The 1,153,433-nt window shown below is 45.2% G+C and overlaps 1 protein-coding gene across 1 annotated transcript; it reads right to left on the bottom strand.

The window, feature by feature from the left end:
- Nucleotides 1-180,274: 180,274 nt before the first annotated feature.
- Nucleotides 180,275-1,123,046, bottom strand: MYRFL (myelin regulatory factor like). The gene is made up of 29 exons (XM_069629965.1): nucleotides 1,122,947-1,123,046; nucleotides 1,097,480-1,097,570; nucleotides 1,037,396-1,037,454; nucleotides 980,658-980,890; nucleotides 929,757-929,779; nucleotides 894,922-894,985; nucleotides 864,012-864,031; nucleotides 863,924-863,940; nucleotides 805,784-805,922; nucleotides 793,021-793,216; nucleotides 719,856-719,932; nucleotides 704,241-704,351; nucleotides 667,149-667,239; nucleotides 647,969-648,169; nucleotides 637,927-638,035; nucleotides 589,843-589,952; nucleotides 558,455-558,615; nucleotides 529,691-529,754; nucleotides 477,280-477,359; nucleotides 296,148-296,219; nucleotides 296,004-296,062; nucleotides 295,803-295,906; nucleotides 292,642-292,657; nucleotides 244,081-244,143; nucleotides 223,770-223,857; nucleotides 217,756-217,830; nucleotides 210,084-210,192; nucleotides 195,782-195,856; nucleotides 180,275-180,753 (listed from the first exon to the last, which is right to left on the bottom strand). Exons 1-29 carry the CDS (start codon nucleotides 1,123,044-1,123,046, stop codon nucleotides 180,667-180,669), a joined length of 2,694 nt encoding a protein of 897 aa, XP_069486066.1. The 3' UTR covers nucleotides 180,275-180,666.
- Nucleotides 1,123,047-1,153,433: the final 30,387 nt, after the last annotated feature.

Here is a 1,153,433-nt window from a genome sequence, read left to right as displayed (position 1 = left end):
GTTATTTTCAGAAGAAAATGGGGGATACCATGTCTCACCCAATGAAGCCATGATATCTTCCTGGAGGTTGTCTCCCCCATGTGATTCGCCATCATATAGCCACCCCTAGGGTGAGGATCAGGTAGCGACTGCTATCCATTGGTCACATGGGAGGAGGTCACTGCCAGGAAATCACTGATGACTTCATCGGATTCATAACACTGGTCTCCCAGCTTGGCTTTTCTACAACCACACACTGAAAATGTAGTTCTTTAGCTGTAGTTATTGGGATCGTAACTATGAAGAAATGGAAGGAAAACAGATTGTAACACCCGCATGACAGGGCCATGATGGCATCACAGAAGTACCATTCCAACCCAGAGCTGCATATCAATTAAGATAATGGGGGAGAGGATACTGCATCATAAACCGTACATAAGCCATATAAGCCAAAATCCATAAGGGCTTCCAAAGTACTATACATGTAAAGCAGGGATGTGAACAGCAACAAACTACACAGATACCAGCACTGTCAAAAGGATAACAGATAGCATATACCATTGTGGGTATCGAAGAAGTTGGTAGCTGGATGAGAGTAGTGAAGAAGCAGGACATGGATGTTGAGCATAGGTATAATAAATGGGCGGCAAAGGTGTTGCAAGCTCCTCAGCTACTTTGTTGCTCCGAGGACCCCTTGTCGACATGCCTGCACACCCATATGAAAGGATGTGATGGAATGGAAGCAGGTGAATCACTGGTCCTTAAATATGGCTACAAAATATGTTTGGAAAGTGTGGAAATTATAATGATAAATGTTTATATGTGTTTCTGCATGAATTTGATTACGCAGATAAAATGTAATGTTTTCAACAGATGGAAATGTATAGGTAAACAAATTCTGCATTTGAAATCTTGTATGATAATGCTTTTCAAGATGGCAGCCAGATATACTTTTGAAAAGTGATCTTTATAACTGGGCAGTGAAATAATAAAAGGACTGAATATCTATTTTCTACAATAAAGCCATATGATTTTAACAAAATTAAGGTTTTGCTATTACAACATTTTTTCACATTCTACCCCTGAGACCAGCTACATACTTTTAGCTTTGCATTAGGGTTCATATACATTCCCCCACATCTAGTGTTCTGCACTGTTTATAGCCTCGGTCTAAAAGTTTGGAGCAGTTGGGAAGTACTGTTTATTTCATTACACTACCTTGCCAATACCTGTACTATTATGTGAGTAACTGGGCATACAGTATGATAGAGAGACCTGACATGTGGTAAGAGTACAAGGTCATGTGCTAGTACTACAAGGCATCTGCGAACTTGGAGTGTTTGAAACATCTAGCATGTGAATAGGGGGTTACATAGACATTTGGTACAACACTGATGCACCCCTGTCTACAGTAACCCATCCGGTAGTACATTCAATCCTACAACCCCGCATACACAAATCACACACCCAAAACCCTACGTACACTCACACACACAATAGATCACAAGCCATGCATCCATCCACTCACAAATAGACACCAATATATAGATTACACAAAACAAAAACCTAAGCTGCCAGCCCTGTTGGATTTTCCAATATTTGTTTTAAAATGCATCAATATGATTTCAAAGCATTGTAAGCTATGATTTGGATATCATTGATTATGACATTACCCCATCAAGCAGCGTGTATTGCTGCACTTGTCTTGCGTTCTCCGCATACCATAGTCCTTCTTTTATCACCAGTTCTTCATCTGCCCTGAAAAGCAATTTGATATATTGAGAATCATATCAACATAGTATCATAAGTAAGCAATCCTTGTGCTAACTGTGCAAACATAGATGCATCATCGTTTATGGGGCTTTGTACACTTTTTTTCCCTTGTGGTCTTACATTTCAGCTAAGTTGCCCCTTTTCTAATGAATATTTTACTTATTTTTAATGTTGCTCTTCATGACCTAGGCCTGGAAAATCACTGTTCCTGCATAGGCGAGCCTTGGTTAGGCATAGTTTCTCCAGAAAACCATTTATAAAATACTCTCAGTAAGTGGGCTTTGTACACCAAACATTATTGGAGAGGAACCTTGACTCACAGACATGGCATTAATCTCCTCCTTATGTGACAGTAAAGTTAAGTTACAAAATTACAAAATAAATTACAATGCAGGACTTAAGATAACACTCATGGTGTGGTGTTCTGTGTTGCCCAGGACATGGACAGTCATGTATAGGCTGCACCCACTATAACTGAACTCCCCGCCTTTAAGCAGGAGAACTTTGCTCCAGACCTTCCATGAATAGAACTGGGGACCCACGCATGGCTCATGAAGCATGGCTCTCATAAATAATTGTATATTTTTCTGGGAAAAGAATCATAAAGAACATCCCACTCAATGAAGAGTACAACACCCGCCCAAGTGTGCCTCATACTTTCTTTCTGCTCTGAGGAAAGCTCGGTCTTGTGAATTACATCTGGTTGGTTTAAGCCGAAACTCGAGTTGGCACTTTGTTTTGTGGAAATCTATTTTTTCAACCTGTGGGTGACAATGGATGGTTTCTTTGAAACACCTGTGTAGGTGCTGGGTTAACACACATAATAATAAGGCAGTCCTAGTGGCGCCTTGTCAAATAAAAGGGCCTATAATACAAGTAAAACGATTGACAATCCTTACAACTAAATACAAAAAGAGTGTGGGATAGGGTTCACAAGAAAGAAAGTAGTGTTCACAAATGATGAGTCAGGATGTGTTAGCCAGGGATCACCCTTGCCCACGTTTTGAACACGGCACAAGGCGGGACTCGAGAGCACAGCATACTTTCGAGCTTTCTCAACACGAGACAACAGTTTCATTCTCAGGTATCAGGACCTCTAATGGTTAAGTCTCTTCTCTACAAAAAGTCTCTTGCCTCAAGGACCCGATGTGTTCAAAAAAACAAACAAAAGTTCCTTTCCGTATGCACGTTGGATGATTACTTTTGATCACTGGATCCCCCTCTTCTCGGGCCAGATCCACAAACAGTTCTTAGCGATATCAGGACTTTCGGTGGTTAACACTCTTGCTTCTGAGGGCCTGATAGGTTCAAAATAATAAACAAAAGGTTTGTTTCGGATTGGACTGGGGGTGATGATTGTTCACTCCTGGGTCCCCCTCTTCTGGGCTTAGACCCCTCTCGAATATAAGCATCCGTCCGTCGAGTTCACTATACCCTGTATTCAAATATTTTTCTCCATTATATTCACGTGTCGGTGGGTGATGGCGTTTCACCTCTGGATCCCACTCTTCTGGGCTCAGACCCTTCTCGAATAGCAGCCTCCCTCTGTCGGGTTCACTACAGCTCTCTTTGACACACTTTCTCCTTTTGCATTCACACATTTTTGGGTGACAGCTTTTCACTCTTGGATCCCCCTCTTCCAGGCTCAGAGCCTTCTTGAATGTTAGCTTCCCTCTGTTGGTTTCACTATGGCTTGGTGTCCAAAACAATCTCACCTTTCCCATTCACTAGGCTTAATGTCTTTTTAAATAGTTCACTGTGGACACCTCTCATTCGGGTTCACTCTTTGTCAATACAATGTTCATTGGGCATCATGCTTCGCCCCGTTCTGCAGGCATCCCTCCATCAGGTTCAATCTTGCCAATCTTATTATAGTTCCTTTTGTTTTCTCACTGTTTGGGATTCACTTCCCTTAGTTTTCCAATGGTTTGTCAGTGAAAGACTTTCGACTGTACAGAGGATTTTGCTAGACCCCTGTATGACCACGTTGACATTTCTCTTGCGGCTCTCTAACGGTCGTCTGGTTTCGGTAGTTTCAACAGTAGGGGGAATTACCCAGAGTCTCCTGAGTGAGCACCCACGTGGTGCCGGACCCCTTTGCAGCTGGTTTACCCTTGAAGAGTTAACAGTTCTTTAATTTCCCTTTTATTTTGCCATTTGTATATTTTGCTCAACACAGTTCGGTTTCTTATCGGTTCTCCGCTCGACTCATCGGCTGTGATGAACCGCTTGGCTTTTCTTTCTTCTGAAGTCAAGGACGTTAGCACGGTAGGAAGCGTCTGTCCCTCTTCCGATTATCAGTGTAGGAGGGCTCTGTGTACCGTTGACATCTGCTGCAACACACGCTGGCTATTGTTTGCGGTCCTATGATTCCTTTCAGTGAGGCTTCACGGGCTAAGATCGGAAAAGTGCAAGGTTGTTTCTCTCCTTGTCAATCCTTTGGTTCTCGCTGCCTTTCTCCTCTTGAACTGCCGTACTTGGATAACTGCCTCGTTGTGCGGTTTACCTTGCTCATAGTGTTCTCTCGTGCGCCACCTTTTATCCCTGTGGGGAAGAGAAAGGGCCGTCAGGTGTGTGTGATTCTTGTCAAGTGCCTGACTCTGCCTGCCCCATGTGTCGAGGTATGTCGTGAAAATGGCTCTAGGGTTCGTTTTTTGACTTTGTCGTAGGGGGGTTGGTAAATTCAGAAGGGTGAGATCGGTAAGGTTTGTGAAACAAACAGAAATGACAGGGATTATTGTCATGAAATGAACGGGTAGATTGTGGGAACGGTAGTGTTTTGTCTGAGCAGATTGGGAGTGCAGGAAATAATAAGTAGAGGGATATGAAGGAGAATGACTGGGAGCATTTGGGTAGGACACAGGGAAAATGGGATTCTGTGAGCTGTAGTTGCTGAATACAACAGGGTTTGGGATCATAGGATTTGTTACATATGGAGGAGTTGTTGGATTTGGGCAAGAGAGATGAGAGGAAGGCAGGCAGATGTGGTACAGCCTACTCCGTCCTCCTCACCTTCTTCTTCGGTATAATACTGTATCTCACCTGGGGTATTTCCCCGAGCGCAACCCCGGGCTGCCCTACCCAGGTGATCCTCCCTCGCTCATCCACCCCCAGGGTTGGGATTTTAGAGAGACAGCCCTTCCCATGCCACCTGAATAAGGGATTCTCAAGGTCTACTCAGGAGAATACCCTCAGGTTTCTCACAGCGTATTTTGCGCCATGTGTGGTGCAAGTTCTATTACAAATGTACATGCATAATGTGTTTATGTTTTATTCTTAATATGCCTTTTCTTAAAAAAACATTTGGTATTATAGTCAATTAAGTTTTCAAAAAAAAAAATCTTGTCTGTGAAACAGTAACTCACTACAGACCTGATCTTTTTGTGTTCTGTTTTTGATGCCACTTTGGTCAGGCAGATGTTAGAATAATGTATGGCCCAGCCTCTCCTTGTTGTGGGTCACGATCCCTACTCTGTTGAGGATTTCCCTGCCTAACCAAAGCTAAGAGGAAACACTCTAACACAGGATAACGGGCCCTCACACTAGGCAACAAAAACACAACGTAAATATATGGCAATACAACATAACATGAACAACATTCACAGTCTTTGAATAACCTTATATTGTCCTGGGTGATTTCCCTTCCCCAGGATTCAAGGTCAATTCTATTAGTGTTCAACCAAAGAAAGAATTGTCTCAAATCAATTCTTGATGTTTCAAAGACAATGTAAAAGTTTGTTAACCAAAGTTCAAATGATAGCAAATCTCTTCTCCTTGGTGAAATATCCACTTTTCACTTCCACCAAATAGTACCAATGGTAATCCCAGCCACAATGCTTTGTTACTTCTTCAAGAATACTTGACACAGTTCCAAAAGAAATGCAACATCAGGTTAACAAATAACATTTTATTGCGTAGTTTTAGAATTCACAATGGTATATTTGTCAGGATGACCTCTCTGTACTGCTTCTTCCACTTCAGCAACTTCACTTGTACCTGAATCACTAAGGGAACCATCACCTTTGTCTCACAGTACTCCACTGGGCTTAGACTACTACACTGTTGCATCTACTGACAACCAGATATGCCACCATAGCTTCAGCGTTTTGGACTACTACCACAGATTCAGTGATTTGTACTTCTAGACAGGCTTCGACAAGATACAATTCAAAGTACTTCAACAACTTCAAGTATGCAAGGCACTCTTCCTCTGAATAACTCTCTTCAAAAAGGGCAGCCTCTTTGCATCTCTTATCTGTCTGCCACAATAACAACCTGACGTTGCTTTTAAGACTCATTTCTCTCTGCCTTCCACAGTCTCTGGCAATATAAATTGTGTCAACTCCAAAATAGTCTTTACAAGCAGCCAGCCTCCCTTCCCCAACTATACGTACCCCTTTCTTCCAGTTGTCAGCCCAAGTAATTACCAGATGCCTTGGTGCGACTCTCTTAGCTTCAGGTAAAGCGTGCACATTTGTATCACAGGACAATTACACTGTTATTAACTTTTCAGTGCAGTTAGGTTGCTTTTGAACTCTGAGAAAGGCTGGTTTCAGTGTTAATATGGGTAGACTTGTGGCTTGGGAAATGCTTGTTCTCTTCTTCAAATAGAAAATACCCTTTAACTTCTTATAAACAAAAGGTATGCCATGTTAATTTAAAGAACAGAGTTCAGTATTCCGTTAGGAATCACAATTAGATACACACGACCACTCTTTGATGTAGTTTTTAAAGTTTAAGGATTTGTTTGAAATTGTATTCCCGCAAAAGTGAAGGATAGAGTTCAGTCCTCCTTTGGGAATCACATTTAGGCACAAGCAACCATTTCTTGATGTAGTTTTCACAAAGGTGTTTGGTAATGGTCTTTGTAACGTTCACGCCTTGCTGCCACTCCCTTAGCTTCAGGTAATGCTTGCACACTTATACCGTAAGACAATTACACTGTTATCAACTTCATAGTACATTTAAGTTGCTTTTGAACTCTGAGAGAGACTGGTTTTGGTGTTAATATGTGGTGACTCTTGGCTTGGGCAATGCACTGTCTCTTCTTCAAATAGAAAATACCCTTTAACTTCTTATAGATGAAAGCTATGCCATGTTAAAGTAAAGAATAGAGTTCAGACTTTCTTTAGGAATCACAATTAGGATAGGAACTGGATACTGTTGCCAGCAATGCTCGTGCAAGGTGTTCGACCACTGTGCTTCACTCACTGGCTTCTTTGACACTTGCTGTGCGGGCTGCACTGCTTCCATGCCTTCTGCTACAACTTCTACTGCTTCTGGCTTCTTAGGGACCCACAACCTTCCCCTGCGAAGGTGTCTCCAGTCCGGCCATATGGTTTTGGAGCCCCTCTCACTCCTGAGACCCACGGTTTATAACTGCTACTTGCCTCGGTCTCCAGCACGTTCTCTGCGCATCAACCACAGCAATCTGGCTCACATGGGGTAAGACAGCTCTCCTGCATGCTGTCCACTATGCATCCTCTGCATTTCAGAGCTTGAGGGAACAGTACCCTCTTATAACAAGCAGTTGAAATCTGCTGTCTCCACGTTCCAGACCCCCTCTTGTTCTCCCACTTCTGCTTGGTTTGCCAGCCTCGTGCCTTCTTCCTTTGGCTACTACTGCTACAACCTGCATTCCAGTAGCAGTTCCAGCTGCTTCCAATCCTTCCAATTACTTGCACCTGATGGGGCCTTTTATTCCTTCCAGGTTCCTTCAGGTGTGGGCTTTTAGGTTTCATGGCTCGCTGCTGCAACATCATACCTCTTCGGCTCTCTTCCTTGTCCCAGTACCACTGGGATTATGGGACATGTAGTCCTCTTCAACAAGGTAAGTTCTTTTAAGAATTGAGTTAATTTTAAGGGTAGGTTTATTTCCCTTCAACTCATTGAAAGGTAGACTGTTTGAATTGGTTGTTACAGAGGAAGATATTGAATGCAAGGCATTTTCTCTAGATCCTTTTTCATTATACCTTTGGGAGTAAGGAAGGTGTTAATCCTGAAATATCCTGAAAGATCTTTTGTTGCTTAAGCTTGCTCAGCTTTAACAGAACTTGTATCCCAGGTTGCAGATCTTAAATGCACAGGTTATATAGATTGTATATGCACTCTGCACTCATCCCAGTCTCCACTGACAGGATGCACTTGGACCTCCCCCTCCCTGTATCCGACTGTGCACTTGCATAATCTGAATACACCATGCCTGAAGATCGTCTGTCTGTTCTCCCATGTCTTCATCCTTTAATTGCACTTGGCAAAACTGCAGAATCGTTGTCAGGCCTATTTGCTGTGTCACAACTGTTAATTGTATAAGTTGCACTTACTCTGCCTTGCAGACCATTATCGTCTCAGAATGTCAAGGGCTCTGAATGACTGCTGTTTTTCCCCTTGTTCCCGCCCTCCTTGAGCGCTTTGAAACACATGCTGTGTGTATAGGCACTTTATAAATAAACATTACTACTACTACTACTATATGGGTGTTAGTGTCATTATAATGACAATGGGGGTCATTACGACCCTGGCGGTAAGGGTTTAACGGCGCCGTAAAAGGTGTCGGCGCCGTTAAACCCTTAACGCCTGATTACGAGGTCCCTTTGCGGGACCCGATCTTAACGGCTGGTTTTACCAGCCGTTAAAGTAGGGTGCCGCAAAGGGACCTCGGTGCTAATTACGGTACCGCAATTTGCTGTACCGTACTTAGCACCTTCCCCAGTCCCATTGAGCCCCATGGGGCGAAAATGGGAATGGGGAAAGGCCATGGTAAAATGGGGAAATACCGCCCCGCCAACCTTGGAATGGGGCGGTATTTCCCCATTCCACCATGGCGGACTCGTTACAACACCGGCACCAACCATGGTGCTAATAGCGCCATGGTTTAGCGCCGGGGTTGTAATGAGGGCCAATATGCCACTACCTCTGTTGGCAACCAAGCAAGGCACTTCCTTTCAGAGGACAAATCCTGTGTCCCACCCCGTGGGATCTCCTCGCCACCTTGGCCCTGTCTTCTCCCAGGCACTCCTCCTGGAGTACATCACCCCCAAGGTCAGGAAGCGTCTGCCTTCCCCAGGCCACCTGGAAGGGCACTTTAGGCAGGGTTTCAGTGAGGGATCCGTTGGATTCTTTACATACCCTTCCCCTAAAGACCTGACCTCCCGGTCCAGGTTCCTGTTCCTCTCCTTCACCTGCCACCCCCACATTCTTAGCAGGTCCACCAGTTTCCCAATCCCAGACTGGATCATTGGGAAAGAACTTATCATGAGACCATCAATCATGAGGACAATATGAGGAATACATAGGTTGGTTTACATTCTGATGTAATTTCCCAAAATGTGGGAAGTCAGTACCAATAATAATTTTCTCTGGTAGCCCTGGTATAACAGCTACATTCTTTCTAGTAAGGGTCCCCTGAATTTTAATAGAAAAGGCCGTTCTATAGTACATTTCTTTATCTACATGTACACAAGTAACTCGAATGGGCTGATTTTTCTTAAGGGTTTTCTAAGAAATTAAATTAGGTCTTATAGATGTCTGTCGACTACCAGACTCAATCAAGGCCTGTACAAGAATGCCATTCACCAAGGCATTATCATGGGGTTTGAAACTTTCTCCTCCCAAAAATAGGTTGTTTATAGTTTATATTGCTTTATATTCCTCTTCCTCCTCAATTTCACCTTACTCATCTTCTCTCATCATGTAACCAATTTCGATGGGTTCTTCTTTCTTATTAGAGCGACAGTGTCTTGCCGAATGTCCTGCATATCCACATGAAAAACATAAGAGGGTAGAAGATCTATGGCCTCTGATAAGATATGATATGGCATTTATATTGCACCTGTACACACGTGTTTCTAGGTGTCACAAGACAAGGTAGGGAAGAGAGAGCAAAGACAAGACAAACAATCCTACTAGGCCTTGTGTCATTCAGATCATGCACGCACGACAACGAGAAGTGCATGGGGAAGGGAGAGAGGTAAGTGTTAGGCAGAGGGGAACGCGAAGTGCGAACAGGGCAGCTTGACTCAGAGTAGGTGCAGCCATGGCAGCGCGGCTCTAGGTAAGTGCTAGGAAGCAGGGGGCATTAGGGATTACAGCTTACAGCCCCTAAGTGCACGGTAGGCCAGGAGGCAGTGCAAGGATGACTGAGATTCTGAGGGTACCAGGCAACCAGTCAGTGCAGCATAAAGGTAAGTTAGCAGGGAAGCGAGAGAGAGAAGGTAGATGTCAGTTTGCATGTCCTTTTTTCTCTGTGGTCCCGTTACAGACGGATACTGCCCTTCTCAAAATGGCAGCCACTCTGTGTCTCAAGCACCTGCCAAAGATGGTGGCCAAGCACGTCTGGTTCCAGGTGTTGCGCTCGAACTCTGCCACGCGATATGTCGCCTACAATACAAGAAGCCATGTATCCGGTAAGGCAGAGCGTCACAACTTGCTCCCCTCCATTGCCGGACGCTCGTTTCTTCCCCTCTCTCTCTCCTAGGACTGATCGATCTTTCTGTGGTTCTACTCCTCCATCCTACCTTTGTTCCTCTGTTTTCTCTGGCTCCTGCATCTTACCTGTTATTGGCTCCCGCTCTTCATCATCTGTTGGCTCTTGCTACCTGTTTGCTGGTGGCCCTCGCCTTTTCCTATCGCTGGGCCCTGCTCATTACTGGCTCCCCGACTTCTGCTCCTTTTCACCAGAAGTACTGCCGTGATGCCGTGATACCGATCCCGATATCTGTGGCCAGTCGACCTGCCATTCCTGTAATTGCCCCTACTCTGGATAACTGCAGCTCTCATACAATCATGCAGTGGGATTTTTTCCCACAAGGGTTTTTTCCCCAAATTCAGGGTTCATCCAGAGGTGAGACCACCCTTGCCTTCCTTCGCAACCAGGGGTCAGGGTAGCTTTCCGACAGGATAGGGCCTATCTCTTCCCTGAACAAAAACACCAAAAGTCTCAGGTAAGGCATGAAGCTCAGAGTTTGCGATGCCCTGAAAAAGAAAAAAATGGCTCAGTTACAAGAACTGATAGCCGCTGTACAAAACCTGTCAGTGGAAGTACAATCATTGAAAGATGAAAATGCCTTCCTCAGACAGGCTCTTACTAATCGAGATGCTCTACCCAGGTGTTCCTTGATAGGGATCTCCTCTATGGAAAAATGTAACAGAGATCCCAAAAATCTTTCAGAATATTTAGACACCTATACTGTGGGTTTTTCCTTTCATCAAACCTTGTTTCAGTCACACAAATCTAAAATTGGGTTCATGATCACCCACATGACATTTAGCGCCCTAGCCTGGGCTACTCCATTGGTCATGCAGGATAATCCACTTTGAACAGCTATGATGGGGCCATTGCTTCGTTCAAAACCTATTTCGATAGGCCTGACTTACTTACTCCAAACAATAACAGTTGTTGGTCTTTCAACAAGGCAGTATGGACATTTTGACTTATACAACCTGATTTAAAATGCTTGCTATTGTAATTGTAATTGTTTATTTGTAAAGCGCTTATACACAAGTGAAGCGCTTCAAAGCGCTTCAAGGCAGGAAGGGAGCAAGGGAATACAGCAGTCATTCTTAGGCTGTAAAGTTTCCGAATGATATAACAAAAAAGTAACTAGCGTACTAGCTCTGACTGCATTTCTCCTAGTGCAAGCGCATGAAGTGTAACAGGAGCAACCAGATTAGGGAGGGGAGACAAAGGAGGGACAAGACAATTTACTAGGCCTAGTAAATTCAGGTCATGCAAGTGTACAGACGGAAGTGCAAGGGAAGGGGAGAGGGAATAAGTGCGCTGAGTCCAGCAGGGCCCTGGGTTAAGTGCAGAGTGGTTCCCTCTCTCATGGAACGTAGGCGGAATGTGCAGTAGTGCTGAGCATAGTGCAGAGGCCCGGAGGCAAGTGCAAAGACTGGCGGAGGAGCCTGGGACCTGTGAGGCTCTGGAGGCGAGCCAGCTGACCAGTCAGCAAAGCTGAAAAGAGTTAGGGGAGAGATGGAGGTGTGAAGCTGGAGAGAAAGAGAGAGGAGGTTAGCAAGAGAGATGGAGAGAGAAGGAGGAAGAGAAGAGGAAGTTCTTGAGGAGTTTCTGCAACTTAAGGAGCTCCGGCTCAAGGCGGAGAGAGGCAGGTAGGCTGTTCCAGAGCAAGGCACCTACAGACGATAAGAGATGTACCCCCAAATCTCTGCTTGGTAAAACGGCTCACGTGCAGAGATTTGGAGGAGGCCAAGCGGAGGGCTCTAGAAGAAGATTATTTAGAAAGAGAGCGTTGTAGATAGTGCAGGCCCTGGCCCCAGAAAGCCTTGTGGACTATGCAGAGGGTCTTGAACTTGATCCTAGCAGCCACAGGGAGTCAGTGGAGGGAATTTAGCGTAAGAGACATGTGGTCTATGTGCTTGAGGCCAAGGATAAGTCTTGCGGTTCTGTTCTAGATGAGTTTTAGAGGGCGGAGAGTAGAAGTAGGAAGATTGAAAAAGAGGCTGTTGCAGTAGGCCAGCCTAGAGAGAACCAGGGCTGTGGAAACAGTGACCCTTTAGGGGAAGGTAAGAAAAGGTAGGATACCTCTGAGGAGGTGCAGCTAGTAGTGGGACTTTTTAGAGATGTCTGAGATGTGAGAAGAGAAGGAGAGAGTGGAGTCAAAAATGACCCCCAAATGTTTTGCCTCACTAGCAGTTGAGGGAGCATGGCTAAGGAAGACCGCCCAGTGGGAAATTGGGAAAGCTGGGGCAGGGGTCGCAATGAGGACAATCTCTGTCTTGCTGGCATTGAGGCAGAGATCGTTGGCAGCACACCAAGACTGAATTGCGGACAGAAAGTCAGGAATGAGCGAGGAGGAAGAGGCTGAGGGGTACCCTGAAGGAGAGCTGCGTGTCATCTGCATTACACTGAAAGTTAGAGGTGAAGGTAGAGGTCCTATGGGCCAGAGGGGCCATTTAGACATTGAAGAACCACAGGGATAGGTTAGATTCCTGGGGGACGCCACAAGTATAGAGAGTGATAGAGGAGAGAAAGGACCCAAGTTCCACCTGGGAAGGACGGTCAGAGGGAAAGGAGGCAAGCCACGCCAGGGCCAGATCTGTGATGCCCTATCACGAAGAGGGGAGATCAGGATGTTGTGGTTAATCACGCCGAAGGCAGAATAGAGATCGAGAAGAATGAGGACAGAAGGAGAGTTAGAATCAAGATTTGAGAGCAGGTTTTCACTGGTGTTCAGAAGAGCAGTTTCAATGCCTATGGATGCTCTAAATCCAAACTCATGGTCATGGAGAGAACCAACAGATTCGGTATGGAGGGTAAGCTGAGAGAAAGCTAATTTCTCCAGGAGTTTGCCCAGGAAAGGAGTGAAAGAGGTCGGGTGATAGTTTGCCGGGCTAGCGGGGTCAGCTGAGGGTTTTTTCAGCAGAGGGTACACAAGAGAGTGCTTGAGAGAAGTGGGGAAAACTCCAGTGGCAAAAGAGAGGTTGCAGAGGTCGGCCAAGGCTGGAGCAAGAAAATCAATGTTGTCCTTGATGGTTTTAGGAGGACAAGGGTCAACCTGTTTGGAGGGTTTCATGGACCAGACTTATCAAGAGATCCCCTCAGGTGTGACAGGGGAGAGGGAGGAGAAAGGAAGGGGGAGAGGTGGCTGAGGGGGGGGCCCAAGAGATGTGGGTGCAGGCGAAGGTGCGGGTGAGAGAGAGGACAGGATATCCTGTGTTTTGGCAGAGAAATGTGTAGCCAGGGCCAAGCAGAGGGCCTAGGTGGGTGGAGTAGAGGATGAGGCTGCAGTAGGATTGGCCAGTTCCTTGCAAACGTTGAAGAGTTCAGCCTTGTTGTTAGATGCTGCTGAGATGCAGCCTTAAATATAGACTCTTTTCTTGCACCGGATGCAGAGTCTATATTGCCTTTGAAGAAGGCAGCAGGCAGTTTGTCAGATGGTGAACCTGAAGATCCTCATTTCCATTTCCATCCCGCTGTTCTGCACTTTAGTTTAAAAGCAGCCAGCTTGGAGTTGCACCAAGAGTTGCACTTTTTGGAAGTCTTCAGACAGACCCTCATGACAGAGGCAAGAATGTCAAGAGTGTTGGAGATGGAGAGGTGAAAGTTTGAGAGGGCTGTGTCAGGGTGAGAGTCAGCTGCAAGAGTAGAAGGGGGAAAGTAGGTGGAGGCAAAGGCAGCCACTGTCACTCTTTTCATGGGTTGGATGACTTTGAAGGCAGGAGGTAGTGAAGGGTGTGCCGATGCTAAAGGGGAAGAGAGCTTCATGTCGGAAGAGAGAAGAGAATGATCAGTTCAGGAGAGTGAGGGATTGAGAGAGGGAGGTCTGTGGAGAATATAACAAAAGTGTGCATTGAGTCAGAAGGTAGAATGGAGAGAAAAAAAAGTTGCATAGGTTGCGCAAAGGACCAGAGGAGTCAGAAGAATCAAGATGGATGTTAAGATCCCCCAGAATTGGGAGGAGGAGGAAAGGAGATAAGAGGCCAGGTCAGCCCATTCATAGAGGAAGAGGGTGGGCTGGCCCAGCGGCCAATAGAAGGTGGCCAGAGTAAGAGAGGAGACATGGGAGAAAGAGAGCCTGCAGGCCAGACATTCAAAAGAAGAGTAGACCTGAGTGGGAATGATGGAAACAGGGTTCCACTAAGGAAAGAGCAGGGTTACTCCCCCTCCTGGCGTGTTAGGCCTGGGCACTAGTGGATCTTGTAGCCTTCAGGTAGAAATGTGTCAAAACTCATGACAGAGTTGGCCTTGAACCATGTCCCAGTAAGGGATAGGGCATCAAGATCAGGAATTTAAGGAGGTGGCAGATATCAGAGGAGTGCTTAACAGCAGAGCGAGAGTTAAGCGTGGTGACGCAGAGCAGATTGCTGTTTTTGAAAGACTTACGAGGGGGGTACAGGGGATAGTGGTCCCCCAGTGAGCAGCAAGAGTGCCTGAGAGATAGAGGTAGGAAGGGGCAGAGGAGCCAAGGCTGACAATAATGTTGGGGAGGGGAGTGTAGGTGAGGGAGCCAGGACAGTAGTGGATGGAAAGGGAGCCAGTGTATGAGGGGCCATAGGGGGCATGAGAACCTGTACAGTTGCAAGCGACAAGGGAGCAGTTGTGCGAGATGCGGTGAGGTTAGTAGGATGCAAGGTAGCCAAGGCGGGCATAGCTGGAAAGGGAGCCAGGGAGTCTGTAGAAACAGGTGGCAAGGGAGCCTGTCAGGAGGAACGTGGAAAGTTGATACACCGAGGAAAAAGTCTATCAAAGAGGATGTCGGTGAGAGTCTCTCTGGCTGAAACACTAAAGTAGATGTCAGCAATGGGCAGGCCTGCGTTGGAGCCTAGTGTGTTCCTCTTGAGTTTCTTCCTACCAGACTTAGTGAGAACAAAACTATTGGAAATAGAGAAGCAATTATAGAAGATAGGAGGGATAGAAAGCGCCGTGGCATTGAGGGTCACAGATTGTGGTATACTTAAAACAGGCAGAGCAGCTGAGGTACGTGGGAGAAGGTAAGCAAGGAGGGTTCAGGCACACAAGGAGACACAGCAGGACTGGGAAGAAATAGTGGGAACTGAAAAGGATGGGGGAACAGAGAACTAACCAGAACAGTGGACAAAGGTGGGGGGACAGAAATCAAACCAGAAACAGAGGACAAAGTAAGTAACCAGTAAGCGCAGTACCAGGAAAATGCAGGATGAGCATAAACCTAAATCCAATTATTAAAAAAATGGAGGTACAACACAGTGAAATGCAGGAAATTCACAGACGTACTAAAACAAACCTAAATCCGATTTTTAAAAATGGAGGAACAGCACAGTGAAATGCAGGAGGCAGTGTAGTGAAAGAAGATTCACAGCTAACAGATACTTAGAATTGAGGCACACAAGAATGCAATGAGGCAGTAGAATGGTCTGAAGAGAAAGGCAAGAGAATGCAACAGTTAGACAAGCTGAAGGGAAGAAGTAGACAATGGAAGTCCAGCCATCACTCACGTGAGGGGTAAATGGCGGGTGATGTTTAGTAGATCCTGTTCATGGCAGCTAGCATTATGACTTGATGAGGGGCAGGGACACTCCAGGGCCCTGCCATGCACAGAGAGGCACAGACAGGGCCTTAGAGGAGGGCCTTCGGTGTAGTGGTCGGCTCCCGCCTTTCGGTGCTTGTGGTTGGCTGAGATAGGCTGGAGGCAGCCTATTAGGAGGAAGCAGTTTATGGATACAGGATGGCTCTGATGCCCATAACAGGGGCAGCATCTTAGGCTCAGTTAGAGAATCTGCATGACTCATGCTTCAATCTGTATCGACATGGACTGAGTGAAGAATTGAAAGATGAGGTGGCTTGGACCCCTAGACCTACCTCCTTTGAGCAGTTAGTGGCCTTTGTTCTACATATAGACTTTTGTCTTAAAGAAAGAAGACAGAACAAAGGAAAACAAGGCCCCTTTCAACTCATTTTTCACCTATTACCAGCCCAGAAACGTCAGCGCCATCTTCTACAGATCGCACTGAACTTATGAAAATAGGAGTAGCTAGAAGACCCTTGTCTTCAGAAGAAAGATTACGCAGATGCTCCAAAGGTCTGTGTATTCACTACAGATCCTCCACGCATCTACTAGGCTCCTGCCCTCTAGTACCTCCTAGAAAACAAGGAAATGCCAGCTCCCGCACCTAATAGGGACTGCTGTTCAGCAGGCAGAAAAAGGTCCCTTGTTGAGAGCATCCACTGAATTCCCTACACTACCTCATAACAGTGCTTCTATGTCGGTGATACAGATAACCCTTTGGCATTCCGAAGACCAGGCCTGGGAAGTACCTGCTATGATTGATTTCATCAAGCTGCAGGTCTGTTTATGGACCGGTCCAGGTCTTCCAATATAGGAATTCCATTTGCTGTTAAACAACTGCATTGCCTGTGGAAGGTGTAAATGGCCGGCTTTTGGAGAGTGGTCCAATAACACTCAGGAATTGAAGATGCAGATCGCCCAACATCGAGAGACCATTTCCTGTAATCTCATTAAAGCAATACACATTATCCTGTTATTCTTGGTATAGCGTGGTTAACCTTGCACAATCCGTACATAAACTGGACTGCTCAAACTTTGTTCTTAGGCTCGCTCAGAACATTGTGTAACATCTTGTATTACAACAGCAAAGTGTCCTTTAAATATAACCAAAAAAACATTCCAGGAACCTGTAAGTAAGGTGATACAACTGTGCGCTATTCCAGCTAAATATTCATCATATTTAAAAGTGTTTAAAAAAGAAACAGGGAAGACGTTACCGCCTCACTGTCCCAGGGACTGTCTTCTTCCAAATACCACACCTCCTTTCAGTAGAATGTTCATTTTCTCTCCGTCTGAAAAATATGCCCTCAAAGCTTATCTCGAGGAAAACCTACCCAATGGATTGATCAGAGAATCCACCTACCCCCAGGGATGGGGGGCTCCTTGTTCTTTGTGGCAAAAAAAGATACTACCGAACTCCGCCCCTGCATCGATTACTGTGAACAACATCACACTGAAACATAAGTACCCTCTACCACTGTTACCAGACATTTTGGAAGCTGTCTGTGGTGCCCCCATCTTTACTAAACTGGAACTTAGAGGGCCTTATCATTTTATCTGTGTGAAAAGTGGGGACCAATGGAAAACCGCTTTTAGGCGACCATTTGGCCACTTTGAGTATTCTGCCATGCCGTTCGGCCTCTCCAATGACACAGCGGTAGTCCAGCAGTTTATGGACCATTTATTCTCTGACTTGTTACAACAATCAGTAATTGCATACCTCGATGATATCTTGATATTTTGCAAAAACCCTGAAGAACATCAAAAACACGTAGAAGAAGTCTTACATTGTCTGCAAACAAACCATTTAAGTGTCGAACCTGAAAAGTGTTTGTTTGATGTGTCCTTGGTCCCATATTTGGGATATATCTTATCCACTACTGGCATTGCTTTGGATCCACGGAAAACAAGCACCATTCTAAATTGAAAGACTCCCACATCAGTTAAAGGACTACAACAGTTTCTTGGCTTGGCCAATTTTCATTGAAGGTTTATACTTGCATTCTCTAAGAAAGTGTTGCCCTTATCTTAATTTTTTTTAAAGAATCATCATTTCATATGGAGTACTGTTACCGAGGAAGCATTCTAATCCCTAAAATGAGCCTTCACAGAACTACCAGTTCTTGTTCAGCCTGACACCCAGAAGCAGTTTCTATTAGAAACTGATGCCTCTGATAAAACAGTTGGTGGTGTCCTCAAGCAATGTCATGATGATCAAGAACAACATCCGGTTTGTTATTTTTCCAAGACATTATCAGACTCTGAAAGAAACAATTTCCTGTTAGCAAAAGAACTGCTTGCGATCAAATTAGCTTGTACCGAGTGGCAACATCTTCTACTTGGAGCCCCAGAAATGATTGAAATACAAACTGATCACATTAATCTACAGATGCTGCAAAATGTCGATTGTAGAAACAGCAGGCAGGCACTTTGGGTTGACTTTTTCTGGTGGCAGATATGTTATCTCGCTGGGGGCAGGTACATAGGATCGCCTTACAAAGAGAAACGATTTTACCAACCTCCACCTTTATACCAAGCATCTAGACAGCATTCCAACAGATAAATCAGGATCTTGCAAGAAACCCTCCTACACATGCCTTTAGTGACGATTGAGGTTTAGTCCATAAGTACAGATATCTGTTCAAAGACGATTTCCTCTTCATTCACTTACAGGATTTCCGCTTAGCATTAATTTCTCTTCATCACAATACCCCTGTTGCAGGTCACAGAGGGATCAACACCACTTTTGATAATGTTACTCGTCAATTCTGGTGTCTGGAATACGAAAAGATGTTCAACATTTCATCACAACCTGTCCTGTATACGCTCAGACAAAAACTCCCAGACAAATACCTGTTGGATCTTTACTGCAAGCTGAGGCCCCTACAAGACCTCGGCAAATCAATTCAACCAATTTCATTGTTGATCTTGGTAACTATAGACATGACACATTCACAAAGATGGCTCATTTCACTTCATTGGCAAACATCTTTGTAAAACAGATCTTTTTGACTGCATATCTTACCGATTGGATAATTTCAGATAGCTGACCACAAACCACCTCCAAATTATGGGTCTCCCTCTGTGAACAACTGGGCATACAAAGAAATCCCACTTCAGGATACCATCCTGAATGAATGGACAGGCTGAACGTGTTAATCAAACCCTCGAACAGTATCTACTATGTTTTGTCACTGCTACACAAGATGATGATGCAGAATTTTCTTCTAATAATACATACCATACCTCAATAGGCATGAGTCCTTTTCAGTGTGCCTATGGATTTCACCTGAGATGGATACCTGGCACTCCACCAGCAAACATTGTCTCCTTCTTTAGCTGATTTTCTACAACATCTTCAGAAAACACAACAATCGACAGCAGAGCATCTAGTCAAAGCCAGACGGGATATCAAAAAATATGCGGATCGGAAACGGTCAGCTACCATTATCTACAAACCTGGGGATCAAGTCTGGCTATCAGCTAGCACTTTGCCTTCTCACCTTACATCTGGCAAGTTTGCTCCACGACAGTTTGGACCTTTTATCATCCAGAAGGTCATTGATCCCGTTGCCTTTTGTCTTTTGTTGCCCCCTTCCTGGAAACACATACATACAGCATTTCATTGTTCTCAACTCAAGCATTACCAATGTGATAAATCCATGCATCCAATACCCAGGGTACCTCCTCCTGTGATAAACGACCAACAGGAAGAATACAAGATTCAACAGATTTGCAATTCCAGAATACATTGCGGGAGGTTACTATACCTCATTGATTGTAAAGGCTATGCTCCCTGTGAATATACTTCGGAAAAGGCTTCTGATGTTCATGCACCACTTCTAGTACACAGTTTTCATCTCTGTAATCCCGGTTCATTTGGGGGTGGACAGGGGCATAATGTCAGGTTGCATCCCCATTTTTCTCTATGGTCCCATTACAGACAGACTTTGCCCTTCTTAAAATGGTGGCCACTCTGAGTCTCAACGACCTTTCCAAGATGGTGGCCAAACACTTCTGGTTCTGGTTGTTGCGCTCATAATCTGCAGTACGATAGGGCACCTACACTACAAGAAGATATGTATCCAGTAAGGCAGTGTGTCACAACTTGCCCCCCTCTGTTGCCGGACGGTTGTTTCTTCTCCTCTCTCTCTCCCAGGAATGATCCTTCCTTACATGGTTCTAATCCTCCATCCTACCTTTGGTCCTCTGCTTTCTCTAGCTCCTGCATTTTACCTGTTATTGGCTCCCGTTCTTCATCATCTGTTGGCTCTTGCTACCTGTTTGCTGCTTCGCCTTTCTCCTGTCACTGGGTCCTGCTCTTTACTTGCACCCGACTTCTGCTCCTTGTCACCAGAAGCACTGCCTTGATACCGATTATGATATCCATGGCCAATCAACCTGCCATTCCTGTATCTGTATTTACTCTGGATAACTGCAGCTCTCCTAAAATCACACAGTGTTTTTTTTTTGGAAGATTCAGGGTTCATCCTTGGGTGATACTCCCATTGCCTTCCTGTGCAACCAGGGCGAAGGGTGGCTTCCCCAAAGGATAGGCCATACCTCTTACTTGAATGAAAACACCAAAAGTCTCAGGTAAGGCGTGGACCTCAGAACAGAGGTAAAAAGGAAGGTCTTGATCTGCTTTTGGAATTTCCGGTGATCTGGCGCAAGTCTGAGAGGGGCACGGAGGCTGTTCCAGAGGGAGGCACCTGTAGAGGAGAGAGATCTACCACCCACTCTCTGTCTAGAGAAGCTTCTGACCCTCAGAGAGTTGGAGGTAGCAGAGCGAATGGCTTTAGAAGGAAGGTATTTTGTCAGAGAGAGTTGGATATAGCATGGGCCCCGGGCCCAGAAAGCCTTATGGACAATGCAGAGGGTCTTGAACTTGCTCCTTGATCTTTGCAGCCACCAGGAGCCAGTGGAGAGATTTCAGGGCTGGAGAGATATGGTCCCTGGGCTTGAGGCAGAGGGCGGAGAGTAGAGGCAGGTAGATTCAGAAAGAGGCTGTTGCAGTAATCCAGCCTGGAGAGAACCCGGGCTCTAGAGACAGAGAACTTCTCAGGGAAAGTGAGAAAAGGTAGAATACATCGGAGGCGGTGCAGCTGTGAGTGGGCCTTTTTGGCAAGGTCCGTAATGTGAGAAGATAAGGAGAAAGTGGAGTCGAAGATGACACCAAGGTTTTTTTGCCTCACAGGAAGGCGAGGGTAGAGGGCCCAAGGAGGGCGGCCAGAGGGAGAGCAGGAAAGCAGGAGTCCCAATGAGAAGGATCTCTATCTTACTGGCATTAAGGCAGAGATTGTTGGAGGCACCCCAGTCCCGGATCACAGATAGACAGTCAGGAATGAGCAAGGGAGATGAGGCGGTCCGAGGGAAGCCTGAAAGAGAGCTGAGTGTCATCTGCATAAGAATGAAAGTTAGAAGAGAAGGTGGAGATTAAGTGGGCCAAAGGGGCCAGATAGACATTGAAGAGCCAGGGTGAGAGGATAGAGTCCTGGGGAACCCACATTTGGAGAGAGAGGTGGTGGAGAGAAAGGATGCAAGTTGGACTTGGGAGGGTTGGTCCAGGAGGAAGGAGGTCAGCCACTCCAGGGCCGGATCTGTGATGCCCAGGTTCTCACAGAGTCGATTGATCAGGGTGGCATGATTGACCATGTCGAAAGCAGAGGAAAGGTCAAGGAGGATGAGGACAGAGAGTGAGCAGGAATCAAGGTTTGAGAGCAGACTTTCACAGGTGTTCAGGAGAGCAGTTTCCATGCCTCTGGGTGCTCTGAAGACAGACCGATGGTCATGGAGACAGTCAACAGATTCAGTGTGGAGAGTATGCTGGGAGATGGCTAGCTTTTCCAGGAATTTGCCCAGGAAAGGAGTGATAAAATCCGGGTGATAGTTTGCCGGACAGGTAGGCTCGGCAGAAGGCTTTTTAAGGTGGGGTGCCCAAGGGAGTGCTTGAGGAGAGAGGGGAAAGATCAAGTGGCATAAAAGTGTTTGCAGAAATTGCCCAAGGCTGGAGCAAGGGTAGAAATGTGGTCCTTGATAGTTCTGGAAGTGCAGCAAAGCACCAGTTTTGACGACACTTTCATAGATCGCACATGTCTAGAAACATGGACAGGTGTTGCCAGAGAGAAGGAGGAAAAATGGAAGAGGAGAGGGAGAGGTGGCCAGAAAGGGCATGAGAGAGGTAGAGGAAGAAGAAGAGGAAAGTGAGGAGAGGATGACCTGAGTATTTGTGATGAAATGAGAAGCCAGCGCCATGCAGAGGCCCTGGGAGGGAACAGGAGAGGTGGAGACTGCAATAGGAGTGGCAAGCTCCTTGTAGATTTTAAAGACTTTGGCTGTGTTGTTAGATGCCGCAGATAGGCAGGCTTGGATATGGACCCTCTTCTTGGAGAGAGGACAGAGAGTCTGTATAGCCTTTGGAGAAGGCGGCAGGGCAGTTTGTCAAATGATGCACACAAAGCCCTCCACTTCCTCTCAGCCACCTTGAACTTTCAGGGTGGCGAGGTCGAAGTCGTAAAAAGGGTTTCCCTTGGAGGTAGGCTTCAGGTGGATTCTCATGACAGGGGCAAGGATGTCCAGAGTGTTGGAGATAGAAAGATGCAGGTTAGAGAGGGCTGTTTCAGAGTCTGAGTCAACCGCAGGAGTAAACGGGGCAAAGAAAGTAGAGGGAAAGACTTCCACTGACACCTGCTTCATGGGCTGAATGACCGAGAAGGAAGGTGGCAGTGCTGGGGTAGGCTTTGTCTGCGGGACAGGAAGTTTCAGTTGGGAAGCGAGCAGAAAGTGGTCAGTCCAAGAGAGAGGAGTGGTGAGAGGCTTAGAGAGAGGGATGTCTAAGGAGATGAGTACATCCAAGGTGTGTTCGGCAGAGTGTGTCGGACCAGAGGGTAGAATGGAAAAAGAGAGAGAGTCGCAAAGCTTGGGGAAGAGCTCAGAGGAGGGATTAGAGACATCTAGGTGAATATTGAGGTCTCAGTGGAGAAGAAGCTGAGAGGGAGAGGCAAGGAGAGAAGAGGAGAGGTCAGCCCATTCTGAGAGGAAGGGTTTGACCTGGACAGGTGGCCTGTAGATGGTGGCCACAGTCAAACAGAGGCTAGTAGACCAGGATTCTTCTGATCTAGTTTCATCTTTGCCTTTGATCCTGGGTGTTCTTTTAATTCCACCCACAGTGTCTCTAGAAGTTGGTTTAGAGAATCTCCCTTGAATTGTAGACTTTTCTATTTTATGAGGAGAATGATGTATAACTTTAAGTTCTTTTCTTAAGTCTTTGCTTTTATGTAAACCTCATACATGTTTACCAGCTTCTAAGAAATGTTGGGCCGTTTCAACAACTAGAGATAAATTAGGTTTGTTAATCTGTAGAATGGCTTTCTGTAGGAAGGCAGACACAGAATTAATGATCTGTTCTATAGCTAAGGTTTCTAAGGCCTCTTCTAAGTTCTTCTTTTCCAGCCATAAGGATAAGGTATTTTGTATCCTGGCAGAGTCTCATCGGAGTTTAATTTGATACTCCAGTAATTTTGTTTATACAAATTGTCTGTCTGACCGACCTCCTTTAATAAGAGTATAACTCTGAATAGAGTGTACATCATCATCCAGGCATGGATGGCCACACATGGACTATGCCTGAATGATGATAAAACTGAACTCATCATCCTGGGTACTACCGCCAGCCTAAAGAAACTAGGCCCTACCTATTCATCTTTCACGATCAATGGCAGTAGCATCAAGGTAGGACAAGAGGTTAAAACGCTAGGCTTTCTTTTGGATTCCAACTTCTCTTTCAACAGACAGGTGAACTCCCTAGCCTCCTCCACGGCTTATAAGTGTAAACTGATCCATGCAGCTAAACCCTTTCTGTCCGACATTAGCTGCTTGACCCTTGCTAGAGCCCTCATATTGTCCCGCCAGGACTATTGCAACGCTCTCTATCTTAGGTCCTCCAAAGCCACCACTAGCAAACTACAAACTCTTCAGAACAACGCTCTTAGAGCGGCACTGGGCATCTCCAGAAGAGATCATATCACAGTACACAGCCAACAGAATAATTGGCTCTCTATCAAAGACAAATTTCTCCTAAAAACTGCGTCACTTATTCACAAGCCCCTCAATAACGCTGCTCCAACCTACTTGATTGATTGATTTCATAGACCCCTGAGACCCACAAGAACAGCCTATAAAGACTGCCTTTCTGTCCCCAACTTCAACGCTCCACTATAGGGGGCAATAGCTTCCCAGTGAAAGCGGCTAAATTGTGGAACTCCCTACCGCCAACTCTCAGAATGGACTTACCTTATCAAAACTTCCGATCAAAGATTGTTGCATGTCTGAAAATGTAAGCCTTCAAACATATCTAGTCGTTAAGTCTTTCACACTCCGGCCAACTGTATATATTGTACCCACATGTGTTTACCTGTATATATGTATATAATCCTGTTACTACTATTATTCTGTGTACGTACATGTATATACCGCTGTTGTTGTACCTAAGCTTCGCAAATTCATGTAACTGCTGCGCCCTGTTACCTTAGGGTATTCTGGCGCATTACAAATAATAAAACAAACAAACAAACAAACAATAATCCCTCTTTTATTTCAGAAAAGGGTGTTGTACCTTCTGGGTTAAGAAGATGGTAGGAGTAGTGAATTTCCCCTTTTAAAAGGGTAGCCAGATAACAGGTTTTTAGTTCTGTGCTCCAATTCAACTGATAAGCTAGTGTTGCAAAGTTGAGAAAATAATGTCCCAGTTCTCCCTCTCCCTATATGGTTGTAATATTCCTTGTGGGATCACAGGTCTCAGTGAAGAGGCTATCATTGTGTCCAAGCCTTCCTGAAACCTCTTCTGCCGGAATTTGATGTTCAGTCAATTTTATCAGAAGATCATTTAGTGTAGCCATTATAATAGTTTTCTGACATTGAGGAACTTTTTTGAGATATCATAGGCCTGTACCTTCACGACCAAATCAGGGTTACTTGGTGATTGTTAGCCTTTTTAGGGTTTTTGTCTTTTGTGGTTGGTTCTTTGTCGCATGAGTGTCGGTCACTACGGAGACACTGAGTTCCTCTACTCCGTTTGTAAACTGTAGGAAAAGTTGCAACTGTGCCTGTACTTATTTGCACCAAGATAAATCACTGGTGTATTTCCTTTTGCTATGAATGACAAATCCAAAAGTTCTGTTGTATTTGATAAAGTTTTTTATTTTGAATTTTCAGCCCCTCTTGGATGACACGTGTTTCGGCGTACAACCTGCGCCTTTTTCAAATCCGGGCTGATAGCGCGAGCATCAGAATTTTCAGCCCGGATTTGAAAAAGGCGCAGGTTGTACGCCGAAACACGTGTCATCCAAGAGGGGCTGAAAATTCTAAATAAAAAACTTTATCAAATACAACAGAATTTTTGGATTTGTCATTCATAGCAAAAGGAAATACACCAGTAATTTATCTTGGCGCAATTAAGTGCAGGCACAGTTGCAACTTTTCCTATAGCCATTATAATACCCTCAGATAGTGTTCCTTCGTTTTCTTCAGAGGGGAGAGTTAAATACTCCTCACTAGCCTCGGATTCTGATATTATATCTACCTCAATAGGTATTTTGCCTTCTACTTCCCCAGTTGTCTCGGGACACTCAGCACCACTGATGTTAATATTAGGCAAGGTAGGTGAAAAAGAAAGGGAATGTTTTGACTTGGGTGTTAGGATCAAAGCTAGTTGGCTATAAGTCTTTAAATGATAGTCTGATACTCACTTGATGTTGAACAAAGGTTTCTGGCAAAGGAATAGTTTTTGTTGATATGATATGATATGGCATTTATAACACGCCTACACACAAGTGTTTCAAGGCGCGACGAGGTAAGGTGGGGGAACACGGGGAAGACAGAGAACGATCCTACTAGGCCAGGTGTCATTCAGATCGTGCAAGTGCATGGGAAAGGGAAGGGGGAGAGTGCGTGGGAAGGGGGGAGGGGACAGTGCAGTACATGGGATAAAAGAATAAATAACAATGGTAGAAGTGCGGACAGCAGGTGGCAAGGGTAACTGCAGACAACATGTATCAAGTGCTGGAAGGGGGACTGAAGGGATACAGAAACAGTCCCCAAATTGCCAGGAAGGCAGTGCAGGTGTTTGACTGGCTGGGAGGGGACCTGAGCCCGAAATCAGAGGGTGACCAGGTAACCAGTTCAGGTTAAATTTCAACCAGGAATTCAGCAGTGGATAGGAGGAGAAAAAGTCGAAGCAAAGTGAAAGGTTTTGAGGTGCTTCTGGAAAAGGAGATGGTTCTCCTCAAGTTTCAGGGAGGCAGGGAGGTCGTTCCAGAGGGAGGCCCCAGACGAAGGAAGAGATCGACCACCAACTCGTTGCTTGGAGAAGTGACTGACCCTGAGGGAGTTGGAAGCGGATGAGCGAAGAGCTCGACTAGGAAGATATTTAGGAAGAGAGAGTTGAAGGTATTGCAGCCCCAGGCCCCAGAAGGCCTTGTGGACAATGCAGAGGGTTTTAAACTGAATCCCTGCAGCCACAGGGAGCCAGTGCAGAGATTTCAGTCCTGGAGAAATACGATCCCTGGGCTTGAGGCCAAGGACAAGTCTTGCAGTCCTGTTCTGGATGAGTTGCAGAGGGCGGAGAGTAGAAGCAGACAGATTTAGAAAGAAGCTGTTGCAATAGTCCAGCCTAGAGAGACCCAGAGCTCTGGAGACAGTGAGCTTCTGGGGGAAGGAGAGGAAGGGAAGGATACCTCTGAGGAGGTTCAGCTGATAGTGTGACTTCTTAGAGACGTCAGAGATGTGAGGAGAGAAGGAGAGTGTGGAGATGACCACAAGGTTTTTAGCCTCACAGGTGGGAGCAGGAAGAGGGCCAAGAGAGGCCGGCCAGAGAGTGACAGGAAAGGAGGGAGCGGGAGTGCCGATGAGGCCAATCTGAGACTTACTGCCATTAAGGCAGAGATTATTGGCAGCACACCACTCCTGGATGGCGGAAAGGCAGTCAGAGATGAGAGAGAGAGAGAGAAGAGGTGGCTGAGGGTAGCCGGAAAATGAGCTGAGTGTCATCTGCATAGCACTGGAAGAGGGCAGAGCGCGGCAATGCAGTGGCCAAAAAGTGGTATGTATTGGTTGAAAAGCCAGGGAGAGAGGTTAAACCCCTGGGGAACACCATGGATAGAGATAGAGAAAGAGGAGAGGAAGGACCCAAGTTGAACCTGTGAGGGTCGATCAGAAAGGAAAGAAGTCAGCCATGCCAGGGCCTGACCGGTGATACCCAGGTTATCACAGAGACGGTTGAGCAGGATGGCATGGTTGACCATGTCGTAGGCAGAGGAGAGATCAAGTAAGATTTGGACACAAGGGGTGTTGGAATCAAGGTTGGAGAGCAGGTCTTCACGGATGTTCAGGGTGGGAGGCAGTGTTGGTCACTATTTGTTGTTTAAGATAGTATCCTTGGGTTTCGCATATATCACAAAGTCCTCTCCCTCTGTAGAACATATTATTAATTTCATGCAGGAGTCCTAATCCCACACTTTCTTGTGGTACCCTAGTTTGTATTAGCTAGTTGAATCCAACTCATGCCATATATTTGAGGAGTCAGTAATGTGAGTCAGACAACTGTTTGATGATTTATCAACATATACCATTGTATTCTTAAAAGAAATATACTAAAATGCCTCACTATCCCTGCTCTGCTGAGGATTTTCCTGCCTAACCAAAGCTAAGAGGAAACACCCTAACACAGGATAACTGGCCCTCACACTAAGCAACAAATACAACAATTATATATATGGCAATACAACATAACATGAACAACATTCACAGTCTCTGAATGACCTTATATTGTCCTGGGTGATTTCCCTTCCCCAGGATTCAAGGTCAATTCTATTTGAAACCAAAGAAAGTAAAGAAATAATTGTTTAAAATCAGTTCTTGGTGTTTCAAAGTCAATGTAAAAGTTTGTTAACCATATTTCCAATGTTAGCAAATCTCTTCTCCTTTGTGAAATATCCACTTTCCACTTCCACCAAATAGAACCAATATTAATCCCAGCCACAATGCTTTGTCACCTCTTCAGGGACGTCATTTGGGGGTCGCCAGAGGTCGCAACTGCGACCTCTGGTGATTCCCTTGCGACCTCTGTGATCTTTTTGAGACCTCTGATTAAGGCCTTGCAGCATAATTATTTTTAAAATAATCAACGGTCGCGAAAAGATTGCAGAGGTCATGGAGCTTGCCTTGCGGGTTACCATGCTCGTGAGTCAACCTGCCAGTGCCTTCAACCTCCGATTATTTAAAAAAGAATTAGGAGTCAAGTCACTGGTGGGCTGAATCGCGTGCGCAGTGACTTGCAGGGCAGGCTCCATGATGCCTGCCTGGGGCGGGCGCGGCTCCACTAGGTCTGGAGGCTGGCACTCGAGGTCATGGTTGCCTGGCAACCATGAACTTTGTCCGACCTCGCCTACAAAAAAGCGCTGTGTATGTTAAAACTGTGTGCCCTGTCTGCGAGAAAAATATTTTTCCTTAAAAATGCGCATACACAACGCAACATGTGTTATTTATTTATTTCCGGGTTCCGGTCCCTACATGTCACTAAACATATTTCTAGAAGAGCCGGATTTTGTCCAGAACCGAATTCTTGTGTTGAAAATCGGCAGCGGGAGTTCAGCTCATTAAAGCCGTGGGAGACCTCTTCTCCATGGAGATAACCTTTGTTTCACTTTCAAAGCGAGGGCAGCGTGTCAGCTTTCACAGCGAGAAGAGTTGCACTCTGGCACAAGAGGAGTTTATAGCCCTAGTAAAATATCAGCTGAGCTGCAACAAAGGGAACAACGGTGCAAATGGCACAAACGGATGAACATGCCCTGATCAAGCTATACGAGAGCCGGGAGAGCTGGCGCACAGTCCAGGCGCACAGTAAGCAGTTCTGGCTCAGGGCCCAGAGGAGGCATTTCCCGCAGAAGACTCCCACTGTCCTCGCTCAGCCTTCACCCTATGCCACGGAAAGCCGGCTTTCCTGGGCTACAATGCACCCGCCCGCAAGGGAGAAGAGGCATTTTGCAAACCAGGGTAAGACTATTTATATTTGCAATTTCAGCTTGTATTTCGAGTCATAAAAGCATATAGGCGTACAAGAGGGAGTTTGATAAAACATCTGTTAATGTCCATTTATCACATATTCATTCCTATAAGTAATACATGTGTAAATAATTCTACTTTTTAACATAATTGCATTGGAATAAGTTGAATACTTCAATATATGTTGACACATCATTATCATTTGGTCATGGACGTCTGCTTGCATTCACAGTAATTTGGTAATATGGGCCTATACACACTGATCTTAACGATCCATATGGCGATCCATTCTTCTATGAAATGTACATCACATTATAGTGATATCGTAACCATATTTTTCGTAGTGTACAATGCTATGTGATGCCACTTCCTGTTTTGTCAATGGGTGAAAGGTCGTATTCCATCGTTATCCGTGACATCACTTTGGGGGTGGGGTCAAATGACAATACTTCCTGTGATGTCATCAGGTGTCAAGGGTCGTGTGATGTCACTTCCGCTACCCCTGGCATTTTGGTGAAATGACGTCCCTGCACCTCTTCAAGAAGACTTGACAAAGTTCCAAAAGAAATGCAACATCCACAACAGCCAGGGATATACAGTTCTTGGTTAACCAATAATATTTTCTTAGGTACAGTTTTAGAATTCACAATGGTATATTAGTCAGGATGACTTCTCAGTGCTGCTGCTTCCACTTCAACAACTTCACTTCTACTTGTTTCAGTATGAGAACCATCACCTTTTTCTCACAGTACTCCGCTGGGTTCAGACTACTACAACGTTGCATCTAGTGACAACCAGATATACCACCACAGCTTCAGTGTTTTAGACTATTGCCACAGATTCAATCATTTGTACTTCTAGACAGGCTTGACAAGATATACTTCAACAACTTCAAGTAGGCAAGACACACTTACTCTGAATAACTCTATTCAAAAGGGGAAGCCTCTCTCTTGACTGTCTGCCACAATAACAACCTGATGTTGCCTTTAAGACTCCCTTCTCTCTGTCTTTCATAGACAGGCAATATAGGTTGTGTCGGTCATTGCTGCAGCAGCTTCGGTTTTTGCGGTGCTTGTTGACGATCGGTCGAAAACATCCTGCAAGCTGAGGCGTGCGGTGCACCTCGACGACGAGTGTCCGTTTCCGCAAAGAGTTACTGAAGAATTTTGGCCCAACAAGGGCGTCGAGTAGTCTGGCGTCTCTGTGGTCTTCGGGTGGCGGGAAACCCACCAGCGGATCCTTCGAGAGTAAGCATCAACGCCAGCTTCTGAATGATTTCGAGCAGTGAGAGGCCCCAGATATATTGTTGATCTCCCATTCACTCTGCTGGGTCACACTCAGGCAACCAATCACTCAGAAAGGCATTCAGGCAGTGAATCGGCTCACAGTGCATTCAGGCCATTTCTCTCCATCCAGACACTCACAACACAGAATGTGGATTCAGACAAACACTCTGCCATTCAGCACTACACACTGCATTCATAACAGTTTCGGCCAGAGTTGTCTCAGTCATTGTGTGAAACACCAGATACTAGGCACCCATAACACAGAATGCATATTCGTCCTGGACTTCCCCACAACACCATATATGGAACTTCCACCCAACAGCCAGTCAGGGGGAATGGACAGGGTCAGAGCTTCCTGGGACTTCGGGAAAAGTAAGGTAACAGACGATAGAAAGCAAGAGGCCACAGGGGCCATCTTGTCTCCATCAGGAATCCACTGATTCCAATGACAGGGCCTGGGCATCTCAAAATGGAGGATGCGCAAAGCACCTGTCAATTCAGCATGGAGCTGCCACCAGGCCATACCCAGCTCTGTGGGCCACACACAGGTGCCCAGAAACATACACTAGGAGTACAGGATCATACTCCCACACATGGGTGCCATAAGGGTATCCCAAGGGTCTTTTCAACAAACCAAATACAGGAAAAGCTGCACCGCCAGAAGTCCCACATGAACTCCTGCACAGAAAACAAGACAGAACTTACATGATAAGGCAATAAAGGACAAGGATACAGAGGCCCTGTTCCTCCAATGCATTTGCAGCATCACAGTGGCCCCCCCGCCCCCTAGACTGAGGTTAGGGCATCTAATCTCACACGAAATTGAGGATCTCATCCAGATGGTCAACATACCTTCTGGAAAGGCCATCTGCATTATCATGATTCTTCCCTGGTCTATGCTCTATGGTGAAGTCTATCCCTTGCAGGCTAATGGACCAGCTGAGCAGTTTCGAGTTTTCACCCTTCATCTGCATAAGCCACTTCATGGACTTATGGTCTGTTTGGACCTTGAAGGTAGACCCTGTAAGGTAGAGCCTAAAACGCTTAAGGCTCCAAACTATACTGAAACATTCCTTTTCAACAGTAGCCCACCTAAGTTCTCTACCCTTGAATTGTCTACTGATGAATATGATCGGATGTTCTCTCCCTTTTTCATCTAACTGGGACAAGACAGCTCCAATTCTGGTGTCGCAGGCAGCCGGCTGGACGATAAAGTGCTTGCTGTAATCAGGCGCACACAACACAGGTGACCTACATAGACTTTCTTTCAAGCCAACAAAGGCCCTGTGACGGTCTTCTGTCCAAATAACCTTCCTCGGTTGTTTGGGCAAGTTCAGAGCTGTCAGAGGTGCAGCTATGGTTCCATAGTCTGCCATGAAGTTGTGATAATACCCAGTGAGGCCCAAAAAGGCTCTCACCTGGGTTTGAGTAGTGGGAGTCTCCCACTCATGTACATCCTGTACTTTACTGGGGAGAGGTTGGATTTGAGCCCCGCCTACCTCGTGACCAAGATATGTGACTTTCCCCTGAGTTTTCTGGCACTTGGTGGCCTTGATAGTGATTTTAGCCCTTTTCAAGGCCTGCAACACTTTATCCAAGTGAGTCAAATGCTCCTCCTAAGTGGAACTGTAGACAACAATGTTGTCTAAGGAGGCCACACAAAAGGCCTCCAGCCCACTGAGTGCATGATTGACTAAACGTTGGAAAGTGGCAGGTGCAATTTTCAACCCAAAAGGCATGACTCTAAACTGGTAGAGTCCCTCAGGTGTTGACAATGCAGTCTTTTCCTTGACATGGTCCGTCAGAGCTATTTGCCAATAGCCTAAGGTAAGGTTGAAGGTGCTCACAAATTTGGCAGCACCTATAGTGCCCACGAGCTCATCAGCCCTGGGCAATGTGTGCGTGTCAGCTTTGGTGACGGTATTGACTCCTCTGTAGTCCACTCAGAACCTCCAATCCTTGGTACCGGCCTGGGAACTTGCCTTGGGAACAAGGGCCACTGGACTGGACATGGGATTGGTTGAGGGTTCAATAACACCCAGATCCAACATCTTGGCAACCTCAGCCTGGATGTGGTTCTTAACTGCATCTCACATACTGTAGCCCCAGCTTTTGACAGGCACACTGTCACCAGTGTCAATGTCGTGCCTACACCACAGTGTAAGGCCTGGTGTCAGTGAGAACAGAGAGGCATACTGCCGGAGCAAAGCCCTGAAGGCCCTCTGCTGCTCTGTTGTCAGATCTAGAGAGAGATGCACTCCCTCCACTGAGCCACCCTGAGGGTTGCTATGCAGCAAATCAGAAAGGGGCTCTCTCTCATCCTCTTCTTGCTCTGAAGCCAGCAAGAGATATGATACTTTGGCTTGTCTATGGAAAGGCTTGAGCCTGTTAACATGGAATACCTGAGGGGCTACCCCAGGTACTCCCATGTCAACCAGAAAGTTGACTTTGCCCATCTTGGAGATTATTCTGAAGAGTCCAGTCCACTTATCTGCCAAAGCCCTAGGCTTGGCAGGCTCCATCACAAGGATCTCCTGTCCTGGAGTCAATCCACTTGCGAGGCTTTAAGGTCATGCCAATACCCGTTCAATTCCTGGCTGGCCTTGAGATTCACTTTAGCCTGACCCATCATCTGTGTCATCCTCCATCTGAGGCCTTACACATAGTGCCCAAATTGCTTGGCAGGACCTGGAGGAGTGGCTTCCAAACCTTCTCTGATCAAGGCAAGGGGCCCCCTCACTGGATGGCCAAAGAGTATCTCAAAGGAGGTGAAACCAACAACCTCTTGAGGTACCTCTCCGTAAGCAAACAGCAGGCATGGTAGGAGGAGATCCCATTTCCTCCTTAGGGCCTCTTCTAAAGCGCCTAGCATGCCCTTGAGAGTTTTATTAAATCTCTTGACCAGACCATTGGTCTGGGGATGATAAGAGGTAGAGAACTTGTAGGTTACCCAACACTCTTTACACATGGTTTTCATGTAACTCGACATGAAATTGGATCCCCCGTCAGAGACAACCTCCTTAGGGAATCCAGCATGGGTAAAAATAACCAGGAGAGCCCTGGCAACCACCTTGGCAGTAACAGTCCGAAGGGGTATAGCCTCAGGGTACGATCAGCCAAGACCAGGATGAACCGATGTCCACCTGAAGTGGGAGGGTCAATGGGACCGACAATGTTGATGCCCACCCTCTCAATCGGTGTGCCAACCACTGGCAATGGCTGCAGTGGGGCAATGACACTGCCTCCAGTCTTGCCAGACAACTGACAAGTTGGGCAGGTCCTGCAGTGGGACTCCACTTCTACTCCCATCCGGGGCCAGTAGAAATGGGCAGAGAGCCTTTGCTTTGTCTTCTTGGTCCCAAGATGACCAGCCAAAGGCACCTCATGCGCCAACTGCAGTAGGAAGGGCCTGTAAACCTGGGGTACCACCAACCTCTTGAGGGCACCAGGTTCAGGCTTAGTGGGCTCACTGACAAGGAGCTCACCCTTCCAATAGATCTGGAATGTCCTATGCACTTCTCCCTGTGCCTGGGACAGGGCTTGTTTCCTCAGAGCCTCAAGAGAGTGGCACTCTCTCTGACCTTTACAGAAGTCCGCCTGGGAGGGTCCCCCTTCAGCCAACAGGCATTGAAGGTGGGGTGGTCCTCCATGTTGAGCACCTCTCAAGCAGGGGGGTCTTCTGCCTCAACTCCCTCAGGAGTTGAGTGGCGGTTTACCACTGGATCCAGCCCGCCTGGAGCATGAATCCCAGTGGGTGCTGCAGGAGCAGCAGGAAGAGAAGGGGTCCCTTTCGCAGAGGCAGCCTTCTTGATCTTCCTTCTTCGTGTCTTGGGTTTCCCCGTCGGCGAGGGAACCGGACTCGAAGCCGGACCCAGTGTGACCTTTGATCGGCTGACCGCCGCAGCAGCCATGGGTAGACCATCCAAGATCATCCCCGTTTCTACCAAATAATTTCCTAACAAAATGTTAGCAGGCACGTTGTCCTGTGCAGGACAGGAAGCTTTGCTGTCTTGTCTCCAATCGTAATGCTGACTAAGGCTACAGGCGATAATTTGGGAGGCCCACCAGCCAACCTGGTAGTTCTCAGATGAGCAGCCAACATAGTCCTCTGGCTTGAGCAGGGTCCTATCCACTACTGTCATGATTGCCCAAGTGTCTCTCAAACCAGTAGAAGGCTGGTCATTCAAGAGGACACTTCTCAAAACCCTAGAGGTGTTCTGTGGGATTGTCGCCAGTACTTCTGCATACTGGTCCCAGCCCCCAAGGGACACTAGGGAAATATCTACAGGAGCACCGAAGGTGATTCCTGTAGAGGAGGGGAGGACAGTGGCCTCCACCTCAGGCATGGGGTAAGGGTACGTCAGGCTGACAGTCTGGACTCCAAGCGCCTGTAACGCTCACCTGATTCCCGCAGAGGCGCCGGTCTTGACAGGGTGAATGCCGTATCTTCAAAGGTGATGTGTAACACACGGTTGGCTCTTTGGGCTGGACCTCTGTGCACTGTATGTCTGACTCGAAGAGTAAGATGTCTGCAGATAGAAAATATGGGATTAATGAACTGGGTTTATTGGGTGCCTCTCTCCTCTTCCCTTTCTCTTCTCCTGTAGAACCCCAAAGGTTAACGCCCTCACCTTAGGTAAGTGAACGCCGAGCTCTCCATCTGCCTTGGGGCAGGGTGCTGTAACCAGTTTCTTCACTGGATAAGGGTGCAGGCCTCTTGACCTCAGAGGACTGCTGTCCGTCGTCAACTGCACGAACGGTAAGTTCTGGGCACTTCAAATGTCTTAAAAGTCTTTTGTAATGATATCTCTTGTTTTGCAGGGTTCCGGCGATGGCGGATGGCGGGCTGATGAGAGTTGAGGATCGAACCCGCGTGAGGAATAGAAGCGCCTGGAAGCACGTAAGTAAGCGCTTGTAGCCTGCTTCACGATGCGCACTAACTGTCCCTTTTATCTTGCAGGTACAAGTTCGGAGCTTTAGAGAAGCTGAAGGGTGCTGGAATACCCACTGGATTCGGCGTGGGAAGGAGTAATGGCACGTGAGTAATAAAGTTGCCCAATGTCTTTAAACGCACCTTCTTTTGTCTTTCAGATGCGGGATGCAGCGCCGAAGGCCTCCGGAGCGTGCGAAGAGCTGGTAAGCTTTTGTCTTTCAGATGCCGGAATGCAGTGCGAAGACCTCCGGAGCATGCGAAGAGTAGGTAAGCCTTTGTCTTTCAGATGCCGGAATGCAGCGCGAGGCGTTGGTGACAGCCGATGGACCAGGTAAGAGATGTGCTGCCACTGAAGACAGTAGTGCTAACCTGTTCTTTCTTTGTCCTTACAGGTGCTGCTGAAGACTGGATTCCAGGATGGTAAGCCTTTGTTCCCTTAGGCCCAGGATCAGAAGCAGAAGACACGATGAGCGTTCTGCTGCAGAGAATGCAGAATAACGCAAAGCAAGATTCATCCATCGGGTGTGGTTTAAATAGCCTCCTGTAGTGCTTAGGTGTCTCCTTCCACAGCCACGCCTAGGTAAGAAAAGAGTTCCTGCTTTCCAGAAGAGTTCCAGTGTTCTGAACCTAGGGAGTGGCTCCTGCCCCACCCAACAGGAAAAGTAGTCCCAAACAGAAGAGGATCAGGGGTTCAACTGGCAGGTAAGTAAGCAGCATGGTCTGCTGCAGGTAAGTCCACCCAAGAATTATGAGCCCGGCGCTTCCAGCGCTGGGACTGGGCATCTTTATGAGCCTGGTGCCACTGGCGCCAGGACAGGGTCCAAAAGGTCCCAATTGGGACTGGCTGGCACTCGGAACCGGGGTTATGGGTCTGCTTCCAAGGGAGTCGGGCAAGTCCTGATCTTTTGGAAGCAGAGATCATGACAGCGCCTTAACTTTACAGGTGGGGTCACTCTTCTTGTGATCCAGAGCCCCACATTCCCAATAGGTGCCAGGAATGCGGGTATGGTACTGGAACCACTGGGATCCTGCTTTGCAGCAGGAGGACCACTACTCTTAGTCCCTTCCACATAGGATTTATCCCCACAAGATTTTGGGTCTTAGGAGAGGAAGGTTTTGGCTTATTCGACTGTGATTGCTTTTGGGACTCCTCAGCTTTCTGAGCGGTCCCCTTTTCTTTGTCCTTGTCCTTCCCACTGGAGTGCAGAGGGGACACCCGGTGGGAGATGCACTTGTCAGCTAGCCGGGCCAGCTTAAAGGGATCTAAAATGTTCTGGTCAGCAACATACTGACGCAGCTCCGGTGAACAGGTTACCGAAGAATGCTCAAAAAAACAAAAGGTGTGACAATTCAACAAATGTTTTCGCTTTGTAACCATCAATCCACCCCATCATGTTCATGTGCACATCACTCACCCAGTCAACCATAGACACATTATCTTGTTTCTTAAATTCCCTGAACCTTTTAAGGTATTGGGTGGGTGTCTTGCCAAACTTGGCAATCACAGCAGACTTCATGCACTGATACTGACCCCTTTCTTCCACACTCAGTTTCAGAATAGAGTCTTATCCAGTCTCAGGCCCCCTACTTAACAACCACTTAGCCCAATCTATTTTATCAACATCATGGATTCCACAAGCCATCTCAAATGATTCAACTCATTGGAGGATATCAGAACCCTCTGCATACACACCAACCATATCTTTCATAAACTTGGTGGCTGGGGACCTGACACTCTCAACTGGTTTCGCTGAAGTCTCACTCTGGCTTTCTCTAGCTGGCTTCGCTGACATTCAGTGTCCTTGTTCTTAAGTTCAAGATCCCTATCCTTTAGTTCCAGATCCCTGGCTTTAAGGATCACTTGCTGTGCCAGCTGCTCTTTCTTAAGCTGAGCTTCTAATTCCATCTTTTTATATTCAAAGGCCAATTTCATCCTCAATAATTCAAGTTCCAAGGCATTCCCTGAAACATTGCTGGAGGTCGGAACAGAGGCAGCAGGAGTGATGGAGTTCCCAGAATCGGATTCAACAACATCCCCAGGGGTAGGGCCCTCATTGGTTACATCTCCCCCTTCAAGAGCTTCACAATCACTCTGGTAGTCCACCAGGGCAGCTATCAGCTCAGCCCTAGACTTATCCACAAAGTCTAACTCCCTGGCTTCACAAGCACTCTGGAGAGCCTCTAAGATCATCCAAGTCAATTTACCATTTGCAATAGATTCCATTGCTTGTAATGTAGTTATCTTGTATACAACTAAACCTCAATTTAACAAAGTGTAGATATTTTGTAAGTTGCAAGGTTAGACATTGATTCCTAAAATAAGCATCCCACCGCTGCCACCAGTGTAAAGACTGGAGGGGGTGTCTGTACTCCTGCTCTCTATATGGCAGAGGAGAGGCACAGAGGACCCCAGCCAAGATTCTCTATTGTTGGTAGCAATGGATGAGCAATCCAGGCCTAGCTTCTCAGGAGGTGATGCAGGCTTGTTCTTAAGTACAGTGTAGTCCCAAAGCACCCAAAAAGGAATGTTAGTTAAAATACAGTCTTTTTTATAATTAAGGTTCAAGGTTTATTTATTTATGTATTACATTTATATAGCGCGCAGGCAGCCCAGGGGCATTGTGGCGCTGTTACTTGTAGAGGCACTTAGTTACAATGGGTACAGGTTGTGCCTTGGGTTACAGTGAGGCAGGATCCTGTGTTCAGCGATAGGAGGTATCATACAGCATAATACATCATACATGTTAGTGATGAGAGCTTGAAGAGAGGTTATATACACAATCACAACAACTCACTTTGTGCTCAGTAAATCTACAATGGCAAATATATACACAATTCTACGTGGTACCACAATTACTTTTTAAAGATAGTTATCCTCTACCACTCATTTCCGACATATTGGAAGCTGTTCGAGGCGCTGTAATCTTTACCAAGCTCGACCTTCGGGGTGCCTATTACAGGACACCCTTTGGTCATTTTGAATATCTGGTTATGCCCTTTGACCTCGCCAATGCCCTGTGGTTTTTCAGCACTTCATGGACAGAGTCTTCTCAGATATGCTGTTTCTTTTTGTCATAGTGTACCTGGACGACATACTGATCTATTACAACAACCCCCAAGTTCATCAGGAACATGTAAATTCAGTTCTACAGCGACTACGAGAAAACAAACTCCTGGCCAAACCAGAAAAATGCATCTTTCATGTCCAAACCGTTCATTACCTAGGATTTGTACTAAGTTCCAAGGGAATCGGATTGGATCCTGCTAAGGTCGACTCTATTCTTTCTTGGCCAGCCCCCACTACAGTAAAACAAATCCAATCCTTCATGGGACTTGCACATTTTTACAGGAAATTCATTCCTACATTTTCTGACATCGTACATCCCATAGTCGCCTTGCTAAAGAAAGACACACCATTCACTTGGTGTCACGCTCACATGAGTCTCCGCAAAAGGCAATTGAGGTCCTCCTGTCCCTGCCCGTGACCTCTATCTGTCCCCAGGGGATTGGAGTGATTGCCTGAAAGGGAATGACAGGCCTGTTAAAACTAGAGGAACAACCCCAAGGGCACCTTCGCCCCCACCCGTTCTGGGTTCCCCTTCAATCGTGTTCTGTGGTGGTGCAAGGGCTAGTGGCTCACCTTTTGATGTGGTGTAGCGAGCTCTCCTTCCTGCATATGCAGGGGCGCTAGGGTCTTGATGTCATCTCTGTGCTGGTTTGGATGGCTGCACTGCTGCTCTTTGGCAATTCTTGCACTGGGCCCTTGGGTGCGGGATCTATGAACACTGTAAGAGTTCTTATCTGTCTGAACCTCCCCAGTTCCTTCACTGGGTATTAAATATAAATGCTGGTGAGTTTGTTAGATCAGGTAAGTCCCTTCCCAGTTGCCTCACTGGGTATGGAATACTGTTCCAGGTAAGTTAGTTAGATCAGGTAAGTCTCCTCCGAGTTACTTCACTGGTTATGGAATACGGGTTCAGGTAAATTCGTTAGTTCAAAAGTTAGTTTGTTCTAACCTGTTTGCTTTCTTTCCTTCTTGCTTGCAGGTTCTGTGGTGTTGCAGTGTATCAGGAGAGCTCCGGCGATCAAAAGAAGGCGGAACAACACAATCTGAAAAGTTTGTGTCAACGATGAAGGGACCAGGATCCTGCTGAGCGGGTTCGCAGTGCGCGAACGCTGAAAAGGTAAGCAACCGATGATAAGTTCGGAGATACACTAATGCTTTCTTCTTGTCTTTCAGGTGCACGGAGTCCTTAGCTCGAGGAAACGCCGAGGCGTGGCACGCGATCAGGAAAGGAGGACCGGGAATCAGGTAAGCGTGTGTCTCAGGTTGAAGATTGCACGCAAAGCACGATTCGTCCTCTGGGCATGGCTTAAATAGGCCTCCACACCCAGAGGCTGAAACAGAATGGACCTGGCATCAGGGAAACCATGTTGGAGGAAACAGGAAGTGCCTTATGAATGCTGAGTGTCTATGGAATGTATGCAGGATGGTTTATTCCTAGCCTGCCAAGCTTTCACCAAAGATGCTCCTACCAGCCCTCCTTTCTACCACCAGTGAGGGGTACCAGCCTCGTACTCATGACAGTCCTCCCCATCAAGACCCCTCCCAAAGGTGTGTTCCCCGGGCCAGGTTTGGTAGGGTTGTCCCAATGGAACTTGCGTAGCAATCGGGGGGCATGGATATTCCCACTTGGTTCCCAAGACCTATCCTGGGGTCCATAACCCTTCCAATCTACTAGGTAGTATAACGTTCCTTTAACTATCTTAGAATCTAGAATCTGCTTTACTTCGTACTCGGGTTTGTTATCCTCAGCAATTATGGGGGCCAGAGGTGTTGGTACTCTGGTTCCTGGGTGTACCGGTTTCAAAAGAGAAACATGAAATACCGGATGTATGTGCATTTGAGAAGGCAAGGTCAGTTTCATGGCCACTGGAGAGATCACGGTTTCTATTGTGAAAGGTCCCAAGTAACTAGGTTCGAATTTTCTCGTTCCTTTTAGTGTGATGTACTTGGATGATAACCACACAGAGTCTCCTGCTTGATAATCAGGGGCCTTTTTTCTATGCTGATCGGCGTATTTTTTCTGCGCTGTCTTGGCCGCCTTTAGATGAGTCAACGCTTCTTGGGTTGCCTGAAAAATCTGTTCATGTAGAGTTTTGATGGCTGGCATCTCGATGCTCTCTGGTGGATCATAAGCTGATGTTCGTGGATTTCGCCCATGTAGAATATAGAACGGAGACATATGTGTGGAGGTATGTGCTGAGTTATTATACGCATATTCAGCCATCCACAGGACTTCTACACAGGGGTGTTAGGTTTGGTGCAAAAGGCAACAGGGATATTGCTCCAAGGTCTGATCGTGCACTCTGTCTGCCCGTCGGTTTGTGGGTTGTGGCTCATGGACAATCAGATTTCAACTCCAGCCAAGGTACAGCACCTTTTCCAAAACCGCGACACAAACTGACTTCGTCTGTCGGAGATTATTACTAATGGAAACCGTGCAATTTTACAATAGTATCAAGGAAGGTCTGAGCCAAGGCCTTGGCAGACGGAATACCCTTTAACGGTATGAAATGGGCCATTTTGGTGAACAGGTCTACCACTACCAGAATGGTGTTGTATCCAAAACTGGAAGGCAGGTCTGTAATCAAATCCATTGAAATGGTGTGCCAAGGAGTAGGGGGTATCGCCAGTGGTTGCAACAGGCCAGCTGGTCTTTGTTTGGAGGCCTTGTTCTGTGCACAGATTCCACACGAGTTGACAAAGTTGATAATGTCCTGTCGCCATGTTGGCCACCAGTACGATCTTTCTATCTTCTCTGCAGTCTTGGCTATTCCAGGGTGCCTTTCGATAGGTGAATCTTGATAGTTAATGAGTATTTCCTCTTGCAAGATGTGTGTGGGGAGATAAAGGCGATCCTGATAATATGGCAAACTGTCTCTAATGGAATAGTGGGTTCCTTTCTCCTTCCAGGACTGTAATTCTTCTACGGGCAGGTTGTTCTTGACTCTTTGCTTGAGTGATTCCCACGTGGACAGGTCTTCTCCACAGATACCCAGGATCTTATTTCCCGGAATGATATCCCCCGGGTCAGATATGCTTTAAGCTTGTTCTCCCTTACCAATACACGATAACGCATCCACCTTGCCGTTCTTGACTCCTGGTCGGTAAGTGATCAAGAAATTGTATTCTGACAGGAACAGTTCCCAGCAGAGTTGTCAGGAAGACTGAGCCTTTGCTGAGTGTAGATATTGAAGGTTGCAATGATCAGTTATTATCGTGATTGTAGGTCTAGCCCCAAGCAAGTAGTGCCTCCACTCCTTGAGGGCTTCTTTGATTGCTAGTAGCTCCTTGTCTGTGACAGCATCATTCAACTTGGCAGGAGAACATTTTTTCGACCAAAATGCTACAGGGTGTAAGTGACCAGAGTCAGGGTTCCTTTGGGACAGAACCACCCTCATGGCCACACTTGAGGCATCGATCTCAACGATGTATGGTAAATCTGGTTGTGGGTGTTGTAAGGCAGGAGCTGAGGTGAATCTGCTCTTTAGGGCACCAAAAGCCTCTTCTGCTGTCGGAGTCCACTCAAATTTTTGGTTTTTACGTAAGAGGTTGGTGATAGGGTGTAACAGATGTGAAAAGCCAGGTATGAATCATTGGTAAAAGTTCACGAAGCCAAGAAAACTCTACACCCCTTTCAAGGACGTTGGTGACGGCCATGTAAGAATGGCATCCACCTTTCTATTGTCCATCTTGATGCCTTGCGATGATAACACGAATCCCAGAAACTCCACTTCGGTGACATGGAAGGAGCTTTTCTCAAGTTTGGCATACAAGTCGTTCTCATGTAACTTCTTGAGCACTACCCGTACATGCAATACATGTTCCTGTAGGATGGTTCAATAAATCAGGATGTCATCTATGTATACAACAGCGCATACGTCTAGTAGTTCTCGCAGAACATCATTCATAAAATGTTGGAATGGCGCCAGAGCGTTGCATAGCCCGAACGACATTACCTGGTATTCTTAGAGACCATACCAGGTGCGAAATGCAGTCTTCCACTCATCCCCTTTTTGGACGCGCACCAGATGGTAAGCACCTCGGAGGTCTAATTTTGTGAAAACCTGTGCCTGTCTCACTTGATCTAACAATACCGGGATTAAGGGTAACGGGTACCTGTTCTTAATCGTAATCTGGTTTAACGTCTGGTAGTCGATGCATGTTCTAAGGTCCCCCTCCTTCTTTGGAACAAAGAAGAGAGGGGAGGTCACCTAGGTTTGGAGGGTCGAAGGTCCCCCTCCTTCTTTGGAACAAAGAAGAGAGGGGAGGTCACCGGAGATTTGGAGGGTCGAATGAAGCCATTGGCAAGATATTGATCCAAATAGTTCTTCAGATGAGAATTCTCCCCCTCTGTTAGGGCATATATTCGACTACAAGGAACTTTTGATCCTGGTATCAAGTCGATTTGGCAATCGTAGGGACGATGCGGCGGCAGTGTATTAGCTTGTTCCTTGACAAATACATCCTGGAAGTCTTGGTATTCGGTTGGCAGAACTCATAGTAACCCCAAGACGGATGCTGTCTTGGGGGCTACGCACAGTGGGTCTCGTGACTCTTGCTTAGTCTCCTAACAACGGCTGCACTCCTTCAGGAACGTTAGCGTCCTCTTACGCCAATCTATTGACGGATTATGTCTTTCGAGCAAGGGTATACCTAGAATCAATTGGAACTGCGGGGCTGAGATGAGGTCAAAGGAGACATCTTCCCTATGACCGTTTTGACAAAGCAGAGTAACGTTTGAAGTGCAGTGAGTTACCGGGCCAGAGCGCAATTGAGTGCCATCTACGACGGTTACATTTTCCACTGTGTCCTTGGAGCAAATAGGTAATCCAATCCTGTCCGCCGTTTCCAAAAGTAATTCCCAATGACCCCACTGTCAACGACAGCTTCCAGAGCGTGTAGCTTAGTCGGAGACCTTTGGTCTATGATAAGTGCTGGAATGATAAAGTGTGAGGTCTTGTGGTCCTGTACTGAGCTCGACAGAGCGACCCCTATGTCTGTCGGGCGTTGAAGTTTTCCGACTGAGCAATTTTCTCGCTTCCATCCATGGCTCCTACTGTCTTTCGAGGAGGAGTAGCTGGACGATTATGAAGGAAATGGCCAGACTGGCCACAATACAGGCATAACTGTTCTTGCTGCCTCCGGTCCTGCTCTGCCTTTGTGAGCGGGCCTCGAACACTGCCCAGGTGCATTGGTTCAGGATGTGTCTCTATGGGCTGAGGGACTGATGCCTCCCTGGGCCGCTAGTAGAATGTTCGACTTTCTGAACGTGCGCGATCAGCTCTGCGAGTTTGTAGGCGATGATCATGTTGGATTGCTAAATCTATGTACTCTGCGCAGCCATCCGGGGGGTTTACTACCTGTGCCAGAACGTCCTTTAGCTCCCCTCTTAGTCCTCTATAAAACAAGATGGTTCACTTCTCCTCGGGCCAATTTGTTTCCGCTACCAGGCGGTTAAACGTTGCTACATAGGCCAAAAGGTCCTGGTTGCCCTGTCAGAGGGATAACAATTCGTCATCCAAGGTTTGTCCTTAGGTGTGTCTAGCGAAATGTTTTTCCATTTCTTGTTGGAACCCCGCATAATCCCGGAGTAGAGGGTCATCTCTATTTACAAACGGCACAGACCAATCTGCAGCATGTCCCCCTAAATACGACAATACGAAGGCCACCTTTGATTGATCGGATGGGAATAAACCAGGTTTGCATAGAAAATGCAAATGGCATTCGTTGATGAAGGTACCAAACCTCCTGGGAACTCCCAAAAACCTTTCCGGGGATGCTAATGGTATATTCCCCGGGATGACGACCTGTACTGGTGCTGGTGCTATGGGCTGAGGTACCGCTGTTGGTGCTGACTTAGCCCCGCCCGATAATGGAGCCAGTCCAGTCTGGGTCTGTAATAATTGCTGGGCGATCTCATCAGTCTTGTCCCTCTTCACTATCAACTCACGCCTCAGTGCATTTGTCTCTGCACGGGCTGCATGTACCTCTGCCGTAATAGTTGGGATAACTGGTCTACTTCGAAGGTCTCCATCACTCAGGCGGAGATGTTTAAGGTGGCTTTGCATTCTGTCACGCTCACCTGAGTCTCCACAGAAGCGATGAGGTCCTCCTGTCCCTGCCCGTGACTCCTATCCATCCCCGGGGGATTGGAATGATTGACTGAAAGGGAATAATAGGCCTGTTAAAACTAGAGGAACAACCCCAAGGGCCCCTTCGCCCCCACCCCTTCTGGGTTCCCCTTCAATCGTGTTCTGTGGTGGTGCAAGGGCTAGTGACTCACCTTTTGATGTGGTGTAGCAAGCTCTCCTTCCTGCATATGCAGGGGCGCTATGGTCTTGATGTCCTCTCTGTGCTTGATTGCATGGCCGCACCGCTGCTCTTTGGCAAATCTTGCACTGGTTCCTTGGGTGCGGGGGCTATGAACACTGTTAGAGTTCTTATCTTTTTGAACCTCCCCAGTTCCTTCACTGGGTATGAAATATAAATGCTGGTGAGTTTGTTAGATCAGGTAAGTGGTTGTAGGTCAAATGATCGAATCTAAATGGTCGACAGGTCAAATGATCGACACCAAAAGGTTGACAGGTCAAATGATAGAATTTAAAAAAAAAAAAATTCACATTTTTTTTTTTTGGGGGGTTCCCCCCAAACCTCCTTTTATTTGTTAAAAACAACTTTTTTTCCCTAAACGAAAACCTAAAAAAATATATAGAACTAAAAAAAAATTCCATCATTTGACCTGTCGAACAAATTGTGTCGACCTTTTGACTGTCGATCCTTTGTCTGTCGACCATTTCACTAGACAGCCAGGTAAGTCCCCTCCCAGTTGCCTCACTGGGTATGGAATACTGTTCCAGGTAAATTCGTTACATCAGGTAAGTCTCCTCGCAGTTACTTCTCTGGTTATGGAATACGGGTTCAGGTAAATTCGTTAGTTCGGAAGTTAGTTTGTTCTAACCTGTTTGCTTTCTTTCCTTCTTGCTTGCAGGTTCGGTGGTGTTGCAGTGGATCAGGAGAGCTCCGGCAATCGAAAGAAGGTGGAGAGACACAATCCAAAGGTTTGTGTCAACGATGAAGGGACCAGGATCCTGCTGAGCGGGTTCTCAGTGCGCGAACGCTGAAAAGGTAAGCAACCGATAATAAGTTTGGAGATACACTAATGCTTTCTTCTTGTCGTGCTCAGAGTCCGTAGCTCGAGGAAACGCCCAGGCGGGGCACGCGATCAGGAAAGTATGACCGGGAATCAGGTAAGCGTGTGCCTCAGGCTGCAGATTGCACACGAAGCACGATTCGTCCTCTGGGCGTGGCTTAAATAGGCCTCACGCCCAGAGGCTGCAATGAGCAGTACAGAATGGAACTGGCACCAGGGAAACCATTTTGGAGGAAACAGGAAGTGCCTTATGAATGCTGAGTGTCTATGGAATGTATGCAGGATGAGTGTCTATGGAATGTATGCAGGATGACTTATTCCTGCCTGGCCTGCCAAGCTTTCACCCAAGATGCTCCTTCCAGCCCCTCCTTTCTACCACCAGGGGGTGTACCAGCCTCGTACTCATGACAATTGGTCTGTTGCTCAAGAGACAGCCTTTCAGGAGCTAAAACAAAGATTCACTCAAGGTCCCATCGTGGCTCAGCGTGACATAAATAAACCCTTTCTGGTGGAAACTAATGACTCAGATTATGCAATCGGGCCAGTCTTAAAACAAGGATTCGAAGACAAGGTGAACATCCCATTGCTTACCTATCCCGAACATTGACTCCCAGCGAGACTCACTACTCAGTCCTGGAGAAAGAACTGCTAGCCATTCGGCAGGCCGTTACAGAGTGGCGTCATTTACTCCTAGGTGCCAAATATCCTGTACAAGTGTGAACCGATCACAGAAACTTGCAGGTCCTGCAATCCTTGGAATGCAGAAATAGTCGTCAAGCTGGTTGGGCCTTTTTCTTTGCCCAGTATCAGTTCCGCATACATCACTTCCCTGGAACTAACAACATAATAGCAGATGCCTTATCCAGATGTCCCGATTATGAGCCTGTAGAAGCATGTGCCTTTCCGAAGATGTTTCCTGACACTGTTTTCGTGGCCCAGGCCAATTCCTTATTGGAAGAATAATGCCGAAACACCACCTTCTGATCTCTGGAAGGACTTCACCAAGGCCAACCAATGGACCTTAGTCACAAAAGATGGTTACCTCTTTAAAGACAAGAGATTGGTGATACCCACGCAAAGACTGAGAATTAAGATTATAAACCTCTGCCATGATACCTTCCATTCCGGGAAACGAGGCATTGCAGCAACTCTCCGCCTCATTCAGAGACAATTATGGTGGCCAAAGATGATCGACGGAGTAAGGGCTTCCATCCAAGCCTGCACTGTCCGCAGTCAGAATAAGTGTGATAACAGAAAACCTGCTGGTCTTCTCCACCAACCTACATTGCCAGAACTTCCTTGGGAAATAATAGCCAGAGACTTCATCGTGGAATTACCTCCGTCCAGGGGGTATACTACCATTATGGTTACCATTGATCTATTCACCCATATGGCTCACTTCACCCCCTTGTACAAGTTACCTTCAGCACCAGAATTGGAAGGAATATTTTTAAATCATGTCTTCAGGCTACATGGACTCCCTTCCAAGATCATCTCCGATCGTGGGCCTCAGTATATATCCCAATTCTGGAAACATCTGTGCCAAATGTTGGGTATCCATCGTGCATTGTCTTTGGGATACCACCCTCAGACCAATGGGATAACCGAACGAGTAAACCAAACCCTACAACAGTATTTAACACGTTTTGCAGCCAAGGTCCAGGATGATTGGTCACTTTTAATCCCGGTAGCTGAATTTGCTTACAACAATTCGGACCATTCAGTTATCAAGACTAGCCCCTTCTTTTGCATTCAGGGGTTCCATGCATCGGTCCTACCAACTATCCTACCACATTCTATCCCGGTTCCCTCGGTCGATTCCTGGATTGAATGTCTGGTCAATGTACATAGAGATGTTAAAGATCACTTGGAAAAGGCCAGGATGGATGTTAAAAAACATGCTGATGCTAAACGAAGACACAGTCCCCTGCATGGGATCAGTGATACGGTCTGCCTATCTTCAAAACTCTTTCCTCGACACCTGTGACCAAATAAACTGGCTCCCAAATTTTACAGGCCTTTTCCTATTAAGGAGGTCAACTACCCAGTGGCCTTCCGACTTCAGCTGCCTGAATCCTGGAAGAAGATACATCCCGTTTTCCACACTTCATTACTGAAACCTTATGTGCAATCCACCAGAGCAACTCATCGACCTAACCTAGTGCTCGTCAATGATCAGATAGAATTTGAGGTCTCCAGGATATGCGATTCTAGATACAGAAGGGGTCGACTACACTACTTAGTGGAATGGAAAGGATACCCCCCCAGCGAACGAACCTAGGAACCAGTCTCCACAATGAATGCCCCCCATTTAATACAGGGATTCCATCTAACCCATCCAGGCAAACCCGGTGGATCAGGGTTTAAGAGGGGGCATGCTGTCATGATTCGCCGTTTCCGGCCCTTTTGGACTTCATGGTCCATAACGCACTGAAGAACTTTGGGCCAGCACGGGTGTCAAGTTGTTCAGCGTCTCTGCGGTCTTCGGGTGGCGGGAAACCCACCAGTGGATTCTCCTCAGTCGTCAATGGCCTTGACTTTCTCTGGCAGGACGTAACGGTTGACGATGATGAACAAAGGCATCCTTTGATCAAATGTTCTTAGGCAAAGGGAGCACGGTGGCTCTGGTCATCGACGGTGGACGGCTGTCCAGTGCTTAACTTCATTCACCTCGGCAGTCCCCTTCTCCGGTCAGCAGCCTTTCATAGGTCTGTCTACCAGGGAGCTTTGGCTAAGATCAGCTGGTGCACAATGGTTCCCTCGTAGCTCGGGGAGAGGTACCCTAGCCAGGTTCTCTCTTGGATCAGTTCTTGAAGGCACAACAGCTTTCAGATTGCAAGGAAGGGAACAGCGGTTCACCTTCTTCTTCCGGCTCAGCTTTGAGAGTAAGCATCAAGTATCAACTTCAGGTTCTGAACAATTTCTAGCAGTGAGAGGCCCCCAGATATACTGTTGATCTCCCATTCACTCTGCTGTGTCACACTCAGACAACCAATCACTGAAAAGGGCATTCAGGCAGTCAGGCAGCCTATCGGCTCACAGTGCATTCAGGCCATGCTTCTCCATCCAGACACTCACAACACAGAATATGGATTTGGGCAAGCACTCTGCCATTCAGCACTACACCCTGTATTCATACCAGTTTCGGGAAAGGCTGTCTCAGTCAATGTGTCAAACACCAGATACTAGACCCATAACACAGAATGCGTATTTGTCACGCACTCCATTCACCCAGGTCCCACCCCACGGGCGTACCCACAACATACAGTCATTGGGAAGGATCCAGCCAGCCTGGCCTGGACTTCCCCACAACACCATATATGGAACTTCTACCCAACAGCCAGTCAGGGAGAAGCGACAGAGTCAGGGCTTCCCGGGACTTCAGGTGAAAGTAAGCTAAAAGGTGATAGAAAGCAAGAGGCCACAGGGGCCATCTTGTCTCCATCAGGAATCCACTGATTCCAATGACAGGGCCTGGGCATCCCAAAATGGAGGATGCCCAGGGCACCTGAAATTCAGCACAGAGCTGCCACCAGCCCATACACTGCTCGGTGGGACACACACAGGTGCTCAAAAACATACACTAGGAGTACAGGGTCGTACTCCCTCCCGTGGGTGCCATTAGGGTATCCCAAGGGTCTGTTCACTAAACCAAATACAGGAAGAGCTGCATTGCCAGGAGTACCACATGAACTCCTGTGCGGAAAACAAGACAGAACATACATGATAAGGCAGTAAAGGACAAGGATACATAGGCCCTGTCCCTCCAATGCATTTCCAGCCAGCATCACAATCAACTCCAGAATAGTCTTTACAAGCAGTCAGTCTCCATTCCCCAAATTTACCTGCACCTTTCTCCCAGTTGTCATCCCAAGTAATTACCCAGATACCTTGGTAGTACTCTGTTAGCTGCAGGTAATTTTTGTACATGTGTATCGTAGGCCAATTACACTGTTATTAACTTTACAGTAGAGTTAGGTTGTTTTTGAACTGTGAAAAAGGCTGGTCTCAGTGTTAATATGGGTAGAATATTTTCTTAGGCAATGCTTGTTCTCGTCTTCAAATAGCAAATACCCTTTAATTTCTTGTAACTGACAGGTATGCCACGTTAAATTAAAGAATAGAGTTCAGTATTTCTTTAGGAATCCCAATTAGGCACACACAACCACTCTTTGATGTAGTTTTTAAAGTTTAAAGATTTGTTTGAAATTGTATTCCCGTAAAAGTGAAGGATAGAACTCAGTCCTCCCTTGGGAATCACATTTAGGCACATGCGACCACTTCTTAATGTAGTTTTCACAAGTTAAAGGTTTCAACAATGATCTTATCAAACGCGGCTGTTCGGTAATGGTATTTGTAACGTTGACTCCTCTTATTCAGTGACACGCGACCACTCCTTCGGGGAGTAACATTCTTTTATAGTGTGACCGATGGGTTGAAGCAGCGTTAGCTTCTAACGCGAATACAATGACTTTTACGTTATAAGGTAGTGCTACATTTCCATTGTTTGGGTATTTCAGCTTCAATGAACAATTTCTACTCGCTTTCAATCTTATGCAAGTGAACAAGGAACTGGATACTGTTGCCGGCAATGCTCGCGCAAGATGTTAGAATGCTGTGCTTCACTCACCGGCTCCTTTGACACTTGCTCTATTGGTTGCACTGCTCCCATGCCTTCTGCCACAACTTCTACTGCTCTGCTTCTGGCTTCTTAGGGACCCCCACCCTTCTCTGTGAAGGTGTCTCTGGTCTAGCCACACGGGTTTGGATCCCCTCTAGCTCCTGAGACCCATGTCTTGACAACTGTCCCTTGTCTCGGTCTCCAGCATGTTCTCTGTGTGGCAACCACGGCTGTCAGGCTCACATGGGGAAAGACAGCTCCTCTGCATGCCTTCTGCTGTGCAGTCTCTGCACTTCAGAGCTTGGGGAAACAGGACCCTCTTAGAACAAACAGTTGAAATCTGCTCTCTCCACGTTCCAGCGTCCCTCTTGCTATCCCAATTCTCCTTGGTTTGCCAGCCTCATGCCTTCTTCCTTCAGCTACTACTGCTACAACTTGCAGTCCAGTCACAGATCCAGCTCCTTCCAATGGCCTGCACCTGAGGGGGCATTTTTTCCCTCCCATGTTCCTTCAGGTGTGGGCTGTTAGGCTTAGTTGCCTGTCTACTGCAACAGCATACCTCTTCAACCCTCTTCCTTGTCCCAGCACCTCTGGGATTATGGGACTTGTAGTCATCTTCAACCAAGTGTTAAAGAGGTTATTTGTTAGCCATAGCTCCTTGCAATCAGCCATCCTTGGAAATACACACAAAGTCCAAGAAACAGAAGCCTTTATTCTTTACTGCCAGCTGGAAGCATTTCCCATGCCACAGATGTTCAGTTAGCACGGAAAGACTCAGAGTTCATCCATCTTGAACACACTTTTATAGAATTGAGATATTACACAACATTTCTGTTGTAATATTAACCTTATAATATGATAGGCCAGATGTCTATAAGCAAAGCGTATTGACTGTTTTTATTGGACATAAACACTTCCTAAACACATGCTTACTTATTTCTTGCAATGATGTCATCTTAATTCAAAGAGCTGGTTGTTTTCGACATTCACTGAACCACAAGGCATATTTCGCAACTTTAAAACTGGAAAAAAGCATTTCTGTGATGACGCACACTTGAGTAAGACTCTAGCACACTCTGCCAATAATATGAGATTAACTGCACGTTTTTATTAGTCACCTCACTCTTATCTCCTTTTATCCTACTGCCATTTTTTAGTCTGAAACCCCCTTTTTGCCCTGGTACCGCTATCATTTTATTTTCCTACCATTTAATAATGCCAAGTCCTTGCACCTGGCTTTCTGAACAAGCCCTACCTTGTTCTTAAAAAACATTGGCTTGAACTGTTATTTGTCTGAGCTTCCAGAAAGCCCTATACTTCTGCTTGTTCAGCACATTTAAGTTTCCCTAAGGCTTACAGCCTGTAGCCATTTGTAATGCATACTGTGGTGTCCATTTTAAAAAGAATGGACATGTCTTGCTGTAATATTTCTTATGTCAGGGAGCTATATTCTGGGTGTATTTGAGCGCTACTTTTTCTGATGTTTATTGTCTATTGAGTGTGGGTAATATCCTTCATATCTAAACACAATTTGGTCTAATGTCTGTGGTACTTCGTAATAAATACATATTTCCCTTGTCTCTTATCCAGCTACATGTGTCAAAGGTGAGATGACATCACTTACTTCCGTCATCCATGATCCACACTGTGCTTATCCTCACTGTTTCTGTTTAGGGCATGGATAATATATCCTCACTGTTTCTGTTTAGGGTATGGATAATACAGTTGAGTGCATAACTCTTCTCATATTTTCAATATTGGACCAGGGAGCAGGACACAGGCCCTGAATGGCGTGTTCACCTGTTTATTCTGAAATGTCCTGCAAAATACTTCTGTTAATAAATCTTGCTCAGCTTTAACAAAACTTGTACCCCGGGTTACAAATCTTATATGGGGGTTAGTGACATTATAATGACAATATGCTATTACCCATGTTGGCAAACCAGAAAGGCGCTTTCTTTCCCAGGACAAATACTGCGGCCCACCCACAGGATCTCCTCACCACCCTGGGCCCTGTCTCCTCCCAGGTGATCCTCCCGCAGTACACCAACCCCAAGGACAGGATCAGGAAGTGTCTGCCTTCCTCTGGCCACTAGGTAGGAGACTTTAGGCAGGGTTTCAGTGAGTGATCTGTAGGATTCTTCACAGTAAGCAAATTAGCCAACATGCAAATCTTTTTCTCCAGGACATTGTCCGTGTCTTACAGGGCAGTGCTATTTTATACATAGCTGTACCAACCCAAGACAGATTTTTTATCAAGGCTGAAGACAACTACATACTGGTTCCACCCTTGCTAGGAATCATCACTGGAGTACATTTTTGACAGCCTTGTGGTTGGAGCATTGGTGCATGCTTACCAAACACCAACAAAGCTATGGTGGGTTTAAAAAAGGCTTACAAAAGTGTTACAACTGAAATGTGAAAAAAGATAAAGCCATTTGAGCCATCACACATGACACAGCACCATCCAGTAAACATACATCGATGGGAGTTCACCTCCAGTTTAGCGCCACATCAGCAAGGATTTGTGGGTATGCAAATTAGCCCAATTGCAAGCTTTCTGCTCCATGAAATTGTCTTTGTCTTATAGGGCAGGGCTATTTCATACATAGCTATATCAACCCAAGACAGACAGTTCTCAATGCTGAAGACAACTACAAACTAGTTGCACCCTTATTAGGGATCATCAGTACGGAACAGTCTTGACAGCCTTGGAGCTGCATCACTGGGGCATGTGTAGCAAACACCAACAAAGTTATGATGGGTTTAAAAAGGTATTAAAAAAGCCCTTTCGCCTCAAATGTATAAGAACTTTAACTTGCTCACTTTTTTTAAAAACAGCTCAACCTTATCTGGCAGGCTTTTTCAATAAAATTAAACAATGCATTTTGTACCATTTTCTTGTCTGAATTCTGGATTAAAATTCTGAATGAGCAGGCTAACCCTACGATGGTATGCTTTGCATCTCAAAACCTTTCGGTGTACATGACCTCGATCTATGCTTTAAATAGAACTAGAAAAATGCCTGTCTTTCAACAATGCATAAATTAGTTTTTACAAAAATTGATTAGCACATTTTGCTAATTAAAAATTGTGAATAGCAAATGAACTTATTTGTTTAGCAATTTTTTACTAATATTAATGTCACCAGAATTAGTTGTACCCCAAGTTATGGAATTAGCAAGAATGCAGACATGATTTCTATGTACCTCTGAAGTATAACATCAGTGCAATGTCTGTAAAATGTAAATGTTTGCTGCATGAATGGCCAAACAAAAGAAGCTCTAAAAACATTTTTCAGTTCAAGGATGTGTGGCTGGGTCATGCAGTCAGTGTTGCAGCACAGTGCTGTGTCCTTCATATTGTTAACAAGACATCAATTAAAGACTCAATAGTGTGTGCATGTGCACTTTTTATTTTCTTATATCAAGTTACATATAGCAAGTGTTTGGCATAAATGGTCACAAGCAACTTTACTTGTTTGAAAATTGGGAAAAACATTTTAAAATGAATGTGTAGGACTAAGAATCTGTGTCTTGAGACATGCTTGGTGTGCATGATCTGTTCTTTTTGGGAGAGGTAGGTCTTAAGTCATCATCGGCAACACCAGGACGTCTTGGTTTCATGCTAAAAAATAATTCTACAGCCTTTTTGGATTTGAACTCTGCAGGAGAAGGGCCCTGCTTCTTAATATGAATGAGTGTTTCAACGGTCTCTTCTGATAGGGATGTCCTCCAGTCAGTTTTACTTTGTTCATGCAGGAAAAGCAGCGTTCTACAACTGCATTGGACACAGGGAAAATCCTCAAGATATATATGAGCTTCACAAGCTGGGGATATGAGGTGCCATAGAGGGTTGCCAGTTTCACCCAGATCTCTTTTGGTGGCAGTTTACCAAGGTTGTTCTGGGCGAATATTTTAAACTCTTGCCACTCAGAAAGAATTGTTCCAGAACTTGCTAATGGAAAACTGCAGTCAACAATTAAATCAGAAAAGTGTTCTGCCACTCTAACAATTTCATTATTTTCATATTTTCCAACTCTTTTAACTTTGATGACCATAATCTTGTCTCTAACACTTTAGCACAGGTGTACATTTTGTGTTCAGTAAAAGACAATCTATCTTCACAAGATTTGTCAATGTTTGTGAGTTATGTTGTACACTGTTGCTTGAAACTGTTCACAACTTGAGCACTTACATGTGTTAGTTGAACCCAGGATAGGAAATGGACTCAGAGGTAGTCTCTCCCCTTAAGGTTTGCAGAGTCATTTTTATAGTAGAAATAGAGCTAATGAGTTCTGGCATTTCAATCACTTCCTTCTGAAGTGCAAGAGAAAATCTAGCAAGGGTTTGCAGCATCTGCTCAAAGAAAAGCATATGGCATACCATCTGAAACCGTGTTAAAATGTGCAATACTCCCTTGGCTTTTGCCTGGTCATGGCTTGGATAGGCTGCCATACTTTCTAAATGTGCACAAACAACAGGGAAAGATTCACTCAGGGCCTGAGTAGCAAGTAATTTATGTTGCACCCAACAGGTCCCATGAGCTTTCCTTGGTTTCTGAACAGACTGTTCCATAGCTAATGCCTGCGCACGCAATTTACACAACCTTTTGGGGCTTTTTTGATACAAATAAAACAATTGAATTAACATATTGGACACATCACCGAAGTAAGTCTTATCCAATGCATCCTTCACAGCCAATTCAAAATGGTGAGAAAAACAATGGACAGGCACCAGCCATTTAATGTCTTGTCTGAGCAGTGCAGCAAGACCTCGTTTCACACCCAAGATAACAGCTGCCACGTCACCCCCAAAACCCACCATTTTCTTTAAGGAGAGTCCCGTTTCATTAAGGATTTCCAATAGAAGTTTTTTCAATCCCTCAGTGCGACCAGCACTAACTAATTTCATTTTGAGAAAAAAAAACTCCACTTCACCACTTTGTGAGTTTATGTATATAACGTACACCAACTCCTTCTCTATTACACTATCTGTGCTGCCATCCATTAAAACAGAAAAAGCATCGGCAGTCTTGAGAACATTAAATAGTTCTTCCTCAAGGAAGTGTCCAATACAAATTGTAAGCTCTCCTCCTGTTACAGCAGTAGTGTACTTGGAGCCCGGGTCAACACCATGATGCTTCTCCTGCTGAGCCAATGCAGAAAATATTTTAATAAGAATGTCCTCCTTTACTATTGTATAAAGGATATCCATTAGCTTGCCCACAGTGAGTCTATGCTGATTCTCTGCTGTAGCCAAAGCTCTCACTGTTTTAACAAATTAAAAATCATAAAATCAATGACTGTCAAAAGCAGCTTGCAATTGCTCAAACAAAGCACAGCCCTAGGAAATATATTCACTAATTTACCAATTGGAGTGTGGCGATAAAGGTCGATAGCACTGTGCTGCATTCCAAATTTCTTGAATTCTTCAGCTTTCCGGTGTTGCTCTGTTTCCAGGTGCTTGCAGAGTGTCTACTTTCAGCTGGGAGCCACTGAGCCCAGAAATCAATGAGGTTCTGAAATTCCTCACAGAACGCAAATCTGTTTGAAACTCTGAACAAAGTGTACATCTTGCACACACACAGTGTCTTCCTCTTCATAAATGTCTAGCCAGGTTTTGCCTGGGTCGTATTTTTTTTGCCTCCCCAAAGCCCTGGCCAATTTCACAGTATGTGGTTTTGAGGTGGCCATGACTAAACTGAAAACAATTAAATATTAAAGGTCCATCAGTTGGCTGCATCACAGTGTCAACTGCTCAAGATGAAGACAGCCGCTACAAGGAGTTTGTGACAAACTGGGGGCAACAACTTGGGGACTGACATAATTAGTCTCTGCAGCACCAAAACCATAGTAGATGTCCAGATTTCAGTCTCTTGGTATGCACGTGTTGGTGGGGCCCTAATGCTGCACCAGCCAGTTAGTGCCAGAAATTCTTAACAGGCCCAGCAAGTGTAATCATCCATGGTCTGGCTTATTGGAAATTAACAAGAGGGGTCCTGGGAGTCCCTCTGCCAGACATTAGTCCTGATTCCGAGAGACTTACCCACAGTCTTTAGCTCACTATCTTTCACAGAGGAGAAATATCCTAAAAATATCAGTCTTTGTCCTGCCTTGGGGCAGTCCAGCACCGAAATGCTAGGCAATTCTCCTATGAACAAGATACCAACAGCAACCCCAGACACGTGTTTTGGTCTGGCTGTGCCTCTCTAAGAATAGTGAGCAAGGCGTCAGAAAAATCTCAGATGATCTAAAAGATCAAAATAAATCATCTAAATAATTATCTAAATAGGGCATGCAGCCGTCCCAGATACTGCTTAATTCCAATTAAAAAAAATTAACCAGGTGCCCAAGAGATCAGAAAAATGTTCTCTGAACCAGGCACAGGTGCATTGTGTGACTCCACAGCATTGTGGGAAGTACTAGGCCACCCAGTGCTCCAGATATTTGAACGTGGGAGTATTTTACTCCCTATTTTTTAAAGTCTGGAGTAAAATGACTTTTAGGGGTAAAAATGTAATTCGAATTACAGTATTTTATAAGTGGGAAAACATTTTTATTTACTGCAAAATGAAATTGTCTTAGTAATAAAAATGTTTTGCACCTAGTTATTCATGCACAATCAAAGCTACGGCTTTCCTTCTGATCAGGCAGATATAACCCTAGTTTCTTCCTGTGGTACTACTGGTCCAAACATAATATACATGGAGCTGTGTGGGTGAAAGCAGGGGCACACATTTTTTGTTGGGTGTATTTGCCTTTTTTAAGGGAGTAAAAGGGGCTGATACACCCCTTATCTGTAGGGCTGAGGCCACTGACATTGCCTATGGATACAATGCACATTTCTGTTCTTGCCAGCACTTGGTGGGTCAAATGATTTGCCAAGGATCAAATGCTTTGTTTAAGCAGTGAAGCCAGAATTTCCAGCAATGTAATTTACCTGCCACAAACTTCCAAGCTCTAATTAGTACACATTTGTTTTGGGTTAAACAGGAGCCACAATTGTCTTGTTTATTTGCAAAGAACACCCAGAGAAACCTCCTTGGATTATATGCACAACTCTGAACTGAAGACTACACATCCCAGTATGAAAACCATGTTTGATCTCATGGATGAACTTAGATTTAAAAAGAAATAGCTTTGAGTCACTTTCTGTGCAAATGTGGGGTTTAAGGTATCTAACTTATTTACAGTGTGGGACTCTTGACAGTTAGCTTTAATGCTAAATGGTGTCCCGTTTCCTCTTGCTTCCAAGCACTATTCTGATTCAAGTGCTAACATGATGCATGATTATCACAAATCTATTATTGCAATGGTATTTGCTGCTGACAGGAAAGAACACATGATTTAGCCTTCAGCAGGCTTTATCAGTTTAGAGCCACAACCTCTAACACCCAGCACCCGCTGTAATAACGCAGCCTGCTGCTCGTAGAAGGCCTCTTCCTCAAGCAGCAGGCAGCTGGCAGCCACTCTCTAACACCCAGCACCCACGGAAATCCACTCTCTAACACTCAGCACCCGCCGTAATAACATAGCCTGCTGCTCGTAGAAGGGCTTTTTAAAATGTCTTCTGTCTTACGCTCACCTGGTTCCCACAGGGGCGTCTATCAGACCCGGACAGCTGCGGTCTCCACCAACGAGATGGCTGTCTGGACTGGCCCACCTAATTTCGTCTGCTTGATCTGTAGAAGTATTCTCCTGCAAGTGGAGAAAGGGATTTAGCCACCGGTGGATATGAGTGATAGCTCCCTCCCACTGTTCTCGTTCTCCCTTCTTGTCACCTCTGATAACCCCTTTTAGGAACCTCACCTTATGTATTTAAATAATGAACTCTCCATCCTGCGTGGATTGCAGGGGCGCGTTGATGCCAGTTACTTCACTGGTTTGAAGGCGTGGGAGAGTTCCGGAGAGTATTGACTCTGAGGTTCCTGGCAAGGTTTGGTAAGTACCAAGTTCATAGAGTTCAATATGTCGGATGTTTCACTCTTGTCCCCCCTTCCTTCCTTGTCTTGCAACTAAGATCGTGAGAAGATACGCCTCGTGGCAGTTGGTGGCACTCAGGTAAGAGTTTGTATTAACCGACGCCGTCCGGTAAATGTTGCCGGTGTTTAACGTGTTGTTTTCTCTCCCTTTGCAGGTGCGGCACATGAAGATGTGGAGAGTTATAGAATAATGCCTCCGGTGGTAATCAGGTAAGTCTATGGTGATAAGTGTTTTATTTGTTGGTTTTCTCGGCTCACCTTGTTGTTTTCTTTTGTCCCTCAAGTGCCGGAGTTCGGCGAAGAAATGATGGAGGCAGCGCTGAATCGAAAGATGCTGCGAGGACTGGTGAGTATGGCGCGGCGCTGCAGCAATGCGACGTGTACAGAAAGGATGTTCATTCCAGGTCCGGAGGCAAGATGGATCCGAAATCAAGTGAGGAATTCAAAATAGTTTGTTTTCTAATGTTGTCCTTTTCTTTCCTCTTGGTTTTAGGAGCTCCAGATTCGAGGCGGGCGTGGCAGAAGACTGGATGCAGACTGCAGGCACGGTGAGCGTTACGCTGCTGGATGCAGAATAACGCGAAGCGTGTGCTGTTGTTCGGGCGTGGTTTAAATAGCCTCCAAAGTAGTTCCAGGTAAGAAGTTCCCTAGAACCACGCCTGAGTAAAAAATAGTCCCTGTAGAAAAATAGTCCCATCCAGGCCTCACGTTGGCTTGGACTCACTAGCAGCATGGTCTGCATCAGGTAAGTAAAGTCTATGAGCCTGGCGCCTAAGGCGCCAGGACTGAACCCAAACAGCCCCCAGCCGGGGCTGTTGAGGTTTTAATGAGTATCTGGATGCCTGCTCCTGGAGCTGATGGGCTTGGTCCTGATGCCCGGGGGTAGGCATCATGACAGCACTCCTCCCCAAGGCCCCTCCTAAAGTTGTTCTTCCCCTTGGCCCTGGTTTGTCTGGGAAGTCCCGATGGAATTTCTTCACTAACCGAGGTGCATGAACATGGTCACTAGGCTCCCATGACCTTTCTTGTGGTCCATAGCCCTTCCAATCGATTAAATAAAAAAGTTTTGATTTCACCATCTTGGAGTCCAGGATATTTTTTACCTCAAATTCAGGTTCTCCATCTATTAAGATGGGGTCGGGTGGTTTGGTTAATCTTGTTCCTGGTTGAACTGTTTTTAAAAGTGAAACATGAAAGACAGGGTGAATTTGCATATTAGAGGGTAATTCCAATTTGACGGCCACCGGGTTGATAATGGCCTGAATGGTGTAAGGTCCCAAATATCTAGGGTTAAAAGTCTGAGTTCCCTTTAGAGGTATGTGTTTTGTAGCCAGCCAAACTTGATCCCCAATCTGGTTTTGTGGAGTTTTACTTCTATGTTGATCAGCATTTTTCTTATATTTCTCTTTTGCTTGTTTCAAATGTTCTGTTGCCTCTTTAAAGGCTTGTGTAATAGTTGAGTGCAAATGACTAACTGCAGGCATTTCTAAATGCTGAGTGGAATCTAGTTCTGAGGTTCGAGGGTGATGTCCATATATGGTATAAAAGGGGCTTTGTCCGGTTCCTGAATGTACAGAGTTATTGTATGCATACTCAGAAATCCATAAAATATCTTTCCAATTACTTTCGGTCTGGTGTAGCATGCAACGTAGGTACTGTTCAAGGGTCTGGTTGGTCCTCTCCATCTGACCATCGGTATGGGGATGGTGACTGGTTGATAACCTCACGTCCATTTGCGCCAATTGACAACATTTCTTCCAAAAAAGTGAAATGAATTGACTACCTCGGTCAGAGACCAATATGGAAGGAAATCCGTGTATTCGAACAATGTTTTCGAGGAACTCCTTGGCCAGAATTGAAGCAGAAGGTAATCCCTTTAAAGGAATAAAGTGGGCCATTTTGGAAAAAAGATCCACAATAACTAGAATGGTGTTAAATCAATTACATGGAGGTAGATCTGTAATAAAGTCTAAAGATAAGGTGTGCCATGGTGTAGGTGGAATATCCAAAGGTTGTAAAAGGCCAGATGGTTTTTTCTTCTGACTTTTGCTTTGGGCGCAAATGCCACAAGACATCACAAATGCTTTACGTCTTTACGCCAGGTAGGCCACCAGAATTGTCTCTTAATTTTAGCTTCAGTTTTTGCGATACCTGGGTGCCCTTCCATCAGGGTGTCATGATAATTGGAGATGACTAGTTCTTGTAGTTCCTTGTGTGGTAGAAATAGTCACCCTTGATAATAAGGTGGGTCATTGATGACTGAGTAGTCCGGGCCTTTCTTTACCCAGTCCTGCAGGGCTGTTGGATCGAAGAGTTGTTGGATCTTTACCTGAATATCCTCTAGTGTCTGTAGAGTAGTTATGCCAAGAATTCTTTGTTCTGAAATTATAGGCACCGGTTCCGGGTTCGCATATGCTTCTCCCATCCCTATTCGGGATAAGGCATCTGCCTTGCCATTTTTACAACCTGGTCGATAAGTGATCACGAAATTGAACTCGGCAAAGAACAATGCCCATCAAAGTTGGCGCGACGATAGGGCCTTGGCTGTTTTTAAATACTGCAGGTTTTGGTGATCGTGATTACAGTAATGGTATGCCTGGCACCGAGAAGATAATGCCGCCAAGCCTTGAAGACGGATTTGATGGCTAATAACTCTTTATCGGTAACCGCATAGTTTAATTCGGGTGCCGAGAACTTTCTGGACCAAAATGCTACTGGGTAAAGTGACCGGTTTCAGGATCCTTTTGGGACAGGACAGCTCCCATGGCTGAACTGGATGCATCAGTTTCAACTATGTATGGAAGTTCAGGGCGTGGATGCTTTAAGACAGGTGCAGACGTGAATTTCGCTTTCAGCTCTTGGAAGGCCTTTTCAGCTTCTTCGGTCCACAAGAAGCATTTGTTTTTTCGCAAAAGTGCTGTGATAGGGTGTACAACATGTCAGAAATCCGGAATGAATCTGCGGTAGAAATGAGCAAATCCAAGCATCCTTTGTACCCCTTTAACTGAATTGGGTGATGGCCACTTGAGAATTGCGTCCACTTTTCGAGAGTCCATTCGAATTCCTTTTGGAGTCAGGATAAATCCAAGGAATTCAACTTCCGTAGCATGAAAAACACATTTTTCCGATTTTGCATATAACTTGTGCTGGCGTAGTTTCTCAAGGACTGCACATACGTGCTTCACATGGTCTGATTCTGAGGAGGAGTACACTAGAATATCGTCTATGTATACGACAACACAGACGTCAATGAGTTCACGAAGGACATCGTTCATAAAATACTGGAAGGCTGCTGGTGCATTGCACAACCCGAAGGGCATCACCTGGTATTCCAATAACCCGTACTTAGTGCGAAAGGCAGTCTTCCATTCGTCGCCTTTCTTTACACGTACCAGATGATATGCCCCTCGGAGATCTAATTTAGTGTAGATGCAAGCGTCCTTTACTTGGTCTAGTAATGTAACGCTCACCTGATTCCCGTAGAGGCGCCGGTCTTGACTGGGCGTATACCGTATCTTCAAAGGTGATGTGTAACACACGGCTGGCTCTTTGGGCTGGACCTCTGTGCACTGTATGCCTGGCTCGAAGGGTAAGATGTCTGCAGATAGAAAATATGGGATTAAGGAACTGGGTTATTGAATGTCTTTCTCTTCTTCCCTTTCTCTTCTCCTGTAGAACCCCAAAGGTTAACGCTCTCACCTTAGGTAAGTGAACGCCGTGCTCTCCATCTGCCTCGGGGCAGGGTGCTGTAACCAGTTTCTTCACTGGATAAGGGGAGCAGGCCTCTTGACTTCAGAGGACTGCTGTCCGTCGTTTACTGCACGAACGGTAAGTTTCGAGTAATTCTAATGTCTTTAAAGTCTTTAGTAATGATGTTTCTTGTTTTGCAGGGTTCCGGCGATGGCGGATGACGGGCTGAAGTGAGTTGAAGATGGAGCCCGTGTGATGAATAGAAGCGCCTGGAAGCACGTAAGTAAGCGCTTGTTGCCTGCTTCACGATGCACTCTAACTGTCTTTTTATTTTGCAGGTACAAGTTCGGAGCGGCTGCAGGGTGCCGGAATACCCACTGGGTTAGATGTGGAAAGGAGTAATGGCACGTGAGTATTAAAGTTCCCCAATGTCTTTAAACGCACCTTGTTTTGTCTTTCAGATGCGGGATGCAGCGCCGAAGGCCTCCGGAGCGTGCGAAGAGTTGGTAAGCTTTTGTCTTTCAGATGCCGGAATGCAGTGTGAAGACCTCCGGAGCGCACAAAGAGTAGGTAAGCCTTTGTCTTTCAGATGCCGGAATGCAGCGCGAGGCGTTGGTGACAGCCGATGGACCAGGTAAGTGAAGAGCTGTCACTGAAGACCGTAATGCTAACCTGTTCTTTCTTGTCTTTATAGGTGTTGCTGAAGACTGGATTCAGGATGGTAAGCCTTTTTCCTTAGGCCCAGGATCAGATGCAGAAGACACGATGAGCGTTCTGCTGCAGAGGATGCAGAATAACGCAAAGCAAGATTCATCCATCGGGTGTGGTTTAAATAGCCTCCTGTAGTGCTTAGGTGTCTACTTCCACAGCTACGCCTAGGTAAGAAAAGAGTTCCTGCTTTCCAGAAGAGTTCCAGTGTTCTGAATCTAGGGAGTGGCTCCTGCCCCACCCAACAGGAAAAGTAGTTCCAAACAGAAGAGGATCAGAGGCTCAACTGGCAGGCAAGTAAGCAGCATGGTCTGCTGCAGGTAAGTCCACCCAAGCATTATGAGCCTGGCGCTTCCAGCGCTGGGACTGGGCATATTTATGAGCCTGGTGCCACTGGCGCCAGGACTGGGTCCAAAAGGTCCCAATTGGGACTGGTTGGCACTCGGAACCTGGGTTATGGATCTGCTTCCAAGGGAGTTGGGAAAACCCTGACCTTTTGGAAGCAGAGATCATGACAGTACCCCCCTCAAGGCCCCTCCCAAACCGGGCTTCTCCGGGGGTTTTGGCTTGTCAGGAAATGTTCGGTGAAATCTTTTGATTAGGCGAGGAGCGTGGACATATTCAGCAGTTTCCCAGGATCTCTCTTGGGGGCCGTAGCCTTTCCAGTCAATTAGGTAAAATAGTTTAGATTTGGAGATCTTGGAGTCCAGAATGCTTTTGACTTCAAACTCGAGTTCTCCATCAACTAGGATAGGTTTTGGAGATTTAGTTAGTCGGGTTTGAGGTTGCACAGGTTTTAATAGAGAGACGTGGAAGACCGGATGTATCTTCATGTGCGGGGGCAAGTCCAACTTGACCGCTACTGGGTTTACTATGGTAGTGATGGAATAGGGACCAAGGTATCTTGGGTTGAATGTGCGTGGCCCTTTTAGAGGTAGATATTTGGTGGATAACCAGACTTGATCCCCTACTTGATATTGAGGGGCTTCCTTCCGATGTTGATCTGCTCCTTTCTTGTATTGTTCTTTAGCCCTTTGAAGGTGAGAAACAGCTTCCTTAAAGGCTTGGGTGATTGTAGAATGCAGGTAGTCTACTGCTGGTGTTTCAAGATCTTGGAGGGGATCCAACTCCGAGGTTCGAGGGTGACTGCCGTACAAAAGAAAAAACGGGGTTTTCCCAGTTCCCGAATGGACAGAGTTATTGTAGGCATATTCGGCTATCCAAAGGATGTCTTTCCAAGTTTTTTCAGTTTGTTGCAGCATGCAGCGTAAATACTGTTCCAGAGTTTGATTGGTTCTCTCGGTTTGTCCGTCGGTCTGAGGGTGGTGACTGGTCGATAGTCTCACATCAATTTGAGCCGACCGACAGCAACTTCGCCAAAAATGAGAAATAAATTGACTACCTCGATCCGAAATTAGAACCGAAGGAAAACCGTGCAGTCGGACGATGTTTTCGAGAAATTCTCGGGCCAGAGTTGCTGCTGTTGGCAAGCCTTTGAGCGGAATGAAATGCGCCACCTTGGAGAATAAGTCCACGATTACTAGAATCGTATTGTATCCGGAGCATGGAGGTAGATCGGTGATGAAGTCCATAGAAAGCGTATGCCAAGGGCGAGGTGGGATGTCAATAGGGCGTAAGAGGCCTGCTGGTCTTTCCTTTTGACTCTTGTTTTGGGCGCATACTCCACAGGACATTATAAAGTCTCTGATATCTTTTTTCCAAGACGGCCACCAGAAGTAGCGCTTGATCTTTTCTGAGGTCTTGGCCATACCGGGATGTCCTTCCATTAAAGAATCGTGATAACAAGAGATTACTTTTTCCTGTAAATCTGTGCTGGGTAGGTATAATCGTTCTTGGAAATACAATAAGTTGTCCTTTACTGCAAAGTCCTTTCCCTGCAGATGCCAATTCTGTATGTCTGCTGGAGTTACAAGTTGCCTGGCTTTATCCTTAACTTCCTCTATGGATTCTGTGGCGATTACACCCAGAATTCTTTGTTCGGGAATGATTGGTACAGGTTTAGGGTTGATCAAGTGTTCTTCCACTCCCATCCGAGAAAGGGCATCAGCTTTACCGTTCTTTGTACCAGGTCGATAGGTAATTATGAAGTCAAACTCGGCAAAGAATAATGCCCAACGGAGTTGTCTAGAGGATTGGGCTTTTGCGGTTTTCAAATATTGCAGGTTTCGGTGATCCGTAATCACAGTAACGGTGTGTCGGGCCCCCAGCAGATAATGCCGCCAAGCCTTAAAGGCAGACTTGATAGCCAGAAGTTCCTTGTCAGTAATCGTGTAATTGATTTCAGGAGGCGAGAATTTGCGGGACCAAAATGCCACGGGATGCAACTGATTGGTTACCGGGTCCTTTTGTGATAGAACTGCCCCCATGGCAAGGCTTGAAGCATCAGTTTCCACGATGTAGGGAAGTTCGGGGCGAGGGTGTTTTAAGATTGGTGCAGAGATAAATTTAGTCTTCAAATCCTGGAAAGCTTGTTCCGCCTCGGTAGACCATTCAAAACGTTTGTTTTTCTTTAACAAGGCAGTGATGGGCTGGACTATTCGAGAGAATTCGGGGATAAACCTGCGGTAAAAGTTAGCGAAGCCTAACATGCTTTGCACACCTTTTACGGAGGATGGTGATGGCCATTTGAGAACTGCATCGACCTTCTTTGAATCCATACGCACTCCGCCAGGTGATAATATGAATCCCAAGAATTCAACTTCAGTCACGTTGAAAACACATTTTTCCAACTTAGCGAAAAGTTTGTGTTGACGCAATCTTTCGAGGACCATTTTCACGTGTTTCCGATGTTCAGATTCCGATGAAGAATAAACGAGGATGTCGTCAATGTAAACAACAACACACACATCTATGAGCTCTCTGAGGACATCGTTCATAAAATATTGAAAGGCGACCGGGGCATTGCAAAGTCCGAAGGGCATGACCTGATATTCAAATAGCCCATACTTGGTGCGGAAGGCCGTCTTCCATTCATCGCCCTCTTTTACTCGTACCAAGTGGTAAGCTCCTCTAAGATCCAGCTTTGTATATATGCATGCTTTTCTGACTTGGTGCAGGAGTTCAGGGATCAAAGGTAACGGATATCTATTCTTAACGGTGATCTGGTTCAGGGAGCGATAATCTATACAAGTTCTAAGGTCTCCTTCCTTTTTTGGAACGAAGAACAAAGCTGAAGAAGCAGGGGACTTGGAAGGACGAATAAACCCATTTGCCAGGTATTGATCCAGGTATTGTCGAAGGTGAAGGTTCTCAGGCTCGGTGAGGGCATAAATTCTACTACAAGGAGGAGTAGATCCAGGTATCAGGTCTATCTGGCAGTCATAAGACCTATGAGGAGGTAGAGAGTTAGCCTGATCCTTCCGGAAAACACCTTGGTATTCTAGGTATTCGGGAGGTAACTGGGGAGTCTCTGAAGAAATTGCTGCCAGTGCAACACCAGGTGGAGGGTGACAAGTAGAGACACATTCTGGAAACTGGACCGTTCTTGCTCGCCAATCGATCAGAGGATTGTGTTTCTCTAACCAAGGTATTCCTAGAATAATCTGAAACTGAGGGGCCTTGATCACATCGAACACGATCTTCTCATGGTGTCCATCTTGACTTACTAGCGTCACCTCTTGAGTGGTATGCGTTACTGGCCCGGAGGCTATCTCCGTACCATCCACCATAGTAATGTCGTCCTTTACAGCCTTGGGACAAAGAGTTAGATTCATCCTCAAAACCATTTCATGATCCACATAATTGCCGATGGCACCGCTGTCGACGTAAGCTTCAATTGCATGTAATCGATCCGGATTATCAGGGCTAATGAGGACCATAGGTATCACGAAATGCGAGGTCACGGAACTGGTGTTCACGCTTGGCAAGAGGACCTCTATTCTTGTCGGGCGAGGTTGTTTCCCTGCTCAGAGTTTGTAACTTTGGTAACTGCAGCTCCTACTGCCTTCTTGGCAGGTTTCACCGGACAGTCTCGAAGAAAGTGCCCTGAGTTTCCGCAATAGAGGCATAATTGCAACTGTTTTCTCCTTTCCCGCTCCTTTTGTGTTAGAGGACCTTTCAGACCCCCTATTTGCATGGGTTCCCCGGAGTCTACTCCTTTGGAAGGAGTTGGCGGTTTGGAAAATACTCGAGCATCAAACTTGGAACGATCGGCCTTCCTGTTCTGCAGTCTGTGATCTATTTGAACGACTAAGTCTATATAGTCCGAACAATCTTGTGGGGGATTCACTACTTGGGCTAACACATCTTTGAGGTCTCCACGTAGACCTCTATAAAACAGCGTAATCCTTTTGTCCTCAGGCCATTGAGTTTCCACTATCAGTCTGTTGAAAAACGCAATATAAGCCAAAAGGTCTTGATTACCTTGTCGCAACGAAAGAAGCTCATTGTCCAAGGCCTGCCCCTGTGAATGTCTTGCGAACAGTTTTTCCATACTGAGGTGAAAAGCTTGAAAATCATGGAGGACCGGATCATCTTGATTTACTAGAGGGATCGACCAGTCTGCCGCATTGCCACTAAGGTACGAAAGCTACTTTAGCTTGATCAGTTGGAAAGGCTGCTGGCCGGCATAAGAAATGCAACCGGCACTGATTGATAAATACTGCAAACCTCTTTGGGTCACCAGAAAATCGTTCGGGCGGAGCCAGAGGTACATTCCCAGGTAGGTTGATCTGCACTGGATTCATAGAGGATGTAGAAGGAAGATTTCCCCCAGATGCGGGTAAAGGGGTCTGTCCGGCTTGTGACTGTAGCAATTGTCTAGCGAGATCATCTGTTCGCTCCTTGGAAATAATCAGTTCCCTTCTTAGAGCGTTCGTTTCCTGACGGGCTGCATGCACTTCTGCCCTTAGTTCCCCAAGTAACTGGGCTAGCTGGTCGGTATCCGAGGTTTCCATAGCGCCTGGACGGGAGTTTTGTGGTAGGCTTTGCGTTCTGTAACGCTCACCTGATTCCCGTAGAGGCGCCGGTCTTGACTGGGCGTATACCGTACCTTCAAAGGTGATGTGTGACACACGGCTGGCTCTTTGGGCTGGACCTCTGTGCACTGTATGCCTGGCTCGAAGGGTAAGATGTCTGCAGATAGAAAATATGGGATTAAGGAACTGGGTTATTGAATGTCTCTCTCTTCTTCCCTTTCTCTTCTCCTGTAGAACCCCAAAGGTTAACGCTCTCACCTTAGGTAAGTGAACGCCGTGCTCTCCATCTGCCTCGGGGCAGGGTGCTGTAACCAGTTTCTTCACTGGATAAGGGGAGCAGGCCTCTTGACTTCAGAGGACTGCTGTCCGTCGTTTACTGCACGAACGGTAAGTTTCGAGTAATTCTAATGTCTTTAAAGTCTTTAGTAATGATGTTTCTTGTTTTGCAGGGTTCCGGCGATGGCGGATGACGGGCTGAAGTGAGTTGAAGATGGAGCCCGTGTGATGAATAGAAGCGCCTGGAGGCACGTAAGTAAGCGCTTGTTGCCTGCTTCACGATGCACTCTAACTGTCTTTTTATTTTGCAGGTACAAGTTCGGAGCGGCTGCAGGGTGCCGGAATACCCACTGGGTTAGATGTGGAAAGGAGTAATGGCACGTGAGTATTAAAGTTCCCCAATGTCTTTAAACGCACCTTGTTTTGTCTTTCAGATGCGGGATGCAGCGCCGAAGGCCTCCGGAGCGTGCGAAGAGTTGGTAAGCTTTTGTCTTTCAGATGCCGGAATGCAGTGTGAAGACCTCCGGAGCGCACGAAGAGTAGGTAAGCCTTTGTCTTTCAGATGCCGGAATGCAGCGCGAGGCGTTGGTGACAGCCTATGGACCAGGTAAGTGAAGAGCTGTCACTGAAGACCGTAATGCTAACCTGTTCTCTCTTGTCTTTATAGGTGTTGCTGAAGACTGGATTCAGGATGGTAAGCCTTTTTCCTTAGGCCCAGGATCAGATGCAGAAGACACGATGAGCGTTCTGCTGCAGAGGATGCAGAATAACGCAAAGCAAGATTCATCCATCGGGTGTGTTTTAAATAGCCTCCTGTAGTGCTTAGGTGTCTACTTCCACAGCTACGCCGAGGTAAGAAAAGAGTTCCTGCTTTCTGGAAGAGTTCCAGTGTTCTGAATCTAGGGAGTGGCTCCTGCCCCACCCAACAGGAAAAGTAGTTCCAAACAGAAGAGGATCAGAGGCTCAACTGGCAGGCAAGTAAGCAGCATGGTCTGCTGCAGGTAAATCCACCCAAGCATTATGAGCCCGGCGCTTCCAGGGCTGGGACTGGGCATATTTATGAGCCTGGTGCCACTGGCGCCAGGACTGGGTCCAAAAGGTCCCAATTGGGACTGGTTGGCACTCGGAACCTGGGTTATGGATCTGCTTCCAAGGGAGTTGGGAAAACCCTGACCTTTTGGAAGCAGAGATCATGACAAGTAATTCGGGGATCAGAGGCAATGGGTATCGGTTCTTAACCGTGATCTGATTTAATGCGCGGTAGTCTATACACGTTCTGAGGTCACCTTCCTTTTTAGGTACGAAGAACAAAGCTGAAGATGCAGGGAACTTGGATGGACGAATGAAGCCATTAGCAAGGTATTGGTCCAAGTATTGTCGCAGGTGAAGGTTTTCGGGTTCCGTAAGGGCGTAGATCCTACTACATGGAGGTTGTGCACCGGATATGAGATCGATTTGACAATCGTATGATCTGTTTGGTGGCAAGGTGTTGTCCTGTTCTTTTTGGAAAACATCCTGGAATTCTTGATATTCCTGAGGTAACTGCACGACTGGAGTAACAACTGTGGCCAGGCCTTGGTTCAAGGGTTTTTCTGGGTAACAAGTATGTGCACAATCCGGGAAGGTTATTCTCTTCACTCGCCAATCAATACAAAGATTATGTGTTTCCAACCAAGGTATCACCAGTATTATTTGGAACTGCGGGGCTTTGATTAAATCAAACAAAATAGTCTCTTGATGCCCATCTTGACCCAATAATGTCATCTCTGCGGTGGAATGAGTTACAGGCCCAGAGGCAATTTCAATTCCATCGACTGTGTTGATGACATCCGAAGTGGTCTTTTTGCTGAGAGGTAGATTCATCCTAGTAGCCAATTCGTGGTCCACATAGTTTCCTATGGCCCCGCTATCAATGTATGCCCTTACGAGGTGCATGCGTGATGGCTGCCTTGGATCCACAAGGACCATTGGTATGATGAAGTGAGAGGTCTGAGTATCCTTCTTCAAGCTCGGCCAGCGGACCTCTACGCTTGACGGGCGTGGTCGTTTCCCAAATCAGGCTCTGTTTGATTTTTATCAGCAACTTCGACTACTTTTTTGGATGGTTTTATAGGGCAATCCCGTAGAAAATGTCCTGAGGCCACACAGTACACACATAATTGCATCTGCCGTCTCCTTTCTCTTTATTTTTGAGTTAAGGGTCCCTTGACCCCCCTGATCTGCATCGGTTCTGGTGTATCTGTTCCTTTGAGGGTAACATTGGGTTTAACCAATACCCGATTCTCGAACTTAGCTCGATCAGCCTTTCTATCCTGAAGTCGGTGGTCTAACTGGACCACTAAGTCTATATATTCTGCGCAATCCTGAGGTGGGTTCGCAACTTGGGCCAAAAGATCTTTGAGTTCACCCCGAAGTCCACAATGAAATAATGTAATTCGTTTTACCTCTGGCCATCCGGTTTCCACCACCAACCTATTGAAGGTTGCGATATAGGTTAGTAGATCCTGGTTACCTTGTCGTAAGGATAAGAGTTCGTTATCCAGGGCCTGTCCCTGTGAAAGTCTGGCAAATAGTCTCTCCATGCTCAATTGAAACCCTTGGAAATCCCGAAGAAGAGGGTCATCCTGGTTGACTAGTGGAATTGACCAATCTGCTGCGCTGCACTAAGGTATGATAGGACAAAGGCTACTTTGGCTTGGTCGTTCAGAAAAGCTCCAGGTCTGCATAAAAAGTGCAATTGGCATTGGTTCATAAACACTGCAAACTTTTTCGGGTCCCCAGCAAAATGTTCAGGTGGAGCTAAAGGAATGCTCCCTGGTAGAACCACTTGCACAGGATTGCTCGATGGAACAGGAGTTGGATTCCCCCCGAGTCCAGGTAAATGTATTTGCCCAGCTTGGTTTTGCAGCAATTGTCTAGCAAGATCATCAGTGCGCTCCTTTGACACCTCCTGAGGACATTAGTTTCTTGGCGCGCAGAGTGCACTTCTGCCCTAAATTCTCCTAACAATGGGGCTAGTTGGTCGGTTTCTGAGGTTTCCATGACGCCCAGGTGGGGATTTGTAGATAGGCTTTGCGTTCTGTTACGCTCACCTGGTTCCCACAGGGGCGTCGATCGAACCCGGACAGCTGCGGTCTCCACCAACGTGATGCGTAGTGCCGAGATGACTGTCTGGACTGGCCCACCTAATCTCGTCTGCTTGATCCGTAGAAGTATTCTCCTGCAAGTGGAGAAAGGGATTTAGCCACCCATGGATATGATTGATAGCTCCCTCCCACTTTTCTCGTTCGCCCTTCTTGTCACCTGCGATATCCCCTTTTAGGAACCTCACCTTATGTATTTAAATTATGAGCTCTCCATCCTGCGTGGATTGCAGGGGCGTTTTGATGCAGTTACTTCACTGGTTTGAAGGCGTGGGAGAGTTCCGGAGAGTATTGACTCTGAGGTTCCTGGCAAGGTTCGGTAAGTATCAAGTTCATAGAGTTCAATATGTCCAATGATTCACTCTTGTCCCCCCTTCCTTCCTTGTCTTGCAACTAAGATCGTGCGAAGATACCCCTCGTGGCAGTTAAGAGTGTGTATTACCTGATGCCGTCCGGTAAATGTTGCCGGTGTTTAACGTGTTGTTTTCTCTCCCTTTGCAGGTGCGGCACATGAAGATGTGGAGAGTTATAGAATAATGCCTCCGGTGGTAATCGGGTAAGTCTATGATGATAAGTGTTTTATTTGTTGGTTTTCTCGACTCACCTTGTTGTTTTCTTTTGTCCCTCAAGTGCCGGAGTTCGGCAAAGAAATGATGGAGGCAGCGCTGAATCGAAAGATGCCGCGAAGACTGGTGAGTATGGCGCGGCGGATGGCGCGGCAGCAATGCAACGCGTACAGAAAGGATGTTCTTTCCAGGTCCGGAGGCGAGATGGATCCGAAATCAGGTGAGGAATTCGAAATAGTTTGTTTTCTAATATTGTCCTTTTCTTTCCTCTTGGTTTTAGGAGCTCCAGATTCGAGGCGGGCGTGGCAGAAGACTGGATGCAGACTGCAGGCATGGTGAGCGTTACGCTGCTGGATGCATAATAACGCAAAGCGTGTGCTGTTGTTTGGGCGTGGTTTAAATAGCCTCCAAAGTAGTTCCAGGTAAGAAGTTCCCTAGAACCACGCCCGAGTAAAAAATAGTCCTTGTACGAGCAGCAGACTGCATTATTAAAGCGGGTGCTGGGTGTTAGAGAGTGGCTGGCAATAATATTTCTCCCGCCCTTTCAGTCGGGAGAAATATTATTCTCAGCCACTCCATACTTGCCAACATTCTGTGACCAAAAATATTTAGGATTTTTGAAGTTTCAAAAATAATAATTCCCATAACAATGACATCACAGGAAAATACAAAACATACATTGTTGGCAACACTGAAGCATTCTAAAATGCACAACCCGTCAAACAGCACAATATGGAAAAAATGTTCAAATGTATCATTCTGAATGGTAACTTAGCACCGAATTCATGGACCATCTATTATCTATACCCACCTATAAACACCACAGTTGCATTGGCAAAAATGCGAAGACACTAACCAGGAAACTGTGGGCTTTTAAAAGAAAATCTGCCCTCCATGGAAATTGAATAAAGCTACAAAGTGTTTCACTTAGAGGACAGTCTTTTATGACACAAAATAAAGACATTTGACCAAATTCTGGCTCCTCTGGAATCTTATTGTGTTCTGTACTGGTATTTTTCCAATTCTGATGAGATAAAGATTTTACCTTTGCTCAAAACAGATGTCAAATTATTGTCTTGAAATCATTCTGGTACATCAGACTAACTATTGAATACGAATGGGTTTAATGACCTTTGATTGCCTAACTATATTCTCAAAAACTTGATCATTAATAAATGAAACTGTTTACTGTACTAGTCTATGTGTGGGCCTTCTTGCCTTGGGTGACCCATATTTGAGACCACTTGATTCTATTGGGACTATGTGTCCCCCAAGGAATACATTATAGGGCTACCTTTTGGCAACAATCGGTTTTGTTTTGTATAATTAATGGTAACCACTCACACCTAACTTGCATTAAGCTTCCTCACACAGATAAAAGGCGGAGCACGAGAGCACACTCTGAGAGAGGCAAAGTACACAAAGGAACATTGTTTTCTAGATGGCAGCTGAACAAGGGGAGAAAGACGGCAAACTAAGAAGAGTGCACTAGAAGGGGGATACCCTTCACCTTTCTGGTGGAAAACCGTTACTTTCCAAAGTCCTTTGGATCGAAATGTGTAAGGCCAGGAATCAATACTGAAGTATCCTGCATTTTGTGTTGGAGATACGCGGGGCCCTCCTGCATGGCTGATTGAGTCAGGGAGGACCAGCAGCTGCCATGGTACCGTCCTTGGCTCCAAGATTAATGAAGCACCAGTAAGATTAACACAGCCATTGAATTGGGGAGACCGATGCAAGACCGATCTGTGTTGAAGTCATGGTTGCAAGCGACAACATTGTATAAAGAGCGCAAGAAGGAAGATTTGTAACGCGTGTAATGAAACACGCAAGGAAAGCTGAATTGTTGATGGATGTTTGAACTAAGAGAAAACAGATACAACACCTGTGACAGAGTGGTCCGGCATCGCAGTTGTGCTCAATCGAAGGTCTCTATAAGGTGTCCAGCTACAAGTGATAAAAAGTAAAAGTAAAAGATGAGAATGAGAAATTAAGTGAATCGAAGTGGTCCTGCGACGGTTTAAGCAAAAACCATTGCACAATTTAAAATCTTCAATTTTTGACAAGTTCTGGGCCCGAACGAGAGAGACCAATTGAGAACATTGGGTTAAGGGGTCTGAGCCCGAATGAGGGTTATCCGTGGTCCGAGTCCAATTGAGGGAGACCAATTGTGAATATTGTGCTAAAGGGGTCCGAACCTGAAGGAGAGAGACCCATGGTGAATAGTGAACCCGAGAACTTGTGAATGTGAAAAACCTGAGAAGAAAGGAACTTTAGTGCTTGTTTGTTACGTCAGGCCCTCTGCAATAAAGAGACTTTGAATGGTAAAGAGACTTTATACCTATGCTTTGAACTGTATCCTCGTGGCAGAGAAGCCACAGTGTGTGCGAAGCTCGACCGTGTCACCTTATCCCGTGCTGAAAACGTGGGGAAGGGAAGCCAACTGCTCAACTATCCTGACAAATTCTTCCTTGAACACTTTTCTTTTGCATACATTGTTATCCCACACCATGCCGGTCAGATAGTACAGCGAGTAGAGCGCTCACTTTGACATCCGTGCAGAGCCTGCTGAAGCAGGTTCGAATCCCAGCAGGGCCAAAGTCAGCCTTTCATCCTTCCCAGGGTGATAAATGAGCACAATACACCGTGGGTAATAATAAGCAGCGCTCAGATGCCTGAGGGTTTGTAGTGCTATATAAATGCAAATTATTATTATTATTTGCATTTAGAAGTAAGGATTGGCATAGGTTCATTAGTATAGGCCCTTTTATTTTGACAGAAACTCCACTAGGACTGCGTTCATTATGTGATGGCTGTAGCTTGCTCCAATCCTTAGATTTAGGGTTAGATAGGCATTCAACCAACCAATTGAAGTTCAATAAACACCCTTGGACTGTGATTACTTCTGTCCGTCTTCACTGTTTGATACCAGGCCTTCCTTACAGAGCACAGGGGACTCGAGTGGTGGCCAGGAGATGAGCTGAGGACGAGCGTAACAAGTGAGGAGGGAGATGAACAGATAGCTAGAGTGGGGCAAGTCCATGGATAGTTTTGAAGATGATGAGAAGAAATGTATACTTAGCCCTTTGTTTCACAGATAGCAAGCCAATACCTCTCAATGGGCAGTGGAGGTAGAGGTAAAGCGAGAAAGGTTGAAAAGTGTCCGATCTGCGGAGACTGGCACAGTTGTCAGATCGAGAAAGGTCTAAGGAGGAGATTAGCCGTTTAGCAGCATTGAAAGGAAGAATATTGCAGATTGTTCTGATTTTGAGTTGGTTGAGTCTGGCTGCAGTGGCAGATTTGGAAATGAAGAGCCAGAAGTTGTGTGATGAGTCGAAGATGACACCAAGGTTTACCAGCGGAAGGAGAGTAAGGAAGGTAGTCAGGGAGAAGAGGTGATATTTGCAACCATTAGCTATATTTAGAATGTATAAGGATGTTGACTAATGCAGCGATTCATTATTCAGATTGCCAAGAAGTGATGTATGGACAATCCGCAGAGACATAATTTAATGCTGTTCGGTATTATGAGAAGTATTTTTAGTTTTATCAAAGGATTTACAATGGCAATAACTATACTGTTGCAATTGCATACACACATCAAGTTTGTGTTATGGATAATTGGCTTGAGTTGAGATGGTTTTTAAGAAAAATCAAATTACCTAAATGACAGTTAGTGAGGCACGAGTATCAAAAGTGTTTTTTTGTTTCCAGAGCAAAGAAAGTGAAATATAATGGTATATGGTGTCTTATATAGGAATATATAAATACATTTTCCTGTTTTCCTCTATGACAGAGTCAATGATAGTCTGTACTTAAGTAAATCACATTGAAGTCGCACTTTTCTGTTGTTTTTATTATTGGCAATAATGTATGTTTTCAGAGCACAAACCTAGCTCAGGAGCAATGGAGTGCTGCAGAGGTCAAAGAGCAAAACATTGGTTACGAGAATTTAACAAGTCAGCAAGGAAACATTAGTAATAATTCTAACAGTGCAATATTATACGGATGTGGTGTACAGAAGATAGCTGGAATGTAGGTTAATCAAGGTGTTGTTGAAGGGCAAAGTCTTCAGGTCTTTCCTAAACTTAAGGAGATTTGGAACAGTCTGGATTGCCACTGGGATGGAGTTCCAGAGCACCGGAGAGTAGCACGAGAAGGACCGTTACTAGTTTTCCTCTTTTGAGCCAATCCAGTTTCCAGTCTGGTGACAGTCTTACAAGATGACTGGGTGTGGCCTGATTTTTTTAGTTCAGCCCTCAGTTAGGCCGGTGTACTGGCGATGGTTCATTTGCAGCTGAGGCCCACAATTTTAAACCAGATCGCAGCTGGGATGGGGAGCCAGTGTATCTCAAACAAGTTCAGCGTGATATGATCATATCTGGACATCTGGGAGTGAGCCAGTGGTTCCATATTGAGGTTAAATGTGACCGGGGAGAAAATTGAATCCAGAGGGACTCACAGAGATGATGGGGTGGTGTTCGCACCTAATGGAGCCCATATGGATAGCCTATTGTCTGCGAGGTAGGTAGGATGTGAACCATCAAATACTTATACATTTGGTATAGACTTTCCCATAAGCACACACATCCATCTGAATTTAATTGAAAAGTTGGATGCTGTCCCGTCTGGGAAGGCAAAATAATGCAGGATTCCCAATACTTGCATTTCCCATGCAAATTCTCATTGTGAGACATTTGCTCCCAATTAGTGCAAAAGTAGCTGGACAGGTGTACATGAAACCTATGCGATAAATCGATACAGGGGGCCTGACTTAGAGGTCCGTGTAAAAACATGTTGCTCCAAGCCGGAACACCACATTTCTTAACTGCACCATATTCTGACAGGCAAAGAATGTGGTGCAGGGACATGAAAGTCTCGGCCTCTGCATGAGCCTGATGTGCGGCTTGACAACAGCCCTAGCAACCATCAGGAATGCAGGGCAGCCACATGGAGGGGATTCTCCTCCCAGTAGCATTGGTGTAGCACGCCAATAAAAGGAGTTCAAATACGACACCTCTGCGGTGCCGTTAAACTCCACTGCACACTTTTCCCTTTCTAAACATAGCATTTCTTTGACTGCAGCACTTGCAGAAACTTTCTTAAATTAGAAAAATTGAAGTCTTTAAAGAAATGCTTGCAATGCCTCCAGAGCACATGTTTCCCCCACAACGTGTAATTGCAGCAGCTTTTGCTGCTCGAAAGCGCCACATCTCCCCTCCAATATTACCACCCACCTCAGAATTCTGGTGCTGGAAACTGGAGGGGAGAATGGCGTATTTCCACACACTTTTCATCACAAGCTCAGAATAGGGCCCATAGTCCCATTGGCGAGTTTTGTTTGGTTTAGTGAAAGTTTGTCTGGTATTTCATGCTTTAGCTGAGTTGGTGTGTGTGTGTTGAGATGGAACTTTGTATTTTTTGTTTTATTGGTTCACACAGTTCCCTAATGCCTTTCCTTTCACCCACTGCAATGCTGGTTCAGGGAGACATTGCAGAAGGTAGAAAGGGACAATAGGGGGTTGGGGGGGTGGGTACACAACATAAAATAAGAGATGGGTATCTTTTAATTCCAGCGTGTATTCCATCTCGTAGCTCCAAGTGACATCATAGACATCAGTACCCGGCGAGACTTAATGAGCATGTAAAGCGCAAGCTCATTGGCCCTCGCCAGGGCCTTACCTGCCCTAGAAGGCTCCAAGCTCAGCACGGTGTCCAGAGTTCTTCCCTCGACTGGCCGCCATGGAAAAGGAGAAGGGAAAACAGGTCCCTTCTCCCCTTCCATGGTGCCCATTTTCTTGTGTACTATTGCTGCCAAAGAAAGAGAAAATGGACTACGTTTTCCTGTCTGTGGCGGCCATTTTTTTACTTCAGTACTCCGATGGGCCGGGGGACTAATGGCAATAAACCTCTCGACTGCTGGCCATTACCGCATGCGGTAATGTCACTGGGGCCTTCGTTAAGTCCCTCGCTATGCTCGGGCCTGTAACTATGGGCCCCGGTGGCATTACCTTATGCGTTAATGGCCCACAGTCTCGGGGTTTATTGCCTAAATACTAGCTGTGCTCTCGTGATTCACTAGTCACTTTGAATATATCCCCTTGCATTTATTTATTTAATATATTTTTTACAACATCGTAACAAGCAATAAGTAGTCTATGAATTACAGCTCAGGTTCCAAGAAATTGACAGAACCATTTACTCTTCAGTCATTTCTTTTGTTCCATGCAACAAATTAATTGAGTTTGGTGTGCAAAACAGGGTTCATTTCAAGGGTACACGCGGGTGGGCGGAGTCCATCCACCTCTCAATCTCCCTCAGCTAAAATGAAAAACATTGAATGTCCTCTTTGAATTTATGAATTACAGCAGCCCTTGGGGATAGAACCGCAGTGGTTTGCAGGCCGGACACTTCACCACTGCACTTATAACCTGATGAAAAATAACAAAACAACTCAAGGTGAAATGTCCCATTTCGGTCCTGGAAGTTCCAAGGAAAACATTTGTATTGGCTCTTGGAGTTTAAAACATGCACACCTTTTAATGTTTTGAAAAACACTATTAAAAGAAAATAACCTCCTTTGGGTTTGTGTGTGTGTGTGTGTGTGTGTTGATTTTATGAAAGGCAAATGCCATTCGTCCTGTGCAATGTGGGTGGTTATGCAAAGCCAATTTAATGCAATTGGCATATTTCACCTGGATATCCTACTTTCTGGCAACGTCACATCCCACCGCTTTTGTTGATGAGTCCTCGCACTTGACACCTGGTGCAAAAGAACATATGAGGGAACAAGCGTGTTATCAGACTCTGTGGCTGCATGCTAATGGCTTTACTTCTCGGGAGGATAGCTCAGTAGGCAACGTGCTCGCCTTGGAAGCAAGACGATACGGAGCACCACAGAAACCTCTGGGTATTAAGCGCGTTATAAATAACCTATCATATCATATCTGGGAAGAAAACACTAATGGGGCTCGATTTCCCCTTAAATCTTGGATTGTGGGCAATTTAAAACTGTTAAAGCCTAACCCAGGGCACTAATGCACAACCATATCCCTCACAATTTGAAATCGGATTCCATGACTAATTTTTCAGAAGTTGTTGAAAGTCTTAAAGAATGTAAATCTCAAGATGCTGGAAAGCCTCGTGATAGACTAATACCCACCGTGTGGTAATACCTACCTGATATTTCTTTGCTCGTTCTCCTTCTTCCTGGGTTCATCGCTGGTCCAGTTTGGATCCTTTCCTGATATATCTTCTTTATTTTCCAAAGGAGATCCCTCAGCCAGTGCCTGTAATACATTCCAGGACACACTACTTAGTGGTCAAAGATTTAGCTCTGATGAAAACACACCAAGATAATAAGCAAAGGAATGCTGCCTTCCCGCCGCTAACGATCTGAACATGGCCAAACTATTGATCAAAGCAATGCTTATTTGAAAAAGGCTTTCGTTTAACTTGTTCTATACAGTGGAAAACACAATGCCTCGCAGCCGCTCCAGAACATCTAGATGATGACTAGGAATCAGATTGCATCTTTGGATAGGCATGGAACGTGGCACTCAGATGACAACCCGCATCCTGATATAATTAGTCATACCTTACACTGGATTGCCAACATGTGAAATGCAGTTCAACAGAAAAATAATTTAGAGTGGAGGAGTTATTGTGTTCCTAAGAATGCATGCAGAGTCGACCAACATCTCTTTGTGCTTCCAATTTTTTGTAGACTGTGGATGGGATTGAGCGCGTCAGTCATAAACAATATTGCTTGACCTTAAGCAAAACTGTGTGCCAAAATCTCATGTGCCTTATAATTTATGACTGTTCAAACACATGCCAGGCACTGGATTGGCATTGTGAGTGAGGCTGTGATATAAGACCAGTGTCTCTCTTATGGGAAAATATATAGTGAAGATATTGTGCCTCATTATAGGTTTACCGGTATCCTGGTGGAAAATCCACCAGGATACCGGCAAGCATACCTACCTTTTCCGCCGCCTGATATCCCGGTTTTACGAGGATATTACAGGTGGTGGAAAGGGTGGTAAATCTCCATTACATGGAGTCCCATAGGAGTCCATGGGGGGATTTGCTGGTATTTTTGGCACGACAATACCGGTTCCGAATATACCAGCTGTTTTATGCAGGTGGTGGCCTGAGTTACCTCCCAATCTTGGCTGGAGGTATGTCTGGTTATCCCCAATGGCTTACTTATGCTCTGCCGGACCAGTAGGGTTATAATGATGCATGTTTGATTATTATGGATTCTGTTGTTTTGTTGAGGTATTTGTTGATACAGTTGTTAAGGTTCTATGAACTAAAATACAACTATACCAACAAATATATAAATAATGAGGCCCATTGTGCGATTGTAGCCTGGATCAAAGCTCCAAACTCTACTCAGAGTTTGACCTGTGTGTTGTTTCGCTACTTTTAGAATTATGGTGACATTGCTATGTTGACAGACTACACCACTATTTTCTCGGATCGTTGGAAGGAACTCATTTTGTTCTGCTGGCTGCAATATTAGAGGAAACTGGATTCGCTTCAGATTAGTGCCAGATATTCCCATAAACTCTCCTACGCATTTCTATAGCATGATGTGGTTAAGTCTGTCAGATGCTGCGAAGGTGTTGGAGGAGATCATGGCTCAAGGGACGACCTGGTCCAACTAGATCTGAATCTCCTCAATGATGATCACCTCCTTAGTCAAAGATCTGCTCACAAATCTGAACTCTGCCCCGGCTGCTGTGGATTTTTTTGGCTCTTGATCTGGTTCAGTTCTTTGGTAATTTGACATAGGTTATCACTTTCTCATGCTTTGATCACGTGTCTGGAACCTTGCTGTTCTGTTGGTAACGTGAAAAGGCGTTCCTTAGAATCAATTTTCTTAACTGCTGTAATTTGTGACTCAAACACCTATATTCACATTTATTTAGATATTAGTGAAAACTAATATATTTTTTAAAAGGGTCACTGTTTCTACCTCTAAAAAGGTGAAGTCTAAAAATTGTGCAAATTCCAAGGTAAAGGTTAGCCCAAAACCTAGTTAGGTGTAACTATGATACCCCTGTACATACTTAAACTGAACTCCTAGCTGAGGGATTGAGGCCCACATGAAAATTAATGCACCTTTCGGCAGCAACAGCATACTATAATACATCAAAATGTAATTACCCAACAAAAATCCAACCTTTAGGGACCCTACTCGCCTACTTGCTGAACATCAGCTCTTCTTATTATTCACATAAATATGACTTTGAAGAATGACGCACTGTTAGTCTCAGTATGGTCTACGGGGAACGACCCAAGCTTTCAATTCATTCAAGTGGACTACTTGAGCATTGAGCACGAACTTACCTATGAGCCTTCAAAATATTGCATATTTGACGAAATCAACTTGGGCACTGAAACCAGGCCTGAGGGAAAGCTAAAGCCCATCCGCAAATATTCTAACTGAGGTGAACTCACAGATAAAAAACAATAACAGAATCAATCCCTTGCTGCCCACCAGACTTCCAATGAACTACTTGTAAGCTTGTCGCACGTCCTACGAAGGAACAGAGGGACTTCAAGAATCCAGGCAAACATGGACACTCAGCATTCATTCTTGGCGGGGAGTGTGAACTCATTGCATGCTGATCAATGCCAACCCAGTTTGACCACGACACTGGATGACATTAGGGTGATTTGCAATTAGGCATTGGTGAGCAATAGTGGAGAGTTCAACCCTCCCCTGTCCTTCTTACCCCTGATGCTAAAGAGTCTGGGTGTGTGGGTTTTATAGTGTGTTTCTGAGTAGGTGTCACACTTCTGTGATCTGTCAAGCCCAGTGGTCAATTCCACCTAGTTAATGGCATGAAAGTTGTCCCAGCCTGGTATTGTGGAAAACTCAGACATATCTAGCATACACAAGGCCTTGCCTTATTGTGCGCAGTGTATTTCATATACAATACAAGTCTTGGATTAAGAAATAGTGTACAAAACAATCCTAAAATAATCTTGTGTTTTGATATAGTTATAAACAATTTCCAAATTGTACTATTTGTATCTTGATGTAACCCTATATTATCCAAAGCAATGTTAAAGTCTTATTTACTCAAATGCATCTCCTAGGGGTGTCTTAGGGTGATATATCACCCTTCTCATGTGCCATTGACTTTGTGTTTGATTACAGATTAAGGGGAACACATGCAATCCTTTTGCAAAGAGATACTTCGATTTAAGGGAGTGCTACATAAGTCCAGAATCCAGGCTAAGATTAGAAAGGAGAACGCTGAATGCAAAAAAACGTGTGTTTCAGCACAAAGCACATGGTTTCCATACTTTATTGTTTTAAAAAAATGTGTATCCATTCAAATTATAGCCGTATCATGATCCTAATTTGGGCCTAGCTATCTAATAGGCCTGCAGTCAGGAGCCGGGAATCAGGCCAGACAATAGGACCAAAGCAGCGTTCACAGTAATGTGGTACTACACATGAGAGCGACCTTTGCACATAGCACTCCTTTTTCTTGGTGTAAATATTTGTCTCAAATTCTATGAGATCATACCCTTTGAATAATAATAATAATCATAATTTGATATGTATATAGCGCTTTGATCAAAAGTGCTTTACATAGCACAAGTTTACATACATTATTACCTTCGCCGGGCTTATAACTATGAGTATAGAGTGTCCTTCATAAAGATGCCCCCTCCCAAATTTCATGCGTGTAGTAATCAGAAAGCCAAACAATATCTCCCCTCACTTCTGAACCACAAATCTGCATTCTCCCCATGCAACCTATCCTATCCCTGTTCCCCTGGCCTATGCTCCCCTGGCGCATACAGTTCTGCGTTGCTCCCCACGCATCAACTCTCTACGTTGCTCCCCACGCAACCTGTCCCCAACTCCCCCAGCCTAGTGCATCCCACTCTACATTGTTCCCTTTGCATTAACTCTCTGCATTGCTCCCCACGCTACTCATTCACTTCCCTTCCTCTCCTTCCTCTCCAGGCTCCCTGAGCCACTTCCAGTGCATTGCTCACTGCCTGTGCCTCGCATCCTACGTCATGCTTCCTGTGACCATTGCACTGTTCAGTACACTATCTGCATGCATCGCCTACATTCCTCTTACTTAGAGGCTCCTTGTACTACCAGTGTTTTACTTTGTGGGGTTACTATTGTATTGTATACACAATGTATTGCTTGCGTTTCTCCTCCTCTCCTATAGGGCTCCTTTGACCAGCAGCTGTGTAGGCTGTTCTGTACTTTCATTCACGCCTTGAGTTCCATTGCATTGTATTTTGGTGCGTTCACTGTTCTCTCCATTCACAATAGGACCTTGCAAGGTCCTAGTGTTCTTGTTCTGTGTTGTACTTCTTGCTGCCCCACTTTGTGTTGACCCCCCCTGTGTGCCTCCCTCCTGTTTGCCCCTAGTGTGTAACTCCCACCCCTCCTGCTTGGACTTTCCACCAACTCTCCCCCCTACACCCTCTATGGTGCTCTCTGTCTCCCCTATCTTCTCTAACTGCTTTCTATCAACTATCCTTCCCCTCTCACTAAGTCTGGTAGGAAGAAGCTCAAAAGCGACATCCTGGTCTCCAACCCAGGCCTCCCTATCACTGATACCTACACCAGTGCTTCCTCCAGACAGACCCTCACTGATATCCTCTTTGTTGTTCCCTTTCCAGGCCTGTGGACCCCACATATAGTCTTCTGTTCTCTCCTTTTTCCTCCTCTGCCATTAATGGCGGTACCCGGTGGGAGGCCCTCTTGGCCCCATTCCACTCTTCAAAGACTATCATTAATGGTTACTTAAATGGTACAGTCGTGGTCCAGGGCGCTCAGGCCAATCTACTCCTTTTCGACAGATGCTTCTCACGTTTTATCAACTTTTTTTCTTCTCCTGCTACTCCTCTCTGGCTCCTCTGCTGCCCCCTTCCTCCGCCACCTCTCTGGCACCCTCTGCTGCTTCTCTGACCGCTCTGCATTCTCCTCCTTCTGCCACATCTCTGACACACTATTTGTATTTTATTTTTGCATTTGTATTTTATTTGTAGTTTATAAAGCGCCTTAACCCAAAGCGCTGAACATTATAAAAGAAAGTACAGTACAATAAAAATCATTAGACAATTAAGTAGTCCAATCCAGACCACATACAATCAGGGATGTTGAAGAAGACACGTTTTCAGGGAAGCACGAAATAGAGTGTAGGAGGTAATAGAGCGAAGTGAGAGAGGGAGGGCATTCCAGTTAAGGGTAGCAAGAAAATGAAAAGATCAAAAAAGGGACTGGGAACATGGAGGACGAAGGACCACAAGTCTGAAAAGGGAAGAAGACCAAAGAGAGCGAGTAGGGATATAGAAAGATACAAGGACAGTGAGGTAGTTAGGTGCAGGTCTGTATAGAGATTTAAAGGCGAGGCAGAGAAAGTGAAATTTGATTTGTGACTAAGAAGGGAGCCAGCCAAGTGTAGCAAGAGAGGAAGAAATAGAGTCATGATGGGGAAGGAGACATGGTAAACAAATAGAGGAATTAAAGACTGATTTAGGAGGGGCAAGATAAGAACTTGGGAGCCCAAAGAGAGTAGTGGAACAATAAAAGAGCTGAGAGAAGATCAGTGAAGATATTAGGAGTTTAGATGCCTGGAAAGTGAGGAAAGGGCGAGCTTTCCGTATGTTAAGAAGGTGGAAGCAACAAGAATGGGAAGTGAGGGAAATATGCAGGGGTGGACTGGTAACCAAAAGAGGCCCTGGAAATAATGTTCAAAGTGGCCCCATATCACACATTTTGAACAAGCTCAACCCTTTTCCCATATGAACATTTGAAAGAAAATAAGTAACCACACAAAAGAGGCCATGGTGCGGAGGCCAATAGGACCATCTCCAGAGTTCACTGTAGGCCAGCCAATCCCTGCCCACAGACCAGGTACTGCAGTGGCAGCAGCTGTGCAAGCTTCCTTCACACACAAACCAGGTAACGCAGGGGCAGCAGCAGTGTAAGAATCCTTCATACACAGAATAGCTATTGCACTGCAGGTGCCATATTTCGATTTTGCTATGGGGCAGAAATCCCATCCTGAAATGTAAGCAAGCAACCAAACCAAAAGAGGGAACCGGACTCCTCTTTGACGGTGGTTCTCCCACTCAACATATTTTTGAATTAATGGTTCAAAATGGAGCACCTTGTTGCACATTTTCCATAAGAAATTGCATCAAAACCTTTAAGGATTTACATGCAGCTGTGAACTCTTAGAATATTCCAATTGCATCAGATACTAAGCGGGGCAGTGAAGTTACTGAGAAGAGTACAGAAAAAGAAAGGTCACTCAGGTTTGGTCTACCATTACAGATGTATTTAGAAAACGATTGTGGGGACACTAACGCAAGAGAAGACTCGGGCCGTGTTTTGCTTTTGGTGGATTTCCCCACCAGAAATATTGCATGCTGTAAATCTGCCGGATTATGAGACTACTACTACTTAGTAGTAATGGATGTGGTCTTCCTGTAATACTGCATGCAGCATTTATGGAAATATGCATGCATTATTATTGCATTACTTAAAATCCATTTCCCCCGCATGTTGAGCTTGTAAGCAGTAGCAGTTCACAGTTCACAAAGCCCAGTACAACTCCCAAATCCTAAACTGCAAAAACCCAAGCAAGAACCCAAGAACTCCACAAAATCATCTCCAAATTCACCAATCTGGCTTGCAACACGACCGTCCCGACTCCCTCACAATCACTGTGCGACTCACTCTCCCTCCACTTTTACACCACGGCTCTTGAAAGAAAAAATACGCTAGCCACCAAACTGGCTCTCTTACATCCACCAAGCAATTCTCCCCCCATACCGGTCGGACCACCAGCTGCGACCACTACGCAACCAACGTTTGATTCCTTTAGTCCAATATCACCAGAGCAATTTCTCAAACTTCTGTCTGCCCGCAAACCATCTGGCTCGCCGCTGGACCCTTGTCCAGCCACAACCCTCAAAGAAAGTTTTGCTTCAACCTGCGCAGGAGAACACGCAACATCCATCATAAATGCCTCCCTTTCTTCCGGTATCTTACCCGACGCATTCAAAATGGTTCATGTCAAACCTCTAATTAAAAAATCTTTGCTCGACCCTCTGGAGCCCAAAAACTACCTCCCCATCTCAAACACCAGATTCCTTGCCAAACTCATTGACCAAACCGCCTACTGTCAACGAAATGCCTTTGTCGAAGCCAACAATCTCCTAGACCCCGCTCAATCAGGTTTCAGAGCCTGTCACGGAACTGAAACCACCCTAACCTCAATTTGGGATGACCTTAAAATGACGGCAGACTCCGCGGGATGCGCAGCACTAATCCTCCTTGACATATCCGCCGCCTTTGACACAATCAATCACTCAATCCTCCTAAACCGCCTCCACTCCCTAGGAATTCGTGGATCCACTCTTAAATGGAGAGCTTAATTCCACAAAGATCGGTACCAAATAACGATACTCTCCACCTATACCTCCCAAGCCCGACCAGTCGACACAGGAGTCCCACAAGGAGCATTCCTATATGCCCTCCTGTTCAATCTCTACTTGATCACCCTCCCACCAATAATTTGTTCGCACAACATCCTGTGCTACAACTACGCCGACGACACTCAACTAATTCTAAGACTCCTGAACTCAAAACCCAACTCCCGACCAGACCTGGCCTCCTGCCTCCTTGACATAGAACTCTGGATGACCCAAAGCCACCTCTTGTTAAACCCCTCTAAAACGGAAATCATGGTATGTGGCAACTCCGAACTTCTCCCGCACCCACTACCCTGGCCATCCGCCATGGGCAATTCACGGCCCCCTCCAAATCAGTGAAAAATCTTGGATGCACCCTTAATTCAGACCTAACACTCTCACGCCAAGTCAACAACGTCTCAAAGTCCTGCCACTACCACCTTAAAACCCTTAGGCGCATCTTTCCACATCTCTCCTTTCCCAACAGACTCTCCGCGGTCCAATCAATCGTTATATCAAGACTGGACTACGCAAACCCCCTATACCTCGGAGTCCACACGTACCAACTGAATAAACTCCAAAGGGCACAAAACGCTGCAGCCAAATTGCTACTTGTGCTCGGCCCAAGAGGTGAACTTTCAAAACATTGTGCATCTCCCATCGAGCACTGCACAAAACCGGACCTCAATATCTTCAAGACAAGCTAAAACCCTAGCACCCCCCACGCACCCTAAGATCAAGCTCAGCCGGCCTCCTAGTCATACCGAAGACAATCTCAACCAGGTTAGGCAGATCATCATTCTCAGCCTTGGCCTCCACGCTATAGAACTTACTCCCACCCCACATCCGCCTAACTGAGGATTTAACGTCTTTCTGCAAACTACTGAAAACCTGGCTCTTCCCCTAAAACCAACCTGTACCAAACTAACCCAAACAGACCAACAGCAACTCAATGACACCAATCCATCAAACCGCCTGATGTGAGAAACTGACAGCTAATAACCCCTAACAAAAACTAGAAGGACAAACAGAATTAAACGAATAAAGTAGATCATAGCAGTGAAATGGCTAATAAGAGTAAATCATACGTAAACAGTAAAGGGATTTAAACTCCTGAAATGGATAGAATGCATGCGGAGTGAACAAAGTGAATGGCATGGATGAACTAGTTATAATGGATGAAACAGGTGGAACAAATGAATGCGCTGAGTGGAAGAATGCATGAGTGGAAGAACAGATACCTATATAGTTCAATTGAGTGTGGAAATCGAATCAATATGTAGATGGGATGAGTGTATGGAATGGAAGAACATGGTGAGTGGATGAGTGTGCAGAGCGGCTGGATGTGTAGAACTGACGAGCGTGTAGCGCTGATGAGTGCACAAAAACAGAAAATCGAGTAGAACGCAAGCGTACGTAAAAGAGATGAATGTCCAGAATGGATGAGCGTAAACCGGATAAATGTGTAGAACAGATGAGTATATGGAGTGGATGAGTATGTAGAGCACATGAGTGTGGATGACGGATGAATATGGAAGTGCGGAATGTGTGTAGATCGCTGGAGCAGATGAACGTACAGAGCGAATGAGTGTATAGAACGGATGACTGTATAGAATGGATGAATGGATAGAGCGGATGAGTGGGTGTGTGGATGAGTGGATAGAGCGGATGAGTGGATAGAGCGGATGAGTGTATAGAGCAGATAGAATGGATGAATGGATAGAGCGGATGAGTGGGTAGAGCGGATGAGTAGATAGAGCGGATGAGTAGATAGAGCGGATGAGTAGATGAGTGGATAGAACGGTTGAGATAGGTAGATAGAGCGGATGAGTAGATAGAGCGGATGAGTGGATAGAGTGAATAAAATGGATGAGTGGATAGAACGGATGAGCGAATAGAGCGGATGAGTAGATAGAGCGGATGAGTGGATAGAGCGGATGAGTGGATGAGTGGATAGAACGGTTGAGATAGGTAGATAGAGCGGATGAGTAGATAGAGCGGATGAGTGGATAGAGTGAATAAAATGGATGAGTGGATAGAACGGATGAGCGAATAGAGCGGATGAGTAGATAGAGCGGATGAGTGGATAGAGTGGATGAGTGGATAGAGCGGATGAGTGGATAGAGCGATGAGTAGATGAGTGGATAGAACGGTTGAGATACGTAGATAGAGCGGATGAGTAGATAGAGCGGATGATTAGATAGAGCGGATGAGTAGATAGAGCAGATGAGTGGATAAAGTGGATAGAACGGATGAGTAGATAGAGTGGATTGAGTGGATGAGCGGATGAGTGGATGAGCGGATGAGTGGTTACGTGGATGAGCGGATGAGCGGATGAACGGACAGAGCAGCCGAGTGGATGAGTGCATAGAGCGGAGGAGTGGATAAGTGTATAGAACAGATGAGGGTATAAAACAGATGAGTGAAGAGATGAATATATAGAACAGGATATTGCTGCTGAATGCGTGAAAAGCGCCAGTGCTTAAAGATGAGTGCGTAGAGGGGATGAGTGCGTAGAGGGGATGAGTGCATAGAGGGGATGAGTGCATAGAGGGTGTGAGTGCGTAGAGGGGGTGAGTGCGTAGAGGGGGTGAGTGTGTAGAGGGGGGTCAGTGTGCATAGAGGGGGTGAGTGTGTGTAGAGGAGGTGAGTGAGCATAGAGGGGATGAGTGTGTAGAGGGATGAGTAGAATGGATGAATATGTAGAGCATGGGGCAGACAGGAGTGCATGCAGGGAGCAAGCAGGAGTGCATGCGTGGGGGAGACAGGTGTCCATGCGTGAGACAGACAGGAGTGCATGCGTGAGGCAGACAAGAGTGCTTGCGTGGGGCAGACAAGAGTGCATGGGTAGGGCTGACTGGAGTAAGAATGGCGGACTGGAGCGTGCAGGGCGGACTCGAACGCGCGCACGAGCTGGAATGCATGAATGCATGGAGCGGACCGGAGTGTATGGAGCTAACTGGGATGCATGGAGTGGATAGGAGTGCATGGAACGGACTGGAGCGCATAGAATTTCGTGACGTATATAGTAGGGTTTGGAATGCAGAAAATGTCTGAAAGTGCACATAACCCATCAGATCTCACCACCACGCTCACTCTTTCCTTTACATCACCACTCAACTAGAACACAGAGATACTATGACACCATTCGGTATAACTGTTCTCATATCAACATCCACCGCTCACTCCACATCATTCTAAGTCAACACTGCTGGTTACTCACTCCCCAGCCAGGCGTTCTCCTCAGGCCTAACGCAGCCACATCCGGTCTGGATCATTCCTGCCAGAACGAACACATACTCCTGATCTCTCAACCCCCACACCTACCGCTAAGAAGCAGCTATTACACGAATACCGCACCAGCTGCACACATAGCCGGTGCTCATACGCACCTTTTGACTCTCTCTACTCTCTCTACTGATCTGAACTTTGGTTCCCAAGGGCGTTCAACCTACCAGCGCCTTCAGACCATACCAATGGTATATAAGGTGCTATATAAATGCACAATAACAATAACAACAACAATAACAGTGCATGTGTATGAATCCATTTTGTGCATCTCATGACAATGGTGGTGAGAGGGGCCATGAGAGGCACCCACTTTCTTACCACACCTGGATATCCCAAAGTGGTTTTTGTATTCGGGGGAGGTCAAAATTGGAGGGGTTTTCAGCATTAAAAATGCAAAATCGGGTGACATTTACCGCATGCTGTATGCCTTACATCTCCTAATCTGGTAGAGTGGTAAAACAGGTGGTATACCATTAAAGCCTGACTCTAAACGAGCCCCTTCCCTTTATTTGTAAGTATAAAAACATTTGGAATACATGTGCCATAAACCGGTGTGATATACAATTTATTTCACGCTCTGTGAAGGAAAAATGACTCACAAGTTTTGTTGTCAAAGCTGAGGGGCAAAGAGACAATTTTGCTAATATTGTGCACAATTGAATGCTAATATCATCATTGTACATATGCAGAAACACGGCAGGCTATCGAAGCATGTATTGACACGACTCATTATGCAGGCCATCCAGTGAATGCAGATGTTGTGCTCAAACAAAAAAATGCATAATTTTACATTTTCTAACGAGCTGAAAAATGTGTGAAGTGATACTAAATCGCATGACCTATTGTTATTTCTCTAACCCGCCGCGCTATTTGAGTTTTCTGACGGTCAAATCATTGTCAGTTTCTGCTATTTGGAGCCAAGGGCGCCATTATTGCCGAGACCCACACATCAAGGAAGGCACCTAAACCGTGAGAGTGCGCTCCCATGCAGGCTGCACAGTTAGGACACCAGTAAGAGGACTATGTTTCTTTATCAGGTGCATATAGCAAGTTTCATTTATCATGACGGCTGCTAAATGTACAGAAATGCGCCGCAATAGATCTGCATTCTTGCCACCGAATGTTGAAATTAAGGACAGCGACTACATCCTGAAGGGCAGTTCCCGAACTCTGGGGAGTAGATGGGTGCGGCCTTCTTAACTATGGCTGTGCTCGCAAGGCTAACCCTCCAACTCTGCTGTGTTGGTGTGCGAGGCAGTGCAGAGCTGCCAGTTTCGTTTCTGGCAGATCTGCGAGTTTGGACCCTGGCTCACATGGATGACAAGCACCTCATTCCTGTAGTTGCTGTCAGTGTGCTCAGTACTTTACAGCTACTACAGAGCTCTGTGGAAGCCAGTGTGCTCAGCACAGAGCAACCATCAGATGCGCTGGTATTCATCATTTGATGTATTGGGTATGGTTCCTCCAAGAAAAGAGGCCCTATGTGCCGCAGGCCTACCGGGGAAACTCCAGGCCTGGAAATATGATGAGAAAGGGAAAGTTTAGAATCAAAGTGAAGACCAAAATTACGAGCAGTGGTGGAAATTGGAAGATTAGAAGGAGGGAAGGATATGAACGGGGTGAGGGATGAGGAGGAAGAGTGTTAGCCGGGAAGAACAAGACCTCAGTCTTCCCTGCATTAAGAGTGAGAAAGTGAGAGGACATCCATGATTTAATAGCAGTGTGACAGGCAGTAATAGTGTAGTGAATTTCAGGATTAAACGAAGAGAAAGACAGAAAAAGCTGAGTACCATCAGCATAAAAGTAATGACAGAGACCAAAGGAAGAGATAATAGCCGTGAGTTGTGAAGTATATAGTGAGAAGAGGAAAGGGCCTACGACTGATCCATGAGGGACACCATGGTCAAGAGGGAAAGATGAGGAGGTCTTGCCCGCCCATGAGACAGAGACCGTCTGATTAGAAAGATATGACCTAAACCAGAATAGAACAGGACCCTTAAGACCAAAAGAACAAAGTGAAGTCAAGAGGAGAGAGTGATCTATGGTATCAAATGCCGCAGATAAGTCAAGAAGATTAAGAAAAGAAGATTGTTTAGCGTGCCGAGCTGAAAGCAGAGAGTTCAGAACAGAAGTCAGGGCAGTTTCAGTTAAATGAAGGGGACGAAAGGCAGATTCAAATTGAGGAAGGAAAGAGAGATGGGTGACAAAAGATGAGATCTGGGAGTACACAAGACGTTCAAGCAGCTTGGAAAGATATGGTAAGAGAGAAATAGGCTGGAAATTAGAAACAATCAAGGGATTAGCTGTGGGTTTTTTTAAGATCGGAATATAGTTGCGTGTTTGAATGAAGCAGGGAAAACAGATATCGCAAGGCCAGCATTAAAGAAGGAGACAAGATCAGGTATTAAGAGAGGGTAGACTTTAGGTATGAGAGCAATGGGAATTGGGTCAGTGGGACCGGCAGTAGGGTGTGCTTTGTTGAGAAGAAAGAGAACATCAGCATTAGAAATAGGAGTGAACTGAGAAATAAAGACAGAGGGGGTAGGAAAAGAGGCAAGTGAGGAGCCTCGAGGTAGCAAGGCTTCAATGTCTTGACTAAGGGAAAGAACATCTCCGCCAAGGACTGTCTCAACATTGCCAGAGCCACCATAGGTGCTAAACTGGATCACTGTAATGTCCTCTTGCTAGGTACGTCTGCCAAGAACATTAACAGGCTACAAATTGAGCAAAACAATGCTCTAAGAGCTGCTCTCAGTATCCCCAGGAGAGAGCATATCACCCAGGCCAGACAAGATGCCCACTAGCTCCCTATCAAGGAACGCATACTGTTCAAAACGCTCACAATCACACACAGATGTCTCTCCCAATCTGCGCCCCGATACCTAGCTGATGGAATTCACCCTGTACAATCACTTAGACCCAAGCGAGAACATTACTCTGACCAACTCTCGATCCCTGCCTTTAACAGAGCCAAAGCCGGCGGTGTGAGTTTCGAAGTGCTAGCACCTAAATCTTGGAACTTACTACCACCTAAACTCAGAAAGGAAACATCACTCTTAGCCTTTAGAAAGGCTTTGAAAACCATACTATTCAAATAACTGCTGTTCCACTGTAACCAAGGAACCTGTTTACTGCCTAATCTGTATAATCTTGATCCCTGAAATTGTACACTGTTTTTTGCCTGCACCCAAGTGAATATGCTGTAACAGCGCCACGATGCCCTAGGGCAGTTGTGCGCTTTATATATGGAAATAAATAAATAAAATAAATAAACCTTTGATGAAAAGAATTGGGCAAAGTCAAGAGGAGACACAGTAGAGTTAAGGGAGTGATCGCGAGTAGGAAGAGAGAGAAGGCAAGCAAGAGTTTGGAACAGACGCCTAGGATGGACAGATTGAGTATGAAGAAAACCAGAAAAGTAGGAGCGCTTAGCAGAAAGTAAACAATCATCATACAGAGTATGATAGAAGTAAGAAAAGTGGTCAGATTCAGATTTAGATTTGAGCCACAGGCTTTCGAGTCAGCGGAGAAAGCGTTGCATAGAGCGAAGGTGGGGAGAGAGCCATGGCTGAGAAGGTTTCCGGGTGGGATGAAATGCAGATAAGGGATAGAGTTGATCTAGAGAGGAAGGAAGAGATGAAAAAGGGCAGAAGCCACCTCGTCTGCATTGAGTGCGGGGAAGGATGAGTGGGAGGAAAGTCTTTCAGCACAGGTGTCATAAAAGAGTGTGGGATTAAAGCAGTGCAGGTCGCGCCTAAAGAATGTTTTAGGAGAAGGAGGGGAGAACACTGGGGGATGGAAGATAAAAGTGACGTTGAGAGTAAGTAGTGGTCTAATAAGTAGACAGATAAACAGATACAGGAGAGGCCGTAAAATGTGAGAGGAAGATTAGATCAAGAGAGGAGCCAGATATGTGAGTAGGAGTGGTGACAAGAAGTGAAAGAAAATGGGAATTGAGAATTGAAAGAAAAGAAGAAGTGGAGTATACAGTGGAAAGTTGGAGATTGAATTCACCACGTAGAACAAGAGGAGTAGGACTAGGCAAGATATGGGGTAGAAGATGATCAATATCATAACAGAAAGATCCAAGTGGTCCAGGAGGACGACAGACAATAATAAAAGAAATAACGTGGGGTGTAGTACAGATTTTGTACGCGAATTCGAAGGAAGAATAAAAAGGAATATCAACAGGGGGTGAGAGAGAAGAGAAAGAAGGGTGATAAAGTATACCAGTGCCTCCTCTGCGACTGGTGGCTCGGGGGACATGGGAAAAAGAGGACATAGTTGTCGTAAGCGAAGCAGCAACAGTAGGATTGTGGGGTAGAATCCAGGTTTCAGTAACACATAGAAAATGAAGTTGTAATCTTAAGGATAAGTCCAGAACTGAGGAGGATTTATTACATAGTGACCTGGCATTCCAGAGGGCCAGGTAAATAGTAGTGGTAGTAGTGGTAGTGTTGCAAACGACAGGATTGATAAGGTTAGAGTTAATACAGGTGCTTGAGGGCCTGACATCTGAATGAGGGCTTTCAGGAGATGCAGGGTAGATATTGACAGGGTCATGAGTAATGAGACCAGTACATTGATGTAGAAGCTGGTACCAGGGTATGATTTACCTGGGTGTTGTGGGTAAGTAATGAGAATACCAGATGTCTGACATGGCTGCGGCCGCGTGTTCCCGCTGTGGACAGCAGTAGACAGCTCAGCTTTCCCCCAACTTCACCCTGGCTTCGCATCCAGGCAGATGTTAAAGCCGAGGGTGGGTTGTGAGTGAGGCACGGGGCGTGGCCAAGAGCGTTGCCTGGTGTTGCCAGGCAATGCAACGCAGATGTAAATCATCTTGCTCCGGAAGAGCAGGCTGACAATGAGATGATAGCTGATCACAGAAGTGGTGTAGTTGTCCGTGCCCTCACAATCCGGGCTTGATGGTAGCAGATGCAGAAAGAAGTAACTGTCGATACAGCCGCTGCAGACAGCTCAGCTGGCCCCCAACTTCGACCCGGCTTTGCCTCCAGGTGGATGTTAAAGTTGAGGGCGGGTTGGGAGTGAGGCGGGGGGGTGTCCCAAGAGCATTGCCTCTATTTGTCCTCTCTGTCTAACCTTCCACCTCCTCCTTCCTCCTCTGCCCATTCTCGGGCATCTCTAACACTTCTGCAGAGTGTACCTCATGCCTGTACCCCCCCACAAAAGGTGGCAATTTGTTCCATGTCACTACTCTTAACCCTTGCTCTGCTGTCAAATACTCCTCAGACATTTGCCGCCTCCTGGAAGAGTTCGATTTGGATGTACTCGGTCTGACCGAGACCTGGTTCACAGCCAGCTCTGTCGTGAGTTTTGACACTCTCCTCCTTGATGGCTATAAGATCCTCCCCAAACTCAGAACCAACAGCCCGGGAGGGGGAGTAGCCTGATATTCTTGGAATAGATCCCTGCTTCTGTCATTCTTATGCAGTACTATTCCTCCTTTGAATGCCTGGTCTGCAGGCTCGCTATCTCTCTCTTCCTCTCCAAGTGGGCTGACCTCTCCTCCTCCCTCCTTGTCTCTACCTCTCAACTTCTCCTCCTCTGACACCTTAACATCCATTTGGATGCTAGCTCCTCCTCCTCTGGGCTCTTCGCGACCTCTGCGTCTCTCTCTCTCTCGCTCTCTCGCTCTCTCTCTCTCTCTCTCTCTCTCTCTCTCTCTCTCTCTCTCTCCTCTCTCTCTCTCTCTCTCTCTCTCTACCCTCTGGCCGACTCACTATGCAGGGCACACCCTAGATGTTCTGATCTCCACAGACCTCACCCCCTCCAACCCCCACACTACTCCTCAGTCTTGGACTGATCACTTTCTTCTCTCCTCTCACCTATCGCTCTCTGCCCCTCAAGCTAATCCATCCCCAGCACTGCAGCCCACCTTCTCGGTCATCCGGCCCATGAAGCGTGTGTAAGGGTGGTCAGTCAAAAGGCTGAAAAAATAATACCGAATGACGAAAATCTCGAAATAAAAATCTCGGAAAAAAAAATATCGAATTATTTATTTATTTATTTATTTATATGTGTTTTTGGGGTCAGGTAAGTAAAAAAAAGGGTTAAAATAAAAAAAAAATAGAAAAAAGGGGGGTTAGGGGGAACCCCCCCATTTCGAAAAAAAACGTCATAAAAAAAAAATCGATATTTTTTTTTTCAGCCTTTTTTTTCGAGATTTTACAATTCGGTATTATCACTATAAACCGTGTGTCAGTGGAGGATATTGCCACTACTTTCTCTCCTCCTCCTACACCTTTGACTGACTCACACTCTGACACAGCTCTTTCCATCCTTCATCTCTCTATCTCTAACACTCTGGATGTCTTTGCCCCTGTCATGAGGATCCACTTAAAGCCTGCATCCAAGTGCAACACTTGGTACGATTCTGACCTTGCCACCCTTAAGTGCAAGTGTAGGGTAGCAGAGAGGAAGTGGAGGTCATCAAGCACACCCTCTGACAAACTGGCCTGCCACCTGCTCCAAAGGCAGACCAGACTCTCTGTCCTCTCTGAGAAGAGAGCACACATCCAAGCCTGCGTCTCAGCAGCCTCTAACAACTCAGTTGAACTTTTTAAAATCTGCAAGGAGCTGGCCAATCCTGCTGCAGTCTCTACCTCTCCTGTTCTCTCCCAGGCCCTCTGCATGGCCTTGGAATCTCATCTCACCACTAAAACTCAGGACGTCCTCTCCACTCTCTCTTACTCAACATCCTCTTCCTCACCCTCTACCTTTCCAGGCCCCTCTCTGGCCGGTTCTCCTCTTCCTTCCCCCTGTGCCCTCCCGACAATGTTTCTAGACACGTCGATCTGTGAAAGTCTCGTCAAAACAGGTTCTCCCCTGCTCCTCCAGAACCATCAAGGACCACATCGACACCCTTGCTCCAGCTTTGGCCGATTTCTGCAATCACTCTTTTGCACTGGCACCTTCCCCTCCTTCCTTAAGCACTCCCTTGTGCACTCTTAAGAAGCCTTCTGCCGATCCTTCCTCTCCAGCAAACTATCGCCCGATTTCCATCAGTACCTTCTTGGGTAAACTCGTGGAAAAGATGACCATCTCCCAGCTTAATCTACCCACTGAATCTGTTGGTTGTCTCCATGACCACCAGTCTGGCTTCAGAGCAGCCAGAAGCACGGAAACTGCTCTCCTGAACACCTGTGAAGACTTGCTCTCCAATCTTGACTCTAACCTTCCTTCTGTCCTCTTTCTCCTTGATCTATCCTCTGCTTTCAACACAGTCAACCACGCCATCCTGCTCAATCATCTCCAAAACAACTCGGGTATCTCTGGTCAGGCCCTTGCCCGGTTGACCTCCTTTCTCACTGATCGGCTCTGGAAGGTGCAACTTGGGTCTTTCCTCTCTTCTATCTCTCTCTCTACTTATGGTGTTCCCCAGGGGTCTAACCTCTTTCCCAGGCTAATTAACCACTACCTGGCACCTCTGGCCCACAGCATTTCTAACTTCTGCTCTAACTTTCAGTGCTTTGCGGATGACAACCAGCTCTCCTTCAGGCTCCCCTCAGCCTCTACTGCTCCTTCTTTCATACCAGACTGTCTGATCTACTATTCAGGAATGGTATGCCTCCAACAATCTCTGCCTTAATGCCAGTAAGAACGAGATCCTTCTCATTGGGACTCCTGCTCCTGCCTTCCTCTCGCTCTGACCACCCACCCTAGACCCTTTACCTGCTCCTTGTAGTGAGGCTAAGAACCTTGGGGTCATCTTCAACTATACCCTCTCCTTCTCTCATCTCTGACGTCTCTAAGAAGTCACACTATCAGCTGCACCTCCTCAGAGGTATTCTTCCTTTTCTCACTCTCACTTTCCCCTCAGATGCTCACTGTCTCCATAGCCCTGGTTCTCTCAAGGCTGGACTACTGCAACATCCTCTTTCTAAATCTTCCTGCCTCTACTCTTCGCCCTCTACAACTTATACAGAACAGGACTGCGAAACTTGGCCTCATCCTCACGCCCAGGGATCTATCTCTCCAGCCCTGAAATCCCTCTAATGGCTCCCTGTGGCTGCAAGACTCAAGTTCAAGACCCTCTGCATCATCCACAAGGCTTTCCGGTGCTGGGCCCCACACTAAATCCAACGTTCTCATCCTAAGCATATTCCTTCTTGAGCCCTCTGCTCATCCACCTCCAACTCTCTCAGGGTCAGACGCTTCTCCAGGTAGAGAGTGGGGGGTAGATCACTATTCTCGGCTGGGGCTTCCCTCTGGAACAGCCTCCCTGCCTCTCTCAAACTTGAGCATGGCCACCCAAGCATACTGGTCTCCTGGCCACCCACTGAACTTAAGGGACAAGGCTCCTGCATGACCGGTTGCCCCTGCACTGCCTCTGGGCCTCCCAACTACTTAATGGACTGTCCATGCAACCCTACAGTCCCCAGACTCTCTGCACCTAAGAGCCACCTCCCGGCTGCATTTACTAGTTACTTGCACTCTCCCTTTGCCCCCCCCCCCTTGCCCTTCTTTCACTTTTCCTCTCCTCCTGGCACTTCTCCCACTGCCCCACCCCCCGCACTTGCATGATCTGAATGACACAAGGCCTAGTAAGATTGTTGTTTTGTCCTCCTCCTGTTCTCCCATCCTTGTTTTGTCGCTCCTAGAAACACTTTTTGTACAGGCGTGTTATAAATGACTGTGATCATTCACAATTGAAAAGAAACAGTTTGCAACTGAAAACAGAATGCAGTTACTTATTGATAAACAGTATATATACTATTGCGCTTACTAAAAATGTTTACAAAATGCAGACATTTACAAAATCAGGGGATCCTTTTTGAAAAGAAAGATTTTCCAACACCTCTTATGAACAACTTAAAAAGAGTTAAAACTGTACACAAAGTCATGGAATTAATTAATGGCGATAGTGAATAGTTTGGCATAGGTTGTACAAAGCATTGGGTGGATTTACCATTTCAGCCACCATTTCAGCCACGGTCGGACATTGGTCAGCAAGTTATATTCATTTTAGGCATTTGTCCACTGTCCGTGCAGCACCAACTAGTGTGGAATACCAGGTCCATGACCAGTGGGCCAGTGCGACAAAATGACTTCTGCTCTGCAGGTGTAAAAGGGTGACTAGTGGCTAAATCGCCTACGCTGCCCACATAATTCTACAAACCAAAAGTGATCACAATCATAAAGGTAAAACTGGAACAGCGAAGAGATAGACCTTCTCATTTTGTGGCAAAGTGGGCTGGTGGGTGGGAATGTGAGCCAGTAGCAACCCAAATAGCAACTATAAAACAGTTTCAAAATAAAACAATGTCCAACCAAGGTTCTATTAAAATATATACTTTAATCACAAAAATTAATTGTACACGTAACTATTAAAAACAAAATATAAAATCCACCCATTTAAAGGAAGACAGAGAAATGCAAAATGTAATGATGGAAGCACTCTGGTTACGGAGGTAGGAGGAAAAATAGACAAAAAATGCAACAGGGTCAAAAGGATGTCTTGTAGAAAAAGGTGCAAAAAGGGCCTTAACTAGTTTCTAGTGCCCCAAAGTGTGGACCAGGGGGATAGGGTCACTTCGTAGTACTGGATTCCAAGACTAGGTGGTTAAACGATTTTGAGGGTTCAAGATGCATGTCAAAAGAGGTTCGGGTGCAGCGAGTCACATTGGTCCAAGTGGCGAGCATGCGTCAGGTTGGTTTGAATCAGTAGCTCAGAGTAGTTTGTTGGTTGCATTCAAGTGATGCAGTTCAGAGGACTCACCAGGGTCAGTTCAAGGTTGAGCCGGCTTGAAGCGTTTCTCAACAGCTGGTTAGGATTGATGAGTGACTCTCCAGCGGTTTGAGTCGAGGTCCAGTGATGATTCGAAAATGTGATCCAGATGGTCCAACGTGCGATTGGACGAAGCAGCAGTTGAAGGCTGAGCCGGTTTCAGACATTGGTAACCACTGGTTTGGGTCGATGCATGACATGATGCTTCCAACAGTTCAAATCGTGGTCCGGTAATGAGCTTGTGATTTGAGCTGAACAGGTGATGGCTATGCTTGACACAATGAGATGCGGAGCAAGACGATTTGAAGATGCAGCAGCAGGGGTTCAAAGGTCTAGTGACAAATACAATACCAGCGGGTCCCGTTGGTTCGAAGGGTGTTAAACGGTGTTCGCAAAATATCTCAGAGTGGTTTGATGGTAAAAACAGGAATCCTAGATGTTCTGTCTCTCAGGAAACAGACTCCGAATCCAGGGGCTCAGTGACAAGTTGAGTGCTTGTTCTCAACCCCCCACATGGCTGAGGCTGTCAAACACCTGCAAGGGTCCTTCAAGGGTCCTTCACCCCAAGGAAGGACCTGGGTACCAGTGTAGCTGACAGAGAGGTAGGTCTTGCTCCATCTGACTCACACAATTCTGCCTCACACAATTTGACCACTATTACACAACTGTTCCGTTTGGAACAAAAATGGATATTCTGGTTCAAATCTCACCAGCATGGTTTGAATGAAGATCTGCAATGGTTGGCTCTACTGTGGGCCTTTCACAATGTCTGATGAGGCCACCCTTGGTATTTAGCGCATTTTACTCCAGGATTACCACAACTGCAGCAGTGTTATTTGTACATTCATCCCTACATCTGTTGACCAATATGAGTCAAAGGTGCCTGCATACCAGCAATTGGGTATGCATTGTGACGTCCTTTGCATTATACCTGTATGGTTTATGAATTCTTAAACAGCTGGGGGGCTACCTGCAGTAACAATCATGAATATAACATCCGATGTGTTAACTGGGAACTTTCTTCCCTTAGTTACCAGTCTTGACTCACAACCTCTTATCTCTAATATATCCCCAGACAGTCTGTCCACGCTGTCTCACCTTCGCACATACTGCTTACTTTACAATTTGAACTTACACATTGCACCCAACGGCATCAGGTCAGTACAAAGCTCCTTTTGTTATTCAGACACAGCCAAAGCTGGGCAACTTACACTGTGCTACAAACATGCTTCCCGATAAAATATACACTTGCATTGGTAAATGCTCCTTGCTTTTTCTACATTTGGAACTAAAGCTGCCGACGTTACTCAGTTAGTTGGTGCCTACTGTTGTAATGTTTTTAAATTTTGATTTTTGATTCTTGGCTTATACATCAACACTTTTGGTCTTGTTGCAGGCTCCGTTCTGGCAACCGAGGGATCGACCGTTCAGAGGCTTTTTCCTATGTAAGATGGGGCTATGTACACCCAATCATAAAAGCATTTTCAGCAAAACAATGTAAGATAAAAGTTGATTAGTTAGTACAATTCACCTTCTTTAGTCAAAACTAGGACTTCAGAAACATGTTGTAACAGTTTATAAAAAACGTATGTTTTGTAACTGTGTCATTATTATTTTTAGTGCTATCTGTGAATGCATCATGAAGTAGGCACAGGCAGCAGGTTCCAGTTTTAGTTCAGAAAGTTTTATTAACTTAAAAATCAGGATGGATTAAGGCCTAACCTGCCCTATGCGAGGTAGGATTTCCCTACATAAAGAAAACTAAGGTTAGTCGGTGTCAGGAAGTTCAGCTCAAAAGTCGGTCTGTGTCCAAAACATATACCTGCCCTCATCTAACTGTATACAATGTGTAGGGATGTCAGCATCACAATGAATAGTGTTCAACATAAAGTTCTGAGCTTCTTCCAGTTCTTGGCTTATAATCAGCTTCCCCTTCCCCAAGTTCAAACAGTTCACAAGATAATCGGGGTTCCCTTACCTAAGAGTTCAAATCTTACAGCTTTTAAAAACAACACAATTTCTTGGCACACTTGACATGTTATTTTATTTGTATCGTATTCATACACAAGTGTTTCAGAGTGCAACAAGAAAAGGGAGGGCAACAAGGGAGAACAAAAATAACCATCTTACTAGGCCCAGTGACATTGAGAAAGTGCAAGTGCATGGGAGAGGGAAGGGGGAAAAGTGTATGCAGGGGGGAATTGGAAAGTGCAGAGCAAAGGAAAACAGATAAATAATAAAACAGATAGATAATAGAAGGCAACAAACAATGGTAGTGCAGCCAGTAAGTGGTAAGTGCTCGGTTTAAGGCACCAGACAGGGTATGTCTAATAAGTGCAGGAAAAAGGGCAGGCTGTATGGTTACAGATACAGACCCCAGTGCAATGGATTGCCCGGAGGCAGTGCGGGTGCATGGCAGAGTGAGCAGGTACCTGGGCCCGGAAGACAGAGGGTAGGCCAGGTGCACAGTGCTGAGAGAGAGAAGATTAGCAGAGGAGAAGAGGGGCAAAGGTATAAACAAAGAGGAAGGTTTTGAGGAGCTTCCGGAACCAGAGATGGTTCTCCTCAAGTTTCAGAGTGGCAGGGAGGCTGTTCCAGAGGGAGGCCCCAGCTGAAGACAGAGATCTACCCCTGCTCGTTTCTTTGAAAAACGACATACCCTGAGGGATTTAGAAGTAGAGGAGCGAAGAGCTCAAGAGGGAAGGTATTTACGGAGGGATAGCTGAAGGTATTTTGGACCCAGGCCCCAGAAAGCCTTGTGGATAATGCAGAGGGTTTTGAATGTAATACTTGTGTCCAATGGGAGCCAGTGGAGAGATTTCAGGGCTGGAGAGATACGATCCCAGGGCTTGAAGCCAAGGACAAGTCTCGCAGTCCTGCTCTGAATGAGTTGCAAAGGGCAGAGAGTAAAGGCAGGTAGATTTAGAAAGAGTCTGTTACAATAGTCCAACCTAGAGAGAACCAGGGCTCGGGAGACAGTGAGCTTCTGGGGAAGGAGAGGAAAGGCAGAGTACCTCTGAGGAGGTGCAATAGGAAGTTTGACTTTTAGAGACATCAGTGATGTGGGCAGAGAAGGAAAGCGTGGAATCAAAGATGACCCAGAGGTTCTTAGCCTGGCTGGTGGGGGTAGAAGGAGGGCCAGGGGAGGCCGGCCAGAGAGTGAGGGGAAAGGCGGGTGAAGGTGTGCCGATGAAGAGGAGCTCCGTCTTGCTGGCATTCAGACAGAGATCGTTAGCAGCACACCAACCCTTCCCCGCTCTTTTGTCATCAGTACTTTTCAGTGGTACACATAGGTAATTCTGTTTCTTGACTTCAAAATCACATAAGCGGCTGCTGCAAAACACACGCTTCTTTATGTATACATTCATTGGCTTTTTCCATACAGGGAGGCACTCTGTCTAGGCGCAGTTGTCAGACCACACAGACCAACCTTTACAGGTCAGGCAACCGATACCCCTTCTTATCTGCTATTCATCAACAACTGTCCACTGCTTTCCTTTGACAGTGAAGCTTGTTTCTCTCATCAGTGTTACACTCTTCTAACACTTAACCAAGGCTTGGCTGGCCACCATGCACTTTGTTACACCTTCTGTATCCTTCTGGCTCTTGCCAATACAGGTTTCCTATTAACTTGCAGATTATTGACCTCTTTTGCCAATACTTGTTTCTCCTCTCATTCCCTTCTTTGTATTCCCTTGGCTTTGTCAACACTTGTGTCACAAATAATCAATTCCATGGTATCTGCTACTTGCACCACCTTGCTTTCATTCCATTCAAAAGTGCTCATAACTTGCTTTTGCTCTGTGCGGCATTCAAAAGTGCTTATAACGTCTTTCAATTTGTTCGGTATTCAAAGATATTTGTTTCGGCAATCAAAAGTGCTTATAACAACTTTCAGTTGGTTCGTTATGCAAAAGCACTTGTTTCGGCATTCAAAAGTGCTTATAACAACTTTCAGCTCGTTCAGTATTTAAAAAGTGCTTGCAGCGCCCCGGAATGAGTGTTCCTTGTTTCCACTCACCAGCTACACATGGCAGCTCCAGTCAGCTTCTTTCCACCCCTCGCACTGCTTTCCGGCTTTCAGTATTTCTGCTCTTCCAACGCGGAGGCCAGAGAACACCACTCGCTCTACTAGTGGATCATGGTGACTGGAGTGCTTCAGCACCCCACAGCTTTACTTTACTTTACTTTATTCACTTGTATAGCGCACCAGAAAACCAGCAGGCATGAGAGTGCAACAAACAAAAAAAGATCTTGCGCAGAACAGAAACAACTAGCAGTATGCAATCTTAATTAAAAAGCAATGTCTTGATCTTTTTCCTAAATATTACTATTGAGTCAATGGGCCTCATTATAAGGCTGGCGCTCCCGGAATGAAGGGGGCTGGTACAGCACTGGCTCCCTTCATTCCGGGAGCGCCGATTACAAGCTTCCCATCGCGCGACCCGGATCGCATGCCTGGTAAAACCAGGCGTGCTTTCTGGGTCCTGCGAGGGGAAGAGGGAGGCAATAAAGAGTCAGATGTAATCTGCCCATTATTACCTCCCTCCCCATTCCCATTGAGCACTATGGGGGCTCAAATGGGAATGGGGATGGGTTCCTGCAAGGAGGAATTACCGGGTCCTCCTATGTCGGAGTAACCCGGTAAATCCCCATTGCAGGAACCCGGTAATGGAGCCCGGAACGGTGGCAGCCATGGAGCTAATAGCTCCATGGCTACCTCCATTCTCATAATGAGGCCCAATATCTCTAAGGCCGGGTCCGATATTGTTCCACAATTTAGGAGCTGCCATAAAGAACGCACATTTAATGACTTGGGTAAGATTGCATTTGGAAATTTGTAGCTGGTTTAAGTTATTTGACCTCAATGTTCTAGCATTGGATTTTTTCATCAATGCTTCTGTTAAAGAATGCGGGCCCAATCCCTTTATAAGCATGTATGAATAATAGTCAGCAGCCGGAACTGAATCCTAGCAGCAACGGGCAGCCAATGCAATGCAGCTCCTGCTGCGTGCACCTGACGAGGAGGGCTTGCAGGACTTTCAGACCTTCTTGTGGCTGGCTCGGTGTCCCTTTCTTCTGCTCGACACAGCTCCCAGCTCCCGTGTCGACTGCTCCTCTCTCTCCAGGCCACTTATTTTTCCACCTCTGTGCTGTGCCGCCAGATTTTTATATTCATTGGTATTGTTAAATGACCACATGTGTTGTTCATTAAGTTCAATTGTCTGACCAAGGTGAAACCTATTAGCTGGACACGTCTGGCTGTTTCATGGGTACCTCATAGCCCTCTTCTTCGTCTCAGTACCAGAGTGGTGTTTGGGGAGGTTCAAAATAAAGGAAGTGTGCATGTTTCTCCTCATATTGCTACTTGACTGGTGTATGTCTGCATTAACAATATAAGGCTGACAGGTGTTTATCCCATCCAAATGAGGATGCGTCCTACTAGTTGATCTCTTCCTCGTCTGGGGGACATTTTGGGGGGACGAAAAGGAAAAGGGCTGACAGTATCCTACAAAGGCTAGAGGTATAGAGGGTTAATTCTGAATCAGGAATGGGGGATACCATGTCTCACATAAGGACGTCCTCTCCCCAGTCTCCAAGTTCCCTTCACCCAGGTGATCCACCCTCTCATTCCTATCCCCAGGGTCGGGATCCAAAAACGATGGCCATTCCCATGCCACGTGAGAGGAGGATCTAGGGGGAAAAGACGTGAGGACGCCCTCAGGTTCCTTACATATACCATTTGAGCTCTCTGCCTACCAACATCTGTCCTGGAATATTAAGAATTCATACATCTGTGGCCCTGAAGAAGGCTGGGCCCCAATGACTGACTCGGGCCATAAAAGCTGAAACTTGAGTTGGCATCCACTTTATTTGCCTTTGTTTTCCAAAGACATTTCCCAAAGGCTTCATTGGTAATTTCTATTGCTTAAATCCTAAGGGGATCAAGGCCACAGCTCACCCTCAGACCCCTGTAGATTCTAATTCAAACTTTATATCTGTGGAGATGTATGTTCCTGAAGGGCCAACACATGTGTGTGACCCTATGTGTTAATTATAATTGAATTATATGAGGTTTATGTAATGTGTTTCTCTTGAGATTTGTCTTTTCCGTTCACAATCTTTTTTCTTGGTTCTTTGCACAAACGGTGACGGCACAATGCCAAGTGAAGCCTTTTGCCCTGCGAAGACAGAGTGGTTCTGTTTTCTTCTCCTGCGCATATTACCACTCTGTGATTTTGTATTTAAACATTCTATACAAGATTACTTTTATGTGTGCTTTTGCATTTTCATTTTCCCCAAAAAACTTGTGCTAGGATTCAGTGTCGGTTAAATACCACTGTTCATTTTTTTCTTCAAATAAATCTATTTTGACTAACTCTCTGGAATTATCCATTTAAAGCTGTTATTAGCTTTGGACATTATCACACATAATTGACTTTGACATAGAAATAGAGGACCTGGAATCTTCTGTTTTGTATATGTTTTGTGGGTCCACAATTGCAGGCCCTTGAATTAGATAATGTTATGGATTGCCTCTGTTTGTTGTTGCTTAGGTATTTCTCCATCAGCAGGTCACCGACAATGTTCCCTGGAAGTGGGTAAGAAACAGAGCTTGCCCCTGCCTTGGAACACTCAATCTTTACCTCACTGGCAGAGGGCTCTGGAAAGATCAACTTTCCCAAATGAGGTCCAAATGAATTCTTCCTTAAGGGCCTGGATAGTCCAGAAGTGAATCAAAGAAGGTGTGGGAGACCAACTCGTTTATAGGTAAAAGGCCCCAAGGGATTTGATGAAAGCAAGCCTTCTTTAAGGGGTCCATTCGCTCTCCTTGTAACAAGTGGTTTTTGCTTTGTTGCACCATACGCCAAGCACTTTGTGTTGAAGGACGTGTAGGAGATAGGAAGGAAGAACAAATACACAGAAAAGCAAAATAATGGAATCCTTCCCCAACCGTGCGGAGCTCCCTCTTACTATACCACCTCGCTCCCCCTTCTCAGACCCATAGCATCAAAGGCTCTTGTGTATGCAACACATGGTGTGATGCTAGTCCTTTTGTTTAGGCTGTGCACTTTGATTCCTGCTTCCCAGCACAGCTCCTGCTGAGGGCTGTCCTGCTGGAGAGAGGTGTTAATCAACCCCAAAAAGGATTTAAAAGAAAGGCAGCTCCCACTAGCTAATGTCCTGTAGGAGGCAGCCAGTCTAGGGAGAATACACACAGCCTGTCTAGGGAGAATACACACAGCCTATCCATATCTTTCCTGGGCTCACTGTGTAGACATATGTATGATACAGATCACATGTGGCTTTAATAAGTGAATTGCCAGCTACCTGCAAGTACCTTGTCTCTTGGACGCAAAGCTATTGCAGTCTTGTTTGCAATGTTTCCTCAACGTACATCCAGGTTCTGCCTGATGACAAAGTAGTAGAAGGAACCAACCCCTTCCCACCCTGAAGCATTGAAACTCAGGAAAGGTCAGGGACCAGCTTCCCACACCATAGGCTCGCCTCCCAGAATTTGCATGGCATCCGAACAGTGCAGACACTGGAATGGGAGGTGTAATGATGGTATGCAACAGAGTACCTAAAAGGAGTCAGGTAATGGGTACAAGTAGGAGAAGGTGGAGGTGTTTGGAGCAAAGGAAGAATCGGGGGTAGAGGGCATGTGAGGGAGGCAACCCGAAGGAGAGCACAAGTCCAGAGCAAGGAAGGAGAACGAACAGGCAGGAGAAGGGGAGAGCACTGCAGAGGTGGCCAGGAACTGCCCGGCAGTGAGAGCATTAAGAGGCACCATGAGAAGATAGTGTCTCCCTTTTATGAGATGCCACGACTACAACGAATCATTGAGCCGGGGCACATTGCTATGGTAACAATATGGTGCTGTACACGTTGTACAGGGCGTGTAGAAAACCTACGGGCATCATGGTCATGACCCTCAGCGTTATGCCATATGAGAGCTGGTCGCCACCGCCGTCACTGCTCCACCGCCGCAGGAAGAGATGGCCCATGCTGCCCTCGCAGAAAACCGCACCATTGCAGATACAAGAACCAGCCTGTTGCAGGTAAGGGGAAGTGGGACCGTTGGAGATGCGTAACACCACCCAACCCCTAACTCAGGTATGGCTTATGTTTAAATATGAAACTACCACCATCATAACTATGTCGTTTTGGAATGGAACCTCTGTGCTGAAAGGACTTTGCTGTCACCCCAGCTTCAAGAGGACACCTGATACCTTCGAACCTGCTCTGTGCTACTGAAGAGCAGGGGCTGCGGATAAGGGAGCTAATGAAGCAGGGCATATGTGTCACTATGCATTTACTATGGAGCTTAACAAAAAGGAAGGTCTAGTTAGCAAAAAGCATATGATATAATGTACAATATCTGAACTTAATTATGCAAGTGGAGAATCAAAGCATGTACAGTAAAACATATAGGACAATTGCATCATGCTATTTAATCTTACATACACATAGTTCAAGTGAACCTACATCAAAATGTATCTTTTTAAATCTGTTTATTTTAGTGTTGTTTTATAAACCATTTTTTTCCAGGAAACCTTGCTTCAAAGCACGGGGGGCGGCGGGGCGGACGGCGGGCGGTAGGGTTGGGGGGCGACGACTGAGGGAACAAAGAACAGGGAAGTGCAGTATGCACTCATAGTACATGGATGATAATACTTTCTATGGGGGGTTATATGTCTTTATAACGAAGCATTTTATAATGAATACATATTTAACGAAAATATATAAAGACAAAGCAAAACAAATAATGTTTCCTTTTTTGGGGGAAGGGTTTCCCCAAACCCCAATTTCCCACCCCGACAAAACCACCCCAACCGTTTCCCCAAATGTTGTAACCCTTTACTCCGCCCCACATACATTTTCGTTATGTTTTTCGTTATCTATTTTTCACAATATATTCATTCGATATACAATTTTCGTTATAAAGCCTATATACCGCTATGGGGACATTTTGCAAGGCGGGAACAACTGAAGCGCTGACCATGATTAGAAGCCTGCAGAGCTACCGGTGTCTTCATGTGTGGGACTAAGGGGACACTCACAGCAGTCATTGGAGAAAGCTGAAGTAAGCGTGAACAATGTGCCAATTGAATCACATTATGGATTAACACAACGAGGAGACAAGGTATGGAAGACCTGGGAGAAGTTACCCCTGCACCAGTGCACTTTGTCACAGGATATTGAAGGCCCACAACTGAAATGAAGACATTGATCAGAACACCTCTATAGAAACAAGACAGACCTGAGCAAATGGTTAGGAGAACGCTTCTTGTTTTGCGTTCAGTAGGCGACCAACATGGCTTGATACAGGTATTCATAGATATTTCAAATTAAAGTAGGAGACATTGCAATAACTTATAGGATTGTAGCCAAAGAGCAGCTGCTTTATTTGCTAATGTGGCAAATTTACAAAATACATAGAGGCACACACTAAAGATGCATGGAGGATTAATCAATGTATCGACTACCTAGTCTCCATTTTGCTCTGCCAGTTTAAACCTGTACATTCCAAAACATATGTAAGAAACCGAGTGTTTTTTGATCTATGAAAGACAGACACGGGTTGATGTTGAAGTTCATGCTTTTTGTAATGAGAAAGTTCAGGGAACACCCGAGGATTTGGAGTGATTTGGCTAATGGAAAGTTGCCCCCACCAGGAACAGATCATGTATGGAGCATTTGAAAACAATTCACAAGCACACACCAAATGACTAAAGGCATTCTGTGGAGTCTGTACCACCTGGTAACGGCCCACAGTCTTGGGGAAACGGCCTGAGCAAAGTGGTGGCTTTACAGGGCGGATGGGCCGTTACAATGCAGTCAAACATGGCTGACAGGGGATTATCACGACTAGGGGCCATCAGGGAGGCTGAGAGGGAGGCATATTGCTGAAAAGAAGAATGCATACAGGGAGCATGAGCTCGACATTCTACACCGTGCTTAGCACATCAGGGGCGTGGCACGGGGGGGCGGGGCAGGGGGAGCAGGCCAGGCTCAGGCAGGGTGGTGGGGGGTGAGGGGTGAAGGAGGCGTTTTATGATTAGGGAGCAGGACAGGGCACGCAGGAGAAACGGGAGCAACCAGAAAATGGGGGCCAGCGATGAAGAGAGTGTGTGGCGAGAATAAGGGAACCGGCCAGGGGTGGACTGGGAACTAAAATAGGCCCTGCAAATAATGTTGAAAGTGTCCCCCATACTACACATTTTCAGCAACTCCAACCATTTTCCTATGGGAACATTTGGAAATTCCACACAAAATAGGCTCAGGGTGCAGAGGCCTACTGGGAAATCTCCAGAGTTCCCCATAGACCAGTCCACCCTTGGACACCCCACCCCTTTCCCTGGATTTCAGCAAAAGTGTTTGGGTCTGTGACTTTGCATATGTTTTCTATATTTCACAAAAGGAAGCAGGCGCTCCTCTCCAGAGAGAACATGGCATGATAACCTTCTCTGAGATGAGAGTTTGCAGCACACGCTTTTTGCTCACTGTACCTTTCACAGATGGTTAATATCCATTTGCATTTCAGTCCTTGTCCAGTCCAGCACCGAAATGCTATGGCAATTCCTCTCTGAACAAGAGTACCAACAGCAACCCCATACACGTGTTTCATCTTTGTTGGGCCTCATCAGTGAGGTGAAGCTGTGCCTCTCTGAGCGCAAGGAGTCCACGTCTGGTTGCCCCAGGTAACTCAGGGTGACCAACCCCAAGTTCCTTGCAAATATTTCAAAAAAGGTAGCAGGCGCTCCTCTCCAGAGAGAACATGGCATGATAACCTGTTCTGAGATGAGAGTTTGCAGCACCCGCTTTTTGCTCACTGTACCTTTCACAGATGGGAAATATTCATTTGCATATCAGTCTTTGTCCCGCCCACATGGGCAGTCCAGCACCGAAATGCTATGGCAATTCCTCTCTGAACAAGAGTACCAACAGCAACCCCATGCAAATGTTTCAGCCTTGTTGGGCCTCATCAGTGAGGTGGAGCTGTGCCTCTCTGTGCACAGTGAGCAGGGAGTCCACGTCTGGTTGCCCCCAGGCAACTCAGGGTGACTAACCCCAAGTTCCTTGCAAATATTTCAAAAAAGGTAGCAGGCGCTCCTCTCCAGAAAGAACATGGCAAGATAACCTGTTCTGAGATGAGAATTTGCAGCACACGCTTTTTGCTCACTGTACCTTTCACAGATCGCAAATATCCATGTTTCCTAAACAATTCCACACCGTTTCACCAATCTACACCACATTTTGCACAGTCACCTGTTAGGACCCTCCAGACATTACTGTCTACATGACATTAGGACACCCCACCCCTTTCCCTGGATTTCAGCAAAAGTTAAAAAGTATGGGTGGGTTTGTGGCTTAGCGTATGTTCTCTATAGATTTCCCCACCATTTCACCAATCTGCACCAAATGTTGCACAGTCACCTGTTAGGACCCTCTTGACATTACTGGCTACGCCTTTCCCTGGATTTCAGCAAAAGAGAACACAGGTTTGTGAGTTTGTGGCTTGGCAAAGCGTTGCTCCTTGTACAATTCCACACCGTTTCACCAATCTAGACCACATTTTGCACAGTCACCAGAACCAAAGAGGGAATGAATCCCCGGGCAACACCGGGTATATCAGCTAGTGATGAAATCAAAATCAAAATGTTCATATTTTTCTATGACCCCTGACCCCTACATGAAGCTCTAATATTTGCCTTAACGTAAATGTATCTCATATTTGCATGGCTAACAGGACTCTGCTGTGATTCGGAGAGAAAGATCAGGTGTCACAGTGCATCCACTGTGTTGGATAGTGCAAATTAAGAGTGTTGTGTTAAATTGAATGTCGGTATTATTTTATCCTGGTGGTGCTAAATTGCATAGGCCATATAGCAATGGTGCAAATTGAGGTGGTAAATCAGACCGTCTGACATGGGCAGCTTGTCCTGTGCATTATCTTCCTGTTTAAATGTGCAGTAGAAGTGAGTGCACGTTGAGTGTGCATTTAAACATATGTGCATAAAATAAACTCCGAAAACAAGCTGAACATTTACCCCACCACCATTGGAACTATGTCTATGTGCAATTTAGCACCACTGGAGAAAAATAACATAGAAATAAAATGTAACAAACTACTCTTATTTTGTGCCACCCAAGATATTTGGTTCCCTTAGGCTCAGACACTCTGTACTGGTGGCAAAAAGGTACCGCATAGCCAATGCAGCATTGCCAGTCCTCACCTGCTCTCGACACACATCGCCCTGGGCCTCCTGCATTCCTCTTGGCTGCTCACTGCTCCAGCTCTCCTGGTTTTGGACATTTTTTAATGTATTTACTCATTAAGCCCCACAGCCCTACTATACACAATATACACTGTTCATTTAAAAAAAAACACGTCCATTTTGCTCCATTTTTAATATTTGTGTGAAAAGGAATTGGAGAAAACAGATTTTGTCCAGTCTATATTACATTTCCAATATAGGGGTTGTATCTAAAAAGACACAAACTACGAAAGCGTTAGTTCTAATGGTTATTTATTAAGGATCTTTGACACGAGGAGGCAAACCTGTAACACAATCAGTGGCGGAGAAGAGCAATCTGTGTGGTTGCTGAACGTTCTCAGGTTCAAAGTAAATGTCTCTCAGAGGTTTTCTTGAGGTCTCTACGCGGCATCATTCAGACCCTCTTGTATAACCGCAGAGTGCTCTCTCCATTGGTGTGCCGGTGAGTTGTACCTTGGCCCACTTAGTCCCAGTCACTTAGTTGCTGATTGCGCGGTTCCCAGCTCTCAATCCCACTCGGCCAAGGGTGCCACAGGTCTCAACACGTTCAACGCAGGCAAGACTGGGGCTAAGATTCCGCAGGCTAGTTTCTTTGCTGCTGACCAACTCCATTCACACTGGGCCTGCTCCTGTAGCCCACCAACCCAATATCACTCTCCTCCTCGCTGCCCGGGCACAGTTCATTGCTCAGGTACACCCCCCTAATTACTCTTATCCTCCTTTACTACTGTCTGCCTCCTGGTGTACCGCCTTTATGTTTGGCCAAATGTTTGTTTCCTCAACCCACCTCCCTTGCGCACCCTAATGGTTGGTGTACATGTCTATCTCTCCTTCCTTTCTGCTCTCTCCCACTGGTCTTGCTCAGTCCCATCTTCCTTTCCAACTAATAATCTCAGTCTTACCTCCTGACTCCTCCTTTCGTATTTACTCCTCTTTCCAACTGCTCCTCCTTTCACCACCCCCTCCACAACTCCTTTGCCCACCAACTCCTCCTCAGCCTCTCCTTTCACGACCTACTCCTCCTTTCACTATCCCCACTGCTTCACCTGGTACTGACTCCTCCTTCTCTCATCCTTTTACCACACCCTTTGCTCCTCCTTTTCCCCCGTCTCTTCCCATGGTTTTACTGCTATCAAATCCTCCTATGTTACCTCCAACATCCTCTCTGCCTTAAGCCTCTCCTTTTTCCTGCGACCTCCACATTTGCACTGTTTCCTGCTCCCACAAACACACACACCAGGGGAGCAGAATAGGCAGGTGTTCTGGAGCTCCTCCAGGAAAGGCCAATTGCATGAAAGTTCCCATATGTTACAATGGTACTTTTTTTTGTTGCCGCCCGCCCCTTCCCTAAGTGCCTGCCGGGAAAAGCTAAATTCTACGCCCTGACACACACTATCTTAAGCAAAAACAAAGGGCTGATTTCTGGAAGGTTTGCAATTAATCCTAACCTTTACCATTGCTCTGAGCAACCCTCCAGACCATCGTTCTTCGCCTGCCAAGCCATTACTGAAGGGAAAGACCATATGCATATCAGGCTTGGTCCCACCCCTACAAGGGGGAGTCCAGCCCGAACTGCTTAGTCACATCCCTTCTGCACGAGACCAGAAGCACCCAGGGACATCATTTCACCAAAATGTCTGGGGTAGCGGAAGTGACATTACATGACCCTTGACCTCTGATGACATCGCAGGAAGTGATGTTATTTGCCCCGCCCCAAAGTGACATCATGGGAAGCGATGGACCACAACCTTTCACCCCCTGACAAAACAGGAAGTGGCATCACATAGCATTGTACCAAAGTACACTACGAAAAATAGTTCTATCACTATAATGTGAAATACATTTCAAACAAGAATGGAACACCATATGTATCGTTAATAGCAGTGTGTATAGGCCCATTTCACCAAATTACTGTGAATGCAAGCAGACATCCAATGCCAAATGATAAGGAAGTGTTATTATATAGCACTTATGCTTAAGCGTTTTATATAGAAGATATATACATACAATATCACCCAACCTGTGTTGGTACTGATTTATCGACCTCAGATGGGTGAAAGGCTGAGTTGGCATTGCTGGGATTCGAACCTGTAACATGTAGATCACACAGACATCGCACCAGCAAGCACTCAACCCACTGAGCTATCTTACCAGCTATAGCTATCTTACTGGCTATAATAACATGAGCAATTACATGTCTGAATGTTCTCAAAGTCAGAAAATTACACTCTGTAGTGGATACCATTAAGCTTGCACTGAGATTTGACGGCAGGAAGTTAATCTGCAGGTCTGGTGCAAAGTTGGCCACATGTCAAAACTGCATGGATCTACTTTTCAGGCTTCAGAGGTTGGTAAAATCCCTACCATTGGGAGGATTCATAACTGTGTATTAAAGAATTCAGAGTAGGCCAGGGAAAGCAGCACACTCACACGGCATCCCATATTCTGGGCACTCGCTACCTCATACATGCAAATAAACATCCTGACCAGCATGCCAGGGAGATAGGAAAGATAGACACATTACAACAAAGCATTCATTGTGGCACAATGAAATCAAGCGCCACTTCATGTGCTATGGTCAAACATTTCTACACGGTACACAAGCTTTTAGGCACAAGGATTTTGTCCAGTGACCGAGGACACCGAGATGGAATGTCTTGTGATGATCATAACAGAGACAACGGCAGAAAAAAAACACGCTATAACTGCAACTTGCGAAAAGCTAAATACATAGTCCGAAATGGATGCTTATTCTGCTCTAAATGCTTTTTGGACTTTTTTGTCTGTGTTGTGAATTTGAGGTGTTTAAGAACAGACTAAATCAATGGCCAGCTAATACCAATACAGAAGTGCCTTACCCATGCCTACACGAATGCCCAAACTGTTAGTATTGCCAGTGCTCTTTTTGCTTTACCCTTGATGCACAGGACTATGCATTAAGGTTAAAGCAAACATACTACTCGGCTAAATTGGCACACATTGAATGTAGGCCAATATAGCCAGTAATAACACTTATGGTACACAGTCAGCCTGGATATAATTTCTGCTGCATGGCATTTTTACTGGCTGAGAGTCTGTACATGGTAATAATGGCATATATTGATGCAGCCTGCATGGACATAATTAGAACAACCAGCATGAATATATGTTTATACTAGCATATCTTGCGTGGAAAGGCGGCATTAAATGTATTGGAAAATGTTCCTATGCACTGTTTGTGATTTGCAACTATTGGGATTTTCCATGTGGTTCCATACAAAACCAATGTATGGATTTCTACCCAATTTTGCTAAGAAAGTGCTGTAAAATGCATAATTTTAACCCAATGTTTCAAACATTTTCTTGGGCGTGAGAACCCCACTCAAGCAACCCTTCTTTGGTTTGGGCTCCCTCACTGTGCTCTGTTCATCCTGGCTAATTGGCACAAACATTTAAGCCTCTTAAGTTCAGAAATGTACCAGCCTTCACTGTATATCATTTGCCACTGTGTATGATGTGTGTTTTAATGTGCACACAGGTGCAGGGTGCTCCTTAATGATACGATATGGCATTTATAACGTGCCTGTACCCAAGTGTTTCAAGGCGCAACAAGGCAAGGAGGGGGAAACAAAAGAGTAGTACAAAAAACAGATCTTACTAGGCCTTGTGTAATTCCGATTGCGCAAGAGCAGAGAAGGGGGCGAGGGGGAGTGCCGAGTGTGGGGTAGGATGCAGAAGAGCAGGAACAAAGGAGAAACAAGAGTGCAGCCAACGGGTGGCAAGTGTGGGTACTCATAACTGCAGCCAACGGATGGAGAATAAGTGCAAGAGAGGGGACTGTGGGGTTACAGATACAGACTACAAGTGCAGGGGAGTCAAGAGGCAGTGCGTGATTGCAACAGGACAGGCAGGTACCTGGGCCTGAATTCAGAGCTTGACCAGGTGACCAGTGCATGGATCAGGCAGGTGATCAGCAAGGGAGAGGAAGAGAGAAGGCAGAAGCAAAGGGACAGGTCTTGAGTTGTTTCCGGAACCGGAGATGGTTCGGCTCAAATTTCAGAACGGCAGGGAGGCTGTTTCCAGAGGGAGGGTCCAGCCGAAGAAAGAGATCTGCCCTCAACCCTTTGCTTGGAAAAGTGACTGACCCTCAGAGAGTTGGAGGTGGCGCACTGGAGAGCTTATGCCATCATATATGTATTTTTGCATATGATACAAAAGTTAATCTGGCGTAAAACCTTTCTTCAGTAGAGAAATCTAACTTTGCTGTAGTTGATTTGGAGTTGTAGTAATAAACCATATTTGGGATCCTGCACACAAACTCAAGGGGAGATTTCTCCAGTCTCCTGTTTGCAGAGGTGCTGCTGCTGGCCGAGTGCAAAAAATTGTAAGGGGGCCTCACCAAATGTTTTACCCCAGGCCTCACCACATCTTTTGACAGCCCTGATTCCACCAGACCGAGGGGCAATTCCTGCCAAACTTGTGATGAGACGAATAGTATTTAAATTCTCCCTACATGTCTCTCAAGCTTGGATGGTTGAGAGAACCTTTGAAAAAGCTGGTGAGGCATGGCACACCCAGAACGTCATGCATTTCTATTCAGCACAAATGGCTTAAGAAAACAGGCCTGATTCATGGAATTTTCTGCGCGGTAAATTGGGACTTTGCAGATCAAACTGCGCAAAACCCCCTCCGTCAATTCATGGAATCGACTGCACAGGACTTATTCGTACTTACTGGGGCCTTCATGCGGACTCGGCACGTCTCTGCGAGTGGCCGAGTGCCTTGCGCGAGATTCCAAGCCGAGCGTGGCCGTGGCCTGTGCAGGGACTAGAGTAGGGGGCGGAACACGCAAAATGAGGAAGAAAAAGGGAAAATGTGGGTATTACGAGGGACGCCCGCAGGCCGTCCATCGCACGCCCACAAATATGCACAACCAAGCGCATTCATTGATCTGACCACGCAACCCCTCATCTGGGAAATGCCCACGCAAAGCTCTCGCTCCATCCGCTACCCAAAGGCAGGTGTACAGACACTTGCGCATAGGAATCACAGCACCGAGGTTACAAAAAATGGTACGCATGTTGTTGGGGTGCCGGTAACAGTTACGGGGGATCCCAAGCAGTGCTGCCGAGGCGCTGGTCTGGTTGCATGAGACCCCACGCAGTAGGTGCATGAGTTTGCGCCCGAGGAGCCTGCAGAGGAAGGTGTTTATGGCTGAATTTACTTTGCGCGGGGGCGTGTCTTGGCGTTCCGTCCACGACTTGCATATAGACTTACTTTGCAGGAAAAATGTCCATGCATACGCAGGGCGCGCAGAAATACGTATGTGCCAGGCTTGCACGCAGTCATTCTCGGCATGCAGGCTTTGCAGGATCTATGCGCACTTGTCTTTTCCATTAATTGGGCACAATGTTTCAAAATTCAGGCAGCCATCTTCCAGTCCCCCTCCGTGATAAACGCATTGTTTGCACTACAAACTGTAAGCAATGAACGGATGAACAGACGGGCTTGAGTTTCCGTGCATCACTTGCACTTCGTAGTGTAAACAATCGTAAATGCTTCAACCATGCGCCTAAATGGCGGAAGGCATTCACCCGGATTCCTATGGAATTCAAAGCATTTCTGCCAACAGCAAAATCAGATGCTGGTAGAAATGCATTTGGATTTGATGGCGGAGAGGATTGGGGGGTCGAAGGGGGTATGCAGATTGGTCATTTGGAATCTGTAGCTCGCTTGCCCCATACAAATCATTAAAAAGGCGTGTATGCTTAAACTTGTGCGCATGCTTTTTACGCATGCATTTTATGAAGCACCCCAATGAAAATTAGACCCCCTAGAATCGTTTTCCATCTCAATGGAGATTTGATTGTGTGTGAACATATGGAGCGAATTAGGAATGGGCCAGGAATACCAGAAATAAGTACCCATGAAAATACGTCACTCCCTCACACAATAACGGTAAGATACAACCTATTTTGAAAATGAACAAACACACTGGAAAAGGACCAGCGAATAACAAGTTGCTATGTCTCTTTTTCTAGACACAGACCAGCCCATTTGAGGAAAGAGCACAACTTTTTGTACACAAAAGGTACACAGGTGTTTTCAAAGCATGTACGGTCCCACCCCGATTTGGTAAAATAGTCCAATGACCATACGTGGAATTTGTGATGTTAAACTTATGAGCTGGAAAAGTGTTACCTTTCTTCCTTTTTCCCCATAGACCGCCAACGTATGACACTCCACACCCAGGTAACTCCAAACCTACCTATTGGCCGATCAGATGACCTTTTGGAAATTACCACAACATGGCCGGTCACTAAGACACAAGAAGTAAAATGACCCTGATATGACCCAGAGGTCTCTAAGCGCGGACCCGGGGATCGAACCTGTGTTGCTCCTTGTCTTGCTTCCAAGGCGAGCACGTTGTCGCTGGGCTATCCTCCCGAGAGGATGCCTTCCTTTGAGTTTAGAACTAACCCCCATTGTTCTGGCTCGCCAATGTTCCCTCACAATGGGCCGGGGACAACAAGACCCATCTTGACATCCAGCTCTACACACCTCATACTTTTTAGATCAATAGCAACTGCACCCGATTGACTGCTAAGACCTTCCGCTCTGGCCCATATCCTCACATGGATTGGAATCGCAGGTGATCCAATCAAACCGGACCAGGGCCAACTCCATTACTTCACTTCTGCCGAGTCACTGGCCCCAAATGACAAAGTACTGTGCAGTCTGGCAAGTCGCCTCAAGCCCGGATCTTCTCACCACCACACACAGAGTGCACTGACCTGTCACAATGCACCAGGTGACAACATTTTTTACGTGGCCTGGGATAAACCTTCCGCCTTCCTGACCCAAATGATACCTTTGACTATGAACATAGGCTACGAGCACACCACAATGCAATGTAATGCCTGCGAGTACTCCCCACACTCAGCACTCCTTTCCACACCAACGTAATCCAGTTTCTACACTTCTATTGCCAGCACCAACACATCCCCCATTTTCCATCCTCGCTCTCGGGCCAGTCCTACTTGGCAGTGACCCATGAAGAATACCTGCACCCGGGGCTGCCATCAGGACACAAACCCCAGGAGCCATCCCCAAAAACTCCTGGAACCATACTGGCAGACAGAAAACAGGGGTTCCTGCCACTAAGTTCCTCTTAACCTTCTTTTAAAGAACCTTAAACCTTCAACCTTCAACCAAAGCTGTGCCGCAAAAAACACAAGAGGTGTGCTATATAAGAACACATTGCATTAGAGATAATGGGTCTGAAACTGTGTGGCCTGTGGTCACTTCATAATCTAATATATGTGTAAATACTTCAACTGGAGGCCGCAATAGACTTCTAATATAACACAAAGCGCTAGGTTTGGGTCAATTGAAATTACATTGTAAAATGTGTAATGCGATTGTTCACACTTGTTATCTGAACTATTTAGTGGTCTGTTGATTTGTTTTTCCCATCAAATTATTACTGAATAATCTAGATATTTACAATTAAATAACATGACTAATTGCACGTTATTAATCATATGCTTGTGGACCCAGAACGGTGTATCACACAGCCTATCAAATTCCTTTCTCACAGTTGTTTAAGGTCAGGCCATATTAAATAAAGTTTTTTACATTAGGGCAAATATGGAGCACATTGGCCCTCCACAATATGTATGTTTGTATGACAGTGAATACAGCAACCTAGTTTGCAACTAATTCAGCACGATCTTTATTGTACACAAGGTTGCACTGGACCAAATGAAGCAAAATGTGTGCATTTGTTTGCGGTTTACACAAAAAGGAATGTGGAAAATGCACACTCCACTTTTTAAATGTGAAAGGTACGGCCAAATATGTCCCAGATTTAGTTTGCTGTCTTGATGATTAGCACCCGTGGCAGCAGAGGCGGAGGTAGGGGGGCAGCCAATCAGGTTACTTGGATCACGGGCTGAAGGTGTCCTGGACCAATCACATTCCTCCAAACACTAAACTGCACATTATAGTTCACACTCTTGCATGTTGCAGTCGTCTTCCTCGTCTCAGTACATGTTGCTTCAAAAGGTGTCAAATGAGTTTTGTCAGCAGCTTTTGTAGGGTGTTGAAGGGGTTTATCACAATATGCCATAAAGGCAGGAAATGGGGGTTACCATGTCTCATCTGATGATGCCTGTCCTCCCCCTGAGGACCGCTTACCCTCATGTGATCCTCCCTCGCATAACCACCCCCAGGATCAGGTAGCGGCAACCGCCCCCCCGGCCCCGTGAGGACAGGCTACCTCTGGGAAAGGAGTGATGACATCATCAGATTCATGACAGTACCCTAAGGCCCCACCCTCACCAAACGGACAGTGCCCTCTACTCTATCATTGTGTGCTTAGCAAACTGTAGCACAAGTAAAACAGTCCAACATTGAAGTGCAGCAGTCAAACGAGCCCATACCCGACCTGCGCCCTGTGCTGATTATTGGGAGCTGTAATTTGAAAATAGGGCCCAGTATTTATTATGGAATGGGCCACAATCTGTTCTCATTCCCTGTATTGCAAGCAGCAATCATAAATGGCAGATCCCATTGCATGCACCATTGCAAGTTTATGTCCTGTACAAAAGCAAGAGTTGACCTTTTTTTGTAAGAAAACTACTATATTTCCAAGTTCTGGGCATCCAACAGCAGTTTAGCCAAGAGACGAGATGTAAACCGAACACTGAGAACCAGCTGTCACTGGAGACTAATAGGTTAGTCTCACCTCACTGATGATATCAGTGTAAATAACCTGAAGTCAATGGAGAGAATCTGGGGCTTAGGTTGCAGCACCGGCGCATACAAAATGAAGGCAGATTGCATTACACTGGACAATAGGGACAGAAGGCAACTGTGGCACTCTTAGTTCCTTCACTTTATGGTACCAAGAGTTGTGTTCATTTTATGAATGAGGCATTTCAGTGCTCGCTGGGAATTGGTCCGAATCTTGCACAACAGTGATTCAAGGCAGATCTCGCTTGTGAAACAAAAGGCTAAGATTTCACAGTTGGAAGACCAGAAGTAAAATTTTAGGTTAGGTTTGCACTAAGGCAAACATGAAGTCTGGGACGTCATTTCACCAAAATAGCGAAAGTGACATCACACAACCTTGACACCCTGATGACATCACAGGAAGTTATGTCATTTGACCCCACCCCCAAGTGGAATCACTTTCTGTGAACATTTGGGTAAAAGGCTAACAATCGGTTTTGTAGGGTGCAGGATAAATCATGAAAAAGGTACTATAGATGGAAGTCACCAAAAGTGCACAGGGCATTTCCCAATGCATTATCACGCCGGTCCATGCAATATATGCCAGTACAAAAAACATTTTCATGCTGGCTGCTGGCTCCACCAAAATATGCTAGTATTCTCATATCAGGCCATACTCATGTTCACTTTAAGATTTTTTTATAGTGTCATTACTGGCACTGGGATCATAACTGGCTCGGCCAATATATACCAGTACTCCTATGTAAGAGCATACTGCCGTTGGTTTGGCCATTAAAAGTGAAATGTCGCAATATGAAAACCTGTCCAAACTGGTTCCATTGTAAGCCAGGCTAGAGCCATAAGAACACTTATCATGCTTGATTCATCATAGATGCTCAGTTAATAAAAAATAAAAAAATTATGCTATTGGAAAAAATATACTGGCCACTACAGCAAAACATCAGTCTAGTGAGGTAACACTACTTATCATGCTTGCTTTTTTAGAGATGCCGAGTGATAAATGTTATGCCACAGTAAGCAATGGCTAGACTGACTGCACCAAAACACAAGTCTTGCCAGGTAATGACACACATGAACTTGGCTCTGCCCGAAAATACCAGTAAAACATGCAAAGTCAATAAAGGATGTGTTAAAAATGCCCCAGTGATCCCCAGTTTCCCAGGGCCTTACCCACACATGCATCACCTTTCACCCACCGGTCACTCGCACATACATACCTTCTCAGATTAATTCCCGTTGCATTCACCACACAGGCACACACCTAACCCCCACCCAGACCATTCAAACACACACTACCACATTCATACGCATTGACTCACCAGTCACTCACACCTTCTTTTACATCCACTCATTGCATTCTCAACACAGGCACACACCCACCCAAACCATTACATTCAAAAACACACCCTCACATTCATACTCATTCACCCACCAGCCACTCACACCTTCTCTTACATCCACTCATTGCAATCTCTAAACATGCACACACCCACAATATTGAAAAACACACAATTGCATGCATATCTATTCATCCACCAGTCACTCACCCACACCTTATCTTACATCCACACATTGCATTCTGTACACAGGCACACACCCAGCCACCCAGAACATTAAAAACAAACAACAGCTCACATTACTTCTCATTCACTTACCATTCACATACATACACACACTTCACACATGCAAAATACAAATCATATTTATTTTTAAAGCCTTCTTACCTTTTTCTTGCAGCTTCAGTCCGTCCTTCCAGGTCTCCCTCTGCGTGCTGCTCACAAACAGGAACCAGGAAGCTGCGAGAGCTTCCTGGTTCCTGGGTGTGAGCTGCTAGGAAGCTGAGGGACTAGGAGTTGCAGCTGAATGTCCCATGTGACATGTACCCCATGTCACGGGCAGCTCCAATGCCAACTGGGCACCTACCCGGCCCACCTTCACCCTTATCTGGTGTGGCATGAGCCCCACTACACCAAGAGCTTCTGTTTCTTTCCTTCAAAATTTGGGATCGCAAGCTGCAGCTGCGACCCCCGGTGACCCCCAAATGACATCCCTCCCTGAAGCATATCAGAATTGTATCCAATGTTGCTGCTTTCTTTATAGGCACTAGAGAATAAAGCCTTTTCCACAGCTTTATTATGCAAATATTTAAAACTTGTTGAAAAAAATGTTTTGCGGTATGCTTGAGTCTTATGCAATAAGGAAGGTTTTACCTTAAAGATAGTCTTTTATTTCACATATCAAAAAGTAGAGCAATACCACTTTGTGCCATTCATTAATAGGCACAGTGCAGAAAAAATGTGAATAGTATTCCACCTTTTCTAACTGGTGCACTACATTGTAGTGATCACCCCTGTTTAGGGGGGCGTAGAGGGCTGGTAATGGCCTGCCATCCCAAGCGTAGGTAGGCCTGAGCAAATCGAGGGCTGCGGCGAGGGCTCAGGACCGTTACCGGATCTGCACGCCCCCCTAAGCGGGCGGGGGGGGGGGTGATTGCTATTCGCACCCTGGGGTTCGTCCAGGGTGTGAATCGTTTTTTAACAGAAGATGTGCTCCGCCATTACTGCGCAAGGCCAATATTCTTTAAAAAAAACAAGATGATCACCACGATAGTAAATAGAAAAAGGACTTAGTCCCTTTTCTATTTTTACTGAGGCGGCAGCCGTGGGTAGGGCGAAGTGCTGGGACCAGAGCACAAAGATCTGATCCAGCAGGTACGTAGGGAGGTAGGACGGAGTGGGGCAAGTGTTCGGCATGTCTTGGAGGGGTTGCCTGGGGAGGCAACAGGGAGCGTCTCCCTGATGCCTAGCCACAATCAAGATGGCGGTACCTGGGGACGGGCCTCGGGTGGCTTGAAAACATGGGCATACACTGTGTGTTCTCACCTGCGTTTCCAGCCATTTGATTGCCTGAGCGCCCTTCCCCGGGTGCGTATAAGCAATGCGGCACAGACTATCTTATCCACTCCTTTCATTGTGCCGAATGGATTATGCCGGATGCTGCAACACTTTGCGTAATATGGGTGCATTTTACTTCTTGAATGCAAGATACTGCACAAGGCATTCCATCTTAAACCCTTCAATAGCAGCATAGGCATAAGGAGGGCGACAACCATGGGAGTAAAAGGGATTGAGGTTCATTCATCATGTGATCACTCACAGGAAATGGCTATGAGGATGAAAAGGAGAGCTGGAGAAAGAAGGGAGAGAAAGAAGATGGCGCAGGCGACATAAACATGGCGAGGCATCGATAGCGAGGGGAGCAGAGGGAAAGGAAAGGACTGGAAAAGGAAGGTAAAGGCTTTGTTATGCCTGATCACGTGCAAACATGGAGTCCCTTGATGGCATAAGGGATGAAATGGAGACCCTATGTAGGGGGTGTGTAGGGTAATAAGGCCAGGCCAACTAGGAACCCTTTCCTGCTAGCTTGGCCTATCCAGTTCCCTTCCTCTATTCCTAGGGGGCAATACCGTGTGTGGACTCTAGTTTGTGAACCTCTGTGATGTCTACAAGTGGATCCACTACCCTGGCTGTCTGCTGCCTGTTTAGAAAAACGCTAGGTTTCCTTGGCAGGGGAGTGAGAAAGGCAATTCCTGGGTGAAGACCACGAGGGCAATGGACCCCCGAGTAATGTCGGTGGACGCACCCATCTACCGCCAGCAATAGCTCTCTTATGCAGACCAGAAAATGACTGGCAACATTGAGACCCCAAGGCACAGTCAGTCCAGTGCTCTGGATAATCTTGACTTCTTTCAGTGAGATTACTTTCTATTACTTGCCTTATTGTGTATTTCTTTTTACATGTATTGGAGACGTGGTGTTTTGAGAAGAAAACAAGTACATATTTACATAAGCTGCTCAGTCATTTCTGTGAGTGGGTTGTCTTGCCATACGATATGTGCACTGAACCATGTGATGTTAAGGGTGAATTAGGGACAATATGGGCAACATGGCCCGAGGCCTGCAGCGCGATAAAAACATTTAAATACATAAATAAATAATATGTACAAATGGTGCCCAGGAGGGAAGATGTTAATATATGTTGAAAATATTGATGATAGTGGAGAAGGATCCATGGGGGGGAGTGTAAGAAGAGTGTGTGACCCCTTTAAGGAGGAGGAGGAGCTTAAGGGTCGGCTTGAATTTGTGGGCAGGACTAAGCCATTTTGCCGGCATGTTGTTTTTTTCAAATGTATGAAACCCAATTACACTTTAAGGTGCATATCACTGAATATTTCAACCCCAAGGCAATTACAAATGTATTTAAATAACATATCGGAACTTGTTGGGGGGGGTAGGACGCTGCGGGGGATGGGCAGAGCTAGCGGCACTGTGAATGTCTGGAACATGAGGGGTCATGCGGCTTGAAGGTCCATCCTCGGAATGGTGGTGAGCCAGTAGCCCGAGCTGTGGGTCGCTCGCCTTGGGAAGCCACCTGCTCCCTCCGGGGGAGGGGGCAATTGCATGAAGAATCCAGCCGGCCTCCACCAGGTTACCTGCTGATGCCCACCTGATTGCGCGGTGGGATTGGCCCACTGTACCCACATGTTACGAATGCTCCTCCACACCGGGGAATTCACGCCTCATCACCTTTTACACCAGAGTCATGGTTACTGGCTCCTGGCACAGAAGGAATATGGAGGGTAAGACAATAGTAAATGACACCGGGCCGGCAGAGTGTTCACAAGTAGTACACAAGGGCTTTTGATGCCAGGGAAGTTACAGAGTCGCATTTGGTTATTGCCGTAAACTCTTGGCCATAACAAATGCTTCCAGATAAAACAGATTCCTAGATAGAACATCCTTTTTGTGGTATGGGATTTTTCTCCAACTCCTCCACCTTCAGGATTTTGGGGGGTCTGGATGTGCGCTTCCTTTATACTTTTCCTGTATTTGGGTTAGGTAGCTCTTTTGTCATTGTTGCCTGTGCATGTGTTTAACCTTTTAAGGTTCTATGTTCTTACATCGCACGTTTTTATTTCGATTAGCCCCCCCGACAGTTTTTTGCTGAAAAAAACTAATTGAAAATGTTTATTTTTTATTTTTGGTGGTTTACCCAATCAACCCCCCCCCGCCAACCCCTCACCTATAATTCACTACCTATTCCCCACCCCCTGCCCCTTATATTCCCTTACCCTATTCCCCACCTCCTGCCCCTTATATTCCCTTACCCTATTCCCCACCTCCTGCCCCTTATATTCCCTTACCCTATTCCCCACCTCCTGTCCTTTTATTCCCTTAACCTATTCCCCACCTCCTGCCCCTTATATTCCCTTACCCTATTCCCCACCTCCTGCCCCTTGTATTCCCTTACCCTATTTCCCACCCCCTGCCCCTTATATTCCCTTACCCTATTCCCCACCTCCTGCCCCTTATATTCCCTTACCCTATTCCCCACCTCCTGCCCCTTATATTCCCTTACCCTATTCCCCACCTCCTGCCCCTTATATTCCCTTACCCTATTCCCCACCTCCTGCCCCTTATATTCCCTTACCCTATTCCCCACCTCCTGCCCCTTGTATTCCCTTACCCTATTCCCCACTCCCTGCCCCTTATATTCCCTTACCCTATTCCCCACCTCCTGCCCCTTATATTCCCTTACCCCCCATATTTTCCAAAGAGATTTTACAGCAAAAATCAGTCAGGAAAAAAACTCTTAGAAAAAAACAGGCGATGTAACAACGTTGTACCATATATTGACCTTAACGTTTTCAAATTATTAAGCAGGATGGACATCGAAGAGTGAATGATATCCCGGACCGGTCTTTCTGTATTGGTCTGGTTTCCTCAATGGTGAAAGGGAGCTCGTAGCATGCGTGTTGTATCTCAGACGGGCTTTCCATGTATGCGTCATTGCCCATGGCTATGCATTCGGATCGCCGATATCTTGGATGTACATTCCCCAATTTCCTCCTGCCCATCTAAAGAGGATGGACAAGCAGAGCCGGAGTGTCGCCCCAACCGGGGTCACCCTTTATTTGTGAGGTTGATGAGCTGGATCGACGACTAAGCTGGTAAGATGACCAAAACAAAGTGTCCCACAGGCCAAATGGCAATTTTTTACTTTTCATGTCTAACTATTTGAGTTCCTCCTAAAGAGGACTTTTGGCAACGTTTGTTGCAAATGTTCCATTTTGAAGTACATCTGGTCAGTAAGATTGTTCAAAACTGCTAGTTTCACAGATCAGTAACTCATCAAATTGTCCCACTCTGAAGCAAGAAAATGGTCCACGCTATTCTGTTGGGTTGGCCATTCGGGCATTGCCCTATTTCCCTCTAGGCTGGTGTGACTCTGACTTAGATAGCTCAGTAGCCTGGGCACAGGTTTGGTGCCCAGTAGGGCCGATTCAGCCTTTCGTCATTCTGATGGTGATAAAAACGAGTAGAATTGAGGAGGGCATTAATAACTTATAAACGATTCTGTGTAGATTATTGGTTATATAGTAAAGGAGACACCTCTGATTCATGAAATTAGTATGCCGAAAAACGTTGATTTGTGCGCCATTCTGCCCGCAAATCCCCATTTGTTAAACAGGGATCTGCGGGCAGAATGGCGCACAAATCCCTGTTTTTCGGCGCACAAATTCCATGAATCAGCCCCCAAATGTTTAGTGTACAGCTGATAGCCCATATGGTGCAATGGATGACATTATGAGTGACCTATTCATAGCACACATTTTATAATAGCAGGATTGATGGTTTCTCCCACTGAAATCTTCACAAGAAAGCGAATGTTTAGGGAGAATGACCATAGAATCGGCCATTTGCCGACTGAAGGCTAACAAAAGAGTGCACGAATAACGGAATAGAATAATTCGGCTTTACTGCAATTCTCTACACTTGACCTATCTTTATAATTCATGATTTTCTTTCAAAACATTAGGGTTGATTTGCTCTTTCGAGAGCATGGCTCCTACGCATGACTCACAGTAAATCGGGTGTGAAAGGCGTGCAGAGGCTGTACCCCTTTCAGATTGCTGGTCCCCAGAAATGGCCAGGTCTCAGTATTCAGTGATTCCCCCGCATCCTCCCACTTGTGGTGTGCTAGATACCTCCCTGAGTGTGCAAGTGTGTGAGTGCAAGATATGAAGACACGGATGTGTAGAAAATTAAACACAGTGAAACTTTAAAATAGAGTTGCCGCTCCATTCGAGAGTTCTAATCCTAGTAGTTTTGGCATTGGAGCTGCTTCAGAATAGACCTAGATCCGAATTAAAAATAAGAATCAATGAATAGGGGAATTGAAATTAGATCACGGCTCTTTCCAACTAGGAGTAGTTTCCTATTAGGGTAGAAATCCCCACTTACCATCATAGGCTGGGAACCTATTTTCCCCACACTTGGGTTTTCCCGACCCGAGCCTGTGGAGGGGTGAGAAAATGGCAATGGAGGAGTAGGAGGCGGATAGCCCGAGGGGTTGAGGGCTCAGAAAGGCAGGGAATGGGGCAGGAGTTAGTGCTTGTTTGAGCATAAAGGCATCTGACTAAACCTTTCTGATTGAAGTCATAGTGCAGAGGTAGGAGGCAGGGGTGAAGCTGGATCTAGTGTCCTCTACTATTGGCAATCCCAAGTATTACCACTAAGCAGTAACTTTGGGAGGAGAGTGGGTGCATGAGGAACTGGAGAGGTGCTCAAACAATCCTGCGTAGTGTGGCGCTAGGGACTGGGGCTAGTGTGACCCTGGGGTCTGGAGACTGACACGGGTTCCCGAACGCCGCCTCGAGAGCGGTCATACCATAGCATATCTGGATCCTCGGTTCTGCCTTCCATAATGCTACTAAGAATCACTCCTGGCAAGACAAAGTTGTGTCACCATGAGGGCAATACAATAGAAAGAGCAAAGTGTTCATGGCACTGTGACGGAGGCATCTGGGGGACAGCGCACCGTATTTATGCGGAGAATTGGTTCTTTAGGGGAAGCAAGTCTGCTGCTGCCACTCATTCAGGCATTGGCAGGGCCACAAACCAGTAACTTCTTGGACCTTCACATGTACCAGAAACCTGAAAAATTCCATCGATAGCATACGACAGAGAAGTGGCCACCAGCAAAGTACGAAACCCATTGGAAACAGAACGGCGGATTAAGCAGGCATAGCTTCATCACCACACAGCCTGCAACGCGCTGAAGTTGTTATTCAGGGGCCCCTCTTCTAATCAGAAGCTCATATCCATAACAACCACACTGGAGACACTTTAACCACATCTATGCCTTATGTGCTGCCTGGTAGAACACAAAAAAGGAATGGGACGCGGGAGATAGAGTGAGAGAGAGGCGTACGGTGGGAGAGGTGGGGAGTAGTGCATGGCAATGCGTCGAGAAGGACAGAAGGAGAGAAATGCATGAGGAGGGAGAAGTGAAAGCAAGGGTCAAGGTGGAAAAGTCAAGAGGAGGGAAAAGGAAGCGAGGGAAAAGAGGAGGGAGAAATGGAGAAGCCCATATCATGGCAGGGCAGAGTGATGATAAGTAGAAGATCTAAAGAGGGGGGGAAGGAGCAGAGCGAGGATGTTTAAGGGACAGATAGGAGGAGCCCTAGACTGAGGGCAACATGAGAGGGAAAGGACAAAAATGAAGGGCCTTGGAAGACTCCTAGGCTGGTAAAAGGGCGAGTCCGGAGAAGCCCCTTCCAGTCGCAAGTATGGGACTTTGCCTGAGAATCACCTTGCTATTCCATGGCCTCGGTGAAGCTAATCCCTACCTTTTGATGCTACCAATAAGCCACTTGCACTCGACTCCTAATCCTGCAGATTGCTTAACCATGACAGTATGCAAGGCTTTTTCTTTTCTAGCAAGTCTTCGGAAAAGGATGAATTTGGCAAGGACACAACATACTTAGCAAAGTAGAACTAAAGTGGATGTGGCCCTTTTTAAGCAATCTATTAAGAAACTCATATAGTGTCTTTACACTCTTTATCCACAAACCTCAAAAGTACTTGTGACACAACGTGCAGGTCGCACTTGTGTGACTTGCTATATTTATAAATGAGGAGCATATGCGCAGTTTCACAGAACCACTAAACTTCAGGTCTTGTCTATATAACTCATACATGTAACCCCACCATTCATAAGCGAGAGGGAGAGAGGGAGAGAGGGAGAGAGGGAGAGAGGGAGAGGGAGAGAGAGAGAGAGGGAGAGAGGGAGAGAGAGAGAGAGATCTCAGTTTCCCGATTTTTCGGACGTCATCTCCCGCACAGGTGGGTTGAAATGTTGGCATGTATGAGAGAGTGTGTGTGTGTGATCTATTATACCCCCTACGGAAACTGGGAATATATTATAACTTCTCCCCTGACCCAATCAATGTGTTGTGCTGCTTTGCTTTTTTACGTGGACTTGTTTCAAAAGTAATGGTATGTGTTGAGCCAGTAACGAAATAAGGCGCAACGTACGTGCTAACATTTTACTGAAAGCGGCATTTGACAAACCATTTCGTGCCTCCGATTGTGCAGCGAATCCTTGACAGGCATGTTTCTAATGGCAGAGAAGTGTACCTGGTCCATTGCTGTATCCTCCCCTCTTCGCCGCTGGACTCTTCTTGCTGGGAGTGATTTGGTTCCGCGCACTGCTCTGCCGGTGCCTCCCTGCAGCTCCTCCCGTAGTCTTGTTTCTGTCTCTCCGCTACTTCTGCGTCTTGCAGGCCTGTCCTCTTTCTAAATAATGCATTGGCGAGGAATCTCCAGTTTCTCCCTCAGCCTCCATGGTCCGGCTTTTCGGGTGACCCACTTAACGCCCCGTTGCTGTGCCGCTGCCCTAATGAATAGCCAATACGCTACGGAATCCTCAGACAATTGGCAGGATCTGTTTTAAATTAGTCATGATCGGAAGTGCTCATCTAGGGTTCCATTTTGGATGAGGCCCGGCGTTGCTGACACATTGCGCAAACGCCCCTTCCTGTTCACGGCCTCATAACTTCTGTTTAGTCAAACAGGGGTCAGGTCATGGAACATTCACACCCCTGATAACAGTGAACAAATGCTCGGATATCGTGAAAAAATGGAGCAAATAGGTTTTGTCACAATCAACAAATCGACTGCCTTTTGCACTATGGTTCCTGCATAACATAAACAGGAAAGTGTTTGCTTTATGTTCTGCGCCAAGCACAACTGTTTCCCTTTTTGCCTTCGACATTTTTTTTTAATATAGATTATCGATTGGGCGCTAAGCCTATTTGCTCCATTCTGTATAATCGAAGCAGCAAAATTGTCACTAAATTCATGTGCTTCTTTATTTTTTGCAAAAAGGATAACATTTTGATAATCTGGCCGGTCTTTGCTTACTGTTTTTTTAATTTGGACAAGATAACATACAATTGCCAAGCACAATTTGCCGCCTGCAATATGTGTGCCATGGCATCAGAAGGCCGGATCACAGAAGGTTGCGTGCAAAAGTGTGCTCTGCTGTTCCCCGGGCTTCCCGTGGCACAGAGAGTGCCGTGTAGGGGCTGGAGGTTCAGGGGAGTAGTGGCTGGAGGTTCTGGGCAGGGAGACCCCCTGCAGGGCAACCCCCCCCCCCAACATGAACTGGGAGACAACCCCAACATGGACCGGGAGAGGGTCATACACAAAAGGTTGCACCAACCGAATTGTGACCTTTTGTGCTACAATCGCGTGTGCAACCTTTTGTTCGTGACCCATAGACATAGAACTGAATCTGCGGGTGTGATTGGCCAGAGCAACATTTGATATGATATGTTATGGTATGATAAGTCATTTATTACGCGCCCTGTACACAAGTGTTTTAGGCGCGACAAGACAAGGAAGGGGAATAAAACAAGCAATCTTGCTAGGCCTTGTGTCATTCAGATCGTGCAAGGGAGAGGAGAAGTGCCAGGGGGAGGGAAAGGGAGAGTGCAATAGCAAAGCTCAAGTAAGTGCCGCCGGGGTGGCCGGTTCTAAGGAAGTACCAGGAGACAGGGGACTGTTGGGTCGCAGATACAGTCCCTAGTCCGCAGTAGGCCGGAGGCAGTGCATGGAGATACTGGTCGTGAATGAGCCTGGTCTCCATAATGTTTAGAGGGTGTCCAGGTAACCAGTTAGCGCAGCAGGGGAGAGAGAGAAGGCAGATGCGAAAAGGAAGGTCTTCAGTTGCATCCGGAACCTGAGTTGGTCCTGCTCAAGTTTTAGAGAGGCAGGGAGGCTGATCCAGAGGGAGACACCAGCCGAGGAGAGAGATCTACCCCCACTCTCATCCTGGAGAAGCATCTGACCCTCAGATAGTTGGAGATGGATGAGCAGAGGGCTCAAGAAGGAAAGTACTTAGGAAGAGAGTTGGATGTCATGTGGTCTCAGGCCCCGGAAAGCCTTGTGGATGATGCAGAGGGTCTTGAAGTTGACCCTTGCAGCCACTGGGAGCCAGTGGAGAGATTTCAGGGCTGGAGAGATACGATCACTGGGCTTGATGCCAAGGACAAGTCTCGCAGTCCTGTTCTGGATGAGTTGCAGAGGGCGCAGAGTAGAGGAAGGCCGATTTCGAAAGAGGCTGTTGCAGTAGTGCAGCCTAGAGAGAACCAGGGCTCTGGAGACAGTGAGATTCTGGGGAAAGTGAGAAAAGGAAGAATACCTCTGAGCAGGTGCATCTGTTAGTGGGACTTCTTAGAGACATCTGTGATGTGAAGAGAGGAGGAGAGGGTGGAGTTGAAGGTGACACCAAGGATTTTTGCCTCACAGGAAGGTCGCAGGTAGAGGGCCCAAGGAGGGCAGCCAGAGTAAAGAGGGAAAGCAGGAGCAGGGATTCCAAACTCAGCTCATCCTCAGCAAACGTTGTTTGTCAAATTGAATCACAAAATAAGACATCTGATTTCTATATCTATCTCTGAACAAGGTCGAAGAGAGAAGGTATAATAAGCTCAAAGGGCAGACTCATAGAAATGTTCAGTACCTGAACACAGGGTTTCCATACTCGGATTGCTATGTTTGATTTTCAAGGCCATAGAAACCTGTGCTCATTAGGGAGGCTGGAGTTGAGGGGGGCACTGACTGAACTTTGACGGTCACAGTCTAACTAACTACAGATCTGTTTCTGAGTAAAGGGGCAGAACCACTGTCGCAGGTGCCACATTCCATAATCATTTGCATTTGTATGTATCGAACATGGTGTCATTTCGAGCAGAGGCAATCCTAGGGTCAGGTGTCTTGACCTAAGAGCATGTTAGATTGAATGAGGGGCACCGGGTGGGGTAGGGGTTGGAACACACAGCAGGGACAGGGACATGAACTGGACATCATATTTTTAACAGTGAAAGCCGGAGGCCAGTATTTACATATTTGCAAATGACCAGATTCTCAAACATATTTGTGGCGCAAGTGATGAGATGCACGTGCGCATCATAGATGCGCACCTGCAGATGCCCTTTCGCACCCTCTTTGTGCATTTGCACAAATGAGTGGGCGGTTCTTTGCATATCAAAGTGCATCCCAAATTCCTGCGCAATGAGCATTGAAATGCGCAGAAAATAAACACAGTCCTCTTCACCTGACCCTGATATGCATTTTGTTTAAAGTGTGAAAGCAGCAGGTTCACTTCTTGTTTACTTCTTCTTAACAAGTATCTTAAAGTGCATTTACAATACAATTCACTTCAAAGGATAGTTCATTGACTTTGATAAAAGAACACAATTTTCTCATTCAATGACAGTGTGTCAATTAACACAATAGTAGATTCTTGGCTGCTTCCTCTCCAAAAAGAAAACGGACCAATCCTGGTCCTAGCCAGTGTTTAAATATTCAAGTCTTGGCGTTTCGGCTGTAGACCCTTCATCAGGGCCTGTTCAACACTGACGTCTAATTGCTAACATGATTCCATTTCCTCTATGCTTTCCTCATACGGTATAGGAAACACCTATAAGAAGGGTGTGATGTCATTATTTTTCAATTGAACCCAACTTTACAGTTTCCTATCAAGTTGTCATGCACTCACCCTCATGTTCCCACGTGAGATATTATTGCTATTAATATTAGCATTTACGTTACTTATAAATCCCCTTCCACTCAACACGTTTATAAGCACAAAGTATTGTGATCCCAAAGTTTAACAGAAACTTTGTGTAATATCATCACAGAATTATTCAGATGTTCAATCCATGTGCCGTTACTTAAAAGAAATGCAACCCGTCTTATATTATCTCACAGATGTCTACATTCACAATACACACAAACATCAATTTGTATAAAAACTAATCTGAATAACAATTTTAGACAAAAGAATAAAATCCTCTACAATATAACAAATACAAATTATTATTGGCTGTTGAATAAAAAATGTATAAAACATTCTTAGAGTAAATATATCAAAAAAATGCAGTTCAATTAGTTCTTTCTGAAACTATCAACACGTGTTTGATGTCAGAAAACAATGCGTTTAACATAGAAACGATTCACTTTAAAATGTTTGAAACTATTGGTTTGTAGTTCCTGTCACAGATGGCCTGAAAAATTCTTTCAAATGCGCCAGCTGGAGAAGGTTCTTTCAGGGGTCTCTCTCTCTCTCTCTCTCTCTCTCTCTCTGTCTCTCTGTCTCCCTGTCTCTCTTTCTCTCTCTCTCTCAGGTCTAAACATATATTTTTCTGTGGATGGAGTGCGCTTTTGACTCCTCTGAGGTGCTGATCACTGTTGGGATGTGGGGAAGGCTTATGGTTTGTCTTGGTTGCCATGTTTCTATGTCCTTCTTTGTTTGATTACATTCTGGGTCTTCTTGGCTGCTCCCAGGTGGATTGTGGGAGATGAAGTTGTGAAATTGAAAAAAAAGAAAACCATGGCCAGAGACTGTATTCGGAGGCATTGAGAGATCAAGAGTGGTACCATTGATAATGTCTAAAGCATATACCACTAACTGGTTTCCCCTTAGTGCCAGGACTGTCTTGAAGGTGTATTCTGGTAATTCAGCCCCTCCTCAAAAGGCCAGGTTACTGGTCTTGTCACACCTGCACATAGATACAAGAATGGTTGACTTGGATATATATGGCCTACAGGCTTGGGCTCACAGTAGCCATCACAAACCATGGTTCAACAATTCCCTCCTGTCTATCAAGCAGGAAGCCAGTTGCATAGAAAGAGCCTGGGAAAAGAACACATGCATCTCAACTGGGACACCCCTCGGACACTGCTGCAACAAATTTAAAACAAGCGTACGCAATTCCAAAGCCACCCATTACCGCCAAGAACTCCAATCCGCCACCATCGTACCCAGAAACTATTCAATATCGTCAAGTCCCTCTCTAAACCACCCTCCCCACCCCCATCCACTGCAGCATGCAACACCCTCATGAACTACTTCATCTCCAAAATGCACAATCTCAGGATAGTCCTCCCCTGTGCTCTCCCACCCCACTCCCAAACATTCCACCAACACAGGGGACACCTTCCACCCCATCGACACCGTCACCCTCACCAACCACACCCTTATCAACCTCACTGGCAAGGCAACACCTGCACATTTCTTGGATGATGCATGCCCACCTCAAGCTGAATCAAACTGGACCAGAACCGTTGCTCGCCACTGGCTCAACATCATCAACTCCTGTCTCTCACATTGTGCTATGCCCACTGCACTCAAAACAAGACAAATCGTACCCCTCCTCAAAAAACCATCTCTTGACTCCATGCTCCCTGAAAACTACCACCACATTACTATCCTACCATACCTCACCAGAATCATGGAAGGCTTTATAACTACCCAACTGCAAGAACACATCACCAAAAACAACCTACTCTATCCCTTGCAATCTGGCTTTCGACCTAGTCACATCATAGAGACTGCTACTATTTAGATCGTTGATGACCTCCACAGCATCATGTTCTTCGGCCTCTCTGCAGCCTTCAACACCAGTGACCAAACATTCTACTAGACATCGTAGCCACAGGATACATTTCTCTGGCACCGTACTCGACTCGTTAACCTCCTTTCTCACTGACAAGACACATTTTGTCTCCATGCCCCCTTATCGATCAGACCCCACCCCTACCAAGTATGGGGTCCTGCAAGGCTCCTCCCTATCAACACTTCTCTTCAACCTATATGTTGAATCCCTTGGACAGACCCTTAGTAAGCACTACATACATTCCCACCAATACACAGATGAAATACAAATATACTTCCAAATTCCATCCCCTTCACAACTCCACACCCTCAAAAGCTGCCTCTCCACCATCACAGCTAGATGGCACCAACTTCCTCAAACTCAACCCTTCTAAAACAGAATACCTCTTCATCTTCCCCACAAGGCACAAACCTGACCTCACCCCTGGATCCAAGAACTGGCCACAGGTAACCCACACTTATCATTCCCCACATCTGTCAAATGTCTTGGCTTCACCATCGACCGCCACCTTTCCTTCACACACCACATAGCCGCTGTCACCAAAACATGCATCTACAACTACATCTCTTATGCAAAGTCAGACATATAGTGTCACAACTGTGCCACAGGAGCACCAATTGGCACCCATGCTGGACTATTTGGGACTCATTCATTGCCATAGCACCCCTCACACCCCCCTGAAAAATGCCTATTAATATTTGTGTCTTTCTTTTCCATTTCCAAGACTTTGGTACTTCCTTATTTAATTTCACAAACAAACTACATATCCCATAATGCACTGTCTGGCAATTCTCAATCTCTGGCTATTCCTATGCAGCAGTCTTAGAACTACAATCCTCAGAAGCCTTAGAGATCAGTGCTGCTTTCATTTTCCCAGGACCAGAGAGGGAGGAGGGGCAGATTACCTTCCGGTGTGCTGCTCCTGGTGCTGCTAATGGACCTGCTTCAGCACAGGGCAGGTCAGTAGTTAAGCAGCATCCTGCAGGAGCACAAGGCTCTTGTGTTGAGTTCACTCCCAGGGCCTTGTGCTGTGATCCTTGTTCTGTGCCCATAGTCTGTGCTGCCTGGCTTTAGCTTCCTAGATTCCAGTCTTGAGTTTCCTTGTTATCTTTCTGCAATCCTGCCCTTGTTATTTCAGTCTATAGTTACTGTTCCTTGTTACCAGTCTGTAATTCAGTTCTTTCTATCCTAGACCAGAGTTTTGGTCCTGCGTTTTCTTGTTCCTGGTCTATAGTTCAGTCCGCTGTTTCTTGATTCCGGTCCTTAGATTATAGTCTGCAGTTCTAGTCAACTGTACCCTTGCACTTAGATTATTGTCTCTTGCTTTTCCTCTTTCTTCCTGTTCTGTCCTGAACCTTTCTCACTTTGACTTCCTATTCTTTCCCTGGATATTTATGTTAATGCCCTTGTCCTCATTTGTGCTTGTGTAATTCCTTTGTTCAGAGTTTGGCTGCTGGGTTTCCCAGCAGGCAATCTCTGCCCCTTTCTTTTGTCATGTTTCAGTATCGTTCCATGTGCCATATTGTTAACACTGTGTTTCTTCCTGTTTCAGGAGGCAGCCATTGTTCAGTTCCTGCTGGACCCATAAAGGCTTCACTCTTGTGAGAACTGTTTCCTTGTTCGTGCCTTAGGGTCCAAACACAGACAATCACTGCTGTTGATCCTTTCCATGAGCATGCAGAGTGGGGCCCTGTAATAGTAACCAGCTCAGGAGGTTAGAGTTTCCCCGGACCCTGTGGGAAACTCTTCCCCCATTCTGTGTACACTCCAAGTGGAAACGTAACGTGTTTGTCTTACTTGCACTTCCTGCTCCTTTCTGTTCACTGCCTCTGTTACCTGTCTGTAATTATTGTCTGTCCTTTCTTGTCTGCAGGAACCCTTACATTCAGGTCTCTTGTGCACTTTTCTCCCCTCAGATTTGTGGGCATGTATCTGCCCTCAAGCCCCTGACATATAGTTCCTCCTGATGACTTCCACATCTCAGTCCAATCACTGGTTCTCTCTAGGCTGGACTATGGAAATGCTCTCTTCACTAGACTCCTCAACAACAACTTTGGCCCGCTTCAAGCCGTACAAAACACAGCAGCCAGACTCATCCTCCAACTACCCAAACATTCACACATAACCCCTGCTCTTACCTAGTGCCAGTGGCTTGCCATAGCCCAGAGAATTGCATTGAAAGGTCTATGCATTGTATTCAAAGAAATCCACCTCAAAACTCCATTTTACCTGCACGGACTCACCCCATCACCCACACCCACACAAACACCAGACAAGCAAGCCAACACCTTCTACACATTCCACCCTGAAAACTCACAGCACACAAAAACAAGCATTTACCCATTGAGAACTCACGGCATAAAAATCCCTACATCTTCAGATGCACACTGCATCCTCCATCATCACTTTCAGAAAGACTCTCAAGATATCCTTGTATCCCCACACATATTCCTGCTGTCCTCCACTGCTATCACTTGTCTATCCCAATCCTCCTATTCTTTCCTGAAAACATTTTGTAACTTCTTTTTTCAACTCCCACCTTTTCAAACTTTTAACCATGTAAGACACTTTGAGACCCACTGGGTAGGGCCAAAATATAATGATGTATTAAGGAGAACACAATTATGATATTATACAATTGCTATAGAAAGGAATTCAGCAAGTTATCTTTAATTGGGATAAGGAGTCTATTTAAGGCAGAATCCTTCTTTTTCAGTGGAATGCCATTAGGAAACATGATGATTACTTACATTGACATTATTTACTTGGGAATGTGGAAAGAAACTAACCTCCTTCCTATTCCACTTTGGTGAGTTGAAATCTCAATTCAGAATTTCTTTTTGAAGTAAACTATAGTTTTTACAGATTAAGAAGTCTACTAATCCCTGAAAATCTACGAATCATGTTGTACATAATGCTCACAAACCCAGATATATTTAGCTCCTGTGAAAACCTATGGAACTGATGAATAATTGATTATTGTCAAAGAAAAAGGTGCCCTGCAAAATTTTGGATTTTATGACAATCTATTTTAAACATAAAATGTTTCATTTATCTACCCAGTCCCCATTTAGTGGCCTAGCCTGTAAACCGGTTTCCCCTCAAATACCTTCAGTTGCTATCTGTGATTTAATACATTTTTGGGACATTTATCTAAATGCACTTGATACTGTACTCACTTCTGGTTTGCCTTTTAAATGCTCGTGACAGGTAGGGACATCAACAGCTCAAAGCAACTCCAACAGTCAAGCTCTTCCTTTCAGTCTGTACCCCTGCTCCCTCTGTATCCCTCTGAGGCAAATTGGTTCTGTCTTGTGAATGTCTTCTGCATTCATTTCCCTCTGGAAAGGGCCTACGTGTGGAGAAATGGATACTTGCAAGTGTAACCCCAATCGGTTCTTCAGCTGACGGACAGGCTCTGTTCTTTTGCTGCTTTCACAAAAACGCCATGACTTCCTAAGTGTTTAATTTTAAATACCCAACAATAACCCATGGGGTGGGAACATCAACTGTCACTGGCACCCTGAGGTAGAACAGTACTATAGAACAATGGTGGTGCCAGGAGAAATAGGAAGAGAAACTGGTGAGGTCGAGACTAGAGCTGTAAGTATTAAATCATTGTTTTTATTTCATTCTGATTTAGATATAAAAATAAACATTTTTTAATTATTTTTTCAATAAAAAACATTATAAAGTAATTCATTCATATGTACCATTTAATCTTAGCACAATTCATAATTTTAAGAACTTAGACATGTATCTCTAACAGTTGTTCACTCAAAAAACATTATCGACTATATGTGCCCCAGCTCATAGATCTTCTATTAATACAGGGCTTCCAGGTTTACAATAGTTTTGACTCGACAATGTCTGGTAAAGATCTTCCAGACAATTTGTCTGTGTCTTCTTCAGGACATGTGAATATTTGTGAGTTCTAAAAGCAAACAAATAATATACTATTAAAATACAAGCTTGTGTCTCTACTTTCCAAGTTTTTCAACCAATTGAACAATTTTAATCAAAAAAGGGGAGCGACCTGCACTGTCTAGCTCTTACCCTAATGTTCAAAAGTCTATAAGGACCACCTTTACATTTGGTCCATATCAATACAAAATACATCTGTTTACAATAGCTGAGCTATCTTATTAACAATGGTATATAAATCCCTATCTTGGTCTTAGTTCAGCAAAAAATGTATACTAGCCAAACCGCCCCTTAGTCACTTAGTCGGTATGCAGACAATTGGCAAAAATGTCTCCAAAGAGAATTTTTTGGGAGAAACTCTTTCTTTAAAAAGTTTTTCAAGTGCCACCCTTTTTAGCCCCTGCTCCGACCAGAGCGTGATTCAGCCATTCCTTTTGGAAAACTAACAAAACACCAAACAGCGTAGAGTGCATAGCATCATAGCTGTACAGACAAATGTTCAAGGAGTTCAATTCAAAGGAATTTTTATTGTCACTTGAATTCGGAAATTCTTTAATCGTTGTCGCTCCCCTTTTTTGATTAAAATTGTTCAATTGGTTGAAAAACCTGAAGAGTAGAGACACGAGCTTGTATTTTAATAGTATGTTATTTGTTTGCTTTTAGAACTCACAAATGTTCACATATCCTGAAGAAGACACACACAACTTGTCTGGAAGATCTTTACCAGACATTGTCGAGTCGAAACTATTGTTAACCTGGAAGCCCTGTATTAATAGAAGATCTATGAGCTGGGGCACCTATAGTCGATAATGTTTTTTGAGTGAACAACTGTTAGAGATACAGTTCTTAAAATTATGAATTGTGCTCGGATTGAACGGTACTAATGAATGTATGAATGAATGACTTTATAATGTTATTTATTGAAAAAATAATTAAAACATGTTTATCTATTTTTATATCTAAATCAGAATGAAATAAAAACAATGATTTAATACTTACAGCTCTAGTCTCGACCTCACCAGTTTCTCTTCCTATATCTCCTGGCACCACCATTGTTCTATAATTTTAAATACCCAACAAACTCCATCAATGCACCATCATTTGATGCAGGAATTTTGGTTTGAGAAAGATTGTGCGATATGTTCCCTTTCACCTATTCGCACCGACTAGCATCCTCCTCTTTGCGTCAATTAGCAGAATGCATTTACCATACTATAAGGTGATTATTTAACTGTGGATTAGCCCTTCCCTCAGCAATTATGATCAAACTTGACTGAGCTATTTCTTTCTCTTATAGCTTCTGGTATGACCTTTGACATTAATGAGTCCTATATATACAGAAACTCACAAACATTCGGAATTCAAATATATGTTTCTGCTGCTGCAGGCATAACTGCATTATAAAATGTGTGAATGTATTAAAAAATCATACATTTCAATATATTCTTTTATATGCATGTGATCAGCCACTGTGCAGAATTCAAACCTAGTCTTGTTATATTTCATTATTTTGTCACTTTAAATGCATTTCTTTGGTGCACATTACATATTTTATACGGGCTTGCCTACAACAGAATACATCTGTTGAAACAGATATTCTGGGAAAAAAGGGATCGATTAACAGGGTGCTGTTCATGAGCAGACATCAAATTGATTATCCTTATTTCTCTGCCAGCTGAAGGTTCAGGATTTGTGTAGACATATGTTCCTCTGATGTTGCCATTGCGTGCTTACCAGATTTCTGAACATTTTGACCTTGCTTTCCTCTTAAACATAGAAGACCAGGATATTGAACTGAATCCTATGTTTAGCACACCTTTAGTTATATTTTCCGGTCAACAAGGTCTTTTTTTCTGAATTCACATAGGTGTGTCTATTTATCTCTGTTAATGGATAAGTCACAGATTAATGATAGTATTGTTTACAGAAAGCTGACACTTACATTCCTTGTCTGAATAAAGCTAGGCCCTGGATAAACACACATCTTACGTATGACCAGAGTTCAACTATGCTAACCATTTTGAGGTTACATGTAAAAAGGAGAATGTTCTTTGTGCAATTTTTACAGGTAATGAGAATTTAGTAAGTGTAGGCTCTATCAACAAATTTAACAATCTGTATAACGTATAAAACACATTCTGCATATCATCTCCTTGTAGAATATGAAAATATAATTTGTATAAGTCTGCATGTTTTTCATGCAACATGGCTGCATAAAACACTGATACTAGTTTGCATGAATTACTTTAATTTTTTAAAGGCAATATATTCCTGTTAGATGTGACATTCAGTTACATAATATTTAAATACAAAATTGTTTAAGAGGCACCTTGTTTAATGAAACACATTACATTTTTGTCAAATTGGGAAATGTGCGCTCAGTATAATGTGGAAGCTGGGAAATTGTAGTACAGTAGTGTCATGCACTATGCATCCAAGGAGTATCGCCAGCACATCTATAACTGCACCTTTGAATGTAGGGTAACATGACTAGTGCAAATAAACAAAACACATCCAATGCACTTTATTTTAATTGTGCTAGTTTTTCAGAATTTACCTTATAGAGTATAATGTAGGAAAAGTGAGGTCAGCAGGTAGTTTGGATTAGAGGGCAAGGGGGATTGTGGGATCCTTCCATCGCTAGGTGGAGTCTGAGCATCGTTTTGATGAGTTCAACTGAAGAGCTGCTTTGAATGCTGGAGAGAGAGCATTTCAATCGAGATGGGCAAATAGGGAAAACAAGCAAAAGTCGGTTGTGGCAGAGGAAGGCAGAGGAACTGAAAGGTTGCTAAGTAACAAGGAGCTGAGTGTTTGAGAGGGAGAGTATAGTGGGACGCAGTCAGCACGTTTCTTTTGAAGGGTGGTGGGGGTCAAGACCATAGGTGGATTTATAGACAAATTGCAGGAATGTAAATATCGTGTGATTTTGCACAGGGAACCATTCAGCCTAGAAACGGTAGGTAGAGATGGGAGGGTCTGGGTAGGTTGAAAATGTCTGTGTCAAAAAGTTGAAGTATTTGTTGAGGGGAGCAAAAGATTACATATGCATACAATGAAGTAGCAGTTCACAGTAGTGCAGTGTGGTGTGATGAATTCAGTGGAGTCATCACTGTTTCCCCGGCAGTGACCTCCCTTTTCTCCTAAAGAAGACCACCCGACACCCAAGACTTTAATTGCTTATTGACAGTTAACGGTTCCCCCCATAGAGAAAGTCAAGAATCCTCTTCTCTAAACTACTTTGGTCAGAACACCACATTTCACCTAAATACCCACACATAGCACGTTTTGTTTCCAATATGCAATTATGTAGAATCCCTGAGAAAAAACATGTAGGAGTTAAAAGTCCAATAATTACTATGGACTCCAACTCCCATAGCCACTCAGGTACTGAGACAAGGAGGAGGATGAAGCAGTTTATGTAAAGTGACAGGAGCCGGAACTACAATACGCTGACTAGTTGTTGGTCCAAACTTCCAGTGTGTGGAACATTTAAAAATGGTTACTGCACTGTGAGAAGAGGTAGTGTAGAAGGCAATGCAAGAGGCAATGCAGGAGAGGGCGCTACATTCCCGGCTGGAGCCAGTGAAAGATTAGCACACAGGCAGGCTTGCTGGCACAGTGAAGGCTGCCGGAACAGAGGAGGAGACATGGGCAAGCTAAGAGGGTCACAAAGACGCGGGGAGCAGTGAAGGTTGGCCGCGCTCTTCAGTCTGGAACGAGAGTGTAAGTCGGTGTGATACCGCAGAGCCACACAGGGCACTTGTGAAGTGTCTGCACTTGCAACAGTGGAATGCAGGTGAAGAAGCAGTCTGAGGAGCTGCAATCATGATCAGAAACGCTGGTAAAGCCTGGCGAGTCTACTCAAAGCAGCTAGGGACCCTGGGGTGTTCCAGCAGGTGCGGCAAGACCGGTTGTTTAAAAATGAAAAGATTACCTGCTATAGAAAATGCCTTAAGGCTGTTCATACCCAATAAGAAGAATGTTTGAATGCAGACAAGACAAAGTGTAAAAGCCACACCCAGTTCAATACAGATTCATAAGGTGCCAATGTGGGGAGCAGTTTGAACAATTTTTGAACAAAAATAGATATACCAAGTGTTCATGGTATATCTTATTCTGATACAATCAAAGAACTGAGAATCACATAAGAGGCCCTGGCAGACGAGTTTACCACAAAGCTGAAGTAGAATAAAGATTCCTAGCAGGGGAGTATATCAGGTAATCTGAAAACCCATAAAAGAAGTCCTGGCAGTCGAGTACACCAGGCAATTGAGATTGAATACAGATTCCTGGCAGGGTAGTATAAGAGGCAATATTCAAGGTTACAAGCAGTATACAGAAAGACGTCTGCAGAACTTTATTGCTTAAACCAGAATTTTGTGGGCTCAGAGAAGGTCCAAACGAACTGTAATGTAAAGAGACACTTTTTGGTATCCTGTTTAAAGAATCCAGGGAGAGGCAACCACCCTTTGGATCCAAGGATCTTTTCCTTGGTGGACATTTTCGTTGGAGTTATTGTGATACTTTTGATTTTTGAACACTTTTGCTAACCTTAAGACAATGACAGTTCCTTACACCTTTTCTTGTTTTATTTGTGAGTGTGACGGCCAGGATAGGACTATTGGACACAAGGACGACTTATTATTTATGGACATACTGACAGAGACAGATCCTTAGTTTAGCTTTCTAGGTAAGGAGATTCCTTTTTACAATAGGTCTAGTAAAGCATTCTCCCAACCCTTTTTCTGTAATGAAAGTATTTGGTTAACATCATGAATACCTTGTGCCCACCTCTCATTCTTGACCCCTCACAGTGGGGATAACTAGAGATATGTTTTTTAGTCAATTGTTGCATGAGGTGTGGGTGGGTTTTTCTAATGTTTAGGAGGTTGAGTCTGGTTGCAGGGAAGTGTCCAGGATAAACTGGAAGAGTTTCAGATCACTGACAAAGAGAACCCCAAAGGTGTGAGACATTGGTGAGAGAGGGGGAAGAAGAGGTGGAACAATGATGCGAATAGTGGCGTTCAGCACTGCAGGCAATGCAAAAGAAGAGTTCCATCTTGAGAGATGAGCATGAGACAGTGGAGACTCATCCAGTTGTGGATGGTGGATAGGAAAATGGTTATAACTTCAGAGATGCAGGGGAGAAGAAGGAGAAGGACAAGACGATTTGAGTATTGTCAGTGAAGAGGTTATATTTAAATCCCAAGGATGAAATGAGTTTGAGAAGGTAGGTGGTGTATAGGGTGTAGGGGAGTGGGCGTGAGAGTGATTCTTGAGATATGTGCAGGGGGTTGAGATAGGTGGTCACCCAGTCAATTATAGTGTCCTTGAAGCCAAGGGGGGATAGGGTGTTGAAGGAGGGAGGTATGACTCACGTTGTCAAAGGCAGCAGAAAGGTCTAGAAGGAGAATGGTGAAGAGGTAAAAATGGAGACAGTGATGATAGAACTGCCAAAGCGGGGGAGAGAAGGGCAGTAAGTGCGTGTGCATTCAGATATTTAACTGTGGCTAAAGACAACCCTCTCATGAATTTGAGAGTAGTAGGGGAGGAGATAGACTGGTCTGTGGAATGAGGGATTGTTGTGGTTAGCAGTTGATTTCTGTAGCAGAGGTACAACAGCTATTGGTTTCTAAGAGGTTGGGAAGATTATCCATAGAGAGAGATGTAGGTTGAATAAGGCAAGGAGGTGAGTGAAAGTGATAGTTGCAAGCTCCTTAACAATTTGTGATGCAAAGTGGCCATTTGCAGTATATGCTGGGTTGGCGGAGCGAAGGATGTTTAGAAAGCCGCCAGTGGGAACTATGGGTGGAAAAGGGGAATAGAGAGCATGGTGAAACAGTGAAAATCTCGAAATCCCACGATACAAAAGAGAAAAAGCAGGCGGGATCAGCTTCAAAGTTCTCGCTCCTAGGCACTGGAACGCCCTTCCCACCAACATCAAGAATGAAACCTCCTTTCCACTATTTAAAAAATCACTCAAAACATGGTCATTTAATTAGTCTAATGTACATAGAGCCCGACCAGTGCAGACCTAACTCCCTTGACCTTGTATATATTTGTTTTAGAAATGTATAACTGTAATCTTCTCTTTATTAATGTACTCTACCTTAAGATTGTGTTTGCCATTGTCTGTTACTACGCAGTGATTCCTCAGGGTCTGGGCTTATAACAAATGTAATAAATAAATAAAATAAAAATGGTATGGCAAAGATGGTAGCAGAAGAGAATGAGAGTAGGGTGTGAGAGATAGAAGGGTGGACAGAGTGTCCCATAGTTTGATAATTTTAGTGGGGAAGTAAGAGGCACAGTGATCCTGGGGAGAGGTGGAAACAGAGCGATTCTTCGAAGAAGAAAGCATGGACAGGAGGGTCCTTGATAACTTGCAAGGGTGTGAGATGAGACACAATTAGTGTTTGAGGAGTATTTGGCTATTTTGAGATCTGTAGTTAGGGACCGTAGAGAGTCCTAGTAGGCAGTGTAAGTCACACATACGGGACAAACAAGAAGACATGTTTCAAAGGGTTTAAGCTTTATATAAAGTAAAGAAAATGTCTTATCTATCTCTATTTCTATGACGAAGCTTACCTAATCACTCAATTTCTCCTCTTGGTATTTCAGGCCTTGGCCTGCTCGGGCAGTTCAAACAAGTCCCTTTATTTTCTATGCAGAAAAGTGGGCATCTGATCCCTCACCAAAATCTCACTTAAGTTAGAAAGTTTATTCTTCAAATGCGACACTTGGATCTGTATATCCTTCAGTTTTGTAAGCTGTGTCTCTTGTTCACCCCCCTGTGTATTTCAGTTCATTTGAAGTGGACTTTGTTGGTCCAGCATGGAACTTCTGACTCTACTGCCAGTTGTGATTTAACATGGTTTCCCACTCTCTGTGAGTGGCTTGGATTCTTGGCCAGGACTGTGCTCTCTGGTCCTTCAGACCTTTCGATCCTCTGGTGGCCCTTAGCCCCTTGCGGGGTCTTGATTATATGTTCACCCCTCCAGGGTATTTCTATTTCTTACAGGTCTCTCGTACCCCATCTGGGGGTCTTGGTTTCAGGTACGACCCTCCCGGGTGTTTCAAATCCTCTGAAGTCTCTTGTAGCCCCACCTGGGCCCTCTGGCTCTTTAGTTTGCCCCGTATTGTCTTCACCCCCTCTTGGAGTGCCTCTGAGCTCTCACACGCCGCTTCCTCTCGTTTGCATTAACTGCATACCTTTCCATGGTGTTCTTCATCTGGAGAGATGGCTGCTCCAGTAGCTGAGGAAACGTGCTTCTTAGATTGTCAGTTCACTTACAGCAATTCTTCGTCCAGGTTTTGTGGTTCATTCACGTTGGTATGCCGCATATATGGTGGTTTGGTCTCTCTCTGTCAGAGCCCTGGATGCCTGGAGCTCTCCACCCTCCTGGACTCGGCAGCGCTCTGCAGGCTTTTGCAATCCCTCTCCTCACCATGTATTTGATGTGGTCCTGCCTCCAGGATTGATTGGCTCTGCGCTACAGCATAGGTATCCGCTGTGTGTGCCCTTGTGTAGGCTGGCTCTCTCACAGTGGCTTGCTTCTCTCTGAGGTAGGTGGGAATGTTCTTTTACATTACTCGCTGCAACGGGAGATGTAACACCATTGGTTTTGTGTTTCTGGCATCAAGGTGGGGTCAGCAGCCAAACCAAACACAGTTAATGGTCCCTGTACATTATTAATGTTTTCAGCCACCATGCATCCAACACACAATTGGGACCCTGGTATGAAAGAAGATGCTGCAAACCTTTCACCTGGGGATTCCTTCTCCCTTCGTGAGATCCTGCTTGCCCTGTCCCCTAGTGAGTGTTTTGTGTAGTGGGCTCTCCTCCCTAGTCCCAAATGAGGTGGCTCAAAGAGGAAAAGTGACACATTCCCTGGATTCACCAAAAAGGGATAGAGGGGTATCAGTCATTATGATGGCAGGCACATCTGCTAGCAGAATCCTGAGTTAGTAGTAAAGATCATAGAAGAAGAGGTTGAGGGTGCCCAGTGAGCAGTAGGTGAAGAGAATAGGAAGAAGGGTGGGAGCAAGGAGGTGGGCCGTGATATCCTCAAAGGAGGAGGGACTGACATCTGATAATGGAAGGAGTGCTGATGATGTGTCTTTGCTAAGCATTAGACAACACAACCACCTTTTTTGGAGATATGAAGGAAGATGCAAAACTGGTGTGAAGAGCTTGGGGAAACTCTGGCATTGGGGGATGTACAGGTGTCAGTGATAGTCATCACCAAGAGTTTGGGGTGATAGGAACCAAAACAATTCATGAAAAAGCAGCTTTTGTTTGCTGAGGGATTGGGCATTCCAGAGGGCCAATGAGCGGACATCATGAGGGGTAGAGGAGGTAGATACTAGAATAGATGAAGGAAGGCAGCTGAAGTAGAAGAGGTTGGAGTGTGTTGGAAGTGAGAGAGAGCAGTGCCATGAGTGGCATTTTGGAGGTTAATGAAGGGTAGGGCTGGAGAGAAGGAGAGGGGCACAGGAAGGAATTGGGGCACAGAGGCTGTGGGCAGGGTCGGACTGGGACAAAAAATTGGCCCAGACACCCAAAAAAAGTGGGCCATCCCTCGCCTCAAAAAAGTGGCCCACCCCTCGCCTCAAAGAAAGTGGCCCCTCAAACCATCATCCGTGAATCACGTCAATTCACAACTTTACAGAAAATGCTACTTATGGAGGGTTCATGTGTCTGTTTCATTACAACACAACTCATAAAATAACATAACTTTGCATACAAGAATGGATCACCATATATATCATTAATATCTGTGTGTATAGATCCATACTGTCAAATTACTGTGAATGCAAGCAGATGCCCAAGGCCAAATGACAATATGTTATTGTATAGCCCTTATGCTTAAGCTCTTTTTGATAGAACAAATATTCAAACACTGTCACCCCACCTGTGTTGGTACTCATTTATCGACCTCAGAAGGATGAAAGGCTGAGATGGCCTTGCTGGGATTCCAACCTGCAAACTGCAGATCACACACACATTGCAGCAGTGAGCGCTCAACCCACTGAGCGAACATATCGGCTATAACAAAATGAGCAATTATTCTGTAGTGTATACCATTAAACTGGTAACTGAGATTTAACAGCAGACCAGTTAAGTTCATGTGCAGGTCTGGTGCAAATTTGGCCACATGTCAAGCTTGCGTGCATCTACAGAGGTTGGCAAAATAGGGATAGCAGCGCACTTACAGGACATCCCATACTCTGAGCACTTGTTATCTCATTCATGCAAACATCCTAAACAGCATGCCAGGGAGATGGGAAAGATAGACACATTACAACAAAGCATTCATATTGGTACAATGAAGTCGATGGTCAATTGATGTGCTATGGAAGAGGCACACTGCTGTTGACGAGTAACCTCTCTAAAAAATTGCAGAACACTCACGTGCACCTGTATGTGCAGCAGCCAACCCTCTCATTGTGTAATCATGCACACGAGAACAATGTAATTACATTTCTGTTCCTCAAAGCTATAGAAATTAATGCGAAAAAGCAGGTATTCATCCACATGCATATGCACCTTGCCTGTCCAGTAGAATGTGCGTTTCAAATTCCAAATGGAAATTATCGACTAAAAACGAGAGAAGCCGAGCGGAAGATGAGTGCAACAGAAGATATGTTAAGCTAGAGATCCTTCTGGCGGCTGCCATGTTGGCTCTGATGGGGATTCGTGAGAACAATGCATCAACAGATCAGTTCCGTCAGTCCCCTGTCTAGGTTCTCTTTATGAAGAATTACCTTTTGTGGCATAGTTATTTTGTGATTTGGGAGGGGAAATGTATGTGCACCCCTTTTATCATATGACTATCACGGCTTAGAACCTATGTAAACACTGGCACATGTGATTTTTAATGTGTGTTCTTTTTTCACACAAAATCGTTTCAGTAAGCTAATGTTGATACTTAAACACCCTTTTTTTAATTCACCCGCAGAATAAACTATTAAGTTATTGAATGGCTGAGATGGGTAATGCAACTATTGTGTTGCTTATTGGCTTTTTGGTGGTTCCTTTCTGTTATTTGCTGAAGACTGCCCAGATTGTGGTTCTTGCATTCGCATCGTTTTCAAAAAGCCCCCTGCAATCTGTTTAGCGTGTGGAATAGTAAACATGCATTATGATATATGCCCTAAAATTGCTTTCGTAAACACTTTAGTGTTCACGAACCAGATGTGCAATACAGGTTTTAATTCATTATCATGCAATGCAGTCGTTGTGCATATGAGGGAGGCATAGGTCAAACACACACATCACATCACTCTGATACAGTGTTGTTTCATCTTCCCCATCCACACATCTATTCTCTTTCTATTTTTTTGTTGTGTAGTGTCTATGTAACAGTACTTCAAAAGACCTGTTCGCATTCATGAATAACCTCTTATTGTATGCAATCGACCTATAATGGGGTTGACCTGTGTATTTGGTGTGGCGCACTGGGTATCTGAGTTCACACCCCAGCTGACACAAACATGGGTCAAACTATGCATATTAAACATCTAGGGGCCAAATGTGCAGACCCTGCGCTTCCAGTGTTAAGCATACTTCACATCTCCACCTCTATGGGCTTAATTAGTTGGCAGGTGCCCCCAATAACACGTCTGAGTTTTTATTTAATGAATATATGCCTGGGTCAAGATACCAGCAATTACTATAAAATGTGCACCAATAAAATACATGGATCAATGTCAGGTAATGTATCACCATAATTCATGACACAATGGTATTTATGTGTGGTAACAGCTGGAGTGAAAATAGATGATGCCAGACTCACTCATTAAGGCTGTAATTGAAAGCTTGGCTCGGCATCAGGGAAAACAAAAAGGGAACTTGTATTGGGATGTCCCATGAAGACGAACTCTTATTTTATTATGCTAAAATGGGCACTGAAAATCGCTGCTTGCACCTTCCTCCTGCCTTTCCCTCGTCTGCTCCTCCACGCATCCCAGCTCCCCTGCTCCCCAACGCCTTTTCTTGTAACCGCAAGGGTGTGCCCTCTAGATAAAGCGTTCAGTTGCTTCCCATACATATATATTCCAACAGATTTGGCCCATCTGAGCAACAGGGAGAATCTGTTTCGTCCTAATATGAAGCACCGCATGACTAACCGCAGCGCTGTAATTTACTCCACCACTAAATATTGGGAGGTGCTTCTGAAAGCGCTGTCGACGTATGCTACTAAACAATTTGTTTAACCATCACACAGCTGAACACCTACGGGGCTTTATTACCTGACTCACCACCAGTGCAGAGTATTTGGAGGGGGCTGCTGCAGGAAGGTCAATAGTATACAGGGCAGGCTTTTGTCTCACTTACCCATCGCTATGTGCCACCTTGCGGCATCACTATTCCAGGTCTGACGGATACTACCTAGCCTCGTCCTTGGCGATGCTTAATGTGTCCGTGTCTCCAGAGCCAGATAATCGGGCTGGTACGGTCGGAACCCTTTGAGGGCCTGCTGTGACTGTCATCATCATATACAATACCAACCGAGGGGCGCTGCCAGGCTTCTGCTGGTACCATGTATCAGTGCACAATCACGAGCAGAGGAGCCCAGGACATGATGCAGGGTCCACAATGAATTGCAACAAAAGGAGGGCCTCCAGCCAAGAGCCGCTCCATTTGTTGCGATCATTGCATTTGCAACAACTGGTGCCACGCTGGCCCTACGCCGTCGCCGGATGGGCTCAGGGCCCAGGGCCCAGGGCACCGGCAGGTCAGCACGCCCACATGATGCGTTCATCAAATAAAGGTAACACTTTCGTTTACCTTTCTTTAATGAATGTATCCGCTGTGCGTTGTGAGGCGTGAGCTGGCTGCTGAGCGGGCTGCAGCCTGCAGCCCACAGGCAATCCAGCCAGCCCTGAGCACACCGGCCCACTTATAGCAGACAGTGGTACCGGCCAAAGGAGGCCTTGGATCGGACCGGCTATGGGCCGATTGGCCGACGGGCCAGTACGACCCTGGCTGCGGGAGAGAGAAAGGAAAAGAATAGTAAGGAAGACCATGATTGGGGAGAGAATGATAGGTAGGGGGCAATTGGGGAGGTTGCAGGTGTTAACACAGGGCACATGGTACCCAAACACTGTAAGTTAAATACACAGGGTCATAGGCAACCAACAAATGCAGTTGAAAAAAATCCCAGGGTCGTAGGCAACCGAAAATGCTATCTGAAAAAAACACATAGTCCTAGATGACCACAAATGTAATCACACAGGGATGTTACAATAAGCATGCTATGGTCAGCTAATTTCAGTTTGTGTTTCAGCTATCAGGGCGCTGCTGGATGGCATCTGAAATGTGGTAAAGTATTTGTAAATATATACATAGATGTTGTTCTAATTGCTAATGAAGTTGGGCAAGTTCTATCTGCTGAACCTTTCCATATTGCCCTTAAGACACCTGTTGTTTTCCCTTGCGTTGCCCAATATGACATTTCTAAGAAAGCTGAGGAAGTCATCATACTGGTGATTGATTCCTTGTTGCAGTAGGACATTATTGTTCATATGAGAAGCTCTTGTAATACTCCTAGTGCCCAAGCCTTGAAAGGATACATATCACTTTGTCAAGCCCTATGAGCAGTGATTGGTGCTGTGATCCATATCATTCCTGTTGTTCCAAATCCAGCACTTATTCTTTATTGAATTCCTCCATCTGCTACTCATTTCACTGTTGCTGATATCTTTTCCAATTTCTTTAGCATTCTACTCACCTGACACCTAATTTTGTTTCACTTTCATGTATGCTGGCTTTCAATACACGTGGCAATGACTTTCAATGGGGTATACCGAAAGGGCCACCCTTTTCTCCCAAATTCTTAAGAAAGAAGATTTGGGTTCTTTCACATTTTTGCTGGCTCTACTCTAATATAATAAGTGAATTACCTCCTGCTTGCTGCACCTTCTCCCAAAGCTTGCAAACCTGACTCTCTTACTCTGCTCACAACACTTTTCTTCCACTGCCACAAGGCCACTATGGTGAAACTCCAACTCTGCTTCACCATTGTCCAATATCAGGGCATGGTATATAAGACCGAATGTGAGACCTTTCCCACTCTTGCATTTAATCTGTTCTTCAGATGCCCTGATTGTGCACAAACAACCAAATGTGTGCTTTCCTTGGGATGGTGGGCTACTACCACGAATGGATGCTAGGCTACTCTGCAATTGTTTGGCCTTTGCAGAACGGTACCTTGCAATATGTCCCTACCATGTTAATCTTGACTCCCAAGGCTACCTCCACCTTTATGGCTGTTTAGGAAGCCTTTTCCTCTCCCACCTGGTATTGGTGTACCTGATTATGACAAGCATTTCACACTCTTTTGTGATGAGCATGATTTCCTTGTGTTAGGAGTCCTCATTCAGCCACATGGTGATCCCCACAAGCAGTTATTTCAGTGTTTCACTTGTTCCTGTCCTTCCTGGGTTTCCTCCTTGCCTCCACACATTTGTTTCTGCTACTATTCTTATTAAAACAAGCTGACACCTTAGTTTTGGCCTAGACCCTCACTGCGGCTCAACCACGTTCAGTTTCTCCTCTCCGTCTCAAAGGCAAGACTCAAAACATGTCCAATGCCAACATTATCAAATATGAGAAACATCTTCTGTCTGCACCTCACATCTCCATTTTTCCTTGTCCAGTGTTAAACCCAATTTCCCCCTTCCGATTCCAGGTGATGAGGCTTCCATGATCATCTCGCTGTAATTGCCTTTAATGTTACTTGCTCGTTGATTTGAAATATGTTCCATTCCAGAATGCGGAGCATGTTTCTTTTGTGGATGCTCTTGCCCCAGATTAACAATGGTCCTTCTTGTGGGCTAGACTGTCTGTATGCTGCACTCTGCTCGTGGGGCTCATTGTCTGTCACATGTTCACTCTGCTCAAGTTACAGATCATGTGGCACTCACCTGTGCCTGCACTCTATGCAAGGGTTCTTCGTCCACCATGTACACTGACTCTAGCTGTGTTTTGTTTGGGATGGTCTATGACTTTGGCCAACTCCGGAAGCAGTGGGCTACCTTACCTCTCAAGGTGCCCCTATCTCCAATAGACATTATTTTGAATTCTATACAATTTTGTATTGTTGCACTCTGCTGTGGCTGTTGTGAAATGGCATGCCCAGATGTTCTTCTCTCGTAAAGTGACTACCAGAAACTGGTTGTTTGATTATTCTGCCAAACAGGATGACCTTTCTGGGACGTCGACTCCTACTGAGGTTAATATTTTCATATTATAGTCTGATTATCCCTTTAGTTCACTTTCCCACCTGGCAGACATCCAAGAAGAAGCACCCCAGAGAAGAAACAAAACTGGATACTGGGTTGTGTTCACTGTTCCATTTGTTGTACAGTGTCAAATATGGATGACTTGTCATGCCTCAATCAATCCCACCTTAACTTGCTCGAGAGATCCATTTGTTGGCTCATACCAGCAAAGGGGGAACGGTGTCCTAAGTGAATTGATTCTGGTTTGATCCCGATTGCTCTTCTGTTACCCAATAATATGGCACCATCCATCTCACCTGACTATCACATAACATTGGGCAACTTATCAAAAAAAAAAGGTTGCCCATCCACTACTATGTGGCCGCTTTAGCAACACTGAATTGGATTTAAATGTTTTTGAGTATGTGCACGCCATTATAGACATGTCTAATGGCTATGGAGAGGCTGATTCTATCACTGTAGCAAAGCAACTTTTGAGAGGTTTAATTCTTCATTTACTCCTTAACATTCACAGTGATAGAGGGACCCATTTTGCTGCAGAGATCATTGCTGATTTGTTTGCGGCACACAACATTGTACAAAACCTCCATTATGCTTATCACTCAAAATCAAGTGGGACAGTTGAGAGAAATAATTTGGGTTGAAAGGTTACACTTGTGCTGTAGGGTACTTCACAAGTAGTTTATGTGTCATCAGGTAATCAAGTTTCATCAGGTTATTTCAAAGAGCTAGAAAGATAATTGGAGAGCATACTAGCTCCCACCACCCAGGCTACATCTTCATCAACTGCCTGGGTCAGAACACTACCCACACAACTTTCTTCTCAGACACACAGGGCTCCACAGTGACTTTCCATACTGACATCACCACTACCTTGACCATGTATACAGGGGCCGGGACCAGACATAACATACCTACCTCTGTTTACAATATGAAGTACAGAAAAATTAAGCACCATTCAACCAACTCTCACACCACCTCTAAAACCACAATAGTTCCTCACCCGGAGACAGAGGCACCCACATCTACACACTCCAAACCAGCTAGAAATAGCACGACTCCTCCCATCCATTCCTGCCACAAATGAAAATCTAGGCGGCCACCCTAGAGAATTAACCTGCCCCTCCATGGGCCACCAAACTGTGTTCCTACGCCACCAATAACAAACAAAGCACCTTCCATCCATCTCTGCCACTGATGGACCTCCAGACTGCCACTCCAGAGCACTACAATGTCATGTTCACATTTACTCCACTCAGTTATTTGATTTGTGGAAGTAATTAAATACCTTCTCCTTCCAGCTAAAGTGCTGCAGATCATAAACTGCAGCGACCACATTGTGACTTATGTATATTGCTTATGCGGTATGATGATCACCTCGATGTGTGGTGTCTGTGGTGTGGGAGTTTGTGTACTGTTTTACTGCTGAGCGTCCATGCATGTCCATGCATATTGGTGTGTGTTTGTAGTGTTTTTGTTTAGAGTTAACCGTTTGAGGAATTACAGGAAGAATCTGCTTCTGGGATTTATATTGCCATGATATTATTGCATAATCTATGTATTGGCAACAGGGTGCTAGTGATCCTATAACTAAAATGCTGGGCAAGTGTTTAGAGAATTGCTATTTAGAGCATTAATACTAATTGCTTTAACATGTTCGTTTTGAGTTGTTGCAGCCTATAGCATACAATTATATGAAGACATTTGTATCTGATTTGTAACTCAAATATGTCATTAGCACACTGAGGCCAAAAGATGACCCAGAGCTTTTGTGTGAGTCCTTTTGCCAAACTTGTTAAGTCAAGAGTGTCATCTTGGTGTGGGAAGGACGCTGTTGATAGTATACATATATGTAGCATAAAAGAGGGACAGTTATATCATGAATAGTAAAGGGGTTTATTGTTACATTTAAGTTTATATAAGTATATGAAAGGGGATATGAAAGGAGTCTCTGAAGAAGGATGCTTCAGTCTCTCCAACGCCAGCTTCAGTGTCCACCATTCCACATTCTCCTTCCAGAATCCCTGTAGATTCCACACCAAGTGCAGCAGCAGATGTTACCATGCTACACATCCCTCTTCTTTCTAGACACATCTTCACTCTCCATAGTCCATTAAGTACTTCGGTTTTTGATACTTTCTCCCAAACCTTGATACTGAAGTTTGTATCCCAGTTGGTGCATATATTGAATTTACAGGTAAGGAAAAAACTCGACTCAACCTCTTTTCATCAACATTAATCTTGTCCACACTCTCACCATTGGCTTTAGCATTCATTCCCATAATTCTCCCATTGTTCCATACTCTTCCATCACTTGTTCTTACAGCATGTTTAAACACCTCAATAACTTGGATAGGATTTGACCACTTAATGCCTTTCACTCTCAAAGTTTCTGGTAGATTAACTCTCACAAAACATCCTACTTCCAATTTCTTGTTAAACCTAAATCTTCTCTTGTCATGCCATGCTTTATTACTATTTTGTCTCTGTCTAATCACATCTACCACATTACCGGTTACTACTCCCATATTTAGTACGTCAGTCATCCATCCAGGGCATCATTTAGTGGTTGCTTTTCTACCTCTGCTCAATTCAAATGGTGATACACCAGTAATACTGTGTGGAGTAAACCTGTGTGCTTTAACCACCTTTCTGACTGCTTCTTTCCAACACATTCCATTGGCCCATGCCCGTCTAATAGCATCTTTGAGAATTCTGTTGTATCTTTCTACTACACCATTGGTTTGTGGGTGATAAATTGCACTAGTTAAATGCTTAATTGATTTTTTCTTTCAAATACTCTTCCATCTCTCTGGAAATAAATTGGGGCCCGTTGTCTGATAATATAACCTCTGGATAACCTTCACGACCACATATCTCTTCCATGAAATTAATAATTTTCTTGTTCGTGACACTTCTGCCCACCTTATTAATATATCAATCATTACCACACAAAATGTTTGACTTCCTTCACTCCACACTGGACCCATTATATCAATACCTACTTTCATCCAAGGTCTACTTGGTATATCAGTCATGACCATCGGGTACTCATTACTCATACAATTCTTATCTGACTTATAACAAAGGGTACAGTCTCTTACGCTCCTTTCGATTTGTGCATCACATCCTGGCCACCAATACGTATTCCTTATTCTACATTTCGTCTTGGAAATGCCTTGGTGCCCTTCATGTCCCAGTTCAATTATTTTCTTCCTGATGTCTTCTGGTGGAATTAGTCTGTCTCCTCTAAGTAAATATCCATCTTCTACACTTAGCTCATCTCTGACACTCCATAATCCTTGTACTTCTGCCTCTTTAATTTTATTGATGGGAATATGTTTACTGTTGATATTTTCTATCATAAACTTCATTTTTATGTCTTTATTCATCCCTTCCAACCATTCATCTTTGGCAATAGCTGCATCTTGCAATATACATATTGTTTCTTGTTGAGTTTCTTCACTTTCACTTTCACCTTCCTCTTGAACATTTGTAAGCCTAGATAGGCAGTCTGCAGCATAATTCATTACGCCCGGAATGTATTTAACCACTACATTGAATTCTTGCATTCTATGAACCCATCTCCTTATTCTTGCCGATATCTTATCTAATCCTTTATTCATGAATAGTTCTACAAGTGGTTTGTGATCCATGTGTATCTCAAATTGTGTTCCCCACACACAACTCCTGAATTTGTTCACTGCCCATACAATAGCTAAGGCCTCTTTTTCAATCATTGCATATGTCTTTTCTGCTCCCTTTAACAACTGTGAAGCAAACGCAATTATTTTCTCTTCTCCATCATGCACTTGTAATCATTGTACGTTGTCCTCTTACATAGTTTTTCAGTGCTGGCACAGTTGTCAAGGCATTATTTATGTAATTGAATTCTTTCTCACAATTTTCATTCCACTCATATTTCACATTCATCTTGTTGAGATCTCTTATTACGGCTGTGTGATCAGCAAATTTCCTTACATATTTAGAATAGTATTCAGCCATTCCTAAAAATATTCTCTATTGTTCTTTATTGCTGGGGGTTGCCATAGTATTGATTGCAGACATCAAATCTGGTTTTGGCGCAATCCCCTCTTCTGATATAACATGACCTAGATATTCAATTTGTTTCCTATGTATTTTTGACTTTTCTTTGCTTAATGTCATGCCCATTTTGTGCAATTTCCTCAATGCTTTTTCCAGTCTACTATCATGCTCAGATTGATCATTGGCATATATAAGAATGTCATCCTGAAAGAAGACTATGCCTTCATCACCATCAAAAATGTGATGCATGGTCTTCTGAAACATAGAAGCTGCTGATATAAGACCAAATGGCATTCTCCGAAATTGGTATAAACCCTCCGGGGTTATGAACGCAGTCAGATGCCTTGAGTCCTTATGCAACAACATTTGATGATATGCAGAATTGAGATCTAGGGTCGAAAACACTCTTGCTGACCCCATAGTTGATAGTAACTCTTGAATATTGGGTAGTGGGTGTCTTTGAGGAATGATGCATTTGTTCAGTTCTCTAAGATCAATACACACTCTAACTTTTCCTGAGCTCTTCCTCACTAGAACCAATGGTGATACCCATTCTGCAGCATCAATTCTTTCAATTATGCTTTGTTCCTCCAGTTTCTTCAATTCTTTTTTTTTTAACTTCCTCTCTCATGGCTAGAGGCACATTCCTCAGCTTCTGTGCAACTGGTTTGCAATTTTCTTTGAGTTGTACTCTATGTGAAATGTAACGTGATGAAACCCGGTTACCTGATGACAAACTACTTGTGAACTACCCTACAGCGCAAGCTTAACCTTTAAACCTGCTGTACAATGATGCCCTATAAACCCACCAAGGTCCCATAGTCTAAGGACCTTGGGCCTCCACGGATGAAGGTTCATTACGCTAAGGACCTCGTATCTTTCTCACTAGCAATGTCATCCGGCTCACTAGGGAATGCGGAAAATGAAGGGGTTCTATATTCACCAACCCCTACACTGCCATTCTGATGTCACTATTGTGGCCAAGGACAAGGCGGGGAAGACACCTCCAGGCTCCAACCGCTGCAACGGTTAACACAGCAACCTTGGGCCAAATCCAGTCATGTCACACACTCTGCTCCAGGGACCTGCAGACTCACTGAAACACAGAGCCTTTGGACCTCGCAAGGCAGGAGCGCAAAAAGTTCACATCGCAGGACAAAAAGCTTCTTTACAAACACAATTCAATCCCTGGGGCAGTCCTGCGCCTCCAACCTGCTCGTTACTGCCAGTTGCAGTGGCACGTGGTAACATTACAGCCATGCGCCACTTCCCAAAATGTTGCAGCTTGCACTGGGATTCTCTCCCTGTCCTCTTTCTCAGCTTCAGTTCTTGCCCTGGGTGGTGGGTGGGGTTCATCTTTTGGGGAGCAGGGGGTCTCCCTCTTCCACTCCACAGTCATCAAGCTCCATTACTGCACCCCACCCCCCGCAGCAATCACTTCCATTTCTCGCTCACTGATGCATTTACAGGTACCTGTTTTTCTTCATGTTTCATTTATTGGGTCCGTATCTGAGACCAACTCGTCGCCAGTATTGTATAGTGGGTCAAAAGGTTACACTTGCGCTGTAGGGTACTTCAAAAGTAGTTTATTTGTCATCAGGTAATCAGGTTTCATCAGGTTACATCAAAGAGCTAGGAAGATCATTGGAGAGCGCACTGACTTCCACCACCCAGGCTATATCTTCATCAACTGCCTGGATCAGAACTTCACACACACAACATTCTTCTCAGACACAGAGGGTTCCACGCTGACATTCCACACTAACATCACCACCAACCCTAGGCATGCATACAGGGACCAGGACCAGACATAACACCTTCACCATCCCTTTCTTTAATTGGGTCAAACTAATACCCTGGCACCTGATACTGTAGCTCAGAGCTGTCACAGGCCAACGTTTGCCCAGTGGCCCACTGGTGATTTGCAGCGCCCAGTGGACTGTTCATCATCTGTGTTTATATGTGCTCTCGGCGGCCCAATGTCTAAAGTGTGAAAGGGACTTTGGCCTCAGATCTTGGAGGATAGTGGCCTACACCCCCTGAGGAGTATCTCTGTCCCATTGATTGCTGCAATATCAGAAGTAGATGCTAACAGAGTTGCCTTCCACCCCATACTTAATGTTCCAACAAAGGCCATGATCGTTTTACATACGTACTTTAATCTACCGCCCATTAAGACATCAAGAACAGAATTATTCGCAGCACATATTGACTTTGGCTTTTCTATGATTGTACAATGTCCTGAGGAATGGTGCAATTTTGTTTTGTTTGTTTGTTTGTTTTTTTCATTTGTAATGCGCGCCAGACCCAAGGGTATCAGGGCGCAGAAGCAACAAGGATATTTTTAACTTAGTTACATTGCTGTACAATCATTTACAAGTATATACATGGGTAGTATAGGTACAAGTACGAGGCAGAAACAATAAAGGCAATTTACACAATGTTCATAGTGAAGGCGTGAGAGGGTAAGGTTAGCGGTTGTTTTCCTTTATCCAATGAATGTAATTGCGCCTGAAGTGAGTGCAGGTTTGGGCTGTCCTCAAGATAGCTGTCAGGGAGTTCCAATGTTGGGCCGCTTTCACCTGGAAGCTATTACCTCCAGTTTTGGAATGTTTAGATCTGGGCACTGTGAGAGGTTGGAGTTTGCTGTTCTAGTGGATCGGTTAGGGGTGTATCTCTTGAATCTGTCTATGCGGTAGCGAGGGGCTGCATTATTGAGGCATTTGCGAGTTAGTGAAGCTACCTTCAGCAGGATTTTGTCGGTTGTGGTGAGCCAGTTATTAGCTCTTCTAATGTTGGAGATATGTTCTTTTTTGGAGATGCTCAGTGCTGCTCTAAGAGCATTATTTTGCAAAATCTGGATTGTGTTAGTGACATATTTGTTGGCTCCTACAAATAGGGCATTACAATAATCCAGTTTTGACAAGATTAGGGCTCTGGCTAGGGTAGTGCAACTATGGGTCGAGAGGAAGGGTTTAGCTGCTCTCATCAATTTACAGGTGTAGGCTGTGGAGGAGGCCATGGAGCTGACCTGTTTACGGAAGGAAAGGGTGGCATCAAGGTAGATCCTAGCGTTTTAACTTCTTTGGCTACATTAATAGAGTTTTTTTTAAAAACTCTATTTTAAACTGGCATTATAAAAAAAAAACAGTATCACCTTCAGCATTGGGTATTCGTAACATGAATAAGTCAAATCAGGTTTGCATAGACTTCATTGCAGTATTTAAGTATTATAGGAGAGAAGGCGGGGGGAGAAAGGGATAGGCGCTTCAGATTCATTTCTAGCCAGTTCATTCATCGGTTGCATCTTCTGTGCTTCGTAGGTATTCCCTGAGGGGGGCCCAAATGTCTTTCGGTCTGGACGTGGATTGAATGCCTCGGATATATGATTCTTTGCTGTCTTGAACATTTATGAGGTCTCTGAGACAGTTTCCGTGCATGGGAGGGGTCTTGGATTTCCACTTCCTGAGGATATTTCGTTTGGTCACTACTCCTATTGCGAATAGTCTGCGGGTCTTTGTGGACGCCTTCCCAATGTCTCTGAATAAGTATTTCAGTGGCGTTGCTGGGATATGCATGTTCAATATTTCACTCATAGTTTCTGCTATCTCCTCCCAGAATCGTCTGATTGGAGGTCACACCCGGTGCATGTGGATCGCATTAGCAGCAACTGCGCCACAATTGGGGCATATGGCTTGTTAAGCGGGGTCGAATTTGGCAACCTTGTGTGGAGTGATATGTTGGTGGTTTAGGATTTTTAGTTTTATCAGCCTAGAGTTAGCACAGAGTGAGATGGATTTGGTGTATCTGCAGTAGTTTACCCACTGCTGTTCGCTGATTGTCATGTTAAGGTCTCTTCCCCACTTGCTTTTCATCCCATTTTTGGATGGAGTATTGTGTTGTATTACTCTGTACAATGTGGAGACGTTGCTGGTGAACCCTTCTTGTGTTAGGATGTCTGATAGGAATTTATGTATTGGGAGTGCGTTCGGGAAGGATGGCCATTTTTTCATACAGGCTGCTTTGATACGTTGATACTGTAGGATTGTGAATAGGCCGGGGCCCATTCTGTTTTGGATTGCAGCAGCAGTAAGGAATCGTCCCTCAGGAAAAAGATCTCCTATTTTGGCCTCTTTACTCGGGTCCCACCTTCTTTGTATGGTACTGTCCATAGTGGGTTCAATTGCAGGGTAGTGCCATAGTGGTAGGTGTGTCCAATATGGAGTGTCACATCCTACTCTCTTAAGTATCCATGACCATGCTCGCACTGTTGAAGATAGTGGATCTGCCAGCACTTTCTCCTCTGCGATCCTGGTGAATATCATGCTCCGCAGGTTGAGGGGAGATGCCGCAAACTCTTCTGCGTGTACATGTGCAAACTGTTCTGCGGTGTCATTCCAGTATTTGGCAAAGTATGCCTGTGCGGAGTAATAATATAAGAGAAAGTCAGGGGCCGCCAGCCCTCCAGCGTCGTAGCTCTCTGATAGCTTTGGCCAACTTAGTCAGGGGTACCTCCATCCCAGACGAAACTGGACACCTTCTTTTGTAGTGTATCAAAAAATGTAGCTCCTGGCCGTATTGGGATTCCACTGAACAAGTATAGTAGCTTCGGTACAATCACCATTTTGAGCAAGGAGATACGACCGTACAGGGACAGTGGCAGCTTTACCCATGCGTTGAGCTTGTATTCCAGCTGTGTCAGGAATGGCGCATAGTTGTTAGTGTACAGGGTATGCTTATCTGTTGCCATTATAATGCCCCAATATTGTGCGCTGTGGGAGACCTCCGGAAGCCCTCCATGGGTGCGGATCTGTTTGTTGAGCTGGACAAAGGTATTATTTCCGATTTGGCCTGGTTTATCTTGTATCCTGAGTATTTAGTGAAGACTTGGCTGGTGGAAGATTAGTGTCAGGATTTCTGAGGTACAGCATGGTGTCGTTGGCATAGAGGGTAATAAACTGGGGTGTCCCCATAATCTGAATCCCTCTCCAGGAGTTTCTGTGACATAGGTATGCCGCCATTCCTTCAATTGTTAATGCAAAAATTAGAGGGGAGAGGGGACATCCTTGTCTGGTGCCCCCTTATAGCTGGAAGCTAGATGACATCGTCTTATTGGTCCTTACTCTGGCAGTGGGCTTGCAATACAGCAACTTTATAGAGCTGAGAAATTCTAAGCCGAACCCCATTTTTTGTTATATGGCGTGCATGAACTTCCACGTAATAGAGTCAAACGCTTTCTCCGCGTCTAGCGTAACCGCCACTGTCTTTGCTCGAGGGTCCATCTGGGAGGCTATGGCGAAGAATCTCCGCAGGTTTAGAGCTGTGGATCGGCCAAGTATTGGTCCAGGTGTGCTAATTTGGACATATATGGGTTCAGTTTATTAGCTATGGCTTTGGCATAGAATTTGGTGTCCACATTAATTAGGGATAATGGTCTATATGAGGAGGGATACTGCGGGGGTTTATGAGATTTCAATAGGACCGTGATGATGGCTTCTCTCATTGACGCCAGCAGGGTACCCCTATCCATGGATTCCTCCCACACCCCCCAACAGTATTGGGGAGAGTTCCTCTGTGAGGGCCTTGTAGAGGTCTGCAGGCATGCCGTCCAACCTGGGTGCTCTACCTGCCCTAAAATCATTGATTGCTTGTTTTACTTCTTCCAGACTCAGGGGGAGGTCAATGTTGGCTCGTTCGTCTGGGTCTAGGGTAGGAAGAGGGAAGGAGTCGAGGTATTTTTGCACCTCTTCCGTCGAGACTTGGTCCGAGTTTGTGTATAGTTCCATGTAGAACCTTTGGAATTCCCTGTTCACCCTCAGATGGTCCACATGTGTGACACCCTCCTTGTCCGTTATGCTGGTGATCTGTCGGTGTCCGTATTCAGTTTTTGTTAAGTTGGCTAGCATCCTTCCAGACTTATTTCCTTCACCATATCTTCTGGCCTTGGGAGGTTGTATCATATACCAGACCTCTCGTTCTGCAAGGGTGGCAAATTCAGCCAGGGTGTCGTGTAACGGGGCTAAGGTTCTTGGGCCTGGCGATTCTATGTATGCTGTCTCGGTTTCCTTAATGCATTTCTTGGTGCGGGACAGCTGTTGTCGAATTTCTTTCAGTGTGCCGTGGACTTTGGAGATCAGGTGTCCCCTCAGCCATACTTTGAAGGCCTCCCAGACCGTGGAGGGTGAACTGACTGATTCACGATTGCGTTCAAAGAAGTCTGTCATGTCGACCCGTAGTTGTTTTATTAACATGTCATCTGGCAGGAGATCTGGGGGCATTCTGCAAGTGCAGTGGGACTGTGTGGGTGTTCCTATATGTATCTCCAGGACGATCGAGGAGTGGTCTGACAATGTCCGGGGGAGTATTGTGCATTCACTTTGTCCAGGATGCAGTCCGTGGAACAGAGCCAATAATCGATAGGGGAGCTCGACCCGTGTACATGTGAATGGAATGTGTAGTCCCTAGTTAGGGGATGCAATTCTCTCCATACGTCTGAGGGTAGCAGCATGGTCATGTCCTGTTTGATGGTTAGTGCTGCCTTTGAGTCCGCACACTGGGCTGTGAAGGTCCTGTCTTGTGCAGGGTTGAGAATGGTGTTGAGATTGCCTCCCCATATCACCCTCGCTTCATCTGTTGGCATTATCAATGTAAATATTTGCTGGTAAAATTCCAGAGTGTCTATATTGGGCCCATAAGTGTTAATGATAATTACATCTTGACCTTGCAACGTTCCCCATATTATTATGCATCGACCATCAGGGTCTGCTTTCAACTTAGAGACCAGGAATCCAAGTCTATGATGGATCATTGTCATCACCCCCCTTGACTGCGATGAGTAGTCCGTGGCAATAATTTGCGAGCCCCAAGCGCGGCCAAACGAATCAGTTATCCGCTTAGTGGCACGCGTTTCCTGTATCACTAGGATATCAATTCTATGCATATTGGCATAGGCCAGCACCTTTCTGGCTTTCATTGAATTGACAAAATCCCTTACATTGCAAGAGAGGAGTCTGGTGCTTTTAGTTATTTTTTGTGATGCCATAAAGTGTGTTCATTATGAGGAGACCTGTGCCTTTGATGGTGTATTGTTTTCTTTCCCAATGCGGTAATGCCAGATTTATCGCAGTATAACCACAATTAACTTTAAAAAAACAAAAACCCTCCCAACTTGCCTCATCGATATCAGACTTGAGGACAAACACACGGATCCAGGTGGATCCAGTTTAATGAAGGCAGATCATCTTTATCCCTTCCCACCCTCCACCCTCACCATCCCCCAATCGGGTGGTGTATGCCAATAAACTAGCTGCAACTTTTCAAAATGGGGCGGGATGGCCATCACCCTCTCCGAAGTAGTAGCTTCATTAGACAATTGAGAATGGTGTTCTGTTATTGCGTATCCAACTTGATGTGTGAGTAATTGTGCTTTCACTGGGATTGATTGTATGGGCCACAGAGCTCAGGTCTCGTTAGGTACCGCCGGGATATGTTGTTCTATGTAAGTCAAAGCCTCCTCAGGAGTTTCGAAGAATTGCGTTCTACCCGCATGTTGAATGCGCATTCTGGAGGGGAACAACATTGCATATACTATCTTTTTTCCCCGCAGTTTCTTCTTCACATGATCAAAAGACCGGCGTGCGGCCTGGACCCCCGTTGAGAAATCAGGGTATATATGAATATGGTTAGAGTCATAGGACAGAGGCCCCTGCTCACGCACCAGACGAAGGATATGATTACGACCTCGATAGTTGAGCAGCCTTGCAATGATTGTTCGAGGTGGGGCCCCATACTTAGGCGGGGGGGGGAAGTGCCCTGTGTGCTCTCTCGACCAGAAATTGCTTCGAGAACTGTGCTTCTGGGAACAGAGATCAAAGTAGTTCTTCAAGGAATTGTTCCATGGGAGCGTCGGTTACGCCCTTATATTGTTCCATCTCGAACGGGATTCAAGGTCCTCACATTTATTCTGGAGTAATTTAACATCCTTCTGGATCTTTTCTATGCCTGCGTTCTTTGAAACAGCTGTGTCCTCCAGGGTGGACACACTATTATCAGCCTCTGAGACCCTGGAATTAACCTTCCTAATAATCGCCCGAACGGAAGTTATATTGTCCCCAATATCATCCAGCTTCGTGTTGATTGCCGCAAACCCTCTCTCCATGGCCGCTTTGTAGGGGGTCATACACTGTTCGTAGGGCTCTGTTGTAGGGGCCCTGGAAGGCAAAGTTGCATCAGCATTGTGGTCTAGCGTAGCGGCATTAGCGAATGCGTCCATAGGCCCCTTTTTCTTGTCTTTGTTTTTTTACACCTCCCACCATGGTAGCGTACTGAAAAGGAACTGTGCCGTGTTGCTGCGGGGCTGTAGAATGTGACAGGGGACTCTGTCCGACAGCAGGCTTTGTCTCCAGAATGGATGCGAGATAGAGGATATTGATGAGGGCTCAGTCCGCCCTACCCTGTGGCCGCAGTATCCAGCAGAAGTACCCACTGTGGGCTAAATGTTAATGCAGTGTTCCAGGCGGCCCACAGTATCTCTCCCTCACGACTCAAGGAGTGTGCCGGGTGTGTAGACCGTAGTAACTTAGGGAATTGAGTACTGCCCACAGGGGGAAAGTTATTGCGTGTCACCAGCCAGGGGATTCCTTATTAATGTACTGTAGGCTGCTGCCCTGCACCCCGAGCCAAGCACCTCCGGCGCCTTGGATGCCACCACCGCCTGCGTGGCCACGGGAGGTTATCTTATCATTGCTGGATGTTTAGATGAGCATGGGAGGCCGGAGACTGTTGGTACTGAACTGTGGAAGGAGCGGATAAGAAAGGGGGGGTGGCGAGGCTGAAACCCCTGGTGGACGGCTAGTATCCCCTCCTCCCTACGTACCTCATAGAAGTCGGGGGGCTGGGCAACTGGGCCCATTGGATTGCTACCGGGGAGCGGGGTAGCCCAGGTGCATCCGCTGCGCTCTTCTTGCCCACCCTTCCACCCAGATCGGTCCTCCGCCACTCCGTCACCAGGAGCCTGCACCCTTCTGGAGTTGAGGTGTCGGGCCGCTCGTCCCTCCTGGGCAGCCCAAATCTAGGAGAGCTGGTGCGCGCAAGCAGCGGGGGGGGGGCAGCTACCACGATCTCGCCCCCCGCCACGAACAGCATGAGCAGGGAGCCGGGTCCCGGTGAGTACAGCCGCTTGGCTCCCGTCCGCCGTAGGATCGATTGTGCACTCCCGACCGCCCAGCACAGAGACGCTGCCTTCGGGCTGATTTGGGCATGAAGAAGCCGGCCGTTTGTCAGGGCTTCGACGAGTCGGACGCTGTTCCCCTGGAGCGGTGCTCTGTTTTTGCCTGAGGACCACCTATGTGTATCCCTGGAAGATTCAGCCGTGCATCCTTGTTCGTATTTGAAGTGTCAGTTACACCATTTCGCAGGATTTACGTGTACAGGATATTTCAGCTACGGAGCTCTCGGGTCAGGTGGCCATCTTCTCCGGCGCACAACAGCGCCGACGGCTACATTAATAGAGTTACAGTCTATAATGAGCTTGCGTTTTTGAGGTCAAGTTTGTTTAGGTTGAGGGTGGTGCCAAGGATGATGAGCTCTGTCTTGTCATCATTCAGGCATAGACTATGAGAAGCCACCCATGCTTCGATGATGAGGTACACTTTGTTCACCAAGGCCAAATCCTTGTCATAATCTCCCGTCAGCGAGATGAGGATCTGGGTATCATCGGCATAGTTAGTGTAGGTGATACCAAGACCATCGAGATCATCGAACAGAGGCTTTGTGAACACATTGTACAGAGTGGGGGAGACGCATGAGCCCTGGGGGATCCCACAGGTGATGGTATGGGGTCAGCGGAAGCTGAAGTTGAGAAGACACGCATAGACCCGTTGTTGAGGAAGGATTGAATCCAGCCGATTGCCTCTTGTGAAAAGTGGGCTGCCGAGTCTAGGTGGTTACAGTGTAATTTGTTGTCTACTGAGTCGAAAGTCACTGACAGGTCAAGTAGAAGTAGTAGAGCCGCTTCCCCATTGTCTCTGAGAGTGTCAATTTGTGCCTTGAGGTCAATGAGATCTTTCTCAGTCCCATGTTGTAGTCTAAAGCCCGACTGACGGATTCCCAGGATGTGGTTTTTATCTAAATATTGTTGTATTTGAAGATAGGCTGTCTTATCTAGTATTTTAAGCTGGAAGGGGACAGTGGCGATGGGTCTGTAGTTCGTGGGAATTGAGGGGTCTAAGGAAGGTTTTTTGAGTAGAGGGAGAACCCATGACTCTTTGAGGTTACTGGGGATAGTGCCTGAGGAGAAGGAGGAGTTGATGAGCTTAGTAATGAAGGGTGAGAGGTCTCTGGCAGCATCTATGATGATTTGTGAGGGGCAGGGGTCACCCTGGCAGTTCGAAGGTTTAAGGGTGAGAATGATTTTTTCAACCTCTAATGTAGATACTTTGGAGAAGCTGAAGCGGAGGGGTGGTTTCGGAGTAGGTCTTTGGGAGGGAGGTGTGGTGTTGGCTACACGGTTGGTGCAGAGGAGAGATTCTTTCTTGTTATTGATTTTGACTTGTAGGCCTGCAACTTTATTGGAGAGGGCATTTTGGATGCTGGTCCACCATTGTTTGTCTTTCACACATGTGTCTGGGACTGGGATGGGTGTTTCCAGCTCTTTGAGGATAGTAAACAATTTTTTTATGCTGGAGTTTGCTTGCAATATTCTCAAATTGTAGGACTCTTGCTTGGCCATTATGATTTATTTTTTGTAGAGGGCGGTTATTTTGTTAAGGTTCGTCTTATTGTTATCTGAGGGTGATTGTCTCCATGCCTGTTCACTTTTGCATTTTTCGAGTCTGAGAGATTTCAGGTAGGGGGAGAACCAAGTGTTCAGATGTCTTTTAGGTTTGCTTTTTCTAAGTTTCAGCAGAGAAATTGAATCTAGGGCTGACCTCATGATTTTGTTATTTTCATCTACGAGGGTGTGGGGATTGGATGATTCTGTGAGTGAGTTCAAAGTCGGGAGAATAAGGGGGATGAGTTTTTCAGCTGTAATGTTTTTCTTATTTCTCGTGGGGATGGCCGGGCCTAGTGAGTTGTTGGGGGTGGTTGGGGTTGAGGCCTCAAGGGAGAAGGTAAGGAGATGATGGTCGGACCAAGGCTGGGGGGAGATGGCAGTGATGGCGGCCAAACAGTTATAGTCCGCCACCCAGTGAAGGTTCATCCCCTTATTGTGGGTGGGGAGGGTCACTCTTTGGACAAATCCTAACTCAGATAAGGTGTTGGGAATGAGTGTGGCCTGAGGGTCTTTGGGGTTTTTAAAGCATAGGTTGAAATCGCCTATGAGGAGGCTTTGGGCTGTGTTTTTTAAGTTGTCAGTGAGGATAGTTGTTAGCTCCTCCTCAAAAGAACCTAGAGGGCCAGGGGGTCAGTAGAGTAGGTGGATGGTGAGGGTTTGGGAGTTGGCAGTGGCAGTTTAGCTTTTAGCGATTTGCAGGAGTTGGAGTTGTGCGAAGGGGCAAGTCTCATGTTAAGGTGGGTTTTGGAAATTATGGCGAGGCCTCCGCCTCTAGATTTAGTTCTGTCAGTCTGAGGATGGTGTAATCTTCTGGGATGGCTAACATGAGGGCTGGTCCTGTGGCTGCATGGAGCCAGGACTTAGTGACGGCTAAAAGTCCAGTTTTTCTAGTAGTATAAGGTCTGCTATGTCAGTAGCATGGGCTACTATGGAGCGTGCGTTTATTAGGGAGCCTCTAATGGGTGGGGGGCGATGGTCTTAGTGGGAGTTAGCGAAGAGGCTAGATTGTCGGGATTGTGCTTGCCGTGGGTGTTAACTGGGTTGTGTGTCTGACTGTTGGGAAGATAGTGGGTATGCTTATGTGCTCAGGTATAGTCCAGTTGCTGGGTTTAGTGTAGGGGGAGTTCCTGGCTCGGGATTTGAATATTTTGGGTAACCTGGCAGGTAGTCTGAGGATTCTGGCAGTGTGACTACAAGGGAGGGACATGGTGGATAATGTTGTTGAGTGGGTAAGTGTGGGTTGATGGGTGTAGCACATAGTGTTGGACGGTGGGATATCTGCAGAGGCAGAGGTGAGGGTTGGGCTGGAGTGGCTGGTTGAGTAGAATAGGTGGAGAATTACTCTCAGTAGCGCTGAACAAATACCTGGTTTATACATTATGCATATAGTTGCTAATTCCTGGTGGTCGGTAGGAGGAAATATTTCATATTGTAGGTAATTTTCCTTCCATGTGGCAACCCCCAAACTTTTTGCTGTTGTTTTACACCCTGATCTAGACTTGGCCAGAGAAGCGCATCCTTCCGCCGCACTGCTCTGGGCTTTCGCTCCATTCTTACAGGGAAACTGACATGCCCTTAAGACAGTAAGTACCAGGAAACGTTGTTTTCCGTAGTTCTTTACTCATGTTGCAGCTTTCGCGCAACATGGCACAAGAGTGCACCGTAACTTACATTACCGCGCTCTTGGGTCTCTAGTCATTCTACAGGCCCTAGTAACTGTCGATGGATTTATAACGAACTGTGCAAGTATGTCACGGACGGGACTGGTGGCAGCGATCATTTCTTTGTGTTTTGAACTCCCTTTTGCCCTGTTAACCGCGCTTCTCGCATTTGGCCAAAATGGGCTTCCAAACTGGCCATGCCACGAGGTTCTTTGTCCTGTCCGCTGACCGTCTTGCCCCTTCACCTTCCCCCAGGTCGAGTCGACCCCGGGGCCATCCTTATTTGGGCATGTACTTTCCCGCGAAACACAAATGCTTTCGCGGGCTTCTACAGGCCTGTTGTGAGCCTCCAGGATGTGGGCTGGGATGTCTGGTCCCAATACACATCCTGGGTGCCAGACAGTCTAGTGTGTCTTGAATGCTTGGGTCCACCGTGGTCCGTGATAGGTCCACGTATGGTGTGAGTGTTTTGTGAGCAGATCTCCCATTGGGTCCTCTCCGTTTTGGCGAGAAGGGAACTCTGGATAAGAGGAGGCTGGAAACACCACTACCATGTCGATCTTCTGAGTTCTCACGAACGACGGATACAGGAGCCAAGTATCCTGCAACTAAGAGGCTGAACCGAGGAATCGCTGTTGTCCCACTGAAGGACTGCTTCTCTGCACTGCTATCGCCCTGTGAGACCATTCTGCCTCTGATCGAACGAGAAGGCCTGTACTGGTACTTCGACCCTTTGGAATAGTGGGAACAACTATTCTCGGCATCTTCATCATCTCCTGCACGTAAACCTTCGGAAGCGTCTCTGGGCCATCCAGTGGACTGACCAGCCTACCCAGGAGCCTTGCTCTGTCACCACCGTCAGGTTGCTGCTGTATTCCTTGAAACTCTCACACGATTCGTACACTTTGCATTCCCAGGTCTGAAGTGAGAAGTGTACATTGGGCTGAAATACACACAGCCACTTCGTTGCCCTGCTGTGGTAACAATCTGTGTGGGTTCACTGCGTTTGGGACATCCTCAACTCTAACTTCTGCTGCCGCAGAATCTACACGACGCTGAGACGTCCCCTGCTCGTATCTGAACCTGCCAGCACTGAAACTGACGCGGAGAAGTCTGGGTCTGCCTGCATCGGGGACCGGTGAGTAGCAACGCTAGGAACCGGTCGACCTCCTGCAGTAGCCTGTAGCTTTTCCTTGCTATGTTAAACAGCATGCCTTTTTTGCACTCGCGCTCTGCTTCTGCCCGCAAGTGGAGGCCGCGCTTGAGTAGCGGAGATCTGTTCGCCCTACTTTGTTCACTGATCTGAACTGCCTTATTTCCTTGAAGAGACTCCCCTTGGCCCATTGGCACCAGCGTGTGCAGGTACTTTTGAGCACAAGGCTCCACTCTTCGTAGGGCTCGGACTTCCTTCTAGTTAGGTGGCCTCTGAAGGTGAACTGGGTCTAACGATTACTTGCACTGCCTGTTTTCCTCCCCATCTAGGTGGTCTGCATATTTCGTGCTTCTAACTCTTTAGACCCTTCGGTAATTGTATATATATTGTATCTGATTGTGATGTGTTGGTTTACTTGAGTTTTACCGTGATTCTTTACTATGGTCAATGTTATAAAGGCCTTGTAATAAATGTGTCTATATTTTAAATATAACACCTGCTTGGAGTAATTTGTAAGCGTCCTTGCTTTGAGTGCTCATTGCGGGCTTTCAGTCACCCTCACCCCTCTTGAGACCTAGTCTTGACTGCAGCCATCGATACCCTGATTGGTCTGGCTTGTCCAGAGGTTACCCTGTTCCAAGAAACTAGGCTGGCCTTCTGAACCTCTGCCCCTCCAGGACAGGGTTCAGAAATCCATCTTAACAGTTGGTAGGAGGGAGGGCCGTGTAGAATCAGTGTCCTATTGTTCCACAAAGTTACATAGGCAAGAACAGGTAATTCGGGCTTCACTATCTAATGCAGACAGGCAAATATAGCTCTGCAGTAAGTTTAAGCAACAAGGTAGTTCAGTTATAGCATTTCAAAAGCAACAGCAATCAGGCAATTAAATTCTAGCGCATAGAAATATCAGCAAACAAAGGCATTTCAATACTAGGGCATTGGAGCATTGTCAAATAACGTATTTATAATGCTTAAATGCAACAGTAGTCAAGGAAATTAAATTCTAGTGCTTCAGAGCATCAGCAAGCGTAGGCAATTCAATACTAGCGCAATTATCAAGTAGCCAAGTCAAATTATAGCGCTTCAGTTCATCATCCAACAAACAGTTCAGTTCAGCGCAGGGGCCAATCAGTGTAGTTGAGTACACATAGATGCGGTACACATAGATTTTCATTGCAGGCATTATTTGCTATGCCAATAATGGCTCTGTGATACAGTGTTTGTAATGTAGCACTCTCTCTATTGACAAAATCTCTCTACAACGTGACTCAGGATTTCCCTCATCTTTCCCGTTCACAAAGACAGGATTTATTGCTTATCACAGAACATATTAATTTGTGGATTAATCACATTCAATTGAATGTCAATGGCAACTGTCTGTCATTGAATGCCTATCAACTGGTCAGACTCATGTTATTTGGAATTCATCATTCCTACTATTTTCATGTCGCACCTCTCCATCAATTATAATTGGTCCATCTCTGTTCCGGATAGGTTATATCCACTTTTCAGGGGCCTTACAATCCCTTGGGTTGGCACTGAAGGACACTGTTATCTCTCCTGTTTGAGAAAGTGTCTAATAACATGACAGATGCCTTAGCTGCTCTTACAGCTTATTGTTTTTTTGTAAAGCTCTAACCACGATAGATGTGTAATTTCATAGTGTTCCAAGCCCAGAACAGAAAAAAAAGGGAGTGGAAATTTGTTTTAGCTAATGTGGGCAGGGGTTTGTGCCCTTATACTTTCTGAATGCTGCACATACATATCTGACAACTTTAGTCACATTATCGACCTATCTCACACATTATGACTTCTTCTTCTTCTGCTTCATGAATTAAGGTCAAGGAATGATTGGTACTTGTGGAAATGGGTGTAAACCAGTGTAGGGTCTCTGGGTACTTCAATATTACATGGAACATGGATATGTAGGATCATTATTATGTCTACGATTGATTTCATTGCACTGCTGTCATGTTGCTTGTCCACCTACTTCAAATATAAGGTCATATTTTTTCTCCTAAACAAGATATAATGGCCAGGAATGTCTATGATACTATTGATGTCATTGCTGATGATTATTTGATGAAATATGGAGACTCATGACCTCCAAGGAGTAGGCATTAGCACCGCCTTTGCGCTATTCATTGAAGGGTGGATTGCTGTGCCCCATTTACTGAGACACGATGCAGCTTTGATTTGTTTACTACATTTGAAACTGAGAAGGGGACTGCATCTGGTATCGATTATTTTTTATCTTTTGATCTGATACAGTGTACAACAACTTGTGTAGGGTCCCAAGTCAACAGTCACTCTTATCAGTTTCTGTCTGTAGATTGCTTGCAATATATCTGTGGCATTAACTGTTTGTGAACATTATGTTTCAAATTATTGTGGAGACTCCCTGCCTTCTGGAATGCACAGAATCAATGCTCCAACACATTATATATTTGTGTGCTCCCTGGAAGTGATTGTGTTTCTTGGCAATTTCATGTCACATTGTGTTTTCTGCAAAGCTGTCTTGTGTGTTTCAATAAATCCTCCTCCTGTCCTACTCCAAATTTGAAGTCATTGTTTTTTTCACAACACAACTGTAGAATATTGTGGCTTCTGGTGAAGTGTTTGTGTTTCAACCACATGGATCGCACATTTATAGTCATTGATTTGCATATAATATATGCTGTCATAAAGCAGATGCAGGGCTGGATGGATGATTAACCATTACATTTCCTTGAATGTGGGAGCGAAGTTGACAAATTGCTTCAAGTTTTCATGGTTGATATTTTTCAGGGGATCCAGGATCCAGGGTGGGTGTATGATGGGGTGATGAGGAGGGAGTTCCCCTGTCCATGTAGGAGAGGATTGGGGCTTGGATACCGGTTCTGAAGTCGGAGGTGTTTAAGAAGCGCTTGATTATACAGAGAAGGGAAAGCTGAAGTACACTATTTGTTTTTTTTCTGGCAATATCTTCCTTAAGGAGAGATGGCAGTCAATGGTAAAAAAAAAGAAGAGATTGCGTATGTGGAATATGAATGAAGAGTCTTCTATGGTCAGCTTGTGATGCACTTGAGCATGCTTGGTGGAGCTCCCGATGAAGATGAACTCTGTCTTGGTGGTGTTCTTGTTCATGTAGGGGCTTCACATCCATGATTTGTCAGGGAGCGATAGTGCTACATTCAATGGCTTTTGCTGAAGCAATTGACTCTAGGCAGAGTTGTTTGGGGGGAGCTATAGTATCCAGAGCCCTTTCATATGTGCAGGTACTTTTCTATGCTATCTGTACCATCTTTCATCTTCTTAATGTGTGTTGTCAGCAAGCATTATTATGTAGCTTTGTAATGCCTCATCTAGATCCCATTTAAATCAGCTACTTAATAGAGGTCTATTAGCACCTGGGGTATTCCGTGAGTAACTTTCTACAACAGGTTGATACTGCTCTAATAACCTGTTTGTACATATATTGTCACAAAATACACTGAGTGAGGGACATGCCCCAAGCCAGTGTCAGGTTATCTCAAGTAATTAATTCATTTTACAGGGGATAACTTGTTTCAGGCAAGGCAAGTATAGGAGATTATGCCTAGTGAGATGGTGTCAATAAATATACAAAAACAGCAGCTTGCTTCAGCAGGATCTCCTTTCTACATCTTCCGTGTTCAAGCCTCACTTCCTTGATTATGGAGGAGAGAATTCCAGAGGGGGCATCAAAAAGGAAACCTATCCTGCTTCTCCTGTTATAATTTGTCTGTGCAAGTCAAAACAAAGAAGAGAGTCAATTAAAATGTTCCAGAAGCTGGGCATGCGCTCGTGTCTTTGGATTGCAGTTTTCATGGAGTTCCTAGACCTTTGCCAGTAGAGTGTGCTAATCATACCCTCAGTGCCCAACATGACCCAGGCTGGAACAAGCTTGACAAACTTGTCAGGAGGTTGAGGAAGAGGTGGTATCTCTTTGGCTCTGGTTCGGTTTTCACATGTCTCAGCTCAGAGAGTTCATTATCCACTGACCAGCTCTTTGTTCTATGGCCCTGCTCCCCACGTTACTGGTTTGTTCCCTGAACACTGGTGAGATTGCACCATCTTGTAAAACCTCCCAACAGCTCTACATTCTGTCCTTGGAAAAACCCAGTCTACTGCTAATGTTCTCTCTCAGGGGGTACTTGTCTTCATACTTCCTCTTCCTCTCCTATTATAGCTTTATTTCTCCATTTATCTCTCCTCTCAACCACTTATGGTAAGACATCTTTCCCCATTCTACCTTTTGTCCATTGGCCTCCTGATAATTCCCTCCTCCAACTTCCCCAAACTCTTGGACTCTAGATGGTATCAACTCTCCTCCAACCTCCCCATAACCTTTCTCCTTCTGGTGGCAATTCCCCTCTCCTTGATGTAAACTTGCATTTCTCAACTCCTTTATTTACTTCCTCCAACCTCCAATTCTCTCCCACAGATGGCACCCCCCTTCATCCATCCTCCTCATTACCTATTTCTCTGCTAATACGTCTCTTCCATTCTCAAACAACACTTATCACCCTAATGACAACTCCCTCCTCAAACCTCTTCCAGAATTACCCTCCAACTGTTTCTTCCTAATCTCCTCTCAGTAGTCCTCTCTCACCAATCTCCACCAAACCCTGTCTTCCAACTCCTACTCAAACTCTCCACACTGCCATATGATCTGGTTATATTATGTATTAGGGTCTCTCCTCCCCTTGGGTGTTACTTAAAGGTATTAGGGCATGCAGCACTGTAATTGGGCCATGCGGTGGGGGTCATGTGGCTTGGAAAGGGACTGGGCCAAGTATACAACAAGGCCTGCCACCATCCGGGGTTCCAGAAAGGCTGTGGTCCAGTGCTGAGTCTCCCTTCATCTCCTTGGGACTCCTGCTGTCATTGCCTGCTTTAGTCTTGGCTCCTCTACTGTCCCAGCAGTACCCAGTTACATTTAAATGTGCTTCATTTAGCAGAATTTGCATCCTTGTGATGATGGGGGAATGGGGTTGGTTTGATTTTTTTGTGCGTTCTGCACAAATCACTTCATTGTTCAAGTGCAACTTTGTAACCGTGGGGCAGCGGCGGGCTGCTCGAGCATAAATGACATTGTGAAATAGCTACTTGGGTATCAGAGCCAAAGAAATGCATGTATTTCTTTTCTCATATAGGACTTTAAAAAGTCATTGGGCCTCATTACAACTCAGGCGTTAAGGGTTAACGCCGTCGTTAACCCTTAACGCCTGATTCCGATTTTAACGGCTGCTTTTAGCAGCCGTTAAAATCCAGGGCGCTAAACCGCCTTGGTGCTAATTACGCCACCGTAATTCACGGTGGCGTAATTAGCGCCTTCCCCACTCCCATTATGCCCTATGGGGCAAAAATGGGAATGGGGAAGGGTAAAATGGGAAATGGGGATTTACCGCCCCACTCACCTTGGAATGGGGCGGTAAATCCGCCATCCACCATGGTGTAAACGTAGTTTATAGTCCTATATGAGTAAACGTAGTTTACACCATGGTGGTAAAGTTGGCGTACTTACCGCCTGGGTCGTAATGACCCCATTGTAATTTCCTGAACAGAAGAGGCCTAATTTCCTACGTTAGACGTTTGGGTCTTGCTAGAGAATTTAAACAGCTTTCTAAGTGTATTCGCCCCATGGGAAGGAGTCTGTCTCTCTAGGCGTTTTGGGTACCTATTCTACCTGTGGTTGTCACAGGTAAGGACAGGAGTGGTGGGGCTGTGAATACTTCCTTGTGGCCCTAGATATTACAATAGGTGAAGTGCTAACACCCTCATGACTACTATCTTGCTGGTCATGCATATCAGTAGGAGTGGTATGGAGTGTTGTGGGAATTGCTTAGTGACTACCACTTCGGGGATCCTGTATATCAGCATAAGTGGTGGGGTAGTGAATGCCCTTATGAATAACCCCTTGAAGTTCATGCAAATTAGCATGAGTGCTGGGGGTGTACAATATGTTATTGCTATCTGTAGGTAATGCAGGTATCTGTGGGGATCGCGAGGTTGGAAAAGCTGCTGCGACCAGCCTGTGAGTGATCATAAATGTCTGCTGGTGTGGGTCTGTGTTGGTTTTGGTATTCCCTAAACACTTCTTCTGGGTCCAGGATCCACTACTATCTCACTAGTTAGCCTGTAGGATCTTTGACCGGTCCCTAAGGTTAGGCAGGGAACTTTGTTGTAATATATATAACATCTGCTATAATACTGCATACAAATTTGAAACAGAATTGTATACGCCTGATGTTGACCTTTTGGTTATCAATATTTACACAATGCATTTTACTATTTTGAAAGGTTTGGAGTAAGCAATACAATTTGTAGTGAATGTGGAAAAATGTGCAGTAATTACATTAATGCATCATTCACTGAATCTATAATAGTAGTATTGAGTCCCATAGTGTAAATGTTTTACATAGTTCTTCCAATCATAGTAAATGCAGATATTAGGCAGATTCTCTTGGAAACTAGGTTTAGAAATTGATAAACCCATAGTTTGGCATGTGTTACAAGGTGTGATTTCTTTGCAAACAGACTATAACAAATAGTTTGCAATAATACATTCTGTGCAAACAACTTATAAAGTTCGGGCTTACAAATACAATTATACATTTAAAACATGAAACCACCATATCTAGCTCAGGGAGCAGCAATGCTCCTTACAGAGAACATTTTCAATGATATCATTTTGTTTATTTAATCAATTTTAACATTTTATAAAACACAACACGAAGGATGCCAGGACGCTGCACAAACACACACTACTTGAATGATACATTAAAATCAGACAGAACAATAATTTAACAAAGGGAAAATTCATAATAAAAAGTACAATAAAAGAACAACAAAAAATTAAAATACAGAAGCAAAAAAAGAGCAATGTGAGAACATCAGCCAAAGGCAGCCTGGAAAAAAGTATGCTCTTGAGGCTTTAGGGAATTAAATAAAATTGGGCCAAGTCTGACCTTTGGGCTGGATTGCCTTAAGCATTTCTTTGGATAAAAACACACTGAGGTGCCGTAGTATGGTGTAGCAACAGGGTGCCTCAAGAAAAGTATTGAACAGGGAAGATTAGTTTTAATACCTTTCCCAAATATTTCTGAGGTCCTGACACAGGAAGGCAACAGATTCAGGCTAGTGGACCCATGGAGAATACATATCACTGGGAGGAATAATGTTTCTGGTCAAATACATTGGCTTTGGTCTGTCCCTGTTAATCATTCAAATGTAAATGTTATAATCAAAGGGTCAACATACCTTTGTTTTATGTTTATAATATGCAAAACACTAGAAAGCTATCAAACAATGTCTTTGGTATATTTACAAACATGCACAATGCAGTAAATAGAAGTTCGGGCATATGGATTGCATCTTAGTAAACATGCTTCAAACATAATGTACACCAACAAACTTACAAAATGTTGTGGAAAGTCCAAGTTAATATTAGGTTTGCAAAAACATTGTTGATATCCTGACATTACGGTTTCCACATTCTGGAAACATTGAAAACAATAGCTTTCATTCTGTGCATTTTGGTCTTTAATTACAATATCCACAACAGCTGTTATTATCACTCACGTTCATTGAACCTATTTTATTGAGTGCAGATGGATGGGAGTGACCAGCAGGTTACACATAGATCTGAGCAGCAACTACTTAACCCACTGAACCACCTTTTCGGCTCTGGTCATAAGTGCCTTCTGCCTGTGACCACATAACAACTCACCCATGTTTGCCACTATCCCTATATGTTAGTCTATATGTTAGTCAATTACTATGAATGCAAGTAACTGTTTTTAAGTGATGGCAAATGCTTTACATGCCATTAGATACATCACAATACTGCTGCCCCAGCCCACCAGATTCATTCTTTATCCAAAGAATTCATTCACAGCCCCATGTGGGCTGTTCTTAAAAGGTACCTTCTAGGTGTGCACCAGTCCAGCATCTCACACATTTTAATGTGACATACTAGGTCACTTTGACAGTGAATAAATGTGGCCGGCAAAAACTGTTGCGATGGAATGAGTAACTGAATGGTGGCGGAGTTGAGGAGTTCAGCGGTACAGGGCGTTACCTCTCTTAACAAAAAAAGGCAATGCTGCTGTCACCGGTGTTAATTGCCCATGGCATTCACCAGGTGGCATTACTACTTATTACTGACTATGAAGCATAGTGGTAGTTAATTTTCAGTTTGACATATTAACCTGTTTTAATGGCGGATACGTCCGCTGCCATTTTTGGGGCTTGATCCGTTTGAATCGCGGCAGTTTCTTAGAAGTGCCTTGACGGTGTTTCAAGATCACATTATCTTGTTGCCTGAAGAGTTGAGAGGACAGGATACCACTGGCTGATTTAGCCCTTTCTAAATGGTTACTCATGACCCTGTTCCTAGAGGATATTCCCTAAAATACTGGCATCACAATATGTAAGTGCACCAGTGGATTAGGCTGTTAGTACTACATCAGAAGGGAGAGCCAGAGAGCATGTGTCTGTTCCACAAGCACCTTTAAATATGCTTTTACTGCCTTCATAGAACAGGCTTAACATCTTACCGACTAGAACCCTACAAAAATACGGGAAAAGCATAAAGCGAAAATGAACTTTTAGGTATTTATGTCTACTATGGTGCATATTGTATTTCAAATCAACTACTTGTGTCTGGAAAATATATCTGCATATCAGATATCTGGACAAATTACTAAGTAGTTCTGATTCCTCTCATATTTATTTTACAGATTATTTATTTAGGATTTTGTAAAGTTGTCATTGATGCTTTGCAGCCTCATCGGTGCACTTTAAATCTTTAAGTCACTGACCGTTGTTAAGAATATACTTTGAAATCCAGCCCAGCGTTTGTATTTTACCACCCTTCTATTCAGGCCTCTGTACCTAATATTCAATGCCTGCTACTGAAAACAAAGATGATGTGATGTACTAACTCTGTATTTGGTTCCATGTGTTGATGCCCATTGACTAGTCACTGAAGTATCTTCAATTCTGAATTCTGAACTCTGTCTTGGCTGTCATTAGTCACTCTGGCCTATGTTGCCTGTACTAACCAAACACTGAATTGGATATGGTTGTGTTTTTGGATAAAATGCTAAACACGGTGAGCACATACATCTACCCTAATAACTAAATTTCTTTATTTATATCACAAAAATGGGTACTGTACAATTCAAGGAAAAATTAATGCAGAGCTCAACATTATCTGAAAACACACAGGCCTATCAAATGGATATAAAAACGGCTCAGTGGAACATGAAAGGCAAGACATCTGTTGGGTAAGTGTCATCAAACTCCAAAGCAAATTACAAACTAAACTTCTCAAGAGGACTCCTGGAGAGTGCAGAGTAATGTTCTCAGTCATTAATAACACTGGTCATTCCAGAAACTCCTTACATGCAAAATTTACAAGATGATGTATTAGATGGTTATTTCTGGCATTTCTTAAAATTTCTGTTATGAGGTTCTTGCTCAGTCCAGAGGCACGTAATTATTTCTTGATGCACAGGCGTGACATGGTAAATTGCAATCTGTGCTTGAAAGCATGGTTGAAAACACCACCAATACTTTGTGCTCCGACACATTTCACCCAGTCATGTTTGAAAAAGGATTCCTGATAAGTGAATATCATAAGGCTATATTTTCAATTTGAAAATACCTGGTGCATTGCCATGTAAACATTATTTATGTATTGTTCATTTAAATATTTGATTTCTGACTGCCTCAGTAATGACTATCCAATTATTCCCTCTTGGTGGGGAACCCAACATATAGTGTATTATGGTATAATTTCCTTTAATAGACACTCTGCCCATATTTTGTTGCAGTTATCTTGTGAATTGCTGTACTATCTCTTTTAGTGTATGATCATACCAGCATGATATGCAGACAAGTAGCTAAATAAAAAAATCGGAATTGCGGCCATGTTGATGCTGGGCCAACACAAGCAGAGTCTGGGTGCCTCCAATTTGCATTCTGACTTTTGATATCTCACTGACATGTTGCCCCAATGCACATTCCTGACAGGTGTAATCTAAAATGCGTATATGATAGTGCCACCTTTTATAAATTCATTGAAATAGGTGACAGTGTTTTCATTGGTTTTATTTCAGAGAAGAGTATAATTTTATATATTGAAAAGCAATTTAAAAAATAAACATTAGGCATGTTTATGTTTTCAGCATTTACAGCTCTAGTTACAAGGGAATGTAAAAAGAGAAGAAACACTTTGGACATCTGGTAACCCTAAAAGAAAGACAACTGGCTCCTGAGCTTTTCCAAAATACCTCTTTGGATGAAAGAGGTCCTTGGACAGAAGTTCTTCAACTGCATTGTCGATAAAAGTGGAAATAGTAATCAGTGAAAAATAATCCAGCAAAAAAAGGATCTGTCGAACAATTTGCAAGGTCCTGTGGGCACAGAAAGAAACACATATGTTAACGATGAGCAGTTATTTGGATAACACAGGAAGGTGATCTTTGAGCATCAAATAGGTAAGTCAGCCCAGCAGATTTAGTAAAGATAGATATGTCTCTGTTCAATTAATAAAATTGATTAAGAGTATAATGAAAATGTAGGCAAAGAAATTAGTGGAAAGAGGCTAAACTGTACTATAATGCAAAAAGCTAATGTAACAAACTCAATATTTTATATTTGCAAGAGATTGTAAAAGAACTGGAACACATTTTCTTACATGCTTACCTTTTTTAGCTGTCATTAGTTTCTTGAAATGTTTCCATTTATCCTTAGTTTTATGTTAATTATGATTGTAGAATATTTATCTCAAGTTATTGTGAAATCTATTTCCCCAAACAATTCTATATGGGATAAAGACTCCATAGTGTGGGTTATAAGCATATTGCAAGGCAGGAGGAATTCCAAGACCAAATAGGGGAATGAGGATAAAGGCTGTGTTCATGTACAAGATTACAGAACTCTGAAAAGGTGATTTGTGATATCCTTTTTTAATATGTTAGGGTATATTTTATTAATTGTAATACACGCCCATACACAGCCATTCCCTTTCATACCTGGCCTCTGGCTTAGAAATCTTCCAGTTGCTTGCACATAATTAATTTAGAATTTGTTTGGATTAAACAAAAACTCATGTGCAGATTCTTGTGGCTTGCAGAAAAATAGTTAGTTTAATAAAATACATTTAAAAACGTTTTCTTTTTGCATTTTAAAATAAGTAACATGCATGGGCTTGCTCTCAGATGTTAAACTCCAGCAACGCACAAAAGACATGTCCTTAAACAGATTATTATCAGGTAATGGCTGTGATGTGCCACAGAAGCTGTTTTACATTAAATGAATTTGAAAATCTTGCCACAGCTTTCATTAGGTCATGCAGTGGCAGCTAGAATTCTGCTCTGTGCTGGCTCAAGCAGCAGGTATTGTGACATCAGAACTGAAGTTTATACCTGATTACAGTGCAGTAGTGATGTCATTTGCTTATTACAGGTCATTAACGATGTCACAAGTAGGCTGCAATAAGAACATTATTTACAGGCTGTTACACAGATATCGCAAGCACCCATATATTTATACAGAATGGGATGGGGTTGCATTATCCCATATTGGCACCCTACCGGTTGCGTTGTCCAATCAGGATGCTTGAAATTCAGACTGTTGTCAATAATTCAAGCCCAATTTCCGAGCAGCTTGTCAACTACAAGACTCCTGACCCTTGCTGGCAATGCTCCTCTTTGCCTCTGTGCAGCTGCCCACACCCTCTTATCACCCATGAGCTGTGTACGTGGTTACTAAAGATGTGTTATTAGTTGCATTACATACCTAGCATTTTAACAGCTCTAAACCTCAAGCCAGGCCACATAGGCCTGGAGTTACAAATGAAGAATTCCTGTTATCTTTGACAGATACATTTCACAATGTGAGCTCCAACTAATGCCTTTCACATCCTTCTCCTTTCAAGCACAATTGTAAATATACAGAACATTGCTGATCTTTTCAGAATGTATTACGGGGTTAATGTGTTCACTGGAACTCAAAAAAGCTTGGTACGTTTTAAAAATGTGCTTAGTTATTTCTCACAAGAAAGCACAAGATAAGATATGGCCTAGGCGTGTTGCTTATATTCTAACATTGTCCTGCTTGCAAATTGTCTTCCAAAACAAATTATCTCTCAGATGTATTATTATTAGAATGTAGCATGTGCTTGCATATTATGAAAACATAGCAGCAGACAGCAAAACTATTCCAAACAAGCACAGATATTTTGTTAAAAAGGAGAATTATGTTGAAAAGATGTAATTGCAAAATGCAAAACATACACAACATCTGTTGCAAACATAGCTGATGATTATGTAACCAAAAAATAAAATAAGTCCAGTATAATATAGAGAGAGGGTACCCAAGAAAATCAATAAAAATGGCTAAAAAGAGAGCAGCAAACACAGACTGCACCATCTGTCTTACCCCAAGGATAAGAATCCTATCGACAGGACAGGCTGTGTCACCACCTTTAATCCCCTCAGTAATCTCATCAAAGCCTCCATCAATAAACATTGGTATCTCATCAAACATGAGGGACCCTAGCAAAAAAAACTCTTTTTGCATTCAAAAAGAACAAAAACCTACGAGACACACTGGTACGCACCTTCTTGGAACCAGAAAAAGAAATGCAAACATTATGGGATTTACCACCTGTGGTTAGACACTTCAGCTGCGGTCGATGTGTGGCCTGCAGATACACAAAATCCAGTAAAACATTCACCTATAAAGATTTCCACTGGACTCTAAAAAATCACACCAACTACGAAAGCAAATTCGTCATCTATGTCATCAGATGTCCGTGTGACCTAATCTACATCGGCAAAGCCATTAGGCCCATCAAACAACGGATCAATGAACACAGGTCATGCATCAAAAATGCGGTGGCCGATAAACCACTTGTGGAACACTTCACAAAGAAAGGACACACCAATGAAGAATTTACATGGACGATGGTACAGCAACTGACCCCACAAAAACGAGGTGGTGATATCAATCTATCACTTACAAAATTGGAACAAAAATGGGTACATAGACTAGACACTGTGAAAAACGGACTGAATATCACAGTTGAATGGAAGCATTTTTATTAACCCACGACACCTAGCACATGAGATTTTTTGCAAGGTATCATACCAAACGGGCATTTCTCATCTTCAGCAACGCCCTACCATCTTGTTATATTAACAAGTATACAGCAGCATAGACCTTTGTAGCTTAAGTCACAGGTCATGACCTTGCCCAACCACATCTCGCCCACTTTGCCCATAGTCTAATCTATTGAAAACCTGGAACACATAATTCTTCGGTTTACAAAAATCAGTACCATGCCATGTTTATATCTGTATAAAATTATGCGAATGTACTGTTTTTTGTTAGTAAAAATGCATCTGGTGCTCGAGATCCCCGACATAGATCAAGAAATTACGACTCGTGGAACAAATGTTGCTTTGATTATATTACACATGGATTTGATCATTTATAGCACACAATCAATTGAGTTGAGTGCAGTTACACCTCTTTGATGAAACTTGTATTTAATTCCTAATCGAATTGTCAAAACCAGCCATCCATTGCACCTGCATGAAATTATGTAACTGTACCATATTGTATTCCAGAAGCAATAGCATCTGACACTATGTCTGCAAAAGATCTCTCTGTAAAATGTATCTGGTGCTTTACACATCCAAACTAGACTACGCCCTTACCTTTCATGGATTAAATGTTGCTTGGGTCTTACACCGTTTGGATGCCATGTACATAGATATGATCGTTGTTATCAAACTTTCAACTCACTTGTGCAACATAATAGATATTTCTTTCCCGCAGGTGCTTCCTTACATCATCAAACTGCCCTAACCAGTCATTTGTTGTATCTGGCAAATCATGCCACTTTTTTCAGTATTGACAGTTATACACATAACCTCACATAGAAACATGGCTCACGTATGGGCGTTTTCATTTGCTGCCTCCCAGCAGCACTAATAACAGACCTCCTGCACACATCCTGACATGGACGCTCGCTTGTGCAAAGACCACAATTCCCATCATGCTCCAGGCAGAAGGTGCCTTTTTGCCGCACAGCTTGTTCGTATCCATGCGACCACGCTTGTTCCAACATTATTGAGTTGGAACTATCCCCATCACTAGTCCATTCTTCATTGGCCAAGCTGCATACATCTTTAGCCAATCACACTTGCTTTCACTTTATCTTGAACTATGCGCCACGTCACACGCACACCCCTGTCCCCATTGGCCCATTTAGCGTACCACCATTGGCCGCATTGGCCCAGGGGCAGAGCATACTATAGAGCATTGTAACTTATCTCCAGGACAACTCTCAGCAGACACTGTCGTATACGCAGTGAGAGTCAGACGCTCGCAGATCCTACAAGTAAGTTTTATAACAGAGGGCCCTTGACGCTCTTATTACCCAACGGGTACAGACAAGGATTTACGCACGATCCATCTGCTGCATGCATGCATGCCAGGCACGTTCACTCTCATAGATATCACTTAGCGAATTTCAGATGCTTGAAAAGTCATTGGTAACGTCCACGTCCCCATTACATCACGGCACAAACATGCACGCATACACTGCCCATATACGCCACGCAGAAATATCCCGGTACCGTGCTCCAATCCCACCGCCTGATGGGTCACCATGTTCTACCTGATTACCACACGCCCAGTTTACTACTTGCGACATGCCTCACAGCACGTTACGTGATAACTACATGCAAAGTTTATCACTTGCGGCATGCCTCCCGGCACCTTGTATTTCACTAAGATTAGGCATGCTCCTACCCCCAGCATCGCCCTTGTTTTGACATCTTCTGTTTATTTTAAATTGACGGAATACATGTTATTTTTCCGTCTTTTCTCTTTTAGACCTGGGGATTTTGCTTGCCACTCACAGGCACTGCATCCTGGCCAACTTATTGTGCTCAGGATCTCCAGAGTGATTCTTACACTCTTGTTTCTCCAAGTAGTGTATTCAGTACACCGCCATACCAGTCTCCACTATGAAACACTGAGGGGCCATTTGTAGAAGTCCTACCGCCGCACCTTTGCTTGACGGTAAGCTCTACATGAATACACGCTCTAGTGTATTTTTTTCGGCATCAACCAGCCACTAATAAGTATTAAAAATAATAAATAACACATCACAAAGATCATAACAGCCTTTTCACATCTTTATTATACTCTGACAGATACCACACGGACAGTCACCCTTCACCCCTATCCTGAAGAAGGCCACCACAACAGCTAGCTCCAATCAACCGCTATAGTTGGCCGAAACACTACAGTGTCGATTTGTGACACAACGCCTGGTCCCATTTTTCTGTTTGTACATATTGTTGTGTGTTATGTTTTTCAAAACCCTTGGACCATTAGGAGTCCTGGGCAGCACTTACTCGTGTTTATATTGAAATGTGCATTTGTTCACTAGAGAATGTGCACTAATATGGGGAAAATAACCTCCATATTGAAGAGATTGGTACTCAGAAGTACCCCCTATTGATAACGTGCAAAACCTGTCCGTTCACTGTCTTGTATTACTTAAAAAAAGTAAATACTTATCAGTATGCTATTCTTTTGAGATTTAATACATTAAACCAAAATCATGCAGTTTTGATCTCCCATCCTGATTTTTTAAATTTTTACAGCATAATATAGATAAAGCACTAGCCAAGGTTGAATGCTTAATTAGGACATACTGATATCAGGCTGTGCCATGGATAAACGCTGATGTCTTATCGTTTGTCAAATGCCCATCTTGTTCAAACATGCCATTTTATATGCAAGCAATAGATAGTGACAAGATTAGCTTCATTTAAAATATAAACAAACAAGACAAATGTTGAGTTTTGCTGTTTGTACCAATTACTTGAATGGCATAATTATCTGAAAGAAATTGAATGGCTAACTTGGAAACAGAGGTGGAACTTAGCCTGAATTTAGACTTTATAAGCCAGCTGTTTTAGACAGTTGAGATGAGTTCATGAAGTATATTAATTTTCCTTATTTCAATATAATAACAACTCTTGGATGATTTCTATTTGTTAGTCAATAAAATAAGCAACTCATTTCCTTCAGGTCACTGGCTCCAGTACCAGGGCACCTCCCAGCTTCCCTTTTCTCAAAATTATGCATTACAGATATTTGTAATTTTCTTTTTTTAAAGTTTATATTCCTCAACCCGATCTTTGTATTTTGTATGACTCTAACAGCCAGAACATTTTTGGGTTGGTGATACCCAAAGCAAAACACTCACTGTAAAAGTGGTCTCACTATTATGCTATATGTTAAGCTATATGTATTCTTTCCATCTGTTCTTTGTACACCACACCTAGGACACATGCTGCATTTGCTTTCTTTGTTACTACTGAACATCATAATGCATGCTCCTGTCTTGTTTGTTACTCACCGACATCATAAGATTCAAAGTTACTTCTATCAGAAAATACTCTTTTTGCACATCTGTGTTGGATAACTGCACACAAGAACCACATCATGTAAAGTGGGCAATGTGTTCTGAGCAGTGACTACATGTGGGACACCAATACAGCAAGGTGTCTCCTTAACTAGGAGACCTGTATCCGAAAGGGACAGGGCTGGTAATTACATCTACCGCAGGCTACACAAGAATTCTCTTCATTTCTCATTTGATTGAGTCCAGCCTTGACAAAGACTGTTAATAGGTCGAAACACGTGTTGGCACTTGCAATTTCTCAAACCACACCTGGTTTTTGGAATATGGAAGAAATGGTTGAAACCAATTTTAAGAGTGACTTATCCTCATTGATGAGAGAGGAAATCTAACTATCAAGACTGTTGACTCACATCTTTACCCAATTAAAATGTGTAGCTAATGCGCTATTATTGTTCAGGGACATGCGCATGGATTAAGGTGTAGCATTTTCTTTTGTTCTTGTTTTTTCTCTGCTTTGTGTGAGCCAAGCGCACTTATATTTCTCAGACGCTCCCTATGATTTCCTCTGCAATATCGAATGCGCTAGTGTAGTCTCCGCCAGTGCATTGACAGACAACAGTCCCCGAATTTTCATGGGAGCTTTCTCCACGTAAAGGGGAGAATCTATCGGTAAAAAATGCATGTCCCTTTATGTAAATGGGGACGAAATGTGTCCTTCCGAGGGATTTTTCTCACTTAGTGGGCAGAGATGGATAAACAAGTTAACATCTGCATTAGCATAGTGCTCTATGAAAATGACGTAAGACCTCCTGCCAAGATTCAGATGTAACATTCAAGCTACTTCATTGCATACTATAACAAGCATTAGCAATGCCAATAGTTTGGTTTTATAAGGCACTTGCCAGGCACTGCCTTAGTTGTATTAACTGGTTATGCAGTACAAAATAGTGAAAGTACCTGGGCATCTAATAGCAGTTCCTACCAAATTCCTAACACCCGTACACAGGCCAAAAGAAGCCAATTTGTGTTTTTAACAGGACTTCATTGAAGGACACGCATAGTGCTTATAAATCGAGTGGTTGAAAGCAGGCCTGGTTAAGATATTTTTATTACACCTGTAGCGGGTATACAGCTCCAATTAAGTCCTTAACTGTCAGAATATTGCTTTGAAAAAACACTGACAGGCCCTTCGAGTTCCAGGTTTGATGGCACGGCTTGATTAAAGCGAGCTCAAAGAGTTCCCATGAGGAGATGTTTTGGGTGGGGAGTGGCAGAAACTGAGTGGGAATGGCCATATGAATTAGCATGGAAATGGTCAGTCAATGGGTGGGCAAATAACCAAACACTTACAAGATGCCTGTCCCTCTTCGTATGCCATTACTCCCTATCTGTACTCTAATGCAATAGACTCGGCTTATAGGCCAAACTGAAAAGGGGCACTCTAGAAGCTGTTGACATTTCTATTCTATGAACAGTATGCATAGGGAATCCAAAAAGGAGTGTAAAATAGGGTCCATAGATTTTGATCCCCAGAAGATATATATATATATATATATATACTAGAGTATAGGACATTGGTGGCGGCGGCTCTATGGCTAAGATGAAACCTATGAACATTGCCTTTTTGAAACATTTTCTGCTAATACATTTTAACTCATTTTGGCTGTGTGAAATTTGGAAGACCGAAAGACTGGCCTGTGCAAACCCACTCCAAAAATTGAAATGATATGTGAATTTGTCCAGTGGCACAAAAGTTATTAAGAGGTTGAAAGAAGCTGTGTTCCGACTGATATGGTGCAAGCATGCCCCAGAAGGCTGATATATGCCCTTTTTATTGCCTCCTTACCACCTTATTTTACCCCACCATGTTTGGGGTTTCCACATTAGACTTATGAATCCAATAAGGCTGATGTTCTAACAGTTTTAGGGGACCATCAGACAACCAAATTAACCAATGTTGTGCATGCAGAGGGGAGCCCCTTTCCATGAGGCTAGGGAGGCGAGGCTACTAACCGATAATCCCTCTAGGGGTGGTAACATGCAGGAGGATTTCATGGGGAAGAACTCCCCTCTTGAGGGCAAGGAGGTGAATCTAGGAAGCAGCCCCTTCATCTTCAAACCCCACAAGGTAATATGAACACCCAACTCTTCCTTATGTATTCTAAAGTCTGAGACTATGTGTTACTGTAATGTGTCAGACAGTCTCACTATGATAGGTAATGGGACGAAGGGGAACCAAAGAACACTACAGTCAAGCATGAAGAGTATTCAACCAGCTGTTGTCAATCAAACTGACTTTATGCAGGGACAGCTACTTAACCTAAACAGTAACTAAGGACAAGGAGAGTAACATCTAGAAGGAGAAGTCGGCCAAAAAGCCAGGAAGTTGGAAAAAGGGGGATCAAAGGCTGTATCGAAGCAGCAGTGTGGCGTGCCTAGAAGGAAAGCATCTCGCAAGTTGGCTGAGAGCCGACAACCGTGCAGCTGAAAGTCAGTGTGGTGGAGCGACCTGTGCTGGGTGGACTGTGCAGTCCAAGAACTACGCAGAGACCGCCAACCCTACCCTACTGCGGAGCCATGTAGGCGATTGCATGGGAAATACGAGGAACTGTGGTGGTTGTGCAACCTGTAACAGGTGGACTGTTGGTCTGAAACTTGCACACAGACCGCTAACGAGAACAGACAGTGAAATCTGGCAGGCCAAAGAAGAGCAGAAGAAGAAAGAACAAACCTGTGACCCCTGGCGAAACCATTTAAGAGTTCCCCTGAGAGAAGTTAACAGTAATAAATCTGGGAGGGGGCAGGAGAAACTTGAAAAAGTGAAACAAGAAGACAAGAAATAAATAGATCATTTTGTGAGGCAACCACCTAGCCAGTTCCATAAGACTGTAGTACTGAAGAGTCAAGAAGGACTCAGGGAGGCTCTTCCTCTAATCCCGGTGGGGACAAGTTGAAGGACATTGTTCAACTGGAGATAATACAAAGTCAGTGGAGAGAACTTAAAGCATTGATGAAGAATCTTAAGTTAAAATAACTGAAGGAAATCCTGTTGACAAATTGGGTGGAAACTAGGAGAAGGGAGCCATTCTCCTTGTCACGTGATATTTCTGGAACTTTGCGAATCCTGAACTAAGAAACTTTTACCCAGGAGAAGGGGTCCCGGGAGGATAGCTCAGCGGCAACGTGCTCGCCTTGGTAACAAGACGACACAAAGCAACACAGGTTCAATCCGCAGGTCAGCGCTTAGAAACCGCTCTGTATTAAGTGTGTTATAAATACGCAACTAAGACATATTCCTGTAACAGCGCCTCAATGCTCACGGCTGTGTGAGTGCTTTAAAATGCAAAATAAATAAACAAATAAATAAGGGAGTCATTCTCTTGGGTTGGGATAAGAATTCTTTCGTTAGCATAGTGATTTATGTTTAAGTAACAGGGAGAGAATAGGAGTTTTGACTTGCATGGTACCTTTTCTTTTGACACAAATGGACTTCCTGACCAGCTCAGTGTTTAGTTTTGGTGAGGTAGGGAAACCACCTCAAGTTATAGGGATAGACAGGATAGCATTTTCTGTTAAATAAAACTGTGTAGCAACAAACATGCCTACACTTGGTCAGACTCCTCATTCCAGGTCACCACAATATCCACAGATCCGCACACAGCCAATAAAATGTTTATATTTTTATTTTAACAATCGAATTGGAGCTTTTCAATTTATATACAGATCTGCAGATATAACAGCCTATTTAAACTAGACAAGGGATGGATTTTTTACCAAACCAAGCAAACATTGAGGTTGGCCCAGACATGCACTCCTCCCAAAGGTTTGGTGCAAATCCAAACAGGATTTTCTTCCTGTAGATGGGAGTCAAAATTCCCTATGGGAAGTTTAATGTGAAATGCAACATTGTGTACTTCCCCTATAACTTTGCTCTCCCTTGACAAAACTTCACAAACTTTCCAAAACATTTCAGAGTGTCGCCTATATTTCTTTTTCCATTAAATGGCACTAAAGGTACAAGCATCACAAAATGTCAAGATGTCTCTTCCTAAGGAAACACCAACTTAACCCTTACTACAGAGTCAGTGATCGGTATATGTATATATGCTATAAAAGTCTCCAAACAAAAAGTGGTATTGTCTATCCAGTACACGCATTACATTATTAGCACCACGAGAGAGGTAACAGCAAATCAGATAACCTGGAACACAGACTGTATTTGCCAGTATAAGGCTACGTCCTATCCTATCCACCGTGGCTTTTTTAAGGGTCCACCATTGCCCTAAGCCGTGTATTTCACCCCACCCCCGCTCCTTGCATGAGTCGCTGGCCTGTCTCTCACATCCACCCACTTACCAGCCAACGCTATCCTCCACAGTTCCGTCCTCCAGTTATGCTGTGGTCATGCTGGCAGTGAAAATAGGAAAGGGACATGTTCCCTTTACTATTTCCTTCAACAGCCAACTTTGTTTGAATTTTCTTTTAAAGGAAATAGGCCATGCACAAAATACACTTTCGCATGTCCTAAAAAATAACACTAAAGGGCCCATAGAGCTAAAGACCCATGGTGCTAATAGCGTTACTGAACCTCGGCTGGCGTAGGCTTGGCTGGTAATGGCCTCATGTGCTCACTGAGGCCGTCAGTTAGTTCAAGCTTTCCTAGTCTGGGCAGGCAGGCCGCCTGTTCACTGCAAGCGTCCGACCAATGTTGAATTAAACAACGTTTGATGACGCCCCTACTCTATTAAAGAGTAGATGAATGCTGGCGCGGTAGGATCTAAGCCACACCAGGGGTGTTGCTAGGTCTGGAAAAGACCTGGGGCTACGCTAATGTCGGAACTGTCGGGACTGGGGGCTAGCTAGCCTTTTGGTTGTAGCTCCAGAGATTCTATCCAGGGCTACAACCAAAAGACCAGGGGCTGTAGCCCCCTTAGCACCCCCCAGCAACGCCCCTGCCAGTGTCAATGTACTCGCTATCAGAGTGGAGGATTCAGCACACTTCATTATTTAGAAAACATATATGTCTGTTCTCAAGTACACTTGCAACGGAATGGGGCCCTCTTTTTTGTAGCTGACAGAAAGTAGTAATTTATGAATTAGTTATTTTCACTTAAATATGATTTACTTGTACTTATTGTGCTTAATTTATATTTATTATGTTTTAATTTGGTCTTTGTGTTTTCTTTTGCATGTAAGGCTGTAACGTTTCACCGTTCACACTGTACATTTTCTTGAACGTGTTTATGCATCGTCCTAGTGTCCTGTTCTTTGCAGCTAAGGCCTTTCATAATTTAAAGCAGTACTCAGGCTTTGCCATTCATAAACGCCATATACTCAGGTCAGAGCGGGCACAATGGGTTCCTTTAACATACAGGACAACTAGAGACTCAGGCTAAATACATCTGGGTCTGACGTCACGGATTACCAGGCAATATCTGCTGTTTGGTCAAACAGTGCAGCATATAAAATATCTATCTGTCAGTGGGTAAGTTATGATCTGTGGCTCGCGATTCAGACCCTTTCTGCAGGCCCGAGTCCTACGCTAGGGGCATAGAGAGGGCAATAACTAGCGTTACTGACTGGTTTCTCGATCAACAGTGGCACTGTCATTCCTCACGCTCCCTCTCTCTTGCTCCAGTCAGCTGTTACTGCTCTGCTGATTTCTGAGCTTTTAATGAGGCGTTTTTTTAATAGATTATAAAAGAGGCCTAGGCATCCAGTCACCCCTTGGTTTTCCCATTTGCATGAGTACAATGGACATGTCAATTCATTGGAAAACACCAGGTGGACTGGCAGCACGGTCTTGTTACAGCCCTCCAGCCTGCGAAACAATGCCCAAGCAAATGGAGGGTATACATTGACATTACCAGCTGGTACTGCCTGCCAACTTGATGTTTTTTGGCATAAGAGCCCTGGCCAAACAGCCAGAGGGCTGATGGCGAAGGTGTCCTTCATTAGCTTAGAACTCTTTGCATTTCAGCTACTCGAAGAAATAGCTCCTCGTCCTATTTCTTTTGCTGCCCAGTATCTGGAGAAAGAGTCACAGCGAAGGAGTAAGGGGTAAGAACAGCTTAAGGGGTGCCAATGCCATTTAACAGCATTAGGTGCAGGGAAAAGGCCATCCATCCGACTTCTCAAATGTTGGTTAGTGCCGCCAGAAACAGCCTGCATGCCATAAAGCTGATTGGCCAAATAACACCTGGCTTAGGTGTCTGGCCATGTGGCTTACAGTAAGAAACAGTGCCCAATTTTAAAAAGTCCTTTGGAAGAACTTGCTTGCAACAGAGTTAATACTCAATTACTTGAGTTTTACTGCAGCCACCAGCCCAGTCATTGCCTTCACAGCAATTGGGGACGATACTCAACTATTGTGATACCCTGGTTCTCTGATTCAAGTAGGTCATTGTTGATTGAAATATTTACTAACCACTTTATTTGCTTGTTGAAAGATTAACATGGTAAAACATTTCTATCAAGGAGACATTCATTTAAATTCCTATCACAGAACAATACAAAATACACCCTCTAAAATTATTTTCTAAAACAGAACAATTCTCATCCGCCTATGATATTCATTATAGTTTTTATAATTTCATGTTCATGCCTTACAACCAATACTAGCTTGTGCACTGCTTGGTTGCCTGACATTCCATTTTATGCATTCTGCCAAAAGCCTTAATTATCTTTTTAGTTTTGGCTGATTGGCAATGCCACTGCCAACTGCTAATTGCCGTTATGCACACGATAGGGGGCAGAGGCAATCAGCTGAACTATGTAGCGCTATACACACATCCATGTTCTCTATATCATTCTATCTACAAAATAGTTCATTAAAAAAAAAATATTCCCACAGCCGGAATGCTGTGGGGTGCATGAACCCCGAGGAGAATGAGTGTGGAATGTGCTCGAATAGTATACAGTGTCCAGGTGCTCCACAGCCATGAAGGCCATTTTCACATGCCACTTAAGCATTACTATTCCTGGCTGATGATGCGAGCACCGTATGGAATGGCAATAGACTGCAAAGGGTGAAAGCCTGGAACATGTCTACACAATCCTTACACAGACAACTGTGTAACTACTGGCTTGCCAATGCTTGTTCAAGCTTAGGTCTGACCTCCTGTCCGTTGAATTCTCTTCTTCGTCACTGTGTCAACTATACATTAAATTCTCAGATTTCCTAACTAAACCTACTATAAAGGGATTTACTGCAGATCTGAATTTTATATAGGGAAGAGGAGGGGACTGAAGAAGTGACAGACCACACTCTTTGTGATCATGTGCATATGCTAATGACTTCTTAGCCTAGGTCCTGGACCATGACACAACCTAGTTCAGCCTGGGGACCCCAGCTCAATGTCCCGGGGTGCTAATAGAAATGTATTTGTTTCAATCAATGTGTTTCATGCTCGCACCAAGCCGCTGATTCAAGCAAATGCTCATCCAAGATGGCCACCGTGGAAATAGCAGGTGGAGCTCTTTGAGGTGTGGTGGCCCGGGATCAAGGAGCACCCGCCGCAATGAAAAACAGGTGAGTGGAAGCAGGCGAGGCAGAGCCAGACAACGGAGGGGCGGGGAGGATGTCAGGACCGCTGCAAGCAGCTTTCATCTTGTTCAGAAAGCAGGATTGGAACATGGGAATCAGCTCGCAATCAAAGAAATCCGATTGCCCGGTCCCCAGGGTTGTACTGAGTGGTAACGGCCCGAGGCCCAAGTTAATAGTCCCTATCAAATACAGAGTTAATAATAAAAGTAAATATTATGTGCATATCATCACAAAGAGTGTGGTTTGTACTTCTTCTGGCCTCTCCTGTTCTCTATATAAAATCAGATCTGCAAAGAATTACCCAATAGTAGATGTAGTTAGGAATTTCCACAAATCGGGCAATTTAATGTCGAGTTGGCCCAGTGATGAAGTGCATCCCGAAGACCACGTTATATTGCTATTAACACTCCAGGTTAATGTGCTGGGTGCCAGTAGCGATGGATTTGGTTACATCAACAGGCTGTGCGCTTGCCACTTCCCGTTGATTCAAGAAAATAATCGACCAATATGGGTGCCATGCAGATCCCCTCTTCCATTTGCATGGTGGCCCAGGATCGAGAAGTGGCTTAGCAGTGGTGTCCGTCACAATGAAATACTGGTCAGTGGGTGAGGGGCGGGTGGGCAGGAGGCAGCGACAGACAGCGGAAGGGGGAGTGAGGGGAAGTTTGGCAGGGCGGGTGTTAACCTGCTCAGAATGTGGGCTTGGATCATGGGATTCAGTCCACGGTAGGAGGAACCTGATTGGCAGCCACACCCATGCCAGGTGCGAATATAAGATATTGATCACATTTACATTGACTCATAGTTATAAATTGCCAGGAGGAGTTAATAAATGTCCTAGTTTACTGCTGTTTTAACAACTATATTTGTTGAGTTTTAAATAATTACTAGGCAAAATGATGCACAATTTCAAAAGGAGTATGCAAACTTCTTCAATCTTGCACAGCGATCAACCACCAAAATGTAATTATTAATTTGAAAAGCAAGTGAGGCGTTCCCTCCTGTATCGGAATGAATCGCTAAAATGTGGGATATTCCGGCACAGTTCAGAGGTAAAACTAAACCCTTCTGAAACTTCCCTGGGTATCACACTGGAAACAGGAGCAGTATCCTTTGCCAAATCTGTAAGATTGCTATATATGTGAAGGGAAACTTGACTATGTTTGCAACAATAACACACAAAATATAATTGTTCTAATTAACAACACATGATTTGCATTTTAGTGAGTGAATATTGGTTCTGCCCTCAGATCTCGAATTGTATATGCCGTTATCTGCTTGGCCAACACTTTTCCTTTCTCTAGCTATGGACATTGTGCCCACGCCCTTCCCTTTTCCCCATTTAACAAGTGTGAGAAGTGTTTTAATGATCGAATGTTTGGTTGTAAATTGGCTTCTGCCATATACTCTAGTGCCAGGAATCTGGGTGCAATATGCTTACCGGTGCAGCCACCCGGAAATGGTATGTGCTCTCGGACAGCCAAGCGACTGGGAGAATCCAGTGATGCTGAAGCCCCTGGGGAAAGACAAAAAAATAATGCCATTGTGAGATATACTTCATGGCCTCATTTTGCAATGAATAGAATCTGAAGTGATGCTGACACAGCGCTCTACTACAGTGAGCTGGAGAAATAATTGCTCATTTGCAAGGCTTGATTTTTCGCAAGTTTGATAAACCATCAGATTGCTGTAGGAAGCCGGACATTTGTGTGAAAGAGGTCACTGTGTTGATCTCTCGGAATCAGGAATTGCAATTTGTCTGTATAGACCCGGAAGAAATACCTCTCTGCCAAATGTTCTAAAATTGCCCAAGTTGGCAAAAATGTGCATCCCCTGGATCCTCTGGGAAGCAAGACGTTTTTGCATTTTTCCCTAAACTATACTTTTTGCCTCCTTTGGTGCTGCCTCCTCTCCCCCACCCCACACACTTTGGTTACACTGAGTTGCCTCTATATCAAATCTCCCTGTGTTCCCCAAGAATGATCAAAGCATGTATTGCAAACCCCAGGATGCATTTGGAGGCAACAAGAAATGCCGATTAGGTGGCTCGCTTAAGTGAAGGTGATATAAAAGGTCACACTACCAGGCCTTCCTCTAGCCCGGTAAACACAATACACAAAGTCTACTTGTCCAGTGTGTAATGGGAAGGGCTGGACGGCTGGGCAGTAACTACAGTTACCATCTGGCTGTACAACAACAGGGATTGGGAATTGTGATTACTGCCCCAGCTGGCACAGATGAATATAAACGCCTCAAGAAAGGTATAGTGAGCATGGGACTTTACACGAATTGGCAGTGAGAGAGAGAGAGCGTACGGACTGAGAAAGGAGCACCAGAGAAGCCAGATGCTTGAAGGAGAGAGCCATAAGTCCAAGAGTTCTGACTGGCTTAAGCGCAGAGAGTGGCCCAAGACTGAAAACGGGCTCAAGAACCAGGATTCACCCAAATAAGCTGAGAACCGAGTGGCCTTAGAGATTTGCAAGTCCCAAGAGAAATAGGCGAAGACAGTAGAGATTCTCATAAGTTTGAAGCAGCAGGAGAGAAGAGTGGACTGCAAGACCAGTTGGACTTGGGGGAATTGATGTGGGTGGACAATCGGAGCATTTTTCAGAGAGAGACCCAAGCAGAGGGTAGGAATATCTGTCAATGACTGTGAGGGCGAGAGCAAGAAGGGCACGCTCTATGCCTTAAGTATAGTGAACTGGGCTCACTAGGACATATCATAATCCTGAGATAGCGCTTGGAGCGTCATGAAGCGTGCTGGGTGCTAGTGTACTGGGGCTAGGATAACAAGAAGCAAGCTGGGCCTCTGGGACTTCGTTTGGGCCAGAGGAACAGAGGGAGACTAGGATTCCTACTTGACAGGAAAACGCTGGTGATCTATAGTTTACCTCTTCTCACCATCCTTTTGTTAAGTTATTCTGAGAATAGGACACCCGTTTCCTTTTGTAGAGAAACCCATTGGACCCACAGGTATTGATCACATTATCCACCCTAAGAAGAGTAAAGTATTTCTGAAACATATGTAATTTGTTGTGTGTTTTCCTTCAGTCACAATATCCCAGCAACATTTGACACCAACCGCCCAAAATCCTTCATAGATTAGAGTTCTTAGGAAATTGTGGGAATCCGGTTATGCTGTCTGTCTTCTTCATTATTTCATTTTTTCGTATAAACTACAGTAGCTACACTCCATCTCAGACTGGAAAGATAGAACAAATCATGTCAGATTTCCCAACCCTCCATTAGTTCCCAGTCAAGTGCAGTATTAACTATAAAACCCTTTATTACCCACTGCACCTTCCAAGTCTGTAGGCCAAAAACCATAGTAAGAAAGATCACCCCATGAACTCCTGTCAGCACACTTCAATCCTGTAACAGAGTTTAAGTGACAGCCCCACATTTCACACAGAAACACATAAGAGGGAACTCTTTCTCAGTCCTAGCAATCAACCCCAGGAATTCCATACCCAGGTGACTACACATTTTGGATGACAACATGCCTTGCAAGAAATCCCTAAAAATGAGTCTGTTTGTCAGGCCAAAATAAAGAAAATGACACTGATAAGCTTACTCTGGAAAACAGGCCCCACAGGATCAGTTTCACCTGTGAAACTTGGTTTCTCTTTGTCAGTTTGCATAGACAAGCACCCACGTCCAAGTATTGTGTTTCCCAGCCTTGCATGGCCCATTGGGGCAGGAACCAGGAAGCTCTCCATCCTATGGTTATGTGTTCTTCCTTGGGCAAGTCATTTTTTACTGCCCATCAAGGTTAAAACAAATATGATACGTTTTATTATGCAGCTAAACTGGCCTACATTGCTACAGCTAGTCTTATTACATGTTCTTACTGTGGCATGACATTTTCTACTGGACATCAAGGTTAAAGCAAAAATAAGTAGTATGTGGCTAGACTGGCCTACATTGCTGCAGCAAGTCTGGTTTCTTACTGTGGCACTGGCATGACATTTTTTACTGGGCATCAAAATCAATGCAAATGTTATAACGGTTCTTCTGTGGCTAGACTGGCCTACTGTCATGATGCCCGCTCCCGGGGAGCCGGTTCAAGCCCGGCGTCCCCGAAAGCGGACATCCAGTCCCCAAGGAAGGACCCAGCAATCCCATATAGGGGCCCTTTGGACAGTGTACTGGCACCTATGGCGCCAGGCTCATAAAAGACATCAGTCCTGGCGCCATAGGCGCCAGGCTCATTATGGGAATGCTTGGGTGCACTTACCTGATGCAGACCATGCTGCAGGATCCCGGCCTCCTTGAGGCCTGAAAGGAACTACTTTACCTGTGGGACTAATTTACCATCCGGGCGTGGTCGGGGAAGGATACATACCTGATTGGAGGAAGGAGGAAGGATACATACCTGGAACTTCTTCCAAGGCTATTTAAACCCCACCCGAACAGCCACACGTGCTTCGCGTTGTTCTGCATCTAGCAGCTGGACGCTCACCGTGTCTGCTCCTGCATCCTGACTTCTGCCACGTCTGCCAGCATCCTGGATCACCTGCAAAGGAAGAGAAGAAGAGAACAGAAGAAGGAAAAGTCCTTACCTGCTAAATCTGCATCCCTGAGACATCTCGCCGACAATCCTGAAAAGGAAGACTTTAATTTAAAAGCTCATCGCGTCGATCGCTGCAGCGCCGCATTCCACTCACCTTTACAGGGCGCCTCCATGTTCAGCAGCGATCATCCGGATTCGCAGTCACGCCCCAGCGCCTAGGGAGAAAAACACCAGAACAAAAGGTGAGAGAGAGAAGGGAATAAGGAAAGCTAAATCTCCATGTTAAGACTTACCTGTTGATTCATTCCCTCTTCATTTCGGGTCCGCGCCGCATCCTGGCATTTCTTGATCCCGGCCCCTAAGGGGAAACAGAGACATCAGCGTTAATGAGCGAATGAAAAGACATTACCAAAAAACGCTCATTAAAGACTTACCTGATTTCTACAAGGATTTCACCTCTCATCTCGGGTCGGTGCCTGTTCCCCGGCATTCCGTACCCCGGCCCCTATGGGGAAAAAAACACTAGCATTAGTACATTAATGCATGGACACAAGGGGAACCTCTTATCAAAAAAAACTTGCCTGGAAGCCAAGCAAGTTTGGTTCTCACCAATCCGAAAATCCAGTGAAGTAACTGGATACCAATGCGCCCCTGCATCAGAAGCAGGATGGAGAGCTCGTCCTTCCAGACCCTAAGGTGAGACGCTACGAGAAATCACAGAAGGGTTTCAAGGAGGGTGAGAGGGGAAAGTGGGAGGCCGATTGCATTACCCCGCAGACAGTTAATCCCCTATTTTCGCCTACAGAAGGATACTTCTGCGAGCCAGACAAGCCAGATTTGGGGGCCCGGTCCAGTCCGTCTTCCGAACCCTGCTCATCACCTTAGAAGAGGTCACAGCAGCGCGAACCAGGCCAGCGCCTCCGTGGGAGTCAGGTGAGCGTAACAGAACGCGAAGACTTCCTACAAATTCCCACCCAGGCGCTATGGAAAGTTCTGAGACTGATCAGTTGGCCCAATTACTGGGGGAATTACGAGCCGAAGTACATGCCGCTCGTCAAGAGACTAATGCCCTCAGGAGGGAATTAATAATATCAAAGGAAAGAACTGATGACCTGGCCAGACAGCTTTTGCAAGGTCAAGCTGGGCAAACTCCTCTACCCGGTTCCGGAGGGAACCCCGCGCCTGTGGTTTCCAGTAACCCTGTGCAGATTAATCTACCTGGAAACATGCCGCTGGCCCCACCCGAACGCTTTGCTGGGGACCCCAAACGATTTGCCGTATTCATGAATCAGTGTCGTTTGCACTTCCTATGCAGACCTGGGGCCTTCCCTAATGATCAGACCAAGGTAGCCTTTGTATTGTCATATCTCAGCGGCTGCGCTGCCGATTGGTCAGTTCCACTGGTTACTCAAGATGACCCGATTCTCCGTGATTTTCAAAGGTTTCAAGCAAGCATGGAAAGGTTATTTGCTCGACACTCTCAGAGGCAGGCTCTGGATGACGAACTTCTATCCCTGCGACAGGGCAATCAGGACCTCCAATCCTATATTGCAACCTTTAATAGACTAATTGTGGAAACGGGATGGCCAGAGGATAAAAGAGTCACGTTGTTTTATCGAGGCCTTCGCGGAGAACTTAAAGATGTCTTGGCTCAAGTTGTAAATCCGCCCTAAGAATGCACAGAGTATATAGACTTAGTGGTCCAATTGGGTCACAGACTTCAAAACAGAAAAGCAGATCGGTCCAGGTTTGAGACCCAGGTGTTGGTCAAGACCCATGCTAATCCCAAGGGAGCTGTTGTCTCTGAGCCTATGCAAATTGGAGGGGTTAAAGGACCCTTAACTCAAAAGCAACGTGAAAGGAGGCGGCAGTTAAAATTATGTCTTTATTGTGGGAATTCTGGACACTTTCTACGAGATTGCCTGGCAAAACCGCCCCGAAAGGCGGTAATAGCCGCTGATAAAAACCATGAACACTCTGTTTCGGGAAACGACTCCGCCCGACAAGTGTAGGGGTCCGCTTGCCGAGCTTGCAAACTAACTCTCAGACCTCGCATTTCATTGTGCCAATGGTTCTCGTAGATCCAGAACAGCCTAAGCGGTTGCATGCAATAAAGGCATACATCGATAGTGGGGCTATTGCAAACTATCTGGATCGTGAATTGGTCTCTAGGATTAACCTCCCTCTCCGTCCTAAAACCAGCAAAGATGTCATCACCACAGTCGATGGAACTGAAATTGCCTCTGGACCGGTAACACATTCCACTACTGAGGTGACTCTTATTGGTCCCGACGGCCATCGGGAGGGTGTTGTGTTTGATGTAATCAAGGCTCCACAGTTTCAGGTTATTCTTGGAATCCCTTGGTTAGAGACACATAATCCTCGAATTGATTGGCGAGCTAAGAGAATAACCTTCCCGGATTGTACACAAACCTGTTACCCAGAAAACCTGAAGATTAATCTAGCATCTGTAACCTCTGCCTCCATGCAACTACCTCCGGAATACCAAGACTTTCAGGACGTCTTCCAAAAGGAACAGGCCAACACGTTACCTCCTCACAGATCGTACGATTGCCAAATCGATCTGGTGCCCGGTGCACAACCCCCTTGTAGCAGGATTTATGCCCTTACCGAACCTGAGAATCTGCATTTGAGACAATATTTGGATCAATACCTAGCTAATGGTTTTATTCGCCCGTCAAAGTCCCCGGCATCCTTGGCTTTGTACTTCGTGCCCAAAAAAGAAGGCGACCTTAGAACTTGTATCGATTACCGCGCATTGAACCAGATAACGGTTAAAAACCGTTATCCTCTGCCTCTGATCCCTGAACTCCTTAACCAGGTGAAGGACGCTTGCATATACACCAAGTTAGATCTCCGGGGGGCTTATCATCTGGTACGAGTTAAAGCATGGAAAACTGCCTTCCATACTAAATACGGATAATTCGAGTACCAGGTGATGCCTTTCGGATTGTGTAAAGCGCCAGCTGCCTTCCAATACTTCATGAATGATGTCCTTCGGGAACTCATTGATGTTTGTGTTGTCGTATATATCGATGACATTCTGGTGTACTCCTCTTCGGAATCTGATCACAGAAAACACGTCAGGGCAGTACTTGAAAAACTGCGCCAACACAAACTATTTGCCAAATTGGAGAAATGTGTTTTCCATACCACAGAAGTCGAGTTTCTAGGTTTCATCCTGACACCCAAAGGAGTCCGAATGGACTCAAGAAACGTGGATGCCATCCTCAAATGGCCATCGCCTAGCTCTGTAAAAGGGGTTCAAAGCATGCTCGGCTTTGCCAATTTCTATCGCAGGTTTATCCCGGAATTTTCACGCGTGGTACAACCCATTACTGCACTCTTGAGGAAAAATAAACGTTTTGAATGGTCTGAAGAAGCCGAGCAGGCCTTTCAGGATTTAAAAGCTAAGTTTACCTCTGAACCTATATTGAAACACCCGCGTCCAGATCTCCCTTATGTCGTCGAGACTGACGCATCCAGCCTAGCCATGGGAGCTGTCCTGTCCCAAAGAGATCCCGAAACCAACCAATTGCATCCCGTAGCATTTTGGTCCAGAAAATTCTCGGCACCCGATATTAATTATGTAATCATGGACAAAGAACTGTTAGCCATTAAGTCCGCTTTTAAAGCCTGGCGGCATTATCTGCTTGGCGCTCGACATACCATCACAGTGATCACTGATCACCGGAATTTACAGTATTTGAAAACCGCCAAGGCTCAGTCATCACGGCAGCTCCGATGGGCTTTGTTTTTCGCTGAATTTGATTTCGTGATTACCTATCGACCTGGCTGCAAGAATGGCAAAGCAGACGCCTTATCCTGAATTGGAATGGGAGAATCTGATACAAACTCAGAACCAGTACCAATAATTCCCGAACAGAGGATTCTAGGCATGACTTTGTTACAGACGCTTGAAGACATTCAAGCCAGAGTGAAACAACTCCTGGACCCTACAACCTTACAGGAATGGATACAAAAGGGATCAGACTTTACCATAGATAATGGTTTACCTTATTTCCAAGAACGCTTATTCCTGCCACATAAGGAATTACACAAACTAGTTATTTCCGGTTATCATGATACATTAATAGAGGGACACCCCGGTATTGCCAAGACAGAGGAAAAGGTGAAACGACAATTTTGGTGGCCCTCTTGGCGAAAAGATGTTAAATCTTTTGTGATGTCCTGTGGTGTTTGCGCCCAAAATAAAAGTCAAAAGAAAAGACCAGCCGGTCCCCTTCAACCTCTAGACATACCACCAGCACCCTGGCACACCCTATCAATGGATTTTATTACAGACCTGCCTCCTTGTTCGGGGTACAATACTATTCTGGTAATTGTGGATTTGTTTTCCAAAATGGCCCACTTTATTCCTTTGAAAGGTTTACCTTCAGCTTCTGTCCTAGCCAAAGAATTCCTCGAAAATATTGTTCGGCTACATGGATTCCCATCTATACTAATCTCTGACCGGGGAAGCCAATTCATTTCCCACTTCTGGCGCAAATGTTGTCAAATAGCGCAAATCGACGTAAGATTATCGACCAGTCACCACCCTCAGACCGATGGTCAGACCGAGAGGACAAATCAGACCCTTGAACAGTACTTACGGTGTATGTTACAGCAATCTGAAAGCAACTGGAAAGACATTCTTTGGATAGCCGAATACGCATATAATAATTCGGTACACTCTGGAACTGGCCACAGTCCTTTTTATACTTTGTTTGGGCATCACCCTCGAACCTCAAACCTTGACTCACCTCAGAACCTCGGAATGCCTGCAGTAGAACATCTGCATTCTACAATTACCCAAGCCTTCAAAGAGGCAACTACGCATTTACAACAAGCCAAGAGAAAATACAAGGAGAATGCTGATCTACATCGGAGTGAAGCACCTCCGTATCAGATTGGGGATCAAGTGTGGTTAGCTACCAGACATTTACCACACAAAGGGCCTCGAACTTTCAACCCAAAATATCTGGGACCTTATTCTATTACGGCAATAATTAACCCAGTGGCTGTTAAACTTGATTTACCAGCTAGTATGCGAATTCACCCTGTTTTTCATGTGTCACTTCTGAAACCAGTGGTACCCGGAACCCGACTACTCAAACCTCCAGAACCTATTCTAATAGATGGGGAGCCCGAATTCAAAATGAAGAACATTTTAGACTCAAAAATGTTTAGGTCAAAACTGTTCTACCTAATTGATTGGAAGGGGTACGGACCTCAGGAGAGGTCGTGGGAACCCAGCAACCATGTGCATGCACCTCGATTAGTCAGGAAATTCCACCGACTCTTCCCAGACAAACCAAAACCCCCGGAGGGAACAACCTTGGGAGGGGCCTTGGGGGGGAGTGCTGTCCTGATGCCCGCTCCCGGGGACATCCAGTCCCCAAGGAAGGACCCAGCAACCCCATATAGGGGCCCTTTGGACAGTGTCCTGGCGCCTATGGCGCCAGGCTCATAAAAGACATCAGTCCTGGCGCCATAGGCGCCAGGCTCATTATGGGAATGCTTGGGTGCACTTACCTGATGCAGACCATGCTGCAGGATCCCGGCCTCCTTGAGGCCTGAAAGGAACTACTTTACCTGTGGGACTAATTTACCATCCGGGCGTGGTCGGTGAAGGATACATACCTGATTGGAGGAAGGATACATACCTGGAAATTCTTCCAAGGCTATTTAAACCCCACCCGAACAGCCACACGTGCTTCGCGTTGTTCTGCATCTAGCAGCTGGACGCTCACCGTGTCTGCTCCTGCATCCTGACTTCTGCCACGTCTGCCAGCATCCTGGATCACCTGCAAAGGAAGAGAAGAAGTGTCCTCATCTTACTTGATCTCTCTTCGGCCTTTAACACGGTCAACCATGCCATCCTGCTTAACCTTCTCCGTGATAACCTGGGTATCACCGATCAGGCCCTGGCTTGGCTGACTTCTTTCCTCTCCGATCAACCCTCCGAGGTCTAACTTGGGTCCTTCCTCTCCTCTATCTCTATCTCTACCTGTGGTGTTCCCCAGGGGTCTAACCTTTCTCCCCGGCTGTTCAACCAATACCTGGCACTTCTTGCCCACTGCATTGCCGCTCTCTACCCCAACTTTCAGAGCTATGCAGATGAAACACAACTCATTTTCAGGCTGCCTTCTGCCACCTCTCATCCTTCTCTCATCTTTGACTGTCTGTCTGCTATCCAGGAGTGGTGTGCTGCCAATAATCTCTGCCTTAATGCCAGAAAGACCGAGATTCTCCTCATCGGCATATCTGCTCCCTCCTTTCCTGTCACTCTATGGCCGGCCTCTCTTGGCCCTCTTCCTGCTCCCACCTGTGAGGCTAAAAACCTCGGGGTCATCTTCGACTCCACACTCTCCTTCTCTCCGCACATCTGTGATGTCTCTAAGAAGTCACACTACCAGCTGCACCTCCTCAGAGGTATTCTTCCTTTCCTCTCTTTCCCCCTGAAGCTAACTGTCTCCAGAGCTCAGGACTGCGAGACTTGTCCTTGGCCTCAAGCCTAAGGATCGTATCTCTCCAGGACTGAAATCTTTGCACTGGCTCCCAGTGGCTGTGAGGATTCAGTTCAAAACCCTCTGCATTGTCCACAAGGCCTCCTCAATACCTTCAACTCTCTCTTCCTAAATATCTTACTCCTCGAGCTCTTCGCTCATCCACCTCCAACTCCCTCAGGGTCAGTCACTACTCCAAGCAGCAAGTTGGGGTTAGATCGCTTTCTTCTGCTGAGGCCTCCCTTTGGAACAGCCTCCCTGCCTCTCTGAAACATGAAGAGAGCCATCACCGATTCCGGAAGCACCTCAAGACCTTCTGCTTTGCTTCTGCTTTCTCTCCTCCTCTCCCCTGCTGATCTCCTGGCTGAAACTGAAACTGCACTGGTTACCTGGCTACCCTCTGCTCTCGGGCCAAGGTCCCTCCCTGCCAGTTGCACACCTCCACTCCCCCCCCCCCCCCCCGGCAACCTTTGCACTCGGGGACTCTTTATGTATCCCTACAGCCCTCTACCTGCACTTGACACCTGATGTCTCCACTAACCCTTGTTCTTGCCACCAGCTGCCCGCACTTTTTAGTTATTGTATTTATTTTACTGATTATCCACTGCACTGCCCCCTCCCCCTGCATTTCCCCCCTTCCCCCTCCCCTGCAATTGCACGATCTCAATGTCACCTGGCTTAGTAAGATTGTTGACTCTGTCTTCCCCTGGTTCCCCCTCCCTTGCCTCATCGCGCCTTGAAACACTTGTGTAGAGGTGCGTTATAAATGCCATATCATATCATACATATATTTCCAACACTTTGTATCAACTTTGCTGTTGCCTGTGAGTTCACGGCAAAACAACACAAGTTAGTCCTAAATATGAAGAGCACTCAGTCCGGTGTCTCGTGCTAAAGCATTTACTTTATTGTGAGATTTGAACAATACATACAAATATCACCATTTAAAAGCCAGCATGGACTTACAAACTTAAAGAGTTGTTCAATGGACCCTCCAACAAATGCCACGCATTCATACCTTGGCTCAGGGACTTCCTCAGGTGAAATTTGCAAACATTAAACATGGGCGTTAGTTATCTCTACACTATTGCAAGAGTTCGCATGTGACCAGTCATGTGATTGTTGTTTCAATCTTACTGCACACAGCCTGCTCAATGCAGGCTGCCATTTTAGAATGGCAATTCATGTACAGTTGCAAATGTATTTGTTATTTCTACACAGACATACTGAACAAAATAGATCTATTGAGTTTCCTCATGTTATAGTTTAGTGATCAAAAGCGCCAGCACTTTTTATGCAAAGGGCTACGCTAATAGTGTTGCAGCTCCGGGTTGCGAGTGTTTGACGTGACGTCACACGCCCTGTGCTTCTACAACTCCTGCTTACGGGAATTGTAGTTTTCCTGGCTGCCCGTTGCCCAAGAAAAATGTCAAGCACCTGAATCAAAACTGAAGTGAGGGACGACCAGGAGCCAGGTAAGTTATCTAAAAAACAGTATTTATTTTCATAAAATTATGAAGTCCTCCTGTTGCAGATGAGTCTGAACACCTGGAGAGTTAGATTCTTGTATATACAGCATATTGGAACCGGGCAAAGATTCCATATCTCCTGGAAGACTACATTTTTTTTTACATACATGGCAACAATAGCAAGATGCACTTTTGAATCTGGCCTGGCAGCACAACATGTTTATACATACAGTTGATGTCAGAACCAAAACATGTTTATTTACTAGAATCTTTATGCCCATTTATGGAAAAGGCATCATAACATGTGTACTATGTCAGTTACAAGTCCTAGAATACATTTTATTAAACAGTCCTTAATTACAATATAATGTAAAGATATTTTGGCTTAATATAATGTGAGCCACTAACACAATAATATCAAGAGTATATATGCAGCCAGGCACGCTGGAGAGGAGAAAGCTGACCAGGTGAGATCCTGACAATAAGCTAATACTGGCATGAATTGGCGCAGCCTGCATGGACATATATGGGCACAGCCAGCATGAACATGTTTTTAAACTGGCATATATTGTGGGTAAAGTCATCATGAAAATTAGTTGGAAAAAGCTCCTGTGCACTGTTGGCGATTTGGATATACTGGATTTCTTTCAAGTTTAAGCCTACAAAACCAATGTAAACTGTTTGGCTTTTGACCCTTTGTTAGGCATAGTATGCCCTTTAAATGCACCATTTAAATCCAATATTTCTAAAACTTTTATGGTGGGAGAACACTGGAAGAACTTTTTTGCAAGCTTAATTGCTCCATAGCCAAGGTCTGTAGGAAAGGCCTCGGCCCAAAACATTTGTATGCTTTCCAACAGCTCTTCCTTGTACTTGGGTAGGTAGATTCACATCAAATAAACCTTGAACTGCACCCAGACTGAGCCAATCAAATTTCAGTCAGGGTACTATGACAGAGTTTGCACCCAAGTGAGTCTCTGGCTCTCCGTAAAGGTGGCAGCTGAGGAATAGCTTGGATCATTGCCAATCACTTTTTTCAGGTTTCAAGACGTCCAGCTGGATGCTGTTGTGGCTCCTGAGATAAGAATATGGTACAATGAAGGGCCTTGTCCCCGTCCAATTTGTGGGACCACAGTGACTTTACAGTCCCCTTTTCCACTTTGTTCTTTAAGACGCATGCTTTCTGCCGGTCAGATAGCACAACGAGCAGAGTGCCCGTTTCTGGCATCTGTGTGCAGCCTGCTGATGCAGGTTCGAATCCTGGCATACCCAACTCCACCTTTCATCCTTCCGAGGTGGGATGATAATATCAACTGTTCACTCAGTGCTCAGATGCCTATGGGCTTGCAGCGCTATATAAAACTAGATATTATTATTATGATTATGAAGAGTGACATTGTTTCAATGTCTTGCCTGAACACCCCTGCTCATTTACCCAGAGTGCCGTCCGTCTGCAATTTCTTTGCCTCTTTATAGGGGTGGGGTTTTGCTAGTGTTTTTAGTTACTTGATTGCATTTTTATTGTTTAATTCAGGTATACATTTTTACAGAATGTGATTGAGCATTCTTTTATTTGAGAGCCTTTGTATTAATGCTGTTTGGGTTGCTACGCTTACCACCTTACACCCTTACTGAGAGCATAACCTGTCCTCGGCCCACTTTACCACAAAAGGCAAATGAGGTGTACCCGTCAAGCTGTGTCCTTTTTACCTTTTAGTAGCGTGAGGCTAAATTGGCTGTTTAGCCGCGACTCATCCTTGCACTCCTCCAAAGCAGTAGTTATTTCCTCACAGTCTGGCCTCCCGCTCAAGAGTCAGGAAGGCAACCAGCACAGACACGGTGCAGTAGGTTCACCAACCACTCGATTAGTGTTGAGTGCGTACTACTCTGTGCAGTTGCTCAGTGTCCAAATAGGACAGCACTGGCGAACAGTCATTTGTTTTCTGGGGGGGGTGTAAGACTCGGTATGCACCTGACGCTAGCAGTGCTGTTGTGCTTGTGGCACATACGCGATGAGGCTATGCAACCTGTATGTTATGCTGCTTCTTAGTATTATACCTTAAACTACTCCTTGTGTGGCGGCCATTTTCCTATGCAGGGCACATTGAAAATACGCGTTTTCACTTCAATTCTGCGGTCTGTGTTTTTAACCTTAAGCAACACTGCCCGGGATATCAACAACCTTATAGCTCACATTCATTTGTTTGTGCCATAATGTAGATGTCCCATTTTAAATTAGAAATTAAATGGTTCGATTTGAATTTGCACTGACTATTTACATCCAACTCAAAACAGTTATTTTTTTGCTGAAGGTGCACTTTTTCATTAAAAGACGTTCACATTTTGGCAGCTCTGCCAACGCTCATCCATGTCCTCGTTTTACAGTATGCGAGGGAATTAAGAATGCAATGATGTCGGTTTAAGCTGCTTCCTTGGATTCTGCATAGTATAGTACAGGCTCTGATTAGCCCCATCTTGGCACATTGCTGTCGCTCTGAGAAATATGGGCACTGTGCTTCTTTCACCAACCTTGTAAATGGCAATTCTTTTATGGGCATTCCACTGTAAGTCCCTTTTCTATGACTTTTTTAGGAACTCAATTTCCTCGTTATCCTACTAGTTTAACAACATTATAATAGAAGGTACATAAACACCCCATAGGCCAGATTTTTAATGAGCGGAAGGGTTGGGCCATTTCTCACCAGAATTTTGCACTGGAGCTTTGAAAGACCAATGACATGTAAACTGATTGACCAGTGCAAAAGGGAGATTTGCACTGGCAGATCAGTGAACATTTAAAATCTATTTTTGACCAGGCGATTAGTGCAGATGTAAGTGACAAACTGCACGGCACTGTGCCAAATCACCCAACACGGGTACAATGTATGCAACCTGACTCCATGTGTATATTGTGAGAGTACACCAAGCGATAAATAGCTGTAACCTCAGTTTATGTAGCTAGAAGAATAAACATTGCATCACAGCGCCTCACTCTTAAAGAGACACCGCAGAGAAGAAGGTTATGGATGTTGGTGAGACATTTATGTGATGATTCATGGATTATTTGCGCCGAAAAAAACGAGATTTGTGCGCCATTCTGCCCGCAAATCCCTGTTTAACAAATGGCCGTTTGCCAATATCTGCCCCCCCCCCCTTGCACCAGAGCTGTGCCTATTGTCAAGCAAACGAACAGGAACAATCCTAGCGTAGCCACACATTAGCAAACTTTACCTGTGTTGTTTCCTGGGTGGCCTCCCGCTTCCGCCGGCTGTGTGTGCTGTGGTTGCAGACGTTTCCAAAGGTGATTTCACATTGGTAAATAATTAATGGCTCGATTGTGCTTCATAGAATTAAAAAGAAGAGAGGCAGGTGTTAGCAGGGGCAGGAAGATTCTATTGCAGCAGATTTGGTCGAATGCAAAACCATTGCATTTTTTGGACCGAATTTGGCCGAAAATATATGTGGGGGCTGGTAACAATGAAGGTAGAACGGTGAAATGGCGTCTCTCCCTGCATTTATTGAAGGCCAAATGGATTAAAAGAAACAATTCAAATCCGATGGTTTTACATTCGACAAAATCTCCATGATTAAATCAGATATAACCGTTAACAGATGTGTTCATTACAGAGGGTGGCACGACAGAGAAGAGACAAACACTATCAACAGTGAAGAAAATACACAGGAAGACAGCATGGCTGGAAGCTCCGTTTTTACACCAGAGGATAAGCAACAGTGGAGCTGGCCAGGTGCAGTTGGACAACAATACCTAAAAAGCACAGTGGGAGGTGCAGTCTCATTTGGCAATTTCTGCACCATTAATTCCAATAATGTTAATAAATAGAATTGAAATGTTTAATGTATAACGAGGAGTATTTTTAATGATTTGTTTGTATGAATAACTTGCTGAAATCTGACAGCCAATTTAGTTCATTTATTTATTTATTTGTTTTGGTTTCTTTTCTTAAAAGAGCGCTCTTAGTCCCATAGTGAACTAGTCCTTTTTTGGGAGAGCTCGTTGACCCAAAGTCAGTGTAGCATTTAGAATCGCCATTAAATATGAAAATAAATCTTCACTAAAATTCACTGATTTCAAATGTTTGCATGAATGTTAATTGTGGGCACCTTCAAAACCAACATCGATTTTAATAATGGTGAGTTCACAGGTTTAGCTCCAGCTCTCGAAGCTGTGGATTTTAAACTTGCCATCAACAGTAGCTTCCCGCTAGTAGATCCTTACGCATTCTACAACCAAATTACACTGGCAGCCTTATTTAGGCCCCAAGGAGAACATACTACATCATACAGGCCATGAAAAGACACCAACCGTTGACTACAAAATCCTATGTATGGTACACAAAACTCTACATAGCCAGGTAGTCCTAAACCCGTCAAAAGTATTCATGCTCTAACTAGGGCTCAAGTCGCGGGACCACGCGTGTTGATGGCGTCGCTCCACCGTATTGAGCGGGTGGACACCAGCCCCCCTTTTTGTTTAAGACATTTTAAAAGAAAGAATAACACGTTCCAGTGCTGGGATTCGAACCCTAGATGGGAATCGAACGCTGGCCTCACGCCTCTGAAACAAGATACTTAACCACAGCAAAAAGTTGGAAATAAAGCTGCAAAATGGCTCATTTGACACCTTTCTATACAGACATGTTTTGCTACAGGTTCTCAGATTTAAAAGGTGGGTACTGTGAAAAACCAGAGGGTGTTTCACTGCCTTAACCACAGGGATCCCTTGCTCAGGAAGCCCAGGCATGGCCATCACCTTTGGATCAAGACCCTGGTGGTGCACAAGTGCAGGAGGATCACCTGGGTGAGAGTTCCTCAGGGAGTGGGGGAGGAACACTCTATGACGAGACATGGTATCCCCCCCTTTTCAAATACCCCTGCCCCATCGTATTTTATAGGCTATTCCAACTTCCCAGATCCCCCCTTTCCTATGCAAACACTGAGCGGAGGAAGAGGAGGTCTGAGACTGAAAGGATTACCACCCATGCAATACAGGGTCAGGCTCTTGATCTTAATTACATACACCTGGTACCTGTTATCTCTCCCCACATGGTTAAAAGGTGGAACACTGAGACACACTCAGAGCAAGGAGCAAGAGGCAAAGCGAGCAGGAAGGAGCAGTTCTTCCAGGGCAATGCCGAAGCAGGCGAAGCAGGCGGAGCAGAGAGACAGGCCGAGGGACGGAGCCGAGGTGCAGAGAAACCTTGGACATCCCAGTGAGAGATTGTTGCCTCCGAAGGGTCTTGAAGGTTGCGCAAGGAAGCCCCGCCAGAGAGAAGAGACAAACCCCTTTTGTGTTTCAAGGATACCAGCCACCCTCATGGGTGAACGGCAGAGTTGGGGAGGTGTAGCAGCAGTTGTGGTATCAGCCTTGACTTCAGCATCAAAGCCGCGAAAGACAAAAATTAATGAACACAGCCGGTGAGTTGATGAAAGCAATGGAAGTCCGGTCTGCGTTAAATAAAACTTGACGGCAACAGTATCTGACGAATGAAGGTTGCGCGCGTGCCAATAAGACGTGAGAGAAAGCAAAGCATTGTAAAGAACTGTAAATTAAAGATACAAAGTAACAGAGTGGTCAGGTGAAAGAAGATTGCCCAATTGAAAGTCTCTGTGAAATGTCTGATGCTGTAGAAGTGGCGGGATGAAAAAGAAAACTGAGATGCAAGATTTGAATTGTTAGGTTTGATCCCGGCAGAGGGAAACCTGGATGTGAGAGAGGTCTTTTAGCTATTAGCTTTGATCCCGGCAGAGGGAAAGCTGGATGGGAGAGATATCTTTGAAATAAGTTCTGTTCTCGAAACTACATTTACCAAGAGGCATTGGTGTAGGAGAGAAAAAGTGACATTTGAGGTTGAAGTGGTCATGCCGAGGCAAAAGTAAAAGCCTTGCAGTTTCAGAAGTCTTCGACAGTAGAAGGAAAGTGAAAGGAGCCTGGAGCCGAACAGAGGGAAGCCTATGAAGGTGTGATTGAAGCTTGGGCGAAGGGAACTCCACACATTGTGATTGAAAGGTTTGAGCTTGGCAGAGAGAAACCTATACTGAATTGTGGTAACCAGAAGGAAACAAACTTATGTTGAACCGTTTTACATGTCAAAAGGTGATCTAGGCTAGAGTGAAAGAAAGACAAGAGGTCCAGCGGATAAACTATTGACTCCCTGTGGAAGGCCAAGTAGGCCCTGGTCCACAAAACAAACTGCATCCTTGTGTCCGAAGCCAGAGTGTGTAGCAAGGTCTAAGTGTGCCACCTTATCCCGTGCTACAAAACATGGGGAAGGGAGTTTACTCAGCCATACTGACATTTCTTTTGAACACTGATTTTCCTTTTTGCATTACACATTCCCTTTACAAATGTATTCTATTAGAGAGAGGGCAGGCTTTAGGTTTATTAGTATAGGCCATTGTATTTTGACTAAAGGCTGACTAGGACTGTATTTACTTTTTGTTTTATGGTCAAGAATACTCCCATCTTATTTATAGAGCAAAATAGGAGGTTTGAATCCTCTTTTAAACCATCAATAAAGGTTTTGAAACTTGCAGCTCTTGTGTCAGTGTCTACCTATGATACCATACCTCCCTCACAGTACACTTCATTCTTACAAAGCAAGGTAATATGAACATATGTTCTCTTGGCAAATGCTTTTTGTCATGTGTGTTTTTTTTCAATAGTGAAAGACAAGCCTGGATGAAATGTATGTATTTCATATTGACGACCCGTGACATCACTTCCCTATGCTCGGCATGCTTTTTCTTTCTTAAGGACTTGAGCCCTGTTTCTTACCGAAAAGCAAAACCCTGTTCAGCCTCCAAAAAAACTTGTTGCCACAAGGCAAACAGACTCCTTTTTGAGGATTGATCGGTTCAATATCATGTCGCCTCTTCTTAGGAACTGCTAACCGCTGCATATTCACATAGACCGTGATTGTGTGAATGATACTCAATTTTCAATCTAAGTAGGATAAAGGGCTGAGTCAGTACTGCCATTTTCTTACTGTGGCATTGGCATGGCATTTTTTACTGGGCATCAGGATTAAAGCATATATGATAAGTGTTGTTCTGTGGCTAGACTAACCTTCATTTCTGCAGCCAGTCTGGTTATGTTTTCTTCCAGCAATATAGCATTTTTTACTCTGCATCAAGGTAAACTAAACATGACGAGTGTTATTACGTTGCTAGACTGGCCTACATTGGTGCAGCTAATCTGTCTATATTTTCTAACTGTGGCATGACATTTTTTACTTGCAAAGTCAACATGAGCATGTTCGAATGTGGTAATACTGGCATGTATTGGTGCAGCCTGCATGGACATGTTTTTCATACTGGCCTATATTGTGGGCAAAGCCATCATAAAATGAGTTGTACAATGCTCCTGTGCACTGTGGGTGAATTGGAGCCATTGAATATTTTTTAAGTTTTTACCCAACAAACCCAATGTAAACTGTGTGGCTTAAGACCACATTTTAATAAAGTATGCTGTAAAATGCAGCATTTTAACCCATTATTTTTAGAATTTTACCCGGGAGTTCTCTGAATAAACACTGGTGAGTCTACAGGTTTAGGCCCAGCTCTCGATGCTGTGGATGTTAAACTTGCCATCAACCGTAGCTTCCCACTAGAAACTACACTGCTGGCCTTCTCTAGGTCCTGAAGAGAACAGACCACATCATGCAGGCTATGAAAAGACAGCAACTGTTGAATTTAAAATCTGAAACGAATCGCAGGATTTTGTCGCTTATCCCCAGAAAGCGAGCCCTTCCTTGTGAGGCTGGAGAGGTGAGCTCACAATGCAACATTCCCCCAATGGGTGGCGGTAAATGGGACCTCAAAGGGAGAGACTTCCCTCTTGGGGATAAGGATTCCCGTTCCATTAAGGAACTCCAAAAGAGCGACTCTTGTACACCACCAATACCACCCACACTTCAGAGCAACACGTTGAATCAAGCTAATGTTTGTTATTTTAATGTTAGCCCGAACATCCAGTTTGAAGAGAAGAGTATCACACATACTGGGACAAAGAAGAGAGGTGAGTGAGAAATATTGATGAATGGGTGAGAAGGAGAGATTGCCCATACAACAGAGAGAACAGACTTTAAGGTTCTGCTGGGGAGGGCCCATGGCTTCAATATAAAAATGGAAGAAGGACTGAGCTAAATGTGTGTTCAAACCTGGGGAAGGCTTGAAGCTGCAGAGGAGCTCATGAGTAGCTATGAACCAGAGGCATGAAAGAAACCTACGACCATTCCATGCAGGGCACTGAAAGCCAAAGGAAACGAGGAGCGAAGTGATGGTGGGGTAACCTCGAAAAGGTGGATTGATCAGTCCAAATCCAATATTGATACCGTTACCGCAATGGCCCTGCAGGTCAATGCAGAAGAAGCCAGAAGAATCAGTAAGAACGGTGAAGCCATTCCGACTCAGGAGATTTGACACAACCCTGGAGGAGCACCGAGTGATGCTAACTCATGGATACAGAGTTAACAGGAGAGGCAGGAGACCCGGGAAGAGAGATTTACTAATCATACTCGTCCCAGTGAAGCTAAAAATACTTACAAGTCTGATAATAACTATGGGACTCGGTCTACTTATCCCAGTGGAAAGAGCAGGATTCACAAGAGTGACAAGAAACAAGGCATGCATCCTGCTTGTCCCAGTGAATGTACAAGAGACATTAATGTAGAGGATATCCGTGGGGGAAAGGGTGGCCCTGAAGCCTAACAAAGGTTGTATATTGCAAGCCAGAACCAGCAGGTAAAAATAGTTGCGAATATCACACCAATGTAACAGAGGAAGTACAAACCAAGACAAAGCTGAGAAAAACTATTTTGCTTATAACGGAATAAGTAATCAAAGGAACATACAGAAGCAAAGACAAGAAGAGGAACCACTGAGTCCCAACAAACCTTAAAAAGACAGTGGAAGGAACTATAGCCCAATGGGGCAACAACCCAAATATTTGGATGAGATGAAGTTCACTGTTAAAAAATAAGTGACGCCGAAAGACTGAAGAAGTCCATGTGAAGGACTAAGGGAACTGGTTGTAGAAATAGCCAGGAACTATTTGAAAATCGTTAATTACGGCTGAATAGCCTATCCAGGAGATAGGAGTCATTCTCCTGGATTTTCATTTGTTGTTTTCTCATAGTTGTAGGGCCAAAACAGTTTAGCTTTCAGATGGAGGACAGACAACATTCGTTTTGGACTTCACTGCCGATGATGAGCAGACTAGTTACTTTATTAGGTAGGAAAACCCATAGTGTAGGAATGGGTAGGCCCTTATTGTTTAATACGTCATCTGTTGAAAATGACCAATACTAGTCTGCATCCTTCTTCTGGCCTACTGCAAATCCTATGACTGAAACACAAACCTCTACAGGCCCAAGCACGCCAATACCTTTCTGAAGTATTCACGCTCTAACCAAAAACGAAAACCCTAGTCAGCCTCCATAAAACTGGTAGCGACCAGGCAGACTAAGTACATCAGTCCTGAGGACTGAGCGCTTCAATATCACGTTGCCTCTTCTTAGGAACTGCTTACCACTGCAGAATCACCTACACCTGAGTGTGTGAATGAGATACTCAAGTTTCACCTTAAGTTTGATAAAGGGTTGAGTCAGTCCTGGCAGGATCGGAACCTGCAAACTGCAGGCAGATACAATGTCTGAGGCGAGCATTTAACTCATTGATCTATCATCCCGGCAAGTATGGTGATTGATTGTTCTGAAAAGCCAACTGAATTGTACATTTCTGTGGATCAATAACCATAGCCTTTCTTCAACTGAGCATGTGAATTGCTCTTATTTGGATTTAAATCTGCCAAAATCAGAAATAAAAGATCATGTAAATGACTGCCCCAAAGGGAGCTTCAGTCATACACTGCACCTTTAAAATATCAGTTGATGAATACCCATATAAATGCTGGTACTACTTTGAAATTAGGTGCACCAATGATACATTATTGAACGTAAACAAAATATATATATAAAAAAAGTGTAATCAACGTGCCATTATGAAAATATATGCTATAAATGTTGTGAAAAGTAAAGAAATATATACGAAATATGCTACAACATTACGTTACTTATGTACTCGTCTTAGACTTTAATGGCTGTCTACATTTCACAATGCTTACAAAATTCCTTGTTATTATCACAATATCATCTATTGTGACATAATAGTGGTACATTCGTAAATGCAGTAGTTCTGCATCTTATTATGAAGTGTTGAGCACATGTCTTTAGATTAATACTGCAGAACACGGAACAATACCTCATGCTAACAGATTCACCGGCAACAGTCTCGTTCTGAAGGAGGTGGAGCTTGGAGAAGCTCGCTGAATAATTACTTCCGCAGGTTTTCCCGTATCAGCCACATTCCTGAAAGGATTTCCTTCCATAGAGCAGGAGCTGTGGGGAGGAATCTGCATGCAGGGTTTTTCCCTCATTGTGCAGGGAATCTGAAGCCTCTCCGCACAGATCAGGATTCTAACCCCCCACGTAGGTTTGATCCGGATGAATTCTTAACACATCTAAAGAGAGGTTGTGGTCTGCGTGAACCAATCGTAATTATTGTACGCATGCATATACACAACACAGACATTCATTTGGATTTTCTGCTTGGAGTGGAAGCAGGCAGGGGAACCCGGTATCTGCTCGGGTTCCCCCGACTGTTGCTTCTCCCAGAAGAAACATCAGGACAATCCCTTGGAAAGGATCCGTACTGCAGAGGCAGTAGAGGAAGTGCTTTTTCTCACAGATTCTCCGCACTTGTATATTGAGGCTGCTAGTACAACACCCACCCAGGCGGTAGGGTTGTTGGTGTGCAAGGCACTTCAACAGGTAGTACAGGAGCTAAATATAAAAGAAACCAAAAGGAGTACGCTTTCACATACTTGATTTCCAGTGTCATCCTCACGTTGGTTGGCGTATATTTGTTAAATGGAATGGTGTAGCTGTAATTTCCAGACCTGCATGTTTAAAATAAAATATTAAAACAATTAGTGTGATTTTCCAAAAAATGTGAAAGACAGAAATGCAGTGTTTTTTGTGATCTAATGTCATGTAAAGACTTCTTATATAGCTCCGTACTGCCATTAGTATGGCCTTGTTGCATGTTGCCCTGTAAAATAATGAGGGGGTTAGTGAGGTTGGTGGGTGCAGAAGTGCCCGAATACTGGGTGCTGTGTTTATCTGTAGGGAGGAGTGGTTTGAGGGGTCAGATATGTGACAAATAGGTAGAGTTTTCTCACGAGTCGCCATTTTATTAAATAAGGGGTGAGATAAACGCATATCTTTCCCTAGCCTAACACGGATTTCCCTACCTTGCAAACTAAGGCTAAAGGAAAATGACATAATTTCCAAAACTATCTGTCTCTCACACTAATACACACAACACATCATACAGGAATAATTTGGTAATTTAAACTTCATAAAACAACATATACATTCAAACATAAAAGTTATAAACAGGAATCCCTGTGACCAGGGTTTGATCGCCTTACCCTGGGTCAATTCAGGATGTTTCAAACCAAAGTTCCATTTTAGGAAAGTTCTTTTCACCAGCCAAGTTCTACTCCAAGTAGAATACACAGTTCCAATATTTCCTTCACTAGAAAAGTGACTAATTGAGTTCCATAAGGATTTCTCACTCTTAAAACAATTGTTAAAGCTTTCACAACTTTCTGCTCTGCAAACCAAAATGATTCCCTCTTTGTACATCAAGTCATAAGGTCCATGTAAATGTTCCTTTTCTCTGAAGACCAATCATGTTTCATCATGCATTTCTTCTTCATAAGCAAAACTTTAGTCAGGATGGTTAATTCAGAAAGTCATACTTTAGTCAAAATGATTAGGCAACAGTTCATCAAAACACATTAGTTTCCACCACAACCTTCTACCACATTCAAAATACTTCTCCCTGGTCAACTCGCCTGCCAGGACAAACCACTACTTGTCCCTTTCCTGGTGTACTCACCTGCAGGATAAAACTTCTACTCCTACAACTTCTACTCTCTGGGGAGGCTTGATTCAAACTTTCCACACTTAAATCCTCAATGGGGAAAGTTTAACCAAAATTGGCTTTTTGGGTAAGTCTTTTTACTTGCAACCTCAAGTGGCATACAACTTCTTCCACAAATATACTGCATACAAGGACAGTGATTCTCACATCGATCTGTTTGCTATAGGCAATGCAGGTTACAGTTCTCTTCCCCCTTGATCCTTTCTAGAAGGAGTGATTTTATCCTGCAGTCTCTGTTTTCTTTCCACATAACCTATTTCCTGCTGGCAAGGTAGTTAATAACAACTTTCTCCCACAGGGTATCTTGTTCTTGGACTGCTACATTAAAATTGCCTTGATGTCACTCTCAGCTTTTTTTGGCTTTGGCAATTTAGGTTACAATGTCCCATTGCTGGATATTCCTCTTTAGAAAAGTTATACACCGTTTGCTTTATTATTGCCTCCTTTTGGTGTTGGTAATTTAGGTTATAATATTCCCTTATTGGATATTTCCCTTTTGGTAAGTTGTATCCACTTTGGTTGATGATTGCCCCCTCTTGGCTTTGGCAATGTGTGTTAGAATCCTCTCCTATTCGACCTCTCGTAATAGGAGAGTTGCGCCCAGTTTGCTTTAATGAAAAGGTTTGGTATTCAAAAGGTACATTCTTACACAGTGGTCTATTTCAGAGCGCCCCGGGGTCACATGTATTAGGCCAGTTCACTGGTATATCCTGGTGACTCCTTCTGACTCACTGCTTCTGCTTCTTCACAGGTTGGGACTTCCTGGGCGTTTGATAGCGCCAGCCAGCCTTCCACTGCTCGTGCTGTCTATCATGGAGCTTCAGTGCTCCTTACTCACTCCGGTAAAAACCTCAGAATGGGGTGAGATGCGCAACCTGAAGAGCTTCTTTCTCTCCCGTGGGACAGCTGGCCTCAATACAGCTTCCCGCTGCATGTCCTCTGCATCTTCCAGGAACCTCGGCCTCTGCCACGTTCTCTGCACAGCTTCCCACTGTCAGTAAAGCGGCGGCTCCAACCTCTGCTTCCTCCTTCTGCTTTTTACTGACCCGCACCTGACAGGCCTTTAAATGTTTACAGGTTACACTCAGATGTGGGTCATTAGAACAACTAGACCGCTCACTAGGCTTTAGCAAATCTGGATCCCTCTTCCTTGTCTCAGTACTAAGAGCATTATGGGACTTGAAGTCCATAATGTTCTTATCTGTTTTAACATCATTTAATCTATTCTGTTTATAGGATGTACTTTTAAGGGAGGATTGTAAAGGAAGTAATGGTTTTCTCTTATGTTTATAATTCAAACGCAATGTAGAATCATAGCTACTAAAAATAGTTGTATTAACTCCCTATGAGTTATATACATCATTTACATATTTACAAAAAGGGTCCTCCTGCTTGATACCTTGGGTAAGTCAGGAAGGGGAGGCCCTGCTGTGACAACATGCCTTTACAGATTCAGGCATTAGGGGAAACCTCATCCTCAGTAAAGGTTGAATACAGCGTCTCTCCTGATGGAGTCACCTGATTCCTTTAAAAGCCTTCTCCTCCCATGTGATCCTACCTCCTAATAACACCCTCAGGGTTAGGATCAGGTAGTGGCTGCCTTTCCCTGGCCACTAGACAGGAGACTCTAGGCTTGGATTCTGTGAAGACTCTGCAGGATTCATCACAGGGGTCTAAGATCTGATATAACTTACAGCACTCTGGGTCTGGGATACGTAAACCCCTGAAGTAGGTGGGGTGTCACAGAACTAGGGAGGTGAGCCTCATCATAGACTGGTTAGTGCAGAGGTAGTAGCTGATCCACTGTGCAACAGGGGGCGAGTAGTTAAGGTAGCTTTGCCAGAACTGTCTGTAAGATTTTCAAGGGATTTGTTGCATTACATTTCCACATTAACGCGTCTTTAACTAAGGTTTCTTCACCGAATTTGAAAGGTTGTGTTGCAATGTATTCTTCATCTTATTCTTTTCAAACTAAAAGATTTTTCAGTGAATTTCAAAGGTTTTGCTGCTATATCTTTTTCACATTAAATCTGATCACTGAATATATATATATATATATATATATATATCAATATATGAGAAAATTGGTGACTTAAATGTAACATTAACATAGGGAGGCAAGTGCTTCAAACTAAAGAGAAGAACTATTTAAATATACACAATAACAATATTAAGCATTATAGTATCAAGCAATCTTTACCACTTTGTTCTCTTCCTTGACCCTCCCATTTTGAGGATAATGTCTTGTGTAAAAGATGCAAGTTTCCCCCCTTAAAATAATTTCTCCTGGGGACTTATGTATCCGACCTCTCACCTAAAAATCCTGTTCCCCAGAATTCGGGGTACCGTGAGGTAGAAGTGGAGACAGCAGATCCTGCGTCTAGCTTAGCTCTGAGCTCTCAAGCTTTCCTATGCCACGCATAGTTAACTCACCCATCCTATATTGTCTCACGTTTTCTAGGACTTGTACAGTTGTTCTCACTTTTTAAAATGGGAAAAACAAGCAACATGTCATATAATGCTATAAATGAAACAGGAAGGCATCAGCTATTTACATCATACATGTGACACTTTCAGAGTTCTGAATGTTCATATTCTTGTTTATTATATGCAACACACTTGTGGTCTCCTGCTATTTGTGTTGCTTTTTTTGTTTTCTTTTTAAGTGACAGTGGGCATTGCTTAGTGTGAACTAGGGTCCAAACATATCATGTAAGATGCCCATGAGAAGCCAGGCTCTTTGGAAGCTGTGCTGGTCCTGCTGGGGACACATGGATTTGTTTCCACAGATTCTGCTTTTGCCTTCTGTTAAAGGCAGCATGGGTGAATGCTAGGTCTGGGTTCCCGGCCACCTTACACCCACTTCCCATTATTCTCTTTCAAAATCCATCCTCTTCTCCAGCTATTCCTGCACCAAGGACTTTGTTCCACCCTTGTTCCCTCTTTCTGCTTCTCTTCTACTACTCATTAAGCTCCCAGATATTGATTCTATGTAGTGATCCATCTATCTACCTGTCTCCCTACATATTCATCTTTTGGCCTATCTATGTTGGGGTCTATTTCTCTCTTTATTTCTTTCTATCTAATTTATGCTCTTACCATCTCCCTCTCCCTCTCCCCTCCCTCCTCTCTCTCTCTCTCCCTCCCCCCTCTCTCTCTCTCTCTCTCTCTCTTTTTCTCTCTCCCTCTCCCCCTCCCTCTCTCTCTCTCTCTCTCTCTCTCTCTCTCTCTCCCTCTCTTCAGGTCTTCCCCATCCCCCCTCACCCTCTTTTTCATCCAATCTCCACTCCTACTCATCTCCTTTTCTCCCAATGTGCTCTTTCTCTCTCCCTCTACTTTGTCCTCCTCACCACTCCCAATCACACTGCTATCCATCTCTAACTCCACCCACAAACATCTTCCCTCTGCAGGGAATGCTTAATGTCTTGAAAGCAATGAAGGTGCACACTCACAGCCAGCAGACCATACCGACTGTGCAGCTCGGTAAGCTGGGTGTGGGCACTGGTACCCAAAATTATAATGCTCTTCTGCAGCTGCTCCTGACCAATCTATGTGGCCATGCACGGAGCGTCAGATGAAAGACCCATAAGGCCCACCCGGTTTGTCACATCTCCAATGCTCCTCCTGCTACCCTCATCCACGCAGTTGCTGGCAATCTGCTAATAAATGTCTGAGCATTCCATCTCCAAGCTCGCAGGCAGCCAAGCAAGCATTTGGCAAATCAAACAATTGTTAGAATGTTTGGTTGTCTTGAGAGCTGCAAATCCCTATATTCTATCACTCTCACGTGGGCCCAGCTGTCACTGTCACCTGGTCTTTGGTGATGGCAGATATTTTACAGGCAGTTTCTTGAACCAAGGCAATAAAGTAAGGTTGTTGGTTGAAAGGTACACTTTCATCTGGTGATAGCTAATGACCAATGCAGAGTGTGTTATCATGCAGGACCTTTAAGAACAAGTCAGCCACATGTCTGGTTTAGGTACCTGGGCTTTGCAGGGTGGAAAACAAGACAGAGTTGAGGAGATTTGCTGAACACCATAGTTTAGAGATGGACAAGGGATTCTCGGAAGTCCCACTTTTACCACCCCCGGGCCCACTTCACTTAGTCCCATTGCCTAGCCTCAAACATGGGACTGTGTCGCAATGTGCACTTATGACCCAATTGCCCTATTTTACATTGTACTGCTTTATTCATTTTTGTAAAGCCCTTTGGCAAAACACCATACACATAATTAAAATAAACAATATTTAAGTTAAAATAGGTTTTAGAGATCCTTCAAAATCTATTAAGGTAGCCAGAAGCATGCTTCTGGTGTAGCAGTAAATAGTTTGAGCTATGCAAGTTATCGATGGAGCTCACCACCAGCAAGTGCAGCTAAGTGCTGGGGTACACTTTATTAATTTTTGTAAAGCACTTTGGCAAAAACACCATACATAATTAAAATAAACAATAAGTAAGTTAAAATAGGTTTTAGAGATCCTTCAAAATCTACTAAGGTAGCCAGAAGCATGCTTCTGATGCAGCAGTTAATAGTTTGAGCTATGCAAGTTATTGGTGTAGATCACAACCTGCAAGTGCAGCCAAGTGCTGGGGTACATAAGAAAACTTATCTGCTCACTGTAAACTACACATTTCATTTAAGGAGGTACACCTGCAGAAATAGACAGATACAGGCAAAAAATCTAGATGAAACTAAAAGGGTAAGTCCACAAATACAAATTCCTTAAGGAAATGTTTTAATCAAATTAATATTTGCATTTGATGCTAAAAGGAGAAACTGGCCAGCATTGATTAGGATATATTTTATAAGAACGCCAAATGAAGTCAATTGAAGGACTATTGTTAATAATTTTAGCAGAAGAATTCTTCACAAATATTGAACTTACCCACACTGCATACTCCTGCTGCAATAGCGCCGGTCAATTATTTGTTGGTTTTCCAGTATATGAATAGATCCAATCGAAGTATCGATCCCTGAAAGTTTAGAGGTGGTTAAACAAAGAAGTTTCCAAAGTGTCCCTTCTTAATATGGTGCACTGTATCCATCAAATAGAGCAACACTTCTAGTTTTCACTCAAAACACAATTCTGAATTTGGATTCAGTGATTGCAAAGATGATGCCCTTTGACCAGTTACAGTTAGTCATGAATGAGAAATGCCCAGTGCACATACAAACGATGCCATGTTGTACATAGCCAAAGACAACTGCACATCATTTTCCCTGTACTTGACTTCATTTCCATTCACAACAAATCACAAATTCTTTTGTTTAGTCTTTGACTCATGTGCAGTCAGGGTCCAGGGAACAGCAGACTTGGAACATGCATTCCTAAAAGGTTAATTTTACCACATCAGTGTGCCAAGGGGTTAGGCTTAATGTGGGCGATTTTCACAGCCGCGCTGTCAGGATTTGCTCATGCACACTAGTGCCTGACTTTGGAAGGAAGCCCCAGACCTTTTCTGACCCACCCCTTTCGGGAGATGTCCAGAGAGACCGTGTCACCTTAAGAGCCCCTGTGCCTTCTTCCAAAGTTCTCCCCAGTGGTCAACACTAAAGGTTTTCACTAACCCATTGGACTTTGTGTGTCATCAATGTCCCATAAAGGCTATCATGGAGGTATGCAAAAGGGACTGACTTCTTTTTTAAAGCCAACATCATAAATGCAAATAAAGGAATGCCATCTTGTTCCGCCATCTGATGCTGGGAAGGAGACAGAGCTTGACACCACGGCCTCAATGTACGAGTTAACTTGTATTTATCATACTCGCATCCACCATCAGGATGACACTCCTATCGAAGAAGACAAAACCAATGCACTTTTTAACGTTAATGAAGTTACAGCAAAAGCGCAAGTAGCTACTGCGTCTGGTTTTGTGATGTCAAAATTCCATGGTCAGTGCAAACATGGGCGCTAACTCCAATTGGGTATATGTTAGTCACTGTTCTGTTACTGGTTCACATTGTTCGAAACAACTTTAGCAAAGCTATAAAGAAAGTGAGAAGTTCACATAAACACAAAAGAAGCTAACTACAGATGTAAGAAAAGTATGATTTAGAAAGAAGATTAGGCCATGTTGGAAGCATGGGACAATTTGAGGGAGGGGGCTACCTCAAACGGCAAACTCTAATAATGTCCGAAGTATTAACTGACTCTCGCTCTTCTCCAGGATCCACTTCATAATTCTAAACCTGTGATATAAAAGTCTCAACAGCTAGGCACTGATGTACCTACAGGGCCTAATGCGCCATTAGTCTCCTGCAGAGTCTCTTATATTTAGAGTAACCAACTGGCTCAATGTCCCTTCATCATGACCGGCACTTCTCAGTGTTTGGACCCGGACTAAAAACAGGCTTCCATAAGATTTGAGAAACTCACAGACACATGTAGTTTTAAGCAGCCATAAAGATGGAAATGTTCTGGTCAATGTTCCCTCACCCACCCAACTCTTTTATACCTCTTCCTTTCTAGATGTTTAGCTCATCTATTAAACCTTCCATGGTCTAGTTTAAATGTTGGCAACATAACGTTTTCTGACCTCATTTACTTGTAATTCATATTGCAATTGCATTGATGTTTTGCTGAGTTTTTTCTTGCTCATTACCTGTGAACTCACCCTGCATCAGGCTTTTTGTGTGTGGGATATTGTGGTTACTAGCAATAATATCAGAGTGTGTGTTGTACGAACTATAAACATGATGATGCTTTCTCAGCTGCAGAGGATATAGATCCTATTTTTGGGAGATTCGTGTTTTCACTCTACTGACTAAAAGAAAGACTGATTGAGAACAATATGGTGGCAAGGAAACTGAGTGTTTCTAACTTGCCTGATGTTTGGTATACATTGATTTCAGTACTTAATCTCACAGGAATGCCTGTGATAATGATGTTGGCATGGCATCTGTATTGTAGGGCTCTATTGGTTGGTTGAGGTGTAACTTCAATGTCACATGACCAGACTGTTAATACAAACTCTGATTAGCTTTTCCTCCTTCTGTCTGGTACCAACTAGGTCCATTGGACTGGCTGCCAAGCATGCCTTCTCTCTTGTATCTAGCAGTTTAATTAAATAATCTCTCATATGTTGCTGGTGACTGGCGTCAGCATGGCAGGCATTTTACCAGTTCCCATTGATTGGCAGAAGTGAAATGTCAGAGTTACATAAACAGCCCATCAATTATGGTGAGTACACTGCCTGCTTCCTCCGCATCTGCTCCCCGGTGCATAGTGGTTGTAGGCCATATGTATACCCCAGCCACCTGGCCTGTGAAAGAGCCGGAGATCAACAATATCTTTCCAGATTCAAATGGTGGCTGGAGGCTAAGGTGCCCCTGGCGACTAGTTGTTTCCAACTTTCCTTGTCCCTAGTAGGCAAAGGTTTGAAGACAAAATCTCTCCCTTCTTGCATGCGACAGTAGCTCTTCCGCAGCAACCATTTTGCCAACGCTTATTGGTTGTCAGAGCCATGTCTTCCAAATCAATCAGCATACACCAGGTCCTCTTAATCAGCTGTGTCCATGAGTTTAAGCTAAGCATGTCGGGCAAAGGAAAGCTTGTGCCGGAAGCATCGGTTGTTATGTTATGTGTTTACGTGCTTGTGTTGTTTTATGCTAGGGTTATTCAAACATGTGTAGTTAGAATTAAAATGAATCCTGATTTTGTGGTTTGAGCCCATAGGGATTAGCTCTTGCAAGATTCCTTGCCCATCATTGCGTATTAATGGGTTTAGTAGCACAGGCCATCCTTTAACCTGTGCTCTGTGCAATTCCTCATTCTCCTGAAACAGCTGAACTTAATATTTCCTGCAATCTGAATGCATTGTCATTCTTTAGGACCACTCTCATCATATATTAGAAATACATCTTTGCAAACTTTTCGACCTCCTGCCGGCTGATTATAACAGTGAAATGAGTGGTGGCTAACACGTAATCTTTAATGTTGGCTCCCAATGGGTATCTCCTGTCCCTTAGACCTCTTTTAGTTGCCTTGCTGCTTAATAAGGAGCTATACTGTAAAAAAAGAAAATGGCATTCCATAGATTTGAGGTATGTCCATCCAGAAATGTCCAGCACCTTTCTTCAAGCACAGGAGGTATTTTGCCTCAGTGATTTCATTCAACTCTGAGGAAAACCCATTTACAAAATTACAGAGTTAAAAGATATGTTTTTTTTAACCTTCATTTTATTTAGCAATCTACCCTCACAACTCACTTCAAGTCATGTCAAGGTTAGTTTCCTCAGCACTAGGCACTCGTGCTCCCTGCAAATAAGGAAACCCCACAAGAGCAGCACACATTGCCGAGTTGTCCTTATAAAAACGGGATATGAAGCTCTTACATGAATGTAATGGCTGATTATTGCAATGATCAGTTACTGAGACTAGTAGACGCTTTTGCTTCAAAATCCATTGAACACCCGTCTGCGAGCCCTACCGCTTCCGGGTACACAGCAGCTCTTCACACACCTTTAGTTCAGTAGGAGGAGAACCATCTCTGGTTCCGGAAGCACCTCAAAGCCTTCCTCTTTGCCTCCGCGTTCTCTCCCTCTCTCCCCTGCTAAAAACACTGAACCTGCACTGAATCCGCTACTGGGCCACTCGCCAATCTCTGTCCTTGGCCCAGCCACTCTTCCCTGCACTGCCTCACTGCACTACCGGACTGCCTCTGTATCCTACAGCCCCTCCTCCCGGCACTTACCTTGCACTTGCCACCAGCTGGCCCTATTATTTATCTTGTATTCTACTACCATGTCCTGCACTTTTCCTTGCACTTGCCACCAGCTGGCCCTATTATTTATCTTGTATTCTACTACCATGTCCTGCACTTTTCCTTGCACTTGCCACCAGCTGGCCCTATTATTTATCTTGTATTCTACTACCATGCCCTGCACTTTTCCTTGCACTTGCCACCAGCTGGCCCTATTATTTATCTTGTATTCTACTACCATGCCCTGCACTTTTCCTTGCACTTGCCACGAGCTGGCCCTATTATTTATCTTGTATTCTACTACCATGTCCTGCACTTTTCCTTGCACTTGCCACCAGCTGGCCCTATTATTTATCTTGTATTCTACTACCATGCCCTGCACTTTTCCTTGCACTTGCCACCAGCTGGCCATATTATTTATCTTGTATTCTACTACCATGCCCTGCACTTTTCCTTGCACTTGCCACCAGCTGGCCCTATTATTTATCTTGTATTCTACTACCATGCCCTGCACTTTTCCTTGCACTTGCCACCAGCTGGCCCTATTATTTATGTTGTATTCTACTAACCATGTACAGCACTTTCCCCCTCTCCCTTCCCCTTGCACTTTTTCCCAGTGCCCTCTACCCTTGCACTTGCGTAATCTGAATGACACCTGGCCTAGTAGGATCGTTGTCTGTCTCCCCTTGTTCCCCCCGCCCCCTGTCTCGTCGCGCCTTGAAACACTTGTGTATAGGCGCGTTACAAATGCCATATCATATCATACCATATCACAGGGTATGGAAGGGAGGGCTTGATCGCTGCAGAGTAAGGGAGGTTGATAGTGAACAGTTTTCTGGCTGCTACCCCTGCCTAAATTCCGCTTGTCCCTAATCTTCATGTCAAAAGCCATAACAGCACAGCATGTTATAGCCAAGATGAGCTTGGCTGCATAGCAAGGATTTGCTTTTGCCACTGTGCAGGGCAGGTACGGTCACGTCCTACAGTTGCTCTGAGAGAAAAGCTTGCATGAAGATGTGTACTAGATTTTACACCATTGTATATATTTTTTTTAAATTTATGAGTGGATTGACTGCATTATTTTTGTTCAAATGCTTTATTAAATGTCATGATGATGGCCACACTTGACTCAGGGGCAGGTCCCTCTGAATGCTCCCTGGTCTCCGTCTCAAACAGCGCATCGTTTGCCAGACCTGTCCTTCAAGAGGAATGGGACAGAGGCTGATCTCTGGCACCTGAGGCTGCCAACTTGTGGAATGAATCTTCACTTCTTTGCGGAGTGAGGAAAAACACATGAGGTTAAGCAGTGTCTGACGGCATGGCTCTTGGGAAAGGCTTTCATAATCTACGAGTACATGCTGCTCTCCTCCGCCAGACTCATCAGGTACCCCAACGATCCTGTATGCCACCGAGAGGCTTACCCACTTGCCCTCACTGGAATATGACCAACTTGGACCGCAGCAGCAGTAGCCATGCACATGGTCTGTGTGGTTAGCACCAGAAGATTCTGCAGCACAGGCCCTCGCCAGACGCGTGGCTGCCGGGCTGCTCTCTGTTACCCTCACCGCTTTGCACCTGCTCTCATGCAGAGGGCCCCTGTCCACCTGCAGCACCAGGCCTTCCTGCCTCACCGTCAAGGTGACTGTTTGCCTCATGTGACGATGCCATCTACCTCTCTCAGCCTTTTCAGACTTCTTGACGTTCAGCTTGGCCTGAAGGAGAGGGCATTCCCACCTCCTCTGGGCCTTCCTGTTCTTCTGGGAGCTCCAGGTCTTCACAAGTCCTGCCTCGCCGTAGGGCTTGTTTCCCTTTCCCTTCTCTTGCCCTTACCAGATAGGAATGCCCAAGGACTGTGAGCGATCTGCTCACCTGTGCCCCTGTTTCCTGGGGTGCCACAAAGCGAGCCTGTCCAGAGTGGGTGCATTATGGATTACCAATAAATAAATAAGGCAGCAGAGGCAGGTCAAATTGAGTGCCACTGGTAGAAAGATGATTCCGATGACAATCTTGGACGCCTCGATTTTTCTCCCAGGCAATCTATACTGTTGGAGCATCCCAGAGAACTGCTTCGGGAGCGGTGGCTTCATGCTGGCGTGGGTGTCGTCCTACTTTCTGACTTACTGTTCTCAGTTGGTCATGAAGGTGGGAATGCTGTATGGGAGGGCCTCTTCCTCATTCTGTGTGCCTCACAGGTTTATCTTGCCTCCACTGTCTCCAGTCTCGGGAGGACAGCTCAGCGGCAAGGTGCTCACCTTGGAAGCAAGACGACACGGCGCAACACAGGTTCGATCCCCGGGTCCCCGCTTAGAAACCTCTGGGTATAAAGCGCGTTATACATAACCTATCATATCATATCATTGTTATTTAACATATATATAGAGCCACTGTAAGAGCTAGTTAGAGGCTATTCCATCCGTCTGGAGCTGTACACAAAGGACACCAAGCAATACCTGTGGTTATTGAGGGTCGACAAGCATCGAGTGCTCAAATGCTGTCTTTTAAGAATGAGTGGTTAGATGGTGGATAACTTCCTCAAAGTAAACGCATCGAAGATTAAGGGCCTGATTCTCGGAACGTTTTCCTATGAGATTGCACCATTAAAAAACACTTCCATGAATCAGGCTCTCAGCGCCTGTGTCTCTCTGACATATATCCCATTTTTATGTTACAAAATTGATCTGGGTTGTGGCCAATGATGGTAATAACGGCCTCTAAACACTGCTATTAAGTCTTATGGGTTTGAGTGCCACTTGGTCATGCCTACTCACATTCAGAAGCTTCTCAGATCTGCTCGGTTCTATCAGTGTTCTAGTGGTTGCCTGAGGAATCCATTCCATGACCTTCACCCCATAGCATAATTCAGACCCCTGCCATCTCATGAATGTGTTCTGGAAACTCAGTCTTTATCTGCCTAAATCCACCCTTCCCTCGCTCACGGCAGTGCCACAGGCCACCGACAGACTCGCGGTTGGGTTATGACGGCATTTAGAGTGCCTGCTCCTTTTCCTCATAGATCCAATGTAAAATGGCTTCACGCCTAGATGCATCAACGGCAAGTCCAAGATCGGGGTCAAGAAGGACGTAGGGTAAATATTGAGATCCAAAAGTCAACATTTGCATTGCATTGTTTTCAAAGACTGGAGTTATCTTGGATACACTTCATCCTTGTAAACGGATAAAAACCTGATTACGTCACATTGTTAGCTCTCGGCGTAATGTTTCTAGCACTTGGTCCCCTTCCTTTGCTGTATTCCTGTAGCTGACCTTCATCTTCATAATGTCAGGCCTATGGGCAGGTTGCCGTCCCTGGTTACTATTGTGATGTGCTTAACTTTCATAAGCTCGTGGAAAGCTCCACCAGCTTCATTTCTTCTTGTTGTTAATGAACCACATGCTTCAGTCTCAGACTTAACCGTAGACATATTTCAGAGATTTTGAAACTGGTAATGAAGTGGGATGTTTTCAGAAGATTTATCGATGGGAAAATGAGCTCGCAACCTGAACAACGATCTATTTGAAAGCATTGCTATAGGTCTGAAACCTTGCTCAAGATTAATTCCAAATAACAAAAAATGACAGAAATGTCTCAAGTGATCACCAAAGATTTTAGAAATTTTTAAAAGAAGATCATAATGGGAGCTAAGGGAAAAAAAGTTAAACAAAGAGAAGTCTGTAGAGGAATTTGTGGCTTGTAAAAGTGCATAATAACGAGCTTGCTGTTAAAGATGGGGACAAAGAGGGTTCACTAGAAAGAAAGGATCATATTGCAGAAGCAAGGAGAGCATTCCAAACGTGGATAGTTAGGACATTTTAAAATGAGGGCCAGCTTTTCCATTGGCCGGTTACTCTGTGATGGAGATGTATTTGCTGGCATGTTTGCATTAGTGCTAACCTTCTGTCCCTATTAAATGTGTCAGATAATGGACTTTTGTGGTGATGCAGTGCAACATTAAGGCCATTGTGTGTTGCGCCACCTTGCTTCCTGTCCGTGCACTGCAGTCACTTGACGACCGGGGTAGAAATACTCAGATGGAATTTGGCACTATGCTGGGATTAGCTTCGCAAACATCAATGCAAAAGTCCTGGCAAAACGCAGCTTTCCCACAGCGCCACGTAAGGCGCCATGCATGGCAGCGTCATAAGTCCGTGCTGGGCTTTTGTGTGTGGAGGAGATAGAGGGGTGCATGGTGCACATAGAGGCGGGTTGGTCTGCAGGGGGTCAGAGGAGTCGAACGTCGTGAATGGGCTTGTGTGCAGTGCAGAGAGGAGTTGAACACAGCTCCTTAGAGCGGAGAGCACGGGGGAGGGTGTACTAGGTACACAGAGTTGGCATGCTTGCCGAAGCGGAGAAGGGTTACTGAGTGAATGGGGAACGCTACTAGTCCAGAGGCAGTGCAAACCCTCATACCATCAAATGAGGGTTCTGAGTGCAGCCATTGAATAATGGTGCAGACGAGCAAGAGCCGCAGTTTCAGGTGCTTCCGTGGTGTCAGTTTTGTAGCGCATGAAGCAGGGGCGCAGAATCCAATTTCCAAAGCCCCTATAGTGCTAGGCAAAACTGGCACCACACTGCAATACAACCTTGCGCCGCAGGGACTGAGGAAAATCAAGCCCTCAGACACCATGTCACCACTCACTATGGAGCATCAACAGGACATTCTGTGAATAATTTTCAAAGGATTTACTGGATGTGGTTGAGAACATAGGCCTGATAAGAATGCAGATTTATAATCAGTCAGATTAGATGTTTCAATGAATATGCATTGGAATTCACTGGCAGAATTATATTCATTTTATACTCATTAGTAACGCTTTTAAAGTTCTTAATTTCGTTTTTTATGTTCCTTTAAACGCATTTCTCTGCGAGTTCCAGTTAATACAGGCGGCTCGGCTAACTGGACGCCCTTTTATCACGTTGTTGCAATTATATTCCAATGCTTAGTGTTATTATTTTGACTTATTTTAATGTGTTTCAGTTCCTTGTAAGCCGTTTGTCGGCATTGAGGTTGCATGGCCTCAGGCGGGTTCTCTGTGGTCTCGTGCCCAAGATCTCCCGGTTTCATTTAATTTCTCACATGCGCTCGATCAACTCCCCTGTTCGAGTAGTGAGTCTGTCTTCGCTGGCTAGTGGACCCTGCGCCCCGGCGGCTCTCTGGCGATACTATGTGTAGATATATTGCAAGCCGTAAACAGGAACGCAGTGACCGAGCGCATGCCAGAGTCGTGCCAAAGTTTAGCCTGTATGCACTCATCCGCGACAAGTCAAAGCCCTGGGCTCTCTACCATGTAGATCATTCTCTTAGTCGTGCAGGTATTCTTTCTTGCTCCGCCTGATACTATTTTCCCCACAGGTTGCAATCATTATGTTGAGTCACCGATTATACAGCCGCGATGAGCCCCCGGCTCGCATCCAGTTCATTCTCCTTTGATAAATACTTGCTCTCTGGTAGCCGACAAACTGGATATATTTACGATTATACAGGATAAGGACCCTGTTGTGCTCTGCATCACAGAGACGTGGTCATCTCTGACCTCATCTCATGGTCTGGTTCAGGCTTAACCTGCTGATTTTTCTATTGTACATGTTGACAGTAACTCATCCTCCCCTGAGGGGTGTGAGGGCGCCATTATTTATAAGGAAACGTTGGTCTGCTTGCTCTTGCCACTTACCTTTGATGTTACCATGGAAGCCTTGCTGGCACGTGTCACTATTTCACCATCTTATAATTTTCCTTTGTTAATTGTTTATCGTCTGCCATTCAAAAGACTTGTCATTTGTTAAGTCCTCTTCATCTTGTATTGCTGATCTGGCTCTAACCTATAACAACCACTGTGTGGTAGGCGATTTCAATGTCTGGCCTGACTCTCCGGATGGTCGGATTGCAGCCTCTCTCCTTTCATGTATTCAGGACATTTCTTTGTGCCATTTTGTGTCGGGTCCAACACATATTAAAGGACACACTCTGAATCTTATATTTGCTCCCTTATCTTGTATTCGTATGTGCCCGACTTTGCCGGTAATGTGGTTAGACCACTTTTTGATTCCTTTTGAACTGGATCTCCCAGCCCTTTAAGATGAGATAGCAATACCCTTGAGATAGGTGGGGATGCAGAATTGTATTGAAAGATCAATAATCAAAACAACTCAGGTAGTTGGCAAAAGGATAACTGTTTTTTAATATCAATTATCTAAAACAGGGAGTAAAACAGACATCAGCAGACGTTTCTCATTACGATCTCAAATCATTTCATTAAAAAATCAAATTTTTATAGTAAATATTTGTCATTGATGACGTTAACCCTCGTATCACTAAAGTCATTCGACGTAGCAAAACTTAAAACCTACGGGTGAATGTGATAGGGTCTAAACAGATCATTTAGGTATACGATCCATACTCGTTTGGGCATTGAAATAAAGTGATAGGCTTCTTAACATCAGGTGGGGAAACTAAGCCGTTACCTAAAATATGTCATTATGAACGTCACTAAATATACGATGTCTATTGGCTATACAACTATAGGACCCTTGATCATGCAGTCCTCTACCATTGGTTACTTTCTAACCTCTGTCAGTACCCTCCCAACCTGGAGAACTAATCTTAACCATGCTTCCCCCCAATTAGCATGACCACCCATCATCACCTCAGTGGTCTGCTGTCAATTACGGCTTTGAACTCATCCTTGGAAATGATCCTTGCTACTGAGGAATTCAGGGGAGTGAAGGCACAATCTGCCTTGCTACTGAGGAATTCAGGCGAGTGAAGGCACACTCTGCCCTCGTGCGTAGGTGTGACCATCATGTTCGTCCAACTTCTTCTCCCCACGTGACTAAAGACCACGAAATTGAGCTTTCAGTGTATTAAAATACTTTTTCTAATAGAACTCTGACGTCTTCTTGTTTCCGTCCATGCATTCTGAACAGAATCTTCCTTCTTTCACACGATTTGTATCCAATGTCAGCTCACCCCAGTTGATATGGCCTTGGCTCATCCAACCTTGCTTTTCAGAGTTTCGTGCCTGTAATTCACCCTGTTTTCTGACTGCGACAAAAATGGAAAAAGTGGCCTTCCTTCTTTTGCTCAGCACTGCTATCGTACGTAGTGGGAACATCCATCTTTTACTGACTCAAATATATATATATATATATATATATATATGTACATGTTGGCGCATGCCGCACTCTATTTACTATAAAGCTAGCCTTAAGAATACTTCATCTGCTTGCATTTCATTGCATATTTACACATGTGAACTAGCTTGATATCTTCATTATTTCTGTAGCATAAGTCTCTTCATCTTGATCCCAAGATGTCATTGATCTCAATACGTTCTTGATGCCTTTATAGAATTGCCAGCATTCTCTGATCTCTGCATCTCTTCTCCATACGTCAGCTTTGTATTGTGTGATGTCATTATTTCTCTTTGTATAATCAATTTGTCCTGTTTTCTTCTGGACTATCACTCGGACAGCCATCATACTGTCTCATATGCGGGTATGGTTGCCTCAATGGGAACCTTGCTTCCAGAATTCCCCTTGGTATCTGTAATTCAAATGGCTTTGTAGGTGTGTCATATTCTGGTTTCCAGCAGATAGGCAATATGGGCAAAGTGATTGAGGTGGGGGTACTCAGCTCCTTCTCTACACTTTTGAATTTTGTATCACTGTCCCTAGTACTTGACCTTGACATATCTAATCTCTGCAAAGGTGTTGGACGTTCATTGACCCTTTGGCATTAGCTGGACTTATCAACGCTAAGTTCTCCAATCTCTCTACTAGTCCTTCGTCCTCTCCCATGTTCAGCTTTATCACTGTTTCTGCTGCAGCTGACACTATGGCTTTGCTTGAACTGGTACGTAAACCTACTCGCCACTCTGCCCCTTGGTTTACTCCAATTATTTCAACACTTCATCTACAGAGCAGAAGTGGCCAAAAAGTTATAGCTGTGATCTGAAAGTCAAATTCAAAGAGGTGCAGCTTATTTACCATAAATCCAGAAATTCAGCTCAATGCTCTTTCTATGAGGATTTCATCTCTTCTGCTTCTAATTCTTCTAAAACTCTATTTCAGACCATTAAAGACCTGACTTCTCCCCAGGCAGCTCCTGCAAGTACTATGCAATAATGTATCTAGGTATTTTGTACACAAAATTAAGTCCATTAGAGACCACATTGAAACACGTGTTGGTGATTCCACTTTAAAAAAAAAACTACGCTAACACTGCACTTCCCCAAAATGCCCCCTCTTCCCTTTCTCTGGAAGCTGCTGGAGGCTTGGCTTACCCCCAAGCTCAGGTCATTCATTAAAGCTGCAAACATTCCTGATCCGTTTCAGATGGGTTTTCACCCATTAATGGGTACCGAATCAGTCCTTGTATCAGTGATTGATGACCTCACCACCGTTTGGGACCAGGGCAGGGTTTCTGGTCTTACTTTGCTGGATCTGTCCCCCGTAATCAACACCATCGACCATGCCACCCTCCTGGTCTGGATGTGGGAAGCTGGTATCACTGGCACGGTACTGGACTGGTTCCATGCGTGTTTAGCTTCACGCATCCAGCTGTTTTACCTCTGGCCTTTCAAATCTGCTCCAACCCTCATTAGATGCGGGGTGCCCCAGGGCTCAGCACTCCCACAGCTGCCTTTCAATATTTATGTTCAGCCTTTAGCCAGTTTCATTCATTCACATGTCTTCTGCTTTTACTCTTATGCAGATGATACCCAACTGCTTCACAGGCTCGATCTGGACCGTGAGGGCTCAACAAATCACCCGACAGCCTGTCTCGAGGCAGTTTGTAATTGGATGAATTCATACTGGCTTAAACTAAATGCACATAAGAACCAAGGTGCTAATTGTGGGCCCCTCGCCATCATTTTTAGGCTCATTGCCTACACCGGTCCAATCGGTCAAGAACCTGTATGTGAAGATAATGGCATCCCTTGCACCCGATGTTCAGATCGGTGCACTTTATAGTTCTGTTTTTTTAAAACTCAAACTACTGAAAAAGGTGATCAACCTTATCCCTCCTTGGTTTCATGCCTGTCAATGCCGCACCCGCAAGCAGAACTCGTAATGTGGTGGTATGGTAGCAACGGTGCCGGTAGCACTAGCGGCGCCGTTGTTGCCTTACCGCCACATTCATAATGAGGTCCAATGTGTTGGGTTGGGATGGAACAATGCCTATAAAATCTCTAAGAAATTCTTATACAAATAGGGACATTTCAAGGGGAATATAAATCAGGATAGGAGTAAAGAATCAATGCTCAAGGGTGCTAATTAAAGGTATTCACTGCCCTCCCTCCAGGGAATCACCTATATATTTTTAGAAACATGAAAATATCTTTTACTCTAGCTTACTGCCAGGCCAGTTTTTTTCTGAGTTACTACCCAGGCAAGTCTTTACCATGGGCCACTGTCAGGCCAGGCTCCTTTCCTGGGTCCATGGCCAGGCCATGCTTATTTCCTTCCATGGCTAGTGCCTAGGCCAAGCATGTTCCTTGGATAATGACCAGACATATTTCCTGGGCTTCTTATTACTTCTTCTCTGGGTTAGGGGTTAGGGGTGTCCCTTTGTACTCTCAGCAATCATCCCTCACACCTTGCCTTGTTACTATTGTAGGAAATATGTCTGTCCCGTTCATTGAGAGGGTACTGATAAGCTAATCTTCTCATCCTCAGTATGGGTTACCCTCCTGGGCTGTCAGCTTCTCCTGACATGGTAAATAGTCCTGTCACCCGAATGTTCAGCAAAGCATCGAAGTGTCTGCAATTGGCATTTAGAAAGCACTCTAGACGATTCAGCCATCTGCACTCCTCCTTTGGCTCGTGTTCCTCTGCCAAGACTGTGACCAGTTGGTTAAAAAAAAAAAAGAGGCCTCTTTTTATTCTTGGGCTGATTGATGGTGGGATTCAGCTGTGCATTTTTGGCTTTACCTTGATGTTTCTTGCAGGGAATATTCTCTGTCATTCCTATGTGACTCTTCTGAGGACTAGGTATTCTGTCTGAATATTCTTAAAAGTCAGGTGGCTTTGTAGTTACAAAGTTAGGGAGGAAGGGCCTCATTACACGGATGGCGGTAAGGATTTACCGGTACCGGTATTTTACCGGTACCAGTAAATCCTTACCGCCTTATTACGAGGTCCCTTTGCGGGTTGGGGAATTTAACGCCTGCTTTTTGCAGGCGTTAAAAACCAACCCGCAAAGGGACCCAGGGAGCTAATTACGGTACCGCAATTTGCGGTACCGTAATTAGCGCCTTCCCCATTCCCATTATGCCCTATGGGGCAAAAATGGGAATGGGGAAGGGCAATGGTGGAAGGGGGAATTACCGCCCCGGCAACCTTGGAATGGGGCGGTAATTCCCGTTTCCGCCAAGGCGGTGCCGGTGTTTTACCGGCATGAACCATGGCGCTAATAGCGCCATGGTTCTCCGCCATCTGTGTAATGAGGCCCTACATCACTACATTTGTGCTTCTCCACTGCCCACTCCATGACTCTTCTGCTCCTACTAGATATACTTTCATAATTTCCCAGGTTCTCAGAAGCTGACACCCACGCAGACAGGAGGTTTGACATAGTGGTTTTTCCTGTGTGTGCATGAGGAAGAGGGTTTGCCCATTGCTTCCAATAGTGGTCTGAGAACCAGTAGGTTTACTGCTAATGGGGGCTGCTGTTGAATGTTTCTCCAAGCTCCATGGTTTCAATTGAGAAGGCGGTTTTCTTTGGATTATTGGTCTTTCTTGATGGGCATTCTTATTCTGAACCCACTCTGGGGTTTGGGTCTCTGGAGCTGGTACATTATGATAGTCATAGTCGGTTTGCAGTTATTTGACCTGCATGGTGTTGTCTCCTTCCCTTTCAGATTCTCCAGCCTGCTGGGAGGAGGGCTGGTGTTGGTTTGCCCTACGTGACGTCTCTTGTGGGTAATACATCTGTGTGGGTTTATTCCTTCTTTACACTTCACAATCACTCCCAAACATCTCCTAGAGTTTGGTATTTGGCAATACTTTGGAGAAGGACTTGTTGTAGGCCGTTTTCTCTGCAAATCCATTCTAAGATTTTGTTCTGAAAGAAAAGGGTACTATGGGAGTTGTAGTTTGGAACTCTCCGGTTTGTTCAGCTTTACCTGTGCTTTGCCTGTGCTAAAGATTGGGAAATAGTGTAAATATTTGCTTTGGAGACTGGAGGAGCTGATGAGTACGATATCTACCCTGAGTGGTGACAGGCTGTCCAGAAAAAGGGCAATCAAAGGTGTCAATTGATCTATCTATCGATCTATCTATCTATCTGCATTTTTCTATAGCACCACTAAACGGTAGGCCTCAGGGCACTTACAAAGAGTAACATAGAAGACAATAAAAGAAATGGTAGAACCAGGCACAAAAAGGGGGCAAGCCAAAAAACGAAGTCAATTGTATTGATATTTTTACTAGTCATTTAACAAGTTCTTGATCAAAGAGGACGATTTTCAGATGTTTGACTCTGGGGAAATATGTTCACGTATCATTGATTGCAAATCATTCACACTTGCACATTCTCTTGAGGCATTTGTGTCACTATTACAGAAAATATGCGGGCAGTGCAACTGGCACCAATGCTGGTTTCATCACTCCCCACACAATTTTAGCATTATGGAAAGAGTAGTTGCTTTTGTGCAGACCGCTCTGTAATATTTAAAACATATGCAGGAGCTCATTTTGTGTCCAGGGATGCTCTTCATGAAAAAGAGGGAACTCACCTTTGCACATTTGCATGCCCTCATTGCAGAAGTGTTGATCTTTGAGTGAACTTTGGTTGAAGGAACTGAGTGGCCTTTGGCGCTCCCATGAGAACAGGTGTGGCCTAGCACTGTACCATCCCTATGGGCACTTCAGGCACATTCACAAAGGTTGGGTACCTTACTGCACACCCTTGTTGATCAGTGGGTGAAGTTGCTGCTCACCAGGTGTATGTTTTGTTCTCTGCTTTGTAGCTGGCAAGTGCTGCACCTGGAGGGTTGAGTACGGTTGTGCTTTACCTTTAGTGATATTCACGAAAACACTGGTTTGCACAAGGTACTTACCACCAGTTGCACAGTTGCAAACCAGCATTTCTTAAAGGTGCGATTGATGAGATAACACATCAACTACATATAAAAAGCATTGGTAAAGCCAATAGTTTTGGTGTTTACTGCTGTTCTTTCCATTTTGCATTCATGGGCACCAGGGTGCAAGGAGAAGGGTGCCGAAGTTCAAGGAGAATGAACAAAGGGATGCAGGTATGCAAGAGAATGAGCAGGGCAAACAAGCAAGGGAGGAAGCCATTGAGAGAGGGTGCCAGTGTTGGTGAGCTCGAAGAGATATGAGCAAGAAAGAATGAGTGGGAAGGGGAAAAAGGCGAGTTATGACAGTAAGGGTAAGAGAAAAAGTAAGGGCTCTCATTAAATGTGAGAGTTGAAGATGATGAAATGAGGGTGCAGAAGTCGATATTTTCAAGGGTGCCAGGGCAAGAGGGGAGTGTAAGGCAGTGAGGAGCAAGGGTGTATAGAAAGAGTGAGTGACAGCATAAGTTGGGGGAGAGAGAGAGACAGTATACAGAGAAAGATGAAAATGCAAGGTGAGGGGGTGAAAAACAAAGAGTGAAAACACAAGGAGAAAGGGTGAAAGCCCAAGGAGAAAAAGTGACAGCACAAGGAGAAAGAGTGACAGAACAAGAGACATCACATGGAGAGAGTGAGACAGAGTATGACGAGGGAGTGACAGCGAACGGAGGGAGAGTGACAGTGCACAGAGGGAAAGTGGCAGTGTACAGAGGGAGAGTGTGACAGAGCACGGAGCGAGAGTGTGACAGCGCACAGAGAGTGTGACAGCACACAGAGAGAGTGCAAGAGTGGACACAGAGAGTGACAGCACATAAAGAGATTGCGACAGTGCACAGAGAGAGTGTGACAGCGCAGAGAGAGACAGTGCAACAGCACACAGAGGGAGTGCGACAGCACACAGAGAGAGTGCAAGAGTGCACAGAGAGTGTGACAGCACATAAAGAGATTGCGACAGTGTTACAGCGCAAAGTTAGAGCAACATCTCACAGAGAGAGAGAGAGCAACAGCTCACAGAGAGAGGGACAGCTTGCACACAGAGAGCGACAGCACACAGTGAGTGAAAGTGCAGAGATTGATACTGACAGCACAGGAAGAGCGTGTGTGACAGTGCATTGGAATAGTGTTATAGAGCACAGAGACAGTGTGACAGTGTACAGAGAGAATGTGACAGCACAGAGAGAGTGTGAAAGTACACCCAGAGGGAGTTTGACAGTGAGTGTGAGAGTGCACAGAGAGTGTGTGTGACAGTGAATGTGAGTGTGACTGTGCACAGACATGGAGTGTGACAATGCATAACAAGCAAGTGTGACAGCACAGAGAGAGAGAGAGAGTTTGACAGCAGATGGAGAGGATGCGGGAGAGTGTAACAGTACACAGTGTTGGAGAGTGTGGCAGAGAAAGCATATGATATCATAAGGAGAACGTGTGGGATGATGTGACAGCACAAGTAGAGTGTGTGGGAGAATGTGACAGCACAAGGTGAGAGTGTGGTAGTGTGACAGTACAAGAAGAGAGCAAGAGACAGTCCTACGAGAGTATGGGAGACAAATGCAGGAGAGAGACAGTGCAAGAAGAGAGAGGCAGACAGTACAATGAGGGAGAGGCAGAGAGACAGTGCAAGGAGAGAGCGAAAGTGCAAGCAGGGTGAGAGAAAGTGCAAGTAGAGAGAGTCAGACATTGTAAGGCATGAGATATTGAGAATGCAAGGCGAAAGAGAAAGTGAGAAAGTAGAGAGAGAGTGCGAGGAGAGAGAGTGCAAGGACTTAGTGACAGTGCAGCGAGAGAGGCAGTGTTAATAGAGGAAGACAGTGACCGTACAAGGAGAGAGAGAGAGTGATAGTACAAGAAGAGAGAGAGAGAGAGAGAGAGAGAGAGAGAGAGAGAGATTGACAGTACAAGGAGAGGGAGCGGATGACAGTACAGGAAGAGGGAGGGATTGATAGTACAATAAGAGTCTGACAGTACAAGAGAGAAAGTGACGGTACAAGAAGAGAGAGAGAAAGAGAGAGTGCAAGGAGAGCGAAAGAGACAGTGCAAGGAGAGTGAGAGAGAGAGAGAGAGAGAGAAAGAGAGAGAGAGACAGCACACAAAAAGCCAGACTCACTCATAACTACAGACAGACAGACACGTATACAAACACACAGAGCTTGAAATATATTCTAACATGTATGCATACAGTGTAAGGAGAGAGTGTGACAGTGCAGAGTGTGTGTGAGTGCAGGGAGAGAGTGTGACAGTGCAAGGATACAGTGATATGGGGAGACAGTTCAAGAAGAGAGAGTGAATGCAAGGAGAGAGGGATAGAGACAACACACACACAAAGCCAGAATCACTCATACATACACACAGACACGTATACAAATACACACAGCTTGAAATACATTCTAACATGCATGCTGCACACACAGTCCCCCACACAGAAAATCACTCACATCTACACACCCACAACACAGCCAGCCTCACACACATTCTCACTCACACATACAAACACAGCTTGAAATACATTCCAACGTGCATGCATACACTTACACACACTTTTTAAAATGTTTAAACACAGCATGCATACATAACAACACTTTAATTACAATTACTTTCACATGCTGTCCTTCCCGATCTTCTCACACTCCTAATGCCTATAATCGGCACGACCATCTCCCCATTGAAGAGAATTCGGGATTACTTCAATTTTTAGGGACACAAGCCCAAACCCCCTTAGGAAAAAGTCCCGAGAAATGAAGTTGATATTCGTGGAGCTGCTAGCAGAAGCAGGGGCCCCTGCAGTCCCTCCTGTGACTGGCTAGCACCAAGGGTCCCCCCCCACTTGCCCTGGGTCTCCCCCACACTGTGGAGGCTGCAGGAGTGCCTGTTAACGCCAGTGGGTGAGCAGGGAAAGGCAGGATTAAAACACTAGCACAAGATGAAGGCATGTGCTTTCAAACAAGATTCCTGATTGGGAGAATCATTGTAAAAGACCCATCCATTGGTTTAAAGGGCCTGAAGGACACAGGAAATAAAATGTTCTGATGCATCAAATTCATGCCTTAGCATTTCCAGTTACAATCTCAACCAGATCCGGCTTGTGAACACCCATGCTTCTTTCTTATGTTTCTAATGCTTTGCCAGATTGGTGGTGCTTGCGCCACCATATGCACCAAAACCAAAAAGGTAGCGTGCATAATGACACTTAGCATGGTATACCTCCACCATATACAATATCCCCCTTGCTGTGAGGAAAAAGGCCACTTTTTGGTCTTTATGGCAAAGATGGAAAAGGATACATCTTCTTGACTTCACAACACCTTCAAGATGGTGCCTGATATTTACTATGCTGTTGAACTGCAATCCAGACTCTAGTGGTTTCCAAGATGGCGCCCACCGTGCCGAACGCTGCTGTATCAGCACGGACTTCACTGATTTAACCGGAACCAGCTCTTGTATCCTTGCCGCATGTTTCTTCCTTCTTTGCTCCTACTACTACTCAATCCCTGCCCCGCTCCTGCTTCCTAGCTACCGTGCCCTATGCCTTTGCTGCCTACTTCATTCACTACTCATCATCTTGTGGTGATGGAATCTGATGCTCAGCTATCTACGTGCCTGATTCGCTGTTCGCCATTCTCCAGCAGCTGACGCCTGGCAGTCCGGCTAAACGGATCGTGTGCAAGGGTTTTCTTCCCCAGGAGTGTTTCCCGGAGTATACAAGAACCCCGGTTTCATCGATAATGATAAGGAATTGGAAAACTGCTACTACCTTACACAAAGATGTTTGGTTTCATGAAATGGATAGTCTGGCTGATGTGGAAAAGTTTTTATACAAAAGACAAGACAAGAAAATGCTATTTAATAAGATATGGGGGAGATTTCTTTCAATATACTGAAAATGACAATTGCATATGTTCGGTTGTGAATTCTACAATTGGGGGGTGGGGTGGAATTTGTGTTCAGTGATTTGTAATCTTGTATATAGTTTATTTTTGTATTACCTTGATGTTTTTAATGTATTGTTGTATTGTTGAAATTGAAAATAAAATTAAAAAAAAAAAAAGAACCCCTGTTTCATTTTCAGGGTTTGGGATACCTTTTGGGCTGTAATCCCATAGAACTGCAATTATCAGTCACCATTCAGGGTAGTGCTCGCTTGTGCTTGACACTTGCAATTTAACACCAATTAAGCTGTTTTGTCGCCTAACTGTACAACTATCTAACACAGAGTGCCCCATTAAAGGTTTTGCAAGAATTCCAATTTTTTGACCATACTATAATTAATTGACTGGATTCTTTTTTGTCACATGATCAACTCCAATTAAGATATAATGTTTATGCAGCATCACACCAAATAATCAGAATTTACATGTATTCAATGTAAAATTAGCAGGAGCTCTATTTAACAATTAACTATTAAAGTTAACATCAACTCACAGTCAGTTCCAAAGTCAGGTCTGTCCACCCAGCTTCTTTTTGAGAGGGCTTTGTTTGTTTTTTCTGCAAGTAAAATATGGGTATAATGAATGTCTGTCTTCTTAAAATATGGTAAACATAATATCAATATAAACATAATAATGCAATAATAAAAAAAAAGTATTTTCGATTTACAATCTTTATAATCCTCTAGTTGAGACTTTACAGCTGGCGTATTACATCATACACTCACATTGTGATATCAGAGAGCCATTACTGACAGGAAGCTGTGGCAAAGTCTCATGTTTGGGGCTTGAGGGTGGGACTGGGGTAATCATGGCAGTCTGAGACTATCAACCGTGTTGAGATATAGGGCTGAGGCAGTTTATAGTGTATTCCGAAGGCTCCCCACTCCATCCCTAGCCTCATCGGAGTAGTCCACCATGCTAATCCAAACCACACTAGGCAATGTAAGCACAGACTACAATACAAGACATTTAGCAGAATGGCAATCAAGGATTATGCAGTTTGCAGAGCCTCCAGCCTGGGCGTCTGCAGGGTGTGTAAAAGTGAAATATGGCTTATTATTATTTTTTTTAAAGGTGTTTTTATTGGCATTTTTTTTAATCTAATTCTCCCTCACTTCACCATCCCTCACAACTTCAAACCAGTTCCAACACCCGAAATCTTCGTGGACAGAGGAATTCCCTTGAGTCGCTGTGAAAAAAGGATTAAACAACATCCCAATCTCCCATGAATTTTTGCAGGTCGCCATGTACAGAATATGTCACTCGCTCGTGGGCGACAAAGTTACACACGTTTGACAAACATTCTTGCTCATCGGGCATTGCCCTGTTCTTCCAATTTTGGGCCACCAATAATAGTGCTGCTATGCTGAGGATCAGATAGGCACTCCTCTGAGCTTTTGTGGGTAAAGTCTCAAAAATGTCCCCCATCCCAAGCATGCCCTCCTTAATGTCCTTGTGGGCCTGTATATCAAATATCCCCGACATCGCCTTCCATACATAGTGCCAGAAGGGCAGAAACCTCCCACACAACCACCATATGTGGTCCCAAGTTCCCGGTGTGTCACACCCTTTCCAAAATCTATCGGAAACCACTGGATAGCATTTATGAAGTCTTACAGGAGTGAAGTGCCACTGCACCATGGCCTTGATCCACATTTACCCGATGTGTACCGCCCTGGTCAGCCTTGGAATATCCCCCCAAAGACGATCGCATCTCCCTCTATTTCATGTCCCACGTTATCCTCACAGTGTTTCATGTAGGACCACCTCACTGCCTCCCTAGAGGTAGAAAATATCCTATAATAGTCAGCCATCATATGAACCTCACCAGTGCTACTTGTTACATATTTCTCAAAGATGGTGAAATCTCTTGTCGCCGCCCTCAAGAACTTGGGATTTTTTATGCAATGCCGAATTTGAGAGTATCTATACCTCTCTCTCTCGTAGCACCCGGCACCCCACCCTCTCCTACTTTCCAAATACTCCCGCCTCCTGGCCTGGGGGAAAATGTGGGTTCCTAAATATTGATGTCAACAGGGATGGTAAGGTTGTCAGGCCCACCTGTCTAACCAGGGAATCCCACACCTCCCCCACCAAAGCTGTAATCTTGCTCATATACATATTCTTAGGTCTTTCCACCTTGGGGAACCATATTTCTTCATCTAGGGGCCTCCACACAATCGCCCTGTCCATAGTCCTCCATATCTTGTACCGATCGCCAATGAACCATTTGCGTTCCACCCTAATTTGGGATGCCAAGTAGTAAAGATAAAGGTTCGGAACCCCCAGACCTCCATCGTGAGTAGGTGTTGTTAGTAACCTCATGGACACCTGTGGTTTTTTGTTGTTCCAAATGAACCTACTCATGTGTCTCTGGAGCTCCATAAAGAAATGCTTTGGGACCTTCACAGGGAGAGCCTGAAAGTAGTAGAGGATTTTAGGGAGGATCATCATCTTGAGGGTGTTTATTCTCCCCAGCCATGATATCGATAGGGGGCCCCATTCCCTCAGGAGTTGCTTGATCCTCTCCAGTAGAGGCGGGTAATTGTCCCTGTACAGATCCCCCATGGACACTGCGAGTTGTACACCCAAGTAACGAACACTACCAACAGCCCACACATAGGGGCATTTCCCCTTCAGACCCCTCACCATTTACCCAGGCACAGTCAGATTGAGCATCTCAGATTTTTGCCCATTAATCTTTAAGCCTGCTACACTGCTAAATTCCTCCAACTTCCTCTCAATCCCCGGCAATATTGTCTCTGTAGTCGTGATTGCCATTAACATGTCATCTGCAAAAGCAATCACCTCATGATTCTCCCCCCCAAAACTAATCCCCTTGTCACCCGGTGCTACCCTAATGCGAGAGAGTAAGTGTTCCAGGTGAATTGCATACAGAAGTGGAGAAAGCGAGCACCTCTGTTTCGTACCCCAGGAGACTCGCTCCTGGGACAGCCGGCTATTGATAGCAAGGCAAAGGGTCGGGTCCCGATAATTAGCCCTCACCATATGCATGAACCTTTTCCCCATGGCCTCCATGGTGAGAAAAAGAAAAGACCATGCCACACGGTTAAAGGCCTTTTCCGCGTCCAAGGCCAGAATCGCTACTGGGTTGTTGGCCAAAGTGGCTTTCTCTATGAAGTGGCATACCCCGAGTGTGTTATCGGAAGTCTGCCTGTTTGATAAACCTGGATTGATCTGGTCCGATCAGTTTGGAGAGCAACCTGTCCATGCAGGATGCCAGGATCTTAGTGTATAGCTTCACGTCTGTGTGAATTAGGCCTATGGGCTGATACCACCCGCATAGCATAGGATCTTTATTGGGCTTCGGGAGCAGAACCACTTTGACTTCCTCCTTGGATTGGGTGATTCATCCAGTCCTCCCAAAAGAGTTGAAATGGGGCACCAATATTGGGATCAGAACGTCCCTGAATGTTTTATAAAAGCTGCCTAAGTAGACATTCGGCCCCAGAGCCTTACCAGACGGCAACAACAAGATCATGGGCCTCACTTCTTCAGGGGTCATATAACCATCCAGTTCTTCCCTTTCCCCTGGTGTAGTTCTCTGCAGGGGGTATCTCGCTAGATGTTCTTTCTGGGTCCTCTCCTCTGGTGAATCGGTTTTATAGAGACTGGAATAGAATTCTGTAAAGGCATTCATGATTCCCTTATTAGAGGAGCTTTCCCCTCCATGCCCTGATCTAATCCTTAGTATGATATGATATGATATGATATATGATAGTTTATTTATATAGCACGTATACACAATGTGTTTCAAAGCGCTTCAAGGCAAGGGAGGGAACAAGGGAAAATACAATGACATTCTTACAGGCCATGAACAGTAAGGATGTGAAATTAACTATCGTACTCGGCCTGACGACATTTCAGATAGCGCAAGAGCTAAGACATAGATAAGGAAGGGATGGGGAGAGTGGGAAGGAAATGGAAACAGACAGGCGACTACTGTACTAGGCTTGACGACATTTCTGGTAGAGCCGGAGAAAAACAAAAGGTGAGGGAGAGGGGTGCAGAAAGGGAAGGGAGGAACAAAACAAGCGACTAACGTACTAGGCCGGACAGTGCAATTCTGATAGAGCCTTCCTGGTGCCAGAGGGGGGGGGGGGCTCTGAAGGGTGCTGCACCCTTGCAAGGATGGATGGGCTTCAGGGCCCCCGGTCCACTCCTCCCATGTATCCAATTGCCCAGTGGGGCTGAGGTATCCCTCTGCTCCATGCCTCCAGCGCCCGCCTCTGTCAGTGCCCCCGTCCTTTGCTTCACACCTAGCGCAGGGTTTCTCAGCCTCCCTGTGTCTTCTTCTACTGGGGTTCGACAGCCCTCACCTCCACCTGGTCAACTCTCTGGGGGATCAGACTGGGGGTCTCCACTCCTTTCCCCCGCTCCTCACCTTGTCCCAAGGCTTCAAAGAGCTCCTAGTGCTCCTAGAGCTCTCACTCAGTTCCGGGGGCAGGGCCCCCCTTCTTGATTTTAGGTGCTTCCGGGAAGGCCTGCACCAGTGATTTGCTGCTCCAAGTACTGTTTGCCCAGTGAGGCCTGCACCAACACCCCCAGCAGACCTGCTGCACCATGGATCCCTGCTTTAATAGGTGTCGGAGCCACTTCATCCTCCACCCGGGCTCCGTTATGCACAGGCTCACTCCCGGCTATGGGCCAACAGCACCCCAAGCCCTCGCTGCTTAACGGGCTGTTCTCAGACCGACCCCTTGCCTGCTCACAGCGGGGCTCCGCTGCTCTCCAGCAATGCTCCTATATCTGCCACTCCGGGCAGGCGTGTTGTGGAGCCCGACCCGCACTGGCATCCGAATCTGCGTTGCAGCCGCCTCACTGATCCACACTCGTTACAGAGCCGAGTCGGCAGGCACAGCACAATTCCTGCAGTCCTGCCTTCTCCCCCTGACCTCCGCTGCTCCTGAAAACGTATCCCGGACTGGGGATAGCACTTTTACAATTCTTTATTGTTCAAGGTCTTGGAGGGTGAAGGTGCTCTCAAACCGCAGATCTACCCTCGGCGGCCATCTTGAAACATGGTTTCTTAAACACCTCATGATCACGCCTTGCCTGGCAGTCCATAGACAGCGCGGTTATCTTGCACATGCTGCCCTTTATCATAGCTAGGGAGATAATGAGCAAGAGATCCTGCACCTCAAATACAGGATGAACAGTCCTCACACAGAAAGTAAAACAAAGATCGCTACTGGGCATTTTGATGCGTCGACAGATTGAGCTGCAGAGTAAGTCACTGACCAGAAAATTCCAGGTTCCAATCCTGCAGTTCAGATGAGTACTCACCAAACACAAAAGACTGTTGGATGCAAGTCCAACGTCGGTGAGAGAAAGTACAAGCTAAGAAAGTCTCTTTAGCATGGACTGCACAGAAGGCCAGTTATCCAGCCATCTCACACGACATATAAGCCTCATGTGAAGCTGACAAAGGGAGAGATAAGTTTCTGAGAACAGTTCAGGAAGAAATGCGGACACATACAGTACAAAACGCACATCAAGAGTATAGCCCATGTGAGATAATGCCAGAAGCAAATACTATGCTGTAGAGCACTAGGCTGAACACACATGTGTAAGCAGAGCAAGGTACAATATGTACCCCTGACAGCAAGGGAGCTCCTATTAACAACACTGCAGGTAGTAAGTACAAAACATAGTATTAACACACTGAACATGTATTAATTGTACAACACATAAAGTAGGTCTAGGTGCCAAAGCAGCCTCCTGGGCTATTTAGAACTAATAGGCCACAGGAATACATGTATTCCTCAATACAGAAAAAGACATTTAATTTAGAGCCTTCTTAGAAAGAACCACGTACAAGGTTAGAGGCTACGGAAGACAAGGTGAAAAGCAGCTCTGCGATTGGTCAGGAGAGAGAGGAGCAGCTCATTCCCAAGCTTCGGACAAGTAGCAAGGCACAATCAAACTTTGCAACTCTGAGCAGACCCCATGAGGAAGATGTAAAAGCTTCACAGGGGTAGGCTAGAGCAGAAGATGCAGCGGGTTCGTTCCCAAGCCTCAAACAAGTGAAACACTTAATGAATAATGTACATACCCATTACTTTAGAAGCTAAAAAGCAAAAGGTCATAGATCGGTGGGAACGAGCCAATGTGCAGAAAGATGCAAAGAACAAAATCAGTCAGGCAGAAGACACACTGCCCCCTGTCGGAAAACATCCACCAAGGCGTGGAATCACAAGTACTAAAAATATAAAGAAATATATATTCATGGCCATCGAAGCAAGAAGCTGATTGACCAATGTAGGAAATATAACAGGGATTAAAAGCTCTGATACTTCTTAAACTAAATATGTTCATTAAAGTTAAAGCCAGTCACACACACCTTCAAATAAATCCACAGTTTAGATTTGCACAGGGTGCCGTAGCAAAGGGCTAGGAAGCACACCCTATGAAGTCATGTAGCCCCATCATGAGAAAGGAAGGAGATGTGCTAAAAGGGGCAACATGTGTCCATTGAATAATCACAATGTTAACTTTCCATTGAACTGTGCCCCAAGGCTGAGAACTATCATATGTGCCAACCTTTTGCGTCCCATGGGAATCAGGTGAGGTATTTTTTGTGTGCCACACTGTTCACACCTCATGGAGTGATTGGTTAATTAAGGTGGAAGTAACCCACCCAGGAACATTTGACGACAAACAGCCAATGAGCAACTGAGTTGTACGTTACAGAATACTAGCATGTCTACTATCCAATATAAAATGGAGAAATTGGATAACCCTATCATTAGATCAATGTCAAGAGGAAGACATTAGCATGGTCACAAGGGATAGGATAGTCTAATAGGGCAAAGCATTGTATTGCATCTCTTATAGAATAACAACCACTGTTCAATCAGTGAATATTGTAAAATGTAACCTCACTATATAAGCCACCATTTAATATAGAATGACTCATGTATAGTTCCTGGCCGAGGCTGCATGTAATACATCCTTGGTTTTTCTCAGTTCTTGTGCACTTTATTGGCTCATTGGATTTTTTTTTTATACAACTCGGGTTCTGAGCCTACCTTACAAGACCCTCAAAACCCAAACACAGATGATGACATGTACACACTTGTCAAAGATAAATCCCATGTCCTGTGGGTATAAAAAACTGGCCATACAGGCGATAACTAAGTTAGGAGTACAGGAAGCGGAGTGGTGTTTGGGGTGTGGCAGTGTGGCAAGGAACAAAAGAGAGAGAAAGAGAGAGAGAGAGAGAGAGATAGAGAGAGAGAGAAAGACAGAGAGAGAGAGGGAGAGAGAGAGAGAGAGACACGTGGAGAAGCAAGAGAGGAGAGTGGACGAAGTAAGAAGGAGCGTTGGCAGAGAGGAGAGCAGAGTGGAGAGATGACGGAAGGAGGAATAGAAAAGGAGCAAGGTTAAAGGGAAGAACAGAGGTGGGAAGAAGAGGACATTGGGAGGAGAAAGAGGATCAAAGGTAAAGGGGCGTAAATATTGTTTTACAAATGTGTGTGAGAGACCAACTGTAGCAAGGTAGAGTTAGCCAACTAAGAGTTTCACAGCGGTTCTCCTCTCAAGAATCTTTTTTAAATAACAGGTTAAAATTGTGCATTTTAGAGCACACCCTTTCTCAAAAAATAGGTAAAGACTCAAACCGAACTAAATCGATTGTAAATTGTGACCCATGAAAAAATCCAATACATGCCAGGTCACTTAAAGTGCACAGGATCATTTTAATGTTGCCTTTGCCCAATATATGACATTCTTTTGCCAAGGTAAGCAGACATGGGTAAGCAGACATGTTCAAGCTGGCTGTGCCCATACTATATGCCAGTATTACAATTCATTTCCATGCTGACTGTGCCTAATAATGCCACTGCCAAAAGACACATTCACACAACATTTTTCAATATATGTTGTATTCCCATGCACAAAAACAGATGTTGGCCGTGCCCATTAGCCACTGTAAGAAGGTCTGTGCTGGCTATGCCACAGTTATCAGTATTCCTATGCAAAGACACTCATGTTGGCTTTGACCATAATGTCAATAATGGCACACTAAATAAACCTGTCCATGTTTCTTGTGCCAATATTTAACAGCAGTCCCGTGTATTGCAATATTGCTATATAAGAACCCTCCTGTTGGCGTTGCCCATAATTCCAGAAATAAAGCCTGCCTCTGAAAGAAAACATGCAATAGAAAGTCCAGTTGTGCGCTCCTAAATTTCATAGATTTACTCACGGATCTTCCTGTCTGTTATCCTAACTTAGGGTGCACGGGAGAGTAAGTCTACCCTGGCACAAGGTAGAGAAATAATGGGAAAGAAGAGAAGCATTCTAGTAACTAAGGACCCTTGCGTCCCCTGCACATCTTCAATATTGAAATTGTCAACATTTATATATGTAAAGAGAATTACAAAGTTCAAGTATTCAGTCCAACGTTAAATTTATAGACAATTAAAAAATAAGCAAAATGTATGACAGCAAGGTTTTTAATAAAAACAATATTGTTTCACAGCTCAACAGTTTCGGGTTTTCCCTTCATCAGGAGCAAAAAAACATTTTTTATCACTGTTTCTTGAACAGTTCAATCTTCCTTCTCTACAAAACAATTAGAGTTTTTTTTTAGTAAACAAATCGTATTAATGATAGTCAACCAAGTAGAATAAGTACCATTGAGTTGATCTGCAATGTGGTACAAGTATACTACCTAGGCAGCAAAATCGAATAAAAAAACGATTTCTGATATTTTCTTTTTTTAAATGTCAGGGTTAGGCAAGTACAGGGGGTGAAGGGCACAGCCTGCCGTGCGCCAGCCTGCTAGTGCATCAAGGCACCTTCTCCAACTAAATACCAAAATGCAAGCAATTCACAATTTGTTACAATTAAATATACAGTTTTCTACATTTAGATAATGCCTGGTACCTTGTTATAGTTAGCACTAAAATAATAATATGTCTAAAGCAAAGAAAGGTTCTGTAACCCGTGCCCCTCTGGATACTTTGAACTATGACTTCCAGGAATCCTCACCATTGACTAGGCCGGCTTGGTCTGAAGAGAGTTGTAGTACAAACCTTCAGGAGAGCCAAAGGTTGCAGACTCCTGGTCTAAATTGTTTTTTTTTATAACACATATACTATTCATGACATGGACTTTTAGAAAAAAAAATACTTAAGAATTCTGTCATTAAACAATACTTACTCCTTCATGGGGTAATCCATGCTCTATTAATTTCACTGATTTTGGGGGAAAATAACAACAACACAAAAGCATTCTGTTTTATAAAAGTGCTGCATATGGGTATCTTGGACATTAAAAAGCTTATGGGCACAGTCCAAGTTTGGCAGTAATTTGGTGCCATATTAGGTTACTGTTACTGCCACTTGGTCCTGTGGGTTTATCATGGGATGACGAGTGGTGGAGGGTGGACTCCATGGCAATTATTGGCGGATTTACAGCTGGCGGAATTACTGTGTGGTAAATCCACCGATTTTGTTTGAGGTAAAGCAGAGTATTTACCTTCAGCAACAAGCTGGAGGTGAACTGGCCAAAAATATAATTTCGTGGCATGGAAAAATGGCAGAATTTCCGTTACCCCCCAAAAAAGTGACGGCAACAAATGATCACCACTTTTTTTACCCACACCACCAAACTTGGAATGAGGCCCTATTTGGGTTAGACTTGTGATACATGCTTTATTATTATACACACATATTTTGAGAAAAAAATAATAAAAATGTATAATATTGATTCCATGGATATAGGGGACATATCTTGGTTAAAAAAATACCCATGCTGGTAGCACTAACATAGGTCAGTGTTCTCACGTAAGAGCACGCATGTTGCCTTTGCCCATAATGCCATTTCAGCATATGAAATCATGCCCATGTTGGCTGTGCCATGACAGGATGACGTCCTCACGTAAGGTAAGCATAAAGCAGGCGAACTCCATAGGAATCCATTGTAAAAGCTGCCTGCCATTCACGCATGGCAGGCACCATTTAATTGTAATTGTAAACGCTGCTTGCCATGAGAGGATGATAGGCAGTGTTTACTCATTTGCAAGGCAGAGGGCAAATGTGCAGGGCAAAAGGCAGCACACACATGTTTATTCCGCCTTTTACCTTGTACATTTGCACTCTGCCGTGCAAATGAGCAAAAGTTGGTGGCAGTGGGACACTTACCTGTATACTTGCATGCAACATCTCCCTGATGCTAAATTATGTGTACATTTAAAATGAGCTCCCGAGAGATTCAAGGATCTGACAAGGATCAAAACACATTAGTTAAGTGATGAAGCCACGATTTGGGATCAGTCTCCAGTTGCAAATATCTTAAACGTTTAGACCCTAAACCTAATCATACAGCAGTGCTGGAGAAGGGTCTGGTGAGGTGCAAGGTTAAGAACCGAAAGTAGTTGAGGTAGGTACACACAACTGATGTTGAGGAAGAAGCAAGTTAAATCCTGTGTCCAAACACCAGCTAAAGAGTCTGGCCCCCTGCCCCCTGAAGAAGGCGCAAAGCACTAGGCGTCGTGGTGCCAGGTGCTCCAAGCGTCCATGTAGACCAACGTGACAGCCTCACAAGACCACCTAAAACGGGAAAGATGATACAAGGTTCCCAGAAAGAAGTTCCGGGCACTCAAAACCCTAGAGACTGTGAGTGACTGTTTTTCCACCAGGGACACAAACTTGCTCAGGGGAGAAAGGGAAGGATTGGGGTAGCCAACCAAAAGATAGGGTACTTAATTTGCATGCACACCTGAACCTTGCACCACAGACTCAGTCACAGTCTGTTGTGGCCAATCAAGAGCCTGTACCAGGACCTTGGCTTCGAGTTGCCTGTTGATTCATTGGCCGTAATGAAGCACTATTCATGTGATACTGCTGCAACCTCTGGAGGCCCTCCTCCCACTCTGAGGCACAGCACCTATCGTTGCTACTATACAGAACTATACACACCCATAAAGTATATTTTAAGATTTAATGGTCACCTTGGAACTCCATTCATGTATAAATTACAAAAGTCAAGATGACTTTGAAAATAAATGTACTTAATGGTTAGAGATAAGGTACTCTGTGTATAATGTTAGAGTGCGGGGAATGTTATTCATGACCATAGGCATGTCAACAGACATACATGGCAAAACATACCGCATGGGCATAAGAACTTAGCCAGGAGACTGTACACTAGAATAAATAAAATCATTTGTCCACATGGGGACTAGAATAAATGGGGGCAATGAGTTCAAAGGAACGCTACATATTCATGATCTGTCAAGAGAGCGCAGAATGTGCTTCCTCCCCTATTGGGCACCTGCAACGAATTGGTCGAATGCATTTATTCAGCACTTTCCTTACCTTTAAGTAGCTATTTTAGAACAATGTTTCACCTTCTCTGGAGGGAATGTTTCGTCACACTACTGTCCTCTTCTGAACCATTAATTGGTTGGCTGATGGATGGAATCTGGTGGTATAGATTGCATACCTCGCTTGAGGCTCATAGCTCAAAGTATCTATTGCAAGACGCAAATGAACAAGATGTAACTAGCCCATCTCCCCGGGCCTTAAATAGAGGTCATTAATCTTACAAGCATTAACTGCCAAACGTATTAAAAAATGCATTAAGTTTATCTGTGTCCTTTTCCCACATCTGAATATTCTGTAATACAGTACCCACTGTTTATAGGTCCTGGCGTAAGACAACAATGTTTCTGTGACATGTAGTGACCTACACCAGATACTAATGAGGCCCTTTAGGGGCTGGACTGGAACTATTTATTTGTTTTGTAATTTTATTTATCTAATTATATATACAGGAGGAACAATGCTCTTTTGATCACAAAAGAACGTACAATAGATAAGAAATCCAATTTGACGGCAAGCAGTACATTTCTTACAATGGGGTGAGTTTGAGGGACATTCTAACAAGGTTGTAGAGGGGAGTAAATGGAACAGTCACCAGGGGACAATACATAAGTGGACATACATAGATTAAGGACAACCAACATTGTACAGTTTTAAGTGCAGGTAGGCGATACAGCCAGCTGTGCTCAGGATGTGACCATGATGGGTGAAGTGCTAGAGTGGAGGCAGAGGAAGTGAAGCACAGAGGCAGGTTAGAGGCGAGGGAAGAATGTAAGCTAGCAGGCAGATGGGAGGTAGGTTAAGAAGGTAACTCAGAAGCGAGGAGGTAGGCTTTTCGTTTGGTTATGAAGAAATCCGTGTGGACTGTTTCTCGAATGATCGGCGGAAGATAATTCCATGCAAGTAGAGCAAGAAGAGAGAAGGAGCGAAAGTGAGAGGAAGCAAAGGGAGGGTAAAGAGCCACAAGTGTAGTCGAGGAGGCAGAGTAGAAATTATGAGGATTCTGATAGAGGAGGATAGATACAGTAGTGTCTTACTGTGAATAGATTTGTGAACCAGGAGAAGAAGTTGAAATTTGGCCCTGTTTTGCATCATCAGCCATCCATCCTGGTGACGGTACGAGGAAGTAGGTGTGAAGTGAGGGAGTTCAAAGAGAGTCCTAGTAGCAAAGTTAAGGATCTTGTTGAGAAAACAGAAAGCATATTGTAGAGACCAAAGAGGATGCTGAAACTGTAGTCCAATTTAGAGAAGACAAGAGTAGTGAAGAGATGCTTGGTGGTGTTAAAAGGAAGGCAGTGCCTGAATTTCCTAATATTTAGGAGGTTGAAGTGAGCTGCTGTTCCAGTTTTGGAGATGAAAGTAGAGAAGGTGTAAGAAGGGTCATAGATGATGCTGAGGTTTCTACCTGAAGAAGAGTAGGGGAGAGTGTATGGTGGTCAGAAGAAGAGATGAGAGAGAGCTTTTGGCAGGGAAGAAAAGTACCTCTGTTTCGGTAGAGGTTAACATCAGAGAGTGCAAAGCCATCCAATATTTACTGGCAGAGAGACAGTTGGAAAGTTTGATAGAGAGATCAGAAGAGAGTTCAGGAAAAGACAAGAAGATTTGGGTGTGGTCCACAAAGAGTTGGCACGAGAACCCAAAGGAGGAGATAAGTGCTGCAAGAGCAGAGGTGTAGAGTGTAAAGAGGAGCTGATCCAAGACAGAGCCTTGTGGAACACCAACAGTTAGAGTCATGAGTTGAGAGGTGTTGAGAAGACAGAGAATTGGTGAAGTTCAAGGTAGGATTCAATCCAGGCAAATGTTTGATCACAAATCCCTAGAAGAAAGAGTATTAAGAAGATCAGAGTCATCAACAGTGTGAAGGCAGCACACAGGTCAAGGAGAATTAGAATAGAGGATAGGTTGGCGTGTTTAGAAGAGGCGATTAAGTTGAAGACATTCACAAAAGCAGTTTCCACAACCCTTTCGAGCACTTTAGAGCAGTGCATAAAGAGAGAGAGACAGGGTGAAAGTTAGCCAGTAGGTTTGGATCAAACTCTTTCTTTATTAGGAAAGGGATGACCATGGCTGTTTTGAAAACAGAGGGAAAGCAAGCAGAGTCGAATGGGACAGGTTGAAGAGTTCAGCATGGTGAGAGGCCACTAAAAGGGGCAATAGGCTTGACTAGTTGAGGAGCCAGAGGGGCTGACTGGGCACAAGAGGGGGTTTGCCTTCATCAGTAGAGATAGGATTTGGTCAGTATTAGTGTGTTGAAAGTGGGAGATAGAGGTAGGGGATGATGGTAGAGTAGACAGAGTTTAAACTGTAGGAGGAGGGAGTGTGAGGAAGGTCAGGAGGGAGTCTCTAATTTTGGAAATGTCTGCAGTGAAGTATTCAGCTAGGTCATTAGCTGTGAGAGTGGAGTTGACAGTCATAGACTTAGGAGAGGTGAGGAGTGAGTTAAGGCTGCCTTGTACCCGACGAGGATGGTTGGATAGATAGTCAACGGTGGTTAGGCAGAATTCCCTTTTTGCTTTATCAAGAGTAGACTTGAGAAAGTTCAGGGCAGAGAGGCAGAGTTGCAGGTCCCCATGCGAGTGAGTACGCCTCAAATTGCGCAGCAGCCGACGCATGTCTGTGCGGAGAGAGCATATGAATGGCTGGACCCATGGCTGAGGATGTTGAAACTTAGGGGTGAAAGTAAGGAGTGATAAGTGAGAGGAGCATGAGTAATACAGAATTTATTGGAAGCTGGAGAAGGCAGTGCTGGTGGAAGAGGCATGGGGTGTGAAGGAGCAGAGAGAGAACTGTAGGTCAGAGAGAAAGGGGCAATGGCGGAAGGTTTACATTTGCTTTTAGTAATAGGTGAAGCAAGTGGTGAGGAAAGGTCAGAAAGGAGATGGTGGTGGAAACTATTAAGTGATCAGATATGGATGGAGCGACAGTGGTATTAGTGGCTGATAGGGAGGTGGAGAGGAATAAGAGATCCAAAGAATGACCCCGTGTGGATAGGCAGGTTATGGGCAGAGTGGAGAGCATGGTCACTAAGAAAAGACTGAAGTTCCCATTTATAAGAGGTGGTTGGAGAGGAAAGGTTAAAATCACCTAAGAGAATGATGTGATGTTAAGTGGAAAGAGAATCAAAGAGTTGCCTAAGATCATCAAACCATGGTGGAGTGGGAACAGGAGGGTGATAGATGGGGATGATGTGAACCGAGTGAAGCAGAGCAATAGAAGAGATGGTAAATAAAAACGAAGAGCCTGTTTGTCCTCCTTCTTAGACATTTAGTGCTCCTATTGAATGATGCACCGTTCATTAAAGGTATACACTGAAACTTCTCCTGGGAGCCCGAAGAAGCAATGAAAGGTGAGCAGCACTTGGAAATAGACTGGCTTCTACTAGCCAATGGCACCAAATAATTGTGAAATATTAAAATAAAGTATTCATAGCAGTACAGTGTGCCTTAGCTATTAATACTTTTCTGCAACCATGATAATTTAGTTTGAACGACAACTACTAATCACATGCCAAGCAGACTGGGAGGTGGTAACAATTCAATCAAGTGCTTCTGAAGCAGAGGTAAGATCATGTAATGACCTCTGTATTCCAATTAGGATTAGAAATTATGGAACTCTTAGCACAATAAGCAGAATTGCTCCATTAACTGTTACAGCCAATCAAATCAAGAGAGAAACCTACATATTCAATCCTATGCCATACCTTGATCTAACTGAGTGGCACAGGGTAAGTGAAATACTTTAATTAAGAATTGAGCTAACCATGGAGTGGTGAATAAACGAGACAAATGAGTTAAACTGCCACTTCCATTGGTTTCCATGGAATGTGATTCATGCTCATGGTGAGTTATCTTAGATTATACCCATTAATGGTGGTATGCTATCATTGGGACATTAGTATGGCACCCATCCATTCATATAGTTGAGAATGGGCATGTCAGTTTCATGTAGGTCAGAATGAACCTCACAGTCACTGGCAGTAATTGACATTAGAAAGTATTAACTCACCAGCTTTTGGTGATTGCACAGCGTATACATGTATCAGTATTGGTGGGCAATTTGCCCTATTGCAATTACATTTTAGGCAATGGCCAACTGAACTATATGACAATGTGACTCAAGTACAATCTGTTTTCTTGCTTGCAGACCTGTGTTTGCCCATCCACCTATCATGACCTTGGTATGTACTATCATGATTTATTATCTTGTTATAAATTATCAAAAAATAATTGTGTACAAATAATGTTCTGTATATTTGATTTTATGATTCTTTTTTAATTTTGTAACTCGTCCTCATGTGAAACACAACATTGGGATTATTTCAGCCTTGAGAAAGACGACCTGTCGAAACACGTATAGGCTGAAGATATTGGAATAAGAATCACAATAAAACTATTTGATGAATCTATTACTAAAAATCAATCATTGATTTGAGTTGATGAAGCTCATGTGATCGGTAGCTGTTCATATTGTTATTTGAGGTAGGCGTATAACCCCAGGATATTGGTCCTGCAGCACATCTTTACAACCAAATGGAGGGTTTAGCGCACTGCTACATCGGTCTACAACCACGTATTTCTCATGATCATTTATTTACCGGTATTGAAGGTAAACTCCTACAATAACTCAGCTTGGAGGAGACATGTGTTTCAAATGGTGGCTTCAAAGTTTATGTCGGATCATAATATCCAACTTAATTACAAGAATCTTGCTTTGACAGTTGTTTGATAAATGGGTTGGGCACCAGAGAAAGGGTACCAGCCAACAGTGGTGGCTAGTGAATTGTTTAATTGGTGGGGTGCAAATATTTCCCCCAAATAGGCCCTATCAAACCAAGCGTAGCGAGAGAGCCCAAACCAATCAAAATAGTACATTTTAGAGGACCCTTTTTGAAGAATTGGTTAAAAGGTTAACTCATGAAAAAATCCAATAGATGCAAGTCACCAACAGGGCACAGGAGCATTTCTTGAACACATTTTCATGATGCCTTTGACTGCAATATATGGAAGTATAAAAAATAAATAATGCTGGATGTGCCCATACATTTCCACACTGGCTGTACAAATGGATGCCAGTATTCCCATATAAGAACATACTCATGATTGCTTTGTGCATAATGCAAGTAATGATACCATTGTCCATGCTTGCTCTACCAATATATGGCAGTATCCCCACAGTAAACATACTTCAGTTGGCTTTACCATTAAAAATGCCATGCCACAGTATGAAAAATGTCCAGACTGGCTGCAACAAAATGCCAGTCTAGTTACATAAAAATACTTATCATGCTTGCTTTCTCAAAGATGCCCAATACAAAATGTCATGCCACAGTAAGAAATTACTATACTGGGTTCAACAAAATACCAGTCTAGCCACGTAATAATAGTCATCATGTTTGCTTTCTCAAAGATGCCCAGTAAAGTATGCCATGCCTGCCCCCTATCCCGCAAGCACCTGGCAGGCACACTCAATCACATTCATTATGAATGTGATTATGTGTGCGTGCAATGCACTGGGGGCAGATCATATGTGCCAGGGGCGCACGTGTGTGTATGTATGTGTGTGTGTGTGTGTGTGAGAGAGAGAGAGAGAGAGAGAGAGAGAGAGAGCGAGAGAGAGAGAGACAGTTCTTCAACAATATTCCTGTCTCCTTCGTTAATGCTGGCTAGAGATAAATACAATTTCCAAAGAGTTCAATGGAATCTACTTCCTGATGAAGGGACGCTTGACAACACAAAGCGTAAACCACTAAACATTTGGATAAAAAAAACCTTTTATTTTGATTATTTGTTCATTTATTTTCCTGTTATTCAATCATTTTTCTTGCTTTTCATATCCAAATCGTTCATTTATTGTGCCACAGTGAATGCCACACCACTGACATGTTTTTCTTGCAACGCCCACAACAATCAATGAAGCAAAAACCTCCCATTGACATTATGTTTCAATCATCTATCATAGGTGCTCATTAAAAAATGTAATGCCTTCCCCTGGGTGCTTCAGCACCTCACATGTACAAACAATCAATTATGTGTACATGTGAGGCACTGGGAGGCCAATGGGACTGGCATGGCATTTTGTACTGGGTATGCCCTGTCCAAAATGCAAGGCCTGTCCCCTGTGCCCCCCAGTGCCTCACACCCACACAATCAATGTGATAAGGTGTGTATGCGAAGCACTGGGAAACCATAGATGCCCAGTAGAAAAATACCATGCTGTCCCCTGGCCCCCCAGTGCCTCGGAGAAGGAGCTGATTTTGGCCTGTGGGAAAATTCTGTTATTGCACAACCCGCTACCGGTACCCACAACCCACCAAAATCAGGACCCCACCCCAGCCCTACACAAACACACATGCACAGACATTCACACGCAGCATACACTCGCTCATTCACACGTGCACCCATCATCATACACTCACTCATTACACACAACACACATTGTGTCTCATTGTTCACACACAGGAACCTTTTAGCAATCGCTTCCTGGCTCCTACACATGCACACAGGAGCACCATTGATGAAGCACCCAGCACCGTTTCTATGTGCAGGAGGGGCCCCTTCGCACATAAGAACATGGAGTTCTCCATCCCTCATCTCCAATGGGCCATGCCAGGGGGGGGATTCAAAAGGTGCCTGGCCTTGCATGAACCTTAGGAAACTGGGTTTCCCTTTGACAGTTCAAGCTGGCCCTGGAGTGTACCCTCAGCTGTAAAAAGCAGCTCAGGGGGCGCTGAGTGTTTACACTGGGCTAGCTCCTCCATAATGGGCGAGGGTGCTGGTAGGTCGGCGCCCTCTCGCCCATTATGGACACGCAGTCACTGCCATCCATTATCGCTCACAGTTCGTAAACTTATATAAAGAGTTCAATAATAATATTATATTCTTATATAGCACTACATGACAGGCTCCTCCAGCTTCTTAGTGCTATAATATCAGGTGTTGTTACTACAACATTTAGTCAATAAGGCTAAGTAATGACACTTTCAACCCCCGGTAGCTGTAGCTCAAACGTTAACTTTTGATTCAGTATTTTGTCTGGGAAGAGGTTGGGCTAAACACCTTTAAGAACTAGAGAAACAACTAAAATTAAAAAAGGTGTCCCTACAGCAAACAGTGTCAGGGATGGAATAACACAAAAGTGGTGTTTTTCCCCAGGTGATTAACTTCTTCAAGGATGCTTCTCTAACTCATACAATGTGTAACCTATTTTTAAGAGTCCATGTCCCACCAGGATCACCCTAGAATATAACTTTACTTTAATAATTTATACCGCGCTATCCATGGACCCGAAGGCTTAACAAACTCCTCAAGCCAGATAAAAGACTAGAAAAACTAAATAATTAATTAAAAGGCTATGTTTTAAGTATTTTTTTAAACTTCAGTAGATTTCATTCCCCTGAGCTGCGGGGAGGGTGGTGGGAGGGGGCACTTGGTGGTAATCCATTCCAAATTCTGGGAGCCGCATGCAAGAAGGCCGTTTTACTGGCCTTCACCGTGTTGTATTTCAGAACATTCAGCAGATCAGTATTGACCTAAGGCACCTGAGATGGCCCTTTTCATTAATCAGGGCTTGAAGGTACGCCAGCATCTTACCCTGCCGACATTTGTGTACGATAAGAGCGAGACGATATAGAAGTCTAGATTCCACCGGTAACAAGTGAAGGTTACGGCGAGCCTCTGAAACGTGATCTCTACGAGCGGTGCCTGTAACCACTCTCACTGCACTGTTCTGCACAACCTGCACACTCTTGCACTCTCCTTTATTGGTACCCGTCAGCAAACTGCAACAGTAATCTATTTTTGTGCCCACTTTTGCTCTAGCAATAGTCTCTGCATACTGTTGAGTGATAAAAGGGAGCAAATGAGTCAGGAGTTTTACATAATATGGAGACCATGACAAGATCGAACTGACATGATCTTTCACATTAAGGTGTTGGTCCAGTACTACACCCAGTGTTTTGCCCTTTTTTTGTGTAGTGATTTTAACCTCCTCCAGGCTAAAGCTCTCATAAACTGAACCCAGTTTTTTTAAACAGATTTTGAGAGCCCACAACCATGAGCTCTGTGTTATCCTTATTTAAAGCAAGGTTATTCTGGATCATCCAATTTTCTACAATAGAACAGACCTTATTAAGGTAGCATTCATCCTTCTCATGATTACCGTACAATGGTATAAGACACTGCGTATCATCCACGTAATTGGCGAATTCTATGCCATTAAAATCAAGATGTTTAAAAAACGGAACAGTACAAATATTCTACAAACAGGGCAAGAGGCAAGCTACTTGGGTCACCACAAATTTTAAAATAGTCGGTGGAGATTCCGCCTCTCCACAGAAGACCCCACTTTCCCTGTCATTTAAGACAAAAGAGAGCCACATTGATGCCCTATTGGAGAGGTTTGCCACCTCCTTCAACCTGGGGATCAATATAGAATGATCCACCAGGTCGAAGGCGGCTGATAGGTCTAAAAGCATAAGAAGGGATGGCAAGCCTCTATCAAGACGGTCTACTAATCTAGACTTCAGTTCCAAAAGGGCTGACTCGTTTCCATACCCCTGCCTGAGGCCTGATTGGTGCGGATGAAGAATAGGATAAGAGTTCAGGTGGGCAGTTAGTTGAGCATAAGCCACTTGATCAAGAATCTTCAATAAAAAAGGAGCATTGGTGATAGGTCTAAAATTCAATGGATTCCTCAGGCAGACTGGGCTTTTCAATAATAGGCGTGATCCATGCCTTTTTTATATCAGTTGGCACCAGATTTTCAGCAAAGGATACATTAATATACTTGCAAATAGCGTCCAGTAGGATGGCCGAGATTTAACAATTAATGTAGAGCAAGGGTCACCTTTGCACGAAGTGGTCTTGAGTTGCTTGATAATTATTGAAAGTTCATCAACCGTTATAGGAATAAAATTAAACTCCGGGGTCTGGGAGATAAAGACCAGGCACACTTGGTTAGTGGCTCTGGGAGTGCCAGAATACATAACCCTTTTACTGACGATATCTGATTTAATTTTATTTAGCTTACCCTGCAATGCTTCCTGAATTGAAGTGCACCAAGCCGCGTCCTTAGTAATAGTGGAAATCTCCTGCCTAGGAGGTGTTGCTTGTTCTTTAAACATTTTAACAAGTTCCTTGGTTTCACATTGTGCGTTAGTAATTCTATTGTTAAGACTATTTTCTTTGCATTAGTGATAGCATATTTATAGTCTGATATTCCCTCCTGCCCCCATTGGGTCAGGATTCCACCTGACTTTGGGGTCCAATCTAAATCTTATTGAATAGAAAACACTTGGATTAACGCTTGAGACACATCTCTGTAGATTTTACAAGGATGAATTGTCCATAGTATTTATTGGGTACAGTAACATAATTTAATTGAAATCACAATCCCATTGTCTTATAATCACATAGCAGAAATGTATTTCAAACTGCGCTCTCTTCTCCAGGGCTACAGTTTTAGTGAATATTGATGACCTGAACTGAGATAATGAAAGTATTCATTGACATTCTGTGAGATTATTTTTAAAGGAGAAACAAATGCAATGGAAAATATATTTATTTACACTCTAATGAATGCAGAAAGAGAGCATACAACAATGCAACGTCTAAACAGGTATGATAGGAGACTACCTGCAAAGAGGAAGAAAACAAACCCACATCTCAAGCACTCTTGATGTGAATTATGCAATAATGATCACCTATCAATATGATGTTTCACAGATTGTGAAACATGCATGCACACAGTACTAAGACACATGCATGGGCGGCCCTGAGACACAAGCACACGTCACTGAGACATATATGCACAGGACCGAAACACACCCGTGCTCAGCACTGAGACATATGAGGGTGTGCTGCACTTAGTAACATGCATGTGCAGAGTACTGAGAAACACACACATGCAGCAATGAGGCAAGTGTGAGCCACTGCTAGATGCACATGCAACACAGACACACACACGTATGGGCAGTAATGACACACACACTCAGCAGTGAGACGTGCTTGTGTGCAACACTAAGAAACATGTTCATGTACTCACAGCATTGGGAGATATGCGTACAGCAGTGAGATACACACACACATCACTCAGACATTGACAGAGCACAAAGACACATCAGTGTGTACTAAGACACACATGTGCATGCAGCACTGAGAAACACATTCGAGCAGTACTGAGAAACGCATATGCATGCAGTACTAAGAAACGCACACACATGCAGTAGTAAGAAACACGCACACATGCAGAATGGAGACACATGACCACAGAACTGAGGGAAGTGTGTAGCACTTAGAAACACTGCAGTACTGAGGCAAAGGCATGTAGCACTGAGTCATGTGTGCAGCAACTGAGACACAGGTATAGGGAGCACTGCAACAATGTGAGCTTGCAACACTTACACCCATGTGTGCAGCATTGAGACACACGGCTTGCAGTACAAAGATGCACACGAGCATAGGACAAATATGCGTGCATCACTGAGTCACCCATTACACGCACACAGCGCTGAGACTCACACTTTTATTATTGAGACACATATGTGCATGAAGCACTAAGACAAGTGTGGGAGCAGTACTGAAAGCATACACACATGCTCATGGCCGATACAGACACATGCATGCAGAACTGAGACATGTTTTGCGTTATGTTATGTTATGTTATTGGGCATTTCTATAGCGCCTTTTAGCATTAGTATGATTCCAAAGCACTGTGGGTTGAACGCCGTTCGGAGACCATAGTCCAGGCCAGTGGAGATAGTAGTGTAGTAAACGTGCATGGGTGACCGTGGTATGTGTGCAGGCAGGGCGGGTTAAGTGGAGTGTAGCTGCATTCTAGTGCTAGGCGTGATGCAGTGGGTGTGTGAGAATTGTAGAATGTGTGCAGCAAGGCCAATTGGACTTGGCTAGCTGCATTCTGGCAGCAGTGGAGTTTGTGAAAGGGACTATGTGTTCTGCTAGGCCAATTTCTGTGGGTTATAGCTGTGTTATAAAGACTATTGAGGTGATCATGGAGGTGTATAAGTGTGTGTACAACTAGGCCAAATTAATCGAGGGGTGTAGCTGCATTCTATTGTTTGTTGGTGCAGAGGAAAGAGTTAGCATATTGTTTAGTTTAAGTGTCTGTGTGGCTTCGAGGGGCATTCTGTTCCAGATGAGCTTCCAGTGCCTGTCGAGGAGCTGGTATCTTCCTTTTGGGTTCAGGGCTTTTAGGATAAGGTCCTCCCTGTGTCTTGTTGGGTCTGCAATACTGGCGTTGTCTGTTCGATGACAGCCAGATCTGGCCCAAATCATACTGCTTCAATATGGTGCTGGAGCGAGGCCCGTGGTTAGTGGTTCTGCTAAATGCATTTCCAGATTGGTAGGATTAGCAGAGCTATAGGTGCTAGTAGGCTCTTGGTATGTAGTTCTCCTCAAAGATTTCCAGATAAGTAGGATTAGAAAAGATGGGCAACTCCTGGACTGACAGCAAAGAGCATATCTGGAGGGGGCAATGATATAGCTCAGTCATGGTGTTGGTACTTCAGTGCTATTAGTGCTGGTTTACGATCAGCAATAAGACATGCATGCAGCACTGATACACACACACACACACACACACACACACACACACACACACACACACACACACACACACACACAGCACTGAGATACACACGTGCAGCATTGAGAAAAGTGTGCAATGCTGACACACACACAGTCAAGGAGCACTGAGAAACGTACAGTGCTGGGACACATGAACATAGGTGACATAAATGTGTACATGCACTGAGACACACACTCCTATGCAGCACTGACCCACATGCATATATAGCACTGAGACCCATGCAAACAGTACTAGGAAATGCATGCACTTTACTGAGATACACATGTATGCACAATGCATTGAGAGACACGTGCATGGAGCACTGAGAAACACCTTCACACAGAATTGAGACAGATGCATGTGCAGCACTGATAGACACACATGTACACTGATACACATGCAGCACTGAGAGATCCATCCAGCACTCGGACACACAAGTGCATGCTGAGAGACTTTCAGAAGCTGCCCTGAGACAAACCCCATGCTCAACACTGAGAATCACACATGTGCATCATTGAGACACACATGTGCACAGTACGGAGACATATCCACTGCAGCGCAGAAGCGCACATGCTCGCAACACTTATTTATTTTATTGTTTTTTTTATAACGTGCCTAAAATCATATCTGAGTTCGGTTTCTAAGCGCAGATCCAGGATTCGAACCTCTGTTGCTCTGTGTGGTCTTGCTCCCAAAACCATCGTGTTGCCCCTGTGCTATTCTCCATTCACAAAGACACATGCACAAGCAGCACTGAGACGCATGTGGGGATTACTGAGACACAAAGTTGTTCAGATGCAGTACTGAAACATGTTCACACATCACTGAGACACATGCAGGCAGCACTGAGACACACATTGATGCAGCACTGAGATGAACACATGCACAGGCATAGCACTGACAAAACACACAAGGTGAGTACTGAAACACAAGTGCATGTACAGCCCCGAGACACACCCATGCAGCACACACAAGGGATACCTGTGTGCGGCACTAATACACACACATGCAACACTAATACACACACATGCAGCTTTGAGGCACATGCATATAGCACTGAGAAACATATACAAGCAGCACTGAGGCGCAAACACAGCCACAGTCTTGCAGATGTAACACACACATGTGTGGGTAGCACTGAGACATACAGGTGCATACAGCACTGTGACACACTTCTCGAAGCACTGACCACACTAGGAAAGGTGTGTGCATTAATGAGACACACATGCATGCACACACCATTCAGGCACACATGTACATGTAGCACTGAGACACATGCACACACGGCACTGAGACACATGTGTGTGCAGCACTGAACACATACATAGGTACAGTGCTGAGGCACATGGATACAGCACTGAGATATGCAAACACATAAACGGCACATATACATACGGGACCCTGATACTTATACATGCAGTAGTTAGACACATGAGAAGTGCGCTGAGACACACATAAGTGGGCAGCACTTAAACACACGCAGCACTGACACATACAAATATGCAGTACTGACACACACACACACATGTACGCCACTGTGACACATGGATACAACAATGAGATACATATGTGTCTGCAGTATTGAGGGATTTTCAGCACTGACACACACATGCACAGCGACACACATGGAACCCTGAGACATGCACATGCAGAATTTAGATACATGGACAGAGCATTGAGACATATATGTGTGTGCAGCACTGAGACACATGCACGAGCAGCACTGACACATACATCACTAACACACAAATGTACAGCACTGAGATGAGTGATGTCAAAACTGTGTCAGGTGTGTGCATGCTGCACTGAGACATATGAGTGCACCACTGAGATACCAGAGGCACACACATGAAGCACTGAAAACGCATTTACTGGTGCATCCCTGAGAAAGACACATGCAGCACTGGGACCTGTTATGCACTGGAACATATGTGCATGCAGCAGGATTCCATGGGAGGCATGTTTTCTAGATATGGAGAGACACACCATTGGAAACAAAAGGAAAATGGGTATGGTCTCTTTATCTACACTGTATCCATCTCAGGGGGATCTCACACCAATGGAACACTGCATAATTGCATGAATTATTCTCTTAAACTCCATTTAACCATCAGAGTTACTTACAGAGAATGGAGTCCTGAAGAGTGAAAGTCCCGAAACACGTGCTGGCTTCCATAGCATACCTTATCCAGAGCTTCTTCAAGCCATAACTATCACACTGGAATATGCAAGACTATCGAATATTTTGAGGATAACCTTTTGAACTATATCATTTGTCGAATTAAGGTAAGGATACTTCTTACATGGATATTGTTCAACGCTTATTGAAGAGTTTCTCCGCAAGGGAAATAACTGAACTCTCAAGCAAACAAACTGTGGTTTCCAGGTAACTAAAATAGTTACCTGACATTAACAGAACAAAGCATGCAATACATGTTCATTTCCTGATTATCTACGTAGGCCAGACAGCAGCATGCTGCACAAGTTAAGCCTTAGGGGGGCTACATAACTACAGCCCATATCCTCCCGCTGGCAATGATTTTTTTTTAAACTATTTATTGGTTAATCTTAGCAATGATGGTCCTATAAATCACTACAGCCCATTCCCTCCCGCTTACAATGTTTTAAAAAAAATATTTATTGGCTAATGCAAATCTTAGCAATTATGGTCCTATAAAATCATTCAAACGGAGATCGAAATGTAATAGCGGCGATGGCAAAGCTTTGGGGGTAACAGTGGATGAAGCATCGCAAACCCTGTATTTGCTCTCAGAACCATACTAGAGTAGCGCTGCTTATTGGTGCTTCTGGTTATGCACACTTCGTTGGGACATTCTTACAGGAAATTGGGTGGCCAGTTTGTGTTGCTTTGCTTGCTCTCCTCTCCACCCTAAAGGTGAACGCTCTACAAGCTGGCATTTCCCACTGGACAGCTATGCACCTTTTTTTCTGGTCGCTTTTTACACAGATGGAGTCGGGGCATGTGTGTACAACTATACTCCAACTTCAAAGGTACAATGATGAAGTGAGAAGAGATTATTATTTTGATGAGTTTGTTAGTTTAATTACAGCAATAAGTCCAATGAGGTAAAGTCCTAGTGGGCTTCATTCAAATGAACACAGTAGGGAGAAGGGTGTATGGTTTTAAGTGAAATACAAGTTCCTTAGATATGTGGATTACTGAATAAAGGATGGAAATCTGACTAAGTGAATGTATGTTTATTGTTTGTTCATTTGTGACGTGTGAAGATTATATATATATATTAGAAGTGTTAACCAGATTCTAATTGTTCGTACTCACTTGATGGAGGACAGCAGCTAACATATGCCTCCTCTTACCTTTGCGCACCTCGTTATGTTTTTTGCTTTTACCTTTTGGGCGTTTTTAAAAAAATCTTTATCTCCTACTTGCTCCACCTATTCGCAGTGACCACAACCTTCCCAATCCCCACCCAGCAGCCATGCCCCTACTGTCACCAGGTCAAGCGCCCCACCTCTCTCTACAACACAAGGTTCCTCTGGGCTGCCTTGCATGGGAAATCGTCACATGGAAAAAGGGCGATGCCTCCTCTCCTGTTTGCCATGCCGCCCAGGGCTTGCCCTGTGATTCACAACCAGGCCAGGGTTCAGCCTGCTTTACGACCAGGCCATCTCCACTGTAATTTCTGCCTTAGTTACTGTGATTTAATCCCCAGAGGTCCCACTGTAAATCTGCTCTGTGCCCCACTGTGGTTGCTGTTTGACTGTGATTTTGCTCGAGGTGTTCCGCTCTGGTTATTACGACTAGGCCTCTACTGTGAATACTGCCTTGTTGTGAATTTCCTCCTACGTGTCTCACTGTGATTTTACAATCAGCTGTCCCACTGCAGTGCTGCTCCTATGGGTCTCAATGTTGCTGCTCCTTACTTTTTTGGTACAACTATAAATGCTGCCTTCCTGTGATTCTGCTCCTGGGTGTCCCACTACGTGCCCCTCCTCTGTGACTGTGTTACTGTGTCTCTGATCCTAGGCGGGCCACTGTGACGTTGCCTGCATGTGTCCATCTGTGATTTAATTCCCAGGTTCCCACTGTGATTCTGCTGCTAGGTGTGCCACTGTTGTTGCTTCCATACTCTGTTGTTGCTCCCAAGTGCCCCACTGTGTTACTTACTCCTTGGTGCTGCATGGCGCTTCATGCCAAAGCGTTCTACTGTGCTTTTACTCCTATGTATCCCATTGTAATGACTGTATTTCTGTGACTTTACTCCAAGGTGTCCCACTGTAATGCGTGCCATCCTCTGATCTTACTTCTAAGGGTCCCATTGTGATTGCTCTGATTGGGCCCCTCGATGCACCACTGGGACTTCACCCTTGGGTGTTCACTAGTTAATTACCCCTTTGCCGTTGCATTGTGATTTCTCTCCAATGTGTGCTACTAAAACTTTATTCCTGGGTGTCGCACTGTAGTTGCTGATTTCCTGTGATTTCACCCACAGGCGTCCCCAATGATTTGAGTGCTAAATGGCAAACTGTAGTTGCTGCCTATGATTTTATTTGCAGGCGACCCACTGTGTTATTATTCCTAAGTGTGCAGCTGTGATTTCCCCCAGGCATCCCACTCTAATGTTATCCCTAGCTGCCACACTGTGAGTTTGCTCTAAGATGCGCCACTGTGTTTTCCTAATAGGTTTCCCAGGTACCATTGTGTTCTTTCTCAAACGTGTCCCACTGTAGTTAATTCCTTAATGTGATTCTGAGCAGATGTGCTCCCCCTGTTGTGACTCCTTGGTCTCCCACTATGGTTTCAACCCTAGCCGTTTCGGTAGGATTTTATTCCAAGGTGTTTCACTGTGATTACTGCCTTCTGGAATTTTCCTTCCAGCGCTCCAATGTGTTTTTACTCTTACTTGTCCCACTACAGCTGCTGCCTTACTGTGTTTCTGCTGCCAAGTGTCTCACTGTAGTTGATGCTTTAGTCTGATTTTGCTCCCAAGCGTCCAGCTGTGTTATTTCCCGTCAGTGTCACACTGTGATTTCCCCTCCATTGGACTTGATGGGGATTTATTTTTTTAAAACTGCATAAAACAGTGAACACATGTGCTAATGTTTTTGAGCGGCAGTAATTACTGCCGGTCAAAAGTAGGTGTAAAAGGTGACTTTCATGCTTGAAACTGGTAGTTTGGTGGAGTGGTAAAACATCCCGCATTGAAAAATACCAGACATTTTACCACTGCTGCCAAACTTGGAAACAGGCCCTAAGTGTACGACTGTCATTTCACCCCGAGGCGTCCCACTATCATGTTCTTCTTAGGTGTCCCAACGTAGGGGCTGCCTTGTTATGATTTTGCACCCAGGTGCCCACTGTGTCACGGCTACCAGCTGTCCTGCTGTGATTTTCTTCCTAGGTGAGGTGTTGCACTGTGATTGCTGCCTTGCTGTGATTTTGCTCCTAGGTGTCCCGCTGGGCTTTTACGCACAGTTGTCTCACTGTGATTTTGGCTCCTACGTATTGCACCGTGATTGCTGAATTGCTGTGATCATACTCCTAGAAGTCTGACTGTGATTTTACTCCGAGTTGCCCCACTGTGTTTCTGCTCCTTCAAATTCCACTTTGATTGCTGAATCGATGTGATTTTGCTCACAGATGTCCTGCTGTGCTTTTACGCACAGTTCTCCCACTGTGTTTTGTCTCCTGCGTATTCCACTGTAATTGCTGAATTGCTGTGATTCTCCTCCTAGAGGTCTGACTGTGATTTTACTCCCAGGTGTCCCACTGTGATTTTGCACCTAGGTGTCCCACTGTAGTTGCCACCTTACTGTGAGATTGTTCCTATGCATATCACTGTAATGCTCTCTTTCTGTGATTTTACCCATAGCCTCCCCCAAACCTCCTTGCGATTTCAATCCTGTGTGTCTGACTGAATTGCTTTGTTACTGCTATTTCATTCCAAGATGTCTCACTGTGATTGCTACAATTACACACCCAGGTATCTCACTGATGATATAGTTCTAATGTGATTTTTCTCCCAGTTGTCACTAGGATTTGACTAGGTGTCCCATTGTGATTTTGCTTCTAAGTGACGCACTGCGATCTTACTCCAAGGTGTTCCACAGTGATTTACCCCAGATGTTCACTGCCTTATTGTGATTTTGCATTTAGGCATCCAGATGTGATGGCTGCTTTACCGCGATGTTCCCAAGATGTTCCCAAGTGTTGCACTGTTATTTTTGCCTTGTTCATCAACAGTGTTTGCCCCCGCTTGTCCCTTACAGTTTTACCCAGGTGCCATACTGTGATTTTGCACCAAGGTATGCCAAGTGTGATTATGCCAGAGTATTCCAAACTGGAATTCCAGATCTATAATCTGCTCAGAGATGTACTCACTGGAGTCTCCAGTCTTGCCCCCAGACTCCTCACTGCCTACACTCCCAGACACCCACCTCTGCACCTCCAGAAGTTCTGCCACTAGGTTTGTGATTAATGCCACAATCAGCACTGGAAAATTGTTGACAGTCAACCAATCTAATAATATGAAAGTCTATGAAAAGGGCCGGGGGTAGAAATTGATAAACCCTAAAGTAGCTGTTTCTGCACTCTACGAGTGCACCGCTAGCCAGCAACCACAGACCACACATGACAAGGAACAGACATTTGCAACATACTTACTAAAGGGGGCACCATCCTACTTTTTGTCACACAAACATGTATGTCAGATGACTACAAAGTGAAGGCACGCAAAGCCATCCCAATTAAGTTCAAACTCATCCATGCAAAGAGGGAAGGAAAGAGAAGGGGAGGAGTCAACACTGTGCGCAAGAACCACTTCAGGCTACAAAACACCCCCTCCAGCAGATATATCAGTCTGCAAATAGATCCTTGCACGCAACAGCCTCAACCGCAAAGTGAACCTATCATTCTTGGAAATACATCTCTACCATCTTGCTACCACCCCATGTTTGCATAGGGATTTGCAGACACAGTCATGTAGTGGAACACAAGCACTGTATTGTGTTAGGAGATTTTAACATCTGGTTTAAAGAAAGAAATTAAGAAGCTACCTGGCTTACCTTCACTTGAATCAAATGGTAAAAAGAGCAACACGCTCAGCCAGACACCCAATGGACACAATCATCTGTAAGGAGGGCCTTACGATTACAACCCCACCATTCCACATGCTGCAGCGCTACAACCTCAGGGCACTGTACCTTCCATGATCGATACAAAAATTGCACACTTCCTACACATAAGAGACACACATCCATCACCAGCACAGCCTGGAAAACCTGTGACTTAGAGGACATCAGCAAATTAGTGGATGGTTGTGACGAAATGACTACTGCTCTGCAAGAGTACAGGGATGAGTAGTGAATAAAGCACCTACTCAGCCCCTCACTGCTACTAAACCAGCAGTGATCCCAATCATAACGGTTAAACAAGCACAGCCTGAGGGATATGTCTCCATTGGTAATGTGGACCGAGGGTAGGTTGGGTGTAAGCTAGTACAGAAGCAATCCAAACAGTACTGTGGTACCAAAATAAAAAGAAAGTAATGTTCAACTAAGGGTCTATAAAATAAGCACAAATTTAATAGAAACACTGCTGGCCCACCCTTGTAAGTAAAAACACACAGGAAGCAGATATGAAAATAACAGGGAACTCTGGGCTGGTAAACAGGGGTGCTCTGGCAAATATGTCAGCAGTCAAATGCCAAAATTCAGTGAATATGTCTTTCAAAAGGTAGATAAAGGGGGCGTAAAAGTTACTAGGGACACTTAAGGCTCACCAAATGAAAGGGTCACTTCCAATACCTGTAGTACTTGGTTTTGGGGCTCATCTGGTTACAGATAGGTTTTCAGTGTCAAACTGGGTGTCTGGGCCTTTTTAGTGAGGATCGGGTCAGGGGGATGGGTTGCAATGATAGGGTGAGCCTTGGCATGTCGGTGAAAGATTCTGTGATGGCAGGCAGAACCGGGTTAGTGGCGCTGGCAAACTCAGCAGCCTCGAAAGCAGAGAAGCGTTAACACTCAACGCAGCATTGTGGTACTGCAGCAGTGATGGCTTGGAACTCGAAGAAGTTAGTAACAAGGCAAGTGGTGTCAAGTAGTTGGGTAGATTAGGAGACTCAGAAGGTCTCAGATGTGGAGATGGAGGAGCTTTGGCATCAAGGTAGGAGATGCCTCCAGTGGTTCCCGAACAGCAGCTTGAACAGTGTGGAAGGTGTCCAAACAGGCGTCAATATGGTATGGAGGCAAAAGGAGAGCTGGGGACACTTCTTTTGTCCTTTGCTTGTTGGGAGACCCAATCCAGGGTCTCACAGGCAAGGTGAGTCATTTCTTATGCCCTTCCCAACCAGGAACGTTTGTAGAGAGCACTTGCAGGGTTTTATCATTTTCAGTGGGCAGGGTCCTGGGAACCAGTGTCTCAGTTTAAGTAGTCCTTGCCTAGCTACGTGGCCCTTGGGATGGTTAGGGAAAAGAGATTTCCTCTTCTTTGGAGCTCCTGACAGTAGACTTTGGAGTAGATTGTATTCCCAATCAGGTTCCAGTAAATCCTTCTTCAAAAGTGTTCCAAAGATAAATCAATTACGTGGAGGGTCATGGCCCCTCATGCAGGGAAAATGCTACAGCGTTTGGTTCACAGCAAGCCTGTGCAGCGTCAAATCATAGATGTTGTAACAAGAGTCCTTTGCCTGCTGATGTCATACCCAGAGTATCTTGCCTGCAGGCAATAGGGACGGAAACAGGACGGATGGGTGCTCCAGAAAAATACAAGGTGGTAAGACTCCTCTGTGGACTCAATATCTTCCCCGGGCTACTCTAACTCAGTCCCCTTCCTCTGTCTTCCCAGATGGGGAAAAGACAGTGAGGTGTGAGGTCCTGTGATGAAAGTATGTTGTGAGACTTTTGTTTGATCTTGCTGGTTGACCTGACCAGAGTTCATTATTTGAGCCCATCTGGCAGTTAACTTGCTTTTTGGTAGGTTTCGTCTGTATGTCATGGTATTGCATTTGGTTTGTTGCCCCTGCCTCTGTTGATTTTGACGGCTAGGGCTAGATTGGTTACATTTTTACAGTTTGCTTAGCAGCCAGGCATTTAGTGGATTCCAGAAGATATGGTGATCATGTATTGTGCACCAATCTCTTGGAATAGAGTTCCAGAGTTTTGCTGTTGTGTTGGAGATGATTGTTTCTCTTCCTGATGTATCACGAGGTAGGTAGGAGAAGAAGAATGTTGCTGGACATTAAAGGGTAATATGGAGTTGAATTCACTCAGATTAATTCAGCATCATGGGCTTGAAGAGCATGTTAGGGGAGAGCACTTTAAATAGTGGTGTGCCCGCACCATCCACCCATGCCATTAACTGCTTTTAATTTCAATTCTTCTAACATGTCTGAATTTAGCACCCCCAGACCAGCTAATCTGAGCACACCAGAGGGAGTTGGCCTTTGCGTGATGCCAGATGTGCGCAACGCCAAGTGCAGCTGCACATGGCCAGCGCCAGCTCTGTTCTCCAATGCTTTTGTGAACTATTTGTGAAGGCTCTGTTATTCTTCCTGCAGGATTGTCTACTGCAGGGCTTAGTTTGGTGTCTTTGTGACAGAATCCAATCTGGTGAGGGAAGGGTAGCTTGATGTTTTCTATCCCAGTTGGGTCCAGTCAAGGAAGCTACTCTTTGATCCCTCTGAGGAGGGAAATGCTTCAAAGGCAGTCATGTCATAACAATGGCCATCTCGCACCAGGCCGCTGAATACTGGAGACCTTTTTATGTAGGAAGGGACCAACATCCACTGGCTATTGCTGGAATCAGCGGTCTGCTCTCAGCCCAGTGCCTATTCACGACAGGGGTGGAAGGAATCGGAAGCGGCTGAGTGCGTGAGGATGTGAGGATGTGCGGCTTGATTCCTGCTTCCTGTTCCTGTGTCTGAGTCAGTGCACGTGAACATACACTTCTCAAGGTCCTTTTCTCTAATCTTGTCCATGGCGGTCGGTGGACGGTTGCTGGAGTGCCTCTGCGTCCTGCAGTGGACACAACGCAGTGGACACAATGCCAGCTGAATATTGGCTAAACACATGCCACAACCCCGCAAGTCGCAAGCCGCTGCGCAGCTGACCTGTGGCTGTGGCTTGCCTCTGTGAGCGGCGGTGGTCTGACCTGTGGCTTGCCTCTGTGAGCAGCGGTGGTGGTGCAGACGTGCCTGGTGTCTGGCTGACATCCCGGATATCTCTCAGCCCTCGGGTGGTGAGTTGAGTTGAGCGAGTATAAACGGGCACATTTACATATTAGATCATCTAATATCATATATTAGATACGTGCCTTGGCTGTTTGAAAATTTAGTCTTTTTTATGACTAAACACCTTTAAACAGCAAATAGTAAACACGCTCAAAATAGTAAAGGCTATTGGTGCTAAGAAAAAGTAGCCTGCGGTTCCTGCCGGTGTTTGTTGGTGTTTGTCAGTGACTGCGGATGGCGCTGTAGGCACAGCTGTGACAGTGCCTGTGATTGTTCCTGCGCATAGTGCATAGTGCAATATAAGCGCAAGTGTATAGCACTCACAAGCATTTTGTCTTTGAGCCAACTTATACTCATAGGGTGTATTGCTCGCCAAGAGTGCACAGAAAGTTATTTATCACCAGTACATTTGCAGAGCAGAGCAAATACTTTGAACACAGGTAGACGGAACAATAACTCACAACCAGACACGCAGTAAGCGAAATAATGAGCACTTATACAGCTATTTATTCATAGTTAAGCATAAATAAGGAACAAGTGATAACACATAAATAAATCACAGAAAAGATAGTGAATTAAAGGCAATACATCACCATGGGCGTAACTGAATCCCTCATCTCGCCAGAAGTGGCAGGAGGACCCCGGTAACAGCCAGCCGAGAGCACAACAGCCCACAGGAAGTTTGGAACAAGGCGTCCCCCCTCCGACTGAGTTCTTTTTGTTTTTTCCACCTGCCCTTTCCAGAGCTCTGCATATATGCTCTCCTCAAAAAGGGGTGGCAATTTCTCAAACCTTCTGGCATTAGCGCTTGCGCATTGATGAGTGACCGTTGGTTGCCGGACGGGCCAACCGACAGTAACCCCAAGGAGCAAAGCTTCCCTCTTCTAAAGCACCACGGAAAACAATTCCATAACTCTTCTTCAACCTTGGCATGGAAATTACATTCTTATCAGGTACCAGCAAGCACCTGTGAATCCCAGCTGCTTTCCCAGCACAGTGTCCTTGACTGAGGCCTGCATACCAGGCTCAGCAACGAATAACATTGAAAGCAGGTTTTTTAGCAAAGCAAGTGCAGTTTTCACTGAGGCATGGAGTAAATATCCATTCTGGCTCTGAGTACCCCCAGAATGCACTGCGCATCAGCGCCATGTTTTAGCTCAAGCATCACATAGGGGGAAGTAACCAAAACGAATTTAGAGCAAGATCATTTACCATCTATTCCAGCATATTGGTAATTCCAGGCCGCAAGTCAAGAAAAACGTACGGTGCTAGTAATTACAGCATGAGTAGCTTGTATGCCTGAAGTTAACTCCATGCCGCCCTACAGTGTTTGTGGAAGAGCACAGTGAAGTGAAGTTTGTTTCTCTTGTCAGCCTGCTGGCTTGGAAGTTTGTTTGGACTTGTACAGCGGATCTCTTGGTACGCTTTTTGGTACGCTTCCTTATGGACTTTTATGGACCTTACACAGACCTCTGAAATGGACTTCTATTTAATGAACGAGCAATCGGCTGCATTTTAGTCTGTATTTTAGCTTATATTTAAGTCTGTTTTTTAGTTTGATTTTAGTCTGTTTCTTGTTTGTTTTAATTTGCTCTTAATCTTTTTATAATAATTTGTGTCCTACGTTGGCGTGAAATACTGTGTGTAGTATGGAGGAGTATGCGAGTGAAATCGCACTTCATAAAAATCTACGTAATAGAAGGATATGTATTCCGAAAATCATTTGCAATCCAAAGATGGCGCTCCCAAAATGCAAACAAATAACTTAATAACTGAATATTACAGTAAAATGCCACTAGTACCGATGAATACACCATCTTTAGAGTCGGTAAAGGAATCTCTCGTCACTGAATTAACCACAGAGCTGAGTTGTGTTAGCTCTAAGCTATTAAGCGATGTGTTGAGTGGCTCAGTTTTCTCCATGCCTATAATGAACAATGTAGTTTGTATGGGGAACACTGAAATTGTTCAATTGCCAAGTGAGGTGATCCAGATAAAGTGAGAAGTAATCTTGACCCAGCAGCCTGTATTTTTTGTCTAATTGCTGTGTGAATACTTATATTATACTTGACCATAAAACTGATCATGCAGCCTTAGTTCATGTTCCACCAGAAATGGGGGTGAACCTTCCATTGACCTACTTATTTCATTATTGGATGACCAGGACCTGGAATACATGGGGTTAGATCCTGACCAATCTCTTATGGAGGCTGTATCGACCCCCATGTATTTCACTCCTCCTTGTAAACCTCATGTGTACCAAAGTGATGCAAATCTTTTGGACCCCTGTGGTCCAATAATTACTCCAGTAAAGGCTTAAAGTTCCTTGCCTGAAGCCATATTCTTTCGTTTAAATTCTATAGACACTAAGTCAAACTGTGCATTTCATTTCCCTACTACTAAGGCCATTCCTGACCCAAGTGAAACCCAGTCAAAAAGTTCTCATGATATAAGTATGAACTCTGACGATATGTTTTATGCTCTTGAAAACCTGTTGACCCAACTTATCTCAAAATGTGACATGTGGAAAAGAAGATCAATATCCATTTTTTGATCATAAACAAGAATATGCGTGGGTGTTGTCATGTTGCATGTAGTGGTGAGTCAGGTCAATCATCATGTAAAACAAGTGCGTTGTTATACCCGGAGCCAAACAAACACACAAAGAAACCCAAAACACCACGCCTTGCTCCTGTTTACCATGCATTTATGTATGGTAATAGGAGATTAACTAGGCAACAAAAAAACTAGTCAAATTTTGAAAGCACATGCAGATCAAAGCCATGTGAATCAAGGTATCCCTGCTGTTGTTACACCACACCCAAACGTTGTGGTGAATATTCCACCTCTGGTTCCGATAACTGTGGCTGATGATAATGACATAATTTTGGACGATGTGTCTGGAAAAATAGCTAGCACAATCAAATCCACCAAAACGCTACAGCGAAAAGCCTCTAAACGCAAATCAACCAAACAAGTGGCCTGTGTAAATAAGATCTCCAACACACGACCCACTCTACCGGTAGTTTGGGCTAATCCTTCGAACATTCATGCAGTGGACAATAGCCTACAAACAGGAATTAAACCTAAATCGCTCAGAAAGATGGTTCCTGCACTTCAGTTAGTGCAATTGTACCAAGAACCTTCGCCCACTCCTTTGAATAGATCAGCCGTGTTGTGTATCTACAAGTCTATTGTACCTTTAAGAGTCATAACATCTGACGATATACACAGATGACCAGGCTGAAATTCATAACAAATATATCTTTTGTTGTAGAAGCCTCTTTAAATTATGTATTAAGCTTTGAAGCTGACTTTCTGCGATTGGGTTACAATATTCACTGTGTGGAAATTCCGTTACATACATTTGAAATCGTAGCATTACCAAATAATGTCAATGTTAATAGTGACAAGCAAAGAACCCACATATCTGACCTACCATTTACTTCAGTAATGTCTAACCCTACCACACATAAGGGTGCTGTAAGTCCTAGGTCCGCATTATCAGAACCCATGAGGCTAGTGGCCACCTCTCCTTCTAATAATATTCCTGATGGTTATTGGCAGTGGTTACCAGTGGCTTTCAAGCCCCATTTCTCTGCTAAGCCACAGTGATGTAACATGGTGGATATGCTCTACTCTTGGAACACCAGAGGGCATACCCACTTGTTTGAGAATGATAGTTTGGTGAGCATGATGAACTTATTCTGTGTGGTCGCATTGCAGGACACATGGTTGCTGGCAGAAGTTCAATTAGATAGTAGGAGTACAGTTCACCAGCCTGCTATCAAAGGTGCACTGGGTCGACCAAAGGGTGGTCTCCTCGTAACTGTTTTACCACCATGGTGGATAGCAAAATTAAAACTGTGGTCTCAATGCATCTTAGTCACTATGATACCCGTGTTTTCTCTACGAGCCGCCAAATATGGTTATGTCATCTGAGAATATTAAGATTGTCGACACTGTGCTACAGACATATAATCAGACCTTGCCGGTATGGCTAGTTGGGGACTTCAATGGGCTAATTGGTCACCTTCCCTTAGTGGAGAATCACACACTGAATCTTATATCCTCAGCACTGCATTCGAAGAAGGTCAACAAGCAGAGTGCTAAGTGGCACTCCATGTTAGCCGGCCATAGGATCGTGAAACTGAATGGCTGAACTCCAGGAGACCCCAACACAGCCTTCACTAGAATTGAAGGTCGATCGGCATCAACAATCGATTACGCTCTCTCAAACATAAATGGGCTAGCCTATATAAGGGATTTGAGCACGGTCGTTAGATATGAAAGCGATCATGTTCCGTTGTGTTGGTTTCTCAAGATGCCTACGCTAATGAATACCCCAGCTGTTTATGATGGTAATGGCCAATTATCACTAAATGAGAGAGGGAACTGCATTCGATGGCATGAGCGTAACATTGACCAAGCTAACATTGTGGTGTCTGCACTGTTACCTTTTATAGAGACGGGTTCTTGTGGGGAGAATGAAGATGAGGACATGTTGTCTAAATTTTCAGATATTATGTTGACAATTAGAGAAAAGGTAGTTGAAAGACGGTCATATGCTAGAAATGCTGAACGATCTAATATGCCGCTCAAACGCCGTGATGGCTTTGATCGAATATAGCGTAGCCAAAAAAAAAGATGTGTCTCGAAATACAAACAATCTTAACAGAGAATGCATTTCCAACCTCTTCACTGGTTGTCCCTTCTTTAATTAAAACAGCTAGAAGGAATTATAAAAAATGGTTAGCACAATACAAGTTGGAATGTGGAGCTAGATTTTGGCAACGCATTGCTGAGAAGGCGCGTACCAGTGACTCTGTTGGCATCTGGCAATTGCTCCAACACTCGCACTCATGTCCTTTGTCCATTAATTGCATAACTGAAGGTCAATGGTGCCGTCATATAAGCAGCACCCTGGGATGTGCCGCTGCTAATGAGGACATATTTCAATTCCCATCTGAGCATTGGGTCTGTCGTGCCACCGTACCAGACATATTGGCGATAATCATGAACTTAAAAAAGTCAAGAGCCGCAGGGCCTGATGGTGTGTGCAATTTGCTAATAAAAAAGCAGCCAGGGCTCTGGGTGGCTGCCTTCCACCTACTGTTTGTTCAGATAGGTGTCACTGGAATGATTCCCAGTTGTTGGAAGTCTAACCACATACTAACTGTTCATATAAAAGGTGTTTGGGATTGCCTGAGCAATTTTCATATGTTGGCAATGTTGGACACTTTATCCAAGATATTTGCTATGTCTTATTGCAGGAACTGAATGTGTGGATTCAAGAAAAAAATATACTCCCACCAAACCAAATCGGTTTCCGGGAAGGATCGGGAACTGTGCATGGTTTGTTGTTGTTATCCACTGCTGTTGAACATTCCTGGTTAAAACGTGGTCTTGATGTATACTGCGCATTTATCGATTTCTCTGCAGCGTTTGACACGGTGCAGAGAAACCGACTATGGAAGAAGCTGCATAGTTGGGGAATCCCAATGGGTCTTCTTAAGATGTTGATGATACTGCCCACTGATACAGTACGGATACGTTTAAATGCTGAGGGTAAATTATCTGCTTCCATGATCACATCTAGTGGTGTAAAACAGGGGTATATGGTTGCTGCAGTACTATTCAATTTATACTTGGCAGATATGCAAATGGCAATCCGCCTCATTACCGCGAATCCTGTGAAAATCAATGATGTGATCATTGGATGGCTTGCATATGCTGATGATCTCATTTTGTTAGAATGTACACGTGCAGGTCTTCAGCAAACGCTTGATGCCCTTGGCAACTATTGCGCTGATAACGGTCTACAGGTTAATATTGATAAGAGTAAAGTGATGGTTTTCACAAAAAAATGTAGATCAAAAAAAATATGTGTGGAAACTAAATGGCAAAACAGTGGAACAAGTCAACTCCTATAAATACTTAGGAATTATTGTTGATGACCGATTAACATGGAATGCCCATTGGGTCTCCTTGCAGGCCCGATGCATGATTTCGACTAATGCCTTGAACATATTCATTGGCAGAAACAGTGGATACTCAGTATCAGCAGTACCGACCATATATACAGCAAAAATAAGAGCCATATTGCTGCATGCTATTATCATCTGGGGCCACAGCCTCATTAAGTTGGTGGAGTGTTTTGAAGCGTGTCTGTTACGGAAACTGCTCTGCCTACCTTTTAATGTAAGCGTCGAGTATCTTTACCTCGAATTTGATCTTCTGGCGATGCCATATGTATTCATTAATCATTGTGTGATAAATTTCGAGAAGTTAAATAGATTGGAAATGGATACAATTATTGTACGATATGTAGCCGCGTTCATGAGACTTGAGGGTAAAGCCTTGTTTGGTATTATGGGTAAACTAAAAATGTTACACATTAGGTGGGCAGATACATTTTTAACCCATGGCAAAACTAGCATACTCACTATGAAATCAACCCTAAAAAGAGTACTGAAAGAAGTTTGCCATGAACAACAGCTCACTAACCTTGATACTAAATCCCACAGTAGCATTCACTGCCAAGAACGCATAAATAGAGGTTCCCCGCCAGCCTATATCAAGGCTTATCCAAGTCTGCACACTGTCCGGTCATATCTATTATTGAAATTTAATATATCTGAAGCACTTGATACAAAAGGTGCTCAATTAGGATTACCGTGAACTGAGCAAATGTGTCATCTGTGTGGTAATGATACCACTGAGATGCTGTCCCATCGACCGATTGTGTGTGATAGTTTTCATGCACTGCGCTATAAACATATGAAGTCCTAAAACAATCAATTCGAGCCTGTCGAAATGGAAGCACTATGGTCACATTTCATGAGCGGCAACGACATAAATTTGATATATTTTATGGTTGCTTTTTATAGAAGGATTGTACTAATCTTACATTGTATTGACTGACTTTATCATGCAATATACTGTATTGTATGGAATATAATTAGATGAGAGTTGTGATTGGTTTTAATCTGTTTTTAATTTGTTCTGTAATTGTATTAATTGTGTTATACAAAACATTTGTTTTGCTATATGTATATAAATAAACTTGAAACTTGAAACAACCGCTGGCTAGGGGTGGCACTAAGCCCCCTGAGTCCTCAGATTGCCAGTACCCAGAACCAAGCAGGGGGCCTCATCACACAACATAGCCACCGACACATAGCAATTCAACCCCCCTGCCTAACACACTTCAAAAATTCAAACATCAGAACATTACACCTATCCAAATAATGTACACCAATGGAACGGCCAATGCATCCTCACACTATGGGCACACAACCCTCCCCTAAGGCCTAAAACAATGTAAGTGTGCTTGAAACTACACACCTAGACAAAGACCAACACATAGTACTTGCATGACCCTTTAGTGGAAGTTTGATTAATGCCAATCCTAAAATCAATATATTTTCCTGTTTCAAATAGTAGAAGAAACTGTTTTACTTAGTAAATATTAGTCATGTATCTAGTTTCTAGGCCTCATAATGAGTATGGTAAAAAGTGGCAGTAATTTACTGAAACCTTTTTGACAGCAATTGAAATTACTGTTACTTTTACTGTACAACCAAATTCAGAGTTTGACCTTGAAGTGGAGGATTTACCTCCAGCCTGACGCTGGAGGTAATTCCTCCACTTCAGGGCTGAAAATTGGTAATTTACTGTGCCGTATTACCACTGACTGTAAAACCACTGAAATTCCCCATGGAGTCCTACCAGCACTCATAATCCTGTAGAAAAAACATTGAACTGGGATTTGGCAACAAGATTGGTGGTCAATCATCAGATTTACTGCTGATTTACAACCAAACTTGTAACAAGGCCATCAGCGTTTAGAAGATCTGTAATTAATACATAGTTACACCCATTATGATTTGCTTATTTTGTAAAATCTCTTATCAAAGAAAAGGAGGACATCACAAATCGCAATTTAAAGAGAGTTCAAATGTTCTTCTAAATTAGCATGTGTTTTGTTAAATGATAGCTAAGTGGCTAGCTATTCTATAAAGATATAAGGAATTCCCATTTAGCCCACAATACACGGGAAGCAGATATATTGATGAGAACTACTAGGAACAATGACATACTCTGCTTAGTGTAAGGCTGTCGAGAAAGAAAGCTGACACAAAGGTGGCATGATTTTGGAAATAGACTTGTATTAGTGTATAGAAAAGGTCCTCACTATCCCTATCTTCTAAGAGGGGTTTCCCTGCCTCAAAATTAATACAAAAGGGTCTGTCAGAATGTCCGTTCAAATTAATCTCCGCCGCCCTGTGTCACAACCTACTTCTATCCCTCACACTACAACTAAAAAATAAACTAACAGAAAGTTCCTTCTTCAAGAGAATGGCCCCCTTCTCCTGCACCTTGAACAGTGTCCAAAAGAACATTCTCTTACAACAGAAATGTGAGGGGGAATGACTCCCTTCCCCAAGCTTGTGGGTTTCACCCAGTCTTTATGCAATTTCACCTACACGAGAATAGATCCCTTCTCCTGGTGTAGATCTATACAGTTTCCAATAAAACCAGGGAGAATGACTCCCTTGCCCTGGTGTCTCCAACACAACTCTCAGCCCAGGACCAAAGAATGCCTCCCTTCTCCTGGTATTACTTTGTAAAGTTCACAACAAGACCAGGGGGAATGACTACCTTCCCCTGGTGTCTTTAACATAACTCCTAGTTCAGTACCAGGAGAATGATTCCCTTCTCCTGCTATTGCTTGCCACAGTTCTTTCTGACTGCTTTCAGCTTGCAATAGCCTTTGCCACTCAGGTATTTTCTCAGTAAAGTCCCAAATCTTGCTGGGGTCCCAGCCCTTTCTCTGGTGGTCAGTGGTTTTTTTCTTTCCCACTGTGACGAGAAAGATTTACTCTTATGCGTTTGACATCTGCTTTGAAGTCTAGACTCTGCTTGTATTCATTGTAGGACCTTCCCCAGAGATCTTCTATCTGCTGCCGATGCTTCTTGGGCTCCGATTAGGGTCCCCGACTGGGCTCTTATTCGTAGTAAGGTCCCCGACCCTTCTCGGCTAGGAGAAGCTTACTTGAGCCATTAGCGCAGTATCTAGACGAGGCTATACAGCCTTTGATTCAAGCAAGCTCGATATACAACAAGGACACGGGCCACTTTTTGAAAAAGCTACAGGGACTGACATTCGTACCAGGGCGAGACCTCCTTTTCACAATGGATGTCTCTAGTCTGTATATGAATATAGTACATGAAGCAGGCTTGGAGGGTATACGATGGCTGTTATCTAGTGACATGTGCAAAGCGGAGAACGTTTTTGTTTTGACATTACTGAAAATGGTATTGAGCAACAATTTCTTTTGTTTTGGAGAACGCTTGTTTCTGCAAGTGCCAGGGACACCCATGGGTGCTGTCACAGCATCAAGCTACGCTAATGTGTTCATGTTCCATTTGAAAACCGAGCATGTGCTTAACTCTACGAGATGATTTCAACATCTTGCTTTGTATATGAGGCACATTGACGAAATTGTTGGGGTATGGGCAGTTTCAGAACAAGAATTGACGGATTTATTTTAGCACATGAATCATGTGCAATCCCGCATTAAATTTAAGTCAATATTCAGTTATACAGAAACATCAAAGGAAATGCTTTGAAATCGACCATCTATAATAAACCAACTGATTGCAACAGTTTAATGCTAGCCACAAGCTTTCATCCAAAAAGCACCCTGGATAGTGTGCCCCTTAGCCAATTCCTTCGATATCATCGAAGCATCTTGAATCAGGATGAATACAAGACTTGGGCAGAAAATGTGAAACAAAAATTCTTGACTCGTAAATATGACCCTGATCTGATGAATACAGTGGCACAACAAGTTTAGCAAACTCCAAGGGAATTGTTGTTGATTGAAAACACGATTAAGACATCCACCATTGGTGTATGTGACTACTTTCTCACTGCAGAGTTCTTACATAAAACAAATAGTGAAACGGAACTGGCAGGTCCTGGGGGTAGATCCCACATTGAACAGGTTATTCCCCAATGTACCTTTTTTTGCATACAGAAACATTAAGTCCATCAGAAATGTTCTGGTACAAGCAAAGTTTGACATAAGTGACCGTGTGGTACCTAACTTTAAGGGTACACCACCATGCCACAACTGCTAGCATTGTGGGAATGTACTGAAAGGAAAGGTGGCTACACATCCGTATTCAGGTAAAACGATCCTTCTGAAAAATTCTTGTACTCGCAATGCCAAAATTGTTGTCTATGGTTTGAAGAGTCCGTGTGACTTCTTCCACATGGGGATAACCACACCTAAGGTGAAAGTCCATTGGTCGGAGCATAAATCTAACATCAGATTGAAAATCCTTAAATCTCCAGTAGCGGTACATTTCATTGAGGCTGGACACAATATAGTGCAGGTACAATGCATAATCCTTGAACAAGTAGCTGTGTCCAATGGGGCAGAGACTGCCAGAGAAGATTACAACAGAGAGAGATATTTTGGAGTGATACCCTTGACTCAGTGTTGCCCAGAGGAATGAATAATGAATGGGACTTATCAAGTTTCATTTAAGCAGCATCTCTACCAAGCTGACTGATAGGTGATCTTTCGTTCTTTCTTCTTTGGTACGGATTAAGCACATCATATTGTTTACCAGACTGACAGTGACCGTTCTTGAGATTGTGAATAGTTTGGGAATAATGGATAATATTTTGATATACACATGATAAACTGAGTTTTCTATGCGCAATATGAGATTAACGATTGGTCAACGACTTGTTTGTGAAGAAGTACCTGAGGACTTTTGTAAGCAGCAACACACAGATTCATGAACAAACTAATGGGATGATTCAGATGCAATGGTATATTTTACCTGTTAATCTACATTTACCTAATTTCTATGTTGGACCACAAGCAAGTACAGTAAATATTATTTTGAATTATTATTTGGTAACTAACATTCACACTCTTAGGTGGAATGGATATCCACGTTGGCTGTGGAAATTAGTGATGATGGCTATTGATTTATTGCTAAAACAAAGAGGTGATGGCTGGAAGGTTTAGAATTAATCTTAACCACTGGCATTGCTCTGGGCAACCCTCCAGACCATCGTTCTTCGCCTGCCAAGCCATTACAGAAGGGGAAAGACCATATGCAAATCAGACTTGCCCCTACCCCAAAAGGGGCAGTCGAGCCCGAACTGCTAGGTCACACCCCTTCTGCACGAGACCACAAGCATCCCTAAACATGTTTCGGCCTTGTTGGGCCTCATCAGTGAGGAGTAGCTTGGGTCTCTAAGCCCAGCAGGCACAGGACCCACGTCTGGGCATACCAGTCCCACTCGAGGTGAGATAGCAAAAACAAAGAGGTGATGCTGGAAGGTTTAGAATTAATCTTAACCACTGGCATTGCTCTGGGCAACCCTCCAGACCATCGTTCTTCGCCTGCCAAGCAATTACAGAAGGGGAAAGACCATATGCAAATCAGACTTGGCCCCACCCCAAAAGGGGCAGTCCAGCCCGAACTGCTAGGTCACATCCCTTCTGCACGAGACCAAAAGCATCCCCAAACATGTTTCGGCCTTGTTGGGCCTCATCAGTGAGGAGTAGCTTGGGTCTCAAGGCCCAGCAGGCATGGGACCCACGTCTGGGCATACCCGTCCCACTCGGGGTGACATAGCAAAAACAAAGAGGTGATGGCTGGAAGGTTTTAAAATTAATCTTAACCACTGGCATTGCTCTGGGCTATTGATTTATTACCTGTTGATGTTTCTTTAATCAAAGGGACTTGGATTTTACAACTAGTGTTTGAATCTATGCTGTCTTAACTTGTCTACAAAATATCTAACGTGTAAGATTATGGGAACTAGATCAGTATGTTTTGGTACTAATGAAGGATGAGGTACAATTTTGTGGCATATACAGTGATAATAATAATGTGTCATTGTTGAATTGCTTCGGTTGTGAGTGGTAGAGTCCAGCACGAGATATCGTTCATTTGTGATTCACATGCACAAATGTTTTGAAGGCTCCCTTTAAAAATGTGCGCCCTATCGGCGGAGCATTTTTGCTCCGGTATTGTGCTTGTGGGCGACGGCAGTAGACGATTCGGGAACGGAGCCTAGAGCCAGTTAAAACTGGCTCTCTGCTTTGCTGCCAGGCATGGACATTTTAGGGTACACTCTGCTAATTGTGATTATTAACTCAAGAATACTGTTATTAAGGTCACCTTCGATGTGCGCTCAGAATTATTGACTTTGGAAGCATGTTCATAAGGAACCCTTGAGATCAATGAATTGGGTTAAGTTAAGGAGTTCTTGGAGACTGAGCGGACGATTTAGCCATGAGGTATACTTGGAGAGATACACCTTAAGATGGCCACCACATTCTTGCACGATGACTGAGTGGCCGCTCTGGTCATGTGATCGCTGATGTTGTCTTTAAATGGTGGGCACAGAGCATTAAGCTGGTTGATACAAGCTCTGTGCTCGGTGGCCTGCCATTGAGGATTTCGAGTAAGTACTGAGTGGTGTGATTAGCAGAACCTTAGTGTTGACAGTGTTAGTTAGGAGGACTGAACCTCTTTTTTGGTTTTCGATCCGGGTAAATGTCCACTGAGTATTACGACTGATAGAGGACTGGGGAGTTGGATAAGTTACAAATTATTTGACCATACATAGATGCTTTCCAATGAATTAGGAGATTTGTGACATTGTATTTTTAGTTTTTTAGGTTTTCATGTTTGTGAACATTTGGAATTTGGCAAGGTTAGTCTTACAGGGTGTCAATAATGTGAAGATAGGAATCATGAATAACCATGGATTCATTTATGAGTAACTAAAATGGAGATATCTATTGCAGGTTAAATTGAATGACAGTGTTGTATCCCCTGAAGGTGGTGCGGTCCATCTATCAGAAACACGTTGGGAATGTTAAGTAACTACTCGTTGGGTTTCATTACAAGATGTCAATTATGTTCTTGGAAATTATTCTTTATTATGTTGCATCTCGTTGTGGGTTGAATTAATTCACAGTGGACATTTATAGTCTGAGGACCACCAGGCTATTTTTGTAAATTGCATAAGAGTGCTCATGTGAAAATTGTTCTCTTTTTTCTTCTTTGAATTTTGGCAATTACAGTCAATTTCAACAACACATGTCTGTGTTTTTTATTTTAATTGTTTATTTTAATTGTTAGTACAGCTTATAAATTTACATTGGAAGCACGTCTCGCCAGACTTGGAGTGCATGTGTGCTACCTGTGCACATTCATGGGTCATGTTTTATGCAAAGACACTTCCCTGCTGGTCGGTAGGTTTCTGTCTGCCACTGACATGAGGAAGATGATGTTGGAGGTGCGACTGACACTGGCTAGGTCCAATATTTGGTTCACTACCACTGGGGCGAGGGAAAGCTGTTTGAGCATCTCTTCTGCCCCTTCCGCCATACCCTCTGGTTCTCCCATACCTCCTCTTATCTTCTTTGGGACTTCAGTACATCACCAGGGCTTCCTGGGACTGGGATTGGTGCTGTTGGCTCCTCGGGCTTCTCTCCTTTTCAGGACCTGCAGTGTGGCGTCACTCCGCACAGCTCAGCTCACTTCTCTCTCTTGCTTCTGTACTCGGGTCTGCACCCTCAGACCCAATGGAGAACTCCCACAGCTGCTCACCAGCGTTCTCCACATCGCCTTCTTACTGGTCCGCCAGCAGGTTCTGAATCTCCTGCATTATAGATATGTTACACCTGTTTCCTCTCACGTCTGTGCTTGACTGCACGGCCGGGTTTGACACATCTGATAGTCCTTTGTGCCTTTTTAGACATTGTATCCAGTTCCTCCCATGCAGATTGCACAAGTCCTTTGTTTCTTGCCTCCTTGGGGCCACCTCGTACCAGTGTTAGTACAGTCAATGATCTTTATGTCTCCTGTACTCTTCCTCATCCTGGAACGTTTGGTTTATCTCCTATGTTACAACAATACATTGGTTTGCTTTCAATGCAGTGGTTATGGACGTTAGGGAGGGCTATGGAATGTCTGTGAGTATAAACATTCAATGTGCTGTACCCCAGGTGATTGTCCTTATCCTTAGAGGCGGAGGCCATCCCCATGAGGTCCTCCCGCATTAAAACACCACTAGAGGGACTGTTGGTTAGCGGATGCACCTCCCTAGCCTCATGGAAAAGGCTCCCCCCTAGGGGAGAAGTGTCAACACCTTGTGAATCGTCCCATTGGCCATTCAGTTAGTGTTGTCTGAAGAATAAGGTTAATGGGGTTCTAACATATTTTAAAGGGAACTGGACTCACAGGCTCAATGAAAATGATCTTGCATCTTGGCTAGAAAGCAACAACCATCCAGGTCTTCCCTAGGTCACATGATATGATATGATATGACATTTATAACGCGCCTATACACAAGTGTTTCATGTCTGACACAGGCCTGATAGATTTCGGCCACACTGGGATCCGATGACTCTTACTTGGCAGTGGTCATACAATTCAGAATCAGAAGATGGTTCCAGCCCCCGCTAGTCTCCGGCTCCTGACTTTATCTCTGTTTCCTGTCCTGCGCAGTCTTAATGCATCCAAGCAATATGACCACAGTCACTGGATCAATTGCTAGCCGGACGAGGATTGTTCTGTGAAATGATTTCAGCATATCTAAGCATACTCTGAAATCAAGGGACCCTCCTTTTCTACTTTTGGTCATGCCCATTTGTGGATAACTCGTAGGATTGACAGGTGCATCCCCTCATTATTATATTATAATTGTTTATTTTTAACGTCCTTAATAACCAGAGGTTTCTAAGCGCGGACCCAGGAATCGAACATGTGTTGCTCCATGTTGTACTGCTTCCAAGGAGAGCACGTTGCACAAGGCGAGCGCTTTGCCTCACTGCCAGCATGGTCTGAGGTCTATGTTAAACATCTTATTCAATTCAAGTTTGGGTTAGTCTTATTGCTGGTCAAAGGAACCACAAACATGAGTGTATGAGTCATGCAGTTTACCATTAATTCCCAGATTTCGAAAAGGCAATCAGGAGGATAGAAGTGTGGAAGGAAATTTTGTTTGACTCTGCTCGGGTTCTCCTACATCGAAGCTACTGGTCACCTGTGGGAATTAAGGGTGGGAGGAGAAAGTGGTCTAATGGCAGATCAAAAAGAATCAGGTAATTGGCCATCAATAAAGCAGGAAGGTAGTTCAAAACCCTTACACAGTGATCAGTTTTTTGTGTTGGTTGTTGAACTAATTGAGAGAAGCCCAGGCATGGCATATCCTTGAGGCTAGCACTTGCATAGGCATTTGTAGGATCTTCTACCAAAAAAATGAAGTCTTGCATGATGCAGACATAATTGGATAATGTCGAGACAGAGTATTTGTGTTTTGAAAAACATTTCTGCTTCAAATTTCTCAAGATGCTCTGAATTGCCCAGAATGTATTTTTGAGTTTATTTTCCCGCCTTTTCTTCAATGAAAGCTTTATTGTATAAAGCTTCCTGTTTGGGTTTCTAAAATGGAAACATTACTTTGAAAGTTCCCTAACTTGGTTATTGTTCTCTTTTCTCTAAGAAAGTGTTTTTTTCATGAAATAGCCGACTTCAGTCAGTTGGGCGGTACTACTTTGGACAAACTCTTGAATAAATGATCCTGTTGCCACCACCATGATATGCATTGTACTGAGTCCTCTGTTACAAGAAGAACACAATGCTATGAGTTTTTGATTATTACTGTCCAAGTCCTTTTTCCCCAATGCCCTGTCAGTGGCTGCAGACACTCCCATGTGGTCTTTTTGAATGTATTCCATTACACAATGGCTGTTATAAACTGGGTTCTTCCTCCCCGATCTGTCCTTTTTCTGCTTTTCCAGGGACACCCCAGAAAAGGGGCGGATTGGCCTGTAGGGAACTCTGGAAATTTGCCGGTAGGCCTCTGCACCTTGGGCCTATTTTGTGTGGTCTTTCCACACTTTACCATAGGAAAAGGGTTGGGCTTACTGAACATGTGTAATATGGGGACACTTTGAAAATTATTTCCAGGGCCTCTTGTGATTCCCAGTTCACCCCTGCTCCAGAAACCTTGGTGATTTGTCTTAGCCCAAACCTCCTTACGCCCAACCCACCAACTCCTCGCTCACCTAATCCAGAGGACACCTCTGAAGCCCCTGCAATGCCCCAGGTCTGCTGAAACCATTCCCCATTCAATGGACTTGCATGCATCTCATCTTCTCCTATGGTGGCCTTGCCTGTACTGTCCCTCTTTGCTTTCCATGCATTGCAGAAAGGACATTTCATACTAGATAACGTGCAACATCCTTATTCCTCCGTGCGTGCAGGCCGCCATGCAGACAATGTCATCCTACTCCATACAGAAAGCTGATTGCCCATGACGCGATCTATATGGCAGAGCGAGATCTTGCAGAGAAAAATGTACAATTGGTACTAATGCACCTGAGAAAACCTACCACCAAGTGCTGCAGGACAATGCTGCAAGAAAAGCAACAACAAAAAAACCTTTAGTGTGTGTTTAAAAATGTCCGTATTTGAAATCAGACTTCATGGTTTTCCCATTTAGAAAATCAAGCATGGAAGATTTCGCAAGTGAACAGCAGTGATATGATGATAAAAGGGCAAAATTACCTCTCCGGAATATGGTACAGGTTTAGAAAGCTAAAGCACTATCACTGGCTATTCTTCAGGTTTTTTGATTAGTCACCATGCCAGTGGCCTACATGGCAAATAACATGATTTTCATAGGTCATTTTTTTGCTTACCCTAGATGGCACCAATATATCCATTACATATATACGAAGACCAGGATTTCCTACAAGTTAAAAACAATGTGGCTCCTCTTTTGATGTGGGCTACAATTTGGATGAATTAACAGAGAGATTGTTGAAGATATACAGAAGAGTTACTGTTTTCATTGCTTTTTGAAAAACACAAGCTAACAAAAATGGGGCTAATCTCTTTGTTTTATAATTGTATTTCTATTTGTGGTTCAACCAAAAGATTGTTACACCTCAGCAAAATATGAGACAGTGCAAGATCCCAGTTAATTGACACCTCCCTTCGAAATCTATTCAATGGATTCAGGTTATTGTAAACTGCATAGGAATCACATGGAAGAGAACTCTCATTTAGAAGATTATAACTCTTTTGCCGCTCAAGACAAGATACCTCAACATAGGCCAAGCATAATTGTTTGTATAGGCGCTGCTCCTGTGATGGCCTTGTTCTTGAAACAGGTTTGCAATTTGTTATTTCCCCTCATTATGATGCTCTCAGCTGGAACAATTTACTTCCTGTGACATTCTCCTTTGGATAGGGAAAGAAAGGCATTTATCTCACCCCCCTTTTAAAAAAAAATAAAATGGCAAACATTGAGAAAACTATACCTTTTGTGTCTGCCTCACATTTCTGACCCTTATACTCCTTGTGTAAGGCAAGCATAAGGAGCTGTTGTCCAGCCACATGTTATCTTTTATCTGCTATTACTGCAACTTTGTCAAAAGCACTAACTTACACTTTATCTATAAAAATACCCAACTACATAACACATAATTATTGCTCTATAATATTTAGATAGTGATTTGTTTGGTAATCTTGTGCAGTTTGTATACTGTTATTTGTTATGTAGTGTCTTGCTGATATATTGTGGATTTGTGTGTTGTATATTTAGTGCTATATTCTTTTATGAAAATTGTGTTTATTTCTGAATAAAGATAACTTAATTCATTTGATTTACCACATTATTGTTGTGGATTGTATCTCATGCAATTTTTGTTTCAGACATTGAACCATCCATGTTTTCTTCTGGCTGAGAAATGTTTTCTAAAAGCAAAACAACTATTTTAAATTAAGTGCTTTACTGTGTACCTATTGTATATGCAGCAAGAATGTATATATCCTGGTGTTATTCTGCTTATAGATTCGTTTCTGTAAATTAATTTACAAGAGTTACTGCATAGCACTCCTAAGTGTCACCTGTATGCATTTCCACACGTGCAACTAACATCTGCACACTTATTTAATTAATAAATCTGTGTCTTCACTGGTACTCGTCAAAACAGATTTAAAATATGTGCCTCAAATTTTAAATCCTTTTATGAAAACCTTTATCAGCAATTTAAAAATGCAATTATGCAATCTTATCTCAGCACATTTCCAAATTACTAGATATTTCAAAGCTCTAAGGCTATCAGTTGGAAAAACTTGAACCATAGAGTAATAAGCCTAAAACAAACCTAAGGAGGTGAAGACATCTTTTCGAATATAATGTCACTCATAAGACCTCAAGAAGAATCCCCAAGTCAGAAAACACCCCACACCTGTTAGCAGTACTCATTGGCACCCTCTCCAATGTTGCTAGTTTTAACATTGTCAATAGCCTAGAGCCTCCCATGTTTTCCAGTTTCTCTGAAATACTTTCTTTCCAGTGGTATTGCTGTTTTCATCTAAAGGTATTTCCAGGATGGCTATTGTCTTGTGTTATGTGATAATACTGAAATAAAATATAGTTTCATCCTTTTATATTTCATATGCAATTTTGTTTTAATTTTACCTATAAATTGGACATTGTAGACCAAAAAAAAATCAACAAATACACTCTGTGATTCTACAATAATTATTTAAATAGGTATGTCCAGCTTAAGTACTTCACATAATGTAGCACCATGATTGTCTAGGGTTTCCTTGTGCGACCTTCTGTTTTGAATAATATTTTGAATTTATGTGAAAAAACCTTCCTGAAAACATCTATACCTGTAACGTCTTAAATTGAAGGTCATTCTTTTCGCCCTTTGTCATTTGTAGAAGGCTACTCCCTTAGCCCTGCACCTCCAGCCTACCACCTCTTACCTTCTGGCCTGCCTTAATGTTTTGGTTAACCCTTTAATACTTCCCCCTTTTTCCTATGTTTCTTGGATCCAGATTATTGAGAAAGGAGTTTTTCAAACGGCCTTTCTTACAGAATACTATTATTTCAGGAATGGGGCAGCTCAGATAGATCTTATAATTCGCACATATTACTTACGTTCTTGCTTGTTATTTGCACCATTTATTGATCGTCTTTTTGACGGAACTGTGCAACAATAAATTTGCGTACATGGCAGGATGTCGCAGAAATGTATTTCCATAGCCTGAATGGAGGACCTTGTAGTAGTGAGAGAGGTGCTTTTGCCGAGTGCTGTGAAGAAAGACAAAGTTTGAGGTTAGAGTTAGTTGCCTAGAAGAAGATCTCTGTTTCATTGGCAAATAAGTCAGCTAATGCAGCTCACGCCTACCTGCTGACGTTGTGTGCAAGAGGTGTGTAGTGTAGCTGTTGGTACCTGTAGCATTGCTGCTATTAAAGAATACACAGATCATTAAGTCAGAAAAAGGCATACGCTTTATTAGAGGAAAGTCAATACTGCAAGCGAATAACTTACACAAAGGAGTGCTCCAGCTCAGAGATTTCCTCTTGCACATATAGAAGGTAAAGGGTTGAAATTGTGACGGCACTGTAACAAAATAATGGAAATTGGTGAAGAGAAATAGGGATGTGTAGACAAACTATATATCTTGTATTAATATGTTTTTTAAAAATTAAAATGATGTGTAAGAATAATAATAAATAATAATATTAATAGCTTTATTCGGCACTGGGCCCTGAAAGCATGCACATTCGTAAAAACATCTCGGAACAAAATTGCAACCAAACAAACTATTTAGACTTCATGTGTAAAAGTTAAAATCATTTTGAACATTATATGACAATTTAGATATTAAAGTGCAATTTGTTGCAATATTGCAGAAGGCTTGCTTCCATCAGTCAGTCGGAATTTATATCAGCTAAGGTGCTAAACAACTAAACTTCGTACACAGATATTCAAACCATATGAACATCAGAAGGGTGCATAGTTATTAAGTGCCATTCAGTGTGATGCCCCCATTGCCCCTGCCTCCATCCAGAATTTGTATCAATTAAAATGCTAATACAGTTAAACGTCCTACATGAGTATTGAAAACCATTTTAAACATCAAATAACAGCATAGTTACTAAGGTACGGTTTTGTCAAGTGTTTTCATTGACCCCCGCCTCCATCAGTCGATCAGTCAAGAACAGTGGTGCAGGGCCCAAGAGGAGGGACTCACTATGACACATATGTGACATTATCACAATAGCCTGGACTACCTTGTTATGCATAGCAATGGATAAAACAAATAACTACAAATAAAATATAAAATCCTGCTCAGGAGTCAAAATCAAACTGCTCTTTCAAGTTATCAAGCTGTTTTCGCCAAGGACAGGCACAATTTATATTGAGATAGAGCAAACGTCCTTCTGGACAAAGCTTGCTTTAAAACTGAAGCAGTGAACAGCTCACTAATTGGCTTTCTACCCACAATAAATACATCAATGCTGGGCGACTGCAGAAATTGCCCATCTCTTAAAATAGGCACCGGTGTTCTTGCTCCTATATCTCTGCATGCTGGGCAAAATAGCACAAAGTGCAAAATATCCCCACCTATGTCACGGCAAAATATGTTTTTATTATTAACATTGGCAAAACAGTGCAAGCAAGATCAAAGACCACACAAATGATCACATGTTAACACTAATTGAGCTGTTGAATATATTCTATTCCCTCTTTGTCCCCCCCAGCTCCACCCTTTAGCATTTCTCTCCCAAATACACTTTTACCTACCTCCTCAGGTGGAGACGAACCTGTAAACAAATCTCCACTAGTGCCTCTGGCGTCAGTCATCAAGTTAATCTTTGAAAGCTTCTTGTTGACATTGCCAGCTACCTGAGTGTCCCACATCACAAGCACTTTTTGTGATGCTGTAGATTTTGGGTCTTTGTAAGGAACCAGGGCACAGAGGACTCGTGTTTGTGGGTACACACCTTTATTACAATAATAAAGGGGGTAGGGAAATGCCTCACTGTCCCTACTCTAGGAGGTATTTCTGTACCTCAACCAGAAACTAAGGGTCTGTCCTGTGTCAAAATGTCCAAAGCAAAAATGTCCTGTGTCCAAAATCCTATCCTAGCCCTCTCATTATAAAAGTAACTATAAGGTGCTAAGGGTAATGTCTTTGGCTTGGCAAGTGCACAAATGTTCAAGTTCAACAAAAAGGTATATATCCAACAAAGTTTTAAAGGGGTAGTGTTCACAGTTCTAGGGAATGGCTACCTTCCCGAGGTTTCTCTCCACCAAAACAAAAGTTCAAACGAATAACCACGTTTTGTGTAGCCCAAGAGGATATCCCCCACCTCTTGGTGTTGCTATCCACTCCATGGGAAATTACTCCCTTCCCGAGGTATTTTACCCATTCAATGTAATTAAAAATCATAAGGGCATGAATCTTCCTTGGATTCTCTTTTCAAAGTTCCACAACTTGGGTGTGCGTCCCAGACTCACAGAACACCTGGTATACTCTGCTTTCAGATTCCTCTTTTAAAGTTCCTTTACACAATTTGGGTGCAGGTGACAGACTCACAAATGCCTGGTATACTCTCCTGCCAGGACTATATATTGTAAATCTCTCTCTCTCAGTCAGTACAAAGGGTTATGGGTCTTCCATAAGTTCTTCTTATCAATGGTGTATTGTATCTCCCAAAATGCGTGGGCTATATAAATCAGTTTGTGATGTAAGCCATAGGGAATTTGCCTTCTTTTTCAGTTGGGGAGCACCTTCTCCATTTCCGCCCCAACCTTCAAATATAGGCTCCCCAGTTTTAGAACAGCTCCCTTGGCTTCTCCAACCCTGCTCGGGTCCTTCTCTGCTTTAGCTCTCTCTCTCTCTCTCTCTCTCTGCTTCGGGCAGCGCATCTCTGTGGCAGGCGGTGGTCTGCGTGTCATTCCAGCTTCCCTTGCCAGTGTAAAGCTCTTTGTTTGCCTCACGTCCTGCTTCGGCATCTCTCCAGCCGGGGGGAATGCTACTCCTGTCCAGACACCACCACATTCTACGGGGTGCTTCTCTGTCTCGCTCGCTGCCTTCTGAATACCCAGCCCATGCTGGGAATTCTCCTCCACGGTTCTCCCAAGTCTCCATATTTGCTTGTCCACCTGACAGATTGACTTCCCCGGCAGTGGCTAGTCGGTCGGATCTCACTGCGTTGCTCAGCTTCCAACTGTGAACTCCCACTCTGAGGAAGGGCCAATCGGATTTTTCCAACTGTTAGACTCCTTGTTTTGCTTCAGTGGAGCAATGTTCCTTCTGGATGCCCTCTTCCACGTGTCAGCTTTTGTCATTAGGTTGGTTACAGAATATTGAAGTATACTGTCAGCAGGCTTTGTGGGTTTTTGAAGGGGATAAGGGGATGATCACAATATGCCATCAAGACATGAGGAATGGAGACCAGGCTACCTCTGGGAAAGGAGTGATGACATCTTCAAATTAGTCACATCATGCACCCAAGATCAAGATTACTGTGCTACTAGGAGCTATTTTAAAAGGTTTACTTTGGCCTTAACACAGGGTAACACAGGGAATTACATCAATCAAGCTTCTCCTCTAGTACAATCCCTAACTTGGCCCCATCTTACATGGTTCATAAAATCACAAAGCATCTGTCGGCCAGGCCCACCAGAAACCTTTGCACCCACAGGTTGGTCCAACCGAAATTCAAACGTGCAAAAGCAGGTGGATCTAGCTTCCCAGTCATAGTCGCCAAGTATTGGACCTCTCGCCCACTCGCCTTAAGGGCAGACGAATCCTACTGGGCCTTCCTGAAAGCCCTCAAAGCATGGTTATTCACTTAACCATCCCTATCCACTGCGCAATGTTACGCCTTGTAACCCCATCTTATGTACTATTGCAACCTACCTATGTACTTATGCTTCCGCCGTGGCCTAAGGGCCAGAGGTAACTGGTTTCAGCGTACTGATGCCCGAGGGTTTGTGTGCGCTCTACAAATGCAAAAATAAATACATAAATAAAATAAAATACAAGCCATCTTGACTTCACAGACTGACATCAGTTTAGAAACTCTACCTATCCCTGCCGACAATATGTGTATTGGAGATGAGAGGATATCTACTGTGGACTCACACTCTTGGAATGAACAGCCACTGGGAAATGACATTTCAAAAAAACCTGACCAAATTCAAGAAAGCTGTGAAAATTAACAGTTTGAAAGAATTATATTTCTTAGCATTTTCCTTATTGAACAAATGTAATAGTGAATTTATTGTCTTTCTTTGTATGGTATGGCACGGTATTAGAACTGATAGTGTGCTGACTATCACACTGAAAAGATATCTGGGCGCTAAACAAGATCTCAAAAATACCTCGCCAAATCACAAGGCTATGATACCAGATTAAGGCAGGAGCATTGATTAATTTGATGGTATTGAACCAAATACTGCCCGCCACATAGACCATGAAAAGTGAACGTTCGGTCAAGTTGTGAACGGGCCTAAAGAGGCAACCAGTTTATCGTCCCTGCACTCTCCATTTCTACCCACTCGCTGCACCATGAAGCTACCTGTTTACCTTGCAAGTCCCAAATAAATAAAGCAATCCTTATCACAGGACATGGCTATCGTCACTCTTCTGGCCATAGTTGGCTACTACGGGGTAACTGTCAAATCACTTAAAAGCTCTTCTTTCGATAGTCAAGCTTCAAGGGCTAGAGATCTACTCAAGTGGGAGATGGGCTGCTGCAGCAAATACAAGATTGGTGTTACAAAATATTTTTTTAAGTGCGGCTTATGGTGGGGTGATTCGGCATGAATGCTAATGCATAACTAACAGGATGTTCTAAAAAAGAGCCGCACCATTTTACAAGATAATGAAAAAATGAAGTCCTAACTCATATTTTTGTGGGCATTATTATTGCCCAATGTGGTGCACTGAATTTGACTCGGGGATCTAAAATGGATCATTCGTCTCTTGTGATTATCTGGTCAGACATTTTAATCTTCCCCAGCCTCAGTTTTCCAGGTTCAATTCTATTTGGATCGCCAATTAGATAACTGAAAGAGCCAATAGAAATCTTGTTCTCAGAGGTAATGCTGGGAAACGGTAGCATTCCCATGTTATATGCCAACTCTAGTGCAGATTCTCTGGAAGGTGATCTGGTTTTGAGCAAATGGCAGCAGGCGACCTACCCACACATTCTTCTGGCAGGCAGCCTTACACCAACGCTTAGTATTGCTTCTCCAATGACTCCACAAATACACCAACACCAAACCTATTCTGGTTGTACTGCACTCCAGCTAAGCTTAAGATAAGGAGAGCAAGTCGTAGATATTGCAGTCCTACATCTGGCATGAGCAGTGCAGAGATGATGCAAACGTTTAGAGGCAGCGCATAAACCAGGGATATCGCGGGCAGTTTTTTCTATGCAGTCTACTTTTATTGGCCAGGGGATTGGGCTCACCTGAATAGGAGTCCCTTATCCTTTCTGACTAGGATAATTGGGGGTGGAGGTAGATGAACTGGTATTCCAAGGGCAGCAGTGTTGTTTTGAGGCATCCAGCTAGCTCTTCAGGTCATTGATAGATGCTGGACAGATAGTGTCAGTATTGACAGGTCAGTGGCATGTAGAATTAAGTTGTATTGCAAAAGTTAATAAAACTCCTAGCAAAAGGTCAGATGAAGCTGCCTTTAAGAATTGTGCGGGGTGGATTGGATCAGTATATTCAAATCTGGGCAAACCATAGATAATCAAGGTTACTACAGATGTATATGTTTGACAAAACAAGTGCCACTGGTACTGAACTATAGCTTATTCTGCTTGCACAAAGCCCCCTTAGCCTGTAGTTCCATCTTCCTCTTCTTTCACGATGAACGATTTCTTGCACTGCTAATTGAAACATGCTTTTTGTCACTAGGATAATTGTTGCTATTATATTATCATGTGTTGGCATCCAAGTGTGGAAAAGGCAAATTTCATGTGTACATAGTTACTTACATAGATACCGCTCTGCACACACCAGGAATTAAAATGGTGCAATGATGAATGATGAATGCACTATTGTTGTAGCATGCATTTTCTTTTTCTCTCTTTTTCACCACAACAGGTAAAAAGAAGAAAACAATAATTATGCAATAAATGAACACAATAGGAAGCCATTACCAAATACATGCAGCTCTGCATGTTGGAATCTTCCACTTTGACACGGTGCTAGTGGAACAAGGCAGTTGCATTCCACCAGTGTGAAACGCCAGCATTCCCTTGCCTCCTAATTATAGGTCTACAGGCTGCAATCCACCTAATAGTTGTTATTGCCAACGCTGAGGATTGCCATCTGGCTGAAATGAAAAGGGTTCCACGAAGCAACTGCACCCTTGCAGTCAATCTTCAACAGGGACAGACCGGTTTTGTTTCAAACTTTCCCTATAGATGTTATTGATATTTTGAAATACATTCAAAATGTTCGTTCGAATTGTGTCTTCGAGTGCAACAGAAAATTGCTTATTGATAAATTACATTTCAGGATGTTCCCTTCATCAAGAAGAGCCACACAACAAACAACCAAGACTATTATCAAATCATTGTTACACCCAACATGCATTTTCTATGACTGGGTTTTCCCCCTCTTTTTGTCCTCTATGTTTCTTTCTTTGTGAGCGCCCTATAGAAAAGAGCAGATGGATGGATGGATAGATGGATAGATGGATAGATGGATAGATGGATAGATGGATGGATGGATAGATGGATGGATAGATGGATGGATAGATGGATGGATAGATGGATAGATGGATGGATAGATGGATAGATACAGATGGATAGATAGATAGTTAAGAAGACAGGGAACATTTCTAAATTCAGCACATTATGATGCTGAAATGCAGCTCACCATCTGTTCAACCGGAATAGGAAGTTCATTGTGTCATCTCAAAAAAACACTAATATACGATATGATATGGCATTTATAACGCGCCTGTACACAAGTGTTCTAGGTGGCTCAAACATAAAAGAAACAACACGTTTAAAGGAACCCGCAGAATCAACATCATTAAAATCCTCATAAATAAATATAATGAAAATATATAGGTAAATACATAAAAATACTTCTCGTGAAAATGCCTCATTGAAACCTCCTGCTATTTGAGTTTTAAAAAATAAAATAAAAAACATTTCTTTCTTTTTCAGACTTGCTTCTCAATCGATTTTTCGGGAATGAGGTCAAACATTCTGAAGGGCAACTGCACAATGCTTTAGCCTGCCATGAAGCCCACTGGGATCCGCAACACACATGGGGAGCTGCCGTCAGAGTGAGGCTTGTTAGGGAGTATTGGCTGAAGGAATCAGGCTATACAATCTGAGGAAAAGGAGAAAACAACAGGATGGATTCTCCTGGAGCTCAACTTAATAATGACAAACCACAACAGAGTAACTTCTTCGGGAACACAGGCATATAAGGTACAACAACACCCACAGAATAAATTCTCCACGGACTCAGCCTAAAGATGATTCACCAAAACCCACAGGATACCTTGACATAGGTCTAGCTACATCCACAGGATACCCTCTCCCTGAGATCAACAGTTCCTGGTTCTGCAAACCTCAATCTGGGGTCCCTTCTCTGAGAGGGTGTTTGGTTCATGGTATGTCACTCACAGTGTTGATGTGTTTAGTTGTCCCCAATAGACAATACTACTGCTTCTGCAGGGTGAGTCATATGCTCCTTTTCCTCAATGCAACAGAGGAAAGCTTTCCAGGCCTACTTGGGCCTGCATACTGGGCATTCAAAGAGCTGAAACTGGAGTTATAGCCACGATAAGAAATGTCCAGTTTGTCCACCTTTTCATTATTCTCTGTTTGCCCCCTTCCTACCACACCGTCTATCTTTATTACCCAAAACCATGGCCGCATTGTCCTTCTCTATGATTCACAACTGTCTCATTACTCAGGAGTCCTGTCTTTCTCCTCCCCTCTCCACTCGTCTATCTCTTCTCCTGTACTTACTTGATCCCTGCTCTGATGTCCCATGTAATAATCCTCCCAACTACCTGGTCAATATTCTTATTTTCTCCCTTATGGTTTCCTCCAACCTCCTCTGTTGCATTCCTTTCCACCGACCTCCAGATAGTTCACCCAACGTCCTCCCCGATAGTCCTCTCCACCCTCACTTCTCATAACCCCTACTAAGCTTCCTACACACAACTCCTTCTAACCTCTTCTCCTATGGTCTCTTTTACACTATCCTCGCAGATTCTTGCAACTTCCTCCTCGCAGCCTTATCTTCAGTATTCTCCTCAAAACCATCCTCACAACTATTCTTAACTGTCATCGTCACAACAACTGCCAACCACTGTCTCACAACTCTTGCCAACTTCCTCCTCCCAACTCCTGCCAATCTATTCTCAGCTCCTGCCAATCTCCTCCTCACAATTCGTTCCAACCTCCCCTTTAATTTCCCATCCGACCTACCTACTTATACACCTTCCCTCCTCTTGCAAGCAGCCTTCATCCTTTAATTAAACCACCTCCTTTTGCCTCCCTGACACAACCTTCACTCCCTCACACTCCCCATGCCTCTCTCACAAACTCCTAATGCCCACACTGAAGACAAGGAGTTGTTGACATCTATTAAGCCCCCTTCCTGCAATCTAGACTGCACTTTCCATGGGTGAGTGCACCTGTGGGCAATAATGAACTGAGGGTATAGATTGGTGCTGTCTTTGCCTAAACATGCCCGATTGCAATGTGACTAGACAAGGCCTCCATGGGACACAGAGGGAGCATTCATTAAGCTTGTCCACCATTCCGCTGCCAAGATGCAGTGGCATCCATATTGCACTGTATGCTGATGAACTGGAGACCAGTAATTCATCAGCAACAATGGGCCTCATTACGAGTTTGGAGGTAAGTAATGGTCCTTACCGGCATAGCGTAAATAGCGTGTCCGGTCAGTCATCAGTCCGCTAATAGAGGACTATTACGACTTCGCGGGCACGAGCTTTACGCCATGCTGGTAAGGTCATTACCGCCCTGCCATTAAAGGGTGACAAATCGCCCTTACCGGCATTGCTCAAAGTGCATATAGCTCCACCGCCATCCATGCCACTGGCATTAGCGGTCACTGCTAATAGTGGTCACCGCTAATAAGCGGAACCGGAAGTAGCGTCATTGCACAGGAACGGGAAAGAGCACGGTGGCCATCTTTAAAAACACAATCCATTGCCATCCTCTGTAACCAGGACCCATATCACCACCACACCTGTTCCAACATATCACAATGCCCAAGGCACTAAAAAAAAGTGCTGAGCGCTTGCGCAAGGAGCGCTTCTCACAAGAGGAGCTGAACATGCTGGCAGAGACGCTGGCAGAAAATGGGGATGTTGTCTTCATCAATGACATGCACCGACCTGCAGTGCAGCAGAAAAAAGAGATATGTACGGAGGTGATGCGGAAATTGAGTTCTGTTGGCACCACCCCGCGCACAGTGAAAGATGTCCGGAAGCGCTGGGACGACCTGCGCTTACGCGTCCGCAACATCATCTCTGCTAACCTGGGGATGGCAACAGGTGGTGGTGCGGCCTCCCCCATAAAGATGCAACCCTGGGAGGAGGTCTGTGCAAGCACCATCGGGATGGAGGCAATCGAGGTAGTGGGGGATATGGAGCGTTTGAGCACCGTCATCGGCTGATGCAGGTAGGTGTCGCAAATGAAACACTGTAAAGAACAACACAATGATGTCCCCCTGAACTGACAGTGCAATGATGGAAAGCAGGGTCCACCAGACACATTTTTGCAAGACTGCCTACAGGCAGTTCACAGCACCATCTTGTCCACATGCATGATGCACCCCATATATGTTTCTGTAGTGTTCCTAATCTACATTACACAGCACGTGTGTTATCGGGCACGTGAGAGAAGCACGAGGAGCAGGAGCAAGGTTGTGATGAGGGGATTCCAGCTTGGAATACGGAGAGAAGTCAGTTGGAGAGGCGAAGGAGAAAAGAGACGTTACATCTCATGCCCCTAATTATCAATTTAACTTGTTAACAGTTTTAATACTAATTTAATTGTATGTGAAATAAACCCATTGTGGCCGTTGAGAGGGATCTACGGCCGCGAAGAAGGTAGGGGGTGCTGTTTTACACGATCACTGTCATCGGACGCTACACCAATTCCTTTCCTAAGGTTTCTAAGCATCTCCGTTTATTCACATACAACAGTCTTTTCGATTATTTGAAGGATTCCTTTCCGTGTTTGTTTTCATTGACTACTCTTCATTGGCTGTTCAGCGCCCAATCACATGACGTGTCCATTGCTCAATCAAATCAGCGTGACGGAAGGGAGGCGGACTAATACAACACATCCAGCCTTTCCTGTATCTCGTTTCATTTAACTGCACGCCTCACTTATATGCACAGTGAACTTTACCGTTAAGCGGCGCACATCACGCCGTGCTCCTAAGCCGCATCTGCAAGCACTACCAACGTCAAGCTGCCAAGCATCGGGCTGCGCACTTACTACTGGCGTACGCTCGGAAAGGGGGCGTAGCCACATCGACCCGACGAAGGCTCGAATTAATCCATGTGAAAGCACCGTAACTGATATACTCACGACACAGTTCAGCATTCATATTTACAGTCCTGCTCTTTGCTTTACTGTCCAGCCATTTATGAACATAGGTTTTCAATTAACTCATCTGATAACGTTTTTGGGAACTTGGATCAGTTTTCATTGGAAATAAAGTTTACTTCCAATTTGTGATTTCCAATTGGTAATCCTCATCACTCCTACCGCTCATCCTCTTCACAGTTGTCTGTTTGTGAAAATCATTTTTCTCTACCGAACTGTCTTTGATTAAAGAGCATGGCAATGCAAGAAGCCCAGTCTCCTCACATGTTTCTACCGGAAATAGGGGAGCCTGTTCTTCCATGGAAACATTGGCTTAAGGCATTTGAACACTATGCCCATGTAGTGTGTGGGGCAACTTATAGTACTGAAAGGAAGAAGTCTTTATTATTACACTGTTTAGGTCCGGCTGGACAGCAGAAGTATGAAGATCTTCCATGTTTTAACAGATGATGAGATAGGGGACATGAACGAGTACTAAGTTGCTATCACTAAGCTCAACAAACATTATGATAAGAAAATGAGTACTATCCTTGAAAGATATAAATTCGGCAAGCGTGTCCAGGAGAAGGATGAGTCTGTAGAACAGTATGTTACTGCTTTGAGAAAATTGGCCCGAAACTGTAAATTTAATCAGCAACTTGATGAGCGAATCAGGGACCAATTTATGCTTCAGTGTAGGAGCAGTAAAGTCAGAGAGAGACTGTGGTCCGAAGACGATCCTATGCTCGATACTGTCCTGAGACTAGCTAAAGAAGTTGAGCACACGGAAACGTGTGTATCAACTTTGGAAAATAGAGTGAAAGACATATCAGTCAAACCATCGATCAGTTCCGTACAGTCTGATCAAGATGAAGACATAGAAGTGATAAGGGGTGGTAGAAAGAAGAAGCCAGCACAATATCACAGTGGAATAATATCGAGTGCTCAATGCGCAGGAGTTCTGGCAATCCTGAATTATATAGGAACCAAATGATGGTGAAGAGATCTGATAGACTAGAGACCAGAAAGAGTGATAAGTTTGAGACGGCCAGGATACCCATGTTGGGAGGAGAATGTCAGAAAAAAGGACAGATCCCTCGGAGTGGAAGAGGGAGAACCAGACAAAGAGGATGTTACAGATGTGGCAGTCCTAACCACTGGGTGAAAAACAAAGAATATCCAGCTCTTAAGATCATTTGCAGGAGATGTGGAGGTAAAGGAAACATGGTCAAATGCTGCAGGAGCAGCCAAAATGAAGATTGCACGGTGAATTGGATTGGAGATGATGATGATGAAGAAGAATGTGTGTTCATGGTCTCTGATGAAGGTACACTTATTGAAAGTCCCAGAACAAAGATTACTGTGAATGGTTTTCCCCTAATTATGATGGTGGACTTGGGAGCCAAATATACACTTATACCAGAAGAAATGTGGAGGACATGTGGTCCGGAATATCTACATGAAGTGGATGTAAATCCCAAAGCTTATGGTGGGGCTAAGATTGAGCTAATTGGATGGTTTATAGGTGAATTAGAATTCAAAGGCAGACAGGCATGCGGTCGCATTTATGTCTCTAAGACAGGGGAGACGGCTTTGCTTAATTGGACCCATCAAAAACTGCTGAGTGTACGCCTAGACCCGAATGCCGATGACACAGTCTATCAAGTTGATGGGACTAACATTGAGAACATTCAGAAAATTAAGGAGGACATTTTCAAGGATGATGTCATTGGATGTCTAAAAGGTTTTTCACATCGCATATTACTTAAGTCAGGATCGAGACCAATAGCTCAGAAACTCAGGAATGTACCATTGGCTCTCAAGACTGAGGTCAAAGAAGAATTACTTAAATTGGAAAAGCAGGGCATTATTGAGAGGGTCGATGCTGCAGAGTGGGTTTCTCCGATGGTCATAGTAAGAAAAACTACAGGAAAAGTAAGATTGTGTGTTGATTTGAGGGAACTGAATAAGTGCATGATTCCGGATAGGCACCCCTTGCCTAACATACAGGAACTGATATCTACACTAGGACCTGCAAGAGTTTTTTCTACTCTAGATCTCACAGCAGCATATCACCAAGTCAAACTACATGATGATTCAAAATGTCTATTAGCCTTCATAGCACTGGAGGGGCTTTATCAATTTCGCAGGATGCCTTTTGGCCTAATCTCTGCGGCCTCAGCTTTTCAAAGAGTTATGCGGAAGGTACTTGGCGATATGGAAGGAGTGGTATTCTTTCAAGACAATGTTTTGGTTTATGCAAATGATCAAAATGAGCATAATGTGAGATTGAATAGAGTACTATGGAAGCTACACCAGGCAGGAATGGTGTTGCGTAGAGCCAAATCTAAGATAGACAGAAAGGAAATTGAATACCTAGGACACGTGATTTCTGGAGAAGATATCAGGCCAAGGAAGGATCTAGCAGACTCCATCAAATCCATGGTTGTACCGAATAGCAAAGAACAACTCAGAACATTTCTTGGTATGGCAGAATATTATGCAAAATTCATAGAAAATTATTCTGATCATACTGTAGAATTGAGAAATGTACTCAGAATGAACAAGAAGTTTGTGTGTAACAAGAGAAGTGAGAAAGAGTTTTGTTTTATTAAAGATGCCTTAGCCAGAGCCCCTGCACTTCAAAGCTTTGTTAGAGGGAGGAAAACTGTAATAACGACCGATGCAAGTGAAGTAGGGCTCGGTGCCTCCTTATCACAATATCATAATGGTCAAGAATTGGTGATCGCTTTTGCTTCCAGACGGAAGGGAGCGGAAAAGAATTATGCCACGATCGAGAAGGAGGCTCTGGCAATTAAATGGGCCACGGAAAAGTAGAGAAGCTTTGTCTGGGGAGTACAATTCAGTATTCACACGGATCACAAACCGCTTGTGGACATTTTCAGTACCAAAGGTATTGATAAAGTGTCTAGTAGAATCAGGAGATGGGTCTCTAGACTACAAGAGTACAGCTTCAAAGTTATACATGTTCCTGGATCAAAGAATGTTACAGCGGATTGTCTGTCATATGATATGATATGATATGATATGATATGGCATTTGTAACGCGCCTATACACAAGTGTTTCAAGGCGCGACAAGGCGGGGGGAAACAAGGGGAGACAGACAACAATCCTACTAGGCCAGGTGTCATTCAGATCGCGCAAGTGCAAGGGTAGAGGGGAAGGGAAAGTGCAAAAGGGAGGTGGAGAGGGGAGAGTGCAATACAGGGTTAAGAGCATACAGGATAAATAACAAGGGCCAGCTAGTGGCAAGTGCGAGATAAGTGCAGAAAAGTCCCTGGGAAGGGGGGCTGTAGGGATACAGACACAGTCCCGCGGTGCAGGGGGTTGCCAGGGAAGCAGTGCAGGGGAGAGTGGCTGGGCCAAGGACCGAGAGCGGGGAGTAGCCCAGTTGCAGATTCAGGGCAGTTTCAGTAAATTTAGCAGGGGAGAGAAGGCGGAGGCAAAGAGGAAGGTTTTGAGGTGCTTCCGAACCCGCTTAACTGGTTTGGACGAGGCTGAGGATGATCCGGAAGAACAGGAAGCTGTTTGCATGGTGTCCGACCAGGCTATATCCGAACAGGAGTGGAATGATGAGATGGTGAAAAATGAGGCTTTAATGGATATAGTAAAAAATGTCAGGGAAGGAAGGTGGAGGAAGAACGAAATGATGAGTACGGACGTCAAAGCATTCTGGGAAGATTTATATTTACAGAGTGGATATCTCATGAAAGGTGACAAGATGGTACCCCATACCAATCTCAGGGAGAAGATAATGCAGATGGGCCACGAAGGTCACAAAGGCATTGTAAAAACAAAGAGGAGGATTAGAAATACCTATTGGTGGCCCGGTTGTGATCGCCAGATTGAGGACCGAGTCAGAAAATGTGTCCTTTGCTCCAAAAGTGATAAAGTATGTATGGGTGCTAATTATTCAATGGTGATGAGAGAGGTTCCTAATTCTCCGTGGAGTAAAATTGCTATGGATGTGATTGGCCCAGTGTGGAGTGGTGGTTGTTCAACATTCTGTTTAGTAGTCATTGACATGTTAACCAGATGGGTTGAAATCACTTTCTTGCCACAGGTTACCACACGTAAAGTTATAGAATTCATGGAAGAATTGTGTGAAAGAGAAGGGTATCCCAAAGAGGTACTCTCAGACAATGGTGCTCAGTTTCAATCCAAAGAAATGGAAAAATACTTGAGTGAAAGGTCCATTGACCATAAATTCTGTGCTATTTACCATCCACAAACCAATGGTATTGTGGAGCGTTTTAATAGAGTGATTAAGGATGCAATCAAGTTGGCGTGGACTAATGGGAGAGAGTGAAAAGGAGTTGTCAAAGAAACTCTGTTAGCTCACAGATTTACACCTCACAGCTCTACAGGTGTTTCACCTTTTGAGCTGAGTAGGGCCAGAAAAGCCAATACAAAGTTGTTTCCAGGGTGGATGAGTACAGTAGTGGGAAATGGAGTAAATCTGGAAGGAGTGAAAGAGAGTGTTGAGCAGAGACAACTGGATAATAAAAGACTGCATGATAGTAAATGTTTCAGGAAGAGACCAGATCTTATAGTGGGAAGTTTTGTGAGGATAAAACTTCCAGTAAACCTGAGACAAGATGGATGCCATTGGTCTAAACCAATTAGAGTAATAGAGGTATATTCTCATGCTGTAAAAACCCAGGATGGCAGAGTGTGGAACAACGAAAATGTTGATGAAATTAAGAGATGAGTGTTTGGAGAATAATTCGGACGAAGTGATTGAAGTGGACAGAGAGAGGGAGAGAGAGAGAAGGTTGATAAATAGCGATTGTGAAAGTGTATGGGGAGAGAATAGAAGTAGTAGATCATCTTGGAATGTGTCTTCCTTGGCAAACTGTTAAGATAATATTCCAGAAGAAGAAGCCAGGAAGGGGTCAAGGACAGGAAGAAAATACAGACAACCGAGATATCTTTCAGACTATGTGAACTAAACTTTTTTAACGTGTGTTCTATAAGGAAGGGGGATGTGTAGTGTTCCTAATCTACATTACACAGTACGTGTGTTATCTGGCACGTGAGGGAAGCACGAGGAGCAGGAGCAAGGTTGTGATAAGAGGATTCCATCTTGGAATACGGAGGGAAGTCAGTTGGAGAGGCGAAGGATAAAAGAGACGTTACATCTCATGTCCCCTAATTATCTATTTAACCTGTTAACAGTTTTAATACTAATTTAATTGTATGTGAAATAAACATACATAAAACTTCATACTCACGGCCCCGTTTCTTCAGTTTCATCCCAGACGCATCCCTGCATAACCCACCCAAAAGGCAAGCAACCCGTATGTCACTACCCCAATGCCAATCACCTGCCATTCCATAGAAATGCAGCTACCCCAATGCATGCCTGATGCATGTAGACCCATCACTAATGGACTCCCTCTCTTGGTCCCCCACAGGCACACATTCTTAGAGTGAAGATCAAGACCCCAGGGAGGATGCTGCGACACCAGCCAAGAGGTCCAGGGGCATGGCGCCTTGAAACACTTGTGTATAGGCGCGTTACAAATGCCATACATTTTCATAAACCGTCCCTCAACATCCAGGGGAAGAGGGTAACCAGGCCTACTGCGCAAGCCCAACACAACGCAGGATCCGACAGCACAAATTTGCATCACTGACACCACCACAGCATCCCCACCAGCCACATCCACACAGGAGCCAGTGGATGAAGGCACAGTATCCACTGCAAGCAGTACCGTTGGGGAGACAGCTGCCACGGCAAATGTGTCCGATGATGAACAAAACACTCCGACACCCGGAACACCTACTGCTACAGGCCCCCAGCAGTCACCCCAACACTCCCCACCCAGCAATCAGTATGCCAGCAGCCATGAGCTGTCTGCGGTGGAGTCCTGGCAGGGAGCTTCAGCCCATAGGGAGCATGCTTGAGGCCCCAACCATTCCGCATGCACCTACAACATCCGCCAGTGTCCGGGACAGGCAGGAGGGCATCAGGGCAATACAACAGCGCCAGGAGGAGCTGAAAGGGCTGCTGACCCAGCACATCACTGAATGTGGCCAGGCAAGGGAGGAAATCGGGGAATGCACAGCATCCCTCAAATCTGCCAGTGAGTCCACTGGCAAAGACATTTGTAGTGAAATGGCGGCTGTGAGGCAGGTCCTCACCCAAATGGTGTTAGCATTGGTGGCCCTGCATCCCACACAGGTGGTTCAACAACCAGAGACCTCCTCAAATGGCAGCTCCAGACAGACCAGCCCCCTGCGTAGGTCTGGGCGGAATGTGCGCAAGTCAGACAGGAGTCCACCTGATGCTGCCAGTGGAAAAGGGGTGTAGGTGCAGCCTGGCAATCCAAACTCCTGAAGACTACTGTTGCATGCAAGTGCACACCATGTGTGGGGAAGTTGAGGGGGCAGGGGGAGTGGGGAGAGGGTGTGTGGGGAAGTTGAGGGGGAGGGGGTAGAGGGGGAGGGGGGAGAGGGTGTGTGGGGAAGTTGAGGGGGAGGGGGGAGAGGGTGAGGGGGGAAGAGGGTGTGTGGGGAAGTTGAGGGGGGAGGGGGGAGAGGGTGTGTGGGGTGGAGGACTTGTGCACTTAATGTTACATTTCTTCAAACACCTGTTGTGAAATCAGAATTCACATGAGCGGACATTGTTTATTGTGTGCTTTATTGGTGAACAGTCTACAGTGTCCATGTCCCTGACACAGCCCGTGCCGAGTCCCACATCCATGTCACACTCCCCATCCATGTGTGCTAGAAACATTGGTTTATCAAACTCTGACGCATGGCACGTCCCTCCTGTGCATCGCTGCGTCCCTGTAGTGCAGCCCCATCTCCACCCTCCTCATCCTCATCCTCATCGTCAGGTGGTTGCAGGTCAGCGTCAGGGGGCAGAGGCACATTACGTCAGATGCACATATTGTGTAGCATGACACATGCCATGACGATCTTGCCCACCTTCTCATGCCCGTACAGGAGTGTCCCACCAGACCTGCTGAGGCAGCGAAACCGTGCCTTCAAAAGGCCAAATGTCTGCTCAATCACCACACGGGTACGTGTATGCGCACAATTATTGTCCTCTTCGTGCCTGTTCTGCGGGTTCCGGACTGGGGTAAGGAGCCACCTCTTCAAGGGATAGCCTGCATCACCTGCATGTGTGCAACAATGGTCATGTGTAAGTGATGACATCATATCGGACCTGTATCAATGACTCCATAGCATGCATTACTGTTTGAACCCACATACCCATGCATGAATGGAGCCTCATGATGTAACTGCAATGTGTGTATTGATCTGGTCAACAGCTGTGCGTGGCATCATGTAGTGGGCGCAGGGGTGTCCCATTCCTTGTGTGTGCCCATGCACTGTGGTAGTCCACGCCGGTTCTTCCCATGATCAGGGTGCTGTGTAGTCAATTGTATGCTTTCATCCTGTTACCGTTGATGGCAGACTCATGATGATCTTACTCAGCACAACAGATGTTGACATGCTGTTTTGGTGGACCTCTGTGTTGGTGTAGGGGTGTGTTCATGTATTTTGGCCTCATGTGACTCCTTTGTACGCTGTAATGGAGAACTGTCCTTTTTGATGATGGTATTAGGTGCTGTGCATTGGCCATACCAATTGCTTGTCGCTGCATTGTGTTGCGGGGGCTACGGTCTCATTATGTACAGTGTACATGTTGATGGCTATGGAATGGTTGTAGCACTGCATCATTTTCATGGTAGGGAAGCTTATGTTGTGCATTTTGGGGTCAGGTGTCAGGTCAAGTCTGGCCTGCTTTGGGGTATGAGCATGGTGCATCCTCTCAGGTACTCTCAGCCAGGTGAAGTATGCATCTTCCCCCACCCCATCTCAGCCAGATGAAGTATGCATCTCCCCGCCCCCATCTCAGCCAGGTGAAGTATGCATCTCTCCCCCCATCTCAGCCAGGTGAAGTATGCACCCCCCCCCCATCTCAGCCAGGTGAAGTATGCATCTCACCCCCCAATCACCTACCCACATCGCGATCCCATGAGCCTGAGATGCAACTCACTGAGAAGCCAGGATCTGTGCCCTGCGTGTCACTTCATGTAGCGTAGTATTGTGGAGTTCCGCAGGATCATTGAATCATGGGTTGATCCGGGAAATCGGGCACAACAATGTGTGATGATCTTGTTTGAGTCACATACCATTTGCACGTTTATGGAATGGTATAATTTACGGTTACGGTACACTACCTCCATGGCATGTGGGACCACCAATTCTACATGGGTGCAGTCGATGGTGCCAATGCAACCAGAGATGCCGGCCAGTGAATGGAAACCAACTTTGGTGTTGGAGATCTCCTGGGCTGTCTATGGTAGGAAAATGTGGTCGCCTGTGTGCTTCAGGAAGGCATCGAGAACTTGGTTCAGCGTACGTGAGAATAATGGTTGTGATATGCCATGCATGTGCCCCACTGTGTGCTGATAGGTGCCTGTGGCCAGGAAGTGGAGCACAGACACTACCTTCAGTAGAGGTGGGATGGCGGTGCATATTTCAATCAGGCTGACAATGTCGTCATGTATCATGTCCACAATGGTGGTGATGGTGTCCCGGTCCAGACGGTACAGGGTGTGGATCTGCTCAGGGGTTAGGTTGAATGGACTGGCTCTGATGCGAGGGATTGGGGGCTGCCTGCGTGGTACCACTGGCTGCACCGGTGGGACATGCTGGGCCTGCCTCAGCCTCCTTCTCCTCCTGCGTCTCCACTGTGCTGCCTGTTGTTGTTGTTGTTGATGGAGTTCCACTGCAATCATGTTCTCCAGCCCCAGCATTGCAAGTAATATTGGGATCATTTTGTGGTGTGACTGGGTTTGGGAAGGGGTGGGGTGTGCTCCTTTTTTGCTGGCCCAGTCTATATTGCCTCCACCTGTGATGATTGTGTGCACCTGTGGCAGTTGGGAACATTGCACATGGCCGTTTACGGGTGGTCCGCAATGCCGGTATTTGCTGCATGCCGGTAAGGTACTTTTCTGTCTTCTGTAGGCCGTTATTAGCATGTCCGCATTACTCGTGTTCAGCTCCTGTTTACGCCATGCCGCTATTGCCAGCATGTGAGGTCGCGTGCCCGCGCCCATGGCGCTAGTAGAGGCACCGTTATTTACGGTACCGCTAATAGCGGGTTGTTGGGTCATAATGTACCAGAGCGGTAAAGGATGCCAGTAATCCTTTACCTGCATCGTTTTTCCCTTACCTCCAGAGTCGTAATGAGGCCCAATGAGTCTTATTCTGCTCCTTTATCCTGTGGACGGACGGCTCAGACGATATAATGTTAGCATTGTGCACATGAGCACAGCAGCACGCTGTACCCGGGGGACATATTTTAAAGGCACTGAGCAAGTGTGAGGATTTTCCATCTGGCAAGGGTGCCAGGTTTGATTTTTTATTAAATGATCAAATGATGACGGTAATTCCATCTCTGAAAGGGAAATCGGCTGATCAGATTACCCTTTCATAAACCCTAGGCCAAAAGGATAGTATTTATCTGTGTCCTGCTGCATCAGTATCCTAATCCGATGTGCCTGCTCTACCTGTGGCACAGAGTAGGGTCAGAGGCTGCAGATGCTCAACTGACAGTGGAAGGAACAGAAAACTCTCTGCTGTGCATGGGCTACACTTCCAACATGCGCTCATGTACCAAAACTACAATGATCCTAAGTAACCCATGATGGTGGCAGGACAATCTCTAAAATAAAGCTATTCCTGAGTTTAGGTATCGTGCATGGTGCTACTTGATCACAATCGCTGCAACCCAATCGATGTTGCACATGTGTCAGCTCCTGTGAGCCAGCTATGCTGTTGAAGGTGATGTGTATTCTGGTCAGAATCTAGAGGGACGGGCCTCATCTTTGATCTCTTTGTGAGGGATGGTAAAACCCTCTGCCCCAGACAGCCGCACAGCAGGCAGCTGACCAGGGCCTGGGCTTCAAAGGAGCACACCCATTCTAAAGGAGTAGCTTCACACTAAGGTGCTGCATCTCTAAAGGCATTTGTTCTCAGTGAGAAGGCAAGGGATGTGATTATTACAGGCAGAAGGACTCAGTCAATGAAAGGAGACTTTCACCATTTTGGCTCTTGCTGTCTCTCTCTTTCCTGTTCTCTGAGCAAAGCACTTTGGGAGTGACATCAGAAGGGCAAATTCCACTGTTAAAGGGAAGGGATTGGGACACTAAAGCAGGCTAGCTTCAGTGCAATTAACCGGGGACTGTTGCCTTTAAAAGAAGGGGTCTGTCATCCCTTCTTCAAATTCTCTCAGATCCTTTAAGGCCGCAGATTCGCTCTGAAGATCTCACTGGACTTCCTTTGGGAAAGTTGCACTTTCCAAAGCCCTCAGCCTGAGGTGAAGAAGGAATCATCCAAGACAGAAGGAAGATCTGTTCCCTACTCAATCCCAGGGAACATCAGAAGTGACCTCTGCTGTGGATCAGTCCCTAACACTCTGCACTGGAATATCCGGAGCTGGGAGAGCAGACCCCGAATTGAATCATCCTATCCTTGATTCCCCTTGAGTGGGCCTCACAGCAACTGGAGGGCTAGACCAACCAAAGCTCTGTGTTCCACCACACTAAACCAGTTGCTCTGCATTCACCGCACCTGGAACAAGAGGAAAGTCACTGGCTGCTGTGCTCCTCCACCACTTCGAACTTTCATGCACTTTGAACCAGCTTAACACCACATCATGCCCTAGCTAAAGTTTGTCAACTGCTAGGCCTGGAGCGACTGCTCAATGCTGGGACCCAAACCGAATCACTGGAGACTCACACCCAGATCTAACCAGGGGTTACCACCATGGCTCGACCCAGCTAGATCTTTAACTGCCTTTTCATTGATCACACAATGATGCATCTAAGGTCACCAGTTCGATGAATGCCACTGGAGTTCATCTATCCTTATCGGAAGCTAAATCCCAACTCGGCCTGGTCAACTGCAAAGCATTCCTGGGGCCGTCCCGACCTGCATCACCCCCTCCCCCCTACATGATCCAATGTGCCCGAACTGAGCTTGATCCGCTTGCATCAATGTTTGACAGCGGATCTGACTTCACCAGTCCCCCAAGTACTGCATCCAGGCACTGTGGACTCTGAATTTCCCCCTCGTTCTCCTTGGATCCTAGAGACTAATTAGGTCACGATTACTCCTGTTTCATCCAAAATATATCATTTTTGTAGCTAGTGGTTTACCTACCACCACTGGAACTATGCTAAGAGTGCTTTTTTCTCGTGTCTGTTGCATCTTCTGTGTTCTTTCTTTTGGGTGGGTTTTTGTACAGTTTTCTCTATGCAATCTATGTGGAGATGGTGTGTTTGATTAAAGTATATATATAGTTTTACAGAACCTTTATAGGACATTCCCTTTATTTTGGAATGTGATGCTGTGTTGTTTGGGTCACTAATGAATCACCATCACTCCCTTCTTAAGAGCATAGCCTTCCCGGGGCCCCATTTCACCACAGAAGAAGGAGATATATCTCTTATCTGTCCCTGTTTTACCTTTATAATTGCGTTGTGATTTGGCTTGTAGAAGTGTGATGGCTAAGTTTGCCATTTTATCCCTACTCATCCTTGTACTCCTGAGGAGCAGAATCCAATTTGTCATACTAAGCATGGACAAACTCCCAGTGAAAGTCCTATGCCACAGAGCTGGCACCATTGGGCACAGTTTCACAATGCAGGCAGTTGCACCAACCCCATGTGACCCATCAAACACTCCTAGAGAGAGGGCATATATTGAGAAACAATTTTCCAAGGGCGATTTCAAGTGCTTCATTCGAATATCTGATTTATGCTCAATAATATGGGTCTTCACTGGCTATGTTATCTAGCACACACACCATTGCCCACACAACCTAGGGAAGATTAGGTGCCTTTCTGTGGGTATACTGAAATTATTATATCCCCTTCAAAGTATAAACATCAGTTTTTACTAATAAATCCGGTAAATTTGATATTCATTTGCAAAACGTTGTGTTCCCATTGGGGTCATTGACAAATGCTCTCTGTTTTTGCAAAATTGGGCAACATTTTAAAATGATTTGTTTGAATTTGCCAATTAAGGGCACAATAGTGTGTACACATTTGTAACGCTAATCTTCCTTTATGCATCTATCTGATTTATAATTTTTTCTGAAGAGCCATTTCACGAGTTAGAGAAGAAGCTCTTGCCAGTGCATTCTGAGTTGGCATGTTCTGTGAATTGGTTAGTAGTTTATACTACTTGGGACTATAAATTAAAGAAGACTTATTTGCTGGTGGATTTGCAAAGGTTTTTGATTCATGATGGAAATAAACATGCCCAAACACATGTTAGCAAAGGACATGTTCATGGTGAGTTTAATATAATAATGTATTTAAGTATTCCAATCATATAAAAGAAACAGCTCTTTTCAGATTTTTTAGTCTGCACTGCCACAAAAGATTCTAAAAGTATTTATATGTATTTGAAAAACAGGAATGTCAATTTCGATTAGAAATGACATACAATTACACATTTATTGATTGCAGAGGCATTCCATAGAAGAGTGTCTGTACAATAGCTCAAAGATGTGAACATGTAATGAGCCATGTTATGAGGTTGTGCACAAAGTGGCACGTAGACCAGGGACAAAACAAAACAAAATTAAAAAAAAGAAGAACATGTGACTTACAAAGTAAACAGTAACCTGGGGGGGAGGGGGGGTAAGTGCTACAAAGTACAGAGGAGTACTGTACAAATATACAAAATTATAATATTACATTATTATGCAGCACTGAAGGGAGGGCTCAGGTCAAGCAGGAAGCTTGGGGTAGATAGGATGGGGGAGATTGCCGGGGGAGCTCCCTCTTTGGCTAGTAAGTGAAGTTTAAGCCGAGCTATGAAGAGAGCCACAGTCGGGATGGCTTTGATTGTTATGGGTAGCGGGTTACAATGGAGCGGGGTGAAGAAATGATAGGAAGCGAGAAGAGGTACATGGAATGAAACAGTGAGGTTGAGTGCAGAGGAGGAGGAAAGAGAACAAGGTGGTGCGTAGAAAGAGATTCAGACAGACAGGTACTGAAGAGTACGACCATTGATAGCTTTGTAGATTAGGTGACGGGACTTAAAAAGGGAGCAGTTGTGCATAGAAAGCCAACTAGAATGGTGTTGGTAGGTAGAAGTTGTGGGTATCTGAGTAGGTTGTAGGGTACGACGTCCTTTCATCGCGGGATGTTTTTTCACAGGGTTTTTTACAGCAAATGTTTTGCCGAAAAAACTCATACATTTTTTGGGGGGATTTAGACTAATGTATAAATTGGGAGTGAGTGTTCGGGAATATATAAAAATTAAAGCGGATGACGGTTTGGGGGGTAAACCCCCAAAAATAAAAAAATACAAAATATGATGAGTTTCTTCATAAAAAAATCAGCGGTAAAAAAACCAGCAAAAAAACATCCCACGATGAAATGACATGGAACCGGTTGTTGAGACTGTGAAGGAGTAGAGAGGAATGCCAATGAGTAGGCACGAGCATTTGTTGAGTTTGCTGGGCACGAGTGGAGATTAGAGATTTTGCAGAGTGGTGAGCAAGAAATTGCCATATTTTCTGCATATTGAGAAGGTTAATACGAGCAGCCAAGGCAGTGGTAGTGACACATTGTGCAAGTCGTAGGTTGCTTGTATGAAGCACTCCAAATTTGTGAGCTATGGTTGAGGGAGCAAACAGTTAAGGTGGAGACGTGGGCATAGGAGTGGTGAGGGATTGGGTTGGAAGAAGGGAGAAAGATTACTTCCATTTTGGAAGGGTTCAGCGTGAGGCAGATGAGAGCCATCCAGTGAGGTATTGCAGTCAGAAAGTTATTTGTCTATTCTAGATGTGACAAGAACATTTTTACTATTTTTGTTTCAAAATCAACACCCATGGAAACTCCTTGAATCTGTTATAAAAATTACCAATTGTAGCAGAATTCTTGTTTATGGAATAACAGGTCCAATAGAGACAGCAATACTATATGGTCACTGTGTGGCAAAGCCAAAATTTTCAGATTCTCATTTACAGCATGTAACCTAAGGAATCTTGGTGTACAGGATGGTAATATCAAACATAACTAGTTATGAATTTGTAAGGTATTTTTGTTAATTTTTATAAAAAAATAGATGTTGGGGTGGGCAAGGGGATAGGTTAAGGTAGTAGGTCATTTTTTTAATCATTTCACGATAATCCGTTAAAGTGCTGGGTGAGCCAGAGAGATCAAATTGAGGGGACGCAAGCTTACAACGGAGTGCCTCGACTGATACACACCTAGGGACAACCAGAATCGAGCGCAGCAGCTTATCCTCGAATTTATCCACCCAGGTCATCATAGTTTCTGATAAGACAGCTAATCCATAGAGGATCCCGGGTATAACACTTTTGCGATAGATCGAGACAAGGCCCTCTATGTTGTGGCTGCCTTTTTTGCAAATAAAACGCTTAAGCAGCAGCCATTTCTTAAATACTTTAGTATGAATAAAATCACCGTAAAAATCTTGTGAAGGAGAATAGCAAATGGGGACTCCCAAATAGATATATTGATACACAATTTCTAATGCAGACCCCTTAAAAAAACATCGAGACCTAGTTTTCATAGATTTACCACCAATGGTCAACATTTTTGTTTTTTGAATATTGACCGTAAGGAAAAAATAATCAGCATAAGAGGCTTAAGCATCAAGCGAATGTTGCAGACCAATCGAGGTTTGGACTAATAGAATGGTGTCATTCGCATACCTAATCCAAGGCACTGGAATAGTTTCAATGCGAGTGGGAGAGTTGCGAGCGGACTCAATGGCAGCACCCATGTCTGCAACATATAGATTATAGAGCAGATGAGCTAAAACGCAACTCTGTTTCACGCCGACATTTATAGGTATTTTTAATCTCTCCTGCCTGGTTGGTGCGGCAAGGTTTTATAGGTGCTAGAAATACTGAACCGCAAACTAAGATCAGGCAGCCTATCATCAATGAACCTCTGGACAGTTTAGGAACAAACTTAACACTTATATCGTAAACTAGTAGAAATCAGCAGAACGTGTATTGTGAGGATTTTGTAGGTGATTTAGTGGTGTGAAGGCATCATGAACTAGACACAGACAACTGAATAGCGTTTAGTTTTATTAATTTAAGAAAGGTATTCAGAAAAGACCTATTTGTCCCTATGCAGAGGTCAGATTTCCCTACCTAAAGAAAAATAATGATAGTCCATATCAGGAAGTCCCTGCAAAATATCTGTCTGTGTCCAAAACCTATACTTGCCCGCATATCTAAATCTATACAATGTGTAGGGATGTCAGCGTCACATGAAAAGTGTTCAACATAAAAGTTCAGAGCTTCTTCTAGCTCTAGGGTGGAAAGGGGGTTTCCCTTTCCCAAGATTCAAATAGTTCATGTTATCAATGAGGGGTTCCCATCCCGAAGCTTTCAAGTCTCTAAAAGTTCCAAAATAATTCAACTCCGTGGGACACTTCCCAACTTCTTCGGGTTCGGTTTGCATTCAATAAAGTTCAGCTCCTATATTTCAATTCACATACGTTTCCTTGATTCAATCAAGTAGTGGCTCTTCTTTAGGTGGGTGTACTCGGTCTAGGTGCAGTTGTCGGACCGCACGGTCCATCCATTACAGGTCACACAACCGGCACACCTTATTTGTCTTTGCTTAATGCCACAGTTTCAGCACCAGCCATCCTAAGCTTACTAGTACACTCTGCTGCTAGAAAACCTAGTCACTATTATAATTCTAATTCACTTGGCCAAAGCATCTGTTGCCCTTTCCCAAGGTTTCTCTGTATTTTACTCTTGCAAACAGGTTTCCGTTTCTCAACAGTTCCTCTCTTTCATTTTCATTCAATGTGGCAATAAGCCCTGAGACAGTGGGCCAATACCGCCCCAGGTAATGGCCCCGGGGCCCGTAGTTACAGGCCCGTTAGACCGGGGTACTAATAGCATTTTTTTCTGCTCCGACACGCTGCCAAGTTTCAAAACAGAAAAAAAGAAATCAAATAAAATGGCCACCGGGAAAGGGAAAACGTAGTCCATTTTCCCTTTCCATGGCGGCCATCAGGAGCGGACGCGCTGGGAACAAAACTGTTCCAAGCGCTTTCACTCCCGAGAAAAGAAGAAAAAAGAAGGTAAATGGGGTCGGGAGGGCAGGGAGGGGATAGTTTGTATGGGACCAGGGTCGAGGAAAAAAATAATTTACCTGATTGCTCCGTTTCGAGCCTCCTCATTTGCTAAGGCCATGCCCCCGCCGGGAACAAAAGGCACATAGTGCGTGCAAGGTATTCCCGGCCTGGTAATTCCTCGGCGAGGGCCAATCAGAATGCTTGTTGCATTCTGTTGACCCTTGCTGGGTACTAATATCTGGTAATGCTTGCTTATCTCTTGGCAATGTTCATTTGCCTTCCAATAATGTTCATCACAAACTTTAATCTTGGCAATGCTTGTTGGCCCCTTAACAATGTTCATCAGAAACCTGGCTTGTGGCAATGATCGTTTGCTTTCTAATAATGTTCAACTTTCTCTGTACACTTGACACGCCCCGGGGTCCCCTTGGTTTCGGGCAGACTCACCGGTTTCCATTTGCGTGTCTGTTGGCTTCGGTGTTGCGTTGGAAAACCTCCTTTGGTTCTCCCTGTTCTGTGCCACCTTTTCACGGCCTCTGGTTCACCTTTCCCTGGCTCTGCTTCACCCTGCTCCATTCCCTGCAGCACCAGCAAGCACTGTCCTTGTGGTCCTGCAGCTGTGAACGCCCAGGGAGCTTCTCCTGCTCCCGGTGTCTCTGCAGCATTCCACAACGCTGGCTCTGCTTCTCACAGCTCACCCACGCGTCTCGACCTGGCTTCTCTCCGGTTCCTGCTCCTCTGCTGCTGCAGCCTCTCTGGGTCTTCGCTTCTCATCCTGTGTCCCACTGTGTTTCTGAAAGGAAAGTGACATTCTCTCTCTCCTGCACCCATTTCCTCCATTTAAGGTTCCCGGCACCAACTGACGCTTCAGAAAGGCTAGACTGCTCCTTGTCAAACCAATAGTCTTTCTTCTGTGTTTGATGCCTCTCCCTCGTCCCAGTAGCATAGTGTTGTTTGTGTGGGTTAGAGTCAATAAGGATAGAAGGAATGACTCTGCTAGGTATCTTCCTCATCCCAGTAATTAACTGGTGAATTCTGAGAGATGATTTATTTGAGAGGTAGGGAACGGACTGATAGTGACCTACAAACGTCCGGGGGATATTGTGGGAATACTGGGAAATGGAAATGGGGAATACTGTGTCTCACCCAAGGGTGCCTCATCCCCACTCCCCAAGTCTTCTCTACCCAGTTGATCCTCCCTCGCATATCCACCCCAGGGTCAGTATCCAAAAGTGATGGCCTTTCCCTGGCTCCTGAGAGGAGGCTATATTGGTAAAATAAGTGAGAACGGCCTTACATTCCTCAGTGGTTATAGAAGACTATGCTATACTCATAATCCCTCTGTAGCTCAGACACTGAAATTCAAATTAAACTGGGCTTCTCGGCTGGAAATAAGAAAAATAAAAGAAAAGAAAACTCCCACAGTTTAAAAAAAGGTCTCACGAAAGTTTCAAAGAAAATTAAGACACTTTCTGCAAAATGATGCAGCACCCACACCATCAACCATAAATCATTTCAAAACTCCAGAGGAATGTGCTAATTGTGATACCCATGAAATATCTGGCAACAAGTAAAAAAGGGGAAGTCCTCTAAGCTGACTGTGAAGCCTGTAGCTGAAAAAGGTTCAAACATACTTTTGTTTTAAGTCTGTTTCCAAATCTTTTCTGCCGGAAGAACCTGAGGCTAATTTTGGAAAGGTATTAGGCTTCCTCCCTCTAAAAACTTCAAAAGGTTTTACCTCAGTAACACCATGGGGTGTCACTGTGTACTGAAATACTCTCCGCAACAATTCCAATCCCCACCATTAGCCACCGTCATTCTCACACCTTCCATGATCGTCCTGTTGAACCTCTCTACACACACGTTGGTCTGAGGATGATATAGATAGGTTTTCTTGTGCTTAATCCCTAAGGATTTTAGCCAATCCTCAAATTCAACTGACACAAATTGAGGACCATTGTCACTCAGAACATAAGCAGCAAATCCTTCCATTAGAAACACACCTTCCAAGCATTCAATTGCATGTCTTGATGTTATCCCCTTCAATACTCTAACCTCCGGCCCCTTAGACATGCCATCTACCGCTACAAATACATAGCACCCTCTAGCGCCTGAAAAATTGAGTGGTCCTAACAAGTCAACAGCCACAGTGTCCGGGGGACTGTACCCACCTCTAGTATCATCATCGGAGCCACCACTGTCTTCAAAACCATGTCACTTTCTTTGCACTTAGTACATTCATCCACTGATTGTTCAATGTTTTTGTCCATCCGAGGCCACCAGAAAACCACCCTAATAACGGACTTGGTCCTCAATATTCCCATATGGGATTTGTGACCCAGACATATCACAATCTCTCTCATCCCTTTGGGAACTAACAACCTCTCTCTTCTATAAACCAATCCATCAAAAACACGCAATTCATTCTCAACTCTCTTGAAACCACAAACACCAGGACACTTCCCTTCCCATTACTCAAAGTCCACATTACGCCATCTCTCTTCTGGGAACTTCTTCACAACTGATCCAACTCATTAAGGCTGCATTCCCCTGACCAACACATCTGATCCAAAAATTCCTCTAAAGCGACAATATCCAAAACATCTTTGTCAAATTCAGCCCATCCGATACTACATTCTTTTTCCCTTCAATGTGTTCCACCATGAAATCCAGTCCTTGAACATTAGTTACCCACTTGACAATCTGTCTAGATACTTCATCTAAGCCGCCTCTGTTAAAAATGTTGACTAAAGGTTTATGATCAGTCCCGACAACAAATGACCTCCGGAACAAGTACACTTTGAATTTCATTATGGCCCATACCACGGCCAAAGCTTCTTGCTCAATGACAGAATAACGCCTTTCAGCATCCTTTAAAGTCCTGACGAGAACGCTAAAGTCCTGTCCCTCCCATCATCATCTACCTGCACCAAAGCCCACATCACTGGCATCAGGGTAAACAACAGTCCTCAAATCACTCCTAAAACCACTCAGCACTGGGGCACTCACCCCTTTTCTCGTGAGCTTTCTGAGAGCACGAGTACAATTCGCCAACTCCTTCATGAACTTTGCATAATACTCTACCAACCCCAGAAAATATGCTACTTCCTGGCTTCAGGCATCTCCACAATAGCCTTGGTGGTACTGACTTTTGGTTTAACTCCCTCACCCGACAAATTATGCCCTAGATACTCAACTTTTTTTGTCTGAAACAACACTTTTCAAGTGTCAATGTTAGCCCTGAGTCAGCTAACCTTTCTAGTACTACTTGAAGTCTCTTATCATGTTCTTCTGTGTTCCCTCCCCACACTAAAATATGATCTTGGTAGCATTTGACACCTTGGAGATCTCCTAGGATGATGTAAATACTCTTTGAAAAAGGCTAGCTGCATATACAAGACCAAAGGGCATTCTTATACATCTGAACATCCCTACGCGCATAATAAATGCTTTCAAATCTCTGTACAGAATATATAAACAGGAGAAAACATATGAAAGACATAACAAATAGCTAATGAAGCCCCAATAAACTTTAGTAAGATCACAACAGGTAGCTCATGGGCAGCTTTTAAATCATTGACTGCTGAACCTAACCAACTTGAAGGGGGGGAAGTGCTATCGAGAGGGAACTAGCAGGAAAGGCGATTTATGGATACACGATCCAATTCTTTTTGTGCTTGTCTAGAATGATAATTTACATCAGATAACCAGGTGGTGCTCAATAGACAAAATGTCGTATCACTGTTCCAAGAAATTCCTAGACTGAGATTGCCTCAAATTATTTGTTACAAGTCAATTTTTTTTACAAGTACTCGCATTGATCTGGTTGTGTTGCATTTTATATCTAATTTATTACTCAAAGAAGCATTATCATTCTTATCACTGGGCTATATCTACAAACATAGCGATCTGAATTTGCCAGATGTAAAGAATGGGACCGTGATGAAGCTAATATGAAAAACTCAGCTTGTAATCCCAAGGAAGATCTGAACATTTTAGTCAAGCAAGGCTCTTTAATGAAATGACAGGTTACCTCGCAAACAAATTATAACCACAGTGTGGATGCTATATCTGATTGGTCAGTTTTGACACAATATTTACACTATAATGATCTAAAAAAAGAATTATTTGTGGAATCAGGAACTGGAGAGGTTTGTCTGAATATCCTGTCATGGAATGTGTGAAGGCATATTCATTTGCTTAATAGATCCTTTGACTCTTTTCATTTTTGTGATTCTGCCATTATTTGTTTACAAGACACTTGGTTACTAGAAGAGCCCATTTTGGATGGTTTTCTAAACTATCATACATGCGGCCAAAAGGGGCCTTATGGAGGCTTAATCACTGCCATTTGCTCTAACCTTGGAATTATGACTGAAAAGTGGCATATAGATTCTTGGGATATAATGGCTATGAGACTGAATTGGGTGGATTCTATTTCCCTAGCCCAGATTCATTGCTTGCTATTGAACTTATATTGGAATCTGAAAAATCTTGCTGGGGCTTCTTTTAATTAACTTGTTCTGAGATGTTTTAGATACATGGTACTCGAAAGCGTCCTGGCACATGATAATAGTTGGTGATTTTAATTGTGTCTTCTTTGATTGGAAGACCTACAGGAACATATCCTATTCCATCTCAGCACCAGACTCACTACATCATGGTAGATTAATAAGGCATGTTATGAATTAATGGGTCTTTTTTTTGTTAATATACCAAATGACATTCCTTTCCACTGTACCCGGTGCAGTAACGATTGTACTTCAATTTTAGATTATATATTTGTTTCAAAGTCACTATTGGATAGATGCGTAATTCTAAAAATAATTGAAAATAAAATGAACGATCACTGCATATTACAATTAACCATGAAACTAGCGATCTGTAACGTATGCGGTTTTGCATATGGGTTAATCAACACAAATCTAAGTTTCAGTGGAAACCACAAATGTCTTCTTCTTAGGTGCCTATGTAACAGAAATTGTGGCTTGTTCTTATGAGGGGTTTTGATCATTAATGCCCCACTTGTATTTTGAAGAACATTGCCAAAATATTATGGAGTGTCTGTACTGCCAGGCTATTATGCAAGTCTATGCAAAAAGGATGAACATACTCATCCTTGGCACTTAAGGGTTTAATGAAAACTGTTTTCCCACTCCTATATTAATCTCAATAGAACTGTTTTGATTCAGAGGTCTAGACAAAGAAAAATTAACTTAGTTGTAGCATTCACCTATTTTGTTGTGAAAACACAAAAACATAATTAATACTGGTGAAAAAACTAAAACAAGCTTATCAAAACTGGCTGAAGGCACATGAATTCCTAATGCTAGAATGAGATTCAGAACAGATGTTAAAAGCTTTGACCGCTAACAAAGTGTTAGATGGAATGATCATTTTCAAAATGTCTATGGTAAACAGATTTGTCAGTCACTCAGATACCAACTTTCGAACCTATGATTTGTTGCATTTGATTTCTCCGGAGATGACATTCTTTTTATTATCCAGAAGATAATTTGCTCTAGAGTCCCAGGCCTAGACAGTCTTTTGATTTGCTACGTCTAGGGGCAATGCCAGGTTATGGGCATCAATCCTAGATGTTTTGTTTAAAAGCATCTTATCTATGCATTGCACCCTCCCGCTTTTAAGGTCTACAACATCATTCCAATTTATAAAAAGGGAGATAGGCTTACCCCAGCCCATTTCCCTTTTGGATGCCTCTGGTAAAAAATGTTGTGCTCTGAACTTGAAAGAGCAGGACAAAGGGGCCTTTGCTATGGGCGCACTTGATTACAATCAATTAGGCTTTATAAAATGAGTGTGTACCTTTGCTAAACAGTTTTATATTGTACTTGATCCACCAATAGGCCCATTTTTTGCAACACCCTATTGATGTAGCCTTGGTTGATCTTAAGATGGCGCTTGACTGGGTCAATCAGGCTAAACTATGGACCAAGCTGTTTAAAATGGGGTTGCCCATTTTTTCTGTAAAATGCACTGATACAAATCTATATACGGACAGCGGAATCAAGGTTTGACTTGATAGAGAGGGTAATTGCTCAGAATGTATTCATACTCTCTGAGGTCTGCGACAAGGTTGTGTATTGGCACCTTTTTGTTCAATGCCTACATTACAGATCTCAGTCAGGTATTATCATGTGCAAATGCTTTTCCTCCATGCCTGGGTAATGCCTCTCTACAGTAGGTTGCATATGATGATGATCTTGTTCTTCTGGACTGGACCACTACAGGATTACAGCTTTCTATTCTAGCATTATCTAAATACTTAAAGGGTCTAGACTTGGAGATTAAACTGGGTAAAACTAAAATATTGGTCTTCAATCACAAAAATATAAAACTTAAGTGATTTCAGTGGCACCTGGACGGTGTAATCGTGGACTGATCAGATAGTTTTAAATACTTAGGTTCAATTGTATTTTCAAAGCCGGCCATGATGACTGTACAAATTTATATCCAGATATCTTGTTTGCCACCCAGATGGAAAAAGTTGACCTTAAGTTTGGTAGGTTTCCCATGGTGCCACTTCAAATTTCTTTAAAACAAAAATAGTGCCAGGTATTTTATTTGGTGCTGAATCAAAATCTCTGAAAATGAATTGGACTAATTTGTGATCTTTTTATGGCGGCACTGTCTGTAGTTACCATCTGGAGTCTCAGTTCTATGATTCGCCATGAACTTGGGCTAATTTCGCTACTGGCCTTCGTTGACTGGAAGGCATTATAACTCTTTCAGTAGATTCTGAATTCTCCACCTTGATCACTTTTTTGTAAATTTCCTAAGTTAATAGTTAATGATTAATGACATGTGTCCTCCTTTGAATTCATGAGTGTCCTATTGCTCATCCTTACTATCCTACCTTGAAGTTGACCAATTGGACTTGATATCTAATCCAACTAGGGTGAAAAAGAAACTCTAGTCTCTTGATTGGATAAACACTATCAACCTCATGATGTACCAACTCTTCTCACAATCCCTAAAGGAGATAAAATCATTTAACACTGTCCCCTGATTGTTTTCTCCCTTCTATGATGAAAAGGACTCCATTTCACATAATTTAAATGTAACCTATTTTTAACTAATGAAGTTAAGGGAGCGTGTCTAAATATTCCAAGAGGCCGGCGACATTGCAGATTCTGCATATCAGTGTGGAGACATTCAAAAAATCTGTATATTGAATGTCCAGCATTATATCTTTAAAAAGAGAGGAATATTTTAAGTGCTTTGTAAACTGCACATTTTATGTATCAACTGAGCAATTCTGGCAACAAATTTTAAAAGGGACTCAAACTTCTTTCATTGCGGTTTTAAATTCTGACCCTGTGATAAAAGTGGTGTGGAAATACGACATTCTCCCCTCCAGTTTACAGCACCACCTTTCTGAAGTGGGTGGAAGGATTCAAGGGGAGATGTTGTACTTTCCAGCAGCAAAAGCTGCTAAAATCTCCAGTTGTGGTGGAAAAATGTGCTCCAGTGGCATTGCGAGCATTTCATTAAAGAAAGACACTTTTCTAATTTAACAAAGTTTTCTTAAACTTTCATTAAACTAGAAAAGTGGTGCTGCAGTTTAAGAAATGCTGTCTTTATAAAGGGGAAAAGTGTCCAGTGGAGTTTAACAGCACCTCAGAGGTGTCATATTTGAACTCCTTTTAAGGACGTGCTACAACAGTGCTGCTGGTAGCAGAATCCCCTTCATGTGGCTGCCCTGCATTCCTCATGGTTGCTACGGCTGTTGTCAAGCCATAAATCAGGCTCATGCAAAAGCTGAGGTTTTCATGTCACTACACCAAATGTGTTGCCTGTAAAAATATGGTGCAGTTAAGAAATGTGTTGTTCCGGCTTAGAACAACACATTTCTATTTTTAAACGGACCTCTGAATCAGGCCCACAGTATCTAATTTTAAATGTGACTTAATGAAATGACAGTGTTCTTGTAGATAATGATGGTTTTAACCTTGTTTAAACTAACAGCTATACATGTATAGTTCTATTTCTTTTTGCTTGATTTTAGTTTGTGAAAGGTATTATGTTTAAACAAATTCACACTAAACAAAATGCTCTTCCAAATCTTCTTCCAAGCCAAAAAGGACCAGTTACCATCATTAGAGGAGGAGTAATTATATATTTGCAAAAGATTAGAAGCCCCCCCTCCCCGAAGGTTTTATCACAAATGTTCAGGAGGTCTTAGAAACACGATGCCAACAATGTATTACATTGCAAATATGTCTTTTTTACAGTAAACAGATGCAGAACAGAGATATCATTTTTTGCAACGAAGGACAAAAAAGGGTTGACAGCTCAACCTCAGTGAGATATTTAACTCTAATACTATCAAATAGCCAAAAAAAGCATCATGAGAGAAAATATCACCCACAGTGAATATATTATCTGCAATGCATGTTTGATACTATACAGACCTGTCATTAACTTTAATATTGGGAATACCCCATAAAGAGGCATAACCGGGACAAGCAATATTTCACAAAATCAGTTTATCAAAACCAAGAGAGGCCCATTTGGTGGCTTGTAAAACAGAAAATATCTTCAATTTAGGAATGAAATTTTGTCTATCTGGAAATATAAACTGTTTTCAATATGCAGAAAAACTGGCGACAAAGGAGAATCAAAATCTTGGCACCATAATGCACCATGCCTGATGAGAAAAGCTGAATCGTATCATTTGAAATCCAGAAGTTGTAATCCTCCATTAAATCTGTTGGCTTTCAATTGATCACTTGATTTAAAGCCATTAAAAGGGTTGTCTCTTTATAAAAGCAAATGTTATTTGATCTATTTGTTCAAAAGAAGAAACAGGAATAACCAAAGGTAAAAAGACAGAGGATATAAAGAGGTTGATGGCCTCGTTTTAGTGGTTTAAATTCTATACCCCCAACTGAAGTACAAAGGTATCCATTTTTGAATATTATTCTTACTTTTATTAAAGATATATTCAATGTTTAGGAAAATTGTTTGGGAATAGAGTTGGTTAAAATAAAATCTTAAATACCTAATATTACATGTTTCTCAGTTAAGGAAGACATTTCCAAACATATACAGCATACAGGTAACTTTAAGTTAAAAGATATACAGAGAATTGATCTAAAGTAGAAGGTATGGACTGAACAGTTTTTGAAGGATTAGAGATAGATAGAAAATTATTGCCATATGCTTAAAATTGAATTTCCTTGACACCAATTCTGATACCCTGTATATTCTTGTTTAATCTGGTAGAATCTGATAGAAATTAAAAGGTTCTAAACATGATTAAAAATGAAAAGGTGGCAAAGGGTAACCTTGTCTCTTGTCTCTAGTTGGGTTAATGAGGAGATGCTCCAATTCACAAAAAATGGTGCTCTAGTTGTGAAATGAAAGTCTTGAATAAGATTACAAAATTGACAACCAAAATTAAATCTTTAAGGCTTTACAAATAAAATCTGATGTTACACGGTAAAATGCATTTTTATCTTCTAAACACATGAGACCATGTGGAATGGGACAGGAAAATCGAGCAATGATATAACACATTAATTTTAGATTATCTGAGAATAAGCAAGCAATAGCTGTCACTGTGGATTTGGATGACTTGGCACTACGATAACCAGCCAACATTCTCCCACCTCAATTAGGTCCAATTCACTTTTTAGTTTTTGTATTGCTAATGTGTGCACAGAGCATCCAGCTTAGAATGGACTTGCACTCATGTTGTAGGATCAACAATAGGCAGACATGGAGAGATATCGTTAAAGTATTTTTTTTATGGATAGTTACAGGACTGGGCAGAATACACAATGATAAGCAATTAAAAACAAGGTTCAACAACAACAGGATGGCTTCTCCGTTGGATCCACTCAAATGATTTAAACACCAATACAACTGGATGACTAACTTTAAGCTGAACCTAATCAAAGTTCAAAAACAAAGGCAGGAGGTATTTTCTTGGGGATAAAAATGTTTCACTTTTGAAAATCTCAATTCAGGCTCCCTTCCAAAAAATGGTAGTCAAATTACAGTCACTCCTGCTCCCATGGTATTTAGATGACCCTGGCTAAAGTGATCTGCTTCTCATCCTCAAACAGTGGGAGGTCCCACCGAGGGATCTCTAGTCCCACATAAGTGTAAAAGTCAGATATTGCAAAAGGCTGAAGATGGGCTCAGCAGCCGAGCACCCCCTCCCAACCAAACATTCTGCTGACGAACTGAGAAATTGTCCTTCTACGCTTATCTCACGCACCAGTTCTCTTGTCCCCAGCGTCTGGGCTCTATCACTTAAGATCCCTACTTTGTTTTCCTACTCAATAACTCACAGCTGTCCCTTTCAAAGAGGGACCTCTCTTTTTTCTCCCCTTTCTTCCTCTACACTCTCCTCCCTCACCTCCTGTTTTCCTTTCGTTACACCCCTGATCTATCTTGTGAGGATCTACCAAACCGCTTCCGTAATCTAATGTGATGAAGAATGGGATTCCGTTACTTCTCTCAAGAGGGAAGCCTTTTCCTAGGAGGCTATGGAGGTGAGCCCGGTACTCAATATCCTCCCTAGGTGTAGGGGCATCGGGACCTCACTAGGAGAGACTCCCCCTGTGGGGACAAAGACTCCCATTCTCGGAAGGAGCTCCCTAAGCCCGATGGGTTAAACAGTCCTTCAATTACCCCTTTTCAAGAAAAGGATGAAGAATCAATCAAAGTCTGCTATTGTCAATCAAATGCAATGATAACACCTACAATAGCAATCCCATGTGTTACTGGCATGAGGAAACGCAATGGAGGAATACAGAATAGGAGCTCAACAGAGAGAAAAGGACTTTGGCAGTCCGCCAGTGACGTTCCCTGACAACGTCATAAAAATAGAAGGCAAAGATATCAGAGTGAGAAGCTCGAACAAGCTATTCGAGCTGCACGGGGTAGAGCTAGAACCCGTGGCGTCCAAACCTTGTGAGGCATATATAGCTGTGAAGCCTAATGCCTACTGTGAAGCAACCCAGGAGATGCAGGAGACTGAAGAGGACCAGGGCATCCAGAGACTGGACCGGGTGGTGGCGTGAGTGTTCACAGACAGCAATGGACCAGGAGGTCCAGTCACAGTGCTGATACCCCCTATGGTGAAACCATGAAGAAGGATGCCCCACAAGAATGAAGGGAGGAACCATTCATAGCAGCGCTTAAGATGAGAAAAGCCAACCTGACAAGAGAAGGCCCCCAACACTTGTGAGCCCTGGTGATGTTATCCCTGCAAGCTCCAGGTAACACAGGAAGTGGGAGACCCTGGAGGGAGCCCTATAATCATTATTGGAATACTTATACTCATCCTAGTGAAGAGAAAATATGAAAAGTACTAGAAGGAAGTCTGAATCGTTACTGGAACTTTCATACCCAACCCAGAGAAAATAGAGTATTAAGAATATGGGATGATATTGAGAATTGTTACGGGAACGCTCATACTCATCCCAGTGAAGAGAAAATACTGAGTATCTGAAGAAAGCAAGAATCACTAGTGGAACGCTCAAACTCGTTCGAGTGAAAATAAAGATATAGAGAATCATTATTGGAATGCTCATACTCGTCCCAATGAAGAGAAAATACTCAGAGTATCTGAAGAAAGTAAGAAGCGTTATTAGAATGCTCACACTCATCTCAGTCGGACTAAAGACATTGAGAATCATTACTGAAACACACTCAACTCGTCCCAGTGGAAATAAACATACAGAGAATCATTGCTGGAACACTCATACTTGTCCTAGTCAAGAGAAAATATTGAATTATTCTTGGACCATTCATCCTTGTCCCAGTGGAACTGGAATAGGACGAATAACAAAAGACTGAGAATCAATACTCGAGCTCTCAAGTTAGTCAAGATAAAAGATGTATAATCAGTAAAGAGGAAATTAAAAGGACCAATAAAATAAAGGACAAGGTTGAGACCTTGCTGAATCCCATACAAAGAACCAGTGGTCGAAGAGTACAAAAAGAACTAGTGGAACTATGTTCCCTGCTGGCCTGTCCCTGCCCTCCATCACACGCACAAAATAAACTCCCAAACAAACGTGCTTGCTATTTAATGGAACGTTCAGTGCAGTGCACTGAAGTGCAACGTTTAACTTCTTCCTACATTTTTATTTTAAAAGAAAATAATTCCGGAATGGTTTGTTTTTAAAATAAAAGTATGGGAACGGTAAAAGTTAATTTTAAAAAGTAGAGGAGCACCGCTCCTGCCCACTTCCACCACTGACAAGAACTATGTCCTTTGATCAAAAGAATCTCCAAAGACTGTTTTTGAAAAACACCTTTTTGAACTGGAGTTGGTGGAAGATCCACAAATAGAAGGGAGCCATTTTCCTAAATTTTACTTATCCACATTAGTGCTAGGGCCAGAGTAGTTCTGATTTGGGACAGTGGACTACGTTTTGGTGTTGGACATCTGACGAGCACCATTGTTAGTTCTTTTTGGGTAGGGAATGCCTTGTAGCTTAGCAAAAGTCAGGAGTTTTCAGTATATAATTTAATAAAACACCAGGCAGTGGTAAAACCAGAGTCTTTGTCCTTCTTTTGACCCACCACACTACTCTCTGTCTATCTTCCTATGGCTTCCTCCAAACTCCTCCTGATTACTCCTTCCCACCCTCCCCTGAATGTTCTCTCTGTCTCCCTCCTCACAAATCCTTCCAAACTCCTCTCCGATGTTCTCTCCAACATTACTCGCAATACTGTCTCCTTTGTTTTTCTTTTTCCAACCGGCCTCCTTTCTCCACAATCCTTCCACTTCCTTGTCTCTACTCTCTGTTACAACCTCATCCCTCCCACAGTCCATGTAGCTCTCTCTCTCTCACCAATTTCCAATGTCCACGTCAAAACTAAGGAGTTTGTGGATTTTATTGACCCTCAGCTCCTCCCTCTCACTTTCAAGGTCAAATCGCACTTACAAGCAATAAGGGATTCAGGGTTTGGACTGTGCATGTGGAACTGGTGGCACTAAGGGTATGCAAGCCTTCTGAGTGGTGCAGATGAAGCTCTCATAATGGCCCTTAGCTATCTTGGATTGGACATGCGTAGTTTGGCCATTCCTGGACAGATGAACTTTGGGCACCCTTGCACCACTAGGCTAAAGTGGTGTCTGAGCTGTATTGTATACTGACGCATTCAAAAATAGTAATTTCCTTTGTGGAGATAACTCGTATGCTGTTTCTCCACCTAGCTGGCTGATTAAAAGATGTAGTATTAGCGAGCTAGGCATGAAAGCAGCAATATGAGTTCTACAGAGGCATCCCCTAAAGGGGCAGGTACAGCATGGGCACATTTCCAGTGGCAGTGCTCTCCTACAGAGCTATGGCATGGTGGGGTGGTTGAAGAGGATCCTTATAGCCTCTGGGCATGACACCATACTGCGAGTGATGGCAATCGGCCAATCTGACCAATCCAGGACCCCAAGAGATCGGTGGGGGACTTTGTCAAATTTCCTAATACAAGCTGTAAAAGTATTCCAGTTATTATTCGGACCTGTATCCGTCAGAGCATTAGTGTGAAAAAAGTCAATAATATCATTCGAACTCTTGCTAAATAATCAGGACAAACATTTCAGAGTTCATTCTCCAGCTGTGATTTATATCTTTAACTCCTAAAGTGTCCAGTTGTAATGCAATGTCAACATTGTCCTAGGCACATAAAGGATCAATAAACTAATCTTCAACAATATAGAAAATATTACGAGATCACAATCAATTTCAATCACGCTCAATTCTCTTTCAGAGACGTCACTGAACTGGAGGTCCCCAATCTCATCAAAAACCTCAAACCATCTCTCTGCAAAGCAGACATCTGCCCGCCAAAACTCATCAAGGAATGCGCTAATGACCTAGCATCCCTGATTACTGCCTACATCAACGCATCCTTCCAAACAGGAACCGTCCCAGACAATCTCAAGGAAGCCTGGGTACGGCCACTCCTAAAAAAGTCCACGCTTGACCCAACAAATCCCAACAACTACAGACCGATAACAACAGTCCCGTTCCTCTTAAAAATCCTAGACAAAGCAGCTCACAACCAGATACAATCATACATAGAAGCAAACTCCATACTAGGCAAAAGACAATCCGTATTCCGTGTTGGGCACGGGACAAAATCCGCCTTTTTGGACCTAAAAAATCTAATCAGATCATGGACAAAGGCAAACCTGCACTGCTCCTCCTACTCGATCTATCAGCTGCATTTGACTTGGTAGACCACCAAACATTTACCACTCACCTCACCCATGCAGCTCATTTCTCCAAACAAGCAGCATCCTGGATCACATCCTTCCTTGAAGGTAGAGCCATGAAGGTCTACTCGGACACAGCAAACGCAGACCCTACCACCATCAACTGCAGTGTCCCCCAAGGATCTTGCAAAGCCCCCACAATCTATAACCTCTTCACAAAACCCCTCTTTGACCTACTGGACTCTAAGCTGATCACAGCATGTCGTCCTTTTCTTTCCACGCACAACTGTACTACCCTTGCTAGGACCCTGGTCATGTCCAAACTGGACTACTGCAATGCACTGTACCAGGGCACTAATCAGGGTAACCTAGACAAGCTCCAGATCATACAAAATAACGCCATCAGGGCAGCCCTCAACATTCCCAGATCTGCACACATCTCGGATACCAGGAAGAACCTTCATTGGTGGTCAGTCACCCAAAGGATCTCACTAAAATCGCTTGCCCTAACCTACAAATGCATGAATAACCTGGCCCCCACTTATCTCTCCACACGTTTCACGCTTTACACCCCAGCGCGCTCACTTAGATCTACCCTGAACCAGAGCCTACTGATACCTAGATACAAGCTCCAAACAGCTGGTGGATCTAGCTTCCCAGTCCTGGCAGCCAAATTATGGAACGCTGTCCCCTTGACTATCAGAAACCTCCCCTCCTTCAACCTATTCCAACACAGAGCCAAATGTTGGCTAGTCACTACCAATGCCCAAGCTACATTCTAAAACGTGATGCAATAACCTATGTATGGATGTACTATCGACAAACCATGTATCGCTGCACTACTTACCTATGCCTACTTCTATGTTATATTTATTGACTGTCATATAATCACTGTATGCAATTTATGTAACCATTGCTTTCAAGATATGCGCCCGGTAGCCTCCGGGCCTGGTTTGCGCTATACAAATAAATAAATACAAATATGGGTATAGCATATACCAACTATGCAGACGATACCCAAGTACTTATTCCCCTATCTAGACTCTATCACCAAGACACCACGACCCCTCACAACATCTATGCCACCATCCAAGCCTGGATGGCAATCAATGGCCTCTGTCTTAACGGGGAGAAGACTGAAATCCTCATCCTTGGCCTAACAAACACAATAACGAAACTAAGCCCCCAATACGACAACTTCAATATAGACAGCACTTCCATCCCTGTATCATCCACCGTCAAGACTCTAGGTGTTCACATTGATGCAAATCTATCGATGAACAAACAAGTCAGCTCCATAGCCTCTGCATCTGCATTCAGCACCAAACTCATCAATGCCATTAAACCATACCTATCCACCCCCAACTGCCTGGCCATAGCTAGAGCAACTATAGGCGCCAAACTCGACTACTGCAACGCCCTCCTAGCTGGCACCTCCGCCAAGAACATTCAAAGACTGCAAACCACACAAAACAATGCACTCAGAGCCGCCCTGAGCATCCATAAAAGAGACCATATATCCCACGCCAGACGTGAAGCACGTTGGCTCCAGGTCAAAGACCGTATCACTCTGAAAATCCTCACCATCACACACAGATGTATCTACAAAAATGCCCCAATTTACCTATCTGAAACATTATCCAGGACCACATCCACTCGCCCCACCAGAGCCCAGTACAACAAACCAGCTACAACCACCACACATAAAGAGAGCTACAGCAGGAGGTTTAGGCTTCTCCTACATTGCACCAAAACTTTGGAACTCTCTCCCGGCCACCCTTAGAGCTGAAACCTCCATCCATGTCTTCCGCAACAACCTCAAGGCCACGTTCCTCAACTAGCCTTGCCCTGGCATTCTTATTGTAATATAATACAAATGTATATCTTTATTGTAACCTGTACATATATTACCAATGATTATATAACTATTTTGTACCCTGTACCACCTGGACCTTGGCTTCTCTCAGGTTTCCACAATATATTCCTCCTGGACCTTGGCTTCACAACAGTCCCTGTTAGACCTTGGCTTTCTCAGATTGTATAAATGCTTCCTCCTGGACCTTGGGTTCACAACCGCCTCAATGGGTCTCCCTCAACACTCACGGTCCTTGTCAGACACAGTCAATATTTTGTAAAAACAAATTGGGAGAACCCAAATGGCCACTCCCAGAACAGGGTGGACTCCTACCTTGGTTTTGGGAAAATAGGAATTAATTATACAAGGAAGGTAGCAAAAAGGAATGTCAAAAGTTACTCCCTTACAATAAAAGTAATCAATCAGTCAAAAAATATACTTTATTAAAGGTTCCAAGGTAAAACATCTCTTTACATGAGAAAAAATCCATATTCAATCATGGAAAAATAACATCAAAAAACTCTAAGAGTATATACAAATATAACAATGAGATAACACACATTTCTAAAAAATAGAAAAAACACCAATGTTAAAATAAATCAATTTGTAGTAAAACCTCAGGAATCTATCCTTTTAGATAGGGTTTCTGATCACTCAAGATCTCCAAATAGTTTTATCCAATCTGGTATAACTCCTAGATTACAGATTTCAGTCCCCTCAATGGTAGTGGGACTTTAATCAGGAGTGGTCATTAACAGTTTTAGAGTTTATACAAAACTGATGTAGAATCTTCTTTTACTGAAGGTTCACTCAATGTGCTTAGGGGGTAACTGTTGACAAAAACCAGAAGTACAGAATCAGCGCTTAAGCACGTATTCTTGGGACACAAAGGTGTCTGGGTAAGCTCACGGTTAACTAGATTGTAACGCTCACCTGACTCCCACGGAGGCGCTGGCCTGGTTCGCGCTGCTGTGACCTCTTCTAAGGTGATGCGCAGGGTTCGGAAGACGGACTGGACCGGGCCCCAAATCTGGCTTGTCTGGCTCGCAGAAGTATCCTTCTGTAGGCAAAAATAGGGGATTAACTGTCTGCGGGGTAATGCAATCGGCCTCCCACTTTTCCCTCTCACCCTCCTCGAAACCCTTCTGTGATTCCCCGTAGCGTCTCACCTTATGGTCTGGAAGGACGAGCTCTCCATCCTGCTTCTGATGCAGGGGCGTGTTGGTATCCAGTTACTTCACTGTATTTTCGGATTGGTGAGAACCAAACTTGCTTGGCTTCCAGGTAAGTTTTTTGATAAGAGGTTCCCCTTGTGTCCATGCATTAATGTACTAATGCTAGTGTCTTTTTCCCCATAGGCGCCGGGGTACGAAATGCCGGGGAACAGGCACCGACCCGAGATGAGAGGTGAAATCCTTGTAGAAATCAGTTAAGTCTTTAATGAGCGTTTCTTGGTAATGTCTTTTCATTCGCTCATTAACGCTGATGTCTCTTTTTCCCCTTAGGGGCTGGGGTCCGGGAATGCCAAGATGCAGCGCGGACCCGAAATGAAGAGGGAATGAATCAACAGGTAAGTCTTAACATGGAGATTTAGCTTTTCTTATTCCCTTCTCTCTCTCACCTTTTGTTCTTGTCTTTTTCTCCCTAGGCGCTGGGGCGTGACAGCGAATCCGGATGATCGCTGCTGAACATGGAGGCGCCCTGTAAAGGTGAGTGGAATGCGGCGCTGCAGCAATCGACGCGATTAGCTTTTAAATAAAAGTCTTCCTTTTCAGGATTGTCGGCGAGATGTCTCCGGGATGCGGATTTAGCAGGTAAGGGCTTTTCCTTCTTCTGTTCTCTTCTTCTCTTCCTTTGCAGGTGATCCAGGATGCTGGCAGGCGTGGCAGAAGTCAGGATGCAGGAGCAGACACAGTGAGCGTCCACCTGCTAGATGCAGAACAACGCGAAGCACGTGTGGCTGTTCGGGTGGGGTTTAAATAGCCTTGGAAGAAGTTCCAGGTATGTATCCTTCCTCCAATCAGGTTTGTATTCTTCCCCGACCACGCCCGGATGGTAAATTAGTCCCACAGGTAAAGTAGTTCCTTTCAGGCCTCAAGGAGGCCGGGATCCTGCAGCATGGTCTGCATCAGGTAAGTGCACCCAAGCACTCCCATAATGAGCCTGGCGCCAGGACTGATGTCTTTTATGAGCCTGGCGCCATAGGCGCCAGGACACTGTCCAAAGGGCCCCTATATGGGGTTGCTGGGTCCTTCCTTGGGGACTGGATGTCCGCTTTCGGGGACGCAGGGCTTGAACCGGCTCCCCGGGAGCGGGCATCATGACAGCACTCCCCCCCAAGGCCCCTCCCAAGGTTGTTCCCTCCGGGGGTTTTGGTTTGTCTGGGAAGAGTCGGTGGAATTTCCTGACTAATCGAGGTGCATGCACATGGTCGCTGGGTTCCCACGACCTCTCCTGGGGTCCGTACCCCTTCCAATCAATTAGGTAGAACAGTTTTGACCTAAACATTTTTGTAACGCTCACCTGATTCCCGTAGAGGCGCCGGTCTTGACTGGGCGTATACCGTATCTTCAAAGGTGATGTGTAACACACGGCTGGCTCTTTGGGCTGGACCTTTGTGCACTGTATGTCTGGCTCGAAGGGTAAGATGTCTTAGGTAAGTGAACGCCGTGCTCTCCATCTGCCTCGAGGCAGGGTGCTGTAACCAGTTTCTTCACTGGATAAGGGGAGCAGGCCTCTTGACTTCAGAGGACTGCTGTCCGTCGTTTACTGCACGAACGGTAAGTTTCGAGTAATTCTAATGTCTTTAAAGTCTTTAGTAATGATGTCTCTTGTTTTGCAGGGTTCCGGCGATGGCGGATGGCGGGCTGAAGTGAGTTGAAGATGGAGCCCGTGTGATGAATAGAAGCGCCTGGAAGCACGTAAGTAAGCGCTTGTTGCCTGCTTCACGATGCGCTCTAACTGTCTTTTTATTTTGCAGGTACAAGTTCGGGGCGGCTGCAGGGTGCCGGAATACCCACTGGGTTAGATGTGGAAAGGAGTAATGGCACGTGAGTATTAAAGTTCCCCAATGTCTTTAAACGCACCTTGTTTTGTCTTTCAGATGCGGGATGCAGCGCCGAAGGCCTCCGGAGCGTGCGAAGAGTTGGTAAGCTTTTGTCTTTTAGATGCCGGAATGCAGTGTGAAGACCTCCGGAGCGCACGAAGAGTAGGTAAGCCTTTGTCTTTCAGATGCCGGAATGCAGCGCGAGGCGTTGGTGACAGCCGATGGACCCGGTAAGTGAAGAGCTGTCACTGAAGACCGTAATGCTAACCTGTTCTTTCTTGTCTTTATAGGTGTTGCTGAAGACTGGATTCAGAATGGTAAGCCTTTTCCCTTAGGCCCAGGATCAGATGCAGAAGACACGATGAGCGTTCTGCTGCTGAGGATGCAGAATAACGCAAAGCAAGATTCATCCATCGGGTGTGGTTTAAATAGCCTCCTGTAGTGCTTAGGTGTCTCCTTCCACAGCCACGCCTAGGTAAGAAAAGAGTTCCTGCTTTCCAGAAGAGTTCCAGTGTTCTGAATCTAGGGAGTGGCTCCTGCCCCACCCAACAGGAAAAGTAGTTCCAAACAGAAGAGGATCAGAGACTCAACTGGCAGGCAAGTAAGTAGCATGGTCTGCTGCAGGTAAGTCCACCCAAGCATTATGAGCCCGGCGCTTCCAGCGCTGGGACTGGGCATATTTATGAGCCTGGTGCCACTGGCGCCAGGACTGGGTCCAAAAGGTCCCAATTGGGACTGGTTGGCACTCGGAACCTGGGTTATGGATCTGCTTCCAAGGGAGTTGGGAAAACCCTGACCTTTTGGAAGCAGAGATCATGACAGTACCCCCCCTCAAGGCCCCTCCCAAACCGGGCTTCTCCGGGGGTTTTGGCTTGTCAGGAAATGTTCAGTGAAATCTTTTGATTAGGCGAGGAGCGTGGACATATTCAGCAGGTTCCCAGGATCTCTCTTGGGGGCCGTAGCCTTTCCAGTCAATTAGGTAGAATAGTTTAGATTTGGAGATCTTGGAGTCCAGAATGCTTTTGACTTCAAACTCGAGTTCTCCATCAACTAGGATAGGTTTTGGAGATTTGGTTAGTCGGGTTTGAGGTTGCACGGGTTTTAATAGAGAGACGTGGAAGACCGGATGTATCTTCATGTGCGGGGGCAAGTCCAACTTGACCGCTACTGGGTTTACTATGGTAGTGATGGAATAGGGACCAAGGTATCTTGGGTTGAATGTGCGTGGCCCTTTTAGAGGTAGATATTTGGTGGATAACCAGACTTGATCCCCTACTTGATATTGAGGGGCTTCCTTCCGATGTTGATCTGCTCCTTTCTTGTATTGTTCTTTAGCCCTTTGAAGGTGAGAAACAGCTTCCTTAAAGGCTTGGGTGATTGTAGAATGCAGGTAGTCTACTGCTGGTGTTTCAAGATCTTGGAGGGGATCCAACTCCGAGGTTCGAGGGTGACTGCCGTACAAAAGAAAAAACGGGGTTTTCCCAGTTCCCGAATGGACAGAGTTATTGTAGGCATATTCGGCTATCCAAAGGATGTCTTTCCAAGTTTTTTCAGTTTGTTGCAGCATGCAGCGTAAATACTGTTCCAGAGTTTGATTGGTCCTCTCGGTTTGTCCGTCGGTCTGAGGGTGGTGACTGGTCAATAGTCTCACATCAATTTGAGGCGACCGACAGCAACTTCGCCAAAAATGAGAAATAAATTGACTACCTCGATCCGAAATTAGAACCGAAGGAAAACCGTGCAGTCGGACGATGTTTTCGAGAAATTCTCGGGCCAGAGTTGCTGCTGTTGGCAAGCCTTTGAGCGGAATGAAATGCGCCATTTTGGAGAATAAGTCCACGATTACTAGAATCGTATTGTATCCGGAGCATGGAGGTAGATCGGTGATGAAGTCCATAGAAAGCGTATGCCAAGGGCGAGGTGGGATGTCAATAGGGCGTAAGAGGCCTGCTGGTCTTTCCTTTTGACTCTTGTTTTGGGCGCATACTCCACAGGACATTATAAAGTCTCTGATATCTTTTTTCCAAGACGGCCACCAGAAGTAGCGCTTGATCTTTTCTGAGGTCTTGGCCATACCGGGATGTCCTTCCATTAAAGAATCGTGATAACAAGAGATTACTTTTTTCTGTAAATCTGTGCTGGGTAGGTATAATCGTTCTTGGAAATACAATAAGTTGTCCTTTACTGCAAAGTCCTTTCCCTGCAGATGCCAATTCTGTATGTCTGCTGGAGTTACAAGTTGCCTGGCTTTATCCTTAACTTCCTCTATGGATTCTGTGGCGATTACACCCAGAATTCTTTGTTCGGGAATGATTGGTACAGGTTTAGGGTTGATCAAGTGTTCTTCCACTCCCATCCGAGAAAGGGCATCAGCTTTACCGTTTTTTGTACCAGGTCGATAGGTAATTATGAAGTCAAACTCGGCAAAGAATAATGCCCAACGGAGTTGTCTAGAGGATTGGGCTTTTGCGGTTTTCAAATATTGCAGGTTTCGGTGATCCGTAATCACAGTAACGGTGTGTCGGGCCCCCAGCAGATAATGCCGCCAAGCCTTAAAGGCAGACTTGATAGCCAGAAGTTCCTTGTCAGTAATCGTGTAATTGATTTCAGGAGGCGAGAATTTGCGGGACCAAAATGCCACGGGATGCAACTGATTGGTTACCGGGTCCTTTTGTGATAGAACTGCCCCCATGGCAAGGCTTGAAGCATCAGTTTCCACGATGTTGGGGAGTTCGGGCGAGGGTGTTTTAAGATCGGTGCAGAGATAAATTTAGTCTTCAAATCCTGGAAAGCTTGTTCCGCCTCGGTAGACCATTCAAAACGTTTGTTTTTCTTTAACAAGGCAGTGATGGGCTGGACTATTCGAGAGAATTCGGGGATAAACCTGCGGTAAAAGTTAGCGAAGCCTAACATGCTTTGCGCACCTTTTACGGAGGATGGTGATGGCCATTTGAGAACTGCATCGACCTTCTTTGAATCCATACGCACTCCGCCAGGTGATAATATGAATCCCAAGAATTCAACTTCAGTCACGTTGAAAACACATTTTTCCAACTTAGCGAAAAGTTTGTGTTGACGCAATCTTTCGAGGACCATTTTCACGTGTTTCCGATGTTCAGATTCCGATGAAGAATAAACGAGGATGTCGTCAATGTAAACAACAACACACACATCTATGAGCTCTCTGAGGACATCGTTCATAAAATATTGAAAGGCGGCCGGGGCATTACAAAGTCCAAAGGACATGACCTGATATTCAAATAGCCCATACTTGGTGCGGAAGGCCGTCTTCCATTCATCGCCCTCTTTTACTCGTACCAAGTGGTAAGCTCCTCTAAGATCCAGCTTTGTATATATGCATGCTTTTCTGACTTGGTCCAGGAGTTCAGGGATCAAAGGTAACGGATATCTATTCTTAACGGTGATCTGGTTCAGGGAGCGATAATCTATACAAGTTCTAAGGTCTCCTTCCTTTTTTGGAACGAAGAACAAAGCTGAAGAAGCAGGGGACTTGGAAGGACGAATAAACCCATTTGCCAGGTATTGATCCAGGTATTGTCGAAGGTGAAGGTTCTCAGGCTCGGTGAGGGCATAAATTCTACTACAAGGAGGAGTAGATCCAGGTATCAGGTCGATCTGGCAGCCATAAGACCTATGAGGAGGTAGAGAGTTAGCCTGATCCTTCCGGAAAACATCTTGGTATTCTAGGTATTCGGGAGGTAACTGGGGAGTCTCTGAAGAAATTGCTGCCAGTGCAACACCAGGTGGAGGGTGACAAGTAGAGACACATTCTGGAAACTGGACCGTTCTTGCTCGCCAATCGATCAGAGGATTGTGTTTCTCTAACCAAGGTATTCCTAGAATAATCTGAAACTGAGGGGCCTTGATCACATCGAACACGATCTTCTCATGGTGTCCATCTTGACTTACTAGCGTCACTTCTTGAGTGGTATGCGTTACTGGCCCGGAGGCTATCTCCGTACCATCCACCGTAGTAATGACGTCCTTTACAGCCTTGGGACAAAGAGTTAGATTCATCCTCAAAACCATTTCATGATCCACATAATTGCCGATGGCACCGCTGTCGACGTAAGCTTCAATTGCATGTAATCGATCCGGATTATCAGGGCTAATGAGGACCATAGGTATCACGAAATGCGAGGTCACGGAACTGGTTTTCACGCTCGGCAAGAGGACCTCTATTCTTGTCGGGCAAGGTTGTTTCCCTGCTCAGAGTTTGTAACTTTGGTAACTGCAGCTCCTACTGCCTTCTTGGCAGGTTTCACCGGACAGTCTCGAAGAAAGTGCCCTGAGTTTCCGCAATAGAGGCATAATTGAAACTGTTTTCTCCTTTCCCGCTCCTTTTGTGTTAGAGGACCTTTCAGACCCCCTATTTGCATGGGTTCCCCGGAGTCTACTCCTTTGGAAGGAGTTGGCGGTTTGGAAAATACTCGAGCATCAAACTTGGAACGATCGGCCTTCCTGTTCTGCAGTCTGTGATCTATTTGAACGACTAAGTCTATATAGTCCGAACAATCTTGTGGGGGATTCACTACTTGGGCTAACACATCTTTGAGCTCTCCGCGTAGACCTCTATAAAACAGCGTAATCCTTTTGTCCTCAGGCCAGTGAGTTTCCACTATCAGTCTGTTGAAAGACGCAATATAAGCCAAAAGGTCTTGATTACCTTGTCGCAACGAAAGAAGCTCATTGTCCAAGGCCTTCCCCTGTGAATGTCTTGCGAACAGTTTTTCCATACTGAGCTGAAAAGCTTGAAAATCATGGAGGACCGGATCATCTTGATTTACTAGAGGGATCGACCAGTCTGCCGCATTGCCACTAAGGTACGAAAGCACGAAAGCTACTTTAGCTTGATCAGTTGGAAAGGCTGCTGGCCGGCATAAGAAATGCAACCGGCACTGATTGATAAATACTGCAAACCTCTTTGGGTCACCAGAAAATCGTTCGGGCGGAGCCAGAGGTAAATTCCCAGGTAGGTTGATCTGCACTGGATTCATAGAGGATGTAGAAGGAAGATTTCCCCCAGATGCGGGTAACGGGGTCTGTCCGGCTTGTGACTGTAGCAATTGTCTAGCGAGATCATCTGTTCGCTCCTTGGAAATAATCAGTTCCCTTCTTAGAGCGTTCGTTTCCTGACGGGCTGCATGCACTTCTGCCCTTAGTTCCCCAAGTAACTGGGCTAGCTGGTCGGTATCCGAGGTTTCCATAGCGCCTGGACGGGAGTTTTGTGGTAGGCTTTGCGTTCTGTAACGCTCACCTGATTCCCGTAGAGGCGTCGGTCTTGACTGGGCGTATACCGTATCTTCAAAGGTGATGTGTAACACACGGCTGGCTCTTTGGGCTGGACCTCTGTGCACTGTATGTCTGGCTCGAAGGGTAAGATGTCTTAGGTAAGTGAACGCCGTGCTCTCCATCTGCCTCGAGGCAGGGTGCTGTAACCAGTTTCTTCACTGGATAAGGGGAGCAGGCCTCTTGACTTCAGAGGACTGCTGTCCGTCGTTTACTGCACGAACGGTAAGTTTCGAGTAATTCTAATGTCTTTAAAGTCTTTAGTAATGATGTCTCTTGTTTTGCAGGGTTCCGGCGATGGCGGATGGCGGGCTGAAGTGAGTTGAAGATGGAGCCCGTGTGATGAATAGAAGCGCCTGGAAGCACGTAAGTAAGCGCTTGTTGCCTGCTTCACGATGCGCTCTAACTGTCTTTTTATTTTGCAGGTACAAGTTCGGGGCGGCTGCAGGGTGCCGGAATACCCACTGGGTTAGATGTGGAAAGGAGTAATGGCACGTGAGTATTGAAGTTCCCCAATGTCTTTAAACGCACCTTGTTTTGTCTTTCAGATGCGGGATGCAGCGCCGAAGGCCTCCGGAGCGTGAGAAGAGTTGGTAAGTTTTTGTCTTTCAAATGCCGGAATGCAGTGTGAAGACCTCCGGAGCGCACGAAGAGTAGGTAAGCCTTTGTCTTTCAGATGCCGGAATGCAGCGCAAGGCGTTGGTGACAGCCGATGGACCCGGTAAGTGAAGAGCTGTCACTGAAGACCGTAATGCTAACCTGTTCTTTCTTGTCTTTATAGGTGTTGCTGAAGACTGGATTCAGAATGGTAAGCCTTTTCCCTTAGGCCCAGGATCAGATGCAGAAGACACGATGAGCGTTCTGCTGCTGAGGATGCAGAATAACGCAAAGCAAGATTCATCCATCGGGTGTGGTTTAAATAGCCTCCTGTAGTGCTTAGGTGTCTCCTTCCACAGCCACGCCTAGGTAAGAAAAGAGTTCCTGCTTTCCAGAAGAGTTCCAGTGTTCTGAATCTAGGGAGTGGCTCCTGCCCCACCCAACAGGAAAAGTAGTTCCAAACAGAAGAGGATCAGAGACTCAACTGGCAGGCAAGTAAGCAGCATGGTCTGCTGCAGGTAAGTCCACCCAAGCATTATGAGCCCGGCGCTTCCAGCGCTGGGACTGGGCATATTTATGAGCCTGGTGCCACTGGCACCAGGACTGGGTCCAAAAGGTCCCAATTGGGACTGGTTGGCACTCGGAACCTGGGTTATGGATCTGCTTCCAAGGGAGTTGGGAAAACCCTGACCTTTTGGAAGCAGAGATCATGACAATTTTTGAGTCTAAAATGTTCTTCACTTCGAATTCGGGCTCCCCACCTATTAGAATAGGTTCTGGAGGTTTGAGTAGTCGGGTTCCGGGTACCACTGGTTTCAGAAGTGACACATGAAAAACAGGGTGAATTTGCATACTAGCTGGTAAATCAATCTTAACAGCCACTGGGTTAATTATTGCCGTAATAGAATAAGGTCCCAGATATTTTGGGTTAAAAGTTCGAGGCCCTTTGAGTGGTAAATGTCTGGTAGCTAACCACACTTGATCCCCAATCTGATACGGAGGTGCTTCACTCCGATGTAGATCAGCATTCTCCTTGTATTTTCTCTTGGCTTGTTGTAAATGCGTAGTTGCCTCTTTGAAGGCTTGGATAATTGTAGAATGCAGATGTTCTACTGCAGGCATTCTGAGGTTCTGAGGTGAGTCAAGGTTTGAGGTTCGAGGGTGATGCCCAAACAAAGTATAAAAAGGACTGTGGCCAGTTCCAGAGTGCACCGAATTATTATATGCGTATTCGGCTATCCAAAGAATGTCTTTCCAGTTGCTTTCAGATTGCTGTAACATACACCGTAAGTACTGTTCAAGGGTCTGATTTGTCCTCTCGGTCTGACCATCGGTCTGAGGGTGGTGACTGGTCGATAATCTTACGTCGATCTGCGCCATTTGACAACATTTGCGCCAGAAGTGGGAAATTAATTGGCTTCCCCGGTCAGAGATTAGTATAGATGGGAATCCATGTAGCCGAACAATATTTTCGAGGAATTCTTTGGCTAGGACAGAAGCTGAAGGTAAACCTTTCAAAGGAATAAAGTGGGCCATTTTGGAAAACAAATCCACAATTACCAGAATAGTATTGTACCCCGAACAAGGAGGCAGGTCCGTAATAAAATCCATTGATAGGGTGTGCCAGGGTGCTGGCGGTATGTCTAGAGGTTGAAGGAGACCGGCTGGTCTTTTCTTTTGACTTTTATTTCTGGCGCAAACACCACAGGACATCACAAAAGATTTAACATCTTTTCGCCAAGAGGGCCACCAAAATTGTCGTTTCACCTTTTCCTGTCTTGGCAATACCGGGGGTGTCCCTCTATTAATGTATCATGATAGCCGGAAATAACTAGTTTGTGTAATTCCTTATGTGGCAGGAATAAGCGTCCTTGGAAATAAGGTAAACCATTATCTATGGTAAAGTCTGATCCCTTTTATATCCAATCCTGTAAGGTTGTAGGGTCCAGGAGTTGTTTCACACTGGCTTGAATGTCTTCAAGCGTCTGTAACAAAGTCATGCCTAGAATCCTCTGTTCGGGAATTATTGGTACTGGTTCTGAGTTTGTATCAGATTCTCCCATTCCAATTCGGGATAAGGCGTCTGCTTTGCCATTCTTGCAGCCAGGTCGATAGGTAATCACGAAATCAAATTTAGCGAAAAACAAAGCCCATCGGAGCTGCCGTGATGACTGAGCCTTGGCGGTTTTCAAATACTGTAAATTCCGGTGATCACTGTGATGGTATTTCGAGTGCCAAGCAGATAATGCCGCCAGGCTTTAAAAGCGGACTTAATGGCTAACAGTTCTTTGTCAGTGATTGCATAATTAACCTTGGGTGCCGAGAATTTTCGGGACCAAAATGCTACGGGATGCAGTTGGTTGGTTTCGGGATCTCTTTGGGACAGGATAGCTCCCATGGCTAGGCTGGATGCGTCAGTCTCGACGACATAAGGGAGATCTGGACGCAGGTGTTTCAATATAGGTGCGGAGGTAAACTTAGCTTTTAAATCCTGAAAGGCATGCTCGGCTTCTTCAGACCATTCAAAACGTTTATTTTTCCTCAAGAGTGCAGTAATGGGTTGTACCACGCGTGAAAATTCCGGGATACACCTGCGATAGAAATTGGCAAAGCCGAGCATACTTTGAACCCCTTTTACAGAGCTAGGTGATGGCCATTTGAGGATGGCATCCACTTTTCTTGAGTCCATTCGGACTCCTTTGGGTGTCAGGATGAAACTTAGAAACTCGACTTCTGTGGTATGGAAAACACATTTCTCCAATTTAGCAAATAGTTTGTGTTGGCGCAGTTTTTCAAGTACTGCCCTGACATGTTTTCTGTGATCAGATTCCGAAGAGGAGTACACCAGAATGTCATCGATATATACGACAACACAAACATCGATGAGTTCCCGAAGGACATCATTCATGAAGTATTGGAAGGCAGCCGGCGCGTTACACAATCCGAAAGGCATCACCTGGTACTCGAATAATCCGTATTTAGTACGGAAGGCAGTTTTCCATTTGTCGCCTTCTTTAACTCGTACCAGATGATAAGCCCCCCGGAGATCTAACTTGGTGTATATGCAAGCGTCCTTATCCTGGTCAAGGAGTTCAGGGATCAGAGGCAGAGGATAACGGTTTTTAACTGTTATCTGGTTCAATGCGCGGTAATCGATACAAGTTCTAAGGTCGCCTTCTTTTTTGGGCACGAAGAACAAAGCCATGGATGCCGGGGACTTTGACGTGCGAATAAAACCATTAGCTAGGTATTGATCCAAATATTGTCTCAAATGCAGGTTCTCAGGTTCGGTAAGGGCATAAATCCTGCTACAAGGGGGTTGTGCACCGGGCACCAGATCGATTTGGCAATCGTACGATCTGTGAGGAGGTAACGTGTTGGCCTGTTCCTTTTGGAAGACGTCCTGAAAGTCTTGGTATTCCGGAGGTAGTTGCATGGAGGCAGAGGCTACAGATGCTAGATTAATCTTCAGGTTTTCTGGGTAGCAGGTTTGTGTACAAACTGGGAAGGTTATTCTCTTAGCTCGCCAATCAATTCGAGGATTATGTGTCTCTAACCAAGGGATTCCAAGGATAACCTGAAACTGTGGAGCCTTGATAACATCAAACACAACACCCTCCCGATGGCCGTCGGGACCAATAAGAGACACCTCAGTAGTGGAATGTGTTACCGGTGCAGAGGCAATTTCAGTTCCATCGACTGTGGTGATGACATCTTTGCTGGTTTTAGGACGGAGAGGGAGGTTAATCCTAGAGATCAATTCACGATCCACATAGTTTCCAATATTCCCACTATCGATGTATGCCTTTATTGCATGCAACCGCTTAGGCTGTTCTGGATCTACGGGAACCATTGGCACAATGAAATGCGTGGTCTGAGAGTTAGTTTTCAAGCTCGGCAAGCGGACCCCTACGCTTGTCGGGCGGAGTCGTTTCCCGAAACAGAGTCTTCATGGTTTTTATCAGCGGCTCCTACCGCCTTTCGGGGCGGTTTTGCCAGGCAATCTCGTAGAAAGTGTCCAGAATTCCCACAATAAAGACATAATTTTAACTGCCGCCTCCTTTCTCGTTCCTTTTGAGTTAAGGGTCCTTTAACCCCTCCAATTTGCATAGGCTCAGAGACATCAACTCCCTTGGGATTAGCATGGGTCTTGACCAACACCCGGGTCTCAAACCTGGACCGATCTGCTTTTCTGTTTTGAAGTCTGTGATCCAATTGGACCACTAAGCCTATTTACTCTGTGCATTCTTGTGGCGGATTTACAACTTGGGCCAAGACATCTTTAAGTTCTCCGCGTAGGCCTCGATAAAACAATGTGACTCTTTTATCCTCTGGCCATCCCGTTTCCACAATTAGTCTAATAAAGGTTGCAATATAGGATAGGAGGTCCTGATTGCCCTGTCGCAGGGATAGAAGTTCGTCATCCAGAGCCTGCCCCTGAGAGTGTCGAGCAAATAACCTTTCCATGCTTGCTTGAAACCCTTGAAAATCACGGAGAATCGGGTCATCTTGAGTAACCAGTGGAACTGACCAATCGGCAGCGCAGCCGCTGAGATATGACAATACAAAGGCTACCTTAGTCTGATCATTAGGGAAGTCCCCAGTTCTGCATAGGAAGTGCAAACGACACTGATTCATGAATACGGCGAATCGTTTGGGGTCCCCAGCAAAGCGTTCGGGTGGGGCCAGCGGCATGTTTCCAGGTAGATTAATCTGCACAGCGTTACTGGAAACCACAGGAACGTGGTTCCCTCCGGAACCGGGTAGAGGAGTTTGCCCAGCTTGACCTTGCAAAAGCTGTCTGGCCAGGTCATCAGTTCTTTCCTTTGATATTATTAATTCCCTCCTGAGGGCATTAGTCTCTTGACAAGCGGCATGTACTTCGGCCCGTAATTCCCCCAGTAATTGGGCCAACTGATCAGTCTCAGAACTTTCCATAGCACCTGGGTGGGAGTTTGTAGGAAGGCTTCGCGTTCTGTAATGCTCACCTGACTCCCACGGAGGCGCTGGCCTGGTTCGCGCTGCTGTGACCTCTTCTAAGGTGATGCGCAGGGTTCGGAAGACGGACTGGACTGGGCCCCCAAATCTGGCTTGTCTGGCTCGCAGAAGTATCCTTCTGTAGGCGAAAATAGGGGATTAACTGTCTGCGGGGTAATGCAATCGGCCTCCCACTTTCCCCTCTCACCCTCCTCGAAACCCTTCTGTGATTCCCCGTAGCGTCTCACCTTAGAGTCTGGAAGGACGAGCTCTCCATCCTGCTTCTGATGCAGGGGCGCGTTGGTATCCAGTTACTTCACTGGATTTTCGGATTGGTGAGAACCAAACTTGCTTGGCTTCCAGGTAAGTTTTTTGATAAGAGGTTCCCCTTGTGTCCATGCATTAATGTACTAATGCTAGTGTCTTTTTCCCCATAGGGGCCGGGTTACGGAATGCCGGGGAACAGGCACCGACCCGAGATGAGAGGTGAAATCCTTGTAGAAATCAGGTAAGTCTTTAATGAGCATTTTTTGGTAATGTCTTTTCATTCGCTCATTAACGCTGATGTCTCTTTTTCCCCTTAGGGGCTGGGGTCCGGGAATGCCAAGATGCAGCGCGGACCCGAAATGAAGAGGGAATGAATCAACAGGTAAGTCTTAACATGGAGATTTAGCTTTTCTTATTCCCTTCTCTCTCTCACCTTTTGTTCTTGTCTTTTTCTCCCTAGGTGCTGGGGCGTGACAGCGAATCCGGATGATCGCTGCTGAACATGGAGGCGCCCTGTAAAGGTGAGTGGAATGCGGCGCTGCAGCAATCGACGCAATGAGCTTTTAAATAAAAGTCTTGCTTTTCAGGATTGTCGGCGAGATGTCTCCGGGATGCGGATTTAGCAGGTAAGGGCTTTTCCTTCTTCTGTTCTCTTCTTCTCTTCCTTTGCAGGTGATCCAGGATGCTGGCAGGCGTGGCAGAAGTCAGGATGCAGGAGCAGACACGGTGAGCGTCCAGCTGCTAGATGCAGAACAACGCGAAGCACGTGTGGCTGTTCGGGTGGGGTTTAAATAGCCTTGGAAGAAGTTCCAGGTATGTATCCTTCCTCCAATCAGGTATGTATCCTTCCCCGACCACGCCCGGATGGTAAATTAGTCCCACAGGTAAAGTAGTTCCTTTCAGGCCTCAAGGAGGCCGGGATCCTGCAGCATGGTCTGCATCAGGTAAGTGCACCCAAGCACTCCCATAATGAGCCTGGCGCCTATGGCGCCAGGACTGATGTCTTTTATGAGCCTGGCGCCATAGGCGCCAGGACACTGTCCAAAGGGCCCCTATATGGGGTTGCTGGATCCTTCCTTGGGGACTGGATGTCCGCTTTCGGGGACGCAGGGCTTGAACCGGCTCCCCGGGAGCGGGCATCATGACATAGATTACCTGAACTCCCTTGTGTTAGTAGGATAAAATGTTTAATCTGCAGCTGATAGGGTGTTCGTCCGACTGGGTATTACTCATCCACTTTGTGGATTGTGGTCCGGACACAGTCTAGAGACAATAGCCACAAGAAACAAAACAGGGAGGGCTGTTTAGCAAAATGTGACCCGTGCACATTGATCTTGTAACATGTCTACCTAGTACTCCCGCCTTCTATATTATATGTTAGGGTGCTTCATCTGTGCACCCAGATTAGAAGGTATAGGTACTGGTCATGATTAGCATAACACTTGTCACTAGATATTACGTATTAGCTCAATTGTTACTACATCTGCCCCCATTCAGTGTTCTGATACAACGGTAAACAAATTACAGCCCTCCTAGAAACTATTCTCTGTTTACAGGGCATAACTCGCATCTGCAAAGGACCAGGCATCTACAGACCCACACTTACCTTAGTCAGTGTCGCAATCGCGTAATGCATGGTCAGGATCTTCTCTCCTCGACGTTAGTGTAATCCGCTGGCTGTCTGCGTGTGACTGTTTCCTGTTCTCGCACTACATGAGGAAAAACACCGGAAGGTGCCGAAAAAACGCTGCAGTGTTCCAACATCTTGTTAGCTCCTTAATGGACTATCGGTGCAATGCAATGCAGTTCTTAGTCCTCTTTTAGTGTTTATAGTTCTCGGGATGTGAACATCCATTAGTTCTAGGATAAAAGCCTCTCAACAGGGTGTAAAGTGTATATTATCCCTGGTCAGGCACCCAAAGGACAATAACACACTATGTGCACCTGAGCCTGCCCTAAACAAACAAATCTATTTCTTGGATCAGATTCGATATTTAGAGAGAAAATAAATGCAACTCCGGTAACATCAAATGCCGAGCTATCAGGGTCTTAAAGATATCCATGTACAACATTAAATGGCATCAGTAAACAAAGAGAGAAACTTTCTCGTGGTAGATTGAGCAGATTGAAGGCACGGCCATTGGGGCATCAATGGCCCCGAGTTTGGCGAACCTTTTTCTTGAATTCTTTGAGAAAAAGTTCATCTATACGTCCAATCGATTTGAACAACATGTCCATTTTTGGGCTAGGTACATCGATGATGTCCTCATGATTTGGACAGGGACAGCAGAGAGAGCCCAGGAGTTTCTCCTAAGGCTCAATAATTGGAATCACCATTAACAATTTACCATGAAACATTCTCCATAGATTTTCTAGACTTGACCATTTTCCATGAAGAAGGTTGGCTAATGGTTAAACCATTCCACAAACCAACTGAGAAAAACTCTTTACTACATTATGAAAGCCATCATGTTAAACACTTGAGAGACAATTTGCCATACAGCCAATTTCTACGCCTCAAGAGGAACAGTAGTCATCGAACAGCGTTCGAGGAAGAAGCAAAGAATTTAGCTTCGAAATTAAAACAAAGAGGCTATCCTAAAAAATTGATTAAGAGATCTGTGAAGAGAGCGTCTAATAATAATCGGGATGCCCTCCTAGAAGACAAGACAAAACAACCCCTCGGGGACCATCTGATTTGTGTGAACACGTTTTCCAATCTGAGTTTAAAGATTAGCCAAATTGTCAGAAAACATTGGAGGGTGTTTACAGATACGAATTGAGAAGTACCCTTACCCATGTTTGCATATAAAAAAATACACTACCATTGGTAATCGGGTAAGTAGTAGCAAACTCAAAGAAAAATCACCCATAAAGACCAGCCTGACACAATCATGGGGGCTTATGCCCATTACTGGGTATTTCCCATGTGGGAATTGACTATATGCAAACTCACGTGGAAAACCAAAGAAGTCAATATTGGTTTACCTAAGTTATGGCAACAGAAACAACTGACCAACTGTAACTTAGAGTATGTGATCTACATGATTACGTGCCCGTGTAACAAGCACTACATAGGTAAGACTAATAGGAAAGTCAAGGTAAGGATCCTAGAGCACAACAGCTGTTTTAAGAATAAAGTCCTTACAGCCCCTCTAGTGAAACATTTCACTGAGGCACAACATGGTTTTGAAGATTTCCAGTGGACAGTGTTACTAATGATACGGGGTTGTAAACACAACATCAAAAGCAAGGTCCTGTTAAAAAAAGAACAAAGGCTCATTTTTTTTTACTCAAAGTGACAGTAACGGCCTTAATGAATCCATTGAGTGGCTCAATATTTGAACACCAATGGTTTTGAACCTACAACAAGAAAGTTTTTCTCTTTGTTTACTGATGCCATTTAATGTTGTACATGGATATCTTTGAGACCCTGATAGCTTGGCATTTGATGTTACCAGAGTTGCATTTTTTTTCTCTCTAAATATCGAATCTGATCCAAGAAATAGATTTGTTTGTTTAGGGCAGGCTCAGGTGCACAAGTGTGTTATTGCCCTTTGGGTCCCTGACCAGGGATAATATACACTTTACACCGTGTTGAGAGGCTTTTCTCCAAGAACTAATGGATGTTCACATCCCGAGAACTATAAACACTAAAAGAGGACTAAGACCTGCATTGCATTGCACCGATAGTCCATTATGGAGCTAACAAGATGGCGGAACACCGAAGCGTTTTTTCGGCACCTTCCAGTGTTTTTCCTTATGTAGTGCGAGAACAGGAAACAGTTGCACGCTGTCATGCCCTGGGGGAGATGGCGTGTTTGGAACTGCTGGAAAGAGGTCCGCCATTAACTGTTCCATTACGTCTCCCCCTATGGCGCTTACAGGTCTAGTTCTTTTTTTTTTTGCCTCGCGTCCATCACCGGTAGTATATCAGCATCTACTTCCGGCATACGGACGCGTTGCAACGTTTCTAGGTTTTCCTCCTGTGTTGCCATCGCTTTACAGTGTTCTTCTTGCGGTTTCGCCCGCTTTTTCCTGTACTCCTCTTCTTCTGTGTTTTCTGATCCTCTCCGGCTCCTTCCCGTTTCGCTCCTGTTCCGCCTTCTCGCTCTCCCGTGCCTCCCGCTACCCTTTCTCTCCCTGTCTTGTCTGTCCTTGCTCTTGCTTCCCCGTTTCTGCTTTCCTTAGTAGCTCTGTCCTCATTTATTCTTTTCGTGTAACGGATCCCTTTCCTGCCTACGGACTGCCTTTGCCTTTCGATTTTGGACCTTATTTTCCTGCCCGTATACTAGAACCCCTTGCCTTCCTACGGACTCCCTTTGCCTAACGTTATTGTGCCTCTCAGCCTGCCCGTGTACCGGATCCTGCCTGCCTGCCTGCCTACTACTTCTCTAGTGCCTACTCCGTGGGTATTGATTTATTTTCATTGACTCCCGGAATCCTCATCATCTTTAATGCCAGTGACTGCCCGTCTTCAGACCTCGAAAGCCTCGTTGGGGTTTTTTGTGCCACTGGCTTTTTCCCCAATTTTGGCGGCCACGAAGGATCGTCCACAGCCCACCTATATGGTTGCGCTGTGGCGTCCTTCCGTGGATGCCCTTATCTACATTAAAAAAAAGGAGAAACCCGGGAGTAAAGGGAGGAAGAAGCCGGATCCTAAGTGGAAGAATAAAGGTGAGGAGGAAGGGGAGGGAGGAGAGACGGAGTCCTCTTTTGAGGAAGAGGATATTTCAGACCCTTGTGACAGTTTGCAACGCCACAAATCCAACATGGCAACGCCACAGCAAATACAAGAACTAGTGGCAGCAGTCCAGAACCTAAACCTGGAAGTTCAGAACCTTAGGAGTGCCAACGCTACTCTACAGCAACGGATGACCGAGAGAGAACGACCTTCAACGGATTTGCCCCCGCTTCCTTTGGTTTCGGGCAAATTCGATGGCTCGCCCAAAAGGGTAAAAGAATTTCTGGATGCTTGTAACCTACATTTTTCATTTCGTGCTGAGACTTTTTCTTCTGATCATGCCAAAGTGGGGTTCATGATCACCCACATGACGGGCAATGCCCTGGCATGGGCCAACCCACTAGTGAACCAAACCGACCCAGTACTCCAGGATTACAGTGCCTTTAAGACTCTTATTCAACAGACTTTCTGGCGAACCGAAGGCACTTTTCTGGCTTCTGAAGACCTTTTGGACATCAGACAAGGTAACTCAGACCTATTGTCTTACATTACATCCTTTAAACAAGTAGCGGCTGAGGCAGGATGGCAGGAGCAAGCTCAATATGCCATCTTTCGGAGAGGTCTAAGAGAAGATCTAAAAGATGAGCTGGCCCGTATAGCCCGATCTCCTACCTTTGCAGAACTTGTTACCGCCACCCTCCGCATCGACTTCCGTTTGACGGAATGTGGCGCTGAAAGAAAGAAAACCAAGAACTATGGGTCTCCTCCCCTTGAAACCCTTCCTCCTGTTTCTTCATCTACCTCAGGACAACCCAGAAAAGAGCCTATGCAAATAGGTACCACTCGTGCCCCTCTTACACCTGAGGAGCGTAAGAGGCGTAGAGACAGGAGCCTATGTATGTACTGTGGAGCCTCTACCCATTTGCTAAGAGATTGTCCAGATGTCCCTCCCAGACGCTCGGGAAACGATCGCCCTCGGTAAGTGTTAGGACTACCTGCCAAGGGGCTCTTGCAAGTCCTTATGCTACCCTCTCAGTAACATCCTCTGAGAGGACAGAAGACTCTCGGCTCATGGTCATCTTAGTGACTCTACAACTTGGAGGTTCCGAGATACAGTCCCAAGCCCTGCTCGATTGCAGAGCAGCCGGAAATTTCATTGATACCCAGTGGGCAGAACAGAAGGGTTTAACCCGTATCACCAAAAAAGAAGACCAGAAGGTAGAGGGTGTGGACGGTGAACCCTTAAGTTCCGGCCTGATTACCCATACCACAGAGGAACTCACCATGTCGATACAACAACACTCTGAAAGAATCATTTTCGACATCATTCGTGCTGCACACTTTCCCCTCCTTGGTATAGGCTGGTTGATGAAGCACAATCCCACAATTAATTGGACCAAGAACCTCCTAAGCTTCCATTCATCTTTCAGTAAGGCTGAATGTCTACCAGAACCGAAGTTTGAGACTGTAAAGACAGTGAGCAGTTCTGAGTCCAGAGCCGTTCATTGCTTACCTAACCATCTAAGGAACTACACAGAGATGGTCAAAGAGAAGATTGCTTTAGAGTTACCACCTCACAGGCCAGAAGACTACAGTATCGAACTCACACCTGGAGCCCTGGTACCCTTTTGTTGTATGTTTCCTCTGTCATTGGAAGAGAAGCGATATCTCAGAGAGTACTTGGATAACCATCTTGCCAACAAATTGATTCGACCCTCGAAATCTCCAGCTGGAGCCTCGCTATTCTTAATCCCCAAAAAAGGGTCCCCGGAATTACGACCCTGTTTAGATTACAGGGGCTTGAACAAAGTGACCATCAAAGATCGATACCCCATGCCACTCATAACAGAAATATTACAAGCCGTCCAGGGTTCTACTATATTTACAAAACTAGACTTGCAGAATGCTTACCATCTTCTCCGAGTCCAGACTGGTGATGAGTGTAAGACAGCTTTTCGTACTCCTTTTGGGCTTTACGAATATCAAGTGATGCATTTTGGGTTAGTCAACACCCCCTCTATTTTCCAACGTTTTATGGATCGCCTCTTCTCTGACTTGCTGTGCCACACTACTATTGTCTACCTTGATGACATCTTGGTATTTTCCTGCACTCAAGAAGAACATGAAAGGCACGTTAAGGAAGTTTTCCAGAGGTTACAAGATAACCATCTATCCGTAAAACTTAACAAATGTGTCTTTTCCTCCCCATCCATTACGTACTTGGGATTTATACTTTCCAATAAAGGCATCTCAATGGCTCCTCAGAAAGTCGGCTCTATCCTGGATTGGCCCTCACAGAAGACAGTTAAAGAGGTCCAAAAATGTCTTGCACTTGCGAACTTCTATCGGAAGTTCATCCCTAATTTCTCTCAGAAAGTCTTATCCATCACTACACTCCTCAAAAAATCCTCTGCTCCGTTCTGTTGGTCCCAGAACGCCGAAGAAAGTTTTTGCCATCTCAAACAATCCTTTTGTTCAGCACCCATTCTAAGACAGCCAGACCAAAGTCTCCCTTTCATCCTGGAAACAGACGCATCTTCTGCGGCCCTAGGGGCAGTCTTGTTGCAGATGCATCATGACAAGGAGCATCTTATATCCTATTTTTCCAAGACCCTCAACGCCAGTCAAAAGAACTATTCGGTCATTGAACGGGAACTGTTGGCTATGAAGTTGGCCTGTCTGGAATGGCGTCATCTCCTTCAGGGAGGAGAACACCCTTTCACTATCCGGACCAATCTTAAAAATCTACAGGTCTTGAGACAGTTCGAGTGTTATAACACCCGCCAGGCGAGATGGGCCAATTTCTTTGCTCAGTTCGATTTTAACATAACCTATATACCCGGTGACCATAACTTGGTGGCTGATGCCCTCTCCCAACGCAGTGATTACACATCTGACACAGAACTCACAAATGAACTGATGTTCCCCCAGATCAAGAGGATCGAGTACTCTCCACCTTCCTACGGCAGGTTAGAGAAGCGTCCAGAGGACACTTTGAGGTAGAAAAACATCACAAGGATACCAGATACGACATCAAAGATGGACTCTACCTCATAGAGGGAAAACTGTATTTACCTACACAATCTCTAAAGAAGACTGCATTATCTTGGTGTCATGATTCCAGGGTTACAGGACATAGAGGCAGTAAGGGTACATTGGACTATCTCCAAAGACACTTTTATTGGCCAGGCATGAAAGAGGATACTAACCAATGCGTACAGTCATGTACCATTTGTCTCCGCAACAAAGTACCCACTCAAAGACCTTTGGGGTTATTAGAACCTAGTGCTGTACCTATGGGTCCCTGGAGTACGATCTCTACTGATTTCATTGTTGAATTACCTAGATCCCAAGGATGTGCTTGCATAATGGTCGTTGTAGATTCTTTTTCGAAATTGGCTCACTTTTCCCCCTTGCCAGGGGTTCCCTCCGCAATCGAGATGGCAGAAGTCTTCTACCAAAATTATCTCAGACCGTGGTTGCCAATACACATCACGATTTTGGAAGGCTTTCTGCGAAAGGTTGGGGATTGAGAGGGCGTTGACGTCGGGCTTTCACCCCCAATCCAATGGGCGGACCGAACGACTTAATGGCACACTTGAGCAGTATCTTCGGTGCTTCGTGAATATACAACAGGATAACTGGGTTACACTCTTACCCACGGCCGGATTTTCATATAACAACTCCATCCACTCAGCCCTAGGGATGTGTCCGTTCTACTGCACTTTTGGGTACCACCCACGTTCTGTTCTACCCCTTTCTGGCATATCATCTAGTATTCCCTCCATTGACTCTTCCTTAATGCCCATTCATGAGGCCCACGATAAAGCGAAAACGAGTCTCCAGGAGGCTCGGGATCGCAATAAGATCCAGGCCAACAAACACCGCAGGCCTGTCCCGGTTTGGGAAGTAGGATCTCGAGTAATGCTTTCCACTAAATATCTACCCCGATGGGTACGTCCCTCTAAGCTGTCCCCTAAATACATAGGGCCATACAAGATCACTCATAAGATAAACCCTGTGGCTTTCGACTTCAGCTTCCAGTGGGTCTACGACGTGTCCATCCAGTGTTTCATACTTCCCAGCTAAAACCCTTCCAGGTTGATGAATGATCATGTATCCCAAAGAAGGTCTCCTTACCCTCAGACTCTACACTACTATGAAGAATACAAAGTTGCTCAGATATTTGACTCTAGATATCGTCGGGGAAGGTTGGAATACCTCATACACTGGAAAGGTTATCCCTGGTCAGAGAACGCCTGGGAACCAAAATCCCATATTAGTGCCCCTCTTTTGTTGCGCAAGTTCCATCGATGTCATCCGGGCAAGTCTGGGGGGGTATGTCTCAGGAGGGGGCATACTGTCATGCCCTGGGGGAGATGGCGTGTTTGGAACTGCTGGAAAGAGGTCCGCCATTAACTGTTCCATTACGTCTCCCCCTATGGCGCTTGCAGGTCTAGTTCTTTTTTTTTTGCCTCGTGTCCGTCACCGGTAGTATATCAGCATCTACTTCCGGCATACGGACGCATTGCAACATTTCTATGTTTTCCTCCTGTGTTGCCATCGCTTTACAGTGTTCTTCTTGCAGTTTCGGCCGCTTTTTTCCTGTACTCCTCTTCTTCTGAGTTTTCTGATCCTCTCCGGCTCCTTCCCGTTTCGCTCCTGTTCCGCCTTCTCGCTCTCCCATTCCTCCCGCTACCCTTTGTCTCCCTGTCTTGTCTGTCCTTGCTCTTGCTTCCCCGTTTCTGCTTTCCTTAGTAGCTCTGACCTCATTTATTCTTTTCGTGTAACAGATCCCTTGCCTGCCTACGGACTGCCTTTGCCTTTTCTATTTTGGGCCTTATTTTCCTGCCCGTGTACCAGAACCCCTTGCCTGCCTACGGACTGCCTTTGCCTAACGTTATTGTGCCTCTCAGCCTGCCCGTGTACCGGATCCTGCCTGCCTGCCTACTACTTCTCTAGTGCCTACTCCGTGGGTATTGATTTATTTTCGTTGACTCCCGGAATCCTCATCATCTTTAATACCGGTGATTGCCCGTCTTCAGACCTCGAAAGCCTCGTTGGGGTTTTTTGTGCCACTGGCTTTTTCCCCAATTTTGGCGGCCACGGAAGACGTCCACAGCCCACCTATACGGTTGCGCTGTGGCGTCCTTCCGTGGACGCCCTTATCTACATAAAAAAAAAGAGAAACCCGGGAGTAAAGGGAGGAAGAAGCCAGATCCTAAGTGGAAGAATAAAGGTGAGGAGGAAGGGGAGGGAGGAGAGACAGAGTCCTCTTTTGAGGAAGAGGATATTTCAGACCCTTGTGACACACGCAAACAGCCGGGGGATTACACTAACGCGATCGCGACACTGACTAAGGTAAGTGTGGGTCTGTAGATGCCCGGTTCTTTGCAGATGCGAGTTATGCCCTGTAAACAGAGAATACTTTCTGGAGGGTTGTGATTTGTTTACCGTTGTATCAGAACACTGAATGGGGGCAGATGTAGTAACAATTGAACTAACAAGTAATATCTAGTGACAAGCGTTATGCTAATCAGGACCAGTACCTATACCTTCTAATCTGGATGCACAGTTGAAGCACCCTACAATATAATATAGAAGGCGGGAGTACTAGGCAGACATGTTACAAGATCAATGTGCACGGGTCGCATTTTACTAAACAGCCCTCCCTGTTGTGCGTCTTGTGTCTATTGTCTCTAGACGGTGTCCAGACCACAATCCACAACGTGGATGAGTAATACCCAGTCGGACGAACACCCTATCATCTGCAGATTAACCAGTTTATCCTACTAACTCTCTGGAGACCTACTAAGGAGCTCCAACCTTTTTCTGTAGAGGTAAGAAGCCTTTCTCCAGGGCTCTAATGATCCATATATTCATGAGTAATACCCGGCATCTAAATAACGTGGATGCGTTTTTCAGCAGAACAGCCTTTTAAATTTATAATGTTTTAACATCTCTATCTGACGATGGAGTGTGCACCATGTGAGGCATGGGTGCACCGATGTCCGTAGATTGATGGCCATTCTTACGGTTCCCTCTTGTTATGAATTTGTTTGTAGGAGCCCGTGGAAGAAATGTAACCTTCCCGTGTAAAATTGTTGTGAGGGATCGATTACACAAGGGAGTTTGGGTAATCTAGTTAACCGTGAGCTTACCCAGACACCTTTATTGTGTCCCAAGAATACATGCTTAAGTGCTGATTCTGTACTTCTGGTTTTTGTCAACAGTTACCCCCTAAGGACATTGAGTGAACCTTCAGTAAAAGAAGATTCTACATCAGTTTTGTATAAACTCTGAAACTATTAATGACCAGTCCTGATTAAAGTCCCACTACCATTGAGAGGACTGAAATCTGTAATCCAGGAGTTATACCAGATTGGATAAAACTATTTGGAGATCTTGAGTGATCAGAAACCCTATCTAAAAGGATAGATTCCTGAGGTTTTACTACGAATTGATGTATTTTAACATTGGTGTTTTTTTTATTTTTTAGAAATGTGTGTTATGTCATTGTTATATTTGTATATACTCTTAGAGTTTTTTGATGTTATTTTTCCATGATTGAATATGGATTTTTTCTCATGTAATGAGATTGTTTTTACCCTGGAACCTAATAAAGTATATTTTTTGACTGATTGATTACTTCTATTGCAAGGGAGTAACTGTTGACATTCCTTTTTCCTACCTTCTTTGTATAATTAAGTCAATATTATGTCACCTGCTGCTAAAAGTCAAAGTGCACGCTATTCTCAGATGTTTCTGATGGTAAGCATTAGGAAGTGGCTTGCCAATTCCTCTATGGTCTGGGCGTTGCCTGCGTATACCTTCAAGCAAGGCCCCTCCTTGGGAATTCAAGGACTCAGACACTCCAAAGAGACATCCCAGAACTTCAGGGTCTGAGCCAGCTTGCTCCAGGCAGTAGTGGTTTTAAGGACTCTCTGCACACTTCAGCCTTTTCACAGGCTATCAGCTTCTCTTCCAATCTTCCAACAGCATTCTCCCTTTATTTTAAAGAAGCAGTGCTCTGCATCTCTGCGTGTTCCATGATTCTCTCCTCAAGTGTTCTTTCCCCAGCCCTTCTATACAAGCAGGGTTGTGGAGGCTTTGTTGAGTCTTCAGAGGATTGGTTATTTCTGATGCTTTTTGGAACCCTTATTTTGGAATGCTTATTCTCTTGGGGATTTTTTAGTTGCACTCAGGCTATTGTGAGTGCAAGTCAAGCATGTGTTAATTACTGAATGGGCTAATGGTCAGTTACATTGGGACTGCAAGGCTTAATCCTGCCTGCATTTAAATTACTTCCTCTGGGTGAAAAGAGTGCTACCTACAATCTGGAAGAATATTTAGTGTCAAGAGAAGATGTTATAACACTCCTTGCATCCAGAGGGATTACTTTAAATGCAGGCAGGATTAAGAAAATCACAACAAAGGAATTCAGTCTGAAATTCAAAAAAATGTTGGTTGAAAGAGTATTTGTTAAGTAGTCAGTTATCCACGTTTGTTAGATTGTAACAATCTGGTTAAACATAACTTTCAATTGCAGTATTGAGGGATATGAGCAGTGGACAAACCAAACAACCTTTCCCCATCTACAGAATATGCAATAGTTGAGTAAATAAATGGTAAACATGAGGAACTGCTCAATGGTAGTGATACGTTTCAAACAAAGACAGAGGAAGAAAGCCCCACACACTGAAACACGCTTCTCACTTGTAGAAATACATTCCAATAACAGGAATTAGAAAAGCATTGAGTGTTAGCATGCCAGACCTTGTAACCTCTGCCTAAAAATGCTTATAACCGTTTCAAGTGAAGAATCGGAAGCAATCGAAGCTCCTGAGATTTATAAAGATCAATTGTAAACAAATAGTGTCAAAGCTGTCAAAACCTTAAATAAATACTACTAAACCTGTGCGCAAACTACAAATGAAATTACCACTTTCCTAGCAAAACTTCGGAAAGCTTTTATATGAGCAATGGTGTTGGGCTGAAAGGGAGAAAATGGTGGGCAGAATTTTTTAAAGAGCTACAGCACACCAATCCTCTTTTCTCCAGAGTCATTTCATTCATCAGCCTATCAGATGTAACCAGTGCAGGCTCTCTCAAGCATAAAAGACTACTTAGTTTTGGCTGTTAGGTGGCGCTTCTGCACTGCCTATAAGCCAAACCTATTGCAATGGAGTACAGCTACGAGGGAGATGGCATGTGAGGAGGGACACACAGGTTGTAGGTATTGTTTTTTTGGTCCACTCAATGATTGCCCATGGCCTTAATTATTCCAATGGCCATTTCCGCCCAGCACCTCCCATTCCCAAAACACATCCTCATGGGATATTTTCGAGCGATCTTTATCAAGGAGTAACATCAAACGTTGGCCTGCCAGGTATTGTTTCTAAGCTGTCTGCTGAGAGTTAATGGCTTAATTGCATCTGTAAAATGTGCTAGTGGTGTAATAAAATGACTTTCTTAGACTACTCCTGACAGGTGGCAGAATTAAAGCTATAAATCAATATGAATTAATTTGACTATTAAATAAAGCAGACTCCCCACCTTAAAATGATCCAGACTTATTTTCTGGGTACAAGAAAATGTTCTCATTTGTGATTGCTCATAAGCAGCTTTAAAACGGTGGTGCCCATTGCACACCATCGTGGAGTGAATGTGTTCTTTACATCTAACCATTTTTTAAGTGGTCCTCACTGTTTCTCAATACACAAACTGTATCCAATGAAATATCAAAATGTCTTATTCACGGATGACTTTCGTTACATGAATATCTTTGGAAATTAATGGTCCAAACAGGCGGTGGGTAGGAAAAGCAACTATATTGATTTTCAAAAGAGAACTATTCATTTGTAATCAGGGCTGTTACTGTGCTAACTGGGACATTTGCACATTGCCAGCTTTCAAAAGGTAAATACATTCACTGCAAATGGTTATTTCTGCATGTTGCGCGTTCCATTCCTAGTTTGTCGCACACCTTTCTCTGTGACTTCTGTTTGAGTGGCTACATGCCATTTCCTTGCATTTCCCATAAGCTTTCCAGTGTTATTTACCACGACACTTTTTATTTTCAGTTTCCCCTCTTTTAGACACTGAAGTGAGTGGCTGGGGGGGAAATTATAATACGCCCCCTAAACAATGTTTTCTAGACGGAGACAAATCAAAATGCTTTCTTGAAGTATGTTTCAGATCAATGATAACATTGCAGTCCAAGCTCAAATGTTTAACTCTCCAGGCTGAGAGGCAGGAATCACATAGCTCTCATGTTTCATATGGCCTTGTGTGAGAAGGCCAACCAGCACTGTTTTTGCTTGGAATTTTGGGACTTGTAGTTTTCATAAATTTCATATGGGAAAGAAAAACATTTAAGTCCCAGGAGAAAAAGGAAGAAAAAAAAACAGGACTGTATGTCCTACTCCCGTGTGGCCACTTGAAATTTGAGAGTTCTGCAGTCACAAGTTTAAAAAATAAAACACAATAGTCAGACAAAGGACTTTGGGTACACTTCTCAAAAAGTGTTTAAGTTTTGGCAATTAGGTGGCGCTTTAAGCACTGCTGATACGCTGCAACTATGCGAAGTGAAGTCAAGAGAGAGCTGGGATGCGAGGGGGAGCACACATGTTATAGGTACTGTTTGAATTTGTATCCACCAATTGACCACTAATGGCTATGCTAGCCTCTGTGATCAATCTGAACTATAACTTGTTGCTCCCCGTCTAAAACCCACCCTTCCTCAAGAATCTATCTGAGCTAGCTCCATGATCTTAAGGGGGAGCCTATGTTATTTGATAATGGCTGATTTGCAACTATAAAACAGTTCCTGGTGTAATAAACATTTCTTAACAAAAATGTGCTTTCATGCACTTGATTTATAATCAATTTGTGTGCCCTTGCATCTGTTCCTTGCTCTAAATTCTTGGTAATAACAAGCATTTACAAAGCCAATAGGTTTCACCAGTGGATTTATTTTATTTATTGATTATTTATAAGCCGCACTACACAGCAAAAAGTGAAAATTAAACAGTCCTACTAGGCCTTGTGACATTCAGATCATGCAAGTGCAGATACAGGAAGTGCAGGGGGGTAGAGGAGTGGTCTAGGAGTGGGGGCCAGGGGCTAGGCAAGTGCTCGGGGTTTGGGGGGCAAGTGCACAGGGATGAAGGGGGAAGAACTAACTGTTAAATGGGAGGGAGGGAGGTTAACCAGACTCAAGAGGGGTGCCCGTCCCACCGGGTTAGTCATGAAAGGGCCCAGACGGGCAGCAGTGGTTGGGGGAGGAGGGGTTGCTGGTGAAGACTGGTTAGGGAGGGCCTGGTGCTCTGTGTGACTCATAGGTGCACCACGCCACCAGTCGCAGCGGCAGGTGGGGGTAATTAGCAAGGAAGGGGGAAGGAGGTAGAGAAGAGAAAGGTCTTGAGAAGCTTCCGGAACTTAAGGAGGTCCCACTCAAGTCTGAGAGGGGTTGGGAGGCCATTCCAGAGGAAGGCTCCTGCCAAAGACAGAGATCTATCCCCCCACTCTTTGCTTGGAAAAATGCCTGATCTGCAGAGTTGGAGTTAGAGGACTGAAGGGCTCTAGCTGGGAGGTATTTATGGAGAAAGAGTTGGGTGTAGTGTGTTCCCAGGCCCCAGAAGCCCTTGTGGATGAGGGTCTTGAATTTGATCCTAGCAGCCAATGGAAAGATTTAAGGGCTGGAGAGATGCAGTCCCTGGGCTTGAGGCCAAGGATAAGTCTTGCAGCCCTGTACTGGATTAGCTGTAGGGGGCGAAGAGAGGAAAGAGGCAGATCGAGGAAGAGGATGTTGTCTGCAGACATTGAGTTTCTGGGGGAAGGTAAGGAAGTAGCGAATGCCTCTGATGAGGTGAAGCTTAAAGTGGACCTTCTTAGCAAGGTCCATGATGTGAGCGGAGAAGGAGAGACGAGTCATAAATGACACCAAGGTTTTTTGTCTCACGAGATGGTGAGGGGAGGAGGCCCAAGGAGGGCAGCCAGAGAGTGGGAAGAAAAGCAGCGAGCCGGGGGACCAATGAGAAAGATCTCGGTCTTACTGGCATTAATACAGAGATCATAGCCATGCACCATGCCTGAATAGCAGTAAGACAGTCCAGAATGAGAGAGGAGGTAGAGGAGGGAAGCTCGAAGGAGACCTGGGTGTCGTCAGCATAACACTGGAAATGAGGAGAGAAGGAGGAAGTCAGGTGGGCCAGAAGGGCAAGGTAAAAGTTAAAGAGCCACGGTGATAGGATAGAGCCCTGAGCGACGCCACAGATAGAAAGTGAGATGGGGCAGAGGAAAGGGCCCAGTTGTACCTTGGAAGGATGATTAGAAAGGAAGGAGGTTAGCCAGTCCAGTGCAAGGTCTGTGATCCCAAAGGTGCCATGGTGCCGGTTTATGAGCGTGGTCAATCATGCCAAAGGCAAATGAGAGATAAAGAAGGATGAGAACAGAAGTAGAGTTGGAGTCAAGGTTTGAAAGCAGGTCTTCACAGGTGTTCAGGAGAGCATGTTCCGTGCCTATGGGTGCTCTGAAGCCAGACTAGTTGTCATGGAGACAGCCAACAGATTCAGTTTGACGGATTAGTTGGGAGATGACCAACTTCTCCAAGAGTTTGCCCAAGAACGGGTAGTGTGGAGAGGGTGATAGTTGGCCGGAAATGAAGGGTCAGCAGATAGCTTTTTTAGGAGATGGTGCATAAAGAAGTGCTTAAGGGTTGGAGACCAGAAGTACTTTCTTAAACATTTTCCTTGCAGGCTTCGAGAAAGAGGTAGGAAAGATAATAGAGTAGCAGTAAGAGTAGAGTAAGAGTAGATAGGAGAGATGGAGAGCACCATGGTTGCAATGGTTGCAGGAGGGGAGAACAGATAGAGGAACTGCACAATGTATGATGAACTCAAAAGGTGGCCTAACAGCAAATCAGGCGAATACAAATCAAATGAACAGTAAGTCAAGGGTAAAGGGGGATAGGCCTAGGTTACGACATGCAGCAAATGTCACAACACCAGGAAACAAGATAAGGAGGCAGAGGGAAAAGCCAAGACGCAACCAGCAATTGCTGGCCGAAACAAATATGACTTTTCAAGAGGGGGAGAGAGCAAATAAAGGCGCAACGCCAATACGGTGAGCACCCAGAAAAGACATTCAGAACGAAGGTAAAAAGGCCTTACAATTAAACACAGCCGTATTTTACAATAGTACTCTGATTGGACTCACAGAAATAGGTACAAAGCCTAACATTTAAGCACAGCCAGTGGCTTTAGAGCTTCAAGGTTAGACTATCAAAGGTTACAGGTAAAATGTCAATTGGGAAAAAACGAACCTTTCAATCACGCATTTCCCGACCTTTGGGAGCTGTTGGACGCTGCGCCTGTGCCTGGAGTAAGCGCTGGGAGTTGTCATCACTCGCGCACCCACAGGCAGCCACAGACAAGTACTCGCTTCCTGGAGGAGGCGGAGCTTTGTGGCTCACGTGACCGCTCACGTGACATCCTCTGCCACAAAAGCAGAGACAGCGCTGCCGAGCGGCGCATTTCTCAATTGGGAAAAAACGAACCTTTCAATCACGCATTTCCCGACCTTTGGGAGCTGTTGGACGCTGCGCCTGTGCCTGGAGTAAGCGCTGGGAGTTGTCATCACTCGCGCACCCACAGGCAGCCACAGACAAGTACTCGCTTCCTGGAGGAGGCGGAGCTTTGTGGCTCACGTGACCGCTCACGTGACATCCTCTGCCACAAAAGCAGAGACAGCGCTGCCGAGCGGCGCATTTCTCAATTGGGAAAAAACGAACCTTTCAATCACGCATTTCCCGACCTTTGGGAGCTGTTGGATGCTGCGCCTGTGCCTGGAGTAAGCGCTGGGAGTTGTCATCACTCGCGCACCCACAGGCAGCCACAGACAAGTACTCGCTTCCTGGAGGAGGCGGAGCTTTGTGGCTCACGTGACCGCTCACGTGACATCCTCTGCCACAAAAGCAGAGACAGCGCTGCCGAGCGGCGCATTTCTCAATTGGGAAAAAACAAACCTTTCAATCACGCATTTCCCGACCTTTGGGAGCTGTTGGACGCTGCGCCTGTGCCTGGAGTAAGCGCTGGGAGTTGTCATCACTCGCGCACCCACAGGCAGCCACAGACAAGTACTCGCTTCCTGGAGGAGGCGGAGCTTTGTGGCTCACGTGACCGCTCACGTGACATCCTCTGCCACAAAAGCAGAGACAGCGCACCCTCGCGGCGTTGAGCCCGGTAGGAGTAGAGGGCGCCGGCTGTTGTGTGGCTGTTTGGTGGCGTGGTACCTGCGCATACCCCTACACCTGACCCCCACTCAAAATAGTTGCTGGGATGAAATCATTCCTTGCAGCTCCAAATAAGCCGGAGACGGGGTTGAGAACAAGACTGCAGGTAAGGCAAAGACTGGCGTCACTCCCAGGGGTGACTGAGAGTAATGATTATCCCCAAAAATCGCAAATGATGAAACAGACTCGTTTACCTTTCTGTAAAAAGCGAAAAAGCGGTTCTGTGGGGGATATTACAGACATGGGGAGCATTAGCCCCCCTATGAGATCAAAATTAGACACTCTCTTATTTGTACCAAATACGCCGACTCAACCAATGGCCTGTACGGTTCCTTCACTTGGTGAGCCAACACCCCAGACAATCGGAGGTCAAGCTCAACCAACAACAATCAAAAGATCATTAGATCAGGTAAAGGTATGTTCGCACCTTTGTGGGAAGCCAGATGGAAACCACCATTGTGAGAGGGGCACTCCTCCTAATGATTATCCTATGAACCCAACTGAGCCCCATCTCCCACTGGAAGATCGAGCAGGGGAGATTTGGGATAACCTAGACAATATGGGACTTGAGGAAATAATCGAAGGACAGGTTCCTGAAAGTAACCTAGAGGTGAGAGAGGCGTTACCGGGACCTCCTAGTGAAGAGACCCCCTCTTCGGGTGAACTAGGTGATGACCCGATACAAAGATCTAATCAAACAGGCATTGAACCTGAGGTAAGTATGGAAGGCTCACAAGAGGTTGGGGAAAAGCCATGTATAAGTACTTCCCCTAAATTACCAAGAGAAACAGCAAATAATCTGGAGGTGGAGAGGGAAACACCCAATTACATGAGCAAGGATCCTCAAGTGTTAGAGGACTTTGGAGGTCACTGGGAAGACCATGAAATGGCCCAATGGGAAAAAGCCATCGTTGATCCTACAACTGTCAAGGAGGGGAAAATATCACTATTGAACCCAAGGGGGTCAAATTTAGAAACTTTTGACATTTTTCAACCTTATAGTGAAGATAACTGTGCTCCCTTAACTAAGGTCAAAAGTATTCAGAAAACACAAGATGGAAACCAGGTAGCCCACCAAGACTCAAAACGAAAAGAAGTCACCGAGAGGGGTTGTACATACGGGCCCTTTGAAAAGTCATCAATTGAAGTGCCCGTTTGTAATGAGAACTACCCTCCACAGAATTGCCTAGATAAGCAAGGTCCAATGGAAACGGAAGGGATGACCCCCCCAGGTACTCCAGAGACTAGCAGAAACTTGATGCAATCACCTATAAAATTGACTAACTTAAGCCTGGCAAATAAAATCAAGCAGGATATCATGATATTGACGGGGAAAATCGAAAGGGAAAAAACGAGAAGTTTTTCCCTAATAAATGAGAGGATGGCCGCTCTGGACAGGGATCAAACCAAAGGGGGACCCTGTATGATGGATGACGTGAAGACTACTTTGAACTCCCAGTCACCCATCAATCAACTGCAAGAGACCAACTTCGAGAAAACCAAATCCATTTCAGATAAGAGACATCAAGACCCTAAGGGACAACCAATGGCCAACGATCACAATAGGGCATCGGAAATGACACAGACCTCGAAAATGGATGAGATAATGACACCGCCAGCTTTCCTTCAAAAAGATCAAATAATACAACTTATCAGTGAGGCCTGTGCAATCGAGAGAGCTAAAGACAGTGAACATATTCAAAAAGTGGTGATGACCTCACTGAATATTTCGCTGGCTCCTTTTCTGAAACTATATGAAGTCATTAAAGATTCAGTCCAAGAGGTAACCACGACGATTCTGCAAATTAAGGAAGCAAATCGGCAAACGGGTCTCTCTCTACAGAATTTAAACTCAAGAGTGGATAAAGAAGCAGAACAAACTCAGACTTGGCAAAATCGTCTGGGTGACTTGGCCAGAAGAGACGCTAGTGATAAATCACTCCTTATGGAAGCAGTATTAGAAGACTGTAAATGGATGAGATCCCAGCACAAACAAAGTAAATTGGACCTGCAAGTCGTAGAACAGCCTAACCGAGGTAATGGGCCAATGAAATTGAAACAAGGAAAAGTCACTAAGCCCATCGAACCAGAACAGCGATGTGGAGATGTAATTCTTATCTCCCCGAGCAGTAAGGAGGGCCAAAAACAAGACAATTCCCCCATAAAAGAGCAATTGAGCTTTGCTATCTTTGCAGGTACGGGTAATAAATCCAAGGAACATCAACCTGAAACCGTGCCTGCAAATAATTTTAAAGAAAAGGGGAAAAAAACCAAAAACGAAATACTTAAACGAAAGGTGAATGGATCAAGAGCATTCCTGAGGAATCTAAGAACACCACCGAGAAGGGAAAACCCACAGTGTACCAAGAAGCCAAGAAGAGAACTCGTGATGGGTGTTTTGGATTGCATAGAAGCCGAGGGGGAAATTGCGTCTAAAACATCTGTGGGCTCAGTAGATGAGAAAATGGAGGACTTGGAACAATCAGCCGGTTTGAGTGATTTAATCGAACTTCTCTCAAATAACAGCGATGAAGAGGGGTGGGGAAACATCACGCCGTCGGAATGGAAAACAATTGACAACTGGGATAGGGACGAGCGGAATTGCCACTTGAAGGACAAGCAGACTGAGAAAAAGGATCGATCTAGTAAACCTAGGGAAGAAACAGAAAAAAGTATGATTTCGCCTTGGAATGATTATGACATGGAAATAGAAGATTCGAGGTTTAAAACACTAGAAGAAAAAAGGAGAGAGTTGGCTCATAAGGGAAAAACCGTCCACTTTGAACCAAGGAAGCATAGTCTAAAACAAAGTAGTCACAGTAGAGAAAAAGATCGTATGGGCAGTAAGACCAGTAGAAAGTTATTAACTGATAAGCAAACACCCTCCACCAAAGACCACCTTGTGAAACTGGGAACTACATCGAAGGGGCCGAGGAAGGTCCTTTTGAATAGATGCTACGTGATGTCTCTATGCAAACAAACTCCAGCGCTCAGAGCGATCTCAGCTGACGATATAAGAATTGTGGAATTCCCAAAAGAAGGAAGGATGGATCAAGTAATATTACATCTCGTCTCAAAGGAAGTAAAACAAAAATTCCTAAAGGCTGAAGATTGCCTTAAACTAAAGGGCTATCGACTGGAGGACGTAGATTGCAGTAGTCAACTGAAGAACCCAAAAGAAACAACAAGGGGCAAAGGGAGACCCAGGGAAGTGGAGAGGGAGGACGGCAATAATAAAAAATATATGGTGAAGGACTATAATAATAAAGGACGAGATATGGAGGAATTGGGGAAAAGGCCCAGAAAACTAAGTGACAAAGTAAAGGAGGTGGAAATAAAAAGTGATACTAAATCTCAGAAAGCAAATGCCACCTTGATGAAGTTCTCAGATGAGAATTTGAAAAATCTGAGATTTACGGTGGACAATTCGGATAACCCAAAGAAGGTTAATTCTACATTGAACAAAAAAGGCCGGAAAGCGAATGAGCGGCCTGATCCGAAGACCACGAGCACCACTAAGAAGAAGCAATAGAGTGAGGAGGCGCAGCAAAGATCGGTCTCCTGTGCCTCATGGAATACCCGAGGCTTCCAACACTTATTCTCTAAGGAAAGTGATTTCCTGGCTGCCTACGACCTAATTTCGATTCAGGAGTCGTGGCTGCGTGAAGCACCTATGTGTGAAGGCTATGAAGTCTACTTTAATCCGGCTAAGAAAGGCCCTAGAGGTAGACCTTATGCAGGCCTCATGGTATTAAAGAAATTGGACTCGCCACTACAAGTTTTGGAACATGTGATCCCAAATCCCTATGTGCAGATATTAACAATCAACCTTAAAGAGGACACTAAGGAGAAATTTGAGAACATGACAAATAATCAACAAAAAAAAAAAATGACTACGATGACTCTAATCAATACCTATTGGAGTGAAAATATGCCGAACCAGAAAAATTATCTAAAAACCATCATGAATGCAATAGATAAATCTATGATTGAAGACAAAGAACGGCTAATTTTACTAAACGGGGATTTGAATATCAAACTCCTTGACAAGAATGGTAAAATAAGAGATATAGAAAATCTAAGAGGTAAAGAAAGTCTCTGGACAAAGGAAATGTGTACTCGTGATATGAGGATGTTAAATAGTCAGACGCAAGGTGATCTAATGGGTGCGAATACATGGCATAGCGGTAAAACAGGGGCCTGTTTAGATTACTGCTTTGTCGGAAACAACACGCTACCCTGGATCAAAACATTTACAATAATCAAACAAGCAAATAGCGATCACAGCCTCTTGAGAACGGAACTAGCATGGAATACTACATTACCACCATCGATGAAAAAATGGAAGGAAACAGAAGTATCCTGGGGAAGAAACCGACTGAGACTTAAAAATCAAGTTATACCGAAGCTGGTAAAAGACTTTAAAGAAGCGGGTAACAAAGGCGATGAGACAGTAGAATATAAATGGCTCCTGGAAGCTTTTGTAGTTAAGTATGATCCAGCAAAAGTGAATAAAATTGAAAGAAAGCATGCGTACGATGATTCTGTGGTCACTAAAAGGAAGCAATATAGAGCAGAACTTAAACGCATTAAAAAAGAAAATTCCCCGGTGAAAGAGTTTCTCCTGCGGAAATGCCGGCAAACCTATAAAAACTGGCTGCGCTCGACCCGCTTCTTAAGAACTCAAAGAGATGCGGAAAAAATGCTGGCGGCACTATCTACCAACAACTCAAGAAGTACCTGGGACTTAATTAATAATAGAGATCTAAATCAGTCGGCAATTGGTGTAAATCAAGTCTCAGAGGAGGACTGGTATCGGCACTATAATGAATTGTTTAAGGGGAAAACCATGGGTACACCTCCAGAAAAAAGAAAAACGAGTTCAGCATGGGATTTTGAGTTCGACAAAGATGATATACGGATGCTTATTAAAAAGCTCAGCAGTTCCAGGGCAACTGGTCCGGATGGCATTTCCAACAAAAAGCTAAAAGAGAACTGCGGAGATTGGACTGATTTGATCTAAACCCTTTTCAAAAAAATAGCAAAAAAAAGGCAAATTCCAACAACATGGACGGAGGCGTATATAGTTCCGATCTTCAAAAAGGGGGATCGGTCTAACCCCAAAAATTATAGGCCAATAGCCTTGCTAGACTCTATTGGGAAACTCTTTGCGGCCATCCTACTAATGAACTTAAAAAAATGGGCCATAAGAATCAACATCCTAGATGAAAGACAAACCGCCTTTATAAGCGGGGTGGGGACATCTCTAAACCTGTTCTTGTTAAACCTTTTGAAAGCTAAGGCTTTGAAAGACAATGTGACAACTTATCTGGCTTTCATTGATCTTCAACAGGCATTTGACAGTATCAACAGAGAGCGACTGTGGTCGAAATTGAGAAACTGGGGATGCCCGAACGCCCTGTTGGCAGCAATCCAAGCGCTGTATACCAATACCTCAATCCAGGTCCAAATTACTACTAATGGAGGATTATCTAGAAAAATCTATACCACTCGGGGAATCAAACAAGGATGTGCTCTGGCTCCCTTTCTATTTGTTCTCTATATGGCGGATATGAAGACATCCCAAGAAAGGATCCGTGCGTTCCCTCCAAAAGTGAACGGTATGGAAGTCCCGTGGATGTTATACGCAGATGATGCGGTATTTGCAGATCAGACCCCTATTGGTCTGCAACGGAGAATTGAAGCTTTCAACAAATACCTGAAAGAAAATGACATGCAAATCAATGTAAAGAAATCAATGATACTGTGCATGAAATCGAGTCGTGGAAAAAAACCTGCAGGGAAACGACAGATATGGATGTTGGACCAAGAGAAACTTGAAGAAGTGGATACTTCCATCTACCTGGGTATTAGGATAAATAAAAATTGCAATGAACAAGCACAATACACCCTTATTCGAGAGAAACTCGCAGCGCTAACTAATCAAGGAATCCTACTGCACTATAGATATGGAAAATTTTCGCTGCAGCCAATTATCACATTTTATAAGCAAAAGGTGGTTGCAGTGTTAACATATGGAGCAGAGGCACTTTTGTCTTTGGGATGGGAAAGCTGGAATCTGTGCGAGGCCTACTTTTGGCGAAGGATTTTACATCTTCCGAATTCACTGCCCTTAGTTCTGATAAGATCGGAACTTAGACTTCAATCTATGGTTTCAATCACGGTGTGGAAATCTCTTTCATTATTTCGGAAGTGTATTTTGGACAAACCGGCACAGCCATTTAATGTTTTAGCAGGACCTGGTATGCCCAATGAAGATATAATTTTTCAAGAATGGAAGAAGAGATGTGAGGATACCTTAGAACATCTAGGTATCTCACTGGAAATTCTAAAGTGCAATCCTGACAAGGCCAAAAGAATCCTGCGGGAAAAAGACTGGGAGGAAACCCAGGCCACTAAATTGGCAGGAAACTGGGCTCACAACATCGTCTGGGAACGCAAAGCAGTAAATATTCTCCCACCATATCTTCAGAAATTTCCATCTAAACATTATAGAGATCTGCTATTACGATGTAGATTAAACATCTGGCATTCCCGAGAGGTTAAGCTGAGAAGAAGGCTCATTGGAAAAGCATCAGCAATCTGCAGGTTCTGCAAAATGAAGGACCAACTGGAATCAGTGCGACACGTGATGCTAACATGCCCGGTTCTGATACCAAAGCGATTAGCGTTTTTGGGCAACTATATAAACAACATCACGATGGAAACAGAAGAAGAATACTGGGAACGCCTTCTAACAGCGGATAAGGTGGGTCGTACTATTGACGCACTAAAGTTTGTCGAATCCCTAAATCTGGACCAGGAAGAAACGGAAATGGAGGAGAGATAGGAGCCCTAAAGACTACTGGGTGCATCTGTTACGGTAAAAGGCTTCCATTGGAAGGATAACTAAACCGATTGGAACTCAAATAATACTTTAGTAGAGGAACTTTGGACTCTTGTTTCTCGGACTCTTATTTGAGGTTATTTGAGTTTTGTTAAAGGTTTACCTATGATTAACCAATAAAAACAAAAAAAAAAAAAACAAAAAAAAAAAATGTCAACATTTGAGCAAAGCCAGCAGATTAAAGACATCCAGATTTGAATTTCAGAATTCCAGGTAAAATGCCAACATTTGAGCAAAGCCAGCAGATTAAAAACATCCAGATTTGAATTTCAGAATTCCAGGTAAAATGCCAACATTTGAGCAAAGCCAGCAGATTGAAAACATTCAGATTTGATTTTCAGAATTCCAGGTAAAATGCCAACATTTGAGCAAAGCCAACAGATTGAAAACATTCAGATTTGATTTTCAGAATTGCAGGTAAAATGCCAACATGTGTAAAAAGTCAGCAGATTCAGAACAAACCAATTTGACTATCTAGAATATAAATGAAGAACATTAGAGTTACATATGGCAAGCAATTGTCAGGCAGCATGCAAGTTGGATTTTGTTGGTCTCACTAACAAGAAAACATACTGAGACTATGCAGGAAGGAGGCAATTGGAGAGTTTGTCGTCGCCGCTATAGGTATGTATGAGATGAGAAAGTCAGGTAGCATTGTGTCTGGTAGAAGAGGACAGGTAAAACCAGATAAGCACTTGGTGTACAATGTTGGTGGATCACGTGTAGTTAGCGGAAGTTACAATGTGCACGCATTGTAGTAGTGCAGGGAGAGATTTGGAGCAAGGCTACTGTGCAATAGAGCGACAGGCAAGTCGGGGACAGGAAACTGCGGGGAGGGAAGCGCTCTGCATTGAAACTAGAATGATGGGGGCTCAAAGGCAGGCGGGGAAAGCCAGGTAATAAGGCCTTGGTTGTGGAATAACAGCTGAGCAGTAGGCACGGGAAGAACGTAAAGTGCCAGGCCACAGCACTTAGCTTTGGGCCAAGTGCAGGAGTGGCAAACAACCATGATGGAAGAATCTCAAGGAGCTACACGAGGTAAAACAGATCAGATGGGGGTGCAGATTTGGGGGCGGCACTGCAACCACGGCCGGACAGGCCAGGCATGGGTGAACACAGGCCTTATGAGTGGACCTTGAGTAGGGGGGCAGCTTTGCCTGCCGGCTCCCTCGATTGGCCTAAGGACCGAAATGCAGCCAATCAATGGGATGAAGGGCGGTCTCCGGGGCAGAGAAACAAGGCACCGGAGTGATTCCTCAGGCCATCTGGACTTACCTGGCGCGGGTGTTGACAGCATCCAACGACAATAAGAATAAGCTAGGAATGGTACTTGATTGCAGCCGCAGCTCCCGGCCGGCACAGAGAAGAGAAGAGAAGGCCCGACAAGGGTAACACAGGCCTTATGAGTGGGCCTTGAGGAGGGGGTCGGCTTCAACTACCAGCTCCCTCGATTGGATTAAGGAACGAAATGCAGGCAATCAATGGGATGAAGGGCGGGCTTCGGGGCAGAGAAACGAGGCATGGCACAGCCATTTCTCTGTGGTGAACAAAGCACCGGAGTGATTCCTCAGCCCAACTCGGCTTACCTGGAGTGGGTTGTCGCTAGCATCCCTCGATATTCAGAATAAGCCAGGAATAGGAGGTGATTGCAGTAACAGCCCCCGGCCTTCATGGAAAAGAGGCTTTAGATTCAGAGAGGCATTTGCCAGGCACTACCATGATATACCAAAGAGCTAACAGCATTTGCCAGCTCTTGCCAGTACCATTATGGAAGTGCCTTACAAATGAACGCATTTCCCTGGCCTGCATAAAAGCTACCACTGCTGGCTTTGCCAATGCTTGGTTTCGTTTTGCAGGTCAGATGAGGCACCATTATACAAGCCCCACAGAGGTGCTGAACATGGGGGGGGGAGGTGGCAAATGGCGGGCGAGGCTTGACCCGAAGCTGCACAACAGCAACGAAGTCAAACCGTTTAATGTTTACCATCAACACTGTGCTCAAGTCAGCCGCGAGTTGTGCATATGTCACACACTTCAGGCAGGCAATTGGAGCACGGAAAAAGAAAATACCGCGGAGCGCTGTAGCAGAGCTCAGGAAGGAATGCCTCTGCGTACTCCAGTGACCTTGCGCACTTTGAGATTGTACTTCTTCAAAGGTTATTCCGATATATGGTAAACTGGCGATCTTCTCCGCTAGTTGCCAAAAAGTATGCAATTGTTTGAAGTTGTAGGCAACACTTTGCTTTTTTGGTAGAAACAATGTCCCACTTATCTCGCTCAAGTGTCCGCTTCTTTGCGGGAAACCGTTGGAACTCATCGGGGTTTGCAATTCATTGTTTTGTGATTAATGGCGTGACGGATATTGTTGTTTGCAGGACTGATGTGTCGCCGTTAGACAAGACCATATGGAATAGTTTGATTGCTGTGCAATGGCTCGCGTGGCTCGTACGTACCATTGTTTTGGTGGACTTTCTTCCTTCTCCCGTCGGCTTTATTGTGGGCGGGTGCTAAATGACTCATTAAAGGTTCCGAGGGCTGAAAGGTTTGCACTCATGTGGGCATGGGCACTTGTGCATGGCTTGAGGACTTTGCACACATTATTACAGACATCTCGTTGATTTCGTTGGAATCCGGGTCAGCAGCTAGTAAAGAGGACGAGTCTGTATTTTCCCTGCCTCCGTTGCGTCTTCGCAGACCGGAGGAAAGCAGAGGAGGCCATGTTGCCTACCGCTGAACCCCTGCTGCGATTGCCAGCAAGCCATTGGCAGTGGCGAGGCCTCTGCCCAGTGGTCTGGCGCCTGTCAGTGCAACAAGCCTGCGAATCCCGCACTCTCCGAGAGCAGCCCCACACGCCGAAGCTGCCCCGTCGCTGCCAGAGGCCTGCTGTTGAGTAGGGCCTTGCCTCCTCACAGCACTGCAGGAACACGCCCATCACAATGACAGGACAACAGCTCCAGCGCCGACATGAACCAAAGCTGTGATAGTTGCTCTAGGCAGAGGGGGAAAGCTCATGGAGGCGGGGGTGGGGGAGTGATTAGTATGGTATCCAATTTCTCCCCACCCTACCTGAGGCTGTGTGGCCTGCTCGCAGCGGTCTCTCCCCTGGTTGCTTGTAGATCCTTTGCTGCCAACTGCCCATGCACCCTCGCCCTCCCCTGTTAGCTCCCAGCTCCCTTTTTCTCTGCTTCCCTCACTGAGTTCTTCTCCCTATGATTGTAAATCGCTCTGTTGCGTCCAGCAGCTAGGACCGCGCTCAATAAATATCCCAATAATAATAATAATAATAATAATGTCTTTCCTTTGCGGAGGGACTGGGGTAGTTGCCTCACGTGCGAGTAGGGGGAAGGTGCAGAAAAACAGGTTTTTTCAATGCACTTTGCTGCTTTGTTCCGGTGGAGGGGGAGATGGGCAAGTAAATGAACTAGGGAGTAGGGGGGATGGCAGGAAGCGATTTTTGCTTTGGTGTTTGGAGTGTGTTAATGAATGTATTAATCGTGTATAACAAGCTCAATATGGGTAGAAATCGGGGGAAAAAACGGATTTAGAAAGACCGCTCTGTGACCGCACAGAGTGGTCTTTCTAAATCGAACTGTCAGCCCCTGCAACACACACAAGTGCGTGTGTTTGTATGTGTTGGGTGTACGTGTATGTGTGTGTGTGTACCTTTTTGGGGGCTTGGGAGGGGAGAGAGGGGGTGGGTGCTGAGGGAGGTGGTTTTGGACTAAAAATGGAAAGAGAGGGTGGGGGCGTTGGGGATTAGGGGGGTGTAAGAAAGGTCAGTATTTCCATTTTTGTAGGCCGCCTAAAATAAATAAAAAAACGCTCTTTTGATTAGGCAACCTACAAAAGCGAAATAATGATATAGAACACAATACCGGAGACCAGTCTAAGCGCAGGACCAGGATTCAAACCTGTGTTGCTCTGTGTTGTCTTGCTTCCAAGACAAGGGGCCTCATTACGAGGTGGGCGGAATGGGTTTAATGGTGCCGGTTCCGGTAAACCCATTCCGCCCCATTACGAAGTTACCTTGCGGGACCCGCTCTGAATGTCTGCTCAGACCAGACGTCCTTTGCGGGTCCCGCAAGGGGACCAGGGAGCTTATTAGCTCCCTCTCCATTCGCATTGATGGGGATGGGTTTTTTGAAAGAGGAATTACCGGGTCCTCCAAGGTTGGACTGGCCCGGTAATTCCTCATTCAAGGAACTCGGACCCGAGTTTGGAGGCAGCTATCCAAACTCCTAATGAGGCCCAAACACTTTGCTGCTGAGCTATCAACCCGGCCCAGTTTATATGAAGAAAAGGAAGCCGGGAGAGTGACAGTCCACCAGGTACATTTTTGCCCATGTTGTCTCTTTAGCCCATCCCTGGTGGTCAAAGGTCGCAACACATGGTATAGGAAAAGGATATAGGGAGAGCGGGTATACCCCACATTAAATTGTGTATTTGCACCTAACAACAACAGAGTGTATTCTTCTTCAGGGTTCTGAGCGACATTCCAGATGTTCAAGCAGTTGTTTGTCCAACTTGCGAATGATGTCACGCTGAACCTCTTGGTGGAATATCCCCCTTGTTGATAGTTACCCATGCATAAGTCTATATGTTCTGCATGCCTTCAAGTAAAAGCCATCAGACACATCAGCTAAACATAAAACATGCTCCTATCTGAGACCTATCAGCAGGACACAACCGAGAAGATTATACACATCTCCAAGGTCACCAATGCCTGTTTCCACAGTTGCTGGAGATGGAAGGAACGCTCTGTGCAGTGCGTCGTCAAAGCGGATCACTTTCAGTGCTGTCACCACTGCAGGTGTCCCGGGGGGACCTCACCAACGGCAGCTCAACTAATTTAAAGAAGAGCTGCCGCTGGTCCAGTAACATTAGGGGCCCCTTCTACCTTTGAAAGTCAAATGATTTGTACAGTCTCTAAAAGAAAGGACACCACCTCATTCAACATGAAACTGTAGATGTAGCGTATCACCAAAGGGAATGTTTTCCACCTTGGCGTTCCAAGCGCCATCACAGACAACTCTTGCTTTGCTCTCAATGATGTCACTAGGGGCTCCTTGTGGGGAAAACATGCCCCAGTTAATACCTATTCATCTACAATTCCAATAATTGTAGCATTCTCAAGAAATTGTATTTCACGTGGTATTGTATGTCATTGTGTTAACATACAACTTTACCAATAATATACCGGCCTCTCAGGATTTCGAAATGTAGTATCCGTCTGTTTAAAGATGGCTGAATATTTGATGCCCAGACATTTGCACCTTATGGTTTGTAAGTGGTCTGCATGAGCTAGTTTCTGGCTCAACATGGGGAGTCTTAGCCAATCTTTGTGAAGGTGTATCATGCAATTGAAGCCCGGTGAAATACATGGAAAATGCTGGAAGCTAGGAATGGCACGACGAATCCCACTCGAAAAGCCTTTGCAAATGTCCTCTCTATATTGAAATGGTATGGCAGGCAAAGAAGGCATTAATGTACAATAACATGCACTCTTGTTATCTTTAAATTCAGACTTGTGTAATGCATTAGTGGCCACCCAGAGTGACAAAATAAATTAAGAATACTTTTTGAGGGGATACTTCTGCACCAGAAAGAACGTATTTTCTATTCACTGAAAAATGGGGGGGGGGGGGGTGATTAAAACAATATTGGTTGATATAAATGAAGGTGAAGTGGGAGAATGGAAGAACAGGCTCCCGTCCTTCACCTCTCGCGCTTGGCCTAGAGGGTCACGGCCCAGACACCCGCCGCGAGAAGAGTTTGTCCATTTACCAGACGACCAGGTACCCTGGTACAGGAACATACGGATGTGTCCACCTGCCTGCCCAGCAGCCCGCACTGGCCATGCCGACACCTGCGGCTCGGATCAGCTAGACTAAAAACCACACGTCGTTAGAGATGCCATGACGACCTAGACAACGGGAAGCACATCTGTACAAGTATACACACTTAACATTTCCACACCAATCTACACGAAGAACATACTCAGTGCTCTGACGTAGGCGACAGGCATATTCACGGACGTGCATCTTTATTATTTTTACATAGGCTTTCAGAATGCAGAAACGCAAGATGCATCATGAACTCATCTATAACGCTTGCTCACGCTTCCCTTGAAACCCGTTACCACCATGAGAGGTATAATGGAAACACGATACTGGTCATGGAAATGTATGCTACTATAATCTAAAGCACCTATGCACCAAACAGACTACTTAAGCACCAGGCCCGAGTAGGCCTCAAACAAGAGCTCCCGTGGACATTAACAAAGCAAGAGTCAGGTTGCTGATCCTGCAGAAAGAACCCGATGGAGCAACCAGCCAAGGTCGCAATGTTGCAAGCCCACATCCAAGAACAAATCATCAAAGGCACGATGTTGCAACCTCGCACTCCGCGTACCAACGTTAAAGTCATATCTACAAATTAAACCAGACACACAGTTCTGCCTCAAACACGGTCCCGCCTCACGTGACCAAGCCGAATCTGACGAGATGCCAAAACCCAGGAGAGAAAAGGCGTCTGGGTCCCTCACTACGAGACACAGGCCGAGATACTTGAAAGGCTCAATGGACACCTGCTACAGTGGGAGCGGTCAGCCTTCCACCTATGAATAAATCCTCACATTGTCTGCACGTACCCATATTGAAACATTGTTGCAAACACAGGTACACCGAGAGCTGGGAACAACGGTGGTCCCAGGCTGGGGAGCTCACGGATGCACCAATCAGAACATGGGGCTCTTATCTCAGACGTCAGTAACATTAGCCAATCCTCAGGAGCCTTCATGTAACAATTCTTATGTATCCAATTATAGGGACAACCCAGATATACCACCTGACTACACCTTGTCCACTAATATCATTCTCTATATGTGTACTATACTAACCCTACCACTCGAGCAACCAATTAAGAGTGGCGATAGGTTTTTTGTTAACTTTCTGAAGTGACGCAAGTAGCGCGTCATAATGCAGTAAAAAGGGCCTGCGAGCCCCACGATTATGTGTGTGTCAGGACGGACGCGTACGCTCCTTGACCCATCCCTGCCGTTTTGTATAAATAAACAGCAGAGTCGCCTTGCTCCTTGTGTGTGTCTCATACTCTATCTCATCTGGGATATACGGGAGGAGTTGGGGCCTCCCTGCCCGGAGGTCTGCGGACGGCCCGGCCGACCCCAGCAGAATTTCCCCCCGACAAGTTGGAGGCACTGCTGAGATCTGTTTAAGATCAACTTTTATTTTTAGTTTTTCCAGGCACTCCCGTTGCGAGGAGGCCCGGCGGCGCGGCCCCCTCTGCCGTTGCCCCCTTCTGAGGACTACAGGACCATCGCGGAGCCGCGAGAAGACCGGACAGCGCAATCCGGATATTGGCCCTCGGGAGCCGGTTGAGAAGTATCCAGCCCGCGGTCGGCGAGTGTCCAGACGTGGTCCAGACGAGGGGAGGTGGCGAGCCGCTTGGAGGGTGAACGCAGTCGAGCGGCCCTGCATCGAGAGAACTTGGTGAGCATGACACGCACAACAAGCAATGCGAAATTGTGAGGGAGGGGGAGGAAGTAAATAAGGGAGGGGGGAGGTATTGTAGAGATGTGCGGCGAAGGTTTAAGTGAGTGTTGCTAATGGAATGAATGGTAGCAAAACGAGTGCGAGAACAGTCGGCTAACGTTACGCGAAAGAGGGGGGCGGGGCACGAAAACATCACGTGCAGCCGCTCGTAAGACACTGATGGTTTAAATTGCGACTAAGTGTGAGGGTGGGTGTGTGTGGTTTCCTACGACTTGACATTATTGATCAATGAGTAGATGAGGTTCCCTATTGTTCGAGCAAGAAACTCGATAGGTAGATGACGTTTCCCTGTGGGCGGTAGCTAGTTACATAGTTGCCCAAAACGGAAGATAATTGGCTGGTTAAGCCCTCCTGTTAAGGGGCGTATCACACGCGAGGCGACGCAGCGTGCGCAGTCCGGTTATATTATTGATGAGATTACCTTGTTCCAGGAGAGACAGGAAGACAGCTGTAGGGTTAGCGGGGTAGATTGCAAGTGTATTTTGAACTTAAAAAACATAACAAGAATATACCAGTAGCTCGAAGAAATCGGTGACGTCACCAGTAGGGATTTAATAGGATATCGCGAGCAAAAGGAATTTTGGGTTTGAGAGTGGTGGGGAAGAGAAGCATGATAAAGGAGCTGGTACGGAGATAAACTATAAACCAGTGGATCGAAAAAAAGGGGAAAGGGGCGTGGCTGCGCACGGAGAACGCCGGCCACGGCAAGTGTAAACGGGGGAGGAGAACGGAGAAACAGGACGACTGTATAAGATCATAGTAAGGGGTACGCAGCCGCAGGGGGCTGCGTGCGCTTCGGCCGCAGGGGGCCGTAGGGGAAGGAATATAATATAACATCATATTCATTATTATTGCATAATTTGTCAAAAGGATTGTCGAAAGTCCCCACACTTGCGGGGCGAGGTAAGCAATACAAGGTTGTATATCGTAAACTGCTAGTAAGGGGAAGGGTAACAAGGGGAGTGAATTTATGTCATACGGGAGAGGGTCGGGAGGGTGGGGGAACACCCTCACTACCCCACTACAGCACATATGCACCACACTGCCACCACATAGGGAGAAGTTAATTAAGTACAGCATAGAGTGGACCCAGGGGACAGATAACAAAATGTTAACACCATGGCCGCCTAATGGTAGTTTCGATCCATATGCCCAACATTCACTACTGAACCATCTGCACAATACATACAAGGGGAAGAAGTTGGCAAACCATGTGGAGGTGTTTAACTTATGGAGGATGTTCCAGGGGTCTCGACCAGGACCAAATGGAATGTTCACTATGGGGGAAACACCGGAAGAAAAGGAGATTAAGAAAGAAGGAACGGGTGGGGAAAAGGAGTGCGAAAGCACAAAGAATACGGGGAACGAAAGACAGGGAGGAGAAAAGATTGATAAATCAGACGACATAAAAAAGGAACCGAGCAATGGGATACCCATAACACCGGGAGTGAAAACAGAGGGAGGAGGGTTGTACCCTTTAAGAAAATTAGGAGAAATAGCAGGACAGTTAAGGGCGGCTGAAGGATACTCAAACCCGGCATACAGCCCTCCACCATATGTGGCTCATGGGAAGATACCAATGGGGGACAGGAGGATTAGAGAAGAGCAGACTGTAGAGATAGGAAACGATGAGTGGGTAGCTGCACAGATATTGTTGAAATTACGAGGCTCACTAACTGGAGAAGAAAGGGAAGCGGTAAGGAGAACAAACGGGGATAGTGCCAGAGAGAGTGAAATGAGGGGAGAGGAGCTACTACGGCAGAAGGAAGAGATTTCGGAGGAAAGATTAGCAGAACTAAGGGATGAGCAGAATGAACTGATCAAACAACTTGAGCGGGAGGAAAGAGAGAGAGTGAGGAAAAGGAAAGAAGGTAAGGACGAATTGGAAAAATTAAGGGAACGAAGTGAGGAACAAAAGAGAGAAGCTGAAAGGGTAAAAGGAGCAGCAGATAGGGTATCAAGAGTATTGCTGAGAGAGAAGAAGAAGGAAGAAGAAGAAAAGGAAAAAGAAATGGAAATATGGAGGAGGAGGATAATATCAGAGGCAACTAAGAAATATGAAGAGGGGAAGGTAATAGAGAGTATAGTAGAAAGAGAAAGGGTGAAATGGGAAAGGAAGAAAGAGGATGAAAGGATATTGGAACAGATGAGCAACGAAGTAATGGAGGAGCTGAAAAGGAAAAGGGAGGAAAATAGTAGGGAAATGGAGGAGAGGAGTGAAGGAGGAAGAGAAGAGAGGGGTTGGGAGAGTGAAAGATGGGGAGATGTATATAAAAGTAGAGAGGTAGCAACAACATCAGCACAAAGGGGGACAGTTGGTAACAACGGAAAGGGAGAAAGAGACCTAATAGACTTAAAAACAGTAACAATAAAAGGAAAAAAGGCAGAGTGGGGGGTGCCATTTATGAATGATTTTTGCAGTGAGGAGGAAGGAGGAGTGGAGAAGGATGGAAGGAAGAGTGAAAGGGAAAGCTTAGATAAACTATACCTTACTAGAACAAACATAGATTCGCCCTGGATGAGTAGAAGATGGGAGGAGCTGGAGAGAAGTAAGGAGGAAGTGAAAAGAATAGGGGAAACACAAACCAATGAAACCACGCCACCCACATCACCATCGCACCCTCCCACGTCACGCCCTACATGTTCAACTACCGCGCGCTCTCTGCACAGAATAAAGCTCGCGCCCTTCATGAATGAACTTACACCTTATGCATGTCGGCTTAGGGACCTCCCTAGTCGCAGGCAAGACAGACAAATAAACATACCCATATTGAACACAGGAAATGATGAAAAAAGGGGAAAGGAAGAAGAGGGAGGTAGGAGCAGAGGTAGTAAGGAAGAATTTGAAGTAGTAAAAGAAATGGGGGAAGAGGAGGGGTGTGAAGACTCAACATTATGGAGCGTAAAGGGTGACACAAGACAGAATTTAATGCCACTGCTGGAGAGAGGAGGGGTTAGACCACAGTATGTACCTTGGAAACATACGGATAAGGAAAATATAAAATGTAGGCTCCCATCACTAAGTGGAGGTGCAGGTAAGTGGATATATGAAATGGAAAAACACACCGCAGGACAGAAACTAGCAGTAGGAGATGTGAAGGGCCTGTTAATATCAATATTAGGGGATAGAGCGGATGACATTTGGAAAAGAGCGGGATTCCATGGGGTAACAATAACGGACACATCGCATGATGGGGCACCATTTGCAAACTGCAGACATGCGCTATGGCAGGCACTGAGAGTGCAGTACCCAGACACATCAGACATAGGAGCCATTACTTCCCGTAAGATGGGTGAAAATGAGGATCCTGTTGATTATATCCAGGATGTTCAAGAGAAGTGGCGCATGGAAACTAGAGAACAATGGGACAAAACACCAGCCATATTTTATCATATACTAGTACAAGGGCTCCCAGAAGGAGTTCAAAAACAACTAAAGAAAGTAGTGGGGATGGAAGCAAAACCATGGCCAGAAATACAACTGACTATAGTACATCACTGCAGAACATGGCAAGGAAAAATGAAACAAAAGGAAGAGGATAGGAAAACAGAAGAGGCCAAATTAGTACAGAAAAAACTTACTAAATACACAATGGAAGGGGCACTAATAACTACGCCCACACCAATGGCCCAAAGCCCAACGCAAGTAGTGGCTGCACAAGATCCCGCACAAATAACGCCTCCACAAGGTGTAATACAGCAAGTGCCGCCTCTGCAATTACACGCACCAAACATGGGAGGAGGGTACCCAATGCAAGGAACTGGGTATTATAGTTATAACAGAGGGAGAGGAGGGTTTATGAGGGGGAGAGGATATGGATATAATACCCAACAACAGGCTGGGGGACTAAGAAATAACTACCCCACAGGGCAACCCGTATACCAGGACAACACAGGGAGCTTCCCATGGCAAAACAGGGAACCACCCGTGTGTTGGAGCTGCGGACTATTAGGACATATGTCACGTACATGTAGGGTCAGGCCAGGAACCCCAGCATGGAATGAACAAGCACAACCCAGGACATTACAAGAACAGCAGGGCATACAACAACAGCAGACGTCACAAAAAGGGAGTGACCCACAACAACAAACAACACAACAGCCACAAACCTATTCACTGCCACAACAACAAGTAGCGTTAATACAACCACCACCCCAAAATGAACGAACACAATTGGGTGGGGTGACGGTGTTGGGACACAACCCTTACACAGGGAATGGCCAATCATTGTACCCCCAATAGGCCAGCCCACAGACGGCCTTGGTGTGTCCCATCCTGTCAGTAACACCTAATAGTGCGGAGGAACCACGCATAGAGGTAACGATAGGTGACAAAAAATTATCATTTCTTGTTGACACCGGGGCAACCCGGTCTTGCATAAGGGAAGGTAAATTTAAGATGTCAGGCGAAGCCATGAACACCCAAGGATTTTCTGGGGCTAAAGGGTTGGTTCCATTTACTGATAATGTTCCCTTATCTATTGGAGATTATGATCTGTCAGTTCCACTCTTGTATTATAGTGCCTCACCAGTAAATATACTGGGGAGGGACATAATGAACAGGTTGAACATGACGATCTCCTTTACAGAGGATGGCATAATTTGCTCTACTCCAGGGATTAACTGCTCGCAGCACGACAGATTTTGCAAGCATACTGTGGACAGACAGCGATTAGGGCGGAGCCAGTAGATGGCGAGATATTCCAATATGGCACTGACATGGCATTTGCATGGATGCCAGGGATAGAAGGGAAAATATGGAGGAGACCAGCAGCCTATCTATTCCGACCAGAAACACCAGTTAATGAACTAGAAGGGAAGGTGTTTGTAGTGGACATTGAGAGCATTATTGCAACAGCTGATTATGTTGCTGTGCACGCCCAAGATAAAGAAGGGAGAGCATGGAGGGCGGTGATAGCACTAGCAGAAGGATGTAGGCTGACCCAGGTGTCAGATGAAGAGCTGTTCTCAGAAGAAAAGGAAGAAAATGAAATGGTGTTCATGATGAGTGTAGAAATATGGCTAAGAGTGGCTCACAAACAAGTAGCACAGAAGATTGCAATGGCACTTGAGGCACCCGCAGGCACCCCAGTCCCATTTTTTAAGGAGGATATGTCAAAGGTGCCCAAATCATTATGGACTATTAGCCCTTATGACGTGGGATGCATAAAAAGCATAGGGGGTGTAAGGATAAAATTGAAAAAAGGTGCCATACTACCAAGAGTTAAACAGTACCCATTGTCAAAAGAGGCAGATGAGGGCATATATAAAACCATAACGGCCCTTATAAACAATGGCATATTGGTCCCCTCAGAATCACCATGTAACACAGCTGTGTACCCGGTGCGCAAGGCTAAAGGGGGGTCTTGGCGCTTCATACAGGACCTCAGACCCTTGAACAACATAGTAGAAGCAGAGTATCCAGTAACAGCAAACCCGGCCACAATATTGTGTGGCATTCCAGCAGAAGCATCACGATTTACAGTGATTGACCTTAAAAATGCTTTTTTCTCAATACCATTACACCCAGACTCACAAGATTTGACAAGCTTCACTTACCGAAATACAAAGTGGAAACATACCAGATTACCACAGGGGTATTGTGAATCACCCTCAATTTTCAATAGAGTAATACAGATGGATTTGGGTAACGTTGAGGTGGAAAGCACAGTGTTACAGTATGTGGATGACATAATAATTTGCAGTACAAACGAAAGTAAATGTAGAGAGGACTCCTTAAAAATGTTGACGATACTGGCAGAAAAGGGGTGCAAGGTAGACATGGAAAAGATACAATACTGTCAGGAACAGGTACTTTACATTGGTCAACTGATATCCCAACATGGAAGAAGGATTGCACCACAAAGAGCACAGGCCATCTCAAGCACTCCCGTGCCACAGACTGTGAGAGAACTGCAGCAATTTCTGGGGCTGTGCAACTACTGTAGAGCATGGGTATTTGATTACAGCTCATACATAGGACCCCTGCTTGAGGGTTTGAAGGAAGCAAATAAAGGGGAGAAAAAGTTGGGATGGACTATGGAAATGAGGGAGGCATTTGACGAATTAAAAGACGCGATATCAACTGCTCCAGTACTTGCATCCCCAGACTATGAGCGGCGCTTCTTTATGTTTTCACATTGCGACTCAGCAGTGATGAAAGCAGTATTGGCCCAAAAAACTAGCATGGGCTATAAACCAGTAGCATTTTACAGCGGTCACTTAGACCCTATAATGTTAGGCCACTTCTCTTGTGAACAAGGTCTTGCTGCAGCTGCTTTTGCAGTAGAAAAAGCATCAGCAATAACTATGGGGTGTCCAACTACACTATTTGTGGAACATGCACTATTTGCGATATTGAATAAACCTAAGTCCACATTAACGACACAAAGGGCATCAGGTTATGAGATTATTTTGTCTAAAGCTGAACTGGCAATTGTTAGATGTAGCACGGTTAACCCTGCAAGGTTCCTAGCAGAAGTAATTGAAGAGGGAGATTACGCCCACGACTGCACCCAAGTAACTGAAATATACTCATGTACTAGGAAAGTTGAAGAAAACGCACTAGAGGGAGGTGAGCTTTTGTTTATTGATGGGTCATCAACTATTGATCAAGGAGATGGGATACGAAGGACTGGGGCAGCAGTAGTAAAAATGATGGAGGCGCCGGTGTGTGTGGCTATGAAGTGTGTACAATTACCACAGCACTACTCTGCTCAAGCGGCGGAACTCGTTGCACTAATATTGGCATTAAAGGAAAGTTTTAATAAAAGAGTAACTATATATTCCGACAGTGCATATGTTACATCCACTGTCCACTCAGGGCTATCAAAATGGAGAAGGAGAGGGTTTAGGAGAGCTGATGGCACTCCAGTACAACATGCCCTCTTGTTGGCTGAACTAATTGAAGTAATAAACGACCCCCAAGAACTAGCCCTAGTAAAATGCACCGCACACACCAATGGAGAAGACTACGTTTCAAAAGGAAATGCAGCAGCAGACGCACATGCGAAATATGCTGCATATTTTGGTGAGATATGGAACCCCACAGACTCACAGAGAGGGAGAGGGAGGGGAATAGCGAGGGAGATGTTAATAAGAGAAGGGTACACCCATCTCCCAGCCACACAGATTATGGAGCTACAAGCGGCTGCACCAATGGCCGAAAAAGAAGTATGGGTGAAAAGAGGATGCACAATGTCACCAACCGACGCACTATGGCGCCAGGGTGGCACTGGGAAAGTTGTAATACCGTTGGCACTGTTAAATACCGCCTTGAGCCAATTACATCACCCTGCCCATACAGGCAAGGAAATAATTGCAGCACGAATTAGAGAAGATTGGTTTTGTCCCGAGTTAACCTCCCATGTGTCAAATTTTATCAGCAATTGCCTCACATGTCAACAGTTTACGGCCGGTCATACTCTAAAAGTGATACGAGGTACAATACCCCGGCCAGAAGGACCTTTTCGGCACCTTCACATTGACTATGTTGATATGATCAACATCTGTCAAGGCAATAGGTATATGATTGTAGTAGTATGTCCATTTTCTAGGTGGATTGAAGCAGGGCCCTGTTCACACCCTGATGCGTTTAGAGCAGCCAAATTCATAGTAAGGGAGGTCTTCCCCAGGTGGGGAGTGTGCGAGGTGTTAAGATCAGACAACGGCCCACATTTCGCAAATGAAATGTTCCAGCATATTACATCCCTGCTGAACATTAAACACAAATTTGCATGTGCATACCACCCACAGGCTAATGGTGTATGTGAACGCCTGAATGGCCTATTGAAGGAGGCAATTGCTAAAATACAACAAACAACAAAGAAAAGTTGGTTGTATTGCCTTCCGTTAGCATTGTTTGAACTTAGAAACAGGCCAGGGTCCGACCACCACCTCACCCCTCACGAAGTGGTTACTGGACGTCAAATGCGCCTTCCCCTAACACCAACGTCAAGGGCATTCACCGATAACGAAAGTTCAGCGAATGTGTTAGGAGATGAAATGTATCAATATGTGTCTTCTTTGATTACTAGTGTCGTGTTTGTGTCTCAACAGCTCGAGCGCACACGGGGCGGGTCTACCAGCAATCAAGAAAAAGACGAAAGTACGGAATTGGGAAAGGAGAACTCGTGCAAACTTGCCAAAGGTGACCACGTACTACTTCGCAATTTCAATAGAAGGTGGCACGAGAAGAGGTTCACTGGCCCCCATCTGGTAGAGGACGTATCAACAAGAGCAGTAAAACTAAAGGATAAGCGTGCCTGGAACCACCTACATGACGTAAAGATCTACAAACTGCAGACCCGCCCCAGCGCCAACGACAGGTCCATTGGAAGAACAGCAACAACATCGCCGACAGCGGAAGAAAGTTCCACCACAGACAACGACCCAATTGTTCCCTCGGAGACAATAACTGACGAAGAAGGGGGTGACCCCCATACTGCCCACCCCATGATCACTCGCTCAAAGAGTAAAAATACTTCTGCCATCTGAGCGCAAACCCCCCCATTGACTGCTAAGTACAGTTGTAACTAAAATTGAAGGACATTGCTTGCACCAATACACATGTAAACACGTGAATGTTCTCTTTTTCTCTCGCACATACAGGAACTGCGTAATATTGTATTGTTAAGAAAAGCTAATTAACAAGTTCAGTGTGCAGGTGTAGATGGTGCTGCCAGACGATAACTACCCAGAAGAATTGTCACACCAATTTGTATACGAAATAAAGAGGCCAACATACTTAAAAAGGAGAAGGGTACGTGTATACTACACAGCCTTCCTCCTGGCCATAGAATATTACATGCCCCACCTCCGCCCATACTTGCCGGTCCTAAGAGACCCATCACTTAGAGTAGCGTGGGAGCAGCTCTTCGCCTGGGCACTGAATGACTACTTGATAGGGAGAGCTTAAAGGAAACAAAACTAACATTTAATAACGAGCACTTTTGAGAATTTTTAGGCGGGCAACTGTAACGTCGCAAGAATAAGCTGCCAGGACCGCAGCAAGGTAAGAGCAAAATGCCGGTGAAATTAGCATATGTAATAAAAATAATAGGGATTTTTATGATCACCGGGTTCTTGGCTGCCTCTGTCTGGCAGTACAGCTATGCTATTGATTTTATTGCTGCACCCAAACTTAATATACCCCCGTCCCCTGCTGCAACAGGTGTTACGTCAGGTGGTAATCGTAATTTTGCACCCAAGCAAAATAGAGTTAAACGCAGCACGTACTCAGACAATAAAGGTATTGATAATTATGTACAAGATTCAGCACACGTCACAAACAACATATGGTACCAACACATGACCCGCATTGGTAAGCAGACAACTGAGGATAGCTGTTACGTTTGCTCATTAATACCATACGCCATGAGCGCTTCACGAACATTTGTTGCCACAGAAATAGATGAAAAAACAGCACAGTGCATAATATATTTGGCCCTGTTCCAAACGAAAGGAAGATTTCAAGGAACAGTAGTGCACATGACATGGAAAACACGAGACTCATACCCATATGAAAACAACTTCCTCAAGACCTATCTGAGTTATCACAAGACCAGTTTACATGCTGAAGCATTCAGGTACATAACAAGTGGCCCTGCAAAAGGAGAAACAAAGAAGGTAACACTGCAGTATCTACCATGTGATTGGTACGCAACTGAAGTTCCGGGTAAACAAGGATGCTGGGTGAGGCCGCTACTGACGATAACAGGAAAGGTGTTCCTGGGCAACAGCTGGGAGATAGGAGTGATTGGCAGCAACATGGTAACAAAAGAAACTATCTCAACTATCGAGACACACAATCATCGATGTTGGACGACGTGGATCAAGTATGTACCAATGCTCACGTGGGTAGAAGAAGATGAAGACCCGATAACTATACTACCATTGACTGCGCCTAAAGTATGCTACCAGCATAAAGGAGAGGTGGACGTAGGATATAACACCAATTGTGCAAGCGTGATGGAGTTGCCTGAGGGGGGAGCGGGAACAGCAGTAATAATGGACCATTATTGGGCCTGTGGGGAAAAGGCATATCATACACTGCCTCCCCTGTGGAATGGTGTGTGCACAATGGTACACGTCAATGTACCATCACTAGTGGTACCTAAGAAGCATGTCGATGTGGCGAAATTTCCTAAAATGGATGAAGGGGATAAGAGAAGAAAGAGATCTACACCACTTCAGAAGGAGCAAGGAAACAGGACCAACAGCAATGATACTGTCCTAAACAGGAGAAAAAGACAAGGAGAGCCATTGACAGGAAATTACCTGTGGGGAAGGTCGGAAACGGAACTAACATCAATACCGCCAGAACACAGACTATTCAGCAGAGCAGCAATGTTCTTCTCCTCAATAATACATCCGGGACTGCAGGCATACGCAAACGCAAAATGGCTCCAAATAACAAGGTGGGAACTAATGATGACCATCAATTCAACAGTAAATGGGTTCAACGCAATTAAAGAGGAGCTGCGAGCTGTAAGGATGGTAGCACTCCAGAACAGATATGTATTGGACCTTCTCACAGCAATGGAAGGAGGAGTTTGTGCAAAAATAGGACAATCTTGCTGCACGTTCATACCTGCCAACGATGCTGACAATGGTACACTGACAGAAGCAGTTTCACAATTGGCCCAGATGCACTCCAAAATGATGGACGAAAGTAACGGTGTAAACAAGGATAAGAGCTGGTTTTCACTATTATGGTCATGGATGCCATCTTGGCTGTCAGATGGACTGAAAATAATAGTGGGATGTGCTATTTTGGCTGGAGCTACCCTGATCATAATTAGATTTTGGAAGGCCCGGAAAGCACGCACGACTGACGAGTTGCTGGAAATGGTGGGAATGCACCCCTTAATGCCAGCAGATGACGGCCAGCATACAGGTGTGATAATACAAGAAAGGGAGAAGTTGCGCACCCAAATCATCACCAATCATCTAGACCCACCATCAGTGAAGATTGAGAACCCAAGGAACCCCAGGAGCTACATAGGAAGATGGGTATACTGTACTCCTGGAGGAACATGTGAATACATGTATTGGTCATTTGAAGATCATGTAAACCATTATGGACATCTCGGAGGGATAACTAAGATATGGAGAGTAAGAGGAGATAACGAGAAGGATATGTTTGTGGTCGACAGGTCGACCAGAGAGGGGACTGAAGTGGGAGAATGGAAGAACAGGCTCCCGTCCTTCACCTCTCGCGCTTGGCCTAGAGGGTCACGGCCCAGACACCCGCCGCGAGAAGAGTTTGTCCATTTACCAGACGACCAGGTACCCTGGTACAGGAACATACGGATGTGTCCACCTGCCTGCCCAGCAGCCCGCACTGGCCATGCCGACACCTGCGGCTCGGATCAGCTAGACTAAAAACCACACGTCGTTAGAGATGCCATGACGACCTAGACAACGGGAAGCACATCTGTACAAGTATACACACTTAACATTTCCACACCAATCTACACGAAGAACATACTCAGTGCTCTGACGTAGGCGACAGGCATATTCACGGACGTGCATCTTTATTATTTTTACATAGGCTTTCAGAATGCAGAAACGCAAGATGCATCATGAACTCATCTATAACGCTTGCTCACGCTTCCCTTGAAACCCGTTACCACCATGAGAGGTATAATGGAAACACGATACTGGTCATGGAAATGTATGCTACTATAATCTAAAGCACCTATGCACCAAACAGACTACTTAAGCACCAGGCCCGAGTAGGCCTCAAACAAGAGCTCCCGTGGACATTAACAAAGCAAGAGTCAGGTTGCTGATCCTGCAGAAAGAACCCGATGGAGCAACCAGCCAAGGTCGCAATGTTGCAAGCCCACATCCAAGAACAAATCATCAAAGGCACGATGTTGCAACCTCGCACTCCGCGTACCAACGTTAAAGTCATATCTACAAATTAAACCAGACACACAGTGGAAAAGCAATATTAATTGTGCAGAATTCTGCCTCAAACACGGTCCCGCCTCACGTGACCAAGCCGAATCTGACGAGATGCCAAAACCCAGGAGAGAAAAGGCGTCTGGGTCCCTCACTACGAGACACAGGCCGAGATACTTGAAAGGCTCAATGGACACCTGCTACAGTGGGAGCGGTCAGCCTTCCACCTATGAATAAATCCTCACATTGTCTGCACGTACCCATATTGAAACATTGTTGCAAACACAGGTACACCGAGAGCTGGGAACAACGGTGGTCCCAGGCTGGGGAGCTCACGGATGCACCAATCAGAACATGGGGCTCTTATCTCAGACGTCAGTAACATTAGCCAATCCTCAGGAGCCTTCATGTAACAATTCTTATGTATCCAATTATAGGGACAACCCAGATATACCACCTGACTACACCTTGTCCACTAATATCATTCTCTATATGTGTACTATACTAACCCTACCACTCGAGCAACCAATTAAGAGTGGCGATAGGTTTTTTGTTAACTTTCTGAAGTGACGCAAGTAGCGCGTCATAATGCAGTAAAAAGGGCCTGCGAGCCCCACGATTATGTGTGTGTCAGGACGGACGCGTACGCTCCTTGACCCATCCCTGCCGTTTTGTATAAATAAACAGCAGAGTCGCCTTGCTCCTTGTGTGTGTCTCATACTCTATCTCATCTGGGATATACGGGAGGAGTTGGGGCCTCCCTGCCCGGAGGTCTGCGGACGGCCCGGCCGACCCCGGCAGAATTTCCCCCCGACAAAGGAATACCCCTAGCCTATCTTTACACTTGCTTTGAACAATAGATGTGTCTGATTGAAAAAAGGGATCAGAATGTGAGTACATGCCCTTAGTAAGTACATCTGCACAAGTGTGCCAAGCTGGGGACGGGACGCTTTCCCCAGGGGGCATCCATGATTCCCAAATGCCATGCCATACACTTTCCTAAAGCGAAACATTGTACTCATGTCCTTGGGCTAGTTTGCATAAGGTACAGTGAGAGTCACTATGCATAGTACAGATTGTTTTGTTTACTTTACGCAATGGCAGGCCCTTTATGGGCCTTATCACAGAAATTATTTCACGGCACCTGCATGGGTGCTGGGATCCTACGATACAGCAGGTCCCCAGTAGCTTCCCGTTCCTGTGCATACTTTTTTCAAGGCCTGGTACGGCAAGACAACGTTTCCTCATTCCCACTTCCCTGCCAAAGCCTTTTCTGAGCCTGCCCGGTCGGCTCCCCTCTTCACTTGCATTACGAAACGTCTTACAAATGTACTAGGCTTTCTATTTACAGATAGCTGCCCCCTGTACTTCATAATGATGAAATATTACTCTTTATTTTAGATTGGTGAAAAATTACGATGTTGTATGTAATGCTTTGAACAAAGGTAGCGGGCGCCCCTCTCTCGGAAGAACAAGGCATGATAACATGTTCAGTGGTTGTTAACCACATTGAGAGTTCGCAGCCATCTGCTTTTTGCTCACTGTACTTTTCACAGATGGGAAATATCCATTTGCATATCAGTCTTTGACCCGCCCACATGGGCAGTCCAGCACCGAAATGCTATGGCAATTCCTCTCTGAACAAGAGTACCAACAGCAAGACGTGGACTCCCTGCTCACTGTGCTCAGAGAGGCACAGCTTCACCTCACTGATGAGGCCCAACAAGGCTGAAACACATGTATGGGGTTGCTGTCGGTACTCTTGTTCAGAGAGGAATTGCCATAGCATTTCGGTGCTGGACTGCCCATGTGGGCGGGACAAAGACTGATATGCAAATGGTTATTTCCCATCTGGGACAGGTTCAGTGAGCAAAAAGTGTGTGCTGCAAACTCTCATCTCAGAACAGGTTATCATGCCATGTTCTTTCTGGAGAGGAGCGCCTGCTACCTTTTTTGAAGTATGTAATGCTTTGGAATTTTTGTACAAACCCCAATACTTTTGTGTCAGGGTTGGACTTTAGAAAAGGTTAAAATACATTTTTAAAAATGCCAGGTTCAGAGGAATGATGAACATGTATTAAAGAAGATCAGCAAATGCATCATTTGTTTTGGAGTTTCTCCTAAGAAAAACGTGCAGGTCACCTTAGTGAGTGGAGTGACTTGCGCACTTCTCAGTCTCGTGCAGAGCTTTTTGACATGCATGATTTTTTGTGAATTGGGACCACATTATTTATTATCTATTGACCTAACATTTTAAACAAACCAAATTCAATAATACTGGACATTATTCGAAAATATTTCGAACAAAATCTTTTTTTATTTTTGTATTGTGCTTAGTTCAAAAATTGCACTTTTCACAAAACAGCAAAAACGTACAAAATGTAACATTACATTTCCAAACATAAATCAAATAATACATGCAAAACCGTACTACTCGATACAATAATATTTGAGATCTCCTTCAATCTAAAGTAGATATTATACCCGACTCTCTTTAAATTGATTTCTCCCTATCCAAAACATTAATTAAGCATCTCATCAAATCAAGTTTAATAGAGAGTTGTGCGCCATTCAGCAGCAGCTGCCATAATATATCTACACATCTAATCTGAAACTCTCCAATAAACTTACCCAAGTACCTATCTCTCAAAGTTTTAAAATGAGTACATTCAATAGCTACATGTTGCAATGTTTCAACTAGTACAGATTTACAAAACCAACATTATCTATTCCTCATGGTTTTCTCTCTCAAACCTATGATTGTATCGGTTTGTAAAACATTAAACCTAATTTTCCTAAAATATTTTCTCCATCGCAAATCAGGAAATGTACACAAGTAAAAAGGCAACTCAGGTTGAATAAACCATGCAGGTAAGAATACAATTTAGAAATTTCAATTGTAGATGACTAAGCAAGCGACCATAACTATAATGTTTTCACTTCTAGCAGATTAAATGTCAAGCGATCTAGTGACCGGTCGCATTTTTCCAATCTCATCAAATCAGTCTGCTCCCACATTGTTAGTGCTGCTACCTTCCATCTTTTAACGCTTGCTGAAGGAGAACATGTAAAGATTGTTTCTTAGCAATTATAATTTTCCTTAAGTAAGGCAAAGTCCAGATACAAGACCAAGCTCATAAATAATCAAATGGACTGGATTAGCATTTGGAGGCCCAGAATTTGCCTTCAATAACAACCCTCCAGAAAGCCCCAATATAGCTTTTCCCAATTCAAAAGTATGTCAGAGCCATACGTTACTATTGGCATGACTTTTGCCCCATAGAACTTTAGTACTGGATACATTGAAATCCTCCCAAATCAACCATCAATTGATCTGGCCTGAGCAGTCAGTATCTTTACTTTCTCTTTTAGTGTGGCCATTTGTAGCGTAACACAGCTAGATTCAGTCACTGACAATCTCAGGTATGTAAACTGTGGGGAATTCTCCGGATCTCCCACCAAATCCCTGCCTAAATTCTCCTCCCATGTGGCCAGGAGAGGGCAGATGCTTCCTGATCCCAATCCTGGGGGTGGTGAACTGCGGGAGGATCGCCTGGGTGGAGACAAGGCTCAGTGTAGTGAGGAGATTCTGCGCAATGAGGCACAGTGTTTTACCTCTGAGAGGAATACTCTTACCACCATGTCAGAGGAGGTCCTTGCTTATTGTCACTTTAATATATCTTAATCACCCACTAAGACTGAAATGGTAAATACCAAGGTTGTAACCCTGCAACATATTATATCCAAATAACAGGTCTTTTGTATCCCTAAAAATAAACATCTTCCTCAAAGCCAAAGGTATACCATAAGGAATGGCCGAAATGTATGCTTTTCAATACCACCTGTCTCTAAAAAGATTTAAACCCACAATACCACTTCTAAAAATATTAAGGGAATTAAAACTACCCTTGCAGGTATAAAAGAAGTGGGAAAACATAACTCCACTAAATTAAACTACATGTCCCAGAATACCACAAGGCCTGAGAGGAAGAAGAGGGCTCAGGAGGCATGTAGAAGTGAAGGACAGGCAAGTAGGCCTAAAAGCCTTTACAAGGATCAGGCAATTAACATTAAGGGCCTGCACCAGAACTTAATTGCCCCACATCAGAGGCATAAACGGCTGCATCAGGAAGAAGTTGAAGGAAGGAGCTGGATCAGAATCTGGAAGGCTGGCATTAGTAGCAGAAGGAGAAGAGGATGAGGCTGGCAGTTCATGAGGAAGTGTGATCACTTAAGGGACGTCGGGACAAGAGAAGAGCAGATTTCACCTGCAGGTTCTGAGTTGGTCCTGTGTTCACAAACCCTGCCTTGCTGTGGCTGCACTGAGAGAGACATAGCGAGATTGAAGGTCTTTCCATGCGTGCCTAGTAGCTGTGATTGCAGAGCCGAGATTGTGCGGCAACCCGAGGCCCGTGAGCAGAAGCAAGCCGAGGGATTGCAAAGTGAAGGAGACTCCCTGTAGTGGAGGCCGGACTGGAGACACCTATTCTGCAGAGGAGTGTGGGTCCCAAGAGTGCCTGAAGCAGTAGTAGCAGGAAGAAAAGTCGGGAAGTGGAAGCAGCCTGCAACCTCATTGTTTCTGGAGCCGGTGAGCAAAGTTTTGTATTCAGATTCACTAAAAAACCCTTGACGGCAACAGTTACCAGTTCAAGTGTAACTCGCATAAGAAGTAGAACGAGTGGAAGTTGTTTGTTGATGTGATAACAAAGGGAGTGTATCACGCACACATCTAATGCAAGTCGGAGTGCTTGCGTAAACAAAAAGCTTTCCATTTCCTATTGTTGAACTGAATGACTTTACCAGAGTGGTTGCGTGTCTCCAATTAAGAAGGGGAACGCTTTGTTAAATCCTCCGAAAAAAGTAAAGCTGACTTTCACAAACTCTTACAAGGAATATTATATGAAAAAGAGGTTGCGCGTGGACAATTGTTATTCCTGATCACAGCTGAAGTACCTTGCTAATAAGAGGGAAGAACGCAAGTCCTTAGAGGTCTTTAAAGTAAAAAATCTCCATCAAAGAGTGGTCATGTGTACCTAAATCTGTTTCTCTTATGAAACTTTAACCTTGTAACATCTCAAACTAGTATTATATAAATGTAGAAGTCACTGATTGAAAGAGAACAAGCATTGGCCAATCCAGTAGGTGAATTCTTTCTATAGTGATGCCAGCCCTATTGAGATCTAACCACCTGCCTTTTGAAGTTGCTAAAGTGTTAAAGGTCAAGTGTGACATAGTTATCCAAAGCTGGGAGAGTGGAAATACAGCTTTGGAGTAACTACTGGAATCAAGAATATGTGCATAAAGCTGGGGAAGGGAGCTCAGTTCTTGTAAGAAGATTAAGTCAACAATCTGTAATGCTGAGACTGTTGAAGCTGAGAAAGAATCTGTCTGGAAGCAGAAGCAGATTATACTGGCGGCAGTAAGACAGATAGAAGAGGCAAAGAGGCTGTCCTTTTCTTATAACATAGGAAAGAAGATTGTCATGCCTACCAAATACTGTCCGAGAATGATGTACTGAAAGTGGTTCAAGCAGTAGCATACTGTGGAGCAAAAGAGCCTGCCTCCACAGTAATAGTAGTAGAAGGGGGTTGTCGAGGGAAAGGCAACTCCCTAAGAAGAAGCATCCTGACAAAACATATCAATGACGCTGCACAGGTTCTAAACATATGGACAGTTGTTGAAGTAGAAGTAGTTCTTATGTCTTTGAACGATTACAATACTATGCTTAAAGGAAGATATCCAGGATTATCATTGATGCTGTTTTCTTTGCTGGAATTGGAAAGTGGATTTCTTTTTGAGTGAACTTTTCTTTCTTTTGGAACTCTCAAGAACTGATCCAAGACTTTTCTTTTCTTTGTGAACACTTGGCGAGACTGACTTTCGTTAATCCCGGGAAAGGGAGCTAACCAGGACAGGGGAAGATTATCCAAGTCATTGGTTGTTTGGTAATCACCTATTTATATTGTTTATGATTTACTTTGAATATTTAGTTGTTTAGTTTGAGGGCCAGTTTTGTCTATGCTAGGATACCGTCCTGTAGAACTTAGACTAGTGTATGGGAGGATAGGTCTCTAGGATCCCCCTCCCCCACATTACCCACCTAGGTGAGGCTCATGACTCGTCGGCAACCCCCCATGCACCTGGGCCCAGGAGGCAGAGTGGCTGCGGATCGACATGTGAGGCTGCACGGCTCGCCTCGTGTTCTGGTGCCTAACGTATGGCCACTCGAGAATCCACCTTGTACCGACCAATGTTTGCTGCTATTGTAAAAAGGGTAACGAAAAAGCAATATATAAAATGCTTGCACATGATGTGAAAAAAAATGTTGTGCTGCATGTGAGCCACCTAGGGCACTGAGCCAGTTTTTACCGTAATCCTGAGTTGTAAGCATCAGACTGACTGACGTTATGTAATGTATGTGCCAATGAAAAACTTGCATTTTATGAACCTCGTAATGTGAGCACATGGAAACGGCAGAAATGTGCACTTTATCTAATGCCCCCCAGCCCTAGCAATCCGTCCTCTCTAATAGTATTTGTGCAGCCCAGTGAATAGAGACTCGCACGAAGCTACAAGGCTGTCTCCCCTTCCTCCCGCCAAGGCCCGCCGTGGCTTGCTGGTGTTCGAACAACACAGCATCACCTCCCCGCATTCCTGCTGGACCCGCATCTAGAATTTACCTCCCCCATGTCGAGCCACCCGGTCCCTAATCCCGCCGCCTTTGAGGTGCCAGCTATGTGCTCCCACTGACCTAATGGTATTTTAGTTCACCCCAAATTCAACGGACCACGAAGACAGTTATCCGTCATTTACTACATCTAACAGGAGAAAATGATGAAGGTAGTTTGATCCATGCCCCCTGATAAGACACCAGGACCCATGAGACTGGACCCTTTGTTAACGACAACTTTACGATGATGTATGAAGGAAGCCTTGTATTGGATACTGTTTTCCTGTGTCCCTACCTGCCCTGGAGCTCCACCCCAACGAGCCCAGCTGATCCAAGCACTTCGTGATGCCACCACGTGGATCCCCGCCAATCATGGAACACCGAGCATATAGTTAACATAGTAGCTAGACGTCGACATCCAATCCCCAGGATTATGTGCACCCTATAGTTTAGCTCATGCATGACGTGTATTTGTAATATAAATGACTGTCTTTGCTATTGTCAGACAGAGCGCTCTCAGAGTTTGCAGAGTCCTTAGCATGCCCTATATCGATTTAGATAAAAAACAATTTAATTTCAACCGCACTTGGTCGTGGTCTCATTCCCTCCTGGGGTGTGTCCTTTATTGCCTCTAATTGAAGGGGGTTAACTGCCTTATTGGGGGATGCTTACTTTCAGTGGTGACCCCTTAGACGTGATTCCTCTTTTTTTCCCCCTTTTGGCACTAGATGTCCCTGGTCACAGTGGAGACGCACGGCGCGCCCCCTCAAGAGAGCTGCCCGCCTACGGCAACTGGTACGCTTAGACGTGCGCACGCAGTAAGGTGAAAGGGTACGAGTCCCGCTCCAAAAAACCCTTAGTACTGCTCGCCAGAGCCAGGGGCGGCCATTCAGTGTGAGGCAGCGCTGCCTGGACGGACCGGGTCCGGAGAGTCTCGGATCAAGACGGGCGCATGAGTATTAAGTGCGAGTGACAATAAAAGGAGGGGGATAGAGACCAGAGTATATGAGGTCAAGCAAGATAGAAAGGGGTTTTCTTGGGGGTAAATCGACCGGTACTTTAATACTTTTCTCTTTCTCTGCGTATGGCCATTAGGATAACAAGGTGAAAAAATGAAGACGGGAACCTAGCTCTGCAAGGGGGTAGAAGGCGGCACCGCATAGTGCTATATTGACTAGTGCTGGGAATAAGTGAAATAACGGAGAATAGAAATAAAGGTGTCTGAGAAGAAAGAGACACAGTGTATAGATTAGAAAACGCTTTTCTCTTTTTCCTTATTCTAGATGAAATTGCATTAGGGAATACTCTATAAACTTTAAGGGTTGCAGGGAAGAACTGGGTAAGGGACAGAGGGTAATTTTCAAAGAAAATTACAGGGCAAGGAAAGGGAGGGTTTTTGTTATGTGTTGTAAGTTAAATGTGTGTTGGATGTCTATCATGTTTTGAATATGCTATTTTTTGCAATGCACGGTTAAAATGCTAAATTAATGCTAACAAGGGTTTTTGAGCAATGGTCATTGTAAGTGTGACCTGGTGAGATTCAGGGCTGAGATATTTTGCAGAAATATGGTGGAGTAGGTGCTGAGTAGGTGCAGTCCTGCAGTCTACTCTGGAGCGGACTGTTTGCAGTGTCTACTGTGGGTGGAGCAAAGCAGAGCAAACTCAACAGTTAAAAACCCCATTCTCCAGCAGAGCGGAGTAGGTGCTGAGTAGGTGCAGTCCTGCAGTCTACTCTGGAGCAGTCTGTTTGCAGTGTCTACTGTGGGTGGAGCAAAGCAGAGCAAACCCAACAGTTAAAAACCCCATTCTCCAGCGGAGCGGAGTAGGTGCTGAGTAGGTGCAGTCCTGCGGTCATGCAGGCAGGAAGGCATGAAGGAATGATCCCTATACCTTCTGTGTGTGAAGCTGAAGACGACACCAGGAGACTACACAGTTCTCGACTACGCCTAGGCTCGGACGTTGTGATTGCCAAGCCAGTCTCTGGCAAAAGAGGTGAGTGATCACAACTGTCTCATAAAACTGTTATCACACTACCTAATGAAAGCACAAACCATTCAAAACTAACATTGTCGCCCATACAAAGCACGATACAGACAAAGGTCCCAGTGTACCCCCCCGCCTAATCAGCATAATCCTGCGCTGCCCTCCCCCAGCGTGGCTGGTGACTCAGAGCCCACCAGTTTGGTGGCTCTTAACTTGGCGACGGTGGTGGTGGTAACTGGGACTGGCGTACGGAGAGAAGAGGAGGGGCACGGAGTGGAGCCGGAAGCAGCGGAGGACGAGGGGGAGAGGGGGGGCTTCCCCCGCCTCGACTCCGCGACTCCAGGCAAATGCATCTCGGAAGCCACTCGAGGCACAGGGAAGAGATAGAATCCCCATCAAGGAGTTCACGCCATCGAGGGCCTTGGAGGCTAACGAGGGGGGCTGCCCCCTAGAACCCCGCCTCCAAACACAAACTTGGAGGAAGGAAAGGAGCTCTTCCCGAGGGCCCCTCCTACAAATCCAAAGCAAATCCAGGAGTTTGCAGGACGAACAGTCTTGGTTGAAGCCATGATCCACCTTCCCCAGGTACCCTGTGAGTTCAGGGCCGCCCAGGAGAACCCAACGAAGAGTGAGCAGGAGCCAGGAGCCCCGGACTCCCTGGCGGTTGAAAGAAACAAATGCCTAAAAAGAAAAAGGCAACAGGTTGACACAGTAAATAGGGGAAAACCTAGGGAAAGACAGAATAATAGGAACTCTTTGAGTAAAAACAAAGCAGCACCTAAAAGAAATTTAAAATGAAAAGCACCAAATCCAGCGATATCCCGCGGGGGGCCCCAAAACAATAGCATGCTCAAAGAGCAAAATGGGGATCGAAATGAAAGAAATAACTTAAAAAACTATTTCCAACCTTCCCACAAAATACACAGGCCATTGATAGAGGAACTTTCAGACGCAGAAATCCTCCAGGCGGTTAAGGATTGCTGGCCTTTTTCGAAACATCGTAGAACGAATGAGCCAGAGCCTCAAACAAACTTAACTCCTCGGGGAGACACCCCAGACATTACAAGAGGAGAAGAAAACATGGGACCCGAGGAACTAATGGAAAGGCCTTCGACACCAAGCAAGAAATTGGGATCAAAGTTGAGCTCTGCTCCAACCAGCCAAATCGACGATGCAACACCGTCAAGGGGCGATGCGACAGCCCAAACAAAAGCAGGCCCACAGACAACAGAGGAAGATCCTACCACACTCGTAGCCCCTAAAGACTCATCCTCCATAACGTCCCGCACGGAAAAACGCATCTGCGAGGAAAACAGATCTACAGGAGCAACCACGGCACCCTTCCAAAGCCCAGGTCCTGAACACTTGAATTCAACTCCAGTAAGTCAAAAAGATCCTGCGATCATGGCACAAAACGACAAGCCCCTTACTGAAGATCGAATTTGTGTGAAAAACATGAACACAGGAACAAATACAACACCTGTGAAAAAGTCAGTGACGAACAAGGGGACATTGACCCCAATAAATCTAAAAGACCCTGCAAGTTTGGAGAACCTTCAACAAGGACCTCAAAAAAGTAGTAAAGAAAATGTAAACTTACCTTTAATAGGTTCTTTAACCATAAACGAAAATGTACGACTACAGGATCCTCGAAGACACTCTTTTGGGGCAGTGGGGAGCCAGGGCATCTACCAACCTATGAGACAGCCCAGGATACAGGAACTCCAAGAGAAAACAAGAAGCAACAGCCCACAAAACCTGTCACCTCTAGACACACCAACGAAGAAAGGTGACATGCTTTCGATAATGTCAGCAATTACAATAGCTTTAAATACATTCTTAAAGGTATATGAAACAATCAGTGACAGTTTAAAAGACCACACCAACATTCAAACTACAATGAACAATAAACTAATCTGCCTAGAGGCTCATATCCTGGCACGAGAGCAACTGGAGGCTGCGCTGCTCTCAGGTAGGCTAGTATCACGCTCCTCTGACAAATCCACACAAGGCGATTTGATACACCTGGAAACTAAAATATCTAGCAGCACTCAAACAGAAACAAAAATTGATCTGACTGAGGAGACTAACAACGTGTGGACAAAAAATACAAGTATCTGGGGCCCCTGCAGTAGCAATATGAAGGAGTGTATAACAGAAGAGTCGACAAACAACAACCTAAGTGCAATAAAATCTAGAAAAGTAACATTGGGACAGCGTGATCAAACCACCGGTGAGAAAACAACAAAAGCAACCACGAAAGAACATACAAGTACGATCGTGCTGGCGGGCAATGAAACTCCATTAGCCCCAATGTTTAAAAAAGTGCTAATCACGAAGGCTACTACATCCTCTACACCCACAGCTTGTACTACCAACAAAGGTGATCCTAAACTGACCATGGATGAGAAGAAAGAAACTGAACCACAAACTGAAAATCCCAAGGTCATTCTTAGACCTGCAGGCTCCCCAAGGTTGGTAGAAGATTTCCTGACAGACAAGGAAATGATGAATTTAAGGCAACATATAATGGATGAAAATAGAGGGGAGGCTATTTCATCTCCCACACTTGCGACCTCCTTACAGATAAAGGAGCCTAGAGAAAAAACTAAAGCTGACGGTTTCTTAACATTGGAAGAGCGATGTAAGAAGACAGCAAAGAAAGATGGATGGATGGACTCAAGGTACATCGGAATACTGCAATCGCATGCAAGAGGCGAGACCACAAGAATCTATCCCGAGGGAAATCAGGAGGAAGTCCCGGGAATTACATCAAAGCGAGAACCCTCGAGAACGAAAAAGGTCTAACAGAGCAATATCTCACCTATACCTCTCTTCCAAAAGGGTGCGCGACCTGTTAAAAGAAGAGACCAAATCGCTCTTACGAATGGGCTATGACATTGCTGACTCGTCAAGGTCGATAGCCTTGATGCCAAAAATCAGGCGCGACGAGGAGCTTAAATTAAGAACAAGAAACTCCAAGTCAGTTCAGCGAGGGACTCGACATGAAAAAAGGTCACCCACCAAATCTGGAAACCAAGAGGAAGAGATCCCGGCCCAAAAAGACAGAAACGAAACAGTACTTCGTGGACCTATCCAGGATGGTCACTTTGTACAATTTTCAGAAGAAGATGACAAGAGCGTGGACAACAATAAGCATGAGATGCAAGATAAAAGAAGTGCCAGAAGAGGGAGTGATAAAAGCAAAGTCAGTACGATAACGGGAACCATAAAGAAAGTAGCAGCCAAAGACAACAACAGACCCAATCCAGAGTCAAAATTGTCTCACAGCATTTGGTCCTGGCTTCCTAAAGCCCTCCAAAGGGAATCTAAGAGATAGCAACCCAACGATCAAAATCTAAAGAGCGGCGTCAACGACAAAGAAGCAACACACAGGCAAATTTTCCGTATAGGCTTATGGAACACCAGAGGCCATACTCATTTGACAGCACAAGGACCTATAAAATTAGCAGACTACGATCTACTGTGCCTCCAAGAAACGTGGTTAACACAAGCACCAACATTTGATGGCTACGAAATAGCGTTCTCACCAGCAAAAATAGGACCAAGGGGACGACCATCTTCGGGGCTTCTGATAGCCTGCAGACAGGGAAGTGGCTGCACTTTGGAAAAAACTTTGATCAGTAACCCTTCTTTGCTATTGGTCAAGGCCATATGGTTAGAGGGTATCAAGAAAGGAGACAAAGGTGAGCCACCAGTAATTATAATTGCAAACACCTATTGGAACCCGGCGACCCTCACTGATTTAGAGTACCTGGAAATGCTGGAAAGATTGACGAAGCCATAGGTGCCCATCTGGACCCTACCTTTTGATTTGTGGTGATCTCAACGCCACGTGCATACAAGCTTCAAACAAGCTAGCACCCCACGATTCCACGAGCGCAACAGTTAAAAGAGGTACGGCTTGGCTCAAATTGATGAAATCTAGAGAAATGCACAATATAGACAGTGTGTTCCCAGATCCCTCTCGCTTGCCAACCTGGAAAAGAGAGTCTACAAGGGCCACAATAGATTACATTTCCATATCCACAACCTTGCTATCAGTTGTGACGGCATTTGAAGTAATCGAAACAGCAGCTAGTGACCACAATCTCCTCTGTGCAACGTGGCCCAGAAAAAGGACGGTAAAATCAATGGGGGAATTATCATTATGTATCAACAATCAGCGCACAAGACTGAAGCTATCAGCAGCAGCGATCTGTGACCTTAGGTCAAAGTACAACACCCAGTCAGATCTTACCTCTGAAAAACAGATTGACTATTTTCCATTGCTACTCGTATACAGCCACAAAACTGGAAATAAGGATCCCAAAAGATCACATGTTCATAAGTATGACCTAAAAGTGGCGACTAAAAAGAGGGAAATGCAAAAATTGAAACGACAAGCCAGTAAACTAGGTACACAACTCGCAATTAAGGCAGCGAACGAAGGTCAACGAGAATATAAAACCTGGGTTCATAACCATCGTTTGACCTTATACCAACAAGACGCTGAGAACATCATAACTGCAATAACAGCTAACAATACCCGAGAGTTTTGGTCTCTCTTAAAAACGGCCTCGTCTCCATCTGAGCCAGCGTTTATTTCAAACATCGGAGAAGGGACATGGGTGAACTTCTTCCAAACACTTTTTGAGAAGACGCAAACATGGCCAAGACCAGCTAAAGAGACCATTCCAATAGTGTGGAGACCTCTGAATGACAAAAAAGAAATAACAAGACAAATAAAGAAATTGGAAAATTCTAGAGCTCTGGGTCCAGACGGCGTAACCAACATAGTCCTTAAAGCCTTTCCTGCGGAGTGGGCAAGTCTCTTGAGTGAAATTTTTAAGAGATGTGCAACACTACATTCTATCCCACCCTCATGGAAATCCTCAATTGTGGTACCTGTCTACAAAAAAGGGAACAAAGCCGACCCAGCAAATTACAGGCCAATAGCTTTATTGGACTGTATTGGAAAAGTCTTTGGCTCCTTGCTCTTGGAGGAATTTAACTTATGGGCAAAATCAGCTCCGTGCAGCGATTACCTTCAAACGGGCTTTAAAAAAAACCTGGGGACTTCGGCTAACATTCTGTTACTGAGTGCCCTAAAGAGCAAAGTCTTAGAAGGGGGCCCAAGGCTGTTTGTCATTTTCATTGATCTTACACAGGCTTTTGATCGTATTGACCAAATTCTTCTGTGGGAAAAACTGGAACCCTGGGCATGTCCACAAGATATTCTGGACCCAATTAAGGCGCTATACACAGATACCACCATGAAAGTGAAGCTAACTCCACAAGGTCTCCTTTCTAAAGCTATTCCAACCGCCAGAGGAGTTAAGCAGGGGTGTCCCCTGGCGCCTGCGCTCTTCCTGGCCTTCTTGGGTGATTTACAAGAAGTAAACTTGTCGACTCGATGCTTTCCGCCCAAAATAGGAAGCGCCCATATAAATAGACTGCTATACGCTGATGATCTAATCTTAATGGATCACACTCCAATTGGATTGCAGCGGCAGCTGAACAGCCTGGAGGAATACATGAGGACAAACAATTTGGAGATAAACGAAAAGAAAACTAAATTCATGATTATCTCGATTAGCTCCAAAAAATCGGAAAAGATATCACTGCACCCGACGAAAGAACCAATTGAAAAGGTGCTGGAATTTAGATATCTGGGAGTGATCTTGGACAGCTCGAAAAAAGAAAATGCAATGCAGATGCCCTTAAAACTGATGGTAAAGAAACTGATTGGGCAAGGCAAAGCCATTAACAGGAAATTTGGCCGCTTTTCGTTGCTGCCTGTGCTGGAATTTTACAAAAAAAAGGTTGTTCCATCATTAACTTACAAAGCAGATGCAATGCCAACTCTTCCAACTACATTTTGGCTGAAACTTGAAGCACAATTCTGGAGATCAATACTAGCCCTGCCGGACTCCACCTCTATGGCAGTGATAAAACAGGAACTAAGTTTACTATCTCTGGAAGGCACAGTAAAAATCAATTACTTGATGCTATTTCGCAAATGCAGAATGGCAGAAGATCAGTCAATTTACAACTTGATACTAAGAGAAATTAAAAGTGTAACCAACAAAATGTTAAAGGTCTGGTGTACACGGAATTGCGAATATCTAGCATCAGTGGAATGCGACGAAGAAACTCTGTTCGTAAATCCAACAAAAATCCAGAAGAAATTGAAAGAACTGGACTGGATTAAAACCAAAGAAATAGTATCGCAAAATAAACTAATCCAGCACTTGCCACTAAATACAAGGAGGTTAAACGAAGTGCAGCCTTACATTAAGAAATTTCCATCAAAACCAGCGAGAGACCTGATTATGAGAGCGGGATTGAACCTCTTACAAACTAATGAAATCCTATTCATTAGAGGCTTATCATCGAAAAAAAGAATGTCGCTTTTGTACTGATCAATCAGCAACGGAATCAATTTGTCACCTGATCCTTGAATGTCCCGGTACCAGAGGTTTAAGGTCACCATAGCTTCCGGACATCCTAAGCGAGTTTGCTTTAAGCGACCAAGAAAATTGCTGGGCTAACTTAATAGGGGGGGACAGAACACGATGGCAACTAGCAACCTTTAACATCGTAAAATATGTAAACTCTGCTCTACTGCCACAAAACCCCCCTTGTCAGACACCTAGGAACTAAAAGAACTTATGTTTAAAGAATCCGTGAGAAAGAGAATCTGTTTCTCAACATGATCACTTTGTAAAAAATCTTAATGATTAAACACATAAAAAAAAATAAAAAAAAATACGTTAGTGTTTAAGAATTGCTATTACTAAACACACACACGTAAGGCACCCTAATAGACGCATGTAACACAGGAGAGTGAACAACGAGAGGGTAACATGGGGGCTGAGACACCCCAGGCCCATATTTGTAAAAATGTACCGGGCTATGCAGAAGGCATAACCAAATACCACAACCAGTGGGTCACAGAATTGAAGGGAGAAGGGCTACCCCAGGTATGGCCCCAAGGTGGGTCATTTGATAAAAGTGTTCTGGACATGATAGCCACATGCTTATTCATAAAGTACAAGGGAAAACAATTCCATAATAGAAAGGAAATACTGGATTTATGGAGGCTATTCGAAGAGGTGCCACCAATCAAAAGGAAAGAAACAGCGCAGGAACAAACCACCAATACCACCACTCCCCTGGCAGCAGAAGAAAGTGAAGGCGAGGGTAGGGGGAAAGAGGAGTCAATAGAGGTAACGCGGTTGTACCCCCTCTTGAATAAACCAGTACCGGCTGAGGGGTATAGTGATCCCGTGTATGTGTCCACGCCTACTCCCGCAGTTGTCCCACGACCAACTGCACCGCCACCATAGGATTGCCCCAGAACTAGTGGGCAGTTAAGTACTCCTACAATAGATATTGAAAAATTAACAGAAGACCTAGCCTCCTGACTCTCAATGGCCCGGAGTGAGCTATCTAGAATACGAAATATATGTGAACAAGGTGGGACAAGCATGTCAAGAACAGAGCAAACGCCAAGGGCACAAATACTTGACAGATCCTCTGAGGAAGGGTGGAAAAAGGGGGAAATACTATTCCGAATACAGGAAGCGCCAACTAGAATAATAGAATTGGAAACACATACACTCGGAGAAAACACAGGGGAGGGAGAAATGGCCACTGGAGGAATGGAGGAGCTGTGGTGTGACATAGAGGACGATGAGCTGGAAGCAGGGAGACTCGGGGCAGCAGCAGGGGGAATGTCGGAAAGGTTGGATGAGACACCTCTGGGGAGGGCCATGGAAGAAGAGTGGACTGGGAGATTAAGGAATAGAATGGGAAGACTGGCCACATTGGGGAGAAAAGGGTCAAAGGTGAGTATTGGGAAAGGAATTAAGAATAAACTACAGCTTCCACTGATACATAGAGGGGTTGGGAGGCCAAATGACATACCCTGGGCTCAGATGGATAAGGCCAATTTATTGAAATTATTGCCCCCGCAATAGGAGGAGCAAGTAAGTGGATATATACATTCGAGAAGCACACACCGGGTGTGCCATTAGCAGAGGGTGATGACAAAGGTTTGTTGGTATCGGCAGTGGGTGACCAAGCAGACAGGGTCTGGGCAAAGGCTGGTTTCCCAGGAATAACATTAGATTGTGACCGCCATGATGGAGCTTCCTTCAATACAGTGCGCGCAAGGATATGTGATGTTTTGAGAGACACATTCCCAGACACACCTGATTTACAGTCAGTAATGCAGTGTACCATGAATGATGGGGAAGATGCTATGGATTTCATTTTACGGGTGCAGGAGATCTGGAGAGCGGAGAAGGGTATGGCCTGGGATCAATCAACATCCCTATTTTACTCTATAATAAAGAGAAGTTCAGAAAGCACTCGACAAAATAGCAGGGATTGAAGCGAAGGGCTGGCCCGAAATTCAAAGTATAATAGTACACCATTGCAAAAGAATCAAAGAAAGGGAGAAGGAGATAGCACAGAGAAGGTTGGCAGACGAGGCAAAGTTAATACAAACGAAACTGGTGAAGGTTGTCGCAGCTGTAGCATCACTCCCCACAGATAGGGACGCGGAGGAGGAGGAGGGATCGGTAACAATACAAGGATGGATGGCAGCAAATTGGGCTGGCAATGGGCAGTCACAGTGGAATAGGCAAGAGCAGTACGGAGGACCGCAGTGGCAAGTGTGGAGCGCCCGGGGAGGAAGAGGTGGGTACAGATGGCGCAGAGGGGGTGGTCCAGGGTATGGAGGAAATGGCGGGTATGGGGGGCAGGGACTTAAAGGAGGACAAGGAAATGGTTGGAACTGTGGGAGGTGGGGACACTTCTCACGAGAATGTAGAAGTAGGCCAAACAATAATTACCAAGATGACCAGCATTATGGTCACCCCACCCGGGGAGCCCATACAGGTTACCATTGGGAGGGGGGCAAGGACACCAGGATCAAAGGTACCCAGAGCAACACAGGGAGCAACCACATAATGTCCAACAGCACCCACAATGCCGCGAACACATGCCATACACAAAGGGTAACCCCTTCAACACAACAGCAAATGGTGCACCTGCACCATATGGAGGAGTGGCGGTGGTATCAGGAAATGTTTTCAGCCAAGGGGGGACCATGAGGCACCAAGCATAGGACAGCCCACAGAGAGCACTTGCATGTCCAGTACTATCGACTACCCTCGATGCAGCAGAGGAACCATTGATAGGGGCGGTGATAGGGAACAAACAATTCATTTTTATGGTGGATTCGGGAGCTGAAAAATCATGCCTATGTGAAGGCAGGTTTCTGCTATTGGAGACGCAGGGGTTCTCTGGGGCGGTGGTTGAAGTTCCTTACACAGAAGAATTGGATGTAACAGTGGGGGGTAAAACAGTAAGAGCACCCCTATTGTTCTATGAACAATCCCTGCTTAACTTACTGGGAAGGGATCTCCTCAGCAAGCTTAACATGACTATTTCCTTCACAAAGAGAGGAATAGTTTGCTCAACACCCGGGATTTGCCCTATGCGAGTGATGTTGGTAGTGCACACACGAGCAACAGCGCCAGAAATGCGCGCCATACCTGTGGACCCCGATATGTTCATCCAGGGGTTAAAAACATTGGCACGGGTGGTCCCAGAATTGAAGCGCCAGGAGTGGAGGGTACCTGCAGAATTTGTTTTCCCCCCCATAGCACGCCCAGAAATAGTGCCAGGAACAGTGATGTCACTAGATTTACATGCAGTACAGGTTTCGACACAAAGAATAGCGGTAATTACAATGGACATACATGGCTGCGAGTGGCGCACAGTGTTGTGCATCAATGCCGACATTGCACTGCAAGACTTATCAGACGAAGACCTCTTCACAGACTAAGATAGTGATGGGGAAATAATAATGGAAATAGCAATCCCATGTGACATTATGGTACAGACAAGACAGGTACCAGTGCAGCTGATGGCAGTGGTAGGTGCGCCACCTTCATATTTTGAAAGTGACATGAAAGCAGTGCCAGTTGACCTGTGGACAACAGGCCCACATGACGTGGGACTGTTACATGAAGTGACACCAGTTAAGATAAAACTCAAACAGGGAGCATTATTGCCCACAGTAAAACAGTACCCCCAGAAGCAGAGGAAGGAATAAAAGAAACGATCACCGCACTGTTAGCACAGGGAATAATAGTACCATCAAATTCACCATGCAATACCTGTATCTACCCAATCAAGAAAGCAAAAAGAGGAGCTTGGAGGATGATCCAAGACCTACGCCCACTCAATGACATCATACAAAAAGAATTCCCATTGGTCCCCAATCCTGCATCAATACTATGCAGCATCCTGAAGGATGCATCTTGTTTTACAGTGGTCGATTTGAAGAACGCATTCTTCTTAGTACCACTGGCGGAAGAGTCCCGATATCTGACAGCATTTACACTGGGAGGAAAAAGGTATGAGCATTGCAGACTACCCCAGGGGTACTGTGAAAGCCCAAGCATATTTAACAGGATTCTACACGAAGATCTAGGAGATGTAGTCACAGACAGCACAATTATTCAGTACGTGGATGATTTGCTGATTTGTGGGAAAAATGAAGAGGAGCGCAGGAGAGATTCTATTGCGTTTTTGACATTGTTGTCCCACAAAGGTTACAAGGTGTACAAAGGAAAATTACAATATTGCCAACGAGAAGTGTTGTACCTGGGACAACTAATATCAAAAGATGTAAAAGAATAATACCAGACAGAGTGGCTGTCATTAGGGCAGTAAGCAGGCCAAAAACAGTGAAGGAAATGCAGAAGTTTCTCGGCATGTGTAACTACTGCCGAGCATGGATATTAGATTACGCAGCATATACAAGGCCATTACTGCAGGGACTCAAAGAAGCTCAAAGAGAAAACACAGAAATACAATGGTCAGCAGAACTTGATGATGCCTTCACATCACTCAAAGAACTAATTTCAAGCGCACCAGTACTCGCAAACCCAGACTATGAGCGCAAGTTTTATCTGTTCTCACATTGCAAGGGGTCAATCATGACAGCAGTACTGACACAAAAGACATCTTTGGGACACAAGCCCCTGGCCTATTACAGTGGAACACTGGATGCAGTAATGCAAGGACACTTCACTTGCGAGCAATCTCTCGCAGCCGCAGCATTCGCCATTGAGAAGAGTGCAACAATAGTGATGGGATGTTCCGTGACACTCTTCGTGGAGCACTCCCTATTCGCTATATTGGAAAGATCAAAAAGCACACTCACAACTCAAAGAGCCACAGCGTATGAAATAATTCTGTCCAGCGCAAACATACACATAGTGAGATGCAAGATAGTGAACCCTGCAAGATTCACCACTGAAACATGCACAGTGGAGGACATGCACGTGCACGATTGGGCCACGTACAGAGGTGAGGAGGGAAAAACACCCATGGTGAGTGAAAACGCACTGACTGAAGGAGAAGTATTCTTCATAGACGGGTCAGCTACAATAAAATTGTTAAATCTGCATATTTAAGTAACTTTGGGTCTCACCCTAAGTTACTAGGGGAATCCAGACGTGGACCCCTTGCTCACTATTCTTAGAGAGGCACAGATCCACCCTACTGATGAGGTCCAACCAGACCGAAACACGTGTCTGGGGTTTCTGTTGGTACTCTTGTTCAGAGGAGAATTGCCTCGCATTTCGGTGCTGGACTGCCCCAGGGCAGGACAAAGACTGATATGTTTGGGATATTTCTTCTCTGTGAAAGATAGTGAGCTAAAGACTCTGGGTAAGTCTCTCGTAACCAGGACTAATGTCTGGCAGAGGGACTCCCAGGACCCCCCTTGTTAAATCTGCATATTTAAGTAACTTTGGGTCTCACCCTAAGTTACTAGGGGAATCCAGACGTGGACCCCTTGCTCACTATTCTTAGAGAGGCACAGATCCACCCTACTGATGAGGTCCAACCAGACCGAAACACGTGTCTGGGGTTTCTGTTGGTACTCTTGTTCAGAGGAGAATTGCCTCGCATTTCGGTGCTGGACTGCCCCAGGGCAGGACAAAGACTGATATGTTTGGGATATTTCTTCTCTGTGAAAGATAGTGAGCTAAAGAATCTGGGTAAGTCTCTCGTAACCAGGACTAATGTCTGGCAGAGGGACTCCCAGGACCCCCCTTGTTAAATCCACAATAAATTCAGAGACAGGAGAAAAACATGTGGGAATAGCTGCTGTAAGGTTAGAAGAAGAGGAATACGAAGTGCTAGTACAACAGCGCCTACCCGCCCATTACTCAGCGCAAGCTGCAGAACTAGTAGCACTCATTGAAGCATTACATGCCACAAAGGGGTGTGCAGTTACCATTTACACAGACTCAGCTTACATGACTACTACAGTACACGGAGGATTGGCCAGATGGGGATGCAGAGGGTTCCACAGGGCAGATGGGTCACCTGTACAACACGCAGAGCTTCTTAAGGAACTGATAGAGGCATTAAAAGAGCCTACCGTGGTAGCTATAGTGAAGTGCCAGGCCCATACAAACAATACTGATGTTATCTCTTTGGGAAACGCGGCAGGGGACACTGCTGCCAAGGAAGCGTCTTACTTAATAAAAGAGAGAACAGGTGAGTACCTTATACAAAAACATGTAGAAGAGGACCTCCCAGATGGCTATAATGCCATGCCCGTATCGCAAATATTGGAGCTACAAGACGGGACAACGGAAGAGGAAAAAGAATTGTGGGAAAAAAGGGGGTGTAGCGAGTCATCAACAGATCTCCTATGGCGTCAAACCAGCACAGGTAAAGTAGTGATGCCAATCAAACTATTAGAAATAGTCTTCCAACAACTACATTTTCCAGCATACAATGCGAAGCAACATATCACTGCAGAAATACACGAGAATTGGTTTGTCCCAGGTTTGCAGGAACAACTTTAAAAAATGGCAGTGGAATGAACAACATGCGAAATATATAATTCAGGAATGACACTGAGGACATTGCGAGGAACAATACCAAAACGAACAGGCCCCTTCAGAGAGCTGCACATTGATTATGCAGACATGGGAGAGAGGTGCAATGGGTCACGGTACATGATAGTAGTGGTTGTCCGTTTTCACGATGCGGTGAGGCAGGGCCATGTGCACATCCAGATGCCAAGTGTGCTGCAAGATTCTTAGTACGGGAGGTATTCCTGCGCTGGGGAATTTGCGACATAATTCGCTCCGATAATGGCATACATTTTGTCAATGATCTCTTCAAAGAAGTAACAGCTTTATTAGGTATAAAGCACAAACTATGCTCAATTTATCACCCGCAAAGTAACGGCGTAGTTGCAAAGATTAACAGCCTCCTCAAAGGGAGGTTGTCGAAATTGTGTTTCTCACTCAAGAAAAACTGGGTACAATGTTTGCACTTGGCCTTGCTTGAGCTGAGAAATCAACCTAGCAAGGACCACCATCTGTCACCACACAAAATTGTAACAGGAAGGTGCATGCACAAAGCAAACTCCCCACTCCACAGACATTCAGACGCCCACAGAAGTGCCAGTGTACTGGGCGAAGAGTTTAATGAGTACTTGACAAAACTCACAAAAGCGGCTTGTATTATAGCAAAACAGCTCACGCCCCTGTTCACCAATGAGGAAGGAAACAAGGGCATAACACCCACAGAAGGGAACCCAAAAGGTCAGCTAATGCCAGGGGAGATGGTGTATGTAAGGAGTTTTGTGCGTGGGTGGAATGCCCCAAGATTTCATGGCCCATACGAAGTAGTGTGTTGCACATCAACGGCAGTTAAGGTGAAGGGCCTGAGATATTGGATACATTTAACAGATGTGCAAAAAGCCTATGATAATGTCACACAAGGCCAGGATGATGGAATAGAAGAGAAAGAACAAGTGTCACAATAAGTGAAGAAACAGATGTAGCTGCCTCCTATCATTAGATAGTTGTGTAACTTAAAACTAAATAACTGAGTAGAATAACTATGTAACATTTAAAATGTATATAATTTTGATAATGCAACACAAAGCACTCTCTCTCTCTCTCGCTCTCTGATTAAAAATGTTGAAGTGAAAGTAACATATAATTTTTTGGGGATGCTTAATGCACTTTTATATTTCAACATATAGGAGAAACCATGGCAACGGATGTGCCACCCGCACTGAGTAGTTTTAGGGCAGACAGGAATGGCAATGTAAATTTTGATTTGCGTAGATATTCGTATGAATGTGGTCTGTTTGTATGAGCTGTTATATTTTTTACACTGATGTTTGGACTGGTTTTCTACTGGGATATCACATTCATATCTATCGATATGAATGAGGGGGGAGGGAATGGAACCAACATGGGGAATGGAACAAAGATGGTCAAAGAAGGGGCCTATCTAATATGGGATGGCTTTCAGCTCATATGGGGATATGACACTCACCCTGATCATGCACAACACCCAAATGACACCAGCAATAGGCTGACCCCACGTCCCACTTCCCCGTACAATTCCTCTGAATATAGTATCTATGGTTTAAATGATCGTAATCCTTTTGTTTTATCATGGTTATATGATACTACGGCCACCCCGGTCGCGCCAACAGTCCATCCATCCACAGAATATGAATCCCCCAAAAGTATACAGGAAGAAAATACAGAAATGTCTGAAAGATTCTTGGCCCTATATGATGAGTGGGAAAAGGGGGGGGCGGGTGAACAGGGCACAACACTACAAGCAGCAAGGAATGCGAGAGGGTACCTCAAGAGCAACAGAAGGAGGATGGAGGTAGGGAAGAGGAAATATGACGAATATTCTGGCATGGGGCTAGACACAATAGAAGACCCTTGACACCCACATCAATCAAATAAATGGTATGCAGATATGAGCTCCACCGCAGAGCAAACAACTAACGAGAGCTGTTACGTATGCTCCTTGATTCCACACGCCTCAGGCACACCTAAGGTACTACTGCCTGAAGAATTGCCTCTTGCAGACGCCCAGTGTCTCCTTCATCTCACCCTATGTAGAATTAAGAACACCTTCCAGGCACACACAGTATCTTTTGAAATGCTGCAAAACGAGAAGACCTGCTATTCGAGACCCAAAGGAGTGATATGTTTAAAAGAACCATTCTTAGTGATTAAAGGAACATTGTTTTCAGAAAACAAATTGAAAGAGGAAGTAATAACATGCAAAGCAGAAGCGCTACGAGTATTGCCAGAAGAGAAATTGCAATGGATCGAGAAAACCTGCGCGCCAGTTTGGACCGAGCATATCACAAAGCTAACCAGGGTGACAGCCATAGAAAAACCCTTCAAATTGCAAAAAGAAATCGGATATGAACTATGCTTCCTTGGCGAGGGGAAAAACAACATGGGCACAAATAAGAACTGCAATAAAACGCTAATTATCCCAGACATGAAGAAAGGGACATCTGCCCTTATGGACACTTAGTGGGTCTGCGGTAAACAGTCATACTTACACCTCCCACAATCTTGGAGGAGCACATGTTCTTAGGCGACGCTGCACTCTGCCCTGATGGTGGTCCCGGAGAGTCACATCGAAGGAGGAGAAGGGCTGCAAGGCGCCCGTCATCCAGAACATTTACAACCAACAGAAGAACCGCCAATGTATGTCCTGTCCGCGGACAACGCAAAAGGTGTGATATCAAGAAAGCGGAGATAATCCAACTACATATCCAAGGCCTCCACAGAACTGTTGGCACAAATTCCGACTATTCAACTCTGCTGAAATATTCTTTGCCTCCCTCGTCCCTAGCATCCAGGCACGAGCCAATGCAAAGTGGCTGTAAATCACGCGCTGGGAGCTGATCCAATTGGCTAATGACACTGAAGAAGGGTTCAACGTGATAAAGGTGGAGCTAAGGGCCCTACGGCTAATGGCAATGTAGAACAAGTATGTCCTAGACCTGTTAACGGTGATGGATGGAGGTGTTTGCCGAAAAATCGGGAGCCCGTGCTGCACATTCGTGGCTTCTACTGATGTGGACAATGGAACACTATCACACGTTATCGCGGCAGTGCACAATTTGGGGGAATGGATGAAGAAAGAAGGTGGAGCTCTTGGTTCAACAACATTTTTCCATGGGTACCATCCTGGCTAGGATTGACTGTCAAAATGCTGATACCCATCATCGTATTTTTTCTTCTGATTTTTTGTGTGTGCCAGCTAGGTCTTCGGTGCTGCGCAAACGCAGTTCCTAACGGCGCAATGATGATGGTGACAATGGGCAACACTAGAGAAGCAGCACAAATTATGCAGGAGGCACAAGTGCAAACAGGTGAGGATCTTGAACCCAAATATAGAATGGTGGCATTATACTATGACGGGGATATAGTGGATAGGTTATATCACACAACAATAAAAGAACCTCTGGAAAGAGAATGGTATAAGGAGGTATGGGTAGACCTGGAGGGGGATGGGGGATGTATATACATGACCTGCACACCGGATGAGTATGCTAGGGCGGGAGAGCGTCTCCGAGGGGTGTGTAGAGCCTGCATGCCAATCAAGGGGACACCAGCATGGGATGAAGCAGTAGATAATGAAAAAGAACACCAAAGGTTGTGTGAGTTACAATATTCGTTACTTAAGTAACAAAAGGGGGAAATGTATGGGAGGACAGGTCTCTAGGACCCCCCTCCCCCACATTGCCCACTTACGTGAGGCTCATGACTCATCAGCAACCCCCCATGCACCTGGGCTCGGGAGGCAGGGTGGCTGCGGACCGACACGTGAGGCTGCACGGCTCGCCTTGTAGCATAACATAGACACCATTTTGTAACACACTGAAACTCCATTTTGAGTATACTGAATCCAGGCTTCAGTAGAACAGCCTGCGTACAAATGCTGCAGCTCAGCCCCCACTCGACTGCGCACAGAGAGTCCTGCACTTCCCCCCAGCCTCCACCCCATGGGAGATCCGCTGAAGGCCCGTTCTCACTAGCAACCAGACATGAACAAGTAATAGAACAAACACTGTATCATTTACCTTCCACAGTACATCATTGCTCTAGAGGTGACCGGACTTGTAGTTGGGGTCTGGGTAAGAACAAAAGCTGTTCCTATCAAGTATACCCCGACCCTGCGCCTAACCCCTGTGCTTGCGATATATGGTGCTCATGACCCCCAGCCCAGTTCCCCAGATGAAGTGTTGACTATGAATGTTAAACTTTTGAGTTTCCCAGTCTTATCCATGCTGCTAAAATGTGTGTTAAAAATGTTAAAACGTATAATGCCTGTTACTCGTATTAAAGTAAGGTGACCCCACCCACCCCAGGACACCTTTGTGTTCTGGTGCCTAACGTATGGCCACTCGTGAATCTGCCTTGTACCGACCAATGTTTGCTGCTATTGTAAAAAGGGTAACGAAAAAGAAATATATAAAATGCTTGCGCATGATGTGTTAAAAAATGTGCTGTGTGTCAGCCACCTAGGGCACTGAGCCAGTTTTAACGTAATCAAAATGTTAGATTAACATGTTGTTTCCTTGCTCCTGAGTATATAACCCAACCTGGTACTACCTCACGCTTTTTGTATGTTCACCTTCCTCATGAGTTGTAAGCATCAGACTGACTAACGTTATGTATGCCAATGAAAAACTTCCATTTTATGAACCTAGTAATGTGAGCACATGGAAACAGCAGAAATGTGCACTTTACCTAACATCCCCCAGAGCCATCATTTACTACATCTTGTTGAGCCAATAACCACACCAGCAGGGCTCATTGGTTGATTTATTGGTATTAATCAAGACACATATTTAAGACCCCCAACCTCTACAGCAGCTCCAACCAACTGATAAACTTTGAGCAACAACAACATCAATGTTCTAATATAGGAATCCTCTGACCTCATAGACTCAGGAGCCTAGAGCATAACATTCCACAATGAATAGCAGGTAACACTGTACATGCATTAGGCATTCACATAACACACACCCCTCCCTTAATAAAAAAAAACTATACACTACATAACCTTTAAACATTTACAAAATCATTTCTAGTGAATATGCGAATATGCAACATAACAACACAGTACATATATATACTTTTTACTTCTTCAGTTTTGCTACTCTGGACATGTTCCACACCTGCCCACTCTCCAATCTCAAAGCATTTTCAAAGACCTGAGTGACCCTTACAGGATCTGAGTATAACAGATCCCCCTTTTTGGGTATCACAGCTCTCCTTATCCTAACAAGATCTCCCACTTCAACCATTGTTCTTTTTCTTGGGAATTTTTCGTTCACTCTTCTCACCCACTTATCCTTCCGGTCATTCATCCTCTTTCTTACATCATCCACAACAATATCAGATTCTCTCGCCCTCCCTAACCAGGCAGGTGACAACAATGTATTGCCCTTGCGACCTCTCATAAGTTCAAAGGGGCTAACTCCAGTTTCGATACATGGCGCCATTCGCAAAGCGTATAATCGTTCCTTCACAGCAACTTTCTTATCAAGGCCACAAGCATTTGCCCCTCTGATAGCCTCCATTATGGATCGGTTTACCCTTTCAATCATACCGTTTCCCTGTGGATAATATAGAGCAGACCTTTTGTGCTTTATACCACACTTTGCCAAATAGTCTTCAAACAATTTCCCGGCAAATTGTGGGCCATTATCCGTGAGTACACTCCTGGGCAATCCTTCTCTCTCAAATTTCCCAGGCAAAAACTCCACAACATGCTGACATGTAACATCTCTCAGTGTTATGAATTCTGTCCATCTAGAGAATGTATCTACTAAAGCCAGAATAAATCTTCCTCGCCCCATTCCCATATCAACTGGTCCCAGAATATCAATCGCAACATCTTGCCATACTCCCCTGGGTGCTTGAACCTTTCTCATCGGCTGTGATACAGCCATCAGATTCTTCCCCGACTTGATACAATCAGCGCAGCCTCCCACCATTTTCTCAATATCGCGCTCCAAACCAGGCCACCAGTAATCAGCTTTGAATATTTATTTAGTCTTGTACACACCTATATGTCCTTGATGTGCATTTTTTACTAATCTTTCCCTCAGACAATGTGGAACAATTAATTTATCCCACCGATAGACCAGACCCTCTTTCACCGACAACTCATACCTTACTTCCCATAAGGCTCTTTCCTCACCAAACAACAGTCTTTTTTCCGGCCACTCCACCGTGACAAAACTCACAATCCTTTTCCACATCTCGTCCGACTCCAGTATCCGTGTCCATTCATCCTTTTGTATGATTCCCTCTGCAGTCGCAAAAACCATATTATCCATCTCAACACATTTTACTCTCTCCTCTTCATTACTCTCTTCAGTTCTCACTCTGGACACATGATCAGCCTGTACATTGTTTTTACCTGAAACAACTTCTATCACAAATTTGTGACATTTCAGCCTAGTCACCCAACAGGCAGCCCTCCTTGACACCTTATCTAGGCCCTCTGTTTCAAATATGGTTTTCAATGGTTTATGATCAGTCCTTAGGCTAAATTCTTGTCCCCACACAAAGTTTTAAAGTTTTTCTATGCCCCAATGACATGCCAGGGCTTCTTTCTCCAAGACAGAGTAATTACGTTCTGCACCTTTCAACATGCGGGAGGCATGTAATACAATTTCTTCACCTCCATCTGCTACCACTTGTGACATTACCACTCCTATGCCAGTATCACTGGCATCTATAGCTAAAACTGCTCTCCTTCTAGTGTCATACATGCCCAAAGGCTTTGCCATGTCGATCTTTTGTTTAATAACATTGAATTCGCGCTCACATTCCTCGCTCCACAAAAACCCTGCTCCCTTCTTCAAAATAGCCCTCAAGGCAGTTACACAATATGCATGATTTTCCACAAACCTATGGTAAAATTCAATTGTTCCCAGGAACGATCTCAATTCCGCTTTATTCTTGGGTGATTGCATTTTCACAATATCATCCACAAGATCTCTTTTCGGCCTCAGACCTTTGTCTGAAATCTCATGGCCTAGGTACTCTACCACACGGGTAGAGAAAACACATTTTTCTCCTCTTAATGTTACACCTCTCGTTCTAAAGACCTCCAAAACACTTTCTACTCTCTTTTTCAATTCCTCCTCGCCCTGTCTACAAATCAGGACATCATCCTGAAAACACCACACTCCATTTACATCTTTTAACAACTTATCCATTATCTTTTGGAACACTGAGGATGCAGAGATTAACCCAAAGGGCATGCGGCGAAATTGGTACACTCCCTCATAAGTAATAAAAGCAGTGAGCTTTCTAGACTCCACATCCAAATTTATCTGGTGGTACGCACTCGACATATCTAATTTGGCAAAGAATTTTGCATTCCCTATGCGACTCAAGCGCTCTCCCATATTGGAAAGCGGATGTCGGTCAACGACCACACAACGATTAAGTTCTCTTAAATCCACACAAACTCTCAAATCTCCATTGGCTTTTTTCACTACCACCACTGGAGATATCCATTCAACAGCTTTGCCAGGTTCTACTATTCCCTCTTTTTCTAATTTCTTCAGTTCTTCACGCACAGCAGCACGCATAGATAATGGCAAAGGCCTAAGCTTAGCAGCTACTGGTACGCTACCCTCTTTCACCACTATCTTATGTATCATGCCTTTGAGACAACCCATTCCCTTACCAAAGACTTCAGGGTATTTGGCAATAATATCTTGCCCCATGTTGGCAATTTTGTCAATGTTGGACACATTAAGAACTTGTTCCTTGCTGTTGGGATCGAGTTTGATACTCAACTCCCTCTGCTCCCTCCACCCGAGCAGAGTCTCACCCATTTCAGTAACATAAATCTTTCCATAGGTCATGCTACCCTTGAATTTAAATTGTGCTTTGCAGCAACCTAGGATTTCAATTCTACTTCCATTATATCCCCCAGGACTTTTATCTGAGGGACTCAAATCCCCCATAGATCCTCCAACTATATTTTCATAAACCATCCTGTACATCAGGGTGATTTTAGAGCAGGAATCAGCCAACATCGTCACCTGATGACCATTTACCTCAACCCATGCTGATGGATGTTCACAATCATCATGATCTGAACAATGAACCATATTCACTGTAACAATCTCATTCTCTGAGGTATCACCTTCTTCCGACGAATTTGCATCATTCTCATCAATCAACATTATGCCTTTCCCACCACCTATGCGATAGTTTTTGCAGCAGTTTTCAAAATGCCCCCACCTCTTGCAAATACTACAATTGTTTCTTCTCCCAGGGCATATGGGGGAAGTGGACAAATGACACGCACTCCCGCACCGGTAACACAGTCTGTCATCTTTCTTAATTCCTCCTTGCATGTCTCCTTGCATACTATCTTTCTGAGACCGTTTATTTCCCAGATCACTCACACCCCCTTTGTTTTGCCCATACTGCTTAGATGATCTGACTTTATTTTTCTTTTTCTCCCTCATGCCATCTTTTTTCTTATCACTCACTCTCAGAACTTCTGCACCTTGAGCAACCTTAGGTACATTTACAGATAAGTTAGCTACACACTGCAAAGTATGTTCAATTCTTTTGGCCATCCTAATTACTTCCGCTAAACTGGGATCATCTTTCAGCCACACTTCTTCACGAATTTTGTCATTTGAACAATGTAGCATAAATTGGTCTCTTATGTGTTCGTCCAACGATGCACCAAATTTACAGTTTAAAGACAAGTGTCTCAGGGCGGTGACATAATCTTCCACTGACTCTCCTTCGTGTTGGTATCTCATACCAACGTGATATCTTTCAAGAACAGTGCTTATTTTGGCTTCAAAGTGCTTATCTAATTTAGCCAATGCCACATCAAACTCAGTCGCTCCGTCTTCCAATTCCAACTCTGAAGCATCCTTTGCCCTTCACATCCAAGAAAGTGCATCAGCATGGCAACCCTGCGTTCCACCGACATACCATTCCCACACGTAGCCTTAACATAATGTAAAAATCCCTTTTTCCAGGGAGCCCACTTGATCCTAGGTGCTCCCGGTGTGGGCATGAACACTTGTGGGCCAGGTACACCTGACAAAGCCATCCTAGCTTTCCGGTGTTTGCTAGTTTATGCTTATTCCCTGAGTGCCTGGGTGCAATATCCAGAGATGCAAACAATATCAGACCACCAAACTTCTTCCTTCACACCAAATGAGATAGGCACTTCTCTCAACTGTGGTTCTCTCACCTGTGGTTTATCCAACGTTTCACACAGAAGAACAAGTTACTTCTTACCTTGTAACGTTCTTTCGATGGGATGTTCCTCCGACGTATTCCTTATCTATGATATTTGTATCTCCAGCTTGCTGGCCTCAGAAATGTTTTTTCTCAGTAGAGGGCGCTGTGCGTCGGCATCCGTCGAGTAGGTGCTCCTCGACAGCCACCGTATCGACGCCGACGTCATCATGCCTATAAATGGCCACGCGCAGCGTCCGTTGCTCAGTTCTGTTTTGTAGAGTAAAGTAGTTATTGTATGAATGGTTACTACCCTTGAAGGAGCGTAAGCTGCAACCACAAGGGAAATGTTACTGCGGGGATGGATGGGAGGGGCGATAAGGAATACGTCGGAGGAACATCCCATCGAAAGAACGTTACAAGGTAAGAAGTAACTTGTTCTTTGAAGGGATTGTGTCCTCCGACGTATTCCTTATCTATGATAGACTCCCATAGCAGTGGTATGTGATTGCAGGCGGGAGTAAGAGATGCCATATTACCCTTTAAGAATGAACAGCGTGTAACACAGCTTTGCCAAATCTAGTCTCTTGACTAGAGGAGGAATCCAGGCTATAAAATTTGGTAAAGGTATGTGCGGGCGACCATGTGGCAGCCGCACATATGTCTCTAATTGGTACCCCTCTTTGAAGAGCTGAGGATGTTGCGATACCTCTGGTGGAATGAGCCCTTAGATTTTGAGGGGGCTCTTTCCCTGCCAATTTGTAGCATTCCAGAATGGGTAAAATAATCCATCTGGAGATGGTTTGTTTGGTTATTGGTAATCCCAACTTATGTCCTGCGTAACCTACAAAGAGTTGGTCTGCTTGTCTAATTTTAGCAAGTCTACTGATGTAAAAACTCAAGGCTCGCTTAGGGTCCAGCCTGTGTAGTCTCTCTTCCTCTTTCCCCGGATGGGGAGGAGGATAGAATGAAGGTAGAGTAATCTTCTGAATAATGTGAAATTCCGAAACTACCTTTGGGAGGAAGTTAGGCTTCACCTGTAGCACTACTTTGTCCTTGTGAAAAGTTGCATGAGGAGGTTTACAAGACAGGGCTTGTATCTCGCTAACCCTTCTAGCAGATGTTAATGCTACCAATAAAACAGTTTTGAGGGTGAGAAACTTCAATGAACAAGAGTGGAGTGGTTCAAAAGGAGCACCTTTTAGGAAGTTTAAAACTAGATTTAAGTCCCATAAGGGAACTTGGAATGGTCTTGGAGGGTAAACATTAGTTAGACCTTTCAGGTATTGTATTACCAATGGAATTTTGAAATACAATGGCTCCTCTGCAGTAAGCTTAAAGATTGATAGTGCTGCGAGATAGCCCTTAATAGTGCCAATTTGAAGGCCCGAATTTGCCAAATAAAGTAAGAAGGATAACACCGCAGGTGTACCACATGAAAAGGGTTCGATATTCTTCTCTCTGCACCAGCTGCAAAATGTATTCCAACGGCAGCGGTATAGAGTCTTAGTTGCTGGTCTTCTGGCCGAAAGCAACACCTCCATGACGTCATCTGGAAGGTCCCAATCCTTGTACCTCAACCTTTCAGATACCAAGCGTGAAGGTTGAGGGTCTTGATGGCTGGATGGAGAACCTGACCTCCCTTCTGCGAGAGAAGATCCTCTCTGTACGGTAGACGAATTGGAGGACAGATGGACATGTCCAGAAGGTCCGGGTACCACGTTTTCCTGGCCCAATCGGGGGCAATTAGGATCATGGTCTTCCGAAACCTTCTCAACCTCCTGATCATTTGAGGAATGACAGGGACCGGAGGAAACGCGTACAGAAGTGGGAACTCCCAGTCCACTACGAACGTGTCTCCTAGAGCTCCTCTCGAGGGAAGTTCCCTTGAGCAAAATCTGTCGCACTTCCTGTTGATACTGGTGGCGAACAGATCCACTTGAGGGGTTCCCCAAAGGGCGAAGATCTCTTGAAGGACTTCCTGAGCTATCTCCCATTCGTGGGAGACTGTGTTCTGCCTGCTCAGAGCGTCCGCTGTCAAGTTCTTCTCTCCGGCTAGGTGAATTGCCGATAGAGAGATTCCTTCCTGAATTGCCCAAAACCAGAGCTGCATCGACTCTCTGCACAGTGGCAGTGACCCTACGCCTCCTCTTTTGTTGAGGTAGTGCATGGCCACTGTATTGTCCGTCCTTTTCAGGACGTATCTCCCCCGTACAGACGGCAGAAAAGCCTTCAGTGCCAGTCTGATGGCTCTCAGGTCCAACAGGTTGATGTGTAGTCTGGACTCCGATGGAGAGCAACGACCGCTGATGGCCAAGTCGTTGGCATGGGCTCCCCACCCCGTGAGTGAGGCGTCTGTGCCTATTGTTATCTCCAGCCATGGTTGCCAAAACAGTTCTCCTTTCAAGATGTTCTCTGGAGAGGCCCACCATATAAGGTTGTGGGCTACCTTGTCCGGAATCCGGAGGAGATCTGTCATCCTCCCTGAGAATTGTGACCACTGAGTCCTCAGTGCCCACTGAAGGGATCTCATTCTCAGGCGGGCCTCTGGCACAAGGAATATGCAGGATGCCATGAGGCCTAGCAACCTCAAAAAGTCGTAGGCTGGGAGACGTTGGGCATTTTGAAACCTGCTGACCATCTGCAGAATATCTTGAGCCCTCACCTCTGGTGGCGAGGCTTTTCCCAGGGACGTGTCCAGGACTGCTCCAATGAATTGGAGCCTCTGTGATGGTATCATCTGTGACTTCTTTAAATTGAGGGAGAAGCCCAGCCTGTGAAGGGAGTGGCAGACATAATCTAGTTGGATCCGAGCTTGTTCCGAAGAAACTGCTCTGATCAACCAATCGTCCAGGTAGGGGTAGACGTGAATCCCTTCCCTCCTTAGACTTGCAGCCACAACCGACATTAGCTTGGTGAAGACCCTCGGGGCGGAGGTCAGCCCAAATGGCAGAACTCGAAATTGATAATGAGAGTTGCCAATTGTGAACCTCAGGTACTTCCTGTGCTTGGGATGGATAGGCACATGGAAATAAGCATCCTGAAGGTCCAGAGATACCAACCAGTCCTGAAGCCGGAGGGCCTGAAGGATCTGAGAGAGGGTTACCAGCTTAAACTTGTCCTTCTTGAGGAACTTGTTCAATTCTCGTAAGTCCAGGATGCGTCTCAGTCCTCCGTCTTTCTTTGGTATGAGAAAGTAGGGGGAGTACCAGCCCTTGTTCCTGTCTGCTACAGGTACCGGTTCTAAGGCACCTTTCTCTAGCAGGTCTACAACTTCCTGCAAGAGGAGCGGATCCGGCACTTTCAGAGGGCTGTTCCCCGGTGGATGTCTCTGAGGGATGCGTAGAAAAGGCAGGCAGTAACCTTGGGCAACTGTCTCCAATGCCCAAGCATCTGACGTAATAGCCTGCCATTCCGTCAGATGGTGAGTTAACTTGCCCCCTACAGGTGTCTTGTGATGGGAGACCTCAGAGTGGTTTGGGAGCGGCTGATGCAGTTGCCGAAGGTAAAGCGGCTCCTGCTCCTGCTGATGCGGCTTTCTTTACTTTACCCCTTCCACCACGGGTAAATTTTCCTTGGCCTCTTTGAGTCGGTCGTCCTCTGCCTCTTCCATATGAGGAATAATAGCGAAAGGACCTTCCTCTCCAAGAGGATCCTGAGGGACGAAAACTAGTTTGTCGGATAGCAGCTACTAGTGACTTAGCTGCTGCTTTAGATGTTTGTAGTTTTTCCAAACTGTCATCTGCCTTTTTACCAAATAGGGAAGAACCGTCAAAGGGCATATTTAAAAGTCTGGCCTGTACGTCAGAAGCAAAGCCGGACTTTCTCAACCACGCATGCCTGCGGATTGTGGTGCTTGCCGCCATGGCCCTGCTGATACTGTCAGCAGAATCAATGCCAGTTTGAAGGGACTCACACATTGCATCTTTACCATCTCTGATGATATTTAAAAATGCGTCCCTTTCTTCTCCTTCCGGAATGCAGTCAGCCGCCGATGAAGCACACTCCCAAAGGGTGTGGCTGAACCTAGCGAGCGTACAAGTTGCATTAATAGATTTTAAAGCCATGCTACAGGCTGAGAAGACTTTCTTAGCCATGGCATCATATTTTTTATCATCCCTATCCTGAGGAGCAGTAGGGTAAGCAGAAGTACTACCTGATGAAGTTGCAGCCTGGACCACAAGACTCTCTGGAGTAGGGTGCTTAGATAGGTATTCAGGGTCAGCAGCAGATACCCTATATTTCGCTGACAACTTCTTGTTAACCGCAGGGACAACTTCAGGAGTTTCCCAGTTAGTCAAAATCTTTCTTTGTAAAGCAGAATGAAAGGGAACCACAGGATCCTCCGGTGGACCTTTAACCAGAATATCTGTGAGGTCATCCTGTTGAAAAACAGGTGAAGGCGCAGACCAACCCATGAACTCCATAATTCTAGACATTAGGGTTCTATAAGGGGTATCAGCATGTTCCCCTGGGTCTGGTTTGACAAATTCCACTTCTGGGGAAGTGTCTAGGCCACTTGCTTCCTGTAATGCATCCTGAAGGTCTTTCAACCTTCTTTCTTCAGAGGCAAAAGTCTCTGGTTCAGTTAATGTGGTCCTCTGCAGCCCAAAAGGCCTTTCTTGATCAGAATCATCCCTTTCTTCAATAATTGAAGTTAAGGGGGGATGCTCTGATCTGTGAAATGGTATAAAACCCATCTCTAAGGCAGAGGGAGCCATCATCAGTGGCCTTGAAAAGGTCGATGTCGTTGATGCCGATGTAAAAATCCTCGAAGTCGTCGAGAAAACTGGAAGAAGCCTCGAAGAACTCGAGAGGATTGGAATCCTGCTCGAGGATGTCGACGACGTTCTCGACGTCATGTCGGAGGCTCTCGAAGTAACCGTTGGCTGTGGAGTAGCCGTGGGTCTTTCTTTTATCGGCGTCGATGTCGGCGTCAACGCTGGCGTCGACTCGATCGACGGATGCGTCGAAGAACCCTTCGATAACGGCGTCGATGGCGCCGATCTACGCTTCGAAGGGGCTTTCGACGATGGCGTCGAAGATGCTTTACTTTCCGATGGCTCATGGCGCTTTCGGGTCGACTCTTTCGCCGGGTGCTTCGACTCGCGGCGTTTAGGTTTTTTGGGCTTTTCACCCGGGGTATCACCCTCAGCTGACTTCGAGGGGGACGAGGCCGCTTTCTCGAAGACGCTTAGCATCTTTTTTCTGAATTCCTCCCACTCAGCCTGAGAGCTGTGCTTAGTGGGGCAATTTACTCTTTCAGGGGAACTAGAAGACAACGATAAAGGGGATCTTCTTCGTCTTTTTTTCGAGTGTCTAGACCTCGACGAGTGGTGGGAGCCACTTCGAGACCTAGACCGAGAATGCTTTCGACGGTGAGGAGACGAATGTCTCGACTCTACCGTGGAAACTTTCGAGGAAGTTAAAATTGACTTACCTCTCTCGAGCCTCCCCTTACGCTCCTTCAAGGCTTTCGCCGTCATAGATAGGCATTCCTCACACTCCGAACACTGGTGTTCGATTCCCAGACACCACAAACAGATCCTGTGAGGATCAGTCAACGACATTTTCTTCCCACAGTCTCTGCATTTTTTGAAACCGGACCGAGGAGTCGTCGGGTCGGAGGAGGAAGCCATCGAGTACGAGTCGGTTTTCTCGAGGAAATATGAATATATATCGACTGATGAACTGAGCAACGGTATTCCGAGGCACACGAAGCGCGGAAAAACGGAACTGAGCAACGGACGCTGCGCGTGGCCATTTATAGGCATGATGACGTCGGCGTCGATACAGTGGCCGTCGAGGAGCACCTACTCGACGGACGTCGACGCACAGCGCCCTCTACTGGGAAAAAATGTTTCCGAGGCCAGCAAGCTGGAGATACAAATATCATAGATAAGGAATACATCGGAGGACACAATCCCTTTGAACGTTAATTATATAAATTAAGTTGTGGTTCAGGCTGCCTTCCCGTTAGGGCCCTGGGCAGCTGTGAGACTCTGTTGCCTCACGGGGCTTGGAATCAGCAAACTGCAATCCTGCAGCGTCGCGTATTATCTGCAGGGGCGCTGCTCTCAGCGCAGCAGCAATCACGTGACACTGCAATTCCGCAGCATCGCATATTGTCTGCAGGAGCGCTGCTCTCAGCGCAGCAGCGATCACGTGACCCTTCACGTGACGTTCAAGGGGGCCGGGGAGAGGTGAGGCTCTTCACCTGATCCGGACTCTCCCCCCCTTCTCTGCGCGTACGATACTCCGCCTATGCAAGAGTGGAATGCACTCACCAGCGGGAACGGGCGAGCGAAGAAACACACCAATCCGCTTCCTTTCTTGTGCGCACAGCGGCCTCAGTCCGTGTCCTCTCCTGGACACTCGGCGGCCTCCGCTCCGCTGCTCGTCGCAACTACCGGCGAAGATAGGGAACTCCGCCCCACCTCTCTCTGGTTCCTGAGGAGTCCAGGAATCTCCCCGGTCTCCCGGCGCCAGCTCCACAAGGTATCCTCCGTCTATAAGGGGCGCCGCCTTTCTGCCAAAAAGGGCTCTCCACCTGCCAGCGCCGTTTCCCAGCCTTCGAAAGCGTCTGGGAATCGCGAGTAGGTCCACGGGACACCTGGCAGCCCACGGCAGCTTCTTCGGGTGGACAGCAGCTTCGCTCCTCACTCCAGCGACGTGTCAACAGGGGAGGAATCTGCTGGGTGATCTGCTGGGAAGGTAGCCGCCACCCTGCTGTAATTTGCTGGTCGGGGGTCTAGGGATGGGACCGGCACTAGAGGGACAGTGCTGACATCCCACATCCCATCCTCGTCGCCAATGTTGAACCAATAACCACACCAGCAGGGCTCATTGGTTGATTTATTGGTATTAATCAAGACACATATTTAAGACCCCAACCTCTACAGCAGCTCCAGCCAACTGATAAACTTTGAGCAACAACATCAATGTTCTAATATAGGAATGCTCTGACCTCATAGACTCAGCAGCCTAGAGCATAACATTCCACAATGAATAGCAGGTAACACTGTACATGCATTAGGCATTCACATAACACATCTAACAGGAGATAATTATGAAGGTAGTTTGACCCATGCCCCCTGATAAAACACGAGGACCCATGAGACTGGACCCTTTGTTAACGACAACTTTACGATGATGTATGAAGGAAGCCTTGTATTGCATACTGTTTTCCTGTGTCCCTACCCTGGTATTAGATTGATGTGTTAAAGGTTTTACATAACAACTGGGTATAGATGAGTGTGATGAATGTGTATGAATGGCCACAAGGGCATGTTTCTAGGGCCAAAGTGGTGAATCTCCGCTAACAGCCAGTGCCCTGGAGCTCCACCCCGATGAGCCCAGTTGATCCAAGCACTTTGTGATGCCATCACGTGGATCCCCGCCAATCATGGAACACCAAGCATATTTGTATTTATCTAGATTTATATAGTGCTTTAAGCCAAAGCGCTTTACATGAGGAACAAGCAATTACAACAAGCAATACATAACATTGAATCAAACAAGAAAACAGTACAGAGAACAATTTACATTATTGGTGAGGTTAAGTGCATATGGAGGGGGACTGAAGTGAGAGAGGAGGATTAGAAGGTGAAGGAGGAGGCCGATTCAATGGAGAAGGAGGAAGCAGAAAGAAGCTAGGGGGTGAATGGAAGAGGTAGGATTTTAGAGAGGTGCGAAATGAGGAGTAGGTGGTAGTAGAGCGGATTGGGAGGGGAAGGTGGTTCCAATGGAAAGGAGCAAGAAGTTGGAAGGAGCGGAAGCGGGAAGGGGCACAGGGTGGAGGGGTAGGAGAAAGAAGGAAGAGATCTGCAGAACAGAGAGAACGAGGAGGGGTATAGAAAGTGAGGAGGGAGGATAGATAGGGAGGGGTAAGACAATAGAGGGCTTTGAAGACTAGACAGAGGAAGTTAAATTTAAGCTGGGATTGAAAAGGGAGCCATCCTTTTGAGTCAAGGGAAGAGGAGATAGAGTTGTGAGGTAAGAGAAGGCAGAGGGAGCGATTAGCAGAGTGGTAGATGGATTTGAGGGGCGAGAGGTGGGAGGAGGGGAGTCCAAAGAAGAGAGTGGAGCAGTAGACGAGTCTGGAGAAGATGAGGGAGGAGATTAGGAGTTTAGTAGCATGGAAGGTTATGAGAGGACGAATTTTGCGGATATTGTAGTGGTGGAAGCGGCAAGATCTGGCAGTGAAAGAAATGTGGTGAGAAAGAGAGAGGTGGGGGTCGATGTCGAGGCCAAGGTTGCGGGCATGAGGGGCGAAGGGGAGTTAAGAGGGAGGGAAGGAAATGAAGGGAGGAGGAGAGGGAGGAGGAAGAGTATATAGTTAATAGTATATAGAGTATATAGTTAACATAGTAGCTAGACGTCGCCATCCAATCCCCAAGACTATGTGGCCCCTATAGTTTAGCTCATGCATGACGTGTATTTGTAATAGAAATGACTGTCTTTGCTATTGTCAGACAGAGCGCTCTCAGAGTTTGCAGAGTCCTTTGCATGCCCTATATCGATTTAGATTAAAAAAAACGTTTAATTTCAACCGCTCTAAGTCGTGGTCTCATTCCCTCCTGGGGTGTGTCCTTTATTACCTCTAATTGAAGGGGGTTAACTGCCTTATTGGGGGGCGCTTACTTTCACTAGATAGGGAACTCCCTAGTAGAGTAGGTTTGGTAAGGTTTTCTTTGCACCTTTTGTTATTAATAAAATGTCTAACACTGAGAAAACTACAAGCAGTTGTCCACCTCATATCACTGAACTCAGTGATAACTTCCAAAGGTTCATTATTAAGAACCCATCTAAAGGCAGGGATGTGTTTGCCCTTGCAAGCTTTCATCACCATGACTTTGTTTTTCTAAATATTGACAGACAGATCATTGCATAATCCTTAAGTGCTAAAATGTGGCGTTGCAAACCTATAGGTGTACGGTGTGAGGAATCAGAGGGCATCCTCACTTCTTTCCCCCAACATATCCTCCTCCCAGGTGGCTAGGGAAAGGTCATTGCTATCGTATCCTGACGCTGAACCTGGGGGTGGATAGGCGAGGGAGGATCACATGGATGGAGGAGACTTGAGGAGTGGGGATGAGGCACCCTTTGGTGAGACACAGTATCACTCATTTCCCTTTTTTTTTAAACCTTTATTTTCAGCTTGACAGTACCAAAAAGAAGAAGGCAACATCAGTGAACAGTACAATCATATACAGTGGCTACAGTGCAGGCGCTGCACATGCTCACGATCCACACTCATAGAACCATAACATATTGTTGTGCGGAGTTGGCCAAGGGGCCGCAGCTCACAAGGTGGTCTCAGGGGAAGGGGTGGGATGGGGGATTCAGAATCTGAATCGGCGTATGTGGAAGACATGTAGGAGCAGAACCTTAGCCAAATGTCTCTGGGCCTCGAGTGTGTTGGTTGCTGGCTTGCCCAGGAGTCTTCAGTGTCCGCAGCCCACGTGACTGCCTTGAGCCATTGTGCATGTGTAGGTGCTGCGGGGCGGAGCCAATGCATTAGGATACAGCGGACCGCAAGAAGCATGCAGAGGCCAGCCAGTTTTCTAGAGTCACGACCCAGTTCGGGGAATTCATGAAAGAGACATCGCTCTGGAGAAGGGTCGATGGTACATTCCAGCATGGCAGACACAGTAAAACATACATCAGCCCAGAATTGCGACAAGCGGGGGCAGGCCCAAATCATGTGAACATAAGTAGCACTGTCGCAGCCACACCTGGGGCATCTTGGGGAGAGGTCCTTGAACATATGGTGCAATCTGCTTGGGGTGTGGTGATATCTGCACAATACTTTAAACTGCATTAACTTGAAACGGGAATTAAAGATACCTTATGGGTACGTGCACACATACGGGCCCAACGCTCCTCAGTCATCTCCAACACCAGGTCCTACTCCCATTTGTGTTTCAGCCTAGTAAACGAGGTGAGTGCTCTGGCTTGCAATAGTGCGTATAATCTAGTCACCTTCACTTTCGAAGAGGCAAACGCACACAGCTCAGCTATAACGGGGTCATCGGGAGGTATCGTAAGGAAATTGGGGTATTTAGCTTTAAGAGTTTTCTGAAGGGACGAGTATTGGAGCCACGCAGAAGGTTTCCGCCTCAAGTAGGGCGGGTGATCCGACCATTCAAGGAAGTTTCCTTAAGAAAATATGTCCCAGAGCGATATGTACCCTGCCTCATTCCTCCGGGAAACAATAGGCTGTGGCACTCGTGCAATCTCTGGGAGGAAGTTCGGCAAGTCACCATGAAAGGGATGAGGTACATCTAGTAATTTCCAAATTTTTGAAAAGGCCAGAGATGTACTAGCCACTGGGTCAGCTGATTCTGGGATGGTTGGGACGGGTTTTAGGATAAGAGAGCAGATATCACGATCGCTGACAGCCAGTCTCTCCAGTCGAACATGAGGAAGGGAGTTCGGGGCACTGAACCAGTGTGATGTGAATTGTGACTGCGCCACCAACCAGTACCTTAGGAAGTCAGGGGCGCCAAATCCACCGCACTCCATGGGAGTGGTCAGTGTCCCCAGCTTGAGACGTACTGCGCCGGAGTGCCATAAAAAGGTGTTGATAGTGCGGGTTAATGAATTTAAAAAGTTATCCCCCGGACACAAGGGAAGGTTAGTGAATCTATGTAGGAGTTGAGGTAATACAAACATCTTCAGTATCCCCACCCGGCCCTCCAAAGAGATTGGGAGTTTCGCCCATCCCAGGGTCTAAGCATCTAGGTGTGTGAGATAGGTTAGGTAATTCTCCTCTAGTAGCCCCTGAAAGTTACGTGCAACTTCCGCCCCAAGGTAGGTAAATTTGATTTGGGACCACGTGAACCCCATGAGGTCTGGCAGGGGGCGCGTGCAGTCCATGAGAGGGAACAGGCTAGATTTAGAGCAGGTCACCTGCAATCCCGAAATACTCCCAAAGCGGACTATGTCTTCCAGTATCGGGGCCAGTTGGTTGCGGGGGAGCGAATATACAACAGGGCGTCATCGGCATATAGAGAGATTATGTCTGATTGACCCGCTGTTCGCAACCCCCTGTGTGAGTGGGACTGCCGCATCATGTCGGCAAAAGGCTCCATGGCTATGGCAAAGATTAATGGTGAAAAAGGACAGCCCTGTCTGGTCCCTCTGGATATTTGGAAAAGGGGTGAGAATCTATCTTCCGTGCGGACCCTAGCCCCTGGACAGGAGTAGAGGAGCTTAACCCAGGAGCGAAAATTTTGTCCAAACTTTTTCCAGGACTCGCCACAGGTACTCCCATGATACTGAATCGAAGGCTTTTTGCATATCCAGAGTAGCGGCCACCGCCTGCACGTCTGGGCTAATCCTACTGATTACATTGAAAAGGCGTCTAAGGTTCAGGGAGGTGGATTGACCGGGGATGAATCCGGGCTGATCTGGATGGATGATGTACGGCATAAAGGAGGTTAGGCGTCGAGATAGTAATTTAGCATATATTTTGACATCCCAGTTTATTAATGAAAGGGGTTGGTACGAGCCGCATTGAGTAGGGCGCTTGCCAGGTTTAAGGAGGACCGTTATCGTGGCCTTGCGGAGTGAGGGTGGGAGTCTAACGACTTCACCTGCCTCCTCCAATAGTGCCAACAAGTGTGGGGTCCTCATTTCCCTTTTCTAATGAGTCTAAAATCCCCCAGGCCTTTGTAAGTTATTAGTAGACCTGTTCCTATCCTCTCCCACTAAACACCAGTCAGGTACTGGGACAAGGAAGAGGCACACCAGAGCCATATATTCACTCTTTATTGATTCTGATACACATAAACCCCAATTTGGTACTGGGATGAGGAAGATGCAACAAAGACTGACAACAGACTACAGAAATAACCCTGTGCAGTCTAGTTTCTGAGTACCCAATCAAGCTGGCGGGATATTTAAAAGTCCAGTACTAGATGAAGGAGAAAGACGTGAACGAGGGAGCAGCCGTGTGGAAGGAAACCTACAGAAGTTCAGAGAAACCGAAGAGGGATGAAGAGCAAGTGCAGCAAGAAGCACGGTAGAAAGCAAGCCAGCGCGAGAAAGCTCTGTAGGGGAAAACTGGTGCTTCCCTCTGAACCGGAGAGGCATCTGGAGAGGTCGGATTAGAACCAAAGGAGCACCACTGAATGAACCGCAGCAGAGAAGCGACAAGAGTGTAGCTGTCCACCAAGCCGTAGGAGAATCGGCAGGACAGAGAACGCTTATCGGAGACACAACCAGTGCTGCAGCCCTGCACCATACGTCAGTCATGCCAAGCGACACAGGTGAGTCTACCCCAGAGCGCTGGGAGCCTTATGGTGTACCGACATGGGTTTCAGTGGGAAATTCACCATATTTAACAAGCTGATAAAAGAAAGAGACTGTATTTCCGTGAACTCCCTTACTTAAGTCCATTTGGGGAAAAGTCAGAATAAATACATCAGCGAATTAGTGTACTGTGATAAAACCAGAAAAAACATTGATACAAGTGAAGTGAATTGGTTATGAACTGACACGAAAAGCAATGCTAATAAACAACGCCAAAAAAGCATAAGTGAATGCAAGTAGCACTGAGATTCAAGTGAGCACTGCCACGAGTCAAGTAAGCATTTCCCAGCAGCAAACAGAAATCATTAGGCATCATTAAAAGAAGTGGATGGTTGAGAAGAGAAAACCTGTATGCAAGAGAAACCTGGAAAAGGGTGCCAGATGTTTTGGGCAAGAGACCTAAAACAGTAATTGCGTTTCCTAGCAGGAGTGTGTACTGGGAAGCCTATGTGGGTCTTTGCAAGTGAAAGCTACTAAACAAGTGAATCGTGACAAAACAAATGATAATAAAGCTTCAAAGGCACAAGGAGGATGATAAGTCAAACCTCACTGTAAAGCTGAAACTGTGGCAAGATAAATTTGAGGCAGATGCAAGTAAGGTGTGTCGGTTGCGTGACCTGTGATGGGTGGACAATGTGGTCTGACAACTGCGCCGAGACCAAATACACCCACCTAGGGAAAAGCCACTTTGTGATTGAATAAAGGAAAATCTATGTGAACTGAAATTTAGGAATTGAACTTTATAAATTGGTGAAAGGTAACCAAACCCGAAGAGCTGGGAAGTATCCCAAGGAATTGGGTTATTTTTTTAACATTGATAGACTTGAAAGCTTCGGGAAGGGAACCTCTCTTTTGTAACGTGAACTGCTTGAACCCTGGGGCAGGAAAGCCCTTTTTCCACCCAAGAGCTGGAAGAAGCTCTGAACTTTTATTTGAACACTTCTCGTTTGATGCTGACATCCCTACACATTGAATACAATTAAATGTGAGGGCAAGTATAGGCTTTGGACACAGAGAGACATTTGTTTTGGACTTCCTGAAACAGACTATCATTAGTTTTATTTAGGTAGGGAAATCCCACCTTAGCATAGGGCAAGTTAGGCCTTTTTTCAACCCTCCTTTTTTAGTTAATAAAAGTTTATAGACCAAAATTATATTCAGTTGCCTGTGTCTCCTTCGTGGTGCCTTCCAAAGGATCAAACAGATCATCAGCATATAGCAGATGACTTATGAAATGATTACCCAACTTCGGTAAAAAGGACCAAACGACTTCCAGGGATTTAAAAATGTCACTGATATAGATATCAAATAGAAGCGGTGCCAGCACGCATATACACATTGAATGTGGGGTCCCTTTGATTAGGGTCTCTTTGAGCTATGTTAGCTATGGTGTTTATTATATATACTCCTTGGAGTGGAAGTGGTGCCTAAGTGGGTTTGTGAGGCACAGACCGCAAAGGTCCTTGTTTCCCTTGTACACCTGGGATACTGTATTTCTAAATATCGGGTGGGATGCTGGGAAAAACAGTTTAAAAAGCAAAGATTTATAATCTCCGAAAACAACCATGTAAGAATGGGAAAGCACGTAACAAACGTGTTAGCCTGGAGAGAGATCAAGGCCTGGTGTGCAGTCGGCCCAGTGTGGCGACTGGTGTAAAAGAACTTCCTAAGAAAGTTCCCTCTCTGGCTGAGCAAGGGTTTGGTAAAATAAATGCCTAATTTCAACCCAATGTAACATGGGCTATTGTGCATGCCTCTCCCCTCGCCGTAGTAATTGAGGTGAATGAGCCCCAGGACAAAACTCATGTATCTACTCCGGGTCCTGAGGATGATTCTCTGTTGGGGTTATGCTATGTATTGCAGAACATCATGCAGGCTGCGTTCACTGGCAGTTTAACGTGGGGCCGCCTGCAGCTGCGGAGGTCGATGGCGACTTACTACACTATGTTTTACAACTCTTTGCCACAAGACTTTCAGCTACCCCCGTTCTATTTCCTGACTCTGTACATGAGGGTAATGAGGATGGCATCACCGCCCATTTGTCAACTCTTGCTGGTGATGGTGACAATTTGCAGTCTCCTGTTTCCAGGGCTGGGGATCAGGCAGTTTGCTATAAAAATCTTGATTAAGCTGTGTGGGAAAATTCATGAATACCTGAAGACACATGGCTCTTTGCTCCAACACGTATAGGCCACAATCGATTCAAGTCCTTCAGGGGTTTTTCAGGGGTGTTTCCCGTATTGAAATGGAGGTTACAACCCAAGTACTCGAGGACGATGAAAAGGGAGGACAGGATGTGGACAGGATGTGGTTGAGGTAGTCGGGGAGGCTGACGGGAGTCCTATAGATAATTCCACTGACTTCTTTTAACCTACTCGAAGACAGAGGCGTTTGGTGAAACTCTGAGTACGAAAATTCATGAATACCTGAAGACACATGGCTCTTTGCTCCAACACGTATAGGCCACAATCGATTCAAGTCCTTCAGGGGTTTTTCAGGGGTGTTTCCCGTATTGAAATGGAGGTTACAACCCAAGTACTCGAGGACGATGAAAAGGGAGGACAGGATGTGGACAGGATGTGGTTGAGGTAGTCGGGGAGGCTGACGGGAGTCCTATAGATAATTCCACTGACTTCTTTTAACCTACTCGAAGACAGAGGCGTTTGGTGAAACTCTGAGTACGAAAAAAGGAAATAAAGTGATCTAGGCTTCTCCAGCGGCACCGACTGACCCATTAAACTCCACACTTCAATTTGGTTCATTTATCAAAAACAAGTTGGTACTTTGACTAGTTGGGTGCTCAAGGATAATATAGACCCGGCGACGGTGGAAGTAGCAGAGGTCACTGTGGAAAGTGAAGGATGTGAAGAGGAGTTGGTGCTGCCTCTGCGGGCCCATGTGGTTGCTCAAGGGCTAATTGAAGGCTGCTTGAGACCAGGACAGGATCAATTGAACGTGCCCTGTACTAACTTAACCTCTGCGGCTGCTACTGTTCTCGATCCTAAAGTTTTCATTATAGGGGTGGAGCCCCTCGACTCTACTAATAAGAGGTTCAATCATTAAGTGATGTTTGATGTTCTGCAGACAATACCCTTTTTACGTGTCCTGAATTCCACAGACTTTGATTCTGTCAAGCCTATGAAATTGGAAGGGCACAGTAGTGCCTGCATTCATTGTTATTTACTTGAGACTAAAACCATGGTTCAAACCTATACTGATTCACTGCGTAATATGGGATATGTTCTTGATGTATCTCCCACTAGTGTTTTGGCATCTAGCTGCTGTCCTACCTGCAGCAATGGGCACCAGTGTGTGGCGCAGCACCCACAAAATCTGAAGGATACCAACTATGATAAAAACACAGGTAGGGAATGGCTTAGAGGCATGCTCCCAGCATCGCTCACTAATTCTAAATTAACTACATTGGTTGCCTATTGGAATACACAGGGGTCCTCCCATTTTACTTCTGCAGGTGGCTCGATGGAATTGTTAACGAACTATGATATTTTTATGTTGCAGGAGAACTTCTTGACCTATCCCATTGTTGTAACCCGCTATCATGTTCATCAAGAACACGCTGTGAGTGGCCCAAAGGGGTGCCGTTCTGGGGGCCTCTGTTGGATATAAAGCAGGGTTTTAATTCCAGAAGGCTTGGGGTGAAAAGTGCTAAGGGTAATGTGATGGCTATTGAGGTTCTCCCTCGTATTGCCTCAGGCAGTAAATTGTTGCTGGCCTTAAATATATACAAATCCCCAGGCAACAAAATTATCGGAAGCCCATTTTGAATCAATTGATCAGATCCTTATTGATTGGTTAGCTAGCCCTGAGCATGAGCTAGTTATTATTGGTGGGGATCTGAACTCCTGCTGAGTTGATAGGATGCTAGCCACTCAATATAAACATGTGAGGCCGGGGAGATAGATGTTGGGTCCAAAGACTAGTAGGAAAGGTAACAAATGGCTGTCCTTCCTTAGGGACTGCGATTTAACTGTATTGAATGGTCATACGCTGGGGGAGTGTCCTGGCAAAACCACATGGAGGAACGAATGTGCAGAGGGTACACTTGATTACATTGGAGGGAATAATGCCTTCATGGACAGGGTGATTGGTTTTGCAGTTCTCTCGAATACCTATATTGACCAGGTGCTACTGTCAGTATCATTGACCCTAGACTGGAAGTAACCCAGTGTTCAAGTGAATACTGGGGATGTAAGGGTTGATCATGCTGGGGTACGTATATGTTGTACTGCCAAGAATGCTGAAAGGATCTCTCTGGCCACGGGGAAATCCTTTCCACTTGGCTCTTCCTATTTTAAGCAATGTTCTGCTGAAGAGATTGTGAAATGGCTTTCCGGTTTCATACTTAAGTTTGCGTCAGTACCGGCACAGAAACTCCTTTGGATGTGGCAGAAGAATATCAGCGCCTTTTGATATTAAGATACGGGATGCCAAAAGGCATGTGCATCACGAGATTAGAGCACTAAGAAAATCTCGGGGTCCTTCGAATGAACTGAAGGTCTTAACTGCAAGGACCAAACAGACATATATAAGCTGGTTATGTAGGTGGAAAAGCTTGGAGATCACTGCCAAATGGCAACACATGGTGCAGGTTCTGGCTGGTAATAACATACGTACTATATGACAACTACTATCCAAAGTGAATGGGAATTCAACATTAACATTGATTAATCATTGCATTTAGAAGTGTACCCAATAGCTTCTCTATGGAAAGTTGAATTTAGAAGTGTGCCCAATAGCCTCTCTGTGAAAAGTAGAATATAGAAGTGTGCCCAATAGCCTCTCTGTGAAAAGTGGAATTCAGAAGTGTGCCCAATAGCCTCTCTGTGAAAAGTGGAATTTAGAAGTACATTTAGAAAGTTGCATTTAGAAATGTACCCAATAGCTTCTCTATGGAAAGTTGAATTTAGAAATGTGCCCAATAGCCTCTCTGTGAAAAGTAGAATATAGAAGTTTGCCCAATAGCCTCTCTGTGAAAAGTAGAATTTAGAAGTACATTTAGAAAGTTGATTTCAAAAGTGCACCCAATAGCTGTGAAATGTTGCATTTAGAATTGTGCTCAATAGCCTCTCTGTGAAAAGTTGAATTTAGAAGTGTGCCCAATAGCCTCTCTGTGGAAAGTAGAATATAGAAGTGTACCCAATAGCCTCTCCGGGAAAAGTTGAATTCAGAAGTGTGCCCAATAGCCTCTCTGTGAAAAGTGGAATTCAGAAGTGTACCCAATAGCCTCTCCGTGAAAAGTAGAATTTAGAAGAGTGCCCAATAGCCTCTCTGTGAAAAGTAGAATATAGAAGTGTGCCCAATAGCCTCTCTGTGAAAAGTAGAATATAGAAGTGTGCCCAATAGCCTCTCTGTGAAAAGTAGAATTTAGAAGTACATTTAGAAAGTTGAATTCAGAAGTGCACCCAATAGCTGTGAAATGTTGCACTTAGAATTGTGCTCAATAGCCTCTCTGTGAAAAGTTGAATTTAGAAGTGTGCCCAATAGCCTCTCGGTGGAATGTAGAATATAGAAGTGTACCCAATAGCCTCTCCGGGAAAAGTTGAATTCAGAAGTGTGCCCAATAGCCTCTCTGTGAAAAGCAGAATTTAGAAGTACATTTAGAATGTTGCATTTAGAAGTGTAGCCAATAGCTTCTCTGTGAAAAGTTGAATTTAGAAGTACATTTAGAAAGTTGAATTCAGAGGTGCACCTAATAGCTGTGAAATGTTCCATTCAGAAAGTTGAATTCAGAAGTGCACCCAATAGCTGTGAAATGTTGCATTCAGAATTGTGCTCAATAGCCTCTCTGTGAAAAGTCGAATTTAGAAATGTGCCCAATAGCCTCTCCGTAAAAGTTGATTTTAGAAGTGTCCTCAATAGCCTCCCTGTGAATTAGAAGTCTCTGAAAGTGCATGAAACCCATCATATCTCACCAACACGCTTACTCTCTCCTTACATCACCACTCAACTAGAACACAGAGATACTATGACACCATTCGGTATAACTGTTCTCATATCAACATTCGCTGCTCACTCCACATCATTCTAAATAATCACACCCCCCAGCAAGGCGTTCTCCTCAGGCCTAACGCAGCCACATCCGATCTGGATTAATCCTGCCAGAACGAACACATACTCCTGACCTCTCAACCACCACACCTACCGCTAGAAAGCAGCTATTACACTGATACTGCACGAGCTGTACACATACCTGGTGCTCACACGCACCTTTTGACTCTCTCTACTCTCTCTACTGATATGAACTTCGGTTCCCAAGGGCGTTCAACCTACCAGCGCCTTCAGACCATACCAATGGTATATAAGGCGCTATATAAATGCAAAATAACAATAACAATAACAATCGAATTCCGGAAGTAAATTGGCTTAGACATGTTAGCTCTAGCCAACACTCCATTGAGTTGGAAGCGATTGTAATTGAAACTGAAGGCGAGTAGTGGCCACTTGCCTGTAGTATACTGGATAGTGGGACGGCTATCAGACCTCTTAAATCCTCAAGAGCCACTGGTCAAAAGGGCCTTTGCAGTACTGTACTCAGGTGTGATCCGGATGGCTGGTCTCCGATCTTAAATTTACTGTTTGACAGAATATGTCAGGAACGTAGGCTTCCGCTTTCCTGGTGCTGTTAAACTTTGATCCCCATTTTAGAAAGGTGCCTGAGACTTAACTGGCAATTACAGACTCCTCTTTTTACTTGATTCCATGGGCAAACATTTTGCTACCTTGGATTTGAAGGCCTTATGGAATTGGGTTGAGACAAAGAACTTGTTGTACCTGTACCAGGTTGGCTTCCAGCCAGGCTCATCCAACACACATAACATCAGATTGGTGGATGTGTTGGTGCAAAGGGTCAGAGCCAGGAAGGAGGCTAGCTTATATCTTGGATTTATAGATTTTACATCCGCATTTGACTGTGTTAATCTGGCCAAGTTATGGGTTAAGCTGAAAGAATTGGGATTTCGTAATAGGATAGTGGAAATTCCAATCCTATTCCATACCAATACTACTGCCAATGTACGTTTGAAACATGAAGATGCTATGGCCCTCATTACAACCTTGGCGGTAAGTTTTCAACTTTACCGCCAAGGCGTAATTTACGTTAACGTCATGGTGGATGGCGGAATTACCGCCCCATTACAAGGTGAGTGGGGCGGTAATTCCCCATTCACCAATGGCCCCTTCCCCATTCCCATTTTTGCCCCACAGGGCATAATGGGAATGGGGAAAGGCGCTAATTACGGCACCGTAAATTACGGTGCCGTAATTAGCACCAAGGCGGTTTAGCGCCTTGCATTTTAACGCCTGCAAAAAGCAGGCGTTAAAATGTGAATCGGGCGTTAAGGGTTAACGGCACCGACTGCGCCGTTAAGCCCTTAACGCCTGACTTGTAATGAGGGCCTATGTCATCTTCAATCCAACTTAGCATTGGAGTCAAGCAAGGTTGTGTGCTAGCTCACCTGCTATTTAATTTATATCTGGTGGCTCTCCCGGTTCCAGTACACGCACTATCCAACTCTTCGTCCAGAGTGGGGTATACCAAGATTTCATCGCATCTGTACACTGATGAATTGGTTACTTTTGACAGAACATTTTCAGGTATGAGAAACATGATAAATTAATTGCAGGCCTGCAGCCTGGAAAACGATCTGACCATCAACTTAAATAAAACCAAAGTGATGCTGGTATCCCGCCGCAAGATAAATAGAGTAAAGAAGATCACTACCCACAGCAAGATTGAATATACCAACAGTTAAGTTTATCTGGGTCTGGAGTTTTCTTCAACTGGGGATTATTCTTTAATAATTGAAGTCAAAACCAGGAAGGCTAAACACTTGGCTAGCCTAATATATAGATTTGCTACTTAGACTGCGGGTTTCACTATGAAAGGGGTTTTAACGCTTTACAATCAATGCTTTTTCTTGTGATTAAACTGACTTGAAGCTTATTTCTGGCAGAAGATGTTGCAACTACCCCAATCCGTATCCATGGAATATTTGTGCCTGGAATTGGGAATCATCTCTCATACAGGGGATGGTCTTAAGGAAACACAGGCTGTTGTACATTAAAACCAAAGTCTCGCCCAAATGCCCTATACTTTGTTTTGTTGGGGGAAGGCTTCAGTGGTATGAGCAGGCAGAGTGAGTACGAGGACAATGCAGGAGCTATTTCAAATCATTGATTGGGCTCCTCAGTTAAACTTGGAAACCTCAACCAAGGTCTTATTGCTGATTTAAGTAAATAACTGAAACTGTGGGACTGGAATGTCAATTTAGAGCACCTGTATACATTGAAACATTATGCTTTGGTAGCAGTAGCAGCCTATACATATTTGAGACCTCAGTTGTACATGTTGCTTTGTCCTTATCCTGCTGTTCATCACTTTCTCTTATTGCTACCCACAATAAGTTACCACTTTGTTCTATTGTGGATCTCAGCATGCTGAGAGATCTGTTCTGATCTGCTGTAGGAAGGACATCCCTGAAGGCCTTTGGCATGTCCACACCAAATGTGCTGTGTGGGTCCTGTCTATATGAAGGTGCTCGGGTCCCTAGTCCATAACTGTGCCTCGATAAAATCTAAGTCATGGTGGGCATATTGTTTGAACACTGACTCTACCTCTGCACACTTGGCCTTATATCGAGTATGGCTAAAATCAAAGGAGATACTTATGTTAATTGAGGGAGCCTATGAATGTGATAGTTTGTGTCTGTCTGTTATTTATTGAGGTACTGTGAATATTTTAAATGTATTTTTTATGTATGTATTTTTGGATTTGTTTTTACTTGTGAAAAGATCTTATGAGCTGAACACAATAAGGATATTATTATACTAATAGTATTATCATGATTATAAAGAATCCAAGATACCTGCATCACCAGCTCAAACTATTGGCACAATTATAGAAGATCTCCAAGATTGGGGAATACATTTCCTCTTATACGACACAGTTAAAATACATGCCCATAGACCTGAGTTGCCTTTTTAAGAATAATGTAAGACAACCCATCAGGCCGGGTGCTATATAGTTCTTACTCTTATTTATTATCATGTGTGTGGGGGCTGGCGCTGCTCTGTGGAGGTGGTACTGTAAGGCAGGAGATACTTCAAGCAAGCGGCTCTGAGAGGAGCGCATCAATCAGAAGTCCTGCACAAAAGTAAATATGGTTCTGTGGTTAGCTTTACCTCAAGCTGCACCTCAGTACAGTTGGTAGGTCTGCGATCCCTATAGAGGAAACTGGCGAGTACACAAAACTGGGTCAACCAACCGTTGAGAACCAAGTCAACGTTCCAACCATGGACCCCAAAAGTAGTGACACAGATATGTGAAGGGCAGAGGCAGTGGGGCCACACCTTTTTACAGATAATTAAGATGACTGGTAAGTTTGCATTAATGAGATAGGGAGTGCAGACGCCATGCACGACAAGCAGAAGTTAGGCCACTTCCCACCAGAAGCAGAAGGGTCTCCGATACTGGTGCAGCACTTGCCCTCTGATGAAAACAGTGCAATACTACCTTGTAGGGAGCTCTTTGTAGAGAAAGGGTAGTGAACGGTTGGGAGGCCTCACATTGGGAAGAAGAGCTGCACCTACATATCTTGTTACAGCCGACACTATCAAAACATTGAGGTATTCCACCAAAGCTCATGAGGGTCCCATGACCAGTGGAAACACTGCAAGACATCAAAATAGTCTAAACTGCAGACTGAGGCTTCAATCCCAGCAGAGGGTCAAGGAATGCCTTCTGGCGACAGAGAAAAATATATCCCTCACTACAGAAGACTTTGAAGTTCCACTAGCAAAATTCAAGATGGAAATCACAGCCACAGTAAAGTAGAGACGGCCAACATTCAATAAGATCTTTTCGTAGCTACTTCCGTAAATAAATAAGAGATTGAACTGCTAGGTGCAAGTCTTAATGATGCAGAGGATGAGGTGGGCAGCATCAAGCATTGAATACCAGAGCTCCGTCAAGATTTGCAAAAACGTAAAGAGCTGGTCCAATATATGCTAGTCAAATATGAGGATATAGAAAACAGATCCAAAAGGAGTAACAAAGATTAAAGCTTTCAGTGAAGGAACTGAGTTATCAGGTATGATATTATAACTTGCATCCTGCACACATTTTCCCAGAGTCTCAGGATGCATTATGGTAAAAAAGGTTCAAATTGAAGGAGCATGTAGAGCAGGAGATGCAGAATAAAACCTGAAGTCCACCCATGGGAGGTATTAGTGAATGTACATAACAATAAAGATAAGGTGGACACCCTTTCGGCAGCAAGGAACATGGGAGAGATACACTTTCTTGGAACAGTAAAGCACTACTATAACGTGACATTGCACAAATTACACTGGCAAAGTGATAAATATGGAAATTGATCAGACACAAGCCCCTGAAGTAGAAAATGGGATATTAATGATATCTGAGAAACCAGAGGGTGTCTCATCTGCTAGCCCCCGGGGATCTCTCTCTCTGGTGGACAGGGCACGGCCAACGCCTTCGGATCCAGACCCTGGGGGTGGACTAGTGCGGGAGGATCACATGGGGAGGGGTCTTCAGGAAGTGGGGGTGAGGCAGCCGATGGTGAGACACGGTATTCCCCCCTTTTCTGTTCATCTACCCCATCCTATTTTGTAGGATTTTCCAAAGTCCCAACTCCCTCACCCCCTTTTACACAAACACTGGGCAGGGGAAGAGGGTGACTGAGAGTAACCAGACTAACTCTCTCTCATCGTACTGGACATTTATTTATTTATTGCATTTGTTGAACGCCCAAACCCAGGGGTATCACAGCGTTAGTTACATAAGTTCACTTGTTACTAAATTTGATTGTGAGAGCAACAGTTACACATTACAGATACAGAGACTTGTAACCGGGAGAGGTAGCATCATCATGTCCCGTTAATTAGGTCAGGCAAAGTCAGGCACTTTACACTGAGTGCATACACCGGATACCAGTTAGCTCTACTTGCATGAATAAAAGTCAACATCTAAAGACACACTCTGAGCAAGGCGGAACACGAGTGGGAGCAGATCTTCCAGGACAAAGGCACACCTACTGGAGCAGAGTAACAGACCAAGGGACGAGAGCAGAAGGCCGAAAACCCCAAGGGTTCCCTGCTGTAGGTCGTTGCCTCCAACAGACTGTGAAATAAACATGGAGAACACCAAATCCCATAAGTGAAGATTGCACTGTGTTTCAAGGATGCCAGGGACCCTCCCGGGTGAACAGCAGAGTTGGGGAGACAAGGCCAAGCCTGTGGTACTAACCTTGACTTGTGAATTGGAAATAGCAAAACAAGAAAGAGACGCACACAGCCAGTGAGTTGGCAAGCGACCTGAGAGACCGGTGTGTGTTAAAGTGAATGAAGTAGCAACATTATATTGCAAGTGAAGGCTGCATGTGTGTGGATGAGATACAACACAACGAAAGGCAGGCCTGTGAATGAACTTTGGAGTAAAAGACAGCTGTGGGATCAGCAATACCAAATTACGGAGTGGTACGGTGAAAGGAAGTAGCCCACTCGAAAGTCTCAATGAAAGGTAGATTGTTTGAAGCAATAAATCGAATGAATGGCAAAAGTAAAGTATGCAAGAATAAACGTGAACTTTGAGTCGAAATGGTCCTGCGGTGGTCTGTAAAGAGAGCCACATACACTCGAAAGTCTTCGACATCCGAAAGTGGTCTGAGCCCGATTGAGGGAGACACAAAGTATACTAAGCTTGGGGAAGGGAGCCCCCTTGCAAGTTTGTGTTGAACTTTGATGTGAGAGGTCTGAGACAAACATACAGGGAACTACGTGAACTGTGTGGTGAAAGGTCTGAGCCCGAAAGAGGGGGAACTTTGTGAACTTTGTGTTGAAATACAATTTTGAAAGGAAAGAAAAAAGACTTTAACGTTGAGGCTAAGGCGGGCCTCAAACCACGGTTTGGAACTGTTCGTAGTGATGGAAACCAAGCCAGAGTGTGTCATCCTCCCTACAGGGACAGCCTTACTCTGTGAGGTCTAATGTGAGGAAAAGAGCTGGTTCAACCACACTTATTCTTTTGAATACTGATTTTTCCTTTGCATACATTTATCCTTTTTACACTTTTGGTACAAGAGATAGGGCAGGCATTAGGTTTTGTTAGCATACACCCTTTTGATTTGACGGACTCCACTAGGACTGTTTTGTTTATCATTTGATAGTCGAAACTGCTCCCATTTTATTTATAGGGCAAGTTTATCCAGCTCCAACATTTTCAATAATGGTTGGACAAATGGTATGTATTGTGTCATTATCATCCTTGTGATACCATGCCTCCCCTACATAGCCCAAGAAAAATGCAAGTCAAGATTAATAACATGGAAAAGACTTCAGCTGCGGTGGACAATGGCATCAGCCTTCTTTTGCCTGACCCACAGGAGGCTGATCTCAATATTACAATGAAGAGGCATGCCTCACACAGAGCTGAAGCGGACCATGACAGTGCAACCATCTGTGGATTCCTGAAAGAGGAGAAACAAGGGCGCCTGCGGAGAGAGCAATTCCGCCTTGTGTGAGAGAAGACCCTGGGGTATCAGTTTCTATTGCATTAGATTGTTGTTAATGTATCCTGGGAAATGCAAATGTTACGAGTCATTTTATGGTTAGGCAAGGGGTGGGGGAGATAGGGGAGGAGCCAGAGATTTCTTGTGAATAGGGGTAGCTGAGGAGCTGGAAATACTGTCCAGATAAGTTACTAAGTAATTGGGGAATAGGTTTACCAGTGCCAAAACACAACACAGTTGACACATCAAGGAACATTATTTTGTAAAGGATAAAGGGGCTGGTATTTATGGGGCATCATATTTGGGGATTGTAATTTAGCACGCTATGGTGCACTTATGGCCTTGGAATGTTAAGGGGCTAGGTTCCCCGGGGCAAAAGAGCTAAGATTTTACAAGTAGTACACATGGATGTCCTGGACCTGGTATGCTTAAAAGAGGCACACCTCACTAAAAAGGTGCAAACAGATTGCACAGGTGATAATATCGCACACACATGGCGTTTAAGAGGGTGGGGAGGGCCACACTTCTTCACAGGGTGTACACTTCAAGGTAACTCATATTAAAAAGGACTCTCACAGCAGTGAACTGAAAATGCAAAAATATGCTGTGGGGTCTATTTATGCCCCAAATAGGGACAGGACCGTTATTCCTTTTTTAAGGAAATACTGCACATAATAGACCAATTTGGGGAAGAAGAGGTGTTTATGGTGGGAGATTTTAACTCAGTTCCAAGCCCCAGTACGGACAGATCCAACCAGATACTGGTAACCAAACAAAGAGCCATGTCTTAATCTCTGAAAAAAACAAATAGGGGCTCATTTCATGTACATGTTGTTATGCATGCACCCAACAGAGAGAAATAACTCTTTATTTGCATACTCACTGGAGCATGCTACAGCACCCCTACATAATAAAAGCCACCAATAAGACTTTGATATGGATAGTAGCAGTGTCACATCATGCCCCAGTCCAGCTGACATGGGTAGGTGTGTGGGTCTGAAGAGGTGGAGACTGGAAGACTATATTTTTAGACACCAGTGACAAAAGCAGGGGATGGGGCAGAACCCAGAATTCTTTTGAACAATTAAGAGATAGTGTCAACGGTATAGTAGGGATACATGAAAGGACTATACATGGCAGATATTAATGGAATGTCCAAACTCCTAGGACACCTACGTAGGCGCACAGAAAGTGAGGTGATACTGGAGCTTGCCAAGCTATAAATTCAACACAGGCAGGACATAAAATTCAAAGGTTTATGGTAATAAAATGTAAATTTAAACCATTATTAATAGAACAGCAGAAAGTAAGCTAATTAGTGTTAAACAACATATCTACAAACAAAAATAACAAACCAGGAACACTTTTGGCCAGGCGCTAAAATGGTAGGGAACAGAGGAGGGCCCTTGAGAGCCCAGCCAAGATGGCCACCTCGGAGTGAGCTCCCGCTCTGCCCTCATCAATCCCGTCTCCCTCCTGTGGTTTGGATGTAGTTTAACTGTCACAGCATTGCCTACTGATGGAGGAACATGCTGGGCAACATCTGAGCCCATTGGACTGAGGGGTTCGAGGGGGTGATCAGCGATCAGATGTTTTTTGTTATTTTATTAACACTTATTAAGTGCTCGGTCGCCGAAAGGCAGCATGGTGCTGTAGCAGAGAGAGGAGGAAGGAGGAGCCAATATAGGGGGTTTACTGAAATAAATAACTTTTCAGTAATTTCCTAAATGCCAGATGGTTTTGCGAACTCTTCAGGAATAACTGAAGGCTGTTCCAAAGCTGAGAGGAGGCTACTAAAAATCTCTGCCTGCAATACGTGACCGGCGGAATGGGGGAACAACCAGTAAGCCTGCAGTGGCTGATTGGAACGGCCCAACAGGAAAATAGAGGGTGAACTTGCTTTGCAGATATTTGGCTCCTTGATCGTGCAGGGCGCGATGCGCCAGGCACAGGGATTTGAACATAATGCACTGGGTGACCGGCAGGCAATGTAAGGACCGCAGCACCAGCAAAATGTGGGCCCCAAAAGTGGAGCCAGTAGCCACCCGAGCAGCCATATTCTGTAGATGCTGAAGTCGCTAAACTAATGCTCGAGGCTGAGCCAAGCATAGTGAATTGCAGTAATCTAGGCGACTGAGTACCAGAGCTGCAACCACAGGAGGGCGAGGGTGAGGACATATCAATGAAGGCAAAGGTGAGGTCAGATCAATGGAAGCACCTTCTTAAGGATTTTTAGGTGAAAGTGGCTAGCCTTACTAACTGCAGCCACTCGCCGCTCCATAGATAAGGAGGCAGTGACCATCACACCCAAATTCTTCACCCCAACTGATGGGGCTCGGAGAGAACCAAGGGAAGAGGGCCAGTAGGAAGACACCCTGAGTGATGGATCAGGGGGAGAGCCCACCACCAGCACCTCCGTCTTGTCTCCATTCAACTTCAGCCAATTGTGGTTCATCCATACCCCCACGGCAGTCAGGCAGCGATGCACGCACAACGACACCACAGCCTCATCATGATCCAACCAAATCAGGATCTGGGTGTCGTCGGCGTAAGAATAGCACCTGATGCTGAAGGAGCGTATGAGACAACCAAGAGGCCAGATATAGATATTGAAGAGAACGTAAGACAAGGCGGCAGAGCGCTGCGGGACACCACAAAAGAAAGAAAACAGTCCAGAAAGGAACGGAGGAAGTGAGAGGGTCTAGGTTCTGTCGGTCAGGAATGAGGAGAGACAGGCAAGAACCTGACCCAATATTTCCACTTGGGCCAGACGGGCTTGCAGGATGAGGCGGTCCACAGTATCAAAAGCTGCTGAGAGATCTAATAAGATCAAGGCACCTACCCCTCTTGCATCCACCAGCCTGGCCATGTCGTCAGGATGCAGTGAGTAATGCGGCTCATCTGAGGCTGAGACATCACCGGAGCCCAGCTGGGGCCTCTACGATCACACTGCACCTAGGTAGGCGAAGAGAGATTGGCTATGCGACTCATCTTTGCTGGGAGCATGGACGGCTAGTGGAGCACAGTGCAGGGAGCACTGCACAATACTGGTGAATTCTGTTGTTACCCGCACTTCGAATATAAAGAGGCGATACCCATGGCTCTTATCTCTAAGATTTGATTTGACACTGTGGCCTGCCAAAGCAGACACGCTGTAACGTCTTGTGTGCCTTTGGATCCACAGTGACTATGCTCTCTTGTGCTACGGTGGTTGCTGGGGCTCCATCTATGCTTTGCATTACTGGCTATCATTCTTTGCCCTGGCTTCTTCCTGCAGACTATTTGCCTTGGGCATCTTGAATTGCATTCGCATAATGAGACTAGCGTAAATACTTGGGGGCTGATTTGTGTTGCTTTACAGTGCCCCAAAGCACACACCATCCCTGGTGTTGGGAGAGGTTCCCCCTACATTGTTTCTACGGCTCTCAGACCATTACTTTTCATTCATCTCAGTGGTCTGCACCTGGACCCTGGCATTGACTTGGTTGGCTGGAGGTGAGAGAGGTGGCAGATTTCATTAATCTTTTGCGCCCCTTTGCAATGGGAGCAGTGTCAGACCAAGCTTCAGTTTGCAGCCTCAGCCCATAGTAAGAGGGTGAGGACGTCAGAGTCAAAGGTAACAAAGTCCAGAACCATTTGCTGAGAGCTCACCTGAAGTCATGCAAGACATCAAGGAAAATGTTTGCACAGCTACAAACTCGAATTCAGGCTCTAGACATTAAGTTGCACACTCTGACCTGCAAAGCTGATCATATGCAGGTCAGGCTCAACAAATATGGCAACAGGCTGGATGAAGCCGAAAACCACTTGTCCTCTGTAGAAGATGAATCCTCAGCATCCTTGAGAGAAATAGCCAAGCTACAGAAAGTGCTGGGGCACATATCCGAGAAGCAAGAAGACCTCGAATTGCGATCCCACAGGAATAATATTAGGATCATTGGAATTCTAGAACCTGATGCCTCCAGACCCATGGAATTCCTTGTGGAAACTATACTTTGTGAAACTTTGGAGCAGAATGGCTTTTCATCACCATTATTCGTTTTGAGAGGGCTCATCGTATCCCTAGTGGAAGAAAGCCTGTTCCTGGAGCTCCGGCCCGACCCATCATCGCTCGGCTGCCTAATTACGAGGACAGGGACTTTGCCCTGCATCACTCTAGGGAACTTGGAGACATTACATATAAGGGTGACCCTGTGTGCCTATTCCCAGACTTTTCTAACAAGGTTAAAGCTTCCAGGAAAACTTTTAGGGCTGTCAAGAGGCGGCTACGGTGGAAGGGTCTCAAATATGCCACGCTTCTTCCCACCAAATTCCGCCGGGTAGGATACAAAATGTGGGCAATGTTTTTTTCATTCTCTGGAAGCGGCTGTGGATTTTTGGGATTTGTCATTTTTGGGTTCAAAATTTGTCAAGGGTGGTGCTGGTCCGGGGGAATCTGGTGCAGGGGGCAGTGGCTGACGATGGAAAGTATAACTTCTGCTTCAGGGCTGCTGATAATGTGACCTACTCTGTTGGTTGAATATTTGTGGGTAGGGTGGGTCTGTCTGGTCCTCCTTGTGGTCCTCATGTGGTGACAAACTGGGAGTGTTGTATTTAGTTGTTTTTTTTAACTGGTGGGCTGGGGTTGCAGGTGTGGGTTTGGTGAAGGCTTGGGGAGGACAAAATTCATTGAATTTAGTAACCTCCTTGTTATTCCGAACATCTCTGGTTCTGATATTCTACAGTAGGGGGTTGGCGGGTCTTTTCTAATATGCGTGGACCCCCTTTGATGACACAAGTTGAGGTTTGGTTAATGGGATGGAGTTTCAACAAGCATTTTGGAGGTGTTGGTGAAGGGTCTGAGGTTGGGTATCTTGGATGTGGATTTTTGTGGTTTGATTGCACATACAGCAGGGTGTACCGGCTCAGTGTGCATTATAGTGATCTGCCTACTAACACCTTCGGCACAGCGAGTGCCAGTAGAGAGGACTATGCTAAACTCCTTATGATTCCACATGGCTTATGGCACAGTTGAGCACTGCTAGCAGATTTGCCATAATGATGGCTAGTAGCAGCATTAAATGCATGACTTGGAATGTCCCTGGTCTTAATTTCCCCTCCAAAACTAGGAACGTTTTATTATACATGCAAAGACATCATGTAGACGTGGCCTTTTTGCAAGAAACAAACCTCTCTGTCTCAGATGAAGCTAATTATGCCAAATCCTGATGTTGCCATATATTTTTCTTCCATCTTACACTATTCTAGGGGTGTCTGTATGAGGAACATTAGGGTTTCACCTCTGACCTGGTGAAGGACACTGAAAGGAGGGAGCTGATCCTTTCCAGGGTGGTACAAGGTCATGGTGTCACATTTGTCAATGATTATAGACCCAATACCGATTCACTTAACACATTGGAGTTTATTGAAACTAATCTCTGGAAATATCCAGTCAATATTGTTATTTGTGCGGGAGATTTCAATGCAGCCTTGGGTCCTGATCTGGATAGATGGGGGCGGGGGGATGCCAAATCAGTCTAAGGCCATTCATTAGATTTAGCAGATTTGTATCACTAGTGAACTTGTGGGTGTATGGAGAGACCACCTTCGAGCTGATAGAGGTTACACGTTTAGGTCTACTATGCACCACTCAGCGTACACATTATATCATATATTGGTTTCACAGAGGGGTGCTGGTTGGGTAACTGAATGCAACATTTTGGTGCATATTTTATCAGATCATGCACCCGTCATTGTGTTTTTTAAGAAGGCAAGCCTTACTGACGTGGTGTTCCGTGAGTCCATTCAGGAAAATATAGTAAACTTTTTTCAGGACAGTGTGATGACAGTGGCCTCTTATTCCGTGCTCTGGGAAGCCTTCAAATGTGTAATCTGCAGTGTATGCATGGCCAAGGAATCGAGAATTCTTAATACCATAGGGGCTGAGCTGGAAGATAGCAAGTCTCTCAGAGTTCCTTACAGAACGTGTATTGCAAGTGAAATTTAATAAAGAACCTGGGAGGTTCAGGGAGACAATGTAGAGGTATGTGAAGTTTCTACACAGGCAGACATCAGTCCGCCAATATGGTGAGGGCCAGGATTCAGGAAGGTTGCTGGGTCAAGCAGTGCGAGTTGAGACTCCTAGTTTCCTCTCCATCCTTCCCCCTTACTCCCTGGCCTGCCTCCCTTGGCCCTCCTCCTGCCCATACCTGCGAAGCAAAGAACCTCGGGTTCATCTTTGATTCCACACTATCCTTCTCCTCACACATCTCTGAAGTCTCAAAAAAATCTAACTTCTTACTACAGCTGCTCAGAGATACCTTTCCCTTCCTCTCCTTCCCAGAGAAGATCACTGTCTCCCAAGCTCTGATTCTCTCTAGGCTGGACTACTGTAACAGCCTCTTTCTAAAGCTACCTGCCTCCACCCTCCGCCCTCTACAGCTAATCCAGAACAGAACTGCGAGATTTGTCCTTGGCCTCGAGCCCTGGGATCGTATCTCTCCAGCAATGAAATCTCTACATTGGCTCCCAGTGGAGGCAAGGATTGAATTTAAAACCCTTTGCATTGTCCACAAGGCTTTCTGGGGCATGGGTCCAAAATACCTTCAACTATCCCTCCATAAATACCTCCCTTCTCGAGCCCTTCGCTCCTCTACTTCAAACTCCCTCAGGGTCAGCCGCTTTTCTAAGAAACGTACAGGGAGCAGCAGATCTCTGTCCTCAGCCGGAGCCCCCCTTTGGAACGGCCTCCCTGCCACCCTGAAACTGGAGGAAAACCATCTATGATTCCGGAAGCTCCTTAAAACCTTCCTCTTCGCATCTGCCTTTGCCACTCTCCTCCCCTGTTGATCTGCCTTCTCTTCTCAGCACTGCCTCACCTGCCAACGGGGCCCTTTGGCTCAGTCACCAGCCCTCCCGGACATCCTCTGGCACTGCCTGCCGGCCACCCCTGCACCGGGGCCTGTTATCTGTACCCTTACAGGTCCCCCCACTCCTCTCCTGCACTTATCAGATGTTACCCTATCTGACTTGCCCTGCACTGCACCCTTCACTGGCTGCACTAATCACTGCTCTTATCACCTTATTTATTCACTTATTTATCCGCTAACCTATTATTTATCCTATGCCTTGCACTTCTTTGCCACCCTCCCTTTCTCCTTTGCACTTTCCCTTTCCCATGCACTCGTGCGTTCTCAATGTCACTGGGTCTAGTAAGATCGTTTGTTTTTGTTTTCTCCCCTGCTCCCCCTCCCTTTGCCTGGACGTGCTCTTAAACACCAGTGTATGGGCGCGATATAAATAAAATATCATATCATATCATAGTTCCCATGTGGCTGCTATTAGGAACAAGGCTGGGACGCTACTCCATATCGATGATGACATCTCTACGGCCCTGATGGTTTCCTGGTGGATTTTTGCAAAGCCCTCTATTTTTCTAAGACTACAGCTCATCAATCAGCCGTGGATGATTATCTAAATCAGGTTGTGTTGTATTGGCTTACTGAGGGGGAAAGGGACTGGCTGGGCAGCTGGCTCTTAGCGGAAGAGGACCATAATGCTATCAAGGCTCTTCCTTTGGCGAAGGCACCAGGCCCGGATGGGTACTCCAGTGACTTTTATAAGACTGTTGAGATGATTCCAGTGCCCCACCTGCTAAATGTATATCAGCATGCACTTGCGAATGATAGTCTCCCTGAATCCATGTGTGAAGTTGTTCTTACTTTATTTTTGAACCTATGAAGGAAGCTGAGGAATGTTCGTTTTATAGGCAGATTTTTCATATAAACTTACATAACAAAATATTGACAAGGATTCTTGCAGCTAGTCTAGCCCCGTTAATGTCTAAGTGTGCTAAGGCGGATCAAGCAGGCCTTCTCCCAGGAAGTTCCACATTGTATGGCTTAAGTAGAGTGTTTAGCCTGTTGTCGGCACTAGATCAGCAGTCTCCTGTGGTTGCAGCCCTTCCTGATGCTAAGAAGGCATTTGACTCAGTGGAGTGGCCCTTCTTGTTTTCGGTGCTTAGAAGCATGGGGGTTGGTGAGACGTGTATTTTGTTGGTAACTTTGCTGTATACATCTCCTGTAGCATGGCTTCAAGTGAACAGTTGAATATCTGCTCCCATTAAGATGAGTCATGGAACTTGACAGGGGTGTCCCTTTCCCCCCTTCTGTTTGCCCTTGTCATAGAACCTTTGGCTGAATTAATACGCTCCAGACAAATTCATAGGGGTGTAGGCCTGTTCACACATTGTATGCAGATACAATGTATCTCATTGTATGCAGATTACATGATTTTGTTTGTCACTGATGCCAAGGTTAAATTAGCACTTATTTTGGAAGATGTCCTAGACTTTGGGCACTATTCTAGACTTAACATTAACCCTACTAAGTCAGTGCTATTTTCCTTGACGAATAGCTTAGTGAGGTATTTAGGATTCGAGATTGTGCAATCTCCCAAGATTCTCAACAAAAGAAATTACATGGCTAACCTGGCTCAACGTGGGGTCAACGTTGGAAAGATGGAAACGTCTTCCATTGTCATGGTCATATATCTCTGACAAAAATGATCATCCCCCTGGATGTTTGTAGACATTCCTGAATGTACTTATTGAGGTTCATTCAGGAGGTTGAGTATTTTTTTGAAGGCGGTGAAATCTTTGGTTTCGGGTTTGATTTGGCATGGTAAGCAGACTCGTATATGCTGGAATAAGCCGATTGCTCCACTGGAGAGGGGTGGCTAGCGCTCTCAGACTTCAGAAATCTTATATTATATTGCTCCCCAAGCATCGTTCCTATCCTACTGGTATGACCCAGTACCTGGTGGATCACATGTTCAGATTGTAAGGGCACTCACTCCTGAGGGCAGTGATATATACCTCTCCGCGATGTAGAAGTAGAGCTAGTAACCTGGTTGAGATCTTGTATAAGGCCCTGTGGTCAATTGAACAAAAGTTACATCAGGATGTGCTATATTCTCCCCTTTTTCCCGTTTTACTTTTTCTTGGGATCCCACTATCTAGTGAAAAGGTTTGCACTCAATGTGGAAATGATCAACCTACACCAAGGATAATAAACTTGTGATTAACACAGAGGAATATTGTATCTTAATATATAACAAAAGGATAAATTTGAAAGCATGTACCATGAGTACAAATGGTAATTTATTTGACAAGGTCCAGGAATTGGTCTATTTAAGTTTTACCTTTGCTTCACGAAAACATTTAGTGACGTTAAAGGAAAAGTCAGGAGCGAGGATTGAGGCTTTCAGTATACAAATGAAGATTAAGCACACTCGTTTGCCTTTTAGAGAATTTTATAAGACGAGAGTAATGCCAACGATAATGTATGGTTTGGAATGGCTACACACTTCAATAATAAAGAAATGGCTACGGTCCCTTGAAGGCAAATTATGGTGGTCAGCCCTGGGTATTCCTACATCTGTGCCCATCGGAGTCATTCGATTAGAGTTAGAGCTAAGTTCCTGGTGACATACTTATCAGTGCAACAGGTTGAGGTTATTTTTTTAAATTAAGGACTAAGCACAGGTATACCCTTTTTAATAAATTGGGTAAGATATTCTGAGAAGACTTGGACCCATTTCTAAAGAACTTTAGGAAAACGTGTGACCAAATTTCAACGTAGCAGTCAATAGATCCCGATATAAAGAAATTGTTACTAAACAAAAGTTGAAGCGATAGGATACAATAGAGAACTGGGTAAGTATACAACATCTTATACTCTATAGAGAATTTCACTGTACCTAGGGCGGTTTTCAGGTGCTGTTATCTTATGTTTTAAAGTCCCCTTCATGATCATTCCAGATGTGGCTTTTAAAATGTAGGTTGAATTGCGTTCATGCTTTAGAAGTGTTGGGTCCACATATTGGCTCACCAATTGAAAAGAGGACATGCCGACTTTGCAAAACAGAGCAATTGGAAGTAAACACTTGGCATTTAACGCTTGTTTGCTCAACTTTGCTAGAGCGCCATATTTTTTTGTTTTGGGAAATGTGTACATTCTTCTAGCGATGTTATTAAGAAACATTTATGGAACCGCATGATGATGGCGCGAAAACTATCAATGCCTATCGCATTAGTTGATTTTTGAAAGGAAATGTTTGCACAGCTGGGTGAAATGCAGACTCCTACTGCAATTTTAGAGTTAACAAGTATGCATTAGCAATACACATTTGTAGGTAATCTTAATATATGACTATGAGAATACGTTCCAAGGGATGTTAGGGATCAATGCTTTTCATTGTTTAATGTATTTATAAATGAATACTTATGATGAAATTTGTGGTGTGAAATCTTTTAATGTTAAACCAAAGCTCATTGAATAAAATAATCTGCTGGGATTGCTGTTTGACAATATGTGAATAAATTATTATTTGTACTACTATTTACATCAAAGTGAATAACAAGATATTGAAAATCCACATATTAAAACTGCCTTGAAACCTAACTGAATAATTTAAATTACATCAAAACCACCATGAATGATCGTTTTGCCCATCAAAATGTTTTATGTGGTTTTCAAAGGAAAAGGGGACTGCATTTCCTATGCCTAATGTCTTTTTACAGCAGATGTTGTGAAATATGTCCAATAACAAGGCACAAAACAATCATACCCTTCTCCCAATGTTCTACATTGGAATAGATGTATAATACAGAATACTGGGTTCCTCTGTGCATTTATCTGCTGGAAGGAACAGTGAGCAAGAGTCTGGCACGGAAGCTGCAGTATGGGTTGGATTTACCCCAACATTAATAATAATGGGGGAACACTATGCCAGAATGGAACACTATTATTATCCATACACTATTGACCAGTGCATGTTATGCATGTCAAAGTGATTAGAAGCCAGTTTCTCCACTTGAATCGTAAGATCTCTGGTTTGCTGAGATATAATGCAGATTTGCAAGAAAAGATCACACGGACAGTGGAGCATCACCAAGGGCAGCTCAGTTAAAATAAGCCGCTGTGCTCATCCTTGCTCCTGTTCATAGTTCCTCAGATTTCTTACTGCACTCTTTTGTAGGCATTGGAGGGCCTATCACATCAGTTTGTCAATGTGTTCGACACTTCCCCACAGTCACCGGATTGTGTTGACGAGTGGTTGAAAATTGATGGCTAGCAGCTGGTAGCCCTCACCCAGTGGATGCTCCTCCTCCGATATCTAAGAGATTAGGAATAAGAAGTAGCACTGTGTGAGCTACTAAATCCCTCAGGTTTCAGTGACACAGCCAGGGCTGGGGGCCCTTTTCTCCATTGTTCTGCAACACATTGAAGAGAAATGGGACACACAGCTAGTCTACGGAGATAAGACACTGCAGGGATAATACCTGCGTCAGACCTCCAACCTCACTAAAAGTCACTTGTAGAATCAGAAAAACCAACTGTTGAATGGCTTTACTGAAGCTCTATCACATGTTCCATCCTTCTTGGTATTGCAGGACATCAGGGAGGAGTGGGCACTAAAAGAGCATTTGCATCGGCTAACCCTCATGGTATGTGAGGGTTAGCATTTTTAGCTTTGTTATGACCACAATGAGTAATTTCACTGACACACAATGGACTCTTACCTATACCTAGTAGCGTCTGCCAGTGGAGAAGTGGGGAGCCTTCCACAAGCCTCTCTGGTCCCTGAGAGATGGATACAGAGCCTGATGGGAAACCCTCCAGGGGAATAAAACCAAATAGATGACCCAGGTGCAGCTCCCTGGTAATATTGTTTCTGCAGTTCAAGGATATTTGCAGCAATAATCTCCAGGAATGCAGGTAGAGAAGAGTAGAATGATGTAACCAGGAAGTCTGGAATAAGAGTTTCTGCAACACTGCCTTCTTAGTAGTTAGGGCAGTTTGCCTCATCACGAGTCAGGCTGTAGCCCTTAAATCCACCGGCGGTAATAGTGTGAATTTTCCCCATTGAGCCCAATGGGGAATGAGGAATTCCCAAATGGGCCCAATGGGGAACCGGCACTAACCGTTCCGCCAAACCCGTGATCCGGCGCTAATAGAGCCGGGGGTTTGGCGGTAGGGCTAATGGCGCCAACGGTAATACCGCCGGAGTTACCGCCCAACTCGTGATGAGGCCCAGTGTACAAACCAATACAGGCGAAAATAGGAGTTAGTGAAACCTGAGAATGAACGAGATGTTGTTCAAAATGGGCTATGTAGGAGAAGGAGAGATGTCTCCATGGAGAGCACTCCATTTATCAGGGCACAGGCAGGCAGAAACTCTGACTCGCACAAGCGGACGTGGATAAAGTGTTTGTTTGCTCCAACAGGTAGTGAGCAAGAGCCGTGTATAGCAGAAACGGAAAGCAGAAAGCTGCGCTGCAGCTCTGAGATTGAAGCGAGTGCAGAGCTTTCAAAGAACAATTTACAGTAATTGGAACGGAAAACAGACTTGCGCACTCATATCAATGTGGGGAACGTGTTATGCAAAGAAGATACATATGGGTTGCAGTGTTGCGCTCGGGAACAGCAATAATTATGAAATGTCCAGACGTCCCGTGTTGGTGTAATTGGAATACACATAAAAAGAGGGGAAAGGGGAGAAAGGGGAGAAAGCAGGGAGTGAGAAGGGTAGGGCAAAGAGGATATAGCATAGAAAAAACAGGATAGTCAGAGTAGAAGAATACTTACAGTAGCATCGGGTCAAAGAAGAAGCAATGCACCAAGCCATCAGAGAAGTCCTTACTGATACTGCCTGCAGAGTGTTTTGGTTTGAGTAGCATTTTGCTGGTGGCCATTTTGAGATAAGCTAGACTTCTGCTGACAGATGAAGGTAGAGGAAGAATCTGGTGCCTGCTTGGATGGGGGGGAGGGGGGTTGATCTGTCTTATTCCCATTCTCCTCCACCTCTGCCAAGAAGGGTAACGGTTTATGACAGTATATCTCCCTCATGCACAGAGGGTCTCATGTTTCCAAGATAGGCTCTATGAAAACCTTTCAGGCATAGAAGGGCGTGAACAAAGGAAGCAGGAATGCATGTGCGGTCGGAAGGGGGATATACCTTCCAGTCTACAAGATACTGTAGTCTTCCCTGATAGTAACAGGAGTCCCATATTCCAGCTACTTCATATTCTGGACCTGACTTGGTGTGGACCAGAGGTAGGATTTCTTTGGAAACGATCATGTTCATGCAGTTTTCGTTGTTATATATGAATACAGGATGGATTCTGGACCACATCTTTGGTAACAGGATATGAAAGGCCACAGGACCTACTACTGCCTGGACGGTAAAGGGACTGAAGTATTCAGGAGATCATTTAGACAGGTCTAACTGTCTAGGAAGGAATTGTGAAGCCAGCCATACTTTTTAACACAGTTTCCTTAGGCCTTTTGCGTTCTGCGTGTTTCTTTTGATGTCCTCTTGAAGCAAGGAGAGCGGAAACTGCTTTTTTGGTGGCCTTCTTTTACTTGGTCTACCAATTCTTCAATTGCCGGACATTTAGCAGTGGATGATAAATAGGAGGGTAAACTAGAAAGGTGATGGTCATCTTTATAAAAAAAGGAACTGTGATTGATATAACTGTGGTGGGTGTTGTTATAGGCAAATTGCGCCAGAGGGAGACAACCTCTCTAATTACATTGCAAAGCAGGTACAAAACAAAGTAAGAAATGTTCAAGTGTTTGATTAATTCTCTCTGTTTGCTCATTGGTCTGTGGGTGGAAACCTGAACTTAGAGCGTGTTGTATGCCTAAGGTTTTACAAACTAGTGTACAGTATTTGGAGGTATACTGTGGCCATCGCTCAACTATAATTATATCTGGGTTACCATGTAAAGTGAAGATGGATTGTACAAAGTGTTTGGCCATCTAAGAAGCTGAGGGAACACGGGGTATTGATACAAATTGCACTAAGCGAGTGAACAAATCTACTGTTAATATAATAGCAGCATGACCATTTGAAGTGGGAAGATCCACTATAAAATCCATAGATATTTGTTGCCACAGCCTGTTTGGCAATTTTGTCTGCAGCAGCAAACCGAAGGGGCGATGCCGAGGATTCTTAGTTTGCAGGCAAGTGATGGAGGCCCCTACATAAGCTTTGACCTCTTGTACTAGATTGGGCCACCAGACAGTCCCGCTTGCCTGCAGATTGCTGATTCCGAATTGTCTGCTTTCCTGTGTACCGAACCCGGTCTGCTTTCCAACACTCCCGCTTGCCCGCTGATTTGAAATTGTCTGCTTACCCGTGTACCAAACTCAGTCTGCATCCCTGACTTCCAGCTGCCTGCCGAGTACATTCAATTTGATATTCTATTAACTACCCCAGAACGTTGTCTAGTCTGCTCCCCAGTAAACAGGTTTGGTTTTGTTTGCCATCAGTAACCAGACCGATTGCCTTGATCAGGAACACTCAGCGACTTCACCTACCTCGATTACCAACTTTTCATCACTCCTATCTTGGAAGACACCAACAACACCAGAGTGTATTACAAGAAAGCTCTGGAACTTGAGACTGCCCCCACCTGCGCTGAAGTCGTAAGGCGTCCTCATGCTGACGGGATAGAACAGGGACTAGAGACTGCCTCAAATCGTTTAGGCGCCCTCGTGCCGTCGGTTTAGGAATAGAATACACTGGGTGTCACGTTGGTGTAAGAATATCATCAGAAAGATTATTGGTAAGTCTCTGTAACTGCTGTTCCTTATTCCTTGATCCTCAATTCTATCCTTGTCTCATGTTACTCCTTTTGTCTCATTAGATTGAATACTAAAATTCAGTCTTGTGCTCCGAATTGACCCAGAGCAGTCAGGAAGAGTTGTTATTCACTCTGGTCAGTGCTTTGGTGTTTTTCTTACGTTGTTCGTTGCATAACTTGAGATTGACTCTCCAAGTAATTTGACCTTGTCCCTTTGCAGTGCCTGGTCGTTCGTGTGGTGTTCCTTATCTTTCGACTAATAGATCCCTCTGTATTTCACCTTGTGTATCCAGAGGATTACATTGGTAGGAAGAACTCGACGGCTACACTACAGCTCCAACCTTGTGTTCTCCTACCTCTGATTCTGACATAATCAGAAGCCTTATACAAAATGGACGCCAACGAAACCTTGACTGCATTAATGCAACTTGTGGCTGAGCTGCGTGTTGACATGCAAACAGCTCATGCTACCACGCAGGCTCGCATTGACGAACTTCAGGCAAGAGTTCCGGCAGCTGATCAGATCCCTGATCAAGCCATGGCTGCTGGTTCTGGGGAGCCTGCGCCTCAACCTGCGGCCGCAGCTCCAGTATATATGGCACCGCAACATCCTCTACCACCACCTGAGCAATTCCATGGGGACCGTAGGGTCTTTCGTACGTTTTTGAATCAGTGTCGATTGCACTTTCTGCATTTCCCGATTCTGCTACCAAGGCTGCATTTGTTCTTTCTCGTTTGGCTGGTAACCGGGGCTGCCTGGGTTAATCCTTTGTTGAAGGCTGGCACTCCTCTCTTGTTTGTTTGATTGTGATGCCTTGTTGGAGGCTATGAGTCGGGTATTTGACCCACGATACAAAACCTAGGCTACTGAATTGGAACTTTTGGGCTTGCAACAGGGAGACACTCCTCTCCTTGCCTATGTTGCCAAGTTTAGTCAGCTCGTCGCGGAAACAGCATGGCCCGAGGATAAGAAGGCCTCACTGTTCTATAAAGGTCTGTCAGATACTCTCAAAGACACCCTTGCGACTGTTCCGGTGGTTCCGACTGCCTTAAATGAGCTTTTGGATCTTGTTCTACAGATCGATGCTCGTAGAGCAGAAAGAAAGGGAGAGAAGAGGCCTCAAATACCAGTCTTAGTTCCATCAGTGCCTGTTTCTACTAATCATCCTCATACGAATGCAGATAGGTGCCTTGAGGGGTCCTTTGACCCCTAGTGAAAGAGAAAGGAGACAGGCAGACAATCTATGCTTCTATTGCGGCTCAGCTGAGCATTTTGTAAAGTTATGCCCAAAAAAACCAAGAAGTCAGGAAACACGAACACTCGGTAGTGGTTGGGGTCCAGCTACCGAGTTTTATGCATACGGACTGCATCATGGTATCTCTGATTACGATTCATGCATCGTTTAAACCCCCGATGGGTTCCAGCTGGTATGGTGAACCTGTATTGGATTCAGGGGCCACGAGAAACTACATTGACCTTTCTTTTGCCTAGGAAAACAATGTACCTCTTGTCCCTAAAGACCGCCCAGAATTGATAAATGCAGTGGATGGTAGCACCTTACTTTCGGGGTTGGTTACCAAGCAAACTGTGCTCTTGATCATGACCACCGATTCGGGACATATGGAAACCGTCTCTTTTGACGTTATAACTGCACCTCAGTTCAGAATGATTCTGGGCTTACCATGGCTGAAGTTACATAACCCAGCCATTAATTGGGTGACTGGGGAACTCCGTTTTTTGTCTACCTATTGCAAGGATCATTGCCTTATAACACAAACCAAGCTCATGAATCCCTGCCGATCCTTTTTGGTGATTGCACTTATCATGGGGGCGGTTTCCACAGTTTCTTTAGCTCAGGTGTACAAGACTTACAACTGATGCATACCAACATAGCTAATTCAGCACGAAATCTAGTCCCCCAGCGAGACACGACATATAGTCTAAAAAACATGGCAACACAAATGGAGCAGAACGATCAACGCTCCCATGAGCCAGACAAGGGCCCTTCCTCTGATATAAACAACAGAGGAAGCATTGTAGACTGCTTAATCGACTTAACTATTGATCCGAAAGCTACAATAAGAGAGCCAGCTAACTGTCCAGAAGTACTCTCTGAGTGCCCCGTAAAAACGAAGGACTCTTACAGTATCTTCGATCCAATGCGGCCACACATCAACGCCAATTCCAGCCACCCGAAAACAAAGAAACAATATAAACAGCATCAAAAAGGCTCACAAGCTTTCTTACGCAATCTCAATTTCCCAGCAAATCACGCTACTAAACCACCAAAATCCACACACAACAGATCTTGACCCGATCTATTACAGAACCGGATCCTACAATTAGGCCTCTGCAGCAACCGCCGATAATACCATCAAGTATCACTAGTGAAGCAGACTTACCTGAAATAGAGCAGGCTGAGACAGAACTTCTATTAAATTTATCTACATATTCAAGTGATCATAACGAAGCCAGCGATCAGGAAGAGATCCAATTAGATGAATCTGCCCAATTTACCATCGATCACTATGAACAGACACAGTCAGATCTACAATCCATGATAAATCATGTTGATGAGACACACGGAGATGCTTCTTTTCAAATTCCCACTATCGATCTAGATGGCTCTGCCATCTCGCAAACCTCATTAGATTTCTCAATTCTTAACCAACCGGTGCCTGCCACCTTGACACTTCCTCTTTTCATCAATCCACAAGAGAAATCTTCAAAAAACAGACTCCAACTTGCAAGAATTGACATCCAACATGACAATTTAATCCTTAATAGGACAAATACTTTACGTCTCTTTCACGCCATTCCAGCGCTGAGCACAGTTACTACTAAAGACATACAGCTAATCGAATTCATGGATCATAAAATACTTGACAAAATTGCGATCAAATGTGCTACATTGAAGACTCTACGCTTGATTGAAGCCCACACCGAAAATCTCTGTACGTTGGGCTTTCATCTCAGCGTCACGGATACGACAATTTACTCTGAATTTGAACAAGAGAGAGATGAAACGATTAATACAACAATTTACTCTTCATTTAGCTCCAGTGATAGCATTACTCAGAAAACCGGATCGCCTCCCATGAGCGATCAATAAACCTTGTGACAGAGTCCGCCCTTTATCATAGACATCAGTCAACAAAGGAACGACACCCAACATGGAGAGACATGAGTTACACATCTACATCTACCAACATGAGCGTCCAAGAAGCTACTTAGCAACGATCAGATCAACATCTGTGCTCTTTGACAATTTGCTTATGGAACACCCGTGGTCACCTTCATCTGTACCAATCGACACGACCCGAACTAACAAATTCTGACATAATCTGTCTCCAGGAAACATGGCTTAATCAAAAACCAGTAAGTGATGGATACACTGCGGTTGCCAGACATTTGGTCGAAAAAATGTGGTCGACAGGACAAATGGTCGAACCAATTTGATCGAAAGCCAAATGGTCGAATTTTTTTTATTTTTTATTTTCACCCCTTTTTTTGGGGGGGGTCCCCCCAACCCCCTTTTTTTTCTAAAAAACCCTTTTTTTCCCTAAACGAAAACCAAAAAAATACATATATAAATAAAAAAAAAAATTCGACCATTTGGTTTTCGACCAAATTACGTCGACCACTTGTCTGGACAGCATACACTACCTATATGAACCCAGCGATTTGCCGGCAAAAAGGACGCCCCTCCGCTGGTCTTCTAACTTTCATAAAAATGGGCTCTCATCTTAATGTAGCAGAAGTGCAAGACATCACTCCATGGATCCAGAGACTCATTATACAACAAGAAGGGACTCCTGAGAAGAACTCTATACAAGATCTTTTGATACCCGGCCACAAGAAATACATGGGTATTTTCAATCTATACTGGAGTCTCAACAAAATATCCGACAACCTTTTCTTAGATTCTTTCTTTACAACAATGGACGAAGATACCTTGAAATATCCCGGAATGACATTTATCATATGCAGTGATTTGAACATCCACCTTTTTTCCTCCAATGGCGAAGAGCTCGCTGACCAACGGCTAGAACCTTGTGCTCGGCGATGGTCTAAAGAAATGACAGATCGAAACATGATGCGGCTTGATGCCCTAAATGCATCCTCTAACTCATTTACTCCAACGTGGTCACGTGGAACCAGTTCTGGGATCATCGACTATATCTATCGTTCACGGAGCATCAAAGAGCCCATACACCGGATGGAAACTATTGCCACAAAGGACAGCGACCATTACATCTTGATCAGATCATGGTCCAACAGCAGAGAACCACCACTGCGACTTCAATTACCTGAGTTGGAAGTTAATTCTAGGGCAACAAGATTGAAATGATCACAACCTGAAATAAAGTCTCTCCCAGATAAATTCATCAGTACAACAATGATAGACGAATCCAAATTAAATTATGAATGGATACTACAAAATTTTCACCAATGTCCAACTGCTGGACACCAACCGAAAAAACAACATCATCATGCCTACAGCCGCATGATAGCTCTAAGCAAAAAAGCCCTAAGATCTCAGATCAGGCAACTGAAGAAACAACTAAACCCAACTAAGTATATTCAGATTAAACACCTAAAACAAATTCACAAGAACTGGTTGAAAAATGCTAAGATGACACTCGAACTAAACAACGCAGAGACCATGTTAAGAGCTATGGGAACGCGAAATACACGAGATCTCTGGAAACTGTTGAATGAAACAAAACATACAGCCGACCATATGATCTCCGAGGTCCCTGAAACAAGCTGGATCACCCACTACAACCACTTATATCAAAAACGGCCCTTGGTCGACTGCAAGGAATTAACAACCCTACAACCAAACTGGACGTTTCGAGTGGGATCTTTCGGATATAAATGATGCAATTCGCCATCTAAATGTATCTCGGGCCCCCGGTCCGTATAGCTTATCAAATGCCATTATAAAAAAGAATCCTGACACATGGGCAGCTTTCTGCAGCCATTTATTTGCGCTGATAAATCGCACAAAAAAAATCCCTGCGTCATGGCAAAGAGCGACAATAATCCCTATCTACAAACAAGGACCAACTGAGAATCCATCAAACTACATGCCCATTGCGCTTTTGGACCCATTGGGTAAAGTTTTCGCTAACATCCTTCTTTTGAAACTGAACCAATGGGCCAACACAGCAAACAGACATGCCATCCGGCAAGCTGGTTTCGTAAAAAATGTTGGGACCATAATCAATTTACTCATCTTAAACCTGCTCAAACATGAAACCATCAGATCCAGTACCCCGACCTATGCGGCCTTTATCGACCTCCATCTCGCTTTTGATCAATTTAATAGAAACATTTTATGGGAAAAATTGTCAAAATGGGGCTGCCCAAACAACATACTGGAACCAATAAAGATGCTATATTCAACTACACAAGTGTAGATCCGTTTGAGCAAGAGTGGTCTTGTCACGCAACCAATTAAAATTTAGCATGGACACAAACAAGGCTGCCCACTGGCTGCAGCCCTGTACAATTTGTATACCTCAGATTTTGAAGAGACTATAACTACTCCACAAATGAATCTGCCAAAATTAAACTCAACATCAATTCCAACGATCCTCTATGCCGATGATATTGCAATCTTTGCCAAAAACACTGAGAGGCCTGCAGACTGCCCTGAATAATATTAAAAAATACATGGATACAAATCAGTTGAAAATAAATATCAGAAAAACTAAGATCATGTCATTAACCACTCAAAAGGGCCCTTCCCAGAAAACACCATCATTCTTTCTACAGAAGGAAAAAATTGAGCAAGTTCAAACAATCAAATATCTAGGGGTCTGCCTCAAATAATCCTCTGTCGAACAACCATGGATTGACCACCTGAAAAGTAAAGCACATTATCTAGCGCGTCAGGGCTTAGTACTACATAAAAAATGTGGGAAATATTCTACGAAACCAGTCATAATGTTCTTCAAACAAAAAGTTGTACCCATCTTGACATACGGCGGAGAGTCAATGATAAACCTACCAACAATTGTATGGGACCAATTGGAGCAAATCTTTTGGACAAAGGTCTTAGCCATCCCGAAATGCATTCCAACATCTAGAATTCGATTCGAACTTGGCCTCCAATCCCTGCAATCAATCATACGGTGGAAACAACTGGATCTTCTCAGGAAAATAAACAATAACGAGAAGATTCCCGTCTTGAACATTCTTCGTCCAATCGCTGGAAATCTCAACGCAATGGCTCTGAATAAATGGAAGGAATTCCTTAATCAAGAAAGGATAAGATACGACATAGCACTTGAAACCCTAATCTGCAGACCCCAAAGAGCCAAAATCGAAATTGAAAGATTCGATGGGATATCAACAATAAAAGAAAAAAACGGATACAAACTCACGTTAAATTGTACCACCGAAGTGAGAGCCTTAAACGTGATCCCTCGTTATCTGAAGCTGTTTCCTGACCGTCTAATTAGAGACACCTTCATGAGGCTGCATCTTAATGTACTTGCAACACAGCAAATCCTTGGGATACGAGCACAGAAAACCCTTCGAAATCAAACATGCAGGTACTGCAAGGAAGATGATAGTATTGAAAGTCTACATTATTTATTAATGCAATGCCCAGCCCTAGCAGATGAACGCCTTGCAGTCGCTACGCTCTATATGAAATCCAACAAATCTATGGACCCTAAAGAACGATGTGCACACATCTTACCTGGCAACAACATTTATATGACGACTGCGGTTATCCGCTTCTGGCAAACAATCCAGACACAATTAAGGCCTGGTCATGGACAATTGCCTTGCCTCGGATAAATGCAGACTAATTTGTTAAACTTTTTCGTATGAATTAATTTAACGAGATTTTTGATTAATGTAAGGTTTAAAGCTATAAACCATATGCATTTGAATAAAAAATAAAAAAAAAACAAGACTTACAAGGATATCTTTGATCCCAAAGGCGCAGAAGTACTTCCACCCCATAGACCCTACGATTGCCCCATTGACATTCAAGGGGAAAAAATACCAAACGGTAGGGTTTACTCTCTAACCCAGAAAGAGGATGGCATCCTGAAACAATACATTGAAATGTCATTAAGCACAGGTTTTATCCGCCCATCACGTTCCCCAGTGGCTTCACCTATGTTTTTTGTTTCAAAGAAAGAGGGGGATCTGTGTCCTTGTATAGATTACCGTCAACTCAGTGCAATTACCATCCGTAACCAATACCCAATCCCTCTGATTTCAGTTTTACTCGATCAATTGGGTACATCCAAAATCTTTACTAAATTAGATCTAAGAGGAGCTAACAATTTGGTACGGATGCGTTCCATCGATGAGTGGAAGACAGCGTTTAAAAAACAAATATGGCTTGTTTGAATATTGTGTCATGCCATTCGTGCTCTGCAACGCCCCCGCCACTTTCCAACATTTCATCAACGATGTATTCAAGGACATGTTGGATATGTATGTCGTAGTATATCTAGACGACATTCTCATCTATTCTCCTGATTACGAGTCACATGTCTTACACGTATCCTCTGTTTTGCAACGACTCAGGGAGAATCAGTTGTATGCCAAACTGGAGAAATATATCTTCCATGCCACCTCGGTGGAGTTTTTGGGCTGTGATATAAGTAACTTGCCCTTGTTCCTTTGCAGTGCCTGGTTGTTCGTGTGGTGTTCCTTATCTTTTGACTAATAGATCCCTCTGTATTTTACCTTGTGTATCCAGAGGATTAAATTGGTAGGAAGAACTCGACAGATAGACTATGGGTCCAACCTCGTGTTCTCCTACCTCGGATTCTGACAGGATCCCAGGAAAAGGGAGGCCGCCATTCAGTTGACAAAAGTATTGTGGAGAAGCAACCATGGATGACCCAGAATGTTGGGATAGATAGCTGCATATAGCAGAAACTGAGAGCGGGAAGCTGAGCTACCGCTCTGAGAAGCGAATCGGGCACAGAGCTCTCAGAGAGCAATTTACAGTAAATAGAATAGAACACTGAGATGCACACTCCTATCGATGTGGGGAATGTTTTGCGCAAAGAAGACACATCTGGGCTACAGTGGTGAGCAAGATGCGCTCAGGAACAGCAAACATAACTAAATGTCCAGACGTCCCGCGATGGTGTAATTGGAAGAGAGAGAAAATGAGGCAAAATGGGAGAAAGCAGGGAGTGAGAAGGGTAGGTCAAAGGGGATATAACAGAGAAAACCAGAATAGTCAGAGTAGAGGAATACTTACAGTAATGTCGGGTCAAGGAAGAAGCAACGCGCTTTGCCCTCAGAGGAGTCCTTACTTATAGTGATAGCAGTGTGCTTTGGTTTGAGTAGCATTTTGCTTTGAGGCATTTTGAGATAAGCTAGACTGCTGCTGGCAGATCACTATAGAGGAAAATTCTGGTATCATCTTGGATGGGGGGTCGGTCTGTATTATTCCCATTCTCCTCCACCTGTGCCAAAGAGACCAAGGAGGAGACCAACAGTTTATGACATCCTCATCTGGCACCCGGTACTAGTTCTTACCTCACAACAGAAGGGAAGATATGTGGAGCACTGTGTATTTTATATGCTTGTGATACCATTCTTATGGATGGCTAGAAGCAGATTGTATCCCACAAGGGGCACTGAGGTGACTACCAGATCTCCTGCTCCCCCCTGATGTCTCATACAAAGTGAGTCACTGATCAGCCCTGTTCTGTTCCTGCCTATGCACCTCTGAGAACATGCGACTAGAGCTGTGTCCACCGATACAGCTTTCCAGATTACTCCGTGAAATCCTCTTCACTGAATAGGTGTCTTGGCATCCTGTATTTTACAGGATAGAAAAAGACCTGGACTATTTTTGTAAATGAGGGTGGATTGTTTTTGCAGAGAGCTGTCTCAGGGCACAATGCCCACTCTGCTCATCACATTCTGCTTGTCACCATTTTCATGAATTTGCTCCTTGGAAATGGTTGCAAGCCTGCTCAGAACATATGTGAAACAGGAAGAAGCAAGGAATTGGTTTTAAATGTTACACAAGTACCCTAATACAGAATCACAAAACATATGAAAATATGTTTCAATGCCATATGAGAAACCTGAGGGCGTTCTTACAAGTAATCCCTGGGGATCCGCTGCTCAGGTGTCCAGGGGAGGGCCATCGCTCTTGGATCCCAACCTGGGGGCAAGGGGGGACAAGCAAGGGAGAATCACCTGGGCAGCGGGTCCTTGGTAACTAATGGGAGAGTGTCCAAAGGTGAGACTTGGTATCCCAACTGGACGATAATTGGGGAAGAAGTCCTGGAAGCTTTTATGGGATATGTTGGTTCCATCCTCCATGATCCAGGCCTCATTAGCCCCAATACAAGAGAGGATAAGAAAAGATTTTTATTGTGGGGAAACTAGGTGACAAACAAGATTTAATAAGAAAAAGACATGGTCTTAAGGGAAGTATCCATTCACCTTCCACTACTCTAGACCACAGGGAATACTATCAAGTCCCTCGCTCATATCAGTAGGTCAGGGGTACAGAGTGAACTATATTGAACTATATTGCGCTGGCAGAACTACACCTATTGGTAAGACTACTTGAAACCAGCTGTGGTTGACATTTCCCTTTTCTTGAACCACTATTTTTCTTCAAAAGGACTTCCTATCACATTTTGTCAAATAGTGAGGGCAAGCATAGCTTAAGACTCAGATGGATTTTGATTTTGGTCTTTTAGACATTGACGTCCCTTAGAACCACCAGCTGAGGGAACAACCCCTTTAGAGTTAGGGCCAGTTAGGTATTTCACCAACCCCAGAACTTTATTCAATAAAGGTTTTTGAAACGGTTATCTTTGAGTCTGTGTCTCTCTTGATACCATGCCTGTCTCACATATTTCATATCATTTCTATTTTTTAACAAAAATACATGCATTAGCAATTTTATGCAAAACATCAAACTCTGTATATAATACAAATTAGTCTGTTGATACTGAAAATCATTATACATGTGTAACTTTAATTGTCTTACCAGAGTATCATAACAGTGATCAAAGCAATGACACTGGCCTGGAAAATCCTGTTGGAGCATGACTGCTGGTTCTTTGGAATCTAGAAAAATGTGCAGAGAAATACAATAGATATTACAGCACAAACAATGCCTGATTGAAAACACCCCACAACGTAAGTAGGTGGATCACAGGCTCTTTTATACTGACTAAGGCCTTATGCTTAGCAGATAAAATGCATAACAATTAGGCCTGGCTTTTCAGCAACTCAGACACTATTTAAAATGTTAATTTTCCTTTCCCTTTCAGAGAAAAAAACTTCAGCACAAACCTTGGCCTTTGCTAAGTATAATCTTTGTCATCAAGCTGGGTGTTTAAGCTCCCCTCTAATAGGCCACTCTTCAAAATCAATAATAGATTTCAAATTCAGCAGAATAAAGCAGCTTGCCTAGTCTAGCCAGTCCGGTAAAACATCACTTTGTGCTCATCCTTACTGGCAGCTGATTGTGCAAGGAAGCAACTTCAAGATTCACAACTTCACCATGAATCCAGTCAATGGATTCCCTCTTGTAGCAAAAATAAAATACTCACCTAGGTTCCCATGTTAAACCTTTGGACCCAACCAACCTCTATTCTATTTCTTGTAGTCACTCCTATATTCAGGGTGCTCTCCAACTGGCGGCAGGTCTGTTTGTGTAATCGGTGGAACACCATGCTATTGGATTTCAGTATACTACCAATATACTTCTAACAGTCTACACAATGATTCCAAAGCCATTAATGGCCTGTTCAAAAGTAAACCATAATCATTCTGGTTCTGCAGGAACAAGGGAGAAACAGGAGTAGGCCATCCTAGGGCTAGAATTGTTGAAGGTGGTCCATAGCTTCTTGCCACTACAGGGTATTCTTCACATTAGCTTCAACGCAGCTGTGAAAATGAGTTGAGAGTGTATCTGTCAGGAAACAAATGGACTTCCATGTAGTGTAACAGAAAATGATGGGTGCACACTGCCACATCTAGTGAGGGGAACTTGAGATTAATGCCACCCTGATGAACACAAAGGTGTTGTTTTGAGCAAGGGGGGCCTAAATAGCACACACTATTAACAGAGGGAATCATGTTAAGCCCTTGGATTTGACCTGCATTTCTGAAAAATTCCTCTGAGAAGTAGATACATTTAATGTGTACATATTAACTGACTGTATTTGTACGCTGGTACAGAGAACTCTGATTTAAGCAGTGGGAACACATTACAGGTCTAACCTAGAAAGCGAATATAATACCTGGGTAATACCAGAGTAGGTCATGAAAATCCACATTTACACAACTCAGATATTGTACATATTAGCAATTGAATAAATGGTGGGCCACGACCTGTCACCAAGATCGTGTGAAGTGAGACGTTGCACAGCAGAGAAATTGCAATTACTGCCTTTCAATCTGCCTGCAAACATACACCCTTGAATTAATCAACAACCAGTCCAGCCGTGCAGAGTCTGCGTATTGGCAAACTGAATTAAGTGCATGTAGGATTAATACAACACAGTTGTCTATGTATGCAATGCATAGATCATCTCATATTTTGATTGAAATTATATACTTTCTACATATAGTTCTTTAAACACTACAATGTGTAAATATCTTTCCATTTCATCATCATTACGTTTGTATTGTACTGTTGAGGTAATTTTGCATATTTGTGTAAACAAAACATTGAATAACTGTAATGAAATTGCAGGAAATTGTTAACAAAAAAAGGTTTTAAAACTTGACACATTTATGTTAAATATAATCTATCAGGCTTTTGTTTATTGATATTCTTTATTTCACATGAAATTTGGCAAAGTTCTGGATGTGATTAACCTGGATGATAACTACTAACTTGTTATGTGTGCATCTCCCGCTCCAGTAGCGTGCAATGACATAATAGTGCCTGACGCTGTGACGTAAATGCATGTTGACGGCCTTGCACTGCCGCAAATCAAGCATTTATTAACTACACACTACACTAAAGTATTTTTCTTTGTCGCCACATTGTATCCTCAACCAATTGCTGCCTTGCATTCCCTTTTGACCCGCACCAGAAGTGTTCCTCGTTATTGTGTAAAGTATTCTGGTGCAAACTCTCTGCTGTGTGCTTTGCACAAAGCCTTGTCCTTTTTTTAAAAAACAGGCATTTTGTATCAGGGATGTTTGAGACATAATTTAATATTCGTAAATGTGTATACTGTACATTGAAATGTATTCATTACATACTGAGATGTAAATACATATTGAGTTGCATATTTTAGATACTGAAATATATATACTGTAAACTCAAATATATACATTCTATACTGAGAGGTATACTGTATATTGCGATACATGCATTATATATTGAAATAGATACACTGCATGCTGAGATACATTTATTGTATACTGAGTCATATATACTGTATAGTGAAATTAATATATGATATATTAATGTATGTATATGCAATATACACTGAGGTGCATACATTGTACATTGGGATGCATATACAGTATTCTGAGAAGAATACATTATATATTGAAATATATGCACTGTATATTGAAACGCAAACGTTATATACTAGGATATACATACAGTATGCTGAGATGGATACATTGTATATTGAAACACACTGCACAAAGATGTATTCATTGTACTTCGAGATGCATATACTGTATATTGAGCTACATATATTACATATTGGAATGCATACACTCTATGCCGAGATATCTACAATATATACTGAGATGTATACGTAGTATATTGAGATGCATCCACGTTATATTGAAATGCATACTGTGCAGATTGAAATGCATACATTGCATTGCAACCTATGAATATTATACAGTCAGATGTGCATGCTACCTTCTAATAACTCATACACAATATGCTGAAATGAAATGCATACATGATATAATACATTGTTTATATTATATGCTAAGAGAAATACATGCCATATTGTAAAGTATCCACAACATAATAAAAAAGATATTGTAAAATGAAACTTCTCGTACACTCCATTAAAAAAAACATATATCGATTATTAAAATGTGTATGCTACACATGAAATGTATATACTAAAGGTTGAAACAAATACATGATATATTGAGAATCTTTACACACTGTAGTGAGAAGCTTGCATATAGCATGGTGAAACTGCTTATGCATGAACTCTTTTTCACACACTACTGAACATGTCACATGGTTTACAGTCCTGCCCACTGGAGGGGGTGTCTTGTACTTCTTTTGCTAGTTTCACTTTCCACAAGTTGTCCATGGGAGTAGCTGGGCCTTCAGAGACTGGAGGCTCTTGGAAAGATATTCCCTGCCTGTCGGTATCTTGAAAGTCTGACTGTTAGTCAGCTAGCCTGGGCTGCTTTGTGGGGAGTGCCTGTGTATGCTTTCTGTCGGTTTTGGGGACAAGAGAAATGGTTGCCAGCACAGCCGTATGGTACTGTAAATATTCAGCAATGGGCACAGGGTTTGAGGTCTGTTGGCCTGGGGGCACAAAGTGGTTGTTTATTTGTCATTATTACTGTTGTTCCTCAGCAGTTTATAAAACAAAAATTTATTTAGATAAAAATGGTCCTGGCTGACACTAAATGAAAGGATAATAAGGAATTTATTTACCATTAATGATGTATTTTGGATGCAAAGATTTCTTTTTCTCATACTATATGCTAGGTCACAAGAAGGAGGACATAATAGTGGCATTTTTACAAGATTCCTACAAGATTTTATTTGAATAATGAAGAAAGAAGATCTATCTATCCCTAACAAAAGTGTTTGCCCTCCCCAACACAAAACTAACAAGGGTGCTCATCATCAGCAATGCAGTCCAAAGCAACAGTTCATCCTCCATCCACAAACTGTCCTATTCTGACCCTACCACTATTCCAAGATATCGAAGAAAAGCAGTCTAGGAGAATGACTCCCTTCTCCTGGATAGGCTTTGAGTCTCAGTATTCTATCCTGAAATAGTTCTTGGTGATTCCATGAAGCAATTCCTGTAGTTCCTCCAGGGGACTGTTCACCCTCTTGGGTCTCCCCTGTTTTTCCTTAGATACCGTTCTTAGGCTTTTAAGATAGGGTCTTGAGTACTATTATTTTGGGATTCTTCTTGCAGTGCCTCTTTATTACTATCCACACTGGGTTTGATTATCAACCTCGTCTTGGGCTGACTGACTTCGGCTTCAAAATGTCATTCCTTATCTTTAGGGTATTCACAATCACTGGGACGAGTATGATGAGTCCCTTGGTATTCTTCACTTTCTTTATAGTATTCACAACCACTGGGATGAATATGAGGAGTCAGTTGGTATTCTTAACTTTTTTTAAGGTATTCACAACCACTGGGACGAGTAGGATGAGTCCTGTGGTACTTCTCCTGCACTGCACCCCTCTCGGGTCTCCCAATGCTCCTGTTGCTTTCGTACTGTTGGGCTGGCGGCACCGGGCCTTCCAGTGGAGTCAGGCTTCCTCGGTTATCCTGAAACCTTCTTGCATTTCATTCTTTTTCCTGTCTCACTCGCAGAGCCCTTTCGTTAACGGTCACCAGCGTTGTTTGAGGTGATTGGGGTTAAAATCCAGTGACAGAAATGTTCGAGGGAGAAAAGACTGAAGATCCCATACCAGGAACAGCCCTAGATGAGAACAGTGATGCAGACCCATGGGCTGAACATTGCAGTTTGAAAGTTATTTCACCCTACCCTCTGCTTCTCTGCTCTTTTCACTGTTTTTATTCTGTTCTCTTTTCCTCTCCCTTCCCCTTCTCTCTCTCTCCTCCCACTCCCCTACGTTTCTCTGTGCACTTACTCTATCAGAATTGTCCCTGGACCTAGTATGATTGTAACAAATGTTTGTCTCTCTCCCTCACGTGTTATCTACCCCTCCCCATCCAGCGCTATCTGAAATGTCATCAGTTCTAGTACGATAATTGCTTGTTTTGTTCCTCTCCCGCCTCTCTCCTCCCCTCTCCCTCACCTTGTGTAATTCTCTGGCTCTACCAGAAATGTCATCAGGCCTAGTACGGTAGTCACCTGTCTGTTCCCATTTCCTTCCTATCTGTGTTTTAGCACTTGCCTTGAAGCGCTTTGAAACACATTGTGTATAGCCATGATATAAATAAACTATCATAATTTTTCTGAAATAACCTTTGGTTCTTTCTCCCCTGAACATTTCTGATTTGGATCCCCGCCCCCACCCACACCCTACTTACCTTGCGGCAGCACACTTTGTGGTGTCACTGCAAAACCTGTTTCCTTTCACTTCTGTGATCGAGAAATGGCGCGGCAGGGTCCTTTCCTTTTTTGAATTTTTTTTGTTTACTTTTTGGGGTCGGCTGCGGGGTCACCCCTGCAGCACCTGCTCACAATATAGTGAACAAGGGTGCGGGGGACACTGCTGCATCCCGCAGCCCTTAGCACCGAATGGGGGATTTGGGCAAACGTTTCGGCCGTTTGCAATATGTGAACGGCAGAAATTCGGCCAAATCTCCCATTCAGGCTTTTTATTTTGCTGGGTTTTTGGGCGTTTCCGTTTGTGGACCAGAGAGGTCCACCTCTGCTGGGTCACGCCACCCCCTGGACTTTTCTTGAGCTTGGTCCCTGACTTGGGTCCCTGCCCACTCCATGCCCCCTTCCCTTCTCGGTTGCCAGCGTGCTCTTTACTGAGGACCTCCTGGAATCTCCTGGTTTACTTGTCTCAAAAGCTTTGAAACTCCCTGGCTCCACCAACATTATACGTTGGTCCATCTTTCCTTTTTATGTAGAAGTACTTGGTCCTGCCCTTCGAAGAGCTGAAGTCCTTTGTCTCCCTTCCTTGAGCGCTCCTTATTACTCACTTGATCTTCTTTGTCCCAGTATGGTTGTCTTCTACCCACTGAGTAATCTTCATGTTTTGCACATTCTTCTTCTCAGTATGTTTGTCTTTCTGGGACTTCATTATCAAAAGCTTTGCACTGGTGCGAAAAAGTGGAGCAAATGAATGTAGCACCGGAATGGGGCAAACAGATTTAGCCTCAATTTGTAATATCTAATAATGTTTTCACACGGGTAAAAAGGAAACAGACTTTTATTTGTTTTTTGATGAGAAACATGAAAATAAATGTAGCAAACATAATACAAAAAAAGTATGATTTAGTTTTGTCAGAGTGCAAATGTTTTTAGATAATACGGATTGTGACGAAACCCGTTTACTCCATTCTACTTTATCCAAGTATTTGCTCACTTTTTAGAACATGTTCAAATGTTTGATAATCCAGCCCTAGTTGTAGATTTTCTGTGACATTACAATAACAGGCAGTGGCTTGGGTGCAATGGTTCTCAGGAAGTCCTGTTGATATTATAGAGTTTTTATAAAGAGTTTTAGGGAGTTCATTGATGTAACGGGAGTTCAAGAGCCCAAGAGGGGAGTCTCTCCCTGTGAGGTCCCACTTGCTGCCACCGCTAGACAGAATGTTGTGTAGCGGGCTCACCTCCAAAGCCTCACAGGGAAGGCCTTCCCTCTGGGGAGAAGTGCTGAGATCCTGCAAATTGTCACAACATGCATAGCTTTATTCCAAAAGAAAGTTCAAGTTACATTTTAATTAAAAAATGAAATATTACCAAGTATGAATAATTTGTGTGCATTTAAAACCAGACACAGCTGGTTGGATCCTGCAGTATTGAAGTTCAGCATATCCTGGACTCATGTGGTGTTTTGAAACCATTATCTTGCAAATCCTTTATACATTAAAATATGTTGCTATACATTACAGTATATATGTCAGCCATTTGTATAATATACTTATCACTATTTCTGTCTCGAAAATCCCTGAAACACCTAGATCATATTAAAAAATGTGCACATATGGTTAAAAAATAGACCGCATACTTTTTGGGGGAGAATACTGCACATAGATGAATTACCATCAGAAAATGTACCTATGCTCTTGAGAACCTGAGATTGGACGCAAATCTGTGAGGCTTACCGCCCACCCTCAAAAGCTGCCATGAAGGCCCTGGTAGTTCAAAGCCAGGCTTTTGGGGGTCTGGCTTGTTGGAATTAATACTAAGCAAAAAATAATGTTGAACCACCATCTGCAGCGATTATGCCGCTATGTTTACTTTTATTTCCTATAACATTAATCAAACCGCTGCACCATATGACACTAATGCAAAAAATTAAATTCACAACTTATAATCATTTGACTCCATATGAAACAAACGTCAAACCACAATACATTTCTCAAATGTCCCTCTTTTGGATGACATGTGTTTCAATGCATAGCGAGTGCTTTCAGCTTTCAGGTTCTAGGTTATGTAATGTCAAATATCTTCATGCATTCCCAATTCCCAGTGGTGAATTCACAGTTATTTTTGGAAGCCCTCTCGCGTCTTCTTCAGGGAACCATTCATTGGGGACACGCGCTATATGAATAATAGGCAAAGGAAGTGTAATTAGTTCTCCTATCTTAAATGGAATCATGTGCATAATACTGAACATTATACCAGAAAAATCCAGTGCCTGTCAGTAAATCACTGAAAGAACAAGAATGTAGCAATTTTATATTTTTGTATTGTTTATTTAAAATGTGCCGTAGCCCGACAGGCATCAGGGCTCAACAAAGGCACGTAAGACAGAACATACAGCATGAGACAGCTAAAGAAGAAGTAACACGTAAAGACACTTATGCAAATAGAATTAAATTTAGTTGCTTTCCAAAGGGCAGCAGACTCTTCTCCTGTCGCAGAATCGACGACAATGATTTCCAAGAAAAGGGAAAGACTTGCCTTTCCCATGAGCTCATCTTGGTCTGAGACAGGATAGTAGATGATTGTTGCTTGATCGTAACATTCTTTTAAGCTGATCGCTAACCAGCTTATCTTTTCTATAAACTCGAGCCTTCCCATAAACGCACTTGTGTATCAGAGTGAGGATTTTAAATTGCACCCTAGCAGTTACAGGCAACGAGTGGAGATTTTTCTTTGATTCTGAAATAAGGATACCGCATGGAACACCTTTGACTATGCAGACAGCATCATTTTGGATTACTTGAATTTTTTGGACATTACGCTTGGTAGCGCTCTCCAGGAGAGGGTTGCAGTAGTCGATTCTAGGTAAGATCATTGCTCCGGCCAAAGTCTCACAATTTATTTTAGATACAAAGGGCTTGATTTGTCTAAGTAATTTCAGGTGGCATTGCCTACGTTTGGCAACAAGGTTAATTTGAGCATTAGAGCCCAGGGTTGATTCCAGGTAAATACCTAAGGTCTTTACTTTATTTTGAACTGTAATATTAAAACTTGAAAACTGTGAATCCAATTTAGATGTGGTTTGTGGTAACGCAAAAAGCATAAACTCGGTTTTTGAATTATTGAGGCACATCCAGTGTGTGTAGTCATCCAGTGTTTTATGCCTTTAAATACAGAATTAAGTTTTTTGGCATCCAAATCATAGTCACAATCAAGCACAAACAGAAGTTGCTTATCTTCCGCATAGTTCATGAATTGGACACCCATTTGGGCTAAGAGATCACAAAGAGGCTTGATGTAGATGTTAAAGAGGACAGGGGAGAAACATATTTAAAATCGTGTGATGAACCTTACTCCTATCATATGTTAAACACAGTGTTACCGAGGCTCATTAGCATAATATTAGGTGCATCCCTGTTAGTATTTGTCATGTGCCATATAACACAGGCATTGCCTCTATTGTAAAAAGATGCAAGTCAAGCTGCGGGCTGATGCATACTGTGAGAAAGCAGACAGTGACTCACCCGCTAGTCATCAGGGATCTCTTTCGCAGGTGGCCAGGGCACAGCCATCGCCTTTGGATCCAGACCCTGCGGGTGGACCAGTGCAGCAGGATCACCTGGTTCAGGGCTCTTCAGGGGTTGGGGGTGAGGTAACCAATGGTAAGACGCGGTACTCCCCCCTCTTTTGTTTATCTGACCCATCCTATTTTTTAGGATTTTCCAAAGTCCCGCCCCCACCACCCCCCTTTTTACACAAACACTGGGCCAAGGAAGAGGGTGACTGAGAGTAACCAGTCTAACTCTCCAACACTGTAATGGACATGTCCCGTTAATCGGGTCAGGCAAAGTCAGGCAGTTTACTCTAATTGCATATGCCTAATACCAATTAGCTCTCCTAAAGACATACTCTGAGCAAGGCGGAACATGAGTACGAGCATAACTTCCCGGATGAAGGCACACCTACTGGAGCAGAGCGACAGACTAAGGGACGAGCGCAGCGGGTTGAAAATCTCAAGAGTTCCCTACTGGAAGTCGTTGCTTCCAACATGCCTAAAAGACATGTGGAGAAGGCCAAATCCCATAAGTGAAGATTGCATTGTGTTTCAAGGATGCCAGCGACCCTCCCGGGTGAACGGCAGAGTTGGGGAGGCGAGGCCAAGACTGTGCTCCTAACTGTGACTCACGAATTGCAAATAGCAAATCCAAGAAAGAGACGCACACAGCCGGTGAATTGGCAAGTGACCTGAGAGACCGGTGTGTGTTAAAGCGAATGAAGTAGCAACATTATATCGCAAGTGAAGGCTGCACGCGTGTGGATGAGAAGCGAAGAAAGGCAAACCTGTGAATGAACTTTGAAGTAAGGACAGCAGTGAGATCAGCAATACTAAGAAACAGAGTGGTCCGGCGAAAGGAAGTAGCCCACTCGAAAGTCTCCATGAAAGGTACATTGTTTGAAGCAATAAAGCAAATGAACAGCAAAAGTGAAGTAAGCAAGAGTAAATGTGAACTTTGAGCCTAAGTGGTCATGTGGTGGCCTGTAAAGAAAGTCACGCACATTTGAAAGTCTTTGACATTCGAAAGTGGTCCGAGCCAGACTGAGGGGGACCTGAAGTATAGTAAACTTGGTGAAGTGAGCCCCCTTGCAAGTGTGTGTTGAGCTTTGTCGTGAGAGGTATGAGCCTGAAAGAGGGGGACCTACATTAACTGTGTGGTGAAAAGTCTTAGCCCGACAGAGGGGGATCTTTGTGAACTTTTTGTTGAAGCATTATTTCGGAAGTCAAAAAAGAGAGGCCAGACGGGACTCAATCCACGTTTTGGAACTGTTTATTGTGTTGAAAACCAAGCCAGAGTGTGTCATCTCGCCCTGGCTTTTCAACAAATACCTGGCAACTCTCGCCCACTGCATTGCCATTTTCTGCTCAAATTTCCAGTGCTACGCTGATGACACTCAACTCATTTTCAGGCTGCCCTCTGACACCTCCTCTCCCTCACTCATCTCTGATTGCCTAACTGCCATTCAAGATTGGTGTGCCGCCAATGATCTTTGTCTGAATGCCAGCAAGACAGAGATCCTCCTCATCGGCACACCTTTACCATCCTTTCCCCTCACTCTCTGGCTGGCTTCCCTTCGCCCTCCTCCGACCCCCACCTGCGAGGCTAAGAACCTCGGGGTCATCTTTGACTCCGCGCTTTCCTTCTCCGCCCACATCTCTGAGGTCTCTAAAAAGTCAAATTTCCTACTGCACCTCCTCAGAGGTACTCTGCCTTTCCTCTCCTTCCCCCAGAAGCTCATGGTATCCCAAGTTCTGGTTCTCTCTAGGTTGGACTATTGTAACAGCCTCTTTCTAAATCTACCTGCCTCTACTCTCTGCTCTCTGCAACTAATCCAGAACAGGACTGCAAGACTTGTCCTTGGCCTCAAGCCCTGGGATCATATCTCTCCAGCTCTGAAATCTCTACATTGGCTCCCAGTGGATACAAGGATTAAATTCAAAACCCTGTGCATTGTCCACAAGGCTTTCTGGGGCCTGCTGGGGCCTCCCTCTGGAACAGCCTCTGTGCCACTCTAAAACTTGAGGACAACCATCTCTGGTTCCGGAAGCACCTCAAGACCTTCCTCTTTTCTTCTGCCTTCGCTCCCCCTCTCCCCTGCTGATCTGTTCTCTCTTGGCACCGTGCACCTGGCCACCCTCTGTCCTCCGGGCCCAGGTACCTGCTCACCCTACCACCCTCCCGCACTGTCTACAGGCCACCCGTTGCACTTCGGTCTGTATCTGTACCCATACAGCCACCCCCCTTTTTCTTCCTGCACTTATCAGACCTACCCTGTCTGCTGCCTTAAACCTAGCACTTGCAAATTGCTGGCTGCACTACCACTGTTTGTTGCCTTTATTATTTATTTATTGTTATTTATCTGTTTCTCCTCTGCTTCGCACTTTCCACTTCCCCCCCTTCCATGCACTTTTCCCCTCCCCCTCTCCCATGCACTTGCACGTTCTCAATGTCACTGGGCCTAGTAAGATCGCTGTTTTGTTCTCCCCTGTTTCCCTCCTTTGCCTTGTCGCGCTCTGAAACACTTGTGTACGAGCGTGATAGAAATAAAATATTGATATCAATATCAATATCCTGCCTGCAGGGACAGCCTTACTCTGTGAGGTCTAACAAGCGGAGGAGAGCTGGTTCAACCACATTTATTCTTTTGAACACTGATTTTTCCTTTGTATACACTTATCCTTTTTACACTGTCTGTACAAGAGAAAGGGCAGGTATTAGGCTTTGTTAGCATAGGTCATTTTGACTTGACAGAATCCACTAGGACTGTTGTGTTTATCGTTTGATGGTCGAGACTACTCCCATCTTAGTTATAGGGTAAAGTAGGAGTTTTTCCAAACCCCACGAATCTAATGAAAGTTTTAAAAATTGTATCCATTGTGTCAGTGTCATATTTGTGATACCATGCCTCCCCTACAATACATACCCTTGTGTTTGAGCTTTAATATGTGCTGAAGACTGTCCCATAGTTTAGCAAGATGGTGCCATGGAAATGTTTCTAGGCCGAGTGTAGATTTTCTAAAAGCAAGAAGGAAATATAGTAATGTATATACTATTTGTCTCCGTCCCAGGGATGGGCTTAATGAGCCGGTCAACCCATAAGTGCTTACCAGTCTCCTTACTGTGTTATCACTGATACTTCAGATCTGCACCAGAGCTGGGAAACATCAGAAACTAGCTAGCGTCTTTTCATATTGAAACTGAAGAGGCTAAAAGAATTAGAGCCCTGCATCATTACAAAGACACTTTAAAAGGGGGGACCTTTCTTTTACTGCTGGATGTAAACCAACATAAATAAAATAAGTACTGACCATTTAGGTATTTATGGGTGTCTCGCAGCTCGTCATCCTCCACAGCAGGTCGGAAAGGAAACCCGCTGATGCTCAAGCAGTCATACATGAAGAATAATCACACTACCAATCGTCACTACTGCTGGCCTACAAAGAGAGCGAGCTCCATCTTGAAATTGTGCACCAATAAAACAATAACGAATACATACATGTTTGATAGAGATGAGAGTGGCTATTATATTATTATAAAAGAAAATGTGTTTTAGACATTTGCAGCATGCATTAAGCATAGAATTAAATTGTTCATCCATTTTATGGGTGAAAATAATTAGTGGAAAAACTTCCAGAAACCTCTCAATATATTCCGCTAAAACAATATGATATTACAGAAAATGTTTAAGATCAGCTAAGGCATAGATAATGTAACATTTGGTCAGAGGCTTAAGGTGCATTAGAAGGATCCAATGTACAATATACATAGACACTTTCACAGATTCTGCTTACATGGCTGTTATGCCTGCCAAAATGCAATGGCGATGTACTGAACAATATGACGAAGTCAAACCAAAGGTGCAATGCTCACCCTAAAACATCAATACAAATGTCAACCATAGAATGCTGTACATAATGCTCAACATTGTGACTATTCATTGAAGAAATTAATATCAACAAAGTGCTGTATCACACGAGGATTGGCCCTGATAAACAAGGAAATTAAACTACATAAACTAAAAACATAGACACTCAAATAAAAGTTATGGAGATATAGGATTGCAAAACACTCTTCTCAGTCATTCAGTCCTACTCTCACTGAATCCTTAAGAGTAATCCAGTATGCCTCCATCTTCTTCAGGAAGGTGGTCATGTTGCAATTCGTGCACAATATTTTTGCTCTTTCGATGACCCTACACCTTAGTTCTTCTGCTGTGTGTTGGTTATCGTTAAAGAGTTCAGTAATATTGCTCGATGCGGTACACGTTCTAATGCTAGAATGATTGTTGAAATTAATAGGCACGAAAGTGTCTATTTCAGTGTTTGCAATCCAACCACTGAAGAGCACAAATGAACCCCTTATTTTCCACAAACAAATGAAGCTTACAGTAAAGCAGAGTGGGTGTAGCATCCTGGATGCCATTTTCAGAGCACCCATTTAATTGGGTTCAGAAGGATGAAGTGCATACTTGTCTCTGACTGGATTTGAACAATGTTAGCTACCATATATGTATATTTGCATTTGTTTGATTCACCAAGCAGGCATTATTAGTGAGTGCTTTGATCAGGAATGCAATTCATGGGGACAGAAAGATGGCATCTTAATTTAGTTTTGGAAAGGATGAAGACGTCTCTTTTTGGGCCTTGCATCAGTGTGACCTGACAATACTTGCATCTGAAACAACCTCTTTGGTTTCCAATGCCTATGCAAGACGAGAGGCTGGGCCTCAGACATATTGCATGGATGAAGCACTGCTCTTTTGTGTTCAAAATTTACACTTCTGTCTATTTCTTTACTGGTTTTGACACTTGCATTTAGAATAAAGAGATGGGTGGCTGTAACTCCAATGTAAACAACATATGATACTTGCACTAATGGTGTCAGGTGTAGGTGACTCAATGTGATTCAATGATCACAGTATGTTAATTCCAGAATGCTCAAAGATTCCCTAACTAGTATTTAGCAGGCTTCTTAGCTTAACAGTCATCTTTGAGACATAGCACCCAGTTCATGTCTTGATTTTGCCCGCAGCACTTACCATCCCTCCCTTGCCTTTGGGTATGTATCAAGTTGAGATATTATCACCCTTTCTTCCTAGGTTGCCATCCTGCATTTATGAAAATATTGTTCACACAGAGACACCTATAAGGAAGTATTTCCTCCTCCTTGCTTGGGGTTTTCATCAGACTGTGCTATTGCAAACTAACAGCCACTGGCACACATTTTGGGGCCCATATAGGAGCCATACAGAGGGACCCCTCCTAAGCTCACCAACAAAGCAGGGGCCATGCAACACTCCAGACCAGCCTACGCCACCACACATGCACGCGCCCATGATGATCCTGTTGCGGCAGGGGTACGCCGCACTCTACACTAGGTGAAGAATTTAAGTATGTTTTAATCAAAGCTTAAATCTTTCACCAAGCGTAGAAACAAGGGGAGGGGGAGTGCTGTCCCCTGGCTGTACCAGCCACCATTGGCAGCTGGTGAATATTTTACTTCGCTTGGTGGAAGCACACATAATGAATGTGCTTATGAGTGCATGTGAGGTGCTGGGCGGCCTAGGGGGCAGGCATGCTATATTCTACACATAGTCACATCCATAATGAATGTGATTATGTGTGCGTGCGAGGCACTGGGGGGGGGGGGCAGAGGACAAGCATGACATGTACTACTGGGCATCTACCACAGCCCAGTAAAGAATGCCATGTCTGCCTCCCCTCTGGATCCCGCAGCATCTTGCATGCACATATAAGCACATTCTTTATGTCTGCTCAGTCGCTCTTGCATATTTGTGGCAAATATTTACAAGCATCCAATAAAGAAATGCACCATGCTCATGATGAATGTGATCATGTGTGCGTGCGAGATGCACTGTAGGTTCCTAGTCATTCCATCGACATCCGTAGCATCGACAGACCAAGCCATCAAAAAAAAGTGCATCGAAAAAGAGTGCATCGAATGCATTTTATTTTATGAATTTATTTTAATGGGGGGTTCCCCCCAACTTCCCTTTTTTACCCTTTAAAACCCATTAAAATATAAATAAACCCTTTACCTTCCAAAAACATGCATTAGATGCTATTTATTTTTGATGCTATTTTTTAGATGCATTGGTCTGTTCATGCTATGGATTTGGTGCAATGACCAGATACGGCATTGTAAGGCTCAGGGGGCAGGCAGAAATGTCATGTTTTACTGGGCTTTGATAGATGACCAGTAGAACATGTCATGCTTGCCCCATGTGCCTCCAGCGCCTCACATACACACATAATCACGTTTATTATCAATATGGTGCATTTTTTTATTGGAAGGGTGTAAATATTTGCCACAAATATGCAGGAGCGACTGAGCACACATAAGGAACGTGCTTATGAGTGCGTGCAAGATGCTTCGTCATCCCGGGGGCAGGTACAGCATTTTCTACGGGGCACCTATCATAGCCCAGTAAAAAATGCCATGCCTGTCTGCCCTCTGGACCCCCCAGCGTCCGCAGCCAACATAATCGCATCTATATAAATAAAAGTCAAAATGTGTTTGTGGGTTTGTGGCACAGCGTTGTTCCTTATACAATTCCGCACTGTTTCACCAATTTGCAACATACTTTGCATAGTTACCTGTTAGGACCCTCCGGACATTACTGGCTACATGACATTTGGAGACTCCACCCCGTCCCCCAGATTTCAGCACAAGTCAATATTTGTTTGTGGGTTTGTGGCTTGGCGAAGCATTGTTCCTTATACAATTGCACACCCTTTCACCAATCTGCACCACATTTTGCATAGTTACCTGTTAGGACCCTCCTGACATTACTGGCTACATGACATTTGGACATCCTACCCCGTTCCCTGGATTTCAGCACCTTCACACATGAGACGGTTGCCTGAAATCGACAAAACATCCATGTGGTCGTAGAAGGACCGATCAAGACACAAGGAACAAAAATCGAGGTCCAGGCCCTGGGATGCACAGTTTCCAAGACATATGCACTGCAATGAACTACACCACACCATTGTGAGGGGACAGGTCGGGAGAGAACACAGAAGTCCCAGTATGCAGCAGTACACCAACTCTTGACTCCCCCCAACGCCTGCTCCTGGGTATGTCAATCAGCCACACTTGGCCTTGCTCAGTGCAGTTTACTTCAGCGTGCTAAGCACATCAAGCGATAAGCGAATCGGAACAGCGACCTACAGGATCAGTGTTATCATATCTTGTCTACAGAATTCGTTGGAGAACGGGTACTTCTGCTAGTTAATAATAAATGTGATTAGGTGTGTGTGCAAGGCAATAGGGGCTGGCATGACATTTCTAATGGGCATCTATCATAGCTCAGCAGAAGATGCCATGTCTGCCTGCCCACTAGGCCCCCCCCGCGCCTTGCACGCACACAAATTCACATTCATTTTGATTGTGATTATGTGTGCGTGTGTGCGAGGCGCTGGGCGGTTCAGGGGGCTGGCAGGCATGGCATAGATTGATGTTATATGCTCAGTAGAATATGTCACGCATACCCATGTGCCACCCAGCACACTGCATGCACACAAAAGCACATTCATTGTGCGTGCTCAGCTGTCTGGTATATTTGTGGTAAATATGTACACCTACCCAATTTAAGAATTCACCAGGGTGGCTCGTACCTGTGGGCACCAGTGGACAGGCACCGCCCCCTTGTTTCTATGCTTGAAGTTTGATTCAAAACATACTTCCATCTTTCTTCTAGTGCACTGCACTGCGAGCCCCTGCAGCAACATCATCAGCATCATGGGAATGCATATGCATGGTGGTGCAGGCGTGTATGGAGTGTGGTGCGGCTACAGCTTTGTTTAGGAGTGTGAGGGTCCCCCCTCAGCAATGCTTCCTTATAGGTTTGTGTGTGTGAACAATATTGTCATCAATGCAGGACAGCAACTTGGGAAAAGAGGGTATTGATATCTGAACCTGATACACACCCAAAGGCAAGAGGAGAAAGGAAGTGCTGCAGGCCAAACCAAGACATGAACTGGGTGCTGGATGGCTGAGATTAATGTGAAGCTAAGAAGCTTGATAAATACTTGTTGCAGAATCTTTGGGAATATTGGGATTAACATAGGGTGATCATTGAATCACCTACACCTGACACCGATAGTGCAAGTATACTATGTTGTTTATATTGAAGTTAGCGCCACCCACCCCATTTTTCTAAATGCAAGTGTAAAAACCGACAAAGAAAAATAACTTTTTTTGAACAAGAAAAGAGCAATGGTTCATCCATGCAATAAACCTGAAGCTCAGGCTCTCTTCTTGCATAGGCATTGGAAACCAACGATTTTGTTTCAGATTAAAGAATTGTCAGGTGACACTGATTCAAGGCCCGCAAAGAGACTTCTTCAGCCTTTCCAAAACTAAATTAAGATTCCATCTTTCTGTCCCCATGAATAGCATTTCTGATCAAAGCTCTCACTAATGCCTTCTTGTTCAATAAAGACAAATATAATCATGCATATATGGTAGCTAACCTTGATCAAATCCAGTCAAAGACAACTAAGCCTTTCATCCTTTTAAACCAAATGAAATGGGTGTTCTGAAAATAGCATTCGGGTTGCTATACCAACTGTGTTTTACTGTAAGCTTCATTTGGCATGTGGAAAATAAGGATACTTGAAGTCTTAGCGGGTTGTTTTGCAAGCACTGAAATAGACACTCTCATGCCTATCAATTTCAACAAGCCAGGGCCCCCAGACAGCATAGCTCAACACTAGTAGGGCCTGGAAGCTCAGCCTCAGAGTGTCCAATCACAGGTTCTCAGGACCATCGGAAAACCTTCTGATGGTCGTTCATTTATGTGGAATATTCTCCAGCACAAGTCTCAAATGATGTTTTTGGAACATGTGTGCAGATTTAGAAATATGATCTAGAGTGTTTCAGAGATTTCAATACATAAATAGGGAGAAATCAATTATACAAATGACTCACATATATACTCTAATATAATGTATAGCAACATGTTTTACCATACAAAAGATTTGCAAGATGATGGTTTCAAAACACCACATGAGTGCAGGATATGCTGAATTTACATCCTGCAGGATCCAACCAGATGATTCTGGTGTTAAACGCAAACAAATTATTCATATTTGCTCATATTGTAGTTTTTATTTCAAATGTCGCACAAGCTTTCTTTTGGAATAAAACTATGCATGTATGAAAAAAAGAAACATTTGCATGCAAATGTCCGCATTGTCTCCTTTCATTTACTGTCACCCAGGACCATTTGTATTATATGTATGTATATATATATATATATATATATATATATATATATATATATATATATATATATATATTGAGGCATGGGCATATCACAGTGTAGACCACCAGTTCAGATTTGCAAGTGATCCTGCTTTTTATGTGGACCAGATGTTTAAGGATAGGATGCATATAGCTTTTACATTTTGTTGCATATTTGCACATTTTACACCTGGTACACTTCGAGAAGCCATCTCCTGCTGTGGAAAGCCAGTTGGTACCTACATCAATCTTTTATGCGGTCATGTAGCTATTCACCAATAGATCTTTAATAGAGGTGCTCTTTTAAAAAGTGATGTCGGGATAATCATTTAATAAGCTGCCTATGTCTTTGTCAGCTTTCAAAACTTTCCAATATTTTTTTATTATTCTTTTGATGACTTGGGAATGGCTTCCGAATGTCAGAATCAATCTGATGGTATTATCTTCTTCTGTATTTCGCAAATCCGTTTTTGATGTTAATAACATTTCTTGTCTGTGCATTCCTCTGACATTTAAGTATGCCCTTTCGATAATCTTTTTAGGGTATTGTTGTTGTAGGAAGTTTTGGGCTGTAACTTGGCATGCTAGATCAAAATCTATAATGTTGCTGCAATTCCGTCTAATCCGAATGAATTCACCATGTGGGATACTTCATAGCAGGGTTTTGGGATGAGAACTATTTTCATGCAGCGGGATGTTGGCACCACTGATTTTTCTGTATAATTCGGACTACATTTTTTGTGCCACTATCTTTACTTGCACATCCAAAAATACAATGCACTGTCGGCTATGGTGTTCTGTGAACCTTAGATTGAGGTCATGGGTAGTTAACAATTTAACAAATTCACACCATAGTTGAGCTGTCCCATCCCAAATGATGAATAAATCATCAATGTAGGGAAGCCACAATATGATGTTCTCAGTATATTTGTCATTGGATTCTGCCCAAACCATTGTTCTTTCCCAGTGACCCATCGTCAAATTCGCATATGCTGGTGCGAAAGTCATGCCCATGCCAGTTCCACGGGTATGGGATACATTACTCACCGTAATTGTATTTCTGATGCTTGCATCTGCTTAGATTCACATGCTGTGCATAGGCCGACATCTAGTGGAAGCTGCAGAGTATTACAGTTTGTTTTTCAAAACTCGGAAATGGGCATTGACACATGGCGTGCAAGTAATACTATCACTAGTGTGACGTCCACTGTACCCATGATCCCTCATGCGTGTAGGACCCTCAGATTGTATTTTTTCTGACATGAGGGAGGTAGCATGAGGAGTAGCGTGAGTACAGATTATCCAAGCAGATAAAGGAAGATACGACTACAAGCATCCATGCGCCTTCTCTCAGAGGGGAGGAAGGGTGGGTCGCATGTGAATCTAAGCAGATATAAGCATCAGAAATATGATTACGGTGAGTATGTATCCCTTCTGAGGCTTGTGGAATCTGCTTAGATCACATGCTGTGCATAGATTAGCGAGCAGTATTAGAAGAAGGAGGTGGGATGTGAGAAGGGTCCTGTGCAAACAGATGTCTTAGAACTGCTTGTCCCACTTGGGTATCTGTCTTGGAATGAGTGTCAATGAATAGTGCTGAGTAAAAGTGTGAATAGAGCTCCAAGTAGCTGCTTTGCAAATGGTGTCAAGGGGTACATTTGCAATGAAAGCCAGAGTGGCCCCAATGCCTCTTGTAGAGCGGGCTCTTGGCGTGAAAGGCAGAGTTCTTTTTGTAAGGGAGTAACACAGCTGGATACAATTAACAATCCACTTAGAGATGGCACCTTTAGAGATGCGATCTCCCTCTTTGCCTGTAGCTACGGAGACAAACAGTTGGTCTGTTTTTCTTAGCGGCCTGGTCTTGTCTACATAGTAGAGGGCGCTCTTCGCACATCTAGAGTGTGTAGTTTCACCTCAGCTGAGCTCTTGGGTTCTTGGAAGAAAGCTGGAAGCTCAATGAACTGGTTAACGTGGAATTTAGAAATAAACTTAGGTGAGAACCTAGGGTGTGTACGTAGAATCAGTTTATCTTTATGAACAGTAAAGAAAGGATCCTGCACTGACAGAGCCTGAATTTCACTGACCCTTCTTATGGATGTAATGGCTACTAAGAAGGCAGTTTTATACGTCAGGTGTTTAAGACTGGCTGTATGCATGGGTCCAAATGGTGGCCCTATGAGCTTAGCAAGCACCACATTAAGGTCCCAACCCGGTGGTGGGTTAGAAATTGGAGGGTGGAGTCTTTTTACCCCTTCCATAAAAGCTTTAACTACTGGTACTTTCCACCACAAAATCTTGTTATGGGAGGTGGTGTAGGCTGACAGAGCCGCCAGGTGTACCTCAACGGGGTAGTTCATAGAATTCAGCGCACAAGTGGCGCATGTGGCTGGCGCACAGTGTGCACGTGCGGCAGTCTGCGCCAGCCCCGTGCGCCAAAATCCATTTCCGCGCACAGCGTATTCATGGATTTAAACATGCATAACCAGCCGTGGTGCAGAGTGGCGCAGTGACCCTGCAACAGCGCCAGTTACGCCCCCAACCCCTCCCTGTGCGCTATGAACAGCGCACACATTCCGTACATGGCGCGCAGGCCAGTGGACCAGCATACAGCCCCCCAACCACAAATACGCCTGTAAAACTCCCTGCGCACCCCTCTGCACCCCTCCAAATACATGTACCCCACTGTGCGGGGAGAATCACATGCGATTGGCCCTGTGCGAGCGGGGTACGTGTATTACGGGGGTGCGCGGGGAGAATCACATGCGATTGGCCCTGTGCGAGCGGGGTATGTGTATGTCGGGGGTGCGCGGGAAGTTTTACCCGCGATTGGCCCTGTGCAAGTGGGGTACGTGTATTTCGGGGGTGCGCGGGAAGTTTTACCCCTGATTGGCCTTGTGCGAGTGGGGTACGTGTATTACGGGCGTGCGTGGGGAGAATCACACACGATTGGCCCTGTGCGAGCGGGGTATGTGTATTTAGGGGTGGGTGGGAAGTTTTACCAGCGATTGGCCCTGTGCGAGCGGGGTACGTGTATTTTGGGGGTTCGCGGGAAGTTTTACCCGCAATTGGCCTTGTGCGAGCGGGGTATGTGTATTTCGGGGGTGCGCGTGGAGAATCACACGCGATTGGCCCTGTGCGAGCAGGGTACGTGTATTTCGGCGGTGCCCCAACAAATTGTTAGTGTGTGTCCTCCCAGGTGTGCCCTCTCCCTCCTCCCCAGGGCCTGCAGGCAGACCACAACACAGGGGAACACACTGCACCCCTGGCCATGCCCCACAGGCAGCCCATCCACCCTGGCGAAGCCCTCCAGCCAGCCCACGTGTCACCACGCACAAGTGACCACCGACACATGTCCCCCAGTACCCCCATCCACCCAGCATTGAGGGTCAGGCCCAGACTCATGTCCCCAGGCACCCCCATCCACCCAGCATTGAGGGTCAGGCCCGACTCATGTCCCCCAGCACCCCCATCCATCCAGCATTGACGGGCACCTGTCAGCAGGCCCCGACTCATGTTCCCCAGCACCCCCATCCACCCAGCACTGACAGGCACCTTCCAGCAGGCCCTGACTCATGTTCCCCAGCACCCCCATCCACCCAGCATTGAGGGTCAGGCCCTGACTCATGTTCCCCAACACCCACATCCACCCAGCATTGACGGGCACCTGCCAGCAGGCCCCGACTCATGTCCACCAGCACCCCCATCCACCCAGCATTGACGGGCACCTGCCAGCAGGCCCCGACTCATGTTCCCCAACACCCCCATCCACCCAGCATTGAGGGTCAGGCCCTGACTCATGTCCCCCAGCACCCACATCCACCCAGCATTGACGGGCACCTGCCAGCCGGCCCCCAACTCATGTTCCCCAGCACCCCCATCCACCCAGCATTGACGGGCACCTGCCAGCAGGCCCCGACTCATGTCCCCCATCACCCCCATCCACCCAGCATTGACGGGCACCTGCCAGCAGGCCCCGACTCATGTCCCCCAGCACCCCCACCCCCACAGCATTGACAGACACCTGCCAGCAGGCCCCGACTCATGACCCCCTGCAACACAACATGAAGCTGCACAATCATGGGCCTCATGTGCACCAAAATACCACAGCACGCCACCCCAGTCTTGACATGCAATGATTTTACCAATCCACCACACACTGACATGCCTATGTCATGACACAAATCAAAAGTCAACCATGTACATCAACACATGTCCGTCACACACACACACACTGATTGCCATAGATCGTTTAAACCCACATTTTGACATGCATGAACCCAATGAGCGAATCCCACACATGGAAGTAAAATATCAAAATGTATTATGAACAAAATCAATGTGATAAAATGAAAGCATACAAAAATTACAAACATGAAATGAAATGCATGTCCAAAAATATGAAAAAGGAAATGTAGAACCAATCCAAAGAAATCCTAAAGAAAAATGGTCCAAACTCTCCGTCCACCAAAACAAATCCAAAGGAAACGTAAAATTTAAAATCCATTGGTCCACGGTGAAATCCAAAGAAAATGTACACATAAATCCAATGTCCAACTATGTACAAGTAATTTTCAAAGGGTCCATGAGCCCAACAAGATAAATGAAACCTATCAAAGAAACTACCTAAGAAATAACTATATACAAAAGTGTGGGGCATAGTCCAATCACCACAAAATAACGGAAAACGAAAATGAAACCTAACACTAAAAACTATTTACAAAGGCGGCGGGCTAGTCGATGGCTCACTTTCCGATGGCCCAGGCCAGGGCTCATCGAACTCCTGCTCAATGTCATGGAGGCGGTCCTCTTCCATGGCCCCGAGGGTTCGCAGGGACAATGCCATGTTGGACTCCAACTCCCTGCGAATAGCCTTGAGGCACTCAGCCCGCCTCAGTGCCCTCCACATGGAGTTCTCCACCCTGACCATTGTGAGCCGTTCCTCTTCCGCCTGCCGCTGCTCCGCACCTATGGCCTGGCCCAACCGCTGCCACACGGAAGACACTCCCAATCCTGGGTCCTCCTGCCCTCTGGCCAATGCCTGCCCCTCGGATGTTGATGGCCCCGAGCCATCGTCGCTCCTGCCTTGATGCTGCTGCCGCTGTGCCTGTGCCCTTCCTTCTACTGCCTGCACATCCTCCTCCAGCTAGGGTGTAGTTCTTGTGGTGGCCACCACTGCTGGACATCCGACTCCCGACTGTGGCAGGGATGTGTCCTCCACCAGCCTGGCGCTGGGTCTGAGGCAGCTCCACAGGGTACCCAGGTGATACATGGGTGGGAAGATGGCATGGAGGACGACTGGTGCGTAGGGGGTTTAGGTGAGGAGGGGGTCGGAAGAAGGTCCAGCACACGGAGGAATCCAGCACTGGGGACCTGTCCCAGCAGGTAAACACGGTCAAAGAGGTATCCGAGATAATGTGCAGTGTCTTCACGAAAACACTGCAGGTCAGCTCGCATGCCCCGTTGACGCAACGCTATCCCAGCCAGGACAGGCTCAACCCGGTCCCGGATTGCCACGTCTGTAGGGAGAGCAAGGCCAGTTGTTGTGTGTTCATCCCCTCCCTGAAAACGGGTCTGGACATAGGCATCCTTGCTGGTGCGGGATGATGCAGCGACAGGATCGGGGAAAGGATTACACACAGCCACCTCTGCGGCGGCCTGTGCTGCCTCCTGTCCCTGCCCCTGCACTGTACCACTAGCTCCAGTGGAATCCCCACCTCCAGACCCTGTGTGTGTCCCTTCCACGGCCTCCTCCTCCACCAACCCCCCCACCAACCTGGATGACTCCATGCCATCTTCCTCCGTTGGACCCTGTGGGGTCTCAGCTGCCTCTTCTGCTGCCGAGGAGTCCACCTCTGACCTCTGTCTCTTGGACCTACCCTCGGCAGCTGTGGCCTGGGACGCGGCACCAGACTCCTCACTCCCCGACGAGATGACAACCTGGGACGGTAGCCGGGCCTTGCGTCTCAGGCTGGTGGTGCGATCCCTGCCGCTTTGCTCCTCAGCACCCTCTCCGCCCTCTTCATCAGTTGACGCTGCAGACAGGGAGAGATAGAACACAGGCATCAGGGCACTGTACAATAGCCTGATACACACATGACAGTTGTACATGAGTGGCAGTGTGAAACTTCAGACACGGCATCGCACTCCCCAACACACGTCATTTTAAGTCACACACATGAGCAAATCAACAGGAATGTTGCACCAGGCAGCACCATCCATACACAAAACAACAGCACGAGCAGCCGAAGGTGAGCCTGACGTCACATGCAACACGGGGAGTGCATAACACATGCACACACACTACCGGACTAACATGCATCTGTACATCTGCACCACTGCAGTGATAATGTCACCATCCATGTCACAACTGTCAATCAGCCACCTACATGTCAGTGTCACACGCATCCATGTTGCATCACAGTTGAACACTTGTCAAATACACACACATGCACATGTACATAGTGCAGATACATGCAGCAGCATCCAGCATCCATGTGTGATGCCACAATCATGCCACAGTACATGCACATAATATTCACATGTGTGCACCCACACATGCATTTGCCCAGCATGCTTGCCAACACATACACCATCGATGTGTCTCACACATGAGAGGAATCACATGTGGCAGGTTCACTTCCCTGTACATACGCATCCATACATGGCCCTACATAGACACATGTTCAACCTGCACACTCCTGGCACACCACAACACGCACAGCGTCCAATCAGTAGGCATGTACACTTAACGCTCGACTCCAGACAGGTCTGCCTCTCAAGGACCTGGATGTGGAGCGCTGCGCGTATACGTTCCAGGACCCTCATTTGGATGGTGGATAGGCGGACCCGGCACCCCTTGGCATCTGCTGCCTTCAAAAGGTGCCGGGCCTTGTTGAGGGTCCTGGACCTGAAGTCCTCCTAGCGCTTCCGGACGTGTGGAATGTCGCGGACTGCCACCCCCTCCTTGTTGATGGCAGTCACGATGTCCATCCAGACCCTCTTCCGTCCTTCATTGTCGGCGCGTGATCTTCCAAAGAGGGCATCATACTGCCCCAGGACGTGCTCCACCAGGACGCCAACTTCACTGGCACTGAAGCTGGTGGCCCTCTGCCTCTCTGCCTGGGGGTTGCCAGCGGTGCCAGATGGTGTAGTGTCCAACATGGCAACCCCAGAGGCAGGTGTGGGTAGGCAACTGTGTCCTGGGGCTGGGCTGTGGAGCGATGGTATCCCAGTCGGGAGTCTTCAGTTCCAGCAGGGGTGGTCACAGCAACTCCACCCCTGGCTGACGTGCAGGCACCAAATAGCAGGGCACGTGGGCAGCAGGCAGGCAGGCAGCAGCAGATGACAGGTGGGAGCGTGCTCAGGGCTCTGGGGGGCAGTAATATGGCCTTCTGGGCAGAAGCGTGGTCTTCCATGTGTTGCTGCGTGGCCAGCTTGATACAGAGTGATTTGGCACGTGAAAAAAGTGCATGTCAGTGTGAAATTCGAGCAAAGGCCCTTAGAGCATAAGCGAGTCTGTGACGTTACGCGCGCGGGCATTCCCCACACACGGGTGCATAGTGAATCAGCATGTGAGAAAACTGCATGTCACCGTGCTATTGGAGGAAAGGGCCTTAGCGCTTAAGCGCGTAAGTGACGTTTGCACGTGTGGGCTGGCTTAAAAGGTACGAGTATGACGCTATTTTCTTGTATGTGCTTTTTGTGGAGAGCAAGCGGGTGAATCTTGTACTTCTTGGTGGTTCACACGCGATTACTTCACAACGTTTCCAGTTTGTTGTCCCTGTTTCCTCAGACTACGTTCTTTTCTTCTTTTGGCGGTGGTGTTGCCAACACGCACACGCCCGTCTTTTTCATGTTCTTTTTCAAGGCAGACAGTAAGGGCCTCATTACACAGAAGGCGGTGAGCCATGGCGCTATTAGCGCCAAGGCTCATGCCGGTAAAATACCGGCACCGCCTTGGCGGAAAGGGGATTTACCGCCCCATTCCAAGGTTGGTGGGGCGGTAAATCCCCCTTCCGCCATTGCCCTTCCCCATTCCCATTTCTGCCCCATGGGGCTCTATGGGAATGGGGAAGGCGCTAATTACGGCACCGCAATTTTGCGGTGCCGTAATTAACTCCGAGGTCCCTTAGCGGGTTGGTTTTTAACGCCTGCAAAAAGCAGGCGTTGAAGCACCAACCCGCTAAGGGGCCTGGTAGTAAGGCGGTAGGGATTTACCGGTACCGGTATTTTACCGGTACCGGTAAATCCCTACCGCCATCCGTGTAATGAGGCCCTAAGTCGCGCATGTATTTTCCAACTGTGGTTGCCCCCGTGTGTCGCGTACCCCTTCAGAAGTCATTGTAGGCTGCGTGTAACACGTGTACGCTTATTTTTGTGTTTCTGGGTGCCACAGCGTAGTGCGGGTTCATTTTTCCACGCACGTGGTCTACCAGGGGTTGCGTGCATGTGTACTTTTGTTTTTGGGGTGCCTGTGCGTTGCGTGACCAGTCATCTTACCCCGGGGGTCACAGACAGCCTTGCTAGAGCACTAGGGTACGAATTCCATCTAGTACCCTACCCCTTTCACCACAATTGCCCAGGACAATTGTTTACTGCAACTCCCATACGCACAACAACATCAGTGCCATGGTTGGGAGGCGACCAAGCAGTAAGGGAGGCAAAGGTGGCCGAGCTCAAAGAGGTGGGCGTGGTGGGCGCGGTAGGGGATGTGGCCAGGATTTGCAGGGTGCCCCTAGAGCCCAGTGTGTGGAGGACCAATCGGGGCCACCTATGCCCCCCCCAATGGTTGTGGGACTTCCAGGTCACCAAGTCTAAGCCATGTGTGGCGGTGAAATTTGCTGTCACCAGGCCACGTGGATCTGAGGAAGCAATGTCATCTGCTGCCCCAAGTAGCCAGGGTGAGGAGGCTGCACGGGCAGCTGCAGCTCAATCCACCCCAGCTCCGAGTCTCACAGCCGGGACAGTGTCGGTCCAGGTCCATCACACTGACGTTGGCCCTGCCAACATCACCCTGCAGCCAATTCCTGCACCAAGACCTTTGGTCATTGTGCCTTTACAGATTTCAAGTACCCAGTCCACCTGCGCTTCTGCCCCTACTGACCAGAGCGGCGTAAGCCACTCAGGATCCGCACCACCTTCCAAGAAGAAGAAGGGTGCTCTTGCACTACAGGCTGGAACCCCAGACACGGCTACACACTCCGGCACGTCAAGGAAGCCTGCTTCAATGATGCCGAACTTGATGCACTTGTGGCCTATGTGTTGTGACGTAGCCGCGAAATGGTGGTGACTGCAGGCTGCAAGACTATGCCTGCTCAACATAGGGCCCACTGGCAGACCATCGTGGACCACATTAGTGCCCTTGGATTTGTGAGGCACACAACTGATGATTGCTACAAGCGGTGGAATGACCTGAAACGCAGAGCAAAGAGCAAGCTGGCTTCCAATCATGCCTCTACTCTGTTGACTGGCGGTGGGTCTCCACCAGAGGACGACCAACTCGCTGAACATGAGTCTGTTGCTGGAACCTTCATCACAGAGGAACAGATCCAAGGCGTGGGAGACCTACCAGATTATGAAGCATTGTCCGGTGAGTGCCCATGCATGTGTGTCTAATCCATGTGTATGTTGCTTGGGTGATGTGTTCTGATTGAGTGCCAGGTGAGGGTGTGTACTCATGAGTGGCATGGGTCACCCATGTGCTTCCTCCAATCATTCATCGGCCTTGGATTTGGGTATGACAGTATCCCTTCTAACCACAGTAGCCAATTAGCAACACATTACTGCAGTTGCCCTTGAACTGTCATCTTGCAACAACATTGTTTAAAATTGTCAGTGTTCATTCAGCCTGATTGTTTCAATCCTCCCATTTTTACAATGCATTTTTCTGTCCTAATGCCACATATGTGACATGCTTCTGTCATAGATTACACCCCACAATGGCCCACATTTATTACCCTGTTATGGGAATGATTTCACCATTCAGGCTGATTGAGTAATGGCCTGCTCACATTAATTTTTGGGCCCTGTATGAATGTGGGACATGACTGTTGTCTCCTGTCATGTTGAAGTGACCAACCATTGATGTATCCATCTGCCTGCCATCACTGGATAATTGAACACTGGATGTGTTGCAGTGTGTGGCACATGCATATTTTGTCACACTATTTTGCATTTTTCATCTCATCATGTCCATCTCACATGGATGGGTGACAGTACTCATTCACTAACATATGGCTGTAATTGTCAAATGTACCATGGCTATGCTACGTGCCATCTGTATGCTGGCATGTGTCATGTATGTGTATTGGACATGCCACTCACAGGCTAATGGGTGAAGCCAGTGCTATCCAGCATGCAGCAAATGTGTTGCTTTTCCATCTTGGAGTCCTCAGTGTCATCATTTTGCCTCCCCTTCCAACTCATTGACAGTGCATGCATGCCAGGGTTATAGTCATGTGGGACATGTGTAATTAATGTACTGGATCTCTGGCTTGTCAGGCCTATGTGTGTGCTATGGTGCTCATGCCTGTTTCCATTTGTTGTCTTTCATGTTTTTGCAGGTGATGAGGCACTTGATGCTGTTGAGGTGGAGGAGATGGTGCAGACCCAGGGTGAATCTCAGCCACAACCGGCCACAAGTGGAGGACGTGGCGTGGTGGTGGGTGAAAACCCAATCCTCCTGCAGACCACACTGTCCATGGGTGTCTCTGGGTACACCTCCGCAGAACTCTATGATTCAGGTGCTGAATCGGACAGTGAGACATATGTGCCGTCGCAGGTGAGTGTTTCTGGCAGGGATGATGTTCTGTCCAACCCACCTGCACCGGGGGTAGACCCCTCTATGGGGATGTCAGTGTTGGTAACTCCGCCTTTGGCGGTTACGGATGCAGGGTCACACTCCACAACATCTGCTCCTGTTTGTGGGCCAGCAGATCAAAGGGGGAATGCAGTCCTGCAGCCTCAGGCAGTGCCAGCACAGCAAGGTGCAGATCGCCTTGCCCCAAACAGGTGTTGTGCCCGCCGATGCGGTGGCCGTGCGCCACCAGGCAATAACGTATGGGAAAACTCCATGTACGGTATAGCAGCACAACAGGGAGCATTGTGTGAAATAATGGCTCAGGGACTGGATAGGGTGGCCACTTCCATTCTCCCCCCTGAAAGGCAGGTGGAGCTCCAGCAGCAGGCAACAGACTCCATTTGCCACTCACACAGGGAGGACATGTTGGCATCCAACAGGGACTGACGGGCGGCACTGGAGACTCTGCGCAAAGCCATATCTGTAGAGTCACAGGCCCACAGAGAAGCCCTGAGGTGAGAACACGTTCCTCAGGGATACTCTGGGTGAACTTGAGGCTTCCCAGAATTTTAGGTCAGAACACCAGCTGGAGCAGCTCACACGTTCACTCTCAGCAGAGCTCCAGGCAACCCGTACGGAGATCTGGGCATCACACGAGGCCATGCAGGTAGAAATGCGGGCTACCCGTGAGGTGCTGCATGGGGATCTCCGTACCATCATCCTGCAGAACGAAACCTTCAACACCCGCATGCTTGCTGCCATGGAGGACCATACCAGGGCTTTGCATGAGCTGCCTCCCATATCACGGCCACCTCCTTCCTGATGTAGCAGCAGAGGGTGAAGAGAGCGACAGCAGTTCTCCCACTCTAGCGTAGCCGTGCAGGCCATGAGCCCATGGAGGTATTTTTTTTTGTTCTCAACATCCATGCATGTGGGTGTTGGGGTGCACCCTGTCCTCAAACCTCCTGGGTGCCCCCCTGAACCCCCTGGTCCACACATGGCCATTTCTTTTTTAAACATTTTTTTTAAATTATTTTTTTATTTTCTTTACAGTGTGTTGCCTTGTGTGGCTCCTGTGGGCATCCACTGTGTATTCCAGCTGGGCACATGCAGGCTTGTCCTGTCTTTGGGTTAGATGCTTGGGTTAATGAAACACACACCCCCCCTCCTGCTTCCGCTTTCCAATGGGCTTGCAAAGGGTGTGACCAAGTGACAGTAACTTATACAGTGACATTGGGCTCCCATGAGCTGTGTGGGCAGTCTGTAGTCAAAACTGTGTGTACATCCCTAGTGGGGATTGTTGTTGGATTGAACACTGCATGGTGTATTGATATGTGCTTGTGCATCCATGTCTTTCTACTTATTCACATGTACCTTCTTCATGTCTTCACAAGGCTGTCTCCTTTGCAGATGCAGTTCATGTTGTATGCAGTACACTGACACATTTGACTGACAGCAACACTCTGCAGTTGGAAGGGGTGGATGTGCTGGCTTAGTCAGGTTGTGAGACTTGCACTACTTTGATTTTGGACTGTCATATATTGCCACTGTTTTATCCTGTGTTGCTGTTTTGTGTTGCTGGTAAGTATTTGTTCATGTGTCCTGTTTCTCATTGATTACTGGGAGCATATTGTCTGTGGCCCATTTACATTTGGGACAGTGCACTTTCTGACACTTGTGTCATGTGTTGTGCATTCATTTTGCTGCTTTCACATTGCATGACATGCCATGGTGTGTTGGGTAGCGGAGATGGGGAGGGGTTGGGTGACATGGCACTATTTTCATGTTGTATTTTGCAAGGAGGTAGTCATTCATGCTGCATGAATGTGTGTGTTTTTGTAACACAGCATTGGTTGTCTTTAAGTAGGTAAGGATGCACACAATGTAACACTTCCAGGTGACCTATCTCAGGCTGGTATGGTTGTGACAGTTGATTGTCCCTTATGTCATCATCATTGATTGTCAGCTGGTATGTGCCAGGGCTGTGTACACTCCACAGGGGTAGGATTTTAGGTGAAGTAATTAGCCACCAGCTGGTTACGGGCTGCCTCACCATGTGCCCTTTCACCTCCCATGCGCAGCGGCCGTCCATGTGGTTGGGGATGTGGGGGCATCACCATGTCCACCCGCAGGCCCCGGCGGGTTGCAACGTTGTGCAAGACACATGCTGCCACTATGATCCGGCACACTACTGGGGGCGCATATAGCAGCTGCCCACCAGAACAGTCAAGGGAGTGAAAGCGTGACTTGAGCACTCCGAATGTGCACTCCACTATGCCCCGGGTTGCAATATGGGCTGTGTTGTATCTTACCTCAGGTGGTGTGGTGGGGTTCCGAATTGGCATCATCATGTGGGTGCTCAGAGGGTAGGCACTGTCCTCTGGGGAGGTGATGATGGGTATCATTAGTGGGGTTGTCACATTACTCAGTATCTGACATGCATGCATGTGCAGAGGCATTTATACTCACCAATCAGCCATGTATCGCCATGCCGCCCAGCTTCTATGTCCCGGTTTAGGGGTGACATTCTGAAAATCAAACTATCATGGGTGTACCCTGGATAGTTGGCATATACTGAGGTGATGATTCCCTTGGAATCACATACTACCTGCACGTTGATGGAATGCCAGTGCTTGCGGTTTCTATAGATGTGCTCAGTTGCCCTGGGAGGACGTAGAGCCACATGGGTGCAATCAATGGCACCTAGCACTTTGGGGAAGTGTGCCACCCCGTAAAAGTCCTGGACAGCAGCCTGCCTTTCTGCAGGTGTTCTGGGCATGTATATGTGCCTGCGGACTGAGGGGCCTGCAGTCATGATGGACAACACCTGGTGTAGGCAGCGTGACTGCGCGGCCTGTGACACCCCCCCCACTATGGCACTTGTCCGCTGAAATGAACCAGTAGCCAAGAAGTGCAGTACATTGAGCACCTTTTCCAAGGGGCTCAGTGCTTGGGAGCACAGGGTGGGTGATGTGAGGTCATCCTCCCACTCACTCACCAGGTCGAGTATTATGTGTGGTGGAAACCTGTACCTCCCATACACCTGGTCATCAGGCATCCCAAAAAGGCTGGTCCTGGGTGAAAAAATGCGGGGCCTGGCTATCCTCCTCCTCCTCCTGCCATGTCCCACGACCACTGCTGCGAGGAACGGTATATTCATTGTAGCGTCTTAGCTTGTTTGTTGCTTGCGTGCACTTTTATGCTGCGTGCTGGCGTACGTGTTTCCGGATTAGCGCGTCTTTTTTGGCGCACGCCTTTGCCCTGTTCGATTCCATGAATACGTGTTGTAGGCGTGCGTGTGGGCGTTGCTTGCATTTACCTCCTGTTCTTCCCCCGTAACGCCCACATTTTCACGCGTTGTTCCCCATTCCGCGTGTTACGCCCCATGTTCCGCCCACTTTTGTTGTGTGCGCTGCGCAATGTGCGCTTTCGCTGTGCGCGTAGCGCATGCCGTTTGATGATGTGTGCGCCTGCGTGCACCACCCACGATTTTAGCGCATATCCCAGGATTTACACGCGCACTGACTTCCATGAATCGATGTGCGCGGCTTGGCACGCTTGCGCTGTGATTTTCACGCTTGCGCTGCCATTTTCGGTGCACATTAATTCCATGAATCGGCCTGTAAGTGAATTAAATACCAACCCTGCGTCCAGAAGGTGGACGATGTAGGTGGCAATACTGGAAGGAGTGCAATCAACCGGGTTGATTTGTCTATTCTGGCACCAGATAACAAATCTTTTCCATTTTTCAAAATAACAGTGCCTAGTGTTTGGCTTTCTAGATTCCTTTAGAATGTCCATGCACTTCTGTGGTAAGTTGAGGTGTCCAAACTCTATGACTTCAGGAGCCATGCTGCCAAGTTCATTGAGCTGGGTTGAGGATGCACTGTTTGACCTTGGTGCTGGGATAGTAGGTTGTACCAGCACGGGAGTCTGATGGGTTGGCACGCTGCTAGTCTGCGCAGGTGTGGGAACCACGGTTGTCTCGCCCATATGGGAGCAACTAGGATGAACGTCTTTGATTCCTTGTGCATCTTGTTGACCACCTTCCTCATTAGAGGAGTTGGTGGAAAAGCGTAAGCAAACATCTCTGACCAGTTTGCCCACAGGGCGTTCCGTTGGAGCCTGGTTGGGGAAACCTGGATGCGAAGTCTGGGCATTGTCTGTTTTCGCTTGTGGCGAATAGGTCTATAGTGGGGAAACCCCACTGTGAGAAGATGTCTTCTACGACTTCTCTGTGTAGACACCATTCGTGTTCTCTTGTGAGGGGATCTCTGTTCAAAGCATCCGCTAGTGAATTGAGATCCCCTAGAACATGTTGAGATGCCAGGTAGATGTTCCGTCTGAGTGCCCATATCCAAATTTAAGCTTGGACAGATTTGGCAAACAAGTCCCTCCCTGCTTGTTTAGGTAAAACATTGCTGTTGTGCTGTCTGTCAAGATCTGCAGCGACAGGTTCAACAGGTGGGGCTCGAACGCTTGAAGCGCTCTGAATACTGCCAGAAGCTCTAGCAGACTAATATGATTCTTGGCCACTGTGTGAGACCAGAGACCCTGAGCTGTGTGGTGAAGAAGGTGTGCTCCCCACCCTGACAGGGATGCATCTGTTGTGACTACAGCCTGTACCTCAGGATCATAATAGGGGTTCTCCTTTGACAGGTTTTCTCTTGTCCACCAGTGAAGACTTTGTACAAATGTTGGCGAAACGACCATTAGATCGTCCCACTGACCACTTGCCAACCATTCTTGCATGGGACGCATGCACAGGCGTGCGTGGGGGTCCAGGTAAATACATGACGCCATCATGCCTAGCAAACGCATCGCTTTGTGCACCGTTATCTGGCGACCGGCCCGATATAGAGGAATTTGCAGCAGTAGATTCCCAATTCTTTCCTCTGATGGAAAGGCCAACCCCTCTTGCGTGTTTAGAAAAGCTTCTAGGAACTGTTTGGAGGTGCTTGGCACCAGGCTTGATTTTTTCTCGTTTATAGAGAAACCCAATTCGAAGAGGAGGTTGATCGTTCTTTGAATGTTTGCACTGCAAATTACTGGGGTTTCCCCCGTGATGAGCCAGTCGTGGTGGTCGGTCAAAAGGCTGAAAAAAAATCTCGAATAACAAAAATCTCGAAAAAAAGGCAGAAAAAAAAATATTGATTTTTTTTTTTTTACATATGTATTATTTGGGTCAGGTAAGTAAAAAAAGGGTTAAAATAAAATAAAAATAGAAAAAAAGGGGGGTTGGAGGGGAACCCCCCCATTTCGAAAAAAAACCGTCATAAAAAAAAATGGATATTTTTTTTTCGGCCTTTTTTTCGATATTTTTTTTTTCGAGATTTAGAACTTCGGTATTATGACTATAAACCGCCAGTCGTCCAGGTAAGGGTACACTGGGATTGCCTCCCTGCGTAGGTTTGCCGCCACCACCGCCAGAACCTTGGTGAATACCCTTGGAGCTGAGGCTATACCGAAGGGCAGCACCTTGAACTGGTAGTGCTGACTGTCCACCTTGAAGCGCAAGAATTTTCTGTGCGCTGGGAACATGGAAATATGAAAATAGGCATCTTTCATGTCCAATGTTGCCATGTAATCCCCCTTTTTTAGGAGGGGGATTACCTCTTGGAGAGTAGTCATGCGAAATTTTTGGGGCTTGACATACTTTTTTGCAGGGCGTAAGTCTAAAACTGGGCGCATTGTCAAATCTTTTTTTGGCACAAGGAAGTAAGTTGAATAAATACCCTTGTTTACCTGTTTGCCCGGGACGAGTTTGATCGCATCCTTTTCTAGAAGATTGGCGATCTCCTCGAGGAGGATCTTCTGGTGGTCTAAGGAATGTACCTTTTGTCACAGAGGGTGGTTTCGGGGACGCTCGAGCAGCTCTATGCAGTATCCTGCGGACACTGTGGACAGCACCCATCTGTCTGATGTGATCCCTTCCCAAGCTTGGGTGAAGTTGGTAATGCGTCCCCCTACTGGAGATGCGTGGGAAGGGACCCTGATCTCAGCGTCACTGTTTTGCGGGAGGCGTGCCGCCTCTGCTGGGGCTGCCTCTACCCTTACCATGACCCCTCTTGTTTCCCCTGTTGTAATTTTGGGTAGACTGCTGGTTGTTACCCCATGGAGTATCCTACCCCTGAGAATAGTTGGAGCTTCTTTGTGAATTTTGGCTGCTTCGGCGGCAAAAATTGCCATTCCCTCTTTGATTAGGGGGCTTGTTGGTCAACTGTCCCAGGGATTTCAGAGTCTCGTACTCATCCTTGGCATTGTTTAATGCGTCCTCTACCACCTTGCCAAAAAGTAGCTCAGGCTCCACCGGCTTGTCTATTAATGATGCTTGTGTCTCGGGTTTAAACCCTGATTGTCTTAACCAAGCATGCCTCTTAATAACAGTGCTCTCTGCAATCAGCCTGCCGGCGTTATCGGTGGCATCAAAGGTTGCCTTAAGGATGCAACCAGAAACGGCTCTCCCCTCTGACGCAACCTGTGCCAACTGGCTTTTTAAAGGTTCCGGTGCGGAGTCGATGAGTGGCGCAACTTGTTCCCACTGGTGGCAGTTGTAACTAGACAGCAGAGTGGTGGAGTTGGCAATCCTTGCCTGGTAGGTGGAAGTGGAGGCTACCTTCCTTCCCAAACCGTAGATCTTTTTGCTCTCTCACTACCAGGCAGTCTGGTTTCAGTTGCCCCCTTATGTACAGTGGGTCTGACTGGGCTGCCCTGAACAACTTTTCGATCCTGGGCTTTACTGCCCTGGTGAGGTTCGGATTGAGAAGGGAAGGATCAATTCTCCTCTGTACAGACTTGAGAATGGGTATGGCCTGGGCGATGGGTCTTTTCTCTCCCACTAGCTCCTCGGCAAAGTCCCTCTCCTCCTGTGGTCCCTGAGTATCTATGCAGATGTGTTCTGCCGCTCTAGACAAAACCTCATTTAGGAGAGGTTGGTTATCGACTGGAGAGTCGGTATCCAGAGGTTCCTTGCCTACTGGGGAGACTACTCTGTAGACTTCTGGGTCATCTTCGTCCTCCTCTTGGTCCTCGTCATCCGCATAGTAGTCCACTGCAGTTTGGTCATCCAACGTTGCCAAATCTGGATCCTCATCTAGTAGTGGATGCTCATTATACTGAGAGTATGGCTGTACGTAGAAGGGGTCAGAAGACCGACTTTGTGCTGGTGCCTCAACTCAAGGTTTCTTACCAGGGGGTTGCGGGTCCCTAGACCCTGAGAGAGTAGCCCCGTCAGGGGTATAGGAAAGGAAGTGATCTGGATTCTTGGCATAGAAGTCTGCTAGGGATGAAATTCTAGACACAACTCTGTCTATATCCTCACTGGACCATTCTTTAGAGCTGGGGATTACCCTTTCTGGGAGGGTTTCCCTGCAATATCTTGACTGGACTTATGGGCTTGTGCAGGGGTCGTGGTTAGTTTAACAGAAGACTGTGAACTGTCCTTATGTTTCTGTGGTGCAGAAGGCGGCTGAGAATGTTTCTTCTGCTGTTTTCCTCCCTCCTCGTGAGTGGAAGAGTGCTTCCCTGGTGTTTTCACCTTCTCAGGGATTTTCGACGTCTGGCGTCGAGATTTGGGCCGGGACCCGGGAGCAGCCGTTGCGCGGTCTGCTGACGCTGACTCCTGGAGTGCGGCCTGGGGATGGTGGTCGGCTTTGTCTTCCGACGATCGTACCTCCATTACTTTGGTGAGTGAGGCACTCTTGGCAACAGTGGATGTTTGCCTGGTGTCATGCGGCAATATTGACCGAGAGCGCCCAGAGGACACCGATTCGGTGGACCGTTCTCTTTGTGCCTCTTTCCGAGAACTCGACACGCGTGTCGAATCTCGGTTGGACTTCGAGTGTTTAGTGGAAGTGGTGTGGGTAGCGCTCATGTCGCCGGGTGTCTTCCCCATAGCTGCCCTGCCGGACACCCTTCCGAGGTCGGGGACTTGCGCTTGGCTGTCTTTCGACGCCACGTTGCCCTCGGCGTCTGATAGTACGGCGTCGCTGCCATCACTGAAGGGCCCTCTGCTTCCATGGCCTCTCATTGCCTGGCGTGGTGGGCCCAACGTTTGGTCGAACGGTCCTTTAGAGTCTTAGCCTTGAACAGGCTACATGCTCTGCAGTTCGCCTCGGGGTGGTCCCTCGGCAAGCAGAGGTTACAGGTGGCGTGTCTGTCAACCCAAGGGTACTTGCGGTTGCACTTGGGGCAAAATTGGAAAGGGGAACCCTCCATACGCACCCTGTGGCAGCGGGCTAGTGTGTAGGAATACATATATATGAATATAAGTGAGTGAAGAGTATGTACCACCCCCCACTCTCCCTACTTGTACAGGGCCGAGGCAAGAGGCCTTCCAAGGCCCAGGCCGAGGCCAGAAGCCTTCCGAGGGCCAAAGTCCGTCATGCAGCTCTCAACAGTAGTTTTCTTCTCCGGGCCGGCGTCGAGCTTCGATGACTCGACGTGGGTATGGAAGAAACAGGGAAATATTATAACTTTTAGCAAAATTATGGCTAAAGCCAGGGAACTCTGCGGAATGCTTCCGACCAGTATGCCGGAAAAAAACAATCTGAGGGTCCTACACGCGTGAGGGATCATGGGTACGGTGGACGTCACACTAGGGATAGTATTACTGGCACGCCCTGTGTCGACGCCCATTTTCGAGTTTCGAAAAACAAACTGTAATACTCAGCATGTGATCTAAGCAGATTCCACAAGCCTCAGAAATATATATATATATATATATATATATATATATATATATATATATACAAAACACGTGCAATACCAAACCTTCAAGTTGCCTAATTTATTTGTATATATATATATATATATATATATATATATATATATATCCATTTTCTTTTGGATATAGCAAGAGGTACTGGCCAATCCATTTGAAATAAATAACTCATGACACTCCACTGATCTTGGAAAGAATTATGATTTAATTAATTCTTGACATAATGAATCAGAAAGCCATGACAGGATTACATAAGAACTCCTAAAACAAAGCAATCATGTGTTCCACACCTTCCAGGGCTTTGTCAGCCTAAAATCAATTAAGAATTCGCAAGTATTTCTTTATGAACATTGTGTTGTCTAGGCACACAATGACAGTTTATCAAATATAGAAAAAGGCATGTTTTTCCATACTGGTTCAGACCTCAAACACAAATGTAAATAATGAGTGCCATTTTAAACTAGTGTTACTAACAAATAGGTTCAGCAAAATGAATTAACCAGTAATGCATACAACAGGATATCCGGTCCATTGTGAGGCCACTAGATCTGTACTTCCTATAGAAATCAAATCACGGTTCAATGTACAATTTGTTGTGAAATTATTTTTAAAAATCAAAGTTGAGTCTCGTAGAATATGGGACAAGTCAACTTCTACATTCCAGTTAATTTGTATAAACAGAAACCAGGCAAAAAAGCAGCAACTAATTAAATGGGCATCTGAGTATGTCAGTCATGTTGGGCAATTGTACTCAGTTTCATAATCCGCCCTTCAGCATATGCAAAGCCCACAATGACGATTCCGTGCTTGCTATCATGGCTGCATTATAACAGCACATGTCTGCAAAGAGCAATGATGGTAGCAAGTCCATATCATGATGTAATATTACAGCACAGGTGTACAAAGAGCAGTAATAGCAGCAAGTCCATATCCACAATAGTATAAATACAAAGCTGTCATTAAAAAGTCCCAATGTGCAAAATAGCAATCTTAGCAGCTCATTTTTCAAATCATTCAATATTTTAAAACACAAGTGTGCAAATAGCAAAAATAGCAGCTGTTCTTTAGATGAGAAGTATATATGTCAATGTGCCAATTAGGCAAAAATGTGCCAAATAGCAATAACAGCAGCAAATCTTCATTGTCTATATTAAATAACAAGGAACTGCAAATAAGCAATTTTGCAGCTATTTCTAAGGATAGAATTCCAAATACACGTAGACAGATATACTTCTCAACACAAAGTCCAGATTGGAACATTATCTTGCACTGTTACAAACAGCATAAAGCACAAAAAGTGTAATTGGGCCATATTTATAGAGCTGGACACACCGACTTTTCTTAAAGTGCCAGTGCTCTTGAATCATAAAGCAGCTATCCTAATGAGCACAATTGTGCAACAAGAAGGTGATGATGATCCAACAAAGAAAAGAAAAATACAAAAGTAACGACCATTGGGCTGCAACGTATCGAAAAGAATAATGAGTTTAGATTCAAGTTGACGTAACTTTAACTCTCTCTTACCTTTTCTAATGTGCTCTGATACATGGGCCAAACCTAAGAATGTAATCCTTTTGGGATCACCATTATGTTTCTCAAAAAAAATTTGGGCTAGAGGATAAGCCTCATCTTGGTTCTTTATAGCCCGATAGTGTTGCAATATACTAATTGTCTAACTACATATCGTAGATCAATGTACGCTTGTTTACAAGGACAAAGTATAAGATATACAACAAATTTGTTCAGTCATGTGATTTCATGCTTCATTTTCCACTTGACTCTCATTATATTCAAATTCAGAGGCAGATGGTCAATTTACATAGTTTACATTTACCACACCAATAGAACCATGGGGTCTGTGTTGTCATGCAAGCCAGTTAGGTTCATTCAAAGAAAAACTATTGATCATAATAGGAGCCACCATATTTTTAATATGCATTGCTTTGGAAAAAGTGACCAATGGATGAGAGCCCACCACCACATTTTTTTTAATCAGCTTTTAAAATATTTTACTTAGATTTTCAAGAACAAGTAATAAAAACAGAATAAATGTAATGCAATACTCTCCAATAATACAGAATTCATATTAGGTGAAAGGCACCTTCTTAATGTCTTGGTCAGACTGTAATATCGCCCAACGTTTCTCAAGTATCTTTTTAACATTGGCTGCTTGTGTAGTATATTTAGTAATGAACCTAATGTGTCAATCATTCTCTTTTATGAATGACTTGTTCATATTATTCTTGCGCAAGTCAACACAACTACGTTTTTGTGTAAACTTGTTTGGAATAGCCCATGCTGGTTTAGCGGGTGCTAATCTTTCTAGCTTCCTGCAAAAAAATCAGTTTTGCCTTGCTGAAAGGTATACTTTTTATGAGAGATTTTGAATAAAGCTGTTCCCATGGAGTGTGCTATTCACATTCGTGGGTTTCCTGTATAATCGACTTTCTAATCTTCCATCTATAATTTCAAAACAAACATCGATAAATTCTAGCTTGTTAGAATTCATAGTAACAGTCAATTCTAAGTTCAGGTCATTACAATTCAGTATAGGAACATATTGCAACATTTTAGCGGGGGCTCCTCCCAAGATTAGAAACAGGTCATCAATGTACCCGATCCACACAACAACATCATCCATCGATTTGTCGAGGTCCAAGGACCACAATGTACACTCCTCCCACCAACCCAAATATAGATTTGCGCAGGTCGGGCCACACATGAGCACATGGTGTTAATTGTTTTTTGTCTGTACAGCTCGTCTTCAAAAAAGAAACATATTGTTATTCAAACAAAACGTTAAAAGCTCAATAATTACTTCATTTTGTTGTTTGAAACTTATGGACCTCTGTTTCAGATAGAATTCACAAGCTTGAATCCCTGCTATATATAGTGAATGGACTGCAAGATTATTATTTTTCATGGTTCAAGTGTGTGCACTGTAAGGCCCATTGCCTGCTGAGAAACAACAGTGATAATGATAAATGAACAACTGTTTTGGCAGGCAGGCCAACAGACCTCAAACCCTGTACCCAACACCTTATATATTTAGAGTTCCATACTGCTGTGCTGGCAACCATTTATACTGTCCCCAAAACCAACAGAAATTATACCCAGGCACCCACCACAAAGCAGATCAGGCTAGCTGGCCGATAGTCACACTTTCAAGAAAGTGGCAGGAAGGGAATATCTCTCCAAGAGCCTCCAGTCTAGCAAGAGAATAACAAGTCACCCCATACAGTGGGCAGGACTGTAAACCATGTGACATTTTCACTATTGTGTGTATAAGAAAAATAGTTCAGGTGTAAACAGTTTCACCATGCCTATATGCAAGCTTCTCACTACATTGTATAAAGATTCTCATTATATCATATATGTTTCAACACGTAGTATACACATTTCAGTCAATAGCATACACACTTTAATAATCAATTTATATGTTTTGACATGGAGTGACAAGAGGTTTCAGTTTGCAGTACGTTTTATGTTGTAGATGCATTACAATATAACATGTACCCCTCTGAGTATAAGCAATTTCACATGTATGCATTTCAACATGTTGTTTATATGAGTGATTAGAATGTAGCATGCACAACTCACTATATAATATAGATAGGTTGCTATCAATGTATGCATTACAGTATGCACTATATGCATTTCAATATGAAATGGATGCATCTCAGTATGCTAGGTATACATCTTAGGATACAGTGTATACATTCTAATATGTAATACATGTAGCTCAATATAGAGTATATGCATCTCAGAGTACAATGTATATATCTCAGTGTATATGTTTCAATATATGCATCTCAGTATGTTGTTTCTATATATATGTATATATCTTATTATATAATGTATGCATCTCAGTATAGTGCATATATTTCAATATATAATATATTCATCTCAAAATACTGTACATACATTTCAGTATAGAATGTAGGTAACTCAGTGTGCAGTGCACAGGCTTACTTCGATATATCATATATGAATTTCAATATAGAGTATATGCCTCTCAGTATAGAATTAATGTATCTCAGCATGCAGTGTATCTATTTCACTATAGAATGCATGGATTATATTTACATCTCAGTATCTAATGTATAAATTGCAGTCTAACTGCTATATATATTTATGTCCCAAATGCCCCCAATTATTATTATTATTATAATTGTTCTTTTATAACGTGCTTAATACCAACGAGTGGTTTCTAAGTGTTTGATCTAGATTTGAACCTGTGTTGTGCAGCGTTGTCTTGCTTCCAAGACAAACACATTGCCCCTGAGAAGATTACTTGCCTCACTAAATTTGTAGTGTATGCAATTATGTGTTCATGTGGACAGATGTACTTTGGGTCGACAATCTGCCAACTGAAGATGTGTATTTTACAACACTAGTGGCGATTCCTAACATAGATGTCAATTATCCCCTAACTGTACACTTTGCAGACAAACATGGGAGTGATGCTTCACTCATTCGGTTCTTTGCATTGGCACATATAGCAGTACACAAAAGAAGAGGCAATAGAGAAAGAAAACTATGCAAGTTAGAATCCCGACTGATAGTGACATTCAATACTAAAAATCACAGAGGTCACAATTCCGGAGAAGAGCTAGCCATACATTTATTGGAGGATTGAATACAGTATAGAAATATGAATGCCATCAGCGGCTGTGTAGCAGATATGTCACTATTGGACATCAAGATCGCAAGACAATTCTACTCTTTATGAAATGTTATATTAATATAACACCTTTTAGCACTGAGACACTTTATGTATTTTATTTATTTCGGCACAGCCTTTTAGCCCAATGGGGAAGGATTATAGAATTGGCTGTGACCAACTAAAGAATTGAGATTTGTGAAAAACCTGAGGGTATTCTCAGTGGAGTAACTTTGCTGAAAATGTTGGGGGGGACAGGGGTGGAGTGGAGGGAGGGCGGGTGGTGGCTCTTAGTTATCGTTTCGGCCAAATTGTTTGATAACATTTGGTGGAATGGTAGATTTGATTGAATTTGGTCAATACCATTAGTTCGAAGCCGAAGATACTGAACATGGAGAGCTGGGGTTGGAGTGTCCCCCGCTTCCTCAGCATTGGTGGCAGGGGACCCAACAAAAAAATCTGAAAAAGGGACCCTGCAGCGTCAGATCCGACCTGCGTAAGATGGATGGATCTGACGCTTCAAGGTACAGGAGAGGCGGCAGATGGAGAAAAGGTAAGCAGGGGGGGTTTATGGGTGTACTGGCGGTTTGGGGGGACATGGGTTTGGTTTTTTGTACCGAGGTAAAAACGTATTTGCAGTGAAAATGACTATGGTCAATTTCGCTGTGATTTTGTACCGAGGTCAAACAACCTAAATCCCTGAGGGATAACACTAGACTACTACACCACAAGAGTCCATTGCTGACGCTCTGTTATAAGAATAAGACTGGTGGCCTATCTTTAAAATTCAATTGGGCCCCCACACATCTCTAGCCGGCCTGCCATGCACCCAGTGACACAACATAACATTCTGAAACTTAATTCCAATAGAACACACAAACAATGCATTATTTATCATTCATTCAGACACAAACGTCAACACACATATGCTTGCATACACTCTCACTCACACACAAATGCACCCAGCACCTCCATTGACATACACTGTGTGCACACAACATTTATATGTACAGATACAATAACAAATTAAAACAGTGGCGCAACGTCCATTGAGCAGACCAGACTTTATCTCCCCCTGATCCCTGAAATTTTGGGCTAAATTGACTTGACCTAGCTGAACTGTAAAGCCATGGCCCAAAGGAACAGATTCACTGGTATGTCAGCAATTCCCTTGATTTTTCCTTTCATTCAAAGGCAGAAGCCGTCGGTTAATGCAGTGCAGTGGGTGACCAAGTATACTTGGTATCCATTTTTAAATGCCATATATCTCCAAACCTGGGTGGAGCACAGCAACTTATATGTGTACGTGCTGATAGATATGTTCTATAAGATTCTGACTGATTAAAATTAAGGTATGTTTTCCTGTGTTCAAATGGCTCCAAGCAGTGGAGTACCAAGAAGGAGAGGCACGGGGGTTGGGGGCCAAGCTGCCCCCCGTGGCTCTTTTAAGAGCCAGACTGGGACATTTGTCATTGGGACACCTCTCCCGTTCGGCACATCACAGAGGGTGCCCAACAGCAAAGGTGCCCCGCTGGCAGGACAATGTGTGCTGAGCAATTCCTGATCAGCATGCTCATTGTCCTGGCAGCAGGACACCCTACCCGTTCCGAATGGTAGAGGTGTCCCGCTGCCAGGACAATGTCACAAGGAGCTCTGGGCAGCAGAGGGTCCTCACGTTGCTCTGTATCAACAGAACATTACAATGTGAGTGATTAGGCACTGATGGGAGGGAAGGGGGTACTATTAGCAGGAGCTTTTGTCCCATTAGAAATGTGAATGGGAGGGAGTGAGCAGAAGTGAGAAGGGTGAATAATGTTGCATGCTTTATGAAATAATGACTATGGCTTACATGATGCTATTGTGACTTTGCATGCAGAATGGGGAGAATAAAACTAAAGCCATACTCCCATTGCTCAACATATTTCTATGACAATGTATATAGTGTATGGTTAGTTTACTATGAAAGGCTAGTTTATTATGTAATGTGGTTTGCTTCTAAGGCATTGCTATAAATAATTATTTAAGCACATGAAATGTAAAGAAAAGCCTTAATAAATATCTATATCAACTAAACCTGGAAAAATGTGCGCGTTCCCTTAAATTGTCCACATCCCAGTTTCACCATTTAACCAAGGGCGTGATCCTGGGCAAATCATTTAATGACATTGTGCTTTATCTGCAACTCTGCAAGTGACTCTGATTCACTTCAAAACTTATGTTAATGTATCATGGTATGATAATGGAAAAGCCTAATGACTATAGAGTTGCTCCACATATAACAAAAGTACCATTTAGGCATTTTGCACCACAAGGTTATTTGTCACTTGGCTTATTTATGGCAACTTATTCTAAAGTCACTTCCATGGTGCCTCCAAGTATCAAGGACTGATGATGCACCTTGCAATGTCCTTTTCTGTGAAGTCACTTCTGTTGGTGCAATCCATAAAATAATTAGGAAGTTTGCATATATTTTGCCTCAGAGGGCTTGGACAGAGCTCTAATAGATGAGTTTCCTGCATCTGGAATGATCCTGCAGTTTTATTGCTGTTGTTGTGTGTTAAAATGCCACCTTCCACTAATGTTACCAAAAAAGTAGATTGGGGCAGGGGTCCTAAAAGTGTGCTTTTAACACAAAATCCCATACGGTTCCTTCTGTGCACCTAGAAGAAAAACTGCTTAACAAAAGTTCACCATGTTTGGAAGGCGTATAGCACTCAAATTCATTTAACAGAATATGCAGAGTACGACAGTTTTGGGTCACAAGTTTTCTCAGCTTCACACTTTCCACTCTACTGGGGGAGGTCGCACCTTCTGCCAACTTCATTTTGAAATTAGGATGGTGGTGCTTTAGTAGCATCTGAAAAGTGGCAAGACTAATTTTAGAGGCATGGCAGAGCTGTGGCTTGCCACAGAGAAAGCATCATTTGTTATTGTTAGTGTGTCTTCGTACCTGGGACCTTAATGTGTACTGTGAGCTCTGCTCACATTTTCCAAATGTGACACACGCCCTTACTAGGGTCAGCCTGCATCCCAGCCCCCCAACAAACATACACAAACACAATTAAAAATTATATTTAAAAAAAAGTACCTCTGCTCTGCTTTCAAATGCCGGTCTCATGTTACACCGACCTAACATCTTTTCACTCATGCACCTCCAGACAGAAACCAGCAAGCTGAATGAGCTTCTTAGTTCCTGTCTGTGTGTCGCCTGAACACAAAGCCGGAAAGCGATTCTCTGCGCCGCAGCCCCTAGAAGTGTTGCTGCTAGCGTGGAAGCACAGGTGCCAGGCCCTGCAACACCCAGTTCAGCACCCTGGCTGCTGACTTTGAGTCAGGCCAGCCAGGGTGAGGGACTGAGCCATGCCGGGAATCCCGGCCCTGAATGTGTTGCAGCGCGGCTGCCAGGCATCTCAGCATTATGTAATGAGACAGTACAAGCCTTGCTGGGCACCCCAGCCGGGCTTGCACTGTCCAATTACATAATTGATGATTGTGGCCCCCCTGCCCTCCCTCCAAATGTTGGGGGGGACAAAAGGCATGCCACAGAAGTTGGGGGGGACAAAACCCTCTGTCCCCCCTATAATTACGCCCAAGGGTATTCTGCCCGCAAGACCTTGAGAATCCCTTATTCAGGTGGCTAGGATACAGCCATCACTGTTGGATCCAGTTTCTGGGGGTGAACCAGTGGGAAAAGATCACCTGGGTAGGGGAACCCAGAGTTATGCTGGGGGGGAATACCCCAGGTGAGACGCAGTATTGTGCCAGAGAAGGAGAGAAAGACAAGATATCTGAATCTTTCATGGGCTGTATTGCATCTGCCTCCCTCCCAACTGCTTTTTCTGATACTCCAACTCCTTCCCTTTCTGACATGAACACTGGTTTACAGTCTTGTAATAGAACTATGTACCTTACATGTCCCGGCAGAAGGGTCAGGCAGAGTCAGGCAATTGACTCAAATCACACACACCTGACAGCCCTTCCTTTTCCCCACAGTGATAAAAGGGTGTGCAAGCACAGGACGAGCAAGGCGAGTACAGCAGACAGCATGACCAGACCACTACCACACGGCAGTTCAAAAGAAGGAGAAAGGCGGCAGTAATGGAGAGGGTGGCAAGGAGAGAAGTGGCCTTGCCCTTTTTGTCCCAGGCCCACAGAACCTTTGTAGAGGAAAGTCTAAGACTGCAAACAATAGCACAAGTGTCCTGCAGCAGATGTCAACGGTACACAGGGCAAATTTATGAGGATAAGCAGGAGCGAGGGAAGCTCCTGCACCCATGGTACCTGCCTTGACTCCAGAGAACCCAAAGGCCAGGCGGTTGATCACAGCTGGTTAATCGAGTGGAGAACCGATAAGAAGCGGGCTGTGTTGAGTGACAATCGCAGGAGAAGCAAGCTTTGAAGCAAAGCGAATGAACTTTTAATAAACTGTTAAAAGTGTGAAGAGGAGAGAAGCAATAGAGGGAAAGCAGCACCACGTGGGTGCTAATTCGAGAGACTATGGTCGAGCCCTATTTTAGAGAATCTACAAGTACCAGATGGCCATAGGAAGGCCAGCAAAATAGGTCAAAATGGTCATACAGAGTGTCAAGCAAAATCCCAGTACAATCGAAAGACATTGATGTACAGGCACTGTGAAAGAAAGGGAAATTAATCCCACCGTGAAAGTTAATATTGAGAAACCAAGGAAATTGAATCCCGGTAAAGTCAAGAGGGGTCCGAGCCCGACCGAGGGAGATCCAGGGGTGAAGCCATGACCCAAAGTTGTTTGATAAATAACCTTTGATAAGCAGAAGTTAAAGAAATGGCAGGGGTGAACCCGAAGGAGGGACACCGGAGATGAAGCTATCGCCCAAGTGCTAACAGTCAAGAGGGGTCCGTGCCTGGCAGAGGGAGATCCAGGGGTGAAGCCATCACCCGAGTACTGACAGTTAAGTGAGGCCTGAGCCCGGCAGAGGGAGATACAGGGGTGAAGCTATCCCCCAAGCTTCAAGAATAAACTGATATATAAATGTGTGGATTACAATTAAAAGGGGTCAGCCTGGAAGAGGGGAACCAAGGGTTAAACCCTCACCCTATCTGAATTTCGGAATACAATTGAGAAGGGTCAGCACACAGAAGAGGGGGACCGGGGCCAAGGGGTGAATTGTCACCCAGTGAACATTGGAAAAGAACTTTCATCTGTTAAAGGAACTTTTGTTTTGTTGTTTGAACACGTCAGGTCCTCGAAGTCAAGAGACTTTCAAGTGAAACAAGACTTGGCTATCGAAGGCCCTGATTACGAAAAGCTTGAGGGTTAACGCTGAACTATCATCTTGTGCTAGGAAAGCCAGAGAGTGTGTCCAAAGAGCTGCCATTTGAACTGTCGTCTCATGCTGGAGAAGCCCAAGACTGTACTGTGTTTCAAGCTCCCATCTTACTCCATGCCCAAAACGTGGGGAGGGGGGGGTTTATGCAGGTCAGATAGCACAGCGAGTAGAGCGGTCGCTTTGACATCGGTGCAGAGCCTGCTGATGCAGGTTTGAATCCAGGCAGGGCCAAACTCAGCCTTTCATCCTTCCGAGGTTGATAAATGAGCACCACACACCGTGGGAAATAAGCAGCGCTCAGATGCCTGAGGGTTCGTAGCGCTATATAAATAACAAAAAACAAACAAACAAAAACAAACTAAGGCTACTGCATCCTGACATATTATTTGAGAACACTTCTTTCTTTTCTTGAGAACTATCCCACACCCCTTTGTGTATTAGTTGTGAGGTTTGGTAATAGGTTTTTTAGTATAGGCCCTTTTGTTTTGACACAACACTACTAGGACTGCCTTATTTTCATTTGATGGTTGTTGTATGCTCCCATCTTAGATTTAGGTTTAGATTAGGTGTTTTTCCAACCTGCATACAGCATTTCATTGTTCAATAAATACCCTTGAACTGTGATCACTTGTGTCAGTCTTACTTGTTGTCACCATGAGTTCCTCACATATTGTAACCCTCTTCAGTGTGAATACTCCATTGCAACAAAATGCCACTGCTTTTGTTTGGCTTGACATCAATGAGACGTCCAAGACGTTGCCGCGCAGGATCTTACTGTTGTGGTTATTGTTACAAAATAAACTTCCCATGTAGCCATGGGGCAGATTGTAAGAGTTATCAAGAAAAGATCATAAGTACAAGTGCCCAGTAGCAGTACACTCCTTATACATGATATATAATGTTCATTATGTTCTTATATGTGAAATGAAATGCATTGGCAACTTTATATCAATGGCCATTCTAAGATGGCCACCTGAATACAGCAGGTGATTCGGAGTAAGCTCGAACAGTAGTCACGTGATTTGACTCTCAGAGTGTGGAATATTTGCAGATTTTGCCTGAAGAAGTCCCTGAGTTAGGGGTGGAACGGGGTGGAACGTGTGGTGTGAGTTGAAAATCCTTTGGACTACTCATTTAGTTTGTAAGTTCATGCTGGCAATCGTAACTCTTAATGGAGCCTCTCTAGAAAACATTTTGAAATATGTGGATCAAACTCTTTTACCGCTCGTATTTACCCTACTATCGTATCTGCGAGATACTCAAGATTTCCTCAGCAAAATCGAAGGAATAGCCTGGGAAGAAAATTACATGTTTGCCACGTTAGATGTTGTTTCACTCTATACTTCTATAATGCATGAAGATGGCAAGAAAGCCTGTAAATATTTTCTTAATACTAGATCACTAAATTATCTTTCACATGGATAAATGATAATTGAAATGATAGAGATTTGCCTCACTAACAACGTCTTTTTGTTCGATAATGAATTCTATAATCAAGTCAGAGGAACTGCCATCGGCACGAGTTTTGCTCCATCCTACGCAAACTTGACAATGGGGTGGTGGGAGAAATTCATAGTATGGACAGAACATAATACCCAGCACACCAACCGAGTAATCCTATGGCTTAGGTTTATTAATGATCTTTTTATTCTCTGGAATGGCGAAGAAAATGATTGGCTCGACTTTGTCAAAACCTTAAATGTGAACAATCTCAACCTGAAATTCACAGAGACCCATAGTCGAAAACAGCTTGTCTTCTTGGATGTAGTGGTCAAGACAAACCAAAGAGAAATCATCACTGAATTGCATCGCAAACCCACCAGTTCCAATATGCCACTTTTCGGCACTAGTAACCATCCCACGTCGCTAAATGGAGTATTCCTTATGGTGAATTCGTCAGAATACGACGAAATTGCAGTACAATGGAAAATTTGGACCAAGAATGCAGATTTACTGCTGCTAACTTTGCCAAACAGAAATACCCCAAAGCTATTCTGGAGAGAGCCTATCTGAAAGCCCGAAACCTCAATCAAACCACTCTGCTCTTGTCGAATAGAATACCAGAGAAAGACAAACAAAATGACGAAACAAGGCTTATTCTTACATACGGAACCCATGCCAACGTCATCCGAAAAATACTGCATCGACACTGGCATATTTTGCAATCAGATGAAGTGTTATCAACTGCCCTCAAAGAACGTATCAACATCACCTTTAGAAAGTCTCTTTCGTTCAAAGACTCATTGGTCAGCAGCTTCTTGCCCCCCCCCCCCCCCTATGCAAAATCTCGAACAGTTCTTGGCTCAACACTAACCCTAGTGGTTTTTTTAAATGTACTAAATGCAAAGCAGGTAAGTTTGCCCTGAATAGAACTAATTACACACATCCAGTCACAGAACAATTGGTTGAACTGCAGAGTCACATCACATGCAAAACAGAGTTTGTGGTTTATGGACTCCTATGCCCTTGCAACCTCTGGTACATCGGAAGTACCATTGGCAAACTTAAACTGAGAATTTTACAACACATGCGAGCCATAAAAAACTCTGACCCTTCCTATCCGATGGTAGTTCACTTCAAGGATGTACATCAGGGCAAATTGGACTGTTTGAGATTTTTAGGCTTATACCATATCACAGCCAACCCACGGGGGGGAAACAGAGAACTAGATCTGCGCCAAAAAGAAACTAAATATATTCTGGATTTTGAATCTAAAAAACCTAAAGGACACAATCTTGATGAGGAGTTGTATACGTATCTAGGAACTTAAGTTAGGGGACAAATGATTATATATTGTTCTCTTTTGGTCTCTGCTCAGCTGCTATTTTGAATACTGCTCTTCATATAATTTTTACCTATCGGCAGAAATTCCATTAATTTAGATGCTTATATAGACAAGGTTCTACATAGCTAGCTGAACAGTTATATACTTTGTGCAATAGTGCATGTGATGTTATCACATGAAGTCTCCCTGCTAAATTTTAAAAATTGTAATTTATTATTTGTGCTTATATATTAGTTATATTTTAATTCACTTGGGTGAGATTTATTGGCCAGTCTCAAGTTTATGGTTGTCCGCCACAAACGAACGGTTGTGGAGTTGCTTTCATGATGTAGAGGGTTCCTTTCTTTCTCTCTTTTTCCTTAACCCAGAGGAACATTGGCAGTCACTACATGTGATAGATTCTATGTCCTATTTTATAAAGAGGATGTGCAGATATAACGTTGCATTATACAACAAAAAGTAATGTTTTAGAACTATGCATATTTTAGATTTGTCAACATAAGATGCATTTTATTGTAACCATGTATTTTAAAGCACTATGCACTTTAATCTCATTGCTTTATATAGCTAAAGATGCACTTTAGCACTTAGCACTTTAGAGCACTATGCACTTTAACTACTCTGCTTACATTCCCTAAGTTATAAACATGCATTCTAGAATATGGCTGATTAGTCAATTTTCTAGTAATGAGCTGTTTATTACTGAGGTTCGCCTCCCATTCAATTGGTACAGAATACCTAATAGCATTCTTTACTTAGGCTAACTCAGGGTTTGCATTGGCTATTCAACACAATATTTTTGCAATTTACATCCAAAGCATGGTTCTTGCAGATGGGAGTGTGCAATCCTCGCTTCATTGTATTCTGTGGTTTATAGAATCCTTATCCGGGTTCACTCAGATACAATTGATAATTAATTATTATATAATTGGGAACTAGCAACATGCCTAGAATCTTAATCACTTGTTAAATCACCTGTCTTTTACTCTGGACGGTATAAATTTTACAGTGTCAAAAGCCAATGCCAACATTGCAATAAGGAAACCTAGGCTATCTTCAAAATGGCTGCCGTGTTGTACCTAAAGCTTACCAAAGCAATCTATAAGGTAAAACTAGAAAGCGAAAAAGGACAATTCGTACCACGGACCATAGAGACTGGCTGAATGTTTGCATACATACACGGATGTTTAAGCATTCACTTGTACGCGAACAGGCTGCGAGCTAGCAGTGAAACGCATTGTACCGTGTTCTTTTAATTGTTGGCAGATGCCTAATAAAACTGGAAATCAAACAGACTCGAGGCTGCATTAATCTTTGGGTTTTACGAAGGAAGTGTTCTTTTACCGGCGTTTTCTGCACTGCTGTGAGTGCTATCCCCTTGGGAGAAATTGAATCTTTTTCTCCTTCTGCAAATATATATATATATATATATATATATATATATATATATATATATATATTCTTATGCATTGTTTAAACCTCACAATAAAGAATATGTTGTTGCACGAGATACCGGACTGAGTGCTCTCTATATCTAGTACTGACTTGTGATGTTTGCCGTGGACTCTTAGGCAACAACAAAGTCAGAACAAAGTGTTGGAAAGTTTTAAAAGGTTGTCCCACAACCGATAGTAAGAGCACCCGATGGCTGCAGGCATGAGCACCACTTTGTGGGAACACGTTTTTGGTAATATTTAAATATATATAAAATATATATATAAAACAAGAAACTCTTGTGTACAGGAGCGTTATAAATGCCATATCATATCATATTATACAGAAAACAGTACAAAAAATGAATGATTTTTGCCCAAGTGCAAATGTTTTTCGATAATACGGTTTGTGACAAAAGCTGTTTGCTTCATTCTACATTAGCAAAGTATTTGCTCACTTTTTGGAGCTTGTGTAAATGTTTGATAATCTCGCCCCTGCAGAGCAACAGGTAAACTCTGTAAATGAAGGCAGTCAGCCGCACGGAGGAGCACACATTAATTCGGTCAGACATCTTACAGTAGCTGCTGGGGGTGGGGGGCAGTTGGCACATAACAATACAGACCCTTGGTCGCGGGGCTCCGCCATGCCACAAACCTTGCTCTGTTTCACTGGAATTCTGTATCTTTGCGGTTGGACTCTGACAACTGAATTACATTTTCTGTCAAAACAAAGAGAACAATTGTATCATCAGCAATAGTGCTTTCATCTCGTAACCTACACAACTTCAGATGGGAATAATAAGTGCAGGTACAGTACTAAAAACGGATGGAGGTGCAAATTGTAAACATATTTGAGAAATGTATTGTTTTATTTTGCTTTTAATATTAAATACGTCTATTTCCGATGCATATAAAAAATTTCTTTACCCATTTTTAGAAAGTAAAAAATTAAATACAAATTATCACAATGTCAAATTGAGATTTAAGGTTAAAATAGGAGGATTTCAGCTCATGCAGGATTTCCGTTAGCAAGTTAAACTTACCCAAGCTTTATCAAAAATAGATTTTCACATGTATATGTAAGCAGAAACATAAACAGTAACAAGCCAAATGTCATTTGCTCAATGTATATCAGCCAGCTACTCTTCAATTTCTAATCATGGACCACTAAAATTGTGATTGTGGGTTACTGCAAGGTGGATAACTAGATTCCAGCTAGCTATACCATATCTGCATCAACAAGAATCACCAAGAATAAGGAATCAAGAATATCCCTTTACTAGAGCTCTGCATGCTTTTTGAGACCCACTGTCTCTCTGTCAATAGTTATTCTTCCCTGGGGGCAAACAATGTGAATAACAAACAAGAGCAAGTACTGACCCTGCACAGGGAATATTTTCATTTTAACAAGACCATAAATGTTCTAACCCACACATCAGAATTCACAGTCATGTTGATATTCCTCTATAATCTTGCTACTCGCAGACAAAATATTACTCACATACAGCTCCTCATTCTTGGCAAGTCAACTTAATGACCAGTTTTTAATACCCTCATATATTTACAACCAATAGCACCACCATTCTGACATTCTATGAAATCTTCCATCAGAAAGTTTTTAAGGTGACCTAATAACAACCAACAATGTGTTCATATAGTACTTGCCAGTGGCATTAAAATGATGCCAATGTATCGCTAGAACTTTTGATTCCTAAATCCAGCCAAAGCTAAGGTAGCTGTTTATCGACAAGATTGGATTAACACTCAAAATCTATGTGAAAAGTATGCTGATTACTCGATTTTACTATTTGGTCATAAAAGCTTAGGATCAATGGAAAGGTGTCTTCAAAGGTGTCCATCAAGTTATGTCAGAACACAGATGTTAAGAATACGACTAAATCTGTATCCCACAAATGAAATTCTTGCTAGGCGTGGAATTGTGCCAAGAAATCAAAACTGGTGTCGGTTTTGTAAAAACAACATGCAGACAGAATCTTTATCTCATTTAGTAATAAGTTGTCCTGTGTTAACCTTTTTACGACAAAAATATTTAAAGAATTTATTACATCTCCTCTGCTATCGATCAGAAGAGGAGATCTGGAGTTGTCTAGTAACCAGTTGTAGAACATCAATGCACATTGCATTGGTTCAATTTATGTCTGCTGTTCTTCCAAAATGAAATTAATATTGTATGAAAACTGAATGTAATTTTTTAATTTTTCTTTGTAATTGTAACTATAATTTAATTGCTGAATTTTTCTTATTCTTGTATGTAAATTTGAAAGGTTGATATAATCAGCCGAACAAATAAAACAAATAAAAAACCTCTTTCTCACAGCAATGGCTTTAGCATCTATAGGTAGTGCCAATTTTTCCATATCAAATGACCCTGCTAGATGCCTACTAACCTTGTGTGATATACTGTGTATTGCTTGATTAGGACCTGTCTCCTTCCCACTCCTTCCCATTCAGAGAAAGCAGTGGCCTCATCTCAATTTTACTGTTTTATAGTCGGTGCACCTTTTAGGCTATGTATCTTATGGGCTGGGACAATGGATGATAGGACCATCAACTACTTTCTACAAAGAATTCTAGACTGGACTATGTACTATAAATCCCACAAATACATAACATAAATAGAGGATAACCTCTAGTTGAATGCTGAGAAAATGGAGGCCATCTGCTTTAGATTACTTGAACTAAGTTCCCTACCTTTCAAATATCCTTTGTGTTCGGCATCTCCACCCAGCAATGCCTTGAAAGCTAAAATCTTGTGCATTGTATTTTGTGCACCTCATAAATCACCCTGGTCTCTCAGAAATGTAATACCAAATGCGTATGACAAGAAAATCTTCCAATACCTAGTAATGCCACAGAATATTGCGGGAATTGTGGGCACTTGAGCCCTCATACCCTCAAGAATGCATTACTGAAACTCTAGCCACATGGGCATAGGTAATTATGTGACTCAATACTTGCAATTAGGCCTACATAAAGCACCAAGGATTATCCTTGCCTTAAACCCTGTGATGCGATGACACCGGCATTGAAGGCAGTGCAGTGGTTACCCATCAAACAAAAGAGCACACCCAGAACATTAAACATTGTCCACAACATCATAATGTAAATGGGGCATAACTACCTGAAGCCACGCTTCACAAAAATGGACCTAGAATAAAACAGAGATCTTCCATTCTCAACCAATTGGCTACTCAGATCTTTAAGAAAAATGGTCTTCGAGGCACAACCCTTGTAGTGGGGAGTTACAAAAGCTTGAATTCATTTCCTTTGGAAATTAAGGTGTTACAACCTATAAGAAATGTAAGTGACTCACTAACGCAAGCCAGGGTACTAGTCTGGACCTTGCACCATCTCGTCTTCTGTTTATTAGGAGTGTGCTTGTTATTTTGCATTGGGAATGATTTCGTGGTGTCTCCCCTGCCCCTGTTCCCACCATTCTGGCCTTTGAAGCGGTTGTGCAATCTGGCATGTTGCAAAACTTCAAAATAAAAATACCAAAACAATCCATTTCATGCACTCCTTCATATGCGTTTCTCCTTTTGGTGTCTTACATGTGGTTCCCACTATTGTGCTCTATCCACGTTTGTATTTTAAATATTTGAATGCCACCTATTTTTGTTAAAGCATCCCCATGAAGTCATTTTGTTAAACCATCAACAAAGTGATCTCTAGGACCTGCAAATTATACACTTGTCGCAGTGGGAGCTCATTTAATCTGAAGTGCCAGTTTGGACACTCTTCCAATTTTTAAACATTCAGCACTGTATTTCCAGAAGCTGTTGTGAAGACTCCTGCAGAACCCTCACTGTAACCCTGCCTAAAGTCTACTCCCAGGTGACCAGGGGAAGGGAGATGCTTCCTGATCCTGGCCCTGTGGGTGGTGTAGCAGGAGGATCACCTGGGTGGGGACAGGGCTCATGGTAGTGAGGAGATTACATAGGGCGAGACAGTATTTTCCTCTAACACAGAGACCTTTAGCACAGTACTGGAAGAGGTTATGGCTTACTGTCATTTTAATGTGTCCAAACCTCCTATTAAATCTAAAGTCATAAACAAAACAATATACCAAAAGAAGGACTTTTTGGTTCCTAAATGTCCTCCTCAATACCAAAGGTACACTACAAGGAAGAGCAGCAATGTTGTCTTTTCTAAATCATTTTCCCCTCAGCAGTTAAATCGTACAGCCCATCTGTTACAATTACTAAGGCAATTAAATCTACCATTAAAGATATTTCAGAAGTAGAAAAACCTCACTTTGATAAAGTGAACTACATGTCCCAGAATCCTATGAAGACTGAGACAAAGCAGAGGGGTGAAGAAGCAGGTAGATGTAGTAGCCAGGCAATTAAGCATAACAGCCTTTGCACATGTCAGATAATTGAAGTCAATGGCTTACAGCTGAAGCCAATTGCCAAACCTGTGGGGGAATAAAAGGCTGCATCAAGAGAGGAGAGGGAGAAGGAGCTGGAACAGGAGTTGGAAGACTGGCAGCAGAAGTGATAGTAGCAGAGCACGAGGCTGGCAATTCACAGGGAAGTGTGATCACAGAAAGGACGCTGGAGCGTGGAGACAGGAGATTTCACCTGCTGATACTGAGAGGGTCATGTGGTCTTAAACCCTGCATTGCTGTGGGTGCACTGAGGAAGATGTGCTGAGAGTGGAGCTTTCCCCATGTGCGCCTAGTAGCTGTGATTGTAGAGCTGTGACCATGCTGCAGCTTGAGGACCATGGCAGAAGGCAAGCCAAGGGACTAAGGAGAGAAGGAAACCCCCAATTAACGTGACCAGACCCCAGACACCTGTGTGGCAGAAGGGTGTGGGCCCCAAGAGTGCCAGAGCTTAGTAGCAGTTCAAGAAGCCGGGAACATGAAGCAGCCCACAACTGCAGTGTTCCTGGAGCTGGTGAGTGAAGCTCGGCGTTCAGGTTCACTTTACAAGCCTTGCCGGTAACTGTTACCAGCTCAGAAGTAACTTGTGTGAGGTCTAAAGCGAGTATAAACTGTTAATCGCTGTGGAAGTTCTTCTTAATAAATGGAAATGTATCATGCACACTATTAGTGAGAACAATAGGGTTTGCGTAAGAAGGAAAGCCTGATAATTCCATTGTTGAACAATATACTGTTGCCAGAGTGGTCGTGTGTCTCTCATAAAAAGGGGAACGCTTGTTATAGCCACTCCAAACCTTACTTCAACTTCCACGAGTGTTACAAGAATATTCAGCATCAAAGGAAGTTTGTGTGTGACCCATTGTGTTTCCTTACAGGAATCAGAAGCCGTCTCTGTGATAGTGAATAAGAAAAACAAAGCTAAAGATCTACGTAAAAGAGTGATTGTGTGAACCTAAATCTTGTTTTATATCGAAGACTGAACCTTGCAATAGTTGAAACATTTATCTTTTTGAAGTCCTGAAGTTGTTGCATTGACTAAAAAGAACAGGCAGTACCCAAGCCAAGAGGCAAACCATTTCCATATTAAAACCAGCCCTGTTAAGAACTTGCCATCTGGTTTAAGAGGCTGTTAAAGGTACAGTGTTCTCCGATACAAGTGTGGCATTATTACCTGAAGCTGGAAAAGTGGCAATACAGCTTAAGGGTAGTTAATGGAACCAAGAAGGTGTGAACAAAGCTTGGGAAGGGAGCTGGGTGCTTTTAAAGATTCGAGCAAAAGCATCTGAGTGGCAAGAAGGCAGATAGAAGAGGGAAAGAGGCTACTTTTTCTTGGAGTATAGGGAAGAAGAGTGCCTTACCTACCTGTAGAGGTCGAAGAGTCTTGTCTTTATATGCCTAAACAGCATTGTAGAAGCAGAAGTGCCTGAACTACGGTGGTGTAGAAACTCTCAGTGGATGTTACATTGAAGTTGGTTGAAGTAGTATTATATTGTGGAACAAAGGAGACTGTTCCCACAATAACAGTAGTAGAAGGTTGGTTGTCAATAGGGAGGCAACAACCCAAGAAAAAACATCCTGACAATTATATCAAATGTACTGCAGGGGACTTAATCTATTGTAAAGTTGTTGAATAAGAAGTTGTTAACCTAATCTTTGAACTGTGGCTATTAATCTTGGAAAGAGAACATCCAGGGTTATCATTGGTGCTATTCCCTTGGCTGAACTTGGAAGGGGATCTTTACAACTGAAAGCTGAAGAATTGTTACCATTGGATTTTTGTTTGATGAACTTTTGTATTGACTTGGAACTCATAAGAACTGGTTCAAGACTTTTCTTTGAACTTTGGAGAACTGACTGAAAAGCCCCTGGGAAGGGATTCACCCAAAACAGTTGAATGTCACCCAAAGACTGGTTAAATACTTTTTATCCTTTTTATGTTGTTTATGATTACCTTTTAATGTTTTGTTATTTAGTGTGAGGGCCAGCTTGTTTATGTTAAGAGATATTCCCTTAGCCTTTAGACAAGGTAGGGAATTCGCTGATAGAGTAGGATTAGCAAGGATTTTTTTGTAAATCGGTTTCTTAATAAAATGTCTATTCTTGAGAAAAACACAAGCAGTTGTCTGCCTCGCATTACTGACCCCTCACACTGTGCTTTACGGGAATGAGGTATCTTTTTATCTTAGGGTGACTGTTCACACCCTGCACTAGATGTGTCAAGGAACTGCATATCATGCAATTGGCCTCATTACAAGTACAGTGGTGTGATAAAAAATGGTGGTTATGGGGCAGAAATGTTGTTTCTGCCGTATTACCACACTACCGTACTACAGGTTTGGCAATTAGGGGTGGAGGATTTTCCTTCAGCAAAACGCTGGAGGGAAATTCACCATTTTACTGCCCAAAAATCGGCAGAATCCCCATGGGGTCAGAAAATGGGGACTAACACTGCCTACCACCACTTGTAATCCAGTGGTAAATCTGCTGGACCAAGTGGCAGTAGAGGTAAATCCGTTTGGCGGTATTCTGGAGGATTTGAAATGTAACATGGTCATGCATAGCTACAGTTTTGCCATTTTGCTAGCCGTATTGCGTGGGGGTCAAAAAAGGTAGGGTGCTTGTTATTGAGCTGGAGGGATCGACATATAAGACAATTATGATGATGATGGGTACTTGTCATAAAAAACATCTAATTCCTGAGTGCCCCTCTGGTACTAAATGTTGCTGGTGACACTTGTGAATATGTTTATCCACAAGGAAGAGTCCAAGATCTGATAAATTACAGCACTCATTGCCTTGTTTGGGAACTGTTATAAGGGATTGTGGTAGAGCGAATGAGCCAAGTTCTGTCATAGATTAATTAATGGTGATGTTGAAAATGAAAGGCCTGATATAGACAGGTGAAGCGTGTATAGTTTAAGATGATAGGAGACTTTAGAGAAGAGTAGGTTAGTCAGAGGATGGATGTAAACAAACTAGGCGTACATTTTGTAATACAGCAGTTGAGTGTGACAGTAATTCATGTAGCTATGTGGCAATAGTACTGGTCATGGAACAATTAATCTAGAAGTTAAACAATTAATCTGCAATAATCAAGGTGTAAAGTAAATTAGCACTGTGATTATTCTAGCAGCAGAGCAACACATCTAACTGTGCAACAGTTAAACTGCATACATTATAATTCATCTACCTATGCAACAACTGAGCTAAGTATGCAGAATTAATTTACTTATGCAATAATGAATATACATATGTAGCAATTTAGTAGAGCTATGCAACAATTAATCTAGAGGTGAAGCAATTCACATGGGCCACCAGGGTGTAATGGTAAAATGAACAACATGTAATCTAGGTTTAAAGCAGCATATTAAGCTATTCCATAATTAATGTAGGATCACAAAAAACAATCTGCCACACACACACACACATTGACGTACAGTAGGAACAGCAATTAATCTAGATAGTTACTATAGCTATGCAACAGATTAGTATAGCTATGCAGCAACCAAAGGAGAGGTGCCAATGAAACTGTGAAACCAAAGAGCAAAGTGCAGTTGGATAACAAAATATCCAGCCATTCAACAATGAATGTAGCAATACATAATTCAATCTGGCATTGGAACAATTTGTTTGGCACTGCACTAATTTATCTGGGGCAATCAGGTACATGAATACAATTGGCCTGTAACTAGTCCATGAGTGCAACATTAGACTTATACTGATGAGACAGTTAATCTAATCAAGCAGCAACTATATGAAGGTGTAATAACTAATCTAGCGGTTGAATAATTAATCCCATGGCGCAGCCCTTAATATAGACAACCAAAAAGCAAAACAGTATTGGGTTGGAGGACAATTAAGACAACATTGCAACTGCAACAATTAGTCTCATAATTAAGCAAGCAGTCTAGATGTGCAATTATTAACCTGAGTCATCCAAAATGTGTAGTATAGTTGGACAACAAATAATCTACAAGTGCAACAATGCAATGCGATGCAAGCAAGCTATGCACTAGTTAAATGATTTATGCAATACTTAATCTAGCTATGCAATAGAACTACCCTGGCAATTACAAATCTAACTGTGCAACAATTAATGCTGTATCCAATAATTCATCTGCTCATGCAATATTTAAACAAGCTATGCAGCAAATAATTGCAGATATGCAAGAAAATCATGTAGAGGTGAAATCATTCTAGGAAATGTGTGCAAAGAGTGCAGTTGGACGACACATGATCTGACAATGCATTAATGTATCTATCTGTGCAAAAAGGAATCTAGCTATGATGTACTTAATCTAGAGGGGAAACAGTTAATCTATGTTTAATAAGAGCAAAGAGTGTGGGTTGTTGTCCTTCACCTAAATTTCCTAAAATGCAAAGAAAACAAAGACTGGAGAAGAATCTCCAATGTGACATGAGACATGTATAGGAGGTGGTAATTGGAGAAATGGAATATGTGAAGGCTTGGAGGAAGGGTGGAGTTGGACAGGGTGGAGAGAATTAATAGTGGGAAGGGATAGACAATGAAAGTACTGGAGATGTTCTGCATCAATATTTCCCTCAAGAATTCCCCTTAAACCGGTCTGACATCCCCTCTTTCTCTTTTGAATACACCCCATTCATCTCCTCCCTCTTACTCCTCTCACTGTTGTGTCTCTGTATTAACCCTTTAGTCCCCTTAACTCCCTTTCGCCTGATCCGTCTGAGTCACCTCCAAATCACATCTCCACTGGCATGCTGAGGGACTTTAACATTCCCAATCCCTCTTCATCCTCCTGCCTTGAGCTTAACTCCCTAGAATCTGGCTACTCACTGCACAACCAGCCTACCCACTCTGGCGGCAACTCTCTTGCCCTGGTCTTTCTCTTGAATTGCCTCTCCCTCTGATCACTCCATTGCTCACTTTAACATCTTGGTCCCTCTGCTCCCTCCTTCTCCTCTGTCCTTCGATGACAGAGTAAATTCAGGCAGCACTCTCATGCCCCTTACCTTGATGAAATGAGGACCTCTCATATCTCTCTCTTATTCATGCATCTTCCACTGACCATGTCTTTTCTTGCTTCTATCGTGCACTTATGACTCCCTTTGACCAAAACTATCCTCCTTGCATCTTCACACCTTCCCGCCCCCAATCCCCAGCCCTGGATCACCTCCATGATTCAGACATTCAAAACAAACATGCACCATGGTAACCTATGACACTGGCTGAAGTTACAGGCCCCTACCCTACTCCTAGTTTATAAAAAATACTCTTGCTGAAGTGACCTCTGCACTGAACTCTGCCAGATCCTTCTACTTTACAAACGTAAACTCCTCCCTTCGCTATCTGAGCAAAGTTTCATGTACCCTCCAAGCTTTTTTCACACCCCCTAAGCCAATATCCATTGGTCCTCCCTTTCTGCTAATGACTTTGTTTGCTACTTTTCCTCTAAAATCTACAAATCTCACAGCTCTCTTCTCTCTCCCTCCTCACCCCTCACCCTGTCCACCACCTCTGCCCTTCTACTCGTGACTACTTCTCCCTATCTCTCCTACCAAATTAGCATATGTCCATCGCAGCACCAACCCACTTGCGCTCACATCAACTCTTTTGCTCCCCAAATTGTCAAAGATTCAGACTGATTACCTGTACTTATTTCTGTGTTCTCTAACCCCTCTCTTCACTGGACACTTCTAGGCCTCCTTCAAATCTGCAACTGTTCTACCCTTATTGAAGAAGCCCTCTGCAGATGCATATGTCCCAGCAAACTCTCACCCACTATCCCTCATTTCCCATTATTAAAAGGGCATTGAGAGGGTGGTCTTCAACTGGATCACTAAGTACCTTGAGGATTATGGCCCTGGAGATGCACTTCAATTTGGCTTCTGTAGTCAACACCCCACCAAGTCTGTCCTCAAGCATGTTTCCAACTCTCAATCTCTCTGCAGCTAACCATTGAACACTCTCTTCTATACTCATCCTTTGGGAACTCTCTGGCACTTTCAACACTGTCGCACACTCCTCACTCTTTCGCAAATGTGCTCTCGTCTGGATTGCCTCCTACCTGGAAGGTCGAGCCTTCAAAACATCCTGCAACTCAAACATCTTACCCATCCCTCTTTATGTCAGCACCCTCCCTCGCCCAAATAGGTTCAATCCTTGAACATCTGCTATGCACCCTCTATATCTCTTCTCTAGGAAGACGTATCTCCTTCTTTGACTTTCACATCACCTCTTTGCAGATGGTACACATTTTTTTCTCCTTTCCCACCTTCAACCCAGCCATCTCAGAAAGGATTACAAACTATCTTACTGCAATTTGACACCTGATGGCTATTTGATACCACTTTCTGAACTCTTCAAAAATTGAGGTCATATTTTGCCCAGCTTCCAATGCCATCCCTACCTCTCCTTGCCCATCTCCTTCCTGCTTGATCTTCTTGCTGCCTCAACCAGGGCTCACAACCTTGGGGTTCTATTTAATAGCAACATCTGACTGCAATTCAACACTACTACTGCATCTGTTGCTCATATTAACCTCCTCAACATTCAGAACATTATTCAATCTCTTACTAACAAGTCTATGAAATAATTCTAATCTCTACCCTTGTGGTCAGCAAACTTGATTACTGCTCAAGCCTATTCCTTGGTCTTCGTCTCTACTCCTTCCTCCCTCTAGACTAAGTCATCAACTTTGCAACCCATATTCTCTACAACCTACCAAGATCCTCCCCCATTTCCATCTACCAGGAACATGCTGGTTGTTTCTTAATGCACAACCATACCCTTTTAAAGTTCCTTGTTCTGGTCTACAAAGACATCAAGGGTCTTGCTCCTCAGTACCTGTCTATTGTATCATTACCTCATTCCTCCTCTAATCCTCTGCACTATATCTTACTGCCCTATGCCCCATGTGTCTCATCTTGCTTCCAATTGTTCTCCCTAATCGCCACGCTCAACTGGAACCTGCTGCCAATTGCAATCAAATCCAGTGCAACTGTCTATCACTTCAAAGTTTGGCTTAATCTTCATGTACTTGCTAGAGAGGAAGCGTCACCTGCCGTCACTCAAATACCCCCACAACCACACCTTCTCTACATTTACACTTAATAATGTAATTGTGTATATCTATATAGCACTCCTCGTTAATTTGAAGCACTTTTCCACCCTTACTTTTGTAAATCTCCTGTTTCGGATACATATTTTTTCTGTTTGTTTTGTCTTGTCCCTGGCATTTGTCCACTTCTTTTTTTTTTGCACTGCCATAAACTGGCTCACCACTCGTTCTCCTCTTTCTGGTATTGTACAGGCACCATTCAAGGAAATGCCTCAATCATCTATAGATGAGTTTTTGGGAGTCCTATCTGATCAAAATTGACACCTCTGTCCTTCAAATAAATGAAATACGGTTGATATGATCTAGGGATAAAGAATGTAGGTTCTTAGATCACCCTTCATGCCGGAATACAGCCTATATGCACAGGACTGGGATTCAAACTCATGCTGCTCGACGCTGTCTTGCTTCCAGGACAAGTGTTTTGCTCCCAAGTTATCTTCCCAGCACAGTGGAAAGTGATAAAGGGACGAGTAAACAAGAAGGCATGGAATTACAAAACATTGGTGGTCAATGTTGTAGGCGCTTGCCTTTGCAAGCAGAATTCCTTCCCATGAGTCTCAACCAATATGTATTCACTTTTTTATCATTCAACATATGGAATATAAACAGAAATATAAAAAGTGCTCTGATTGCAGTTTGCCGCCTGGCAGTATTCTGTGAATAGTGCCTCACACTTGGTGTAGTACTCAAGATGAACTGTACACAGCATTCAATCACACATTGTGACAGAGGACATTTGAGACACTACCTGTGGCACTTTAGTGGAATCTGGAGATCGTGGAGGGCCATAAGCACAAGGAAGACCTACATGGAAAAGGTAAAGAGGGGATATCCCAGGGCCCCTCCCCCATTACGCAGATGGTGAAAGGAACAAGAACCACATACAAGGCACAAAAACACTTTCAAAGGTGCTTCCCTAGTGGGCGATAGATCCCTTCTTAATTCAGACCCTGACTCACTGGAGCAGAGCAAGTGTGATTGGCGACTTTACAAACGATTGGACAAGCACAGCTACTTTAGCAGAGTAGCACTCAAACATTCCCAAACTTTGGAGCGGCTCCAGGGTCTACAGACATCCCTTCCACAAAATACAATCTGGGAGTGCTACTGAAGGCAGTCCGGGACACTAGTACTGGAGTGCAGTATCACATAAGGACAAATCCACGTCAGTGGTAGAATAAGGTGAATAAAATTAGGCCGAAAGTGTCTCTCTTGAATTCCCTACTTTGACTTCGTCCACAGGTTTTTTTTTTTCAAGAATCAGGCGTTGGCTGATTTCTTCTTTTTGTTTGGGGGTAAGCTGGTCATGTGATGTCACAAGTACCGGTCATGTGTTGTCCTTGAAAAGTTCCTTGAAGAACCAACCTGCAGTCTCTAAACCCTCTCTGGTCTTATTATGCAGAGTAAAACACATCTAGGAAATGAAAATGGATAGTCACAAAGACAGTCCAACAGAGAGGTGTGTATCTGCTTAAATTGAGGTGACAGATTATTGATAAAATGAGGTTGAAAATGTCATCTGTAATGTGGCTTAGTTCAATTTCCATTTGTTTTCAATTCTAGATTGCCTATGACAGTCCCGATGTTTAGGTCCAGTAGAATGAGAAACCTATTAAAGGGCTACACATCATGTAGGGATAGGTCTAATAGCTCTGATGGAAGAAATGAATGGCATTTCATAGGTAATAATACATTAGATAACAAAAAGCAGAGCTGGTGCATGTAATAGTGTAATCAAAGAATGTCAATTTACGTATATGATTTTACAGGTGAGATTGTCATTGGCGATGGGGACACTCCACGTTCATTGCTGTTGTCCCTATTTATCATTTAAGGATTTGTTTTTAGGCGGTTAGGAAGAAACTGGAAGTCTCATTGAACCAGGTCTGTGTGAATTTAAGGAGAGACAATGATCTTCCACTGATCAGATTGCAAATGGCTGAGTTTGCTCTTGGGAGTGAATCTGGCAGATCCAGCCTGACCAATGAAGGAAAGGTCTTGGTAGTGGCTACATGTGTACGTGGAAAGATATGCACCTTACATGTTCCTTAAACCATTTGGCACATATCTCTACCCTTCACAGCCCAACATCTTAACCCATGTTCCACATATATGCACAACCGACGAGCAGGAAACCTAACAATCTGCACATTGCTTTGAAAAAGCATGGACCTACTACTGTAGAAGGGGAGAGCTGCAAAGCAAATATCCATTATGTTGTCGATTTAGGTGGAGAGCCTTCTAAGTGAAGTAGATCAACCGCACCAGTGACAGACAATTGTGCGTTGACTCATTTATTTAACATGGACTGCTTGCCTTTTAAAATAGGAACTTGCACTGAGTTCCATGCCTGGTTTTTCATGATATATGTGTCACTCTGTGCTTCAGAGCATTTTCATTTTATTGTGGTGTAACAATATGTTCAAATGATGCTAATAAAGACAACAGTACAACATGGCTATCCTTAATTAAAGAGAAAGAGAACATGGGAAATGAGGTCACAAACTCTACTGAATTAGGTAGTTCAGTTATGCAACAACAAATGCTGTCATGCACTACATAATTTACATACATTCAAATCTAAACATTGCATTCCAAATAAATTAAACAATCCTTCTTGGTGGTGTGATGAATCTGATGATGTCATCACTCCTTTCCCTGGGATAGTCTCTCCCCATGTGATCAGGGGACGGCAGCTGGTATGTGATCCTGACCCTGGGGGTGGCTATATGAGGGAGGTCACCCTCAAAGGGATGAGATGACATAATTGGAGGAAGTCACATACCCCCATTCTCTTTAAGGGATGCTCCTTCCATTCCTTGTGCCCTGATGGCATATTGTAAAACCCTCCATCATCCACAAACTAGATCTACTCCAAGTATTCCCCAACATCACACTAGGAACAGCATGCTAACAACTGAGACGAAAAAGAAGGAAGGATCAATGAAGATGACTGAGACCGGGAAACAAACACAGCGGTCTAGTCTTTCGAAGTTGTTCAATCATGCCAGGAAACTTAATTCAGCCACAGCTGGCAGACAGCGGTGTGACCTGCAGAGGCTGAGTTGGGCTGCAACAGTCAGAACACCAACAGGAAGCACGCTGTGGGAAGCGGTGTGGAGGCAAATCCAGGCAGCGGAAAGAGAAGCCGCAATACAGAAAGCCTGCTTCCCGAGGACGTGAGACAGTGGGAAAAGGGCCTGTGAAGGCATCATAAAGCAAGACACAAACAACAGATTCAAAATCTTTAAAAAAGTGTTTATTAGCTAATATGTCAGGATGGTTGAAGGCCTAACTTGCCCTATGCTCAGATAGGATTTCCCTACCTAATGAAACTAAGGAATGTCTGAGTCAGTTAGTTCAACTAAAAGTCTGTCTGTGTCCAAAACCTATTCTTGCCCTCACAACTAAAGCTAAACTATGTGTAGGAATGTCAGCAATAATACAAATAGTGCACCAAACAAAGTTCTGAGCTTCTCCCAGCTTCTGGCTTACTTTCCTCTGCCCTTCTCCAAGTTCAAGACAGTTCCCTAAAGTCTCGGGGGTTTCCTTCCCCAAGTAGACAACACAGTTCCAAAAGAGATCTCAGGGTTATTTTCCCCAAGAAGATAACAGTCCCAAACAGGGTCCTCAAGGTTCCCTTCCTAAAGACAGTACCAAAGTTCATAAAGTCTAAGGTTCTCTTCCCCAAGACTCCAGCTTCTCAACTTGTACTTAGTCTCAATTTCTCAATTTTCAAAATCAGATCCAGATCAACTTTACACACCTTCTGCTTTTTTAACAGTTCATACAGATTGCTTTCTTTTGCTTCACTTCAGCAATCTCTTTTATCCACTTGCCTTTGTTATCGGGTACAGTTCTTTGGTTTGCACAAGTAGGGTATCCCTGATCTAGGTGCAGTTGTCGGATCACACTTTCCACCCATTACAGGTCACACAACAAGGAACCCTAAGCCTTGTAGCCCACACAGGTTCTTCTGTATCTGCACCTGTGTGCTGGTTCTCACTCACTTGGCTTTTCCTTGTCAGCCTCTTGGCTTTGTCACAATGTGTTTTCCCACACAGTTCATTTTGTGGTACTCTCGTTCCTTCACCACATTTGCTTACATACTTTTCTGCAATTATCCATACTTGCTTTTCACTTTGTTTAATACAATTCGTTCTTGGGTTTTAATATACTGTATGTGTATTTCACACAGACTTATCATCTGTTCATAGCTGTGTCAAAAGCTTTCTTTTTTGTTCAGTATTCAATTCATTGGATCTTTCATTCTGTGGTTCATAATTATTCTTCCTAACCCATTGCTTTGGGTTCCCGGTATCGCACACATACTCTTTCATTCATTTGGCATTTACTTTGGTGTTCTAACAGTCGCCAGGAGTGCCCCAGTTTGAGTGCTCTCTCTTTTTTACTCAACGGACACTGGCACCTCCTCCAGGTGGCTGTTTTCTCTGTTTCTGCTCTGCTGACATAGTTTCTTCGGATGGCAAGCACCGATCGCACTTTGCCTTCTCTCTGTGGGTTGCCAGCAGCTCTGCTTGCTTTCTGCGCACACTGCCGCAGCTTGCAAATCTATTCCGTGCCCACAGCTGACACCCGACCAATGAGGCTCCCACCTCTGTGGCCCTCTCGCAGCCTGCCCTAGCGTCGGATCCACAGCTTCTTGGGGGTACTTGCCAGCTTCCTGGCTCTCCTGCAGGTCCCACCTCGGCTGCCTCCTTTTACACAGGATTCTTCCCTCTGGCCCACGACGCTCGGCCCTGCTTCTCTCCTGCTGGTCTCTCCCACAAACCATCGGCTACACCTTTTATGAACCTGCAACCATTTGGCAGGTTGAAAGTGTGAGGCCATGGTCCCAATTGCCTGACCACAATTAGTGGAGCCATCTGGGCATGCTTGACCCTGACAACAGTCTGTAGGCCTCTTCCTCGTTTCAGTACTGGAGTGGTGAAATGACACGTTAGTGTGCACTACTCTTAGTCGCCTCTTCCTTGTCCCAGCACTATAGTGGTCTGAATGAGGGGAAATGAGAAAAAATGGTGTGCAACGGGGTTGTTGGCGTCTAAAAGTATCTTTATTGTTATGTTTCTATCAACTTTCTCTGCTACCATACTTGTTTTGATGCTGGAGAAAATCAAGGGTTTTAACCATACTTGCATTCTGTGAAATGGTTCGCTAAGCAGAAAAGTTTGTATGCCTGTTACATTACCATAATATTCAGAGGAAGACTGCATGATTGAAAGTGGATACCTTTTTGGACTTTTAATAGTGAGATTCTTGTAAGCAGGTCAATTGGTTTTTTAGTTTAAGTTTTTTTTTTGTCTACTGTAATGAACCCTATGGACTCCTCACTAAACCCTGCCTAAAGTTTCCTCCTGGGTGACCAGGGAAAGGCATACATGTTCCGATCCTGACCTTGTGGATGGTGTTCTGCAGGATCACCCCTGGGAGAAGAAAGGGCCCAGGGTAATGAGAGGACCCCGTGGGGTGAGACGCAGTATTTGTCTTCCTCTACGAGGATATCTCCTCAATGCCAAAGTATGTAATGGCTTGTTGTAATAAGCATCTTTTTGTTCCACAAAGTAAACATCTAAATATAGGTGAAAACAATTAGAAAATTCGAAGCATTGGGAGAAAAAAAACCTAAAATCCTGAAGACTTATAAAGCTAAAGACCTCCTTAACTCTATGAAGAATGTGATGGGATTCTCCCCAGAAACTTGGCCTGGGCCCCCTTTCATGTGGCCAGGGAAAGGCATACACTCTCTGACCCCATCCATGGGGGTGGTATACTGCGGGGGGATCACATGGGGGAGCAGACCAGGAATACTGGGAGTACCCCCTTTTAACTTTCCCCAAAACCCCTCCCTTTTGAGGGCCTTTTGCCAACCCAAACAAGTGGAAAAATATAACTTCACTAAAGTGAACTACATGTCCCATAATGCCACAGGGACTGAGATGAAGAAGAGGGCTCAGGAGGCATGTAGGAGTGGCGAATAGGTAGGCAGGCATAACAGCCTTTCCTAGGGTCAGGCAATTAACACTAAGGGCCTGCATCTGAACTTAATTACCCAACCTGTAAGTAATAAAAGGCTGCAGCAGGAAGGTGCTGGAGGAAGGAGCTGGAGCAGAAACTAGAAGGCTGGCAGTAGTAGCAGAAGGAGAAGAGCACAAGGCTGGCATTTCATGAGAAAGTGTGATCACTTAAGGGACGCCGGGACGAGAGAGGAGCAGATTTCACCTGCAGGTTCTGAGTTGGTCCTCTGGTCACAAGCACTGCCTTGCCGTGGCTGCACTTAGAGAGATGTGGTGAGATTGAAAGTCTTCCTGCACCTAGTAGCTGTGATTGCAGAGCTGAGATTGTGCTGCACCCAGAGGCCCATGTACAGAAGCAAGCCGAGGGATTGTGGAGCGAAGCAGACTCCCCGTGGACGAGGCCGGACCGTAGACACCCATGCTGCAGAGGGGTATGAGTCCCAAGTGTGCCTAAAGTAGTAGCATAAGGAAGAAACGTTGGGCAGTAAAGCTCTGTATTCGGATTCACTGAAAAACCCTTGCTGGTTATTGTTACCAGAGCAAATATAACTTGTATAAGAAGGAGAGTGAGTAGAAGTGGTTTGTTGATGTGAAAAATCTGAATAGCAAAGGAAATGTTTCACATGCATATCTAATGCAAGTTGAAGTGCTAGCGTAAACGAAAAAGCTTTAAAATTCCGTTGTTAAATTGAATGACTTTACCGGATCAGGCGTCTGTCTCCAATCAAGAAGGGGAACGCTTTATTAAATCATTCGAAACGGTAAAGCGGACTTTCACAATTGTTACAAAGGATACTATATGAAAGCGTAGTCGTGTGTGGACAATTGCGATGCCCGACCAGAGCCAAGTAATAAAAGGGAACGCAAGTCCTTACAGTTCTTTGAAGTTAAAAATCTCCATCAAAGAGTGGTTGTGCATACCTAAATCTGTTTCTCTTGTGAAACCTGAACTTTGTAACATCCTGAACAAGTATTATATAAATGAAGAAGTTGCTGATTTAAAGAGAAGAAAAGTATTGCCCAAGCCAGTAGGCGAGTCCTTTCTATAGTCAAACTAGCCCTATTAAGATCTAATCACCTGTCTTTTGAAGTCGTTCAAGTTGTTAAAGGTCCAGTGTACTCTGATACAAGTGTGACAAGGTTATTTTGTTTTCTTTATTGTTATTTGGTTAACACAATAACCTTTAAACACGCGCAAATTATTCAATCACATTAAAATTCATTTGAAACATTAGAATAAATACATAAGAATCAGAACATATAAAAATGCATCCATACATAAGAGTAAAGAACACTACTATTAAAATAAGGTTGATTGGTTCAATGGCTTAATTGATTGATTGATTTGATATTTATTATGCGCCTATACACAAGTGTTTCAAGGCGCAACAAGGCAAGGGAGGGGGCACAAAGGGAGGACAAGACAAACGATCTTAATAGGCCTAGTGTCATTTAGATTGTGCAAGTGTGCAACAAGAAGAGCAGGGGAGAGGGTACACAGAGAAGTGCACCCAGGGCAGCAGGACCCTGAATTAAGTGCAAGGAAGTCTGGGATTACAGGGGGCAGTCACAGCCTGGTAATGCAAGTGAAGACAGGCAGCAAGTGCAGGGGGAATGGTTGGGGGGCCTGGTGACCTGTAAGACTCAGAGGACACCGAACAGCCACTCAGCAGACGGAGCATGAGCAAGGGTAGGTTAGCAAGGGAGAGGGAGCGAGAAAGAAGAAGAGAAAAGGAAGGTCTTGAAGAGTTTCCAGAACTTAAGAAGATCTGGCTCAAGGCAGAGAGAGGCCATTCCAGAGGGAGGCACCGGCAGAGGAGAGAGATTTACCCCCATTCTCTGCTTGGAGAAGCGGCTCACCTGCAGAGAATTAGAAGTATACGAGTAGAGGGCTCTAGGAGGAAGGTACTTAGGAAGAGAGATTTGAAGGTAGCGAGGACCATCACCCCAGAAAGCCTTGTGGATGATGGAGCGGGTCTTAAACTTGATCCTTGCAGCCACCGGAAGCCAGTGGAGGGATTTCAGGGCCTGACAGATGTGGTCCCTGGGCTTGAGGCCAAGGGTAAATCTCGCTGTCCTTCTCTGGATGAATTGAAGAGGGTTAAGAGTAGAGTTAGACAGATTGAGAAAGAGGCTGTTGCAGTAGTCCAGCCTAGAGGGATCCAAGGCTCTGGAGACAGTGAGCTGCTGGGGGAAGGTGAAAAAAGGGAGAATACCTCTGAGGAGGTGCAGCTGGAAATTGCCCTTTTTGGCAATGTCAGTGATGCGTGGAGAGAAGGAGAGACTGGAGTCGAAGGTGACCCCAAGGTTTTTTCCTGCACAAGAGGGTGAGGGCAGAAGGCCCAAGAAGGGTAGCTAGAGTGAGAGCAGAAAAGCGGGAGGAGGGGTCCCAATGAGAAGGATCTCAGTCTTACTAGCATTAAGGCTGAGATTGTTAGAGGTGTACCATGCCTGAATAGCAGATTGACAGTCAGGGATAAGTGAGGAGGAGGCCAAGGGTAGCTGAAACAGAGCTGCATGGCATCCGCATAACACTGAAAGTTAGAAGAAAAGGTTGCAATCAGGAGGGACAAAGTGACCAGATAGACATTCAAGAGCCAGGTGGAGAGGATAGAACCCTGGGCAACACCACATGTGGAGAGAGAGGTGGTGGAGCGAAAGGACCCGGGAAGATCGGTCCAGGAGGAAGGAGGACAGTCACGCCAGAGGCATGAACCGTGATGCCTAGAGTCTTGCTAAGGCGAGTAATCAGGATGTTGTGGTTGACTGTGTCAAATGCAGAGGAAAGGTTGAAGAGAATGAGGACAGAGGGAGAGCTAGAGTCAAGATTAGAGAGCAGATCCTCACCAGTGTTCAGGAGTGCAGTTTATGTGGCTCTGGCTGCTCTGAAACCAGATTGATGATCATGGAGACAACCAACAGATTCAGTGTGGAGGGTTAGCTGGGAGATAGCCAACCTCTCCAGGAGTTTGCCCAGGAAAGGAGTGATATAGATCGGCAATAGCTTGGTGGAATGGAGGGGTCGGCAGAAGGCTTTTTTAGTAAGGGGTGCACAAGTGAGTGCTTGAGAAGAGAGGGGAAAGATCCAGTGGCAAAAGAGTGATTACAGAAATCAGCCAAGGCTGCAGCGAGAGAACCAATGTTGTCCTTAATGGTTCTGGAGGGCAAGGGGGATCACCTGTCTGGATAAGACTTTCATAGACTAGACTTGTCCGGCAACATCATCAGGTGTTACAGGAGAGAGGGAGGAGAGAAGAAGAGGTGGGGGGCGACAAAGGAGGGCCTGCGAGAGGTAGAGGAAGAGGGAGGAGTAGACAGGAGTTCAGGGTGTTAGTGGTGAAATGAGAAGCCAGAACTTTGCAGAGGGCTTGGTAGGTGTAGAAGGGGTAGCTACTGCAGTAGGATTGGCCAGCTCCTTGCAGATTTTTAAAGGTTTAGCCCTGTTGTTAGAGGCTGCCGAGATGCGGGCTTGAATAAGGACCCCCTACTTAGAGAAGATTGAGAGTCTGTATTGTCTTTGGAGCAGGCAGTAGGCCAGTTTGTCAGAGGGTGCCCCCGAAACTCCCCACTTCCGTTCAGCTACTCTGCACTTGCATTTCAGGGCGGCCAGATCAGAGTCATGCCAAGAATTGCACTTGGTGGCAGCCATCAGGCGGATCCTCATGACAGGGGCAAGGATATCCTGAGTGTTAGAGATGGAAAGGTGAAGGTTGGAAAGGGATGTGTGAGAATGGGAGTTAGCCACAGGAGTAGGTCGGGGAGATAAACCCAAAAAATCCAATCCAAAAGAAATCCAATCCAAAAAAAATCCAAGTTCCTTCCAACCACTGACATGATAGAAAAACATTCTTTAAAAAAACAAAAAAAACAATTCATATCTAACAAGATTCTAAATTCATTGATACATAAACGTATACAAGATCACGATTAATATCAAAGATAAAACAATATATCTTCTAGATTAAAGTGCATTATTAAGGAGCGTCCAGTTAGAGAGAGTCCAAAATACCATTCACGGCTAATACTGCTGAGGTGGTCCTATCGGACAAACAACATTGCCAAACAGTTTCATTACCACGCAGGGCAAACAGATTTAAATATTTCTTGAAATAGATCAATCTTTTTCCTTGCACCGCAGCACAGGATAGATCAAGATTTCCTTGTGCTGCTCATTATTACAGAAACGACACATTCCTTGCTCTGGCACCAGTAACCCAAACCATACTAGAACTTCCTTGGTTAATATAGGATTCCAGCGAAAGGTTATCTAAGGCTACAAGACCGGCAATACAGCTTTGGGATAGCTACTGGAACCAAGAAGCTGGCAATAAAGCTGGGGAAGAGAGCTTGGCGCTTGTAAGAAGATTAAGTCAACCATCTGTCTGTACTGCTAAGACTGTTGAAGCTGAGAGTGAAGCAGACTGGGAGCAGAGACAGATGATTGTGGTGGCAGTAAAACAGGCAGAAGAGACAAAGAAGCTGCCCTTTTCTAATGACATAGGAAATAAGAGTGCCTTGCCTACCTGTGAAGGTCGGAGAGTCTTGTCTTTACGTTGCCTGAAGTACCAAGTTGAAGCAGAAATATCAGAACTGTGGTTGTCTATAATACTGTCAGTGAATGTTGTGTTAAAGGTGGTTGAAGCAGTGGCATACTGTGGAGCAAAGGGGCCTGCCTCCACAGCAACAGTAGTAGAAGGGGTTTATAAAGAGGAAAACAACACCTGACCTGACCTGACAAGCATCCTGACAAATGATACCAAAGACTCTACAGAGGTTATAAACACATGGACAGTTGTTGAAGTCAAAGTAGTCCTTTTGGTTTTGAACTGTTACAATAGTATCCTGGAAGGAGGATATCCAGGATTACCATTGGTCCTATTTTCTTTGTTGGAATTGGAAGGGGGAACTTTTCAACAGGAAGACAAAGGGCCGCATTACGACTGTGCCGGTCCGGGAACACTGGTGCCGGTAAGCCTACCAGCAACCAGTGTTTCTGGACCAGTACAGTACGACTCTGAGGGTGGGTGCCGTCCCGCCCGCCAGCGTCAGACCTGACAGGCGGAACGTCACCCGCCCGCAGAGTTTCCGTGTTCCCCATTCATATTGAGTCTTATAGGTGGCACCGGGAAGTCAGGCACTGGTAATTCATTATGGGTCTGGCAGCAACCTGCCGGTTTTACAGGCACGGTTACCGCCAGACCCGTAATGAGGCCCAGAGAACTGCTACCTGTCAATTTTGTTTTGGTGAACTTTTTGTTTCTTTGGTAACTCTAAACTGATCCAAGACTTTTCTTTATGAACACTTGAAGAGACTGACTTTGGATAATATTGTCAAAGGGAGCTACCCAGGACAGGTGGAGATTATCCAAGTCATTGGTTGTTTGGTAATCACTTATTTATTTTGTTTATTATTTACTTTGTACGTTTTGTTGTTTAGTGTGAGGGCCAGTTGTGTGTATGCTAGGAGAATTTCCCTTAGAACTTAAAATCGAATTGAATTGAATTGATATTTTATTTCTATCGCGCTCATACACAAGTGTTTCAGAGCTCAACAAGGCAAGGGAGGGGAACCGGGGAGAACAAAACAGCGATCTTACTAGGCCCAGTGACATTGAGAACGCGCAAGTGCATGGGAGAGGGGGAAAGTGCATGGAAGGGGGCGAAGTGGAAAGTGCGGAGCAAAAGAGAAACAAATAAATAATAAAGGCAACAAACAGTGGTGGTGCAGCCAGCAAGTGGCAAGTGCAGGGTTTAAGGCAGCAGACAGGGTATGTCTGATAAGTGTTCACTGGTAAATATAAATCCTGAAATAAAATCCAATAATACAATAAAGGGCGAGACCTAGAATTCAATAAACTACAACTCTGCAGGGACAGCAGAGGTAGATACCTCGTGGTCAAAGGGACAATAAAGGGCTGCGTGTACACAACCCTGCCCATCTATGCCCCCAACGAAAGGCAGGATGTATTCCTCTTGGAACTGCTAAACCAACTGGGCAGCTGGTGCGAGGGCCAATTGATAATAGGCGGGGACTTTAACTGTGTCATGGACCCAACGCTAGTTAAAACTCTCCCCCCCCACAGCAGCGGACCAAAACAATCGGCAGGCACTAGGGCGCCTCTTTAGAGAGCTGGGGGTTATAGAGACTTGGCGATTTTTCCATGAAGGAATCAGAGAGTATACCCATTACTCGGCAGTTCACCTGGGCTATTCCAGAATAGATATGATCCTGGTATCGGCAACACTAATCCCCCAGATAACGAAGGTAGAAATAGGGGTGGAATACTGTTTGGACCATGCCCCAGTTATGGTGGGGGTGGACTGGGGCGCAGGAGCGCGGAAGCAGAATCCTCCCTTGAAACTAAATTAACTCCTCCTGAAAGATATAGCGTTAAGAGCCCATATGGAAAGCTCCATTAATAACTATTTTAAACAAAATGACAATGGGGAAGTGAGCTGGGGGGGGAATATAGGACGCAGGGAAAGCGGTGATTAGAGGGGAATTCATATTGCAAGCAGCAACATATTACAGGAACAGAAACCTTGCAACACAACAACTAGAAAAAGAAGTGAAACAAGCCAAAGCCCAGCATAAGGCCCATCAAACAAGGAAGTCCCTACGCGAACTCAGGAAGATTCGAGGTCAACTTGAGAACCACATGGCAGAGCGAGTGGCCCAGACACTATTAAACGCAAAGCAGTCCTATTACAAACACACGGGGGCAAGGCAAATAGATTCCTCGCTGCTAAACTAAGAAAACGGAAGGCCTAAAACTACATCACACAACTACAAGACAAGCACGGCAACCCACACACAGTGGAACAAATGAAATTGGAAATAATGTTGGAATTCCACGAGGCCCTCCTATGCAGAGAGAACCTGGATCGGGAGCAACAACTCTCATATATCCGCTCAACTCCCCTGCCACAGATCGTGGAACAAGAAAGGCTGAACGTAGGAAGCCCGATCACAGCACAGGAGATCAGTGATGCAATCTCAGCATTACCGACGAGGAAAGCTCCTGGCCCAGGCGGATTCAGCAATGGATACTATAAAACCTTCTGTATGCAACTTTTAGGCCCACTGACGAGGCTCTTCAATACAATCAGAGAAGAGGGGCGAGTGACACCGGACATGGGACGGTCCACGACCATACTTCCTCTAAAACCAGGGAAAGCCCCCGACGAGTGCTGCAGCTATCGGCCTATCACATTATTAAACACTGACGCAACGTTAGATATAAAAATCCTGGCAACAAGACTGATGAAGGTGCTTCCGAACATAATCCATGACGACCAAGCATGGTTTATCACAGGCCGACACACTCAGGACAATGTAAGAAGAGCAATAGATGTAACAGATGTGGGGAGACTGACACAACAAGCGTTAGCGGTGGCCGCCCTGGATGCAAGACGAGCATTCGACAGTATGGACTGGCATTATCTGGAAATGGTGTTGGAGGGCTTCGGCTGTGGACCAGAGTTCACAAAAATGGTACTAGCAAACTACCAAATCCCGTAGACCAGCTTCACGATCAATGGCCAAAGCACGGAGTATGTTAAAGTCTGCAGAGGTACACGACAAGGATGCCCACTCTCCCACTGATATTTGCGATGGCAATGGAGCCATGCGCCATGCGCTTTAGACAAGATACAGAAATCTGGGGACCCAAATTTGGTCAGACGACCCACAAAATCGCACTTTATGCTGATGACATCATGCTCTTCATGAAAGACTCGGAAATAACGATGTCCCGAGCAATGTTACAACTACAAGAATTCCGAGACTTCTCTGGATTTGCTATTAACTTCACAAAATCCAAAGGATTGAATATCACGGAGAAAAGGGAAGTGATCAAGAAGCTGGAGAAGAACTGCCCTGTGCCATGGGTAAAGGACTCACTGGAATTTCTGGGGATCCGCCTAATGCTCGATCCAAACAAATTACACAAAATGAATATAGACACCCTATGGAAACAATTAGAGGAAGATATGCACAGATGGAAAAATCAGGAGTTGTTGTGGTTCGCCCGAATCACGGCAGTAATAATTACTATCCTCCTCCGACCCCTCTACGTGGTGGGAGCCATTCCGTTGTCTATTACCCCGGCCAAGATCAAAAAACTACAAAACGTTATACTCAAGTTAATTTGGCAAGGGAAGAAAGCAAGGATCCAGAAACGCATTATGCTGCGCCCACCACTTCTTGGAGGCCTAGGAGTACCGGAAGTAAACGGATACATACTTGCAGCTCAGCTAGCCCCCATGTTAAGGTGGGCAAACCCTGAATATCACAAAGGCTGGTGTTAAATCGAGCAAGCGGCCACGTCAACCCCCCTACAAGCTCCAATAAACCTGAAAAGTGGGGACCGAGAGAAAGGGGGACCACTACTGGAAGCGACCAAATGGTCCCTCCTCAACTGGGACAAAGCCCGGAAAAAGTAGGGAATCTCACAAGGGCTAGGCCCCAACACTTCACTAATGGATAATCCAGAGTTCTCACCGGGCCTACAAAAGAAGTTCTGGGAAGGATGAACGATACAGATACACACAGATTAGGCATTGGATAACTCACCCAGCAGTGAAGCAGGTGGGCACAAGGACACCATCAGGCCTGGAACTGACCCTACAGGAGGGCCAAACATCAAAGGGAGTGACCAGACTTTACAGACTACTCTCCAATGCACAATCAGAAGATGTGCTCCCATATAAAGAAAGCTGGAACAAAGACCTAGACGAACACATAACCGAGCAAGAATGGAACCAAATCTGGACAAGAGCACATGGTACCTCCAGATGCACCACAATTAAAGAATCAGCATATAAATTATGCTTCAGGTGGTACTTGACCCCCTACCGGATACACAAAATCAACAAGTCCTACTCACCCAATTGTTGGAAGAAATGCGGAGAGAGAGGAGATCTAATCCAAATGTGGTGGACATGCCCTAAAGCGAACACTTTTTGGAAAGAAATATTAGGCCATATCAGAGACATTACAGGGGTGGAACTGCCAATGTCCCCAAAAACTATACTGCTGGGAGTGCCCATAGAAGGGATATACGCAATGTCAGGGCCCAGAGCCTCCTTAATCACTCACCTGCTATCGGCGGCGAGAATGTCCCTAGAACATAACTGGAAGAACGAGACAGGACCACAAACTGCCTGTTGGTGGGTCAAGATCTGGAATGTAATGGCCATGGAGAAGATATGCGTCGCCAACTCCGGAAAATACCTAAGATTCCTAACTATATGGTCGCTCTTCCATGACCTAGTAAAGGACAGAGAAGCCCATTATTTCAAGCGACGACTCCTCAGGAATATGCATGTTATATGAACCACTACTCTGCAACAACCAAGACTCAAATGCCTACGAAAACTTTACTCAGAGCTCTACATCCCAAGTTTGTGTTTGAACGTTGAAGAAATAGAGGGGTTAGCGGGGGGAAGAGGGAGGGAAGCGGGGGTAAACCAGAAAACACTCGAAGATTTATGGACAAATTTCACCCTGAAGAGCAAGAAGGCAGGTGATGCGAAATTCCTTACCAGTCAACAAGGCTCTATCAGGGAATAATGTAACACTGCATTGTTTTTGTATGCCTTCAATTAATAAATAATGTTGTAAAAAAAATTTAAAAAAATAGAATAGACAGAACAAAATTAGAATATATCAAAATACTCACTTAAGGGTAAAACAAATCCGACTTCAGTACAATGTTTTGAAAGCACTAACACCCTTGGCATCACGGGCCTAGCACTGGTTTAGTTCACCTCCTTTCTCTCTGACCTACCTTGCCCCTTTGTCCCACTTGATCTCCTCCTTCTCTCTTCACTTCAGTGTTATGCAAACAGCACAGAGCTCTCCTTCAAGCTTCCTTCTCAGGCCTCCTCTCTTATCCCTGACTATCTGACCGCTATTCAGTCATGGTGTGTGCCAATGATCTATGCCTTAATGCCAGTAAGAACGAGATCCCTCGCATCGGGACCTCAGCTCCCACCTTCCGTCCCACCCTCTGGGCGCCCTCTATCAGACCCCTTTCCCCTCACCCTCTTGTGAGGCAAAAAAAACCTTTAATTCATCTCACTCCTTTGCTCCTCACATTGCAGACCTTGCCAAGAAGGCCCACTATCAACTTCCTCACCTTCCCCCAGAAAGTCAATGGGCCTCATTACGAGGATGACGGTAGCCGTGCCTGTAGTACAGGCATGGCTGCCGCCGGTATTGAATTTTATCCGGCGTCCAGAAAAGGGCAAATTACCGGGTCATTATGACCTTGGCGGGCGCCGTAAAAAATGAATCCCCATTCCCATTGAGCTCAATGGAATGGCGAGGGTGGTAGCAACGGTACTGCTATTAACGGTACCGTTGCTACCTTCAAGTTCGGCTTGCGGGTGCCGGTACGGCCACCCGGTAAAACCTGTGGCTGCAAGGGCACCCGCGAGCAGAACTCATAGTATGGTGGTACGGTAGCAACGGTGCTGGTAGCGATACCAGCGCCGTTGTTGCCTTACCGCCATACCCGTAATGAGGCCCAATGTCTCCAGAGCTCTGGTCCTCTCTAGGCTTGACTATTGCAACAGTCTCTTCCTCAAACTTCCTTTATCCCCTTAGCCCCTCAACTAATACAGACCAGGACTGCGAGACTTATCCTTGGCCTCAAACCCAGGGACCGCATCTCTCCAACCCTGATGTCTCTCCACTGGCTCCCGGTTGCTGCTAAAATCAAATTCAAGACCCTCTCCACAAGGCTTTCTGGTGCCTGGGACCCCGCTCCATCCAACGTTCTCTCCCTAAATACCCTCCTTCTAGAGCCTTTTGGTCTGCTAGATCCAACTCTCTCCAGATGAGACGCTTCTCTAAGCAGGGAGTGGGAGGTAGATCTCTCTCCTCCGCAGGAGCCTCCCTTTGGAATGGTCTCTCTGCCCCCTCTCAGGCTTGAGCCAGACCTCCTTAAGTTGCGGAAGCTCCTCAAGACTTTCCTCTTCTCCTCTTCCATCCCTCTCCCCTGCTTATCCCTCCCTCTGCCACAGTGACTGGCTTCCTGGTCCCCTATGAGATCTACATGCTCCAAGCCCCCACCCCCGCGCGCAGTCCACCCCTTCCTTGCACTTAGCTTGTGGACCCGCACCCAGGATTGGACTGGGCCCAAAAAAAGTGGGCCACAGTTCCAAATGACTATTCATTCCTTTTGTGACACTGTTTGAATAGTACCCAAGGGGGAGTTTTGGGGTAAATGTGATGCAAATTGTAAATTTAAAGAATATTTATTCACCAACACTGGTCAAAACGATTAGCACATAGTGAATAACTCATCCAACTGACCACATTGTCCAAATAAGTGGGCCACTTTGACCAAAGAAACTGGCTCACACCAGCATTTAGCATTTTTAGTTCGCCATGGGCCTTTTGCCCTATAGGCCAGTCCAAGCCTGCCCGCAACACTGCATTCCCTGCGCCTTGCACTTGCCTTCCTGGCCTCCTTAGCACTTGCACGTGCTCCCCTTTACCTTGCTTTTCCCTGCCCACAGTAGCACTTAGCTTTTCTGCGCACAACAGCATTTCCTCCCCTCCCCTCCCTTCCCCCCCACTCTCACACTTCTTGTTGTGCACTTGCACAATGTGAATGTCACAAGGCCTAGCAGGACCGTTATTGTATCTTCTCCTGTGTTCCCCCTCCCTTGTTTGTCTTGTGGCGCCTTGAAACGCCACTTGTTGTATAGGCGCCTTGCCAATATCTAATTAAAAGAAAATAAACAGAAAGAAACCAGACACATGCCTGGGAATGTTGCGCTGAGTTGCTGATGTTGAAATTTTGCATTCCGGACTGCAGTGTTATGCTATGCCCACACCAAAGAGAAATACATAGGCTACATGCCTGGGTGAACTGCTCGATGCTGCAGATTTCAAGGTGCTTTTCCGTTTCAAAATGTCCAGTTTTTTGTTCCACACTTCAAGCTCTTCTATTCTTGTTTCAAGGTTGTTGGTCAGTTTACAGAGCTGCTTCACCGCCCCCACATTCTCCATAAAAATCTGGTCCTAAAGAGAAACAAAAAGGCTATTATGGTAATATTTTATATCCGCAGAACCAACAAAGGGTGACACGACAGTAACAGAACGCGGCAATAAAAGAAGAAACCTTGACTATGTGCAGCAAATAATGGCCTGGTTACCATGTCTCTATGCAGAGCTCTCAGACAGATGATGACACGCTGATCATTTGCAGGCCTGGCCTTCCGTTGGGAATTCTTTTCCCTGAACACAGGCTTCAGGACGAGCTTGCCTGTCGTTGGCATTCTGTAGAGCATGAACCCGGAAGGAGAGGCGCACACACACGTGCGAAGTCCTTTGCGTCTGGCCTCCAGGTTCAGGGCCTAGAGACGGCAAGCAGAGGCAAACGGAGACCACACTAGATAAGTGATGGGGGCGGAGGGGGTCACGCAGTGGAGAGAGGGGCCCCACGAAAGAGACCAGGAGAGGGCCGTCAAAAAAAACATCCACCCTACTACTGGTACTAAGTGAAAAACCTATATTCTATGCAATGACTCAATGGTGATGGAGGAAAACTGACCTCAAGCCTAGCTGACTAATGGTTGTTTGTTGTTAAGAAATCTGATTGCACACATGCTAACAAATGCGCCGTAAATGTATTTTGTCATGCTCCTAACTTTGAGACAACAGCTACTTCAATAATTCTGTTTTTCCCTAGTCATTGTAGGCAGACTCAGACCCCCCTGACCTCCCCGCCCCCTTAAGCTAGCCCAACAGTGATACTGGTGGTTCTTGATTTGTAAATCTCATTTCTACAGAGATATCTGGTGAAGAGGACTAGAGGGATCACATGTCCTATCCAGAGGTACCCATGCACTGATGAGGGGAAGAAATATAGGACGGTCCCCTGCTTCAAAGGCATCACTGAGGTCAAGCCAAAGGAGGCCTCGACTAGATCTATGATCAGGTCTGCTGTGACATCCAACAGGGCTTTCTCTATGCAATTTAACCAACGGAAAGCTGGTGTGCTGCTGAGGTGACTTGCTTCCTGGTAGTTTGGCGGCTCTTTGGTAAGAAAGAGAAGGGTAGACTTAAGACAGCTGCTTTTCATGTGCAAGCCTCAGAATTGGGCTCTATCTAGAAAACTGCTAACTGTGGTTGTTGGAATCACTGCAAACATTTGACCCAGTGTATACCAGTTCCTGGCCAGATTCATATCACATCCTGGGTTGGTGTTCTGCACTGAGAGGAAGATTTAGGGGTGTGTGTGTGTGTCGGATCTCTCTCTCATGTGGCCAGGGCACAGCCATCGCCTTTGGATCCAGACCCTTGGAGTGGACGAGTGTGGGAGGATCAGCTGGGTGAGGGGTGTCGGGGAGTGGGGGGAGACACGGTATCCCCTCCTATTTTGTTTATCCAACCCATCCTTTATTTTAGGATGCTCCGAGGTCCCCCCTCCTTTTTACAGAAACACTGGGCCGAGGAAGAGGGTGACTGAGAGTAACGACATTAACTTTCACACATCGTACTGGCATTGACCCGCTAATTGGGTCAGCCAAAGGCAGGCACTTAATTCAAAGTGCATACACCTGATACCAATTAGCTCTCCTCACACGAATAAAAGGCAGAACCCAAATACACACTCTGAGCAAGGCGGAACACGAGAACGACCATGGCTTCCGGGATGAAGGCAAACCTATTGGAGCACAGCAACGGACCAAGGGGCGAGACCAGCGGATCGGAAAACCCCAGAGTTCCCTAGTGGAGGTCATTGTCTCCGACAGGCTGAGAGAGACACGTGGAGAAGGCCAGATCTTGCCAGTGAAAGCTGCATTGTGTTTCAAGGATGCCAGCAACCCTCCCGGGTGAAAGGCAGATTTGGCGATGCGAGGCCAAACCTGTGGTAACCTTGACCTGTGAATTGGAAATCGTAAAGCAAAGAAGAAACCCACACAGCCGGTGAGTTGGCAGAGCGACCGGAAAGACTGGTGTGTGTTAAAGTTTGAAATAGCAACATTTTATCACAAGTAACGGCTGCACGCTTATGAACGTAACGCGAGGAAAGGCAGACTTGTGAATGAACTTTGAAGGAAAAGGCAGCTGCGAGTTCAGCAATACCAAGTAACAGAGTGGTCCAGCGAAAGGAAGTAGCCCACTCGAACGTCCCTGTGAAAGGTAAATGGTTCAAAGCGAGAAAGCGAATATACAGCAAAAGTGGAACTATCCATTTTGATTCTAAGTGGTCCTGCAGTGGTCTGAAAAGTAAGCCAAGCACATTCGAAAGCCTTTGACATCCGTAAGTATTCTGAGCCTGACAAAGGGAGATCTGAAATGAAGTAAACTTCGGGAAGGGAGCCGCCCGTGCAAGTTTGTGTTGAACTTTATCGTGAAAGGACTGGGCCGAGCAGAACGGGACCTACGAGAACCGTGTGGTGAAAGGTCTGAGCCTGACAGAGGGGGACCTTTGTGAACTTTTTGGTTGAAACATTATTTTTGGAAGTTGAGAAAAGAGACTTAAATTACAGGGACAGCCTTACTCCATGAGGTCTAACGTGGGGAGGAGAGCTGGTTCAACCACATTTATTCACCTGAACACTGATCGTTCCTTTTGCATACATTTCTCCTTTATTCAATTTTTTTGTACAAGAGATAGGGCAGGCATTAAGTTTTGTTAAAGTAGGCCATTTTTGATTCGACAGACTCCACTAGGACTGCGTTATTTATTATTTGATGGTCGAGACTACTCCCATCTTAAATATAGGGCAGACTAGGAGTTCCCCCAACCATTTCAATAAAGGTTTTACAAATTGTACCCATTATGTCAGTGGCATACCTGTGATACCATACATCCCCTACACTGCATACTTTTTCTCTTGGTTCATGTCTAGTGTGGAATAGGGCTCTCTTGTAAGGCTCCGTAGCTCTCAGGGACTTGTCTTTGCTGCTGGTTGATTCGCTGCTATCTGCATCCTTCTCAGAGCAGCTCTGCTCCACGTTGCAGCTCTCCAGTTTGGGGCACACTTGTGGTTTGCCTCAGGTAATTGCTTGCAGCGTCCCTTCTTCCGAACTTCCTGCGCCGTACCTCCATCTTCTGTGGATGGCGTATCCCCCCTTTTTACCAGGCTTGCAAATGTGGTTCTCGTGGCTGCTCGTCAGCTGCCAGCAGCTCTGGACTTTCCTCCTCGGAGGGGAGCTCTATCTCTCTGTTTCAGCTGACAGGGATTTGAACTCCTGCACTTCCCGGTTAGGTTGTTCTTGACCAATGACATTTTTCAGAAGACTAGACCATTAACTCCAGTTCTCTGGAGTGATCGGTATACTCCTGTGCACCTTCTAATTCTTATATGGAAAACCAATTGCGTCCCCTGGTATTCTAGTCAGATCTGTGATATTAGGTTGACTGACTGTACAACAAAGAATGTTTGTCCTATCTAGAGGAAGGAAGAAGGGTTTGACTTTGGTAAGGATGGGGTTTGATGTAGAGCAGGGTTCTACCGCGTTCTCTGGGAAAGGTCGTCCCTAATCCCGTAATGGGCTTCCTCTTTTATGTGATCCTCCCCCACGGGGACTATTCTACTGTTGATGCACCGCCCTGGCCCCATGGGAAAGGTCTCCCCCTTAGGGCAGAAGGGACGTCATCCTCAGATTTCTCACACTACCATAGGAACTGTTACTCTGAGTTATTTCTATGTATAGTACTTATTTAACGAAGAGAGATGTATGCATGTCATCTAATAAAGGTATATTTTTATTATGCAATGTATTGAGTGTGGACATAGCTTCTGGAAGAAATATAGTGCTTTACAATCAGAAGCAGAGAAAAAGGGAGTGGGGAGCTAACAAGGGAGGGCAGGCATCTGCCAGCAACGAGTCTACAAGCAACTAGGGGAGGATACAGTGAGGAGCAGATCACTGACTCTCAGGTAGGGTGGGGAGTGGAGGTTATGTGAACCTAGGTGTTAGGGAGGAGCCATACCTTGAAGAGGAAGGTCTTGAGCACTTTCCTGAACTGTAGAAGCGATGGGGCGAGTCTGATGTTGACAGGGAGTAGGTTGCAGAGTCTGGGGCATAGACAGAGAAGGCCTGTCTTTTGTTTGCTTTCTGCACCGGAGTTCAGGCCTGCACATGTACTTACTTCTGGTGGATCACAGGCCTTCGGAGATGCTTAGTTTCTCATTGAGGTAGCTTGGGGATTTCAGGGTGACATCCTTATAGATGACACAACAGGATTTGAAGATGCTACTTAATTGCAGCGGGAGCCAGTGCATTTTCGATGAGGGTCAGGGTGATGTGGTACATAGGTACCAATGGCATGGAATGGTGCTTACCCTACTGAATTACATCATACTGCACTGCGCCCACACATTATTTTGCTGACTTTCACATCCCAGTTTCATTCCCCTTTCAAGCAGCGGACCCATTGTCCCACTGCCTTTCCTCCTGAATATTTCTATTGAGCCTGCGGCTGGCTTCATTCACTTCTAAGCTTCTGATTTTTCTCCTATGTTGATGATCAGATCCTGTTTCTTTAAAATTGGGATCTGTGTAATAACACTTGCCAGTTTAGGGAATGCATGGAGGCAATTGCATGATGGATGGTAAGTCACTGCTCAAAGCTAAACACAGATATCTCTGAGGTGCTGCGGAGAGGAGTAAGCTGGAATTCTGGATCCGGTTCTGTTAGCATGCCAGGATACCATCCACATAGGTTGCCTTAGTACATAAATGTTGACCTTTGCTAGACACAGATTTTACAATTTGTGTGCAGATTGTGTACTTGCAAAATGATGTTAAATACATTCTGTGCCAAAATCCCCATTTTGGATAATACTGTATGCTCACAATTGGACCTCAGGAATACTCTTTATCTGGATCTTCCAGATGAATCATCCAGTGTCTACTGCTCATTAAGACCATCAAAATCTAATCCTTTGCACCCTTTTTGGCTTTGGAATAAAATAGTATATTACCTTTAAGCTTGTATGCATGGCACATTGCCCATTTTATGGCACATATGTTTCTTTTGGCCTTACCCTTTCCTCTTTTTTTCTTAATCTGTTATGCACACCTAGCTTTTTTTTGTGTTGGCTCCTACACTCTGGAATGACTCCCTAGTGAAGCTATGTTCGTTAAGGACATACCTTTTGTTCGTCAAAGCTTTAAAAAGCTGGATTCTTTTTTCAGTTATTGAGCTATGTTGTCTTCAGTTTCTGCAGTCAAACCTCCAAAATGCACCTGGGTGAATTTGCATTATACAAATGCATATCTACACAACGTCTGGGAGCCCCTCTACAAAGAACGGGCATGGTCAAATGACCGGGTCTATGGGTAGGTTCCCATTCGGGAGAGTCTACCACCACATTTTAGCCCACTTTACATTACACAGTGAAGAAACATCCATCTGCATATCAGTCTGGTACCACCCTGTTAAGGATTTCAATCAGGCAATACACCCGGGTCTCAGCCTAGCATGCAATGCACTATTGTGTCTATAGGTTCAATATTCTGAGTGATATACCACTCATATCACACCCCTTCTCAAAATACCACCAGGTCACAATGGACCAGGAATCAGGACTTTAATATATGGGGCAGCAATCACCAAGGTGGTGACAATACAAATAAGAAAGTAAGTAAGGCAGATGAATTCACTTGTTAGCAACACAGAATATAAAACACAGAGAAAAGAACAGTTTTGGCTTGTTGAAAGATCGTATTTAAGTTAAGTTTTCTCCCTGCAAATGTCTCAACTCACAAAGCAACTCAGAGCAAGAAGGAAGTGGAATGGACACTCCCCATTGACATAACATCCATTGAAGCGAAAAGTCGAAAAAAACGGAAGAATTCTAGGGCGCCGGGGCTGGACGATTTAACAAAAGCCCACTTGAAACAAGCTCCAGAGGAATGGGCCGTGTTTATTAGAGCTGTCTTCGATACAATCACAAGAACAAAAACAATACCCTTATCTTGGAAGAAAGCGACTATTGTTCCAATATATAAGACCAGCCTGAAGACAATCCTAAGAACTATTGACCAATAGCGCTGCTTGACGTTATTGGTAAGCTTTACGGTTCAACCTTATTAGACCTTTTTCAAAACTGCGCTGACAACACAAAGGTTACAGACCCATTCCAATCAGGGTTTGTTAAAAATGTGAGAACCTTGGCAAACATTTTCCTAATCAACATCTTAAAATGGAAAACCAAGGGAGCTGGACCTCCGATCTACGTGGCCTTCGTTGACCTGGTCCAGGCTTTTGACCAGGTCAACAGGGAGCTTCTTTGGAAGAAGCTGAAAAATAATGAGTGTCCAGACAACATCCTGGAACAAATTCAAGCTCTTCACAATGAAACCTCAATATATGTTTGATTAAACCAACTGGGAACCATCTCTAAACCCATTCAAACATCGAGAGGAGTTAAGCAGGGATTCCCATTGGCGCCTACCCTGTTCAACATCTATCTATGGGACTTTAGAGACACAGAGCCGCTGGTAAGATCTTTCCCGCCGAAACTGGGTGGGATCAAGATTTCTCATCTTTTATACGCTGATGGTCTAATCATCTTAGATCAAACACCTATAGGCCTGCAAAGGCAGTTAGATAACTTGAGTGCGCATATAAGAAAAATCAACTTGGAAATCAATACGACCAAAACACAGATAATGACATTTCAAAAACCAATGAAATCAAACACCAATTTTACATGGCTTCTGGAGGGAGCAAAAGTTCAGACGGTTGCAGAATTCAAATATTTGGGTGTCATGATAAGTAACAACCCCACAGAAAAGACCATGCAACAAAACTTGTGGGATAAGACGAAAAGACTGGCTGCCCAAGCAAAGAAAATTGAAAGAAATTTTAGCAAATTCTCACTGCAACCGGTTATTCAGTTCTATCGAATGAAGGTTGTACCAACAATAGTTTATGGAGCAGAAGCCTTTCTAAACCTTCCAGGTGACCTATGGCAGAAACTTGAAAGCTTCTTCTGGAGGCACCTGTTGAATCTACCACCATCAACACCAATGGCCCTAATAAGAAGGGAATTGTGTATCTCCTCACTAACCTCCATTCTAGAAAGAAATTGATTAATGCTCTTTAGAAAGGTGATAATTCTCAAATGACCAACAATCTTCAATATTATCCATGACGAACTGTATGATTCGAACTCAAGACTCTTAAAACCATGGGTACAGAAAATCACGCACACCTTAACTAACATAGGATCAACGGAAACTGAAAGCCAACAAAAATTATAATAAAATTATTAATGTGGGATTGGATAAAAACTCAAGATACTGCAGCCACGTATAAATCAGCAGCTCATATTTTACCAGTAGGCAGAAAACGGAACAATACAAGATCTTATCTGAGGACATTTCCAAACAGACAGTCCCGACAAACCTTCATGAGAGCTCGTTTGAACACCATCGCAACAAACGAAATAAGAGCTATTAGAGGGACATCAACCACAAACTTATGCCGTTTTTGTGAGATGACGGACCAAAAGTAAACTATCAGAAACCTGCTACTGAATTGTAAAGGTCTCGAGAAAGATAGAACGATCCATATGATGCACCTTTTTAAAGATCTATCTTATTATGACGAAGAGACGGGGTGGAACAGCCTAATGGAAGGAGAAAGAACGACTGAAATCATTGCAGTGACCCAATTTCTGAAGAACATTCACCTTATGAAATCCTAGAACCAATTGCAGTTTCTTTGAAAAAACAAATGGTTTATCGTCAATTGATGTTGATGTTAATAAGTACATTTCTGCTCTCTCTTACAGGGACGTTTAAAATGACGTGATGTAAGAAGTTTTGTAAACTAATGTGCAAACATTTTAAATAAAAATAAATGTAATTAAATTAAAAAAATAAGCAAAGCTATACAGATGTAAGCAAGCAGCAGGTATTCAGGAATAAAGAACAGGGTACAGGGTTTGAATACAACCGTATCTCCCAAAACAAGAGAAAAAAACGTTTTGGAAATTTTACACTTTTAAAATTACATTCGAATAATGGCTGAGCAAAACAATGAAAAGTGTGCAAAAAGTCCTTAAATTGGTATAAATCTCTATGGGAGCAACACTGAAAAGATTCCAACAATCATAAGCTTTAGTATGAGCAACAGTACAGACTTTGAATCTTTATGGAAGCTTGGAAATAATTGGAATTGAAAATCGCACTTGTAAAACTTTTGCAGAAATGCGAATTCCCACCTAAAATTCACTAAACGGTTTTTAAGAAAAACGGGTCGAATACACTCCTTTTGGTTGCGGTTTTTGGGTGGGGATGTAGCTAAAGGTCTTAGCTTTAAGTCAGAGTTAAAATTAAGTCTCTAGCTATTAAATAGAATTGAGGAAGTTATGCAATGTTGAATGAGAGGTGTTTTTAGAAAAATAGAGCAGAGAAAAGCAGAAAATCGGTTTTAAAATGACAGGTATCACTTAAACTAGATTTAAGGCTAAGAAAAAGAGAATGCCACCCATGAATTACTTTATTTAATCCAAATCACTAACGGTTTATGCTCTAGTAAAACAAAATGAAGATAATATCGCTAACACTCGGAATCACAGGCACAGATGCAAGAATGGTTCTGACAATATTATAGGTTCTTAAGTTAAAAATGGGATAGGTTATAGATTGGGATAGGACAATGTAAGGCAATATATACTATGGTTTACTATGATTCCTATTGATACTTACAGTCCACTTTACTTTAATATTTTGGACCGTCAAGGGCTCTGGTCCTCACGGATCGGGTCTAAGGACAGCAGGGCACTTCTGGTGGAATTAGGTCAGCTGGGTGGTTCTGGTCAACTGGACTGGCACCTCAGACTGGACTGGCCCTTCTGGGTACTTGAGACCGGAGATCAGTGGGATGGCGAGTTTGGCGTAGGCAAGCATTTAGTCGTAGCAAGCCAAAACAGGTTCATTTTTGCCATTTTTGGCTTCCCTTAGGTTTTGGGATGGTTTCAGAATTTGAGCCTAGCTGAAAAGGAGTTCAGCAATGCAGAGGCCTTGGCTTTGCAAAGAAATCTGGAATCAGGAACAAGATGGAGAATTCAGGAACAAGGTGCAACACAGAAATCAGGATGGAGTCAGGAATCAGTGTGTGTGTGTTGTGAGGTTCCCTTATTTATCATGCCAAATGACATCACTCAGTTTATGGTAGGGGCACACTTACTACCCACACCCACAAGGCTATGATTGGGCAAGAGCACAGTTCCCGCATTGCTCTTTGCTGGTTGGATGACAGAAAGGGTTGTCATGTTTTAGGATATGATCTGGAAACCTCCCATAGTTATTGGGACCAAAATCTAACTTTCCCACAAATACATATTTATGTACTTATGCCCTCTAAGAAAGTCAGATACATAAAATACATATTTGGTGGGTCACATTTACATCCAACTCCCAAGTCGGTGGGACCAGGTTTTGCCTTTCTATTGAATTTTGGCAATTTTAACCATGAAAGGTTTGGCCTAACATTTCCTAATTCTGTACATATATGCGCAATCGCCCCTAGTACATGGGTACACAATATTAGATTTGCATCATTCATAGTTTCTGTGCAATTGGTCATTCTTACTAACTTCTGTTCCTTACGCAGTAAAAAATCCTACCAAGTTTTCAAATGGCTAGCATACATTCAGATTTATATGTATGTACTTTTCACTTGTTTACTTATTATTGCTGCCAAGTTAAATGTCTTGAAGTTCAGTGGCAATATAAGCATTTTAAACCCAAAAATGACATGTCAGTTCTTTTTCTTCCTTCCCAAGTGTGAGCAAATGGCAAGTCCTTTGAAGTTCAATGAGAAGCCTCTTCCTGGAGAGTGGAGCTTCCTGCCCCTCCCCTGGAAGGATGAGTGTCCAAGCCTGATATTGTCTTTGACTGGGGCCCAGATGAATGTCTAATGAAGCCCATTGTCATGAGTATGCGAGGCCTCCCAACAGCAATTAGCCTTTCTTGCCAGCAGTGAAGTGTCAACCTTTCTCAGGCTCAGGACTGTCAGAGCAGAATTGTTTTTTTATAAATGGTTAATTAACTCAAGACTGGGTTTAGCTTTAAGTTTCACCTAAATCTTTCATTTAAATATATAAAATGAACACAGTTTATAGGTCGATTTTTCACATTAGCAATCCTTTGACATTCTTAAAAAATTAGGCCTTTTAACAAAAACATGCTTTAAAAACAGGCGATTGTTCACTTCATTCATGAAAAAGCACATTAAACTGAGTTCTTTAAATCTGATTTTCCTCTGCAGCACATACACATTTTAGTCAGCACTAGTTCTTCCCTTGAATGCTGGGATTGTTTGCAGTCTGGATACATGTATCATGCCTTTGTTGAGAGTTTCTCTCTGCACAGCTGATTCTGTTACTTGCAGCAAAATTTAGCTGCGTTTTTACCGTGGAAAATGAAAACAAGGGTTCCTGGGTTGCTTTTTCATTAGATACATTTTATAGAGCTGTCGGTCAATGAGGCCTGGTTCCTCTGAGCCACAATGGATGATCCAGGGCATTGCAGTACCCTTTTAATCTCAATGATTCAATGGAAATCAATGGATCTAGCGCCAAAACAGCACTTTTTAAGGTTGCAAAGCTAACATTTTAAAAGGCATTTTCGGTTTTCAGCACATTTCTGCTGCTTTCCTCCATGCTGAATGTTGCAGAGCCCACTGGCATGCTCCTGCATCGAGAACTCTGTTTTCACCCCCCCCCAACTGTGTTGTGGCAGGGTGTGCAGCCTTTTTCTGGTTGTGTCCCGAATGCAGTTTTGAAAATTTTGGCGCGCACAGGATTCAGTGCATCCATTTTGGGCTGTTTCTTTCACCATTTGTAAAGTGATGCAATGGGGCACATTGGAATGGGTCAAAATATTCCACAGAAGCCCCCCCCGACTTCGGCTTGACTACCAGTGGTGGGGAAGTCGGGCACGTGGGATTTTTCTTTCTTCTCGCGAAGAACACACGTTTCTTCAGGTGTAAGTTCTTCATCCCTCCACGAATTATGCGACACACTCTCTTCGCCCGCTCTGGTTGGAATAGGAACGATATACCCCTGTTGTCGCTCATGCTTTCTTTTCCGGTGTGCAGCGACACTCTGGATATCTTTGGGTTTTTCCACCCGGGTCCCTGAGGAGGTCCAACTTGATTGTTAGTGACAATCAGTGCCAATTCTATAAAATAGAACACAAACCAGTTATGGAAATTTTCCCCCCTACTGACCTCCAATCGGGATTTCAGTAGTGGGATATACGCATGCATTCAGAAACAATTTAAAAGCTTATTGATGTGGGCCAATTTTTACTTTCATCAAGTCACCTTTGGGGATGCAGATTCTGTAGGTGAGGCCTGGGATGGTGACCTCTCCTCCATTTCTGAACTTCCATTTCCTACCGTAGCACTAAGGCTGACCGGAAGGCTTTCTTTAGGATTGCCAGGACCCTGAGATTTACTCTCCAGTTGGGACCAGGCTTGGCAATAACTGGGGTCCAAATTAATCTTGAGCTGGTTGAGGAGGTGACTGCCCATATAAAAGGCGGAAGGAGCACCTCGCACGACCCAACAATTGTGTTCTATGCTTTTGTCACCACTAGAAATTTTTATCATACAACAGCTAAGCAGACGATGTGTGGAACAGGGAACTTCCAGGCCCCATACCCATAGACAAATGGACTGAACAGCGAGCAGGGTCTGGTCTTTTGGGAGTTTCTTGAATAATACTTCACTGATGAAGCTTTCTTTGCTATTCAAGTCAACTCGGGCGAGGACAGACTCCTTTCCGTCATTTAACTGAATCGGGAGGAAGAGCTGTTTGCCCTTCTTCAGAAAGCCAGCTAGACTTGGTGCTGGTTTGTGATCAATTTTGGCTATGGAATTGGGATTTTCTGATTGTAAATTAGTATAGAATTTCAGAGTATTTCCTTCCAGTGTGGAATGCCACTTGAGACTGGAGGGAAGGTTGATTTGAAGAAATGGAGAGGAGTTCCCATCACCAGTTTGTTGTCCCACAGCAATTATGGTAACGTCGGGTATTTCATTATTTTGAAGATAAAGCTTAATTTGGTCTGGTTTTTGTTCAACCATGTGGCATGTGCCATTTAGACTAACATGGTTGACACTCTGTTTTAAGTTGATTGGCCTGTGAGCCTGGGTCCAGAGTACCTTATTCACACAGTCTATTAGGGGAGACAACCTACAGAGGATGTCATTTCCCAATAGACAGGGCGTTCCCTCTGGCGCCACGACTATGACCGGATGCTTCATCTTGTCTCGCCCTATTTTAATTTCCAGCTCTGCAGACCCCTCAACAGGAATTTCCTTCCTGTCGAAGTTCTGCAGTTGTCCCGGAAGAGGGGTGAGAGGGATCTGGTATTTCTCCCCCCTTCCTGAATTTAGCTGCTCAAAGATCCTCTTTGACAGCAGAGTGGCTTGGGATCCAGTGTCCACCAGTGCTGGAATTGCACAATGCCCTGGCACTTGGATGCAGGCGTACAATCTATCTTCTTTCTCCTCCAATGGGCAAAGGTAATGGGCATTCTTGGTAAGCTGGGTGGTCAATTTCCTTATTTATGACTCCAACACTGGGACAGTTGGGTCAGGAGTCGGTGTTGGAGTTGGGGAATCTGACAAAGAATTTCGACACACCGCTATTTAGGGAGTTTTGGGCTCCCTTTTTTCTGTTTCTGGGCTGCCCCCCCCCTTTTTGGAGGCAGTCAACAGAAGTGGTTGGTGAGGTTTGGGGTTCCTCTTGTGCTGGTGCAGCCCCTCCCACCCCCTTCTAGGAGGTGGTCCCCAGAATGGAGTTGGGTAGTTTGGGAATCTGAACAGGAAATTTCACACTTGGGGATTCAAGGAGTCTCGAGCTCCTCCTTTTCTGATTCGGGGATGCCCCACCCCCTCTTTGGAGACAGTCACCAGAATGGCTTTGGGGAGCTAGGGAATCTTCTTTCTCTGGTTCTGGGCTCCGCCGCCCCCCTGTATTGCTCTCCCCCAAAGTGCACAGAACAACCATAAATCATCAATGCAAGTATAGAGCAAATACTTTGAACGTAGACAGACACAATAACTCACAGCCACGCACTCTTAGAAGATAATCAGCTCTTATATGGCTATTTATTCAAAGCTTAAAAGTACATAGAAATAACTCACAAAATAATATGGACATAGATCACAGAAGAAGTAAAGAATTCAAAAGGAAATACATCACCGTGAGCGTAACAGGATTCCTCATCTCGTCCAGAAGCGGCTGGAAGACCCCGGGAACAGCTAGGCCAAGAGCACCACAGCTCACAGGAGGGCCGGACGTAAGCGTCCTTCTCCGGCTGAAGTCTCACCTGACCACCTCCGGGCTTCCGCATATATACACACTCCACAAAGGGGAGTCAATTCTCAAACCTTCTGGAAATTGCACTTGCGCAGTTGAGGAACAGCCGTCGGTTGCCAGCTGGGTCAATCAAGAGCTCCCCCAAGAAGCGCAGTGCCTCCCTTCTCTAAAAACACGCTCCACGGAGAACAGTAGCAAACCATAACAAAGTTAGCTTTCCCAGCAGAAATGTCCTTGACCACATACCAGGTTTGGAAAGCATGTTTTTCTCAGCACTGTGAATCTAACACAGCTTTTCACTGCGGCATGAAGTAAATATCCATCATGGCTCTGAGCGCTCCCAGAATGCATTGCGCACCAGCGCCATTTTAGATCAAGCATAAAAATTCCACCCTTGGATATTTACCTTCCATAGCCCGGTGACACAGGAACCGGTCTCTGAAACCTACGAAATGTTAAAACTAAATTGGGAATACATTGAATGCAACAACAACAAGCAATTATAATAGACAATATAATAAAAATGCAAGCAAAAACGTAACGCAGTGTACCCCCAATATCAGGTATCCATGAAAATAACCAATCCCACCAATTTCCAGTACGATCTTGAGACACTTGAGAAATGAGATCCCTCAAACCTCGAATATGACTTTCAACAGATCGTGAATGGTCACTTAAATTGAAACAACACACACCTTCAAATGCGTTACACCCTAAATTATGTTTTAGCAATAGATAATCAACAGCAGCTCTGTTCTGCAAAGTTGCTTTTTTAATAACTTGACTATCAAGGAGTAATTCTTCTAATGCCTGCAAAGTATGATTAAGGCTTTTGACTACTAAACATGCTAATTTCATCAAAGATTTGTAACCTCCAGCAGCTAAACCCCAAACTCCCACTAATGAAAGGGTTAATGCTAGAACCTCAGCTTCTGATAACAAATGTACATGTGAATCACAGTCAGGAGATAGACCTACAGATTCAAGTTGACGTTTTACCTCGAGTTATCGCTGGGTGTAAAGGAAACATCATTAGTCCTAATCGAGTTAAAGCACATTGACCTCCAGAAATATTAGCTGGAATATAAGTGTATGTAATGTTACCACATCAAAAGAGCCATCCTGTTGGAAGTTTCACATGATTCAAATGACTAGCAGTTATCACTGTATGATTGCAGGACATAGTGTTATTTACACTGGTGCATTTGCGTGGCACTCGCGAACACAGTCGTCTCTCGAACATTGTATGATTGTGCAGATTGGTCAACACTATTTGTCGGCATTTGCCAATTTCTTGTGCATTGCATGTCATAACGTAACATACATCACCTTGGATTATATTATACGTAATAACACGTGTGAAATTTCTCCATTTACGGTCAGTCTCTTGGCAGAACCGACAGTATTCATAAACTGAAAAAGATTGTCTAATATCGAAGTCTTGAACTAAAGAATCATTGTGTGTGACGCCGAAGATATGCTTTAAAACTGGAACAGGCGTTGGCACCGGTACTAAACACATAGTCAAAAAGCTTCAGCATTGGGCACATCAGTAAGACAAAAGTGTGATATGTTCAGTATTTGCTGTGCCAGATATATCCACATATTTTCCTCTTGAGTAATCATAGGAGAGTGTTTTCGCCTTCCTATGAACGTATCTTGCACAACTGGCATCAAGGTTGTTTTCACTGGTTCCTGATGTGTTTTTCGCATTTCATGAATCCATGTCTTCTGCCTGGCTGGCTTTTCGGCACTTGCATAAGGCTGCTTGGGGACAACATTATTCATCACTATCAGTATCCCCTTGATCACTGGCACAGATGTGACATTTTCTGTTGGTAGCAGCAGACTGTTTAACTCTCCCAAATGGAGTCCATTTAGTGCCACAGTTACACCAACCAGACACAGGATTTACAAATCAAACCCAGAAAAGAGATATCAGTGTTGCACATCACTCTCTCAGTTAACATTTGTCTGCGGGTACATATTGCCATTTCTTTCTACCAGGCTCCATAACTAAAACTACTTGATCTTTGCCTGATGCAATGACATCTGCGGGTACTGGTGGGCCACTTGGCTTCTCCACCCACACCTTTGCACCCGGTACCATACTGCCTGAAGAGACAAAACCACGGTCCCCACGGGTAGTTAACACTGTAGGAGGCTCCCCCTTCTTAATCATGGACAACTTAATGGGAATGACTATTAATTGGGCCACTCGATCACCCTTGTGGATTGATAACAATTGATCCCCACTATTCATTAGGATGACTTTAATCTTGCCCGGGTAATCAGCATCAATTACCCCTCCCAACACTTGAACTCCCTTCAATGCTAGGCCAGATCTAGGGGCAATCCATCCCATATGCTCTGGGGGAATCTGTACTCCAATCCCCGTTTCAATTACAACTATTCCTCTTGGATCTAATCTGATTTCTTCATGGGAATGCAAGTCTACCCCTGCTGACTCTGGAGTTGCTTGATAGGGAGCTAAAGAACTTGGGGTAATTTCCCAGTACAATAGTGTTTCACTGACTGAATTGGGTTGAACCTGTAAAGTAGGAGTCATTAATCGCATCAAAGGAGTTTCATGTTCATACCCAGGCCTATTGTTTAATACTTGCACCGTATCAAACACACGATCACGCCAGCCTGCCAAACTGCCGTCTCCAGATTTGTGCAACTGTTCTTTCAATAACCCATTCATTCGTTCAATTAACCCTGGAGCAGCTGAATGGTATGGAACATGATACAGCCACTCAATGCTCTTTTCCTGACAAAACTCCTGGATTAGTTTGCCTTTGAAATGTGACCCATTGTCACTTTGAATCTGCAAAGGCATTCCATAATGTAATATGATCTGATCTAACAACCTGATGGTGTTCAGTTGGGTTGCACGTTTGCACGGCAAAACCATCAAATATCCCGAGTATGTATCCACAATAGTGCATGCATACTGACAACCTATGCCGATTGGCGTGGGACCGATATAATCAACCTGCCAAATTTGACCTGGTCATTTTCCTCTTCTCAATGTACCTCGAACAATTTGAGGTATATGTCTATGCAATTGGTGTTGGCACACGGGACATTGCAAAATGACTGTTTTCACCACTTCTAAAGGAAGACTGATTCCTCGAGCTTGTGCCCACCTGATAGTAGCCTTTTCTCCAAGGTGCCCATATTTCTGATGGGCCCATTTGGCCAAACCCTCCAAATCGTCTTCCTGAGCTTCTGCATCCACTGATGAAATCTTGGTGTGTTCGTCTGCAACAGAATTAAACCAACGTTCTAATGAGTCTGTGGCACAATGCGCGTCCACATGATATACAGTGACTTCACTTTGTAACAACATTTCTGCAATATCTTGCCATAGTTCTTTTCCCCACAACTCTTTTGAATGAATCTTCCATCCATTCCTTTGCCAAGTTGGCAACCACATTGCCAATCTATTCGCCACTGACCATGAATCTGTGTACACATAATATTGACCAGGGGTCTCTTGTTTTAATGCTTGGTAAACTGCGTAAAGTTCTGCGAACTGACTGCTCTTCCCTTTCCCTGTCGTTGTCAACATCTTTTTTGTTTTGGGATTGTACGACACTGCTTTCCAGTACCGCTCAGTTCCCACATATCGCGCTGAGCCATTCGTGAACCAAGCATGCTCTGTTTGCTCCACGGTCAAATCGCTGTAAGGTACTCCCCATTTCACAAGAGACACAAGTTTTTCAGGCACTTTCGGTGGTATGTAATCTGAGGGCGGTATGTTGGCTACTTGCTCATGTAATTTTGCCACGCCATCCTTTCCTGATTTGGCTCTGTCTTGAATATACCATTTCCACTTAATTATGCTGGCTTCTTGTGCATGTCCTTTTCGATGAGTTTTAGGAGAGCTCAGTACCCATTGCATGATTGGTATTTCTGTCTCATGAATACATCATGGCCCACCGTCATCTGCTCGGTATCAACAAGAGCCCAATAACATGCCAGCAATTGCTTCTCAAACGGAGTATATGAGTTACCAGCGTCGGGCAACTTACGACTCCAAAACCCCAATGGCACACGTTTCCTGTCTTGTTTCTGCCACACACTCCAGTTAGCATAATTGTCTTGTACAGACACATTTAATTCCACTTCGCCTTCCTTCAAGGGCCATAAATCAAGCACCTGCTGCACGGTGTCTTTCGCCATCTCAAAGGCTTTCTGCTGCTCTTCCCCCCACTGAAACTCATATTTCTTTCGTGCCACCTTGTAGAGGGGAGCCAATATCTGCCCTAAATGAGGAATGTGCTGTCTCCAAAACCCAAACAGTCCTATAAACTGCTGAGCTTGCTTTTTGTTCATTGGAGTGGTGAATTCAAGTATTTTCTGTCGGGCTTTTGGCACCATTTCTCGATGCCCATGATGCCACTGAATCCCTAGGAATATCACTGTTTCGGCTGGACCTTGAATTTTACTCTGATTAATCTCCCACCCTTCCTTCTTCAATCCTTCCATAAGGACATCTAACTGGCTTTGCACACTGTGCTCATCCTTGCCTTGGATCAAAATATCATCAATGTAATGAGAGATCTGTATGTCAGGTTTACATGGTATCTTGTCTAAGTGCTCTGCCACCAGCCAGTGACAGAAAGTCGGGCTGTTTATGTACCCCATAGGTAGCCTCGTGAAAGTGTACTGACGTCTACTCCACGAAAATGCAAACTGTTCTTGACACTCGTCAGCAATTGGCATGGAGAAAAATGTATTAGTTAAATCGATCACTGCATACCAAGTCCCTTCAAACTTTTGGACATTTTCAATCAAGGTAATAGCATCTGGGACTGCGGGCAGTAAGGGAGGAGTATGTTTATTCAACTCCCTGTAATCCACCGTCATCCTCCACGACCCATCTCCCTTTTTAATAGGCCAGAGAGGATTGTTCCATGAGGTGGTAATAGGGCGTAGTACACCCGCCTCCACGTACTCTTTGATGGTGTCTGAAATGTCCTTGTGCCCCCCAGGAATGCGGTATTGTTTCATTGCTACCCGCTTGGTTGCCACTGGCACTTGCACTGGGGGCATCTTCAATTTGCCTACGGTAATGGGTGTACAGATTAATGCACTCACCCCAAACTGGTACATTTTACCGCCAAGTCCCAAGGTTAACCCTTCCAAAATGTCAAAGCCAATTATATATTCAGGTATCGGGACAATCAACACTTGATATTTCTGCCTCTTCAAATTGCCTATTTTCATCTCCACTTTCGTTTGTACTGCGGCGGTCTCCTTTCCCCCTAAACCTGTAATAGTAAACTGTTTGCCTTTAAATCGTGTTGGATTACCATGAATCAAAGAGGCCTCCGCCCCGGTGTCTATCAATGCTCGCACCCCTTGTGTATTTCCTGGCCCCCAAAAAATCTTAACATCAACATGAGGCCGCCTATCCACTTTTATGCGGGCGACACTGCTGGAGCTTGGCCGAAGCCCTAGTCAAACTTCGAATGAGGGTGACTCGACTCCGGCTCTAGCATCGCACTCACCACCTTTCTCAAATCAGCGTATGTTGGCTGGTACGGGGAAGGTGTCCCCATAGACCCTTCGTCTTGTTCTTCCGCAGGGGGAGCAGAAGGTGCAGTGTCCCCCTGTGGCGTGGAGACTACTTGTTTCTTAACCTATTTATAGCACTCTTTGGCTGCAAGTCCTCGTTTTTTGTATAATTCATACATTACTCTGGTTTCAATGCCATCAATTTCTTCGTGTGGCACGCCATCTTTTCACAAAGCCAAAAACATGACTTTTCGGGACACTCGGGAGTCTCTGCTATCTTGCCGCCTGCCTTCGGTGCTTCTCTCACTACGCCCCTCTCTCTCCCGTGGCTTGTTATCACTCTTATCCCACTCTCCCAAATCTGCAAGTTGCCGAATGGCATCTGCTACCTCATCAGTAGCTTTGCCCGTCATACATACGAGCAAAGTCATAATGACACTTTTGTAAGCGGGTGGCGCAGTTCTAATCGCCATGTTTCGAGTTGAAACTGAGAGCGGCACGGCTCCCATGTGATCAGGAGCATCTATGTGAATAGACTCTTTCATAGCATGCTCTCTGACTTTTTGAATTGCTTCTCTCAACGTATACCACTTCGTTTCTTCACTAGGCCAATCTGTGGTAATAGGGTATTTACGGTTACATGCTTGGGCTACCAGGTGCAACAAAGACACCTGCGTATCTTGACCATTTGCATCAGGGGGCGGTCCTGCTCTTAAGACCTCCTGTACATTGGCGTCAATTGACAGGGGTAAAAAACGCGGTGAATCCGTAGAATCTACTAACAACCCTGCAGCACCCCCATCTAGTAATCTCACCATCCATGTCAGTAAAGCTTCCCCTGATTTTTGCCTCAAACGGGTAATAATTTCCCCAACCTCCTGTTGTGTGTAATCCTCCAGCGTGGTTAAAGTGGCACAGCGAGTAGAGCGCTCGCTTTGACACCCATGCAGAGCCTGCTGACGCAAGTTCGAATCCCGGCAAGGCCAGACTCAGCCTTTCATCCTTCCGAGGTCGATAAATGAGCACCACACACCGTGGGTAATAATAAGCAGCGCTCAGATACCTGAGGGTTCGAAGCGCTATATAAATGCCAAATTATTATTATTATTATTATTATTAAATCCACCATTCTGCCAGCAGGATTCTGCGGGTGGGGTCCGGCTCGCCGTCTTCTAACGGGCTTAGCCGCCACTGTTTTCTGTTTCGCCTCTGTTTTGGGGTCAGACTCATCTGCGGAACTACTTTCTAGACTGGTCGAATCAAAAATATCACCATCCCACTTATCCGGATCCCAGTCTACGCCAGCGGTAGCTATTACAGTTGCCACCTTTCTTTTGTTGACCCCTCCCCGTCTTTTCCTATACTTATACCGGGCTACTCTGACTGCTGCCCCCTCGGCCACCGCCTGATATGTGTCGGCCTTATCTTTAAACAGTTTCATTTGAATCTGCTGCATTAACGCAGTCTGCCGTTCTGCAGCTAACTCTCTTTCTAATCGCAAGACCTCATTTTTCATTTCCACCTTCATTTGATGTATTTTCCTATTAGCATGCAAAAGAACCCAACCTCGTCTACCTAATGCCGCGCATTCTTTACCACGTTCTACTAGAACTTGTTTTAAGCATGCCATTACATCAGCCGGATCGGCATCTCCCAATACTTGATCCCATGTTTCACTTAAACCGGCACCACATGCCCACGCCTGAGCCAATTTATCATATGGACTCTTAGTCCATCCTGGAATAACAACATCAGAACAGTCACTGCCAGCGGTTACATTCTTCTTCCTGAACAAACTACTCATTATCGCAAACAAAACAAAACCTCGTTGAATCTATATGTTTTCTTCTCCACGCTACAATCACTCCCACAGGCACTCACACACTGACAAAAAAGCAAAAAAAAACTTCACTATTCAACAACTTCACTTACAAGACAACCAAATCCTATTTACGTTTCAACAGATTCTTGAATACTCGGAACAACTCATCACAAGTATCCTGTTCGTGACGCCAAAAATGATTGCTCTCCCCCAAAGTGCACAGAACAACCATAAATCATCAATGCAAGTATAGACCAAATACTTTGAACGTAGACAGACACAATAACTCACAGCCACGCACTCTAATCAGCTCTTATACGGCTATTTATTCAAAGCTTAAAAGTACATAGAAATAACTCACAAAATAATATGGACATAGATCACAGAAGAAGTAAAGAATTCAAAAGGAAATACATAACCGTGAGCGTAACAGGATTCCTCATCTCGTCCAGAAGCGGCTGGAAGACCCCGGGAACAGCCAGGCCGAGAGCACCACAGCTCACAGGAGGGCCGGACATAAGCGTCCTTCTCCGGCTGAAGTCCCACCTGACCACCTCCGGGCTTCCGCATATATACACACTCCACAAAGGGGAGTCAATTCTCGAACCTTCTGGAAATTGCACTTGCGCAGTTGAGGAACACCCGTCGGTTGCCAGCTGGGTCAATCGAGAGCTCCCCCCAAGAAGCGCAGTGCTTCCCTTCTCTAAAAACACGCTCCACAGAGAACAGTAGCAAACCATAACAAAGTTAGCTTTCCCAGCAGAAATGTCCTTGACCACATACCAGGTTTGGAAAGCATGTTTTTCTCAGCACCGTGAATCTAACACTCAGCAAAATGTGTGCAGCTTTTCACTGCGGCATGAAGTAAATATCCATCAAAGCTCCGAGCGCTCCCAGAATGCATTGCGCACCAGCGCCATTTTAGATCAAGCATAACACCCCCTTTTAGGAGGCAGACACCAGAATAGGTTTGGGCATGATTCTGTGTGGGAGCTTGGGATCTGCAAAAAAATTATGGCAGTTGGATATTGGGGGAGTTTTGGGCTCCCCTGGTTCTGATTCTGGGCTGCCCCCACCCCCTTTTGGGAGGCAGTCCCTAGAGTAGGTTTGGGCAAGGTGGATTTCTGGATTATCATTCTGGGGAGGTCAATGATGGGCGATCCTAACTCAGTCCCCACATTCACCCAGTCTTCATTAGGAAGGAGAAGATGTTTTTCCCAGAGTCCTCTGAGGACCCCTCTCCTTCAAATTGGCAGACACTAACCTCCTCCACAAAATGGGTCTTTTTAGGTCCTTTATTTCTCCTACCCACCCTCTGTTCCTTGGGTTGCAGACTTTCGGGGTCAGGAGATTTTGATTACGGTTTCTGGGCTTCCAGGGGCTTTTCACAAGTGGGGAAGGAAGCTTCATCTAAGGCTTTACACCTCTCTTCCCCCCGTGCCTCCTCCTTTGGAACTGGTGAGTTGTCGGGGTTCTCTCCCCGTCATTGTTCTGGAGTACCAGACGCTTGGTTTGTGGGGTTCTGAGCCGCAATGTTCCTCTGAGGGTTCCGCTGAGCCCTCAACATGCGACCCAGATCCTGGGACAAGTTCTAAACCTGCCGCTCCAGTTGCGACACCCGCTCTGGCTGGTACGGGGGTCTCTGTTCCATCCTAATTGGCTCACGGGAAGGGTAACTGTCCCTTCTCCCATAGTACCCAAGGTTTGGATAGTTTGAGTAACCCTCCACCCTTGGCCCCCCCTCACCAGGATTGGGCTGTCTGGGCTCAGGAAAGTGGGGAAAGAAAGGAGGGTTGTTTTGTAGGTTGAAGTTTTGAGGGTACCGGGGAAAGAAACTCCACGCGACATTTGGGGGATTACTGTCCTCCTGGGGAAAGTTAGGAGGGAAGTTTCATGGGGTGGTACCTACCTGGTTAGATCCCCCTCTTGTGCTGGGGGAGTCCACACATACCCGCGGATGGGTTTGTTGCCCTTGTATCGGGGACTTATGTAATCAGGGGACTTAGGGGTCCCATTTGTGGGATTACCTCCCTGATTACCTGTCTGGGATTGGCCCGAGGGCCTTCTGGTTCCTTGATTGGATAGGTTCTGCAGAGGTACATTTTTAGGCCCCCCATCTCGAGATCTAAAATGGAGGCAACCTTCACCTCGGCTACCTTAGCAGCAGCAGGGGTGTTGGCTGGTTTGGGGCTTTTATTGTTCTTGTTATCTACATGTTTCTGCACCTCATAAATACGAGTTTGCTGTTCTATGAGTGATCTCTTCTCGTGAAAGTCCCTCACCAGCTGAGTCATGATGTATTTGGGGAGTGCATGGAAGAAGGTGTTGATGAACTCCCTACTATCTGTGCGCACCCTCCTGGTGGTCTGCGCAAAGGCCCGTTTGAGTTCCTGCACACATTCTTGTGGGGCCTGATCTTCCCCATACTGCAGACTGTAGGCTACCTTGCTGGCCTCTTGGGGATTTCTATGGACAGAGAAGTGTTTTAAGATGGTCGCCCTGTTGGTGGAACATCTTGAGTGGTTCTGATCCTCCAGTCCCGCAAAGATGCTGGAGTACTCAGAGGGAGAATGGCCATTTCACATTTTGGATGGAATTCTGACTATCTTTCAGGTGAAAAGTATGCATCATCTGTTCGTATAATTCAAGGTGTTCCCATACTGAATTCTTGCCATTTTTATGATAGGGAGTTATAACACTCCTAATGGCCTTGATCTGCTTCAGGGTATCTCTTTGCATAGCTCTCTTTATTTTATTTGCCTTTTTGGTCTTAGTCACTCGAGTCCACTCATCCTCTGACTCAGAGGCACTGCTACTAGAGGTGGCTTCCTGATCTTCTAGGCACTCCCTGATTCTGCGAGCTTGAGAAGGGCTTACAGAATGTGGGGGCCTACTTTCCCTATTCCTGTGGTGCTCAGAAGAGTCTCTGACTCTCCGCTGCTCCCACGATTGGCGGAGTACTCCCCCCCCCCACTGCCCTACCTGGGAAGAAGTCTTTAGGATAGGCTTTATTTCCTGGAGTTCCCCACCAAATTTAACAAACGGATCTTTTGAAAGGCGGTAGTTTTGTGGATCCAGTTACCTGACTCTCCCCTCATAGGACTCTTCCTGATCAGAGATGTTAGCTCTAACATTTAGGAATCTGTACAGTGACGCACATCCATCAATTTCTGGGAGACGCTGATCTGTCAGTCCCATCTTACCAATTCTGTTGAAGTCTACTATCCCCATGGCCCCTGGTTCATATACGCCAGTGGACATGAAGGTGGCAGAGTTCATTGCATTGAAGGGGTTAGAGTCCCTGAGTACAGGGGTCCTGATGTGATCCTCAGAGGTTGCTCTGTCCCTCTATACCTTTTCTCTTTCAGCCCCTATTCCCTGATGATATGCAAACATCTGAGACTTTTGTTCCTCTATCAAGGCCTTGCTGGTCTCAATGATTTCCTCTTGCATTGCTACTTGTTGGTGGAGCCTATCATTCTTTTCACAGAGAGCCTCATTGTCTCTCTGTGCTTCCTGCCTGGCCTGGGAATACTGGGCCAATTTCTGCTGCAGGAGACTCACATCCTAAGTTTTAGCATCATTGGTCTGGGTGTTCTTTTCCAGAGCATCCTCCACCCGTCTGGTGTGCTCTAGTAGCTTCTCATATTCTGTTTTTAATTCATTGAGCTCCTGGAGGGCCAGCTTTCTTCCCTCTAGCTTGGTTTTTAATTGGCTGACTTCCTGGCCTAAGGCGTCTCTCTCCTGACTCAGGGTGCCCCTCTGTTTAGCCAGGTCATCCCTTTGCTTTTTGAATGCATTGGATTTCTGCCGCTCCTCATCAAATTCTGTTTGAGAGTCTAGATCTTTAATAATTAATGTATTATTTTTCTCTTTTAATTTGTAGGATAACCACCTGTTCTACACAGACTCTATTAAAAGTTAATTGTTGCGCCAGTTTCTGTTGACTCTGTTGCAGAGAGTCCACCCTTTCCTGACACTCCTCTTTTAGTGTCTGTAATTGGGTATCTTGCTCTGCCTTCTCTTGCTGTAGGAGAGCCAGATCTTTTTAATTTTGTAACATACTGTCTAGATTCTGTCTATAATTCTTGGCTCTTCTGTAGCCTTTGTCCTGCAGAGTCTAGATCAGTCTGGATTCTTTCTAGTGTTTCCACTTGATTCTTTGCCAGAACTATGTTGTCAGCATGCTTTTCCTGCATTACTCATATGTGGAGGTATAGGTAGGCCGCTATTTTGGCAATTTTACTCTGCTCCTCTTTCACTTTTGGGGCCATGTACAGTTCACTAAGAGCTTGGGGTAATGGGCTCTTGTCCTGCCATGTATCCAGGTCCATGGCCGTGACCCGTTCTTTGATTTCCTGCAGCCAGACATGTTCATTCTGTTCTGGCCACTCAGCCCTGACAAACAGCTTGTGCAGGGGGTGTTCCCTAGCCATATTGATTTCTACTGGGATCGCCATTTTGGAACTATCAATTTCTTTATGAATTATTTCAGGGTTGATTTACTTTTACAAACAGGCCTGGTTTTGGAGTATTTATTTTGAAAGGTCTTGTACAGTGTAGCACAGTACACCAACCCAGCAAGGTGTCTCTACCCTGCAGGCTAGTCTGCTGTGTTAGACTGTCACGGGTGGTAACTCAAACTCAAAACCATGGCACGAGCCCCCAAATCTGTTAAGGATTTCAATCAGGCAATACATCCGGGTCTCAGCCTAGCATGCAATGCACAAATGAAATACTTATTGTATTGTGTCTATAGGTTCAATATTCTGAGTGATATACCACTCATATCACACCCCTTCTCAAAATACCCCAAGGTCACAATGGACCAGGAATGAGGCTGGTTGGTAAAGGTAATATTTATTTTTATTTTTTTATTATTATTACTTGTATATAATCAGAAATCAGATTTTTACAAGAACTGGTTCCACTCGAAGCGAATCCCCTTTGCATTGCAGATAGTTTGACAGTAGTATGAACCACGGTCTCAAGTTTCTGTAGGTGAGGAATCAACGTCCGTGCTAATTTTTATCTTTTCAATTGCAAATTCCAGAAGTTTAGCGGCTGCCGTGTGCCATCGAGTCTTTTCACCGTTGATAATGCGGTTCCACCAGATGTCTTCATTACCCGCAAAAGAGGTGGCTGTCAGAGAACTGAAGTAGGCGATAGGTAATATTTATTTATTTATTTACAATTCTAATCAAACATATGTTTTAATATATGGGGCAGCAATCACCAAGTTAGTGACGATACAAATAAGAAAGTAAGTAAGGCAGTTGAATTCACTTGTTAACAACACAGAATATAAAACACAGAGAAAAGAACAGTTTTGGCTTGTTGAAAGATGGCCTTTAAGTTAAGATTTTCCCCTGCAAATTTCTCAACCCACAAATAAGAAATTCTGCACAGATGTAAGCAAGCAGCAGGTATTCGGGAATAAAGAACAGGGTACAGGGTTTGAATACAACCTTCCCTCACCAAACAAGAGAGAAAAACGTTTGGGAAATTTTACACTTTTAAAATGACATTCGAAAAATGGCTGAGCAAAACAATGAAAAGTGTGCAAAAAGTCCTTAAATTGATATACATGTCTATGGGAGCAACACTGAAAAGATGCCAACAATCATAAGCTTTAGTATGAGCAACAGTACACACTTTGAATCTTTATGGAAGCTTGGAAATAATTGGAATTGAAAATCACATGTGTAAAACTTTTGCAGAAATGTGAATTCCCGCCTAAAATTCACGAAACGGTTTTTAAGAAAAAAGGGTCAAATACACTCTTTTTGGATGCGGTTTTTGGGTGGGGATGTAGCTAAACGTCTTAGGTTTAAGTCAGAGTTCAAATCAAGTCTCTAGCTATTAAATTGAATTGAGGAAGTTATGCAATGTTGAATGAGAGGCATTTTTAGAAAAATAGAGCAGAGAAAAGCAGCAAATTGGTTTTAAAATCACAGGTTGATTTCACTTAAACTAGATTTAAAGCTAAGAAAAGGAGACCGCCACCCATGAATCTCCACAGTTACACGGCCACTTTTAACCCTTCATGTGGCGGATACCCCTTTTTCTTTATGGGAATTACTTTATTTAAGCCAAATCACTAATGGCTTATGGTCTAGTAAAACAAAATAAAGATAATATCGCTAACACTCGGAATCACAGACAGAGTTTCAAGAATGGTTCTGACAATATTATAGGTTCTTAAGTTAAAGATGGGATAGGTAATAGATTGGGATAGGACAAAAAGATGGGATAGGTTATAGATTGGGATAGGACAATGTAAGGCAATATATGCTATGGTTTACCATGATTCCTATACAGTCCACTTTACTTTCAGATTTTGGACCGTCAAGGGCTCTGGTCATCACGGATCGGGTCTAAGGACAGCAGGACACTTCTGGTGGAATTAGGTCAGCTGGGCAGTTCTGGTCAAATGGACTGGTACCTCGGACTGGACTGGATTGGATTGGCCCTTCTGGTTACTGGAGACTGGAGATCAGTGGGATGGCGAGTTTGGCGTAGGCAAGCATTTAGTGGTAGCAAGCCAAACTGGATCAAATTGCTTCCCTTAGGTTTTGGGATGCTTTCAGGATTTGGGCCTAGCTGAAAAGGAGTTCGGCAATGCAGAGGCCTTGGCTTTGCAAAGAAATCTGGAATCAGGAACAAGATGGAGAATTCCGGGACAGGGCGCCATGCGGGAATCAGGATGGAGTCAGGAATCAGTGTGTGTGTTGTGAAGTTCCCTTATTTATCATGCCAAATGACATCACTCAGTTTATGGTAGGGGCACACTTACTACCCACACCCACAAGGCTATGATTGGGCAAGAGCACAGTTCCCGCATTGCTCTTTGCTGGTTGGATGACAGAAAGGGTTGTCATGTTTTAGGATATGATCTGGAAACCTCCCATAGTTATTGGGACCAAAATCTAACTTTCCCACAAATACATATTTATGTACTTATGCCCTCTAAGAAAGTCAGATACATAAAATACATATTTGGTGGGTCACATTTACATCCAACTCCCAAGTCGGTGGGACATGGTTCTGCCTTTCTGTTGAATTTTGGCAATTTTAACCATGAAAGGTTTGGCCTAACATTTCCTAATTCTGTACATATATGCACAATCACCCCTAGAACATGGGTACACAATATTAGATTTGCAACATTAATAGTTTCTGCGCAATTGGTCATTCTTCCTAACTTCTGTTCCTTACGCAGTAAGAAATCCTACCAAGTTTTCAAATGGCTAGCATAAATTCAGATTATGTACTTTTCACTCGTTTACTTATTCTTGCTGCCAAGTTAAATGTCTTGAAGTTCAGTGGCAAAATAAGTATTTTAAACCCAAAAATCACATGTCCGTTTTTTTCTTCCTTCCCAAGTGTGAGCAAATGGCAAGTCCTTTGAAGTTCAATGAGAAGCCTCTTCCTGGAGAGTGGAGCTTCCTGCCCCTCCCCTGGAAGGATGAGTGTCCAAGTCTGCTATTGTCTTTGCCTGGGGCCCAGACAAATGTGTAGTGAAGCCCATTGTCATGAGTATTTGAGACCTCCCAACAGCAATTAGCCTTTCCTGCCGGCAGTGAAGTGTCAACCTTTCTCAGGCTCAGGACTGTCAGAGCAGAATTGTTTTTTTAAAATAGTTAATTAACTCAAGGCTGGGTTTAGCTTTAAGTTTCACCTAAATCTTTCATTTAAACATATAAAATGAACACAGTTTATAGGTGGATTTTTCACATTAGCAATCCTTTGACATTCTTAATAAATTAGGCCTTTCAACAAAAACATGCTTTAAAAACAGGTGATTTTGCACTTCATTCATGAAAAAGCACATTAAACTGAGTTCTTCAAATCTGATTTTCCTCTGCAGCACATGCACATTCTAGTCAGCACTAGTTCTTATCTCGAGTGCTGAGATTGTTTGCAGTCTGGATACATGTATCATGCCTTTGTTTAGAGTTTCTCTCTGCACAAATGATTCTGTTACTTGTAGCAAAGTTTAGCTGCGTTTTTCCCAAAGGAAAATGAAAACAAGGGTTCCTGGGTTGCTTTCTCATTAGATATATTTTATAGAGCTGTCAGTCAATGAGTCCCGGTTCCTCTGAGCCACACTGGATGATCCTGGGCATTGCAGTACCCTTTTAATCTCAATGATTCAATGGAAATGAATGAATCTAGTGCCAAAAACAGCACTTTTTAAGGTTGCAAAGCTAACATTTTAAAAGGCATTTTAGGTTTTCAGCACAATTCTGCTGCTTTGCTCTATGTTGAAGGTTGCAAAGCCTACTGGCATGCTCCTGCAGTGAGAACCCTGTTTTTACCCCTCCTGACTGTGTGTGGCAGGGTGTGCAGCCGTTTTCTGGTTGTGACCCAAATGCAGTTTTGAAGATTTTGACGCGGAGAGGAGTCAGCGCCTCCATTTTGGGCTGTTTCTTTCACCATTTGTAAAGTGATGCAGTGAGGCACATTGGAATGGGTCAAAATATCCCACAACCTGCCTCGGCAGTCCAGCACCGAAATGCTAGGCAATTCTCCTCTGAAACAGAGTGCCAACAGCAACCCCAGACAGGTGTTTCAGTCTTGCTGGGTCGCATGAATGAGGTGAATCGGTGTCTCTCTAAGCACTGTGAGCAATGTGGTCCACTCCTGGATTACCCTTAGGAACACAGAGTGAAACCCCAAGTCCCTAAACATTTGTACAAAGGTCTACAAATGTATATCATACCATATCATTGATACAAAATGTTGAATATCCCGAGAACAATGGATAATTTTTAGTACTTAACGTCTTGTGGGTAAATAGGGAAAGCAATTAAAATGGAGTTTAGAAACCCCAATGCAGTATAGTGATTCTAGCATATTTTGCTGCCACCTACAGGAACTAGTGTATTGCTTGTGGTGGCACTTTAGATGGTCTCATTACAAGTTGGGCGGTGCAGGAAAAATGCAGCGGTAATACTTTATACCGCTGTATTACCGCACTGCCCAACTATGAGTTTGGTGTTAAGTTGTTGGATTCACCTCCAGCTATGAGCTGGAGGTAAATCCGCCACCTTTCTGGCTAATTCCGCCAAAATCCCCCATGGAATCCTAAGGACTCAATTATATGGGACTAACACTGCTACCGCCACTTGCAATCCGGTGGTAATACCACCGGACCAAGTGGGAGTAACAGTAATTCCGTTTGGTAGTATCTGAGTGGATTTCCTGCCGAGATACCACTAAACCTATAATGAGGCCCATTGTAATGTAACCAAATATCAATCAGTGCCTTGGCCTGAAGTGAGCTGCTTGAGGATTGATGTTGCTGGCTTGTCTTGAGATGGACCCATGTATATCAGATTGGAGTTAGGTGGTGATTTTGAGCTGGAACAGGAAGTCTAACTAGGGAGGTGGGTTAGGCTTTGGAGGCAAAGCAAGTAAGAGTATCTTGTTCCTAAACAATGAAACTTGTTTTGACAGACAGATGCTATCTAATGAGTTATAGATGTTGGATATGTACAAATGAGTTCAAACAGCGGAGTATGTCCAGTTGCGCCAATAATAGTCACATTGAATTGAAATCCGAGCGTAGACTGAAAAAATAGTTTGAATCATTCATTGATGCAATATCATATTTAATAATGTTGGAAAAAAATAAATGTACTAAATGCCAACACATGTTTCGACTCTCCGGTCTTTGTCAAGGGAAGCCTAAAATTACATTTGCATATAATTCAAAAATTGACATCGTACAATCTATGCATCAATTTAGAGCACATAAATCTGTGCTATTCATCCATGAAGTTGTCGGAACTAGAATAACGTTAAAATTGAATGCTAAATTCAACTCAAAGTGTAGTCCCCAAGCAAGCCTAAATCAATATATCCTGACATGGAGGGGCAATTAAATTTGCACTGGGGTGTTGAGGCAATCATACGTCGGTAGAGACATATTCAGTACATGCATTTCCCTAGTGCTTATAAGAATTCTATTTGTTTCATTCCAATAAGCCTGGGGAGGGTGGACAGAGTTGCTGGTCATCATGCAAACAACCTTCTCTGTTTCTGGTCCCCTCTTTGGGACACCTTGTAACGTAAGCTGTCCGCCATTCCCATCATAATGCACCTTAGAATGGTCATGTAAAGCTGGAAGAGGCTCATGCTGAAAAATCATTTGGAATAACAATATTTTAACAAATCTAATATTTTGTGAATTATTTTAGAGAACAAGACAATTGAATAATAAAATAGTATAGAATGATAACATCAACTTGGTTAGAGCCCACCATAATTGACACACGCACAATTCTTAGCCACCTGGTACATTGTTACAGCATTTGTGCATCTGTACACCACTACATATAGTGAAGTCATCCATGAAGTCCCTTTCAGCTTAAAGCTTTCAGGTGATGTGGACATCTATTAAATCAAGTGTCCATTTTATCCTTTGTGTTGTGTATTTCTTGGCTGTACTTTAACACAAAATGTGCCCAAATTCCATACAGCTGGGGTTGGGTGAGTTGTTTTCTTTTTACCCACATATATTCTGTTTTTCCTGGTTTTCCATTTCAAAACATACACAAATAAAATACAATGGAAAAATACCTTATCGACCATGAGGAAGTTTTCTATTGTTTCTCCATTACCACAGACTATGTCTCCAGTGTCTCTCACAGCTTGGGGCAGCAAAGTCTTCACCTCTTGTGCTATTATACCTATTTAAACAAAAATGAAGCAGTTTTGATCCCGTACCAGGAACGTGTTTAAAGTCAATGCTTATTGTAGAAACACAATTTGTAACTAGGTCAAATGGGGCAGGAGGTAAATACACTGGTTTATCAGAGCCACCAGCTCAATGCCCCACTCCACTGACCCACTGGACCCTCATGAGGATGCACCACACAATACATGTATGATTGCTGTATTTAGGTAGAACATTAAAAAGGATATGGCGCAGCTCCACTTTTATCTGTATTCTGGAAATAATGTTGATTCTATCAAAAACTTTCTTACACCACTTTGCATATCAATCAGAAAACTTAAGGGGGAGTCACAGATAATCAATTGGAAAGCTTCAGGCAGAGGAGTGGGTTGGGGAAGTAACGAAACTGGCATCAATGGAAAGAACTGCTGGAAAGTTAAGGGCCAGGGTTTGACATTGCTACAAACATCTGGAAAAATGGCATTGGCTTGTATGACATTGAGTTAAGGGTAAGTGAAGCAGCATCTTATATTTTCCCTTTCCAATATTATGGTTTCATTATTTCTGTTTGAATTTTAGATTTGTATAATTTTCTTCCAGTTTTTCATTTTTTGCATTGACATTTCTTTAAGGAAATGGTCTTTTACAACTTGCAGTGTATGAACATTTTAGGTCTTCTTGGTATCGTATGGCTCTGGGTTCTGGCTGCGATATGCACAATATTTAATAAATAAGTAAACAGAGTGCATGAGTCTGCTCAAAGTCTGTAAAATCATTGTAATTTTTAGAGCAGTGGCCAGAGGATCATGTCCTAAATTGTCCAAATTAATCCAATAAAAACACACCACATAACAGAAGTCCTGGATTAAGACACATTTATAAAATTTTGCCAAATATCAGGTCAATAGTTTTTGTTGCCAAAGTAACTCGGTAGATCATTCAAGGGTGATTTTTGATGAGCTGAAAATAGCTCACCGCTAAATCAGACAGAACTAAACAACAACCCTCCATATATTCATATTTCTCACAATAAAAGGTAAAACTGTACTTTATTTTTATAAATTACAAGAATAAGCATCCACCAAAAAACCTGCTTCAAAATCTGGGAACCTCGGTTAGAAACACTTGCAATCTATGACATGGTAACTATCCGGGTAGGCTTGGCTAGTTGATGAATCCAGTGAGTCGTGAAATTGAAGGAAAGGCTGTCTTGCAAGATGCAAAGCTGAGAGTGCATGGAGAGTGAGGAGTGAACAGCTGCATCATGGGCTGTCAAGGGAAGAGAGGAGCAGTAATAATGAAAGCACAGCCTTCCAGTGTGCAGAGGGGGAGTAGTAAGTCTCATTCTGCAGGGCTAGGTAATTTGAAGAGGGATCCTGCACAGAACATTACTGATGCCAGTTTCGTTGCAGGCATATGCTAGTATAGATTTGTTGGGATTGGAGTCAATGAGAGATAGCTTGAAACTCAGAACTTGAAAGCCAGAAGTGTAATCCAAACATTACGCAACTGCGGGTTCTCACCTTTAGAAGACATCTTGCAATCTAGGCTTTGCAACAACCTCAGCTGAAATACTGAACTATGGGTCCAGTAATTGTGAATTGGAAAATCAAATGCCCGTGAGGCTTCTTCTATGATTCCACAATTTTGATGGTGGCCCAGAGACAAGAGTGGATATTTACATTGGCACTGCTTCTGACGTCTCCTGGTATTTTCATACTAGCCATTTTCAGTTTTGTAGAGAGATAAGATGGCGGACCATCTGCTAAACAGGCTAAATCGTGAGTGTGGTTCACTTTCAAATAGGACTTTCGGCACAGCGGTTTGATTGTGGCCATGTGCTGCTTTTCATGCCACAAGGAAAGGATACATGTGGGTGGACAGTGCTGCTTTTTTTCAGAGGGCAGACACAACACCCCTTGGGTGTTTTTGAGACCGGAAATCTTGCTCAAGTGTTTGGGTACCAGGATTACGCCCAGGTTTTTACATTGCCAGTGTTGACGTTTAACCACAAGACCACATAAAATGTTCATCAAAGCACATGTCTCATATTTGGATGTTGCTTTGATGGGATTATTGCACTATAGATTGCTGGGTTTAAAAGGTGAGCACCTTTTATATTTTGCCAGCATAGTTATTTGAAAAGCTCATCTGTCGGGTTATTATTCTGATGATGGGATCCCAAAGCGATTTGAAAGTGCCAATGATAACACATTTTGGGAGCACCACTGCCATGGAAGTGATTTAAAGTGGAATTGATATACAAAGCAGAGTTTGGAAGGAAGCCGCATGAAAGAAATAGCACCATTTGTAAACTATTATTTTGAAAATTTCCGTTGAGCTGAGTTCAACTGCCAGCTCCGCCGCCGCCGGGGAACTCTACCTCCTCGGAACTCTGCCCCCACCCCGGTCCCTGTGGGATCCCTTTACGTTTTTTCTATTTCCACCACCGACTGACTGCATGCTATCATTTTTTGATGAGCCAAAATACCAATAGATCATATAATGTTTTTGAGGCAACATATTGCTTTCAGTGGTGATGTTTGAGTGTGCCATCTTTTTGTGATGAAAAATTACTAGTACCAAAGAAATACATTGAAAAGGAATTATTTGGAGGCAAGAGATGCCATTCAAGGGCTGTAACTGCATATGCCACTTTTGAAAAGCATTAGCAGTGAAGAGAGAAACATACTGTCCGGAGGATGGAGATTACATTCAGGGGACGTAACTCAATATACAATATTTTTTGTAACAAGAAAAACGACTAGTAGGAAACATCACAAATTATCACAAAACCACCCCAACCTTACTGTGAAACCTGAAAACAATTCTGATCCTCCCTAACATCTGGATCCACCCACCCTCCACCCCAGCGAGACTAGGTAATCTTCTCCCCTCTGTTCCCTCACCTTGTTGCTTGTAGATCCCCTGCAGCCATATTGCCCGCCCTCCCCTTACACGTTGTTGCGTGTCCGGTTTCTTGTATCTCTGCTTAGCGGTTGTTGTTGGAGCTAAGGGTATTAAAAGTTATTTTTTGTTAACTGTAAAATACCGTAAATAATAAATAAATAAATATCTCTGCTTCTTCACTGCGTCCGTCCCTCTAGAATTTGTATTTCACTCCACTGCTTTCCGAAGCTAGGTCTGGACTCATAAATACTGTAATAATAATAATAATAATAATAATAATCACATTATTTGGAAGAAGAGGGAATGCATTAAGTGGCTTGAATTGACCTTGCAACACTTGTGTCATCATCTAGTGACTACCAATACTGCCAGTAACCCTCTTTTGTGACAAACGCACATGACATTTTACGTTAGTAGAAGGAGCAATAGCATGCAACACGTCTGAAGCACCTAAAGGTGCCCGGGGGGTGAGTGAGGGAGGGGAGGTATGTGACTAGAGAGCATTTTCCATTAGTTTTAGCAGCTGTCAAGAGCGCCACAGATGTCAGGGGCGTGTGAGGCAAATGGGACGCATACATCCTGCAAGGTCCCGGAGGTTATGTCTACTCCCTTTCCAGCCGAAGGAGAGCTTGCATACATTGATGAGATGGAAGAAACACCCCACAGAGGAGGAGGACATGGGAAGTTACAGGTCCCCTCCACCTCCACCCACATCCAATGTGTGTGACGATGATGAAGATGAGGTAGATGAAGATCACACGCCATCTGAGTCCAGGATGAAACCCCTGATTTTGGAAACGACTGATACAGAGTAGGACGATAGGTGGGAAAGACACGACTATGTATCCACAATTGTACAGTGTGCAAGGCTGTACAAGGGTTCTATGGCAAAGTACTCTTCGCAGTGTGGCGAGAACGACGTCAGTCCAAAGGCCAGAAAGAGTCAATTTCAACATGGACAGAGCACGAGCTGCATGGCTGTGACTTCACACTGGTTGACATACCCTTCCCCATCCAGCGTACAGTGCCCTAATCCTGAAATAATTCACGGGGGGAGCAGCTCAGTACCAGGCACATTTGTGTAGGCCAGGAGTTGAAGGCAGAGGTCACAGGGGCGTTGATAGCTGGGAGAAGGTGGAGGAGCTGTTCTTACAGTAGCCACATCTACTGCTGAGCTATGTTGCTGCCAACAAATGGTCTAATATGCGTGCTGCCCTGTGAATTAGGATGACCATGCATTATACTTGCATTGCATATGTACTTCACCTTGCAGTGACACATTTCATTAGCAATTGCCATCCTGAAAAGGAAATAGTTGCTGTGGACCTGAAGATCCAATCACCTGTCTGCTGGGCCTACAGTGCAAGAAATGTTCTGCAACCATTCAATGGGTGCCACAAGTTGCCATTGCACAACTGGCGTCACTCACTCCACCAGCTGAAATTCCACTTCATACAAGTTGCACTGATCAAGTGAATAGATGACAATGCAATGATCATTCCTTATGCCAGGAGAGTGGAAAGTGCTGCATTATGGATTTTGTATGTGACAGACTTATGGGAAGGCCAGCAAGAATGTTAGCTGGCACAGTGCATCACTTACCGAGGCAATGCTGCTGCAGTACCAGCTTGAACGCAACCTGTACAACATGATAAAGACGCATTATTTAGCTGACAAGTGTTATTTAGTGAGGCTTGTGAGGGATATGCTGTAAACTTTGTATGGGGTTCCAGGCATCCTCAATGAAAGATAACACGGAATACACGCTGGCGTCAATTCTCAATCCACATTTCAAGATCAAAGTGGCTGCTTTTTAGCTGAATGCTGCAGATGGAAATGCAAACTCCAGCAGAACGAGCCAGTTAAAATGTCCCATGATGCACTGATGAAGCAGTTTGAAATTAAATCCCATAAAGAATAGATGCAGAAAGACAGTGCAACAGCCCCTCTGCTTACCACACCACCAGAGGTGTTAAAAACACTTCATTGTCAGGAAGAATACTCCTCTTGTCGCCTACAAAACCTGAACCATTGTCTGTGATCACAGTTGATGATGGCAACAGGCTGCAGGTGTAGTGTCAGTTGGATAAACTCCTCAATCAGTCAGGATTTCTCAATGTGGATGGGACTACAAAGACGCAGAGTGGACGTGCAGCTGCTCAGACGGATGATGCGTATCTACTAGATGCAGCTCAAATGGTTAGAGGTGATCATCCATTATAGAACCTGTTCAGTAAGCGGTCCACCCGGTGAGCAGCATTTGTGAGATTAGCCATAGTTCCTGACACTCTGAGACAGTCTTCAGTGCCGCAAGGGCTACTGTGTCCTATTGAAGGAGAAGTCTTACAGTAACTCATATTGATCAATTAACATTTGAAGAAGACTATGGAACGATATCTAACCACAGCCAAGACAACAGCTTGGACAATGAAGACTTGTGGTCCGGTTCCAGTGACACTCAGAGAAGAAGAGGAAGGTTGGTTAGTTGGTCTTGTGGTCATTAAATGGATATTGCTGGTGGAGACTGTAATATCATGAAAAGATGCCATTAGCATTCTTACAACTTGCTCACGCTTTTCGTCAGGGGCCAGGATAGCAGAGTGCAGCCCTAGTAAGCATACAAACTATGGAAAGAGCAAGCACCAGACAGCAGCCGGCATGCTAGAAGTCATATATGCCCTATGTGCACGTAGCACCAACAATGAACTTGGTTTGAGCTCAGAATGGTAAACAAAGCCCAGAACTACAATCCCCAGTCATGCCCATCAAAAGGACTACAACATGGCACCAAATTGCATGGGGTATGCCAATGTAAAGAACATGATTGTGACTTGCACTCAGGACTTTGTCCAGAACAGTCCTGGAGCTGCACAAAACTCTGTGCTCATGAATGGGGCTACGCCTCAAGGAACTCCATCATTCCCGGCACTGCCCACCCAGCAGATAAGTTCCTCTGGAGGAATTTGGGAGGTTTCTCTCTACATGGACAAATCTAAGACTCATAGAGGGGGTCAAACCCAACTGTTTATGCCCTGCTAATGATTATAATGTGATGCAACATTTTTGCCAATTGATTGACAAGACTTGTAAAGTTCGAGCGGTGATTAAATCAATGGGCTATGATACAATAGAGGTCTGACACGTGACACTGATTTGCAGGTTTACAAGCATGGACAGAAATCCATAGGACCTTTAGGGAATGCTAAGTGCTGATTTAATCATTTCAAACTTGAACTAAACTAGCAATAACAACGAGAGGTGAATGCGTGTTGCCGTCTTTGTGAACTTGTTTAATGTAGGAGCATGATTCTAATGCCATACTAAACAGTGCATGTTGTAATACCTCCACTGCATACACTTCTGAATATATTATCTATTTTTAAGGTGCACTGTTGTAAGTTGTCTTTTCTTGAGAAGGTAATGTCTAGGGCAAGGGGTGTGGGAGTGTATATGAGTTAAAGCCACCATGGGGGCCACCAGTGAACAAAGGATCTGCAGCTGAGGAGCATTTTCCCTATTAACCCTACCTGTCTACAAACCAACCCCATACCTGGTTTTCTCTACTGCTCCCTACCTATCCAACCAATGACCCCTACCACTCCTTCCTAGTTGGGGTAGCAACACCCCATGTATTTTACAAGCATGAATGCCAAATCCTCAAAGGGAACATTGGAGTTTGTGCTACGCCTGCTTATGATGACTACAGCAGCATTCAAGACCTGTCGGAAGTGTATGCCAAAGAGTTTCCAGCACCTGGCGAGCATGACCATCAGCCATGGAGGATATGTTAAAAGCTCAACAAGATTTGCATGCTGTATTGAGCACCACATGCCAAAACTATGCAGCTCTGGCCACACACATGTGTCAACCACTGCTACGTACACCAGCTCAAGTCCAGGTCACAGCAGAACCTACCATTCCCTTAGCCACTCCTGAAAGGTATTTGGGAGATCCTCAAAAGTATTTCACCTTCCTTATCCAATGTTAACTACATGTCCTGACTAAACCTGCAGCTTTTCGCACCAGACAGGTGAGAGCCGCTTTCATGATCTCCTATTTGTGGGGGATGCGGTAGCCTGGGTGACACCATTAATTCAAAAGAATGAGTCAGTGCCGTACAACTGGGGGTTTCTAGAAAAGTTTGGGAACATGTTTAATCGCTGAGCAGCATCACTAATCAAGGATAAGGAGTTACTATCATTAAGGCAGGGAAATAAAGATCTGAAAACTTAGGTGAGCCAATTTAACCAATTGGTAGTTCAACCGGATTGGTCAACTAAGAAAGGACTGCCACTATTTTACCAGGTTTTAAGGGATGAACTAAAGGAAGTGATTGCCCAAATAGACAGACAACCAGACAAATGTTCTGCTATGATTGACTTTCATTGCGACTAGACCATCGCCGGAGCAAAAGAAATACAGATAAAAGTAAATGGGATACCAGGCCCTTTGATATTTGACGGGATCACAGAGGCCCCCAACGTGGAGCAACAACAAGACTAGCAAAGCAGAATTGATACAAATGGGCACTGTTTGTGGGGCCTTAACCAAGGAAGAAAAGGAAAAAGAGAAGAAAGGAGAACCTATGCCTTCAATGCGCCAAAGCAGGACACTTTGTTCGAGAATGCACCAGTACACCAAAAAGGGAATGTTCCAGGAAATGCTCCAGCTCAACAGCAATAGGGGTTGAGTTGCTGAGCAGAGGGGTTCTACAAACCCAAACACAAAATGTTGCCAATACTACACAAAGTTTGGCTCCGATGAATTTTGAAGAATGAACAGTACCAGTGTCTCTGATGGTAGAATTGTATGGCTATCCGGAACACTTCCCAGTTGTGGATGCCAGTTAGATGGAAAGACAAGGTGGGACCATTTAAGGCCATAGATGGCTCTCCCTTGACCTCCTAAACAATCAAACAACAGACACTAGAAATTATGTTACTCTGTTCACCAGATAACAAAGAAATGATGTCCTTTAACTGCAGCACCACAATTTGGTTTAATCTTGGGGTGTCCATGGTTCGGCAAGCAAACCCAAATCATAGATTCGACCCAAGGAACAAAACAACCGGACTCTGAGACCTGTACGACCCATGGTGAGAGTTTTACTGCTGTCAAACCAAACCCTTTGCCAACGCCCAACCAGTGGTCATTTGATTGGAAGTGTAACAAATTCGGAATTAGCACCAGAGTATGAGAACTTTAAGGATGTCTTCAGTAAGGAAGTTACAGATTCCTTACCTCCTCACTGGTCATTTGATTGCTGAATAGTCCCTGAGCCTGGTACTTGCTTGCCTTTTAGTCACATCTATGGGCTTACTGAGGATCAGAGTAAATATTTAAAGGAATATATCGATGCTAATTAAAAAAATTGCTTCATTACGCATTCGTCCTTTTCAGTGTCATCATTGCTATTTTTTGTGACCAAAACAACAAGAGGTTTGAGAACCTGAGTTGACCACCTCACTTTATATCGCATTAAAGAACCCCTAAAACTGATTTCAGTATTGCTGGATCAAGTGAGAGACTCCTGATTTACACAAGACTTAATTCATGAGGTGCTTACCATCTGGTGCAGGTGTGTGAGGTAGATGGGTGGAAGACCCAATTCAGGGCATGGTTGAGTTTAGAGGAATACTCTCTAATACACCCACCACTCTTCCTCGATGAAGTTCTCAAGTAGTATTTAGATATATGCATCAATTGCCAAAATCTGGAAGAGTGTCAACAGCACATCAAAGCAGTACTCCAGCAGTTCAGAGAGCAATAGTTCTCTGCGAAATCAGAAATATGTGTTCTATCATATAAACATTGAGTTTTTGGTTTTACATTACCGCCCGCAGGAGTCCACATGGAGAGGAAAAGAAAAAAAAAGGCTTCTTTTGGCTTTGCAAATTTCTATCACCGCTTAATAGAAGGTTTTGCTAAATTGGTCCTTCCCATAACCAAACTGATGAAAAAAGGAAAAATGTTCTAATGGATTGAAGAAGCTGCAGTAAGCCTTCAGTCTTTAAAGAGCGTATTTACAACTCTCCTGGTGTTGCCACACCCAGATTCTTCACAGCCATTTCTGATAGAAACAGATATATGCAGTTACGCACTGGCCATCATTCTATCTCAATGGGACAAGACATCAGATGTTCCGAACCCAGTGGCCTACTCCTTCCAGAAAGTTATAACCACTAAGCAAAATGATACTATTACTTGTAACTGAGAATCTGATGTACTAAGGCAGACGATTGCGGAAGTGTGTAGGAGCAAAAGCCACCACGGTAGCCACAAGTGAATGAAGGAGGTGCACCAGAGCTGAGGAGCATGTTTCCGCATTCTCTCGACCTATCAACAAACCAATCCCTAATCACCCTCCTGATTTCCCTACTCTCTGCCGCCAATCCAACCAATGCAGCCTAACACCATTTTCCCATGGGGGTTGCAACACTTCATGGCTGCAAAACCTCCAGGACGACATTGGAGTTAATGCTGCCTTGGTGCAGGAGGACTATAGTTGCCTTCCCGACCTATCACCATTTCAGAACCCCAGTAATGGTTGATCATTTTTCTGGCTCACCAAGTCACCCTAGAGCTGCAAACATGAGAACGTTTTATGTTCTACACTATAGATACAAACCCTGACATTTGCCAAGTCCCCCACCTTCGATGCCCGACCTGCAAACGATAGCAGGATTCCATTATGCGTAGGAAAGGATACTCCAGGGCCCAACAAGAGCCAACTGTAATCACAGGAATTCACGCAATCAAACCAAGACCCCATAGGAGGCACCGGACCGCATCACATAGCCTTGAAAAGGTCCTACGGGTCGAAACACGTGTCAGCTGACCACATGGGGACACACGAGCCCCCACTGTATTTATAAGAGGTGTTTTCAATCTAACTAGTTCAAATAAAAAAAAACTCTTGCAACTGAGCACAAATGTGAGACAACTACGTGGAAAATAAATTTCTTGAAACAAACAGATGCGAGGTACCCAGGTTAACCCCCCTTTTCTCTACTAAACAAATGAGGTGTGGGCTACACCTCAACACAAACCTGTGACCTTGCCACCAAATATACCAAAAACGGACTTACTAAACTAGAGTTTAGCAAGGTCGGTTCCACCTCTACGGCCCACGTTCTCCTTTTTTGCAAACATAAGAACTTAGCAGATTCTTCCAGTAGCACCAGAGCTGCCAACATGTGATTTTTTTTCAGGTACTCCTTGATGCACAAGAGCCTCGAACATTACATTTTTTCAGGTCGCCCCGTTCCAAGAGGGCCAGAAGCATGACGGTTTTTCTATACAAGGGCTGCCAACTCAAGACTTTTTCAGGTTCTCAGAGAACCAAAACCACACAAATTGTTAATGTTCTACCTGCCACACCTGAGAATAGTAGGCTCAGCCTTTTTCTACGGTTTTCCCTCTTTTGTGATGACTGCGATTGCAAATATTCCTCAGGGTCTCCTTGCTTTTATTCCTTAGGGTCTGCAATCTACTATATCCCAGGAGCTCCCAGCGACTATTCTTTGCACGTTTCCCAGATAAGCATCAGCTGCCAATATTTCTTAGGGCTTCCCTAGTACTATTTCTGGGAGCCTCCTCCTTTCTTGCAATAGCTGCAGCTGCATATTTTTCCATAGGTTCTCCTTAATATATGACGGCTGCTTCCTGTCTAGTTCCTCATTAAGCTGTTGTCGGTCTTCTCATCACATTGCTTAGTATTTTGGCAGGTGATGGACACGCAGGAGAGCCTCTACAGCATTTTGGACTACACTGTCCTCCCTCTGCTGAGGGCCTCCCCACGATGCAAGCAATGTGTGTCTGCATGCTGGAGTAGGTGATCACACCAACTGCTCCCATATGTAGCCGCTGCCAACCTTTTCCACCAGAGGGAGCTGAGAGCCAACACAGGCCTGATTGCTGCAGCTGGTGCCACTAGCTGTGGTTGGGTTTCTTTTTTTATTATTATTGTGCATTATTGGTTACAATAAACCTTAAACAACAATAAACCTTAAACACATGCATTAATAAAAACATTATAGAAAAGATCTAAAATGCATATGTTAAAAGACTAAATACAATATCAATACAGGAAAATACCTCTAGTTAAAATTAATTGCTGAATACTTCCAACAATCGTTATGGAATCTTAAAAACATTCACTTGTTGCATATACCAAAATTTACATAAAAACGAGGATCAGGAAAGGCCATTGACGCAATTATTGGCACATTTCCATATATAAAACACAGCAGCCATAATTACAACAGATTCCGCGCTCATAAAAGAACTCCAGAATTGATCTCCCTCACTGTGGGTTTGCAAGTTACTGAGCGTGGCCCTTATCATATCATTTAGATATCTTTGCACACTGAGTTAATAAATGACGGGCAGTCTCGATTTGACTTCCACACATACGACGCAATCGTTTTTCACGGGGAATCTTTTATGACCTCCCTGTATGCTCCAGCGTGGGTAATATATTAAATTGAAGATGGGTTATGAATTTTTCGGATCAGAATTGGGCAATATTTTACCAAGTAGCTGTTAGCATGGAGCCCCCTGAGTGCTTGTTTACAGTATTCCGCATACATTGATTTAGCTGCCAAAGAGTCCAAGTTGTTGGAGACAGCTGGGCATTTGGTTCTCTTTTTTAATACTGTTAACCAATTAGGGTGGTCCCAACGATTGAACACCCAACTCATATCTTAGGGCTTGCACCAGAACTTATTGGGGGACTTCTAAAATTGATCTGAGTATTTTACTCGCCAGTTTATCAAGTCATACTATCATATTTTCCAGGAGAATGGCAAGTCCATTAAGTATAGCTGGAAGGATAATTTTACTATATACGGCTCCTTGACCCTCCAAGTTATTTTCGCCCTTTATACGCATGATCTTTTTATAAGTAAGCCATTTTTTCCTCGCCTCAGAGGTCACAATGTTGCAATAATAACCTGTAGAGGACAATTTACATATGTGGAAACCCAAATAAATGTATTTATCCACCACTTCCAAGGGCGTTCCATTCAAGTACTATTTGTAATTATCTGATTTACATTGGTTACCCAGTGTCATTATTTTAGTTTTTCCGATGTTTATATTTAAGTTGTTTATCTGTGAATACTTTACAATGGCTGAAAGGGAGCGTTGGAGACCGATGGCCACCAGCTGTGGTTGGGTTTATTTCTCACGCTGCTCTGTGTCAGGGTGAGGGAACAACCTGAATGTGCAGGCATGCCGGCAGGTTCTTCATTCACACCACTACGTCACTCAAACTAAACAAGTCAGGGTGGTAGATGCCATGTGGGAGTGAAAGGTGTCACCACCAAATTGGGTTATGCACTGCAGCTAAACAACTCAATCTTTCTGCCCCAATGCACACTCTTTTGGCATAACCTGCACACAACAGCACACTCATCTGCCTGTGTCTTTCATTCAGGCAGACGGAAGTACTACCATACCTAGGAGGAGCCCATTGTAGAAAACGAAGCAGCGGCACGATGTTCTTTGTCCTGTACTCTGTCCCGCCCTTTAACTGCTCCACAGGACAGGATCCACCAGTATCTGTTTGGTAAGCTTCCTCTCTTTCCCCTTGGCCCATATTTGTGTCCTCTCATCCCTCATCCTGCTGAACATCAACCTTGTATTCCACATTCGGCTCCCCCTCATCCTACTGCCCTTGGTCCATGTCCTCATGTTCTGCCTTCTGATTTTCCACCTCCTTCCACACATACACCACTGCATGTACCATCTCCTCATGTTCCACCTGCTGCCAAACATTCACATCCTCATATGTTCCACCTGCGGCCAAACATTCACATCCTCATTTGTTCCACATGCTGCCATACAACACTTTCTTGTGCATCATATTCTGCCCCACATCCGTCTCCTTGTCTTCTTCTTCTTCCTGCCCTTCATCCATCTCTTCATGTTCCCTCTCCTTCTGCCCTTCCATCTCTGCCCGTTTATGTTTCACCTCCTACTGTCCCTGCATCTCTCCCTCTTTGTCTTCACCACCTGCCCCCACATCTCCTCTTTTTCTGCTTCATCGAAGGTTTTTTTACCTCTTCCACATCTGTCGTAGTATATCCCCCAAAAATTCATGCTACTGTCCTGTGCCTGCACCCTTTTCACCTCCTCTCGCTGTTCCTGTCCTGCTCTTGGTAGCTCTCCACCTTTATCATCTGCCAAGGCTCCCACATCTACCGGCTCAGACAAAGTGCCAACCATCGCCTCAATCACAGTGGGCTGTCCACCATATCATCCTAATCCAAAGAGGCTCTCAAGGAGTTCCAAACGTTTCTTTTCTTTAGAGTAATTGGGGGTGTTAGGGGAAAACGATAAACAAAATGCAAATGGCGTGCCACACAAAGATTTGATCAAGGGCTTCTAATAAAGGATGTGTTTTTCTTTTTTCAGCGGAAGGAGGAAGGGAGTCAATAAACAAACAACCATACGTGTTTTCACAAAGGATTGCTCAAAAGTGGTTTCAAACTTGAAAAAAAATTAAATGAAAATAGTATGAGAGTGGGTGTGGTTTTCCTGAGAGTCCCAGCTCCGCCTGCGGCCAGTATGTTTCATGGATGGGTGGAGAAACTCGATGGTTTGATACTAATGATAGTTACTTCTTTCAAACAAAGATTACCAAGGAATTGAAATAATGCATATATTTGTTCCTAAAACGTACATTTGGGAAAGCACGAAGAAATCGGAAATGTTGATTTTTGGAGTACTCAACTGACGTTTAGGCGTTTATGTTTTTGTTTAAGAGCATAAGACAACACAGGAGAGAGAATATTGTTGCGGTTTATAGAACTTTACAATTCTCCAAGGTAGACAAAAAAATGCTGAGGGAACTACTGTGAGACGTCTTATTCAAAATCAGTGTTCAAAATAATTAATAGTTTTTAGTTTGTCTGAATTTTAAGCACAAAATACATATAAGGAGAAATGCACAATAAACATAACTTGTTTCTTTGTTTTGAGTACTAAAACACACTTGAAGAGTTACGGAATATTAGCTTAGTAACTGTAATTCAGGAATCTAAGTTTAACCAATGTTAGCAAACGATCTAGCAGGATTTTATTTAATTTTATGTTTTTACACGGGCGCTAGGAGTACATTTATGTTTCTGATAACTATGAACTTACAAGTGGCCTTGTTTCCCAACAGTGATCGTAATGGGCATTTGCTGCCCATATGATCATCACTAAAAAAAAGACTTATAGTTTTTTCAATGGCAATGTCTATTTATGCAGAATGTACAAATAATCGAAGTCTCGTTCAGGTGCTCTTTCTACTTCTACTTTTTTGCACGCATACATCTTTGATTATCGCGAAAATGTATAGTTCCGTTTCGTAGGTGAACACTGAAAATTGCAATTGTTTTTTAAACATTGTGTATTCAAATTCCATCGAAATAATTAATCAGAGTACTTCATTTATAAGTAGCCTACTCAATTTACCCGCACAAGAGGAATAGTTCAAAAGAACTTCTGCTGAACAAAGAAAAATCTCAAGAGGTAATGTTCAGGTGTGGAGGATCTGCAGTACATCACTCATTACCATGAAGAACATATACCCAACATGGGCCATTGAGCAGAATCTCTTAAACAAATGTTATATTTCATAAGCACATATGTTCTAATATAAGTCAATACTTTCAATAGTCTTAAAAGGGTTTACAGCAACAGCCACTAATAACCAACAGCTGCTCATCATTAACACTATGCTTGAAGGCCTTCACAGGGAGAGGTGGAGTTGAAATGGAATTCCCATATAGGATCCAAAGCTACATGCTGAGTTGTTCTATCGAGACATCTTTTCCTGAAATAAGGACATCTGGGACTGCCTTCCTGGCAAGGAAAATGACTAGTTTAGCTGAGCTCTTTCCAAGTGCACAGATGTTGAAGAAACACTAACCAGAACCCAGGCAACATCATCATCAAGTTGACGCGCATATCCAGTTTCACTAAATATTTGAGCAGCCTTCCATTTGTAACTCAGAAATTCAAAACTCAGAAGTATGTCTATAATGTTTGGGACACTTCCGCCTGCATCCCCTCTAACACTCAAGCAGAAGGTTGGAGCTCAGTAATAGCAAACTTCAGTGGGGATGCAATCAGGCCGCAAAGCTGTCCTTTTTTGCAAAGTTATGACAGTGATCTCTTTTCCTATTATCACACCGAGTGATTGCAATTCCACATTTCCAAGTCTTATTATATCTGAAACGAATACCTATTACTCAGTACATATTTCTTAACATATAGAATTGTATAGGAGTGACTATCTACTATGGGAGAATATTTCACTGAGGAGTTCAGAGTCACATCTAATAGACAACCAGGGCGATGGCCGAGTTGTCAATGATGTGACTCTGAAGCTCGAGGAGGAATATGTCCCCTTGGTTGATAGCTACGCACGTGCAATGCTATGTTGGAAATGGGTGACTCATCAGTTTTGACTCTCTTAGAGGAAAGGGAGGGTCCTTTCCCCTAAAAGGACTTCTTGTTTCATCACCGTTTTGGGAGCAGGGTGAGGAGAGCCGACCGGCAACTGAGTAAGCTAGGCGTGAATGTGCGTAACATCACCTCAGTGAAATATAACTTTCATATTTCACTACGGTGACGTCAGTGAGAACAGGTAAGACTTTTTGTGTCACTTCTATTCTATAAGAGGCTTCCTTGAATGGAAGTCATATACAACAAACCTGTCCTGTTTTTTTTACATTTAAAAGCTAAACGTCTACCCCTTGTTCAATGTCGGTTTGCTTAGAATTTGCAAAATACGTTGTAGCCTTTTTTGTGGAGACTGCCCTCAAGCCTGCTTGTGACCTGTCCTATTCTGTTAGGTCACCTACACCTCTGCTTTTCCTAGACCTGAATTCTAAGTCAGACGCTTTTGGCACAAGGCATCAGTTTCTTCCTTAGATGATTTAATGTGTCCTTATCAAAGAGACGCATGTTGTCCCTTGAAAAAAGTCCTTCATGGTGCCCCTGCAGACAATAAAGGGACTACATTCCCATTTATTTTACCTCCCAAACGTCCTCTATTATCCACTTCATACCCTCCCTTATAAGAGTACTCGAGCATGGCCAGGTTATGCTTCCATTGCGATTCTTGTTTAGGAAATGCCTCAAATATTTGTTCCGTAGCTAGATAACATGCTAAGCAGGATGTCACATTTGGTAACTGCAGAATAATTCATTTTGGGAAGAGACTGTATGTCTAACCAGGAGTATGACAAGCGGGAATGACAGAAGAAAGTGCATTTCATTTGCTCACTGTGAACCTTCCTCCCAAACATCCTTAAAACCAAGGTCAGCAGAGAAGTCTTTAAGGGCAGTCTTTCTTGTCCTTCTTAGGTGCAGAAACTGCCACCTGCCAAGGGTGCAAAGCCCTGGCTTTTTTATTTTTATTGAATAATAAAATGATGTGGCTAGTTCTATCTCCGAAAGGGTAATCTACTGATCAGAATCCCCTTTCGCAAGCTTCATGCCAAAATCATTGTATGCATATATAGCCTGCTACATCAGTATCCTGATTCACAGCACCTTCTGTACCCCTGGCACCAAGCAGGTCCAGAGGTCACAGGTGCCCATGTGACAGTGACAGAAAGACCAGAAACAACAGTGCTCAGAAGTACCCCATGATGGTGGCAGGATAATCTCCAAAATAAAGCTATGCCTGAGTTTAGGCATAGTCATATGAAAAAAGGGGATGTCATGTGGGATACATTGTGCAATAACCAGCTATATAATTATCTTTTTAAGCAAATATCTATACTGTCATTTCTTTTGTCATACCCATGGTTCATTAACACTTACGAATTATGCTATTCTATAGAAAATATATTTAATACCATCAGTTATTCATCTGAAATCAATCAATATTTAATCTCTTATTACAATCAGCAACGTGTGTGTAAAAAAGTATTGGTAAAAAAATACAGTATGGATAATTGCTTAAAAAGATAATTAGATAACTGATTATTGAAAAATATTTCCCACATGACTTCCCTTTTTTAATTTGTTTATTTAATTCACCTGGTGTCAACGGTTACAGAGACAACCACCATTATGGTTTGGTAGGTGAGTTTAAGCATAGTGAATGGTACTACTTATGATCACAGCTGCCACATTCCAATTGATATCATACATGTTACAGCTCCTGTGAGTCAGCTCTGCTGTGGAAGGAGATGTATATTCTGGTCATCCGTGTGTAGCCTGCCAAATGGCAGGACAGAAACCCAGAGGGCTGGGCCTCCTCTTTGATCTCTTTGCAAAGGCAGGTAACGCCCTCCGCCTGAGACAGTCGCACAGCAGGCAGCTGTCCTGGGCCTGAGCACCAAAGGAGAACACCCATTTAAAAGGAGTAGCTTCACATGAAGACGCTGCATCTCTAAAGTTCTTTGTTTTCAGTGAGAAGGAAGGGGCGGGATTATGATAGGCAGGAGGGCTTGGGTCAATGGCAGAAGACTTTGACCATCTTGATTCTCACTGTCCCACACCCCCTTTCCTGTCCCCTCCACTTCCACTGGGTGTGACATCAGAGGAGCCAAGTCCACTCCGTTCAAGAGCAGGTATTGTACCACTAAAGCAGCTAGCTTTAGTCCAATCACCTGAGGACACCCCTTCTTCAAATATTCACTCAGATACTCAGAGATTCTTTAAGGCCACTGATTTGTTCTGAAGATCTCACTGGATTTCCTTTGAGAAGTTGCACTTTCCAAAGTTGTCAGCCTGAGGTGAAGAAGGAATCATCCAAGACAGAAGAAAGGTCTGTTCCCTTTCTACTCCTTTCCACTCCCAGGGAACATCAGGAGTAACTTCTGCTGTGGATCAGGACCTACCACTCTGGACCGGAATCTCCTGGGCTGGGAGAGCAGACCCTGAACAGAACAATCATATCCTCAAGTCCCCCTCAGAGGTCCTCACAGCAACTGGAGGACGAGACCAGCCGAAGCTCCCTGTTGTACTGCACCGAACCATCATCGCTGGCACTGGTTGCTGCGCTTCTCCACCACTTTGAACTTGCTTACAATTTCAACAAGCTCGACTGAGCATCGTGTCCTAGCCATAGCTCACCACCTTCTGGGCCCAAAGCAACTGCTCAATGTTGGGACCCGAACCGAATCACTGGAGAGTCACATGCTGAGTCTAACCAGAGGTTACAACCACAGCTCCACCAATCTAGCTCTTGAGCTGCTTCCTCATCGATTGCACCCAAGATCACCACATCAACGACTGCCACCCCCTAACTTAACCACTAGAGCATTCCTCATCGACCCCTCCTTTTGGCTAAAGCCCAACTCGGCCTTGCTGTGCCCAACTGTGAAGTGTTCCTGGGACTGCTCAGACCTGCATCCTTGAGAGCCACCCTTCTACCACACAGAGCGATCGCCTTCTCCCCTACTCAACACCTGCTTGCTGCTTGAGCCGCCACAATCCAACATGACTGAACTGCGCTTGAGCCGATCGCATCTACGTTTGACACCAGGTCTTACTTCATCAGCCCACCAAGAACTGAATCCAGGTACTGTTGACTCTGACCTGCACCCTCTGTCCACTTGGACCCTAGAGACTGGTTAGGTGATGATTGCTCCTTTTTTCGTCCAATATATTCTTTTTGTGGCTAGTGAATTACCTACCCCCCCCGAACCTACACATAGAGTGCTACCTTCTCAAGTCTGTTGCATCTTCTCTATTCTTCTGCAAGGGTGGGTTTTTGTACAGTGTTCTCTATTCATTCTACGTGCAGATGGTGTTTTTGATTAAAGTATATTGTTTTTTTATAGAACCTTGATTGGGTATTCCCTTTGTTTTGGAATGTGATACAGTGTTATTTTGGTCACTAGTGGTTCACCGTCACACCCCTCTTGAGAGCATAGCCTTCATAGCCACGTTACCACAAAAGGAGCATCAGGTATATCGCTTAACTGTCCCTGTTCTACCTTTATGATTGGGCTGAGTGGGCCATTTTTACCCCTGCTCATCTTTGTACTCCTGCGGAGCAGGATCAAATTCGTCAAAATGGGAGAAAGAGTAACATCAAGAGTAACATAGCCAGGATTCCCTGGAAGATAAATCTCTGTGCCAACACATATTTGCCCTCCTTATCAAGAAGGATCTCCCAGACATGAGAGGGAAGGCTTTTTTTTGATATACCGGTAGGCAGTCCTCTTTTGCTACTGCAATATGATGTACTGAATACCTGCCCTTTTCCCCACCTGCTTAATGGTGGCTTGCCTTGCTTCTAAGTGACCATCTTTTCTATGCTAGGTTGAACTTGATGTTCTGAAGGAATGACATCACCAGGTGTCTCTTAGTAGGACTTCCTAATGGATTAGCATCAATGGGACATAGTTTAAAATTCACCATTCCCTGTCAGATAGTGTGAATAGATGTCAGGGACAACTGTGAGTTCAAATCCGCTCCATGTCTGTCATGCTGAAGAAACTACGTTCTATCTCCAATGGATGGCCATGGTATTGCCCAATCAAATAATGCATGCTTGATGTGTATCTGGTTATGCAGAGCAGACTAGAGGTTCACTGCAAAACAGAATAAGGTCACTGGCTTTAAATAGCATCACTGAACATCGCCAGAGCAATTCTCATTTTAGAAGAGTCGCTAGCATCACAGGGCAGATGGGCAAAGTAAACGTGAACTACGACGTTCTATATTTCGCCCCTTTTGAGATGTCCCGGCTATGAGCTGATCTTTTTACTAGCTCTGTGTTCTTGGTTTTTTGTAGTATCGGGGATGGTGGAAGGGGTGCATTTACTGTTTTCTTTGTTATTACTGGCTCCAGACGCAGTTGCTTAAGAGTTCAACTTTCGAACAGCGTCAAAAGCAGTTGCAGAAGCAAGATTGAAAAGGATAGAAGACATTGCCGCCTTAGCAAATAATTTAAAGGAATCAATTATTTTAAAAGATGCATAGAGCATTAAGTAGACTCATGAACCGGTCTATTTTAGCACATTAAAAGCAAGACTAATGTCCCTCAATTGTCCACTTCCAGAGAGGAATCATGAGAGGGTCTGAATAGATGTGCCGGATATTAGTCGAGGGGTTTTCCAGCTGAATCAAATGGTGGTGCTATGCTTGTAGCTTGTAACATGGGGCTGTGTGGGTCACCATTAACCTGTCCATGTAGAGAAATCCTGCAGCTTTGACTGGCCAGGTGCAGTCCTCAGAGTCCTAAAATCAGTACCGTAACTTTGCAGAGCAGATACTGGAGACTATGAGCTGCATGCTGATGCCATACTTCACCATAGAGCGTATGGGGAATGGTACCATGGTGGATACACCAAGAGTGGAAATAATATAATTACTGCCTCCTGTGACAATCCTTTAAAGTCCTCCACAGCCCTTTGTAGTTCATCAACTGCGACTGCAGGGTCACTCCCAGCACCAGCACCATGGGGCACTTGCAGATGGCCTTTGAGCACAGATTGAGCATCCCTGCTGCAAACAACCACCATTGCATCAATCCTCTTCTGCAATCCAAAGCAATCAATCCGTTGCACACAGGAGGCCTCATTACAAGTTTTGCGGAACGGGTTAACGGGCTCCGCTAATGGAGGCGGACCCGTCAAACCCCCTCCGCGAAATTACGAGGTCCCCTCGCGGGACCCGGAAAGGACGCCTGATAAAACCAGGCGTCGTTACCGGGTCCCGCGAGGGGAAGAGGGAGCTGACAACGGGCCGGTCATAATCGGCCCGTTGTTAGCTCCCTCTCCCATTCCCATTGAGCCCTATGGGGGCTCAGATGGGGAAGGTCCGGGCCCGGGTTCCCAGAGGGAGGAATTACCGGGCCCTCCAAACTCGGAATGGCCCGGTAATTCCCCATTCTGGGAACCCAGTAAGAGAGCCCGGTTTGGCGGCAGCCATGGAGCTAGAAGCTAGAAGCTCCATGGCTACCGCCAAACTCGTAATGTGGTTCAGGGGCTTTTAGATCGCCATACATTCAGCATCCCGTTGCTTATGTTTCTGCTCAATAATACAATGGGAAAATAGGTAATTTAGTGGAGCAATGGCAGAATTAGTGGTGATCTTCAGCCAAAGGAGGCCACCTTGTCCAATCACTTCAACACCCCTTCTCACACCAGATGTTTTATAGTGTTTTAGAAAAAAGTTGTTTTCATATTAGGATAAAGATTGAATTATTGATTTAATGGAGAAATATTACATATCATTGCTATACATATACGCTGTAAACTGTATTTGCAAATATGTTTTTTCTTTTAGAGATGTAGTATGGATGTTTGTTTTTAAACAATTAATATTGTGCATTTGATCATTTAAATAAAGTGGGAACAGTATTTAGGGCCTCATTACACGGATGGCGGTAAGGATTTACCGGTACCGGTATTTTACCGGTACCGGTAAATCCTTACCGCCTTACTACGAGGTACATTTGCGGGTTGGGGAATTTAACGCCTGCTTTTTGCAGGCGTTAAAAACCAACCCGCAAAGGGACCCAGGGAGCTAATTACGGTACCGCAATTTGCGGTACCGTAATTAGCGCCTTCCCCATTCCCATTATGCCCTATGGGGAAAAATAGGAATGGGGAAGGGCAATGGTGGAAGGGGGAATTACCGCCCCGCCAACCTTGGAATGGGGCGGTAATTCCCCTTTCCGCCAAGGCGGTGCCGGTATTTTACCGGCATGAACCATGGCGCTATTAGCGCCATGGTTCTCCGCCATCCGTGTAATGAGGCCCTTAGTGTTGAATGCGTGTAGAATTTGATTTTTAAGAGTGTATCATATAATAAACCTGTTAAATCCATTGAAAAACTTTAGTTGAGGTGAAGTTAAAATGACAATGAAATAATTGTCCTCATATTTGTGTAAACATTCTATGGAATTCACTGGAAAATACATAGATGAGGTGAAATTAAGGTTACGGTTAAGTAATTGTTCACATATTAGTGAATACAACTGGAAATCCTCTACCACAAACACTTTACACATTTGTTCCCACACTAGTAAATAAAACCTATGGAAAAAAAACACATTCGATGTGGTGAAATTCATGTCCTGATTTAAAACCCCAAAACTCAGACATTGCAAGTCCGGTGGCACGAGAAGTCAGGCGCAGGTAAAATGTTAGTCCCCGTTCCCATCGGACTCTATGGGAGTGGGGACTCGGAAGCGCCGGAACCATTGATAACGGTGCCGGCGCTTCCGTGGAGAGTCTTCTTACAGCAGCCGCTGTGCCCGGCAGAGTCAGACCTGTTGGGCGCAGCACCCTGGCAGTCAAACTCATAGTTTGCCGTTCTGGAAACAAGAGTGCTGGTGGGCTTACCGACACCCTTGCTTTCCGACCCGCAAACTTGTAATGAGGCCCAGAGTCTGTAAATCAGAATACCAGCCCTCCACTATCAGCTTTTTCCTCATTTTCCGTAATCTCAAAATGTGCTTGGCCGCCACCATGAACCCTTTATCTATCCAGCATCCAAAGCTACGAGCCACATTACATCTCCCTTTAACCGAAAGGAGAGCCACTGAAGAGGGTGACCTTGGGAATACCCCACCCAAAACCATATCTAATCTGTCCAACACTTCCCTCCAAAAGTCAATAACCCTTGAACAATCCCACACGTGCTACAACATGCCTCTTCCCTGACCGCAACTCCAACAGGATTCATCATCCAACATACCTAAGCCATGCATCAGTACAAATGACCCAAAATCCTTTGATGAATACATCTTAAATTCAAATCTGTCTTTGACTTAGCACACACCTTCAATATACAATCCCACTCCTTGACAGAGATATCTCTTCCTAACTCCTCAATCCACACCTGTCTCAATTTTTCTCATGATGCAACATACAAAACCCCCCTTGGCATCATTTTAAGTTCTTAATACTGACAGTCTTTCCATGATGGGCTGATTATGGGCAGTCATTCCAAAAGTCTTGCAAAAGCGGTTTCATGACTTACAGGCTACCCTGAAAGAGGGCACCCAGTGTCGTCATGTGTGGAAGTATTAGGAACAGGAAGAACAAATTGGTGGCACCTGGGCAGTGGGAATCAGATTGAGTTACGGGTGAGGACTTAGACGTTGCTAGAGATGTGGGGGATATATAATGGAGTGGACAAGTCGAGTATGGGGTGAAAAAGTGGGTTTGGAGGGAGGGAACTGCAGGGCAGTGTGAGAAACCTGAGGCGTTTCTCCCAGGCATCGCCCAGGGATCCTTTGTTCAGGTGGCCCGGTGAGGGCCATCGCTCTTGGATCCCAACCCTGGGGGTAGACGAGCGAGGGAGGATCACCTAGGCAGGGGGTCTTCTGGGACTATGGGCAACACGGCCTCAGGTGAGAAATGGTATTTGTCCCATTCTGATACACCCCTACCCGTCATCCCCTCAGTTGTCATGGGATATTGTCGCAGAGTCCCATCATACCTCAGTACCTTTCTGTAAGAAAAAGGGTAAAACAACCAGGGAAATGAAAACTCAATACAAAATCCATTTACCCATCACAATACATTTACCATGATCTCCAGGAAAACCTACAACTCCCACAATCCCTACTTCCATTCTAGAAGTCCAACTACTGGGACGAAGAAGAGGCAGAGGGGAGTCATGAGGATTACACATAGAAATCAATAGGCAATGGATTCTTATGGGCAGTCTTCATGTTGTCCCGATAATGAGGTCAGGCAGAGTCAGGCAGGGCGGGACAACTACTCACACCTGACTCCAATGAACTTTTTCACAGAGCATAAAAGGTCAGTCACCATGGCACACTCTGAGAGAGCTGGGGATGCTGAAGCAACCGTGAAGACCAGAAGGAGAAGTCACAAGCTGGGAGAACCTTAGGAAGCCAGAAGGGGAGACAGACTGTCAAGATACTGAGGCCTGTGAGTACAAAGGGGGCTACAGTGTGGCAGGGGAGCTATGCCCAAGGGAATCAAAACTCCAGCTACACTTTTCTGGTAGTGTTTAAATCAGTGCTTGCTCCCTCGGTAAGTCCCAGAAACATAGACAGTTGAGGGGCAGGTGCTGGAACACCGAACTCAAGTGAATCCCTATTGAGGACCTGCTAGCACCTCATCACTGAGACTAAAGGATCGAGACCCTGTGACTCGAGAAAAGCTAAGGCGGGATAACCTGTTGTGTCAAGAACTTTGTGCAAATCCCAAAAGTGCCTGTAGCTGGCAAAGTGAGAGCAAAACCTCAAATGTGCATTCTGGGACTTGTAGTCCAAAAGAGTAAAGCTGTGAGACAGAGTGGTCCGGTGCCACATGTGTGCCCAATCGAAGGTTTCTGTAAGGTATCCAGCTGAGAAGTGCCAGAAGTGAAAGTAAAAGAGTTCTGAAGAATTGTAAATCGATGTGGTCCTACGACGGGTTAAGCACAATTACGCGCACAGTCGATAGTCTTCGATTCTGTTGTCAAAAGGGTATTTAGCCCAGAAGAGGGAGGATCCATGGTCCGAGCAGGGATAAGGGAGACCAAATTGTGAACATTGTGTGAAAAGGGATCTGAGCCCCGACAAGGGGGATACATGGTCCGGGCCCAGATGAGGCAGACCAAGTTGTGAATGGCGAACATTGTAATAAAGGGGTCTGAGCCCGGACGAGGGCGACCCAAGGACCGTGCCCGAAGGAGGGAGACCAATCGTGAACTTATGAATGTGAGAATCCTGACAAAGGAAAGGAACGTTTTTCTTTTGTTTGCTACATCAGACCCTCTACAGTAAGAGACTTTGAATGGTTAAAGAGACTTTGGCACAGAAGGTCCTGATACTGAGATATTTAACTATACGAGGAACAAAAGGAACAACAAGAACCAGCAGTCATTTGAAAGAAGGTAATACTGTGTATTTTGACAGGTAAAGTGAACTTCTCTTCCAACGTGGAGGAAGCCTGTATTCTGACAAAGGAAGTCTGCATTTGACAAGCAAAGTGAACTTTGTTTCAAGGTGGAAGAACCCTGTGTTTTGACAAGAGATGTTTCTTTTGAGAATCCTTTTTGTTTCTTAAACACTTTGCCAGAGTGGGGTGAGATCAGCTGAACCATTGAACTGTGTCCTCATGCCGAGGAAGCCAGAATGTGCATGAGGCTCGAGTGGGCTGCCTTGTCCTGTGCTGAAAGAATGGGGAAGGGAAGCGTACTGCTCAACCGTCCTGACATATTGTTTCTTGAACACTTTTACTTTTTTGCATACACTACTGTCCCACACCATTTTGTATTTAGAAGTAAGGATTGTCAATACGTTTATTAGCAGAGGCGTTGCTAGGGTGGGGCTAGGGGACTATAGCCGCTGGTCTTTTGGTTGTAGCCCAGGATAGAATCTCAGGAGCTACAACCAAAAGGCTAGCTAGCCCCGAGTCCCAACAGTCACGACATTAGCGTAGCCCTGGTCTTTTCCAAACCTATCAACACCCCTGTTTATTAGCATAGGCCCTTTTATTTTGACAGACTCGACTAGGACTGCGTTATTATTATTTGATGGTCGTAGCTTGCTCCCATCCTTAGATTTAGGTTTAGAGAGGCATTTAACCAACCCTTTAAAATTCAATAAACACCCTGGAACTGTGTATCATTTGTGTCAGTCTTCATTTATGATACCAAGCCTTTCCTTATAGTAGCAACAGGGTAAGATGGAGCAACCTACCCATACACAATCAAAGCACAGGCAAAAATAAGTGTGTGATTAAAAGATCATGGGGCAGTGATCATGGAAATAAATGTGGGCAGGTGCAAGTCAGGAAGATGAGCGAAGGAGGCCGAAACTGCAATATTCATGAAAGTGTACCTCAGGGTAAATTTACTAATTTCGGTCTGCAAAAATTGATCAATGCTTTTGTGTTGTTTACTGCTGGTTTACACCTAAAAATTAACGCAGAGAAAACTATTATTATAAGAATGGGAAAACCTAATAAAAAACAATCTTCCTCAACATGGTGTTGTGAGGGGAAACGATTAAAAAGTCAACCGATTCTGAAATATCTAGGATACCATTTTATAGCAAATAGTATGATGCCAATAATTAAAAAACAGTTAGAAGTTAAAGCAGAAATAATAAAGCGTCAGATGTCAAAAATTGACGCCAAATATGGCAGATTCACTGCAACACCATTGAAACGCTTTTATACTATTTCGGGCATCCCTAAACTTACATATGGTTTAGAATTTTACGAACTTGAAAGCTCTGATTTCATGAAAAAAATCGAAAGAGATATGTGGAAAGGTGTGTTATTTTTCATCCCTAAAGGCGTACCCATTCATGCGATTAGATATGAATTTGTTCTGCAATCCTTACATTCAATTATTATATGAAGAAAAACGTTGTTATGGAGGAAATGTTTGATGAATGATACCTCATCTCTATATACGATTGCAGCAAAAGATCAATCCAACCCTTTTTGTGTGAATTTAAAATCTGCAATTGATGAGTCACTATTGAATATAGGAGTAACTATAGAGATGTTGATAAGTAAACCGCAAAAAGTGAAACTTATACTTCAAAGTAATGATTGTCAAAAGACTTTGGACTCGGTCCGGCAATCTAAAACCCTTAATCAGATACACTCTTTTTGGAAATTTTATCCCGTGCTTGAGAATTATTTAGTGAAATACCCTTCTCGGAATTTTAGAAACTCTTTTTATGAGGTTCCGTTTTGATATCTTGAAAACAAATTATATTTTAAAAAGATGGAACCTATCGAACGGTGAATGGATGTGGTGTAAATACTGTAAGGTAGAAAGGACCGAAGAAACTTTGAAGCACATACTACTACAATGTCCAGCTCTTTTAAAACAAAGGATTTTATATTTCGAACAATTTGTTATGTATCTTCATGCAGTTGATACAGAATCCTTATGGTATCAAATCAGACATAACACATCGACTGTCTTAAAATTGAGAATTTTGGCGTTTTAAAAACATTTCTGTAATTTATCTTAAATTATTATAATGAATTTTCATCTTATGTTCAAACCTTATATATAAATAAGAAATATCGGTTTAAACAAACTGACATATTTTGGGAATTTTAAGAATTCTTTTAAGGTTTACCGGATCGACTTTATATGAATTGTTTCTGATCCGCTTTGTAATTATTATAGTTTTCATGATCTAATTGTTATTTGTTTGTTTTTATCTTGTGATCTTAAATTGTGAAATTTTATCTGAAGGTGTTTATAATGTCTGTTTGTTTCAACTATGTATCAAATGTACGATATGTTTTTTATTTGATTTTGAAATGTAGTTTCCTTTTTTGTCTTGATGTTCTATTTTGTAAATTGCACTTCCTGCCTTTTGGGTACAGAGGTTCTTCTTCCAGTACCTCTTGATTGGGCACTCCCTTCTGCTCACCTTAGGGTGACGTTTTGTGAGGCACCACTAGTCAAAGGGTCTACCTGTGGATATTTCAGTGCCCAGAGTCTCTGATCTTCAGCAACAGACAAGCTCTTCGGTCCTCTGAGCAAGTCTCCCTTCCATTCCTCAGAGACATTTAAGAAAGGGTAACTCTCTCATTGTGATTCTCCTGCCTTCAGTCCAATGCAAGGAGGCTCTGAGTTCTTAAAACTCAATCAATGATCTAACAGAGTAGGCCCTTCCCACTCTGTTTATTTGCAAATCATAGTGTGGGATGGGTAGTTTCCAAGCCCCCTACCAGAGTCTAGGTCTAAACGGGTTATGCCTCTCAGGAATGGTCCCACTTGTGCAGCAGCAATTCCCTGGGTACATTGCTTTTGGTGGAGTTGCTGAGTGTCAGGTGCTGCGCATGCTCATACATTCAAAATGGTGGAGGTGATCCTCAGTGTCCATGAGCTCTCAATCTGCTTTAGCCCCTCTGACTTCCTGCCTCCTGGAGAGCAAACAACCCTGCCTGCATTTGGTAATGCTCTGCCCTAATCACTTATCCCCTTGGATGTGTTGGTTCAGTCCAACCCTTGTAATCCCCCCATTCACACATAATGCAGCATGTCTGTGTCCCTTGGTAGGATAAAGAGCCTTTCAGAGTTGGGCCCAAGCAAGCTGATGTCAGTTCTGAGAGAGGGGGGTTGCTTTATCAGCCTTTACCCTTTATCTCAGGAACATTCAGTGAGTGCCAACTTTCGCCCATTTATTTATGTTCAAACCTACATGGCCATAACCATCTTTGCATTCAATCACAGCACATTCTTTCAGCAATAAGTTGCTCTATATTCATACGCACCTACTACCCAATGTAGTTTTAACATAATGCTTTGGTATCTGCAACAAGACCTCACTGATACCAGGCACGATTTTGGGCTGAGCAGTCTTCCTGGTAAATCTCATACTTTCTCTGACACATTGGCCCTCATTACAACCGTGGCGTTAAGGGGTTAACGGCGCCGTAAAAGGTGGCAGCGCCGTTAACCCCTTAACGCCTGATTACGAGGTCCCTTTGCGGGTTGGCGATTTTAACGCCTGCTTTTTGCAGGCCTTAAAAACCAACCCGCAAAGGGACCTTGGTGCTAAGTACGGTGCTGCAATTTGCGGCACTGTACTTAGCGCCTTCCCCATTCCCATTGAGCCCTATGGGGCAAAAATGGGAATGGGGAAGGGCCATGGCGGCATGGGGAATTACCGCCCCGCCAATGGAATGGGGCGGTAATTCCCCATTCCGCCATGGCGGAGTCGGTAAGTTACCGGCATGGACCATGGTGCTATTAGCACCATGGTCCAACGCCAGGGTCGTAATGAGGGCCATATACTTTGATACTGCTAAGATCAGGGTTACCAAGAGACGTCTTGGTAACATTACATCCTCTCCCTAATGGCAATGGGCTTCTAAAGGAACGTATCACGAGAAGTTGTCACACAGTTTTCCATGGGCACAATTCAGACTGCATGCAACTACTGGAAGTTTGCCATTTGACACTCGCAACAGAAGCTCACATTTATTATCTATATGAATGTCAGTGTTTTAGTTACTCACGTGACACCTGGGTTTTAACTACTGAACCCACCTTTTAAATACAGAGCATCTGTGGCCTTCACTTGGTTCTCTCAAGCTTCTGGAAACTCTGAAGAATGTACCTCGCAGACTGTGTTCTCTCACAGCCAGCCTATTTCTTTCAGCAACCTAATGTGTGTAATTAGATGCTACTTTATCATTTCATGTAGAAATGCGGGCTGTATTAATTGATTTTGATTTTTCTTAGTAGGCCATATAAAGTATTGTATGACAGTCTTTGGCATTAATAATATATGCTGAACTTGACCATTTGCCTTGAACTACAAGAACCATTTGTATGAATTTAGACTTTTTTTTTTTAATGGGAATATTTGGATTCAAAGTAAAATGTACATAATGTTATCAGAGCGATCTGGGGCATGCTAAATAAGGCAGATGGCTTCCAGTGTTCACCATCATCCTTCTGGATTTGGCACCGTAGAAGCAAAACTCGCAGTTACCCATTATGTATTTTTTACATTTAGAGCCATTTTGTGTTCTAAAAAAAAAATCTTCTTCCAAGATTTTTCATCCATAATTCAGAGAATTGATGGTAATGCGAGATTATACCGTAAAATAAAGTCAGCAGAGTCTTGTGGAGTCTCTGTGGAGCCTACACCATTTTTGGAACGTTTAACATAGTGTTTCACTTTCGCGAGCAGTGTGCAGTCCGTTAACCATTTCCATCCATTCAAGCTGGAGACTCAACCTCAAAAACTCAGCTGACCCCGCGGAGTGGACGTCGAGTCAGCAGAGTCTCATGGAGTCTGGGTGGAGGCTGTGGGGAGGTGCTGCAAGAAGCATCGGAATAAGCAAACCGCATAACATCCGCTAAGAAAAACGATTGTATTTGGTGGTTATGATTGCCTCTACAGGTCCACGCACTCGGCAACGAGCAAAAACTACATCCGCTATAGACTCGCCTCTTTCACTTGTCTTACCGCCGCCACTGGAGCAAACACTGGCACAACGTAACCATCCACGAGAGAAACAGTCTGCGAACCAATTGCGACAACTAGGAACCTTGGAGAGTACAAACCCTTTCTTTCTTCCACATCAGAATGTTGAACATTTTGCGAACCAGGGAGGCCCACATATGTCCATTACGATTACCGGTGATGAACCTAAAACATTTACGAGCCAAGTGCAAGACCAAGATGTACAAAATATAAGTGATGAGGCTTTGCTAGCGGTGATAGACAAAGCCATTTCGACCAGTACCAAAGCGACATCTCCTAATCTCAAACACAGTGACAGGAGTTCTGTGAACGCTCACAAATATACAGCGAATCAGCAGAAGCCTAGTGCTTGCCTAAATCCCAATAAATTAACATCCTCAAAGAAAGACATGCAACTAGATTTCCAGATACATGAGCAGAGTACTGACACCTACGAAGAAAAGAATAATAACAAAGATAGAGACAGTGAACTTCAATTACGTCAGACGGGTCATACTGAAACACCTGCAATGAATTGGAAGAACCAAGCCGAGCAGGCGAATCGTAACTGGCAAATCATATATGAACAACACAACAAATCAGTAATAACACCGATTTTACCGGCAACTTTGCATAACAGACGAATGGCACGATTATCCATGGATATAACAAAAATTGAGGATTTAATGATAAATCGAGAAAAACAAAATTACATTTTTGATATGCAGAGTACAAAGAAAGCTACTTCCTTGACAGCCACAATGACATCAACTCCTCTGTTCCGGAATTCAAAAGACCTGCTGCTTCAACTGCCGTTGAGACAGAAATTAAAGTGAAACATTACACAAGTAAAAGAGGAACTACATAATATTCTGCCACAGACAAACAATCTGACAAACAGCCTGAGATCAAGAAACCAACAACCTCAGGATGTGGTAAAAAATGCCAATGCAGTTCTTCACCAGATACACGACGTGAGGCGATACCTACTTCCATGCTAGAACTCCAAAATATGTTAATGGCAGCCTCAACACACGCATTAGTGCAATTTATGAAACTTTATGAAGCAATAGGTGATTCTATGAATGACCAAGCCACCTTGTTGCCAATGATCCACACAAAACAAATACTCTTTGAATCCTTTATCACCAAAATCCAATCTAGATTAAACATGGAAGCAGAAGTATCAAGCCAATGGCAATTAAGATTGTTTGATATTGCCGTAGCGATCATGCCGACAAGGCGCTTCTGACAACCACTATGATGGAAATGTTTGCAGAAAAACAAAAGAGCCACTCTGATAGCAGAGACCGGGAGCTAAAACAAAAGAGTCACTCTGACAGCAGAGACCGGGAGCCAATACGATCCAACCAGATGCATGGTACAATTCAACAAGTCCATGTGACACATGGTATGACAGTCCAGCAAAGGAACATTTTACCACTCTCTGGAAATAAACCCGGGCGAGATACAACAAGTGCGCCACCGGAAAATCAGTCAGACATAGCAAAATCGGAAACTGACAGATTGGGTCGAATTTTGCAACCAACACCTGAAATAAGCCCACAAATTCAGGACACACTTGTGGGAAACATGGCCATAAATTCTGGATTACATGGACCAGATACTTTCCCGATCTTTGGCCGAGCTAAAATTGATCTGGATGATACCCAGACAAAGCAATTGAAAGAAAGGGGGAACAAAATAATAATAAAGACTCACCGGCCCGGAAGACCAATAAAATTACAAAAAGAGGTTTGGAAGGATTCTTAAGAAATTTGACAATATCTACATCGCCAGGCCGCATACAACAAGGTAAACCATCAAAAAGCATGAGCATACAAAAAGCCCATTTACCTGAAAAGGAAAAAAATAGAACTCCTGTAGAACACTGAGTATCTCCAATAAACAACGAACAAACTGAACAGGAGATTATATTGAACCTTTCAACATACTCTGAAGAATCAGTTCAATCCTTCAATAAAAGTATTATACATAAGGAGGACCAATCCCTAATCATAGTTGACAAAAATGAAGAAGGGCAGACTATAAATAGCGGAAGAAAAGATCTCTTGTGTGATAGTATGTTTTGTAATTTTTTTTAGTTTATTACAAACTTCAAAAAAAGTAAACAGAACATCTTATTCATCAATCAAATACATAATATCAAAAATCCAATATTTAAAAGTGGTCAAACGGTGCTTTACATTCATTATGGCTTCAAAAGTCAACTGATAGCACTAGAAGATCCACGATAAGTCTGTACAGCTATAGATCTTAACATTCTGTATTTAGCGTATCCTTACTACTTTTCAATCTCTTTACTATTTCGTCCAAAAAGGCAGTTACTGCAAACATGTGCTTATTGTTTTCACCAATATGCATCATACTCCACCATTCATTGGAAGACCATACGGTATGTTTGGCTATTTCTTGTGCCATACATCTCTGTCTTGAGTCATTCATTATAGGACAAAATAGCATCAAATGCTTTAAAGATTCATCGGCACTATTGCAGAACCGACATAAGTTGTCTATTGTCGATCGTTCACAGCCATAATGTAACGTCTCCTTGGTTTCTCATGCATTTAGTCTAAAGTTCAAAAAAACGAAACGTCTCCTTTTGCAACGGAATTGGATCAGAAACTTAGGAAGCGCATTCAATTTCTTTGCTTCTATCAGGGTGTTTTTCATTCATGTGTGTTTCATATGCATTTCACATGTGTCGGTCCAATCTTGTTCCAAGAGGTTTTTTTAGACAGCGCAAGGGTTTAGAGAAAGGGTTTGAGCATCAGTGTTAAGTTGACTCAGAATAAATTCACAAGATGCTCTCCAAAGATCAAAAATAACATCAGGACAGATGGCAGTTTTTTTTTTTTTTAGAATCAAAAATTGTGCAATGTTATCTACTCCAGAGATTTTCCTATACAGAGTTAGAGCATTCCAGGTAACAATCACAGATAGAGAAGACAAACTTAACTCATAGCGCATACATGCCGTAGGAAGGCCTTTAGATAATTGGAGTATTCTTCTATATAATACCTGTTCACATCTGGACCAAAATTCATGGGCGATTCCAAACAGGGTCTCAGCTCCATATAGCAAGGCCGGGACAATCTTGGTTCTGTAAAAGCGTACAACTGTAAGCATGGAAAATTTACCATATTTCATGTGGAGCTTGGAACCTTGGGCAGCTAACTGATTGCATTTTGGGATGAGTTTTTTTGTCATCAGCTCATCACAAATATTAGCACTTACTGTGGGTCCTGGCTTCTAGTACGACTTTCAGTGACTCTTCTCCAAGCTTCCAGTTGGTTTTTTGACAGAAATTTCGAGTCCGAGTTCCCGGCAAGTTCTTTAATATTAATATCTCTGTTTTCTGTATGTTGGTCTCTAGTTTATTGAAATCAATATAATCTTTCAGAGCATTGATCTTCCTCTGTAGCACAACTGGTGTTAAATCTAGGATCACAATGTCGTCAGCATACAGAATCATGTTAATGTGATTTCCATTAAATGTAAGAGGAAAGGAAATCACTTTCTTCAGGGCATCACCTACATCTGAAATAAAACAGTTAAAGAGAGTTCTCACCCAAGGGACATCCCTGTTTGACTACACACGTAGTAGGTATGGGTGCTGTTAGATGGCCTTTTTGGTCTAGGTGAACTTGTACATGTGTTTTGGTGTTGAGAGCCTTGATTGCTAGAACTAGGCTAGTTGAACAGCCTTTGTTCACCAGTTTTCTCCAAAGTAACTCTCTATCAACTCCATCAAATGCGTGAGCTAAATCTACAAAAGCGATATAGATCAGTGTTTTTTTCCTTATCGCTTCCATCTTCATGGAGTTCAGCAGGAACAGGTTTAGACTGCAACCCACTCCTTTGGCAAAACCAGTCTGCCTCACATCTGCTACTCCCAATATATTTATACAAGTTGTTAGTTGTTTCAGCAACTGTGAAGCAAACAATTTTCCTACCACATCTAGAAGTGCGATAGAATGATAGTTGCTTGGCTCTAGTCTTGAGCCTTTTTTGAAAAAAGGCACAATAATAGCACTCCTCCATGTTATTGGAATTCTGCCTTCACGTAGTATCCTTTTAAAGAATATGTAGCAGAAATCTGCCCATTCATTAGCATTTTCCTTCAAGATGTAATTGGTCAGGCCGTCTGGGCCATGAGCACGTGAGGCACTTAATCTCTTAATATTCATATAGATGTCATCTCTCTCTATAATGAGGTTCCAGGATGATTGAGGCTGTATTTCATTGGAAGTTGTACAGCTTATTTTTTTAAATAGCTCAGTAAAATGGGCAACCCATCCATCTTCAGTCACCATATTACAAAAGCTTGTGCGCTGGGGTCTTTCAAGCTCATTAATCGATGTCCAAAAGTCTCTAGAATTTCTTTTAGCAAGAGACAGCGTCATTGCTTCAGCATCTTTTTGTTCGAATACGGATCTATGCCATGTCAGCCAATTTTTATATTGCATATTCTTCCTTTTTTTTCGTTAGCCTTCTGCGATCTTGACATCTGTGATGTTTCCAGAGCTCTTAATTCTTTTCGTAAGAGTCTTTTTCTTTTGACCACTTCAGGATCAAATATGTGTTTTCTCACTAGATTTTTACCATTTAGATTAGATTGAACTTTATATATCTGAAGTAGGGCATCATATTCGAGCGTTTGCTCTGTTAGCTTTAATGATTGGGGTGCTATTAAGGCCGTCAGATTTTTAATCTTTGCACTATTCAATCTTAATCGGTTACCTCCTGGTTCTACTTCAATTTTCTGATTCCATTTCGTTAGCTCTTTCAGTGGTTCAGTGTTGAAAGAGGTAGTTACAATATTATGATCACTTAAGGCAGTTTTCACCACTTTCATATTGACAAGGATATTTGTCATGCTTTTCAAGGTTATAAAGTAATACAAAATGGAATTTTGATTCTCTCTTTCCCATGTCGGATGGGCTGGGATGTTGCCTGTCAGCTTTCCATTAAGGATATTCATATTTCTTACATCAAATTCTTCAAGAATGGATTTTCTTAGACTTTCTTTATTTTCTTGGTTTCTTTATTGTTTAGCATTAGGAGGTCGATGTTAAAATCTCCACAAATTATGATGGCAGGATTATCCTCCATCTCCATTATATTATCTATCAAATCACATAGCTGCTCAAGAAAACCTAGTCCACCAATTGCTTTGTGTTGCCAATAGAGATTTATAATATGAATCTTTATGCTTTCAGAGTCAGGCTTTCTTCCGTTCTTAACCGTAGTCATCTGGATATAAGGTGACACATTTTTTAAATCGATTATTCGAAGGCCACACTTTCTTCTTACGAAGGTAAGTAAACCAGACATAGGACGCCCTCTTGGTAGAGATATCGCTGGACTAAAAGCAACATCGCAACCTTCAATAAACAGAGGCACACACAGCCATGTTTCTTGGAGACAGATTATATCCACGTTAGCAAGGAGTTTGCCTGAATTTTGAGTTAAATGGGAAAAGCCTCTGGTATTCCATGATCCGATGATCTTTGTTTGTCTGACATCGGCTACCTGAAGTTAGCTTGATTTTTTAGTGTTTAAAACACAGATAGTATTTCAGACAATGAACTAGTGAGTCTCAGGACCGACTATAGTACAATATCTGACACATCTTTACAAGACCAGTCGAATGAACTGTAAAAAAAATGTTGACCTAGGACATGCTAAAACCCCTAAGGAATCGACTGAAAAACACCTCAAATTACCGACTTTTCTTGATCCTTGGCGCAAGGACTCTATGAATAGATTAAAGCTGGAGAGGAAGAACACAAATAATGACAGACTTATTATGAACGGAACGAATATTCTCTGTCTAATACATGTAATACCACAACTAAAAAGATCAAGTCAGGCGATATTAAATTAGTGGAATTCATCCACGAAAATAAAATGGACGTGGTATGGGTCCAATTCAACACATCCTCTATTCTTGGAAAACTGATGGATAATGCAAAATTATTTACTAAACTGGGTTTTGCTTGCACACATCCGGACACAGACAATTTTGATGAAAGCTTGCAACATGATGTGCCTCACCGAAAGCCCGAAGACAAATTTACGAAAAAATCAAAAGATCTCATCCCAGAGCTATACAGATCAAGAAACCATGGCTAAAGCCGACAGATCTAGAAGCATCCACTCTGAAGTACAAACACCAACAGAAGATCGAACATGGACCTCACACCATTGTCCAATACGCCGAGAAGAAATGCACAGAAAGGAGCACCAGTAATAACCAATAAAATATCCAGACACAAAACTTAGTATCTGCTCATGGAATACTAGGGGTTCATGCCATCTACTGAATGAGGAAAACAATGATCTAGCAGAATATCAGATCACCTGCCTACAAGAAACATGGATATACCACCCCCCTATCTGTGATGGATATGTGAAGTGCATAAATCAAGAAATTAAACTGCCTAAAGGGCGTCCCTCAGCGGGAATGTTGATGTTGATTACAATAGATGGCGTTCTGGAAGTTCTAGAGAGTACAAATCCTAATGCGTGGATTCAATATGCCATCATCGAATATAAACCACATAGCGACTATTCGCACAATGATGACAATAAGAAACTCATGCGGAAAAACGTAGTGATTGTCAACCTCTACTGAAATCCGGCAGCAATCAATGCTAACCAATTTATCGACACAGTTTTAATAGCTATGGATGAGATACACCCAAAAAATTAACCCATAGAGCTTATTGTGTATGAAGACCTAAACATTCATCTGTTTGACAACAAAGGGGAGAAAATAGAAATACAGAACTTGCCAAAAAGAGCTCAAATATGTTGTAAAGAAATGGAAAAAAGAAATGTGACCCTAATGAATGGCTATCGAGCTGACGATAAACCGGCCAAACCAACTTGGTCGAGGGGTAAGACACATGCATATTTAGACTATTTCTATACACCTGATGGAATCACCAATGACATCATAACATTCACCAATAAAGAAACGACCAACAGTGATCACAGCAGAATTATCATTGAATGGATTGTCTCCATGTCCGTGACAAAAAAGCTCTGAACATCTCATTGGTATTGAATACTGGTGCAAATTGCTTAAGAATCTCTGTAGCGCAAGTCGCAGAAATATCGAGTACTTTCCAACTTTCATCTCGATCTGACAAAGAGAAACTTGAGTACGGCTGGATGTTGAAACTATTCATGATAGAAAATAACCCAAAAAAATTGGAGAAGAAAAAACATCGACATTGCTGTAACAGATAAAATAGCAACGAAAAAAAAAAAAGAACTACGAAAGAACATGAGAAAAACTATAAACCTAAGACAAGCAAGCCCAATAAAAACTGTAAAACAGCTTAAACAGCAATACAGGAATTGGTACAAGATGACAAAAGCAGCCATAACTCAGAATGACGCTGAGAATATGCTTTCAGCTCTCTGAAATCAAAATACCAGAAACTTATGGAGTTTGTTAAACGAAAATTATCAACAGAACGAGAGACTAATTCTTGATGTTCCAGAGGCTGAGTGGCTGTCCTACTTTTCAGCACTATACAAAGAACTTGATGACCAGCATAACCATCAAATGTCCAACAAGAAGGAGAAATGGATCATACTCTGGGCCTATGATGACATCCTTATACACATAAAGCATCTAAACCCCTCCCGTGCCCCCGGGCCGGACGGGTTAAGTAATGTAATGCTCAGGCAGAATTCTGAACTATGGGCAGACATAAGCAAACAAATATTTGCTACCATTGAGAAAAATAAAGCGATACCAACCATGTGGAAAACAGCCATATTAGTACCAATTTTCAAGCACAGTGACAGAAAATCACCAGCAAATTATCAACCTGTTGCGCTTTTTGATCCTCTGGGAAAGGTGTTTGCCTCTCTTCTCCTCCAAAATCTAACTAAGTGGGCAAAAGTAGCAGGTAGACTTGATCCCAGACAAACCGGATTTGCAAAAGACATAGGAACTAACATCAACCTGATCATATTGAATATGCTGAAATTCGAAGATTTGAAAGACAGATCTGTCACACATGCAGCCTTTATCGACTTAAAACTCGCATTTGATTCTATTAACAGAAACAAACTACGGAGAAAATTGGAAGTATGGAATTGCCCAATGGACATCCTTGGTCCAATTACAGCCTTGTATACCAATACTATGATAAGAATTAGATTAACTCAAAAAGGATTCTTATCATCTGAAATTGAAACGTGGAACGGGCTTAAGCAAGGATGCCCACTTACGCGACTCTATTCAACCTGTACACATCAGATTTCACAGAGAGTCCGCAAAATATTATAGCAAACCCTCTAAAGCAGAATAACACACCAATACCATATGTGATGTATGCCGACGATTTTGTGATCCTTGATAAAAACCCAAGTTGGACTCCAAAAAAGAATAACACAATTGGAAGCACACAGAGCTTTTAACGAACTCAAGTTCAACATCAAAAAAACACACAAGTGATGACCCTAACTCGACATTTCAGTTGGAAAAAAAACTTTCAATTTTCCTAGAAGGGAAAAAACTTGAGGTGACGAACACAGTTAAATACTTGGGTGTTTTACTGAATCAATCAGAAATCGAAGCAGAATGGGTCGAACAGCTGAAAACGAAAGTCCTGTCTTTAGCACGTCAAGCAATGGCTTTGCATAATAAATATGGATCTTACTCAATGAAACCGATCACTATTTTTTACAAGCAGAAAATAGTGCCGATTCTTACATAGAGTTGCGAGGCAATGTTGAATGTACCAGGAAATCTGTGGAACTACTTAGAGGTCCTACTATGGCAGACAATTCTCTCTTTACACCCTGCGTATCCAGTGCCACGTATAAGTTATGAACTTGGACTACAATCACTCTAGTCCATCAGGAACTGGACATTTTTAACCCTACATAGGAAGATCCTGGTAAAAGATGACATCTTGGCCATTTCCATATTACATCATAAAGAGATTTCATCGAAACAATCTGTACTAAATATATGGAAGAAGATATGCGCACAGATAATGAAGACAGAAGAAATATCTGCAGACATGCTTGTTAATCGCCCACAAGAAACAAAAAAAAGACTCCAAAGAAATGACTGGATCCACACCATACAAAAAAAGCTGATTACCAACTCACATTGCATTGCGCAATTGATGAGCGAGCATTAAAGCAACTACTTCAATATCTGCAAAAATTTCCAGACCGAGCAATGAGGGATACCTTTTTGGGACTCCGGCTTATTTTGCTTCCAACATGGGACGTTTTGACCATTACAAAACAGCTACCGGGGACGATGCTCTTGTGCAGATTTTGTCTTCAGCAGCACCAAAAGAGTCAATCCATCAGGTTATTTAGAGATATGATGCCATCCACTAAAGTTCAACTTGATGCAGACCAGTGATGGCCTTTAATCTTAAGTGGCAACAACCCAGTCCTCACTATCAGAATCATTCATTTCTGGAGAATTATAATTGCCACTAGTGTCAACGGCACAATACAGGACCCTGTAATTTAATAGATAAGAGACTGATGTGACATATACACCCTACAGATGAGAAACGTTTAATTTGAAATAAGATTCAATGAAAACAGTTTGTAATAAACTGTGACATTGAATTAAAAAAAAAAGAAAAAAAGAAGGCATTCACTAACACAGCAGTAATGACTGCAAACCAGTGTTTCCAAACTAGTGATGTAAACCGATAGCATTTTTATACAGCGTGAGGCATGTTACATTTCCGGTATGGCGAGCTCCAATTCTTACTCCATCTTAACTCTTCAGAAGGTGCATATACTAGTACAAAAGCAAGATAGCTAGTTTGCTCTGCGCAATATCACCTCTAACATTTGAAACATCTGGGGTGAAGGGTCGCTATAAACAGACATTACGACGTAAATGAGTTGAGCAGCTTTTAACTTCTAGCGGGTCAGTTCGGGCTAACTAAGCAGCGTCGGCTTGGCCCCTCGGCATTTCGGACTGTGGCCGGGCCGAAATCATCCCTGAGGTGTGGGGGCCGGTTTCTGGCCATGCCTGGGCCGGTTTCTGGCCATGCCTGGGCCGGTTTGGAAGGAGGAAAAATTGAAAAAATATATATATATTTTTTATTTTTTTCAAAAAGCCTTTGGAAGCGAAAAGGGCTGGCACTGTTTGGCTGCATATTGGTCGTGCTGCCGTGGATTTGTGTGAAAGTGTGAAACTACTTTCATTTTGGAAACTTGGAAACTTCCCTGCATTGAAGAGTGAGGAGGAGCAGCTCCTTTAACTCTCCTGAGAATCCCCTGAACACGTGACTGCTGACTGCACACATAGTCTGCATCCTCCTAGAAAGGAGCCACCCCACGGGCCTTGCGGCGAGAAGCCCTGGAAGCGAGAAAAGGGCTGGCACTGTTTGGCTGTTTGCTGCTTTGCGGAGGCGGTGTCCCACAGTCCTAAAGTGAAACTGCACATCGAGAGGAAAGTTGCTGTGCCTACACTTGGAGCCAGTAATAAATTTGGAGGAGCTGCACCAACGGACCGGACCCAAATGGGTCGCCTGACAAGTGAGCCTACGGAGCAGGTGACGGAGCCGGCGTTGAAAACACAGCTTCATGTAAGACAGAGGCTTGCCTCTCACCCAGCCTCCCAAATGCCAGCTTCTCCACTACGATTAACGAAAAGCAAACATTTGCCCATTTTAAAGCAGATGAAACTCCCCTTTATGAAAGACAGACTCCCTCTGGAGCCGGAGCTGCTCACCCCCCGCCCAAGTCACAACCAATCATGGTAGTGTCACCTAATCCACTTGAAGGGGAGATGACATTCAAAGATGACATCACCTCGGGGGCAATGTCTAGATCTATAAAAATGAGGTGTGGGACCCCCGAAGCCGTGGGTGAGATGCAGGAGGTTGTTTCCCCGCAGGCACTGACGACGGGGGCCCCACGGAGGCCAACTGGCTCAGGAAAAGACTCTACAACATCAGAAAAAGGTCAAAACATGCAAACGGTGAACTTAGATGTCATGGAAATCCCCCCTTATCGCCTCAGTCCAGGTCCTCCCACCTGGCACTGGAGAGTAGCTTGACTACGAAGGAGGCAGATCCCTCTCATTCAGCTACTCTAGGCTCATGTCAGTCAGTAGGCGAGACACTCCACCCGGATACTCAATTGGGAGAGAAACCTCAGATAACAGAAAACAATCAACTAAAAATCAATGAAGTGGAGGCAGAACATCCTGCTATGTCCTCTCCACAGACTATAGGACAGGCCTTAAAAACTGTGGAAATAGATAATCACAAGATCGATACGATCCTAGATGCGGAGGATAATTTGAAAGAAAAGCTTCCAGTACTAGCGATATCAATTGATCCTCTAGCGCAAACTGTAAATGAGGAAAACAGCAGGAATTCAACAAAAAATGCTGGAGGAAAGGAACCAGCAAATACCGACACTGACACTGATATTTCTACACAGGAATCCCTGATAAGACCACGTGTTTTGTCGACCCTGCCCAATACCGAAAAATTGCAGCAGGTGGCTCTGAAGGACTCCGAGCAGCGGATGGATTTGATCCAGAAAAGGGACTGCTATGAAACTGACATAGGCGAGATCAGTGAAAATGAGTTATCAATTTGGCAGGATGAGGCTCTATGGGCAGACACAGAAGGATTTGCAGAGACTCGGACCCTAAGGATTACTACAAAAAAAGTATCAAAGGATGCTTTAGTTACGGAGCGAAACTACACCCCCCAGTGGGGGGCAATAAACTTAATGGTACCACCAGGCGCTCCAAATTGGAAGATCAGAGAGGAAAGAAAGAGCATGGAAAAAGTACAACGAAGCAACTCTAGCCTGGCAGAGAAACTTATACAGGACATCTCCAACTTAACTGTGAAAATCACCTCAGAAAAAAGGAAAAGCCTATCCTTTATTAAGGAAAAAATTGACGCCCTTGATGTGGAGGATCCTTTTGAAGAAACCTGTCAAATATCTGGTAGGGAAAAAGTAAGAGAAATCTACACCCCAGTAAATAATTTTATAAACAAGAGAAATGAGGGAAATACTCGGGGGCCTAAAGAGAAACCGGAAATGAAGATAGATGACAATTCCTTGGAAAAAATAAGAGAGTTGTGCAGTAAGGGGAGAATGGATGACCTCGGGCACACACAAAACGTAGTGATGGCGGCCCTGAATATTGCAATTGCCCCATTCCTTAAGCTCTATGAAAACATCAACGATTCCCTCCAAATGGTTCTCGCAGTAAATTCCAAAACAAGGGACCAGACAATGGAAATCGAAGGTTTCCTGAAAAGATTAGAGCTGAGAATGGATATGGAAGCGGACAAGTCAACCAAATGGCAGCATAGGTTAAGTGATATGGCACGCCGGGACTCTAACGATAAGCCATTACTGATGGAGGCAATACTGGAAGAGCACAAGTGGCAAAGACTGACCTCACAACAAGTTCCTTCTAAAGGCCCTAGGACCGGTGAACGCAGACCCGAAATAGCAGAACCGGGAGTTTTAGAGGTCCAACCTCTGGCATTGTCAGAGGAAATAAAACAGAGACTGGCGAAAGGAGGCCCCTTGGTACTCGGCAGGGGTTTGAGTAAATCAAAACTAAATCAAGACAGAAAAGAAATTTCCCCGTCTGATGATCCTCCTTATCCGACAGAAAAGGAGACAAATGATGAAGACCTTGAATTAAGCTATGAAATATTCCATGAAGTCCCAAAGGAGAGGAAAAAAGTGCCCACACTAGGCTTAAAGATATCTGCAAAAGACTCACAAAATAAATCGCAAAAAAAAAAATCGAAGAACCAAGTAACTAAGAGGAAGGAGTGTGGCTCAAGAGCCTTCCTAAGAAATATCAAAATGCCAGAGAGAGAAGAGCAAAGACATCCAGCAAAGAAACCAATGTTGGAGTTGAAAATAGGCAAACTTGAAAAAGAAAAGGAAACCCCAAAAAAATCAGGCACTCATTGGAATAGAGAGTGAGTCAGAGGCAGATGGGTACTTAAGTGACTTAATTGAAGTTATAGAAGAAAATCCGGAGGATGAACGTTGGCTAAATATAAGCCCATCAGATTGGCAGAATATTGATAACCAGTTACACCACTATGAATTGGAAAAAAAGACAAAAGGTGAAGATAAATATAAAAGATTGGAGAGGAGCACTAAAAAAACAGAGGAAAGGAAGAATGACAAAGCTAGGAAATGCCCTAGGAGGGAAGAAAAACAAGATGAATCCGCAAATTCAAGAGAGGATTTCTGGAAGAGACTAGAAGAACGCCGAGGGTCGAGGCGGCATGCATCAAGATCGACTAGAGAAATTGACTCTAGAGACAAACTGAAGCTGCAAATAAATACCAAAAATAAGGGTCGCAGTGAGGAACGGAAACCCGAAGCTGCCGGGAGTAGAAAGGCCTCTTAACAGATGTTCAACCTCAAATTGGAAAGAGTGTCAAAGGATTCAAAAAGAATAATTTTGAATAGGAAAAACGTGATGTCCATTTTCAACCAAATGACAATACTCAGAAAGATCTCAACAGATGATATCTTGATTATCGAATTCCCGGAGGAAAAGAGGCCTGACGTGATAATACTCCATCTTAGAACACAAAGGATAAAATAAATATTGATTAAAGCCAAGGAAATGCTGGCTGAAGCCGGCTTTAGACTATCGGAAGTCGAGTTTGTGGAAAGAAGTAAAAGAAAGGTGCTTAGTGAGCATTCAAGAAATGAAAATCAGAAAGCCAGGTTGAAAGCACCTAATGGAGAACTCAACAACTATGGTTATAAAACCCTAGAAAGAGATTATAGGAAAACCACGTCTGGGGAAAGGAACAAGGAAAAAGATCTGTTTATGGCAATACAGGGAAAGAGACTGTACCGCCCAAATCTGCTCTGAGAATTAAACGCACAAAAGGAACAAAAGCAGTGATGACCACAGACCTTGGACTAATAGTCCAATGACAGCAATGAGATTCACGGTGGACAATTCCAATTCAACAGAATTAGCACAAAGATTTACGGCGGAAAACTCCAATTTAAAAGAAAAAGCATATAGGAGCTGTAATCTAGAGCAAAAAAAAGGAGATCATGATCTAAAACCTGAGAAAAAGAAACAATAGGCCGAAAATGAGGCAGAAAGGGGGAAATCCCGACTGGCCTCATGCAACACCAGGGGATTTACCCATCTTTTTTCCGGGGAGAGTGCGTTTCTGTGGAAGTATGGTATCATATGTCTGCAGGAATCTTGGATAAGAAAGCTTCCAATATGTGAAGGATACGAGGTATATATGAATCCAGCAAAGAAAGGTCCATTGGGCAGACCACATGCCGGTCTATTGACACTAGTAAAAGGAGAGAGCGACCTTCATGTTTTACGACATCATACACCAAATCCATATGTCCAGATCATAAGAATAAAGAAAAAGACTAATTCCTAGGAAATTGGAATCCTTATAATCAACACTTACTGGAGTCAAACTGATTGTGCAATTGAATCATACTTGTCCGACATCATGGTTGAAATAGATGAATCCATGATAAAGGAAAAAAAACAACTTATTCTCCTCTGTGGAGACTTGAACATAAAGCTACCGGAGAAGGAAGGGAAGCCTAAACCTAACTCTATGCTGGAGGGAAATTCTAAACAATGTATGGAAGAAATGGAAATAAGAGAAATGAAAATTTGAAATGGCCAGATGAAAGGAGACCTGGAATGAACCTCTACATGGTTTAATAACACTGCCAGTGCGGTTCTAGACTACTGTTTCATAGCGGGGAACACCCATAGTTGGATAAACTCCATGAGAGTCAAGAAACAAAAAAACAGTGAATATGCTCTCCTGGAGATTGAGTTTAACTGGGATCCCAGGAGTGTAAACACACATCTCCGTACCCGCTGTAGAAGTGACATGGGGCCGAAATCGGCTGAGAATAAAGCCACCAACAATTGCAAAACTAATGGATGACTATAATAACCACGTCAAAAAAAAATCTCGACGATGTGGAATATAAATGGCTCCTAAAACAGTATAAGACCAATATAAGGGGAAAAATAATCCTTCGTGTATAACGCGGAACTGGTGGCTAAGAGAAAGGAATTTTGTGCCCTACTTAGAAGCTTAAAACAAAGCGTGCTGTCTAGCAAAGAGGAACTAATGCGGAAATGTAAACAATCCTACAAAAATTGGCTGATTTCATCGAAGCCCTGGCGAGCACAACGTGACGAGGAAAAGATGTTAGCAGCAATTCAAACAGCAAACGCACACAGCCTATGGGAGATTATTAACAAAGGCGAGGATTTCCAATCAGCCCTACCCACCTCCCAGGTCTCAAAAGAGAGATGGGTCAACCACTACACTAGCCTCTTTAAGCCAAGTTCGGCAGAAGAAATAAATCCATCCCCTTGCAACAAAAAAAAAAGAACGCCCTGGCAAATTGAATGTGACTATGATGACATTCTGGGGATCATCAAAAAGCTCAGCTACTCACAAGCAGCAGGGCCTGACGGGATCTCAAACCATCTATTGAAAGAAAACGGGGATGCATGGGCGAGTTTTATTCTACGGCTCTTTGATCAAATAAAGAAAACTCGAACCATCCCGTCATCATGGAAGGAGGCTTTGGTAGTACCTATATTCAAAAAAGGAGACCGGGAAGACCCAAAGAATTATAGGCCCATCGCCCTCCTGGACTCTATAGGAAAAATCTTTGCCTTAATTCTTCTAAGAGATCTTAAGAAATGGGCATCAAAGGAAGGCTTATTGGACAAACGTCTAACAGCTTTTGTTAGTGGTGTTGGAACCACCTTGAATTTATTCATCCTGAATATATTAAAGCTCCGGACCCTCGAAAAAAAAACAAATTTATACTTAGGCTTCATAGATTTGGATCAAGCCTTCGATGGAGTCAGTAGAGATCTCCTTTGGGCAAAATTGAAGAACTGGAATTGCCCGAGAGATCTAATGGAAGCATTTCAGGAACTGTACACAGGAACATCAATTCAAATCATAACTACAAAAGGAGGAACCACTACGGAAAAAATCCCCACATATAAAGGAATTAAGCAAGGCTGTGCCTTGGCACCCTTTCTTTTTATCTTATACTTGGCAGATATGGCAGAGTCCCAGAGCAGGATCAGAGCGTTTCCGCCGAAAATAAATGACGAGGAGCTGTCCTGGATCCTCTATGCGGACGACGTGGTCTTTATTGATCAAACAGCTATAGGCCTCCAGCGTCGCATTACAGAATTCAAACAATATCTGGACAGAAATCAAATGAAGGCAAACATAAAGAAATCTGTTATCCTAATAATGAAGTCACCCAGAAGGCAAAAAATCGCAAAGAAAGAATTTTGTATGGTCAATCGACAATGAAAAACTGGATACAGTGGAGTCAATGATCTACTTGTGAATAAGAATAAATAAAAATGTTAATGAGCATGGTCAATACATTTTTATTAGAGAAAAACTGCTAAAATTAACAAACCAAGGCAGAGCACTTCTTCAAAGATATGGGAAATACTCAACAACGCCAATACTGACGTTCTATAAACAAAAAGTGGTGGCGGTACTGATTTATGGAGCTGAATCCCTGCTAAATCTGCAGTGGGAAACCTGGGATGTTATCGAAGCCTTTTTTTGGCGGAAGATCTTAAGACTGCCCAACTGTCTGGCAATCTCGACAATAAGACATGAATTAAAGCTGCAATCTTTAAGATCAACAGTCCTGTGGAAGACTATCTCCTTTTACAGGAAGTGTATTCTGGAGCCTCCTCAACCTCCTTTCGAGATTCTGGCTAAAACAATGGCAGGAGAAAGGGACAAAAACCTCCAATTGTGGAAAGTGAAATGCCAGATGGTTCTTACTCATTATAACATAAAAGAAGATACTCTAAGAACAAATCCCTACAAAGCAAAGAAAAGCTTGCAGGAAAATGTCTGGGACGAAACGAGTACCTTAAAGCATGGAAACAAACTATTCCATAACAACATCTGGGAACGTAAAACATTAAATGATCCACCACCTTACTTGAGGAGGTTCCCATCGTCCCACTACAGGGATCTGCTGATGCGCTGCAGACTAAACATCCTACCAACCAAAGAGGTGCAACTTCAAAGAAAACAGATTGCGCCCATATATGCAAAATGTCGATACTGTGGAAACACTAACATTATTGAAACAACTAGGCATCTGGCGATATCCTGTCCAAAATTAGCAGTTGAAAGAAAGCAATGTCTGGGAGATTATCTCTCACTTATTACCTCAAGCACGGAAGAGGAATATTGGGAGAGACTGATAACAGTGGAGAAGCTTGGTAAAACGCTTGATGTGCTCAAGTTCATAGAACATTTTCTGGTAAACAACACCCCAGATACAGTTCAAAGAACCTCTGGAGGAAAAAAGGGTCCAACTGACCCGAATAGTCAGAACTATCTGGCAGGGACTGACCCCACACGTCTCCTCGCCGTAAATCTCTAATTTTTAACTGGACAGAAAGGATGGCTTTTCTTTCTTCTTTTTAAGGAATCGACTGGATTTGGAAGCATATGATGTTTGTCAAAGCGGATTCGAATCATGTTATGTTAAAGGTTAAAAAACCCTAACCAATAAAACATATAAACATTTTTTTTTTAAAAGCCTTTTATCTTTCTTAGGTCGATAAATGAGTACCAACACAGGTTGGGTGATATTGTATGCATATTTGTTCTATAAAAAGAGCTTAAGCGTTAGTGCTATAGAATAACATATTATCCTTTGGCCTTGGACGTCTGCTTGGATTCAAAGTAATTTAGTGCACTTAGGAACAATGCTATTTGATGTCACTTCCTGTTTTGTCAATGGGTGAACGATCGTGTTTCATCGCTTCCAGGGATGTCCCTTTGGGGTGATGTCATGAGAGGTCAAGGGTCGTGAGGCAAGGGGTGGGCCACTTTTTTTTGGGTGACCAGGCCTATTTCTTGTCCAAGTCTGACCGTGTAACTAAGCCATCCAGTCATGCATTACTCTTTGCATTCTGGGACTTGAGCCCCGCGTTTATTTGTAAAGGAAAGCAGTGTGAGCCGTCCATGCCAGACATGAGAACAGTTTTGAAACTAGATGTTATTAATTACCATAGCACAGCATTCATGCATGGGGGGGTGTAAATTACAAAGAGACACCTTAAAGATACCTGTTTCATGGGTGCGTTCAATTCCCATTGCTGATGCAAATTCAGGCTTGTAGTCGTACTCCACCAGCCGCATCTGAGCTATTCTTCTCAGCTGCTGGTTTGTGTCCACCTAAACACAGAAAGGCCAGAGTTAGCACATGCTGGTTATATTATACTCCATGCCAAGAAGCGCGCGAGATCCACGAGAAAGGCCACCGGTGTGGGACCTGGATGCCAGGGCACGAGGTGAGCACGTGATCATGCTCACAGACGATGGGCCAGGCTGCTGGTATGAACTGTGAAGTTTAAAATGGAAAAATATACGTGTATACACAAGATATGATAGGTTATTTATAACGCGCTTAATTCCCAGAGGTTTCTAAGCGCGGACCACGGGGATCGAACCTGTGTTGCTTCATGTCGCATTGCTTCCAAAGCCACGTTGCCCCCTGAGCTATCCTCCCGAGACTAGAGCAAAGGACACATGGATTCCAAGTCGTGCCAATCAGCAAGTTGCATATGTCCGCTGCTTTATCATGCACGCGTGCACATTTTAATTAGTTGCCCCATTCCCGTTGCAAAGCTCACATCTGACCACCCCCACTCACCCCCACCCACCCCCACTCACCTCGCAGGATTTCCAAACGTAGGTGGCCTCTCCACTGGGTACCTGATATGCATCACTGTGTTCACTGTGTTCTGAATTTCTAACTGCTTCTCCATTGACTATCCTGCTCTTCTCACTAAATCTGGTAGGAAAAAGTTTAAAAAGGACATACTGGTCTCCAACCCAGGCCTCCCTATCGCTGACACCTACACCAGTGCCTCCTCTAAGGAAACTCTCAATGACATCCTCTTTTTCGTGCCTTCACCTGACCTATGGACCCTTCATATGGTCTCTGTGCTCTCTCCTATCTCCTCTTCTCCCATTAATGGTGGCACCCGTTGGGATGTCCTCTTGGCCTCCTTCCACTCCTCTAAGGCCATCATTAATGTCTACGCTAATGGGACCGTCTTAGTCCAAGGCCCTCAGGCCAACCTTCACCTCTTTGATAGACGCTTCCCGCACCTCATCAACTTCCTTTCCTCTCCTGCTGTCCCCCCTCCTCTGTCCTCGGCTACCTTGCCTCTACCCTCCCTCCCTGCCCACTCCCTGGCTCCTTCTTCTCCTCCGCAGGGCGTACCTCTGATCTGTACCCCTCCCCGGAAGTCCTTCAAAGATGGCAACCTTCTCCACATTGCCACTCTTAACTCTCGCTCTGCCGTCAAACATTCCTCTGATATCTGCCACCTTCTTGAGGAACTGGACCTTGACGTACTCGGTCGCACTGAGACATGGTTCACAGCCAGCTCTGTCACCAGCTTTGACACACTCCTACCTGACGGCTACAAGATCCTATCCATGCCCAGGCCCAACCGTGCTGGGGGGTGTGTGGCCCTTATCTTCCCTGAGTGGATTCCTGCCGACTCTCTCTCTCTCCTAGCTATTCCCTTACCGTGGCTACTATCTATCGGCCACCTGGTCAAATTTCCTCCTTCCTCTCCGAGTGGGCGGACCTCTCCTCCTCACTCCTGTCCTCAACCACTCAACTCCTCTTCCTTGGAGACTTCAACATCCACCTGGATGCCTCCTGTCCCCCCTCTGGACTCTTTCGCGACCTCTGCGACTCTCTCTCACTCTCTATTCTCCCGTCTGGGCCGACCCATTCTGCTGGGCACACTCTTAATGCCCTGATCTCTTCTGACCTTCCCCTCTCTGTCCCTCTCTCCACTCCTCTCTCCTGGAGTGATCACGTTCTCCTCTCCTCGCACCTCACCCTCCCTACCCCACAGGCAAAGCCACCCTCATCACTGCCATCCCCCTTCTCGGTAATCCGACCCATGAAGCGTGTGTCAGTTGAGGCTTTCGCTGCCACCTTCTCGCCTCCTCTTCCCCCTTCGGCTGACTCCCACCCTGACACAGCCCTCTCCACTCTTTACTCTGCTATATCTGATACTCTTGATATCCTTGCCCCTGTCATGAGAATCTGCCTGAAGCCCAAAGCCAAATGTAACTCCTGGTTTGACTCGGATCTCGTCACCCTCAAACGCAAGTGCAGGGTGGCAGAGAGGAAATGGCGTGCTTCATGTTCATCCTCTGACAAACTGGCCTGTCGCCTGCTCCAAAGGCATTACCGGCTCTCCGTTCTCACCAAAAAGAGAGCCCTTATCCAAGCCTGAATCACTGCGGCATCTAACAATTCGGCTGAACTCTTTAAAATCTGCAAGGAGCTGGCCAACCCTGCTGCAGTCTCTACCTCTCCTGTCCCCTCCGAGGGCCTCTGTACGGCACTGGCCTCGCACTTCATTTCAAAAACTCAGGACATCCTGTCCTCACTCTCCTCCCATCACCTCCCCCCCCTCGATTCCCTGCCCGTCCTCTGGCCCTTCTGCAGCCACCCCTCCTCTCTCCTTCTCTGCCTTTCCCCTTTTTTCTGCTGATGAGGTTTCGAGACAAGTCCGATCTATGAAAGTCTCGTCAACACAGGTCCACCCCTGCTCCTCCAAAACTATTAAGGACCACATCGACTCCTTGGCTCCTTGCTGACTTCTGCAATCACTCCTTCGCCTCTGGAGTCTTCCCATCCCCTCTCAAGCACTCCCTTATGTACCCCCTTCTTAAGAAACCCTCCTCCGACCTGTCTTGCCCAGCTAACTATCGCCCTATCTCTATCACTCCTTTCCTGGGCAAGCTCCTGGAGAAACTTGCCATCTCCCAGCTTAATCTCCATGCTGAATCTGTTGGTAGCCTTCATGACCATCAGTCTGGCTTCAGAGCTGCCAGAAGCACGGAAACTGTTCTCATGAACATCCGTGAGGACCTGCTCTTGAACCTTGACTCTAACATTCCTTGTGTTCTCATTTTGCTTGATCTCTCTTCTGCCTTTGATACTGTCAACCATACCATCCTGCTCAACCGTCTCCGTGATAACCTGGGTATCACTGGTCAGGCTCTGGCTTGGCTGACCTCTTTCCTCTCAAATCGACCCTCCCAGGTCCAACTGGGGTCTTTCCTGTCTGACATCTTTTTCTCTACCTGTGGTGTCCCCCAGGGTTCCAACCTCTCTCCCTGGCTGTTCAACCAGTACCTGGCACTTCTCGCCCACCGCATCGCTGCTCTCTGCCCCTACTTTCAGTGCTATGCTGATGATACCCAGCTCATTTTCAGGCTACCCTCAGCCTCCTCTTCTCCTTCCCTCATCTCTGACTGTCTTTCTGCTATCCAGGAATGGTGTGCCGCCAACGACCTCTGACTTAATGCCAGTAAGACCGAGATTCTACTCATCGGCACACCCACTCCCTCCTTCCCTGCAGCTCTCTGGCCGGCCTCTCTTGGCCCTCTTCCTGCTCCTACCTACAAGGCTAAAAACCTCGGGGTCATCTTCGACTCCACACTCTCCTTCTCGCCTCACATTTCTGATGTTTCTAAGAAGTCACACTACCAGCTGCACCTCCTCAGAGGTATCCTTCCTTTCCTCTCCTTCCCCCAGAAGCTCACTGTCTCCAGACCCCTGGTTCTCTCGAAGCTGGACTACTGTAACAGCCTCTACCTAAATATGCCTGCCTCTACTCTCCGCCCTCTGCAACTCATCCAGAACAGGACTGCGAGACTTGTCCTTGGCCTCAAGCCCCGGGACCGTATCTCTCCAGGACTGAAATCGCTACACTGGCTCCCTGTGGCTGCAAGGATTAAGTTCAAAACCCTCTGCATTGTCCACAAGGACTTCTGGGGCCAAAATACCTTCAACTCTCCCTTCCTAAATATCTTCCTTCTCGAGCACTTCGCTCATCCGCCTCCAACTCCCTCAGGGTCAGCCGCTTCTCTAAGCAACGAGTTGGTGGGAGATCACTCTACGCTGCAGGGGCCTCCCTCTGGAACAGCCTTCCTGCCTCCCTAAAACTTGAGGAGAACCATCTCCGGTTCCGGAAGCGCCTCAAAACCCTCCTCTTTGCTTCCGCTTTCTCTCCCCCTCTCCCCTGCTAAATCACTGAAATTGTACTAAATCAGCAACTGGGCCACTCACCAATCTCGGTCCTTGGCCCAGCCACTCTCCCCTGCACTGCCTTCCTGGCAACCCCTGCACTGCAGGACTGTCTCTGTATCCCTACAGCCCCTCTTCCCAGCACTTGTCTGCACTTATCTTGCACTTGTCACCAGCTGGCCCTTATTATTTATCTTGTTCGTTACTAACCGTGTACTGCACTTTCCCCTCTCCCTTTCCCCCTTGCACTTTTCCTGTCCCCTTAACCTTGCACTTGCGCAATCTGAATGACACCTGGCCTAGTAGGATCGTTGTCTGTCTCCCTTTGTTCCCCCCTCCCTGCCTCGTTGCGCCTTGAAACACTTGTGTATAGGCGCGTTACAAATGCCATATCATATCATTTGTATGTGTGATCACATGAAGGCATAGTGTTGGGGAATCTTGCACGCCCTATGATCTTCGCGTTGGGCGATAACTGCAACATATGATGCGGCGCATGCAAGCCCCCCTGCGGCTCTCAGCAGTGCTACTGGCAGGCAGAGAATCCAGCTCATTGACAAAGCTCGGACTGACAAGGGCAGAGGGCAGCCTGGTGGAAGGGCCTCTACCCGCCACATTGTGTGCGCCACCTGGGAGGCTGCCAGCTATGACACTGTCAGGGCTAGCCACCCTCTTTCCCTCCTCCCCACCCACGGGGGGGGGGTGGGTGTTATGCCAACTAAGAAAGCATGCAGAGACATAGTGAGGAATCTTGGATGGGTAACAGGCTATGGGAAAGGAAAAGTAGGGGGCCTGTCACCAACCACCCATTTCTAAATAGATTTGTAGGTTTCCATCACTAGGTTTTGGGGTGGCGGATAGGGGGTGGGGGGTTCAGATTATTAGCCCCCCTCCCGGGGCAGGAACATCTACAGCATGACGTAGGGAATACGCTGTCTTGAAACAGATGCATCCCATCCCAGTACAGGGACTATCCCCAGAGGTGGCAAAGGATCAGCATTAGGCGACTAGTTGGGCATGGAGGCAATGTAAGACTGACACAAGAGCTGAAGGGTAGAGTGACCCACATTCCGACAGACCTCTCCTGCCCTGGCAAAGAGCAGTCTTATTCTAGTCGCTTAAATGACAGCGGTCAGCAAAGGCAAGCCCAGTATGTGTAGCCCTCCTTGGCAATGAGCAGCACCAGCTTTGGCATGTGAGTAGTACAAGCCTGTCGGTAGGAAAGCCCATCCCTGCCATAGAGGACACAGATATTACCACGAGCCCAGCACTGGAGCAGTCTCCGATCATGCACATGCGAAAAACACCGCTCAAACAGGAACAACCCTAGGCTAACAAAGGAGCAACCCCATTCATGATACAGTAGCTGAGCATTCCAAGGTCAGGCACCGGATTGCCCCAGCCGGTCACCGGAGTGCACTTCCAGCCTGGAATGAGAGCGGCCCAATCAGGTGACATGATAGCCCCAACGCTGAAATATGTCCAGACCCAGACGATCCTATGAAGAACCATATCCCTCACATAGGAGCATCCCCTGAGCCAGCACAAAATCAGCCCAGTCCTGTGAAAAGAGCAGAAGCAGTCTCATCTGTCATCCGCCACAGCCTGCGACATGATCAGACGCAGCCTCTTGCAACAGCAGCCACATTCTGACACTGGTGCATCTTGAAGCCGACACGTGTGCACCCCCAGTTCAGACATAGAAGCCCCTTCAGACTAGCACAGAACCAGCCCAGTCCTGTGACAAGAGCAGAAGCAGTCTCATCTGTGATCCGCCGCAGCCTACGACATGATCAGACGCAGCCTCTTGCAACAGCAGCCACATTCTGACACTGGTGCATCTTGAAGCCGACACGTGTGCACCCCCAGTTCAGACATAGAAGCCCCTTCAGACTAGCACAGAACCAGCCCAGTCCTGTGACAAGAGCAGAAGCAGTCTCATCTGTGATCTGCCGCAGCCTGCGACATGATCAGACACACAGTCTCTTGCAACAGCAACCAAATAATGACAATGACACTGGAGCATCTTGAAGCTGGCAAGTGGGCATCCTCCCCCCCCAGTTCTGACATACAAGCTCCCTCAGACCTAGCACAGTATCAGCCAAGTCCTGTGACAAGAGCAGAAGCAGTCTCATCTGTGATCCGCCGCAGCCTGCAACATGTTCAGACACGGCCTCTTGGAACAGCAGCCACATTCTGACACTGGTGCACCTTGAAGCTGGCACGTGGGCACCCCCAGTTCTGACATATAAGCCCCCTCGTCCCTATCACAGATGCAGCACAAACCTGAAAAAGAGGCACAGCCAATCCCTCTTTCTTACTCTTACACTGTTTACCCCTCACTGATGACTCATGACCATAACACACGGAAAGCACGTGCTCTAACAAAGGACAAGGCTTATTCCCGGCCCAAACGCATCCACAGCATTGGTGCTGGACCAGCACCACCGTACCACAGGACCAGGCCTCAGCATAACACAGGAGAAGTCCCAGGTTGGCACAGGCTAACCACCAGCACCACACAGTGGCAGGGCGCCTGACATAGGAGAATCCCCTGCTCCAGATCAGAAGCAGCCTTAACTCTGGCAAAGGATCAGTACAAGTATGGCACAGTGGCCAGCCCAGTCTGACACATGCGCAGGTCTCGCGCTTAGCCCATGAGAATGTCGAGCCCTGGCACAGCTAGCCTTCTTGCATGACGATGCCCAGCCCTGGAAACAGAGTGTCACCAACCGGCACAGGGGCAACTCTTCTTGGCACTTTGTCGTAATGTATATTACGTGTTGTGGATGACGTGCACGTGAAGGTAATGTGTGTTACGTGTTATGGATGACGTGCACGTGAAGGGGTTGCTGGCTTCTAGAATCAGAACGTGCAGTGTATGAGTGCGGCGCTACGTTCTTTGTTTGGCAGTTGGAGATAACTGTGTACGCCGGGTGGGATGTTGCCGGTGTCGCTCATACCATCTTGAAGAACATGCAAGCCACCAACAATAAAAGACATTAATACTTATCTACTGTCTGTCGAGTGTATGTTGGCACATGAGCTTGCGTCACACTTTCACAGCAGACGAGAGGCCCAGACTATGAACCAGCACAGCAGGGGCGCATCCACAGTGCTGGCACAGAAGAAGTCTCCTTCCACTTGAGGATCATCATCTCGAATGACAACAATTAAAGAACGCTTTGTTCTCATCTAGGAACTGCCAAGCAACCCTCTCCCCTGAAGCCACCACATAGCCATATGTTCCCTCATAAAATATTCCTTATACAATACATCTGGTAAGCTTGATGGTAACCTACATCCAATGCTTTGTATTAAAAGACTCATTCCCTCACTTCCACGTCTCGACTGTATGAGAAGATGGGATGCAGGCTCTCTGCAGATTCAACAATCTGCAGTCAATCCATTTGGACCTGCCCCCAATGTGTTGTTAAATATGGCTGCCTGACTATTCAGACCAATATTGTTAATATCTTCTCGCAGGAAGGAGCAATGGCACTTAAATGAACAACCATTAGAAGACAGGTGAAAATCCCTAACCAAGCTCCCTAGAGTCTGTGAAATGAAATACCTATACATGGTTCACTGATTGTATTGAAAAGGTTCAAACACAATAGTAGTGACTAGGTCCAAGCAACCAGGAACTACACAAATGAACGGCCATTTCCCTATCGGCGTGTCAGCCCGTCCCTAGAATCGGGACTTGCCTAGTGGGTGGGTCGGTGGAACTAATGGATGGGAAAGGGGATCCATGTTAGGGTCGCTTTCATTACTGTTGGCCATACAATCTGAAAGAGCTGGCCAGATTGGTAGAAATGTTGCTGTCAGTCATCAGGTGGTTTAAGTCATTTCACTCTGATATTCTCAGGTAAGACTTGGCCAGCTAGTGTCACTGCTCACAAAACCCAAGTGGGCTGCGGCAAGGGTTCCACACTCCAACCTCCAAACACTCATGCTCCTGGATCATTTATCTAGAGTCTCTGTAGACCTGGTTATTAAATAATGAGTACCACAGTAAATGATGCTAAATACTTTCACAATAAATGTTCATAATGCTTATGCTTAATCCAAACAGTATTGGGGCACCCGTTGCAGGGGCTGTAGTAAAGTCCTGGCACACTTATACCAACTTTCTATTTTTTGGCATACACAAATCTCCCTGTCCAACTGCAAAATTTAGAAAATGCTTTATCGAGAGCTCAGATTGAGATATTTGTTAAGAGCCGAGGCGTCTACTCTGTATCTCGGTCTAAGGCAGAGTTCAGTTCAATGCCTGGCACACTATTCCCCACATGGCTTAGCACCAGGCCACCTGGTAAAGAAAATAGTCAGATAGGTCCCCAGCAAATACACATGAATAGTAAATGCAAACCTAAAATGCAGCCTAAATGTAGGCTTGCAACCTAGAGTGGCCAAGGATTTTTGGTAATGATCTACAGAAGTTGCAACTCTTTTCTAGACAACATCTCAAAGGTGGCCTACATTTTGTCTTGTATTCAGTAACACAAGGGATTCAGATCTGCATCAAGATGTGCTCATTGTTGTAGAGCTGCATGCGTCTGAAAGGTCCCTCATTCGCCTGCTCACAAGTGTTTGCGACTTGCTGCGCCACCATGCCACTCCACGTTGTAGGATAGAATTAACACATCATGCACCATTCCAGGCACAGGCCACAGACTGCTGCGCAGTATTCTAGAGGGGGGATAGTGGGGGGTGCAGGGAGAGCGAAGCCAGCCTGACTCTGATACCCAGATGTGGTGGAGTGTGGTGTAACAGAGATAAGTGCCCCGGCTTCCATGTTGAAATGAAGGGCAGATATGTTTAGGCAGTAATGGTGTTGAGTGAGTATTGGGAAGGGCTCTGGAAAGATGTATCGGATATAGGGGTTGAATAAGAGGGAAGGGCAGAACATACGTTCTGTATTCTGCTTCGCCTAGGACTAGAGAGGGTAGAAAAGAGGCTGTGTCAGGTCGGGCGTTATTAAATGTCCTGGCCAATAACCATGCATCTGCCAAACAGACGAGCAGAAATGAGGTGGCCAGGCTGACAAGATCTGGTGGAGTGGGGCAGAGTTTAGAGAGACAGAGGGGTACGGATATAGGACCCTCAGGAATTGACCCTACCATTCTCAACTCCGAAAAGCACCAGGGAGGGGTTTAAGCTAGAGGTGGATGCACTCTGACTACACACACACACACACACGTACGCACGCACGCACGCACGCACGCACACACACGTGTGTGTGTTGGGCGCAGCGGTAAAAATGCAGCAGTAACGCTATTACCGCTCCGCCCAATTATGATTTGGGGAGAAAGTCGCCCAGCTTTACCTTCAGCTTTACATGGCCTTTATGTCATATTTCAGCAATAAAGACCTTGGGGGTGTCGGGCATAGTGGCTGGTAGCCAAGTTAACAGCCCGAGCAAAGTGAGGGCCATTACTGTCCAATAAGAGTCTGCACTCAGGTCTGTATCACAGCTGGCACCCACCCACGGTATTTCCTGTCTTGCTAAACAGGGCCATGCAGGAAGCGCAAATGAATGTACATGGAAAGAAAAACTGCAAACATAGGTGGTCACCATGAAAAAAATGCAACGGGAGCTTCAGCAAAGAGACTCCTTTCCAGTTGCACGCTCCTGAAAAGAATGAAGAGGTGCAGCCAGGAGTGGGGGGCAGACGAAATGAGATGATTAGGTAGTTTAGAAAGAGGGATTGTAGCAGCCAATAAAGCATGCTGACTGGCTGGCTCCTCCGAACCGAATGATTGTTTACATTCTGCATGCTATTTACAGGCAATTACTAACTCAAAAAAAAACATTATAGATACATGCTCCAACTGAGTAAATAAGATCACCAAAGGGGAGCTAGAGAATCAAATACTGTTTACAATTGTCCAAGAAGCATAGTGAAAGATACGAACTCCCCAGGCCAATGTCTAAGCGTATCCAGTGTAAGTAAGCTGCTTCCAGAATGCCAGGTCCATAATGCGTGCACAGTGAAGATACGCTCTGAAGGGCCCATGCTGTCCACAACACTCACCTCCTGGACGTTCTGCTTCGCTCGACTGTCAGATGGGTGCATGACCATCCCCATCACTTTCACATTGCCGCAGATCACCAACGCTTCGTCCGGCGTGTCTGTATTAATTCCTATCCGACCGTGGCAGACTACCGTCTCCGGAGCATGCCCTCGCTGCCACAGGACATCATTATCGTTCTCAAACTGCCCAGGGTTAGAGGCCTGAAAAACAGTGGAGACAGAGATACAATGGCGAGGAGTCAAAACTCATTGCTGCAACCAGCGGCGCGCAAGGGCACGCAAAGAGCAGACAGCGTTTACCAGTCACATTTGAACTCCTTTGCCTGTTTATAGAAGAGAGGAAAGAAAGAATACAGCAGAAGAGAATTGAATCTGACAAGTAGTGTGCATCAAATAAATGTTTTTCAATGAGCCATGAATAGGGAAGGGGTTTTCTTATCCTCACTCCACTGATCTGGTTACACTTCTACTGTTGCCTGTATACCACCATTGCTATTATGCTTTTCTTTTTTTTATAATTACTGTTTTTGCCTAATTAACAATTAGATTTCATGAGAAATGTCATTCGACTAATTGTGTTATGTAAAGGAGCACTGAATTTAAGAGAGATTAAAAAGGGATATGGAAAAGGAAATGTGCTCCATTAGAACTCTTGCCACTCTCTCACTCAGCCAATCTTATTTTACATTGGCTGCATTTCTATATCATTGTGTAAAGTAGAACATTTTTTGAAAAATATGACGGGAGAAAGTAAAATATATTATGAAAATCCTTCCGGAGATTTTTCTTTGGGTTTATATACTAGTTATCATACATTAGGATCAAGAAAGCAACGTATCCATGCACTACATGAAGTCATAGCATTCATATGTTGTGATATGGATTGTAAATACTATCCTGCCATTTTATAGGACCAAGTCCCCTCTACCGTATGTTATAATGATATTGCAAGTCTCAGAGGAGTTCCTTTATAAGGCCACAGAACTCTGAGGTGACTTGCAAAATCATTTTTATGTATGGTAGGGGGTATTTTATACCTTATAATATATGGTCACACACTGTCAGCCCCTTCAAAAACTAGCCTCTTAAATAATCCACTGTAAGAGATCTTGCATTTGCTTATCCATTAGCACCCAGGCGGGGGCAGCCAATCAGATGGCTAGTAACGCAGGCTTGGATCGCTGACAAAAGCCAGCGTTCCAAGTATCCTGATTGCAGGCTCCCCCCACTGCCATCCTTTTTTTTATCCTCCCCTGACCCCTCCCTACTTACCCTTTTTGGGTGGCGGCGAGTCCCGCCACCGCATCCGCTCCTTCTTCTTGCGTCCTGCACGCCGTCAAGGAAAGGGAAGAGGGGCACGGTACGGAGCACCGGCTTCGGGTGTTAATGCCACATTATAATCAATGTAGAAACTGTTTGGATCCAGCTCCTAATGTGTGGCAGAAAAATAATGTAAGCAGTCCAATGCCTTGAAAAACGTTTTCATTTTGTGCTTTAAAATAAATAACATGCAGAGTATTTCCCGCATGCTGAAATGAGCGCCACACGCTTGTCGGATTGGTTGAAGCTCCTTTATTGCAGCCATACACAGTTGTGGGTAATAAAGCCCCCAGCTACAGTGCCCCATCACTCTCCAATGGATGATTCTTAAGAGACTTTCACCACTCCCTTCTAAATAGGAACTGGAAATGTATTGCGCGGAAAGTGGACAAGAAGTGTTCTGTGGTGTCTGCTGCAGTGTTTCTCCAGTGTTTTTCACTTTTGGAAGCGTGTCCACAACCTCTGCTAACCTGCATCGACTTCATAAGCCCCAGTAGTCCGCAGAACGGAAAGTGGACGAGAAGTGTTCTGCAGTGTCTGCCGCAGTGTTTCTTCAGTGTTTTTAATTTTTGGGGGCATGTCCACAACCTCGCCTAACCTGCATCGACGTCATAAGCGCCAGTAGTGCGCGGAACAGAAAGTGGACGAGAAGTGTTCTGTGGTGTCTGCTGCAGTGTTTCTCCAGTGTTTTTCACTTTTGGAAGCGTGTCCACAACCTCGCCTAACCTGCATCGACTTCATAAGCCCCAGTAGTCCGCGGAACGCGGAGCAGAAAGTGGACGAGAAGTGTTCTGCAGTGTTCTCGGGGGCTCGAAAGGGGCCGAACACCGACAAAAAGTAAACAACAAAAAAAGAAAAAAGGCAAGAATCCCCATGACATTGTATCAGGATAGAGGCACTCTTGCAGAGGCAAGCAGGGAGAAAAGACCCTTGAGGATATCCCGTCCGACTCAAAGGTTTGGGGCCGCTACTCAAGAATGTCCTTGCCCATACTTTCAGCCGCCAGCCTCACAAATTTCCACTCGGGAAATGAGGGAGATTCTAAGAACAGATAACAGCAGCCCGCCCAGGCGGCAACCACCCTCATTTTCAGCAGCCAAATCCAGATCAAGAGAAGGGGAAAGCGTTGAAAACAACTGCCTCCCCAAAACGCAAAACAAAGCCTCAAATAAAGACTGTGAAAGCACGGGAGTGATGGCCACCTCGCCCGCAGGGATGGGCTCATACCCTGGATTTCCAAATGCAGCAGAGAGCCCGACGCGGCCTATGGCCTCCACCCCGCCCACCTCTGGGATCGCTCCCCGGCCTTCGCCAGCTGGAGGGCCGACGAGGCTGGGCCGCGACGAGGTGGAGGTGAAGGGGGCCAAAGTGCAGCAAACGAACGAGGCAACAGCAAAGGCAGATCATGGAAATAACAAAAGGAGCCCGCTTACCTTGGAGGGGGCACCTCCGGACCCCTCTCCTTCCATCGGGAGCGGGGGGGGCCTTGCAACGCCTCCTCTGAGGGGAGTTGGTGCTCAGGACCAGCCAAAGAGATCCGAGATGACTACGACACCGGCATCAGGAATGGAGGACGCCGCACGTGCAGGCTCAAGCTGCACTACAGCCCAAATACACATGGCGCTGGACGCAGCAGACCAGCGCCCCCTCTTGACAGATGACCTCCGAATCACACAGCCAGAAAAACAAAAAGCGCAAGAGGAAACAACGCCCAATGGCATGGGATCTCCGAGAACCATGGAACGGAAACCCCAAACAACCCTAACAGACGAATCCAGTATGAAAGGGGGGAACATTTCAGTAGCACTCCCCAAAAATCAAAAAAACAAAAAAACAAAAAAACAAAAACAAATCCTAACACAAAAAGGAAGTCAGCCAATGGGCGACAAAAAATCAAAAACAAGAACACATCACCTTCAAAAGACACCTGGATCGAGATAGGCGATGAAACAACCACAATCTCTCCTCTTCGAGCCCTAAAAACAAAAGGAGGGCAAACTAAAAAAACAGGAAAAAAAACAAAAAAGGAACGACAAATAAGCAAAACAAGCAAAGGACACACGCAAGAAAGGCGCCCCTAAAAAAAGGACACATCAACTCACTGATGGACTTTTTCAAAAGCCAGGGTAAATGAAAATACGACATCCTAGAATTATCTGATGCGGAAATCTTGGAAGCAATCCAAGAAACATCCCCACTATCTAAATCACGCAAAACCGCATCAAATCAAGAAACCTCAAGGGAAAAGTCCCCAAGTCAGGCGAACACACCATCACATGTCGCCAACTCAGAGGAAGCTTTATTGACCATAGAGCAAGCAGGCGAAGAAGAGACAAAATCAGCGATCGCTGAGTCATCACACGATTATGTATCAGAGGAGTATTCAACATGCACTCCAAACAGAATGCCCAGCAAGGACAACAGCGACAAAGAAACCAACTCCTCAGAAAATACTGAAGCTCAAGACCAGAGATGCTTAACAACTCCTCAACCACCATCAAGGGCACCACAGCAGGTTCCTGCACGACCTCTTCCGATACCATTAAGCCCGGCCAGGCTGGACCCCAAAGGAGATGCCCAAGACCTGTCTTTACCTGAAGGGCCACCCATCAAAGACCTGGGACCGCAGACTCCACCACGACCCCAAAAAAAAACCCAGGAGCAAAGAACAAATAAAGTGGAAAGTCCAAACCAGGTAGAGGACAGCTACCATCTAGTAAATAACAAAACAGGGCAAAGAAGAAACCACAGACTCTCCTCACCACCTCCACGTCGGAAATCATACAATCAGTTCTTAAGCTCCTCATTGGGGTTTTTAACCAGAAACGAAAGATCCAACACGGTCCAAAAAGAGACGCCAACGAAAAAACCGGACATGCTCACGATAATGACTGCCATCACCATCGCCCTCGCTCCATTCTGTAAACTGTATGAAGCTTTAAACAACTCGATGAAAGACCAAACATCAGTCTCAGCAATGACACTCACCAAACTGACATATTTGGAAGGCTATGGGATGGCAACGGAAAAACACTTCGAGGAAATCATCAATGCGAAGAATAAGGAAATGCAGAAGCTCCGCCCGCAAGAAGAAATGGGACAGGTAGCAAAGAAAATGAGGGCAAACAACTGTCATCCAAAAATATGGCAACACAGACCTCGTTCCTAACAAGTCCCATTGATCTGACCAAACAAAGTACAAACGCCGAAACTCAAACACAAGGAGCATTCAGTATTTTCAATACCAAAACGTGAAACGGTCACACCTTTCCTTTGTCACAGAACAATGTGTTCAACTTCAAACCAAAACTGACAGAAGTGGCCGACGCAACAACATCAGCCGTGCAAAAAAAGAAAAAGGCAACACCAGAAAAAAGAGAGGAATCTTCAATTACAAAGGCCAACGTTCAAAAAACGAATCAAATTCTCCTTAAACTACCACCTGAAGCGACAAGTGTAAGATCCTCGCCAAAAAAAGAAGAAAACCTGCCTCAGAGAAGAAGCTCAACTGGAGCACTATCGAATGAATCAGATGTGGGCAAAGGCCAAAAATATTCAGGCCCTATCAATCATCCACCAACCCAACCAAATAAGTCTCCAACTACAGTAGAATAATTTTTGACTGACAGAGAAATGATGAAAATCTCTGTATATGAAGAGCCAGAGGAGATTTTTGAAAAGAAAACCAAAACAACAGGCCAACACACACCAAGGGGGGCCCACATACAGGCACGTACCCAGCCACATGAGCCGACTCGCAAAGACTCAACAGATAAACAACAGCACAAAAGCCCGAAACCCAAACGAAAGGGACAAGATGGACCACGCCAACACTACACCAGAGCCTCCCCTGATCGAAGAGCAGACAGGTACTCTGACAGACAAACGCATCGATCCACGTTTCGACCCAAGAAAAATCATCAGCATGATTACTACCCAGGGCAAGACAAAATCAACCTCAAAGAGACCCGCCACTTCCAGTCAACTTCACAAGGGAGAAGTGACTTAAGTCAGCGCGTGGACCACGCTCAGCCAAGGAAGACACAGTCCGACATAGGACACTTGCCCATAACCCTGAAACTAGAACAAACAAGCAACAATAAAGGGGACATAATTCTGAATAGAAGAACAGTTTTGAAAATGTTCAGACAACTCCGGTCGATACCTCATCTGTCAACAGAGGATTTAACTCTAGTTGAACCTTACCACTCGGGGAACAAAGCAAAATGCTACTTACAGATAAGATCCAAGCACTACAGATTCCAATTTAAAGTGGCCCAAGAGTTACTAGCAGAGAGAGGCCTCAGGCTAACAGATATTACTACCCAGAGGGACCTGAATACACCCAAAACGTTTCAAGCTACCATGGAAAAAAACACGCACTTTCTGTCAAGGACGGAATTACTATATAAGGACTACAGACTGCTCCACGACAAAGAAGGCTTAGAGAGACCTAAAGATAAGCGGACAGAAAAGTAAATTCTACCAAAAGCATCCACAAAGAGCAAGACGGAAGAACACAGAAAGGAAACAAACACACCTTCCCGAACAACAAGACCTCAGACAATCAATTCAACTGATGCAAGGCCCTCAGAACAGGCAGCCCCCTCCAACAATTCCTCAACTAGGGAGAAGGGGCATTAGAAATGACATCTCCAACGACTCAACCATTGAAAGAAAAACCGATACAAATCGCTTCACGGAATACGCGTGCGTACAAGTACCTAATGACAAGAGGCGGCCCCGATTTGGGCCGTTTTGATATAATAGCACTACAGGAGCTTCGGCTAACAGAAAAACCAGCCCTTGAGGGCTTTGAGATTATCTTCGCACCAGCAATTAAGAACAGGCTTGGGCACCCGTCATCAGGATTTCTGGTGGCAACTAGAGTGGATAGCGGCATAAACATCACAGAGCCACTCACGTTTTCGAGCAACCACCAAGCCATCAGAATGACATGGACAAACCACAAGAAACACTCGGGGAAAAAAACAACAACAGAAATCGCAATCATAAACACATATTGGAACCCGCTAGCAATCTCGGACAAGAAGTTCTTGAACATAATGGAAACAGAAATCGACAGCATATTTGCCGAAAAGAACATCCCTCATGTCATCATCTGTGGCGATCTAAACTTGAAACAAAAAACACAGCCCAAAACAAGATCCACAGACCAAAAACAGCAGCAGAAACACGAGGAGAGCTGTGGAACGACCTGATGTCATCAAGAGGTTTCCACAATTTAGACCAGTCTCTCCCACTTCCTGGCACATTCCCTACATGGGAGAGAGGTGCTCTAAAAGGCACAATAGACTACATCTTTGTCTCTGATGCAATGCTAGAACTAATAACGGAATTCCAAGTTATACGCACCGAACCAAGCAACCACAACCTCCTAAGAGCATCATGGAATTCGATAGTGGAAACTAACCCCAAAATGACCTCTGAAATAGAGTCCAATGCACAGGGCAACCGTCCAAAACTGACCGCGGCAAGAGTAGAAGATCTGATGTGAAATTACAAAATCAAATCCCAGGCCCCTGAACACGATCAAACAGTCATGGACTTTCGACCTTTGCTGAGTCCCTACAAAGCAGCCTCACACACTAGGACCATAAAGGGGGCACCTGGGCTACAGCAATACGACAAATTAATCGTGGCAAAACGCGTAAGTCTTAGACAACTAAAACGCAAAGCAAAAAAGTCAAATTCACCCGAACTAGTAGCCCACGTAGCACTAGAGGAAAAAAATACAAGGCCTGGGTCAAACATCACCGAATAAATCTTTACCAAAAAGATTCAGAAGAGATATTAAAAAACGGAGCAGGTAAAAACACTAGAGAATTCTGGTCGCTTCTAAAAGTAAGAACGGAACAGAAGGCCAATGAACCATCTAACTGCGTTAGCGAAGAAAAATGGAAAACGCACTTCGAAGCTCTATTCAGAAAACCAACGGCTCCGATAGGATCAGAACTAATCCAACATGACAGTACCTCGGTGGATGTATCCGACCAAGAAGACATGAGTGAAACAATCGGCAAACTGAAAGGTTCCCCAACATTGACCTTAAAGACTTTCAAAAACAATGGACTCCCTTCATCAGCTTGGTATTCAGGCAGTGCGCAACATCACAATCAATCCCAAGATCTTGGACATCCTCCAATGCGGTACCAATATACAAAAAAGGAGACAAATCTGATCCCTGTAATTATCGACCAATCGCCCTTCTTGACACAATTGGCAACATTTTCAGTATGCTTCTTCTAAAGAGATTCCAGACCTATGCGATGGAGGCACCCTGCAACGATCCATTCCAAACAGGCTTAAAAATAAATTCATCAACGACAATCAACATTGAACTGAACTCCTGGAATTGCCCGCAAACCATCTTGGCACCTATTAAAGTGCTACACACGAGCACCACCATGAGAGTGATATTGAACACAAAAGGTCTTCTGTCTGGAGAAATCCCGACGCGGAGGGGTGTCAAACAGGGCTGCCCTTTGGCTCCTGCACTGTTCGTAGCCTTCATGGGAGACTTTAAAGATACATACACCACGGTGAGAGCCTTTCCCCCAAAAATAGGGAACGTGCCAATGCCACGTCTGACATATGCAGAAGACATTGGACCTAACGCAGATAGGGCTTCAGAGGCAATTATACAACTTGTTTGACTACATCAAGTGCTCAAATTTGGAGGTCAACAAGAAAAAACAAAAATCATAACATTTGGAAAAACAACAAAGAAACAAAACACCTTCAGATGGGTTATGGAAAAAGTCCCGATTGAGTCAATATCGAAATTCAAATTCCTGGGGGTTGTCGTGGACAACTCACATCTAGAAATCAGTATACAAACCCATTTTTGGGCTGAAGTGAGATCACTAACAACACAAGACAAAATTCTGGAGAAAAAAAATTGGAAGATTCTCGTTGATTCCAACCATCAAATTTTACAAGGCGAAAGTAGTCCCCGCACTCACTTATGGAACAGAAGCAATGGCAGCAATACCAGTAGCCTTCTGGCAAAGGATAGAGGGCTGCTTCTGGAAGACAGCCCTGAATCTACCTAAATCGACGGCAATGGCCGGAATAAGGAGGGAATTGGGACTGACTTCGCTTAAAACAACGGTGGAAGCAAACGACATTGCGCCCTACAGGAAAACCATCATCCTGCAACGTCTGCCGCTATACAAACTAATCAATGAAGAAATCGGCCTAGGAAAGTGTAAAATGCTTGGGAAATGGGCAGCAAAGATAAAGAACCAACTGGATCAAATAGCATGCACAGAAGCAGACCTAATCGCTAATCCAATGAAAATCAAAAAGAAACTGGCCGACCTAGATTGGATCACAACCTTGGAAAAGGCGACTGAGAACAAACTCTTGGCACAGCTCCCACCATACACACTAAAACGAAACGAAACAGCCCAATTCTTAAGAAGATTTCCGAGTAGATCTTTCTGTCAACTTTTCCTAAGAGCGTGTCTGAATCTACTAGCCACCAATGAGATTCTGCAAATCAGAGGCCATTCAGAAAACAAAAATTGCAGACTGTGCAAAAGATCAGACCAAACAGAAAATGTGAGACATCTGCTTACCAGCTGCCATGCAATGACCAAAATATGGCTCAGAGGAGTTCCTTTATAAGGCCACAGAACTCTGAGGTGACTTGCAAAATCATTTTTATGTATGGTAGGGGGTATTTTATACCTTATAATATATGGTCACACACTGTCAGCCCCTTCAAAAACTAGCCTCTTAAATAATCCACTGTAAGAGATCTTGCATTTGCTTATCCATTAGCACCCAGGCGGGGGCAGCCAATCAGATGGCTAGTAACGCAGGCTTGGATCGCTGACAAAAGCCAGCGTTCCAAGTATCCTGATTGCAGGCTCCCCCCACTGCCATCCTTTTTTTTATCCTCCCCTGACCCCTCCCTACTTACCCTTTTTGGGTGGCGGCGAGTCCCGCCACCGCATCCGCTCCTTCTTCTTGCGTCCTGCACGCCGTCAAGGAAAGGGAAGAGGGGCACGGTACGGAGCACCGGCTTCGGGTGTTAATGCCACATTATAATCAATGTAGAAACTGTTTGGATCCAGCTCCTAATGTGTGGCAGAAAAATAATGTAAGCAGTCCAATGCCTTGAAAAACGTTTTCATTTTGTGCTTTAAAATAAATAACATGCAGAGTATTTCCCGCATGCTGAAATGAGCGCCACACGCTTGTCGGATTGGTTGAAGCTCCTTTATTGCAGCCATACACAGTTGTGGGTAATAAAGCCCCCAGCTACAGTGCCCCATCACTCTCCAATGGATGATTCTTAAGACACTTTCACCACTCCCTTCTAAATAGGAACTGGAAATGTATTGCGCGGAAAGTGGACAAGAAGTGTTCTGTGGTGTCTGCTGCAGTGTTTCTCCAGTGTTTTTCACTTTTGGAAGCGTGTCCACAACCTCGCCTAACCTGCATCGACTTCATAAGCCCCAGTAGTCCGCGGAACGCGGAGCAGAAAGTGGACGAGAAGTGTTCTGCAGTGTTCTCGGGGGCTCGAAAGGGGCCGAACACCGACAGAAAGTAAACAACAAAAAAAGAAAAAAGGCAAGAATCCCCATGACATTGTATCAGGATAGAGGCACTCTTGCAGAGGCAAGCAGGGAGAAAAGACCCTTGAGGATATCCCGTCCGACTCAAAGGTTTGGGGCCGCTACTCAAGACTGTCCTTGCCCATACTTTCAGCCGCCAGCCTCACAAATTTCCACTCGGGAAATGAGGGAGATTCTAAGAACAGATAACAGCAGCCCGCCCAGGCGGCAACCACCCTCATTTTCAGCAGCCAAATCCAGATCAAGAGAAGGGGAAAGCGTTGAAAACAACTGCCTCCCCAAAACGCAAAACAAAGCCTCAAATAAAGACTGTGAAAGCACGGGAGTGATGGCCACCTCGCCCGCAGGGATGGGCTCATACCCTGGATTTCCAAACGCAGCAGAGAGCCCGACGCGGCCTATGGCCTCCACCCCGCCCACCTCTGGGATCGCTCCCCGGCCTTCGCCAGCTGGAGGGCCGACGAGGCTGGGCCGCGACGAGGTGGAGGTGAAGGGGGCCAAAGTGCAGCAAACGAACGAGGCAACAGCAAAGGCAGATCATGGAAATAACAAAAGGAGCCCGCTTACCTTGGAGGGGGCACCTCCGGACCCCTCTCCTTCCATCGGGAGCGGGGGGGGCCTTGCAACGCCTCCTCTGAGGGGAGTTGGTGCTCAGGACCAGCCAAAGAGATCCGAGATGACTACGACACCGGCATCAGGAATGGAGGACGCCGCACGTGCAGGCTCAAGCTGCACTACAGCCCAAATACACATGGCGCTGGACGCAGCAGACCAGCGCCCCCTCTTGACAGATGACCTCCGAATCACACAGCCAGAAAAACAAAAAGCGCAAGAGGAAACAACGCCCAATGGCATGGGATCTCCGAGAACCATGGAACGGAAACCCCAAACAACCCTAACAGACGAATCCAGTATGAAAGGGGGGAACATTTCAGTAGCACTCCCCAAAAATCAAAAAAACAAAAAAACAAAAACAAATCCTAACACAAAAAGGAAGTCAGCCAATGGGCGACAAAAAATCAAAAACAAGAACACATCACCTTCAAAAGACACCTGGATCGAGATAGGCGATGAAACAACCACAATCTCTCCTCTTCGAGCCCTAAAAACAAAAGGAGGGCAAACTAAAAAAACAGGAAAAAAAACAAAAAAGGAACGACAAATAAGCAAAACAAGCAAAGGAAACACGCAAGAAAGGCGCCCCTAAAAAAAGGACACATCAACTCACTGATGGACTTTTTCAAAAGCCAGGGTAAATGAAAATACGACATCCTAGAATTATCTGATGCGGAAATCTTGGAAGCAATCCAAGAAACATCCCCACTATCTAAATCACGCAAAACCGCATCAAATCAAGAAACCTCAAGGGAAAAGTCCCCAAGTCAGGCGAACACACCATCACATGTCGCCAACTCAGAGGAAGCTTTATTGACCATAGAGCAAGCAGGCGAAGAAGAGACAAAATCAGCGATCGCTGAGTCATCACACGATTATGCATCAGAGGAGTATTCAACATGCACTCCAAACAGAATGCCCAGCAAGGACAACAGCGACAAAGAAACCAACTCCTCAGAAAATACTGAAGCTCAAGACCAGAGATGCTTAACAACTCCTCAACCACCATCAAGGGCACCACAGCAGGTTCCTGCACGACCTCTTCCGATACCATTAAGCCCGGCCAGGCTGGACCCCAAAGGAGATGCCCAAGACCTGTCTTTACCTGAAGGGCCACCCATCAAAGACCTGGGACCGCAGACTCCACCACGACCCCAAAAAAAAACCCAGGAGCAAAGAACAAATAAAGTGGAAAGTCCAAACCAGGTAGAGGACAGCTACCATCTAGTAAATAACAAAACAGGGCAAAGAAGAAACCACAGACTCTCCTCACCACCTCCACGTCGGAAATCATACAATCAGTTCTTAAGCTCCTCATTGGGGTTTTTAACCAGAAATGAAAGATCCAACACGGTCCAAAAAGAGACGCCAACGAAAAAACCGGACATGCTCACGATAATGACTGCCATCACCATCGCCCTCGCTCCATTCTGTAAACTGTATGAAGCTTTAAACAACTCGATGAAAGACCAAACATCAGTCTCAGCAATGACACTCACCAAACTGACATATTTGGAAGGCTATGTGATGGCAACGGAAAAACACTTCGAGGAAATCATCAATGCGAAGAATAAGGAAATGCAGAAGCTCCGCCCGCAAGAAGAAATGGGACAGGTAGCAAAGAAAATGAGGGCAAACAACTGTCATCCAAAAATATGGCAACACAGACCTCGTTCCTAACAAGTCCCATTGATCTGACCAAACAAAGTACAAACGCCGAAACTCAAACACAAGGAGCATTCAGTATTTTCAATACCAAAACGTGAAACGGTCACACCTTTCCTTTGTCACAGAACAATGTGTTCAACTTCAAACCAAAACTGACAGAAGTGGCCGACGCAACAACATCAGCCGTGCAAAAAAAGAAAAAGGCAACACCAGAAAAAAGAGAGGAATCTTCAATTACAAAGGCCAACGTTCAAAAAACGAATCAAATTCTCCTTAAACTACCACCTGAAGCGACAAGTGTAAGATCCTCGCCAAAAAAAGAAGAAAACCTGCCTCAGAGAAGAAGCTCAACTGGAGCACTATCGAATGAATCAGATGTGGGCAAAGGCCAAAAATATTCAGGCCCTATCAATCATCCACCAACCCAACCAAATAAGTCTCCAACTACAGTAGAATAATTTTTGACTGACAGAGAAATGATGAAAATCTCTGTATATGAAGAGCCAGAGGAGATTTTTGAAAAGAAAACCAAAACAACAGGCCAACACACACCAAGGGGGGCCCACATACAGGCACGTACCCAGCCACATGAGCCGACTCGCAAAGACTCAACAGATAAACAACAGCACAAAAGCCCGAAACCCAAACGAAAGGGACAAGATGGACCACGCCAACACTACACCAGAGCCTCCCCTGATCGAAGAGCAGACAGGTACTCTGACAGACAAACGCATCGATCCACGTTTCGACCCAAGAAAAATCATCAGCATGATTACTACCCAGGGCAAGACAAAATCAACCTCAAAGAGACCCGCCACTTCCAGTCAACTTCACAAGGGAGAAGTGACTTAAGTCAGCGCGTGGACCACGCTCAGCCAAGGAAGACACAGTCCGACATAGGACACTTGCCCATAACCCTGAAACTAGAACAAACAAGCAACAATAAAGGGGACATAATTCTGAATAGAAGAACAGTTTTGAAAATGTTCAGACAACTCCGGTCGATACCTCATCTGTCAACAGAGGATTTAACTCTAGTTGAACCTTACCACTCGGGGAACAAAGCAAAATGCTACTTACAGATAAGATCCAAGCACTACAGATTCCAATTTAAAGTGGCCCAAGAGTTACTAGCAGAGAGAGGCCTCAGGCTAACAGATATTACTACCCAGAGGGACCTGAATACACCCAAAACGTTTCAAGCTACCATGGAAAAAAACACGCACTTTCTGTCAAGGACGGAATTACTATATAAGGACTACAGACTCCTCCACGACAAAGAAGGCTTAGAGAGACCAAAAGATAAGCGGACAGAAAAGTAAATTCTACCAAAAGCATCCACAAAGAGCAAGACGGAAGAACACAGAAAGGAAACAAACACACCTTCCCGAACAACAAGACCTCAGACAATCAATTCAACTGATGCAAGGCCCTCAGAACAGGCAGCCCCCTCCAACAATTCCTCAACTAGGGAGAAGGGGCATTAGAAATGACATCTCCAACAACTCAACCATTGAAAGAAAAACCGATACAAATCGCTTCACGGAATACGCGTGCGTACAAGTACCTAATGACAAGAGGCGGCCCCGATTTGGGCCGTTTTGATATAATAGCACTACAGGAGCTTCGGCTAACAGAAAAACCAGCCCTTGAGGGCTTTGAGATTATCTTCGCACCAGCAATTAAGAACAGGCTTGGGCACCCGTCATCAGGATTTCTGGTGGCAACTAGAGTGGATAGCGGCATAAACATCACAGAGCCACTCACGTTTTCGAGCAACCACCAAGCCATCAGAATGACATGGACAAACCACAAGAAACACTCGGGGAAAAAAACAACAACAGAAATCGCAATCATAAACACATATTGGAACCCGCTAGCAATCTCGGACAAGAAGTTCTTGAACATAATGGAAACAGAAATCGACAGCATATTTGCCGAAAAGAACATCCCTCATGTCATCATCTGTGGCGATCTAAACTTGAAACAAAAAACACAGCCCAAAACAAGATCCACAGACCAAAAACAGCAGCAGAAACACGAGGAGAGCTGTGGAACGACCTGATGTCATCAAGAGGTTTCCACAATTTAGACCAGTCTCTCCCACTTCCTGGCACATTCCCTACATGGGAGAGAGGTGCTCTAAAAGGCACAATAGACTACATCTTTGTCTCTGATGCAATGCTAGAACTAATAACGGAATTCCAAGTTATACGCACCGAACCAAGCAACCACAACCTCCTAAGAGCATCATGGAATTCGATAGTGGAAACTAACCCCAAAATGACCTCTGAAATAGAGTCCAATGCACAGGGCAACCGTCCAAAACTGACCGCGGCAAGAGTAGAAGATCTGATGTGAAATTACAAAATCAAATCCCAGGCCCCTGAACACGATCAAACAGTCATGGACTTTCGACCTTTGCTGAGTCCCTACAAAGCAGCCTCACACACTAGGACCATAAAGGGGGCACCTGGGCTACAGCAATACGACAAATTAATCGTGGCAAAACGCGTAAGTCTTAGACAACTAAAACGCAAAGCAAAAAAGTCAAATTCACCCGAACTAGTAGCCCACGTAGCACTAGAGGAAAAAAATACAAGGCCTGGGTCAAACATCACCGAATAAATCTTTACCAAAAAGATTCAGAAGAGATATTAAAAAACGGAGCAGGTAAAAACACTAGAGAATTCTGGTCGCTTCTAAAAGTAAGAACGGAACAGAAGGCCAATGAACCATCTAACTGCGTTAGCGAAGAAAAATGGAAAACGCACTTCGAAGCTCTATTCAGAAAACCAACGGCTCCGATAGGATCAGAACTAATCCAACATGACAGTACCTCGGTGGATGTATCCGACCAAGAAGACATGAGTGAAACAATCGGCAAACTGAAAGGTTCCCCAACATTGACCTTAAAGACTTTCAAAAACAATGGACTCCCTTCATCAGCTTGGTATTCAGGCAGTGCGCAACATCACAATCAATCCCAAGATCTTGGACATCCTCCAATGCGGTACCAATATACAAAAAAGGAGACAAATCTGATCCCTGTAATTATCGACCAATCGCCCTTCTTGACACAATTGGCAACATTTTCAGTATGCTTCTTCTAAAGAGATTCCAGACCTATGCGATGGAGGCACCCTGCAACGATCCATTCCAAACAGGCTTAAAAATAAATTCATCAACGACAATCAACATTGAACTGAACTCCTGGAATTGCCCGCAAACCATCTTGGCACCTATTAAAGTGCTACACACGAGCACCACCATGAGAGTGATATTGAACACAAAAGGTCTTCTGTCTGGAGAAATCCCGACGCGGAGGGGTGTCAAACAGGGCTGCCCTTTGGCTCCTGCACTGTTCGTAGCCTTCATGGGAGACTTTAAAGATACATACACCACGGTGAGAGCCTTTCCCCCAAAAATAGGGAACGTGCCAATGCCACGTCTGACATATGCAGAAGACATTGGACCTAACGCAGATAGGGCTTCAGAGGCAATTATACAACTTGTTTGACTACATCAAGTGCTCAAATTTGGAGGTCAACAAGAAAAAACAAAAATCATAACATTTGGAAAAACAACAAAGAAACAAAACACCTTCAGATGGGTTATGGAAAAAGTCCCGATTGAGTCAATATCGAAATTCAAATTCCTGGGGGTTGTCGTGGACAACTCACATCTAGAAATCAGTATACAAACCCATTTTTGGGCTGAAGTGAGATCACTAACAACACAAGACAAAATTCTGGAGAAAAAAAATTGGAAGATTCTCGTTGATTCCAACCATCAAATTTTACAAGGCGAAAGTAGTCCCCGCACTCACTTATGGAACAGAAGCAATGGCAGCAATACCAGTAGCCTTCTGGCAAAGGATAGAGGGCTGCTTCTGGAAGACAGCCCTGAATCTACCTAAATCGACGGCAATGGCCGGAATAAGGAGGGAATTGGGACTGACTTCGCTTAAAACAACGGTGGAAGCAAACGACATTGCGCCCTACAGGAAAACCATCATCCTGCAACGTCTGCCGCTATACAAACTAATCAATGAAGAAATCGGCCTAGGAAAGTGTAAAATGCTTGGGAAATGGGCAGCAAAGATAAAGAACCAACTGGATCAAATAGCATGCACAGAAGCAGACCTAATCGCTAATCCAATGAAAATCAAAAAGAAACTGGCCGACCTAGATTGGATCACAACCTTGGAAAAGGCGACTGAGAACAAACTCTTGGCACAGCTCCCACCATACACACTAAAACGAAACGAAACAGCACAATTCTTAAGAAGATTTCCGAGTAGATCTTTCTGTCAACTTTTCCTAAGAGCGTGTCTGAATCTACTAGCCACCAATGAGATTCTGCAAATCAGAGGCCATTCAGAAAACAAAAATTGCAGACTGTGCAAAAGATCAGACCAAACAGAAAATGTGAGACATCTGCTTACCAGCTGCCATGCAATGACCAAAATATGGCTAGCATACTTGCGACAATGCTCGAAGCTGGGCCATCCCTGTTCCGAGCCTCCCCACGGCTGAGAAGCTGCCTTCGCCCCCCCGCCAGGGACCCTGGTACGTTTTTGTTTCCGTCCCGTTTCCCCCACCTCCCTGCCCTCCCCACCCCACTTACTTTCTGCCTCCTTTGTCCACAGCAGGCGGCGTGGAAGCCTCCAGCCGTGAGGAGGCTCGAAGCGGGGCCATCCCCGCTCTGCGCCTCCCCACGGCTGGAGGTTACCATCATCCCCCGCTGGGGATTCTGGTGCGTCTTTTTTTTTCTTTACCCTCTCCCAACCCCACTTACCTTCTTCTCTGTAGTCTTTCAGGAGATGGCGGCCATGGAAAGGGAAAATGAGCGGGGGCATTACCGAGTCGGGTAATGCCCCGGGGCCTTTGTTATAACTATGGGCCCCGGGGCATTACCTGACTCGGTAATGCCCCCGCTGCTCAGTGCATACTGCTTATTACAGAGGAGCAGTAATGCCACTTTCTTATTGCAGGTAAGTTGTGATGTCACAACTACCCTGTAAAAAAGAAAATGATTACCAGGCTTTTATATGGCTATTGTGTATATTATAGGATACATATTTAAATGCAATCTTTAAAAACGTCCATTTGAGTGTTTTAATGCATTTAAATAATAGATCAGATCGTAGACATGTGTGCAGTTTTTTGTCAGACGTTTGCCATGAAGTGCACATAGTTTGTGAGTAAGTCATTAATACTTTTGTGTGCTCGTTTTTGCTACTTGACGGTGAGAAAGAGCCAAAACATGGATGTTGCTTCATTTAGATGCAAATATCATTGAGCAAGCACTCCTTCCGTTCCAGTTTTGAGACCAGAGTAAAAACATATAGGGTACTGGTCTGGAGTTATTGTTTGGCAGGACGGACCACTTCAACGGCGCCACCAGTAACTGTTTTGTTGAACTCTGTGCAACTGGAGCCGTCTGGTATGGATATAGCACTCTAGTTGGAAATTAGTCTTAAACACTTTTTGTGATTGTCTTTTTACATTTGCAATTATTGTATTAGAGTATATTTTAATATTGATGATTACATTTTAAATTATCTTGTGAATTGCAAATTATGAATTTTGAAACTGAAACTTAAGATTGAATTGTATTTATAGACAACGAGGCTCATTAACTGTGTGTATACCTTATGTTTTGTTATATTTTCTTAAGTTCAAGTGTGTTAAAAGTTATTGTGAAACTAACATTAATAAAAACAAATTAAAAATATATATACTTAAATAATGGTTCGTCCACTTTAGGGTACTTTGTACAACTATTCATACAAATCAAATAAAAAAAACAGAGTTGGCTGTTTATTGTCTGTTCAACAGGTGGCCTGAATATTTTAAACAGGCAAATGCTGCATAAAATCACATGGGCTGGAGTATATCTACAACCAACAAGAGAACCGGAAGCAAATAACATCTGACGAGCCAACTCTTGTACAATTATTGACAATATACCACCTTGATCACTTCTGCATTGCTTCAAAAGCACTGTGGAACTGTAGGTCATGATTGAATCATTTGCGTAATATTGAACAAAATAACTATTTCAAAAATAAATAGCTAGAAAGAGTTGTGTATCGCTCTCTGTGAATTAAATGCACAGCCCTACAAGAGTTGTGTGTGAGTTTCGTTGCTCCCTTCGAAAATTGATATTCAAACAAAGTTGCTCAAGGGTAAGAGTGCTCACTCAAACGTACTTAGGTTGAATTCATTTTGCATACTTAAATCAAGTGTCAGGAGAAGAGAACATGAAATTAACACAGAATGCCTGTGCCCGGTTATCTTTTTGAAATGATGCACAAATAACCATTTGAGCATGTTTCAGTTGCAAAATGACAACTATAACCAATAGATAAATACACATTTGTATAGTATTTTATTGAATTTATACAGCTGTTTCCCCAAAGCACTGAACTAGAAATATGTATATAATTGTAAAACACATGGGACAAAGAATTAAGATGAAAGAAAATGAGGGTTTAAAAAACATGTTTTTATTGCTAGATACCAATCTGAAAAAAGGCTTTTCATAATATCATGAAATTCACTTTCATGAGTTTTGAGACAGAAACGAAAGACAGAACGAGAAGACCTAACTGATGGAGAGCGCAAGGGTTTTCCAGTGATTGGGTTCACGAAGCAAAAAGGAGTGAGATTAGGCACAAATAGGCTTACGGATAGTAAGAAGAAACTGAGACTGGCAGAGCAAAGAGCAGAAAGGTATACAAAGAGAAACGAGAGAAAAATCAATACGTTGTGACAAGACCATGTAAGACATTTGTTGACAATGCAGACAAAATGAACGGGAAGCAGCCGAGCTAGCCACAAATGGTTGTATTGGTTAGACCTACACTTGTTTGTTTGTTTTTTTTTTTTTGAACTTTCTTTAATACCGTGTTTGAGGCCTCTGTTCGTCAAAGAGGGATTTGGCGTAATGTGTATACATACCCTTACAATGATTCTTTCTGACACACAGGCAGCCAGCAAATATGAATGGTCCACAGTGGCAGCATACAAGCCAACCACCAACTTGAAGTACCTAGAAGGAAATCAATAAAAAAAAATCAATGATAATATATAAAGGAGGATTGAATACATTAGTGAAGAACGGAACTCTAAGGACGAGGTTCGGGAAATGTACCCATTGATTGGTTCACCTAAGAAACATGGAGAGAGACGAACAGTAATCACCAATTCGAAATATATGTCAGGCTGTGAAAAAGGCCAACGGCCGAAACATGTGTCGCCAACGGACACTACTTGTACTATAAATAAACTCAGGTTTACATTGGCGCAAATTGAGGTGTGTCATTAGGAATCGATGATATATAAAGCAGCTCCTTCCATATGGCCCCATGCCAAGTAGTTCAACAGTACTTCAAAATAACAGGGTTTCTCCTGGTATCCTTCTTTGCAGTCCCCTCCACGGATTCTGACCCATATCTTACTGTATGAATTCACAAGCTCTTTTTATTTTTGACTAGTGGCTTGCCTGTCAAAGACCCAAGCCCCATGCTGCTAGCAATCCCACTGCAGTTTCCACTCATCTGTTGACAAACAACTTAAATGTGGCTCTAGATTTGTATGGACAATAGTGAGGATGCATGAACTGGGTTTTTGACTCCTGGGTGCAATGAATGAGTAGGCCTATGCAAAGGAGTTTCATGACTAAGTCTATGAGAATACAGGTGCACAAGAGTACACATCACAAAGCCATGTGCAACCACAGCAAAAACCCTGTGGCAACCGCCCTAAAGGGACCATGCTTCTTAAGGCGGAAGTCCTTGCTGGTGGTGTGTTAACTCTGTCCCTAGACCCATCTGTGTTAATTGGAGGCGGTGATAGGGACCGTGGGCAGGCTGTCTGTTATTCAGCAAAGGGAATACACTGAAAAGTTCGCTAACGATCAAAGGGAGGAATTGTTTCCTGGATTGGCCAAAGAGCAAACGGTTGTACAGGCCGCAAAAGCTATGCATAGTCTGTATCTTTAGAAAGATACTGTCAAGACCTGCACCACGCCAGGCATAAATCACATTGGATGATTCTGGTGGTGGCTCCCATGGTGGCTCAGTGATCACCGCCTGTAGTTGGGTACTACGACCCCCAGGAGGCAAAGCAAGGATGATGCCATGGCGCTTGAGGTCTGCTGAGTGTTCTGAATCTTGATGGTCGGGCAGATTAAAAAATACCTCCGTCCCCAAGTACCGCACAGGCAGTAAAATATTCAATCCCTGTGCAATCTTTGAGGCCACAGGTGTGTAGTGAGCCGTCAGATCCGGAACCAGGAACTGCCAGAAGAACCCCTTGAGCGCTGTAAGGCAATGGGTAATTATTCAAGAGATATAACGTGGAAGATAGATGCAGTAAGAAACAATAGGAGCACCACTTACCTAAAAGTATGGGAATTACCGCCCAAAGTGTGATGATAGATGGCAGGGGTCATGGACAGGGAACGTGAGGCAGGTTTCCAGTGAGGGTTGGTTAAGCGATGAACACTTGAAGTAATGCAAAGTGCACAAAACGTAGTTTGTGGCTTGAGTGCACCACCAGGCAAACACCAGCAAGAGGCCAAGGGCCTGGAGTTCCAAGCAAAGACAGATCCGTAATGCAGTCCGATAAACAGAATCCGGGGTCGGATACCAGTAAAGTAAACAAACGATGTCCAAAACGATGATGAATGTAGGGCAAAGACAAAGCAATCCATATAGCAGTCCGTGGTCGTAGAATCAGGGCAAGACAAGGGAATCCGTATAACAGTCTGTGGTCGTAGAATCAAGAATCCAATAAACAAACAAAACGCCAAACAGTCCTGAGGAAATCAGCTGTGAAGCAACACTTCCATGTCTTCCAATGCATTTGAACTGTTAGGAGTGATCACGTGATATGGAAGACGAAAGCGTGGGAACGTGAGGGGTCGTCACGTGATGCCAGGATGTTGTGCTGGTCCTGTCACGTGATGCATGGATCTTTGCGAACGATGACAATTTTTCCAAGCAAACAGGAGTCTCCACTTCATTTGCCAACGGAGGGAAGGTCAGAAAACACCCGGTCTGCCGCACAGCGCTCTCACATGTCTGGCGAGAGGTCGGTGTTTCTGCGTACAAGCCCATGAGTATTGAATCCCCTGGTGGATGGAGACTGCAGGTGGGCTAACTCGTGCTCCCGTGGAATGTGTAGAAGAGCGTGTGGTGGGAGACGTGACACTGAGACACAGAAGTATATAGCTCCATTCGTCAGCACAATGCGCTTCTCAGTGCTCCTTTTGGATGTCTGCCAGCAGGGCTCTGGTGTTTTCCCTTCACCTTCTGCTTTCCAGCTGTGGTTTGACTCCTGCATCAATTTCTGTTTTTTATCCTGTGTGACTCGTACTAGCTTAGATGTTCTGATACCAGTGTGGCTTTTCTGGTATGTTCTGACCCTCGATTTTGTAGAACAAACTTGGCTGTTGACATCCTTTTGACACTGGTTCTTTTGGACGTGGTTTTCGCTTCATCTGTGATGGAAAATTTAGGAATGGACATGTGCATGGACTCTTAATCCAGAGGGTGTTTTCCTCTATGCCTGCACATTTGAAACCTGGGGTTCTCCTGAAAGTTTGTCAACCTCCGCTTGTCCCTTCCTGGCACTATTGCTAGATTTGCGTCCTCGGGGGAACTCTTGGCCTCTGGCCTGCAACACATTTTCCCAGGTCCATATCCTGACTCACAAAAGGTAAGATAAGGAAAGATGGGGGTGAGCAGTGGAAACCCTGGTGTTTTGTTTGCTCTAGTATTAATTGCCCTCAACCTTTCTCCTAGGGTTCTGGACACAGCCTTTGGGAATTCCTCTGCCTTTCCGCTGTATTCCTCTCTGCGGACAGTAGATAAACTGTGTGAGGGGTGGAGTGGAAGGTTTGTTGCCTCCCACGGGTCTTGATATTCACAAGCATAAAAGATATTCAGCACTTGATGCAGATAAAAGCAGCCATGGAAAACTAGTCCTCTGTGTGGTTGAACACTTTAACACCTTACATTTAACTTATTAAATCAAAGGTGTCTTTTGGGGCCCGAGGCCAGCACTACTGCTTCTTCAGGTCTGATGCATTTCTCACCTTTTTCTGTGAGTGGGTCCGGCAGGACTTGCAGCCCCTCTCAATTGTTTGCCTAATGTTTACCCTTGTACTATGATACACTAATATCTCTGGCCTGTAACTGCACCCTGGGATGTATCTTGCAAATTCTCCAGATGTTTGCCCAATGAAACCAAGAAAAACATGTTCTCAAAATCTGCGAATGCTCGCAACCAAGGCAGTTATTCATGTCTCCCTTTTAAGCCATTAGTCCCCATGCTATTATAACCTGTGATAGAGACAGATATAGGGGGTCATTAAGAGTTGGGCGCTAATGGTAAAATTGGCAGTATTTGTCAATCCGCCCAATTCAGGATTTGGTCACACACTAAGGGGGCTATTTCACTTCATGGGAGTATTTTGAGTGGACTTTCTGTTGAAACTCTGCCTATTTTTACCTCCACACAAAAGGTCATGGTAAGTATTCCAATTGGCTTCAATATTGATTTGAGTTTTTTCTTTTACTGTACAGAAGGGAAGCACACTTCACAACAATGGCAAAGGGGTGAGAAAGTGGCCATCTCTATTGCCCCCTCTCACCACCGTACCAATGTAATGCACAGAAGGGTCAGAATGTAAACTTCTTTAGGTTACCACTAGAAGAGAGAGAAAACGTTGAATAGAACGGCTTATCCAAAATATCCAAAATACCAATAGCCGAGTTAGCAACTTCCAACAGCTCTATTTTGTTTGGATAATCCACCAAACTCAGAATAAGGTCCATAGTTATGTACCAACATATGATGTATGCCATCATGCCTGAACATACCAAGGGAATGAACATGGCAAAAATAGGCCATCACTGTCCCGCTGATAAAAAATGTGCAATTGCTTATTAGACTCCCTATTGCATCAAGTATTACCACCATCTTTTTCCTTCTCACCCAATCCCTCTTTGAGAGGAGAATGGTCCACAATAATCCCATCCCGGACCATTGTTCCATGAACTCCCCCAACTCTAACTTTGGAAGAATACGACTATAGGTTCTCCAGCTTCGTTTTCCATAGCATATCATTCACCCATGCCCGAGGTAAGTTTATGCCTCTTCGGCAAATAGCACTTGTATCAGCTGCTCCTCCCATCTCCTTCCTGCCCAACGGCCCAATGATTTGTCATACACAAACCCCATTAGCCAACCAAATGGCCTTATCTAAAACTGCACAGAGGAGTACTTCATAACTTCATGCTCTATTACCAAAATAAACACAATGGGCCTCATTCCGACTTCGGCGGTAGCCGTGCTGGTAAATACCGGAGTCATGAATTTACCGGTGCCCGAGAATGGGAAATTACCGGGGCATTACAGCCCTGGCAGACCCAGTAATTGCCCATTCCCAGGCGACAGTAAATATTAGACCCCATTCCCATTTGAGTCCCATTGGAACGTGAATGGTGCCGGTGCAACCGACATGGTCTGTGAGCGGGTGCCATTCCGCCCGGCAGGTCAGACCTGCCGAGCAGACAGGCATCCGCTCGCAGACCTCGTAGTTCGCCGGTACGGTAACAACCTTACCGGCAAACTTACCAGTACTGTTGTTACCAGACCAGCAACCTTATAATGGGGCCCAATATCTTAGCGCCTGGCTATTTTCTGTCCACCTTCTGAAAATCAAAACCATTTCACCATTCCATCTGTGTGACTCTGTAATTATAATTGTTCATTAAATCCTTTATTAGGTGCTTCTGAGCCAACAGCTTATTCTTGCATGTTGGCAATAACACCTGAACCCAATCCCTCACCTAGAACCTCTAAAGGCAAATCTGGCAATCGCACACACTCTTCCGTTTATCCTTGACCTCAAGCATATGTTTGTTCAACAACTCCGCACCAATGTCATCCTGCGTCTTGTCTTCTGTTTGGTGTTCAAGGCCACATCTTATCAACCGTGCCAGGTCTCCTTGAGCATATTCAAGACTAATGTCGGTACAATCATTTGAATGGCAAGAAACCATTAGATGCCTGCAGGGTCTTACGGACAGCAAAAATGTTTCAGGATTCAGGCGGCACAAGATAAGTAGTGTAGGAACAAGACGAGAAAAGGACCACATTGGGGGTCGAAGATCTGGCCCAAGTTGGGATGTAAAAGTTAGGAGACCAAAGGGTGAGAAATACTGTTGTTTCCAGAACAACTTGTTTTACATAAAATATCTTTCCAAGATTTCTCCTGTATCAGACGCAGAGTGGAAAATTTAAAAACAAAGGGCTACCTACTATAGGATTTGATGGGGCTATGAAGACCTTGGGCTAACGTGATGTGGTTCACTGGCAACATTTTTCAGTGATCAGTCTCTGGTTCCATTGCAGCCCCTTTCATTTTATTTGGAGTTTTGCTTTGTTGTACTTCTAGTGGAATTCTTCCACTTCCATGGCCCACCTTCCAAGTCAGACCTTTGTTCTTCTATCTCTCCTCTGCTCCTTGCCTTCCTCTTCCTCTCTTGCAGACTCTTTACCCTACCTTTCTATTCTGCACTGCTCCCATGCTCACCGGCGCCTGCTCTCCTGGCGTTCCCACTCACGCTGGGAACAATTGTGTTCCCAGCGCGTCCGCTCCAGATGGCCGCCGTGGAAAGAGAAAACGGACTCCGTTTTTCCCTTTCCATGGCGGTGGCCATTTTCTGTTTTTTTTCTCCCGAAACGCTGCAGCGTTTCGGGACAAAAAAAAGCTTTTAGTGCCCCAGTCACGCAATTTTTGCGGGCCGGGGTACTAATAGCAATATAACCCTCGCGTTGGGGGCATTACCGACTCGGGTAATACCCCAGGGCCTTCGGTAAGGCCCTTGCTTCGCTCGGGGCCTTACCTATGAGCCCCGGGGCATTACCTGAGCCGGTAATGCCCCCGACGCTCGGGTTATATTGCTTAATTATACATCTCCAGTATCAACACACACTATTTAACAACGTCAACCGTGTTAATGTTTTTCATGGGTAAAAAAAATTGGAGAACTCTATCAGAGTTAACAGAGACAGAAAGGTAAACGTTGTGATGAACGCCATCACTGCTGAAGTTAGTTAGGAAATCCATACAAAACATTTAAAAAACAAAACACACAAGGACAAACAAGAGAATCCAAAGACAACGGAAAACTATTCTAATAATAGGTTAGTAAATTAAAAATAACTAGTGTTTGTATAAAAATGACATGACTACAGCAATAACATTAGGAATAATAACTTAAACGTCAACCATAGTTTGTTAAATAGACACATATCAATTAAACTCTACATATATTTACAGGATCTAATTTGCATGAGCCTCAGAGGCCACATACTGCATAAAATGATGCAGCAAGTAACCAGTTACTGCCACTGGCAACATCAGAAACTGGTAAAAATAAAAAATAAGTGTTATAGTTAGCAATCAATCAATCAATTAACCCCAAACCAAACTAAAACTGTAAACACGGCATTCATCTTCTGAAAGTTCTGTCATTCGGTGCTATTAATATTTAAGATCTTCTGCTGAGCTCTTGGCCGCCCTCCCTATTCTCGTGTTACCATTCTTCTCCGTTTCGTCAGCCATATCCAGTAACCCCTTTGAATCAGGGGGGGTGCCATCGGATGAGGTGAAGAGAGCGTGCACTAGGGCATTCCAGCTCGTTATATCATCCAAGCTTTCCCTTCTTCCCAGTTAGAGTGCTTCATACCACACAGCAGCCTCCACCATGGGCCATCTTTTTAGATCCTCCCACCATCTATGTTTGGGCCTTCTCATGCCTTTCATGCCATTGCAATTCTTCTTTTTGCTAGTACCCGGGCCAGAGCTATCATCCTATTTTCAAGCTCCGCTCCTTTAGGTTGTGGGGTCTCTGCCTTCTGCCCCCTCCGGTAACCCCAAGATCTGGACGTTACTTCTCCTCGCCCTTCCCTCAGCATTCTCGGCCCTGACCTGCAGCATCCAGACTTTTGCGTTAAAGTCTTGCACTGTTTCTTGCAATTCCTTGGTGGAGGCTGAGACGTCCTCCAGTTTCTTTTCCGTTTTGTCCACCGTTTCTGCCAGCTAGGTTCATCACGTCCTGTCGCAAGAGGCTTTTTCCTCCCTCCTTCCGGCATTGTCTCCTGTGTGTTTTACAAGTGCCCCCATGAGCAACTCGAGTGAAGGTGTCTCTCCTCCACATTCCTGGGTGGACTTGCAACTAGTACCAGACCTGTGTGTCTGTTCCTCTTCCCTGTGCAATTGTCTTCTCAGTGTGTGATTTGCTGTCACACTGTGGCTCCGGGTGGCCTCTTTCATGAGTCTGTGCCCATATTGATGGTTGTTTTAGACCCTCTGTTAGCTTTTGGTATGAAAGCAGCTCTTATGACGCAGTCTTCGGAGCGGGTCACTGTTATACAATCACTTGTGCCTGCATGAGTCCAGCCATGCTCCTGCTATCCCGCTGCTTCTTCCTCGTTTTCTCCTTCCTCTTGGATCAGGCGAACCCAATCTGTGTATCGTTGGGTATTTGATTGTAGGTATGCCCGTTTGTCACAATGAGAGGTGTTCTGCTTTGGAGGGACGTTGGGTGAGCGGTGGTTGTTGCCGGTCTGCTGTTCTACTTATTCTAGCACCTGAAGCACCCAGGGGGTGCCACAGGGAGGCAGCTCGGCCCCACTCTTAACCGCTCTTTGTGAACAGATCATGGGAGCAGTGCTGGTGCCTGGGAAGAAGGTCCAAGCAGTCTGTGGTTCCTCACCTCCTCCGTTGACTGCTCTTCCGAAGAGTGTATTTGCACTTTCTGCCTCACAGCCCAGGGCCAGCACCTCACTCTCCCACCAGTACCGAGGTGTTCTACTCCTTACACTCGATCCATCCTGCTTGGCTTTGGGCTGTGGGAGGCCTTCAAGAGTGCCCAGGTTCTCTTCAGAGAGGGATCTCACAGTGCTCTCCTCTTACCAGTTTGCACCCGCCATTTTGGAGTCTGCCTTTGCCAAACTGTAACTGCCAGTTTCTCTGCTCGCGGGCAGCTAATTCTGACTGGGCCATGGCAGTGCAGTGGGGTTGTGAGATTGGGGGCGGGGGGTGCATATTCCACCTGGGTGGAATTGGAGGCAGTGCATATTCCACCTGGGTAGGATTGGCGGCGGGGGGGTGCATACTCCAACTGGGTGGGATTGGGGGTGATGCATACTCCACCTGGGTGGGATTGGGGGGGGTGCATACTCCACCTGGGTGGGGTTGGGGGGATGCATACTCCACCTGGGTGGGATTGGGCGGTGAGGGGACAATGCACTCAGAGCTAAACACTGTTGTCCTGAACATCCCAACCTGAACATGACACATCAATGCCATGCATAAGCCCAATGCCGCATATCAATGACAACATGTCAGACGCACAAGCAGGCCACCATGGGTATGTGAAGCGATGCATGACTAAAAATGATCACAACAGTGCCAATGCCGCTAGTGCGATTAGGTACAGAGTAGCATACACTGCAATAATGGGTGGCAAGACATCGTTCCGCATCCACAGTACATCCGCATCCGCATGCAAGTGGACACCCTGCATCATCTGTACAACGCAATCCACATTGGTAGACCACGGTGCAGTACACAATGCATCAAATTAACCTGTGTGCATACTTCCAGGGACATGTGCATGTCAACACCAAATAGCTGCAGCCATGGCCTTTATTCCTAAAGGTGTCAGCTTAGATATTTACTCACACATACCTCTTTGTGCTCCCATGCAGGTGATGGAGGCTATCCCTTGAAGCCGTGGCTACTTACCCTTGTACGGAACCTGCAGAACAGGCACGAAGAGGAGTACAATCGGGTTCATACCCGTACCCGTGTTGTGATTGAGCAGACCTTTGGCCTGTTGAAGGCACGGTTCCGCTGCCTAAGCAGGTCTGGTGGAGCACTCCTCTATGGGCCTGAGAAAGTGGCAAAGATCACCATGGTCTGTGTCATACTGCACAACATGTGCATCCGAAGAAACTGACAACTGCCACCTGACATTGACATGCATGCACCGGGTGAGGATGATGATGATTGAGGAGAAGCAGCACCCCTGGCAGTAGGTGATGTACAAGATGGCCGTGCTGTATGCCAATCACTCATTGACAAATACTTCTGAACCACAGGGACGTTGATGGTTATGTGTCGGTACTACACTGAGCTTGGGACCATGTGGACATGGACACAGGATGTGTGGGGAGTTGGGCACGGTGCGCTGTCATGAATAAAATGTACACACACAAAATGAACAATGTCCAGGCATGAAATGATTTTGAACACAACGGATGTATTAAGAAAAATAACAATGTAGTGCTTCCTCCCTCCATCACTCACATGCCTTCCTCCCCTCCCCCAAACCTCCCCAAACACCCCAAAACCCCCCCAAATCCCCCAAACCTCCCCAAACACCCCAAAACCCCCCCAAATCCCCCTAAACACCCCATACCCCCCAAACACCCCATACCCCCCACACACCCCATACCACCCAATGAACACACTAGGGGTGTACCGAACTTCGGCTTCGAGTAAGTATTCGGCCGAATTCCGGCTGAAAAAAAGCTATTCGGCTCCGGCCGAATAGTTTCTTACTATTCGGCTCTTGCCGAATACTTTGACATTCTCATTTGAATACAATGCAACATGAACTCAGAAAGGCAAATATGGACTTCAGTTTCCAAAACTGAATAGAATTAGAGCAGACAAATTGCTATCACACAGCTGAAAAATATCTTATATTGTAATCTGCTCTTTAGGACATATTTTGTTACAGATACTTAGACATAAAATGTGCTCATCTTTTATACTTAGCCTGCAACAATAGAGGAACATCTTTTCCTATGGCAAATGTTAATATGTAATGTGCACTTATTTCAGTTGGAAAAGACAAACTGAAAGAAATGTGCATAGATACTTTCAGTTCCTGTCATGTCACTTCCCATAGCATATGTCATAGTCCACCCTTTTCTTTTTTTATGGACTTGAGTCCTGAGTTTAACATTATCTTATATTTATCGGGAATGATAAGTTGCAGATGTTTGTGTATTGGCGAGAAGGGGTGGCTAAGATAAGTGAAAAGGGCGCAGCTTTTGTTTGGGTGGGTTGAATAGTGGTGAGATGGAGTTCACGCATTTCAGATTTACTCTTGACGTGTGTCCTGCATGAGCCGACATGAACCATTTAATACATTTCTATGTGAGCTGCAAAGAAGTTTTGAAACTAGACCACATCGACTTTGCAACTCTATAGAGAATGCAATGCATCTGATTCACAAAGGCAGTCCTTTTGCATTTGTGAAGCCTCCTACTTTAACTGGCACTGAAAATGCAACAATCTTCTGTACATGTGGTCCCTTCATTTTGGTTAAATTTGCTTTTTTCTGGCTTTTATACTTTAAATAAAGATGCTACATTAATTACAATGAAGAGAAATACATGTATAGAATGCATTTAAAATGGTGCTTTATTTGTTTTTTTTAATAAGTGTGTTTTTTGAAGTTTGGAACAAGGTTTACTAAATAAAGCAACTATTCGGCTTCATATTCGGTTCGGCCGAATAGTTGACAAACTATTCGATATTCGGCCGAATACTAAATATGCTATTCGGTAAAGCCCTAGAACACACCCATAATCCCCTCTACACCACCAACACCACCTCCCCCCTCACCCATTGTCATCCCACACACGATGTGGTTATCCGGCTATTTGCAGGCTTTTTTTGTGTCGGGGAGGGCAGCATTTCTGTGTGTCTTGCATTGCTCCTCGCCATCCGCACAGGGCTTCAGGGAGTCGAGCTTGCAGGTGTGGTCGATGGGGTGGATGGATTTTGCACCGCCGGGTGCAGGTTGTTGGTGCTGCATGTGTTCCAGCATCCTGGTAAGGACCTGTGTGACGGCCCCTAAACTGTCATGTATCATTATGGCACTCGAATTCATGGCCGCAATGGTTCCAGCATTCGCCTCCCATATCTCACAGCGTGTTTGCTCACCCTCAGCCACATACTGGTGCACCAGTTCGATCAGTGAGTCCTGGCAGGCCTCTACCCTCAACAGGCGTGCCTCTGTGTGAGTGGCGGCTGTGAAGGTGGAGGGTGCTGCATCTGGGTGGGTCATTGCAGGGCTGGACTCTGGGGTGCTTGACAGATGCAGACTCTGCAGTTGTACCGCTGGTTCCTGCATGGGGCTGGACGGTGTGCCCTGTGTGGAGTGGTGAGGGGTGGACGGGGGTTTGGTGTGTGGGGATATTCGACATGGATTGTGCCGTCAATGTCCTGGTACTCCTCTGCTTGCACATCCACATCGCTGAGGGGGGCTGTGGCTGCTGCCTCCCCCACGGAACTGGTGGCAGCAGACTGCGTGCCATCAGCCTCGCCTCCAGAAATTGTTGCCAAATCAGAATTTGCTGCCTCGTCCGCTGCTGTTATCTCCTCCTCAGCCAGCCTGGCCTGTACTGGGTTGCACTCTGGCCTGTGGTGCTGTCCCGGAGGTGGAGGGCCCAGTGCCCTGTGGTCTGCCCCTGGATGCTGATGCCTTTGGGGCAGGGTCCTGCCCTTCACCTTTTGCATCAGTGCCTGTGGGGAACAAGAGATGCAGGGCATCAGTGATGGTGTTACATACAAGATGCATGACCTGGTGCGGTACAGTATTTGATTTCTCATGCATTGCATTGTTATAGGTGTATCAACCAGGTACTTTCAAGGGGGTAATATTGGCATAAGCTGTGGCCTCTCCATTTGGTACTGATGTGTACCAGGTGGCATACCGTTGTATTGTGGTTTGAGTGATGTGTGACATGCGATCGGTCCCTGTGTATTAGGTGTCTATTGGTAATGGGATTGGCACACAGCATGCCTTTCATTGTGCCAGGGTTTGGCCATCCATCTGGAAATGGATCTGTATATGTTTGTATGATGGGCCATGCATTGGCTTGGCTCACTTTCACATCTGTTGTACTACGTCATGGTTTGGCATAATGAGGTTTGCAGTGTCACTCACCTCCATCTCCCGATGTCGCCGCACCCGCCTCCATTTCGCCAAAGCCCTCTATGGACTCCATTTGTATGATGGTGCTGCAGGTCTCTTCCCAGCGCATCAATGTCACTGGTGAGTGGGCACCCCGCCTGTTGCCATGGCCTGCCTGCGATTGGATGCCAGGATATTAAGGACCCAGAGACGTAGGTCATCCCATCGTTTTTTACAGTCTTTGACCATGCGGGGCATGGTGCCAACCGCTGACACCTTACGGGAAACCTCCTCCCATATTTCTTTTTTTCTTAGTTGTACTTACCTTTTGAGGTTTTTGCGAAAACCTCATTGCATGGGCTGCAAGAGTATCAGCCAGCATGTTTAGCTCCTCATCGGAGATGTGCTTCTTGCGCAGGTGGCGGGTAGTTTTGCGGGTAGCCTTGGACATGCTGGATGGTATGGCCCTGCTCTCTACTTTGTAGCACTGCTGGAATGAGAGGATTGCAATGGATTGTGTTTTTAAAGATGGCCGCCGGCAGATTTCCCGTTCCGACGCGATGACGTTACTTCCGAGTCCGGTATTACGAGCCAGGTATTAGCATGATGTTATTACTGGGTCGTTATTAAGGGGTTGCTCCTTGGCAGAGGCGGTATCGGCGGGTCCCGTGATGGTGCTATCGGGTAGTTGGAGGGCCTTTACCAGCATGGCGGTACAGCCATTACCGGCATGGGGGTTCGCACGTTCTCGTGCACTTGTAATCAACCGCTATTAACGGTGTCAAGGGTGCACGGACGCGCTATTACCTCCATATCGGTAATGACTCCGTTTTTAGCGGGATTCTTGTAATGAGGCCCTTAGTCTTTTATAAGCTCCCCGCTCCCTTCCCCAGCTTCATTTACCTTTAGGATTCCAGTAGCTACCCTTAAGCTGTATAACCACACTTCCATCTTAGGATAGCAATGTCACACATGTATCAGAGGGCACTGGATCTATACCAACTGCAACACTCTTAGAAGGTGTGTGAATAGTGCTTAACAAGGCTGGTTTTCCTACAGGAAGGATTTGCCTACTGGCTTGGGCAATGCTTGCTCTTTTCTTCTATCTTCTTAGAATGATTGTTCTGAATGATACAAAAGTTTTTCTTCCATAAAGGGACAGATGTAGGCATATGCAACCACTTTGAAAAAAGATTTTCAGCTTTAAAGGATTGGACGAAACTGGATTTCCCTTTATCACAGGGTTACTCTCTGACTCCAATCAGGAGCCACAAGTGTTCGCACACGACTTTGCTTTGATGGAGCTTACCTTGTAACAAGTTATATAAGTCAGCTTAAGGTTTCTGTATGTTTCCGAATGCGTTTCCCTTCTTAATTGGAGACACGCAACCTCTCCAGTAAGTTTTAATAGTTCAACAACAGAGAATGAAAGACTTATTTTGTACTTAAACACTCTATCTTGCACTAGTGTAACACATGATACATTCTAATTGTTAGACGCCCTCTTCAGAGCAACGAACCACTTCTACTCGCTCCTATGCTCACGCAAGATATTGTTAAGCTGGCAACAGTTACCAGCAAGCTTTTAAAAGTGAACCCGCATGCAGAGCTTGACTCACGGAACACTATGCTTGTGGATTGCTTACACTTTCCAACCTTTTCCGGCTCTTCTACTCCTTTCGTAACTCTTGGGACCCACACCCCTCGGCAACACAGGTGTCTTTGGTCTGGCCTCAACCATGTGGAGTCTCCTTATCTCCTCAGTCCCTCGGCTTGCTTCAGTACACGGGTTGCAACACACTCTTGGCTCTGCATTAAAGGATAGTTCCGGGACTTTTTTTTTATTGTCCCTACGGTTCGGCCATGTGTTTTTAAGCATAAATCGGTAGATCGTATAAAACTTTCCTATTGTCCTTACCCGACTTTTCGTCCATTAACGCACTCGAAATCAGCTGCCATTTTGTGATAATCCTATCACTTTCCGCATCGCCCTGGCTGACCTGCTTTTGCGGCACTAAATCAAATCCCCCGCCCCTGAAACAGACTTTATCAAAACATTCATATTCCCCGCCTCTCTCCGTGACGTGACTGTGCTGCGTAGGCAAACGTGCCCAGGCGTCTTCTACGCGACTCCACACAGAACCCGGAAACCAACACAGATCAGCTCACAACACAGCGCGCCACAATTCGGAATATGAAACTGTACTTTCAAATCAAACCGCAAGATTGTAAATTTGGTGAAGTACATTTATTTGACATCAAATGTTTAGAGAATATTCAGCGATTTGCATTTTTATTTGCTCTCGATCCAAAACAGTTCGTCTTGAGGCAAGCGATGTACGTGTGCAGTACACAGGGTGTTGGTTTACGATAAAATAAGCTCTTCGGTCGCACTGATCATCGCATGGCTGTTCCAACAACGAGGCACTAGGCCACCACAATGGTATGTATGTTGCATCTAGCCGTTAGTACCGCGTAAGGGCATACTTGTACTTGGCGATCGTCCCATAAAATGGTCAGGGTGGTAACGTTGTTCACGCGGAGAAGCAACTGGCGGCTATAAAAGCCATCCCCCGGTGTCTGGTACTCGTGACACGGACAGTAATGTAGAATGTACCTGTTTTAAAAACATAAAAATTGAAATTAGTCTCACCATCAGATCTTTATTAAAATTATTCAGATCGCGCAAGTGCAGGGGTAGGGGGAAGGTAAAAGTGCAAGGGGAAGGGGGAGGTGGAGTACAAGGTAAGTAGCATAAAATAATAAATACATAGGGCCAGCTGGTGGCGAGTGCAAGGTAAGTGAAGAACAATTGGTGGGAAGGGGGGGCTGTAGGATACTGAGACAGTCCCCCAGTGCCGGGGTTGACAGGGAGGCAGTGCAGGTGGAGAGTGGAAGGGCCCAGGACCGATGTCGCAGACAGTGGACCAGTTGTAGCAGGGGAGAGGGAGAGAGAAAGCAGAAGCAAAGAGGAAGGTTTTGAGGTGCTTCCGTAAAAGGAGATGGTTCTCCTCAAGATAGTGCGCGGTACAAAACAATATGCCACATAGAACGAACAAGTACACCTTAACCCGTCTTTAAAGCTACTGTATAGTAATTAAATTGCGGTATAAACTCATCTAAAGAGTTACTTACATTATATTTGCAATTTCCATTGTATCTGTGTGTCGGGCAGCCACGAAATACCACTCCTTCTATGCCGACGTGATTTCTTCTAATGAACGAACATTAAATGGCTTTCGTTTCGGAAATTATATTCATTATCTTTCACGTTACTGCACCACACCCCCAAAAAGAAGTCTTTTGGGATGGTCCCGGCCTGTCAAGGTCAAATAACAATAGAACCTTATACTGAGTCGTGGGCCATTCCGGCACCCGAGCAAAAAATCAAAGCAGCTGACCTTCACTTTGAACGAGCACACATTCCTAGTTAGCTACATTCAGTGTAAGGCCATCTCACAGGACTTGAAATTTACGCTGCATCTTTGCATTTTGTCTGCGTGCTTTGCAGCCCCAGAAAACCATAAATACGGAGACATTCTATAATTTTTGAAAAATGATTTATATTACTGTTTGGTTTAATTTAATGCGCAAATGAACAAGGTGGAATAGACACATTGCATGTACACTGAGCAATCACTTTTATTTACACAATACATAGCTCAACAACCCATGCTCTATAGACCACTTTGAAGTGTACATGGTCTTTGGCACCTCTTGGCCTTTATCGCTCCCCGACAGCTCCACTTGCCAGCGCAAGTACCCCGGTGCGAACTGCCTTTGATAGGGCGGGGGGTGGATTGGAGCGCTGGTCGTGCAGACAAGACTCGTTTGCCGCAGGGCCTCACCAAGGAGAGGCCATCTAACTGCATGTAAGAGGCAGGCTGCAGGATCTGGTACATGGAAGGCAGGGGGGTGAGTTTATAAATACCAAATCAAATCAAATCAAAACAACCATTGTTAAAATATATGTTGGGTTTTATTTTAGATATTAATTTCAATTGAACATAAATAATAAACATTACACATTGTAAAGTTCCGGTTGCAGCACATCCAGGGAAAATCTGCGGTATTGTCCACTGTCGCTGGGGAAATGTTGTCTAATGGCAAGTACCGCACAGGCAGGTATTACTCTCCGAACGCGGTGTCCGAGCCTCCCGTGAAGCCACCAAGTGAAGCAACGATAGGCCACCAGCCTGTACCACCTGTGAAAAAGAAAGATGCAAACTGTATTAAAATGAAAAAACTTTCTTATCAATGTCGATTCAGGTAAAAAATGTCATTCTGCTTTGAAAAAAATTCTATCTAGAAAATGCACAATATGGAAGCAAGTGGCATCACTGACATCACAACCAGAGTATACTTACTCGTTACTCGGATTACGCGGACGAACAGTGCCGCGAAGTTCGTGCATAAGCACCATCATCATCCTCAACACGGTCCGTGAGAGGCAGGCTTCCCTGAACTCTGGCAGCTCGGTGATGCATTGCGGACTTGGCTCGCCTTCCGAAATGTAGGCCAAGCACCCGGAATTTTCACGGCAGCAGCAGTTCTCCTCCTCAGTTGGCATTAGCTCCCACCGATTGCACGTGCACTAGGTGGAGACGCCGTCCATGCGACATGGTCCAGGCTCTTCATCCGTTGACTGGTCCTCCCAACTGCCGTCCGAATCCCCATCGTTTTCGCGTGCTTGCCTTTCCAGTAGTTCCTCCTCGGTGTACTCGGGCTCGTACATATACGGCATAATTGTAGCCATTGTGTGGTAAAGAAAGTAAAATAATTTACAGAGATGGTACAGGTGTTCACAAGGCCTAGAAGCGGCGCAGGTAGCTGACCAGAGCACAGAAACGAGTCACAGAATACTCAAAGTAACACAGAGAGAGGAATGGAATAGAAAATCTGCTGCTGTGTGTTGTGAAACGGTGTGTTTATACTTATTGAGGAAAGAGGCGTCCTGCCGTTTCCATGGCGACACTCCATTAGCTGAGGCGCAGCGATTGTTGACACGAAACGTGCTTTGGCGTTGGGAAATGGGCGGTGCGCGTCTGCTGATGTCAGGCTCAGGGGCGGGGGATTTGATTTAGTGCCGCAAAAGCAGGTCAGCCAGGGCGATGCGGAAAGTGATAGGATTATCACAAAATGGCAGCTGATTTCGAGTGCGTTAATGGACGAAAAGTCGGGTAAGGTCCATAGGAAAGTTTTATACGATCTACCGATTTATGCTTAAAAACACATGGCCGAACTGTAGGGACAATAAAAAAAAAAGTCCCGGAACTATCCTTTAACAGTCATTAGGTGCACCTGGGAAGACTTTCAGCCTTGACACGTCTCTCTCAGTGCAGCCACAACCAAGCAGGGTTTGTGAACACAGGACTCTCTCGGGACTTACAGGTGAAATCTGCTTTCCTCTTGCCCCGGTGTCCCTTAAGAGAACACACTTCCACATGAACTGCCAGCCTCGTGCTCTTCTCCTTCTGCTACTACTGCCAGCTTTCCGGTTCCTGCTCCAGCTCCATTTTACTGCAGCCTTTTATGAACCTTAGGTAGGGCAATTATGTTCAGGTGGAGGCCTTCAGTGATGTCATTATGGGGTGCATGTGATTTCCAAGAAATTTTCATTTGTGATGTCATCTTTAATGTCATGGGTGTTAGTCCTTGCAGAGCAAAGTGGTAGCGCAAGTTATAGTTGTATAGCGTACCATAACCTGCGGATTTCTGTTTTTTTTAGGTTTTGCCTGTAACCATAACTATTCAATGATCCTTCCAATGCATGTGGAAGTCGGTGCCGGATCGCCGAGTCTCAGAAGCATGCCTCAGAGGCGTTGCTAGAGGGCGCTGAAGGGGCTATAGGTTGTAGAACATTGAAGTAAAAGTCACAAATGCCACATAAACCCATATTCCTAATGTGCACCATCCAGTGGAATTAATGTAACTTGGCCCCAAATGTGTGAACATAAAGGGGCTTTTAATCCAGATGGATATGGTCCTCCAATCCTATTCAATGATAGAAGCTCAGGGGCTAAAACCAAAAGGCTAGTAGAGTCCTGACAGTCCAGACATTAGCGTAGCCCCAGATCAATTCCAGAACTAGCAAGCCCACTGATGCAAAGATATTCCTAAACACACCAATCCAAGATGCATGCAAGATGAATGTCGTTTTTCCATTGAATTTCATAGGTTTTGTAGTGGTGCACCTTAACCATAACATCCCTTTAAAAACGTTTTTTGTTAGTGAATTTCATAGGTTTTTAGTAGGACACTGTAAACTTAAGTTTCCTTTAACATACTGTATTCAGAAATGATGCTATGTTTGTAATAACGCACCTGTATCGTAACATTCCTTTAGGAATGGTTTTTGTACGTGATTATCACAAAATGCTCCTTCTAGATTGTGACAAAGGAAGTGGCAATGAAGCGAGTAAGTGCGACGCGCATCGTAGACCCTCCACACAGTTGTTTCCTAAATGGAAGAACGGTGGTAGTGTGGAAAACAGTGCATTTGAAATAGGTAGAAATAGGTACACAATGAAAGAAATGGTTGTGCGTGTTGCAGTGCATCTTGAAGGGCGCAAGTGCGCAACAGCAAACACAAACATTGTTCCTGCACTTCCAAAAAGGTCATCAAAGAAATGAGTGTACAGCGGGCACAAAAGGAACACGCAGTATTAGGGAAAAGAACGCTATTTGTGGCCGAAAAATGCTTGTGCTGTGAAAAGATAGAATCCCATTTGCATAGTAGGACAATGGCACAAGTTGTAAACGACACAAATACACTTCTGTACAATATAGTGTGGTGTGTCCATTTTGGCTCCAAATTAAAAATAACATCCCTAAATGGGTGGCTGCATATTGGAAAACAAAATTATGCAGGAGTTCGGAAACAGAATCATTGCCTGCCCACTACCTCCCTCAGCACAAATGCCACAATATGTCGTGTTACATGGTGTGCATTTCTCCCTACACAATCAACAACAATAATGTCGTCTACATTGAGCGTCACCAAAGTCTCACACAAAGAAACCAAAAGCAATCACTTCAGTGTAGGTGTTCCATACATATACAAACCCACATGATACACTGCACACAACTCCCATCAGACGCAATTTTTCATTGACTGTCAAGTAATGTATGTGCCATTCACCCCCCAGAGCATACACTGTCCCTCGTGCAACACACAGCCATAAGCTCACCCTCTACAGTAAGGTTAACAAACATATGGTATATCAGGTTGTGGGCATTCTTGCACACCAGAAAGCTTATTGTGCAATCCTGTGTCCTCCACAATCTCAGACAGAATATGTACATTTGTAAAATCTGCGCATATTACACTTACAACCCTGCAACAGTAGCAATGTCTGGCATTTTTTGCAGGTGTGTATGCGCCAGTGTATGGGAATAAATATCAACCAAGGTAGGGTATGTCCTTTGTACTGCTGGCTTTTAACGAAAGCCGTCTTGTTTTTTTTTTTAAACAACTTCCACAGTAACAACTGCTTTTGCGGCCTTTCATAATGGTTTTTATTTGTTGCTCTGTGCCTCACATTCTTACAATAGCGTCTTCAGTGCAGCCTGTATATCCGAAAACCAAATGTCATTGCCACTGTGCGACAATGAAATGCCACTTCCATTGAGAAAGTGGACATAGCGATTACCAATGTTCTCATTCTTACAGGAGCACATCCCAGCAGCACGCAAAACGTTGCACATACTTCTGCTGAGAAGATGCCTTCCCACCTCAGGCTGCCGACAACATTCATTGGAATAATTATATACTGGACTTGGTGGTATACAGGAGAAAAAACCTTTGCAGTGGAAAAATGGGTTCATAGTCATAGTTTTGAATCAAAAGATTTGAAAAACAAAAGTTTTGAAAAAAAAGTTTCAAAAACAAAAGCTGTGACATGTTATGTTTAACATGCAAAGTGCATTTCTTTCTAAACCAATTCTTCGACAATAGTCATGGATTGGTTTCAACTGAAATGCACCTTTACATGTTAAAAGTCAATGGGCCTCATTCCGAGGTTGGAGGTAAGGGTTAACGGTCACCGTTAATGGCAACGGTGACCGTTAACACTTACCACCATATTCCGAGTTCCCCTTTGCGGGTTGGCATTTAACGCCTGCTTTTAGCAGGCGTTAAAAATCCAACCCGCAAAGTGACCTTGGAGTAAATTACGGCACCGTAATTTACGGTGCCGTAATTTACTCCTTCCCCATTCCCATTGAGCCCTATGGGGGCAGGAATGGGGATGGGGAACCGGTATGGTGAATGGGGAATTACCGGTCCCTCCAACCTTGGAATGGACCGGTAATTACTCCATTCACCATGCCGGATTTCCATGGAGTAAATAGCTCCATGGTTGCTTACCATGGTGCTATTTACTCCATGGATAGCGCCAGCCTCGGAATGAGGCCCAATGCTTTTTTTTGTTTTTTGGTAACGTTGAAACGTTAGATGGCACTGTCCGGCGCTGTAATTTCAGAACTGGACAGCTCCATGTAATGTTTCAAGGTTTTAGTGTATATTGGGGGGGCTGGGGTTCCGCCCCAGGCCCCCAACACCCAAGCCACCCTCCCACCCCCCAACCCTAACCCAAGCCCCAACCCAAGTTTTGAAAGGCAAACTTTCAAATTTTTCTCAAAGAAATTGTCATTCGAAAGAATGGCATTTCGAAAAAAAAATTCGAAAGTTTGCCTTTTGAAACTTTTGGATTCGAAAAAATGACTGGACACCGGAAAAATGTGCATCACTTCTTTCATCATATTTTTCAGTTGACGGGACACACTTGCACAAGCTACTGAACCCAAAAGCAATTCTCCATAATGCACTATCACCATGTCCACAGTACCTAAAGTGGCCACTCAGCGACATTCTTCAACCAAGTAGTGGAAACTACGGACAGTGAACTGCACCGCAAAGTCTCCACTTCGTCCAAATTGAAATTGCCATTAAGGCCTCTTTCCACGGCATACTGGAGCAGATCAAGCACAAAGCGATCACCCACTGCAAAAGTTTGCGTTTTGTCATCCCTGCCCGCCTCACGACACAAATGAAAGAAAATATAGCTGCCTTTTCCTGTGATGCACACTCTAGCCACCTCATTGGAGAATTTCAAAAACTGCATTTCCATTGGCCAGCATGTTCAAAAGCAAAGTACCGTTAGAGCCGCACCCGAACAATTAATAAACAGTTCTTCTTCTCTTTCGACTATGCTCTTCCCAACACGCCCTTATCTGCGTCCCTTTCATCAGTGCTCCTTCATACACTTGTATGTAGCCACAATACAAATAGCAGGAAGTATCATAGGACATCATATGATATGATACACACACTGCGTGCATAACACCTTTATTGCTGCCACATAGGTTATACGCTTCACAATATGGTCTTCCCATTGTAATGCATGTACTACAAATGTCGGAAAAGTGATCCCACAAAAGCAGCAGGGAATGTATAGTAGCTATGTTACGCAAGTGCATGCAATCCATGCATACAAAAATGATGCATGCCCCTTACCTTGCACATGTTCACCATAGCCTCCTACATTTATCTGTACAACCAAACCTTCCAACACACTGTTTGTGTACACACCACAGCCAGTAAGCACATTGCCCAATGGCTTTGCCTCCTCAGTGCCATTGCTATAGCTGCCATCCTAAAAACAACCGGATGTGCCACGTCGAATCCTCACAGTACTGTGCATTGCGGCACTACCGTGCTAGACATTAGAGGTGGGGAGTAGGGGGGGTTGAGAAGGTGTTAGGAGTAGTGGGGGGGTAAAATAAAGGGGTGGCGATTGTGTGTGTAGAATGGTGTGTAAAAACACATTTTTTTTGCCATTTTGTTGTGTTTTCATTATGTATGTGATTTCATACATTGTTTTCTCTTCCTTTTCTGTCTTTTGCTCAGTTTTTGTTTGCTTCTCCTCCTGCCATGTTTTCCCACTGAAGACGAACCATTATGTAACATTTCTACAGGATTCTCTACAAAGCTTTGTGCACAGTGGCAAACATAACAGCATTGCCAATGGAAGTAAAAAAAATGCCATTTCCCTGGAACCACTGCAACTCTTGCTGGTTATTAATGCTGTCATAGTCTGTGCAGTACATCCCAACATTGTAAATAAAGTCGCATGTGCTTCTTTTTATCCAACGTTGCTCAACCTCCAGCGGTGGACAACTGACACCGGCATGCTCCCATTTTCGTCTTGGTGTGATCGCTGAGAAAATCACCTTCGCTGTAGGAAAGATCTGCATCACAGCTGTCATCAATCTCTTTAAATAAACGAGCAAAAATAAACACGACATTTGCCTTAAATGTAGTCCTCCAAAATGTACGACCACCGCATCTAAAGTACCAACAGAGGCCGCATAGTCGCAAAGTAGATCCATGCAGCCGAAACCTCATTCAAACTGTGGCCCAAAAAGCCTGCACTCCTTTTAACTGAAAATCAATATTGAAGCCTCTTTCCATGGCATAACTGTGCAGATCGTGCACAAAGCTATCAGCAAATATAAGCACTCGCCGTCTCTGCATATCCGCTGACCTCAGTACATCTACCTTTCAGTAAATAAGTCACTGCCCCTTCATTTAAACCACACCCTGCAATCCTCATTGGATAATCCCAACAATTCCATTTGCTAAGGCCCCATGCTCATAAAGCCATGATGTGTCACGTGCACTTTCCCAGCTACACCTAAGGCCACGCCCCAGTAAAGCACACACAATACTTCTTCACAACTATCCAATTTTCAAAAACACCTACACCAACCACATACTGAAACTCTGCATAGCACACTACCATTTCTGTACACAACTCAATAGGTCCCCTTTAACACTCTCAAAACATGTTCCCTTTGCTTTCAAAGCCCCTCCACCATAAACTTTTCCTACACGATGCCCTATTTCACCAGCCACAACAATCTGCTGGTGCACCCTGCACACCCTTCGCCATTCACACAACACTGCACCCTTGCGCACACCCACAACAACACTATGAATGCATGCATACGACCATGCAGGCAGCAAACATAGTACACAAACGTAACATGCATAGCGGCACTTCACCCCAACTCCCTCACTCCATAGAGCACCCATGGACAAAAACAGGTCGCAATTACCGCGATCCACACACATACCATAGTCTCGCTCACCCCTACCCACTGCCATTCACAAAGTAGTGTTTCACTAGCAACCTAACCACAACATTGGCCCTACCTCAACAATTCTGCACACATCATATTAAATAACCCAAATAAGCTGCACTTCAACCACACCCTGTGCCATACTGCCCGTATGCACATACTGCACCAAGTGGGCACACTGTATGACTTTTCATTGCACCATCTCCAATCACACATCCAAAACTTTACCATATTCTACCATCCACCTCACCTGCGGAACCAAACATACACTCCTGTAAGCTAATTTCTACTTCTCTATTTTTATTTATTTATTTGCATTTTTGTCATCTGCAACGTACTGCACAACCATTCTTTACAGGTCATCACCATCTACCAGATGCACAGTCAACACTGCATCAGTGGCGTGGATTTCCCAAAGTCCAACGCTCTGAAATCCATGGCCTACAGCCTACCACCTTCGGCCATACACCCAATAGGCTACCCCTTCAACACAGGCACCGCAACTCCATAGTGACAGTATACAAACCCAGCACCCACTGCCCACATTGCATCACTTTTCACAACACCATCTCCAAGTACACATCAAAAAGTTTACCATGTAGTAACAGTGACCTCACCAGCAAAACCACACAAGCAGTCATGGCATCTCACTTCTTCTCCTGTATTGCGTTTGAAATGTGCTCCACACCCATTCCATACAGCTCACAACCCTCTGCCTGCTGCAGCCTCTAAAATGCCTTACTCTGTGTGTGTTCTAAAGACCTCGCCTCTTCAGTGCATTGCCTACACCCTTCAGCCATACACCGAACAGTCAACACGTTCAAGACTGTCTCTGCTACGTAATACCATCATCCATTACATCCACTTTGCCTATCCACATACACAGCAGTATCACCAGAACTACTACCCAACCTGCACACCGCCATTGACCTATACAATTACAATTTGCACAATTAGAAGAATGTTGAAAGAAAACACTCTGTCCTACAACCCTGTGCACTTTCATTCACATACTATGGGCGTCCCCACTTCCATTCCCAAACTATAGTGCCACTGCCAACGCTGCCACATCAGTTTGCAACAATAGCCTACTGCAATAAATGTGCACACACTGCACTATGCAAGCACCACCCTGCACCAGATGTAGACATTCAATTCCTTTACTGCACTAGATATCGTAAAGGCCTACACTCTTCACTGCATGCCCTACGGTCTATGGACTTCGTCCATGCAGCCAATATTATAATCCTTCCACAAACCCAATGCAGCTTCTTTAACCCATGCATGCCACCATGTGCCCAAGTACCGCATTCCATCCGCATAACTCACCCACCTGCGCTCCCACCCAATCTATGTCATGTGCAAATCATTCCCCTTTTACACTGCACCTGCCACCACTTACCACAGAAAGAGGTGGCTGCAAACAGGGGACCTGCACACGCATCCAGCAATCACATACAGAACCTCTACATTGCACCCATTCACTACAAGAGGTCGCTATAAGCAAAATACACAAACATACCACAGCCTCCATTGACCCTACCCAGACCCATTCACAAAGTATGGTATACCTGTCAACTTACCCACCACTGTTGCACAACATTGGCCCTAGTGCCACAAAGCATCACACAGTATAGTTATCAATCACAATTAAAGTACACTTCTACCATATCCTCTGCCATAGTAAAAGTATGCGAACCCAGCACCCACTTCCCACGCTGCATCACTTTTCACATCACCATCTCCAACTACACATCAAATACTTTTCCATTTTGTAACATGGTCCCAGCATCAAAAGCAAACATGCAGCCATGACAGCTCACCTGCTCTGCTTTATTGCATTTGAAATGTGATGCACACTCTTTTTCTTACAGGTCACCACCCTCTACGTACTTCACATTGCAAAATGCATTAGTACCGTATGTGTCGTAAAGGTCTAGCCTCTTGAGTGCATGGCCTTTGGCCTACGGCCTTTGGCCATGCACCCAACAGTCTACCCATTCAACAGGCTCACTTCCACGTAATGGCACCATCCATTCACCAGCTTATAACTAATGCTTTTGAAATATGCTGAACACCCTTTTTTTACAGTTCACCATCATCCACGTATTGCACATTGCAAAAAGCATTAGTACCGTCTCTATCCTAAAGTAGTAGGCTCTTGAGTAGATGGCCTATGGCCTACTGCCTTGGCCCAAGCCCCAACAGTATCACTTGTACATAATGTCACCATCCATTCACCAACTTGTACTACTGCACATTCCTAAATGCATTAGTGCCATGTGCGTCCTACAGTCCTAGCCTCTTCAATGCATGGCCTACGGCCTTGAGCCATGCACCCAACAGCGTACACCTTCAGCACTATCACTGCTAAATAATTGCACCATCCATTCGACCATGTGACCAACTTTACCTATCCACATACACAGCACTACCACCAACACTACTACCCAACCTGCGCACCGCCATGTACTTATACAGCAGCAAACGACACCACTTACCATAATGTGCACTTTAATTCACTTACTGTAGCCGTCCCCACTTCCATTCTGAAACTACAGTGCCACAGCCAAAGTACCCACAATCGCTTCGCAACACTACCTACTGCAATCAATTTGCACACATCGCACTTTGCAAGCACCACCCTGCACTGGATGTACACCCACACTTGTGTTACTGCAGTGGGTACGGTAAAAGGCTACGATCTTCACTCCATGCCCCACTGTCTACGTCCTTACTCCATGCAGCGAATATTGTAATCCTTCCACTTACCCAATGCAAGTTCCTTAACCCACGCATACCACCATGTGCCCAACTACTGCATTCCATCCGCATAGCACACCCACCTGCGCTACATCCCAACCTATGTCATTGATGAAATGTTCCCCTTCTAAAACATACATACTGTTAGGAAAGATTTCGTAATTGTAGGTAATTTTCCTTCCATGTGGCAACCCCTAAACTTTTTGCTGTTGTTTTTCACCTTGTTCTTGACTTTGCCAGAGAAGTGCAGCCTTCTGCCGCACTCCTCTGGGCTTTCGCTCCTTTTCTTACGGGGAAACTGACATGCCCTTAAGACAGTCAGTACCGGGGAACGCTGTTTCCCGTAGTTTCTTTTATCATGTTGCGGCTTTAGTGCAACATGACACAAGAGGGCACTGTAAGCTAAGATACAGCTCTCTTGGGTCTCTAGCCTTCTACGGGCCCTAGATACTCTTTTAGGATGGTATTTGATCGGTGCAAGTCATTCAGGGACTGGAATGGTGGCAGCGATCGTTTTGTTTATTTTGAGCTCCTTTTGGCGTTCTGAGCACGTTTTTCGCACTGAACCCAAAATGGTGGCCTGGCTCCCAAAATGGCCAGACCACGAGGCTCCTTTGTCCTGTCCACTGACCGTCTTGCTCCCTTCACCTTCCCCAGGTCGAGCGACCCGGGGCCTTCCTTATTTGGGCATGTACTTTCCCGCGAAACCTGGTTGCTTTCGCGGGCTTCTACATGTCGTTTGTGTGCCTCCAGGGTGTGGGCTGGGATGTCTGGTCCCAATACACATCCTGGGTGCCAGAGAGTCTAGGGTGGTGTGAATGCCTGGGACCACCGTGGTCCGTGATTGGTCCACGAATGGTGTGTGTGTTGATGAGCGGATCTCCCATTGGCTCCCCTCCGTTTTGGCGCGAAGGGAACCGTGGATAAGAGGGGGCTGGAAACACCACTACCATGTCGATCTCCTGAGTTCTCACGAACGAAGGAATACAGGAGCCAAGTATCCTGCAATCACGAGGCTGGACCGAGGAATCGCTGGTGACCCGCTGAAGGACTCCTCCTTTGCACTGCTGTCGTCCTGTGAAACCCTTTCCTCCTTTGATCGAACCAGAAGGCCTGTACTGGTGCTTCGACCTTTGGAATAGCAGGAACAGCTATTCCCGGCGACTTCATCATCTCCTGCCAAGTAAGCCTTCGGAAGCGTCTCTGGGCCATCCAGTTGACTGACCAGCTTACAAGGGAGTCCTGCTCTGTAACCGCCGCCAGGTTGTGTTGTATCTCGAGTCCTGGTCACTCTCCCACGCTTCGTGCACTTGGCGTTCCCAGGTCTAAAGGGAGGAGTGTACATTTGGCTCAGATACACACGGCCGCTCCGTTGTCCTGCTGCGGCAACAAACTGTGCAGGTTTCTTCGATTGGGACGTCTTTTTGCTCTACACGACGACGAGGCATTCCCGACTCTTCTGAACCTGCCAGCTGCTGAAACTAACGTGGAGAAGCCTGGGTCTGCTTGCTTCGGGGACCGGTGAGTATTATAGCTAGGATCTGGTCGCCCTCCTGCAGTAGCCCATTGCTTTTCCCCGCTGTGTAAAAACAGCACCCTTTTGTCCGTACTCGCGCTCTGCTTCTGCTCGCTGTGGAGGCTGCGCTTGAGTCGCGGAACCTATTCTTCTTCTGTTGTGCACTAACTGAACTGCCTGACTTCCTCCGAAGAGCTTCTCCTTTTGCCCGTTGGCACCAGCGTGTGCAGGTACTTTGAGCACAAGGCTCCACTCTTCGCAGGGCTCGGACTTCCATCTAGTTAGGTGCCTTGAAGGCGAACTGAGTCTAAAGCATTATCGCACTGCCTGTTTTCCTTCCCTTTCAGGTGGACTACACATTTCGTGCATATAATGCTTGCGACTGTCGTATTTGTATATTTGTATATATATTGTGTTGATATGGTATGTGTTGGCTTAATATTGTGATATTGTGATTTTCTCGCTACGGTCATTGTTTTAAAGGCCTTAAAATAAATGTGTATATATTTTTGATATAACAACTGTTTGGAGTAGTTTGTAAGCGCTCTTGCTTGGTGTGCTCATTGCGGGCTTTCAGTCACCCTCACCCCTCTTGAGACCTAGTCTTGACCGCCGCGATCGCTACCTTGATTGGTCTGGCTCGTCCAGAGGTTACCCTGTTCCAAGTAATTAGGTTGGCCTTCTGAACTTCTGCGCCACCAGGACAGAGTTCAGAAATCCGTCTTAACAAATTGGTGTACAGCGGTGGGATACGACTGAAGGTATCCAGTGTTGCGCTCGAACTAAGGCATTTCAGGTTATTCCAACCAGTACACGTAGTGAATTGTTGTAGTATAACTTTAAAAAGGCCATAGTCCTATCAAACAGTATGGAAACAAGTACATTGTTAACTTTAAATGCTTCTAAATCAGAAACACTAAAAAAGATGTGTGCGGAGAGAGGTGTTTCCTCTCAAGGCACGAAATTGGAAATGATCCAAAGAATCGTGGCGTGGCAAGAAGCGCAGCTTGACGCTATAACTTCTGAGGACAGTGCGGAAGGTGGTGGGCTGCTCTCACTGGTAGAACCGACGGTTCTGCCGCCGCACTGATCCACCGCGACCACGAGGACAGGGAGGACGAGATGTCTAATGTTTCCTCTGCCAGTGCTGATGGGGAGGCTATGCTTGAATTCAAGAAGCAAGAGCTGCGGTTTAGGCAGAAGGAGCTTGAATTCAGCATAGCCAAACTAAAAATCGAACAGGGAGAAAAACAGAAAGACAGGGATCACCAGTTGGAACTGGCCAAGCTTCAGTTTGCAAATGGGTCCAAGGGTCCTGGACATGGGTCTGGGGCCTCCTCTCATCCACGGTTTCCGAAAGATCTGCTCAGTGTGTATGAAGAAAGGAATGACATTATGGACTGGCTGAATGCGTTTGAGTATGCATGCGAGGTTCAACAAGTTGACAATGCTGATAAGATTGCGTGGTTACTCAGTAGACTGCCCCATTCTGGCTGTAGTGCCATTATGGAAATGTCGAAGGCTGAGCGGGCTGATTTCGCAATGTTAAAGCAGACTCTCATTTTAAAGTTTGGGAAGACTCCGGCCCAATATTTGAAACGTTTCAGAGAGTATAAGAAAAAGGAAGGTGGTACTTGGGTATCTTATGTCGCTGAATCCTTGAAAAACTTAACTGGCTGGGTCGAAGGTTATAAGGTTTCTACCTTCGAAGGCATGATAAATCTTGTCATGCTGGAACACATTTTTGCTTCTTCTTCCCCGGAGCTTAAGCAGCATTTGGCCGATTCAAAGGAGATAGATCCTAAGAAGCTGGCCATTGCATTAGACTTATGGGTGTCACATCGAGTGTCCCATAAGGACAAAACTCATCCTGGTAAACAGGAGGAAGGGAAAAAGTCCAAAGATATGGAGGGTGGGGAATCTGCTAAATCTTCTTCCCATAAGGGCCACAAAAAGAAAAACAAGGGTAAGACACAAGAGACCTCACAGGGTAGTGGAGGTCAGCCTCCGAAACAGAACTCGGGTTACAATAAGCCTCCCTATGTAAACAGACCCACTGGGGCTTGTTTTGCTTGTGGAGCAACTGACCACGTGAAGGGGGATCCCCGTTGTAAGGTTAGAACTTTGGGGGTCCACTCCGCTAATCTGGCCTTCTCCTCCTACGAGGAAGAAGAGATTACAGGAGCATCCTTCTCCTCAGACTCATTTCCCAGCGGGTTAGAGGCTGAGGTAGTTTTAGTGTCCCTGGGTTCCTGGGAGCCTAAAGTCGCAGAGGCTTATGCTAGGATTCCGGATAAAACCAAGCACTACTTTAAAGACAGTGTGCTGATCCATGGAGTGGATACTCCAGCTCTTAGGGATAGTGGGTGCAGTCGCACTGTAGTGGATTCTACCTTGGTAGACTCAGAGGAAGTTGCCAGAGCTACTCTGATGCCCACTAAGTTGGCTGACGGCCCCCTCCGTATGTTTCCCGTAATACCTGTAAATCTTACTTTAAATGGTACAGGAGTCAGGATTCCAGTGAGCATTCAGAGAAACGTCCCGGGAAAGGTCTTGCTAGGTAATGATCTCAGAGCTTTAGGGCTCCTAGGAGACACTGCCGAAAGACCCTACACACGGTCTCAAGCACGGGCAGCATTGGCCAAGTCCAATACGCCGCCCCAGCCGAAGGGGAAACCCAAGGCGAAAGGAGTCGACAAGTCACGACGAGGGAAAGTGAATATTCCCCCGAGCTCGCCTACCACTGCGGTGGAGGAAGTTGGTCGATCGCCCGGACCTGACGAGGAGGTGGCGATGCCTGAAGTTTTCGACCCCAACGATCATCCTGAACTAAAAGACTTGTTAGTTGAAGGAGGTCCTGATAGGGACGAATTCAGTAAAGGCCAACGTGAGTGCCCATCTCTGGAAGGCCTAAGGAGACAGGCCTGCTCCCAGCTGGAGGGTGAACCTCCTGGGACGCATAGGATTTATTGGGAAGGTGGACTCCTGTATAGCGAGCCCACAGAGTCTACAGAAGGAGACCATAGGAGGTTGGTGGTTCCCCTTGCTGTTAGGCCCTTCCTCCTGCAGTTGGCGCATGAAGTTCCCCTTGCTGGTCACCTTGGTATGAAGAGGACCAAGCAAAGGTTATCCATGCACTTCTACTGGCCCAAGATGGGGGTGCAAGTAGAAAGTCACTGCAGGAGTTGTGCCTCCTGCCAGTTGTCTGGTAAGGTTGGCGCGACAATCCAAGCTCCGTTGGTACCGCTCCCAGTTGTGGGGGTACCATTTGAAAGGGTAGGGATCAACATCGTTGGTCCCCTTGACCCGCAAACATCCTCGGGCAATAGGTTTATCCTGGTGCTGGTCGACCATGCAACCAGGTATCCTGAGGCCATCCCATTGAAAACTGTAACTGCCAAGTCAGTTGCAAAAGCTTTACTCGGCATATTTACTAGGGTTGGCTTCCCTAAAGAAGTTGTGTCAGATCGTGGCAGCAACTTTATGTCGAAGTATATGCAGGCTATGTGGAAAGAATGTGGGGTCACCTACAAGTTCTCTTCTGCATACCACCCCCAGACCAATGGTCTGGTGGAACGTTTCAACAGAACGTAAAAGAGCATGATTGGGGCTCTAGAGTAGCCCCAGAGAAGAAAAAGGGATCTTCTTTTACCATGCTTACTGTTTGCCTACCGAGAGGTACCACAGGAGGGTGTTGGCTTCAGCCCCTTCGAACTTCTGTTCGGTCATCCCGTACGGGGACCCTTAGCCATCGTCAAAGAGGGATGGGAGATGCCCACTCCCCCTGTTACTACCAACGTAGTTGATTATGTGCTAGGGCTCAGAAAACGGATGGTACTTCTGATGGGCTTGGCTAGTGAGAAATTGAAGGCAGGGCAAGCGCTGGTGAAACATTGGTACGACCAGAAAGCTTCCCTCATCAACTTTACACCTGGTCAGCAAGTCCTGATCATGAATCCCATAAGGCCTCGAGCTTTACAGGACAAATGGTCAGGCCCTTACACAGTGGTGGAGCCCCTGGGTGAGGTTAACTATTTAGTGGACCTTGGAAGGCCTGGACAGGCTCCAAAAGTGTTTCACGTGAATAGGCTGAAGGCTTTCGTCCCAAGAGTCGAAATCGCAGCACTGCTACTGGCTTCAGACGTTGAGGAAGAGGAGTCTGAACCTCTCCCCGACCTGTTCCAAAGCGGTCCTTCAGATAGCTCCATTGAGGGTGTCCGAGTGGCCCCTCACCTGACTTCTGATCAGCAGGCTGAGGTGAAAAGTTTGCTTAGGCAGTTTTCCCCCCTGTTTTCACAGTCGCCTGGTTTGACACCTTGGTGCAAACATAACATTGACACAGGAGACAGTGTACCTACCAAAAGTAGGGGATACAGGATGTCAGACAAAGTACAGTCTTATATTAAGACCAAGGTCAACAAGATGTTAGACCTTGGGGTGATTGAACCCTCTAGTAGTCCTTGGTCCAGCCCTGTGGTTTTGGTTCCAAAGGCAGGCACTTCTGAATTGAGGTTCTGCGTGGATTACAGGGCTCTGAATGCTGTCACCAAGACAGATGCACACCCCTTGCCTCGAACAGATGAGCTGGTGGATACTTTGGGTGCCTCCAAGTACCTCAGCACGTTTGACCTCACTGCTGGCTATTGGCAAATAGCTTTAGCAGAACATGCCAAGGAGAAGACAGCATTTTCTACTCCAGACGGCCTTTACCAATTCCGGGTAATGCCGTTCGGGTTGAAGAATGCACCTGCCACTTTCCAGAGGCTTGTGAATCATGTGTTGAATGGGTTGGACGAATTCTGTCTTGCATATCTGGACAATATAGCAGTTTTCAGTGCCACCTGGAAAGACCATGTGAAACACCTCGGGATTGTGCTCCAGGCTCTTCAGAAAGCCCACTTGACCATAAAGGCTAGTAAATGCCAGATTGGACAAGGCTCAGTGGTTTACCTTGGACATGAAGTAGGTGGAGGGAGGATACAGCCTCTACCCAGTAAAGTACAAGCAGTACAAGACTGGCCTACCCCCACTAGGCAAACCCAAGTGAGAGCCTTCTTAGGACTCACAGGGTTTTACCGCAATTTTGTGGCAGACTATGGCACCATAGCTGCTCCTCTGACTGCCCTCACAACTCCGAAGAAACCCAAGAAGGTAACTTGGACCGACGAGGGTGAGAAGGCCTTCAATGGCTTAAAAGACTCCTTGTGCCAGGCCCCTGTCCTAAGGGCCCCTGATTATCAAAGACCTTTTATCGTGCAGACAGACGCCTCTGACACTGGGATAGGAGCTGTACTATCACAAGTAGATGAGAAGGGTAAGGAACACCCTATCGGTTTTATTAGTCGCCAGCTTAAGGACAGAGAGCTCAGATGGTCCACGGTAGAGAAAGAATGTTTCTCTGTTGTGTGGGCCCTAAGGAAGTTGAGGCCCTACCTCTATGGGACCCACTTCACTGTGCAGACTGACCATAAGCCGTTAAAGTGGCTAATGAACATGAAGGGGGAGAATCCAAAGTTGCTTAGGTGGTCCATAAGTCTACAAGGCTTCGACTTCACTATTGAGCATAGGCCAGGTGTCCAACATAGCAATGCTGATGGGTTGTCCAGAATGTTTAACCGACCTGAACAAGAGACTCATCCAGGGGTGGATTAGTTCCCCCTGTCCATAGTCTGGGAGGGGCGAGTGTTAGGAAAGATTTCGTAATTGTAGGTAATTTTCCTTCCATGTGGCAACCCCTAAACTTTTTGCTGTTGTTTTTCACCTTGTTCTTGACTTTGCCAGAGAAGTGCAGCCTTCTGCCGCACTCCTCTGGGCTTTCGCTCCTTTTCTTACGGGGAAACTGACATGCCCTTAAGACAGTCAGTACCGGGGAACGCTGTTTCCCGTAGTTTCTTTTATCATGTTGCGGCTTTAGTGCAGCATGACACAAGAGGGCACTGTAAGCTAAGATACAGCTCTCTTGGGTCTCTAGCCTTCTACGGGCCCTAGATACTCTTTTAGGATGGTATTTGATCGGTGCAAGTCATTCAGGGACTGGAATGGTGGCAGCGATCGTTTTGTTTATTTTGAGCTCCTTTTGGCGTTCTGAGCACGTTTTTCGCACTGAACCCAAAATGGTGGCCTGGCTCCCAAAATGGCCAGACCACGAGGCTCCTTTGTCCTGTCCACTGACCGTCTTGCTCCCTTCACCTTCCCCAGGTCGAGTGACCCGGGGCCTTCCTTATTTGGGCATGTACTTTCCCGCGAAACCTGGTTGCTTTCGTGGGCTTCTACATGTCGTTTGTGTGCCTCCAGGGTGTGGGCTGGGATGTCTGGTCCCAATACACATCCTGGGTGCCAGAGAGTCTAGGGTGGTGTGAATGCCTGGGACCACCGTGGTCTGTGATTGGTCCACGAATGGTGTGTGTGTGTTGATGAGCGGATCTCCCATTGGCTCCCCTCCGTTTTGACGCGAAGGGAACCGTGGATAAGAGGGGGCTGGAAACACCACTACCATGTCGATCTCCTGAGTTCTCACGAACGAAGGAATACAGGAGCCAAGTATCCTGCAACCACGAGGCTGGACCGAGGAATCGCTGGTGACCCGCTGAAGGACTCCTCCTTTGCACTGCTGTCGTCCTGTGAAACCCTTTCCTCCTTTGATCGAACCAGAAGGCCTGTACTGGTGCTTCGACCTTTGGAATAGCAGGAACAGCTATTCCCGGCGACTTCATCATCTCCTGCCAAGTAAGCCTTCGGAAGCGTCTCTGGGCCATCCAGTTGACTGACCAGCTTACAAGGGAGTCCTGCTCTGTAACCGCCGCCAGGTTGTGTTGTATCTCGAGTCCTGGTCACTCTCCCACGCTTCGTGCACTTGGCGTTCCCAGGTCTGAAGGGAGGAGTGTACATTTGGCTCAGATACACACGGCCGCTCCGTTGTCCAGCTGCGGCAACAAACTGTGCAGGTTTCTTCGATTGGGACGTCTTTTTGCTCTACACGACGACGAGGCATTCCCGACTCTTCTGAACCTGCCAGCTGCTGAAACTAACGTGGAGAAGCCTGGGTCTGCTTGCTTCGGGGACCGGTGAGTAGTATAGCTAGGATCTGGTCGCCCTCCTGTAGTAGCCCATTGCTTTTCCCCGCTGTGTAAAAACAGCACCCTTTTGTCCGTACTCGCGCTCTGCTTCTGCTCGCTGTGGAGGCTGCGCTTGAGTCGCGGAACCTGTTCTTCTTCTGTTGTGCACTAACTGAACTGCCTGACTTCCTCCGAAGAGCTTCTCCTTTTGCCCGTTGGCACCAGCGTGTGCAGGTACTTTGAGCACAAGGCTCCACTCTTCGCAGGGCTCGGACTTCCATCTAGTTAGGTGCCTTGAAGGCGAACTGAGTCTAAAGCATTATCGCACTGCCTGTTTTCCTTCCCTTTCAGGTGGACTACACATTTCGTGCATATAACGCTTGCGACTGTCGTATTTGTATAAATATTGTGTTGATATGGTATGTGTTGGCTTAATATTGTGATATTGTGATTTTCTCGCTACGGTCATTGTTTTAAAGGCCTTAAAATAAATGTGTATATATTTTTGATATAACAACTGTTTGGAGTAGTTTGTAAGCGCTCTTGCTTGGTGTGCTCATTGCGGGCTTTCAGTCACCCTCACCCCTCTTGAGACCTAGTCTTGACCGCCGCGATCGCTACCTTGATTGGTCTGGCTCGTCCAGAGGTTACCCTCTTCCAAGTAATTAGGTTGGCCTTCTGAACTTCTGCGCCACCAGGACAGAGTTCAGAAATCCGTCTTAACACATACCTGCCACCACTCTCCACCGTGGTAGGTGTCCGTAAACAAGTGGCGGCACAATGTACTGGGCCATTGTGGCACCTGTCTCCAATCACCGCACCAATTACTTGCCTGTGTAGGAACCCGCCAGTTCAGACAGTATGCGCAAACACTAGAGGCACATCTCTGTCTTCTTCCATGTACACACATATTTCACATTACCCACTTTCACTTCCCCACCCGTTCCGTACTGTCTATTTTCCACACCCTTCTGCTGCCGCACTGTCCTCTGATGCACGCTTCCCTCTAACCAACCACCGGCCGCGTCCAACGTTGCCGACATTGCAGCGTACCGCAGGATAATGACACTGCGGTCCGCGGAGCGAACAGAGGAATGGGTCAGTGGAGCAGACCCATATATCACACATTTTTTGGGACGTACATTTCAGTCATTCTCACAAAAAGTAGTGGTCGGATTTCCCCCAAACACACAAAAGCATGCTTTCTAACGCAAGCCCCCGCTCCTGCCACAAATTTGGTGAAAATCCATCCAGCCGTTTGGCCTGTAGCCGTTCGCAAACCTTTTACCCATTCACATTTTTTTGGGACCCCCCCCTATAACTTTGCCCCACCCCCCACTAAACCTCACCAAACTTGGAGAAAAAAAAGAAGACAAATGTAACCAGAATATACTGCTGAACGGCAGTTGGAATGGGCTCAACCCTGTTCACCAAGCTTGCCCGCATCACTAGAGGCCCATGGGTCTCCTACAGACTAGTGGCTCTATGCTTCCACTCTGCCTTATGTCCAGACTACCAGATGATGGCTGTGTCTGGTAATATCACCTGTCCCTCTTTCTTTCTCTGTATAAAATGCTCCTTGATCTATCCCTCCCCTACTATGCACTTGATGGATTACCTGAAACACAAGATTCATCTGTCCTACACTGAGCTGGAGAGACTACTTCCCTGAAACAGCAACACTGCAGCTCCACTCTTAAATTGGACAGAGGCATACTCCATGTGGCCCAGGAGACTCAACCGTTGCATGTATCTCTGGCCCCATGGCATTTATATATTTCATCATGTCCTACTCAATGAAAGGATGTATGCCACAGGACCTTGACTCTCTTGCACAATGTGTTGTTCTTTACCAACTTCACCCCCACATTACCATTGAAGATTTCATGAATGGGATCAATGGGATTTCGCTTTTAATGACTGACACCCCCTTATCTTGCTCAACACCCCGCCCTTCTCTCCAAGACAGGATCTGCAATGCGGCCTCCGTGCTTAGCTGTGAAGACCTGGTCATCCACTCGTCTCCCTCACAACTTGTCTTCCTCACATCCCATCCGTGATCCTTGACAGGATCTTGAATGTACCCTACAGGTTTAGCTATAGCATTATTTCCTTCCATTAAGCCTCTCCAATTCATACTAATTGTGTCCAGAGGATGGCTATGGGCAACTGACTTGTTTTGGAAGCAAGACAATGCCAAGCAGCTTGGGTTTGATACCTGGTTCCACACTTAGAGGCTGGACTCTGGCTTAAACCCAATTTACATATATTATTTTTTGTAATGCCACACCTGTGCTGTTATGGTATGGGCTTTAACTCAATTGTTTTAATGCAATTTGGCACATTAAAAAGCACCAAATAAATGAATCGGCTTTGATGATGGTGCTTGGAATGTGCCTTCTTTTATGACCATGCAATGTTAACATAGTTCTTAAAATCACATTTTTATGTAGATTGTGTCCTGCTTGATTTCATTTGTACTTGCAATTGTACTCCTCATTTCCAATATACAGTATGCACTAACAAATCCTTTATTTAGTGAGGATTAAAAGTCTACCTTTGGTCTGGATTTGGTTTTCCCTTCTTGCGCATATTGTTAGCTGTCGTCTCACTGAAATGCAACCTTCCCAGGGTGACTTTTGTAACTTGGTCTCCTGGCAAACCAACTCTGCAAATCAAAGAAAGGAACACAGTGTGTCAAATATACAGAAAAAAGAGATGCAACCAACTAATTTACATGTACTAGTCTTTCAGCATGGGTCTGTTCACTGATATGAATTTCGCTTTCCTGCACAAAGCAGAACATGGATGCTTGCCCCTCGTCCAAACTTAACTATGCACCTAACAATGCTGGTCACATAATAATACAATGAGAGGGTTTGCATTACAGGCACTGAATTATTATTTTTTTTAAATTGGATATGATTCCATTTTGTGTAAAAGGGAATTGAAGGTAGGGTGCACACACACAGAAAGGTAGGGGTGTATTTAGTAGCAGTACCTGGGCTCTATCTTTGCTTTAGTGTTGGTGAAATTATTTTAATTATTAATTTTATTTAATTTGATTTATTTAATGGGAGCTACAGTCACCATTACAGGTACAATATTGATTATGCTGAGACATTTAGGTTAAGGAGTTGCTTGTAGTTTTCTTGGAGTGATTACGTGGCAGTTTCCATTTTGGGTGGCATTCCACTTTCTTACTTTCCAATCAACTAACCTTCTCATATTCTAAGACCTGCCCATACAGGTATATGGCTCTGGCTTGTCTGGAAAACTCTCTTTGTTACTGTGCAGTGGTTTTAAATGATCATAAAAACGTTCACAAAATACAAAAAAGAAGTAAAGGAGGAAATACAAAAAATAGAGGTAAAAGAAAAACAAAAAATTAATACATAACATTCAGTACAATTTCATACATTTAAGTAAACAATTTGCAAACCTTGACAACACAATTCACACACAAATTTCGTATACCATTACCTGTGAAGTTACAATTCTGAGATCACCATGTTCTTCTAAAATATTAACTGTCATACCTTATCCACTTCGCTAGGCGCCAATATTCACATAAACTTCTTAATATTTAGCAAATAATGGATCGATTTGTCGACATGTGTTTCAAGCGGAGCTCGGTGGCAGATAAGACCACTTCAATAAATTCAACCATGCAGTGGAATTTTAAACGGGAAAACGAAGGCAGCAGGCAATGAATGGCAAACAGTGGCCAGTGCAGCACAAAGTGTGAACACCCGGCCAAAGGAGCAACACCAAACTCGTGGGGCCCTACTTCATTGTCTGCAGAGACATATCGGACACAGATAAACAAACACAACAGATTGCTGAGAATCCATTGGAAAAATTCCACTGGATGGTTGAATTTCTTGAAGTGGTTTGATCTGTGGTAATCCCCAGCAGACCGGAGAGCCTGATAAGAAAGATACTCTAAGAACTAGAACAGCCAATGCAAGTCAAGGCAGACTGTGACAAAATATAGAAACCTGCATGTGAGAAATACGAGACACTATTGTACACTGAAGGTTAGTAAGGAGGGCAGTCCACTCTGATGCCACTCCTTGTCCTGATGATGGCGGGAGAAGAATTTGGCTCGAATGTTTAGCCAATGAACTCCACCTGAAACACGTTTCAACACAAGGATCCACTATTTGCTAAATACTAAGAAGTTTACATGAATATTGGTGTGTAGAGAAGTGGATAAGATATGGCAGTTGATCTAGGTGAAATTAATGTCTATGAAAGTGAGACATGAATGGATTCAGCCAAATGAATTAATTTGTGAGTATTTTTATATAGATATGTTATGTCAATATTTTTATATAGTTGTGTAAAGTGCTAATTTAACTATTGAAATGAAAATAATAAATAATAAATGAATAAGAAATGCAAACAGAATTTCCCATTTGTAATTTATTTGAGATATTGAAACACTAATTTAAAGGTGCTTTCTTCTGTTCGGTACAATTGGTCTTGATCAACATTTTGAATAAAAAATTCATGAGAGCCTGCACGATCAAGACCCAATCAGGCCCCCGTACTTATAATTTTCTTCTAATAAATTATACACCTTTCTACACACATTTAAAAGACTTGTGATTAAAAACATCCGATTTCCTTGGAGTAATCAAAGCCAAAGCATTATTCATTGATGTTTTGCTAGGTATATAGCCTGCAAACTCTCTTACATCTTGGGATACCCGCTTGAGTCCCTAGTCTTTCAAACATCTACAACAAGTTAAGATGTAGTTTCGTATAATAAATGTGTGTCAGGCTCCATGGACGTTGTTCAATATATCTCTGGTGAGTACAGACACTGGGAATGAGTTTTGAAAAAAATCTGTCATCGTAATTAGTTTAGTTTTTCAAATTGGCTGCACCATCAATTGAAGCACTGCAATCTGCATGTTCAAATTAGTAAAAATCCAGGTGTGTTACATTTCGATGAGTAGCAGCCAATTTGAGTCACCTGTTCATCACAGGGTTTAAAATATTGAGAAATCACTACAGACCTATTGTTCTAGATCAATATGATTACTATCATGTAGTACAGAGCTGGAGCCACCAATTTGGATCTTAATCCATATGGAAATTGTACTTAATTGTGCAAAATGCTGTAAACAAAGGTAGCCTAAATTCCACCCTTCTATATATCTGCAGAGGGTGTCCATTTTAATAAGGAGCATCATATGAAACCCTCCAGTCAAGAATGCCAATCCCACTTATCACACATCCAGATAACAACCATACCTGAGTATTGGTAGTATTTTCTGTAAATGGACTCATTTGAAAGGTAGACGACTAAAGCACCCATACTGATAATGAAACTACTTCAACTTCGCCGCAAGAAGAATTGAAATCATATCTACATGATTTTGTTCCTTCTGAAAAGATTTCTTACTGGAAACTCACAAATGTTGCTTCCTCCACTTCTTCCAAGGAACAGCCTGCTCACTTCCATGATATATTTTGTGAAGTATCCTTGCTAGTGAATCTCATCATTGTATTTTTCCATTTAGCCATGAAATATATCGAAGACCGCATCCAAAGAGTAATCTATAGGGGGCGATGAGTAAGTAAAGAGAATGAAAGACTATAAGAGGCTTGAGTAATCTATTTAATGTTTTGAAACCCTCAAGTAGAGGCTCACTCATGAACCATGTATTCCTGATAGGGGCATTGGATGTCATAATTGTAGGAGACGTAGAGGCTGTACAGTAAGTAAACAAGCTTTAAAGGGTGTAACATATGCCATGATGTTGCCAGTGTTGTTAAAATCACATGAAGCATCATTTGTAGGCCAACAGATCATTATAGCATACCGGAATCACAGACATTGCACTATTAATGGCAGATTTCCATTTGAAATACCCATCAAACCAAACCGGCAAGCCAGAAATGGTAAGACCTGTATTGATTTTGCACTGGGCCCCATGACCACCTACAGACAGATAATAGATACAGATGTAGCAGCAGAAGTAATTGAATCCAGAGTGATCATGAACTAGTTAAATTCCTTTCTCTATTGAAAACTCAATCAATGTTTTGTATCTCCCTTAAGATGATTTGAACGTCACCTCAATTAATATCATTTGTTCTGTTGGAGGGACAAATAGATTTGTGAAAGATGAATGTCTATTTATTTTTTGGGGTCTTTCTGTCACCTGAGGTACCTGGAAGTACTAAAACCCTATAAAGAATCCACCAAACTGCAATGACTTATATCCATGACATATATTTGCTTTTAATGTCATTTGGTTCACAGAGCCATAGCCCTGATCTAACAACCCCCACGTCCCTGCCAGCGCCCTCCACCAGGTTATGTTATTTTGATTCATACCACGCACCACTACCACCAGAGGGCAGTCTCCAGACGCTCTATCATGACAGCCCCATCATAAAATCTAGGACAGCAAACAGGATGTTTTTAATCTGAATATATATTTACTTAAAATAATAAACCAAGAAAATAAATACAGACTGCTTGTTTACAGAAAGGACAATGCAACATTCCTGCTATTGTCTCGCTAAACAACACATCATTCAGAAGAGACCGTTCAAAATTATGGGATTGGGCCTGAGAGGGTGCACAGAAATTTACTGCAAGCTTGTCTATCGTTAGCATTCATTACACTGCCCTGAGTTTCCTTGTGACTAAAAAGTTCAATAAAGTGTGTTAAACAAAAAAATCTATTGTGCACTTATCAAATGAAACCAGCAACCTATTGTCTCTAACAAGAAAGAGAAGTTACTGATATCTCACACAGTCATTTCTAAATAATTCTCATTACAAGTGACAAGATGTGTTGCAAGTATATGATGATCAGAGGAACATGTTTCTACATCAGTACTTCGACATGGCTTTTGGAAATGACTCAGGTTTTCCTGTTGAAATATATGGAAATGAACTTGATGTATTAAAGTGTCACACAGGTGGAAATGACTCAGGTTTTCCTGTTGAAATGTATGGGCATGAAATTGATGTATTCAAGTGTCACACAGGTGGAAATGACTCAGGTTTTCCTGTTGAAATGTATGGGCATGAAATTGATGTATTAAAGTGTCACACAGGTGGAAATGACTCAGGTTTTCCTGTTGAAATATATGGAAATGAACTTGATGTATTAAAGTGTCACACAGGCAACCCATACAAACAAAACATAGTACTTGGAAATAATATAAACCGGTGAAAACAACTTATCATGTTGACCTGTTTCTTGAAAGGAATTTTATAAGAATGTGTGTAGGAGGCAATGTGGTTTTCCTGCCAATATTGTCATGCATTACAGTGGCTAAACCGCATGGGCAGAGTAGAAAGGGGTGGGGTCCTTTGTATGAAATTGTCACCACACAACTAATTTGGCGTATTGTTTCTGCTAGGAAATTAAAATGTATCTCTCATCAGAAGAGAAAACAATCAAAACAGACATTAAATACAACCAATGTGTAAATTAAATAGTTCATCTATGACATCACCTTTATCACCCCAAACCCACATAAAACAATAGATTATGGTTTCACCTCATCCCTCTTGAATCCCAGAAAAACACTAACCAAATTTCACACAAACTATAGAATTAAAAATTAAACAAAGACAGGAAATGAATGCCAGTCATGCAGAAGTCTTCTAACCTACAGAAAAAAGGACGGCTAACTACAAAGTAATAACTCATAAATCTGACCCCACATGACCTGCTTATTGCAAGAAAAACAAATACTAAGGGCCCGATTAAATAGCACGCTTCACTGCACCTTTTCCTGACGTCCGGGCACCACAATTATTCTCCAGTGGACCTGGGCGTCAGCGTAGAGCACGACAGTGCACGGCCTGCAATCCGCCTGTTTTCATGGATAACGGGCGGATTGGATTGCAAGTCTCGGCAGCATTTTCATTAAACAGTGAGTTCATCGCAATTTAACGGAAGTGCTGGTGGGAGCACCTCGGCAGCACCTGTAGTGTATTATGTTGGTGTGTATTTGGATAAAAAGTGACTTGCTCTGAAATGTAAAAGAAAAACCCTGGGTTTTACCGAGTCCATGAAATGAATAGATGTGTGTCAATATAGGGGACTGGATATATAGTGCATTTCAATGTTTGCTCGATTAATGGGCACATTTCTATTATAAATTAAGTGGGTAGAAGGAGGCCAGATGGAATTAATGGGGACCAACCAGACAGTGCCCCAAACGGACGGTAGACAATAAAAAGAAAATTGGACACAATACAAATGCCCAAAAGTCAGTTAAATAAGGAAGGAACTTTATTTATTCAGGTGTGTCAGTACAATATATATGTCACGTGTGATATAAGCAACAGTTATATATATATATATATATATATATATATATATAATGTGTGATATACATAAACATATATGTGTTTGTCCTTCCAAGTGTATTTGCCCCTACAGCGTGGGCAAAACTTAAAAGGTGTCCTCTCCATAGCTGAGGCAATAAAAACTGGTGATAACAACCCCAAGGGAAAGATAGGGGAGAAAGAAAGACATTCTCGACGAGAAGATAAAAGTTCGAACCCCCACTCTCCCTACTGTATGTTGGCCGGCGAGGCCTGGCCACGTGTTCGGCAGCGCCGAGGGATCTCCTCCGTCTCTTCCTCTCAGTCGAAAACTTGCACGGCGGAGAAACAGCTTCACAGCTAACGTCGAGGGGAGGGATCTTTACAATAAGTATATATTAAGGACCGAGGTCCGTAGTAATTGTTTTGCAATGTCTCTCTAGGAGCTCCGCGTAAGGCGATCATAAGCTGGGTGGAAAAAAACAATCGGAGGGACCTCGACGCGTGAGGGATTGTGGGTACAACGCACGTCACTATAGAGATAGTGTTACAGACACGCCTTGTCGACGTCCCCTTTTCGACTACGAAAAACAAAATGCAATACTCCGCAGTGACCACTGGATGTCGGACATATGCACAGCATGTGATTCTAAGCAGATTAACAAACATCAGAAAAACATATATCTTGCGTGATATTATGTGCCACACACACACCATGCACAGTGGTGAGTGGGTGTACTTACCAGTGCTATCCGGGGCACTCCTCCACACCACCCAACCCAAACTGCCACCAGAGAGGTACTGTGCGCATTGGCGCCACTTTTTGGCTGACGCGATAGTGGAGGAGTGTCATGAGAATAGGCTTGGTAAATCACTGATACCGAAAGTGCCGGTTGCTAGGTTGGTTTCCAGCCAATCCTAGCAACGGGCTCATAGGTTCCGGAACTGGTGCTTGTTGCACACGGTCGGGCCCGATTCTGATGTTGGCGCAGTGAGCGTGCTAAAGAGCATGCTTCACTGCACCAAATCTGGACGCCCAGGCTCCACCATTATTCATAAGTGGGCCTGGACGTCCTCAGAGTGCACGACAGTGCACCGCCTGCTTTCCGCCTGCTTTCCGCCTGCTTATGGAGACAATGGGTGAAATGGAAAATCTCAGCAGCACTTTCGTGAAATAACAACAAAATCGGTATTTTACGAAGGTGCTGCAGCAGTTTCAATAGAGGGGTCTTCAAAGTGACAGTCACGGGTAACAGAGCTTGCATTGTCAAAGAGATCTTTGGTATGGTTGTATGTCACTTGTTTGTTGTCTTAGGCATGGTTAATGCCCAACACTGCTCCGATTGTGTGCATTCTTCACTGATGTCATTTGTATGCTGTCACCATTCTACTTGGTGCCCTGTTGTGAACTCCTGCCATGTGCTCTACCATGTATTTTTCTTGTATCAATGTCAGACTGTATGTAACGTGCCATTAGCCCTTTTTTGGTTCACCTGTGAATCTTCGCCACAGGGAATAAGGGCACTCCTCCACAAAACCATCACAAAAGTGGTATCGTATCTGCGCGCCACTTTAAGGCAGGTTCTAAAGTGGAGGAGTGCCACAAGAATAGCCGTGTTAAATGTAGTGGTTGCTAGGTTGGTTTCCCGCCCATCCGCGCAACCGCCACATATATTCCGAAAGTGGTGCATTTGTTCCGACTTTGGAAGAATGCGCCAACTTCAGAATAGGTCTTAAGTACCAAGAAGTTTGTTAACGCTTTCTGTGACCTTTTCAGTACTTAAGACCCACACTGCCACCAAAGAGGTACTGTGTATTTGCGCCACTTTTTAGCTGACGCAAAAGTGGAGGAGTGTCATGAGAATAGGCTTGGTAAATCACTGATACCGAAAGTGCCGGTTGCTAGGTTGGTTTCCAGCCAATCCTAGCAATGGGCTCATAGGTTCCGAAACTGGTGCTTTTTGTAAACGGTCGGAAAAAAGCCCCCGCTTCAGAATAGGTGTTAATTACCGAAAATGTCAGTAACCCTTTATACCTTTTTTTTCGGTAATTACCACCTCGTTGAGAATCGGGCCCTAAGCGAAAAGAAAACAGCAGGCACTCTTTGAATCAAAGAGGGACGCCACAGCAAGCCAATAAAAAAGCATGCATTTATCCACATATTCCAGTCCCTCCATGCCCTGAACATTTTATACCAATACTTTTGTCTCACATCGGTGGCAAGGAAGTGCCCCCCGTAAGTCAAAACAGATAAAGGGAATTCTTCCAGATGGTATACATAGAAACTGCTGGGTAGCCTGCATATTGTGTTTCATATAGGGTCAATTCCCTCCTGTCGCATTCCCAGGTCCACAATGGGCTCTAGTTTTACAATCCATCACCGCTGAGTAAGCTGCAAAAGCGCTGATCTTCTCAGAGAAGATCACCACAAGCACCTCCAAACAGGTCACCCCCCGCTTAGTAAGCCTCAAAAGCGGAAGCGTTCCACTACACCACAGGCAGGCTCCCGCGACAGGTGGTTACCAAGATGTGCATCACCAAGGCCATCACTGCATTCAAGGAACCATGACACTGCAGCCCCTTTGACAGTGCCAGTCTCAGACTGGCAAGAGGATCCGTATGACCCAGACCCTAGGGATGACCCAGATAGGGACTTCTCCAATTTGGATATGCAGGACGATGAGCCAGAGGAAGTGGCACTTCACAGGGATGCGCCGGGTCAAGGTACGGATGAATGGGACACCTACATTATTGAGAAACCACAATAACATGGCTCACCGGAGGGGGTCATTTGCCACCAGATGATGTCATGTCTTTTCAGACTATAATAGCTAAGGCAGCTAAGTTGTGTAAGCTTCAGGTTTCCTGCAAGGGAAAGAAGTCTGTGGTCTACGAGCATAGGGACAAACGCATATGATCAGTGACAACCATCCTAAAATATTATCTAGTCTCATGCTCTGGTTTCTGGGCTGGAGAAAGAATATAAGGCCCCTGATACAGCACCCTTTTGCATAACGGGACCCCCTAAGCCTGACTCTGTAATCATCGTTACGGCAAGAAAGAGGCTAGCTAACCCTGCCCACAACACTGACAGCTCCTCCAGACAAAAAAGGTTGGAAGCTGGAAATCATGGGCAGGAAAGTATCACCAGCAGCTTCACTCCCTTAATGTGGGTTCAGACAGACGGGCACCGGTTTGGTACTGAGTGGATAGGCCCGGATGAAGGCAACAAACTTCAGGCCTGAGGTGCAGGCCCAGATCCTGGACATGCCTTTTAATGGGCAGGAACTTTTCAGCAAAAAAATAGATGATCACCTCAAAGGAATCAAATCTGATATGTATACAGCAAGGGCGATAAGCTCGCTGATAGATAAAGACAAAGCCTGCCGTCCCTTTTGTGCCTTTTGCTGCTCCAGCGTGAGATACAGAGGGAACAACAGATCTTTCAACACCCAAGTATCCTCCTCCACCTTGTACCAAGCTGGAAACTGCCAATAGCACATCAAAGCTCTCTTGCTCTTCTGCCTCTCAATCCCACTAACAAACCCCCCCAAGCCTCCTTCCATTGCAGATCCGCCAGAGCACCAAGAGACCACGCAAGTTGCAACAGTTTGCGGTACAAGACTTAGTAAGATTAACATTAACATCCAGTGTTCAGTTCATGGGCAAGGTTTGCTAACTCTTTGCTGCTCACCATCTTTTGCCCTGACCCTATTTCTCTCTCGAGTGCACTCTCTTCCTCTCCGTCATGTCTCTGCCACTTTGTATCGCAGTAGGTGATGGGTTTTCTGACGACACATGTGCAAGTTTCCTATTAGATTTATTCTGCACATCAGCTGTCAGGATTTCTGCCACCAGATTTGGGCGCACTTCCCTTTGAGAGAGGCAGCTCAATCGGTTTGTTTTCTTTAGAGCAACTGGACACTTAAAGCCCCCAGTTTGTCATCAAGGTCTTGGAGTCTACATCCATTTCTGCAACACTCCAGCGTGAACTAGAAACATCAGAGTGAATGCACCACATGGCATTGCCATGAAAAGAAGGATTCAAATGAGTCTTTAATATACTCCATAACCTGGACTCATTTGTACAAGTGATACTGTTAAAAAACAAGCATGCAGTGAGCTTACCATTTTTCTGAGCATACTCCTCTCCATGAAAGTGTATTGATGTGCATGCTTAACTAAACTGCAATGAAAACACTTTCATAGAATCTCAATAAACTATTTTTGTGATTTTGTCTTGCTCTTCTGTCATCATCTTCCTCGCCCACTGTGTGATTTCCCTTGGTTCACCCATCTTATTTTTTGCAACTGAGTGCAAGGGTATGCCTGGAGAAGATGTTCCAACTTTCCATGTTTTATCAAACTACACTACCACTGGCTGACTACTTAATGTGGCCGGAAGAAAGAAATCAAAAGGGAACAAAGGTAGAAAACGGGTATAAAACAAAAACATGTTGTTTGCATTTAACAAATATTATATATTTGAATCTCCCTCTTATGTGTGAATTCCCAAAGAGCACAAACTGTAGTTAGGTAGCAGCAAGCTTTAGGCTCATCCTGCCGGTTTCCCGTCCCGGACAGATTTTAAGGCAATGTACAGGTGGTGGTAAGTCGTCCACTCATCACTCCCAGCTCACCTAGGAACTGGGGATGCTGAGTGGAGGGATTGGATGTTGGGGCCAGTCAGAGCCTAATTGCTGAAGACCAGTAAAAGAATGGAAATGCCTCTGCATGGCTATGCATGCCCATGCAGAGGGAAGACCCACACAGATTCTCAGGAAGGTGACTGAATGGGGGTTTGTTTAGCGCATTGTTGAGGGGGTGTCCTGCCACCATGTGCATGCATCTTGCCAATGGACACTGCACAACATCTGCCTGGAAGAAGTACTTCAGGGAGAAAATGAAAATTGTTTTCTTATGCACTTTTTAGTCAGGGTGATTTGCTGATTTGCTGATTAATCTATTTTTTTCTTTTATTCACTATGTATATATGATTTATATATGAATATTATTGCACTAGAAAGTTTGACGACTTGATTAATAGACATCAAATTAATGGATGTGTCAAATATTAACTAAGAAGTGTAATTAATTTCTTAATATCTTGTATCAAGATTTGTTGAATGTGTAAAGTTTTAAAAACATATTTTTAAACTGTATCACATTACAATAAATAAATAAAAAAATGAAAATTGTTTTCACATTTAAAAAAATTAAGCATGAATGTCTGTTGTAGGTCTGATCTGCATTGCTGATCTCACACTCTCCCCATTGGGTGTCTGATCATTCACTTGCCCGGCTGTATCTGCAAGCCCTCTCTCTTACTCATCCAGCTCTCTCCCCCTTGCAATTTCGCAGTCTCTTGTTATCCTCTCTCATCTCGAGGCTACTTTACCTCTGTGTCTAGGATATCTTGCATATATCTGCATCTCTGATATCTCTATAACCTATGTGCCAGCAATCAATCTTGCTCTTCTGTGTCCTTAGTTCCTTCTGTGTCTTTGATCACTTCCAAACTTAGGGGTACGTACCTTTGTGTCTTTGATCCCTCATTTACCTTTCAGGTATCTTTTAACCCCTGTTCCCCTGATCTCAATAGCACCCTTTAACTGATACAGTGATACTGTATCACTGACCTCGGATTCCCTTTCGTACAACAATTCAGGAAACCATTAAAGACCTGGCTCTTTGTTCAAGAATAGACTCTACCCTCATATACTATGCAGGAAACGTGTACACATGTTCTACTGTCATTATGCACGGTCTGTGGTATTGATGTTTGGCAAAACGAAAGTGTGACCAAAGTAAAAGTAAAGTGTATTTCAGATACATTTCCTACGCCTCCTCTCATATATGAATAAATGTGGTCACAGTTAGAGATCAGGTGACTTTTAAAAGTCCTCACATCCTGAAAAAAATAAATACATGGAACAATGGTTGCATAGCTTTGTATGGCCCACCAGGTCAAGAAAAATAGGAAACAATATGCAGTCATTGGGCTAATGCAAATAAGCCAGGTCAATTGCCATCTTGTTCCCATTAAGGATAGAAAAGAGTACCTTTTCTTTGCCAGTTGAATAAGTTATTGGAGGCAATGCATTTGCATTGAAAGGTAACTCCCATTAAACTTCTAAAACAATTGGCTGGCAAATTTGACAATCAAGCTTGTATACAAAACACCAATAAAGTTATGGTCGTTTTTAAAAGGCTTGAAAGAAACATTTCACCTGAAATGTGAAATTAGGATTATCCATTTGAGCAAAGTCACACATTCCACAACACCACCTAGTAATCATCGCTGGAATTTCACCTCTAGTTCACATCAGCAACAAAGTGTGGCTAGGCAAATTAGCCCAAATGCAAGCATTTTGCTCCCAGAAATTGTCTTTGTCTTAGAGGGCAGCACTACTGTATCCATAGCTTGATCAAAACAAGACAGACCTTTTTCAAGGCTGAAAGCAAGTCCACGCCCACCAATGGAAAAGCTCTGAACCGTTTAAACAGCCAGCAGTTGTCCAACCAGGGACAACTACTGGTTTCACATCCGCCCCAGTAGCAGACTTTCTGGCACCAGGGATGTGGACTGGGAATAGACAGACCCACCCCTCCTTCCTGGGCCACACACACACAAAGGGCTCACTAGCCCACGAGAGAAGCAGTGAATAACCTTTTAAGGAATTTCCAGACCTGGGAAGGCAGAAAGAACTCCAAACTACAACATGGCCAAGGAAGAAGTGAAAATCTTGTGGCACAGTCATTTTAGGGCACTAGCCACGTTTAGTAGCCATATGTGATAAACGCGAACGTGCACAAGAAAATTAAAGCAAAAATGGTAACAGTGTAACTGCTGCCACCAGCTTGATTTTAGGTACACATAAAAAGTAACCAGAAATCCCCAATGTCAAAATCCCCATTGCACTGCACTTTAAGCTGCTTTGTGCAATGTAAAAATACAAGAATTCCAAAGGTAAACAAAGATTCCCAGCACTGATTGTCTGAAGGACTAGTCAGTTTCCCCAAAACAACTGATCAAAAGTTAAGAGAAATGAAGCTGAAGGCTTGACTTCCCTTTAAATCAACACAACAGGATCAAAAACAAAGCAAAAAGAATGAGGTTCCATAGAAAACTATGGAGGTAAAGTTACAAAAAGAAAACCTTTCCTAACAGTGCACGATTCACAAAAGGGAATATAGCGGATTCCCAAAAAGTGATCTGACAGTCTCTGGATGAAAAATGCACATAGTAGCACACTTTGCACCAGGAATGGTGCAACCCACACGCACGTAATCTCATAAAGCTGCAATCTGGAGTGGGCGTGCCAATTATGGGTGTGTCAATGCACTTATGATTGTGTCCAGGCATGTGTCACGTGAAAGGACATACAAAGCCACAAAAGTGTTACTTCGAAAGTATTCACAACAAGTAGCTAAGTGTTTATGGTGTAATTGTGGGTGTACATAGAAGAAATGTGCATTACAAAGGTGTAGCTTGTGTTTTTACTATTATTGTTGAATGGGAGCACATCTTCTCACAAAGTAGCTTTAAAGAGCAAAGGGGTGGACGATTGGGTACAAAGGAGGTAGCAGAACTATGTGAGATTGTGGGGAGAAGCCAGGCAGTCACACACAAGGGTAGTAGGTACAAAATACATAGTAGCTACATTGACACTATATAAAACATGGATAAAAATAGTGCATCCATTTGATAGGAGAAGTACTTTTTGGTGAGAGCAAAATATATTTATTAATTGGGGAATAGTATTGTTTGTATCACCTAAGTCTGTGCCGCCACAAGTTGTTCTGGCTAAACCACATCTGAAATTGGGGTATGTTGGTCTCCTTAGAGAATGCGGCTCAATGTGCAGCTCTTTGCTGACTGGCTTATGTTGCACCTGGTTTCACTAGCGACTTATGGGAATGCCGTTTTCACGCGAAAGTATTTTGTTTTGTGGCTTGGTAGGGAACCAACTCTCCCCTGCTTTATTTGTGCAAGCCTCTCAGAGCATGTTTCTAGTGGTTGAACATTTACAGGAGCTCACTAAAAAAATGATTTCAATAGATATGGTACTCATTACTCTGCAATGTAACTTTGTGTAAAGAGACCAATGCGAATTGCTTGAAATGACACTGCTCGTGAGTATCTCTAGCATAATCACCCTTGGTCAACCTTTCTGGTTTTATTTTGTGAGGCGCTCAATATTCCATCCTGCCATATTGGTTTCTCTTGTTATGTTATGCAATCTTTTAGGTGTTTATAGCACTCATTGCCGTCACACTGTATGAGTGTAAAATAACGTAACATGTTCGCTGAAATATTAGGGTTTGTTACCTTTTTCCAAAATGTATGAATGAAGTTTTTAAAAACACATTACAGAAACTTTGTATTGGTGCAAGTGCAATTAGCTGTAGGGCAAAAAGTGCCCTTGTGCAAAAAGCAAGTATTTTTGTACCAGGACAAAGGATTAGAGGAAACATTGAACTGGGGAATAAATGTATTGAATGCTTATGGTGCCCATTTGCAACACTTTTTTTAGCACATCTCCTCACTTGTGGCAAACAAGGGGAACCTTGTTCCAAAAGGGGCACCCCATTCCAAAAGGGGCACCCCATTCCAAAAGGGCATCTGAACGAGAGTGTTCAGATTGTGCTCCTTCAGATGTCCTTTATCACCCCTTTGCACATTTGCGCAAATAAAGGGGACATTCTGAGCATTTAAAAGCGCATTCCAAATTCACAAATGGGTTGTGCTTTTAAATTGCGCAGAAGTTAGTCACATTCCCCTGTACCCATTGGGATGGCAAATCGTGACAGGGCCATTTCTGACCATGTCATGCTTTTTTTTTTATTTAGGAGTAACAAACATGGTTTAAAGTGCAGCTGTAACCATTGCATTTCCATTACCCAAACAGGGATGGAAATGCTTTTGTAACTGCAAGAGTATCAGGCCCGTTTCTGTGAAGTGCGCTACCCAGGATCCACAAGGTTGCAGGAGCCAGCCATACATTAATGTCGGGAGCGCGCTCAGTAAAGTGATGTATGAGAGGGAGCTGGTCAGCGCATATTTGCGCTACTGTCTAGCCCCTCATGAAATGCGCAGGTCACTTTAGAGAATAAGATGGCCTGCGCATTTCAGCAATGAATGCAAATGAAAAAAGCGCATCCTCTGCGCTTGTTTCACTTGGCTCATTTTTGAGAGTCTGTCCCCGTGGGTTTTGCTGCAAGGCTATTTTTGCCCAAGTGCAAAGGTCGAGTTTTATGATATAGGGGTATTTTCTTTACAGAGGGGCTGGTGGTGGAGGAATTGACAGAAATGGCTTGCCGGAGGCAAAGGGTAGTTTAGGATGCTCTCTTTAAACACTGCACTAACTGACCTTTTCTTAATTTTTTTTTTAAAACAGCTTTTTGTTTTTGCCTAAAGACTCGCTGAAATAGCTCTACATTTTCTCATTATCAAAATAGCTTCCACTTATAATAAAGGATGTTCGTTTTATTTTTTAAATATATAAATAGCTTTCATTTATAAAAAAGGAGGTTAGTTGTGGATGCATTTTTTCAAATGGTCAAATTCATAGATTGATATTTTACACTTATGTTCAATTAAAATAATAAGAGATTTATTTCTGCGCTTTGCTTAATCTATTAAATTGAATGTCCACATTTAGACACCCTTTAATTTTCAAGTCAGTATCTGAAAGATCGTGATATGCGTTTGGGATATCCTGCAATGGAACCAGTGAGAATATTCCTTTGTTTAAGTTCCCCAACAGAGAGAAGTTAAAGGACCCTCCCATGTTGAAAATGATTAAAACATATGTGTGCTGAAACATGCAGGCTTTTGTGAAATACACAAATACTCACATAACAGGGTTAAAGGCTTTCTTACTCCGGTCTGACTGGGACTGTTCAATGGTGATGGTTTGATTGACAGCTTCTACCTAGTTTTAAAATAAAAAAAATAGTGAGTACATATTCAGCCCCATATCCATGAAGTAAAACTATCACACTTATTTTTTTAACAATCATAATAGTGAAACGAAGCATTTTAATATCAGAGGCTTTCAGCTCGTTTGGACCAAAGGGAGTTTTTTTGCTGCATAAAATGTTTCAACAATGCAATATGTAGACCTCAAAAAGCACATTCTAATTATAGACCATCCATTTTGTAAATGCTGATCAGTGGTGTAGCAACTCCAGGGTGCAGAGTATTTTTGTGGGTCTAGCACCAGAAACTAAGAGAGAAATGTATCATAAATAATAGCCATTGCAGAACTACTACCCAACTACAGGATGCAAGGCAGAAAGAGAACATGTGCACGTAGGTTGCCCAAGATCTCGGCAGATCTTCATATGTGCAGCTCTGCCTCCTTGGGATACACTCTCCCTATTGGCCTCCTCTCCCACAGCTCCCCGGCAGATCTTCATATATGCAACTCTGGTTCCATGGGATAAACTCTCCCTATTGGCCTCCTCTCCCACCGTTCCCCCGCAGATCTTCATTTATTCAACTCTCGTTCCATGGGATACACTCTCTTAATTGGCCTTCTCTCCCACAGTTCCCCGGCAGATCTTCATATATGCAACTCTGGTTCCATGGGATACACTCTCCTAATTGGCCTCCTCTCCCACCGTTCCCCGGCAGATCTTCATATGTGCAGCTCTGCCTCCTTGGGATACACTCTCCCTATTGGCCTCCTCTCCCACAGCTCCCCGGCAGATCTTCATATGTGCAGCTCTGCCTCCTTGGGATACACTCTCCTAATTGGCCTCCTCTCCCACAGTTCCCCGGCAGATCTTCATATGTGCAGCTCTGCCTCCTTGGGATACACTCTCCCTATTGGCCTCCTCTCCCACAGTTCCCCGGCAGATCTTCATATGTGCAGCTCTGCCTCCTTGGGATACACTCTCCCTATTGGCCTCCTCTCCCACAGCTCCCCGGCAGATCTTCATATATGCAACTCTGGTTCCATGGGATAAACTCTCCCTATTGGCCTCCTCTCCCACCGTTCCCCCGCAGATCTTCATTTATTCAACTCTGGTTCCATGGGATACACTCTCTTAATTGGCCTCCTCTCCCACCATTCCCTGGCAGATCTTCATATATGCAACTCTGGTTCCATGGGATAAACTCTCCTAATTGGCCTCCTCTCCCACCATTCCCTGGCAGATCTTCATATATGCAACTCTGGTTCCATGGGATAAACTCTCCTAATTGGCCTCCTTTCCCACTGTTATCCTCTCCCACCGTTCCCCCGCAGATCTTCATATATGAAACTCTGGTTCCATGGGATAAACTCTCGTAATTGGCCCCCTCTCCCACCATTCCCCGGCAGATCTTCATATATGCAACTCTGGTTCCATGGGATAAACTCTCCTAATTGGCCTCCTCTCCCACCATTCCCCGGCAGATCTTCATATATGCAGCTCTGGTTCCATGGGATGAACTTTCCTAATTGGCCTCCTCTCCCACTGTTCCCCCGCAGATCTTCATATATGCAACTCTGGTTCCATGGGATAAACTCTCCTAATTGGCCTTCTCTCCCACAGTTCCCCGGCAGATCTTCATATATGCAACTCTGGTTCCATGGGATAAACTCTCCCTATTGGCCTCCTCTCCCACCGTTCCCCCGCAGATCTTCATTTATTCAACTCTGGTTCCATGGGATACACTCTCTTAATTGGCCTCCTCTCCCACCATTCCCTGGCAGATCTTCATATATGCAACTCTGGTTCCATGGGATAAACTCTCCTAATTGGCCTCCTTTCCCACTGTTATCCTCTCCCACCGTTCCCCCGCAGATCTTCATATATGAAACTCTGGTTCCATGGGATAAACTCTCGTAATTGGCCTCCTCTCCCACCATTCCCCGGCAGATCTTCATATATGCAACTCTGGTTCCATGGGATAAACTCTCCTAATTGGCTTCCTCTCCCACCATTCCCCGGCAGATCTTCATATATTCAGCTCTGGTTCCATGGGATGAACTTTCCTAATTGGCCTCCTCTCCCACTGTTCCCCCGCAGATCTTCATATATGCAACTCTGGTTCCATGGGATAAACTCTCCCTATTGGCCTCCTCTCCCACCGTTCCCCCGCAGATCTTCATTTATTCAACTCTGGTTCCATGGGATAAACTCTCCTAATTGGCCTCCTCTCCCACTGTTCCTCGGCAGATCTTCATATATGCAACTCTGGTTCCATGGGATACACTCTCCTAATTGGCCTGCTCTCCCACCATTCCCCGGCAGATCTTCATATATGCAACTCTGGTTCCATGGGATAAACTCTCCTAATTGGCCTCCTCTCCCACTGTTATCCTCTCCGACCGTTCCCGTTTCCCGCAGATCTTCATATATGAAACTCTGGTTCCATGGGATAAACTCTCCTAATTGGCCTCCTCTCCCACAGTTCCCTGGCATTTCTTCATATATGCAACTCTGGTTCCATGGGATAAACTTTCCTAATTGATCTCCTCTCCCACACTCCCCCTGTCATTCTCGATCTGAATTCACCCACTGTGCTCTGTTGCTTGCTAGATAGGTTTGCGCTATATAAACTCCATGCATGCATACATACATGGGCATATGTTTCTATTCTTATGCACAATAGTAACCTGCTTGAAATGCAGACGGACTACTGCCAACCTTTCTCACCCAACTATGTCATTCACACTCTTGCATCATAAAAAATAATGCTGAAACAGAGCTTTGAAATAATGTTGTGTAACCCTGCCTTTGTGGGCACAAGTTAGTATGCCTTTCAGAATAGTTGAATGCAGTCCTACAAGTACCAGAATACAATATTATGTAACTTAAATGCCAGACTAGTTGATTATTTAAGACCCGTCATGAGACAACTAGAGACCCTACTCAATGAGATGGTCTACTTAAAAGACTTAAACCACACCACAGAATAGCCTATTTGGTTATGTCAAATGCTTGTTGTCTTTGACAAATACATGCATCCTGTTGTTATGCATTATGTGCATAACATTTGCAGCTCTTAATTTTTTTGATTATCAAACAAGCAAATCTTCACCCTAATAAGCAGGTATTGTTGCTTTCACTTGCCCATATCTGACCTCGCCTCTTGCAACAGTCATGCTATTCTGTGTAAGATTTCATCTGAATCAGCTGTCTCCTTCTCTGATCGGTGCAGTGAGTTAAATCTAGTGTATGGGTAAGCAGTAAAGGATTTAGGGTGCAAGGAACTGTTTTAAGTCATAGGGAATTGGTAGTGGAAAGTACCGCCCATTGTCGGTGGCCTAAGTGCAGCAGCTTGGGGACTTTTCTGGTGTGCAATAAGAACCATTGGAGAAAGATGGTTGTGAGCTTTACCTCATTGAATATAGTCAAGCACTGTAATAGCACAGCAGACACTATTCTTATGTTGACCAGAAACTCAGATCATCAAGCTATCATAGCAGACCGTGCAACCAAGAAACCAAACAACCATAAACACTTCTTATTAGGTGACTCACAGAAATGAATACCAAACAACTGTATCTTTGCACAATACAGTAGCGTTGGTGCATGGATTAACCACACCCACATTAAAAAAAATAGTGACACTGATCAGGCAATAGATTTTAGGCCAAGTGGATGAATGCATAATCTTCACCAGTTAACAACCACACATTTTGTGAAATATTATTCCTATGCCATACCTGGTTTCCCAAATGTGGTTGGAGCTGTGGATTGCACCTAGGTGTCCCTGGTCCCTGTAACTGGCAGTAAGCCAGTGTTCAGAAACGGAAAAAAGCAGAGAGTATAGTTGCAAAAAGACCTATATGTTAGTAGACCTATGACGTAACAATTGCTGTGCTCGATTGCCAGCATTAACACATGACACCAGCATCCTGAGAAGGAGTGCACAACCATGCATCCGAGAGAAATCCAGCCAAACTAAGAATGCTAGAAACAGAAACACAGCATCGCCCATACTCTGACATATCATCTTTCCATGACATGCTTCCTTGGGCTGAACAATTTAGTCACATCACCTAACAACATAATTAATGTCTGGCTACGAGTACAGCAAGCAACACAAAACTACACACCTCGGTCTGTATGAATAAAAATTGCATGGCACTGTACATGCAATTGGGTGGAAATGGGGATGGGACTAAGTCAACAACACATTCAAATACTATCAATATTACACCCACAATCCCAAAGAGTAATGTGTGGCAGTAGTGCACACATATACTTAAAATGTAAGATACAATTCTCACTGGATGGCCATCGGCCCTGGCTGAATCCACATGTATCCGATGTCCTATGTCAGACTAAACACATTGTACTTCTTCCTGAAGACTATATTTGGCATTCATTTGTTTGAAATGTTTCTTGACCACAATTTGTCACTTAGAAATCGCCAGGAGGAGGGGGACAACACAGCACACATCAGCACAAGAAATGCATTAAATAAAGCCTTTAGTCTGCTAAAAAAAAACAAAGGTCTGATGTCTAAAGAGACAGAGGCGCTATGGTAAAATTTCAAACAAGAAATGTGGTTCTATGCTAAATAGTTAACATTGCCATACCACACAGTGTATTAATGTCACCTTATGAAGTGACATTCATAATCCTCTTTTACCAAAGGTTATCTTCGGTTTAAGCCCAGTCCAATCGTCTCACCTTTCACACCCTTCCAATGCCTTCTACTTAATCCCTTTCTGAATGAGAGAAACATAAGGGTGGAATGCTGTTTGGTTCTAGCTAAATATGTTTTGTGGGTGGCTGAGGAGGAAAAGAAGGAACAGTGGAGATGCTGGTGCTTTCCCTAACCAGGGAAAAGGCCATCGCTTACTAAATGCGTCAGACAAGCTGGCATGGAACCAGCTACATTGGCTATTGACCATCTGCTGGCGAAGGCACTAGTTAGAGGAAGGTACATGACTGAAGTCACATGATAAGGGCCTGTGTGTGAGACCTAGCCTGAGGATAATGCATCATTGAGGCATATTTTTAGCCTCATGGTCCTTGTTCACGCCTCCATTGCTCCATCTGATTCTAGTTTTCATACAGGTCCCACTTCTAGGAGATACTGGGCTAGCTTCTTAGTTAAGCGCGCAATCAGACAAGCAGCCTCCACTTGGTTCCCTCTGTGATTAGGTCCCCTGCCTGGCTCTTTGAGAGAAATGTGGTGTGACCACTGGGCTATGTAGCATCACCGCTAAGTGATGCAGAGCCTGAGGGTGATGTGGGGATGATCCACTTTCCCACCCCATCACATCCCGATTGTTTGTCACTGGTGGTGTACCTTTGGGACTGGTCCTTTTAAGGACCCCACCATACTCCAGATGTAAATATGAAATTTGAGACTGTCCAATCGTCAGGTGCACTCCAAAGGAAGCCTAATTTCAGGAATGTGCAGAGTAAATAACAGATATCAGCACATATGAACACAAGCGAGGAAAAGCTTGTGTTATCATCTACATGCATGATAACTTTAATTCACACGCCTCGATAGTGAGCACTTAGAGAAAACAAAAATCATGGAGCGACCAGCTTCACTGCGATAGTCCATCCCTGTGTGCATGCAGTATGTCGATCCAAGATGGCAGCCAGCCTTCATAAATGCTTTGTCTATGGATCATAGGCAGGGCCTCAGGAGCACAGGCCAACTACACACAAACTAAGAAAGACCAGTAGCAAGGAATAAAGAACACACAAATTAAAGTTAAGAAGTGACAGTATTTCTCGGGAGCAGAGCCAAGCATTCTAAAAGAAGTCAACAGGATTATAAGGGTGTGGAAGTCCTGAGAGAGAGTGGAGATACATAACAGGAGAGGCTTGTAGGCACAAGCTGGAGAGGAGTGCAAGAGGCTGTGGTAGAAAAGGATAGTCGATAAAGTCAAGTTGGGTGGTGTAGAGGTGGTTTCGGAAAGGGGATTAAAGAAGAGGATACATGAGGAGGAGCTGGTGATACAGAGGTTGAGGGGATAATACAGGAGGCTGTGATATAGGAGGAGGAGATACATCAGAGGGGTGATATCAGGAAGAGAAGGTGACAATTAAGGAAGGTGGCCTAAACAGGGAAGAGCTGGAAAGGTGCACTGGGGAGGATAGAGAAACATCAAGTGGAAGATTGAAGGAGATAACAGACTCCCAAAGAAGGATTGAGAGTTAAAGGTAAGAACCCCATGCTCAAACAATAAAGAAAACACTGCAGCTCTAACCTCACAATCACTTCTTCTAAAGACCAAGTCCAATTCTGTCTCATATTTCTCAGGGCCTCATTACACGGATGGCGGAGAACCATGGCGCTATTAGCGCCATGGTTCATGCCGGTAAAATACCGGCATCGCCTTGGCGGAAAGGGGAATTACCGCCCCATTCCAAGGTTGGCGGGCGGTAATTCCCCCTTCCACCATTGCCCTTCCCCATTCCCATTTTTGCCCCATAGGGCATAATGGGAATGGGGAAGGCGCTAATTACGGTTCCGCAAATTGTGGTACTGTAATTAGCTCCATGGGTCCCTTTGTGGGTTGGTTTTTAACGTCTGCAAACAGCAGGCGTTAAATCCCCCAACCCGCAAAGGGACCTCGTAGTAAGGCGGTAAGGATTTACCGGTACCGGTATTTTACCGGTACCGGTAAATCCTTACCGCCATCCGTGTAATGAGGCCCTAAGCCTGATTGTCGATGCACCAACATCTCTCCTTTGATGAAATTGTTAACATAGGTCACTTCAAACAATGAAATGTGCCTTTCCTCGAGTAGTCAGAAATGTTTGTGTTTTAGTTATGGTGCATACATTAGTTTTTATAAGGAAATCTCTTAAATTAGGCATCCTTTCATAAGCAAAAAATGGCTTTATCTTCAAGGGTGCTGAGACAGATATGAAACAGAACACAATGCAGGAAGCCAAGAAAGAAGTGTGGGAACACTAAAGCTCCCCAGAATTTGAGCGACTGAGGACTATTAAGGACTGCCAGGACAGAACCTGGGTTATTAATTGGACTGTTTTCATCCTAGAAACCTTTTTGATGAAAAAAGAATTCATTCAAACCATGTGCGTGTTAAAACCAGGTATATTAATCCATACAAACCATAAGGAGTTATTACTTGTGGCCTAGGTTCTATACTCACCCACCTGGCCATTAGACACTGATAGAAAGATGACTAGATAATCCGATCGATCAGAATGCGGTCCATGCAAGGATGACAACTAGTTAGAATGTACCCTCTGTTTCTACTATCGCCTGCAGAATATCCCCCAAACTGCATGGAATAATCTCAGACTATGGGTTAAATAAAAGGGTACCTGTACGTACAATAGGCCTTCCAGGTAAACTTATATATCTCACAAATAATAAACCATGGGCCCAGGCACAAATGAGGCTAGAAAGAAGATTTCAAAAATATACACATTTTATAGTTTTTTGGAAACAGAACCAATTGTACTTACATAAAAAACGATTTTCACAAGAATTTCAACCTTTTGTACATCATATATTTCTTCTCATCGTCTCTATTCTCTCATACTTTCACACGTGCCATCACTGTCTCAAATATTTAAACAGAAATAATTGCACAAAAAACAATGAACAATAAACAATCCCGTTATTGTCAATACTGTTTCTTCACATGTATGTGATCAATTCTTGTTCATAGGACAACTTCAATTGTTTATCCCCATGATCAATCCCAACAATAACGGGATTGTTTGGTGTGCAGTCATTTTTTCGAAAACATAATGTCGAAAGACAATAATGTCGAAAAAAAATATCAAAAAAAAAGGTTGAATTCTTTTTTTTTAAATTATATATTTATTTTGGGGTCCGGGAATAAAAAAAAAAGGGGTAAAATAAAAAAAAAATTGAAAAAAGGGGAGTTAGGGGGGAACCCTCAATTTCGAAAAAAAACGTATTGAAAAAGAAATTCGACTTTTTCTTCCGACATTTGTTTTTCAAAAAAATGACTTTCGACATTTTTGTTTTCGAAAAAATGACTATGAACCGGATTGTTTATTGTTCATTGTTTATTTTTTGTGCAATGATTTTTGTGTCTATGCACCTCTGTTTAAATATTTGAGACAGTGATGGCATGTGTGAAAGTATGAGAGAATAGAGACTGATGAGAAGAAATATATGCTGTAAAAAAGGTTGAAATTCTTGGGAAAACTGTTTTTTATGTAAGTACAATTGGTTCTGTTTCCAAAAAACTATAAAAGTTGTATATTTTTGAAATCTTCTTTCTAGCCTCATTTGTGCCTAGGTCCATGGTTTATAATTTGTGAGAATCTCAAAGTATACATTGATGGCTGTGGTCACTACTGCATTGGGGATATGTTTTCTGCCTGCAGGCTAGCACTCAGACATGTGCATGGCTATTGCTGGTTGTGGTGGTGCTGTACCTGATGGGACCTAGTCGCCAACCTGCTCACTGCCCTACTGCTCATCTGGCTCTCCTGTGTGCTAAATACATCTGAAATAGCAAATTATGCTGGTCTGTGTGTGACACTGCACAGCTGGCCATTTGCATGTGACATTAGGATGTGCAATAGACTACTGTAGTGCGACATAGCTCAACTTCATGATTGCTTGCCTCCTGTATCCACTAATATCATTACCTCAAGACCCCACATGTGAATAATGGCCCAAGGGTGCAACAACATGTTTTTGTGTACCATCTTTTTTGTCAGGAGGCAGTCAGTAATGTTCCACGACCTTGCTGTCGATGGTTCTACGTGATTACCAAGCAGTGTGATATTGCGAATTCGAAAATATCGAATTCCAAAATCACGCTGTGCAGTGATCACATAGATCACTTTTGCGGCATCCTGCATCCCCTACCCCTTCCCCCACTTACCTTTTACAGAAGTGTGCCGCCAACTCTCTTATATCCCTGTGACGTCAGTTACCTCCCACTAACGTGGTTCGAAGCTGGTGCCACAGGGTCCCTTTTTCTTTATTGTTCCCCACTTCCAATGTCATGGAAGGAGGGGATACCGCCGCAACCGCCGAAGCCCATAATGCAGAACAAGAGGAGCGGGGGACACCCCCGCAAACCCCACTCCCCATGGTTGGCATTATGGGCTTTGATTTTTTTCCCCCAGCCGAATGCGCAATGATAGTACATTCAGCTTTTTTTTCAGTTTATTTCTACCAATACCAGTGTCAATGTGCTTCTGTCTGTCATTTGACCGTTTCTAAGTTATACCAACAGTGAGGGAGAACAGACACCATGTAACTTTTCTACAAAACTCCTGTAATAACCTAGTCCCAGTGAATGGAGTGGCCTTCAGCCTCAGACTTCTTAAGAGTATTCTTCAATAATCTCCACCACTAGACATGTCCCGGTTTTCTAATGAAAACTTCTGTTTTCACTGTCTCCTGCATATAACAGTCCCAGTAGAGATTATTGTAGAGCAAGCAGATGAAAGATGGAAGCAAGTGAGGAAGTTGTCCTATACAGGAAGGTGGAGAACGTCGCTGGAATAAATAAAAGGCAGTGACATATTGAGAAGGGGCGGGAAGCAGGTGGTAATGTAGGTCACATGATCTACAACGGGGGTATTCTCCATGCAACAAAAATTAGAACACTGGAGTCATAGCTCCAGGCAGAAGCAATAACTGTAGGTTAACTATAGCTAAAATAGCAGCCGGGACCCACCTATAGGGGGAGCTCTGGGGAGCTGCTGCGGCACATGGTGGGAAAGGTATGTGGCACAGTACAATGACTTTGATGTTTGTTTCCGGCCCAGGTACAGTTAGTATGACTCTTAAACTGGTGAAGCATTTGCTGTGCTATGCACGCCCTGGCCTCATGATTAAAGCATGTGTGCAAAAATCAGTTGCAGGGGAGTTGCTAGGTCTGGAAAAGACCCAGGGCTAAGCTGATGTCGGAACTGTCGGGACTGGGGGATAGCTAGTCTTTTGGCTATAGCTCCTGAGATTCTATCCGGGGCTACAACCAAAAGATCAGGGGCTATAGCTCCCCCCCCCCCCCCAGCAACGTCCCTGAGCACAAGGGATTTGTGTTTTCTCTAAACAGGGACGTCATTTCACCAAAATGCCAGAGGTAGCGGAAATGACATCACACAACCTTGACTCTTGATGACATCTAAGGAAGTGATGTCATTTGACCCCACCCCGAAGTGATATCACGAGAAGCGATGGAACACGACAATTCACCCCTTGACAAAATAGGAAGTGGCATCGCATAGCATTGTTACTAAGTACACTACGAAAAATATGGTTACGATATCACTATAATGTGATATACATTTCATACAAGAATGGATCGCCATATATATCGTTAAGATCAGTGTGTATATGCCCATATTACCAAATTACTGTGAATGCAAGCATATGTCCATGGCCAAATGATAATGATGTGTTATTATATAGCACTTGATATAGAACAAATATACATAAAATATCATCCAACCTGTGTTGGTACTCATTTATCGACCTCATAAGGATGAAAGGGTGAGTTGAGGTGTTTAAGAACAGACTAAATCATGTCTCACCACCCCTGTTTGCCTGAAATAAACCTTTAATGAGTCTAGCAATTATTGTATAGAATTCCACAAAGACAAATTAATTGGTATTCCTATTCTTTCTCATTTAGGGTCACTGCGGAAAGTGTTAAACTTCTGGAACTGTTGTTTTTATGTGTTAATATTTTTTTTTAAGAGGCCTGAACAAGAAATCCAGCCACTCCAGAAGCAATGAGCCACATGGTGCTGGCCACCGCCCAGGAGCTTGCCCTTTTTTTAGGAGTAGCAAGGGAGAACACAGGGGTAGTAAGGGAGACCTTACTAAATGACACCCTAAGACAACTTTAAGCACTTTTCCCGGTTTCACAGTAAATGCCCCATGTAGCTACATAGAAAAACTGTATAATGGAAAAGTTAGAAGATTTATTATGCAGCTCAGATTAGAGTTATGTCGCACTATGTCCAGTGGGAGCTTGGTAAATCATTCCTTACAGGACCATTTATGGCGGTTTTGCAGTACTAAAATTGAAACATCTAGACATTTATTAACTGGTTGCATGAACCTTGGAGAACTGTACACACAAGGGTTTCATAAACTTAATTCTAAACTTGATAATTTTAACACAGATCAAACCTAGGCACATCTGTATTTCACTAATTGCACAATTCAGAAATGTACGTTTTACCACATCTGGCTAGAAATTTTGAAACGTTTGAATGATGTTCCTATGACTCAAGACTTCACTAACACTGGCTGATTCCAAGAAGATTTGTTTGAAGGTGGTAGCATGTTAGTTTGGTCTTATCGTTATTAAATGATCATGGAATTGACACACATAGGCTGGTAAAATTAGGTGCTTTATAATATGATAATGAATTTAGGAATACGTATAGTTGTAGATTGTAATGATAAGTGTGTACATTTGTGTATAATCATGTATATTTTTGTATTTTTCTGATGTAGTGGTACAAAGTTTATTTAACCATATAACATGTTACAAAAATTAAAATGTAAGCAATTTTGATGAATGGCTTTGAAAACATCTGGCTTTCATCGCAGGGGGGTGGCGATTAGTGCCAGTATAGCAGTGATGGCGGTTTCCATGGTGCCTGGGGGCTTGCACCACAAATGCCAGAAGAACTTGCACTGACGTCCACATGATGCAGCACATCCGAGATGCTGGAAAGACTCTCACTACAAGTACAGCCTCCAGAAACAAACAGCCTCCCAGTGAGTCTTGGTACGGGTTGTTTGGCATTCTTCTGCTTCTTTGGGATTTCTTATTACCTGACCTAGCCTGCATCTGGAATTGCTTTGTCTTGCCCACTTGTAGCACATTGGAACTGATGTGACCTGACCTTGTCCTGCACATTGGAACTCCCTTGTCTTTCCCACTGGCACCATACTGCAACTGCTATGATATGATAAGGCATTTGACCAGAAGTAGCCTGCATCTGGAACTGCTTTGTCTTGCCCATTTGTAGCACATTGGAACTGCTGTGACCTGACCTTGTCCTGCACATTGGAACTCCCTTGTCTTTCCCACTGGCACCATACTGCAACTGCTATGATATGATAAGGCATTTGACCTGACCTAGCCTGCATCTGGAATTGCTTTGTCTTGCCCACTTGTAGCACATTGGAACTGCTGTGACCTGACCTTGTCCTGCACATTGGAACTCCCTTGTCTTTCCCACTGGCACCATACTGCAACTGCTATGATATGATAAGGCATTTGACCTGAAGTAGCCTGCATCTGGAATTGCTTTGTCTTGCCCACTTGTAGCACATTGGAACTGCTGTGACCTGACCTTGTCCTGCACATTGGAACTCCCTTGTCTTTCCCACTGGCACCATACTGCAACTGCTATGATATGATAAGGCATTTGACCTGAAGTAGCCTGCATCTGGAATTGCTTTGTCTTGCCCACTTGTAGCACATTGGAACTGCTGTGACCTGACCTTGTCCTGCACATTGGAACTCCCTTGTCTTTCCCACTGGCACCATACTGCAACTGCTATGATATGATAAGGCATTTGACCTGACCTAGCCTGCATCTGGAATTGCTTTGTCTTGCCCACTTGTAGCACATTGGAACTGCTGTGACCTGACCTTGTCCTGCACATTGGAACTCCCTTGTCTTTCCCACTGGCACCATACTGCAACTGCTATGATATGATAAGGCATTTGACCTGAAGTAGCCTGCATCTGGAGTTGCTTTGTCTTGCCCACTTGTAGCACATTGGAACTGCTGTGACCTGACCTTGTCCTGCACATTGGAACTCCCTTGTCTTTCCCACTGGCACTATACTGCAACTGCTATGATATGATAAGGCATTTGACCTGAAGTAGCCTGCATCTGGAGTTGCTTTGTCTTGCCCACTTGTAGCACATTGGAACTGCTGTGACCTGACCTTGTCCTGCACATTGGAACTCCCTTGTCTTTCCCACTGGCACCATAATGCAACTGCTATGATATGATAAGGCATTTGACCTGAAGTAGCCTGCATCTGGAGTTGCTTTGTCTTGCCCACTTGTAGCACATTGGAACTGCTGTGACCTGACCTTGTCCTGCACATTGGAACTCCCTTGTCTTTCCCACTGGCACCATACTGCAACTGCTATGATATGATAAGGCATTTGACCTGACCTACCCTGCATCTGGAGTTGCTTTGTCTTGCCCACTTGTAGCACATTGGAACTGCTGTGACCTGACCTTGTCCTGCACATTGGAACTCCCTTGTCTTTCCCACTGGCACCATACTGCAACTGCTATGATATGATAAGGCATTTGACCTGACCTAGCCTGCATCTGGAATTGCTTTGTCTTGCCCACTTGTAGCACATTGGAACTGCTGTGACCTGACCTTGTCCTGCACATTGGAACTCCCTTGTCTTTCCCACTGGCACCATACTGCAACTGCTATGATATGATAAGGCATTTGACCTGACGTAGCCTGCATCTGGAATTGCTTTGTCTTGCCCACTTGCAGCACATTGGAACTGCTGTGACCTGACCTTGTCCTGCACATTGGAACTCCCTTGTCTTTCCCACTGGCACCATACTGCAACTGCTATGATATGATAAGGCATTTGACCTGAAGTAGCCTGCATCTGGAATTGCTTTGTCTTGCCCACTTGCAGCACATTGGAACTGCTGTGACCTGACCTTGTCCTGCACATTGGAACTCCCTTGTCTTTCCCACTGGCACCATACTGCAACTGCTATGATATGATAAGGCATTTGACCTGAAGTAGCCTGCATCTGGAATTGCTTTGTCTTGCCCACTTGCAGCACATTGGAACTGCTGTGACCTGACCTTGTCCTGCACATTGGAACTCCCTTGTCTTTCCCACTGGCACCATACTGCAACTGCTATGATATGATAAGGCATTTGACCTGAAGTAGCCTGCATCTGGAATTGCTTTGTCTTGCCCACTTGTAGCACATTGGAACTGCTGTGACCTGACCTTGTCCTGCACATTGGAACTCCCTTGTCTTTCCCACTGGCACCATACTGCAACTGCTATGATATGATAAGGCATTTGACCTGAGGTAGCCTGCATCTGGAATTGCTTTGTCTTGCCCACTTGTAGCACATTGGAACTGCTGTGACCTGACCTTGTCCTGCACATTGGAACTCCCTTGTCTTTCCCACTGGCACCATACTGCAACTGCTATGATATGATAAGGCATTTGACCTGAAGTAGCCTGCATCTGGAATTGCTTTGTCTTGCCCACTTGTAGCACATTGGAACTGCTGTGACCTGACCTTGTCCTGCACATTGGAACTCCCTTGTCTTTCCCACTGGCACCATACTGCAACTGCTATGATATGATAAGGCATTTGACCTGAAGTAGCCTGCATCTGGAATTGCTTTGTCTTGCCCACTTGTAGCACATTGGAACTGCTGTGACCTGACCTTGTCCTGCACATTGGAACTCCCATGTCTTTCCCACTGGCACCATACTGCAACTGCTATGATATGATAAGGCATTTGACCTGACCTAGCCTGCATCTGGAATTGCTTTGTCTTGCCCACTTGTAGCACATTGGAACTGCTGTGACCTGACCTTGTCCTGCACATTGGAACTCCCTTGTCTTTCCCACTGGCACCATACTGCAACTGCTATGATATGATAAGGCATTTGACCTGAAGTAGCCTGCATCTGGAATTGCTTTGTCTTGCCCACTTGTAGCACATTGGAACTGCTGTGACCTGACCTTGTCCTGCACATTGGAACTCCCATGTCTTTCCCACTGGCACCATACTGCAACTGCTATGATATGATAAGGCATTTGACCTGACCTAGCCTGCATCTGGAATTGCTTTGTCTTGCCCACTTGTAGCACATTGGAACTGCTGTGACCTGACCTTGTCCTGCACATTGGAACTCCCTTGTCTTTCCCACTGGCACCATACTGCAACTGCTATGATATGATAAGGCATTTGACCTGAAGTAGCCTGCATCTGGAGTTGCTTTGTCTTGCCCACTTGTAGCACATTGGAACTGCTGTGACCTGACTTTGTCCTGCACATTGGAACTCCCTTGTCTTTCCCACTGGCACCATACTGCAACTGCTATGATATGATAAGGCATTTGACCTGAAGTAGCCTGCATCTGGAGTTGCTTTGTCTTGCCCACTTGTAGCACATTGGAACTGCTGTGACCTGACCTTGTCCTGCACATTGGAACTCCCTTGTCTTTCCCACTGGCACCATAATGCAACTGCTATGATATGATAAGGCATTTGACCTGAAGTAGCCTGCATCTGGAGTTGCTTTGTCTTGCCCACTTGTAGCACATTGGAACTGCTGTGACCTGACCTTGTCCTGCACATTGGAACTCCCTTGTCTTTCCCACTGGCACCATACTGCAACTGCTATGATATGATAAGGCATTTGACCTGACCTAGCCTGCATCTGGAATTGCTTTGTCTTGCCCACTTGTAGCACATTGGAACTGCTGTGACCTGACCTTGTCCTGCACATTGGAACTCCCTTGTCTTTCCCACTGGCACCATACTGCAACTGCTATGATATGATAAGGCATTTGACCTGAAGTAGCCTGCATCTGGAATTGCTTTGTCTTGCCCACTTGCAGCACATTGGAACTGCTGTGACCTGACCCTGTCCTGCACATTGGAACTCCCTTGTCTTTCCCACTGGCACCATACTGCAACTGCTATGATATGATAAGGCATTTGACCTGAAGTAGCCTGCATCTGGAATTGCTTTGTCTTGCCCACTTGCAGCACATTGGAACTGCTGTGACCTGACCTTGTCCTGCACATTGGAACTCCCTTGTCTTTCCCACTGGCACCATACTGCAACTGCTATGATATGGTAAGGCATTTGACCTGAAGTAGCCTGCATCTGGAATTGCTTTGTCTTGCCCACTTGCAGCACATTGGAACTGCTGTGACCTGACCTTGTCCTGCACATTGGAACTCCCTTGTCTTTCCCACTGGCACCATACTGCAACTGCTATGATATGATAAGGCATTTGACCTGAAGTAGCCTGCATCTGGAATTGCTTTGTCTTGCCCACTTGCAGCACATTGGAACTGCTGTGACCTGACCTTGTCCTGCACATTGGAACTCCCTTGTCTTTCCCACTGGCACCATACTGCAACTGCTATGATATGATAAGGCATTTGACCTGAAGTAGCCTGCATCTGGAATTGCTTTGTCTTGCCCACTTGCAGCACATTGGAACTGCTGTGACCTGACCTTGTCCTGCACATTGGAACTCCCTTGTCTTTCCCACTGGCACCATACTGCAACTGCTATGATATGATAAGGCATTTGACCTGAGGTAGCCTGCATCTGGAATTGCTTTGTCTTGCCCACTTGTAGCACATTGGAACTGCTGTGACCTGACCTTGTCCTGCACATTGGAACTCCCTTGTCTTTCCCACTGGCACCATACTGCAACTGCTATGATATGATAAGGCATTTGACCTGAAGTAGCCTGCATCTGGAATTGCTTTGTCTTGCCCACTTGTAGCACATTGGAACTGCTTTGACCTGACCTTGTCCTGCACATTGGAACTCCCTTGTCTTTCCCACTGGCACCATACTGCAACTGCTATGATATGATAAGGCAATTGACCTGAAGTAGCCTGCATCTGGAATTGCTTTGTCTTGCCCACTTGTAGCACATTGGAACTGCTGTGACCTGACCTTGTCCTGCACATTGGAACTCCCATGTCTTTCCCACTGGCACCATACTGCAACTGCTATGATATGATAAGGCATTTGACCTGAAGTAGCCTGCATCTGGAATTGCTTTGTCTTGCCCACTTGTAGCACATTGGAACTGCTGTGACCTGACCTTGTCCTGCACATTGGAACTCCCATGTCTTTCCCACTGGCACCATACTGCAACTGCTATGATATGATAAGGCATTTGACCTGAAGTAGCCTGCATCTGGAATTGCTTTGTCTTGCCCACTTGTAGCACATTGGAACTGCTGTGACCTGACCTTGTCCTGCACATTGGAACTCCCTTGTCTTTCCCACTGGCACCATACTGCAACTGATATGATATGATAAGGCATTTGACCTGAAGTAGCCTGCATCTGGAATTGCTTTGTCTTGCCCACTTGTAGCACATTGGAACTGCTGTGACCTGACCTTGTCCTGCACATTGGAACTCCCTTGTCTTTCCCACTGGCACCATACTGCAACTGCTATGATATGATAAGGCATTTGACCTGAAGTAGCCTGCATCTGGAATTGCTTTGTCTTGCCCACTTGTAGCACATTGGAACTGCTGTGACCTGACCTTGTCCTGCACATTGGAACTCCCTTGTCTTTCCCACTGGCACCATACTGCAACTGCTATGATATGATAAGGCATTTGACCTGAAGTAGCCTGCATCTGGAATTGCTTTGTCTTGCCCACTTGTAGCACATTGGAACTGCTGTGACCTGACCTTGTCCTGCACATTGGAACTCCCTTGTCTTTCCCACTGGCACCAAACTGCAACTGCTATGATATGATAAGGCATTTGACCTGAAGTAGCCTGCATCTGGAATTGCTTTGTCTTGCCCACTTGTAGCACATTGGAACTGCTGTGACCTGACCTTGTCCTGCACATTGGAACTCCCTTGTCTTTCCCACTGGCACCATACTGCAACTGCTATGATATGATAAGGCATTTGACCTGAAGTAGCCTGCATCTGGAATTGCTTTGTCTTGCCCACTTGTAGCACATTGGAACTGCTGTGACCTGACCTTGTCCTGCACATTGGAACTCCCTTGTCTTTCCCACTGGCACCATACTGCAACTGCTATGATATGATAAGGCATTTGACCTGAAGTAGCCTGCATCTGGAATTGCTTTGTCTTGCCCACTTGTAGCACATTGGAACTGCTGTGACCTGACCTTGTCCTGCACATTGGAACTCCCTTGTCTTTCCCACTGGCACCATACTGCAACTGCTATGATATGATAAGGCATTTGACCTGAAGTAGCCTGCATCTGGAATTGCTTTGTCTTGCCCACTTGTATGTAGCACATTGGAACTGCTGTGACCTGACCTTGTCCTGCACATTGGAACTCCCTTGTCTTTCCCACTGGCACCATACTGCAACTGCTATGATATGATAAGGCATTTGACCTGAAGTAGCCTGTAACCCTGGAACGGTCTTGCCTAGCCCATTGAAACTATTTGGAACTGTTTTGACCTGCCCCTATGTCTGCATGTACCATGGATCTTCCCAGCTTTCATCTTGGATCTACTTGCCTATCCCGCTGGATACTTCTTGCCTAGCCCACCGCTAACATTTGGAACTGCTAGAACATTCAGTGGGCATTCCCTTAGTTGCGTTCTCATGCCATTTAGGAGGTTTTCTCTCCATTTTTCACCCTCTCTGATGGGACGCTGTTTTGCTTTTTCTAAAACAGTTCACAAATGTCTATATATTACTTAGTTTTCTCCCCAATATACTAAATGGGAAAGCATTTTACACGTCAAACGCAAGAATGTACACACACTCAGTTGAATTGTAAAACTGGCCGTTTAAGGACATTTATTAATGAATAACACAACAAAAAATAAAAGCAAATTAAATGGTATACTTCACCATTGGCAAAGTTGCAAGCCACTTCATCTCGCCAAAAGAGCTTCACTGGACAGCTTCCAAACCAGGTTGGCAGAGAAAATTCTTCACAACGGGACCGGCTGTAAAAAGATACGCCTACTTTTTCTCCAGCCCTGAAGCCTTTTCTCTGACAGCCTAATCCAGTGCTCTCCAATTTAAACATTACACAAATGTAAAGTGGCATTTTCCAGAAAATCCTGTCCTGGCTCTCACAGTTCACCTGTTGCCAATTCCCAGAGATTATCGGCCAAACAACCCATGGTCATCTGAAGAGGTAAACACTTTGCTTTCTCATGGGACAACGTTCAGCTTCTGCAAAATTATCAGGCAGTAATTCCAAACAGTCCTTGAACACGGCAAAGTAGCATAGAGAAAAAACAAGATGTTTTTCTGGTGAATGCAGACAGTATTCAGGGCTCACATTTAAAACTGAAGCCTTCAATGGGACGTGGCGAAAAGTCCACTACACCCAGAAGGCATTTCAAATAGCAGTCTCACATTCAAATGAAGCAAAAATATTAACTTTTTTAAAAAGCATTACATTACACCCTTGGACATTTGACTACCATAACTCAGTAACTCTAAAGTCGGCTTCTGAAATGGACGAAGCATTATAGCTAGGCTAGAAATGCATTGAAAACAACAAAAATAATCCAAATAATAAAAATGCAAGCAAAAGTATAATGGAAGGTTTTCCCAATATTTGGATTCCATTAAAGCAACCAATTCCACCAATGCCCAGTATGAAAAGATGTCGCTTGCTTTGTCAAATCCTTCAATTTTTGGATGTGGTTTTGCACAGGCTGGGAATGGTCACTCAAATTTCAATAGCACATTCATTCAAATGTATTACAAGCTATATTATGTTGTTATAGTCAATGCCAGCTCTATTCTACAAAACTACTTTTCTCATAACTTTGCTATCTAAAAGCAATTCTTCTAAGGCTTGAGCGGTGGGATTCAACCCCTTCACTACGAAACATGCTAACATAATCAAAGAGTTATAGCCCCCAGCAGCTAATCCCCAAACTCCCACCAATGAATATGCAAGTGCCAGGACTTCCGACTCGGATAACAAATGCACATTTGAATAACAGTCTGGGGTTAGCCCTATAGATTCAAAAATTGATCTTTTAACTTTGGCTGCAAAAGAAAAAAAAACATAAGTTCTATTTGTGATACTGCACAGGGCCCTCTAGAGATGTTAGCAGGAATGTAAGTGAAAGTGGTATTCCGCAGGAAAATAACCATCCCACTGGAAGTTTGGCATGCTTCAAATGACTAGCAACTACAATTGTATGATTACAGGTCATGGTATTGTCAGCGTTGGTGCACGTGCTTGGAGCACGTGAGCACAGTTGTTCTTCAAACACAGTCCAGTTCATTTGTTTGGTCATATTCAATTGCTGACATTTGCCAACCTCTTCTGGCTGACAAGTCATGGAAAAGCAAACATCCTCTTTTGCAATATTGTATGTGAAAATCTTAGCTACATTTAAACATTTTTCATTTGTCTCCTGACAGAAATGAAAATATTCATAAACAGGAAACGACTGTCGGACATCATCATCCTACACAAAAGAGTTGGTAGGAATGATGCTGAAAATGTGTCTCAAAGTTGAAGCAGGTGTTGGCACAGCTACCAGACATTTCAGTAGCTCCAATCCGTTGTGCGCATTCGATAAACAAAAATTGCCGATATTGAGAACGTCTCGAGCAAGGTAAATCCATATGTTTTCCGTTTGGGCAGCTTGTACTTGGTTTATCCTCAATGCTTTACAAATCCATTTCTTCGTGTCTGCTGGGTCTGGTATATCGGCGTTAGCATCAAGCGACTCACAAATCTTATTCTCCAACCTCGTCAAATTCAGGTTGGTAGTCTGCACAAATGTGGCATTTTGATTCTGCATTATGTGATTTGACTCTTCCAAATGGAGACCATTCAGAATTGCACTTACACCAGCCAGGCACAGAATCCGTAAAGCAATCCAGAAAAGGCATATCAGAGTTGATAATCATTCTCTTTGGTAACATTTTTCAGTAGGAACATATATGGGCCTCATTACACGGTAGGCGGTAGGGATTTAACGTTACCGGTAATGGAATACCGGTAACGTTAAATCCCCATCCAAATTATGACCTGGCTCACCGCTATTTGCGGCACCGCTAAGTATGGTGCCACTAATAGCGGCCAGTCCGCGGGCGCGCGACCCTCGAGTCTGTAATTTATGCCATGCCGCTATTAGCACATCATCACAAGCCAGGCGGGCATGCCAATAGCGGCATGGAAAAGCACCCAAAACCCCTTACCGCCATGGCGCTAATACCACCATCGCGAACCACCCATTAAGAGAACTGAGCAGTGCTCCCACCTGCCACAGGTGGACACAATCAGCACAGGTGGAGGCAATGGAGCCTCAGGCAGCACAAAAGGAGCACACCACACCCCTTCCCACACCAAGATGGTTCCAATACTAGCAGCATTACATGGGCTGGAGGACATGATCGCAGCGCAGCAGCAGCAGGCAGCACAGAGGAGACGCAGGAGGAGGAGGGCAAGACAGGCACAGCAAGAACCACCACGACACCTAATCATACCACAGGGGCACCCACCAATCCCCAGGATCAGAGCCAATCCATTTAACCTAACCCCGGAGCATATACACACCCTGTACCGTCTGGACCGGGATACCATAACCAGCATTGTAGACATGATACACAACGACATTGTGAGCCTCATAGACATCCGAACTGGCATCCCCCCTCTACTCAAGGTGGTGACTGTGCTCCACTTCCTGGCCACAGGCACTTACCAGCATACGGTGGGGCAGATGCATGGCATCTCACAACCAGTATTCTCACGCATGCTGACCCAGGTACTCGATGCCCTCCTGAAGCATGCACCTGAACACATATTCATGCCATGGACTGCCCAGGAGATTGCAAACACCAAAGTTGGCTTCTATGCACTGGCAGGCATCCCAAGTTGCATTGGGGCAATCGACTGTACCCATGTGGAATTGGTGGTCCCACATCACAATGAAGTAGTGTACCGAAACAGGAAGCAATTCCACTCCATCAATGTCCAAATGGTATGTGACGCCAACAAGATAATCACTCATTGCTGTGCCCGATTCCCTGGATCAACCCATGATTCCATGGTCCTGCAGAACTCAACTATCCCACGCTACATGGAGCGACAAGCCGGACAATGTTCGTGGCTACTTGGTGAGTAGCAGGGCAAGCACATGGCAGTGTGATTGGGGGGGGGAGATACGTACTCCGATTGGGTGTAGCTTGTTGTCCGTTGGACAAATGCACATGCAGATGTACGCCAACATCCATCTGGGTAGGCCCAAAACGTACCAGAGATGAATGGACATGCAAGTGTGAGCTACATAACATAGATGACAATCAAGGTCTAGAAAAATCAAACATCCATCCACATCGCACAACATTCCACACCTCAAAATACACATATCTCATACATGCCACCAACATAGTCCTACAAAATGAGCGCAGCACAACAACAATAATGCATTGTGGCCTTGAATGCATGCGAAGGGATCACCCCTAGCCATAGCATTACACTACGCACCTATAGCACAACTCAAGTGATGCCTATCAGCATGGCAACATCAATGTTGGAATGGCAGTACACCAGCAGTGTGATACGAAATCTGCCTAGGACCAAGGAACCCCTAACACACGGCTTCAGCCATGACATGTCAATTACTGTTGTAGGCATTGACGGGGCATGTGTACTTGCAGGGTCGCCTTTACCTTTGCACATTCCAGTCACACAGACAGTCTGCATGTATGCTGTTACTTGTGCACTTCAATCACAATGCAAATTAAAATAGCCTGAAATTAACTGGCCACACTTGAGCTGAACAGTAACAGGTCCCCATTTGTCCACCCATACAGGTGATGCTGGCTATCCCCTGAAGAGGTGGCTCCTTACACCTGTACGGAACCCACAGAACAGGCACGAGGAGGAATACAATCGTGCACATACCCGTACACGCAACGTGATTGAGCAGACCTTTGGCCTTTTGAAGACACGGTTCAGGTGCATTAGCAGGTCTGGTGGCGCTCTCCTGTATGGCCATGAGAAGGTGGCCAAGATCACCATGGCATGTGTCATGCTGCACAATATGTGTATCAGACGGAATGTGCCACTGCCCCCTGACGTTGATATGGAAGCACCTGATGAGGATGATGATGAGGACGGAGGTGAAGGGGATGCAGGACATGCAAGAGGGGATGGTCAAGAGGGACGTGCTGTGAGACAACATCTGATCAACCAAATATTCTGAGTAACGTGGTGTTTTACTGTCCCATGGATATGGGTATGAATGCACTGGTGTATGTTTGGAAGCACGCAATGGACCCTGTCACCAATAAAGTACACAAACACAATGAAGATGTCCAAGCCTGTGTTTTGATCAGACACCAGTGTATTAAGTAACGGAAAGATGAAAAAGTGCATGTCCCCAAACATCCCACCACCCTTCCACCCACCCCCCACAACAGACCCATAACACCCTTGCACCCACCCCCCACAACAGACCCATAACACCCTTCCACCCACCCCCCACAACAGACCCATAACACCCTTTCCTCCACCCCCCACAACAGACCCATAACACCCTTCCACCCACCCCCCACAACAGACCCATAATACCCTTTCCCCCACCCCCCACAACAGACCCATAACACCCTTCCACCCACCCCCCACAACATACCCATAACACCCTTTCCCCCACCCCCCACAACAGACCCATAACTGTCAAGGATGGCACTCTAATAAGAGTGGCACAAGACACCCAGAAGAGTTTGGGTGCTGAAATAAAGTGGACAGACAAGTACACACACTGCAGAACGGAAAGAGAACGAAGAGTAGGGAAGAGTAGCAAGGGAAAAGGTACAGAGTGAATACCCTCTTGGGGTGTATGCAGAATAGGGAAAGAGTATTCCACGAACCTTGGAAATACTCTAGCCTTCTGCACAGTTTGCTATAACAGAGTCCCACGCTGTTTGCTCATGACTTGGAACAGCAGCTATGGATGTCTGTAATGTAGAAACAAGACAAAGGAAGGGGCAGAGGTTGACTGATGGGAACCAACAGACAAGCTCTGAACAAAAGGGTCAACAAACAGTACAAGAGATGTTACTACAGACAAATCCAGGAAAGGAGGATATAGCAAACTAGCAGAAGGTATAGAAGGGAAAGTCGAGTAACAGGAAAGGATAGCAGAGGACAGTAAGGTACAAGGTAGAGAGCTCCGAGGAGCAGGGAAGTAGTGAGTAAGTCCACAGGAGTAGGACGATAAGATAGAAAGCCAGAGGAAAAGGGTTTAGGGCAGCCGGAGAGAGGTAGGCTGTAGAGCAGGGAGCCCAGAGGACAAGGGCTAAGACAGCCGGAGAGAGGTAGGCTGTAGAGCAGGGAGCCCGGAGGACAAGGGCTGAGGCTGGAAAGCAGCAGAGCGAGATCCGCTACAATGTGGAGAGCCCGGCAGGGCAAGGGCGGAGACTGGAAGGGGCAGCAGAGCGTGATCCGCTGCAATGTGGAGAGCCCGGTAGGACAAGGGCGAAGGCTGGAAGGCAGCAGAGCGTGATCCGCTGCAATGTGAAGAGCTCGGCAGGGCAAGGGCGAAGGCTGGAAGGCAGCAGAGCGTGATCCGCTGTAATGTGGAGAGCCCGGCAGGGCAAGGGCGAAGGCTGGAAGGCAGCAGAGCGTGATCCGCTGTAATGTGGAGAGCCTGGCAGGGCAAGGGCGAAGGCTGGAAGGCAGCAGAGCGTGATCCGCTGTAATGTGGAGAGCCCGGCAGGGCAAGGGCGAAGGCTGGAAGGCAGCAGAGCGTGATCCGCTGCAATATGAAGAGCCCGGCAGGGCAAGGGCGGAGACTGGAAGGCAGCTGAGCGTGATCAGCTTCAGTGTGGAGAGCCCAGAGGAGCAGGGCTGAGAGGCAGGGAGCCTGGAAGGCTATGGCTGGAGGCAGCAGGGTGGAGCAAGCAACAAGGCAGGGAGCCCAACAGGCTAGGGCTGTAGGCAGCGGGGTGTAACAAGCTGCAAGGCAGGGTCCAAGCAGGAGTGAGGGTAACAGCATACAAGGATCCGAAGACAGACGCAAAAGGTGGAGGAAGGACTCTCAGATGCAAGAGGCCGAGCCACTGCAGGCAGCCGCCTTTATACTGACTAGCCCGGCACAGAGGCAGGCCAATTGGTTTCACCTGGCGAATCACACCTGTAGGCAATCGGCCACCTCCCGTTCTGTTCCTGGGCTGGTGGATGCAGGACCAGACTCTAAGGCTTCTGGGGCGTGTAGTTCCATAGAAACCCAATAGGAACGGCCAGGAAACAATGCTTGCGGCCCAGTGCATTATGGTATGCGTAGTTAGTTTACAATAATCATTAAGCAGCAAAGTCCAAATGGAGCATAAATGGATGTGCCCATGGCGCAGGCATGACAATAACACCCTTTCCCCCACCCCCCACAACAGTTCCCCATGTGTCTGCCAGTATGTTTGCGTCTGGCCATGCACGCAGAAGCTTTGCCATAAACTCCCTATTGGCCATTGTCTGCACCAGCATTTGGAGGCTGGCTAGACATGCGCCTGGTGGTGCGTGTGGAGCGGCGGAGGGGGCTTGTCTGCGTTGAACCGGCGGATGACGACGTGGCTGACTGTCCTGGAGGTGTGAAGTGGCGGTCCATTGTGTCTGCTATTCGAGTGAGGACCTCCCTAAGTCTGCCTATCCCCTCACACAGCCTGTCTGTACAGGCCTCCATCCCCTCCCTGGAGTGCCTTGCTGTCTCCACAATCTCCTCCCTGAGATGGGCAGCCTCCTCCACATGCTGGCCAACCAGCACAGTTAGTTCCTGTTGCCGCTGGCTGATGGTGGCCAGGTCGAGGGCAGTGCTGGGTGCTGGTGGAGTGGCTGCTGTGCCCTCTGATGCATCCATGTCAGCAGGTGAAGCCACCGTGGGGGACATAGAACTTAGAACGTTGTCCTCGCCAGTGGCATCAGACCCAGGTGTCTGGAGTGGTGATGGCTCAGGGTTCCAGGGGGGGTTGGGGTGTGCATCTCCATTGTGACATCTGTTGTGTCCTCAACATCAGATAGTGCGGCAGTGGCTGCTGCCTCTCCTGCAGAGCTTGGTGCAGCTGATGGTGGGCCCTCCGTGGCTGGGATTGGTGGTTGTGGGTTCACCTCCGGTGGTGGGGCTGTAGTTGGTGGTGTGGCTACTTCTATCCTGGCAGTGGCACTCCTCCGATGCTTGACACTCATCATGTGTAACCTTCCCCCCTTGCCCCTTGATGTCGTGGGGGTGTCTTCAGAGTCCTGTGCCCTTGCTCTCTTACTTGCAGTGGGTGCCTGGGATGCATTTCTGGCATCCTCACCGTCTGTATGTGAGCCTGTCAGGGACAAGAAGGGGGATGGCATTGGTTACGTTTCTATGTACTTTATGCAGAATACATCAATAATGCAGTTGTGGCCATTGGGACTTCATTGTTGTGGATGCAGGTGATGTGTCAGTTCAGTACCTCATCCATGCATGGTTGTGTTTGGCACTTGTCTCTGGTGATGTGTGCATGTGTGTGTGTTTGGGTCTGACATGGGCAGGGATGGATGCATGTGTGGATGTTTGTCCATCCATGAGATGATTCTGGACTCACATTTAGGGGGACCAGTACATTCACATAGCATCCTGTCATGTGTACACTCACCTCCATCTGAAGTGGTTGCCACGCCATGCTCCATAGTGCCAACTCCCTCAATGCATTCCACTCCTATTAGGTTCGCACAGGTCTCCTCCCATTCCTTTAGTTTGATGGGTGAACGGGATCCACCTGCAGTGGCTATTCTGTGGTTTTCGGCAAGGATGCTTCTCATCCGGAGTCTGAGGTCGTCCCACCTTTTCCTGCACTCACGCACATTGAGGGTGGTGGTGCCCACTGCACTAACTTTCATTGAAACATCATCCCAGATTGCCTTTTTTTTTAATAAGTGTGTCCCGCCGCATGTCGTTGGCAAAGACAATGGCGGCATTGTCAGCCAGGGCCTGGGTCAGCATGATTAGCTCCTCTGAGGTGAATTTTTCTTTTCGCTGCCGGTCGGTGGTTTTTTTCAATGCCTTGGGCATGTTGAGGGTGTCCCTGATGATTTGCAACTGCAAGCTACTCCAAACAGGTCAAGGGGCAGAGGATGGCAATGGATTGTGTTTTTAAAGATGGCCGCCGCACTCTTTCCCGTTCCTGTGCGATGACGCTATTTCCGGTTCTGCAATTTAACGGTCACCGCTAATGGCGGTGACCGCTATTTGCATGCAACGTGAGGGCGGAGGTGCTATCTGCACTTTCGTCGAGGGCGGAAAGTGACTTTTTGGGGTCTTTAGCGGCATGGGGGTAGGGTAATTACCGGCATGGCGCTATGCTCGTGTCCGCGTACTCGTAATGGTACGCTATTAGCGCCCTCTTGCGAGGGCGGACACATTAAGAGCGCCATGCCGGTAATTTGAGATTTTTACTGCACAACGTGTAATGAGGCCATAGTCCCATTTCTGTCTGCCAGGTTCCATTACTAACACAATTTGGTCTCTGCATGATGCTATGACATCTGCGGGTACAGGTGGGCCACTAGGCTACTCTACTCAAACTTCTGCACCCGGTACAATGCGGTCTGATGAGCCAACACCACAGTTCCCATGAGTAGTTAACACTGTAGGGGGCTCTCCCTTTCTGATCATGGACAGTTTAACAGGCATGACAATCAAATGGGCTATTCTGTTTCCTACATGGAGAGGAAACATCTGATCTCCACTGTTCATTAAAATGACTTTGATTTCTCCTTGATAGTCAGCATCTATCACTCCTCCCAGTACTTGGATGCCCTTCAATGCTAATCAGCAGTGGCTGGTGAATGTTTTCATTGGGAAGGCGTACATATTTCACATGAATTTTTATTTGTTACAGCGCACAAATCCCTTGGCTATCTAGGCGCAAGTTACATTAGGGTACACAGTTACATGTTCCATTAGGTAAAAAAGACAGAGGGGCTGGGGGGGTGAGAATAAGCAGTAAGGGGATGGATTTAGGAAGAACACAGATTAGTTGAAAAGCTACGTCTTTAGGTTTCTGCGTAAGGTCCAGTAGGCCTGTTCTTTTCTGAGTGCTAGTGGAAGATTATTCCAGAGTTTGGCAGCCATGACCGGGAACCTCTTGCCCCCTACTGAAAGGCGGTTGAAGTTGGGGGTCTTCAAGAAGTGAGAGTTTGCCGATCACAGAGGACGGGCAGGGGCCTATTTCTCTATGCAGCTCGAGAAGTAGGCCGGCAGTGTTGAAGAGACATCGGTGGACTAGGGACAAAGTTTTGAACTTAATCCTTTCCCGGTTGCACATTGGAACTGCTGTGACCTGACCTTGTCCTGCACATTGGAACTCCCTTGTCTTTCCCACTGGCACCATACTGCAACTGCTATGATATGATAAGGCATTTGACCTGAAGTAGCCTGCATCTGGAGTTGCTTTGTCTTGCCCACTTGTAGCACATTGGAACTGCTGTGACCTGACCTTGTCCTGCACATTGGAACTCCCTTGTCTTTCCCACTGGCACTATACTGCAACTGCTATGATATGATAAGGCATTTGACCTGAAGTAGCCTGCATCTGGAGTTGCTTTGTCTTGCCCACTTGTAGCACATTGGAACTGCTGTGACCTGACCTTGTCCTGCACATTGGAACTCCCTTGTCTTTCCCACTGGCACCATAATGCAACTGCTATGATATGATAAGGCATTTGACCTGAAGTAGCCTGCATCTGGAGTTGCTTTGTCTTGCCCACTTGTAGCACATTGGAACTGCTGTGACCTGACCTTGTCCTGCACATTGGAACTCCCTTGTCTTTCCCACTGGCACCATACTGCAACTGCTATGATATGATAAGGCATTTGACCTGACCTAGCCTGCATCTGGAGTTGCTTTGTCTTGCCCACTTGTAGCACATTGGAACTGCTGTGACCTGACCTTGTCCTGCACATTGGAACTCCCTTGTCTTTCCCACTGGCACCATACTGCAACTGCTATGATATGATAAGGCATTTGACCTGACCTAGCCTGCATCTGGAATTGCTTTGTCTTGCCCACTTGTAGCACATTGGAACTGCTGTGACCTGACCTTGTCCTGCACATTGGAACTCCCTTGTCTTTCCCACTGGCACCATACTGCAACTGCTATGATATGATAAGGCATTTGACCTGACGTAGCCTGCATCTGGAATTGCTTTGTCTTGCCCACTTGCAGCACATTGGAACTGCTGTGACCTGACCTTGTCCTGCACATTGGAACTCCCTTGTCTTTCCCACTGGCACCATACTGCAACTGCTATGATATGATAAGGCATTTGACCTGAAGTAGCCTGCATCTGGAATTGCTTTGTCTTGCCCACTTGCAGCACATTGGAACTGCTGTGACCTGACCTTGTCCTGCACATTGGAACTCCCTTGTCTTTCCCACTGGCACCATACTGCAACTGCTACGATATGATAAGGCATTTGACCTGAAGTAGCCTGCATCTGGAATTGCTTTGTCTTGCCCACTTGCAGCACATTGGAACTGCTGTGACCTGACCTTGTCCTGCACATTGGAACTCCCTTGTCTTTCCCACTGGCACCATACTGCAACTGCTACGATATGATAAGGCATTTGACCTGAAGTAGCCTGCATCTGGAATTGCTTTGTCTTGCCCACTTGTAGCACATTGGAACTGCTGTGACCTGACCTTGTCCTGCACATTGGAACTCCCTTGTCTTTCCCACTGGCACCATACTGCAACTGCTATGATATGATAAGGCATTTGACCTGAGGTAGCCTGCATCTGGAATTGCTTTGTCTTGCCCACTTGTAGCACATTGGAACTGCTGTGACCTGACCTTGTCCTGCACATTGGAACTCCCTTGTCTTTCCCACTGGCACCATACTGCAACTGCTATGATATGATAAGGCATTTGACCTGAAGTAGCCTGCATCTGGAATTGCTTTGTCTTGCCCACTTGTAGCACATTGGAACTGCTGTGACCTGACCTTGTCCTGCACATTGGAACTCCCTTGTCTTTCCCACTGGCACCATACTGCAACTGCTATGATATGATAAGGCATTTGACCTGAAGTAGCCTGCATCTGGAATTGCTTTGTCTTGCCCACTTGTAGCACATTGGAACTGCTGTGACCTGACCTTGTCCTGCACATTGGAACTCCCATGTCTTTCCCACTGGCACCATACTGCAACTGCTATGATATGATAAGGCATTTGACCTGACCTAGCCTGCATCTGGAATTGCTTTGTCTTGCCCACTTGTAGCACATTGGAACTGCTGTGACCTGACCTTGTCCTGCACATTGGAACTCCCTTGTCTTTCCCACTGGCACCATACTGCAACTGCTATGATATGATAAGGCATTTGACCTGAAGTAGCCTGCATCTGGAATTGCTTTGTCTTGCCCACTTGTAGCACATTGGAACTGCTGTGACCTGACCTTGTCCTGCACATTGGAACTCCCATGTCTTTCCCACTGGCACCATACTGCAACTGCTATGATATGATAAGGCATTTGACCTGACCTAGCCTGCATCAGGAATTGCTTTGTCTTGCCCACTTGTAGCACATTGGAACTGCTGTGACCTGACCTTGTCCTGCACATTGGAACTCCCTTGTCTTTCCCACTGGCACCATACTGCAACTGCTATGATATGATAAGGCATTTGACCTGAAGTAGCCTGCATCTGGAGTTGCTTTGTCTTGCCCACTTGTAGCACATTGGAACTGCTGTGACCTGACCTTGTCCTGCACATTGGAACTCCCTTGTCTTTCCCACTGGCACCATACTGCAACTGCTATGATATGATAAGGCATTTGACCTGAAGTAGCCTGCATCTGGAGTTGCTTTGTCTTGCCCACTTGTAGCACATTGGAACTGCTGTGACCTGACCTTGTCCTGCACATTGGAACTCCCTTGTCTTTCCCACTGGCACCATAATGCAACTGCTATGATATGATAAGGCATTTGACCTGAAGTAGCCTGCATCTGGAGTTGCTTTGTCTTGCCCACTTGTAGCACATTGGAACTGCTGTGACCTGACCTTGTCCTGCACATTGGAACTCCCTTGTCTTTCCCACTGGCACCATACTGCAACTGCTATGATATGATAAGGCATTTGACCTGACCTAGCCTGCATCTGGAATTGCTTTGTCTTGCCCACTTGTAGCACATTGGAACTGCTGTGACCTGACCTTGTCCTGCACATTGGAACTCCCTTGTCTTTCCCACTGGCACCATACTGCAACTGCTATGATATGATAAGGCATTTGACCTGAAGTAGCCTGCATCTGGAATTGCTTTGTCTTGCCCACTTGCAGCACATTGGAACTGCTGTGACCTGACCTTGTCCTGCACATTGGAACTCCCTTGTCTTTCCCACTGGCACCATACTGCAACTGCTATGATATGGTAAGGCATTTGACCTGAAGTAGCCTGCATCTGGAATTGCTTTGTCTTGCCCACTTGCAGCACATTGGAACTGCTGTGACCTGACCTTGTCCTGCACATTGGAACTCCCTTGTCTTTCCCACTGGCACCATACTGCAACTGCTATGATATGATAAGGCATTTGACCTGAAGTAGCCTGCATCTGGAATTGCTTTGTCTTGCCCACTTGCAGCACATTGGAACTGCTGTGACCTGACCTTGTCCTGCACATTGGAACTCCCTTGTCTTTCCCACTGGCACCATACTGCAACTGCTATGATATGATAAGGCATTTGACCTGAAGTAGCCTGCATCTGGAATTGCTTTGTCTTGCCCACTTGCAGCACATTGGAACTGCTGTGACCTGACCTTGTCCTGCACATTGGAACTCCCTTGTCTTTCCCACTGGCACCATACTGCAACTGCTATGATATGATAAGGCATTTGACCTGAGGTAGCCTGCATCTGGAATTGCTTTGTCTTGCCCACTTGCAGCACATTGGAACTGCTGTGACCTGACCTTGTCCTGCACATTGGAACTCCCTTGTCTTTCCCACTGGCACCATACTGCAACTGCTATGATATGATAAGGCATTTGACCTGAAGTAGCCTGCATCTGGAATTGCTTTGTCTTGCCCACTTGTAGCACATTGGAACTGCTTTGACCTGACCTTGTCCTGCACATTGGAACTCCCTTGTCTTTCCCACTGGCACCATACTGCAACTGCTATGATATGATAAGGCAATTGACCTGAAGTAGCCTGCATCTGGAATTGCTTTGTCTTGCCCACTTGTAGCACATTGGAACTGCTGTGACCTGACCTTGTCCTGCACATTGGAACTCCCATGTCTTTCCCACTGGCACCATACTGCAACTGCTATGATATGATAAGGCATTTGACCTGAAGTAGCCTGCATCTGGAATTGCTTTGTCTTGCCCACTTGTAGCACATTGGAACTGCTGTGACCTGACCTTGTCCTGCACATTGGAACTCCCATGTCTTTCCCACTGGCACCATACTGCAACTGCTATGATATGATAAGGCATTTGACCTGAAGTAGCCTGCATCTGGAATTGCTTTGTCTTGCCCACTTGTAGCACATTGGAACTGCTGTGACCTGACCTTGTCCTGCACATTGGAACTCCCTTGTCTTTCCCACTGGCACCATACTGCAACTGATATGATATGATAAGGCATTTGACCTGAAGTAGCCTGCATCTGGAATTGCTTTGTCTTGCCCACTTGTAGCACATTGGAACTGCTGTGACCTGACCTTGTCCTGCACATTGGAACTCCCTTGTCTTTCCCACTGGCACCATACTGCAACTGCTATGATATGATAAGGCATTTGACCTGAAGTAGCCTGCATCTGGAATTGCTTTGTCTTGCCCACTTGTAGCACATTGGAACTGCTGTGACCTGACCTTGTCCTGCACATTGGAACTCCCTTGTCTTTCCCACTGGCACCATACTGCAACTGCTATGATATGATAAGGCATTTGACCTGAAGTAGCCTGCATCTGGAATTGCTTTGTCTTGCCCACTTGTAGCACATTGGAACTGCTGTGACCTGACCTTGTCCTGCACATTGGAACTCCCTTGTCTTTCCCACTGGCACCAAACTGCAACTGCTATGATATGATAAGGCATTTGACCTGAAGTAGCCTGCATCTGGAATTGCTTTGTCTTGCCCACTTGTAGCACATTGGAACTGCTGTGACCTGACCTTGTCCTGCACATTGGAACTCCCTTGTCTTTCCCACTGGCACCATACTGCAACTGCTATGATATGATAAGGCATTTGACCTGAAGTAGCCTGCATCTGGAATTGCTTTGTCTTGCCCACTTGTAGCACATTGGAACTGCTGTGACCTGACCTTGTCCTGCACATTGGAACTCCCTTGTCTTTCCCACTGGCACCATACTGCAACTGCTATGATATGATAAGGCATTTGACCTGAAGTAGCCTGCATCTGGAATTGCTTTGTCTTGCCCACTTGTAGCACATTGGAACTGCTGTGACCTGACCTTGTCCTGCACATTGGAACTCCCTTGTCTTTCCCACTGGCACCATACTGCAACTGCTATGATATGATAAGGCATTTGACCTGAAGTAGCCTGCATCTGGAATTGCTTTGTCTTGCCCACTTGTATGTAGCACATTGGAACTGCTGTGACCTGACCTTGTCCTGCACATTGGAACTCCCTTGTCTTTCCCACTGGCACCATACTGCAACTGCTATGATATGATAAGGCATTTGACCTGAAGTAGCCTGTAACCCTGGAACGGTCTTGCCTAGCCCATTGAAACTATTTGGAACTGTTTTGACCTGCCCCTATGTCTGCATGTACCATGGATCTTCCCAGCTTTCATCTTGGATCTACTTGCCTATCCCGCTGGATACTTCTTGCCTAGCCCACCGCTAACATTTGGAACTGCTAGAACATTCAGTGGGCATTCCCTTAGTTGCGTTCTCATGCCATTTAGGAGGTTTTCTCTCCATTTTTCACCCTCTCTGATGGGACGCTGTTTTGCTTTTTCTAAAACAGTTCACAAATGTCTATATATTACTTAGTTTTCTCCCCAATATACTAAATGGGAAAGCATTTTACACGTCAAACGCAAGAATGTACACACACTCAGTTGAATTGTAAAACTGGCCGTTTAAGGACATTTATTAATGAATAACACAACAAAAAATAAAAGCAAATTAAATGGTATACTTCACCATTGGCAAAGTTGCAAGCCACTTCATCTCGCCAAAAGAGCTTCACTGGACAGCTTCCAAACCAGGTTGGCAGAGAAAATTCTTCACAACGGGACCGGCTGTAAAAAGATACGCCTACTTTTTCTCCAGCCCTGAAGCCTTTTCTCTGACAGCCTAATCCAGTGCTCTCCAATTTAAACATTACACAAATGTAAAGTGGCATTTTCCAGAAAATCCTGTCCTGGCTCTCACAGTTCACCTGTTGCCAATTCCCAGAGATTATCGGCCAAACAACCCATGGTCATCTGAAGAGGTAAACACTTTGCTTTCTCATGGGACAACGTTCAGCTTCTGCAAAATTATCAGGCAGTAATTCCAAACAGTCCTTGAACACGGCAAAGTAGCATAGAGAAAAAACAAGATGTTTTTCTGGTGAATGCAGACAGTATTCAGGGCTCACATTTAAAACTGAAGCCTTCAATGGGACGTGGCGAAAAGTCCACTACACCCAGAAGGCATTTCAAATAGCAGTCTCACATTCAAATGAAGCAAAAATATTAACTTTTTTAAAAAGCATTACATTACACCCTTGGACATTTGACTACCATAACTCAGTAACTCTAAAGTCGGCTTCTGAAATGGACGAAGCATTATAGCTAGGCTAGAAATGCATTGAAAACAACAAAAATAATCCAAATAATAAAAATGCAAGCAAAAGTATAATGGAAGGTTTTCCCAATATTTGGATTCCATTAAAGCAACCAATTCCACCAATGCCCAGTATGAAAAGATGTCGCTTGCTTTGTCAAATCCTTCAATTTTTGGATGTGGTTTTGCACAGGCTGGGAATGGTCACTCAAATTTCAATAGCACATTCATTCAAATGTATTACAAGCTATATTATGTTGTTATAGTCAATGCCAGCTCTATTCTACAAAACTACTTTTCTCATAACTTTGCTATCTAAAAGCAATTCTTCTAAGGCTTGAGCGGTGGGATTCAACCCCTTCACTACGAAACATGCTAACATAATCAAAGAGTTATAGCCCCCAGCAGCTAATCCCCAAACTCCCACCAATGAATATGCAAGTGCCAGGACTTCCGACTCGGATAACAAATGCACATTTGAATAACAGTCTGGGGTTAGCCCTATAGATTCAAAAATTGATCTTTTAACTTTGGCTGCAAAAGAAAAAAAAACATAAGTTCTATTTGTGATACTGCACAGGGCCCTCTAGAGATGTTAGCAGGAATGTAAGTGAAAGTGGTATTCCGCAGGAAAATAACCATCCCACTGGAAGTTTGGCATGCTTCAAATGACTAGCAACTACAATTGTATGATTACAGGTCATGGTATTGTCAGCGTTGGTGCACGTGCTTGGAGCACGTGAGCACAGTTGTTCTTCAAACACAGTCCAGTTCATTTGTTTGGTCATATTCAATTGCTGACATTTGCCAACCTCTTCTGGCTGACAAGTCATGGAAAAGCAAACATCCTCTTTTGCAATATTGTATGTGAAAATCTTAGCTACATTTAAACATTTTTCATTTGTCTCCTGACAGAAATGAAAATATTCATAAACAGGAAACGACTGTCGGACATCATCATCCTACACAAAAGAGTTGGTAGGAATGATGCTGAAAATGTGTCTCAAAGTTGAAGCAGGTGTTGGCACAGCTACCAGACATTTCAGTAGCTCCAATCCGTTGTGCGCATTCGATAAACAAAAATTGCCGATATTGAGAACGTCTCGAGCAAGGTAAATCCATATGTTTTCCGTTTGGGCAGCTTGTACTTGGTTTATCCTCAATGCTTTACAAATCCATTTCTTCGTGTCTGCTGGGTCTGGTATATCGGCGTTAGCATCAAGCGACTCACAAATCTTATTCTCCAACCTCGTCAAATTCAGGTTGGTAGTCTGCACAAATGTGGCATTTTGATTCTGCATTATGTGATTTGACTCTTCCAAATGGAGACCATTCAGAATTGCACTTACACCAGCCAGGCACAGAATCCGTAAAGCAATCCAGAAAAGGCATATCAGAGTTGATAATCATTCTCTTTGGTAACATTTTTCAGTAGGAACATATATGGGCCTCATTACACGGTAGGCGGTAGGGATTTAACGTTACCGGTAATGGAATACCGGTAACGTTAAATCCCCATCCAAATTATGACCTGGCTCACCGCTATTTGCGGCACCGCTAAGTATGGTGCCACTAATAGCGGCCAGTCCGCGGGCGCGCGACCCTCGAGTCTGTAATTTATGCCATGCCGCTATTAGCACATCATCACAAGCCAGGCGGGCATGCCAATAGCGGCATGGAAAAGCACCCAAAACCCCTTACCGCCATGGCGCTAATACCACCATCGCGAACCACCCATTAAGAGAACTGAGCAGTGCTCCCACCTGCCACAGGTGGACACAATCAGCACAGGTGGAGGCAATGGAGCCTCAGGCAGCACAAAAGGAGCACACCACACCCCTTCCCACACCAAGATGGTTCCAATACTAGCAGCATTACATGGGCTGGAGGACATGATCGCAGCGCAGCAGCAGCAGGCAGCACAGAGGAGACGCAGGAGGAGGAGGGCAAGACAGGCACAGCAAGAACCACCACGACACCTAATCATACCACAGGGGCACCCACCAATCCCCAGGATCAGAGCCAATCCATTTAACCTAACCCCGGAGCATATACACACCCTGTACCGTCTGGACCGGGATACCATAACCAGCATTGTAGACATGATACACAACGACATTGTGAGCCTCATAGACATCCGAACTGGCATCCCCCCTCTACTCAAGGTGGTGACTGTGCTCCACTTCCTGGCCACAGGCACTTACCAGCATACGGTGGGGCAGATGCATGGCATCTCACAACCAGTATTCTCACGCATGCTGACCCAGGTACTCGATGCCCTCCTGAAGCATGCACCTGAACACATATTCATGCCATGGACTGCCCAGGAGATTGCAAACACCAAAGTTGGCTTCTATGCACTGGCAGGCATCCCAAGTTGCATTGGGGCAATCGACTGTACCCATGTGGAATTGGTGGTCCCACATCACAATGAAGTAGTGTACCGAAACAGGAAGCAATTCCACTCCATCAATGTCCAAATGGTATGTGACGCCAACAAGATAATCACTCATTGCTGTGCCCGATTCCCTGGATCAACCCATGATTCCATGGTCCTGCAGAACTCAACTATCCCACGCTACATGGAGCGACAAGCCGGACAACGTTCGTGGCTACTTGGTGAGTAGCAGGGCAAGCACATGGCAGTGTGATTGGGGGGGGGAGATACGTACTCCGATTGGGTGTAGCTTGTTGTCCGTTGGACAAATGCACATGCAGATGTACGCCAACATCCATCTGGGTAGGCCCAAAACGTACCAGAGATGAATGGACATGCAAGTGTGAGCTACATAACATAGATGACAATCAAGGTCTAGAAAAATCAAACATCCATCCACATCGCACAACATTCCACACCTCAAAATACACATATCTCATACATGCCACCAACATAGTCCTACAAAATGAGCGCAGCACAACAACAATAATGCATTGTGGCCTTGAATGCATGCGAAGGGATCACCCCTAGCCATAGCATTACACTACGCACCTATAGCACAACTCAAGTGATGCCTATCAGCATGGCAACATCAATGTTGGAATGGCAGTACACCAGCAGTGTGATACGAAATCTGCCTAGGACCAAGGAACCCCTAACACACGGCTTCAGCCATGACATGTCAATTACTGTTGTAGGCATTGACGGGGCATGTGTACTTGCAGGGTCGCCTTTACCTTTGCACATTCCAGTCACACAGACAGTCTGCATGTATGCTGTTACTTGTGCACTTCAATCACAATGCAAATTAAAATAGCCTGAAATTAACTGGCCACACTTGAGCTGAACAGTAACAGGTCCCCATTTGTCCACCCATACAGGTGATGCTGGCTATCCCCTGAAGAGGTGGCTCCTTACACCTGTACGGAACCCACAGAACAGGCACGAGGAGGAATACAATCGTGCACATACCCGTACACGCAACGTGATTGAGCAGACCTTTGGCCTTTTGAAGACACGGTTTAGGTGCATTAGCAGGTCTGGTGGCGCTCTCCTGTATGGCCATGAGAAGGTGGCCAAGATCACCATGGCATGTGTCATGCTGCACAATATGTGTATCAGACGGAATGTGCCACTGCCCCCTGACGTTGATATGGAAGCACCTGATGAGGATGATGATGAGGACGGAGGTGAAGGGGATGCAGGACATGCAAGAGGGGATGGTCAAGAGGGACGTGCTGTGAGACAACATCTGATCAACCAAATATTCTGAGTAACGTGGTGTTTTACTGTCCCATGGATATGGGTATGAATGCACTGGTGTATGTTTGGAAGCACGCAATGGACCCTGTCACCAATAAAGTACACAAACACAATGAAGATGTCCAAGCCTGTGTTTTGATCAGACACCAGTGTATTAAGTAACGGAAAGATGAAAAAGTGCATGTCCCCAAACATCCCACCACCCTTCCACCCACCCCCCACAACAGACCCATAACACCCTTGCACCCACCCCCCACAACAGACCCATAACACCCTTCCACCCACCCCCCACAACAGACCCATAACACCCTTTCCTCCACCCCCCACAACAGACCCATAACACCCTTCCACCCACCCCCCACAACAGACCCATAACACCCTTTCCCCCACCCCCCACAACAGACCCATAACACCCTTCCACCCACCCCCCACAACATACCCATAACACCCTTTCCCCCACCCCCCACAACAGACCCATAACTGTCAAGGATGGCACTCTAATAAGAGTGGCACAAGACATCCAGAAGAGTTTGGGTGCTGAAATAAAGTGGACAGACAAGTACACACACTGCAGAACGGAAAGAGAACGAAGAGTAGGGAAGAGTAGCAAGGGAAAAGGTACAGAGTGAATACCCTCTTGGGGTGTATGCAGAATAGGGAAAGAGTATTCCACGAACCTTGGAAATACTCTAGCCTTCTGCACAGTTTGCTATAACAGAGTCCCACGCTGTTTGCTCATGACTTGGAACAGCAGCTATGGGTGTCTGTAATGTAGAAACAAGACAAAGGAAGGGGCAGAGGTTGACTGATGGGAACCAACAGACAAGCTCTGAACAAAAGGGTCAACAAACAGTACAAGAGATGTTACTACAGACAAATCCAGGAAAGGAGGATATAGCAAACTAGCAGAAGGTATAGAAGGGAAAGTCGAGTAACAGGAAAGGATAGCAGAGGACAGTAAGGTACAAGGTAGAGAGCTCCGAGGAGCAGGGAAGTAGTGAGTAAGTCCACAGGAGTAGGACGATAAGATAGAAAGCCAGAGGAAAAGGGTTTAGGGCAGCCGGAGAGAGGTAGGCTGTAGAGCAGGGAGCCCAGAGGACAAGGGCTAAGACAGCCGGAGAGAGGTAGGCTGTAGAGCAGGGAGCCCGGAGGACAAGGGCTGAGGCTGGAAAGCAGCAGAGCGAGATCCGCTACAATGTGGAGAGCCCAGCAGGGCAAGGGCGGAGACTGGTAGGGGCAGCCGAGCGTGATCCGCTGCAATGTGGAGAGCCCGGTAGGACAAGGGCGAAGGCTGGAAGGCAGCAGAGCGTGATCCGCTGCATTGTGAAGAGCTCGGCAGGGCAAGGGCGAAGGCTGGAAGGCAGCAGAGCGTGATCCGCTGTAATGTGGAGAGCCCGGCAGGGCAAGGGCGAAGGCTGGAAGGCAGCAGAGCGTGATCCGCTGCAATGTGGAGAGCCTGGCAGGGCAAGGGCGAAGGCTGGAAGGCAGCAGAGCGTGATCCGCTGTAATGTGGAGAGCTCGGCAGGGCAAGGGCGAAGGCTGGAAGGCAGCAGAGCGTGATCCGCTGTAATGTGGAGAGCCCGGCAGGGCAAGGGCGAAGGCTGGAAGGCAGCAGAGCGTGATCCGCTGCAATATGAAGAGCCCGGCAGGGCAAGGGCGGAGACTGGAAGGCAGCTGAGCGTGATCAGCTTCAGTGTGGAGAGCCCAGAGGAGCAGGGCTGAGAGGCAGGGAGCCTGGAAGGCTATGGCTGGAGGCAGCAGGGTGGAGCAAGCAACAAGGCAGGGAGCCCAACAGGCTAGGGCTGTAGGCAGCGGGGTGTAACAAGCTGCAAGGCAGGGTCCAAGCAGGAGTGAGGGTAACAGCATACAAGGATCCGAAGACAGACGCAAAAGGTGGAGGAAGGACTCTCAGATGCAAGAGGCCGAGCCACTGCAGGCAGCCGCCTTTATACTGACTAGCCCGGCACAGAGGCAGGCCAATTGGTTTCACCTGGCGAATCACACCTGTAGGCAATCGGCCACCTCCCGTTCTGTTCCTGGGCTGGTGGATGCAGGACCAGACTCTAAGGCTTCTGGGGCGTGTAGTTCCATAGAAACCCAATAGGAACGGCCAGGAAACAATGCTTGCGGCCCAGTGCATTATGGTATGCGTAGTTAGTTTACAATAATCATTAAGCAGCAAAGTCCAAATGGAGCATAAATGGATGTGCCCATGGCGCAGGCATGACAATAACACCCTTTCCCCCACCCCCCACAACAGTTCCCCATGTGTCTGCCAGTATGTTTGCGTCTGGCCATGCACGCAGAAGCTTTGCCATAAACTCCCTATTGGCCATTGTCTGCACCAGCATTTGGAGGCTGGCTAGACATGCGCCTGGTGGTGCGTGTGGAGCGGCGGAGGGGGCTTGTCTGCGTTGAACCGGCGGATGACGACGTGGCTGACTGTCCTGGAGGTGTGAAGTGGCGGTCCATTGTGTCTGCTATTCGAGTGAGGACCTCCCTAAGTCTGCCTATCCCCTCACACAGCCTGTCTGTACAGGCCTCCATCCCCTCCCTGGAGTGCCTTGCTGTCTCCACAATCTCCTCCCTGAGATGGGCAGCCTCCTCCACATGCTGGCCAACCAGCACAGTTAGTTCCTGTTGCCGCTGGCTGATGGTGGCCAGGTCGAGGGCAGTGCTGGGTGCTGGTGGAGTGGCTGCTGTGCCCTCTGATGCATCCATGTCAGCAGGTGAAGCCACCGTGGGGGACATAGAACTTAGAACGTTGTCCTCGCCAGTGGCATCAGACCCAGGTGTCTGGAGTGGTGATGGCTCAGGGTTCCAGGGGGGGTTGGGGTGTGCATCTCCATTGTGACATCTGTTGTGTCCTCAACATCAGATAGTGCGGCAGTGGCTGCTGCCTCTCCTGCAGAGCTTGGTGCAGCTGATGGTGGGCCCTCCGTGGCTGGGATTGGTGGTTGTGGGTTCACCTCCGGTGGTGGGGCTGTAGTTGGTGGTGTGGCTACTTCTATCCTGGCAGTGGCACTCCTCCGATGCTTGACACTCATCATGTGTAACCTTCCCCCCTTGCCCCTTGATGTCGTGGGGGTGTCTTCAGAGTCCTGTGCCCTTGCTCTCTTACTTGCAGTGGGTGCCTGGGATGCATTTCTGGCATCCTCACCGTCTGTATGTGAGCCTGTCAGGGACAAGAAGGGGGATGGCATTGGTTACGTTTCTATGTACTTTATGCAGAATACATCAATAATGCAGTTGTGGCCATTGGGACTTCATTGTTGTGGATGCAGGTGATGTGTCAGTTCAGTACCTCATCCATGCATGGTTGTGTTTGGCACTTGTCTCTGGTGATGTGTGCATGTGTGTGTGTTTGGGTCTGACATGGGCAGGGATGGATGCATGTGTGGATGTTTGTCCATCCATGAGATGATTCTGGACTCACATTTAGGGGGACCAGTACATTCACATAGCATCCTGTCATGTGTACACTCACCTCCATCTGAAGTGGTTGCCACGCCATGCTCCATAGTGCCAACTCCCTCAATGCATTCCACTCCTATTAGGTTCGCACAGGTCTCCTCCCATTCCTTTAGTTTGATGGGTGAACGGGATCCACCTGCAGTGGCTATTCTGTGGTTTTCGGCAAGGATGCTTCTCATCCGGAGTCTGAGGTCGTCCCACCTTTTCCTGCACTCACGCACATTGAGGGTGGTGGTGCCCACTGCACTAACTTTCATTGCAACATCATCCCAGATTGCCTTTTTTTTTAATAAGTGTGTCCCGCCGCATGTCGTTGGCAAAGACAATGGCGGCATTGTCAGCCAGGGCCTGGGTCAGCATGATTAGCTCCTCTGAGGTGAATTTTTCTTTTCGCTGCCGGTCGGTGGTTTTTTTCAATGCCTTGGGCATGTTGAGGGTGTCCCTGATGATTTGCAACTGCAAGCTACTCCAAACAGGTCAAGGGGCAGAGGATGGCAATGGATTGTGTTTTTAAAGATGGCCGCCGCGCTCTTTCCCGTTCCTGTGCGATGACGCTATTTCCGGTTCTGCAATTTAACGGTCACCGCTAATGGCGGTGACCGCTATTTGCATGCAACGTGAGGGCGGAGGTGCTATCTGCACTTTCGTCGAGGGCGGAAAGTGACTTTTTGGGGTCTTTAGCGGCATGGGGGTAGGGTCATTACCGGCATGGCGCTATGCTCGTGTCCGCGTACTCGTAATGGTACGCTATTAGCGCCCTCTTGCGAGGGCGGACACATTAAGAGCGCCATGCCGGTAATTTGAGATTTTTACTGCACAACGTGTAATGAGGCCATAGTCCCATTTCTGTCTGCCAGGTTCCATTACTAACACAATTTGGTCTCTGCATGATGCTATGACATCTGCGGGTACAGGTGGGCCACTAGGCTACTCTACTCAAACTTCTGCACCCGGTACACTGCGGTCTGATGAGCCAACACCACAGTTCCCATGAGTAGTTAACACTGTAGGGGGCTCTCCCTTTCTGATCATGGACAGTTTAACAGGCATGACAATCAAATGGGCTATTCTGTTTCCTACATGGAGAGGAAACATCTGATCTCCACTGTTCATTAAAATGACTTTGATTTCTCCTTGATAGTCAGCATCTATCACTCCTCCCAGTACTTGGATGCCCTTCAATGCTAATCAGCAGTGGCTGGTGAATGTTTTCATTGGGAAGGCGTACATATTTCACATGAATTTTTATTTGTTACAGCGCACAAATCCCTTGGCTATCTAGGCGCAAGTTACATTAGGGTACACAGTTACATGTTCCATTAGGTAAAAAAGACAGAGGGGCTGGGGGGGTGAGAATAAGCAGTAAGGGGATGGATTTAGGAAGAACACAGATTAGTTGAAAAGCTACGTCTTTAGGTTTCTGCGTAAGGTCCAGTAGGCCTGTTCTTTTCTGAGTGCTAGTGGAAGATTATTCCAGAGTTTGGCAGCCATGACCGGGAACCTCTTGCCCCCTACTGAAAGGCGGTTGAAGTTGGGGGTCTTCAAGAAGTGAGAGTTTGCCGATCACAGAGGACGGGCAGGGGCCTATTTCTCTATGCAGCTCGAGAAGTAGGCCGGCAGTGTTGAAGAGACATCGGTGGACTAGGGACAAAGTTTTGAACTTAATCCTTTCCCGGTTGGACAAAGAGAACGGCGAGCATAGCGAGGGAGCCCTATCCAAACAAGATGAATTCAGGGGGTAGGGTCCCCTTGAGACGTTTTTTCAATTAGTTAAACTGGAGCATTTTGGGGAAGAATTGGGTAAAACACCATACAAGTTACAGTGTGTTTGTAAAATCCAATTGATGCCAGATCACCAACAGTGCACAGAAGCATTTTAGTGATGCCTTTACCCACAAAGAATGCCGGAGTAAGAGGACATTGTTCTACTAGCTCTGCCCAATGATTGCAGTAATGCCAATGTAAGAAAACAAGCCCCTGCTGGCACAAGAACACTCACGTTGGCTCTACAATAATACACGAATACACTAACGACACTGTAAGAAAACATGTCCATGCTGTCTGGGCCAACATATGCAAGTAGCCTCAGGTAATGTAAAATGGTAGTGTGGTCTGCTGCGCAAAACGGTTTATAGTGAAAAGATCAACAAAAAAAATCTAGAAAAAAAAAAGTCGAATTTTTTTTTCAATACGGTTTTTTTTTCGAAATGGGGGGGTTCCCCCCCAGACCCCCTTTTTTCATTTTTTTTTATTTTACCCCTTTTTTTTACTTACCTGACCCCAATAATACATATAAATAAATAAATAATAAATTCGACCTTTTTTTTCGAGATTTTTGTTTCGAGATTATTGACATTCAAGATTTTTTTTTCGACCTTTTGACTGACCACCGCGCAAAACTCATGTTGGTTTTGATTGTAAAACCAGTAATGTGCTGCACGAACGCATGTCACTGCTGGCTCGGCCCATACATGCCAGTATTCCCACGAAAAACATAATTTCGCCTTTATCTCTAATGCAATAATGTCACTATCATGAATACTTGGCATCTAGCTGTGCCAGTGTATCCATGTAGCACTTAATGCCATAGATGTCAAACAGTTAACAGCTATATATATTGTTTCCTAAGTCATTGTAATCTGCAAGATAATCACTTCTACTAGAGGTGTTTGGAGTGCAGAGGAAAAATAAGTGCTGGACAGAGCCTTGTGTGTTGTACTGCTTGATGCAACATTCTCTGAAAAACATTATGCTTCCAAACTCAGCATAGCTCACATGGACGAGCACTTCCACAAGAGCAGTGCCCTTTCAAAGACTGCCCTCTGAATGGTGCTAAGAAAAGGCTACATAAAAAGAGGACTTCTCTGGCTTATTGTTGCAGTCCCCAATACCAACACGACTCGGAAGGCAGCAGAAGGCAATGGCTCTTCCAACTATACAAATGCTCCTCGTGTGCTTGCCAGGCTGTATGAATGGTTATTTATGGGGAACATAGCAATCTAGGTATCAGTTTCTCTTTGTGGGCATTTTTCAATATGAATGCACAGCATGAGAGTGTAATGAAAAGCTCACAATGGCTGTGTGCATTAAGTGCTGTGCTGACCTATGTATACAAATGCAGTGCTGTGGCGAGTAGAAGGGCAGTGAAAGAAGCAATAACCAGGCGCAGGAATGTTTGGCAGCCTGCTCGTTTCTTACCAAAAAAACATGCATTGCTCCACTAGCTAGTTTAATATAGTTGTATGTGTGCAGGTTTTTTTGTAAGAAACCAGCAGGTTGTCAAACATTCCAATTGGCATTCCACACAATGGACTAATATCATTATAGAACTATAGAAGTGGATTCTAGAACTGTGCACTGAAGGAGATGGTTGCTTGAGAGCTCAGCTCCTGCCCTAAGATCCTGTTTGAATTGAAGATTTCAGACTCAGCCTCTAACTCTGTTGAGATGACGGACCCCCCTTCCACTAGCAGATGAAGACAGGGGGTGAATCTGCAGAGCTTCAGGAAAGCGAAACCAGCCCTCCAAGAGAGTTAAGGAGGATGGCTTGATTGCCTGTAGAGCTGAGGGACAGTGTGCAGAGGACTACCTGACAGAGATCATGGACAGTGCTGTGCTGTCTATTGGGAAAATTAAACAGACTGTACTGGAGATGAAAAATGACCAGAACTTGGTAAAAATATGAACTGAGAGACTGGAAGCTAGAGTATCTGACTCTGAGGACCGACCATCTCCGTGCTCTAGAAGATAACGTTTACCATTTGACCCTGCGTCTGGATGAAACTCATAAAAAGGTCTCTGACCAAGAAAATTACAAAAGACGCTCGAATCTGAGAACTATTGGTTTTCCTGAAAATGTGGAAAACGGACACCCTGTGGATTTTCTACAGAAAACCCTTCCAAAGCTACTGAAACTTCAACCAGGGCAAGTGCTTGAAATTGAAAGGGAAGATAGTACCCTAGCTCAAAAGCCTGCTCTGAGTCACCCCCCCCCCCCCCCCAGGGCCTTCTTGGTGAAATTACTCAGATTCCCCATCAAGGAGCTCTTACTGAAGAAGGCTAGAAACCTAGCTGAGCTAAGATGGAACGCCCACAAGATTATGCTTTCCAATGATTACAGTAAAGATACTGCTGACCAGTGGAAGCTTTTCTTGGAGTTTAGGTGCCAGGATCAAGAAAAAACCTTGTTCACTACATGATTTATCCTGCTATAATCTTTAAAGAAAAGGAAATTGGAGGGGAAAAAAGGGGTGGGGGAAGATGTTGCCTTGCCTTGTCCAGCCCTGTACACGTTATCTTATTTAGTATGGTGTAGCTTATAGAGACTGTGTTTCTGAGTAAATTACAGTTCATTATAGAGGAGAACGCTGGATGCCACTTTGTTTCGGGAATCAGACATTTTTGCTCTGGATGCAGGACCTAGGCCATGGGCTGAGGTCAGTTAAGATATTTGGATTGTCGGGAAATGGTGCTCTTGTCCCTCTGCCCGGTTCCTTTAATTCAACATTCCCTGTATGTAATTTCACGCACTAATGTAAAAAGTTGTGTTAAGAGTAGGGGGAGGCAATGCACCGTTAATGGGGTCATGGGAGGGAAGCATTCCCACCGTCATAGTACTGCCGCAGCCCGTAAATGCCGCTGTTGAGGGGATAGATGCGAGTAGAAGGTAGAAGCAGGATAAGCCTGTAACCTGCTAATGAGGCTCTGTGACTTGCAGGAAACTACACAAACATTTGCGAGCTCTAATGTGTTACACTATGCGCTGGTACATTTAATATAGTGGACCTTCCATTAGATGAACGATGTCAGGACACTGATTAACCCAAGATGTTGGTTATGTGCCCAAAATACAAATAATGTTGTGTTATGACTTGGTGGGGGGTGGAGGGGAAGGGCGGGGAGCAAGACTGTGACATAGTACATATGGTTGCCAGACATTTCGTCGAAAAAAATTGGTCGACCAGACAAATGGTCGAACCAATTTGGTCGAAAACCAAATGATCAAAAAATTTTTTTTTTTATTTTAACCCTTTTTTTTTTTTTTTGGGGGGTCCCCCCCAACCCCCTTTTTTTCTCTAAAAACCCCTTTTTTAACTAAACGAAAACCCGAAAAATAAATATATATAAAAAAAAAAAAATTCGACCATTTGGTTTTCGACCAAATTGCGTCGACCAAATTGCAGTCGACCAGTTTTTTTTCGACGAGTTGACTGGACACCAGTACATATCTATCAGGTTAGTATACACAGACCCAATGGGATAAGCACTTGATTTCCCCTGTCCTCGTTCACTCCCTCTTGTTTAATTGTCTGCTTTAATTTAATATCTATATAGTCTGTGTCTCTTTTGCGGGCATGAAGGCAGGGAGGAGGGGAGGGAATGTGGGGTGAGGACTGAGGGGAAAAGAGGACGAGGGTGTAGACAGGGATGCAGATACTTTATTGTATGATATCCCTCAGTATACTGTTTTGGCTTTTCGATCTGAACATCTGCAATAACGTGGATAGCCTTTACTGATGGGCTTGGGTGCAATATTCTATTTTGTTAATTGCTTCTTTAATAGATAATAATGTGATGGCATTAGAGATGTGGACTTTACAGGCAGGTAGCCAGAGAGTTTGCTTTGCTTGGGTAATAAAGATGTTTCTGCTTCCAAAACTACTTTACGTCTTTAGCATGTTCATCTACCTTTGGCAGGGGATTTGCTTCGTGATATTAACAGGGTTTTACGTAATTTCCTATGAGGAGAAGGGGGCAAATCCAGGATTCCGATGGAGGTACTTAAGAAGCCAGTGGGTTTGGGTGGTTTTTGTTTTCCTGATGTTGTCTCATACCGTAGAGCTTTTTCCTTGCGCGCACTGCATTTCGGGTTAGGGGAAGATGCAGCTAGCTGCCTGAACTGGGTCAATATGGAGAGGGACGTGGTGCACCCTGTCACTTTAGATTGCCTCCTTGGTATGGAAAAAAAGATGCCTGCGGATCAATGTACACCGTTTGTTAACCACATTCTAAAATACTGGAAGAAATGCTGTGACATTTCTGGGGTTAAGTACCTGCTGAGTCCGGAATCTTCTATCTGGAGGAACTTGGCAGTACGTTTTAATAACCGCACCCTCTCGTGGTCCTCTTGGCAATCCTCAGGTAACTGGCGTTTGGGACAGGTGCACAACAGGGTTTCAATGCTCTTGTTCGGATTCCCCAAATTTAAATATAAGTTGCGCACGTCCGAGGATTATCAGTACTGAATCCTCTGCAAGGTTTTCTCAAATCTGCACGCGCCTTTAAACGCCTCGTTCCATAGATGCCTCCGATACTGCAGCTATCAAAGAGTATGCCTCTGTCGGATTCTACCCTGTACAAGCTTCTTTTTACGCAGGTGGGCCGTGATGTACCTTCTGAGCAGGGTAGGGCAACTTGGGCCATGGATATGGGATTTGAGTTGTCTGAGGAAGTATGGAAAGGAATCTGTGCAGGACCATGCAGGTCTAAAGTTGACCAAGACGTGAGGTTTACCCAGCAGCAAATTGTGCATTGCATCTATTGGACACCTTCTAAAATGAAGCATTGCAACCTAGTGCAGGATGACACATGTTGGAAATGTAAGTCTGATGTGGGTACAGGATTGCACATGTTTTGGTCTTGTGCGAAAATTGGCACCTTTTGGGAGGATGTTCTGCAACGTCTGGAGCTTGTCTTGGGCCTCTTGCTCCCCCAGACACCTTTGATATGTTTAATGTGCTTGTTCCCGGTAGATGTTCAGCTTTCAGAAGGACAGGTTTTTTGGTTTTAAAGGGCACTTTTGGTGGCTAAAAAGCAAATCTGGAAAGATTGGAAAAATGATGCAAGGCACTAAGTTGATGGCTGGCTGCAGGGTCCAACCATTCTATCAAGTAGGGAGAAGGTTATTTACCAGAGACTGAAAAAGACGGATACATATCTAGCCATATGAGACACTTTCAATGAATTGTACTTCTGAATAATGTTCCATCCCATTGTACTGTTTAATGTATATGTTGGATTTAATTTTTTTTCTTCTCTTTTCTCCTTCTCTCTCTTCTTCTCTTTCCTTTCCTTCTTCTCTCTCTTACTATTTGCTACTTCTTTTCTTAAGTGCTACCCTTTTTCTCTCCTCCTTCTCTGGCTCTTTCTTTCCTTTTTTGTATTACATGCTGCCTGTAGAAGTTGTGTAAATATGCAGTTCTATTGTTTATAAGATGTTTATTTGTTAAAATATGATATTGTGGTTTATCTTTTGTATGCTATAAAAATGTCAATAAAGAAATTTCAACAAAAAGAAATAAAGAAACAGCAGTGCTTTTAAAATGTTCACATGCATATTCAGTACTCAGTGTACTCAATCACACATTGCCCAGGACACTTTGTAAGTAGACCTACGGCATCCAGGGGTCCTAACTTTTTAAACAATATGTGTATTTAAACTAGGTCACGTTGTACGCCGCTGGGTAAGAAGGATGCTCCTTTAGAATAATTAGTGTCATCCTCATACGTGAGATTCCCCATATTCAGCAATAGGAACCTGCATGAGTATAGGTATTAAGTCATGTATTTTTTTTAAATCAACAAAATACTTAGCTGAAGCAAGAAATGGAGTAGCAAAATAAGGGGATTATAGGGAGCTGTAGTTTGAGTTGTCTTGCACCTTAAAGAAAAGAGACGTGCATAATAGGAGCGACTGTGCATGGAATTTTCTGGTTAACAGCCCGGGCATGAAAGATACGAGAATTGCTGACACCAGGCTAACATGTGCACACGTTCAAGAACCTGCGCTCACAAATACAGACACAACTCTTTCCCCTTTCCTGGCACACAATCACACATACTTTTTGTATACATTACATAAATGCATAAAACGTTTTCCTCACTTACCTGCTCACTAACGCTGCCTCTGAGACCGGACCCCGTGCTATATGACGAACCAAATGGCCTTCCTCTGGCATGGGGCCTAAGCAGTTCACTGGACTGTCTCTGCTGTCAATCAGTAGTTTCATTAAATTACGAAGTTTATGTAGTGAAATAGAGCCGGCGGGGCCAGACCTCAGTCGCCCCGCCGGCCTCCTCATTGACTAGCCAAGTAATTTAAATAGATCTTCAAGCTCTCTGAGCACAAAACAAATGAAAAACGTGCTTGGAGCCGGACGCGCCCCCTGAGGGAGCATTGTTCCATCACTGCTGTGCTGCCACTAACCAGTAGCCACCACATGATGGTGCTGTGCCTGACAAAAGCAGGCAGCAGCACTGCAAAGTCAAGAAAAGATGTTAATTTTGACTTTTTTTAAAGCATGCAGCATATTACATCTTATTTCCTTGAAGCTTGCCATTGTGCCAATGGGGGTTGCGCCCCCACGGCCTGCCATAGCAGCCACCACTGATGCTAATCCAGATCTAGGGGCAATCAATCCCATGTGTTCTGAGGGAATTTGTACTTCAATCCCAGTCTCAATGACTATTATATCTGATTTCTCTGTGCGCACGGAAGTCTACTCCTGCCAATTCTGCAGTTGTGCGGTATGGGGCTAGGGCACCTGGCATGACTTCCCAATACCCTAGGGTTCCTATAGATGAATTAGGTTGCATCTGCACAGTAGGTGTTAACAAGTGTGTCAAAGGTGTCTCACTGTTAGCTAGTGGACGATTGTTTAATACTTTTACAGAGTCAAACACACGATCACGCAAGCCTACCAAACTGCCATTAGCTTATTTATGTAATTGTTCTTTCAACAAACCATTTATCCTCTCAATCTGAGCCGCCCCTTGTGGTTGAGACGGCACATGGTAGAGCCACTGAACATTCTTCTCCTGACAGTACTTCTGAATTAACGTGCCTTTGAACTGTGTGCCATTGTCACTCTTAATTTGCAAGGGCACTCCATGATGCAATATTATTTGATCTAACAGCTTAATGGTCTTCAATTGTGTGGCCCTCTCGAATGGCAACACCATCAAATATCTTGAAAAGGTTCCACAATGGCACAAGCATATTGGCAGCTTTTACTGATTGGCACAGGACCGATACAATCGATCTGCCAAATTTGACCCAGTAACTTGCCTCCTCGCAACATGCCCTGGACAATATGAGGTATGGATCTCTGCTGGTGATGTTGACACACAGGGCATTTCAAAATTATTGTTTTCACTACCTCTAAAGGGATATTGAACCCCTGAGCTTGGGCACACCTGCAAGTAGCGTTTTCTCCCATGCGCCCACCTTTCTGGTGAGCCCACTTGGCCAGACCCTCCAAATTGCCCTGATGTGCTTCTGCATCCACAGATTAAATCTTGGTGTGGTCATCTGTAACAGAATTAAACCAGTGTTCTAATGAGTCAGTAGTACACTGTGCATCCACATGGTACACTGTTACTTCACTTTGTGATAGCATTTCCCAGCTATCTTGCCACAGTTCTTTCCCCACAATTCTTTTGAATGAATTTTCAATCCATTCTTCTGCCATGTTGGCAGCCACACAGCTAGCCCATTCGCCACTGACCATGAGTCTGTGAATATGTGTGCAAATGACATTGACCAGGTGTCTCTAGTTTCAAAGCTTGATGGACTGCATAGAGTTCTGCAAACTGACTGCTCTTCACTTTCCCTGACGTCATCAAGATCATTTTAGTCTTGGGATTATATGACACTGCTTTCCAGTAGGGCTCCGTTCGCACTTAGCGAGCAGAGGCATCAGTAAACCAGGTATGCTCTGTTTTCTCCACTGTCACATCTCCATAAGATACTCCCCCCTTTCACTGGAGACTCATGTATTTTGGCCACTTCCTGTGGTATGTAATCTATCGGTGGTGTATTGGGCACTTACTCATAACGTTTTGCAACCCCACCCTTCCCTGATTTGGCTCTGTCTTCAATGTTCAATTTCCATTTGATGATACTAGCTTCCTGACCGTGCACTATTCTGTGTCTCTCACAAGAGCGCAACACCCACTGCATAATTAGGATTTCGGGTCTAATCAGTAAATCACGACCCACTGTCAATTGTTCTGTGCCAATAAGAGCATAATAGCATGCTAGCAATTGCTTCTAAAATGGAGTGAATTTATCACCTGCCTTGGGTAATTTGCGACTCCAAAATCCCAAAGGGACTTGCTTATTGTCTTGCTTTTGCCACAAACTCCAGTTTGCATAATTTTCTTGCACAGATACCTTTAGTTCCACTTCTCCTGATTTCAAAGGCCACAAATCAATCACACGTTGCACTGTGTCCTTTGTCAACTCAAATGCTCTTTGCTGCTCTTCATCCCATTCAAATTCATATTTCTCTCGTATCACTTTGTAATTTGGGGCAAAAATTTGCCCTAAATGTGGAATATGCAGTCTCCAAAATCCAAACATCCCTATGAACTGCTGAGCTTGTTTCACATTCACTGGCGTAGTAAATTCAAGCATCTTCTGCCTGGCTTTTGCCACTATCTATCAGTGCTCATTGTGCCATTGAATTCCCAAAAATATCACAGTCTCAGCTGGCCCTTGAATTTGATCATGGTTAATCTCGCAGCCTCCCTTTTTCAATCCATCAATGATTGCTTTCAAGTGATTTTGCACACTACGCTCATCCTTGCACTGAATCAGAATATCATCAATAGAATATGAGATTTGTATATCAGGCTTACATGGTATTTTGTCTTAAGTGTTCTGCCATCAGCCGTTGACAGAGTATTGGACTATGCAAGTACCCCATAGGCAATCTTGTTAAGGTGTACTAATGCCCACCCCAAGAAAATGAGAACTGCTCCTGGCACTCCTCAGCAATTGGCACAGCGAAAAATGCATTTGCCAAATCTAACACAGCGACCAGGTTCCCTCAAACATCTGTATGTTCTCAATCAAGTTAACAGTATCTGGCCGTGCAGGAACTAAAGGGGAAGTGTTTGTGTTTAACTCTCTATAGTCCACAGTCATTCTCCAACTCCCATCCATCCCTTTTTTTTTATAGGCCAGACCGGATTGTTCCAAGCAGTAGAGACTGGCCTTAATATCCCTGCCTCTACATATTTTTTAATGGTGTCTGAAATGTCCTTATGTACCCCTGGAATGCGGTGTTGCTTCAATGACCGACGCTTCACGGCCAATGGCACGTGCACTGGAGGGATCTTCTATGTGCCTATAATAACTGGTGTGCAAGTCAATCCATTCACTCCAAATTGATAAGTTTTACCTCCTAACTCTAAAGTCAACCCCTCCAGAATGTCAAATCCAATGATGTTTTCAGGTATTGGGCCAATCAATACTTCATATTTCTGTTTTTCAAATTGTCTATCTTCCTCGCCACTCCTGCCTGTACTGTGGGTGTCTCTTTTCCACCCTGTCCAGTAATGGTAAAGTGTCAACCTTTAAATCCTGAGTGATTTCCCTGAATCAATGAGGCCTCCGTCCCGGTGTCACTCAAACCTTGGACCTCTTGTGTGTTCCCAGGCTTCCAAAAAATCTTCACATTAACATGAGGTCGTCCGTCAATTTCTATGCAAGCTGACACTACCAGGACTTGGCCATAATCCTATTCAAATTTGGAATGAGTGTACCCAGACTCACTCACTGTTTTTCTTACCTCAGCATATGTTGACTGGGAAGGGATCCCCATGTCCCCTTCTCCCTGTCCCTCCTTAGGAGATGCTGAAGGCAAAATGTCACCTTTCTGCTTGGACACCACCGTCTCGTGACTTGTTTAAAGCGCTCTTTCCCAGCAAGCCCTGTTTTATTGTACAACTCATACATCTCCCTGGTTTCAGTACCATTAATTTCTTCCCATGGCATACCATCCTTCAACAATGCCAAAAACATGGCTTTTCTGGACACCCTGGAATCTCTGCTATCCTGTCTCCCGCCTTCTGTTCTGCGCTCACTGTGCCTCTCCCTCTCTCGAGGCCTGTCCTCACCTTTGTCCCATTCACCCATATCTGATAATTGCTGTATAGCATACACCACTTCATCAGTTGCCTTCCCAGTCATGCTCACCAGCAAAGTCATTATGACACTCTTATATGCGGGTAGGGCAGTTCTAATAACCATATTTTCTCGTTTACACTGACATTGGCACCACCCCCATATGTACCAGTTCATTCACATGAACGGCCTCCTTCATAGCATGTTCTCTGATCTTTTGAACCACCTCTTTTAAAGTATACCATGTTTCCTCTTCAGTGGGCCAATCTGTGGTAATAGGATACTTCCTAAGCTGCTAGGGGCAATAAAGACAACTGTGGGGCCTGCCCATTTGCATCAGAGGGAGGCCCAGCCCGTAACACCTCCTGTATATTGGGAAAATCAGTAGAATCAACTAACAAGCTTCCAGCTCGACCATCATACATACAAAGCATCCAAGTCAGCAAGCGCTTGCATGACTTCTGCCTCAATTGAGTAATAATTTCACCCACTTCCTGTTGAGTGAAATCCTCCAGTGTGGTCAAATACACAATACCACCCCTTGGATTATGTGGGTGAGGGCCCATTCTCCGTCTAGTCACTGGGTTAGCAGTAACAGTATTCCCATCCTGTTTTGGTGTAGATTCTGCCTTCAATTCAGGGCTAGAATCTGTACCACTTGAGCACCAAATGTCGTCGTCCCATGAATCAACATTCCAATTCACAGCAGTGGCAATGACTACAGCTACCTTGCATTTGTCAACACAGCATTTTTCATATTCGTATCTGGCCATACCGACAGCCTGCCTCTCAGCAATTTCCTGATACCTAGAGGCCTTGCCACTCCAGATCTTTAATTGCAGCTGTTGCATTAAGGAAACCTGTCTTTCTGCTGCTTACTCCTTTTCCAAACGCAACACGTCTGCCTCTAATTGCAAGTTTTTCTGATGTATCCTCCGGTAAGCATGGTGAATAATCCAGCCCACCTCCCTAAGGCTGCTGACTCATTCCCCGTTAGCACTTTCGCGCCTAGAAACACTTGTGTACAGGTGCATTATAAATGACTTATCATATCACATAACATCACTGGGACCTTTGTAAACCAGAAACTATGTATGCATGCTCTGAACTGTTCAAAAATTCATCTTACGGCTCATTCAAACCAGCAGCATATGCAAATTGCTTAGCTAATAAATCGTATAGAGCTGCAGTCCAACCAGGAATGAACACACCACAAGATCCCCCGCCAGCGGAAGAAACCTTATTTTGCTGTTTAAACAGGGAATGCATAATTTCAGCAATTTACAATGATCTACGCACAATGAATAATTCAATGCAGTTCCCTTAAAAAGTCACTCAAAACAATTGCACACAAAGTGCTTCCAACACAGCAAGGCTTTCCCTTCAAAGAAGGGGAAAGAAAACAAACAAAAACACATGCAACATTAATCGTGTGTTTCAAGGTACAAACACAGATTGCTGGCTGCCTGGAATGTAAAAGAGTAAGGCTGCCAAGATGTTCGTGACGCATATTTGTTTAGCTTTTTCTAGATAAGTGCATGGATGTCTTTATATTACTTAGTTTTCTCCCCTAAGCACTAAATAGGAAAGCATTGTACACTTGAAATGCAAGAAGTTACACGCTCTCAGCTGAATTGTAAAACTGGCTCTTGAAGGCTGTATATTAATGAATGATACAACAAAAAATTAAAGCAAATTAAATGGTATACTTCACCATTGGCACAGTTGCAAGCCACTTTATCTCGATTGAAGAACTTCACTGGACAGCTTCCAGACAAGGCTGGCAGAGAGACTTCTTCACAACTGGACCTAGTGGAAAAAGATACGCCTACCTTTTCTCCAGCCCTGAAGCCTTTTCTCTAACAGCCTAATCCGGTGCTCTCCAATTTAAATATTACACAAATGCATAATGGCATTTTGTAGAAAATCCTGGCTCTTACAGTTCACCTGTTGCCAATTCCCAGAGATTGTCGGCCAAACAACCCATGAAGAGGTAAACACTTTGCTTTCTGATGGGACAATTTTCGGCTTCTGCAACATTATCAGGCAGTAATTCCAAACAGTCCTTGAACAAGGCAAAGTAGCATCGAGAAAAAAGAAGATGTTTTTCTAGTCAATGCAGACAGTATTCAGAGTTCACATTTAAAACTGAGGCCTTCACTGAGGTTTGAGGAAAATGTTGACTACACCCAAATTGCATTTCAAATAGAAGTCTCACATTAAAATGAAGCAACAATATTACATTTTTTTAAAGCATTACAGACGTGTTACAAAACTCTTTGCATATGACTCAAAACCTTTGCCAGGATTTCTTCCCAGCATTCCTCTACAGCAGAGGTCTTCAAACTGTGGGGCGCGCTGCTCCCAGGGGGGCACGACCGCATCCTGGGGGGGGGGCGCCAGAGCCCAGCATGAAATGCATTAATTTAGATTGGAGGAAATGGGAAGGGGCAGCTCACATGGTCAGACTGGACCATAAAACGGTCTTAGGCACCAATGAAAAAATGGCCAGCAGTTGCAAATGGATATTCAGTCCTTTAGTCACAGACTGTTTGAATAGTACCCATGGAGTTGTTTTTTGTTCAAATGTAAACAAATTGTGAAATTTAAAGAATATTTATTCAGCAACAATGGTCAAAACGACTAGCTGCATAGTGAAGTAACTCCTCAAACTGGCCCACATTGGCCAAGAAAAGAGGCCCATTTTGACTGGCTTACATTAGCATTTTGTATTTTTGGTATGGTCATGGCCCTATTGCCCTATAGGCCAATCCAAGCCTGCCGTCTCATCCATAATGGGTGAGGGGGCGTCCACCCATTGGCCACCTCACCCATTATGGAGGAGCTGAGGAGCCAGCCCAGTGAAAAACTGAGCATTCCCTCTGCTGCTTTTTCCAGCTGAGGGAGTGCTCCTGGGCTGGCTGAACTGTCAAAGGGAAACACTGTTTGCCTTTGACAGTTCATTTCCCCAGCCGCACATGATCACTGAGCCATGCAACGCTGGGGGTGTTTTGCTTCGCCAGCCTTGCATAGCTCATTGGAAATGCTGGCTGGGGCACTGCATGTATGTATGTGCGAGGGGGTGCTCCTGCGCCTCCTCGCACATACGGGCAGAGCAACCTGAGGCGGGGCATTTTAGCAACCACGCGCAGGCCCGTGCAGAAGGTACGTTTATGGCGATTTATTTTTTATTTAAATGTGTATGGATGTGTGTATGCTTGTGTTATGGGACTGTGGTGGGAGCAGTATGGGTGGCAGCACTGGGATAGTGGTGGGAGTAGGGTGGGGAGAGCCCAGGGTCTATACTGGGAGTAGGGTGCGGTGACGGCATGCAAAAGTTCTTAGTGATTTCTACATACTGTCCATCTGGCACTTTTGGGGGGGCCCGGCCTGCCCAAAACTTGCTCAGGGGGGGGCCAGGTCAGAAAAGTTTGAAGACCACTGCTCTACAGTCACAACACAGGTATTGAAAGAACACTGCCTTGAGAGTGGGGACTGTTCCTTGACATTTTAAGTGACATCTTCCCTTTTATCTGCCTTAAGGTTTTCCGTTCTTCACTTCCAGGTGACCTACTCCCCACCCAAGTTTTTGTCCCTCGAGTTTGAGAGGTGAAAAAACACTGCGATAGCCGAATCGGCACTCATTCTAACGTCTCACAGGGAAAAGGTCTGAGAATACCCATATCATTTAAGGGTATTTACTTAACCATGGCTTTTCAGAGAATTGACGGCCCTGAGAGCTCAAATTAAAGGAAAGTTTAAAATGCATTTGTAACCAGAATTATACTGTTTTTGCAAACCTTTGTGCCATTTCATTAGCACTATCTTCAGTTCAGCAAAAGCCATATTTAAGTTAGATGCATAAAACATCCTCAGTAGGTGCACATACCGAGGTTTGTGTCACAGAAGCAAAAACCACTTCCCAACATTAAAGAACTTCTTTGGGGAAATCAAATACAAGAGTATACAAGATTGAACCATCCTAAACCACCAAAAAGGCAATGATCAATGCACCAATAAAAGAAAATATGAATATGACACTTTGAAGGACTCTAAGCTGCACTGATTAGCTGAGTAGCAGGAGTAGGCACATTCAATTCACCCAAAAGCTAATCGACCCAAAATTCTCCTCATTGGCACAATGGGAATCACTGCATTTCGCCAGAAATAATCACATGGGGAAAAATGAAAAAGGTCATCAAATTGTCACAACCAATTTATCTTTTGCAAAAAAGAAATGTTTTACTAAAATTAATCAGTCTGTCAAGAACATACATTTATTTAAAATCGATGTGTTTATTTAAAAGAAATATTTCCAAAATTTAAATCTCATCTTTAAAAAAAAATCAATTTGGGGGCGTGACCAAGAGCGCCATCGATGTGGCCGCTCTTCTAACGGCCTCTGTGGGGAGCCTGCTGCGGTGCCGAAAATCAGGCGATTCCCGCGGGGGTACGAGATTCGGAATGCAGGGCTGCCGCTGTTGGAACACCCCAGGCACATTGGGGGCTAAGAACATATAGTCATCGTACCTCCTGAGCCCCGAAAACTGATGTAAGAAGAATTGGCCCGCTGGCCTCGGAGGCTCCAAGATGGCGCATGGGCGTCCCGGCGAGAGGGGAAGGAACAGCAGCAGCGCGAAAAACAAATGAGACTCTCCGTCCCATGGCCCAGCCACTTCACGGGGTTCTACATCCCACACGACCGGAGGGGCCTGCTGCCTACAGACAGCGTACACAGAGATCATAGGGGCGCTGCCCCCACCCACCACACGGTGAGCGGGGCATCTGCGGTCCCATTGGGTCTACGGAGGACTCTGGGGACGTGCTGCCCTGCTCCCCGCCTGCTGTCCTTCTTTGGGCCTCACTTCGGGGGCTCGGCGGCTCCCGACCGGGACGCTCAGCAAGCCCGATCGCACTGCCGGTCCGGCAGCCACTCTTCAGAGTCTGCCCCGGTCCGAGACGGCGGCAGGACTCGCAGGCCGAAGCCTGCATCCCATAGACTTACCATCGTGCTGCGCGCCCACAGGGCCTGCCTCACCAGCAGCAGCGGAAGGCATCCGGCTCCCAACAAGATTTCCCCCCCTCGCCTGAGGCCGGGGCCGACCTGCACCCAGAAGCGGTGTGGGGCTCCCATTGCTGGGGCTGGCAGCCTCCCTCCAGGAGTCCCCCTCGATCAGGGGCGGCAGCGACCAGCAGGCTGGAGCCCGAGGCTAGCAATCTTCACCATCGCGCTGCACGCCACACGGAGGCCGCTCCGCCTGCAGCAATCAAGGGCATCCAACCCCGAACACGATTTCCTGCGCTTGGAAACAGCTGTGGGGCTGTCTCCCGCACACCATCTCCTGGGGCGCCCCAGTCCACAAACTGACTGTCCGTAGCGACATGGGACGAGAGAACTCCCCCCTCCCCCTTTTTTGTCCCACGGCCTTTGAAGAGAGGAATACAACTCTCAGGGGAACCGATGTGGATGAACCGGGATCCCACAATGTAATACACAGGCACCCCGGTATGTGCACTCTGCCCCAATCACAAAGCGTCATAACGCTAGCCTCCTCGGACTCTGCAGACCCACCATGCCCCCTGGGGCACCTAACACCTAAATTCCACTCTTGGGGCTCCCCTGCCCACTCGGCGGCCCCAGCCCCCCCCCCCCCCCCCCGGGGTCCCTCCTGGATGACCTGCAGCACCGGAGGAGGGGATTTCCCCCCCCCTCCAACTTCTCGGCTCTGAGACCCACGCACAAGTCTTGGTTTCCCAACGCCCATGAGCAGGGCACCCCCGGGATCTCCCGTTCTCCCATTCCCGCCTGCAGGCTGTGGTACGCCTTTCCTTGTCCCCAAGATCTGTGAAGCTCTCGCTCGCTTAGATCCCATTACGGCCTGTGAACTCTTGGCCTCTAAAGACTTCCAGCACTATTCCTGGGGCACCCCGGCCCATCCATTGCCTATCCAGAGAAAGGGGCATCATGTCAAAACAACCAAAACTCACGATAAACACAGACATTGCCACAATGCTGCTGGCAGCGGATAAAGGGAGGAAACAAGATCCACCCAGCTGTACCTCACAGGCGGACCAGGAGGGTAAGGAACACCTCGCTACTAGAAGCGATTTACTGGCCTTTATGGCCAACATTAAAGAAGAATTCCAGTACTGTATGACTGAGCTCTCGACAAAATTAGAACACACAGACCAGAGAGTTACGGAGGCAGAACAAAGATTGGGGGAGGTTGAGGCCCAGGCCCAGGACCATGCCACGGCTATAGATGGGATCCAGCAGTACATCACAGCATTACAAAACAGATGTGAAATCCTGGAATTCAAACAGGAGGACCTCAAAAATCGAGCTCGGTACAATAATCTCCGAATTCGAGGTGTTCCCGCCTCGGTTCTGGACCAAAACTGAATACCTCGGGGATGTCTTCCAATGCCTTCTTCCAGATTTAGACAAGGCCCAACATCTACTGGACCGCACGCACAGGTTACGCCCGTGCCATGGAGTGGAGTCAGACTCTCCTCCCGACGTTATCAGCAGAGTGCACTTTTTTACCACCAAAGAGGCCATCACATCAATTTCCCGCACCCGAGACGGAATAACTTTTCAAGGATCCCCAATCCAAATTTACCAGGACCTTTCCCTTCTCACCCTGCAAAAAAGAAGATCTCTCCGTCCATTGGCTTTCTTTCTTCGGGGCCAACAAGTCTGCTACAGGTGGCTCTTCCCAAAAGCGTTACAATTTACCTACAAAGGGACTTTACGAAGAATTACCCATCTGGAGGACGCCGCACAAATAATGCACCCACCCTCACCCGGGATGACCTCTCCGGGGGCATCCGGGGGCATCGCTAAGGGGTCTCCGGTGCCCCCACCAAAAGAGAAACGAAACACGTGGACGAGAGTCCCGAGGGACAGAAGGAGGAAGTGACCATACACTGCGGGATGGCGCATAAATGGGAGACCGGGAAGCGAACATTCAGAGTTCGACCTAACGCAACCCTGTTCCTCTCTGGCCCTGGTTCCCCATTGACCCTGGGTAACGCCATTCATTATACCTCTGCAAAAGACCATCATACATCTGCCGTAGCGCCCCCCCCCCACGGCTCCTGCCCACTTCCAAGGTAGGTTACACCTACAGATCCTTGGAATGCCAGCTATAGACTGGCCACGAGTTCCAGCCACGTTGGCTGACCTCTGTTATTTGGCCAAGTTGGCCTGGGGTGGTACCGGCCTCACAACGTCGACCCCCCCCGTTAGTTAACACCCCACCTCCCCGTTGGAGGCGAGGACTAAAAACCCAAAAGCAGGATAACTACCATTCTTACCCATTCAAGCAATGGCTGGCCTCATCCCAACCTATACCTCTCACATGAACCCTCCAGAGACCCCCCCCCCACCCGGGATCATAGCACTCTGAGAATCGTCTCCATCAATGTCAGGTGGCTGAACTCCCCCCCCAAACGCAAATATATTCTACAGAAGCTCCAGGACGAAGAAGCAGCCCTGGCCCTGCTCCAGGAAACCCACCTGTTGCCAACGGACTTTGGGCGCCTACGCTCCCAACAATTCCCTAAACAATTCATTGCCTCAGGTGGCAACAAGAAAGGAGGCACCGCAGTCCTCTTTAAGAAGGGGCTGAACCCCCACGTCCTGGACACTAAACTTTGCCCAGAGGGACGATTTGTGGCAGTGAAATGTCTCTTGCTGAACCAGCTATACACCTTCCACCTTCATTTCGGTCTATGACCCGAACACGGGAAAGGTCGCATTCTACGAAGCCCTGTCCTGTGCTCTGATTCCCTTCACGGAGGGTCAGGTTGTGTTGGGTGGGGACTTCAATGGAGTGCCAGACCCCTCGAGGGACAAGTCACACCAGGCCTCCTCCGAAGACACCACTCTGGCCCTTGGCCTGCTACGACAATTCAGGGCCCTAGAGGTGGTCGACTCATGGCGGGTGCTGCACCCCTCGGAAACAGATTTCACCTTTTACTCCTACGTCCACAGAACCTTTTCAAGGATTGACTCCTTGCTGACATCACCGCAGGTCCTGGCTTCACGAATGAGGTGTCCATTGGATCAAGAATTCTGTCGGATCACGCCCCGGTAAACCTGGAAATCCGCGCCCATGACTCTACCCCTGCTGCCCACCGCAGATGGTCACTGTATGACCCATTGCTGAATGATATGTCGATCAGGGACGCCATAGCAATATCAATTTCGAACTTCTTCCAGGAAAACCCCACCGAGGACACCTCCCCGGCCAATACCTCGGATGCCCTGAAGGCAGTCATCCGGGGAGAACTGATAGCACGTGGGGTGGTGTATCATAGGAGCAAAAGGCAGACCCGCATAGCTCTCGAGGAAGCCCTCCGGGAAGTGGAGGCTAGGCACAAAGAACAAGGTTGGTCCCCTAAAATACAACGAGCGCTCCGAACGGCGCGGATGAAAATTGAGGAGCTCTATGCCGAGCACACGGCACACCTTCTAGCGAAAACCAAACAGTTTTATTATGTCAGGAACAACAAAGCAAACAAGCTAATGGTAGCAAAGCTCACCAAAATCAAAAAGAACAACACCATCATTGGTCTGCGTGACCCTCAGGGTACAACCCAATACTCGGAGCCGGAGAAATTGCGACTAGCAGCCGACCACCTTGTACAAGTAATGTCTGCGCATCCACGCAACCAACAGGAGCAGACAGCATACCTACAAAAGGCCTCCCTTCCCCAGCTGAAGCCTTCAGCCCGAGATACTCTGGATGCGCAACCTCAGCAGAGGAGGTTGAAGAAGCCATAAAAGCCCTCAATTTCAGAGCCCCCGGACCAGACGGATTCACCACCTGATTTTACAAACTCTTCAGGCATCAACTGCTACCACCATTGGTGAACCTCTTTAACTCTTTCCAGAGCACTGGCATGATAACCCCCTCCATGCAGGAATCTATTATAATTCTCCTGCCTAAACCCGGGGGGGACCCAACAAATCCGGACTCTTATAGACCTATTGCACTGCTAAATATTGATGCTAACATCTACTCGAAGGTCCTGGCAATGCGTCTCTCTCGCATCCTACCCAACATAATCCACCTGGACCAGACCTGATTCATCAGAAACAGAGCAACAAGCAACAACATCCGCAGGACACTGGACCTGATAGACCTGGCCAACTGTAACTTCCAAGGCCTGGCATTGCTAGCCCTCGACGCCACCAAGGCATTCGACAAAGTAGACTGGACCTTTATGAACCTCACTCTGGAGGCCTTTGGCTTTGGATCGGAGTTTCGAACCATGGTCCTGGCGAATTACAGATCTCCAAAGACCCTCTTAAGAGTTAACGGCTCCCTTTCTTCCCCCAATCCCTCTAACCAGCGGAACCAGGCAGGGATGTCCCCTATCGCCACTCTTATTCGCCCTGGTCATGGAACCCTTTGCCCAAAGGATTAGATTAAATGACTCCATCAGGGGATTCCGAGTCAGACCCTCCCAAAATAAAGTGGCCTTATATGCAGACGACGTCGTACTCACCATCTCACAGCCTTCCGTCTCACTGAAACACGCCCTGGCTGAGATAAAAGACTACGGGAGAGTCACCGGTTTCACTATTGATTTCAACAAATCCACTGCTCTGGGGATAGGGTTGACCTTGTTGGAAAAGGCAACCCTGACCCCGCTTTGTCCCATCCAATGGAAAACCAAGATGATCCCCTATCTTGGGGTTCAAATCCCGGCAAACCCAAAGGAGGTCTACCACGTAAATTTCGCCCCTCTTTGTAAGGAACTAGCAGATGACCTGAAGCAGTGGAAATTGCAGGAAATCTCATTGATGGGCCGTATAACTGCCTGCAAGATGAACCTTCTTCCCAGATTCCTGTATGCCTGCTCCTCGCTGCTGGTGCCTATCCCACCCCCGGCTCTTCGGGACCTCCAGAGGAATGTGCTGCACTTCATCTGGTGGGGGAAAAAACCCAGAATGCCCCTGGAAACAATGCTGGGGAACGCCAGGCTGGGCGGCCTCGGAGTACCCGACCTACAGGGATACCAGATGGCAGCACAATTGGCAATCACCCAAGCTTGGCGGGTGTCCTCCGACCGCCCTAGATGGGTCGATCTCAAACAATCTCACCTTGCCCTCCCACTGCGCTTCCTCCCACACATTCCACCCCCAATGCGACAGCCAGAGAGGCTACTGCTGGCCACTAGACACACTGTGGATGCATGGGATAAAGCGCTAAGGAAAAAAGGGGTTCCCAGAGGGCTGAGCCCCGCATCGCCAATCTTTCTTAACCCTACCTTTTCTCCGGGTATGAACCCCCGGAACTTTAAGAACTGGATCGCGGCGGGTCTGGAGTCGTTGGGCCAATTGTTTGAAGGGGGGAGCCCCGCACGTTTGCGCAATGCAAGGAGACCTTTCATCTGCATGAGGCCGACAGGTTTTCCTATATCCAGCTTTGTCACTGGTGCCCCCACCCGCAAACCCGTCTTGCAGCAGTCCACCCTCCCACAGCTCTGGAACTTACCCTGTTGGACCTCCCGGCCCGAGGTAAAATCTCGGCCCTATACAAACGCTTCCAGGGGGATTTCCTCACCTCCAAAACTCTTGCCATGGCGCACTGGGAGGTGGATCTGGGCCATCCCATAGAAGATCAGGCCTGGATAGACATATGGTCCCGAGCACACTCCTCCTCAGCCTGCATCACCAACAGGGAATGTGCCTATAAAATATTGTTACATTGTATTACTCCCCCCTGAGGCTTCACCACATAAATATTTCCCTGGACCCGGCATGCTGGAAACAATGTAGACACACGGGGTCCTTCTTCCACATGTGGTGGACATGCCCACAAGCCCAACAATTCTGGAAAAAATGCCTGAATATTATAGAAGATATCACTCAAACAACACTCCCCCTAGAGCCCGAACCTGTCTTGCTGGGTGCTCCTATCCCGGGAATATACTCGAGGTCAGGGCCCAAAGCCAAGCTCCTGTCCCAATGCCTTCTAGCAGGAAGGATAACAGTCGCCCGCTCATGGAAAACTAAAGAAGGTCCGCTCCTGCCCCTCTGGTGGACCAAAATGTGGGATATCCTCATCGAAGAAAAGGTGACAGCGGCGAGGGCAGGGACTCTTCACCGATTCCAGAACATTTGGGGTCCTTTTCTTAACTATGACCAAAAATTCCCAGCTCTCACCTATAAGCCCCATCAGGCCAAACGGATTCTGGACAGTGGTGACACTTCCGATAAGGGGGGTGGAGCATGGGGGGAAGGGGAGGGAGCACCAACTTCCGGGAGTGTAATCCAGACGGGTGTCCGGGGTGGGGTTGGGGGCGAGGATGAGAGATAGAATGGTCGTAAGTGATTGATGAGGCCTGGACGGCCAAAGTAATGTATTACGGTATTTGTTTCCTGCCTTGTTTAAAATAAAGATATTTAAAAAAAAAAAAACAATTTGCTCCAAAAACAAAATGGATTTGCTACTAGAAAATCTATTTTCTATTAAGTAATGTAAATCATCGCGCCTTGAAATACTTGTGTATATGCGCGTTATAAATTCCATATCATATCTTCCAGAAGGAATGTACATATCCCCTTTCTGTTACAATAGCCAACTAAGCACATTTTAAACTTTGTTCTGAATTGGTTCTGTGAGAGCAGAAAATAATACCTTACCCCAAAACTAATGGCAACTTAGTCCATACAAGATTTATATGCCAAAGATGTGTGAGAAGATTAAACATTTCTAAGCAAGTCCCAAAAAATTAGCATGTAACAGCTGAATTGCAACAAATTAAAAGCTACAGACTGATTCACAAAACGTTTTCCAGGAATATGTTTAAATTACTCCTGAAAAAGTATTAACTTACTTGTGAGCAAGTTCCTCAGAATTCAAAAAATAAATGACTTACAAGTGATTCACAAAAGGATTTGTGATTTTTATATTGACTAAAATTAGCAAAAGAGAGTGCTATTGGGGGCATGTTAAGAAGTTGTCAGAGCGTCAAGGGAGAGGCCTGAAATAAGGAAGAGGTGGAACTCAACCACAAAAATGTATCTTTCTGTTTTTTCACACTTGTTATACTTTAACATTCCAGGATAAAGTGTTGGAAGAGAGGTGTAAAAGTGAATGGAATCATATGTAATTATAATGGATGCATGTAGTAGGGAAGAATACATGTTGGAAAAATATTTTGTTGTGAGAATAAAGGTTTGTAAAAGCAGAGTAAGTTACTCCAGATCAATTTATACCATGTCAGACAGCCAATTTTGGTTGCACAATTTGACCTTTTTTGTGAAGCACTTGCAACTTACAAGATTTTCTGACAGCAGTAAATGACAACAGATTTCTTTGTGGGTACCGCTAACAGGTGAAAGTTACAATCATACTTAGGAGCTAGTTGCAACTAGATTTAATTTATTAAAAGGATAACAGTTTCATAAAATCCAACAAGTATCAATTATCAGTGCAAAGAAGAAAACATCCAAGTGAATAAATGTACTACATGAATCATATATAAAACAGTACATTAATTTGTACTCTTAATTTTCTCTTACTACAAAAAAAGTTATTCTACATGAATTACCCCCTACGTAGGAATTACTAAAAGAGTCAATCTTCTTTAAGTATAATAAATCTTAAGGCAGAGTGTGTCATTTTTCTTTTCCCAAAATACGGTATAAGCATGACTGTAAATCAAACATTGTCTTAAAGAGATTCAGTGTACTTATCTCAGAAGCATTTGCGATTATGTTTAAGCATGGAAAGAAATGGGGGATTTGCATTTTATGGCCCTGAACAATAACCTTTCAGATGTTTCATCACTGAAATATTTTGAATGTGTATCCTTAGTACTTGATAAGGGTGTGTGATATACCGATAATCTGATGCAATAGAGATTTAGGAGACAGGGATGGAAATATTACCTGATGGGAAAAATATGTAGAAAAATGACACTAACAAGAGTATGATATTTAAATTGCAATGCAGTTTACAGAGCACAAGGGAAAACGGCTATATGCAGAATGTGTGATTGAAGTTTTAAATCTATGAAGGTTGGATGGTACAATAGGCAGCAAATGTAGAATACATTCATTAACGATTGGCATATTTGTATTTATTACCATGTGTTGCGTGCATGTCCTGCATTGTCAAATTATGAAAACCCTTATTGAAGACAAATTAGAATTCCTTTTTGAATGTCAATCAGCAGTTGTCTGATTGTCTTGCATACATCTCATACAACATGTGTTACCCCCACTGACACACAGTTATTACATTAAAGTCTTCGGGAGTGTGTGGTAGATGAAATGCTAGCTCTCCAATCTTGCCTAGATCATGTTTGGGAGTGCATACAGGAAAGCAAATTACAAATAAATATTTGCATGGCAGAAATATAAATGTTTGGATTACAAAACAGGACAGTATTGTGTTCTGACATCCTTGTATACTTCTAAATAGTGTTTTGCTGTCCACCGAGAACCTAGGGTTTCAGTATGTTAGCTACGTGCCTCTAGCCCTACTAATCCATATGGTGGTAGTTGCAGACTTGTTCAGCTCTACAAGTTGAGAGCAAAGACTGTACTCCCATTGCATAAAGATCGTCAGTGGTGGTGTGCGCAGCACATGCCAGAGTGGACTCCATATTCTGCAATCACCAAAACAATCCCTAACAATTCCCAGAAAACAATAATTGCAAGGATTTGGCTGATTGATGGTGTACGCAACTGTGACTGGTCATAAAGTAAGACGATCGGAATATTGGCTGACAAAAAAGGTCAGACTAAATTTAAAATGGCAATGCAATATCAAATGCATAATAGCCTATGCTTCTATAGAAATCGAGACACATAAACCTTATCTGATGCTTTGCAATCTTACACTAATTGTCAATAGGACTTCCAAAATCTTTGAAAAGGGTGTGACTTTTGTGGTTCAAGCTGGAGCGAACCAGAGTGCCCTTGCAGTAGATCTAGCAGTGATAACTCTCACCAGTTCTAGAAACTAGCTAATGATGGTACTGTGATAAGTATTTAAGTATAATGGCACAAGCAGAAAGAGACAAACTAGGGATTGTGAGGAGCATTTGAATGCTACGCACATTGTCATTGGTAAATAACAATGTGGTAGTAATTTTGCAGGAAACCCTGATGAAGAGGCAAGAATCTGAGATCAAACCATGCACATCTTCTGGAATTTTAGATTTTACCAATGAACACAATGAACACAAACAAAAACAGTACGGCAGACTCCAACTTCTTCATATTGATTCCTTGTATTTGTGTGTAGGTGAGCTAAAATCAAAATGACCAATATAAGCAAAATATTTTAAAGTACTGGTCACAACCCTAGCTGCAAAATGGTCAGTTACAAAACCATTTCATTTCATAGAAAATGTGAGGATTTCATTAAGGAATGAGTCTGTGTGAACAAAAGGATTTTGATGCTGTGTAGAATACAGTGTATGTAGTAAATGTACTCATTGAAAACCCTGATAGGCCAAGACAGACTGGGATAGGTGTATAGGTGCAAAGAGAAAAACCTTAATATAGGAACAGAACATGTTATGTTCTTATACAATGCATGTCACCACTTGTGTGGTCCCTTGGCACTCTGGCAGATCTGTAAAGCATGAGGGTGAGGGGGGGTTTAAGTTAGTTGGACTGAGTGGGAATAAAGAGCAAGTAAGCTGTGATGTGCTGTTGGCAGCTTCAGTTCCGTTTACACACGTTCGCTGAGCGTAGGTGTGATTTTCAGTTGGTAGCCATCATGTCCTGTCTTGCAAGTCTATGTGTGGTTTGTTTTATTGTTGTGGTGTAGTGAAATGTGTGGTTTGTTGTTCTGTAGAGGTTTGGTTGTGTTTAGCTCAGAGTTTGAGAGGTGTATGCAGATGGTTGAGTTTATTCAGTAGGGTTAGTTAGTGGAGGTACCCTACTCTACCCTCACAGTTTTTATTGACTGTGGCACGTGTCCCCTCCCCTGTTGTATATTCTGAAGTGCTAAACTTACCACTCCTATGTTGTGTGCGGAAGAGTGGGTTCGCAATGGGCTATTCAGTGGTGGTACCATTCCGCCCACATCGTGCAGACCAAGTAATGGCCATATCCCTTTCCCCTTAGCACATCTCTCGCCCCATTTTCCTCTAAAGCTCTATGTTAGTAGTCCAATTAGGTCGGACCCATCTTTCTACCTTGTTTCCCGTTTTACACTCAATAGGTAAGAGTACACATAAATCCCCCTCGCATTCAGACGGCTCTCTTCCTCTCACCACCCCACTCCAGTCTGGCCTACTCTGCAGTCCTTCTCATGGGCAAATGCCTATATTTGGGACTCAACAGTAAATTTCACCTAGAGTTGAAACACAGCAGTCATCGATAAAACACGCACATTTGGGATACCAGGATCAATGGAGCAATGCCTAGATTTGGGATTCAGCAGTAAATACAGTGACATCTAGATTAGGAACAAAGCAGTCAGTGATAAAATGTGGGTGTTCCCTGGACCAGTGGAGAAACCCGGAAATCTGGCATTCAGTATTAAATGCAGTGACACCTAGATTTGAAACAGAGCAGCAAATGAATAAGCAGCTTGATTTGAGACAATTGGGCAGCTGGAGAGGACGCCTTCATTTGAGTGTCAATAGTCTATGGAGCATCATCTTACTTTGCCATACAGCAGTGATTGAAAAACGAATATATTGGGTGAGTAAAATGGGTGTGCTTAAGGTAATAAGAGTGGTAGGGCGCTGCCGGAATACAGTAATTGCTGCACTCCTCACCCAGACCACACTTACCTTGTCAGTCGCTGCTGGTTGACGGCAGCTGGCTTCACAGACGAACAAGGTCAAACATGGACTGGTGCTGACCTTTGCATTGAGACCCTTATCCAGGGCTGCCCGGGCAGAGAGGCTGCCATGCGAGGTGAGTTTTAAATAGGGCTGCAGGGCCCAATCAAGAGCTTTGGGAGGCAGGAGCAGGGCGGGGACAACGCTGCACATGCACAGGGCCTCACATAATTTATTTATTGTTTGCTTGTTAGGTGCATATACAGCAAGTAAAATACTGTTTCAAAGCGCCCACAGGGTGCGGAGGAAGGGAACAAGGGAGTGAAACACATTACAAAACACAATACTTAAGAGAGGAAAAAAAGGAAAAAGGACAAACTTACTATGCCTTGTGAGTATTCAGAACGTACAAGCGCAGCTAGGAAGAAGGCAGAGGGGGTAAGTTCTGCGTAGTCCGAGCTCATGGGTGAGCCACAGATGAAGTGCTAGGATTGTTGAGTGCTACACAGCATGGAGCCACGTTAGATGTAAGCGTGTGCCAATGCAAGTGCTGAGTGTAGACAGGAGCTGGGCCGATTGAGTGTGAGAGGACAGGAGCCCTAAGGATGCACAGGGGCCCTGGACAGCAATCACAGCAACTGTGGGATTAGCACAGGGGAGAAGAAGGGAAGGAGGAGGTGAAGGGGAAAGTTTTAAGGAGCTTCCAGAATTTAAGAATGTCCTGCTCAATGCGCGGAGGGACGAGGAGGCTGTTCCATAGGAGGGTGCCAGCTGAGGAAAGCGAATGACCACCTACCCTCTGTTTAGCAAAACGGTTTACACACAAAGAGGTGGTGCCAGAGGAACTTAGTAGTCTAGAGGGAGAGTATTTAGTAAGATAAAGATAGTGGGGTCCCCGGGCCCAGACAGCTTTATGGATGATGCAGAGGGATTTGAATTTAATCAGTGTAGCAACCGGGAGCCAGTGAAGACTTTTTAGGGCAGGAGAGATGCGGTCCCTGGGACTAAGGCCAAGGAAAAGTCTCGCTGCCCTATTCTGGATTAGCTGGAGGGGTCACAGAGTGGAAGATGGTAGATTCAGGAGGAGGCTACTGCAATAGTCAAGCCTAAAGAGAACCAGAGCTTGGGTAACATTGAGCCTGTGGGGGAAAGTGAGAAAAGGGAGAATTCCTTTGAGAAGGAACAGCTGGAAGTGGGACTTTTTGGCAATGTCCTGAGTGTGAGGGAGGAAGGAGAGAGAGGAGTCTAAGATGACTCCAAGGTTTTTGTCTTCAGAAGAAGGAGCAGAGGAAGAGCCCAATGAGGAAGGCCAGAGTGAAGGGAAGAAGGAGGGAGCAGGGGTCCCGATGGGAAGGATCTCAGTTTTACAGGCATTGAGGCAGTGATTATTGGAGGTGCATCATGGCTGGATGGCAGATAGTCAGTCAGGGATGATGGAGGGCTCAAGGGGGTCAGCAGGAAGTTTGAAAAAGAGCTGTGTGTCGTCTGCGTAATGCTGGAAGTTGGAGGAGAAGGAGGAGATGAGGCGTGCAAGCAGAGCAAGGTAGATGTTAAAGAGCCAAGGGGGAGAGGATAGAACCCTGGGGGACACCACAGGTGGGGCAGGAAGAAAGAGAGGTGAAGGAGCCCATGATGGTGGTCAGTAAGGTAGGATGTCAGCCAGTACAGTGCCCGTTCCGAGATACCAAGGGTATCGTGGAGCCTTTGTATGAGGATGGAATGGTTGACCGTGTCAAAGGCAGAGGAGAAATCGAGAAGGATGAGGACATCTGGGGAGTTGGAGTCCAGAGATGGGAGCAGTTCTTCACGGGTGTTCAGAAAAGAAGTTTCTGTGCCTCTGGATGCTCAGAATACAGATTGATGGTCATGGAGACAACCAACAAGTTCAGTTTGTGAGTTGAGTTGGGGCAATTACAGCTTCTCAAGCAGCTTCCCCAGGAAGGGGGTGATGGAAATAGGGTGGTAGTTGGCAGGGCAAGTAGGGTTTGCTGAAGGTTTCTTTAGGAGTGGGTGCACAAGGGAGTGCTTAAGGGACTAAGGGAAAGATCCAGAGTCAAAAGAGTGATTGCTGACATCAGCGAGTGCAGGGGCAAGAGAAGCAATGTTATCCTTGATGGTCCTGGATGAGCAAGAAACCTTCATGGAGCAGACAACTCTGGTAACTTCTTCAGGTGTGACAGTGGAGAAGGAGGAAGGAGGAGGGTGTGGTGACAAGTAAGGTAAGGGGGTGTGGGATGGGTTGTGAGGGTGTGTAGCAAGGGTAATCAGGATGGCCTGAGTCTTGGTGGTGAAGTGTGTGGCCAGTGCGCTACAGAAGGCCTAGGAAGGAGAAGGGAGACTTTGGAAAGGTTGACAGATCTTGAAAAGTTCAGCCATGTTGTTGGGTGCACCAGAAACCCATGCCTGTATGTGGGCTCTTTTCTTGGCATGGGTGGAGAGTCTGTATTGCCTTTGGAGCAGGCGGCAAGCCAGTTTGTCAGAGGATGAGCCTGAGGTTTGCTACTTCCGTTCAGCCGTCCTGCACAATCTTTTCAGGCCAACAAGTTCGGAGTCGTACCACGTGTTGAGCTGAGAGGCAGATTTCAGGCAGATCCTCATGACTGGGGCAAGAATGTCAAGAGTATTGGTGAAGGAAATGTGGAGGTTGCTGAGGGCAGAGTCAGAGGTAGAATCAGAGGAAAGGGGGTAAGGGTGGATGAAGGTGAAAGCGAAGGCAGCAGCTGACACTCGTTTCATCAGGTGGATGTTAACGAACGAGGTTGGCAGGGCTTTTGGGGGGGTGGTCGGAGGGCCAAAGGGACCCAGGTGGGAGGAGAGGAGAGAATGGTCTGACCAGGAGAGAGGGGTGACTAGTGGGGGGAGAGAGTTCAGAGTGTATGAGGGCATCCAGAGTGTGTCCACCTGAGTGGGTTGGCCCAGAAGGGAGAATGGAGAAGGAAAGCGAGGTGCAGAGTTCAGTGAAAAGGATGGATGCACAGCAGGGGAGTCCAGTTGGATGCTGAAATCACCCAAGAGGAGGAGGAGATTGGAGGTGGATTAAAGTAAGCAAGAGCAGAAATGAGCCCATTTAGAGAGGAGCAGGGTGGTGGCGCCGGGAGGCTGGTAAATGGTAGCAATGGTCAGGATGGAGAAGGGAGAGATGACCAACTTGCAAACCAGCCTTTCAAAGGAAGAGTAGACCTGGTGCATAAGAAGTGTGGTGCATCTAACAAACTTACCAAATGCAAAATAATTAAATAATCACATAATCAGGGTTGCAGACCCATGCAAACGTACGTGGGCCAAGCCTGGAAGCTCATTTTGAGGGGCTATTTTTCCTGTGGAAATTCCAACCTGTCTTTACTCCATTGAATTGCTGACAAATGGACGTTTGGCTACCTATGAAGATGTCATGCAGAACATCCCAGTTGATTCCACTTCCATGTTGCATCTTATTATTGGTGTTTGTTGGTGACAAATGGTTTCATTTTATATATTCATTTAAACATTCAAATTCATGCACCGGACAATTATATCCAATGCAAATAAAAGTATGCAGCAGCTGCATCCAGTAGACACCTTATGGAACACGAAAACAGTAATTTTCCCAGAATCTCAGTACTCCAGAACCTTCAACCTCCCTAATAAACATGTATCAAAGCTACAGGCTGGGCAGACAAAACAACCAATTCTGTCCAACTGCCACTTTGAAGAAACAAATAGTAAATAGTTTACCTTAACACCAAAGACTTTTATGTAAAACTTTCCAATGGCACTCAGCCCCAGTTGTGTTTTTACATATTTTGGGCTTCCAATCATTCTGACGTGGACGGTGACCTGGAAGTGATTCTTTTTCTGGCAGACAAAAGCGTCATCAATCGTGGAAAAATTAAAGCCTTTGTCTGTAACCACCTGGTAGCCTACAGTAGGCCTGTAGAAAGTGGAGAGAACATGAAAAAGGCATTTGCATTTGATCTTAAAGTGCTTGCAATGATAGGATACACAGTGGTTACTAAACCCACCACAATTGACCATTAACTATGTAGAATGTGAAGGCATCATGAAGCAAGACACAGACAGCAGACCCAAAGTTCAAACAAGCTTGTTTTTTTAACTTAAATGTCAGGATGGATGAAGGCCTAACTTGCCCTATGCTAAGGTGGGATTTCCCTACCTAAAGAAACTAATGAAAGTCTGAGTCAAAGAGTTCAACTTAAAAGTCTGTCTGTGTCCAAAACCTATACTTGCCCTCACAACTAAAACTAAACAATGTGTAGGGATGTCAGCAATAAAAGAAATAGTGTTCCAAATAAAGTTCTGAGATTCTTCCAGCTCCAGGCTTACTTTTCAGCTCCCCTTCCAAAGCTCAAAGCAGTTCCACACAACTCTCAGGGTTCCCTTCCCCAAGTTCAAAACAGAAGGGTCAAAGTTCAAAACAACACAGTTCTCAAAGGATGTGGATCCTCCATAACCCTCTTACCATGAGTCATTTTCACTGGTTCACCAACGCACGTATGTTACAACACAAGTCTTTCCATGTATATTTTCATTGACTTGCTTCTTTTGAGATTTACACTCTTGACTCCTCCTTTCACTTGCTTTTCATGCAGGGCACTCAGTATAGATGCTGTTGTCGGACCACATGGTCCACCAATTACAGGTCACGTTGACAGTGAAAAGTATTTCTTGTATCAGGATTATTTTCCTCCAACACTTTACCATGGCTAGCTTGATCACCATTCACTTAGTCACACTCTTGTTTCTCTTCTCACACCCTTCTTGGGGTTTCACTTGCTTTGCCAACACTTGTATTTCAATCAATTCACTCTGTGGCATTTGCCAACTGCACAATGTTGCTTTTGTTCCACTGAAAACATGCTCATTATTTGCTTTCTCTCTGTGCGACATTGATAAATGCATATTCAATCATACTTCCATGTTACTTTAATTCTGTACGGTATTCAATAATCCTTTCAGTTCATTCAGTATTCAAAACTCATCCGTTTTTCCCTTGAAAATACCTTCAATTCAGTTCACAATTTTAAGTACCCACTTCAATATTTAAAAGTGCTTTTGACAGTGTCCACAAGGTTCAACATTCAAGAAAGACATATTGATGGTTTCCAGAGTGCCCCAGTATGAGTGGTTCCCATCTGCACTCACCGGCTTCAGGCGGCAGCTCCGATCGGCTTTGTTTCTTTCCTCGCTGTGCCTTTCCAGCTTCCACGTCCTTTGCTCTTCTCTCGCGGAGGTAGGGAGAATGCAGCTTGCTCTCCTGCAAGTCCAATATGACCGGAGTGCTTCGGCGCCCCACAGCTCCTGCTTGTGTGCCCGACATGGAGGGTGCATAGGACTTCCTGACCTTTTCTCGGCCTGCCTTGGACCTGGCGCCTCTCGCCCTTACCTGACACGGCTTTCCGCACTCGTGTCTCCCACTCCTGTCTCTCCGGTTCACAAGCTTCCAGCTCCAGCCGGCACCAGGCTCCAACCTGCTGTGTGTCCCCCTTCCTTGTGAACAGCCGAACTTTTATATCAATTGGGCTTACTAAGTGAGCACAGGTGGTGGTCATTTAGTCCAATTGCCTGAACATAGCTAAAGGCACATGCCTGACCTTTACAATACTCTGCAGGCCTCCTCCTCATCTCAGTACTAGAGTGGTGAAATGATTTACTAGTGTTCACTACTCTTAGTTGCCTCTTCCTCGTCCCAGTACCATAGTGGGATGAATGATGGAAAATGTGGGGAAATGCGTTACCATAGTCCATAAAGGTCGGGGAAGGGTTGGGCTGATCTTCATAAGGGAAAGGGGGGTACCATGTCTCGCTATTATCCTCCTCCCTTTTGTCCTCTTTCTGTAATTTTTAGATTGATAACAGCATATGCTGTTACCCTAGCTAGAGGGAAAGGGGCCACAATAGCCCATAAACATGCCTGGGATTATGGGTTCATCATAGAATGGGAAGGGGGGACACCGTGTCTCCCCTAAGGACGCCCTCTCCCCAACCTCCATGGACCCTACATCCAGGTGTTCCTCCCTCGCTTCTCCACCCCGAGGTTCAGGATCCAAAAGCGATGGCCTTTCCCTGGCCACCTGAGAAGAGGACCCAAGGGGAGCAGATGTGAGGACATCCTCAGGTTTCTCACAAGAAGCACATATTTCTTCGGACTGTGTCTATTTGCTGATCATGTCTTACCATGATATTCTGATTTTCGGAACTGATCCATAAAACTAACATTGACAGACACCACCTTCCTCATGTAGTATATTGGCAGCTCTTTTGGACTCACATTTATAGACTGCTCCTTTCCTGCGTTCTTGGTTGATTACTGAAGGTATTTTGTTCCCACTCTCCATCAATTCTCACTTTTCAACACTTTCATGCTTTGCCATGTCTGTTGGGCTGGGATTGGCCGAACACACAGAAGCTTTAATTAATACCACAATAATGAAATGAGTGGATCAATGAATGTGACTAGTATTACTAACTTGCTGGATGTAGGAAAGCCAATGATGGAATGACATTGGCTGAAAACCCTGGCTTAAGCTTGTTTGAGTTGGAACAGTGACAACCAATGGCCAACATGGCATTTAAAAAGCTAAAAAAAAAAAGTTAAGCATCACATTATGCATATGACTAATCTTTGCCAGGGTCTGTAGACTGAGCAAGTAAAAAAAGTGCCTTTGTGAGGGTCCATACAATGAGGGAGACAAAATTGTGTTGTATTGAATTAAGTTAAAGATAGTGGTTGCAACTAGACGTGAGTAAATAAATATGTTCTATTATGAATCGAACACATTTCTAGAGTTTGACAAACCTCACACCATTTCAGAAGGTTTAGGTTATGTTATTTTATCTTGCATTTGTATGGCGCCTCCTGCCATAGGTTATGGCATCGAAGTGTGTTTGACCATCAGAGAGACAAAGGGGGAGAATGATAGTCCTCATAATAATCAGAAAACTTGTACTATGTGTAAAAACATCAAAAGTAAATAAAGTACATTTCATCAACCATCAAGATCTAAAATACATATATTTAGTAATCCAGATGGAAAATATAGCTAATGATATGCTCATTACAAGCAATATATACACTATACATCTAAAAACACACAGATACATACACTTCTGAAAACAGCTCAACATAGTAGGGGAGAGAGCACTCGCAACCCCAACGATGAGCTCATAAAAATCAATCTAAGAAAATAAATATGTAACAAAACAATAAAAATGTTAAAACCAATCATAATGACTAGAAATATTGTCCCCCAGTGTACTTTAGGCCTCAGCCGCCACGCACAGTGAATACATTTAGCCACCCAATGACCTTCCTCCAAGTCATCCGTTTGTTTACAGAACTCTAACGCTACAAGAGCCAAGCGAATTTCCGCAGTAATTAGAATTGGCTTTAAGTAAGTACCTCTCAAAACCTTGAGCCATGGGCAAAAGGAGAGGATATGAATTTCAGTTTGTTCACAAGTTCCACAGGGTGGGCAGATACCCAAATTATTTGTGCCCCAAGATTTTGTAAATGAGACCAACATAAGGCTGCCCCATTCTAAAATTGACAAAAAGGGTTCCTGAAAATGGAGGGTTAATTTGGTCTAGGTCTACTTCAAAGCCGAAATACGATTTATTTCTTAAATAACAAAAACCCATTTTCAATCTGTCACAAGCATTTATCATGATTTCCCTGGTTCAAAATATAGATGTTTCACTTTTAAATCTATTTAGCACTGCCTTAGTATTCCATCAGGTAACATACAAACACCACAAAGACTCCACTATGCGCTCCAAATTGTAAATGGTATTCAAGAAATAAACTTTTCAGAGTTACTCCATTCTTAATGAAATGTATTCAATTTTTGTTTTTTCGATTTCTTTGAAAATCACGGGCTCATTTTCATTCACATTTCTTATTTCGATTTGTTTGAAAATTATAAATTCATTTTCATGTACATTCACATTTTTTGCTTTGATTGGTTTGAGAATGTTAACTTAATTTTTATTAACCTTTTCAATTACATTTCTTATATTCAATAAAGAAAAATTGTGAACTTAATTTGCTTGTATTTCTTGAGATTTGTGCACTAGTTCCTTCTAGCACCCTCTAGTACCTTCTGGCACCCTCTACACGTGTTTCCCCATGCTTACATTAGGCATGGTTCTTCAGGAGGGGATTGTGATAAGGCGCTGTCTCTATTGTAAATCGAGCTGTTGGGTTGATTACTATATTCCAATGGGTATTATGTTATTTGTGTTCATTCGGTTAAGGATCGCCTGGTCTTGCTGTTACTTGGCGGTCTGCCATGCGGTCTCTGCGGTTCGTGTTGTTTCCAATTCGTTCGATTGCGGCTCTATTTTGCAGAGATGCATCGGATTCGAGTATGCCATCAGGACGTGCCCACAAACCTTGCCCTCCTACATACGATTTCTACTTTTTTTCTTTTTTTTTTTACATGAGCTACCCACGTCTGACTCTTTCCCCCTTCCAAGCCCATGAAATGAGTTAACTCATTACAACATTTTACTTGGGCTGGAGATTGCCATGACCGTAACCAATACAATATTGGTTTCACAGAAGCCATAATGTCAATTGGGCAAAGGTCAGTTTCCAGAGGATTAGCATATTAGGTGATCGTTGGGACAATGACAGCAAGTTTTTCAAATAATTTGTTTTCGACTTTGCCAAACTTGTCATATTAGCATAGACCCACAACTCTGCCCCATAAGAGGCAGAAGTAATTGCTTGCTTCCCGTATAGTTGAAATGCTGGTCTTATCTCACACCGACCGTCTAATAAAAAAACCTTGTGTAGAAACACTACAAGTCACCAATTCGCTATCCATTGCCCATGTTCATGGAATCGTGTGCCTAGGTAGTCGTAAGAGTCAACCTGCTTAAGCTTTTGGCCATCTACTCTAATGTCCATGGCTTGAAATTTGGCAGGGTTTGCTCTCAAGACTAAGGACTTGGTTTTACCAATGTTCAGTTGCAGTTTCCATTCCCCACATTTCCTCAGAAATACAGCCATAGTGGCTCTACGCCCTTGTGGGGATGTGCATAACAGCACAGCATTATCCACAAAGAAGATAGCGGGGAAAAATGTCTAGGCCCATTTTCGGGTTGGGGGGGGGGTTGAAGCAATCTTGCAACAAAGCTGCTATCACTTCCTCTACAAAAATAGTACATTCAGTAGTGGCAGGGAGGGGTACATTTAGGTAGACAGTTTTGATGAGGGCGAGGGATAGATAAAATGCTCAGGAAGGCATCCGAAGGAAAAGGTGGAAGAGCTATGTGTACAATTGGACTGCATTTATTGTGGGTCACAACTGTATTCTATGGGGTGCAGTGCCAAAAGGAGAGCGGGAGTTGCAGAAAAGGCGTTTGCTGTGCTCGAGGGTATATGTCTGGAATTTACTAACCGCATGTTGAGCCTGGGCATGTTTGAGCCATGCCCAACAAAATATAGGTGGCAAAGACCTTCGACTTAATTCCCTAGGCCCATTTGGGAGGTATTGTATGTCAGAAATCTGAATTTGCCAGTTTACTGCAGCTCCTTGAAAAGCAAGCAAAATAAATTGGAATCCCTTTTTATGGGGGTGAGCGGTCCTCATCTATGTCATGGTTACAAAAAGGATTTATTTTATTTGCCAAAATCCTATGACAGTACTTAATTTGTGTCTGTGTTTTCTGGGGCTTATTTCCGGTACTTTGTTTGGAGGTGGGGCTGAGCAGCGGCACTTCTTTCAGTGTTGCTATGCAGGAACCTATTTCCCTGACTCGGGGGTGCTTGTATACATTTAGCTTAGAAGACATTATTTATGTCGGATGACTGTTCAAAGTCACCAAAGGACCTACTTCACCCTAAAACCTTATGGATACGTGGATATGTGATCTGCATAGGCCCGTTGTGGGATGACACTTGGATTTACTTGGACCCCTTCAAAATAGCCTTCTGCTGTTGGCTGTCAGACAGCCCAATGAAGTTAGGGGGTGGAACCTGCACAACCATGCAGTCTAATTGATCTGCTCTTCCTGTTGACGCCATGATGCAAACGAGTGTCTGCTTCTGGCCGAGCTGTGTGGCCCTTCTGGAGAACGCCTGTTTAACCTCACCCTCACCAGCAGTATCTTTTGTTTGACTTCCCTCCCTAGCCATCACGACACAAAAGTGTAATAATGCATGTATATTATGTACATTATTCATGTGCTTTTCTTTACTGGCCTCAAATGTTTGTAGAGTGATATTTAGGGAAGCCACCCTACTATGTTGGACGTAACTGCAGCAGGAGCGCTTTATTCATCACTCTGCCCCGGCTGATAATAGGCAAACAGGATCGTGAGGGCCAGTGGAGCCCTCCTCTCCAAATAATGGAGCACAGAGAGGAGTAGCAGTGCCTGGAGGAGCAAAGCCTGGAGCGGCAAGTGGATTTGAAATCCATGGCCCAGCAAACAACTGGCAAGTAAAAAAGAAGAGTTAAGGCTCCAGAAAGTGTTCATAGTGAGAGGAAGGTTGAGGAGTGGTGCAGTAGGAAAAAGAGAAATCAGAATAGGAGGGTCACATTTCTGCCTGAGGCTGAATTTATAAATGGATGTGTTATTAACCACCGAGTGCAGATTACACATTGTAGAAGGGCGCTTTTTTAAATCATCTTCTGCAAGCAACAATTGTTTACCGTCACATTGATCCTATTGATATATTGCAGATCGGCTTAGGGCAGTCAATGATCTCAAGCATTAGGAAATGAAAGCCCTCTTTTACCAACCTCATTTGCATGACGAATAGCCCACTTTTGCATCCAGGTAAAGCTGGAATAGAAATGGCAATGCAGACCACAAGCAAGAGGGAGATAGCACATTACCATGTGTGCGTAATACACGGATTAATAAGGATATACTAAGCAGGGCATCCATTGCTACTTTATTAGTTAAACACTCCTTCACATCTGAAGGTTTGCCCACAAATTTGTGCCTTCAGTAGAGAAAGCTACTGGTACAGTTCTCTTTCTCTTGTCTTGAAGCACTGTTTGATCTGTGAACCCGCCTATTGCAGAGTCTAGGTATATATGCCAACAATAAAACGGGGGATAGTTCGCCTCATATAATTGCTCAATGGCCCGTAAAATAGGTCCCCAAGTACTTGCTCTTTCCAGGAGCCCGGGCGAAGTCCGAACCCCTCCTCAACTCCCTTTCTGCCCCCTGGGACATTTGAAGACACAGCACCACCGATTTATTTTTATTGATCCTTGGCCCTGCGACCAGACCGAATTCCGTCATAACTCTCTCGACCACCTCCTGTGACTCCCGGGGGAACGTCAGGGTCAGCAGCATGTCGTCTGCAAAGGCGGCTACCTTATGAGTTCTTCCCCCAAGAACCACCCCCTTAATCGCCTGGTGGAATCTGATTTTACTCAAGAGCGGCTCTAGGTATATCGCATTGAGTAATGGCGACAACGGGCAGCCTTGTTTTGTGCCCCTAGACACTACCACCGGGTCCGACGCCTCCCCATTGATCATCAAGCGCAGCGTAGGGTTACGGTAGTTAGCCTCTATTTTCTCATGAACTTCGTCCCAAATCGCATTTTACGCATGTGGAAAAAAGAAAGTCCCATTCTACCCTATCAATCGCTTTTTCAGTGTCGAAGGCCACCACAATAGTCTCGATTCTAGATTTATTTACTTTTTCTAGGATGTGGGCAATCCTCCTCGTGTTGTCGTGTGTTTGTCTGCCCCGCACAAATCCAGACTGATCTGTTTCTACCAAAGACGGAAGGAGGGGCTCCAATCTGACCGCCAAGATCTTAGTGTAAATCTTCATGTCCAGATTAATCAGCGCAATCGGCCTGTAAGCCCCACACGCAGTGGGATCCTGCCCTTGCTTAGGGAGTAAGATGACCTTGCCTCCTCCATAGATTTTGTTATCCCCCTCCCCCAAATCCATTGTAGAGGGTTACCAAGCTCAGGGCCAATACATCCCTAAACGTTCTATAGAAGTCTGATGTAAACCCGTCAGGGCCAGGGGCTTTATTAAGGGGAAGTGCTGCATTGGTCTTATGGACCTCCTCTAAAGTAAGCTCCTTCTCGATTTCCTCCCATTCTCATTCCGTTATCGCAGACAGATGGCATCCCTCCAGATACTTCAATTGATCCCCTTCCGCTGGGCAGTCAGACCGATATACCTCCCCATAGTATTTCCCAAATTCCCTTTTAATCGCCTGGAGATCCGTAATCTCGCCAGACTTTATTTTCAGTATCGTTCTGTCTTTTTCCTCCTTCCTCAGCATCCTCGCCAGTAAACTATCGGCCCTATTGGCCTTGACATAATATCTCTGCTTAAGGTGCATCAGAGCCCTTTCTGCCTTAGTCGAGATGATTGTATCTAATTGGCCTTTAATCGCCCTGTATTTCCTTCTAGTCTCGGCTGAGGGTCTGCTGGCTAACTCCTGCATGACTGCCTTCAACCCGGCCTCCAGGTCCTCTTCTAGTTTCCTAACCTCTTTGTCCCTCCTTGCCTTAATCACAATAATGATCCTCCTAATGGTAGCCTTAAAAGCATCCCAGACTACACCTGGGTCCATACCCTCTGTGTCATTGCTCTGAAAGTATTGGATAATCTCCTCACACAGTTCCCTTTGCAGAACCTCGTCCTTAAATATATGTGACAGGTATTTCCATTTCCATAGCCCCGCCGCATGCGATGGCAATGAGAGCGTCACCACAATCAGGGCGTGATCGGAAATCGTGATTGCGCCTACCTCAATCTCCCTGAGCCTACCTACCAGTGGGCTTGACAGCCAAACATAATCAATTCTGGAGGCCGACCTATGTACATGGGAGTAAAAGGTGTAACCACTATCTTCTCCCCTCTTCTCTCTCCAGGCGTCTACAAGCGATAGGTTCTCCATTTTGCCCTGTAACTCTCTTGATGGTTTAGTCTGGGTGTGGAAGATTCTCGCACTCCTGTCCTTCGCCGGGTCCCAGGCTAATTTGAAATCCCCCGTAAGTATTACGTTACCCTTAGCGATCCCTTCTAATTTATGCAACATTGTTTGTATGAAGTGGTCTTGCCCTGTGTTTGGTGCAAAGACGGTAGCCAGTGTTAATAACTCCCTTCCCCTCTGGAGGATCAAAACCAGGAATCTACCTGCAGTGTCCCAGGAAGTACCCATGATGGTCACGTCTAGGCCGTTTTTCAGGGCTATGAAGACCCCCCCTTTTTTCCCTTTATCATTTGAATGGTGAATACGACTAAACCCTTTTAGCCTCAACCTCTGCTTATCTTTCCCTTGTACATGTGTCTCCTGAAAGGCTATGAGGTCCGGTTTTTCCTTTGCCAGCAGTAACTCTACCTTCCTCCTCTTTACCGGCGAATTCAGCCCCCTAATGTTAAGGGACAATATTTTCAGCAAGCTATCCATTATCCGAGGGATCTGAGTCTCTCTTCGACCCGAGCCCACAAGGGTACACTGCTTCCCGCCCACCAGACCTGGATGCCCCCCTCTCACCGGGTAAGCACTGCCGGCCTCTGGCACCCCCCGAACCTCTTTCTCAGGGGCAGTGCCATTTCCCAATCCCAGTGACCCCAATGGCGGGTCTTACCTGACCCCTTAGGTGATCCAAACCGAACCTCCCCATCCCTACCCCAGCCAGTCCAACATCTGCCAGACCTCGCCGGGTACCTCAACATAATCAAATGTTTGCGGCCGAACCATCAACTGGGTGACAAACCCCGGGCCTCCACCCCTCGCGCTGCAGATTTAAGTGGAGAGGACGGGCCTCGTTCTAGGGCTATGATCGCTCCTGTCCGGCGATTTGCCCTGGAATTGATCTACCTCTATCCCAAGGATGTTTGCCCCCTCCTCCACGGATTTGATTTGTCTCTGCCTTTTGTCCAGCTCAAACACCAGGCTGAACTGAAAGGTCCATTTGTATCTAAGGCCCCTCTTCTGTAGCTCCTGAGTGATTGAACGCATCTGTCTCCTCTTGTTCGGAGTAGTTAAAGATAGGTTCTGGAACAGCTGAATAGAGGAACCATTGAAGTTCAGGTTGTGTGAGCATCTAGCGGCCCTTAGGATCCTTTCCTTCTGTGTATACTCATGGAGCGCCCGAGCACATCCCGCGGCCTAGCACCGGGCTAATCTCTTCTGGGCTGCTCTGTCCACCAGGAATTCCTCCGGTCCTGCAACATCCGCTAGGGAGGCAAACAGTAGCTTCACCGTCGAAGGTCTGCATCACTGACCGACTCAGGTAAGGACTTCACCCTTATGTTGGCCCTTCTCGACCTGTTTTCGAGGTCCTCTGCCTGGAGTTCTAGGTTATGGGTGGCTCTAGCAAGATTCTCCACCCAGTCTTGTACCTTGTGAGCGTCCTCTGCCAAATCTTGGAGCGCTTTCTCGCTAGAGTCCACCCTTGTACCCAGACTCTGTAGGTCGCCCTTGACCTCGCGGATCGCCCCTGTAAGCTCTTCCTTCATCTTGTCAAGCTGTGATTGCATCACATTGGCCATTCTATCGCCAAAAGATTGAAAGCATTCCTCCAGTTGCTTCTTCGTAACACCTTTGTCCTCGTGGTTCCCTTCCCGGGTAGGCTCCACCTCACTCCTCTCCCTCTCCTTCCCTCTGTCGGGTTGGTTCCTATCCTCTTTCCTCCATAGCTTCTGAAGCGCCCCGTCCAGGCATTTCTTGTCTCCTATCGCTGGGGTCCCGGGGGCCCTCCCTCTGTTCTTAGACATTGTGGCCGTAGATAGGCGCCTTCCTGCATGGTCAGTTAAATCCTCCGATCCCTGCTTGTTTGTCCTGCACTGTGACCCAACCGGGGGCTTGATATGTGTGTACCCCTAGAGGGTAATTGTTCGGGGCCGGGGGCGTGCCAAATGTCCCTTGGAGGTCCTCTATCTGCGACCCCTAGCCCTCCTGCTGCCCAGTCCCAGGGAAAGATCAGAGGGCCTCACTTACCCAAGGCCTCAGGCCCCAATGCGCTTCTCCATTGAACTGCCCCCTGGGATAATCACTCTGTGTCTTCTGCTTCACTTAGTGATGGCTTTATCAACCTTATACGGCTGTCCTATTTCCTCAGTCGCCCATCCATCGGACTTGACCTCTCTCCCCATTCAATGCCAGCAGATGTATGAAGCTGGCTGCCCTCCACCAAACAGTCCGCCTGCCACCAACTTCAAATTAGCCCTGGGCCGCGCGGGGCGGGCAAAGGAATAAAGCCACCGCTAAGGGCACCACATTGAGATCAGGGCATGCCCCCCCTTCTGAGCCCATGCACCCACCTGGGCCAAGTTGGCTGTCCAGTACTGCTCCGCCCGCTGGAGGCAGGCCACGGTATCCCCACCGGCACCAGCTGCAGCAACCTCTCCGCGGCTCCCTTGGCCGCTTAGCTCCGGCTCTCCGGCTCCTCCTCCTATGCTGCGGTGCCTATCCCAGGTCTGGGGACAACCTTCCTGCCTTTCCCGCTGATGCGAGTCGTGGCCCGGGCACCCCCGACTTCCCAGATGAGCTCCTCTGCTGTGCGGCTGTCTCCACCCTCGCTCCTCCTCCCGAAGCCACCTTCTATGGGCTTCTGCGATGCACCAGCTGACAGCGAGGAAGCGGTCACCAACCCTGAGTGCTGCGCGGTTCGCCGCCCCAACGGGTCGCCCGGACCACGTCCGCCTCCCTCAGGGCTCCCGCCCACTTGTCGCTTCTGTGCACACGCCTCAACCAGGGGCGAGTGCCCCACGGTGAATCCTTAAGTTCGGGGTGTGTGCAATTCACCCGGCGGACCGCCCCTCTTCCCCCTGTCTCTGTAGCGGCAGCGCGCTCGTCTGCACCTCTGCAGCAGCCCAAGGCTCAGCAGCCCAAGGCTCAGCGGTGCCCAGACCGCCCTTCCAAACGCACCCGGGGAGGGGATAGCTGCATTTTTACACCTTATTAGGCAGGGGGTCCCAGGAGCACTATTAGCACAGAGTTACCTCCACGGCAGCCATCTTGGATCCTTATACAAGTCTATTGTGTAAGTCAGTTCACACTGGCTTAAAAAGGGTTGTCAGTTGAAATATGTGTGAGAAGAGGCAAATCCACACCAGTGTTACTTGCACTTGGGCCCTCTCTGTTAATTGTCTGCAAACCGATGGGTTGACATGCCTCCATGAAAATAAGGAAATGCCTGTTTGACAATACATGAGTGCAAATTTATGAGAGCCTTTCGGCAACAGGAATATGAGCAGAGGGCACAAAAACACATAAGCACACCTGTTAAGTTCCCTGCATACTTTCAGCAGTATAGCGTCAGGTGTACAGTTTTCAAACTCAGTCTTAGGAATACATTTCCTGAGAAAGAAGCTAGGACCGCAACCTATGCACATGTTTACATAATGCAAGGGATCTCTCGAAATGTGGTTCTGTAAAGTCCTGTTCTTTGCTAGTAGATGATGCCCTCACATGTTCCTAAGGATTCAAATGTGCAGATCATTGCAAAGGAAAATGTCATAAATGAAAGGGCCACTTACAGCTTTTCATAATTATTATTAAATAGGCTGTTCCAGTGGGTGGTTTGAAATGGCTGCCAAGTAATTGTCTGGTAGCATTTGTCCACAAAATGAGCGCTTAATCCATCGCTATCGTAGCCATTTGCCTCGGCCGCACAGTCTTGGATCGCTGCAAGAGAAAGAGGTCATATTTAAATGAATAAACTACAGGAACATTTCAAAATATTTCCATCCTGCCCTAGTGGGTTTGCAGACTCCTGACTGTCACAGTACAGTACAAGTACAAAGATAAGAGAATGAGTTTGAGAGTACTGAGACACAGCCACTCAGTCTGCTCAAGTTTCATATTTTAGTAGCTCTTAGGAGGAACCAAAACTGTTTGATAACTTTACAGATTTGGATGAAATCAGGGTACCTCGATGGAGAACAAAATTCCTGCCAAACCAGGAACACAAATCAATTATCACAACCATTTCAGAAATATTCATCTTCTCCCTTTACAGAACCGTGGTCCCCCTACCAGGATTTACTTGCACCCATGCAATCAATATCATTATTCCCTGAGGTATCTCTCCCTTCCTTTGTGTGCAGCATGTGTTCCCGCTATTCTCATCCTCTAATATTACCCTTGTTCATTTTCTTTTCTGCAGTAGACTAAGCTCTGGATGCCCCTGGTGGCCATTCCACAGACACGCATAGGCACTCTAATACCACTACTGTAGCGAGTTGGAACAAAATTAAAGCATATTAACATTAAATAACATCGGATTTTAGACAAAGAAATAGAGCAAGCTTGTGCACACCTTCTTAGCACCAGGAGAACATGTTTATGTTGTACTTGAAAGAACATTGAGGGCAGACTGAAAGATGGTGTGACTTCTTAAACTGGCACAGCAGTAGCAAGATACTTCGCTCTATGGGTAAATAACCATGGGAAAACATCTCAAATCAGCCCCTGGGAAAAATAGAACCTGCATTTTGATAACAGTAGCTAGCCAAACAGCCTAACCGCTTCATCATAAAGTGTTTATAGCGGGTTTCCATAAAGTATTGAATGTTGTTTTGTTCTTGTCAACATACAAGGGATTCATTGCTTTTCCAAAGTCAACAGTTTTGGCTTTTCTAATTGTTTTATGTCCTGTCAGGTTTTGTTATCATAACCCGGTACGTATAGCGTTTAATGACATAATATGCCAGGTATATCCATCAAAAGATCAAATGCTCACATCATATGACAGGTTTTGTAAACAAATGCCAGCTAATCCAAACAAATACCCAGGTAGTCAATGGTCAGTTATTAATTCCATTTTAATGGTACTTCCACTTGTGTACCAAAGTTTGTCTTTGAGTGAGTATTTGGCTGAAATTCAGCCAAAATCTAGAAAGTCGGCTTCGGCCGAATACCTTTTGAATACTCACTTGAAGCCGAAGTCTTTATGTGATTAGCTATCATCTCTCAGAGAGATGATAGCCAATCACTGGTGGGGGAAGGCTGCAGCAGCCAATAAGCAAATAGCTTATAGGCTGCTGCAGCCTTCCTCCCCCCACCCCGACAGCACATGCTCACATAGCATCTCCAAGGATAACCTTGGAGATGCTCAGTGAGCAAACAAATGCTGCGGGAAGGCTTTGACTCAGAGAGTTTACAAAAGAAATCCTTGGAGACCCTCTGTGAGGAAAATACATTGTGCACACCAGAGAGGTGGTGTTATGTAAACGCCCCTCTCTCTGGTGTTCAGAACTTTGCTCACCGAGAGTCTCCAAGGATTGCCTTTGGAGATGCTGTGTCAGCAAAAAAATGCAGTGTGAAGGTTGCAGCAGCCAATAAACTGCTTGCTCGTTAGCTGCTGCAGCCTTCCCCTGGTAGTATTTTGCCAACAGTGTTTAGCATACAGAGACCCTACAAAGGAAATCCTTGGAGACTCTCTGTGGGCAAAATACATGCTCCACACCTGGGGAGGTGACATAACATAACGCCACTTCACTGGTGTGCAGAAAGTATTTTCATAACGTGGCTCCAGCAGTATCAAATATACTGCTGAAGGCACGTTATGGGACAGGCACAGCAATTTCCTATTGGTACATGAACATTTTCAGATCAATTTAATTATTAAACCAGTCAGAAAATGTTCATGTATCCTATGAAACCTCTGCGCCATTTCCATAACGTGCCTCCAGCTGTATATTAATATTTAATATATTGCTGGAGGCAACATACTTCTAGCAGTATATACTGCTGGAGGCGGTATACACCACATTGTTCATTTACAATTGTTCGAATAAACAATTGACCGATTTGAAAGGGTCACAATTTACCTTTTCACAATTGACTGTACATATATATATATATATATATATATATATATATATATATATATTAGTGTTGGGGGGGTTTGGGTTGGGTGGGGGATTGCGGGGGGGGGTTTCCCCCGCATATATGTTACAATTGACCTTCACAATTCAGTCAATTGTGAAAAGGTGAATTGTAATTCGAATAGTTGTAAAACAAACAATTCATATACAACCCTGGAGGCACATTATGGAAATGAACTATTCGGACCAAGTATCCAGCTTCGGCCAAATACTTGGACCAACTATTCAGTTGAATAATAGAGTAAGAGAGAAAAATTGTTTATTTCGGATATAGATTATATCCATGAAACATACATATATACAATCATAAAACACATAATAATAAAACATTGCCATAAAATCGCATCTTTGAGAATAAAAGCACACAAAATTAATTACAGAAGAAACCTCATAAGAATAATGTCACAATCATTCAGTGTCATGGTGTAATATATCGAGATTAGCTCTTTTCAGAGCAGAATGTAAATAGCACGCAAAATTAAAGGCATTGCTAACATATTTGCCTGATAATAACAATAGGAAGACAGGGTGCCATTGCCTATAGCCCGCGTCCTTCATAAAGTCTTAGAGGAAATGTTGACGCATATCTTTATGTTGATGACAAAAGATCACTAAATCGGCAGTCGTTTCAACAGCACCACAAAAACACGTAGCAATAGCCCATCTATCTCCTTGTTACTGGTTCAACGTTTACAGCATTAAACCTGCCATGGGTCAGTAGTGACCTGTGATGTGAATTCATAACAAAGTTAAGATATGGGGCCATCCCACCAAAGGGAGAGAGCGGCAGATAGAACTGAACTACAGACCGGTTAAAGCGTTGGTCTTCTCTGTTGTTGGCCCAGTGGGGCAACAACAGAGATTTTAACAGAGACATTGTAAGCGCAGTAATACTTCGGGGATTGTTAAAATAAGAGCCCAGGCCCACGGATTTAAGAGTTAATTTATTGTAGGCTAGCCACTCAATTCTATAGTATTTCCCAAAAGTTAAAATGTGCTTCAGCAGGGATATTGCCAAGCAATCATCATCTGCACACCACAGTGAGTACCAGAGTGAAATCGGTTTCAGTTGCACCTTGTTGATATTGAAGGCCTGTCCCATCTCTAGCTGTGTAATGTAGGACGCAGTCATTTTGGGCATCTTCGAAAGTCGGCATAGAAAAAAGGGTTTCCTCTGTCTAAAGCCCAGTAAGATTCCCTGTTCCCCATAGTTCACTGCCGTAGGTATCAATGCCCAGCCCCATTCCACAATATAAGCTATAAGTAAATGCTGCACTGACAAATTATGTAAGATATTCACAAATCTCAAAAGGCAACCTATATCCTGCTTCATTTTTCATCTTTTTGCAAGTATATTATCATTCCATGATAGCCGGTTGTTATTAATCATTCCCAGATATTCGAAGTTCTTACAGAAAGAAATGTTGTGACTCTGCAAGTCAACAATGGGATCCTGTTATCTATCCGATATAAAGCACATAACAAAGCATTTTCCTTTATTTCCCTTGAGCTCCAGATGGGTCACAAAGTTTGTATAGCCTTCTACTAAAATCTGCAAAGACTTGGGTGGTCTTTTTTTTCCAACTCTTTATTTACATTTTCACAAAAAAACAAAATATTTAAACATGATACAGGTTTCAAAATTATTCCAGTTTCAAGATAATCAGAACGCATTTACCAAACTTATCACTTATTATAAACACAAGCAACGCTATTAAGATCTATACATTCTACTATTCACACTAAACCCAACTATTAACAATATATAATACACAAACCACACAGACACAACAGGAAAAATCACAAAACAAACCCACAGCCCTGTATACATACCCCCAAGTAGATTAACACATATATAATCAATCATTAAATGCTCTATTTTACAAGCATCCACACATATCATTTAGGGCCCCCCATAATTCCAAATAAGTTTCCTCCCAGTTCTGTTTTAACAGCATATATTTTTCAAAATTTGAAAGAGTTTGCATGTCTGATAACCAGCCCTCTACTAGTGGTTACTTTCTTGTTTTCCACACACTCAGAACTTGCTTGGTCGCCACAAGCAGTGCTTTATCGATCCAGCAAGATGACTCATATGCAATATCACATCTACCGTTGGGTGACAGCAGGACCACAGCTGACGAGGTCCTTGGGAATGTAACACCCCGGATTATATCTAATCTGTCAAGCACATCCTTCCAAAAGTCAACCACTTTAGGGCAATTTCACAACATATGCAGTAATGAGCCTCTCTCCCGTCGACAGCCGCAGCACAAGTATCTATCATGCCTAACTCATTCATTCGTACTGAAGTCCAATAGAGGCGACCTAAAATCCTCTGGTGAGTATAGCGTAAATTTAAATACATCTTGGCCCTAACGGCCACCTTCCGGAGCCCCTCCCATTCCTTCACTGCTATATTAGTACCTATAAATAAATTCTGTCCACATCCCAGAATCCACAATATCAATGCTGTCTAAGTAGTGACAACAGTCTACAACGTTGCTGAGAGCTTGGGCATTATCCCAAATGAGTACAAACCACCTAGATGGAACGGCAGAAGTCTTTCCCTCTCTACCGATACCCACAATGGCTCTAATCCCCTATCCACCACAAAATAGTAGGCAGATTTTTTCAGTAAAAATCCGCTGTGATAATTCTCAAATAATGGATAACCAAAACCCCCTCCTGAACACTGTGTGTCATAATGTAACGTGGAATCTTTGGCCTCTTTCCCGTACCCCAAAATAATTCTTGAAAGGTTCCATCAATACGTTTAAGGGCTTTTCTGGAAAATCTCAAAGGGAGTGACTGTATAACATACAGGACTTTGGGCAAGCGCATCATTTTAATAGCATTCACCTTTGCCCAGACATTCAAGGTCATACGCTGCCATTTGCGGATGTCCTTTTGAAGCTCCTCTGTCAACTTACTAACATTGTAGTCTACAATTTTCTTCATGTCCCGAACAAAATAGATCCCTAAATACTTTACACTCATATTTGCCCATTGACAATTCCAATCAGTTAGTCCATTGCACAAAGGGGCTTCTTTAATCGGGAAAACCGTGGTTTTCCCCCAATTCATTTTGTGCCCTGAAAGTAGGCCCACATCCTCGAGCAGATGTTTTAAAAGAGCAACCCCTCCTCCGGGTTTGCCAGAATTATGGTCACATCATCTGCATAGGCAAGTACCTTAAGCTCCCTATCCCCCACACATAGACCCTGGAGGCCTGGTTCTTGCCTAATGTAAGCTAACAGTGGTTCCAGTGCTGGATTAAAATGAAAAGGAGATAGTGGACAACTTTGCCTTGTACCTCTGAATAGCGGGAAGGATGATGATAGTTCATCATTAACCCAAATACTAGCAGTGATATCAGACTGTAATGTACCAACAGCGCTCATGAATAACGGCCCAAACCAGATTTCGAGCAAGGTATAATTTAAAATGGTCCAATTCAAACAATCAAATGCCTTTTAAGCATCTGAGAACATTAGTAACATTTCCCAATTTCGGCTTCCGGCAGACCCATAGTATCTATTCATGTTCTAATGTTCTCAGACCCATGTCTTAGCCTCATTAATCTCACTTGGGACTGATCTATTAATTCACACATATGTTTATCCAATCGATTAGTCAAAACCTTTGTGAATATTTTGGCATCAAAATTGAGCAGCGGGATTGGGCGGTAATTGCTACATTTAGTAGTATCCTTGCCTGACTTTGGTATTAAAGTGACAATCGCCTCTCTCATGGAAGACATAGATTCCCATCCGTCAGAAAGCGATTATAAAGGCCACAGAGTACAGACCCCAATTTGGAGCTAAATGATCTATAGAATTCTACTGGTAACCCATCCATACCTGGAGATTTTCCAGTATTGAGTTGCTTTATCGCCATTAAGATTTCTGGTGCAGAAATCGGAGCATCCAATGAGTTCCTGCCCTCTTCAGATAAACAAGAGATATCTATTTGATCAAAGAATTTGGCCATTTCCGGCACCTGAGGGTGAAGCTTTTATGCATATAAGGAGACATAGAAGAAACGGAAACACTCACATATTTCCTTTTTTTTTACTGCCATTCCATCCAATCCATTATCTATCCTTTGAACATACAATCTTTCTGTCAGACCTTTCAATTTATTCGCCAGTCGTCGACCCGCTTGGTCCCCCTCCTCCCAATATCTTTGTTTCATAAAAAACAAGCCCTTTTCAGCCTGCTTATCCATTTCAGAATTTAGTGTTTCCTTAGCTCTATCCATAAGTTCTGATTCCATCTCTTTCAGTTTATTTATTCCTGACCTCCTTGCTCGGGAAGTCCAGTTCATTAGCTCACCACGAATAGAGGCCTTAAAAGAATCCCAGACAATCAAACTATCAGTCGACCCATTGTTCTCCTCGAAATAAGTAGCAATGAATTGGTCAAAAGCCTCCAACGCCTCCTCATCCTTTAATATGAACGTTTTAAGTCGCCAACTAAAAAAATGAGGCCGACAATATCCAATATTTAGTTTTAGGGTCACCACTGAATGATCTGATAGGCCACGCTCATCCATATTTGCTCCTGTCGCCTGTTTAAACAACCTGTCAGATACTAGAAAATAGTCAATCCTTGTATAGGAATCATGTGCCAGGGAATACAATGAGTATTCTCGCTCTCTGAGATGCAGAGCCCTCCAGATGTCAACCACATTAAAGGTGTCAGCAAATCCCTGAAACTCTCTACTCAACCCCTGACTTGTAAATCTGCATGTAGATGATCTATCCATCCTATGATCTAGCACACAGTTAAAGTCTCCCCCTAGAATAACACAATAACCCCCCATGCCTCGCAATAATGTGGTTAAGGTCTTGAAAAAAGAACCCCCTCGGGGGCAGGGTCCATACAAAGAACCCAATGTTATTAGTGTAGCCTCATATCTCACATCAAGCAAGATAATTCGACCCTCATCATCCATTGTCACTTTTTCTATTGTCATTCCCAGTCCTTTGCGGAGTACAACCCCCCACACACGTTTATTTGAATGAGTGACAATTCAATAGGGCTTTGGTATATCTAGGGTTGTTTAGTAAACTTTCAGGGTGCTCGATAAGGGGTGTTTCCTGCAAAAATACCACATCTGCCTTCTGTCTCCAGAATCTCAATAGTATTTTTCTCCTTTTTTTGGAGCAGTTTAAACCTTTAACATTCCAAGTGGCTGGTGTCAGCAACCCCATCTGAAGGCCCCCATGACATATATTTTCACGACAGTGAAAATCATCATGCACACATGCATATACATTTTCCCAATCTGTTGACTATAAAGTCCTGTAATATTTGAATGGTACTAAACTCAACCTCTAGCTCCCCAGAAATTCCACAATCACTTTAATTCCTCGGTAAATTAGAGCATATTCTACTTTCCCATTTTAAAGACAAACAAGACACATAAACATATTAACATATAAAAAAATAACATATCTTGAATGGAAACAGCCCAATGAGTAATGGACTGCTTATATGTACAATTATCTACATTTTGTTTGCTTATCCAAACTATACCGCCAGAATCCCATGCCCATTATTTTATTTTTTATTTCCGTTCCCACCTCCCCACTTTTCCAAAAGAAGTTGTTGTATGAATCAGACACAAATTTGTCTATCAACCCCCACAGCCTCATTTTGAATTGTCACATATCAATATATCTCAACCGAGTTTGTATGGGTTTGGCTCAAAAACTAGCAGTAATAACCTATCAATAAACTATATCTAGGGGCATCCCAGCCATCAGTATCATTCAATGTTCGCAGTATTCAAGGTTTATGTATCTAAAACAACCAACAGTCATGCAATTGCCATGTTTCTCTATGTAGTGTTACCCCACCAGGCCCCCTTCTTCATCAATATGTCTGCCTACGTGGAATCATATTTGGCACACAGAGCAGCAGTTTCAGTGATCTGGTCAGAGGAGTGAAGGGCACAGAGAGGCAGACATCGCTTGATCACATGCCCATAGGTAGAACCCGCTTTCTGGATTATTTTAAGGTGGAAATCAGGTGGAAATCAGGCTTTCCTCCGAAACCCCTGCAGTATTTTCCACCATTGTCACCACGTTCACTTTGGGCAGTTACCTGTAGCTTTGCGTTATCTACTAAAGCCTTGTCATGGGCAGGTGTCAACCTGTAGTTGTCATGCCACTCCTTAATGGGTATACAGTTCATCTTGCTATTGCTGTTCTAGACAGTCCCACAGCTTGTAACCTCTGCACGGGCCCCAACCAAATATTGCAGAATAAATGGCACCCCCTCACTTACAATTTCAGAGGCACTCTGCAAGCGACTGTATCCCCCCAAACCCTCCTGCTGAAGAGCTTAACTACTTCTCTGGTGAGCTGTAGAACTGGACTGCACACTGTGCATACTGGGTATTAGCCTATTTGACCTAAAACAATTGACCTAATGACCAATTTGATAGAATTTTGCATGGGTGATTTGGCCTTCGGGGTAATTTGGTTGCATATATTGCAAAAAATACCAACCCTGGAGAGCGGAGGTTGCGGGGGTGTCCCCCGCTCCCCATGTTTGATATTATGACATTTTGGAGTTGCAAGGGTGTCCCCTGCTTCCTTAAAATTGGAGGCGGGAAGAAAAAAAATGAATGTGCATTTAATTTGGGCCCCGAGCAGATAAATTGCGGTCAATTTTCTGCGATCAAAAAACATTTGTTCAAACACACCCAAACAGCACACTGTGACTATTCAGTTTTCCTTTAATATGCAATGCTTTTAACAAGCTACGGGAAAGAGAAACTTGCTTGTGCCAGTCACTCGCCTTTTGAAGATGCCACTTTTCCCCACACCTGGGTTTATGACATCACACAATATTGAGTTCAATTCAGAAACACTTCCTCATGAGTGTACGCCAAAGAGTGTCCCGCAAACTCCTCGAAACGTAAGGTAGCATGTTAGTGTTGATGTCGCCATAATTAGTAGCACCCACTCACAGTTCCATCTGCCAACAGCACAGGCCAATCCGTCCCACCACAAACTGTCACAGATTCGCCAGCATACTCCTCCAATGCATTCCCCGACGTCCACAAAATCACCCATCCGCCACTGCAGCAATCTCCTGGCTACAGCAATAACCACCCTTCCCACCCTTCCCACGGCATCAAGACACCACCTCGAGAAAGCCAAGTCTCTTCTCACCTGCTCTCCGATTGCCTCACCCCTGGCCGCCGAACAAATTGATGTGTTATAAACAAATACCATGATCTGATGTATCAAGACTTCAATTCTGTAGTTGGTGACTTGCCATTTTCTTTACTCTTGAAACCTGGGTCAGAAAATTAACCAGGGTAGTGAGTTCTTGCAATCTCAGTCTTGAGTATGATACAACCTTTCAGTTTGTAAAACATCAGGTTTCCGATACCCCATTATGGTCCTGTCAAAGATGGCCAGTCAAAGATCATCCCCACACCACCTCCATAAGGCCAAGTCTCTTCTCACACCTGCTCTAGAATCACCTCACCTCAATCTACCGTACAAATCAATCATGCAGGGTGGCATTTCCCGATGACGGTGCTCCTCTTGCCATAACCCATGCCGCTTCCGGAGTTTAGCAACTCCCGACAGCCGTGTCCGCCACCAAGTTTTCGGCCGAGCTGCCCGTCTGAACGCACATCGTAACGTGTGTAGTTGATGGACGTGGCTAGGTGCTTTACTCTAGCTCACGAGCCACCGTGTTTCTTTCAGTTAAAGATAAAAACGGGGGAACCATTGAGTTCCAACGGCTATCCCACAATAAACAACTCAATCTATATTGAATAGAGAAAAACAAAGGCAAAATAAAAAATAAAAGATATGCAGTAAATATCATACACAGCAGGAAAATAGCAGTTATCTTTTTTTTGGAGGCACATTCCTTTGGGTATTGAATATAGCCTCTATTGGGTCAATGTCAAAATCAGTTATAAAGGCCTCTGCACTCCTGTAGTCTTAAAAAGAGTGTATCCATCTCTCCAGAACAACACAAAGTATTGCTGGGTAAAACATGTAGTATTTCAGCTTTTTGCTCTTTGCTTTTTCCTTTGCCATATTTAAAGCTTTCCTTTTCTCCAACACATCCTTACTCCAGTCTCCAAAAATCATGATTTTGTTTCCTCTCCATGATAGATCAGTAATTTAACGTGACTTCTTTAGGATCATCTCTTTGATGGGAAATCTTAGGAACTTCACAATAAAGTGTCTTGGTCGTTGGCCCAATGCAGGTTTCTGACCCAATGATCTGTGGGCTCTTTCCATTTCAAAAGGCGTTTTTGGATCTAAATTGAGCAGGGAGATTAATGTTTTTAACCAGGAAAGCCACAGAATTGCATCGCTCCATATTTTCTGGAAATCCTGTAATTCTGATGTTGTTCCTTCTGAAGAAATTCTCTTGCTCAGATAACTTGAGGGTCAGTTTCTCATTTTGAGGTGTTCTTCTACTGCCACCAGCTTTGTTGCAAGCTCAATGTATCTTTCTTCAGCATTGATCAGCTTGGTCTTGATCTCAGCTATATCTAATGTCACTTTGGCCAGGACGTCAAACAGTTTGTCATCTCTTCTTTCATTATCATCCTCACCCTTTTGCCTCTTTGCAGGCTGGGATGTCTCAGCTGGGCATGGGTCAGTCATTGTAGTGTAGGAGGTTAAGTTAAGTAACAGGGCACAGGAGCAAAGCCTTCAAGCTGCCATCTCTGGTGCTGGCAGTTCTAGAATCCAGACTTTGGTGTTCTGGCTAAGAGAGTGGCATCGTCCCTGCATAACTCAAGACCAGCAACTTCCTCCCTTCACACTTTGGTAAATCCGAACCCAGATTGTTCAAACATGATGGAATGCCATTCACATACACATTGAAAAGCAAAGGAGCAAATATGCGGCCCTAGCAGACTCTCTTCCGCACTGCTATACTGTCAGTTGCCTCACCATCTTTCCCATAGGGAATTTACATTCAAAGATCTCAAAAGAAACCTCCTAGCTATATGTGGTCAAAAGTGGAACTTAAACCCATAAAGGCCACCTAGACAGGAGTCCCCAGGACGGTGACGTACTTTGATATAATCAATCAAAGGTTAACACACTGATTAATCGTCCCCAGTCTAGGCCTACATGCCAACTGAGAATCAGATAAAATATGTTGGTTTAGGACCCAGTCTTCCAGTCTCCTCATAATAACACTAGAGAATAGTGTAGAGGTTCTGTTAGAAGTGTAATTGGATGATAGGAGGTTGGGATTGATTTATTTTCCTTTTTTAAAGATGGGGACAATAGTTCCTACTTCCCAGCTCTCCAGCAGGAAGCCAATAGACAGCACAGCATTACAAACCTGTGTGAGGAAGGGAGCCGAGAGCTGCGCACAAGAGTGAAAAAGATCATTCGGCACTCCGTCAGCCGCAGGTGCCTTCAGATTGTTCTGCCAATCCTTAATTCTACTTCCCTATTAGAGAAGTGCTCCAAAATAAAACTACTAGGATCAGGGATAGTAACATTGCCATCATTAATGCCAACAATATACAAAGCAGTATAATAATCCAACCAGGCTTGTGCCTTAATATGCACTTCTGGTGAATCGCAGGAACCCAGATGGAGAGTACTTGAGTTCTTTGCAATCATCTTCCCAAAACTCTTGCTGTAATGGTGACTGGCAGCCTTACACAAGGATTCCCAGTGACATTTGGCAATCTCTAATTTCCTAGCAGCTAATTTCTTTTTATATTTCATTCGTCTTTTCCCGATGGCAGCCAGATTTGGATAATTAGTCTTTAGTGCTCCTAACTGGGCTGTCTTTTTCTTTTTGCACTCTACTCAGAGCCAGGACTTAGAATATTCTTTACAGTTCTTCATTACGAATAATTCCCTGCATGATCAAATAAATTTGATAAAGGGCCCGAAAATCAACTGTAGAGCACTAGAGTCTAAGCATATCATCACATTATCCCTATAGGATTTCACTACTTCCTCCAGATAATCTCCTGCTAGGTCCGACCTCCAAAGCAGAACGCACCACTTGGTACATTTTGCCAGAGAAACAGGGAGCATGGGAACACTGGCATAGGTATTGCCTGTTTCCCATAGCCAAGTTAGAGAGGAGAGTGGGTAATCGTCGCTATCACAACGGTCGATAATATGAAGTCTTTTCATGTTTTTCCTGCTGGACTTTGGGTTTAAGCCCTATATTAAGATATGGTCAATGATGCTTTTAGAACACCCATTGTTAAAAGTGAAATTGCCAGCAAACGATGATTGGAACCCCCCATTAACAGTTCTATAACATGATTGAATCATGGCATCCGACAGAAATAGGGCCTTATTTGAGGAACTTAGGTTCAGGAGACTGGGGGCTCGAGACAGAAAATTGGAGCCCCTCCTTTGTATCATAAAGGAGTTCTTCACCTGTACCAATTCTAAGATTTAAATCCCCACAAATTAAGGCAGTCAAATTTAATGTATGTCCCATAGAGTCTGGTTGAATAATTCCCTGTAGAACTGTGGGCACATTTGTTGACTTCTCACCATCTTTATTATAAAAATGGATGAAGTCCAATTCCTTAACTCCCTTGATGTTGCTTTTAGAAAGAGTACATTCAGATCCAGGAATTGCACTTCTTTAAACCCCCACCCCAATGTATTTGCAAAATAGGTAGCCAGGCCTCTGGATGGTCTTTCCCTTACTGCTAGATCTTATAGCCTGTGTATGATATAGAAAGAATCCTTGAAGATGAATACGCTCAAGAGACCATGTCCCCTGTTGCATGAAAACAGGCACCAGGCACCAGCACACACTTTGTGCCAGCAATATTCTAGACAAGAATGTTGATTATCTGTGGGTCAGTTTCCTCCAAGGTATCCCTGGTCCGATCTTCCTGGCACAATACCTCACCATTGTTCACACATGGTCCCCCGCCTCCCTTCAGCACTCCCAGAAGGTTCATGTCTCAAATCAGGCAATCACTTCACACCCTCCAGATCACCTAAAGAGCCAAATCTGTTATACACTAATAACGATATTCCATGGTCGGGTGTCATAGTGTCCTGCGCCCAGGCGCTTGGCGCATATGGCAACAGTGGCAACTGAGCCACCATTGACAGTTCCATCACGTTGCCCCATGTTCTGCGGGTGGCAGTCTAGTCTTTTTCGCATCATGGCCGCTGCTCTGAGGTTTTTAACCCCTGAACTCCCAGCAGCTGGTGAGTTGCAACCGCTAGGTTAGATTTTCCCCTTTTTGGTTTATGCACTGCCAGTTTTCACCTTTATTGTTCCTCTTGTGGAACGTCTTGCTTTGCATTCACTCTGCCGGCCTCACTCCAGATCTCTGTCTCTGTGGATCTCGGTTCCCGCTGCGCCTCGTATTTTCTCTCTACCTCTCTCTTTCGCTTTCACTTCTCAAGGAGCTCCCCCTCGGGTTCTCCTAATTCCATTTCTACTTTCTGTCAGGCCATTTTCTCCGCCGGCTATCCGGCCTGCCGCCCTCTGTGGCTATCTTCTCTTGTGGCTTTCTCCCGCTGCAGCGCCTTTCTTACCTGCCGCGTATCCTCTTGGCTACTCTCCCTGTTGCCACGGATAGCTGTACTTCTGGTGCCTGTTCCATCGTTGTGAATTAACTCTCTCTTGCCACTGTCTGCAATTTATCGAATACTTCACTCGATCCTTAGACAAGACCAAGACTCCAACAAACAGACCTCGTCACTTCAAGTCTGCTGGACCTTTGGGGTTTTATCTGCCTCTATGGCTTTTTCACCGCATCCAGCCTTCTTCTGGAGAGGGGTGACAGAGCTGCAGCTTACAAGGGGCCACTGTGGCTTTCTTACGAGGTAGGCCCGTTCCTCATAGAGAGGACTACTTTTCCAGACGGCACTTTGTCCAGAACACCTCAGAGTCCAGTGATTCAGGTGAGGAGGGAGTGGAAGGCAGTGGGTCGGGGGAAGACACTCAGAGATTTGACACATAGAGGGCAGGATGCAGAACTGCCTCAATTGAACTCTATTGGGCATTTTGTGAAAATTGCACCAGGCATCATAACAGAGGTGAAAATCCTCTGGTTTATTAAAAAGAAAACTAAGGCACAAGATTATTCTCTGAGGGTACCAGACAATAATGTGTGCTCCTCCACAGCAGGTCAGCAACCTTCAATGGGTTGCTCAAAGTAATTGTGACAATCCCCTGATGTGGTCTTCCTACTACTGCCCACCTATGATGAACACTTGCCCATCAATAGGTCCCCAATTATTGTGAGGTCCGACATACAAATGTTTTTAGCAAAATAAACTACTTTATTCATCACCATTGAGACAGTTTCCTCTGTCACATTATACTTCAGCCTCAGGACATTTGTTAAAACCACAACCAGGGGAGTCATTCAAGAAAAGCCCCTCACTCCAAGGGATTATAGGGGGATTTAACTTTAAACGAGACACCTGAGTATGGGCACTTTGACCCTCAATTGCCTCTAGTCCAGCTCCCCTCCTTACTCCAGGAAAGCCTTAGGTGATTGTGTCCCCACGCTTGGTGGTCAACGGACTGGTCAAATCAATGAGGTTGTTGGTAAGTGAGTGGATTTTCTTGGCGTTTCCTCCACATTTACTTTCCCTTGAGGGCAACCTTCATGTAGAGCAGAACTCTTCCTCCTGTTTGAAACCCTGCTCTTTCAGCTAGTAGGGTCCATAATAGGTGTAGAATCTTGGGTATACCGTCGTTTCATCGACAGTCGTTTATACAACAGTTTTTTTTACGAGTACACTTTGCTGAAATAATTTATCAAAATTGTTTTGGGGGGGCAGCTAAGGGGTTGGGGGTGTCGGGATTAGTTAAAAATAGGTGGGGGTGGGGGGTTTGGAGGGAACCTCCCTAAAATAAAATAAAGAAAATGTGATGACTTATTTCGGCAAAATGTATTCGTAAAAATACCAGTCGTAAAAATGACTGCCGATGAAATGACATACAACCGAATCTTGTATGTTCTGTGAAGATGCTAGCTTACCCTTAATCGCTGCATATCACCCTTGTTAAGAGAAACTGTAGCATTGGTATTTGGGGTTTTGCTTGATACACAAAGCTCCAGCAATTTATTCATCTTGGAGTCTAACCTCAAAAAGACCTCATGACTTCACTGATTCACGGTGCGTCACCCTTTCTGAAGGTGGCCCTGCATCATGCTGTTCCCATCTTCATCTTGTATCCAGGGTTGCAACATTATGTGTTACTGCTGACTTCTGCTATTGTATTCGCTCTCTCCTCTTGCTTCTCCACTCTTTTTGACTGCTTACCCTCTGTTCTCTCCTCCTCTCCCTTCCCCTATCACCTCGCCTCCTCCCCTTACTTTCTTCTATGCACTTCTATCAGAATTGTCCCTAGACCTAGTATGATTGCAACCTTGTCTGTCTCCTCCCCCTCCCCTTACTTGTTTCCCCCCCCTGCCTTCGAGCACTATCTGAAATGTCGTCAGGCCTAGTACGATAGTCGCTTGTTTTGTTCCTCCCTTCTCTTTCTGCACCCCTCTTCCTCACCTTTTGCTTTCTCCGGCTCTACCAGAAATGTTGTCAGGCCATTTCCGTCCCACTCTCCCCCTCCCTTCCTTATCTATGTCTTAGCTCTTGCACTATCTGAAATGTCGTCAGACCGAGTACGATAGTTAATTTCACATCCTTACTGTTCATGGCCTGTAAGAATGCCATTGTATTTTCCCTTGTTCCCTCCCTTGCCTTGAAGCACTTTGAAACACATTGGGTATAGGCGCTATATAAATAAACTATCATATCAATCATATCAGGAAACTGATTTTCCATTATGGCTGGATGTATAACAAAGGCATAATCAGGGTAGGTCTCTTTCTGATTATTGAAGCTATTAGTAATCGTATCTCCCACCACCTAGAGGTTAGATGTTACACAGCACTAATTCCTACCCTGCATCTTCCTTGTTCCACTGTCATGGCATTCTACAATTGCAACGGTGGTAACAGTGCTCAGTTTATCTATATGTTGCAGTGTGGCTTTAAGTTCATCTGAGATCAATCTGGGATCACGTTTTGGCTACTTTTTCCCTCCGGTGCCCCCACCACTTTCTAAATGAAGGATTCAACGTTGTGTCCATTAACCTTGGAGATAGTTGCTTTCTTTCCAGCCAGGGGGATAGATTTTGTTTTTTGGGCCCAAGCCATTTTTACCAGCTTTGGTTTCTTCTTAGCTGAAAGCCCAGAGTCAGTCCCAACGACATGACAGGACTTACATTTGGCCATAGTATAAGAAATGCAACGTGCAAGGTGCAAATATAAAGTGCTAAGATACTAAAGTGCTATATTTCAAAACCCAAAGTTGTGCAAATTATATTAATAAAGATAATGATTAATAGCATAAAAACAGCATATTAAAAAACAGATTAAACAATTTAAACAATTTTAGAAACATTTATCTATGCTAATAATCATATCTAAAAATCCGAAGCAGCTGTTGTGGGGAACGCCCACCTGGCTTGGGGGGCTGTGTGAGGGGTCAGTAATGCGAGGCGGACTACTGCTTAGGTTTTAAATAAATCCTTGCTAGTTCTGTTCTATCAGGAAATTCTCTACCTAGTCTAAAGGTTAAGGAAATAACTCATGACATAAACATACTGCCTCTCACACTAAATAACAAAACATTTAAAGGAAATCAGAAACATCACAAAAGCGTGAACAACAAATAACCAGTATTTTGGATGACCTTCACCTGTCCTGGTAAATCCCTTCCCCAGGGTTGTCCAAAATCAACTTCTCAAATGTTCAAAAGGAAAAGGAAAGTCCTAAACCAGTTCTGATCAATTCTTCAACAGGTTCAAAGGGAAACAACAGTCTTAAACCCGTTCTTGTAAGTTCCAAGTAAAAGCAAAAGTTCATCCAACATAAATCCACTGGTTACAGTTTTGTTCAGTTTAAAAGATCCCGTCCAATTCCAGCCTAGAAAATAGCACCAATGGTAATCCTGGATATCCTCTTTCCAAGTTTGGTTTGCCACAGTTCAAAGAATAGATAAATAGCTTCTCCTTTTACAACTTTACAAGTGGTTATGGCCTCTGCAGTGCATTTGGTATAATTGTCAGGATGCTTCTTCTTGGGTTTTTGCTTTCCTCTTGACAACCACATTTCTACTACTGTTACTGTGGGAACAGACTCCTTTGTACCACAGTATGCCACTACTTCAACCAACTTCAATGTAAGATCCAATGACAGTGTTATAAACAACCACAGTTCAGGTATTTCTGCTGCAAATGTATACTTCAGGATTTTTAGGCATATAAAGACAAGACACTTCAACCTCTACAGGTAGGCAAGGCACTCTTCTTTCCTATGCTCCAAGAAAAGGATAGCCTCTTCTGTCTGTTTTACTCCCACAAGTATAACCTGCCTCTGCCTCCAGACTAACTTTCTCTCAACTTCAGAAGTCTCAGCATTACAGATTATTTGCTCAATCTTTTTTTACAAGCACCGAGCACCCTTCCCCATTGTTTTCAAACTGTCTTGGTTCCAGTAGCTACCCTGAAGCTGTATTGTCACACTTCCAACTTCGGGTAACAATGTCACACTTGTATCAGAAGACTCTGGACCTTTAACAACTTCACAGATCAGGTGGATCAATCAAAACTGGACTTGCTTCACTATAGAAAGGGTTAGCCTCTTGGCTTTGGTAGTGCTTGTTCTTGTCATAAGTACAACATCTTCTGGGTTCAAAGAATAATTGTTCTTAATACTACAAGGTTCAGTCTTCAAAGGAAAAACAGATTTAGGCACGCACAACCAGTATGAGGTAGCTCTTTAACCTTAAAGGACTGCAAGTGATTGTATTCCCATATAATATCACAGAGATGCTTTCAAACTCCTGTCAGGAATCACAATTGGCCACACACAACCTTCCTTTGATGCTGTATGTATTTATAACAATTGTGATGTTTCAGCAGGTGTTCCCTCTTTAATTCGGGACACGCGACCACTCCGGCAAGAGTAATAGTTCAACAATGGAAAATTAGATGCTTTTCTTCTTAAGCGAACACTACGGCTTTCACTATTAGTGTGCATGATACATTCCCATTGTTACCAATACTTTTCATGACGACGAACAGTTTATACTCGCTTCTACTCTTATGCAAGTTACTTTAGAGCTGGTAACAGTTACCAGCAAGGTTTTCTGAGAGAACCTGAATGCCAAGCTTCACTTACTGGCTCCAGGAACAGTGAGGCTGCTTCATCTTCCCGACTACTTCCACTACTATTACGGCTCTGGGCACATGTGGTACCAACACTCTTCTGCATCACAGGTGTCTCTGGTCCGGCCAAACCAATTGTGAATTTCCTTCAATCATCTGTCCCACTGCTTGCTTTCTGCTACGGGCCTCGGGCTTCAGCACAGTCATAGCTCTGCAATTGAAGCCACTAGGTGCACATGGGAAAACCTCCACTCTCAGCATATCTTTCTCAGTGCAGTCATAGCAATGCATGGTTTGAGAACACAGGACCCTCTCAGATTTTGCAGGTGAAATATAATGTCTCACTCCAGCGTCCTTCCTGTGATCACACTTCCTCATTAATTGCCAGCCTCATGCTCTTCTACTACTGCTACTACTGCCGGCCTTCCTGCTACTGCCCCAGCTCCGTCCTCCTTGCTTCTCCTGCTGCAGCCTTTTATGCCTCATAGGTGGGGCAATTGGTTTCAGGTGTAAGCCATTAATGTGAATTGCTTGACCCTTGCAAAGGTTGTAAGCCCTAATTGCCTGTTTTCTACAACTACATGCTTCTTCCGCCCTAGTCTTCGTCTCAGTCCCTATAGGATTCTAGGACATGTAGTTTACTTTATCAAAGTTACGTTTTTCTACTTCTTGTGAATTTTTAAGGGTAGATTTAATTCCCTTAGTAATTTTAACAGAGGGGCGGTAGATTTTAAGGCATTTGACTGTAGGGACCAAAAGGATTCTTTGTTTTGGTATAATATGTTTTGGTGTTGCAACCGTAGGGTTTACCACCTTAGGTTTAATAGGAGGTTGATATACATTTAAATGACAATAAGCCTTACCCTCTTCTGACATAGTGGTAAGAATCACCCTCTTAGAGGAAAAATACAGCATCTCATCCCACGCAATATCCTCACAACCATGGGTCCTGTCTCCACCCAGGTGATCCTCCTGCATTGCACCATTCCCATGGTTGGGATCAGGATGCGTCTGCCTTCCCCTGGCCACCTGGGTGGAGACTTTAGGAGACTTTAGGCAGGGCTTAAGTGAGGGATCTGCAGGATAATTCACAGCTGCCAGAGCCTGACTCCTCCTCCTTCTCTCACCCACAGTTTCGTTCAATTAAGTTTGAGTAATTTGAAAAAAGAGAAGAGAGGCGGCTGTATAATCGAATAAGTCAGAATCGCTCATGGGAAAAATGCCCTAGTGAGCAGGGGAGTACGCAATCGTCTACTTCAAAATAGGTGCTACCAGTTAATGATGGTCTCCACCTGGATGTATATGGTTTGGCCGTGGCACAATTGTTTGTGGCCGAATTGACAGTAATCAATTTGGCCGCTAAGCCAATATTGCCACAGCCAAACCCGCCCAAACTAAAAGCCCCCACACACCCCCATGGACTCCCCCACCGACCCCCTACTTACCTTTTCGGCATATGCTAATCTTCTAACCCTGCGGCATCAGATCTGGCCCACCTACGCGGGTCGGATGCAAAGGTGCAGGGTCCGCTTTGGTTTGTTTTTTATTCCCTCCCGCCCCCTGCCTCCAAACCTCTGGAAGCGGGGGACACTCCTGCTACCACCAAAGGCCATCACTACCAAACATGGGGAAAGGGGAACACCCCCGCTCCCCATTTTTGGTAGTGATTACCCAAATTGATAGTTTCCAAATGATTGAGTGGTACTGGCTGAATTCGGCCAGATTTACCATATGGTCAATTGAAAACTATTAATTTGGGTGCTACCCTGCACCCACCTCTTCCAACTCCTCACAGTCCAAAAATGGTAGGCAGAGATCTTCCAGTCTTACAATGCAGTGCGTTTCCCTGGGGAGTCCTGGAGTTCCAAGGTGTTAAGTGGCAGGGGCCCAGAAGTCAATACAAAGAACAGCCGGAGAAAGCCAAAACGAGCAATAACTGCCGCCCCATATGCCCCAATGGTGTGCAGCACCCAGTCCCATTAAGCTGAGCAGAGCGCCTCAAAGAGCACCAGTGACCTGCAGCAGGGCAGCAAGAAGGACAGAGGAACAGAACTCCATGGGTGCAGGAATGAGACACCCACTCTGCTTTATTCGTAGCCCTCTGCTCTATGTGCAGTTCCGTGCAGTTCCCAACTCCTCCAGGCAAAAGGGAGAGGGGGGCCCCAGCAGTGTCGTCCACTGTGAACCACAGGGAATAGCGGGCAAACAGCCCGCTCCTGCAGCCGCTCCACTGTGACACACCTGAATCAGCATTATGCTGTGAGAATGCACCTCCCTGCACAGTGAGCGTGTCAGCGGGTAACAGCCTGCTCCTGTATTTGTACTATTCGGTACACTAGTGCCTCCTCCAAGGAAACTCTCACCGACATCCTCTTTTTCGTGCCTTCACCTGACCTATGGACCCTTCATATGGTCTCTGTGCTCTCGCCTTTCTCCTCTTCTCCCATTAATGGTGGCACCCATTGGGATGTTCTCTTGGCCTCCTTCCACTCCTCTAAGGCCATCATTAATGTCTACTCTAATGGGACGGTCTTGGTCCAAGGCCCTCAGGCCACCCTTCACCTCTTTGATAGAAGCTACCCACGCCTCATCAACTTCATTTCCTCTCCTGCTGTCCCCCCTCCTCTGTCCTCGGCTACCTTGCCTTCCCCCTCCCTCCCTGCCCCCGCTCGTGCTCCTTCTTCACCTCTGATCTGTACCCCTCCCCGGAAGTCCTTCAAGGATGGCAACCTTCTCCACATTGCCACTCTTAACTCTTGCTCTGCTGTCAAGCATTCCTCTGATATCTGTCGCCTCCTTGAGGAACTGGACCTTGATGTCCTCTGTCTCACTGAGACATGGTTCACTGCCAGCTCTGTCACCAGCTTTGACACACTCCTACCTGCCGGCTACAAGATCCTCTCTGTGCCCAGGCCCAACCGTGCTGGTGGGGGAGTTGCCCTTATCTCCCCTGAGTGGATCCCTGCCACTGTCACTCCTACGCAGACCTACTCCTCTTTTGAATGCCTTGTCTGCCGACTCTCTCTCTCTCCTAGCCATTCCCTTACTGCGGCTACTATCTATCGGCCCCCGGTCAAATTTCCTCCTTCCTCTCCGATTGGGCGGACCTCTCCTCCTCACTCCTGCCCTCAACCGCTCAACTCCTCTTTCTTGGAGACTTCAACATCCTCCTGTATGCCTCCTGTCCCCCCTCTGGACACTTTCGCGACTTCTGCGACTCTCTCTCACTCTCTATTCTCCCATCTGGGCAAGAATCATTCTGCAGGGCACACTCTTGATGCTCTGATCTCTTCTGACCTTCCCCTCTCTGTCCCTCTCTCCACTCCTCTCTCCTGGAGTGATCACTTTCTCCTATCCTCCCACCTCACCTTCCCTACCCCTCAGGCAAAGCCACCTACATCACTGCCACCCTCCTTCTCGGTCATCCCACCCATGAAGCACGTGTCAGTTGAGGCTTTCGCCGCCACCTTCTCATCCCCCCCTCCCCCTTCGGCTGACTCTCACCCTGACACAGCCCTCTCCACTCTCCACTCTACTATATCTGATACTCTTGATATCCTTGCCCCTGTCATGAGAATCCGCCTGAAGCCCAAAGCCAAATGTAACTCCTGGTATGACTCGGATCTCGTCACCCTAAAATGCAAGTGCAGGGTGGCAGGGAGGAAATGGCGTGCTTCATGTTCATCCTCTGACAAACTGACCTGCCACCTGCTCCAAAGGCAATACCGGCTCTCCGTTCTCACCAAGAAGAGAGCCCTTATCCAAGCCTGCATCTCTGCGGCATCTAACAATTCGGCTGAACTCTTTAAAATCTGCAAGGAACTGGCCAACCCTGCTGCAGTCTCTACCTCTCCTGTCCCCTCCCAGGCCCTCTGCACGGCATTGGGCTCTCACTTCATTTAAAAAACTCAGGACATCCTGTCCTCACTCTCCCCCTATCACCTCCCTCCCTCTATTCCCTGCTCTTCCTCTGGCCATTCTGCAGCCACCCCTCCTCCCTCCCTCTCTGCCTTTCCCCTTTTCTCTGCTGACGAGGTTTCCTGACAGGTCCGATCTATGAAGGTCTCGTCAAAGCGGGTTCGCCCCGTTCCTCCAATGCTATCAAGGACCACATCGAATCACTGGCTCCTGCCCTGGCTGACTTCTGCAATCACTCCTTCGCCTCTGGAGTCTTCCCATTCCCCCTTAAGCACTTCCTTGTGCACCCTCTTCTTAAGAAACCCTCTTCCGCCCCCTCCTGCCCGGCTAACTATCGCCCAATCTCCATCGCTCCCTTCATGGGCGGGCTCCTGGAGAGACTGGCCATCTCCCAGCCTGATCTCCATTCTGAATCTGTTGGTAGTCTTCATGACCTTAGGTCTGGCTTCAGAGCTGCCAGAAGCACGTAAACTGCTCTCCTGAACATCCGTGAAGACCTGCTCTCCAACCTTGACTCTAACACTCTGTGTGTTCTCATTTTGCTCGATCTCTCTTCTGCCTTTGATACTGTCAACCATGCCATCCTGCTCAGCCGTCTCCGTGATAACCTGGGTATCACTGGTCAGGCTCTGGTGTGGCTGACCTCTTTCCTCTCTGATTGACCCTCCCAGGTCCAACTGGGGTCCTTCCTCTCTGACATCTTTTTCTCTACCTGTGATGTCCCGCAGGGATCTGGCCTCTCTCCCTCGCTGTTCGGCCAGTATCTGGCGCTCCTTGCCCACCACATCGCCACTCTTTGCCCCAACTTTCAGTGCTGTGCGGATGATACCCAGCTCATTTTCAGGCTGCCCTTGGCCTCCTCCTCTCCTTCCCTCATCTCTGACTGTTTGTCTGCTATCCAGGAATGGTGTGCCGCCAATGACCTCTGCCTTAATGCCAGTAAAACTGAGATTCTACTCATCGGCACACCCACTCCCTCCTTCCCTGCAGCTCTCTGGCCGGCCTCGCTTGGCCCCCTTCCTGCTCCTACCTGCAAGGCAAAAAACCTCGGGGTCATCTTCGACTCCACACTCTCCTTCTCTCCTCACATATATGACGTCTCTAAGAAGTCACACTACCAGCTGCACCTCCTCAGAGGTATTCATCCTTTCCTCTCCTTCCCCCAGAGGCTCACTGTCTCCAGAGCCCTGGTTCTCTCTAGGCTGGACTACTGTAACAGCCCCTATCTAAATCTGCCTGCCTCTACTCTCTGCCCTCTGCAACTCATCAAGAACAGGACTGCAAGACTTGTCCTTGGCTTCAAGCCCAGGGACCGTATCTCTCCAGGACTGAAATCTCTGCACTGGCTCCTAGTGGCTGCGAGGATTAAGTTCAAAACCCTCTGCATTGTCCACAAGGCCTTCTGGGGCCTGGGGCCAAAATACCTTCAACTCTCTCTTCCTAAATATCTTCCTTCTCGAGATCTTCGCTCTTCCGCCTCCAACTCCCTCGGGGTCAGCCGCTTCTCCAAGCAATGAGTTGGGGGTAGATCTCTCTCCGCGGCAGGGGCCTCCCTCTGGAACAGCCTTCCTGCCTCCCTGAAACTTGAGGAGAACCATCTCCGGTTCCGGAAGCACCTCAAGACCTTCCTCTTTGCTTCTGCTTTCTCTCCCCCTCTCCCCTGCTCAATTCCTGACTTAAACTGCACTGTATCTGCAACTGGGCCACTCTCACCGATCTCAGTCCTTGGCCCAGCCACTCTCCCCCTGCACTGCGGGACTGTCTCTGTATCCCTACAGCCCCCCTTCCCAGCACTTGTCTGCACTTTCCTTGCACTTGCCACCAGCTGGCCCTTATTATTTATCTTGTTATTCTACTACCCCTGTACTGCACTTTCCCCTCGCCCTTTCCCCTTGGACTTTCCCTTCCCCTCTACCCATGCACTTGCGCGATCTGAATGACACCTGGCCTAGTAGGATCGTTGTCTGTCTTCCCTGTGTAGCCCCTCCCTGCTTCGTCGCGCCTTGAAACACTTGTGTATAGGCGCGTTACAAATGCCATTTCATATCATATCCCTAGTACATACTGATATCAAATAACAGGTATTGCAGTGCTGTGGATATGCACCCCTATTGCTTAATTTGTGTTTCACAACCCTGACAAACTATCTCATGACGTGCAATGTTTCCCCACTAAGATTGGACCTATTAGGATCTCTTTTCTGATATACTTGAATACAGTGGTATCAGACGATCCCATGAAAATCAGCCTCTTGATATAATTGTAATTGTAGTGTTAGTAGTATAGAATTATATTAACCAACAGGGTTAAACAATTACAATGGAGTCCAGCCCATGGAACTTAATACTAATATTTGGTGTTGACTATTGAAAAGTAATTAAAGACAAATGCATTCCTCTTGACTCTTTCATTAAATGTCAGGCCTCATCACGAGTTTGGCGGTATCCGGGCGCATATACTGCCGAGCGGGATTTGCGTTAACTCTGTGAGTTGTGGCGAAAAGAACTGCCCCATCACGAGTTCGTGGGCACGCGCACACGGGCCGGGAGTTAACGCAAATATCGTCCACCCGTGATAGCGCTGCGGGAAATGCGTCAACGCCGGAATGATACACGAAGTGGTGGCCATTTTGGAAAACACATTCTGCCCAAAAATGCAGCCCCTGGAAGCCATCCACACCAAATAAAACAGAAAAATGTCTCAGGAGCGTGTCTGGGGCAAGTCTGCCCTGGACAGGGTTGCGGAAAACCACGTTTTCAGACTCAGAACTGGCAAACCTGGTGGAGGAGGTCATTTCCCACCAGGATGAGCTCTATGGGCCATAACAAAAAACAATGGGCTCACAGAGGTGCACCCAGATCTGGACATCCATCAGCTAGAAGATCACAGCGGTGGGCCGTGTCCCCAGGGATGAAGAGGACTGCTGCAAGCGATTCAATGACCTGCAGGTCCGTGTCTGGGGCCTCCTGGCCCAGCACAGGAGTGAGTCTATGGCGACTGGCGGAGGGCCACCACCACCACCACCACCACCAGAGCTGAAACCATGGGAGGAGCAGTGCACCACCCTCATTGACATGACATCCATTGAGCGAGTGGGAGGAGCGGAGGCAGGCACTGGCACCCAGGAGGTTGCAGGTGAGTCAACCCCCCCCCTTGTAAATAGTTGGTGGGGAGATGGGGTTTGTTACTCGCTAATTAAAGCCTGTTGAGACATGACAGAAAGCTCGGACATTCATGATTGTGCTCAAGTGTAGTTTATTTTACAAGTGATCTTCCTGACATGTACCCATCCACCAAATCAAAAGAAATTGTCAATCAACACCTGTCTGGCCAACCTCCCCTCCCTCAGCCCATCCCTGTGTGAATTAGCCCCAGCAACAGGCACATGGTCATTGTCACTCCCATGCCCTGAGTGTTGGTCGTCAGCATCAGGGGGTAGTGACACATGCCTACGGCAGCAGATGTTGTGCAGCATGGCACAGGTGAATACGATCTTTTCCAACTTTATCTGGCACATAAACCTGTGCCCCTCCAGTACAGTCTAGGCACCGGAAATGGGCCTTCAACAAACCAAATATCCTTTCCACACATATGCGGGTACGACTGTGGGCATGGTTATAGTCCAGCTTGGCCAGTGTTTGTGGATTCCACACAGGGGTAGATAGCCATGTGAGCTGCGGGTATCAGGAATCACCTGCTTGGGATGAAATGTGTACATGAGGCATAGGTTGCCTCAATGGGTGTGCAAGGAATATGCATAAATAAACTATGCACTGTGGTCATCTATGTGTGCAACAGTACATGCAATGTGAATATGTGATTGGTATACATCCATCATCTTTAAGTACATGCATGATCCGACCCGTACATGCAGCCTGTGTAATTAAGTGAGGTTTTCTGTGGCAGGTTACATTTGCATGCACTTGGTGTTAATGGACTTGCGGCAGTGGATGATGAACTATGTGTATGTAATTGTGTGGAACACTCATGCTCAACAAGTACCGTCATGTTACCACTTGTCCTTTGATTATGGTGTATTAATGTGCCCCGGGCTTGATCTGCAATGTGCACCATGTCCCTTGTAGCCAACTTTCTTCATGCACCACCCCCTGGGTTGGATTGGCACAGTGGTGCATCCATCACATCAGATTGAGGCTCCTGTTATGTCCGCCTGTTCACGGCCAATGTTCATTAGTATTGGGTTGTGGCTGTCTCAGTGGATGGTGTATGTTAGCTACATGGCACAATATTTTGCATTTTTGCGTTCAGGGCATTCAGGGATCAATCTCTCGGGGATGTTCATGGTTGTGTTTGTACCGGATCATCTACAGTGGTTTTGTGGAGTATGGCATTCATCTCACTTGGCATTCTTGTGTGGTGCCCTGGTTGAGGTTGCTCTTGGGTGTCAGGGTGATAAGCAGCACTGCTACACAGACCAGGTGTATTGTGCTTGTTGTAGTCCCATATGTTATGGTGATTTCATAAGTGTGTGCCCATCACCTTCTGTGAATTCAGGTGTTGTGGCTGTGTGCAGGTGTCCTTGTGTGCCACACATAGATGGAAATGGTGCTGTGATGGTGCTCGCTGTGTCTCCTGGTGGCATGCAAGGATTCCTGTGGGTCTGTCCCCCTAACAATAGGTGTACTCACCCACTATCCATGTGCGTTGGGCTTGGTGCTGCCTCTCCATGCAGGCTGGCAGTGTGCTGTTGCGCAGCACCATGGAGTCGTGGGTGGATCCCGGGTAGCGATCGCCGCAGTGGCTGATAGTCAGGTCTGGGTTACAGGTCAGCTCATCTGCACATTGTGAGAATGGAAATGCTCATGGTCCCGGGGTGCTATCAGTGCAACATGTGTGCAGTCTAGGGCTGCAATCACGTTTGGGACTTGGACAATGGCATAGCACTGTGCCTTGACTTCGTTAACCTGTGCCTGGGTGGTGTACAATGCTATGTGCTCATTCACATGGCGCAGTAGTGCATCCAGCACCTGGCCCAGCACGGCACTGAATGTGGACTGGGCCATACCATGCATCATGGCAACTGTGTGCTGCAAGCTGCCAATTCCAAGGCACTTTAGGACTGGCACCAGCTTAACGAGTGGGTTCACAGCAGTGCTGATGGCAATTTGGCTCGCTATGTCACCTTGGATTGTGTCCAGCAACTGGGTGATGGTTCCCCGGTCCAGCCTGTACTCAGATATCAACTGTCCATCAGTCGGGGCCCAGGTTGTTGGCCTGACCCTGGTGATGGCTGGCCGCCTTGCTGGGCCTTGTCTCATCCTCCTCCTCCTCCTCCTCCCCCCACCCCTGCTCCCTGTGCCAAGACCTGGTTGTCAGGCCTATGTAGTTCCTGCCATAGCATGTAGAGGTCCACATCAAGGCTCCTGGCTCCAAATGGCAACATGGTGTTGGGAAGGGTGGGTCTTTTGTAGGCCTCTTATGTACATTGTTTCTACCTGGGGCTTTACTGCTGTCTCTTCCCAGCTCCAAATGGCAACATGGTGTTGGGAAAGCTGTGTGGGGCATGCGTGGGTCTTTTGTAGGCCTCTTGTGTACATTGTTTCCACCTGGGGCTTTATTGCTGTCTCCTCCCTACTCCTAATGGCAATATGGTGTTGGGAAGGGTGTGTGGGGCATGGGTGGGTTTTTTGTAGGCCTCTTGTGTACATTGTTTCCACCTGGTGCTTTATTACTCTCACATGTGTTCTTTTCCCTCCAGCATTTGGCCAGGGGGTATTTTCAGCGGTATTAGCGCCAGAGCTAGGAGTGCAAACGCTGTACAACGCGTTTGGTTGTCAGCGATATTACAGTCAGCGCTATTACATCTGGCTGTAATAGCACCCCACTGGAAATGTGCCGGCTGGATTGCAGTCTATCAATATCACCCATTTTTGTTTATCAAATGCGCACAATGGAATGGACCTACTTACATGTCTGGTAGCGGTGCCAATTTCTGAAAAAAGCTTGTTGAACAAGGAGGAAAATGCAAAATCTAAGGATGGGACTGATCATTTACAAACACAAAGGGCGTCATCACAAGCTATCGCCCAACTTGTGATGAGGCCCTTTGTCTTTGTAAATGATCAGCCCCATCCTTAGATTTTGCATTTTCCTCCTTGTTCAAAATGCGTTTTTCAGAAATTGTAAAATCCCTCATAAGGATAAGGCACCATCTGCTTGGGAGCAGTAATATGGAGCCTGGTGGACACTTCCAATATCAAAGTTTCGTAAAACACGTTAGGGGGAATTTTCATTTTTGTGCCAATTCCCTTTACCCTTAGAGACCCCTAGCTATTTTGCTGGACTCGGGGCTTTTTTAATTTTTACTTCTGAGTGAGTGGGACTTTTTTCTCACTTACGCATGTGTTTTTCTGACTATGATTTTCTATGTTCTTTAATGTTTTATGGAGTCTGGTAAACTCCATAGGCATCTGCTTTTGCATTGTGACACACAGCACATTTTGTGCAGTGCCACTGAGAAGTAGTGAGATGACCACTGTCTTGCTTACCTTTACTTTATGGGTCCAGCACACACCACCCTATGCGTAGTGCTGGGGGGTTACATAGTAATTCCTTTAACCCATTCTTCATGTAACATTTGTGTTACACTAACTCACTTGAATGGCTGATGGCAGTGGTTTCTTTTATTTACTATCTAGTGACATGTATATGCAGGCTGATACCTCAGCTGCAGTACTGCACCAAAGGGTGACCATTTTCACAAAATGGCCCCTGTCTTCTTTTTTCACCATTTCTTGTAAGTTAGTTTCTTCTAGGCTTTTACTCTGTTGTTTGCATCAGGTTCGAGTCCTTTGTGAAGTTTGACTACGGCAGGCTTCAGCCCTAAAGCCCGCCCAGGCTCCAGTGTGTCTGGAAAGGCAGGAAGTGAGGGAGGGTCCCGAAACTTCCCTATCCTTTTTTTTCTAGGTGTGCCTGAGTGAAACCAGCTCCAATTGGCCAGCTGGCTGTTCTAGAGGACAGCCACCATGCAGTGTGATTGACAGCCTAGGGCTGTGACTGATTGGGAACTTGCATAAAAAGCAAGGCTTTTGGGACTAAGAGGAAAGTTGACTACTGGAGGACAATATCCAAAGCAGAAGGCAAGAGGAGACACCAGCAGCACCCTCCTGGACCTCGAAGTGCCCGGTGAAACTCCTGTAGCTGTGCTGAGCCACTTTTCGAATTGACTGGGGAGACCTGTAAACGACTACTTGCTCCAGTAGACTGGTGGGACCAACTAGGGTTAAGATAAACTCTATTTTGGCATGATCCCTGACTTGCTGTGACTTTCCAAGACTGCAGAAACCCAATACCAGGGGTACCTCGACCACTTGTGAGTGCATTATTTTCCGAAGTCCGAATCTGGCCAGATCTTTGTGCGCATCAAGAGGACTCCACAAAAGCAAGAAATCTGTGTCTAGAGTCCCCTCACCAGAATCCAGGACCGATGGATGAAGGAAAAATTGGAGCTATTCATTCTTTTTTGGCGCTAACAAAAAGGCGCCAAAACCACAAAGAGCCGGTCAATTGACAGAAATCTATTGCTGCTGAGTCCCTCTCTCGAGTGCTGCCACAGGAGCCCACCAGACATCCTCCCTTTCGTCACCCCGACCAAGGAACAGCAAAAAGGGTCTTCTACACTGCATCGTGAAGGCAACCAGCTGGAACACTTTCTTAATTTTCAAGGTACTGTGGGGCTTGGGATATTTTATCCTTTTGCCATTTGGGGTGCTACCTGTTAGGTGGGACCCTCCTGTGTGCATTGCCCCTTTAAGGGGATGTGTTTTCCTCACGTGTATGGCCCCTTTAAGATGGGCCATGACTGTGTCATGGCCCAAGCTAATAAAAGGAGCCCCTGCAGGCACGTGAGTCAGAGCGGCTGCAGACTCCCAAAGAGGAACGACTGAGTCCGTGTCTCATTATCCATGTAGGCCCCAGGCCTACACGTGGAGGCGCAGGCCTGCACGCCCAGACACTGAGGGACTCGCATGCCAGGATGGCAGTCGAGGTCCCCTCGGTCAGAGGCCTGGCAGGCTGTGACCCCACGCCAGGGTGCCAGAGGCCCTGGCACCCGGGGCCATGCCGGATGTCCATGGCAGGCCCCCACCCCCACACATAGTGGGACTGCACGGCGCTAGCAGAGATAGCGCCCAGGGGCGCCTGCCGGATGACCATGGCAGGCGACTCCCAACAATGGCGACGAGGAACATGAATCCGCGCGCCTCCCCCCCCTGCTGCCGTTATGTGGTGGGAGGAGGAGCATCCGACCCCACCGCGGATCCAGCGTGGCCTGCGCCTCACTGCCGTGGCGAGGGCGGTGTAGGCCCGGGCTGCCCTGCGGTGGGGCACACGACTAGCAGCGTTCCGCCGCAAGGAGAAGAACATGAGCGGTGGCGGCCGCAAAGAAAAGGAGGCGCCCGCGGGGAGAGGGCGATGCTTCCTTTCCCCCGGCGATGTCCGCCGCGGAGGGCGGTACGCTCCCCAGGCCTTGTGGGGAGAGGAGAGAAGAAGTGAGAGCCCCGCCCTGGATTATCCCCGGCCGCGGCCCTCTGAGAGGGGGTGCTCGTGCGGCCGGGATGTTTGTCTCCCCTGAGGCCCTCATCGGCCCACCCCACTGGTGCAGCATCTCCCGACACCAGAGGGGAGTGTGAAGCTCCATTCCCCTGCTGCAGAGGTGAGCGGCCGACGCCGTGAAGAAGGGAGAGTGACGCTCCGCTCCCCTGCGGCATCCGCCGCACACCGAGGCCTTTGTTTGCCCTGGTCCCGTGGGGAAGAGAAAGGGGGGCCATCCCAGCGCCCTGATGGCGGTCCCGTGCTCCTGGCCGCGGTCCTCATAAAAGAGGGTGCTCGTGCGGCCAGGGTGAAGATCCGCAGCGTGGCCTGTCCCCATGACACCCGCTGTGTGTGTGGGGATCCAAGAGCGGCTCCCTGCAGCACTAGCTGCGTGCAGGGAGGAGGCCGGCCCGTCGGCCACGGCGAACAGGAAGATGCACGAAAACACCCAGACTACGCCTCAGGTGAGCGCCGGCTGCCCCGGCGCCTCCACCGGAGCAGAGGGATGGACTGCTGCCACTCCCATATCGTGATCTGGGGCCAACTGCTGGTAGGGAGGTGGGGGGTGCTTCAGCAGCAAAGTTATGCTGCCCGGAGCCCTCACTGTGCCCCGGTGGCGTTCCCCATGCCTGACAAAAGGGGAGGCTGTGCGTGCCCCGGCCCCCAGCGAAGAAGATCATGAGTGGCATCTGCTGCGAAAAGGGAGGCCGTGCTTGACCCGCCTCCTCCGCCCCCATGAAGGAACAGAAAGCGACTGCGGGAGGTCCCGGGCTGCTGGGCGGGATGATGGAGACAAGCTCCTGTCTAGAGCAGGAAAATAGAGGCCCACACGTGTGGGCACGATGGATGCCGGGGCCCCCAGTGTGATCCTGGGGCGCCAGTGGTGACGACTGCTACGCCTGCCATTGGAACAGGCGGGCCGTGAAGTGAGGGCCCTCCAGCGATCCCAGGCCTAGCTGGTAATGATTGAGGGCAGGTAACGTGCTCCAACCACTCAGCATATGCAGCCCCAGTAGTGATTCTGGGCCCCCAGTGGCGGTGAGATGCTTCAAAGTTAAACGCAAAGGTACCTAATGGAACTCTGAGAACATAAGTAATGCTGTGAAGTGCTGTGCACTACACCGGTGATCACCTCCCTGCACAGTGCCACCAGGAAAGCCAAAGGGGAAGCAATGGAAGTCAAATAGGTCACCCTGACAAGGAGGGCTCATGGCCAGCCCTGCAGACTGTCTCGACACCCTCCCACCAAAGTCCCCTACTGGACCATCTGAGGATCAAGGAGCTGGTGGCCCTGCCGGCCTGCTAATATCACCCGGCGGGCCACATAAGGACTGGCTCTGGCATGGAGCCGTGAAAGAAGTGCCGCCCCTGTGGGGGTAATCTGCACTGCGGTCTGGTGGCCACACAATCATGGAGGACAGAGGTGTGCCCTCCCCTGCGAGATGCCTTTCCCCTGCCTGGGGTGTGGAGGAGATGTCGAGATGGCGTCATTGGTGGGTCAACGGGGCCCCACTACCATATGTATCCTGCACAATTCTATACCTGTCAGGTGACGTGGTACCGCCGGAGCCCCCCGGCATCATCCCGGGGCATACAGCGGTGCAGGAGGTGAGCATGACAACCAGGCTGCAACCTACACCGCAGGAAGATCATGAAGACCCCAGGCCGTGAGGCGGTGACTCGCAACAGCGCTCCGGCGCCAGAGCCCTGGAAAGTAGAAGGCCCTTAAAGAGCCCAGCCCAGCGGGGCTGACAAGGAAGTGATCCATGCCTCCATGCAAGAGGAGCTGAATAAATATGTGGTGGGCTGCCCCCACCACTCTCAGCGCCACGTTACCAGCATCGCCCCGTCACGAGTGCCCTGCTACCATGGGTGCGTGCCTTTGTCTGGAGAAGAGAAGGTGCAGGGAAGGAACTGTGCACCCCCAAGACAGCCGTGTGTCGCTTAAATGTGGCATCACGGTGGCACCAACAATATAGCACCACAGTCACCGTGTCTGCCCCACGGGTGTCCTAGACACCGAGCCACAAAGGTTCCAGAACTGCCTACCACTGGTGCTGCCCTGCATGCCATGCCGTCGTGAGGACCGAACCAACACCTCGAAGCAGTGCAGCGAGCAGGGATGGGGTGCAGCTCATCATGAGTGCTTGTGTGCCCTCCTGCACCCCTGGGGGAAAAGGACACTCCTGACTGGGGGAGCATCGCGAGAAGGGTGGGGTGAGCGATGTCCTGTCATCCCGGGCCCTACCTGCAGCACCGTCCCCATCAACAGCTTCAGGAGCAGCCTGGACGCCCTGTGATCTGCGTCTCGCTACCCTGCTCTAAACATAAGGAGGATATGCCGATGTGGCCGCTGGTCAGGTGCGGTTTTGCCAGCCGTGGACTGTACCATCAAGGGACGAGGACCTGGGGGGAAGGGACTCCTGCATGGACGGCCCATAACATCAAGGGTCTATGCCGATGTGGCCCCTGGCGTTCTCTGACAGGCGCGGTTTTGCCGGTTTTGAATTACGCCATCCATGGACCTGGTCACGGGGAGGTGACTCACAAATGGACGCGAATGGAAGATGGACTGGTGTCCTGTAATTCCATCATCGTTTGAAGAGGACTCAGTAAATATGCGTTTCAATGCTGTGAACCTGCATATTAACCACATGCTTTTAAGTGGTCTCAGTAAAGAATGATAAGGTGAGGCGATTTAACCGTACACTAAGTTGACCTCAATTTACCTGCATTGCCTTACAGCTTGTGCTTTCCAAAGGTGACTCCTCTTGAGTTGCTGTGATTCCTCTTTTTGAACAATTACTATTTAAGAACATTTTTCTAAGAAGTAGTGCATCAGAACTTTGACATTACCCATTGACTTTGGCTGTCCTGGCTCCATAAAGGCCTCCTTCTGAACCTATTGGCTTTGGCACGGCTTGTCCCCTTAAAGGTTTTAAAATGGTGAACACTTTAATGCTGGGATAATATACTGCTTACATCCCTTTAGGAGGATCTAACTGTTCTTATAACCTATTAGTCTGTTCTGTTCTAACCCTAACCTTTCCTTCCCTGAAAACTCCATATTGCAAAGGTGATACTATATAAATACTATAATGACCTGAAATGACGTCACCCCCCCGGTGCTGGAACATGTGTGACATATGAATCAATATCTCACTTGCTTTATTGTTCACTTTTTTAATTGAATCCTAATTTGGGATTAATGTTACAGCTAATGCTTTTTAAAGAATGCTTTAAATATTGTTTGTGCCCTCCCTGTCTCACACGTGCAAGAAAATAAAACAGACACTCCCCGGACAGGGAATAAGGCAAAAGAGAGCAGGCTGCGAGAGTTCAAGGAAAGGTTTATCTAGATCTCTGAGAGCGCTCTGACAAAGTCAATGTTACATCACATTATATAGGCACATTGTCATATCTAACATATGATGCTACGTTGGACCCGGATTGGTCAGCCAGGGTGGTGTCTTAGGTGTGGGCATCATCTCTTCCTCCTGGTTGGTTGCTTGGTTGGCGGGAGGATGGACGTCAGATATCTGTGCTCCGAATGGGTGAAGGTCAGGTCGCCGTGATGCAGGGTGGTCACTATCTAAGCTAATGAATACATTCTAAATAATGCATGCACTAAATAATGGTTGATCAAAAGACCCTCAGTAGTTTATCATGTCACTATACAAATCACACAGGTGTCTATATCATCTATAACATTTGGGTTATACAGGTCACAGGTTTAAGGGTCTCGACCACTATAATACTCTCATTCAACTGTGGGGTTAGTCTCACAATAATCTCAGGTATGTGGCATTTGTTAGTATTAGGCACGATATACTGCAGCAGGGGTCTAATGTTAGTTGGGGGTCTGTTGGGTGGGCCTCATAGCATGGTCAGCGGTCTGGCACATGAAAGGAATATCTTGCAGTGACACAGGGTCAGAATGGCAGTACGTTTCCATTGGCGAGGTTGCGGGGGCAAGGACACATTTGTGGAGATGAATGAGCTATGTGCTTAGTTCATGCTGGTTCACATGCAGGACAGTGATCTCAGAGGAAGACTGATGTGATACATTTATTAGTTGTTGCAAATACCTCTGGCTTCAGCGTGAGAATGGAGCCGCTGAGTTTTCCAGTCAGAGTGGGAACGAGGCTGGGCGCCATGTGCTTTGAGCCTGGCTGCTGCGGGGAAAGGGAGAGAAGCATTTCGTACTATCTCAGTGAGGCATGGTCACCAAGCTGGAGTCGAAAGGGGTTACAAAAATGGATGCCCTGTGTCCTGTTCAGTGGTCCCATCTACGCGAATGTAACCCAAAGTTAACATCGCATAAGGGCAAGGGGCAAACCCACTACTGGAGGCACTTGGTCCGAGTCTTGTACTGAGAAGTGAAGGATGCGAGGGGCCTACTGGCCCCCCACTCCCACACAATATCATTGTGTATAAATAAATAATGTATTATACGACTTTAAGTGTGTATTTACTGGTTTCATTGCATAGCTCTACAGCTCACATTGCCCCTCTTAAGATAAGCCTGGCTGCTCAGTCACACTACCAACTTGTGTAGTACAGACCTATATTGAAAGGTGGGTTACCAAAGGATTTCAAGATGGCGGCCGCGGCGTATAGACGTATTGAAGTGTCTCTCCCGCCGGGCCGCCTGCATAACGGTGAACAATGAAGCCAACGACCTGCCTGCAGTGAACCCGACTTTATCTCCCCCTGTTCTCTCCGCGCCGGGGACCCGAGGGAGTGGTGGTGAGGTGCCCTCGGATCCTGGGGAAGGCGCGCTTCGGGAGGTGTGAGTCTGGGCTGTGGGGCGCCCATCCCCCGAATGCTACGTAGGAGCGGTGCGGCCGCAGCGACGGAGCTCCGCTTCACCAGAGGGATATTGCAGGCCCCCACCCCCCTCCCTCAGATACTACAACATCCCCACGGAGGGGGAGAGGTCAGGGGCGGCGACGCCGTGGATGCGGGGCCCACGGCGAGCGCCGGCGCCGCTGTACTGGACATCGGGCCGCGTGGGGGGTCCCACCCTCCCGCTTACAATCAGCTGTTGGAGCGGTGGCTGGCGGCCGGGAAGCGGTGTTCGCGGGCGGCCAGAGTAGCAGACCCGCAGGGCCTGGCAGGGAGCGGCTCTAGGAGGGGCACGCTGCAGACACTGGAGCAGGCATCCATTGGAGAGAGGATACCGCTCGGAGGACACCAGCGACGCCCGGAGGCCCACCAGATAAGGAAGGTGAGCGGTGGTGGAGGGGCATGCAGCACATGAGGGGGCCCACAGTAGGAGGCGGAGCGGGTCGCACAACCTCACTGGCCCACAGCAGCTGAAGTGGGGAGGAGAGACTGGAGTGGACTCCTCTAGTGGGGGCAGACAGCCGGTGAAGAGTGGTTGAGCCGGGGTGTGCTCCCCCCCTCCCCCTGAGCTGAACACAGTTCCCCATTGGAGTGCTGGAAGACGGGGTTGGTGCATCCCCCCTACAATAAGAGAAGGTGGGCCCCCCCCCTTGAGCCAGCCGGCGGCACTTTGGAGCACGGCCAGAGCAAGAATCCGGGTGGCAGGTCTTGGAACTAAAGGAGGGACCCCAGGTGGGAAGGAAGAAAGGACCTGTATACTAAATTCACGGGGGGTTGGGCTCCGTCTCACCCTCGCACAGAATGTCCAAGTCACAGGGGAAAAGTGCTGCACCCGATGCGCAAGCCATAGCTATCAAGCAAGACCTGAACTTGGCCCAGATGTGGGCATCGGAGACGGTGACGAACCCGAAAGGGGCTAGTCCGGGGGGCATCCAGGCGGGACAGGCCTCCCCATCATGGGCCTCAAACTCGAAGGAGGAGCTACACTCCTGCTTCAAGGAACTACAGGAGTCATTTATGTCCACAGTGCAGGAACAATTTGGCTACCTAAGAGATAACATGAAGAAAGCGCTACAGGAGATTAGAGCCGATGTCTCCAAACTGGAAGAACGGACAGACGTACTGGAGAGAACAGTTCAAGGCATAGAGGAGGACGCCCAAAGGAACGGGGAGGTACAGGAGCACCTTGTGAACCTCACCCACAACTTGGAACTACAATGTGAAGATCTGGATAACCGGTCTCGGCGATCGAATATACGGATCAAGAACATGGTCGAGTGAGGACTGGATAAGGACCTATACAACGCCGTTCAGGAGGTCTTCAGGGACATCCTGGGGGCTGACGGAGAGGAAGAAGTGGGAATTGATAGAGTCCACAGGGTCGGCCCGAGGAGATCGGGCGAACCCGGGGAGCGTCCTAGAGATGTGCTGGTCGCTCTCATCTCATACCAGGAAAAAGAAAGGATCCTGAGGAAGGCACGAGATATCGAACATATCCGGATGAACGGAGTGGACATTCAATTGTTCCAAGATCTTGCTCTGGTCACGTTGCAGAAGAGACGAAGAATGGCTCCAGTGATTAAAGAATTGAACGCAAGAGACATTAGATACAGGTGGACCTTTCCATTTGGTCTTCTGTTCATGTGGAACGGCAAGCAGAAGAGAGTGCAAACGTGTGAGGAGGGCCTGCAGGCTTTGGGGCTCCAGGAAGCGTGTGATGAGGAAGACCTCCGCCGGGAGAGGGAGTCGTGACGCAGAAACCTGTCCGGATGGAAAACGGTGCAAAACAAGAGCAAATTGCAAAAAGGGGGGAAAAGGAGGGCGGGACCTGATGTTGTTTTCTGAAGAGACCTGGGACCCCTGGCGTGGTGAGGTTGGGATTTACGGGGACTCTCGCGCTCACTGATCGCTGATGGCGGCCAAGAGGAGGGCTGCAGAACTGGAATCCAAATACTAGAGGTAAATGCAGGGTTTAGGATCCCCCGCGCAGTTATACACGAGTATGCAAAGGGTCGGGGGCGAAGGGCGAGACGCCCTAGCTGTGTTAGATACCTAGTCCCTTCTTGGGTTTGTTGTTGTTTGGGGGAAGTTGGGGGGGCGGGAAGGAAGGGGTGGGAGGGGGATAGTTGTTGAGAGTTGGGGAGCAACAAGGGAGGGAGGTGGGGGAGGGAGGGGTGGGACGCCGGAGGAGAGTTCGGAGCGGGCTGGTAACGGGTGATAGGCCTCCGTCAGGATATAACACCAATGGGTAAACTGTGAATACTAACATTTAATGTCAGGGGGCTTAACCACCCGGTTAAAAGGAAAAAGGTAGAGGGTTTCCTGAAAAGAGACGGGGGTGACATTATTATGTTGCAAGAGACCCACATTAGATTGTGGAATAAACACAAATTGAGCATAAAGGGATATGACCTGTTGGGACAGTCTAACGCTCAGGACAAGAAGGCAGGGGTTCTGATAGTGGTTCGTAAACACCATAATTTCCACCTTAACGGAACGCTAATGGATAAGATGGGGAGGTATATGTTTGCAATGGTATCGATAGATGGGCTTCGTTGCACGCTAGCAACTATATATGCGGCAAACACGGGGCAAGACGGATTTCTGAGGGAAGTGGTCGGGAAATTGGAGGGCTACGCAGAGGGGGAAATCATTCTAGGGGGTGACTTAAATTTAGCCTGGAACCCGACCGTAGACAGGAGCTCGGTAGGCAGTCAGGGTCTGGGGGCCCCTTCAAAACGGCTCCGGCAGTTAATGAGTCACCTGTCACTGGTAGACGTGTGGAGAGAGCGCAATACTCAACAAAGTAGTTTCACTTACTACTCACATGTCTATGACTCAATGTCACAAATAGATTACCTTTGGGTGATGACAGGACTCTTAGGGAATATTTTGGACATAGAAGTTGGGCCGATTTCGATCTCTGACCATGCCCCCTTGTCCATGGAGGTGAAACTGCCACACAGGCACTTGGGATTGTGGAGATGGAGACTCCTGCGGGACCTGTTACTGGGAGAAGAAATCAGGGGGAAGATTCAGGAGTTTTTAACCATCAACGATACGGGGGAGGTCAGGCTGGGAGTTGTCTGGGACACCCTAAAGTTGGTTATATGGGGGCAATTTATTGAAAAGAAAGTGACCAAAGACAAGTAGAGGGTGGCTTGTGAAAGAGAGCTGGAAAATAAATTAACAGACATACAACGGGAATGTGCCAAAAATCCGACACTATCTTTGAGAAGGGCTATGAGGCACATGCAGGGGCAGTTAGATGTACTACGCACGAAAAAAGCGGAGATGAGTCTTCTACGCCTCAGACATTGGTACTATGCTAAAGCTAATAGAGCAGATAAACTGCTTGCGAGACAACAGAAGAGGACGATCAGGGCAATTTATAATAAACAGGGGGAAAGGCTCACCACAACCACTGACATAGGAGAGGAGTTCAGAGCCTTTTATAAAGATTTGTACTCCACAGAGAGACCGAACGGGGCTGATCAGGACAGCTACCTTGACTCTCTCCCTCTATCACAAATATCCGAAAAGGATAGGGATGCGCTGTATAGCGATATAAGGGAGGAGGAGGTGCATCAAGCTATTCAGAGTCTACAGAGGGGTAAGGCCCCGGGGCCTGACGGCTTTACGGCGGCCTTTTATAAGAAGTACGCAGACATCTTGGTCCCTTTTCTAACCAAGTTGTACAACTCCTTCAGAGAAGAGTGTAATGTGTCCCAGACAATGAATGAGGCGAAGGCTGTTGTTTTTCATAAAGCAGGGAAAGACCCGACCTCGGTGAGCTTGTATCGTCCAATCACCCTGATAAACCAGGACGCTAAAATCTATACTAAAATTCTGGCCCTTAGATTGTCTCCGTTACTTCCCGAAGTGATCCATGCGGATCAATCGGTTCCATCCCAGGCAGGCAGACCCATGATAACCTTAGACGCATGGCACACCTGGTGGAGAAAGTGGGTATTCAGGGCATCCCTGCATCTCTTCTAGCGGTCGATGCCGAAAAGGCATTCGACCGGGTGGAATGGTCAATTCTATTTAAAACATTAGCGCGCATGGGTTTTGGAGACAACTTCCTCAAAATGATCAAAGCCAATTACAATACTCCCTCGGTCAGGATAGCTGTTAATGGGGAGATCACGGACATGGTTGACCTCTCCCGAGGCACCAAACAGGGATGCCCCCTGTCCCTGCTACTGTTCGCCATTTCTCTAGAGCGGCTGTTAACAAGAATACGGGAGTCGAGTATGATCGAGGGGATAGTGATGGCAGGTAGGCAACAAAGTGGTCGCTTATGCTGACGATTTGATGTTGATATTGGGGGATCCGGCCCGTACTCTCCCGAAGGTGATTAAGGAGTTAGAAGAGTTTGGGGCACTAGTGGGTCTAAAAATAAACAGGAGTAAGTCAGTGGTTCTCCCGCTGGCGAGGGACATGGGGGAGTTGAAGAGAGTAGCCGCGACAATGGGGTTGAGCAGTGCGGATTAAGGTATAAAATATCTGGGCATTTCCCTGACGAGGGAGGTGGAGTGTTGGTACGGGGCAAACTTCCTAGGGCTGCTGGGGGAGATTAACAGAGACCTTCGAAAGGTGGGAACCACTGGTGATTTTGTGGATGGGGCGAATGGCCGTGATTAAAATGGCCATACTACCGAAGCTGCTTTATTACTTCCAAGCCTGCCCGACAAAGATCCCAGGCTCCTTTTTCAAGGCACTGACCCAAGCTACTACTTCCTTCATATGGAGGAAGAAAACCCTGAGGATCTCGAGGATGGTGTTAACAGCCCCAGTGGAAGAAGGAGGGCTGGCCCTCCCACATTTTTATAAGTACTACCAGCAGCGCAGCTCGGGGTGCTCAAAGAGTGGTTGGGGGAGGAGCAGCTTATGGAAAGATACTCGGCATAGGCACGTTAACCTACGACTAGTGCGGTAATGAAAGCTCCCCTCTGAGTGTGGGACGAATTGACAAAGCGGGGTATACTATCAACAGTACCGGGTCCTTTCACCCCTATGTTTGGGAATCCAGACTTCTACCCGTAAATGGGGAGAGGTGCATACACAGATTGGGAACGTGCGGGATGCTCGATGATAGGGGAAATGATGAATGGTTCAGAAGTTTTATCCTTTCAGAAGTGTGTGGAGAATCTGAAGTTTAAACAGGCAGATAGATTCATATATGAGCAACTAAAGCATTGGCTGAGTTCCCCTCCCCCCCCCCGATAAAACAGGCAGCCACATGGGAGCTTACGCGTTTTGAGACCTTTGCGATAACCAACCCGGGCACAAGGAAATTAGTGTCCACCATCTACAGGTTGATTGTTGGACATGATGAAAGAGTCAGCTGGTCATATGAGAAAATGGGAACAGACCCTGGGGGAGCCCATCGCTAGAGAGCACTGGGAAGTGTTGTGGGGTGAAATTCCGAGGTTGACACGCTCAGTGCAGATGAGGGAAATGTGGGTGAAGGTGATGATGCAATGGCATCTGACCCCAGAAAGATTGCATGTGATGTACCCTCGTGTTTCCAATCAGTGCTGGAGGGAATGTGGAGGAGTGTGCACCTGGAAGCATTTTTGGTGGGAGTGTAACAAGTTGCAAGGTTTCTGGGGGATGTAAAGCTACAACTTCAGAGGATTTTTCCCGAAGACCGCACTTATGGGGGAGAGAGTGTGGTTGTGCGGCCTTAAGGATGCTTCAGCTAAGGGAATCTGCATGGCACATTGGAGATGTTTCATGGGCCTACTAATAGCGGCTTGGGCGGCCATAGCCCAGAACTGGAAGAACTCAAATCCCCCTCTGATCTTTAATTGGCTGCAAAGGGTATGGACACTAATTACGATGGAAAAACTGTCATATTCCCTGAGAGGGGGGAATAAATGCTTTGAAAAGGACTTGGGAATAGTGTTGGAATACCTCCAATCGGACTATATGGTGCAATGGTGCCTGCACAATATTAGAATTCTGGACCTATTTCGGGCATGTGATTTTTAAACGCTCCGAGAGCGACCTCTGGCGGGGGGAGGGAGGGGGGATAGGTGGGAGGTAAGTCATTTGTTGTTGTATGTTATGGAAATGAAAATAAAAGTTAAAAATAAAAAAAGGTGGGTTACCTAATACCAAGGAGATAAGTTGTGTGTAGTCCCACACCAGTTAGACTGCACTAATTCTTACCTAACACAGGTAGATGCCATATTTCCGTAGGGTTGTGTAGGCAGGATAGAAAATTCAAACATTGGTCAGAATTTCTCATCCAGCATGACAGATGATACACTTAATGTTTGAAACAGGTTTCCTTTTGCTGATAAATAGACCCAGAGACGAAATCCAAAGACTACATTGCATGCATTAAAATGTGGCTTCTTTGTCTTCAATTTGTCTAGGTATGATTTATGACACAGTTGCCTCTTTCTCTTCAGGCACCTTGAATTAGACCACTTATGCTAACCATGGCCATCTTACATAAATAAAGCCATTATTTATAGGCTGAAGTGCTATTATGAATACAGATTTTTTTAAACCATGATTTTCAGACTTAAAAGCAGTAACCTAAAATATAAGTTCTATTTCGATAAATACATATTGGAACAGGTCAAATACTCAGCATATTTGGGAACATATTTCTGCTCAATCACTTTTGGCTTCCCTATAATTAACAAGTGATTAAAGCTAAAATTGCCTTTCAGGGCCTTCTAGGCTTTGACAGACATTGAGATGTGTAATGTCATCCTGCACACAATGCACCCTTTGCTGTGATACAAGGCCCTATGTTTCACTGATATATTTATTTTTTTGCCATCGCTGACGGGTCTAACGAGAAACTAATGTCACTTGCCCATACTCTCTACAGTGTGGCACTAGATGTTTTATTTTTTTTATTTTATTGATCATTTGTAAGGTGCTGTATACAATAGAATTGTATTTCAAAGCACCACAAGGCTAAATGGGAAGGGAACAGGGGAAATAATAACAATGGCAAGAAATAAAAAGCAACAGGAATATATTTACAGTTGTGGTCCTATTAGGCCTTGTGGCATTTGGCCGTGCAAGTGCATTGATGAGAAGTGCAGGGGAGGGGGGTGGAAAGGGGAGCCAAGGAGTGGACAAGTGCTGGATGGGAGCTGAAAAGGGAAGTGCTAAGGGGAGCCAGGAAGTGCTAGTACAGGCAGCTTTCAAGGGTGGTATGTGGAGCAACCAGGCAGGGACCCAGAGGGCGGCTCCATAGGAAATCTTCCAACCTGTTCCGGACTCCATTTCCAGGAAAACGGCCATTGAGGATCAACTTTGGGAACCCAGCTCCAACCCCCCCCCATACCTTTAGCAAGTGCCAACTTCACCGCCAGCAGTGACTCCTTACCATGAGCACATTGAGGAAGCCTGATGCTGCACCTTACAAGCAAGGACATACCCTGCTCCACACCAGTGAACCAGCAATTCAAAGTTCGATCCAACAATACTACCCACCAGGGAGACCTACTGCAGGCCCAAGATGAAGGCATCTTGCCGAAACATCTAAGGACCAGCACCCCATTAAGCTCTACTTGGTCCTCCTAACCTCTTGATTAAGATCTAGACGTCGACCGCTTGTTAGGTCACCCTCCAGCCTGGCTACATACAACCAAATGCTATACTATTTATTGCTTTTTGTTTTGGTTGTATTTTGTACTTATACTATCACTTGTCACTATAGGTGGTGGTTACACATTGACCTTAAAGCACTACTTTGTTTTAGCTTTGTATAAATTTAATTCAATTGCTAACTCAGTTACATTAAGGACTTCTGAATATTAAGAACAAACTACCCTTATTGTACTGGACCTTTACAAAAAAATCATAAAAAGATTACAAATGCATGACTAAGAAATGCACTAACAGCAAAATAAAACAAAAGCTTTACCCTCTACATTTATTTTTGTCTGCATTCTCAATTTCATGAGTACTACTACATCCAGAATGTATTTACCTGTATGTGACATGACAGAATAAATCTAGGCTTACTGCATTCAATAAGTAGACCCCAGTACCACAGACGTCAGGGCACACCCCCTCTGTATCAGGGACCCAGAGGGCAACATTGTGGGGGTGTCTGTTGGTAATGACATGGAGAAGAGGTCTGAGAGCCTGTGAGGTTCATGAGGATCAGGCCACAGGTCACAGCGGCAGTGGGGTCATTAGCAAGGAAGGGAAAGAGGGAGAGAAGAGCAGAGCTTTGAGCAGTTTCCTGAACTTAAGAAGGTCCAGCTCAATTCTTAGAGGGAGCAGGGAGGCTGTTCCAAATGGAGGCACCAGCGACTGAGAGAGATCTGCCCCACACTCTCTGCTTAGAGAAGCGTTTGACAGTCAGAGAGTTGGAATTAGAGGAACATAGGACTCGAGCAGGGGAGTATTTAGGGACGGAACTTCAGAGATAGCGTTGTCCCAGGCCCCAGAAGGCCTTGTGGATGATGCAGAGGGTCTTGAATTTGATCCTTGCAGCCCCTGGGAGCCAGTGGAGAGATTTTAAGGCTGGAGAGATAGATACAGGCCCTGGGATTGAGGGCAAGGATACATCTTGCAGACTTATTCTGGATTAGCTGGCAGGGGCAAAGAGAGGAGAGAGGGAGATTGAGAAAGAGTTTGCTGCAATAGTCCAGCCTGGAAAGGACCAGAGCTCTGGAGACATTGAGCTTCTAGGGGAAGGTGAGAAAAGGAAGCACACCTCTGAGGAGGTGGAGCTGGAAGTGGAACTTTTTGGTAAAGTGGGGGAGAGGGCGTAGTCGAAGATGAACCCGAGGTCTTTGGCCTCACAAGATGGTGAGGGTAGAGGTTCCAGAGAGAGTAGCCAAGGGATAGGAGGAAAAGAGGGCACAAGTGTGTTGATAAGGGTGATCTCTGTCTTACTGGCATTGAGACAGAGATTGTTCAGTGAACACCAGGCCTGAATGGCGGACAGACAGCCGGGGACGAAAGAGGAAGAAGAAGAGGAGGAACTAGAGGGCAGTTTGAAGGAAAGCTGTGTGTCATCGGCATAACACTGGAAATGAGGATAGAAGGAGATCATCAGATGAGAAAGAGGGGCGAGATAGATATTGAAGCGCCAAGGTGATAGGATAGAGCCCTGGGGGACACCACAGCTAGAGAGGGTGGTGGAGGAGGAGAAAGGGCCCGATTGCAGCTGGGAAGGGTGGTTAATGAGGAAAGAGGTCAGTCAATCCAGTGCCCAGTCAGTGATGCCGAGGGTGTCGCAGAGTCTTTTTTATGAGGATTGAATGGTTGACTGTGTCAAAGGCGGAGGAGAGATCAAGAACAGCAGGAGAGTAGGAGTCGAGATTTGCGAGCAAGGTTTCACAGGTGTTCAGGAGAGAGGATTCCATGCCTCTGGATGCCCGGAATCCAGATTGTTGGTCATGAAGACAACCAACAAGATCAGTGTGAAGGGTCAGTTAGGAGAAGACCAGCTTTTCCAACAGTTTACTGAAGAAGGGGGTGATAGAGATAGGGCAATAGTTAGCAGGACAGTAGGAGTCAGCAGACAGTTTTTTTAACAGAGGGCACACAAGGGGGTGCTTGAGGGATAGAGGGAAAGAACCAGTGGCGAAGGAGTGGTTACAGAGCTCTGCAAGGGCTAGGGCAAGAGAGGAGATGTTGTCCTTAATAGTTCTGGAGGAGCGGGGGGGCACCTGTTTGGAGGAGGCTTTCATAGAGGGGGCCACTTTAGAGACCTTGTCTGGTGTTATGGGCAGGTGGGAGGAGAGAGATGGGGGTGAGGGGAGGAGGCCAAAGGAGGTAGGGGAGAGGGAGCGGAGATGGGGGTGGAGGAGAGTGAGGACAGGATGCCCCAGTTTTTGATGTTAAAAGGGAGGCTAAGGCAGTGCAGAGGGCCTTGGAAAGAAGGAGAGAGGAGAAGACTGCCAGTGGATTGGCAAGTTCCTTGCAGATTTTGAAAAGTTTGACTGTATCGTTAGAGGCTCCAGTGATGCAGGTTTGGATGTAGGCCTGCTTTTTGGAGCAGATAGAGAGGCGATATTCCCTTTGAAGCAGGCAGCAACCAGGTTGTCAGAGGATGAGCCCAAGTTCTGCCACTTGCATTCGGCAACTCTGCACTTGCGTTTCCGAGATGCAAGATCAGAGTTGTACCAGCTGTTGTTCTTGGTGGCATGTTTTAGACGGATCCTCATGGCAGGGGCAATGATGTCAAGAGTGTTGGAGATAGCAAGATGCAGATTAGCAAGGGCAAAGTCAGAGGAAGAGTCCGGAGCGGGAGACGAAGTGGGGATGAAGGTGGAGACAAAATCAGCAGCTGACGCTCACTTCATCAGTCGAATGATGGTGAAGGAAGCTGGCGGTACAAGAGTTGGCTCGGATAGAGAGTCCCAGATAGGAGAAAAGAAGAGAGTGGTTAGACCAAGAGAGGGGGGTGGTGACCAGATTAGAGATAGGGATGTCACCTGAGATGAGGGCATCACAAGTGTGGCCAGTAGAGTGAGTCGGCCCGGAAGGAAGAATAATGAGAGAGAGAGGGACTCACAGAGGACCTGGGACTGAGAGGTGGATGCTTCAAGAGAGTTGAGGTGGATGTTGAAGTGACCAAGGACGAGGAGTTTGGAAGAAGAGGTTGATGGAGATGAGGAGAGGTTGGCCCATTCAGAGAGGAAGAGGGAGATAGGGCCGGGGTGTCTGTAGATAGTGGCAAGGGTGAGAGAGAAAGTGGGAGAGACCCCCAGTCTACAGATGAGGCATTCAAAAGATGGAAAACCACCTTTTTCAAAAGCAATTAGCCTCATGGCTTGGTAGCTCAGGGGGTCTGTACGTGTGCTTAGGTGCTTTAGTTGGCTTGTCCCAGGAGACATCACAGTTTGGAACCTTTAATGACCACAGCCAAGCATCTTTCCTCTCTACGAACAGTGTTACATGTTTTCATTACTGCAAGAACAAACAAAGACAAATATTACTTTACTGAAATGTGCGCTTCAGATGGGCTGACCTTTTCAATCTCTCATTGGAATTATATAGGACTACACACCCCATAGTTCATTGGGTACATTGGTTTCTTGAAAGGAAGCTATTAGCCTCAGAGTTAGGACCATGCTGTGCTACAGCTCACAGTGGTATTATATGCTTGTACGGGCTTCATGTTCATGCAGTAGGTTATGCTAGACTTTGCAAACAGAGTGGTATTAGGAGCTATGTGATTTTTTTTGTTTTTCCCTCTTTTCTCTGCATTGTACTTTATGAGAAATCCTGGCGTAGCCATTATTGAGGGTCCATGTCATTTTATTGCGGGGTGAAACAACAATGGGTTTTTCTCTGTTGATATGTCAATGCGAAAACTCATTGTTTTTATTTTTATTTTTGGGGGGGTTCCCCCCAACCCCATCCCCTTTATTTATTATTATTTTTTAACATCTTTTTATTGCTTTTAATAAAGGATACAAACTTTAAATGTAAAACAAACCCCCCCCCGCCAACCCGCTCCCCCGCTCGTTCCCCTATGTCACCGGATGGCGTCAATCAGCCTTCTGTCTCATTCTGACTCAGTACAGTTCTGAGGTTCACAGGAAGTTCAGAATACGGATGTTGTGTGAGCACCATTGTAATCGCTTTGAAGGTATTGCACCACAGGGCCCCAATGTGCATGAAAGTCTTCAGGTGTGTCTTGGATTTTATACGTCGTCCACTCCATTATAACAAAGTGCCATATCTTCCTGAGCCACTGAAATTGCGTTGGTGGATCCCTTTGTTTCCAGGCTTGCACTATAGTTAGCCAGGCCGCTATCACAAGGACCATTATCCCTTTATGCTGGTGTCTGGTGTGGCCCTTCTGCTTCGGGTCCCATAGCCCTGCCGACCATATCCTGTCGTCCAGGGCTTCCGCTCTTTGGGCCATCTTCCCTGCTTGAGTCTTGATGTCCTTCCAAAAGTCGGCGAGGGCCGGGCAGGTCCACCACATGTGCAACCAGTCTCCCCGCTGACCACAACCTCGCCAGCATTGTCCATCGGTGTTGAGGAAACATCACCTGCAGTCTCTCTGGGGTCAGGTGCCACTGTAGAAGGACCTTCTTGCAAGCTTCCCGAAGATGTATTGAGCGTGTCTGCTTGGGAATATTTTGCCATACCTCCTTCCAAAATTATCTCGATATAGGCCCCCCCAGCGTTTTCTCCCACCTTTTCATGTAATTCCACTGGATCTCCTCCCCTTGTTCGTTCAGGTGGGTATACAGATTGGACATGAGTTTACGGGTCCCCGAGTTTGTTGTCATAAAGCTCTCGAACTTCGTGAGTTCCCTTGTTCCTGACTCCCTCATGGCAGGGGAAGAGAGCCAGTGCACTAGTTGTGTGTGCTGATACGCTTCCGTCCTCGTTATGCCCAGCTCCTGGACCCCTTTAATTATTTAACTATCCTGAACACCCACACCCCATCTATATATTTTTGTTGAAATGACAACGGTGAAAAACCCATCGTCCTTTCATCCCATGATGAAAGAACTGTGTACCATTAATACTAGATAAGAGTTTCTGTGGTGGATCATGTGGATCATTGGTGGCCTACCTTTTGATGACCCATGAAACAAAAGGTTTAGGAGATACCACCTGCATTGCTTTTTAACATAGTCAGGCCTTTGACCTGCCAGTTTGTGTGAAGGATTTTATACCCTCTGTACACCAATGCTCTCATTTTGCCTTTGCATGCATTAGTGCTAGATGAAATGATACTGTAGATACACCTGATGGATGAAAGAGGGGTTGGATGTTGTACTTGTTTCCATCAGTACAGATGGTTAGGCAGTGTGAGTATTCCAGTCTATAGATCCATAGGAGGCTGCAGGCAACATGTGTCAGCTGAATTCTGTATATAATGGGGTGGCGGTTGAGGTGCTTATGCAGGAGTCACTATTGCAGGAGTTGTGTATTACAAAAAAAGGAATCCTGTGATGCGGGTTTAGTGGTAACTATAAAGTAGTGCGAGGAGTCAGGAATGAAACTCAGACACATTTTGAACATGGTTTTGGCTAAAGAATGTATTTTCTTTATATACAAAGCAGAATGAATGTATGTGTGTATGTTTGTCCGGCAATACAAATCCACACAGTTGAACCCACGTCTACCAAATGTTGCATGGATTCCTCTTTTGTCTGAGGCAAGAACATAGTCTATGTTTGGATGCAAAATGTTCACTCTGTAGACACCCTCATTTATTGATTTTATTTATTTTAAAATTTGTTTATTGGCATTTTTAGTAATATCTCTTACAAGTTTTGCAAAACGCGTCTTGTGCATAATCTTTTACAGTGCTTTTCGGTTTAGCCTTAACAATATAACAAACAACAAATAACAGGTAACAGTAACTGTCTCCTTGCCATATCCGTGTGTTTCCGCTTCTTTTGTTTCAGGGAGGAGGGGATGTAGGGAAGTTGGGTAGCATACTCAGGGGGGGTGCAGGGGGGACACCTTCCCAGGACCATCCTCATTTCCAGTCGCACGTCTGGGCTTGCCCTTTCTTGTCTTGTAGGCGGGTTCGTTTCGGGTCATGGGTTCATGGGGGCTTGTCGTCCGAGGGGAGGAACATATGCCTAGTGAGTTCTTTCCATGCCTCGAGAGCTCTGCTGGACTCATCCGTAGATCTAGTGACACTTTCAACCCAGGCCTTGGTCTCGGCCGACACCCATCGCTCTGCTTCACTATGCCATGCTTTGTATTGCGGACCTGCGGGTCGTTTCCAGGACATGGCTATGGTTCTTTTGGCCAGGATGCACTCTATGTCCATGAGTCTGACTGTGTGTTTCAGTTTAGCTAGCCTAGGATAGGTTCCGAGTAGGCATTCCTCAGGTGCCCATTTGTAGTTGGTCATGCCTGCTTTCTCACATGTCTGTTTTACCCTATCCCACAGTGTCCTGGACTTGGGGCATTCCCACATCATGTGGATTAGATCCGCTTCCTCCCTCATGCACCAGGTGCAGTGCGACTGCGATTGTTTGTTAAACTTAGCTATTCGTTTCGGGGTTAGGAAGGTTCGGTGCAGCACATTAATTTGTATTTGTCTGAATCTATGATTCCTGGACACCTCCTTGGGGAATGTAAGTGCCCTGTTCCATTCCCCCTCTGTCATTTCTCTGCCTACGTCTGTTTCCCATTTTCTTTTCATTTCCGCGCTCCGGGGGTTGGGTATGTCGCTCAGGTGTCTATATATTTGAGATATTGGTCTACTGCCCTCCCCCATATTATATAACAGCGTGAGTAGTGGCTCCGGATCCGGTTCCTCCGGCCACGCTTCCCATTTGCTTCGTGCTGTGGAGCGGACCTTCTGGTACCAGAGGAACTGGCCCGTGTGGATGCCCTCCCTTTCTTGTAATATGGCGAATTCTTTAAAGGTGCCCTCTTCATAAAGATCTCCCCAGGTGTAAACCCCTCCGCTTTCCCACAATCTAATTTGTTTTAGATCAGTGACCGTTGTGTACAGGTCTGCGAGTAGGGGTATTTCAGGTGCGTAAGCGTTCTGTGTGCGGGTGAGTGTCCTTGTTCTGCGCCAGATCTCCCTCCCCAAGGTGACTATGTGGGGTGCCGTACCTAGCAGTTTCGTGGGTACCCAGACCAGTTCCTTCAGGGTGAATGGGAGGCTCATGGACTGTAGCAGGGGTGTTTCATCTGTGGGCTCATCGGATAACCATTTGAGTACAAAGCTAAGCTGTGCTGCTAGGTAGTACTTTTCTAGGTTTGGGAGTTGGATGCCACCTTGTGTGTATGGCAGGGTCAGTGTCGACAGCGCTATCTTATGTCTGTTTTCCCCCCAGATGAACTCTCTTATTAGCGTCTCGAGCAGCCGGAAGAGGGGTTTATTAATATAGTAGTGTACATTCTGGAACCCATATAGGAATCGCGGTAAGACAATCATCTTAATTATAGATGCCCTTCCCATCATAGACAAGGGGAGTCTCGACCAAAAGTTCATGGATCTGCGCAGGGCCGGGATCGCTGCTTTTGTGTTATGTTCGTGCATCAGTGCTGGGGTGTGCATTATTTGGATTCCTAGGTATCGGAATGTGGTGGTCTGCCATCTTATCCCTACCTCCGGGAGTGTTTCTACGTCCTCATTTTTTAGGGCCGCTAGTGGGAACAAGCAGGATTTTGTCTTGCTAAATTGGATCCCAGAGACTCTGGAATAGTTGTCCAGGACTTCTAGTATGGTTGGCACGTTGATGTGTGGGTCCCTGACATATATAAGAACGTCATCTGCATAAAGCGAAATGATGTGGTCCACCCCTCCCAGTCTTATGCCGGCATCAAAAAACTGTTTCCGGAAATAAATAGCTATGGGTTCCAGCCCCAATACGTACAACATTGGGGATAATGGGCAGCCTTGTCTAGTCCCTCTTTGTATGTTCCAGGCGTCTGACACATGTTTCCCTGACTTTACTCTTGCGCTTGGTTTGGTGTATAGTATCTCGACCCATCTGATAAATCCGGGTCCGAAGCCAAATTCCTTGAGTACCGCCACAAGCCACTCCCAATAAATGGAGTCGAAAGCTTTTATGGCATCGAGGGATAGTAATGCACTGGGGCTCTCGTCTTCACTAGTTTGCGCTATAATGTGTTGCAGCCTGCGCAGGTTCATTGACGTATTGCGCCCTGGTATAAAACCATTCTGATCGGAATGTATTATGTCGCCTATTATTTTAGATAGGCGCTTGGCCAGTATGGTGGTTAGAATTTTTACATCATAATTTAGCATTGCCAGCGGGCGATATGAGTCGCACAGGTCTGCCGGTTTGTTTGGCTTCAGGATTGGGACCACAAGTGTTTCTCTCATGCTTTCTGGTAGTATCCCCCTCTCATATGCCTCTTGGTATACTTTATGTAGCAGGGGTGTGAGGGAGGATTCATAGGCTTTATAAAACTCTGAGGGCAACCCATCAGTGCCAGGTGCCTTACACGTGGCTAGGGACCTAATTGCTTCGGTTATGTCCTCAGGTGTGATTTCTGTATCTAGTGCCATGGCCTGTTCAGTTGACATTCTATTGAGTCCAATCTCATCCAGCGTGCCCATGATCAGTTCCTGGGGGACCTCCTCCGCGTGTGAGTATAGGCATGTATAGTATTCTTTGAAGACTTCGTTGACGCCCTGCTGCGTGTGGTGTATGTTCCCTGCTTCGTCTCGCAATGATGTGGTGGGGTGTCTGGGGTGTTCCCTGCTGCATAGCCAGGCCAGTAGCCTGCCCGGTCTATCCGCTTCCGTATGTGATCTGTTCGTTTTGGCCGTGTGGTCAAACTTTTCTAGTCTGCGCCACGCTGTTTCATTCTCCCCCCTTAGCCTTTGAAGTTCTGGTTCCCTTTCCCGGGTGTCTATGGGGGCCGCTTCCAGTTCTCCGATCTCCCTTTCTAGTTGGTCTAAGTCCTTCCTGAGCAGTTTCCTGATTCCACCAGCCTTTGCAATGGTCTCCCCCCTTATCACCGTTTTTAGGGCATCCCATACCGTGCTACTGTGTTCCACGCTTCCCACGTTGATTTCTATGTAACTATCTATGGATTCTTGCAGTTCTTCTCTGAAGGCAGGGTCTTTAAGAGCCTCTGCCGGCATTTTCCACATGGGAATTGGGGGTCTGGGGCCTTTGTGGTTCCATGTTACTAGGAGCGGGGAGTGGTCAGAGATGGTCCTTCCTAGGTACTGCGCTCCCTCCACCTGAGGTAAGTGTTCCCTGCCGATGAGGATGTGATCTAACCTCGTGTATAGGTTGTGCGGGGATGAATAGTATGAGTATCCTCTTACGGCTGGGTGCATTTCTCGCCATATGTCTGCCAGGTCCAGTCTATCTATCATTGCAGTCAGAGCGGTTGTTGCTGCTGACGGACCTTTCGGGAGGGGGATGGATCTATCTAGGTTTGGGTCGCATATGCAATTGAGGTCGCCCCCCCAGATAAACAGACCGTCTCTGTGCTGTGTAATTTTGGGGTATAGCGAGTTCAAGTGGGCCGGTATGTTGCTATTAGGAAAGTAGGAGTTCAGGATGCACACCTCCGTCTGCTCTATGTGTCCCCATAGCATTACATATCTGCCTTCCGGGTCTATTTCTGCTTTGGTCAAGCGGAAGGGGAGCTGTGGGTGTATCCAGGTATATACTCCCCTAGCATATCTGGAATAAGCTGTGCCGAATCCCTGCCCTCCCCAGTGTGTTTGGAGTTTGGCCATTGATTCCGCGGAGCAGTGGGTCTCCTGTAAGAGTGCTATCATCACCCCCTTCCTGTGCAGGTAGGTCTTGACTCTGTTTCTGCGGAGGTATGTCCCCAGGCCCCTCACGTTCCATGTCAGTATTTTAATTGCCGTAGTGGTCATGGTGGTCTAAAGTGGGTATGGTAGTCATTCTGCTTCATCCTCTTAAATGCCCGTGGTTGCGGGTCTGTTGTGGGAGGTTCCCTCCCTGTGTGGGCCAAGGCACTGGTTTCCCTTTCCCTTCGGTCGGCCCCTCCTCCCCCTCTCTTCTTTCCCCTTGGAGACTTACCAACAGTAGTAACGTTCATTCTGGTGAATGTGAACAGTAAACAGTGGAACTTTGAACTGCCCCCAGCAGTTGCTTCCAACTTGCAGCGCTCAGGGGCTCCCGAGCCTTCTGGGCCTTTCCAGGCCTCCCGGTGCGGGTGTTGTGTCGGCGGTATGCCTACACGTGCCTTGAGGGGGTGTGTTGACGTCTTGTCGTGTAGGTTGGTGCGCTCCTGCCCTTTGTTGCTTCTTTGATGCTGTATTTTGTCGTGCCAGTCTTTGGTTTGTCCATCAACCTGTTTTGCTGTCATCGGTCCTTCCCACCCGGTTCTTCGGGCGTTCAACGTCCTGCGGTTCCTCTTGCCATTCCTTCCTTGCCGTCTGCAAGGTTGTTGTGTTCAAGCCACATGTTTGCCGCCTCCGGGGTGTCCAGGAAGACCGATTTACCTCTGTGTATCACTTTAAGGCGCGATGGGTACATCAGCATATACTTCAAGTTGAGCTCACGTAGTCTTGCCTTCACCGGGATAAAGGAATTTCTCGTGCGTTGTACAGTGGGGGTGTAGTCCGGGTACACCACTATTTTGGCATCTTGTCTCCTAATTTCCCCTCCTTCTCTGGAGAATCTTAGTATAGTCTCTCTGTCTCTAAAGTTTAGGACTTTGGCAATCATTGGGCGTGGATGTGAGCCCGGCGGAGGTCTTTTTTGTAGGGACCTGTGGGCTCGCTCTATAGAGAATCCCTGGGACAGATTGCCGGCGCCGATTTCCTGTTGCAACATCGTCTCTATAAATTCGGTTGGGTCCGGGCCTTCCATGCCTTCCGGGACTCCGAGGATTCGGACGTTGTTGCGGCGGGCCCTCCCCTCCGCATCCTCCGACCTTGCCTCCAGCCTTGCCACCTTTAGCTCGAGGTCCTGTACCCTGGATTTGAGTTCCGTTGTGTTGTCTACGTTGTCCTGCAGTGTGGCTTCCACCGAGGTCACTCTTTCAGTGAGGTTGCGGGCATCTTGTCTGATCAATTGTATGTCCGTTTTGACCTCATCGATTCTGGTTTCGAGCGATGTTCGTAGCGCTGTTATTGCCTGTAGTAGCTGCATGTTTGTTGGGTCTCCCTCTTGGGTCGTTTGCGCTGCTGCTGCCCCTGTTTCTCGTTGCTGCTTGGGCATAACTGTTGTAAAGGAGTCCGTTGTTGCAGCTTTCGATTTTCCTTTGGGAGGTGACATCCCCCGCTCTCGGGTACCCGGTCCTGCACTCCTCCTCAGGACTCGCTCGCTTGTTCTCAGACCGTGGGGTCAGTGGCTTTCTTCGTTGGAGTCCACGGCGGCGCAGCCCCTCCAGGCAGTCTTATTCTCCTGCGCCGCTGGCGCCGGGCCTCCAGCGGCCCCTATTGTTTGGTAGTTGTGCAGTCGCGGCGACTCCTGGGCGCTCAGTTGTCGCCGTGCCTCACGCTCCGCAGCGCCTCTTTTCCTGGACCTCTATTAGTCCGGATTGCAGGGTGTCCTCGCCTATCTTGGGCTGTTCAGGCCGTTCCCGACGGCTGCGTGGGCCCGGGGAGCTGGTCCGCCCCCGGGGCCCCCAGCTGTGTTATGTGGAGGGGTTTAGGGCGTTAGTGCTTTTCGGGTGTCGCCTTCCCGCCTGCAGCAGGGACCTCGCGCTGCTCACCCCGTTCTCGTGGTGTGTTGATGCGGTGCCTCCAGGGGGCTGTGTCCGAGGTCAGGGGTCAGCTCCCCCTCCCAGCGCCGCAGGACTTATGGTGCTGTGCTGTCTGTCCCCCCCGCAGGCAGGAGGCGGGGAGATGTCGTGTGCTTGTTCCAGGTCGCCCGGACCGGGTCGCCGCGGACCGAATCATCCGCCGAGGATGTACGCCGCCGCCGGACTCCAGGTAGGATCTCAATGTCCCCGGAGTGCTCGATGTGCCGCTCCGGGGGCCCACAGCAGCCCAGGCCCCCAGTCCCCGCCCGCTCCCCCTCGCCACTCAGCAGCGGGGCACCCCCGGCGCCCGTCGGGGGTTGGAGGCGGTCCGGGTCGCCCAAGTCAGGCCACCGCGGACCGAAATGTCCGCCGAGGATGGAGGTAGGGCCCCCGACACCCCCAGGGGCACACCGCAGCCCAGGTCCTCTGTCCCGGCCCGCTCCCCCCCACCGCTCGATGGTCTCCGCGCGTGGGGCCTCAGGTGTCTAGAGGCTCCGCTTTCTCCGGGGACGCGGGCGCCGCCTCCCTCAGTTCTCAGCCGCCTCTCACTTCGAGGCTCCCGACGAGGCCGCCATCTTTGATTCCGGGGGGTTCGGGCGCGGAGGTCGCGTTAGTGCGCTGCCAGTTTCCGTTTTGTCCAGATATCACCCGCGGGCAATGCAGGATCGCTTGGGGCAGCTGGGCATATGTTGTATGCCTCGGCAGGTCAGGCTGGGTGTATTTTCGGAGGATCTACTTCAGGATCGGGGCAGGAGCTCAGGGCAAGCACGTCTTCAGTCCATGGACTTAGGCCACGCCCCCCCACCCTCATTTATTGATGCTCACCCAGATTCACTACTATAGGTACTAGAAGGAGGCACATTTTGGAAAAGTGTCTGAAGCAAAATATTAGATGTGTTGGTTATTCATTTGGAATGTATTACTACTGTATACAGTTTGAAAGTGTTTATTAAAGCATTTTTAAAGGGAATTTAAAAGAAATTACATTCTTTTTTATCACGCCACTCCAAATATGGGAAATGGCAAGGTTAGAGTTTATTTGGGTTCATTCCCAAGAAGAGAGCACAATCAATCAATCTTTCTTGGACACTTTCAGAAATGTGCTGAAGCCACTGAGTGGCTGAAACATGCCACACAAAAAACGAACATCACCTGGAAAAGCTAAATCTGATGCAAAGTGAAAATCAATATCAAGAGCTTCTGAAACACAACAACCAACAGCAGCATGACCTGCTGACCAGAGGATAACACCACCTTTCTCCAGGGCAAATGAGGTGTCAAAGCAAACTGAAGCAAGACTTGCTGACATGAGGACAAGAGCAACATCCTCCAGGGCACATGAGACACCACACGATCAGGACACGGGTAACGCTGGGTACCCCACCTAGTTGATAAATAAAAGCGGTTGAGAAAATGCCTCGCTGTCCCTGCACTAGTGGCGTTTCCCTACCTAAACTCAAAAGTAAGGGTCTATCCTTGTAAAAATGTCCAAAACAAAACAGTCCTGTGTCCAAAGTACTATACTGACCCGCACATTCTAAGGAAAGAAATCTTAAGGTGAAAAGGAAAATGTCTTTGGCCTTCAGTGTTTCAAACATTTCCAAAAAGGAATAAATAAATCAAACAAAGTATCTGAAGGATATTGCTGCTTAAACCAGAGGGTGCCCCCTTCCCCTGGATTCTTCTTCACAGTTTCTTGACAAGAACAGTTCTTGTCTTTCCTCTTGCTTAACATCAAAGTCATGTATAATTTTATTTGGCCTTTGGGTTGTCAGGATACCTGGTATATGCTGCTGCTAGGGCTTCTTGGCTCCACTCTACTCACACACTTGTGATCGCCGGGTGTACTTTCCTGCCAGAGCTTCTTGTATTCACACACTTGAAATGGCCTGGTATACTCTCCTGCCAGGACTTCTTGTATTCACACTTTTGTAGTTTTCTGGTGTACTCTCCTGCCAGGATTTCTTGCATTCACATGTTTGAAGTTCTCTGGTGTACTCTCCTGCCAGGACTTCTTGCATTCACACACTTGTAATTGCCTACAGTTCCCAGGAGGAATGACTTCCCTCTCCTGGTATTAATTTAGTTGTATAGGTGGGAGTCCCAGACACGTTCTTCACCTGGTTCACAAGCCTGCCAGGACTGTGAACCCCTTATTGGCTCTTTACTGTTCTGACTCAAATTACTAGTGTATGCCATTTTTCTATCTACAACAGGGCTTCTGGATTCCCCTTTCCGTCTTAAACTTCTTGTCAACTTTTCATGGGCTTCCCACTTTCACTTTATGGTTTCACCAGTTAGATAGTATTCTTGAGGTTTGGTCTGGTTTCCTCTGCCGTTCCAGCGTCCCCCTGGTTGGATTACCGGGTATTGATTGTCTTTTGGTCACTAAGGTTCACTTACACGGCTTCCGTGAATCCCAGCGGGTCACTTTCTTTTGCTTTCTTTCTCTTTCTCTCTCTCTCTTACTCTCTATGGTTGTCACTCTGGCATTTACCGAGAATCTGGTTTGCTGTTCAGGCTTCCCTCTCCGTGTCTGAAGCCTGTAGCAGATTGGCTTTTCTCAGGCTCCCTTTTCCTTTGCTCTGCCCTGGTATGGGTTACTTCACCGGTTCCCCTTCCACAGTCTCCATCACGAAATGTTCTTGGCCACTGCTACTGCAACGCTCACAACGTGTCCCCGTTCTCCCACTGCAGCCTGAGCCGACTGCTCTCTGCATGTCAAAAAGATTTCTATTGCCGTCAGCTGTTGTGCTTTTGAATCTCCTGGGCTGCCATAGCCAACTCCAGTTACTAGATCACAGAGTTGGTTTTCCAATTCTGGTTATCTTGTTTACTCCTTCCTTCTTCCTCATCCCAGTACTGAAGAGGGAGGATTAAAGGGCCAGTCAGTTTGGTTCTTCTCAAAAGAGTCTTTCATATTTATATTCATGTTGGCAGCTTGGCAATAAGTCATAAGGGTTGAAGGGTTGGTAGGTGGAAGGGTCTGGAGGTAAAGAGAAATACCATGTCTCTCTGAGGGATATCTCATTACCACCCCCCTTGAGTTATCTCCCACTATGTGATCCGCCTTCCAGTATCCACCCCCAGGGTCAGCATGCAGTAGCTGCGGATGTTCCCTGGCCACATGGGGATAGGCTTTCCCTATGAAAGGAGTGATGGTTCCCTCAGATTCATCACAGTGAGGACTACTGTCCTGCGCTCCATAGTGGCACTGTGTATACATACTCCAGGACTTTGCATCCTCCTAGTGAAGGTTGCCGGCTAGATCATTTACCTAAATGTAGAAAAGCATAATATCAATCTCTGTAGCTGCATAAGACCCCCAAGCAATGTTCCAAGGTGCACCCTAACAAACAACCCTATTAGGTTTAGAGGAGTGCATGAACTCCTGCTTGGGAAGAACAGTGCTACAAGTGTAAAGTGATTTGTTAAATGTGGTGAAATCGGATTACCACTGGTTTTTACAATTCATAGTGCAAAAACTGCAAATGTCTCCTGCAAATTACATTTGCGGGAGGTAGGTGTTAAAAACAAGTGATTTGCATAGGAATCCATTGGTTTTACATCAGCATGAACATTTCATGCAAGTGTTACATTTTGTAGAGTATAGGGGACCATGGGAATTTTCCTCTGTTGCACAGCTTCACTTGTAAAAAAATAAAAGTGTGCAAAAGTGCAATAAATGAGTGCTAGAGCTGGTATACACACCTTTTACACTGGGAATTAGACACTCTTTTTAGGTTCTGGGGACGGGAAAAGCAAGCCCATTGACACAATTTTGAAGGACATTGCAGTTACATGACTAGCAGTTCAGCATGAAATGGCATTCTTTGGTACTGCCCCAGCAGGGGGAAACCTATCCTCGACGGAAATCTGAAGGGAATTGCACCCCCACAAGTAAAAGGAGAAATGGATGTGGTCATGAGCTGCATGATAAAAATGAATGCCCACCAAAAGTTTGATATGAACTGAGGGGACAGTGGTAGAGGACTGCTGTCCTGTCAACCTAAGAGGCCAACCTGAAGCCTTGTTGGGTGACCCCTCTGTTGCTTCCCAGGTCCAAACAAGCTAATCCACCTGTTGTATTTCACCAGTGCTCATGTAGGAATAGGAAACGAAAAAGAAACTCACTTCAGTAAACAAATCAGCTGAGAGAGGGCTACAATCAAACCTACCGAGCTCCTGCCCCTTCCTTGGATGGTGAGCCAGCAAAGTTGCAAACTGCCCAGTTCATCACGACCTGGGAGATGATAGAAACATTTAACTCACATCGCCTGCAGAGTCTTGTCTGACTGATCGGCATATCTCACGCTGCTGTGAGGAAAGTTGGAAGACAAAGCAAGCTGAGCCTGGTCACCTTTTGGGCGCAAAGAAGAGGACCTATGGTGGTCTCACACTGTGCCCCAAAAGGATAGGTGAGGGGAGCACCAGGTCCGCAGAACAATCTGCTACTGCCTGCCCTGGACCCTACATTGCTGCTTTTGTTGCCCCGAGTCCCTTGGCATCCTTTATATGCATGAGACCCCCAAACACAAGTATAGTCTTGCATTAATGTGCATTAATGTACACTGAGTCATAAACAAAAATGAAAAAGGGAAAACTGGAATTGGTTGCTCTCTGTTCCCTTCAGCTTATGATCAATATTTGGAGTATCACCGGGCCCAGTGCACCTAAGCCAGACCACAGTGATGTCAACCGAGGCGTGGTGAAAAGAAGGCCCTCTACTACCAGCACCAGAGAAGAACTTTCCTGCTGGCTTGCTCTGCAGCTCGAGGAATGGGAAGAAAAAAGAAAGAAGCTGCTGTCAGCCAAGTGCTAAGAAAAGAAATGAAAATGTCTCTCACAGCTTCTCTGCATTTCCCAAGAGGCCTGGGTAGCTAAATAAATATGACCAACCTTACTTACCCAGTAATCATCTTTCTCCAGCTTGAACCTACCTAGAAATATATGCTTTGCATAGGCCACCATCTAGAGGTTGGCTTGGTGTACTAGCAATGTGATATCCAGAGAGTCTCCCGGAGTGCTGCTTCCTCACCTTTTTGGTCAAAGTGAACCTTACGTGTTCGTATACATCAACTATTACTGTATCCGTCTTTCAAAAATATATTTTGAAAAGGCCGAATGATATTAATATATTCACAACAGAGATGATTCAATGGTTTAATAAAGATATACATAAAAAGTGAGGAGACTTGCAGCGCAATCACTGTGCAGTGTCATGGGCGACATCACTGTATCCCGCAATGTGAATGCTACATTTGCCTTAAGTTTAGAAGAATGTACCTGTGCAAATAAAAATAATAATGAAAATCAAACTAACAATGCAGGTGAACAAGGACAAATTCAAAAACAGACCAACAATTATAAGAAACAACAAAATAAAAAATAAAATGAAAAAATAAATAAACAATAAAATATAAACCAGAAAAATACCAAAAATATGCAGTGGGGGAGCAGGACTCGAAGAAACCAGCATGGCAGTGAAGGTTGATGCAGGGGATACTGTAGTAAGTAAGCCACATATACGAGACCAAATAGAACAATCATTAGTCAAATTGTAAGATGCACAAATGTTAATGTTAATGTTAAAGGATATTTGTACCGTGCACTATCACCACCGGAGTGGTCCCCTGGCACACTGGCGGCTCTGAAAGAGGAAGGTAGGGTGAGTTAGTGGGAGGAAGCAGGAAAAGTGCAAGAGAGCAGTGATGTGCTGTTGGCGGTCTCAGCCCGGTGGGTCCGTTGGCTGGTCCTGGGGTGTTTGCGGCCGGTAGTCATCGTGTACTGTTGTGCGAGTCTATGTGTGTTTTTGTTTTGTTGTTGCAATGTAGTGAAGTTTGTGCAGTTTGTTGTGCTGTAGGTTTGTGGTTGTGTTTGGTTTGGAGTTTGAGGTGTGTATGCAGAGGGGGAAATTGTTAGTGCAATTGGTTAGTTGGCATCTCTATCCTGAATTGAGGCGCTGGGCTTGCGTAGTCTCCCCTGATGCAACTCTGTCCTGATCTGGGCCCGTCTGGCATTCAAGGTCCCTTTCACATCTGGCCCCACCTCGACCAGCCTCCCTCACGACCCCACCTGTCCTCCCTTCATACTCCTGTGGTCAGTGCAGCTGCCATTGTCCACAACTCAGCTAGTGTGGTGATTGCCAATATCTCGACAATTCCAGAAGACTGTGGTATCTGGTAGGCGGGTGAAAAGCTTGGGATTGGCTGGTGTAGTTGACTCCATCTCCATGGGTTTCACCTGTGTTCCAGTCTATCCGGTGTCACCCGTCCAGTGGGAGCTTCCCTGTCGGTTCTGGGGCTGTCAGTGTCTTTTTCCAGTTTAGTCATCCTTTCCTCTGTTGTTTCGTTTTTTTTAGTTTGAGTCTGTGGTGTTGAAGAGCCAGGTTTTTAGTAATTTCCTGAATTTGTGGTGATCTTCGGTGTTTCTTATTTCTTTTGGGATGTTGTTCCAGGTTTTTGCGGCTAAGTGGTAGAAGGAGGTGATCCAAGTTTTTTCTTAAGGTATGGTTTTAGTTCCAAGCGGATTTCCTTGCTTGATCGGAGGGGTCTTGTTGGTTTGTAGATTGTTATTTTCTTTTGTAGGAATTCTGCTCCTTGTCGACAGATTGCCATGTGTGTTTTGCACATGGTTTTGAAGGTGATGCAATGTTTTACTGGGAGCCAGTGTAGTGTTGTTAGGGCAGCAGTGATGTGGTCTCTTCGGATAGTTTGAGTAGTAGTCTGGCTGCTGAATTTTGGATCTGTTGTAGTTCTTTCAGGAGGTATTCTGGTATTCCTAGGTAGAGGCTTTTTGCATAGTCGATTCTTGACATGATCAGGGTGACGATAGTGTTTTGTGCTTGAAGGAGAGGAAAGGTAGGATTCTTCTTGCCGTGTGGAGGAGGAAGAAACATTTCTTCACTGTTGCATTTATTTGTGGTTCTAAGGTTAGGGTGGTGTCCATCAGGACTCCCAGATTTTTTACTACCTTAGATGGTGTCAGTGCGGTTCCCAATTCCGTTGGCCACGGGATGGCGGTTTCGTTCTCTTGGTCTTTGGATATGATCATGATTTCTGTCTTTCCTGGGTTGATTTTCAGGTTGTTGGCATTCATCCAGTTGAAGACTTCTTTCAGGCAGTCGTTTAGGGTTGAATGATCGGCTTCAGTTCTTTGATAGTGATAAAAGGATGAAAAAGTAATAGGATGAACAATGTACAATGTACAAATTAAGTGTTGGTGCAAAGGAGAATGGACAACTGATAGCCAATGTGTAGATAAAAAAAAGGGGAGCAGCCCACATCTAGATCAAAACCCATGTAGGAGGGTAATAGCAAAAAACAGAAAAAACAAATACCTTAAACAAAAACAATGCAAAATGAAACAAATCCAAAAGAAACAAATTAACTCAAAAGCGTGTAAAAGGTCAATACAATTCAGACATTCTAGTATTTAACACTACAGAAGTTCAACACATGTTGCTCAAATTATGTAATTATAAATCCCTTCTGTGGTTAATGAATTCGGTTTGAAGATTGTTACATTACGAAGATGGACATGTGATCTCGTTGATACCACCTCAACTATCTAAGAACGAATTTGGGCAATTTGATGGTGACATTCTTGGAATTGTTGTGCCACTGCTGAGTTCCAGTTGTTCGTACAGGGACCCATGATCCTTCACACGTCGGCATCCTCTGTTCTTCTGACATGACGCATGCGTGTGCTGAGAGAATGTAGCTGATTTGATACTGTCCTATTGCTTCCGAGAAGGGAGGCAGGATGGCCACATGTGATTGTAAGTAGGCTTAGCAATCTGGTAAGGTGGTGGGCGCATATGAATCTAAGCAGATACAAGCATCAGAAATACAATTATGGTGAGTGATGTATCCCTTCTGAGGCTTGTGGAAACTGCTTAGATCACATGCTATGCATAGATTAGCAAGCAGTGTCTGGAGAGGGTGGCGTGATGTGAGAAGGTACAGCGGCAAATAGATGTTTAGCACTGCTTGTCCCATCTGTGAATCTGCTTTAGAATGTGTGTCAATGAATGGAGCGCTATGTAGCTGCTTTGCAAATGGTGTCTAGAGGAAGGTTTGCAATAAATGCCAACGTTGCTCCTGTAGCCCTAGTAGAGTAAGCTCTTGATGTGAAAGGCAGAATTCTATTTGATAGAGAGTAACAGAGCTGTATGCATTTCACTATCCATTTGAAGAAGACGTTTTTTGAGATGCGATAACCTTCCCTGACAGGCGCTATGGAGACAAACAGTTGGTCTGTTTTCCATAGTGGTCTTGTCTTGTTTACATCTAGTGTATGGAGTTTTTTCTCAGCTGAGCTTGAAGGTCTTTAAAAGAAAGCTGGTAGTTCGAAAGACTGGTTGACATGGAACTTAGATATGAACTTAGGTGAAAACCTAGGGTGTGTTCGTAGTACCAACTTGTCTTTGAGGATAACAAAGAAAGGCTCTTGCACTGACAAAGCTTGTAGTTTGCTGACTCTTCTTATGAAGGTAATAGCCACCGAAAAGCAGTCTTATATGTTAGGTATTTAAGGCTGGATGTATGCATACACTCAAAGGGGGGTCCCATGAGTTTTGCAAGTACTATGTTTAGGTCCCACCCTGGAGGCGGGTTTGAAATGGCAGGGTAGAGTCTCTCTACTCCTTCCATAAATGCCTTAATGACCGGGACCTTCCACCAGGACACCTTGCTTTGAGAAGCGGTGTACATGGATAGAGCCGCCAGGTAAACCTTAATGGAATTAAATACTAGCCTGGATTATAGTAAGTGGAGCATATAGTGGAGAATGTGTGATGACGTACATTCTATTGACTGGCACCATATTCCAAACCTTTTCTATTTCTTGAAAGAACAGTGTCTGGTGTTTGGTTTGCATGCCTCCTTGAGGATGTCCATACACCCTTGAGGTAGTTTTAAATGGCCAAACACTATGACTTCAGAAGCCAAGCTGCCAAGTTCATAGACCGAGGATGTGGGTGGAACATTGTTCCCCCGTGCTGTGAGAGCCTGTTGTTGGGGCATGGGAGTTTTATTGGATTGGACATAGCCAGTTTGTGCAGATGTGGAAACCAAGGTTGTCTCGTCCACATAGGGGCAACTAGGATTAGTGTCACTTGTTCCTGGTGAATTTTGTTCACTAACCTGCTCATTAGCAGGTCGGGGGGGAAAGCGTAGGCAAATTTCCCTGACCATTTCATCCACAGGGCGTTCCCCTTGGCCCGGTGTTGGGGAAAACTGGATGCAAAGTCTGGGCATTGGGTGTTTTGGCTTGTGGCGAACAATTTTAAATGGGGGTAACCACATAGGGAGAAGATATTGGGCCTCATTAGGAGGTTGGAGGTAGTCATGGCGCTATTAGCGCCATGACTACCTCCAATACCGGTACCGAGTCCGCCCTCGTTCAATGGGGACTGATTGGTCTATTCCGACCTTTGCGGGACTGGTAAATGCCCATTGAAAAAGCCATTCCCCATTTCAGCCCCCATAGGGCTCAATGGGAAGGCGCTAATAACGGTACCGCAAATTGCGGTACCATTATTAGCTCTGAAGTCCCTTAACGGGCCCCATCCATAACGCCTGGTAAAACCAGGCGTTAAGGAAGGGACCCGCTAAGGGACCTCGGAAGAGGGTGCAAAGGGATTACCGGCACCAATGTCCCTAACGGTGCCCGGTATCCCTTTACGCCCACCTCGTAATGAGGCCCATTGTTTAGGATATCTTTGTCGAGTTGCCACTCGTGCTCTTTGGGTAGAGGATCTCTGCTTAATGAGTCTGCCAAAGAATTGAGTTCCCCTGGAACATGTTGTGATGTTGGGAACATGCCCCACTTGAGTGCCCACTTCCAAATTGTTTGTGCTAGTCTGGGCAGACTTGGAGAGTGTGTGCCCCGCTGTTTGTTTATGTAAAACATGGCAGTGGTGCTGACCGTGAGGACTTGTACTGACTAACCTAACGGGTGCACTTGGAAAGCTTGTAGAGCTTTCAGCACTGCGAGTAGTCCCAAAAGGTTTATGTGAGTGATTTTGCGCTGTGATCTGTGTCCACAGGCCATGCACTGTGTGGTGAAGGTATTGGGCTGCCCACCCGGTGAGTGACGCGTCTGTAGTGATAACTGCATGCACAGTCGGGTTGTGAAAAGGTTTTCCTTTCAACAGGTTTTCCTTTGTCCACCAGTGTAGTGCTTGAACTAGAGTTAGCGAAATCACTACTAGATTGTCCCACTGATCGCTTGCCTGAGATCACTGTTTCGCTAACCACTTTTGCATTGGGCACATGCGCAGCCGTACGTGCGGAACCAGGTAAATGCATGATGCCATCATCCCAAGCAAAAGCATTGCTTTGCGTACGGTTATTTGGCGACCAGCCAGATACTGAGGTGTTTGCAGAAGTATGTTTTGTACTCTTTCGTTTGACGGGAAGACTAGACCTTCTTGTGTTTTTATGACAGCCCCTAGGAACTGTTTGGTCTTGCTTGGAATGAGACTTGATTTTTTCTCGTTGATTGAGAATCCCAATTGGAACTGGAGATTGATTCTTCTCTGGGTATTCTGCTTGCAAATTTAGGGGGATTCCCCTGGTATCAGCCAGTCGTCCAGATAAGGGTACACTGGGATTGATTCCCTGCGTAGATGCACTGCCACTACCGCTCTTACCTTGGTGAATACCCTTGGAACAGAGGCTATGCCGAAAGGTAGTGTGATATTGTTGAATCCGACCTCCAGTGTGTTCTGGGATGTCAGATCGCACTCGCAAACTTTCTCACGCACTCAATCAGGAGCTCAAGGAATACACGTCTCACTGCATTGTTGTGTTGTACCGAAATAATCTCTTCTGGGCGAATCTGTCTTTATTTCTGCCCTGATCATGTGACATGGGTCTCCCCTCACTTACTGATCAGGGCTGGTTGGACTACACCACATTCCTCCCAAACTTAGAATACTTTAAACACTACATTCTCAATGTCTCTTATTGGTTCTCTTCTGCTTCTCCTCTACCCCTCTGGCTTCTTCTACCTCGGAGCCCTGGTGGTAGATTTCTTGCAGTACATATTGTTGTAGCTGGGTCAAGGGTTGTGGCTTCTCTCGAAGTTGATATCTTGTGTGTGCTCTCTCTGGTAGCCCCGTCACTTTGAGGCTTGCAGCGGGGTCTTTTGCTCAGACGAGTGGTGGTCCAGTGTCTGCTTGCTGGGATGTGTTGTCGTCCGCTCTTGTTTGCGTATCAGAGTCCGCTAGGGGGATCTTCGCTCAGCGTTTCAGAATTTGGTTGTTCCCTCCACAGTGTCATTGGTATTTTGCGGAAGTGGGATATGTTTCGCGCCACTTCTTGTCCTCGGGTGGCGGCTATCATGCTGCGGTTGGAGTCCTCTACTGTCCATGGGCGCGACTCGTATGTCAGTGTCATCTATTTCTGGGGTGTTCTGGTTTTCACTAACACCATGTCACCTGGCTGCAGTTCTCTGTGTTGCCTGTCTCTCTTCCATGAGTGATATGTCCGGTTCGGGGTTCACCCAGCTTGGGTGTAGTGGTAGTTCGGCTTGTATCGGCATTCCGAACATCAGTGCTGCTGGGCTTAATCCTGTCGATGTGTGTGGGGTTTGTCTGTGTGTTCAGAGGAATCAATATACTGCCAGCAGCCAGGGTTGATTGGGGTCCTTCGTGATTCTTATGATTTTGTTTAGGGATCCCATTAAATGTTCGGCATCACCGTTTGCTTGTGGCAAGCATGGGGCGGTCTTCCGGTGTTTTACATTTAGGTTGGTGAGAAACTGCCTGAGCTCATGGCTAGTGAACGGTGGCCCATTGTCACTTATAATTTTTCTAGGTATTCTATGTATGTCGAATACTTTCTCGAGGGCGGAAATGACTGTCACAGCATCCGTGGACTTGACATGCTCCACCTCGTTATCTGCTGAATTTGTCGATTAGGACGAATAGGTATCCTTCTCCTGTGATGGTGCAAAAGTCCACGCTCACCAACGCCCACCTTGTTTGGCTCCTGGGTGCGCTTGTTATGGGTTCGGGCATTGTTAGTCTCCTCGGGGATTGGCATGCCGCACAGGTTTCTACCAATTCAGTCATGCGGTTCTGTATCCCTGGCATCCACATTCTTGACTTCAGATAGGCCTGGGTCTTCACGATGCCTTGATGGTTCCCTGTGTGCTCTTTCTTCCAAGGTCTCGGGTAGGACGATTCGGTGTCCTTTCAGTACAATGCCTTCCTCCGATACTGTTAGCTCATGTCGGATGCCAAACAGTGCTTGTAGCTTCTCTTGGGCTGCCGCAGAGCGGTGTGATACCGCGGATAGGTAATTTTTCCAATAGCCTGACTGGATGGTCTGAATTGTGTGTTGTAGGCAGGCGCCTGTCTTTGTTTCCTCTGCTATTTCCTGCAGTGTTAGCGCTCGTGGGTGTGCACAGGCTATTATATGACACACATGTTCTTATGTCTCGACCACATTTTCCTCTTCTTGTCTGGTGGCGGGTCGTGGGTGGCGAGACAGATAATCAGCTGGGTTGTCCCCCCCCCCGAGCTCTATAGGAAACGTCAATTTTGAACGGCTGCAGTTGGAGCATCCACTTTTCTAGCCGCGCTGGGGGGTGTGGTGCCGATCTTCTGAAGATCAGTATCAGTGCTTTATGGTCCGTGAATACCTTTCCTGGTTGCCCTAGGAGATACACCCTGGACTGACGGCAGCCCCATAAAATCGCAAGTGCCGCCTTCTCTATGTGGGCATAGTTTTGTTTGGGTTTTCATTAGTGCTCGACTGGCAAAAGCAACTGGGTACACAGTGCCTTCTCTGTCCACTTGGGTGAGCACAGCTAACCCCACGGGGCTGGCATCCACCAGTAGTCCTGTCGCTCGGTTGGTGTTGAAGAATGCCATTTTGGTGGTGCTGGATAGCGAGTCTTTGATGCGTTGGAATGCGTGCTGGTGCAGTTTCGTCCATTCCCATTGGTTTTCTTTCCTAGTGAGTTCCCTCAGTGGTGCTGCCATGGTGGCTAGGTCAGGGATGAATCTGGCACAATAGGTGGCCATGCCCATGAAGCTTCTCACTTCTGATGCCGATGTGGGGGCATTCGCTCGGGTCAGGTGACACACCGTCGGAGTTGAACACAGACAAAAAAGTTCAGTTCGCTTTTGTTAAATTCAAATTTCTCTGCGTGCAGCATGAGGCCTGACTCTTCCAGGCGTTGGAGGACTGCGGCTATTAGCTCATGGTGTTCACTTGTCATGGTGCCATACACTAAAATGTCATCACTAATGTTGGTGGTTCGGGCGAGGCCATTGAGTACTCTCCTGATTTCGTTCTGAAAAACCTCTGCCACTGAGGAAATGCCAAAGTTTAGCTTTTTGTATCTCTGAAGTCCCAGATGTGATGAAAATGTTATGTACCTGGACTCTCGGGCGAGGCGTAGTGGGGGTAACATGGCGCTCTCGAGCGATGGCTACGTTAGGTAGCCTCATGCAAATGCATATTCTTACTGCATTAGGTTGCTGTGGTTTCTGGGCGACAACCATAGGAGATACCCATGGAGTGGGGCCAGATGTCTTCTCAATTATCCCCTGCTTCTCCGGTTTCTCCAGCACTTTCTCGATAGCCTCCCTCATGTGGAAGGGGACTCGGCGGTGCCACACTGCCTTGGGCTCGATCGTTGGGTCGATGTGTAGTTTGATCGTTATTCCGCTGGGACATACTATTCCTTGAAATACTTTGTGATGTTTTGCTATGAGGTTGTCTAGCTCTGGTGGGTTGATGCTAATGCAAAGTGCACAAGGTGTAGTTTCTCTGCGGTGCGACAGCTTAGCAGTGTTTCCAGTCCTGCGTCCACTTAGTATATCCTGGGCCGGCATGTGTTCTGTTTGTACGCTAGGTCAGATCGGAACGAACCTGCTACCGGTAGAGGCTTCTTGCACCCATACGCGAAAAGTCGTACTCGTTTGTTCTTAAGCTTCGGGTCTAGTGTGTTGAAAGTGTGGATGGGCATGACATTCACCATCGCTCCTGTGTCTATATAACTACTTTGGTGGGGTTTCCATCTGACAGGATGGTGCATGATGGTCGCTTATGTTGCTTTCTTTTCCGATTGTATTGTGTTTGGCGATCTATGTCCGGTGGCGGGAGCTCTCGCTTTTCCTCTTCCCCTTTGTTGCCGGCTCGAAGTGTATTGCCTGCCTGGATCCCCTCGTGGTGTGGGGTTCAGGCATACAGCTGCAAAGTGGTTCAGCCTTTTTACACTTCCGACAGGTCACTCCTAAAGCCGGACACGGTTCTCCTCTGTGCCAGGGTCCTCCACACTAACTTGAGTGGGTCACCTTGTCCTGACGGGCGTCCTGGTCTTGTGCTGTTGGGGTGCCTCTCTTCCTGTCGACCTCGGACTGCTGCTACTTCTTCCTCCTTTTGCATGTTGTCTAGGGGCAGAGGCTGCAGTGCTGCTTCCATGACCGCTACCTGGTCATCGGTGCGCTCCCGGAGTCTCCCCATAGCCAGGATGTGGTCCCAAGGGATGTTTTTCTCTGACAGCACTGCCCTTCGTACTTTTTCTGATGACAGTCCATTGATGATCTGTATACGGACCGCAAAGTCTTCATCCAGGAATTTGCATCCAATCGCTAATTCTCTGAGCCATGCATGGAAGTCGTCGATGGTCTCCTTTTCTCTCTGATGGGTCATGCAAAAACCTTTCGGAGTCTGGGTTCAATTCTGGCTTGTACTTGTTTTTTAGTGCTGCTTTTGCTGTGTTGTACTCATCTGCTGTCCCTCTTTTCGGAAGCACGTTGAACAGACGTAGTGCATCAACGCCAATGTTCAGCAATAGTAGTATGTGTTTCCTTTTCTGGCCTGTAGGTTCAGCTCAAATTGTTGGAGCCATATTCCCCATCTGAGGGCTGCTCTCATGGTGTATGGGTCGAATGGTTTCATGAAGGTGTTTGCGTAGTTTCATGGCTATCCAGTCCGAATGCATTGTCCTTTTGTATTGTGCTGCCATAGCTTGTTCTGGACGGGCTAGTTTGGGGGCTGGCCATGCTGACACGGGCTTGTCCTTCTCCTTTCCGCACCCTTTTTCCCCCTTTTCCTTACTGTGTCTGTGGGTCAGCTAGTGTTAGCACGTGGTCAATGTGACTGGTGCTCAGTTTCATTGGTGCTTGAAAGGGTATATCTCCATGTCTTCCTTATAATTTTCTGTGTGGCCATGGTGATGGTGATTTTTGGGCCCTTCCATGGCATCCGTGAAAGATTGTTCAGTAAGCAAAATGTTTTTTTTTCTGTGTCACATGTGGCTTCTATAGCCTTGTCGTCAGTGGGATATTGTTGAATCCAACCTCCAGTGTGTTCCGAGAGGTCAGATCGCACTCGCAAACTTTCTTACGCACTCATTCAGGAGCTCAAGGAATACATGTCTCACTGCATTGTTGTGTCGCATGGGAATAATCTCTTCCGGGCAAATCTGTCTTTATTTCTGCCCTGATCACGTGGCGTGGGTCTCCCCTCGCTCACGTGATCAGGGCTGGTTGAACTACACCACAGGTAGCACCTTGAATTGGTAGTGCTGATTCGCTATTTTGAAATGCAAGAAACGTCTGTGCGCCGGGAACATTGAAATATGTAAGTATGTATCTTTCATATCCAATGTTTCCATATAGTCCCCCTGCTTTAGCAGTGGGATTACCTCCTGAAGCGTTGTCAGGTGGAATGTTTGTGGCTTTACATAGGTGTTTGCAGGGAGCAGGTCTAGGAGACAGCACATTTTTAAGTATTTTTTTGGCACAAGGAAGTACATTGAATAAATACCATTGTGTACCTGGTTTGCTGGGACGATTTCTATAGTGTCTTTTAGAAGCAGCGGCTTCACCTCTTCCAACAGGATATGCTGTCTATCTGTGAAGATTGCCTTTGTCTTGTGGGTGGTTGGCTGGCGTTTGGCTCAGTTCTATGCAGTATCCGCCCGCCACGGTGTAAAGTACCCACTTGTCTGAAGTGATCCACTCCCATGCGTAGGTAAAGTGTGAAATACAAGCTCCTACTAGAGTGACATGGGAGGGAACCTATAGCGGGTGGTCACTGCTTAGGCGGGGTTGAGCCCCGTTTTGAGGAGGAGGATCTGCCCATACTTTGAGACCTTCTTTGGCCTCTTCGAAACCCCTGATGTGAGGACTGTCCCTGTAATGAACCCCAGGACGAACCTTGGCCACATTGATTGTAATTTGAGGCCAGCTGGCAGTTTTGTCTTCTGAAACAGTTAGAGTTAGAGCTTCCTCTTTGCCCAAAGGGTAGGTTGGTAAGCTGCCCTAGGGATTTGAGGGTGTCATATTTCTCGTTCACGCTCTTGAGAGTACATGTTTAGGAGGGTTGCCTGGGTTTCTAGTTTGAATCCTGATTGGCGTAGCCATGCATGGCGGTTAATCAGTGTGCCTTCTGCCATGATCCTCCCTGCATTGTCCGCTGTGTCCAAGTTCTTTTTGAGGATGCAGTTGGCTACTTCCTTCCCCTCTGCGATGGTGAGTGAGAGCTGTGTTTTGAGTGGCTCTGGGACTGAGTCTATCTGTTGAGTGATTTCATCCCACTTGTGACAGTAAAAACTGGCTAATAACTTAGTGTTATTAGCAATCCTTGTTTGGTAGGCTGCTGAGGAAGCTACCATCATGCCCAGGGTGTAGATTTTCTTACTCTCCTTGTCAGGAGGGGCAGAGAATAGAGGAGTTCCTGCCCTCTTTCTTGTAGTAGTAACTACTAATGAGTTGGGCTTTACCTGCCCCCTGATGTATAAGGTGTCCGTGGGGGCTGGTCTGAACATCTTCTCGATGCGCGGGTTGCGTGATGCGCGGGTTGACTGCCCGTGTTAAATTGTGTCTCTGTACTGATTGTAACAGAGGGATACATTGGGATGCTGATTTTCTATCCCCAAGGATGTCTCCCATGAAGTCTTTGTCGACTTGGGCTTCTTGTGTGTCTATTTTGAAGTGCTCTGCCGCCTTTAAGAGCAGGCCATTATATTCTAACTGGTTGTCTGCCGGGGAGTCGGCCACCGGTGGGTCAGAGTGATCTGGGGACTGGATGACGTATAAGTCCTCATCATCGTCTTCATAATTTTGGTCCAAGTCCACTGTGTCCCCCTCGTCCTCTGGGTCGTGTATGTGCCAGGGTCTTGTGAGCCTTGCGTGGTATTGCAATACGTATCTTGCCCTAGGTCCTGATGCAAGGTGGTAGCCTGCATGGTGTCTAGGCGGGCTCTTTTGGTGGTGGGCTGAGTGACTGCCGGTCTGCTCTGAGTGGCTGCTACCCCGCTATGTGCGATTCATTGAAGATTTTGTAGGACCTCAGGGTCCTCAAAGAAATTAATAAAAGAGGATATCCTCCTCATAACTTTATCAAATTGCTCTGTGGTCCACTATGAGGAGCTTGGTACTACAGAGGGAGCAGCAGGTGTAAAGGGGGGCTCTGCGACAGGGGTTCTCGTATGGTGCACAACCCCTGAAAGAGTGGCCTCTGGGGTAGTGGAATACCTGCTTCTAGTAGTTTGGACTTTTTCCATCTGGGACGTGGAAGATTTGTCCTTTGACGTTCGGCCTTTAACAGGGTGAGGGTGTCGGGAATGTGTTTTTTGATTAACTCGCTCATTTTCGAGCTCTTTGTGCCTTTCTTGGAGGCCTTCGATGAGTCTTTCGATGCCCGGTCTTCGGCGCCTGAGGACATGGTAGTGCTTGAGCCGCTGGGTGTCCTCCCCGTAGCAGAACCACCGGCCTGCCTGGTGGGTTCGGGGGCTCGCACATGGGAAACCGATGGATCCCGATCGCCCTCTTCATCACTTAAGACGTCATTGCTGCCATTGCTGGAGGCTCCCTCGACGTCCATGGTGGCCTCAGCCTGCATGGCGAGGTGGGACCAGCATTTGGTCTTGCGGTCCTTTAGGGTTTTAGGCCTGAGCAGTTTGCAAGACTTGCACTGTCCCTCGGCGTGATCCCTGAGGAGACAAGGATTGCACACCCAGTGCAAGTCTTTCCAGGGGAACTTCCGATTGCAGGAAAGGCAAACTTTAAAAGGTGTGTTTTCCATTATGTATGGGGTGGCAGCCTGGCGAAATAGGTGGGAGGAAAGGGGAATATACATTCTCTTAATGAGACTAGAATATGAATTGCCCCCTTACCCCCACTCTCCCTACAGTGCAGGGTGAGGCCCGGTGGGCCTTCAGAGTCCACAGACAAAGGATCGTCGAGACGGTGTCGCTGTCATCGACGATTGAAAACTCGTCCTTGAAGCCGTCGCAGAAAATCTTGCGGTGAATGGATATTGAAAGGACAGAAAGGAATACTAGAATTAAACTTTATCTAAATAATGGCAACTCTGCGATATGCGTCCAACTATGATGGTGGAAAAAAACTATTTGAGGGACCTTGCAGCATGAAGGAACATGGGTACAGTACATGTCACACTAGGGATCACTGTTACTTTTAGAAAACATTGAACTTAAACGAAGGGTGTTGCCGGTTGAAGATTTAGAGTCTTCAAAGGTCGTTTCAAGTAGGGCTGCAGATATGCATTGTATCTGCATAGTATTTTCAAAATGTCTAATAAAAGGAAGGGAAACCTAAATCCTGTACGATTTTTAAACTGTAATAACACAGCGCCAAACTTTTCTTTGCACTTCAGAAATAACCAATCATTTGCTGTCATGACAATAAATGTTTTTTGGACAACATTTAACCTTTATCTAACATTGTAACTACCTTGCTTCCTTTGTTGTGCCTATTGAATGCTATTTTGGGTTGTAGGAATCTCTCTCAATGTAAGGTATTCTAATCGAGAGAACAAATAACACATTAAAATCACTTTTTCCTTCAGCCTTTTTCCAAATAACTCAGTGGTCCTCTTACTTCCCAAAACATTATCACCCATTTTAAATTGTGTGTCATGTTCATTGAACTGTAACATGAGGAAATGTGAATATGTCATGGAGGAATATGTTATTAGGAAAGAAGGAAAGATATAACCAACAGCAACTGTGAAGCTCTGTTCTGATAATTCTGTACCATCGATTTTGGGGCTGAACTGGGATTTTGTATTCGGTTTTGAAGGCTACATGACCAGGAAGATGCATATCAATCAAAGACACACAGATATGGATTGACAATGATCCACAGTTTAAGGAACAAGTCGTAGCACGACTGGATTGAGAATCTGAAATTGTACAAAGTGGGCATACATGGAAATATTAACCAATGGAGGGTATTCATATTCCTAAAAAGAAAACTCAGAGAGCAAGAAACAAAGTCTCCTCTTTTTTGCACCTCCACTCTCTTCTACCTTCTCTCCAGTCTGGCTTCTGACACTGACACTCAACTGAGGCGGCTCTTCTCCATATCTCCAATACTCTATCACTCTTCCACCCGCACTCTCTGTCTCCACTCCCCTCGGGACTCCATCTCTGCTTCCCTTTCCTCCATTGACTGGCTCCCCTTGCATTCTCAACTTAAGTTTCACTTCCTCTGTCTAGTGTTCAAATCTCTCCACGATCTTGCCCCCCCTTATCTCTCTTCCCTTCTCTCATTTTACAAGCCCTCTCATTCCCTTTGTTCCGCTGACCACTTCCTCCTCACTGTCCCTCCCTCCCCCTGTGCCTCCTCCTGTTTCCGCTCCTTCCAACTCCTGGCCCCCCTCCACTGGAACTCCTTGCCTCTCTCTATCCGCTCTTCTCCCACCCTTTCCTCCTTCCGCACCTCCCTCAAATCTCTCCTTCTCCATTCCCCCGCCATTACACCCCTCCTACTCTCACACCCCCCTCTCTTACCCCTTTTCCCCTACTCCCCCCTCATCCTCTCCCACCCCATCCTTCCAACCTCCTCCCACCTTCCCTCCCAATTCTTCCCAGCTCTCCCCCTCCTCTCCCCTTCCCCTTCCGAATAATTGCTCTACATTCTGTTTTTGGTGACTGATTCATGTTGTAATCTGCTTCTGTTGTTACAATTCTTGTTATGTTAAATGTACCCGGTTGTTGTAACTGCACAGCGCTTTGGTAAAAAGCGCTTTATAAGAATAAATACAATACAAAACAATACTCTTCTTACTGCGTGTCAATGAGCTCTTCTCTGTACTCATTCTCCCCGACTTCTCTGCAGAGTTTGATACTGTTGATCACTGAACTATCCTTACTTCCCTCTCCTTTGTTGGTTTTCCTGTCTCTGTCCTCACTTGGTTTCATTCTTATCCCTTCTTTCCCTCCTCCTTGCCCCCTCCCTCCTCTGTTCCTCCTGGGTTTTCTTCCCTCCAGCGCTACCCCATTTTTCCCCACTGCTCGTAATCTTGGCATGTTCTTTGATTCTACACTGTCTTTCTCAACACACATTGCCAACACTGTCCGAACGTGCCTCTATTACCTTTACAATCTTCATCGCAGTTGTCCTTTTCCCTGGGTTGCAGACCACTAAGATTCTTGTCTCTTCTCTTGTTTTCTCTCTCATCGCTTACTGTTCAGCTCTTTTTGTCGGTAGTCCTGCCTCCCATCTCACCTCTCTTCGCTCTGCCTATAATTCTGCCATCTGTCTCCTTTTCCTTCTACCTCCCTGTTCTTCTATTCCTTCTTCCCTACGTTGTGTATCTCTCTTACCATTTTAACTCCACCTTTTTTTTCACTTTCTTTGCTCAGTCTTAAAATGCACCCATGGCCTTGCCCTTTCATCCCTATCCTTTCTTTTCTCCTTATATTCTCCACCGCGTTCTCTTTGGGCTCAATCAGAGTTCCTACTCTCTGTCCTCAAGCCCCCCCCAAGCAGCTTCACGTTTTCGCTCTTTTGCCCTTCTCGCTCCAGAACACTGGAATATTTTACATTTTACTATTCTCTCTTTTGCCTCTTTACATATTTTCCATACTAATCTTATAAAATACTTCCTATCTCTACTTCATGACCCCTAACCATCTTAGTGAACATTTGCCTGCCATTTGACCTGGCTTTGTTGAACTACTGTATATTGTTTATTGTGTTAAGCGCTTTGACGAAACACTCTATGAATATCAATAAATACAAACCTTTTTAACACAACACTTCTCTACAAGTCTGGAATAATACATGATTTTAGCATCCGTGAGGTGACACCATAATGGGTCTCCACTGGTAGACCTTACATCAGGGTATAGACCTGCAAGCACTTGAATGGTTTAGCCACCCATCCTGGTGCAGGTTGCCCCTGCCTCCATCCCTCCTATCTCCGTTGATGCCACCTGAAGCTGAAAGTGTTTTGTTCTGATCTACTTCTACAAAAACACAAGGGAAATTTGAAAGGTTATTTTTTAGTATTTCTATTATAGCTAAATCATTTCTTCAACTTGTGAACTAGGGACATGGTTGACTATCTACCCTGGTGGACTTCCTAGATTGGCAATTAAGTTTTAGAATTACTGCAGGTGGTGTCCTTATTAAAAGGAAAAAATACTTAAAAATTGCTCCTTAAATCTTCAGTTATTTGACATCAATGACTTTATTTACAAACATTTGTGATTGTTTTGAATATGTCTTAGTTTTTGTTTCTAGAACTCCTTCAACAACTGCAATTTTACTAGTAATTTCTAGGCATCGTGTCAACTCTTTGTGCAGCTTTTAATAGGGTCGAGCCAGTTATGTTAGAAACTAACACAAGCACATCAAACCCTTTATCAATCAAAAACATGACAGATGTCAACACTGACCAATATTTAGTGAGGCTGAAAACATCTCAAGGTAAGCTAATACCTACTATAAGATGTGAATCAAAAGGCCATACCTTCCTCCTGGTCAAATTGTCCCAGAGTTTCCTCACTGACTGGAAAACATTTCCCTTGTAGACTTGGATATCTGGATATTTCTCCATCGGACTGAGTTTGACCCCAGCCTATCTGCAACCAGCTTATTGAGGACTGCTCTGAAGAAATGTTAGACAGCAGACACAGACTAGAAACTATAATAAAGCTAAAATAAATGCAAATATAACAGTCGTACATTGTGGATGCCAACACATCCAGTGGATAACAATTAGGAAGTACGTTGGAATATAAAGTTAGGGTAAAAGCATTGCTTAATCTTTTTTTTATTATTTGGTTTAATGCTGGCATTTAAGGCTTTTTATATAAGAGAATATGTAAACAGAATAAAAATGTATACAAAAACATACACCATCAATAACAAAGCATTTCCCTTGTAGAAAAGCTCCCAAATGGTTTCCATGGAGCCCAAGATGGATTCCGCTCTCTTGTATGCAAGGACATATTTTCTATGTATTAGGTGCAGGCTATCACACTGTAGCATAAGATGCTTAATAGATTCTATATTAAAGGAACTGCAAAGTTTACATGAGCGTGTTTCCCTAGACAGGTTTCCATTTTTTTAGAAGTGATCTGCAGTTTCCTTATTTTGTGGAATCCTTTACTTGGGTTTTGTCCTGCACTACACGTCACTTTTGGCGACTTTTGATATATCAATGACCATCAATTATTTTCAAAAGGACAATCTTTGAACTTAACAGGCTGATGTTGTGCTGATTATTAATGCCTGCAGAAAGCTCAGATTTACCCCACTGTCGTTGAAGACGTATGAAACATTAAGGGCCTGATTCACAGAACGTTTTCCTATGAGATTGCTCCATCATAAAATGCGTCCATGAATCAGACCCTTCAGTTGCAGATCTAGTGCACTCAGTAATAGCCAGTGCTGCTAGCCTGCCGCGGTTTTGTCGTAATTATGATCGCATACATGTAAAATAATCCCCACTGTTCTCGGAGATCCCAACAGCATTAAATGTTCCCAAAACACTATAAATGTTATCGTATCACCTGATAGCATAATAAACACGTTGACGTTAACATATGTGTTAGATCACATATTTAGTTTGGAGGGTGGCTCTCTTTGTGAAACCGTGTATTCTTCCTTTCCTAGAGAATAGTTTGGACGTTTTTGTGGTGGCGGTGTGGGGAGGGGGGGGTAGTTTCAGCATTGTTTAAAAAAAAAGGTAGCAGGCGCTCCTCTCCAGAAAGAACCTGGCATGATAACCTGTTCTGAGATGAGAGTTGGCAGCACACACTTTTTGCTCACTGTACCTTTCGCAGATGGGAAATATCCATTTGCATATCAGTCTTTGTCCCGCCCACATGGGCAGTCCAGCACCGAAATGCTATGGCAATTCCTCTCTGAACAAGAGTACCAACAGCAACCCCATACACGTGTTTCAGCCTTGTTTGGCCTCATCAGTGAGGTGAAGCTGTGCCTCTCTGAGCACAGTGAGCAGGGAGTCCACATCTGGTTGCCCCCAGGTAACTCAGGGTGACCAACCCCAAGTTCCTTGCACATATTTTAAAAAAAAGGTAGCAGGCGCTCCTCTCCAGAATGAACATGGCATGATAACCTGTTCTGAGATGAGAGTTTGCAGCACAGGCGTTTTGCTCACTGTACCTTTCACAGGTGGGAAATATTAATTTGCATATCAGTCTTTGTTTCAGCATTGTGCAAGTGATTTTTTCAGATTGTTTATAAAAAATGTGTTTATTTTGTACATTTGAAACTGTAATTTAGACGTTATGGTAAAGTAAAACATAATTGCAATTAAAGGTTGTAGGTAATTCAGTCTCAGCCACAGTAATCACTGGCAAAAGATCATGGGAGTTGTAGTCCAAAACTGTGGAGAGCATCAGGTTGCATACGCCGGAATTAGGGCATGTGCTTAACATGACTTCAGTGGCAGACACTCAGAGCACTTACACATTGAGTGGCTGAAGGCAGACATGAAGATATGTGTATCCTGCTTTGAACAAACACTGGCCGCCCTTTGAATGCAACCCCAGATTATAGAGCTTAATTAAAGCCAACCGAAATCGTCCATTACCCTGTCGAGCTGGTTGTAGAGATATCGCGAGAGCCGCAACTCTCGCGAGATCTCGGCCGCGGCCACTAGGGCTGCCCCCGCACGCTCGGCGCGCATTACGGGAGCAGCAGGGGACGCGCCAAGACGTGCCCTCCCAGCTCCTCCGAGAATTAGGCCTTAAGCCTAACAGGAGACAAGACGGCCTCCCACCTGTAACCCTTTACTTAAGAGGCACGCTGCCCAAGTGGATTCACCACATATACATCGATATGTGGGACTGATGCTGCATGCTGAATAAAGGACATCACTATAACTAAGACGTCTCCTGTCATCCTTGTATTTATTATACAACATAGGTGCTCCAGCAGCAAGTGTCAGGAGCAGTAGCACACACAGCGTACTAAAATGGACCGTTATAGAAAAGTGTGTGTGCACTGCCGTTGGCTCACTGCATGCCCTGGGCCCAAATGTCCAAAAGACTGAAATGGGAGCACACCAAAGCTTGACTTAACGGTTTGCAAACTTTGGGTCTCCAAATGTTTTGGACTACAACTCCCATCAATCACAGCCACAGTAATCAGTGCCAAAGGATCATGGGAGTTGCAGTGCAACGTTCTGGAGAGCAACAGGTTGCATAACCCGGAATTAAGGCATGTGTGTAACTGCTTAAAGGTTAATAAGTCCATGCACACATTCGCAGGTTACATTTGCCTAGCCTGTTTCTTTCTTTTAGCCTCGAAGGGACACCACGGGAACCAATGGGCCATGACTATCACTGGACTGGGGGGGGCATCACTGTTAAAAGCAGATTTTCTACATGCTGGGAACACTTTTGATTTCCAAATGTGCATCTTACACTTTCATAGAAAGCAAAACAAAAAATAATTTCCAAACGCAAAAATCTTGCTTAAAGTTGCATTCACTAATTTTCTTTCAAATGTGTTTCTTTTTTTGACGGACAACCCCACACATACATATGCCATTTCGACACTGAGAAACACAGCAAAGCATCACACAGAAAACCCTAGAGATAACCAGAGGAATGATGTTTTGATGCCTTAATCTCACTAATTTATTATATCAACGGCAAAAGGTCAATTCTATGGCAAGACAGGAGGCTCATATTATGCATTACAATCTTTACTCTGAAACCACTGCAGCAAAGAAAAAACTTTTACAAACAAAAAAGTTGTAAAGAACAGAACTAAATAGAGTTCAATGTCAATGTAGGGGAGCTCCCCAATCCATCATGGAGGACAGGTCATGCCCTGCAGGCGACCAATGAGCAGGGACCCTTCCTTATATAAGTCCATTACTCTAATCCAAATTCCTCTTTCTTTGCTGCTGACACCACAGAGCGCAGTCACCCCTTTCAGTTGTGTCTCGCATTGTTTGTCAGTAGTAGGCTTTATTAATTTAAATATGGTATATATTGTAAATATGTGTTAATTACCTTTATTATAAAGGAATTTGTATGTTTGATACATTGTATCTGGATAGCCACGTGCGGCCGTTGGTTTCATTTTGGTGTCTTTCAGAATGTTAGCAAGAAATTATGTATTACATTTATACCTCACCTTTCAGCTAAAGCAGTGGTGAAATGGTTGAACTTCGGACTACAGTCCATGAGGACGTGAGTTCAAGAGAGCTATCTAATTTATTTCTTCTTTAACAATCTCTTGCGCTTGTAAACTCAGGTGTTTCTAGGCTTGCAAAATGTATTTGTGGCATTTGAACTCGTTCGAGCAGAAGCCCGGCTTCTCTCCCGGCGCGAGCAGTGTTGTTTACACTGTTCCCTCTTTCCTTTCGCCTGTGAATTCCAGGCGTAATGGTTTATTGGGCGTGACGCCCTTTAGGCTCCCGTTGCGCGCCGGTCAGAAAGAAGCTGTTGCTTGAGACCCGGCGCGCACGGGGCTCTTGTTTGAATTCGTGCCCCTTGAGAGATTTATGGTCGCCTGGGGAGTCCAGGTGCTGCAGGCTTTGGGTTTGGCCTGCCCCTGTGGCTTATGTTCGTAACAAAAGCCTCTGTTTCAGTTCTGAGGCAAGTTAGCTCAAGGATAGAGCTGCAGGTCTCCCATGCAGGAAGACCCGGGTTCGCGGCCGACCAAATAAAGCGCATGTTTATTTGTATATTTTTATGTATTTTAGAATATATATTTTAAGATTAGATATTTTAATTATTATATTTTAAATAATTATATTTTACAATGGAGGTATTTGATTGTCACCTTTTTCGCTCAGTTGTGCATGGATTTCCTACTGGGCATTTGGTTGGTTCATAACTTCTTCAGAAAGATTATAGCACAAACATTTTAATATTAAAAATGTGGTTTTGTTTAATGTTTGTAATTTCGTATCCCTGGTGACACAATACATTTCCTTACCTTTAGTGCTGCAAAGAAAGAATGTATACTGATAGACTGTGTATTTGTTAGGTCAAAGTCTGACCATCCAGCGCAAGGGCCCGATGCACTGCCAGTCTGCAGTTTTTATTTTCATTGTGCATTTATTTATTTACATATTCTAAAGTTAGGGGATTTGCCTTCACTGTAGGTGCCATAACCTGTTCGGTTTCAGGTTCAGCCTGATTCTATTGCGAGGTTACCCCCTCGTGTACTGCTGATTATCACGCCCTGCTCGGTCAAGCAGTGGAGGTGCACTTGCTCAGTGTATCCTACCTTAAACTTGACAGTTTTCTTTTGTTTGGGTGCTGCTGGTGGCAGATGTGATTATCTTCCCTGGAAAGGTGCAGTCACCTGCTCGGTGGCAAGGTTGCCTGGGTTTTCTGCGAGGGGTCCCCTCGTATACTGCTGGGTCCACACCCTGCTAGGGTCAGCAGTTTGAGGTACACTTGCTCAGTGTTTCCTCCCTTAAAGTCGGCAACTTGGGTGATTACCCTAACTGGTGTGCGCACCATAACCTGCTCGGTTTCAGGTTCTGCCTGAGTTATAATGCGAGGTTACCCCCTCGTGTACTGCTGATTATCACGCCCTGCCCGGGCGAGCAGTTGGAGGTGCACTTGCTCAGTGTATTCCTCCCTTAAGGTCGGCAGCTTTGTTTAGGTGCTGCATATGGCTGACGCCATTGTTTGTTCTTGTAGGCGTGCAGTAACCTGCTCAGTTTCAGGCTTCGCCTGGTTTCTACTGTGAGGTGCTCCCTCGTGTACTATTGGTTGCCTCACCCTGCTGGGGTGAGCAGTTGAGGTACACTTGCTCAGTGTACGCTTTTTGATAAACAATATGTTTAAGTGTTGACTGGAACACATTTACGTTTTTCAGAATTGTCAGTGGCCCAGATAGCTCAGTGAGTATCAGCTTATATAAGGGCTGGGGGTTCGAACCCCTGTGAGGGCGTAACCCCTCTTCTTTGGATATATTATATATTTTATACATTATATATTCTTTATTTATTAAGTACTTTAAAGAAAAGAGTGTGTGGAAGTGGTTGTAAATAGACCCATATGGGGGGTTGTACCTTCCTCTCTAACCATCTCCCTGATGTTATCCTTCGTCTTTTCGTTAAAAATTCTGTCGCCCTTTACCTTAGTTAGTTTCAGGACAACTCAGTCCTTTCCTTAGGTTTTGATTCCCGACCTCAATTGCTCCACCCAATACCCGTGCTGATTAAGCTACAGTATTTTCTCTCAACATGAGGAAGAAAAAGAGATGATGCGTTATGCCTCTATTGAGGTCTGCAGGGCTTAAGGCTCTCTTTAGTGGGGAAGTGTTTTTCTCCCCTACTTTTGTCCCATTGGACATTCATTATTCTATTGGTTTTTGGTGGAGACAGGGTCAGCTCGAGGGTAACTGTTCAGTTTGTTGCATGACAAGTTGAGCAACCATGTTTTACTTGGATGGAGTGTTTGGAAACACTTGATGGTATCAGATAGACGAGTTGCCAAATAAACTTTATGGCGCCTGCCCCATGGTTTTCCTCCCAAAGCTTGGACTATGGTTCAGCTAACCGTCTAACAGTGTGTTGCAACTTCTCCTCTGCTCGAGGAGTACAAGCAGGCTTCTGTACCCTCATGAGCTTTGCTTAACCTCTTTAGTTATACATATATATATATATATATATATATATATATATATATATATTTCTATAGTGCAGCAAATAGAGTGCTGTTTTCATATCCGTGCTGACCCTACTGATACAGGTTCCTAATTTTGGAAAGGTCTACATCAGTCTTTTATCCTGCTGAGATGGATAAGTGAACACCTCAAACCACACAACGTTCGTAGTAGTGATATGCACCACTCGTATACCTGAGGGTTCGTAGTACGGTATAAGTACTGTTTTGCTATGGACAATGTGCTTAGTTTTTCCTTCCCCTGATTCCCTTAGTGGCCAGTCATCCTCACATGAATACAGTGACTCAGACCTCAGGGTTTGAGGGGACAGTGGTCCCAGATTTCTTTCTCAACCTTACATTTACGGGGCATTGATAATTATCCAGAGTCCTTTCCCCCTCATTCCCCTTCCCGCCATCCTTGGGGGAGATTGCATCATAATATTACACCTCTGGGAGTAACACCCGATGGTTTCCGTTTTTTCCTTTTTACAGGAGTTCTGGCGCGTGACCAGTGCAGACTCGCACTGAGCATTTCCCTCCCGTCAGTTACTTTCCTTTGTGTTAATTCTGGTATTTCAATAAGTTAAGTGGAGCCTGTCCACGGTCAGGGGATTGGTTAGAGGTGCTAGTGTGTATTTATTTCTCTTAAGGGTGTACAGCAGGGCTTTAACATGGTCCTCAGGGTAGCTTTCTTCTGGATTGCAAGGTTTTTCCCTTGGATAAGTGGGGGAGGTTTCTCCTCTTTTGGGAAGGCTCCATATCCCTTGGTGGGATAAAGGGGTCTGGGAGTGATACTATCCCCTATCCACGTTATTATGACCCTCTATCACGATGCGTTCTATCGTCTATACATTAACTATCAGAAGGTGTCTGCCGCTACGATTCCCAGAGGGCTGGGATATATATTTAGTTAACAACTTGATTCTCATAGTCACTTGCATGGCTGGTAGACATTTGGGGTTTCACAAGAGTTGTTTTTGTAGTAAGGTGCCAGCTCAGGGTGCTGTGAGCTTCAAGGATCTGCAATCTGGCTGAAATATAGGTTGGACCTCTTCTGGTGTGCAACTTCAGTTTAACTGTTTAGTGATCAGTTCTTTGCAGTTTAGAGTCTTGCTAAGACTTTGGAATTTTGGTGTCCTCCTTCGGTTAGTTTTGATCCGCTAGGGGGTTTATCACCAGGGAGGAGGGAACAAGGTTCAAGCACCGGGCATATCTACAAGGGGGTTTAGATATCGCTATAATGGTGGCGATTGGATGTCAGATACATTTTTTCTCCTTGCCATGTTTGGCCTCTTAAGGATCAGGTTTGTAAATATCTGCCTTTTGTCATGGTAGCAGAGTCCTTCTTCAAGAGTTCGGGAGGTCTGAAGGTCTCCGTGTTGGCGGTTTGACGGGTTTAGCTTCTCAGGTGGGGCCCCTCTCTTCCATTCTGTTTCTGCCTCCAGAAGACATCCCTCCTTGGTATACACATATGTCTGAAGACAATTGTGAGTTAATTCTATTGCTTTTCAGCTCCGCTCAGGATGGGTTGTCCTATTACAAATTTATAAAATTACTTTTTACTCCCATTTTACCTTTTGAAGATTTGTCTTTCCCTCTGGGTTCCCCAATGTAGTTCTGTGACATGCCCTGTTTCTAATGCAATATCTTCCTTTAATGCATGGGATGAAACCTACAAGACTTTCACCTCTATGGGGTACTTTTCTTTATCTCCAGGAGAGCTAAGTGCTTATTTTCTTTGGTTTGCTTTCTAGGTTCCCAAAGATGGCATGCATTTAAGTGTTTAAATGTTTGATTGGACAACAGAGGTGTTTATTTCAGATGAGTTTTGTCCTAACCTATTAGTATAGGAAAACTTTGTTAAATATTTTCACCTCTTTTAACCAGTTGGTTTTGGTGGCCTATAAGGAACGCTGGAATTGGCACATTTTCCTGTTTTCTTGCAGTGGATTTGACTATGCCTTATAAGACAGTTTTCGGGTAACCTAGTCTTGGGCAATTGTCTTGCGGTCAGCTGATTATTTAATGAAAGCATTTTTAAATGTTTCCTTTCCTTTTGTTTTATTTTATTATTTATTATATTGGCTCTATTGTATGGATCATGTTGTACTAATGAGATGCAAGAGCTTTGAACTTTCATAATATGAGCCTCCTGCCTTGCCATAGAATGACTAATCCCCCACACTAACGTGAGATGGGGGTTTAGATTCTATTAAAGACAAGGAGGCGATTATTATCCCTCCCTCCCACCCTGGATATGATATGATATAATATGTCAATTGTGATACGCATGTACACAGGTGGTTCGAGTGAGAACATTCTTTGGTTTGTTGTTCTTCCCAACCACCCACCCCTTCTTGCTTGTTGTTCTTACAGCTACGAGTTGAGGTTCTGATCAGGAGTGTGGCTCGGAGTGCGTGGTACGAGAGCTTCGCTGGATTTGCCTTCATCATTTATCATCTGATCTGTGCAGTGGACGTCTGGTTCAAGACAGCTACAGAAAGAGGAATTGGGATTAGAGTAATGGACTTATATAAGGAAGGGTCCCTGCTCATTGGTCGCCTGCAGGGCATGACCTGTCCTCCATGATGGATTGGGGAGCTCCTCTACATTGACATTGAACTCTATTTAGTTCTGTTCTTTACAACTTTTTTGTTTGTAAAAGTTTTTTTCTTTGCTGCTGTGGTTTCAGAGTAAAGATTGTAATGCATAATAATCGCCTCCTTGTCTTTTATAGAATCTAAACCCCCATCTCACTTTAGTGTGGGGGATTAGTCATTGTACTAACGGCACTGCCTCACTAAACATGATAAAAAGGCAGTGAAATTGCAGTTCTTAATGCTGTGCGCCTTTTCTGCAGGCTATGCACCGATCAACCTAACTTTCTTTCTGAGAGGATGCCGTTCACGAATTTTAAAAGGTCATCCTCAAATTATCCAGCATTAGCTCTATCACCGCCCATGCAGGTCCAGTAAAGCACAACCTAATACAATCGCCCTGGGTTAAGCGTGCCCTCAAGCAAGTAAAGACTGCCCCTCGTTACCGGTGTGCGTCAAACTACGTGCCCTTCCGACCCACGAGGCATGAAACCTACTGCATGCCCTGGCCCAGAGATACTGCATCGCACACCCCCCAAGTGCCACATCCTGAAACAAAACAAGGTGTGCCATCTGAAAAACTCAGCAGAGGATACTTTAAAGCAGGCAGCACATCCTCCGATCCAGGCCCTTTCTTACAGAAAAACAACGCATGCCTGAATTTTTCTTTTAAAATGCAACCCAGTGTTTGCCAATCTCATCGTAATCCCTACAGCACTTCCACATCCGCCTCAGGTGCGCAGACACTTCCGTCAGTTCCGCAGCCGACACCAGTCAGGCAACATAGTTTGGAGTACGAGTTTAAACCATTGTAATGGTAAATAAATCAAGACAAGCAAAAAACAGATGTGCGCTGAAATGCTGCGCTTCACTCAGCTCCGCGCCCCATGTAAAACACTTGAAACAAAGAAGTTGTTACCCACAAGAAATCTGCGCGCTGATAATTCAAGACACTGCATAACTTACAAAATTAAGGAAGGCCTCCTTAGAAGCATAGAGCTTTGCATGAAACTTTCTGCTATACAACTTGTTGGATGCAAAGCAACCATATACAAATGACCATCCGAGACCGCAGAAATGAAATCTCTAACAATTGGCTAGCACCACTGACTAAAAGAAGCACTGCTTTCCTTCCTTGTATTTATAACTAGAGCCTCACAATAGCACTTTGCAATGTGAGAAAATAGTTATTTTCCCTTGGTGCACGTGACCTAGACATTACCTCTCTCTTCCAATGTAAAAAAAAAATGGCTATCTTGTGGAAACAAGCACAGACTCGAGACCCAATCACATCATATTGTTTGTTTATTTATTTATATAGCGCACCAAACCCTGAGGTATCAGGATGCATATTGACATCGCTAACATACTGCACATCCAATCAGGTACTGCTTGCATCACAAAACACTTCACCAACACCCACAAGTAAGTACATAGACATTTTCATAGGCATTTTGGAACAAAACGTATCTCTAACAGTAACTTGTGTATTGTTAATGCAAAATAAATAACAATGTATTAAATAACTTAAAAGCACTAACATAGGTTCTTTAAAGCAAAAAAAAAGCAAAATAACTTTTCGGAAACACATACTTATAGTGGCTGCCATTTTGGAGATCAAAATGGCTGCCAAATTCAGAACATCATACAAATAGAAGGAGAGAGTGCAAAAGGGGTGAAGTTTTGGGTGGGAATGGGTGAAATCATATAGAATTGACTTATAAATGGGTGGTACATGGGTGGACATATAACCAAACAGCACCAACAGCCTATGTATCCATCCTCATATGTCATCTCCATTGAAAATCATTACAGATCTCGATTCACAGCAACAATTTGAAGCTCTTATTTTAAAGCTTTATTTTAATGACAATAGTTTTGGCTTAAAGGTAGCACAGTCAGCGCCACCTAATAGCCAAAATTAAAGAGCAAGAGCAACACATCACTGTATGCAACATTCTTCAGGCTTCAACAAAGGTTTCAGCTATGTTGTAAAGACATCACTTATAAGAGAGTGAGGTGACTCTAAAGCAGTTATGTTCACAAACCTTTATAAAAAAAAATAATGGGGTACTTTTTTATACATCATTCTCAAATTTATGGCTATTCATTATATTAAAATGGGCACCATTCAGTGATATTCTGCTACAATCGCTCATTATAATGGAGGCGCAAGGTTTTGTAAATGGTTGGGGTGTGCTGCATGTATCATTTACCATAACAGTGTGATAAAGATTTTTTTATATATTAATTTGAGTTTAGCCTTTTGGAAGGGTTATGTGGCGTCCATTGCAGTGAAGGGCCAGCCGCACTGTTTCAAGAGTGCCATTCTGAGATGCAGAGATGTTCACATTCTTCAGCCAATCGTGAAATTACTTTTCACTTAACCTGCAGACCACCGTCGCCTCATCCATGGACTGTCTCCAATGGGTCATTATACTTCTTTCATGCCCCCTCCAAAACTGAATGCAGGAGCGATGCCAGCCCCTGGCTAGGTAGGACTTAAGCCTGCCTACTTTGAGGAGGTTGTAAGCAGAAGGCAGCACTCTACAATGATGAGATCCAATGGGAGAGCGGTTCTACCTCATGTGCATGTCACATTTCTCACCTTACAGTTAAATCATGTTTAAGGTGGCAGCAGCAGCAGCAAACCTACAGAGGCAGAAAACAAGAGCCCGCCGAGGTGATATCAATATATCCCCTTTGATGAAGCCAAAGACTTCACTGCTGGGCTCTGCTTCTAGATGGCCCATGCCTTCTATGATTAGCATCACTCTGTGAAACTAAATAGCCTCTGAATTGGGGTGAAAGATACATCTAATGGGTCAAGGAAAGGCGCAATAGCTATTCAACCTCCTTGGCTCACAGAAGGGGGTGGGGCAAAAGCACAATGGCTTAAAGGCCACACTCTCTAACCAGCATTCAAAACTTTCACCCAGCACCCTTAAAAAAAAAAGGCGAGTTTGGTACCGCCCCAGACTGGATACCATAGCCCAGATTAGCTGCAAAAGTGATCGTACACCAGTAGCACTTCTGCCTTATTCCTGCCAGTTATATCTTTCGGAAGGTTGTCCAGGACTTAAGGAAACGCATCTGTGAGCAAATTGATTATCTGAATTAGAGAAGTTTACATGAGAGTGAATGTTACATGAACAAAGTAGGGCTTGTTAGGTTCAACTAAAGGGAATCAAGTTATTGCAAGATATGATATGATATATATATGATATGGCATTTATAACGTGCCTATACACAAGTATTTCAAGGCGCGAAAGATCAGATATTCTGGAAATAGTGGGTGGTTTATAGTTTGCTAGAATGTGGGGCTGTATTCCTCACTGCTTAAGGATGCCCAGTAAACCTGTAGATCCGAGGCAAGAGGAGCTGAATAAGCTTGTCGGCAGGAAAAGTGAACATTACAGTGCATCGCAATAGGAAATGCTCGAAGGTACAAGATATGAGAATTAGTTCACAAGTGGAGAGGGAACAAAGTGCGAAAGAGTCAGAGGAACATAATGTTCTTATATATATTGAAAAAGTGCTGAATATCCTTCAACAGTCTGATGTTGCGCACATGACCAGTGCACACGTGTTGTATATCAGCTGACTTACTTCCTCTGGAGTGGTTCCATACTGGCCAGTCAGTCGAGTCTTCCAAATGGGACCGCTTCCTCTTTTTTGTTGGTGATGGCAAAGTACTAGAAATTAAAATGTTCCATTTAGTTTACCCAAAATATGCACCAAAACTCTAACAACTATGTACATGTTCCTGAAACACTTAACGATCAAAACAGCAAGTTCAAAACAAATATTTTGGAGCTATTATTTTATTTCCCATCACCTTTAGCATTTTAAAATGCACCGAGGCATTAATAAACAACAGAAAAATGCAATTTCCACTGAGGCATGCAAGGCCTTCTGTGAATCCCAAAATTTGTATAAACAATGTTGACAGGCAGCACCATGTCAAAATAATGCAATAAAACATACTGTCGCAGAGTGCAGATTGGTGGGGGTGGGATTATGGGGATGGGGGGAGGTAGGAATGAAATGAGGATAGCGTATGACTCCCACATGACTCTCAGCCCGAACACAGAGACACGGTAGATGCATCTCATTCTTAAGCCCTTCACAGCCTTCATCGATGTATTGCAGATGTAAGAAACGTTACTCTCTCAGACAGCCATTCAGGCCATACCCAATTGATGATCTAGAGGAGATGGACATGTCATCAATCGAACAAGTCGACTGACTGCACATCAGGAAATCAATGACGTCATCACGACATAGCTGCACTTTGACATGGAGTACATATCCATCCAATCACAAAGTTACAATAACATGTATTAGTCTGTTGCATAGAGACATGAAAGACATGCTTATGACTCATGCAGGTAGATGACAGACCCACATACAAATATATGGGATACATTACTCACCGTAATCGTATTTCTGATGCTTGTATCTGCTTAGATTCACATGCTGTGCATAGGCCGACATCTAGTGGAAGCTGCAGAGTATTACAGTTTGTTTTTCAAAACTCGAAAATGGGCGTCAACACAGGGCATGCCAGTAATACTATCCCTAGTGTGACGTCCACTGTATCCATGATCCCTCACGCGTGTAGGAGCCTCAGATTGTATTTTTTCTGACATGAGGTAGCCTGAGGAGTAGCGTGAGTACAGATTATCCAAGCAGATAGATGGATAGATAAGACTACAAGCATCCATGCGCCTTCTCTCAGAGGGGAGGAAGGGTGGGCTCATGTGAATCTAAGCAGATACAAGCATCAGAAATACGATGACAGTGAGTAATGTATCCCTTCTGAGGCTTGTGGATTCTGCTTAGATCACATGCTGTGCATAGATTAGTGAGCAGTTTTAGAAGAAGGAGGTGGGATGTGAGAAGGGTCATGACCGAACAGGTGTCTTAGAACCGCTTGTCCCACTTGAGTATCTGTCTTGGAATGAGTGACAATGCAGTAGTGCTGAGTAAAAGTGTGAATCGAGCTCCATGTAGCTGCTTTGCAAATGGTGTCAAGGGGTACATTTGCAATGAAAGCCAGAGTGGCCCCAGTGCCTCTTGTAGAGTGGGCTCTTGGCGTAAAAGGCAGAGTTTCTTCAGGAAGGGAGTACCACAGTTGGATACATTTGACTATCCATTTCGAGATGGCACCTTTAGAGACGCGATCTCCCTCTCTGCCTGTAGCTACAGAGACGAACGGTTGGTCTGTTTTTCTTAGCGGCCCGGTCTTGTCTACATAGTAGAGGACCGCTCTTCGCACATCTAGAGTGTGTAGTTTTACCTCAGCAGAGCTTTTGGGTTCTTGGAAGAAGGCCGGTAGCTCAATGCACTGGTTAAAGTGGAATTTAGAAATTAATTTAGGTGAGAACCTAGGATGAGTTCGTAGAACCAGTTTATCCTTATGAACAGTAAAGAAAGGATCGTGCACTGACAGAGCCTGAATTTCACTGACCCTTCTTATGGATGTAATGGCTACTAAGAAGGCAGTTTTATAGGTCAGGTGTTTGAGACTGGTTTTATGCATGGGTTCGAAGGGGGGGCATGAGTTTAGCAAGCACCACATTAAGGTCCCATCCTGGTGGTGGGTTCGAAATTGGAGGATGAAGCCTCTTTACCCCTTCCATAAATGCTTTAACCGCTGGTACTTTCCACCACAACACCTTGTTATGGGAGGTGGTGTAGGCTGACAGCATCGCCAGGTGTACCTTGAGTGAATTAAATACCAATCCTGCATCGAGCAGGTGGAGCATGTAAGTGACAATACTGGAAGGAGTGCATTCAACCGGGTTGATATGTTTATTCAGGCACCAGATAACAAATCTTTTCCATTTATCAAAGTAACAGTGCCTTGTGTTTGGTTTCCTTGATTCATTTAGGATATCCATGCATCTCTGTGGTAGGTTGAGATGTCCAAACTCTATGACTTCAGGAGCCATGCTGCCAAGTTCATTGAGCTGGGTTGAGGGTGCACTGTTTGACCTTGGTGCTGGGATAGTAGGTTGTGCCAGCACGGGAGTCTGATGGGTTCGCACACTGCTAGTTTGCGCAGGTGTGGGAACCATAGTTGTCTCGCCCACATGGGAGCAACTAGGATGAGCGTAATCGATTCCCTGTGCATCTTGCTGACCACCTTCCTCATGAGAGGCGTTGGTGGAAAAGCGTAGGCAAATATCCCTGACCAGTTCATCCACAGGGCGTTCCCCTTGGAGTCTGGCTGGGGAAACCTAGATGTGAATCCTGGGCATTGTCTGTTTTTGCTTGTGGCGAATAGGTCTATAGTGGGGAAACCCCCCTGTGAGAAGAGGTCTTCTACGACTTCTCTGTGCAGACACCATTTGTGTTCTTCTGGGATGGGATTTCTGCTCAAAGCTTCTGCTAGTGAACTGAGATCCCCTGGAACATGTTGAGATGACAGGTAAATGTTCCGTCTGAGTGCCCATGTCCACATTTTCTGGGCAAGCTTGGACAGATTTGGCGAACAAGTCCCTCCCTGCTTGTTTATGTATAACATGGCTGTCATGCTGTCTGTTAAGATCTGCACTGACAGGTTTATCAGGTGGGGTTCGAACGCTCGAAGCGCTCTGAAGACTGCCAGAAGCTCTAGCAGATTGATTTGATTCTTGACCACTGAGTGAGACCAGAGAGCCTGAGCTGTGTGGTGAAGGAGGTGTGCGCCTCACCCCGATAGGGACATGTCTGTAGTGACTACAGCCTGTATCTCCGGATCAAAAAAGGGTTTCCCCTTTGACAGGTTCTCTCTCGTCCACCAGTGAAGACTTTGTACAAGTGGTGTCAAAACGACCACTAGATCGTCCCACTGACCACTTGCCTGAGACCATAGTCTCGCCAACCATTCCTGCATGGGTCGCATGCGCAGGCGCGCGTGTGGAACCAGGCAAATACATGACGCCATCATGCCTAGCAAACGCATCACTTTGCGCACCCTTATCTGACGACCGGGCTGATATTGAGGAATTTGCAGTAGTATATTCCGAATTCTTTCCTCTGATGGAAAGGCCAACCCCTCTTGGGTGTCTAGGACAGCTCCTAGGAACTGTTTGGAGGTGCTTGGCACCAGGCTTGATTTTTTCTCGTTGATAGAGAAACCCAATTCGAAGAGGAGGTCAATAGTTCTTTGGATGTTGGATTTGCAAATTAGTGTGGTTTCCCCCGTGATGAGCCAGTCGTCCAGGTAAGGGTACACTTGGATTGCCTCCCTGCGTAGGTGTGCCACCACCACCACTAGTACCTTGGTGAATACTCTTGGAGCCGAGGCTATACCGAAGGGCAGCACCTTGAACTGGTAGTGCTGACTGTCCACCTTGAAGCGCAAGAATCTTCTGTGCGCTGGGAACATGGAAATATGAAAATAGGCATCTTTCATGTCCAATGTTGCCATGTAATCCCTCTTTTTAGGAGAGGGATAACCTCTTGCAGAGTAGTCATGCGAAATTTTTGGGGCTTGACATACTTGTCTAATACTGGGCGCATAGTAAAATCTTTTTTTGGCACAAGGAAGTAAGTTGAATAAATACCCTTGTTTACCTGGTTGCCCGGGACGAGTTCTATCGCGTCCTTTGCAAGAAGATTGACGATTTCCTCGAGGAGGATCCTCTGGTGGTCCAGGGAGTGTCTTTTTTGTCTAGGAGGGTGGTTGTAGGGGCGCTCCAGCAGTTCGATGCAGTATCCTGCGGACACTCTGGACAGCACCCATCTGTCCGATGTGATCCCTTCCCATGCTTGGGTGAAGTTGGAGATGTGCCTCCCTACTGGGGATGCGTGGGAAGGGACCCTGAGCGGAACGTCACTGTTTGCCGGGAGGTGTACCGCCTCTGGTTGGGCTGCCTCTTCCTCTACCACAGCCCCTCTTATTACCTCTGCTGTAACTTTGGGTAGTCTGTTGGTTGCTACCCCACGATGTACCCTGCCCCTGTGTGTAATTGGAGACCCTCTCGGAATTTTGGCCACGTGAGCCACGAAAATTACTATTCCCTCTCTGGTTCGTGGGCTTACTAGTCAATTGTCCCAGGGACTTAAGGGTATCGTACTCGTCTTTGGCAGTTTTGAGTGCCTCCTCTACTGCTTTGCCAAACAAGACATTTGGTTCCACCGGCATGTCGATAAGGGTAGCTTGGGTCTCGAGTTTAAACGCTGACTGCCTAAGCCAAGCGTGCCTCTTAATGACAGTGCTCTCTGCTATGAGCCGGCCTGCATTATCAGCGGCGTCAAAGGTCGTCTTTAGAATGCAACCGGACACAGCTCTGCCCTCCGATGCGATCTCGGCTAACTGGCCCTTTAGTGGTTCCGGTGTGGAGTCAATGAGAGCAGCTACTTGCTCCCACTGGTGGCAATTGTAACATGCCAGCAGAGTGGTGGTATTGGCGATTCTTGCCTGGTAAGCGGAAGTGGAGGCCACGTTCCTTCCTAACCCGTAAATCCTCTTGCTCTCCTTGTCTGGGGGAGCTTCATATGCTGATAGAGGTGTTCCCGCTCGATTCCTGGTGTTAGTGACTACCAACGAGTCTGGCTTAAGTTGACCCCTTATGTAAAGTGGGTCTGACTGGGCGGCCCTGAACATCTTTTCAATTCTGGGGTTTACAGCCCTGGTGAGATTAGGGGTGAAGAGGGAAGGATCAATTCTGCGTTCGATGGACTTCAGAATTGGAATGGCTTGGGCAATGGGTTTCTTGTCCCCCATGATTTCCTCTGCAAAGTCCCTCTCTTTTTGCGCCCCTTGAGTGTCTATGTGGAAGTGCTCTGCCGCTCTAGCTAAGACCTCATTCAGAAGGGGCTGGTTATCTACTGGAGAGTCAGTAACCTGTGGTTCATTGCGAACAGGAGAGTCTATATTGTAGACTTCTGCCTTATCTTCCTCCTCCCCATCTTGGCCCTCGTCATCTCCATAATAATTGACTCCTGTTTGGTCGTCCAATATTTCTGTGTCAGGATCCTCACTATATTGCTGTTAAGGTTGGATGTAGTAAGGGTCTGAAATCAGGCCCTGAGTTGGAGTCCCAAAAATGAGGTCGCTTATTAGGAGGCTGAGGGTCCCTGGATCCTGAAGGAGTAGCATTGTCAGCGGTACTCTGATAACTGAGGAAATTATCTGGGTTTTTTTTGTAGAAATCAGCCAGGGAAGACATCCTCCTCATTACCCTATCTATGTCCTCACTGCTCCATTCTCTGGAGCTGGGGGTGACAACCTCCTGTTGAGGTTCCTCTTGTTCCTCTTCTATACCCATATCCTGAGGAGTGGGAGGGATAAGTCTTGGTTTAGAGACAGGGACAGGGGTCTTGGATGTATCCTTATCTGAAGACTTGTGTCTGTCCTTGTGTACCTGGGGTGCAGAAGTTAGGTGTGATTACTTTTTCAGCTGTTTACCCCTTCCCCTTGAGTAGAAGAGTGTTTTCCTGATGTTTTGACCCTATCTGAACCTTTCAACGCCTGGCGTCGAGATTCGGGAGTGTGTAGGGTACTCTCTGAATCTTTGACGTGTGCACGTCGACTTTCAGAGGCAGGCGCCGAACGGGCTGCCGAAGGCCAACTGTAATCATGCAACTTGGGGGTGGAGGTCGGATTCGTCCTGTGACGAATACACCTCTGTGACTTTGTGGAGCGAGGCACTTTTAGCAACTGTGGATGGTTGCTGTGTGTCGTGCGGCGATCTCGACCTGGAACGCCCAGAGGACACCGATTCTGTGGACCGCTCTCTATGTGCCTCTTCCTTCCGAGAACTCGGCACACATGTCGAGTCTCGGCTGGCCTTACTGTGTTTAGGTGTAGTAGTTTGGATAGCGCTCGTGTCGCTGGGTGTGGTCCCCATAACTGCCCCGCCGGACAATCCTCTGAGGTCAGGGACTAGCGCTTGGGTGTCTTTCGACGCCCCTGGCCCTCGCCGTCCGAAAGTGCGACATCGCTGCCATCACTGAAGGCACCCACCGCTTCCATGGCCTCGAGCTGCCTTGCGTGGTGGGCCCAACGTTTAGTGGAGTGGTCCTTTAGTGTTTTTGCCTTAAACAGGCTACACGCTCTGCAGTTAGCTTCGGGGTGGTCCCTAGGCAGACAGAGATTACAGGTGGCGTGTTTGTCAACCCAAGGGTACTTGCGGTTGCACTTGGGGAAAAATTTAAATGGAGTACTCTCCATATGTCACCTTATGGCAGCGGGCTAGTGTATGTAGGAAATAAAAGCGAGTGTGAGTATGTTTCCACCCTCCACTCTCCCTACTTTCAGGGCCGAGACCAGAGGCCTTCTGAGGGCCAAAGTCCGTCATTGCAGTCTCGACGGTTGCTTTGTTCTTCGGATCTCGACGTGGGAGTGAAAGAACGGGGAATTAAATATGATTTTTAGCAAAATGGCTGAAAGCCAGGGGACTCTGCAACAATGCTTCTGACAAGTATGGCGGAAAAAAACAATCTGAGGGTCCTACACGCGTGAGGGATCATGGGTACAGTGGACGTCACACTAGTGATAGTATTTCTGGCACGCTCTGTGTCGACGCCCATTTTCGAGTTTCCAAAAACAAACTGTAATACTCTGCAGCTTCCACTAGATGTCACCCTATGCACAGCATGTGATTTAAGCAGATTCCACAAGCCTCAGAAATACATATATATATATACAAATTTTCTGCCACAGCTGAACCACAAGACGCCAAAGTATACATATTCAAAGCTTGCACATGCTCGACTGCCACTAACATGGAAAAGCCATAAGGACACATATGTAAGCTATAGGCCCGCTGAAGTGAATGAGGATGTTGAGATCGTGTTCGAGTACATGGAAGGGCTGTCATGATTGCTGCAGCCAGAGTCAAGAAGAACAATGCACCCATCCAAGGTCGAGTGGAGATGGGAAAGCTCTTGGTTACCAAGACAATAAGCCACCTGCATGAAATTCAGGCTAAAAGCCTCATAATTATAGGCAGGAGAGCTCCAGTTCGTGGTCTCAACACACGTGACCCAGCAGAGCAAGACAATGCCCATTCAATCAAGGTAGACAGTGAGACGCTATTCCCATCGAATCAGAGGTCGAAAGATACAAGTGTTGCTTATGTATTAACAACTGAATTGCACTCTCCCAGGCTTAGGTGATCAGAGATGGCAACATTAGGGATCACACAGCCACTCCATGTTCATTCACTTTGCCTTGAGAAGGTACACTCAGCCTGGTAACTGTCCAGAGTCCCAGGGCTGGGAGAATCCACTCTGTCTAAACGAGAGTCACCTTTCACGTGAAGGTATAATATGTTGCAGGAGCCAATGGTCTCCCCACAGTCTTGCAACATTGTAGGTTGATGCTTGTAGAGGTGGTCCCAGGAGGAGCTACCAGATATGGATATCCAATAGTAGACTTAACCCTTATAGAATGCATACATAGTTCGCCTAAACTGACCAATTTGAACACCCGGTCGGGGACAGAACTTGGTTTTGTGACGTCACACATGGATAAAACCGGGTGACACGCGCTCAGAAGATGAGAGCCCTGGAGAATTCAAGTTTTTCTAGTGTGATTCCTGTCATTTTGTTAGATAATAAAGTCAGTAAACTGTCCCCCATGGCTGAGTCTTCTGTTCTTGAGGTGGGGAGTTTTTGATGGGCCCAAGTGTCTCTTTGCTGGTAATTGGGAGGGGGGCCTGCCGCTCCTTGACAAGTGGTAGCAGAGGGACTGCACAGTGACCCAAGGAAATCGATGCCTAAATCCACACGTGGGCAAAAAGAGATGAGGTTGACAGGAGTCACCTTTGGAGGAAATGTCTGCCCGCTTCCTGTCGAATAATGGAAGAGATGGAGTCCTGCAGTATGGCAGCCATGAAATGGGGAACCTCCTGATCTACTCTAATGCCAGAGTTTACCAACTAGGTTCACAGGACTGTAGTTGGTCTTTGCTGTCACTGTTCTCAAGGACAACAAAGATAACTGGCAGTGGCTGGTCTCCATGGAGCACATATGAATGACAAAGTTACTCACAATAGTGACTACCTTACTCCTAGTACATAGTCCCCTTTCCTCCATACTTGTGGGACATTCGGTCCTTCGCGACGGGACCGGAGCACTTTTAATAGCATCAAAAAATGTACTGTGTTGTCCTTTTATTTTTATGCGGGGCCACCGCACATGGCAACAGCCTTCCTGAGCTCTGCCCCGCGCATCGCACTTTCAGTCCTACTATTAGAGAGGACAGCGGGCGGGCGTATGGAGGAAAGGGGACTGTGGACTAGGAGTAAGGTAGTCACTAAGGTGAGTAACTTTGTCATACTCCTACATCCCGTCCCCTTTCCTCCATACTTGTGGGAGATTCCCAAGCACTGACCATAGGATCTACAGGTGGATGGAAAATCCCTTATTGGAACACATTTTTAAGAACTGCCTGGCCGAATTGGGCATCAGCCCGGGAGCTCAGGTCAAGACAGTAATGTCTGGAAAAAGCCGATGGGGAAGCCCACGTAGCAGCGTTGGCTATGGACTCCGAAGGGACGCTTTTTTTGGGAAGGCAACTGCAGCCGCTTTGCCACAAACCAGATGTGCATGAGTGCCCTTTGGGGGATGAAGGCCCTGAATTTTGAAGGCCTCGGAAATACATGAAGCTATCCACCGAGAGATGGACGCTTTCAAGGTTAATTTTCCTTTTGTGTCACCGAAGGTAACAAAGATTTATGGAGAATTTCTAAGTTCACTTGTTCTGTCGAGGAAGAACTTCAGAGCACGTCTGACATCTAGATTATGTAAAACCCTCTCAGCATCGGAGACCGGGTTCAGGAAGAAGACTGGTAAAGATATTGACTGGTTTAAATGGAATTCAAACACCACTTTGGGAAGGAAAAAAGGGTGAATGTGAAGCACAACCTTATACTTGTGGAAATAAGGAACAGATGTTCGACAGAGAGAGCTTGAAGCTCACTTAGTCATCTTGCAGATGTCACCGCAATCAAAAAGGCCACCTTCCAAGAAAGGAAATAGAGCTCGGCAGTGGCCATGGATTCAAAAGGCTTATGACATAAAACAGTCAGGACCACATTCAAATCCCATTTGGGATGTGGGGCCCGAACCGGCGGGAACAGATGTAGAAGAACTGCAAAATGTCTCTTGATGACTGGGTTTTCTAGTGAAAAAGAGCAACTGTCTGTGGACAGATCGTTTATAGTCATAATGTTGAAAACAAAAACGTCGAAAGTCATAATGTAGAAAAAAAAATGTAGAAAAAAAAGTCGCATTTTTTTTCAATACGTTTTTTTTTCAATACGGTTTTTTTTCAAATGGGGGTTCCCCCCTAACTCCCTTTTTTATTTTTTTTGTATTTTACCCATTTTTTATACTTACCAAACCCAAAAAATACATATAAATAAAAAAATAATAGATTCAACTTTTTTTTTCAACATTTTTTTTTCAACATTTTTTTCATTCGAAATTGTTTTTCGACATTTTGACTGACCACTGGACAGATAAGCCACAATGGCGGATAAATATGTCTTGCATGATAAGACATGGATGCCAGAGGCTGCAAGGTCAGATACAAAAGACAACACACAGTCAATAGAAGCCTGCCTAAGATCAAGATCTTTGGCTAGACACCAATGACGAAAACTGAGCCACTTGCTCCTGTATTGAGCTCTCATAGAGGGCTTTTGTGCCGCTTGAGTTATACACATGTTGTCCTCTGAGAGGTTCAACTGTGCTAATGATTGGAACTCAGGCACCAGCCCACCAAGCTAAATGATTGTGGGGGGGGGGGTGCCACAACTGGTGATTTCTCTGGTGAAGAAGGTCGGGAATCTATGGAAACCTGATCATGGAGCACACTGACAGGTGCTGCAGTTCCGAATCAATAACCTGGCTGGCAACCAAGGAGCTATGAAGAAGAGAGTGCAGTTTGATGCACTCCTGAGTTTCCAGAGTGACTGATGAATCAGTGATAAAGGAGGGAAAGCGTAAGCTTTCATGTTGTCCCATGGGATCTCGCAGGCATCCCCCGAGGAAGACACTCCGAGCCTGTCCCTGGACGTATAACGAGGAAGTTTCCTGTTCCATGATGTCGCAAAGAGGTCCACCGCTGGAGAACCCCATTTCTGGAAGATCTTGGTGTGAACATCGGTGTTCATCTTCCACTCATAACTCACCGCAGATTGGCGGCTGAGAGAGTCTGCAGCCACATTGATGTGACCCGGAATGTGCACAACTTGAAGCCAGACATTGTGTTGGATAGCCCAATTCCAAATTTGGATCGCAAGGTCCACCAGGAGGAGAGACTTGGTGACCCCGTTTGTTGATATAGAACATCACTACGGAATTGTCCATGCAAATTCGAACCACAATGTTGGTGATAGAGGGTTGAAAAGCCTTGAGCGCCAGAAAAACTGCCAGGTAATTGATATGGAACCACCTGTCCTGAGGCGTCCACAAATCGTAGCCCTTGAGGTGACGCAGTGTCGCTCTTCACCCCAGAAGGAAGGAGTCTGTAGTAACTGTTGCTTGTGGTCAGTGCTCCTGGTTGGAGGTCCCCGCTGAAAGGTTGCTGGCGGATGACCACCATTGAAGATCTGCCGTCATGCAGGATGGGACTGGAATCATCTTGGAATCTGGATCTGTAGCCTGGGACCAGCAGCTCCGAAGAGCAAGCTGAGTGCGCCTCATTTTCAGGCGTGCAAGAGATAGAGCTAACAGGCAAGAGGCTATGAGGTCAGGGAGTCTCTGGAACCACCAGGCTGACATGTGGGAGGACTGCAGGAAGAGCTGGCACATGGTTGAAGGTCTGCAATCCTGTCCTCCATCAGGAACACTCTGGTACTGATGGTATCCCAAGGGAAACCCAGAAAAATCAGGTCTTGAGCAACCGTCATCAACTATTTCCACCAGTTCACTGACAGCCCAAAATGGAACAGGAGCTGAAAGAGTGACTAAATATTGGGCGAGCGGCCTGTGGGCAAGGACTGCGCAGGAGCCAATTGTCCAAGTATGGATATGCATAAATCCCCTGTCTGAGGAATGCTGCGATGACCAACATCATCTTCGTAAAGACACGCAGTGCCGAGCTGAGACCAAACGGAAGTAATACTGGAAGTGTTCCATTCCCACAGAGAACCGCAGATATTTTTGATGAGGGCTCCAGATCAGAATGTGCATATAGGCATCCTGAAGGTCTACCACGCTGAGCCAATCACCATTCCGGAGAGAGGACTTTATCTGGCAGGGCGTAATCATCTTGAATATCTCTTGGGGAAGAGAGAGATTGAACTTGGAAAGGTTGAGGATAGTGTGCAGGACAGCATGGTTGGGTTTGGGCACTGTAAACAGGCGGGAGTAATAGCCCTCTGCATGCTCCCGCAAGGGAACAGGTTCCACTCCTCTGAGGTTTAGAAGTTTCTGTACCTCGGATCTGAGGGAGGGCGATTCAATCTGCTGAAGCAGGGTGAGAAGGTGGGATAAGGGGGAGAAGCAAGCGGAAGCCCGCCTGGGCGTCAGACAAAACCCATCGGTCTTCTGTGATGGTCTGCCACACCTCCAGATGAGATGAAATTCGTCCTCCCACCAGAGTCTCATGCGACCGATGGAAAATATCATTTAGATGTTTTATCGGCGGGGAGACCATCTGTTGCTGAAGAGGAGGATGTGGACCAAGAGAAAAACCGGCCACCTTGCCTTTGCTGTTTACGGGAAGGGCACCAACTGGAGCATCTGTGCGGCGTGCACGGCCATCCTGAAAGCCTCTGAAACCAGAGAAGGACCTTGTTTGAGACCCCGACCTCTGAGTTTAAGGTGTCTTTTCCTGGGGTTTTCGCAAAGGACCAACAATGGCTTGGCAGTTTGAGTGCTTGCCTTGGCCTTTGGGAGTTCATCATCCGTGGAGGAGTGGAACAGTTCTTTACTCTCAAAGGGTAGATCAAGCACTTTGTCCTGAACATCCTGCAAAAACTTTGTAGCATGCAGCCACGCTTGGCGGGAGATATCTACTCCGACCATAAGGACTTAAGTGGAAGTTTTCTACATGATGGGCCGCAGCCTCAAGTAGATCCTGTGCCAGAACTCTGGCATCGGATAAGCCGCCATTGAACTCTTCAAGCCTATCAGGAGGAATACATTAGTGAAACTCGGCAAGCTTCTTGCACAGTTTGACATTAGCAGCCGCCAGGATAAGCTCCGTATTAGCCTGATGCAGCTGAAGAGCTGAAATGGAAAAAAACCTTTTCCAATGGCAACAAGAAGCTTTTCATGCTTTCGAAAGGATCTGAGACACTGCAGTGGTGGATGTAGAGGCCGGCTTCGACTGGAGAGTAGCTGCTGCCACCACCGTCGATAAAGGGAGTGGACAAAGATATGTCCTCAGGCGTGTGTAGCTTTTAGCGAGTGTCAATTTTCTTTTTTAGGTGTTGTCCGGAATGAGGTTTTTCACAGACCTTACAGGATTTGGCCAAGACATCCTTTTGAAGGAACAGGCCAGTGCGCTCCTGTGTCAACAGCTTAAGGGCTCCAGAAAGAACCCCTTCTTGTGGAGTCAGAGGCTTGGGTATTGGGATGTCTAGCAACGCCATCATATCCACAGCCCGGTCGTGAAAGGCTCTAATAGAGTGGGGGGGTCATTGCTGTCCTGGTCCCCTTGATCCTCATCCAGTGAGGCAGGAGCAGAAACTTGATCCGCTGCACGTGGCGCCTCAAGCCCTGAGGGCAGGGTTGACTGTGCAACGGGTTTTATAGTGATAGGTTTGAATCAAAAGATTCGAAAAACAAAAGTTTCGAAAACAAATAGTCATGGATTGGTTTCAATTGACATGCACTTTTACATGTTAAAAGTAGCATTTCAATACTTTTTTTTGTGACGTTGAAACGTTACATGGAACTGTCCAGTGCTGTAATTTAAGCACTGGACAGCTCCATGTAACTTTTCAAAGTTTTTGTGCATATTGCCATTTAAATGCTTTTTTTGAGCTTTGAAACATTACATGGTGCTGTCCAGTGCTGTAATTTCAGCACTGGACAGCTCCATGTAACGTTTTAAGGTTTTAGTGTATATTGGGGCGTTCCCCCTCAACCATGAATTTTTCACGAAATTGGTCTGACCAAAGAGGTCGTGTTACTGGGAAATCGACCCACCAAATGTCAAACGAACCACCATTTAACGATTGTATCTGAATTTGGGCGCAGTCCATGTGGATTTAACAACCAGTTGGACTCTTAACATGGAGCAAAAAAAGCCAATGAGGTTAAGATCAATACTACCCAGTGGCATTCCTCAGATGTCCCTAACTTAGCAGTTTGGACTACAGATCAGAAGATCTACCAATTGGGGATTGGCTTGACTTACCTGAATAAACTGTTTTGTCCTGAAGATGGCCCAAACATTGAATTGCGTGACAGCACTTAAGATGGTGCAGTACACTCAATAGAGGCTGAAACATATGTCAACCAGATAGGAAATATTAACTTGATTTTTCCCTTTTCTCTTTCGCAACACCAAATAATGTTTTGCCAGGAATATAATGTTCATTATCTTAATACCCCATAATAGGTTTCACAAAAGAAGTAAAAATATCTAAAGATAATCGCTGTATACAAATGGCAAATGCACTCTAATGAATTGTAATAGTATATGGCAAAAGGTTTTTTAAGATCTATAAATATGTGATCACATGTCTATTTAAGTTTTTTTATAAACTGCAAAAAGTCAATACAATTGTATAATTTGCAGGCAAAAGTGTCTTTGTTAAAAGAGGTGTATAATCTACCAAATGTTTAAGAGGTTATACGATTGAACTGCCTGATGTTCATGAAGGGGTTATAGAGAGGGGTGGTCGATCTGTCATTTTTCTGTTGTACTGCATCACAGGTGCCAGTGAGGCCGTGGTCACCACAGGAGAATCAGGGGACTTATGTTCCATTTTAGCCTTATGACAAGGAACCTCGGCAGAGCTGGTGCTAGCACAACTAGAGTGTTTCTGCGAACTCTTAGAGACTGCTGATAAATTAGCCCCCAATGAGGGAACCTCGGAGGATCCAGAACTCGAAAACTTAAAGTGTTTAACTGGCTTCTTTGCCCCCCTCAGCAGGATCGGTTAGACCATAGGCCTGATTGTGGGAAGGCTTAGAGTCACCCCGTGAAGCCAGAGCCCTCGAAGGGGGTCCCTCAATCTTGCTGGCCTTAGATATAGCCACAAGATAGGGAAACTTGGGTGTAACAATGGTATGTTTAGTCACCTTAACAGGAACCTCAAGTCGAGACATGGTACACTTCGTTCCAGATGTGGAAACCTTGGGACTGACCCTGGTGAAAACGGCTCCAGAGGTACTCGGCCTAACTTTAGCCCCCAAAAGCGGAACCTCGGATGAAGATGCGGTCCAGGTAGCCCCTTTGCAGGTGACCTTTGAGGGAACTCCGGAGTGCCGATTAGGTCCCTTTCGGGACACCACAGGGGGATCCCTGGTTACAGAGCTACTTGAGCCCCTCCCGGACCCTGAAGACCCCGGGCAGGAGTCCCCTGGACAGGGTGCCCTAAAAAGGAACAAACTTACTGGTCGCTTCCTTTTTTTTTCAAATAACTGCTGAAATGTCGTGGAGGAATCCACTGGAACACCTCCTCCCACCTGCCAAGCCGATGCTGGAGTGCCGGAATGGAGAGGGAGTCGCAGCAGAAGCATGAGTCCCACCAGTGTTCCGAGCCTAAGCACTCCAGGCAAAGAGAGTGGGGATCCGCCCTCACAAAACAACGTTCGTCAGATGAAAAGGACACAAACCCAGATGCTCCAGCATAGACAGACGGAAGATGACCAAGGAACCAGAGCTTGAAAATGACGGAAAAGGGAACAAAAAGAAAAATATTCCTTGAGATGCTAGTGCGTCCAACCCCGACCACATAGAGAAAAGGAATGAAGGGCAAAGCGCGGGGCAGAGCTCAGGAAGGCAGGACTGCAGTCACGTGTGGTGGCTCTGCATAAAAATAAAAGAAGGACAAAAAAGTAAAAATTGTTATGCTATTAAAAGTGTTCTGGTCCTGTCCCGAAGGACGGAATGTCCCACAAGTATGGACGAAAGGGGACAGGACGTAGGAGTGTGTATAACAGTGATGGAATGGAGGTGGCAGACCGATAGCATTTTACCATGTTTCAATACATAGCAAAACAATTGTGCAGGGCACTGTGTCTGCTATTTGCTGTGCATTGTTGGTGTAAGGCTGAGTTAAATTCTTAAGGTACCTATGTAGTGTGGTGTCAAAGATGGGTTCTGGCAGATGCACAGACCCTAAAATGACCACTTCCTTTCCGTTAAAACCATTCTTTACCAAAACATGTCTGCCGCACAAGACAAGGACATATAGGTTGGGGAGCACACACAGTGTTGCATCTACATCCACCAATCAAAAATGCAAGATGAAGTGCACCAATAACAGTGCAAAGCGAAGATGCAATTGGTCAATTAGAAACACTCTTCAGACAGGCTGAGGAACAATAGGTCTACAAGAGAGCAAAACCGCTCTATAGACAGACAAATTATTATCAAACACTTACAAATTATGTCATTGTACTTAGTCACTAATGACAGATGTCCATTTTCAAGGGCAAAAATGACTAAATGGCAGAGGGAACAGTGTGTCGCCGGCAAAAAATCAAAGATGGGGTGTCCTTTCCAAACCATTAAGGGCCTTATTTTGAATGTGGAAAAGGGTCGCAAGGGTGTCAACATATGGAACCTCCCACGTCCAGATAATACCATCATAGGCAAAGTACAGCCTTAAATGCTCATATAATGCCATCATATGACTGGCTAAGATAAGGGATATATGTTATAGGCTAAAAGTGCTGCCTCGGATTCCAAGATGGGCACTGGAGAGTGATAACCCACTCCCACGGGCTCCCGACCAGGCCCACGAAAGGAGGATTAAAGCTTGCAGAGAGCAGTTTAACAGGGAAATGATATTTGCAATCCCCTGTGAGAAAGGGCGCAGTGATATTGAGGCAGATGGGCCGCAGCTGGCAAAGCAGATCAGAGCGAAGCTGCCGGTCGGTATGCCTGACAACAGGAGAGGCGAGTGGGGGACACCGAGAGAGACGGAAGCAGTCTGTCGAATGGGAGGAGACAGAATCCACTTGCCCAGGAATCCCATGCTGAAGACGCTGGTGCGGGCGTAGAGGGTATCTGGCAAAATTAAGGCTGCAGGAGGCGTGGTGGGAGAGAGCGAAGGCAGCAGCGGAGACCAGCACCATAAAGGTGGTCCAGTTTCAGTAGGACCGTGGGAGAGGTGGCTGTCATACATATACTGGCACAGCACGGAGAAGCAGATGAGCGGGTGGAGGGCCCCGGGCAGACGCACCCATCCAGAGTGAAGGAAAGTGGCTACCAATGCCTGCATAAGAGTAATATCGGAGTGGAGTGATAGATAGATCCGGTAAAGGATCTCCATCATTGAACACACCAGCAACAAATAGGCGAGAGGCCCACTCATATGGTGAGGGATAAACATTATGTGCCCCGGCTCCACTGGGGTGGCTAAGCAAAGGAAAGTTAAACTTAAAAGCGCTCGGGCCCCTCCTTTGGCCACTGCCAACCCACAATAGACACAAAGACGACAGGGGGCCCAGGGGTGAAGCCGGGGCCCTTAGCAGTGAAGGGGAGAGGGGTCACCCTGATTTGAATGCCGAAAAGGTGGTGGTGGTGATAGAGCTGCAGCTGCTGAGGGACATTTGGGCCTCATTCCGAGTAGGGCGCAAAGGGATACCGGGCACCGTTAAGGACATCGGTGCCGGTAATCCCTTTGCGCCGTACTACGAGGTCCCTTAGCGGGTCCCGCTATGGGCGCCTGGTTTTACCAGGTGCCCTCAGCGGGAGCCGCAAAGGGACCAGGGAGCAAATAACGGTACCGCAAATTGCAGTACCATTATTAGCTCCCTCCCAATTCCCATTGAGCCCTATGGGGGCTGAAATAGGAATGGGGATTGCCTTTTTCAATGGGGACTTACTGGTCCCGCAAAGGTCGGACTACACCGGTAAGTCCCCATTGAAACAGGTCGGAGTCGGTACCAGTATTGGAGGCAGCCATGGTGCTAATAGCACCATGGCTGCCTCCAATCTCGGAATGAGGCCCATTGAATGGGGAGAACAAACCACTGCAGGGGACCAAAATAACGACAGAGAAGCCAGACAAAGTAATAGGATTGCATGAGGACGCAAGTAATCAAGCAAGCCTAAGGAGTGCCACTAAACCTCTGGAGCACACTCAGATGCCCAGAACAAAAGAGAAACCCCAGTGTTGCAGCCCATTAAGGGAAGTGCAAAGAGGGCCCAGTTAGAAAGGTGCTGGCAGCAGTCCCCAGCAGAGCCTGCCTCAGGAGAATCGGGGAAACAACATAAAGCTGATGAGGCCCCCCCGGACAACCGATGAAATGGCCGTAAGGAAAGAAGATCTGCAAGTGTGTTTAAAAGGCATGGAGGAGAGGAGAGGAGAGGGTGACAGCATTTTTCCAGGAACAAATGGTGAATCTGGAGTCAGAGAAGAAATCAACTCCCTGGGAAATAGGGTGGACTTAGCAGAAAACGGCTTATCTGAAGTCGACAAGGAGGTACATCGGAAATCGGAGCTACTGGAGCAAATCGCTGCTGCCACACAAAACCCATTAATTCAGGCTGAAGATCTAGAGAACCGTTCTAGATGGTCCAAAATAAGAATTAAGGGCCTGGTGGAGGCTAATGTGGATGGAGACCTGAAAACAACAGCACAGCAATGCTTTGCAGCCCTGCTGACGGACATCGCCACAGAGGAGATCAGGATAGATTGGATACATAGAGTGGCCCCCAAGAGGAGGGGTGAAGGAAACAGGCCAAGGGATGTACTGGCGGAACTGCCCTCCTATGAAGAGAAAGAGAAAATTCTCAGGGCAGCTAGGGGCCAAACCACGATCTCGATCAACGGCTCGCAGGTGAGCCTATTCCAAGACTTGGCAGCTACCACACTTCAGAAAAGAAGAGCAATGGGGCCAGTGACCAGAACATTGGTGGAGAAACAAATCCCTATAAATTGACCTTTCCCTTTAGCTTATTATTCCCCTGGGACGGGAGACAGCAGAGAACCACATGTGCTGAAGGCTTGGCAATCCTGGGGATGGAGGATGGGGGGGCAGCCTCTGAAGATCAAAGACGTGGGGCACAACAACAGAGATAGAGGCCCTGGGAGTGGACTGCTGCACAGGGAAAGAGAGAAGACAAACTGAAAGGTCCTCGAGCAAGACGAAGAGGGGATGAAAAATAATACCAAGTCGATCCACAAATATATACATGGGAGACACCTGAGGTATGGAAGAATGCACAGAACAAAGGGACAAATAGACAGAGAGAAGAAGAACAGTGAATGCTATCTAGCAGGAATAAGCGGGCCTGCAGTGGGTAAGGCCCAAAAACAACTAGCAGAACTCAAGAACAGGGAGAACTACAATATTCTGAATGAATCCCAAAGATAACTGAGGCTGCTTAGGACCACCACGGCTAAGAGTGCTCTCTTAAGTCTCAACAGCGCTACTATATTGGGGCTAATGAGGTAGATAAAATGCTTGCAAAGCTACTGAAACAACAGAGGGGTCAGAGCAACGTAGGGGGAATAAAACAACCAGATGGGACCATAGTCACATATTCAGATGCGATAGTACAGGCCTTTGTTACATACTATGAGCAGCTCTACTCCTCAGAATGACTGGACGGCCACAGGATCAAGGCATTTTTAGAAGGGGTGAAGCTGACCAAGATAACAGGAGAAGACAGGGGAAACTTAGAAAGGGAAATCACAGAGTAAGAGGTTGAACGGATGAAAAAAGCCTCCCAAATAACAAGGCCCCAGCTCCGGATGGCTATTCAGGGAGCTTTTATAAAACGTGAAGTAATGAGCTAAAAGGCTTCCTCACTAAACTATACAATACTTTTCGGAATGGGGAAGGAGTGACTCGTATGATGACAGAGGCCAAGGTAGTTTTGTTTGAAAAAACAAATAAGGATCCTACAAGCTGTGGATCGTATAGGCTCTTAGCATTATTAAATATGGATGCAAAAATATATAAGGGGATTCTAACGGAAAGAGTAAAGGGAGTATTGCCAGGGGTCATAGGGCAGGAACAATCAGGCTTTATCACAGTGAGACAAACTTGAGACAATACCAGAAGGGTAATCCATTTATTGGAAAAATTGAACAAAACGGACTCTGGCTACCCTGATCTCCCTAGATGCTGAAAAAGCCTTCAACGTGGTAGAATGGCCATACTTATTTCAGGTGATGGAACAAATGGGGTTTGGACCAAAGCACATCCAAATGCTGGAGGCGAACTACAGAGACCCATTGATTAGGTTAGGTTAGCTGTTAATGGATATATTTCGGACGCTATAGGTATTGAGCGAGGGACCAGGTAGGGATGTCCCCTATCCCCCCATTTATATGCTATATATCTGGAACCTCTGCTAGCCACATTCAGACAGAAACAAGACATCAAGGGATCCCATTCAGAGGGGAAACGCATAAAATGGCTGTCTATGCTGGAACCGGTTTCGTCCATCCCAGCCCTGGTGGGAATTTTAAGGGAACAAGGCTTGACGGGGCTAAAGATAAACATGGGGAAATCAGAAATGTTGCAGGTGGGCCTATCTAAGGAGGTGTATATCGCTCGGCAGAGTTGCTCCTGTTTCGCTCAGCTGGGGGGAAGCATAACATATCTAGGGATAAAATTAACCAGTAGAGTTTCAGCGCTGTATAAAGTCAACTACCCGGATCTAATTAAAAAGATACAAGAAGACTTTGCCAGGTGGACCCCGATGAGGATCTCCTGACTAGGGCAAACAAATACAGTGAAGATGGTGACCCTCCCCAGGTTACCATATACATTTCAAACACTTCCTATAGGGCACTCAAAGGCATTCTTTAAATTAATGAACACACTGAGCAGGCAAGGCAAGCGCCTGAGACTTGCTTTAGATCTTTTGAGAGAGGTGGAGTGGGGCTGCTTAACTTACATCGGTACTATGAGGCCGCACAATTGAGAGTGGTGCGCAAATAGTTTTCTGATTGCAGGACAAAGTATGGGCACGGATGCATAGGGCTGTGGCGGGATGCTCATTTGTTGTGGCTTAATGGGAAAGATAGGCCCCGAGCGCCAAGCGTAGTAGGGCACTCCGCACCACATGCAACATATGGGACAGGTGGATCAAAAGGGGACACTTGTCAACTATTCCATCCCCATTCACTCCTATGTTTGAAAATAACAATTTTACTCTGGGCATGGTTATGGGCACATTTAGCAGATGGAAGGAAAGCGGGTGTGCGAAGATCAGAGACATGATGTGGGAGGGGGAAATACCATCATTTGAGGGCTGCAAGACACATGTAGGGCTAACGGAGAGAAATAGATATGAATATTTACAGCTGAGGCATTGGCTACGACAGAGGGAGATCCGCAAGCAGCAATTAGGCCGCTGACTAAATTTGAGACATACGCTATCACTCATACGGCCGATAAACATTTAGTATCCGATATATATATGTTACTTCAAGAGTGCTCAGATCAAAAGATTTTGCCATACCAATTAGCCTGGGAGGACACGTTGGGAGAAGCGGTAAGAAAGGGCCACTGTGAAGGGTTATGGAGGAACATCCTGAAATTGACCAGGCAGGTCCCTACAGATACGAGAGGCATGGTATAAAATGATGCTAGCAGACTATATAAAATCTATGAATCGGCCTCTCAGGATTGCTGGAGGGGGTGCAAAGGGATAGGGGACTGGAGACATATATGGTGCAGGCACTCCAAGATTAAAGATTTCTGGGAAGAAGTTACGGGTTATTTGCAGAAAATAGTACCGGAAGGTCAACCTCTCTCTTTGGGTGAGAATCTATGTGGACTACTAGAACCAGAGCAACATATAATCTCAAAGCCACAGAAAAGAGCTAGGGTGACCTTATTAATAGCGGCTTGGCTAGTTATCGCTAACAACTGGAAGCAAAATAGCCCACCCACGGCGACATGTTGACTCTGCAAACTGTGGGATACAGTGGCAATGGAGTGGATTACCGACAAGATCCAAGGGGACTCTGAGAGATTCCGGAAACAATTGGGGAGAAGGTATTTCTTTTTGAAAAGCGACTTTGTGCAACAATGGTGCCCACAAAATATACGGGTGCTGGACATACAGTGAATATCAAATGAACCACATAGAACCCCTTTGCAGTCAACAATCTACATGTACGCTATACTCCGCAGCCAGACTTTTAGGTGTAGATGGGGGGGTGAAGGAGGGGAATCGTTTTGACAAATGCTAATAAAGAATAGTTTTAAAAAAAAGTGCAGCCTCCATATACCAAGTCCATCCTAAAAGACATACACATAAGAGGGGGACGAGGGTTGCCCTTAAGTTAAGATCACACCGCAGACCCATTGATTTTGCAAAAAATCTATTGGCCATAACTTTCACTCATGAGACAAATCTATATGATATTTTCCAAAGAAGGTTTCTGGCTTGGGGCTCAAAAATTGTAATGCTTGGTCAATGTTTGTCCAATGGTTTAAAACGTATAAAGCATTTGGTCCCTTTTTGCATTGGTTTTCCCATTCATGTGCATTCATTGAACACAGTCTAAATCGCTGGATGGATTTGCTTCAAATTTGAAACAAGTTGGGCAGTACATTCTTAAAATGTTGGCAGAGAACAGGCTGCCCCTAGCACCAACATCTTTTATGTATCTCCCATGGTGCATTGCACCATGTAAGTCTTTTCAGAAATGAAAATCCGTCATTTTTTTCATCAATGGTAGCCAGTCTCGAAAGATCTTCCTGCAAAAAAAGTAAAAAAGAAAATCATGTACAGTGATATGAATGGGAGAAGGGGGTGTTTGCTTTCAGGGTGGATTAGAGGAGGATGAAACACAATCGAATGCTATGTTTGAGCCTCTGGGGAATGCACGGGAATAATGTTTTGTCTGTTTGTTTTCCGTTTTCACGAGAAAAGTACGGTTCTTGTGGCCATTTCACGAGAGGCTGCAATGTTTGCACATTAATTAGGTGCTTCATGGGAATACAAGTTGTTAAAATGATGTTAGGCGGGTGACTGTGGGCAGTTTGCTTTCAGGAAGGATCTGATTAGACACAAATGTAGGAAATGTGCACATTGACAGCAGGGGCTGGCTCCATTTCCCCATCTTTGACCACCCTCATCACAATGACCCACCCATTACTGCAGGCTCTCGGCCCAGACTCAGGATCCCATGCAGACCCGTGCAGAGGGAGAGACTGTTCATTCAACGCAGGGCGAACACGCTTCTCCAGCTTCTCATGGTTGTATGCTTGAGCGGAACCAGCACAATGCTGCCCACGCCGACCTTCAGTGCTGGTCCTCTCGCCGCACCAGCGTTGGGACGACCCTCCGCAGGTGCAGTCTGTGTTGCCGTCTGTCCTGCATATAAGGACAAGAGCCGGCCTCTCACATCCATGGCTGGAGGGAGTCTTTGTTTGTCTACACAGCTCTCCCGACTCAAGGGGGCCACCAGGGAAATGCTTGAGCCGTAGTGCAGAGACCATGCCCTCGTCTTAAAGATCATCTTATTCCTGATTTCTCCAAATGCCACTAGCAACTTTCCTCCAGCTAAACCATTATTCTAGCTCCTGATTGGGACCAACCCATTTCTCACTGGGCATACTTGCCCAGATAGCTCCCACTCCCAAACCACAGTGAGAATCTCAACTGCAAGAAATGCAATACAAATATACACTCCTTCATTCTTCTAGCAATTCTATAGAAGTTAGCAGAGGAATTTGGGGACTACCTCAGGCCTCATAAAAAAAATGGAACACACCAGAAATAGATGCCAAGGAGGGCTGGGCAAGGCTACAACAGGAACCGGTAGCAGAGTTCACAAATAGTATCAAGAAAGTGTTTAAGAAAGAGACAGCAACACTGAAAGGGATTCAAGCAATATTGGGATGGTTGAAAACGCCCTCAAGGATTATAGCGGCAGGAAGGACATGTGCAAAGAGACCGTAAGGGGCAGTAACTGGGGCGGGAAGCCAGACGTTTCTTATGGTTGAGAGGAAGACTGAAGGAGGGCTTAAGAATATGTCTTAAAATATTTGATGGTCTGTAATGGGATGAGTACCCCTCAGCAGGATCGGTTAGACCATAGGCCTGATTGTGGGAAGGCTTAGAGTCACCCCGTGAAGCCAGAGCCCTCGAAGGGGGTCCCTCAATCTTGCTGGCCTTAGATATAGCCACAAGATAGGGAAACTTGGGTGTAACAATGGTATGTTTAGTCACCTTAACAGGAACCTCAAGTCGAGACATGGTACACTTCGTTCCAGATGTGGAAACCTTGGGACTGACCCTGGTGAAAACGGCTCCAGAGGTACTCGGCCTAACTTTAGCCCCCAAAAGCGGAACCTCGGATGAAGATGCGGTCCAGGTAGCCCCTTTGCAGGTGACCTTTGAGGGAACTCCGGAGTGCCGATTAGGTCCCTTTCGGGACACCACAGGGGGATCCCTGGTTACAGAGCTACTTGAGCCCCTCCCGGACCCTGAAGACCCCGGGCAGGAGTCCCCTGGACAGGGTGCCCTAAAAAGGAACAAACTTACTGGTCGCTTCCTTTTTTTTTCAAATAACTGCTGAAATGTCGTGGAGGAATCCACTGGAACACCTCCTCCCACCTGCCAAGCCGATGCTGGAGTGCCGGAATGGAGAGGGAGTCGCAGCAGAAGCATGAGTCCCACCAGTGTTCCGAGCCTAAGCACTCCAGGCAAAGAGAGTGGGGATCCGCCCTCACAAAACAACGTTCGTCAGATGAAAAGGACACAAACCCAGATGCTCCAGCATAGACAGAAGGAAGATGACCAAGGAACCAGAGCTTGAAAATGACGGAAAAGGGAACAAAAAGAAAAATATTCCTTGAGATGCTAGTGCGTCCAACCCCGACCACATAGAGAAAAGGAATGAAGGGCAAAGCGCGGGGCAGAGCTCAGGAAGGCAGGACTGCAGTCACGTGTGGTGGCTCTGCATAAAAATAAAAGAAGGACAAAAAAGTAAAAATTGTTATGCTATTAAAAGTGTTCTGGTCCTGTCCCGAAGGACGGAATGTCCCACAAGTATGGACGAAAGGGGACAGGACGTAGGAGTGTGTATAACAGTGATGGAATGGAGGTGGCAGACCGATAGCATTTTACCATGTTTCAATACATAGCAAAACAATTGTGCAGGGCACTGTGTCTGCTATTTGCTGTGCATTGTTGGTGTAAGGCTGAGTTAAATTCTTAAGGTACCTATGTAGTGTGGTGTCAAAGATGGGTTCTGGCAGATGCACAGACCCTAAAATGACCACTTCCTTTCCGTTAAAACCATTCTTTACCAAAACATGTCTGCCGCACAAGACAAGGACATATAGGTTGGGGAGCACACACAGTGTTGCATCTACATCCACCAATCAAAAATGCAAGATGAAGTGCACCAATAACAGTGCAAAGCGAAGATGCAATTGGTCAATTAGAAACACTCTTCAGACAGGCTGAGGAACAATAGGTCTACAAGAGAGCAAAACCGCTCTATAGACAGACAAATTATTATCAAACACTTACAAATTATGTCATTGTACTTAGTCACTAATGACAGATGTCCATTTTCAAGGGCAAAAATGACTAAATGGCAGAGGGAACAGTGTGTCGCCGGCAAAAAATCAAAGATGGGGTGTCCTTTCCAAACCATTAAGGGCCTTATTTTGAATGTGGAAAAGGGTCGCAAGGGTGTCAACATATGGAACCTCCCACGTCCAGATAATACCATCATAGGCAACGTACAGCCTTAAATGCTCATATAATGCCATCATATGACTGGCTAAGATAAGGGATATATGTTATAGGCTAAAAGTGCTGCCTCGGATTCCAAGATGGGCACTGGAGAGTGATAACCCACTCCCACGGGCTCCCGACCAGGCCCACGAAAGGAGGATTAAAGCTTGCAGAGAGCAGTTTAACAGGGAAATGATATTTGCAATCCCCTGTGAGAAAGGGCGCAGTGATATTGAGGCAGATGGGCCGCAGCTGGCAAAGCAGATCAGAGCGAAGCTGCCGGTCGCTATGCCTGACAACAGGAGAGGCGAGTGGGGGACACCGAGAGAGACGGAAGCAGTCTGTCGAATGGGAGGAGACAGAATCCACTTGCCCAGGAATCCCATGCTGAAGACGCTGGTGCGGGCGTAGAGGGTATCTGGCAAAATTAAGGCTGCAGGAGGCGTGGTGGGAGAGAGCGAAGGCAGCAGCGGAGACCAGCACCATAAAGGTGGTCCAGTTTCAGTAGGACCGTGGGAGAGGTGGCTGTCATACATATACTGGCACAGCACGGAGAAGCAGATGAGCGGGTGGAGGGCCCCGGGCAGACGCACCCATCCAGAGTGAAGGAAAGTGGCTACCAATGCCTGCATAAGAGTAATATCGGAGTGGAGTGATAGATAGATCCGGTAAAGGATCTCCATCATTGAACACACCAGCAACAAATAGGCGAGAGGCCCACTCATATGGTGAGGGATAAACATTATGTGCCCCGGCTCCACTGGGGTGGCTAAGCAAAGGAAAGTTAAACTTAAAAGCGCTCGGGCCCCTCCTTTGGCCACTGCCAACCCACAATAGATACAAAGACGACAGGGGGCCCAGGGGTGAAGCCGGGGCCCTTAGCAGTGAAGGGGAGAGGGGTCACCCTGATTTGAATGCCGAAAAGGTGGTGGTGGTGATAGAGCTGCAGCTGCTGAGGGACATTTGGGCCTCATTCCGAGTAGGGCGCAAAGGGATACCGGGCACCGTTAAGGACATCGGTGCCGGTAATCCCTTTGCGCCGTACTACGAGGTCCCTTAGCGGGTCCCGCTATGGGCGCCTGGTTTTACCAGGTGCCCTCAGCGGGAGCCGCAAAGGGACCAGGGAGCAAATAACGGTACCGCAAATTGCAGTACCATTATTAGCTCCCTCCCAATTCCCATTGAGCCCTACGGGGGCTGAAATAGGAATGGGGATTGCCTTTTTCAATGGGGACTTACTGGTCCCGCAAAGGTCGGACTACACCGGTAAGTCCCCATTGAAACAGGTCGGAGTCGGTACCAGTATTGGAGGCAGCCATGGTGCTAATAGCACCATGGCTGCCTCCAATCTCGGAATGAGGCACATTGAATGGGGAGAACAAACCACTGCAGGGGACCAAAATAACGACAGAGAAGCCAGACAAAGTAATAGGATTGCATGAGGACGCAAGTAATCAAGCAAGCCTAAGGAGTGCCACTAAACTTCTGGAGCACACTCAGATGCCCAGAACAAAAGAGAAACCCCAGTGTTGCAGCCCATTAAGGGAAGTGCAAAGAGGGCCCAGTTAGAAAGGTGCTGGCAGCGGTCCCCAGCAGAGCCTGCCTCAGGAGAATCGGGGAAACAACATAAAGCTGATGAGGCCCCCCCGGACAACCGATGAAATGGCTGTAAGGAAAGAAGATCTGCAAGTGTGTTTAAAAGGCATGGAGGAGAGGAGAGGGTGACAGCATTTTTCCAGGAACAAATGGTGAATCTGGAGTCAGAGAAGAAATCAACTCCCTGGGAAATAGGGTGGACTTAGCAGAAAACGGCTTATCTGAAGTCGACAAGGAGGTACATCGGAAATCGGAGCTACTGGAGCAAATCGCTGCTGCCACACAAAACCCATTAATTCAGGCTGAAGATCTAGAGAACCGTTCTAGATGGTCCAAAATAAGAATTAAGGGCCTGGTGGAGGCTAATGTGGACGGAGACCTGAAAACAACAGCACAGCAATGCTTTGCAGCCCTGCTGACGGACATCGCCACAGAGGAGATCAGGATAGATTGGATACATAGAGTGGGCCCCAAGAGGAGTGGTGAAGGAAACAGGCCAAGGGATGTACTGGCGGAACTGCCCTCCTATGAAGAGAAAGAGAAAATTCTCAGGGCAGCTAGGAGCCAAACCACGATCTCGATCAACAGCTCGCAGGTGAGCCTATTCCAAGACTTGGCAGCTACCACACTTCAGAAAAGAAGAGCAATGGGGCCAGTGACCAGAACATTGGTGGAGAAACAAATCCCGATAAATGGACCTTTCCCTTTAGCTTATTATTCCCCTGGGACGGGAGACAGCAGAGAACCACATGTGCTGAAGGCTTGGCAATCCTGGGGATGGAGGATGGGGGGGCAGCCTCTGAAGATCAAAGACGTGGGGCACAACAACAGAGATAGAGGCCCTGGGAGTGGACTGCTGCACAGGGAAAGAGAGAAGACAAACTGAAAGGTCCTCAAGCAAGACGAAGAGGGGATGAAAAATAATACCAAGTCGATCCACAAATACATACATGGGAGACACCTGAGGTATGGAAGAATGCACAGAACAAAGGGACAAATAGACAGAGAGAAGAAGAACAGTGAATGCTATCTAGCAGGAATAAGCGGGCCTGCAGTGGGTAAGGCCCAAAAACAACTAGCAGAACTCAAGAACAGGGAGAACTACAATATTCTGAATGAATCCCAAAGATAACTGAGGCTGCTTAGGACCACCACGGCTAAGAGTGCTCTCTTAAGTCTCAACAGCGCTACTATATTGGGGCTAATGAGGTAGATAAAATGCTTGCAAAGCTACTGAAACAACAGAGGGGTCAGAGCAACGTAGGGGGAATAAAGCAACCAGATGGGACCATAGTCACATATTCAGATGCGATAGTACAGGCCTTTGTTACATACTATGAGCAGCTCTACTCCTCAGAATGACTGGACGGCCACAGGATCAAGGCATTTTTAGAAGGGGTGAAGCTGACCAAGATAACAGGAGAAGACAGGGGAAACTTAGAAAGGGAAATCACAGAGTAAGAGGTTGAACGGATGAAAAAAGCCTCCCAAATAACAAGGCCCCAGCTCCGGATGGCTATTCAGGGAGCTTTTATAAAACGTGAAGTAATGAGCTAAAAGGCTTCCTCACTAAACTATACAATACTTTTCGGAATGGGGAAGGAGTGACTCGTATGATGACAGAGGCCAAGGTAGTTTTGTTTGAAAAAACAAATAAGGATCCTACAAGCTGTGGATCGTATAGGCTCTTAGCATTATTAAATATGGATGCAAAAATATATAAGGGGATTCTAACGGAAAGAGTAAAGGGAGTATTGCCAGGGGTCATAGGGCAGGAACAATCAGGCTTTATCACAGTGAGACAAACTTGAGACAATACCAGAAGGGTAATCCATTTATTGGAAAAATTGAACAAAACGGACTCTGGCTACCCTGATCTCCCTAGATGCTGAAAAAGCCTTCAACGTGGTAGAATGGCCATACTTATTTCAGGTGATGGAACAAATGGGGTTTGGACCAAAGCACATCCAAATGCTGGAGGCGAACTACAGAGACCCATTGATTAGGTTAGGTTAGCTGTTAATGGATATATTTCGGACGCTATAGGTATTGAGCGAGGGACCAGGTAGGGATGTCCCCTATCCCCCCATTTATATGCTATATATCTGGAACCTCTGCTAGCCACATTCAGACAGAAACAAGACATCAAGGGATCCCATTCAGAGGGGAAACGCATAAAATGGCTGTCTATGCTGGAACCGGTTTCGTCCATCCCAGCCCTGGTGGGAATTTTAAGGGAACAAGGCTTGACGGGGCTAAAGATAAACATGGGGAAATCAGAAATGTTGCAGGTGGGCCTATCTAAGGAGGTGTATATCGCTCGGCAGAGTTGCTCCCGTTTCGCTCAGCTGGGGGGAAGCATAACATATCTAGGGATAAAATTAACCAGTAGAGTTTCAGCGCTGTATAAAGTCAATTACCCGGATCTAATTAAAAAGATACAAGAAGACTTTGCCAGGTGGACCCCGATGAGGATCTCCTGACTAGGGCAAACAAATACAGTGAAGATGGTGACCCTCCCCAGGTTACCATATACATTTCAAACACTTCCTATAGGGCACTCGAAGGCATTCTTTAAATTAATGAACACACTGAGCAGGCAAGGCAAGCGCCTGAGACTTGCTTTAGATCTTTTGAGAGAGGTGGTGTGGGGCTGCTTAACTTACATCGGTACTATGAGGCCGCACAATTGAGAGTGGTGCGCAAATAGTTTTCTGATTGCAGGGACAAAGTATGGGCACGGATGGATAGGGCTGTGGCGGGATGCTCATTTGTTGTGGCTTAATGGGAAAGATAGGCCCCGAGCGCCAAGCGTAGTAGGGCACTCCGCACCACATGCAACATATGGGACAGGTGGATCAAAAGGGGACACTTGTCAACTAATCCATCCCCATTCACTCCTATGTTTGAAAATAACAATTTTACTCTGGGCATGGTTATGGGCACATTTAGCAGATGGAAGGAAAGCGGGTGTGCGAAGATCAGAGACATGATGTGGGAGGGGGAAATACCATCATTTGAGGGCTGCAAGACACATGTAGGGCTAACGGAGAGAAATAGATATGAATATTTACAGCTGAGGCATTGGCTACGACAGAGGGAGATCCGCAAGCAGCAATTAGGCCGCTGACTAAATTTGAGACATACGCTATCACTCATAAGGCCGATAAACATTTAGTATCCGATATATATATGTTACTTCAAGAGTGCTCAGATCAAAAGATTTGGCCATACCAATTAGCCTGGGAGGACACGTTGGGAGAAGCGGTAAGAAAGGGCTACTGTGAAAGGTTATGGAGGAACATCCTGAAATTGACCAGGTCCCTACAGATACGAGAGGCATGGTATAAAATGATGCTAGCAGACTATATAAAATCTATGAATCGGCCTCTCAGGATTGCTGGAGGGGGTGCAAAGGGATAGGGGACTGGAGACATATATGGTGCAGGCACTCCAAGATTAAAGATTTCTGGGAAGAAGTTACGGGTTATTTGCAGAAAATAGTACCGGAAGGTCAACCTCTCTCTTTGGGTGAGAATCTATGTGGACTACTAGAACCAGAGCAACATATAATCTCAAAGCCACAGAAAAGAGCTAGGGTGACCTTATTAATAGTGGCTTGGCTAGTTATCGCTAACAACTGGAAGCAAAATAGCCCACCCACGGCGACATGTTGACTCTGCAAACTGTGGGATACAGTGGCAATGGAGTGGATTACCGACAAGATCCAAGGGGACTCTGAGAGATTCCGGAAACAATTGGGGAGAAGGTATTTCTTTTTGAAAAGCGACTTTGTGCAACAGTGGTGCCCACAAAATATACGGGTGCTGGACATACAGTGAATATCAAATGAACCACATAGAACCCCTTTGCAGTCAACAATCTACATGTACGCTATACTCCGCAGCCAGACTTTTAGGTGTAGATGGGGGGGGGGGTGAAGGAGGGGAATCGTTTTGACAAATGCTAATAAAGAATAGTTTTAAAAAAAAGTGCAGCCTCCATATACCAAGTCCATCCTAAAAGACATACACATAAGAGGGGGACGAGGGTTGCCCTTAAGTTAAGATCACACCGCAGACCCATTGATTTTGCAAAAAATCTATTGGCCATAACTTTCACTCATGAGACAAATCTATATGATATTTTCCAAAGAAGGTTTCTGGCTTGGGGCTCAAAAATTGTAATGCTTGGTCAATGTTTGTCCAATGGTTTAAAACGTATAAAGCATTTGGTCCCTTTTTGCATTGGTTTTCCCATTCATGTGCATTCATTGAACACAGTCTAAATCGCTGGATGGATTTGCTTCAAATTTGAAACAAGTTGGGCAGTACATTCTTAAAATGTTGGCAGAGAACAGGCTGCCCCTAGCACCAACATCTTTTATGTATCTCCCATGGTGCATTGCACCATGTAAGTCTTTTCAGAAATGAAAATCCGTCATTTTTTTCATCAATGGTAGCCAGTCTCGAAAGATCTTCCTGCAAAAAAAGTAAAAAAGAAAATCATGTACAGTGATATGAATGGGAGAAGGGGGTGTTTGCTTTCAGGGTGGATTAGAGGAGGATGAAACACAATCGAATGCTATGTTTGAGCCTCTGGGGAATGCACGGGAATAATGTTTTGTCTGTTTGTTTTCCGTTTTCACGAGAAAAGTACGGTTCTTGTGGCCATTTCACGAGAGGCTGCAATGTTTGCACATTAATTAGGTGCTTCATGGGAATACAAGTTGTTAAAATGATGTTAGGCGGGTGACTGTGGGCAGTTTGCTTTCAGGAAGGATCTGATTAGACACAAATGTAGGAAATGTGCACATTGACAGCAGGGGCTGGCTCCATTTCCCCATCTTTGACCACCCTCATCACAATGACCCACCCATTACTGCAGGCTCTCGGCCCAGACTCAGGATCCCATGCAGACCCGTGCAGAGGGAGAGACTGTTCATTCAACGCAGGGCGAACACGCTTCTCCAGCTTCTCATGGTTGTATGCTTGAGCGGAACCAGCACAATGCTGCCCACGCCGACCTTCAGTGCTGGTCCTCTCGCCGCACCAGCGTTGGGACGACCCTCCGCAGGTGCAGTCTGTGTTGCCGTCTGTCCTGCATATAAGGACAAGAGCCGGCCTCTCACATCCATGGCTGGAGGGAGTCTTTGTTTGTCTACACAGCTCTCCCGACTCAAGGGGGCCACCAGGGAAATGCTTGAGCCGTAGTGCAGAGACCATGCCCTCGTCTTAAAGATCATCTTATTCCTGATTTCTCCAAATGCCACTAGCAACTTTCCTCCAGCTAAACCATTATTCTAGCTCCTGATTGGGACCAACCCATTTCTCACTGGGCATACTTGCCCAGATAGCTCCCACTCCCAAACCACAGTGAGAATCTCAACTGCAAGAAATGCAATACAAATATACACTCCTTCATTCTTCTAGCAATTCTATAGAAGTTAGCAGAGGAATTTGGGGACTACCTCAGGCCTCATAAAAAAAATGGAACACACCAGAAATAGATGCCAAGGAGAGCTGGGCAAGGCTACAACAGGAACCGGTAGCAGAGTTCACAAATAGTATCAAGAAAGTGTTTAAGAAAGAGACAGCAACACTGAAAGGGATTCAAGCAATATTGGGATGGTTGAAAACGCCCTCAAGGATTATAGCGGCAGGAAGGACATGTGCAAAGAGACCGTAAGGGGCAGTAACTGGGGCGGGAAGCCAGACGTTTCTTATGGTTGAGAGGAAGACTGAAGGAGGGCTTAAGAATATGTTTTAAAATATTTGATGGTCTGTAATGGGATGAGTACCCCTCAGCAGGATCGGTTAGACCATAGGCCTGATTGTGGGAAGGCTTAGAGTCACCCCGTGAAGCCAGAGCCCTCGAAGGGGGTCCCTCAATCTTGCTGGCCTTAGATATAGCCACAAGATAGGGAAACTTGGGTGTAACAATGGTATGTTTAGTCACCTTAACAGGAACCTCAAGTCGAGACATGGTAAACTTCGTTCCAGATGTGGAAACCTTGGGACTGACCCTGGTGAAAACGGCTCCAGAGGTACTCGGCCTAACTTTAGCCCCCAAAAGCGGAACCTCGGATGAAGATGCGGTCCAGGTAGCCCCTTTGCAGGTGACCTTTGAGGGAACTCCGGAGTGCCGATTAGGTCCCTTTCGGGACACCACAGGGGGATCCCTGGTTACAGAGCTACTTGAGCCCCTCCCGGACCCTGAAGACCCCGGGCAGGAGTCCCCTGGACAGGGTGCCCTAAAAAGGAACAAACTTACTGGTCGCTTCCTTTTTTTTTCAAATAACTGCTGAAATGTCGTGGAGGAATCCACTGGAACACCTCCTCCCACCTGCCAAGCCGATGCTGGAGTGCCGGAATGGAGAGGGAGTCGCAGCAGAAGCATGAGTCCCACCAGTGTTCCGAGCCTAAGCACTCCAGGCAAAGAGAGTGGGGATCCGCCCTCACAAAACAACGTTTGTCAGATGAAAAGGACACAAACCCAGATGCTCCAGCATAGACAGAAGGAAGATGACCAAGGAACCAGAGCTTGAAAATGACGGAAAAGGGAACAAAAAGAAAAATATTCCTTGAGATGCTAGTGCGTCCAACCCCGACCACATAGAGAAAAGGAATGAAGGGCAAAGCGCGGGGCAGAGCTCAGGAAGGCAGGACTGCAGTCACGTGTGGTGGCTCTGCATAAAAATAAAAGAAGGACAAAAAAGTAAAAATTGTTATGCTATTAAAAGTGTTCTGGTCCTGTCCCGAAGGACGGAATGTCCCACAAGTATGGACGAAAGGGGACAGGACGTAGGAGTGTGTATAACAGTGATGGAATGGAGGTGGCAGACCGATAGCATTTTACCATGTTTCAATACATAGCAAAACAATTGTGCAGGGCACTGTGTCTGCTATTTGCTGTGCATTGTTGGTGTAAGGCTGAGTTAAATTCTTAAGGTACCTATGTAGTGTGGTGTCAAAGATGGGTTCTGGCAGATGCACAGACCCTAAAATGACCACTTCCTTTCCGTTAAAACCATTCTTTACCAAAACATGTCTGCCGCACAAGACAAGGACATATAGGTTGGGGAGCACACACAGTGTTGCATCTACATCCACCAATCAAAAATGCAAGATGAAGTGCACCAATAACAGTGCAAAGCGAAGATGCAATTGGTCAATTAGAAACACTCTTCAGACAGGCTGAGGAACAATAGGTCTACAAGAGAGCAAAACCGCTCTATAGACAGACAAATTATTATCAAACACTTACAAATTATGTCATTGTACTTAGTCACTAATGACAGATGTCCATTTTCAAGGGCAAAAATGACTAAATGGCAGAGGGAACAGTGTGTCGCCGGCAAAAAATCAAAGATGGGGTGTCCTTTCCAAACCATTAAGGGCCTTATTTTGAATGTGGAAAAGGGTCGCAAGGGTGTCAACATATGGAACCTCCCACGTCCAGATAATACCATCATAGGCAACGTACAGCCTTAAATGCTCATATAATGCCATCATATGACTGGCTAAGATAAGGGATATATGTTATAGGCTAAAAGTGCTGCCTCGGATTCCAAGATGGGCACTGGAGAGTGATAACCCACTCCCACGGGCTCCCGACCAGGCCCACGAAAGGAGGATTAAAGCTTGCAGAGAGCAGTTTAACAGGGAAATGATATTTGCAATCCCCTGTGAGAAAGGGCGCAGTGATATTGAGGCAGATGGGCCGCAGCTGGCAAAGCAGATCAGAGAGAAGCTGCCGGTCGGTATGCCTGACAACAGGAGAGGCGAGTGGGGGACACCGAGAGAGACGGAAGCAGTCTGTCGAATGGGAGGAGACAGAATCCACTTGCCCAGGAATCCCATGCTGAAGACGCTGGTGCGGGCGTAGAGGGTATCTGGCAAAATTAAGGCTGCAGGAGGCGTGGTGGGAGAGAGCGAAGGCAGCAGCGGAGACCAGCACCATAAAGGTGGTCCAGTTTCAGTAGGACCGTGGGAGAGGTGGCTGTCATACATATACTGGCACAGCACGGAGAAGCAGATGAGCGGGTGGAGGGCCCCGGGCAGACGCACCCATCCAGAGTGAAGGAAAGTGGCTACCAATGCCTGCATAAGAGTAATATCGGAGTGGAGTGATAGATAGATCCGGTAAAGGATCTCCATCATTGAACACACCAGCAACAAGTAGGCGAGAGGCCCACTCATATGGTGAGGGATAAACATTATGTGCCCCGGCTCCACTGGGGTGGCTAAGCAAAGGAAAGTTAAACTTAAAAGCGCTCGGGCCCCTCCTTTGGCCACTGCCAACCCACAATAGATACAAAGACGACAGGGGGCCCAGGGGTGAAGCCGGGGCCCTTAGCAGTGAAGGGGAGAGGGGTCACCCTGATTTGAATGCCGAAAAGGTGGTGGTGGTGATAGAGCTGCAGCTGCTGAGGGACATTTGGGCCTCATTCCGAGTAGGGCGCAAAGGGATACCGGGCACCGTTAAGGACATCGGTGCCGGTAATCCCTTTGCGCCGTACTACGAGGTCCCTTAGCGGGTCCCGCTATGGGCGCCTGGTTTTACCAGGTGCCCTCAGCGGGAGCCGCAAAGGGACCAGGGAGCAAATAACGGTACCGCAAATTGCAGTACCATTATTAGCTCCCTCCCAATTCCCATTGAGCCCTACGGGGGCTGAAATAGGAATGGGGATTGCCTTTTTCAATGGGGACTTACTGGTCCCGCAAAGGTCGGACTACACCGGTAAGTCCCCGTTGAAACAGGTCGGAGTCGGTACCAGTATTGGAGGCAGCCATGGTGCTAATAGCACCATGGCTGCCTCCAATCTCGGAATGAGGCCCATTGAATGGGGAGAACAAACCACTGCAGGGGACCAAAATAACGACAGAGAAGCCAGACAAAGTAATAGGATTGCATGAGGACGCAAGTAATCAAGCAAGCCTAAGGAGTGCCACTAAACTTCTGGAGCACACTCAGATGCCCAGAACAAAAGAGAAACCCCAGTGTTGCAGCCCATTAAGGGAAGTGCAAAGAGGGCCCAGTTAGAAAGGTGCTGGCAGCGGTCCCCAGCAGAGCCTGCCTCAGGAGAATCGGGGAAACAACATAAAGCTGATGAGGCCCCCCCGGACAACCGATGAAATGGCCGTAAGGAAAGAAGATCTGCAAGTGTGTTTAAAAGGCATGGAGGAGAGGAGAGGAGAGGATGACAGCATTTTTCCAGGAACAAATGGTGAATCTGGAGTCAGAGAAGAAATCAACTCCCTGGGAAATAGGGTGGACTTAGCAGAAAACGGCTTATCTGAAGTCGACAAGGAGGTACATCGGAAATCGGAGCTACTGGAGCAAATCGCTGCTGCCACACAAAACCCAGTAATTCAGGCTGAAGATCTAGAGAACCGTTCTAGATGGTCCAAAATAAGAATTAAGGGCCTGGTGGAGGCTAATGTGGACGGAGACCTGAAAACAACAGCACAGCAATGCTTTGCAGCCCTGCTGATGGACATCGCCACAGAGGAGAACAGGATAGATTGGATACATAGAGTGGGCCCCAAGAGGAGTGGTGAAGGAAACAGGCCAAGGGATGTACTGGCGGAACTGCCCTCCTATGAAGAGAAAGAGAAAATTCTCAGGGCAGCTAGGAGCCAAACCACGATCTCGATCAACAGCTCGCAGGTGAGCCTATTCCAAGACTTGGCAGCTACCACACTTCAGAAAAGAAGAGCAATGGGGCCAGTGACCAGAACATTGGTGGAGAAACAAATCCCGATAAATGGACCTTTCCCTTTAGCTTATTATTCCCCTGAGACGGGAGACAGCAGAGAACCACATGTGCTGAAGGCTTGGCAATCCTGGGGATGGAGGATGGGGGGGGCAGCCTCTGAAGATCAAAGACGTGGGGCACAACAACAGAGATAGAGGCCCTGGGAGTGGACTGCTGCACAGGGAAAGAGAGAAGACAAACTGAAAGGTCCTCGAGCAAGACGAAGAGGGGATGAAAAATAATACCAAGTCGATCCACAAATATATACATGGGAGACACCTGGGGTATGGAAGAATGCACAGAACAAAGGGACAAATAGACAGAGAGAAGAAGAACAGTGAATGCTATCTAGCAGGAATAAGCGGGCCTGCAGTGGGTAAGGCCCAAAAACAACTAGCAGAACTCAAGAACAGGGAGAACTACAATATTCTGAATGAATCCCAAAGATAACTGAGGCTGCTTAGGACCACCACGGCTAAGAGTGCTCTCTTAAGTCTCAACAGCGCTACTATATTGGGGCTAATGAGGTAGATAAAATGCTTGCAAAGCTACTGAAACAACAGAGGGGTCAGAGCAACGTAGGGGGAATAAAGCAACCAGATGGGACCATAGTCACATATTCAGATGCGATAGTACAGGCCTTTGTTACATACTATGAGCAGCTCTACTCCTCAGAATGACTGGACGGCCACAGGATCAAGGCATTTTTAGAAGGGGTGAAGCTGACCAAGATAACAGGAGAAGACAGGGGAAACTTAGAAAGGGAAATCACAGAGTAAGAGGTTGAACGGATGAAAAAAGCCTCCCAAATAACAAGGCCCCAGCTCCGGATGGCTATTCAGGGAGCTTTTATAAAACGTGAAGTAATGAGCTAAAAGGCTTCCTCACTAAACTATACAATACTTTTCGGAATGGGGAAGGAGTGACTCGTATGATGACAGAGGCCAAGGTAGTTTTGTTTGAAAAAACAAATAAGGATCCTACAAGCTGTGGATCGTATAGGCTCTTAGCATTATTAAATATGGATGCAAAAATATATAAGGGGATTCTAACGGAAAGAGTAAAGGGAGTATTGCCAGGGGTCATAGGGCAGGAACAATCAGGCTTTATCACAGTGAGACAAACTTGAGACAATACCAGAAGGGTAATCCATTTATTGTAAAAATTGAACAAAACGGACTCTGGCTACCCTGATCTCCCTAGATGCTGAAAAAGCCTTCAACGTGGTAGAATGGCCATACTTATTTCAGGTGATGGAACAAATGGGGTTTGGACCAAAGCACATCCAAATGCTGGAGGCGAACTACAGAGACCCATTGATTAGGTTAGGTTAGCTGTTAATGGATATATTTCGGACGCTATAGGTATTGAGCGAGGGACCAGGTAGGGATGTCCCCTATCCCCCCATTTATATGCTATATATCTGGAACCTCTGCTAGCCACATTCAGACAGAAACAAGACATCAAGGGATCCCATTCAGAGGGGAAACGCATAAAATGGCTGTCTATGCTGGAACCGGTTTCGTCCATCCCAGCCCTGGTGGGAATTTTAAGGGAACAAGGCTTGACGGGGCTAAAGATAAACATGGGGAAATCAGAAATGTTGCAGGTGGGCCTATCTAAGGAGGTGTATATCGCTCGGCAGAGTTGCTCCCGTTTCGCTCAGCTGGGGGGAAGCATAACATATCTAGGGATAAAATTAACCAGTAGAGTTTCAGCGCTGTATAAAGTCAACTACCCGGATCTAATTAAAAAGATACAAGAAGACTTTGCCAGGTGGACCCCGATGAGGATCTCCTGACTAGGGCAAACAAATACAGTGAAGATGGTGACCCTCCCCAGGTTACCATATACATTTCAAACACTTCCTATAGGGCACTCAAAGGCATTCTTTAAATTAATGAACACACTGAGCAGGCAAGGCAAGCGCCTGAGACTTGCTTTAGATCTTTTGAGAGAGGTGGAGTGGGGCTGCTTAACTTACATCGGTACTATGAGGCCGCACAATTGAGAGTGGTGCGCAAATAGTTTTCTGATTGCAGGGACAAAGTATGGGCACGGATGGATAGGGCTGTGGCGGGATGCTCATTTGTTGTGGCTTAATGGGAAAGATAGGCCCAGAGCGCCAAGCGTAGTAGGGTACTCCGCACCACATGCAACATATGGGACAGGTGGATCAAAAGGGGACACTTGTCAACTATTCCATCCCCATTCACTCCTATGTTTGAAAATAACAATTTTACTCTGGGCATGGTTATGGGCACATTTAGCAGATGGAAGGAAAGCGGGTGTGCGAAGATCAGAGACATGATGTAGGAGGGGGAAATACCATCATTTGAGGGCTGCAAGACACATGTAGGGCTAACGGAGAGAAATAGATATGAATATTTACAGCTGAGGCATTGGCTACGACAGAGGGAGATCCGCAAGCAGCAATTAGGCCGCTGACTAAATTTGAGACATACGCTATCACTCATACGGCCGATAAACATTTAGTATCCGATATATATATGTTACTTCAAGAGTGCTCAGATCAAAAGATTTGGCCATACCAATTAGCCTGGGAGGACACGTTGGGAGAAGCGGTAAGAAAGGGCCACTGTGAAGGGTTATGGAGTAACATCCTGAAATTGACCAGGACCCTACAGATACGAGAGGCATGGTATAAAATGATGCTAGCAGACTATATAAAATCTATGAATCGGCCTCTCAGGATTGCTGGAGGGGGGGCAAAGGGATAGGGGACTGGAGACATATATGGTGCAGGTGCTCCAAGATTAAAGATTTCTGGGAAGAAGTTACGGGTTATTTGCAGAAAATAGTACCGGAAGGTCAACCTCTCTCTTTGGGTGAGAATCTATGTGGACTACTAGAACCAGAGCAACATATAATCTCAAAGCCACAGAAAAGAGCTAGGGTGACCTTATTAATAGCGGCTTGGCTAGTTATCGCTAACAACTGGAAGCAAAATAGCCCACCCACTGCGACATGTTGACTCTGCAAACTGTGGGATACAGTGGCAATGGAGTGGATTACCGACAAGATCCAAGGGGACTCCGAGAGATTCCGGAAACAATTGGGGAGAAGGTATTTCTTTTTTGAAAAGCGACTTTGTGCAACAATGGTGCCCACAAAATATACGGGTGCTGGACATACAGTGAATATCAAATGAACCACATAGAACCCCTTTGCGGTCAACAATCTACATGTACGCTATACTCCGCAGCCAGACTCTGCAGTCCCCATGGGGGAGGTGTAGATGGGGGGGGTGAAGGAGGGGAATCGTTTTGACAAATGCTAATAAAGAATAGTTTTTAAAAAAAGTGCAGCCTCCATATACCAAGTCCATCCTAAAAGGCATACACATAAGAGGGGGACGAGGGTTGCCCTTAAATTAAGATCACACCGCAGACCCATTGATTTTGCAAAAAATCTATTGGCCATAACTTTTCACTCATGAGACAAATCTATATGATATTTTCCAAAGAAGGTTTCTGGCTTGGGGCTCAAAAATTGTAATGCTTGGTCAATGTTTGTCCAATGGTTTAAAACGTATAAAGCATTTGGTCCCTTTTTGCATTGGTTTTCCCATTCATGTGCATTCATTGAACACAGTCTAAATCGCTGGATGGATTTGCTTCAAATTTGAAACAAGTTGGGCAGTACATTCTTAAAATGTTGGCAGAGAACAGGCTGCCCCTAGCACCAACATCTTTTATGTATCTCCCATGGTGCATTGCACCATGTAAGTCTTTTCAGAAATGAAAATCCGTCATTTTTTTCATCAATGGTAGCCAGTCTCGAAAGATCTTCCTGCAAAAAAAGTAAAAAAGAAAATCATGTAAAGTGATATGAATGGGAGAAGGGGGCGTTTGCTTTCAGGGTGGATTAGACGAGGATGAAACAGAATCGAATGCTATGTTTGAGCCTCTGGGGAATGCACGGAAATAATGTTTTGTCTGTTTGTTTTCCGTTTTCACGAGAAAAGTATGGTTCTTGTGGCCATTTCACGAGAGGCTGCAATGTTCGCACATTAATTAGGTGCTTCATGGGAATACAAGTTGTTAAAATGATGTTAGGCGGGTGACTGTGGGCAGTTTGCTTTCAGGAAGGACAGCAGGGGCTGGCTCCATTTCCCCATCTTTGACCACCCTCATCACAATGACCCACCCATTACTGCAGGCTCTCGGACCAGACTCAGGATCCCATGCAGACCCGTGCAGAGGGAGAGACTGTTCATTCAACGCAGGGCGAACACGCTTCTCCAGCTTCTCATGGTTGTATGCTTGAGCGGAAACCAGCACAATGCTGCCCATGCCGACCTTCAGTGCTGGTCCTCTCGCCGCACCAGCGTTGGGACGACCCTCCGCAGGTGCAGTCTGTGTTGCCGTCTGTCCTGCATATAAGGACAAGAGCCGGCCTCTCACATCCATGGCTGGAGGGAGTCTTTGTTTGTCTACACAGCTCTCCCGACTCAAGGGGGCCACCGGGGAGATGCTTGAGCCGTAGTGCAGAGACCATGCCCTCGTCTTAAAGATCATCTTATTCCTGATTTCTCCAAATACCACTAGCAACTTTCCTCCAGCTAAACCATTATTCTAGCTCCCGATTGGGTCCAACCCATTTCTCACTGGGCATACTTGCCCAGATAGCTGCCACTCCCAAACCACAGTGAGAATCTCAACTGCAAGAAATGCAATACAAATATACACTCCTTCATTCTTCTAGCAATTCTATAGAAGTTAGCAGAGGAATTGGGGACTACCTCAGGCCTCATAAAAAAAATGGAACACACCAGAAATAGATGCCAAGGAGGGCTGGGCAAGGCTACAACAGGAACTGGTAGCAGAGTTCACAAATAGTATCAAGAAAGTGTTCAAGAAAGAGACAGCAACACTGAAAGGGATTCAAGCAATATTGGGATGGTTGAAAACGCCCTCAAGGATTATAGCGGCAGGAAGGACATGTGCAAAGAGACCGTAAGGGGCAGTAACTGGGGCGGGAAGCCAGACGTTTCTTATGGTTGAGAGGAAGACTGAAGGAGGGCTTAAGAATATGTCTTAAAATATTTGATGGTCTGTAATGGGATCAGGTTGTGGAAATCCCATTGGGCACCAAACAAACAAGAGCATATTTACGGACATTCCAAGGAGATCTGGCTTCGGTGAAAATGGCACAGGAATGGATGGCGTAAAACATAAGTGTTTTTATAAATGTTTCCGGTGGTGGTAGCCTTTCCAATGTGGGGGTGGAGTTATAGTACAGGCGGTTAACAATATGGTTGGATAAAATGGATCTGATCAAACAGCTGAGTATCCAACAATGACTGGTTGATGCCTTACTTGCTTAGGGCGGGGCTTAACACCTTAAAGAACCACGGGCAAGACATGTGCCTGCGATGCACAACACGACAGCGGATGCCATTTCTCGTTCATAGCTCCAGACAGGCCTAGCCACAGGTGGAGAAGAGCATGACACCATTCAATGAACTGCTTTGCGAAGTGGTGACATGGATGCAATGGTGAGAGAGGTTAGGCCGAACAGGAACTGGCGGAGTGCAGAAGGAAAAAGTGCAAAAGTTGCATTGTTCCATTTAGAGCAATATTCCCAGAAAAGGGTATGGGTACAGGTAAGGGAACAAGCTCAAGGTGGGGGATGCAGTAGTGCATTAGGGAAATGAGTCCTACGCAGGACAACAAAGAAGAGAGTGGAGATTGAGCAAGCAAGCGAGACATGGGAGGATAATGGAAAGGGTTGCGGCCCAGGGGTTTTGTACACATGTGAATAAAAAAGAATGCTCACATCGGATATCTCCATCACTAGCCAACTGGGTGGGGGGGAGCCAAAACTACTAGAAAGAGGGGCGTTGGGCTAGGCGGATTACAGGTGGAAAGGGGGTGGGGAATAGAATATTGGTTGAATTACTTGGTGTATACCAGGAGTAATGCACTGCCAGGGACAAAAGAGTCCAGCAGTTGTAGAGGGACATACGAGTAAGGAATCCCAGGGTACAAGACCTTGGGGAAGCAGAGGGCATAGAACATAAAAAAATGAGCCGAGATGGAAAGACTTGCTTTTGCAAAAAAGCTGAAGGCAAAGCTGGCCACATAAAGGTTTATAGTTGAGGGAATCTGGTCTTTGCAAGAAATCTATTGGAAATGTACCACAGCAGAAAGTAAGCGACACTGGCTGTTGCTAGGAAGCAAGGGGAAGCGTATCACATTCCAATATAAATAGAGGACGCAAAGTCAGTCATTGCAAGCATACCAGGGTTAATCCCACTAGCTGTCACCAGAATGAAAATATTATGGTTCAGGAAATATGAAATTCATGTGGGAACCAGGATTCCCTTTGTGTGGGGTGCAATCGGACACCAGCTCAGCATAGCTCCTATGGCTGGATAATCAAATACGGATCAGCAGTGTGTTAACTCTGACCAATATAGCAGCTACAGCACTCAATTATTTGGGAAGCAGGGATAGTAGCGCGACGAGAGAGAACTGATGTTTGGGAAAAGTGAATGAGGGAACGGAGGGGGCGGTGGAAACAGTGGGGAACTTTGGTATCTTCCTATGGCAGGGTGGGCAGACAGTCCCCATTCCTGCCCGGGTCTTCCCACACAGCACCTCAATAATAGGTACAGAGAGGGCAGGCTGGGAACAAACACAACTGTATTATTTCTTGGCCCCCTAACTAACTCCTCCTTTTCTGCCCTCCCCACCCCCCCCCCCCACTCATCGTGCCTTCCAGGCACCCTCCCTTATCATGTGATGTGGGTCATGGCTTCACAACATCACACCAAATACAAAAGGGTAGGACTGCTGACTGATGCTATATTGTTCTGATAACCATCAGAGGACACATCAACGCCAAACATCGATGCTGGAACTCCAGGACTGCCAACCAGAGGGGACGGACACTGCTGGCATATTCCAGGAAGAACGACTGTGTGGTAGCAGGTCCGACTGAGCCCATGCACTATCCAGGTGCAGCAAGTCACAACCCGGATGTGCTGAACATCGTGCTACTGAAGAACCTGCAACATTCTGTGGAGCTTGAAACACTGGCGGAGCTGACCTGGGACCACAATCCAGTAGCAATCCCTGTGGGAGATGATATGGAACCCTACCAGCAGGCCGAGAGGTACAACTTCAGAAGAGCTGAACACAAAGGTCACACCAAACCCCCAGAGCACCTAGGAAGATATCGACATGGCTGTGGAAGACTTCACAACAGCAGTCCAAGCAGGCAGTCGAGAGCAGCGTTCCGAAGCAGAAGACAAACCGATGTTCCATCTATGACCTACCGAGAGGCATCCAGCAGTTAATCGTTGACAAGAAATGGGCACAACGCCAGTGGCAGAAGTTCTGCATGCCTGATCTCCTGCAGAAGTACAACACGCTCACAAGGCTCCTGCAGGAGCAAATCAGACAGCTGTGTGAAGAATGGCACGTCGCCTGACTGGGAAGAAGGGGACAAGCCCACCAATCCAGGGACATGCCCACCTTGCATGCAGTGGCAAGGACAAGGCCGAGGTCCTCGCTGAGACACTGGGGGCTTTGTTCACGCTGAACAAGGCAAGCAGGCTCTCAGACGGATTGAAGGAAGTAGTTGAGTAGCATCTCACAGAAGACCGAACCGGGATGGGAGCAGAAGATGTAAAGGAGTGCACATGCTCTGAGGCAGCAGGACTTCCAGAAAAGCTGGCGAACGGCAAGGCACCAGGGAGCGACGGAATAATTAACCTGGCAATCAAGAACCTCCCACCGGCATCAATAGAACACCTCACAGAGATCTTCAATGCATGCATGAGGCTTTATCACTTCACAAGATCCTGGAAGGAAAAAAGGGTCATCGTATTCCCAAATGCTGGCAAACCACTGCCCAATCAGCCTGCTCTCTGGATTATCGAAGCTCCTTGAGAAGGTCCTATCGCCTGCCTCAGCAACTTTACCTCCGAAAGACATCTACTAGCAAAGGAACAGTTTGGATTCCGAAAAGGAGCATGCAATGACCCATCAGCTGCTGAGAGTGGTGGACACCATCAGCCAAGGATTCAACATCATCAAATAGTCTAGGGAAATTGTCTTTTCGAATGTCGCTAAAGCATTTGACCGAGTCTGGCACAAGGGACTGCTGCACAACACAAGGTGATCGGCCTGGGATTTCCGAACTACCTAGTGAAGACGATAGAAAGCTACCTTGGAGACCGCACCTTCCATGCAGTCTGAGATGTCCTCATCACATCCCATCCGAGCAGGCGTGCCACAGGGATCGAACCTCGAACCCTTCCTGTTCAACATCTTCACCAATGACATCCCGACAGATCTCCACAAGACCGACCTGACACTGTATACTGACGATCTTGCAGTCATCTACCAGTCATTCAACGAAAAAAGGATGTGGCGAAGAACCTGCCAGCTTCACTGGATACCATCTCGATGTGGTACAGCGATTGGCGAATACAGCTCAAAACCAGCATGACAACTGCCACGCTATTCACCAGAAAGATCAAGGAGCACCAGCACATCAGCCTCAATGGGGAGACCATCAGATGGGAGAGCAGCAGCCGTTAACCTCGGAGTGACCCTGGACTGCAAACTGAAATGGAGAAGCCATATTGAAAATAATCAGCAGAAGGTAAGAGGAAAGATGGCAGCGCTGTACCCACTCCTGAAGACTAAGTCCATGCCCCTCTGGACAAAGATCAACGTCTAGAAGGCGATCATCAGAGCTACCCTGACAATGTCTCCCCAGCATGGATGACCTGCCATGAGCTGCACCAGAAGAGTCTTCAGATAGTCCAGCACAAGGCCCTGCGCATATCGTCTGGAGTTCCACTCTTCACAAGGGTAGCCGACCTTCACGGAGAACTGGACATCAAGATGTTGGACGAACATCTAGCGAAGCTGAGTAAGAACTTCTGCCAAGGACTGGATCTGAACCCGAACTCTCTGATCAGAAGACTCACTGCCACCAGTGCCAACCCTTTAAGACCGATACCCGCGGCCAATCACGGCGAAGACCCTCTGAAACCATCTCTACTGGGACAAGTCCAGACAGACCAAGAAGAATCCTAACCCTCGACTACCTACTCACCCCGAGAAGATGGAGTAATGAGGCGCAAGCCTCGGTAGCCAATAATCACTGCTGATGGATAAAATCTCTCAGCAAGAAGAAGACAGACAGGTGCCACCTTTATAGCCACTGCTTGGCAATCAAGGAAAACACACTGCAGCTGGGAGAGCTCTTCTGTTCAGCCTCTGCTCGAGTAAGACATGGATAAATAACTAATGCGCCAATTCCGGAAAGGCAGTGCACCGCCAACCATTACTGCTCAGAGGGTTGAATTCATTGCAAATTGAGCAGCCTTCTCATTCTCGTGCTTGGATGCAATCATGGCCATCGCTCCTTGACTTCTGCGTCCATGGTTGCCGCGCCACAGGACCAGTGGCCAGTGCACTAGAGCGTCTATTTAAAGAACCTCTCTAAATCTGGGGAGCCGAGCACTGAAATGATCAGCAACTCTTTCAGCTCACAAAGCCTGCAGATAATTATCTGCTTGACCTTTCGTTGAACCATTAAGTAATGGAGTTTAATAAGACCCCTTTATCTTCAAATTCAGACCTACTTCTGTAATCCCTAATCACTTGCACAGCAGCATGGCTCTCTTCAGCGAAGGTTCACGTTTCTAGGCAAATGCTGCCCTCAAGTGGATAAATCTAGCCACACATAAAAAAGGGAGAAAAAAATGTCATTAGTTCATGTCAGATGCAGGTCACGGGGGCATTTGAAAATCAATAGTTTATCGATAATTGGATCAATAAATGCATCTTTTTTTATTTCAATTTAGCAAAAGGTGCGTTAATCCAGTCACTGACTGCCTTCACATTATTCTCGCACATAAATGGGGTAGGCATTTTATGTGCTTTGAAGAAAATGTGGGCATGTCTCCTAGTTAGGAACTTTCTTAAAACAATCGTAGGAAAACGAAAAGGGCCTGACTTTTGTATAGTGCAAGAGCACAACAACACACAGTCACATTCGCACATGTCCAGTGCGCAAGCATACGGACAGGCAGACTCCGAAGCAAGACGCTAAGAGACCAGGGTGCCGCTGGCCGGGGAATATCGGCACCCCTGTACTGCTTAACCTTTATGATGTTCTTTTTTTCCCCTTCAACTTTGACCTACCAAGCACCCCAAAACTGACAAGCTTGACATGACTGAATGTTAGTATCGTGGTTTTGGCTGAGATAGAAATGTGGTGGTGTGTTTTTTTCCCCTGGGGCTACCAGAGAACAAACACACACTACTCTGTGTTCAGCTTAGGTTTTTATTTTAAACCAAGAGCTTGCCATTTTTACAGCTTTTCAGAGTGCAGGTCAATGACTTCATTGTCTGCTGGTCGCTTTTTCTTCCTCTGCCCTCTTCTTCTTTTTCTAGGAAGAGTTGTTCGGCAAATGATTTTGAAAACTCACTTGGTAATATCTGTTAATGAAAAGTATCCTTCTAAGATTTTATTACAATTTCCATGAGGATTGTTTTATAATGATGGGTGGAAAGGCAGTCGAAAAGCATTACTACTTTTTATTATTTTAAAGCAATGTAAGCACTTCATGAAATATGTTTTTATAAAATTAGCGTTTTTAGCTTGGTGTTTTCAGGAATCGTGTTTTATGCACAGTGATATATTGATATCATGTTTTTTTTTCTTTTATTGTTGCAATTGGGTAAATGGTTTTTCAACCAATAAACCATATAACCATTATTATTATTTTTTTGAAAGGATTGTTTTTACCCTGCGGCTGGGGCAACGTGGTCAGGGTCGGTTTCTGGCTCTTTCAATATGCCCAGGTTTATGTAGCCTTCTGCCCACCCCCACCCCCCCCCTACCCCTCACCCCACCGATCAGCGTTCTCTGCAACATACAGAGGCAGAAAGAACCTCACGCACCTGTTCCCAGCAACAACCTTCTTTTATCCACCCATTGGTGGATCTCTGTTCCAAAGTTTCTCCCCACTCCTTCCCCAAAAGAGTCCTTGCTTTCCAATACTCCTTCTTCCTATTTCCTGTCCCATGGGATTTCTGACAGTCCTGCCACTACCAGCTGCCTGGTAACCGTGTTCTGTTCCCCCAAGGAGCTCTTTCGTCCCAGCTCTTCCGCTGGGGCCTGGCGGGATGACTCTGCTGTAAATCATTGGACGAGGAAAGGTGGCTGATGTTCTGGTCCTGAGCTCGGACGTGTGCTGCGATTCAGTCGGTGCCCGATGACTCCTGCCGCACAAGTCTTGGTGTCAGTGGCCTCCATGGCACCAGCGTCCCCGTGGCACCGACAGTGCGGGTATGGGAGCCGGTGCCCCCCGCGGGCCCTCACATGAGGTCAACCGTTCCCAATTTTGTGGGATTGGCCCGATTATATAAACTTTGCCCCACCACAATCTGTCAGGGCCAGGTAAAGTTCTGACTTCGTATGCACAGGGTCAAAGCCTCTGAAGCATAACGCAGCACAGTTGAGTTTTCCAAAATGGTGGTAATCGTGCCTCTATTACTCTCTCCTGCCTGCCCCCTTGTGGACAGTTGTCATCACATTGCAGGGGCTCAACAAGAATGGAGAGTGACAAATAATAGTGGCAAGAGATGGGCGCGATTGCACTCCGGAGAGCTGCCTACACAGCATAACAATAAAGCACTAAAATAACAATACGCATGCATTAACTTGATCTGTAGGCGATATTTCTGTTTTGTAATCGTCTAGTTGCTTGCCTACAACTACTACTTCTGTGTCTGCCCAACAGTTACATACAATCTATTCCATTTTCATTGGTGACTTCAATATATCAAAAAGAAAAGATCTCTTTTGTCTTTTGTTGATCAACATTTTTATTTTTCGATCAATGTTGTGTCCATTTCGGTTTAGTGGATTGTTCTTCAAACACAAATACTTATATTTTCAAAATCGCCGAATGATCATTTTGAATGATGGAAAGTTTGAAAATATAAATGATTTTGCTTGAAGAATAACCAACATTTGGAACAAATATTATTTTGAATCTTTTCGAAAATATAAGTGTTTGTGTTTGAAGAACAATCCACTAAACAGAAATGTACCGAACATTGATCTAAAACTAAACATTTTGATCAAAAAAAGACAAGAGATCTTTTCTTTTTGATATATTGGGAGTCACCAATGAAAAATGAATAGATTGTCTGACAGGCGTTTTACCATGAGATAAACTATACATTAGTTGAATGACTAACATAACTATTCTTACCAAGACTTAATTGATCTCTGCATTGCCAGACACCGCTGGTGATGAGTTGAGGTGTACATACGGATCCCACACACAACAATAGGAACATTCAACAATGAGGCATGGCATGCAAAATGCCACTGCTCCATCGCCATTTCTACAACCTGCAGGCAGACTGGCAATTACTTGGCAACTACGGCTAAAACTATTGTATTCCAGAATTATGGGGCAACATTAGATGGAAGAGAATGTAAACCTGAAAAGAAAGAGCCATGTTGCTTAACCACATTTGAGTGGAAGCACATTGAATTTTCTTTAGTCTCCCAGGTGAGATACCTGCTGATGATTATTGCGTGGATGCCATTAACAAGTTTGAAAAAGAAATTTGGGATCACAGAAAATAAAATCACGGAGACAAATTTCCCAACCGATTGGATAGCAGGAATGACTTTGTGACAAGCTTGAGAGAGCTCTCAGTTCACTGTGGTTTAGGCGCCACTGCGGATATCACAGTAAGACACATGATGATCCGGCACGGCAGAGATGCAAAGACAGAGTACAATCCCACACCAGATGAAGCGATAACCGCTGCAAACACATCAGATGGGCGCGAAAAGTAGAGAAGGTACGTACACGTGACAAAAAGAATCAGTCACGACAAATGGTTAAAAAAAATCAGATCCAAATGCTTTCGTTGCGGAGAGTCATCACAATTGGCGAATGAACGCTTCTGCCATGTCAAAGAGAAAGCATGCTCCAAAACAAAGGACCACAGCACAACATTATGCAGAAAACAAAATCACAACATGACGAGCCCAGTTGAAGCATGCACATAAAGTGAAAACTCCAGATGCAAGACAATGGGCCTTTGCTATTAATGGTTCATCAACAGCGAGGCAAAAAGAAAACCAAACCGTACTGAGAAATCAAGGTAAACAATGAGAAATTCAAACTGCTGGCGGACTCAGTCCCAAATTATACAATACTAACACCGCAAACCCTCAAACATTGTCTGAAAACAGCTAAGCTCAGGCTATGCAAATTAGATACCCCAGTGTGCAAAGAGGTATGAGGATAAACTTACTAGGGTACAGCAACTGTGTGCCGCAGCGCATAGGAGATCATATGCCACCGATGGATATTCCAGTACTAGGTCGGTATGAGCAAAGATCACTTAAACTGAAACCAGTCCCTTGCAGAGATGAACAAATCTACTTACTGGACACAAAAGGATGGTTAGAAATAATAAAATCACATGAGACTGTTTTCAAGAGCGAGACACGCCTTGGCCAAATGATGCTCAAATGCCAATGAACTCAAAAGAAATGCAGTAAAACATAGAGGCCCCTTCCCATCATGGCAAGAGAAGCACTACACACTCTCCTAGATCAAATGACCGTATCAAAAAGAAAATGGTAGAAATGGACTGGATCTGCACTACGGAGAAAGCTACTAGCTACAAACTCTTAAATCACTTACCTCCATCATTTAATAAAGTGAAACAACCCCTAAAATACTGCATCAAGTTTCCAGATAAGAAATTAAGAATGTCAATCATGAGAGCAAGACTAAACCTGATGCCAACCAGGGAAATTTTAACAATCAGAGGAGATTTATCCAACAAAAGGTGTCGTCTATGTAAAAAAGATTCCTCCATTGAGACGCTGAAACATCTGGTGATGGATTGCGATATCACAAAGAAAAACAGAACTACCTACCTCAACCCATTGGGGGAAAATTTGTGGATTTTTGAGCCAGACGAATTATGGAAGAGACTGATCTCCGGCGAAAACACGAGATGGACGCAAGCCCTGGCTAAACTCATCGAACTCGCATTAAATCTGATAAACAGTAATCAGATCAGAGGTTAACCCGTAACGGTTTAACGCGAGAAGAAAGTAAAGGGCCGCTGAGAGTCCTGATTCGGTGTGTTAGGCAGGGGGGGGGACTCTGGACTCCGAACCTCAAAGCTCCACTGTCGGTTTACAAACAGGTTGGAAAATATACGTGTTGCCCTAATGGCAGCACTCTGAAGGAGATCAAAACACTTTCTTTTTGACAAAACTTAGTTCACTGAGTAAAGTTCAAATAAAAAAAAAAAATAAAAAAAAAATGATGCTTTAATCTTTTTAATTTGATTTATGTGGTCCAGTTCACAATGAACTTTTCACATGTAGCATACAGTATAAAATATATTGATTTAAAATCTAAGACCCTTAAGCCATATTGTATCTGTAACTCATCACACATCATTCATTTTTAAATGAGCAAAATCAAGAAAACTTTACACATTAAAATCATGACTAATTAATTTCAAATCTCAAAATGATATATTCAATCTAGCATTAATCGATTGCCAGACTTTGAATAATGCAATTTGCAGTGAGACACTTTCTGATTTCAAAGAGTACTTTCGGAAGTCATCACTACTTATGGGGGCCAGACTATGCACACACACACACGTTGCCAAATTGAGCATATCCACATCTCTTAACTCTTTACATGCGTCGAGAACATGGCAATTAGTATCCGAAATCAAAGGTGATCTACACATTCAACAAGTTCTCGCTGTCAAAGGTATTTGCAATCGTGGAGCGGTTGTAGTTAAGGTAGTGTGAGGAACCTGAGGGCATCGTCCCTTCCTTCCCCAAAATATCTTCCTCCCAGGGGGTCAGGGAAAGGCTGTCGCTAGCAGATCCTGACCTTAGGGGTGGATATGCGAGGGAGGATCACCTGGGTGGAGGAGACTTGGGGAGTGTGGATGGGGCACCCTTGGGTGAGATACCGCTTCCCCATTTCCCTTTTCTAATGAACCTAATATCCCCCCGGCCTTCATAGGTTATTACCAGTCCCATCCCTATTTCTAAAATAAAGTATCTCCCAGTGATTATCAGTGAGGTGGACGAGGAAGAGACACATCAGAGCTATACATTGGCTCTTATTAATTTGCACACACACAAACACCTAGTTGGTACTGGGACGAGGACGATGCAACAGAGGCTGACAACAGACTGGAAAACTCACTCTGCACAGTGTAGTTGCTGAAAACTGGTGGGATATTTAAAGGCCAGTGCTGGAAGCAGAATGACAGCCAGATGGAGCAAGCAGTAATGTATGAGCTAAAGCCTGAGAAGACCAGAGAAGCTGGAGAGGGACGCAGAGTCAGAGCTGCAGGAAGCCATGTGGAAAGCAGGCCGTTGCAAGAAAGCTCTGCAGAGGAAAGCTGGAGCTTACCTCTGAACATTAGAAGCAGCTGGAGAGGACGGGTGAGAGCCGGAGAAGCACCGTCAAATGAGCCACAGCAGAGAAGGAGCTTGCGGGGTCACCGAGGCAGAGAGGTGCATCAGACAAACCAGAAGGTGAGAGAGAAGCTGTCCATGAAGCTGGGGGGGGGACCAGCAGGATAGAGAACGCTTCCATGAGACACAAGTGCTGCAGTCTCACACCCAAAGTCGGACACACCAAGCAACACCGATGAGTCTGCCCAGAAGCACTGGGAGTCGTGGGCGTACCGACACAGGTTTCAATTAGCTAATTATTGAATTTGACGAGCGGATAGAAGAAAGGAACTTTAATTATGTGAATTTCCTGAAATAAGTCAATTTGGTGAAAATACAGAATAAGTGCAACAACTAAGTAATGAACTGTGAAAAACCAGTAAATTAATTATGAACGGACATGAAAAGCAATGTGAATAACCAGAGCCACAAAAGCAAACATAAGTGAATTGTTACCTGACATAAACATATCCCAAATGTCAAGGATAGATCAGCGGCAGCGCGTTTGTCTTGGAAGCAAGACAATGCAGTGCAGGTTTCGAATCCCAATCCCGCGCTTAGAAACCACTCATTGGTATTAAGTTTGTTATAAATGAACAATTAAAATAAATAAATAAAATGTTTGAGATTAACATTTTTCAAGAGGCAGACAAGCATTGTCAAGAGTCAAGTGAGCATTGACAAGATTCAAGCGAATATTATTGTGCATTACTGAAAGACATGAATGGTTGAAAGCAGAGAACCTACATGCAAGAGAAACCTGGCAAAAGGACATCAGAGGATTTGAGCAGAAGGCATGAAACTGTGAATACGTTTCCTGGCAGAAGAGTGTACTGGGAATCTTACGATAAATGGTGCAAAAGAACTTTAAATTGAGGTTCCTAGCAGGAGAGTGTACTGGGAAGCCTGTGTTATTTATTGCAAGTGGAAGCTTTTGAACAAGTGAATAGTGATAAAAATAAAGCAACATTAAAGCTTCAATGGCATTTGGAAGGAGAACAAGTCAAGCCTTAATGTAAAGCTTAGATGGTGGCAAAATACTTATGAAGCAGATACTAAGGTGTGTTGGTTGCGTGACCTGTAATGGGTGTACTGTGTGGCCTTATAACTGTGTCAAGACCAAATACACCCATCACCGGAAACGCCACTTGGTAATAGAGTAAAAGAAAACTTGAGTGAATTGAAATTAAGAATTGAACTTGCTAAGCTGGTAAAAAGTAACAAGATGTGAAGAGCTGGGAAGTGTCCCAAAGAACTGTATTATTTTGGAATTTTGAATATCCTAAGGAATTGTGTTGTTTTGGAACATTGACAGGCCTGAAAGCTTGAGGAAGGGAACCCCGCTGTTGTAAAATGAATGGTTAGAACCTTAGGGAAGGGAAACCCTCTTTCCAGCCAGGAGCTGAGCAAAGCTCTAAATTTTTATTTGAACACTTCTTATTTGATGCTGATATCCCCACACATAGTATACAATTAGATGTGAGGGCAAGTATAAGTTTTAGACACAGACATATATTTGCTTTGGACTTCCTGACACAGACTATCATTCTTTTTATTCAGGTAGAGAAACCCCACCTTAGCATAGAGCAAGTAAGACCTTTTTACAGCCTTCTTCTGTTCAATTGTCTCCGTCTACTTCATGATGCCATCACAAATGGTGTCAGAATAGGATGCAGCTCAACCAATACAAGTTGGGGAACCATAAAGTTTGAGAAGGTAAGTCCCAAAGCATCAGACACCTCTGTAGCCACAGAAGGTTCTATTGGGTTTTATATCTGTAGCAGTCAGGAAGAAATCATTCACCCAGGAGAAAGAAGACTAATAACTACTGATCTGGTCCTGGTTCCACCCCCCCCCCACATACATACATCAGGTTGGCTCCCAAATCAGGGTTAGCATGGAGATTTGGAATTGATGTGTTAGCCGGGGTTATAGACCTAGACTTCAAAGGGGACATAAAGGTGTTGCTACAGAACAATGGCAAAGATCCCTTTCAGATACATCAGGGAGATACAGTTGTACAGGGAGTGCTCAAAGGTGTTTCGTAGAGTAAAGGAAGAGGCCAGGAAAGAAGCAACGGAAACAAGGTACCCGAGGCTTCGGGGAAGTTGATGAAACACCCAACGCCTAACAAAAACCTGAACCCACAAGGGTTACAGAAGAACCTGAAACTCTTCCCGACCTAGCCTTTGCTCAAAGAAATGATCCGCTTTAAGCAGAAGCCTTCTTACAAATCATACCAGAATGAGAAGGCCATGAGAAAGGAGGACCCTTTTTCCTTTTAAATCATGGGTTGATGTACAGGGGAGACACCACTTCAGAGGGCCTAATTAGAACACAGTTGGTGGTCCTGAAAAGTCACACACAAATTGTCCTGGAAATAGCCCACTCCCATTTGACAGGTGGTCACTTAGGGCAAACAAAAACCCAGGCACACATCCTTAACAAATTCAATTGGCCTGGAATTCATGCAGATATTAAAAACTTGGTGCAGTCTTGTGCAATCTGCCAAAAGACCAGTAACCTTACAACCACACCCAATCATTTAAGTTCAATTTTCTAGAATAGGCCTGGATATTGAAGGGGCCCTAGAAACATCAAAATTAGAGAACAAGTATATTTTGGTATACTATTGTGTGTGTTATCCAGAAGCCTTTCCCCTTAGAGCTAATACCACCAAGCAGATCCTGAAGCGCCTACTCCCCTTATTTTCAAGAGTAGGATTTCCCAAGGAGATCTTAACAAATCAGGGCTCTACGTTCATGAGCAAACTTGTGGGAGAAGTGAAACAACTATTATATATTACTAACCTAAGAAATTTAGTATACCATCCCCAAACAGATGGCCTTGTTAAAAGGTTTAATATGACCCTGAAGACAATATGACAAAAGCTACTGGAAAAAGACTGAGGAATTGGGTTCAGATGGTTCCTTGAGCTTTATTTGCTGTTAGAAAGACTCCCCGGGCTTCTACAGGATTCTCCCAGTTTGAATTACTTTACAGACGGGAACCCTGAGAAATCCTGGACAGGTTAAGAGCAACGTGGGAAGAAAGAGAGGAAGCTCCAATTCCACTCACCCAAACCGCCCACCGTCTTAAGGAACACATGACTGTGGTAAAATCTTTAGTTCACACCCATATGGCCAAGGCACAAGAGCGGCAGACAAAATCATACAATCGAAAGGTCATCTTTAAGATCTTTCTCAGTAGAATAAAAGGTATTGTATTATTACCAACCTCTGAGAATAAACTAATCTCCAAGTGGCATTGGCCTTATGAGATACTAGAACAGACAGGACCCTGTAACTATCGAAATCTCCAGACGTGACCGTTGATTAAAAACCCAGGTACACCATATCAACCTTTTAAATTAGTGGAAAGAAAACCCTACAGAGTCTACTACCACCATTTGTCCTGTGTATTAAGTAATGACTCTGATAAAAAGGTACTTATCCCTCCTGAACTTAGTAACAACCAGAAACAAGATCTTTATGACCTCCTCCTCCTATTTACTGACATATTCAAAGAGGCGCCAGGGAGAGTGAAAGGATTTTACCATCACATCCGCACCCCTGAGGGCAAAGAGGTACACCTAAAGCCTTACAGACTACCTGAGGTAAGGAAAGCTAAAATCATCCAGGAAATCTGGCAGATGCTTGAGGCTAATACTATTGAACCATCTATTAACCCCTGGTCTTCCCGCATAGTGTTAGTAGCCAAACCCTATGGGACATGGAGATTTAGTATTGACTTTAGAAAAGTCAATGCAATATCTGCCTTTGATGCCTATCCAATACCTTGTATTCGTGATCTTATTGATCGGCTTGACAACACTGTCTATCTACCATAGACCTTACAAAAGGCTAATGGCAGGTGCCATTGTATGGTCCTGATAAAGAAAAAACTGCCCCTAAATTTGTTCCACTTTAAAGTCCTCTCATTTGGACTACATGCAGCCCCTGTAACATTTCACCGGTTGATATTGATATTTTATTTGTATTGCGCTCGTACACAATGGGCCTCATTACGAGTCGGGCGGAAGGGGATACCGGGCACCGGTAAGGAGACCAGTGCCGGTAATCCCCTACCGCCCGATTCCGAGGTTCCCTAACAGGAACCACTTGTAACGCTCACCTGGTATCCACGGGGACGTCACACAGCCTGTTCTGACCTCTACAACCTCGAACCCTTCCCTGGAGTGTACTCGACCGGAGACTGGGCCTGAAACACAGGATTGGTAGGGTTTAACTCTCTACTGTCTCTCCGTGCTCAAACCCCTTCTTCCCCGGGGTCCACTCCTTACCCTTGGTCCAGAACTCACCTTGTTTTCTTGTGTAGTGTGCGCTCTGTCCTGCTTTCTGCGTAGGGGTGCGTTGATTGATGCGGGCACGTTGATGCCTAGTTACTTCACTGGCGAGAGTCCGATGAGTAAGTATTAAGAGTCTCTATGAACAGTTCTCTAATTCTCGTCCCTTTCCTTCCCCCAGGTGATAGTCGGCATCCAGGGAGAACGGCGTGCTGCTTGAGGTAAGTAACACTGAAGGTTAGTTAGGGCGCAATGCACGATGCAACCTCTTCGTACTTGTATTGAATACAGTTCGTTCTTTCTGTGTCTTTAGGTGCCGCAATGTTTTCAGCATGGACGCAAGTTAAGAAGAAGATACGCGGTGAGTATTGCAATTTGTGGTGCTTCTGAATGCCTTCCCACGCTAACCTGGTGTTTCTTTTCCCACTCGCAGACGGATGAGAAACTCCAGAGATGAAGTTTCCCCAGAACGGCTTGGATTCAGGTAAGCGTTTGAATTTAGTACATTCTTAAAGTAAGCAAAGGTTTCCAGAATGCTTACTAAAGTCTTCTTTCTGTCCTTTTCCCTTTTTCTTAGGAAGCGGCGTGCCGGGAAGAAAATGACACCGCCGAAGGAGCCTGCAGAACTGAAGGGGCGACGGAAGATGGGCGGAAGCTCCACAAGGTAAGGCAATTCCTAATGGTGTTCTTGTTCTTGCAGGTGCTGAGCGCAGATGAAAGATGCAGGCCTTCTGGAGACCGATCCGAACACGGTGAGTATCACGCTGCAGGTGCAGAGAAACGCAAAGCGTACTTCTCGGCCTGGGCGTGGCTTAAATAGTCTCTGGGTCTCCCAGGTGTCTCTGGGCTGAACCACACCCAAAAAGCTAGACTGCATATGCAGTTGTAGGAACCGGAACAAGTGGGGGCATCCATCTTGTCCCACCTATGCAGTACAAGTTCAATGCTCACTGCCATCCTACGGTAGTGTGTGTGTCTGGTGCCACAGGCGCCAAGTCTGACTCCAAGTGGGTCTTTGGAGGGATGGAGAGGCCCTTAAGATCCATGTAGATGATTGTGGTCTTATTCTAGCCTGACCTTTTAGAGGGCTGGAGACATGAGGGGCAGGAATCATGACAGCACCCCCCCCCCAAGGCCCTCCTCAAGGTGGCTCTTCTGTCGGGTCCTGGTTTGGTTGGATGGTTTTGATGAAATCTTTTAAGCAAGTGAGGTGCATGGATGTACTCACAGGGTTCCCATGTCCTGTCTTGTGGACCATACCCCTTCCAGTCTACTAAGTAGTATAGATTGGATTTGATGTACTTAGAATCCAGGATGTCCTTGACTTCGAATTCTGGCTCCCCGGCAACTACTACTGGCTGTGGTGGCGTTACTACGCGGGTCCCAGGTTGAACAGGTTTAAGGAGAGACAGGTGGAACACAGGATGAATCTGCATGTTTGATGGTAAGGCTAGTCTGACCGCCACAGGATTTATCACGGAGGTGACGGTGAATGGACCCAGGTATCTTGGACGGAAGGTTTGAGTTCCTTTGATGGGCACATGTTTAGATGCCAGCCAGACTTTGTCTCCAATTTGGTAATTGGGGGCCTTTATTCAGTGTTGATCAGTAAACTTCTTCTGGCGATCCTTAGCTTGAATTAGGTGTTCAGCAGCTCTTTTAAAGGTTTGAGAAATGGTCGTATGTAAGGTTTTGATTGCTGGCATTTCCAGAGTTGTAGGACCGTCTAACTCAAAAGTGCATGGATGCCTGCCATACATGGTATAAAAGGGTGTCTGCCCAGTGCTGGTGTGTAAGGAATTATTATAAGCATATTCAGCTATCCATAATAGGTCAGACCAACTTCCTTCAGCTTGGTTTAACATGCAGCGCAGGTACTGCTAGAGCGTTTGATTTGTCCTCTAAGTTTGACCATCCGTTTGGGGATGCTGACTGGTGGATAGCCGGATGTCGATCTGGGCCATAGAGCAGCACTTTCGCCAGAAGTTAGATACGATGTGGGTGCCTCGGTCTGAGACCAATATTGAAGGAAACCCATGGAGCCCTACGATGCCTTCAAGAAATACCTTTGCCAGAGTGGAAGCGTTTGGGAGTCCCTTAAGTGGAATGAAGTGTGCCATTTTAGAAAACAGGTCCACGACCACTAGAATAGTGTTAAATCATTGACTAGGTGGTAAGTCAGTAATAAAATCGAGGGACAACGTGTGCCAAGGTGCTGGTGGAATTTCCAATGGTTGTAAGAGCCCAGCCGGTTTCTGCTTGGAAGACATGTTTTGAGCACACAGTTCACAAGATAGGATAAATTGGATAATGTCTTTACGCCACATAGGCCACCAATAATTTCGTTTCACCTTGGCCAGGGTTTTAGAGATTCCGGGATGGTCTTCGATCAAGGAATCATGATAACCGGACATGACTTGTTCTCATAGTTCTTGGTTTGGCAAGAATAAACTGTTCCTGAAGTAAGGCAACTGGTCTTTCATCATGTAATGTTCTCCTTCTGCACTCCACGCTTGTAATTGCTCCTGACTCATTAAGTTTTGGATTTCTTCATGTAATTCCATCTGAGTTATGGTTGCTGTGATTCCTAGGAGTTTGTCACTCGGGATGATTGCAATTGGGTCAGGGGTTTGATACCCTTGCTCTTCCACACCCATACGGGAAAGGGCATCGGCCTTCCCATTTTTTACCCCTGGTCAGAATGTGATCACGTAGTCATGCTCGGCAAAAAAAAGAGCCCAGCGAAGTTGTCGTGAGGATTGAGCATTTGCCGTTTTTAGGTACTGGAGGTTCCTGTGGTCAGTAATTACGGTGATTGTGTGTCTGTCGCCCAAGAGGTAGGGCCGCCAGGCCTTAAAGGCTGACTTAATGGCCAGGAGTTCTTTGTCCGTGATAGCGTAATTGAGTTCGGGGGGTGTGAATTTACGTGACCAAAAGGCAACAGGGTGTAACTGGCCTGTTTTGGGGTCATTTTGTGAGAGGATGGCTCCCATAGCCATACTCGAGGCATCCTTTCCACTAGGTATGGGAGATCAGGGCGAGGGTGACGTAGAAGTGGGGCAGAAGTGAATCTAGCTTTGAGTTCTTGGAAAGCCTCTTCGGCTTCTGTTGTCCACTGGAACTTTTTATTGCATTTCCTTAGCAATGATGTGATGGGATGCACAATTTGCGAAAATCCCGGGATGAACCGGCGGTAGAAGTTTGCGAAACCTAGCATGCTTTGGACCCCCTTGAATGAAGTTGGGGATGGCCAGTTCAGGATTGCATCTACCTTGTGTTCATCCATTCGGATTCCATTTGGACTGAGGATGAAGCCCAGGAATTTCACTTTGGAAACGTGAAACAAGCACTTTTCGAGCTTGGCGTAGAGCTGGTGTTGACAGACAGAGTTTTTCCAACACGGATCAGACATGTTTAACGTGGTCCTGCTTTGATGCAGAATATACTAGGATATCGTCAATGTACACTAGAGCACAGACATTAATCAATTCTCGTAGGACATTGTTCATGAAGTATTGAAATGCAGCAAGCGCATTACAAAGGCCAAAGGGCATTATTTGATATTCGTACAAGCCATATTTGGAGCGAAAAGCGTTTTTCCATTCATCCCCCTTTTTCACGCGAACAAGATGATATGCACCTCTCATGTGTAGTTTTGTATAGATTTGGGCATCTTTGACTTGATCAAGCAATTCAGGGATTAGCGGCAGAGGGTAACGGTTTTTTACGGTAATCTGGTTCAGTGCGTGATAGTCGATGCACGTTCTCAAGTCCCCGTCCTTCTTCGGTACGAAGAACAGAGGACTAGCTGCTGGAGACTTCGAGGGACGGATGAACCCGTTGGCCCAGGTATTGGTCGAGATAGGCCTTCTGGTGCTGGTTTTCTGGTTTTCTGGTTCCGCAAGTGCGTAGATTCGTCCACAAGGAATTTGTGTGCCTGGTATCAGGTTGATTTGGCAATCGTATGGTCTGTTCTTTTTAAAAACATCTTGAAAGTCCTGGTATTCGCTTGGTAGAGTGCTGATTGCCACTGTCGCAAGCGTGGAAGTTCTGGTGTCTATTGGTTGTTTCCCTTGGCGATAACATGTGTGGGTGCAATTCTCGGAAAAGGTCAATTCTTTTGCTCGCCAATCGATTCAAGGATTATGAGCTACCAACCATGGCATTCCTAAAATCAACCAGAACTGTGGTGCCTTAATGAGGTCGAAAACAATAGATTATTGGTGTCCATCCTGGCACAGAAGGGTTAAAGCTGCAGTGCATTGGGATACTGGACCAGAAGCTATTTCCGTGCCATCAACAGTGGTAACAGTGTCGGTGGTTGACTTAGGGCGTAACGGAAGCCCCATCTTTGCCGCAAGATCCTGGTCGATGTAATTCCCAGCGGCTCCACTGTCTATGTACGCTCTTACTGCGTGCATCCGAGATGGCTGTTGGTGGTTGATCAAGACCACAGATAGTGCAAAATGGGAGGTCTGTAGTTCACCTTCTTCACTCGACAAGTGGACCCCTACACTTGCCGGGCTTAGGAGTTTTCCGATTCCTTAATGGTGTCTTCCTTGCCCGTGGCCTCTACTGTCCTCCTCGGCGGCTTCACAGGGCACTCTTTGAGGAAATGACCTGACCTTCCACAGTATAGGCATAACTGCTGCTGTCTCCTTTTATCCCTTTCCACTTTAGTTAGGGGGATTGGACCCCCCCGATTTGCATTGGTTCTCCTGAGCCTTCCGTTGTTGGGGAAACATTGTCTTTTGAACGCACATACACAGGGCGTGGGTCCGGTCTGGTTCAATCTGCTCTCCGATTTTGCAACCTATGATCCAGTTGAACAACAAGGTCAATGAAGTCAGAGCAGTCTTTCGGGGGGTTCACTACTTGTGCAAGAACATCCTTGAGCTCCCCCCGCAACCACCAATAAAATAACGTGGTTCTCTTCTCCTCAGGCCATGCTGCTTCAACTACGAGTCGATTGAACGTGGCTATTTATGTCAATAGGTCTTGATTCCCTTGACGTAGGGACAGAAGTTTGTTGTCTAATGCCTGCCCATGAGTACGACGAGCGAACAGCTTTTCCATCTCCTGCTGAAAGCCTCTGAAATCCTGCAGCAAAGGATCGTTTTGGCCCACAAAAGGTATAGACCAGTCCATGGCGCTTCCGCTCAGGTAGGGTAGCACAAAAGCGACCCGGGATTGGTCATTCGGAAAAGCCCCTGCTCTACAAAGGAAGTGCAGGCGGCACTGATGCATGAATGTTGCAAATCTCTTGGGATCCCCCGTAAATCGTTCGGGTGGGGCCAAGGGAACTGCCCCAGGAAGGGTTATCTGAACGGGATTGGCTGATGGTGCTGGCATTGAGAGCACGTTTCCCAGCAATGGTGCATGCCCCACTTGTGACTGGAGAAGTTGCCGACTTAGATCATCAGTGCGTTCTTTAGCTACTATCAACTCCCTCCTCAGGGTGTTGGTCTCCTGCCTGGCTGCATGTACTTCGGAACGTAGCTGCCCCAACATGTGGGCTAACTGATCAGTTTCTGATGTTCCCATGACGCCCAGGTGGATTTTGGTGTGAGGCTTTGCGTTCTGTAACGCTCACCTGGTATCCACGGGGACATCACTCAGCCTGTTCTGACCTCTACGACCTCAAACCCTTCCCTGGAGTCTACTCGACCGGAGACTGGGCCTGAAACACAGGATTGGTAGGGTTTAACTATCTACTGTCTCTGCATGCTCAAACCCCTTCTTCCCTGGGGTCCAACCCTTACCCTTGGTCTACACCTCACCTTGTTTTCTTGTGTAGTGTGCTCTCCATCCTGCTTTCTGCGCAGGCGTGCATTGATTGATGCGGGCTCGTTGATGCCTAGTTACTTCACTGGCGAGAGTCCGATGAGTAAGTATTAAGAGTCTCTATGAACAGTTCTCTAATTCTCGTCCCTTTCCTTCCCCCAGGTGATAGCTGGCATCCGGGGATGACGGCGTGCTGCTTGAGGTAAGTAACACTGAAGGTTAGTGATGGCGCGATGCGCGATGCGACCTCTTCGTACTTGTATTGAATAGAGTTCGTTCTTTCTGTGTCTTTAGGTGCCACAATGTTTTCAGCGTGGACGCCAGTTAAGAAGAAGATACGCGGTGAGTAGCGCAATTTGTGGTGCTTCTGAATGCCTTCCCACGCTAACCTGGTGTTTCTTTTCCCACTTGCAGATGGATGAGAAACTCCGGAGATGAAGTTTCCCCAGAACGGCTTGGATTCAGGTAAGCGTTTGAATCTAGTACAGTCTTAAAGTAAGCAAAGGTTTGCAGAATGCTTACTAATGTCTTCTTTCTGTCCTTTTCCCTTTTTCTTAGGAAGCGGCGTGCCAGGAAGAAAATGACACCCCCGAAGGAGCCCGCAGAACTGAAGGAGCGACGGAAAATGGGCGGAAGCTCTGCAAGGTAAGGCAATTCCTAATGCTGTTCTTATTCTTGAAGGTGCTGAGCGCAGTTGAAAGATGCAGGCCTTCTGGAGACCGATCCGAACACGGTGAGTGTCACGCTGCAGGTGCAGAGAAACGCAAAGCGTGCTTCTTGACCTGGGCGTGGCTTAAATAGTGTTTGGGTCTCCCAGGTGTCTCTGGGCTGAACTGCACCCAAAAGCTAGACTGCATATGCAGTTCTAGGAACCGGAACAAGTGGGGGCAACCATCTTGTCCCACCTATGCACTACAAGTCCAATGCTCACTGCCATCCTACGGTAGTGTGTGTGTCTGGTGCCACAGGCGCCAAGTCTGACTCCAAGTGGGTCTTTGGAGGGATGACGAGGCCCTTAAGGGCCATGTAGATGATCGAGGCCTGATTTTAGCCTGACCTTTTGGAGGGCTGGAGACATGAGAGGCAGGAATCATGACACCGCTAGGGAGGTGTGGTCAGATCACACGTCCCTTACGGGTCCTGTTAGGGGACCAGGCCGCTAGTTACGGGCCTGCCATTAGCAGGCCCGTAAATAGCACCTTCCCCATTCCCATTGAGCCCTATGTGGGCTCAAATGGGAATGGGGAATGGTTGGTGCAATTGGGACTTACCTGTCCCGCCAGGGTCAGACTAGACCAGTAAGTCCCCACTGCACCAAACCGGTCACGGTATGGGAGGCAGCTATGGAGCTAATTGCTCCATGGCTACCACCATACTCGTAATGAGGGCCAATGTGTTTCAGAGCGCGACGAGGCAAGGGAAGGGAACAGGGTAGTACAAAAACAACGATCTTACTGGGCCCAGTGACATTGAGAACACGCAAGTGCATGGGAGAGGGGAGAAGTGGAAAGGGCTGAGCAAAGGAATAAAGATAAATAATAAATAAATAGTAAAAAGCAACAAACAGTGGTAGTGCAGCCAAGAAGTGGCAAGTGCTAGGTATGAGGCAACAGACAGGTTGTGGCTAAGTGCAGAAAAAAAAGATGGATAAGATCTTACAGCCTTACTCTGACTTCTGTGGGGCCTATATAGATGATATTGTGATCCACAGCAAGACCTGGGAAGATCATATGCATAATCTTTATACCCTCATGAGAGTCATAAGAAAAGCAGGGTTAACAGCTATTCCTAAGAAGTGCAAGTTGGCTCAATCCGCAGTCAAGTGCTTATGATTTTTCGTGGGGAATGGCAAGGTACAGCGATAACAAGAAAACGTTAAAGCAGTCCTAGACACCTCTACACCAAGAACCAAGAAAGATCTAAGGGCTTCATTGGACTAATTGGATATTACCATAAGTTCATCCCCAATTTTTCAAGTAAAACCACTAGACTCACTGACAAATTGAAAAATGCAGAACCCGATCAGGTGGCATGAAGACCAAAATTGCTATATAACCTTGAAAGAGCCCCATTTTAAAAGTGGCCAATTTTTCAAGGGAGTTCATCCTTCAGACGGACAGCTCTCTAGCGTGACTGGGAGCTAACCTTTCCCAAGATCACGATGGCCTGGAACACCCAAGGAAGTAGGAAACTATTCCCGAGATAGAAAAACTGCTCTGTTATCGAACTAGAAGCCCTTGCTATCAAATGGACCATTATCCAATTGAAGTACTATGTGTTGGGGCGGAGGTTTAGACTAGTTACGGATCATTCACCTCTGGTATGGATTAGCCAAAGGAAGGAGTCCAATCCACGAGTTATGCAGCGGTTTCAGAATCTGCAGTCATACTGTTTTACTGTGGAACATCGAAAGGGTCAAGATCAGGGACATTTTGACTTCCTTTCTCGATTTCCATGTGAAACAACCAGATCCAAACCGCATAGGGGAAGGGTATGTGAGCATTCCGAGGGCGTCCTCACTTCTTTCCTCATAACATCTTCCTCCGATGGGGCCAGGGAAAGGATGTCACCAGCGGATCCTGACCCTGGGGGTGGATATGCAAGGGAGGATCACCTGTGTGGAGGAGACTTGGGGAGTAGGGATGAGGCACCCTTGTGTGAGACATGGTAGCCCCTATTTTCCTTTTCTAATGAACCTAATATCCCCCATGCCTATATAAGTTATTACCAAACCGTTCCCTATTTATTTCTTACCTAAAGAAGTATCACCCAGTAAATACCAGCCAGGTACTGGGACAAGAAAGAGACACACCAGGGCTATACATCCGCTCTTTATTAATTCTCACACACACACACACACCACTTTGGTACTGGGACGAGGAAGATGCAACAAAGACTGACAACAGACTGCAAAACTCACTCTGTGCAGTCTAGTTGCGGAATGTCAAATAAAATTGGTGGGATATTTAAAGGCCACTGCTGTAAGCAGAAGGAGAGCAAGAGAGAGATCTCTTACTACTCATGCTTACACAAAGTCTACACACGTATTGATTATGCCTTCACAGGGCTGAAACAGCTTGGGGACTTTGTAACAGCCTCATACGAGGGCCGGATGCTATCGGACCACTCCACATTACATATAGGATGTGTATTGAGTGATAAACTGGCCCCAATACCCATGTGGAGACAGAGGGATAGCCCATTCAGGGAAAGCTTGCAGAACAAATAGAAGAGTAATTCACCATTAACGAAGGGAGCGTACGGAGTGCTGGGACATCTGGGATGCCTTTAAGGTGGTCGTAAGCGGAACCGCTATATCTAAGTCGGGGAGGTCAGGAAGGAGATAGAACGAGACCTAGCAGACACTGACGCAAAAATTAAAAGGGAGGAAAGCACTACCCTGGGAGTGGGAAGTCTGAGGAAAACCTCATTCAACTGAGACTAGCGTGCCTGGAACACTGGGAAAGGCTGGGCGGATATAGTTACACCAGATGCACTGAGCAGTTGCATAGGCAAGGGAACAAGCTGGCAGGATGTTAGCATGGCTATGCAAAAGTACAGATAACCCGGAGGGGATTACGGAAATAGACGATGAGTCCGGGGAACTATGGCGGTCAAAAAATGAGATCAATGTGGCCTTCAAGAGATTTTATGAGGTGCTATATGATGAGGGAGAAGATACTAAGGTCCATGAAATAACTACAACCCTAGCAGACATAGGTCTACCAACCTTAAATATAGAGCAGTCAGAAGGGCTAGACGCCCGCTCACAGTGGAGGAGGTGAAAGAGGTTATTGCCATATTGATTACAGGCAAAATGCCAGGCGGGGACGGCTTGCCGGCAGAATTCTATAAAGAATATGTCGATGAACTAACCCCAAGGCTGCTGCGGACCTTTGAAAGGGCGTACAGGCGAGGGGTCCATGTATAGGTGGACAGTCCTCCCTTTTGGAGCCTTCCTTCCATCTCCTGCCAGAATCTTTGTGTTACTGGGCATGCCCAAAACATGCGTATCATGTTGGCTCTGTCCCATTCACATCTTGTGCATTTCCTGTCCCCTTCGCCCGGGAATTGTGAAATGAGGTGTCGTGTCATGTATGCCCTATGATGTACGTATAGTTGGGTCAGTTTCAACCAGACTTTCTTATGGTAAGTTAATGCCCTAACCCATTCTGATTCTGTGAATTTTCTACCTATGTCTACTTCCCACTTGTTCCTTCCTTTAGGTTCCACCTCCGATATGACTTCCAACAGCCTCTGGTACATCCTGGACACGCCTTGCCCTCCCTCCGAGACCACGAACAGCAGTTTAAGTGCAATGTCTTCCTCTTCTGTGGAGAGCTGTGTAGCTTCCTACCTTTTCCTGACTTTGTGTACTATCCTGGAATATGCCAGGTATTGTGCCCTGCCTATACCAAACCCCTCTTCTAGGACCTGAAATTTCTGGAGCCCTTCTGATGTGAACAGATCCCCCACGGTATCCCTTGGTCTCCCATTGTGTCCTAATTTGTGCTTTTGGGGGTGTTTAGAAGGAAAAAGGATGCTCAACCAAAAAACAAAATGATAGATCTTGCATGGGTATTGGTAAAAAGGAGGGTTGCCATAGTGTGGAAATCACAGGCGGTCCCAAGCATAGAAGGGTGGTGGAAAAACCTGAAGAGATGGTCCATGGCCGAAGAGGTGGTGTGGTACGAGGAGGGGAGACAATAACAACCTGGAACGCCTTGAAAAATGCCTTATTCAGCTCCCCAGATGACAAACCCCCCCTTAATTCTCATGGTAACAGAGTAAATGTTTAAGTGCTAACACTAGAGAGGAGAAAAGCCGACCGAAAGTGGGACGGGCGAAGCCAAAGCAGCCCAGCAGCACTAGAAAAGGGAACTTCCGATAGTATACAAGCCATGTTTGGGGTTGTTTTGGGTTTGTTGGTTGGGTTAGGGAGAGATAAAGGGAGGGAGAGGGTAGTTCCAGAAAGACAAACACAGAGGACAATGTAAAGAAGCAGAAACTGCACATTGATTAAATAATTGTATGAAAATGATAAAAAGGTTTTTTTAAAAAAAAAGTTCCCTAGCAGGAGAGTGTACTGGGAAGCTTATGATAAATGGTGCAAAAGAACTTTAAACTGAGGTTCCTAGCAGGAGTGTGTACTGGGAAGCCTGTGTTAGTTATGGTAAGTGGAAGCTTTTAAACAAGTGAATGGTAATAAAAGTAGCAACAATAATGCTTTAAGGGCATTTGGAAGGAGAACAAGTCAAGCCTTATGTGAAGCTGAGATGGTGGAAAAATACTTATGCAGCAGATACTAAGGTGTGTCAGTTGCGTAACCTGTCATGGGTGGACTCGTGGCCCAACAACTACGCCTAGACCGAATACACCCATCTACAGAAAAGACACTTGGTAATTGAGCAAAGGAAAACTTGAGTGTACTGAAGCGAAGAACTGAACTTGGCAAGCTGGTGAAAAGTAAACAGATGTGAAGAGCTTGGAAGTGTCCCAAGGAACTGTATTATTTTGGAATATTGAATATCCTAAGGAATAGTGTTGTTTTGGAACACTGACACACCTGAAAGCTTGTGGAAGACAACCCTTCTGTTGTAAAGTGAACTGTTTGAACCTTGGGGAAGGGAAACCCTCTTTCCATCCAAGAGCTGCACGAAGCACTGAACTTTTATTTGAACACCTCTTATTTGATGCTGACATCCCTATACATTATATACAATTAGATGTGAGGGCAAGTATAGGTTTTCGACACAGACAAATATTTGCTTTGGACTTCCTGACACAGTCTATCATTAGTTTTATTCGGGTAGGGAAATCCCAATTTAGCATAGAGCAAATTAGGCCTTTTTTTCAACCTTCTTCTTTTAGTTAATAAAAGTTTATATCCAAAATCTTATTCAGTCGTCTGTGTCTACTTCATGATGCCTTCACAGTAGGCAGATGAGTTAATTCTCATAAACAGTACAAATCTTCTGACATTCACAGAGGGATATATAATTAAATATCTCTGTGGTTTGAGGTAAGTATATTGCACTGTCCCGTAGTTTACGTATGTCAAGCTTTTGTTAAAAAATCGACTTTTAAGAGGTAATAGTCTTCATCCCAATCAGGTACCCATTCAATTGATTTAAAAGGATTATTAGCTAGCTTCCGATATGCAGCCATTTCGGTGTCAGTCTCGTTCAGCAAAACCTTCCCCAATACATCCAGGAGCCGGCATATGGGGTCTTTAATTGCTTTAATATACAAATTGCCCAACCTCCTCTGTATTAGTCCCGATAGAGATTTCAAATCCAGTTCTAGTCGCGATAGTTCAATCAGGACAGCCTAGGGAAGGTTTAACATTTGTCGCCAGAATTTTCCCTCCAAGACTTTTCAGCCAATTACAATCCTCAAGTGTCACTGCCTCAAGACCATAAAGAATGGCTGGGAGGAAGCACTGCTTGTACAAATGAATGATTCCCTGAAGGCTACCTAGCTGCTCCATTTGCACACCTTTTTATCAAGGACACAAGTAGAACTGCAGTAGAACTACTGTACGGGTTTTATCTGATATTAATTCAACATAGTTTTTCTTCTGGCTGATCAGCACCCCAAGATATTTATATTAATTAAAAAGCTCAATAGAAACCCCTATGATGTACATCAGGGATTTCCTACAATTCTTTCCTCCACATCAGATGTATTTCGTTTTTTCTGCATTCAATTTAAATAATTCTCTTTGAGGTGGCAACACAGTTTGCTCACAGTTCCACATAAGCCAGTATACGTATGGTGCATTAGCACAATGTCATCCACATAGGATACCCATTCCACATAAGAATCACCAATACTAGGCAAACAATTATGCACTTTACGCAATCTGAAAGGCAAATCTGCCATGTACAGGTTAAACAGGAGAGAGGCACGCACATACACCGGCTTTATGTCTCTGTTTGTTGTAATAGGGGCTGTGCCCACCCCCTACTTTTCAGCCTAACCTGCACCTAAGTAGTGGTGCATAGTTGAATCAATACCTGTAGCAGCCAATTTGGCATTCCATAATTTACCAAGTTCTGCCACAATTTGTCTGTTTTTACAGTATCAAAGGCAGCCCTTAGTTCAACGTATAGAACATACAGTGGTGGTCCAACCTTACTCCTGGTTTTACCTATCTAGTGGCAAAATATTATGAATGGTCGATGAGCCTTCTCTAAAATCCTGTTTGATACGTGCCTAATATAGAGGCCGACAGACCATTTTTGTAATTTACCCAACACAAAAGTATCAAATAACTTGCCAGTCACGTCCAAAATCGAGAGAAGTCGGTAGTTGGACAGTGATGTTTTTAAACCTTTTTTATACACAGGTATAAGTATGCCTTGATGCCAAGAATCGGGAATGACCACCTTCCTACATACCTTCTGGAAAAGAGATGATAAAATTGTGGCACAAAAGTTCGGGCTCTTGCTTAAGAACAATGTTGGCTAAGCCATTAGGCCCCAGAGCTCTAAACCCTTTAAGCCTTTTAATGGAAGGTCGAATACTATCAATATCAGAGGTTAAATTGAAACCTTCACATATGTTATTAGGTAAACACTAGCAATATAATAAGTATCAGTTATATTTCATTCCAATTGTCTTCACCAATCGGAATGGTAGATGTTTTTGCATGATTTCCCTTATAAATTCCCAGGATCTCCCAGATTTGTTTCACGTCACCTTTACCAAGCACTGCCAACATTAGTTGCAAGCTGCTTTTTTCATGGAGATTTTGCATCTTTTTATCCATTTATTATATCTATTTTTTTTTTCCAAATAGTAAGAACAATCTCTGTTTCAACATCCTCGCAAGGTTAATCTCTTGACTTACTATCTTTTTTACTTTTTTTTATTTCCGCATCAAATGTTTTTTTCCATATTGATACCTCCTTAATTATATAAGCATTGCTAGTGCCAGCAAAATTACCCACTAATCGTAAGATCCATCTTTTTATTTCATCAGGGGACATATCCTCTAATAACGGTAACCATTCATAATGTGCTCCAGCCAAGTAGTCACTGATTTTTTCCATGTTTCTCGCTGACCAGGATATCCTATTCATACCTGCATCAACTGATCCTTCAGCAAAACATATCTGCAACTTAGACTTTACATCTAAGTCCACATGCAGGCACAATGCTGCATGGTCACTAAAAATTATTTTGCACCAACAACATTTTTTAACAAATTTGATCAAAGTACTAGTGCAAAGAAATGGTGTACGGTTTCTACTGTCACAGCACGACACTGTACCTCCTGGTTTATCGCCCATTGTTTGTTCATTAAGCATTAACATTTCCCAACTGGCTATCATCCATTGCAATAGTCTACCAATATATATTTCTTCTGTCCCTAATCATAATACACTTGGCATCGACATAATCATTCTTCAATGTCTTTATCATCCACACAATATGCATTTAAGTCACTGCCTAGCAGTACTACATCCGTTTTTTCATTTCTGTACCATTCCACCAAAAGGTCAGTAAACGCTATTGAAAATACCCTCGGTAGATGTCCCGCCCGGGTGATCGTAGATATTTAACAACAATCACAATTCCTCTACAGGGCAGGTTTTGGAACGTGTGGAAGCTGTCAAGAGAAATTTGAGATGTCAGCCAACAATCCTGGAACATAAATATATCACATTCCCTCAACAGGTCCAAAGATCCTGCTTTATTCAACTAATGTGTATGCCCCCGGGCCAGCTCCAATCTTGTTTTTCATAGCTTTCAGAAGCCCCTTTTGAGGCACTGTGTTTTCCCTGTTGTGAAGAATCAGTGGGCGCCCTCACTACTTTTCCCAATATATCCTCCTCCCAAGTGGCCAGGGAAAGTCTGTCCCTTTTTCGGATCCTGAACCTGTGGTGGATAAGCGAGGGAAGATCACCTGGGTGGAGGAGTCATGGGGAGTGGAGATGAGACACCCTTGGATGAGACATGGTATCCCCCATTTCCCTTTTACAGTGAACCTAAAATCCCCCAGGCTTCTGTAGGTTACTGTCAGTTCCTACCCTATCTTTCCCATACTTAATTTCCCAGTAGACATAATTCAGGAACTGAGATGAGGAAGAGACACCACAGATCCATACATCCTCTTTATAATGACTCTTACATATACGGACACCACTTTGGTACGGAGACGAGGAAGAGGCATCAAACACGGAAGAAAGATTGTTGTTTTGACTCTGAGCAGTCTAGTCTTTATGACATCGTTATTGATGCTGGGAACTTTAAATAGAGGATGGGATGGCAAGAGAGAGACTTCTGTTTCCCTGCGGTACATGAGAGGAGAAGCGGAGACCTAGTGAGGCTGCAACAACAGAGGAGAAGGAACCAGAGAGAAGCCAGGTCGAGACTCATGAGCAATCCGGTAGAGCAGAGAGAAGCTCAATGTGAGGACAGTGCTTACCGTTGCACCAGGCAAGGCAGCAGGGTGAAGCAAGGTACTTTGAGGAGGCACCCAAGGCCGTGGAAAGGTGGCGCAAGGCAGAGATAGCCAAAGAAGGTTCTCCCACGCGATACAGAAGCAGACCGACATACGACTGGAGCCGGTGAGTCTGCCCAGAAGGCAGGGGGACCCCATGGCCTGTTGAATGCACATCAGAAGCTGGGGAAGTGCTTAACAAGTAAAGGTCTGAAAGCAGAGGACCAAGAACTGTTCAAGGAGGCATTATTAAAAGCTGAGTTATCAATGAACTGAATGAATGGTTGTAATGAACATTTTCAAGAAGCGAAAAGGCAAAGAGGCATTGCCAATACTCATGAGCATTATTCAAAGACGTTATTATTGAAAGGAATGAATGGTTGTAATGAACATTGTCAGTAGGCAAACAAGCAAAGCCAAGAATCAAGAAACGCTGAATACGCTTCCTAGCAGGAGAGTGTACTGGGAAGATTATAACTGCTTGTGTGAAGAAGCAATATCAGAGACGGGGTTTCCTAGCAGGAGAGTGTACTGGGAAGGTTATAACTGCTTGTGTGAAGAAGCAATATCAGAGACTGGGTTTCCTAGCAGGAGAGTGTACTGGGAAGCTTATAACTGCTTGTGTGAAGAAGCAATATCAGAGACTGGTTTTCCTAGCAGGAGAGTGTACTGGGAAGCTTATAACTGCCTGTGTGAAGAAGCAATATCAGAGACTGGGTTTCCTAGCAGGAGAGTGTACACGGAAGCTTATAACTGCCTGTGTGAAGAAGCAATATCAGAGACTGGGTTTCCTAGCAGGAGAGTGTACAGGGAAGCTTATAACTGCCTGTGTGAAGAAGCAATATCAGAGACTGGGTTTCCTAGCAGGAGAGTGTACTGGGAAGCTTATAACTGCCTGTGTGAAGAAGCAATATCAGAGACTGGGTTTCCTAGCAGGAGAGTGTACAGGGAAGCTTATAACTGCCTGTGTGAAGAAGCAATATCAGAGACTGGGTTTCCTAGCAGGAGAGTGTACTGGGAAGCTTATAACTGCCTGTGTGAAGAAGCAATATCAGAGACTGGGTTTCCTAGCAAAAGAGTGTACTGGGAAGCTTATATTGGTCTGTGTATGAAAAACCCACGGGTGAATGGTGATAAAGCAAGATATCACAAAGTATCAAGGATATGTGAATGAACAGTAAAGTCAAGCCTCATTGAAAAGCTAAACCTGTGGCATAAAGCATATAAAGCCAATCTAAGTAAGGTGTATCGGTTCCATGACCGTAATGGGCGCACCGTATGGTCCGACAACTGCGCCTAGACTGAGTGCATCCACCTAATGAGAAGCCACTTTTGTGATTGAACCAAATAAGATATACATGTGAACTGAAATTAAGGAATTGTACTCTATAACTTTGTGAACGGTGACTAAACCAGAAGAGTTGGGGAGCATGCCCGGGAGTTGGGTTGTTTGGAACATTGAGAGATTTGGAAGAAGGGAAAAGAGCTGGAAGAAGCTCTGACATTTTATTTGAACGCTTTATCATTTTAAGCTGACATCCCCACAAATTGTATACAGTTAGATGTGAAGTATAGGTTTTGACACAGACAGACATTTGCTTTGGACTTCTTGACACAGAGTATCAGTTTCCTTTAGGTATGGAAACCCCACCTTAGCATAGGGCAAGTTAGGCGTTTTTCCAACCCCACATTTTAGTTAATAAAAGTTGGAGTCCCAAGACTCTACTCACATTGTCTGTGTCTACTTTATGATGCCTTCACACCATGTAGTGGTTATTCCTAGTCCTTCATGTTTTTTTCACGTCTAAGCCAGACTCCCTTAATTTGGGGGCAATGTCCTCATTACCAATATCAAAACCTAACTTTAAAAGGTTTTCCTCATACGATCTCAACATTCTTGCAGTTTCTGCTGAGCAGCAGTGAATCTGTGCAGCATTGTTACACCTACATTCTAATAATTCAATGTACTCAAAGTCACCAGATACTAATACTCTTAATGTGGGTATAAATTATCGCAAATTTAAAAATACAGATCTGTTTATAAATTCAGCCTGTCTACCAATAAAGAGGGTCTTCACTATAAAAGTTTTGGATGTCTTCTTGGAAGGCTGTTCGTCGTCCTCCAATTCTTTGCTCATGCCAGCAAAAGTGACTTTCCCACCAGTAGTAGGTATCGTGGTGGAATGCTGAGGAGTAGAGCATCTGTCCACTTTAATCACCTGGCTAGTATCTAACTCTGAGCCTAGTTCCTCAGATTCTGAATTTTCAGTTACTTCATTAGTCGAAGAAATCTCTTTTTCTTTTAAGATCCAAATAGCAAGGGTACCCGCACTGTTGCAAGTGCCTAGCAAAGAGGATGATCAGGGATCAATTAATTACACTGATTGTGAAGTTACTGCTGTCCTCCAAAAATGTTATGAAACACTATACCATGCTGGTACTCCCAAAGATGAGATGAGTATTCACGCGTTACTAAATGGTATTCCTATATCCAGACTATCTGACAGTACCAAAGACTAGATCAAAACCCCATTCACCATCAAATAAAATTATGAGTGTTATAAGGGAACCTCTGAGAAATAAGGCCCTGGGCCCTGACGAGCTAGCTGCAGAATGTTACATCCCATTTGGGGCAGTTTCATGTCTTTATAACAAATATATAAATAACGAGAACATTTTCAGTGAAAGAAAAATAATAAAAAAATGTCAAATTGTTTTCTCTTTTTTAATTTGGGGGTCCCCCTCCCCAAGCCCAACATTTCCCCAAATGTACTACCCCACCACCCTACCCTTTTTAATCCCTTAACTCACCCTCCCTTAATACTTTTACCAAAAATTCAAAATTGTTTTCGTTATTTATTTTTCACTGAAAAAGCTATTCGCAATTTGTTTCCATTATAAACACTCTATACTGTTTGGGCCGATTCTGCCCGTATATTTATTGAAGGTCTGGGAAGATGCACTCATAAGTTCACAACTACCAAAAACCATACGCGAGACCACTTCTAAAACCAGGTAAAAATGGAGATGACTGATTTATTGATTGATTTGTTACTTAAAATGTGACTATACACAAGTAGTGTTTCAAGGCGCAACAAGGCAAGGAAGCGGAAGAAAGGGAAGGCAAGGCAAACAATCTTACTAGGCCTTGAGACATTCAGATAGTGCAAGTGCACAATGCGAAGTGCAGGGGAGAGGGTTCAGGGGTAAGTGCAACAGGCTCCGAGTTAAGTGCGAGGGAGGCTGGGACAACAGGGTGCAATCCCAGCCAGGAACTGAAAGGTAGGCCAGGTGGCAGTGCAAGGTGGGCCAGGCAGGAAGTGCAGGAGGACTGGTCCGGGCCTACAAGGACCACTTATGAAAGATTTCCGGGGAGGAGTACAGGAGAGAGGAGTACCCATTGGAAGTGGCAGAGGAGCCAATGTGGAGGGAAGAGGTGGCAGATGAGCCAGAGAGGTGGTAGGATGGGGTGGCAGAAGGGCCAGAGAGGTAGTAGATGGCAAATGAGCCAGCAAGGTGAAAGAAAGAGGTGGCAGAGGAGGAAATTGATGAGGCGTGGGAGGTGCCTATCAAATAGGAGAAGATTGGGCTGAGGGCCTTAGACCATGACAGTGCCGTTTAGATAGACATTAATGGTGACTGGAGGACAGAAAGGAGCCATGAGGAACTACCACCGAGTGCTATCATTAATGGGAGAGGACAAAGGATAGAGAAGTGTGTCCATATGAAGGGTCCATAAGCTGGGAGAAGGAGCGACAAAGAGGATGGATGTGAGAGTCTGTCTGGCGGAGACACTGACATAGGTGTCAGCGATGGGAAGGCCTGGGTTGGAGACCAGGGTATCCTTCTTGAGTTTCTTCCTTGCAGACTTAGTGTGAGGGGTAGGATACGAGATAGAATAACAATTAGAGAAGATGGGGAAATTGAGAGCACCATAGAGGGGGCGGAAGAGGAGGTAGAGCGAAGGGGAGGAGAGAAAAGGATGCACAGCAGAGAGCTACGCCACAAAGTAAACACAGGGAGGGGTCTAGGGAAACGGTAGGGGGGAACAGAGGGAGACAGCAAGCAACAGCAGGGCGCAAACGTAGACGAGTCAACAGAGGGCAGTACAACAGCAGTGAGTGGAATAGTGGTGAGCCAACCGGGCTCAGTTAGCCCTAGAGAGGGAAGAGACCTAGAGGACACAACAATAAGCAGTGTGACAGGCACACTCATGAAGATCTCACCTTGAAGGAAAATGCAGAAAAATGAATGAGAAATGCATGAGAAATGCAAAAAAACAGTAGTGAAACACAAAAACATAAGTAGAGCTATCCAGGAGAGGGGAAACTCCAATGGGTGCGTAGAAACAGTCTAGAATGCGTCAAGTTTTGAAAGGAGTAAACGCAAGGTAGGGCAGTTTAGTGGGGCGCAGTAATTGCTGCACTCCCCACCGCACCGTTCCTACCTTACGGTCGCTGCTGGTCAATGGCTGGGCTGCATGCTCGAACTCCCCTTCATCACCAAACACTTGCGTCGCACAACACTGCAAGATTGTGGATCGTATAGACCGTTGTCACTTATGAACATAGGTGACAAAATATAAGCTCAAATGATTACGAACCGATTGCTACCCCCAATGTCGCACGTGATTCATCATGGCCAAGGGGGATTCATTCTGAGTAGATCCACTGCTCTGAATATACACTGAGTGTTCAACGTGATGGCCCGCATATCACCTAAAGCCTCTGCTGTGGCCGTCACAATTGACGCGCAGAAGGGTTTTGACATGTCTCATGGGACTACCTTTTTATCCCATTGGTTAAATGAAGGTTAGGTGAGCAGATTATTAAATATTTTAGATTATTATATACACGCCTGACAGCCAGAGTTCTGGGGAATTCAACCCTCTCTGAATTGTTCAAATTGGGAAGAAGGAAATGCCAAGGCTGCCCCCTATCACCTATCCTATTTGCACTGGCAACAGAACCTATTACAGACCGAATTAGAGAACATCACAGGCATCATGTAATATGTATATCCAAGCACCCAGAGATCATTTTCGCTCTACGCACATGACATTTTACTATACATTAGAGACCCTCAGGTGAATTTAGACAATATCATGACGGATATTACAGTTTGGGGAGTTCTCTGGTTTTACAATAAACTACACCAAATCGGGAACGTTCCCCCTAACAGATGCCACAACAAGGCAACAGGGTGTACATCCCCTACAATGGTCACCAGATCAGGTTAAATTCTTAGGGGTGATCGTATCCAGAAGAAAGGACACCCTACTTGCTAATAATTACTATACACAGGAAAATAAATTGATAGCCAAGCTGAATAGGTGGTCACATATCCCACTTTAACCCGCTGGTAGACTGGCCTTGATTAAAATGATCATTCTCCCCAAACTACTGTACATATTTGTCAATGTACCCATTTGGCCAGAAAAGGGGCTTTTCACTAAAATACATGGCATAATTTTTGAATTTCAATGGCATGCTGGCACAGTTTGCAAAAAGTGGGAAGAAGTGGCGCAACCATATGATAGAGGGGGATTTGCAGGCCCACATTTAGAATATCACTGGATGGCCGCACAAGCACAGTTTGCATCCTACTGTATGGGCAAGAAAGTAATCCTCCACATGTTAAACTGGAACGTGCAGCGGCAGATAAGGCAGACCTCAGAACACTACTTCTTAATGGTGAATATAGAGATAAATGTGTATACAACCCGGCACAGACTACGCTCACAGCGTGGTGAAACCTTTTTTTGAAAACCGGCATGACTCACCACTATTATAAATGGATACCGCTATGGCAACTCTTCCCCTCCGCCCTACCCCCCGCCCCCCACTTGGGACAGCACTTTCAGGAAGCACTGGGAACGCCTGGAGTACCACACACAGGGGTAGATGTTCCCAGAGGGTCAGGTTTTAACAATGTAGACTTGGAGAGATGGGCACAAAGGTACCTCCATAGACAGTTTACAGTCTACAGGTTGAGGGCAGTGCTTTCGAAATGGTGGGAAGGCTGTCCGATTGAACCACCCGAAAATGAATTTGCTGCCTTTATATCCAACTAATATGGTAGCCATAGAATATTAGCCTCTCTCTGCAATAAGATCATAGATAAAAACCCTGTTAAATTGTCCAAAGTTAGAGAGCAGTGGCTAGCGGAAATAGAAACAGAGATCTCGGATTAAACCTGGAGGAAAATGTGCTCTCTCACTAGATTTGTCTCAATGAACAATACGTTCAAATGAATCCAATTGGAGATTCTGAATAGGCTGCACTTCACACTGAGCAAACTCAAGTAAATATATCGAGAGACTGGTGGTCTATGCCTGTGGTGTAGTGGTGAAAATGCAGATTTGCTTGCACATGCTGTGGCTCTGCCCTAGACTGTCAGAATTCTGGGGCCAGGTATATAACACCATGGCGGATGCAATTAACTGACCACCAGGACTGTCCTGCATGAGTTGCCTCTTTAGGGTATGGGGTAATATTCAAGAAAAATATAACAGTAGGGTTCTCAACATGTGATGCATATTGGCTAAGTGACAAACTTTGAGGAAGTGGAAAGACCACCGTGAACTTCGTAAAGAGGAATGGTTGAAGGACTTGGTATGGACGAATGCTTGTCATGAGCTATTTGCGACAATGTTAACTGTGAGCTCTAGACCGAAAGATATCTGGATGGAATGTCATAATCCTTTGGGGCCAACACAGACAGGGTAATATTCATTTGGTGGGTAAATCTGGACAAAGATGGCTGATTGTAGAAGAACTCCAGATTAACACAATGTTAACTGTGAATTACTGTAGAGTGTACTATTAACAACTCTTGTACTGTAAAGTACTGAGACTTGTAATAACCTGTAATACGATATATTGTAAGTAACCAACTGTGTTTGACAAGAATAAACAAAGTTAAAAAAAAAACGATTTGCCACTAATGTTACTAAAATGTGTGATGCAGGGGTGATGTGGAAAGTGAATGATGCTACACGGAACCGCACGCATGAAAAGACGGCTTCCATTGCACCTCTGTATCTAAAGTGACCAGCAAAGACATTTTGTAAAGTTGGCAATTGTAGAAAAAGAAAGAAGAAAAAAGAGGCAAATATTAAAAACGGTAGAGGAATAAGAAAAGGAAAGTGAGACAAGTACAGCAACAAAAAAGAGAAGGAAACATTGGGTAAGAGTAAGGAGCGAAATAATGAAAGATAAAAAGTATAGATATATACATGTATGTGAAAGACAGAAAACATAAAAATTAAATGGCGAATAACAAAGAATAACAAAGAAAAAATAAAAAGAGAAAAATGTAGTATGCAAGAGAAAAAGAAAATAGAAGTGGGCACAGACAAAGAAAGGGAAAATAGGGACATTGAAAGGCAGAGGAAGATGGAGAAAGAAGGGAAAGGGAAAATAAGCAGAAACACTGAAGCTTTGGAAATGGAAGTAACAGTGAGCAAAACTAGTAGGAATGGGGATGTGAGAATGAGAAGAGGCAGTGAGAGGGAAATTGCGAGTGGCAGAGGCGAGAGGCAGACTTGCAGTGATTCATGGGAAGAAGAGCGATAGAGGTCACTGTGGGATACCAAGAATGAATGAATTAATGAATGAGTGAATGAGGGAAGCGGTGGTAAGAGGTAGACAGAAATAGAGTTGACAGCATTGGCGGAGGAGGTGTGAGGGAACCCCAAAGAGATGGGGAAAGAGTAAATGTAAGTGGAAATGAGACGAAAACTAGGAGGAAGGAAGATTTAAGAATAAGAGGAGGAAGTGAGATGGAAATTGCGAGGGGAAGAGGGCGGAGGGGGACTTACAGTGATTCGGGGAAAGGAAAGCAGTGTTGGTGCGTGGACTACAAAGAGTGAATGAATGAACGGATGGATGAGGGAAGCAGTGGAAAGGTACACAGTGATAGAAGTGGCAGAATGAGCAATAGAGGTTTAAGGGAAACTAGGCGGGACAGGGAGGGAGTAAATGTAAGTGGAAATGAGAATAAAACTGAATGGGAAAAGGGTGAGTGAACGAGAGAGAGAGCTGAAGTTGAAAGGTAAACCTGGAGAGATGTGGTGGTTCAGAAGAACCGAGGTGGGGGAGTCACTCGGTAGCACAATGTAGGTCGGATTCACATATAGGTGGGAGGGCGATAACTGAGAACAGGAATGGGGCAGAGAGGTGGGAGAATGCTGCTCATTTGATTATAGGAGAACTGGTGGAGATGGGTTGGGAGGGGGCATTGTCATAAATGAAGTTGATAACATTGTGCTTGGTAATAATGAATGTGAGATAATGAGGCTAGACTTGGAGAGAACGATCTGAGTACCACAGAGGAAGAGGTATTGATAAGTGGTAGAGTGAGACAGATAAAGATAGGAAAAGGAGGACCAGATATGAGGGAAGAAGGTGAAAGGAAGACATAGGCAGAGATGGCAGTCATATACGAGGAAGTGGTTGATGGGCAAAAAAGCAGTCAAGAAGGAATCTGGAAAGTGATGTGAAAAGGTTAAAATAATAATTGGATCTGAAAAAAAAAAATAGCGATTGGTGCACAAGGACAAGTGAAGAAGGAAGTGATAGCAAAAATATGAGATATGGGGGAGTAAAAGAACAGAACAGAGCAATAGATTGCAGAAAATGTTTACATTTCTACTTTTGATGTGGATTTGGTGTCGTAGGTCTGTTCCCACCATGACTTTACCATCGGTTGATTTCAGCCTATGCAAATCCCCCATCAGTTCAGCCATTTGTGCTTCCCTTTGCCTTCGTAAATATTTTTCAAGTTTGAATAAAATACTGAGGCTGTCTACGCTACTACAGAGACAAAAACCAAGAACTGTGGGGAGTAACAAGCTGGGGTGCGCCTAGTCTTCGGTAATAAGTTGATAGTCAACCGCAGCAGAAGCAACACACAAGGTTCCCCTGGCCTCCTAATGAGGAATATCGTTAGATAGGAAAGTGTATGTTGCAAAAACAGAGCAGGAGACTCCTGGGTCAAATATTCAATATTAGAAAATAATCAAAATTTCCGAGTTATTTAAGAGTCCAATTATCATCCAAATAATTGATTAGTGTTTTATTTCTGTTACAGCCGACACGTGTTTCGACCATTCGGTCGTCCTCAATGCAATTGGTCAAAAGTATTGCTCCTAGTGTTGCAACCTGTTTTATAGAGGTGCTGCGAGGAGACCTCTATGAATGAGGGTTCATCTTCAAGGTGGCTCCGTTAGCCGAGGAACCAGAAAATCGTCCTTAAAAGTATAGACTTCACTATATGATACATGCCTCTATTGTACTCAACCTCTGTTAGGATTGCATGTGACCTTCTGTAGAACTTGTGCTTTATCATTCATGCTTCAAATATCAAATGTGTGTCGGTGTTGTAACTTGTACTGTACCAGCTGCTACTTCTTGCCAATAAAGAAAAGTTAAAAAAAAAAAAAGTATAGACTTGGTAATAAAAATCTCAAATAGATTCTTGTCTGAAGAAAGTTGTAGTGCTACAATGTTCAAAGTCCTAATACCTGTTATTGCAACATACACTTTCCTATCTAACGATACGCTACGCTACTACAGAGTTCCCCCCACACACAAACACATACATACACACCCCTTTCTATGTTATAACACCATAACGAAGGATACCCTTTGATACATATATTCAAGTAGATCAGGTAAAATGATATTTATGATAACAAAACTGAGACATATTCGTAGATTAATATAATTGCATTATTGGTTATTATTTACAGCACTGGTCTTAATCATTGAAGAAGATAACTTGACAACCTATGAACAGAAGGTTAGTGATGAAAGACAGGGGGAGTTTTAACAAGAGGGAATTTGGAAGTCTTGTAACTGATATACATTGATATTAATTGATAGGAAGACAGGTGAGAATTTCCTGAAGAAGGGTGACGAGACCCGAAATGCGTAGAGCAGTAGTGATGGCAGGAAAACATTACTATTAACATTTCTTGAGATCTGTCGATGTTTATAAGTCTAAGAAATTGAATTTACTTTAACTTTTTTAAAAATTAAGTATGCAATTAATGGGATTTTGTAAATAAGGAATGTATGAATGTATGACTACAATGATGTAATGGCAGACATTAGTAATGTATAAGTTTGAAGAACAGGAGTTACAACTTTATTTTGTACACACGTTAAAAAATGTATAACTTTGAAGAATATATATTACAAGTTTAGTTTATAAAGCATATGTGTTAAGATTAATTCCTATTGGAATAAAGGGCACACACCCGATCATAGTGCATTTTGGGATCCCCTGAAGAATGTAGATTGGAATATGCTGTAAAAGGACCAAGGTCTGAAGCACCCACCCTATTATTCCAGTTGTATAGTGCAGCACTGCTTTGCCAGTGCCCCATCCAGCCTGATCTTCACACCCCCTTCCCTACGGTATTCAATGGCTCTGACCATTTTGCACTACTTTGCCAAAAACAGTGATCCTGGCCTGCAGCTTCCTTCCTGTGTCCGCTTTGAAGATTCAGTATTACTACAACACCAAAAAGCTCTCTATTGCACCTGCATTCTTCCAAGAAACACCCCCTGGTATTCTAGTTCTAGGGTCGCATCACAGATTTTTCTTCTAAGCCACCTCAGTCTTTATCTGCAGAAAACCTTCAACGTCAGGATCAGGTCTCTTATACATGGCCTTACTGCAGTCTAGCACCTCTCCATCCAGGCAAGGATTTCACCTGCTCTTCTGAATCCTATTATTTCAGACCGCAAACATGCTCTTTAATTCAAGTACCAGGACACAGCACATCTCTTCCAATACCACTGAACATTTAACATCAGTGCCATATTTAGTTGTACGGGCATTGCTGTCAACACAGAGCTCTGACACTGATTGCATCTAATGCTGGGCTGCGATATTGCCCACTATGTGCACAGTGCATCTTTCTGGGCATGATTAGCAACAGAATATGTGTGTCTTGAATCATAAACTATGAACCACCAGAATAGAGGTATAAACCGAAAAGGGGAGGATGTTGAAGTGGGGTCAGAAAAATAACGACTAAAAATGTAAACAAACTGTGAGGGGAACAATTCCCCATGTCCGGCAACATTTTGTAAAGGAGGAATCCCAGAAGATTTCCCTTACATCATTTTTCACAATGAATGTAAAAGGAGGAGCAATAATCCAGTTGAGACATTGTAGCTGAAAAAGTTCATAAAGGATGCATCTTCTGGATATTGAAAATTGATATTCAATAGTTTGTAGCAGCAAAAATGTTCAACAGAAGAGATGTGAAGAGAGGATCAAAGATAGCACACAGATTACGTCCAGAAGATGTGAAAGGAAGAAAATCAGGAGGAGATTAATAGGAGGTGTGGAATGTTAGCCAGGAAGAGAAGGAGCAGGGGAAAAGTTATTCAACCTCAGATAAACTTAGATGGCGATAATTGGCACTCTAAGCCAAAAAACTGAATGATGGGGATCCATGGAATAATGTAAAGAGTAAATAGAAGGAGGCCTGGGGAAGAGCCTTGCACAACACAATACCATAAAGAAATGCAAGAATGAACACCAGCCCAGGACACAGATTATGTGCGATGAGTGATAGGAAGAGGGCAGGAAAGATCTGAGACAAATTCTGAGAGAAGAAAAAAATAATAGAATGCTCCTCCTGTTAAATGCTGCAGATAATTCTGATAGAATAAGAAGCAAGGACAGCTTACAACGTTGAGAGGAAGTGAGAAATTTGGTGACCTGAAGATTAGCCGTTTCAGTCGAATACGAGGAGTACAAGGCAGAGTTAAGAGAAGGAATTGGAGTTAAGATAACAGGAGAGTTGAGAATGAACAACCACCCACTCTAAACGTTGGTAAATGAAAGGAATAAGAGAACAAGAATGTAAATTAGAGGGAAGAGAAGAAGAGTAGATTTTCTAAGAGTAGGCAGAAGAGTCACATACTTGAAGGAAAAGGGAAAGACTTAAAATGAGAGAGCGTGGAGGGGGGTAAATAAGGAAGTCAAGTAAGGAATAAGACAAGGATAGACTATTCAGATAAGAATGGAATACAGATGATGAAGAGGAGCAGCAGAAGTGTTAGCTTAACTTATCTCAAATAACACAGATGAGGACTCAAGCATGGAACAAAATCAAAGACTTGTTAAAGATACTCCAGGAGCCTCAATTTCTCTATGCCAGGGGTACAAAACCTGGGGCTCTTCACATGTGTTGTAATAGGACTCCCATGATCCCTCACCATTGACTATGTGGGCGAGGGAAGATGGTAGCTGTTGTGGTGAAAATTTCAGGTGAGTCAAAGGTTGCAGACCCCTGCACTAAAACACTCTGTCATTGAGCATGGTAACACTTAGCCTCATTTAAAAAAAATATGACTATTACAATTTCAGTTCACTTGAATTTATGGTGCTGCTGATTAAAGGGCAGAGTCGCAGATATTTAATTGACAGGCGGATAAATAGCAGAAACTCTTCATTATGTATCTTGTGGAGAGCCAAACAGGGACGATTCATTACATTTTTATTTAAAAAACTTGAAATAGCACAGCCCTTGCCTGAAGGCATAGAGTGCAGTACAATATACATAAACAAAATACAAAAGGAAGCACAAATAGTTAAAGGGAAAAACAGAACATCTGCAACAGCCCACTAAAAAAAACCCAGTAATAACCAAACAATGACTTAGTTTGGGAAAAAGATACGTTTTGAAGCCTTTGGGGGATGAAGGGGGTGTAGGTGTCAGGCATAGTTGGCAGCGGGAGGGCATTGCAAGAAAAGGTTTCAGCAACACAATTTGGGTGAGTCAAGCAAAATGTTTTATTGGTTCAGGTTTAATAGGTATTGAATAACAATTTGATGTGTAAAAACTTATTTAAAATTTTTAGTTCATAAAATATACTTTAGTTTTTTTTCTTTTTAGAAAGCATTTCCTCTCCTAATGAACCATTGATAATCTCAATGGGGAAACACATGTCTGGAAACTATAAGGTGTGAAGTTAACACCAGACAGAAAATCACCTTTGTTTGTTCATCTTTAAGAATATTGTGTGAATAAAGGAAAAAACTTTTACAAATATCATCACCATTGAATTGGATAGTCTTTTTCTAAAAAAAATACAAACTGGAATTTGTTTTTAATGACTCACCTTTGATTATTTCATGAATAAGGTAGGCGCATTTGAGTAACCTTTCCCAATCCTTTACTTACTTGTAGTGTACCTGTGTAGCAGCCACAACGTCTTGGGCAAATACTCATGCTGACAACCTAACACACTTACTTCAAAACGCTCAATATTAGTTCTTTTTACAATATATAATAGCAGTCGCCAAGGGAGTGCCTCTTCATTTTGGCCGCAACTTTTTAATTTTTATAGGGAAAACTGGGAAAGGCTTCTAAGCTCCAGACTTCTGCAGGCATTATGGTGTACACATTATTTTAGGCATTTGCTCAGCAAGCTGGTAGTAGTACCTGACCCTAACATGTCACTCTTTGAGGACACAGTCTAACATCATGTGACTGTGAAAAGGGTCATTCCTTCCTTATGCTAATGCTGAATGATATGAGCTGTACCTGTTATCAATGATTCTTGCATTCCTCATTGAGCACTTATATGATATGATAAGTCATGTATAACGCGCCTGTACTCAAGTGTTTCTAGGCACGATAAGAGAAGGGAGGGGAGATAGAGGGAGGACAATACAAAACATTTAACTAGGTCTTGTGTCATTCAGATCGCGAGAAAGAAAATGTCATTCCATTTGCATTCCTCAGAGGCCCATGTAGACTACACAAGCCAGCTAAAGCTCCTTACAGACCGGTCTAAAAAAGGAAACTAAAGAGATCTATGCATAAATTACAGGCCACTGCTCGTAATCTAGGCAGGGACCACTCACCCTCCAAAGTTTTATGAAACAAGTATCATGTGTGGGCAAATAACAACACCGAATATTGAGAGCCAAGAGGCAATTTAGTTTGTGATATGTGCTGTAGAATTTGACTCAGTTAGTATTAACTCATTAAACCTGTTGCAGGGGAAAACATTCAGAGTCAAAGTAAGTAATTGCTGTAACCGATTACATTTCTGCCCAAATGCACATGGATGGTTTGCACATTACCCAGTATTGTGTGAGGGCGCTTCCTGGATGCAGGAGTAGCTTAAATCAGAGCAGCTTGCGGGCACAGAACCGTTCCAAGGAGTTATACTGCTGTGTGCCTTCAGACAGCTGTCTTGAGAACTGCTGGAGTGATCGAAGGTGGAACACTCCTCTGACTTCTCTGACCCGCGCTCTGTGTACCTGCACGCCCCCAAAGAGTCTACTGAAAATTGAGGTCTTAATCCACTGGTCCAAGAGGTGCCACAATTGATACCTGCAAAGAAAAAAAAAGAAACATCGGTCAGGTTGTGCAGTATAGCCAGCGCAATGGAGCAAAAAATAATCTTGATCAACTTCAAAGGAATTAATTCATATCACTACTGCATCCCTTCACTTCCCTACCCCCGCAACGTACGAGTTACTTTTGATTCGTCTTTTTTCCTTTTCTATCCCCACATCAAACATTGCCCGATCTTGCCCGTTCTAGTCCTGTACCATCCCCTCTGTGCTCTTTTCGCTCCTAAAACCAGCTCTTACTCTCTGTCCCCAAACCTCCTGCACTTTCACCTGTTTCTGTTCTTTCTAACTCCTCGGCCCCAAGCACTCTAACGTTCTTCTCTTCTCTATCCATTAATTCTCTTCACTACACATTTTCGAAACCAGTCTTAAAAATGACCTTCTTTCATCTCTTTCCAATAATTGATCTTACTGTCTTAATTTGGCATCATCATTGCTCACAATTATTATTGTACCATTTTTTATTAAACTGTTCAGTGCTTTGGCAAAAGTGCTTAGTAAATAGAAATAACAACAAATATTGAATGTGCACAATATATCATTGTATTATTTTGTAGCAGTAAAAGTGCCCTTTATTTAGTGTGGTTAAATGTACCAAGAGACATGGTTGCTACCACCGTGTAGTGATTTGTATACATATTTTCCCTGTGTCTATGTGGGTGTAAGAGTCACAATGTTCGTGCAGTGTGATGTCACCATGCTGGAATCTAAGGTATGGCTGCAATGGGGATGGTGCGAGTGTTTCAAGGAATGACCGTTGGAGCCAGCCTACATGGGGGCTGGTAGATGTTTACTCTATGCTTACATCAACTTTAATATGCACCTGTAACCCACGTTCAACTGAAGTAAACACACTTAAACTATCAGAGGCCCGAGTTTGTTATTGAAGGACGGACTTTCTTACACACCGCTCTGCTTAGGGCCTTGTTTTCCTCTCACAGACCCCGCAGGTCCTTCTGCAATTATTCAATAAATTGGAGATGTACTCACAGCTTAATAGTTGATCAGTAGATCATTTGGCGAATACCAGTCATCAGAATAAAATAAACTCTAAATGGTGCTATAACGATAGAATCCCTCATGCATAAAATGGCTGTTATTTCAATAAGTCCTTGAGAAATGGGACAAACCTGTGTCTGAGCATTGCCATGTAGCGGTCTGTGTCTCCTGACCAATTGTCCACCTTAATAACGAAATGGCCAAGGAAGGCTCTATGATTCTTATGACCAAATTTCACAACCGCAAGGTGGAGATTTGATTGCATATGGGATTAAAGTACTCCCTACCGTACTTTATAAGGATATGGATGTTATTGAAGAGTTCCATGGCCAACTAGAGGAACAAGGCTGAAGGCAATATCCTTTTTACATATGGTAGGGGATATTTTATTACTTATAATACATGGCCGCACACTGTTATCCCTTTTTATACCTGGCCTCTTGCTCAATCTAATGCAAGGAATCTTCCATTTACTGATCCATGTAATCAATGTAGAACCTCTTTGGATTTAAAAAAGCTTATATGCAACTTTGAATGTGTTGCAGAAAAACAGTTCAATATTTTTATAAAATGCATTGAAAAAAACATTTTTATTTTGTACTTTAAGGGTATCCCGTAGTTTCGAAGAATTTGCTTCGTGGCTGCTTCTTCGAAATACTTTGAATATTTGTATGCATTTGCGGGGGTAAGGCGTAAAAGGGGTTGGGGGTGGCAGTGAAGGAGAAATGGGAGGTAGGGAGGAACCCCCAAAACAAACAACATTTTGAAGTAAACATTTAATTTGTTGAAATGACATTGAACCACTTTAAGATGAGTAATAACATGCAGCGTCTTCTTCACATGTGTTGATCTTCAGACAGTGCACAAATTAGACATTCTACCATAAAATGTTCCTTGGCATATAATCCCTGTAAAGTGTCACAGAAAATGATTAAACAAGCAAGGAATTCGAAAAGCTTGTAATGGCTTTAATTAACTGCTGCAGTGACAGCTGGAATACTGACCTTTGCTGGCTCAAGCAGCAGGCATTGTGACATCACAAATTAAGTGAAATAACTGATTACAGAGCAGTTTTGATGTCATTTTCTTATTACAGGTCAGTTGTGATGTCACAGCTAACCTGCAATAAAAAACATTATTTCCAGGCTTCTATACAGATATTGCAGGCTATTAAGGTATTATAACAAACTACTTGACAGAATGGAGAGTATCTTTTGAGCTAGGGTCCTAGGATTATTCACCCAAAGTCCATTAAATATAATTTGCCATGATCTAGGTCTGAAACATTAGAAATAGGAGCAACTTCCATTCTGTGACATTTCAGATGAGACTTGATTCCTGCCCAGGCGACACTTGGCACACAGGAATGTACAGACACAGATTGCATAATAAGGGCCTTTTGGGAGGTCTGTAGCATTTTGGGAGGTCTGTAAGGAAGGCATGGTATCAACAGTAAGGCAGACAAGTGACCACAGTTGAATGGCATTTTTTGAAATTCAACAATGATATGAAAAACACCTATCTAATCCTAAATATCCAGATGAGAGTGTTGCGTCTCCTACACCTAACAACCCCTCCGCGGTTGCCACGCCCCCACCCTCGGCCTCTTGCCGTCCCACTCGCTCACATACACACCCGATTGCACGCATATTCAGGCGCCCATTCAGTCATCATACCCGGGGGTTTTCCCATACACCTGGCACTTACCTTCCCTCCCGCTCCTGGCAGCTACACTGGAGGCTTCCATGTCACCAGGGTGCCCTAAATGGACCTCGGAGGATCCGCGCGTCACGCGTCACGTGACTCTCCATTTCCATTGCAGCAATACTTCCGTATCACGTGATCTCTGTCATCCCCATCACGTGATACGCCTTCCTTGGATAAAAGTGTCCGGAAGTCAATGAGCGTCGCTTCACAGCTGTTTCCACCTGGATTCTGTGACGCTCGTTTCATTGTTGACTCTACGGATTTTTCTCGACCACGTTTTCTGTACCACGGATTGCCTTTGCCTTGCCCAATTATTGACTTTGGATCACCAGTTGCCGGACTACCTTACTACATTGGATTCCTAGTGCCTTTGCCCTTTGTTACCTCGTTTTGGAACTGTTGGTTTTCTCGCTGCCTGACCCTTGGACTGTCCCTGGTTTGCCTCACGGATTTGTTTCTTGTCCTGGATTCTTGGCCTCTGGCCTTCACGCTGGGCGCTTGCCTGTCTGCATACCCACCATCTGCCCTCAATCACTTGGGGAATTCCCAACGCCTCCCTGCTGTTATTGGACGTCTTTGCCAACACATTAGGTAAGCCATTTAGGATCATTTCCCTGGGGTTCTACTCTTGCCAACTGCTTTGTGCTTATCCTATAACCTATTGCCTTACAGCGTTCGAGGGGTCCTTTTCCGGCGGTTCCCGAGTCCAGGCCTACGAACCACTTCACCTGTGGCCTCAAAGACCACACAGGCAGTATTTCTGGTGTTGTCTGTGCGGTACTTGGGGACGGAGGTATCCTTACTCTGCACGACCATCAAGTCTGTAACAGAGAGCAAGCTACGACCATCAAATAATAACGCAGTCCTAGTGGTGTCTTGTCAAAATAAAAGGGCCTGTACTAAAAAAAAGAATGTTTGCCAATCCTTACCTCTATATACAAATAGTGTGGGCATAGTGCGTTTGAAAAAGAAAGAAGTGGTTACAAATAATAACATGCCAGGATGTTCAGGCCATTGGCCTCCCTTCCCCACGTTTTCGGCAAAGGACAAGGCGGTTCACTCGAGAGTAGCACAATCATGGGCATTCTTCGGCCGAGGATACAGTTAAATCTCTAGTATCAGGGCCTTCTGTACCCAAGTCTCTTTACTTATTAAAGTCTCTTTATTCAGAGGGCCTTATGTACCAAAACAAACTAAAGTTAATTTTCCTCTTACAAGTACTCAATTCAGGTGATCCACTCTTCACCCTTGATCCCCCTCAGCTGGGCTCAGATCCCTTTAATACAACAATTGTTACTTTGGATCCCCCTCTTCCGGGCTCAGATCCCCTTTAACAATGTTCATAGAATATTCTTTCTCAGGTGACTCACGGTTCACCTCGGATCCCACTCCGTCAGGCTCAGATCCTTCCTCTTACACAATTAGTCCCCCTCAGCCAGGTTCAGGCCAATTTCATTTAGTATGAACTATCAAAGACTTTTGAATGTGCATAGAGTTTAGCTTGACCCATTGCAGGATCACTTCGATTTCACAATTCCTTTTTACATTTGCCGCCTCTGAATTGGATACTGCATTCGAAGTGTTAAAAGTGTACTGTTGTGCTGCCAACCCTGCTGGACCTGTTAATTTACTTCTTGCCCCTTGCCTTTTGCCTGAGAGGCTGTAAGGACAAGAAGAAGGACGGTGCTGCTGACCCAGGCGAAACGCCATAGGAACTATTTCAGGACTTCAATTACCAAAATCCTTTGCGTTTGTGGGACCCTCCGCCTGTGCTCTCAGCATCCCTACTTAGTTTCGGGTGCACGCGCATTTTCGCGCATGCATTCGAAGTGTTAGAAGTGTACTGTTGTGCCGTTAGGCTGTGAGGAGTTGTGGTAGGTGGTGGAGGATTTAGCTAATTGAGTGCAGTATCAGTAAAGAGAAGTTTCACTTGTGACACAAACTTTGTTTACTGTACTAGAGTACTACTGACCGATCCAACCCTTTGGTTCCATTTATTTGCTTCCGCCCTGCCCAGACCTCTCCCTCTCATGTGCACCACGCACGCGTACCCCTAAGAGTCCAGAAAGCGTGAATCTGTTGGGCCGTTAGGGTGGTAGGTGGGTAGCCCCTGATTCTATTACTTTATCCAGGCCTCTCAGATATTGTGACTTGGTGTTATTACGAACACAATAATGGCGTCCGGTCTGAGGAGTGGCCGTTTAACCGATATGCATGTCTCTAATATTGAAAATGTGGATGTCTTGATATGCAGTGGTAATTCCTCCTATTCTGCCTTTGCATCCATGGATGAATCTTCTATTGGTGGCGATTTGAACACAACCCTCAATAAGAGCCACATGATAAAACTACCATCAGAGATATGCCTGCCTAAGCATGGCCCGGCTGAGCAGCCAGTGGCTGCAAGCTCTAGTTTGTGCACAGCGCCTGAAGGTAACTCTGCCGCAAATATGTTGTATTCTTTAACAACTGCGGCCAAAGAGGTGAATGTTCCATTGATAGTTACCTTGTCTCCTGTGCGGATGAACGTCTCACTAAACAGTTCCGACCTAGAGAGTGATTATGTTGATGGTAATTTGGGGCGTGAGCTGACCCCGATTTATGAACTGAACAAACACATTTAGGCCTCCATTGGTGCATTAACCCCATTAAGTGATAAGAAATTGTTACATGACCGAGCAGTGGACCTTTCACCGCCTATGCTTTCGCGTCTACCTGCTTCGCAACTTAAAAATGCAACCAATGAGGCTAGAGACCGAGTCTCGAGTCCTTCTATGTTAAAGGAAGGGATCCGGTCTCCGCCAATATCTCTGCAAGCTTATTCCAACTCTGCAGAGGCTACGAACAATTTGATTCCTAAAAACCTACAGGCTGATGACCGTAATGAAATACCCTATTCTACTCCGCCCTCTAGTTCTTACACCTTTCCAGTCATTGTTAGGATTTTGGATTTGCTTAACAAAGGGCATGATTTGACACATATGGAACTCCGTGAAATGAAGTGCTCTTCGAATGAGATGCTGCTTAAGCTTAATCGCCTTGAAGGTTTTCTGATGGCAAAAGAGACCTTTCCCTCTGTACTTTGCCCTGTGCCGGCACCATCCATCAGCTACCTATTGTTCCTCTACAACCCCTATTTGTAGAGAAACAGACCCAGTGCTGTATCCCCAACTTGAATGAAATACCTCAGTTAGCCACTGGTGGCCACTTAGGCTCACCTCAGGCTGAGCCCGCTGTAACTCCTGTTATTGATCGTGATGATATTGCTGCTATTAAACAGGACATCGGAGAGATAAAACATGCCTTAAACAGAGTAGATCTCACTCCCCAACCTGATTTAACTTCACTTTCTGTTGATAGCCCATCCATCTTGATAAAAATTATTGAAGAGTCTAAGATTGATGAGGTTAATGAATGCGCATCTAATGATAAATCCCTCTTTATCTCAAGGCACTTGAAAAAAATACATTTAAAAGCTAAAAAACGAGCTGAAAAGCGCAGGAAAGTCAAACTACTGCTGAAGAAAGATGGCCTTAATCCAGCTGATGTGGAGATTGAGGTTGATCCTGGTGAGAAAAGTGCATTGCTTGCTGTTCATGATGACGATGCAATTGATGTGGAACAACTTTCAGAGGAAAGTCGTGCCCTCCTACTCCATCTCCTATCTCCGAAAATAAGACAAAAAAAAATAAAAAAATACCAGCAAAGCCGCTCTTGGCTCTTGCACCAAAAGTCTGCAGACTGAGATTATTGGTTCCACCAAAGTGATAGCTAAATGTAAATCTCAGTTGAAGGTTGCGTCTTCTGGTGTTCAGGATGGCATTGCTCGCTTATTGAAATTAGACACTATGAAAATGCAAAATAACTTAGATAATTATTTTCCCTCAACAGGTTTAAAAATAACTTCCAAACTAGGGACTAGTGCTCTTGTTCCATTGACGCAAAATCACCTTAAACCTTAAGCTTCCTCGCATGAAATAATTTCTGTCACAACGACTCAGGCAGGCCCATTCTATGCTGAGGTGTGCTGCAAAGATTCTCATTCTCTTTTAAAAAATTATTATGTGATTATTTGTGGCCCATGTAAGCATAGGGGGCCTTCTGATCCACCACTGACTGTTGGCCCATCAATCCCAATGGCAGTATTTCCTGTATCTGCACACAAGAATGAGCATGGGGATAAGATTACTGATCAACATAACCAAACAACTTGTGACTATGAAGACGATCAAGGCTTAGTGGCTCGCCCTTTAAAAGATCGGGTGGGCAATGTCCAAATTCATGGAACGACACTCGACCAGATATCTTTTTAAAACATGATTCAACCCTTAAATATAGCCCTAAAGAGTGGTGCCTTATCTTCCCAATTATTAGCAAGCGAATTTAATCTTCAACCACAGACAGTGATGGACGCGGAGCACGCTCCCTTGGACTGCCCCCCATGTCTACCTGAGGTGAATACCTCACTTTCCATGGAAGCGCCCGTAGTCATCTAACAGACTCCTGCTCTTCTTAACCAAGAATCTGCTGTAATATCCCATGTTTTGTCTCCTTCTGCGCAACCTTCTATCGAAGGAGTAGGGATATCTGAAGAATTTAACATTATAGGACTGGAAGGTAATCCTGAAATCTTAAAGGGGGACAGGATTAATAGGAACTTCCTCTGGGATTACTTGCAAAGATCCCCTCATTGCGTATTTTGACCACTACAGATTTCAATCGTATTGACTTGTCACTTAAGAACAACCACAGAATGTTGGGATATGTGTGTAACCCAATGGTGCTTAAATTAATTTGGAGCTTTAGATCAGAGCTAAAGAACATGGGCTTCTGTCTCTATACCTTTAATAATGAGTTAGTTGCACAAGAATTTTTGCAGAAACCTGCTCAAAAGTTGGTTGGTGTCCTGCCACATGGGATATCAAATGGCTCGTCCATAGAACAATCTTGTATATCCCAGCTTATTGCATTGTCAGTAGGAAACCAAAATTTAGCCTGGGTTGAGCCCTTAATTCGTTTAATCTCTTCTTTACAAAATGCAGCAATTTCGATTTAGCAAATAAAAAAAAAGACTTTACCCTCATTTCTTGGATCTCATGTGGCCATCACGCACTTCAAGGTTGGGTAGATAGCTTTCTGGGTGAAGTTCAGCCTGATATCATCCTTCTACAGGAAACCACGAGTATGACTGATTTGTTTATAGAAGGGTATTTTACAGTTTGTAAGCATGCAACTAGGGCCTATTCGATCGTCCGATGGGAGGGCTGGCAATTGCAATTAGTAATAGGATTAAATATAATTCAACTAAGATATACTCATCTTCCAATATGTTAGCAAGGATGTTGACCATTTATTTGTGTTATCCTTATATTGGAATCCTCTGAAAATAGTTTTGCAGGAGATGTTTAATGACTTAGATCAATGTTTGGAATGTATTCATAATACAACAGCGAGGCCCAGAATAATCACAGCGGGTGATTTCAATTCACTGTGTGTCAGGAACAAAGTCTTCAGTTAAACCTAACTTTGTTACATGAGTCTCATAGTGTGAACCATCTGTTACCTTTAAACGAAAGTAAGCGGCATAAGCTATCAGTGAGGTGGAATCCAGGATTATGCAAGCGACTGTCAGAGAAACTAAAGTATGCTTACTCCATTGCTTCTTGTCAGTGGGCCCTGATACTTCACCTTTTGTAAAAGAAAGAGTTATGGGTGAGCTAGTTGCTGCAGCTGTTCAATCTATCCATATTAAATCTAGTTCTATAGATGTTCCTATGTCTTGTAAATATGACCATGAGATGCAGCTTTTAAAACGTTGAAAAAAAAGACTTACGTATTATTAAAAAAAAAATCTCAATTCTGATCAGGCTAAATTTGCCAAAAACCAAACGTTAATTTTGTATAAAAATACACTGAGATTTTTGCGCAAAGCCAAGTCTACTGAGCTTAATTGTGAGATAGTACAAAAACTATGTATGCATGACACCAAATATATATGGTCTATTATACGCAATACTACTCCATCTAACTCCTCTTCTAATGAGCATTTTATCCCGGGTCACATATGGGTATCCTTTATTTCAGAGAAATTTCCTATTCCTGCCCGCCTTAAATCTGTGTCACCCGTACTGTGTTTTCAATCGAAATCGGACTCCTTTAATTGGTCCGTTAATTATATAATTTGGGCAATTAACAAATTATCTCAGTCTAATGCTCCTGCCGGACGGCATCCCGGCATGTATGTACAAAACCAAACCAGCCACGTGGGCATCTATTCTTAAAATTAAGTTTGACATAATTCTCAAAACTGGTAACATACCGGAGCTATGGGGGACATCCATAATTGTCCCTATTTATAAAAAAGGAAATGTATTGGATCCTCATAATTATCGTCCCATTTCACTTATTGACATAAGTGTGAAGATCTGTGCGAGTTTACTACTGCATGATTTGGAAAAACATATTGCAGAAAAAAATCTCCTTGCTAGGGCTCAGATAGGTTTTAGGAAGGAGATGGGCAACTCGCTTAATGCAACTCTGATGGCCCATATTATTGCCAATACGAACAAAAAAAGGAACATACCCTGTATACATTGCAAGCATTGACCTCTCTTCTGCTTTTGATTCAGTGGTAAGACAGCTTCTTTGGTCCAAATTACTATCATTGAGCATACCATCGGAAATTATATATTGGCTAATAAGATTACATTCTAATACAGCATACAAGGTTAAGATGTCCAAAGAAGGTGCAATTACAGAAGCCATCAGCACCTATATCGGTCTTAAGCAAGGCTGCAACCTTGCAGTGATTCTTTTTAACCTTTATATTTGCGATCTGGATCAGGTATGGAAGGAGCCTAGGATGTACCCGGTAAGAATAGGTACACTTAGACTCCATTGGCTCGCTTTTGCCGATGATCTTCTAATCATCGATACAACACCAGCTGGTTTACAGGCCAAACTGTCTGCATTCGAAAAATATGCATATAATTTGAACTTAATTTCAAATATTAGCAAAACAAGCATTCTGATCTTACATGCAGGAAGAAAAATAAAATCATTTAAATGGGAAATTGGGGAACTTGCAGTGCAGTTTCAAACTGAAATTTGCTATTTGGGCTACCAACTAAGTAGCAACTCTTCTATTTCCATCTGGAAAGAAGGACTGAATCTTAAAGCTCGTTCATTAGGAAGCCTAATGAAGCTAATTTTCACAAAATATTGTCAATTTTCTCTTATTCCTTTACGTGATTTTGTTACCATGAAAGTGCAAGCAGTTCTTATTTATATCCTGGACATATGTCCTTTCGATTTGAGCTCCTACCTGGACTCGCTACAATGTCGCTTATTGAAAGGAGCCTTGCACATGTTAAGAAAGGAAGAAGGCATTGACTATGGCAAGGGGAAAAGTGCACAGAATTGCACAGTGAACAACTTTGGATCTAACAAAGTGCATATAATACCCAAGACTTGTGTATATATAAAACCCAGGAGTGCAAATAAAGTAATTACCAATATATGAAAAGGGATGTGGGGTAAGCACTTAGGACCTCCTTATGACTGAAAGGAAAGTCAGCAAACTCTTTACCCACTATGCTCTTACAGATACTGACAGCGCTAAACCCACGTAGCGGGCAAGCAAGGACAGATTCTGTGAACTGACATTCTGTAAAACACTGAATAAGGAACTTTCAAACAGTACTCACGAGGACCGGAAAGACCACTTGAATGTCAGTAATTTCACGAACCCTGTAGATCAAACAGGGACCCAGAAGGCTGTAAAAGCAAAAGGGTTAAAGATAACAAAATACATAAAACCCTAGTCAAGGGCAAGTATGAATTGTGATAATAAATTGTGAGGAAAACAAAAAGGGGATACACACTGGAACTAGATACAACAACACCCACACCTAATAATCAATGGAAAATAAATGCAGAAGTGCAATGGAAAACATGGAATGGAATCTCAAAGTAGGATCAGGGGCAGGGAAAATGATATCACAAAAGGAAACCTTTCCCACCCATCCAAGGAGAAAAGGCAGTAAACTAATACTACAAAAGTAAGGTTAATGCATCAAGCTTTTCGGTAACCAGGACAGCATAAAGAGACAGAACGCACCGGCAAACTGGGCTGCAACAAAGAGTAAAGCACAGAGAAAGGCTGTCTGCAGACAGAGGAAGATAGAAAGGGAAATTCAGAAAGCATAAATCAATTAAGCACATTAATCCGAAATCCAGGACAGAGGAACAAGATACAGGAACTAAGAACTGGGCACAAAAGCTAGGAACTGGAACTAGGTACAAGGCACAGAAACTAGGAACAAGGAACAGAGACTAGTCACAACAGGAACACTGCTACAATGACCAGCGCCGGACTGAAGCAAACTGAGGCTTTTAAAGCTGCTTAACGAGCACACCCCTCAGGCGTGCCGCCTGCTGCACCTGCAGCCACAGGTGTTGCCTATCCTCCACCCAGCCTTGTCCTGCAAGGGAGGAGATGAAGCAGTGAGCCAGGCATTCTGGGAAGCAGGAGGTGAAGCAGTGAGCCAAGGCATTCTGGGAAGCATAGTCATTTGATTTAAGTAGCATGCTGGCTGCCAAAAACCTGGAATGGATCCGGAAGGGAAGAAACTTGGAAAATAAGGTTTTAACGCTCCCAATTCATCAGAACACTGTAGCATACGGTTCGAAGGAAATGTCCAGTAGGGAATAAACCCCAAAACATGCCCCCAAGTGGCGGGGACGGGAACGAAGGGAGCGAGAACGGGAGCGAAGGGAGCGAGCCGTGACAGCACATGGCTTTGTCAATTCCCAATTGTGTGATCAGGCATGAGCTAAGCCTCATTTTGCTATCTTCCAGAGTGCTATGGCGTTCATTGTCAAATTACGCAAAAATTTTGAATCCTCCCAACAATTGTCTTTATAAAGATCTGCAATGCTTAATGGATGAAAAATCAGTGGACTCCATTAATAGATTCAAAACTCGCATGCAAGAGGTTTTAGAGAGACTGGGTCTAACACATGATGATCTTTGTATTAGACCTGCTCATGCTAAAAAGAAATTGTTCGAAGAAGATTGGAATCGAACCATTGACCAATTGAAACATTACTCTTCGTAAACTGAATATGCTAAATTTTTTCGAAACCGCATACCGTTTAACCAGTATGTTGTGTTATTTCCCTGTTCTGTTATTAGAGGGTTATTTATGCGTTTTAAAATGAACCAATTCAGAACTAAGGAACGTTGTCAGCATTGGGCAGGTATGTCGACGCATATGCAATCCATGATATGTAGATTTCCTCACTGTTTTGAACCAGTTGAAACTTTGAAACATTTGGTGCTAAAATGTTCTTATTTTAAAAGTTCACGTTCACTCATACTGATAAAATATGTTAATACCGAATTTGTTGATTGCACTGAATTTTTATGGGATCGACTCATGAATGGCACCTATTACCCATTAATTTTAGCATTAGGACATTTTTTAAAGATTGTGGAAAAGGAACTTGCTCGTTTTGAACTTGATGCGGTCAGCAGTTGATGCTGTTAATTAATTCAATTTAAATTATATTTTAAATAATGGGTTTTATATTGGCAACTCCAATTGTAAATTTGAAATAATATATGAATGTAAAGATGTATTAATGTGCTATGTATTAATTGTTTTTTAATTTTATTATTGATACTTCATTTTGTTTTTTGTAAAGTTTTTTTTTAACCAAATACAATAAAAAAACTAAAAAAAATGGATACCTAATAGAGACCTTTGAATGAGCACCCACGTGGCACCGGACCACTCTGTTTACAGTATCTGTATTGGCTTCAAAAGTTCAATCACTTATCTCCCGTTTAATTATTCGAGTCGCTCCTAACATAAGCTTCACACACTGTTCTCTTCATATTTCTCCATACAATGTTGCCGCTTGCAACCTTGGCTCTAACACAGACCGGTCTGGTATAAGTCTCCCTGACTCGCTGGCTGTGCTGACTTTACTGGCGCTGCTTTGCTGTAGGAGCCAAGGACAGTACCACGGTGGCGAACGCTCCTCCCCGCCTTGGTAATCAAAACTGGAGAGCCCTGGGTACCTAAGACACACAATGCAGGTTTCTTCAGCTTTAATTCCAGGTCTTATGTTACTTATTCTCTAAGGCTCATGAAAGTAAAAGTCTTTCTTTGAAAAGGTCAAGGGCACTTCAGTCCTTGCAACCCTCTCCGGTCTCGCCCTCTTTCTCTACGATTTAAACTGCCATCTTGGAAATAATGCTTCCTTGTGTGCTTTGCCTTGCTCAGAGTGTGCTTTTGTGCTGCACCTTTTATCTGTGTGGGAAAATGTGATGGAAGTCAGGTGTATGTAATGATCAGTAATTGCCTGACTCTGCCTGATCATTGTGTTGGGACATGTCCGGTATACAGCATGGGTGTTAGTCTGTTTTCTCTCACAGCGAGCTGTCCATGAGAAAGTGTTTGTGGCAGGAAATGGGGGTAGGGAGTTGAGTTCCTAAGTACCGTACCCGGTAGGATGGGGAAAAGGTGTTACAGGGAAGGGGATACCGCATCTTGCCATCCGGTCTCCCACTTCCACTCCCCAAAAACCCCTCATCCAGGCGATCCTCCCGTACTGGTCCACCCCCAGGAACTGGATCCAAAAGCGATGGCTGTGTCCTGGCCACCTGGATGACCGATCCGCAGGGGACTAGCCGGCGAGACACGTTCAGGTTTCTCACAGGTAGTTAATATTTGTTTAGGCATGCATCTTTGCCAGAGCATTGGTGAACAAGTGTTTAGGGCCCTTGTCTGGAAAGCGAGACGTGTCCAGATCTTTGGGTTTAATCCTTCACACAAATGATCTCATTTTTATTTTTCCTTTTCCTCACAGCACAGTATGTCAGCACATGCTTAGTTCCATCAAAACCATATACCTTTTATTAATTTGTAATCCTTATTCCACGTGTGTTGAAATTGACACCAACAGATCATTGAAGATAATCAAATATTAACATAATGAAGGCTTTTAATTATGTTATTAAAAGGAACAATTGCAGAACCATTAATGATGTCATAAAGTACCTGTGCTCAGTGCCAAACAAATAATTTGCTTGTGCTGTTGAGTGGGTGGAAGGGGTCCCTGAACCCCCCCCATTGCATTCCAAGTCAAAACATACTTCTTGGTTGTATTTTAGCGTGGCTACTTTGGGTTCAGGGCTGGCCCCGGAGCACCCGCGCGGGAATGCCCCAGAGAACTGTGATCCCCAAGGACAGCCCAGACTAGTATCTAACGAACCTCCATTTTGTGTGCCCACCGACTCCATCTTGTTTTCTCATAATAGTAGGCAAGCCATGAAACTAGAACGCAGGTCTGCAGCTCTCCCCCCAAGGCGCGCACAGCGAACAAGCTACTCCCCCACCTCCTCCCCTCTGTCATCTCTGCAGCCGGCCAGTTCTCATGGGAGTCTAGCCGCTCGAATGCAACAAACTTCGCACTGTATCTTCTGTCTTCCGTCTTACCTCATTGACCCTGCCGCGGCCCAGCTCAAGGCCTGGCAGCAGAAAGTCGTTCATCTCTATAAACCTGCCCTCACCATGCAGACCCAGGCCATAAAGAATACCACACCCATACCCTTTGAACATGGTTGAACAACTAGGAATGACCCTCGAGTATGTAATGTTTGTTCGCGCCTTAATATAAGAAAATAGAAGTGCCCTTCTTCCCTCAATCAGAATAGGTTGTTCATGAACTGTTTCCATTGCATGCGGAATATTGGAAGGGTTGTAGTAAATACAAAGCATACCAGTGTGTTTCACAAAATATGTATAATCGAGGCACTGACGCTAGGTCCCAGTTATATAAGCGTGAAGTATATTAAAGTGTAGTATGAATTTTAATAGAAATAGATTGTAATAACAAAATGCACAACAGAACATAACACTGCACATGTCAGCACACAGCTACCTCGTTTTTGAGTTCAATGTAAATATATGCACAGCATCATGTAAAAGCAATTTAGCAATCAAATGCCATAACCAGTATGATCTCATCGTGATGATATGTGTTAAGGCCTGCATGTAAAGAATCTAGTAATGGACTGCTTAATCTAGTATGGAAAATAACATGTGCATACACGAGTTCTAAACGATCATAATTGTAATGTAATAATTACGCATAAAAAGCCTGCATATAAAAAACGTATCAAGAGATCCGGCTGTCCCCTCTTGCAATACAAGACCGTACATTGATGGTGTTTCGATTCCTCCCCCACCCCTCATGATGTCAGAATGGAACAGGAGATGTTTAATGATGTTTAGACAACTAGCCTTTAACCTCCATAGCAAGACTTATGACCATTGTGGTATGTGCCTTTTTGTGACCCACCCTTTCAATGTATAATCTAGCTCTTAAATGTAGTGCCCTCTTTGTTGTGTACCAGATGGACATTCCAGACCACACCGTGATCTCAAAAGTCTTGGCCGCTTAAACAGTATATCTTGCATTATAATAACACACCGTTAAGCTGCTCATTAATAAGTCTAACACTAAGCTAAAGAAATGCACTATGACCTATGCCCAAATGTAGTTAACTTGCATTTGAGAAATGTCTTTCTTTTGGTATTAAGATTCACGGGTCTTAGAATCTGCTGGACAAGATAGAGTGTAGTATTGGATGAATGGGAATGTGTGGCCACAAAGGCAAATGTCAAGTGTCTATTGAAATGTAACACTACAAATGTTGCCGACACTGCATGCCAATCTGATGAGCCAGCTGATCGATTGACCCGAAAAGCATCATCACTGCACCACGTGAATTTGCACCATCCATGTCACACCGACCCTATAGCACCCATAGGTGCCGGTCCCTAGTGACCAATCCCAACTCTTCATGTGCCCTTTAGGCCTCCCCTCTACTGGATGATGCAAAAGCTGTATAAAAATTACTTGTAACATGTTTTCTGCAGAGCGCTCTCGGCGTGAGCAGAGTAGATCCTGCTTGCCCTATTTTAGATAAAGATTTTGACTTCACACGCACTTGGTGCGGGTCTCATTCCCTCTGCGGTGTGTCCTATTTGACTCTTATTGAGAGAATTAAGTGCATATTTGGGGGCTTCTCACTTTCACTGTTTAATACTGAAGGTGCATTATTATTAAATGAAGAATGCTGTCCGGAGAGCTAATTCATTTTTATAATCTCTGTATGGGGTTTTTACTGCTGTGATATTTGAGTATAACTGTTTTCTAATTTGTAATGTACTCTTTTAGGATGGTTTTTAACCTTTGAAATAAAGATTTGAACCTGAATCAACTATTTTTCAATAACTTTGTTGTCACAGTAGGCTGGTTGCGGTTGGATTGGCACCCAATGTATCTATGTGTTTGAGATAATACTGAAACAAAGAAAAACTAAATTGAAAATGTCAGAATGGAGAACTGAATCTGGTGAAAGGACCCGAGTAGACTCTTTGACCTGGCCTAGTTTCCCTACTCTAACATATTGTTGTAGCTGGCACTACACAGCTGTGGGGTTTGTAACACTCTCATTCTCAGGGATTTAGCACCCACCTGATTTTCTAACGTGTAATTCACAAAGTTATAATACCCAGCATACTTCATGGCTTCTGTTTTTGGATTGGGATTCAGTTTGGTACATATATGGTCACTCTCTTTCTGCAGGATGCCTTTCTGACTTCACAGCACAACCACACAGTACTACCAGCAAAGATTTCTTTTGACCTTTTGCTTTAGGGGTTAATTTACCACTAATAATTTCCTCCCCGCCTTGTGAGGGTGTTACAGTGAGCTTACCAGAAGGTATTTCCTACCCGTTGCCAGATTGTTGTCAGGGTGAAGATATCAGACAGCGGGTCAGGGTTGCCCTCCTAGGCTTTAATCCTTAGCAAGCTCTGGCTTCTCTATCCTGCTTTTGGACTCCCGCTTCTTCCACGGTCTGAGATATGGCCCTCAGTACGCTCCTATCAGCTTCTTCTTCTGGTCTAGGCAAGGGTTTAAGATATAGTGCTCAGCTGCTTATTGTATTCCTTCCTGCAGGCCCACTCAACTACTGGTTCTCCCAAGCAACAGCCCTCAGCAGGTTTAAGGTTCCCTCCTGCTCTGGCTCTAGAGCTACACCTTCTCCCTCCTGGACCAAGGTGCTGACTGTGCCATCTCCTGTGCACCCCCAGGGCACTTATATAGGGCTTTACATTACTTTGACTCACTAATAATCCCTGGGATTGGTTTCCCTCACAGTGCCTTTCCTCTTTACCTTTTGATAGGCCTTGCCGCAATCTGCATCCCTCTCTCTCTCTCAAGTTTTCTCCCTCTCCTAATCGCTGTACTGAGATGTTGAGCCTTACCACCCATTCTTTTGTGATTTATTTCTTCTATTCTGCTCCTGTTGCGGCACGAGAGTTTAAAACCTCAGACTGAAATTTTAAGACAGGCATAACTGATGTCCAAGTCACACAGCCTCATGCACCAACTCTGAGATCAGGTTCTGCGGCTATCTACAGGGGTATAGTTGAGGATGTCTGGGAGAAGGACCTCTGTGAGACCTGGGTTACCCTAGATGGAGCATTTATCAGAAAACTTTCTGCCGCCAGTAGAACGATGGCCTGCCAATGGACTGCAGAATCATCATTCTCTCCCACTCCACTCTGGTGTTGCTGTAGTGGGTGGAAACAATGCATTCTCAGCATTGGATGGGACCAAGGGAATGTTGTTTATATGGTTGCATGTGTGGTGATGAGAATATGTGTCTTCCTCACATGTAGTTATCTACATTAACTTAATTGTTGGCTTCCACTCTTATGTTTGGCTGGTTGGTGTCTATCAAGCATAAGAGGTTGGGCAGTGGGGAGGTACACTTGGAGATCCTCGTATAACACCTCCAAATAGCTCCTCACAGCATTTTTAGGACTCCAAGCCCCCAACCACCATAACTGATATCTCTAATGCGACTGTGATACAGGCCACACAAATAAGAAAAAAGTCAAACCTTCAGGGTTATGTAGTGGACTGTACTTAGTAAAGATGAAAAATGTGATTTTACACAACTCAAAAAAAGGAGCGGCCGGTTATTTTACAACATTAATCTATTGATATTACTACCATTATTAGTAAATCTTCTATTAACAGAAATCATTATTTATTGGACTATGTGGCTTTTGTAGATACCCACTCTGCCACATTGAGTTCAGGAGATAGTCCTTCCTCCAGACTTGTTGTGGGAGTCGATTGCATGGACAAACAAAAGTAGCGAAGGCAAGAACCATTCCAGCAGCAACACATTGGTGTTTTGAGTGCTCAATGATGGCTTTGCATAATCGCACCAGCTTGACAACACTTGACAAGGGGTCACTTGTCATCGAAGAAACTAAGAGGAAATGTGTAGCACTGGTGGAGAAGTTCAAATCTTGCTCTCATGTCTGCTTGGTTTATCTTGAAAGCGCCCACTTTCATTTCTTGTTTAAGATGTAAAGTGTCATTTTTGTACAGCTGTTCACATTGGTATTTTGTTGCTTGTATGCCATTTCAAATCATAACTGTTTACATTTTTAAAACACATTTTTTTTTTAAAGGTGGGGAGCGGTCAAGATGGCACTGGCACAGAGCGATCCCCATGGGCTCTGTATGGCTAACCCAGCTTTTCCCTTGTCAGGTACGTCCACAGCGTTCACAATCCTAACAGAGGGGATGCACGACTCAGAGGAGTCTCCTACCTTCTGGGGATCTGGCAGTAGAGCAATATGGACATAGCGTGGACCAGAGACAACTTTAACTGATGGTGGCGGGCTGACCCCAACCTAGTGGCCAGGATACTCACATGGCCCTGAGAGACTGAACCGTGGTGAACGGAGGCTCTGATCCACCCGTGGGATTAATGAGAGGGTCCCTGGATAATCTGGTGTACACAACATCTCTGACAGAAAGACATTGATTAAGATCACAGAATTTCTGAAGCTGCCGACAGAATGATGCATTCCACATTGCAGTACTGGGCAACCAAAGGCAGAGTTCAGGGAGGTTGTAATACTGCTGACAAAGTCAGAGCCACAGCTATATTTGAACAAGCTGTTTTTCAATAATATAAAGGAAAATGAGAAGACCCAACCTTTAATACATTATGACTTGAGGTACACTGGGAAAAAGAAGCTGACACTTTTTGCTCTTACTTATTTTGTGAAGCAAACATGTGGCGCCTAGATAATACGCCCAGGTCACAACTTTGTCTGGTAAACCCTATGCCCCCAAAGAAGTTGAAAAACACAACTGCAGATATTTCGGCACTTTGAGACAAGCAGAGCGGGAGCTTATTTCACAAAACTACGACACAAGCAGAGGAAGGAAGAATCTTAGGAGATAGAGTTCCACCTAAAGACATGTAGGAGTCTACTCACAAAGTAGGTTCTAGAAGCTTCTCTCACTACATTTAAAGAAGGCTTAAAGTGAACACTAAGAGATGAACTGTGCTTGGTCATCTAGGAGGTTGCAATGGAAATTGTGAATAATAAGCAAGAGATTGGATTTTTGGGAGACAATGAGTTGGAGAAAGATCTTACCAAACTAAGCTATGAATACTGCTGTAACTGTGAAGCGGCTCAAAGAGACAGTAAGAGCTCTCTGAAATAAATGTGAAGACCTAGAGAACCATTCCAGGATGTGGGAACATTAGAATGAAATGCCTGAAAGAAATATCTGAGCTTCAGGACATCAAGGAGTGTATGAAAACATTCTTCTCCTCGGCAGGAGTGCAAATAAATGACACAGAAATTACACTGAGAGAGCGCACTGAGTGGGAAAACTTCAAAATGAACCCAGTGAAGCACCCAGAGATGTGCAAGCAAAACCTTGCAGCTAAACACTCAAAGAGAGGATATTGAACCTGGCACACAAGGAAAAAATTATATCTTTCTAGGATAGTGAAATCCAACTTTTCCATGACATTTCCACAGCCGCTTTAACAAGACAACAAGGTATGAAACCACTCACAGAAGAGTTTAACAAGAAAGGTTACAAATAGATTTTCCCTTCTGACTTGCAATGCAACATGAACAACACAGAGAATACAGTGCAAACTCTGGAAGAGGTACTTAACATCCTGCATAAGTCTCCTGAGATGTGTTGGAAGAGGATATATCATCAAGTGAAGCATACAAACATGAAAACATAATCCCCTGGATTCAAGGCTAACTTGCGCTGGTTGTAAAGCAGTACAATGAGTTTACACAATGTAAGAATTAGGTAGTACATGTAGTGCTAATTTGTGTTTATTAAGTGTTCAGCCAACACATGTTTCGAGCCTCTCAGGGTTTTTATTAAGGTGAGTAATAATGATATCCAAACGGATTATTCGTAAGGAAAGAAGCTATCTGGACTGGTGTCAGTAAGTGAATGCATGAGAATGCAGAGCCTGGTGGGTGCCAGCAATGCGAATGAGTATAATCTGTCTGACCGAATTAACAATTTCAATTAGCGACGCTTTTCAGCAGATGTGTGGTTAAGGTCCTCCGTGGGCTGATAGGTAACCTGTGTGGGTCAGGCATCTCTTGCAAATGTAGATTAAAGCAATCCCCTGTCTGTCTGCAAGGAGAATCGTCGAGGCATTCTGCAAGAAATGGGGGGCAACTTTTACCTTCGCCTGGCCTCTTGCCAACCTGGTAACGGGTATTACAGGAATGCATTCACTTATTGACACCAGTCAGGATATCTTCTTTTCTTACGAATTATCTATTTGGATATCATTATTACTCACCTTGATAAAGACCCAGAGAGGGTTGAACATGTGTTGGCTGAACACTTACACCCTAATTCATGGAATTATTTGCACGTAAAACGCATATTTGCGCGCCATTCTTCCCGAAAATCCCCATACCTCAAACAGGGATTTTCGGGCAGAAAGGAGCGCAAATATGCGTTTTATGCGCAAATAATTCCATGAATCAGCCTGTTAATTAATAAACACATATGAGCACTACATGTACTACCTAATTATTACCTTGTGTAAACTCATCGAACTGCTTTACAATCAGCGCAAGTTAGCCTTGCCCTCCACTGTTCTATGATTTCAGAGACACCATTGGGCGGTGCCTCCTTAAGCCACGCTACTTCCTGCAGGTCTTTTATTTTTACATTATTACTTCAATTGCAAATTGCTGTGCGCAGGTGGGCTGACTTTTCTTGTGCCCTACTTTTCTCATGAAAACAAAGTGTTCATATGTTTTGGAAAGTGACCCTCCTGGAGTGCTGCAAACCATCCACATTATTTTTTGAAAGGTAGCTATCAAGCTCCATATTAGTGGGGTCCTCCAGCAAGCTCAGACACTTTTTAGACGCTCAGATTCCGGTGAAGAAATGGGTGACATATTAGGGATGAGAGAGATAAGGAGAAGGAAAACCTTTAATCCTGCAAGTGATCAGTTTAGTAAGGATTCTACTGAATTTCTGAGAAGCAATGATAGCATGGAGACGTCATCCCATATTGAATGTGTTTCCATAAAAGGGAGAGTAGAGGAAGGAGGAGGAAAAGGGAAAACAGTCCTTTTGTTTCATTCTTTAAGGGGCATGAAAACCAAGGTAATATACAGGTCGGGAACCGCAAATCAGACTTTAATTGTGAAGGGAGGAGGGGAAGGCTGGGAGAGAAGATCACTATTACAGTGCAACAATTTTACAATAGCAGGCAAACTTTCCGGAGGGTGCGCGAGAGATAGCCACTGTAAAGGCACCAAATCAAGCGCAGAATCAATTTAATATAGGTTGTCTACATCAATTAGAAAAGGTGGTCACTGGGGAGATACTACTTAAGAGTGATTTTAATCTGGTGGTTGACCTGAAGAGTGATAGGACTCCTAAATCAGTCTATGGCGGATCTGAGGCCATGCTTGCGCACGCTAAAACATCAACTTGTAGGGCTGGGTCTATTTGATGCCTGGAGAATTAAGGATAGTTCTGATTGAGGGTATACATTTCACTTTCATGTTCACAGGTCCTATTCATGGACTGATCATGTATTTTTCACCCCCATTCTTATTAAGAAAGTTTGAAGGGTGGAGATGGGGGTCATTTCACGTTCCGACCATGCACTGATTATATTAGATCTGAAAATGTGCAAATAGAGGAGGCACAGGGAAACATGGTGACTAGAGGAATGGCTTCTCAGAGACCACATTATTTGGGATCTGATATTACAGAAAATGAAGAGATATTTTGAGAAAAATGATACACCGTAGGTCAATGTATGAGTTAGTGGGATCCTATAAACGCAGTACTCAGAGGAGAGATGATCAATTAAGCGGCTTGTTTTAGGTGCATAGGGCTAGTTAAAACACATATGAAAAGACTTGAGAAATTTAGAAATGCAACATATGCCTGACGAATCAAGGAGCACATACCGCTAACTGGCTGCAAATAGGGAGGTCAGCTCACCACACTTATGACTAATAAAGCAGTGGGAATGATGTTTAGAGAAAATAGATACTTTCACAAACATGGAAACAGTTCAGGAAACTTGCCAGCAGGATTTAAAAAACGAAGTGGGCTAGAGCTTTTAATTATGATATGATATGGCATTTATAACGTGCCTATACACAAGTGTTTCAAGGCACGACGCGACAAGGGAGGGGGAGCAAAGGGAAGACAGAGACAACGATCCTACTAGGCCAGGTGACAAACTAGAGGGAAATATGGGGAAGAGATTGGCAGTGAGAAAGGGAAAAGAGATCAATTTAGTTCCTTCTGTCAAAGGTTATATTCGAGAAACCTTTTGGATGAAGAAAAACCGAAACAATAGCTAGCAGAAGTCAATCTGCCCTATAGAACGCAGGTACAGAATTTTTTTCTAGATACATCTATAATGCTTGAAGAAACCCACAAAGCTATTTCCCAGTCTAAAACTAGGAAAAGCGGGGGGCGCTGTTGAGCAGCCGACAAAATGGCTGCCTAGCTTTCCAGCTCCGTGTGCTGCCGCTTCATATCTGCTTCCATCTGCGGTTTAAAATCCTGCTCCATCTTCAAACCCGGCTCCTGCCTTCCAGACACTTGGAGCTACCTGTCTGTGAAATTCTGCCCCGAACCGGACCTTCTGAGCCTGGGATTGACCGACGGCGCTGCCCCCCGTACTGGGCCGACTGGGCAGCCGCGCTGCTGCCGAGCGGGGGACGAAGTGGCGCCGGACGGGCTCGCCGCTGCCTGCGGCTCGCGTGATCCTACTACCCGCCTCCCTCGCTCGGTCGCTGGCCTCCCGACGCCTGGGGGCTGGGGCTGATCTGGAGCTCAGGGGCCGCCTTCACTGCCCTGCTACGCGTGGGTGGATCCCGCATCGGACTTCACTGCCTGGCCGCTGGGATCTTCCGTGGCCGTCTGCCGCTTTGCGCTCTCGTGGCGCCGCTGGCTGGCTCCCTCCCGCGGCCCCTGTGTCTCCGCGGGACCCCCGAGGACATCTCCCCCGGTGACGCGTGGACTCGCCGGGGACCTTGTCATCTGGATCGATTGCAGGCTTGAGGTGAGGAGCCGGGGTGGCTGCTGCGTGCGGGCGTCCCTGTAATCCCTCCGCTACACTCGCGCTCTCACCTGTGCTATACGCCCCTGGGACCTCGCGACGCCGGCTCGTTCTCCTGTGACCTATTGAGGCACACTGCATGGGCATCTCCCTTGACACTGCCTCCCCTGATAATATGCTCCGGATGACTCTGTGAGTTACTGCTACACCATCTAGAAGAGAGTGGTTTGCTTCATTTGACCTTTGCTCTGCATAGCCCCAGGTCATATATCGTGCCTAAGTACTCATACCACATAATGTCCAACAGATCCAGGAATACCAGCAAGACTGGGGCTATGGATAAATTTGCAAAAGCCACCCCGAGATCTGAATCGGCCCATTCTTCATGCGACCAGACCGATACGCCGCTCCCTGCGGAGGGGCCTCAGGCGGACCTGACGGTCATGATGGAAACTATGGCCAGAAACTTTGCTGCATTTCATGAAAAGCTGGATGACATCAATGCAAATGTGGCATCTCTTAGGGCCAAGTTGGATCAACAGGGGACGCGAATCACTGAGGCTGAAAACAGAATTGGTGCCAGCGAGGACACTATAGCCACACTGCAGAGTACAGTGGCCACCCTTGTCACGGACATGAAGTCAGTAAAGGCTAAGTGTGATGACCTTGAATCCAGATCGAGGAGGAACAATATACGCATTATTGGGGTCCCGGAAAACGCGTTGAAGGGCCGACTCGAACTGGCTGTCGAGAACCTCTTGAAGGATCTATTGGGCAACCCGGATATGTCCCCCTTCTTCACGATCGAAAGGGCCCACAGGGCACTGGCCCCACGTCCCAGGCCTGGGGACTTTCCAAGACCCATTATTGCAAAAATCCTGAGTTTTAAAGATCACGACCAGATCCTCCGCCTCGCACGTGAGAAGGGGGAGCTCAGAATGGACTCGCAGGTGATCCGAATTTTCCCTGACTTCTCGACTTGAGTCCAGCAGGAACGTCGCCAATTCCTTGGAGTTAAGAAACTGCTCAGGGAGAGAAGCATTCCTTATGCCATCCTATTCCCTGCACGTCTGAAGTTCACATTCAACAACAAACTTTACTTCTTTACGGTGCCTTCGGAGGCGGTGAAATTCATAGAGGCACACATTCCCCCTCATCCACCTACTGAGGATATGATGCAGAATGACTGAACTCCATCCGAGGCTTGTTCCCTCTGATCGTCCTATGGTCAGGCGTCCTGATGGCTCCACAAGTATCCGGTTGTTCTATTTACATTTCCTATGTAGCCCTGGCTGTACTCACAGCACCTAATCTCTCAGGGACGCACTGTCAAATGACCATAATGTTGAACTACTCATCTTGACCATGTTGACTTCCTATTGTTGTTAAGTGTAACGTTCCTCTGATCCACACTCAGGCCCGGCACGGCCACTGCTAGATGCAGCGACATGCATTTTTATACCGCAAACACTGCTTGTTTTCTCACGGATCCCACTGGGCTCCAAGCGTGCTAGCGCACGGCAATAGCGCACCCCATTGCGATTGCACTGTTCTTTATACTTATGTTATGGGTTAGCCCCTGTTGGGCTCCTGCACCAGCTGGATCAGGTTGGGGTCGATCCGGCTGTGCACAGGTAGGGGGGGTGGGCGTTTACACTACTAAATTTGGGTTAGTGGTGAGGGTGGTGGGTGGGAACGGGGTGTTATCTAAAAAAGGCACACGAGGTTGCATGGTGCAAGCATTAAAGGTCCATGAATGCATGTTCGACTTCAAACGTTGGGGCACACACCACTGTTGGGTCCGAGATGTCCACTAAAAATGTGTGAGGTATGATAGGATATTTACTACTGCAATGTCTACCGTCAAAATGTCCTGGAATGTCCGTGGGCTAAGCAATCACACCAAGGCCTGTAAAATCATAGCTTATGCTAACAGACACAGCTGCAAGTTACTGCTCCTACAGGAGACGCACTCCAATGGCCCCATACCAAGAACTATGGCCCCTGCATGGGGACCGGCGAGATTCTTCACCTCCTATTCCACTCAATCCAGGGGTGTCTTAACGATGATCCACAAATCCATTAAGTTTACACTGCACAAAAGCTACACCGACCCCGAGGGACGTTATGTAATACTGCACTGCACTCTGGCTAACAAAGAATATCTACTTGTCAATACCTACTGCCCCAATGTGGATTCCCCCGAATTTTTTGACAATATCACCACCATACTGTTGGGATATGTTGGCGTACCGATCCTGTGGGTTGGGGATTTCAATCTTATCCTTGACACGGTCCTGGACAGAACTGGAACTGCTCCTCGTTCCTTGTCCAGTGCTGCACTCAGACTGCAAGCCCACATTATGACACTTGACATCTGTGACGCTTGGAGAAAGCTACACCCCCAACGGAGAGACTACACCTACTTCTCATCAGTGCACGATAGCTCCTCTAGGATAGACCTATTTCTTGTATCAAAAGGAGTCATGGGTGTGGTGGTGGAAGCCCAGATTCTACCTCGCACACTGTCTGATCATGCCCCGATTACACTCTCGGCGAGGCTGGGGATACCTGTCCCGACGTTTACCACCTGGCGTTTCAAATCCGAGGCCCTTAAGGATGTTGTATTTAGGGCTGAAATACTTGCTGACATTCTGTCTTTCTTTGAACACAACACTCTTCCGGACACCTCGGCTGCAGTCAGGTGGGACGCCTTCAAAGTGTATATTAGGGGTATGTCTATCTCCCGGGAGGCTGGGGTGTTGAAATCAATCAGAACCGCATTGGGTCGATCTGAAACCAAATTGAAGCAATTGGAACTACAATGTGCCACTAGGGCGGACCCCGCCATACTTGCTCAGGTCTCCGATGAACTCCAGGCATACAACAAGCTCGCCGTCAGCGAAACACAATACTTTACCCGCCCGCAAGCAGCCAGGAAATATGGAGAGGGAGACAGGCCTGGGAGAACATTAGCGACGCTATTAAAATGGGAATCTGGCCGGAAGCAAATCACCTCTATTAAAGATAAACATGGCAACGCACAATGGGCTGACCAACAAATCATAGACACGTTCGCTGAGTTCTACAGGTCCCTCTACTCTCAACCCGCTAAACACACAGAACAACATATGCGTGAACTCCTCGACCAGATCCCCACCACAGAGATCTCCTCCGCTACTTGTGACGAAATTGGACTCCCCAATTACACTAGAAGAAATAGTAACAGCCATTTCTGACTTGCCCAAAGGCAAGGCTCCGGGACCTGACGGCCTAACCGCCGATTTCTACCAAGAGCATGTCGCCATAATCGCCCCCAGGCTGCTTGAGGTCTGGGACGAATTGCTCCGTGCCTCTATCCTCCCCCTCTCCATGCGCGAAGCAGCCATTACAGTGCTGCTCAAGCCTGGTAAACCTGACGATGAATGTGGGTCCTATAGACCCCTCTCCCTTATGAATCTCGACACAAAGATTTTTGCAAAAATTATAGCTAACCGATTCCTGCCCATTATGACGTATTTAGTCCATGAAGACCAGGCCGGCTTTGTACCCGGAAGGTCTACCTGCCACAATATCAGAAGACTGTTTAACGTGATGTCCTGCATTGATCAAGATGTACAAGCTGTGGCGGTCACACTTGATGCCCAGAAGGCCTTCGATATGGTCTCCTGGAAATACACATGGCTAGTGCTGGAGGCCATGGGCATAGGCCCAAACATGATTAGGTTCATCAAATTGCTGTACACTTCTCCTGCGGCGCGGATTAGAACCAATACACTGACATCTGACCTTTTCACACTCTTCAGGGGCATCCGACAGGGATGCCCCTTCTCTCCTATTCTGTTTGCCCTAGCAATAGAGCCGATGGCAGACTATGTCCGTGCTCATCACGCCCGCAAGGGAATAAGACTGAAAGACAGTCCCGAAATTATATCTCTATATGCGGATGATGTTTTGCTATACATCAGAGACCCTGCAACACATCTTGACCCCATACTAAGGGACATCACCCGCATTGGCACCCACTCCGGTTTCACTATTAACTATTCCAAATCAGAGATCTTCCCGCTCACTAATTCCACCCGGCAACCCACCACTGAATACCCCCTCCGCTGGTCACCGAATGGTGTTAGATATCTGGGTGTGCAAATATCGTTAGACAAATCCACCCTCATCGCTGATAACTATTCCGCGATATCACAAATAGCTGAGACTAAACTCCTACGGTGGCGTGCCCTCCCACTATCCATTGCTGGACGGCTCTCCCTCATTAAAATGATCCTACTCCCCAAACTTCTCTACACGTTTAGCAACGTACCAGTATGGCCCGGAAGGCAATACTTTACTAGACTACACACACTATGTGCACAGTTCCTTTGGCACTCTGGCGCAGTACGCAAAAAGTGGACGGACATGGCACTCCCATATAGACAAGGGGGACTCATGGCTCCAGATCTGTCACTTTATTGGTCCGCGGCCCAGGCCCAACATGCCACTCACTGGTACCCTGGTACTCCGGTGCGTCCCCATATCAAACTGGAACGACTGGCAGCTGCTAGTGTCAACCTAATGTCCCTCATACTACATCGGCACTACACACCTGACTCTCCCATTGACCCAATCAACACGACCCTTCAAGCCTGGGCTCGCTTGCTATTTCAGACACCTGAAGCCTCTCCGTACTACAAGTGGCTTCCAATGTGGGCCTTTCCCGGCTTAGAACCCACTCATGATGCGGCACTGGCCCGACACTGGGGGATGCTGGGATACCAAGCACTGACGGACTTCTACCCCGAGGGAAGGTTCATCGACCCCCAAACTTGGAAACCGGGGCACACCGGGTCCGCCTTGGAGACCCTCCAATACTACACACTGCGAGCTGCGTTTCGCACTAAATGGCCCACATTCCCCGATGAGCCCCCAGACAACTCAGCCATTGCATATATTGCCAATTCTGGAGGCGCCCATGGAGTAATCTCATCACTTTACAAGATCCTACAGGAGGCTACCCCTACTCCCGCTCTCAAGGCACGTGATGAATGGGCTGGCGAACTAGATCTAGAAATATCAGATAGGGTTTGGGGGGATATGTGCCTACACACTCAGAAAGTCTCCCTCAATTTCCATCTTCGTGCCATGCAGTACAAACTTCTAAATAGACTTTACTACACTCCACACAGGACTTCGAGGTTCACCCGTGCTACGGCGCACCCATGCCCCCGCTGCGGGGCGACAGCAGCTGACCACTTACACATGTTCTGGTCTTGTGACAAATTGCTGGAGTTCTGGGAAAGCATCCTAGAGACGCTCACTGCTATCACTGACACAGTGATTGACCCTGATCCTTTAGCCGTCCTCTTTGGAGCCTGGAAAACGGATGACACCAGACGTTTGGCCAAGTTTCTTAACATTGGGTGCATGTTAGCCAAAAAATGCATACTTCAGAACTGGAAAAGTCCCCTCCCCCCGGCCCACCAGAAATGGCTCCATATGCTTACTTGGGCACGGAACTGTGAGGAGGAATTTATATCCATGCTGCCCGTCACTTCTCGACCCAAGAACATCTGGGTGGAATTCAATTCGTACCTTAACAGTCGTAGTGAAGACACACCCGGCTCTGGCTCGTCCCCCACCCCCTCAGTGTCCACTACTACAACATAAACTCGTATTCATATGTATCTTGTATGATCATTGTCTGACATTACTGTGATTATGTACAACGGCTTATGCACTGCTCCACCCAATGTTTCTTACTTCTGCTTGTTGCCTTGATGTATGTACCATGCAACCTTTGCCACCAAAAATAAAAGTTTAAAAAAATAAATAAAAAAAAACTAGGAAAAGCCCAGGACCAGATACTTTTAGTGCTGGCTGTGTCTGATATTAGCCACAGTGCAGGGGCAGCCTTACTCTATCATCTCGTAGTAGAGGCAGAATTGTGTATTTTTAGTCAATGTGGAAAGAGGGATCCTCTGAATTAAGGCATGTGGCTGGCAAAGGTTTGGCTAATCCTAGCAATGCAGAGGATGAATAAGGCAATTAAAGGCTGAAACTAAGTTCCACCCAGTCTGGGGACCCTTTTTAAGGATTGTATGTGCTTACGATGTCCATAATGACTGCAAGCATTAGATCTAGTAGAAAAAGATCTGGACTGAAATGGTGGGAAGATGGCACAAAATATTGATCATTCTTGGGACTACATTGTATCTGAACATTTTAAAATGTATTTTGATACTGTCATATAAGTCAATCTGAGCAATGCACTCGGGAGGTAGGGGATAAGGGAACAGGAAGGGGAAAAGTTGGTGTTTGGTGTTGGGAATTACATACACAAATTGTGACAATACTAATTTGTACTTATCTATCCAATTCCGGATACATTATCTCTTGATATAATAGGTTTTATTTTGCAAATTATACCATTGTGGAATTGTTACATCTATGTAAATCCTAAATAAAAACGATTTTGAAAAAAATAAAAGGACAGATCACTGGCAGAGTGTCAAAAACCTGAACCACGCTTGGTCTTTCTGGAGGTGCTGGAGTAAACACCATGTTTCTCGGTGCAAGTTCTACTCCCAGTTATCGTCTGAAGGCAGCGTACTAGTTGTTTACAAGATGGCACCTTACTCGGACCAGCCGCGCATGAACACAGCTCCTTCTATTGTGTTCATAAGGATGGACAGCGGTATGGTGTATGCATCGATACACTCCCATTGAGCCTTGATGTTTGTTCCTAACTGCATTTCCTTTCTCCCCAGTACCTCCTGGTACCATATTGTTCTTGTTCTTGTTCATCCTGTTTCCAACTGTCTGCTCTCCTTCCCTCCTCATTTTGCTCTCCTTGTATTGCTGCTAGTTCGGTTTTCATAGCAGTTATGCAAGGCTTCACTCTGATCCGAATACCAGATTGCTTGCTGCGTGAAGGCATCATGAAGTAAGACACAGACAACAGGCTCACCTTTCTAAGACAAGCTTTATTTATTTTAAATGTAAGGATGGAGTAAGGCCTAACTTGGCCTATGCTAAGGTGTGATTTCCTTACCTAACAAAATCTAAGGCTAGTCAGTGTCTGAGTACAAATGAAAAGTATGTCTTAGTCCAAAACCTATACTTGCCCTCACAACGAAATCTATACATTTTGTAGGGATGTCAGCAACTACATAAATAGTGATCAAAAGTAAAGTTCCAAAGCTTCTTCCAGCTCTTTGACTTTCTCTCAGCTTCCCCTTCTCTCAAGTTCAAAATAGTTCCACAAAAACCTTGGGGTCCCCTTCCCCAAGAGTTCAACACAGTTCCACAATTCCTCAAAAGGCCTCAGGGTTTCCCTTCCCCAAGACGCTGACTCGTTCCACTTGCAATAACCCAAAAGGCAGTTCAAATCCACTGGCTCTCAAAATGATATCAGTTCAACTTCTTGTTCATTCTCAGTGGGGCACACAGTCTAGGCGCAGTTGTTGGAACCCATGGTCTACCCACGCAACCAACAGCCCTGCTTTCCTTGGCTCTTTTCAAATAAGGATTACTCAGTCTGGGTGCAGTTATCGGACCACACGGTCCACCTATCACAGGTCATGCAACTGGTAAGCCCATGCACTTTGCTGACCTTCTTTATTCTTCAGATTGTGCCCAACACAGGGTTTCATCCCTCAACCTGTAGTCCTGTGGACTCTTGTATCTTGGCTCAATACTTATTTCACATTCTTCTTGGCAGTCTTTTGGCTTTGCCCTCCACTTGTATCTCATATAATTCACTCTGTGGTACGTTAGCCGTTCTGACCACCTTGCTTTCACTTTATCTTACTTTCACTTCATTCATAAATGTTTATACTGATTGAGCACTTGTTTGGCTTTGTTGCCATTTTCAAAACATACTCAATATATTCCTTAGTTCAGTATTCAATAGTGATCCCTACACTCTTCAAAAGTACTTATTATACTTGGTAGCTTGTTCGTTATTCACAATCATCTCATTTGCCCTTCTGTAGCATGCGTAATGAAATTCAGTTCATTCGGCATTCCGGTACGTCTGTTTCCCAGCCCCGGAGCACCCCGGTCTGAGTGTTCTCTTTTCCACACTCACCGGTAAGCGTTTGTTCCTCTAGGCTTCTCTGTTGTCTCTTCTTTGCTCCGCTTTCCCGCAGGATTCCCAGCAAGCAGCACTCGCTATCTTGGGCAGTCCACAACCCTGATCTTCCACAACGGGAGCTGTGGAGAGCCTCTCTCGCTCTCTGTGCTACGGCAGAACCTTGGAAGCTTCGGTGGGCACTGTACGGGAGGTATGGTATCACACGTATGACACAAAAGGTACAATTTGTAAAAACCTTTCTTAAAGTTTCTGGGTTTGGAAAAACTCCTACTTTGCCCTATGACTAAGATGGGAGTAGTCTCAACCATCAAACAATGAATAAAACAGTCCTAGTTCAGTCTGTCAAATCAAAATGGACTATGCTAATAAAACCTAATGCCTGCCCTACCTCTTGTACAAAAAGGGAATAAAGGAGATATGTATATAAAGGAAAAGCAGTGTTCAAATATAAAGAATAAATGTGGCTGAATCAGCTCTCATCCCCAGTTAGACAGCACGGGGTAAGGTGGTCCCCCAATGGCAGGATGACACACTCTGGCTCGGGTTTTCAACACAACAACAGTTCAAAAATGTGGATGCGGAGTCCCTCGCCTTCCACGTTAAAGTCTCTCTTTCCAGTCTTCCAAACAATGTTCAACAAAACGTTCATGCCAGTCCCCCTCTTTCGGGCTCAGACCTTTTCAAAACAACAGTTCACATTGCCCCCCCCTCTGTTGGACTCAGACCTTTCACAACAAAAGTTCAACAATACTTGCAGGGGGCTCCCTTCCCCAAACTCATTACACTTTGGGTCTCGCTCAGTTGGGTTGAGACCGTTTCCGGATGCCGAAGACTTTCGAATATGCTTGGCTTTCTCTACAGACCTCCATAGGATCACGTACGTAGACTCAAAGTTCAACATTCAGCTTTCTACTCTCCCCTTCTCTATGGGTTAATTTTGATCACTTCGCTTTTACAGTTTATTCACTTTATTGGTTCAAACAATGCACCTTTCACAGAGACTTTTTTTTGGGCTACTTCCTTTCACCGGACCACTCGTTACTCCGTATCACTGATTTCATAGCTGTCCTTACTTTAAAGTTAATTCACAGGTCTGCCTTTCTTGACATCTCATTCACACGCGTGCAGCCTTCACTTGCGATATAATGTTGCAACTTCAGCTTTCCTTAACACACCAGTCTCTCAGGTTGCTTTCTAACTCACCGGCTTTGTGTGTTTCTTTCTAATCTTTACACTTTTCCAATTCACGAGTCAAGATCAGTACCACAGGCTTGGCCTCATCTCCCAAACTCAGCCGTTCACCCGGGAGGGTCGCTGGCATCATTGAAACACAATGCAGCCTTCTGCTTTGGGATTTGGCCTTCTCCACGTATCCTTTGCAGTCTTTTGGAGGCAACAACCTCCCATAGGGATCTCCTGGGGATCTCAATGCGTTGCTCTCATCCCTTGGTCCGTCGCTCTGCTCCAGTTGGTTCATCTTCGCCCCGGAAGTCCTGCTCTTACTCGTGTTCCACCTTGCTCAGAGTGTGTCTCCAGGTTCTGGCTCATATACATTAGCTTATGTTGTCACTGTCATCCTTTTCCCTCACCCCCTTAACTCAAGCTTACTTATTGCACTTTTAACCTTATTCATCCTGGGGCAGCTCTTCATCCGTGCTCTTAGAGGTGTCATGTTCGCTTAAGGTGGCGCGCGCAGGCTCAGTTAGTGTAGCTATTAGCTGTCTCCAGGCCATCAGAGCTCCCACTTCTTCGTCCTCCCCCTTGTAGGCCGCATCATACCATGCTGCTGTTTCCGCTTCTGCCCATTTTAATAGATCATGCCACCACACCTCTAACCGAGGTCTCTGGCCTGCTTTCCACCCCATAGCTATTCTTTGGCTAGGATGTAAGCCAAGTCCTTGAGTTTACATATATGCTTCATTTTACGTGGTCTAGTAAATCCTCCAACCATACATTCCCACACCGATTCTACGTCTAGTTTAATACCTTTCTCGGAGAGGCGGTGGATAACCTCTCCCCAGAATTTCCGTATCTCTGGGCATGCCCAGAACATGTGCGTCAACCCTGCATTCACTTCTCCACAGTTGGGGCACATTTGTGCAACTGTGTTTTGAAATTGAGCTATCTTTTGAGGGGTCATGTACGCTCTGTGGGTTATACATAGCTGGATCTGTTGTAATCTATCTTTCCAGGACACTTTCTTATGGTATCCCTCTGCTCTTTCCCATTGCCTGTCTTGCATGGGTTCTACTACATCCTCCTCCCACTCTCGTCTCTGTTGGGTCTCCTCCTTCCCCACTTTGGACATTAATAGTTCATATATCCGCGACACCTCATGCCCTCCCTCCGAGATGTCATACATTGTCTCTATGACCGAGTCTGGTTGGTCTTCTAATACTACTTCTAAGCATGAGGCTTTTATCTGCCTTACCAATCTGGTGTGGGTAATATATTGCCCAGGGTGCAGTCCGGTTTCCTCCATTAATGTTGTGAATTCCAGTGCCCTCCCTTCCCGCCACACATCCCCCAGTGTTGCTATGCCCACCGGTTCCCAATGCCTACGTATTGCTTTCCTTAGTTGTTTGTCTACTCCCCTCAGTGCAACTAGCGGCGCTTGGGGGAGCACGGTGTCAGGTTCTCCATGACCTGGCATGCCTTATGCCACGTTTTCCACCCCAGTTCTAACAGTTTTGGTCGCCCTTTCAGCTCTGACCTTAGCAGCCATATTAGTTCTTTCAGAAAGAATGGTGCACATTCGGCACTCAGCAGTCTGGACTCTGCTGTTGTCTCTTCAGTTAGCCACTTGGCTATATACTGTAGCTGCCCCGCCAAATGGTATATCTCAAAGTTAGGCAATTGGATTCCCCCTCTCTCGTACGTGTTTTGTAGTTTCCATAAAGCAATTCTGTTTCTGGTGTTATGCCAGAAATAACCTCTGCTTAGGCTATGTAGTTTACCAAAAAAGCATTTGGGTGGCAAATACGGGATGTTCACAAAAAAATGCAATAGTCTAGGCAAGACAACCATTTTCAGCAATGACACCCTTCCCATCATGGCTAAGGGGAGTTTAGCCCAGAACTTCATGCTGTTTTCAATATTAGCTACTGCTGTCTCTATGTTATATTTGTGTTCTTCTTCTACCTCATGATAGATATCTATCCCTAGGTATCGGAATGTGCTAACCTCCCAAGGTATTTGTCATACCGGTAGTTTGTCTCAAGCAATGCCCTTGTATATTCCTAAGGGGAATATGCATGACTTCCTGGGGTTAACCGCAATGCCAGAGAATGTGGCAAATCGTTCTATCACTTTGAAGATATATTACAGGTTTTCTTCTGGGTACTTCAGGTACAGCAGCATGTCGTCCGCGTATAGTGATATGAGGTGTGGCCCCTCTCTAGTGTAATTTCCTATCTCTTTGTATTGTTGCCTCAGGTATATCGCTAGGGGATCCAATGCGAGAATATACAGCATCTGCGACCATGGGCTGCCTTGTCTGGTGCCCCTACAGAGTTGCCATTTATCCGAGATGATTGCTCCCGTCTTGACTCTAGCCATCGGCGAGCTATACAATAGCATCACCCATCTCAGGTACCTGGGCCCCATTCCATATTCCTTCAAGGCCGCCATCAGCCAAGGTCACCTTACGGAGTCGAAAGCTTTCACCGCAACAAGCAAGACTATTGCCACTTCGTTAGCATCTCTTTCTGTCTGTTCAATGACGCGGTGAAGCCGTCTGTGATTATCGGCTATACTTCTACCCGGAACAGCCTGTCTGATCATGATGTATCAATGTATTATAACCCGTCCAAGCCTGTTTGCCAGCACTGTCGTGAGTATTTTGCTATCTTGATTTAGCATAGATAGCAGTCTGTATGACCCGCAATCAGTGCTAGGCTTATTTGGCTTGAGAAGCGGTATAATCGTTGCTTCTCTCAGTGATTCTGGTAATCTCCCAACTTCAAATGCTTCATTTAGCATCGACAATAATGGGGGGAGCACCTCCGATTTATAAGTCTTATAAAACCTGCTAGGGATCCCATCTGTTCCAGGGGTTTTGCCGGTGGGCAGCTGTCTAATCACTAATTCCAACTCGTCTAATGTAATGGGGGCTTCCAGCTTCTCCTTCTCTTCAATACTCAATTTAGGTAACCCAAAGTCTTCCAGTATCTCCTTCATCTCTCTCTCATCCACTCCACCCGCATCTGCGTATAAGTGTTGGTAGAATTTCTGGAATCCCTTGTTTACACTCTCGTGGGTATCTAGTATTTGACCAAACTCTCTTCCCTTATCTCTCTTATAGGTCTGGGGCCTTCTTGCTTGTATAGCCATGCCAGCAGCCTTCCCGGCTTGTTTCCTCCAGCGTGTTGCCTTTCTATGTACTTCTTGTAGTTTAAGTTACATAGTCTCTCCCAGTGTCCTCCACATTCTTGTTGCAATTGACTCATGGTTTCTGCGTCTTCTCGGGTGGCGTCTCTTTTGTTCATCATTGCTTCTAGTTTCCTTTCTGTTTCTTGCAGCTGATTCACTATGCCCCCTTGGATTTTGATATCACTGCCCCCCTTACCACTACTTTGAATGCCTCCCACAGGGTACTCTCCGAATCCACTCTACCAGTATTTTTCTCAAAATATTCAATGATCTCCTCCCTCAGATCCTCCCTGAGCTCTGTATCTTTTAGTGCTTCAGCTCTGAGCCGCCACGTTGGAATCTTGGGTCTGGGGGGCTGGTGTTGCCATTTCAGGAGCAACAGTGAGTGGTCTGATAAAACCCTTGCCTTATACTCCGAGCTCGCTATCTCCCCGGGAAGTTCAGAATTGAAAAACATATAATCTAATCTAGTGTACAGATTTTGTGGAGCAGAGTAGTGCGAATAATGCCTATCGTTTGGGTGATGCAGTTTCCATACGTCTTCTAGTTTAAGGTCGCCTAGCAGGGTCCGCAGCATTTTGGCTGCAGGGGTGGGCCTGTCCTGCTTGTTATCTGACCTGTCCACCCTGGGGTCTAGCGTGCAGTTAAAGTCTTCCCCCCCCAGATAATCGCACCTCCCAGATATGGGTTAACTTTTCCATACAGGGCCTTAAAATAGGCCACTGTGTCTTGATTCGGGACATACGTGTTTATAATGCACAACTCCCTATTTTCCACCTTCCCTCGTATCCCCACATTCTCCCGTCTGCTTCTACTGTGTGCTGCAATAACTGAAAGGATACATGTGGCGCTATCCAAGTAATTACCCCTCTGGCATATGCCGAGTACGTTGCCCCTATGACGGTCCCATTTTCTCCTTATCACCTCTTGTTTTTCTTTTGTAAGGTGGGTTTCCTACAGCAATGCTATAACTATTTTTTGTCTCCTCAGGTACAACATGACCTTGTTCCTTTTAAGATAACCATTGAGTCCCCTGACATTCCAGGTTACTATTTTAAGGTCCCCCATCACTCGTCCATATCTTGACGCGCTTCTGACCAACTGTGCCCTTCCACCATCTTACTGCTCCGCGCAAACATAAGCTTGTTCCCCCCTCCCACTTCCCCAATTCAACTTTCCCAGCCGTTCCCTCCCCCCAGCCCTCCCAACACCCTTCCCCCCCAAACCTCCCCAACACCCTTCCCCACCCCCTCCTCTCAGTCCCCAACTGCAGCCCTCCCTCCCCTCCCTTCTAACTTCCCCAAACTGTTGCCCAGCTCCATCCCTGGAACTCAGGATATCCTGCATCTAGCCCTCCTTTCGGTATTACCGATTCTTGGCAATCTGCAGGGGGATACCTTTCTAAAGGTGTCCCAGCTAAATTACCTCTAGGGGGGTTGATGGGTTGTCTCCTGCTTTTGTGCTAGCATCATGTTATGGTGTGAGCTTCGTGTTCCAAACCCATGAACCCAGCTGCAGTCGACTATAATCTAGTCCCAAGGTCAACATTTTTAATGCAATCGCTTTGTGCGGCCATCCTATATCTACTTACAATGACTTCACGGCTCCGGTTACATACCTGTCTCGCTTCCCTTCTGGTCCGCTGCCCCCGTCAGACAATTCCTCGGGTCCAGCCATGTCGTCACCTCTTCTGGTGTGTCAAAGAATAAGGCTTTGTTTTTTAAGAGCACCTTCATTTTTGCCGGGTATAGCAGCATGTATCTATATCCTGCTTCTCGCATTCTCCTCTTCACCGCTACACAGTTCAGGCGTTGCCTCTGTACCATAAGCGTATGGTCTGGATATATGGTGACGGTTGCTGATGCTCTGTTGATTGTTCCCCCCTTGCGGAAGTTTTCCAGGGCCTTCTCCCTGTTCTTATAGTTCAATATTTTTGCAATAATCAGCCGCGGCGTGGCTCCTGTCCGCGGTATTCTTCTCAGCGCTCTGTGTGCCCTTTCTACTACAAACCCTTGGCTTAGTGCTCCGCCCGTTAATTCCAGCAGCAACATGCTTTCGATGTAGTTTTTAGGGTCGGATCCCTCTTCACCTTCCGGCAGCCCTACGATGCGCACATTCCCGCGGAACCGCCCTTCCGCTTCTTCAGCCCTGTTTTCAAGATTCCGCACTTGTTGCTGTAACACGTGGATGTCCGTTGTGTTGGTCTTACATGAGCTTGTATTATCTTTCACTTCCTTTTCTAGTATCCCTGTGCATTCAGCCAAGGCACGTCCGTCTTGCCACAATAAATGTACGTCTATGCTCACAGCGTCAATCTTAAATTCTAGAGCAGTCCGTAGATCCGAGATGGCCATATCCATTCTGCTTCCCATCGATACTTTCAGTTCCGCAATGGCATCCAGTATTTGCTGGCTGTTGAGTGCTGTATTGTCATGTTCTCTGGCGCTTTGTCCCTTCTCACTGGCACCTTCTGCGGCTTGCAGGGTTTTAGCGTACTCTTCAATAGTGTATTGTTTACCCTTCCTTTTGGGCAGTTTGGAAGCCATATCTCTTAGGCGCAGACTGCCAGCGAGGTTCTGCCTTTGGTTTCAGGATGCATTGTCCTGTAGGGTCCTTGGAATGTATTCCTTGTTTTCCGGGTGACAACCACGATTTCGCCTCGGTTGTGTGCTGTACCGTGGCTTGCCACACAGATGCGCCTATGCGTGGCACTCATAATTTGCATTTGCTTGCGCAGGCCAATTGTTTTTACGTATTTCCGTGGGGCAGTCGCACACTTCCTGACTCTTGATCTCGTTGTCTGCGCTTCTGTTTCGATCAGCAGGTTCTGCGCCCGTTGTCTGGCATTTGTGCGTGTAATGCCCTTGTGCTGCACATATGCTGGGCGCGTGAGGCTTTCAGTTGACACCCGGTCCATGCCACAGTGCCTAAAGCATGTCTCTAATTGCCTTTGTTCTCATCTGGGCTCACCCGAATTAGCTGTAGTGCGTTGCCATCTCCCGGTACTGAAAACCTCACCTGGGGCTGCAGCAAAGGCTTATGTTTCCATTCTTCAGTCTGTGTGTCGCAGGTCCCCTCTCCGGTGCTTATAGCCTCTGGCGGTTCCTTGTTCCTCTGGCAGGAGTCCTGAACTCAGCTACTTACTGCCTCCTTCTATTGCTTCTTGCGCCTCTCCTTGGCTCACCGCTCTGGTCCACTCTGCTTGTGCTTGGGGTCCCTACTGTGGCAGGCCGAGCACAGGCTCCCCCCCCAATGGCAGCCCTCCAAGCCTTGGATTGCTCTTCCGGCCCGCTCTGGTACAGGAACTGTAGAATTTCTTGTGTGCACATCTGGGCACCTTCCCCAATGACTTAGGGGAAGCACAGTACTCCATTTTTAGTGCCCCCAGGCCAGCCACCGAAATCTCAGCAGCCGTTGCCGGGTTGCCTCCATTTATGCCCCTGTCATGGCAGTTTGTCCAGTGTGCCTGCCCCACCGCGCGCCGGTCCTCCGCGCTCTCTGTGAACTTATGAGCGTCCTTATAACTGCTTAATTAGCGTCTTCATGGGCAAGCACTGCGCACAGGGTCACATTCTCTGCAAACGTATTACGCATGCCTGGCCGAAGCACGTGTCTCCGCTCACTGTTTAACCCAATCTTCAACTGTTACCTTTTGTTCTTTTCCCGCGGTCGCTGCGTTTATCTGCCTGTACAGTTAGGTCGTCGTGTGAGACACGGTGTCACCATAAGTTCGGTCAAACCAACCCAAAAGGGGTGGGAACCTCAACAATCACTGGTACCTTGAGGTAGAAACATATAATAATATACAAAAGATGGTACCAGGAGGTGAGGAAAACACTTAGAAAGAGGGTAAATGGATGCATAAATCAATTTATCATTTTCATTTTATTTAGAATTACATAAAATACAATATTACAAATATATTTAGATCATAATAAAAACTTTTGCTACTAAGCCATTCAACAACATTCATTCAACTAATCTGCACATCTAAAAATTTGTATAAATATACTAAAGTGCCCTAAGGTATGTCATTTAATTCATTAGTACATTTCTTTTCATAGTGGATATGATAATTCCAAAAATACAAAACACGCATATAACAAAATTGCAGTTCAATCCAAAAAATGTATCGACTATTGGTGCCTTAACAAATCATTCTTCTTTACGAAAAAGCTTCCCAGTTGGTAAAATAGTTTCGACTTGACAAATAGTGTAAGTCTTCATCAGGATTGGATGAACTTTTAACAAATATTTCTAAAAACAAACAAACATACAATAGATCAATATATTCAATCCTTTAAGAATTCTTTAACTGTGTAAAAAAATTCCCCAAGAACCAGTGTAAAAGTCAAATCTGGCGGTCCTCAGATGTTTTCTAAAAACAAACAAACATACAATAGATCAATATATTCAATATATTGATCTATTGTATGTTTGTTTGTTTTTAGAAATATTTGTTAAAAGTTCATCCAATCCTGATGAAGACTTACACTATTTGTCAAGTCGAAACTATTTTACCAACTGGGAAGCTTTTTCGTAAAGAAGAATGATTTGTTAAGGCACCAATAGTCGATACATTTTTTGGATTGAACTGCAATTTTGTTATATGCGTGTTTTGTATTTTTGGAATTATCATATCCACTATGAAAAGAAATGTACTAATGAATTAAATGACATACCTTAGGGCACTTTAGTATATTTATACAAATTTTTAGATGTGCAGATTAGTTGAATGAATGTTGTTGAATGGCTTAGTAGCAAAAGTTTTTATTATGATCTAAATATATTTGTAATATTGTATTTTATGTAATTCTAAATAAAATGAAAATGATAAATTGATTTATGCATCCATTTACCCTCTTTCTAAGTGTTTTCCTCACCTCCTGGTACCATCTTTTGTATATTACCATAAGTTCGGTCACCACACTGTATCTCATGGGCGCCTGTTGCTCCTATTCCCAGTCCTTTCTGCATCTACTCGCTGATGTGGTAATCGCTCAGGGCTGTGTTAGGGGCTTCACGCTTGGGCAGTATCACATATGCTGAGCCGCGCAATGTCTCATGTACTGTCAGGCGATTTCTTCAGATGCTGGGTTCCGCCGCCCATGGGCACCCCGTATGCCCCACAGTCGTTGTCGTGTTGCCGTCCCCTCTGCCGTTCTCCCTCAGCACCCTGTGCGGTCCGTCTGCACTCACACAAGCGCCGCACACCGGTCCTGCTGCAAAGCCTCTCTGTCGGTCACAGTCCGTTTGCAGTGCCCACATGCACTCCGGTTTCGCCAGCTGTTTACGGGCTCGACCCTCTCCTTTATTCTTGGCGGCTCGCCATCTTGAAAAAAACTCAAAAAAGTGCTCCGTGCCAGCCTCACGGTTTTAGAAGTATGCGCCAGCGTTTTCCTGAGTAGCATGCAGGTCCATATGTTTTTTTTTTCCCAGATCATTAACGGATCAGCAGGAGCTCCTCCAGGAGCACGCCTGTTTATATGGCTTTGTAGCCACGCCCCATTGTGAGGAGAGCTAATTGGTATCAGATGTATGCACTTAAAGTCAAGTCCCTGACTTTGCCTAACCCGATTAATGGGACTTGTCCAGTGCAATGTATTAGAGTTAGTCTTGTTACTTTCAGTCACCCTCTTCCTCGGCCCAGTGTTTGTGTAAAAGGGGATTGGGGGTTGGGACATCAGAGAATCCTAAAAAATAGGATGTGTTAGGGGTACAAAAAAGGGGGGAATACCACGTCTCACCATCGGCTGCATCAACCCCACCCCCTCACCCAGGTGATCCTCATGCACTGGTACACCCCAAGGGTCTGGATCCAAAGGAGTTGGCCGTGCCCTGGCCACCTGAGAGAGAGATCCCCAACGACTAGTAGGCGAGACACCCTTTGGTTTCTCACAGCACTGGGGAGAAGGAATGACAGGAGTTCTGACCCTCTCACGGCCAGTCTTGGCCCCAGTATCTCCCTCGTACTCCTGCTTGTCCCGGCTTCCCTTCAGTCAGTTCCTCCAAACGCAGCATCCTTCACCAGCTCCTTCTCAATATGTCATTCTCCACCTCCCGGGTCATCATCAATGTCTACCGCAATGGTACCATCATGGTACAGGGTCCTCAACCCAACCTTCTACTCTTTGATAGGCTCCTCCCCGCCTTTTCAACCTCCCTCCTCCTTCTGCACCAGCTCTTTCGGCATCCCTGGTTCCCTTGCCACCTGTTCCCACCTTGGCTCCCTTGCCGCCTCCTAACCACCCTTCTACCTCCGCCACAGCCTCCTTGCCACTGCTCCCACAGTGAAAACCATGTCAGCCTCCTTGTCTTTGTTGGACCTGCCACCAACTAACACCACATCTGGGGCTCCCTTGCCCCCTGCCGCCCCTACCGCACTGGCTCCCTTCACAAACCACTATGGCCCCGGGTCGCTTGCCGAACCTTGGCTCCTCTGCCCCCTTCTACCTCTGTCTCTCCCGCACCCTCGTCACTTATGGGGGGACCACTGTCCCTGCTCCCCCGTAAGTCTTTCACTTATGGCAGTCTGCTCCACATTGCCACAGTTAACACTCGCTCAGCTGTCAAACACTCCTCTGACATCTGCAATCTCCTTGAACTCCTCCTGGATCTTGATGTTTTTGCCCTCACTGTAACCTGGTTCAAGGATAGCTCTGTCACGAGTTTTGACACACTTCTCCCAGAAGGCTGCAAGATACTCTCTCTGCTTAGACCATACAGACCAGGTGGGGGAGTAGCATTGATCTTCCCTAAGTGGATCCCTGTTTCTGTCATTCCCACTCAGGCCTACTCATCCTTTGAGTGCCTGGTCTGCAGGCCCTCCCTCTCTCCTAGCTCTTCACTCATGCTGTCCACCTTGTATCGGCCACCTGGTCAGCCCTCCCTCTTCCTTTCGGAATGGGCTGACCTGGCCTCCTCTCTCCTTTCCTCATCTTCTCAACTCCTCCTACTGGGTGACCTCAACATCCATCTTGACTCACCTGATTCCTCAGGACCTTTCTGCAACCTTTGCGACTCTCTCTCTTTCTCTTTCCATCTTACCCTCTGGCCCAATGCACAGTGCTGGCCACACCTTGGATGCTCTCATCTCAACTGACATTCCTTTACCTAGCCCTCTCACTACTTCTCTCTCCAGGACTGGTCACTCTCTTCTCTCTTCTCACTTTAAGCTCTCTTCTCCTCTTGCATCGGAAAGCCCGGCACTGCCTCCCGTCTACAAGGTCATCCGACCCTCGAAAAGATTGTCAGTAGCTGCTTTTGTCTATACTTACTCTGCTTCTTCCACTCCTGCGGCTCACTCCCACCCTGACAAAGCCCTCTATAACTTTAACCTCTTAGTTTCCAACACCCTTGGTATTCTTGCCCCTGTCATGATGGTACGACTGAAGCCTACCAAAAAGTGCAACTCTTGGTATGACTCCAAACTGGCTGCCCTTAAACGCAAGTGCAGGCCAGCTGAACAGAAATGGGATTCCTCAGCGCACCCTCTGACAAACTGGCCTGCTGCCTCCCCCAAAGGCTGTATAGACGCTGCATCCGCTCCAAGAAAAATCTTTGTTCAAGCCTGCATCCTTGCGGCTTCCAATAACACAGTCAAACTTTTCAAAGTCTGCAAGGAACTAGCCAACCCTACCGCAGCCTCCTCCACCATTGCACCCACCCAGGCCCTTTGCTCCACCCTAGCTGCACACTTCACCTCAAAAACATACAACATCCTATCCTCTCTCTCTTCCTTATCACATCATGCACCAATATCTCTTGTACCAACCTTGGCCACCTTCACCGCTAATCACTCCCCTTCTTCTCTCTCCCCTGTCACACCCGAGGAGGTTACTAGACAGGTCCGGTCTATGATAGCCTCCTCCAAACAGGTGGACCCCTGTCGCTACAAAACCATCAAGGACAACATTAGCTCTCTCGCCCCAGCCTTGGTCGACCTCTGCAACCTCTCCTTGGCCACTGGAGTGTTCCCAACTGCTCTTAAGGACTCCCTTGTGCACCCTCTCCTCAAAAGTTCTTCTGCTGACCCCTCCAATTCAGCCAACTATCACCCAATCTCTATCACTCCTTCCTGGGCAAACTCCTGGAAAAGTTGGCTGCTTACATGGCACAAACCTATGGTGGCACATTTTCAAGCAAAAAATCACAGCCATAATGACATCTTTTGGTTTATTCTTCAAACAGCAAGAAACCTCTTTAGAGGTGGAAATCAAGACCTAGCCCTTCGAAAACTAGAACAGCAATGGATTTACTGGTTAAACTCAGTAAAACAAGGTTGAAATGTGTCAATTGAATGGAACCTCTTTGTCAAGTGACCCTCTTGAGAGTATTCTACCACCAATATATTATGAGATACTACCAGGCCATCTTTAGTTGTCTCAAATTGTTAAAGTACAATATGAGTGCCTAGCAATGTGTCACTATAAACTCTGTTGAAACTGATGCCAAACTGTGTTCCAATATTAAACATCAAAGGGATGGCCTTGTCTGTTACATTGCCACACGTTACCTAATTGGCGTTACACCATTGAGAAAACAATGCAGCTGCTTTTAATTTTTTCATATGTGATGCTACAAAGTTTTTCCATTGTGATCGTGAAAACAGCCATTCACCTATGAATGTACCTCCCACCACAACTAATTGTCTTCACATGTAACATTAATATAAGCTCCCCTTTTTTTGATTGTGCAATATTGCCTATGAATTGTTCAAAATTAAGGTTACACGACTTATTGCCAGCCTGGTACTTTATTATTCTTGTCTTTGGTCTGCCGCCTCTACCTCCCCATCACATAAGGTCAAGACCCCATACCCACTATGGTATGTCCAAATACCAAACCTGACCTCCAATCACTGCTAATTTACTTTTTGAGTTATTTCAAATACCAACTGCCCAGAAATATTTATGCAAATTAAAACATGTTATGCCTCCTTTTCCAATCATGCACGTCGACCTTCTTAGGTCCCGGCCTGTTAGTAAATATGTATTCATTTCCTTCATTGCCTTAACATTGACAGGTGTAGGTCAGCACCAAGGCACGAACATTTCGGTACAATAAAGTTTTCCATTCAACCGGTCTCCTTCAAACACAATCTCTATGCGCTATCGCTTACTCGCGACACGCATGCGCGTAGATGCAACACTGGTCCCGAGCCGAGAAAGCTCCAGCCCCTGACATCAGGTAAACCGCGGCTCGTCAATCCAGCAATTTTGCTACTTTTGCCTCGGCCCGGTCAGATCCCTCACTTCTGTGGGTCTCCATCAACCCGCCCACCCCACCCGTGAGCACCTGTCACTCTATAGAGACCGCCATTATTACTTTAGTCATTGCATCGGCACTGCTAATGTGCACCGCACCTCCTTTTCGCGCACCCTGAAACTTGCTCTTCCCGGGTCACTGATCTGTCGCTAGGTGCCATATTTCAGTTTTTTTACCTTAAAAACATCACAGGCACCTTTTCAACAGCAATTAATTCGTAATTGATCAGCGCACAAACGCACACTGTGATTTCTCTGGAGGATATTTTGGGATTCATAGCCACCATGGAGACCTTCCTTTTTTTATAGCCACACACTTGTTTAGACGCTATTTCCTCTGCTCCATGTGCATTTACCAAAGGTATCGAGCGGCCTCAACAATGCTGTCCCAGCTCTCTACATTGCTTCAGAGTGCAGTGATTTAATCCACTACGCTGTCAATATCCAGAACCAACCACTCTGGAATTGCAAATCTTTATTTTAAGGTATGTCCCATACCCTCTCTACAACTAACCCTTACCAGGATAAAATCCTCCTAGACTAACTCCTAGATAACTCTGTTCACTTCTTTTTAGAACCTAGCTACTGCAGGATCACCTATCAACACTAACAGTACCACAGACTGTGTTTCATCACATAATCTCCTTATTTCAAAAGACAACACCACCCAGGTAGGTCCTGGACCTGCAGCATTAACAAATTCCCTCTTTTTAACCATGAGTATATTCCCAGGTCACCCTTGCCTGACACACATCATGTCAACATTCTCTATAAGTATACCAATACCTGTTTTCATCAACTTTGTCCTGATGACAGTCCGGTCCCTTCAGACAACTAACTTTCATCTTGCAACATCTGTCGGTTATTTTTGCCCTGAACCAGAAACACCCATTGTTTTGTGTCGACAACAATTGCATACAACTACGGTCAAGTAGTACATGAAAGTGCACAAAATATTTTGCTACTAACCCACACAAAATGTGTAGTTCATTGTGTAATTGTACCTTTTGCTTTGTTTTAAAATAACTCCTAGTAGGCTTTGTTCACTGGCCTCCTTTTTAGATGTCTGTCTAGCATTTAATTGTTTCTATGGATTCACAACCCCCCCTTTTTTCTGTGATCTCTTTTCTGGCTAGTATTTGTTAAACCTAGCTTATGCTGCATCCCGAACCTAGCTACAGTGCGTCTCTGAACAGGGGTAGCCTTTGACTCCCTTTCCTTCTCTGTGCTTACATGGCCACCAGTCTGGCTTTAGAGCATCCAGTAGCACGGAAACTGCTCTTCTGAACACCCATGAAGATCTGCTCTCAAATCTTGATTCTAACTCTCTCCCTGTTCTCTTTCTACTCGACCTCTCCTCTGCCTACGATATGGTGAACCACAACACCCTGATCGCACGCCTCCGTGATACCCTGGGCATCACTGATCAGGTGCTGGCGTGGCTAACCTCCTTTCTGTCCGACCGCCCATCCCAGGTGCAATTGGGATCTTTCCTCTCCCCTATTACTCTCTCTACTTGTGGTGTCCCCCAGTGATCTAACCTATCCCCCTGGTTTTTCAATGGCTACATGCCCCCCCGGCCTGTATAATAGCCCGCTTTATCTCCAACTTTCAGTGTCATGCGGATGTCACGCAGCTCTCCTTCAGGCTACGCTCGGCCTCTTCCTCACTCATACCTGACTGTCTCTCTGTAATTTAGTTGTGGTGTGCTGCAAACGCCCTCTGCCTCAATGCCAGTAAAACAGATATTGTCCTCATCGGGACCCCTGCTCCCGCCTTCTTTTTCTCTGGCCAGCCTCCCTTGGCCATGGGCCTCCACCTATCAACGAGGTAAAAAACCTGGAGTTCATCTTCGAATCCACTTTCTCCTTTTAATCTCACATCGCGCACATCTCAAAAAAGATTCACTACCAACTGCAGCTTCTCAGAGGTATTCTACCTTTTCTCACCTTCCCCAGAGGCTCACCATATCCAGGGCCCTGGTCCTCTCTAGGCTATACTACTGCAACAGCCTCTTTCTCAACCTGCCCTCTTCTACCCTCTGTCCTCTTCAACTCATCCAGAACAGAACTGCAAGACTTATCCTTGGCCTCAACTCGCCAGTGCTGAAATCACTTAACTGGATCCCAGTGGCTGTAAGGATTAAGTTCAAGATGCTTTGCTTTGTCCACAAGGCTTTCTGGGTCCACAGCCCACTATCTGCAACACTCTCTTCCTAAATACTCACCATACCGAGCACTCTGCTCGTCTTACTCCAACTCTCTGCGGCTGAGCTGCTTCTCCAAGCAGAGACTTGGGAAGGTGGGGGGTGGATCTTTATCCTCTGCAGGTGCGTCCTTCTGGAACAGCCTCCCTGCCTCTCTCCGTCTTGAGCCGGATCTCCTTAAGTTCCAGAAAATCCTCAAGACTTTCCTCTTTGCCGCCTCCTTTGCTCTCCCTCTCCCCTGCTAACCACCTCTTTCTGCTCTCTTCGCTGCCTGGCTTACCTTGAGAGCCTCACAGGTTCCAAGCTTTCCTCTGCCAGTCTCCTGCACTTGCCCCGGGGCCTTGCACTTGCCGCAGCACTACTGCACTTCGGTTACGACCCATGGGAGTGGTATCTCTATGCACTTAACCCATTTTCTGACGGGACTGGACACACTTGTCCCTATTGCTTCCCCACACACTTCCTCTTCTGTTCACCTGCATAATCTGAATGTACCATGCCTAGTAAGATCGTTTTGTCTTGTCTTCCCTATGTCTTCCCCTCCCATGCATGGTTGCACTTTGAAACACTTGTGCATACGCGCATAGTAAATAATCAAACAATCATGCCATCTCTCCCTCTCACTCTTATACACCTGTTGCATGTTAATAGGCTGCAGGTGCAAGTCCTCCCCATTGATTGTCAGACTTTGGTGAAGCTGATTAGTGGGACATGACTGACTATAGTAGTCAAACTCCCCAAAGCCCTCTTCCTCGCCTCAGTACCAAAGTGGTGTGAATGTTGGGGAGTGTGTATAACCCAGTTGTTTCCTCCTCGTCCCAGTTTCATGATAAAAGGACTGTGGGAAATTTTGGTCAGACTAAAGTATCAAGGACTGACAATAGCTAACAAAGGCAGGGGGAATGTTGGATTTACTTTGCCAAGGGAAAGGGGATACCATGTCTCACCCAAAGACGTGCTCTCCCCATTCCCCAAGTTCCCTCCACCCAGGTGATCCTCCTTCATATATCCACCCCCAGGATCGGGTTCCAAAAGCGATGGCCTTTTCCTGGCCACCTGAGCAGAGGCTGCCAGGGGAAAAGAGGGGAGGACGCCCTCAGGTTCCTCAAAGCTGATATGACTTGGAGAACATCCATTCAACATTCACAAGGGTTTTCTTCTCCACAAGGGTTTCCCTTGGGTGACCCGATCTGCCTGTACCCCTTCAGCCGTTCCGGTGTTCTTTAGAGTGACATTACCGTTACAGTCACAACAACAACCCAGGTCGGTCTCTTAATATTGGTATTATTTGATTCCATTACTGCAGTTGAGTCCCATGCTTGACAGTCAGCGACGCCTAAAAAGTATTCAATATGGATCAGATGCAACAGCTTGTACCTGCAGTACAAGCTTTAATTGTGTAAGTCCAAACACTTAAGTCTGAAAACAACACATTAAGGCAGATGGTCACCCAAGGGAACCCCCCTCCTGACATACCCCTTGGACCTCTTCTAGGGGGTAAATGTTATGGAAACCCTAAAAAGCTGAATGAATTTCTGGATGTGTGCACAGTACAGTTTACCTTTAAGCAGCTTACTGGGTATATGATTTGTAATCTAGCGGGAAGCGCTTTAGCCTGGGCTACCCCTTTAGCCACAACCAACAATCTAGTTCTGCATTTCTATCCTGAGTTTGTTAACAGCCTTAGAGCAAATTTTGGACGCATGGAATTAACTATATCCACACTAGAGAATCTGTTTGATTTCAAGCAAGGCCCCATGGATATATTTACCTATATCACCCAATTTAAACAATGGCTACAGAGACTGCCTGGCCAGATGATGCCTTACTGACATTGTTCAGACAGGATCTAGTAGAATAGTTAAAGGAGAAGTAGCTCGGCTACCCGGAGCTACAAACCTGGCAGAGTTGATTCCTCTAGTTATGCAACTGGATTATCATATAAAGGAATGTCACAATGAAAGGAAAAGAAATAGCATTTCCTATAAACGGTTGGATCCAATTTTCTCACTTCCTAAAACCATGAGTGATTCCAAACATATGCAGATAGGTGCAGCTAGAAGTTCTTTATCAGCAGAAGAACACAACCGGAAGCATGCACAAGGTTTGTATACGTACTGCATATCAAAAGAGCACCTAGTACAAGGCTGTCCATTGGACCCTCCTTGTCGTTCGGGAAACTTCCAATCCGGATTTAAAAGGGGACAACGATTCAGGATCCATATTAAGGTCCTCTGATTACCTAATGTCAACAGACGGATTTACTTATGGTAGTCCTTAAGTTTTTGCTTCGATACAATGATGTGCTTATATCTGATTTTTCTACCTTAGTTGATTGTGGAGCCGCTGGGAATTTCCTTGATGATTCTGGGGCAAAACCAGATGGGATTCCACAGAAATCTAAAATACTAGCAGTTCCAGGAGCAAACAGGACTTAGACTCTAAGCCTAACTATTAATATTGCAGCTCATAACAAACTGAATTTCGATTTAATCCACGCTGCACATTATTCAATCATTCTAAGGCTTCCATGGCCCTGACACCACAATCCATTCATCAATTGGACTGTTGGCTCTCTTTCTAGGATCAGAATATTGGATCCAAAACTGTTTTATTCAGGGAGCCGTAGGGTTTCATTCTCCCACCTGTAAAGACGACGTAACAACAGGCAATAGATGTGTTGATGCCATCCAATATGTACCAGAACACTATTATAGAATTTAAAGAAGTGTTTGACAATGAAGAATTGAGGGAGCTGCCCCTCACAGAAGTGATGTCTGCTAGATCGAGGTAAAACCGCATGCCCAAGTACCATTCGGTGGATGTTCATACTTTCCGGGCCAGAAAAAGAGGCTTTAAATGAATACTTACAGTGCAATCGTAGGAATGGTTTGATTGCAGAACCATGATTCCCTGCACGGGCTTCTTTATTCTTCATCTCTAAAAGAACACTAAAGAATTGAGACCATGCATAGATTACCAGGGTCTTAATAAAGCAACAGTAAAAGACAAATCCCCTTTACCTTTAATTCCAATTATCCTTGTGGCTGTAAGAGGCGCAACCTTTTCCACCAAATTGGATCTGCGCAGGATATATCTTATAAGGATACGAAAGGGAAACTAGTAGAAAAATGTATTTCTTACTCCCTTTTCCCATTATGAATACCGGGCGATGCCCCGCGATTCTTCCAACAATTCAGGGACCATCTTTTTCGGATTTACCTTTGCATTCAGTAGTAGTATATCTACATGATATTCTTATTTATTCAAAGACCGTGGCCGAGCATGAACAACACGTAAGAGAAGTCTACTTACGTTGGAAATTACTGCAGTAGTACCCTTAGTGGAGCTGGTAAACACAAAGTACACCGTTAGAAACCATGCTGCCATTCTGAAAAACATTGTTTTTTTTAGCAGGGAGAGACTTCAACCTGAAAATGGTTGACTTCAAGGGGAATGCAGATGTCGCTGGAGAGGAAGTTTCTTTCTTCATCCCCATCCCGGTCTTCAAAGATGTACGGTGTGATAACAAAGGCAGGAGATTGGTAGACAGCCTTGTTGAACTGGTGATCAGGGCGACTAACGGCAGATTCTCGTGAGATATCCCCGGGAATCACTCATTTATAAACGCAAGATATCGGTCAACAATTGACTACTTCTTAATAGGCATAGGAAATTGGCTACAGCTAGTATATTTTGAAGTAGCCATCAGGATTAAGATTGCTCATGATCCTTTTATCTTTACGATAAGGAATGGGAATTAACCAATTTGCATATGTGACCATTGGAATGAGATATAGAAGGACAATAATGGTTGGTACTAAAACATACGCTGGGAAAACATCAATCAGGACCTAAATGTAGCTAGGGTTATACATCAAACCTTGAATGATATGGAAAGATGCCTACAGCCATATACTAACTCAAGACACCAAATGCTGGCCGGTGTCAGGTAAGGACAAAGGCAGTGAATATGGCAAGGGAAATGTGCACAAAATCACACAGTGAATAGCTTTGAGTCAAACAACATGCACATAGGAACCAAGACTCATGTATACTAAAACCCAGGAGTGCAACAGAGTGTGACAACAATACAAATATATGAAAAGGGATGTGGGGTAAGCACTTAGATGCTCCTTATGATTGCAAGGAAAGTCGGCAAGCTCCTTACCCACAATTGCTATTACAGGTACTGACAGCACTAAGCCCACGTAGAGGGCAAGCAACGGCAGGATCTGTGATCTAACACTCTTGATGGTATTAAACAAGGAAACTTAAAAACAGTACTCACGAGGACGAGAAATACCACTTGAATGTCAGCAAGCCCACGAACCCTGTTGATCAAACAGGGACCCAGAAAGGCTGTAACAGCAATAGAAGGATAACTAAATTGAAGACTCACGACAAGGGGCAAGTAGGAATAGTGATTACAGAATAGTGAGGAAAGCATATGCATTCACACAGGAGCTAGCTACAACCGCACACCACACCTAATAATCAATGGGAAATGTATGCAAAGGTGCAAGGGAAAACATGGAATAGATTCCAAGAGAAAGTAAAGGAACAGGAGCTGGGAAAACGAAATTACAAGGGCAAACTTCCCCCACCCATCCAAGGAAAAAGGCAGGAAGCTAATCTATAAAGAGTCAAGACTAAAGTATCAAGGTTTACAACAGCAAAGGACAAAGTCAAAGAAATATAGAACACAAGCAAACTGGGCTGCACCAAAGGGGAAATCACTGAAAAAATCTGCCTGCTAACAGAGGAAGACAGAAAGGGAATCTGGGAAGCAGAAATCAATTAAGCACATACATTTGAAATCCAAGGATAAGGAACAAGGAATATAAACTTGGAACTAGGCACAAGACTAAGAACCAGGAACAAGGGACCAGACACAAACAGGAACACTGCATCCATGACCAGTGCTGGACTGAAGCAATCTGAAGCTTTTAAACCTGCTTAACGAGCACACGCCGCAGGTGTGCTGCTTGCTGCACCTGCAGCCCCAGGTGTTGCCTATCCTCCACCCAGCCTTGTCCTGCAAGGGTGAAGATGAAGCTGTGGGCCAGGCATTCTGGGAAGCATAGTCATTTGATTAAAGCAGCATATTGGCTGCCAAAAACTTGGAATGGATCCGGAAGGGAAGTAACTTGGAAAATAAGGATTTAGCGCTCCCAATTCATCACAGCACTGTAGCATAAGGTTCAGAAGGAACGTTCAGTAGGGAATAAACCCCAAATCATGCCCCCAAGTGGTGGGAACGGGAGCAAAGGGAGTGAATCGTGACAGCTGGGGGGAATATAATGTCTATAACAAGCCAGGCATTTAGAAAGATACAACGTATGCCAAACAGCATAGCCAGGAGAACAATATGGTTTGACACAGAATTTAAGATGGCCTAGCGATCACTGTTGAATGCCCTAAGGAAACAAGACAGAACACAAGCAGAACTAGTCAACAGCAGGGCAAGCTATAAAAAGGCAATAATGGCCAGAACATTGAAATTGGCAGAGCATGCCTGGATAAACCTATAGAAGGCAGCTGCAACAGGCAACCAAAAATCCTACTGGAGAGCAGTTGCACACAGCCGGAGCAATAACTTTAACCCTTCATCCACCATAGCAAACCTGGTAGGCAAGGTAAAATGGATACAACATTTTGCCACACTTTACAATGCGCAAAGCGACGACTTGGAGCTACGGGGACCAGAGATTTGTGAAATTCCTGCAGGATATTAAGACATGCTGAAATCTAGAGAGGATCCCATAAGACTATCCATCAGTGATGTGGGAAAGGCAACATCAGGAATGGCCAACGGCAAGTCCGCAGGGCCAGGCTCAGTTCCAATCAAGTTTTTTAAACACGCAGAGAGGTCCTTTCCTCTGATGGCATGGTCACGCTCGGAATGAAGATCAGGAACTCACAGAAACTTGATAAGGCTGCGCCGAAGCAGAAACTAGCGTTCTTGCAACGGTCGTGTTACATCGACTCTGGAGGCAGATTAGTATTAAGGTCTAAGGTGTTTAGCATAAATCAGGCTATGGTACCGCCTCCTCTTTTGGAAATGTAGGTTTCAGGAGGACAGCAGCTTGTTTACAGTTAAGAGGTTGCTGGGAGAATTATATTTCATGTGTTTACCTGATTTCTACTGTGCTTTGGTTGTTTCTCAGATCTTAATCTAATTTACCCTTATAAACCTTACTACAGCTCTTGTTCAGGACATCAAGATCAGGGTGTTTGTCAAGCAACACACCTGAATAGTGAGATCCTTCTCATAGTGTATATTTTTCTATTTGCGTATGGGGAGGTTCCTTCTGGGTGGGTGAAGCATTACCTTGACGACTTCTGAGGGATCCGACGTAAAGGAGTTCCTGAATCTGGCAAAACCTGATACAATCCTGTAGCTTATTGCCCAGTTTCTCTAATATACACCAAAGCTAAATAGTTTGGTCGGGCATTGCAAAGAAAGATTACAGATTGCGCAAAAGAAAACCAAATTCCCTCAGAATACCAATACGGTACAATCGATCAAACCATGAACCTAAGTCTTATCCTAGGCAAATATGCACAAGGGTATAAAAGCATGATTTGCTTAGGTTTCATGCATCTTTCAACAGCATTTAACTGCTTGAGAAGCTCCGGACAGTTTTGTGCAGCCTTGGAATGTCATGTGCACTGCTCCAAGTCCTGAACAAAATGCACACAAACCTATCAGCAAGAATGACGGGGGATAACACAGGAAGAATAACTCAGGCAATCCAAATGACATGAGTAGTGAGACAAGGCTGCGGTTTAGATCCAATGCTTTTCAACTTATATATAAATTAACCACTACCATGAGCACTGTGCAAACTGGCAACAGACGTCCCCAAGATGGGATGCCAAAAGATTTGTGTGCTTATGTACGCTGACGACGCCGTCCTGTTAGCAAGAACAAAATGTGCCCTTTCAAATACTGGTTACTAGATATAACAAAATGACTTAATGTAAAGAAGTCTAAAGTGTAATGTGCATTGGCAATTGTAAATCAGTTAGCTAGGTAGTACTGATTGAAAATTGACCCGGTAAGCCCTTTTTGCTATCATGGTGTTACCATCTCCCAAGACCTTAGATATACCTTAGATAGAATCTACATATTAAATCCACATATTAAAAACCAAGTAGCTAAAGCATCACAGATACATGGATCAATTTTAAGGTATGGGAAGAAAACAGAAGGGTTACCCCTAGACGATACCGCACGCAAAACCAGTCGTGTTAACCGTGTATGGAGCGGGAATCTGGGCTACTACAGTACGAAAGAAATAGAAGTCAACGAGAACCAATTCCTCCGAAGAAGAATGGGAGTATTATTGCGTACAGTGCCGTTGACCGTTTATTGAGCCGGCATCTGGGCTACTACTGTACGAAAGAAATACAAGGCAACGAGACCCAATTCCTCCGAAGAATAATGGGAGTATTATTGCTGTACAGTGCCGTTGACCGTTTATGGAGCCGGCATCTGGGCTACTACTGTACGAAAGAAATACAAGGCAACGAGACCCAATTCCTCCAAAGAATAATGGGAGTATTATTGCTGTACAGTGCCGTTGACTGTGTATGGAGCCGGCATCTGGGCTACTACTGTACGAAAGAAATACAATTCAACGAGAATCAATCCCTCTGAAGAAAAATGGCAGTAGGCCAGGGCTTCCTAGGCTACCTCCTACATGAGGAATGTGGCCTGACGTGTATTAAAGATCACATGCTCCTGCAGCCATTACTTTATTGGATGAGGCTATGGGGCAACCCACATTAAACATAAACTAGACTGCTAGTAGAACACATCACAGCCTCAGACATTGCCAATACTTCACCGTGGTTACAATATATAAAAGCTTCTTTAAAAATTCTTGGCTTCAGTGACCATTTTACCAAGAAACAAATGGTCAGTAATGAAGTGTGGAAAACAGTGGTGAAGGTGTACTTACCTTTAAAACAAGCTATAGGAAGGAAATAAAATCCAACAAACGGAGCTTACAATTCTACCTCAAGAACATATCCCATGTGATTAGGCCAAATTACATCTAATGGTGTAAATATCCAAGCAAAAGGGCTATCTTTCTTTGCCTCAACAGAATTTTCCTATTCACAAAAGGCACAGCCTTCCAACCTAAGAACGATTGTATCGACACAAGCCAATGCCGATGATCCACTGAGCTTTATGCTACTGTTCCCTCTATACGCGGACCTAAGGAAATAATAGCTCCTCCCAACGTTGAGGAGTTGCGGAGTGAAGCAGGTGTGCACAGCCTTTGAGCTAGCCTCAGCAACTCAGGACTTATATTTTGCACAGTGCATTTATTCTTATATCGAACCAGCCCTATCGCTAAGGAGCCAATTGTTCCAGATGGATGGGTTTTAATATATCGTAATAAGAACAAAGCTTATTCTAATTATATTTGATTTACTTAAAAATTAGTGTTGATTGTGTATGTGATGTATTGTAATATTGTTTTTTTTATCCTTTATGAAAATGTTTCCTTTTCGAATCACGAATTTCTGCTACTATTATATTTATATCATTAATAAATATTACTTTACACCAATTGATTAATTTATATCTGTTTTGAATAGTACTGATTCCGTGCGGTAGCTACATGTTTTGCTTAGAAAAGGCACTTTGTCTTATGGGTTACCATTCACTGTCTGGGGTCATATCCAGACGGAACATATCACCAATGGCATTGCCTCGGGGCCCTAATACTACCTAGGACATTATTGTTCACCATGTTGAGCCAGTCAGGCAATATCCATTTCTATGATTGAAAGTAGTATTTGTAGTGAGACACTTTGGTTGTCCTATGACTGCCTGAAGTTATCACGCACCATGTGGGGCCACTTGGTTGCTATACCAAAATCACTTTCGTGTGGCGATTCCTTTTTGTGACCACTGCCACCAACAGAATGCAGGACTTGGACCCACTTGTGTGACATTTGGGAGCATGCACAAGTGTGAAGCAACATTAATCTGACACAAGGACAGTGTGAAGAAACAATAATCTGACACAAGGACTTTACTTTTAAGCATGAAAAGCAGAAAAGTTATCCAACAAACAAACAACTTTTGAAGAGACTTAGACGTCAAAGTTAGCAATATCTCACTAGTGTACACGCTTTCCTGCACTGTTCTTCCTGGAACGAATCAGGAACCCGGACAGAGGCAAGCACTGTAGCCATAGCTGACATGTCTTCCAGCATATCAATTGATCTTTTCAAAGAACAACACTGTCTTCTTGCAACAATTACCAAGTTTTCAGATTATCAATGCAAAGCTGAGCAGAGATGTTAATGTCCAGAAGCCCTCGACTCACCTGGTATTTGAGGGGGCGAACAAGGCTCCGATCCAGAATCCGGCGGGGAATCCGGTAATCTGATTTGCAGAAGGAACAGAATAAATTAGAGTTATTGCACTAATACCAAGTAAAATGCCAATTGTATGAGGTACAGCGCAACTAAAGCTCAATTGAATTAGTGTCATCATCACCTCGTAGCACCCTGGCAGTGTCATAGGATAGAATGGCAGTGGCATTGTAGTTTAAAGAGGCATGGCTTCAATTCTGCTTCAGCTTCTGGCTCCAGTGCCAGAGTTCACTTACCTCTTGAACTATTATAAACATTGCAGATGGCATTTTGCATGTCATGGCACATCACGAGCTGTATTATTGCAGACCCATAAACGACTTTGACCTTGAGTCATTGTTGACAACTCCCTTTTATTTACAATTGTGACAACATCCTTTTGAGTCTTGTCCTCATAATGCTGAGTCATTCATGGCGTTCGGTGCGGCTCACATCTCAATTATGGACGGTAAGCAGCATATCAAGGTGTGTGTTGGCTAAGGTTGCAGTTACAGGAGGCAGTCCAACTTCCATAGAGGTGCACTTATGCATTGTTCTAAGTAGGCCATAGCACCTCAATGTGTTTAGCAAACAAAGTATATCATTATATCCAAGCTATGCAATATCATTTACCCACATCTATTTACTTTGCGAGTTAATATATCTCTAGTAAAGGTACGGCTGTAGATATATTTCTAACAGAAAATGCTGGACACGCATTCCCATCTCCGCAGAGTAAACACCAGTACCCAGAAGAGCGGCTCACCGTCAATTAGTCGGCAGTATCCTAGATTGACATTCAGGCCTAAAGAAGCAGCCATCACAGTTGTGCTGAGTGGCTAATGTAGGCGCATTGCAGATTTCCCGAATGGTAATACTGTTGAGGTCCTGTTCATTGTCGAGAGTAGTAAAATCATGAGTAAAATGCATGCATAAACATTTCCTGCACGACTTTTATTCTACTCCACATTTTCATTCATTTGTGTGGCGGAGAAGGAGCTTGCAACATAATTACCCTTTCCACGAGCCCATCTCTCTCTGCCATACAAATGCAGAAGCATTTACGGCAGCGCCGTGACAGGGACGTCATTACACCAGAATACAAGGGGTAGCAGAAGTGACGTCACATGACCCTTGACCTCTGTTGACATCACAGGAAGTGATGCCATTTGACCCCACCCCAACCAAAGTGGCACCACGGGAAGCGATGGAACCCAACCTTTCACTCCTTGACAAAACAGGAATTGGCATCAAATTATAGCATTGTTCCTAAGTACACAACGATAATATGGTTACGATATCACTGCAAAGTGATATACATTTCATACAAGAATGAATCACGATTTGTATCGTTAATATCAGTGTGTATAGGCCCATATTACCAAATTATTGTGAATGCAAGGAGACGTCCAAGGCAAAATGATGATTTGTTATTAAAAAACACTTACTCTTAATAAGTGCTTTATATAGAACAAATATACATAGTATCACCCAACCTGTGTTGGTACTCATTTATAGGCATCAGAAGGATGAAATCCTAAATTGGCCTTGCAGGGATTCGAACCTGTAGATCACACACATCGCAGCAGTGAGCGCTCAACCCGCTGAGCTATCTTGTTGGGGAGGTTGGCCTGCATTGCGCTTCTTAGCTCTTATCCTAGCCTTTTCCCTTTTTCATGCGTCCCCTGCAACCTTCGCCTCCGCCTGGCCCCTGCCCTTTCTGTGGTCGCCCCTTCCCTATCGCTCCCTTGCCTGCGCTGTCCCCTCTTACCCCATGCAGTCTATCCAGTCTGTCCACCCTTTTCCATGTCTACTCCCTGCATGGTCCCTCGCATTCCCCAACGCATGTGCGTCCACACCACTTGCATCCTTGGCTTGCACGTGCTGCACGTTTCTGACGTACGTGACCCCCTCGCATCCTTCGATCGTGTGTGCCTCAGCGCCTTTTCCATCCCTGTCTGTTCCGATCCGCGCTTCCACTCCCTGTGTGGTCCCTTGTGTTCCCTTATGCTTGCGCGCTCGCGCCACTTACATCTTTGACTTTGAACGACGTGCTGCGCATTCCTGACATGTGTGGCCCTTCGCATTCTTCGACGCCTCAGCGCCCCTTCATCCCGGTCTGGTTTCTTTGCGCGCCCTCAGCTTGCATTGTCCCTCGCATTCCCGTGAGCATGTGTGCATCCACCCCCCTCTGTCCTTGGCTTGCCCCCGCTGAGTAGCCCCTCGCATTCCGCCATCGCATGCACCTCCGCGCCCTCTCCTTCCCCACTTGCCCGTGCCTCTGCGCCTCTCCTCCCCCGCCTTCCTGCGCTACGCATCCTCGGCCTGTGTTGTCCCTTGCATTCCTGTGATCGCGTGTGTTCCAGCGCCTCCTCCATCCTTGGCCACTTTTGTGCCTGCACGTCCTAGCCTGCGTGGTTCCTCATGATCCTCGATTGCGTGGGTTACTTGCACCCCCCTTCCAGCTTGCTCGCACCATGCCTCCATTGCCCGCGCATCCCCTCACAATCCCTTGATGGCCTGTTCCCCATGCCCTTCCCTCTCCAGCTTGCCATGACCCACTGGCCCCCTGCTGGCCCTTCCCTCACCCTCCCCTTGCCGCATCTCTGTCCTTGGTGTTCTGCTCTATGTCTGTCTCCCCTCTATGGTTTCTTTGTTGCTCGGATTGTTCTAGGTTTTTGCTGCTCTTCTTCCTTCTTCTAGATTCGTCAACTATCCTATTTTTGCTGTTTTTTGCCTTGTCCTGTTCTGTGCTCTGCTTTGTTTTTTCTCCCGATTCTAGGTAATTTTCTGTATTTTGCTGTGATTTGTCTTTTCCACTGCTGTGCTCTTCCTTCCTCTAGGTTCTTTTCTGCTGCTCCAGTTCTGGTTGCCCTACTATCCTGGTTGTTGTTCATCTTCCTGCCCTGTGTTCTTTTGTGCTCTCTCCCATGCCCTCCATCTAGTTCAGTTTAGTTTATCTATATTACCACTTGTTCGTAACTCATTCCATCTCCTCTGCTTGCACCCTGTGTGTCCTGCACTAGTGTCTCTCCCCGCCCCTTCCGTTCCTCTCTCACTCCACACCCCTTTCTTCTCTCCTCTTCCTCCTCCTCCACACCATCTATGATGCTCGCTGTTTCTCCTATCTTCTCCACCTGCTTTTCCATTGACTATCCTACCCTTCTCACTAAGTCTAGTAGGAAGAAGTTCAAAAACGATATCCTGGTCTCCAACCCAGGCCTCCCTTTTGCTGATACCTACACCACTGCTTACTCCAGACAGACTCTCACTGACATCCTCTTTGGCTTTCCTTTGCCAGACCTATGGACTCTCCTTTCTCTTCCTCTCCCATTAATGCTTGGCACCCGGAGGGAGGCCCTCCTGGCTTCCTTGCACTCCTCCAAGGTCATCATTAATGTTTACCTGAATGGCACCGTCTTGGTCCAACCTCCACCTCTATGATAGACATATCCTGCGCGTCATCAATTTCCTTTCCTCTCCAGCTGTCCCCTCTCTCCCTTCTTTGGCTTCCTTGCCTCTACCCTCTGCCACTTCTCTGGCACCCTCTTGCTCCTCCTTGGCTACCTTGCCCTTTCCTTCTATCTCCTCTGCTGACCCTCGGTCTCCTACACTTCCGCAGGTTGTAACTCTGATTTGTACCCCTGCCCTGAAGTCCTTCAAGGATGGCAACCTTCTCCACCTCGCCACTCTTAACTCTCGCTCAGGTGTCAAACACTCCTCTGACATCTGACGTCTCATGGAAGAACTCGACCTTGATGTCCTTGGTCTCATCGAGACATGGTTCACGGCCAGCTCTGTCACAAGCTTTGACACTCTCCTCCCTGATGGCTACAAGATTCTCTCTGCGCCCAGATCCAACCGTTCCGGTGGGGGTGTAGCCTTGATCTTTATAGATGGGATTCCTGCCTCTATCATTCCTATGCAGGCCTACTCCTGCTCTGAATGCCTGGTCTGTAGGCTCTCTCTCTCTCTCTCCCTCTCTCTCTCTCTCCTGGCCACTCCCTCAGAGCGGCTACTATCTACCAGCCACTTGGTCAGATCACATCCTTCCACTCCGAGTGGGCGGACCGCAGATGGGGAGCAGGTGCAAGTGGATCTAGGTCACCTGGCCTAAGCCGCGCCCACCTGGTGCCTTCCTGCCTGCCGCTCTTTTTCACCACTTAGCAAGCCCGCCCACCTGGTGCCTTCCTGCTTGCTGCTCTTTTCCACCACTTAGCAAGCCCCACCCACCTGGTGCCTTCCTGCTTGCCGCTCTGTTTCCCCACCTAAGGAGCCCTCCAGCCTCTTTTCCTTTGCAGATGGGGAGCAGGTGCAAGTGGATCTAGGTCACCTGGCCTAAGCCCCGCCCACCTGGTGCCTTCCTGCCTGCCACTTTTTTCACCACTTAGCAAGCCCCGCCCACCTGGTGCCTTTCTGCTTCCCGCTCTTTTTCACCACTTAGCAAGCCACGCCCACCTGGTGCCTTCCTGCTTGCCGCTCTGTTTCCCTACTTAAGGAGCCCTCCAGCTTCTTTTCCTTTGCATATGGGGAGCAGGTGCAAGTGGATCTAGGTCACCTGGCCTAAGCCCCGCCCACCTGGTGCCTTCCTGCTTGCCGCTCTTTTTCACCACTTAGCAAGCCCTGCCCAACTGGTGCCTTCCTGCTTCCTGCTCTTTTTCACCACTTAGCAAGCCCCACCCACCTGGTGCCTTCCTGCTTGCTGCTCTTTTCCACCACTTGGCAAGCTCCGCCCACCTGATGCCTTCCTGCTTGCTGCTCTTTTTCACCACTTAGCAAGCCCCGCCTACCTGGTGTCTTCCTGCTTGCCGCTCTGTTTCCCTATCTAAGGAGCCCTCCAGCCTCTTTTCCTTTGCAGATGGGGAGCAGGTGCAAGTGGATTTAGGTCACCTGGCCTAAGCCCCGCCCACCCTGTGCCTTCCTGCCTGCTGCTCTTTTTCACCACTTAGCAAGCCCCGCCCAACTGGTGCCTTCCTCCTTGCCTCTCTTTTTCACCACTTAGCAAGCCCCGCCCACCTGGTGCCTTCCTGCTTGCCGCTCTTTTCCACCACTTGGCAAGCTCCGCCCACCTGATGCCTTCCTGCTTGCTGCTCTTTTTCAACACTTAGCAAGCCCCGGCCACCTGGTGCCTTCCTGCTTGCCGCTCTGTTTCCCTACTTAAGGAGCCCTCCAGCTTTTTTTTCCTTTGCAGATGGGGAGCTGGTGCAAGTGGCTCCAGGTCATCTGGCCTAAGCCCTGCCCACCTGGTGCCTTCTTGCCTGCCGCTCTTTTCCACCACTTAGCAAGCCCCGCCCACCTGGTGCCTTCCTGCTTACTGTTCTTTTCCACCACTTAGCAAGCCACGCCCACCTGGTGCCTTCCTGCTTGCCGCTCTGTTTCCCTACTTAAGGAGCCCTCCAGCTTCTTTTCCTTTGCAGATGGGGAGCAGGTGCAAGTGGATCTAGGTCACCTGGCCTATGCCCCGCCCACCTGGTGCCTTCCTGCCTGCTGCTTTTTTTCACCACTTAGCAAGCCCCGCCCGACCTCGTGCCTTCCTTCACCATCACCGTCTTGTGGCCTATGCTGGATTTGACTTTTATGGACTTCATTCATGGTGCGTCACTCTTTCTCAACTCTCATGCTGGACTTCCTTTGCATCTTGTACTCATGGTGGCCCTGAATCATGCTGTTCCCTTCTTCATCTTGTATCCTGGCTTGCAACATCATGTGTTACTACTGACTTCTGCAATTGTATTCGCTCTCCACTCTTACTTCTTCACTCTTTTTGACTGCTTACTCTCTGTTCTCTCCTCCTTTCCCTTCTCCCTTTTCCTAACTCCTCCCCTTACTTTCTTCTATGCACTTACTCTATCAGAATTGTCCCTGGAACTAATATGATAGCAACCTCGTCTGTTTCCTCCACCCTCCCATTACTGTTTTTTTCCTCCCCACCACCCCTCCAGCACTATCTGAAAGGTCGTCAGGCCTAGTATGATAGTCGCTTGTTTTGTTCCTCCCCTTCCTTTCTGCACCCCTCTCCATCACCTTTTATTTTTCTCCGACTCTACCAGAAATGTCGTCAGGCCTAGTACGGTAGTCGCCTGTCTGTTTCCATTTCCTTCCCACTCTCACCCTCCCTTCCTTATCTATGTCTTAGCTCTTGCACTATCTGAAATGTCGTCAGGCTCAGTACGATAGTTAATTTCACATCCTTACTGTTCATGGCCTGTAAGATTGTGGTTGTATTTTCCCTTGTTCCCTCCCTTGCCTTGAAGCTCTTTGAAACACATTGTGTATAGGCGCTATATAAATAAACAATCATAAACAATCATATCTATTCCACCCTCCTGGCCTCGACCACTCCACTCCTGGATGCTTCCTGTCCCGCCACTGGACTCTTTCACGACCTTTACAACACTCTTTCTCACTCTCTATTGTTCATTCTGGCCCGACTCAGTCTGCAGGGCACACTATCGATGTCCTGATCTCTTCAGACCTCCCCCTCTCTAACTCTCTCACCACTCCTCTCTCCTGGAGTGACCAATTTTTTTGATTATTATTTTTTTTCTCTCCCTGTCTCCCTCTCTCCCTCCCTTCCTTCCTCCCTTCCTCCCTCCCTCCCTCCCTCCCTCCCTCGCTCCCTCTCTCTCTCCATCTCTCCCTCCCTCCCTCCTCCTCCCCCATCTCAGGCCAGGCACCCCACACTGCAACCCACCTTCGCTCCTCTGGCTTACACCCTGACACAGCCCTTTCCATGCTACACTCTGCAATCTCTGACACGCTTGATGTACTTGCCCCTGTCATGAGGATCCGCATGAAGCCGAAAGCCAAGTTCACACCTTGTCACCCTTAAACACAAGTGTAGGGTGGCTGAGAAGAAATGGTTGACATCTTGTACATCCTCTCACAAACTGGCCTGCCACCTTCTCCAAAGGCAATACCGACTCTCTGTCCTCACTAAAAAGAGAGCTCACATCCAAGCCCGCATCTCTGCGGCTTCTAACAACTCACCCGAACTCTTTAAAATCTGCAAGGAACTGGCCAATTCTGCCGCAGTCTCTACCTCTACTGTCCCTTCCCAGATCCTCTGTATGGCTCTGGTCTCTCATTTCATCTCTAAAACCCAGGACATCTTGTCTACCCTCTCATCCTCTCTTGCTTCTCCCTCCACACTCTCCTCCTCCTCTGCTCCCCCTGCGGCCACCCACCTCCCTTCCCTGCCTTTCCTCTCTTCACCCCTGATGAGGCTTCTAAACAAGTCTGATCTATGAAAGTCTTGTCAAATCAGGTTCTTCCCTGTTCTCCCAAAACCATCAAAGACCACATTGATAACATTGCTCGAGCCGTGGCCAACTTCTGCGACCACTCTTTTACCACTGGAACCTTCCCTTCCCCTCTGAAGCACTATCTTGTGCACCCTCTTCTCAAGAAACCCTCAGCCAACCCCTCCTGTCCGGCTAACTATCACCCGATATCCATCACTCCTTTCCCTGGCAAACTCCTGCAAAAGCTGGCCATCAGCCAGCTTAATCTTCACACTGAATCTGTTGGTTGTCTCCATGACCATCAGTCTGGCTTTAGAGCAGCCAGATACACGGAAACTGCTTTCATGAACATCCATAAAGACCTGCTCTCTAACCTTGACGCTAATATTCCCTGTATCCTCATCTAACTTGATCTCTCTTCTGCCTTTGACACAGTGAACCATGCCACCCTGCTCAACCGCCTCCGTGATAACCTGGCATCACTGATCAGGCTCTGGCCTGGCTGACTTCTTTCCTCTCAGACCAACCCTCCGAGGTCCAACTTGGGTCCTTCCTTTCTTCTATCGCTCGCTCCACCTGTGGTGTTCCCCAGGGGTCTAAACTTTCTCTGTGGTTGTTCAACCAATACCTGGCACCTTTTGCCCACCGCATTGCTGCTCTCTGCTCCAACTTTCAGTGCTAAGCGGATGACACTCAGCTTGCTTTCAGGCTCTCTTCTGCCGCCTCTGCTCCTTCTCTCATCCCGGATTGTCTGTCTGCAATCCAGGATGTGCCGCCAATGATCTCTGCCTGAATGCCAGTAAGACGGAGATCCTCCTCATCGGCACACCTTCACCTTTCTTTCCCGACACGCTTTTGCTGGCCTCCCTTGGCTCCCTTCCCGCTCCCACCTGTGAGACTAAGAACCTCAGGGTCATCTTCGACTCCACACTCTCCTTCTCGCCTCACATCTCTGAGCAGTCAAACTATGAACTGCACCTCCTCAGAGGTATTCTTCCTTTCCTCTCCTTCACCCAGAAGCTCTCTGTCTCTAGGCTTGACTACTGCAAAAGCCTCTTTTTAAATCTGCCTGCTTCTACTTTCCGTCCTCTACAGCTCATCCAGAAGAGGACTGCAAGACTCGTCCTTGGCCTCAGGCTCAGGGATCCTATCTCTCCAGCCCTGAAATCTCTCCATTGGCTCCCAGTGGATGCAAGGATCAAGTTCAAGACCCTTTGCATTGTCCACAAGGCCTTCTGGGATCTGGGACCGCAATACCTCCAACTCTCTCTTTGGAAATATCTAGCTACTCTAACTCTTCGCTCCTCCAACTCCCTGAGGGTCAGGCGCTTCTCCAAGCAACAAGTTGGGGGCAGATCTCTCTCTTTGGCTGGCGCCTCCCTCTGGAACAACCTTCCTGCCTCTCTGAAACTTGAGCAGAACCATCTCCGGAAGCATCTCAAGACTTTCCTCTTTGCTTCTGCCTTCTCTCTTCCTCCTCCCTGCTGATCATTTGTTTGATACTTCACTGGTCACCTGGCTAGTCTCTGAAATTCGGGCCCGGGTCCCTGCCCGCCCATTTTCATACCTGCACTCCTTCCTGGTAACCCTTACACTTGGGACTGTTTCTGCAACTCTACAGTCCCTTACCTGCACTCATCAGACCCTTGTTGTTTGCGCTTAACGCTTGCACTGCCACCTGCTGGACGCACAACTTGTTTTTGATCCTGTGTCCTGCACTTGCGCCTCCTGCCCTTGCCCTGGCACTTTTCCCCTTCCCTCTCCACTGCACTTGCGCGATCACAATGTCACTTGGCCAAGTAAGATCGTTGTCTTGTCCACCCTTTTTTCTCCCCTTCCCTGTCTCGTCACGCCTTGAAAAACCTGTGTATAAGCGCGTTACAAATGTCATATCATATCTTACCAGCTATAGCTATCATCCTGGCTATAATAAAATGAGCAATTACATGTCTGAATGTCAGAAATGTCAGAAAGTAAATTACACTCTGTAGTGGATACCAATAAACCGGTAACTGAGATTTAACAGCAGGCCAGTTCATCTGCAGCTCTGGTGCAAAGTTGGCCACATGTCAAGTCTGCGTGGATCAACTTTTCAGGCTTCAGAGGTTGGCAAAATGCATACCATTGGAGGGTTCATAACTATGTGTTAAAGAATTTAGAGTAGCGCAGGGAAAGCAGTGCACTCACACGGCATCCCATACTCTGGGCACTCTGTACCTCCGACATGCAAACAAACATCCTGAACAGCATGCCATGGAGCTAGGAAAGATTGACACATTACAACAAAGCATTAATTGTGGCACAATTAAATCAAGGGCCACTTGATGTACTATGGTCAAACATTTCTACACTGTACACAAGCTTTTAGGCACAAGGAGTTTGTCAAATGATCGAAGACACCGAGATGGAATGTCTTGTGTTGATTGTAACAGAGACAACGGCAGAAAAAAACAACTTGCGAAAAGCAAAATGCATAGTTTTTGTCTGCATTGTGCATTTGAGGTGTTTAAGAACAGACCAAATCAGGTGACTCACCCCCTTATTGTATAGAATTCCAGAAAGACTATTTGTTATTCTCATTCTTTCTTATTTATGGTCACTGCTCAAAGTGTTACACTTGTGGAACCCTCCCCCCTGTTTTTTAAAGAGACCTGAACAAGACAGCCAGACACTCCAGAAACAAAGAGCCACATGGCGCGGGCCACAGCCAGGAGCTTCCATTTAAAAAAAAAGACATAAAAAAAATAAAATTGTGTTTTAGGGTAGGAAGGGAGACCAGAGGGGTAGCACGGGAGACCTCAGGGGAAACAGTTGCGACCCCTGGCATCCCCCAAATGACATCCCTACAGCATGTAATTTTCATGCTGGCACAAATGCTGTAGATTCCTATGGAAGTCGCCTGCTTTTTACACCAGCAAAAACCAGGTGGATTGCTTAGAAGTGTAAAAAAAAGGCAGAAAGGCTTATCCGCTTGCTTTTTACACCTACCTTTTGCACTTAAAATTGCACGGAGGGGACCTGTGGGCATGCAACAGGTCCCCTTCATGCAATTTACACTTTGCAGGAAAATTACCTCCTTTACGTTGCAGTCCATGAAGCCAGCAGTCCTCTACTAGAACTTTCTTAGATAATACCTGGAAGAGAGATGCTAGCTAATTTCTGGAACAGGTGCTGAAGTCGCTTAAGAGGGTCCTTTCCATCACCTTGTCTGAAAAGTGATGAACAAAGTGCAGGATTTCCCATATGGTTTTAGAATTATATTCTAGGAGCAGCAACTGTTCTCGGGAGCAAATGAATTATGGAGAGGGAGCAAGCAAAGTCTTTACAGAGAATGGGCCCCATTCCTGATGGTGTTTCGATGAACTTCTCCCACAACATATACTACTTGGCCGCCAAGCACAATACATAGCTAGCAATGAGAGTCATGGCTGGGTAGGCCATGTCAGCACGGATCACATGGCACTGCTCTGCTACGTAAAGCTGTGTCGGAATCCGAATCCGAATCTTTGGGCCCAGTGAAGCCAGAAGGTAATCGGGGGAGGTGCTGCCGTCTCTACACATGACCCTCACCTTGCCGAGGGCATAGTTTTGATAGCCACTCAGTAACTCCAGTTTCACAAGGAAAAGGCCAGCTATGCAGTGCCCAACTGTACCCTGCAACACTTTCCATAGTATCTGAGTCTCCAGTGGGCTCCATGCCTCATTGAACTAACCACTTCTACTCTTGTCATGGCTTCATCTGTCCTGCATAGGCACAGAGGATTTAGGGTACAAGTCACCATGGGAAACCTCCCCCATGACACTAACGGAAAGCAGCAATTTTTGTTGGCAGCACAGCTACTCCCCAGATTGTCCTCCAGCCTAACTGGACCTAGAAAGAAGGCTCTGGCTTCTGCCGTAGCATTATATAGCAGAGCATGCCACACACTCCTTGAAAGCGCCTCCCAGGTTTAATGCCACCTCCTCGCACTTCCTACAATCGTAGTCTGGTAACGGCCACCACAGAGCTCCTTTTGCAGGCACCATTTGAAGGAGTATGGCCACCATTTTAATAAGTATGATGATGCCAAAATTGGTTCTAAACAAAAAAATAAATTAAAGAAAGCAAGGTGAGAACAAATAAAAGGGCCATACATGCTAAAAGAGATAAACCTCACCTTATCAATCAATAATATAGAAACTTAGTGCAGACCACAAAAAGATAACACAAACGTCACCGGAAAGGTATCTGAGCATCAATAAGTCACATCACTTTTACTCCTTTGAGGTCTTCTTCCTTGACACAGATCTGTGGTCTTGTCCCACCTCCTGTCTTTTTTAGGAACCAGATAAATGTTCCATTGGCTCTTCACCAGAACAAGATGGAGCTCCTCAGCATTTTGTGCTCTTGAAAAGTATGTCCCTCATCCTCAGATACAATTGTAATTGAGGGAGGATATACCAAATTGTTTGTGTGTTTATTTATTTGTAAAGCACACCAAACCTTTAGGTATCTGGGTGCATAGCATACAGCTTTGATGAAGTTACACTTAAATACACAGATAAGTTACAGACACAATATACATTATAAAAAGTAACATAGTGGTTAGGCAGAAATCAGCTAAAGTGCAGAAAGGTGGAGTGGTGTAAACAAGGATCAGGAGTACTATAAAGGGGTCAGGCTGGTCTAATTATGGACAGCAGATGGCATTAGATGTCAATCGTGGCAAGCCAATTGTTTGTGTTTTTCCTGAAGCTTAGGAATGTCTGGTCCATTCAGAGGTGCAGAGGTAGGGCGTTCCAGTATTGAGCAGCCTGAACAGGGAAGCTGTTCCCACCTGCCCTTTTCAGGTTGAATCTGGGAACTGGAATACAGCAGGAGTTGGCAGCCCTCGTAGAGCGAAAGGCAGATTTTCTGATGATTTTTTCTCGAAGCTATTGTGGGGCAGCATTGTTTAGGCACTTATGGGTGATGGAAACTAGTTTGAATTGAATCCTATCCTTAATGGAAAGCCATTTCTTTTTTTCTTCTGACTTCTGAGATACGTTCTCTTCTTGGGATACTTAGTGCTGTTCTGAGAGCATCGTTTTGTAAAATGTGTAATTTGTTGGTGATCTGTTTGCTGGCTCCTGCATATAGGGTGCTGCAGTAGTCGAGTTTTTAGGTTCTCCTAAAATCAAGATTTCTGTCTTATCGTCATTCAGGCATAGGCCATGAGTTGCCATCCATGCCTGAATGATTAGGTATATTTTGTTAATCAGGGCCAAGTCTGTGACGTAGTCGCCAGAGAGAGGTATGAGTATCTGGGTATCATCTGCATAAGTTGTGTAGATGATACCCAGACGGTCCAAATTGTCAAATAGTGGCTTTGTAAATATGTTATACATGGTTGATGAGATTCACGAGCCCTGGGGGACTCCACATGTGATTGGGGATGGATCAGCGGCTGCTGACAGAGAGAAGACTCTCATTGACCTGTTGTTAAGAAAGGATTGAATCCAGTCTGAGGCTTCCTGAGAGAAGTTGACCGCGGACAAAGAACTTTGTGATCCACCAAGTCGAAAGCAGCAGATAGGTCTAGTAATAGTAGCAAGGCACATTGTCTGTTGTCCTTAAGTTGGTCGATTTGCATTTTCAAATCAATCAAAGCAGTAGAGCCAGTGGAAGGAGAGGATAAAAGGAGGGCTAGGAAATAGGAAGCTGTGGGTTATTTGGGTAAGGCCAAGAGCAGCAAAGGAGGAACAACAGACCAAACTGAAAAAATACAGTGTAAAAGAGGTATGGAGGAGTATCGCTAAAGGAATGAGCAAGTGGAGGTATTGGTTGATGAGAGAAAGTGGTATTTAATGTGTGTGCAAGTTGTGTGAGTGAAATTACTAGGGGGAGAGTAGAGAGTGAATGGAAAGGTGATGGAAGGGTGAAAGCAGGGTAACTGGAATGTGTGAGTGAACAGGAGTAGTAGTGTGGAAAATAGTAGTAGGGGGAAAGGGGAGAGCGGTCGCAATGTGGTGTGGAGAGAGTAGTAAAGGTATGTTGGGAACGTGGAGTTGGGTAGAGAGAGACAGTAATATAGGAGGGATAGAATTGGGAGTGTAAGGGAGAAAGTTGAAAGAAAGTGGGTGGAGTAGTGGGGATAAGAGGAGGAGAGGAGGAAGGACAGGGAGACAGAGAGACATAGTGAGGGGAGCACTATGGCGTGGAAAAAGGCCTAAGTGGGGCTTGAGTAGCTGAAAGGCACCAAGGCTTATGTTACACTACATTGGGGAACATAGATCAGGGACCCGACACATTGTTCCCAGAGGGAGTTTAGAGAGACAGGGCATTTACTTTTGGGCCTTTTTGACTGGTTAGAGAGCTTCTTTGATATTAGCAGTTACCAGTCTCTAGATTCAAGCCTGGGGTTGAGGGACGGTTATGATAGGAGGCAGTGGCAATCATTAGACAAGAGAGAGAGAGAGAGAGAGAGAGAGAGAGAGAGAGGGAACGTGAGGGAGAGAGAGGGACGGCCCTTAGCAAGCCCCTTTACCATTCTGATAACCCTTGAACTGAACATTTGGTGTGTTCTTGAGGCATCTCTGACACTGTAAAGGAGATGCTGAGGTTTAGCGTCATAGCAACAGCCGTATAGATCTTGAGAAACATATGGGCACTACTATGAAGAACTCTATGAAATCCATGAATGTCCAGCTTGAGATGGTTACCAACCAGCTCTTTAAACAGGAAAGTTTTTTGAGGAGAAGGAACATTGGAGGTCATTCCGAGGTTGGAGGTAAGGAATTACCAGCACCGGTAAGGGTGCCGATGCCGGTAATCCCTTACCTCCGTATTCTGAGGTCCCTTTGCGGGTCCTTCCTTACCTCCTGCTTTTAGCAGGAGTTAAGTACGGGACCCGCAAATGTACTTCGGAGGTAATTACGGTACCGTAATTTACGGTGCCGTAATTACCTCCTTCTCCATTCCCATTGAGCCCTATGGGGCAGAAATGGGAATGGGGAAGGACAAAAGGTGAATGGGGAATTACCGGTCCCTCCAACCCTGGAATGGAGGAATGGACCGGTAATTACTCCATTCACCATGCCGGATTTGGGACGGTTTCGGAGGCAACCATGGAGCTAATTACTCGATGGTTAGCTCCAAACCCGGAATGAGGCCCATTCACCTTTCTGGTTTTCCCGAGGGGTGGAGAGATGTAAAGCTGTTGACTTTCTACAGAAGACGGACTCAAACTGCTGCAGCAATACTCCTTCCAAATTAAGAGGGCTCATGGGTCCAGGGGCCTTCAACCAGCTGATGGGGAGTGAACAGTGCAGTGTATTGTTAATTCTGTGTGATTTCCAAAGAAGCAGATGCTACTTTAAAGGGACAGACAGCTTCAAAATGTGGTATTTGTCCCTCAAACATCTTGGGTGCAGATTTCAGTAGCAACGTTATGCAGAAAAGAAAGGTTTCTAGGGAGTTGGCTATACAAAGGCAATTGTCTTATTGTATGGACATCTAGACTTCTTAACTATCCCTAACATTTACTTACTCTTCTTCGGCCAACTAACCTTGACTAAGTGTCTACTGTGACCCACAACAAGTACTTTAAGGCACCAGGTATAAAGGACACATTCTAGTATGAAATGCACGTGTAACATGTATTTTACTTTATGCCCTTCCTTGCCCTGTTGCGCAGCATTCTAGCAAAAGTTTAAACTTTGTGTTGCTGTTTCCCATTAATGCTAACATGGCTACATTAGCAGCTAGCTGGATCTCACTCTGTCTCCTAGCCTCTACGCCTTTATTGAACACCTTTGACGCTATCACAGTCTGCTGATCTAGTCGGCCAACGTACGCGTCGGGCAAAGGGTAAAATAAAGTTTATTTTGTAACATATATAAAACCTTCCTATGCCTGTATTGCTATGCTATCTAATCATGCATAGGCCTTGTTATGATAACTGTTGATAGGCTTCATTTACACCTACGTAACGTATGCTCATCTCATGCTTATCGGTTCTGATTAGAAAAAGCTGCTTAACTAATAGGATTAGCAATAACCATTGTGCCATTTTAATCATAGCCTAGCATATGATCATGTTGCCTAGAATCCACTACACAATTTATAAAACTGTACTGTATCTGTCCTAGGCACAATTTGAAACTAACTATATGTACAATAAGTATCACAATCTTCTCGCCCTTCTACCACTGCATTACTTGTAATAGCAGCACTGTACTATGCATGCTGCTACCTGCCCTATAGTTACTCTCCTGTGCACTCCAGCAGACGCCCTCACTTATGTCATAGCATCTGACCACTCTTCTCCAGAGCCTAAAATAGCAATGATTACCATGTCATCATCAACGCTAAGAGAGATTAAACCATCAAAATGTCTGCCGCCCCTTAACCTAAATCCACCCTACTCAAATATCAGGCCTACCACATTCCTACCTGAGTTAGAACTAAATGATAAGGTCCACAGTATCAACCTACCTACAACTACTGAAGTAGCAGAAACCTTAACGCCTAGCCAATGAATTAATCTATATTCTAGGAAACCTTCACCTAACCAGCCATGTGCCACAAGAGATAGAAATGCAAGGCTTGGCTCTAGACTTTCTAGAAACTACGCCATACAATCTAAATCTCTGGACCTACTCAGCGCCTCAAGAGTAACAAATAGTCCTACCTCTAATACTATCTACCTGAATAAAAGAAGAGTAAACCAAGGGACGGATCTTACTAACCCTCTCCACTCCACCTGCCCTCACATCAAAGGGGCTTTAATTAATGCTAGATGCCCATGCTATACATATAGCCGACTTAATCAATACTGGAGATCTAGATTTCCTAGCTGTATCGGAAACATGGCTTCCCTCCAACTGGCCGTACCTGACTCATACTCTATCGTGAGAGCTGACAGAGCAACTTCAAAAACTTCAAAAAGGAGGCGGCATTGCCTTCATTGCTAAGACTAGCCTAGGGCTTTGACCAACCACCTCGCCTACCCTTAAGTCTTGTGAATTACTAACAGTCAAACTTTCCACATCCAAGACAAGTACATTAACTATCCACCTAATTGACAGACCTCCAGGGCCCAGTAGCTTTTTTGAGGAAGACATCATTTCTATTATCTTCGGATAATACCAAACCAACCTCTCAAATACTGCTGTTAGGCGATTTTAACCTGGGCTACCATGATGCTACTGAACAACCTGCCAAAGCATTGTCTGACGCTTTAACTGAACTAGGATTTATGCAAAGAGTCAACCAGCCAACTCATGAGAAAGGTAGAACTTTAGACTGGGTAGCAGATTACAGCTGTGAGACTTCAATTACTTCCATCTTACCCCAGACATGGACTGACCATTATCGTATATCCTTCAATATTCAGGCTAAGTGCATAGATACTAAGACCAATCGGATAGCTCCGCCCCTCCCTACAAGCAACAAACTGAGCATTACCACGGACAAGCTCCTGTCACCTACATTAAATTCTTCATCTGAAACACTGAACCCAGCTGAGCTAGTTGAATTGTACAATTCTACTGTGACTCAAGCATTAGACTCTATTGCCCCTCTTAGGAAAAGTAAACCGAAAGCCCATCTTAACTCATGGTTCACCCCTCAACTGAAATCCATGCGAGCAGAGAAAAGAAAATTGGAACTTCTATGGAAAAATGTGCCTTCCAAAGAAAATAAACTTATCCTGATTGAAATGGCTAGCAAATATAAAGCTGAAATTCTACAAACTAAAAGAGAAATTTACAATGACGGGATCAACAAAGCAAGCTGCAGTACTAAAGAACATTTTGCGATCCTGAGGGAAATGGAATCCCCCATCCCTCTGGAGGACTCTTGCACCAAGGATAAAGTATGGTGCACTAACATACAAAATGCGCTCTTGAACAAAATTGCCACCCTCCAAAATAAAATTGCAGCAAAAAAACTTACCATCACTAAACTAGACACCCACGAAGAACCAGAAGAACATTCTCTTAAATGCCCACAGAAATTCAAATTCTCACAAGTCTCCATAGTAGATGTTGAAAAGATCATTGCATCGCTTAAGCCATCTAGATACCAAGGCGACATTTGTCCAGCTCAAATAATTAAAGAACCGCTAGAGACCTGGCCCCATTTATTACTAAATTAATAAATGCATCATTCTGCACTTGCAATGTCCTGACTAACTTAAAGGATGCTTGGGTTTTACCCCCGCTAAATAAAGCGTCACTGGACCCAACAATTCCAACTAACTATAGGCCAATTACAACGGTCCCATTCCTTTTTAAAATATTAGATAAAGCAGCATACTTCCAAATTCAGCAATATCTTGAGACGTATAATCTCCTAGGACAAAGACAATCTGGTTTCAGACCACTTCATGGTACTCCTTTTATCCTCTCCTTCCACTGGCTCTACCCTTCACTTGGGTACCTGGGCCAACCACTGGCACTCCTTTCCCCAAGGAAGGTGTTACAGGTTAGCAAAAAGCACAAAAGGGGTCTTAAGACTCGCTCTTTGCTTGTATGGTGGTTCGCTGACATTAGCCGATGGCAGCCCACTGCTTCGACAATCCGGTTCGGTGTCTCAGCTTGTGGCTCTACGACCCAGGTGTAGAGAAGAAACTATTCCTTGTGGGTTGGGTGGTGCGTGTTGAGATTGCTGTTATTTTGAGGTGAGTGGTCTGCGGCTTAGCTGTTCCTGGTGCCACCTCCCTCTCGCTGTCCCATGTCACGTAGAGTTTCTGAGTTCTGTGATGCAGATTGCTCTGAGGCCCTCTGGTGTCCCACTCTTTCAGTTTCTCTCTGTCTCCCTCATGTCAGCCTAGAAAAATCAGACACCCCTCAAGCGAACGGCAGTAGAGGACAATTGATTGGCCGAAGACCAACCACCTCATTCTCAGTGTTAGCAATATATAGCTATTAGTCATTATATAGTTATTAGCTCAACTAGAGTGCAGCCATTTTAAAATTACCAGAATCGCCATTTTGTTTCCTCTCTGTTCTCTCTAATGCTGCCACTTTGCCTCGTGTAAAACGGCTTTGCTGTAGATATTATTCCGCTTCAATGGTCCAAGGTTATTAAAGACATGTTGAAACATTGCGCGGAAAGCCAGACAAAAAAGCCTGGTTCCCACCTTCGACATAGCCTTGGAAGCAGGGAGCAAGGCATTCTAATCAGTATGTGGATGCCAGCGAGTCTCCCTAAAAGAATAGCAATGTACGAAACTATTATTAAAAGGTTTGAATTATGTTCTTCTTTACGGCCCCCCTTCTTGGGCACTGTGAGGCCCGGAGAGCAAGTTGACCTCCGGAGCGTGAGTAGAAACCAGGAGATAGCAAAACCTGGAATGTGCCATTCCTCTACGCGCAGCTTGTCCATGAAAACAGAAGCGCTGTTTTTTATTAAATAAAGAATGGTGTCTGTAAGTCCGAGATTGCAAACTGTTGCTAAATGTAGCGGCATGAGATGTCAAATTCGTCACTATGGTCAATCATCGTCTCTAATTCAGAGAGAATGAATTAGGGGCGGCATCGAATGTGTCATTGCTGATTGTAAGACGCTCATTTAGTATATATGTAACTGATGTACGATTCTCGCTCTCTTGCATCCGTGGTCTGTTAGACACACGTCGCGGGGTGTGGGACCTTTTGGCCAACTGAGACTATTTGCTTTGCAATAAACCCTAGATTTTGGGACTACAACCTCATGTCTGGCGTATCAGTTTGTGTGTGGTGATTGTGCCTTGTTTACACATTCGAGGGTCCCTCAGGGGCCCCTTCAAGATGGCGCCAGAATAGGGACCCTCCCCCACTTGTTCCATCGTGTACGTTGCAAATTAAGGAAGGCGGTAAGAACCGCAAGGACGGGAACGATCGAACCGGGATCAAGAGGTGTTCGGGGCGACCCCTGCGAAAGCGATGATACTCCTTTGCAGATCTGCACACAGCTGATCCCTGATCGACGTGCCTGGCCAGCGAACAAGGAGGCAAGGGTGCTGAAACAAGGCAGAGCTGAGATACGCAGACACAACATCATTGGTTGCGTCAGTATACGGACAAATTGTGTCTTGAAAAGACAAATTGACTAATCAGGTGAGTCGTGCCCGATTCGTAAGTAATCCTGATATTGGTTGAGAGTTGATTTTGCAAAATCAAACGCCCAGAGTAAGTTTGATTAGCCAAGGGTAAGGTTAAAACATGCCTGGGGTATTGTCCACCTTAGCGGGTTTTTTTCCGCTGCAGCAAACAATCTTTGGAAACTGGCCAGGTCGCGCCTCCGGGGGGATCGCCGGCTTATGATATGTATGTGAAGTATGGTGTGGGAGCGATAATGTTTTGTAAAATTTGGCATAAGCAAACCAGAAAGCAGGAAGATCTTCAGTGGCTAAATAGAAAGGCACGCCCTGCGGCACTTGATATCCTTTGGGACTGGAGGAGGGAAGCTATGCTCCGATTAAGAAGTAGAGAGAAACATGCGCGCATGCATAAGTCAAAAGCGGAGAAAGCGGAGGAGAAGGAGGAGGAGGAGTGGAGCAATAGTTTGAGGAAGGCAAATAGACGCGACCAGTTGAATATTGAAAAAATATATCCACAAAGAGAGCTACATTCATCAGACAAATTGATAAACAAAATATTAACTGAAACAAAACAAGGCCCGAGGAGTGAGACTAAAAAGACTACATCAGTAGCCGCCACTCAACCCCCTCCCGTTGCTCAGCCCCTCCCAACCACAACACAGCCACATGCTGCATCAGTAACTGCACTGCCCACTAGTCAGCCAGCTCCAAGTGTTTTGCAATTACCACAGCCCCAACAGATCTCTCCCGCTCTCACTGCCCCCTCCGTGCCTCCCGCTCAAGAGGGTGTTTCTGTTCCGACTGCCCCCCCAATAAGCGAATTTGAACAAAGTGATTGTGTGAGAGTGACTTGCAGTGCGATCAGCAAGGAGAGAAAGCGAGAGCTGCAGGAACAGGCGGAAATGTATATAGACGAGAACGATGGGGCGGCCACGCTCGCGTCAATGTATGACTTCAGAAGGAGCAATGAAAGACAGCTATTGTTGGAATGCATGGGGGAATATTTGTCGGCACAATGCAAAAAGTTAATTCGAAAGTTACCGCCCCAACGATTGCTGGATTTGGATGCATGGCCTGTTGTAGAGGGAGAGATGAGGAAATAAAAAAGCATGTGAAGTGACTGTTTGAACTTAAGAATGAACTTGATGAAGAGTATTCTGAAATACTTGCCACTGCGGGGTACAGGAGGAAGGACATTGAGAGGGGTAGACAGCAGCGATTCTCGTCACCGGCAGCACAAATTGGTGCTGAGCTAAAAGTATGTATACGAGAAGCGCTAAAATGGATTTCAGATCCTAGTATTCCCGCAATGGAAATACATGGAATATTTGATGAGTATTCTCTACCGATGAAAAGGAAAGCATTACAGACAATGGTTGAATATTTGATGAACAGGGATATAAGCGAGGAGAAGGTCAGCCCCCCCGAGACAATGGCAGTATACAAGAGGGCAATGGAACGAGGAACGGGAGAAACAGCCTTATCCCTCGATCTGGGAATATTGTTGCATATGAGAGAACGGGGAGGAACTGTGAGCACGGCCTTTCCCATGAGAGAAGTGCCCCCCACATTTGTACCGAAGGTAGAGATTCCTGGGGTAGGCACTGAGCCAGCTCGTGTAACTCCAGCACATTACACAGCGCAATATGTGCACGTCCCCTTCTCTAGGCAGGAAGTGAATAACATAAAACAAATGATTCCTGACATACGGAAAAATCCAGCGGGCTTCTATAAAGAAGTAGAGTCATTATTGCAATCATCAGTGTTCACTATGAGTTATATAGATCTAATATTCTCAGTAATACTACCAGCGGACATATGGAAAAGAATAAGGAAGGTAGTTGGGACGGCCTATGGTGCCACATGGGCAAATCTCATGCAGGAAGATAAAAATAAAGAAGTGGGTGCAAAACCAGGGCCGAATATGTTAACATTGCCGGCACGAATAGTACAAAAATTGAAAGAATTTGTCCCAGAGAAAAGAATTCAATGGGACAAATTGACTGCATGTGTTCAAGGTAGGGACGAGCTGGCTACAGACTATTTTAATATATTTGAGGAAGTATTTACAGACTTCAGTGGGTAGGATGCGGGAAAAAGGTTGCTTGTTGATAAATATGTGAGAGGGCTAATACTACCGATCCAAAATGTAATGATGGCATCAGAAAGTGCATAGCAAGCAAAATCATTAGGTGAGGTATTGCAGATGGCCCAATATTATGAGAATAGAGTGAATGTAGAGAAAGAAAGGGAAGCGAAGGAAAGGAAAATCTGGAAACGAGGGTGTTACTGCAGCAGGTAGCAGGACACAACAGGGGAAGGGGAAATGCACAGGGCAGGAGTAATTCGAACATGCATGGAGGGCCTTTGGGTTTAAATCAATGTGCATATTGCAGAGAGGAAGGACACTGGCGGGTGCAATGTCCGCACTTGCAAAATAGAGGTGGGTATGGTCAGAGAAGACAGCACAGAGGGCATCGAGAACAAATGGCCACAATAGAAACCATATGCAGCAGCACCAGAATAGTCAAGGGAATGGTGCACAAAATCAAGGCCAGGCTCCGAATCAAACTACTTTTACCCAGAGTCAAAATCATCAGGCTATGCAAAATGGAAATAGAGGAAGAGGCGGGAACATCTTTGATACTCAATCGGGTGCATACTACAGTAATAGCACTAACTACACATCGAATGATGTGTTGTTACCCCAATAGGACAGCCCAGGACAGGGGTCGGTACCAGTATCTATTCCTGTGAATCAGAAAGGACCCTACGTAGAAATGAAAATCGGGACCGAAGAGCATAGATTCCTCGTAGATACGGGGGCACAGAAGTGCTCGATAGACCATCACCTGGTTCCAGATATACATCTGTCAGGGCGACAAAATATCTCAGTAGGGTTTGCAGGTACCCCAGTAATAAATCCTGAGTCCAAATCAGTAGCAGTGACAATAGGGCCTTTTACTGAACATTGTCCATTTCTTTTAACAGAGAATTGTGGGGAAAATCTCCTGGGATTCAATCTATTGAAAAAGCTAAGCGCAGTTATCCACTGCACACCAGGTGGGGTATTCTTGATTGTTTCTCCTCAGAGTGTGCCGACATCTGAATTTGTGACTAAACCTTTAACAGGGGAATTGAGGGAGGTGCCAATTTGCATTTGGGCTGTGAATGACAATGATGTGGGATGCTTGAAAATAGAGCCAGTGAAAATTGTTTTAAAAGAAGGAGTAACGCTCCCACGTATTCCGCAGTATAATATTTCAGCAGAAGGGGAGAAAGGATTGAAAAGTATTGTTTCTGATTTGGTGAAATTGGGAGTGATTGAAGAGATTACAGGCAGCACATGTAACAGCCTGATTCTTCCGGTATATAAGAAAGGGGGTAATGAGGTGCCGTACCGTTTCATAATTGATCTCCGTGCACTGAACAAAGTAGTAGATCCCCAATTCCTGTTAGTGCCAGATGTCACTACAATTTTGACAATGATCCTTGCCACGGCAGAATACTTCAGTGTTATCGATCTGAAGAATGCTTTTTTCAGCATTCCAGTACACAAAGAAAGCAGATATTTGTTCGCTTTCACTTTAGGAGGACGATCATTCACATGCATTCCACAGGGCCATACAGAAAGTCTGAGCATATATAGTAGAGCATTGAAAGAACAGCTAGACATGCTTGAACTACCGGCAGGCTGTGTGTTGCTACAGTACATTGACAACTTATTAATTGCTGCTGACATGGAAGAGATTTGTAAAAAAAAAGTACTGTCTTGTTATTGACTCATCTAGCTGCGCATGGCCATAAAGCAAGCTTAAAGAAATTCCAGTACTGTCAGAAGGAAGTAGCTTATTTGGGTTACCTACTCTCAAAGGAAGGGAGAAGACTAACACCAGAGAGAATAGAGAGCATTTCTGGTATGCCTAGTCCAAAGACACAGAAAGGAGTCAGAGCCATAATCGGCATGGCTTCATATTGCCGTCAATGGATTGTGAACTTCGCCTTAATTGTGAAACCAATGGTGAAATTGACAAAGAAGAAGGATGTTGTGATGCCTTTGCAGTGGAATGAAGAAAGTCAGAAAGCATTTGATGTGCTCAAAACTGTACTGTGTTCTGCTCCAGTTCTGGGCACGCCAAATTATGAAAATGTTTTTAGGCTGTTTGTGCATGAGAATGAAGGCTGCGCGTTATCTGTTTTTACGCAGGAACAAGGTGGAAGAAATAGGCCGTGCGGTTATTTTTCTTCCGCGCTGGACCCTTTGGCGTGCGCACAACCACGATGTTTTCGAACTGTTGCAGTGGCTGCTGAGTCAGTGAAACAAACAGAAGGAATGGTATTGGGGCACAATTTTATTTTGATGGTGCCACATGCCATAGATGTTCTACTCAATAGAACGCCGACGCAACACCTCACCTCTGCTAGATTGACTAGATATGAAATTGTATTGTTCGCACCCCACATCCATATTATGAGGTGTAGCGCTTTGAATCCAGCAGAATTAATGCAAATGCCCGGGGGAAAACATTGATGGGACTGAATCACATCCCCATGATTGCTTAATGGTTACTGAGGAAGAAATAAAAGGGAGAATTGATTTAAGTGATACTCCACTAAAAGAACCAGATGGAGAACTGTTTTGTGACGGTTCCTGCTTTAAATTACCTGACGGCACACCAACCGCCACATATGTCACCACTACGTTAAAAAGCATTGTAGAGAGTAAAATAATTCCTTACAACTCTGCCCAAGCAGCAGAGATAATTGCTTTAACAAGAGCCTGTGAGATTTCGGAGAACTTGAGCGTAAATATCTATACTGACAGCCAATACGCCTTTGGCGTGGTTCATAACTTTGGCCGATTGTGGGCCGAGAGAGGATTTCTAACATCACATTGGGCTAGAATCCAACATGGCCTTTTGATTGTACGATTGCTGTCTGCACTTACGTGTCCAAAGCACTTGGCGATAACGAAATGTGAAGCACATAAATAGGTGACATGCAAGATAGGAGAGGGAAACGCATTTGCAGACAGAATTGCGAAACAAACTGCCACTGATTTGAATACAAAAACGTTAACAGTACAGTCGGAGGAAGTGCCCTGTATGATAGAGAATGGAATTGTCACTGTCAAAGAATTGAAGGCGGAAGCCACTGCCGACGAAATACAAGGGTGGGCTGAGGGCTCTGCAGAATTAGACCTGGAGGGTTGTTGGGTGGACAAGAAGAGCGGGAATTGGATGCTACCAAATGCCTATGTAAATGCAATGGTCACAATGGCTCACAGCCCCACTCATATTTGTGTGAAGAAAATAATCCAACATTTAGCCACAGTCTGGGAAAATCCACTTATAAAAAAGAATGGCGAGAGGCTGGTACAGAATTGTATCACGTGCCTACAACACAATGTGGGGAAGGGAACGGTGACTCCAACAGGCAGTTTTGGCCCTCCCTCTATGCCATTTGAGGTGATCCATTTTGATTCCATAACTTAAAGTATGTTCTGGTGGTCATATGTGCGTTTAGCAAATGGGTGGAAGCATATCCATTAAAAGATTGTACTGCAATAAGCACAGCGGTAGTAATGTTGAAGGAGTACTTCTCCCGCTTTGGTCTTCCCTGTGTCATTTTGTCGGACAATGGTCCGCATTTTGTAGGTGCAGTAATCTTACAGATTTGCGGAGGTCTCAAAATTGATAAGCAATTCCATTGCTCCAGGCATCCCATGAGTGCCGGACTTATTGAACGTCACAATGGCATACTCAAGTCCAAGATCAGCAAGATTTGTGCAGGCAGCAAGCTAAGTTGGGTGGATGCATTTCCAATAGCACTATTGTGTATGCAAACATTTGTGCAAGCGAGAAGTGGGCTCTCCCTGTACGAAATTATCATGGGGAGGCCGGCGAATGTTTGGTGTGCACCCCAGCTGAAAAGACTCTGGGAAGTGGAACATCCTGTACTCAGCATTTATTGTAACCTTTCAATGCAAAAATTGCTTTTGATTCATCAGCAGGTGCAGGAGGCATTGCCTGTAAGGTACACCGGCCCAGGAAACACATTGCAGCCAGGAAACTGGGTGCTAATTAAAAACTATGACCGAAAAACATCATTAGCACCCAGGTGGTGTGGGCCATACCAGATCCTTCTGACTACGCAGACAGTGATACGAGTGGATGGAAGAAAGGCATGGATCCATGCCACGCATGCCAAGAAAATCCCGCCGCCGCCTGACACTTTTACCGATCGGGGCAACGACCAGGAAGAGACAGCGGTTCCAGTAACGAAAGAAACAATTGCCAGTTCTTTGCCACAGAAATTGTCTAATCCTAAAATAAAGCCTGACGAGATTGCCATAAAAGAGGAAGGGCAAAGAGTGCCCCAACGTTGCCCAGCAGATTCTGCATCACTGCTGGCCGACACTAAGCGTATACCTCTGTGGCGCCCATCATTTTCTGTTGCACCACAGCCTGCATCATCGCCTGGGCGCCCATCATCATCTGTCATTACGCCCCAGGCTGACTCCAAGCTTGAGTCCGGAAGTGCATCCACGCTGTTTGTCGACCACTTGATACCAGGAGCAAATCGATATAATCTACAGAGCAGAAAGAAGGAGTGATCACATCTTCATCATTCTATGATTGTGTTGCCTCTGTTTCCTATTCTCGGATGAAGTAGGAACCGGAGGCCTAGAGGAGAGTGGTGTGAGGGTTGCACAAATCAAATCAGACAAACCCAACAAACGCTGCTCCTCGGTGCTAAATCCATGTGTCCGGAACCCGAGCGGACAAGCGGGGCGCACATGGTACAAAGGCAGCCGCTCGGGAACTCTAGAGTAATGTGCAAATGCACGGAAATCTTGCCAAACGAATAAGCAATCCAGGCTGAATGAGAACTGGCATGGAAGGACTGTAGACATTTATTGAACTCTCTGACATTCCAACAAGCGCATTGACAGGAGATAGTCACGACGAGCACGGCGGAAGAAGAACGACGAGGGAAGATGCCGGAACCAGCTAATGTTTCCTCCTGCACCAATGCTGATAACAAATTTAGCGCAATGCATACAAAGGTGAAAAAGGGGAATGGTCGGAAGAACTGCATGCTGGGTCTGACAATAATAATGTGTATAATGAGTATACTAGCCCCAAAATTTACCGTATCAGTATTATGGTACTTGGAGGAAATGCACCCACTGGAAGTGTTTCTACCCATTATGAACATTTCTACGACGGAAAGCCCAATTCATGTGATTTCCTATGCCTTGTCCCCAATGGAAGAGAGACATAGGGAAGGGTATGGGAACAACACATTACTATTAATAATGAACATGACACAATCAATATTAAGAAAAAACATTTGTTGGGTTTGTGCCCACTTGCCACAGCATGGTGGTAAGGGAATCGGAAGGTATGTAAAGCCCCTGCCACTGACCTCCGCATGCTATGCCTCTCTGAGTGCCTTATATTATGGGAAATGGAATGAAAGTGAAACTGGTCAATTAGACAAGACAAACATGAATGAGTTTGAGGAGGTGATTATGAAACCCGTGGGCTGTTCAATATTCCACAAAGCACGATTGATTACACCAGCAATAATGCCACAAGATAGATTGTCTGTGCCTTATAAATCATCTGTGATCACGTTCCATATGAGCCCAGAGGGAAATAAGGATGGGGAGCCCCCTTCCTATACAGTGAATTATAATCCACATTCTGTTCCTTTTTGCTTAAAGAAGAATGGCTCTTTCAAGGTGGGGACATTTACTAGATGCAAGAACATAGCATTCCTTGATAAAGAAGTGGAACCAATATATGTGGGAGATCCTTTGTACTTTATTTGCGGGGGAAAAAGCATATCCTTGGTTACCCAGAAACTGGGGAGGTACTTGTTATTTAGGCTTTCTGTTTCCTGGGGTATTTCTTTCAAAAACAGCAGATATAGCCAAATTAACCAGGTCACAACCTCGCCGAAATGTTGAAGGCGGGTTGATTGCAGAAGACATAGCAATTCTGGGGCCAAGCAATAAACTCTTATAACATAAGACGACTATCCAGAATATTAGAAGAGACAATAAATGAAACAACCGACATTTTATATAATATGACTCTTGAAGAAAAAGGAATCAGATTAATGTCACTACAAAATAGAATGGCTCTTGATATAATCTTAGTTGATCACAGCGGTGTTTGCAAAACCGTGGGATCAGCATGTTGCATATTTGTAAGGGACTCCTCCCCCACGATTTTCGAGGCAATAAGAAAGTTACATGTTTTGAGTTCGGATCTTCACCCTCCTGAGGGAGGATGGGAATTGAACATAAGCTCCTGGTTCTGGGAAGTGTTGCGGTCCTGGGGATGGAAGCTATTTGCAATCTTAGTAGCAATTCTAGGGATATTCGTGACATGTTGTTGTTGCATACATTGTCTCCCTATAATATGCACTGAGATTAGTGAAGAGTGTGTACAGATGATGGGACGAAAGAACACTACTAGATCAAATACTAACAACAGCAATGAATCGAAAACGATTAAAGAATTCATGGCAATTGATATTGCTGATAATGAGGAGGAGACAACGAGTGTGCGCGAGTCAGAGTTCGAATCAGATTCCGAATCTGATCTAAACACTTGGTCTGAGGAGGATGCAATGTATGGATGATGCGTTTGGCATACGGCCAAGAGGAGGGTTTGTCAGTCTAGAAAAATCAGACACCCCTCGAGCGTACGGCAGTAGAGGACAATTGATTGGCCGAAGACCAACCGCCTCATTCTCAGTGTTAGAAATATATAGCTATTAGTCATTATATCGTTTTTTTTTTATTTTATTTTTTTAATTACATTTTTTATTAAATCCAACTGGAGAATACAAACCAAACAAACAAAACATGTGTCATCAAAAACATCATACACTTGACATCAATGTACTGCTTCCCCCGCCCCTCCCCCCGGTCCGAGCCTAACCATCTTCATTTTCCATTTCTACATCCTGTGGCAGATGCTCCTTCCCCGTGGAGTCATCTGGGTCTGGAAATGACCCGAACAGTTCCGCTATTAGTGACTTCCAGGCCATCAGGGACTCCGTACCCTCTAATCCCCCGACATTGCTAGCCTCCTGCCATGCCATAGTTTCTGCCTCCGCCCATTTCTGCAAGTCCCTCCACCACACCTCCACCCGTGGTCTATGACATGTCTTCCATCCCATGGCTATTCTTCTTTTTGCCAGCACATATGCTAAGTCCTTCAGTTTGCTCACATGTTTTAGTTTATCAGACCTCGGGAACACCCCTAACAAACAAGCCCACACCGTATCCACTACCATCTTGACCCCCTTCACTGCCAGTTTACTTTCCACTTCGCGCCAAAATCGTGCAATGACCGGGCACGACCAGAACATGTGTACCATGTCCGCGTTCTCCTCATCACACTTGGGGCATGCCTGTCGTCCTGCATTCGCAAACCTCGATATCCTCTGGGGTGTCATATAGGCCCTATGCGTGATATACAGTTGTATCTGTTTTAGCCTAGCATTTCTAGACACCTTCTTATGATACCCCTGCACCCGTTCCCACATCTTGTCCTCCATCGGGGTCCCCACTTCAGTTTCCCAATCCAATCTCAGTTGGGTGATCTCTTTCCCCACTTTGAGCATCAACATCTCGTATAATCTAGATGTCTCATGCCCCCCTTCCGCTATGTCGTAGATCGTATCCACTGTGGCATCTGGCTCTCCCTCGAGCACGGTTTCAGGCCACATTTCCTTAACTCTCTGCACCAGTCTATAGTATGTAATATACTGACCCGCATGCAACCCGCACCCATCCCGCAACTCCTCAAAAGCAACAATTGAGCCCTCCTGCCAAATGTCTCCCATGGTTGCGAACCCCACCGGCTCCCAGTGGTTCCTGATTATCATCCTTAGCTGTACATCCGCCCCCGTCAATGTAACCAGTGGTATCTGCAGGGAGCATGGAGTTGCACTTTCTAACATCTTACACGCTCTACGCCACACTTGCCACCCCAGCAACATCATCGCCGGACGCCCTTTCAGTTCAGCTCTGGGTACCCACATCATTTCTTTCAAGTAAAAAGGTGTGCAATCCCGCCCAAACAACCTGTGTTCAGAGGTTTCTTCATCAGAAAGCCATTTAGCGACGTACTGCAGTTGGCTTGCCACATAATACACCTCATAGTTGGGTAATTTTATCCCTCCTCTTTCGTGGAAGCTCTGTAGCTTCCACAATGCCACTCTATTCCGTGTGCCATTCCACAAAAAATCCCTACTCATACTGTTCAGTCTGGTGAAGAACTTCTTAGGTATCAGGTATGGAATGTTCGCAAAATAATGCAGGAGTCTAGGCAGGACCACCATCTTGAGCATCGCTGCCCTCCCCATCATAGCTAAGGGCAACCTCACCCAAAACCGCATGCAGTTCTCAATTTTCCCCAACGCCATCTCAGTGTTGTGCCTATGCTCTTCTTCCACAGTGTGATAGATATCTAACCCTAAGTATCGGAACGTATCAACCGCCCATGGCACTGGCAATACAGGTAACCTCTCCGCCGGGATCCCCTTAATACCGGAAGGACCCGCATATCTATCCATTACCTCCAGGATGTGTTGAAGATTCTCTTCCGGGTACCTCAGGTACAGCAACATGTCATCTGCATATAGAGAGATCAAATGTTTTTCCCCTTTTACCTCAATGCCTAATGTATCGTACTGTTGTCTCAGGTATATCGCTAGAAGTTCCAGGGCGAGTATATAGAGCATTGGGGACCACGGACAACCCTGTCTGGTGCCCCGACCTAGCTGCCACCTTTCCGATATCACCGATCCTGTCTTGACCCTGGCCAGCGGCTTCTTATACAAAATCTGCGCCCACCATACATATCTTGGCCCCAGCCCGTACCCCTCCAGGGTCACCAACAACCATGGCCACTTAACCGAATCAAAGGCCTTTATTGCGTCCAGAGACACTATCGCCATTTCCCCGGTGTGTTCGCTGCTGCTTTCAATGATACGCTGGAGTCACTTGTGATTATTCGAAATATTCCTGTTTGGGACATATCCCGTCTGATCAGGGTGTATTAATCTACCAATCACCCTCTTCAACCTATTTTCCAATACAGCCGTCAATATTTTACCGTCTTGATTAAGCATTGACAAGGGGCGGTACGAGCTACAGCTGTGCCCAGGCTTATTGGGCTTGGGCAGCGGTATTATGACCGCTTCCCTCAATGACTCCGGCAGATATCCTGTCTCAAATGCCTCATTCAACATTTCCAGCAGCGGAGGGAGAATCTCTTCCGCATATATTTTATAAAATTCAGTCGGGAGTCCATCTGTCCCCGGCGTCTTGCTGGTGGGTAATTGCCTCACTACCTCCCCCAGTTCCTCCAGGGTAACTGGTGCGCCCAACTCTTCTCTCTCCTCCTCACTTATCTTGGGCAACCAGATATCCTCCACTGTCTCCACTATCGTATCTCGGCAGTTTTCCCCTTGGTCTGCATATAATGTCTTATAATAGTCCACAAATTCTTGGTTGACTTCCTCTTGAGTATCTGCTACACTACCGTCCTCCCTTGTAATAGTTCTAATCGTAACTCTAGGGTTCTCACTCTTATATAACCATGCTAAGAGTCGACCTGGTTTATCCCCCCCCCGCGTGCTGCCTCTCTACATATTTCCGATAATTCAGGTTACACAATCTGTCCCAGTGCTCCGCACATTTCTGCTGCAGCATAAGCACTAACTCTAATTTCTCTTTAGTGTCGTCTTCACCCCTCAAAGCCTCCTCTAGTCTCTCTTCTGTCTCCCGTAGGTCAGCCAAAATGCCACCTTGCAACCCTTTAGATTTAGCGATGGCTGCCCCTCTCATCACAACTTTAAAGGCCTCCCACAGTGTTCCCGCCGAGTCTACGCTACCTGTATTCTCCTCAAAATAATTCACAATCTCCTCCCTCATGTCTTCTCTAAAGAGGGGGTCTTTTAATGCCTCAGCTCGCAGGCGCCACGTCGGAATCCTCGCTCTCAAGGGGCTAAATCGCCATGCGAGAATCAGGGGCGAGTGGTCCGAAAGGACCCTTGCTTTATATTCTATTTCTACCAACTCTGCTGTCACTTCAGACGTAGTAAAGAAATAATCTAGCCTAGTGTGCAGCTGCTGCGGGGCAGAATAATGAGAGTACTGCCTTTCTAGGGGGTGACACGCTCTCCATGCATCCATTAGCCCAAAATCATTCAACAATGCCTGCAGCGCTTTGGCCGCAGGAGCTGGTCTATCCATCTTCTCATCTGACCTATCCACCCTTGGGTCCAATACGCAGTTGAAATCATCCCCCCCCCAAATCACAGCACTCCCCACGCACTTGCTCACGTTAGTACACAACATCCTAATGCACGCTGCTGTGTTCTGGTTCGGGGCGTATGTATTTATTATGCTTATTTCCCTATTTTCCACTAGCCCTCTCAGAATGACCATCCTCCCGTCCGCCTCTGCCACCTCTTGTAACCGCTGGAAGGGGACATGCGGGGCCACCCAAATGAGCACGCCCCTAGCATAGGCAGAGTAAGATGAGCCCACCATCACTCCCTTCCACTTCCTAGCGATCATATCCGCTTTCTCGCATGTCTGGTGAGTCTCTTGTAGCAATGCAATGTCTATTTTATGCCTGCGCAGGTAAAGCATAACCTCATTCTTTTTCAAATAACTGTTTAGCCCCCTCACATTCCATGATATTATTCTAAGGTCCCCCATAACTTTCTCCAAGTGCCTTCCGCCTCCCACAGGCGCAGTACGACTCTGGGGTCTCTACTTGTCTACTTAGGCTCATTCCCAAATACCAACTCCCTTTAACCCAAAAAACACCCAACTCCCCGCTCCACCTTCCCTCTCCTCCCAAAACTATATACACGTCAAACTTCCCACCTCCCTCCCCTCCCCCCACCCATTCCTTCCCCAACAACTCCCTCCCCAACTGTTGCCCAGCTCCATCCCTGGATCTCAGGCACCCCCACATCTAGCCCTCTCTGGTACACACAGAGCTCAGTGGGGTGAAGCGCCCTAATGGCCACTTAACTATTAATACTGAATGGGGGTGTAAGGACTAGCCCTGCCAGGCCCCTTATTAAGCTACAGTCACAGTGCACACCATACAATATCTATTCTACTCCAATCCCGTCTGCTAACGGGCCACATCAATGACTATAATCAAGTCCCATAGTCCAGAGCCGCGCCAACTGCCAGCGCTCCCGTTACACTTTACGTATCTCGGCCGCCTCCTTCGTCCGCCTGGATGTCGGGCTCCTGGGGGCATCCCTGCGTATCAAGCCATCCCATGGCATCCTCCGGGGTGTCAAAAAACAAAGTTCTGTTTTTATGAAAGACCTTCAATTTCACCGGATAAAGTAGCATGTATTTCTGGCCCGCTTCCCTCAGTCTCCTTTTAACAGCCCCGAAGTTCATTCGGCTCCCCTGGACCATCAGGGTGTAGTCTGGGTAGGCTGTTATGTTTGCCTCCCCCCGTTTAATTGTTCCACCTTTGCGGAAGTGTTCCAAAATCCTTTCTCGGTCTCGATAGTTGAGGATCTTGGCGATAGCTGGCCTAGGAGGATTTCCCGGCGGCGGCCGCCTCGCCAGGGCCCTATGTGCCCGCTCCACAGCAAATCCCTGAGACAGAACTCCTCTGGTTATCTCCTGTAGCAGCATGCCTTCGACAAACTCAGTGGGGTTATGGCCCTCTACTCCCTCCGGTATACCCACAATACGGATGTTATTCCTTCGGGCGCGTCCTTCCGCTTCCTCCGCCCTACTCTCCAAGTTGCCCACTCTCTGCACCAGGGCATGCAGTGCCGACTTGTGTGTGGCACAGTCCGCCGTGTTCAGACTCCCTTCCTTCTCCAGGCTCTCCGTGCGCTCCGCCAGGGCCCTTACATCCTGTCGGAGTAGGTTCACCTCCTCCTGCACTTCACCAACTTTAAGGTCCAACACTGATTTTAATTCGGCCACAACTATTTCGAGCTTGGCGTCCCAGTCCGCTTTCAAGTCTGCTTTCAAGTCCGCAATCGCAGCTAGGACCTCTTGATTAGTGCCCGCAGAGGCCATGCTACCTGCGGGGGGCCTGTCCCTGCTTCTGGCACCTTCCGGGCCGGGCAGCGTTCTGGTGAATTCGTCCAGCATGGGCTGCTTCACTTTTTTGCCTTGGAGGCTTAGTAGACATGACTTAGCAGCCGCACGTTGTGGGTCAGCCCACCCCTTATGCTCCACAGTTAGGGGGAGAAGGGCGCGCCCTCCGTTCCAGTGCCCTAGACCTTACCCAAGCATGGGGGCCTCAGAATCTCAAAGGCTCCGCCAGCCTTCTATTGCCGCAATGGATTGTGTCCTCCCACGTAATAACAATCCGCCTCAGGCTATCCGCCTCTTGTCGGGGGGTCAGCACCAATGCCCGCAGCAGCTGTTTGGGGCACCGATGCTACGCCGCCCGCTTGGCCAAAACGGCCACCACACAGAGACTCGTGACCTCGAGTGCAGCGGCAGATCACAGTCTGGGCGCCAGCTCTCTCTTAGCAATTGTCCAAGACCCCCCAATGCCACTGCTTCACATGTTAATTCCCACCGCAGCAAGTGATCCTACCATGGGAGGAGTGTCCGCATCATCTGTCCATAGACTTGCTTGGATCGGTCTGTCCTTTAGTGGGCGTCGTCCCACTACCGCCCTCCAGCTATTATCACAGGCCTCCACCTCGATCCTCATTGCGCAGTGGGTTCCACTGTCTCATTGCGCAGCCCTCGATCATGCAACAATGTGGTGCACGCCGGAGTGCTTGCCCGTTATCCAGTCTCTCCACAAAAATGCCAAACACGGCCGGTCAGGGCCCCCACAAGTGCTCACCTCTGTAGAACCCTCCTGGGTGTATCAGAATGATTCCGGCTCTCTCCTCCCCTTTGCCCAGGTCCCGGCGTGGGCCGGTGCCTCCAGCCTTATCTGGCCCCCATAAGCACCACAACTGCAGGGGGAGTCCACCATTCAACGAGCGCCCCGAGGTTCTACCACGAACCCCGGGAAGCTCAATGCCAGCCACCACACAGTGTCCGGCAACGGCAATCCTCCCAGGGGCAGCTTCGCCGTGTCCTGCAATCGATTTACAGGACCCCTGCTGCACTTATCCCTGCCACGGGCCTGGCCGCCCTCCTCCGGCGGGGTCCTGTATTGTGCTCCCGAGCCGGGCTTCACATCCCACAAGAAACCCCAGTCAGCCCGATCACGGCCGCACCAGCCCCCGTGCACAGCCCCAGCACCGGCGCTCCAATGTACCGCGCCGCTGATGTTACAGCGCAGCGTACTGCCACACTGTCCGCCAGCGTGCCCGCTGGGTTCAGCTACCTCGGCCCCCTCTGCGGCCGCGCCAAAGTGGTCTCCTCTGGAATCGAAGCCCGGTGAGCGCAGCTTCCCCACTCCACCTCGCTCCGCGACAGCTGCGCCGCCAGGGGCAATCCACCAGCCCCGCGCGGCGTCCGATGCCAGGCACTGGCCAGGGCCCTCCACACCTGCCGTTCTCGTCCCGGTCCGCGGCACGCGTATCGCGGTCTAGCAGGGCCCCCTCAGCAATGCCTCCTGTGTTGTGTGCAGGCAGGGTTCCTTAGAGGCCACTTCTGGCTTAGCCACGGTCGCACCAGCTCACCTGCACGGCCACAACTACCGCGGTTAGTTTATGGCCCTTTGTCCTGGGGTCGCCATCTTGCCAGTCTCTCGATCTCCGCACCCAGCTGCTTTCCGATGGCCGTAACTTCCCTTCCACGCTATGGTTCAGGCCCTCGCAACTCTTGTTGTGCGCTCTGGTCCTTCAGACATACTTGAGTATCATACTGGCATGCCTTTTCACTCGAAAACTTGTTTTATCCGAAGGATCATTAACAGATCTACAGGAGCTCCCCACAGGCACGTCCTTTCACGTCGCCATCAGGCCACGCCCCCCCCATTATATAGTTATTAGCTCAACTAGAGTGTGGCCATTTTAAAATGACCAGAATCGCCATTTTGTTTCCTCTCTGTTCTCTCTAACACTGCCACTTTGCCTCATGTAAAACTGCTTTGCTGTAGATATCATTCTGCTTCAATGGTCCAAGGTTATTAAAGACATGTTGAAACATTGTGCGGAAAGCCAGACAAAAATGCCAGGTTCCCTCCTTCACATATCCTTCAAAGCAGGGAGCAAGATATTCTAATCAGTACGTGGATGCCAGCGATTCTCCCTAAAAGAATAGAAATGTACGAAACTATTATTAAAAGGTTTAAATTATGTTCTTCTTTACGGCCCCCCTTCTTGGGCACTGTGAGGCCCGGAGAGCATGTTGACCTCCGGAGCATGAATAGAAACCAGGAGATAGCTAAACCTGGAATGTGCCATTCCACTACGCGCAGCTTGTCAATGAAAACAGAAGCGCTGTGTTCTATTAAATAAAGAATGGTGTCTGTAAGTCCGAGATTACAAACTGTTGCTAAATGTAGTGGCCTGAGATGTCAAATTTATCACTATGGTCAATCATCGTCTCTAATTCAAAGAGAATGAATTAGGGGTGGCATCGAATGTGTCATTGCTGATTGTAAGACGTTCATTTTGTATATATGTAACTGATGCACGATTCTCACTCTCTTGCATCCCCTGAGGACTGTTGGACACACGTCGCGGGGCGTGGGACCATTTGGCCAACTGAGACTATTTGCTTTGCAATAAAACCTAGATTTTGGGAATACAACCTCGTGTCTGGCGTATCAGTTCGTGTGTGGTGATTGTGCCTTGTTTCCACATTCGAGGGTCCCTCAGGGGCCCCTTCACTCAGGTAAGCTGCTCATTCGTTCATCCACCGCTGTGCATGCTGGATCCCAAAGTCATACAGGACAAGAATTAAACTGGCCAGGATTATGAAGTACATGTACTAACAGGTGATTTGAATGTGCACATTGAACCTTTAAATCTCCTGGAGGGAGTAATGGGTGAAGTAGATTCTGTGTTTGCAATTCCTGAGATTAATGCTCCGCCCCCAAAAAGAACACAGAAAAATGCATTAGAATTAGCGATGACATCATTCAGCTTGGGGATGTGGGCTTGTAATGGTCAATGTGGTGACGATCGTACCGCCAAACCTACATTTATAGCCTCTAGTGGGTCATCTCATATAGGTTTTATTTGTATACAAATTCAAGATTGGCAGTATGTAGTATCATTTAAAGTCGGCGAACGGTATGAGAGTGTTCACCGGCCATTAGTTGTGCCAATAAAGTGGGGAGCAGGATTGAATCTTCAAGCTTCAATACCGCACTAACATTGCGAAGGTTCCAATTAAAATCACAGGCAATGCGCTTCACATCTTAAAATGGGCAGAGTTTGAAGACAGCAATAGTCTTTTTGATTTGTATGCAGAATTACTCGAGCCTTTCAACGCTACTTTTCTAATGACCCTGTAGACCATTGACAACATACCAGGAGATGATGAGCAATATGACTTCTTACACAACTAAACAAATAAAAGTAGTAGCCTAAAAAATAATAAAAAGGGAAGGCTGGTTTGATGCAGAATGTAAGAGGAAAAAAAGAGAATTGGTTACGGGATTGAAGGCAATCCAGGGATTGAAACACTTGTGTATAGGCACATTATAAATGTCATATCATATCATATCAATTGGGAAAGGGGAGTGCGGAAAGATACGCAGCTTGAGGAAAGATTAGACATCATTTATAGATAAAAGAAAAAATATTTTGCTAAGAACTGGGATGAGTTACTTGAGGCTGCTAAAAATGAAGAAAGCACCCTCTTCTGGAAATTGCTTAGCAGGGGTACTGCAGGAGGAAGGAATGTGCTACAGAGCGCCATTCCCGAGACTGTATGGAAGTACATTTCAAATATCTCTATCCAACCATTGGCCAAAGTGGCTCGTGCAGTATAGGTTTAAAGAGAAGGTATTTTACTCTGGTGTTTTCGATGAAGGAAGTCAGGAGGCTATATTAGGCAAAAAGAGTGGAACGGCTCGGGTCCAGATAAGATTCCGATTCACCTTTACAAAACAGATATTTGGATCCCTATTTTATGTCGGCTTTTCAATGCTGTTACTAATTCAGGGGAGGTTCCAATCTCCTGGACTGCAGCAGAACTAGGGCCTATATTTAAAAAAGGGCAGCAGGGAGTCTGCTCCAAATTATCAGCCTATTTCCTTGGTGGATTCAGCAGGGAATTATTTTTCGAGTGCTGTGCGGGAACATCTATTGCAGTGGGTAGCCGTAGAGAATATTAATTGTCATCATAAGGCAGGCTTTCAACAGGGGCCGAGCACTGTGGGCCAGTGGTTCCGCCTATTCATGGATAACAAAAAATATGTTATAGTTAGGAAAGTAAATAAGTGTGTTTTATTTATAGATTTAAAGACAGCTTTTGACACAGTTTCCAGGCCCAGGTTGTGGGAAAGCTTAGAAGAGGCAAGGGTTCAGCCGGCTATTCTAAACACTATTTTATGCCTCTTTAAGGATAATAATGCAGCGGTTAGGTGGATCTTTGAGGGAAATACACCTGAATCCATCGCAATTAATAGGGGGGGTCAGTCAAGGGTGTGTTCTGGGCGCAACACTTTTTTCTATTCTAATAAATGAAATAGTTATTCAGATGTGTGGAACGGGTACTGATGCTCCAAAACTGGGGACGATAAAATCCCCATTCTCCTCTACGCAGATAATGCGATCCTTATTTCCTTAACCTCCATGGGATTAAATAAGCAAGAGAACTTCTCCATGAGTGTTGTAAGGAATTAGGATTTGAGATTAATATAGAGAAAACTGCATTGTCGTTTCCCCTTCCCGTAAGGCAAAAGAACAATGCTACATATTGAGATTGGAGGAAAGGTGATAAAACAGGAGATTGGAGCAACAGAGATAAAACAGGTGCCTAGGTTTTCTTACCTAGGTTTTGATTTTACCAGTGGCTGCGAATAGCTCACTTATCCTGAACAAGTTAGTATGAAACTTGAGCAAGCCTGTAATGCTACGATTTGCTTTCACATGAGTTCTGGGGGTGTTGCTTACACCCCGGTACTGGATGTCTATAACGTGCAAGTTAAGCCAGCAGCACTATATAGTGCTGAAATATGGGGTTAGCGACAACACAACAGATTGGCAGTTTTGGAACCAAAATTTCTAAAGCAGGGGTTACAGTTACCAACATATACCTCTAGACTTGTTCGCAGAATTAGGTCAAAGAAGTATTATGGATGATTTAGCTATTAGACCCATCCTTCATTGGGTTTGGCTTATGGTCATCACCTTACAAGTATAGGGTTTATTAGCACAAAATGGAGGGCCGTCAGTTCCTTGGTCTATGCATGTGAAATCTCTGCTATCAAGTTTAGGATTAATACATTTTTGGACAAACAGAGAATTGATTGACATGAATGCCACAAATGTAGTCACAGAGGCACATGCAACCAGGATTTTAACTGTTATCATGATAACGAATGTAACCTCTATGCTGGTGACTACTTATTGGTCCTATAAATGCATCTTTGGACTAGAAAGATATATTGCCATGACTGAAACCTCTTTTGCTAGATCACCCTTTATGAAATTTCGCTCTGGAATATTTGCTGTTGCATCGCTAATGATTAAATGGAACACAGGTATTAGCAATCAATGTCCGACCTGTTTACTGGTAAAAGAAACTCAGGTGCATTTTTTGTTCTTGTTCCCAGGTTAGAATAAATTAAGAATACTTTATTTAAAACCCTTACTGGGAGAGAGGCATGCAATAACTATAAGGGACACAATTGTATTGTGCAGATCTATTGAAGGAGATGCGAGTATGGTTACAATAAACATGTTCATTTGTAGAGCGTGGTTTATAAGGAGATCCCTAGTAAAAGAAATCATCTAAGCAAGTGATTGGCATTACATGATATATAGCTGCTCATAACAGGACTTATAATGGATTATAGCCTGCTGTGCTTTACATATTCAATGATGGATTTGTATTGTGTATCTCCACTAGCCATGTCTGAATCATAGCTTCCTATTTTACTCTTTTTATGATGTGATTATATTGTCATTCCATTGTTTATGTTGATCTGTACTATTGCTGTAAGTCTTGCTGTCGAATAAAGCAAATTAATGAATGATTATACGCATGGAGTAAGGAGAAGCTATACTCCATTCAAACAAGCAAGCACAGGGACTCTGCCACTGCCACACCTTCAGAAGACTAAGGAAAAGAGGAGGTGCACTACAAAAATCTACATATTCTTAAATTGCTAAAGATTTCAATGATATAACATAATTCAGTAGTACAACAGTTTTCAGGTGCAATCAGGTAAAGTCCACTGACCATATGGGACTCAAATTACCAAACTGCAATGCAAAGCCTGTTGTTACCAACAGGTACTGCAATCACGCTCCTACAGGACGAGTCCCAAAGTAAAGTTCAGGTTGTAAATCAGGCACAAGTGTAAAATTCAAAATAAACATTTAGGTGTTTTAACTTGAACCTAAATTATAAATCAATACTGTTTTACTCCGATTAATAAGACACTTGACTTCAAAAAACCAAAAATAAAATGTTTTCACAATGTGTAATTTACACTTTAACATGTGATGAAAAACATAAGCAACTCATAAATCACAACTTTTCCTAACACACTTTAATTGTGTGTCAAAGTACAGGCAAAATAAAGATTTATAATGTACGATAATTGTCAAAATCCAAATTGTTGAATACAAAACACTGAATTCAAAACAACAAGCAGTTTAAACAGGAAGTGTCCAGTATGTATGCTGTACATTGCTGACACTTCATATTTGCTGATGCGTTACGGATCAAAACCTTTATCAAGGCCATTACGCGGCTCTTTTTCGAGATTATTTCAAATTCTGTTGCCTAGAAGATATATACATTTAAATGGTCACTACTAACTTAAATGAAAATAATAAGAACAAGCCAACCAAAGGCATATTAGCAAACCATTCACTAATCTCACTGGATGTATTTTAAAAGGTGCTGTTAGGGATCTAGAAATGAATGATAAAGAGGTAGTACCAATTAGACTTCCCACATCTTCACTCTGGAGGAGGACTTGCTCTGGCAACATCCCTGGTAGGCCTCCCACACCAGGCTGAGAGGGGTCCCCTGCAACAAGAGCTCTGATCCTGTTCCAATAGCTGTCTTAATAACAGCAATGTCGACAGTCACAGTGCTAGTCATCGCCATCGGCTTATCATCCATATACCCAAGTTGCACACTAATGGGCACCTCCTCGCCATCCTTCTGTCTGTTAATGGGAAGAGGGCTGCTGGGGATTGAGGTAAAGGACATTATGGCCAAAGAGAGGGGGAGGATCACTCAAAGTGTAATACCAAATCCTGGGGTAGGCATGTGAGCAGGAGCATCGCTACTATGCTTCCATCTATCCGACTGCTGGCTCTAGAATCAGAGGCCATTTTTAAGACAAGTTCCGGTAGCTATCCGTTTTCTTTTAAAACTAGTCTCATGGCCTTTGTACAACTTAATGTTTGGGGAACCCTCCTTCTGAGTTACTGACGTCTCAGGTCGCCCACCCTCAGTAGGGCAGGAGTGGCCCAGGTTTCTCGAAGAGGCTCTGGTCCCAAGGCTGGTCATGGATTGGGAACCTAGGGGTTCTTCCATATATTGTTTGAGGCATGCATGATGGAGCGGGTGATGGCACTCAGCCCCCAAGTTCTCCCCAGTCCTATCACCAAATCTACAACATGGAACCTCATCACCCCTCACTTTATGCAATGCACTTGATCGGAAAAGCAGCTATCCAATGTATTCAAATGAATGTACCTGCAAAGTGAAATATTACTGCCAATGGCTGGTTCACCAAACTCCTTCACATTAGCTCACTGGGCACCAGGAAGCATCTTGCCATAATGGGTATGATTTACATGAAAAATAAATACATAAACCTTTGGATTCTGTGAAAAACACAAACGTATAAGCTAGCCTGAATTTGGAAACAAGGGCCTGTGTTTGATCGAGTGCTTGAGCAACATGAGGTGGGGACTTTAGGTGCGTAGTGTCTGCATGCGAGGCATTTGCAACATCAGAATTCTATTTCTACCACTACAATCCTTGGAGTGTAGATGCACGACTGAGCAATGATTGGTTACTGTGTTTGTTTTCAGCACAGCACCCAATTACACTTTCCTTCCAGGATGCAGAGGGCTAAACCTATTAAATGCAAACACTTTCCACTGTGAGCCATTTCACTTGTCTTTCAGTGGCAAAGAAAAGAGCAGAATATATAATAACCAGGAGGCAGCCAACCAGAGATCAATGTTACAATACAGTGCCCTCTAGTGGACTGCCTCATGATTCATTTATATAGTGGTTATTTTATTGGCTATTGCAAAGTTACTGGAATAGCTCATCACAGTATGCATTGTGAGGAACCGGGGGGCGTCCTCACTTCTTTCTCTAACATATCCTCCTCCCGGGTGGCCATGGAAAAGGTGGAGGAGACTTGGGGAGTGGGGATGCGGCACCCTTGGTTGAGACATAGTATCCCCCATTTACCTTTTCTAATAAACCTAATATCCCCCAAGCCTTTGTAGGTTATCACCAGTCCCTTCCCTATCTTTTACCTACATCATCGCCCAGTAAACACCAATCAGGTACTGGGACGAGGAAGAGACACTCCAGAGCCATACATCTGCTCTTTATTGATTCTGACTCTCACAAACACCACTTTGGTACTGGGATGAGGAAGATGCAACAAAGACTGACAACAGACTACCGAGCTAACTCTGTGTAGTCTAGTTTCCGAGTAACTAATCAAGCTGGCGGGATATTGAAAGGCCAGTATTGGAAGAAGGAGCGGGACGTAAACGAGAAAGCAGTCATGTGGAAGCAAAACCCTCAGAAGTCCAGAGAAGCCAGAGAGGGATGCAGAGCAAGCGCAGCAGGAAGCCAGGTGGAAAGCAAACTGGCGTGAGAAAGCTCTGCATAGAAAAGCTGGTGCTTCCTTCTGAACCGGAGAAGAATCTGGAGAGGCCGGGTGAGAGCTGAAGGAGGACCGCCAAATGAACCGCAGAGAAGGGGCTGGCGGAGCCATGGAGGCAGTGAGGTGCATTGGCTATATCGGCGTGCAAGAGAGAAGTTGTCCAATAAGCCACAGCAGGACCAGCAGGACAGAGAACACTTCCCGGAGACTCGACCAGTGCTGCAGCCCCACACCATATGTCAGACACACCAAGCAACACCAATGAGTCTGTCCAGGAGCGCTGGGAGCCCCAGGGCATAATAATACATGTTTTCAGTGGGAAATTCGCCATATATGACAAGCTGATGAAAGAAATAGACTGTTTTTGTGAGTCCCCTTACTTAAGTCAATTTGGGGAAAATTCTGAATAAGTACAAGCTATTAATGAACTTTGATAAAACCAGAGGAAACGTTGATACCAGTGAAGTGAATTGGTTACCAACTGATATGAAGAGTAATGCTGATAAACAAATCCAAATAAGCAAGCATGAGTGAATGATTGAAAGGAACATTGTCAAGAGGCAAACACGCATTGCCAATAGCAAGCAGATATTATTGCGCATTTCTGAGAGAAATGAATACAACCAGAGGAAACATTGATACTAGTGAAGTGAATTGGTTATGAACGGACATGAAAAGTAATGCTAATAAACAAAGCCAAAGAAGCAAGCATGAGTGAATGATTGGAAGGAACATTATCAAGAGGCAAACCCGCATTGTTAAGAGTCGAGCAAATATGATTGTGCATTTATTTATTTATTTTGATATTTGTTAAGTGCACCTAACCGGGGGCAACTGGGAGCTGGTTACATGAAGACTTGGTTACAGCAAGGTTACAGGCAAGGAGGTGCATTAGGTACATTAAAAACATTGATTACATTAATTACAGTTACTGGTTACAAGAGATAGTTAAATAAGTGGTACATACATGTTGTCAGGGGCAATATTTGTGTTCAGAAACACGGTGGAGACGGTGGTGCTGATAGTTAGAAATGTTAAGGTAAGTTTAACTGTGAAGGTCTTGTGAGAAGAGCCAGGTTTTGAGGCCTTTATGAAAGGCCCAGAAGGAGTTGTCATATCGTAAGGCTAGAGGGAGAGCATTTCAAAGTTTGGCAGCAATCACCGGGAAGCTGCTTCCCTCTGCTTTCTGTCGCCTGTATCTGGGGATGGCAAGTAAGTGGGATTAGGCATCCCGGGTAGGTCTGGCTGATTGGGCTTTGGAAATTGTCCTCGATAAGTAGTTAGGTGCAGTGTTTGAGATACATTTATGGGTCAGTGCTACCATTTTGAACATGATACATTCTCGGACCGGGACCCAGTGGATATTAAGTCTGGCTGAGGGGATGGAGGTTTTTTTGGAGATGTTTAGAGCTGCTCTTACAGCGTTGTTCTGGATGATCTTCAGTTTTTTTATATTGCGGGTATTGGTGCCTGCAAAGAGCGAGTTGCAGTAGTCGATCCTGCAAGTAATTCAGCTGTCGGTGGACAGGAATGGTCTGCAGGCATTGATCGGTTTGGCAATGTATGCATTACTGAGGGAAATTAATGGTTACGAAAAGAGAAACCTGTTTGCAACAGAAACCTGGCAAAAGGGCATCAGATGGCTTGTGCATAAGAACTATAAACTCTATTACCTAGCAGGAGAGCCTAGAAAGAAGCCTATGTTGGTCTTTGCCAGTGAAAACTACTACACAAGTGAAAGGGTGATAAAACAAACACTGATAAAGATTCAAGCGCACTTGAAAGGATAAGTCAAGCCTTACTGTGAAGATAAAAATGTGGCAAGATATATATACAGCAGACCCGAGTAAGGTGGTGTGACCTGCAATGGTTGGACCGTGCGGTCTGAAAACTGCGCCTAGACCAAGTACACCCACCTAAGGAAATTAGTTGATATTGAGGAACTGAACTTTATGAATTGGTGAAAGATAACCAAAACTGGAAGAGCTGGGAAGAATCCCAAGAAACTGTTATTTTGGATCGTTAAATATCCTAAGGAATTGTGCAATTTTGGAACATTGATAGACTTGAAAGCTTGGGTAAGGGAACCCATCTTTTGCAAATTGAACCGTTTGAAGGTTGGGGAAGGGAAACTCCTTTTCCATCCAAGAGCAGGAAGAAGCACCTTGAACACTTCTCATTTGATGCTGACATCCCTACACATTGCATACAATTAGATGAGAAGGCAAGTATAGGTTCTGGACATAGACAGACATTTGCTTTGGACTCCTTAGTTTATTTAGGTAGGGAAATCCCACCTTGGCATAGGGCAAGTTAAGCCTTTTCCCAACCCTCTTTTTATTTTAATAAAAGTATGCAGCCCAAACTATATTCAGTTGTCTGTGTCTACTTCATGATGCCTTCACTGCAAACTGAACATCTCATTACAGTACAAGACCTACCCGCAGGTCTCGCACAAAACCTAATTTCTCCACCATTTATTTGTTGCAGCACCTGTACACAAGTTCTGCACAAAGAAACATGCTGACAATGGGGCCAAAGCAGTCATGAGACACTGTGAGCCAGCTTGTCCATGAAAGGTTAGGTATTTGCCCTTTATTCCAAAAAAATGAAAATGCAATGGTAAATTGATCTCGTTGTTAGTTAACCATGCATGTCTGAGCAGAGAAAAAGTAATTTAGGTAACTCCGTCCTCTTCATTATATTGACTCGTTCCAAAGAATGAAATGGATAGAGGCAAGCCTGTGAACCAGATCCTGCCAATTAAAAATACTTTGTCCTGAAGGCTTTGTAACGCTCACCTGGTATCCACGGTGACATCACTCAGCCTGTTCTGACCTCTTACGACCTCAAACCCTTCCATGAAGTCTACTCGACTGGAGACTGGACCTGAAACACAGGATTGGTAGAGTTTAACTCCCTATTGTCTCTGTGTGCTTGAACCTTCTTCCCCGGGGTCCAACCTTTCCCTTTGATCCACAGCTCACCTTGTTTTCTTGGAAAGTGTGCTCTCCGTCCTGCTTTCAGGGCAGGGGCGCGTTGATTGATGCAGGCTTGTTGCTGCATAGTTACTTCACTGGCAAGAGTCCGACTGGGTAAGTATAATGAGTCTTTTGAACAGTTCTCTAACTTCGTTCCTTTCCTTCCTTAGATGATGGCCGGCGTCCGGGGACGGCGACGTGCTGCTGAGATGAGTAGCGCTGAAGGTGAGTGAGAGCGTGATGCGACCCTTTCGTATTTGTATTGAACTGAGTTCTTTTTCTGTGTCTTTTAGGTGCCGCGACGTTTTCAGCGTGGATTCCGGTTATGAAGAAGAAATGCGGTGAGTAAGCGCGGTATGTGGCGCTTCTAGATGTTTCCACGCTAACCTGGAGTGTCTTTTCCCTCTTGCAGATGGATGAGAAGTTCCGGAGACAGAGTTCCCCCAGAGCGGCTGGGATTCAGGTAAGCGTTTGAAGCTCGTACAGTCTTTAAAAATAAGCGAAGATTTGCTGAATGCTTACTAATGCCTTTTTTCTGTTCTTTTTCCTTTTCCTTAGGAAGCGGCATGCCGGGATGGGAATGGCACCGCCGAAGATGCCCGGAGAACAGAAGGAGCGATGAATGATGGGCAGAAGCTCCACAAGGTAAGGCTGTTCCTAACGGTGTTCTTGTTCTTGCAGGAGCTGAGCGCAGAAGAAAGATGCAGGCCTACTGGAGACCGATCCGAACACGGTGAGTGTCAGGCTGCAGGTGCAGAAAACACAAAGCATGTTTCTCAGCCTGGGCATGGCTTAAATAGTCTCTGGGTATCTCAGGTGTCTCTGGGCTGAACCACACCCAAAAGACTAGACTGCACATGCAGTTCTGTGAACCGAAATATGTGGGGGCATCCATCTTGTCCCCATCAATGCACCACAACAAGTCCAATCCCCAATGTTATCCTACGGGAGTGACTGAGTCTGGTGCCACAAGCGCCAAGTCTGACTCCAAGTGGGTCTTTGGAGGGATGGAGAGGTCCTTGAGGGCCATGTAGGTGATCGTGGCCTGGCTCCAGCCTGACATCTTGGAGGGCTGGGGACATGAGGGGCAGGAATCATGACAGCACTCTCACCAAGGGCCCTCTCAAGGTGGCTCTTCTGTCTGGTCCTGGTTTGTTTGGATGGTTTTGATGAAATCGTCTAAGCAAGCGAGGTGCATGGATGTACTCACAAGACTCCCATGTCCTGTCTTGTGGACCATACCCTTTCCAGTCTACTAAGTAGTATAATTTGGATCTGACGTACTTTGAATCCAAGATGTCCTTGACTTCGAATTCTGGCTCCCAGGCGACTACTACTGGCTGCGGTGGCATTGCTACCCGGGTCCCAGGTTGAACAGGTTTAAAGAGAGACACGTTGAACACAGGATGAATCTGCATGTTTGACAGCAAAGCTAGTCTGACCGCTACAGGATTTATTACGGAGGTGACAGTGAATGGACCCAGGTATCTTGGACGGAAAGTTCGGGTTCCTTTAATTTAACATGTGTTTAGACGCCAGCCAGACTTTGTCTCCCACTTGGTAGTTGGGGGCCTTTGCTCTTTGTTGATCAGCAAACTTCCTTTGGCGATTCTTAGCTTGAAGTAGGTGTTCAGCTGCCCTTTTAAAGGTTTGAGAAATGGTGGTGTGCAAGGTTTTGACTGCTGGCATTTCCAGGGTTGTAGGAACGTCCAACTCAGAAGTACGTGGGTGCCTGCCATACATGGTATAAAAGGGTGTCTGGCCAGTGCTGGTGTGTAGGGAATTATTATAAGCATATTCAGCAATCCATAATAGATCGAACCAGCTTCCTTCAGCTTGGTGTAACATGCAACGCAGATACTGCTCGAGCGTCTGATTTGTCCTCTCAGTTTGACCATCCATTTGGGGATGGTGACTGGTGGATAGCCGGATGTCGATCTGGGCCATAGAGCAGCATTTTCTCCAGAAGGTAGATACAAATTGAGTACCCCGGTCTCAGACTAAAACTGAAGGAAACGCATGGAGCCGCATGATGCCTTCAAGAAATACCTTTGCCAGAGTGGAAGCATTTGGAAGCCCCTTAAGAGGAATGAAATGTGCCATTTTTTGAAAATAGGTCCACGACCACAAGAATAGTGTTAAACCCTTGACTGGGTGGTAAATCAGTAATAAAATCAATGGACAATGTGTGCCAGGGTGCTGGTGGGATTTCCAATGGTTGTAATAGCCCAGCCAGTTTCTGCTTGGATGACTTGTTTTGAGCACACACTCCACAAGATAGGATGAATTGGATAATGTCTTTACGCCATGTGGGCCACCAATAATTTCGTTTTACCTTAGCTAGGGTTTTAGTGATTCCGGGGTGGCCCTCGATCAAGGAATCATGATAACCGGACATGACTTGTTCTCGTAGTTCTTGATTTGGTAAGAATAAACGATTCCTGAAGTAGGGCAACTGATCTTTTATCATGTAATGTTCTCCTTGTGCACTCCACGCTTGTAAATGCTCCGGACACCTCAGGTTTTGGATTTCTTCATGTAATTATTTCTGAGTTATGGTTGCTGTGATTCCTAGGAGCTTGTCACTCAGGATGATTGCTATTGGGTAGGGGTCTGCTACCCTTGCTCTTCCACCCCGATACAGGAAAGGGCATTGGCCTTCCCGTTTTTCACCCCTGGTCGAAATGTAATCACGTAGTCATATTCAGTTATTACAGTGATTGTGTGTCTGGCGCCCAAGAGGTAGTGCAGCCATGCCTTAAAGGCTGACTTAATGGCCAGGAGTTCTTTGTCTGTGATAGCGTAATTGAGTTCAGGGGTTGTGAATTTACACGACCAGAAGGCAACAAGGTGTCACTGGCCCATTTCGGGGTCCTTTTGTGAGAGGACGGCTCTGTGAGGACGGCGATGCGACCCTTTCATATTTGTATTGAACTGAGTTCTTTTTCTGTGTCTTTTAGGTGCCGCAACATTTTCAGCATGGATGCCGGTTATGAAGAAGAAATGCGGTGAGTAAGCGCGGTACGCGGCGCCTCTAGATGTTTCCATGCTAACCTGGAGTGTCTTTTCCCTCTTGCAGATGGATGAGAATTTCCGGAGACAGAGTTCACCCAGAGCGGCTGGGATTCAGATAAGCGTTTGAAGCTCGTACAGTCTTTAAAAATAAGCGAAGATTTGCTGAATGCTTACTAATGCCTTTTTTCTGTTCTTTTCCCTTTTCCTTAGGAAGCCGGGTGCCGGGATGGGAATGACACCGCCGAAGATGCCCGCAGAACAGAAGGAGCGATGAATGATGGGCAGAAGCGTCGCAAGGTAAGGCTGTTCCTAACGGTGTTCTTGTTCTTGCAGGAGCTGAGCGCAATAGAAAGATGCAGGCCTACTGGAGACCAATCCGAACACGGTGAGTGTCACGCTGCAGTTGCAGAAAACACAAAGCATGTTTCTCAGCCTGGGCGTGGCTTAAATAGTCTCTGGGTATCCCAGGTGTCTCTGGGTTGAACCACACCCAAAAGACTAGACTGCACATGCAGTTCTGGGAACCGAAATATTTGGGGGCATCCATCTTGTCCCCATCAATGCACTACAAGTCCAATCCCCAATGTTATCCTATGGGAGTGAGTGAGTCTGGTGCCACAAGCGCCAAGTCTGACTCCAAGTGGGTCTTTGGAGGGATGGAGAGGCCATTGAGGGCCATGTTGGTGATTGTGGCCTGGCTCCAGCCTGACATCTTGGAGGGCTGGGGACATGAGGGGCAAGACTCATGACAGGTTCATAGACATTTCAAGTAATTTGCATGCATCGCTAGGATGATCCATCTGCCTGTTGACGGAATCTCACAATTATACAAATACATTCTCATACATAAAGACCCTTCAGAAAGTGTAAGCCACCTTTAAATGGGGTCTGTTTTTGTAAATGTCCTTGGTATGTTCCCAATTAATATCAATGAGTATTTAAATATTGAAGTACAATTAATCTCATTCTTTTGCTCTAACGCATCCTGTAGAGTTTAACTCTTTATTTGTATACCTCGTATTGCACTTTTCTTTGTTTTAAATATTTCATGTAGTACATCTTTTATATGTAGATGATAATCATTGTTTCAAAGATTTCATGGAAACCTTTGATGAGGATGTTTAAGACATTTCCATATAGGGTTAGTCATTGAATCACTGAAAAGGAATCAGGATTGAGTATGGTACTTGGGTGTGACAACAGTAAAATTATGCTGTTGAGTTTCTGATATGCACAATAACACCTGAATACACATATCTAAAATGGCTCATTAACTATGAAATAAATTATTAAACTTGCGCTGGTACCTGCCCAAGACATCACCCCATCGCCTGCCCTACACCGTTCTTGCCTACCACACCAGCCGTTCTTTCTGTCTCACATTCCGCCCATCCTACCCATGGCTGCGCCCACTCTACTGACTTCCCAGTCCGCAGGAACTCTGATAGACGCAAGTGGAACTACCCCAGCACGAGAGCATCATGCCCTACCCCTGGTTACAGCCCTACTAGAACCATTGTCCTAACAGACTCTCAAACTACTATCCTGAACCTAACCAATCGCAACAATAGACTTGGTGCCAGAATCCACCATAAAAATAGTAACCGTCTAGCTAAACTACCTAACAAGACCAACAATCAGACTGTAGTTTCTAACAACTCCAACCCACTCACACTAAAAGGAGCACTTCTAAATGTTAGATCCTTAGTCGCCCACTCCATAGACACTGCCGACATCATCCTGACAAACAACCTGGACGTCCTTGCTGTGACTGAAACCTGGTTGCATGATGCTGCGGGACCCTCTCTTACCTTAGCTATCCCTGATAACTACGCCATCCTCAGAGCAGACAGACCCAACGCACGAGGAGGTGGTGTAACTATCATCTTTAAATCCTCGCTAGACATCAGACTAGCCACCTCCTCTCCACTTAAATTATGTGAGCATCTCACAGTTAAACTGCAAACCTCTCCCAAGAGTACAATCACAATGCATCTAATATATAGACCCCCGGGTCCACCTGGCTCATTTGAGGAAGATATCACTTCACTGGTAGCCGAAAGCTCTAAACCCTCAGCACAAATGATTATACTTGGGGATTTCAATCTTGGGTTTAATGACCCTCATGACACCGCAGCTACTGCCCTGGCTACTGCACTAGCTGAGCATGGCTTCCTACAACTTTGTTCCCAACCCACCCACTCGAAAGGTAGGACTCTCGACTGGGTAGCTGCTCTTAACTGCAACATTACCCTTAAGGACCCCCTACCTCTCGCCTGGACGGATCACTACTTCCTCTCATTAGATATTAATATCAGCAACTTAGTGCCCAAAACGCCTTTTATTGCACCGGCCTGCCCAACTAGGAACAAGAGCAATTTTACAGCTGAAGCCTTAATACCCTTGGTGGCCCCTATTCTGAACGCACTACCAGCTACAGCTGACTTGAACCTGTTGGTGAATTCCTATAAAGATTCCATGTCTAAAGCTATCGATATCATTGCCCCACTGAAAATGCGCAAAGGGAAACCGAAAGCTCACCTGAACACTTGGTACACCCCTGAGCTCAAACTACTCCGACAATGAAAAAGTAAACTCGAAACACTATGGAAATCAGTTCCTTCAGTAGTAAATAGAACTAATCTTACCAATATTACCAATCTCTAGAAAAATGAGATCACAAGTGCTAAAAAAGTATCTCTTAATTCCAGGATTTCTCAGGCAGGCTCTAGCATGAGAGAGCTTTTTAACATCCTAAAGGAATTAGAAAATCCTAATGCTCCCACAGATACCTGCACTAAGGATAAACTCTGGTGCACGGGGATCCAGAATGCCCATGCCAACAAAATTACAGGGCTCCAAACCAAAATTGAAAACAAACGACAACAACTCACCCATTTTTTATTTTCAAATTTGTTTATTGGCATTTTCGTTATAGTTACATATTTCAAGGTGACCGATTGGTCAGCGACATTCAGCCTTTGTGGTCAAACAACAAACTTTACATAACATGAACATAAACAATAGAAACATTAACTATCTCCGATTCAAGGGTGGGTGATGACTGATGAGGTTGTAAGCGGGGAGGAAGCGGCCGGGCAACATGGACACGGGTATGGGCTTTCCGAGAATGTTAATGCTGGAGGGGCTTGGTTTCGAATGTCTTAGGCAATCATTCAGGTCCTGTGCTAGGGCCGGTGGGTGGTTCAGGGGGGCTTATCATCCGAGGAGTGAAACAGTCTAGACATGGTGTCTTTCCAAGCAGCAAGGGCCATGCTTGACTCATCCGTAGATCTAGCCACGCTGTCCTCCCAAGCTCTTGTTTCGGCGGTCGCCCATCTTTCAAATTCTTTGCGCCATGCCCTTTGATTTGGTCCTGCCGGTCGTTTCCATGCCATGGCGATGGTTCTTTTGGCTGTTATGCATAGCAAGTCCATCAGCTTAACCGCATATTTGAGTTTGGCCAGTCTGGGGTAGCAGCCTAGAAGGCATTCTGCTGGGGTCCATTTATATCTGGTGACTTCTGCCTCTTCGCAGGTTTTTTTTACCGTCGACCAGAGGCTACGGGTTTTGGTGCAGTTCCATAACATATGGATTAAGTCTGCTCCCTCTATCCCACACCAGGTGCACTGTGTCTGGGCGGTTTTGTTGAACTTAGCGATCCTGCTCGGGGTTAAGTAGGTACGATAGAGTACATTTAACTGGAGTAGCCGAAATCTCTGGTTTCTAGAGACCTCTTTCGGGAAGGACAGCGCTCTGCTCCATTCCTCTTCGGACAGCTCCAGTCCCATGTCTGATTCCCAGCGGGTCTTTAGTATATCACCGCAGGGGTTGGGGATGTCAACAAGGAGTTTATATATCTGAGATATTGCTTTCCCCTCTTCACTCAGGGTGTACATCAAGGCCAAGAGGGGAGTGATCTCTGGTTCTTCTGGCCAGGTGTCCCATTTTGTGCGTGCTATCTTGCGGATCTTTTGATACCACAGGAATTGGCCAGCGTGAATGCCCTCTTCCTCCTGCAACTCAGCGAACTCCCTGAATGTGCCTCCGGAGTATAGATCGCCCCAGGTGTATACTCCTTTTTCCTCCCAGTGCCTAATGGTGTGGAGGGTGGTGACAGATTTGTCGAGTCCCGAGAGTATTGGCACTTCTTGGAAGTATGGTTGCTTCAGGTGTAACACCGTCTTGGTTCTGCACCATATTTTCCTGCCTAGGATTGTTAGAAAAGGCTGATCGTGTAGCAGAGTTTGAGGGGCCCAGAGCAATTCCCTCAGGCGAATTGGGGAGATCATGGCCTGTAGGAGGGGGTTCTCCGAAGTGGTCCCGTCTGCTAGCCATTTGGTTACATGGCTTAGCTGAGCTGCAAGGTAGTATTTCTCTAGACTAGGTAACTGGATCCCTCCTTGGCTGTGCGGTAATACTAAGGTAGACAATGCCACCCGATGTCTGCCCTTACCCCATAGAAACTCCTTAATTATTGTGTCGAGAAGCTGAAAGAAGGGCTTGGTGATATAGAAGTGCACATTCTGGAACCCATATAGGAATCTAGGGAGAATGATCATCTTGGTTATTGAGGCCCTGCCCAGCATGGATAATGGAAGCTTAGACCAGAAACTTATGGATTTGCGCAATTTGGGTATCGCAGCCATCGTGTTTCGTGTATGCATTTGTTCTGGGGTGTGCATTATCTGGATCCCAAGGTAACGGAAAGATTCGGTCTCCCACTTTATGCCCACTGAGGGAAGCTCTTCTGCAGATTTATTTTTCAGGGATGCTAATGGAAACATGCAGGATTTCGTTTTGCTAAATTGTATGCCCGAAACTTTGGCGTAGTTATCAAGGATCTCCAGTATTGTCGGGACATTGAGATGAGGGTCGTTAACATATATTAGGACATCGTCTGCATATAGTGAAACAATATGGTCAGTCCCGCCCAGCCTAATTCCTGCATCAAAAAATTGCTGCCTAAGGAAGATCGCAATGGGTTCTAGACCCAGGATGTAGAGCATGGGAGAGAGTGGGCAGCCCTGCCTAGTGCCCCTGCGAATTTCCCATGTGTCTGATACATATTTCCCGGATTTTATCCTGGCCCTAGGTTCATTATATAGGATCTCTACCCATCTGATAAATCGTTGACCGAGCCCAAAGCCTTCCAGGACCGCTATCAGCCACTCCCAATAAATGGAATCAAATGCTTTAATAGCATCCAGGGAGAGTAGTGCGAGTTGTTTTCCGCTTGTATTGGTTTCAGCTATAATGTGCTGTAGCCTGCGTAAGTTTAAGGACGTGTTACGTCCAGGTATAAAGCCGTTTTGGTCTTCATGTACTATGTCACCAATCACTTTGGACAGACGTCTCGCTAGTATTGTCGTTAGTATTTTCACATCATAGTTAAGCATGGCGAGCGGGCGGTAGGAGTCGCATTTATTGGAGGGTTTATTGGGTTTGAGCATCGGGACCAGTAAGGTTTCCCTCATACTGTCAGGTAGGATACCAGTTTCGAATGTCTCAGAAAAGACCTGGTGTAACAGGGGCGTCAGGGTGGGTTCGTATTCCTTGTAGAATTCTGGGGGGAGTCCATCGCATCCTGGGGTCTTACAAGTAGCGAGGGACCTAATAGCCTCTGTTATGTCTTCCGGTGTGATGTCGGAGTCTAGGGCTTCGGACTGCATTGGTGACAATTTGGGTAGGCCAATTTCCTCTAGGGTGTCCAATATCTGGTCCTGTGGGACCTTGTGTGTGTGGGAGTATAGTTGTGCATAGAATCGTTGGAAGGTATTGTTTATGTCTTGTTGAGTCCTGTGTTCTATGCCTTGTTCGTCTTGTAGTGCTGTAGTAGTATGCCTAGGGTGTTCTTTTTTGCAGAGCCACGCTAGTAGCCGACCTGGTCTATCGGCCTCTGCATGTGCTCTATTAGTTCTAACGCTAAAATCGAACTTAGCCAGCCTGTCCCATGCCCTGGAGCAGTCCTCCCTAAGAGAACTCAGTTCTTCCTCCCTCCCCAACGTGCCAATAGGGGTGGACTCTAGTTGTTGGACTGCCAACTCTTTCTGGTTCAGTTCCTCCCGTAGTAGTTTCCTGATGCCTCCTGCTTTTGCAATTGTTTCTCCCCGTATTACCACCTTTAGGGCATCCCATAGCGTACCTATTTGGTCCACACTGCCTGTGTTTACCGCTATATAGTTTTCTAAGGACTCCTGGAGCTCATCCCTGAAGGTCGGGTCTTTCAGAGCCTCAGCAGGCATTCTCCACATAGGGATGGGCGGTCTAGGGCTGTTGTGTTGCCAGTCTAATAGGAGTGGGGAGTGGTCGGAGATGGTCCTTCCTAAGTATTGTGCGTTAGCCGTCTGAGGCGTGTGTTCTCTGCTTATGAAAAAATAATCTAACCTCGTGTGTAGTTTGTGTGGGGATGAGTAATATGAGTATGTCCTTTCGTTTGGGTGGAGGTCCCGCCAAGCATCTACCAGATCAAATTCGTTGACCGTTGCATTTAGGGATGAGGTGGCAGCGGGGAAGCCGCTTGCCGGTGGATAAGACCTATCTAGTTCAGGATTGTGAACGCAATTAAAATCACCACCCCACAAGAAGAGACCATCCCGATACTGTGACATCTGGGCGCTAAGTGTTTTTAAGTGAGCTGGGATATTATTGTTAGGGAAGTATGAGTTTACTATACATATTTCTCTTTGTTCCACTGTTCCCCATATGATCAGATATCTACCTTCAGGGTCCCTCACCAACCTGCGTAGGACAAACGGTACCTGGGGGTTGAACCAGATGAACACCCCTCTGGCGAATTTAGAGTAGGGGGCTCCGTAGCCTTGTCCCCCCCAGTGTTCTCTGAGTTTCTCATCCGCTTCAGCGGTGCAGTGAGTCTCTTGTAGGAGAGCAATGTCCACTCTCTTCCTCTGTAGGTAGGATTTAATCCTGTTCCTGCGGGGGTAGGTGCCCAGGCCCCTTACATTCCAGGTCAATAGTCTAATGTGTGTAGCCATCTTGTTTCCGCAAAACACTAAGAGAGCCCCCACTTCCACCAGTGAAGCAGATGGTGGCGACCGGCATCGCCGGTTCGGCACTGTTTTGTGCGGTCCTGCCCATCCCGGCCCTCCAGCCAGTTCCCCCACCCGTCAGTTGTAATTTTGCCTTCGGAGATTTATCAACATTAACAACCTCCTTCCCGTGGGATGGATCAACAGAAAAGAACAACAGTAAACTGCCCCCAGCAGTTGTTATGAACTCACAACGCTCGGGGGCTCCCGGGCCTTCCAGTCCTCTCCAGGTCTTCCAGCCCGGGTGATGTGTAGGTATTTTACCTGCACCGCTTCGGTTGGGGTGGGTCGTCAGTGTTTTTGCACAAGAGCCTCCGAGCTCCTGCCCGATTGCGTCGCCTTCTTGGTGTGGCGATGCGATTTATTCCGAAGTAGTAACCGTGGTTGATGTGTCCTTCAGCTTCTCGCGTGATCTTTGTCGTTGCCCTGGTGTTTATTGTTTCTCGCTGTACCCTCCGCATCTTCAGCCAGATTGTTGTGCTCAAGCCATAGATTTGTCGCCGCTGGGGTTTCAAGGAAGATTGCCTTCCCGTTGTGGAGCACTTTGAGTCTCGCTGGATATAGCAGCATATATTTAAGGTTGAGTTTCCTTAGAGTGGCCTTCACTGGTATAAAAGAGTTTCTCGCCCGTTGTACTACTGGGGTGTAATCAGGATACATGACTATTGACGCCGCGCCTCTTTTGATCTCTCCGCCTTCTCTCGAGAACCTCAGAATGGCCTCCCGATCCCTGAAATTTAGGATTTTAGCTATTATGGGTCTCGGATGTGAGCCGGGGGGAGGTCGCTTTTGAAGGGATCGGTGAGCTCGCTCCACAGAGAAACCCTGGGTGAGTTTGCCTGCCCCGATTTCCTGCAGGAACAGCGTTTCAATGTATTCGGTGGGGTCGGGGCCCTCTGAATCCTCCGGTATCCCCAGTATTCGGACATTGTTGCGGCGGGCACGGCCCTCCGCATCTTCTGAGCGCGTTTCTAGCCGGGCTACTGTGGATTCCAGCTCTTTGACTTTCGCCCTGAGTTCCTGTGTGGTCTCCGTTGTTTCCCGCAAAGAGGCTTCAGCAGTGACCATTCTGTCGGTTAGGTTTCGCGCGTCTTGTCTCATCAGTTGAATGTCTGATTTTATTTCGCCGATCTTGTCTTCCATGGATGTTCGCAGTGCTGCTATCGCTTGTAGGATTTGGGAGTCTCTAGGATCTGTTGCCTGAGTCGGGGATCCTTGAACAGCGCTCATCTCCTGTGGAATCTGTTGTTTTGGTCGGACTGAGGTGAAGGCATCCATTGTGACAAGTTTGGGTTTGTGCTTTGGAGGTGGCATTCCTTCTAGAGAGGGCTTTGATGAGGTGCTATATGATGTTCGCTTCAAGCTCGTCCACCAGGGCTCTTAGGAGAGTGTTCCGAGAGGTATGTGCAGTGTCCTCGCTGCCTGCAGTGGCAGCGTATCCGTTGAGTCGTTTATGCAACTGATGCCCTCGCTTCTCGTTGTTGTTGGGCCAGACCGTGTTCACATGTTTTGGGGCAGGTCCGCACAGTGTTATGGCCCCTCTCAATGGCCTGGTTCTCGCGGTGTTACTTTTATCGGGACCACTGGTTGTCGGGAATATGGGGCCGTCGTGGTTCGGTGAGCTTGTGGCCCTGTGGCTCCTCAGGTCGTTTTCAGTGAGGGAGGGTGCCAGTCACTGGTTTGTTGTAGGCGCTGTCTTCCTGCATGCAGCAAGGTGCTCCCTTTCACTCGTCTCGTTACTTTAGGATAATGATCAGGTAGTTGCCAGCGGGTCGTTCTTCCTCTTGGGGGTTGCGGGGGTTATGGTGCTTTGCTGGTTTCCCCAACCATGGGTGTATCCCTGGGCAGAAGGTGGGGGAATGTCCGCTGGGGCGAGGCCACTCCCGGCCGCCGGTGCGGGACGTTCCTTATGCTGGGGCCCGGCACTTCAGCGTTGTGTGTAGCTATCAGTCCGCGTTATATGGCTGGGCCGTGTGATGGCCCTCACCGCGGGGCTCACAGGCCCTCGTTGTGGCCTGGGTGCTTCTTGGTGTCTTGAGTGGCCCGTATCATGTGCGCGGGCCAAGTGGTAGTCGCCCGCAGGGCCCCCACCTGTCGGGTTCAAAGAAGGGCTGGAAGGCCCAGTCTGCCCCTCCGCGTGGTGTTCCTCGTCTGTTTAGGGGCCCGTAGCAGCCCGGGCCACCAGCCCCGGCCTTCACCTCCTCTCTTGCAGCAGCGGTGTGTGGCGGTGTGCGCCCCGCGGCGGTCTCAGCGCAGGGATGAGAGGTGCAGTGGTCTGCTCACCGTCTGTGGCACAGATGACCAGTAGATCATCACCATCCGGAGCCGCAGGTGCCGCCTCCTTCAGTTCCCGGGCTCTCCTCGTCTGCGGGCTTCGGACGAAGTCGCGGCCGCCATTTTGGATTCTCGGGGACCGAAGCGCGGAGGTCGCGTTTTCGGTGTTGCCGGCTCCGTTTTCGTTCGGATTTTTTCTCGGGCGAAGCAGGCTCGGATGAGGCAGCTGGAGGTATGCTTATTTCCGTCCTCGGTTCGGGCTGGAAGTTCCTACGAGGATCGGTCTCAGGATCAGGGCAGGAGCTCAGGAGAAGTACGTCCTCAGTCCATGGATCTAGACCACGCCCCGACAACAACTCACCCATGGCTCTACTTCCAGCACTACCCTTCCATCGCCCACTGCCATCAGCTCAGGTTTCACTTTCAAAAAGGTAACCATACCAGAAGTACAAAAAATCATAGCCTCCTTGAAATCTTCGTACTGTAAGGGGGACAGCTGCCCCACTCAGATCATAAAAGATGCAGCCAGGGATCTATCCCCTTTCATTACCAAACTAATAAACCTGTCATTTACCAGCAACACAGTCCCAAGCAATCTGAAACAATCATGGGTTCTACCATTGTTCAAAAAACAAACTCTCGACCCATCTATACCTACCAATTATAGACCTATCACCACCGTGCCATTCTTACTAAAAATTCTTGATAGAGTGGCCTATGTACAAATTCAGAACTACCTTGAGACAAACCAATTACTGGGAATTCGTCAGTCTGGCTTTCGTCCTCAACATGGAACGGAAACGGCCCTTGTTGATCTCAAGAGCCAGATCGACGAACTCAAAGATAAAGGTAGGGCTGCCATCCTTCTTCTCCTAGACCTTTCCGCTGCCTTTGACTTGGTTGACCATAAAAGCCTGTGCAACCACTTGTCATCGGCAGCACACTACTCCCACTCTGCGGTCACATGGATCCAATCCTTCCTTGATAACAGGACCATGCGCGTCTTCTCACCCTTAGCAGCGGCCGACCCGATTCTCATTACCTGTGGTGTCCCACAAGGCTCTTGTGTTTCGCCCACTTTGTATAATATATTTACAAAGCCTCTATTCGACAAGCTGGACCATCTGGGTGTCACCTACACCAACTATGCAGATGACACCCAGATACTCCTAACTCTATCCGGTAACTACAATTTGGACGCCAACCGGATCAATGAAGTATTTTCCATCATTCAGGCATGGATGGCCACACATGGCCTCTGCCTGAATGATGACAAGACCGAACTGCTCCTTGTCGGCTCACCTAATACCATCCTGAAACTTAGCCCCAGTTATACCAGCTTCTACTGCTGCGCCCAGCTGCCCAAGGGCTTGATGTGCATTATCAAATAAACAAACAAACAAACAAACAAACCATTGATGGAAACACCATTCCCATCGCGAAAAGTGTAAAAATGTAAAAACACTTGGTTTCTATCTAGACATGGACACTAACCTCTCCAAACAAATCAATATGACCGCCTCAGCCACTGCTTACACACGTAAGCTAATTAGGGCTTGTAGACCCTTGCTATCCACCAACAACTGCCTCACATTAGACAAAGCACTCATACAGTCCAAACTGGACTACTGTAACAGCCTATATGTAGGCACAAATAAATCTGTAATCAATAAACTGCAAGTTCTCCAAAACAATGCTCTCCGAGCTGCTCTCAATATTCCTAGGAGAGAACATATCTCGGCTACTAGAATATCATGTAAATGGCTCTACATCCAACAAAAAATTGATCTAAAAACCATTTGCCTCACCTACAAAGCACTCAACCACCTAGCCTCGCCCTATCTAACCAATACATTCACCTTTAAACAGACTACTAGAATTACAAGATCCTCCAACTCACTACAACTGATGGTGCCCAAATACACCCTTAAAAGAGCTGACGGAACCAGCTTCCTGGTTCTAGCCTCACAACTCTGGAACACTATTCCACTGGACATCAAACCCATCCCCACCTTTCAACCTTTCAGAACCAAGGTCATCACCCGGCTACTAAACAAATAACCAACACGACTGTATGCTTAACGACCTTCACACTGTCTGTTTGTTACTTGCACTAACTGTATTCTTGTAATTTGTATATATGTTGCACAAATGTTCCATTGTATTCACCTATGCCTGTAACTAGATGATTGAGCGCCCATATACCCCTGGGTCTGGAGCGCTATGCAAATAAATAAACAAACAAACAAAAACAAACCAAGGTCATATTGACTTGCATTATGAACTCGCATCTGTAACTTATACAATTGTAAACAACAATTGAAATCCATTGTGCTCACTGGGTTCTGATTTTACTAAGCAGCACCTTCACAACACATGCCACAGAGAGGCATAGACAGACATACAGCAACACAGTGAACAAATTAGTCACCATTCAAATCCTACTTACAAAGCTCCAAATGCAAAGTCATTACTGATATATTCTTCAAGCATACTTGTGTCCACCACAGGATTCTCCAAAGCGCTGTGCACATCGTGTCCTGAAATTGCAAAAATATAAATCAGCTATTAGTGACCGTTGTTGCCCAAAATGAGATACATTTACACAGCAATTTAAGTTGTACAGGGTGGATTGATAAAATCTCCTAGCATAATATTGCTGTAAAAAATTGAATTGCAGAACGTAGGTGCACAAACATTCTCACTGGCATATTGTGCTTTAAAATGTGAAATTTCATACTTAGGCCACACGCCAGACAACCCTTGTAGTAGAACAGAGGAGGCAGAGCCTCCAAAATGTGCCCCTCTCAGTTTATGAAGTGGCCCCTCCCATCACCAGTTAGTCCCCCCCAGAATGAAGGTTTTGGTGCACCCCCGACCTAGCCCCAAATCTATGAAACAGTCTCCCCACTTTGCCATTCATTAAAATAAAAACTTTCTTAGGACAGGAAGGTGGCAGGCACATTTTTCCTTCTAGCGGCACTCAGCAGTAATCAGTGAGGTGGATAAAGTATGAAAATGGCTCTTGGCTCCAGGTGTTTAAAGGCACATCCCTGCCATGACAGAAGCAGGATGTCAGGAGAGGAATAAGGAATGTGCCAATGGTCTAGAGCTTCACTTCCAATCTAAATGTAATGCCCTGCCGGAGGCCAACACCAGGGAATCCAGACCCACAAAAAGATCTGCATCCGAGGCAGGGTCTTAAATTATCAGGAGTACTGGATTCTAAATGTAGGTTTTGTGTGGCTATATGTTATGTTACTTGAATTTGTAGAGCGCACGGTCGCCCAAAGGCATCATGGCGCTAGTGAGGGGGCTGCTTGGCTGAGAAAGACAGTAGGAAGCCAGGGAACTAGAATAAAGTGGTCTTCAGAGCTTTCCTAAAAGCCAGATGGTTGGAGATAGATTTGAGTGGCAGTGGGAGGATGTTCCAAAGCTTGGCCGCGGCGATGGAGAAGGCTCTGCCGCCGAATCTTTCCCGGTTATACCTAGGCACGACAAGTAGGTTGGTGGCCGAGGAACGGAGATCACGATCCGGGATATATCGGAGGCACTGAAACCATCTTTAATCTAATTCCGTAAAGACCTCTGCATGCAGTGATCCGTTGATCTGATCACATGCAATGTGGGGCATGAGATACAGAGTTGTTTGGCCAAGAATGCTCAGCTTTTCGTGCAGAGAAAGGTGAATGTGATCCTCTATACACCAGGGAGTTGTGGGAGCAGGTTTAATTCGCGGTTTAGTTTTGGAGCATACGTTTTATGTCGCAGCCCTATTTTGCACAAGTGAAAATGGTTTAGTTTGTTTAAACAATACAGAAGGTAAAATGCATATCAAAACAAATGACAACAATAAGATGTTTAAAAACCATACAAATTACCATATCATAAAATATTTGGCAAAGTAGTCCAATTTGTTTAGGATTACAGAATAGCCAATACTGCGGTTTGATTGGTTGAGAAGGATTTCTTTTTCTTAGGCATTAAAAATTGACTTCTTCAGCGACTAAATAAAATTAACAACAAAGATATCCATGTATTAAAAGGTTATCCAGCATGTGTGCAACTGAACCTTTTTATAAAGTTTAAAATGATATGCTTCACATGGTGAAGAGGCCAAAAAAGAACCAGTGCGGCATTTCACCACATCTCCCAGATTTTCCAAGTTTAGCACATTTACTTTCTCTAGTCGTTTAAAAATCACGAAGCAATAGGCGACATGCATTGTCATCACATGGTGGCCATCTTGGATTTGTGTTAACCTTTCTTCACCCTATAACATGGAAGACATTTTAGACTAGTGCTAATCTCTGCATGGCGGGGTGTATGCAGCATGCACTGTGGAAATGAATACGAGACTGGTAAAGGAATTACATGATCCTGTACATTTAGACGTTCCTTTAGGTGGACTTTTGACTGTTAACTTTAATGGAGAAAAGGTAAGAAGGGTGATTTGTGAACTAGAAAAATGTGTGATCTTCATGCCCAACGATTATTTGGAATGGCCATATAATTTGAATACCTATTCCTACAAAGGACTAGCAGCTTGCTTTTGTACAGCAAGATGGTACCATATAAATGGTTGCATCTGTTCCATGTGGGAGCCTGCACATTACTGCATGGAATGAGTGTTGGAGAAAATGGAAGAAGAGGACACCAAAGAGGAGAGGAACATGGTGATTGGGGAAGCATGCTCCAAGAGGAGAAAAAGGTGAGCATGGTGCCTTATCTAAAGAGGTAAAGAAAATAGGGGCTGCGGCCTGTGTAAAGACAGCAAAAGTAAAAAGCAAAGTCTGTGGCTAAAGAGAAGGACCGAGAGAGAAAAGGCCGAACCCCAGGCCAAAGAGATAACAGAAGGGAAAAAGAAGCCCTGGTTAGAGAAAGTAGAGTGCGGAAAGGCTAAAGCTCTGTTAAGATTAAAAGAAGTAAGGGCAAGAAAAGCTGAAACTCTGGCAAAGGTAAGGGCAGGGAAAGGATGAAGCCTTAACCAAGAAAAGGCAGGGAGAAACGACAGAGGTCTTAACTCACAGAAAATTAAAGGCAAGCTAGAGGAGTGACCTCTGCATTCACCCATGGAATATACAAGTCGGAGGAGCTGTCTGAGCAGTAACTGTTGCATCTTGTAAGTTAAAGAAAGTTAGGTGCGGGAATTCCAGAGATACATGCCATTACCGTTCTAGAGCCCATCCAGTGTCAAGGATAAGCGGTTCCGCTGTCGAGGAGTATCAGCATGTGTGGTCGAGCCCCGTAGCAAAGGAGTTATCGATAAGCTGCCCAGAAAATACATCTCACTGTGAGTTCATGAAGAGCAAAACACATTTGGCAATGAGTGATGCGTGAAAGATAAGGGGCCCAACAACTGGTATTACAACAACGCTGGCAACTCGTGAGGGTTTCGGTGAGAGGCGCAATCCATGCAAATCAAAGGTCCGGTGTTGAGAGATGAACAGGAACTGCAGGCAAGTGTGAAGCTGGACAGATTACATTACCGAAATTGTTATAAAGAAGCATCCATTACTGTATTTGCTGAGTGCACATATAGTACTTCAATTTGTTAAAGGAAAGAATCTTCTGACTGCATAGTACATAAAAGATAATAACAAAGCAATGGCATAATTTACATGGGGACTGAGTGGGTATCTTCTAGAGCGTCATCCACTGTACAGCAAGAAGCAGAGGATTACAATGAGAAAAACATACATCCTAATTAAGAGAAGAACTCAAAAGAAAATATCAGAAGATCTCAAAGACTGAACCAATCCTTTAACTGTACATCCTCCCGAAAGTCTTTTACCCATTCTCAGGGAGCCAGTCATTCCTTAGCTGGAATGAAAACCATATTGGTGACATTATTTTAATGCAGTAGATCAAGAAGGTTTTCCCAAAGTACATATTCAAGTCATCAATAATGGATTTCCATTCCCATAAGCACGGGAATACTAGGAAGAGGGATAAAGTAATACAGATCCCCCAATGTCAAGAGCATAAACCGCGCACTAGTTGTTACAAGCATTTTCCTACAGTGGGGAAATGTACACAGTTGAAGCAGCTGACTAATCAGAGCTGCTGGCAGGAGAAGATTGCATCTCTCGGACACACTCAAAGGTTCAGAAAGCACGTGCACGACAGAGAAACCAAGTGTCCAAAGGCCAAGAGGAGTACCCAATATAATTGAATCAGATAGCACTAAATAGAAGGACAGAATGGGCAACCCATGGTTCCCTCACACGTGGTGTAAGACCAGAAGACAAGGCCCATTCACAAAACTCCAGACAAATATGGTAATGTGAAGAAAACAGTTAGCAAGGTCAACTACAAAGAAGCAGCCTTGTCTTTGGCCTAACTGATGAGAGATGGTAGGCTAATTAGCTAAGAAAGGCAGTTGTCTGACGTCATTCCTTTACACCTCGGTTTCATTGCTTAGGTGCTGCTAACAAACCAAAAGTCCAAGGTTAAGAGAGTGCAAACCAATCTGGAGGGTCCAAGTAATGGTGGAACCTACATTGCTGCAGAAGCCTATCCACTGCTGTTGTTATGCTGTTATCTGTATTTTACTTAGTTAGAGGTTGTTCAAGGCGTGCCTACCAGATAAGGGACATCCAATGATAACCAATCCCTCCACCCAGTAGGTATTACTGTTAGCCACGTAGGATGATGTTGCAGCTGGAGTATGTTGAATTATAAAATCTTTTGTGTAAATGAAATGTGTTGTGTGTGTGATCTACAATCTGTTTGTTTACCAGGTTTCCCTACTCTCCGGTTATTTGGACCTGAGAACATTTATTGTGGGAATCCCATTCAGCACTTGAAATGCTCCAGGTGCTATTGCATACTGAGACTGTTGAAGATGAGAGAGAAGCAGTCTGGAAACAAAGGCAGATTAAATTGGTACAGTAAGACAGACAAAAGAGGCTGCTCCTTTCTTACCTACCTATCGAGATCAAAGAGTCTTGTCTTTCTGTTGCCCAACGATCATTAAGTACCAAGTTGAAGCAGGGCTAACAAAACTGTGCTCATCTGTGATACTGTCACAGAATGTTGTATTTAAGGTGGTTGAAGCAGTAGCACACTGTGAAGCAATGGAGCCTTACCCCACAGTGACAGTAGCAGAAGGGAGTTGTCGAGAGGAGAGCAACACCCTAAGAAGAAGTATCCTGACAAATTATACCAAATAAGCTGTAGAGGTTACAAATATATGGACAGTTGTTGAAGTAGAAGTAGTACTTTTGTCTTTCGAACTGTGTCAAGTCCATCCTGGAAAGAGAATAACCAGGATTACCATTGGTGTGGTTTTCTTTACTGAAATTGGAAGGGGAACTTTTTAACAGGCGGATAAAGAACTGTTACCAGTGGATTTATGTTTGGGTTAACTTTTGTTCATTTATGGAACTTTCAAGAACTGCTTCAAGACTTTACATTTCTTTATGAACACTTGGAGAGATTGACTTTGGACAATCCTGGGATAGGGATCTACCCAGGACAGGTGAGAAGGTTAAGTCACTGGCTGTTTGGTAATCATTTATGTATGTTGTTTATGATTTACTTTGCATGTTTTGACGTTTAGTGTGAGGGCAAGGTTTGTGTATGCTGGGAGAATTTTCCTTAGAATCTAGGCTAGGTAGGGAACTCCCGGTTTGAATAGGTTTAGTTAGGTTTTCTTTTCACTTTTTGGTATCAATAAAATGTCAAATGTTGAGAAAACCAGAAGCAGTTGTTTGCCTTGCATTGCTGACACCTAACACCTCTCATCACCTCCCCCTGATGTTTATCTTGTGCTCTGATGTTGCTTTCTCCCCGTTACCCCCTGGTCATTGTGTGGAATTGGTTGGCTTTTGTGCTCACATTATTTTCAATGTGTGCAACTGACTAACCAGGTAAGCCACTTTGTGAACACACATAGTTAGTGACCTACTATCTCCAAAGAGTTCGGAAGGGAATTTCCCCTTCCCAACCACTGCTATTCTTTACAAATCAGTGTACAACGAGTATCTTTTTTTAAACTTTATTTGGTCCATGGTTACACTTAACCTTAACAAATATATCTATTAAGGAAAAACAAAGAAAGAGTTTATATTTCATTCAATTACAATAAAATAGTTAAAAAAAGGTGAACAAAGAAAAAAAGAAAGGAAAATCAAATAAAAGAGAAAAGCAAGCAGTTTGCTGCCATGCAACCTAAAACGACTCTGCTACACTCAATCACATTGAAGATAAAAATGTCATTTAAAAAGTGCACAGCTGCCATAACCCAATGATTTTTGCCATTTAAGAACATCATAAACTGCCGTACCACCTCTGATGAAAGAAGTTCATATTTCTCTAGTAACTCACCAAAGTAAAAATGTCTACATTCTTTCAGTGCATGGCAGTATAACAAAAATATGTTTCAGCGATTGCAATATGTCTATACTTTTACAAAACCTGCAGTTTGTTTGATATCTCGTAGTGTTGCATCTAATTCCTACAATTTCACATGTCAAAACCAGGTTTCATCTCAGACAAATTATCTGAGTGCACCAAAAGGCACTCAGGGACTTAATGAAGTAAGCCTGGACAAACACAGATAGTTCTCACAACAAGGAGTAGTCTAGCGTACAGCCTATATTCCCTAATTCTCTCAATTGTGTGAATCCAGTCAGTTTCTCTGAACCTTCTTTTAGCTTTCCTGTAGTCAGAACCAATTCTCTGACACTTCATGTTCCAACTGACCATTGACAGCCAAGAACCCCTCTCCAATAAGGTTTTCAATTCTCTCCAAATTGTCTGCATGTGTAATCTTATTTATTAGTGACAGGTTCTTCCAGAGGAACACATATTTAATTGATGGTAAACCAAGCTCATATGGGATTACAGCAGCTGGAACCCCGTTAGGAAGTTTCATGACCTTGCGCCAGAAATGACCTTCCAGTGCATCGCAATCCAATTGAACCGGGAGGCATATGTTTTCTGCCCCGTATGTTGTGGTTGCTAAGACCTTCATTTTGTAGAATTCCAAGATTGGAGTTAGAGTACAGAGTATTTTACAACGCTCCCAAACATGAAGGCTAAAAAAAAATGTATATGTGATTATAAAGAGAGCTCATCAACCATTCCAAGACTTCAAGATATGTTATGTTATGTTATTTTACTTTACATTTATATAGCGCCTTATGTACCATTGGTATGGTCTGAAGGCGCTGGTAGGTTGAACGCCCTTTGGAACCGGAGTTGAAGTCAGTGGAGAGAGTAGAGAGAGTCAAAGGTGCGTGCGAGCACGGGATATGTGTGCAGCTGGTGTGGCATTTGTGTGATAGCTGCTTCTTAGCGGTAGGTGTGGTGGTTGCGAGATCAGGAGTATGTGTTCGTTCTGGCAGGATTTATCCAGACCGAAAGTGGCTGCATTAGGCCTGAGGAGAACGCCTGGCTGGGGGGCGGGGGTGTAACCAGCAGTGTTTACTTAGAGTGATGGGGTATATGCGGCAGTTGTTGCTATGGGAACAGTTATACCGAATGGTGTCATAGTATCTCTGTGTTCTAGTTGAATGGTGGTGTAAAGAAAAGAGTAAGCGTGGTGATGTTATATGACGGGTTACATGCTCTTTCAAACGTTCCATGCACTCCAATCCATTCCATGTAAGTCACGAAATTCTATGCACTCCAGTCTGTTCCACGCACCCCAGTCTGCTCCATGCACTCATGCACTCCAGTCCGCCCGACGCACTCATGCACCCCAGTCCGCCCCACGCACTCCAGACCGTTCCACGCATTTGAATCTGTTATATTTACTTCGATCCGTTCCGTGTATTCTAAGTTGTTTTATGCACTTCTTCCGTTCCATCCACATATTTCACACGTTCCATCCACATATGTCCCCCGTTTCATCCACATACATCGCCCATTCCATCCACATACCTCGCCCGTTCCATCCACTTACGTCATCTGCTCTATTCACATACATCACTCGTTCTATCCATATACGTCACCCATTCCATCCATATACTTCACCCGCTCACGCATTCAGCTGCTCTACGTACTCATCTACACTATCCACTCATCCGCTCTACGCAACCTGTCCGCTTTATGCCCTCGCACGCTCTACGCATTCACCTGCTCTATGCACTCACCCGCTCTATGCACTCACCCGCTCTACGCACTCATCCGCTCTACGCACCCCTCCTCTCTTACACACTCATTCGCTCATACACACTCGTCTACTCCAAACATTCGTCGGTTCTACCCACTAGTCTGTTCTATGCAATCATCCACTCTGCGCACTCCTCCGCTCTGCGCACCCCTCCGCTCTGCGCACCCCTCCGCTCTGCGCACCCCTCTGCTCTGCGCACCCATCCGCTCTGTGCACCCATCCACTCCACGGACTCATCCGCTCTATGCACTCGTTCTTTCCACGCATTCATCTGCTATATGCACTCATCAGCTCTACAAAGTCGTTCGCTCATACGCAGTCATCCGCTCTATACACTCATCCGCTCTATACACTCATCTGCTCTATACACTCATCCGGTCTGCACATTCATCTGCTCCAGCGTTCTACACACTCTTCTGCGCTTCCGCACTCATCCGCTCTACAGCCTCGTTCGCTCTACACACTCATCTGCTCTACACTTATCCGTTCTGCACATTCATCTGCTCTACGCACTCCTGCATTCTACACACTCCTCTGCACTTACGCACTCATCTGCTCTACACACTCATCCATTCTACACACCCAACCGCTCTACACACTCATCTGCTCAACATACTCATCCGTTCTATGCACTCATCCAATCTACACACTCATCCACTCAACGAATTCATCCGCTCAGCGCATTCATCCATTCCACACGGTTCATCCATTCTAACGATTTCATCCACTCCATTCACTTTGTTCATTCATCATGCATTACATCCATTTAATTAATTTAAATCTCGTTGCTGTTTTCGTACGATTTATTCTTATTAACCACTTCGCTGCTTTGATCTACTTTACTCGCTCTATTCTGTTTGTCCTTTTAGTTTATGTTATCGGTTATTAGATGTCGATTTCTCGCATCTAGCAGTATGTTGGATTGGTGTCATTGAGATGCTGTTATTCTGTTTGGGTTAGTTTGCGTACGGGTTTGTTTTAGGGGAAGAGCCAGGTTTCAATAGTTTGCGGAAAGACATTAGAACCTCAGTTAGGTGGATGTGGGGTGGGAGTGTGTTCCACAGCGTGGGGGCCAAGGCTGAGAATGATGATCCGCCTAACCTGACTGAGTTTGTCTTAGGTATGACTAGGAGGCCGGCTGAGCTTGATCTTAGAGTACGTGGAGGGTGATAGGGTTTTAGCTTGTCTTGAAGATATTGAGGTCCGGTTTTATGCAATGCTCGATGGGAGATGCATAAGGTTTTGAAAGTCACCCTTCGGGCCACTGGAAGCCAGTGCAGAGTCTTAAGGGCTGTGGAGATGTGGTCTTTTGGGCCGAGCGCAACTAGCAGTTTGGGTGCAGCTTTTTGTGCCCTTTGAAGTTTATTCAGTTGGTAAGCGTGGACTCCGAGGTAGAGGGGGTTTGCGTAGTCCAGTCTTGATATAACAATTGATTGGACCACAGAGAGTCTGTTGGGAAAGGAGAGATATGGAAAGATGCGCCTAAGGGTTTTAAGGTGGTAGTGGCAGGACTTTGAGACTTTGACTTGGCGCGAGAGTGTTAGGTCAGAGTCAAGGGTGCATCCAAGGTTTTTCACTGAGTTAGACGGGGTCGGTGAGTTGCCCATGGCGGATGGCCAGGGGAGTGGGTGTGGAAGAAGTTCGGAGTTGCCACATACCATGATTTCAGTTTTGGAGGGGTTTAACAAGAGGTGGCTTTGGGTCATCCAGAGCTCCATGTAAAGGAGGCAGGAGGCGAGGTCAGGTCGGTAGTTGGGTTTTGAGTTCAGGAGTTTTAGAATTAGTTCATTGTAATCAGCGTAGTTGTAACACAGGATGTTGTGTGAACAAATTATTGGTGGGAGGGTGTTCAAGTAGAGATTGAACAGGAGGGCAGATAGGCATGCTCCTTGTGGGACTCCCGTGTCGACTGGTCGGGCTTGGGAGGAATAGGTGGAGGGTATCGTTATTTGGTACCTATCTTTGAGGAATGAAGCTATCCATTTAAGAGCGGTTCCACAAATTCCTAGGGAGTCGAGGCGGTCAAGAAGGATTGAGTGATTGATTGTGTCGAAGGCGGCGGATAGGTCAAGAAGGATTAATGCAGCGCATCCCGCTGAGTCTGCCGTCATTTTAAGGTCATCCCAGATTGAGGTTAGGGTGGTTTCAGTTCCGTGACAGGCTCTGAAACCTGATTGTGCGGGGTCTAGGAGATTGTTGACTTTGACAAAGGCATTTAGTTGGGAGTAGGCGGTTCGGTCAATGAGTTTGGCAAGGAACCTGGTGTTTGAGATGGGGCGGTAGTTTTTGGGCTCGAGAGGGTTGAGGGAAGGTTTTTTTATTAGAAGTTTGACATGAACCATTTTGAATGCGTCGGGAAAGATACCCGATGAAAGGGAGTCATTTATGATGGATCTTGCGTGTTCTCCTGCGCAGGTGGAAGCGAAAGTTTCTTTGAGGGTTGTGGCCGGGCAAGTGTCTAGCGGAGAGCCGGATGATTTGCGGGCAGATAGAAGTTTGAGAAATTGGTCTGGTGATATTGGACTAAAGGATTCAAACGTTGGTTGCGTAGTGGACGCAGGCGGTGGGTTGGCCGGTATCGGGGGAGGGTTGCCTGGTGGATGTAAGAGAGCCAGTTTGGTGGTTAGAGCATTTGACTTTCGAGACCCGTGGCGTAAAAGTGGAGAGAGAATGAGTCGCACAGTGATTGTGAGGGGGTCGGGACGGTCATAGTGCATGCCCGTTTGGTGAATTCGGAGATGATTTTGTGAAGTTCTTTGCTGGGGTTTTTGCAGTTTAGGATTCGGGAGATGTAGTGGGCTTTTTTTGCTTTCCGGATTTCGGCCTTGTACTGATGAAGGTGTCGGGCCAAGGTGGCTCTGCTCTCTTGGGTTTTGTCTTTCTGCCATTTGCGTTCTAGGTATTTATATAGTTGTTTAGTGGTCTTCAACTCAGGTGTGAACAATCTAGGGAACAGGCCACGGCGGGCCGATGGTTTGCAAGAGGGTGTGAGCCGCATTAGTGAGGTGTTGAGCCATGAGTCAAAGGTGTCGTGGTTAGTTGTTTATTGAGTTGGCAGGTAGGTGGTGGAGACTGGAGGAGTGCGTCGACTAGGTCAGGAACGATTATTAGTTTTTTCCAGCATTTGCGTAGATTCAGAGGTTCAGATTCGAGTACGGGAAGGGGGTCGGGTGAGCGAATGGTGAAAGAAACAATGAAGTGATCGGACCAGATGATAGGGGTGGGGGGTTTAGAAGTATCTGGTTGTGGGAGCTAAAGATGGCATCAAGTGTGTGTCCTTTATAGTGAGTCAGGCCGTTTATGTGGGGTTGGAGGTTAATTGCGTCTAGACCGTCAACCAGAGAGTGTGTCATAGGGTTGTTGGGGATGTCGAGCCATATGTTGAAGTCTCCAAGAAGGGTGAGGTTGGGATGGTTTAGTTGAAGGGTGGCAATAGAGTCGCAGAGGTTGTTTGAGAATTGTCTATCGTAGCCAGGGGGTCTGTAGATTATTAGGATGCTGTGTGGGAACGACGGGGAGTGGGATAGTTTAACGAGGAGTGATTCGCAGGAAGGAATGGAAGGTTGGTTGTCGATGATTGAGGCGTGGAAGTGAGACTTGAAGACGAATGCTATTCCCCCACCTCTAGAGGGACAGTTCAGTGGGATGAGGGAGTAGTCAGGGGGGAAGTCTTCATTGGCGATTGGGGCAAAGTCGTCAGAGAACCAAGTTTCGGTGATGAAAACCAGGTCTGGTTTGTCAGAGGCGAGGAGGTCAAAGATGCAGTGTTTGTTTTTTGCTATGGATCGGGCATTAAATAGGATGCAGTTCACTTCAGTAGGTGAGGTTGGTGTCGGAGCTGTAGCGGAAGGGGGCGGGGGGGTAGAAAGTGGAAACTGGAGAGGGAGAGGGGTAGGGTGGTTGATGATCGATGGGAAAAGTGGGCGAGCAGAAAAGTTGGCGGGTTTCGGGTAGGAGTGGGTGGATGTGTGTGTTAGGATGATTGGGTTGGCCTGGGGGATTTGAAGGTGGGGTGTGGGCGGTTAGGAGTTTCAGTTGCAGTTGGTGAGAAATCGAGGCAGAGGGGTTTCAGGAAGGGTGAAGGGAGGGGAGAATGTGGTGATTGGGGGAAAGAGGTGGTGGGTCGAGACAGGGGAGGCGAAGAGTGCTGAGCGATTGAGAGGGACCAGGTACGTTTCCTCTTTAGTGTCTTTGTTGCGATTGGTGTGTGAGAGAGGGTAGGGGGATCAGAGGGGGAGAGGGATGAGGCTTTGGTTCTTGCTAGGGCTAGGCATGCAGTTTTTAGGGAGGGGCAAGGGTGTGGTCAGGGGGTAAGATGGTGGGGGTTTGTGGGAAAGGTGGGGAGTGGATGATTGCAGGGTGGGTTGTGCTCGGTATGATAGTGAGGGGAGCGGGCATGATCAACATAGGCTGGTCGGTGGTGGGGTTCGGGGGAGCAGTGGTCTTAGGGTGGTTGGCTCACCATGGTGCCCCTCTGGCTTGGTGTTTGGAAAGGGTAGGGGATGTGAAGGAGGGTGGGATGATTTGGGAAGGGGGGGACGGGAGGCAAGGCAGACCAGAGAGTGGAGGCGGTCCACAGTGGTCGTTTTCAGCAAACCCTGGTGGAGTGGGTGCACTCATGGTTAGTACGAGCTATTAGGTGTAGTTTCAAGTGCAACTTACACTTTATTGGACTTTATAAGTTCGGCTATATCACTGGGTGAGATTAGTCTTGGTTTCAGGGTTCCACTAAGCCGGGTGATACTATTCACTTATTCTAGATTTTAGTGTACTAGTTGTACTAGGCTGCAGATATTAGGCCGTTTTTAAGTGTAGCTAGACCTTAGGATATGCCGATTAGGCAGCCTATTTAGTTGCAACTACAGCACAGTTACGCTGTTGGGTACGCTTTCTTCTAGTAAGCTGGAATACAGGTAAGCTATTAGGGAGAAATTGAATGTAGCAACACCACAGGTATGGTTTTAGGTGGACTTTTAAGTGCAGTTTAGGAGGGCTTTTTAATTGTAGTTCTAAATTCATTGGGAGTACGCTATTAGGCACACTTCTAGATTCAAGCAAGGGGAGCTATTAGGCCCACTTCTAAATTTGAGTTTTGCACAGATAGGATATTAGGGATGCTTCTATATTCAGCTAATAACTCAACGCTACTGGGCACACTATTGCACAGAGAGGGATATCATGTACACAGAGAGGATATTAAGCATACTTCCAGGTTCAATGTACACAGTGAGGATATTAGGCACACTTCCAAGTTCAGTTTGCACAGAGAGGGTATTAGGGATACTTCTGAATTCAACTAGGGCACATTATTAAGCACACTTCTAAATTCGGGCAAGGTGCGCTATTAGGTCCACTTCCAAATTTAGCTTTGCACAGAGAGGATATTTAGGGACACTTCTAAATTCAAGTTTTGCACAGAGACGCTTTTAGGCACACTTCTAAATTCAACTGTACACAGAGATGATATTAGGCCTACTTCTAAATTCAATTTTGTACAGAGGGGATATTAGACTATTAGGCACACTTCTAAATTCTACATTACACAGAGATGATATTAGGCATACTTTTAAGTTAGACTTTGCACTGAAGGGATATTTAGGCACGCTTCTAACTTCAAGTTTTGCACAGTGAGGCTATTAGTTACACTTTTAATTTCAACTTTATACAGAGCTGAAATTGGGCACTGTTCCAAATTCAACCAGGGTGGACTATTGGGCGCCCCTCCAAATTCAACCAGGGCACGCTATTAGGCAAATTTCTAATTTCAACTTTGAACAGGGAGACTATTAGGGACACAAGTCAGTTTGATTAGGGAACGCTATTAGGTACACTTCTCAATTCAACTTTGCACAGAGGGGATATTTAGGCGCACCTTAGATTCAAGTCTTGCACAGAGAGGCTATTAGGCACACTTCTAAATTCAACTTTACACAGAGAGGAAATTAGGCACAGTTTTAAATTCAGCTTGACACAGAGAGTATTTTAGGGGCACTTCTAAATTCAGCTTTGCACAGAGGGGATATTTAGGCGCACTTCTGAATTCAAGTCTTGCACAGGAAATTAGGCACAGTTCTAAATTCAGCTTTACACAGAGAGGATATTAGGGGCACTTCTAAATTCAGCTTTGCACAGAGGGGATGTTTAGGCGCACTTCTGAATTCAAGTCTTGCACAGAGAGGCTATTAGGCACACTTCTAACTTCACCGGGGCACGCTATTAGGTACACTTCTAAATTGAACTATGCGCAGAGAGATTATTAGAGAGACTAATCAGTTCAGCTAGGGCACGCTATTAGGCACACTTCTCAATTCAACTTTATACAGAGAGGGTATTAGGCATAATTCTAAAATCAACTTTGCACAGAGAGGTTATTAGGTAGACTAGTCGGTTCAACCAGGCACGCTATTAGGCACGGTTCTAAATTCAACTTTGCACAGAGAGGCTATTAGGCACAATTCTAAATTCAACTCTTGCACAGAGAGGCTATTAGGTACAGTTCTAGATTCAACCAGGGCAGGCAATTAGACAAACTTCTGAGTTAAACTTTGCACAGTTCTAAGTTCAGCTTTGCATGGGGGGGATATTGGGTATACTTTAGGTTCAGGATTGCACAGGATGGATATTAGGTGCAGGTTTACACAGGACAGATATTAGGTGCACTTCTATTTCCAATTTACACGGAAAGGATGTTGGGCACATTTCTAAATTCAACTTTCACAGAGAGGCTATTAGGCACACTCCTAAATCCAACTTTTATATAGAACCTATTGGGCACATTTCTAAATTCAACTTTTACAGAGAGGCTATTGGGCACACTTCTAAATTCAACTTTTCACAGAGAGGATATTGGGCACACTTGTAAATTCAACTTTTCACAGAGAGGATATTGGTCACAATTCTAAATTCAACTTTTCACAGAGAGGATATTGGGCACACTTCTAAATTCAACTTTGACAGAGAGGCTATTGGGCACACCTCTAAATTCAACTTTCACATAGAAGCTATTGGGCACACCTCTAAATCCAACTTTTCACAGAGAGGATATTGGGCACACTTCTAAATTCAACTTTCACAGAGAGGCTATTGGGCGCACTTCTAAATTCAACTTTTCACAGAGGATATTGGGCACACATCTAAATTCAATTTTTCACAGAGAGGATATTGGGCACACTTCTAAATTCAACTTTTCACAGAGGATATTGGGCACACTTCTAAATTCAACTTTTCACAGAGAAGATTTTGGGAACACTTCTAAATTCAACTTTCACATAGAAGCTATTGGTCACACTTCTAAATTCAACTTTCCAGAGAGGCTATTTGGGCACACTTCTAAATTCAACTTTCACATAGAAGCTATTGGGCACACTTCTGAATTCAACTTTCACATAGAAGCTATTGGGCACACTTCTGAATTCAACTTTTCACAGAGAGGATATTGGGCATACTTCTAAATTCAACTTTCACAGAGAGGCTATTGGGCGCACTTCTAAATTCAACTTTTCACAGAGGATATTGGGCACACTTCTAGATTCAACTTTCACATAGAAGCTATTGGGCACACTTCTGAATTCAGCTTTCACATAGAAGCTATTTGGCACACTTCTGAATTCAACTTTTCACAGAGAGGATATTGGGCATACTTCTAAATTCAACTTTCACAGAGAGGATATTGGACACACTTCTACATTCAACTTTCACAGAGAAGATTTTGGGCACACTTCTAAATTCAACTTTCACATAGAAGCTATTGGGCACACTTCTTAAAGGGATAGTCCAGTAAAAAATGTTATTTAAAAAATAGATAGGCAACATTAAAAAAATAATACTAGCACTTTTTTTTTAAACTTCCTATGTAAAATTTTGAGCTATTCAAGCTCAAAATTCGCAAAAGCAAGCACATGGGCGCATCCATTTGTGAAATGGATGCCCGCCAGGGGAGCACCGGAGACCCAAAGTGATAGCCACAGCAGGCACAAACACAACACGGTTGTGTTTCTGCCTAAATCTGCTTTCCCATTTGGGGCTCTCGGGCTCCCCACGGGGGGCCTGAGAGCCCCAAATGGGAAGGCAGATTTAGGCAGAAACACTGCAGCATTTAGCATTTCCCATTTGGGGCTCTCGGGCCCCCCCGTGGGGAGCCCGAGAGCCCCAAATGGGAAATCAGCTGTAGGCAGAAACACCGCGGCATGTAAAAAAACACATGCCCTGGGGGAGCACCGGAGACCCAAAGTGATAGCCACAGCAGGCAGAAACACAACGCGTTTGTGTTTGAAAACGCTGCGGTTTTTCTTTCCGAGTTTCTCAGGCTCCTCCGAGCCGGAGGAGCCTGAGAAACTTGGAAAGAAAAACCACAGCGTTTTCAAACACAACGTTGTATTTATGTTTGCGGTCGCTTCAAAAGCGGCCGCAAACATAAATACAACGTTTTTAAAGCTGCGGTTTTATTTCTAAGTTTTCCGGGCTCCTCCAGCCTAGAAAACTTAGAAAAAAAAACGCAGCTAGTGCTTATTTTTTTTTTTAAATAAATAGCACTTACCGAGATTCAGCTGCAGCTTTCCTGCTCTGGTCTCCGGTCCCCGTCCTCCGCGTACAGCACCAATGAAGGAAAAGCCACCCAGCGGTAGCTTTTGTTTACTACAGCTGGCTGGCTTTTCCTTCATTAGTGCCGCAAAAGCAAAAGTCAGCACAGGCGGGCATCCATTTCACAAAATGGATGCGCCCATGTGCTTGCTTTTGCGAATTTTGAGCTTGAATAGCTCAAAATTTTACATAGGAAGTTTAAAAAAAAAAGTGCTAGTATTATTTTTTTAATGTTGCCTATCTATTTTTTTAATAACATTTTTTACTGGACTATCCCTTTAATTCAACTTTTCACAGAGAGGATGTTGGGCACACTTCTAGAATCAGCTATGGATGGAGAGGATATTATGCAAATTCCCAAGGTGAACTAGGGGACGCTACTTGGCACACTTCTAAATCTAACTTTGCACAGGGAGGCTATTAGGCACACTTCTAGCTTCAACGGTTAGTTTCATGCTTTATGAATGCAACTATATCACAGACATGTTTGTAAATGCACACTTCTAAATGTAATGCTACCACAATATGAAGATTTTACAATGGTTTAGTTTCTAGGTTGAGTTGTAGGGTAGTATGGTGGGAAGTAATTGCTTCTGACCCTGCCCTTGCCACACTTACTTATTGTCGGCTTCTTGCTTCTCCTGCGGATACCTGCAGATACGATCTGGAGTCGTCTCTGAAGGTGTCGTCCTTTGCCTCAGGTCCTTACCCGATGGGCTGCCGGGCAGAGGGCTGCCCTAGGAGAGCTGGTAATGGAGGGGGAATCCTCTCGGCTGGACCAATCAGAGCGGGATGGGCGGGTCGGGAGGAGGGAGAGAGCGGAATCAGGAAGAGGGTGCGGGGTGGGAACAGGGAGCCAAGCGGGGGACAGGGGGGCCTGAGGGCCTTGCAAAGGTTTTAAAAGATGGCCTGGAGGGGCAGCAGAAGCACTACAAATGCACCACAAACTCACTGGCTATCTTTTGGACAAAGAGAAGCGTACTGCTGCTACGAGGCCGTTAGGCCAACACACACAGTCCTAAGGCCCAATCAGAGAGGGATGGGCGGGTCGGGAGGCGGGAGGGAGCGGAATCAGGAAGAGGGTGCGGGGTGGGAACGGGGAGCCAAGCAGGGGACAGGGGGGCCTGGGGGCTTTGCAAAGGTTTTAAAAGATGACCCGGAGGGGCAGCAGGAGCGCTACAAATGCACCACAAACTCACCGGCTATCTTTGGACAAAGAGAAGCGTACTGCTGGTACGAGGCCGTTAGGTCAACACACACGGTCCTAAGGACCAATCAGAGCGGGATGGGCGGGTCGGGAGGCGGGAGGGAGCGGAATCAGGAAGAGGGTGCGGGGTGGGAACGGGGAGCCAAGCGAGGGACAGGGGGGCCTGGGGGCCCTGCAAAAGGTTTTAAAAGATGGCCCGGAGGGGCAGCGCTACAAATGCGCCACAAAATCACCAGCTATCTTTGGACAAGTACCTACCAAAAGTACTCATGTGCAGGGAAAAAAAACTCAAAAATGCATTGTATGCTCGGTATAAACAACAGGTTTAATTGTGGCTATCCATTTATAGACATGTTCATAGACAATGCAGAAAGTATGTTATGACATTGGAAAACACTCTTATCTTAAATATCACTTTTCAATGGTGTTGGCTGTCAGAAAATTCAGACATGATGCAATATTTGCATATTGAATAATGGCAAATAAAAGGAATGTGTCACAAAAAATGCCAGTGGGGGGGCAGGGGCTTAATGTGCCACTTTAATGAAGTAATTCAAGGGCCGGGAGAAGAAGCCTATCATAATTTGTGTAAGGAAGATAATTGCAGCAGAATAAGTGTATCAAAGAATATTGTGAAGGCATCATGAAACAAGACACAGACAACAGATTAAATGTCAGGATGGTATTTATTTTATTAATTTATTTATTTGTATAGCACTCCAAACCCGTAGGCATCAGGGCGCAGGTATAAAGCCCAACTTACTATATGCTAAAGTGGGATTTCCCTACCTAAAGAAAATAAGGCTAGTCCAAGTCCGTAAATTCAACTTAAAAGTCTGTCTGTGTCCAAAACCTGTACTTGCCCTCACAACTAAAGCTAAACAGTGTATAGCGATGTCGGCAACAAAAGAAATAGTGTTCTAAATAAAGTGCTGAGCTTCTTCCAGCTCTTGGCTTACTTTCCAGCTCCCCTCCCCGAGTTCAAAACATAAGAAAATGTCTCAAGAGTTCCCTTCCCCAAGAGGTCAACACAAATCTAAAAATGGCCTCAGAGTTCCCTTCCCCAAGACGTCAACATAGTCCACAAAGTCTGGGGTTTCCGTTCCCCAAGACGTCGGCTCTTCCAGCTTGTAAACTTAATCCTGCAGGCTCTTAAAAAGTTCAAACAGATTGCTCCGTTTCTCATTCAGTTCAGCAATCCGATTCTAAAGTGTAGATTCTTTATCTTTACTTTCCTCTGCTTTTTCCAAGCAGGGTATCCTCAGTCTAGGCACAGTTGTCAGACCACACGGTGCACCCATTACAGGTCACACCACCGATAACCCTTGGCACTCTGTACGCTTTCAGTATTCTTTAGATTTTCTTGCTAATAAAGGTTTCTCTCACTCCGCCTGTGTATTGGTTTACATTGACTTTTGGTTCTCGTTGGCAGTGTCTTGGCTTTGCCACAATGTGCTCTTCCACACAACTCACTCCGTGGTTCTCACTCTCTTCCCACCATCTTGCTTTTACAGTATTCATAAGTGTTCATCTCTTGCTTTTCACCTGGTTCAAAAACGTTTACTTCATAAAACGTTCATTACTTATGTTTCACAATTGATCTCACTTCGTTTGTAAGCTCATCAGAAGCTTAATCGATATTAAAACCCCCCCTCCCTTTGGGTTCACCATTAATTTTTACACGTTTCAGTTCTTTCAGCATAACCATTTGCCCTGCTGTAGCCCCAAGAGCGCCCCGGTATGGGTGTTCCCTCTATGTCACTCACTGGTACTCGGTCGCTCATCCAGGAGTTCTCTCTCTTCTTTCTTCCGGTGTCCTTCAGCTCGGTGTACACTTCTCAGGAGCCCGGCAAACAGCGCTCGCCTCTTTCAAACCTTGCTGTGTGTTGCTGGTAGCTCCGCTCTTCACTCGCGGACGCTACCGGTGACCTCTGCAGTACTTGGGAATCTTCCATTCCCCACAGCTCTGGCTGTGGGCACAAGGCAAAGGGGACTCTGGTGGTCTCGACCCTCTCATGGTCCGCTCAGGCCCCGGCCTTGTGGTCTAGCCGGTGTCCTGTCATCCCGGCAGGACCCTCCTCGGCAACTACCTCCTCGGCAGGATTTGGCAGGATTCTTCCACTCTCAGGCCAGTTCCGCTCAGGCTGGTCTCTCCCAGCCCAGTTTGTCTCCTGCCGGTTTCACCTTTCATGCACCTGTGACCTGTTAAAAGGTTGCAGGTGCAAGTTGCTTAATTTCAATTGCCTGACCACAATTACTTTTATTCTCTGGACATGCCTGTCCCTCGTAATAGTCTTCAAGTCTCTTCCTCATCTAGGTACCAGAGTGGTGTAAATGCATGTTAGCGTGTAGAACTCTCAGTCGCCTCTTCCTCGTCCCAGTACTAGAGTGGTTTGACTGAGTGGAAGTAAGAGGAAATTACTGGCAATTACCTATGAAGGTCGAGGGGGAAGGGTTTATTCTTACAAGGGAAAGGGGGATACCATGTCTCACCCAAAGACATCCTCTCCCCAAGGTCCCCCCACACAGGTGATCATCCCGCGCATTTCTCCACCACCAGGGCCAGGATCCAAGAGCAATGACCTTTCCCTGTCCACCTGAGAAGAGGATCCAAGTGAGGTAGATGTGAGGAAACAATTAATATATAGGAGCCTACCCCTTGCTTCTACCCGCAAAGCTCCCCTGATCTTTTTTCAAATCAGTGACCAGCAGAGCAGTGGCATAGGAAGGAACTATTACTGCTAAATCAAAAGGAATTTTAAGGGGAAAGAACATTTTATTATTATTATTATTATTATTATAGCAATGGAGCGCTTTACAGAGGTATACACCAATAAATATACATAACAGAGCACTTTATAGAGGTGTATAACATCACAGATGCATAACGGAGAGCTATTCAGTGGTAACAACAGAACAGATATACATCTGGAGGTAGGATACAGAATGGGACAGAGGAGGGGTACAGCTGTACCGGGTGGCAGGGAGGAGAGGGGCGACGTGATGGCCTAGGTGTTGAGGAGAGAGACTCCTTGAAGAGGTGGGTCTTGAGTTAGTTTCTGAATCATAAGTGCATGGGGGCGAGTCAGATGTAAACCAGGAGGAGATTCCAGTGTCTTAGGGCGCCTTAGGGCGTAGGTAGAAAAGGCTTGTTTTCTGGCCCTTTCCTTTTTGCAGCAGCGGATTTCAAGTCTGCATGTGTTCAGGCTTTTGATGGTGTGCTGCCCGCCGGAGATACCAAGTTTCTCTGCGAGGTAGATCGGCGACTTGAGGATGACTGCCTTATAGATGATGCAGCAAGACTTGAAGGTGATTTGTGCATGCAGTGGGAGCCAGTGAAGGTCGATGAGGGCCGGGGTGATGTGGTTGTATCTGCGCAGACCCTTGATGAGGTGTGTGGCCGAGTGTAGGAAACTTCTCAGGGGCACAAGGGAGGATGATCGGTGGCCTTTGAGGAGAGCACAGTAACATCTTTTAATATGGATGATGTATCCCTACTGGCAAAGCAAATTACTTTATTACTCCTGGAAAAATAATTTGATTCCTGGCAGGGAGTCAAATCTTATCAGAGCCCTGCTTGTAACTCAGACATAGGCAGTGAAATGACAGGGCACATATTGCCCACCCTTCCTCACCCAAGCATAGACACAAAAATCAGTAAGAGCCTTACTGAGGTTTCTTATGGAGCCCTATTGAAGAAAGTCACTTATATTTGCCTTTTAAGTTAATATCAGATGTAACACCTCATATTTAAAGCATCATTGTGATATTATGTGCAGTTTAAAATAATGTCAGGAATCTGCATATGCACAATTATTTCGAAGTGTATACAAGATTGTTTGCAACATACCCCAGCCTTATTTTGTTGGGCAGAATTATACAAGTGTTCAGTGAAATGTATGTCAGTGAGTTATGTAAAGTATTATGGTCTATGCCCAAAGGAACTCTGAAAACATGGAAATGATGCAGATTGTGTGACAAACTATCTAGCGGTCACAATATCTGTTGCCCTTATACCATATACGAATAATGTGAAGCATATGCCACACCCATTATCCATTTAAGAAAATGATATGGTTGTTTTGCTCTTTGCTTATAGGGTAATGTCAGCAAAGCTAATGTTGAAGATGCTGAGCATGACATTTGCCTACTCATAAACATTAGAGGGCAAATTAATATTTGAATTTTATAAAGCATTAACTTGCAAGGGGCATCTTCATACAATAGGCAGCATGTGATGAGGTTACACATCCAGTAGCCTGCTTACTTACAGTCAGTATCCAATATTTGAGCTGACAGTTGGGTTATATACTGTGGGTGACGCTTTTGCTAAGTCTGACGATCATCAATTCTCCCGAAAGGGGAGTTCTAGTCCTTTCCCATGAGGCTAGGGAGCGGAGGCGCTGCCGCTACCAATAGTCCCCCTAGGGGTGGTATAACGTGGAAGGACCTCATGGGGAGGGACTTCCCCTCTGGGGATAAGATTGATCATCTAAGATAGAGCCCGTTGGACAACATCACACCCCAACCTTCTCTTACCCCCTCCCCCTCCATGCCAAACCACTTCCTTGAGAGTAGATCCATGTATTTCTATTATGTAGGAGAAACAGCCACAACAGAAAGTACCAGGATGAAGAAGAGCACCGAAGACATGAAGATTACCACCTGTGCTAGTACAGGCTCAAGGGGGCCCAGAGAAGGCATGAAGATCAATCCAAGAAGAACAAAGGACTTTGACAATCCGCCAGGGCAGGACTGGCAACATTGCATAATAAGAGAAGAAGGACCGAAGACTTGCTCAAGCCCAGCCAGGAGAGGCAGAAGGTGTGGAAACCATCCAGAGCAGGTGCTTCAAATCCTGTCAGGGGATGCCGAAGGGCAGAGGGCACACCCGAAGTGCTGAGGGAGTTCTCTGTGAGTCTAGCTGGAGTGGACCCGAACATTAAGCAGGAAGAGAGACAAGCAGACCAGCAGATTGCGTAGCTGCCGCAGGGCTGCAGAAGCAGAGGAGAGAAGCCCGAAGAGCCAGAGAGACACAGCCCAGTTCCAGGAAGCTCTGGTGGCATACCAAAGTCTCAAAGAAGGTAACCGGTGGTACGAGAGACCCAGAGGGGGTATGGGGTGGAAAAGAGACAGGATTGAGAGGCTCTCTGCCGACCCAGTAGTAACCGTCAAACTATTGGGAGGTCGCATCTAAGGAGAACTTCCTCGCCCCTTGGGCAGCAACAAGCCCACTGACCACCAGAGAAGGGTCTGGGACCCCAACCCAAGTGAATCAAGCATCAGGGGAGAACTTGCTCATTGCATTGGCAGCAACAAGGTCACTGAAACCAGAGAGGTGTCTGGGATCCCAACATAAGTATATTAAGTATCCAAGGAAAGCATCCTCATCACAGTGGCACTGAAAAGTCCACCGAGTCCCTGACAAGGACCTGGGACTTTGCCAATACTAGGAGAAGGGAGTAATTCTCCTGGTTTTTAAAATTGAAGAATCTGAAAGCCCTTTTGGATTCAGAGACCAGGGGAATTCCCCCTAGTTTTGGTGTGAGGGAGGGTTACCTGCAGCAGACCTAGCGAACATCCCAGCACTGCATCTAGAGCCAGCCTCTGAGTTCCAGCACCCTCCCAACCATGGCACAGATCCAGCCAAGCAAATACAGGTGGGAGGTGAGGATGTCACTGACGAAGCAGATAAACATTCTAGACTTGGACAGGCCGCAACATCAAATGAGCAAGCTGGAAGTGTCGGCTCACAAACTCTTCTGGAATTCGAGTGATCTCATCTGCCATAGGGGTCAACCACAGAATTCAATCCTATAGTGTTAGCTCAAAGAACTCAAAAGTCTGAGTTTACGCCATAGTCAGATGATTGGTAGACATGGGTTGAACAATGAATCTGGTTTTACCATATGCAACATGGTGTTTTCAATGAGGCAGTAATTCACATTTGGGGTGCTAGATTTGATTTGTCAAGGTAGTCATCTTGTCAAGGTAGTCATCTTCAGGGGATAAGAAGTGTGCTCCACACTGTATAATAGTGTCTACAAGGTTCTTGTCTTCTTGCAGTGTTAGTGCCCAGGTACTCTTCAGCTCTTCTTCACCCTGATAAAGGGCCTCCTCCTTTTATGCCACAGTCTTCTCTTTGATCAGTGCCTCAGCTTTTTCTTAGTCTGCCTGTTCCTTGACAGAAGTTTGCTTTTCCACTTTGAGCCTTCTCGTTGGCAAATGCTTTAGCCTTTTCTCGCTCCGCTTTCCATTTTTTTCAGGCTCCTGCCTCTTCTCCTTGCACTCTCCTCCTGGCTTGGAATTGGTATTTTCTTGCTCTGCTTTCTCCTGGGCTACAGCCTCTGCCTTTGCATGCGTCGACTTTTCATGTGCCGCAGTCTCTGCCGGTTTGTAAACCACATCCTCAACCTTCTTCTTTCTGGTATTCTCTACTTTTACTTTCCCCACTTTCTCTCTACCTTCCTCCACACTCAAGGTTTTCGTTTTCTCTTTCTCTCCACCATGCTGCACTTCAGTGAGTAACTACAGAATACCTGTGATCTTTAGCTACTCCTCCTTGGCACCTATGAAGCTGGCTTACATTTATGTTGTATTTCCCAACCAGTATTGCACAGACCTTCGTTGATCCATAGCTGGATACAAAAACATCTTCCGCTATATCTCCATTTGCCTGGTCCTTTCTTCCACCTTACTCATCTCTGTTTAGAAGTTTCATCCTCTGCATTTCTTGTTACAGAAGTTTACTCTTCATTGCTTTCTCATTGACTTTTCACCTTTTCTCCTTTATTCACATGTTTCTTTTTCCTGTATTAGCTGCACCACACTCTCTCCCGTAACATCCCTGCAACTCCCTTTCTCCTCTGCTCCCTTCCTAGGATTCCTTCTCTCCTCCTTTGGACCTCTTTGACGCTTGTTAGCACTTCTATCTCATCCTTCCCTGTCAAAATTCCACCCTCTCCACCTTTGCAGGCTTGCAATGTATTGTCTGCCTGTACTTCCTCTGTCTCCTTTTCCCCCCCAGTCACCGCCATTACCTCACTGACACTGTCAAGTGTCTCCTTACCTGGAGGAAAGATTTAAAATTGTTAGCTACTCGCCAGCCATAATAAGTCACTTGCCACCTCAATTTTACAGATACAGCACACTAATTCTTTATCGCCAAGTGTAAATTATCACTAGCAAATGGGTAGTGGCGAGTGCACATTTGAGCCATGTCCTTACTCTCACTGTTCTTGTTGCTCTTGTTTTCCTTTCCATTCTCTCTCACCAATACCTTTTTCTTCTGCGGGTATTCTCCTCATCTACCTTGCTTTTGACTTCTTCCACCAAGCATTTTTCCCATGGCCCACTACTTTTTCTGTCTTCTCATCGCTCATTTCTCTTTTGTCCCAACTCTGCTTCTCCCTGTATGGGTTTCTCCATTGCCCATATCCTCACTTTCCTGTCCTTCTTCTCTTAACTTATTCTTGAAGCCATTCTCCTGCTTTTCTTCCCCACCTCCCTCCTCCTCCTGTTAATCAGTTCCTGAGTTTCAAGGTCCCCATCCTAGTTGGATCTTGGATCACATGGTTCCTGCTCTTCATCTGCAGACCACCATTTTAGGTCTTAGAACCACCCACCTTCTGTCCCCCTCCCTCTACACACACACACACACACACCAACTCCTATGCACCAGTACGCAGCTCTGCAAATCCTGTCTCTACCACACCGGTGTCACCATCTTAGAATGAGCCAAACACTCCATCCGGTTGTCTACATCCACTACCAGGAACCACCAATGCTGCGACTGTCCCCAAGCAACCACGTACGTAAATCCTCCCTTACCTCCCTCCTCTTGCCAATCTCTGGACTGACTGTGCGTCAAATCTGCCCCCCTCCACATCAGGGGAAAACCATCAGGAGGTACATGCCACCCACGTGAATCACCTTCCCTTTCCCTTGGAAGAGCTGATGCAGCATCCCTGATGGGGTCAGCACCCACATTCCAAACTCTACAGTACCGGCAACAAATATCAGCATTTCATGAGTAGAGAACTCATTCATGGGACAGCACAAGTCTGGGGTGTCCAGCATGAGCTCCTCCTTGCTAGATATTCGCATGGCCACAGACTCCTTGGTGTATAGGAGGGCAAGAATGCCATGTGACCATGTCACAATATCCTCTCCTACTTCAGTATCAAGGATTCTTTCTCAGCTCAGATTGCCTTCTATTTGTCAAACTAATCTTCTTTTCTCTCATGGAACATGAGCCCCTCCAACCATATCCCTCTCCAGGTGTTCGTTCCCTAAGGCTCTGTGCTCAGTCCACTATTCCTTACCCTTTATTCCTTCTCTCTTGAAAAGCTCATTCCTCCTTTGATTTCTCCTAGCACCTTTTCACTGATGACTTTTAGATATTACCATCCTTCACCACTGAACTGTCCACACATTTCTTATTGTCTCACTGCCTTCCAGCCTCCCCCACCCCCAACAAGGCTAGCTTTTTACTGATCTTCTACATCTTCAACACATTGCTCCAATGCTCTGGTAAATCTCTCTGGCCATCACCCACCATACTCATCCCCTCACTTCCTCTCCTTGCTCCCTGCCACTAGCCTCACAGATCCTGATAACAAGGCTAACATAGATCCTGGGAGGATAGCTCAGCCGCAATGTGGTCGCCTGGGAAACGAGACAACACGAAGCAACACAAGTTCAATCCCCGGGTCTGCGCTTAGAAACCTCTGGGTATTTAAGCGCGCCATAAATACGCAACTAAGAAAAAAAACTATTACACAACTAAAAAACAAAAACAATTCCTGTAACTCGCCTCGATGCCCACGGGCTGTGTGAGCGCTTTAAAAATGCAAAAATAAATAAAATAAAAAAAGTAAATCACCCCAAGTCCAGCATTAAAATCTGCCCTCAATTAACAGCTACTTTCTCTTTTTCGCTGCTCTAACCTGTCGATAACCCCAACCTCTTAATTTCCTACCTCTTTCCCAGTTTCACATAATGCTATTACTTTTCAAGGGCTGTTCTACTTATACATATTTAATGTAATGCTACTTAGTTCGTCTATATTGTCCCCTTTATCAATTTAATTGAAACTTGCATAGCTGAACCACAATCTACTACGAATATTCTAATGTAAAGCACCCGATGACGCGACTGTTCTGACCTCTTGTGACCTATTATAAGGGATTTCTAATAAAAGCAGCAGGCCTTTTATGAATAGGCACAAATATTGAAACAGGGAACATCTTTGAGCGTAATGAAAAAGAGAGGCTCGGCATCCTTACAGAAACATGATTTGACAACACTTCAGGACCGCGGACCAATATAACCCCATTTCAGTGCATGGAATTGAGAACGTCTAACTGATCAGCTAAAGCAGTGCCATCAAACTATAGCAGTCGCTTTTCTTTCTCGCAAGTTACTCAAAGTCATTACCTCAATCTATCCAACCTTCAAAACACCATATACTCACATAACAACATTCAGAACGCCCAGTAGATTTTAAAACAACATTTCTGAAGCTTCTTATCCAAGTTCAACGCTAACCAGCAGTATTAAATAAGCAAATTGCTACTAGCGTATGCCGTCGAAAGGTCACATGCTGAACTGGGAATCAGGAATCATACTAAAGCAATTGTTAAATCTGATTTGACCTCTGCCCTGGAATGCTACAACTCTCCAATTATAAAACAGGAAACATCAAAGAGCGTTCTTTCTTAGGTAATGACTTGTAGGTGTCACAAAACCCCACCTGGGACCTCATTTTTAAATGATGTGCTAATTACATAGAACAGACCACATCGGTGTGAACTTCCATGCATGCAGTCTGCTCCATGTACTCTTTATTGTTTGCAAAGAGGGACAATGTCATTCTCTGATGGACATATCTTTGCCAGTGATTTGACCGTGTTGCCACCCTTACTCATACAGTGCAGACGTTGATAGGGCAAGTCACAAAAGGACATATTGGTTTAGCCTGTGATTCATATTTTGCAAGTGCAAATGCAAAGACAGAGCTGTTGCTGGAATTCAGCTCAGCTAACTGACTTGTATTGTTACATTGTTTCATATCTCGCCAATGGACTACAGAAGAGTCAGAAGTTGAGTGCTGGGGGACCTTAACGCTCTGAGTTACAAATCTCTTTTTTGCTGCTTAGGTGATGTCAAAGGAGGGGAGGAACGGACCACTCTCCCCACTTAAGAAGTAGGGTTCATCAACTGAATTTCACAGAACTGGTTGAAAAAATGCCTATCTGAGGAAAAGGGGCTCACAGCAGTAAAGGATCGTCAACCCACTTGTACTATACAAATCACGTACAGGAGGGAAGTAACCAAAACACTAATTTGAAAGCAACTTCCTGGATTTCTGGGCCTGTTGGGATCTTCCCAGCCAACGTCCTTAATATACCTGCTTGGGTTTCCCCTCACGCCGGGGGCTGGGCATTCCAAGATGCAGATTCGAGAAACCTCTGCATGATCTATGGGGAAGACATCAAAACACTAGAGGTAGAATCTAGAGTGCTCAGTGGCATAACAATTAACTGTACAAAACAATCAAGAGACAGATTATTTCTTAAAGAACCTGGTGTCCCATGACAAGTTTGTCTCCCTATCTTAAAGCACATGATTGCCTCACTCTGTGGCGTCCTTCAGCTCACGCAGAACATGTTTATTTATTGGCCTTGACTGTTACTCCTTGGATCGTAGAGGGCTCTCTTATTCTTTACAGTACACACCTACCAGCCAGAGTGCAAGATTCCCTCACGCCGGATACCGAAAGCAATCTATCGGCAGGAATGATTCCCCCTTTAGGCGTGCATGCTTTTCAGACTGACAGAGTTGCGATAGTCCCCTTCTCGGATTCCTGTGACCTTTGGCTTCAACTAGGGTCTGGCTGCAAGCAGGCTGGCAAAAGTACTTCTTAGTTCCGGTGGACTTTGGCTCCCACAAAATTGCTGGCTATGGACCCAAGCAGGCTTTAGACAAAACACCTCCCTTGCAAGGTCACTAGCCATGCTACACTACTCCACAACCGCATCCTCCTACCTCCTCTTCCTCTCTCTCACCAAGCAACTTCTCTTTTTTTCAATAAGCACCCTGACTGACAATGATGGTTTGCTTGTGCTTTCTTTTATACTATTTCACTTGGGTCAACAGTCTCAAAAAGGAGTATGAAGACAAGCACCCATTCCCTCTCCCACCTCCGCCCCGCACACCCTTATCTCTGGATTATCACATAGGGCAGTATTTCATTGTTCCATCTCTTTCGAATGTCTTTACTCTCCACTACTTGTCATTTCCATTTCATTGTGCAGCTCTGGGTCTCTCATGTTCACTGAAAGACTGGCTGGTGCTCAGCCAGTGAAGGCCTTAAGATAGCTGCCCACCATCTTAGAATCAGGCATAATCAATGAGGGTGGCTCTGTGGTTTGGCCTGCTGTCCTTCCACTAGCTTCTTTGCCATCCTATGCTGTACTGTGTTCAGTGCACAAATAGCTTGCTTGCTTCCCAGTGCTTGTAAGCCACAGATTCTCTCTGCTGTCCTGTTCACACTATTTCCCCAGCATGTGAAACACCAGATGAGACTCCATTCACTTCATGATCAGGCTTGCAGAGTGTCTTCAGCGATACTGTTCTACTTGCTACCTTGATAGTTAGTGTATATTGTGCAATTGCTGTTATTCCAAGTACTTCCGATTTCTGACATCAGAAACCGCCAACTCTAACGTGCAGTATATAGTCCTGTCGCCCATGGAACCCACCATTGCTGCTCTAAAAGGGGAGGGTTTGGGGGGAGGTTGAGCGGGCTCTAGAGGATCCTACCAATACCACCCTCCAGAGTTTGCATCACCTGTGCAACTGCCCCCCCTTCCTCTCTCTGAGCATTGACCTGTATGGTTCCTGTTCTGTGACTGTTTAGTGAACATAAACCATGTTTACAGAGATATGCAGCAGCTGCTTTTCACTAATTCACTGTACTGCATCGAAAAAAACCAATTATTATTTTAATGAAGGCAGCTCATTACGAGTAGCGTGGTAAAAACGGGCTCATTACCGGCATGGAGGTAAGAGCGGGTCCGTGCTCGTATGACGCCACTAATAGCGGGTGATTACGAGTGCACGAGCACGCGCGAACCCCCATGCCGGTAATGGCCATACCGGCATGCCGCTAAAGGCCCTGCAACCCCCTCATAGCGCCATCACGGGACCCACTGATACCCCCTCCGCCTAGGAGGAACCCCTTAATACCGACCCGGTAATACCAACATGCTAATACCAGGCTTATAATACCGGACCCGGAAGTAACGTCATTAGGTCGGAATGGGAAATGAGCTGGCGGCCATCTTTAAAAACACAATCCATTGAAATTCTCCCAAAGCAACAGTTGTTTACAGGAGAGACCAGTGGCAATATGTACACCATGTCCAAGGCAACCCGGAAGACTAACCCCCGCCTGCGGAAAAAGTGCTTTTCTGATGCAGAACTGAACATGCTTGCGGACACCCTTGCCGCACATGCTGATGTCATTAAAGATCAGAACCTGAAGCGTGAGGTGCAGCAGCGCAAGAAGGAGATCTGGCAGGAGGTTGCCCGCAAGGTCTCCGCTGTTGAAACCACCCCACAGACAGTGAGGGATTGCAAGAAGAGGTGGGATGATCTCCGCCTCAGGGTCCGCAATATCCTTGCCAGCAACCGGAGGGAGGCCATGGCCACAGGCAGGGTCCCCACTCTCCTGCCAAACTGACCATCTGGGAGGAGACGGCAAGCATCTTCATCAATCTGGAGTCCATCAAGGGATTTGGGGAGATGGAGACGGGTGCGGCAACATCAGCAGAAGGAGGTGAGTGACCCTGCAGACCCCTGTAGGGGAAACCATGACGTAGCACAAGTGATGTGGAAGAGAGTCTAGGCAAGGCAATGCATGTCCCAACACACACATCAACATATTCTAGTCCAAATGGAGGGCCAAACCCTACCAAACAGAAATGCATGCAGAGTGCCAATCCCATTACCAACACACAGCCAACACACCTGGACCGTGCCCATGTAATACATCACACAAACCCCAATACAACGGCATGGCACCTGCCATGCAGGAAATGCCAAAATGGCCCCTCATACTACCCTGTGTGACACACCTGTAAGACATGAATGCATGATTAATGAAATACTCCACAGCACCATAGAATGCATCTTGCATGTAACACCATCACTGATGCCCTGCATCTCTTCAACCCCCCCCAGGCACCGATGGAGAGAATGCCAGCCAGGATACCACCACAAGGGTATCCACGTCCTGGCCACAGAAAACGGCAACCGACACCACCACCTCCGGGGCAGCCTCGCAGCCACAGCCACACCCAGTGCGTCTGACACTGGGGACACCCAGCTGCCCACACCTACACCAGTTGAAGGCGAGGCCCTACAACCACCGGCCACCACCGAAGATGACGTGGAGGAGTATGTGGACCAAGAAGGAGTCACGCATGTGGCATGTCCACACTCCAGAACTCAGCCCTCACCCACCTACAGCAGTGCCGATCCCTGTCTGCACGATTTCGACCTGAGCCCCATCCACGAGGACAGCTCGGATAATGCAGGTCCCATGACAGCACCCTCAACCACTGCTGCACCCACCAACAGCCTAGAGGTACGGCTGGCGAGGGTGGAGGCCAGACAGGAGTCGATGTTGGACCTGCTGCGCAAGTACATTGCAGATGGTGAGGACACCAGGCGGGAGATAGTCACAGCCATAGCGGGGACCACAGCCGCCATAAGAGCCAATACCTCGGCAGTGCTGATGAGACTGTCTGGGGGCCATCACACAGGTCCTGACATCCATCCTGCTGCACATGCAGCTGCCACGACTTGCAGCAGGCGTGGAAATCCCCACCGACTCCTCACCAGCCACCACACCTGCTTCCTCTGTCCCCACTTCCTCTGGACCACCCCCAGCCCTGTGCGTCCTACGAGAAGGAGTGCAAGGCACACTGAAATGCTGCTCCCGGACAGCAAGAAGTCCCGTAAATAGTGTGGGAGAACTATGGGACTGGCTCAGATGGTGTTGGGGGTGAATGGGAGCATTAGGGGGAGTTCACAGGGGGGGTTTGGGAGTTCACTGGGGGGGTTTTTTGAGTTCACTGGCGGGTGGAAAGTTCACTGGGCAGGTTTATGAGTTCACTTGGGGTTTGTGGGGTTGTCACTTTTTGCAGTTTGAATCAATACACCCATTGTGTGAAAAAACATTCAATGCCTGGACATTGTTCATTTCGTGTGTATCCATCATGTAATGTATGACGGTGTTCAGTGCCCAACTCCCAAAATTCCCTGTGTGCATGTCCACATGGACCCAGTGTGTCACTGACACATATCTATCAAAGTCCCTGTGGTTCAGAAGTATTTGTGAATCAGTGATTGGCGTACTGCATGGCCATCCTGTGCATCACGTACTGGCAAGGGTGCTGCTTCACCTCCGTCTCCATCCTCATTATCCTCACCCAGTGCATGCATGTCAATGTCAGGTGGCAGTGGTACATTTCTCCGGATGCACATGTTGTGCAGCATGACACAGGCCATGGTGATCTTTTCCACCTTCTCAGACCTATAAAGGAGTGCTCCACCAGACCTGCCTAGGCAGCGGAACCACACCTTTAACAGGCCAAAGGTCTGCTCAATCACAACACGGGTACGGGTGTAAACCCGATTGTACTCCTCTTTATGGCTGTTCCCCGGGTTACGCACAGTGGTAAGTAGCCACGGCTTCAAGGGATATCCTCCATCACCTGCAGGCAAATACAAATAGGCGTGTGTCACTCTGAGCTGCCACCTTCAGGATTCACAGTCATGCCCGCAGCTATTTGGTGTGGACATGAACATGTCCCTGTACTTATGCACAAATGTTATCTAGATGCATTCTATACTGCTATGAGGTGTGGTAGTTTGGATGGCGTTGAATAGATGATGTAGAGTGAACTAATGCATGCTGAGGTGGATGTACTGTGGTTGTACGCCAATGTTTCACCTCCCATTTTTGCTGTATATACTACACTGTGCATGGTCACACTAGCCACATTGGCACAGTTGTGATCCTGTTTAGTCATGCATTGCTTGACATACACATGGTGGCCAGGTTGTGCATCTTACATGTGGTCATTTATATATGTTAATGGTCAGATGTGTGCCATTCCCACCCAGGTGGAGTATGCATTGCCCCCCATTCCCACCCAGGTGGAGTATGCATCCCAACACATCACTACCCTGATGCACTGCCATGGGCCAGCCAGGCAACTCACTAAGCAGCCAGGCATGTGGTCCAGCATGTCGCTCCATGTGACGGGGTAGCGTGGAGTTGCACAGCACCATGGCATCATGTGTTGATCCGGGAAATCGGACGCAGCAACGTGTGATGGAGTGGTATTGCTTGTGATTGCGGTACACCGCCTCTATGGCATGGGGGACTACCAATTCAACATGGGTGCAGTCGAGGGCACCAATACAATTGGGCATGCCTGCCAGTCCACGGAAGCCTACTTTGGCGTCGGCTATCTCCTGGGCAGTCCGTGGTAGGGATATGTGGGTGCTAGCGTGCTTCAGGAGGGCATCCAGCACTTGGGTCACCATGCATGAAAATAGTGGTTGTGAAATGCCATGCAGCTGGCCCACTGTGTGCTGGTAGGTGCCTGTGGCCAGGAAGTGGAGGACAGACACTACCTCTAGTAGCACGGGGATGGCAGTGCGTGTTTCTATGAGGCTGGCAATGTCATTGCCTATCATATCCACTATGGTGGTGATGGTGTCCCGGACCAACCGGTACAGGGTGCGGATCTGGTCAGGGGTTAGATTGAATGGCCTGGGTCTGATGCGGCGAGGGATTGGTGGCTGCCTACAAGGTACTACTGGCTGCACTGGTGGTAATTGCTGGGCCTGTTTCACCCTCCTTCTCCTACTGCGTCTCCTCTGTGCTGCCTGTTGTTGCTGCTGTAGTTGTTGTAGTTGCTGTTGTTGGTGTAGTTGTAGCAGTATAGGCATGTCCTCCAGTGCCATGATTGCAACAGCTAATGGTAGCATTTTGGTGTAGGAAGGGGTGTGGTGTGTGGGTGTACTTCTTTTATACTGGGCCAGCCTCCGTTGAGTCCACCTGTGGTGATTGTGTGGACCTGTGGCAGTTAGCTTGATTGCTGTTTACGGGTGGTCCGCGATGCCGTGTGGCCGCCATCGTGCAGGCCCTGATTACCGGCTTCGGCTGCCGGTATTTGCATGCCCGTGTGGGTTGTGTTGTCCTAGTATTACCGTCATGCCGGTATTTACTCCCCAAAGGGGCATGTGTACGCACCCATGCCGGTATGAGGGGGCAGGGTACGGGAGTTGCCAGTATTGGCGGGTTGTAGGGTTGGAATGCCCCGGACCCGTTAACGATGCTGCTATTACCATTCCGCCTTCCTTTTTTCATTACCTCCATTCTTGTAATGAGGCCCTATATTTCTGTATATCCCCATTTCTAGTAGCGAGCAGATTAAATATTTCAAAATATAACGATTTAAGTTAGTAGCTGGCACAATTAATTCACAATTTAAAAAACACATGCCAATATCAACTACTTTCCATTTTATTATGGTCTGCAAATTTAACAGAGCTATTTAAGCGTTAATTGTTGCTAGTGACTATGGATCTAAACGAGAACTTTATTTGAAAATTCTCAAGTCAAATTGAATACTAAATTGAGAAACATCAAGAAAGGTCAGTGTTGGGTAGATTCCTTAATTTGCTACATATTTAAACAGGCACGTTTCCTTAAACATGTATTAGAAATAGATCCAGGGTTTGCTTTTACATTCATTTTAAAAATGAACCTGCGCTCTGAAGACTATTACAATGATCCTCGTATGCAGTGTGCCTTGATTTCAAAACAGTGTTCAGTCAAAAAATGTAACTTGAGAAAAATGCATTATAGAAAGCAATGCAAATCAACGTGTATATATTTTGTGGAAATTCAAAACTATTAAAAATACATTGACCTTCCTTCACCAAAAAGAAAATATGCTGCCTTTTCCCACTTCCACGCAAGCGGATGTCACAGAGCAACAATCAGGCTGTATACCAAGTTCACGCAGAGACGAAGCTCCATATTCGTATAAAAATATCATTTTTCTTTAATATTCTTTCTGCGCATAATACTCAACCATGAAGCTTTAGGTGTGTAGGTTATGCAAAAAAAAAAAAATGACTTGAACTCGCATCGGCGTTTAACTGGTTTGCACATGTTTGCATTGCATGAAGAGTGAGTGTGTGTAAAGAGGGGGAGGGGTTGAATTTAAAAGTGGCATACGTAAAATCAATAGAAACACAAAAGGCAGACTGACTACTCCTCTCTCTAGGTCTGGCAACACAACAGGTACAGGTGCTGAGAAGCTGGCATATAAATCTACAGCTATTGTCTTTTAAGAGAGACAGTTGGTATACAGAAACCGTAATACAAATATCAATAAATCTCTTTAATAGTTAAAAATAAAATTTCATAGAAAAATATACACTTAATAGGCTTTATCATATCTCACTCATTCCATTCATACCAATTAACTCATTCTGTGGCATCTGGGTTCGGCAATTAACATTTTCTTAGCACATATTAGTTATTATTAATATGTATGACAATTGGAAAATACACAATTGGATTTTCTATAGGTCGACATATGTTTCGGCCCCTTTTCCATAGTCCCATCGTTGTCTACGGTGGTCTAAATAGTCAGTGTTGGGCCATCTTCAGGACAGTGATGATTTAGTAAAAGCTTAACGTCTTTACCCTTTTTCCATATGAAAAACCAAATCTATAAACATAAGTTAAAAACAAATTACAATGTATACTGGTCTGGTCTCTTTTAATTGATCTCACGATGATGGCTAGATAACTATGCCAGAGAATATGCACCTACCTGTGGCCGAGAACGTAGTTGTGGACCACGGAGAAGAAATAAGAAATTGGAGGGTATTTTCTGTATTACCCTAGTCTATGACCCTAATGAAAGGAGAAAAGACAACGCGGCAAATTACTCCCTTGTAAGTTTAATATATTGCTATATGGCTGCAGAGCATTTTGTTTTAAATTGGCATTGCAGAGCAACCTAACAGATACCTTTTCGCAAGTGGGTGGAGCTTCAAATCTCTTTATCTCCATCTCATTTCATGGGCAAGTTTCAAGAGGGACTTGCTTCCTTCGACACTTGAACACGTAGTGTCTGTAAAAGAGAGGTGTTCAATAAATTACCTAACTCAAGTCTAATTTCAACCACATAGCGTTGAAAAGAAATTCTCATTTAAATGTGGTGGGAATGCATGGGCTAGTCACAGGGCTACACTCACTTTCAGAGCTAAGATCTAAATCAGGAGAAAGACATGTTAGTGTTTGTGTCTATCTATCACAAGGCAGCCTAGAGCATCAGTTGCCTGTTACACAACGCGGATTAACTTGAACGCTACGTGTAATGTAACTGGTAGTGCTGGCGCACATACCGGGCGGTTCTCTTTGCTGCATAGCGGAGTCTGTGCATGGACTTCTAATCGCGACTCTGTAAAAGAGTACTGTTCCTCACTTTTATGGTTCATTGGAACGAAACAGCAGGGTGGCTCGGGTAGAGTCAGCTGACTTGTGAGTGAGTTGCATGGACTTCTGTTCGCAGCTTTATGAACGAGCGCTGTTCCTCACCTTTATAGTTAGTTGGGACGAAGCAGCGAGGTTTCTCGAGCGGTGTCTGCTGACTTGTAAGTGAGTCGCGTTAGAGAAGGGCAGGGGCTGAGGCTATTTAAAGATCACGTGTTGCCAAAGAAAACGTGCAACTACGCGGTGCTGACAAAGCGAGTTATTTGTAGGTTACGTTTCCCAGCAAACCTGGAACGAACCATGGACGCTTACGGGGACTTCAATAAAACTTGTCTTTCAACAGGTGTCTTAATTTTAAATAGCAGGAGCTACGCAGTGTCTTTGTGATAATGAATCGACTTCGCAATAATCTCACTTATGACACATGAGTGCATCGTAGTTGTGTAAGATCACAGACAAGGGTGTTTTGTGGTTACAATTGTCAGAAGAACGACAGCACGGTATAATGTAAAATAAGCCGTATAGGTTTAATTTATTTACTGATGTATCACCACATATTACGAAATGAAAACCAGGGTCCCAATGCCCTTTGGTATAAGTGTCATATTAATATATTATGAGTATATCCCCTCGCACTGCTGTGGAAATAGTGGACTCAAAATTGGGGCTATTCAGAGAAAAGCACTCCATTCAATGGCTATATTTAGTCCATTTTGGACTGTTTTCAGATTGTAGATCCATTTTTGTTCCTCTTGGGTCAGGATTTTATCTTTGTCCCCATTGCGGCGAGAGATTTGTATAACTTAAATGACACACCAGAGAAAATCTGTGCATTTGTGTTGCTTTTTGGCAAAATGGGCCACTAGTGGTTTATTTTCAACTGCGTTACGAATGCAGGATTTGTGCTCATTTATCCGTTGGCGGACTGGTCGTTTGGTTTTGCCTATATATACCATATCGCATGGACATATAATGGCATATACCACCCATGGTGTGAGACAGTTAGTGAACTCTTTCAGCTGGATAGTATGGTGACATAAAGTGATTTGTTTCAGAGTGATTGTCAGTGCACAAACGGAACAATGTCCGCACCGATGATGGCCAGTTAAAGGCGGTAGGCCCCACAATGTTGTTTGTGCAAATTTCTTGGATTTAACGGGTAGGTACGAGTGTACCAAATTATCTTTAATGTTGGATTGTCTTTTAAATGCAAACCTTGGAGTTGAAGGGGTAAAGTCTTCTGTGTAGATCATCTTCCAATGTTTACGTATGATCTTTCTGAAGGTGTTGCTGATCGGACTATAAGTACTTACACATGTGATCTTATCTTCTTGGTGTTTTGGTGCAGGTTCTAACGTACTCGAGCGATTTGTGTGCAACACACGTTTGTATGCTCGTTGTATCGTTTTGTGGGGGTAGCCTCTCTCTTTAAGTCTCGACTTCAGACTTTTGGCATGTATTTTGTATTGTTGTACATCTGTACAGTTTCTGCGGATGCGCAGGAACTGACCATAAGGTAAACCCTCTTTCAAGCTAAGCGGATGAAAGCTAGTGTAGTTCAACAGAGTATTTTTGTCAGTGGGTTTTCTATAGAGAACTGTTTCAATAGAGCCTCCTGTAGTTTTTTGAATTTCCAAATCTAAAAACGGTATTTTGTTTGGATCAATATGAATTGTAAATTGAATGTGAGAATTTTGAAGGTTCAACCACTGATGAAACAAGGTTAGTTGCTCTAGGGTGCCACTCCAGATTAGGCAGATATCGTCAATGTATCGTAACCAATTTTTAATGAGATTTTGAAAAGGATTGCGAGAGCTGTAGATGGATTGTTATTCTAAATTATCCATGTACAGATTTGCCAGGTCTGGAGCAAAAGTGGCTCCCATACTTGTTCCTTTCAGCTGATTGAAAAACCGATCTTTGTATAGAAAAAAGTTTTCGGTGAGAGCTAACCTAATACATTACAAAATGAATGCAGTCGGAACTTGGTGTAGGGTTTCAGTGCGTCTCTCTAGATATTCAGCCATCACCTTGAGACAATCATCTTGTGGGATGCTGGTATATAAGCTCACCATATCTAGAGTTACTAGGATATCTGTTGGATCTAGATGAATCGTTTCTAGTATTTTGATCATACTTGTAGTATCTTTCACATATGATTTCATTTTAGAAACAAAAGGTCTCAGAAACCAGTCAGAGTACATTGATAGGGGTTCTAAGATAGAATTAATGGCTGCTACGATTGGTCTGCCGGGGGGTTGTGTCTCATGCTTATGGATTTTGGGGAGTAGATAGAACACCGGGATGGTGGGATGTTGATTCACCAGAAATTCTCGTTCTTCGGAGTCTATCCAATTTTCTTCCAGGGCGTATTTCATAAGACTGTTAATTTCTTCTTGTAGTCAGGGGGTGGGGTCAGCTGGAAGTTCTCTATATGAAGATATGTCATTCAGATGTTTCATTATTTCGATCTCGTAGAGTTCTTTGGTCCACAACACTATGCCTCCACCTTTGTCCGCTGGTTTAATTACGAGATTCTCATTTGTTTTTAAAGCTTTGAGTGCTTCTCTTTCTGCCTTTGATAGGTTGTTCTTTGAAGTGTTTTGGTTCTTAATCACTTGTTGGATTTCCCAGGAAATCTTATGTTCAAAAGCTATTATTGCCGGACTGACCATCGCATTAGTGGGTACAAATTTTGAGGGTTTTTTGAGTCCTGTGGTGGTAGGGACTTTAGGGATCAGTGTTTTGTTTCTAAAGAAGTATTTAAGACGTATTAGTCTATAAAACATCTGTAGTTCAACTTCTGTCTCGAAGGGTTTAGCTTGTGTAGTAGGAACAAATGACAATCCTTTTGAAAGAACACTTATTTCCGTAGGAGAGAGGTCGTAGGGAGTGGCACCCTAGAGCAACTAACCTTGTTTCATCAGTGGTTGAACCTTCAAAATTCTCACATTCAATTTACAATTCATATTGATCCAAACAAAATACCGTTTTTAGATTTGGAAATTCAAAAAACTACAGGAGGCTCTATTGAAACAGTTCTCTATAGAAAACCCACTGACAAAAATACTCTGTTGAACTACACTAGCTTTCATCCGCTTAGCTTGAAAGAGGGTTTACCTTATGGTCAGTTCCTGCGCATCCGCAGAAACTGTACAGATGTACAACAATACAAAATACATGCCAAAAGTCTGAAGTCGAGACTTAAAGAGAGAGGCTACCCCCACAAAACGATACGAGCATACAAACGTGTGTTGCACACAAATCGCTCGAGTACGTTAGAACCTGCACCAAAACACCAAGAAGATAAGATCACATGTGTAAGTACTTATAGTCCGATCAGCAACACCTTCAGAAAGATCATACGTAAACATTGGAAGATGATCTACACAGAAGACTTTACCCCTTCAACTCCAAGGTTTGCATTTAAAAGGCAATCCAACATTAAAGATAATTTGGTACACTCGTACCTACCCGTTAAATCCAAGAAATTTGCACAAACAACATTGTGGGGCCTTCCGCCTTTAACTGGCCATCATCGGTGCGGCCATTGTTCCATTTGTGCACAGACAACCACTCTGAAACAAATCACTTTATGTCACCATACTATCCAGCTGAAAGAGTTCACTAACTGTCTCACACCATGGGTGGTATATGCCATTATATGTCCATGCGATATGGTATATATAGGCAAAACCAAACGACCAGTCCGCCAACGGATAAATGAGCACAAATCCTGCATTCGTAACGCAGTTGAAAATAAACCACTAGTGGCCCGTTTTGCCAAAAAACAACACAAATGCACAGATTTTCTCTGGTGTGTCATTCAAGTTATACAAATCTCTCGCCGCAATGGGGACAAAGATAAAATCCTGACCCAAGCGGAACAAAAATGGATCTACAATCTGAAAACAGTCCAAAATGGACTAAATATAGCCATTGAATGGAGTGCTTTTCTCTGAATAGCCCCAATTTTGAGTCCACTATTTCCACAGCAGTGCGAGGGGATATACTCATAATATATTAATATGACACTTATACCAAAGGGCATTGGGACCCTGGTTTTCATTTCGTAATATGTGGTGATACATCAGTAAATAAAATAAACCTATACGGCTTATTTTACATTATACCGTGCTGTCGTTCTTCTGACAATTGTAACCACAAAACACTCTTGTCTGTGATCTTACACAACTACGATGCACTCATGTGTCATAAGTGAGATTATTGCGAAGTCGATTCATTATCACAAAGACACTGCGTAGCTCCTGCTATTTAAAATTAAGACACCTGTTGAAAGACAAGTTTTATTGAAGTCCCCGTAAGCGTCCATGGTTCGTTCCAGGCTTGCTGGGAAACGTAACCTACAAATAACTCGCTTTGTCAGCACCGCGTAGTTGCACGTTTTCTTTGGCAACACGTGATCTTTAAATAGCCTCAGCCCCTCCCCTTCTCTAACGCGACTCACTGTTAGGCGATCCTCGGCACATCAGGCCTCCCCACATCGGAACACTGCTCACATTCCCCCAACTTCTCCACCCCAGCTTCGAGGCTCAAGGGATTCGGTGAACCCACAGAACCGAAAACACCGTACCTCCTTTGGTGTACGGGCTCGATTACAACCTTTCCTGCATTGGCAACTGCCTTGGAGAATATATCGCAGAAGGGGCGGCGTTACGTCATCACGTCGGTCATGTGATACAGTGTGGCGTTCCTCACGTGATCTTGGTGGACGTCACATGACCCAGAGACGTCACATGACCCAGGGACACACAGTATAAAGAACTGAGAGGCAGGAGGATCATTGCTTCTCAGCTGGCTTCGGACCCTGTTTGGCGTTACTACTTGCTCCTTGCTACCTCGACCACGGAACTCAATCTTGGACTCTCTTGGACACCCCTTTGTACCTTTGCTTGGAACTGTTTACTTGTTGCCGGATTTTGGACTGCACATCGACTTGCCTTTGGATCATCCCTGAGTATCTTGCTGTACTCCTACGCCCAAGCCAAGCCCTATCTTACAGGTGGCCTACCCGTATCCACGCTTACCTGCGGTTCTACCACTCCGGGGACCGCTGTATCTTGTTGAGCCTCGAACCTCCCTACTAGGTTTCCTGGGTCTCCCTTACACCAGATAGGTAAGAAACTTTAGATTCTTTTGTTTACCTGCTGTATTGTGATTGCCTGGTGCTTAACCTCCTTCCTTCTTGACAGCAGTATCGGTGTTCCAGAGGCTCCGTGGATCTGGGAAGACATCTCTCACCTGTGGCCTCAAGGGTCGCACAGCGGGTTTCTATTTGTTCCCCTGTGCGTCACTTGGGGACGGAGGTCTCATCGGTCTACACGACACTCAAGTCAGAACAGACTGAGAAGCCGTATAGTCGTGTTAGACGATGCAGGGATCCACGGACGAACCCATAACTGCTTTAGTTCAGGCAATTACAATATTAAGGGCAGATATGGCCGCCGCGAACACGGTGATCCATCAAAGGTTGGACACCATACAGAGCGTTCAACACTCCCTTCCTGCAGACCCTGAGTTTGGAGATGACAGCTCCTCCACTACACCCCCTCCCTTGGCTACTTCTACAGTCCCGCCTCCAATAATCCTCCCAACTCCTTCCCCCCTGGCTGCTCCTGAACGCTACCAAGGCGATCCCAAGAAATTCAGAACCTTTGTTAACCAGTGCAAGTTACATTTCTTATGTAGGCCTTTGGCTTTTCCCACGTCCACTGCTAAGGCCGCCTTCGCCCTTTCCCATTTAGCTGGAACAGCTGCCGCTTGGGCTAATCCCCTGTTAGAGAACAATAGTCCAGTTCTTTATGACTTTGATTTGTTGATCCTAGAAATGTCCCGAGTATTCGATACCCGACACAAGGCACAGTCTAGGGATCTGGAGTTGTTGGAATTGACTCAGGGCAAAAGGACTCTGATAGATTACATCACCCGGTTCAATCAGCTAGTTGCGGAAACGTCATGGCCAGAAAACAAGCGGGCGGTGGTCTTTTATAGGGGGTTAAGTAACACCATGAAAGACGCCCTAGCAGTGATCCCTACTATGCCTACTCAGTATCAGGAATTGGTTGATCTCGTCCTGCAGGTAGATGCACGACGATCGGAGCGTAGAGCTGAATTGGGGGCCTCTTCCTCTCCTACTCTTGTTAGTACTCCCGCTTCCAGTACTGAAGAACCTATGCAAGTGGGAGGATTACGCAGTCCTATCACAACATCTAAGAGGGAACGTAGAAGGGTAGATAATGCATGCTTTTATTGTGGCACCACTGGACATTTCGTGAAAGAGTGTCCTCGACGTCCCAAGAAGAGTCAGGTTTTTCGGGGGGCTCGATCTTAGAACCGGAGAACAGGTCGAGTGTCCCTTCATCTTCTCCGGGTATCCCTCTTGCCTTTGCTCGTGTTCAACCCATCTCCGTAAAGGCTACTCTATGTCCTTCTACTGGCCTTCTTCATGCAGTCAATATCATTATTGATTCCGGTGCCACTGGTAATTACATAGATATTGATTTGGCCCATACCCTCAATCTACCCTTAGTGGTAAAAACACGACCGGAACATGTCCAAGCCGTAGACGGCTCCGCATTGGTTTCTGGTCCTGTTAGACAACAAACTGCACCCCTCTTGTTGAACATCCAAGACATACACACAGAAACCTTAAGTTTTGATCTGATCACCGCACCTCAATTCGGTATCATACTAGGGATTCCCTGGTTACGTGAACATAATCCCCTGATCAATTGGCAAGCAGGCACTGTACTCTTTGAGTCCGAGATTTGTCAGAATTATTGTCTCCCGGTCCATCAAGTCCCTGACACGCCCTCTCGGTTCTTGGGAGCCTTAGCACAACTCACACTGACCGCTGACGATCCAGAAGTCATACAGTCCCATACTGTTGGGGGATTGATGTCTGGGATTCCGCCAGAATATCGGGCTTTCGAATCAGTTTTCGATCGAGGCTCGTCTGAGGTACTTCCTCCACATAGAACATATGACTGCCCAAACGAATTACTTCCCGATTCCACTGTTCCTTCGGGCAGGATCTACTCTTTGTCTCCTTCGGAGGAACTGGTGTTAAAAGAATATGTACAGAACGCCCTGCGTTTAGGACACATCCGCCCCTCCACTTCACCAGCGGCCAGTCCTATCTTCTTTGTACCCAAGAAGGAGGGGGATCTACGTCCTTGTGTGGATTATCGGCATCTTAACGCTATCACCAAGAAGGATAGATATCCCATCCCGTTAATTACTCCACTCTTAGATCATTTAACACATGCTTCCATTTTTACCAAACTTGATCTACGCGGCGCATACAATTTAGTACGCGTTCGCGAGGGAGACGAGTGGAAAACTGCTTTCTGTACTCGTTACGGCTTGTACGAATATCTTGTCATGCCCTTTGGCTTATGTAACGCCCCGGCCACATTCCAACGATTCATGAATGACATTTTCAGGGATATTCTGGATGTGTACATGGTTGTGTATTTGGACGACATCCTGATCTTCTCTCGTGATCTTGATGACCATGTAAAACACGTCCGAGAAGTATTAACCCGTTTAAGAAAACATTCCTTATTTGCCAAACCTGAGAAATGTCAGTTCCATAAGACCTCTGTTGAGTTTTTGGGTTTCCACATCACCCCTGGGGCGTTATCCATGAACGAGTCTAAGGTCAAAGCAGTCTTAGATTGGCCAGTACCTCAAACACTCAAGTCCTTGCAAGCCTTTTTAGGATTCGCCAACTTTTATAGGCGTTTCATTTCTTCCTTTTCTACGATTGTAGCCCCACTCACGGCCCTGACTAGTCCTCGGGTACCATATCAGTGGCAGAAAGAACAGCAGGAGGCTTTTGATACTTTGAAAACCGCCTTTACTACCGCACCGGTACTCCAACATCCCAATCCTGATCTTCCGTTCATAGTCGAGGCAGATGCCTCTTCCTTTGCCCTCGGGGCGGTACTGTCACAATCATGTCCTAATACGGGCAAATTACATCCAGTGGCATACCACTCCCGTAAGTTTTCCAGTAATGAGTCTCATTATACCGTTACGGAGAAAGAACTCTTGGCTGTCATGGACGCGTTCCGTGTTTGGCGTCATCATCTTCTGGGGGCTAAACATCCCATCACAGTATACTCCGATCATCGCAATCTACAGGATTTGGCCTCTTTGAAATGCATAAATAGCAGACAGGTCCGATGGCATCTTTTCTTTTCCTCTTTTGACTTCCGTATTATGCACCATCCTGGAACGGCACATGGGAAGGCGGATGCCTTGTCACGTTCCCCGGGGGGGGTCCAATTGCCTACATTCCCTGACACTGTTCTCGGAAAGAGTCATGTGATTTGTCTATGTACTCCCTCATTGTCACTGATGGACTCGGTTCGGTCCTGGACTAGTAATCATTCTGACCAGTTGCGAGAATGGGACCCAGTATATTCTGATGGACTGCCGTTCGTACATCAACGCCTGTTCCTTCCCACACCTGACACACGTAATCTGGCCCTTGAGTGGTCTCATGACGCTCCCTTTAATGCTCACCCCGGACAAGAGCGCACTTTAGATCTTCTCAAGCGTTGGTGTTGGTGGCCTTCTATGAGGCGCGATGTAGAATGTTATGTTAGATCATGCGCAGTATGTGCTCAGGCTAAACATCAAAGGGGTCGACCGATTGGGTTGTTGCTTCCGCTTCCGGTACCTCCCAGGCCCTGGCATACGTTGACGATGGATTTCGTTACTGATCTCCCCAAGTCGAAGGGCTTTGACTCCATCTGGGTGGTGGTGGACACGTTCACTAAAATGGCCCGTTTTGTTCCTTGCAAAGGTATCCCTTCGGCTCCTGTATTAGCGGAGCTGTTTTTTGAACATGTGTTTATGCTATTCGGCCTTCCTTCGGTCATTATATCTGATCGAGGGTCACAGTTCACCTCTCGGTTTTGGAGATCCCTGACGAAGCTATTGGGCATTGATACCAGGTATTCTTCGGCCTATCATCCTGAGACCGATGGACAGACCGAAAGGACGAATCAATCTATGGAACAATACCTTCGTTGCCTTATATTGCAACATCAGACCTCTTGGTTGGCCGCTTTACGGCTTGCGGAGTTCGCATATAATAATGCGGCTCATTCAGCCACTGGTTATTCCCCTTTTTACGCCCTCTATGGCCAACATCCCAAGGTCTTGCCGGTCCCTGATGCTTCTGGTTCTGCGAACCCTGCGGCCTCGAAATGTCTTAGGGATCTTTCTGCCTTACACGCTAGCACAGTGGTTCATCTCACTGAAGCAAAGGCTGCTATGAAGGCCCGTGTGGATGGCAAACGTCGGGCTGCTCCCCCTCTGGTGGTGGGTTCCAGGGTCTGGTTGTCTTCACGTCATCTTCGCCTAGTGGGTTGTCGGAAGTTGCTACCTCGCTTTGTCGGTCCTTATGTGATATCCAAGGTGGTGAACCCGGTGGCTTTCCGTCTAGTGCTTCCCAGCTCTTGGCGCATCCATCCTGTGTTTCATGTCTCCCTCCTCAAACCTTGTCCCGACTCTGTCCGTCTTCGTACCCCTGTTGCGCCGGTGTCCTTGACCTCTCCTGATGTTTTCGAGGTGTCGGCCATTTTGGGCTCCAGATGGTTTAGGGGTGGGATCCAGTATCTGGTGGATTGGAAGGGTTACGGCCCAGAGGAACGTTCATGGGTTTCCGCCTCTGATCTGAACGCCCCTCGCTTGGTAGCCCATTTCCATTTAGACCATCCATCCTGCCCACGGGGTCGTGGGCCGTTGGGGAGGGGCTATGTTAGGCGATCCTCGGCACATCAGGCCTCCCCACATCGGAACACTGCTCACATTCCCCCAACTTCTCCACCCCAGCTTCGAGGCTCAAGGGATTCGGTGAACCCACAGAACCGAAAACACCGTACCTCCTTTGGTGTACGGGCTCGATTACAACCTTTCCTGCATTGGCAACTGCCTTGGAGAATATATCGCAGAAGGGGCGGCGTTACGTCATCACGTCGGTCATGTGATACAGTGTGGCGTTCCTCACGTGATCTTGGTGGACGTCACATGACCCAGAGACGTCACATGACCAAGGGACACACAGTATAAAGAACTGAGAGGCAGGAGGATCATTGCTTCTCAGCTGGCTTCGGACCCTGTTTGGCGTTACTACTTGCTCCTTGCTACCTCGACCACGGAACTCAATCTTGGACTCTCTTGGACACCCCTTTGTACCTTTGCTTGGAACTGTTTACTTGTTGCCGGATTTTGGACTGCACATCGACTTGCCTTTGGATCATCCCTGAGTATCTTGCTGTACTCCTACGCCCAAGCCAAGCCCTATCTTACAGGTGGCCTACCCGTATCCACGCTTACCTGCGGTTCTACCACTCCGGGGACCGCTGTATCTTGTTGAGCCTCGAACCTCCCTACTAGGTTTCCTGGGTCTCCCTTACACCAGATAGGTAAGAAACTTTAGATTCTTTTGTTTACCTGCTGTATTGTGATTGCCTGGTGCTTAACCTCCTTCCTTCTTGACAGCAGTATCGGTGTTCCAGAGGCTCCGTGGATCTGGGAAGACATCTCTCACCTGTGGCCTCAAGGGTCGCACAGCGGGTTTCTATTTGTTCCCCTGTGCGTCACTTGGGGACGGAGGTCTCATCGGTCTACACGACACTCAAGTCAGAACACTCACTTACAAGTCAGCAGACGCCGCTCGAGAAACCTCGCTGCTTCGTCCCAACTAACTATAAAGGTGAGGAACAGCGCTCGTTCATAAAGCTGCGAACAGAAGTCCATGCAACACACTCACAAGTCAGCAGACGCTACCCGAGCCACCCTGCTGTTTTGTTCCAATGAACCATAAAAGTGAGGAACAGTACTCTTTTACAGAGTCGCAAAGAGAACCTCCCGGTATGTGCGCCAGCACTACCAGTTACATTACACGTAGCGTTCAAGTTAATCCGCGTTGTGTAACAGGCAACTGATGCTCTAGGCTGCCTTGTGATAGATAGACACAAACACTAACATGTCTTTCTCCTGATTTAGATCTTAGCTCTGAAAGTGAGTGTAGCCCTGTGACTAGCCCATGCATTCCCACCACATTTAAATGAGAATTTCTTTTCAACGCTATGTGGTTGAAATTAGACTTGAGTTAGGTAATTTATTGAACACCTCTCTTTTACAGACACTACGTGTTCAAGTGTCGAAGGAAGCAAGTCCCTCTTGAAACTTGCCCATGAAATGAGATGGAGATAAAGAGATTTGAAGCTCCACCCACTTGCGAAAAGGTATCTGTTAGGTTGCTCTGCAATGCCAATTTAAAACAAAATGCTCTGCAGCCATATAGCAATATATTAAACTTACAAGGGAGTAATTTGCCGCGTTGTCTTTTCTCCTTTCATTAGGGTCATAGACTAGGGTAATACAGAAAATACCCTCCAATTTCTTATTTCTTCTCCGTGGTCCACAACTACGTTCTCGGCCACAGGTAGGTGCATATTCTCTGGCATAGTTATCTAGCCATCATCGTGAGATCAATTAAAAGAGACCAGACCAGTATACATTGTAATTTGTTTTTAACTTATGTTTATAGATTTGGCTTTTCATATGGAAAAAGGGTGAAGACGTTAAGCTTTTACTAAATCATCACTGTCCTGAAGATGGCCCAACACTGACTATTTAGACCACCGTAGACAACGATGGGACTATGGAAAAGGGGCCGAAACATATGTCGACCTATAGAAAATCCAATTGTGTGTTTTCCAATTGTCATACATATTAATAATAACTAATATGTGCTAAGAAAATGTTAATTGCCGAACCCGGATGCCACAGAATGAGTGAATTGGTATGAATGGAATGAGTGAGATATGATAAAGCCTATTAAGTGTATATTTTTCTATGAAATTTTATTTTTAACTATTAAAGAGATTTATTGATATTTGTATTACGGTTTCTGTATACCAACTGTCTCTCTTAAAAGAAAATAGCTGTAGATTTATATGCCAGCTTCTCAGCACCTGTCCCTGTTGTGTTGCCAGACCTAGAGAGAGGGGTAGTCAGTCTGCCTTTTGTGTTTCTATTCCCCTTCACTCTCCCTGTTTACAGACCTGACCCCCCGAAAACAAAAAATTTGGGAGTACCCACTATTATACATACGTAAAATCAATGCCATCCCTTTAACTGCCTGCCACAATGGCAGATTATAATACATATTAAATCAGAATCTCCTTCAATGCGAAAGGGTCGTCAATTTAATATTAATATGGTTCCAACTAATTTTAAATCAGTTAATTTTTATTGACAAAATACAGTGTAGAAATTCTCAAGAACCAGTTTACCAGTCTCAAGACAAAAAAATAGTAGATACATTCAGTATCCGCCATCATCAAAGAAATATCTATGGTAAGGAGAAAAAAGGTGCTGGGAGTGGGGGGGGGGGCAACCAGTGAGACGTGATGAGTTTTGCCCCAATGCCTTATTTATGCATCATGAAAAGTTCTTCTAAAATGTAAAATGAAAACAAATTCATTGACTACACCAAACAAATTACTTACCAAATCTATACTAACATGGATCAATGTTTTAAGTCTAATGTGACATCTGATTCAACACTCATATCAATCAGTCCATAAAGCAGAGTTACTTATCCCACTCCACAACGGCGGTCGCAGCCCTTAGTACCTTGTCATTATTTTCCCTATTTCTATGGAACTACGTACAAACATAGCATTCAATTTAGTGACTGCAGTAATCAGCACAGGAATTCTGAAAAACCAGACGGAATTCTTCAAACAAAAAGGTAAATGTAATCTAGCAGACAAACAATGGCAGAGTTCTCCCACTCGAAAGAATGACCATCATACTACAGCCAGTCAAAATAGTGGAATGCTTGCTTCGTGTTTTTGGTTTATCCGATTGTTGGACCATACTACCCGCAGTACAAGCTGTTATATGAATGCAATTAGATTATATCATGAACAATGAATAAAGTTTGTATTTATTTTCTTAACTTTTTTTCCCAACTCTCCCTCTATTCATAAAATAACCTCTTGAATTGATGAATGATTGCGCTTTTGAGTCTCCTTACGCTACCATTTTGGGGTTTCATTTTCACATATAAAATATGGGTAGATCACTTTAATCAGCCTTGAGAAAGTGCCAACTGCATATCATGCGCCGGCTAGATTAGGGTAGAATATCAACTCAAATGTTTTTGTCGTTTGCAATGTCTTAAAATGGAGTGATCGGTTTTGAATCAACAGAACTATTTTTGTAATAAATTGTTTGATTAACACAAACAAGAATTCGATGTTAATTTACATGATGCAAAATGAATTGTATTCAGGTAGTGAAACAAGACTTTATTTCACTATATTTGCTTCATAACCAATGGTTGAGAAGATATACCCCGATTCGCTAAACCTTAACCCTCAGCCTCGCAGTTCAGTACATATAAAAACGGTTGTCAAAACATGAATTAGAGCAACTAAAGAGGGTTGTTTTTCTTATTACAGGGCAATTTAGTTTGCCATAAATTGATTTCCTCCTCTACTAGGTTTGGGCACAGTATCCAAGTGGGTGACGGCCATTTTGTGGGGGAGTGGATGAGTCAGAAGCAGCAGATAAGGGGGAAAATATCATCGCCTTTTTATTTCGTAAATGAAACACTTTGATGCACCTATACTCGTTCCCGCATGGCCGACACCACCCAGAAGATCATCCCAGGGACAGTGTAGAGGGGAGGAAGTGACACCATACACAATTCAGGAAGGTTAAATATTCCAGTACTAGATACCAGAGTTTTCCAGTTCAGAACTCTGCTGCCCCAGACAACTCTAAGCAGCATTTGGTGTGGCCCCCTGTTGGCCCATGTCTTGGTCCAAAGGTGGTTTCAAATCACAGCAGTGGAGCCCGCCGCAGGTGCATTGTAAATACCTTGACATTGTCTATGAGGTGGGGCCCCATAAGTGGCTGACCAGACTTCCTTGAATTCCCTATTCAGTCATTGCTCTTTTCCAAACTAAAGAGGTAGGCAGGCCACGGGCACCAGGAATTGAGAAGCAGCACCATTAAAAGCACCTGTTAGTGGAAGCAACTGTGGCGTTCCCAGCTCCAACATTATGGTTGCTAGGTGGAGCAGCGGACTCCCTTGTGAGGAGGAAAAGGAGGCAGCATCAGGATACGGGCACCATCAAAACCTGAAAAGCATGCAGAGAACAATGGGAAGAGGAGCAGGAAGGAAGGGTGTGCACCTACAGGAAATAGATATCTTTGTATGTGAACAACAGGTTAACACTTTCTCACCTGACAATAGACCCTCGCCAATTAGGCATATAATTGAGGTTATTACAATGCTGGAGGCCTCACATGAAAACCTGTTGCAGTACAGGGGCATTTGAGGGGACAAATCAACTATTTTTACATATGGCCTATAAGAATGTCTCGGGAGGATAGCTTAGGGACAACATGCTCGCCTTGGAAGCAAGACGACACGGAGCAGCACAGGTTCGGGCCGCGCTTAGAAACCTCTGGGTATTAAGCGCGCCATAAATAGCCTATCATATCATACAATGTGTAATGCGAAAACAAGGATAAAACTGAAAACCCAACAACATGATCGGGTGGGACAATCCATTGGCCTAAGTAGCACGTTCCATTTATTATATGAACAATGTCATAGAATGGTGCAGTTAAAGCTGCACCATCATCGTCACCTAGTAAGAATTATGGAATTCATGGTCCTGGTCTTCTTTATTTTGTGCTGGATTCCTTATGCCGCTACCGCACAGAAGGAGGAAACATCCTGCTGGTGGGCCCTACACAACATTGAATTATAGCCGGGTAGCTTTCAACTACATGGTGTACACTACCTTAAAGTGTTATATGATATGATTGGTTATTTATAATGCACTTAATACCCAGAGGTTTCTAAGTGCGGACCGGGGATCGAACCTGTGTTGCGCTGCGTCGTCTTGCTTCCAATGCGCGCACTTTGCCCCTGAGCAAACCTTCCGAGACATAGAGTGTTCAGAGTCACATTTTAGATAACTCAAGCTTTGCTCTCATAGTCTATATGGTGTCGCTCGGAATCACTCTGTGGAACATTTGTTCACAGTTAATAGCTACCCGTGTATAATTCCCTGCATTTCTTTCAGCTCCTCTCTTCGCTAGAGGGGAGCAAAGAGACCCCATAACTGAACATGTGTCTCCTTTGTGCAGTCCCAAAATGTTATTAGCACATGGAGATTGTTGTTGACCTCCTCTCAGCCAATTAGAATGTTTAGATTGCAGACAATACCTACTAATATTGACTGCATTCTGGACATGCTGTCTTTAGAAGCAGACAGTGAAACAACAATGCAATTCCCAGACATGATTTCCTTTTCAACAGGTCACTTCCTCTCCGAGTGGACCTTTTTTTGCTGCAACATGCTAAATGCGAACGAGAAAGAAAAAGCTAAAACATTGGGAAAAGCAGGCTCATGTGAAACCTGTTCCATTTCAACCACGTCACAATTAAAATGCTTAATTTATGATGCCAACCATGTTATTTAAATACTACAACATAAAACCACATTTAATTTTATAATTCAGTTGTCCGTTTACTTTCCTCACTCTTAAATTTGCATTTTTTACTTCACCACCAAAACTCCAAAACATGTATTCCAACTACCACCATGTGCTAATAGCCTTAAAGACCCTCGGTGGGGTCATTATCCATTAGGATAATGACTCTTCAACTTATGGCCCTCACCTTGGCTTCGAGACATAACTTGATGGCGGGTCATTATCACGCAATAATGATACCTTCCTCAATCTATAAGGCTGTGAATGAAGGGTGCGAAGAATGACTGAACAGCGTCAGGTCATCACCGCCAGATTTGTGTCAGAGTAGTCCACTACCAGCGCCAGACTAAGACCATGGGGGGCATCTAGGCACCGAGACTTTGAGATCGGTATCTTTGCATTTATTTTGTATGATTAAATACTGCATAGTATATTTTATTAAAAAATGTAAAAACCTTTTTATGGCATGTAGTATTTATTTTACATAATTTTATATACAATTTGTCTTTAACTTTTACGTACACTCCACTAGTAGATCTGTTGTGGTTTCTACCAAAGTGAATGCTTGCATATTTCCTTAGGCATGGCTACCAAGCTGAGGACATTGGAAATGCTTTTCTGTAACATTGTAACCATTTGTTAGAGTTTTACTGTAACCTGTAACCTGTAATGGCACTCCTTCAGATTGAAGGGTGAGCTTGCACAGGTTGCAGACGGTTTATAGTCATAATATCGAAAAAATAATGTCGAATTACAAAAATGTCGAATTCAAAAATGTCGAATTCAAAAATGTCGAAAACACATACATATAATAGAAAAAGTCATTAATTCGAAAATAAAAAGTAAAAAAAAAATCGAAAAACCAATGTTAAAATAACTATGTAAAATATCACATATACTAACGTTTTTTATTGGGGGGGTCCCCTCCCAAACCCCCCATCCCAAACCCCTACCCCAACCCTCCACTCCTCCCCATCCCCCCCAACACCCCCCATGGATATACCTTTAATCTTTTTAAAAAAATATTTAATAAAACATTAATTAAATAATTAATTATTAAAAAAAACCATCCCAAACCCCTACCCCTACCCCAACCCCCCCCTCCTCCCCATCCCTCCCACTCACCATGGATATACCTTTAACCATTTAAAAAAAATATGTTTTATAAAATATAATTAATTAATTAATTATTTAAACATTATTTTGAAAAAAATTCGACATTTTTGTAATTCGACATTTTTATTTTCGACATTTTTTTTTCGTCATTTTGACTTTCGATATTATTGTATTCGACATTATGACTGGACACCGTTGCAGACGGTACTGGTGCAATGTATAGCGATTTATGGTCTGGAAATAATTCCCTAACCTTGGAGACCCCTAGGCACACGCGCAGTGTACCTAAGGGATGAGCCCGCCATATTTCACCCTCAAAATTGACCAATGTGAAGGCAACGTTTCGAACAAATCAATACAAATCAAATACCTCTGGTAACCATTATTCAATTCCTTGAATTAGCGACATACCACAAATCAGTCCACATGGGAGAGGTCATCCGTTGGTAGTTGAATCATTGCCTGAGTTTACAAAAACAATGTCCTAAACCAGGCCTCGCCGCTGGCTGTTAATTTAAAAATAACCTAGCTATTACTTCCCTAACCATTATCATGCCGGTGTGCTCAGTGAGTTAACGCTTCGCTTCAGAGATATATGGGAAACCTGAAAGCTCATGTTGGAATCTTGGTAGGGTCGACTCAGGCCAGAACCAGGAAATCAATAAATGGAGCACCATTAAATTGAGTAATAGGCACTCCTATAAGCACATTGAGATCCTTACTGATCTCCCCTCAGCCAATTAGAATGCTCAGACAGCAGTCAATAACTTTTGGTATTGACTGCATTCTGAACATTGTCCTGGAAAGTAAACCGGGAAACAACTAAGCAATTTCCAGGCAAGACTTTTTTTCAGACAGACCCTTTTCTCTCTGAAGGGAGCTTTTTTTGCTGCAACATCCTATTTGTTGTGTTAAAGAGAAAGCTAAAATAGTGGAAAATACTTACTTTCATATAGAGAAATGTTGTACTTTTACCTGACACCTAATGCATGCTCATGTTAAACCCGCTCCAGTATAACCAAGTTTTCAATTTAAATGCTTAACTTATAAAGACAACCTTACTGATATACTACAAAATAAAATTTACTAATGCCTATTTACTTTAATTACTATTAAAGTAAAGTTTTCACTTCACCACGAAAACTCCAAAACTTGTATTGCTATTAACACTATGTGCTAATAGCCTTATAGACAACGGAAGGGGGCATTATCTTGTGGGATAATGACCATTCCCCAATGTTTGGCCCTCAGTGGTTATCCAGCCATAATGACCCCTGCATAGTCTATAAGGTTATATTATTACAACGCTGAGAAGTGTGAGAAATACAGACATATCTATATAAAACGTGTTATTATTACCATGCTGCATTACAACGTCCCCCAGACCAGCTCCTAGTGCTGTGCAGTAAACAATTAAACTACAATGTGCTGTCCTAAACAAATCGCTATCTTCAAAGGTCCCCCTCTTAGTTTTTAAAACTGTGAATGTGTTCAGTGATAGGCCAAACAACAGTGTGGTGGGTGCCACATCCTAATTGGTTATGTTTATGTTTAAAACAAAAGATAGAGTTTTTTTAGGTCTATAGTTACAAAAAGGCTGCACCATATTTATCCGACACATGTAGTAATTTCCAGATGTTTGTTCACATGTGTAACAATTAAAGCAAGAAGTTGAACAGAACAATGACTGGTGATCGTTTAGCTTAGCGTGAAGTCTCTTTCTAGAATCAATTAAACAATTTAAATATGTCTCACTATTTCAGTATTTTTCACTTGAGGGTACATGGACATTTAAAAAAACACTACACCATGTTTTTATAGGAGGAGCTGGATCGAAAAGCTTCTCGGCTGGCAAAAGTGCAGTCATATTTTTCCATTTTCCTCAAACACACCAAAACACATTGCATAAATCAAGTATTGAAAAAAATAAGTGGTTACCCCGTAGGTGGGTGCAGGGGAGGACTGGGAACCAAATGGGGCCCTGGAACTAATTTTAAAAGTTGCCCCATATTACACATTTTCAGCAAGCCCAATCCTTTTCCTATGAGAACCTTTGGAAATAAAATAAGTTGCCACACAAAAGAGGCCCAGGGTGCAGGGGGGAACTCGCCAGAGCCCCCGATAGGCCAGCATTCGGAGCCGGAACTGCAGAAAATTAAAAACACCTGCGACGTCACGGATCACCGTCTAATGTCGAAAACGCCACGCCTGGGCCTCGTCAAAACTCTGGCAAGTAACACCCATGCCTCACCTTCGAAAAACTGCTGCAGCGCCTCGTTTTCTCCCAGCACATGATCCATGCCAGCGCTCGTTCGTCGAGCTGGGCGGGGATTACCGCCAGCGGAGAAGGGAGCCCGGCTTTCAGTCAGAGCTCAGCTCATGCTGTCGAACCTGCGCCACTGTTGGCCCCACTAAAGGTCAGTTCAGCTCATCTTTCTACGTCAAACGAAATAAGAAATAAGTATGCGCCAAACTCCCTCGGTGTTCACAGCACGTACACAATCAGGGGGGGGGGGGGATAAAAAAAACGAGTTCGATTCGTTTTCAGTAAGAGCTTCTGCAAATGTTTCTTTACGCAGTGGATGTGGAAGGTCCAGTCTCTTCCTTGTTGTCAAAAAAGACCTTTGTTCTTAGTGAGTCTTACAACAAGACATGCGCAGACATGTGGGTAATAATCATTAATTCTTATCTTCGATTTGTTCTCTGTGGAGATAATCTGCCTGTCACTTATACAATGCCGGAAAGAGAGCGCATACAGCTACAGCATGGTAGCTGAGATCCTTTACAAGCAACTTAAATTGGTATCTAGGCACTTATGTGAGATAGTAGTAATACCCAAGGCACTCCTGTGGATCAATCATTTCTTGAAATACTGCCCACAAGTGGCAGGACCTGGAAACAAAGATAGGTTAGGTATTACCCTGTAGATGGCTCTTGGATAAGTGCTTGCTTCTGCCTGCACTTCGCAACTTCAAATCTTCGGCAGGGTTGCCTACGCTGTTCTGTTTTTTGAAGTCTAAAAACGGAGTAACATTAAGTGGGTAATTCATAGAATTCAGCACAGAAGTAGCGCACGCGGCCAGCGCAGAGAGGAAGCGTGCGCCAGTCGCATGCGCCAAACAGCATTGCAGCCGTGGCGCAGCGAACATCCAGCAGCGCCAGTTACGCCCCCAAGAACGCCCCTTGCAGCAGAAACGCGTGAAAATGTA

Source organism: Ambystoma mexicanum, chromosome 12, assembly GCF_040938575.1.
Source record: "Ambystoma mexicanum isolate Mex_15411 chromosome 12, UKY_AmexF1_1, whole genome shotgun sequence".
In the NCBI taxonomy this organism is placed as follows: domain Eukaryota; kingdom Metazoa; phylum Chordata; class Amphibia; order Caudata; family Ambystomatidae; genus Ambystoma; species Ambystoma mexicanum.
The sequence above is the reverse complement of the archived record's forward strand: the minus strand, read 5'-3'. Positions and strand labels throughout refer to the sequence as shown.

Excerpts from the sequence above, each read along its gene's own strand:
- MYRFL (XM_069629965.1), bottom strand. The coding sequence starts at position 1,123,046 with ATGCGAATATCTAGCAAGGAGGAGCTCATGCTGGACACCCCAGACTTG. Across the intron at positions 648,170-667,148 it reads CAGAAAGAATCATTGTAAGG|GCCTCTAACCCTGGGCAGTT; the intron begins GTATGTATACAC and ends ACTGTTTTTCAG. Across the intron at positions 223,858-244,080 it reads ACCTGACTTTGGAACTGACT|GGATCGATACTTCGATTGGA; the intron begins GTGAGTTGATGT and ends CTAAACTTTCAG.